The 1,127,813-nt window shown below is 38.8% G+C and overlaps 5 protein-coding genes, 3 non-coding genes and 1 pseudogene across 35 annotated transcripts; 4 read left to right on the forward strand and 5 right to left on the reverse strand.

Moving 5' to 3' along the window:
• Positions 1 to 28,262: 28,262 nt before the first annotated feature.
• Epsti1 (epithelial stromal interaction 1) lies at positions 28,263 to 117,736 on the reverse strand. The gene is made up of 10 exons (XM_074043323.1): positions 117,420 to 117,736; positions 103,231 to 103,289; positions 101,609 to 101,692; positions 98,519 to 98,592; positions 97,690 to 97,773; positions 86,912 to 86,985; positions 70,733 to 70,826; positions 42,254 to 42,327; positions 37,054 to 37,153; positions 28,263 to 28,720 (listed from the first exon to the last, which is right to left on the reverse strand). Exons 1-10 carry the CDS (start codon positions 117,587 to 117,589, stop codon positions 28,712 to 28,714), a joined length of 822 nt encoding a protein of 273 aa, XP_073899424.1. The 5' UTR covers positions 117,590 to 117,736; the 3' UTR covers positions 28,263 to 28,711.
• On the reverse strand, positions 104,924 to 105,027 carry LOC141413142 (U6 spliceosomal RNA). Its single transcript, XR_012437963.1, has one exon. It is a non-coding gene; the product is annotated as a U6 spliceosomal RNA (small nuclear RNA).
• On the forward strand, positions 117,723 to 211,740 carry Dnajc15 (DnaJ heat shock protein family (Hsp40) member C15). Of its 5 annotated transcripts, XM_074043325.1 has the most exons (8): positions 117,723 to 117,846; positions 123,522 to 123,590; positions 175,043 to 175,141; positions 176,212 to 176,263; positions 179,237 to 179,310; positions 190,145 to 190,221; positions 195,557 to 195,627; positions 211,524 to 211,740. In XM_074043325.1, the coding sequence occupies exons 1-8, from the start codon at positions 117,814 to 117,816 to the stop codon at positions 211,592 to 211,594; spliced, it is 546 nt and encodes a 181-aa protein (XP_073899426.1). In that variant the 5' UTR covers positions 117,723 to 117,813; the 3' UTR covers positions 211,595 to 211,740. The 5 variants fall into 5 exon arrangements, with proteins under 5 accessions (XP_073899426.1, XP_020022794.1, XP_020022796.1 ...); XM_020167205.2 differs by lacking the exon at positions 175,043 to 175,141 and having other exon boundaries at positions 117,731 to 117,846; XM_074043324.1 differs by lacking the exons at positions 117,723 to 117,846; positions 123,522 to 123,590 and adding an exon at positions 143,995 to 144,146.
• Positions 171,864 to 171,970, forward strand: LOC141413101 (U6 spliceosomal RNA). The gene has a single exon (XR_012437925.1). It is a non-coding gene; the product is annotated as a U6 spliceosomal RNA (small nuclear RNA).
• Positions 211,741 to 268,316: 56,576 nt separating the features above from the next.
• LOC109688694 (heterogeneous nuclear ribonucleoprotein F-like) lies at positions 268,317 to 269,460 on the reverse strand (annotated as a pseudogene).
• Positions 269,461 to 322,316: 52,856 nt separating this feature from the next.
• Positions 322,317 to 877,185, reverse strand: Enox1 (ecto-NOX disulfide-thiol exchanger 1). 15 transcript variants are annotated; one of them, XM_074043335.1, is made up of 20 exons: positions 877,049 to 877,185; positions 766,051 to 766,117; positions 698,236 to 698,284; positions 673,670 to 673,776; positions 598,157 to 598,271; positions 591,713 to 591,855; positions 528,473 to 528,616; positions 527,539 to 527,676; positions 478,729 to 478,902; positions 477,322 to 477,528; positions 473,743 to 473,976; positions 464,236 to 464,448; positions 447,318 to 447,424; positions 443,360 to 443,477; positions 421,718 to 421,902; positions 396,726 to 396,833; positions 385,629 to 385,685; positions 348,559 to 348,661; positions 338,920 to 339,005; positions 322,317 to 323,284 (listed from the first exon to the last, which is right to left on the reverse strand). In XM_074043335.1, exons 7-20 carry the CDS (start codon positions 528,540 to 528,542, stop codon positions 323,153 to 323,155), a joined length of 1,932 nt encoding a protein of 643 aa, XP_073899436.1. In that variant the 5' UTR covers positions 528,543 to 528,616; positions 591,713 to 591,855; positions 598,157 to 598,271; positions 673,670 to 673,776; positions 698,236 to 698,284; positions 766,051 to 766,117; positions 877,049 to 877,185; the 3' UTR covers positions 322,317 to 323,152. The 15 variants fall into 15 exon arrangements, with proteins under 15 accessions (XP_073899436.1, XP_073899435.1, XP_073899438.1 ...); XM_074043334.1 differs by lacking the exon at positions 698,236 to 698,284; XM_074043337.1 differs by lacking the exon at positions 598,157 to 598,271 and having other exon boundaries at positions 591,713 to 591,852; positions 698,246 to 698,284.
• A 1,075-nt stretch (positions 877,186 to 878,260) lies between these two features.
• Positions 878,261 to 950,243, reverse strand: Ccdc122 (coiled-coil domain containing 122). 3 transcript variants are annotated; one of them, XM_074043348.1, is made up of 6 exons: positions 936,724 to 937,122; positions 936,456 to 936,459; positions 936,116 to 936,213; positions 927,728 to 928,126; positions 926,891 to 927,007; positions 912,265 to 915,478 (listed from the first exon to the last, which is right to left on the reverse strand). In XM_074043348.1, the coding sequence occupies exons 1-6, from the start codon at positions 936,775 to 936,777 to the stop codon at positions 915,329 to 915,331; spliced, it is 822 nt and encodes a 273-aa protein (XP_073899449.1). In that variant the 5' UTR covers positions 936,778 to 937,122; the 3' UTR covers positions 912,265 to 915,328. The 3 variants fall into 3 exon arrangements, 2 of the variants coding, with proteins under 2 accessions (XP_073899449.1, XP_073899448.1); XM_074043347.1 differs by lacking the exons at positions 936,456 to 936,459; positions 936,724 to 937,122 and adding an exon at positions 950,106 to 950,243 and having other exon boundaries at positions 936,116 to 936,228; XR_012436216.1 differs by lacking the exons at positions 912,265 to 915,478; positions 926,891 to 927,007; positions 927,728 to 928,126; positions 936,456 to 936,459; positions 936,724 to 937,122 and adding exons at positions 878,261 to 879,101; positions 950,106 to 950,243 and having other exon boundaries at positions 936,116 to 936,228.
• Positions 950,244 to 950,345: 102 nt separating this feature from the next.
• Positions 950,346 to 963,666, forward strand: Lacc1 (laccase domain containing 1). Of its 8 annotated transcripts, none has more exons than XM_074043342.1 (7): positions 950,346 to 950,435; positions 951,385 to 951,994; positions 952,612 to 952,790; positions 953,772 to 953,937; positions 957,715 to 957,940; positions 959,336 to 959,496; positions 960,614 to 963,666. In XM_074043342.1, the coding sequence occupies exons 2-6, from the start codon at positions 951,433 to 951,435 to the stop codon at positions 959,493 to 959,495; spliced, it is 1,293 nt and encodes a 430-aa protein (XP_073899443.1). In that variant the 5' UTR covers positions 950,346 to 950,435; positions 951,385 to 951,432; the 3' UTR covers position 959,496; positions 960,614 to 963,666. The 8 variants fall into 8 exon arrangements, with proteins under 8 accessions (XP_073899443.1, XP_020038194.1, XP_073899445.1 ...); XM_020182605.2 differs by having other exon boundaries at positions 950,348 to 950,597; XM_074043343.1 differs by having other exon boundaries at positions 950,352 to 950,466.
• A 14,748-nt stretch (positions 963,667 to 978,414) lies between these two features.
• Positions 978,415 to 978,476, forward strand: LOC141413171 (U7 small nuclear RNA). The gene has a single exon (XR_012437982.1). It is a non-coding gene; the product is annotated as a U7 small nuclear RNA (small nuclear RNA).
• Positions 978,477 to 1,127,813: the final 149,337 nt, after the last annotated feature.

The raw sequence follows: 1,127,813 nt of genomic DNA on the forward strand, positions 1-1,127,813 counted from the left end.
AGAGGACCCAGATATGAATCCACACAACTATACCCACCTTATTTTTGACAAAAGTGCCAAAAATATACGATAGAAAAAAAAGACAGCCTCTTCAACAAATGTTGCTGGGAAATGTGGTTATCTGTCTGCATGAAACTGAAATTAGATCCATGTTTATCAACCTGTACTAGTATCAAAGACCTTAATATCAGACCCAAAACTCTGAAGTTAGCACAGGAAGGAGCAGGAAATACTCTGGAAGTAATAGGTATAGGCAAGGACTTCCTCAATAGAACCCCAGCAGCTCAGAAACTAAGAGAAAGAATGGACAAATGGGACTACATGAAATTAAAAAGCTTCTGCACAACAAAAGAAATGGTCTCTAAACTGAAGAGATCACCCACAGAGTGGGAGAAAACATTTGTCAGCTATACATCAAAGGACTAATAACCAGTATATACAGAGAACTTTTTTTTCCTTTTATTATTCATATGTGCATTCAAGGCTTGGGTCATGTCTCCCCTCTGCCCCCACCCCCTCCCTTACCACCCACTCCACCCCCTCCCTCTCCCCCCACCCCCTCAATACCCAGCAGAAACTATTTTGCCCTTATTTCTAATTTTGTTGTAGAGAGAGTATAAGCAATAATAGGAAGGAACAAGGGTTTTTGCTGGTTGAGATAAGGATAGCTATACAGGGCATTGACTCACATTGATTTCCTGTGCGTGGGTGTTACCTTCTAGGTTAATTCTTTTTGATCTAACCTTTTCTACAGAGAACTTAAGAAACTAAATTCTCCCAAAATCAATGGAACCAATAATGAAATGGGCAACTGACCTAAACAGAACTTTCTCAAAAGAAAATTCAAATGGCCAAAAAACATGAAAAAATGCTCACCATCTCTAGCCATAAAGGAAATGCAAATCAAAACTGCACTAAAATTCCACCTCACTCCTGTTAGAATAGCTATCATCAAAAACACCACCAACAACAGGTGTTGGCAAGGATGTAAGGGAAAAAGGAACCCTTGTACACTGCTGGTGGGAATGCAAGCTAGTACAACCACTCTGGAAAAAAATTTGGAGGCTTCTTAAAAATCTAAACATAGATTTGCTATATGATCCAGCAATCCCACTCCTGGGGATATACCCAAAAGAATGTGACACAGGTTACTCCAGAGGCACCTGCACACCCATGTTTATTGCAGCACTATTCACAATAGCCAAGTTATGGAAACAGCCAAGATGTCCCACTATTGACAAATGGATCAAGAAAATGTGGTACTTGTACACAATGGAATTTTATGCAGCCATGAAGAAGAATGAAATCTTATCATTCACTGGTAAGTGGATGGAATTGGAGAACATCATTCTGAGCAAGGCTAGCCAGGTTCAGAAGACCAAAAATTGTGTGTTCTCCCTCATATGCAGACTTTAGACCTAGGGCAAATACAGCAATGTTGTTGGACTTGGGTCACATACTAAGGGGAGAACACATACAGGAGGAATGGGGATAGGTAGAAAAAACAAAACATGAAAGCATTTGATGTCCCCACTCCAGACAAACTAAAAGAGAAACCTTAAAGCGACAGAGTTCAACACGAGAAGGGGATTAGGAACAAGTGTAAAGATCTGTTAGCGATTAATCAACTTGGGTTGTAACACATTTGTGCATGGAAGCAATGCTAGGAATCTCTCTGTATAGCTATCCTTAACTCAGCTAGCAAAAACGCTTTGTCTTCCTTATTATGCTTATGTCTTCTCTTCAACAAAATTAGAGATAAGGGCACAACAGCTTCTGCCTGGAAGCAAGGGGGCAGGGGAGCAGAAGGTGAGGGCTGGGGGCAGCGGGGAGAAATGGCCCAAACAATGTATGCACATGTGAATACATAAATAAAAGTAAACGGGTGAAGATATTTTCTACAGACCTCTGTATAACAGTAAAACATTAGAAGCAACCTACATAATGTATATATAGGTTCCACGTACAATGTATAATGGGGAAATACTTAAATAACATGAGAGTGTTTCCAAGAAAACATTTAACTCATAAAAACACAAAGGCAAATTATGTTTTGACTATGATTGTAGCCGTGTAAAATTCAGATATGTTTGTGGAGGAGAGAACCAAAAACTGAGTAGTGTGTTATAGAAATGGAATTGTGAGTGGTATTTCTCTTTTATTGTCTCTATTTTATCATAAAATATATGAAATAATAAGTACCTTCTAAAGTCACTACATCCACAGACTTCTTCTCCTTGCTGATCACAAAGCTGTATGTGTCCATTTGATCCATTTCTTATGTACTTCCTGATAAAATAAATCAGGATGTCATTAGAGGTCCAGTCTAGTTTACCCCATGTATATTGCTATACTTAAGAAAGAACTTACAGGCTGGTATTACAAAGACTCCTGCATTCTGGAAATCCTCTTCAACTCAGAAGTACAGACAGATAAATAAAGAGGTTGGAAAATCTCAAATATTAGGATGTGTATCATCCAGAGCCCTCACACCCTGCTGGCGAGAGTTTGATTTGGTACAACCACTTTAGAAAACTATTTGGAGTTATCTAATAAAGCAGGCTTTATTGCATATGTTATGACCCTAGATTACCCCTTGTAGGAGTATACTCAACAGAAAGGCACATGTGTGCGCACCAAAGTCATGTACCCAAGTGCTTATAGCAGCGTTATTTGTATTAGCACCTAACTGGAAGACTCTCAAATATTCATCAACAGAGAGTGGATAATATTTTGAGGTGGAGACACATTACAGAATACGAGACAATAATTGGACTAATGATCTGTAATTACAAGTATCCATATGGTTAACTGCACAAATCTCAAAAGAATCCAGATGCAAAAGAATACATAGTGTATATATCCATTTATATATGTACAAAACCAGGCAAAACTTATCTGTGCTTTTAGAAATGAGGATAATGGAGCTGTTATTGGAGACAGAAGGGAGGTACTCTACGGAAAGGAGCATAAAGAGGCATCTGGGGTGCTTATGATGTATTGTTTATAGGTTCAAGGGCAAGTTACATGAGTGTGTTCAAGTTGTACACTTATGTGTACTTTTCCATAACATATACAGTACTTCAACAAAAGTGTCTTTTTCTAAGGTCTAAAAGCATTATTAAAAGTTTTAAGAGTGTAATCAGTTTTCTTTTTTATGCAGACCCTGAAAAGAGGGACAGTTAGCAGAGTTAGTATACTGTTGTGAATTTACAATGAACTAGAAAATCGGGGTTATATAGCAGGGTGCATCTGGGGAACTTTGTGTCCAGCCAGGAAGGGTTATTGCTAGTTACAGAGCCTACAGTGCTCAATAAATTTTGTTTCCTCCATTATACACAGTCCAATGATTGATAAAGAAATAAAATATAGAACCAAGAAGGCCAGAAAGCCCTTGGTGAGAATAAAATGAACTGCCAACATGGCACACAGCTGCACCTTCATCCAAAGCTGTATGGAGCTTGTGAGAGGTCCAAGCTGCTATATAACTTGGAGAGCTAGCAGGTTTCCTTTGCCAGAAGTACAGTTAGAAAAAGCAAACAGAAAACATGTTTCCACCAAAGTTCCTAAGGAAAGGAAAGAAAACTTTTCTCCAACCAAGAGAGGAAAGGAAGGGAGGGTATTGTCTCCCAGCTCATTAAACATAAGCCACAAGAAGCAAAGGCGTTCTCTACCCAGCTAAAGCTGTGTTTTTCTCCTGTGGTCCTCATGTGTTGCCCAAGAACTTGTAACTTGGGTTATCAGAATTTCTAATAAGAATTCCAATTCTCCACATACAGATTTTAATCTTAGAAATTCTGCTAATAAGATTCCACCTCACCCCTGTTAGAATAGCCATCATTAGCAACACCACTAACAACAGGTGTTGGTGAGGATGTGGGGAAAAAGGAACCCTCTTACACTGCTGGTGGGAATGTAAACTAGTACAACCACTCTGGAAAAAAATTTGGAGGCTACTTAAAAAGCTAGACATTGATCTACCATTTGATCCAGCAATACCACTCTTGGGGATATACCCAAAAGACTGTGACGCAGGTTACTCCAGAGGCACCTGCACACGCATGTTTATTGCGGCACTATTCACAATAGCCAAGTTATGGAAACAGCCAAGATGCCCCACCACTGACGAATGGATTAAGAAAATGTGGTATCTATACACAATGGAATTTTATGCAGCCATGAAGAAGAATGAAATGTTATCATTCGCTGGTAAATGGATGGAATTGGAGAACATCATTCTGAGTGAGGTTAGCCTGGCCCAAAAGACCAAAAATCATATGTTCTCTCTCATATATGGACATTAGATCAAGGGTAAACACAACAAGGGGATTGGACTTTGAGCACATGATAAAAGCGAGAGCACACAAGGGAGGGGTGAGGATAGGTAAGACACCTAAAAAATTAGCTAGCATTTGTTGCCCTTAACGCAGAGAAACTAAAGCAGATACCTTAAAAGCAACTGAGGCCAATAGGAGAAGGGGACCAGGAACTAGAGAAAAGGTGAGATCAAAAAGAATTAACCCAGAAGGTAACACCCACGCACAGGAAATCAATGCGAGTCAACTCCCTGTATAGCTATCCTTATCTCAACCAGCAAAAACCCTTGTTCCTTCCTATTATTGCTTATACTCTCTCTACAACAAAATTAGAGATAAGGGCAAAATAGTTTCTGCCAGGTAGCTAGGGGGTGGGGGGTAGAGGGAGGGGGTGGAGTGGGTGGTAAGGGAAGGGGTGGGGGTAGGGGGGAGAAATGACCCAAGCCTTGTATGCACATATGAATAATAAAACAATTAAAAAAAAGAAATTCTGCTAGTGATGCCAAGGCCATAGCAAGCTTCTTGGACAATTTTCTTATACCTTCTATGTGACTTTGTAATTGAAAGACAGGATCTGGGGAGATCGTCAACTGACGATGACGGGAATGGTTAAATATTTCACTATATTTCCTGGAATACAATGGAGACACGAAAATATAATAAGTTGCTTTCTAGAACCAAGATTATACTTTCTAAATACTATTTCCACTAAAAGAAGTCAGTTCTCTTTGAAGAAATGACTCAATCTAGGTGTAGTGTCAAAAATGCATTGGAGTAAGTCTAGACCACCTTAGTGTGCCAGAAAATCAGGAATCTATCCCAAACTCCTGGAGTCTTGTCAAACAAGATCAAAGGGTCATTCTTAGGAAACAAGACCAATGGAGTAATTCTGAGGAGTTTCCTCTGGCCAAGGAATGAGACCATTTGAGCATGAAAACAATAAAGACCTCATTAAACTTAAAACCTATTTAATTTTTAATATTTTTAAAAATCTACAAGTACAAAAAATGTTATTGATCACCTTTGGAGGTTCCTAAAACACAAATTCAATATTCAGAAATCTGAGAAAAAGAAGGAAGCCTTTATTCTGCCTCTCCTATACTAATCACTCTTCAAGGTCATAGAAGAAGTTCAATTAATAAACGTAGAGAGATGAATAGATTTTAAAAATCACCATATGTCAACTCTGAGTGAAATAATGGACATAGGTAATGCTTACGACTGAATGTTAAAACATAACAGGTGAAGAAGGTTGGTTGGGGAAGTTTATATTAGAGACGAACCTGACCACACCAACCCAAAGGCCAATTTCAGTGTCACTTAAAGTGAGCTGACCAACTTCTCCCGATGTGATGCAGCAGGAAGTGCACGACACCAGCTATTAAGTATTCTTGTTAAGGAAACTACACCTGAATCTGGTCAATCCTCTATATTCAACAAAGTATGTAAAGGAAGCATAGCATAAGAGAACGTGTTCAATGACACCATGAGAGTACAGTGAACAAAGTCTAGAAGGTGGGAAATTCTAGAAGGAAAACGACCCAGCTTCTTCAACAAATAAGGTTTTAAATGGGAAGGGGGAGGGAAAATGCTTGTAAATTTCAAAGAGATTTATAAGACATTTCTGGCAAATACAACATTTGGCATTTGAATCCTCCTTCAAACAAACCAACTGTAAAAAGACATTTTTGAGGAAATTAGGGAGACTGAACATGACCTGGGTACTGGATGATTTTAAAGAACTATTACAAATTAGTTGTCAGTGATAGTGGTACAATGATATAACTTTGTATTTTCAAAGTCCCTGTCTGTTTCTTAATGGTACAAAATAACAAAAAGTATGGGATTTGCTTTAAAGCATTCCAGCAAAAATAAATGAAAAAAATGTAAAGGCCAGGTGAATAGATAAAATAAAATTAACAAAATGTCAGTAGTTGTTGAAACCTGTTAATAGGCAATGGGGATTGATTAGACTATTTTCTCTATCTATATGCAAGCCTTAATTTTCTTTTTTAATTAAAAAAAAAAGGAAAAATTAAAGCTCCATCAATTGACCTGGAGAAATAGCCATAATTTCTTGTTGAGTGAAAAAAAGCAAGATTAAGTACAAACAATTATAATATGAACTCATTTTTATAAAATAATAGCCTGATTTCACAAAATACACACACATATATATATTAGGTTACATATAAATATATATATTTGCATATGATTTTATGAGCACTGAGAATTATTTGGAAAGGTCACGTGCTACACTGTATATATGGAGGTGGAGAGTGACAAGGGTGTAGATGAAAATTAAGATTTTATTTTTAAAAGATAAAATGATTTGCCCCAACATATGGATTTATATGAGTCACAAAATCACAAATGTATGTGTTTGTACATACAAAAAGACAATTCCTTTTAATTGTAAAAAAAGCAAAATTTTGCCCATATTTCTGAAACTCATTGGGTTTCCTACCCCATACCTAATGCAATGCAAATGGTATGTAAAGAGGTATTATATTGTATTGTTCAAGGAATAATGACAAGAAAAAATAGTCCATGCATATTTAGTACAGACACAATCTTTTTTTTTTCAAATATTTCAATCTGCAGTTGATTGGATCTGCAGATGTTTACTGGTTGCTGCAGTAAAGCTCTGCCAGTCTGTGCATAAAAGAGGGAGGACAAACCAGGAACATCAAGAAGCAGCTTGCAGTGAGCTGAAGTGAGGCAAACAGAATTGGGTGTGTGGTAGGGTCTTTGGGGTAGGGACTGACTGGAAATCAATATTTCAAGCATGCACTGAGACACCACTGTGGTGTGTGAGCATGGATAGCAAGGAAACAAAATGAAATGTCAGCTGAACACAGCACAGAGGATGAATTTCTCTTTCATAGCCCCAGTATCCAGCAGAAATCTCACTGTAGCAGTCAGCAGTGGGACAGAAGACAGGCACTGACTCAGGAATCAGAGGCTGTGCTACATGACTTACCTAAGCCTAGCCACATACCAAATGGTTGACCTTGGACAAGAAGCTCGACCTCAATTGCTACACATGTAAAATGTGAGCAGAAATGACAGCTCACCTGTGATGACCAAATAAGGTAACACACCTACTTTACAAAAGAGATTAATTAAAAAATGCTGTATATAGGAAAGTGTCGGAAAGATTACCACTCTCTTCCACACACGTGTGCCCCCATCACTGATATACATACTCACATATAGAGACACATGACACCCACATATAAAAATGCTATGCAGTTGGCCCTCCCCATCTGCGGATCCAACCAACTGCAAATTGAAGTATTTGAAGAAAAAAAAAAAAGATTGTGTCTATTTACATACCATTTGCATTGCATTCGGTATTATTAGTAATTTAAACATGATTTAAAGTACACAAGAAGAAGTGTATAGGTTATATGAAAATTGCACAATTTTATATAGAGGACCTGAGCATCCATAGATTTTTGGCATTTGCATGAGGTCCTGGGACAATGGGTAGGACAAGACAACTGTATGTACATATATAACAGTAACATAAGTCTTCTCCCCACTTAGGGATGGAGAAATCACAGCTTCGGGAGCTTAAAAACTAAAGGTCATGTAACAGTCTAGTTATGAAGAAGCTGGAATCTAGCAGAGGTGGATATTTTAAAAATAGCCTCAATCATAGCTGTGAAATATTATTTTTGATCTGAAGTACAGTCTATCATCCTTGGCCTAGAAAACTTACACCAGAAGCTAGCTCCATCAGCCATGGACTGAACTGTGCTCTTCAAATTCACTCATTGAAGTCCTTAACCCCAAGTGATGGTGTTTGGAGGTGAGGCCTTTGGAAGGGGGTTGGGGTTAGAGGAAGTCTTGAGACTGGGACTCTCATATGGGATTAGTGCCTTATTAGAAGAGACACCAAAGAGCTCTCTCTTTCTCACAGCATATGAGCACATAGTAAAAAACAAAACAACAACAATAAAAAAACCCAGCTGTCTACAAGCCAGGAAAAGGACCCTCACCAGAAATCCAACCCTGCTGGACCTTGGTCTTGGACTTTTCAGCCTTCAGAACTGTTAGAAAATAAATGAATAAATGTCTGCTGTTGAAGCACTGAGTCTCCGGTAGTTTGTTTTGGCCACCTGAGCAGGCTAAGACACCAGATGAGGAGTCTCGACCTCATGTTTTCACAATATCCTAAACTTTCTTAGTGCATAACATCACTTACCTTGTAATGTTAGTACCTCTTCTCTCAGTGTGACACTGGGGAAGTTAAATTTCCTTCTTCCTCTGTTTCCTTTTCCACACAATGAGAATAATGGAACTTATATGATTTTCCCACCTATAACAATGGAACTTATAAGATCTTATGTAATGATTAATTACATCTTGTTGTAATGATGAAATGTTTAATGCATGAACTCACCCAGAACAGCATCTAGCAAACAGTAAACACTTAATAAGGACAAGAAGCTGTGGTCACTGTTGTTTTTGTTCTTATCTGCCTACTTAACTAGATTATTGACTCCACAAGGGTCTAGAGACAGATTACCTTGCTCACAGTTGTCACCCTGAGAACAAACACAGTAACGTAGCACATAAATAAATATTTGCTAAATCAACAGCTAGATGTCAAGAAAGGAAAGAGTGATTCAACAAGGGAGAAATCATTTACAGGAAGAAAGTATCTACAAATAGAAACACGAACTATTTTCTGAGGGATTTTGAGCAGAAACTTATACACTGCAATTTAATTGATCCAAAATATGGCCAAAATGATGAGGGAAGGCTCGTATGGTATCATACTCTTTGAACAGCTGCCCTTTGCACAGTAAAATATCCATGGAAGAAGTGTCAAGGGTGTGCTCCATTCTAAAGAGCATTAAAGCTGCTTCGACAACCATTGCACAGGTTTGGGTTTTTCATTTAATTTTAATAAAATATTTTACTGGAGGAAAGTTTAGAGGTGTGATAGCAATGAAGTGTGTCTACTGCTTTAGGTGACATTTCATTTCATTTCTAGGCACCTGTGGAGATGAATATACTAATCTAAATGCCTGGGAATTTGGGTTGCTGGTTATCCAAAAATGAAATGTCATGTACAGAAGCTTATTCTTTATTGTTTAATTTCCAACTCTCTGCTCAGCAAATCAGAATGACAAAGACAGCAGCTATTTCAGGACAGGGCAACACATGCATTCTAGAAAATGCATCTCATTTGGAATTTTAGTTCTGTTCATGATGAAAGATCAATGAAAATGTAAATTTTAAAATATTCTTCATTGCTTCCTGAACAAGGGTGATTATGAGCCTTTAATTTTGTTTTGACTGAAACCGTAAAGCAAAAGCATGGATAGATCACACAGTCACAGCCACACAGCCTACATAAACAATCTGCATCACTAGGCAAACCTTTTATAGCCTAAATAAGTCTGGAAGACAATGAGAGCAGTAAGTTAGATTTAAAAGCTAGTTTTTGGTCTGTGGCTCAAGCAAACCAGAGCAGACAGGGGGACTGTTCATTCCATTACCAGGACACAGCTCACTATTTTTTCAACCTTATCACATCTCCAAACATCAGATGCATACTTCCCACCTTGGACTAAATCATCTGAAGAAATTTAGCAATGCTGCTCTGCTCCTCTGAACTTGAAATAAGTTCTCAAAACAAAGAGGGGAAAAAATTCTATCTGCTCCACCTCAGTTGCCTTTGGGGCTATTGAGAAGATAAAGCTTCTCAGAGGTTTGTACCACAACTATCTGTACCCGACAATCCACATGGGTCATCTGCTTCAGAACCCGCCCCAGTGCAAAAGGAGGAAGGAATCAATATTTATAAAATAATTCTGTACATCTGTTTGGAGAGGTCAAGTCCATAGCAGCCATCACTGGAGGGTCTGTGCTTCAACTCTGACTGGCAAGAACAAGAACTAAGGTAATTAAATAAATTCTTGATAACGCTGCTTAATTTCTTTATGAAAAACCCGACCTCATTATGCACGAATTCATTCAGGGTCATTACCTGTGGCTCTCATTACACCACACTGGGGATTGTTTCATGAGATGTATTATCTTCTCTTTTTTAACAACACTTCACTCCTCCCAGGGCACCATTGTCAAGTCCTGTGGCTTTAAAAATCACCTGTATGTGATGACAGTCAAGCTTATGTCTCCATCCCTGACTGCCGCTTGAATTCCAGACTTTTATATCCAACTTCCTACCTGATCTATTCATTGGGATGAATAATAGAAACCTCAAGTACACACATCTTGAAAACACTACCGGGCACCAGTGGCTCACACCTGAAAACGTACCTACTCAGGAGGCAGAGATCAGGATTGCGGGTTAGAAGCCAGCCAGGGCAAACAGTTCTCCAGACCCTATGTCAAAAATAACCAACACAAAAAAGGGCTGGCAGAATGCGCAAGTGGTAGAGAGTCTGGCTAACAAGTATGAGACCCTGAGTTTAAACCACAGTAGCACTAAAAAGAAAACAGAGGTCCTTCTTCCCACCCTTTCCTGTTTCTGTCACAGACATATTCTTACTTGCTGAAGCACTACCTCTTAATTCTTGCTTTCCTTCTCCATCAGCAATCCCAGGCAATCTGCCCTCCAAAATAAACAAGTAAAAAGATCAATTAACAGTATTAATGTTGTAACAAGCATCATACAGACTATCAAAATAGAGTGTTTTGAAAAGGCAAGACTAGGATCCATTTTTTTTTTTTCTTGGTGGCACTGAGGCTTGAACTCTACTGCTTGAGTCACCCTCCAGTCCTTTTTTTTTTTCCCCAGTACTGATTCTGAACTCAGGGCCTTGCAATCACTAGGCAGGTGCTCTACCACTTGAGCCAAGCCCCCCCAGCCCTTTTTGCTTTATTTACTTTTAGAGTAGGGTCTCACGTTTATACCTGGGCTATACCTGGGCTAGCTGAACTGAGAATCTCCTATTTGTGCGCTCCACCTCTCTGGGATTACTGGCCCTCACAACCACAACCAGCAGATTTTATTGGTTGAGATGGGCTCTGGAGAACTTTTTGCAAGGGACTGGCCTTGAACCACGACCCTCCCTATCTTTGCCTCTGGTATAACTAGGATTACAGGTGTGAACCTTTGGGTTCTACTCTTGATAGGATGATTGGGTAACCCTTTTTTATTTTAATTTTTTCCAATTGTGGGCAGTTACTGAGAAGGTGAAAGGCACTCCACAGAAGGTCCTGCAGACAAAACTCCCACCACGCCTGAACAAAAGCAGAGCAGCTCTTCTAACCCCGTGCACTCGCAGAGGGCTCCGGGAGAAGCTCCGGACATACCAAGAGTACCAGGCGCCAAAGACCAGCGTCCTGCGCAGACTTGGCACAGCCCGCACAAAGCGCGTTGAATCCACGGCCAGCAGCCTTAGCACGTGCGACGGCGACCTCCACCATCAGAGGTCGTGCGCTCCAGTCCTGGCGGTCCTTCACCGCGGTGTCCACAGTTCTCGGGGGCGCCGGTGGCTCCTCCTGGCTCTCTGGCTTCGGGGGTCGCTCCTGGGACAGCACCCCACTTCAAGGCTCAAGCCAATCTGGGTTCGTATCACAGGCAGCACCAGTTTTGAAGCCCACAGGGATGCGAATGCTGTTGTCTATCATACCGTGTCCCCAAGAGGGGTGGCCCAGCTTTCGTTAGGAAGGGGGCAACAAGGACCTGGAATCCCTTGGGCTCAGGTCCGGCTGCTGAGGGTGGGGTCCTGGCTTGACCACCCTAGATCCCTCAGCTTCTGACACACAGCAGGGACCGGATTGCTCCATCTCCTAGGCCTCACACCAGGTGACAGGAGTGTCTAGGATTCAGAGGTCACCAACTTTGAGCTTTTATTCTCCACCACACAGCAGGAAGCTGGGGAAGTGGTGCCTTAATCCTTGGAGCTAATTGCATTCCAATCAGTAATTAATGATAGCAACAGAAAATCCTGTCAGCTCATATGACTTTATCTAGAGTTAAACTCTGTAGGTGATTGATTGGTTTGGAGGATGAAAAGGAAAAGTTGTTTGGGGTGACCTTGGTTTATAGAAAGCATGTTTCAAGCTAGTAGTCCTGGAGCAGAAACCTGAACAGTTTTGCCAGCAGGAAAATAATGGTTAGGGAAAATTCCTAAGTGCCTCATGCAAGTGAACCTGGCAATTTCAGTCTTTGTGTGACTGACTTGTTTCACTTAGCATGTTGTGTCAAGGCTCATCTATGTTCCCACATTGCAGAATAATTGAGTGTGGACCCCTTCTGTCAAGTTCCTCTGGTTTTTCCTGCCTGAACTGTATAGGAAGCTTACAGCCCCTTGCCTACCTGGGACACAGGCATGGGCCACCACACCCAGCTTATTTGTTGACAAGGGGTCTTGCTAACTTTTTTGCCTGGGTTGGCCTTGAATTTTTGTTCTCTCACTCTCTGTCTCACAAATAGCTGGGATTACAGGTACCAATCTGGTTTGTTTTGTGTTTTAAAACTGGATCTGGCTATGTAGCCTGTGCTGACCTAGAACTTGCTATGTAGCCATGGCTGGTTTAGAACTCTCTATCCTTCTGCCTCTGCTTCTGGAATCTTGGGAATCTGGAAACCCTATTTGGAAAGGCAACAGTTCCATTATCCAGATGTCAGGGTGGAAATGGCCAAGCAAAGACCAACAGATCCACTATTTCAGGCAGAATGAACAGCTTCAAGAGTGGCAAAAGGCAGGTCTGTATCTGAGCATGGATATAAGGGCCAACTCATACAGGATATTTTAAACCAAAATGAGGAAACTTAAGTTTATTTATCTAAGTGCAATAGCAAGTCATTAGGGGACTTAACTTGAGGAGTGACATAATCAACAATCCATTTCACTTTTCAAAGATCACTCAAGATCCTTGGACCAAATGAAATAAATTGATTTGCATCCATCTGCCATCATCTCCACCACACCAGGCACTATGCCTTATTATTATTTTTTTTTTTCTGTTTGTACTGGGGATTGAACTCAGGGGTTCACACTTGGTAGGTACTGCTTGAGCCATATCCCAGTCCTTCTGACTCCAGTTTATTTTTTCAGTTAAGGTCCTGCACTCTTGCATGTGCTGATATTGTGACTGTGATCCCCCTACTTCTACCTCCCAAGTAGCTGGGACTACAGGCTACAGGCAGGAACCACCATACCAAACCTATTCAGATGCTGTTGTTTCTATTTTAAACACACAGGAGCGATGAGTAAATGTAAAGAGCACTCAGCAGGAAGAAATGGAGAGAAGGAAAGAGGGAGGCAGAGACAGAGAGAGAACATGGAATTCTCTCCTAGGATGGATACCAGGTGCTAGGAGACTTAACACTTCACTGGCTAAACTGGTTTGCTAGGTACCATGTCAAGAATAGGGACTTGTGTGTTTGGACATGGCAGTGGGGTTGGAGCATGGAATGAAGAATCTCCATAGAATGAAAAGCTAGATCCCTAGCTTTTCATCATGCTCATTCCTTCCATTCCTAGGCAGAGGGCATGATATAATGCACAAAACCAGATCCCTGGAGAACCAGAACCTCAGGGGCTGCGAGGAGCTGGAATCAAGACCTCCTGAAGAGTCCAGGACTCTTCCTGCTGTGTCTTCCTCTTTTCCAATCCAACAGCACAGTGTACCACACATGACAATGACTGAGAGCTAAATAAGGTATTTTAACCTTCTGTCGACCATGGTTGTAGTTCATAATGAAACGAAATGTACCAGCCTTCCTCTGGTAGCCACAGCCTCTTGCCGTGTTGCTTTGGCAGAAGTGTCTCATTTGGAACAGCTTGGGCTCCCTGGGCTCTTTGTAAAGATATGTGGGGATGAGTTTTTATGTTTTACAATTGCTCTGAAAAAGCCTCTGCTCATAGCCTAAGGGAGAGTGAGGCCAAATAATCATGGAGGAGGCATGCTGAAACCTGCAGTCAGGTGGCCTTAGATGGCCGTGGGGTCTGCTGAGTGATCAGGACAGGAAAGCAGACACAATGATTAAATGGAGAGGAAGGGGCTGCTGAAAGTGAAGAAAAACACCGTAAACCCAAAAGCACCGCATACGCACTATAGACAACATGGATTAAACAATCTATCTGAGTCCCTTCTTACGTGAGTGGAACCCCAGTGAAGCCAAGAAGATTATTTCAAAAGATACCTAGATCAGCCACTTACCTTCTTCCTAGTTGTTAAATTATTTTCTCCCTGCAACTCATGCCTATAAATAAGGTGATCTTTTCCTGATTTCCTTAGGATCAGTTTCACTTTATACCTGCTATGTTAGCATCTTAGTGCTTTCAGCATTTGTCTGGGATGACAATAAGGAAAGTGGTGTTAATGAGGAAACTAGGAGTAAGAGTTCTGTTAAAGCTAACAAGAATGGGCTTAGTAGACTTCGGAAGTGGGTGCTGTGATATGCCTCTCAGTGCCCTCTTCAGGCCTGGAGGAATATTCCCAGAAGCTGGATAGGCTTCTGGCAGAAAGCCCCAACTGTCAGCCCTGATCAGAATCGGTTTGGACGAAGAATGTCATTTCAGCCACGGCCATGCCCTTCTCGCCAGAGCACTCATTACTGGTTTATGTAGTGGTATAAAGGTCCCCTATCTTCCCAGCTCACCATGGACTTGGCCGGTACTGAGGCTGAATCATTGGCCAGCTTCTCCTTCTGTCCAATTCTGCACCTCCCTTTCCCTTCCAAAGGTAGTTTTCCCGAGTGTGCTCCTTTCCAAACCTCCTGCACCCCAATCTCCGTCTCTGAATCTGCTTCCTGAGCCAGCCACAATGTGTGACAGTCACACTTGGTACTTTTGCTTTCTGCATGGGCTTACCTAATGCTTTATAAGACCTGAGTGAATTGAGCGCTCTATCTGGTTAGATCAGAGGATACCAAACTCATCCTTCCCCATCCTATCTAAATACCAAGCGTGGGACAGTGATGTGATGTGCTGATGCCTCTCTAAGGAGCGACTTGCTGGCCATCATGAGCAGTACAGTGGACAGCCACAGACCATCAGCTTTACTGGGTGTGGGCCTTAGCTGCAAAGCAGCCCCACTGAAAGGCAATCCATGCCCCTTCCAGGACAGTTCACAGTTGCTGACTGGGTGAGGTGGGGTGTATAGGTCCAGCTACCTCAATCCAACATGGGATACCTCTGATGGGCCACTTTCTCCAGAGCTCGTGCAGGATTAGCCAAGACTTTGTCTAGCTCACACCACAGTTGGACATCTTCCTATGATCCAATCCTGCTTTTTCTCTTTTGCACAGGGATTGATTCCCCACACTTCCTCTTAGCATCCATATCTGGATAATTCAGTCTGCTACATAGCGTAACTACAACTTCCCCTTCCAGGACAGCTTGCCGGGGACTTGTTTAACAAAGAAAGAGTGTTAGGGATAGCTAACTCTTCATCAGAGAAAATGTGGGAGAAGATTTGGCACTGCTGCCCCAGAGATCCCATGGCATACCAGTTAATCATGCAGTGACTCTGGCCTTGATCTGAGAGATGACTGAAGTCAGTGGGACATGGTCCAGAGTAGTCAGTGGGAAACATGGGACATTTCAGTCTAGGTGCATGTGAAATAATGGGGAACGGAAGCAAGCACCCACCATGTGACTATGAAAGAAGTGTAATTGTTCTTGTTACAATGGTTTTAACATTAGTGACATGCTGTATGACTCTACAACTATTAAATTGTGTTATTATTTGATAACACTTTAAATTTGCAGCAAATATTTTGGAATTAATAGACTAATAAAATGAAAGGGAATGTTTGTGAAATATCAAATACTCTGTCCATGAGAAAGTCAATAACAAACCTATAAACTCCAAAATACTTACTTCCGATGTTCCATGGGGTTCCTATGACATCACTCACCACATGAAGACCAAAAGAAACACAAATCTGCTAAAGTTACATTATCTACTTCCAAAGACTATGTGTGAGTAGATACAGCAGTGGAATGTCTAAAGCATGGCTTTTCATTTGGGTCAAATAACATCTCCTCTAAATTAATTTTATTCTTGGTCTCTCATGCACATACAAAAAGTGAAGTTGATGGGGTTTAGGAAAACCACCCCAAAATATGGTACCTGGCATATTGAATATTTTAAGCTTAAGTAATGTGAGGAAAAACTGCAGTTACAGGAAGGTCACTGCCACTTTCTCCCACCCTTCTCCTTGAAGCAGGTATTAAAGTCAAGCAAGGATTTTCTAATCCCCCTACACAGTTCATAAGACTCTTCTGTGAGCAGTGCCTTCCCTGTATCTGAAAGAAATGACCATACTTGTCTCTGAAGATGAGCAGACACAGTAAAGGAGTGGAATAGACAGACCTCACTAAGTTTCCCCATTTGTTACATTAGGTCATAGGTCATACCCTTTGCCCTGTCATCCTTCTCCATAGCTATTTTTCATTTCCTCATGAAGGTTCCTCCATGTCACATAAAACTTATATTAAATAAATATGTATTTTTTTCTCTGGTACATCTGTCTTTTGTTAGAGGGACCCCAGCCTTGAACCTAAGATGAAGATAGGAAAGTTCAATCTCCTTCCCTACAAAGTCATAGACATCAATGTGCTGGATCCATTGGCAGAAAAACATTTCAAACAATTAGATGATGTCACTTTTTTTTTTAAATGTAATCAGATGCTTCAAATGGGAAATAGTTATGTTCAGTAATGATTCCATTTTTTTTCACCTACTTCATGGCATTTGCAATTTTATTTTGTTGGATGCAAAACACCTGACATTCAGTTAAATGAATTAGTACTACTATAAACTCAGTTTTTTAAAAGTTTACACTAAAGTTACCTTTGCATAATAAACACAAATTTTGATGGAGCACAGCAATCATGGTAAAACCATGTCCTTCCCAATGGAAAATGTGGGACAGAAATGTAGTTGAAATTTGGTGTGGTACAACACGATTCATTCCTGTACTCATACAAATTGTGATGGTTTGCTAATCAAGATAGTAGCAGGCATTATAAGAATTTGTAGATATTATAATATACACACAGTTTAACTAAACCACATATTTTTGTGTGTGTGAAAAATCTGAATTGCAATTTGAGGCAGTAGTATGTGTTTTCTTTCTTTGCTGCCTAGCTTATATAGGACTTTGGAAATATTCAAGCCTTAGAATAAACCATTTGAAAATCAATGTAAGTGTCCTATAACACTGCTGAATTCTTTTTTGTTAATAAAGCATCTAAATTTGGCCAATATTTGCCCAAATCAGTTAGAAATATTTTGTTGACATTTTCAATGAACGAAGGCCCAAAAAATTTCAGCATTCCATGTGTTTTAGACAAAGTTTGAAAACAGCAAGACACTAAAAGGCATTCCCACTGTCAAAAGATGAATTACAACAAATTTAGTAATAGACTTAATTGGCTTTTATTTGCAATTCATGAATCATAGCAGGGTCCATTCTACAAAATGAAACTAGCAAGCTTCATTTCACAAAATGAAATTGTTTTTTAAAGATGGAAACAAGAACAATAGTGAAAAATAAACTGATCAGTTAATACCAGATTACTTTCTTATAATGGTCAAAGCAGAAGAGACTTCCTTATTACACTGATATAGGTAGAGTCTCTTACGAGATCTGGTCTGTTTTGAGGTCTATCTGCTTCCTTAAAGTTTCAGTTTGATTATGTGGCACTTAGCATGAGTGACTCCATGCTGGTTTCATGTCTGTTGGAAGCCAGTGAAGAAGCCCAGTCCAAAACAATGGTCTCCCATAATTTTGGCACTGCAAAAGCAACACAGCAGCTTAATAAAGTAACTGTTGATACCTCAAATGATATATAAATTTAATTTCAAATTTCTGTAATTGAACATTGGAATACCTCAATCTGTAGACAGATTTTGAATGAAGCTCTTATTTTAAATTATATGATACTAGAGTGAAGCCAAGAACTACATCTTGCAAAATAAAAATATGGCAAAAGAAAAATCAATAAAAAATTAATTTGCCAAGCTTTCCATTGTAAAATATTTTTGAAGAAAGATAGTCTTAGAGGAGGCAAAAAGGCAGTACCTTTGAAAATATATTAAAATTGAGAATATCATGCAATTCACAGAATTGTTCTGCTCCTGTTAAGTATGGTAGCAAGAGTACATTCTCAAACATCATATGGTCTACAGAGGTCGATTGAAGGTTCATTTCAGATTTATTAGCCATAAAATGCAACTTTGAAGAAAAATTCGGATTTGACACTGCAAGACCATATTAGAAGATAAAAGACATTATTTAGAAAAATGCAGTGATGTGGTCTTTGAGACAAATGTGTTTTTAAAAACCTGATTAAAGGGGTAAGCATTCTGACTTTCATTGTAAATTTTTACTTTTCAATAAAAGGAAGTTTTAAATGTTACTTTGATATACACAGACATGCTTATACTTTGTGGGAAAGGTTTTTTTTTTGAAACAATGTTTGAATATAATCTTATGAATTCATCAAAATAAAAACTAACTTGTTAATGAATTTTTTAAAAATACATTTACTTTTAGACCCCCTTTTTACTGTTTTCATATGTTTGTTTTGTTTTAAGACAGGATCTTGCTATATGGTCCATGCTGGCTTCAAACTGATGCATGATCCTCCTGCATTCACCACTCAGGTGCTGGGATTATAAGCGTGGGTCCCCTTGCATGGTTTTGTATCTCCTTCCACTCTAAAAAGTAACCTGGTTTGAAAAATAAATTCCTTGGTCACCCTAATTATAGGGTCATCAGATGCTTCACACTTCAAAAAGAAAATGCATGTTCTCTGGTTTCCTTTTCTAGTATCTTATAGGATCAAAGCCTCCCAGGGTTAGAAGCTCTCTCAAAGACAAGGTACATTAACCTCTCCAAAGTTTTCAAATTTCACTGTCTATGAGGGTTTCCTTGGGAGTTTATTATAAATCCAGATTGAGCCCAGGAGTCTGTATTTTTACCAAACTGCCTCCTCTCCCCAAAGAGATCTTTTGAAAAATGTACCTGGTCAATTCTCAAATAACTTCTACAGGCTTTTCTTGGCAAAGAGTTGAAATCTAGATCCCTGAAGTCCCATTTACTAGTACTTACAGTCACATAGAAAAATGGGGCTCTCTTCCTCAGGATGGACCTTTAAATAGGGGAGAAAACTGTCAGCTGTTTCCAGAGTTTTCTCTTCTCCAGCCTAACAACTTTCATTACTTCACCTTGTCTTTGAAATACAGTGCACACACTCATACAAGACTGAGAAGTATTTCAACAAACAAGGAGTAGAGGGATTGGCTCAAGAGCAACATGTGTGCAAATGGTTATAGATTTTAGCTGAATGAGCTCAATGAGCCAAGTGTTACTCTAGAAGAGTGGAGGAGGGGGGAGTTAAAGAGAGGAAAAGGAAAGACAAAAAAATGAAGAAAATTTCTTACCTCTACCAAATGATATGATGTAATTTATTCAGAATTTCCCCAGTGTAACCTGCTGGCAAATGCTGCCAGTCCTGGGACAATCAAATATCTTCCACTTCCAGGAAGACCAGCTCAACTCCTCCCCAAAACAACCTTTGTCAAAACCATTTATCTTTCAAAATTCAGCTCAAACATCAAGTTCTCAACTGCCAGAAGAGTGCATTTTCTTCTCTCTCCTTTGGGTACTCATTGTCTCCAGAAAACCTACATACATCTCATCACACAATTGTTGACACCTGACTTCCAGCACCTCTCCCTTCTAATATGTAATGTACTTTGATAATATTATTGATAGGTATCCACCTTCCTAGAATATACGCTTTATGAGGACAGGTGTCTTGTTTTAAGCAGTATCATATCCCCAGTCCTTGGTAGTGCCTGGCACATACTAGGGACTCTTCAGAAAATATAATTAAAATCTGTCCAATCCAGAAAACTTTCCCATAAAGGCAAAAAAGAAAACAATTTAAATATTGAGTAAGCATTAAGCCATAGAGTGGAGTGCATCACAGGTAATCTACTAAAGAGATTGCAAAAACAGAAGGTTCACTTATATCTAACTGCAGAGAGCCCATTGTAGATTTAGCAACCTGGGATGAGGACAGTTGAAGGCAGGTCTGTGTCCTAATGAGGAGTTAGACACTGCCTTCCTTAATGCTTCATTTCAAAGAAATGGTTCTCAGGTCCTAGAGGAAACACTTCTGGTTGTGAGGCAGGTCAGGGGCTTATTTAGCCATTAAAATATATGTACATACACGGAAAAGGACAGAAATTCTGAAAGAGAAAAAGGAAAGTGGAGAAGTCTCTTTCCTTATTTTTCAACAGGGAGAGTTAAGATTCTGAATTTTATTTTGAATTTATATTTGCCCATATGCAATTAATATATATTGAATAAACAAATAACTAAATTCAGATGGCTATCCTTTAATTGATTATGGGCACCTAAGAGCAACAATATGTCGTATTTATTTTCCTGTACAAGACTAGCATAGCATGAACTCAACAAACATATGTGGAAAGAAAGGGAGAAAGGAATGAACAGTTTTGACAACTACAAAACAACCTCCACATTAAAGAATTATTACAGTATTAAGAAAGAGGTTGAAATACCAGGCAGATGAGCATGACCTGGCACAAGGTTTCTTAAATAGCCATAAAATACCTCTTACAGGTACATTCAATTATGCATCAGGTGAGGGATGAACTAGCTTCTGAGAGTCCTTTTCAACCCTAGATTCTACAGTTCCCAGGTTGTGGCATCGTTTATCTCCAGTCCACCTGCTTTTCTCTACTCCTCCTCCATCAAAGCTCTCCCTCTTTGGGTGGGTAAACTCACTCACGCTTTTTTCAGAGCCTGCTCTGTAATTCATTCAGAGCCAGAAACATGGGCTCATTTATAGGGAATGCATGCTCTCACATAATCTCTTCACCCATCTTGGACTTCAATTTTCTCTTAACAATGTTCACTCTGCCCTGTTTGGTCCAAAGATCACTCTCCTTGACAGAGAAGACAGGAGCAAATGGTAGAAAAGGAGTTCTGCCTTCTTCAAGACATCCATCAACATCACACCATTGGCCTCACGCAGCAGGCCTCTTCTTTGTTCCTTTTCTAAACTTGAAAGCCCTCCATTATCCTTAGCCTTTTTCCTCAATAAGCCTCATTTCACTTTGCCCTTGGGCCTGATCTGTTACTAGTCTTCGTGTCTCTTTCATTCAGGCTTCTCTTTCTATTTTGTGGCACATGCTCTATTAACCTCTAAGACTCTCGGTAGGGGTGTGCAGCCACTCTGGATCTAAATGTCATCTTCTCTCTTGTCTTCAGCATGAACATATGTGATGGCAAAGACAGAATTATAACTTTGGAAGCTTACCAATTCCTTTAAGTCCTCTTTTCAGAATTGTAGTGGTCTTTCCTTTAAATTCATTTAAATCTAACTTCTCTAAGGGCTGAGTACCTATCTTAGCATCCCAAGCCTTCTTTTCTTGGCTGGCAAAAATCCTAAAACAATACAGTCCCTTCCTCACCAGATTTCATCCCTTTCATTGTATCATGGAAGTGAGGTGCAAAAGGCAGGAGGACTGGGTAGTTCTTTCTGCCAATGGTCTCTTTAAAACATCCCAAGGTACCAAATAAGGTAGAGGGCCATGAACTTGGAAAAAAAAATGGGAGGAAGAATAATTGATAGAGATAATGTGGAATCCCTGCCAATGATGAAATGATGACAGAAAGGCGAGAAAGAAGAGTAAACTTTTTAACAGTGAAGAGCAGGGGTTGAGAAATCATCCTTTCATTTAGTACTAATTGAGCCCTTGCTTGCCATTCTTCTCTCTTACCCTCCTATTTACCTTTTAGTAGCATTTATCTCACCAGTTTGTCCAAAAACTCCCCTGTGAGATAGATGCAGAAGTAAGAGATTTGTGCAAGGTTTCAACACTACTGAATGGCACAATTGTTCTCCTTTCTCTTCCAAGGTGTTACTACTTAAGACACTGCTAATAACGCATAGGAATCAAAGGATAGTCATTGCCAACACCCTTTACGTACCACAAACGGGCAAGTCAGCCCTTTGGTTTGTGCCAGCAGCTGCCCTTGCAGGTCCTGGGATTATTTATAACTGACCTGCATCTTCTGATATCCTTATCCAAGAGACTCTCTATCTTTTACTATTATACCTGGGTTGGCCAATTGGCAGTGAGAAATCCCAAACCTCAAGAACAACTCTCTTTCAGAGTATTTCTCCTTTCCTACATCTTATCTTCCACTTCCTTTCACAATGTATGCAGCAAGCATATTAGCTCTCTGGTCTCTTTCTCCCCAACATCATCCCAACACACACTTGTCACCACAACAACACTACAGTATGCTTGGCCCTACAGGTCCCTGCCCCAATTCCTCTCCAACCACCACCATATGTATGTCTCTCCATCTGTGAAAATCTTATATCTCTACCAAATCCACTCACCTACCAGATCCTTGAATTACTATTAATGGTGCTGGGCACCATTCAAGGCACTGGTAGTGCGGCATTGAACGAGACATTGAACGAGACATGGAGTTTAGGATCTAGTCTTGGAATCTTTTATTGACCACAGAAGGGCTTTCCTCCTCTGAAATACCACAAATTTTTTCTGCATGGTCACATTGGCATCCATGTGTTCACACAGGCTGCAAAGATGAAACTCATCTTTGACTTGCCACTCTGTCTACATTCTGTCACAAAGAAAGTACTGCTTTATCCTAAAAATTCCACATGGGCATTCCCATCTCCAAATCCACATTTGACTACTCTGGCTTGGGGCTCCCATCTCAGGTCACTCGGATGGATACAATCACCTCCAACTTCTTAAGTGCTTGCTCTACCTTGGTCCTGACTTCTTCAAATTTATCTGCCATGGAATCACTCATGATTGATTTAAAACAAAAAATCTAGTCAGCTCTACTCCCTCTTTACAACTTTTCAAAAGCCCACACTACTTGAAATGGCACACAGAACTTTTTACTATCCATCTGGGCTTACATCTCTTGCCTTGCAGTTCTGCATAATTCCTGTCTCATGTTTTTCCTAGGTTATTTCTATCTGAAATTAGAGGGTTTTTTTTTTTTTTTTTTTTGGCTTTGTGTGTGTGGGTAGTGCTGGAGATTGAACCCAGGGCTTCCCAAATGTTGGGCAAGCAATCTACCACTGAGCCACACTCCTAGCCCAAATTAGAGTTCCTTATGACTGATTTGCACGTTGGCAGTCTCCATCTCTCACACAGTACCTGAAACATACTAGCACCATAACAGATTTTGAAGTGAACTTGGCGTTTACTATTGTATAATATATATATATGCATCTGTAATTTTCAACTTTCATGTGTGTGTCTTACAATTGTATGGTGCATTCCTTAGGATCATCATTAGTGCTCTCTACAAATGTTCAAGATCTCTTCCTCTGAGGACATTATAGAATTTTATTTCCACTCCCTCAAAAGATAGGAATGGGAAGACAAGAAAGGAAATGGGAGATGAATATGATCACCTGTAATGCTAGCTACTCAGGAGAGAGATCAGGAGGATCGCAGTTCAAAGCCAGCCTGGGCAAATAGTTTGTGAGACCATACCTCAAAAACACCTAACACAAAAAAAGGGCTGGTGTAGTGGCTTAAGGTGAAGGCCCTGAGTTCAAACCCCAGTACTGCAAAAAGAAAGATTATATGCATGTATGAAAATGTTTCAATGAAATATTTTGTATAATTAATACATGCTAATTAAAAAAGATAGGGATGGCCATGTGACTTCATCTGCCCAATGCAATGTAAACAGAAATTGCATGTGTCAGCTGGGTAGAGTGGTTCATGTTTGTAATTCCAGCTACTCTGGAGACTGAGGTAGTAGGATCACTTGAGCCCATGAGTTGGAGACAAGCTTGGGCAACACAACCAGGTCCTGTCTCCAAAAAGGAAGGGAGAGAGGGAGAGAAAAAGAGAGGGAGAGAGGGAGGGGGCAGGGAAGAAAGAACAGAGGGAAGGAGGGAGGAAGGGAAGCATTTAATTGCCCAGGAGGAGACAGCACTCCTGTTTCCTCCTCTCCTGCAGGGGAAGTGCAAGAGGAGATTGAGGCTTCATCAGCCTGGGTCCCTGACTGAGGGCAGCAGGGGCTCTATTGAATGAAGTATGGCTACTCATGGAGACATGGGAGTGTTAACTGTGGTCCCATATGGGTAGCCTATCTGACCTGTTCCATTCCCTAAGGATAGGGCCCATATGACTTTTGCCATAGTCAAAAAACTAGCATATAAATATTTTAATGTTGATTCCTGAGTTTTCTTAATTCACAATGTCCAATTTCAAATATCCTCCTCTTGTTTGCTTCCACTCTCGTTACCAAACTGTAATTTTTGCTCATTTGAGCTCAACTATGGTTTCTAACATATAAAAATTTAAAATTCTAACCAGTTCATAATTGGGTGTTGATCACTTGTGTAACATTTTGTAGGGAATAAAATGTCACCTTCTGATGGCTGACTGCACAGTCCCTACAGCTCAGCTGTAGCCAGTGTCGTTCTGGGGCACAGAGAAGCCAGACTCCAGCACAGGCCCTGCGGCAGAGCGACAGAGCCAAGGGGTTGTAATAAATGAGCTGAGGAGGGCCCGTGTGTATTGCAGCACAGGTCTTCCTGCATCCTCTATCCCAGCAGATGGCACAATAACATGGCAATAAATGTAATGAAAGTGTCTCTCCACTTGCTGTCATATGCCTTACAAAAAATCACTCACTTTTGATCCTATAATTCTATGAGCAGAAAAAAAAATCCTCTCTAGGATCCATTCAAACTCCATTATGAAACAATGGAATATTTGAAAAAGAACCCCCAAACAGAGTCTGTTCTTTATAGAAATGTCTAATGTATTTATTTTCTGCAATCTGTATGCTACTTTAAAGGTATATCTTTTAGCCTCATGCAAATTTATTATACATTTTCATGCACATGAGCACAGAACAAGTTACTGTATGTGCTAGATCATTGAGTTAAAACAAAGAATCCACAACCTTCTGACTATTTTCTTCCATTCACAAATAGTTGTAAGATGATTCCTGTCCCTCCTCTGGCAGCCACATTTCCAAACACACCCGTTACCAGGAATAAGTAAGGTACAGCAAGTCACGTTCCCTAAGCTCAATACACTGAAATTTAAAATTCAGCAGGTAGGTACAGTTTCTCTGATTATGTGCTTTCCAAATCAATGACACATTTTTAGCCAGAATAATCATAAAACCTTGAATTTTAACTAGCAGTTTTCATATTTGTAAATGACAAGTTTTTTTTGGGGGGGGGGAATATGTCTACTTTTAATCTATAATGTCATTTCCTAAAGATACTTTCTGAAAGACAGTTCTCCAAAGTAAAAATAAATTTGTACACTTAGTATTTTTAGACAAAATAAATCTAAAGAAAGAATCCAACACTTTCTTTCAACCCAGACAGAGTACTTAGGGACATAAGAAGTATGTCTATAGTGTAAAAACACACATAAAAACTGAGAGTGCTCAGGGCTATGCCATACAGGAGTGAGCTCTTCCTGTCCTATATCACCTGTAAGCCCAGCAGGAGGGGAAGTCCTTTGTTTTGCCACCAGGCAGGTTATTGCTTTGCACATTTTAAAATGTCAACCTAATACCAAGAAGCAACCACAAAGGAAAAAGATTGATAAATCCAAATACTCTGATATTTAAAAATTCAATACCAAAATTAAATACTAAAAGAAACACAAAAATTAGGAGAATATTTGCAACATTATACCTTAACACAGAGATATTTTACAAATCAACACCACACACACATGTTCCTCATATTCCCCAAAAAGAAAAGACAATGGCCGGTAAACTTATAGAAAAATGAAAGATTAACCTCTCCACTAATATTTTTAACTCAACAAATAGGCAAAGATATTAAAATTCCTAAGAGTATTGGGGAAGGTATAGGGACAAAGGCAGTGTCATATACTTCTGGTGGCCTTTTTAGATAGCAATTTGACTATACATATCAAAAGCCCTATGGTATAGTCTTATAGCATATGTTCCCCCAAAAAGTCATTGAAATACTCTCCCCCAAGGTGATGGCATTAGGAGATAGAGCCTTCAGGAGGCGACCAGGACACATGGTTGGAGCCCTCATGAATAGGACTGGTGCCCTCATAAAAGAAGCCCAAGACAGACCTTTTACCCTTTCCACCCTGTGAGAACACAGCAAGAAGGTGCTCTCTATCAGCCAGAAAGTAGGACCTCAGCAGATACCAAATTTGCAGGCTCCTTGATCTTGGACCCCCAGCTTCCACAAATGTGAGAAGTAACTAACCCGTCTAAGGAATTCTGTTACAGCAGTCTGAATGGACTAAGACACCCTATCAATGTTTACCCTCTTTAACCACCAGTTCTAAGTCTAGGTGTTTATCCTCATCCACTCATTAGACAAGTGTCTAAAAGGATTTTTATTGCCAAACTTTGATATTTACACATCTAGAAGAGGATCTATGATTATCTATGAATAAAACCTGAAAAATTACCAGTTTAATTTCTCATCTATATTATGCAATATTTCTATAACATATGCTTTACTTTTATAACAATTCATTTCTTCTTTTTATTTTCTTTCCTGGGAAAAGAAAGCAGGTTAAAAGCATAGAAATGGTGACTGTAACTTTGGGATTTCCCCATCCAGAGTTACTTGGAAGTCAAATTTTATTCTAATTGACTCAACAGAGCTAATTAAATGTGGAAAGTCTCCCTTAGGCAACAAGCCTTGTTTCCTTCCTAGTTACTTCTGCTTACATAAAAATTGTTCAAGAAAGATGGTTTACAATCCATACATATTCTAGATAATTCCAGCCATGAGTCACAATTTTCCATAACTGCACTTTTTTTTTAAGTAAAACTAGACACCCAAACAAAGATTTTATTTGGGAGTGCAGAATATACCATGTAGTAGAAGAGAGATGGCACCCACATCCCCAAGAGCCCCAATGCAAGAAAGCATCCCTTCCCCTAATTCTGATTCCACATTGAAAAAAAACCACAGCAGGTGAGGAATCCCAAGCCTATACACAAAAAAACAAAACACATTGTGAGGTAGCCAGGCTGGCAGGTGCAGGGCTGAAATGGCCGCTTGCCACAGCAGCAAAATGCCTGCATTCACAATGAGTTTGGCAGTTGTTTCTAACACAGGCTAAGGGATTTAGTTTTCCCCATTTTAGGCAACAACGAGGATTTCAAATGGACAAACATTTTATATTAGTGTCAACAGCACTAACACAGCTTCATCTGGCAGAGGACAGGGAAACCAAGGATATCTGCATTTTTTCATTCCAGAGCAACTGTCTGAACCCCATCTGCTCTCAGCCACCTTTTCCCCAACCAGTGTGGCCCTTTCTGCAGGGCACCATTGCTCAGTCATGTGTCTTGGCCTATGAATTTCAAATCCGAATGTTTTCCTGAATACAGAGATTTGGAAAGCTGGTTTTAACATAGCAATTGGTAACAAAGAAGACCTCTCAATGGCGCAACAACCAAAAACTTTTTTTTACTCCAACATTTATTCTAAGATTAAATGCAATGCCTTCCCCATGCAACATGGGGGACAAGGGCCTGGATTACAAAGAATGGAAAATCAATACTCTTGTACACTAGGTTATATGAATTGGGTCAAGGTCACAGAAATTGACAGGAAAGCCTATTTAATTAACATGTGGAAATAGGTTGCATAGAACAAAGAAAAGACAAGTTCCCAGCACACCTACAAACCACATAAGGTGTCTGCATTCGTGTCCAGTTGATCTTTATAGAAACATTGACCTTGCAGGAAATAAACTGTGAAAACCAGTGGAACTATGTAAAGAACAAAGTAAGATTCAATCATGATTTGTGAGTAAACTTGATCTATTTGGACTGTCAAAAGGAAGATTAAAATGAGACCCTTGAAGGGAGAGAGAAAAAAAATACAATGACTAATCATTAAAAATTAAAATGACCCATTTATAAATCAGCTTAAAATTTATTAATTTGTTCACAAGAATATGAGAAATTTTTTTATAGCTTAGGCTAAGAAAGTAGGGATTAAAATCTTAAAAGACTTTTTCCCCAAACTTGATCTGAGAATTAGATAGTTCATCACTTAGAGATCACAAGCCTGTGACACCCATAGCTCTAAGTGATTTCCTCTTTGTTCTATTTCACTAACATTGATCTAATTACATTAATTAGAAAAATAATGTAACATTTGGCTGGCAGTAGAGATTACAGATGAGTTCAGTCATCAGCTGATAACTAATGGGGAGAAACTGGTCATCGCGAACTGCTCAGTTGCATGAACAGGCAGCTGAAATTCAGGTGAAAACAGTGAGGCTGAGCAAAATCACATTAAGGAAAAGCATCTCATGAAGTATCTCAAGGTTGTCAAAGGGCAGATGGCAGTAAATATTCCTCATACATCCTGGAAGAAAAAGAAAAAGGAAATTACCACAAGGAGCCAAATAAAATTCAGAGCCTTTGTAGTTCAAAATGAAGTTTCTTGAAAGAATATTCTTCCTGCATCAGGCTAAAATGGACCATTTTTTTTAAATGATTTAAAGTACCAGTGAAATGGATTAATTTTTCAGTAACATTGCGTTTGAGTCACAACATAGTCTCTGTCAAGAATGTGATGGCTTGTCCAATGATGTCCTATTGGCTGTGATCACTGAGATAGGTAACATGGGCCACAAATAATAGAGTTCACAAATGTTGTCACACACCCCTCCCCCCAGTTATAGCAAGGACAGGATGAACACAATGTGGAGCACAGCAATTTAAATGGAAATGTATCAAGTAGAGTTGCATTGCATTATGCAGCAGGAAGGTGACTTCTAGGGGGACCTTGAGGTAGGGAGGCACACTAATGAGTCCCACCCCCACTGTATTCAAAGGGTCAAGAAATCTCCATCAAGCCTTCCACATTACTGGGTCAAGCTACATGTGAGATGCACACAATTGCTGTTTTCTCTAACACTCCGGGAAACTAATTTCAGGTGGCCTCATAGGTCATGGCAAATGTTTAACTGCCCTTCAAGCATAGGATTTACAGTTTCCACAGCCTGTTGTTTTCAGATAAAATATAATTTAAGTGACACCTATATGTCTCACAAAACCTAATGGAGGACTCTAGGAAAAAATGCAATTTAAACGACAAATGCAATTATAAATGTACATGTTAATCAATATAGAACTGTTATTTAAATTAAAAATGTATTAAAAAAATTAATCCTGTTTATCTACCCAACATATACTATCAGCAGCTGCTGCTGAAGTGTCTAGATGACATTTCAAGAAACTGTTTCTTCCGTGGTCTTCATCATGGAGTTCAGTCATCATTTGATAACTAATGGTGCTAGTTTTCTGTCCTTTTCCTCTCTTTTGTCTCTGTGGCTTTTGGCTGGTTCCAATGCTTCCTCCAAGCCTCATCTGTGATTTGAGGCACTGCTCTCCTCTCACATTCCTTGGGAAGCTCAATCTTCATCTATCAACTTACAAATAAATGACAGACTGGCAATATAATCCATATACCAGCTTTGTTCTGCTTGTTTTTGCAAAACACATCCTGAATAAAAGCTTAGCTTATGGTTTTCTCTTCTGAATTCTGAACGGTGTCCTTTGACACACTTAAAATTTTAATGTAGATATATTTATCATTTCTTTTTGGTTTATATTGGGAGTCTTACAAAATACTTCCCTAGCTCAATTTATTTATTTATTTTTCTTTTATTATTCATATGTGCATACAAGGCTTGGGTCATTTCTCCCCCCTGCCCCCACCCCTCCCGTACCACCCACTCCCCCCTCCCTCTTCCCCCCACCCCCTCAATGCCCAGCAGAAACTATTTTGCCCTTATTTCTAATTTTGTTGTAGAGAGAGTATAAGCAATAATAGGAAGGAACAAGGGGTTTTGCTGGTTGAGATAAGGATAGCTATACAGGGAGTTGACTTGCATTGATTTCCTGTGCGTGTGTGTTACCTTCTAGGTTAATTCTTTTTGATCTAACCTTTTCTCTAGTTCCTGGTCCCCTTTTCCTATTGGCCTCAGTTGCTTTTAAGGTATCTGCTTTAGTTTCTCTGCATTGAGGGCAACAAGTGCTAACTAGTTTTTTAGGTGTCTTACCTATCCTCACCCCTCCCTTGTGTGCTAAAGCTTTTATCATGTGCTCAAAGTCCAATCCCATTGTTGTGTTTGCCCTTGATCTAATGTCCACATATGAGGGAGAACATACGATTTTTGGTCTTTTGGGCCAGGCTAACCTCACTCAGAATGATGTTCTCCAATTCCATCCATTTACCAGCGAATGATAACATTTCGTTCTTCTTCATGGCTGCATAAAATTCCATTGTGTATAGATACCACATTTTCTTAATCCATTCATCAGTGGTGGGGCATCTTGGTTGTTTCCATAACTTGGCTATTGTGAATAGTGCCACAATAAACATGGATGTGCAGGTGCCTCTGGAGTAACAGTCTTTTGGGTATATCCCCAACAGTGGTATTGCTGGATCAAATGGTAGATCAATGTCTAGCTTTTTAAGTAGCCTCCAAATTTTTTTCCAGAGTGGTTGTACTAGTTTACATTCCCACCAACGTGTAAGAGGGTTCCTTTTTCCCCGCATCCTCACCAACACCTGTTGTTCGTGGTGTTGCTAATGATGGCTATTCTAACAGGGGTGAGGTGGAATCTTAGTGTGGTTTTAATTTGCATTTCCTTTATGGCCAGAGATTGTGAGCATTTTTTCCTGTGTTTTTTGGCCATTTGAATTTCTTCTTTTGAGAAAGTTCTGTTTAGTTCACTTGCCCATTTCTTTATTGGTTCATTAGTTTTGGGAGAATTTAGTTTTTTAAGTTCCCTATATATTCTGGTTATCAGTCCTTTGTCTGATGTATAGCTGGCAAATATTTGTCCCACTCTGTGGGTGTTCTCTTCAGTTTAGAGACCATTTCTTTTGATGAACAGAAGCTTTTTAGTTTTATGAGGTCCCATTTATCTATGCTATCTCTTAGTTGCTGTGCTGCTGGGGTTTCGTTGAGAAAGTTCTTACCTATACCTACTAACTCCAGAGTATTTCCTACTCTTTCCTGTATCAACTTTAGAGTTTGGGGTCTGATATTAAGATCCTTGATCCATTTTGAGTTAATATTGGCATAGGGTGATATACATGGATCTACTTTCAGTTTTTTGCAGACTGCTAACCAGTTTTCCCAGCAGTTTTTGTTGAAGAGGCTGCTATTTCTCCATCATATATTTTTAGCTCCTTTGTCAAAGACAAGTTGGTTATAGTTTTGTGGCTTCATATCTGGGTCCTCTATTCTGTTTCACTGGTCTTCATGTCTGTTTTTGTGCCAGTACCATGCTGTTTTTATTGTTATTGCTTTGTAATATAGTTTGAAGTCAGGTATTGTGATACCTCCTGCATTGTTCTTTTGACTGAGTATTGCCTTGGCTATTCATGGCTTCCTGTGTTTCCATATAAATTTCACGGTAGATTTTTTGATCTCTTTAATGAATGTCATTGGAATTTTGATGGGAATTGCATTAAACATGTAGATTACTTTTGGGAGTATAGACATTTTTACTATGTTGATTCTACCAATCCATGAGCATGGGAGATCTGTCCACTTTCTATAGTCTTCCTCAATCTCTTTCTTCAGAAGTGTATAGTTTTCCTTGTAGAGGTCTTTCACATCTTTTGTTAGGTTTACACCTAGGTATTTGATTTTTTTTTTTTTGAGGCTATTGTAAATGGAATTGTTTTCATACATTCTTTTTCAGTTTGCTCATTGTTAGTGTATAGAAATGCCTAGCTCAATTTATTAGCTCATTAATCTTCTTGTTAAATCTAAAAAGACTTTCCATTTATATTTTTTGTTTTGTTTGTACTGGGATTTGAACTCAGGGCCTCATACTTGCTAGGCAGGTGCTCTACCACTTGAGCTATGCGCCAGCCCAAGACTTTCTAATTATAAGCTTTAATGTACCTGGAGTTGATTTTTATGAATGGAGTGAAGAAGGGACCTAGTTTTAGATGGATAGTCAATGTCTCAACAGCACATGTTAGAGTCTATTTCACTGCAGGGGATGTGCTTAACCTCTCTGTCAGAACTCCACATACGGTTGGCCTGCCAGTGCCAGCTGCATACCATACTAAATTATTAAGTCTTCGTGTATACTACTTTAGGAGTGAATTAGCTGCTCCTGGTTCTTTGCTTTGGCTATAATTTAATTGAATCTAAAGATTATTTGAGAGCTTCTCCCTATCCATTGACAAGGTGTAACTATTTATTCCCTAATGTCTTCCTACAAAAGTTTTATAATTTCTTAAAAGTCCTGATATCTACACCCAAAAATCTGAAGTTAGTACAGGAAAGAGCAGGGAATACTCTGGAAACAATAGGTATAAGCAAGGACTTCCTCAATAGAACTCCAGCAGCTCAGCAACTAAGAGAAAGGATGGACAAATGGGACTACATGAAATTAAAAAGCTTCTGCACAACAAAAGAAATGGTCTCTAAATTGAAGAGACCACCCACAGAGTGGGAGAAAGTATTTGCCAGCTATACATCAGACAAGGGACTGATAACCAGAATATACAGGGAACTTAAGAAACTAAATTCTCCTAAAATCAATGAACCAATAAAGAAATGGGCAACTGAACTAAACAGAACTTTCTCAAAAGAAGAAATTCAAATGGCAAAAAAACACATGAAAAAATTCTCACCATCCCTTGCCATAAAGGAAATGCAAATCAAAACCACACTAAGATTCCCCCTCCCTCCTGTTAGAATAGCTATCATCAAAAATACCACCAACAACAAATGTTGGCGAGGATGCGGGAAAAAGGAACCCTCTTACACTACTGGTGGGAATGTAAGCTAATACAACCACTTTGGAAAACAATATGAAGGCTTCTTAAAAAACTAAACAGATCTGCCATATGATCCAGCAATCCCACTCCTAGGGATATACCCAAAGGAATGAGACTCAAGTTACTCCAGAGGCACCTGCACACCCATGTTTATTGCAGTGCTATTCACAATAGCCAAGTTATGGAAACAACCAAGATACTCCACTACTGACGAATGGATCAAGAAAATGTGGTATTCATACACAATAGAATTTTACTCAGCCACAAAGAAGAATGAAATTTTGTCATTCTCAAGTAAATGGATGGAACTGGAGAACATCATCTTAAGCAAAGTTAGCCAGGCTCAGAAAGCCAAAAATCATATGTTCTCTCTCATATGTGGACTTTAGATCTAAAACAAATGCAATAATATTATTGGACATGGGTCACACACTAAGGGGAGAATATGTATAGGAGGAATAGGGAAAGGGAAGGAAACCTAAAACTAGGAAGTAGTTGATGTGCTCACTATAGAGGAGTGAACAGGGTATTCTTAAATTGACAGAGGCCACTATGGGAAAGTGACCGAGAAGTAATGAAGAGATCTGGTAGAGATGAACCAATTCAGGTTGTAATACACATTTATACGTGGAAGCAATGCTAGGAATCTCTCTGTATAGCTGTCCTTATCTCAAACTAGCAAAAACACTTTGTCTTTCTTATTATTGCTTATGTCTTCTCTTCATCAAAATTGGAGAAGAGGGCAGAACAGGCTCTGCCTGGAAGCAAGGGGCATGTGGGGGGTGGGAAATGGCCCAACAATGTATACACATATGAATAAATGAATAAACAATAAAAATACACATTAGTACTTTAAATTTTGACCTTAGAAAATATTTAGACAAACTTTAAATTAAAACTTACAAGCTTTAAGACCTTAATTTGTATCTTGAAATAACCTTTGCAAAAACCCAAATTTAGATAATACCACTTTAAATAAAACTCTTAGTAACCTTATACCTTAAAAGACTTAGGGAGAAAATGAAATTAAACCATCTTTTTAATAATAGCAATCTACAAGAACACGGTTAATAAAGAAAATGGTTAAAAGTAAAAATTTTTAAAATTTAAACCAACATTAAAAAAAAAGTCCTGATATCTTTGGTTGAATCTTTTTATTAGGGTTCTTGTTTATTCCTTACTCCCAATGTGTAGAAATGAGGTTTGTTTTACATATTGATCGACCAACATCACTAAGTCCTTATTTATTCTAATAATTTGAATGTGAATTCTCATAGATTTTCTATGTAGATAATTGTATCACCTGTAATACAACTTATAAGTACTTTTTCCCTCTTCAATCCTTATATCTGACCTAAAGGAAATGTTTTAGATGTATTTTTATTATTACGGAGCTTTGATCCTGTCACTGTATAAAGAAATTTCATTTTTTATTCATACTTTACTAAAAGTTTTGACCACAAATGAACATTCAGATTTACTTAATGCTGTCTTTGTAGCTATTGAAATAATCATATGGAATTTCTCCTATAATTTATCAGGCAAATTATCTTAATTTCTTTTTTTTTTTTTTTTGGTGTGGGGGGAGTTGTAGTTTGTTGCATTTTGTTTGTGATAAATCAAGTTTGCATTTCTGGGATAAATCCAACTTTAAGCAGGACATATTTTCTTTTAATCTGTAAAAATTTTGTGAGTTTTTTGGACCTATGTTTATGACTGAGACTCTGTTTTAAATTTTCTGTACTATCTTTGATTTTAATCCAAAGTCACATTTGACTGCTTAATCATTTTGAAGAATACTTCTTTCTTTTTCACTTAACAGAAAAATGTTACAGATATTTGAGATGAACTTTTCCTTGAAAGTTTAATAAGCCTCTACTCTAATATGAACAGGCCTCATTTTATTTTAAGGGAAGACATTAACGAATTGATCTAGACAGTATGTGCATTGCTTTGCGTTTCCACCAATAACGTGTCAAGTACCTGTTTCACCACAGCTTTGCAAATAAACTATATTGTCAATCTTTTGGTTTTGTGCCAAATAATAGATGAGAAATGGTGTTTTAGGTTATTTCTTAATTTGTATTTCTCATATTATGATAAATTCATTGAGTTTTTAATTTCAAAGGTTATATTTTTTATTCCTAGACATTCTATTTTGTCCTTTTTCAAGACTTGGTTGTCTTTAATTGTGTCCTACTAAAAAATTTCACCAGTCCTTGTCCCCATTACATCATGGAAAAAATCCCGGGCCTCTCTTTGATCTGTTGAGGAGCCTAAGTGGAGATTTGTGGCTAACCCTCTAAGGCTTGTCTATCCTAATTGATAGGATATGGCCAGTTTGCCATATCCCTATTTCATTAGCTGAATCCCGTGTGGTAAGCATTTGCATGCTTCCATCATCTGCCCTTTAATCCCAGATGCTTTTATAAGGCACTTTCTAGAATTTAGAAATTGTTAAGAAGTAGAGAAATGATAAAGCTACAGCGACTTTTCAAGTCCTGACCAAAATCTGAATTCCAATCTCATTTTACAGTTAAGTTATAGAGCTTGGATAATGTCTTTGACTCACAATGTCCCATTTTCCATCTGACTCCTACTCACATACTCTCATGAATAAGTCAATACTGTGTATTGTATCACACAAAGCAAAGATACTGTGTTTTGATTATCTTCTCCTTCCATGTCATCCCTATTCAGAATACCATAGTACAGCAAATAAACATACATTATGAAAAATAGATACAACCAGGATGCATTCTCTGCAAGTTTGCTTATTTCAATTATGTTAAATACGTATACAGTTATAAAATCCATCTATTTTACTACTAGATGTCTTCCAAGGAAGCATGCATATCAGACTTCTTGAAAACCATCTTTTCCTCCTCAATTATTTATTTATTTATTTATTTTCTTAGCAGCACTGGGTTTGAACTCAGGACCTCATGCTGGCTAGGCAGGCACTTTTATCACTTGAACCATTCTGCCAGCCCTTGATCATTTATTAAAGAGTGATCTTCTCTAGTTTCTGGATTAGCAAGCACTTGATTATTTTGTTGTTGGATTTTGCTTGTTTAAAGATTTCTGTCTGATCTTTCTATATGCCTATCATATACAAATAGCTAGATATTGAGAGAGAAATATATGTGCATGTGTATGTATAGAAGTATACAGAGAGAAATATATATGTATATATTTGAGTAGTACATATGCACTCAGGCTTCCATTAACCTATAAAACATAATTAGTTTTGAGTCTGTACACATGGCAATCTTCACAATCATACACATTTTGAAGTTTTGGTGCTGGTTCACCAATGTGTACACAAAATACATTTAAAACATAATATATGTCCAAGGTTTTTTCACAAAAATATGTAAGGACATTTCTTTTTTTTTTTAAAGTGACTTTTACTGCAGGGTTTTTTAAAAGTCATTTTGTAGAGAAAAATTAAATACTAGTTTCTTTGATGTGCTAGTTTTACTGAAAGGAATACATTACTAAAGAAGAATGCTTACTATTTTTATAACCATATTTCCCTTAAAACATTCTTGGAAAAAAATGTTCATTTATTTTTGTTGTAGGTCTGGCCAAGGGGTGATAAAAAAGCCTCCAGTCTAAGCAATCATGCTGAGAACAAAGGGCAGGTGTCATTTTTTTGTTGTTGTTGTGATTGACCAGAGCTGAAATCAGGACTCTCTCAGAAGCTATTGTGGAATTTACAGTAATCACCCTGGCTGACTGCCCATCACACAGCTGAACAGCATCTCAAAATACATATATATCTGGGGAGAAGGCCACAACATATTTCTAAAATTCTCATTGTTTTTATTCTTCAAGTTCGAAAGATGATTTTTTTAAGAGAAAAGAAAAAAACTCACCCAGCTGTTTGCACTATTCATATTCCAGTAGCCTCCAGACTGCTCGAGGCCACCTGGTTGACTCTTGCCTTGGAGTCGGTCTAGAAAAGCATTATTTACCCTTTAAAACAATGAAAAATGAGTGTAAGTAGAAAGTCTGCTGCAGGGAAAGAGATTTTTGAGACTCTAATGTGCTATGTGAACTGACTGGGAATTGCTTCCTCCCTTCAGCCTAGGAGGAATCTACAGAAATCTCTTTCCATGCACCACAAGGCATCCTGATAACAGTCCTCCATGGAACAGGCACCAGTCTTGCCACAAGCCAAAGGGGGCACAGACTCTTAACTTCAGGCAAGAGCCTTGGTCACCTAAGTAACTGTACCCCTCAGGGCCATGAAACCCAGAGGTTGAGGAAAGATAGATGCTCTGGCAAGAACCAAAACAGAAGAAACAGCAAAATTTGCTGTGGCACTGTTGTTGTAAGATGGGCATCATTCTCATCTGTGCTATACCCCACTGCCAGTCTTGCTGAAGTAAACCCTGTAAATGGAAAGTAGAAGGAAGAGAGTAAGGGAAAGGGAAACATCAGAAGATATTTGAAAGCTTTCAAGAGAAGGAATTGGTGCATATTTCCCTAATGTTCTCTCATATTCGAAGCAATTTTAGAAATTAAGTTCTGAATTACTAATAAATTATAAGTTATTATTATGTTAATCACTCAGTATCCATGAGTGATTGGTTCCAGAAACCCCACCCCACCCCACTCCCATGGATATCAAAATTTACAAATGCTGAAGTCCCTTATATACAATGATATAATATTTGCATATACCCTACAGGTATCCTCACATATACTTGTTAAACCATCCATAGATTACTTATAATATTTAAAACAATGGAAGTGCTAAGTAAAGAGTTGTTACACTGTTTTTTTTTAGGGAATAGTGACAAATCAAATCTGTAGACATTCAGTGTAGGCACAATACTTTTTCTAAATATTTGCAGTCCATAGTTGATTGAATCCATGAATGAGGAATCACAGACATGGAGAGAGAGCTGTCTGGGAGTTCAGACATTAATAATTATAAATATTATAGGTTAATAATATTTATAATTAATCATTCTAAATATTTGTTTTATGAACTTTTCAACATCATGCTCTGAATTGCCTATGCATGGCTGAGTAGAGTTAGGGACTTGGAAGCTAGAGAAATAGCAAAGGATTCCTTTGGGACCATGCAAATAAGACTGCAAGCTTTCTTGGAGGCAGACATAGTGCTAGCTCATGGCAGTCACTACATATTTATGGGAAGAAGGAAAAGTAGTAACCATTCTTATCAGCCTCCTTTTCAGTCTGGAAGACTGTCAGAATATAGTCATAGTGAATGACTACAAGTAATTGACTACTACATATGTGGGAACTTAGGAAAATAAGGGCTGAGTGGCAGAATCAAAGACTGAACGCTGTTTGTCTATGCTTGCTCAGAGCTAGCCAAGGTGCCAATGGTGTTTTGACTCATTTTGATATCTGGGTCGAGTTGCTGTTTCTCTACAACTTCAAGTCCTACGTGGCAGTGGTTCCATCTCAGATTTGATAGTCTTCCCCCTCTCACCGTGAAAATCTACCAAAGTACCATATGGTAGATGGTACTTTGGTTAGCTTGGCTCATTGCAGAGCTCAATGTGTAAGTTTTCTTTTCGAATCTCTCAGCAAGCAGGTTGTACAGTATGTTACTGAGCTGCAGAGTTCGATACTAAGAAAGAGAAACTGGAACCTAACCCCCCACCTTCCAAGCAACACATCAATGGTATTCTGCAGCGGCCACCTATTTGCTGGGGTTGTTTTTAGTGATTTTCCCTCAGCATCCCCAACCCCATTCCATCCTACATCCAAACCACCAGAGGTTTTGTCTGCTCTACCTATTCAATGTATTCTGACTTCACTGGTTTCTTTCCATGGATACCATTCCAGTTCTAATCATCACCACCTCTCCTGAAAGTAGTCTCCACTCCACCCTCTGTAATTCATTCTCATCACAACTACCTCCCAAGTTATTAAAAGGAGATCTTGCCTTCCTGTTGCTGGAAACACTCCTGTGACTTCCCATTGGCCTAGGAGTAAAGCCATCGGCATACACAATCTCACATTGCCTCCTCCCAATCTACTTTTTCTACAGCATTGCATATCAATCTCTTCCTGACCAACTATAATACAGTCATTTGGAACTCAGACTCCAACCCTCATTTCCACAGTAAAGCCTTTGAAGTTTCCCTCCTCTCTATGTGCCTGGCTGACTCTTCTTGTCTTTTGATGACAGCTCTTCCATGAGGCCTTCTTTGGTCACCTATCACCTCCAACTGCTGCTGTAACATCACTCAGTGATATAGTCCTCATGGCACTTATCACCATCTGAAAAAAACCTTGCTGTTGAATTGTTGTCTTCTGTTTCTGTCTTCCAGATTATGATTTCCATGTGGCTGGGGACATTTTCTGTGGTATTGACCCCATTCATGGTACCTGTAACAAAGCCTTGGCAGAGGGCACCCTAGTAATGTACTTATCCAATGAACGAACCTTCTAGGCACATGGTCCCTACCTCTGCCCACTACTATAACCAGTAACTGCTTCATAAAAGCCCTACTGGGGTGAGTACAAAATGCACTACCACTTAGTAGTGACTGGTCTGTCGCGAAGGAGAGTGATGTGTCACATCTGAGCATAAGTTACTAGAGGGTCAGAGTGGTTGAGCTCTCCTTGATGCTTTTCAAGTGTCCTTGACTTGCCTGGCCTCTGCAGCATGGGTTACGCAGAGGTGACTTGTAAAGAGATCATTCCTCTCAATTCCTATCAAGAACCCAAACAGGAAGAAACAATTTCAGTTTATATTTTTGATTACTGTTATAGATAGCACCTACATTTTATTGCTGTCAAACTTGTGCTCTGGGTTTTCTTCTGAGGGTTAATTCAGATGATAAAAACTATTATTTAGAGATGGTCCAAGTTTCAGTAAATCAATTCAGTTCATTCTGGTGTTCACCTCATAACCCGGGTCCTTTCAAGCCCTTGACACCCGCCCCTCACCATCCCCCATTCTCTGTCTATTCTCTCTAGAGTTCCTACTTGTCTTTTCTTGCTCAAATAGTTACATTGGGTCAGGCTCTGGGGCAGGTTCAGGCTCAACCTCATTATAAGATTCATTGAAAAGCCTGTAAGAAATCCTACAAGCTTTCTATTATAAACTCAGGATTGAGTGTTCTGCTATGTGAACTTCCAAACAGGAGGAAACATGTTGCCTTTTCTACTCCAGTGAAATTATGCCCCTGGAGAGCACCTATATATATACCATATAGTTTGTGTTGTTTCCCTGACTAAGACTAGAGACCAATATTTCATTCATCAAGAGGTTGTTAAATGAGTTTTCTCATATGCTATCATGGGCAAGCTCTCTGTAAACTTTAAGGACAATGCAAATGTAAGTTTTCTTCAAAAATTAAAAACATACAATACGAGTTTAAAGACAATTATTTCAAAACGGATTACTGAGTTAATCATACAGGGAAATTTCCTCATGGATTAAATTTGAATCTACATTTAATTAGAATCAATGAAAGAGAAAACAAGATATAGAAAATAAACAGCCCTGCCAATGTTTAGATACTCAGCTGTATAGAAATAAATTTAGAGAATCTGAGAGTCAAGATTCTTATAACAAAGAAGTTATCCTTTCTACCTCTATTCAAATAACATGTACTTCCACTGGGTTCTCATCAAAGATTAATTTATTAGCAACAGGGCCTGTTAACATAGCACATCACTATCTTTAAGATGCTTAAAGCTTTCTAATCCAATTAATCCCCAGAAATCCAGAGAAATAATTGGCAACTACTAACAACCAGTGTTATACAAATATGATATCATTTTAATAGAAAGTCTTTTAGAGAGAAAATGAACAAAACCAATAAAATGGACTGGATGAATTTATGGCCTACTTTATTATAAAAAGGTTCTCCCCCACCTCTACCCCCAGATTATCCAATAAAATAGCCTGACCGTTGTCTCAAAGTTGTGATGTTTCCTTAAGAGAGAAAAACATAAATTCTCATTTGACATTTTAAGACTTCTTTTATTATTGTGGTTTTGAGACAAGTTTTCACTATGTAGCTCAGGCTGCCCTGGAACTCTCTATGCAGCCCAGGTTGACCTTGAACTCTCAATTCTCTTGCCTCCACCTCCTGAGTGCTACAATTACAGGTATGCACCACCATGCCCAGCTTAAAACTATTTTGACTAGACTATGGAAGAACAACAATCCAGCCAAAAAAGCCTCAGCACCCATCTACCATGGCACCCTCAGAACTAGGAGCTTTCATTGAATCATTTTAAAGTCTTTCATTTATAAAGTGAAATCACCACAACTCAAAAATACGCTTTAGTGATGGTGGGAAGGTTAACTACATAAGAGAAGCCATTTACTTTCAAAAGAAGAAGTTGCCTCTTTAAATCATGAAAACCTTTGCATTAAATTCTTCTCCTACAACACTCAAGCACACCTGAAATGAATTCAACCCAAGTTCCTCCCAAGGACACCCTGGCACAACAATGACAAGACAATGTGGTAGCTATCAGAACTGTCCAAACATTAGCACGGTATTTACTGGGCACTCTCAAATGCTTACACCTGATGTTACAAATGGAGAGAACGAGTTCTTACACTATTAAAAATTAAAAATTATCTTGAGATTTTTTTCCCCCTGATGCATTAGTCAATATAAATAATAAGTGTTTGTCTGAACTTCTGTACCCAAGTATTGGTTGAACAATTATACTAATCTAATTATTCTAAAGTAGTCTCCAAATGGTAAAACATCAACTCAAAGAACTATTTTGCTCTGCCCCATTGAAGACAAATTAAATGAAGTTTAAATAACCATACAGACTGATAGCATGATTCAGCTTCCTAATGTAAGTTTATAATACCATCCATCCAGAAAAATTGGATATTGCACGTGTGTGTATATATGTACATACACACGTGTGTAAATAGTATGTAGTAGTTGCTATAATTCATGCATGCACCATGACCTGATAACAAAGATTTAAAGATGACCTAGATTCCAAAATCATATTTAACATTAGTACTGTAGTGTTTTCCTAAAACACTGCAAAACTTTATAAGTAATTGATTTTACCAAAGATGCTTATTTTATTAGACAGTTATACCTCCTGTGCTCAGTTTGATGGATTTTGGCTCTTTCTTCCTCTTGCTGCTGTCTTTTAGGTTCCAGTAATTTATTCTAGGAACAATAAAAGTTTTAAAATATGATTTTCAATTAACACGGTTGTACAAAAGACACCCAAATCAATTACATATTTAAACTTAGCTTATGCAATATTTCACTTTTGAAGTTTTTATTTAAGTACTATTTGGATGCGAAATTATTTTCCTATATAAGTAGGTAGCAAAAATAATTGTGGCTTAGTCAAACAATAGCTCTGTAAGTGCAAAATTGTTAAATTAAAAAGACAATGTGCATGGTCAAGAAATTACATCAAAAGTTGTAAAATACACAGAAGAAAACACGATGTGACTCAAATTCATCTGTGTCTTACAAAGTAAAACAAATCAAATTAGTTCCTTTAAGAGAAGCATGCAATACTATTGGTATTTCTCTAGCGTTTCTTTCCTAATAAATTCATTGTAACTTACAAATAAATATTAGACTCAATTCTGTAGTGCAATTCTATTGATAAGGCATTCTCCATCCTGCAGAATAACCACTTACCTATTACTGATTGGTCACCTGTAATACCAGCGGAATGGTGGGCTACCTCCACAGGAAACTTTGCTTCAAATAGACAATGTTACTATAACTAAATCTCTAGCTTCCAACATCCTGGTTATCTTCTCCAAAGGAGCAACTTCTTGCAGATTCAGTTACTATGTCTATAGTCTGGTACCAAAAAAACAAAGTACCAGGACTTCTCTAATACCCAGATGTTTACCTTGAGCAGATTGAGTTTTAATTCTATCTCAAAGACAGAAAGAAGCAGAGGGAAGATTAGGCCCAAACCATAAATCAGTGTTTGAGTTAAAGAGATTTTCTAGTAGAGAAAAGACTGTCACATCCTGATAAACATACTGTAAATAAACAGTGATAGTGGCTGGTTTATTTTTAAAATCCAAACTTCCTGGTGAAAAGGATAAAATATACTCAAAAATTCATATTGACATCCCATTTTTAAATTTTTTTTAAAGGTCATCTAATATTTCAGAGTTTCTCACAACAACTCTCAAAAGTAGGCAAGTAAACAAAAATAAATGAAATAATATAAGTTGAGGAAACAGAGGATCAGAAATACAGGTTAAGTAGCTTGTCAAGAACTGAACAGTTAATTATTAGTTTGTAGCTAATTATCTTCTGCAGGATGCATCCAAAATAAGCAGTGGGGAATAAGGATAACTCATAGCAGTTCTTCATTAGAATTAGAATGCTAATTCTTTTCATATTCATTAACCCATTTTTCCAAGAAACAGTACCCAGCCTGTTCAGAGTTTAATACAACTCTGAACAAACTAAGCTCTGAAATGTGACACAAAGAACCATACAACATATATATTACATAGATTATATGCATATTATTACATTTTCCTTAAAAATAATTTGAACATAACATTTTCAGACTTGGCAAAATGATTCTCTAGAAATAATAAGTAAGCACTTATAGCCATGAAAAAAGAAACAGACTAGAAAGAACCAGACCCACCAAACATTAAAATGTATCATGAAACTTAGTAATTAAACAATTTGATACTAGGAAGAGACCTAATACACGTGGAGATGTGACTTATCATGAAGTTGGGTTAAGCCAATGCAGGAGAAACGGTCTGCTGAATGATGCTGGAATAAGTAACTACTGAAAGAAAAATCAAAACTAGATCCCTTACTTAATGAATAAAAATAAATTTTATAGAAGTCTAAGATTTGAACCTAAAAGATGAAATCATAGACATTTTCAAAGGATCCATAGGTAAATTTAAGGAGTGAGGAAGGTCCAGAAATCATAAAAAGGAAAACATAAATAAATTTGGCTGATTAAAAGTTCATAGTTTGGGTTGGCAAAGTGAATCAACAAGGGTGAGGCCCTGAGTTCAAACCCTGGTACCGCTAAAAAACAAAAAACTAAAAATAAACAAAACCCATAATTACCGTTTCAATAAAATATTATAAAGAAAAGTCAAAATAAATAAAATTAAAATGTTGCTATTTATTACACATGCTAATACATTTTTCCATTCATTCATGGAACAAATACCTGGGTGCCTATTATGAGTCAGGCTTGGATCAACATGATAGGTTACAAAGGTGAGCAACATATAATGAGAGTCTTGCTCTGTGACTTTGTATTCTAGAAAGAAACATTGTTTTTTCTAATTGGCAGTACCAAGCATTGAACTTAGGGTCTCACACTTGCTAGGCAGGTATTCTATCACTTGAATCATTCTGCCAACCCTAAACTTTACATTTTAGAGAAAGGAAACCCAAAAACAAGTCCAGAGTGGTCTTCTGAGAATCCTTCCATAGAAATAGGAAATATACATATATCCATTTCAACTTTTATATGTTGGCATACATCTAGTCCATCTTATGCAGGATTAAACCACACTGATATGAGACTCAATGGCTTGGTGACTATTTTAGACTGAGACCTGAGGAAGTAATTAAAAACTTACACAACCAATAAGGGAAAGAGAACAACCAAGCAGAAAAAGGGCCAAAGGATAGATCAGGTAGTTCACACATAGAATATAAATTACCTATAAATTCAAAATGGTCATCATTTTTACTCAAAGAAATATCTATTGAAACAGTGAGACACAATTTTTCTATCAAAACCAGGCATGGTGGCCACATCTGTAATACCTGCACTGGGGAGACCGAAGGAAGACTGAGAATTCAAGGCCAGCCTGAGCTACAATAGCAAGACCCTGTCTTCAAAATTTTTTTCTAACACATTGGCAAATATCCGAAAAGTCTGACATAGAATCAAGTGCATTCAAACACTTGGGAGGATGGATCCAAATTAGTGAAAACTAATTTAAATTTTGGAGGACAATTTAGCAATAACCATGAAGATATAAAATGTATGCTTCCCTTTTAGAAGTATTCAGAGGCATATGGATATTTACAGATATATAATCAAAACTGTAAATGTTCATGGGAATATCTTAATGCCTACCAGTAAGGTACAATAAGTAAGACCATCCACAACAACAAGTTACTATGAAACAGTTTAAAAGAATAAGGCAGAGGACCTCCTCACCTATAGGTGAGGAGGATCTATACAGAGATGTCAAAGAAAAATTCAATGACAAAAGCTAAGTTCAGAGCAATTTCCTTGGGATGCTTCTGTGTAAATAGGAAATATATTCATATATCCATTCCAACTTGTTATTTTGGCAGCACCAACTTTTTTTTTTTTTGGCAGCACTAAGGTTTGAACTCAGGGCCTCACGCTTACTAGGCAGGTGCTCTTACTGCTTGAAGCCACTCCACCAGCCTTGCATTCCAACTTTTATATGTTGATATGTTTCATATTTTAAATGTTTTATGCTATGGAAAAATACATGAGAAAATGTTAACCATAATTATCACTGGGTAGAGAAACTTGGAGTGTAGTGGACATGGTGAAGAACACTTTAATGTCAGATATGGGTTTTGTTTTTTAATCTTTGAACCACGTGGATATGTCACTTCCTCATACCATCAGCATGGATTCACTATCCATGTGGGAGGCCATTTCTGTTTCTTTATGTTTTCCTTTACTTAAAAATTACAGTAAATATATAGTTTTTAATATTTTGAGATATACAAAAGAGAAAACACTACATCATGAAACTGTGAACTGCTAGGGAGGAAGAAAAGAGGAAGGGAAGAAGACAACTTACATCGTCCTATTACAGAGACAAGGATGGGAGAGGAGAAGACGACCCAGCGGGAAATGGGGGCAGGGAGCTGATGAAGCATCACCATGCAAAAGCATTGCTCCAGATGGCAGGGTGAGAGACTGGCATTGCTGCACTCTGGTTATTATCCTATAACTAGCAAAGTGTGTTTACTAGGGAGAGGCCAGCTTTTCTTTGGTACTAAAAAGGATAATTTCAACTAATTAATTTGTTCTGAACTGACAGCTACTGAGGATGTGCCTGCATGTCTTATAAGCATATTCCTGATTCATTTACTGGGTTCTCACACGGAAGTACACTATCTAGTTGGACAAATACAAAGTAAGTTGTTCTTGTTCCAAGTACTAAGCTTGGGATACTAAGACAATTAAAATGCTCTAAGCAGGGGGAGATGATGGACAACAACTGAGATCCTGTCAAGTCCTGTGCTATTCAACACATATTTATTAAGCACCAACCACTTTCCAGACACCTGGATTCATGCCGGGGGTACAGAGGCAGATAAGCTCCAATTACAATATAAATATGGGGGCAGATCCAGAAACAACCATGATACAAAGCAAAAAGAATTGCATTGCTGAACATAAGTTCAAGCAATGATGTGGGTATACAAAGAAAGAGAGGCACACAAGAGAAACAGATGTTCCATGTTTTGAGTGTAGCCACAAAAGCTCTCCAGGTCTTCTCACTATGCTCCACAACCCCCTACATTCAGAGGGCACTTCAGTGATAAGATACAAGACCACCTTGGCATGCCAAGAACAGAACATCTTATAAATGTTAACCGATTGGTCCATGGTGAATGACGACGATGCTGCAAATAGGGCCATTTTCTAGGCATGCCAGGCGAAGGCTGCTCTGCTAGGCAGGTGCGGCATTGACACCAAGATCTCTGCTTGGAGCCCAAGCTAACAACAGGAAGTAGAGGAGTCTCATTTCCAGATAGAAGTTCTGAAAATCAGTTCTCTGGACTACTATTTACTAGTTGCCCTGTTCTATCAGAGTCAACCACACAAAAAAACAGGTGTGCACCAAGGCAGGAGGATTGCAAAACCTCATGAGGCTAGAGTCAAAGCCATGCTCCACAGAATGACTTTAGTAATTGAAGATGAAGATAGCACCGTTTTAAAATCACATCCAAATCCCACTGGGGTGTGTGCTGACATGGTTCAGCCTGACTGCTTCATGTAAACATTAAAGTACCATCGCCTGGCAGAACAAACTTCTCCCAGGAGAGGATGTTCTCTCAACTCAACAAGAGGAAAAGGATGTAGGGGGAGCAGGAGGGCTGAGATCATGAGGAGCAAAGAACTACTGCCTTTGAATGTTTAATACAGAAGCACTTCCAGGGGAAGGAGGGTGTTTTAAAGAAATTCTGTTTCTAAGGCTCCTCACTGTGAGGACTTTGCCTGCAAGGACACAGATGACCTTTGCTAGCAAGAGTGAGGAGAAAACATGGAAAGGACCCTCAAAAATTGAGACCAATCAAGTCAAAGGAAATAAATACTACTGGGTAATGTAGGGAAGTTAGGAAAAAGAGCACAAAGAGTGTAACACTCCCCTTGCACTAGCTATTGTTAGACCTGTAACTTTCACATAATAAACAGACTCTTGCTACAGTAATGATTGACTTTGGAGATCTATATCTTCATATATATAGATCTGTATCTTTCCTATCAACTTTCTTCTATCTTTTAAAAATCTTTTCTTTCTCTAACATTATTTATTTGCTATGGAAAATGTAGAAATTATAAGGAAAAACAAGAAATCAGGCATAAAACTCCCCACCCAGAGATAAGCTCCTTTCTGATTTGTACACATAGATTATAACTTCTCATCACCTTGGGTCACATTTTAGGCTTATCATGTGCCAGTCAACCGGATAAACTCTCTACATGTTTCCTCTCCTAGAAACAATGTCATGAGGCAAATAGCATCACTATCAGATCTAACAGATGAGATTTAGAGAGATGAAGTAACTTGTACCAAGTGCAATAAGAGGAGAAGGTAGGTTTTAAAATTTATCTGTACTCTATTTTATAATCTTTCATTGTCATATATGTGAGCATATTCCTATGTCATTAAAACATGAAGTAATCTGCAATGTGGCCTTATAAACTCCCATAGCTTCAAATCCTCTATCACTGAAAAAAAATTGTTTCAAATTTTCCATTAATCTCATTTAAAAATAAGCTTCTATATACATCTTGTGTGCTTCTGATTATTTCCTCAGAACAAATGCACATCTTTTAGATCCAATACTTTTAGAAAACTCTTCAGAATTTGATGTTGCCAAAGAGCTTTTTGGTTGAGCCTCTCACCAATTACAGTACTTGAGTTCAACTGTATCATTAATAGTTACTAGTGTAAATTCTCCTTGCCCAGCGAACTCCCAGATTATTCATATTTTTCTAAAGTTTCTTATTTAATTTCATGGTTATTATCTTGGTTGGAATTTAGACATTTTTCAAATGATCTCAAATTCCGTGGAGATTTGTATTGGATTTCATTGAACTCACTTGGGTAGAACTGTAGCTGTTGCAGTATTGAGCTTTCTCATTCAAGAACACTAGCCATCTCCAATTTATTCAAATTAACTTTTATGGATTACAGAAAAGTTTTGTTGTTTTGTTTTGTTATTGAGCAATTTTTATAGCTGCTTTTTCATGGAGATTTTTTTATTCCATTACATTGTTTGCTGATATTTAAGAAACTTAATTCTAACATATCTATGTATATTTTGGAAATAACTCCCTTATTGGACTCCATGTTTTCTGTTCATGTTTCTTTTTATTCTTTTGGGTTATATAGGCAAGTTGTACTCATCCATAAGTAATGATTTATTTCCAATAATTAGAAAAGCTCCTTTTAATTTTTATTTCTCTTCTTACCAAATTGGCTAAAACAATTCCCAAATCTTGTTCGATGCAATATTAACAGTTTTTTATTGTTTAAAATAAAGTTTTCATCTAATAACTCTGAGAAACACCAGATTGTAACTGGTTAATGGTAGGGGTTACAAACATCCTATGTTGTTCACTGTTCTAGTTTATCACACTGGAAGATAATGTGGCTATTGGTTTGGAAAGCTATGTGTATGTTAAGAGTATCTTTTCCCCCTATCTCCTTAAAGTAGGTTTTTAAAAATTGATAGAAGCAGCTAAGGCATATCAATGCCTTCTTGTGTAACTAAAGAGACAATCAAGTATTTTTTTTCTCATGACCTAGTCTCCTGCAGTGATATGGTATAACAAGTTATAACGTAAAGCTAGTCATCTTTGTGTTCCTAGAATAAACACTAATTTGCCTGGGTAAATTATTGAGAGAAAAATTCCATTAGTCTACCTTTATGAGATTGGTGTGTGTGTGTCTATGTGTGCACTTACTTTATCAAGTTGTGACACTGTGGGGATGATAGTTAAATAAAATTCTAAAGTGTTTCATCGTTTTTCCTTCCTCTGAAACAATTTGTAAAGCACAGGAAAAAAATCTGGTCCTTGAAAATTCAGAAGAACTTACTTCTAAAGTTACCTAAATTCAGCCCATTGGAGGAAATAATTCCCAGAAAACTTTCCAGATCACCTGCATTTCCACTAGTCTTTATGTATTTTAATTCCTGGAATCATCTTAGAGTAATATTTTTCTAGAAAATCATTCACTTAAGCCAGATTTTCTAAATAAAGATACATTCTTGATTTTGGAAAAAAAATCCAGATTTTCATTTTATTAGAATAGCATTATTTGTAGTAATATAAATTTAATCTTTCCCAAGTTCTAGCCCCTTGTTTCCAGTGTTGTCTATTTGTATTTTTACTAATCTCTTCTTGATTAGACCTTGTGTAAATGTGTTCATTTTGTTGACTTTATCAAAGAATAAGTGGCTGGATTTTTTAGACCAGCTGTTTCTTAAATTTTCAAAATTAATCTCTGTTCTTATCGTAATTACTTCCTTCAGTATTATTTATTGTTCTTGCTCTAAATTCTTGGATTGGATGCACAATTCATTTTTCTTTTCTTTTTTTTTTTTAGTATTAAGTGGATTAAAAAGTTATAATTTTCTTTCTCTGAGCACAGCTCTGCATGCATCCCCATAAAATGTTCTCATTGGAATTTTCATATGTTCCAGAACAATAATTTTATTTGTCAACCCAATAGTATAAGTATTTCCTGGTTTGCAGTGGGGACTGCAAAATGGCTGTAAAATTAGTAACCATGAAAAAATTGGTAGGTTAAATGAGCCTATCAGAGATTTTAAGAATTTTCTCAGAGTAGCGAGAAGACAGGATAAGTGACCTTGGGAGACGTATGTTAAGGATAGACTGGACCTGAGATAGCAGTGCTTCCAAAGACACATCAGGAGGGAATACTCAGCAGCCACTGAGGCATCAGCTGGAGAACAGCGCTGAGAGCAGCTGTGTGCAGGGCTCTGTCCCCTCTCGCACCGCACCTGCACAGTACACCAAGAGGCACTGGCATGGCCCCCTGGCTAAACAGGGCAATGTCCCAAGCACTCACTGACCATAGACAAGAGGATACTGTCCCCACAATCTTGATGAGGAAACAAATGCAATGCATGTGCCAGATAAGCACAAGAGAAAGTTTTAAAATAACCTAATGAGCAGGACGATTTGGTTAAAGCTTCTCCTCAAATGAAATAAAAAAAGAGAGCTAGAAACTGTAAGGAACAATGAAGCCATATGGAGAAGAGACCTGGAATGGCTGAAATCTCCTTGATATTTGGCCTGGAATGGCCTGCAGAAAACAGTAAAGAGAAAACTGGAGAGATGCATGTTTTTTCAGATTAAAAGAGACAACCAAAGGCCATGCAAGATTAAAAATAAAAAAACACTATAAAATACCCTATTATAGAGGAGGGAGGAAGAGAAAAGAAAAAGAATCTGTAAATAAATGGAATAGAGAAAATATAACCAAAGAGCCAGAAAAATAAAGAAATACAGCTAATAAGAAGTAAATTAAGGAAGGAGGGGAGGTTAAGAAAGAGTAATATAAACAGGGTGAATTTGATCAAAGTGCATTATATGCATGGATGTAAATATCACAATGAAATTCTTTGTACAATTAATGTTAATAAAAAATACTTAAAGTGAATTATGTGGCAAGAATACAAATCTGTGCAAATACACTAGCAACCATAAGAATTAGAACAAGCTGGGCATGGTGAGCCCAGCCCTTGGGAGGCTAAGGCAGGAGGATTGTGACTTCGGAGGACAGCATGGGCTACATGGCAAGACACTGTCTCATAAATAAATAATAAATAAATAAGAACATATTAAATTGACTTATTCTAAAAAAGACTATGAATTAAGTAAATAGGAAAAAGTGTCATTTTGTCACTAGAATTCTACTTTACACAGAGGTCAAAATTAAGTAACGGAAAAAAAGAAATGCGAGCAAAAATCTAAGTACAGGAAATATTAGAATCAGACAAAATAGGAAGAGAAAAAAGGAGTTAAGATGAAAAATAATTAAATGAGAATAATAGAATATCTCAAATTAATTTTAAAAAAATCCATGCTGAAAGGTAGACTTTGCCTTAGTCTATTGGTTGAAACTACAGCACATGTCCACAATGGAACCAATGACAGTCAAGGAGAATGGCGTTCCCATAAACAGTGAGACAACCAGGGCTGAATCCCTGTGGCTGGAGTACTATTTCCTTTCTCTGAAGCAGAGGCCACGCAAAGTAGGATGGGTGCTAGAAGAAAAATTAGGGTTATAGGAGAAAGGCAGGCATCCAGCAGTATTTGCTATGCCACTCTAAAGTTATCACAACACATAATTTATTTCCTTACAGCATTAAATACCACAAAGTGGTAAACAACTATAAAGGAAAAATAATTTGCCTACCTCGTCCATTAAAATATAAACTTCAGGAGGAGCAGGACCTTGTCTATATCGTTCCTTTTAAAAAATATTTTTATTTTGTTGCTGCTCTTTACTCAAGGGAGGAAGTTTCTATTTCTTTTTTTAAATTAATTTTTTATTTGTGGTGGTACTGTGGTTTGAACTCAGGGCCTTGTGCTTGCTAGGCAGGCACTCTACTACTTGAGCTATGCCACCATCCCTTAAAATTAGTTTTTAACTGATACATAGAAACATAAAATATTAATGGGGTACAATATGTTTCAGTACATGTGTACCTTGTGTAATATTTAAATCAGAGTAAACATATCTATCTCCTCAAACACTTATCATTTACTTATAAATGCATTCAAAAATCCTTTCCTTTAGCTTTTGAAATATACATTACTTTTATCAATAGTTACCCTACTCTGCAATAACACACCAGAACTTCTTGCTCCTATCTAATCATAACTTAGTACCCGGTGATCAACCATTCCCCAACCTTCCTTCCCTTCCCTCTACTTATGCTGGTTTTAATTGTAGCTCCAGTATCTTGCACAAGACTCAGCAGAATAGGAACTAGATAAATGCATGTTGATAGAATGAATGAATGAATGCTGGGATAGATTACACTGAGATAGAGATCAACCAGAATAATACAGCTTTAAAGAAGCCAGAAAAAGCAAGCTTTCTAATGGAACTACATAGTACTACAGTTACAGGAAAATAGGTATTGCCAAAAAAATACTGAATTGGATATTCAGAAGCTGTTTTACCTTTAGTGAGCAATTTTATAATGGCATTTGTGAATATAAACCAAATCATAAGAAATTAAGGATAAAGTGAATAATAAAGAGGTGGTAATGGTTAAGATTACCTTTGTCTTTCTTTAAATTTGTTAAAAGCAGAAAAGGTAGTTTCTCTGAGGATAGCAGAATCAAGGAAGGAGTTGATTTGTTTATTTTAGAATGTACAAGTGAGTATATTTATTGACAAAAAAGTAAGTATCCAATGAAGAAGAATATATTGAAGACTGTCCCTTCAGTATAAATTTCTAGAAGAAAATGGAACTGAATCAAATTGAAAGGTTAGCCTTAAGGAAAAACCTCCTCAGAGGCCACAGTAGTAGAAAGGAAAGTAGGAGATGCACAGAACAAAATAAATGAGCTGTCACCTCAATTTAACTTAAATTAACCACCTATGAATGGCTCCATCACAGGCATTCAATACACAGTTGTTGAAAGATGTAATTAACAAACACATGAGTGGATGCAATGATATAAATGGATTGTTTTGTATCTTCTTACCCATTGTTTTCTTAAGGTAAATCACTGAAGTGATATGGAATGGCAGATCCACACTATCAGGGAATGCCTTCAGTGGACATTTCCCAACAACAGACTAAGCAAAGAGGGAGAGAAGCAAAAATGAGGTAGAACAAATGGATGAGTAAGAATCCTGATGTATTTCACTATTAAGAAGTCTCTACAGATGGAATTATCTGTGTACTAAAGCTATTCATTTCAGCAGTCACTACAGTAATAAAGGAAAATAACTTATGGAAAAGGAGATATAATAAAAACATGTTCAATCAATATGCAGAAAATATGCATGTGTCAATCTTTGCCTAACTCTAGAATAAAAACAAGAAATAAAGATGGTTAATAAGAAAAAAAAAGCCTTAATTATCACTGTTTTATAGCTCAACCTGAAATTTAAATCTTATTTTCTAATCTGCTGAGCATTCTGAGCTAGAATTCCAGTTAATTGTGTGATCGAAGTAATAGGTTTGGAATGTTTTCTGCAAGAAATGTTGACAGGATTTATCAACCACCAATATGGCAAAAGGAAAAGTTGGAAAATAGTAAGTTGTTCAGCTATTTGGAGATCAATATTTTGACCTGGAATAAAGTGGCAGCTTGGAATCATCATTCTCATTTCATGCTGAGGAGTTTCTGGCCTGTTTTATCAAAGGCAGGTATGACTCTGAATATTTTCAGATTCCATGGCAGAAATTTCATAGTCACGAGGATTATCATTTAAGAACTCAAGGAAGTCTACACTAATTTCACTGATTTACATTGCTTAAAATATTTGGATGTCTCACATTTTTGTACCTCAGTGGTGTATGTTAATACAAATATTTGAGCCAGTTTCACAAGTTTACATGCCTGCCTTGCTACTCATCAAAGTATTCTCTGGTTGCTATCTGCAATTTCACATGCCTTTGATTTATATTGCAGTTGGTCATGTTTTGTGCTGCAGATCGCAAGTTCAAGTTTGCTCTATCCGTCTTCTCCATCAACTGCCAGTACTGTGGCAGACTCACAGCAGCCCACTACAGGTCTACGTACAGTGAAAGTTTTGACTGGAAAGAGCTAACACCATTCTTTTTGTAACATACCCAGAACTCATCTTTTATTTTCAATGCTTGTGGGTTCCTCTTTTTTTTTTTCAAGATTTTCACATATCTAAATATTACTATTCAGAAATCCTTCAAAATTAGCTTGTACTTCAAGCAATTTGCGGTAACTAGTAGAGTCTTAGAAATACCTTCTGATGCTGTTTGTCCTTCATTGTTTGCAATTTTTGGTTTTCTTCTTCCCTTAGAATCCTTATAAGCCTGGTTACTGGCCTATAAAATTACAGCATGGGGAAAAGTTCATAGAAAAGTATCACCACAGCACACAAATATGCCTACCATGAGACTGGTATTAATAACAACCTCTGTGTGAAGCATACACTGAGCTCTTCACACACACTTACTTACTGAATGGTTTATGCATATGTCTGAAGACGTCCCTTGGGATATATAAAAAGAAGGCTAGTGTAAGCACAATCATCCAGCACATTTTAAAGGATGATTTAAATGCTTGTTTAATTAAGCTTTAAAATTTTTCCCCTCAGAGATAACCAACATAATTTATTCCTTCTGGGGGAAAGTTAAAGATATTTTCGAGAATATTCCAACTAGCTGATCAGTCCTCAACAGAGACCTGCAATAGCAGCAAAGTCTTTAAAAGCACTGGCATGTCTTTAAAAGCCACTGTTCATCAGTGGTATGCTATTAAACTTGTCACCTGGTGACTGATACCATGTAATTTCAAAGATGCATTTCTTTCTAAGTCTTTGCATTCCTAATCTGTACCTGAAGCACGTGTCTATTTCTGAGAGAGAAAACAAAGCCTATTCAGGAACACAGGCACCTTAGAAGAACCAGTATATGCAGTAGGGTGTCCTTTGGTCTTTCTGACCCACCACATCAGTGTCCCACACACACTGGCCTAGTGACCGAGCATACTGAAATGCATGAGATTTCAAGTACAGATTGTCCCTGACTTACAATAGTTCAAATTAAGGTATTTCAACATTATGACAGTGCAGAAACGACACACACTCTGAAGAAAATGTACTCTGAATTTTGATCTTTCCGAGGCTAGAGACATACAGTAAAATACAATCTCTAAACATTCAGCAGCAGAAGCCACAGCTCCTTGTCAGCCGTGCAATCAAAGGATGGTAACTGACATCCACAGTGTGCTGTGTTGCTGAATTAGTATGTGCAGTGGGTTAGGTATATTAAGTCCATTTTCAACTTGCAATATTTTCCACTTACGATGGGTTTTTCATAATTCCATCATGAGCAGAAAAGCATCTGCATTCTGTTCATTTGTCATGCACTTTTTCTACCTCACATTGATCGAACTTGTAGCCCCAGCCTCTGTAAGGTGGAGAGGTCAGCCTGATAACCTAAGGCTTAGAAAATTCCACTGATTTTGTAAAATTTCCACCAGCATCTTGGCGGAAGGCTGCATATCTCAGACCTTGTTCTCTGGACTAATAATCCATAAAGCTCATGCAAGCTGATTCCTCCTTTTCCCTGACTATATATTTTAAAGCACCTCTTAGTTCATTGCCCTATTCCTGTCACTATGAAAACTCATATCCCATCATACAGTAAGCCCCAATTTCTGGAGAAGGACAGAAACTTAGAATTATATCATCAACAGCATACCAATGAGAATAGTGGAACTACATGTGTTCAAATGTATCCAAAGTCTGTTACTACACAGTGTGACTTTGTCTTATCTATATCCCAAACACGAGAGGATTGTGATAAGCCATAGAAGGTGGGGAGTAGTTCTCTGATTCCCCCTCCCCCTTTTTTTGCTAGAAATATCTAAGTCACTGTATTCATATAATTTTCTACCATTAAATATTTATTTAGTAGAATATTGATGCTAAATTTTTGTCATTCAACTAAGGCACATTTTTTCCATCCTCTCTCAAAGCAATGCTTATAATATATTCATTTAGTCAACAATATTTAAACGTCCTAGGTCCAAGCACCGCATCTAAATAAAATCCCAGATCTGAGGCACCTATAATTTCATGTGGAAGTCAGACAAGATTGATGATTACAGTACCACAACAGGATGACTGTTTTGATAGAGGAAGCCTAAAAGGAAACTTTTAATTAAACTGAGTCAAGGACACTTTCTCCAAGTGGGTGTTCACTAAGTTGTGTTTTAAAGAGTGACCAAGTGACAAACAGCATAGTAGGAGTTTTCCAGGCCTTCCGTAACAAAGGACCACAGAATCGTGGCTGAAAGAACAGAAAATTAAGGTCTCTTCAGGATTGGTTGCTTCTTAGGACTGTGTGGGAAGGATGTACCTATTCTATGCCTCTCTCTGTGACTTGCAGAGGAAAGGCTTCCCTGTGTCTCTTTGCATGTCTCTATACATGTCATTCCTCTTTCCTTCTTTGCATGTCTCTGTGCCTTTTCATGTGGGATTCAAACTTCGTTTTAATTTGATTACCTCTGTGAAAAATCCCGTCTCCAAATAGGGTAGGGTTACACTCTGAGATCCTAAGGGCCAGGGCTTCACACATAAATTTGAGAAGGAAACCTCAATTTACCCCATGATAAACATTAAGTCCTAATTTCAAGATGGACTAATTTCAAGGTAGAATGAAGATGTTTCTGTTCTACTCTTTAAAAAAAATTTACTGAACATGTAAGAGGTGCTTAAACTGCTTTTGCTGAAAAGTACTGACTCCTTACTTGGGCTCATGAATTAACTAACAACAGGAGGAAAGAATGGCATCTCTGTCTCCATTTTGTACCTGTTGTCCTTTGCTCTGAGCTTTTCTCTCCCACAGCCACCTTGGAATCAAGGAAGGACAGGACTTATTGATAACATCTTTATGACAAGGAACTGAAACTACTCCTAAGGAACAGTGAAACCTTGCAAGACAGACCATGCCTCTAAATGAGGACAATTACCTATAATGATGAGGCTGCACCCTGGGGCAGGAGTAATCACAGTCCTGGGAACCAGATCATGCCTCTCAAGTGATAACAGGGATAACAAATCCTCTGGAACCTTTGAAGAACAAGGACTGAGATAATGGTTAAGCAAGCCCTACTCAGCCATTTGAACACATCTGTGACTGTGACTACTCAACTATTCATACCTTTTCCCCCTGCCCTAATTCTTTGTCTAAGTAAAGCTAAAGCTCATGTCTGTGTACCCCAAAGATGGCTGAAGATGCACTGAGTGCTTAATTTGCCTCTTTACACAGTATGTCCCAGGCCCTGAAATAAATCTGCTTTCTCTGCTTTCACCATGTGTCTTTATTTGGTATATATGGGTGAGTGGCCAGACCTGGCGTGTGGAATCTCAGGGGTTTGAGCCTTGGGTCCAAAACTCCAGTTTAGAGGACAAAACAAAAATCATAAACATTGTCTTCTAAAACCAAGGGATATTTGTATTCACAGAGGAAGATCTATAAAGACAAAATAAATGAAGACAGGAAAAGAACAAACCTGAAGACTTGCTGGCAAGGGCTAGGGGACATGGAGAGGAAACCAGTTTTCTCCACAGAACAACAAGAGGACCCAAGCAAAGGTTGCATCAGTTCCTGGAAGCCAGAAAGACAGGAAGGTGAAAGAAAAAAGTTGCTAGAAATTCAGCAGAAGCTGTTCATCTCAGAAGCTGCTAATTCCCCCAACACCAAAAGGGCCTCAAAAGGATATTCTCCAGAAAAATAAAACTGGCCATACTAAGTACAGAAGGCAGCAGTAATAAAAATGCTGGGCTGAGTAGGAATGGACTGAATAAAACCTGCATACACACTGATCCCATTCTGTGAAGTTTTCTTCTGTTTCCCATCATGTTCCTCTGAGAAGAATAAGGTGATGTTATTTTTTAAAGTAACAGAGGGAAAAAGAAAGAGCTCTTGGAAATTTAAAAATAAAAATCCCTTCTCCACAAAAACAACCAAATCATTAAAATGCTTAGAAGATAAAGTCAAGAATATATGTCAGAATTAGAGGAAAAACATATTTAACAGAAAAAAGTTAGAAAGTCTAGGTGACCTAGAATTTAAGTAATAGGAACTCCATAAAGAGAAATGAAAGAAAATAAATCAAAGAAATAGCACAAGAAAATCATTTAAAACTAGAGATGAGTTTCCAGATTGAGAAATGAATGAAATAGACCCTTACACTAAACCATATCATTACAGAAGATCAGGAAAAATAAAGATATTTTCAGGAGAAGCAGAGCGAGCTCTCATACAAGAACTGAAATTCAAATGGCCTTGGATTTCTCAGGAATCAACATTCAAAGGTAGATGAGCAATGCATTCAAAATTCTGAAGGAAAATCATTTTCACTTTGGAATAGTTACCAGTTAAATTCTAAGCCAAATATTCTGCAAATATTCCAAGCGAAAGTTCTGAATGAAGAGAGTTTTAGGCACAGAAGGAACTGAACAGTTTGCCTTCCACACATCTTCTCTTGGGAAGCTACTAAATAATATGTCCCATCAAAACAAAAGAAATGAGATTCAGAAATCTGGGCATTCAAGATAAGGAAGCTATAAAAGCAATTCCCAAGACAACTTCAAGCAGCAATTCTCAACCTCGGCTGCACTTGAGAGCTACCTGTCGAGTTTTAGAAACCCTGGAGGCCAGGCCACACCAGGGCAGAACCTCCTGGGGTGTGACCTAGGTATCAGCAGTTTTTGAAGCTCCCCAGGTTAGACCACTATGCAGAGGAGGCCATGAACCATTGTGTTAAAGGAGAGTCCCAGCGCAACGGCTGTACAGTAGACCTGAAGAACATCCAGTGCAGTTTAGAGGAGGAGAAAAAGAGTGATCCAGAAAGGCGGGGAGAGAGCAGATTACAGGAAGAACTGACAAGCTCTCTAATAGGCACAAAGTGGGAAAATGTGTGGAGATTTTCATCAAGAGGCATTTTGAAGAAGTCCTAAAAGCTAAAGAGAGTTTCCTTTGAACATGTGACTAAGAAAATGCAAAAATGAAATGCTTTAAAAGTTAAAAAGAAAAGGAAATATAACTAGAAAATACTAACTGACTGAGCAGTGAATGAGAAAGTACTTAAATAGTCATAAGGGAAAGTCTGAAATTCTGAAAAGTTACATTGAAGGAATGAGAAGAAGAAATGAATTAATAAGGTTTAAAACTGGTTAAGAGGTAGCTATAGACATCCATATATGTGTGTGTGTGTGTGTGTGTGTGTGTGTTAAATGATACTGAGAGCCGGTACCTACTCAATAGGCAGAGGTCAGGAGGCTCTCTATTTGCTAGCCTGGGTCACGAGACCCCATATTGAAAAAAAAAAAAATCACAAAAAAGGGCTGGTGAAGTGGCTCAAGGTGTAGATCCTGAGTTCAAATCACAGTACTGAAAAAAAAAATTCTGAGACCTGAGACCCAAATATCAAAAGAAACAGAAGAGTACAGTGGGTTAAGTAATTGTCCCCTAAAGATGTTCCCATCCTAATCCCTAGACTCTGTTAATGTTACTTTATATAACACAAGGAATTCAGCAGCAATTGAAGGTCTTGACATGGGGAGACAAACCTGGATTATACAGAAAGGCCCAATGCAATCATAAGGGCCTTATAAGAGGAAGACAAGAAGGTAAGAAGAAGGGAGAAAGGTTTGTGAAGCAGAAGTAGAGATTAGAGTGATACAGCCAAGGAATGGCCCAGCCTGGGGACACTGGGAGAGGCAAGGAACAGATGCCCCCCAGACTTCCCAGAAGGAACCAGCCTACTGACTCCTTGATTTTAGTGCCTTAGGAGCCATTTCTGATGTCTGGCCCCCAGAAATGTAAGAGAATAAATTCATGTTATATTAAGTCACTAAATCTATGCTAGTTTATCTCAGCAGCAATGGGAAATACAAGGAATTTGCAGTATTAGTGTAGAAGTAGGATCAAAAGCATACAAAGGACACACAAGACATTACGTATCATTCGACATTTTAAAAGAATGAACATGTGACACATGGATAAAAATGCAGAGTAATGTGCGAGTCTCTGGCAAGGGAGGTATGAGCTGTAGGCTAGTTTTCTCAAATGTTAATGTGCACACCAATCAACATGGTTGGTATTAAAATGCAGGTTCTGACTCAGGAGGTCTACAGTGAGGCCTGAGATTTGTCTGCATTTCATAACCTCCAAGGTGACGCTGATGCTGCTGGTCCATGGATCACACCTGAAGTAATGAAGATCTAGACTCAAGGTCAGTCCTCCAGACCTCAGAAGACTACAGAGGGGCTGACCCACAAAGAGAGAGAGAGAGAGAGAGGCCTAGCATACCATTCATGCCTGTAATTCCAGCTACTTGGAAGGCACACTGCATTGTGTTTCAAGAGTAGCCCAGGCAAAAACTTAGTGAGATCCCATCTCAACAAAAAACAAGGCAGGGGCATTGGTATGAGGATCATGCTCTGAGGCCAGCCTTGGGCAAAAAAACAAAACGCAATCTGAAACAATAACCTAAAAAAGTAAAAAGGGGGGGGATTCCAAGATGGCGGCTAGAGTTAGGAAGCAGAAAGCGAGCCTCCTATAGTGAAATCTTGGAGAGACGCTGGAGACACACTTTGCAGGCATAATCACTGAAAAGAGGCATAACTTTGACCCCTCCACACCTCCAGCCAGCGCAGAGAATCTCCACTTCACGTTAAATGGAGAAACCAGGAGGGCTCCCGGGCCGCCAGTCGCCCGCGCCCAGACAGCTTGTTAAGATGCAGACCAGGTGAGCTTCGCAGTACCACGGTACTCCCACAGACAAGCCTGGGCCAGAGCAGCATAGCCCCCTGGACAGACTGACCTCCACCCGGGGAAAAAAAGAGAAACTGAGTAATAAGCAATAAGAACAAATAAGACACGCGGGAAAGAGGGTGGGGTGCACTGAGTGCCAAAAATTGGGGGAAGGGAATCCTTCCTGGGACTGTAAATAAACAAGCGGGGCAGGCTGGAGAGGCTCTCGTGGGAGCGGGGGCAGGGCGTGCACCCAGCAACCAGGAGCAGGAAAGCTGGTGAGAGTGGCGGAGGGAGGAAAACTCCACAGGAGAGGAGGGAAGACCCACTTCCCACGTGAGCTGTAAACAAACATGGCGGCTGGCAGGAGCAGCAGCACCACCCAGTAATCAGGAGCAGGAAAGCTTGTGAAAGTGGCGGTGGGAGGAAAACTCCACAGGAGAGGGGGGAAGACCCACCTCCCACGTGAACTGTAGATAAATATGCAGGCCTGACAACGCGGGTGCAGTGTCACCTTTCCCAGTGTGCTTGGAAAGGGGAAAGCTTGTAGCAGAGGCTCGTGCACAGGAGAACTCTGAGCAAACAAAGCCTGCAGGGCCAGGTGAGTGCTAAGCTCACCCCAGAGATCTGCATAAATAACGCCTCCAGCAACAGCAGGCTGATAGCAGCGGGCAGGCAAGCCACAGCTGCAGATACCACTCTCAGAACTGTCTCCAGACTCTTTTTTTTTCTTTTTCTCCCTACCTTTGATGAGAGAACAACCGAATCACACCTGCAAGCAGAAAAACTTACTGAAACTGTATTGCATTTGAACTTGGGACACTTGGTGGGTTGTGTGTGTGTGTGTGTGTGTGTGTGTGTGTAGTTTTGTTCTACTTTATGCATCCCCTTTGATGAGACAACTACAGAACAACATCTGAGGCAAAATCTCTAGGATTGGAGACTGAGACGGACACCCAAATTATTAAGACTGAAACTTCATTGCATTTGAACTTGGAGGTTTTTTGGTTTTTTGGTGTTTTTTTTTTAATTTTCTATTTTCCATTTTATTTTAATTCATTTTTATATATAGATATTTCTTTCATTTACTTATTTTTTATTTTTATTCTTACCTATTTTTTTTTATTTCAATCCTCTGTCTCTCTAAAGTCTGTTCAGCTTACTGTCAATAAGTACACTAGCACTCCCTGTTTATACCTTTGAAACTTTCTTGTCTGAAACCTTGTTCTGCTTTCTTCCTCTTGTCTGTGTATTTGCTTTCCCCTTTTCTTTAACTTCTTGCTTTCCATCTCAGCTCACCCTTCCATTCTAAATATTACCATTGTTATTATTACAAGCTAGAAAATACTTAATTGTACACAGTACAGGGACAGTAACAACACCAAAGACAATGACGGGAAGACAGAAAAAAACGGGGAAACCAGTTTCCCCACAGCAAAAAATTAGTACAGGAACCAGAGGGGAATGAAGAGAACAGAAACTCAGATCCAGACTCCAACAAAATGAAGATAAACTATGCCAAAGGACCCAATGAAGCCCACAAGAATAATTTAAAAGAAGACATACTACAGGTACTCAATGAGAATTTTATAGAGATGATACTGGATAGGGTCAACCAAAATGTGCAGGAGACACTCAAGAAATTCCAAGACAACAAAAATAGAGAATTTGAAAAAGCAAAAGAAGAAATAAAGGACACCATAGAAACACTGTATAAATACCAAAGTAAAAGAGAGAACACAATGAATAAATGGATAAATGAACTCAGGACAAAAATAGACAACATTAAAGAGGAAACCACCCAGGATATGGAAAATCTCAGAAAAAAGAATGAAACAGAACTGCAAAACAAAACAGAAGGCCAATCCAGCAGAATAGAACAAACAGAAGACAGAATCTCAGAACTTGAAGATGAAATGGTAATGAAAGGAAAAACCGAAGAACTATTAAGTAAACAACTCAAGACCTGTGAAAAGAAAATGCAAGAACTCACCGACTCCATCAAAAGATCAAACTTGAGAATCATGGGCATCGAAGAAGGAGAAGAGGTGCAAGCGAAGGGAATGCGTAATCTATTCAACAAAATAATAACAGAAAATTTCCCAAATCTAGAGAAAGATATTCCCATACAGATGCAAGAGGCCTCCAGGACACCAAACAGACCAGATCAAAATAGAACTACCCCATGACATATCAACATTAAAACAACAAGTTCAGAAACTAAGGAAAGAATATTGAAGTCTGCAAGAGAGAAAAAAAAAGTAACATACAAAGGTAAACCCATCAAAATCACAGCAGACTTCTCAACAGAAACATTAAAAGCAAGAAGAGCATGGGGTGAGATCTTCCGGGCACTAAATGAAAATAACTTCACCCCCAGGATACTCTACCAGCAAAACTGTCATTCAAAATAGATGGAGCAATAAAAGTCTTCCATGATAAGCAGAAACTAAGACAATATGTGACCACAAAGCTACCACTACAAAAGATTCTGCAAGGGATTCTGCACACAGAAAGTGAAACCCAACATAACCATGAAAGGACAGGCTGCACCAAACCACAGGAAAAGAAAAAGCAAGACAGTAGAGAGTAACCTCAACTTAGGTACACACAATCAAACCTTCAAACAACTAAGACAACTAAATGACAGGAATCAACACATACCTATTAGTACTAATGCTTAATGTTAACGGACTTAATTCACCCATCAAAAGGCACCGCTTGAAGAAATGGATTAAAAAGGAAGATCCAATAATTTGTTGCTTACAGGAGACCCATCTCACTGACAGAAATAAGCATAGGCTTAGGATTAAAAGCTGGAAGAAGATTTACCAAGCCAATAGCCCCCGAAAACAGGCAGGAGTAGCAATACTTATCTCTGACAAAGTAGACTTCAAACCTACATTGATCAAACGAGATAAAGAAGGACATTCCATACTAATAAAAGGGGAAATAGACCAAAAGGAAATAATAATCATCAATCTGTATGCACCCAATGTCAACGCACCCAATTTCATCAAACATACCCTGAAAGACCTAAAAGCATATATAAACGCCAACACAGTGGTTGTGGGAGACTTTAACACTCCATTATCATCAATAGATAGGTCATCCAAACAAAAAAATCAATAAAGAAATCCAAGATCTAAAATATGCAATTGATCAAATGGACCTAGTTGATGTCTACAGAACACGTCATCCAACTTCACACAATATACATTCTTCTCAGCAGCCCATGGAACCTTCTCCAAAATAGATCATATCCTAGGGCACAAAGCAAGTCTCAGCAAACATAAGAAAATAGAAATAATACCATGCATACTATCTGATCACAATGCAGTAAAAGTACAACTCAACAACAAAAGTAAAGACAAAAAACATGCAAACAGCTGGAAAATAAATAAATCATTACTTAATGAAGAATGGATCATCGATGAAATAAAAGAGGAAATTAAAAACTTCCTGGAAGTCAATGAAAATGAAAACACAACCTACCGGAACCTATGGGACACAGCTAAGGCAGTCCTGAGAGGAAAGTTTACAGCCATGAGTGCATATATTAAAAAGACTGAAAGATCCCAAATCAATGACCTAATAACAAATATCAAACTCCTAGAAAAACAAGAATAAGCAAATCCCAAAACAAATAGAAGGAGAGAAATAATAAAAATAAGAGCTGAAATCAACGAAATAGAAACCAAAAAAACCATACAAACAATTAATGAAACAAAAAGTTGGTTCTTTGAAAAAATAAACAAGATCGATAGACCCCTGGCAAACCTGACTAAAATGAGGAGAGAAAAAACCCAAATTAGTAGAATCAGGAATGCAAAAGGAGACATAACAACAAACACCATGGAAGTCCAGGAAATCATCAGAGACCACTTTGAGAACCTATATTCAAATAAATTTGAAAATCTTAAAGAAATGGACAGATTTCTAGATACATATGAGCATCCAAAACTGAACCAAGAGGAAATTAATCACCTGAATAGACCTATAACACAAAATGAAATTGAAGCAGCAATCAAGAGTCTCCCCAAAAAGAAAAGTCCAGGGCCTGATGGATTCTCTGCTGAATTCTATCAGACCTTTAAAGAACTGATACCAACCCTCCTTAAACTGTTCCACGAAATGGAACTGTTTAATGTAGGAAAACTGCCTAATACATTTTATGAAGCCAGTATTACACTTATCCCAAAACCAGGCAAAGATACCTCCAAAAAGGAGAACTATAGGCCAATCTCCTTAATGAACATTGATGCAAAAATCCTCAACAAAATAATGGCAAACCAAATTCAACAACACATCAAAAAGATCATTCACCACGACCAAGTAGGCTTCATCCCAGGGATGCAGGGGTGGTTCAACATACGAAAATCAATAAACGTAATAAACCACATTAACAGAAGCAAAGACAAAAACCACTTGATCATCTCAATAGATGCAGAAAAAGCCTTTGATAAGATCCAACATCATTTCATGATAAAAGCTCTAAGAAAACTAGGAATGGAAGGAAAGTTCCTCAACATAATAAAAGCTATATATGACAAACCTACAGCCAGCATTATACTTAACAGAGAAAAACTGAAACCATTCCCTCTAAAATCAGGAACCAGACAAGGATGCCCACTATCTCCACTCCTATTCAACATAGTACCGGAATTCCTAGCCAGAGCAATTAGGCAAGAAGGAGGAATAAAAGGAATACAAATAGGTAAAGAAACTGTCAAAATATCCCTATTTGCAGACGACATGATCCTATACCTTAAAGACCCAAAAAACTACTCAGAAGTTTCTAGACATCATCAATAGCTATAGCAAGGTAGCAGGATATAAAATCAACATAGAAAAATCATTAGCATTTCTATACACTAACAATGAGCAAATGGAAAAAGAATGTATGAAAACAATTCCATTTACAATAGCCTCAAAAAAAACCAAATACCTAGGAGTAAACCTAACAAAAATGTGAAAGACCTCTACAAGGAAAACTATAAACTTCTGACGAAAGAGATTAAGAAAGGCTATAGAAAGTGGAGAGATCTCCCATGCTCATGGATTGGTAGAATCAACATAGTAAAAATGTCGATACTCCCAAAAGTAATCTACATGTTTAATGCAATTCCCATCAAAATTCCAATGACATTCATTAAAGAGATTGAAAAATCTACTGTGAAATTTATATGGAAACACAAGAGGCCACGAATACCCAAGGCAATATTCAGTCAAAAGAACAATGCAGGAGGTATCACAATACCTGACTTCAAACTATATTACAAAGCAATAACAATAAAAACAGCATGGTACTGGCACAAAAACAGACATGAAGACCAGTGGAACAGAACAGAGGACCCAGATATGAAGCCACACAACTATAACCAACTTGTCTTTGACAAAGGAGCTAAAAATATACAATGGAGAAATAGCAGCCTCTTCAACAAAAACTGCTGGGAAAACTGGTTAGCAGTCTGCAAAAAACTGAAACTAGATCCATGTATATCACCCTATACCAAGATTAACTCAAAATGGATCAAGGAACTTAATATCAGACCCCAAACTCTAAAGTTGATACAGGAAAGAGTAGGAAATACTCTGGAGTTAGTAGGTATAGGCAAGAACTTTCTCAACGAAACCCCAGCAGCACAGCAACTAAGAGATAGCATAGATAAATGGGACCTCATAAAGCTAAAAAGCTTCTGTTCATCAAAAGAAATGGTCTCTAAACTGAAGCGAACACCCACAGAATGGGAGAAAATATTTGCCAACTATACATCAGACAAAGGATTGATAACCAGAATATATAGGGAACTTAAAAAACTAAATTCTCCCAAAACTAATGAACCAATAAAGAAATGGGCAAGTGAACTAAACAGAACTTTCTCAAAAGAAGAAATTCAAATGGCCAAAACACACAGGAAAAAATGCTCACCATCCCTAGCAATAAAGGAAATGCAAATTAAACCACGCTAAGATTCCACCTCAGCCCTGTTAGAATAGCCAACATTAGCAACACCACCAACAACAGGTGTTGGCGAGGATGTGGGGAAAAAGGAACCCTCTTACACTGCTGGTGGGAATGTAAACTTGTACAACCACTCTGGAAAAAAATTTGGAGGCTACTTAAAAAGCTAGACATGGATCTACCATTTGATCCAACAATACCACTCTTGGGGATATACCCAAAAGACTGTGATACAGGTTACTCCAGAGGCACCTGCACATCCATGTTTATTGCAGCACTATTCATAATAGCCAAGTTATGGAGACAGCCAAGATGCCCCACCACTGACGAATGGATTAAGAAAATGTGGTATCTATACACAATGGAATTTTATGCAGCCATGAAGAAAAACAAAATGTTATCATTCGCTGGTAAATGGATGGAATTGGAGAACATCATTCTGAGTGAGGTTAGCCTGGCCCAAAAGACCAAAAATCGTATGTTCTCCCTCATATGTGGACATTAGATCAAGGGCAAACACAACAATGGGACTGGACTTTGAGAACATGATAAAAGCGAGAGCACACAAGGGAGGGGTGAGGATAGGTAAGACACCTAAAAAATTAGCTAGCATTTGTTGCCCTCAACGCAGAGAAACTAAAGCAGATACCTTAAAAGCAACTGAGGCCAATAGGAAAAGGGGACCAGGAACTAGAGAAAAGGTGAGATCAAAAAGAATTAACCTAGAAGGTAACACACACACACAGGAAATCAATATGAGTCAACTCCCTGTATAGCTCTCCTTATCTCAACTAGCAAAAACCCTTGTTCCTTCCTATTATTGCTTATACTCTCTCTACAACAAAATTAGAAATAAGGGCAAAATAGTTTCTGCTGGGTATTGAGGGGGTGGGGGGTAGAGGGAGGGGGCGGAGTGGGTGGTAATGGAGGGGGTGGGGGCAGGGAAGAGAAATGACCCAAGCCTTGTATGCACATATGAATAATAAAAGAAAAATTAATTAATTAATTAATTAATTAAAAAAGTAAAAAGGGCCAGAGGTGTGGCTCAAGTGGTTGAGTGCTTGCCTAGCAAGCTCAAGCACTGAGTTCAAACCTCAGTACAGCCAAAAAGAAAAGAGAGAGAATCTGGGATTTCACAGAGGACGGGAGAGAAAGTGAGGGAGGCAGGCAAGCAGGCAGAGTGTCACAGAACAGAAAGGAATTGCACTTAAGCTACTAAATGATTGGATCAGAAGAAAAACAGGATGTGATTTTTAAAAATCATTGCTCTTTGCAGAAGAAGAGAGGGAAGCAAACCAGGAACTGAAAACCACTTAGGATGCAACTGGAAATACCCAGTGCTAATTGCAGAGGCAGGCAGGACTTCTGCCCCTGCTAACACACTTACTTAGCAGAAAGAACTACATTAATCCACGTGTAACTGACTTCTGTAATACCTTTTGTCTGAAAAAATCTAAAGGAATTTTCCTTTAGTCTTTTTTTGACATAATTATATAGTATTTATTAATCTCTAAGTGTATCAGAATAAAATTTTTCTTAGGAAAGTTGCTTTATGTAGTATAATTAAAATTAAAAAAAAAAAGAAAAACAACAACTTAAATCCTCATATCCCAGAGATGGGAGTCACACATTTTTTACATTCTATACAGTAGCCATTACCAAGGCAAAACAGCATATACCTTCTCTGAACAGAGAGGAAATGTCTTCACAGAAGTACAATATACATATCTGACTTTTCCTAAAGCATTAGAAACGGTTCCAAAAAAGCATCTCAGAAGATTTCTATGCATATGGATTAGATAGAATGAGAAGAGTATAATAAGGGCAAAAATTCAGTTAAATATATTGAACAGCAACAACTTATTAATAGCTTGGTGTCAGAATGAGAGCAAGGAACCATTCTGGGGCCAGTTGTGGTCCATATTTTCTATTGATACCTCTGAGAATCACATGACAACTGCACTAATCAGTCCACAGAGTATGCAGCTCTTAGAGACATTGCTAAAGGATTGAACAAAAATATTCAAATTCAGGATGATCTTGCTAAATTGAAAAAATGAGCCAAAAATCAATAGAGCAAGCACACGCAGTTCTGCCAGGTGTTTCAAATCATAGTTTCAGAAGCCCTCAAATAGAAAGGAAGACATCCTGGCAGGCAAAAACCCAGTTGATGAGCTATCTAACTCCTGTCTCCACTCCCCCTAGTCACAAGGATCTTGGACAGATTGTCATCCTCACATGATTTAACTCTACTACCTACAGCGTTCATTTCTTCTACCAGAACCCCACAATGAGGGAAGAGAGATGATGAATTTCAGTTGATATGACTTGTAGGGCACACAGTGAGAAGGTTAGACTCTGTGACAGTATTGTTGGTAGGAGTGTAATGACCTTTTTCTTTTTTCATATTTTTTATTATATTCTTGCTGTACTGGGGGTACACTGTGACATTTACAAAAGTTCCATAATATATTGTAGTCATTCTCCTTTATCTTCCCTCCCCCAGCTCTTGGAATAGTTTCAATAGGACAACAACATTTTTCTAAGTGTCTTAATGTCTTCTGACATTTTAAAACAAGGTCCCTAATGATAAAGGGCTCAGACTTGGATGAAGACCAAGTCTCTCTAACAATTTATTGTTTACCTGTCTAAACTCTGGAAAAGCTAAGACTTTTTAAAACTTAAGCCTAAATTTTCTTTCAACTATAACTCTTTCCCAAAATCATCCTTAATTATTTTTACTTTCCTGTCCCTAATTAGCCAGTCAACAACCAAGGCTTGCCACTTTCACCTTTTGAGCTATTTTCTGACCTACATCTTTTACATCCTCCATCCTCTCACTTGCCATCTCAGGTGAAGTCTGCATCACTCCTCACCTAGACTGGAGCAGAAGCCTTACAGGCCTCTTTGTCTTTCTGTTCCTTTAGATCCATCAGTTATCAGTGTAATCTAGTGAAAATAAAAACCTGACCTTCAATCTTCCTTGTTCACAACATTTCATTACCTTCAGTCCTTACAGAATGAGGTCTCCCAGTGGAGCATAGAAATATCTTCAGTGGCTTGTCTACCAAGAGTACCACTAACTTTTTATGTGTGTGTGGAGGGGTGCATTTCTAGATGTCTCAAAGTCTTGGTGAAATAACTAGCATTTTATGCCCAGAGGCCAGGGATGCTAAACATCCAGCAGTATCCTGGACAACCTGGACAATAACCTGTCCCACTCAGTGGTAGCACATTGAGAAAAACTCCTCATGGCTCCTGCTTACTTCTCCAGCCTTCTAGCTCACTTTTCTTCACTATAGCTACCTAAACCATGCTTTTTCTTTTTACCTTTATACCTTAATTCTTGCTTCTGTGCCTCAATGAATCCTAACATCTGGAATGATTCTTCGCTTTGCTGACTCATCTTTGAAGCTTTGTCTTTCCTAGGAAGCATCCATACACATAGTTTGATTTACTACTTCCTCCTGATATACCAATGGTGCTCTGTACTCAGCACTTTGCTTTCTAACTATTGATTTACTCCCTCAGTCTCCTAGGGTCTTTCTGGATAGAAGCAATGTGCACTTAATAGACTTTATATAGACATAAGAATTCAAGGAAGTGATGAATGGATAACTGGGTGAGAGCAAGCCCAAAACATAGCTAGCAAATCCAAGCATATTTTCTCACTCAGGGAACAATTAAGGTCAAAGTTTCAGATCTGGCCATTTGCCTTTAGTTCCAGCATTCTGAGCCATAACTGTGATTCTATCCCTTTAATTTCAATCTCTAAACACCTCTTTGAAAGGTGCTGGACAGCTCCTTGTATGATGTTCCACTTACCCATGTTGAGGATTGTGGACCACAAGGAACAATTCGACAGGCACTTCTGTTTGGCAACCCTGTGTCCAGTCTGCTCAAGAATTCAGCTGTTTTGCTACCAGGAACACAAATAGTTATTAGTGCCTTCATAAAAAATAGGAATGCAATTGTTTATTGTGCTCTTGGACACTAACCTAGACTTCTACTGGGTGATGACTAAAAGTATTCTAGGGAAAACAAAAGGTTACTTTCAAAATAAGGTGAAGCACAAAATCAAAACAAAATGTTTTTACAAGATTGCATTCTTGAAGAACATTAGTTTGAAAGATATTTCATTGAAGAAATGAACCTATCATTTCATCTCTTTCCCACATCATGTTATTGACATGGAGATAAATGATCTCTCAGACTTCACAGTATAGGGCCTAGTTTCCTATGCAACATTTAAAGTTTGACAACAGACTTTCAGATAGAGCTGTGGAACAGTAATCCCTGACAACACCTCATTTCACACCAGTTTCACACAGAGCATCACCCACCCAGGGTCTTTCTCCAGTCATCTCATCTCCATCATGGTTTTGACTACATGGGCCCTCTAATTCAGCAACTCTTTCCCATTCTATGGGTCACAAGCTCTTCACAATTCTGAAAGCAGAAATAGACTCTCTCCCTCTCCCTCTCCATCCCTGTCTGTCCCTCTCTCTTCCTCTCCCTTTTTCTCCCTCTCTCTCTGACACACACACCCCCACCCACCTCAATTTCTCCTCTCACCTATGTCAGTCTTAGAACACTTGTAATTATTTCCAAGTCCTAATGTCAATGACTGCTCCATTTTGCCTACCTTTGATTAACTTCTACTCCTTTATCCTTTCTCATGTAATTTGTGGGATTTTGCCCCTTATTCCACATTTACAACCAAACATTTCATTGAGACCTGATTTATACTGCACCAGACTCTTGCAGTCTGTTCCCTTCCTCCTCCCTCCTCCCTAATATTGTAGGCCAAGTCATCAAGAACTTAGGAAACACAAAGGATCTGATTTTTTTTAAATGGCCTTACCAGAAGGGATTAGAAACTTAACAGACATGCCAACATCCTGGTGAACAATTACTTAGGTAGAACCTGGCATTTAAGCAGTCAGAAGCTTGAGCTGGGAAAGGAAGAGCTAAAAATTGAAGCAAAGCATAGGACCTCAAGAAACATAAGACTTCAGCAGCTGAGACAAGCAGTCTCTTCATTTTCTAGGATTACTTATCTTGCCTAGAGTAGACAAAGAGACGAATGAAGTTGCACAGTCTGGAAGCTACCCCACTGTCGGGGGCTTTCTCAAGTCATAAGTCAACAGTGTAAAAAAGGAGAGAGTTGCTAGGAATTGGGATGAGATTTCTGAATATCCTTAGCTGAGTGCAGACCATGGGAGAAAGCAGTGAAAAAGAAAGGAAGCAAGGAAGGAATTTCAGACCAAGCTGACCAGCAGCCCTCAGAGTGGGCTACTTCTTACATGCCAATGCTAAGTATATAGCCATACTGTCCCACTCATGCCACAACAGTAAAACATAGTGATAGGGTCACAGGGCTGTCAAATTATGAGACTATGGAGAATGTAGTTTATTCCCAAGTGATTACTTATACAAAGAAGGGAAATTTCAAGTTACCAAGCTAACTGGTATTCTTCCACTATATAATAGAATTTCCATCTATTTGCTGAATGGAATTGGACTCTTTGTAATTAGTTGTGATCATCTGTAATAATAAAACATAGAACCTCCTTGAGGGAAAAACAGAAGAAAATACCTTTGTGGGAAGTCCCACTAGACTAAGAACCTAAACTAGTGCAATGAGTCCCTTTTCCTTGGGATGGCTTGTTATTTATCACCACTGTGACTCTGTTACCTAATGAAGGAGTTGGTCATCTTACACTTTATTACTCTGGTGCAATCATGAATAAAGGACTCTTTTATTCTCCAGATAACGATTGGTTAGACTGGTCTTGAAGATTTAGTTTATATGTTAAATTTTTATCTTCAAGGATCCTTCTGCTTGTTCTTGGGGTGAGTCCCATGGCTCTTCCTCAAAGATCTCTTCAGGATAACCTCTCCTCAACCTAACAGTTGTAGAGTGATGTTAAATATTCACCAATATTAATGTTTTCTTGTAATCTGGTCACACAACTTGGCATTTCCTAGTCTACCTCAGCTAAGTTTGGCAATGTGGTTGAGTCTTGGACAATAGAATGGGAGAGAAGTGATGCACACCACTTCTGGGGCTAACTTAAGATAAACTTCCCATGCATGTGCCTCTTTGCATTTCCCCCATTCTGATTGGCTGGAGTAGAAACAACCTTCAAGGAAACTTCTGTATTGAAGTTGGTAGAGTTTCTGACCATTTTGGTCCCTGAATACCTGATTAGAGGAGCCTCCTTGCAAACTTGTTTACCCACATCTTAAATGAGAAAGAAAAAAAACCCACATGTAGTGATCAGGCTATTATATAGTAATTAGCCTACAACATAAAGTATTTATAAACAGAATCATTTCTCAATTTAGGTGATCAATTCCAAAAGTACATAAAAAGACATCAAGAAAACCTGAAAAAGAATGGAAAAAAAAGAATTTTCAAGGATTCCATTTGATTTCTTAGTCATTTCTATACTTTAGGATAAGAAGGAGAAAGCAAAAAAGGGAAAACTTATTCATCCTTGAGATGTCTTCTTATCAGGTCTAGGAATGACCAAGACTCAGAATACAAAAATTAGCACAATTTATATTAAAGCTATTGGAATCTTGTTGAGTTTGAAGATGGGTGGGAGTTTGAGAAGTGAAACTTCTTTGTGAGAAAATTAAGAAAGGAATGTGGCTTGCAGTGTGGTGGGATATTTAAAATCTATCAATGGAGGGAGACTCACCAATAACAAAACTTGACCTTCATAAAAGGACAAAATCATGGGAAAAGCCACAGAGAATAAAATGTGTACCTGCTAGTTAATTTGAGTATCCCAGAATTGCAAAAGACAATTCCTATAAAGTTGTTTGATTTGATAGTTAGAAAAGTAGGGTTCTGGCTAGACACAGTAGATCATTTCTATAATCCCAGCTACTTGGGAGGAAAAGAAAAGAGGATCGCAGCTCAAGGCCAGCCTGGGCAAAAAGTTAGTGAGACCCTATTTCAAAAAACGAGCCAAGCATGGTGGCACATACCTGAAATACTAGCCAAGTGGGAGGAGTAGAAGGATCCTGGACCAAGGCTAGCCCAGGCAAAAAGCACGGGACTATCTGAAACATAACTAAAAGCAAAAAAGGGCTGAATGTGTGGTTCAAGTGGTAGAGTACTTGCTTAGTGAGTATGAGGCCCCAAGTTCAAACCCAATATTGAAAAAAAAAAAAAGAAAAGAGAAAACTGGGGTTTTTAATATATTTTTTAAATCTGTTACATGCATAAAGGTTAACATGGGCTTGTAGACGTTTATGAGGCAGGAGCCTGCCACTCAACATGGCTACAAAGTGCTAAGCATCTTTTTCTATCTGTTACCCACATCTGCCAACTTTGAGCTATGCCGAGACATATAAGAACATTAATGACAATGTGAAAGTACCAGTTTTAAACAGTTGTAATTAGAAAGCTACCCTCACTGACAAATAGCAGTTACAAACCTCTTCCTTGGCACTTTTCCCCTGGCTGAGAGTACACAGGGCAGCCTTCTGTTAGCCAATAGACAAACTCACATGACTACAGGGGCCAGGTAGGTGACATACGCATATGTGAGGGAGAAAACAAGAGCTCAGACCCAGCCATACATGGCAACTACAACTCAGGACAGGATAGGGAGACTAGAAGGTGTGTTGGAGATTTTGACAAACCAGAGAGTGACCCTCCACATAAAGGTCAGCTGCTACTTAGTTCTAGACCATCATAGCCCATGGGGACACAGGCTGGCAATGCCAGAAGTCCAAGTTTTTACTGTTGTAATCAAAATGCTGAAGATTTCAATTTGAAATAATGTGGCAACTAATTTAAAATTTTTGAAACACTGCAGGCAAATATTGTGTGTCAAAACCAAAAACCTCAGATGGCCATATATGGTTGGTTCAAAGGCCTCATGATTATTACCAGCTAATTTTGTTTCTGCCTGCTCAGGTGTGTGTTGTTGACAATGTATTTCTTAACTATAAATTCTTTCATTTTTATAAACTAAAAGAAAAGAAATAATAAGAAGAGACTGATAAACAACTGCTAGTTAGTCCATTAGTTTAGGAATATACCATATTTCACATTTATACAAAATACTAAAGTCTATTAATAACTGTACATGTTTGTGTTAATATGTCAAAACAAAAAAGTAGACATGAGATGACAAGACAAACCACAGAAAATATTTATAACCAAAGGAAAATAATAAAGATTAGTGAATAAAATATATAGAGACCACTCACAGTTTAAATTACAGAAAGACAAACAACCCAATAGAAAAGCAGGCAAAAGAGAGAAACATGTTTCACATAAGAATAAATATAATTAATAACAATAATAAAAAGAGCAACAACTTAGGACTTACATTCGTTTTGTGTCAGGCTCTGTTGTAGCTCTTTATATTAACTTCATGACAACTCTGCAAAGCTTGCACTATTATCTCCAATTTATAGAAATAACTTGCTCAATGTCTTCCAAATAGTAAATCTTAAAACCTGTACTCAGACTGAGGCAGCCTGGCTCCAGAGGTCATGCTTTCAGCTGCTACACTTGACTACTCCTGAGCAATGCCCATGTGGGGAGATGTTCAATCTCACTAGCAACTGGCGATATGAAAATTAAAACAAGATACCATTATAAACCTATAAGACTGGCAAAAAATGAAAAAGTATGTAAGGGTATTATATACTAAGAAGTGTGTCTGGCAGAACTGGTCCTCTTATTGATTGCTGATGAGAGAGCAAATTGGTCTCATCACTTGAGAAAGCAGTTTGACGTTGCCTGGTACAGTCGAATATATGCACAGTCTACATGTTTACATTAGAGGAACTCTGGCATAGGTACATAAGGAGACCTGAGAAAGGACAAATAATCCACACATAATTCTAGACATAGAGAGGCTAGATGGACAAAAAAAAAGTGGGAAGAGGTAAAGAAGGGAAAGGAAAAAAGAAATGATACATTTACACCACAAATCAATAGAGTTAAGTTTCAAAATACGTCCAGTAAGGAAAGAAAGCAATTTACAAAAATGATGACACCACGATATTTCTAAAACCCTAGCAGTTTGTGAATTAATATGTACATAGTAAAATTAGAAAAACTTGTATGGTAAGACAGAAGAGAAAGCTCCTGATGTCCTAGAATCGATCTCATATATCTGATCCAACCCTAGCAGAGCTAAGACTAGTTCCAGTTGTGCATAAATAGTCCTATCTACTTCCCACAAAGTCATCGTGCAATCCACAAATTACAACCATCCTCTAACTAAATGAATGGTGGCTACTTCTTTACCCATTTCAGCTTCATTCTCATTCTAGTTTGTCTTCCTATAGATAATATTCATCAAGATACCCAACAATAAAATTGTGCCTGCATTCTGGTGGCACCCAATCTGGTGGCAATTTCTTGGACTATTTCCCAAATTACCCCAAGGCCCAATTCTGTAATAGGTTCTTTCTAACACTTCCTTACTGGGTTACCTCACTGTTCCCTATGGTATTCATTTTCCTTTGCTGCAACAATAAGCCTAACTTATTCAACTACTGGTATGTCCCTGGTGATCTGGCTAAAGGCTACAGACAAATATTATGTAACAGAACAGTGGTTACTGCTAGGGAAAGATAGAGAAGGAAGGGATGATGGTAAAAGGATAATGCTTTGGCAGTCCCTATAATATTAAATTTCTTTTAAAAACTTAACCAAATACAAGCAGAAACTTAATGGTGTGACCTTGGTGGTTGATGCATATCATCTGTGTGTTTGAGATATTTCTCAGAGAGAAAAAGCGCACACTTTGGTGGTATTGGCCATGGAAAGGCTTGGCAGTTACCATTGTGGACAATAGTTTTCAAAATGCCAGCAGGAGAACTGTGTGGGGCTGGCTACATGAGACCCATCAGTAGTGCTTCTAGAAATTGCTGGGCTTAAGCCTCTCACTTTGCAGCACTTCTACAGTTGGATCTGGGAATCTCAATCTCTCTTCTCCCCCCTCTCCCTCTCGCTCTCACACACACACACTGCAGGCCTGTGGTGAAGTGCCGCATCATGGCAGACAGGAGGTGGTGGAACACAGATGCTTACCTCATGAGAGCCAGGAAGAAGAGAGCCAAGAATCTGTTTCTTAAAAGCCCCCTGGTGATCTTAAGAACTACTATAATTCTACAGATGACTATTTAATATGCATAATTATCTTAGGTACATGATTCAGATTTATGAATAATTCATGGTATAGAACATACTTGGAAACAAAACCTCAGGGTATCTTAGAAACTGTCTATGTAAGTGCCATCTAACAGTCCATTCTGCCTATTCCTTGTAATAACATCGCACACATGAACCTGCCACCACATGGTTTAGGTGAGTAAGTAAATCACTCTTCCATTCACATATGCATGCATACTGGCAACAAATATTTCATGTCTGCTATGTGCTTAGCAATATGGGGCATAGGACAAGCTTAAGAGGTGTTATTTGACATGAATCAGTTTCATATAACTGAGTGTAAAACAAAAGCATTCACAGAGCTTACATAAGGAAAAGGGTGGGAGAAAATGTAGTAGGATAGATATATGAGTCCCATTTAACAGATAACAAGAACAAGAGCTATGACACCAAATACAGATGTGAGTAGTAATGCTGGGAGAGCACAATTTTGTACTTAATCATGCTAGACTTTCCCATGTATCTTAAATGATTTGTTTCTCTCAGTTGGTCTTTGGTGCGTTTATTTTTAATCACAAAAGTAATACGTGAATACAATAGAAGTCAGAAAATAGGAACAAATAATTAGAAGTTTAAAGAATAAAAAATGAAAGTGCTGCTTAATATTCCACTCAACCTTACCCTGTTCCCCAAAAGTCACCACCTCAAATTGTTTCATACATTTCCTTCTGTACTGTTTTCCATTAATTGATAAATATCTGCTCAGGATGATATACAAATGAATAGTATGAGTAGTGGTTTACTCTGGGGGAGAATGTCAGGATAAAGCAGAGATGGCCAGCTCTTTTCTAAATGTGTTTCTCTACTTCTTAGACACAGAGCTAGACTACATTTGCCAGCTCCCATACAATTAGATGTGGCTGGCTGGACATCTGAATTCAGGCAATGATATGTGAGCAAAAATGAGGGCCAGGCCTACAGTGATATTCATCTATAACATTCCACATAAATTTTTTTAAGGCAGGGGCTCCTAATGTAGTCCAGACTAGCCCTGAACTCAAGCCCTTCCCACCTAGGCCTCCCAAGTGCTGGAATTGATTCTGGCATGTGCCACCATTTACAGTATTATTCCATAATACTCTTTCTACTTCTTTTTTTGAGGGGGGAAGTGGCAGGCAGGAGACTGGAGTTTGAATTCAAGGCTTTGTGCTTGCAAAGCAGGTGTGCAAAGTAGGTTTGAGCCACACATCCAGTCCATTCCATGCTGGTTATTTTGGAAATAGAATCTCGTTAATTTTTTACCCAGGTGAGCCTCGAACCATGATCTTCCTGATCTCAACCTCCCAAGAAGCTAGGATTACACATGTGAGCCACCAGCATCCAGCTTTCCTACTTCTGTCTGAAGGTGGTACCCAAAGTGAGCTTGGAAGGCACTTGCTAAGGATGGTAGAGCCCCCATTTGCTTGAGTCTCCCAATGCCAAGGGATGAAAGCTAACCTGCAATTCACATACCCAACCCAGATGATTTCACAGAGAGACATATACATCTTGATCCTTAAAATTTTGCTGTCTTATTTTTTTTAGCATAGTTTTTCCTTCCCTAAATTAACATAATTTTTCCCCTTAAGTGTGATGCTGTGATATTTTGTTAGAAAAACTGACATTTTTTTCAACTTGAAAACATCCTCCTGAAGTTAATATTTCTACTTCCCCATCTAATTTATTTCTTTGGTAGTTAAATAGTATTCAATAATATAGCTTGAACATGATACAACTAATATTCCTAATTATATTTATACTGTTCCAGTGACTATCTGGCATAAGTATCTATTTATCTATTTATCTATATATCTTGTAAACATACTTTTCTAGTACATTTACCTTTTCTAGTATAAGTTCCTACAAATATATCTACATATTGAAATCATGCTTATTAGTGCCAAGCTGCTATACAAATTTATATTCTCACAAAAATCAGTTGTATGGAAATGGAAATTTAGAACCACAGCTTGCCCCCTCTAAATGGTAATCCCATTCTGTCTGGCACATTCTATTTATCTCAGTGACCTCCAAATATCCCAGCCTTACCCACTGCTATAGTTTGGAAATGTCCCCCAAAGACCCATGAGTTAGAAGCTTGGTTTCCAGGTACTATTAGAGAGAGTGAAACCTCTCAGAGTTAGAGTCTAGTGGGAGGTACTTAGGTCACTGGGGGTGTGCTCTTGAAGGGGATAGTGGACCTTAGTCTCTTACTGTTCCTTTCTTTTGCTTGCTGGACATTAAGTGGACAGTTTTATTGCCACCAAACACTCCTGTCATGATGTGCTGCCTTGCAGCAATGGGACTTCCAAAACTGTGAGCCAAAATAAACCTTTTCTCTTTATAAGTTGATTATCTCGGATATTTTGTTATAATTATGAAAATTAACTAACACACCAATCATCCATTATAATCAATCTCGCAATCCCATATCTGCCACTAAAGCCCTCCACTCCTCTATTTAGCCTTGCAACTCTTTCCACAGTGGCAAAAACTCTTGATCTTTAATCAAGATCCAACAACTTTACATCATTAACCTCCTATCAGAAAGTTTTCCTCCAATGCAAAGTCACTATTGGGCAAACATCAAGGTTTTAAAAAGTGCTGCTGGCAAGAACCACCTATGGATGCTAAAATCAGTGGACAAAAGTTTGAGGATAACAAGATATTTGTAATCTTTAAATAACTCATTCAGGATATATATCATTCACAAAGGGGGAAATAGTGCCTTTACAGTTGAGACCAGCTTAACCAGATGAACAAAGAAACATCATATCAAAAAGGATACCAACACAGTATACCTACCCTCTGGTATGATGCACTAAGATGGTATCACTTCTATAGTAGTATTATTGAAATATATGACCTCAAACTAATCATGAGAAATCATCAGACAAACCCTAATTTTGGGATATTCTATAAAGTAATTAGTCAGTACCCACTGTTTTAAGGTCATGAAAGACAAGAACAAAATGAGGTACTTTCATAGATTGTAGGAAGCTAAGAAATCATAATAACTAGACATTTTATCTGATTCTGAATTCAATTTCAAAATAGAAAGGGAGGAATTAGAGGGAAATTGGCATGCCTATAAACTTAGTTAGTAGTATTGTACCAATATTAATTTCCTGGTTTTGATAATCATACTATGACTATATGAGATATTAACATTAGTTAGATGAAGGTTTTACTGGGAAGCTTACTATGTTTGTATTTTTTCTCTAAGTTGAAAATTATTTCAAAATAAAAAGGGAGGAAGAAGATGGTAGATTATAAACACCCAGCACTTTCCTGTGACTCTCAGACTCTGGGAAAAAAAAATCAGTGGGAATTGAGAGCCCATGAAAAGGCTTCCCACTAAGAAGAAACCCATGAAAAAATGGAAGAGGTATCCATCTCAACAGATGCTCAAATTGCAATGTAGAAACTCAACAAATTAGAAAAAGCAAGACAAAATGGTTCCTCCAAATGTTAATAACGCCTTAACAACCAAATCCAAAGATACTGAGATGTTGAAATGCCAAAGAGCTCAAAAGTCTAGTTTTAAAATTTATCTGTGGCTTCAAAGAGGATTCAAATAAACAGATGAAGTAAAGAAGTCAATTCAAAACTTGGACAAGAAATTCAGCAACTTGCATGAGAAATCCAGCAGAGACTGAGATTTGGGGGGGGGGGAAGCCAAATGAAAATCTTGGAAATAAAAATCTCGATAAATTAAAACGAAAAAAAAACTCAATGGAGACAGGGGCATGGCTTAAGTTGTAGAGCACCTGCTTAGCAAGTTCAAAACCCCAATACTTCCACTCTCCTCCTCCCCCTAGAAAAAAAGGGTATAAAAAACTCATTCATGGATCTAGTAAGGGTATTTATAGGTAGACTGTCTAAAGTACCAATTGTTTTGGCAGGACACAGTAGCTTACAACTCTAATCCCAGATACTAAGCAAGTAGAGACTGGGAGGATTGTAAGGATTGATGTTTGAGACCAGTTGGGCAAAAAAGTGAGACCTTCACTCAATCAATAAGCTAAGAGTGGTGGTATACATCTGTGGTCCCAGTCACATAGAAGCCATAGGTAGGAGGAATGCAGTCTGAGGCTAGCCCCAGGTAAAAGTATGAGACCTTATGTGAAAAATAGCTAAAGCAAAAAAAGGGCTGGAGACTCAAGTGGTAGAGTGCCTACCTAGCAGCACAAGGCCCTGAATTTGAACTCCAGTATGACCAAAAAAAAAAACAAAAATATTATTACCAATAGACTAGATCAAGCAGAAAAAAAGAATATCAGCGATTGACAACAGTTTGAGGAATTTTTACATTCAAGCAGCAATAAAGGGAAAAAAAAAAAAAGCAATCATGATCACAACCTTCAAGAACTATGGCATATGATCAAGAGACCAAAACTCCATGGGGCAGAAGAAGGAGATGACTTACAAATTAGAGGCATAGAGAAAAGCTACTCAATGAAATCATGGCAGAAAATTTCTCAAATCTAGAGAAAAATAGGGACATCTAGGCACAGGAGGCATTTAGAACCCCAAATTGGTCTTTATTCCTAGCAAGCTTAAAGCCCTGAGTTCAAACCCCAGTACCACAAAAAAGAAAGAAGGAAGGGAGGGAGGGAGGAAGAGAGGAAGGACCTCAAATAAATGTGACCAGAATAGAACCTATGTCACATTATAGATAGTTAAGATAGAGTACAGAACAAAGAAAGAATACTGAAAGCTATAAAAGAAAAGCACCAAGTTACTTATAACAACAAACTCATCAAAATTGTATTAGACCTCTCAGCAGAAACCCTAAAATCCAAAACGCATGGAATGATATAATTCAAGCCCTGACACTTCAAATCACTTGATGCAGACTCAAATCCTCTAAGTCCTTTCTGACACCAGTAAGGCACCCCATGACTCCCCAAAGTGTGACTAAAGAGCTGTGAATGCATTTAGAGTCTATAAAAGTAGGACATAATCAAATCTTTTAAAATAAGGAAATGACACGACCAAAAGTATGTTTTGAAATCTAAACCTGACGAAACAAGTGGGACAACTGAGAGAAGAAACCGGTGGCAAGTACAGTAGTGAAGCCAGTGCAATAGTCCAAAGAGTGACCAAGGAACACAGAGGACACAGGCCATAATTCAGGCAGCATGTGATAAATACCAACATAAGGATGGTGGAGTGGGAATAAAATAAGTTACCACACACTAGGATGTCTGCAGGAAGAACGGACCATGGGGAGAAATTTTGATGTGGTCTTAGCCGTCCATGTGGTTTAGCATTCAGCAGTCAGGGAGTCTCTCAGACCAGATTTCTCATAAGCTGTTCACTCTCATGTTGAACAAAATAGATACAGGATTTTTATATCCATAAGTTCACTTCATTAGCATAAGCTAGAAAGTTATGAATAAGATGACTTTTTATTCACCTTACCTAAATTATAAAACTCAAGGTTGGGTTTAAGCCTACCATATGGATAAGGGAGCACTGTAGCCCTTAAGTGTCTTTCGGAAGTTCCCATGAAGGGCATTAGAAGTTTTGTGAACACATTAGAAAGCAAACTTGGGGCCAGAGTATGCATATTCAGCAGACCTGCCTGGATTCTCAATTCTAGGAAACTAAAAGAGATGAAGATGTGCCTCCCAGGAACGAAGCACACCATTCATTATTCAGCTGAAGAAAGAGATGCATGGCTCCAATGGCGGAATTGAAAATTGCCCAGCATTACAATCAACAGGATAAGCTAGAGGTGGCGGTTGGCAGTACAGGAACAGAAAGGTCCTATTGGACTTGGTTCCAAGAGCTTTTCCAACTGAGGTTTTAAGGACTGAGTCCCGTTTCCCCTAGAAACAATGCTGGAAACTCTATTTGGGAGAAGAGTACAGCTCAGAGAGGCCATGAAAGCCCATCTACCCTACATTGAGATCAACTATGATACTAACCAACCCAGGTTGGATCTGGGAAAAGGAGGCTCTCTCATATGTGATGGATGATGGAAGTGAACACATTTCTATCCTCAGGCTTCCTTTTGACTACTCTAGACAAAATTTAGACCATGGCAGGAAGAAATATAGAAGTCAAATTTGACCCAGCCTTTCTATCTAAGCTGACCTACCCTTTCCAATAGTTCTCACCATAGATCCCATGTTCCCACAGATGTTCATTATCCCTATTCTGCCCTGATATTCCTGACCTTCAGTGTACACCATGACCCTAAATCACCTTTGTTCTCTAATCCCCAAAAGCCAAAGTTTGGCTGCATCACTTACTATCTCTGTGACTTTGGAATTGTTCTGATTTGTTTTTGAAACAGATTCTCAGCATGTAGCCCAGGCTGGCCTCAAACTCTCAATCCTTCTTCCTCAGCCTCCCTTCTGCCTTGGCTTCCCAAGTGCTGGGATTACAGGCATGCTCTACCATACCTGGCCTGACTTTAGAAATTTTTAATTACCCAAGCCTCCACCTGTAAAATGGGGACAATACATCACTAATAGGATTAATCTGAAAATTAAATGAAAGAAGTCTATATAGTATGCTTAATACTGTGTCAGACACTCCACAGCTTCTTAGTGACTCAGTAGCTTCTCACTGCTTTGATTTTAAAGAATGGTACATTTTGTACTTTTAAAACTACACACATCTGTGATTTCTTGTGTCAAAGAGTTATTAGATACAAATTATAATTTTAAATGTCTAAAACATAGCCAATTCTTATGTCTCCTAAAAATCCTTAAAAGAATACCATTTTTTCTAACACCTGCACACAAATTGCATTTACATTGCTTCTCTCCATTCTACCCTCACCCCATCACTAAACAGCCTCAAAATCTAAATCAATCTGAACGCCCATTTCCAAAACACACAGGATGATATGTGAAGATGACTGTACTCCCCCCATAAGTAAATTACCATTTAAAATGCTGAGCTGCATTTTACGCAGTGTTTTAAATAATGTAAATCACAACACCCTCTCTTTGATATTAAGAAAGAAGTCTTAACTATTACTTCAGACCTGGTCATCTACTAGTAATATTGACTGATAAAAAAGACTGCCTGAAAAAGTCACATTTGAATTTTTATAAGTAGTAAATATTTATGGAGACTAAAGATAATGGTGGAAACTACACCCAGGTTAAATGCCTATTTCTACCCTCCACTTTCAAGCTCAAGAATCTTAGGACTAATTCTGAATTGTGAAATTGGAGTCTGTCCCCAGCCAGAGTGGCAGACTTAATGCATCATTAATCTGGTCTGCTCTCAGCTGCCAATTGAAATAGTCACAGTCATTCGATTTTTAAGGAAAAAACAGTACTGCAGAAGTACATTCCAGAGGTCTTTTCATAAAAACCATCCTGTGTGCTCCATCTGCATGTGCAATCTGCTAGTGGATTTTCAGCCAGCTTGCATGGGCAGATTAATGCGTACAATTAGAAAGCAACCTCACAGGCATTCAAAAAACTGCCTTCATTATTACACTCAGGAGAGTCCCTTTGGATGTCAATAAAAGCCTAGTTTTCTGCCTGTTAGCTAAATAATTGACAACACTAAAAATAATCAGAAGCAAATGAACAGAGTCAGGAACAAGGTGTAAAGAAAGAGAGCATTAGAATTCTCACGGTGGTGCCGCAGGTGGCCATCAGGTGCCTTTTCTCCAGCAACTTGGATTTACAGTCTGCTCAAGTCCATGGTTACCCCTATCTACAGGAAAAACACATTGTTCCTGATCTGTTGTGCGAGCCACATATCACAGCATGCTGGAACTAGCAAGGTACTGACTTGTTTGTAAGAATTTCTTATTTTGTGAACCTTCGTTTGACAGTTTCAGGAGAATCTAATTTAAAGGGTGGGAGGCAGGCAGTCTGGCTGGTGTGGTGAAATTTTGTGCTGTTACAATTCTAATAACTTTCCTAGACTTTTTTTTTCCCCTACATAAACTGGTTCTAAGCAAGTATGATAAAAAGTTGCTATACAGAGGATACACCTTTTCTAAGAAGTCCCTTTCATATTTCTGGCTATATACTGGTCATTCATTTCATGAGCTATTGATCTTTTAATTTCAAAGGTAATTCAAAGCACAATGCTCTTAAAAGAGAAAAAGCACACATCTATACCTCTTCTTGTATTCCTCAATAGGCTTTAAAAATCAATTTGAGATACTTCTCATTTTTAGGCAACTTCTTTTTTTCCTGGTTAACTGGGACTCTCATGATAAGCAGAAGAAAGAGAAAGAGTGAAATGTGCATGTAATTGAATTCATCTTCACAGATAGTATGTAAGGTGGCTGAGGGCAAAGCCTTCTTCTCTTCTTTACAGAAAAAGGGCAATTGATCTTTAGTATTTTGTAAAACAGAAACTCAAGAAGCTGGAAGACTATGAAAGAAAGAAAGCTGAACAGCATAACCTCCAACTTTTGAAAACTCCAAGAATCTCTCCTCTTGCAACTTGCCATGTTTTAAACGTCCCAGAGAATGAACTATTTCAGTCCTGTATTGAAGACCCCTCACTGGTAATGGGGAGACCCTTTTCCAATGTAAAACTAGTACATCACAGATGAATACATTTTTTACTTGTGGCTTCAGGTAAACTAGTACCAATGCTGAGGCTAACAGCACTCCCATCCCATTCCATGCCACCCCATCCCCTACCCATTTTTTCATCTGGATAGCAGAGGCCAAGAGCAATATAGAGGGTTGAGAAACTTCCATTCCCACCTCTGAGTCTTAAAACAAGAAGGAGATGCTTATGACAGAGACAGGAAAATTTTAGCACTATGAAAAAACTAGAGGATGCTATGCTTAGAGAAGAAACATGCTCTCAGGTGTGCAGCTCAACCTGCGAGTGACCATAAATGTAAATGAGAGACAACAGTGGGAACCAAGAACAGGAAGCAGTTAGCTATGAAAGTGGGAGGCTATTACTAGTGCTAGTCCCTACAAAATGGTCCCATCCAACAAGAACTTATGTTAAGAAATATGTCGAGTCTCCATAATAACCACGTACTTTACACCATTTAGATATGTTCCTTAATCCTTATAATTGGCTTGTGGGATAGATATTATCATCCTTATTTAGAAAATGAAGATCAAATGAATAAATTATTGATATTCAAAGAGGTCTAATTGTCCAACCTCACATCTGAAGAATGGAGCTAATATTTTGAACCCAAATCTGCTCATAATTAGATTTAACAGAAAATGCTTCTTTGGCTTTGTCTTCTATTAATCTAGCTTGGTAACCTAGCTACTAAGAATTAGGACATGAACTTATCCTTAAAGGCTATATAACAGAGTAGATTATCTATATTATTAAACACATCATAGTTGTCCTAATATGGTAACATATATTAACTGCTATTATTCACAATCATACTGGAAAAATTACCTTGGGATATGGTCACTAATTGGAAATTTTGACAATAACTGATAAATTGTATCTCAATTACCAACTAGAAAATATAATAAACCATTAGATAAATTCCTAATTAGATTATATTCTGCTTAGGTATTTCATTCTAAATACTTTCCTCCTTATATTGGCATTTTGGAAGTCAACATAATCAGAAGTACCTAGATCACCAAAGAATCAAGCCCTCCAAGTTATTTGTTGTGGTGAATGCCTCAAATTCAGTAGTATTATTGCTAATCAATTCTCTACTAAAGAATACTTTGATGAGTATAGATGTCTCCAACCTTAGAAACTCACATGATGACAGCCAGTAATTTAATACCAGGTGTTTGAAAAGTTACCAATATCAAAAATTCAAAAGTTGAATGTGTAATGTGCCTATAAAAGAAGTTCTGAAAACGTAAACTTACTATTGATGATGCTCTCTAAATGCTTCTCTTCTCATGTTTTCTTGAAGTCTCTTTTTCTCCTCTAGTTTATTGCTCTGAAATTACAAATACCAAAATGTACTCTATTAAGTAAGATTTAGGTAGAATCATGATATTGAAGTTTTCCAAGTTCTCAAGTCCTTGGGTTCTAGTGGCCCCAGAAATCCCAAGATGGTCTCCCCTCTCAGAACCTATGAATACTACATGGAAAACCAGGAACCCCAAGTTCTTTCCCTAGCTCCCCTCTCCCAGCTGGACTGGTTTAATCACAGAATCAACATTGCACATTTTTATTTTAGTTCAAATGATCAAATGATGGCAAAATTTGGTTTTTTAAGCAGTGTTTTCAAAATGTTCCAATTGGAAACATGAAATTTCCATACCAAGTATGTTAAATGCAAATTATAATAAATGGCTAAATAGTGCATCAAAATTCATATATACACCCATATTCTACTAAAGCATTCAGGAAAAGAATTTCACTAAACTAACCCAACTCTCTTCTGATTTAGTATCAGATACTTAAAGCTGTGGAGAACATATGTCCTTTAAAAAAAATCCACTTGAAAAGAAGAGTTCTTTTTTTTTTTTTAGCTGTTTAGAGAGCCCAGAAAAAAAGGACTGCATATTTGATATTACTGTCACCATGACTCTGGCATATTTAAATCTTATTTAAATTAAAGCAAGTGAAAACATTTGCTTTTTGCTCACCATGACACAAGTGTCATTTCTTAAACTTGCCTAAGAAAAGTAGGTAAAATTCTTAGACAACAAATTTAGTAGGGGGTTGGAAACAAGATCTACAACACAGGAGAAATATGGAGTTAAATGAATACACGAGAGAGCAAGCAGCTGGGTCTAATAAAAAACTGGATTTGCCCAAAGGAGAACCGGTGAAAAAGAATGATAGAAATTATAACTTTTAGGTCAGGCACTTGTGGCTCATGCCTATAATTCTAGCTATCCTGGAGGCAGAGATCAGGAAGACTGTGGTTCAAGGCCAGCCTGGGAAAATAGTTTGGGAGACCCTATCTTAAAAATACACAATACAAAAAAGGTCTGGTGGAGTGGCTTGAGTGGTAGGTCGCTTGCCTAATAAGCATGAGGCCCTGAATTCAAACCCAGTCACTTTTAAACTGTTAAGTTTGGCTCCCTCTTTCAAGGAGAAAAATTTCTTATTGTTCATTTCCATGAAAGTCTTCATTCACCACAATTTTCTCATTTTGACAGGTAAAATGGATGATGATTTTGGTTTAAAAAAAAACTAGGAAAATTTCTAGAGTCAAAGAGAATCAATTGTAAAGCAAGTAATTGAATTATTAACAAAACAGAATTCTAGGAAGAAAACCAACGGAAAATTCTAAGACCAAATAAGCGTGATAGTACTCCTGTATCATGAGCTCATGTAAGTGTTCAATTGTGACAAACTCCCTATATCCCTGGGGCTGGGGTAGGGATGTAGGAGAAGGGAGAGCAATCAAGAGTCAAAGATAGCAAGCAAGTAATATGTATTGATTAAACCTATGTCAGGAATGTTCTTTTGAGAATAATGAGAAAGTCACACAAACATCTAGATTTAAAGGCTGGGCTCCTTTAGTTAGGTCAGCAATTGAGAAAACCAGTTTTAATCTCTTCACAATAGATTCCAACTCACAAAATAGCTGCTATGGTAGCTAAATTTAAGTAATGAAGGTCTGTTTATTCCTCAATAGAAGCCAACAAAGAAGTAATTTTGCAGAATACTAGAGTATTTAAGAAATTGTATTCAGTACCTACCAATGTAGTTACCAATTTTAATATATTAGTCTACATACTTAGTCAGATTTCCTTTCCATTTAACAGTGAGTTAAAGACTTGCACAAATATACTTACACACACATACAAATATAGAATGTAACATATCTAAGAACATGTGACCCAGACAAAGAAGATATGGAATCAGCTCCAGTTCACCATTTCTGACTGGGTGACAAGTCATTTAATATAGCATTTATCCAACACCTATTAGATGTTTGGTTCTGTTGGATGTTGGCAATACAGCTATGAACACAGCAGTGCCTACCTTGGAAATTTTCAGAACCTAGTTCAGGATATGAAAAAGAAAGCAAGAGGGTAGTATGTTAAATCTGCTAGAGAAGAACAGTCTATAAGTAATGTGAAAATAGAAGAAAAATGCAGAAGCTGACTGTCAGGAAATGCTCTCCACAGTTCCACCAACATTTGCTCAGTGACTAAGAAGGGGCAAGCTCCATCCTAGGCAGAGCCAAGAAGCTGAATAACATTCAGAATATGGTTTCTAATCTCAGGTTCATGGCTGAGCTATATGTTGGGAAGACATATTTTTATAGAGAGTGAGCTCAGAGCTTTCTTCGGTTTTAATTAACTTAAATTCATCGGATTTAAGTTACATATATAGAAAACATCTAGGAAGAAATCATGCATATAGTATAATACATTGTTCTTAGATTCGGAAATATGGTCTACCTAAAGATATGATTTTCAGAAATAACCACCACAAGTAGTAGCTAAATCCTTATGTGTGGGGGCTTTCCCCTAAGAATGGGGGCATAGGCAAGAGGTATCAGAAAAGACCTGGTAGAATATCAATAATAGAACAACACGTGGAGAAAAAAAGAGCCATAGGAAACCTGGAGGAGTGGAGCTTAAAGAATACAGTATTTAATAATTAATAAGCTAGAAATTGAAGAGTCTTCACTGGATTTCTCAGTCAAGAACACCAACAGTGATCTTGGCTAGATCTATGCCAGAGGAATACTGGAGACAGAAGAAACCCAACTAAGCCCAGTACAGAGTAAGAAAAGGAGTCAGAGAAGTTAAGTTCCTGAGCCAGTTGAGCAGTGTCAACCTGGGGATCATTTTTTAAAACGCTGACTGATTCAGATGGTTGTGGAAAAGTCAGTACACAGACTGACATTTGGAAATCTTATATTATAGAGAAGACTCACAAGAGTCTTCTCATGCCAATGTCTCATGCCTTTAATCCTAACTGTTAGGGAACCAGAGATTGGGAGGATGAGTTTGAGGTCAGCCTGGGCAAAAAGTTCATGAGACCCTATCTCGTGAAAAAAAAAGCTGGACATGGTGGCATGTAAAGAAGTGTAAAATAGGAGACTGTGGTCCAGGCTGGCCTGGACAAAAAGCGAGACCCTACCTCCAAAATAAACAGATCAAAAAAGGCTGGAGGTGTGGCTCAAGCAGTAGAGCACCTGTCTAGCATGCATGAAACCCTGAGTTCAAATACCAGTATCACCAAAAAATTAATAAGTAAGTTGAATCATGATGCCTGGGATAGAGGCATTGAAAGTGAATGAGAATACAAATTAATTGTTAAAATGAGAGACATATACTGAGAGAGGAAAATCCACAAAAAAATACAAGAAAGTTCCAGGAGAAACGGAGGCCTAACTGATGGAACAGGGAGACCCCTGAGGAGTTGAGAAGGAAAATGAAATGGTGAATGCAGGTGGAAGAAACCATCAGAGCAAACAGGAAAGGCACCATCTTTGTCCTCTTAAGATGTAATTGGGAATTGAAGTAGCAAAAAGTCAGGAAACAGGAAAATAAAAATATCTAAGGCCTGGTGACCTTTATTTCATATTAAGTGGCAGGTGACATGGTGCTACAAATGGAAGGATAAGAAGGCTGTGGAGTGAGAAAGTTCTTGGTAATCGGCTGGGCTTGGGATGGACAGGAAAAATGCTGAGCATTGATCATTGTTACAGGCCCAGCTGAGATGGAAGCCCAGAAATCTGCTGTGGCCAAAAGCAGCCGTGTGTGTTTTTTCTCCAACAATATCATTCACCTAGGTTTAATAAAAATGAAATAATTGAATCATCAAATCCATGCATTTTTTAAAAAGAACAATCCTCTTGGACTGGGGGCGTGGCTCAAGGGGTAGAGCACCTCCCTAGAAGTTCAAAGCCCTGAGTTCAAAACTCAGTACCACCACCAATAATAATAAATAAAAATAATGACAATCCTCTCCATGGTTTCCTTATAAAAGGCTGATAAACTAAAGTCAAGTGAGATAGTGGGAAAGCACTTCTTTGCATTTATAACTAGGTTAGGGCACCTTTACTGAGTGCTCAGCAAGTGTGAGACATTGTACTAAGGGCTTTACAGACATAGTATTCTTAAGCAAGTCATTTAATAAATTAGAGTTCCAATTTCTCTGACTGTTTAACATGGATACAGTAGTAATAACTCACAGGTAGCTGTTCTCATCTGTTTAATCTCAATTCTCATTATTATTTTACCCATTTTACAAGTGAAGCAGGAGGAAGGTGACAGCCTGTACTCTTACTACCACATCTGCATTTCAGACATAGCATTCACATTACAACAGTATGGGATAGAACGAAATCCTACTGCATATCAACAACCCAAGGTTTAATGCCTCCACCAATACATACTCAAAGGAATGGAGAATGTGAGGTAACCATATTTCTTGGAAATACTGGTGTTCCTTGACAATTTTCACAAATGGAAATAACTCCCAGTTTATAATGCAATATTGAAATAACTTCCCCAATGTTAAGTTTTATTCCTAAAATTGCTCTTAAGCCATTAGCCCTTGCTAGTACTTGTTTGCTAGAAATAAGAAAGCAACAAGTATGATTTCCTAAAAATATGGATATTTATGCATCTTTGCATCTAATATGCATAACTTATAGTCTACTGGTTAGTTTTCATGTATACAGGGAAGTAGGAGCTAGCAATGTTTCTTAGTGTCTACATAAAACACTGCAACTTCCAGTGTTCCAAATGACTTTGGCAGTCATAGCTTAGTGGAAAGAAAAATAAAAGGTCTGGATGCCCCCCAAATCTCTTACTGGTTTCTTGTACTTTCTGAGGTTATGATACCCTAAGAGTTTGAGAAAATCAAATGGAAGTGTTTAGAAATGGCATAGCACAGGAAGCTCAAAAAACTAAACTCCCCCAAAATATCAGTGATGCAATGAAGAAATGGGCAAATGAACTGGACAGAGCCTTTTCAAAGGAAGAAATCCAAATGGCTAAAAAAAAAAAAAAAAACATGAAAAAAATGCTTACCATCCCTGGCCATAAAGAAAATGCAAATCAAAACCACACTAAGACTCCACTCTCCTCACTCCTGTTAGAATAGCTATCATCAAGAACACAAACAATAAACATTGGCCATATAATCTAGCAATCCCACTCCTAGGGATATACCCAAAGAAATGTGAGTCAGCTTACAACAAAGGCACCTGCACACCATGTTTATTGCAATGCTATTCACAATAGCTAAGGTATGGAAGCAGCCAAGATGTCCCATTACTGATGAATGGATTAAGAAAATGTGGTATTTATACACAATGGAATTTTACTCAACCACAATGAAGAATGAAACTTTGTCTTTCGCAGGTAAATGGATGGAACTGGAGAATGTCAACTTAAGTGAAGGTAGCCAGGCTCAGAAGGCCAAAGGCCACATGTTATTTCTCATATGTGGAATTACAGACCTAACACAAATGCAGCATACTATGGGATGTGGGTCACACTAAGGGGAGGTTGCACACAGGAAGGACAGGGCAAGGGAAGGAAACTAAAAACTTGAACGTGGTTGAGGTGCTTTCTGTATAGGAATGAACACAGAAATCTTAAACTGGCTGGGGCCACCATGGGAAGGGGACTAGGGAGAAATGAAGATGACAGAAGAGATGAACCAATTGGGGTTGCAATACATATATGCATAGAAACAACACAAAGAAACTCCCTGTGTAGCTATGTTTATCTCAAGCTAGCAAAAATATCATGTTTTTCTTTTTATCTTTTCTCTTTATTATTTTACAAAATCAGAGAACAGGAGGGCAGAACAGGTTCTGGGTGAGGGTGGGTGTTGGCACCAGTGGGAGGAGGAGGTGGTGGGGAAAGGGGGCAGGAGGATAAATATGGTGCAAATAATGTATACACATGTATGTAAATGCAAAAATGATACCTGTTGAAACTATTCCATCAATGAGGGGAAGGGGTAAAGGAGAGCAGTGGAGGGGGTGAATTCAGGTATGATATACTTGATACATTATAAGAACTTTTGTAAATGCTACAATGTACCCCCTCCCAGCACAACAATAAAAGAAAAAAATAAACAAACAATTAGGATTTTTAATTTAAAAAAAGAAAGTACATAGCATTGTATAATAATATTTCAGAATAAGATCAATCCATGAGGTACAAAAGGTCTTCGACATGAAGGTAGAAGGTTTTCATTCTTTAGGTTTGTGAGTATTATAAAACTTTGAAAAAGTAAAGTTATTACTTAATTCATCAATATGGTTATAAGGGGGAATTAAGGTCGAAGTTTATTCACACAGTACTAAATTCAGGTGAAAGGCTTGCTGTGAAGATTTATGAAAACCTATCTACTTATGGACAAGATCTATTGGCAAAGAAAATACTTGCATATGGTACACAGCCCTCATTTTTAATTGCTTTATTTTATTTAGAGGCTCTAATATTTTAGCGTCCCTGATTTATGGATTTCTAGGAAGAGAAACTAATATGTAATTATAAAACTACAAGAGTTGTATTAGTTTCCTATGGTTGCTCTAACAAACTTAGCAGCTTAAACAATACAAATGTATTATCTTGCAAATCTGGAGGTCAGCCATCCAAATAGGTCTCACTGTGCCAAAGTCAAGGTCTCAGGAGGACTGCCTTTCTTCCAGTTGCTCCAGGGGAAATCAGTTTGTCTTTTCCATCCCCTAATAATCTCTCACATTCCTTGGCCACTGGCACCTTCATCTCCACAGCCAACAGTAGGTAGACCGAATCTTTCCCCTGCTGTCATCTTTTTCTCTTCTACTTGCCTCTTCCAACTTTAAGGACCTTGTGATTGTGTTGGGTCCACCTGGCTATCACAGGACACTCCCCATACTGTAGAGTCAGTTGGTTATCACCCTTAATTTCATCTGTGAACTTGATGCCCCTTTGCCAAGTAATATATTCCTAGATTCTAAGATTAAAATTTGAACATCTTTAAGGAGGAGGGGACATTATTCTGCCTACCACATGAATCATAATCTATTTTTAATTAATAAGCATCAGGCATAATATGCCAGGTGCTTCACAAAATCTTTGCCCTCCAAGGCTTGGTTTGGGAATGTGGGTGGCAGGGAAGGGTAAGCAAGTACTCTTTCATTTTAGTGCTAAGCAGCAGGTGCTGACAAGCATTTAATGACCAGTTCTAGGAGAAAGGGAGATTGATCTGTGGCATTGGCTAATTTCTGCAGCATAAATATTCCTACCATACTCAGTTTCAGGCTACCAACATGATATCACATAACTCACAAAGCTTCTGAAAATTTAACAAGCCATTGTCACAAGCCAGAAGAAGTCAGCTCTAGCACAGCACTTAAGGCATATAATATCATCAATGTTCTCTAGCTTGGGGAATGCAAGTTTGAGAAAGCAACCAGTGCTCTCTCCAAAGGTCCCCCTTCACCCTAAGATTAGCTTTCTCTGGACTCCATTGACATGAATAGATGCTAAAGAGCTGGCTGCCTTCTGTTTACTGAAGATCAAAGAACACACACAAGGGCTGGGGGTATGGCTCAAGTGGTAGAGCACCTGCCTAAAAAGCATAATGCCCTGAGTTCAAACTCCAGTACCACCAAAGACAAAGAACACACACAAATACTTATGGAGATTATGCTTACTCGCCCTTTACTGAATGTCACAGACACAGCTGGTGACCCATTAGAATGAGTCTAGAATCCCCTTGTGACCTCTCCTCTGTTCCTCTCTTGAAAAACCTGAAGCACAGGGTAGGGAGAAGAACAAGACCAGAGTCCAAGCAAGATGCTCTTGGGTGGCAATAGCTGCTTGGCTTCTGCTTGGCTCAGACTTCCCAGGCAGCGGTCATTTGCCTGGGAAGGAGGGCAGTGTTTTGCAGACTGGTATCCATGGGTGCATTTGCTGTGCATTTTAAAGAATAAGTGCTCCATAAGCATAGCCATTATCACTTCCCATGGCCATTATCACACTGGCAAGGTAAACTATGTCACTTCTAGATGGCTAATGTCCACTTTTCTATCTGACACAAGTTACTAAATAGGCTTATGTTTAGCAGGAAAAGCCACAGATTTATGTTCTAACAGAAAGGGCTGAGTCCTGGTGATAACTCAGGCCAATCAGCCAGAGAAATCAAGTCTCTGGAAGGATAAGGGTGGGTGGCTCATTCTTCTATAAGACTATTTAAATTAATGCTCCCTGAACTATCATGTGCACAGGAATCACCCAGAGAAGTTGTTAAAGTGTGGATTCTGACTTAGCAGTTTGGAGCTATGCTCAAGATTCTGCACTCCAGCAAATTCTAGGTGATGCTTATGCTGCTCATTCGGGGGATTTTTTTCTTTTTTGGTCCTGGTAACTGATTTGAACTCAAGGTCTTGCACTTGAGTGGCATCCCCAGCCCAAGGGTCACATTTTGTGTGGGAAAAAGCTACAGCTCAAGTCTCTCTCTGTCCCTAATTCTCCAGCAGATTTAGAGTAAGCATTCAGCTGTCATTTTAGCAGAGCCAGTCTGATGAGGTTTCTGTACTCAATGATCACTATAGGTTTAGTGTTGTGTGCAACTTGGAAGGGGAAAAATGCTGCTTGTACTCAATGTATAAACAGAGTTTCAGCCACTAACATATAAGAGTGGTATATGATATTGACTCATGAAGAAATGAGCTATAAATAATCCACAAGCCAGCCAATCATGGGGGTTAAGTGACAACTAATAAATGACTTTCAGGACAAGAGTCTGCAACACAGTAATTCCTCAGGGTCTACGAGGCTCTTAACTAGTTCCCGGCGATGATTTCTGCCACATGAAATGCAGACAGATTGTATAAAGTGAGCACTTCTTCCACAATTATAGACCAAAGCATGAACTTTCCTTTGAAGGGGCAAGTGGGAGAGGAAAAAAGAAATGGATGAAGAACAGAAAAGTTGGGAACAGAAGAGTACAGAGAGTTGGGGACTGGCAGCTTACACCTGTAATCCTAGCTACTCAGAAGGCACAGACCAGGAGGATCGGATCGTGGTTCAAAGCCAGCCCCTGGCAAATAGTTAGAATGATCCTATCTTGAAAATATCCAACACAAAGAAAAGGCTGACAGAGTGGCTCAAGTAGCAAGTGTAAGACCCTGAGTTCAAATCCAAACACCACACACATACACACACAAAAAACACACACACACAGAAAGAGGTAAACAAAAACAAAGTTATTATAAAGTTCTTTTCAGTGAAGGTAAAATAACTGCTCAATTTGAAATTGACAAAATGTTCTCATACTCTGTATATATATCCAGCATTTTATAGCAGTTCTTCAAGTGCAAATTCAGTCTTTTTTTTTTTTTGTGGTACTGGGACTTGAACTCAGGGCCTACACCTTGTGCCATTCCACCAGCCCTTTTCTGTGAAGGGTTTTTCAAGATAGAGTCTCGCAAACTATTTCCCCAGGCTGGCTTTGAACCACGATCCTCCTGATGTCTGCCTCCTGAGTAGCTAGGATTATAGGCGTGAGCCACCCGCGCCTGACTGCAAATCCAGTCTTACCTCTACCCTCAGAGCCTACATCTCTAGAACAAGAGGATGCCTTGGAACTCGGAAGCAGAGGCAACACTTAAGGAATCATTTTACAGGAATAGTTCAGAAGAGGTTGTGTGCCTGACCATGGTCACACAGCATAACAAACACCTTCCAAAGAAGACTAGCCTGCTCCCAGCCTAGAAAAGAATTCTCCAAGGGAGGGGAAGAATTATATTCTCTCATGTGTTCCATAAAAGCCATCAGTTTTTGGCTTCAATGACTAACTGACAAAACATTTATTGCTTGATATCTAGGTTTACATTTTGGCCAAGATTTAATCTTTAAAAGAAAAAAAGAAAGGCAAAAAAAAGGAATTGTGTTCCCTTGAATTGCACCTGTACCAGGTGTCACATGGTGGTCAGCATCATGAGTCAATCCTCTTCCCCAGTCTCCTAACATTTAAAATCCACTTCAGCTTAGGGCTTTGGAGAGAATGGGAGTAGGAGGGAGGGGTAAGGCTAAACCAACTCTCCATTCTTCCTTCTTCTCTAGAAGATGAGCATTTTAAGAGATTTCCCTAAAATGCAGAAATTATATCAAAACTAAAAGCATCACTTTGATGTTTAGAGTAGATTATATCAAGCTAGACTTAGTGGCACATGCCTATAACACCAACACTTGGGAGGTGGAGGTGAGGAACATGAGTTCAAGGCCAACCTGGGATATATAGCAAAATCCTGTCTCAAAAGAAAAAAGAATAGGTCATATCACTAATACTGAAATGCAAATGCAAGCTTTCTCTTTTATAGGTAAGCAGGCATGTTTACCTATATTATGCTCACCCTGGAAAATCCAACAGCTGGAGATAAATATGACAGGGTGCCACTAGCTGCCATTGTTACTAACTGGTAACCTCTAACTTTGCCTTCAGGCCAAATATTCAGTTAATACTTGAATTGAGACAGTGCGGTGACTCAGAACCCGAGCTCTGAGGCCAGTTTGCTGGGATGTGAATCTTAGTCCTTCTAATTACTTGGGGAAGTTATCATCCCTCTCTGTGTCACTTCCTCCTTAGCAAAATTAGGTAGTACCTACCTCAACACATCACAGTGAGGATTAAATAATATGGACAATGTCTACAAGAGAACCTGACATAACCCTCAGTAAACATTAGCTAATCACCCTCTCCACCTTCGTACCTTCTCTCTCTGAATTGCCTTCATTTTTTGGAGCTCAGCTTCTTCAGCTTCCTTCTTGATTCTTAAAGATTCTTCTCTCTTTAGCTAAATTGTATTGAGATTACAGAGGACAAAAAAGTTACCAATTTTCCACCTGAACTTCTAGAACACAAAATTATGATGAAAGGCAAATTACAGTATTGTTTGTGCTATACCTCACCATGATTATAGGTTGCTACTTCAAGCTACTCAGATCGCAGACAATGGCCAGGCTATGTCTCCTGCCTGTGAAATTGCTATGTTCTTCTTTTTTTGTGTATATGTGTAGATCTCTCTTACCCTCCCTCTCTCTCTCTCCCTGTGTAGGGTGTATGTTTGTGTGTGTGTGTGTGTGTGTGTGTGTGTGTGTGTGTGGGTGGGTAGGTAGGTAGAAAGAACAGATAATTTTTCCTCATTATAAAACTCACAGTAGTCATTATTTTTTTTTTAAATCACTGGATATCTTAAGCTTTTTTGTGCTACTTCTATGATTGGCATGGGATAAAAGCAATTCTTGGAATCAAAACATTCAAAACATAGTAGACTTAAAGGATAGGTAATACATAATTAAACTAGAAAGCAATTACCTTAATCAAAGGTCATGCCAATAAATATATGACTTGGATAAAAATTCTAGATATTTATCTTCACCTCTTACTTCCTGACTTTTTTTTATTTTGAGAGCTATGTTTTGCAACTGGTGTAAAGGTTTTATACTTTTGGTAAAGGTACTGTGTTATTTCATGGTTACTTGAAAGTACGGGTACTCAAATTCTTTGCCAGAATTAAACTAGAAGAGATGGATTCTGACCTTTTTCTGGTATTTAGATTGCATCAGTTGGAGTTGTTGTTTCTGTCTTACTTCAGACTCCAATTGGTTTCCACCTATAGGGGAAAAGATGTCAGCCATTAAGGACTAATTAATACATGGTTAGTCTATAGACTGAGTTTCTTTAACATTTTCTTCCCACTGGAAATAACTGGTTATCTTAAGACCTTAGAGAACGGTAATTTCTTTAAAAGTAATTTTTTTTTTAAAGAGAGAAACAGAGTAAAAAGATGTGGCCATGCTTTTAAAAGGACAATAGCACTACAGATTTTTGACCAGGAGGTGTTAAAGTTTTACTTAGATTGAAATCATAACTGAAAAGTCATGCTAAGTCATAAGAAATACTGTCAGTCTTAGAAATTCTAGAACATTCTTCCTGCTTGACTATGACTGCTATTCACCACAGAAAGATAAAGACCATTGATGCTTCAAGTGCTTTTCTTGAAGTTCTTTTCTTCTTCTACCTCTATTGCCCTATGTTTAAGCAGGGAACCTCAGGAAACCCTCCAAGGCTCTCGTCTCTACAGAAGTATGTACTCTTTGTAACCCAGTCTTTTATATATGGGAATATTCTAGCTAGTAACTATCAGTCAATACTATTTATTATCCTTTCTTTAGGTATTCAAGAGAAAAACGAGGAGATAAGATTATTTGCTTGCTTTCTCTTAAAAAAAATCTGGAGCCAGATATCTTCATAGCTTGGCACTCATCTAAGAATTGTTACTGAGGGATTGCTCAGTATTTATGCAAGCTTGGTGTTCATATTAGAAAGATTCCTTTGAAATAATTCTCTGGTGCCTTGGTCACTAGAAGCACCAGATCCCTGAAATATTCACTATCACAGAAGATGCATTAAAACAATTTGCATCCACTCTAATTTTTATTACTGATCTCATAAAGACATTGTAGGAGTTTTCTTCTAAGCTCCAAAAGATTTACAAGTCCTATTAGGTTTGGGCATCTTTTGTGAGAGATGAGAAAGACACAGCAAGGAATACTGACGCTTTTATCTATTGTTATAGCTACTTTCAGTATCTCCTACAATTCCAGTATTTTAAGTGATAGAGAAATAGGGGAGGAGTTGAGAGAAGAAATGGAAAGGCCAAATGTTTAAGTATTTGTAGGTTTTGTTCAAAATTCATCTCAAAGCTTAACACATTTTAGAATTTTTTCTACTCCCCCAACCCCTCCCCTACCACATCCTGACCATTTCTACAGACTTCATAAAAAGGAAAGTTAAAAATGAGAATCTTGTTTATTTTCTGCTAAGGATGAAAGACAATGATCCAAGTTCCAAAGTGAAGTGCCTGACCCCCCAAAAAGATCTGCATGGAAGAACTAAAAACTAGTTCAGAGAATCTTTACTAGGAACTACTTTCAAGCTATCAAAGAGGTCAAAGGGAGGTTAAAATCACAGGAAGTATGTCTTTCTGAATTCTATCTCCTCTATGTTTATGTTTGAGGAAGGAAAATTCTTCGCACCAAGATAAGCAAGAAAGAAAATCACCTGAAGACCTCAACCTGCACCCCTAGAAGTGTAGGAGATGCCTAGAAAAGTCAAAGCCAAAAGGCACAAGATTGTTGTCAGTTGGCTACTTAAATGGGTACTCAGTTCGAGGTGGCTGAATTGCAAATGATCTGTCTTCCAGAGTTTGAGGGGAGAAAGATGCATTAGTGTTGCCTGGACTTCCCAGTCGGATCTCATGAGAGAGGATGAGAGAGTACCAATCTAAAGCCATCTTAGAGGGATGCATCTATGGGGACCTACAGAACAATGAGCCCTACAAAGAATCTGCCAAGAGCCAACACGAGGTCTAGAGCTGCCAACAGGAGAGAATATCACCTCTACCAAGGAAATCGGTAGGAAATGGAGAACTCAAAGAACTCCAAGATGGAGAATGAGCAGTCAGCATGCACTCAGGCTCAGTGCATGACCCCTCTTACCTCCCCTTCCCTTTGACCCTGGAGGAGTCAGATCTGGGAACAGCAGTCTGTAGAGGAAAGTCCAGCCACACCCCCTCTCCCTTGCTAGCTTCTACCCAGAAACAGCCTGAGTTGGAGCTGGGAGCAGCATTACTCTCCATTAGCAACCAGTTTTCACCAGGAGCAAGGACCGAAGACTACTTACTGAAGTGAGACTGTATTATGTCTCGGATTGTCTAGAAAGACAGAAAAAGATTTAATTTCTCACCATATCCAAAGAACATGGGAAAGACTAGCTCCACACAGCAGGTTTGAGGGGAGTGGTTAGGAAAGGCTGTTTTTGATTATGCCCCTCAAGTCTGGCTTATTCAGCATTAAGGTGACACTTGAGCTTAACCCTTTTTGTGGAATATGCATTAAATGATTTCCAAATGAGCCAATTCTTCTTGCATCCTAGAAAAAACTACTTCCCTACAGCTATCATGACAGTAAGTGGTCCTGACTCAAGACATGCTTTGAGCTGTGAGATCTGTGTCCAGCTCTTTAAGTTCTCAGCTGCAGGTGGTTAAGAAAAGAGAAGGAAGGAGGTGAATGGTTTCAATTAGATGGTACCCTCTCCAGTGTCAAACACTGTAGACATGGCCTAGACAATTCATCACACTAGCAGCACCTGCTTCAGCAGCCCAAAGGTCTCTATCCCTAGAATAAAACCCCAGGTGACATTTGTCCACCACTGAGTCCCCTTCTCACTCTCATCTTGCTTTTGGAATTGACTCTCCCTTAATTTTCTTCTCATTAGCATTTAACTGCATGATTAATATGCTGTGATCACTTTTCCTCTCATCCTGACTAGCACAACAGTAGGGTATATGCAGTGCCCCAGGTAAGATTTCTTCAGAGTTGATCATCTAAGAGGCTCTGAATGATTTGGCAATTAAGCCATCACTTTATTCCCACATAACTGTGGCATGATACATTTTCTACTTGCTGAAAACCAGAAACAACGTATACCTGCACACTTAAATGTTTTGATGTCAAACACATTCCATCCTAAGCAGTATGACCGAACAACCTCTAACATACAAAGACAGACATATGCAGGTGCCAGCAGAATCTGTGGGTGGCCCTGCTACCTGGTTTGCTGCTTACCCAGTTGCCTTGGCACCAGGTGAATGGGTTTTGCTCTATTCTGCTGCTTCCATTTCTCCAGGTTTGCCAGCTCTTCCTCAGCAACTAAGCCAGGTGAGAAATTGCAAATCATCAATTATTAGAATTGAGAAAGAAAACTGGCCATTTCAAAGCATAAGATGCAACATCAGACAGCTAGCTATATGCTAGCATGAATGGATAAGATATGTAGGAAAAGAAGGCAGCCCTAACTCCTGGAGTCAGCCTGGGCCCACTCCTGTGACACTTTCTCTCCAAGTGTCTGCACAGAGGGTACAAATTTGAAAAACCTGAGCTCCTGCCAAAACAAAGGAGAATAGTTTTTCTCTCCAATTCTGGCATTCTTAGAACCTACATCAAGTTGATCTTTAAGCTTTCTTATAGCAAATGCAAAACTAGAATATTCATGTGTCAATAGCAAATTCTAATGCCTATATATTAAATGTTTCCCAAACTCACTACAACTAGGCAGAGCCTGCTTGCTCCCTGCAGAGGAGTTGGGGGGAGCAGGTTTCATTGCCCAAATAGTCACTCTTCATGACAGCAGGGGGCATCAGGGAGATATTAGTTCTGTTCCTCCAGTTTATGCCCTTAGTCTGCACACTAGACCAATGTTTTAAATGTTCGTTTATGAAGATTTTTTTTAATTAGATAAATAAAAATTGTGAAACATCTCAAAATTCAGACAACAATAAGACTTGGACTCCTGTTAAGTATTTAAATCAAAAGCTTCTAAGGTGTCAGAACCTTTGGAATTCTGTTAACTACTGCGTGTAGTTCCCATAGTCATTGCAGAGCTATGATTGTCAATCTGTACTGACTCATTGTTCCATCCAGAGGCTACTTGTCTCCTGGGAACCTTTCAGATACCTGATTTCCTATTATGTCCTTATCCCACCATTAATTAAAAATTAAATTTCCTACCAATGATCTAATAAAGGATAACATAGATTTCAGTACTGGCCCCACTGCTTGGACTGAACACGTCTCAAAGCTTCCTTGTAAATTTTAAATTTTAGCTCTCCTTGTAACCCTGGAAGATGTTATAACAACACTAAAAGGTGGCATTTATATTTGCTATACTTCAATTCAACATGTGACACACTAAGTATAAAATAAGATGCTATCCCTGCCAAGGAAGTTATAATCTAGGGAAGGAAACTGAATTACACAAAATAGCTGAGGAACCAAGCATGGTTGTACATACTTCTAATCTTAGGACTCAGGAGGCTGAAGCAGAAAAACAAAAAAACAAACAAAAACAATTCCTAGTGCCATTAAAATATCAACAGTCCACTCAATGCTTCAGGGATGAAATGTATCTATTGGCAATAGGTGTGAAGTTGTTTAGGCCTAACAGAAAAACAGGATTTACAATTATTCCACAAACTCCATTACTGATATAGAGAAACAAATTTCGAAGTACTAACAACAGAACAATTTTAAAGGTATAATTCAAACTGCTAACATTAAAAAAGAAAAGACCTTGATGAGATCTGGCAAGTCTATATAAATCAGAAAATAAAAATGTTTCAAGTCAAAACAAACCAATTAATTTAAAAAATAGGAAGCATTCTGAATATTGAGTGAATAAATATACATACTCCTTTGTATCAGATGTCTCCGGTTTTCATTTGGTGCTATCAAGGTGTATGCACCTGTGCTAGAATGAAGAGGGGAAAAATGGTTATTATCATGAGAAACTATTAATGCATCTAAGCCATCAGTCAGTCTTTCTCCTGGTATACTGGCCCATCAGGTAGGTACTATGGAAGGTAATCTTCTCAAGACCCAGGTCTGCTCTTTAGGAACAGTTTATCATTAGTTGTCAAAATAAGACAAATGGATATAGTCAAAAACAGAAATAAAAAGCAGTGGGTGGAGTGACAAGATCTTGGTACAACTGCTTCATCACTGGTTCTTGGTTGACTGTCCATCCAGGGCTCCATTGCTCCTCTAGGTGGGGCTTGTGGGTAAATCCCTTTAGAATTGATCTTCTAGGTGACCCACATTGGAAAAACAGGAAACCCTGGTGCATTCTTTGTTCCCACAAACTGATAATATAGGCCATTGCCATAGAACAACCTCCTTTTGATAACCCAGCAGAGTCACCAACTGGCCACAGTCTTGTGCTTTTAGGCTTTGACTTTTATAAGCTTGGGTCCCTCATTCTCCTAAGGACACAGGTTGAGCATAATTAGGAGCTCAGAGAAACAGAAACTTCATTTAAGCAAAAATATTCAACATTGCCAAACCAGGAATACTGAGGTAGTGAAAATACTGTGAGCTTTTGAGGGCCCCAGGTGGAGTGGATTGATGTGTATTCCAGCTCTGTGCGCAGTACCTGGCACAGGGTGGCTACATGAAGAAAAGTGGGCTTAGTTGAAATAAAATGATGCCACAGATCCAGGCTGTGACTCTGTGCTGGAGGTGGCTCTTCTTTGCACTGATGCATGTGGTCTCACAAGAGTGTGAATAGTTCATAAAGCAAAAATATAGCACAGCAACAGACTGCAGCATACAAGTGGGGACAGTTTTAGAGGAAATGCTTTGGATAAACACAACTAGCTTATAACTGTAAGTTTAAAAAACAAAACAAAACACTAGATACTCTTAGACGTCTCTTCAACCTGGAATGTACCATTTCAAAGTGCAAATTAGTAAAGAGAAACAGTAGAGGCCAAAACTGCTTGCTGATTAACAGAAGCTATTTCTTCCTTACCTACCAGCAAGTCTTCAGCCAGCTTCAAACTGGGCTTTGATATTAGACTTGTAAATGTGAAGTGTGCACCACTTTTGCATGCAAATGGGGCTGTTGGTTGCCCAAATACCTAATGTATATCAGCAGCTATTGCATGGGTGGCCTAGCATGCATGCAATGTTACAAATACAGAATTAGAAGGGTGCCGCTGGAAATTAATCCCTTATCTGTTACATATTCTGTGTTCACACTACGAAAGATTTTTCACTCCTTAATTGCCAATTCTTTGTAGGAGCTTGGGAGCTGCGACTCTGTGGGTCATTGCTGGACACATGAATATGATGCAGAGCTTTACAGCTGAAACATAGGATACTGGATTTAAATGCCATCCGTGAAATTGCTGCACCATCTTTATTGTCTGCTAAGACTGTGGTGGATTGCGTTTCGCAATACCAGGGATTTGCATATGATGCAGATTAGCAGGTCTTTACTTTTATCATGTTTCAGAATCACTTGCACAGATTGTTGACAGGCTTGGTAAAGGGCAGTTTCTGATTTAGTAGCTCTGAAGTGAGGTTCAATAACACACATTTTTTTAAGCTATGGAACACTTTGCGAATTTGTGAGTCATCCTTGCACAGGGGCCATGCTAATCTGTGTATTGTTTCAGTTTTAGTATATGTGCTGTTGAAGTAAGCATAATAGCATGCATTTTAAACAGGTTCCCAACTGATGCTGATATTCTTGCCCAAGGAACCACACTTGGAGAACAACTGCAGATCAATAATACTATCTGCTATGGTTCAAATATAGTTTGTCCCCACCAAAACTCATGTTGATGCTTGGTTCCAATGTAATGGTGTTGGAAATAGTGGTGCCTATAAGAGGTGTTGTGGGCCATGGGCTACTCTTGGAAGGGATTAAGGCCCATCTCATAGAAATGGAAGATTCATTATGAAGCGAAGTCTGCTTGGTCTTTTATACTTGCTCACTCCCCTTCTGCTTTGCAGCCAGAGGCCCTCACCAGATCTGATGTCATGTTGTTTGGACTCTCTAACTACCACAATTGTGAGCCAAATAAACCTCTTTATTGAAAACATTACCCAGGGACTGGTGTAGTGGCTCATGTGGTAGAACACCTTCCTAGCAAGCATGAGACCCCAAGTTCAAACCCCAGTACCACCAAAAAAAATAAAACATTACCCAGTATCAGGTACTCAGTTATAGCAACAAAAAAAAACCTAAGAAATTATATGGGACATTTTGTTTAAAAGGGAAATTAGGAGTTAATAAATCTTTGATAAAGACAGAGGTTAAATCATGTGCCAAAGATCACCGGGTTAACTACAAGGGAGAGACTCCAACCTAGGACTTTTGACACAGACAAGTTAACTATCTGCAGTTAACTTTTCAACTCAATATAGAAAGCATAAAATATGACTGTCCTTTAATTTCAGCCTTTCGATAGACTTTCAATCAATGCAACCACTTAACAGAGCACCTACTAGGGACTTATGTCATAGGCTGTATGGGGATTGAGGGGAGATACCAAAACACGGATATACCAGCCATTTTAACAGAACTTTAGTTAGGAACAATTCAAGAAGCCACTGGAGAACCCCACAAGGATATCCAACAAGTGTTCAGGTGGGATGAGGTAAGCAGTCAGAGAATTCTGACAGAGAAGTTTCACAGAGGATCCAGAGGAGCAGAAAACTTCAGAGAAGAATAATAATGAAGCTTGAAGGATAGATTCTGAAATGGCAAATGTGCTTCTTTGTCAGGAGTTTGCCAAGAGTGCTTCATAAAAGCTGGGGGCCTGATATTGCACACCTGTAATCCCAGCACACAGACTGAGGTAGGAGGATGCCAAGTTTGAGGTAAGCCTGGGCAAAATAGCAAGAGCCTGCCTCAAAAAAAAAATTTTTAATAAAAAATAAATAGTGTTCCATGTGTCTTCTTAAGGAAATTTTGAAAAGAGTTTAGAAAGAAAAATCTATTTATAAAAGATTATACTTTACAATATCTAACCTAATTAAGTCTGATGTTATTATACTAAAGTCTGTCACTGGCAGAAGACATGGGACTCCTGAGTGTGAGACAAAGGACTCATTCACACATCAATCGGCATGGCCATTCGCTTGTTTACATCTGTTCCGTCTGGCCCCAGGGCTGATGGGACAGTCTTAGGAAAAGGACCCCACACAACCTCTGGCCAATGTGTATAAGCCCCAGGTCCCAAACACAGTGCAGAGAAAGGAAAAGAGGGAATTACCTAGCTCTGAAAGGAGATGTTTTTAATCAAAAGCATTTTAGCATAACCCTAATGAAGGTCCTAGTAATACATCTTTTATGTTAGAGAATTCCTAGGCAACGCCCTTACCAATATTTTATTGTCTGAAAAATGTCAAATCGAAAGCGTTTTGGAATATTCACACAAAAGCATTGCAAGTAATTTAACTTTTATTCAATAGAAAGAGAAGCTTAAATCTAAGGATATGCTTTTTATTTTTTAATAGTGTGTAGCAGAGTGTAATGCCCTGATAAAAATATTCATCCCGTCTCTCTCAGCTTTTCCTTGATATGAATAGCAAGTATAATTTATTAATGTTTTCAACCAATTAGTTTCCATCCATAGCAAAGGCCTTTGCCTTTCTAACCTCCACAAGTTTCGACAGTCTGCTCATCTGAAGCAGCTACACTTAGCATTCTGGTCATTTCCCCACATATGCAACGTTCAAGTTACTGAAACAAATATATATTTTTAAAAATGAGTCTCCCTAATTGTCTCATTGAAATTTAATGGGATATCTCAATTGGGAAGTTTGTTTTCACTTCCCAACAGCATTGAGACAGACCAAAGGAGAACACAGGAAAGAATGGCCCAACACAAAGAAAAATGTCTTCCTGCACCATTTAAAAAAAAAAAAAAAGAAAAAGGAAAATGATATTCAAGACACGTTTTCTTTGTGAGGTTTCTGAGTTACACAATTGCATCTCACATGTACATTCTTGTGTCATTTTTATAACGTCTCATCAATGAGCACTCTATGAAAACTGTTATGAAGTTATGAAAAATATCTTGGCTGGCTAAAGGTATTACATAAATATATCCCCTGGAGTGTACAAACTGCACCAGATGTAATTTAAATTTCTAATTAGGAACAGCACTGGTTTGATTGAAAAAGAAATGTAGTCAGGAGCAGAAATTCAGAAAGAGGTAGGCAAGTAAGTTACAGGAAACTTCAAGCCCAATAGTAGACATGTAAAGTCACTCTCCTGCCAAAAACTGGCTTGATGTTTTTCATAGTTAAGGACAATATTATTCTTAGGTATGATTGAAAAAGGGACTTGAGGTAATGAAAGGCACTGGATATTTTTCTAGATATAAGGGATTCCATATTGGCTTTTGTTACATGATCTTCAACGTAAGAAGCTTACTGTTTTTAACCAATGTGAACCTAAACTTGTGAGGCATTTAAGTTGCCAGCAGTTCTTTTTTAAACAGACTAAATTCTCAAGCAAAACAAAAAATAACAAGGTCTAGATGAATAAATCACCCTTGAACCCGCTCCTGTTATACCAGCCCCAACCCATGACATTCCATGCCTCAGGTGTGAATGGGCTCACAGTTCCTCTTTGGTTTCAGAACCTGTAGATCCTAAACTCTCTGCCACCCAAGAAGCTGTTGTGAAGTTGCTTAGTTCTTTCATCAATATAAGTCACAGCTTCTATTTGAGGGCTAAAACAGACACCCAGATAGTAAAGATAAATAAGCAGAAGCTCAATCAGAGCCTTTGTTTATAGGATGCCTTTATAGAAATTAGGAAGACGAACGAGCACATGTGCACAAATACATGACCCAGGATGCACTTGTCTTAGTGAGACATGATAACCTTATACACGATAAATTTATAATGCCCTTGCTTTCAAGTGGAGGTAACCCCATACCAGGGATATGGTTTGGTACATAATTCAGCTCAAAATTATTACCATAGTTGGGCAAGTCTGTACCTCCTCTCTCAAGGTTCCCAATTACAGAAACTATTCTAAACAGCCCAAGTTAGCTGGGCATAGTTGAACATGCTTATAGTCCCAGCTACTCAGGAGACTGAGTTGAGAAAATTGCTTCAGTCGAGAAGTTTAAGACCAGCCTGGGCAACATAGCAAGGTGCTTCTTCAAAAGAAAAAAATAAAATTAAAGAAATAGCCCAGGTTAAAGAGTGGTAAGACTTAGAACATCCAGTGAAACATTTGAGTATAAAAATCCCAAAGAGGCCAGATGCTGCTGGCTCACACCTGTAATCCTAGCTACTCAGGAGGCAGAGATCAGAAGGATTGTGATTCAAAGCCAGTCCAGGCAAATAGTTCACAAGACCCTATCTCGAAAAAATCCATCACAAAAAAGGGTTGGTGGAGTGGCTCAAGTAATAAAGTGCCTGCCTAACAAGCATTAGGCCCTAAGTTCAAACTCCAGTGCTGCCAAAAAGAAAAAAAAACCCCAAGGAGGTTGTCATTTCCAAGAGAATAGTAAGGATATAGCTTAATGGTAAAGAAATCAGTTACTTGGAGTCTTTGTTCCCATTCCTTCATAAGGAAGAGGAAATATTTCTCTCTCTTTCTCCTTCCCCCTCCGTACTTTATCCTATTAAACTAAAATAAATCCTTGCTAAAAATTCAAAAAAATTACTTATCTTATTAAGTTAAAGAGATTACCTGTGTAAATTCCCAGCCCCAGGCCTAGCTGATGTCTAGGGCATGGCTTTCTCTTGAGTAAAAAAAGGATTAAGCTTTAGGTTAGTGACAAACTTCAAAGCATCCTGTGATGTCCTGGGTCTTGATGGGCTACTTTGATCTTAACAGAGAATGGCCATCTGTGGAGTTGGAAAGTTTAATTACAATGATTCTGTTTTTCTTCGTGGTAAGTTTATGTCTACCTGCTACCTAACACTCAGGAGGCTGAGATTGGGAGGATTAAGTTTTGAGGCCACCAGGAAAATAGTTCACAGGACCCTGTTTCCAAAATAATCTTGGCAAAATAGACTGGAAGTGTAGCTCAAGCAGTAGAGCACCTGCTTTTCAAGCTCAAAGCCCTGAATTCAAACCCCAGTTTCTCCCTCCCCCCTCCCTCTCTCTCATACATACACACACAAATTTTAAGTCACTCACAATCCCACCTCTCAAAGACTGCAATTATAGTTTTATCTGGGTGAATTTCCATCCAATCTAGGTTTTCTATATACTATAACAATTTTAAGTACAATTCCATATCATTCTTTCTTTTGTAAGTAGTTTTCCTAATTATACCTACTACATGCTTAATATTAAAGAGAACACATAGCTTACCTATCACCTTCTCTTGGCAGTAGAAATCAAAGGGCATAATGGTTATAAGATTGTTATTTGTTTGGTTGATTGGTTGAATGAGAGAAGGTCTCACTATGTAGCCCAGACTGGCCTCAAACTCACGATTCTCCTGCCTCAGTCTCCAGAGTATTGGAATTCCCCCCACTCCTGGTTTTAGCCTTTGAATTTTAACAATGATAAATGTCTTCAGTTTTTCTACTGGACTTTAATGGATTGCCTTTTAAGTCTTCATATTTGTGGGGGAGAGGATTACAAACATTACAGAACAAAGGATCTTTCACCAGCTGATTTTCTGATATGGAACAGACCCTTCAAACAATCTTTTCCCTTTGATTATTTTTTTCCTCTTAATCTTTTGTTTCAGATTCAAATACATTCTGAATAGATGCAATTAACCTTAACAGTATGTATAACCTTACAGCACTCTACTGACTTTGAAGTAAGTAACCTGACTGTGTAATTGAGCTAAGTTTCATTTTTTCTCATTTCTGCTATACTTCTACTGATTATAGGTATTATGTGTTTTCAAGCTTTCATCATCCTGTTGATTTATTGTTTCACTGTTTCAGCTGTCAAAGACTATGAAAAATATCCATTCATTTTTGATGATACTGTATTTGAACAAAAATTATTGCTCCCCAAGACTTGGCAGACTGCAAATGCTTACCAAACTGAGGAAAATGCAGCACAAAGAAAAGTTGGAAATACATTCTAAACAGGACCATAATTTCTACCTTCTCTATAAACAGGAAGGTAAATTTGATTTAATCAAACTGAAATCTCTTTTCTTTCTATCCACTCTAACAGTCTCTTCTGCCATGCATAGAACTGTGCTTTTCAAACTGTAGGTGGTAACCCACTAATGGGTTATAAAATCAATTCAATGGATTTATTTTTAATGACTAAAAATAGAAAATTTCCACATGTAATAAGGGTGAGAATTGTTTTGTGAAATTCCTTTTCAGTTATATATACCTTCCTATATGTTCACACATCTGCTAGGTCGTGATATCAGACAAATTGCTCTCTGTAGGCTGTGGTCAGAAGTCTGAAAAAACTACCGTAAGTCACTGTGTGGTTGAGGTTGCTCAGAAACAGTGACAGTGACAGAACTGGTCTAGCAGGAAGCCACCAAGCTCTCTGTCATTTGTGAAAAGAAGCAAAGGAGATTCCCTGCAGAAACTGGCTCTTGCAAACTCTTTTTTTAGCCAAGCCATTAAAAGGGTTCAGGACAAACTTCCCTAAAATATGGCATGTTGGCATTTATGAAAACAGAGGAGGCAGAAGAGCTCTCTGACCTCCCCCACTCCTTGAGGTGGACCATAAAATAATTCTCTAAACTATCTCTAATGTAGGTCCTAAGGACCTCATTTCAGAGCAGCCACCTCCCCATATCCACAGGCAATGAAGAAGGTCTGATACATAAAGAAGAATCTGCACAAACAGCCTTGCTAACTCTCTGTCGTTACTGTTAGATCCTACCATCTTTGGAAGGATCTTGTGATCAATCATACATCTGCATGACTGTTCACCTTTCCTCAAACCTGAGTAAAAAGTGAGATTTCCTGCCAGGCATGGTGGTTCACACCTGTAATTCCAGTACTTGGAAGGCTGAGGCAGGAGGATCATGAGTTTAGGGCCAACCCAGGCTACAGAGTGAATTTGGGGCAATCCTCAGCTACATAGTGCAACCATGACTCCACAGAAAAAAAAAACAAAAAGTTCCCTGTTTCTTCGGGTCTTCATTTCTGAAAGTTCCCATGTCATATGAAGCTGCTATTCAATAAAATTGTATGCTTGTCTTTGTTCATCTGTCTTTTGTTATAGGAGTCTCAGGCTCCAACCTAAAGATGAGGAAGGAAAGAAATCTTTTTTTATTCCTTTTCTTTTTTTTGAGGTGGGGGGCGCAGTACTGTGGTTTGAATTCAGGGCCTCACTCTTGCTATGCAGGTGCTCTACCAGGAAAGAAATCTTTCCTCCCCTGCAGCTGTAAATAAATGTCACATTACTGTTTCTATATTAGCATTCTCTTTAGCCTTGATGTAAATATTAACAACCAATAGGACACGGGCTAGCTGCTGTGTCACTTCCTCCTCCAGCTTCACAGCATTGTCAGGACCTAGACTTTCAGAGACTCACATTTGGGAAATGGTTCCGTGATTAAGAAAAGCAATGAGGACTTGGAAAATCATTTAATCTTCCAAGACTCAGTTTCTTCATCTGTAAAGTAGTAAAGTGTTTATTTCAAAGAGGGAATTCAATAATGTGCATAAGCTTAACACAAGCTCTAGTGCGTGGTTAAGCATTTGAGATGTATGAAATACTGATTACTATTTTTAATGTTTATTTTGGTTTTTCAGGGTACTCAGTTTATTCCAGGCCACATTTAATTTACTTTGTGCTACCACAGTATTGCAATGCTTCATCACATTTATCATTTCAAAGATAAGTTAAATAGGCAGAGCTCACTAATTACTTTCATATTGGAATCTCCTAATAGTTGAGACACCTACCCAGCTCATTGAACTATTTCATTATCATTAAAAGTTAAATACTGTCTGTTACAATACAAACTTTCTGACCGCTTATGAGCCTTGCTTAGGGATTGAGTTAAGTAATCTGCTAATAAATAGTCATCTACATTGAGTCAACAGGAAAATTACTCATTAGAATCGATCTCAGATCTTCTCTTTGGAGGTACCATTACTTCATAACACTAAAATGAACTTTCAAGATCTCCAGGAAGGAGTAATAAGCTGGACAATTTCATACCACTTAGTGTCCATAGGAAAAAGCTTATTTTCTTACAATCATATGGAGAAAGGAAATTGAAATCCAGAGTACCCAGTAAGGAAGAAATAGTGAAAGCAGTTCCTAGAGTCTCTAACAACTTTGTAAAAACTTGCACTTAATTTAAGACTATTTTATAGCTGTAATTAAGGTGAGTCATGAATGATTTAAGAAGTTCTGTCTTAGACATAAGAAACCATACTTCAAGGTTCTAATCTACATTAAATTGTGATATTTATAAAAATGGAATTAGTATTAAAACTTAATGACTATATTATCATCTATCCTATCTTATATCCCATCTTATATTATTCAAATAATGTTTTATACCATGTAACACAAATGCAGTCAGGAGTTGACCATTAGTAAGTGCTCTTGCCAGGTCTTTTATTTTCCCTTCTCTCTTGAGAGTTTTGCAATGAAGGAAAGGAAAAGTGTCTATTACAAGGGTTATTTCCTTCCCCCAAGCAAAACAAGTTGGTGAGAAGCACTGAAGTTGGAGTAGTGAAAGTAGGGAACGTCCCCTGGGCCCCAAGGGAAAAGAAAGAAAAAAAAAGTGTGTTTACCCAATATGCATAAAAAGTACATGAGCAATGGACATGAGGTAGTATCTCACTGTCATGGTCAGGATGTAATATGTACTCAACACTGTGGCATTCACAGCCAGATGAGGTGGTGCTGCTCTGCAATCCCAGCTACTCAGGAGGGGGAAGTAAAAGAATTGTAGTGTGAGACTGCCTTGGGCAAAAAAGTCTGAGACCCTATCTAAAAAATTAATAAAGCAAAAAGGCTTGGGTACATGGCTCAAGTGGTAGAGTGCTTGCCTGTATTCAGCGCCAAATAAATAAACAAATAAATATTTGATCATTGTCCCTGGTTGGCACCAGGCTCCCAAACCTGAATACTCAGAATAAAAGCATCTTTTGTGTGCTAAACAGATGACTCAAGGTAGGGGTCCCTAGTAGTTTGAGGATGGGTACTGGTGGCCAGAAAAAGCCAACTATATAATTAGATGATTAAAACCTTTGGCCCCACCCCAACTCTGGGCAGAGGAGTGGAACAGAAGATTGAATTCAATCTCCAATGACCAATGATTTAGCCAATATACCTGCATAATAAAGGCGATATTAAAAAAAAAATCTTAAGCCACCATGTTTGGGGAGCTTACAGGGTGAACACATCAAGGTGGTAAGAGGGCAGCTTACAGAGAACAGAGCCCTCTGCACACTGCCCTCCAACTTTGCCCCCAGTACCTTGTCCAAGTATATCTTATACTTGGCTGTTTCCCAGTTGGATACATTATAATAAATTATAAGTATAGTGGTTTCTGTGAGTTCTATGATTCATTCTAGTGAAATATCAAACCTAGGGAAGAAGAGAGGTTGTGGAACACACAAATTTATAGTCTAGTGAGCAGAAGTACAAATAGGCTGGGGACCCTATTTGCAGCTGGTCTGCAGTCTCAATTGAGGACAATCTTATGGGACTGAGCACTTAACTTGGGAGGACTGCACTAATTGTGGGTAGTTAATGTCATAATGAATTATAGAATAATCAGTTGGTGTCACACAGTTAGTTGGTGTTAGACATATTTGGTGTCAGAAAACAAACATACAGGCCAGGGGTAGTGGTGAACACCTCTAATCTCAGCATTTGAGAGATGGAAATAGAAAGATCTTGAGTTTGATGCCAGCTCAAACATCACTTCTTTGGAATGATTTTCCTGCTCCCAAGACTAGCATCTTTATAATACACATGAAGATTCATTTGTACAATTACCTCAGAAATGTCTGTCCCGTCACTTACATAATAAGCTTTATAAGGTTTTCTTTTTTTGTTAGTTACTTGTTCCTATACTTTAAATTATCCAGAGCTGAGATAGAGTTCTTCTTACTATGGAGTTGTGAAGATCGAGTTAGCATATGTGATGTACTACTGCACGGTAAGCACTATGTAAGGATTTGCTGTTATTATAGCTCATCTTTACATCGCTATAATGCTCCATATAAAAGAAGCCACAAATGTTAAGGCAAAATGAATTTGTGTATAAATTACATTAAAGTTAGCAGTATAGTAAAATTCTACATTATGACTTCATTTCCAGAATCTCTTTTTATTTCCTTCAAACAACACCAAGCTAAAGGACTACTTTCTGATAAGACAATAGACAAGTATCTGAATAAATCTATTTGCTCACAATTGGGTGAAACTAGGTTAAAACTCTGCTTTTGTCTTATATCTATCTAGATGTGATATACTACTAAAATATTTATGAACGAGCAAAATATTAAAAGGTAGAATAAAGGATCATTTTGCATTACAACTTTGTATAAGCTTTTTCACTCTTTAAACCTGTGATCATAGTTTGTAATATGTAGGAACAAGATAAAAATTACCAGGTACGAGTCCGAATTAGCAAATACTTATAATTACTTAAATCCAAATACATCAAAAACTCTGCCATGTCAACAGCCAGTCAGAAGTCCTTCGGAATCATTGATTTTAAGTGGTTGCTGTAGACTTTTACTATCATACTTTGTTTATATGTAATTAGGTGTTTTAAATGTGTGTTTTTTCAAAGTATAAACACTCAATTCAAGGGTGACAACATACTACTTAGTCAATAATTTTTTGTTAGATGAACTCAAGGCTATCAGCTCCCAGCATCTAACTGAGTATTTGCTTCTTGGTTGACATCTCATGTAATAAGGAAACTGAGGCATAAGTAGCTAAGCCTCTTAGTCAGTGAGCAAGTATCTGCAGAATCAGAACTTGAACCCAAGTCCATCTACCATGAAAGTCCATGTTCTTAAACCCCACAGTGGATACATTGCTCAAAGGAATTAATAGAAGAATGCATACAAATAAGGTCAAAGTTCAACCCTTTGCCATATAAATAAGAGCAATGAATGAACAAATGAAACATCACTAGGAAAGCACTTAGCCTTATCATCCCCTTTTTTTGATAGGACTGGGATCTGAACTCAGGATTTCATGCTTGCAAGCAGGTGCTTTACCACTTGAGCTATCGTTCCAGTCCATTTTACTCTGGTTATTTGGAGATGGGCTCTCATGAACTATTTGCCCAGACTGATCTCAAACCTCCTGATCTCAGCCTCCAAATAGCTAGGATTATAGGTGTGAGCCATCTGTGCTTGGCTCTTGCTTTCTTCTTAATTTTCCATCAGAAAATGCTTCTAATTTTTTACCCAAAATAAATAAAACCTTTCGTTATTTTTACTGAGATGTTGGAAGTTGGTTTCCCACTTCCATTAAATGAGACAAGTGAGACAGTAGACATAAGTGAGAAACAGAGATGTAAAAATTCAGAGTGGTCCAAACCAGATCTTAGATGTTAAAAACCTAAAAGGAAATGTATCCTATAATAAATACTCTGCTAACTCCAGCTGATTCACATTGAAAAAAAGGAAGCATTCATTTTCCAGGAATTTCTTTACTATTTGCAAGTCTTCTATGAAATCACAAAATATCACGCACTGAAGTCTTCAGGCTATCGAGGCCTGGATAATTGGAAAACTACCCCTCTCAGAACAATTTGGTCCAGCTGGATGCTGGAGTAATTATAGTCAAATAAGAAAATAGATGGATGCAACTGCTAATGCTTATGAGAAGACATGGGTACACAAAGAAGTAGTTATATCTAAATCGGATGCTTTCATTTGTTTTTTGAGCTTAGGCTGTCCTTGAACTCATGATCCTTCTGCCTCAGCCTCCCAAGAACTGAGATTACAGGTGTGTGCCAGCACGACCAGCTAAATAGATGCTTTCTGATAGAAAAAAATCATGTAAATGATTTTTATCACTAAACACTGATGGGCATGAGACCATGTGTCCATGACCTGTGTTGCTATTAAATCCTGCAGTGTATAGATATGTAGGTTACTTGAAATTAATGAGGCTCTATTGTAGTGCAATGCCAATTACTCTGCTCAGTTACATTGCTCTCTAATTGATTTCCAGAGCATCCCCCCCATCTAAAGGTCACCCTAGCTGAATAACATTAAAGGCATAATACTTTCAAAAGTTGAGAGACGAAGAAACGCTACTGTTTATTGGTCACAAGGTTATATAATGTTCCTTAGCACCCAGTGTTTGTCCTTCCTGTGACAAAGAAGTCACTGGAAAGGGGGTAAACTAAAAATAAAACTGGTCAGTTGTATTTCAATAGAGGCAGCACTACAAAGGCAGCAATGTCTTTACATACTGTAGTTTTGAGTAAAAACAGCACTTTCCACTGGGAGGAAAGAGAGGGTCACTGACACTGTCTAAAACACGTTTCCAGGACACCAATGCAGTCCCTGAACCCAAGACCAAGAAGAAATGCCACCTATCTGTTCTGCTGAGGGCACATTTCAACTTTCAGTGGCTCCTGTCCTCACTCTCCCAGCTCCATTCCTCTGGTCCCAGAAAGCTTCCAGTAGCTCTGGAATTCGGGTTGGGACCCCAGTTGCCCCTGAGGGCACCAGTTGGATCCTCTGAATCACATTCTTTCTTGGTCCTCACCCTGGCATCTGATGTAGTGACTCTACTTAGGGCACCCGTTTTGTTCTTTGTTTTGTTTTGTTTTGTTTTTAATAACAATAAAAGAAAACTTATTTTCATAATTTTTTAGAGTATGAATTCTGAAGATATTTGGAAAATTAGTAAGTACCCAGGCAAGTTCTACAGAACCCTGTAGCCCAGTCAGAAGACACAATAAGGTGCTAGGATACTCAGTAAAGCACTCCATCTGGCCAGTTCAAGGTCTGGTAAGGTAATGCATGGATGATTTTATTTAGGTAAATGATATTTCATTCTCTCAAAAATCCTGTTTTCCGCCCCCTATGGTTTCAAACTCCAAAGACCAACAAAAGGCCTGGGAGCATGTCTGGGGCCAGGGCTCCCGCCCCCCAAGAAAGGTTGAAGGATGCTCACCTCCTCTGGCCAGCGCCCCCCAAGGTGTCCCTCGCTGGGCCCCCGGGGGTCCTTTCCAGGCCCTGCCCGTGGCTTTGCAGAGGGTCCCGCTCCCCGCGCCGCTCATCGGGGTCCCGGGAGGCGGAGTTGGCGCCGAGCCCGGTGCCCACCACCCTGCTGCGGCCGTACATGGTCCAGAGCCCGCCCGCGGTCCCTAGTGCGGGACGGATGGGACTGGGACGCTCGGCGAGTCTCGATTCCACAGCGCAGGGCAGCGGTTTTAACAGCTGAGTTTCGATTTCTCCCTAACCAGATGCAGGGTGCGCCCGCCCCAGAGAACTTCCCCTTTCATCCTGCACCTGCGCCCTCTGACCTTTCGGCAGGCTGACAGCCTGGGCTGAGCCCGCCCGCAGGGATGCTGCAGGGAGCCGGCTGCCCCCAGCCACAGGTGAGTTGACTGAAGGCCTCACAGACACCTTAGAGGGTAACATGGTCAGCCGTTCTAGTGCAAATGACTAGAATCCTAGAAAGTACTCTAGGACCTGTTTAACAGGTATTCCTAATGTGATGGATGTTTGAGACTGTGACCAGTGTTACCTGGAGATGCCAGAGAACAGGTCATCAACCAATCTCAACTATACAAAACATCGCCGTTTATTAGTAATAACGGCTGTTTCTTACAATGCAGACACTTCCAAGTTAGAGGAAATGGAAAGTGAAATCAAAAGAAAGAGAAACAAGCTGAGGGGTAGGTAGGCCTGATTCTCAGCCTTGCTAAGTAATTGACCAAACATTTAAGAAATATCCAACACCTGCTCTGTGCAGGACATTATACAACAATTCCACTATGGTGTGATGATTTTTTAAAACTAGGAATTTGCAAGACTGTTTCCATGGGTCTGGGGATGAGTTCCCGCATTGTTTTTTTTTTTTTTTCTTTTTTTCTTTTTTAAGGTTCTCAGATAATTTTGATGTATGCCCCACTGATCACCACAGTCACAATGCTGGCTGTGTAAAGGTGCATGAGGCTCTTCCTGTATTCCAGGAGACAGCTAAATGCTAATGCCACTATGGGATAAATGAAATGACAGGCAGATGCAAGGTCGGTGGACACACAGGGAACTAAGGATTGACCCTCTGAGTAATTCAGGAAAAGAAGCATTTGAGAATGAGAGTTCACTAGGAAGGAGATATTCTGGTAGGGACTGGTGGCTAAAAATGACTTGGTGTGTACAATTATTCCAGGTGCCATGGTATGGTTGGGGAAGGGATACCCAGCCCCAGTCATCTAGCCACCAACTGGACTATCTTGCTTTACTTTTGGTGCTTAGAAAAGAAAGACAAATACATGTTGGATAGTTAACAAAAGAATGAAGTTGAAAGGTGGCAAATGTGTAGTGAGAAAAGAGGGGGGAAGGTAGTAAACACACTGTAGGAAAGGACGCATGGCTGCTATGGCATCCAAAGCTGTTAGAACTCTATCGAGTAGGCCAGAGGTTGCAAATTTTGGTGAGCACCCAGAACCATGGGTGTGTTAACACAGATATCTAGGCACCCACCTTAGAGTTTCTGGACTGAGGCTGAGGACTTGTATTTCCAACAAATGGAGACCACTCTTTGGGAACCAGTGCTATAGGCAATGTGGAAGGCAACAGAGGCTTTTCAATAGGGTAGATATATAATAATATTTATTTGAGAAAGCTAGCTCCTAGCAATATGAAAGGTAGATTGAACAATGAAAAGCCTGAAATCAAGAAGATAAACTATGATGTAGAGATCTGAGCTAAGGAGTTGCATGGAAATAGAAAGCAGGGGGCAAAATTCAAGACTTTCCAAGTGGAGGGTTAGCATAGATACAAAGTGAGAGGCAAGGGAGAACTGGGCACCAGAGACAGCAGAGGAAAGGGGCACAACCTCTGCAGTACTTAGAGACCAGCTCTGCTATATTATGGCCACATGACCAAGAACAAGTCTCTTAATTCCTCAGAGGCCCCATTTGCTCATCTGTGCAACATGACATGACTTTTCAATACTTGTGGAGTATAGTGAGGAGATGGTTTGCATCAGTGGTTCTCAAATGGAGTCAATTTTGCCTCAATTACCCATGCCTACAGATTTTTTATTGTGCTGCCTAGAAGGGATGGGACTATTGGTATCTAGATGAGGGAGGCCAGAGATCCTGCTAAGCATTCTACAATGCACAGACAGCTCCCCACCCACCAGGACAAACTGTTATCCAGCCTCAAACATCCATAGGGATAGGGCTGAAAAATCCTGACCTATGACATGCTTCTCTTAAAGCCCCAGCAACTTAATGGTAATTGTTTTAATGGTGACTTTATGGTTTGGGCTTGTGATAGAGCAATTGCAGAGTGAATTAACCATCAACCCAGAGGAGGGACAAGTTTTGAGGGAAGGTAAAAGAGTTCCTTTAGGGACTATAGGGTTTGAAGTGTGTGTGTGGTATGAGAAATGCATGTCTGGAGTCCAAAAAAAAAAAAAAAAGAGGACCGTTCTTCAAATTATTTTCTGCTGGGAAAATACCATTGGAATTCTTTCTTTCTCTTCAAAGCAGAAAATTCTTGTGGTGGTTAGATCAAATCTAACATTTGAGTAAGGGAAAAAGTAAGTTAGGGGAAAACCAACTTTCCAAAAGGAGCTAGTTGATTTCAAGAATACACTTAGCTGACCATATGTATGATACAATGCAACCATATCCCACACTGAAATTCCAAACATGAAATAGAAACAGGACAATAGGCAAACTCTGCATTTCCTACTCTGTTCACTCCTTGTTTCACCACATTCATAAGTGTTAAAGATGTGACTGGGGAGCAGGAGGTATGGCTCAAGTGGTAGAGCTCCTACCTAACAAGCTCAAGGCCCTGAGTTCAAATCCCAGTACTACCAAAAAAATAAAAGTGACTGATTATTATTGCAGTACACAGCTACAAGCATCTTTAGATTGATGGAGAATGGGTTATCTGCTTGCATATCATGCTTTCACCTTCCATATGTATATTTGTGTGAGAGTCTGGGCTGGCTTTTTATCAGGGTTGTTCTGGGATGTGTACCTCTGCAGAGATGTCTGGTTGACAGAAGGAGGGCCCCCTCATAGGAGGTTTGGGGTCCCTATCCCTGCTTTAACCAAGTAGTTTAGCTCCTTATCTCTTCTATACCCTGGGCTGCTGCCTAATTTTCTTTGATGTAAGAGCTCTGTGCCTGCTAAGGTTTGAAAACCACTGTACCAGGTTATTACACAGAATATGTTTAAATGGACATGAGAAAGACCTGAAATCTAGTGAGATTGCCTGAAATTTGGCCAGACATTCACTTAGGAAATGGCTTTCTTTTAGAATATCACTGCCTCTGGGAAATAATCATTTATTCATTCCTTTAGGTACATGAGTTCAATCTGAGCCAAAGTCTTTTTGATTGAGGAAGAGGGAGGCTGAGTGAAAAGAAAAGGAGAACTGAAAAAATTATGCAAAGGGAAATGCTATAAAGTGAGGCATTGTTGGGGAGTGGAAATTTAGGAATAAAGTGAGAATTTTAGCCAATGAGCTTTAAGAGATAAGATCAAATTGAAATACCTTCATCAGTTTGGCCTACTGCTAACATGTCTACATGTATCTTTACCTTCCAAGAAAATAAATGGAAATATATATCAGATTTTTAAATTAGTACTGTCAGGCTGCTCCTTTATCAGCATATGGATGAAGATATGTAAATTGTAATACTTTTCTTGTCATAAAGTATCTCAATGAAAAATCTTAGTTTCTGGCCAGGTGCCAGTGGCTCATGCCTGTAATCCTACCTAGTCAGGAGGCAGAGATCAGGATAACTGCAGTTCAAAGCTAGCATGGGCAAGTAGTTCAAAAGACCCTGTCCTGAAAAACCCCTCACAAAAAAGGGCTGGCAGAGTGGCTAAAGGTGTAGGTCCTGAGTTCAAACCCCAGTATCACAAAAAGAAAGAAAGAAAGAAAAGTCTTAGTTTCTGAAAATTCTAAAAAGGCATGCTTCCTTAAATTTGACTTTTCACTGGGAAGTTAGATTAAGACAGTAAGATTAAACAGCAGTTACCCTAAAGGATTTCTTCCCCCACCTTCTTACAAAGGAGTTATATAAAACTCAATTAATACTTAGCATCTCTTTTGTATTTGTGTGTATGTTTGTATTGTGACAGTTTCATATTTTTAAAAAATTTCTTCTACCATAGAATTATTATAGAATGCCACAATTATAAATACATCACAAGTTCATGCAACAAATATTTATTGAATGATAAGCATATACCACTTGCTATGTCAGACTTTGGGAGCTATTGTGGTGAATTTATTAGTCCAACTTCGTGTTCAAGATCACTTAACTTAGCTGGCAGAATGGCTCAAGAGGTAAAGTGCCTGTCTAGCAAGTGTAAGGCTGCCAGGCACTGGTGGCTCACGCTTATGAATCCTAGCTACTCAGGAAGCAGAGATCAGGAGGATCACAGTTCCAAGCCAGCCCAGGCAAATAGGTCACAAGACTCTATCTTAAAAAACCCAATCACAAAAACAGGTCTAGTAGACTGGCTCAAGGTGTAGGCTCTGTGTTCAAACCCCAGCACTGCAAAAAGAAAAAAAATAATAACTTCCTCTTCTTCTTCTTCCTCTTCTGCTTCTTCTTTTGGAGGTAGGGTCTTCATATGTAGCCCAGGCTGGCCTTGAATTCACCATGTAACCCAGGCTGACCTCAAAATCTACCTCCCAAGTGCTGGTATTACCAGTTCAATTTAAACATGAAAAAAACAGAAACTTAGGGAAACCCAGTGACTTTCCAGGTTGTGTACAAATTAGTAGCAGAAACAGATGTTGAATTTAGGTCTTCCAAACCTAGTTTTTTACATTCTGGAAGATAACTGCCAGGGAATATATCTTCGACAAAATTCACGATTTGAAATGATTTTTGCTTATTATAAATTTTCCAATGACCAGCATTGTACTGTTTTCTAAAACCAAAACAGTTATGTCAAAGTTTCTATGCCTATCAAACCAACATTAATAAAAACTTTAACACACCAATAATTACATAATCCAATGATCTCCACAATGACAGTATTTTGTTTTTAAAAATTATTATTGTAGTGGCACATTGTGACATTTACAAGAGTTCTTACAATATATCATAGTTGAATTCACCCCCTCCATCAGTCTCCTTTATCCCCCTTCCCCATTCCTGAAATAGTTTCAACAGGTCTCATTTTTCCATTTTCATATATGAGTACATAATATTTACCATATTTTCCCTCCATCACCCTTTCCTTATATCCTCCCCACTCCCACTGGTACCAGTCTCCCAAACAGGACCTGTTTTGCCTTCCTGTTCTTTGTTTTTGAAAAAACTGATGCACAGATGACACGTGCAGAAATTTCAGGTGTTCAGGGTTCTTGGGTCCGCTCTGAGAATGAAAGCACAGGCGGACTACAGCAGCAGAGGTCAGAAAGATTTTATTTGTAGAAAAGAGAAGAAAAAGGCTGCAGGGGGACCCAGAAACTGGTGGTCCCTGGGTCAGGTTAGAGATTGGGTTTTATAGCCTTTTTTGTGTATTGCCCGAGGGCGGAGATGGCTCTAAGGTACAGACAGACATTTCCTGGGAAGAAGTGTCTCCTTGGCCAATTATCACCTTTTGGGACCTCCTGCAGTCCATCCTTCAAGTTCCCCCTCTCAAACCTTTCCTTGTATCTTCCCCCTCCCACTGGTGCCAATCCCCCAGACAGGACCTGTTTTGCCTTCTTGTTTTCTGTTTTTGAAAAATGGCATTTTCATTTCAGATAGCTATATAGGGTACTTCATCATGACATTTTCATGTATGTAAGTATAATAACCCAAATTGGTTCATCCCCTCTTTTTTTTTCTCCTTTCTACTTTATTCCCCTTCTTATGGTAATTTGAACAGATTTAAACATTCTATATTCATTCTCATTACAATGACTGTGGTGTTCACACTTACCAAGATTTCCTGAGTAGCAAACTAAATTTGTGTTAAAATACATTTTCTTTAACAGTTAAAACAGTGAGCTTTATAATACAATACCAAGAATTCTACTTAATAATTGAAAGATAAACATTTATTCTGTTTTTCAGATGACAATGAATACTATCACTTGGGGAATCAAGGGATGTAGAAATGTGTTTTTAATGATATTTCCTCTGGTAAGTGGCTAAATTTCCTTATTTGTAAATTCCTATCTGAGGAATAGATAGCAGCTGCCACCTCTGGGTTTTCACACTGTGTAGTAGCTGTCACAAGATCTCTGCTGGTGGCAGGAATGGAAAGAATTTCCCTTAGCTGTGGGGAAAACTTCTGTAGACTCTGTAAGCAACATTGGAGGGAGATTCCCAGACAGGTTTCTTTAGTCGAGATAGGTGAATCAAATAGAAACTCTCCAAAGCACTGTCCAGTTTTTTTTCCAACACGTGTGCCTTTTCAAAAACTATCTCTTTTAGGGAACTACTTATAGTCCTGATATTTTAATCCCAAGCTAACAGTTTAGTGCTCATTGTAGTCCTTTGTAAGAATCACTGGGTATCTCAGAGAACATGAAGCACAAAGGGAAAAGATGTGGGCACTAAGGGAGAAGACCCAAACTTGAGATCTGGCAAAGTCATTTAAGGCATTTGTGACCTTAGACAACCACAGAACCTTCTGAACATTGGTTGCTTCATTTGTAAGATGGAAATATTAATCAGAACCACTACCTGTCTTATCTACCTTTTAGGGATTTGCAAAGGCCAATGGAGACAATGTGAAAGTGGTTCATAAGTTGCACCTTGATGCAATATAAATAGACATTATTGGCCAGGCCCAGTGGCTCACGCCTATAATCCTAACAACTCAGGAGGCAGAGATCAGGAGAATCGCAGCTTGAAGCCAGCCAGGGCAAATAGTTCAAGAGACCCTATCTGTTAGGAAAAACACTGCTCACAAAGAAAGCTCATGAGAAAAGTCTCCCGTCCAAGAGCAAGGTTTAATGGCAAGCTCAAACCACCAGGCTGGCCAGGGAAAGATGGCGCAGCACAGACTCTGTGCCAGGCATGGCTTTTATAGAAGGGGGAGGTTAAGGAAGTTAGTGCATGTGTGGTAGTCTCTGGTAGGGGTGGGGCTGTCTTAGAGCACAGGAATTTCTGTTAAAGGGCAGGACTGCCATTTTGGCTGATTCACAAAATGGTGACATTATTACTCTATCATTCCCCCATTTTTTCTTTAATAATGATGGGGGTAGGGGCTGAGGATAGGGAATTGGGGTGAAGCTGCGGTCTCTTAGCTGCTTCCTGCTGGCAGGGGGCACTGTATGGGGCAAGATCCTCAGACTCCTGTGTCCTGGTGGGGGCCCTCATAGCAGTCCTCCAGGCAGTTTTGGAGAGGTTGATATCCCTGAAGGTACAACTGGTTATGATACAAGGTAGGAAACTTAAGAATAGGAGAGCAAGAAACATAGGCATTAGGATGGGCATTGGCCAGGAGAACCACTGTGAAATGTTGTTCCCTAGAGGATTCCAAGAGTCTTCCAACTCCCTTCTCCACTTTCCTGTTTCTTGAGAGGTGTCACCACTGGGGGATCCCATTGAGCTTGACAGCAGTGGGTGTTGTGAGACTCACCAGATGAGAGCTGGTCCACTGAAGTCCCAATGGAGAGAGTAGAAGATCCTTTAGGAGAACAAGATCCCCTGGTTTAACAGAAATTGTTATAGGGTGGGGCAGGATCTGGTCTGCATGCTCTCTGAGAAGTTCCCTGAGAAGGTTAAGATAAGGTAGATAGTCAGCCAGAAGAGCAGAGTCTGTGGAGGCAAGTTTATTAGAAGGAGCATAAAAGGTGTCTGCTAAGGGACTGTACAGCTAGGGATCCAGATTCTGCAAAATCCTGTAACTCCCAAGAAAGTTCTAAGCTGTTTTATGGTATTGGGGGAGGAAGGGAAATGGAAGATTGGGTTGATGCACTCATGACTCAGGGAGTGAGTCTGTCCCTTTAAGGCCACACCTAGGTAGGTGAGCTGTGAGAGGCAGGGGCTGACTGTCAGGATTTAGGTTAAGTGTAACACTCTTGGATAAAAGAGAGCTCTAGCTCATTTTTAATATAACTTTACATTTTTAACTTTGTAAATGTTTGTACCATATTTAGATAAAGTATAGACAACACTGTTACGAGGTGGTCATTTAAGACACATAAGCAAATATATAAATGAATTCTGATTTAGTAGTATTTAAAGCTTGACAAGATCAGCAGAAAACACAAATAATTTCTTTGATAAAATCTTTCTCTGTAACTTTTTTTGTAGATGTTACTCAGAGCAGAACAATATTAAGATAACCTTGTTATTTTATAGACATAGGGAATTTGATTTTAGTTTGACATGACCCTAAAAATATTTTAGGCAACTCTTAGATTATACTCAACTTTAACTTTATTACACACCAAAGCTTTTTATTATACACTTTTAAAACTTACTCAGACCTTTATATAACATACTAAACCCTTTGATTGCTTGTCCTTGTCCCTCCTATTTGAAACAATCTTTAGGACAAACCCTTCCTATTCCTTTTTCCTTTAACTTTTCAAAAAATACATTCACTACCTATCTATATCCTCTCCAGTTGTTCACTTTGTAACTTGTATTTTAAAATTAACTTTTATAAGAATTTTAAATTTATCATAGGGGCTGGAGCAACTACTTAGTAGCCCTTGTTGTTTTAAGGAATTTATAATTGGCATAAGGCCTCATCCTCCCTCAGGCTTAAGGGGATATTGTTTTGGGTGTGGAAACTGTGAAGGATTTTTGAGCTTTATTTGAATAGGGAGGGCCAGCCTGGCTTGCCCTACACTCATATCATCAGTCCACACTGTGAAATCTATTTGTTCCTAAAGGAGGGGGCAGAAGAGATAGCTGCCTGGGGGGAGGAGGATTTGAACTTTTAGTTGAGATAGATAGTAAATCCCATCCCAGCAGAGTCACTGGAGTTTCAGAAACTATGAGTAAAGGGTGACAGAAGAGGAGGTCTCTCAAAGAACTGACCAGAGGCCGGGTAAAATTACGCACTAGGGGCTGGCCAGATTTGCCCTGAACAATAACTTTTGTCATTGGACTGGGGACCTGGAGAGAAAGGTAAAACAGAGAAATGAGCTCCACTGTCTCGCCAGAAAATGATCTTTTGTTTCTTTGCCATCGTGGCTACCCCGAGGCTCCTCAACATTAATGCCAAGAACTGGAGTGTGGACAGGGGCCCAGGATCCATCAATCCACAGGAGGTGGCACCTCACCTTCCATCTGGATGCAGGGGCACTTAGACCTCCAGTGGTTACCTTTGCAGAGAGGGTAGGGTCCCGGTTGGGGATGGGACTGTCTCCCGTGCTGTCCCCCCTTTTGAGCATCCTCTGCAGAAGTGCCCCTCCTGTCCACCATGGTAGCAAGTTCAAGATGCAGGCCCCAGTCAGGTGGAGGCAGCAATGAGGTCATGATGTCTCTTATCTTTCTCTCTGTTGGTAATGTCCCAGTTACAGTATACAGACATGGCTAGTTGTGTTAGTTGATCCAATGACTTTTCTCCTTCAGCCATAGACTGAGTTTTCTACAAATATCTGGGGCTGACTGTTAGAAATTTATCTTTGAGGAGAACCTCTCTCACCTGGGCCTCTGGGTCCACTAAGGTGTGCTTTCTGATAGCATCCTCAAGATGCTGCAGAAAGGTATGGGGATTTTCTTCAGGGTGTTGCTATAAAGCAAAGTTGTTATTTCACATTGACACCTGACACTCTGGAGAGCAGGTCTTTGAACTGTTCTGAGCCTCAGTTTCCTCACTTGAAGAATGAGGGATCTGGTCTAGATTAAACAACTTTCTTCCACTATGAGATGGCTGAAGTGACATTAACGCCACTCATCTTCTTTACCAGTTTTTGTTTTTTTGATTTAGCAATGCTGGGGAATTGAACCCAGGGCCTTGCACATGCTGGGCAGACACTCTCCCACTGAGCTGTGCCTTTATCCCCAAATATTTTTTTCTCTTTCCTTTGGCTGTACTGGGGCTTGAACTCAGGACTTTATGCCTGTGAAGTGGTGTTCTACTGCTCAAGCCATATCACCAGCCCCTTTTGGTGTGGATCTGTCAAGGGGACTGCCTGTGCCCCTGTAGGTAGGCACATTTAGTTCCTCATTTCCAGGTGCCACTAGTATTGGGGCTCATTGTAAATGGTGATCATTTCCAACCTGAATGGACTGGGCCAGAACCCATTGCATTTCTAATGAGGAAAGAGTCTAGTCTAGTAGAAGCATAATTTCCTTCCATGTCAATTGAAAGGTTTGGATCACAGAGATAAAGGCTTAAATGTATTTGTCTGGTCATCAGTATAGCTGTCTAGATGTTTTTAAATTTCCCTTAGATCTGATAGCTGGAAGGGGACATAGACTCACCCTCTTCCTACCATTACATATTGAAGGGGGAAGCACCCATTAGGAGGTTCTGCATATTAGGGTGGCTTAGAAGGTAGGGCAGAGGGTGGAACAGTAGGGATGGGCCTTGTCATTGATAAGGGGCTTTTCTGGTCCTCCTTTCCATGTTTATCCTGTGGCTTACAAAGAATGGCCAGCATTTGAGTACCTAAATAGCAATTGTGGAGCCAATCTGAGATGAAAGAAATTTTGTATAGGGGACCTCAGTTTACTTTTTTTCCTTTTACAGAAAAGGTCTAATTGGAGTATGGTATTGTAATTTAAGGAACCCTGTGAAGGCCACTTCTCTTCATCACCCAAGGCATACTGAGGCTGACCTCAGTACAAAGCTTCCAACATCTACCAGCCAGAAGACTGGAAGGTGCAGGTCCCATCTAGAAAGAACAAAACGCTAGGATCCTGTCTTTTAGTTAATAGCAGGCAGCCTCTTTTATAATAAAGGCTACTTTTTAAACAAAGGAATAAATCATCTGTAAAGTTAGAGAAGGGCATTTAAAGGGCATCCCAGGCCAATAACAGTACCATACTGTCCATTTTGAGATTTTTGGGACTCTAACCTTGAGCCAACAATTGGCTCAGTCCAGTGCCCCGAGGTGTGAGGTGTGGCTGGGAGCAGGGTGCATGCAAGGCACCGGCCCCCTCCACACACCTGGGACAAGCAAGCCTGACTGCCTAGGCCTGATCCTGAAGCCTGTTGCCCCTCCCACCTTCCTGTGTACTCTGCACGTGTTTATTGTAGGGGAAGTGGCGATGGGCTGCAGTCACCGCCATGTGTGGCTGGCGGCCTAGGATGTGTATTGGGTTGGCCTGTGGATTCTCTTAGCTATGGCAGGCATTCCCACTGTGCACAAGTGTGCCTATTTGCTTTCCCTCCTCCCCTTGTGGGGGTGGATTTAGGGTATTAGCGTGTTTTGCCTAGCTGCTGATTTAAAGTTACTTTAGACTGAGAGGCCTGGCAAACTAGTTGGAATAACTTAATTCATAAGGTACCATGCTACAAGTTTTTCATGGGAGGCAGGGTCCAGTAAGCCCAGGGAGGGGAAAGCAGACAGAGACAAAGGACACACAGTGAGACCAGGGAGGAAGCAGAAGAGGTGTCCTGACATCTTAAGTAAGGGAAGGGAAGGCAGAGCCTGGAGGCATGACACACGCCTGAGGGATCAGCCATCACCTGTGCCTCTAGGTCGCTCCCATTGACTGCTACTGGAACACTTTCAGCAACATGAAACCTCCTTCTCTGGTCACTGTCTCAGGAAAAAGGGGCATTAGACTGGGGGTGGGGAGCAGAGGGGTGAAGAGAAGTAGTTGTCAGATGCCATACTCAAATAGCACTCCCCCAATGTAGCATGAGGCATACCTGAAAAAACCTCAGGCTTGGTCTCAGCCCACAGGGAGGGAGCATGAGCTCCCCCAGAGCTGGAATTGCCTTGAGGCCAGAGTTGGCAAGGAGTGGCTTGACACCATGACAAGAAAGTCCCTCAGGAAGATAGGAAGAGACAGGTAGCCTGAGCAGCACAAGAAGTCTGCTTACATGGAGAAGGAGGAGGTTCAGGAGAGGATTTGGTTCATTTAGAAGCTGGTTTAGAGGCTAATAGAACCTGCGCAGGGGAACAGGAAGTACAGAGGGAGGGTTTGGTGTGGAGATAGGAAAAGGATTGGGCATATGGTATTTCCTTCCATTTACCAGCACACTCACAGAAATTGTATAAATCCCTTAAAATATTGGGATTGAAAGTGCCATTAAGTGGCCATTTGGAGACATTATCTAATGGGTATTGGGGCCATGCCTGATTACAGAGAAAAATGAGCCCTTGGGCCTTAAGATCAGGTGTTAGGCGGAGGGGCCCAAGGTTGGCCAGGAGACATCCCAATGGGGAGTCTGAAGGAATTTGGATGGTCCAACTCCCATGGTGAGGCCTGACCTGATGAGAGATATGGCAAGTATCCCTGAAATATCAGGTCCTCAGGAAAGAGAGAGTAGATGTGGAGCACCTGGGAGGAACATCTTTCTTAGGGGGGTCCCCTGTCCCTAGTCGGGAATCCGGTTCCCAGGGATGGGAGTGAGCCGAGACCTAGCGCTAGGATTTCGAGGAAATGAGAGAGAGATCATGGCTCTGCGTGCAAGAAGGACTCACCGAGAGAGGGCCTGTGGGAAGATTGGCTGGTGGTGGATGGCAATTGGAGGCGTGCTGGGGTGGAGGAAAGTCCCTGTGAGCAAGTGAGGGAGCGGTGCTTTCTAGGATCAGGGGTTCTGGAAAAGCAGCTCAGATCCCGGAGGAAGGGAATGGGAGTTGATAGAGAGAGAGAGAGAGAGAGAGAGAGAGAGAGAGAGAGTGGAATGGGGTGGGGGAGGCCGGGAGAGCAAGGTCAGTGCCAGGAGCTCACCCAATCTGAGTCACGGCACCAAAATGTTAGGAAAAACGCCACTCACAAAGAAAGCTCATGAGAAAAGTCTCATGTCCATAGAGCAAAGTTTAATGGCAGGCTCAAACTGCCAGGCTGGCCAGGGAAAAGATGGCACAGCAGCGATTCTGGGCCAGGCATGGCTTTTATAGAAGGGGGAGGGTAAGAAAGTTAGCACATGCACAATAGTCTCTGGTAGGGGTGGGGATGTCTTAGAGCACGGGAATTTCTGTTAAGGGTGGGGCTGCCATTTTGGCTGATTCACAAAATGGAGACATTAGTACTCTATCACTATCTCAAAAAAACCCATCACAAAAAAGGGCTGGTGGAGTGGCTCAAGGTGTAGGCCCTGAGTTCAAGCTCCAGTACCGTAAAAATAAATAAATAGACATTATGTTTTTGAGCTATTAATGCAAGAGCTTTATTTTTTTCTACTAATACTTAAATCCATCCTCAAAGAGTTCTTAACTTCAGTTCCTGTGACTTTTGGCTTTCAATTTCAAAACATTACAGAACTATATCTGTAGTGTATTTTATGTATAAATTTCTTTTAGAATAGAAATTTAGAATTAGAATAAAAATTAGAATAGTTTCACTACAAGTATGGAAATGCCCGACACTAGGCATTTTCCTGTAATACCAGCACTTGGAAGGCTTAGGCAAGAGGATAGTGAGTTCCAGGCCAGCCTGAGGTACATAGGGAGATCCAAGTTTAAACAAAAGAAAAAGAAAAAGGAAGGAAGGAAGGAAGGGGAAGGGAAGAGAAGGGAAAAAGGGAAGAAGGGAAGGGAAGAGAAGGGAAGGGAAAAGAAATCCCTGGCACAGGGAACCTGAAACACTAGTACTGCTAACAGCTGGAAGGCACTGAGCACTCCAGAGACATTCTGTGATGAGGTTCTGTCCTTAGGACTTCTGAAAGCTGATTAAAGTCCTATGGCTAAGGGTAGCACCTAGGGTACTTCTGTTTGCCTTGACTTAGAGAAGGAGTCATCTTAGGAATCCCCACAACCTTTGAATGTTTCCAGGACTATGATTTGGGGCTGGGATTCAGCACATCACACCCCGTTGATTTAGAGTTCAAGACTCTTCAGCGTGGTCCACAACAGCCCACCAACCACAAGACTCCTCTCCTTAGTTACCTACAAGATAATCCCTCGCAATAGAAAAGAAATGAAAATGGTTTGGATAATGAAGTTACATGCAGTCTGAAAGACTAAATAATATACCATGCCATATAGTTCTCTGGGTGGCCTTGAATTATCCTAGTTCTCCTCCACTTTCTTTCTTGTAGTTCTCAAAAATAATTGTAAAATGTTCTGGGAATACAATAGCCTCAGAAATAGAGAAACTGCCTAAATAGCCCAGGCCTTGTTCCTATCCAAGGAAGTGAAATATCTTGAGCCAGGGAAGAACTGCCCAGGACAGCCCAGGCTTTGTTCTTCTCTCTCCTAAAAGTAGGATGTTCCTCAAAGATCTGCCCAGCCCACCATGTGGTTCCTGAAGTATATAACCCAGGGAAGGCTGCCTTTTAGGGTCTCAGAGCTGTGGTCCAAAGTGTGGCATGTGCAGTCAATACTCTGTCTACCCTAGTCAGCTTATTCAGCTTTGCTGCCTATCTTTGCTTTGCAAAGCTTGTATGTGTGTCCACTGAACTCACACAAATAGGTTGCCAGTGCATGGTGGACCTAAACAATAGCTCAGGATACAATGAACATAAGTATACAGACCCTGTTTCTGGCAGCTGGCATGGTGAAGATCTTTACTATTCTCCACGCAATGGGAGTGCTCTTTGGGGATTTGTAGTTAGCAAACTTGCCTCATAATCAAGAGCTTATCATTCAAACTTCTGGCTTTATCAGATAGTCCAGTGTTTAGATCTTGACTCAACTACTTACAACTGACTGGGATAATGAGTGAGCATCGCAGGGCCTCAGTTTCTTCTACTGTAAAATGAGAATATAGACAGCAACAATTTATGATGGTTTGATTTATGGTTTTCCAACTTTATTGTGTTACAAAAGCCATGAACATCAGAAGAAACCATACTTTGGTCTTTGGTCTTTCCTCAGGCTACCAATAACACAGTATGATACTATCTTTTAATTCTGAGTAGCATCACTGAGTCTTGGAATACCACCCCTGGATGGTAGCCTGGACTCTTGAGTCTTGAGTACTACCTAGGGATTCTGATGTCCACCCAAGGTTAAAACCATCCCTGTGGCTAAAGAATACTACAGTTAATAACATAGCTATCAATATCTTTGGGAGCAGCTCTTTGCTTTTTGTTCAGAAAGACATAGAGTGAAGTTTCTAAACTGTAACCAATGGACAGCTCAGAAGGCTGAAAAGTAGACAAAGTATAGGAAGAAGTATGAGCAACTTTGTTAAATCATTTCTAGTTGGGTGATTGCTTCATCCAACCAAACCCAAGGCTGGAATCACCACCAAAACAGCTGTAAGGGAATTCCCACAAGGGAATCTCCATCCCAAACCACTGGGGTGGAAATAGAGCCAGCTGGATTCCAAAGGGAGAAGCACTAAATGCCAAAGCCAGATATACGAGTGCTTCAGGATATACTCCCAATGCACAATAGAGAAAAGGAATATTCAACCTATATGTCTGTGGCAAGGGAGTCAGGCTCTGGAGTTTGGCAAGAGTTTAAGGAATTTGGCTCAGGGCAGAAAGTAGTTTATTTTAGTGTTTTGGGAACGATCTAGATTACTTTATCAGTGCCTGAGAATGCTCAAGGCCCCGGCTTGGGTTCAAGCATGTCCGCAAACCCTGCAGCTGGCTAGGTCACAGAGCAGTTGAGGCTCTCTGAAACTTCCATCAGGGTGCAGAAAGAAAGCAGAACTGGGGGATCCTACTGCCATTTCTCAAGTCCATCAGTTTGGGCATTTGTTTTGTTTTGGGTTTGGGGTTTTTTGTTTTTTGTTTTTTTGGCGTTTGTGTTAAGGTAGACGGATGTGTACCGTGAGTATTAACAGCTAGCGTGTGAGGAATGCATAATGAGATATGTGCACAGAGGTTATGGTAGTAAATTTAAACATGACATTTTTCAGAATGTGGCAAAAGTAAAGATATACAAATTATTAATTGATGTATGAAATTTCTAACTGTTTAGGCTGTGCTTTCAGAATTCCTTCCAAATGTTTCTGGTATATTTTTCTCTTTGCCAAAGTGCAGCTCCATTTGAACTCATGCAACTGACCCTGGAAAGGTCACATTGTTCTTGGAGCTGGAGTGCAAGGATTTGCCTTGATGAGTTTTGTGGGCCAGTAGTATGAAAAATAAAAGTGTTTTTGGAGAGCAGACCCACATCACCCTAAATCCTCTTGGGATTCAATAAATTAATGTGGTAATCATGTAGGGAGAACAGAAGAATGCTAGAAGTGTAGTTTATACGATGTGAGCATTAAATAGACGTTTTGGTGTTTAATTTAAACTAAGTCAATCCATTAGACTTTGTTTCCAAACCTCACATATTCACTCAGTATCTGGCCACAGAAACAGAATTGAGACCAAAACAAAAACACAATGTTTTATGTTTCTAAGTTGTGGTTGTCAACAGTGTTTTTTCTGAGACAAAAAAACCTTGGATCATCGTGTTATTGTTACTTGTTAGTGTGTGTTTAATCTAAGAAAAACATGCTTCTAGGTTATGGAATGCTGAGGTAGATAGGTGGAGTAGGTCTTGAGTACCATCAACAATCTGTGCCTCAAACCAGATGTTCCATCTAGCTAGAAGGCTAAACTGTGTTCTAAAGAGGTGACAGACAACAGGATTTAGGAAGTCTCCATATTGCCTCTTTTTCATGAAAGCTACATGGCTTTGAGCAAATCATTCTCCAAAACCTCTCCCACCCATTTACTTCTATGTGATTTCAGGGCCAAATGTGATCATTCTACATGGAATACTGTCAGGTGCTTTTTACAGTTATTATTTCATAAGTTAACAATGACCTACTCACATATAGATAATCTGTGTATGCAAATAGTAAGCAAAATGCATTAGCAAGATGATAGCATTTTCACAGATAATGTATATTTTCCCAACAGGGCTGAAAAATGACCAAAGTAAAAAAAGCCTGGGGGCATGGTTCAAGTGGTAGAGTGCTTGAGGCCTGGAGATCAAAAGAACAAAATGAAACACAGACACAGACACACACACACACACACACACACACACACACACACACACAAATTTCTTCCCTTTTCCCCTTCTTCATGATCCAGGGTCCAATTTGGGATTAGTTATTTGTCATTTAATCTCATTGGAGCTGGAAGAGTCCCAGTTTTCCCTTGTCTAACAATTTTGATATGTTTTGAAGAGTACAGACCAGTAACTTTACAGAAGATCCTGTAATTTGGGTTTGTCTGATGTTTCCTCAAGATTCAAATAAAGCTATTCATTTTGGCAGGAACACCACAGAAAAGATGCTGTGTTTTTCTCAGTGCACCACACTGAGAAATGCAAGAGGCCGATTGGGCCTGTTATTGGCAGTGTTGACTTAAAGATGGTACATGCTGGGTTTCTCCACTGTGTGGTTATTGAATAATTAATAAGCAGTTGATATGCAATTTGTGGGAGATACTTTGAGGCTATGTAAAAATCCGGCTCCTCATCAAACTTTCACCCACTGGTTTTAACATGGATTTTTTCTGCCTAAATCATTTATGAGCATGAAATTGTAACTTCTGACTTCATCATTACTTCTACACTTACTAACTGGCATTCTGCTACAAGGAAGAGCTTTTTCTGTCCCCCTCTGTACTCATTTATACAAATAAGAGCTCATGGATATTTATTTTGTTCAATAGGTTATAATCCATTACAATCATTATTTGTTTTGATTGCCACATTTGTCCACGGAAAGTACCCTAAGTATTGCCTACGTGGCCTAGCTGAATTTCAACTCTGCCCTAATCTTATATACTTTTGAGGACAGGAGGCCTGAAGCCCAGAAGCTCCTCTTCAGGTGGGTGGCTGAAACTGGTTGGATCTAAGATGGCTTCCAGAGTGACCACCAGGCCACCTCTGACTTCACTGTGATCTCATCTGCATGCTAAATGACACATTTAACATGTGATAGTACAGTCGGCACTTGTTACGGCAAAGACTAGATGAATGATAAAAGAGCCGGGTGCTGATCACGCCTGTAATTCTAGCTACTAGCTCTTCTGGAGGCAGAGATCAGGAGGATTTCAGTTTAAGGCCAGCCCAGGCAACAAAAGTGAGACCCTATCTCAAAAATATGCAACATAAAAAGGGGCCGGCAGAATGGCTCAAATGGTAGAGCCCCTGCCTAGCAAGCATGAGGCCCCAAGTCCAAACCCCAATATCAAAGGGGGGGAAAAAAAGAGAGAAAAAGGTAGTGTTCAATTTCTTGAAAAATCTCTACCCATTCCCAGAAAAGACATGAATGTCCCTCCCCCTAATTTCTTTCACTCCATATCTATAACCTTCCACACCCTAAGGGTTGAAAAGTTGGTTTTCAAGTTTATCTCCCACTTCTCCCATTCTTGGCCAAGAATAAAAGTCTCCTTCAGTGCACAATTGATGCTTTGTCTTGTTAGTGGTTCTATAATTCTGAGACAGCAAAAGGACCCAATTTGGGGGCAAAAATTAACACTCTCATGTTGTTTTCCCAGTATCCTTTTGACAGGTCCCTAATATTCTTTGAATAATTCCTTACTTTCAGGTGGTACAAGATATTCCAGATTGATATTTTCCCTGCCTTTGTCATGGAATCATTCATTTCTCCAAATAGCCATGATTTTCTTTTTTAATGAAGCACAGTATTTAGAAACCAAGATTTGGGTGCAAAGTATATCTATTTTACTGGGGTGTCATTGCTTCTGGGCCCTTTTCAGAAGATGTACATAAGAAACAAGTGTACATATGCGTATACACATATAAGCATGCATGTCTCTATTCTTTGCCTATTGATACCTATCTCCCTATCTATCTACCCATATATCTATTTATATATGTATTGATCTATAAATAGGTAAATAGATAATACGTTAGAATTCTAAAGGTAGCTTCCCTAAGATGCTTGTCGCCTGGTAATCCAACCAAACACTAATGAAGGTACTACTTCCAAGAGATTTTAAGAATATCATTGAACTCCTTAGTCATTTGCTCTTGAGATAAGATTATTCAGATACATCTGGACTATTTGGATCCTTTAAAAACACAGCATTTCCTCCAGCTGGGAGAAGTCATAGAAATCTGAAGCACAAGAGGTTTGACATGCTGCTAATGGCTTGAAAATGGGTGGAGGCAATGTGACAAGGAAAGCAAATGGTCATGAGGACCCTAAAAATTGTTCAACTGACAGCCAAGAAGAAATCAGCAAACAGTCCTACCAGTGAAAGGCATTGAAATCTGTCTATACCCTGAATGAGCTTGGAAGCAGATTCTTTCCTAGAGCCTCCAGAGTAGAGATCAGCCTAACTGACACCTTGATTTTGGTCTTATGATACCCTGTAGGTTGAATCCAGATGGAGCCCCTTTGGATTTCTGACCTATAGCACTCTGAGCTAACAGCACAGAGTTGTTTTAAGCCACTAAATTTGTGGTAATTTGTTACGGCAGCAATGGAAACCAAACAGATAGGCATTGATATAAATAAAATGGGTTTGGAATTTCCTGAGTAATTGAAGAGAAGCATCTTTTATTGTTCAGCCACACCTGATTTATACTAATGAGGTGATTTGGGGAGAATGGAGGTGCTGGTTGCCAGAGGAACCAACCACATGACTATGATTAAGGGATTAGAATTTGTAACCCAACCCTGACTTCCCTGGGAGAGAGAGAAGTTTAAGATGGGGTTTAATAGTATAATCAATCACCCTGAACAATGGGGTTGGAAGAACTTCCAGTGGTTGTGAACATATCAAGGTGCAGGGAAGTCAGGGAAACTGTGTACACCATCTCTATCTCTTACCCTGTGCATCAATTTCATCTGGCTGTTCTTGAGTTGTATCCTTTATAACAAGTAATAGTAAGTAAAATGTTCCATTAAGTCCTGTGAGGTATTGTACCAAATTATTGAAACCAAGGAGGGAATCATGGGACTCCCAAATTTATAGCCAGAAGTACAGATGGAAATCTGGGACTTACAATTGGCATCCGAAGTTGGGACAATCTTGTGTGACTAAACTCTTAACTTGTGGGTCTGTACTGATTCTGCTATTTCCAGGGTAACTGGTGCCAGAATTGAATTGAAGGACACTGTTGGTGTCCAGAGAGTCTGAGAATTGGTTGGTATGAAAAACTCACATATCTGGTGTCAGAAGTATGTGTGTAGACAGAGGAAGTTTTTCCTTTTACAGTCTTTGTGGTTTAATTAGGATCACATCTCTCATCCATTTCTTAAGCCAGACAAAAGAAAAGGACTGGATTTTGGAAAATGTAAAACATAACAAAATTTAATTATAATGGATAGGTAATAAACAGAACTTGTTTTGCTATGTAGTAGAAAAAGACCTCCTCCCTCAACCATTAACTTGGCTGCAAGACAAGGACAGAGTAATTATATATTCACCTCCGTCTTTCAATGAAGACAGAAAGAGCTTTCCACTTCAAATTTGTTTTGTTTTGTACCACATGTGGGTTAATTAGATAAAACCATGTCATGTGCCAGATTCAATCAGCCTGAAAATAATCAGAAAACCAGGTTTGGCATTGTTTATGCTGCTTTGGCTCAGATAGACAAAAGCACAAAATGCAAATTAGCCCCAGAAAACAACATCCGTGTGTGGGTGCCAGCTCTCTTTCATGGGATTATCTCTAGCTGGCACCTGAGCAGCAGATGCTGCTCTGGGTGACCGTTAGACAAAGCTACAAGATGTAGATGCCCGTTTTCCTACATTAGACGGTGGACATCTCCACAAAGGGTATTTGTCATTAGTTTGCCAATTGGCTGTCAGTCAACTAAGAATACATGTTCAAGTTAAAAAATGAACATGTATTTTTGTTTGGCTTATACATTCCTGACTTTCTTTAGGTTCATTTCTTCTATTTTGTTTTTTGTTTTTTATTTAATTTTTTTCATTTTCTCTAAGATTAAAAATAAGGCCCTGAAGCCATCCCTCAGCTGTATTTTCTTGTTATAGGTAGTTCAGTGACATATTAAAGGAAAGAAGGCAGGATATTTCATTATCTTTCTACATTAGGTTGGTATCAATAGTATTCCATGGGAAAGAGCTTTTAGCAGATATCCAAACAACCACAGGGTGAGACATAGTCATTTAAAAAAATCTAATCATCTGATTGGTGATAAAATCCAAATGAGTACTTTACTCTTCTCTTTTCATTATATATAAACTGCCTAACTTCAATATACAGGGAAATAGGATTACACATTATTCGTCTTGTACTTTTTAAAAAGTTTTTCTAGAATATTCTAGAATGGAGGATGTGGTGATCACTACCTCTCTAGTATGGGTGAAATTCCTGTCACTCAGGTTAACAGTGACAATTAACACTTGATGGAGAAGTGATCGCCATTGACAATTGAGTTACAAAATCTAGTGGAAGCTTTTTAACCTTATCTTAGTTGATTCATCTATGGGTAGTTGGCATTCCTCACTATTGCATCCTTTTTGAAACTTCCTGGGTTTCTACGACCCATTTTCTTCTGGCTACTTCCATTTCTCTGGCTTCTTGTAGTTTTGGTCACCTCTTCCCCTACCCACACTGTCCATTCCTTTCATCTTGGTGTCCACTGAGTCTAATCCAAGTCTAATCCTCCCTTTCTGACTCTAGATTTTGTAGCTCAATAGTTATCAGTGGAAGAACTCCAGGAGTCACTTTGGATTATTGTGTTTTTCTTATCTTCCTATATGCTTGATTCTAATTATTTTTCTCCTTCTTTTTCTTCTTCCTCCCCTCCTCCTTCTTTGCTTCTCCTCCTCTTTCTTCTCCTTTTTGAGACAGGGTTTACATGTAGCCCAGGTTTGCATGGAACTCAACATCCTCCTGCATCAGCCTCCCAAGTGCTGTTCTTCCAAGTGTGTGCCACCATGCCCAGCACCAAATCATCTCCTCCTCTTCCTCCTCCTCCTTCTTCTTTGCAGTATTGGGTTTTGAACTCAGGGCATCACACTTGCTATGCAGGCATTCTACCACTTGAGCCACTCTGCCAGCCCCTAAATCTTCTTGATGCCATCTCTTTGCCAGCTAGTTCACCTACTTAGATCACTCAGAACACTGATTACAATACTGAAAACCCAAGTAAAATCTGGCTTTAAAATAAAGTGACAGTTTCCTTAACAAATTCTTGGCATTTAAAAAGGCCTAAAAATGATTTTTCTTGAGACACATCTTGATGGGCTTTAAAATACTACATCAGAAAAATGGAAATAGAAGAATTGTGATAGGAACTTGGTAATTGTTGAATATGGATTTTGGGATGTGAAGGTTCATTATGTTGATTTTTTCTACATTTTAAATACTTAAATCTTTAAGTACAAAACTTAAGAAAAATCCAAGGAAGCTTTTACTCTTGTAACTAAACAGTTCAGAGATAGGGTTAACTTCAAGCAAAGCTTCACATAGTAGTAACAAAACCATGAAGGATCCAGTTTCCTTTTCATTTTCTCATGACTTTCAATGATTTTTGCTTCATCCTAAAATCCTAAATCCACATCTTCGAATGGTAGAGGGAACCATATATCCCAGTTTACTAGACAGTCCCAATTACATTTACTGTACTAAAAGAATTATAGCACTATATTTGTTCCTCAAATGTGACCTTGTTTTTGATGATAAATTAATCTGTCATCCTAGTTCATGGTTGTTAAACAAATACCAGCCACAATTAGGACTTCATCCTTCTTTGTTCATGTCCAGCTGAAGAGAGAAGTATCCAACAACCTTTTCCTAAATCCTAATGTTCCAGAAGGGCAAAGTACCCATCAATGAAGTAAACATCAACCCTAGAGTGATGAGATGTATTGGTTGGCTTATGTCACCTGGGACCACCCTGAGAATAGGGAATTGAGCCTATGCTGGGGGGCCTCAGGGAGTCTGAATTTGGCGAATGAACCAAAAAAGGTCGCCATATTTCTGCTTTCCACATCCTTTCCCACTGCCCTTAGTTTAGGCCTCCACACAGATTATTAATTTTCTTGCTGCGCTCCCTCCTTAGTTTTGGTCTGTCACTGGAGTGCTACCAGAATGATCTCTCCAGCATCATGTATTCTGATTTGGGTATGAAACATCTCCCAAATCTCGTGGGAGAAGGGCTTGGTTGCCACATGATGGGCTGCTGAGAGGTGACTGGATCATGAAAGTTCCAACTTTATCAAGGGATTAATCCATTGATGAGTTCATAGCTACGTGGACCATTAGGAAGCAGAGCCTGGTTGGAGGAAGTAGGTCACGGAGGACATGGCTTTGAAAGACATAGCTTGTCTCCGGAGCCTTTCTGTCTCTCTCTACTTCCCCCTCACCCTAAGGTGAGAGGCTCTGCTCCTCCACATGTTCCCTGCCATGATGTTCTTACCTCACCACAGCTCAGGACCAACAGAGCCAAGTGTTCACGGACTGAAATATCTGAAACTGTGCACTAAAATCAATCCTCCTGCCTGTAAGTTGTTTTTTTTTCAGGTATTTTATCACAGTGATGAAAAGCTAACTGGCACCTATGTCACTACTAGAGTCAATGTTTTTTTGGTCTTGGCTTCACCTATAAGATAAATCCAACATGCCTTTGCTTATTATTTAAGACTATTCAATATCTGGCCTTTGGGTATCTGTTCAGCCTCATCCATCTTTATTTTCTTCTGCACAATTTAAGCTTCAGTAAAACTGAATGACTATTTACATACAATGCTTTCTTCTGCCTCTTTCCCCAAGCCTGCCTCATTCACATCAATGTAGCACATCTATATTCATACCTCCATTGTCTGCTGAAGAGCTAGTTTTTCTTCTTCCTGCCTTGGACAGTCCTTCTTCTTTGTGCCCACTGCACATTGTCTGTTGCACAGGATAGCCTCTTTTCTGACCAGACCAGGATAGTGGTTAGTGGGTTAGTTGAAAAATCTATTAAGTCTGAGACCATAATTCTAATGATACATACTTTACACATTATTTTTAATATCATATAAATCAACTTCTTGACTTTTTAAAAAAAATCTCTTCCAAGGAGTTTCTATAGACTTCCCCCCCAATAACAATCTCCCTCTTCCAGTGAACATTTAATATCAGAACAGACACACTGTTCATTTATTCATGTGCTCTGCAGATATCTGCACAGTCAAAGCCTTTTATGTGGATGTGCATCCTCTGATTCAGTTATGCCTTGAATTTCATCTGCAGTGATAAGCCATCATCTAGGATTCCTAATATGTGTTTGTTTAAAATGAAGACAGAAAAAGATATTTTAAGGGCAGACATATATAGAGTCATATTCAACTTTTTATGATTCTCATCCCATGCCCACCACTCAACAGCTTTTTTTCCCCCAGTATTGGGGTTTGAACTCAGGGCCTTGCTCTTGCTAGGCAAGGACATTACTACTTGAGCTAAGCCACCAGCCCAGCAACTTTCTATTTTTAATAGCTTGATTTTTACCAAGTGTTTCCAAGGTATTTAATTTCATGTTCCTAACCCATCTCCTGCCTGTGTACTTTTAATGTAAACTATTTCATGTTAAATCAAATATTATAATTTAAAAGATAATACTTGGGGATCAATAGGACTATTGGAGGGCAATAAGAAAAAAGATAAACAGATGAAAGGTAATATAAAGAATATAGTAACTAACACTTTTTAAAAGATATTTATCTATAAACCATCTTTATTAGAAGTTTTTAATTTTATTTATTTACTTTTTGAGATGGTGTCTCACTATGTAGCCCAAGGCTGGCCTTGAACTACATAGGCCAAAGAATGTTGAAGCCAAAGAACCAAAGGCTGAGGGCTTTGTGGATGAGATTTTTCTTTAAAACTGGCTACTATAGAAGTAGATCCTTGAGGTACGAATGCAAAAGGATTCAGTCAAGTCCATAAGCAGCCAACAATCTGCTCTCCATAGGCTGGAGGTCTGAGCTGATTCCTCCACCTCTCCCCTTATCATCCCTTCCCCGTCTGGCTCTCCTTTACTCCTCTTTCCTGGATTCTGCTCTGGAAGCTCCCCTCCAGTTCTTGAGCAGGTGCAGCTGGCCTAACAAGCACTGGCTCACCTGGGTCTTGCTCTAATTGCTCATTTGCTCCAGGCTAGCAGCCTGTAACTGCCAAGGCCCAGCTGCTATGGTACACCATAAGCCTCCTCCAGACTGCAAACTTCAAGGACTCAGAAACCTTATTTGTTTGCTTGAGGCTACAGCACCAATGCCTAGCACTATACCTGATGTGCAACAGATGCTTGATAAATGTTTATTGAATAAGTGAATAAATGGGTGAATGAATGACCTGTAGGCTCCAGTTCAATTCATTTGCTTTGTTCACAGTGCCCTTCATAATTGCGGATCAGCTTAGTAAAAGATTAACTTTTGCAATAACATGTTTCTGAAGAGTCTTGGAGTATTTTTAACCCAATTCCATGGGCTACCTTTTTCTGTTCTTTGTTTCTAGTTGAAATTTCTGGCCCTCTTCCATCTAAAAAATCTTACCCATTCTTTATTGGCCATCCAAATGGTTTAGCCTCCTCTAAACCTTCACTGATGATCCCTGCTAAAAGTGGCCATTGCCTCTTGTCAATTTCAACAATGTGGTTGTTGTTTCCATTGTCTTTACTTTATCCTTACAACTTCCCTGAATGAGAGTTGGGCATAAGTTACTCTTCTCATACAGACAAAAAGACATTTGGAAAGGTTAATGGGTGTGTTCAGGGACACAAGCTGGAAAAATGATGGCTCACACACTAGAACTTGGTCTTCTTCCTTTCTCCCTCTCCAGGAGAAAGTCTTATGTTGTGGTATGTATTATTATCTCTTTGTCAGTGTTATCCTCATACTAGCTTGTAAATTCCTCCAGGTCCTAACCTCTCAATCACATTGATAATTTTTACTACACAAATAAATCAATAGACCCTTAAAGCTTTTAACTTAGAAATAGAAAAAAAAATACTTCTCTTCCTGTAAGTTAATTTTGCAATCCGTATAAAGGGCAAAAGAGCTACCAAGTTGGTACAGGAACTGGGAAAACACAACCGGGCTCAACTGTTGGCTAATTTTTGTTCCAAATAACTTAGCCCAAAGTGACTCTAAACTCAGGTTAGAACAAAACCATCAGTGGGTAGTGAGGCTGACTTACTTGCTTACAGGTTGGGGGTGGAGGAAGCAGATTGGCTCTTCGTGGGCGGGAGAACTGGGACAATTCAAGTGTGACTAGTGGTGGGTGGGAAGAAAGTCTAGAGAGACTGGTCAGGAGGCCTCGGGCAGGTCCCCAGCCTCAGGCACTGCAGCCTGTCTCTTCAGGCTGGACATCCAAGAAGACCCACATCGAGCCTAGGGCTTATGCCTGCGGGATGTGGTGGGGAAGTCCCATCACTCAGCACCCACGGGAACAGAACAAAAAAGTTGTGCCCACTGCAAGCCTGCGGGCTCCGGGTCTGACCGGGCACTTTGCGGGAACCAGCGGAGCCTAGCGGAAATGAGACCCACGACCCAGCACCCAGGCCTCGCCGACCGACGTGGACGCAGCAGGTACAGCGTCCGCCAGGCCGCAGAAGGGCCGCGCCCGCGCTAGTTTGTCCCCGCGGCCGCCCCGTAGCTGCGCGCGACTTCCGCGCTGCATTGCCATGGCTGCCCGTGGCGGCGTCGCCTCCGCCGGCGAGGGGCTGCGCTATGCCGAGTACTCGCCGCCCGCGGCCCAGCGGCCGGACGCCGACATCGACCACGGGCTGGTGAGTCCTGCGGGCGGGCGGGGCGTCGCCGTTCCTGCGCCTCCCCGGCACCCCGTGTCCCCGGGCCTTCCGAGGGCGCTGTCCCCTCGAGGAGCCTTGCCGGGACGCGGCAGGGACACAGGCCATGGCTTGCAGAGCGCCAGGTGCTGGGTGTTCGACTCCGGGCGGGCTCTGCGCGGGGGGCGGGGAGGGAGTGGCGCCCACCGAGCACGCGCGTGGTCCTGGGTTCAAGTCCCAGTACGGCAAACCTTCGTCTAGCAGGAAAAACCGGGTCCAGTCGGGAAGTGCACGTGGTTTATTCAGGCCGAACTGTAGAGCTGGTAAAAGGGACTGTCCTACAGAAAGATAACGCGAATGTGTTTTAAATTTTATTCTTGGTAGCTGTATTTATTTTTTAAACTTGATCTCTATCTTTAAACTCATACATAAAAACGTAAAAATTGTACGTATTGATGGAGTGCCATTGTTGTTACCATACGGCGGGTAGCGTTTAACGTTGTATGGTGTTTCAGTCAGGGTAAATGTATGTATCGCTTCATTTATCACTTCCTTACAGTGAGAACATTGGAAATTCTTGTAGCTTTTACAAATATATAGTACATTATTATTATCTGTAGTTACTTTATTGTGTCGTAGCACCACAGAACTTCTTACTCTGACTTGATATAACCCCGTACCCCTTGATCAGCCTCTCCTCACCTCCCCCTTCCACCTACTCTCACCAGCCCCTGGTTGTACCATTTACACGGCAGTCAACTTTTTAAAATTTCACACATGAGTGAGATCACGTGGTACTTGCCTTTCTGTGCCTGGCTTGTTTTACAGAACATAATGATCTCCAGTTCCATCCATCTGTGGCAAATAACAGGATTCCATTATTTTTTTACGTGTGAGTAGTATACCATCGTGTATGCATACCATATTTTTTTTATCCTTTCATCAACTGATGGACACTTAGAATGTTTCCATATCTTATGATTGTGAACAATCTTGCAGTGAACATGGGAGTGAAGATGTCTCTTCAACGTTCTGATTTCATTTCCTTTGAATAGATACCCTGTAGTAGGACTGCTGGATCATATGATAGCTCTGTTTTTAATTGCTTTTCTTTCTTTTTTGTTGTTTGGACTTTGTAAGTGTGGAGCTTCACACTTACAAAGCAGACACTCTACTGCTTGAGCCACATTTTCAGTCCATTTTGCTCGGTTATTTTGGTAAAGGGGTCTCCCAAACTATTTTCCTGTGCTGGCCTTGAACCACAGTCCTCCTCATCTCAGCCTCCCAAATAGCTAGGATTACAAGTGTGAGCCACCAGTGCCTGGATGTTTTAATTCCTTGAGGAATCTCCATTATGTTTCCTACAATGGCTTTGCTAATTTGTATTTCCACCAACAGTGTGCAAGAGTTCCCGTTACTCCAAATGCCTGCCAGCACTTATCTTTTGTCTTTTTTTATTATAGCCAAAGTGAGGTGACATCTCATTCTAGTTTTGGTTTGTATTTCCCTGATGATTAGTGATGGTGCACATTTTATGTATAAATATATATACACACACACATATACGTACACCTGTTGGACAATTGGTTTCTTTTAAAAAATGTCTAGTTATTCTGTTGTTCATATTTTAAATCCACTTGTTTCTTTGCTGTTGAGTTTTTGAGTTCCTTGTATATTCTGGATATTTACCCCCTTGTCAGATAGTTTGCAAATGGGAGAAGATTCTCCCATTCAGTAGGTTTTCTCTTCTCTCTGATGATTATTTCCTTTGTTGTGCAGAAACTTTTTAGTTTGATGTAGTCCCATTTATCTTTTTTTGCTTTTATTTCCTGTGCTTTTGGAGCCATACCTGAAAATTCCCTGTGTACTCCAGTGTCCTGAAACATTTCCCCTATGTTTTCTTATAGTAGCTTCATAGTTTTAGGTCTCACATTTATCCATTTTGAGCTAATTATTGTAACTAGTGAGAAATAGGAGTAATGAACATGTGGCTGTATTTAAAAAGTAAAAGAAACAAGTAGGTTTGATTTTAACTGTATTCTGTCTAACTTGATATGTTAATTGTAACAATCAGTATAAAATTGAGATGTTGTACATTCTTTTTTTACAATTAGAACACATCTTAATTTGGCCTAGCTACATTTGAAGTGCTCAGTAGACACATGGGTGGAGTTTCAGAGATGAAGGGGATAAGGACTAGAACATAGTCAGCTCTTGTATATCAGGTGAAAAAGTTGGAATATCCTTAGGTCATGGTACTGTTTTGATGCCTAAACAGCAGAAGAATGAAAAGTGTAAAAGAATGGATGAGACAGAAGAAGTCTAAAAACAGGGCTATTTTATCCTTTCTCCACCCCATTTTGTGCTACTCCAGCCCACAGTGATACAGCTCTAGCAGTTTTCTTTGTTTCCTAAGAGCAGATATTGGATATTTACTTCTAGTAAGCACTCAATATGTGAGTACTCAATTGTCATTACCTGACTAATACATTCCTGGGACAAACAGTCCGGTGTGTTTGCCTAGGAAGGTTTCTGAAAGCAAGTACACTTTCATTCAACAGGCATTTCTTGAGCATTGCTAGGTGCCAGATAGGATGCTAGAGCTTTGGAACACATAAGCGAATAAACAGGTAAAAATTTGATGTAGCAAACTCTGACTTCCTACTATGTTTGATGCATTCCATATCACAGTTCTGTGAAGAAGGCCCCTTATAGTCCTCACAGGAAATGAGCAAACAGATTCAGAGAGCTGTAAGTAACTTGCCCAGGTTCAATTCCCCTCTTAAGTGGGAGACTAGGATTCCAATCCTACACTCCACTATGACGTGCTGACTTCTTAGAAGTTAAGGCTTTCTGAATAAGGTGTCCAGTCCATAATGTAGCTGGTTAAGATTTGGTAGAATGAATCTTTATGAAGAGCTGTAAAAATCTCAGCATCAAGGTGATTTGCAAGGCAGTTGAGAGCTTTGTGGTATTTTGGAGATAGAAAAAACATTGATGAGTTTTACTTCTGTAGGTGTTTTATTCAGAAGAGGAGAAAGTGTATAGAATCGGAGATAACAGTTAGGAGGCCTTTTCAGTAGTCTAGCCACATGAAGACTATGTGAAGGGCCAGTGACTCTCCATCTATCTCAGTACCCCTTTTGTAACAAATGTAAAATCTCCAGTAATATCCTGAAATGAGATTAAGTATAAATTTTTAAAAATCACTATAATATTCTAATTGAAGCTAAATGTGAAATCAGTATTTGATTAGAAAATAATGTGACTAGAAGCTGGAAATAGCTCAGTGGTACTGCATTTGCCTAGTATGCACAACGCCCTGGGTTCAATCCCTAGCACCACAAAAAAAAAGAGAAAATAATGTGATTAAACATGTAAATGCTCAGGTAAGCCACCTTAGAGGACATAAGAAGTAATTGTGTTGTGGCATATTGCAGCAATGCAGAGTCATTGTGTATATGATGCAAACAAGCTAGTGCATGGTTTTTTGATTTTTTTTTTTTTTTTTGAGTAATTCTTACCATGTAGCCCAAGCTAGCATTGAACTCTTTGTGTAGTCTAGGCTGGCCTTGAACTTATGATTCTCCTGCCTTAACCTCCCCAGTGTTGGAATTACAGGTGCACACAACTACACCAAGCTCTATGATACTGACTTTTCAGATAGTATAAGGGCTGTCAGCAGATTGGTTTTTCCCAAATGGTGAGTTATTTGAGGTAAAACTTTGAACAAAAATGAACTCTTTCCTTCTCTATTTACATGGTGGTTGCATTTATGGAAAATTCAATTTATACTAAAATACCATAAAAATGATACAATTTATGAATAGGAAAGTCTAGACTAAAATGATAATAAACTTAATGCCTAGTGGAATCTTTGACAATCTTGAGAGATGCAGACTGTATTGTTGTGTTGGGTTGTGACACACGTTAAGACTTCTGGGATCAGTGGTCTCCCATCCACAGAGTACCTCTCTCCCCTTATCCAAATTATTGTGCAATCGAGAAGAGTCTCACACATTTTTAGATTGTCCCTAAAGGGCCCTTCTGCTTTTGTTGGGACACATTCGTCCAGGCAATGACCAGTGAGGTAAAAGATACGATAGTCGATAAAAACTTAAGGGAACTTGGAAGTACTGAAAGTAGTGGGAAGTTGATAAATGAATAAGCGTTAGGAAAGAAAAAAAATGACTTCAAAAATAGTAGAAAGTAGTGTTTGTCAAAGAGTTAAAGAAAAAACTTTCATGTAATTTGTAATGGACTTTTTTTTTTTTTGGCAGTAGTAGGGCTTGCATTCAGGGCCTTCACCTCGAGCCACTCCACCAGCCTTTTTTGTGATGGGTATTTTCTAGATAGGGTCTCACAAACTATTTGCCTGGGCTGGCTTTGAACCTGGATCCTCCTGATCTCTGCCTACTGAATAGCTAGGATTATAGGCATGAGCCTGGTGTTGCATTTGTCAGATAGTTCTCTTTTTCTTGGGAAAGCTTCCCTTTAGAGACTGAGAGTTAATGTTCATTAACCTGGTTAGGAGACTAAAAAGGCCTTAGAAACGTAGGCAGAATACCTATGTAGTAGCTTGTATAAATTACAGTTAATTGTTTAATAGTCAGAAGTCATGGTCTAACTTGTTTCTAGCAAAACTGGTTTTTATGGAAAAGTAGAAAAGAAACTTAAAGAAGTTTGGATAATCCTCAGTTTGTATAAAGTGGTAGCCATTTAGTTTCCCGTTCTTTTCCTGAAAAGTATAACTCCTGGTATTATTACAACAGTACAACATGTAAGAAAACTAGCCACATACACGTTTCACTGTAAGCAAAACTAATACATGAAACTTAAATCTATCAAACATAAATTATTAAGCACTTATTATTAGCAAAAATAGTAGAACACTTCTATTTTTGTATTATGATATGGCCAAACACATTTTAACATAATGTGATGTTTCTTGTATACAACATGGATTACCTATCATACCTCCATATTTTATCTCTGATGCTTTTCTCACTTCCCTTATACCAGGGAGGCTAGAATGCAAGCTCCATGGACAGGCACTTTATTTGCTCTCTGGTAGGTATTTCTAGTGTTTATATTGATGCCTGTTGTGTTGTAAGCCTTTAAAAGCAGGTCTCATATCAATATACTGTTTCCCTGTGTAATTGTCTTACATGTTAGCCCCTGCAAGTCTGTATCTGTCTTATTCACTACCCTTTCCCCAGCACTTAGCACAAAACCTGACTTACACTAAGTAAGTCATTTATTTGGTAAATGCCAAATAAATACTTTCTGAATGAGTGAATGGTCTCCTTCTTTTCTCTTTCCATTGTAGCTACCATCCCCCTTTTGAGGGGGGAAGAATATTTTTTCCTTTCCTAATTTCCTTCTGGTACAACTATTGTCTATCTTGAATTCAAATGCCACAGTCTCAAGATAGATGTTTTAGCATTTTATAACACTTTCAGTCAATTTATATTTATCTACAAGGTTATTTACTGCTTATGTTGTTCTGGGAGAATAAAATGCCATAGGGAATTTTTAAACAATTTTGATTCCTTTTTAAAAAATGCCTTTTTTTCAGCAGTAGCAGCTATGATGCAGTAGACTGTTTTCCCAGTTTTCAGAAACTTCTTGATTCATAGTAGTGAACACTTAAAAGTAATTTTTATGCATGTGTTTCTTGGAATTTTAAAGTAGACAGTGGTGACAGATCCCTGACTTGGCCTACTTGTTGATTTGCTAGCATTGCTTAAATAATGTTTCTTCTCCTTTTTGAAATTTGTTTTTTTAACTAAAATTAGATATGCTGCATAGGCAGAGAACAGGTTTTAAGGATCTCTATCATCTCTGCTCCCGAAACAGTACCAGGCACATGGTAGCTGATCTGTAAGTCTTTGTTGAATGATTGCATAAAGAAATAAATGAAATAGGCTGGAGGCATGGCTCAAGTGGTAGAGTGTGGGCCTAGCAAGCTCCAGTGGCCTGAGTTCAAAAACAAAAAAAAAAGAAAGAAAAACAGCTTACCAAAAAATAGAGGACTAGAAAAATGCTTTATAGAATGATGAGGTAACAGCCTTAAGGAAAAAACAAAAGAGTAAGATAAATGGGATGATTCCTCTTTGATTCCTAATGATCGAGAGACCTAAAACAAAAGCATCTAACAGATGTTCTATATAATCAGACTTCTTTGATAATCTATTCCGAATTTTGGTCATTTATTGCTTATTAGTATCTCCAGTAACACAGGCAGTCTCAAACATAGAAACAGGTTCTGCATTTAAGATTTATTTAATATGGCTTAATAGGTTGTTTGGGAACATTAACATGTGGAAGCTATAAATTAGGTATGTGTATGGAGGATGTGAATAAACCAGGATTGCCACCCTCAAGGATAGGTACTGGGCTGAGGTATGGCTCAGATGGTATAGTGTCTGCCTAGCAACCAAGAAGCCCTGAGTTCAAACCCCAGAACCACAAAAAAACATAAGGGGAAACAAAACAACATCAACAGAAAAAGGGACAAATGATAGCAAACTTATTTTAGGCTTTGCATGACACAGCCTCTGTTACAACCACTCAACTATAGTTGAGTGAATACAGCCATAGACAATAGCTAAATGTAACCTTTATTTACAAAAACAGATGCTCTAGAGGGCAAATTTTGATCAAGTGCAAAACTCAATTAACAACAGACTCAACTGCTGTCATTTTTTGTTCATTCACTTAATATTTATTTGTGGAGTACCACTTCATTAGGTAAGGTACTGAGACTAAGAGCACAAAGATGAATGAAACATGGATTTTTGTCCTCATGGGACTTGTCCATTTCCCTGGACTAGGAACTCCTCAGTAGAAAGGACAATGTTTGATTCACCTTGACAGCTATTCCTGAAGCGAAGCATAGCACAGAGCAGGTTTAAATTCTCAGTAAAAGTCTTTTCAAGGATGAGTAAATGAAAGAACAAGACATAGGTGTCACAAAAGAGACATATGGATAAAATGACCCACTGTTTCCAGTTTTGGAAATCAAAGGATAGTGTGTGGAAAAGTGAGTAAATGAGCTGAAATTTGAGAACGGCAGAGTATGAGTGAATTGGCTAATCCATTTCAGCCTTTCCTTCCATTCTAGAAAACTGTAGTCTTCTACTTAGAAACAATTAGAGTACCATATCCTATAGTTTAGAATCATTGACTCATATTCATTTTCATTTCAACAGATCTATTTTTAACAGTAAGGTCATTGTCTTGTTTTCTCAGTGTGGTGAGGATTTTTGACTGTGAGATTTTTATAGAAGATTGCTTTAGGCCTCTGTCATACAAGTTCACTTTTAGCTAGTACAAAGGTTTTTGTTTTTTCTGAATTTGCTCTAAAATAGTTCTACCCAGTCTTTTCAAATATAAGGTCTTTTATAAAGTGAAAAATTCCACATCTGTTTCCTGCTTCCATAATGTTAGTGGTATTTTCTATTTTTATTCATAAAGATATGAAACATGAAAATAAGATATATAAATAAGGTATGCATGAATAGATTAAATTCATTATGTATAAGCAAATAGGTAAGGAGGAAGTAAATTAACATTTAGTCTACTGTGTATCAGGCACTGTGATAATATTTTCTCTTATTATAATCCCGTGAAGTTAGATCCTAACTTTCACCATTTTATACATTAGAAAATTGGGGCTCAAAGAGGTTAATTAACAGTCTTAAGTTTAGAGTGCTACTAAGTGACAAAACTAGGGTGTAAAACTGGTTTTAACTCTGAAAGTTGTTGATTTTTTTTTATTGTAACACATTGCTGCTTCATCATTTAGCTATCAGAAATTGATGAAATCCAATTCCAAGAAATGACTTACAGTCTTTGTTTTTGTGGTGATTTTCAAGGTCTTTAAGTGCATTGAGGTATGTTTAACAATTTTTAAATTTTATAGTAGAGTTAATTTTATTTCACCTTAACTCTAAAAGGAGGAAAGAATAAAATGAATAATGAAACTTTGAGCTATGAGTATTAACAGTCTCAGAAATTGCTGTCCTAAAGTAAAATAGGCTATTGTAAGGGAGTAAGAGTAGCTTTTGGATTTCCAAATAAGAAGAAATAAGAAAAGCTATAAAATATTGCAGACAAAAGCCAGCAGTGTTTTAGGGGTCTTGCCAAAGACCTCAAAGTCAGTATAATAAAAGCTTGTAAGAGCCAGGTACTGATGACTCATACCTGTAATCCTAGCTACTCAGAAGGCAGAGATCAGGAGGATCCTGGTTCAAAGCCAGCCCAGGCAAATAGGTTGGGAAACCCTATCTCAAAAACATCCAGTACAAAAAAGGGCCAGCAGATGTATCAAGTGGTAGAGTACCTGCCTTGCAAGTGTGAGACCCTGAGTTCAAATCGTAGTACCACAACAAAAAAAAAAAAAAGAGTACTTGTAAGAGGCTAGCTAGAGACCAGGATCGTTTTTATGATTTTTAAGTACAAAGATAAAAAGAGATATCAGAAATCAGTGCACTTGTTTTTATTGAAGAATGCCAAGAATAATTCATTGTAAAGGTTTCTTTTAAGGTAGATAGGTCAGAGGGTTTTCTGACTTAAGTTAAAAGCTGTTAAACCCTCTGATCAGGTGGGATCTTTCTAAGATTTTTCTTTTATAGTCCCCTTTATTTTCCCTCTGATTTAAAAATAAACAGTAGTATAATACTATCATGAAGTAATTGTAGTTACTACCATTTTTGCTTGTCACATATCAAATGTTCATGCCAGCCTGAGGAGTAAAGTATTATTAGCTTCATTTTAGATGATAGAGCATGAGAGACAGATGAGGAAACACAAAGATCAAATAACTTGGCATGCTCTTGGAGCTGACAACTAGGAAGACAAAACTCAAGTCATATTTCTTTGATTCCAGAGTCTTCGATCCTAAGACTTTGTTTTATTGAAAGCAGGTAGATACTACAAATATATAACTGTTGTAAACATTTTGGTTTATATCGTTCTGTGAGATTTTGTTTTGTTTGTTTTGATTTGTGCACATGCTTAGACAAGCACCTCATCGCTGAGCTATACCCTAGCATTCTGTTTTTCCATGTACATATGCTGTAAATTCTTTATATCTATATCCTGCTTTTATTCTCTACTTAAAATATAATCTCAACAATCCTCAGTATAATTATTGATGTATATTTTGGATACATCTTAATTTAATTATTCCCCTATGAATATTCAAATTGTTTCCAGTGTTTTAAATTATAAGTAACAGAGTGATAAATATTCTCATGTATGTTTTTATGCACTTTTCTTGATTATTTTCTTAGGATAACAACCTTTAGGTTGTTGATCCCTGTGATTAAGCTACCCTCAGGACACATTGTCCCAATTTGGATTCCCAGCAGCTCAACAATTTCTCAGACTTTGAGTTGTTGGCTAAAATGTGTGCCCCTCATTATTAACAAGTTCAGTATTGGAGATAGGATAAATTGCCACATGGTGCCATCCAAAAGAAAAGCTAAAGGAGGTACTAGAAATTCCACTTTTATGCCTGTTAAGTTGTTTGAGTTTATATTAAGTATAAGAATATTAATATACAACTTGGGTGAGGGAGACAGAAGATTAAATTTTTTGAAAGAAATAGAGATGTATAAAAAGTGAGGGACACCAACAAGTATTGCTGGTCTCTTGTTTGACATTAGATGATTAAAAGACATATTCTCTAGGAAGTTCAATAAATGACCTAATAACAAGTTGTATGAAATTCTATAAGGTTATGTGAGTGGACATTAAAATAAGATAGAGATGTTTCAGTGTGAGTGCTCACTGAAAAAATGTCCAGTAATTTTTGTAATCCATTGAAGGAGTGTGGAAGGTTCTGGTCTGTATTTAGGATACCTAAGCTCTCATTCCAGTACACACATAGAAATCTTAGTCAGTTTACAAGGCATGGGAATTTTCAGACCCTCAATGTCTTCCTCTGCAATGTGGATTTTGGCTAGATTTTTTTTTTCTTTTTTTTTCAGCTCTGTGGCTCTGTGACACTAACTTTTAGTGTATTATTATAGCTGGAAATAACAAAACACTAGGTATCCTGTGAAAACTATTGAAAATGAAACAGAAACATCATTTCATATAAAACTGTTTCTGTTTCTAGAATTCTGCATGCACTTCTGCTTACAGTTTTCAAAATAAATAGAAATGGAAAATTCCCAGGAAGGGACTACAAATAAATTTATCAAAGGAGAAGTATAAGATTGAATGCAGGGAGGATGGGGTGTTATGGGGAGAGCAAGAAGGAGAAGGTGGTTTAAAGGTAGCCAAAATAGTTTAGAACTTAACTCAGGAATGGTTTAGAACTTTTCTTTCTTGTTTTTTGGGTTTCTCTTTGTAGTTCAGGTTTGCTTCATCCTCCTGAGTTGTGGGATCCAGGAGTTTGCTGCCACATTGGCCTACTTTGGGTCTTAATTCAGGAAGTCACTGGAAGACTAGTTTAGTAAAAGTCAATATAATAATAAAATAATAAAAGGAATTGGTTGGGTGAGAAAGGCCCTTCCCTTCATATTTTAGAAGAAAACACTAAGGATAGTCTCAGAAGTTTCATTGATGAATTTAAGCCAATACCTAGCCATGAAGAGCCACAAAGCAAAGATGCAGAGCCTGCTGTAGCTCTTTCTTCCTAGCAAATCTTTTTTCAAACACTGAGCTAATTATAATGTTTTAGTATTATTTTGTCTTAACTTTCTCATTAGAAATTACTTTTAACCTTCTCCCTTTTGTCTGCTTCTGATTAGTATCTTGAGATGATTCTATAATGTTAAATAGATGTTACATTTCACACATTAATCTGTTCTAATCTGTGTTGAACATATTCTATAGGTAATTGGATAATCTGTTTTTAAACATACTTTGTAGATCTATAACTTTTTCAAGGGGTTTAAACTCAGGGCCTTGCACTTGTTAAGCAGGCAGTCTACTACGTGAACAACACTCTCACAGCCCGATTTAGCATATTTTATAGAGTACCCTGCCCCTTAATGTATACATACACTAAGTTGCAGTGGTTTAAGTGAAGGCAGAACCTGAATCAACTTGTAATCTTTGTTCCCTGCCTGTGCCCTCCCGGTACCTTCCTTGGCCAAACCTTGAGCCTGTCCTTGAGTTCTCGCCGCTTTTCTCAGACGCTCTCTATGACTCAGAAGCAGAATAGTCAGAGGCCATCTGTCTGTCTGTCTATCTGCATATCCATTTGTGCATCCAATCAGTTAACTACTAGCTTAAATACATACTGAGAATACAAAGGTGAATAAAGTCTGCCTCTTCCCGCTTTCTGGAGGCTCAGTGTATGAGGAGACAAATATTGAAGTGTAGTCTGGGATCACAAAGGAGAGATAAAAAGAAAGACGAAATAGCATGACAACAGTGTTGAGTTCTTTCACATTTGGTTGTTTACATGATCTTACTACTGGATCACCAGAGTTAGAGCATTAGCTCCAGATCCAGAGTCCAGTGGACTAGGCTCAGCCACCTGCCCCAGAAAGATTGGGAAGAACAGAGGTCTAATGACTTAAAATCTGTCTTCAAAGTGCTTACCAAAGTCTCAGGGTTATATAAGAAAGAGAAACAAAGGCAAGGGTGGGGATTTCCATGATAGTTGTCCAGGTCTTATTGGTCTGACTAAGAAGGACAAGAAACAAGATGGAGTTAGCAAGGTCAGTGGCTGGACTCTTTTTCACTATCTGCCTATATAATAGTGTTAACTGTACTGGTATAGTCTGAGAGAAAGAGAGAGAGGTTGAGCCCTATTCCTTAACACAAATGGGGGTCTGGTATATATGGCTTCTCAGGTAAGAAACATGAAACTCCTGAGACAGTCTAGTAACCCCCCCAGGGATGGAGGGAAGTGGGGAGAGGGAGGGTAGAAGGAGAATAAAGGGAGGAACCAGGTGATTTCCATCCAGTAATCCATGAGTGGGGACGGTAATGGGTGGTGTCATTACCTGGCTTTCTTGACCTTTGAGCCAGAGGGAGGAGCTAGGCAGAGACCCATATACACCTATGTTAATTTTCAGGTGCCCCACCCATGAAGGAGGAAGTTACCATTCTGATTAACTTATTGTAATTACAGTGGAGCTCTTAAGGCATGCCAGGGAGGAGTCTTAGTCCCAAACTTTCCCTAATTCTAGCCTGTCTCAGTAGTTTCATGTTTCTTACCTGAGAAGCCATATATACCAGACCCCACTTGTATTAGGGGCTAGGCTCAACCATGTTGTCACTGGGAAGAGTATTTGAACAAAGGGTTTTGTGATAGAAGAGAAAATTCTCTACTTATTTTCCAATCAGTTATCAAATCCACACTTTTGAAATACATGATGAAAATGTTTCTCAAGAAAAAAAAAAGAACTCACAAGCTAGACGTGAACACACACACACACACACACCCCGACCACGGCACACACACACACACACACACACACACACACCCCGACCACGACACACACACACACACACACACACACACACACACACACACACGACCACGGGATCACAGGTTTCCAGGTCCCCCTGCATTCCTCGCCATGCAGTCTTTCTCTTCGTTTCCAGGTCCCCCTGCATTCCTCGCCATGCAGTCTTTCTCTTCTCTACAAATAAAATCTTTCTGACCTCTGCTGCTGGAGTCCGACTGTGCTTTCATTCTCAGAGCGGGCTCAAGAACCCTGAACACCTGAAGTTCCTGCGCATATCATCTGTGCATCAGAAGGGCAAGCAAAGATTTGTTTAGTGAATCAGGACAAATTAGGAAGAATTAGAAAAGAAAACAGGAGCACCCCCATCACACAGGAGGTGGGAGCTAAGAGGTTCAAAATGGTAGTCCTTATCCTCTAGACTAAGTTGGGGAATCTGGTTTAAACTTCCTTCCTAGATATGTGCTTATATTACCGGGTGACCTTTAATCATTTTGCCAAGCTCCTGTTTTGATGCCATCATCCAATAAGTTTAGGGTGGATTTATTTTTACTCAAGCAAGGAGGAAGTGGGTCTAACCTAAACAGAGAGGCAGTGGGCATCTGCTTGTGACCTTGGGTCAAAGAATTACCATGTCTTCTTAGATCAAATTACTTACCTAAGGAAATTATGGCTCACTTAACATCTAAAGGAAGGAAAGTAGGCATGTACATTCTGGAATGTTGATGCAGTTCCTTGCTGCTCTAGTGATTTTTCAGTTGTAGTTCCTGGTTCTGTCTTAGTTCCTGACTCTGGCTTCTTTTCTCGTATATTTTGACTTTTTAAAATGATTTTCATGTCACCTTACAGCCTTTTCTGCCCCTCCTCAATGTTATCTTTACACGAAGGTGGTGAAACAGAAGGGCAGGCATGTCAAAAGTCAACTAGCATGAGAGTGGATGGCTCAGGTCCTCTATGCCTTACTCAGATCAGATTTAGAGAAGGGAGAGCTTATTTTAAAAATAAGTATTGTCCCTACACAAAGGGTAGGGACACATCATAGAGAAAATGTATAAGTAATCGAATTTTAGCCTCTTACCTCTACCACCCCCATCAAAAAATTAAACAAAGTGAAAGTTTAAAAACATTTCTTGTACATCTAATTATTATAATTTTATACACTTAGAACACAGTTTGTACTATATACACTGACACATTGATGAAGTAATATAAGGAAAAGGTACAGGGTACCAACAATGTTTGTCCCTAGAACAGTGTTTGTCTATACTTTGGTCCATAATCCATCTTAAGATCTGGGCCTAAGAAAGGAAGTGTCAGATGCATAGACTTTTGAGAATCATTGGCAAATAATATTACCCTTCTAAAATCTAGGAAATTATAAAAGGAATTAAACAAATTTATGGAGAAATAAGATAGTAAAAGCAAACCGATATGTTTTGTTTTGACATTGAGAATCAATTTGTCACTTTTATGAGGTCATTTGTGTCTCTATGCCTAGCACTGTGCCTGATATATACTAGACACCAAGATAAAATGTTTAAATATTGAGTGAGTTTGTGAGTAACAAATGAATCAAAGGAATGTGCTTAAAAGATTACTTTCTGGGGGGTTGTGGGATAGCTCAGTGGTAGAACACTTACCCAGCATTTGTGAGGCCCTGGGTTCAATCCTAGCACTGAAAAAAAATTTTTTTCCCGAATTAAAGACCCTCCAGTGCTGAAAATGACACACGAGAGGCAGAAAATCTTGACAAGGCAATTTCTTTTGATCGAAAGGGTGCAAGCATGTACTTACTCCAGCTGAGTGGACACACAAGCACAAAATGGCTGACAGTGGCTCCTCCTTATATCCCTGACCCAGTTATACCTGCTGCTCACCTGGGATTTGTCCAGGTCAAAGGTTCACAATCTCCCTCAATTGGCTAAAAGGCTTGGGGGATGGGTTAGAGCATACAGTTAGGTGGGCAATGGAATTGTACAGGAATCTGGAAGAAGCAAAGACCCTTTAAACATGCAAGTCACCTAAGACGGCGACCTGAGGAATTTTAAGTAATCTAAGAGGGTGACATATATTTTGATAGAAAAGATCATTTTTCTTACAACCTGAAACAGCAGAAATCTGTATCAGTCAGGATTCTCTAGAGAAAGCGAACCAAGTTATATATTTATCTATTTATTTATTTCAAGGAACTGTGATTGTGTGGCTGGCAAGTATGAACTTAATAGGACAGGCCCACAAGTTGAAAACTTGTCTGTTTTTTGAGGCAGGGTCTTGCTGTGTAGCCCAGGCTGGTCTGAAACTTACGATCCTCCTGCCTTGGAGCTGTTTCTTAAGGTGAGATTTCTTCTTAGGGAAACCTCAGCTTTGTTATTGAGGCTTTCCAATTGATTGGTTGAGGCCCCATAGATTATCATTTAAAGTCAACTGATTTTATGTGTTAGCCACAGCTACAAAACCTTCACAGCAACCCTGGCATCTTTTTTTTTTGAGGGGAGGAGGCAGTACTGGGGTTTGAATTTAGAGCCTCACACTTGGCCAGGCAGGCGCTCTACCGCTTGAGTTGCTCCATCAGCCCCTCCCAGCAGGCATTAGGTTAGTGTTTAATTGACTGAGCCTACCCAAGTTGACACATAAAATTAACCTTCACAGTATATTTGGTTTTAAGAACTCGAAACCAAGTGCACAGCTTGGTTTGGCAAACTCTTGCACTGTTTCCAAGCCATCTAGGACTGGGTTGAAACTGAGCAAGATTTTCTGAGTAGACACATTCATTCATGTTGCAGGTTGGTATGAGCAAAGGAAGCTTTTTATGTTTTTAGGAGAAAGTGGAGATCAAACTCACACCATTATTCTGGACAAAGCCACAATAGTGGCTTATCTCCAAGAAATCGTATGTATAGGGAAGGATTTGAGTTTGGGGAGTTTTTTTTAATTGTACTGGGGAGTGAAGTAATACTCATTTCAATAAGCCCAAGAGTTGTTTCTTATGTTTGGCCTTTGATTTCGTTAATTGGTTTGCTTTGGTTTTTTGTTCTATACTCACTAGTCTTGCTATAAGAATTATTGCTTGCCTGTGGTTTAAAAGAAATTAAGTGACTTAAAAGTAGAGCAAATAGAAATGTAGCCAGCTTTTATTTTATTTTTATTTAATGTAAAGTTTGTGTGGGAATTGTTTTGAGAGAAGCTTAAATGCATTTGCTTTTGGCAATGGAACAGTAATGCTAAGGATTGAGTAGATGAATGTGGATAGCTCCAATGTAGATATGAAAGTCTATGAAATTCATGCCAACTTAAAGACTTTGGCATGGGATAATTCATTTCCTAATGTCATTTTATCATATTGGACAATTTTTCTCAACTATAAATTCCCCTTCTCTTCCTGTTACTTGTTATTTATTTATTTTGTGTGTGTGCGCACGCGCGTGCATGCTCACGCACTCATGGGGATGGAGGAGTACAAGGCAAGCACTCTATCACTAAGGTCCAAACCCATTTCCCCTCCTTATTTTAATTTTTAATTTTTTGGTGAGACAGGGGTTTGAACTCAGGCCTTTGCACTTGCAAAGCAAGTGCTCTATTGCTTATCCCACACCTCCAATCCATTTTACTCTGGAATTTTGGAGATGGGGTCTGGGGAATTGTTTGCCTAGGCTAGACTAGAACCTTGCTCCTCCTGATCTCAGTCTCTTATGAAGCTAGGATTACAGGAGTGAGCCACAAACATCTGGCTCTTCCTTCTTTTGATCTGCATGTGTAAGACCTCTTTCCCGAGTTCGGCTGCTTTGCTAGCAGTCTTTTTTGTTGTCTTTTTCCTCCCCTTTACTTGCTGTTGTTTAAATTTGAAGAGCTTTCTTTGTGGAAATTGAATGAAATAATAAAGACAGCATAAAACACTGAGTTCAGCAAAAAGTGACTTGCTTATGATTGACCCTTGAGAATTGAGTCACTACAAGATAACAAAGAAGGAAGGTTTTTGAACTATCCTGCTCATTCTTCTTTTCCATTAGTATATGAGACCCCCCACCCCCACCCCAAGTGTTATGAATTCACATATAGTTTTGCTTAGGCTTTATAAAATTCATCATTGCATGTTTTTAGAAAAATAAATCCAGAAGAGAGCTCATGACTTCCACTCTAGACCTTTTTAGTTTTCCTTCTCAGCAAAAGGCAATTTCATTTTTTCCAGTTGTTGAAGACAATAATCTTGATATCTGTATTATCTCCTCTCACACATCTCATGCAGTCTTAGAAAATCCAGTGGTTTTACCTTCAAAGTACACATGTCTAGAATATCACTACTTCTCATTTCCATCACTCACCACTTTGGTCTGAGTCACCATTATCTTTTTCTTGAATCATTTCAATAGACTTCTGTCTAATTCATTTCCATGCCTCTCCTTTTGACCCTCTGCAAGTCTTTTCTGTACATGACAACTAGAGTGATCCTTGGAATTCTAATGTAAGATCATCTTAGACCCTTAGGCCTCTGCTCAGTGGTGTCTCCTGTCACTCAGAGCAAAGCTGAAGTCCTTCTGTTGACCCATAGGCTCTTCAGGTTCTGTTCTCCATTGTCCTCTCTCACCTCCTTCCTTATTCTTTTTTCTCTCAATTTCTGCTGTTTGCACACTGGCCCGTTTATTCCACAAGCAACCCTTGTTGGGGCCAGCTTGACTATTTTCCTAGGATTTACTGTGTCTGGTATTCACCTTGGTTTCACCACTCTGGTCTGCAAGCAGCTTTCTGCTAGCTCTGCCATGTTTCCAGTAACTGTGACCACATTCTGTAGGGGGTTGGGGGACAAACTCTGTAAGTATTTAACCCAACCCCTGACACAGATTGGGGCTCCAGGCTTTGAGAAATTATCTCCCCTGAGTCTGCTAGCATAATAAACTCCCTGCGTCCTATAAAAATGGTCTCAGTGATTTTGTTTCCCTTGTCGTTTCCTATAACACCCTCTCCCCCTTCATATTTGTTCCCTTTGCCAGCAGTGATTTTTTTTTCCTTAGATGTTGACAGGGCTTCTTCACTTCCTTCAGTTTTTTTATTTTTCAAAACTCACCTTTTCTCAGTGAAGCATTCCCTATTCTCTCCTGCTCTCATCATACAAACATACACCTTATCCTTTACCTGCCTTATCTTTCTCCATGTCATGTGTAAACTATTGTTTTTTTCTTTAATTTGGTTTTTGTCTCTCATGCTAAAGTGTAACTTCACAAGGGCAGGGGTTTTATCTGATAGCTCTCCAGGTATTAGCATCATCAGCAGTACATCATAAACATTCTTTTGAGTAGTTTTTAAATTAAGTAATAATCAGCCAACCAGTCAGAGATGGCAGGAAACCTTCAAATGGCTACTTGATAAATTATGGAACCTTTTCCCTGAGGGTTTCTTTTTCTTTTGTTTGACTTATTTGTTTTTGGCAGTATTGTGTTTGAACTCAGGGCTTTATGCTTGCTAGTCAGGTACTCTACCACTTGAACCAAACTCACAGCTCTTTCTTTTTCTGTGCATTTAGCAAATCAGTTGTTGCTTCCTATTTTCTTACATGACCTGTAGATTATCTTCATTTCCCTTTCATAAAGAAATTCACTTGAAACAGGGCCTTCAACTTTGTGTTCCATAAGACTATAGGATACATTTACCCAGGATATAGTGTGGCATGATTACAAGTTAGTTTCTTAAATTTGACTAACTTTGTACTTTCCCATTTCAAAATTATTTCAGTCACCCATATGGTATACAGATAATACAAGCTACAAGAGATGTGTGGATGGTGAGAAAGCTTCTTAAGATCCCTTCACCCCATTGTACAAACCTTTGAAAACATTTGATGGATTTTAGAAATCCAAAGAGATAAAACAGTCCTTACCTCCAAAAGCTCATATGCTGGAAGGGATTTAAAATAGATGGGCCATTATTGAATAATGGCTACATTGTCGTGTGTGTGTGTGTGTGTGTATGTATGTATGTGTATGTGTGTGTTACTGAGGTTTGAACTGAGGGCCTTGTGGTTGCCAGGCAGGTGCCCTATCACTTGGGCCACACTTCCATTCCCCAGACTATCTATTGTAGTAGAAAGATCTGAGTAGTAGAAGGGCTAAAAGAGTTTTGCTTGGGAGAAGAAGTAAGCAGGGAAAGCTTCATGGACAAGATGACCTTGAAGTTGTTTTTTTTTGCAGAATGAGAATTTCTAGAAGGATAGAGAAGACCAGGAGGGAGAATGATGTGAGAGTGATGAAAGAACTAACAGAATATATGCCATGTTCACATGGTGTCATGTCATTTTCCATAACCTTGTCTCAAATCATAATGAGCATCTTATGATGTATTCCTAGTCCCATTTTATAAATGAAAAAATGGGTCTAGACAGAATAATTCAGAGTAACAGAACTGGTTGTAAATGTTGAGTTGGAATTGGAGCCCAGGTCTGATTAACTATGGAACCCATGGAGTTTCCATAGTGTACTCCCCACACATATTTAGGGGTGAGTAGGTAGAAGGTCCACTGGTTTCATGCTTGCCATGTAGATGAGAATTGTGAAGGCTCTTGAAAAAATGAAAGTTTAGAATTAAAACAACCATGAGAAATGGGAAAGAATACTAATTAAGGATGAAAAAGAATACTAAGCTGGCTTGAAGGACTAACAGATGTCAGAAACCATTAATTGTGTAATGATGCTATTTACTGTGAACATAAGACTTTTCTCTAGTCAGGCTTAGCAGTCTACAAAAAAGGATAACTCTCTTTGGTAACGCTCCCACCATTCTGAAACCAATAAATGATTTCATTGAGAATTTGCCATCTGTTGTTTCTGCAGTGCTATTATATATATATGCCTGGGAAGTTTTAAATAAAAAATATTCATGCATTGTATATGGTCAGAGGGAATACAATGGAACCGCTGTTTTTTGGATTTTTGACAAGCATTATTTAAAGGCATGAATTTTAAAACTTTAATACCATTGACCAATGCACATACATTTGTTTTGTGAATACATAGCATGCTTTCCATGGTGACCACAAGATTGTTAAAAACTGAATTTCTAAATTTGGTGTAAGTAGATTAGGTCTTTTTTTTTTCCCCAAACACCAGTGTGGACCAGTTGTAAAAGAATTTTTTTGATGGAATGTGTACCTGACTTATTTTTAAGCATGTGTGTGTGTGTGTGTATAAAGCTCAGCTTGTTCTATAGGCAGAAGTATGTATTAAACAAATTTTGGTAACAAGACATTTCCTAGATTTTTATTTCATTTCAGTTTTTAAATTAATTTTGTGATGCTGGTGTTAGAGCCCAGGCTTTACCCATGCTAGACGGACAAACACTCTACCACTGAACTATATTCTCAGCCCCTAGAATTTATTTAGATCTTCTGCAAGCCTAGAAAGTATTAGCTACTCTTCTGAACCACATATATCTGAATCTTCAAAGAAAATGTTTCAAAATTAAAACTTGCCTGCTCTGATTTGAATATGGTTTGTTTTCTGTAACACTCAAGTTGAAGTTTAGTCCCCATTGAGGTATTAAGAAGCTGGGAACTTAATCTGTGTTGTTAAATATTTTGGGGATATGATTAGGATTAGATAAAGTCATTAGAGTAGACCCCCATGATTGTACACTGGTGGTTTCATATGAAGAGGGAGAGAGACCAGAGGACCACACACACATACACATTCCATGTCTATTGACATATCTATTCCCCTGTACACAGACTGGACTGGTGCTGTGTAACACCTCCAGTCCATTTTTTTGTGTTTTTTTTTTGAGACCCAGGCTGGCCTCAAACTTGCCACTCTCCTGCCTTAAGCCTCACTAAGTGCTGGAATCACAGGCATGTACCACTGTTAACAGTACTGGTTCAGTCTGTAATCAGAAGACTTCCAAGTTCTTTGTCCTGTGTGAAAGAATGCATGGCAGGACCCGTGGCTGTAAAGGGAGTTTATTAAAAGTTAGGGAAGGGAAATGCATGGTGGGTGCAGATGGAATCTGGAGGCAAAGAAAATGCTTCTCTTCTCCAGGTGCTTTTAAATATTATGCTAATCTATGGGCGGGAAGGAACCAGGTGATTCCCATCCAATAATCAGTGAATGGGGAGGGGCATGTGGGGAGTGGGGATGGCCAGGTGAGGGTGTCTGGGCCATCCCTGAGCCAGAGGTGGGGAACCTACAAGATATATATGAATGCTGAACTTCTAGCCTGCCTCACCATCACCTGGTGAAAATGGGTTTTGGGTAAACTGTGTGATACTTTGTTCTTTAATGTGAGTAAGATTTGATTGCACAGTTTGGGTCATTTACTTATTGAACATCCTATTTACTGCAATTTGAGGCTGGCTAGAGATAGAAAAATGCATCCTCAGGCCCCAAATAACTTTTTCTCAGCACATTTCATGCCAAACTCCTTATCTCAGCCCAATTCTACTCTTTGTTGTTAAAAATTGTAAGCTGAGTAACCTTGGGGTGATTCTGCCCTCCATTATCCCTCATATAAAAACATGAATATTGATCACACCCTAGCCTAACTCACCACCCTAGCACAAGTGCCACCCAACACCCTCCCCACTTGCAGATTACTGGTGTTCAAAAACTGCCCAGGTTTTTCTCCTCCCACAGGTTCAAGCACGATGTTTTAAAAAACTCTTCAAAACAGAGAACGCTCTCTCTCCTTCCTGCTTCCACCTGGCCCACCATGGCCTTTTATTATCACCCTTCTACATTTACATATTCTACCTGGATGCATGCACATAGGATATAAGAATCTTGGAATTTTCTGTTTACCAGCATCTACATAACACAATGATGTACCTAATTTGTGTTTGTTATTATTAAAGGTTGCAGGGCCTTTTGTGTTTTGCTCTTTTAAAATAGAGACTAATTCTGCTAACTTTATTAATATACTAATCATATATTTACTTACTATACCATTGAGTGAATGAAAAATGAAATGTATATGGCAGGTCTGTGCTATAGTACCTCAAAGGTGAGTGATGTGAGAAATATACTTACATGTCCAAACTCAAAGAATGGACTTAAGAGACATGGAGTACAGTGAAAGCAAGACTAATGGCAACTTTGTGTACCTGGTGCCTAGCAAGCAGAGAGTTACAACAAATATTACAATGTCTAGTGCGTAAGTTCCACCCCCGGTTCCTCATTGGCTGAGTACTTTGGGGTGTACATTCTTTTCTCAGATGTTCCTAGATTTTCTATTGGATTATTTTAAAATATGCCTTTTGGGATTGTTCAAATTCTAGAGGTGGGCTTAAAGTGGTATCCACCTTCTTTTGTAGAGGAAGGTCTTCCTGTGGTAGGTGCTTTCTGGCATGTACAGTTTTTACCCATTTCCTACCCCTCCCAGTTTAAGTTCCCTTGTCACTTGGCCCTCCCCCAACATCTACAAGCTGATATGCAAGCAGACAGCCAAGGTTTAATGCCTTGCCTTGAACATGGACCACCAGTGACTGTATCAGTAAGATAACTTGACTTTAGTGAGTGCTTTTGTTTCCATTCAGGAGTTCTTATGTTAGAGCTGATAGACTGAAGGACTTTAGAAAAACCTATTTAAATTGTTTATAAAATTTGTTTTCCTGGAAACATGGCCTATCTATTTAATCAGACTATTAAGACTTTTGATACATAGAAAAGCTAAAGGAGGCAGAACACATCTAACTATAATTTAGTGTAGTAAATATTCAAATAGGGAAAATAATGAAGATCTTTGGGGCCTACCTTGTGCAGGGTCCTACACATTCATCTGATACAGGCCCTAGGGCCAAGTTTGCTTCTCTCCTTGCTGCATGTACTCTTACATGTAATGCAGTGACAGGTATCAAGTGACATATCAAAGAAGGTCCTGATAGTAATAGTAGATGGTTTTATTGAAGATAGTCTAGTGAAGGGAATATTTGCAGAGATGTGGACATAGTTTAAAGTAACCAAAAAAAAAAAAAAAACGACAAAAAATCACCTAGAGACTAGTAAGATTTGGAAACTGTTGCAGGTGAAAGGTAAAGGCAATAAATTGTGATCCTGAACTCAGTGAGGATTATTGACATAGCGGAAGAGCCACCCAATAGGAGAGGCAGCTGAACAGGAAACAAGGCCTGGAAGAAACAGGGGAGTTGAATTATGTAATAAATTTTCTTTCCTCCACCTTTTTTTTTAATTTGGCGGTACTTGGGTTTGAACTCAGGGCCTCACACTTGCTAGGCAGGCACTCTATATCACTTGAGCCACTCCACCAGCCCATTCCACCCTTTTGTTCTGCTGATGGTTTCTTTTGCTGGTGAAACACAACTAGAAGCTAGGGGGAAAGTTAGTACTGGATTATGTAGTCCTTAGAGATAAGGAGAATCAGAAATCAAAACTAAGCAGAGAGGGGTGGAGAATGGGCCTGGGAAAACAAATGGGGAATAATCAGAGTGCTGGATACTTATTTGAATTGAATTGTTATTGGTAGTTGGGGTGTCCCAGATGTTCTCTGGTTCTTGGGTACAACTTCTAAGATTAGGACACTGTCCCAGGTATAGCAAAACCACCACAAACAGTAGGAAGATAGCAGAGTGATTTATTAGCAAAGCAAAAATATGCCTCCATAGCTGAGGTAGGCTGTTTGATGGAAGTTGTGGAGGCTTACAGTTTTATCCAATAGGCATGTGGAGTGAAATTGTGGCCTCCCCTTGTGGCCCTCAAACACTGTGCAGTGTGAGAAGGCATATGCCTGTGTGTTTGATCCTCTTTGCCACTTCAAGTTGAACTTTAATATGGGGAGTAGGTTCCATAAGGGTGTAGGATCATTATTTTAATCATTGGCTGAGGGTGTGAACCCCTGGCATTTTAGAATAGAATCTGGTAGACTGGGGTATTTCCTCCTTGCTGTTCTTGCTACCTAGCTGCCAACAAAATTGCATTTTTATTATTAAACACAAACTTGCTTTTATATAGTTAGAATAAGGAGGAAAACAAGCAAACACCTAATGGTTATAAATGCCTTTATTCCTTGAAATAAAAATCTCTGAAATTAGAGAGGCAACTATTTGTCTCATATTTTGAATAGTTGAATTAGTAAAATGTTACAGTTACTGTTCTATAAAACTTTGACGTTAGACTAACTCAACTTTCTCAAGATTTTATATTTTAAAAATATGCATTTTTTTCAATATGCGAAAAGTTGAGGTATTTAACCTAGGGGGAAAAATTCCTTTTCTAGAATCTACCTCAGAAATCCCTGCTGATCTTATACTCAGACAAATCTAAGGATTACAGAACTTTGTAATTCTGTTATAACACATTCATTAGCAGCAAGTTACTTTTATTGATGCTATTTTACATACATATGCCAGGCCACTGTGCTAAATCCTTGACATGTATTCTTATATTTTGTTACCACAATAACCCTAGGAGGTATACATACTATTGCTAGGTACTTGAGATGCATCAGAAGACAAAGATAAGGTCTACCAAGGGCACAGCTTTTATGTGCTCATAAGAATATTTTACATTATTTTGTCATTGATAGTATTGTCTGCTTACTCTTGAAGTTGAGCACCTTTTCATGTTTATTTCATCTTTATTTGCCAGGTGTGGTTGGCTCATCCCCTGTAATCATAGTTACTTGAGAGACAAAGATTGGAAGGATCACCAGTCAGGTCCAGACTGGGCAAAAAGTTCACAAGATCGCTCTCAACCAGTAACTCACTCTCTCTTTCTCTCTCTCTCTCTCTCTCTCTCTCTGCGTGTGTGTGTGTGTGTGTGTGTGTGTGTGTGTGTGTGTGTGTATGTGTTGCTGAGGATGGAATCCAGTGTCTTCCCCAATGATAGGCAAGTACTCTGTCACTGAGCTAAGCCTCTGCCCCTAGAAATTTTTTTTTTTAAAGTCTCTGGCCTAGTCTTCTACCTACTTTTCTATTGGACTTTCTATCTTTTTGTTACTAATTTGGAAGAATTCTGTATGTATATTTGGATATGTGCCCATTGTTATGTGTTGTAAATGACTTCTGCCATTCTGTGGCACATTCAAGCTAAGGTATTAAGAATAGGTAGTATTTGCCAAGCCTGGTGGCTCACACCTGTAAACCTAGCTACTTGGGAGGATCATAGTTCAAAGCTAGCCCAGGCAAGAACACAAGACCCCATCTCAACCATTAGCAGCTGGGCATGGTGGCCTGTGCCTGTCATCCCAGCTTTGTGGGAAATATCATGGTCCAGGCTGGCTGGGCATAAATGGCAAGAACCTATTAAAAAAATAAAGCAAAAAGGGTTGGGGGTACAGCTCAAGTGATAGAGAACCTGCCTAACAAGCAGGAGGCCCTGAGTTCAGCCCCTAGTATTGCCCCGTTCCCACCCCCTGGCAAAAAAAAAAAAAAAATAGGAAGGATTTAGGTAGGCAGAGATAAGTGTTTCTAGACACATGAAAGAATACAGAAAGTTATAAAGGATGAAAAAGATATTCTCACATAAAGAATGTTGAGTAGTTTGATTGGACTGAGTGTCCTGAAAGTGAACCAATGGGAGGTAAACATTTAGAAAGATAAAATGTAGCACTAGGGAAGCTTTAGAAAATGGCAAAAATATACCTCTACAGAGCATCTTCTTTAAATCAATACCTCCCTCCTGGTCAAGAATAATTAAGGCTAGACAACCTGAAAGGAAACTTGAGTGTTTTGCCACTGATTAGGTAGCTGTAGACCTTTCTCCTTCTGACAGGGAACAAGTCTTACTTTACTGAATGAAATTGCCCTAGTGTCTTTGCCTGATGAAGAGGTGTGTTTTAGAGCTGCACCCAAGGGGGAGTGGCCTGGAGGAGCTTTCCTAATCTCTCAATGAAGAGCTCTAGATTTCTCAAGAGAAAGTTGCAGGACATCATAGTTCAGCACCTTCCTGCAGCTGCCCTTTATCACCTGATGTTTCTCCTTATACAGTTATCCCTTGAAGGTTTGGGTTTTGATCTCCTAAGACTCCATTGTCTAAGCTAAGGCTGAGGGCTTTTTGTTCTTAACACCTGTTAAGTCTCGTCAGCCTCCTCGTGAAGGACATGTGCACCATTGCAAAATGTATCAGTGTTGTTCCCTAATGTGATTATTCTAGCTTTTTAAAAAATCTTTGCTGAATCTTAAGGACTTACTTCTCTCACCAGATCATACAAAAATGTTTCTGTGGTTTCACTGCTTAATTCTGTATCCATTAAGATTTGTTTTGGTCACAAAAGCTCACCAGAGATAAACTTTTAACTCATGTTAATAGAGGTCAACCAGGGTTGCTCAGGCAGTTTCATGATTGCGGAGTTCTCTCACTGTTTCTCCTCCGTTGTCCAGAGGGCTAATCAAGGTAGAATGTGTACCTTCCAGGCAGCAGGAAGGAGAAATGGAAGAGTACATTCCTTCCCTTCCTCCACTGGGACTTCTTAAAAGTTGCACAGACCACTTTGCTTATGTCCTGTAGGCCAGCACTTAGTTAACACAGCCATCAAAAATACAAGGGAGGCCTGGAATACCTATCTGGTTAAAAACAGAAGCTCTTGAAGAAAAGGAGAAAGGATACTGGGGACACCTTTGATTTTAGACATAATCCTTTCTTTGTTATCGGAATACTTTCATGAGATGCTTAAGAAAAAAGCTTAGAGTAACATGAGCATACGTATAGCTTTTTAGTGGTGGAGATTGAACCTGTTAGGAAAAATGCCGCTCACAAAGAAAGCTCACAAGAAAATCTCATGTCCAAAGGCAGGGTTTAATGACAGTCACGAGCCACCTGGCTGACCTGGGAAATATGGCACAGGAAGAGCAGGAGTCTGGGCCAGGCATGGCTTTTTATAGAAGAGGAGGGTAAGAGGTTGGTGCATGCGCAGGGGTCCCTGATGGGGATGGAGCTTGGGTAGAGCTTGTCTTGGAGTGCGGGAAACTTCACTAAAGGGCAGGGCTGTTATTGGGAATGGCTCCATTTTCCAAGAGGTGAGGCCTAAGGATAAAATGGCTGCTGATTTATAAAATGGCGTTATTGTTCTATCATTCCCCCGTTTTTTCTTTAATAATGATGAAGGTAGGGGCTGAGGATCAGGAATTGGGGCTAAGCATCGGTCTCTTTAGATGCTTCCTGCTGGCAGGGGGCTTGTATGGGGCAGGATCCTCAGGCTCCTGTGGTGTCTTGGATGCGGCCTTTACAGCAATTTTTCTGGGCAGTTTTGGAGAGATTGATATCCCTGGAGGTACAACTGGTTAAATTTTTTATTAGCAATGGCAGACATATGGTCTAAAAAAAAATCTTTGATACAAGGGAGGAAGCTAAGAATATGAGAGCAAGAAATATAGGCATCAGGATGGGCATTAGCCAAGAGAACCATTGTGAAATGTTCCCTAGAGGATTCCAAGAGTCCTCCAACTCCCTTCTCCATTTTTCTAATTGATTCTGGAGTTGCCTAATTTTATTTTTTACTACCCCTAACTGGTTAACATAGAAGCAGCACTCCTCTTGTAAAAATAGACAGAGACCACCCTTCTCTGCAGTGAGCAGGTCAAGGCCTCGTTGGTTTTGGAGTACAACTGAGTCTAGGGAGTCAAGTTGTTTCTGTAGGATTAGGATGGACTCAGTCACTGTTTGAAAATCACTTATTAATCGATCAGAGAGTTTTATGTAGTAGTGGACAGAGAGGTTCCTGTTCCCGGAACGGCTGCCTTGTTCCCATGGCAGCCGTTATGCCCAGGGTAGCTAAAAAGGGAATAGCCTGAATTGTCCTTTTAGATTGAAAGTGTGCGGTGAGGGGGATGAGGAGGTCCTGATCTTCTGTAATTGTATCCATGTCAGGAACCAAAAATACCAGAGTGCAGATGCCCTTCCAGGCTTGGGGTAAGCAGGGGTGTACACTCTGACCGCATAGAAAGAGAGTCCTGGGAAAGGGGGGGCAACAGATATTGTTTCCGGTTTTGTTGGCTGCCCTAGTGGTGTGACATTTTTTGGCCACCAGGGAGCCTACCTCAGCTATCCCTGAGGAACTCTGTAGGCAAAGAGGGACTGGCTGGGAGAGGGGAACTGGGGAAAGGATGGAGGTGGTGGGCCTTTTGGTGAAGGAACAGTTTAAGGTAAATGGTGTGAAAACGTTTATGGGGCTGGCAATGACCTGAGAAGGGCCATTCCACTGACACATCCAACAACCACGGCTAGAGTAGGATTGGTGTGGTTGAGTAGTTGATGAGTGGTATTTATGACCTGGAGGAGAAGGGTTTCAGAAAGGGACAGCATGTGTAAAGGAATTTTAAGAGGCTTTCTGGTGGGACAGAATAAGTCATTTAGTGCTCACTTCAGCAGCACATATACTAAAATTGGAATGATACAGAGAAGATTAGCATGGCCCCTGCACAAAGATGACATGCAAATTCATGAAACATTCCATTTAAAAAAAAAATAAATAAGTCAAATTAGTCTTTGAGGTACCTGGGTGTGGAAGACCTTCCAGAGGGCCTCATCCTGGACTCCATCTCCATCAGATATACCAAGCTGTGAGAGGTAAGTCCAGCATACCTGTTGCCCCTTCCTCCCATGGCAGCGGTAGCCAGCATGGTCACCTTTGCTGATCCCTGTCCAATATTTTTGATTAAGATGTTGGCATAAAGTGGCAGTGCTATAGCATGCCTTTTGCATGATGGTATATGCTGTAAATGGCCGGCATGGGCGGGGTGGGGGGCAGCTTGCAAAGGTCCAAGTCTTAAGAAAGAGAGCACAAGGAGTAAGGTGCACAGGGCAAGGTATCCAAAAACAGAAAACTGTGCAATGGGGCCATTTCCAGTCAGGAGGAAAAGTTGCCCACAGGCCAATACTTAGGAGGGAAGGGACAAGGACAACATTAGCCACAGAAAGGGATGGAGTAGAAGCATAGGTGGAGTGGTTTACAATAAGGCAAAGAGAATGTTGGAAAATGAATAGATTTCTTCAGGAGTAAAATCTGAGAAAGTACCTTGGAGGTGAAGGTCAGCTATCCACTCTATGAACCAGGGGTGAAGAAGGTATGGGAAAGGAAGGAGGCTGATTGTGTTGGGAGGTGGGAAGAGTAAAATCTCAGAGTGGAGTGTATATAGGAAAGAGTAAAAGTGTGGGCAGGCACTAACAGGAAAGAATGGGAGGGGGAAGTATAAAGAGTGAGTAGGTGAGATGCCAGGTTCCCAGGCATAAGGCTCCTGCTTATGCCCCAGGAGTCTCCTTGAGTGTGTCTCTGTCTTCTGGGATCTTGGGAAGGCAGGAGATCTTTAGTTTTGTTGGTCCTGTAAGAAGAGATTGGTAGGTCTTTTGTGGGGCTGTGAGGATGGAGACAAGGGGTTAATGGGTCACAACTTAAGAGGGGGTGGGTGTAAGGTGAGAGTGGCCTGGAATTTTGACAAAATGTCCCTCCCCAAGAGTGGGGTGGGGCAATTAGTTAGGACTAGGAAGGAGTGAGTAAAAAGTGTATCTCCCAGTATGCAGGTTAGAGGAAAAGTCATTAAGGGCTGGGTAGGTGTTCCCTCCACCCTGACTATGGAGGTTAAAGAAGGCTTGGTAGGTCCCCAGAACTCCAGCAAGGCAGAAAAAGTGGCACCAGTGTCTAGGAGGAGAGAGATAGGCCTACCGTCAATGATGGCCTTTACCATGGCTCCCGTGAAGTTATGGGAGTCCTGGACTCCGTCAGTCATCAGCCGCAGTTGCCAGTCCTAAAAGATCAGTTAGGGAGGAGGGATGGTGAGGGGGCTTAGACCCTCCACCTTGAGGGGTGGAGGGGCAGTCCATTGCCCAGTGGCCCTTCTGTTTGCACTTAGGACATGGCCCCAGAGGGCGGTGTGGTTTAGGACATGCACGGGCCCAGTGTCCCTCAAGGCCACACTGAAAACATGGGCCGGGAGGTGTTTGGGATTTTCCCTGGCCTCGGGAGTTAGAGGTCAGAGGCCTTTGTTGGAGGGCTTGCACCAACATCTGGATTTCAGCTTTGTCTCTCCTCTCCTTGTCAGCCCTTTGTTGTTGTTCTCAGTAATTATAGACCTTGAAGGCCACGTTTAAGATTTCAGCCTGTGGAGTCTGAGGGCCATTTTCTGGCCTTTTAAGATTTTTTCTTATATCTGGGGCTGACTGGGAGATGAAGTGGGTCATGAGGATAATTGTCCCCTCCTTAGTTTCAGGGTCAACTTTTGTATGGCGTCGTAGCACCTCTGTGAGCCAGGACAAGAAACTAGCTGGATTTTCCTCTTTTTCTTGTTGAATTTCTCTGAGTTTATCAAAATTAACAACCTTTTGGGATGACTTTTTTAGTCCTACCACTAAACAAGTAAGCCTCTGATCCTTAAGCATTCTGTCACCGGTTTGGTAATTCCAATTAGGCTCCTCAGTAGGGGTCGCTGTGTCCCCTACAGGATGGGCGGGGATGGTGCAATGGATCTCATCTGCATGTGCCCTAGCTGTGTCCCAGACCCTGCATCTCTCCTCTGGAAGGAGGGTGGAGGAAGGAATGAGATAGATGTCATGCCAAGTAAGGTCACAGGATTGAGCCAAGTATTGGAACTCTAACATAAGAATCTGGGTTAGTGGTGAAAGAGCCAAGGGGCTTTTCTATCCGAGAGAGGTCAGCGAGAGAAAAGGGGACATGGACCCTCACAATGCCTTCCGCTCCAGCCACTTCCTGGAAAGGGTAGATGGAAACTGGCTGACTGGGGGGGTCTGTGAGAGCGAGTGTCTGGGGGGCTCATGGGATCCTGTGGTTCTGGGTGGGTGGAAGTAGGGGCAGAAGGAGGGGTGGGGGCAGGGCAGAAGGAGGGGCGGAAGGAGGAGCAGGGGCCAATGGTTGAACAATGGAAGCCCGTCTCTGATAAGGTGGAGGCTCATTAGCAGGGTCGAAAGAAGGCAAAGTTTCAGAGTCAGGAGGAGGTTCAGAAGAGGATTTAGCTGGGTTTGAAACTGGTTTAGAGGCTAATAGAACCTGCACAGGGGAACAGGAAGTATAGAGGGAGGGTTTGGTGCGGAGATAAGAAGGATTGGATGTAGGGAAGTTCCTTCCATTTACCAGCACACTCACAGAAATTGTATAAATCCCTTAAGATATTGGGATCAAAAGTGGGGAACCCAGTTCCAGGGATGGGAGCAAGCCAAGACCTAGCGTTAGGATTTCAAGGAAATGACAGAGATCATGGCTCTGTGTGCAAGGACTCACTGAGAGAGGACCTTGAGGGAAGATTGGCCAGTGGTGGATGGCAATTGGAGGCACACTGGGGCAGAGGAACTTCCCTGTGAGCTAGTGAGGGAGCGGTGCTTTCTAGAATGGGGGGTTCCAGCAAAGCAGCTCAGATCCCAGAGGAAGGGAATAGGAGTAGAGAGAGAGAGCAGGGTGGGGTTGGGGAGGCTGGGAGAGCAAGGTCAGTCCCGGAGTGCACCCTGATCTGAGTCACGGCACCAAATATTAGGAAAATACCACTCACAAAGAAAGCTCACAAGAAAATCTCACATCCATGGGCAGGGTTTAATGACAGGCACGAGCCACCTGGCTGACCTGGGAAAGATGGCGCAGGAAGACAGCAAGTCTGGACCAGGCATGGCTTTTTACAGAAGAGGGAGGGTAAGAGGTTGGCGCATGCACAGGGATCCCTGATGGGGGTGGAGCTTGGGTGGAGCTTGTCTTGGAGCTCGGGAAGTTTTGCTAAAGGGCAGGGCTGTTATTGGGAATGGCTCCATTTTCCAAGAGGTGAGGCCTGAGGATAAAATGGCCGCTGATTTATAAAATGGCGGTGTTACTGTTCTATCATTGAACCCAGCGCCTTATGCATGCTAGGTAAGCAGTTGACCACTGAGTTACAATGTTGGCCCAGATTTTATATAGATGTTTATTAGAATGAACAGATAGTTTTACATTGTAACATTCTGCATTCTTGGCTCCTAAATATTTTTACGTGATCTAGAAGAGTAGAAAATTAATTTTTAAATTATCATTTTTCTTAATTTTCCAAGTTCAACTTCTTTCCTAAAGATGTATCTGAGGTTTTATTTAAATTCTAAATACAGCAAATGTTCAATTATGGCAATAGCTCAAGTAGTAGAACACTTTCTCCGATAAGCACAAGGAGAAGTGCAATCCCCAGTACTCAAAAAAAAAATTTAAAAATTTTAAAAATACAGCAAATGTGCCTTTTATCTTTATAGAAGATAAATATATTAAACCCATTACTGAGAATAGTCATAGGTAATGTAAAAGCTTTGGTTAGGATGAATTCAAACATACGGAGATTAAATGAAAATTCAGGATTATTTTAGTTCACTGAAAACGAGCTGATAAAGTGAGCAGCAGATATAATCCTATTGATACTGCAGATTTTAAGTTCTTTTCTTCACCGTAGAAGAAAATACATTTAAAAGAATTATCCTTATGAAAAATGATTTACTTTCACGGGCTGGGCATGATAGTGCACTGCTGTGGTCCCAGCTACTTGGAAGGCAGAGGCAGGAGCACCATGGTTTGAGGCCGGCCCCTGAAAACAAATTAAAAGAAAAAAGGACTGGGGACATGGCTCAATTGGTAGAGCACTTGCTTAGCAAGACCTGAGTTTAATCCCTAGTACTGAAAAAAAAAAAAGATTTACTTTCAAAGCCTAGTGTCTAACACTATAAGTAATAATATGTTTTCCTCCCTAGGCAAGAAGTTTGGTAGCTGTAGGACTCGGTGTTGCAGCTTTTGCATTTGCAGGTAAGATAAATAAAGAATACATGTCAATACGTGTTGTAGGAGAAATATTTCCAAATAGCTGCTGTAGTGATTCATGAGTGGGCCGTTGTATTCTGAGGCTTTTCAATTTTAGGCATTATACAGTCTCTTTCTTTCCATCTAATATGGTTATTGAATAATAGTCAGTGGAACAAAACCTAGACAAACTTTATAGTAAAGAAAATTAATGACCAGTGAGCTAAGAAAACCAGCTGTAATAGTAGTTGATATTCCTGTCTTTATTTTTTTTTTTTACAAGTTTGGGTTATAGTGGCATACAATAATAAAAAAGAAGCAGCCTTAACATGACCCAGTCCCAGTGGTGGGGTTCCTTTATGCTGATGTATTTACGTTTTCTTGCAGATGGGTTTACGCATTTCAAGTTCTTTATGATGAACACAGTTGATCCCTGATTTGTTACTTAATCTTTTAATGTATTAGCATGATTTCTTTCATAAACCCAGGAGAATTTTGTTCACTGCTAAAGTTACCTTCTTATAGAAAAATAATTATAAAAATAAAAGTAAAATCAGTAATTCATCATTAACTTATAGCTTTAAACTGCGTCACTATTCCCTGATTGAATGTTAATCTGAGTGTCAATATTTTGTTCCTAAATTCTCTGGATTTGGTCCTGTTAATTGGATCTTTTTTAGGTGGTTATATGGAATTAAGTTCTAACAGAGTCAGATGCTGTAATCCTAGCTACTTAAGAGGCTGACATCAGGAGGACAGCAGTTTGAGGTCATTCTATACAAATAGTTCTTGAGACCCCCATCTCCAAAATAACCATAGCAAAATGAACTGGAGATGTGGCTCAAGCAGTAGAGCACCTGCTTTGCAAATGTGAAGCCCTAAGTTCAGACCCCAGTTTCACACAAAAAAGAAAAAGTTCTAATAGAAAAGTGACAAAGGTTTTATTTTGTTTTATATGGTACTAAGTTCATACAGTTCTCATTTACAAAACTTCAACATTAGAATTTTAAAATCAAAAGACAAGTGGTTCATATCTTCTTGATCTTTTTGCCAGCAGGACCTTGTGTAAATTATATAACTATAGTTAACCAGTTCTGAAGTTTCATGAGAAGAATATGCTGTCTCAAAAGGAATTCTGACAAACTTGCTCATAAACACAAAACAATTTTAGTATTAATTATTAAAATAATAGAATTGGCATAGTTATTACAAATTCACATGTAACATTTTCATTTTAAATTAGAGAAAGATGTACTTTTTCTAGGTCTTCTTTCAAAAATGACAGGTCTACTCTATACAGACTGTACTTCTGCCAGATTCTTGTTACTAATTCAAATTGCAAATCTGTTCCAGAGCCAAATGAAACTGAATAATAGAATTTAGGAGAAAGTACACTGTAATTTGTTGGAACGACATCTTATAGTGTATGGTTAAAATAAACTTTCAAATACCTCTTCTTGAAGCCTTTATTTGGTTTTTCAGTGAGATTCAGTCACTGTGCCTGATTGTGGGTTTGAAGAATTTTGAGGTAATTTAAAAGCTACATTTTATACCATTATGGAATCAAATGATAAGCTCTTCTGAAAGATCTAGGTAGTTGAGCTTTCCCAGTGGAACCCTTGATTTACAAATAAACTTATGGTTAGAACTGAATTTAAATCCATATTGGGGGGAGTGATAAAGGAGAGTGGTGGAGGGGATGAATTCAAATATGATATATTTGATACATTGTAAGAGCTTTGTAAATGCCACAATGTAACCCCACCTAGCACAACAATAGAAAATAAATAAAGTAAAAAAATAAAGTAGGAGGTGAAAGTCTTCCTCTGTGATAAGATTTCAAGTATCACTGTCATGTCCTGTTCCTGGTGCTCTGTGGACATATCTCACCTAGTGTCCTAGGAGGGGGACTGTCCCAGGCAGGTCTCAACATGGCAGCGATGGCCTGGCAGAGCCATTAAATCGCAAGTATGCTGTTTCACTGGTTTTAGACCCTAGTTGTGCTGAAATAATTAGAAATGACTTCCCGTATTAATGATTCAATTTCCTTATCTGTATATTGGGTGTGATTTTTCCTGTCTTAAAGAATAATTTTTGAAACTTACATAAATTAATTCAGGAGTGTTTCTAGAATTCAGTACTCAGTAAGCATTATGTATTATAGGAAGATGATTCTCAGTAGATTAAAGGTAACAAATTGGTTACTAAATACAAGAAAAATCCATGTGCAGTTTTCTGGGAAGAGTTGGTACACTTAGAAGACACATATTTTGATCAGGGTGGAAAGGATGAATTAGGTAATATTTTATACTTACCTCATGCCCTCAAAACAATTTAGGACCAGTTTTGCTATAAATTTTTAGTTGTCAAGATTCAAGGGGAGTTTTAATGTTAGGGTGCTTAAGAAAGAGAAAACTATAATAAGTTTTTAGAGAGTAGCCATTCTTAGGAAAAAATTGGTAATTAACATCATTGGCAAATATTTTATACATAATTGGTTTTCTTTTTTAGAGGTAGCTCCCTTAAAAGCACACCTACGTCAGATATCGTAAACAGTATTTGTTTTCCATATATTTCAAAGTGATTATCATTGCAAAAGCAATATAATTAATCATTCTGTATCATAAGTATCTTTTATACATAAAGGGACTTTTTCTATACAACTTATTATAGGAAGAATATTAGGGTATTATTTTTGTAACCTGTAACATTCTATAAGGCGTTATAGATGAAAACTTCTAATTTTATGATCATGAACTAGAATTTGATGCATTTATTGGCTGTGCTAATATTAAAATGAAATTCTGTCCATTCAATAAATTTAAAATTTGAAAATTATGACTTATCTTCTTGGTAAATTTTGAAATATTTATTTTAGACAGCATGTATGAGTAAAGTATCAATAAACGATATGGTATATACCTTGAAAGTATTGATTGACGTTGATTGTAGGAAATATATATCTCCTTTGCTATTTAGGTCGCTATGCATTTCAGATTTGGAAACCTCTAGAACAAATAATCACAGAAACTGCAAGGAAGATTTCATCTCCTGTAAGTTAAATGTGGCTGTAGTTAGACAACTCATTTTGATTTTTGTTTGTCATATTTGATTTTGGTTTTTTGTTTGTTTGTTTGTTTGTTTGCAGTACTGGGGTTTTTAATTCAGGCCCTTGGGCTTGCTTGGCAAGTGCTGTACTACTTCAGCCTTGTCTCCAGCCCCTTTTGATCTTGTTAGATTTGGAATAGGGTCTCACATTTTTGCCTGGCCAGCCTCAACTGCCATCCTCTGATATATACCTCCCATGTAGCCAGAATGACTGGCGTGTACCACCATGCCCAGCTTTTTTTATTGGTTGAGATAGGGTCTTGCAGACTTTTTCCCTGGGCTGATACACAGATGATATGCAGGAAGTTTCAACTGCTGAGGGTTCTTGGGTCCACTCTGAAATTGAAAGTAGAGGCGGACTCCCAGAGATCAGAAAGATTTTATTTGCAGAGAAGAGAAGAGAAAGGCTGCTTGGGGGCATGCAGTGAGACTAAAACTCTTGGGCCATGAGTCAGGTTGGAGATTGGGGTTTATAGCCTTTTTCATGTATTGCCCAAGGGCAGAGATGTCTCTCAGGTGCAGACAGGTTTCCTGAGGAGGAGGAGTGTCTACTTGGCCAGGTATCACCTTTTGGGACTACTCCTCCTCCTCCTCTGCTTCCCTCTCCTCCTCCCCCTCCTCCTCCTCCTCCTCCTCCTCCTGCCCGCCCCTCCCACTCCCCATCATCTCTTCCCCCTCCTGCCCCATGGTCCTGCCCTGAGAGAGCTTACCCAAGAGTTTACTTTATCTTGGATTTGAATCTAATCCCCTTATACCACCACACCTGACCATCTTGAACACAGAATCACAAGACTAACCATGACATCACCTAGGGTTTATACACTCATCTGCCTGCCAGCATTGTAGACACTCCGATGAGTTGAATGTAACTGACAAAGGAATGAATGTGATCACTGAAGATAATACAAGTTGACTTTTGGGAAATCAGCTTGGCTTTCACCTATTTGAGAGTGAATGGCTTGTTTTACCAAAAGCACTACAGGCTTTCGGAGCTTAGTTAGCCAAGAACAATGACAGCCCTGTCAAACAATGACGTATTGACAAATAGCAAAAGAGTTTACAAACCTGCAAATACATGTTTGTGACAGAGGGAAGTACAGGTTTATTTTCTGCTTTCCTGTTTATATTTTATTTGGCTGATGATATTCAATGTTCACTTGGTAAATATTCCTTGAGCACCTATTGCATGCCAGACATTGTTGGGAGTGGGATATACTCATGTACCAAACAACAACATTTTCCTCTAGGAGCTTGTATTTTATGTTTTAGTAGAAATTTTTAAAAAGGTGAAGTAGGATAGATATATATCTAGAATTGTTGAGTGCTTTTAAGAAAACCAAATCAGGGCAAAGGATTAATAACAGCAGAGAAGAATCTTTGTATTAGCTAGGTCAGGCAAGGCCTCTCTGAGAAGATGAAGAACTGGCCATGTGAGCATCTGAAGAAAGAGCTTTCCAGGTGCTGGGAACACTGCAGAGGTCCTGAGAAGGGAATGAGCTCAGCAGCAGGGTAAGCAGTGGAGTCTGTGGAGAGAATAGTACAAGCTCAGACTGATAGCCTGTTAACAGCCCAACAGACTATGGAAAAAACTTGCAGATTTTAAGGATGATGGAAAGCCTTTAGAATAATTTGAGTTGTGGGGAGTAACTTGCATTTTAGGTTATCATTCTGATGGCTACTTGGAGCATAGACTAGACTGAGCCAGAGTAGGAGTTGAGACACCAGGTAAGAGAATAGTGAAAGGTGATAGTGCCGTGAAATACAGTAATAGAAATGGAAGTGGTGACATGGATCTTTAAATGAATGTTAATCTGTTTTTCCATGCTGATCAATAATAAATGGAGAGAGTTTGGAAGTTATTTCTATTATGGTGGTTCTCAGTAGACTTATATACACCATAAGTACAAAACTCCCAAGTTTTGTAGACCTGAGGTCAGATTAGGGATAGTCAGAGACTGTTCTTGACTCAAGAGCTCCTTCCCCTAGCCCACAGGTCAGAGGACCCAGGTGAAAACGTATTCTCTTCCCCCCTCCAAGTTCAAGGTGATATAAAAATGACCTACCAAGAGACCCTGTCCCCTTTTTTTCTTTTCTTCCCTTACCTGGAAGAACATATGACTCCCCTTCCCTTAATAAAGCTTTTCTATCTCACCCCATCTGTGTGTTCTGCTTGGATTCTTCCACACCAGAACACAAAGGCCAAGGTCTTCTGGAACACCATTTGCTGATCACAGAACAACTATATTTAGCATTGTAAAGGAAGAAGGGGCAAGAAAATGAGAACCTTTTCACTGTGCAGCAGAGGTGTACATATAAAGCAAGGTAGATTGCAATAAGCACACAGCCAGGAACTGCATTACTTAAGGAGAGGGAAATAATGTTCCACCACCTTTCCTTCCCCTTTTTGACAAGTCTGACTCCTCTTTTTTTTTCTTTCCCACAAAGTACTACTCTTATAGTTTACAATGAAATATCTTAGAATATCTTAATCATCATCATCATTATAATTATACCTCAGTGAAGACAGAAGTATTTAAAAACAATTCTTTAAATATTAATCACTCCAGGGAAACTGAGAAATGAAATATGGACATACTTTTCTTCACACTAATGAATCCCAAATGTCAGACTTCATAAACACAGCATTTACAGTGATTTGATTTTACAAATACTAATTTTTAAGCCAAATAGGGTTGCTAAAAAACAGGAACTGTAGTTGTATATTCCCAAGTCTGTCATTGACAGGAGAATGTACAAGGTTCAAGTTCCCATGGGTGAGCTCTGACATCTCGTTCTTAAATCTTATCTTTCTCCTTTGCATGCTTTTTTTTTGCTGGAATATTTCCTAGAGTAGCTTGTTCATTGCTATGCATGAATGGTCTGTTCTCTGTTAAATGGGATTTTTGTTGTTGTTTTTCTTGTTAATTATCACTACTAGCTCCTTGAAATTGAGTGGAGTCAGCATATGAGAAGTACAGAAATCCGTGCTGAGACCAAACCTCAGTGCCTACCCTCCCACATACCTGCCTACTCACTGTCACGTTTTTTGCTTTTCTTGTTATTCCATTATAGACAACCTGTTGTTTTGGTTTTCTTTTGTTGTTTCTTTTACGGTTTTACTTTTTTGGTGACACTTGTTTTTTAGCACTGAAAGTTTTTAGGCTTTTCTCTTTTTTATTAATATTCTGCAATTTCACAAGAACGTTTAGTGAGTTGTAACTTATTTGAAAATTAACTCTTTTATTCTATACTTTAGTATTCTTTAATTATTGTTTACTCTCCACTCTTATCTGCTTGTACCAGCATCTATTAGAAGGATGTACAACTGAGTCTATCCTCTGTCTTTGAAAATTTTATCTCATACTTTCTATTCTCTCATCTTTTTTGCTTTGTATTCTTCAATTATTTCTAGTTTTTTTCTAAATCATAAGGTCATGTTTTAAATTTCTAAGAATTCTTTCTGCTTCTTTCTTATAGCAATCCATTTTTTTCAAGAATTTTTTTTTTAGCAGTCCTAAGGTTTGAACTCAGGGCCTCATGCTTGCTAGACAGGTGCACTACCACTTGAGCCATTCTGACAGCCCTAGCAACCCATTTTTAATGGATGTGATTCTTTTTTAATATTTCTAAAGATACTAATTAGAGTTTTGCAAAATTCTCTTCTGCTTTCTAATTTATCACCTTCTAAAGTTAAATGTTATTTGTTCATCTTGGTTCTCTTATTTTCATTCAATGATACTGGGTTTGTGCAAAATTTTCAGTGATGTTGGTTGCTGGCTTAAGCACTATATGCACTAAATTTATTAATATAAGTAATGCCCCTGTCTTTCTTCAGCAATTTGACAGGCAGACTTCAACACTTTAATTGAGAGAGGGTTGACAGTTGGCATTGAATACACAAGTGGGCTTGTCACTGATATATGTACACATAAATACAAAGCTCCCAAGCTTTGTGGAAACTGTTTATCTAGCATTGTAGTAATGTCATTTATCTAGATCTAAATAGTGTCTTGTATCATTGTAAAACAAGCAGAGCAGAGACTGGCTTGGGAGCTCTGAGTCCAGCAGAGGTTGAGCGCCATATCCATTTTTCTCCTTGGCATAGATGGTCCCCTGCTAGGATATTTGGGCTCTGAAATGGGGTCTGCCGATATCTCACCTTTGAATTTACCTCCCCTGTGCTTCTCTTTTTGAGCCTAAGGGGAAAAGTGACAGATACCAGAGTAGGGATGATCATTTTCTGCTGTTCTGGCTTAATAAGTTACCCTGGTACCATTTTTCACAGTTTTGACCCTGATTTAGTGTTTTCTTCTTCTTTTCTGGTGGCTGGGGTCACTGATTTTTCTGTATGTTCAGACTTACTTGTTTTTTCAGTCTTCCAGGATTTGTTTAAATTTTCGGGTTTGCTACTTGTCCCATTTCTTTTATTGAGAGAGGATTGTACTATATATCCGGGCTGGCCTCAGACTTGCAGTCTGTCTGCTTCAGCCTCCTTCATGCTGGGATTACAAGTGTGTACCTGTACCTAAACCCATTTCTTGTTTTTTAGGTCTAGTACTTCCTTTAAAAAAAAAAATTGGTGGTAGTGGAGTTTGAATTGAGAGCTTACACTTGCAAAGATAGCACTCTACCATTTGAGCCTTACCTTCAGTCCATTTTGTTTGCTTGTTTGGTGATGGGGTTTTGTGAACCATTTGCCCAGGCTGGCCTTGAATAGAGATCCTCCCAATCTCAGCCTCCCATATAGCTAGGATTACAGGAGTGAGCCACCAGTGCCTGGCTTATTATGATCTTTTCTTCTTGAAAATATTTCTTTTTCATTTCAAAAGCTCTTTGGAAAGCAAAAAACCTTTCTGATTCAGTCTGGTGTTTTGAGCTAGTGCCCTTTGTTTGCTTTTTAATGTACTAATGTGTATCACTGACTTAGCTAATTTCTAATTACCTCTAAATTTTTGGGGAGCATGGGAGAGGGACCTAGGTCATTTGTCTTCTTTAAGGCTTTTGATTTTCTGTTTGTGAATTTGTCCCTTTATTTGAATTCAACTTAAAAATTGGACTTATATTTTATGGTCAAGTGAAAGTCATAGCAAAATGCTCAAATTAACACCATCCTTCTGTGGCTCTATAAATCAAATAGATTATTAGAAATAATAAAATTAGATAGTTTAAGGTAAAGGTATTTCTTCCCTTAAGACCATAAGATAATACAGTTATTACCTTGTTGTCTGGAGGACTTTTGTGTTTCAAGCTCCTGACTGAATGAACTAGCCAATAAAGATTGGTTTAGCTTAAGTGATTTCGTATCTCCTTTGATGACATATGGCACTGTAGCATTTAATGCTATTTATTTTTATTTTTTGGCAGTACTGGGGTTTGAATTCAAGGCCTTACACTTGCTAGGCAGGCACTCTACCACTTGAAGTTCCACTCTGCCAGTCGTCTTTTTGTGTTGGGTATTTTCGATAGGATCTCACGGACTGTTTGCCCAGGCTAGCCTCGAAACTTTATCCTGCTGATCGCCACCTTCTGAGTAGCTAGGATTATAGGCATGAGCCACCAGCACCCAGCATTTAATGCTAATTTTAAAAAGAAGTAAATTTTATTTCTGTTGGTTATGCATGCTTCATGAATGGAATAATATAAAATAATGTGTAAGGTCTAGGGTATGTTTACAGGAGATAGCATCATAAAACTTAGTAGAATCTCAGTGCTTCTGTTGTTATCCTATTAGAAAAATATTGCCATCTATTCTGCCTGTTGATGATGTAGCTGTTTCTTATCGTAATCTCATTTTTGTAAATCTGCACATTTCTTTTGGTCCACCACAGCATTTGTCAGAAAATGGTCTGCAGTGTCTTATGTCTTTATATTCTAAATAATGCAATGTGGATATATTATTATCAAGCTTAATAGAGTCTTTTAGTTATAATTTATTATTGGAAGGGATACAGAATTACCATTTTGTGCCTGCTCATAACGTAAATACTAATTTAAAAATGATAGATTAAAATACTGTGGTAATAATTGTATTTAAATTATATAATATAAAATCTAAATATCATAGCTTTAGAGGGCATGATTTCCTCTGGAAAAAAAAAGTACAAAAGTTTTAGTGGTTGAGTAGCACAGCAGTTTTTTGTTTGTTCTGTCTACCTTAACTTTTTTTTTTTTTTTTTCATATGTGCATACAAGTCTTGGTTCATTTCTCCCCCTTGCCCCCACCCCCTCCCTTACCACCCACTCTGCCCCCTCCCTCTTCCCCCCCCCCAATACCCAGCAGAAACTATTTTGCCCTTATTTCTAATTTTGTTGTAGAGAGAGTATAAGCAATAATAGGAAGGAACAAGGGTTTTTGCTGGTTGAGATAAGGATAGCTATACAGGGCATTGACTCACATTGATTTCCTGTGCGTGGGTGTTACCTTCTAGGTTAATTCTTTTTGATCTAACCTTTTCTCTAGTACCTGTTCCCCTTTTCCTATTGGCCTCAGTTGCTTTAAGGTATCTGCTTTAGTTTCTCTGCGTTATACCTTAACTTTTTTTAATTGTTGTGTTGGGTGAGGATACATTGTGGCATTTACAAAAGTTCTTACAATATATCAGATATATCATAGTTGAATTCACCCCTCCATCATTCTGCTGTATCTCCCCTCCCTTCTGTTTCTAGCTCCTGTGGATTAAGTTTCTAGCTTCAAAATACTGTAGTTCTAGGTGTGGTGGAACACGCCTGTCATCCCAGCAGTAGGGCAGCTAAGGGAGGGGAATTAAAAGTTCAAGGCCACCTTGGGCTACATAGCAAGACCCTGTTTCCAAAAACGAACTTTAGAAATGATTTAGTTTTTTTTAAAGTGTTTTAATGATTATTTATGTAAATGAAGATTGACTTATTCATAGTAAAGTCAGTGTTCTAGGACCTAAACTTCTTCCAGACAGGAGATTTTTGAGGAGCCTTCTTTGAGGCTCCATTTCTACTTGGGCAAAAATAAAAATAAAAATTGCTTAGGTATCAATACTGCTTTTAAGGTTAATGAACCTTGTGACTACAGTGGGAATGACAGTTCAGGAAACATCAGTCTGTCTTCTTTATTATGTTGACTCAAAATTTTAGATCTGACTGATAGAAGTATTTATTCCCACATAAAGAGTTACTCTATGAGTTACTTTCAAGCATGGTTTAAAAACAAAAATAAGCTGGGCGCTGGTGGCGCACGTCTATAATCCTAGCTACTCGGGAGGCAGAGATCAGGAGGATTGAGGTCTGAAGCCAGCCCTGGAAATAGTTTCAAGAGACCCTATCTTGAAAAACCTTTCACAAAAATAGGGCTAGTGGAGTGGCCTGAGGTGAAGGCTCTGAGTTTAAGCCCCAATACCACAAAAAAAAAAAAAAAAAAAAGAACAAATGTGCTCTTGTAGAAAGCACTGCTGTGGATATTGCTGTTTTTCATAAGTAAGTCGGATAATCAACTTAGATTTAGAGAGAGAGGTTTGCATTTAGTGAAGACCTTGATCTCCTTAGAGAGACTTTAAAACTGGCTTCTCTTCCTCTGTTAAGTCCCTCATTCCTTCTTAGCTCTAGTTTTAGCCCTATCTTTTATCTGTCTATCTGTGTACTTTTTCTCTCTATGTATGTTTCAAAAGATTAAAAATGTGTCTGGGTTTGTATGTGTACCTAACCAAACTGATTCCCTTCTTCCCTCAAAACTTATGTCAGCAGTGGAGGAGGAATGTTTGTTTTGTATCAAATTGTAAATTACTTGAAATATCATATTCCCTACAGTACTGGCATATGGATAGATTAACATCTATGTGATGAAGGACAGAGAGACTCTGACCTCACTTGAAAAGGGTGTGGCATATAGTAGTTGCTGAATTGTTTGTTGAATAAATTAATTACCAAGAATTACTAAGAAGCAATGTCTCATAAACTGTTCAAAGAGAACAGTGTATTTATATGTATGGCCACATCTCCTAGTGTGAGACTCATTTTTAAAGCTCTAATAGTTTCCTTACTTTATTCTTACTTAGTCAGTCTCTGCTTTTTGAGTTGCATTAATAGTATGTGTTTAATGTTGAAAATTTAGAAAGTTAAAAAAAGTAAAGAAAAACTATTCATAATTTCACCACTGCAATACAATATTTTAGTGTAAACATTTGGGTGTACATACTTGAAAATATTTGAGAAAAAAATTTGTATCTGAACATATACAGACTTTTTTTTTCTTGCAATTTTTCCCTAAACAATACAATATAACCACTATTTACAAAACATTTATATGGTATTAGGTATTAGAAGTCATCTGGACCTGATTTAAAGTATACAGGAAGATGTAGGTAGGTTGTATGCAAATACCGTGCCATTTTATACAATAGACTTGAGCATCTGAGCATTTTGAATCATCAGAGGAGCCTGGAATCAACCCTCAGTAGATACTGAGGGACAACTACGCTTATTTATTTTTCCTTAGAAAAACACAGCCTTAAGCCAGGTGTGGTAGTACATGCCTGTAATCTTAGCACTCTGGAGACTGAGGCAGTAGGATCACTATTGAGAAGCCAGTCTGTGCTCCATAGTAAGATCCCGGCTCAGAAAAAAAAATAAACAGCAAAATCCACAGCTTCAGGTTTTAGAAACATGAATGTGTGCAATCATATATGCATGTTTTTCCTTCCGAAAGCTGAATTCATATATCCTATTTCTGTTTAGAGCTCCTGAAAATAGTTGTTTTTGCTTGCTGTCTCCATTTCTTTCCTTCCATTCTATGTTTTGAAACAGGTTTGGCTATTGAGCCTAGACTTGCCTCCAACTTGCAATTCTTCTGCCTCCGCCTGCCAAGTGCTGGTGTTAGTAATGAACCACCACACCTGGCCCATTCTTAAACTGACTTTAGTCAGACTCTCACTGCCATCCTTTGCAGCTCTTGTCAAAATTTTTGACATACTCTTTGCTAAATCCAGAAGTCAGTTCTTTGCTTCCATTTTACTTTACCCATCAGAAGTATTTGAAACCATTTTTCCCTTCCTCACTTTTGGCTTCTAGTTTCCTCCTACCTTACTGTCTTCTTCAGTTAATTCCTCTTTAGTGTGCTGTCACTAGATGATGCAGTCTCTTGGGCTCAGCCCTTAGACTTTCTTACCCATTCAGTTGCATGACTTTAAATACTAACTTGCTAAAAATTATTCTTCTCCACTTAGATATGTGGTAGATGTTTCAAACCTAATATCTATTACCCAGAAAAAACAGCTGTGCCTTCCCTAAGTTATTAAGTGGCAATTTGGCCAGAAACCTTAAAGTCATTTACACAGGTTGGGTTCTCAAAAACAGACTGAGACAAAGATTAGTGAGCTGTAAGTGTATTAGGGGAATACTCAGGATCAGCAGCTCCAGAAAATAAGGAAAAGAACAAAAATGGAAGAAAAAGTTAGGCTACATACAGCATGATCTTACCAAAAGACAGGACCTCTGAAGCCCGTATGGGTCATTGTGGTTATCTGAAGTTGTGAAAGGGCCGTGCGATTAAGTGACATCACCTGGGAAGTAAGTATAACTGAGTCCAAGGAATGAACCTTAGAAAACAACACTGTTTATACCCCCTTGTCAATCAGTCATTTTAGATGTAGGCTGCCCCAGGAAAGGGCATGAGTGTGACTTTTTTCAGGCAAGGCAATTCCTAAGCAGTCAGAGAGCTGGGACCTCTCTCTAGCAGCAGTCCCAGTGTCTGAGAAGTAAATCCTTTACCCAGGGGGGATCTGAACAGTGCATAACCTGACCCCTGTTATGTTCATAATTTCTCTCTTCCCATCATAATCCATATTCAATCTACCTGCTTTCAATTACCTGTAAAATCTGACCTCTCTTCATCACTTCCTCTCCTTCCACCCTGGTCCATACCTCATCATCTCTTGCCTGGATTATTGTTACATTCTTTTTCTTTTTTTGATGGGATTGAGGTTTGAACTCAGAGCTTTGTGCTTGCAAAGCAAGTGCTCTACCTCCAGAGCCATACCTCCAGTCCATTTTTCTCTGGTTATTTTGGAGATGGAGTCTTGGAAACTATTTTCCTGGGTTATCCTCAAACCTCTATCCCCTAGATCTCAGCCTCCCAAGTACCTAGGTTATAGCTGGCATCCAGCTATTATTTCTCTTAACTGGTCTCTTGCTTCAACCCCTTCTCCTTTCTGCTGTTCACACTGAAAATGAAATAATCATTTCAAACTTGTATTACCCTTTTGCTCTGGTTTCTCCTTCCACTTTGAATAAAATCCTATCTTTGCATTGTTATAAGGCCCTTCACAGTCATCCCCCATTAACTCTAATCTGCTTCCCATCCTATTTACACCTTTCCAGCCCCATTGGCCATTTGGTTCAATTTCTCAGCCTCTCTTGGGTTGCCTGTCTACTCTAAAGACATACTCCCTTTTTTCCTAAGCTTGCCAGTATACAAGGCAAAAAGATGACTGCCATATCAACATAACAACTTGGACAAGGTTATCCAAAAAGAAAAGTACTGCAGAGCTTAGAAAAAATTGGGGTATTTTTTATCCCTTCAGTTATATCTCAGTGTGGAAAAATTAATGTGTTCTAAAGTGAAAAAATGTTAACTTTTAAAATACTCATCTTGGCTAGCTTCTTGAAAAGGATCATTGTTTGGTGCTTTCCCCCACAATTTCAAGTTGACTTTTGGTAAAATGCATTACTCTCACTGCAGCTATGTGATGGGATTGAGGTCATGCCACCTCATGCATGGAACTAATTATTTCTTGCTCTTTCTTTCCTCTGCAGAGCCTTTTATCCTACTATAAAGGAGGATTTGAGCAGAAAATGAGTAGGCGAGAAGCTAGTCTTATTTTAGGTGTAAGGTAGGTATGCTGCATAAGTATTTGTATTTTGTGTCCAAGCTTGTCTTGAAAAGGGAAAATAAATGTTAAACTAGGTTCTACTTCTATTTAATGTTACAAGGAGAAGATAGCAAAGTTTCTGCAGTTTGAAACTTCATCACTTAAAGTTTTGATGACCTTTGTTCTTTAACAAGGAGCTAGTGCATTTGAATACCTAAGCTTCAGGTCAATCAATCAAAGTATCCCTCATTGTGACACTGAACTTTGGACCAGTTTTATAATTTGGTATGTATCAGTTTTTAATTATAATACATGTTTTGTTTTACAATTCTACTTCTGCAATTTGATACCTAGCATATTTTATTTTACTCCTTCTACCTTCATGTCCATTTATTGTGTAATTTTGGACACTATTGGAGAAAAGTTAACGATACCGTGCAATTGTTGTGTGATTATCATCTGACCCTTAATATTAGGGATATTTTTTCCTACCATAGATTTATCAGCAACTATTCATTTTGGGCCTGCTCTTAGGGGTGTGTGTGTGTGTGTTTCTTTGTAGTTCTGGAAATGAAACCCAGGGCTTTGTGTATACTAGGCAAGTGCTCTATCACTGAGCTACTACACCTTGTAGCTCAGTCTTGTTTTGTAGCTTAGGGTAGCCTTGAACTTACTGTGTAGCCCAAGCTGGCCTCTAACTCACAATTCTCCTGCCTCCACCTCCTGAGGGTTAGAAGTATAGGCATGCATCATGCAGTGTCACATTTTTGAGGGAATTGGTTACATCATGTCATCTATAGCAAATCTCTTGGTGATTTAATCAGTATGATTAAACAAGAGATAATTATAAAGTCCTGTATTACCAAAAAATTTTAATCTTTTGTAGATCACATTTTTAAGCCAAAACATAACATTTTATGACTTAGTAAGATAAACAAAAAAGGGATGCTTAGTTTAACTTGATATTTTCTAAGAAATGAGAGTTCTCCTTATCAGAGGAGCCAGATTAGATAGTTAGCTAACTATTCCATGCTTAATATTATTCAGAATGGCACTGTTATTTTTCTTACACTTACTGGCTTTCATAACATCCCATACATAGTCTTGAGATGTGAATGTGAAACATACCACAAAACCAAAGAAAAGTTTTTAAGGCTAATCATTTAATATTATCTGTGGCACCTATATTGTTAGGACTGATAATTAGGACTTGATTATATTTTTGAGTTCTCCTAAGATACATGACTTGTTTTTGTTTTTTTAAGATACATGATTTTTAAGGGGTTTTTTTCCCCATAGAACTAAAAGGCTGTACAAAACTCACAAGGAAAAATCAGTGATTAAGAGCACAGATTCTGGTGTCAAGTGGACTTGGGAATGAATACCAATCATAACATCTACAGTATTTGTGACCTCAGTTTCAGCTTGTGTAAACTAAAGATATATTAGTTTCTACTGCACAGAATTGCTGTTAAGATTATATAATGCATATGAAGTTCTTAACATAAAACGCAGCACTTAACTACTTGGTGGATGTCAACTTAGCAAAATACATCCTTATTCTAACTCTTCCACTCAGTTTCTGCAACAGATGTTCTTAGTCAGATTAGTTTGGGCATTTCTGCACTTCATTTTCTTCATTTTTGAGTAGGGATTAATAATATTTTGACTTATTAAAATAATATAAGCGTGTCACAGTATCTTTTGATATGAGTGCCTCTCAGTTCACAGGTGCTGAATGTTGGCTTCTCTCTCTTTCCATCTCTGTTATGAACGCAGAAGCTATTTGCCTTTAACATATTAAATTAAAATGTGAAATTTACTTTCTATGCTGTGTTCTTTTGGTCAGGCAGTATTAATTATGTCATGGTGCTTCAAGATGTGAATATATTGTTTTGGCTCTGTTTTCTGTGGTCATTGACTCTAAACTATGTAGACCATGTAACAAGTAGGGAGTCACAAAATGTTGCTGATTCTGTTGGTACTGTGTGCCACTGGAAGATTCTGCAGTCGTACCTGTGACTTTTAATTATGATTCTCTGCTAACATGTATATTTGAAATTTTTCTTTAGTTTTTTGTACTGTAATTTATATTTATAACAAAAGCCTAAAATATTGTACTGGGCTGCCCAGGAAAACTCATTTTATCTGGTATTATCTGAAATGATACCCATCTGTGATTTTTCTAACTTTACAAAGCCCAGTGGTTTAAAAAAAAAGATGAACCCAAATGATTTCATTTGCTATGAGGCTGGGGAACACTCAGTTAGTTCCACACATTCCACTCTCTACCTACCAGCCAGATGTATTCCTGGGAGCACAGTTTGAATTCTGTTATCTAGGTAACATAATATTCAAAGTTACATTTTCAACTTCATGGTGAAATTGTATATTGTACACATATCACAGCTACATTTACTTTTCATACTAAGTTTAAAAGCTAGCATTCTCCCATCTTTAATCTTTATGGCCATAATAAAATGGGAATAAACACTGCAGGGAAATGAGAATACTTCCCTCAGCCCCAAAGCTCACCACTAAGGATTTTAAAAGCTGAATGTTTTGAATTGCCACGCTTGTGCACATGAGCTTCCCTTTCTGACGTTTTTTTTACTTTAATCTAGTTTGGTGGTTGAAGATTTCAATGTACATAATACTTTCTGAAGTATTACATGCAAAACCATGTGTACTGTTTTTTATAGGCAATGTAATTGATTTTCAAAGATATTTTAACTGAAGTGATTTCAGATTTTGTTTTATATATACAATTAAAACTTAGTATCCAGAATAAGAAACCATATTTCATATATCCTCAAAATGTACAATGGAAATTTGGGTTTTACTGAATTTATATCTTCATTATATGGTGATTAGCTTTAAGAAATAAGGTTTTTAAAGCTGTCCCTTTTTTAACTTCATAATTTTTTATTATGTGATAGTCTTTTATAGTATGTGTTTACTAGTATAGAGCCTTTGTTATTTAGAGAAACTTTTTACAATTATTTTCTTTCAGATGGTATTATAAAAATGTATTAAGCATCCATTGCATATATAGTCCTAGACACAATCTTAAGATATAGCCCATAGCTTCTGCTCCTAAGTCATTTTCAATCTGCCTAATTAGACATGTCAGATATATAGACAGTGTACCAAAAAAGTGAATGAGAAGCATAAATTAGCCACAGGAAACCAAATTGGAGTGGAATTTTTCAGAATAATGTGTTTTTCATTTCTTAATAGGCAGTTAACCAATATAGTATTCATAGCCTTTGTACAATGTCTATGGTTATTTTCTCAATTTAGTAGTCTTTATAATCATACTGTCTGTCTTATCTGGTAGCTACCTGTACACAAAAAAGTAAGTTTGAAATGGTCCCCCAGCAGACTTCTGTAAATAACCAAAAGAAATATTCTCGAGTCTTTATATGAAAGACTTACTCATTTTATTCATGAAAGAATATTTTTGTGTTTATTCAGCCATTACTAGTGCATTTTGGGAGGAATAAGCAAGAGTAACACAGGGAGTGAAAGTGCCTCTTTTGTTTTTTGGGGTTTTTTTTTAAACATGTCTTGCTTCATACCTTCGAACTCAAGATTTTCCTGCCTCAACCTCCTGAGTACTAGGATTATAGAGAAGTATCACCATGCTAGGCCTTCTTTTTCTTCTTTTGTCAGTACTCAAGTTTGAACTCAGGACCTCTTTGCTTGCTACATAGGCACTCTACCGCCGAGCCATGTCCCCAGCCAACATTCTAGACCTTTTGCAGTGCATTTTGATATGACTGGTGATCTGTTATTTACCTGCAGCAGGTTAGAGAGAGCATGTAATTGGCAAGAAACTGCTAGAGATTAAATACCAGCAGAAGCAAGGATTAACAACTGGTAGCAAGGGGGAGGCACAGTTCAAAACAGAAAAAGATCCAAAACAGATAGCATTCTAGGCTAAAAGGGCAGGCCACCCTCCTCAGGCCTTGCGACCCTCTTTACATTTAATTGATGCTTATGATAACGCTTCTGAGTCATTCAACAAATGTTAAGTTAGGGTACTTGTACTCATTTCTTGAAAGTACAACATGCATAAGATATTTTCATAAGCATCCTTTATATCCATAATATAACTACTATTTGAGCACTAACTACATGCTAGATCATGCTGATATTTTAAACTATATTGTCTAATTTTTAAAGTAATTCTTGGAGGTAGGCTTTATTATGTATATTTTACATATGAGAAAATTATATCTGAGTACAAGTAAGCAAGAAAAGCTCCTTAGCTAAAAAGTGGTGGAATTAGGATTTTGAACATATGTCTGAATAACTGTAAAAGTACATGCTTAGCACTATAGTGTGGTTCATCCCTACAAATTAAATTATTTTGGGCTTCACAACAACTACCCTCTACTATAAGTCAGCTGTTATCCCCATTTGAGGCCCAGAAAAGTTAAGTAGCTTAGATAAGGTAGTATAGCTATTAGATAGCAATAATAGGATTTTCGTGTTGGTGTTAATTTTTGTCCATGCTGAGAAAATGTAGTAATGAGAAACATTGCCAATACTGGATGAATTCAGTTTATCTAATAAAACTGAAGGTTTTGTTTACCTTCTTTAATTTTTGGCTCTAACAGCCAAGTTTGCCCCCAGGTTTCTCACAAAGCTTAACAAACTATGAGATCTAGGAAGTTCGGAGTGCTCCATATAAGAAAGATAATAAAATAATCATAATAATATTAAGGGGCACATATGTGCCAGGCGCCATCCTAGCACTTCACAGGCATTCATTCATTTCATTCTCACAGTTGCTATATGAAGAATATGTTGTTAATAGCCCTGTTTTATAGTGAGGAAACGAAACATAAAGAAGTTAATACTTGCCCTAGGTTGGTCTGGAGGCATGGCTCAGGTGGTAGAGTGCCTGCCTATCTATCAAGTGCAAAGCCTTGAGTTCAAATTCCAGTACCACCAAAAAAATTTTTTTAACCAAGGTTACCCAGTACTAAATAGCATTATCAGGATTAAAACCCAACATTCTATCTCTGAAATCCAAATACTTGCCTGCTACACAATCTAAGTTGTCTTCCTCCAAAATAACTTAAAAGCATAAGCTTTGGAACTTCTAGTCTGCATACATACTTTTCTAACCTGTGTTTGTGCTGATGTTACAAAGGCTGAAAGAAAACACAAGGCAGCATTTAATCATGATTTATTTTGATGGCTAGTGGAATTAAGTGAAAAGCTGTAGTTTTGTATTTGTCCACAAGATGGTGAAATTTTCATTAGTTTTTTAATTTGTTGAAACCCATATAAATCATTAATTTATAATCTGCATTTGGCACTATTTATTAATTTCTTTTTACAGCCCATCTGCTGGCAAGGCCAAGATTAGAGCAGCTCACAGGAGAATCATGATTCTGAATCACCCAGATAAAGGTAGGAAGAATTTTTCTTTTTCCTAATGGAGGATCAGGAATATGCTTTGAATTCCTTTCAGTTTACTTAAACTCAGTATAAATGGTATATGTGTGTCACGTGTGTTGAGACTGTCCTTATAAATAAGTGGGCCTTTAGTTTGGAGTTCAGTGAGTCACAGTAGTAGTGGATTCATACTACTTGCTGTCAAGAACATAGTTATGGCTTTTATATGTAGTCCCTGAACCTTTCTGATACTCTTACCCTTTGATCAAGACAGAAAACATGAATTGTGGACTTCTGGGTGAAATAACCAGATTTGGACATCATGAATTTTATCTATTTAATCTTAACATAAAAGCACAAGACTTAGAGGATATCCTCTACATCTCTAAATGCAGTATGTCATAGATATTACAAATTTTTCAGTTTTATTTTGGAAGGCTCGGAGGCTGAGTCATTTGTTTTTAACTGGGCGGGTTTTAATGTAAATTTATCTTACAGAAAGACAATTATTATAACTTTAACTACACTACAGCTGCTTGATAGAGAAAGCCCATATGTTCATTACTGTCTCTGCTTTAAAATAACAGATGGTAGAAAGTTGCACTGTATTTCAGAAGTCAAAGGGGAGAGGAAAGTGAAGGGTTTCTTATTTATGACTTTCAATTTTGTAATTATTTTGAAAAAAAATTTAAAACAAAATTTGAATTCCTGTTCATCCTAACAGACACCAAAATAAGGCATTCTTTTTCAGCTTTCTCAACTTAATTACTTGCTATAAAAATTCTTTTCACTGAACATCATCTCTGTTGGTTTTTGCACTTGCTGTTCTGTAGTGTGAATAAACAAGAGAATAAACTTTGAAAAGAGGTTTTGCTTAAAATTTCTAAACAGCTTCAACAGTTACTGAAAGATCCACTCAACTAATTTACTTTTTATTGTAAGCTTTTAGAAAAAAAATGTGTTTAAGTGCCTCCTTGAAGCCCTCTGTCTTCTAAACATCCTCTGTCCGTTCCAGGTCAAGTGAATGGCCTTGGCTCTGATTGATTGCAGTAGGATCAAACACTCTCATCTTCAGATGATTGACAAGTTGTTGATTGTACCTGCTGGCCAGGAAGCATGTTCTAAAATGTGTCTAAGAGAATATGTAATTTTAGATAACCTTTCATAAAAAAGAAAATGATGAGCCAGTAAGAGTCTAAAGAATTAGCTTGATTTATTCTGAGGTGGGTATTTATCAGAGGTGGGTTGTTGACTTTAGTATGCTTACTAATACCTTCCCCCTAGGCCTGTCTGAGTAGCTGGTTGTGAAAGAATGGACATGCAAGCAATAGGACAGCATTTTTTCCTGACTTCTGCCTTCCAGCTGGCATTGTGGCCTTGAACATTCCCTTAACCTCTCAAAATGTCAGTTTTATCATCTATTTTAAAAAGGGTTTACCTTTAAAGTCCTTTTTGTTTATGAAACTTAATGTAATTATCTTTTATGCCTATTCAATTAATGAGGAAACTGTACCCTCTGTTTCCATTCAGATCACATTTTTAACCAAAGAAAGACAATCTTTTCTGGTTATTGCACCCTCTAAGAATGTATTGATACTATGGGCATTTTTTTCCATGTAAAAATGGAAACTTTGCTCAGTCATCCAAATTTAAACCCATCCATATACTCACAGTTAGCAAATCCTGTTCTAGTAGAAGTATAATGAATTAAGGAGTATTGGAACCTACTGTGCATAGTGAAGGTGGAAAAAATCTCATAAATCTGAAAATTGTCTTTTAGGGAGAAAGGTTGTTTTGTTTTTAATGGTTCTTGAAGAAGATAGCAGATTTTAAACAAATAAACAAACAAAAAAAACTTCATTGCCCTTGAAGAGAGAATACCAAGAGTATTTGAAAAAGCATGAGGATGGACAGCTTCTAATCTTGCCCCACCCCTTTAATAATTCTTCACCATATTTGTTTTTACTAGATCACCACTTGATATTGTAAATAGTGCAAATGCTTAAATCCTCTACCAGTGCTTCTGAAATTCATGAATATTCTCCCCTCCTCCACTCTGAAGTAACTTCTCTGTTGGTTTTGCTACCAGCTGGTAGGATAAATTTGGAATTACATATGTGTGATCAACTATAATTTGTTACACATTTCATTATCAAGTTCTACAAAGAAAGTGACACCAGAAAATTAAGTGTGGGAAATGGCTGAAAATAAATTTTTTGTAACTAGTTTTAAATGAGCATTCAAATGTGTTTGGGTAAAATGTAAAATTTGCTTTTTCAGTTTAAAAAGATAAAAAGATTAATGCAGTAAAACTCTCAAGTTCTTGATCTAGTGATGTCAGGCTAATAGTGTTCAGATTACTGCTGTTCTTGAATTTCTAAAGAAAGAGGTTAATTTGATATGAATGCCCAGTGAACATAGAATAGGTAAATTTGAAAATCTGTGGAACTTCAGAGATTTCTTACGGGCTATCTAATCTAATGCTTCTCAAAGTGTTTTTTGCCTGGGTACAACAAGTTAAAACCAGAAATCAAAAATATACATTTAGTGGATGGAACTAAAGAACATCATTTTAAGCAAAGTTAGCCAGGCCAAAAGTCACATGTTCTTCCTAAAACAAATGCAGTAATATTATTGGACATGGGTCACACACTAAGGGGAGAGTGCACATAGGAGGAATAGGGAAAATGAAGGAAACCTAAAACTTGAATGTGGTTGATGTCCTCACTGTAGAGAAGCAAATAAAGTAATCTTAAATTAGCAGAGGCCACTATGGGAAGGGGACCAGTAAGTAGCAAAGAGGTCTGGTAGAGATGAACCAGTGTGGATTTCAATACACAAGTACATGGAAACAATGCCAGGAATCTCTCTGTATAGGTACCTTTATCCCAAATTAGCAAAAACACTATGTCTTTCCTATTATCTCTTACGTTTTCTCTTCAACAAAATGGGAGAATAAGAGGGCAGAACAGGTTCTACCTGGGGTGGATGGTTGGGGGGAGAGAGGTGGCACAAACAACACATACACATGCAAGTTAATGTAAAAACAATAAAAAGGGGAATATATATACATTTAGAATAGCAATTTAATGTTGCTGTGATATCCAGGTATATGACACTTTTACATTATATAAAAGTACTGGTCCTAGACTGGAGCTCAGTGGTAGGGTGCTTGCCTAGCATTCATGAGGCCCTGTGTTGCACTCCCTTACCCCCAACTCAAAAAGTGCTGATCTCCTACAGAGTGGAAATTTTAAGACAGTACTTCCCTTAGTTTGAGAGGTGCTGATCTATTTAATGGTGCCTCCTGAATGAGACTTTGTTCTCCATCTTGGGAAAAAGTTCTTTTTAAAGACTTAGTGGAGAGCTTTCTGATTTGCAAGTAGCCCACTCTACTAGTAGATAAGGCAGCTCTAACTGCTACAGAGCTCTTCTTCATATATACAGATCTGCCTGTCAGTCTCTCTATTTACACCCCTTCAATAATAAGTTCCAGACTTCTCCTTCCTTAATAGTTGTTGTAATTAGAGAATTATATTAAATAATTGGGATTAAAAATAAGTTACAGTAATGTATTTTTGAATGGATTTTTCCTTAATTATTCTCATTATAGAATAAACTAATTTTGACATGAAATCCTGGTACAAATATGCTACAGGTTATCACAGTATTCTTCACTTCTTAGAAAAACTACTGTATCGCTTTTTATAAAAACTACTGTATATTAATTGTACAAAAGGCCTTCATTGTGATACTTCCACATATGCATATAATGTACTTTGATCAAATTTACCCTCTTTTATTACTCTTTCTTATAATATATTACATTTACAGCATGTATTATAAATATTTAGAAGAAAAATATGATCAAGTCAACATGGATTCCCTAAGAAAAGCAGGCGTACTTAGCTTAATTTTCTTTTTGATACATGAATTAGACTTTTTTTTCCAGAGGACTCATTTTTTTTCATCATTATTTTAATATTTTACTTAGGTTTAAGGTTTTGTATTTGAGTTAATTGGTTTTTTGGTTTTGGTGAGGAGATCATTTTGTTTTATTATGCACTGATTTTCTTTGATAAGTGGTGAGATCCTTATAATCTATATGGCTGATACATAAAAACTGATAGTTTTCTTTGAATGAGTAAATAAGCAAATGGAAAAAAAAGAAAGTATACAAGTAAAATTTGCAGGTAGAACAGAGTTTGGAGTGATAACTAATATATTAAGTAACCATATCAAAATTTTAAGACTTACCAAGTTGATATCAAATAACCTGTTACTGTCCTTTCATTTTTCCAACATTTTTTTCAGTATCTACATATAGCAGACATTGTGTAAATCTTGAGACTATAACTATGACACAAGGCAACTAGATTGTTATACTCATAGAACACACATTGTAATGAAAGGGCAGACAAAAGACACATAAACCTATTTCAAGTTGTAATTAGTGCAGTAAAGGGTAAGTGGTCTGAGATATAGGATATGGGAGAGGCACCTTTACATAGGGTGTAAAGGTGGGATGGAGTGGGCCTCTGTGCCGAGACCTAAAGCCCTGTGAACAGGGGCAGGAAAGTAGAGGGGTTGTCATATGCAAAGGTTCTGAGGAGAAAAAAAAAAATTGTGAACTTCAGGACCTGAAAGAAAACTAGTATAATGGGAGCATAATAGGCAAGAGTTGAGATGATGAGTGATGAGATGAGATGATGCCCAGAGTTGGAAACCTAGGAATGCATTATGATAATGAAGCACTGTTGATTCTGTGTATCTGACCTTTTCTGAAACTCAGGGGAAAGGTGCTGTCAGCTTTTAAGCAATCAATTTGCCTTTGAAGAAGTTTTTTCTTTTGTCCTCAATCTCAATTCGTCTATTTACTCATTTTAAAATATTAAACTTGTTACATGTTATATATAAGTAACATAATCCTTACAAAAATTGTATTTTCCACAAATTTTTTCAGTTGTGAGCAAAGTTTTAAAAATGTGATTGTCTTATGTTTTTGCACAACTCTAATATCTGGCTTAGTATAAAACATCTAGACTGTCACCAGCTTCCACATTCATTCTCCCATCCAGGTACTAACCAGGCCCGCCCCTGCTTAGCTTCTGGTATCAGATGAGATTGGGCACATTCAGGGTGGTATGGCTGTAGACCCGCATTCACTCTCCTAATGATACGTTGTTTTGTCTAAATATGTAAAATATGACTTCACATAAATAGGTAGTTGGGGAGGGAAAGAGTATTTTGTCTTTTCAGCTAATTGTGGATATTCTTCATTGCTACTAAAGCAGAACTCAGCAAGTGAGTTTCTTAAGATTAGTTACATTATGGAATCTGAAGCCATACCAATTAAGTTTCATAGTAACTTTCACCAAAGTTACTGGTCTGTCCAGTACTTTAATTTTTTTATATACACGTATGATTTTGTAACATGTAATGGTCACATAGAAACTATTGTTTCACTGAGAATTACAGATCATCTACCTGGGGGTTGGGGATGTAGCTCAGTGGAAGAGCACTTGCCTTGCACACACAAGGCCTAGCACCACAAGAAAACACAAAACAAGATCTTGTCCATGCCCCTATTAAAAAACAAAACAAAAACAGATCATCCACATGTTGGTGCATTTCCTTGTGCTAATATTTCTCAATCCCCAAACTGGCAACAACATCCTCTGGGAACTTGTTAGATATGCAAACTCTTGGACTCACCCTGGACTTAACTAAATCAGAAACGCTGGGGTTGGAGCCCAACAATTTGTGTATTACAAGTCCTCCAGATGATTCTGATAGACACTTAATGTCTGAGAACCACTGCCCTTTGGTTCCAGCTGAGGTCCTAGGGTGTTCATTGAGGGTGTTCATTGAGGGTGTTCATTGGGGCAGGTTCTGACCTAATCGCTGTATCCTTAGTATTTCCAAAACTTTTTCTTTGGCAGAAGCTTCCTGCTTTTTTCAAAAACTTTCATCTTTGCTTCTTATCCTTCTGTCCTATTCAAGTCCAGAATTTGGTACACATTTAGAGGGAAATTCAGTTCTGTATGACTGTCCATTTTTAAGCCTTCCATGAAAATTGGATCCAACTGAAAGTTGGATCCTAAACCATTGAGTCTGCAATTTTTATCTTTCTAGCTCATGAGACTGCAAGAAGCCCTGCCCATGAACAAGCAGCCTTCCTGGGACCTTTGCCTGTACTTTTAGCCTGTTATTCCACACCAAGAATCAGCAAATACCCTAAGGAAAATAGAAATTTCAAAACATCATCTTAGCACTCCAGTTTCATCTCCTCCCTTCTTCCAGAATCTTTGGACGTTCAAGTCCTGGTTTCATTTATCGTAGCTTCTTTATAACACTAATAGAAGGATTGTTATTGGGTTTTTGGTTTTTTGTTTTTGTTTTTCTGTTTTGGTTGTTCATTTTTGCTTTCAGTTTTGTTCTTTCTTTTTTGTTGTGTTTCATTGTGAACATTGTTCTCTAACAAGCAGTTCCATCATAGCCAGAAACAGAAGTAAGGAAGGTTACTTTTTGAAGCCATATGACAGATAAGTTGTCTAGGAGACTGGCTTAGTCATCTCAGTAAGAAACAATGGTAACTTAGTTCAGGATGGAGAGAAGCAAGAACAGGATTGGGAGAAAAATAAATAATATTGTCTTGATGTTAGATGTAGTATTCAGGAGACAGTCTAAGTAGAAATGGAGAGTAGGAAGTCAAATAAATGAGTTAGAGTACAGAAGAACTGTACTGGCCTTAATAATTTGGGAGTCATCAACTTCAGATGTTAAAATCTTAAGTAATGAAAACCAGGTGCCAGTGGCTCATGCCTATAATCCTAACTACTCAGGAGGCAGAGATCAGGAGAATTGAGGTTCAAAGCCAGCCCAGGCAAATAGTTTGTGAGACCCTATCTCAAAAATATTTAACACAAAATAGGGCTGGTGGAATGGATCAAGTTGTAGAGCACCTGCCTAGCAAGCCTGAAGCCCTGAGTTCAAACCCCAATACGAAAAAAAGGGAAGTAATGAAAATATATATGTAAATAAGGAGGGGGAAACGGTCAGGTCTAGAGAACTTGAACATTTACAGATCAACTTAGAAAAGCAGAAGTCAGCAAAGGAGACAGAAGGAAAACATCAAGGAGAAATGGTGCAGCCCAAGCTGTGATAGGAATATATTTAAGGAGACCACATAATCAACTGCACTGAAGGCTGCTGTGAGAGCCATAAGGATGAGAATGGAGAGCAGCTCCCCTGATGTTACAGCATCAGATACCAAAAAAAAAAAAAAAAAATGACAGTGAAGAAATGGGTCCATAGTACTTTTACAACATTGGAAGACTCAGTGACCTTAAAAACAATTTCAGCTGGTACTGGGTTGAGAAGTTCAAAGGTGAGGAGGCTGAGTTAGCTCAACTTTTTTGAGAATTTTTGTGAGAAAGAAAAGGGGAGAAATGGAATATGCTATAAAAAAGGAATGGGGCATTAGGTAAAGAATACTTTTTGTTTTCTTTTGCTTTTTACTTTCTAAACATAGAAGTTTATTGAGTAATTTTTAGCAAGTTTGTATTTCAGTAGAAATGATCAACTAAAAAGATTGATGATTTAGAGGAGATTAATTTAGTTACCAAATCAATTGTATAAAACAGGATAGAGATTGAGCAGTGTTTTACATGAAAAAGAGCCATGAGTGTATATTTGATCTCAAAGCCTATAAGACTTAAAAATGTCAAAACTACCAAAAAAAAAAAAAAAAAAAAAAAAGAACAGAACACCAGAAGCTGAGGCCTATAATCCTAGGTACTTGGGAGACTGAGATCAGGAAGATCATGGTTCAAGGCCAACTCAGGCAAATAGTTTGTGAGATCCTATCTCCAAATTAGTCAGAGCAAAATGAATGAGGCATGGCACAAGCTATAGAGTGCCTGTTTTTTAAGCATGAAGTCCTGAGTTCAAACCTCACTCTACAAAAAAAAAGTTTATGCAGTCTTAGTTCATTGAAGAACATGTAACACCTTCATTGAAATAAGAAATATTGCTACTTTCTTCTGTACTTTGCTTCACTCAACTAACATTTATCCACCTTTAGATAAGGCAGTTAGACCCATCTAAATGTTATATCTATTTCTGGATGCCAGCTTTTGAAGGACACTGACAAAAAAAGTAATAGTACTCAAAGGAAGTCAAACAAGATTGTGAGGAGTGTAGAAACAACGTCATATGAGCCATTCATTCCTTTAATTCAACAAATATGTGGTAGTACTTAATGTACTACCAAACTAGACATTGAACAAGAGAAGCAAAGACCTGTCTTCATGGATTTTATATTCCATTGGGAGAGACAAATAGTAGAAAAGTAATTTGGTGGATTAAAAATGGCTACAAGTTCTTCATAGCACCTTTCATCAAGAGGTAAATCCTTACCCATTGCATCCAGACTGTCCTTGTCACTTGCATTGATGGCTAGAACATAGCAGAAATGGTATCGCATGGGTATTGAGCCGAGGCCTCATGCCCTTTAGAACCTTGAGACTACCATGTGAACCCCAGGCTCCTGAAGGGTGAAAGGCCAGGGGAGAGAGGCCTACCACCCCATCTAAGGCCCTAGTGAGCCCATGCAGGACCATCCAGTCTTAAATGTCTTGACCCAGTTTAGAAGAATCACCCAGCCAGTCAACCGAGTAGTGAGAAATGAAACAAGCAAATAAAACACAAAGCGGTGCTTTTAGCCACTGTTTTGGGGTGGTTTCTTATGCAGAAAAGACTGATAGAGGAAGTGTCCCATGCTGCTACAGAGATAAGGACTTTAGAGAAAAATAAAGCAGAGCAGCTAGAGTGAAGGTGATGGCAGTTTTACTTACAGCCGTCTTAGAAATTCTGTATGAGATGAAAGTCAAGTAAAGACCTGAGGGAGTGTCATGCAAAAATAAGGAAGGAATATTTCAAGGAAAAGAAACACCTAGTATACTAGGTCCTGAAATGAGAACACACTTTATGTTTCTGGAATTATAAGGAAGTCACCTGGAACATAGCAAACACAGGGGAGAGGGGTAAAAAATATGATTGGAAAGGAAGCCTGGGATCCAGTGGTAGGGTGGCTTCCAAACCATAGGAGGACCTTTGGACTTTATTTCTAAGCATTGAGGGAATGGTGCCACTTGATTCACAGTATTGAGAAGTCTGCTTTGGCAGCTATGAAGAAAATAAGGAGTCAAGAGTAGAAGCAAGGATGTACTAGAGAAAATTGTAGTGATCGAGAAGAGAATGATACTGGTTTAGACCAGGTTTGTTTACAGTAAAAGTCTTAAAAAAAACTCTAATTCAGGACATTCTTTGAAGTGAAAGCTGAGATGGGGGCAAGAAGAAGTGAGGGATGATCACTCTTAGGTTAAGCAGTGGGTGAGAAAATAAGAAAACTTGCTATAGTGAGGAAAAAGAGGGGATCTGCACAGTATCTGATCTTTAAAATGTAGCATATATATGTAAAATCCTTCCACTATGCCCTTGTGATGGCAGAATGATTTTTACTGAGAAGAAATTGTAAGATTTGGTGAGTAAAGATTTGGCCCCTGTTGGGAAGAATATTCTTCTAGTTGTAGTTATTGTAATTCCTTTTCACGTTAGTCAACTAATAATTACTGAGCCCTACTGAAAGGCAGTGGAACAAGAAGAGGCAGCAAAGTTAATTTGACATTGGAAACTCCTAGAGAACAACTTGTGAAAGATGTCATAGGAGAGCTGGGGATGGAGCTCAGTGGTGGAGTGCTTCCCTGGCATGCGTAAGGCCCTGGGCTCCATCCCCAGCATGCACATAAGCAAAATGTTGGGTCAGGAGCGGCATTGCTCAAGTGGTAGAGCACCTGCCTCAGAAGTCACGCTCTTTGAGGTCACGCTCCAGTACTGCCAAAACAAACATACAAACAAAAATCCAGAACTGGAGGAACGCGTTTCAAGTGGTAGAGTACATGCCTAGGAAGTGCAAGGCCCTAAATTCAAGCCCCAGTGCCACCAAAACCAAACCAAAGCAAAACCCAGAAACCCCTCCCTCATAGGTTAGCTTTGTCTGTTTTCAGATTTTATGTAAGCAGAATCATACAATGCATAGTGTTTGCATTTTTCTTCTTTCATTTATTATCTTTCTAAGGGTCACCAATGTAGCAGTGAATGCTGCAGCAGTGGTTTGTTTATTTTGTGCAATACTCCATGGTGTGAAATTTCTATTTTTATCCATTTTTTATCTCTTGGTTCATCTATTAAGAGCACCAATATGTGTTTTGTAGGTATGAGTCCTTTGTATTGCAAATACCTTTTTTCTGTGGCTTGTTTTTCCATACTCTTAATGGTCCTGAGTCCAAACCCCTGAGTTTTTGTTTGCAAAAATAAACAGAATTATCTTGTCAGCTTACATGTGTACATATACATAACACAGCAAACACATTTACACACATTTCGTAGAGTCGGGTTGGAGTTGTTGTGAATATATATATATATATATATATATATATATATATACACACATATATTCATCTATTTGGGGAGATTGACATCTTTACAATATTGAATTTTCCAATCCACAAACAAGGTACAACTGTCCATTTATTTAGACCATCTTTGTTTTAGTAAGGTTTTATTGTTTCTGGGGTTTAGTGATATATGTAATGTGTTAAATTTATTCCTAGATACTGATTTTGTTTTGTTTTGTTGTGTTTTGCTCTACACTGAGTACACCCTAGCCTCTAGGCTTTGGGTTTTTTTAAATGTTATTAACTGTGATTCTTTAAAAATTGTTATTATATAAATTCTATAATTCTATCTTTAGGTCCTTGTGGATTCTTTACTTACAAAATCTAGTCATTTATGAAGAATGACCATTTCTTTCCAATCTTTATTTCTGTTGTATTGGGGTGTGGAGTAGGGAGGGGAGGAAACAGTTATCACAATGGCTAGAACCTCCAATATACTGTAAATAGATGTAATGGTAGTATTATCATCTTCTTGTTGCTGATCTTAGAGCAAAATCTTTCAGCATTATACTACTAAACATATTATTTGCTATATTTTTGATGACTTTATCACATCAGAGGGCTTTCCTTCTGTTCTCAGTTTACTGGAAGTTTTTATTGTGAATGTGTTTTAAATTTTCTGCATCTATTGGGGTGATTATATGATTTCTTAACTTTAATGTGATGAATTACAGTGATTAATTTTTAAATATTAAAGCGAACTTGCATTTCTGATATAAACCTAACAGTCATGATATTTAAAGTCTGATTGGATAAGTGAACATTTTGTTTATAAAGCACCTATGCTCATGAGAGATGACTCTGGTTTCCTTTATCATGATATCTCATCAGATATAACACAGGGCACATAAAAAGTTGAAATGTGTTTTCCTGCTCATCTTTTTTTTTTTTTTTTAATTCACCAATTAAGTCTTAGCCAGGGGACAGAGGGCATGGTTCAAGTGCAAAGCCCAGATTTCAAATCCCAGTACTGAAAAAAAAATTTAATTTGTGGGAAGGTTTTTGATTACATATTCAGTTTTCAAATAGATAAGATGCTTTTGTTTTTTCATTTCTTCTTGTATTGGTTTGTTTTTTTTCTCAGAAGTTATTTTTCATTTAAGTTTTCAGTGCTTTGGGCTGGAGGTATGGCTCATGCAGTAGAGCACCTGCCTTGCAAGCTTGAAGCCCTGAGTTCAAACCCCAGTACAAAAAAAAGTATGACTTAAATTTCCCAGTGATTTGACTTGAAGTTGATTCATTTTTTTTTTAAAGAAACTAGCCTTTATCTTTACTGATTCTCTCTTCAGTGCTAATCTCTTGCGAGATATCTTCCTTGATAAATAAATTATTTAGAAGTATATTAATTGATTTCCAAACATTGAGATTACCCTAGATGTGTTTGCTAATTTCTGTCATAATCCCATGATGGTCAGTTAACCTAGTCTGTATTAGCACTGCTCAAACTCTCTGGTAGAATTGGTTTTGTTTTTGTTTTTCTTATTCTCTTGTGGACTGAAAGCTTTTATAAAATACAACAAAAATGGATTTACTAAAAAATTAAATATATATAAAGATCTAAGCACTAACTTCATAGTTTTAGATTATACAGGAATATACTGCATATCAAACAAGTATAATATTTTCTAAAAACTCTCACCTTCTAAAACTCTGGTTGTGGTGCATTCAAAATCGTAAGCCAGCATCAGTCCATGGAACATAGTTCGAGTGGCACTGCTTGTTACATTTCAGTTCTTTTTTATTTTTTGATGGTGTTAAGGTTCAAGGCCTGACACTTGTTACAAAGGCACTCCACCACTTGAGCCATGCCCCATGCCACTGATTTTAATCTTTAAAGTTCGTTGAGACTTGGTGCACATGATCAATTTCAGTAAGTATTCTAATGTGCAGTTTAAAAGAGTGTATTTGGCACTCATAGGGTGAATTGTTTCACATAAATCAGATCAAATTTGTTCATTGTGTTATGTAATTTTTTGATGTTCTTACATTTTTCTCTTAATTTTTCAATGAATTACTAAGAGAGAAGTATACTAAATCTCCCACAGTAATTATGGATTTCTTTGTTTTTCTTTTGGTTCTGTCAGTGTTTTCTTTGTATGGTTTCAGGCTAAGTTATTAGTTGCATTCAGATTTATTGGTTTGCTTTGTCTTAGTAGTGGACTAACAAACACGGGGAAGTCTCTTAGTGCATTTTGCCTTAAAGTGTTGTTCATCTGATAATTAGTAGCAATGCCAGCTTCACTTTCATTAGTGAATATCTTTTTGTATTATTTAAAAGCAAATACTCTTTTGTAACCAACATGTAGTTGTTATTTAATGAATCAACTATTTTGAAATGATTTACATAGAATAAATTCCATCCACCATCCATTTAAATGCATTGTTTGATGAGTTTTGACAAATGTTTACATCCATGTAACCACCAGCACCGTGTACCACATATAGACCACTTCCATCCACTCCGAAGGATCCCTGATACTTCTTCCCATTGCGCTCAGTCTGCACAGTTCAGGCAATCACTGTTCCACTACAGATTAAACTTGTCTTTTGTAGAGTTTCACCTAAGTGGAATTGTGTAGTATGTATTACTTGATGTCCAGTTTCTGGAGCAGGGAAAGGCAGTGCAGAATGTTGTGTTCATACAGTGCACTTTTCTTGTCTGCAGGATCCTGACTTAACACCTGACTGACTTGGTAGCCTTCCAGTACTTTTATACTGGTGTGTTTATACTTTATTCACCTCTCCTGGTCAGTGCCAGTGTTAAGAGTTGGTCCTAAAAATGATAGTTCATGATAACTAAAAACAGAGGAACTCTAGCAATATTTAGTGGTATTACAAATATACAAAGACATCAAGGGCAAAGTCGAGTACTCTAATTAAATGGAGGACCTAAAGCTGCAAATTCTTTCTTGATCTACAAAAATGACCTGCAAATGGTAATACAACTGTTCAGTCAGCAAAACTTCTGCCTCAAAGACTGCCACTACAACTGGGTGAGAAACACACTTGTTGCCACCACTGCACCACACTCTTGTACACCAGTAGCCATGGATCAAACAAGAAAGCCTTTCCCTCCGTCCAGCCTGCCAGCTCTCACAGGAGTGCTTCTAATTAATGGAGCTGATTTGAATCAAATGCTTTGTGAAGAGAATGAGGGAATTGTAGTTTATGGCTTAGGAGCTTTTCCAGGTATTAGGAGGTAGAATGTGAATTCACGAGAACCAACCCAAACTTCCTGCCATGCACATAATTACAAATCTTGTGTACCTCTAACTTAAAGAAAATGAGTGGTGGAGAATTCAGCATTATTCTGAATAAACCATCATTTTTCCTCTAAAACTGCCATCAATAAATATGTTTGATAAGACTTTCAACTTCTGAGCATTTGATTTTTTCCTCCAGTAATAGGACTTCTCTTACTACAGTATAGCATGTTGTGACCTGTTTATTAAATACCCAGAATGCATATCAATCAATGAAAGGTTACGTTTTAGCTCAGTTAATATTGTAATATTTTGAGGCCACAAAATGCTTGGCATCTCTTTGATAACTTAAAATTCAAACAGCTTGCCAAGATGAACATTACTTCTTGAGGTCATTTTCAGCTGACCTCATGAAATCAACTTACTTCATAATCATGTGAGCTATGAACTTTTTGTAATTCTTGTCATATCTTTAAGGACACTGTATCCTTAAGTGCTTTTAACAATTCAGATCTTGATATGAAAATGTCAGTGTATCCTCAAGGGCAAAAGGCTAACTATAGCTTCCTCCAGCCTCTCTTCTTTAACCCCATGTTTGTTGATCTGTTTTCCCTGTTCCTCATACCTTCATAAGATGAGTGGTACGATATCAGTAAAAAGACTGGAGAAAGTCAGGATAATTTCCACCTGTATTACCTAGATGCTTTTTGGTTTGTTGTAAGTTGTGAGGTCTTACAATATTTTCAATATCTATAGATGATTTGCACTTAAGGGGAGATTACAAAATAAAAACAAACAACAGAAGGACTGGTAAACTGTAAAGTAATACTTAGCTTAAGCATTAAACGATGACAGTACTCGGGACTAGATGTTAGAAGGAATGTGATATTTAAATAGCTTCAATGTAACAATTTGGGGCTAGTATTTTTGTATGTCAAATAGGCATTATTTATGATTTATAATGATTCTGCATTTAAAATTCATCTCAGTTTTCCTCTTGCTGTTTGCATTAGGAAGAATTCATTGCAAAGAACTTTTTTAAAGAACTGATTTTATTTTCTTTTAGGACACTAAATATTCTAATAGGATCATTTCAAAGAACAGGAACATTTTTACTATCATTTTTTAGTATCAGTTGATTCATCTATATTAGTAAATATATCACATAGTTGCCTTTTTGATCATACATTTTATTCTTATAAAATCATAAGACTTGATAAGACTTTAAAAGACTCCTTAGATTGATTTACTTCCTTCTTAAAGGTAATGATTATGCATTGCTTTAGGAGAAAAAAAGCCATGGAAGCTGGGCGCCAGTGGCTCACTCCTGCCTGTAATCCTGGCTACTTGGCTGGCTGAGATTGGAAGAATTGTGTTTCCCAGGCAAAAAATTCACAGGACCTCATCTCAATTTATAGTTGGGCCATCTGGGACATGCCTGTCATCCTAAGCTATAGGAGGCTGAGATCAGGAGGATTATGGTTCCATGCCAGCCCAGTCAATAAAAGTTTTTGAGACCCCTGCATCTTAATGGAAAAAGCTGGGTGTGATCCCAAGTGACAGATGGAAGCATAAATTAGGGCTTGGGCAAAGAGTGAGACCCTGTCTCCAAAATAGGGCAAAACGGTTTAGAGGGCTCAGGTGGAGTACATGCCTAGTAAGGGCAAAACCCTGAGTTCAAACCCTTGTACCACTAAAAAAAGAAAAAAAAAAAAAGCTGTGAAAAAAGACTTATTCTGTTTACCTAACTATCCATTTAATATCAGAAAATTCTTTAGTCAAGTGACTGAAGGGGACACCAGGTTCAATGGCATACACCTGTTTTCCCAGCATTTGGGAGGTAGAGGCTGGAGGATTATGGAGTTTGAGACTACCTGAGCTCTTTAACCAGACCCTGAGAGTCAGTGTTTGACCAGTGAAATATTTGAATGTTCTTCAGATTATTCCTGGCCATAATTCTAATTGTTTTTCCCAGAAGTTTTTTTTTTTTGACTGTTAGATATCTGTAATACTTTACTGAACAAGTTTAATATATATTGTTTTGGTTCTTGATAAGCATACAAAATAGTTTATCAGAAGATGAATGTGTGGTAAAATCAGAATTAAGTGCTGTTTTCTTTTTTGAGACTTTTTCAAATGTTAATGATGAAGTATATTTTAATTCATTTATTTTTCTTTGTCTTTGTAGGTGGATCTCCATACCTAGCAACGAAAATAAATGAAGCAAAAGACTTGCTAGAAGCAACTACCAAACATTGATTGATGTTCAAGCAGCCCACTGAAGGAAAAAACTGGGGGACTTAAAAAGAAAATGTCATGCATATTGGTCTAAAATATCATGTTAATTTTCATGCATGTTGACCAGTCTTTCATCTTTAAACTGTAACAATAAAAGATTAATAGTCTTGCTTTTTATTTTTATAAAGGACCCCCTAGGTTTTATAAAACTGATATTCCTTATTATTTTCTCTGTAATATTCATATTTTCACAGTTTTGTTATGTTAGTCCTAAACTTCCCCACTACAGGCACACACAACACACACAAAATACAACCATCATGAATGCTTTAGGGATTTGTGAGTGATGAGAAGAAATTTTCTTGCTGCTCATGTTTGTACCTTCATTGTCTCATGTTTCTTCAGAGGAATTTGAGACTCTGCCTATGTAAAATGCTTTAAATGTTTTGAGACCAAATAGTGGCTGCCACCTCATGAGGAAATTATCTGAAATGTAATTTAACTTACTGAATAGTGATTTGTATAATAGTGGTTAGGACTTGTTCAGGAACTCTGCTTTCTCTGAGACCCTATAGGTAAAGCATGAGAACTTGGAGAGCCACTAAAATGATTAAAGATTTACAAAATGAGCCCTAAGAGGAAAGACTGAAAAGAGCTGGAGAGATCTAAGGAATTTATATTTAATTATAGTCTTCCAATACTGTATGCTTATTCAGTTATTCATTCTACAAATTTTTATTGACTACCTATGATGTGTAAGGCATCATAGGTGTGTAGTGGGTCCTCTGAGAATTACAAGTGTGAAACATGGATCCTGACCCAGAGGAATTTATATATAGAGAAAGAATAAATCATATAAATAATGACTACTGTTAGAGAGGTGCAGGTGTATGTTGAAGACGTTCCAGGACTGGTGGAGTGGCTCAAGTGGTAGGGCACCTGCCTACCATGCATGGGACCCTGAGTTCAAACCCCAGTACTGCAACAAAAAAAAAGTTCCAAAGAAGAAGCAAATGTTTTAAAACTTAGCACATGGGGGTCATCTTCATGGAGCAAATGACATAGTGCTGGGCTTTTAAAAAATTAATAAAAGATGCCATGTGATTGGTGAGTCAGTATTGTTTCTCCTGGGATCAGAATTAGTAGAAATAGATGCGTCAGTGTGATTAGAGGGCAGAGTTTCTCAAAAGCAAGGTTGGGAACATAGTCATGACAGGCCAACCCTGTAAATTAGGGAGAATTTGAGTCACCCCAGTATTAACATAGAATTTCCTTCATCTCTGTTTTCTGCTGAGCATATATCAAGGCATCAGATCTGGTTTTAAGTAGTATCTTCCCATTATGTGATCTTGAACAGACCGTGCAAGGTCTATAGCCCTCATGTATAGTGAAAATAATCCTACCTAATAAGGTTGTTGTAGTAAATAGGAATATGAAAATAATTTTGTCACATAGCAAATGTTCAAAAAATAAGTTATTTGCCCCCATTTAATTAATTTTATCTTTTTTAATACTTTGGATTAAGGTTCAAGGTATGTTCCAGTAATTACTTACTTATTCTTGAATCCAAAATTTGGGTAGGATGTGGTGAGGCAGCTTCTCCGATGCAGCATCAACTGAGGCTGGAGGAACCACTTCATGTGTTCAGCGAGTTGGAGCTGGTTGTTGCCTGGGAGCCTCAGTTTCTCTCTAAAATAGACTTCTCTCCAGGGCTGCTGGAGCATCCTCATACCATAGCAACTGTGCTACAGGAGATCGTTGTCCAAAAACAGGAACTGGGAGCAGCCAAACTCAATCTGGGTCTAGAAACTGTCAAGGCATCACTTCTGTATATTCAGTTGGTCTAAGAAAGAATTACGGAGGCTGCCTAGTTACAGAAAGAGTGAGGCAGTGGTTATCTTTAATACACAGCATAGGGAGGCATTCTTCCCCACTCCGCCCCCTTAATCAAATCAGTTAAGGCATTACTTTAAAAAAAATTGTCACTTGTGCTGAGCATGGTGGTACGTAACTATACTTCCAGTTAGCCTAGAGGCTTAGGCAAAAGGATAAGTTCAAGGCCAGCCTGGGCAATTTAGCTAGACCTTGTCTCAAAGTAAAATTTTAGAAGGACCGGCAGTGTAGCTCAGTGGTGGAGAACTTGCTTAGCACATGCAGGGTCCTGAGTGCAATCTCCAATACTGCAAAAATCAGTTGTATGTAATTTAACTGCAACTACCTAGAACATAATTCAGGAAAGATTCAGATGACTACTATTTTAGGAAGATATAAGTTCTGTAGTAATTCTCTCAGTGGAAGTACAATTATAAAATTGGGTTTTGACCAACTACCCACCCTCCTTTTTGTAAAAAGCCTATTTGAATGGTGATCCATCTCCAGTAAAAATGGCTTTTACATGCTTGCTGTGGTTGCATATTCTGCTTAATTAAGCTTTTTGTTGATAGTGCAGTTTCTGTGTCTTAGATCTTAGCATCAGTATGAGGGGAGACCTTTTAACAACACATTTACTTCACAGGTTATGTGTAAGTCAGATGAACAGTTATAGGGGAGTATGGAAGGCCATTTGGAGTATACTTGCTGGTACCAATCAGCAGCATGCAAGTCAAAAGCAGAAAGAAGCTTAGTGAGGCAAAAAGTGTTGAGTGTAACAGACTTCATTTCATTTAGTTATTTATTTTGTTTGAAAGGCATTTTAGTCATTCAGGACATACTGAAACTTACTATGCCAGGCAGTAAAGTAAGTTCCTTCTTAGAATATTTAATATGTTCAAGCTAAATAGAAAAATATTCTTATACATAGGTTAACTTTTTTGTCTCATACTTTTTAATTAACAAGGAATTTTAAAAGCTGTATTACTTATGATTACCTAGCAAGGCCATTAGAGAGAACATATTTTATGTGTGTAGAAATTTTTTGGTTGTCACAGAGGAACTTGAACACAGAAAAGAGCTTTTTATGACTTATTTTCAACACATTTCACAATTAGCTTAGGATAGTTTAATGACATTTGTTGGACAAGATGAATCAGCCAGGCCCTTAATGTCAAAAATATAACATTTATTTTGCTCAGCCAGCTCAGGATGAGCCACAGAGACTGCAGCTCTTGAGAAGTTCAGTACACTGGCCTGTTTTGCACAGTAAATGCACTCCACACCTCTCTCAGTTGTTTCTCCCAGGCACAGGTCTCCAACTACAGAAGACTTGATGGAAGTAAGTAAAGGTGTCAGCGTCTTCCCTCCCTTCTAATGGAAAAGCACACTGAAATGCAGATCCTATTAATACTAGATCAGTGTCATCTACTTGTCAAAAACATTTCATGAATTATGAGCCAAATTTGTGTCTATGGTAGAGGTATATACATTAGGAAATTAGAACTTTCGTTAGTATAATTTATTAGATGAAAAAGCAGAGAAAGTTCTCTGGACTCATTTTTATAGGTGGAATCTAAGTGATCTGGATCATTGCCCACCAGCGAAATTGCTAGGCATGGTAGACAAAGCAAATGTTCCTTCTAATGATTTTTTATGAGCTGAGTAGCTATTGTTCCCAGCTGAGTGCTCCTTTCCTCTTTTCATTGTTGCTGAGCAAAAGAATTTATAAAAAGCTCTTTTTCTTTATTAAAAACCCTGCTCATTGAAATGCAAGTTCATTAAGTAGTGTTCATTTCTCTTCCTGCCACGATAACCCTTTTCCTCTCTGGTCTATTCAATAGTGCCTAGCAGCACTGGTCAATATTCTGAATCTGAACAGAATATTATATAGATACAGATATGTAGATGTGCCTCTCCAACATTAACAGTGAGTTTAACTTCACAATCACTCAAGCTAGATCTTAGCCATAAATTTCAAATTACTGCCTCAACTTACAAGGGGAAAATGTCCCCTGGGAAATTAAATCAACAGTGGGAAACTTCTGTTACAACAGATGACAACCAGGTTGACATAGATATTGGCTCATTATATTAACATGTACAAAGGTATAGTATGCTAAATCCCAAAAAATAACACTCAATTTTCATGAACCAAATATTTGAATAATAACTAATTGTGTTGAATACCTCTATCAAATGTTCTACCTGCATCATCTGTTTTAATTTTCATAGCTAACCTAAGAGGTATAATTATCGCTCCCACTTTAAAGGTGAAGAAACTAAGGCTCAAAAGGAACTTTTCCAAAATTATAACAATTTTTTAAGTGGTAAGAGTAAGATCTCAATCCAGTTTGGCTTGAATAAAGCATGTGGTCTTTACATTTTGATTATATTTCACTAATTCAATATGTAGGAAGCAGTAGGATGAAGGAGCTTACATGACTTTGGGTCATAAATCTGAACAGGCTAATGGAAGAATCCAATGTCATTGAGCATCACAAGCAAAGGGTAACTAGTGTCTTAATTTTGCTCTGGAAGCTTGTGACATCGCTCCAAAGCACATGGCACAATTTCATCTGTAAATTTTAGCAGTAGAGATTTCTCTGACCCAGAAGGGCTGGAGAAAGCTCTGATGAGATTTTATTTGAAACATTAATGCTGAGAGCATTAAAGGAGAACATTCAGACCAAAGTTCAGAAGATGGCTTATGAAAGGGAAGCTGCAGATTTTTAGTATATTAACAACGAGAATAAGAAGGCTGAATTTATTGAAAGAAGCAATGAAAAACCATGGTTAAGGAGTAAACTGAAACAAGAAGAGCCAACTTGTAGTTGACTAAAATGGAATTAAAGTGCTTTAGTAGAATTTTTTGAAGTTATTTACAGGTGAGAATGTAGTTCCTAACTAGCATGTAGAAAGTCCTGGGTTTGATCCCTAGCATCACCAAAAAAAAAGAAGGAAAGACAGAAAGGAAAGGTTATAAATTGTTTTGCACTACAGAGTGGGTTTTGCATTATTACCAGTTGCAGACTGGGTTATTTTATTCCCAATTCAAAGTTGTATTTGCACAGTTGTGGGGTTGTCTAGTACAATCAGTAGAACTTTAGCCACCAATCTAAGAATGTATCTTGAGATCATGACTTAAATGTATTTCCAGGAGCTTCAATCAAGTAGTGAAATGACTAATATAACAGATTTGTGTGCATTAGATAGACCAACTTGGTGATTTTCCCATTTATCTACTCCTGGTTGTTGGTGCCTTTGCTCTTCCCTTCTGTGAATATTAATTAAGAGATGATTTTGGAAGTGTTTGCCTTTTGGTTTCCGTGCCTCTGAAGTAGGATGAGACCTAATAATGTTCTTCCTCTGTGGTGAGATGGGAGGTTCTATTTGCATAGTCTGCATCTCTCCAACTGTCCTAGATTGTACAGTGCAGTGTTGTATAAAGAGCAATCTTTACGCAACACAGACAAAGCCTTCCCTAATTAACCCCACTTGGGTCTGAGTTATGGTTTGTTCCTTGGCTTTTTGGTACTTAGGTATTCCATTTGCCTTCTGCCATTCCACTTTGTATTACTCTCCCACTTTGTAATTACTTATATGCTATATTCTTGTTTGGAGTTTTTTTCCCCTTACAAACAAGAATTCTTTTTTTAAAAAGTGAGTATGTGAAACTGTGCCTGTGCTACAAGGAAGTGAAATGAAATGCTTGTGTGTTTGCTTTGCTTGAAAATCATAAAGGATAAATTGTAAGATACTTTTATCTCTGTAGTTTTCCCAATACAGTTAAAATAAAATCTGACTTGCCAAAATTGAATTTTCACTCAATTTTTTGTTGAACTCTTGAAGAATACCTTGTACATTATATAACTTCATCTACATTGTGAGCTCTTTATTAAAAAGACTATGTGGGTCTTTTATCTGTTTTACACCTCTGTTTCTTATTATCTGTTTCATGAGATGCTCAGCCTAGTTGTCCCTCAAGACAAGGTATTGATTGGCTCATTCCTAAAGGCAGCTATTGGAAACCAAAATCATAGACATGTGAGTTTTCTCAGAGGCCGTTATTGAACCTTGGATTTTTGCCTCTTGTACCAAAATAAGCAAGAGAAAAAAATAGAATTTAGACCAACAATAGCCTTTAAATTGATTTTTTTTTATCTATTTCATAATGCAAATACCAAAGAAAAATGTTTGATTCCTTGGTTTGCTTACTTATTTCTTGCCTCAGGTATCTTCATATCAATTGTTGGCCCTCAGTACTTTTGACTGCATAAAGAATTCCACATTAGTAATAGAAATGCTGACACAATGGAGCTGTCACCTCCAGAATATGTTATTGAGTAGCTCTGCACAAGTGCCTGCATCCTGTACTGAAGAGGAAGAAGGCCACTGCTCAGCTTTCAACTTCCAAGAGGAGAATACAGACAAAGGTGCCCTGTTTCTCCCCTCTGGCCCTTCCATCATCTTCTCCCCCCCCCCCCAAACTTGCATATGTGCATATCCTGCTTATAAAGCACATATTTCTGTTTTGTTTGGGTTTGGTGTACTGACACAGTCTTGCTAAATAGCCCAGACTGGCCTTGAACTCAAGATCCTCCTCCTTCAGCTTCCCGAGTGCTGTGATTGCAGGTGTACACCACCATACCTGGCTAGTGCTCGCATAATAATAGTAAACTTATTTACCAAGACAAGTTAGACACCCAATGGGTGCAGTATATGTCACAGTCTCTTTCCTGGCCTGGGAGTCTTTTATGGGTACCATTATGTGATCTGTATTCAAATCCACAGAGGAAGGATGACTGGCAGTGTTGGGCTAAGTGCATAAAATGGAAGCTTGAATTTGTTTTTGTACTTTTCACAGCTGTCTGGTGAATTAAGAACAAAACACAGAATCACACAGTGAACATGTATTTGACTCTGTTGGGATTTATGTATAGAACATCAATTTTCTGTACAGATGTAATTGAGTACATATTACCATGATATGAAACCATGCAAGAATATATATGATGTGTGGAATGTTAAATTTTAAGAAATTTAATGAAGGGCAAAATCAGAGAAAAGCTGAAAACAGATACAACTGATGAAATTGTATGTTTGAGTTTTTGCTCAAATATATGTGAAGCAGCTATTCCTTCATACACTCGAGTATGTAGAAATGCAAAGACAAGTAGATGATTTTAATGAGTTACCACCTTCCTTTTTGGACTGATTTTTTTTTTTAAATAGATCAAGAATGTCTAGAAGGCAGGTGCTCAGGTCTAGTGTGAGGCTCAGATGGTCCCACTTGGTTCCAACTTCATCCCTTAGGTCTCTGAGTAAACTCTCTGGTATAAGCAGGGCAAGGGGGCCTTGTGTATTTAATAATATCATGGGAGTAGGGGGTTCCCCTTACAGCCTGGCTGACAGTTACTCCAGGGAAGACAAGGACAGTCTGACTGACAGATTTGTCCACAGTCTAAACTCACCAGAAATATCTGGCACTGTGAACACCTAGTTAGTGGGGGTCAGTGGTAGGTCAGGCGGTAATTGGTCAATGCATCATTTACCAGCTGCAGTGGGAATTGCTGTGGTATAAACTGGCTTTAGGGGACAAACTGATCAACCAAAAGAAGTTTAAAGATTTTTAGTGTTTGTGTTACTGACAAGGGTTCTGACTTCTGGACTGTAAGGAACTGCCAAATAAAGACCACGGCACGTGTGGAAAAGAAAGATTTATTGGAACCAGACCTAAGGACTGTCACTCTCGGGCTCAGAGTGCAGTGGCTTGGCTGAAATGGGTAGTGGGCTTTATAGGAGGGGCCAAGCCATGGGGGAAGAAGAGAGTCTCTGGTCTCCGATTATCTGTGATCACCACACGGAACAGGTCGACATGCCTGGCTAGTTGAGTAACTGGAAGTTCCTGAGTTGTTTTGCAAGCCGAGAAACATGCAGGGAAACAATCAGGGGAGTTTAGCAAGTGGTCATAAATCAGGCGGTCTGGTTTTGGTGCTAGCCTTGGGACTTTCTGCCCACCCCAAGAATGCCAGGGACCTAACATTCCAGCCTTTTGTTGGTATTATGGGCACCAATTGATCTAGCTGCTTTGTGCTGAGTGGGGGCATTGCTAAGGGGGGTTTGGCTAGAATTTGGAAATTTGTGAGGTCCTCTGGAATGGAGGCTGATGGTTTTTTCCCAGGCTTCATTTGCAGACAAGGCCAGTTGTTGGGAGAAGGTTGTAGTAACATCTGGTGGGAAGTCTGTCTGAGTTCCCTGAATGGTCCTGGAGGCATCTAGGGTTAAAGAGCATTTTTTTAGTTTAAGGGTTTGTATTTCCATAGCATAATTACATGTGCAGATATTTTTCTTTCTATAGTAGTCTCTATAATGGACCTAATAGATCGTATAACCAAGGGAAGGAAGCAGGAAAGTAGTATGCATGCTCCCAGAATTAGGCCCACTGCCCCTACCTGTGTTTTAAACCCACCTATGACAGAAAACCATCCTCCAAACAAGTTATTAGGATCCCATCCTTTCCAAGTCTGGACAGGGACATGGGCAAGCTTTGTCATTCCCTCAGTGATCTCCTCTATGACTTTTCCTCATCATCAATCTGCAGGCAGCAGTTGCTCAGGTTAAATTTTCCACAAACTCCTCCCTCAGAGGCCAGCAAGTAGTCTAAAGCCAGGCGGTTTTTATAAATAGCATTGTGCATCTTAGTGCCTTGTTTTGCCAGCAAATTGAGGGCTCTTGCAGTCTCATTAGTAACAAACAATAGCCTGCAGCCTGATGATGTGGTTGAGCATATATATAGGGGTGCAGTAGCCCCAAGACCTGTCATCTGCCCAGGTGGCAGGACCATAGTACTGGATGATTCGCTCAGGAGGCCATTCGGGTGATCCTTCCAAGTGTCTGTTTGTAAGGTTCCCCGTTTTTTTCTATTTAGTCTTTGTTCATATATGGGGACTCCCAGATTTTCACCTTGTTCAAGGGGGAGCAAGAAGAAGGATGGTCTGATGGAGCCCAGCACACAAGACCCAAACCAGTTTCTAGGCAACACTGTATAGGCTTGCTTCCCACAGATCCAATATAGCCCCCTGGGAGTCTGCCAGTTTATATCTGCAGTAAGATTGTCCCATGCTGTTTTGAGATAAGAAAAGTTGGCTAGTGGGTGAGACTGGGGTTCCGTATGGTTTGGAGTACCACACCACTGAGTCTCTTGGGCTGTGTAAAACTTTTGTCCTAGACAAGTTAGGCCCCCCACTAGGGTGGAGAATTGTTTTCCATGGCAGGAGATATAGTAATTCCCAATAATGGAAGTTTTAAGGAACCAGACACCTGTCCTGTGTCATGGGAAGGCACTCCAGGGCCAGTGGTCTCCCATGTTGGCTCCCCTACACACATAGCACAAAGTGACATTTAGTGTCTGGGCTATAGATTTGGCCAGTGTGAGGAACAAATTTTTAGTTGTAACAGAAATGGGGAATTTATCTGGCATTTCCTCATAAAAGGAGTGGAAGACCTGGTATGGGGAACTCTCATGGGTAACAGTTGTTAACTTCAGGTGTAACAGAGTCCCGGGGTCAAAGCCCTGGCCATCTATCCTTATGCTAATTATCTGTCCCTGTGTCCAATCAGATGGCTTATGTACAGTGAAATTTACAGGATTACAGGTTCCTTGACTGCAGTTAGGGGTAGCAGTGCCAAGGAGGGCTGTGTGTAGTCCCGTGCCATGTGGCCCATGAAACACAACTCCAATAAAGGCAAAAATGATAACACTCATTATTACATGGCCAAGAGTTGTCTCCCCGGCACATACATTTTTCATTTGATGTATAGGTCCTTTCCCAACCCAGGCCTCTACAGCCTGTACCTCCACATAGTTTGTCTATAGCCACACATGCATCAAACAATAATGACACTGGTTTTTCAGGATGGAACACCTGGGTGCGAGTAACAATGTTCCCAGCAAGGTGGCCACTCCTGAGTTCTAATCATTGATCCACAGAGCGATAAGTGGGGTTGAAGCAGTTAAATTGATTATCATGGGAGCACACCTGATAGATGGTGTGATTGTGAGTGCATGACCTGATAACAGAGCCTGCACAGGAATAGTAAGTGTGGAACAGTAAAGTCTTAGTAACAATATGTCCTGCCCTTGCAATGCACATGCATGGGTCATGGGAAGAGGATTTCTGGGCTGTAAAGGGAAAGCAAATCAAGAGCCAGATGAGGACTGAGAGCTTATGTAGGAGTGGAAGAGGGAGAGAGTTTGCAGGAGAGGCATAGCCACGTGGGGCCCAGCGGTACACAAGGATACTCATCCTTTCTTGTAGTGGAAGAGTCTGAAGTTGGTTGGCAATATTTTATCCTTGAAAGGTGCTGCCACTGGGGAATCCTGTTGAGTTTGACAGTGGTGGGCATTGTGAGGATGACCAGATGAGGGCTGGTCCACCGAGGTCCCAACGGAGAGGGTTGAAGATCCTTTAAGAGAACAAGATCCCCTGGTTTAACTGAAATTGTTATAGGGTCGGGCAGGATCTGGTCTGCATGCTCTCTGAGAAGTTCCTGGAGGAGGTTAAAATAAGTTATATAGTCAGAGAAGCAGAGTTTGTTGGAGGCAAGTTTCCTAAGAGAAATGGGTGGCCATACATTATTTAAGACCCAAATAGGAATATTAGAAGAAGCATAAAAAAGGTGTCTGCTAAGGACTGCATACCTAGGAATCCAGATTCTGTAAAATCCTGTAACTCCCAAGAAAGCTCTAAGCTGTTTTTATGTATGGGGGAATGGGAAACAGAGGATTGGGTTGATTCACTCATGACTCAGGGAGTAAGTCTGTCCCTTTAAGAACACACCCAGGTAGGTGACGTGTGGGAGACATAATTGAGTCTTCTCCTTAGAGACTTTGTATCCCTGGAAGCCAGAAAGTTTTTAAAAGGACTCAGTTGCCCAGCAAATGTGGGGCTGTCTCTAAACCCTTGTGGCAAAACTGTCCAGGTTAGTTGCAGTGAAGGGTTTGTGGGATCTTCAAAGGCAAACAGGGACTGACTGTCAGGATGCAGGTTAAATGTAGCACTTTTGGATAAAAGAGAGATTTAGCTCATTTTTTTAATATAAATCTACATTTTTAACTTTGTAAATGTTTGTACCATATTTAGGTAAAGTATAGACACAACACTGTTACAAGGTGGTCACTTAAGACACATGAGCAAATATGTAAATGAACTCTGATTTAGTAGTACTTAAAGCTTGACAGTATCAGCAGAAAACACAAATAATTTCTTTGATAAAATGTTTCCCTATAACAGTTTTTTTTGTAGATGTTACTCAGCAGAACAATATTAAAATAACTTTGTCATTTTATAGACATAGGGAATTTGATTTTAGTTTGAGATGACCTTTAAAATCTTTTTGGCAACTCTTAGATTATAGTTACACATTGAAGTTTACCTATCTATATCCTTTCCAGTAGTTTACTTTGTAACTTGTATTTTAAAATTAACTTTTATATGAATTTTAAATTTAAATAAGACTGTCTTTCCTTTTTGGCTGGTGGGAGAGAAGGTCCACCCCACCATGGAGATCTGTGAAGGATAAAGCTTACCTGAAAAGTCAGGTAGCACCAAGTAGGTGATTGAGGCCTACCTGCTACTTGGACGGTTATCCTGGGCTCCTCCAAGGTGATCTTGAAGGGGACCGGGATCCCAGGGCCATGTCAGTCTTCTGCCTCCAGGCCCAAAAGTTCTGTGAGGTCTTTACTCTGTTGAGAGTGGGAGTGGGAGACTGACCTACCTTGCAGAGACAAAGAGGGGCAGTTGTCTTTCCAGTGTCCACTCTGGCCACATTGTGGACAGAGTCCTGGCAGCAGGCTAGGGGAAGGGCAGTTTTTGGCCTAATGTCTTGTCTGGTTGCACTTGAAGCAGGCCCTGGAGATGTGCATTGTTGTCCAGCCCATCTCAAAGTTGGACAAGGTGCCCTCAGGGAAGCTGCCAAGAGCTGGGCCTTTCGCTGGTCTCAAGCCTCATCTCAGTTATTAAATACTTTAAATGCCATTTTCAAAGATCTCCCTGAGGGGTTTGAGGGCCATCCTCTGCCTGTTTAAGTTTTTTTCGAATATCAGGGAAGGATTGGGAAATGAAATGAGAGTTGAGAATAATTATTCCATCCTTGGAAGATGGTCTCATGCCAAGTCATATCATATGCTTGGGTTAGGTATTTAAATTCTTTAATATAGGAGGCTGAGTCATTTGAGAAGGAGTTAAGTCTCTTTTCAATTTGAGAGAGGTCAGTCATGGAAAAGGCACATGAACTCTGATAATGCCGTCAGCTCCTGCCACCTCCTGGAGTGTATACAGATGGGCTGGGCATACTTGGGAGGAAGTATGGGAGCAGGAATGGGATCCAGGTGGGGAAGAGAAGGGTGAGGGTGTAGCAGGGGATGAGGGCAATGCTGGCAGTGTTGGTCCCGGAGGAGCCAAAGGCTCAGGGTCAAAAGTGACTATTATAGAAGGAGAATAGGGTGGCAGATGTTTGGGAGAGCCTATTGGGCAGGGGCAGAAGAAGGGGGGTCTGAGTCATGGGAGGATAAGGTGGGAGAAGAGATTGATGCAGAGGACTGGCAGGAGGATTTGGGAGGTGGGCAGACAAAGCCCATGAGGTCACAAGTAAGAGAAGAATCTTCAGGAGAGGGGTTAGGAGTAGTTTTGGACTTTGAGGGGGGTTTGTCAATGGCAAGGAGGACTTGAACAGCCTTGCAAGATTGGATCAGGGAGGGTCGAGAGCAGAGAGAAAGGAAAGCTTGGATGAATGGAATTTTGGATCATTTGCCGTTGCAATGGCAGAAATTGTCAAGATCTAGAAGTGTGTGAAAATCCATCACTTAGGTTTTATATTGTCTTGGAGACCAAGGGGGAGGGTGCAGAGAAAGCATCACAGTGGATGCGTCTAATGTAAAGTGTGTGGTCCCCATAATATAGAAAGAGAGAGAGAGAGAGAGAGACAGGTGCCTTGGTGAGTTTATTCTTCAGGCCAATATAGATCTAGGTCAAGATCTAGCCTCCCTTATGTGACTCAGGCAAGGAGAGCAGAATCGTCCTGTTGCTGTTTGGTCAAAGTAAGCTGTTGAGTTCTCACCCTAGGCAGAGGAAAGGAAAACAGGGAGGGAGAGCAAGAGAGAGAGAGAGAGAGACAGGGAAGGAGAGTGTGAGTGTCACCCAAACGGGTTCCCAACGGCGGGCATCCCAGGCCTGGGTTGCCGTCAACAGAAAATGCCCCAACTGGTTAGCCAGCTGTCCCCGTGCTAAGCGGTAGGTGCCAGTGGGCAGGAGAGGCATACCTGGCATAGCACTACGACTTCCCGACCAGGCAGAGCAGGTAGCACTGGCAGGAGGGTGACACTTACTGAGTCTGAGGAGTAGGTCAGGTGGAGAGCAGTGGAAGAGAAAGGCTAATGATGGATGGGAAAGCCAGCAAGCCAGTAAGGTCTGAAATCCACAGTCCGGAGGCACATGGGTCAATTCAGCAGTCTGGGTTTGGGAGAGGGCAGGACACAAAAACCAAGGGACCAGCCCTGGGCCGGAGTGTTCTGTTAACCTCTCCCAGGTTTCAGCACCAGATGTTGTAAGGTACTGCCAAATAAAGACCACGCCATGTGTGGAAAAGAAAGATTTATTAGGAACCAGACCTCAGGACTGCCACTCTCGGGTTCAGAGTCCAGTGACTTGGCTGAAATGGGTAGTGGGCTTTATAGGAGGGGCCAAGCCATGGGGGAAGAAGAGAGTCTCTGGTCTCCGATTATCTGTGATCACCACATGGAACAGGTCAACATGCCTGGCTAGTTGAGTAACTGGAAGTTCCTGGGTTCTGTTGCAAGCCGAGAAACATGCAGGGAAACAATCAGGGGAGTTTAGCAAGTGGTCATAAATCAGGCGGTCTGGTTTTGGTGCTAGCCTTGGGACTTTCTGCCCACCCCAAGAATGCCAGGGACCTAACATGGACTAAATGATGAAATGTGTGACAACTGATTCTTTGCTTTCCATGGGTTTTGTGTCTCCCAATCCCAGCCGCTTACTTGGCCCAAGGCACAGCTTTTTGTCTTGCCCTATGTGGGCATTATAAATCCACAATAGCAGTGAAATCTTTCTCCTCTTCTACTCTTGGCCTTTTATTCCTTTTGCTCCAGTTATACCTGCGTCCACCTGTCAGACACCCACAGCATCTATTAGAACACCAGGAAGTGGTTCCTGCAGTCTCTGGGCCCTCCGTCTGGCTCCCCCAGCTGCCTTGCCTCATCTCCTGCTGGAATCCCACTCACCTGCTTGTCTGCCCCAGAATGAGACAATGAGACTAATGAGAAAGGCACTGGAGCAGTGAGGAACGATGCATAGCTTGTTCCTGATTCCTTGAGGAGAGATGTTGTTCCAGGCAGTATTTTTTTTTCCAGGCAGTATTAATATCTTTTTTTTTTTTTAAAGATAGGGTCTCACTATTTAGCCGGAGCTGGCCTCGAACTTATTATCCTCCCACCTCCACCTCCTGAGTCCTAGGATTACAGACCTGTGATATCATGTCCAGTTGTTACTAGTATCTTTGTGAGGCACAGCATTGAGTTTTCATCTGCAAAACATTTTGCATTTGCAGAGCCACTTCTCTCTCTCTCTCTCTCTCTCTCTCTCTCTCTCTTTCTCTCTCTCTGTACCTCAGACTGTCCTAGAACTCTTCATCCTCCACCCTCATCCTCCCACATACACCATCTAAACTGTTCTCTTTTGTACATGGGGAAGTATCTCACCCATAGTCTAACAACACAGAATTCTAAGTTTTGGGTTTTTAGTTTTAGCTTTGTTTTTGTTTTTATTCCAAATTCCAAGCTCAAATATTTGCTCCATTTTGCAAGTGGATGAGAAGCCTGTTTGTTTAAATCCACCTGGGTGTATCTTTTAAGTTTTCTATTTAGAGCTCTGTCCGTACGAGAGTTTGCAAATGTGGAGCACATGTTTCATGGTGCATTAGAAGCTCTGTGTAGGCTCCAAGCTGCAAGCCTTTCACACTCATGGACCAACGTTTTCTTTGCAACCCAGCCAATCAGAAATCTGACTAGCCCTTGAAGTCAATTGGTATTTTTTGCAGAGCCAGGTGCAAAGCTGCTAGGTAACATCTGCAAGTGACTAGGGTTGATCTAATGGGATCTGCACATGTTCAGCTTAATATGAAGATGTTTTTTGCTTGACACAGTCATCTTTGCTCTTGTTCACCCCCACTCCATTAGGCAGACACGCCCATACGGGCTGCCTGTCTGATCCACTTTTAGAGGAAGGCGTTGCCTAGGCTTTCTCTTCATAATGCTAATATTTATGCTGATGCCTCTTGAGAAGCTCCATCCATCCATCCAAAGGGCTTTGGGAAGGGAGAGATGCAACAAATCTTTATGTCATGGTTGAGGCATTTTCCAATACTGTAAATTAGCCAATAAAGATCTATTTAAGGATTTGGGGTTTTATTTTTTAAAGAATGTAAAGATGGCGATTTTTCACCAACAACACACATGAGTTCCAGTAACTTTGAGGGCTGAAGACTTGGGCTCTAGTTTCCTGGTTCTGCACTATGTGTCTTTGGGTAGAACATAGCCTTCTCTGAGTCTCTTGAATTAGATGTCCACTAATGAACTGCCTGTAGAAAGAACACGTTGTTCTAAGTCACATCACCTCTGTTTAAATCCTTGATCCATTAAAGCACAATATAGGCCTGAAATACTAAGGCGAAACTCCCCTGGACTATGAATATACACTTTTAAAAAAAATGAAGGGCAGGAGGGAAAAATAGATGCTTTCCAGGAGAGGGTATGAGTGGGAGGTGGGTGGGCACAAGGAAAGGGGGAATGAGGGTCAATATGATGGATGTATTTTGTATCCATATATAAAAATAGAATAATGAAACCTGGTGAAATTGTTCTAAGAAGGGGGGGAGGGAGGAGGGAGAACGATGGAGGGAGTAAATCTAAGATATATTGTAAGCACATATGTAAATATCACAATGTTTCCCCCTGTACAACTATTATATGCTAATAATTTTTTTAATTAAAAAATTTAAATTAAATTTTTAAATTTAAATTAAAAAATTATCCATTCTCTTTTAGCACAGTGACCTTGTGGACATTATAAGCTTGTTTTTTTTATTCCTGACCCATAATGACATGTACTCCAGAGGAGTATTTGGGGGAATTTAAGTAGATGGTGCCTGCTTAGTGCTTTTTCAAAAATTCTCCTTTCTACTGCCTGTCTTTTCATTCTATTGGTTTTTTATTTCAAGTACTGTATAAATATTACAACATTAAGTGGATTTTCAAAAAGGATAGATGACAAACATCCTTGTCTGAATCCTTTTCATTTTTTCTGGGGTCCCTTCCAGGACATCTTCATGTAGAACCTCAGTAATTTGTCTCTCAGGAAATGCCTGTGGGCAGATATGCAGGTCTCTAGATCTGAAATGAGATTACAGTATGCTACAATGACCTTGCAATGAAACTTGAACATGTTTTCTAAAATAAATAACTGATCACCAACACTTATGACTGAGAATACACAACCCAAAGCATTTAAAGAAAAGTCCTCTGGTCAGGTTTGTAACAAAGCAAAGGCAAAATGATAGTTCTAACTGCCAATTATTGACTGCCTGGTATTGGTGCCATTCTTCCCAACAGCCCAACTGACTAGCTATTTTTATTCCCATTTTACACGAAGAAGGGGTTCAAGAGCGTAAGTACCTGTCACAGAATCACACAATCAGGAGCAGGAAGGTAGAATCTGCTTGTAGGTGGTCTAATCCCATGTCCTCTTGCCTTTCACTGTCTCCTGGGCGAAATTGCCAGGTGAGTACCAAACCAGCAATGAACCCATGGCCTCATGCATGCTAGGCAAATCCCCTACGCTTGATCTACACTCCCAGCCCTTTTCTTTTTCTTTTCTTTCTTGTTTTTTTTTTTTTTTAGATAGGGTCTCACTAACTGCCTGAGCTGGCCTCCAATTTTTGATCTTCTTGCCTCCGCCTCCCAAGTAGCTGAGATTGCAAGCCTCTACCACCACACTGGACTACTCTTAAGCTTTTTAACCTGTTTCTAAAAACTTAGCTCTCTGTTTAAATTGGGTGCTGGGTAATTTATTAAGCCTACTCAGAGTAGTCATTCATTCCAACATGATCACCATTCAAGGACCTCCTTACCTCGCAGAGTATTTGTCACCTGTCATGTAGCATTTAGGACGCCAGAGGAAGCACCCAGTGAAACGGACAGGAGGCACTTTCATGACAAATGGACGTCAGAAGCCTGAGCTGAAACTGGAAAAGACCTTGTGGATCTCCCAGCCTCCTTTACGCATCGCCTGATGGATTGCCTGGCTCGTGACATTTTTAAAGTACTTGATCACAACACAGACAATCAACACTGTAAGTTACAAGGAAAACATCAGATCTTGGGGTAAGGATGTCACCACCTTCATGTCATCTCCAGTGGGAGAAGGCAGAGTGAATGTAGGCTTTGGAGACGGTCTGGGTCAATACTTGCTGTGTGACTTTGGACAAGTTACTTAACTTCCATGAGCTTCAGCTTCCTTATCTGTGCCGTAGGAATGACATTACCCATTCCCAGGATTGCTGTGAGGATGAATTAAGGGATACATGCAAACTGTCAAACACAGTGCCCAGCACGTGGCCGGTACTCCATAATCATGATTATTAATAATCATGATAATTAATGATTATTAATGATTCATTAAACCAGTAATTCTCCACTTTGGCTCTTCCTTAGAAATACCTGGTAGCTTCTACAAATCCTGATGTCCAAGCACACTTCTAGCTCTTGGCAGAAGAGTCAGGCAACAGTAGTTTTCAAAGCCTGGGCAAGATTCAGCATCCCTGGAAGAGCAGGCCTAGTGAGGCTTGGGAAGGTAACTGGACTTGGGGCCCAGGGGTGGTGTTGGAGGGACCCGTGGACAGGGGTGTCTCAAGGGCCTAACTATAGCTAATCACCCTGAGGCCTTTTCTATCCCCACAGCATCTTCATCCAAGTGAGACCAGTCTAAAATGGAATTAGAGAGAAGCCTGAAGCTGTGTCACAACCTAGGGCAAGAAAAGGAAGAAGGAGCTTGCAGAAGGGTAAGGTGACAGCAAGCCTGCAGCTGCAGATCTGACCTCCAAGGCAGCCTGACTTTCAGTAGCCCGTGTTCAACATGACCATCTCTCCCCTCAGGAGTCAAGGACTGGTAGACTCATTGCTCTGAACGAGTTTCCCTACATTGCTATTGGAAGGTTTAGTGTGGAGCTGATCCCAGTATCACCAAGGAGCTGGTCAGAAACGCAGAATCTCAGTCCCCACTGTATAATTCCTGAACCAGAGTCTCCAGTGGTGGGCTCAGGTTCATGTGCTGTCACAAGATTGCACAATTAGAAACTGAAAAGCACTGCTATAGTGCAAATAGAATACCCTGGAGAGGTAAACAGTGCTTCTGAGTTTGAACCCGTGTGGCTCTGTCTCTTTCTGTGTGATCTTTGAAAGTTTGCTTAACCTCTCTGAACTCTCTGAACCCCTGTTTCCTCATCTGTAAATTAGGGATGAAAAGATTCACCTTAATAATGGACCTCTAAGGATATCATGGATGAAATGAGAGAGGTCTGTGGTTTGGGATAGGAAAACAATCATTTTTATTTTCACTAATCTCTAACTGAAATTTACCATCATTTGATTATGAATGTAAGCAACATTTGTTAGCAGCCTGTGACTTTGTCACCAACAGAACAAAGACATTTTCATATTACGTTACAGATATCGCTAAGTATCATTTGTATTCATCTACTTCAAAATTGCAGTCATTTTTAGACTCGCTGCTGGATCTTGCTACTCAATACATTAATAATGAGGTACACACACTATTACCCTATATCATGAAGGTTTTTTAATTTTATGAAAATTGTATTTTAAACTAATTGGTTTCCTTTGTAATTATTATTATTTGAGTACACACTTGAAAACATTATTCTGAAAAGGGGCAGATAGATTCATGGCACAAAAAACATAAGATGCCCTTCTCTGCCTTATAAGTTACTGTGATGACTAAATGATGCAATCACATGTCTGAAACTTGGCAGAGGCTCGGCAGTGGTGCCCCAAGCGTCCCCTCCTGTCATCATATCTTGCTCTGTGCTGAGCCTGCACCGAAGGCTTTCTTGGGGAGGGGGTGGTCAGAATGCATACACTCAGTCCAGTCACCTTCCTGCAGGCAGTTTCTGGCTAAATCTGGTTTTATTTATTACAAGTGGTTCGAGTGCCTGCTCTATGCCAGAGAGGGAAAGGAAGTTTTATTTATTATTTATCTTTACATGAATTTCTGCCATGCTGGGGATCAATCCCAGTGCCTTATGCATGCCAGCAATTTCTCTACCACTGAGTCACACCCCAGCCCTAGGAAGCAGTCTAAAATCACACCACCAGTAAGTGGGGAAGTTGCCTTTTGATCTCTTTGCAGCCATATGTATTCCTGGGTATATATTCCCCATGGGAAAAAAGAGATTAAGAATAGCTCCTGCATCCTCTTAGTTCAAGAAGTTGACAGAGGGGCATCAGCAGAATCACTAGGCACCTACCATCTCTTAGTTTTTATACATTCAGTGAGCATTTATTAAGCCCTTACTGTGCACCTGACCCCTCACCCTTGACTAGGATACCTAGCTATCATAAGCCCTCTGAGCAAGACTCTATGTTCCCTGGGGGCACAGAGGAAAACCCCTAGTAGCCAGGACAAGAGGTGAAGACTGAAACAGATCTCCTGGGCATTTGTGTGTGGTGGAAAGCCTGTGCTGGTTAAGCACATGTGTGAGCTTGGAAGGACCACATGCGCTCAAACATTATTCTGGCTGTTCCTGTGTTCTGGATGAGATTCACACTTACATTAGAGGTTGGTGCTGCGAGTTAAAACCAGGGCCTTGTGTATGCTAAGCACATACTCCGTCCACTGAGCTACTTCCCCAACCCCTAAATAGGAGGACTTTTAAGTAAAATAGATTGCCCTCCATAATATAGGTGAGCCTCATCTAATCAATTGAAGACTTTTCTAGAACAAAGACTGATGAACTCTGGCTCACACAAGGTCCCATTGACTGTTCCGGCCTGTGATCATCTCCTGCATGCATTACTTCTTTGACTATGTCTTGCTTTCCATGTGTCCTGTCCGGGGGCTCTGAGTCCTGAGGGATTTTTGTTTCATTACAGACCTCTAGTGATGCTTTCTTATCTGAGCTAATGTAACCAGTGAAGGTTCATTGGATACCAACCATTTGGGAGCACTGAGAAGAAGCCTGGGGCTTACAAGGGAAAATAAATAACATTCATTGAGTGCCTACTGGGTGCCAGACATTGTGTGTGTTACATCCACTCTATCTTCTTCTTTTATTTTTATTTTTTTATTTTTGTGGTACTGGGGTTTGAACATTTGAACTCAGAGACTACACCTTGAGCCACTCCACTAGCCCTTTTTTTGTGATAGGTGTTTTCGAGATAGGGTCTCATAAACTATTTGCTGGGGCTGCCTTTGAACTGTGATCCTCAGATTACAGGCATGAGCACTGGTGCCCCACTCCATTCTACCTTCTTAATGCTCACTATACAACAAGGTAAATAGAATTATGCCCATTGCACAGACAATGAAACTGAGGTCTGGAGAGGTAAGCCTGAACTCACCCCGCTAATAAGAAGGATCAGAGCTGGGTCCAGACCTTAATTGCTGTTACATCCAAGACATCCAAGGTGAGGCTCTTTAAAATGCAAGGTGCTGCTTATAATCCCAGCACTTGGGAAACAGGGGCAGGAGGATCTCAAGTTCAAGACCAGGCTGGGGAATATAGCAAGTTCTAGGCTAGCCTGGGCGACATAAAGAGACCCTGACTCAAAAGAAAGACCAACAAGGTGCTTCCTCCCATCCAAGGTACCAGGCCCAGAAAACAGGAATCCAGTACCTCACACTTCTATTTCCCCTGCTTGGGGCCCATCAGGAAGATCACCAAATCATCAAATAAAGCGTCCTCAGTCTCTGTAGAATCTTTTGAATACTCTTCCTAGATTCTTGGCCCCAGAGCCTGGGTCTACCCAGGGTTCCACTATAGACCTTCAAGGGCCACTTGACCATCTTCATATCTCACTCTTCTGACCTGCCTCCACTCAGCTGATGGGATTGTGGCTGGAGCTGCATGGAGAGCTGCTTGCAGCCCTTGGAGATAGCATCTATTGCTTATTTCCTTATCTGTGCACTCTTTCATTCTATCAGACAAGGAAATGAAATTGGTCTGGCACCATTTGCTTTCCAGAAAGCTACTCTGGCTGCTAAATCCACCAAAGAGGGTGGATTTATTTGGGTGTATTTTTCCAAAGTGAATGAACAGACCTTCTTTCTCAGAGCCACCCACAATGAACTGAAAGGCTTGAGCTGCTGCCAGGACCACCTGTCCAGGGGACAAGAGCCAAATGGGACAGATGGGATCAAAGCAGGACCAGCAGAGAGCTCTTAATTTAGCCTCAGAGTCCTCTTTCCCCCTGCCCTGCACCAGCTAGAAACTGGAAAAACATGGTAGGCAAAAATTGGACTCAAAGAAAATCAACCAGGTGTCCAGGTATTAAAAAACCCACCTCCAGACTGCAACAGCAAATTTCGAGCAAAAGAACTAAAAATACAAATAAATGTTGGTTTTGCTTAGGCTGACTGCAAGGATCTTCCTTGCCTTGTTGTTTATATGAATGAAAATTCCCCTTTTTGTCCTTTGAAGAGTCCCCCTCAGTAGCTGTCCACAGTACTGGCTTCCCAGCCCCTCCCCAGCCAAGCCCCTGCCTTCCTCCAGCACCCTCAGCATGTTGGAACAACCTCTTGGCATAAAACTTTGGGCCAACATTAGTTTATATTTTTACTCTGACCTGCTCCAGAAAGGATTACAAATATCTAATTAAAAGGTTAAATGAACCACTTGAAAGTTCGTGATAAAATCAAGGTGAAAGGAAATAGGGGTGGGCAGAGCAAGAAAAGCTGGGGGTGTAACTCAGTGGTAGAATGTGTGCTTTGCATACATGAGGTCCAGGGTTCAATCTTCAGCACTGTAAAAAAGAAAAAGTGGCCAGGCGCTGATGGCTTATGCTGTAATTCTAGCTACTGTGATCAGGAGGATCACAGTTCAAGGCCAGCCTTGGCAATTATTTCTCAAGAGCCCCATCTCCAAAATAACCAGAACAAAATGGATTGGGAGTGTGACTCAAGTGTTAGAGAACCTTCTTTGCAAGCTTGAAGCCCTGAGTTCAAACCCTAATCCCCCCACCCCCCCACACCAAAAAAAAAAAAAAAGAATGAAAAGAATGAGGTTTGTGTGTAAAATACATAATCTGGAGTCTTTTACTCATGCTTCAGGTGGGCCATGGGGATGGCCCTAAGCTTTCTAGTAGTTGCTCAATGATAGCACCCGCCTATCAGTCTCGTGAGTCACGCTGCTCCCACCTGGTCCACCCTGTGAGGGGCCATGGGCAATGTCCTCCTCAATGAATGTGCAGGGTCACTTACATCCTTTCTGTCTACCTACAGCAGAAGATGACCCTTTTAGGGTAGCACTGGCAGCCACACTGCCTGGCGACATCCAGTGACGGGAGCTAGCAGTATGGGGGAAGGGTCCATTGACATCTGGCAGTACAGTGTTCTGTTAGCCTGACTGGATTCACAACTAGCAGTTTGCTTTCCTCAGTGAAGATTTAGATAAGTGTTGTACAATAGCCATGTTTGCATCTTCCCAGGCATCTGAGTCCCTTTCCTGGCTTTGCGGAACTCCCTGAACTAAGGCAGATCCCACCTCCCACTGTAGCAGCTGAAAGTTGCAGCTACTTGCTTCACCAGCCTCTCTTGCAGCTAGCAGGTGGGCAGATGGTCCAGGCACCGCCAACTGGGAACAATGCCCTGGAGTAAAAATGATGACAAGGCTGCAGGAAGATGGCCTATTTAAGGTACAGCTGACAGTCACACTGCCTGGTGGCATTTGTGATAGAAGCTAGCAGTATCAATAATGTAAACTGGGACCTCCCCACTTGTCCTGATCCACTGTCCTGGTGGCAGGAGCCCTGAACCTGGTTCTTCTGCTCTCCCAGTGATTCTGTGCACCTCTAAATATCCTTGTAATGAATTTATTTTCTGCTTAATTCAGCTTGAGTTGCAAACAGGAGCCTGCCTGATGCACACAACTGTTTTTCTCTGCCTCCTGCCCACTTACATGCAGAGCAAAGGAAAGCCAATCGCACTGAAAAGTAAGGATGCATAAAGATGTAGGGCTACAGGCCAGGTCTTCCCTTAGAGTCGCAGTCCCTAGGAGGCATGGACAGAAAATCACAGGCCCAAATAAGGAAAGATGGCTCAGTGATAGCCCAACTGGAATCCTGAAGCCTAGAACCGGGCTGTCCAATATGGTGGGCAATATGGTGACTGTTAAAATATGAATTTAAATTAGTTAACTTAAGTACAATTACAAGTTAATTTCCTCAAGCACTAGCCATATATCAAGTGCTCAACAGGACATGCACTTAGTGCCTACCATTTTTGTAAGCACAAATATAGAACATTTTCATCACTGCAGAAAGTTCCACTGGACAGCGTAGGTCTAGAGCCTTGAGATTCCAGGCAGAATGGCAGGATTACTGCCTTGTAGGATTGTATCCATCATTTCTGGTGGCCGACACGTCTGGGAGCACAAAAGCAAAGAGGCAGAGGTTCAATCCCATACCAGCTATCAGGATCATGACATATTGGATGTGCCTGGGAGACAAGGCAGTGTCATGAAGAGCCCTATTTACCCTGCTGTGGCTCCATCTTATGTCCTTTGTGCTGCTTGTTGATGGCTGCTTCATGGGGAAACAAAAGTAAAGTCAGTTTTGAATTGCATCCTCACTATCGTGCTCACCATCCTTGGGCCTGGACCAAGCTCTGTAGTGTGGGCTAATGCAGAAGCTGTTTCATTATGTGGGCATCTTAGTCCATTTTCTGATGCTATAACAAAATACCTGAGCCTGAGTTATTTATAAAGAATGGGAGTGTATTTGGTTCATAGTTCAAGAGCATGGTACCACATCTACTTAGCTACATTATAACATGTTGGAGGGCATCACATGGTGAGACAGAATAAGCATGTCACCCCAGATCTCTCTCCCACTTCTTATAAAGCCACGAGAATCATTAAGGGGGCCTTATTCTGATGACCTTTTCTAATCCCAGTTACCCCTCAAAAGCCTCACTTCTACTGCCCTCAACATATGAGTTGGGGGATTAAGTTTCAACATGGAGTCATTAACTCCATGGCATTGGGGAAGTGTGTTTGCATTCTCTTTCTCTCAATCCAGGCTGAGCAGGGACTTTGTACCAGAACCTTGGCCCATCAAAGTACTCAGCAAACATTCATAGAATCGGCATGGATCTAACATAGATTCCAAAGGACTTGATGGGGGATGGTCAAACTCTTTGTTTTATTTATTTAATTTTTTGGTGGTGGTGGGATTGGACTCCAGGCCTCGTGCCCGCAAGGCAGGTGCTCTATCGCTTAAGCCACACCTCCGGCCCACATATTTCCATGCTCAATGACATCCTTTCAGCTTAAAAGAAGGAAAGGGATGCTCTCATAATGATACTAATGGGAATAATGGCAAAGAGAGACATATAGAGAGTGAGCACAAATTTATTAAAGTTAGAATTATGCAAAATAGGTTACATGTTTATGGATGTGCAGAATTATGGAGATCCAGGATATTCTGTCTTTAAAAATTCTGTAATATTATTGCTACCTATATTACAGTGTTAGAGTATGTTCAGGCAGGCGCAGTCCTCCTCTGTTAATTGGGAGCAAGAACAATGCCTTCATCGCTCAGTCATGTGAGGACTAAATAAGATAATGTGTGAGAAATGTTTAGTATGGTCTTTGGCACATGATCAATTATTTTTATTATTTACTATATTACTTGTATTTTATTATTATTATTTGCTGGAACTCTGTATGATGACAAAAGAGGGGACTCTTGGTATTGCTATCATGCTACAGCTGCCCCTCTTTCCCTCTCCTGTGGGTGTGGGGATGGGGAGCCTTTGGTCCAGGAGCACGATTCTGGGTCTTGACCGACAGGGCAGCCCAGCTAAGTCTCAAGCGCCAGCTCCCAGCCAGAGGCTGCTGCCAACCTGCTCATGCCTATTTATGTTTCTTGGTTTAAGCCATGGGAGTTTCGAGGGATTTGTTTCTTTTTTTAATTCCAGGTCTGTCATGTTTGCAAATGAGCTTGCCCTTTAAAGCAAATCTATACAAAGCAGGGGCACTCTCCAGTTTTCTTTCTGGTGACCTGCTCTCTTTCCTTCCTTTCAAGTCCTGCAGCTGCTAATGAGAGCCTTGGTCAGCTTCCTAGGAGGATAGGGAGAGTGGCCTTCACTCTCTTCTGTCTGCCTGTCTCTCCCTGACACTCAGGGGAGTTGCCCTTTTATCTATTCCTTTTTTTCCTCCTCTCCTCACTGTTTTCTCCATTTTGCCCCATGGCTCTCCTCTTTTCTGAATCCCACCGTCTCCGTTTCCTCTAAGGGTGATAAAAGCATTTGCCATCATTATGATTCATCTCTCTCTCTCTCATTTTTCTGTTTCTCATGATAACTGGCTATTCCTGCCTTATCTCTGTTTCTATCTCCCTCTTGGACCTGCATCTGTTCTCCTTCTCCTCCTTTTCTTCTTCTACTCCTCCTCCCTCTTCTCAACCCTTCTGATGACGTGCTCTAGAGAGCAGGTAGTAATAACAAGGAGCATGACTCCACCATCACCACCGCATCCTCAACAAAACTTCATTGGAGGAGACTTGGAGAGGTTTGCATATCAGAAAGTGGATCCTCCTTCCCTACGTCTCAGACAAAAATGCATCTCCTTTTGTTTCCTTCTTCCTTCCCTCCCTCCCTTCTATTTCTCCCTCCCTCCCTCTTTCATTCCTTCCCTCCTTCCTTTCTTCCTTCCTTCCCTCCTTCCTTTCTTCCTTCATTTTCTGTCAGCACTGGGAATTGAACCCGGTACCTAATGCCAAGCCAGCTCTCTACCTCTGAGCTGTATTTTAGCCCCTGTATCTCCCTTTTTCCTAAAGAGAAAATGCTTTGTATGGGGTCTCACCCATAAAAATTCCTGGTTGAGGAAGTCATGTCACAATGCTTGCAAATCAAACTTTCAATACCAAATGTATGGAAGCAAAATCTTTGTGGTTATTTGAATAGATTTGGTCTACGTGTAGACATGTAGACAATAAGATATTTAAAATTTCAGCTTTATACTTTGTCTTAACCCTTTCACAACTGATTTTTCGATACTCTGACCCCCTCTTTTTGTTCCTCAGGATAACTTTTGATGGCAGGAGAGATGGCATTACCCATTATTTCCATTCTTAAAATGGGAACAGAGGCTCAGAGAGATGTGATGATTTCCTCCCCCTCTCAGTTAGCTTCCCATCCCCAGGGAAATGAATGAGAATATTCATTCACAGGAGTCCACTAGCCCCCAGCCTCCCCTCCATTCCCCTGTCAGCTCTAGGACCCCATGGCCCCACCAGAAATCTCTAATATCTCAGACCACACATGTCCAAGAGTATTTTGATGCCCAGCATGTCCTTTATAAATCACCATCAGCGGCCCACACGTGCTGCCACCACCTCCAGGCTCTTCAGCAACTCGGAGACCAAATCACTCTGTCTTAGTCCCCAGCAGTGAGTCTTCCAGCCACACTGCAAGCGCTAAAGCAGAAACCCTGGCGACAGAAGGAGGCTCTCAGAGGTTCCATGGTGGTATAAATTACTCAAACACTTAGGTTTCTACAAAAGCAGTGAAACTTAATTCCTGCAATGATCATGGGATAAACAAAATGCAATCTACAGCATTGTCTTGGCTCCTCCAGGTCTTATCTTCTTTGTCCACATAAGTAATTGAAAAAAAATTGCGGGACCTTCAGGAACATTATCTGATTTGGATCCAATTTTAACCACCAAGCTGAATGTTTCTCATGCCCAAAGTGCATGGTGGCTGGGAATGCAGTCAGACTTCAAGGTGAAGTAGCTCCCCTATACAATTGCAAATGCAAATGCTTAAAGCTATTCCACAATTTTCCCCTTGCAGCTGCCCATTTTATCTCTTGCAAAAGTAGTAATGATACAAGCAGTTGATTATGGTTTACAATAGCAATAAACCTCTCAGAATTGGTTGTTTCCAAAATAAATAGCCATTCTGTTAAATGTTAAATAACAAGTCATAAACTGCTGAAAACAACCAATTTCTTGTGGATTATTGTCTGAATAAATTTCAACCGAAACGGTGGATCATTAAACTGTGAGCACCACAGATCAAAATCATTGATTTATTTTTAATCAATCAATCAACTAATCCATCAAAGGAACTTCCATTTTACACACTGAATCACACCTCATATTTTTAGTGTATGTCAGAAAGATTTTCCTTTGCTGGTCATGTTTAGTTCTATCCTTGCCAAAACCCTTCCATACTTTTTCAGACATGAAAGATGACCCAGCCAGAGCTAAACTAGTCCCTTTTGAGTGTACTCAGAGAAAGCCCAGCTGCATTTCTTAGGCACCACTTTTAAAGTATTCCAGTTGATAAAACATAGACCTGTCCACTAAGTTAAACATTTGAGTCAGAGCTCAGTGGCAAATGTATTCCAACTACAGCTCTAATAGAGGAGCTGACTTATGGGAATGACTGACAGAAGATTCCTCACCATGGCAACCAGGGTTATCTCTCTGGAATAACAACATTAACCTCCTTCATAACCAGTTTTTCATCCTTAAGTATAAAAGGCAGCTGCATGCATCTTGTGTGATCCTTTATTTTTATTTTTGAATGAACAGTTAGCATTTACAGAAAAATAGGACAAGATGCTGGGAAAGCAAATTAATTTTGAATTCCTCCTGAAAAAAGCATGACAATGGATCTGGTTGGCAGAACAATTAAAGGGCAAGAAGGGTCCCAGCCTCCTATGAGCACAGGGTGATGGCAGAGAGATTTCTATTCATTTGCTCTCTCTGAAATAGCCTGCTGCATTGATTTGCTTTGTGCTGGTGTGTGTGGAGCAGGGTGCTGGGGAGGAGTACCAAGAATTTTTCTCATTTTTTGAACTTACAACTCCTAACACATACAACACACACATACACACTCACACCCCTTTAGCAGTGCTAAGCAATTTGGTCTGTTGGGGAAATGATGGAAAAATCCATATTTTCTCTGGAAATATACACACTTTTTTTTTTTAAAGGAATTGCTAAGTAGACCCAAACTACCTGTCATACATTAAATATTTTGTAGGCATCAGTGACTTGATGTTACTCAAGCACCTCACCAGCACCTTACAGAATTGTTGTCCCAATGATGTGGACCTTCCAATGCTAGTCTCTGCAAAAACAACCAATTCCATCAAGTGAAAAGTGTGACACTCAGACCCAGAGGAATTGAAGCAGGAACAAGGAAATCTGGCCTAGCAACTTAGCTGAGCCACTGCTGGCCTATTTCTGTTCTTCCCCTCTTTCCCATCTCAGATCCATATCTCATAGGTGCCAATTTCATTGACTGTACCTGCTACCTTAAGGCATTGAGCAGTCTTTCTTGAGGTTTCTTTATCACTCACGTCACAATCTCTTGAGACCTAAGTCCTCCAATTCAGATGGTTTCAGTTCTCTGCTGAGGAAGAAGACTAGGTGGGAAAGCCAGTTGGGCGTCAAGCAAGCAGAATCTGGGATTCAGGTATTTAAAAAGAACAAAATACCACAGGGGCTTGGAGATGAGACAGCATCCAGCAGAACTGCTTCAGGTGAATCTCTGGCCTGATTGGATTTAAGCAAACATACTCTTAAAAGGCATGCTCACTGGTTTTTAAGAGATGTTCTAAGAAGAAGTTTTGTACTAAGTTCAGAAGTAGGACAAGCCCTTTGAGAAGCTTGTTGTATTAGATACCAACATTGAAGGCCTCCACAGATTCTTTTCCCTGCCACCTTATTTCCAAAGGTGTGGCCCATCTTTTTTGTCTCTCCCAGCCACCAATAGCACTACTGCCTTTGCCAGACTCTGCAGCTGCCTAGAATTCAAGTTATGGCTTTTTTTTTTTAAACTCTCTGACCTATAACCCCACTCTGAGCATGCTCATTCCAAGACCTCTTCCACTCCAGGATTTGAACAAAGTACCATAGCCAGCAGTAAGGTCCTGGCTTCTTGTGTGGCTCCTGAGGAACCCAGTGACACCCAGAATGTCCCTGGTAGTGAACCTGGACCCAGGTAAATGGAGATGGGGAGTCAGGGTGGTTTTGCTGTAGACAGGGATTCTAACCAGAAGATCTTGGTTCTTGTGCCCTAATGTGGAAGAATTCAAGCAGAACATGTGGTGTAGTGAGGGAGGTCATGGAGTTTATTAAAGGTTAGGGAAGAAGGTTACAAAAGACCATGATGGGTAAGGTGGAAGCTGGAAGCAGGCTTTCTCTTTCCAGGTGCTTTTAAAACTTACACTAACCTATGGGAAGGAAAGAATCCGGTGATTCCTAACCACCAATATTCAATGAGTGGGGAGGGGTACAGTTGGTCCCTGGGCTTAGGTGAAGGTGGTTTGAGTTGTTTTCTTCCCCTTCCCCTGCCCCCAGGATGTGAATAACATACACACATTTGCAACTGAAAAGGCGCAAAGAAAGAATGTTTAATCTGAAATACAGTATTAAGTCATATATGTTTTAAGAGTCTCAAACTTTTCCTATTTTAACCTCAGTTTCTCCAGGCAAACCATCTGCTGATCCCATGAGCTGAGGGAAATATCCACAGGGCAGCCCATGTCCCTGGCTGATCACCGAGGAGAAGCTGTGTCCACAGCAGCCCTATTGTATCACAGCCTTTTGATCTTTTCTGCCTTTCTTCTTCTTTCTCACCCCATCTCTCCAGAGTTTCACCTTCCAAATATGCAGTTGCACTGTAATCCTTGCCTCAGGCTCTGAATAGAGACTGGCAGAGAAAACTACCTAGATCAGTCCTGCTCAGGGCTCCTCCCAGAGGGATGCTGAGGCATCCTTGTCAAAACAGCCTTTTAGGACAGGTGTGGGTGGTAGAAAGCACCGCCCTTCTCTCTGAAGCAATCCAAAAACTCCTCTTTTTCCCTAAATGATCCCTGATTTTACAGCCACTCATGGAAGCTTCAAGTCTTGGAAGCTGAGGTTTGAGGAAGGATTGGCTACTTGCTTTTAAGAAGTGAGGAAAGGGGCCTTTTGCTTAACTGACAAAACTTGAACTGGTAGTTTTACATGCCAGTGTCGAGGGTCCTTGCCTTCACAGGCCAGAGCACTGGCTCGTGAGGCAGCTGAACGATAAGCCAAAGCTGGTATATAAAGTGGGATTTATTAGAGAGAAAGGAGAGGCTACAGCTAGAGAACAGTAGCAGAGCCCAGTAGCTCGCTGCTCAGGTGAAGGCTGGGGTTTTTATGGATGCTTTAACTCTGGGTTAAATGGGTTTTTCTTATTGGCTGTGGATTCACAGGCTTTCTCAGGTGAACTGGTATAGTTAGCACCTTTATTGGGGGAGGGGAACCATCTTGAGAGCATCAGCCCTGTAGCAGATCTATCAGACTCTGTATCTCTCCTTTAGGATGCAGGAATGCAGGCCTCCATCTCCTCAGGATGCAGGAGTGATACTGCTCTCCATGGGGGATGGGATACTCACTCACCTGCCTTAGGTCTCCAGATCCAACAGTAGAAAATGAGGCCTCCCCAATTCAAGATATTTGCAATTTGTTTCCCTTGAAGCAACAGAAGAGAAACTTCTTTGAATAGTCAAAAGAATAATAGTAACTGTAACACCCCAAGTCACAAATTGCCCATGCTGTCAGACTCAGAGGTCTAATGCCTAACAAAAAACAGATAGAAGTGGCATCGCCCTCCCTAGCCCAGAGGAAAGCAGGCTGATGTGCTCCCTTTCCACTCAGGGCCTCCTCACGTTCTTGCTAAACCCGCTGCCTTGTGTAAATATTCCATTGTTCACAGGTGTGTTGGTTTATTCACACACCTGGCACAGCCATCCTGTGATCTCTGTTTGTGTGAAGACTGTGTGACTGGTCAGTTGAAGCAGTGCTATAAGCCAAATTCTGGGATCAGTCCTCAAGGGAGTTAGTTAATGTCACTCTGTTCCACAGCCAGAGGCAGCAATTGACAGCTCCACTGGGAACTTGTGTTGTACACCCCTGGGCAAAGGGCCCTGGGGGTGGGAGGAAGGATGTAGCTAATGTGAACCCCACATCTGCTGGAGAAAGGGTGAAGGGAAAAAGGCAAAGGCCATCCTTAGAGCTCCAGGAGGCCCTGCTTGATCCTCTCCAAGGTATGTGTGCAGTGTGCTTTTTCAGATTTGCCTTTAGCATTTAATCAATAAGAATTTACCAAGCATCTTCTGTGTAGGACTGTTACACTTTTGTCTTGAATCCCTTGAGCCTTCATTCTTTTTTCTGTTTTTTTTTTTTTTTTGTATGACTGGGGTTTGAACTCAGGGCCTTGAGCTTGCTAGACAGGTGCTCTACCACTTGAACCATGCCACCGGCCTAGAACCTTCATTCTTCATTCACTAGGATACGCAGTCTCCTAGGGAGGCCTATCTGTAGACAACAGAAAATAAACTAGGTGGAGTTACCGGTTTTGATATGATGTTTTATGAGAATATACAGAATCATTCATTTAGTCACTCAAGAAATATTCTTGGGCACTGATCATACTGTAATGACCAACATATTCAAAAATTTCTGCTCTATGGAACTTAGATTTCAGTGGGAGGAGGTAACACAGTACACAATTCATTAGAAAAGTTAGCAAAAAATTATGCATGCTCCACGATATGAAGGGTGAAGGAGAGGTCAAAGGGCAGATGTTACTGACAAGGAATCAGTAAAGAGGGGTTGTCAGGGTAAACCTCGATGAAAAGGGGAGATTTCCTAAACCAGGTGGACAGCAGATGGAAAGGCATTCTAGGCAAAAGGAACAGCCAAGGTAAGGGCTGTGAGGAGGGAGCATGTGTGGTATGGCATGTTCAAGGACCAGCAAGGAAGTCTTAGCAGCAGGCAGAGGGACAGAGGGAGGGCAATCGGAGTCATGGCCAAGAGGAAGGAGCATCAGAGAAAGCTGTGGCTTCTTCCTCATCAAAGGCACTTGCTGGTGAGCTGGATCACAGATGTTGAGTTGTGTTCTGCATGCCCACAAAAGTAGGTGCATGCTGTTTGGATGATGGATGTGCACGTTCCAGGAATTTTCAACTCAAGGTCTGAGTGCAGTTAGCATCTGCTCTTTCCTGCCCTAGCCATGCCTGGCCAGTAGTCATACAAGGCTTATAGGTTCCACTATGAGAATCCACAGCCAGGGTGGGGTTCTCAGGAGAAGTGCAGAAAAAGAAAGAATGTATCATTTCTTATACAGAGAGTTATCAGTTCATGCTTGTCAAAGAGATTCCCTGGCAAGGTGAGGGGAGAAAGGGAATAAACACTCCAGGTTCTCCAGGAGCGGTGACATTGAGGCCAGCAGAGATCCCTGGCAGAGGTATTTACAGAACCTACTGGGTGAGAGTTGAGTGGTTCTTGAAGCACAGGTAAGATGTGGGTTTGTGACCTGGAGTGAAAGCAGGGAAGTCCATGTCCCTACATGAGCAATGACAGGCAGAGTGGCTGTGTTGGGAAAGAGGAGGAAGGGGGCCAACAAAGAGAGGGCACATTGTGGAAGTCCTGAAATTGTTGGCAGACCCTACTGAGAAGTATGGACTTGTACTGAGGGTAGTTCTCAGCTTTGGATAGCAGGTGGGAATAAACGGAACTGTGATGGTCTCCCTTAAGCACAAACATGTGTGTGGTAGCCTAGCCAGGCAGGAAATGCAGATGACCCATTAAATGTGAGTTTCAGAGAAGCAACAGGTCATTTTCAGCATAAAATGGGTGATGAAATATTTGAGGCACAAGTATAGAATGTCTAGGTAAATTTTAGTTTTGGACAAAGTGTAATAATTAGTATAAACTGGGTGTGGTGACATATGCCTATAATCTCAGTAAGAGGATTGCATGTTCAAACCCAGTCTGGGCTACATAGCAAGACCCTGTCTCAAAAAACAAAACAAAAAAATCGAATATAATTGTGTTCCATGCAATACTTAGGACATAGTTACACTAAAAAAAATTGTATATATGAAATTCAAATTTAACTAGACATCCTGTATTTTTGTTTGCTAAATCTGGCTACTCAAATAGAATAAATATGGTTAACCAATGTTTCAAACTCCAGGGCAGAGCACCCTCCTGCTACACTAACAGGCCTGGATAGCTCTGCCACCTGGGAACCCATTTCCTGGCCACCCTTGGATGCTGATCCCAGCTCGCTGATGACCCCCATCCCATGGGTTTCATGTGAGAACTGCCAGGTTTCCAGGTACCTCCCCATTGGTCAGCCCAGCTCCCCCTGCCTTCTCAGAGCCTAGAATAGGAATCCTGACATTTTTCAGCAGGGCAGTGCAGGACTGAGAATCAATAAGCCGTCCTGATGCATGGGGTGGGCTGGAACTCACGCCAGTACCGGAACCAGCAGCATTGATCCTGTGGGCACTATCCAAGCAAGCAGGCAGGCTGACGTGTGATGCTGTGGCAGTTTTTCCCCTCCGAGGGCCATGCTTTGGGTACCTCTTAAAGTCTGAGGGCATCAAGGGAAAATCTTCAAGATCTTTCCTTTCCTTGGGCAAAGTCTTCAGGCACTGCATTGAATTCTTTTTCTCTTTTAATGCATAGTTGGAGGGCGCTCTTTCTCTTCAGTGATTCTCTCACTCAAATGTGGCCCATCATTCATCTTGGAACCAAGCACAAATCTAAAAGTTAATAGAAGTCACTTGTCATCGAACCCCCACAATGTGCATTACTGTGAGCATGGTGTATGTCAAGTGTTTTATCCTTCGAACAATTCTGTGAGCTAGATATTACTACCCCCATTTTTAGATTCAGAAATGGAGATCCTTCAAACCCAGATATGAATGTCAGTTCGATGAACAAAACACACTGCAGATACTGCTGGTCACCATCCTGGCGTGTCCTTTAAAATTCCTGAGGTTTGAACTGAACCGAAGACCTGGGGTGTCACTCTGTGCTCCCTCGGATGCTGTCCTTTCCCCTGGAGCTGTAGGACCCTGCCCCCACCTCACCGCATTGTGTCAAGAAAACACATTCATCTTTCTGTGGCCTCCTAGTCCACATGGTTCACAAGATTACCAGGTGTGTCCCTCTCCAACTGCAGACCCCACCATGCTGCTGAGCACACAGTAAATGCAACAAATACCTGCTGTCAGATACCGAAGCTTGAGTATTTCTTACCTGAATGTTTGGAGACAGGAGTGTTTCAGATTTCAGATGTTTTTGGATTTGGGAATATTTGTATGTAAATAATGAGCTGTCTTGAGGATGGGACCCAAGCCCAAACATGCATTTCATTGTTTCATATACGTAGTCTAAAGGATTTTGATACAATATTTTAGTGCACCTGCATTTTGACTGTGACCTTATACATGAGATCAGGTGAAACTTTCCACTTGTGGCATCATGCTGGTGGTCAAAAATTTCAGATCTGGGAATGGTTCAGATTTCAGATTAAGGATACACCACCTGTTTCTAATTCTCCTTTCCCATGGAATTACAAGTGGAGGGTGAGAAATGACAGAATAGCCCTGATCCTATCTTCTCACAAAAGCTTCTTAGAAAAGTTGGCCTAGCTGGGTGTGGTAGTATACATGTGTAATCCCAACTACTTGAGAGGCAGAGTCAGGGAGAATTGCCATCTGAGGCCAGCCTGGGGGTTAGGGGGTGCTGTACCTCCCCTGCCCAGCAAAAAGAGCTGGAGGTATGGCTCAAGTGGTAGAGCACTTGCCTAGCCAGCAAGTGCCCTGAGTTCAAACTCAAAAATAATTTTTAAAATGTTGACCTATTCTTTAAGAGCACATGTTCCTACAAAACTCTCCCAGGAAGGAGATAGGCGAATATCCCCAAGATCCTACTTCCAGAAGGAAGCGTGTGTTCCCATGCATCCCCTGGCCCGTGGGGGTGAACAGGTGCTGAAACTGATGGCTGATGCTCAGGACAGGCATGGCTGAGAGGCCTGGATGGATTCCCAGCCTGTGCACCTGAGCACTAGTTTCCATCTTTGTGGTGGTCTGCAGGTCTTAGGCCCTTCGAGGGGTGTTGTGACTGACAGTGATCGCCCTGTCGCATTAGTTCTTCTCACACAGGCCATTTTTCTTGCTGGTCCTATCTGGAGTAAATATGACTGACAGAAACCAGGGTTTTGCTCTTGCTGACAGAGTTAAATTTGGTCTGTTTCCTCCACACAAGAAGAAAGCCTGAGCTGTGCTGAACAACTGTCTTGAGGGCACAGCCAGAGCTGAGTGTGATGCTTTCATGTTCATCCTTTCATTGTTTTTGTTACTGTATATATTTCAGGGATGTCAGGATTTTTTAAGGCCTTACCTCAGGGGAAGCTGAAGAAACGGTTTGTGTTAGTACTGGTGAGGACAGGCCAGTTTTATGCATATAAGCCTGGCTATTTATTGATCCCATGGAGTGAGAAACCAAATGGAAATTCCTGGTTGTAAGAAATATAACCCTTGGCCAGCTCAAGCTATTTGTCTGCCTTCCCTGTTGAAAGAAGTCCATTTAAAAGTGAGGAACTTTTCAGAAAGAATATTTCATGCAAATGAACACACTTCTTGGATTTGAATTGAAATTTGGAATAGAAAAAATGACCTTGTTGTGTTTGAACAAACGTTTTGTTAGAAGTATTTTGAGAACAAGAGCATAGATGGGTCTAGGTGTGCTTGAATAGCTTGTATAGGATCAATGTCTCATAGTAGGTTTGAATGTGTGTTGCCCATGTGTCTATTAAGGGTTTAAGGTATGGACCATTGATTGGTGATAGATTCGAATTCTTTTTCAAAGTGTTGAATTATGCTGGGAGGAAATGCAGAACAGCACTCAATTCCATCTTGAAAGCTTTATGGATAATTACTGAAGGAAAAAAACCTCCAAAAATTAAAATTAGATTCATTTTTTAATATTATTTTGGAAATAGTCAAGTTTGAACCCTGGGCCTCACACTTGCTAAGGAGGGCTCTACCACTTAAGTCAAACCTCCAGCACTTTTTTGCTTTAGTTATTTTTCAGAACCGGTCTTGTGTTTTTGCCTGGGCCAGCCTCAGACCACACTCCTCTTTTCTATGCCTCCCTCGTAGCTGAGTTTACAGGCCTATGCCACCATGCCTGGCTTGTTTGTGGAGATAGAATCTTGATAACTTTTCATCCGGGCTAGCCTTGAACTGCAATCCTCCTGGATCTTCACCTCCTGAGTAGCTGGGATTAACACCACACCAAGAAAGAGTGATATTTTATATTTGTATTCTGAATTTTGGAGAATGTTGTATCTTCCTCCAGAGGTTTTGTTTTGCTTCTCAAACCACCAGATTCTATGAAACACGTATCTCTAAGAAATGTTGAAGAAACTCCCAATCAGGATTTGCAGTTTCTAGTACTTTCCCATTACAACCAGTCACAAAGGCCTGCACCTGGAAGGCAGCTGACCATGTGATATTTGATTACTGCACTAGGGAATGGATTCCAAGTGCCAGCTCTGAGGTCACATGGCTTGTTCCTGTTTAGAGGCTTAGTTGAGAATCTACCACAGCCATACACTTTGCCCAGGGGTGTACAAGGGAGCACGACTGCAGAAACCCTAGGTATTACTTGAAAAATTGCACAGATTTTGAGAAATTACTGTTCAAAGTACAACCAAGAGAAGAAAGATTGTTTTGAACCCCCGAGCTCACAGGCAGCCTATGGGATATAGGAAGTGGCATCTCTCTCCTGATCAGTGACATCAGTAAAGATGTGCAAAACTCAGAAATCAGCACCTTTCTGATTCCTACTGATGGGAGAGAAGTGCGTCTCAAATCCTGATGTGCATACACACCACAAAAGGAGGCCTTGTTGAAATGCCCATTGGGTTCAGTAGGTTGGAGCAGGGCCAAGACTCCTTTTTCCTGAGCGTCCAATGTTCCAGCTGATGAGCAGGGCTGAGCTATCTTGTCCCTCACTCCTAGGAAGAGAAAACTGGCCTGTTTTCCTGGTGTCAATAGACTGAGCTGACACCCTCTTTGATGTCATTCTAGACCCTGGCTGTTGAAGTTTGCACCACTAGGAAAGGAACCAAAGGGCTGGCACTCTCTTGGGGAGGCAGAGAGTTATCTGAGGTAGAATGGGAGAGGGTGGACACTGGGCAACCTGAGGGTTTGCTGTTGGGGAAGACAAGGCATCAGCAAGAGAGAGGAAGCAAGATAGGAAAGGTCTCTCCAGTCTCTATAGGAAGGGCTTTGCTATCACCACCACTCAGACCCAAGTCTTTACCTGTCCTTCTACAGTGGTTAAATTCACTTTGGACTTCTATTTCTCTAGGCTACTGCTATTTCCATCTATACCTGACCTTTTAATAAGCAGCTTTCTCCTACTGTTACCAATTTTAACTCCCAAATGGGTCCTTTTTCCTTCTTGGAGTTGTAGGACCAATGAGGCTGGGCACTGGGTAGGCAGCAAAAGTTTTATTCTTGGCTAGAGAATAGAAGTAGGGATAAAACCCCACAATCAGCTTCTGAACCCAAACAAAGGACTGAGAATCGTCTAAGGGTAATGAGAAAAGGGGGCAATTTTAGATAATGAGGAGGAAGATTATTCATTGTATTGGGGTCAGGGGGCTGGATCCATTCCAGAGATGGGGGACCGTCCTCCTTTAGTGTCTGTATGGATCAGTTGAAGCCTGCGTTGGAAGAAGGCTTGACTCTTCCAAGATGGTGCTGGAGGGTGGGAATATACTAGGGCGATGTATTACAATGGTATGGGAATGAATCTGGGGTAAATAGTATGTCAGCATGGAATCTTCTAATTGTCCGGTTTCTACCTGCATTCTGTTTGTCAGCAAGCCAGGTGGCTATCTGTTGGAAACAGAAGATTGCTTTTCTCAAGGTTTGAGAGGGTGTTTGCCTGGTGTAGTTCCATCATAATCTTCTTGTTAGCATATAAGTTTCTGCTGAACACAATATAGAACTAGTTAGACATTGTGGTACACACCTGCGATCCTAGCACTTGGGGCTGAGGCAGGAGACTGGAGATTTTGAGGTCAACTTGGGCTACATAGTGAGACCTAGTCTCAAAAATGAGTGAATGAATAAATAAATAGATAAATAAGTAAAAATGGTACCAATAGAAACTCACTTTAACTTCTTTTACCATTGTCTTCCAATCCCACTCTTAGCTGACCTAGGATAATATCTAGGGCAAAGCATGTAGGTTTTCTGGTTGCTTCCAGGTAATGATGTATATTCTTAACACCAGATATTAAACATCCCCAAACAGTCTGAGATCAAGATTATAATCTCATCCTGTGTAAAGTTGCTCCCCTGTCTCTGGCTCAAGCCTGGCTGGACTTCAGAGGCCTAGAAGGAAGGAAAGTAAAGGAAGTTTTGTCCTCCCCATCTATGCTGCACTCAGGTGTAGGTGGGTCTGGGGGGTCGCAGAGTAGCAGCAGAGCAAGAGCCTTTCACCTGAGCTGGGAAGCTGCGCTCTGGCTCCTTACTCAGGTGTCCATGAGTTCCCTGAGGGTAATTCCAACAGGAACTCTTACAAAGCAATGGCTACAACTCTGTTCTGAATGTTATGAAAATGACCCTCAAAATAAGTCTCCTTGTAATTTATGCGGTTTGCAGTGTGCTTTTGTCTGTCTTGGTCTTGTAAACTGTTTTCCCTACAGGGTAGCTGTATAGTTCCGAACATGACAGTGGCCCTAGCTTGGAAGACCAGCTCATAGGACTGAGGCATTACCCTGGTGACCATGTCTTGATGGCCTGTTAGCTAACCCAGGTCCAAAGAGTCCACTGTGACGGACTTCCCCATTTCTTTTGCTCTAGACAGATGAGGAGAAAAGCACATTTCACAGTGGTCAGACCTCAGAGGCTCTGTGGGTTTCTGTCAGGGTGGTCCTGAACACTCAGAGTATAAACATCTGATAGGGTCCAGTGTGAAATGCCAACACCTGGTCAGACGAGCAGGGTTATATTCATACCTTGAGTATTACACATAAAGCAAGAGTGAAGCCTTCATACTTTGCTCTCATTTACAAGGGGGCATCAATTTTTTTTGGTTTTGGCAGTACTGCGGTTTGAACTCAGGACCTCACACTCACTAGACAAGCACTCTACCACTTGAACCATTCCACCAGCCCTTTTGCTTTCATTATTCTTTTAGTTAGGGTCTTGAATGTTTTCTTGGAGCTGACCTCAGACTTCAGCCTTCCTACATTTTCCTGCAGTATAGTTGGGACCAAAGCAGCATGCCACCACACACAGTTCATTGGCTGGCTTCAAATCTTGATCCTCCGGATCTTTTGCCTCCCAAGTATCTGGGATTACAGGTGTGCACCAACATTCCCAGCAAGAGGGCTTCACATTTTAAAGATCCCTTGATTATGGATTGAGTAGTTCCTTGACCCTGACCCTAATGCATCAGATGTGACTTTATTTGGAAATAGGGTCAGAGCAGATATAACCAGTTATGACGAGGACATACTAGAGTAAGGTATGTCTATTGTCCTTATAAGAAGGCCATGGACAGACTGAGACACACTGCAGGATTGTCATGCAATAGTGAGGGCAGAGCCAAAGGAAGTCAAGGATTGCTGACAACAAACAGAAACTAGGAAGAGAGAAGACAGCTCCATCCCCTAGGGCCTTTTGAGGGAGTCCTGCCCTGTCAACACTTTGATTTCAGACTTCTGAGCTCTAGAACCATAAGAGAATAGATTTCTGTGGTTTTAAGCCACACAGGTAGAGTATTTTGTTACGGCAGCCCTAGGAAATGAATGCGTCCTCTTATGGCCCCTCCAGCAGGATTGTAATTGCCTTTCCTTGTGAGCACATCTGATCTCACTCAATAGACTGCAAGCTCTGAAGATTCCCTAGAGCCCATGCCTAGCACGGAACACAGGGCATGCCAGTAAATTTTGGTTGAACGCACAAATTTTAAGACTTTAGCTCTTAATGGCGTATTAAATACAGACAAAATATAAGAATTAACAAGGGAGAATGCCTGCCTAGATCGGTGTGTGCATTTTATTCATAACAACATTATATAAGCTTGCTTGTGGTTTTCATAAAGGACCTAGTATAGCCTAATTTGAACTCAGATCAGTGGCTTCTCTCTGCAATGCGAATGAAACACAGCAGAAGTCTTCATCTCCTCCTGGAGTGTTAGAGGTGATTGCTGGGCCAGTCAAATGATGGGCTGTGGTCTTCACCGCCTCATAACTTCTCAGCATCTTTTCTGGCTTTTTTCACTGGAGCTGGAATAGCTGCTGAGGGACTCTTCCTGCCTGTGAGATTTACATTATTTGAGATTTAAAGCAAACACTATTTCAAAACTAGAAGTAACTTCAATAATTGACTGAAGTTAATGCCCCAAGGCAGACTCTCAGGTCATCAATTTAACCGACCTGGTTCTTAGTTGCCAGAAAATGGCTGGCCTCTGGATCATTGCTGTATACCTAAGAGGCCACAACTGGAGGGTCCCCATGCCTTGGAGAAGATTTGTGATCATATGTTCATTGGGTCTTTATTTCTTCATGAAGTCCGTTCTGAATAGCGATTTGACACATGCTCAGTGAGAGGAAGGAGAGCACATATGTTTGTGCGGGTGTGTTCATGCATGACCCAGGACCAGCAGAGGTGAAGGATGAGGGAGAATTCATATTGCAATTGAAGGAAGATATATAAGAAAATACATGGGAGATAAGAAGAAACCTGAATAATCAGAAAGGTTCCCAATTCCTTTAATAATTTTCTTTCCTTGCAATCCTTTATTCTTTGTATTTTAAAATTTTGGTTCCACTTGGTGTGTCATTTACTTCATATTCAAATGGGATGACCAGTAATACTGGCTCATGGTTTCAGAGGTTTCAGCCCATAGTCAATTGGCTCCATTGCTTTACGAATGGCGAGGCAGAACATCATGGTGGAAGAACATAGGTAGAAGAAAGCTGCTGACCTCATGGCAGCCAGGAAGTACAGTGAGCATAAGGCGCCAGGGAGAAGATACACTCTTCAAAGGCATGTCACCAGTGACCTCCTTCCTCCAACAGACACCACCTTCTATTTCCACCCCCCCCCCCCCCCAGTAATACCATGAAATTATTACTCCATCTATGGATTAATCCATTGATTATGTCAGAGCCCTCAAGATCCAATTACCTCTCAATGATTGGATCCACCAGTTGGAAACTAGGCTTCAACATAAGAGTTTTGGGGGGCACTTCATATCCAAACTATAATAGGTGAGTCTTCCATTTTCACCACTTTATAGTAATGAAATCAAGGGACAGAGACGTTAAGTACCTTGCCCAGGTTCACCCAGCTAACCACTAGGTGCTCTAATCTAGTCATCCAGGGAAAAAAGTGCAAATGTAATGAGGTCTTGAGCAAAATGAGATCCATAGAAATGGATTGGCAGAAGTGAGTTGGGATATCAAACCTTTGGGGACCACTTGACCATGTGTGATAGCAAAGTGGGGGTAGATATTGGGAGAAGGAAAGGTACAAAGAATCACCCAAGTTTTTGCCTTAGGTTGCTGAGGAAATAGCAGTATCTCAATTAAAATAGGAACACCCAGAAGAGAAGCTGGTTTTTGGAACAAGAGAGCATGTTGGTGTCAGTTACCAGCATTGCTGCTCTGTGCTACTCCAATCCTGCCTCCTTGATTTTACTTGGGTTTATAACCCATTCTTTGTATAACAATCTGCATATAATATAAAGCAGATCATATTTATTTCCTGCTAAAATCCTTCAATGTCTTCATATCTAAAAAATGTAAAATCTATTGTACTTGTAGTCAACAAACCCTACATGAGGTGTTCTAGCCTGTCTTTCTGACACCATCTCATACCCTTCACCCTGTTCTGCCTTGCTCCCTCCAATCTCCCTGATTTCTGTTCACCACACCCATAGAGCCCCGCCTATGTGTGGGTCTCTGCATGCTAACCAATCTCTCTGCATTGCTCCTGTTCCAAGCTAACAGTCCCCTCTGAAATGCTCACCCATACAGAGGCCTGCTTGCCTAGAGTGTGCCCTTTGAATTACCTTTTATCACATTCCTTAGTTTTATCAATGATCATGGATGGAATCATGTTTATTTGGGGCTGTCTGTACCAGTTTCTTACTGCTGCTGTACCAAATGACTGCAAACTTGGTGGTTTAAAGTAGTAGAGATTTATTCTCTCACACACTAAACATCAGAAGTCCAAAATCAGCATCACTGTACCAAAATCAAGTGTCAGTAGGCCCACGTCGCCACCAGAGACTTTAAGGAAGAATCATTCCTTGCCTCTTCCACCGTCTGGTGGCATTCATTGCCTTGTGTCTACATTGCTCCAAGATTTGAGACCAGCAGCTTCAGATCTTTCTCTGCTCAACCTTCTTATCACCTTTTCTTCTGGTATCTGTCAAAATCTTTCTCTGCCTGCCTCTTAGAAGAATCCATGGGACCGCAGGATGGACCCACCCTGATAGATGAGGTTAATCTCACCATGTCAAGATCCTTAACTTAATCACATCTATAATGGCCTTTTTTCCATATAAGGTGACATTTACAGGCTCTAGGGATTAGGACCTGACATCGTTTGGGGGCCTCTTATAGTTTCTACCTCCATCCACTTATTTTATGGAAGAAGTCTATTGCACCCTGGTGCCTAGAATCACACCCAGCATGTGGCAGATGCTCAATTATTATTATTTATGAAATGAATAAATAAATTAATATAGCTAAGTATACTTTATTCCAAAAAGTGTTTTCCCTTAAATGTTCATAATTTAATAACAATATGCCATACTCATGTAACTTCTTTAACAATGAAATAACTTTGCTATGACAGTCATTTTCCAAAAATGAAAACATGACTTAATGAAATGGCATTTTATTATCTTGTTTAAATTAAATGGCTCTTTTGTGTTCAGTAGTAAGCATCACTAAGTGTGTCTATCTTGCTAATACAGCAGCATTATTATATTCTAAATTATACAATTTAATTACATGTAACTTGAAATTTAAGCTGAAATATTGTTGAGTATGACCTTTCTATTCCCTCATGGATAGTTTTCCGAATGATGTGATAGAAAAGTTTAGCAAGCTCATATCTTTTCAATGGGTTAAATAAATCCTTAAGAAACCGATAAACTGGGGTCTTTTGCTTTGCCACTTATTGGCTACATGACCCCCTTTGCAAGATATTTGAGTGCCCAAGATTCATGGGCCCCACTCTATGACATAGGGTTCTTCTTAGGAAAAACCCTAAGAAAGAAGAACCCTAAAATGGTCCTCTTGGTTGCTAGCCAATATTAGCTCCCATTTTCTCCTTATTTTCCTACAAAAATGAGGGGGGAGGCGTAGTCTATTTTAGAGCTGATAAGTAATTCCTCAAACCCACAAATACTATACATAAACATATTGAACTAAAATTGCTCATACTCAGCACAGCATGGAGTGATACCCCTGCCAGTAGGATATGTGACCTTGTTCCATTGCACTGGACTAAGAAACTGCCCCAGGGGCATCCTTGTGTGGGTGAGCCAGGTAGTAGAGGAAGAAAGAGTTAAGTTTAATCTTTTTTTTGGAGAGGACACTGTTCTTTGGGCATCTGTGGTTAAGCAGACCTGATCTCCATAATTCAGGCTATGTGCGGCAGGCAGAGGGAAAGGGGGGTTGCCATGAGGATGGTCAAAGAATAGAGAGACAGAAAAGGGAATTGACACATGGGGAAGACCAGGGTTTCTTCCAGGAGAAATAGGCTATATATAGGTGAGTCTTTTGAGACATGAAAAAAGGGTCAGTCTACCAATCTGAGGCTGAGCAAACAGGGAACCAGGGGTCATAGAATATATATCATGCTATTTCATCTTCAATATTTCTTCTATTACAGCTCACTTTTTCATACAATCTGAGATTTGGAGGAGTCCTGAGAGAGAATTTGGATCAACCTTCTTCCCCCTGCAAAAATCTCTACAGCATTCACAATAGATGGCCATCCTTTGTGGTATTGCCTTTTTTGTAATTTAGTTTCTTTTGTAATCAGTGTTTATAGAACATCATTACATTAATGAGTCTATTTTTCAAGTCCCATGGAAATAGCTGTCTTTGTTGTGTTTGTGTGCATATGCACATGCATGTCCCATTTCAGACTAGACCCTAGAACTTTCTGCACCTGATGGTTCCAACTATGAGAAGGGGACCAAGAAGGGAAAAGGGCAACTTTTCAATCCAGACTCTTGGGCAGGAGTCAATGCTAGAGAATGGGGATGGAGGAGAGGAATCATCAGAAGAAATCTACTGGTTCAAAAAAAGTCTTTCTAATCTTTAATATTGTTCTAATAGAATACTACAAATCAAAATTTTCTGATATACAAGTAACACACATGTACAGGACAATTTTAGAAATATTCCCAAAGCCCTCACACAAAATAATAAGCATCTGAGAGTCCTGGGACTATACTGTTTCTTCTATTCTATATTCAGCTCTTTCCACGTTGTCATATGGCCATCTTTGTGCGGCACTGAACATTCTGCTACAATGCAGTTCCTAGTTAGCACATCATATTCTACAATACAGTGGTGAATTATTTAGCAAGCCCCTTCCAGTTTCCTCTCACCTCTTGCCTTCTCCTGCTGGCCAGGGAAGCTACCTCTGGCATAAGCACTTCCTAATCTGCCTTGACTTTCATCCAGTACATAAATGCTTGTCCCAATGCATTTGGATGGGATGATACAATTACAGTGTATTTCCTGGGAGTAACCACAGTGGGGCTGTGGAGTCTGTCTTTGGGCTTTGTGTAGATGATGTGTTAATTACACTCTGTCAAGCCACAAAGTTCTATTCCCCGAGCTTCTCTCAGTGAGCACAAGCATTTGTGTTTCACACTGCAGGTGAGGATGTGTCTAAATGGTCCCTTTATAACAACCTTGGCTGACAACTTTGGTTCTGTTGAGTTGCCACAGTCAAGACCCTGAACTTGTATTGAACCAGAATGGGTCACAGAAGAATTACCAGCTTCATATCCTCTGACAAGTGACCAAGGCCAAAGGATGGACCGAGGATCCCACTCCAGCATAGGTAGTCCTGCTCACACATCACCACTTTTACCCCATTGGCTCTCTGCTGGCCCTGACCCAAATGGGGTATTACACTGCACTGTTGTTGTCTGTAAAAAGTGGCAACAAAGCCTGGAGGTAGAAGTCGCACACTTACAATGGGATCTAGGGACCTTCCATGTCCTGATGCTTCAAGGACAGAGACAACCAGGTAGTCTAACATTAAAGAATTATGAATCTGTCTAGAACCAAGTACCTTATTAATGTGGGCTATTCTCCTCTGAAAGGGACCCATGCACACACATGCCTGCACACCTCCCAACCCTTTAAAAGAAATCCTGGGATGATAAGACTTCACCTGCTGATTTGACCTCTGAGTTCCCAACTCTCCATCTCATTTGGTCCTGAATGAACCACCATAAAGTCAACCTTGGTACTTTGTTCTTCTTGGCCCCAATAACCTTCACCTACTCTGTGTGTACAGCCACACTCTAGGTATTTTCATTATCTTCCCTCAACTTGCTTCCTCCAATATCCTTTGTTAGACATAACCGCTGATTTCATGGGGAGGGGTGTTAACTGGAGGATGCTTGGGTGTCAGATTAGAGGAGGGTTTTTTTTTTTGTGATATTTGGGGCTTGAACTTAGGGCCTTCCACTTGCTAGGTAGGCACTCTATCACTTGTACCTCTTCGCTAGCCCTGTTTTGTGTTGGGTATTTTCAAGATAGGGTCTCTCGAACTGTTTGCCCTGGCCTGCTTCAAACCGCAATCTTCCTGATCTCTGTTTCCTGAGTATCTAGGATTATTGGCATGAGTCACTGACACCAAGCTGATTAATTTTCACATAGAACAATGCCTTTTCTTCTCTTCTTGCTTAAACAGTGATGCTGTGTTCTGGGTTTTGTGATGGCAGTGACAAGGCTTTGCTGGCAGTGGATGTGGACGCACAGGAGCCAGAGCAGGAGAGAAAGATGAAGTTAGACATATGTGTAGTGGCCCATGGTATTTATTGATTTTCAGCACTCACTCTCTCTCCTGCTAACAGACCTTGTCTCCTTGCTGTAAAGATATGCACTTGACCTGGCCTAGTTCATCACTGTGACCCTTCTTCTGGACATTTCCATCAGCCCAGGCCTGGGTGTCAGACCCATACAGAATTAGGCAGAGTCTGTCTTGGGATTGACTCACAGATATCAGGAGAGAACCCTTTTCTTTCTAATTGGTTTGTGAAGTAAGGGCTGCTGTGTTCCATGTGGATGAGGAGAATAAACAAAGCCAACATGTAAAAAAAGAGTAAAGATAACCAGAAGTGAGGGACAAGAGGAAAGAGAAGTATTGTGGAGACACCAACCATTAGCACAGTCATTGAAACCAGGGTCCCTTCCATTGCTACTTGAATTACATGAGGATCCTCAGCACTTTTCTCAACGATGGGAACCAGTTATTCTACTGTCTTCCATAAACTAGTTTCTGATGGATTTTGACATACATGTCCAAAGGGCCCTGGCTAACACACTTTCTGATGCCAGCAGGTGCCAGTTTGATTTGTGAATACAGAAGAGATATCCCTCTAGGGACCTAGGAAATAAATAACACAAGGACAATTTGAGGAAGACTTGTGTCCTGCAGGCAAGCAGAGGAGGCCTCCTGCCATTGTAATTTGGATTAAAAAAAGAGAAGTATGACCTAGTTGTATAATTGTAGGCCAATGAAACCAGGAACATGTAGATTCTACTTTCACAAATTCACACAAAGCTCTTACCCTAAATGACTCCTGGCTCTTGCACCTCAGGAACCAGGTCATCAAATTTTCTCAGACCTGAAATCTAGCCATGGAGATCACTTTAGTTGCACACACCATCTACTTCACTCAACACTCTTTAGAGAGAAGTATTGAAGAGGATTCTTAGGTCTTAGTGGTCAGGTAAGTGGAGAAGAAAAGATAATCAAAGGCAACGTCAAGATTTGAGGTTGGGGAGGCAAGTGTTTACTGAGTCCAGTGAAGTAGACAAAAAAAATCATCAAAGTTGGGCATGGCAGAAACTAACTGTGATTTCAGTACTGGGACTGAGGCAGGAGAATCATGACTTCAAGGCCAGCCTGGGCTACATAGTGAGACCCTGTCTCAAAAAACAAAAAACCCCAAAAACCTTAACTGAGGATAGTGTAGGTATGTGGAAGAGAGAAATTTATAGATCAACGTATTACATAGAAGGTACATGCAGGACACTGAACCCCTGTGTTCCTGCCATATTGGGAGGTGCTTGGAAACATCTAGAACTCAGAGAAATGCTCCAGGCCAGGACTTAAGAGTATATGTCACAGGAAAATGTATGGAATTAAAGCCACAAAGGTTAAATAACTGTCTTACATAAGAAGATGATTGCATTTAGATTCCTAGGCCCACTGTAGCAAATTACCACAAGTTGGATAGCATAAAACAAGAGAAATTTATTCTTACAGTTAAGGAGCTCAGAGGTCCAAATTCAGGATCCCTCTGAATGCTCTAAAGAGTCTTCTTACAGGATTGGCATCAAATAGTAGGGAGCCTGCTTAGCAAGTGCAAGGCCCTGAATTCAACTCACAGTACTGCCAAAAAAAAAAAAAGTCTTCTTCCTTGATCCTTCTAGCTTCTAGGAGTTGCCATCTTTGGCATTACCTGGCTTTCAACTGCATCACTTCAGGCTCTGCCTCTAGTCCCTTAGTCACTTTTTCTGTGTCTATCTTTGTGTGTTCTTTCCTGTCCTTTCTTCTCCTTATAATGACCCTAGCTATTTTGGATTTAGAGCCCTCCATGATCACGTATGACCTTATCCTAACTAATTACATCTGCTAAGACCCTAATTCCAAATAAGGTCACATTCTGAGTTTTTGAGTGGACATGAATTAGGGAGGGCACTATTAAACTCAGTAAAATGGGGAAGAGATATGAAAGAGAGCTAAAAGGTAGCATGATAGGTTAGAAGGATGTAGTAGCAGGGAGGTAAGAAGAGAGACAGAGGAAGGAAAATGAGATAGACAGACAGACTAACCATGGTGGACATCCACCCTCTTCTGCTGAGAGGTCAGGTATGGACCACAAGTGTGTCTGTCAGATAGTAACAACCATAGAGTAACCAAAAATGAAGTCTGTCCATAACTGGAGGGCCACCCCCAGAATTAAGGACTGTCAGTGCTACACCTGGATAGTCCCAGGCACCCTGGGACACCCTCCCTCGGTACTAGCAATTTATTAGAATTGAGGATGGTGGGGAGGGGGGGAAGGCAGGGCTGAGGCCTAATGGTTTGAAGTCTGATTGAGGATTAAGAAACATACTTGCCTGGGGTGCACTTGTGGCTCTCATTGTGGTTGCATTATTGTTCTGACAATTCTACCGTATTTGGAATGTTCTTGCTTAAGATGTGAATTTGGGGTTTTGGTCCAATGTAGAATCTTTGGGTAAGATCAGCTGAATCCTAGCCATCTGACATCAAACCAAATTATCTGACCAACCAAATTATTGGAGATGAAAGTGTCTATCAAATGCCATGAACACCCCTCCAACCCTCCTTGTCTGTCAGGACATTCTAGGATATGCTATTTAAATGAATCCAGTTTTGAAAGTTCATTTGTCTCTACTGAATGAGATAGCTATCTTACTCTGCCATCAGAGTTCTTATCTTCAAAGCATTCAGCACAAGTCAAAAGCCTTGATTTTTTTTTTTTCTTTAAAAAGAAATCGTCAGTATGTCTGACTCCATGCAGACCTCTGGATGTGTGATTTCATTATTCATGGTTGCACTCCTCTTCTGGCTTTTGATATGTAGTTTACAGAGTGTGTGCATAAGGAGGCTCTCTTTTCCATAAACTGATCTCTTTACCCTCTCAGCCTGGAATAACTTTCCATTTATTCCTTTGATAAAGCGTGAGCCAGCATATATTAAATTTATCATGCTACTGATGCAGCACTGGACTCACCCAGCCCAGATCAGCAGCTAGATCCCTCACAGTGCCTCTCAGGGATGTGCTGGGGGTGAGCAACAAGGGGGACCTGTGCAATTTTTCACAACCATCACATCTGGAGAAGGAATTCTTCTGAGAACACTTTGCAAAGTCTATCAGCAGTATCCCACTCAATTATTATCTTCCCAACATAGTTACATAAATAATCTCAGCCTTGGCTCATGAATAAGTACTTTTAAATGTACTTATTCATGAAAAAATAAACCAAAGAAAACCATTCAATTAGTATTCTTCAGTAACTGTCCATCTCTCTTCTGATAAAGATTAATGTTATGAAGTTGACTTCTGAGGACCTTGCCTTGTCCCAGTCTCTCCTTTCCTTCTGTCTAATTCTTTTGGTTTGATACTTCCCTTCTGCTACTTCCTCTGAGTTCAATGGTCTTCATTCTCCCTTCATCTGCTATCTCTTACTCATTCTTCTCTTGTCACCTCAATGATCACTTTCTTGGAGAAGCCTTTCCTTACCTACTCTGTGGTCCATCCACCTATTTACCCTTGATCCCTAGAGTTGGCTGGGGTCCTCTTTTACTTGCACATAACCTCTACTGTTATGGTTTGAATATAAAATGTTCCAAAAGTCTCATGTGTTAAAGGTTTGGTCCCCAGCTGGTGGTGCTATCCAGAGGTGATTGAATCGTGAGGGCATTATAGCTGAATGGGCTATTAGTTGGAGAAGTAGGTCACTAGGGGTGTGGTTTTAAAGGGTATGTTTTATCCCTGGCTCCTTTCTCTCCCATTCTCTCTGCTCCTTGGCCAAGAAGTGAACAGCCTTGCTCCACCAGTTGCTCCTCACCATGATGGTCCACCTTGGCTCAGGCCAATAGCAACAGAGCCGAGTATGGACTACAAACTCCAAAACTGAGTCAAAATGAACCTTTTCTCCTATAAGTTAACTTTCTCAAGTATTTTGTCACAGCAATGGAAAGCTAACACACCTACAAAGTGAGGACAGGCTGGATAAGCCAGCATTATCAAAGTCTCAGGATAGATGAATGAGAATCCGTTGAGCTGCAGATACTCACCCTCCAAAGTTTACTGCCTAATCTGTGAACTACCATCCCTTGGGAATTCAGGAGAGTCCATGTGCATGCAGGCGTGTGTGTTTGCAGTCCTATATTCCTCTCATAGCACAATGATTTAGTAGGTGTAGACATCCATACCTTATTTATATTTTTAGATTGTAAATACTTTGAGAACAGAAGATACTTATCTATTTTACCTTTGAATCCACCTACAATACTTTAAATACACTAATAGCAGATTCTCAATAAGGTTTATTGAGTTAATATATTAAAGTATGTGAAATTATTTTAAGCATTTTCTTATGTATTTCTGAGAAATACGGAAATCTTCATCTCCTCCCATCAATAACATTTTTTTTTCATTTTTCTTTTATTATTCATATGTGCATACAAGGCTTGGTTCATTTCTCCCCCCTGCCCCCACCCCCTCCCTTACCACCCACTCTGCCCCCTCCCTCTCCCCCCTCAATACCCAGCTGAAACTATTTTGCCCTTATTTCTAATTTTGTTGTAGAGAGAGTATAAGCAATAATAGGAAGGAACAAGGGTTTTTGCTGGTTGAGATAAGGATAGCTATACAGGGCATTGACTCACATTGATTTCCTGTGCGTGGGTGTTACCTTCTAGGTTAATTCTTTTTGATCTAACCTTTTCTCTAGTACCTGTTCCCCTTTTCCTATTGGCCTCAGTTGCTTTTAAGGTATCTGCTTTAGTTTCTCTGCGTTAAGGGCAACAAATGCTAGCTAGTTTTTTAGGTGTCTTATCTATCCTCACCCCTTCCTTGTGTGCTCTCACTTTTATCATGTGCTCATAGTCCAATCCCCTTGTTGTGTTTGCCCTTGATCTAATGTCCACATAAGAGGGAGAACATACGATTTTTGGTCTTTTGGGCCAGGCTAACCTCACTCAGAATGATGTTCTCCAATTCCATCCATTTACCAGTGAATGATAACATTTCGTTCTTCTTCATGGCTGCATAAAATTCCATTGTGTATAAATACCACATTTTCTTAATCCATTCGTCAGTGCTGGGGCATCTTGGCTGTTTCCATAACTTGGCTATTGTGAATAGTGCCGCAATAAACATGAATGTGCAGGTGCCTCTGGAGTAACAGTCTTTTGGGTATATCCCCAAGAGTGGTATTGCTGGATCAAATGGTAGATCCATGTCTAGCTTTTTAAGTAGCCTCCAAATTTTTTTCCAGAGTGGTTGTACTAGTCTACATTCCCACCAACAGTGTAAGAGGGTTCCTTTTTCCCCGCATCCTCGCCAACACCTGTTGTTGGTGGTGTTGCTGATGATGGCTATTCTAACAGGGGTGAGGTGGAATCTTAGCGTGGTTTTAATTTGCATTTCCTTTATTGCTAGAGATGGTGAGCATTTTTTCATGTGTTTTCTGGCCATTTGAATTTCTTCTTTTGAGAAAGTTCTGTTTAGTTCACGTGCCCATTTCTTTATTGGTTCATTAGTTTGGGGAGAATTTAGTTTTTTAAGTTCCCTGTATATTCTGGTTATCAGTCCTTTGTCTGATGTATAATTGGCAAATATTTTCTCCCACTCTGTGGGTGTTCTCTTCAGTTTAGAGACCATTTCTTTTGATGAACAGAAGCTTTTTAGTTTTATGAGGTCCCATTTATCTATGCTATCTCTTAGTTGCTGTGCTGCTGGGGTTTCATTGAGAAAGTTCTTACCTACACCTACTAACTCCAGAGTATTTCCTACTCTTTCTTGTATCAACTTAAGAGTTTGGGGTCTGATATTAAGATCCTTGATCCATTTTGAGTTAATCTTGGTATAGGGTGATAAACATGGATCTAGTTTCAGTTTTTTGCAGACTGCTAACCAGTTTTCCCAGCAGTTTTTGTTGAAGAGGCTGCTATTTCTCCATCGTATATTTTTAGCTCCTTTGTCAAAGATAAGTTGCTCATAGTTGTGTGGCTTCATATCTGGGTCCTCTATTCTGTTCCACTGGTCTTCATGTCTGTTTTTGTGCCAGTACCATGCTGTTTTTATTGTTATTGCTTTGTAATATAGTTTGAAGTCAGGTATTGTGATACCTCCTGCATTGTTCTTTTGACTGAGTATTGCCTTGGCTATTCGTGGCCTCTTGTGTTTCCATATAAATTTCACAGTAGATTTTTCAATCTCTTTAATGAATGTCACTGGAATTTTGATGGGAATTGCATTAAACATGTAGATTACTTTGGGGAGTATCGACATTTTTACTATGTTGATTCTACCAATCCATGAGCATGGGAGATCTCTCCACTTTCTATAGTCTTCCTCAATCTCTTTCTTCAGAAGTTTATAGTTTTCCTTGTAGAGGTCTTTCACATCTTTTGTTAGGTTTACACCTAGGTATTTGATTTTTTTTGAGGCTATTGTAAATGGAATTGTTTTCATACATTCTTTTTCCGTTTGCTCATTGTTAGTGTATAGAAATGCTAATGATTTTTCTATGTTGATTTTATATCCTGCTACCTTGCTATAGCTATTGATGATGTCTAGAAGCTTCTGAGTAGAGTTTTTTGGGTCTTTAAGGTATAGGATCATGTCGTCTGCAAATAGGGATATTTTGACAGTTTCTTTACCTATTTGTATTCCTTTTATTCCTTCTTCTTGCCTAATTGCTTTGGCTAGGAATTCCAGTACTATGTTGAATAGGAGTGGAGATAGTGGGCATCCTTGTCTGGTTCCTGATTTTAGAGGGAATGGTTTCAGTTTTTCTCCGTTAAGTATGATGCTGGCTGTAGGTTTGTCATATATAGCTTTTATAATGTTGAGGAACTTTCCTTCTATTCCTAGTTTTCTTAGAGCTTTTATCATGAAATGATGTCGGATCTTATCAAAGGCTTTTTCTGCATCTATTGAGATGATCAAGTGGTTTTTGTCTTTGCTTCTGTTAATGTGGTTTATTATGTTTATTGATTTTCGTATGTTGAACCACCCCTGCATCCCTGGGATGAAGCCTACTTGGTCGTGGTGAATAATCTTTTTGATGTGTTGCTGAATTCGGTTTGCCATTTTTTTGTTGAGGATTTTTGCATCAATGTTCATTAAGGAGATTGGCCTATAGTTCTCCTCTTTGGAGGTGTCTTTGCCTGGTTTGGGGATAAGTGTAATAGTGGCTTCATAAAATGTGTTTGGCAGTTTTCCTTCCCTTTCTATTTCATGGAACAGTTTAAGGAGGGTTGGTATCAGTTCTTCTTTAAAGGTCTGATAGAATTCAGCAGAGAATCCATCAGGTCCTGAACTTTTCTTTTTGGGGAGACTCTTTTTTTTTTTTTTTCATTTTTCTTTTATTATTCATATGTGCATACAAGGCTTGGTTCATTTCTCCCCCCTGCCCCCACCCCCTCCCTTACCACCCACTCTGCCCCCTCCCTCTCCCCCCCCAATACCCAGCAGAAACTATTTTGCCCTTATTTCTAATTTTGTTGTAGAGAGAGTATAAGCAATAATAGGAAGGAACAAGGGTTTTTGCTGGTTGAGATAAGGATAGCTATACAGGGCATTGACTCACATTGATTTCCTGTGCGTGGGTGTTACCTTCTAGGTTAATTCTTTTTGATCTAGCCTTTTCTCTAGTACCTGTTCCCCTTTTCCTATTGGCCTCAGTTGCTTTAAGGTATCTGCTTTAGTTTCTCTGCGTTAAGGGCAACAAATGCTAGCTAGTTTTTTAGGTGTCTTACCTATCCTCACCCCTCCCTTGTGTGCTCTCGCTTTCATCATGTGCTCATAGTCCAATCCCCTTGTTATGTTTGCCCTTGATCTAATGTCCACATATGAGGGAGAACATACGATTTTTGGTTTTTTGAGCCAGGCTAACCTCACTCAGAATGATGTTCTCCAATTCCATCCATTTACCAGCGAATGATAACATTTCGTTCTTCTTCATGGCTGCATAAAATTCCATTGTGTATAGATACCACATTTTCTTAATCCATTCGTCAGTGCTGGGGCATCTTGGCTGTTTCCCTAACTTGGCTATTGTGAATAGTGCTGCAATAAACATGGATGTGCAGGTGCCTCTGGAGTAACAGTCTTTTGGGTATATCTTGGGGAGACTCTTGATTGCTGCTTCAATTTCATTTTGTGTTATAGGTCTATTCAGGTGATTAATTTCCTCTTGGTTCAGTTTTGGATGATCATATGTATCTAGAAATCTGTCCATTTCTTTTAGATTTTCAAATTTATTTGAATATAGGTTCTCAAAGTAGTCTCTGATGATTTCCTGGACTTCCATGGTGAAAACTTAATTTCTAATGGTGCTGTTAATAGTAAAATTGTAAAGACATTTGTCTAAATATGTGTAAGACTGATTCTTTTGATCCCCTAAAAACTCAATTCCATTCAATTCAACTCAGCAAGTATTAATTAAGTGCCTCTGATGTCCATGGCCCCTAGTGTGAGAACAGAAAGCTTCACTTCAGTGGAATAGCTTTGGGTGAAAAATCTCTAAACAAGTCTAAACTCTCAAGTCTGACTTTGACAGTGACAATGCAATTCTTCCTTTTTTGTACTATAGTCGTTCATTCGTTCATTCAGCAAAACTTTATCGGACATTTGTTGGAAATGGCAATGATGGCTCTGGAGTAAATATTTTGGAAGGAGCAATACAAAAGAAGAAACTGTGTTTGTACTTACACATATGGAAGGAAAGTTCAGTAAGTTCAGATAAGGCACCTGACATAGAGCAAGAGACCTGGGGTTAGTTTCCTTACCCTGCTGTCGGTCACTAAGTAGTAAACTTAGAGAGTCACCTACAGCTCTGAACCTCAACTTGTTGTCTGTTTAGTGAGGTTGTTAGACTGGATGGTGCCAAAATAATATTTGGGATTAGGTGTCATTGTTCTAGATGGTTCTCACAGTTCCTAGCACTTCATGGCAGGAAGGCATAATTCCATTTTCACCTATAGAGCTCTATTCTTTTGGGACAAAGGGGTGGAAGGATCCAGCACACAGTTAGGTCTGAGTAGGAGTTCTGCTGCACGCTCTGGTTACCTCCATAAGGCCCAGAAAATCATCTCGGGACCTGGCCTACTCTATTGCATTGAAAGCATGAAACTGGATAATTTATTAGCACTTTCAACTGAACCAGTGATTTGGGATTGCACAAGATGGGAATGTATACATGACGTATTTTTTTTACTAGGGATTATGCAACTTCCTGCAAACAAAACTTCAGAACATTATGATTTTGATTTACTCTCTAATATTTCTAGGGTCTGTATGGAGATATATTTAATTTTTAAAATTTTGGGTGAATGTGTATAGAAAACAGCAACAGACACATGCTGCTGCTGTCAGAGAAATCTAAGATCAGATCCCTAAGCACATTCACTTACAGGTAACTGAAAACCCAACTATCAATGACTAGAATCCTAAGTTGTTTACCCAGGAAGGTGTCTGGAAGTGGTGGTTCCAGGTGTCAGGGATGACAGCAGAGCAGAGCCTTCCCCATGCCCTTCTCTTTTTTCATAGATTGGCAAACACCTTTTTAGAGGCCTTGCCGGGTGACTTCCCCTTTGTCTCAGCAGCAAAGGTCAACAAAGAAAATGTCTGCTATTGCTTTCAGCCTCTTCTATAGAAGAAATGAAAGCAAAGAGAAGGTTGAGCATGTCTGTGGCTGGTTGATCAAAGTATTAGAATCTGTCCATTTGATCCCCCAGCTCCAGCCATCATCTCTCTCCCACTCACTGTCTGACGGAGAATAATTCCACAGTGTCAGGCAGTTATGTAGCTAGCACCAAAGCTTACATTGCCAGGTAATTTCTGGTCTTCTGCATGTAGATTCTTATAGTGCAGCAGTCTAAACTAAAAAAAAAAAATTACCTGCTTCAATGGCAGTGATACAGAAGGAATGGATGCCTTTAATAAAAACTTATGGTTGAAAAAGTGGATAAGGAGATACACCAGAGTCACAGGTTCTTGTTTGTTATTATTATCATTATTATTATTGCTTGTGAAAAAGTCTTTATTTTAAGAAAAAAATTTAGTTAACAGAAAACTTTAACAAGTTTCACTTAGCAAAATACACCCAAAAGGAAATCACAGTACAAAGAAAGCTTTAAGTCATGTCCTCACCAGTTGATACAGTATTAGTATTGTGTCTCGAGTCTCAAAATGAACTTTTAAAAAACAAACTTAACCAAGAGGATTTTAAATGAAAATATAAAATAGAGTGAACAAACATGAGAAATGTTTCTCTTTGAATTAGGGATCTAGCACCTTTGGGTTCTCCAAAAGGGTACATCGTCCCAGTGTGCTCACTTGCGTGTGGTGTCAAAGATCCACATTTAACATATTTAAACTACTTTAACTCAGATAACATCACTCTGAAGTTCACTACCAAAATGTTAATCGAGAATAGTTGAAGAAAATAGTTTTAGGTTACTCAATATCACATGCTAGAAGATAAGTTTGCATGAGAAAACACTGAAGAAGTCATTTTTTAAATTCAGGTTTCACAACCTCACGGTGCAAAATGGGTCCCACAGCTTCCTCTAGAGTTAAAAACTGCTCTCTTCACTACTTATTGGCTGCCTATGAAAACTGGATTGAAACAACTGAAATGCGCTTACAAAACTAGTCATATCCACCGCTATGGTGTGCCCCATAACAGCCATTCACTGACTGGCTCCCCAGGCCACTTACAGTGGCTGCAGACACCCCTATGCCCTGCATCACCTGTCTGCTACAAGCCCCACTGCTGGCTCCTGTTGTTGCGTTCAGGAACAGTTCTGTGTATCTGTGCTGGGTGTTGGCCCTGTCTTGCCACAGCTTCTTCATGGGTGGCAAACTCAACATCAGCGTCTCCTGTCACTCTTCCATCAGGGTCAATCTCGATATGAACTCTCCCAGGGTTGAGTGGAGAGAAGAAGTTGTAAATGTTGTTCTCGGTGGCTTTGTAGGGCAGCCCCCTCGTGTGGACACAGTGGCCAGTGGTGCTGTGCACCGTGAACGCGCCATCTCTGTATCTGTGGTCATACACTTCTGAGAGACAGTAGCTGAGGTCTCTCCCAAACAGGTCGGTGGGGAAGCCATAGCCATCACATCACTGAGACCACTGTACTCCTCATAGGCCCCCATGGCCTGCTCTGTAGGCACTGGACCTCATCCTCTCCAGGCCTGCCTGTTTCTTGATGCCAGTGTACCTCCTGGCTGTCCCAGGTAGGTCATAAGGCCCTGGCTGCTGCATGACATAAACTTCAGAGGCGGATCTGAGTAAGACCTAACTTCTTCCTGACTGCTCTTGAACACCTCGATATACCTGTGCCCTATTCTCTCCTTGTGCATCTGTAGTGCCTTCTTGGCTAACTTCTGTGAGGCAAACTGCACAAAGGTCTCCCCTGAAATCTTGCCCTCTGGATCCGCTGGCAATGTGATCCCATTTGGCACAATTTCCAACCCTGAGAGGAACTGAACGATTTCTTCCTTTGTTCCTCCAAATGGGAGTCCCCAGAGGCTCACGAAGCCATCATCGGTGCTATCGGTGCTGTTTCCACCACTGTGCTCCGAGACCCAATCCATCTCGGTTCTGTGTGAATTGAACACCTCAATGTACCAGTGTCCCATGCTTTCCCTGTCTTTTTTTCAGAGCCAGTTTTGCATCATTTTCTGATTCAAGTTCAACAAAAGCCTCACCACTCTGCCTGCCTTGTCTAGTGTAAATGAAATGGACACCTGCGACCCCATCGTGAATTGTGCAGTCAGAGAGAAAGTTCTGCACATCCTGGACCAAGGCAGGCCATGAGTTTGACAACCAAGCCTTCACCTCCCTCAGGGCCTGGCATCTTGAATACTTGACAGGGCAGATGTCAGAGAAGCTTGGGTGGTTTTTTTGTGGCTTAAAGAACCACAGTGATGTCTTCAGTGGGAGATTTATGGTAGGTAATGAATTGTCCACTGAAGAAGGTAGAACTGATTGCTATTTTCATCAAGCAAGCATGGTTTATGACCAGAGAATCCCAAATTCCACCTGATGCTTAAAAACACAGTTGGCTCTGAGGGAAGTCCAGGTGCAACTTCTGTTGTTAACCTCGGGCCTGAGTCTCCACGCTGCTCTCACATCTGGATGTCTCCTCGGTGGTCCCTCAGTGCACCTAGAGAATGGGACACAGGGGACTTGGCAGTTGGAGCTGAGGCTTATTTTTAGAGCCTAGTCCTGCTGATCTAGAATAATGAGAATGAGGGACAATTAAGTTCCTTGCTTAGCCTATCTGGCTTCACTGATACTGTCCTCTGGGAAACTGTTCCTTATTGTCCCCTGTGGCACACCTGAGACATTAAAGAGACTGTAGTCAGAAATTACATAGACTTTACAGCTCACTTCATTTTGGGTGAAGTTTTGAGGATGTTAATATTGTCTTTTAAAATTTTTTTAGTGGAGTAGCTCAAGTTGTAAAGCACCTGCCTAGCAAGCATGAGACCCTGACTTCAAACCCTAGTACCACCAAAAAAAAGAGGATTAGAAGCATGGGTTACTGCCTGACCCTTTCCTTATGGAGTGAATTCAACTACGATATATTGTAAGAATTTAGTAAATGTCACAATGTACCCCCAGTACAACAATAACATAATTTAAAAATTAAAATTTTTGTTAGCGTAAATTCATTTTACAAAGGAGTTTCCTTGTATTATGTCCAAACATACATATAATATATTTTGGACATATTCACCCCCTTTTTATTACTTTCTTATCCTCTCCTTTTATATAATTGAAAATGGGTGTCATTGTATTTTAAAATTTCATGTATTTTCATACTTGTATATAAAGTACTTTCATCATATTCACACCCGTCCATCACCTTCTCCTTTCACCCTCCCCTATTGCTGGTTACCTCCTCAAAAAAAAAAAACCCAGTTCCTCTTTCATACCCATGCCTTTTTTTGTATCTGGTCTAGATTACATGTGTGAGAGAAAATGTGATATTTGCCTTTGTGAGGCTGGCTTATTTTGCTTAACATGATGATCCCCAGTTCCATCCATTTTCCTGCAAACAACATAATTTTATTCTTCTTTATGGTTGGATAATACCCTATTGTGTATATATAACACCTTTTCTTTATTGACCCATTGGTTTTTGCATACCTAGGCTGATGTTATAGCTTGGCTATTGTGAATAGTGCTAAAATAAAGATTGATGTCTCTATTGTAAATAACTTATATTCCTTCAGGGATAAGCTGAGGAGTAGTATAGCAGAATCATAAGGTAGTTATATTTTTAGTTTTTTTGAGGGGCCTCCATACTGATTTCCATAGTGAATGCACTAATTACATTATTACAGTGTAGAAAGTGTCCCTTTTCCCAGTACCTTCATCAGGATTTGCTGATGTTTGCTTTCTTGAAGATTGCCATACTGACTGGGGAGAGATGGAATCTCAGTGTAACTTTGATTTGTGGCATTTTTTATGGCTAAGAGTGTTCAACATTTCTTCATATATTTCATTGTCATTTGTACTTCTTTTGAGAACTGTTCATTTGCTCATTTATTAATCAGATTATTTTGGTGTTTAATTTTATGAGCTCTTTTTTCTATATATTAATTCCTTGTCCAATGAATAGCTATCACATAATGAGGCTATCTCTTTATTCTGGCAATTGATTTCTTTAGTGTGTAGAAGATTTTTTAATTTGATGGAATCCCATTTTTGTCAATCCTTGTTCTTATTTGCTGAGCAATTGGAGTCCTATTCAGAAAGTCTTTGCCTGTGTCTATATTTTGAAATGTTTTCCTCTGGTAGTTTAAAAGTTTCAGCTCATACACTAAGATCTTTGATTCATTTTAAATTGATTTTTTTGTACAGAGTTAGAGATAGGCATCTAGTTTCAGTCTTCTTCATATGAAGATCTAGATATTCATATGAATATCTAGTTTTCTCAACACAATTTATTGAAGAACCTATATTTTCTCCAACCTTTGTGCAAAATCAGATGGCTTGTTACTGGGTCTTCTATTTCATTGGTGTATGTGTTTTTGTACCAGTATAATGCTGGTTTTATTCTATGACTCTATAATATAACGTGAAGTCAGGTATTTTGATATCTCCAGCATTGTTCTTTTTTCTCAGGATTGTTTTGGTTATAAATAAGGTCTTTTCTGTTCCCATATGAATTTTAAGATTAATATTTCTATTTCTATAAAAAATAATGTTGGAATTTTGATGGGCATTGCATCAAATCTGAAGATTGCTTGAGGTGGTATAGCCACTTATACATTATTAATTCAGCTGATCCATCAAACATGGGAGGTTGTTCCATCTTCTAGAATCTTCTTCAATTACTTTCTTCAAAGTGTTACAGGGTTTTTTTTTTTTTTTTTTTTGTATAGGTCTTTTATCTCCTTAGTTAAGTTCATTACTATGGGTTTTTTGGTTTTTTGGTTTTGTTTTTTTTTTTTTTGAGGCTACCATGAATGGAATTGTTTCCCTAATTTCTTTCTCAGCCTGTTCAGTAATAGCATATAAAAAAGTTACTGATTTTTCTACAGATTTTATATCTTGCTACTTTGCTGAAAGTGTCTCTAACACCTAAGAGCTCTTTGGTGGAGGTTTTATGGTCTTTAAATATAGTATCAGATCATCTGCAATTACATCACTATTTTAAAAATTTCTTTTATTCATATGTGTATACAATGCTTGGGTCATTTCTCCCCGCTTCCCCCTGCACCTGCCTTGCCCCCTCCCTACTCCCTCACTACCAGGCAGAAACTATTTTGCCTGTATCTCTAATTTTGTTGAAGAGAGAGTATAAGCAATAATAGGAAGGAACAAGGGTTTTTACTAGTTGAGATAAGGATAGCTATACAGGGAGTTGACTCACATTGATTTCCTGTGCATGTGTGTTACCTTCTAGGTTAATTCCTTTTGATCTAACCTTTTCTCTAGTTCCTGGTCCCCTTCTCCTATTGGCCTCTGTTGCTTTAAAGTTTCTGCATTAGCTCCTTCGAATTGAGGACATCAAACGCTATCTTGTTTTTCGGGGGTTTCTTGCCTATCCTCATACCTCCCTTGTGTGCTCTCACCTCATCATGTGATCAAAGTCCAATCCCCTTGTTGTGTTTGCCCTTAATCTAAAGTCAGCATATGAAGGAGAACATATGATTTTTGGTCTTCTGAGCCTGGCTAACCTCGCTCAGGATGATATTCTCCAGTTCCATCCATCTGCCTGCAAATAAGATTTCATTCTTCATGGCCGAGTAGTATTCCATTGTATAAATACCACATTTTCTTAATCCATTCATCAGTAGTGGGGCATCTTGGCTGTTTCTATAACTTGGCCATTGTGAATAGCGCTGCAATAAACATGGGTGTGCAGGTGCCTTTGGAGTAACCTGTGTTGCATTCCTTTGGGTATATCCCCAGGAGTGAGTGGGATTACTGGATCATGTGGCAGATCTCTGTTTAGATTTTTAAGAAGCCTCCAAATTTTTTTCCAGAGTGGTTTTACTAGTTTACATTCCCACCAGCAGTGTAAGAGGGTTCCTTTTTCCCTGCATCCTTTCCAACACCTGTTGTTAGTGGTGTTGCTAATGATGGCTATTCTAACAGGGGTGAGGTGGAATTTTAGTGTGGTTTTGATTTGCATTTCCTTAATGGCTAGAGATGGTGAGCATTTTTTCATGTGTTTTTTGGCCATTTGAATTTCTTCTTTTGAGAAAGTTCACTTGACCATTGAAGAAATCTGTCCATTTCTTCAAGATTTTCAAATTTATTTGAATATAGATTCTCAAAGTAGTCTCTGATGATTTCCTGGACTTGCATGGTGTTTGTTGTTATCTCCCCTTTTGTATTCCTGATTGTACTGATTTGGGTTTTTTCTCTCATCATTTTAGTCAGGTTTGCCAGGGGTCTATTGATCTTATTTATTTTTTCAAAGAACCAACTTTTTGTTTCATTAATTCTTTGTATTTTTTTTTGTTTGTTTGTTTCTATTTCATTGATTTCAGCTCTTATTTTTATTATTTCTCTCCTTCTATTTGTTTTGGGATTTTCTTGTTCTTGTTTTTCTAGGAGTTTGAGATGTATCATTAGGTCATTGATTTGAGATCTTTCAGTCTTTTTAATATATGACTCATGGCTATACACTTTCCTTTCAGGACTGCCTTTGCTCTGTCCCAAAGGTTCTGGTAGGTTGTGTTTTCATTTTCATTGACTTCCAGGAACCTTTTAATTTCCTCTTTTATTTCATCAATGACCCCTTGTTCATTAAGCAATGAGTTATTCAGTTTCCAGCTGTTTGCAAGTTTTTTTGTCTTTACTTTTGTTGTTGAGTTCTAGTTTTAATGCATTGTGATCAGATAGAATGCATGGTATAATTTCTATTTTCTTATATTTGCTGAGGCTTGCTTTGTGCCCTAGGATATGATCTATTTTGTAGAAGGTTCTGTGGGCTGCTGAGAAGAATGTATATTGTGTAGAAGTTGGATGAAATGTTCTGTAGACATCAAGTAGGTCCATTTGATCTATGGTATGTTTTAGATCTAGGATTTCTTTATTTATTTTTTGTTTGGATGACCTATCTATTGATGATAGTGGAGTGTTAAAGTCCCACTACCACTGTGTTGGAGTTAATATATGCTTTTAGGTCCTTCAGGTTATGTTTGATGAAATTGGGTGCATTGACATTGGGTACATATAGGTTGATAATTGTTATTTCCTTTTGGTCTATTTCCCCTTTTATTAGTATGGAATGTCCTTCTTTATCTTGTTTGATCAATGTAGGTTTGAAGTCTACTTTGTCCGAGATATGTATTAATACTCCTGCCTGTTTTGGGGGGCCATTGGCTTGGTAAATCTTCTTCCAGCCTTTCATCCTAAGCCTATGCTTATTTCTATCAATGAGATGGGTCTCATGTAAGCCAAAAATTGTTGGATCTTCCTTTTTAATCCAGTTTCTCAAATGATGCCTTTTGATGGGGGCTTTAAGTCTGTTAACATTAAGTGTTAGTATTGATAGGTATGTGGAGATTCCTGTCATTTAGTTGTCTTAGTTGTTTGAGGGTTTGATTGTGTGTACCTAAGTTGAGGTTACTCTCTACTGTCTTGCTTTTTCTTTTCCTGTGGTTTGGTGCTGCCTGTCTTTTCATGGTTAAGTTGGGTTTCACTTTCTGTGTGCAGAATCCCTTGAAGAATCTTTTGTAGTGGTGGCTTTGTGATCATGTATTGTTTTAGTTTCTGCTTATCATGGAAGACTTTTACGCTCCATCTATTTTGAATGATAGTTTTGCTGGGTAGAGTATCCTGGGGTTGAAGTTATTTTCATTCAGTGCCCGAAAGACCTAACCCAAGCTCTTCTTGCTTTTAATATTTCTGTTGAGAATTCTGCTGTGATTTTGACAGGTTTACCTTTGTATGTTATTTGTTTTTTCTCTCTTACAGCCTTCAATATTCTTTCTCTAGTCTCTGTATTTGTTGTTTTAATGATAATATGTCATGGGGTAGTTCTATTTTAGTCAGGTGTGTTTGGTATTCTGGAGGCTTCCTGTACCTGTTAGGGCATAGTTTTCTCTAGATTTGGGAAATTTTCTGTTATTATTTTGTTGAATATATTATGCATTCCTTTTGCTTGCACCTCTTCTCCTTCTTCAGTGCCCATGATTCTCAGGTTTGGTCTTTTGATGGAGTCAGTGAGTTCTTGAATATTCCTTTCATAGGTCTTGAGTTGTCTGACTAATAATTCTTCAGGTTTTCCTTTAATTACCATTTCATCTTCAAGTTCTGAGATTCTGTCTTCTGCTTGTTCTAGTCTGCTGGAATGGCCTTCCATTTTGTTTTGCATTTCTGTTTTGTTCTTTTGTCTTAGGTTTTCCATATCCTGAATCCCTTTCTCTTTAATATTGTCTATTTTTGTCCTGAGTTCATTTATCTCTTTATTTATAGTGTTCTTTGTTTCACTTTAGTGTTTATACAGTGCTTCTATAGTTTCTTTTATTTGTTCTTGTGCTTTCTCAAATTATTTATTTTTGTTGTCTTGGAATTTCTTTAGTGTCTCCTGTACATTTTGGTTGACCATATCCAGTATCATCTCTATAAAATTCTCATTGAATACTTGAGGGATTTCAGGGTGTTCTTTTGGGCTTCATTGAGTTCTTTGGCATAGTTTATCTTCATTTTGTTGGAGTCTGGATCTGAGTATCTGTTTTCTTCATTTCCCTCTGGATCCTGTAGTAACTTATTATTAAGGGGAAAATGGTTTCCCTCTTTTTTCCGTCTTCCCATCATTTCCCTTGGTACTGTTATGTCCCTGTACTGTGTGTAATTCAGTATTGTCTAGCTTGTAATAGTAACCATGATGATATCTAGAATGGAAGGATGAGAGGAGAGGGAAAGCAAATAAGGTAGAGAAAAAGGGAAAAAAACAAAAGAAAAAACAGAGCCAAAGAAATAAACAGGGAGAGATAGTGTGCTAATCAACAATGAGTTAAACAGGCATTAGAGAGACAGAGAGAGGATAAAAAAAATTTTTTTCCCAAGTTCAAATGCAATAAAGTTTCAGTGGTGATAGTTTTGGTGTTAGTCCTTCAGCATCCAATCCTGGTGTTGGTGTCTGAGTAGTAGTTCTGTCATTGTCTCATCAAAGGGGGAAAAAAAATCCCAAGTTCAAATGCTATACAGTTTTAGTCTTAATAGTTTTGGTGTTAGTCCTTCAGCATCCAGTCCTGGTGTTTTTGTTTGAGTAGTAGTTCTGTCATTGTCTCATCAAAGGAAAAAAAAAAGAGTCTGGAGACAGCTTTGTGAATGTCTATCTGAGGCTGCAGCTCACCTGCCACCTACTGTCAGCCAGCTGCTGATGCAGGCTTTGTTTATTGCAGATCTCAGGAATGAGTTTACACTCACCTAGCCCTGCAGGCTTTGTTTATTTAGAGTGCTCCTGGATGCATGCCCCTTTTGTTTTCTCCAGTATACAGCCCTACCCGCCTGTTGCAATTGCAGTCTTTTTTTATTATTCAGAATTTGGTGGGGAGGTGCCCCTCCCCCACTCTCTGGTGAAGCATGCCACATGTTAGCCACTGTTGCAAGCCTTCCCCTCTCCAAGCACACTGGGGGAGGTGGTGCCACTCCTGCCTTCTCTGGCTGGCTTGTTTATTTACAGTTTGGGTGGGGAGTGCCTCTCCCCCACTCTCAGGAACTCAGGGCACCCCGCCCTCTTTGCTATATGTCTTTTTTTCTTTTTTCAGCTGCCTGTTTATTATTCAGGTTTTTTTTTTCTTTTTTCCCTGGGCGGGGGTCAATCTGTCCAGGGGGCTATGCTGATTTGTCCCAGGGAGTACTGTGTGCCCCTTATTTGCTCATTTGGTGGTCTCCCAAGCAGGTTAGGAGCTGGTGTCTGGCAGGGTGGGAGCCCTCCTGGTTTCTCCATTTAACGTGGAGTAGGGATGCTATGCATGGGCTGGGGGTGTGGAGGTGTCGGAGTTTTGCCTCTTCTTGGTGGTTTTTACTGCCAGGTGTATCTCCAGCATCTCTCCAAGAGTTTACTTTAGGAAGCACGCTTTCTGCTTGCTCCCACTTTTATATCTTTCTCTTGCCTTATGACTCTGGCTAAGAATTCAAGCACTACACTGAATTAGAGTAAAGTAATAGACACACTTGTGTCAGGCCTGACTTCAGATAAAATGCTTTCAGTTTTTCCCTATTTAGCATGATGTTGATTGCAGGTTTGCTATATGTAGCCTTTATTATATTGAGGTACATTCTTTCTGTTCCTAGTTTCTTCAAGGTTGTTAGCATGAAAGGGTGGTTAATTTTCTGTATCTATTGAGATGATCATGTGACTTTTGTCCTTTACCTTGTTTATGTTCTGTATTACCTTTATTGTCTTGGGTATGTTGAACCATTCTTGTGTGCCTGCAATAAAAACAACTTGATCGTGGTTCATGATCTTTTCAGTGTGTTGTTTGCCAGTATTTCATTGAGAATTTTTGCATCTATACTCATCAAGGAAATTGTTCTATAATACTCTGTTTTTGTTGTGTCCTTATCTGGTTTTGGTATTAGGGTAATAGTGTGCCTTTATAGAATGAGTTTAGTACATTTCCTTCCCTTTCTATTTGATAGCATATTCTGAGGGACATTGGTCTTTGTTCTTCTTTAAATGTCTGGTAGAATTCAGCAGTAAATCTGTCAGTCCTGGGCTTTTCCTTGTTGATTCTTTATTACTATTTCAAGTCTCATTGTTTGTTATAGACCAGTTTAAGTTGTCTATATCTTCCTTGTTTGGTTTTTGTAGATCATTATGTGTCAGCAAGTTATGTATTTCTTCTAGATTTTCCAGTTCATTGGAATTTAATTTTTAAAAATATTCCCCAATGATCTTCACTTTTCATCTCTGTGTTTTATGATTTAAGTCATCTCTGTCTTTCTTTTGGTTAATTTGACTAAAGGTTTCTCAATCTTGTTTATCATTTCAAAGAATCAATTCTTGTTTCATTGTTTCTTTTTATTCTTTTAGTCTCTATTTCATTAAGTTTTGTCATGATCTTTATTATTTCTTTCCATCTACTGATTTTGTGTTTGGCTTGTTTTTGTTTTTCTAAGAGCTCAAGGTATGTCATTAGATTATTTATTTGAGATGTCTCTGATTTTTTCATGTAGGCACTCATAACTATCAACTTTCTTCTTTGCACGATCTTTGAAATGTCCCAAAGGTTTTGGTATGATGTGTTTTCATTCCAGAAATTTTCTGATCTCCCCCTTCTTTCTTTGATGACCCACTGATTATTCAAAAGTGAATCATTCAATCTCCAACTGTTTGGATATTTTCTGTAGTTTCTTTTGATATTTATTTCTAATTTTGTTCCATAATGGTCTAGTAAAAAAACCAGGAAGTTGTTTCAGTTTTATTGTATTCGTTAAAACTTTATGTTCTAAAATATGATCTATTTTGGTGAAAGTTCTGTGGGCTGTTGAGCAGAATATGGATTCTACAGCTGTTGGATGAAATATTCTGTTAAGTCCACTTGATCTATAATACTATTTAAGTCTGAAGTTTCTTTGTTTTTTTTTTTTTAATCTGGATGACCTATCTATATTGGTGAGAGTGAGGTATTAATGCAATCCTACTATTATTATGTTGTGGGAGCTTATGGTGGATAATGCTGTTCACTCATGGAGACTGGGAGCCAAAGAGAGACAGGGAGGGGCCAGGGTTCCAATGTCCCTATTCAAGAGCATTTCCCAATAACCTAACTTCCCTTTGAGAGGTCCCCATGTACTAATGGTTCCATCCTCTCCCAATAGCACCACAATTTGGGGTCAAATCTCAAAACACTGGCTCTTGGGGACATTCAAGATCCATACTCTAGCAGGGCATAACCCTTATGAAAGCTAAACAGAAAAGGAAGGGGAATTAGACAGAAAGACTTCAGACTATGATGTAGCTCTCACACTGTGAAAAGAAATGGGAAAGGAAGTGCGGCCAGACAGACACAAAGTGATAGTCTTTCCAATGACAGCTCATTAGCAGAAGCCTACACTGGGCAGAAAAAGCCAGGTCTTGGGCCCCCTGTACTCAGTGTTGACCAGTCTTCTCAGAAAGAGTATGGCTTCAGCTCCAAAGCTAAATAAACCACTCCCCCAACTTCCAAGCTCTTTCTTGAAGGGAGATCCGCTCAGGACATTTCCTGGCTACCATGGTCAGGAAAGCTCTTTCTCAGTTTCATGTTGACTGCCTTGAGGTAATTCAGACTTTTGTCCTAAAGTTTGCTAACTTTGCCTGACACAGAATGCAGAATGAGAAGAGTTTGGGAAGTTGGGTGCTAGTCTAGTCAGTCTTATCTCCTGCTATGTCTATACTTCCCTACTTCTGAACTGACAAGCCTCCAAATTCTGTAACTCACAGAAAACCCAGATCTTGAATGGATCTAGAAAACAGCTCAGAAAAATTCCTCTTCTTCCCTCCACTCTGACAGATCTTCTCTGACCAAGTTCATTTTTTCTTGTAGGATCTTGTCAAAACTGCAAGAAGTAGCCCATATAACTCAGCATTCTAAAGTTTCCTGCCATTTCCCTTACCACCACAGCCCCAGGAGACATGTAACTTGAATCTCAAAGCATGACAAGCAAGAATCTGAAAAGAATGTCCATCCAACAAGTGTTAACATCCTAGCCTAGTGTAGTTGCGTTTTATTAGGTCATCTTTTCTTTTTTGTTTTCTTTGAGGCAGGGTCTTGGTATGTATGCTAGGCTAGCCTTGAACTTGAGATCTTCCTGCCTCCACCTCCCAAATGCACATCCCACCAATAGTTGGGTCTTCAATGACCTCTACCTTGCATCCCAAACTCAGTCATTCTTTATTTTCTTTACATTCTGTGTGGCCCTATTTACTATAACTAAATGTGTTTAGCTACAAGTTTATAGGGACATAAACTATGAAGTATTTTCATTGATTCAACAAAATATCTAGACATATATAGTTTCAGGGTAAGCTTGGCATTTCCATGATATCAAGACAGTCAGTTTCTGGCCACAGTTCCATGCACTGTATCTCACTTAACCATGCTCAGAAGCAGAAAGGAGCATCACATATGAGTATTGTCTTTGTGTGCCTCCTTTCTTTGATCAGGAAGGATAAATCCTTCCCAGAGGCCTACCAGCATAGTTCTAATACACTACATTCACTTGTAAAGGAACAGGAGCCTCTAGCACTTTCATTCCTTACATGGGAGAAGGGGGGTTTGGAGCACAGCCAAATGGCAGTGCTTGCCACGGGCTCATACCTATTGATCTTAGACCTTCACCTCCAACTTGGAAATAGAGAAACCATCTGTTTTTTCTACTGGGAAGTAGAAGGTCATGAATAAATTATGCTGCCAGAGCCCAGAGAGTCCTTAAAGCAAAGCATTGTCAATCTAAGGCATTCATTTCATTAAATTCATATTAAATTCATTTAATTTGATGGCATCTGATTGTTCCCTAGGATGGGGAGTATTGGCAAAATGGGAGAAAGGGAGAAAATTACCTCAATTCTACCTTACCATCCCCTCTTGTCTCCAGTACTGAATAATCATGAGACTCCTCGGCTACTCCAGTAATTTCTGGGGAACCAGACAGCTGAGTGAGTAAGTCCAGAGCAGGTGGTTGGTAGTTTCTGAAAACTCAGTGCTGGAATCCTGCAGAAGGCCATTGAAGAGAAATATACATTATGATGGTGTGAATTCAGCTACCAGTGAGGAAGCTGTGGGAGCAACATGGCTCCATATAATCCTGGAACCCTACCTTTGTAGAACTACTGAGCCTTTCTGCTTGTGTTATACTTATCTCATGGTGATTTTATCTTCTTTCTTCCCTCCCTCCCTCTCCCTCCCTTCTTTACTTCCTCCCTTTTCTTTATTTTTCTCTGCCCTTCCCTTCCTTCTTCCCTCCCTCCCTTCCTCTCTCCCTCTTCCTCTCTCACTCATTTCTCCCCCAGTGCTGGGAATACAACCCAGGGTCATGCATGCTAGGTAAATGGTTTACCTCTGATATACACCCTCGATTTTCTTAATCTCGGGTTTCTTAAAAGGTTTAAAAATTTTCCCTTTCGTTTCCAGAAGACTCTTCCTTTGAAAGCAGGCTTAGGTGATGGTCAATTGTGATCTAAAGCAGAAAGTTCATCAGAGTGCCCCAAAGAGTCAAAAGCAGTCATATAATCATGATGGTCATTTCTGGCCTGAGGCCTTTAAATTGGTCCAGTCCTGATGTCACGTCATATCTCTGCACCCCATGGGCTCCTCTTCTCTCTCACAGTTCCTACTTTGTCTTCCCTTCTTAGGTTCCCATGGCTTTGTACCACCTGACTCCACTATACCTCTTTAAAACTTTTTGGTTTTGCTTGTTCCCTGGTGTTTGGGGAACTACATAGAGGTCCTCACTGACCACTCCAGGCTCCTAGAAACGCAGACTACCCTGGCCAGATTTCCTAAGTCCATCATCCCAAGATAAGAAAGGGGGCTTTAACAGAGGCCCTTTCCTGGGCCTTGGAGGAGAACCTGAATTTGAATTGGCTTCCTCAGTTTTCTAGATCTGGCTTCATCTTTTCTAGATTGGGGTCAGCTACTCTGTCCTCCCTCAAATCCCTGAGGTCTGGCCAGTGCTGGTCTGGCCCTCTAGAAATGGTGCATGACCTTCACCATGGCAGTGGGCCCTCAGCTCCATGCTGGCCAATGGTAGCACTGGCCAATGTCTACTTTCTAAGAGTGCCAGTGGGTTCCCAGTGCCATCAAAACTCAGCTTTGCTCTACTCCACTATTAAACACCATGTATCTGTAACTCAGATGTCATCTGGAACCCTTCTGGCTTTGAGATTCAAATGACATTGGCTTCAGAGCACAGTAAACCAAACTATGGACCATAAAGTCTACCTGCCCAAATCTTATATCCACAAGCTCTTCTTACTTGTTGTGTGATCCTGTGGAGGTGACTTACCCTCTCTAATGCTGACACATTTGGGGTGATGACTCCATGAACAAACAGAGCATTATGAACAGTGGTGACCACGTGATATTGCCATTACCTTGGCACCATGAGGACAAACAGAGTGAGATGCCTTTAAGTTTCTTTAGTATCTGCTGGTACATGGGCCACGATGACCAGATATCACAGTTTTACTCTCTGTGTGAAGATATGGATTGGATTTCTAAAAATTCACAGAACTGACAGGCTCATCTTCCTCTGGGATTATTGGGTCATTTCTCAGCATGTCGCAGCCTGAGCAAGAGCAAGGTCTTGATGAATCACACTCAGCATCCACAGCTTGAGCAGGAAGAATCTGAATTTGAACAACGATTTAAGTACTCCATGCACACAGCCTTTTCATCTTTAAGGACTAATTCACAGTGTGCATTTTATACATCTTTATAGGGTCATGTTTCCTTCCCTGGACCCTTATTTCTTAGCAAATGGAAGCTGGAGTGACACTTAGAAGTGACTGAGTTCAGAGGAAGAGCTTTCCTGACATGTATTTCACTAGAGGTGGCCATAAATATTTTCTGCACATGTGTGCAATCCATGTGATGCTTCATTTTGGAAGCAACAGTAACTACTGTGTCATTGAGCAACACTAAGGCCAATGTGTCAGCTGAACTGGCAGAAAGACAGCCAAGAATTATCTTGTCCACTCATAAAAGCTGCCTGCTTGCTTATGGGTCCCATAGTTCAAGGACTTGAATTGATCCTGAAGTTGTTTCCTAGACAACTCGGCCAGCATTGTGCTTCTCTGCCTTCCAAGGTCCCTGTCTTGACTGTAATGGGAAGTCACTGGAAGTCCATATCTTGGATCAGTCATTGCCCAAGCTTTACAAACTGTTCCTGAATAGTTATGAAGATGGAACACACTCAACTGTGTCCCCAGAGCTCTTTGCACTTTCATAGATTTTTCTATTTTTGTGGTGCTGGGGTTTCAGGGCCTTGACCTTACTAGGCAGGTCCTCTATCACTGAGCTAGGGCCCCAAGCAATTAAGAAACTATTTGGGTGGTACTGGGATTTGAACTCAGGGCCTTGCTCTTGCTAGGCAGGAGCTCTACCACTTGAGCTACTCTACCAGCCTGAACCTTCATAGCTTTTAACACACTACATTGTCATTTTTTTTCTTTTCTTTTTGGTGATGGGGCTCAAACTCAGGGCCTGTGCATGCTACCAGCCCCTGTCTTATGGAGGAAGAAAAGTAAATTTTCCTCTCTCCATCTTAGGTTCATGACTGAGGCTCCTATAGCAAAAGACAGATTAAGCCAGGTGGGTAGGGTATGCCCATAAACCATTCAGGAGGTGGAAGCAGGGGAATTGGGAGTTCAAAGCCAACTTGGACTACATAGACTCTGTCACAAAAACAAAAAACAAACAAAAGTGAAAGATTAACAAGAGATAGGATAGATATTTAATAGAAGTTTTATATGCCATGGAGTTACAAAGAAATAGGTAAACATGAGACTATTCTATGATAGGCTTGATGAAGAGTGGAGAGTCATGGAGAAGTGTAATAGGGCAAAGAGTGATTAGTTGATTGCCATTTATTACCATTAGATCAGACCGCCCTTTGAAATTGGGGACTATGATCCAGTGGTAATAAACCAGGGGAAATTTAGTAAGACCTGTTTGACTGGATTCTTCCTTGAGTCCCTTTGTCTTCAGAGATAAAAATGTTCCTTTCCTGAAGTTACAGGGAGGGTGGCTCTCGCATGAGGTTTTCATGACCAGCTTCAGGGGAAGCTGGGAAGTCCTTCTTAGGTTTGATGAACTTCTGCAGGGAAGAAGGGTAGGGAGATGTGGCAGTGACCTTCCTGCTTCTACAGTTTTCTTAAATTGTGTCAGTGTAAATATTTTGGGCTGTTTGTCCTGAACCCCATCAGGCTGATCACTTCTCAGACTCCATCATTAGATCACAGATTCCGTGAAGAGTGACTGTGCCCCATTGATAGCCATGTGCTCAGCATCTAAGGCAGTACCTGGCATATAGGAACTAATCAGTAGGTTTGCCAGCTGATGCATGAATAGCCCTATCTCAGTAGGGCAAAGGAATTCATTTCTTCCTGAGCCTGGTGGTTCCCTTATGACAATGTTCATTTCCTCTAATTTCCTTTATGTCTCGTGGATAATGAATATTGAGAGCATTTACACTTTGTTTAGTCATTCTCTCCCTAAACAGATGTGACAATGGATAATTCCACCATAAAATCACATAAAACATAAAAGAGAAGTCTGATGACTGGGAGCATGGGAGAAAGGATGCCCAAGATTGTCCTGAGGCCAGGCTTCATGGGACATCACGCTGAGAACATGACATCCTCCACAGAGAGTGGGTCTCAGCCACCTCCTGGGGCAGTTCCAAATGTGGGTGACTGTATTGTCATGACTACAGGAAACATGTGGCTGTTAATAGGTGGGGCTCAGGCTACTCTGTGTCCTGTAACACTTCTTCATCCCCTAGGGTGAAGAATCTTCTGCTCAAATGTCGTTTCTGCCTAAGAGACAGGTGTTAATATGTAGTTTTGATTTCAGAATATGCTGTTTCTTTCCTCCCTCTACCTCCCTTAGTTTTTTTTCCCTTTCATTCTTTCTTTCTTCCTTCCCTTCTTCAATTCAGTACTTTCTGAATATCCACTACAGGAAATATATGGTGAGGCTTATGGAGCTGAATCAGATACAAACTTGGCCTCAGGGATCAAAGTCAAGCAGGGAAGACATGGTTTGTGCTCAAAAGCCAGGAAAAGCAGGCAGAAAGCAATAAGTGGAAGAAAAATAAAGGTAAAATGTTACAGGAGATCAGAGGACAGAGAGAGACGTCCCTGATGTTTTCAATTAAGCGCATCTTATAAATCAAAACCTGGTCATGTTTTATACTGCTCTACTGTTTAGAAGGGGTTTTCCTGTATATTTTCTGGTTTACGTTTATTCCCATCGTAACCCTATTAGATAACGTTTTGCTCTCAGATTTATTCCTCACTGTTTTTCTGCTCTGTATTGTAAAGGACTGTCCCTGCAGGTCATGCCCTCTCCCCTCCTTCTTAGCTGGCTTCAGGCTGAGTTTGACCAGTGGGAGGCACTGCAGGGAAGGGGACTTCTCCATTAAGCAGCAAGTAGCTGCTTTTCTGGGGCTCCACCTCCCACCAGGCCTGCCTGTGCCTCGAACTCTGCCTCCTTCCCTCTCCTCTCCTGCAGAGGGGTAGTATTGTTTCCTGCAATTAAAATCTCTGGTTTACCTCACCATCCCGCTTTAATGCTTAGGGCCTCCCTCACCTGAGTAAGCAATCTTTTGCATTAAATTCCCTGGGTTGCAATGATTTGAAGGGGCTCTTATTTTCCTACTTAGATCTCAAGCAGAAGAAAGCATTATTGTTAGTACTTGAGAGATAAGAGAGTTAGGTGGCTTTCCTAAGGTTAACCAATGATTAGTGGCAGATCCCAGGCCTGTTTCCTTACTCCAAATCCAGGCCTTTGTCCACTGCCTCATGCTGCCTTCCATAGCAATAATAGTTACTTAAAAAACCAATATAGTCACGTGCCAGGTAATGATGCCCTGGTCAATGTGGTCACATCTGCGATGGTGGTCCTACAGATTATAACAGAGATGAAAAATTCCTACTACATAGTAACATCATAGTGCAATGTGTTACTCATGTGTAAATAAACCTATTGTGCTGACAGCCATATAAAAGTACAGTACATACAGGGCTAGGGGCATGACTCACGAGGTAGAGCACCTGCCTAGCTAGCATAGGGTCCTGAGTTCAAACTCCAGTACCACCAAAAAGAAAAAAAATGCTCAAAAAAAGTATAGTATGTACAATTGTATATGATACATAATACTTACTAATGATAAAAACTAATACTGGCTTATGTATTTACTGCATTGTACTTATTATTTTTTTTTGTCTCCTCCTTCTACCTATAACTATTTTTTTTATAAAACTGTATACCATGTTATGCCAGCAGTATCCTCCAAAGTTTACTGAGTCTCTTGACTGCACCATTTCCTATTGAGCTTACTTTAGTCTCATGTTACTTTGTTTGTAATGTTTGTAGGAGCAATAAGCCCTGGTTTACATATGCCACATAGCCTAGGTGTGTAGTTGGCACTTTATACCACTTATGTTTATGCTGGTTTGCAAAACAATGAAATCACCTAATGATGCATCTCTCAGAATGATTCATGACTGTACACAGACTTTTCCCAGATCATCTGAAAGCTGTGTCTCATTGGATTGTGTTTGTTTTTTTCCCCTGTGCCTTTAAATTGTGCCTTTTGTGATATGACTTTTGCTTTGATTATTCCTGGAAAAACGTTAATGTGTGAGCTAGATTGGAGGCTGCCATACAAGTGCATGTGGATGTTAGTCGTGAGTCTGACATTTGACGAAGTTGCTCACGATAGCCTGGAAGAACATGTTGTTAGAGTCATGTGAATCAGTAAATGGTTGATGAAAGATAAAAAGCAATACTCATAGAACTTTATGCTATCATATCTCATGATTTTTCTGTGATTATTTTGATGATCTTACCTAGGAAAGTCAAAGTCATATGGAAAATGTTTGGGGTCTAGAAAAGTTTTTCTAAACACATGAATCAGAGATACACTTGCCTTGGCTGCAAGAATATTTTAATTACTAAATATTACTAAATTAATTACTAGATGTCACAAAATCTATTGTTTTAATAATATCAAAGCCTTGTTCTCTGAAAGGGCCTTATGAGGATGGACCAGCATCTGAGGAAGGGACTTGGGAATCTGGTCCAGTGGGAGTCAGTGTGGGGGAGAGATTAGAAGGGGTTCTGTGAGATGACGTTGTTTGGAGGGCTGCTTGTTCAGCTCATTCTTACAAGCATAGAATTCAGAGTGGGGGCTGCTTTTGCAGATGATGCCATGACTTGACTTCCAGTGAATAAAACAACTAAATAAAAATGGGATTAGAGAAGCATCAAGTCATTGACTCCAAGAATGGTCACTTACACCGCATCTGTCACCAGCCAAATATATTCTACCTTTCAAGCTGAGGGGAGAACTAGGAGGATGGACATTCTGTGGTGCTGTTTTCTTCTTTGCACATGAAACCAAATAAATAGCCTCATTTCCTTTTAAAAGTGCATGGTATTGAATGGTAAGTTATCTGTATCTTTGAAGAGTTGGGTTTGAATCAATTTATACATGAATCCCAGTGTGTCTCATTGTGGGTCCTATAGGACATTTGGAAAATTGCAGAGTCATTTTTGTTAGACACAATGGCTCTGGGTCATTTACTGCATGTTAGTTGCTAGGACAGTGCCATACAACAAAGAATGATTCCGGATTATCCCATATGTCTGTAGGTAGAACATATGGTACTCTATTGTTATTGTCTTCTTACCATGAAGGTCTACACTCTTTCCAGGGCTAGGACTGGGACTAAAAAGAAAGCCTTCCTAGTTAACAATTTTCTGGAGAAGAGGTGATTTATCAGGCAAAAACTTTCCTAATGTTTTGGGGCAAAATGTCCAACAGTGTTTCTGCTTGTTGCAAATACAGGACCACCTAGAAGAGAGGATAAACATAAGATCAAATTAAGTTTTAGTACCTTGAGGGGTCAATAGTCGCAGCGGAGGGAAGCTAGAATTATCATCAAATTTCTTTGGGCTATAGAAGGAACAAGTTGGCCAATAGTGAATAGCATCTTTTTCACCTTGTTAGATAGCTGAAACGTGTGAGTCCCTTTGGTGAGTGCAATTAAGGGGCTACAGCAGCCTCTAATGTCTGGTTGGTAATGGCCAGAGATATAAATGAAAGAGCTCGCTCCAAAGGGAGGCAGATCCTCATGGGAAAGGAATAAGTCTGAAAACTTCAATCACTACTTCCTACCAGGGGAGTCTCTTGCCATTGGTAACTTTGGAAGATTGAGGTATTGTTATATAAAGGAAGTTATGGTTAGATGTTCATCAATGGTTTTTCATCTTTCTGGGCTCCTAGGAAGACTGTTTCCCAGCACTTTAGTTTGGGGTCATATGAGTTGTGTGGCCCTTAGAATGTGGACAGGAATGATACATGTCAATTCAAATCTCCCATGAGATTTTTAGCTCATTGTCTCTGTTTTCTGTTCTCTTCTATGGTGGAGGCATTCCATGGGAATAACCAGTTCTTTGGGTACTGCTTAAATGAAAACTGACCAGAAGAGTCAACCAACCTACACTAGACTTAGAAATGAATGAAAATGACTTCTGTTGTAGTAAGTCACCAAGATTTGAGCGTTTGTGTGTGATAAGAGCATAGCCTTGTTTATGTATAATAACTTTGAAAGGGTACTAATCATAAACTGGCTGATAACCTGGAGAAAGGGTTGCAGTGGCACGTAACTGGTTAATGATTTGGATGTGGGCACTGGTGGTGTGCTGATCAAATTGGAAACCAATAGTTTTCTGAGCAACTCAGTCCCAACGTATGAGGATCAGCTCCAAGATGCTATGAGACTGAAGAAAGACAGACAGATCTAGGATTACCCTGAGGGAAGTCCCAGGTTTATTGGAGACTTACTGATAATGTCAAGGCCAGTTGGATCCACACAATTTGGATCAGAAAGAGGGGCATATATTTTGGGCCAGGACAAAAGTGACTTTATCTTAGCTAGAATGTACCTGATTTATCTTAAGCTAATACCAAAGACTCAGGCACATTCCTGGAGCCAGGGTCTGGTTGTAAAGCTCCACATACCACTTTAGTGGATTTGTCTATTTACACTTTTCTGGAAAAGTATCCAGGAAAGACTCACTAGGGTTGCTATGGGGCAGTCATGGTGGTTAGAACTCAAGATGGCTGTAGTCATGTTAAGCTGAATCTGTGCACATGGGAATCTAAAAAAACCTAAAAACCCCTACACATATATCCCAAGAGTATAGAATAGGTGAGATCTGAAAATGACCTCAAGGTTTAACATGGCAGTAAGGTCAATATGAGTTAACCTGATGTAGTTATGCAATACAGTCTCAAGTTACATTGACAGAAAAGAATAGAAACTGTAGATACTTATCACATTCTACTTCACAGTGGTTAGAACCAGTACTAAACGATTTGCTTTAGTTTTAATTTTAGGTATATGCTCACAGAAAAACAGTCACCACGATGTAGGTATTTGAATTAATGGTATGAAGAATGATTGAGGGGACTGGTTATGGTCACTTTAGAGAAAACTTGCAGGTTCTTGATAATCATCTTAAAATACATGTTTTGAGGTACAGTTCACATACCATGAAACTCATTTCTTTAAGTTTTATAATTCAGTAATTTTTTAGTGTTTTCACAAGATATTGCAATAATCACTATTTATTTTCAGACTCTTTGCTTCACCCAAGAAAAAAAAATCCCATACACATTAGCAGCTACTTCCTATTCTCCTTCCTTATAGTCTCTGGTAATCCCTACCCACTTAAGCCTCTATGTATTTGCTCTGGACATTTCCTATAAATGGAATCATAATATATGGTATTGCGTGTCTGACTGACTTCTCTCAGCATAATGTTTTCAAGCTTCATCAATTTTGTATAATGTGTCAGTACTTTCTTCCTTTTATGACTGAATAATGCTGCACTGTATACACACACCACCTTTTTCTTTTAATCCATTCATCAGTTGAGGGACATTTGGGTTGTATCCTTTGGGCTATTAGTAATAATTCTTGTATGAACATTGATGCACATTTTTTTTTGGTGTGACATTTGTTTTTAGTTACTTGGGATATATACTCAGGAATGGAAATGCTTCTGCCAAGCTGTTTTCCAAAGCAACGGTACTGTTTTACATTCATGCCAACAATGATAAGGGTTGCAATTTCTCCACAAACTGACTAACACCTGCTATTGTGTGTGGTCTTTTCTTATAGCTATCCTAGTGGGTGTGAATAGGTATCTCATTCTGACTTAATTTTCATTTCTTTAATTATTAGTGATGTTGGGCATCTTTTCACGTGCCTATTAGCCATTTGTATATCTTTATTGGGGAAGTATCTATTCAGATCATTTCACATTTACAGTATGGCAGAGATGTGGAAAGGGAAACAGCTGTATACATGGGGAGCCAAGTCTCAGTTTAGAAGCCACTCTTGTGAGAACCAACTCCACAAAACTGGAATTAATCTCTTTGGAAGGCAGTGCCTCCAATGACCTAATTATTTCCAGGTAGATCCCCCCTCTGAAAGGTTCTACCTCCTCCTGCATGGCTACACTGGGAACTAAGCTTTCAACCTTTAGAGTACAAACCATGGTCTTTTGGTGAGCAAAATCTTTTCATTTTGATGAAGGTTGATGTATTTCTCTTTGGCTGCTTATGCTTTATGTGTCATTGCTAGGAAATCATTGTCTAATGCAAGTGCATGATTTAAGTAAATCTTCATTTTCTGTCACATAAGTCTTTGATCCATTTTGAGTGAATATATTTAAAGTAAAAAGTAGGACATAGAGGTCCAACCTCATGCTTCTGTACTGAGCCATTTGATGAAAAGACTGTTCTTTTTTCCATTGAATGATTTCTTTTATTTACATTCTATTGTTTCCTTCCTTCTGTTTACATTGGTTTTAATTTGCTTTTCTTTGTCTAGTTTCTTAAGGAAAAAGCTTGAGTTATTGATTGGAAATATTTCTTCTGCTGCTTTAAAATGTAAGCACTTACAACTCAAATTTTTCCTGTAAACCCCACTTTTAGAAGTTTTAATATGTTGTGGTTTTGTCTTCATGAAACTTTAACTCTTTTGTAATTTTCCCTTATGTTTTCTTCTTTGACCCATTGGTTATTTGGTAGTGTAGTATTTAATATTCATGACTATTCTAAATTTCCCCCCTTTATTTCTAAGTTCATTCCATTGTTGTCAGAGAAGACACTTTGTATGATTTCAGTCCTTTCAAATAGATTAAGACTTATTTTATAGCCTAATGTGTTCCATTTTGGAGAGTGTTCTATGTGCGTTTGCAAGTAATTTGTATAGTGCTATAGTTGGATGAAGTACTCTATAGACACGTTAGGTCTAGTTGGACTATAGCATGATTCAGATCTTCTATTTCCTTGTTAACTTTTGTCTAGCTGTTTTGCCCATTATTAAATGTGAAATGTTAAAGTCTCCAGCTACCATTTTTGAATTGTCTCTTTCTGTCTTTAATTCTCTCAGCTTATATTTCCTATATCATATATATATCCTTTTTTTCTTTAAGACAGGGTCTTCTTAAGTAGTCTAGCCTGGTCTCAAACTCAATATCCTCCTACCTCAGCCTCCCAAGTGCTGGGACTGCAGGCATGTACCACCATGGCCAGCTAAATGTTCCACTATTTATTTATTTATTTGCTTATTTGCAGTGCTGGGGATTGAACCTGGGGCCATGTGCCTACTGGGAAAGAACTCTACCACTGATCTGTATCTTCAGCCCATATTTATAAACCTTATAATTTCTTAATGTGTTGGGCCTTTCATCATTATACAATGTCTTCCTTGACTCTAGAAATTTTCCTCTTAAAGTATTTTATCTTAAGAGGCTATAGCAGCTCTTTAGGTTATTGTTTATACTGCATATTCCCCCCACCTCTTTTTTTAAACTTTCAAACTCTTTGTGTTTGGATTTAAAATCTATGTGTTATAGACAGCACATGGTTAGATCATGTTTCTTTTTTAAAAATCCATTCTGCCAATCTCTTTCTTTTAATTGGAGTGATTAAATCATTTGCATTTAATGTAATTACTGATAATTTTGCTATTTTTCATGTCATGTCATTTGTATTCCTCTTACTATCTTCTTTGGTATTGAATATATTCTAGTTTTACATTTTAATAGTCTTATAATTTATTTTAATATGTATTTTTTAGTTATTGCCTTAATTAACACATTAATTTATTACAATGTAGTTTAGATTAATGCTGACTTGATTTCAGTATTATTCAAAACCTTTGATTTTGTATAAGACAATTACCTCTTTTATGCTATTCTTGTTATAAAAATTATATCTTCAGGGGCTGGGGCTGTTGCTTAGCTGTAGACCACTTACATATGCATGGGTGTAGCCCTGGGTTTGATCCCTAGCACTGCAAAAATATATGTATCTTTATACATTGTGTCCCCATCAACATAGAGTCATAAATACTTCTTTATAAAGTTATACTTTGAGTCAGATAGAGTAAAAATGGGTTCCAGTCAAAATAATCTTTTATTCCATTTTTAATATTTTCTTACAAGATTACTTTTGCCTGTACTTTTTAATTATTCACGTGGATTTGAGTTACTGTCTAGTGTTTTGTTCTTTCAGTCTAGAGGATTCTCTTTGGTATTCCTCATAGAGAATGACTAACAAAAAATCCTTTTTTAAAAATTCATGAATTTCTTTGTTTCCTCTTCATTTCTAAAAAATGGGTTTATTTTCTTTCTTTTTTTCTTCTTTTTTTTTTGGTGGGACTATGGTTTGAACTCAGGGCTTCCCACTGGCAAATCACTTGAGCAACACCTCTAGTCAATTTTGCTCTGGTTATTTTGGAGATGGGGTCTTGAGAACTATTTGCCCAGGCTGGCCTCAAACCACAATCCTCCTGATCTTAGCCTTCCAAGGAGCTAGGATTACAGTTGTGACCCACTGGCAGCCAATTTCAACCAGAATTCTTGATTAATTGCCTTTCATCAGCACTTAGAATGTGTTACACTATTGCCTTCTGGCTTCCATTGTTTCTGATGAGAAGTCAGCTTACTGTGGATTTCTTACATGTGATGGGTTCCTTCTTTTAGTCTTTACACTGTTTAATTATTACATCTTTAACTTTGCATCTCTTTGAGTTTGCTTGAAATTCATTGAGGTTCTCAGATATATAAATAATAGTTTTCATAAAATTTTAGAAGCTTTTGATCATTCCTTCTGTGATTATTTCTGCTCCTTTCTGTGTGTGCAAGCATGAGCACATGATATCACACTCTTCATGGTCTCATGTTTCTCTGAGGTACTATTCATTTACTTCATTCTTTTTTCTTTCTATTTTGGACTGGATAATCTCAATTGAACTACCCTCAAGTTTACTGATTCTATTTTATTTATTTATTTCTTTTTGGTGGGATTGCTGCTGAAACTCAAGGCGTTGCTCTTATAAAGCAGGAGCTCTACTACATGAGGCACACTATTTACCTGGGCTGGCCTCAAGCCATGATCCTCACCAGCACCTGACCAAGTTTACTGATTCTTATTCTTCCTGTACAAATCCTGCTATTGAGTCATGCTACTAAAGTCTCACTTGGGTTTTAGTACTTTTCAACTTTAGTCTCTTTTTATAATTTCTATCCTTATTACTATTTTCTATTTGTGGAACATCATCTTATATACTTCCTTAGTCCTTTAGATACATAGTTTTTTTGACATTTAATATATTTGATTTAATTATTTTTCCTATTATTATTTGGATTTTTTTTTTTTTTGGTAGTACTGGGGTTTGAACTCAAGGCCTCATGCTTGCAAGGTAGGTACTCTACCATTTGAACTACATTCTGGCCTTGTTTATTTATTTATTTATTTTTTTGAGAAGGCAGTCACTATGCAGTCCAGACTAGCCTTAAACTATGATCTTCCTGCCTCAACCTCCCAAGTGCTGTAATTGCAGGCCTGAACTACCACATCCAGTTGTTAATTTGCTTCTTGGAGATAGCTCTCACTGTGTAATCCTCCTGCATCAGCCTCCCCAGAAAAAATGTACTTAAAGAGTACACAAAGGAGCTAACCATACAAAAAGTGATGTCAATGTACTTTTACCAAATTCACAGAACAAAAAAGAATCACAACCACCTCTGTAAGTGCATAAATGTAACATCCTTTCATGAAAAAAAAACCTTTTTGCTAACAACTACTGAAAGGAATATCTGTCATAAATCAAGTAACCATTATATATGTAGACCTATATTTAAATCCGCTATTCTATTCCATTGGTTTCTTCTATGTCTAGCTCCAGTACTACACTCTCTTAATTTTAAAATAAAATTTGATACATAGTAAAGTAGGCACTCCAATATTTTTGTTCCTCAGGATTGTATTGACTTTTGATCTTTTGCATTTCCATATTACTTTCAGAATCACCTTGTCAGTTCTCACAATAATATCAGCAAAATTCTGCTGGGATTTTGTTTTGAAATGCATTGAATTAATAAATCAATTTAGAAAAATTGTTTTCTTAACAATATTAACTTTCAGTATATATACAATTACCCCTCCATATCCATGCATACCAAATTCATAGATTCAACCATATGTGGATCCAAAAATTTTGAAAAATAGGGCTGGTTGTATGGACCAAGTGGCAGAGGACCTGCCTGGTAAGTGTTAGGCTCTAAGTTCAACCCCTAGTACCACCAAAAAAATTTGAAAAAATGCACTGTACTGAACATGTACAGACTTTTTCTTTTGTTATTGTTCACTAAACAATACAGTATAACAACTACTTACATAGCATTTGTATTATATTAGGCGTTATAAGTAATCTAGAGATAATTTGAAGTAGATGGGAGGGTATGCACAGATTGTATGGAAATACTGCAACATTTGGAGTAAGAGATTAAGCAACTGTATGTTTTGGTATGTGTGGGGGTGTCCATCAGTCAGTCCTCCTTGGATACCAAGAGATGATTGGTCTTTAAATCTCCTTACTGTTGCTTCCAATTTACATAATTTACTTTGTTGTCATGTATTTTGATTCTATATAACTTTCAAATCATTATTGTTGTTTCCTGGAATCACTATTCTTTCACATTTACCTGTATTTTCACTGATTTTCTTTGTTGTTATTTTTAGCATCTCCTTGCTTTAATGGGGACCTATCTTTCTTCAATCTGAAGAATGTTTTTCAATATTGCCTTGATTATAAATCGGCTGTGGTAAATTTCTCTGTTTGATTTGATTTATTTTGTTTGTTTTATCTGCTTTCTTTTTCTTTCTGGTGGTACTAGGATTTGAATTCAGGACTTGCTAGACAAGTATTCTACCACTTGAGCCATACTACCAAGACCCATATCTGCTTTCTTAATTAATTTCTTAATTTCTCTTCCTGCATTTATAAGTTCCCCTCTGTTTTTTTAATTTTAGTTCCATAGATTCAACTGTGGTATTTCTAGGTATGGTTTCTTTCTTGTGGTTAATGAAGCTTCTTGAATCTGTGGCATAATATCCTTTGACTATTTTGGAACATTCATGGACAATATTTCTTCCTTTGTTATTTTTGCTTTATTTTCTGTGCCTGGAATGCCAGTAAATGTATATTAGATTCTTCATTACTTTCTATATAATTCTTAAACTTTTTTTATTTTCCATGTTTTTGCCCCTTTGTGTTCAGTCAGTACATTTTATTTTGACCTATAGTCAGCTTTAAACTTACCCATTGAGGCCTCTCATTAGCAGCTTTTTTGAGAAATCCTTCACATGCTACACAATTTTCTAAAGTATTAAATCCAGTTGCTTTTGGTGTGTTTGCAGCTTTGTATCCATTCTCACAATAATTTTTATTGCTCCTATGTTTGTCAGATTTCCATTAGCATGACAAAGACCTGTGACCATCAACTTAAAATGAGGAAACATTTATTTTGGCTTATAGTTTTGGAGGTTTCAGTCCATGGTCATCAGGCCCTGTTGCTTTGGGCCTATGGCAAGGTAATGCCTCATGGTGGGAGTATATGACAGAGGAAGCTGCTCACTTTGGGGTAAGAAGTGAGAGGCAGAGAGAGGAAGAAGAGGGGGTGCATTCCGATAGCCTCTTCAGAGTTTGTGCCTAATGACCTAACTTCCTTCCACTAGGCCCTGCCTCCTAATGGTTCCATCACCTCCCAATAGCACCACGGATTGAGGACCAAGTCTTTAACATGTAGACTTTTGGGGAACATTCAAGATCTAAACTATAGCACTCCCAAAAAAGCCCTATCCACCTTAGTGGATAAACTAACTCCCACCCCACCCACCCCTAGGCAACCACTAGTCTACTTTTTGTCTCTTACACATTATTTTGTGGACATTTCATTTAAGTAGAGTCACATAATATCTGTGTTCTTTTGTGGCTGGCTTCTTTCACATAGCACAATGTTTTTAAGGTTGATCCATGTTGTACAATACATTGATGCTTTGTTTATTTCTGTTTCTGAATAATGTTACATTGTATAAATGTAACACATTCTATTTATGCATTTATCTATTAATGGACATGAAGTTATTTCTACCTCTCAAGTTCCTCTTACAGTTTTCAGTTTTAGAAATGTTAATTTGATTCTCTTTATATTTTTAGTTCTAACTCTTCATCTATTAATTACTTTCTTGAACATCTATATCCATCTATATCTTCTACTTAAAATAGCTGGAAGTTTTTGTTTTTCTGTTTCTATTGACTCTTTCTTCTCTCATTTTTTCTTTTTAGTTTTCTTGTATAAGTACTTTTTTTTTTTTTTTTTTTAGTGTCAGAAACTTTGTATGAAAACTGGTAGAGATAATTGTGACTCTGGACTATGTTATCTTCTTCCAAAGAGAATTTACTCTGCTTCCAAAGGTGTTTAGGCTAGGGAGCTGATCTCATCAATCCAATCAAGCTTAAGTGTTTGTGAGGTGTGGTCTGTCTGCGGTTCACCCTAATACCTTAGCCTCCCAATCCTAAAATTCCATGGTGTTTGCCAGGGTACCTCAGCCTAGCTTTGATCCCTCAGTCTGAGACTGCTGACAGCTCTTATCTGGTTTTCAGACTCTTAGCTGCTGTTTTCACAGGAACAAACAAAAATATAAAAGTGCCCTTAACTACTACATTTACATTTTTGGGGTTCTTTCCTCTTCTAAAATTTTGCCCCACAAGTATTTTCTTGATCAGTTTCATGTCTTTGAAAATACTTGTTTTAATATGTTTTATCCAGCCTTTCAGGTTATTCTCACTCTAAGGTTTTTCTGAAACAATCCAGTTAGCCGACATTGGTAGCACAACTCTACCCATAAATTTGTTAAGAATCCATTTTCCCTGGACAGGGCATGGTGGTGCATGTCTGTAATCCCAACTGCAAGGGAGGTGTAGGTAGCAGAATCATGGTGCAAGGTTGGAATAGGCAAAAAGAGCATGAGACCCTACTTGAAAAAAACCAAAACCCAAAATGGCTAGAGGTGTGGCTCAAGTGGTAGAGCACCTACCTAACAGGTGTGAGGCCCTGAGTTCAAACCTTGGTACCGCCAAAAAAATTTTTTTTCTCTCAAGGATGTGCTAAAGCAAACATTCTTACCCATGACTGATTAAAGTGTAATTTGGTCCACTTCTTTAAAAAGTGGTCTATCCATGAGCCAATGATCTTAAATACATAATGCCCTTTCACCCAGCAACCCCAATTCTGTGAACAAATCAGAAAGTATTAGAGATTCAGAAAATAGTTTTATTCATAAGGGTATTCAATACAATATTTAATAGAAAAAATTGGTTGTAAACTAAATATTCAATGATAAGGACAATACAATTGTGGTACATCTATAAGAGAGAATGTATGAGTGAGTCAAAATCATGGATTGAAAAGTATTTACTGATAACGAAAAATAAAATACTTTTCAAATAACATCCCATTTTTAAAGGTATATTTTCTGAGATACAATGCTGGGAGTATATAAGCAGTTTTCAATGAGCTTAACTCTAGATGGGAGTGTTAAGGTTTTTATATTTTTCTTTATATATTTTTGTATTTTAAAAGTTTTTGTATTGAGTATGTACTAATTTTATAATCAAGAAACAGTTATTACTGTTTGCCTAAGTTCACCTTTTATCTGATGAATTATATAAACCATTATTATTTAAACCCAAAGTCTTTAGCAAGCTTGAGATTCTTTTCATTTTAAGGCTTATTTTTGGTATTTCACACTAAGAAATTAAGACAAAGACTCTTGCAGGATACCCCATAGCAGGTCACTGGAGAGATCACAGTAAGTTTCTTGTTGTTGTTGTTTTGCTTTGTTTTAGGGTTTGTTTTTGGTGGTACTGGAGTTTGAACTCAGGGCCTAATGCTTTTTAGACAGGTGCTCTAACACTTTAGCCACTCCTCTCCTCTAGCCCTTTTTGCTTTAGTTATTTTTTGAATAGGGTCTTATGTTTTTGCCCTGGGCTGGCTTGGACAGCAATCCTGCTACTTCAGCTTCCTGTGTAATGGGAAGACAGGCTTAAACCACCATGCTTGGCTTATTTTTGCCAGGGCTGGCCTCAAACCATGATCCTCACAATCTCTGCCCCCAGAGTAGCTTGAGTTACAGGCATGAGCACCACACCCAGAAGTGAGCTGCTGCTTTATGTTCCAGGGAACATTGGCTTCATGATTCCTTCTGATAGTTGACAAAGATTTTAGCCCATGCAGATTTTGTTGTTTTCAGACTGTTATTGGTTGGTTGAAACAATACTTCTCTTTTTTTAAAAAAAAAGATTATATTTTTGGTTATTATGTATAAATTCTACATATTGATAGGGGACAGTGTAATATTTCCATATGTGCACATAGTGTGCACTGATCAAATTCAACCTGTTTTCCTACCTACCCCATTCTTCCCAACCTTTGGAAAGTACTATTCTACATTCAGGTAATTTGTTAGCTTCTACGCATAAGAGAGGACATGCAATACTTGTTTTTCTGCATCTGGCATATTTCACTTATAATGTCCTCCAATTCCAACCATTTTGCTACAAATGACAATATTTCATTCTTTATGTCTTAGTCATTTTCTTGTGCATATATACTACATTTTCTTTACCCATTCGCCCACTGATGGGCATCTAGGTTGATTCCATGTCTTAGCTTGAAGTAATACTTCATCTACCCAAATAAAATTAATTTTTAAAAGTCTTTCTCATGGTGAAAGGAATATTCCAACCAAGTTTTATTAATTAAAATTTTTGCTTTAAAATTTGGGACAATATTAAGAGAATTTTCCTCTTGAAATGTCTGATTGACTTTCATAAGAAGCAACTTATTCAACTGTTTTTGTACTGCAGGTCACTTACAGTGGTAACTTGCTTTCAACGTGGCTAGCCTAAGGGGCAATGTGGTTACTAGACTGTGTGACATCTCCATATGAGGTGTTGTGTTTTACCTTCTTGAATTAATCTTTAACTGGTTTTTCACATATGACCTCATTTTTTTTTGAAATGTTGATGAATTAATTTTCTTTCCACCCCAACTCTCCACACCCCAGCATTTCACTTTCTGTCCATTTGGTCTCTGAAAACAACAACCTTATTTCATTTATTGCTTTGGATATGATAGTTTCCAAAGTTTTCTGTTACTCATGTTGCTTAACACTTTTGATATTCCCAGAAGCCTAAATTCTACTGTAATTCTGTGAAATGGTCTGTTTTCATATTTAAACTTTCACCTGCAAATGTTAGCCTTCTTAATACAGCTAGGGGGTTTGCTACCCTGAAATGTCGCTCAAAAGCATATTTCAATTTTATGTGAAAGCCTTTTTTTATGTGCATTCCCCCAAAGCACCTTAGCTGAAAATCAAATTTTATTTTTAGAGCTTTATACAGACCAATGTCTCTTTCTTGCTTCCTATACACCAATAAAATTGTATACTTCAATTTAACTTCAATCTGCCTGTGTTTAAAATATAAAGCTAAGGTTAAGGGTTTTCACTGCTACCAGCCCTACCTGGACAGCTCAGTTTCTAGATAAAACCTTTTACAGAGAACATTTTATTGGCCCTACAGCTCAACCCTGCCATATATGTCAGCTTATCCAATTAATCCTGGGCTGCAAAAAATATCAGAATCATTTATGATCTAAAGTTTGTTCTTGCTTCTAAATTTTCTGATCCTTTGTGGTATTATTTTGGTTGGCTTAGATTCTGGCACTCCCCCTTCTCAGGATCTCTGTGTAGTGGAGAATAGGGTCAGGACCATAGAGACTAAGAGTCTTTAGAACCAGACACCCAGTGTAGGTGAGTCCTTCCTCCTGGGCCTTCAGCCTGCCTCAGTATCTCTCAGAAGATGAGAGCAAGTGATACCTGGAGGGAAGAACACCTCCCTGGCCATTTCTGGTGGGGCTCTAATTGGTCTGCCTTTGTTGTCGAAGGGTCTCCAGTCTGATCAGAGAAGAAAGATCTGCTTCTGTTGCTAGGGTAGAGGCAGGGAGTTCTGGGTCTGAGTGGCTTTCTTGTATTGGGTGGGGACATCGATGCCTTGTGTCCTTTTGTGTTATTCCTCAAATTCTGGGCCCCCCCCCCACCTACTTGCCTACATCTTACCACTCTTCCCTCTCCTTTTGTGCCTATTGTACCATTTCCAGGTTTTATCATGAACTTAGTGGGGTCTACGCCATCTTTCCAGATTGGCTTTTTCAGCTATACAATAAAAAAATTCCTTTTATTCAGACTTCTTATTTATAAAATGACACCCTACATTCAGAAATCATATGTAATTTTTATGTCAGAAGAATTCTAGAACTTGTTCTCTGCTCATGTAGAAAAGCAACGACTGGGTTGCAATGCTACAGAACCCAAGGAATACTGTCTGGGCCGGTTCTCCAGCTGAGACTCAGGCTCTCTTACAACTCAGTTCCACACCTATCCTTCAACATCGTATTCAGATGAGCTGGGCAAAAATGTGTAAATCTGTTGGAGCTAGGGGATTATGGTTGAGGGATCAAGACCATGTTTCTTTTGGTCCTTGAAAGCTCATCAAGGAGACATACGTTTTCGCTTGGGAGATTTTTCCCTCTTATGGGTTCTTGCCTCTGGATAGAAACTTGGCTGTGTCCCAAACTTGATTCATTAACCTCAGGGTGTCAAATTAAGTCTGGATATCACTGTTAGTCTTTAGGAATGTCAGGCAGTTCCTGGAGAATTAATAGAACTGAACTGGCAGCCAGAGGTGTCTGCTGGGGAAGAACTTGAGCCACAGAATCCTTTGTGGAGTCCAGACAGAGGAGTGTGTTCTGGACTTTTCTCTTTCCTGAACATTCTGTATCTCAGTTATCCACAAGCCTTGTCAATACCACATTTTCCTATATCTAGAATCCAGCAGCTTCTTGTCCTCTCCATCACTACTTCCCCAGAAAACCATCCTGAACTCTTAGGGGACAGCTGTGCAGGACCACTAACGGGTCTCTCCTCCTCCAGCTCCTCTGCCACACAAATATGAATAAGGTCACAAAATGCTTCTATCTAAACCCCTCCAGTTTTTCCCATCTCTTTCAGGGTCTCTTTCAAAGTTCTTCTCTGACCTACAGGGAATTACATGACTTGGTCTGACACTCCACTGACCTCATTTGCTGCTTGTCTCCTTGCTCATCCTCCCCAGAAACATCAGTGTTAACGTCATGCCAAGCACAGTCCACGTAGATGTCCTTCTCTGTGGATCCCCTCTGCCTGCAGTGCTCTTCCCTCACAAACCTGCATGGCTCACTCTTAGACTGCATAAATGGCCCCTCATCAGACAAGTTGTCCCCACAATGTGTAAAACACTTTCTCCATTTCTGGGTTGCTCTTAATCACTTTACCTTGGCCTGTTTTTCTTCATAGAACTTGGCCTCACCTAACATAGGTAAGAATCTGTTTGTCTCTATCCCTTATACAAATGTGAGAAAGGGGGCTTTGAAATATTCCTTTGGTATCACCAGGACCTTACTAGAGCAGTGCTGGGCATGTGACGGACATCCCCACTTAGCAAATAAATAAATGAGGGGATGGATCACAGTTATTCCATTCATTGCATCAAGGTGGAATTGCAAAGCTTCGCAAAAGAACCTCACAAGGACATAGGCCTGCAAGAGTTTTAACCCACAGTGGAGAAGGGTAGTTCTGCAGGCTGACTCATAACCATATTTAAACCTAAAACCCACTGGACACACATCTGATCTTTGGAAAACAGCAGGATTATAAATAAAACCAGAAGGATCCATTGCCTAAACTGTATGATATGTATCCAGGAACAATACTGCTTTCAGTCACTGAACAGAGGTGAAGGGATTTCTCCCCTTTGGCTTTGTGTTAATTTCCTATTTCTGTGTAACATAATACCAGAACTTAGCAGCTCCAAATGACATCCTTTATCTCACAGCTCTGGAGGTCAGAAATGCAGGCAGGTTGAATTGGGTTACCTGGGGAGGGTCTCACACAGCTGAAGTTCAGGAGTCAGTTGGACCAGGCTCCTATCTAGAAACTCTAGGGAAGAATCTACTTCCAAACTCTTTCAAGTTCCTTGTGATTGTCATACTAGGCTCCCTCCTTTCTCCCTGGCTGCCAGCTGGGAGGCTCTTCCAGCTTCTAGGGGTGCACCTGGATTCCTCCCCACCATGCTCCTCCATCTTCCAGCCACCAACTGTGCCTCAAATCCTTCTTGTGCTCTGAATCTCTCTTATTTCTCTCTCTGCCAGAAGCTGAGAAAACTCTCTGCGTTTAAAGATCCTGCTAGGTACCTTAAAGCAACTGAGGCCAATAGGAAAAGGGGAACAGGTACTAGAGAAAAGGTTAGATCAAAAAGAATTAACCTAGAAGGTAACACCCACGCACAGGAAATCAATGTGAGTCAATGCCCTGTATAGCTATCCTTATCTCAACCAGCAAAAACCCTTGTTCCTTCCTATTATTGCTTATACTCTCTCTACAACAAAATTAGAAATAAGGGCAAAATAGTTTCTGCTGGGTATTGATGGGGGGGGAGAGGGAGGGGGCGGAGTGGGTGGCAAGGGAGGGGGTGGGGGCAGTGGGGAGAAATGAACCAATCCTTGTATGCACATATGAATAATAAAAGAAAAATGAAAGAAAAATAAATAAATAAAGATCCTGCTAGGTTTAGGTGAGATTCACCTAGCTAAGCTCCCTTTTGCCAAATATGGTAACATAATCACAGGAATGATATGTGTCACCATACTTAGATTCTACCCACACTCAAAAGGCCAAGGTCATTGTGGGGCGTTCTTACAATTCCACATTACATATCCATTTCACACCAGAGCATGGCCCTGGGAGAGTTCCTGACATCAGAAGTGGTACCTGACTGAGCAACAGTGGTCCCCACTGTATCTGTGGGACTAGCATGGACCATTCTGTTCTGAACAATATTGAAGGGAAGTGTGATAACCGTTGCGGGGAGGGATGGTACAGCATTTTACATCTGGTGGGCCAGTGGCGCTTGTAAGGAGTAACTTGTTTATGGGCCTATGAAAGCAACTCTGCAAAGACCTATAAGAGGACAGGAGAAGTAACGAATTTCCAAAGGATAGGTTATCATGCAGCAGTATGGGGTTGGGGAAGGAGAGACACAACTGAATCAAAAGCTAGCTATTATTATTCAGGGAACTATGTTCAGGTGCAATGGATAGCAAGGATTGGGAAAATTCCTCTCTGAACAGAGCAGATGCCACTAACTTAATTGGATGAGGTCCTGAAGATCTCTTCAATTTCAAGGTCATAAACCTGGTAAGCAGCTAAGCCAGAGCTCAACCACAGGTTGAGAAGCCCTTGGGTTCTTTAAGACTCTCTGCCAGGAACAGAAAGTACATGGCACACTTACTGTGAGTTCCATGCCCCGCCCACACGGCCTGGCCACATGCTTCCTTCCTGCTGAGACCTGAGCATCCCAGGAATCTCCAGCTCTGCTCTTGACCACGACTGCCAATGAAATCTAAGTCAGAGCTCCTTTTGATCCCTGGAGCCTCCACTGTGACTCAAACTGTAGCAATCCTAGAAACAGGAAGATTTCCCCTATTTCTTACTCTAGCTACAAAATCATATATTGAAAATAGCAGAGGAAGAGCTTGGCAAAATCTGTTGTGAGCTGTCGGTTGAATTTAACTAAGGAAAGAGAAGTGAAAAGGATGGAAATCTTTAATGCATTTTTTAGGGCTATCACTCAACCTTATAATAATTCTGGGATTCTCCTTTTCCAGCATTCCTTTCTTTCTAAATGTTTCATTGATTCAAATGAATAGGAAAGGAATTAAAATGATTAAATGGCAGGCATATAGATTCAAAGAGGATATTGGAAAGCCATTTGTGCTCTTTAACCTTCTTAGAAGGCGCTAGTTGTGTTAACGCATTGAGAGGTTGTGCTCTGATCCCACAGAGAAGCAGGGCAGGCTTAGATGAGCTGTCAGGAAGCTCAAGCTAATGGAAGTTACTGGAAGCTCTTTAATCTATTGCCAAGGGGCTGGGAGGTCTGTTGGGTGTGCAGTCAGCTGAGAAGAGGCCACTGGGCCCTTGTGTAGCCCTATGATTTGAAATGTGAAATTAACTTCTTTACATCGGGATTTCTCAAATGATCCATATGGACCAACCATTTCAACCATTTCACGTTAAAGGTCACGTATTTCTAGGTATTACTCTACAAGATGACGAGACAAGGGGAAAAACCCCATCTCAGTCTGAAGACAATAAACTAAGGTTACCCTTCACTTGGACTTCCAGTGCCAATGATTTAACACCTGACTAGTCCACCATTCTCCACCATTGTTTCTGATAATCGGGGTGGCAGACACACTGTTTTCAAGGCTGTCTGTGGGTCTGTTCTCTTTTTCCCACCTCATCGGTTCACTCTTATTTAGGCCTCAAATCTCAATTAAATGATTAATTGTGTAGGTCTCTTTTTAAATGGTGTTGTAAGGTCCTTAAAGACAGGGATTGCTCTCTCTTTGTTCACTACTATATCTGCAAAGCCTGGCTGAGTATTTAATGCTTAGATAGGAGCTCAGCAAATGTGTGTTGAGTGAATGACTGAAAAAAAAGGCACTAAAGGCTATGACCTAACCTCAGAGACAGCATTGGCTATAATTAAAGCATGTGGAAGGTCTGTTTTATTTCCAGCATACCTTTTCCCTTTTGTATCATTTCTCTTCCTGTCACCATCCATACATTCTGGGTCACATGTGCAGGGTTTAGCTCTCAGTCAGTTGCTAGATATTTCCTCAGTTACAGAACTGAGTTGACAATGACCAGAGATGTTTGAAGATATTTTTGAATAATTGTAAACAACAAAGATGTTTCTAAGTGCTTAGAAGATTCTAAATATGTAACCAGTGTGCTGATCTAGGAAATGTTATGTGTGGTAAGGACATTCTTCCCCTAGACTAATAAAGGTATCAGGCCACATACAGATGTGGGTAGGTGGGAGGGAGATTTTTGTGATAGTGCTATTACAGAAAGAGTGGATCAGATCAGCTGGTCTTTGTTTTAAATAGAAACTGTGATGATTAAAACTGTCTATGAGACATCTGGCATTCTTATAAAGCTCCAGCAGATATACACCTCAGTAATATGTGTCTTTCAGGCAAGAGCATGGCTTGGTTGGCTGGTTGGTTGTTTTCTGGTGGTTAAGCTTGGCTTTCTAAATGCCTAACAAAATCATAGGACTTGCCCCATTACCTCACCTGAATTGGGTCTTTCGGTCATAATTAATCCTGCATAACCTGGAGCTCTCAGGTAACTGGTGGACATGTCATTTCATTTTGTGCTTTCCCTAGCTGGAAATAGGACAGGATGCCCAGTTTCCAGATCTGTGTTCAACTCCGCACAGTACATTAGAAGATTGGGTCCTTAAGACAGGTATATTCATTTAAACTCAGTTGAATATTTAGAGTCATCAGTTGGCATGGCCTTGCCATTCTGAGCAAGCTTTGATGGGCCATGGAGAAACAAGTCCAATGCATATGGCCCCTTTCTTTTTCTTTTCATTTTTTATTTTAAAATGAGATTTCCTTCTATCCCTCCTGCCTTTTTCCTCTTCTTTCTTCCCTCTTCTGTATCTCAAATTCCATTTCTCTCTGAGTGATTTTTTTTTAATCTCTATTTCTCTTTTCCTCCCTTTTCTGCACCATGCAAAGGTTTTCAGTTTGTTAACTGCACAAGGACACTTTGCCAAGAGGAGAAATGAGGGAAGAAATCCAGCCTACACTTCTTGCTGGCTTGGGGTTCCATCTGCCCAGAGGAGGCATCTTTTTCTCATTTACACAAAACCTTTTTGGGGGCTAACAGCGACCCTTTCATTCTCTAGAATATTCCTGGGGCAAGCAGTCATCTACGTTGCTCTTAACCCATGCTACCTCTGAATGTCAGTTGGAACCTCTGTTGCTTGCTGACTAAACCCATGCAGGTTGGAATATCATTTATATCAGAAAGATACCATTAAATAAGAGTCACTGCAATATTCTAGGGCTTTTCTCTCTTTTCTGTTGATCATTTATTTTCATTGGCTCTCTTTTGAGTATAAGAGCTAACCTTTCAGTCATTTCCCTTAGATGTTTAACTCTAATTTCTTTCTTCTCTGTTGTCTATATAACTAAACCCTCCTAAGCTCTTGTTGATCCACTGTCAATGAAGGTGGTGTTTATTTAACAGTGATGTTTGTTCCACAATCTCTGATTGGAAATATTAAGGATGGGATATCTTTGCATCTGAGAACTTACCTGACAGTCAGCTGTCATTTGAGTTCTGGGGATGCTTTTGGGATAGAGGTCCATTTCTGGTTTTCCATTGTCTCTGTAATAATTCACTTCTGACCTCAGGCTGCTTAGGAGACTCAGCTTAGTGATAGAAGTAGCCTCTGTGAGTCTACTTCAAGACAGGTGCTGGCCCTTTCTTTCAGCTGACTTGGGTTACAGGGAAGTAATATCTGTGCTAGGCTCTCAGGAGGTCAGCACAGACAAAAAACACAAAGTACAGAGAGAAGCCAGGGAGACTGGAAATCCATGAAATAGCATGGAGCAAGGCTTCATGCAAGGTCACACAGATCAGGAGATCCATGACCTAGTGCTCAACCATCGTGGTGACAGCGATTTCTCTGTCTGCAGTCTCCATTGACTGGCTTCTTGATCTGCTCATACCTCCAGGTGGCATCTGGTCTTAGCATGTCTCTCAGTTTCTGGACACTCTCAAAAGGGGCTATGACTGGGCTGGCTGAACTTGTTCAGAGGTGCCACTCCAGTGTGAAGAACCCTGGTTCCAGCTGCATCAGGGACAGTGAGCTGACTATGGTGATCCCCTCAGACAGAGACCATGGGGCAGGCATTTGAGGTTTCCTAAAAGTGGTCAGAGTGCAGGGTCCACATGCCTTGTGAGGATTGTTGCTGTCTCCTGAGTGTCAAATCAGAATGGTTGATAAGGTTGTAGTCATATTTCATTCAGCACTGACCCATTTAGTGCTGCTTTTCTAGAGTATTTTATGATACAGTACTGAACTGCTTAGCAGTAGAAGGACAATGGAACAGGTAGGCCAGTAGAGGGCACACCATTGCAGTTCTCAGACATTGGGTACTCTAAGGTCTGAAATCCTGCTTAGCCTGTTTCCTGGTGGCGCTTAGTGGCTGTGTGATCTCTTTTTATGTCATTGACTCACAGAAGCTGAGAAAATGTGCTGGAGGTGCCAAGGAGAAACCAAGCATAGTTGTATATGTCTGTAATCCCAGCTACTCAGGAGGTAGAAACAGGAGAATCACAAGTTCAAGACCAGCTCAGACAAACTCAGACAAGACCCTGCCTCAAAAACAAAATACAAACAAAAAGGCTGGGGTGTGGCTTAAGTGGTAGAATGCCTACCTAGCATGTGCAAGGCTCTGGGTTCAATCCCCAAGACCCCCCGTACATATCCTCCCCCAAAAAGTGCCAAGGAGAGTATCACAGTGGAGTGTTTTATCAAAGTTTGAGTCGCCTTCCAGAAAATGATGGAGAAAACAGAATTAGGCTATCAGGGATTGGCAGAAATCCTTTGACATTATGAAAGAAGGGTATCATAAATTCACTGCAGCCTTGGACTGACTAATAATTGCATGGAATTGGGAGAAATAATGATTGGAGCCTGTCAAACTCTTCGTGATTGGATGAGGACAGCAGTCATCCCTTTGGGACTGTGCATCACTCATTCACTGGGTGCTCTCAGTTGGGAGAATCATTCTTTCCACCCACCAAGCTATGCCATGAGGCAGTTACCAGAGGATATCCCTGATCTTTCCTCTGTCCTCACACAGCTGGCACTCGCTGACGTTTTCTCTGCCAATGTGATGAGCAAATGGAGCTATATCCGTTCTCTTGTTCCACACTGAGTGTCGTCGTGAGTTCAGATACTGTTTCCCTATTGGGGACTTGGCAGCCAGCCCAGCCTCCTGCCTGTGATTGGCAGGAGTGGGGGAGGGGTGGAAGGGAGGCTGCCTGGGTCACTGTCCTTGACCCCCCCATCTCTCCCCATAAGTGGAAGACTCAGTCATTTGTGCCATCAATCTAGTGCATTTCATAAACAGTAAATTCATTTTTAAAACCTGCTGCTGAGCAGCCATCTGTCTCCATTTCTGTCAATCTGCTATTATAACAGCACTACTGTACTGTGAGGTTGTCTTTCACTAAAGACTCCTTGATCTGAAGGCAAATGTGTTAAACACAGAGAAAAGACCTATGGGCCAGCTGACAGCATTTCTACCCAGTGGCCTGTCATCATAGAGCCTGGAATTTAAGTCTTGTTTTTGACCTAAGGTGATGATATTGATGGTTTCTATATTTTGCTGTGCTTGATTTATATACTTGGAGATTACAGAGTGTTCCAACATCTTGATTTATTACTTATTAGGTGGGAAGAGGGCAGACAACTGTTATTGTCATTTAGGCATTGCTGGTGGATAAACTGAGGCACAGAAGAAGTGCTTAAGGTCAAAGAGAAGGGAGGAGGACTGGGAAGGTGTCTTGGAGCTATGGTTTCTCCTCTGAGCAACTAAGTCATCTCTGTTTATCTTTTTAGATCATATAAGCTTTTCAAAAATTCTATACACATGGGCATTTTGCTCTTGAGAGGCCAGTCTGAACACAGCAGAAAGGACTGTGGCCAGCTATGAGCTGAGTCACAAGAAAAAAGCTCTCACCTAGACACCAGGCCAATTTTTAATATATAACATCCTATAGTGCGTTCTCCTTGTAACACACAAAACTTTCTCCACTAATATTTTTATTAAGAGGAAAACATTGTTAAACCAAAACCAAGACTCTCAATAACATAAACTCTCTGAAAGCAAGCCAAGGATACAGACAGCAGCAGAAGATATTGCAGGCAGTAGAAACACCCTTGCAAGGAAAGCTGTCACCTTATGCTCAATCCCCATGTGCTTGTCTCTGGATGGAGCCATTTGCAAGAGCTCGGAGTATGTTTTCCTGGATCAGTGAACAACCTTAAAACCATTTTGGATGATAAAAGAAGAGTCTAGATGGGAAGCAGTTTTCATAGTCTTTCAAAATCCCATTATTTCCATGATTGTGGCACATCTTATCTGTCAACATTTCCCTACAGTGAGTTGCTCCCATCTGCAGGCATGGTTTCAAGGACAGAGCTATCCTATGTGTTCATTCCAGTAGCATCCAGGGTTGTCACTGCCTGCATTGCTCCCCACCTCTCTTCAAGGAAAGTGCTCAGCTTTGACATATGTTGTTCCTTCTCTTCTCTGTGTTAATCCTTTTGGTGGCTTTTCCATTGTTTTGTTCTTTTTGTTACCTTGAAGTCACCTCCTTCTTGTTGAAATTGAAAAGGTCAGCTTCCTTTGAACAACCAGTGGATGCCAAGAATCACACATCTACCTTATTTTTGTTCCTGAAGGTGATGGCTAATTACTTAAACTTTGTTTATTTTATTTAGAGACAGTATCTTGCTGTGTTGCCCAAACAACATGAGCCTGTGGGAGACACTTCATATTTAAGCCAAGGTTCTAGAGAACAGGATTCCTATTAGAAGTCTAATGGAGAGCTAAACACCTAGTGAGTAGAGCAGCAAGAGATGCTGGAGGTTGAAGTAGAAGGGGCAGAAAAGAACAGCTGCCTGCTGAAGGTTTTAATATGAGCAACCATGGAGAAATCATATCAACATCACACCAGGGCAGGGGCTTGGAAGGAAGCTGGGTACCCCATGGATGTTCTTTGGTGATGTCCATAGTGTGATCAATATTTAACCAAACGTATTGAATTTTTTCTCATACTCTAGAGCAGTAGCTCTTAGCCAGTGGAGATTTTATCCCCACAGGGGACATTTGGCAATGTCTGGACTTGTTTTTGATGGCCATAATTGAGGCAGGGGTGCTATTGTCATCTAGTAGATATATAGAACTCCTAAACATCCTTCCACACACAGGACCACACCACAAGAAAGGTCTAATTTTAAATGTCAACAAAGTGAGGTTTAGACACCTGCCCTAGAGTCACCCCTGCACTCAGGAAGAGGTGTTCTGTGGTACATAGGACAATAGAACCATAAGGGATCTTTTGTTTCATATAGGAAAACAGGAGGCACAAATGTACTTTGGATGTTTCTCCAAGACAATGGACTTCCTTAAATGCCTCATGTGTGCTACCTCGCTTTAGTGATTAGGAAATGATTTTGAAATCAATTCACCTCTGCTTCTGTATGTTGGTGATATAAAGCCAAGATGGATGCCTTGCAGTAAATGGCTTCTCTGACAAAGTGACTTTGGGTTATCCAGCTGGGGCTTTCTTCTGTGACCTCTATTGCTCCGTGTTTTATCTTCCCAGTTCAAGTGCAAGTTCACAGCAGCTAAGGGTGGTGGATTCTCCCTTTCCTGGGCCTCCCACCATCCTTAACAAAGGGCAGGCCCCCAAGAAAGAAATGTTTCATAGATGAAAGTCACCATGTAGCTTAATGTAATCCAACAGGCTGACAATCTGAAAAAAAAAAATAGGCCAGGAAGAAGCAGACCATCTCAGTGATGAATGTTCTAAAATTAGACTGTACAGTGCAGGTATTGTATTTCCTGAGAATATTAATACTCCCTTACTGGAATATATCACTGAAATTTTATTGGAAAATTAGGAAGGGCAAGGGAAGAGACTTATCCTGAAGAATATTTTGAGTATCTTAAGTAATTGAAATAAACCGATTACAAATGAATTTGTTATGTCCAAGGCAAGATTTACATCAAGGAAGTACATTTTAGGTCATTTTTATTGTGGCAGATGGGAAGCCTTAGAGGATTCTGTGTGCTGAAGAGTTGTTCACTAAAATATTTTCTAGTTTCTCCAAGTTGCAAAGGAGTTTTTAGAATGGTGCTTCCAATCTACTCTGGCTAAAGTGCTGTGACCTGCTTAACATCACTTACTAAGCTAAGCCTGGACCAAAACCAGTTGCCCAACTACCAGACTCTGTTGTTTGGCTGCCACTTGTCCTGGTGTGTGGCATTCACCATTGACAGGGATGGAGATATAAAGGTGACAGGTGTTTGGAATCAGACAGATGTGGAAATGATTCTTAGCTTTGCTGTCCCTTTTCTGTGTGGCTTGCTTACCTTTTCTGACTCTTGGTTTTCTCATCCAGACCTAGAGAAAATAATTACTGTTCATGGTTTATTTATCTGTGCCATGAAAGCTTCTATGCCTCTTAAAGCTCCTTATTGCAACGTAATTATTACAAGTTTTTGTAATTTAGACTGGTGTTTCTCAGACTGTGATTCAGAGAATACTTGTTCTCGAGACATTCATAATTTTCTGTAATTAATGTATTTCATGGCTAAGTAAGTGTAGTAGACACCAATTAAAACCAGGTAAACAGATACAGGAATTCAGAGCTTTAATAGGTTAATTTGTACCGTAGCTCACCAAGAGGATATTTATAAGCAGTATTTCACATATTAGTATGACCACAGAACTCTTTTTCAGTGGACCATCTGCTGCTTTCTTGTGATATGAATTTCCATAGTACACAGTTTGGGAATTAGGGTAGGCTGATGATGCTGATGGACCCACCCCTTTGCTCTGGCCTCAGACATGTGACTTTCAGTAAGTGTGAGGTCAGTTCAGGATTGCACTCTGCCTGCTCTTATGATAATGAATCTTAATCTAATCTTCTCTTGCTCCTTCTTCATGACCATGAATCCATGGTCAAGCTAGCACCATGCTAGGGTTGGCCTGCTAGAAGATATGTGGAGGACCGTGGAATTGTCCCATCTATTAGAGACCAGATTGACCTAAACCAACCACCATCAGAAATGTGTCTCCCAGCCCATAGCCAAGTGACCTAGAAAACACACAAGTGAGTCCAACCAAGATCAGAAAAAATTCTCAACTTATCAACTTTTGAGTCCATAGTAAACCACGTAAATGACGGTTGTTTTATGCCACCAGTTTTGGGTGGCCTGCAATACACAGCATTATGTGTGGCCATAGAACATGATATTGGCATAGAATATGATATAAAAGTGGAACACCTACATTCTGGTCCCAACTATTCATTTTATTATCTGATGCGAAACTCACTGCTCCCTCTTCTAAAATTATTAAAGGACTCATTGAATCATAGCTCAAGGGCAGGGTATCAAGATCCTAGTGTGGATCCTTGGATGTTGTTCCCATGAGTTGAAGATCTGTGAATGAACAAGACCACCTATTTGACCACTCAAACATAAATACAATGGGGTAAGAGAGGACAGAATAAATTGCCCTTGGTCAAAAAGAGGAAGACTAGGAAGCACATAAGAGGTCTGGTCCACAGAGGATCTGAAATCTCATCATGAAAATTTTGCCAGGACATACTATTCCAGAGGAGAAGAGTCCCTGATTAGGCTCAGTTCAGCTCGCCAAACAGATGTTTTGCCCTTTGAGCCACACCACCAGTCCCTCAGTTCTGCTCTCTGAATGTGGCTCCCAGGCCATGGTTTTCTATGGCTCTGTGTTCTACCATCTGGGATATCTTTATGTTTCTGCCTTTCTCAGCCACTTCTGTGTGTTTTAAACATAGCCTGCTTCTTGCTGTAGAGATTGGGGGCTTGAGGTTTACTTACTGAGCCGTCTGTTTTTGTATAAACTGACGATTCTTTTGTCAGTATAGTACCCTAAAGTCTTCTGTGAGTTTCTTATAAATCTGATGAACCAAAAGCAGTACCCACTATTCTTTCAGAGGTAGATCTCTCTTAAGACCTAATTACTGTTATTTCAGTAAATCGGGTGTCGTAGGACGATACTCTTATGACGTTTAGTGGCTTTTTGTCTAGCTTAGAGGTTTGCTAGGCTCTGTTTTATTTTTTTCAGTGATCTTTAAGACAAATATTTTATTGAATCCTTGCTCCGGGTTATATTTTACTTTAATGTCTGTTGCTGGCTGGAGAGACTAGAGATGAGAAACAATTTACTTTTCCAGCCCAGCAATCTGGGTCCCTTTGCACTCCCTCTGAGTTTGCTCACACCCTGGCCAGTTACTTTTCTCACCTTTCTCTGTCTAGTAGAATCTTATCAACATGCAAGTACTAAAAGCCACTGACATTTCCAATATTCTGCCTGGAAATTTCAATGTACCTTAGCTACCTTTTCTAGCTTCTGAATTGCCACATGTGGCAATTTTGCCAATTTCTTCTGCCACTGCAAAACCCACATTGTCATTTTTTCCATCCTTCTGCAGCAGTTTCCTTGTCACTTTTCTAGCGTCTGCCCCACTGCTTGGTCTGAAAGTCACTGCCATGTTTTGTTGTTGTTACAGCAACCCCTAATTCTGAATTACCTACTGCTACAATCATGTTGCATGAAAAGTTACACTAAAATTCAGTGGCCTAAACAGCCATTTAGCTCACAAGTTTACGGATCAACCATGAAGGCTGAATTGGCTTTGTCTCTAACATGTTCTCTGGAGGGAATCAACTGGTCCTCACCTCATGGAGAATGCTTTTGCTGGGGCCACTTGGCTCAGCCGAGCACAGGGTCTCATAGTGTGTCAAGGTGCAAGAGCACACAAACATCATCATGCAAGAATGCAAGCAGAAACACAGGTGCTTGTACAGCTTCTGCTACCCTCTCATTGGCCAAAGCAGGGCAAATGATCAAAGCCCAGAACCGGAGTGGGAGGAGACTACAAAGTTACAGAGCAACATGTGTGGCTGTATATGGGCCATTAAGAGGAAAAGTTAACTTCCATCTACCATAGGAATTGTTAACATGGAAATATAAGAATTCCTGAGAAGAGCCTTGCTTCATTGCCTCTCTGTAAAAGGGCTCACTAGCACTCCCAGGGGTTAGCTGTCTTGGTTTCTTTGCCCTTTCTGGTGTTTTCATAAATTCACTTAGAATAATTTCAGTCCACCTATTTCTCTGCCAGATTCATTTCTCAAGGTAAATTCCATATGTTTATTACCTACAGGACTGAGTGCCCCTTTCTGGAATTAATTCTCTCTAGAAATGCCCTCATAGACATACACAGAGGTGTGATTTCTCAATCAAATCCAATTGATGATGAAGATTATCATGTGTACATTTGTGTTGTATGCTCTATGTGTATGTGTGCATGAATTTTTATTCATGTGGATATGTGTGGATATGTATATGTCTGGGTACATGTGCATTATTACATGCTAGTGAGTGTTCCTTATTAAAGAATGCCACTACATTTGACCTATAAATCAATGTACTGGTCAGATAAGTATTCACAGGGAAAAGCTTTATGGAAAAAGAAAGAAATATGAAACAGTAGTCAAAAGGATCGTAAGGACAATGTAGGAGTTGGGCACTCCCACATTCCATCTTAACACTTCTAGGTTTGAGAAATGCCAAAAGGCATTGATGAAAATTTCTTCACCCCTTCATCCTTCCTTAAGTCTGGATGTTGGGGAAACTTTAGAGAAAAACATCCAGTTACCTTTCTATAAAGTAATATAAAACACAGAAGCCCATAATAGATTTTTATACCTTTCTCTCACCAACATGTCCCATCCTTCTATTGGATATGGAGAACCCAAAATAAGACAACTAGTTCCTTCTCTGTTGAGTAGGATGTTGTTCCATTTCCTCTGCAAGGCTTTTACTTGAGAAAACATACCAGGTTTCTCTTTGCCAAGACTCTCTTCCAAGAGGACTGGTTTGAGTTAGGAACTTCCCTGCTTCTTCATCCATTAATGAATTCCCAAACCTCCCAATGAGGCTGCGGAATCTGAGGTTCTTTGGATGTCTCACTTCCGGTTCCACACAGTCCACAAAGCTCTTGGGACTGATAGGAGACTTTCTATTATGTTGAATTTCAGCATTTGTTGTTCCAGAGAGGAATCAAGAAGCTGATTCCACTTGATGTGTTTGTGGTGACATGTGTGGGGGGGGGGGTAGGAGGAACACTTGTCAATTGGCAAGGGACTGTGAGGTCATGTGACTGAGAACTCTCACTTGAAGAATTCTATAATCTCCAACGATTTAGTAAGACCCACTCTGTGAGAGAAGTAATTAGTGTCATCCCATTGCAGGATTCAGTCTCAAAGAGATTAAATCACATGACCATTGTGACTCAGTGGAATGATTCTAGAAGGATGTTCTTGAACCCTTCCTTACATTGCCTTCCTGATTTACACCTTCCATACCAAAAGGCTATATGTTTCAGTTACCAGCCCCAGTCATAGAGCAACAATATAAAATGCTTGAGTGTAAGTTGGCTTGGTCTAGATGTTGCTGTCCATCCTCTATTATTCAGTCTAATTGCATAGCAGGTTCAGCCTCATAAAGCTTGTTCTTTGGCATGCATTGAACCAAAGCTCTATCTACTCAAGACACAGATAATGAGGTGCAAAATCTTACCCAGTTCTGCTCAGCCTTAGAAAGTGACAATTATCCTAAGAATTCACAGCACTTCATTCTTGAACCTTGATTTACTGTGATTGGAAGTCATAAAAATGATACATGCTATGTTGATTTGATGAAACAATCAATGTCTGTTTAATAAATGACCCACAATGGTTTCCATACGTTATCTCCCTCCGAAGACAATGTTTGACTTCCCAGCCCATATTTCACACTCTATCTCAAAAAATACTAGAGAAACAAATCCTCACTTATGCATGAACATGTTCAAAGGCAAAAGATTTATTTATTGATGAGAGCCTCAAATTGACCAATTTTTAGCTTTTTCTTCAGAAAAGAAAAATGCTGTCTAAAATGAGATTGCTACCAGATGTAGTGGATTACATAGCAGTTGCTCAGATATGAAAAGCAGATGAAATGGAATATTCTTGTTTCTGATTCCATCCTATTCTTATCTACACATAGCTCTCCTTAAGTGAACTTGACAAGCACTGTGGGCTGATATTAAGATAGACAACTTTAGTAAACAAGAAAGAGGGTTTCACTCCCCACCATAGAAAATGAGCTTTATAATAGAAATTCCTTTGTGCAGGGGAAGATATTACAATCCTCAACACACAATAAATATATTTGCTAGACAAAAACTGCATTTCATTACATGCAATGCACTTTCTATTGTACATTAACCACTTTTTTGCTTTGTATAGCAAAGTACCATTTTCTACTGTAAAATGTCTGCAATTTATTTTTATGAGTCTTGTTTTTCCCATGAAATAAGAACATTCCATTACACAGCTCAGCACCGATAAATATACATTATTTAAAAGGTGAATTGTGTAGTGCAAACATCTGAGCTTCACTGTTTGGGTGTCTGTACAGAGTAGGCAACAGTTAAAATCTTGGACCAGAACAGCTAATTTTATTAACAAAACCAGTCTATAATTACTAGATTTACCCAAGTCCTTTACTGTGATACTCTCAGCAACTATAATAAATGTGTATGTTCTCTAAAATAATACTATTACATGCCCCAGCTACAGCTATAATTTTTTTCTGACAATGTCTCTGCTGGGTTAAAAAACATAATTAATACTTTATTTAATCTTTGCATTCTGTATACCTAGTTGACCATCATTCAAAATGGCAGTTGCTCAGAGCCATATAGTTTCTTCGCAGTTGAATGTATTTGACCCTAATTACTGTTTATGGGAAATATACCACATAAGTAAAAAGGGAGGTGTGACAAAGAATTTAGGCTCTATGTTTTCTCTGTGATGATTAGGGAACTGTGATGGTGATTGCTCATTTGCTTAGAAGAGTTGTGAAAGACTTTGCAGGTGAGAGAATTCCAGTTATCTTGTTTACATCTGTCTGGCACCTGAATGGGTTTAGTGGACAGCTTGTGGGGTTTATGCTTGTCTTATATTTGTTTCATTCTTGCATTTAGAAACTTGCCTGATGGTCAGGATGGGACTGTTGACAGCAGGGAAAGGAAGGATGATGTAGCTAACGTATTATTAGTTTTCAGTGCTGGGGATCAAACCCAGGTCCACATGCAGGCTAAACAAGCACTCCACCTCTGAATGATAGCCACCAGCCACACCGTATCATTTTTTTAAGAAACAAATGCTTCCATTCTGAACCAAAGTTCACTCTATCTATACAAGGAAGAGAAAAAACACAAAAGTGTTAAGCACTTTTTCATGCTCTTATTTAATCATCACAATAGCCGCATTAAGAAGGCAGCAGCACTCCTCTATGTGAATCTGGGAGTAGTGATTAAGTAGTAATCAAGTTATGTGACATAGTTAAAAGACCAGCAAGTGCTGGGACTGAGACTTGGCTCCAACATAGGCTGAATATTGGTCTAGACAGCAGAGAAATGTCCAAATATTTAAAGCCTAGGGAATGAAAAAAAATCCACTTGAATGAAGAACAGGGTATTTGGATGTGGTAGAACCAGAAACACAGTATTTCTAGTGATCTAGTGATACATAATACATTCACTGTAGCTTGTTTACCTCTGAAATGTTCATGTTTGGTGTACTACACATAAAAATATGTTCACCTGCTAATGACAGGCTGATTAAATATACATGTGAACTTGTCACCATTTTGATATAAAATGAGCCAAAGTGTAAGATTTTAGGAATCTGATGTCTCTTTATTTTCTAAGTTTATGAGAAGAAACTATGAGTATAAAGATGTCTATGTCTTGGGGATAAACAATCTTTTATTGGGTCCAAGGAATAACACAGCAATCATTTCTTAGAAAAGGAATAAAAAAGAAATAAAAACCAGTGTGAAAATAAAACAGTCCCAACTCTTATCAAGAAAAAAAAACTTGTCACATATATTTTGTTGCATGAACATTCATTTATGAGTCTCATTTTGTACACAACTACTATCTATCCCTTCTTTTTGTGTCATTTTGTTTTTATCACCCTTGATGAAAATAAGAAATTTATGCAGATAGAAACAAGTTTCCTGACACTATGGAATGATGCTTTGATGTTGTATTTCAGTATTTTTCAAACATAGACCAATGACTTCTCCTCACTGCAATAGGTAAGGGCTACTTAAGCCAGCAACATTCCTTAGACAGTGAAATATGATTCAGTCTTAAAAATCAATGAGGTTCTGATACATGCTACAGCATAGACGAACCCTTTAGATTTATGCTGAGTGAAAGAAGGCAGACACAGAAGGACAAATGCTGTAAGATTCCACTTGTATGAGCTACTTAGAACAAGCAAATTCTTGGAGATGCAAGAAGTTACCAGGGACTGGAGGTGGGGTGAATAGAGTTATTGTTTAATGAGTACAGAGTTTTTCTGAGGATTAAGAAAAAGTTTTGGGTAATGTTAAGTTGGTGATTGATTCTATAACATTGTGAATATGTTTAATGTCACTGAATTGTACACTTACAAATGGTTAAAATTAGTATTATACATATTGTACCCTAAGAATTATTTTTGCTTTTTAAAAAAAAAGAAGGCAAGAATTCCACTAAGAGTTCAGAAAATTTCAGCTTCTCTTACTGGACCCCAAATTTGAAAATGTTCTGACTCAACTCTTCAGAAATTTCCTGTCCATACTCTTCTTTCGCTCATCTATTTTTAAAATACTGATTTAAAAGTAATATATCAGATTGAGGGACTGGAGGGTAAGAGAGGTTTACCACTCATGGAACTGGGAGAGGCAGCCAATTTACAAATGATTTAAATATAGTGTAAGGGCTACAGTAAAATAAAATGAATCATGGTGGAAGCACAGGAGAGGAGTTCTTGAGGGAATCTGGGCCAAACAGAGGAGTTTGTTATTGATCTGGGTCTGTAGCTGGGTTGCTTATTTTGCGTTTCAGTATTAGGCAGTGTATTGTCACTTACCTTTTTCTGTGGTGCTGGGGTTCAAACCCAGGGCCTGTGCATACCAGGCAAGCTCTCTACCACTGAGCTACATCCCCAGCCCTTGTTTTCTTTTGTACCCTAGGTTGGTCTCAAATTTGTGATCCTCCTGTCTCAGCCTCCTGATTGCTGGTATTACAACATTGGCCACCACACCCAATTTAGCAATCACATTTTCAGCCTTGAAATCTTGGATCTTAGATATCTGCAGCCTTTTCAAATATTTTACAATATTTTCCTCTTATGTATTTGTGAGCAAAATAGTCCCTAGAGGCAGAAAAACATTTTAGTTCATTCTCTGTCCTATTTTCTAAATATTTATATGTAAAACAAATTTGAAACATCATTCAAAGTCAATGAGATGTGCTTAGGTCCTTCAAAGAGTTTGTTATATAATAGGCACCCTGGACAGCTGGGTGACAACTACTGTAAGAAGCTGTCAGTATAGGATGGCTAGGCAGAGGCAGGGGAAAGGACTTCTGCTGGACATAGGGAGAAGTTCCATGACAATGGGTGGAGTCTTTGTGTTTTCCTGTTTAGGGTTATGATAACTAGACATGAGTCAGGTTATTTGGACAGAAAAATGAGTAAAAACACAAAGGCAAAAAAAAAAAAAAATCAGTCTCATTCAGGGAAACAATGGAAAGCCAAGTGAAAAACTCTTCTGAGCCAGGTCACAAGGATCTTGAAACCTTCAATATTCTTATTCATGGAACCAAGAACCCTGATTTGTCACAGGGTAGATTTAGGAGGAAAAGGCTTAAAGAGGTTTCATGTTTCTACCCATGTACGAGGGATGGTGGAGAATAAAGGATAGTAAAATCAGCAATCCATAGGCACTGAACTCCTGGGTGAAGTGGGAATACACTGAGCATGACTAAGTGAATAGAAGAATATATTTTGGAGTCAGTTTGGGTTTCAATCTTGGACTCAAGTAACAAACTATGAAGATGGCCAAATTATGTAAAACTTCTGAGCCTCATTTTTCTTGTGTGACAAATGGGGACAATAATAGTAACTTCACAGAGTTACCATGAGTTTTAAAGAGGACGGGTGACAAGCATACCTAAGTACCAGTATGCCCTCATGGGTCAATGTGAGTGCCTTTCCCAGGTGATCTCTGAAGCCTCACTGGGACTTGAATCTATAAAATAATTTGGAAATTTTTCCCTCCAAAAATAAGTTATTTAAGTTGTGTTAATCAACTTTTCATTGCTATGACAAAATATCTGAGAAAAACAATTTAAAGGAGGAAAGATTTATTTTGGTTCATGGTTTCAGTCCCAGGTCAATTGGATCCATTCTTTGGGTACAAGGCAAGGCAGAACATCCTGGCAGCAGGAGTTATGTGGTGGAAGGGGCTGCTTGCTTGGCGGCAGCCGGGAAGCAAAAAGGCAGCAAGCAAGAGACAGGACAAGACATACTCTTCAAGGTAGCCCTGCAGTAACCTATGTCCTCCATCTAGACCTCACCTCCTAGCTTCCACCACCTCCCAATAGCACCACCAAATTATGCATCCATCAATGGAATAATCTGTGGATTAGGTCAGAGCCCTCATGAGCCAGTTTCAGTGATTGGATTTGCCAGCTGGAAACCAAAGCTTTCAACACGTGAGCCTCTTGATGGGACACTTCATATTCAAACCATAGCACACAACTGAACTGCCCTGAACTGAAAATATGTCATTTCACGTGTAAGCAAACAGCGCAGATGCATTTCCTGACGCGGAAGCTCATCTTTAGGGATTATCTCAGTGTCTTTAGGAGCTGAATTAGTCATTCATTCCAGTTAAGGCTCAGAACTGTGTGTTTAGGGATTGGCATGGTCTTGTCAGATCTGAGGCCCTCCAGCTCTTCTTCCCAGTCAAGCAATCGCTTTGTGTGAGTAACAGAGCTCCGAGTTAAGGTTTTACCCTGGGTGGCGTCTCTGCTGAAGTGACTCTTGGTAATATCTGGAAGTATGACTGCACCACGCTTGACACTACAACCAGCCTAGTGCCTTCCCTTGCGACCCTGTGAAATTTCACGTCTTTGTAACTAGGCGCTTTACTTAATTCTTTATCATTGTCTTTCAGGTGAATCTGTTTTCTACTTTATAGGACCATTATTAATCAATAATGTCATCTTACTTCTGACTATAATAGCCTTAGAGATATCCAACTTAGAGATCTGTCAGGATGATGGCAGTCGTGAGCATCAAGAGATTGCAGGGAAATCCTTCACTTTTGACATGATACTGGCTTCTTTTTTTATGTTTTTGAGATAGGGTCTCATTATGTATCTCAGGCTGGCCTCAAACTCACTATATAACCCAGGCTGGCCTTGAAATTGTTATCCTTCTGCTTCAGCCTCTCCAGTGCTGGGATTATAAGCATGTGCCACCAGACCCAGATGATAGACATTTAATTCGACTCCCATAGCACTCCATCGTGGCTCTTGTCACCTGGATCACATCATACACAAGCTTTTGAAAAATGTCTTCTTCCTGCTGAACTCTGAACACATTAAGAAGAGACATGGTCTTTTTTTAATCACATGCTTACTTCCAACATTAGCGTTGACCTGAGCAAAACACACGTGTACATACTTCAGGCAATTATAATAAGTACCTTAATTTTTCAGGGTTCAATAAAGAGAACCTGAGGATAATAATGTCTAAAAGGTGATTTTAAATATCGTTCATGGTTTCAGAGAACATTCATTGTTCAGTTATCTTTCTAAAAATTGTTTCATTAAAAATTAATATCTAGAGTTATTCTCTTTTTGTGATTTTTATGTAAGAAAGCGGGAAGGGGAGACAATTTAAAACTGTAGCACACTTGCTAGGAAAAGAGAGGGAAGCTCATGTTTTGTGTAAACTGTTATTCCATGTGTAAATTCCTTCATTCTGTCTCTAACTTGCATATTTTCCAGAACATATATGCATAAAAAAATCCTACGATTTAGTTAATCCTATGATTAACTAATTGGCTACTTAACACTTCCCCATTAGGACAAAAAACAATGTTTATGTTGATTATATTTGAATGCTGTGTCTTCTGTTAAACAGTATCTGCTCTAATGGTATTTTTCAATGCTATAGTTTTTTACAAATTCCTATTTGAAATAATATTTGTCTTTTATCACTCATTTAATCATTTTCAAATGGTAGGCTATAAGGAAGAACTGAAAAATGAGAAAAAGATTTCTTAAGGAAGAATTTTAAAATATATCAAAGAATTAGCAAAACCAATATGGTAGAAGTCATATTTATTGAAAAAAATTAATATCTTTGCTATAAAATTTGTAACAGGAATATTTACTGAATGCTTATTTTGATGCATAAACCTGATTGTTACATACCGAGTACAAGACAGCAGCACTAGTTTTCCCTTTATTTACATTTTATGAAAACTGTTGTGCAGTCCATGTTAAAAGAACTTATGATGGTGAATTGTTACATTAGAAAAATAATATTCTTGATAAAGCATTCTCAAGGAGTCCAATCATAGTTTCTGCCTCTTCAATAAGGCAAAAGTCCCTGGAACAGCATATAACTTAATTTATAAAACACAGTAACTGCTCAGACACATATTCAAGTTTTCTTTTGGTATGATTTTTCGTCATTGTAAAATTACTTTTTTTGTTTTTTGTTTTTTTAACTAAAACAGAAAGATTAACTTTCAGGAAAATGTCATTTAATGGTTTCAGCTATACATTACATATACAACTCCGCAGCCTAGCAACCACCATCCCTACTCCATCACTAACTAAATATTTTGCTAGGTGAACTATTCTCAAATGCAGCCTTATTTTAACATTTTGCCATCACTGTGACTATGGAATCGTTGTTTGGTTTTCATAGGAAACAGATCTGTCACAGTTTGAAGCTTGCTTCATTTAAGGAACTGGTACACAATTACATTTCCACTCACAAGAGAACGCCACAGGGGTTAACTAAAGTCAGACTCTGATGGCTCTGCACAGGTCCCATGCTGGCCAACCCGCACCCTCCTGCTCTCACGCTGCACAGCCCTGGCCGGCTTCAGACGGTTTCATTTCCAGAGATCCCTTGCCCTTCACAGTTAGTTAGGTAGTTTTAATTCCTTCAAAGGCACACAACTTCCATCTCTTTTCCAGCGTTGCTCCCACGCCGGTGAACTCCTGTTTGAACATGCGTGGCAGCCTCATCAGAAGCATTTCGATTTCGCTGGCAGATATCTGTTAGAGAGGAAGAGAAGTCACTTGTGAGAAAGTAGGTGGTGGGCTGGGGAGGACAAGATTTACTTTTCTAGTTGGCTGTCAAGCAACGTCCTTACAGAGGAAGTACTGAGTGTGATTATCCCAGCTTCTGAAACGATGCCAGGGCCAGGCCTGAGATGAAGGGTTAGAAGGTTCTGGGTTTAGCATTCACTTGGATGGCTACCTCCCAGGCACAGCCAGGAGAGGACAGCCCTCCCCAGACATACAAGCGCTCACAGCAAACCTCTCACCACTGCTCCCTGATCCTCATCTACCCAGCGAGGAGTAGAAGGAATTCGGGTGGATTTCTGGTCAACCCAACTTTTTTCTCCATAACTTTCACAGGGAACACAGATAAGAAGGTTTTGAAAAGAAAACTAACCCCCAAAGCTAAAGCAATAAAAGTCTTGACATCCAGTCATAAAATCCAGGAAGATTTTTTTTTTTAGTGCATTATTTTCTAAAGTTTTGGAAAATTCCTTTTTTACAGGAATTTTTATATCAATAATTCATTTTGTCTTAAATGCAGGAGAATGATGGGGGTAAATTCAACTGTGATATATTGTAAGAAGTTTTGTAAATGTCACATTGTACACCCAGTATAATCATAAAAATAAATTTAAAAATTGCAGAACAAAGGAACCATAATGCTCCTGTCCTAAAGGCAGCTGCTGTTGTTGTTTTTCTCTTTGCAGCCCATCCCAGTGTGTGCCTGCAGAGCTCACATAGCAAGATGGCTAATTTGGGGTCTGACATTCTGTTTGAATCCTCCACCTACTATTGTTTGGAGCTAAATGAACCTTATGCAGATAACTCGTCTCTTTAAGTCTTAGCAAATGGGAGTAACATTTAATGAGGGTGGTATGAAAGCCACTGGCTCAGCACAGATTTGGGCACAAAGAAATGCTCAGAGTCAGAGCTACTAGAGTTTTTCATGGGGAAATCACTGTAGAGAGATCATTTTATAGTCTACACTTTCCACTTAACAGGATTTAGATTCACTTAAAAGATACCCCAAATAGACAAAGTCAAATCAACCATATTTAATATGCACACAGAAAACATTCCATGTATATGCAATATCATCAGGCCTCTAATACAAAACTTTAAATTGAGGTGGTACTGAAAGGCGAAATCAATTGTATTCTAAAATTTTTGTGTGGATTTTGAAATCTGAATGCATTGCTCCACAGAACGGGGTTACAAGGATTATTAGATTCCCAGGCTGACATGTAAATGGCTAACTAAACAGGAGCATCAGACGCTTCCTGTGACTGAGCATGGGCTCTGTTCAGAGTGCCTTCACCCATGTCCTCAGTTCACTCTCTTGGCACTCCTGGGGGATTTGTGGGGCCAATAATGAGATGCAGCTCCACTCTACAGCTGAGAAAAGCGAGTGACCTATGGTGGCTGAAGTGTCTCATCACCCAGAGCTTGGGAAAGAAGCCAGCATATGGGTTGGGCTTCGGCTTTGGTCTGTTTACATGCTTGGTCAGCAGCAGTGGATGCCAGCTGTGGAGAGTGCTCTTCTTAAACACTGAGCACCTAGGGCACTTGTTAAAAGAAGAGCTTCCCTGGCCTCTCCTCTTGAGACCCAGGGATGTAGCCCAGACGATCTGTTTTTAACAACCATCCCAGGTAATTCTATGAGCAGACATATTTGGGTTAAGCATAGGGGCTTAAGTCAGACAGGCTTGGATTTGACTCTGGGCTAGGCCTCAAGCTATGTAACCTCAGGCAGATCACTTAATATTTCCAGTGCTTGGTTCCTTTGTGTGTGTAATTAATAGAAAGTATCTCTCGGTGCAATTGCGAGGATGGCATGGATGCTCTAGCACACTGCCTGTCACAGTAACCTCTCTTTTTGTTGTCTGCTCTCTTGCTCTCTTGGACAGTCATAGAAAACAATGCTATCAAGACTGCTGTGGCAGGTGGGTCAAGCTCTATGTTCAAAAGCTACATATGACGGTATAGGAGGTATGTGGTCAAATTCAGGGTTTAGCTGGTCCAGGAGGCATTTTCTTTATTTCAATTAAATTTATTTTTACCTGCTACATAAAAACATAGAAGCTGTGCATGTTCACAGGGTAACTTGGGAATGCTTTGATACATGTATACCTTGTGTAATGTTTAAACTAGGTTAACCATATCTCCTTACACATTTATCATTGCTTTATAGTAAACACTTTAAATTCCTGTCTCCTAGCTTCATGCAGTAGGGAATTTTCTTCAAGTTTTATGAGGCCAAGTTACTTTCTTCACAAGTTTCCTTCTTTCCTTTGCAGGAGGACAGCACGTGTTATCCATAGTCAAGTTTAGGTGATAACCCTGGGATGAGCCATGCCGCCCCCAGGTAAAGCAGAGGCCATAGTGAAGCAAGCAGACCAAGGTCAGCTCACCTACAGAAGCTCGCTTCCAGCATAACTGTCACCTTCCTGGGAAACACAGGGAAAAAGCCTTAGAATTCCTTAGAAGAGAGAAGCAGCTGCATTTGGGGGAGGGGAGGCAGACTTTCATTAGTATAAATTAATTGTACAAAGGGGTTTCACTGTGATATTTCCTTCTCTGTCTGTTAGTCGCTGGTATGTAGAAAAGGTACTGTTTTTTGTATGCTGATTTTGTATCCTACTACTTTGCTGAAAGTGTTTATCTGGTCTCTTACGTATAGGATCATATATGCAAATGGAGTAATTTGACTTCTTCCTTTTGTATTTGTATAACTTTTCTTTCTTTCTCTTGCCTATTGCTCTGGACAGAATTTCAAGCAGGATATTGTGTAACAGTGGATACCCTTGTCTTGTTCATGACTTTTTAGGAAAATTTCAGTTTTTACCTCTTTAGTAAAAAGACATAGGTTTGTTATTTGTCTTTTACGTTGAGGGATCTTCCTTCTAATTCTACTGTCTTCAGGGCTTTTACCATGAAAGGATGCTGGACTCTGTCAAAGGCTTTCCTGCATCTACTGAAATGATCATGTGATTTTGTCCATTATTCTGCTTATGTGCTCCACTTTATTTGGGTTTGCTGAACCATTTTGCATCCCTGATCACAGTTAAAATCTTTTTACTGTATCACTGAATTTTGTTTGCAAGTATTTTGTTAGGAATTTGTACCTTTATGTTAATGAAGGAAATTGGTCTGTATTTTTCTTTTTCTGACCTCTTTGTTTGGGAGACTTTTCATTACTGCTTCAATCTCATTGCTCATTATAGATCTATTTAAGTGATTGATACCCTTTTGGGTCAATTTAGGAATGTCTTAGGCATCTATAAATGTATCCATTTCTTCTACATTTGGGTCTTTGCCCCTTTCTTTTGGCTAATTTGGCTAAGGGTTTGTCAACTTTGTTTAACTTTTCACAGAACCAGCTTCTTGTTTCTTTATTCTTTGTATTTTTTAAGTCTCCCTTTTATTAATTTTTGCCCTAATCTTTATTATTTCTTACTGCCTATTAATTTTTGGTTTGGCTTGTTTTTTGTTTTTCTAGGAGTTTAAGGTGCATCATTAGGTTATTTGTTTGAGATGTCTGATTTCTTAATGTAGGCACTCATATATATAAATGTTCCTCTTAGCATTGTCTTTGCTGTGTCCTAAAGGTGTGTTTTCATTTTCTAGAAACTTTTTTGCTTTCCATGTTATTTCTTCATCAACCCACTATGGATCACTCAGTGGTGTATTTTTCAGTTTCCATATGTTTGAATATTTTCTGTAATTTTGTTAATTCTATAGTGGTCTGAAAATTATGAAGGTTATTTTAACTTTCTGATATTTATTAAGACTTGCTTTATGTCCTAAAATATCTATTAGGGGAAAGTTCCATGGGCTGTTGAGAACATGTATTCTGCAGCTGTTGGTTGGAATATTCTGTAAATCCTGTTAAGTCCATTTGAACTGTAATGTTAGTTCTGATGTGGATGACCTATCTATTCATGAGAGGGAGTACTTTAGTCATGTACTACTTTAATGTTGGGGGTCTATCGGTTCTTATGTTCAGCAGTGTTTGTTTATAACTTTTATCTCCTCCTGGTGGATTAGTCCCTTTATTAATATGAATCAACCTTCATTGTGTCTTCTGACTAATTTTAGTCTCAAATCTCCTTTGACAGTTAGTATAACTACTCCTACTTGCTTTGGGTCTCTGTTTGTTTGGAATATCTTTTTCCATCCTTTCAGTTTAAGCCTGTATTTTTCTTTTCCAGTGAGGTGCATTTCCTGCAGGCAACAAATGGTTGGGTCTTTTTTTTTTTTTTAATGCAACCTGCTAGACTGTGTCTTTTGATAGGAAAATTGTAACCAATAACATTTAGAGTTATTGTTGAACGGTATGGAGCAATTTTCATCATTTTGTTGTTTTTATGTTTAATTCTTTCATAATCCTCATTTGCTTATCTCTTCATCAAATGAGATTAATTCTTTCTTATATTTTCATGGTGTGTTTATCTTCCTTTTCTGTATGTGGGATTCTGCAGTGCTGGCTTAGTGTTTGTGAGTTACTTTAGTTTTTGTTTGTCATGAAGGATAGGTTTGCTGGATATTAGCAATGTAAGTTGGCAGCTTTTTTCTTTAAGGGCTTGAAATACAGCTATTCAAGTTTCTGCTGAGAAATCTGCTGTTATTCTGGTTTACCTTTAGATGTGACTTGGGACTTCTCTCTTGCAACTTTCAATATTCTTTCCTTGTTCTGTAGATTTGTTCTAAGTATAATATGACATGGAGAGCTTCTTTTCTGATACTGTTTGGAGTCCTAGAAGTATCCTATACCTTGATGACAATGTCTTTCTCAAGATCTGGGAAATTTTCTGCTAATATTTTATTGAATATGGTTTCTCTGCTTTTATTTTGCACCTTTTCTCCCTCTTCTAAACCCATAACTCATAGTCTTTGTCTTTCAGTGGTGTCCCAGAGATCTTGCTTGTTCCAGTCATACTTTAGTTTTTCTTTATCTGAATGTTCTAATTCATTTACCTTGTCTTCAAGCCCTGATAGTCTGTCTTCAACTTAATCTAGTCTATTGGCTCGGGTTTTAACTGAGTTTTTTATTTGACATATTAAGCTTATCATTTCTAGAATTTCAATTTGATTTTTTTCAGAATTTCTTTATCTTTCTGAATTCCTCTTTCATAGTCTGCTTTATTTCATTCAGCTGTTTATATATATTCTCTTGGAATTCATTCAGGCATTTAATGTGATCTCTTGTTGCTCATTCTAATAATTGTTCTTTTGAATTCTTTGCGGTTTCATCCATTTCATCATTCTTGGTATTTGTTGCTGTGGAGTTGACTTTTGGAGGAATCATGTTGCCTTAATGTTTTGTGTATTTCTGCTTTGAGATTTGCCCATCTTGGTCAAGTTGTTGGCTGGAAACTTTAATCTGAAGGGCTCTTTCTCAACCTTCAAGGAGGACCGTGTAGTGGAGGGTTGAGGTGTAGTTTCTCATCAATGTACTGCAGTAGCTCTGTAGCCAAATTTTCACTCATATGTTCAGAGTGCCAGGCCTGACCCCCAGAACCACTGAAATTGAGGAAAACTAGCTGGAGTCTCTTATAGTTTCTAGTGTATATGTTGGTGCTCTATGTGGATTGAGGGCAGGGCTGGTCAAGGGCAGTTGCTTCTGCAGAAGCAGCTGCTGGCTGCAAGAAACACTGTAGTCTGTTGGCCAGGCAGGTTCCCACTTGCTGCACAGGCCCCTCAGGTTGTGCTCCAATGGGCAGCAAGCAGCCAAGCCTAGAGATGCCCCTTTTTAAATGTACTGGATAGTGGGTAAACAAAATTGAGTTCAGCACTTATGGTGGAAAACTGAGGAATAAAGGTGCTCTGCCTACTGGTCTTAGTGCTTTCAGACCCCACCCAGCAGTTCATCACCCTGTGGAAAGGAGTCTAGGGGAAATTGTCTGATTCCTGGATCCTGTGTGCAGAGCTCATAGCTCCACTTCTAGCCAGACTTTTTAGAAAACATTTTTTATGAGCTAGGGCATCATTTATAAGTGAGAAAACTGAGAGATCATGTGACTTGTGCAGGGTAACCCAGGCAGTAAGCATGGGGTTGTTCTACCTTGTTCTAGCCATGGATGATAACCCCCTGAGGGCAGGGCCTGTATGGTGAGGACCAGAAATGATCTTCTTGTTCATAATTCTATGCTCCTTGGTAAGTGCCAGTTGGGAGGAGAGGGCAGTTTTGTGATGAATACTGTTAGAGTGATACCCCTATCAACAGCAAGAGTTTGAAAAGTCCCAATTCACCTGGCTTCTGGACACTTGCATCCTGATGCTTGGGGCATCCCCCCAAACAGCAGCAAATGATAGGGAGACTCAGTCAGCATGCAATGAAATATAGTGATGCTTGCTTTTCATGGTGCCTTTTGACCTGTATCCAGTTTGCAGCTGCAGAGGAAGCAGAAGGTGGCTTGCTGCAGGGAAGTGGATGCCTACCTCCTAAGCCCTGTGGGCCAAGCATAGGGTAAATGCATTATCTTATCAACAAACAAGCACACTCCTCATTTACTAGAAGAAGGAAAGGCAGCTGCAAAAGATTTGGATCTTAGTCTTGGGATGATCATTACCAGTTAAATTACCAGTCACAACCTCTTTGGATCTGTTTTCTCATTTGTAAGACAAGAGAGATGGGAAGAAAGGTATTCTCTGAGGATCTGGTTTGAGTGCTGGCCCCTCATTGCATGAGTACCAGTCTTAGGGTGAACCATTTAAAAGACACCTGTCTACTAGGCTGTGGCAAAGATCTCAAAATGGGACAATATGGTAGGGTTTTTTTGTGCATTTTAAGCACAAAATAAACGACAACCAACTCTTAAGTAACAGACACTGTTCTGGAAGCTTTTCATATTGTCATTCAAGACACAGAATAACACATAAAAGCCCATTTTAAAGATGGTGACCCTCAGCACAAAGTTAAATAAGTTGCCCAAGGTTATGTAGCTAACAAGCAGTGAAACTGGGATCCCAAAATCTTCATGATTACTTCATTTGGATAGCAATTAACTATACTTTTCAGTTAGTAATGGAAGACAACAGCCTGCTTCTGCATAAAAATGTAATTATTATGGACAGAGATGTGTGATAATTATAGAACAGGCCTCTTTAAATGAAATCCTACCCAAAATATCTAGCTAATAAGCTGCTTAGTTAAATTCTAGAAAATTTCCTTGCAGATATTCATGTTGCATGACAGGAGAAAGATCATGGTGAAATCAGTTTGATGTTTGCTAGACCTTTCCCCTAGCCTGACAAAATTACCTTTATGACATTTTACATTTGGGGACTTTCAAGAGAAAATTCAATTTGTCCTTCATTTTCATCATATGGCTAATGAAATTACACTTTCCAAATATCATCATTTATTTAATGCTCTTCCCTTCTCTTCCTTGTAGATTGTCAGCTCTTGTCGTCTTACCATTACACTCTCCTTTTTACATTCCTCCCAGAGAGTTCCTGGCTTTCTAATGATTATTCTCTTAGGAAGGACTGATATGCTATAATATATTGTAAAAAAGATGAAGGAAAAAATGAGACGGCTCCATCTAACCAAGAGGCAACTTACAAAACTTGCTTTATTTACTTTTCTGCTTATTCTAGCTCACGACCTCTGAGAACATGTACAAACCAACACAATCCAACATGAATCAAAGTTATTATTGTGATGATTGCCTCCCCATCAGGCTATTAAGCTGGGTGAGAAGGGCCCTTATTTGGGACACTGAAAAGATCTTGGTGGAAGCTGTGTCAAGGCCAGAGAGCCAGGGAGCAAAGCCAGAATTCCTTCCACAGGATAAACTGACCTTTGGCCTTAGTGTACAAGTAAATTTTGTTTTCTCCCTATCTGTGGACAGAGCATAGTATCAGCACACACAGACACCTGCACTAAGTGGTCACAGAGAAAAATAGTATCGATAAGGCAAGAAGGGAGGGAAAAGAAGAGGAGAAAAAAGTAAGGAATTAGAGTAAGCAAAAGAAGAAACTGAAGGAGGGAAAGGATCTAGAAAGGAAATGAAGTCAGAAGAGGAGAAACAGCAGGAACAGGGTGAAACATGCTGGCAAAAGCATTAAGAAGGAAGCCATAGGAACAAGCCAGACTCCAGGATAACTTACATCCTCCTCCTCACGGATTTTGCCCTTCTCTGACTTCTATTTTACTAGATTTCTGCCCCGCTCTGCCCAATTTGGCACTTTATTAGTTCACACCTGATTCTCATTTTGTTTCACCAGTATTATAAATAAGCTTATTGAAAGCAGAGTTTTAGCTTAGACTTTTTTCTGGGCCCCAGCCATCCCCTGTTCCTCTCTTGTCCCTAGGACAGGGCTGGGCACATGAAAAACAGTGAATTATTTCAGCATTCATTGGGACCCTGGCAACCTTCTCAACTTCTCTCACTGTGGGGGAACACAGCCCATTATGTTTTTATGAAGAGTCAAGTGGAGAGTAATGCTACCTTGACTGTCATATGCATTCTAGAGGAACTGTGAACACACATTCATTGTAGTCTGTCTACTCAACCACTCATTAATACACTGTGACAGGGGGTTGTATGCCAGAATACACATAACCTAAGAATGTTTTACCCACCCTCACCACCCAGCAATGGTCTGGAAAAGGACACTGTATGAATAAGGCAGGATTTGAATCTCCCGGGAACTGGCAAGGTGTTTAAATGCTGTGTTTCCTGAAAGGCAAATGACTTCTTCTCTGGTGAGAAATGCACATGTGCCCATGAGCACCCAAACTGGAAAAGCAGTGCCATGGGGGCATATCATGCCAAGCCTGCCCTCAAAAGCAAATCTTCTGCTTTATGGGCCTTGGACAGAAGCCACATTGTGTAGAGGGGGCAGACTGACAAAGCAGGAGAATGGAGTCACAGTCCCTTAAAGAATGTGCAACTGGGGAAGAGCAGAGGAAGCCCTTCTCCTGACCATAAGGCAGGAAGTGTAAAATTGCTAATGCTGTACTCCAATGTGTCTTTAGCTAAGCAGGACTGTGGCCTTGCTAGATCCCATGTAATGACTGAAAGCCTTGGTGAAAATCATGTTGTCTGTTCTGTAGAGCTTCCTGCCTAGGCCCGGGCACAAGCTTTGACTCAACAAAGCTTTCAGGAAGCTATTGCCCCTTGTTCCTTGTCCTGTCTCTCTGAATGAATCATTGTGACTTTGTCATATGTTTGTGGTGGATGAGAATGGGTAGTTGAGAAAAGTCCAACAAAGGAAAATATGCAAATGTTATTATCAGAAGCAGGAATAATATTTAACCAGAAAATGGCCAATTATTGGGCTACATGGTTTTAGGGAGCCATGTGCAATTTACATGCCCAGCATAATTTAAATTAATTCCTGCCTCTCCTTCCATTCCTAATCACTTTCATACCCATATGTAGCCTTTGGGGAAATGGTAATAACAACAGCTACATTACCAAGCTGGGCTGTGCCCGCTTTCCTTGCTCTCTTCAGTACAGGGTGAGTAGAATCTAAATGTTATCATGCAACATTGTGGTAATGGGGTGCCGTCAAATCACAAGGACACTGAGTTGTTCTGATCGGAGTTTCATAAAGCTATTCTTATGAGAGGCCACAAACTCCTTGTGTTTTGGTGGTGGGACAGACCCATGTTGCCCTAATGCAACATTAACCACAGAGTTCTTCCTGATTAACCAGAGGCAGGTGGGCCAGTCTGCTGCACCCAACCCCTCAGCATCAACAGGCTGCTGGTGCTCTAGGATTATCAGCCTTTGGCAGCTGATGCGGAGACAATGCCCTGGTGGATGCTTGGAGGGCAAACCTCTCGTTATTTTGCTTTCTGCTTAAAGCCCTGAGGATTTGGAATTTCAGTCTACAGTAATAATTTGCTCTATGGATTGAAAAGTGTAAATATCCTCTCAGCCTCACTGGGAGAGAAAGAAAATGTGGTCCAATCCCTGGCACCCATCAGTTTAACAATGGGGAAAAACTTGACAGCACTACTGGGCATTTTACTGAGAAGGCAGAGGGCTGTCTAGGCAGGGCGTAGGGGAGGAGTCGGGGGACCCTGGGTAGTTCCTTTGTGAGGAAAATACTTTCTTCATCATCTTGTGAAGTGGAAGTACCAGTCTGCCATGAAATGGAATTCCCTTTCATTGAATCTCTACTAATAGCCAGGGATCAGGCATGTGAACTCTGTCCCCTCAGAGATTAACAAGGAAGGCAACACAAATCTCATCTGAGTTTTGTCCTGAGGTAGGAACAGAACAAAAACTTCCACTCCATCAAAATAGATTTGTTGTTTGTCAATCCCTCCCCACTTCCCATGTGATTTTACCCAAACACACACACACAACCCACAGATACACAGACCATCCACTCACAAGGGGAGCAGAGAAGACAGGAGTCCTAAAATTTTTAGATAACCAGTGGATTTTGTAGCCTTCTCAGCTCATATGAAGACAACTGTTTCTCAATAGGGCTTTCCAGAAAGGGAGAAAAGAAATGTCATCAATGCAAGGGAAAGGACAATAGCGACTACAAGAATCATTTCTTGAGGGTTTGTCCTATCCTAATACATTGGTACAAGTTCTCCAGACAAAGGTAAGGTTGATAATAAGAAAGAGTGATACTGGTGAAGGAAAAAGTCCCACCAAAGGAACCCTTCCAAGCTTTAATATAACAAAGTAGCACATCCTTCTCCTTTCATTTGCATTTAACATGAGCATTTTCTATTACTTTCCTGTCTGCTTGAGAGAAGGTCAAAGAGGAATTCTGACCATCAAGAAATGTTATCACATCATTTCCCAAAGAACACTTGGGGCTGTACACCTACTGACTGTTCTAGGGTTGGAATCTCCTGCATAATCCAATCTCTGGGACCCCCCTAGACATTCCACCACACTGACTTGAGAACCCAATAACAGAGTGACTGACTCAAACTTGCTTGGTGCCCTACACTGTAGGAGATGGGTATTGCGACAGAGAAGGGAGCAAGGCATGCTGTCTTTAAGGCCTGGAGATTAGTGAGCCTGCCTTCTGAGACCAAGGGGATGGGCAGGCACATGCGGATTCATGCCCTGTCAGCATCAGTGGTAGGTGTCCACATGGTCCTCATGCACTTTTAATAACAGGACAGGAGGGGACACTATGGTTCACTGCTGACTGCACACAGAGGCTAGCTGAGATGGTTTGGAACAACACTGCAGCTTTGGCTCAGCAGTCATCCCAACCTTGGGCACTTGGGGAAGAACTTTGCTGGTCTCTGGCTGAGTCCTAGCTCCCATGGGCTTCCACATGTGCATTACAGTTGCAGGAGTCAGGGAGCAAAGCCCCTGCCCAGTCCACAGGCATGTATAGCCTGGGGTACCAAAGTCCTCCTCCTGGTGACCACTCTCACAGGAGCAGCAGAAAGGGTTCCTATTGCCACCCCACCTACATGGTTCCCACTGCTGGCCATTCCCGCCCCTTACCTGACATTCACTGTTGCCAGGACTGAGTGGGAACACCACATGTGGGGTGCTGATATTCCTGCCATTGCCTCAGGCATCTGGGCCTTCACCACTGGTCAGAGGACAAATGCTTCTGGCTACTGGGTGCTGCCAGGGCCTGGGAAAACACCTATTACCTGAGAGGGGACACCACTGCCATTGTAGGTGTAGCCACACATAAGCATCCCATACCCCCTGCTGTCTACACTACACTTGCCTGAACTGCTAAAGTGTTCCTGCTTTGTGTGGGTCTTTCTGTATCTGCCATGGTACATACTAGCCAAGCTCATTGATCACTGCCAAAGAATCTCCAGAGAGACATGCTGCATTGACCAGATATAATTAAAGCCAACACTACACAACAAAATGACATCCCACAACACATTTTTAGGAGATTGCTGTTTAGTAAGAAAACTACCCCATAAAATGGTAGTGATATCTGAACACCAGATACACAACTCTCACAGTAGGAACAAAGCAATAGAAAAGAAAAGTAGTATGATCCCTCCAAAAGTACAGATTCCAAAGAAATCAAAATGGATGAAATGGCTGATAGTGAATTAAAAAGACAGATGATATAAAAGCTCATGAGATAAAAGAGACTTCATATAAACAGTTATGAAATTTGGAAGATGATGGACACAAATGACTACCAAAATTGAGTCAAGAAGGCATTAAAAAAAACTGAATAAAAAGCAAGTAATGACATTGCATCAGTAATTTAAAAATCTCCCAATAAAGAAAAGCCCAGGACCACATGGCTTCATGGCTGAATTTTACCAAACTTTTAAATAAGAACTAATCCAAATTCTTCTTAAATGATTCCAAAGACTTGAAAGGAAGTGAACCCTTCCAAAATTATGCTATGAGGCCAGCATTGCCCTGTTACCAAAATGTGACAAGGACACAATAACAACAAAATCTATAGTCCAATATCTCTGGTGAACATAGATGCAAAAATCCTTAGCAAAACACTAACAAACTGAATTCAACAACACACCAAAAAGATCATCATGATGACTGAGTTGGTTTCATTGCAGGGATGCAAGAATGCTTCAATATATACAAATCAAGAAAAGTAATACATCAAAAAAAGGGGTAAAAATCAGTATTCATGAGCAAATTAATAAAGGGTACATATGACAAACCCATAGCCCACATCATGCTGAATGCTCTTCACTGCTCTTATTGGATATGGTACTAGAAGTTTTAGCTAGAGAAATTAGGCAAGAGAAAGAAAGAAAAGGCATATAACTAGGAAAAAAGTAAGTTGAATTACCTGTTTGCAGATAATACCGTTTTATACATAGAAAAATGTAAAGACTCCATGAAAAGACAATTAGAATTAATAAATTCAGTAAATTACCAGAATACAAAAATCAACACGTAGGGGGTATGGCTCAAGAGGTAGAGTGCCTGCCTAGCAAGCATGAGGCCCCGAATTCAAATCCTAGTACCACCCCCCAAAAAAAATCAACATACAAAAATCAGCTTTTTTTGTACACTAATAAGGAATTTGCTAAGAAAGCAATCCCATTCACAACTGCAAAAAGATAAAATATATAAAAATAAACTTAACCAAGAAAGCAAAAGATCTCTGCAATGAAAACACAAAAAGATGGAAAGACCTTTGTTCATGGATTAGAAAAAGTGATATTGTTAAATATCCACACTAGCCAAAGCAATCTATAGATTCAATGCAATTCCCATTAAAATATTAATGACATTCTCACAAAACTAGGAAAAACAATCCTAAAATTCATGTGAAAGTACAAAAGACTCTGAATAGCCACAAAGATGGTGAGCAAAAAGAACAAAGCTAGAAGCACACAATACCCGATTTCAATACATACTATAGAGCCACGGTGATAAAAACAGCATGGCATTGGCATAAAAATGACACATACACCAATAGAAACAACAGAGATCCCAGAAATTAACCCATGCATCTATAGCCAAGTGATCCTCAACAAAGGTGTTAAAAACAAACATTAGAAAAAGGACAGTTTCTTCAATAAATGGTGCTAGGGAGGCTGGATATCCATGTGCAGAAGATTGAACCTTGGCTACTATCTCTCCCCCTGTACAAAAATCAGTTACAATGGATGAAAGACCTAAACGCATGACTGTATCTACTAGAAGAAAACACGGTATAAGCAATGCTTTTCTGGATAGGCCCCCAACAGCACAGGAAACAAAAGCAAAAACTGCCAAGTGGAATTATGCCAAACTTCTGCACAGCCAAGGAAACAATCAACAGAGTTTGTAGGTGTCCTGCAGAATGGGAGAATATATATGCCAGCTTTTCACCTGACAGAGGGTTAATATCCATAATATATACAGAACTCAAAAAAATTTTTAAAAAAGCCAAGTAATCCAATTAAAAATGGGCAAACACTCTACATACTTAGCCTTCAGTAAAATCAAAATGTCAATGAGTACCGCCTTACCCTAGTTAGAACGGCCATTGTCCAAACAAAAAAATAACAAATGCTGGCAAGAATGTGGAGAAAAAGGAACCCCCATGTCCTGTTGGTGGGAATGTAAACGAGTGCAGCCACTATGGAAGTCAGTATGAGGTTCCTCAAAACACTAAAAATAGAACTACCATATGATGAAGTTTATATGACTACAATGGAATGTAAGTCAATATGCTATAGAGAGGCCTGTAATCCATGTTTATCAAATCCATGTTTATCGGAAATTATTTAGAGGCAAGTGAAAACATTACTCATAATAGCCAAGTTATAAAATCAGCCTCAGAGCCCATCTAAGGATGAATGGGTAAAGAAAATGCGATACCGAAAGACAAGTAATGCATGTTTGCACTCGTGCAGAATTTAAAAGCAGTCAACCTGAAAGTAGAATAGTGATTACTAGAGATTAAAAATACAAGGAGTGGGGGGTGCTGAGATATGATCAATCCACACTGTATGCATGTATGAAAATATCACATTAGACCCCCTTAATACAGTCAATTAATATACATTAATAAAAATTTTAAAATAATTTTATAATTAACTCCTTTCAGCTGTTTTGGCCTATCATAAAAAGGCATAAATCTCTATGACTAAAAAAATACTTTTAGTTCCAGATGAATTCTCTCAAAGAGAAGTATCAAGCCCTTTTAAAAGTCAAGCAGGTAATCATGTATTGGTAAAATTACTTGAGTCAGATAAGCACACAATGACTTGTATGTGTCTATTTAAGGTCACAGATTGCAAGCCGTGGATCTGATCATATAAATTCTGAGCGCTTTGTTGTGCTCAACAGAGGAGCTTTCACTTTCTTCTACTTTCCTTCCAGCAGGTAGTTTCAGAGGCTCCTAGAAACTCCTCTGGTTCTCTGATTTCCTGCTGTGTTCACCCCCACCCTACCCTGTCAGGCTCCCCTAGGCAGCCCTGGCTCTGAACATCACTTGATCACCCATGGCCCCTCTCATTTTCACTCAAATTCAATGCAGAAAAGGAGCGCTTTTTGGCCCTTGTCTTTTGGCACACAAACACTGCAAAGGGTGAAAAAAGTAGCTCACTTGCAGATGAGAAAGCTAAGCTTGGGAGAAATGGGGGTGATGTCCATTTCTGGGTGTGACCCTTGAAGGGCCATAGCTGAGAACAACCTGGTGGTCATTTTTTCTCCCTTAGAGACTAATGCTGACCAAGTCATTAACACAGTTACCTTGAGCATCGTATCAGTTCTTTGTTATTTGAGGTGATTCTCTATCGTGTAAAGTCCCTAACATGGAATTCTGTGAGAATATGGCTTCATCAGCCACCATCACCTGATTTCTTCCCTGTTTCTGCAACTTTCATCCCAACCTATAATTTAAAATCTCTCCTAAGCTTTTCAAAGTGATTTGGCATCTGTTGACAGTCATTGTATTTTAGACAACTGCTTTTCTTTCTACAAAGACAAATGCAAATGTTGGAAATGTAGCTCAGTAGTAAAGCACTTGCCTAGCATGCGTAAGGCTCTGGGTTTGACTCCCAGCACTGAAAAAATCAAGTGATAGGAAAGCCCAAAGCCAGTTCCTCATGTAGGAGGAGCACTGATAGACTTTCACACGCTGTTCTATCCCAATGCAGCTCGTGTAAGGCCCCCTGCAGCCAGCAATCAACATGTAGAATTTCAGCAATGAAAGTTCAATCAAGAAAAATAATTTACCTTGGAATCCAGCTGCTGCATGTAGGACCAAAGATACTCTATATTGGCTCCAAAAGGATGGACATGAAGAAACGTTGATATGATGCCTGAATTAAAAAGACAAACATGGGAAATTATTTAGAGGCAAGTGAAAAGTCTGAGTTAAGTAATGTCATTTCATCTTAATGACGTGGTCAGGCTGAGTTGTGGTCTTGCTCATAACATCACTCAACAATCATTCAGTAACAGCCTGTCCTGGAGACAGTAATAGTAACATGACAAACAGTATTTTGTCTCCCGGAATGCCAGCAGTCAGCAAAGCTAGACTTGAGATAATATATAGATAAATAAAGGCATTTGTAAACAACTACACCTGGAAGCAGTTCAACTACCAATTTTATGCTTGATTTACCAATATAAAACTATAGTTATTGGAAGGATAAAATTATCTCTTTTCTTTCTCTCAGTGGACTCTGCAGTATGAAAATGGCTCAGATGGCTGTGTCAGAAATCACACTGCCTTGAGTTTTGCTGATAATTGCAGTTGCTGCTTCTGAAGAGTATGTAATCCATATTCCCCTACCGCTGTTGGAGGAAGGGCATTCTTCTGCAGCCTGCGCTGATTCCCACAGCGTGTGGTTGCTGTTGAAAGGGAGCCAGGTGCTTTCCTCTTCTCTGCTGTCGTTTACAAGGTCATTTTAAAGGTGGGAATGGATGCTTTGGCTGGAGTTTGATTAGAAGTCAGAAGACCTTTCCATTGTGAAAATCAACTCTCAACACTGTACTGACAAATGACCAGTTGGATGTTAGTGTTAGGCTGAAGTAACGAGCATTATCTTCCCATCCTCACTGTTCCTATATCCAAAGTCCAAATAGTGAGGAAGTCAGCTCTACAGACCATGTGCTGCTTTTTGTTAAGAAGCTGTGCTCAGGTGGACATTTTAACATGCTCTTTTAAGCAGGTTCTGGATGGTTTAAGTTTCATGTTCTGTTTATTCTGAGCATTGAAGCCAGGGAGCCAGAGGCCAAAGGGAAGACCCTCACTAGCCCAAAATGCAGTCAGGGACCAGGCAAGCACAGCATCCTGATAGTAGGTCATCCTATATTTGCAGGGGACCTTGACTGATCCAAGATGGCATCTCAGCCACTTGCTCTCCTGGGTGCAGCTTTTAGGATGCTCCAAGATGAATGTCAGGTCTTAAAGGAAAGTTCCCAGATTATATTAGGCTGAATTGAAGAGTGTAGATGAGCACTCTCCATGGCCAGTCCTTTGAAGAGCTGCTTTTACAAGTTTACAGTGAAATGAAGTTGAAAGAATTAATTAAATTTCTCTATAAAGCTGAAATTACAGCTTTCAGAGACTTGCCTGCTCTTCCTGAGATACAAAGAGCTATCATTTTATTCTGAGGTTATTATTTTCTTCTCTTCCTCTTCTTTCTTTGCTACAATCTACTTTTAGGAAATAATGGTGATGGTGGGAGGTGATGATAGTTTGAACATCTTTTTTTTGTGTGTGTATGGGGGGGGGGAGGACTGGGGATTGAACCCAGGGCCTCATGCTTGCGAGGCAAGCACTCTACAACTGAACCACATCTCTGATCCTTCTATTTGCATTTTGTTTGTGACACAGGGTCCTCATAACTTTGCTCAGGCTGGCCTAGAACTTACAATCCTCCTAGCCTCTGCTTCCCTAGTAGCTGGTATTATATGTGTGTCCCACTATACCTGGCTAGGTTTAATATCTTTAAGTGGCATCCTGAAAAAAATGTAGCTCTGATGCCCAGGTTTTTTGTTGTTTGTTTTTTTGAGATAGGGTCTCACTATGTAGCCCAGACTTGGCCTTGAACTCAGGAGACTCCTGCCTAGCTTCCTGAGTGCTGAGATTACAGGCATGTACCACCATGCTAAGTTTTTTTGTTGTGGTTTTGTGGGGGGAGAGAGCTTCCTATATAGAGTCTTTTTGTAGGTCCTTTCAAAGGACTGGACTATTCCCTGGGAATGGAAAAGGGATAGCTGTAACTCAAAAGTTCATGAAAGATGTCACAAGATTGCCAAATGAAGATTTTGGTCCTTTGGGAATGACCTCAATGCTTGGTAAGAGGAACACTGGGAATTGAGGGTGAAGACTTCAGCTAACCCTGAACTGCTGGGCCTGCAATGGGGTAGATTCAACCATTGCTGCTGGCCCTTTCTGTAGAGAAGCAGGAGGTCTTCACATTGAAGAATGGATGTCCCAATAGTAGAAAATACAATTGTAAGTAGCTAGTTTCAGACAAAAGAAAGGAGCTGAGGAAGTTGTCAGACTTTTTCAAGTCTCAGCTCCTTAAAAGCTACTTCAGAAAAATACACAAACCAGCTCTGTAGAGTCAGTGGCAAATCTTGCTAGGAAGATTGATGTAAACAGGCTACACATAAGAGCATCCCATCAAAATCAACTGATTTCTTCTCAGTTTTGAACCTCACCAAGACCAAGAGAGCAGCATTTAAACCAAATAGTGCTAGATTTTGTTTTCATTATTCACTCCCTTTAAACACTCACTTAGCAGCAACAATTTGCCATGGTGTTAGGGGACACCATCGTGTAAAAGAAAAAGGGTTCTAGTGGAACCTTTATTCTAGGTGAACGACACAGATGAGAAACACAAAGATTAAACATAAAATATTTTCAGATGCTGGTAAGCATAACAAAGAAAACAAAACAGGTAATAGATAGGAAGTGGCCTTGTGAATGTTGTTATGCTCGAATAATGAAGGCTTGGTCCCCAGCTGATGGCACTATTTTGGGAAGTGATGGAAACTTTAGGAGGTGGGGCCTAGCTCAAGGAAGTAGGTCATTGGGGGCATGCCTTTGAAGGTCCTCAGTCCATTTCTCACACTCTGCTTCCTGTGCATCATGAGTGCATAGCCTCATCCATGCTTTTTTAGTATCTGTGAACTCCTACTTTTTTTTCTTTCTTTTGGTTATACCATGGTTTGAACTCAGGAACTCATTCTTGGTAGGTAAGTTCTATCACTTGAGCCATACCCATAACTTTTTTGCTTTAGTTTGTTTTTCACATAGGGTCTCTTGCTTTTGCCCAGATTCTCCTTGGACTGTGATCCTTCTACTTCTGCCTTTTAGTAGTTGGAATTACAGTGTGCCCTAACATGCCCAGATTGTTTTTGAGATAGGGTATCACTGATATTGTCTGGGCTGGCCTCAAACTGAGATGCTCCCATCTTTGCCTGAGTAGCTAGGATTACAGGCATGAGCTGCCATGCCTACCAATGATCTGTGAACTTCTTGAAGGAAGAGATCCTCTTGCCACCATCAGCTAACCCAGGTGTTGATGTTGGCATTGTTGTGGGGTAGACTGTGATTTCTCAAAACAGTTCCAAAAACACCTGCTTCATATCCACGCCAATATTAGTTTTACAATGAACAGAATCTGGTGAATGGCCAAAGATTCTGCCTTTCAACAGCCATTTTTTTCCACAAGGAAGGCTGATAATTCTTATAGTTGGCTCTTGACAAATGTTTGCCGATTTATTCAGATGGACATTTGTGCTTTGGAAATAAGAACAGGTCAATGACTCATTCTTTATGGTCAGTCACTTTCAGAAAGAAACACATACTCTCCAGATTACTTTAAAGTAGTTTTCTTAAGTGCAGCCTCAATTCTGTTCACTGAAAACACCAGAAGTCACTGCTCAACCTTCCATAAATGCTGTCTCTCCATATTCCATTCACTTGCTCCCTAACACCCAGGAATCAGGAACATTTGATTCTGGCAGAGGCTGTGCACATGTGTGAGAGGGTGACTGACAATGATGGAGACGGCAGTGTGAGGAGAATTTGTGGATGGTTCTCAGAGGACCAAGGAAGGTTTTTTTTACGTTTGTATTTTCTAAAGATTTTTTTAATATTTCATTTTTATTATTGTTGTACTGGGGGTACACTGTGACACTTACAAAATTTCTTACAATATGTCATAATTGAATTCACCCCCTCCATCATTCTCCCAAGGAAGTTTTAAAGAAAAGCTGCTTTGTAAATAGTTCAAATTCTTTGCAAGACTTTGATCATATCTGGATGGGATTTACAATGATGACTAGCATTGACAGGGTGCCAATCACAGCTGCTAAACATTGGAAATCTGTTGAGCTGGAATTCAAAAGCAAGAGAAGATGGGGTGATACAGACTCATATTGTCAACATTTCCTTAGAGCTATTAGCTTATTAATAAAAAATTTGATCCATTCTCCTTTATGATAATATCCAGTGGTTTCTAGCCAATCACAGCAACAAAGCTTTGGTCCCAAATCAAAAGCACTGACTCAATGTAGCTCAGTGACGCCAATGTGTGGGACATGGTGAAATGAACCAGGAGTTCTGGCACAGAAACTAAGCAGTGTGAAGCTGACTTAAAATATGGTTATCACAGAGCTATAAGATATAAAGAGATAAAAAAAATGCTGCCCTACAATGCCCTCCATAAAAGTCTAAATCTTTAAGGTCCAATTATAGGTCAACCTGTCTTCACAAGGATTGGTCACAAAATAAAAAATACAGAAACCACAACAACAAGACTTTGAAGGGCCTATCTTCTTCAGTTGGGTTGGAATACAGTACCCTATACCCATTAATTGTCAAGAAGAAAGTTTGGCAAAAATATTCAACTCCCAAGTCTTAGGATCCAGATTTGCAAAGCTCGAAATGATGTCATTAACAAAATCCCACTGGTCCTCTCTAACAAAAACCAACACAAACCCCTTGAAATGCAGACTGTAATTTTATAAAGTGTTCGTGAGAACAGACAGAATACAGGCTTTTGCCCAGATAAATCAGTGTCACAAATGATCATGAATAACTAGGATTGCTCATTGTTTACAAAGTTCTAACCTCAGTTCTACATCCTTTCGAATCCATTTGAGATAGCATCTTTTTTAAAAATTGTTTTATTATTCATATGTGCATACAACGCTTGGGTCATTTCTCCTCCTGCTCCCACCCCCTCCCTTACCACCCACTCCACCCCCTCCCTCTCCCCCCACCCCCTCAATACCCAGCAGAAACTATTTTGCCCTTATCTCTAATTTTGTTGAAGAGAGAGTATAAGCAATAATAGGAAGGAACAAGGGTTTTTGCTAGTTGAGATAAGGATAGCTATACAGGGAGTTGACTCACATTGATTTCCTGTGTGTGTGTTTTACTTTCTAGGTTAATTCTTTTTGATCTAACCTTTTCTCTAGTTCCTGGTCCCCTTCTCCTGTTGGCCTCAGTTGATTTTAAGGTATCAGCTTTAGTTTCTCTGCGTTAAGGGCAACAAATGCTAGCTAATTTTTTAGGTGTCTTACCTATCCTCACCCCTCCCTTGTGTGCTCTCACTTTTATCATGTGCTCATAGTCCAATCCCCTTGTTGTGTTTGCCCTTGATCTAATGTCTGCATATGAGGAAGAACATGATTTTTGGTCTTTTGGGCCAAGCTAACCTCTGTCAGAATGATGTTCTCCAATTCCATCCATTTACCAGTGAATGATAACATTTCGTTCTTCTTCATGGCTGCATAAAATTCCATTGTGTATAAATACCACATTTTCTTAATCCATTCGTCAGTGGTGGGGCATCTTGGCTGTTTCCATAACTTGGCTATTGTGAATAGTGCCGCAATAAACATGGGTGTGCAGGTGCCTCTGGAGTAACCTGTGTCACAGTCTTTTGGGTATATCCCCAAGAGTGGTATTGCTGGATCAAATGGTAGATCAATGTTTAGCTTTTTAAGTAGCCTCCAAATTTTTTTCCAGAGTGCTTGTACTATTTACATTCCCACCAACAGTGTAAGAGGGTTCCTTTTCCCCACATACTTGCCAACACCTGTTGTTGGTGGTGTTGCTAATGATGGCTATTCTAACAGGGTGAGGTGGAATCTTAGTGTGGTTTTTAATTTGCATTTCCTTTATTGCTAGAGATGGTGAGCATTTTTTCATGTGTTTTTTGGCCATTTGAATTTCTTCTTTTGAGAAAGTTCTGTTTAGTTCACTTGCCCATTTCTTTATTGGTTCATTAGTTTTGGAAGAATTTAGTTTTTTAAGTTTCCTATATATTCTGGTTATCAGTCTTTTGTCTGATGTGTAGCTGGCAAATATTTTCTCCCACTTTGTGGGTGTTCTCTTCAGTTTAGAGACCATTTCTTTTGATGAACAGAAGAGATAGCATCTTTTTAAAATTTCCTTTCTCTTTCAAGCAATCTGCCACTGTATATTTCTCATGTAACATAAATGTAACCAGAGAATGTTGGGTCACCTGAACATATTGTCAAATAGCATGTACTATGGTTACCCAGATGTAATGAAGATTTTGCCAATTAATACTTCCAAGTGGAGGGAGTTTTTCTGCTATACACCTGGACTTCTAGACTGGCTTAGAGCATGCCCATATGTCCTCTCTACATGGTTAACTATTCCAAGAGAAGAATTACAGGAGGATTGCAAAGAGCATTATTCTTGACCCTTTTAGGTATACCTGAAGGCCAGGGCCCTCTTAGAACCACTCTACCTACCAAAATATTTAAGAAGAGAGTAACCCTGGCACCAGGAACTTCCTTTTCTCTCTCACCTGGTCTAGAGCAGTTTTGTCCCTACCACAGTCTATGTCTAGATTAAGGAACTTCAGGGGACATCTTTTGGTGGTTTCAGCCTTCAGGTATTTACAAAGTATGAATGGCCAAACTCTGATAACAGAGGGGCCCATTTAATGGCAGGGGGCAAAAACATCCTCTAGAAAGATCCACTGTCAATCTTAGAACCTCTTCTCTTTTATTCTCTCTCTTTTATTACAAAAAAGTATAAGATTTAGAATGCAGGTATCTGGTAGAGGGTAAGTTTGGGGAAGAAGTCACATCTGTTGACTAAAGTAAAATATCAATAATGGTAGACCAATAGGGAACTGAAGGAAAAAAGTACTCCTAAGTTTATTCTAATCAAACACTAAAGTCTTCAGCCTCCTTTCTACCTAAATATTCACATATACTGATCCTGTCAATTCAAGATGAGTGTCTTGGTACTCTTTTGCTCCAACTCCAAAGTCCAAATGCTAATATCAGTAAGCTGGCTTAAAAGACTCACAGTGAGGTTAGCCTGGCTCAAAAAACCAAAAATCGTATGTTCTCCCTCATATGTGGACATTAGATCAAGGGCAAACACAACAAGGGGATTGGACTATGAGCACATGATAAAAGCGAGAGCACACAAGGGAGGGATGAGGATAGGTAAGACACCTAAAAAACTAGCTAGCATTTGTTGCCCTTAACGCAGAGAAACTAAAGCAGATACCTCAAAGCAACTGAGGCCAATAGGAAAAGGGGAACAGGTACTAGAGAAAAGGTTAGATCAAAAAGAATTAACCTAGAAGGTAACACCCACGCACAGGAAATCAATGTGAGTCAATGCCCTGTATAGCTATCCTTATCTCAACCAGCAAAAACCCTTGTTCCTTCCTATTATTGCTTATACTCTCTCTACAACAAAATTAGAGATAAGGGCAAAATAGTTTCTGCTGGGTATTGAGGGGGGGAGAGGGAGGGGGCGGAGTGGGTGGTAAGGGAGGGGGTGGGGGCAGGGGGGAGAAATGAACCAAGCCTTGTATGCACATATGAATAATAAAAGAAAAATGAAAAAAAAAAGACTCACAGTGAGGGAAAAAGGTCTGAGAAAACTTGTTTGTTGTATATTCTTTTTTAAAAAATTTCTAAATATTTTTATTTCAAATCTCTTTTCACCCCTCCCCTAAAAGACATGGGTCAATATAACAATCATAAAAAAAGGGGATGTAAACACAAGAGTCAAATGTCTCCTACACTGACACAAAAAACCAGGAATTGTATATGGGGTTTCCAAATGGGACCTGTTGTTGAAAATCCTGACATATTAACATTTTTTCTTTTTAACACTTGAGTTAATTAATTTCATTTTTTGATACTAAAGATACAACAGAAGTGGAATATTATAAATATAACCTCCCAGTCTATCCCTATTAATGTACAATGTTTATGTATATATATATGCACAAAGATATAAATGTATGTACATATGTATATAAAAACTATTTAGAAGACAATGTAAATGAACAGTGTTCTCCAAGTAGAACATAAAATAAAAGGAGAAACAATCTCTTAGTGGGAAGAAAATAGAGACTGTTCTCACTTTTAAAAAACTTTAAAGGTCAATATTCACACTTAAAGAGGGAAAGTTTTTTTGCAGGTCATTATGTGCTTTGTTCATACCCTAAAACATTATAGAGGCAATCACATCTTTGTCAAACTAAAAGAGAAACAGTTGTCAGAGTTGGACACATTTTCCAGTAAGAGAAAAATCCAGTTACTAACACATAAGGGCTCATTTTGGGTTATGCATGGCATGTTATTACAGTTGTATATCATCAGAGAGAAAAAAAAATAATTGGTTTTCCTTGGAGTATCTCTAAGTTGATGTCATATTCAATAACCCTGTAGTTGAAAAATCTATATGTGATGAATGAAGTTTGGACTATCTTTTGAATTTAATTCCTTCTGTGCCAGCTCTGCAGGCCCTGGTGTACCTGTCACGTTGAGGTGAGAACTTATGCAGTATTTAGAAAATGCAGCCAGGTGCTACTTCTGCCAGATAACAAACTACAGGAGAACAATTCATCTTGTGTGTACAGTGGCCACATTCGTCATTGTTAATCACGCCTTAGAGAGCACAGTCTGAACTTGGAACTCCATGCTGGGGTCAGTGCCAAAGCATAGCTTGAATCAAGGCTGCATATTACTGAGTGAGGATACTGGCCTTCTTGTTTCTGGATTTGAGGGCTTCAGGGACAGACAAGGTTCTAAGGTGGCATCCCAGGTCTATTACCAACACATCTCCCTGAAGAACTTTTCCCTGAGAGAGTAAAGTACTGCTTCTGAATCAAATAATGATGAATTTCAAAAGAGAACAGTTAGAGCTTTGTCTCTGATACAAACAAGGAAAAACCAACCTAGATGTATTTTGGCGGCTGGAGGGGGGGAGGACGGGGACGGGGATGGGACAACTAACAGCAATTTCCTTCCTTCTTTGCTCTTCTTAGTGGCCAATCTCTCTTACTCATTTTGGATAAATGATCCACATGTGGACATGGAAGTGTGGATTAGATGGTCTTTGGTTATCCTAATACCAAAGTCTTGATGCTCCTCATTTCATCAGCATTATGGGTCTGGCCTAAGGGCTGACTCTGGGATGTAGCCTTTGCTAAAGGGGCTCAGAGGTTGGTATCCAGGTTCAAAGCTATTCAACAGCCTGGATCTGGCTTGGTTTGGAACATTGGAACAATAACCATCCTGACCTCCAGATAGAAGTGCCATGTCCAAATTTTAAAATTCAGATTTGTGACATTTGAGATACCATTAATCTGTTTTCTTGAACTCAATTTTATTCCTGACAACTACCTAATACCTATGGTTACAAAAGAGCAAAACCTCCATTAATTTGTGTGCCACTTGTTTGAAATGTATGTAATCTTGACGAAATTAATCTCACCTTAGACTAGAAGGCAAAGCTATTTAAATTGCTAACAAGATAGAGATGAATTACTAAAATATTATTTAAGTTAATGACCTAATAATTATGTAAGTGTATAGATGGAGAAACAATTTCCTTACCTATTAGGAGAGCTTCTTTCTCTGATTTTAAGCCTTGGCTTCTTTTCTCAATACTGTTCTCTCGGTCTTGGTTGACCAATGCAACTGTCAATACATTGATTTCCTAAAAAGTTAAAAAACGAAAGCCATATATCTGTTTATGTAGATTCTGTGGATTTCAATAAAACCATCAGATTTTAAAAACTCTATAAAACAAGTCATCACTTCCACTTATAACTGAAGATCAACTCTTATAAATAACTGATATATTCACCAAGCAATAGAAAAGTAATTTTAAAACCTAGGCTCCTAACTTTTCCCAGCAAGCCAAGTAACTCTACAGGAATAGCAAATTTGAAACAAATTATTTTAGATTTTTGTCCAGGTTTTGATTAAGCTCTACTCATTAAGGCTATTGACTATAACTACTTTAACATGTTTTATTTTAAATATTAAAAATAATCTGGGAAAGCTTATACTAGACTGACTGATTTATAATGCTATGTGAATAAGTTGAGTGAGTGTGTGGGGAAACAAGACCCTTTGGGAAACTGGTATGGAACTGTTGGTAGGACAGTTGAGTAGGTATAAATCCGTATGCACAATCAGAAAAAGGCAGATAAAGCAAAGGCTGGGAGATTCTTTTCTTTGGAAACTAAAAACAAATAATTGTACAACAAGTCAATAACACAAGAAACACTGAAGCTGGGCTATTTTTAGTTCTTTATATGGTCTGTGGACAGAGATAAAGATTTAACTCATATCTTCCTAATCTTGATTTTAGGACTCAAAATGGAGAATGGTGTAATAAAAATTTTACAATCTGCATGTAAGGGATAGTAGAATCATTAGGGAAGTTGGGTGTTGTTGGAGGGAAGTTGCTAACTGAAAGATGGTTCTCAAAGGAGATCCATGATGGCTGGATAGAGGCACCTTGTGCACAACCCTGCCACAGAGAAGTATCAGTGCAACAAAGAAAAAACTTTCGAGGACAGTGATTAAGGGAGAGCTCTAGAAATCCTCAGGGAAGATGATAGAAAACCCTCAACAGCATGCCAAGTTAGAAGGGCAACACAGAGAAAAGAACAACAAAGCCCTGTAACTTCAACCCCAGCTCCTGGCTTTGGGGTCAGGGTGGTACTGCACATTGCCACAAAAAGTAAGAGGGAAAGTACCAGCATTCCCCTTCACAGCAGCGAACTGACAGTCCTAACTTCTGGAGAATTCTACAGTCCCTACAGACTTTTAAGTCTGCTTTAGGGGACTGGCTGGTTTAAAAGCAAATGTTCCAAAGAAGGAACTTGCACTGGGCCTTCCCCAACCCCCAGAATCCAAGCTGTTACAATAGCCACTGCTAGGCTCTATCTTGCTTTAGAAACCTTGAAGCTCTGTTGTCTTGCATAGTGGAAGAGAGCCCTGCCAGCATCCTGCAGCTTCAGACCAGCAGATGCCAGAACCACAAGCCCAAGTCCCACCCAGGCCTGCCCCATGGGAACTAGGAAAGGTCTCCTTCCAGCTCACAGCCTTGGGATTACATTTCCTAGTGAAAAAAGTCCTGATCCAACCATGCTTGTCTCTGGGAACCAAGGAGCTTTCACATCCATAACCTGTAGCTCCAGGATCACAGATACCAAGTCACAAGCCCCAGAACCATCTGAAGGACTTAGGGAAGATCTGCTTCATGTCCTACACCTTCAGGAACATGCATAACCACACAAGCGATATACCTCCATATACTCCAGGGGACATATGAAAGTTTTCTTCAACAGCCCATGGTCTTGGAACTACAGATACTGGTGACAAAAGCCCTGGAATCACCTGTGTATGTCAAATGGGACCTGAAGAAGATGCAATCCAGGTCCCACAGCTCAGGGAAACAGTTACCAGCACTACAAGCACACAGCCACCATGTAATTGTCCTGTGGGACCTAGGAAAGGTCCCCTTCACATCTCACAACCACGAATCCATAGTTACTACTGCCAAAGGTCCCAGCATTACACTTGCTCATCACGTGAGAACTGAGGAAGTTACCATCCCATTCTGTAGCTGCAGAGGTATAGCTGGTTATTCCTGTAGCCCCAAGCATTCCTGCATTCATCCTGAGGAACCTGGGAAAAAAGTCCTTCACATCCTTTAGTTCAGGAACTGAGGCCACTGACATCACCTGTGCTTGCCTTTTAGGATCTGTCTTCTTTACATCCTGTTCTACTAAGGCTGTGGCAGCTGCTATTACAAGTCAAAGTGCCATCGGTGCTAAACTCTGTGGCCTGAGGAAATGCTCCATTGGAAGCCTATGCTCACTGCAAAATCATACAACTACCTTCATGAACTGCTGTAATCTAGACTATTGAGGAACTCATAGACACTGCTGGCATCAATCACAGCTGAAGAAATCACACAGAGGCTACATTTTGAAGTCACCTATAGTCAAAGTCAAAGCACTAGAACCATACATTACATCTAAATTAAAGAAATCTTTTCCTATAAGAGATGATCCATAAAATTGCAAGAGGTGACTGTTTCACCAGATGCACAGACATCACTGTAGGACCACAAGAGGAATGAAAAGAAACCTGGCATCTCCAAAGGAACACAACATTTCTCCAGAATAGATCCCAACTTGAAGTAAATGTATGAACTGTCTGAAAAAGAGTCAAAATGGTGCTCTGGAAATTCAGCAAGATGCAAGATAGTACAGATAGATGATATAAATAAATGAGAAAAACCATTATATGAATGAGAAATTCACTAAGGATAGAAATCATAAAAAATAACCAATCAGAAATTTTGGTGCTAAACCATTAGTCAATCAAATAAAAAATATTTGAGAATTTCTACATCAGACTAGAATAAGGAAAGAAGAACTTCTGAACTGAAGTAGAGGTGTTTTAAGTTAACACAATCAGACAAAAAAAGATTGAAGAAAGTCTTTGAGACTTATGGGACATCATTAAGTGAACAAATATTCAGATTGTGGAAATTCTAGAGGAGGAAAAAAAGAAGAAAGGCATTGGAAATGTATTTCATGAAGATCTGGGAAAGCTGAAAGTTTCCCAAATCTTCAAAGATGTACAGACATTCAGACATTAAGATATAAGAAGTTTAAAGGCCCAGACATTGTATGCTCATATGAATAAAAGAAATTAAAAAAAAAAAGTTTAAAGGACCCCAACTGATTCAACCCAAAAGATCTTCACCAAGTCAAACATACAACACAAAGAGAAAATCCTATAAAACAGCAAAAGAGAATCATGCCACACATAAAGTAATGCCCATTGCACTTACAGTGAATTTCTCAGCAGAAACTTTACAGGCCAAAAGAGAATTGCATGATATATTCAGTCTTGAAATTAAAAATAATCAAAACCAAAAAGCTGCCAACCAAGAATACTAGTCCCAGAAAAATTATTCTTTAGAAATGAAGGAGAAAAAAGTCTTTCTTTGATAAGTAGAAACTAAGGGAACTCATCTCTATAAGTCCAACAAGAAATGCTATTGGGAATTTTATACTAGAAACAAAAGGGTGATAATCACCATTATGAAAATACAAAATATACAATAAACACTAGAATAGGAGATATACAAAAAAAAGAAAGAGATCAAATTTTAGCATGACAGACAGAAAACTACCAAATCACAAAGATAAATAATAAGCAAGTGGAAAAGAATAAAGAATATACAAAAAAAAAAAAACCAGAAAAATTAACAAAATGAGAAGGCAAGGTTCAAACTCATTAATAATAACTTTGAATGCAAATGAATTAAATTCACCAATCAAAGGACATAGACTTGCCAAATGAAAGGTATGTGTGGGGGGAAACAAGATCCAACTTGTTTTATTGCTTACAAGAGACTCACTTAACTGGTAGCAATACACTAAAAGTGTAGGGTTGGAAAAAGATATTCACACAAATGGAAACCAAAAGCAAGCAGGAGTAGCTATAATCATACAAGGTAAAGAAAACTTTAAATTGAATAGTGTAAATAGACTCAAAAAATAGTTGTCATAGATTGATAAAACAATTCAGCAAGAAGACACAACAACTGTAAATATATATGCACTCAACACTGGACCTCCCAAATATATAAATCATGTTTTAGATCTAAAGGGACAGAGAAGCTCTAATACAGTAATAGTTTGGGATTTCAACACCCAACTTTCCTCCTTGGACTGATCTGACAGAAATAAATAAATAAATAAATAAATAAATAAATACCAGAGTTGAACCATACTATAGAGAAAACGGGTCTAACAAACAAGTATGGAACAGTCCATCCATCAGCAGCAAAATACAAACTTTTCAATGCTACATAGAACATTCTCCAGGTAGATCATATGTTAGATCACTAATCAACTCTCAACAGATTTCAAAAATTGAAATTGTATCAAGTCACTGTGTCATGATACATGAGAAAAATCAGCTTAAAAGGAGGAAAGATTTATTTCTAGTTTCAGAGGTTTCAGTTATAGTCACTTAGGCCTGTGGTGAGGCAGAACATAATGGCAGGAAGCATATGATAGAGCAAAGCTGCTCACCTCATGGCAGCCAGGAGGTGGGGGGTAGGGAGGGAGAGAGGGAGAGAGAAAAAGAGAGGGAGAGAGGGACAGAGAGAGAGAGCGAGAAAGAGAGAGAGAGGAGAAAGGGCCAGTATTCCAACATTACTTCTCAGGATGTATCTCCAATGATCTAACTTCCTCCGACTTAGCCCCATCTCTTAAGGTTCCATCAGCTTTCAATAGTGCCATGAAGATCATGCCTTTAATACATTTTATTAATCACACTGAATGGGGAAAGGCTGAAAGGATTTTTCCTAAGATCATGAACAAGACCAAGGTATCCATTTTCTTTGCTCTTATGTAACATTGTACTAAAAATTTTAGCTAGAGCCATTAGGCAAGAGAAAGAAATAAAAGGCATCAAAATTGGAATGGAAGTTAAATTATTCAATTTAAAGATGACATGGTTTGATACAAAGAAAAACCTAGGGATGGGGTATGGTCCAAGTGTAGAGTGCTTACTTGTTAAGTTCAAGGCCCTGACTTCAAACCCTCGTTCTTAAAAAACAAACAAACAAACAAAACAACAACAACAAAGGCAAGTTGGACTTCATCAAAATTTAAAGAGTTCAGAACATGGCTCAAGTGGTAGAGTGCCTGGCTATCAAGTGTGAAGCTCTGAGTTAAACCCTAGTAGTGCCCCCAAAAAATAGCATAGGAAAAGTACCCAGAAATATCACTGTTTATGGGCTGGAGATGTGGCTCAAGTGGTGTAGCACGTGGTCAGCAAGTGTGAGGCACTGAGTTCAAACCCCAGTACCATGAAACAAATAGGTAAATAAAAACCTAAATATTCATAAAAATGCTGTTAGAACTGATAAACAAATTTAGTAAAATTGAAGGGCACAAAATCAACATACAGAAGACCAGGGCATTTTTAAACATCAATAATGACCTTGCTGAAAAAGAAGAAAATCATTCCATTCACAACAGCTATAAAAAATAAAATATTTGCTCTGGGGAGGTAGAGGCAAGAAGACTGTAAGGTGGAGCTCAGTCTGGGCTACATCTTATCTCAAAAAAGTTAGAAAAAAATTTAACCAATGAAGTGAAAGAGCTCTACAATGAAATTATAAACACTGATGAAAAAAATTATAGAGGAGACACAAGAAATGGCAAGATACCCTGTATTGATGGATGAGAAGAATTAATGTTAAAATAACAATGCTATTCCCAAAGCAATAGCATTTCAGTGTATTTTAAAAATCAAGATACCAATGATTTTCATCACAGAATAATACAAATCCTAAAATTCATGTGGGACAAATATAGGCAATCACAGCAGGAAGAACTAGGAATACAATATTCTATGGACCAATACAAGACCTAGACTAGCCAAAGTGATCCTGAGCAAAAATAAAACCAAACAATAAAAAGTCATCACAATACCCAACTTCAAAACATAATACAATGCTTTAGTAACGAAAACAGTACTGGCCTGGCATAAATACAGACACATGTAGTAATGGAATAGAATAACATCCAGAAAATCTACATGCATACAACCAACTGATTTTGACAAGGGGCCCAAGAATATACAGAGGAGAAAGGAAAGCTCTTCAATGAATTGTGCTGGCAAAGTTGGATATTGATATGCAGAAAAATGAAGTTAGATGTCTTCCTGATGAAAGGCCTAAATGTAAAGCTTGAAAGTGAAATTACTGCACGTAAACGGGGAAACACTTCAAAGATATCAGTGTAGGCAATGATTTTTAAGACAGGACTCCAACGTCACACACAACAAAAATAAAATAAGCCAAATAGGATTATTTTGAACTAAGAAGCTCTGTACAACAAAGAAATAATCAACAGAGTTAAGAGGCAACCTACAGAATAGGAAAAAATATTTGCAAATTATTCATCTGATGACAGATTCAGAATACACAAGGAACTCAAAAAGCTGAACACAACCTTCCCCACATAATCCAACTAAGAAATAAGCTACAAATCTGAATAGACGCTCTCAAAAGAAGACATACAAATGGCCAACAAGTATATGAAAAATGTTTTCTCTCTAATCATCAGGGACATGCAAATCAAAATTATAATGAAATATTTTCTCACTCCTATTAGAATGGGAATCACCAAAAAGAAAAAAAAATAACAAATACTGGTCCTTCCTTCCTTCCTTCCTTCCTTCCTTCCTTCCTCCCTCCCTCCCTCCTCCCTCCCTCCTAAAACTTTTAGGAGAACGCTTATTCACTATTGGTTGGAATGTAAATTAGTATAGCCATTACAGAAAACAGCACAGAGTTTCCTTAAAAAGTTAAAAAATAGAACTACCATATGATCTAGCAATTCCACTCCTGGATATATCTCTGAAAAAGATGAAATCATTATACTAGAAAAGATACTTGCATTTCCGTGTTTATTACAGTCATGATAGTTAAACTATGGCATCAACCTTGATGCCCATCCATAGATGAAAGGATAAAGAAAATGTGTTACATTTACTCAAAGGAATATTGTCCAGCCATAAAAAGAATGAAATCTTGTCATTGTCAACAACATACATTAAGCACAATAAGTCAGACACAGAAGGACAAATGTCACATGTTCTCACTTATTTGTGGAAGCTAGGAAGTCAATCTCATAGAGGAATGGAGTGGAATAGTAGTCACTAGAGACTGGGAAAGGCATGGGGGGACAAGGGTGGAAAGAAGTTAGAAGGCACCAAAATACAGACAGTAGGAATTAATTTTCTATGGCACAGTAGGACAACTTTATTTAAAACAATCTCTGATGTATTTCAAAATGGCTAGAAGAGTACTAATTCACAACATATAAAAATAATTAATGCTTGAAAAGATGGGTTTATTACCTTGGTTTGATTATTAAACATTGCACACATGTATCTATTTACCATAATGTACCCCTAAAGATGTACAAATATTATGTCCCAGTAAAAAGATGGCTCTCAAAGAAAGGCTAGTGTATTGAGCAAGAGTTCAGGACACTCTTTCCATTAAGTGGTGAGAAATTAGGAATCGCTGGAAGCATTCTGAGCGTGCAAATACCTTTGTAGCTGAAGACACTTAAGTATGAAACAATGACCTCAGCACATGCCAATCAAAATAGAGCTTAATTTAACAGATGAGCTCTACTCTACAAATCAGTGGTAATTAGAAATTGCAGGAAAGAAGCCTCTATTGAGAAATTACAGTTAGGAATAATTGGTGAGCATTTTGGGGCTCCTTTTAAGGCCAGATTTAACCTGCTGAAAACCAAGTAATCATGATTGAGTAAGAGGTGAAGGTGAATAAAGAATTAAAGGAATCATAATGATTAGATAAATCAGAGGGAAGGTCTTGGCTTACTAACAGGGTATCAACTGAGGCCTGAGACTTATGGTAAAAATGTCCCCACAAGAACAGGACTCAGAAGGGTTTAGGGAACAGTCTGAGGTAAGCAGGGCAAGCTGTACATAAAAGTTCAGTAGAGAAAAGGAGGGGGCAAGATGGCAGATTGCTGACATCCCTATAGACCAGTGGCAAATAACTACACTGACAAAGGAAGATCAGAGCACCCCAAAAGTCACCTACGGGGTCCCAAAACCAGCAAGAAACAAAGCCCTCTCTGAATCTGCAAATGGAGAAACAACTAACCATGGGAGGAACAGGGAGAACAGCTTGCAGCTCAACACTGCCCATTCCCCACCTCTGAAGTCACCGGGTAGCTCCAGGCTCCATCACTTGGCGGTAAGTCCTACTTCCCGGCACACATAGGAACTAAGAGATCTACACTCCTCCCTACCACACGACCTGCTACCTTCACCCTGAAACTCCAGGAAAATCAGTGCCCCTGTGCAAGGAAGACCTTTGGCTTCTGCAGCTCCACAGGTAACAAAAGGTGCAAGCCAGCAAGCTTGGTTTCCCTGGATGCAACACCACAGAGCTGAGCTCCCTGAAGCCCATGAGGGAGATTGGCCCAGGAACTCCTGCTGCTTACCGGCAGCAGAGCTGTTAAACTGAGATCCTGGAAGCCCACGCAGGAAATCAGGCCTGAGGGCTCCCGCTACCCGAAGGCTTGGTTCCCCTCATGCTTGCGGCGCTCCTGCACTACCCTCCTGGAGCCCACACCTGGAAAGCAGGTTCCAGAACCCCTGCTGTCTGAAGGCTTGGTTCCCCTGCACCTCCGGCAGTTGCTGTGACTCCAGGTAGCCCAGCACCATCAAGCAAGCCTCAGGGCTCATGCTACCTTCAGACTTGGGTCCCCTGCACCTGTAGCAGCTGCTGTGGTTCCTGGAAGCCCACACCCCAACACAAATAGGCCCCAGAGCCTCTGCTGCCTTGTGGACACCAGACGATTCAAGAACTGCTGGTTCTGCTGCCCCACGGGAACCCTCAACTTACTAGTTGGTGCCAGGAGCCTGACACCACACACCCAAGTGAATCTCAGGATCCAGGCTTTGCTATTTTTTGGTGCCGGCAGGCTTCTCTCCCTACAGAGCATGGAGGCCCAGCACTCCCCACTGTCCCTGACAGCAAGGAAGCCCTCACTTCTTGAGGAAGAACCAAAAAGCAAGAACACAAGATTCCCCACTGAGGGAAGGAAAGCTCTAACTTGCCACTCTGTAGACAACACCAGAAGCCCTGTTAGCCCAGGGTACACAGAGGTCCAGAGCTTCACACTGCACCTCCCTGTAGAAGGGTCACTTCTCTCCTGTCCAAGGGCTGGAATCCCAGCTCCTCCACTGAGTGGGAATCCACTACTCTACTAGTGATAGGAGGCCTGCCCCCCACAGTGTACAGAGACCCAGTGCTCTCCACTACATAGGGAAAACCCCTATGTCCCCATCAAAGAGCAGGAACTGCAGCCTCCTTGCTGAGGAGAGAAAACAGGTAATCAGCACCAAAACAAGAACCCTGCAAGGGCTAACATATCCAGCATACCCCTCTCTGAGGAACACTGCTGAAGTACCAGGAGAGAAAAAACCCCACAAAACCCTAATTTACAGGGGAATAAGGGACTAAAACCCTAACCAAAAACAACTGCAGATGTGTAAATCTCAACGCAGAATGAAAATGCAAGACAGCTATTCTCCATTAAAAGCCAATTCCAACATTAAGGATCCAAATGCCTGCATAGAGAAAGAGCTATCAAATAATGAATTCCAAAAAACAATAGTAAAAATGATTAATGACCTCAAAGAAGAAACACAAAAGTTAGTATTTGACCTTAAAGAGAATATGAATAAACACTTACATGAGCTCAAAGAGAATACAAACAAATGGATGAATGAAATTAAGAAGGGTATTCAGGATATAAGAGGGGAAATCAATAAAGATGGAAACCCTGAAAAAATTGATTTTTTGGAATAACTCAATATCCCTAATAAATACTGCAATCGAAAGTTTGGTGAACAAAGTGGAGCAAGTTGAAAACAGTGTCAGGAACAGAAGACAAAGTAGAGGAATTAGACCAAACAGTAAAAAAATGAAAGAATGCTAAGAAAATACAAATGAAACATGCACGATATTTGGGACACCATGAAAAGACCAAACCTACAAATCATGGGTGTAGAAGAAGGAGAGGAGATACAAAGTAAAGGCATTGACAACCTATTCAATAGAATAATAACAGAAAAGTTCCCTAACCTTGAGAAAGAGAGTCACCCAGGTGCAGGAAGCCTACAGAACACCAAACCAACAGGACCAAAAAAAGAAACACCCCCAGACACATCATAATCAACACATTCAGCACACAGAACAAAGAAAGAATTCTGAAAGCTGCAAAAGAGAAAAGACAAGTCACATATAAAGGCAAACCTATTAGAATAACAGCAGATTTCTCAACTCAAATTCTAAATGCAAGAAGGTCATGGAAAAATATAATTCAGGCCCTGAAAGAAAGCAACTGTCAACCTAGATTAGTCTATCCAGCAAAACTATCTTTCCTAATTGAAGGAGAAATTAAAACCTTCCACAACAAGGAAAAACTAAAGGAATTTGTGACCATCAAGTCAGCACTACAGAAGATACTTAAAAGATTTTTATGTCTAGAAGAAGAAACTACAGTGAGACAGGAAGACTCAAGAGAAAATAAACCCCTTTGAGCAAGCAGACAAATAAACAAGGAATAGGTAAAACTAAACAACAGGGAAACAAGAATGACTGGAAACAACAGGCACCTCTCAACAATTAACAGTGAGTATAAATGGCCTCAATGCTCCAATCAAAAGACATGGAATAGCAAACTGGGTTAAAAAACAAGATCCAACCATATGTTGCTTATAAGAGACTCATCTCACTGAAAAAAATAAACACCGGCTTAGAGTCAAAGGCTGGTAGAAAGTTTTCCAAGCAAACAGACCCCATAAACAGGCAGGAGTAGCCATATTCATATCTGACAAAATAGACTTCAGACTAAAATCAATCAGAAGAGACAATGAAGGCCACTTCATATTAGTGAAAGGAACAATTCTTCAAGAGGAAATATTAGTCCTTAACATATATGCCACAGTCACAGGGGCTCCCATCTACATTACAAAATCTCTAATAGCCTTAAGAGTACTGATAGACACTAACACAGTGATAATGGGAGACCTAAATACCCCCCTGTCACCAATAGATAGGTCATTCAGACAAAAGATCAGCAAAGAATCTTCAGAGCTACTACACACATTAACCCAAATAGACATGGTTGATATCTACAGAGTATTAAACCCAAAAACTAGGCAGTACACACACATTCTTTTCTGCAGCTCATGGAAATTTCTCCTAAACAGATCATATTTTAGGACACAAAGCAAGTCTCAACAAATTCAAGAAAACTGAAATAATCCCCTGTATCATATCAGACCACAACATAATAAAACTAGATGTCAGCAACAAAAGAAACCCCAGAAAATATTCAAACACATGGAAACTGAATAGCACACTGCTGAAAAACCAATGGGTGACTGAAGTAATAAGGGAAGAAATCAAAAAGTTCCTGGAATCCAGTGAAAATGAAAATACAACCTACCAGAATCTGTGGGACACAGCAAAGGCTATGCTAAGGGGAAAGTTAAAGCTATAAGTGCCTGCATTAAAAAAACAGAGACCTCTCAAATAAACAATCTGATGATGTACCTTAAGCTCTTAGAAAAAAACAAGAACAAACCAAACCTCAAACCAGCAGGTGGAGAGAAATAATAAAGACCAGGGCCAAGATTAATGAGATTGAAACCAAACTATCCAAAGAATCAATGAAACAAAAAGTTGATTCTTTGAAAAGATTAACAAGATCTACATACCCTTAGCCAACATGACAAAACAGAGGAGGGAGAATATCCAAATTAATAAAATCAGAGGTGAAAAGGAGACATAACCACAAAATACCAATGAAATCCAGAGAATCATTAGTACTTTGAAGACTTATATTCAAATACACTGGAGAATCTAGATGAAATGGATACATTCCTAGATATATATAACCAATTCAAAATTGAACCAAGAAGATATTAATCACCTAAATAGTCCTATTACTTACAATGAAATTGTAACAGTAATAAGGAGTCTTCCTACAAAGAAGAGCCCAGGACCTGATAGATTCACAGCTGAATTTTATAAAGCATTTAAAGAAGAACTAACACAAATACTCCTCAAATTTTTCCAGGAAATAGAAAGGGAAGGAACACTACCAAACTCATTCTATGAAGCCAGTATTATACTCATCCCAAAACTAAACAAAGATGTAACCAGAAAAGAGAACTATAGACCAATGTCTTTAACAAATACAGATGCAAAGATTCTCAACAAAATACTGGCAAACAGAATCCAACAACACATCAAAAAGATCATATACCAAGACCAAGTTGGTTTCATTCCAGGGATGCAAAGATGGTTCAACATACATAAATCCATAAATGTAAGACAGCACATAAACAAAAGCAAGTACAAAAACCACACAATCCTCTCAATAGGTGCAGAAAAAGCCTTTGACAAAATCCAGCACCCTGTCATGATAAAAGCTCTGAAGAAAGTAGGAATAGAAGGAATGTTTCTCAACACAAGGGTATATATGACAGACCTTGGGCCAACATCATATTAAATGGAGAACTACTGAAACAGTTCCCCTTAAGTCAGGAACAAGATAGGGCTGTCTGCTTTCCCCACTCCTATTCAGTATAGTTTTAGAATTCCTAGCCAGAGCAATAAGGAAAGAGCAAGAAGTAAAAGGGATTCAAATAGGGAAGGAAGAAGTCAAACTATCCCTATTTGCAGATGACATGATCCTATACCTAAGAGACCCCAAACACTCTACTAAAAAACTACTAGAAACTATAAACTCTTTTGGAAAAATAGCAGGATACAAAGTTAACATACAGAAATCAGTAGTTTTTCTACGTATCAACAATGCACAGATTGAGAAAGAAATCAGGGAAACAATCCCATTTACAATAGTCTCAAAAACAACAAAATACTTGGAATAAATTTAACAAAAGAAACCAAAGACCTTTTTAATGAAAACTATAAACCACTGAAGAGAGAGATCAAAGAAGACATCAGAAGATGGAGAGACCTTCCATGCTCACAGATCAGTAAACATTTTAAAAAGAGCCATACTACCAAAAGCAATCTACATGTTCAATGCAATCCCCACCAAAAGAATGTCATTACGATGACATTCTGTACAGAAACAGAAAAATCAATCGTGGAATACATATGGAAACACGAAAGACCTTGAATAGCTAAAGCAATTCTGAGCAAAAAGTCCAATGCTGGAGGCATCACAATACCTGACTTCAAACTATACTACAGAGCCATAACAATAAAAACAGCATGATACTGGCACAAAAACAGACAGGAAGACCAATGGATCAGAATAGAAGATCCAGACATAAATCCATGCAGCTATAGCCAACTGATCTTCAACACAGGAGCCCAAAACACATGACGGAGAAAAGACAGCTTCTTCAACAAATGCTGCTGGGAAAACTGGATATCCATATGTAGAAGACTGAAACTAGATCCCTGTCTTTCACCCTGTACCAAAATCAACTCAAAGTGGATCAAAGACCTTGACAGAAGGCCTGAAACCCTGAAACAACTCCAAGAAGCAGTAGGAAATACACTAGAACAGGTAGGTACATGGAACGACTTCCTAAACAGAACTGAAAAAGTGCAGTATCTGAGAGAAACAATGAACAAATGGGACTGCATCAAACTAAAGAGATTCTGCACAGCAAAGGAAACAGTCACCAGACTCAAGAGATGGCTCACAGAATGGGAGAAAATCTTTGCCAGCTACTCATCCGATAAGGGACTAATATCCAGAATCTATAGGGAACTCAAAAAACTCAGTCTCCAAAGAATCAATACCCCAATGAAGAAATGGGCACATGAATAAAATAGAGAATTCTCAAAGGAAGAAATCCAGTAAAAGGACAGAAAACACATGAAGAAGTGTTCAACTTTCCTGGTTATAAAAGATGCAAATCAAAAAACCACTTAGATTTCATCTCAGCCCAGTTAGAATGGCCATAATCAAGGGTAATAACAACAAATGCTGGCAAGGATGTGATCAAACAGGAACACTTATACACTGCTGGTGGGAATGCAAGTTAGTACAACCACCATGGAAAGCAGTATAGAGATTCTTCAAAAAACTAGAGAAAGAACTGCCATATGATCCAATGATACAGCTCCTGGGCATATACCCAAAAGAACTTAAGACAGGAGACAGTAGAGACACCTGTATACTGATGTTCACCCTAGCACTATTCACAATAGCCAAGTTCTAGAAACAACCCAGATGCCCTACAACTAGTGAATGGATCATGATATTGTGGTACATATGGGGTTTGAATGTAAATGGGTGCAACTGGAGGAAATCATGTTATGTGAAGTTAGCTAGGATTAGAAACACAAAAGACACATGTTTTCCCTTGTACCAGGAAGACTGATCCAAAGATAAGCATATACACAAAAACAAGCATGATCATACACAAATTCAAATGTAGAACATGTTTGTAACAGTCAAACTACACTATGGAACTCAGGGGAAGAAGGAAAGGAAAAGAAGATGATAGAGCATCAGTAATATTGTGTATCATAAAGGTAGAGGATATAAGGATGTGTATTGAAAACTGTTGAAAATGGGGGGAGTAAGAGAGAGTAATTGAAGGGATGGAACAGACCAAAGTAAAGCACACCCACTATGGGCGTACATTGAGACACCCCTTTGGACGTCAACTTAAATGTTAATAATGAAAATCAGGACTGAAAAATAGGCACAGTGTGTGTGGGGAGGGGGTACTAGTGGGAAGGGGGAGGGTAAAAGAAGGAGAGTAAGGTGATGGTATATGGCTGATGGATTTCAAATACCTATGTGAAACAGAACTAAATAACCTCTTGTAAATTGCTGTAAGTGGGGTGGGGAGGGGACTGAGGGGGAGAGATGATGGGGGCAATGTAAATAATGTACAATATAAGTCTAATGGGAATTGTCAGTATGAATACTCCCTGTATAATGAATATTTCCTAATAAAAATTTATTTTAAAAAAGTTCATGAGATGAAAGGTGATCTTACACTTTCACAAAGGGATCTTATGGAAACACAATGAATAACTTCAACACAGAACAAATCTTAAGGTTTGTATGGATGGGACCAGAACATTTTACAGAGAAACAGGGATTGGAATAGGAATTCCTTAGAAGAGGAAATAACATATGGCGTTTTCTGATTAGGCTGCCTCAATTAGAGCAGTGAAGGACTGTGTGTACACTTCATCTCTCTGGGTTAGCAGGGTCAAGGAGCTGACTGAGTTTTGTTCATGGCATGCCCTAAGGATAAAGAGGGATATGCACTGGGCTTCCAGGCCTCAGAAAGTAAGATTGCTAAGCAGAATGCAGGCTGAGGCTCTATAGAGAGCCTCAAAAGAGGATATAAGAACATTAACTAGGATGATGATTGCATCATTAAAAATTACCAAGAATGAACCTCAGAGCTAAGTGGAAATAACATCTTCAAGAGAAGGTCATCTGTTCACAGCTTGGATAATAAGTAAGGCCAAAGGAAATTACTCAGAACAGTTTAGCAGACAACAGGCCCACATTAATTCCAAGACTGAGTGGTGTCCTGGGGCCAGGTTTAGTGAGGGAAGTGGATAGAGGGCAGGCAGCATGTGAAGGGTCAGTAGGGAAAAACAAGGGTAGAAGAGACTGAGACCACCTATCGTGCTGTTAGGCACCTGTCCCCATGTCCAAAACCGGAGTCATAAAGAAGCGGGGGGTCTTTGAGCAGGACCCCAATAAATGCTACTGAATCAATACTGTCTATAAGGAATCAGATATGGCCCAAGTGACTCTTGGCATTGATGATGTTTTAAGGGTGGGCCAATGAGGATTGGAAGATAACAAAGAGTTCTAGGACAACCTTTTTGTGAAAATATATTTTGTTATTGGATATTGTGCTCTGTGCTCTGCTGACCACAGATGGTGTGGTCTTTCATGGTCATGACAGTGAGTGTGGAGTGGGGCCACCTCTGCACATCTCTCACACTAGTCCTGCTTAGTCCAGCAGGCCTGGGCCTGATGGAGACGTGGGGCTTGGCAGATACTCCAGTTGGAGATGAAGCTGTTTTTCTGAGGCCTCCAGAAAGGAGGACTATGCAGTAAAACTGACTAGGCAGACTCCAAGCAGTGCTTGCATCTTATAATGGACTGACTTCAACAGTCTCCAAGAGGAAAAATATCATTTCTATTACAGTCCAAGATGTGTCCAAGCATATTATCTACAGATGTTGGTCAATACTATCATTTAGTGCAGAGGACAAACTTCTGAACAATCCAGAGTTACCACTGTATAAGGGCCCTGGTATCTGTGCCTGCCTTGGGCCTGATATAAGCTCAGACTGTCTGACAAAGTCACTGTTAATTAGAGTTAGCTAGATGAGTGAATGCTCATGTCAGGTCATATATTTTGTGAAAGCTATTGTTAACATTAATATGGATATGTTTTTATGGCTAGGAGATAGTACAGTGATGTTAGATAGCTTTCTACATGATGTTTGTTTACCTTTACTACCTATAAAAAGAGAAGGGTTTTGTTTTAGTGACTTATGAATCACTGGATCCTTAGAAAAATAAGGCTAATACAATTTGTCTGTATTTATAGAAGTATTCTCCAATTGAACAAGGTAATTGCAGCTATTGGTAGTTTGCAAGTTTGAGATAGTCTGTCAAGACAAAGAAGATATACACAGTATCTGTCCACTCTCTCCATGTTTTTATTTGGTGTTTAAAAGTCTAAATTACCACCCAATACTTGTCCAAAGAGCCCATCAATCATGACTAGTTAAGGCAAACTAAACACACAGAGTGGGAAATGAAGTAGTTCCCTAAACCAAACCCTGTTGCATTTCAGCTAAGTTTGTTTTTACTTTCAGCCACCTAAAATACATCTATGCCATAAACATATATCATATGCCTGCTCTCTGCCAAGGAATTTAAGCTTTTACAGACACTGAGTTCAAAGTGACAAGAAGAGCATGCTCCCTCTGGGTCCAGGAAGCACTTATTATAAAAGGTATAAAAGAAATGTCAGTAGATGAACGTGGAGAAGTAGGTAGATCATAAGGAGGGGTTTAGATTTTATCTGGAAGCCTTAACTAGTGAAGAGTTTTCGGCAGAGGTGTTATATGAACAACTCTCTTTTTGGACATTGGAGATGAGGATACAAGTTTGTAGCCTATTGTAACAGTCTACTCATTTTTACCATTTGAAATGAGGGTATGAGGGTCAAAACCAAGTCAACAGTAGGTGCAGAGTACAAACAAGAAATATTTAAGAGGTAGAAGTTTTTTAAAGTCTGGTGACCTGATGGATGAGAACTGTTGAGTATGAGCAGGGATCTTGGTGAACAGGAAAACAGAGTAGGGAGAGATAAACGAGTGGGAAGCTGACGTGCTGAATTTCAGAAATTTTCAACTTAAGGTTTCTATGGAATCTTGTGAAGATATTAGAGAGGAAGTAGGACGTACAGGTTTTTGAAGTTAAAACCAAGGCCCTCACAGCATTTTTATGGGACATTTCTCAGGTTTGTATTTATAGAAAAGCAACCTTGACTCTCCTTGTGAGATAAAGAGCAGGCTTGCTTACACTTGATATAAACAAGGCTGATTCCCCCAGCTCAACATTTCTCATATAACACAATCCAATGCATGAGCAGACGTCCCTCTGGGCCCCTCTGTGGGGAGATGCAAAGCTTGTAAGATCATGAGGATAGCCTGGTGAAGCCAGTATGGCTGGTAGCACATGGTAACACTCAAGTGGACACTTGCCAAAACACCGATTCCTCAAAGGAGAGACAAATTAGCCATGATATCGAACACTAAGGGAGGATACTTTCAAGGGTATCGGATGGTGTCTATTTATGCTTCATCTCTAACTCTGGGAAAAAACTCTTTAAGGTAGGACATAGACTTGAACCATACCCTAAAGGTCTCTAGTTTTTTGGATGAGTTAAATAATTTCTGTCAAAAATTATAACACAGATGCTAGAAAACATATATTCTCTATGTAGGGTATTCCAATTTATTTCTTTAGTATTTGAGGAACACATTTTGAAGGACATTGAATCATAAATTCTGTATGGTTACCCCTTTCTTTAAAATTTCACTGTCTTTATTACTACTCCAAATGTCTGGAAAATGGAAAGGACCTTATCAGAATAGTAAAGTTTTATTATTAGAAACATGAAATTATGATGGCCCCTTATCCTTTTATCTTGTTAATATCCTTTACTCAGGTAGATGCGATGTGTCTTGAAGAATAATGTGTCTACTGGATGTTCTGGAAATGACGCTCCAGATGTGTAGAGATTTCAGAGTGGGCAAGCATGAATGGTGTGGGAAGGCTGATGAGGACAAAGTGTCAATGACTAAAGTACCACAAGAAGGAAACCTTGGGGTGGGTTCAAGAGTTTTCCCCACAGTGAGATGTATGGACATGAAACAGTCTTCCAAGGGAAGTGGTAACACCACCACTCACTTGACCCAATAAAAACAACCATATTATAGCATACACAAGGTAACAATTCTGCACTCAGCTGCTGATGGGCCAGATCACCTAATATCCCCTTTCCTCAGCCAACCTTTTAACACCACTTCTGTGATACGCAGACTCGTTAAAGGGCTGGAAAAGAGGTTTTTAACAACTGTAAGCTAGAGATAGCAGACTTTTAAAAAAAAGTCTCCTTAAAGCATTAGCTATTGGAAGGCAGAAATTTCCCTTTTAGCAGCCTTACCAATTTGAGAAATGATCAAAGTACTGTGTCATTTAGAAAAGCTCTTTTTCAGTTGTTTACTGAGCTAGAATTGTGCTTTGCTGTTGCTTTGTTTTCATTCCCTCCACCTACACAGGTCCCTCAGGACCAAGAAAATGGTTTCCCTAGCATATAAAATCTTGTCCTGGCCCTTTCATTTCATAAGTCTAAAGGCCTCTTTATGTTTAGGGCTGTTTTCTTTCTTCTGCAAAACTTCTTGGACACGTGACATCCATTGGCTGTATCCACTGCCTCTTCACCTAAACTGTCAGCTTGTTCACCAGTCACCCCATGAAACTACCTTCTGTAAGATTTCCAGAGACCTTCTTGCCAAATATTTTCTTAATCCTTTTACCATGTTATATTTGACATCACTGACGTTAGCCCCTTATCACCTGTTTCATTTACTTCTGTTACAATACAAGGTCCTGGTTGTGATATGGCTTTTTCTTTCCCTCTGCTGGCCCACTGCCCATAAGGAAGAAATCACTCTTTTCTTCCCTTGATACTTTAACATTGGTCCTTGCCTCATTTTTTCTTATCAGAGTTATTTTGTTCTCATGGATTCAACAATGATCAAACTTAGCTCTAAGCTTTTGTTCCTTATTATCGACTAACTGCTGGTTTTGTCTGCTTGGATTTATCACTTCTTGGTTCAAATTCAAAATGAGAGGTAGCGATGAGGAGGAGGAACAGACACAGTATACTCAGGGTTATCCTTTGGCTCGCCCACTAACACTGGTTAACGCTGGGCAAACTGCTCAGCATCTTCATGTCCTAAGTCACCTGTGTAAAAATGTGGGTGCCAGGTAAGTCAGGCACTTTTCAATAGTACTTCATGGAATTTCATCAGCTTTATCGATGGGACGTAAAAAGCCAAGGGGACAGTTCTTGGGAATTCCTACTCCTTTACTAGTTTCTTCTGTTTTATAATATAGAGCTTCTATTGTAAAGCTTCATTTAAAGACATGCACCTGTTTTTTGAAGGTCTGAACTCAGGTCCTTCCCAATGGTTCTTCTAAAATTCTATTATTCTAGTCTAAAACCCAGTTCACCTCATCAACAAACTACATTGCCTTCTAACTTTTATTAGCAGCACCATCATTCTTCCACTTGCCAGGGTGTGAAACCTACAATTTTTCTTTGATTCATCCTCTCTGATCCCCTGTGGGTATTTTTTTAAGACTGCCTAAATCTGAATTCCATCAGGTCTCTTTGCAATGTCTCCCATATCCATTCCTATTTCTACTACTGATTCTCTTCCATCAGTCCTCCTGGCTTAATACTTTGACCATGGCAAGAACCTCCTACTTTTTCTCTGCCTTGAGGCTCTTCTTCTTCCCATCTGCTTCATACAGTATCACCAGATCGATTGTCTAAAATCCAACTTTCATCTTATTAATTTCTAACTTTAAAATTCAGATGCTTTCTGACAACCTTTAAGAAAAGGCAGGTGCTACTGCTGGCATTTTGGATTCAGTCCTATTGAAACAGCCTATTCTCTTTCTGTGCTATGTCCAGATATGTTCTTGGAGACCTTTCTCTCTCTTTTCTTTGCCACTTCTTATCTGGATACATTTCCTATACTGCTGATGTGGCAATTAATCACTTACACATTTGAGGAGAACTGACATCCACCTGTATTTGTTCTTTCGACAAGACCACTAACTCCTTTAGTGCAGTTACTGTAAGTAAGCAAAAGAGGCCAGGTGGCCAGTGGAAGCTGTGCTCTCATTCTGTCACCATTATATGTATACTGGATAACTTTAGGCAGAGCATGTTTTTCTTTTATTTTGGTGGCACTGGGGTTTGAACTCAGGGCCTCATGCTTGCTAGAAAGGTACTCCTGCCACTTGAGCCACTCTGCCAGCCCAAGGCAGAGCATCTTTTTTAAACCTTAATGTTCTCTTATGTAAAATCCAGGTTGGTTCCCCAGAGTTGCTGTGAGGACCAAATTTGAAAACTATATACTTTTAGGAAACCTTGTGTTATCATCATTATTATTTATAGAACTGACTGGATACAGAATAGGTGTTTGTGATATGTACTTGAGGCTATGAATCAATGCAAGAATTCTATGAAAGACCATGACAGCAATCATATAAAAATTTGCATGCAAAATGATAACTGGTTGTGTTTCAATAGTGGGTTTTCTCTTTCCTAAGTTTTCTGTGACAATTTTGTTATATTGTTATCCTTATAATTAAAACAGAAATGAAATGAAGCCACTGGCATCCAGTGATCATTTTGAGGAGCTGTATGTAAGCAGAGCTGGTAGCTGAATTAAAATACTGAGTGACACCCCCCACTGTGTCACTCAAAAAGGTCTTCCACTTAAAAAGGGAGATCATCATCATGCAACCTCCTTATGGCCCTCACCAGGCTGGTAGCCTCCGCAGCTTCTAGTGCAAAGGTGGATGAGATAGCAAGAAGATCTACATGGTAAAGATTCACCATGTCTCCTCTGGCTCAGCCAGAACAACTCTACAAGGCTCGCCTTCCATCATTGCTTCCTTGTCCCATACTTTGTTTTTCTGTCTGCTCGTATGTCATTTTCCTTCTCTAATAGTCTGACATTGGGCCTTGTCAAAGTTCAGTCTCTATCTTTTCTTCTCTATTCCCTTATGTTAGAGTGCCTTCACTCATAAACATCACACTTTATGAAACCAGGGGCCCTGTAGACAACAGTCAAGATGCCAATCAGCTACTTTTGTATACTTTGGTCACATTTCTGCAAAGTTCCAACAGTAATCCAGTGTCCAGTAAACTTAAAGCAGTCTTCATAGGATCAGAACAATGGTTGGGGAAGGAGGAAAATGGACACTCTTCTCAAACTTCCCTCTATGAACCAGTGACTAGCATGTAGCAGGTACCCAGTGACTGATAAAAGAAGGAATTACCCTAAACAATGGCTTAGAATGGTGGGGAAAAAAAGAGCTCTGGACACAGAATTTTCTGGTTCTGACTGCCATTGACTAACCTGCTGTGTACCCTTGTTTAAATTTTCTCTCTGTAAAAAGAGAGATTGGAGCAGATGATCTCCATGGTATCTTTCTGCTCCAAAATTCCATGCCTACTCTGTGCCCTTTTCCCTCCCTTGGCACTTCCCTTCAGAATTAGGCAGCCAACTTTGTAGAGACTATGTGTACTTATCTTGGGCTTCCAATACCACGAAGAATTAGGGGGAATGATGAAGCACAGAGGACAGAAAAATACAAAATGAAAGAAAAGGATAAATGAGAACGAGTGACTAGACTTCAGAATTTTTCATGGTCCAAAGGAAAGAATATACCCATCTCCAAGAGTGAGAAGAACCTCAGGAATTTCCTGGGGTGAGACATCTCAAGGCCTTGTTTCTGAACTGTTTGTAACCAGTTTCTGAATCTTGACATTGCCAGTCCTAAGGGTTATGGATTCTTGCCTTCCTATGCCCTTCTCTAGGCTTTAATAATCAGGATCTGCACAAGGCTAGCCTTAGAGGCCCAGCAGGCATCAGTGTCAAAGAGAGGATCTGAAAGAAGACATTTGGGCTCCTGCCCTCAGCCAAGATGCAGGTATTCATCAGAGAATAGCCACATTTTATATTCCAAGCCATTCCACATCATTGTGGTTCAATGGCTGGAACCTGAGCATATGTCTGAAGCTGTCCTCAGACAACTCCAAGGACTATGTTTTTTAGATTTCTAATTGCAAAGGTTAAAGTAGGTGAGAACTGGTTATAGGTCATAAAAAAGAGCCTTTAAAGAAGAAGGGGAAGATTCAGTGTGGTTTAGGTGCTGGAAGATCCACATTCAGCATTTTTGCCTGGTGGCCTTCTTTTTAGGCCATCTTCCTTTATATTTGTTTAACACCTATGTGAGGCTTATTATACGCAGGGAGTGTTCTAAGAACTTTACAATATGAACTTATCTAATACTCATTAGAACACTATGAAGTCAGGCTTGTACACTGCCATTTTACAGATGAGAAAAATGAAGCATAGAAAGGCTCACGGTTTGCCTAGGTCACATGACTAATATGAAGCAGCTCAGGAATTGAACCAACGTTCCATTGGTCTTAACCTGCTCTCAGTTGCCTCTCTTGAATGTCCTCCTGGCACCTATTACCATCTTTGACCTCTGAAACATGGAAAAGGCCTGCAGAGCACTGGACAGAACCCCCTGTGGACTATCTGCAGTCCCAGCTCATGCAGGAGCCAGCAGGGGCTCCAGGCAGGCCCAGCAAGCAGTAGTTTCTGCATAGTCATGGAACGAGGGGGGCCAATCAGAAGAACACCCTGCGGGCTTAGCTGTCTGTTGTCACTTGGTGTGACAGATTTCTGTGGATCTGTGTGACTTGTAACTATGATCTGCTTTGATAGTGAGGGACTGCAAAGACAGAATGCTGGGCCAGTGAAGAGGAAAGGTATGTGTGCTCTCCTGGTTCGGAATATGTGGGTACAAGAAGAGTAAGGTCAAAACTGCATTCCAAGAGAACAAGGTCAGGCCACATGCAGGACTGACCTGGCAGGTAAAGAGGCAGATGCGAAAAGAAAGGGAAGGGGGACAGAAAAGCCACTGGGAAGGAAGAGCAGGCAGGTTACACATGGGAATCAGAGTAAGGAACAAGTTAAAAATGTAAGCAGAATAATGATAACAGATTCAGAGACCATGAAGAATCAGAAGTAATGGCTCTAGTTTTAGAAACTTGGGATTTGAGGTCTTGAAACTTCAGCTGGAGATATGGGAGGGGTGGTCAGGAGAGGGCGTTTGGCCTGGTAGTGCCCCCTCCCAGCCAGTCTTTGTCTCACTCCTCCTCTGCATGACCCCAGCACATGCTTCTGTTGTCCTAGAAGTAGTAGCACCAGTCTACAGCAGCACCCGTAAACACAGTCCCACTGGGACTTTGTGTGCTCACTCAATCCGTAATTGTTTCTCTCTGCTGCAGCAGCATCCTCAGAACCTAGCCATAGTGCCCTCTGCATAGCCACGACCAATACTTTTGGAAAGACTAAATCTCAAAGTCTCAGGAGTAAGTGTTGGATTATGTTGAATGAATGAATGTGATACTATATATGAAGAGTCCAGCAATCAGGACTTTGGTGAGGACCCTCAGGCTGGAGTGACCTACAAGATGTCTATGAGGTGATGTATGCTAGCAAATTAAAAAGGATTAAAAAAAAGAAGTTTATGAGGAACATATAAACAGTGGAACATATGGACAGTGGAAAAAAAGTGAAGTAATCACTTTGAGTATTTTACATTTGGTCCATAAGGACATTTGCTATAGCCAAGTAACAAAATTTCTTTACTCCTTTAGACTAGGAAGAAATTAATTTTTTAATTTTGTGTCTATTATTAATGTTTTCAATGATTTTAATTTAAATGTTAACTGTATTATAGAGACCAAGGTATAAGTTTGTAACTTTTTCTCTTTGTTTCTAAAATGTAAGACATAAGACATTTCTTTAATTCACTTTAAATTCTTAGTAATAACTATTATTAGCTTTCTCCTTACAAATTTGATAGATGCAAGACAATTTACAAAATATAGATTAAAACAAAATAAAAATTAAGTGAAATCTCACTACAAAAATAAACACTATTAAAATTCAAACATGTGCTTTTTATATTCTATATTACATATCTCATATAAGATAGATACATGCATGTATAAAGATATAGGTATATATTATTTTTTGGTTTCTATTTCAAAAGTAGCATATCCTTCAGATATGCATCAGAAATAGAACATCCCACAAAAAGAACAGACTTCAAGAGGAAAGAGAAATGTAGATTTCTTAATGTTTCTCATTAAATACAATTGAGCATCGCTGCTGCTGGGGTCAGAGCTTAACTACGGCTATCACAGTTCACGCCATGCATAAGTGCTGCTCTCAAGCTGGCAGCTAAATGACTTTCTGTTGGCATAGCTTTTGTGACAATCATGTTAAATAAAAATGATCTAAAAATGAAAAAAAATTCCTTTGTATTCCAGTGAGTCCATTCATAATTTAACTATAGGCTGTAGCATTTTATTTTTAATGTTACAATATGCACTGTAGACTGAAGATGTTACCAAATGAAAAAATACACTGGATCTCAAAAATAGCTGTGCATTTCTCTCTGATGGGTAAAAAAATGTAACCCACCCTGCTCTCTTTGCAGGTCCACATTTCATGGCCTGAAAAGGTACTGACATGAAAAATCTCCTTAGCCAATAAAAATGGAGCAGCAAACAGAAGGAACTAAAGTGAAATACTTTTTAAAAATGTATGTATGTGCAACCAGAATTAGTTGGTTTGATTTATCTTACATGATACTGACTCTATTGCTAGAAAAGATTAATCGTGTTGTGGTACTATTGGCATGTTATTTTCTCAGTCCATTTCTCAGTATGACATTTCTTATTTTTCTCTGCTACAAACCACTTGCTATCATAATTTTCACCTGCTGAGTTTACATTACTAATGATATTATTAAAATTTAAAGATTTTTTGACCTTTATAGTGGTAAATTAGGTCATGAGAATATATGGGATGCAATCTGATAAATGGGAAAGACATTTGATTATTAAAGCAAATCAAATTTTATAACATCTGCCTGGCATACTATGAGATCTTAGTGAACATCTGTTCCCAATACACCACATACACTGAATTCTCTCTCCTCGCTGCCTTCTTGCATGGGTCATATATGATAAAGTCTAAGAACTAAATGTTCTGGATTGCTGTTATATGGTGTATGAAGGACATACAATTTGATCTCCTCTAAATAAAAAATAAGCAAGTACAGATGATGGTGATAATGATCATAAGTACTAGCAGCCCTTACTGAATGGATGGTAGATGACAGGTGCTGCTGCTGTTACCAACTCCATTTTACAGATGGAAAAACTGAGGCATGATCAGTTTTAAGATTACATACCTAGAAAGTAGTAGTACCAAGACTGGACCCAGGCAGTCAGACTCTACAGCCATTAGTCCACTCTGCCTTATCTCCAAGTCATCTCTTAGGGAATCACAGTTTCTCTACCTTGTTGAAACCCTTAGTCCATCCCTAACTGCCCTTGAGTGATTTCCTTTCTGTTACATGCCATCTTCCTGGAAGACAGTGTCTGTGCTGGGATCATGCATGCTCCTCCTGGATGCACTGTGCCTCTTCCACTGACTTGGATGGACTTGGAGAGGTGGGGCTAACTGTGGGTCTGCCAATTTTTTGAGTATTCTCCAAGTTGATGTGACTTCTTTTTCTTTTCTTTTTTTCGTTATACTAGGGTTTGAACTCAGGGCTTTGTACTAGCAAGGCAGGCATTCTACTATTTTAGCCATACCTCTAGCCCCTTTTGCTTTGGTTATTTTGGAGACAGAGTCTCACTTTTTGCCCAGGTCAGCCAGGGCTGCCATCCCCCTTTTTTATACTTCCTGCCATAGCTGAGATGACAGACATAAACTACCATACCCAGCTTTTTTCCATTGCTATGGGGTCTCACAAACTTTCTTCCCAGGTTGGCATGGACTGTAATCCTCCCAGTCCTAGTCTCTCACATGGCTGATCAATGTGATTTCTTATGAACCAGGGTCAGGCAATTGCTAAGTGTATTTTTTTTTTTGGAGTTAAAACAGCAGAAATATTGATCATTTGGACTAAATATTTTTAGACATTTGGATCCTTCAGTTTAATTTGACTGGAACTTATTGAGCTTCTGCCACCGTTATTCCTCAAATATTTATGGAGTATCTATTATAATGGTAGCTTTTGTGTTAAGCCACAAGATACAAATGGTGTAAGAGTTGAGAAGATGGCCAGGCATTCAAAATGTGTGTGATATAAGCTGTGACAAGACCATGGATGCTGTAGAAGCTCAGAGTGGCACCGAAGCTGGCCTTGGCTGGAGAGTAGACAGCACTGTTACTCAAAGTGTGGTCCACATACAGGTAACACTAATAACTTAGGCATTTGTTAGAAATGCAGCTTCTCGTGCCCCAGCTGGGCCTACCCAATCAGAAACTCTGGGGTAGGACCCAGCACTCCATGCTTAGAAAAGACCTCTCATTCTGTTGCTTACTAAAGGCTGAGAAGTATTCCCTTGGAAACTGGAAGTCTTATATGCACACAATAATTAAAACAAGATAAGATAGACCAAATTACAATCTGTAAAATAAGAGGGCTGGACAAAGTAATCCTTATTATTTCAGTTCTAACTTTCACAATCTAAACATACCTTGTAGCTAACTGGAGTGAGATGTGTTTCTTTTTGCAGTCACCTGCAGATAATATGCACAAGCAAGGCTCTGTTCTCTCTTCTAACCATCAGAACAGACTCAGCACTGTGTGAGGCCACTGGAATGCCTATGTCAGTCCCTTCACCAATAGATAAGTCTTTCAAATGTACCTGTCCCCACAGGCTCATTACTGTGTTAGGTTCTATGAGGGATACATACAAATGCCTGCTCTGAAGAACTTATACCTGAGTTCTTAGACGTGAGCCTAAACCTGTCATGTCTGGCCTATTGAAAATGATGGGGATGATGATAAAACACTTTGGGATTCTGGAGAAGATGGTATTAATTTGGACCAATCTTAGGGTAAGGCCCCAAGCAATGGGAATTGAAGCTAAGCTTAAAATATAAGTGGAATTTGCATTGCAGGCAGAAACGATGACATGATAAATGGAGGAAGCTAAATTATCAATAAAAAATCTAATTATTTAGAATTTGTAATGAATGGTTCAGCTAGCTGAATTTGACCTATTGGCTTAAAGGCATTTATTCAGGATACCAGGCCAACAGTTATTCTGTTTTTACCAAGAAGACCAATTTGAATACTGTCATATAAAGTGGTCAGGAACAACATGTGTATGTGTGTGGTTGTGTGTGTTGGGGAGGGGAGGGCATCATGGCTTTATACAGTCACACGTGCAAGCCTTTCTCATCTTTCTCAGTGTTGGCATGGTAAAGAATTGCCTGAGCAAATTAGATTCTGCAAGTCTCATAAACATAAGTAGCTCATCAGTATCCACTGAACAGTCTGGAAACTGTCCAGACAGAGGAAGCCACTCTGTAATCTCCCAGGGAAGCTGACATAATAGGAATTACGTGATGCTGAGTATAAGACCACAAATCTCCCCACAAGGTCAATTTCAGGGCTAGGAAGGCTGATTTTTTTTTTTCGGAGGGGGGAAAAAACCCTAAATGAACAGAATTTTGAAAAAAAAAATTGACCGAGTTTTCTGAGGCTCATGAATATTTTTGCAGGGCAAACTGCAGAGTTTCTGGGACGGATTATCATTCTCAGAAATGGATGAGGGGATGAGGGCAAGCCTCTCTGTAACTCTTCACCTGTTTACAAAATGTGGCTGTCTAGAGAAGGTAACAGAAAAAGACCTGCCTGGTTTGATGCCTGCACAGCTAAGAACCACAGGAACTTTCACTGTCTTTCTAAGAAAAACATATAAAGCCCACAGATACCTCTTCTTTTGCACAATAACTTTCCTTCCAAATTTTACCCCCATCCTCGCCTCCTGCTTTAGGGATTCACACCAACATGCAGCTTGTTGAGGTCTTAAAATGTGCCATACCCTATGTTACATTTAGAGCCACAGGTGGGAGGTTTGCAGCTTTCTTGAAGGTTTGTTTAACATGTCTAGTTTGGCTATAAGCACAGAGGGTAGATGAAGCTGCCATTCGTGGTCCCGAACTCACACCTGGGGCCAGGACTTGGGAAGGCACAGAGAGGGGTGTTTCCATCCAAGCTGGGAAGAGTTTTGAGGCTGGAAGGATTAGGAAACACTTCATTTGGTGTTGGGCAATTTAATTTTTAATTTCCAAGTCCAAGCTGTGCAGTTTCCTCCAGAAAGTCCATTGATAATTTTATTTGTAGACTGACATCTGAGCTTTTTGTTTTGAATTCAAGAGCCTTCTTTTTAGTTCAACTTTTAGGAAGTACAAATGTTCATGAAACCCCAAACATACTTTTGGTGAAAGCAGATTTTGCTACTGGAGTTGGCAGGGGATCTAGTGATGGTTTACTGCTGGCCAGAGCTGATTTAGAAGGGCTCAGAGGCGAGAGACAGAGAGCCATGAAACAGAGAACTCTTCTTGGCCCGTCTTTCCTGCCCTTCTCCACTTTTTTCTTCTTTCTACCTTTGCACCTACTTTTTTACTTTGTCATCTTCATACACATCTCCTCAAACAAATGCTACAGCCCAGTGAGTTATGTGGCAATATGATGGATGAGGTCCAGAGATAAGCAGTGAGTGGAGAAAAAGAGAATGGCTGCCCTTCCTGACACTGTGGAGCTATCCCAGGATAGCCAGGCAGTGCCAAGCAGGGAGTCCCTGGGGAAGACCTGTGGTGGGTACAGATAATGCTCACCTTCCTAGTCTTTCAAGGTTAGCAGAAACTAAGGGCTATGGAAATCACTGTCTAGTTTTTAATATTCTAAGTATTAAAAACAGACTTCTAGAAGGCCCTGTGGTTACTGAGTGAATACAGAGCTAAGGAGCAGCGAAGTTCACCTGTTGTACACCTTGCTCCTGGCTGCTAGTAGATGACTGACCCTGGCAGGGACTGAAGGTGCTGGAGCAAAGGGAGATCCCTGCTCTCCCCCACTATCCAGTGAGGCACTGGCATGCTTTTCTCCTTCTGTCAACCTTCTGGGCTCCTGGCCCTGTTTGCAAATGCTACTGAATAATAGATCCTGTGTTTGTTTGCTAAGCTGTATCCCAAGTGAGGCAAGAGCCTTCTAGGTTTATGTGACTTTAGAGTGATACTGTTTGCATCTAAGTCATGGCTGTATGTGTGTATCCTCATCTCTTGCTAGAGGTTTGGGGCTTACACATAACATCTTGGCTGTAATTGGAACTGAAAGCTTAATATTCTATTTCAGGTTAGAACTCATTTTGTTCTTTTAATTGATCACTCTTCTCAATCTCAATCTCTCTTACTCTCTGGAGAGAGCAGAGAAGCCTCACTTGTGTGGTGGCCTGATTCCATTAGCCCTAGCCTAGAATTCACAGAGCATGGGTTTTTCCATCCCTAGGCCACAAAAAAGACTGACATGCAGTTCACAGTACAAGACCCCAAATAACTTATATAAGAATTGTTTTTCTAAATTATGTATGAAGTGTATACGATTTGTCTTTCTCTTCAAAGTGCAAATACACTTCAGAGCTATTTTCCTCTCCTGGTGAGGAGCTCAGCATGCTCTCTATGAGGTAATATCCACATGATTATGGGATATTTACCAAGCAGGGGCTAAGCTTTAATCTTTCAAAGAATCAGTGGATCTTTCTCTATCTCTAAATCCCAACCAAGCACAAAACTTCTCCATGTATAACACGCTTAAATGATGAATTAACCAATCCTTGTTACAGCACTGCATAATCTCTATGAAAGCAAAACCAAATAATATTTTAAAGTCCCACAGTAGATGGAAAAATAACTATAGTACCTCTGTAGCATGAAATATTAGGCAGTTATTAAAAATCATATTAAGACAACACATTTAATAACATGGGGGAATGCTCCTGATTTATACAGAAAAATAGGCTGTAAAATTGTCCATATGATGACATATATATGTGTATATAGGTATATATATGTATATATATTTTTACCATATATATATATATATATGGTATGTATATATGGAATATGTAATACATATGTAATATGTATATATATTTAATGTATATATATATATACACCGGATATATATACATAATATCTGGTAAAAATGGAGACACCCAATGGAGAAAACACAAAGATGTAAAAGGTATTTTTGAGTGGCAAGATTGCAGATGATTAATTTTTTCTTAATATTTTTCTGTACTTCTAAGTTTTCCTCAAAAAGAAACCAGAATTTTTAAGACATAAGTATTTATGTGTACTAGTTCTGCAGATGTTACCAGCCTTCTTTTCTAATAGTTGCATTTGCTTTTACATCAGATAGGATAACCATGAACCTTTTAGGGGAAGTATGCTGTGTGTTCAAAATGAATAGCTTTTGTTCAGATCTTGGTTTTTACCTAGATAGGCATTCATGTGCATGTCTGACCATTTCACATGGTGCTGAAATTCTTATTTCCTTCCCTGTTTTCCCTATCTTGGCCTGAAGGAAGAAGGTATTTCACTTCTCTAAACATAGCTTGCCGGTGTCATTAAACATGTGCTAATCCTATTACATGCTCCAGATCCTCTCTTGGCCCACCAACTCCTGTCCTTATGGAAAAATCAAGTCCCAGCTCCCGGCTTCAGCTATGAAACACTGTCACTTGACAGTGAGGTCTTGGGCAGGAAACTTCTCATGAGCACTGACTGGAAGCAAGGACACTTGCCATGGAGCTGGCTTTGCTCATTCTGGACAGCACTTCCCTGTTTACCCCTTTCTGGGAGCTGTGTGTGTGCTGGGAGGGATGTATCAGCAAGGACAAGGACACTTCTAGTCACTTACTTTCTCAAGGGTGATGGGGTGGGATGTGCGTGGCTTTCCAGGTGGAATTATAAGTTTCATGACAAATAGCAGGGCACTAACAGCAGAAAACATGGCAAAGCAGTTGAAAGAAGCCAGCTATGTGGGTTGGGGTAGAGAGGGATGGAAAGAAAGCAGCAATGTCACAGGAGCTGTAACAACAGGAAGAGGCCAGTGGTAGGTGTGAGCATCTCTTATATACAGGATATAGGGAATGCTAGCTCATGAAAAGTGCACCTTCTTGATTTCAGGCACCTATAGAGCAAGGGTGACCCCAATCATCTATCGTTCTGCATCCATCTCTCTGTGAAGAGGAGACAAAGTGGCTACTGATTTTCTAACTGAACACTGGAGGAAGAGGACTCTTAAAGCTCTCTATGTACCACTTGTTGTAACCTACTCCCACCAACCCCTCCATCACCTAATGGAACCAGTCCTTCCAGTAAAGATCTTGCCTCAAGAGAGTTACCTTGAGCGTTAGTTCCACAGTGCTATGGATCTGAAGAGGTCTGCATCTGACAGAATGCAGTGGGACAACGAAGTTTGGTAAATGTAGGGCACAAGGAGGACAGGGAGTAAGCTCCACGGGGCTCGGGAACCTCATTTTGATTACTCACCAAATGGCCTCCAGAGCCTAGTACAGTGCCTGGTGTGCAAGGCTGGCGTGACCTGTGAGCACTGTGCTCACAGGACCCTTTGAGGTAGGTCTGACTATTCTTTATCTTAGAGGTGAGAAAAGCAGAGGTGCAGGAGGTCAGCATATGGCTTAGGAGCACTGGTACAGTAAGTAGCAGAGCCAGCCAGGGCTGAGGTAGCTTTGTTCCCAGAGCTGTTCTTAACTCTCCTCTCTGCTGCTGCCCTCAATAACTATTTGTGGGTTTGTTGAGTAAAGGAGGGAAGGCAGGCTGGGTGGGAACACAAACAAAAGGGCTCTGTGCAGGCTCGGGCAGCTTGAGCTGGGCAGAAAGGCAGGCTATGAGGAGAATGGGGAGGAAGATGGACAAGCTGGGGGACTTTGGGACCATGTAGCAAATGCCTGCTAAGCTCAGTCCTCACTGGGACTTTGATAGAGCCATAGGGTGGGCTGCAAAGGTGCAAATCCTTACTCTGTCCCTAACCATCTTGTCTATTCCTTTCCTAGTTCAAGACTGTAGGTCCCTAAGGCCAGGCCACACACAAATGGCTACAGGAAGATAGCATAGGACCTGAGTTGTTCTTCCCCTTTGAAAATAAGGTCCAATCTTCTGGTGGAGTTGCTCTGACTCACATAGCCTAGTGAATAGTATGTGTTCTTATCTCATGCTTACCTGCTTGAAGGATGAAAGCCACACTGTCCCCATTCTGAAACTAGACAAAGGGCTCGGTCATATACATCATTAAAATACATGGCTAACCATAGCATTCTGCTGCCATGTGCTAAGCTTGAACAATGTTTTTGGCACAGTATCTCTTCCATGTGCTCCTAATGTCTTTACTCTGACAGATTTAAAGACAGCTCCAAGGATTTACCTTCCTGAGGACATGATGTGAAAAACTGAGAAGACTTTTTTCTTTTGTGTTTTTGTTTTATGGTAGGGTGGGGAGGGTGTTCTGTTTGACAGTGGTAACTTCAGTATCTGTAAAGAAGGTTCTTTACAGATTGCAAATGATTTCTCTAACCCAGGCATGGAAGGCTGAGCTGTGTATACAGAGGGATGTGGGGTGGTAGCTTTCCTAAAACAGAAACAAGGACAAGAGGAGAGACAAGCGGGGAAGTCTTAGCCGAGCTGTTCTCTACACTCCCAGCATCAGTACCCACTTGGTGTCATGCCCTCACCTTCTTTCTTCCCCTCCACCTGCTCTCCAAACACAGGATCCCAGGTGGTGATACCACTGGGAAGAAGGTCATCAAAAAAGATGCAAAATGAATACTGAGCATCTTTTTTTTTAACTTAAGATTTTTAATATCTATTATACAAAATTGTCAGTGACCAGGCTAGTTATTTTGGCAGTTCTAGAGGTTAGAAGACAGTGCAGAGGTGGAGATCAAAAGGAAATTTATAGCTTTGTATTCTAGGGAAAAAAAATGGGGTCTGGAATAACTTAAATCCCTAAAAGAAGTGGAGTGAAGGCTAGTTTTAAAGTTAGGTCCATGTAAAATATTGAACCGTTTGTTTGCATTAACAAATCCAGTTCCAAACACAAACAAACATGACAGAAAATCAACAAGTGTGAGCCTGAACTGTGCAGTCCTTTGGGGAGCAAGGCCTTTGTAGCTGACCCTGCTTCTCGCCGCAATGGTTTTATGTTAGCCTTCAGACAACTTTTCTCTAGGGCACGACCTAACAGAAGATATTTTGATATGTGGGGGAGGTACTTTGGAAGAGTGTATCTGTATTTAGATCTCAAGAATGATGGATCAGGTGTTGATCAGAGTGTTGGTGCTCAGTAAAATGTAAAAACAATAGAAAAGTAATAGTAACACACCACGAGCTGGGTGACTCCAGATTTAAGCATAAGTAAAAACTGTAAAACCAACTTATCTTTTAGTGGGTCACTTCAAATGACTCATGGCTCCAAAGGAGTGCAGCAGTCACACTAATGTTCTGAATACCAAGCAATTGCAGAAGTCCAAAGTTCCCTGCTAGACTTCATGATACCACTTCTAATATACAGAATCCTCCAGAAACAAATTATGAGAGGTGTGGCCAAGACTGAAGGGCAAGTTAATCACAGTCTTATTTATAATGGCAAAACATAGGTGTATAACTCAGTTATTTTATGTCTATATTATGTAGTCACTGAATTATGCCTTTGAGGAATGTTTGGTGGCAAGAGATATACATATTGACAAATCAAGACAATATAATAATATTTATTCATTTATTTATGGGTTTTTGCCTCTGGTCATGTAATGACGGGGGCGGGGAGGCAGGGAGCACTAAAATAGTGTTAACAGTGCTTATCTGAGGAATGAGCTACTAAGTTAATTTTCTTTGCCTCTGCATTATTTTCTTTCATGTGCAAACTTCAGAAATTTTTTTTTATATTTAGTAAGACAAACTGTTTTATAAAAGCAAACATCAACTCTCACAAGAATATCCAGCTAAGTTGGTACCAGTCACAGTGTAATGATTACTAATAAATGATAAAGTATAAAATGCCTGCCCCAGCTGCAAATAATTATAGTGGAAAAACTCCTGAGTTCTCAGTCAACAGTCCCAGGGCCAGAGGCAGTAAGCTTATGATCTGCATTAAAATTCATCCTGCCAAAGTCTTGCCTGGCACATTACACACCACAGATGCTTGAGGAGGGAGTGCATACCTGTTGAGTACACGCTCTAGGCCAGGTGTCCACATCTGTGGTTTTCTTAACACAAATGAGGAAGGTGAAGTTCACAAGGGCTACATAACCTGCCCTCAGTCACGTGACAACTCAGTAATCAAACTGGATGAGAGCCTCTCTGGCTTGAAAGCCTTGTTTCTTTTAACCACTATATGGCTGGTAGCTGATGGCCCCACAGTGAGATGGAAACTTCATTTTTCCATCTCATTGTACACATTTTAAAATATCTTTACAAAGTATTTTGTTACAGCTTCTAATGCCTGGCCAAAATAAATGAGTTTTTGTTTCTTTGCTTTTACCTAACTCCAGTGGAGATACCAGGGAAACTGCCAAAGGAGACATAATCACAGACAGAGAAGAGAATGAAGAGAGAATAATCTACCTTAACAACAGATGCAGAGACTGCAAAGTAGCCCAGCCTCTGCCTGGTGGGGAGGGGCTTCAGCAGGACCTGTAGCTCTGTCACTTCCCTGACATCTACCTGCCCTCAGTCAAGGTACCTCTTCCTTGGCTGGGAATGGCCATCTCTCAGCTGCCATTTCTTTGAGCTAATTAAAAAGTCTACCTCACAGACCCTAGAAAGGTATCTTTAAAAATCTAAAAACTTTCCTCCAGAAGAGACCAAAGACCTCTAAGCTAATCTCCCTTCAGAGTTTTCATTTGATGATAGTTGACTTTTAACATTTTCCAACAAAGGGCTTAAGGGGCAGATGGCAAACCAGGCCTATATTTATGTGCATCATCTAATTTAATCCAATCAACAAATGAGTTTACAATTGTACCAACTTCTTACTCAGACAGAATTTCACCATCTCAAAGTGCTTCCACATCCATTATCTCATTTGCTTCTCACAAGAGCCCTTAAGGAGGTAAAGGCAGGAAACAGTGACCCTACTTTACAGACCAGGAAATTGAGACAACATCCACTTTGTCTGGCTTATTGGATTAGACAGCAGCTTCCTTGGAAGGTGCAGAGGGACTGGCTGAGTGGAGTCGATATAAAAGCTTTGGTGGAGAATGTGGCAGCAATGTGTCCCTGGATCACAGGATCCTGGAGAAGGCTTTAAGGTAAGGACAAGGTGGTGAACTGTGAGATGTGAGGACAAACTCTGTATGTCATAATATTGCCAATGGGGGGGAGTGCCACACGCATGACTCCTTCCTCCAGCTCTCCTTCCTCTCCGTTCATCAATGTCAACCGAGATCCCAGAGATCCAGGAAGCCTTTTTTGGTTACCCAACACAAAGAAGCCATGATAATAATACTTTAAGACTTTCATTATCACGATGAGTTTTTTAAGGGAGGCTTTTCCATTCTGTTCACAAATGAGTAAAATGAAGAGCAGAGAGGTTAGGTAACTTGTCAAGCTGGCACAGTAAATAAGCTGCAAAGTCTGGATTTCAAACTCTATCCTGCCCACAGCACCTCTCCCTTTTGAACACATCATATCCTTTCTATCATCATGTGTGCAAGTCCTCAGCTGGAGTAAAAGTTCCTTGAGAGCCGACAACATACTTTCTTTGAAATCCCTCCCCTCCCCTCCATGAACACAGTGGGACCCCAATAAGAATCCCATGGTAAATATCTGTTGGGTAGAATAGTAATTACAAAGAAAGATTTTTTTGTGTGGGGGGGGGAGGGCTCAGATTATTAGACTCTCTTCTGTATATAATTAAAATAAGAGTGAATGCAGAATATATAATTTCTCCTAGCATGAGCTTCATCAGGCATTCATCACCACATCTGACTCTGTGTTTACGTGAAAAGGATCGCTTAGTAGGCATTTCCTGTGACGAGACTAATCAAACACATACAGATATCAGAGGAGACTTTAAAAAGCCAAAAATAAAACCACTGGACGTATGGAGAGACAATGATCTATAAGGTACAACCTTGCATCTGAGACTACAGAACTTCCAGGACACAAAGAATATGTGTCTCCTTGTTGGCAGATGGATATTTAACAAACACTAAGAGGGGAAGTCACAGTGCTAACTGGAATCCTGCACCATTACACCTTACACTCTATCAAGAAAACAGATGTATCATGCTAGTGTTTTGGGCCAGAAACAGAAGAGAAGTACATTTTCAATGACTATTTGGGAAGGGTGAGGTGCTTTAGTATCTCTTCAGCATGTCAATCATTTAGTTAACATCTTCACTGGTAAGCAAACTTAATAAATATGTATGTAATATGCAACTTATTACCCTGCTGGATCTCATTACATTTTCCCACCCAACTCATCATTACTTTATAGCTTGGGAAATATAAAGGACTCACTGAGATTAGAAGTTTTGATGGTGGGGATTAGTTTAAGTACTTTTAAATTGACATTTAGTAAACTAAGCTAACAAGACAGTGCCTATCTACCGAATTTTGTTGCCAAAGCCTATAAAATAACCATAAGCTACTAAGAGACAAGGAGTTAGGTTTCCTGCATAAAACATGGTTGGTTCAACCAACATGTAGCAAGAAGAGAAAATCCCAGGTTTGTGGTACCTACATTTGCATCCTCATGGCTGTGGCCATTGGTCTCCACAAATTCCTTGGTACCTTTTAACTGCAAAATTAAGAGGAAAAAAAAAAAAGTAAGCAAGAACATCTGTTAAGAATATATCATCTTGTTAAATGGTTTATACAAGGTTGCATTTTATAAAACTTCCAATGAGAAAAAACAGATGGAGCACATAATTCTAATGGATCTTATTGAAACCAGTTGAAACCAGTATTTTATAAAGCTTGAGGGCTGGCAAAAAAAAAAAATGGGTCTTGGTCATTATTTTTTAAACAGTAAGATTAGAAAACAGTTCCATAGGCATAAAATGTTTAAAAGTGGTTCTTAAGAATAATAAATGATTTCATTTCCTAGTTGGATTGCTATTAATTTAAACCCTGCAGTGTTTGCAAGTTGCCACCAGCTAAATGATGTTATGCTAACCGTTATATGGAATGGAACTTTCTGACTGTTTGAACATGCCACAGAAAATTGTACATGTCCTCCTAGAGAACACATCTGCATGACTGACACTGTCTCTAGACCCAACAAGAGAAGACAGTTCGGTTCTTGTCATAGAAAACACTCTTCTCTCTCAGAAGCTTAAGCGCAATTAGTGATCAGGAGATTTCAGGAAATCTTTAATTGGCCTTTGATTCAGTTCTGACCCAGAGAAGACCTCTGTGGGCAGGAAGCAAAGGAAAAGGACAAGCTGGCCTGGCAGCTGCTCGTGATGCACAGGAAGCAGCATGCCCTTTGCTGCCTAGTAGAAAATTCTTGTGGTGGGAAATAGTTACTTAAAATTTGAAAGAAAATAAAATCATGTATACCACCAATGTGTTAGATTCAGAACATTTTCTTTCTGGCCATTTGTGCATATTAAAATGAAAATGGGTTTAGTTTTTTGAAGGCCACTTAAACTCTCAGCAAGAAAGCCATATCCTGTCCATGCCAAGAGAGGGCTTTTGCCAAAGGCCTAGTGACATGAAGAATTTGAAGATGAGGCAGCTGGTTATGGATCCAAGGCTCTTTGACTCATTGTTAGATCAACCCAATTAGCAAAAAAAGAAAATTGACCAAATGTAAGGGAATGTCAGCAATATATTACATGTATAAATAAGAAAAGATATACCACAGTGACAGGAATATCATGCATGCATGAAAGGACATTAAAAATACTACCTTTTGCTAGGCAAGCAGTCAACCACTTGAGTCATGGCCCCAGCTCTTTTGTTTTTGTATTTTATTTTTGAGATGGAATCTGGTTAACTTTGCCCACACTGGCCTCAAACTCACCATCTATCTGTAATTCCAGCTACTCTCCCAAGTAGCTGGAATTACAGATCTGCACCACCACACCTGACTTAGCTTAAGGTTTCTTCCTCTTCTTCCCCTTTAATACCCTCTCTGTTCATCCCTCCTGAGGTCCCATAGCTTCCATGAGTTAGAGTGGAGTTAGCTCAGAAGAAGTTTCTCTTCTTCTGCAGCAGAAATAAAGTACTGTTTGTTCAATATCCACACCTAAACAAGCCAGTTACTCTCCTTCTGCTTTATATTAAATAAATTCCAGCCTCCTTAGTTCATGTTTCTCCCTGCCACCCCAGCAGCCCTCTCTGTATCACCCATTTATTCTCTTGCCCACTGGTATTGCTCAATCCTCTGTTCTCTTCTGCCAGAACTTCCACAGGAGCTCCTCCTCCTGCAGGTGCCCTTTCCCTGCAGCTGAAGCCACAGGCCCTGCTGCTTTGACCCCATGGGTCCTCCCTATTTCCTCCCCTGTTGCTTCTCTCCCTCAGCTGGGGCTGAATGCTTTTCTGAGGCGATATGGTTTGGTGAACAAGCTCTAGGTGTTGGAAGGACCATCACCATCCAGGAGATGAAGGCAAGAGTCAGCAAGGCGGGAGGGACCTAGGGGAGCTAATCTCGGCACACAAGGAAGGCCAGAGAGCACAGGGAGTGACCAGGCCTTCCTTGCAGGGAGGAGTTCCATGGGGAGGAGGGCCTTCCCTCAAGACCTAGCCTTTCTTGTCAGGATTTCCAGCCAGGGACAGCTGCTTCAAATGGCAAAATCCCAAGTCTTCAAGAAGGACATATATTTCCCTCTGCACATGTATGCACATGCATGCATCTGTTAAGGCAGTATCTATGTAGGCACTGAAAAAGTGTTGAGCAGTTATTCCATGCAAACCCAAAGAAAGCCTCAGCAGGCAATCCTTTTGGAGGTGAGAGGTGTGTTTTTAGTTCATGTCTGAGGGTGGGAGAAGGAAGGGATGTATGTACATTGCACAGCACCCTCTGCAAGGATGACCAGGGCAACAGGACAGGGGCTCTTAGGCTACAGTTTAGTAGTGGCAATAGCACCCAGGTACCATTGACTTCTGTGTGACACTGACTCCCCTTAGACTTAGGCATTCTTGGTGTCTTTGCTTGAAAACAGTCATTCCATCTCTCTCTCTCTCTCTCTCCTCTCTCTTTCTCTCTCTCATAATGGCAAATAAAGTGTGATGTTCCACCACTGCCTCCATGTGTGCTTTGCTCTTTAAAAATGCATGCCAGGGGAATTCCAAGATGGCGGCTAGAGGTAGGAAGCAGAAAGCGACCCTCCTATAGTGAAATCTTGGAGAGACGCTGGAGACACACTTTGCAGGCATAATCACCGAGAAAAGGCATAACTTTGACTCCTCCACATCTCCAGCCGGCGCAGAGAATCTCCACTTCACGTTAAACGGAGAACCGAGGAGGGCCCCCGGGGCCGCCAGTGGCCGGCGCCCATACCGCTTGGGAAGACGCAGACCAGGTGAGCTTCGCGGTACCGCGGTTCCCCCACAGACAAGCCTGGGCCAGAGCAGCATAGCCCCCTGGACGGACTGACCTCCACCCGGGAAAAAAAGAGAAACTGAGTACTAAGCAATAAGAACAGTTAAGACACGCTGTAAAGAGGGTGGGGCGCCCTGAGCGCTGAAGATTGGGGGAAGGGAATCCTTCCCGGGACTGTAAATAAACAAGCCAGGCAGGCCGGAGAGCCTCTGGCGGGAGCGGGGCGCGCCCAGCAACCAGGAGCGGGGACGCTTGTGAGAGGAGGAAAGACCCACTTCCCACGTGAACTGTAAATAAACATGGCGGCAGGCAGGAGCAGCAGCACCGCCCAGTAAGCAGGAGCAGGAAAGCTTCTGAAAGTGGCAGTGGGAGGAAAACTTCAGAGGAGGGGGGGAAGACCCACCTCCCACATGAACTGCAAATAAACACACAGGCCTGACAACGCAGGGGCAGTGTCACCTTTCCCAGTGCTTGGAAAGGGGAAAGCCTGTAGCAGAGGCTCCCGCACAGGAGAACTCTGAGAAAACAAAGCCTGTGGGACCAGGTGAGTGCTAAGCTCACCCCAGAGACCTGCATAAATAACGCCGCCAGCTACAGGCTGAGAGCAGCGGGCAGGCAAGCCACAGTTGCAGATACCACTCTCAGAACTGCCTCCAGACGCTTTTTTTTCTTTTTCTCCCTACCTTTGATGAGAGAACAACCGAATTACACCTGCAAGCCGAAAAACTTACTGAAACTGTATTGCATTTGAACTGGGGACACTTGCTGGGGCTTTTTTTTTTTTTTTTCTTCTGTGTGTGTGTGAGTGTAGTTTTGTTCTACTTTATGCATCCCCTTTGATGAGACAACTACAGAACAACATCTGAGGCACCAACTCCAGGACTGGAGATTGAGACGGACATCCAAATTATTAAGACTGAAATTGCATTGCATATAAACTTGGAAGTTTTTTTTTTTTTTAATTTTCTATTTTCCATTTTATTTTAATTCATTTTTATATATAGATATTACTTTCATATACTTATTTTTTATTTTTTTATCTTTGATTTTCAGTCCTCTCTCTCTCTATTGTCTGTCCAGCTTACTGTCGATTAGTACACTAACACTTCCTGTTTATACCTTTGAAACTCTCTTGTCTGATACCTTGTTCTGCTTTCTCCCTCTTGTCTGTATATTTGTTTTCCCCTTTTCTTTAACTTCTTGCTTTCCATCTCAGCTCACTCTTCCATTCTCAATATTACCATTGTTATTATTACAAGCTAGAAAATACTTAATTACACACAGTACAGGGACAGTAACAACACCAAGGACAATGACAGGAAGACAGAAAAAACAAGGAAACCAGTTTCCCCACAGCAAAAAATTAGTACAGGAACCAGAGGGGAATGAAGAGAACAGAAACTCAGATCCAGACTCCAACAAAATGAAGATAAACTATGCCAAAGGACCCAATGAAGCCCACAAGAATAATTTAAAAGAAGACATACTACAAGTACTCAATGAGAATTTTATAGAGCTGATACTGGATAGGGTCAACCAAAATGTACAGGAGACACTCAAGAAATTCCAAGACAATAAAAATAGAGAATTTGAAAAAGCAAAAGAAGAAATAAAGGAAACCATAGAAGCACTGTATAAACACCAAAGTGAAAGAGAGAACACAATGAATAAATGGATAAATGAACTCAGGACAAAAATAGACAACAATAAAGAAGAAAACAGCCAGGAAATGGAAAACCTCAGAAAAAAGAACGAAACAGAACTGCAAAACAAAACGGAAGGCCAATCCAGCAGAATAGAACAAACAGAAGACAGAATCTCAGAACTTGAAGATGAAATGGTAATTAAAGGAAAAACCGAAGAACTATTAATTAAACAACTCAAGACCTGTGAAAAGAAAATGCAAGAACTCACTGACTCCATCAAAAGACCAAACTTGAGAATCATGGGCATCGAAGAAGGAGAAGAGGTGCAAGCGAAGGGAATGCGTAATATATTCAACAAAATAATAACGGAAAATTTCCCAAATCTAGAGAAAGATATTCCCATACAGATGCAAGAGGCCTCCAGGACACCAAACAGACCAGATCAAAATAGAACTACTCCACGACATATCATCATTAAAACAACAAGTTCAGAAACTAAGGAAAGAATATTGAAGGCTGTAAGAGAGAAAAAACAAGTAACATACAAAGGTAAACCCATCAAAATCACAGCAGACTTCTCAACAGAAACATTAAAAGCAAGAAGAGTGTGGGGTGAGATCTTCCGGGCACTGAATGAAAATAACTTCAACCCCAGGATACTCTACCCAGCAAAGCTATCATTCAAAATAGATGGAGCAATAAAAGTCTTCCATGATAAGCAGAAACTCAAACAATATGTGACCACAAAGCCACCATTACAAAAGATTCTGCAAGGGATCCTGCACACAGAAAGTGACACCCAACTTAACCATGAAAAGGCAGGCAGCGCCAAACCACAGGATAAGAAAAAGCAAGACAGTAGAGAGTAACATCAAGTTAGGTACACACAATCAAACCTTCAAACAACTAAGATAACTAAATGGCAGGAATCACCACATACCTATCAGTACTAACACTTAATGTTAATGGACTTAATTCACCCATCAAAAGACACCGTTTGACAAAATGGATTAAAAAAGAAGATCCAACAATTTGTTGCTTACAGGAGACTCATCTCACCGACAGAAATAAGCATATGCTTAGGATGAAAGGCTGGAAGAAGATTTACCAAGCCAATGGCCCCCGAAAACAAGCAGGAGTAGCAATACTTATCTCTGACAAAGTAGACTTCAAACCTACATTGATCAAACGAGATAAAGAAGGACATTCCATACTAATAAAAGGGGAAATAGACCAAAAGGAAATAATAATCATCAATCTGTACGCACCCAATGTCAACGCACCCAATTTCATCAAACATACCCTGAAAGACCTAAAAGCATATATAAACGCCAACACAGTGGTTGTGGGAGACTTTAACACTCCATTATCATCAATAGATAGGTCATCCAAACAAAAACTCAATAAAGAAATCCAAGATCTAAAATATGCAATAGATCAAGTGTACCTAGTAGATGTCTACAGAACATTTCATCCAACCTCTACACAATATACATTCTTCTCAGCAGCCCATGGAACCTTCTCCAAAATAGATCATATCCTAGGGCACAAAGCAAGCCTCAGCAAATATAAGAAAATAGAAATAATACCATGCATACTATCTGACCACAATGCAGTAAAAGTAGAACTCAACAACAAAAGTAAAGACAAAAAACATGCAAACAGCTGGAAACTAAATAACTCATTACTTAATGAAGAGTGGATCATCGATGCAATAAAAGAGGAAATTAAAAAGTTCCTGGAAGTCAATGAAAATGAAAACACAACCTACCGGAACCTATGGGACACAGCTAAGGCAGTCTTGAGAGGAAAGTTTATAGCCATGAGTGCATATATTAAAAAGATTGAAAGATCCCAAATCAATGACCTAATGATACATCTCAAACTCCTACAAAAACAAGAACAAGCAAATCCCAAAACAAATAGAAGGAGAGAAATAATAAAAATAAGAGCTGAAATCAACGAAACAGAAACCAAAGAAACCATAAAAAGAATTAATGAAACAAAAAGTTGGTTCTTTGAAAAAATAAACAAGATTGATAGACCCCTGGCAAACCTGACTAAAATGAGAGAAAAAACCCAAATTAGTAGAATTAGGAATGCAAAAGGGGCGATAACAACAAACACCATGGAAGTCCAGGAAATCATCAGAGACTACTTTGAGAACCTATATTCAAATAAATTTGAAAATCTAAAAGAAATGGACAGATTTCTAGATACATATGATCATCCAAAACTGAACCAAGAGGAAATTAATCACCTGAATAGACCTATAACACAAAATGAAATTGAAGCAGCAATCAAGAGTCTCCCCAAAAAGAAAAGTCCAGGACCTGATGGATTCTCTGCTGAATTCTATCAGACCTTTAAAGAAGAACTGATACCAACCCTCCTTAAACTGTTCCATGAAATACAAAGGGAAGGAAAACTGCCAAACACATTTTATGAAGCCAGTATTACACTTATCCCAAAACCAGGCAAAGACACCTCCAAAAAGGAGAACTATAGGCCAATCTCCTTAATGAACATTGATGCAAAAATCCTCAACAAAATAATGGCAAATCGAATTCAGCAACACATCAAAAAGATCATTCACCACAACCAAGTAGGCTTCCTCCCAGGGATGCAGGGGTGGTTCAACATATGAAAATCAATAAACGTAATAAACCACATTAACAGAAGCAAAGACAAAAACCACTTGATCATCTCAATAGATGCAGAAAAAGCCTTTGATAAGATCCAACATCATTTCATGATAAAAGCTCTAAGAAAACTAGGAATAGAAGGAAAGTTCCTCAACATTATAAAAGCTATATATGACAAACCTACAGCCAGCATTATATTTAACGGAGAAAAATTAAAACCATTCCCTCTAAAATCAGGAACCAGACAAGGATGCCCACTATCTCCACTCCTATTCAACATAGTACTGGAATTCCTAGCCAGAGCAATTAGGCAAGAAGAAGGAATAAAAGGAATACAAATAGGTAAAGAAACTGTCAAAATATCCCTATTTGCAGACGACATGATCCTATACCTTAAAGACCCAAAAAACTCTACTCAGAAGCTTCTAGACATCATCAATAGCTATAGCAAGGTAGCAGGATATAAAATCAACATAGAAAAATCATTAGCATTTCTATACACTAACAATGAGCAAACGGAAAAAGAATGTATGAAAACAATTCCATTTACAATAGCCTCAAACAAAATCAAATACCTAGGTGTAAACCTAACAAAAGATGTGAAAGACCTCTACAAGGAAAACTATACACTTCTGAAGAAAGAGACTGACGAAGACTATAGAAAGTGGAGAGATCTCCCATGCTCAGGGATTGGTAGAATCAACATAGTAAAAATGTCGATACTCCCCAAAGTAATCTACATGTTTAATGCAATTCCCATCAAAATTCCAATGACATTCATTAAAGAGATTGAAAAATCTACTGTTAAATTTATATGGAAACACAAGAGGCCACGAATAGCCAAGGCAATACTCAGTCAAAAGAACAATGCAGGAGGTATCACAATACCTGACTTCAAACTATATTACAAAGCAGTAACAATAAAAACAGCATGGTACTGGCACAAAAACAGACATGAAGACCAGTGGAACAGAAAAGAGGATCCAGATATGAAGCCACACAACTATGAGCAACTTATCTTTGACAAAGGAGCTAAAAATATATGATGGAGAAATAGCAGCCTCTTCAACAAAAACTGCTGGGAAAACTGGTTAGCAGTCTGCAAAAAACTGAAACTAGATCCATGTATATCACCCTATACCAACATTAACTCAAAATGGATCAAGGATCTTAATATCAGACCCCAAACTCTTAAGTTGATACAAGAAAGAGTAGGAAATACTCTGGAGTTAGTAGGTATAGGTAAGAACTTTCTCAATGAAACCCCAGCAGCACAGCAACTAAGAGATAGCATAGATAAATGGGACCTCATAAAACTAAAAAGCTTCTGTTCATCAAAAGAAATGATCTCTAAACTGAAGAGAACACCCACAGAGTGGGAGAAAATATTTGCCAATTATACATCAGACAAAGGATTGATAACCAGAATATACAGGGAACTTAAAAAACTAAATTCTCCCAAAACTAATGAACCAATAAAGAAATGGGCATGTGAACTAAACAGAACTTTCTTAAAAGAAGAAATTCAAATGGCCAGAAAACACATGAAAAAATGCTCACCATCTCTAGCAATAAAGGAAATGCAAATTAAAACCACGCTAAGATTCCACCTCACCCCTGTTAGAATAGCCATCATCAGCAACACCACCAACAACAGGTTGTTGGCGAGGATGCGGGAAAAAGGAACCCTCTTACACTGTTGGTGGGAATGTAGACTAGTACAACCACTCTGGAAAAAAATTTGGAGGCTACTTAAAAAGCTGGACATCGATCTACCATTTGATCCAGCAATACCACTCTTGGGGATATACCCAAAAGACTGTTACTCCAGAGGCACCTGCACATCCATGTTTATTGCAGCACTATTCACAATAGCCAAGTTATGGAAACAGCCAAGATGCCCCAGCACTGACGAATGGATTAAGAAAATGTGGTATCTATACACAATGGAATTCTATGCAGCCATGAAGAAGAACGAAATGTTATCATTCGCTGGTAAATGGATGGAACTGGAGAACATCATTTTGAGTGAGGTTAGCCTGGCCCAAAAGACCAAAAATCGTATGTTCTCCCTCATATGTGGACATTAGATCAAGGGCAAACACAACAAGGGGATTGGACTATGAGCACATGATAAAAGCGAGAGCACACAAGGGAGGGGTGAGGATAGGTAAGACACCTAAAAAACTAGCTAGCATTTGTTGCCCTTAATGCAGAGAAACTAAAGCAGATACCTTAAAGCAACTGAGGCCAATAGGAAAAGGGGAACAGGAACTAGAGAAAAGGTTAGATCAAAAAGAATTAACCTAGAAGGTAACACCCACGCACAGGAAATCAATGTGAGTCAATGCCCTGTATAGCTATCCTTATCTCAACCAGCAAAACCCCTTGTTCCTTCCTATTATTGCTTATACTCTCTCTACAACAAAATTAGAGATAAGGGCAAAATAGTTTCTGCTGGGTATTGAGGGGGGGGAGCGGGAGGGGGTGGAGTGGGTGGTAAGGGAGGGGGTGGGGGCAGGGGGGAGAAATGAACCAAGCCTTGTATGCACATATGAATAATAAAAGAAAAATGAAAAAAAAAATAATAAAATAAAATAAAAATGCATGCCACAACAAGACTACATCAATTCATTCTGAACAATTCAGAATCTATTTTTATAACTGGATTTGGGTTTCAGATCAAAATAAAGGATTTGAGTCATTCTGAGAAAAAAGAAATTAGACTCTCCCCACCCCAGTTAAAACTGTATTTTTTAAAAATTAGGGAAAACTCAGAAAAGAACTACAGCCCAAAGATGCCTGATTCAGAGCAATTTTGGATCAGGTCAGCTTCACTTGCATTATCACAAAGTCAAGTTGGGGAGGACAGTAGGTCATTGTGAATTTAATCAACTAGAGTTTGCAGGTCAATCTAATACTTCTGAAATCATGCAGATTCAGCCTAAGTATAAGTTATTGAATCTATATTAATTATATAAAATTATTACTTTTATATAATGTTTTCCTTCAAAACCATAAAAGTTTAAACTACCTAATATCTTCACTTTTCTCCCATAAGTCACTTATATTTTTTGGGGAAAATAACTAAAAGATTATTTTTTGCTCCCAAGTCACTGAAAAAATTAAAAATCACTTGTAAAGTGACTGAGTACCAGCTGACTATGCCACACTTCATATTTTCTACCACTTTTTGAAGTTATTTATATGATATGAATAACCTTGTCATAAACTGTGTGTGAGTGAAAAGTTTAAGAAAACCTACATTTGGTTATCTGTGATTTTTTTCCCCCTAATTGCCACTTTTTATTTTGTTGGCAGCAGGGAAAGCCAGAAATTGTGAAGCATTTCAAGGGCTCTCCTGGCTCCTCCAGGGTAGACAATGGGGTTTAGATTTCACTCGCTGCCTGCTGAGTGATTCATCTTACCCTGCTGTTAGGCAATACCTTCCCCATCCACTTATCAATGTCAGGCCACACTTCTGTATCAAAGAAAGCTAGAGTGAAACTATCAGATTTGCAAACTTCATATGAAAGGTTTGTTGCTCACCACGGTCAGATAAGTGCCCTGATGCACAGGGAAGATACTTTTTAATGTAGTTATGAATCAGTCCTTCTTATCGTCTGCAGGGGTATCACGGATTATACTAAACTCATTTTCCTCACTCTTAGACTTCAGAAGAAACCAGCTTCTTATTTTGAAATATATCTGCACTGCCAGTATTTTAAAACTTTAACAAAATTAATTTCTCTTCTGAGAAACATTCACACAATGTGGGCGGGCTTGGGTAATCTATGTAGGGACAGGGTGACGACAGAGACGTTGAAAAGGACATTACAAATTCCACACAGCAAAGCTGCTAGGAAAATTGGTAGGGTTTGGGCTAAATAGTCTGCAGATTACCTTCACTTATGTTTGCATGGGTGGCGCACTAGGTAGTGTGAGTAGGGATGCTTGAACTTATTTATTTGTAAATGAGGGTGCTCTCCCTTACTTACTTGTTCTTGGAGGACTTTCAGCAATGCTTGTGTGTGGGACTGCTCTTCCTTTGCTTGCTCCAGTTCTGACTTTTTGTTGTTTAGTTCCTCCTGGATAGTCAGCAATTGCTGTGAAATGAAAGGATATTTAGCAGAGGTAGGAATGAAGATATTCAGAATTTCCTCAAAATGACAAGGAGATTTTTTTTTACACATTCTAGAACTTCATCCACACCACAGTTGACTTTCTGTGATGTGTTACCCCCCCTTAGTGCAGGAAACAACTGCAGCTCTGGACACACCATTAGGCTGTTTGTGACACTGATGCACAAAGCTTGTTTCATTCTTTGTGAAGACACCAGTATAGTCCTCTGGACAAATGCACATTTGTAAAAAATATGTAGAATCGTGTTTGTGAACAACATCCTCATAGATGAAGAAACAGAATAAACAATTAGACCACATGTCCAATTTTACCTCATTTTTGTATTAAAGTAAAGGTACCTTTATGACAGCTCCACAGAACTACTCCACCAGTGGCAGGTACCACAAAAGATCTTCTTCACCTTCTCTGTTATGATGGTGATGTTTTATTAGATCAGCAGGAACTGAAGCCCAAACTACAATCAATATATCAGCCAAGAAAACTGCTGATATAAGCTGTCAAAACACTAAGCTATGGCCTGCACTGCTATTTTTAAGCAGGGCCGCTGAAGGGATTTTTGTAAGCTTTGAGCTTCCCTTACCCTCTCTATGGTAACATGTGGAGGCTTAGCTTGTCTGTCCAGAGCCCAGTGCTGCCCTGTGCTGGTACTTGGTGACACACTTCTATGTTAATGTTTGCAAGGGCTGGAGAATGCATACAAGAGCTTCAAATGGACTCTGGAAACAGCCACCCTCTTCAAAGCTTCTTGACAACCAAAACCAGTTTGAAAAGACAGAGGAGCAGTTTTTTTCTACTGCACTCATGGTGACATATCACCATATTCCTGCCACAAAGGGGTCTATCTCCAGCATCTAGACTGCTTCTTTAGGGAATGGACAAGCTGGCTGCAAGCCACACGGCCAGTTCCTACCTACCAGAGCACTGCATTTCTCATGCTTACACCTACCAACTAGCAGGATTGCACTAGATCTTCAAAACCCCCAGCTTTGCATGACTTGGAGGTAGGAAGTGCTCAGAAACACACACTGTGCTTGCCCTTGGGCTTGCTACTGCTCTTCTATTTTGTATAGATTTAAGAACTTCCTTGGGGTTTCCCTGGCACAAATAGTGACAAACTTATAATTTTCCAAACACTCAGTACCTCCACTCTACCACCTGTCCATGACACCATCACCGGTGAGGCAATCACACATCCCACTGTACCTCTCTCTTGATAGTAGAGGTGACCCTGTTCCTTCATTCTTATTCACGACTGACCTAAGAAAAGCCCCAAGGTGGTCTGGGGCTATTATGCGACATAAAATGAATTTTACTTTTTCATTAGACAATTTCAATACCAATTTTTAATCCTCCTTTTAAAATGAGCCAAATGAGGAATTAGAAAGTGTCAACTAAGGTAGATGCTTTATGTTTGTTCATAAGGTCTTAAAACTTAGAAACAACTCATGCCCAGAGATAGGGGATTAGCTACATTAATGAATGTTATGCAGCCCTTAACAACAAAGCTGCACAAATTCTGGACATGGAAAAAGCACATAACACACTGCTTAGGAAAAGAGAGTCCAGGTTACCAAAAGGCTTAATTTAATTTGGCAACTTATTCTGATGAAGGATCTGGGTGCTGCCTCTGGATGAGGGTCTTTGGATCTTTCTATTAGTTTGGCTTGCCAATTTTCTGGTGTATCTGTAATGAGCACATACTGTTTTAGTAATGAGTAAAAATCAAATGAATTTAAGGTTGGGGGAAAGACAAAGGAATACTACTTAGACACAGCTCTCAGCTGTTACTAAGAAGTCCACTGGAATCTTCCATTTCATCTACACATTGTAACACTTCATCCTATGAAACCCCCCTTTCTCTCCCTCCCTCTGTCTTCTATCCTTTGACCCCATTTCCCATTTAAGTTTCCATCCTCTCTCATTCTTCCTTGGAATCACTCTTTTACACAAACCATCATTTCTCTCATCACTGCTCCCTTTACTTCTTGTGAGTATAGTCACTTTAATGGCTTATAATGTCTAGATTCTTATTTGAATGTATTTTCCAAAATGCATATATTGTTGTTCTGCATGTATTTTCAGGGATATTGTTGTATCTCCTCCTGCTTACAATGTTTTATGCTTTTAGGATTAACCTTTTTACATATTACCTATATAATATTCAATATAATACTGCTTTTGATGGCTGCCTAGTAGTCTATAGGGAATTTCCACTCAATTTTGCCATCTGATGAAGGGCACTCAGAGTATCTCTAATTTTCTCCACTCTGCACAAGGCTGTGACGAACATGCCAGTACATGCTCTCTTAGGTCCTGTGGGAGAACTGCCCTGAGACACATATCCAGTGGTGGAACTTCTGGGTCACAGGGCGTGCCCAGGAGGTAACATATTGAAGCTGTTCCACAGAGCGGCTACACTGGTCCGCCTGCCCACCAGTGGCATGTGAGCTGCTATGCTCCACATCCACCCAGAAAGCATTATTCAGGTTTCTCACTATTGCCAGTTATAGAATATAGAGATTCCTCATTTTTAAAAACTTCTGTTTTTGTATTCACTATGACTCTAAGCATCTCATGTTTATAAACTTTGGGGCTTTAGTATATTTCTTATCAGAGTTGTTAAGGGCAGTATTTCTAAATTCTGGTTATATATTAAATATTATCTGAGAAGCTTTAAAAAATACTGATTTCTGGGCTCCACAGGAGACCAATTAATTGGAATAACTAGAGGTGTGACCCAAGCATTGATTTTTTTTCTAAAACCTTCAGGGATAAAGTTAATGCATAAATAGGGACGAGAAACACTGTTTCCTTGGCTGCTCATCTAACCCTCAATCTGCTACAACGTGACTTCAGTCCCTAGCCTCTACTTAACTTGTTCTCATTCACATCACCAATGCTTTTCTAATTGCCAGCTCATATGCTGGGTTCTTTTCTTCTCACCCCATGTTTTCTCCAGTGATCCTACTTGTGCCTGTGGCTTCAGCTACACACTCCACGTGCTGGTGCTTTATAAAGCAGACTGCACAGGCTCTGCCCTTCTTACTATTCACTAGACCCTTAACTGTTTCAAACTGTGCCTGTCACCACAACCACATGCTCTCCTACTACTCACATACTGCAAATCTCCGCCCATGGAATCCACAGTTAAAACCTTTCATCATCCTCACATCTCCTTGCCTATTCCTCTAGCTTTCCTCCATCCTACCCTTGAGGCTACCTCCATTTCTTCTCTGGATTCTGCCTGTTACCACCGGCATTCATCGTTACACTCCTGAGAGAGATGCCCACCCAAGAATCAAAGTGCTCCTATGCTCAAAAATAATGTTAGTTTCCCAACCCCTAGAGGTAAAATCCATGGTCTTCTCATCCTTCTCCAGATGTGCCAGGTCCTCTCATAATTTATGACAAGCTTATGACCCAGAACTCTGCCTGGCAGAGTGCTATTCAATCTTTAAGCCCCCGAACTCAAACATTGCTTTGGCCCAACACCAATTCATATGATGCCTTTGTGCAACTGAAAAGAGCCCCATGCTCTAGAAAGACAAGACAACTCATGAGGACATGTTTGGGTAGTAGAGTAGGGACTTGGTTTCCTCTCACCTACCCCTTTGGCCTAGTGCTCTTGTCCAGGGCAAAACCTTTACAATAGGACTGAGTTCCTCCTCAATAAAGATGTCCTCTAATCACCCTAGCCATGTTAGTTCATCTATCTTCTAAACTCCCACCAAAGCATTGACTACTGTATATCATACTTCATATCTATCTCCCCAACTAGACTACTGTCACCAAAGGCAGAATCAATGTGTGTTTGTAGGTTATATGCAACACACTGTAGGTAGTAAGTGAATAAATAAAGGACGAATGAATGTTTGCTCTGGTTTCCCCCACTTCTACAGGATTAAACCATGGTTAGGAAAATGACAACAAAAACTACCTGAGGTTTCTACCACTGAGTAATTTATTGTTTTAGACATATGGATATATAAAACCATGAGAGAAAAATAGCTGCTCCATTTAAGGCATTTTGATTTATGACTCTGGCAGTCCCAGATATCCTTTTCATCTGAAGAGGACTATTTCTTAAAAGGTTAAACAATTCCAATCAATAGATTTATAATTATGTAATTTATTCCCTACTACCCACCAAAAAAAAAGAAAGAAAAAAAACTAGCACTAGAGGAAAAAATAAAATTAACAAACACCCATAGAATGTTTTGTGTGTTCTACAAAATTAATGCTTTCTTTTGTTTACAAGGTAAAAACTTATGAATCTAATTATGCATTCAAAACTGCTATTCTTCATTTGACTAGATGCCCTATAAAACCAGCGAGATTGTTCACAACTAGAAAGTTTAAGTCAGCCTTTCTGGTCCTTTTTATTGAAATTTATCCTCTCCAGTTTGAGTTTTTAAGTACCAACGTGTCTCAATTAAAGTTCAGCTAGAACTTAATCAGAAGTGTCTCCTGGTTGAATTGGCTGACTGCAGCATAATTTTAATTTAACATTTGAGAGTGTGGCATTAAACAGATGCACTATTACATTCTTTGGTGGTTACAACTGAGTGTGTTCCAATTAGACAATTATCCATATGTCAATCAAGTACAAACACTCTTGAAGACAATAAGCAGGTAAATAAATGCTGTACCTAACACATCTTGATATTTCTAGGCCACTGATTTCATAGGATCATTTGTAATGTTCTTTGGGAATAGAGACTTCAATGTGTAATGGGTCTTTCTTTCTGACAAATTCAAAGAGCATTACAAATGTTATTTGGAGCCCCAGAATAAGTGAGGTCACATCTTCATTTTTACAGATGGGAGAATCATAGGTGTATAGAGGTCACAATGTCTGGGAGAGACCTACCACTTATACAACTCAATTTTCCTGCCTCAAACTGTGATTTCTACCTTGGCAACCACACTGCACTGTCGATTTTCAATGGAAATTAGGACATGCCAAACTTTGAATCCTTCTAGCAACGACTTATATCTAGGCATACATTGTCCCCACTTATGAGCTAGGCTGCTGGAGCCATGCTATTGCATGTCCTTTTGTGAGCAACAGGGTGGATTTAACTTTCCTTTAAAAATTGCATCCCACTTTCTTATCGGTTTTTTCTTAAATCTTATAATTTTGTTACCATGGTGAAGTTTCTATATAGTTAACAGATTATATAAGGTTAGAATCTATGAAAGTCACAGGTGAGAGTGACTAATAAATACTAATACACCAGTAACATGGAATTGTAAGCTGACACTCACAGAATTGTAGTAACTTGGGAACCTCTGGCAGGTAGTGTGGAGCTGGGGGATGGAGGTGGTGGCACAAAGTAGAGACAACCCCTAAATAGAACAATGATTTTGTGTCTTCCATGGTGGCAGAGGGGTGAACATACTTTCCCTCCTGGTGGGATCCTTCACCACTACATGTGGCTCCCCAGGCCCTCCACGCCTCCATCCTGTTTTGGTACACACTGACTTCAGCCTGGTGAGGAATGCCAGCCTCAGGGCCTGCTGAGGAAGTTGGTCCACCCATGCCTGCTTTACATCTAACACTGAGAATGTGGAGTCATTCCTGATTATTAGAGAAAGTTGAGATGTACAAATCAAATGCACGTTTGCACAACCTAAAAGCAAGGTTCTGCCTAAAGGCAAACACACTGAATGGTATTTCTGACAAAGGTAAGAAACATGGCTTGCAGGAACAGATGCTCATTTACCATCCAGTACCTGCAAAGTTCACTTTTCTCTAGAATTGAACTTGCTTGAGTTTTCCCATCACAGGGGGTAGTAAGACCACTCAAGATGTATTCTAGTTAGAAATACCATCTGCTTCCACTTGTGGTGAAAATGCACTTCAATTTATGCCAGGTATGAGGGTAACCAAGTCTGTGGCCTTGCATATCAATCCTGGTGCCTCCCTCTCTGCCTCAGGCACAGTGACCCCTGGGGAAGGGACATCTGGAGAGAACACCACCATTCAGCAGATGACTGATAACAGAACGCTGGATCATAGAAATGAAATTGTGTTCAGAGCTAATATCCTATTACACCAGGCTATACATATTTAATTCCTCAGGTCTTTCCTCATAAATCAATTCCTCCAGGCCCTTAATCTCATCAATATCTTTTTTGATATTGAATTTTAAATGCCATTCTCATTGCTAGGCAGAGAGGCAATCTCTTGTTCTTGACGGGATCAGGCTTCATTTACAGCCGAGGGATGCCTGGAGCATGGCTCTGTCCCCTGACCCTGCTGTTAAGATCCTAATACAGCCAAACAGCCCATGCACAGACTTGCTAGCTTGCACTCAGAGAGATCAATACAGTAAATCCTGAGGTCATATCCACAAATACCCAGGGTGCCCAGGACAGCTAAGGAGACCAGTGAGAAAGCAGGGCTAGTGTTTTCAAAGCACTGGATCTTCACGGGAGTGCCTGCCTCCTCTCAAGCACAGGATGCTGGTAAAGGATTCACTTTCCCTGCTCTGGATGGGGGCCTGGACTGAAGGATGCACAGTGTGTCTATATCTGAGAAGATCTCCCAGGGCATGCAGGATGGCAAGGGAAGGGAAAGGAGTGAAGAAGCCAGAGAACAAGGTCTTAGAGCTGAAGTATTTCCAGGTTCCCCAGGGCTGGCCTATAATGAAGTAGGATTTCCCCTGATACAGAGAAGAAAAAAAAATCTGAGAATTCTTCCAGCCACGCAAAATTTTCAAAGGGAGATGGGAGTGACTTTTGTAGGACCTCAGGAGTCACACAGGAAGCCACTTAGCTTTGGATCTGAGAGTCTAAATCTACAGGAAGCCTGGGGGTCCCAAGGGTAGGACCTGGGGACTGCAAGCCTGTGGTGCAAGAAGCAGGCGGGTACAGTGGTTGTGAATTCTAAAACAATAGCAAAGCCCATCGAAGCTCCATCCATCAGCAAGTCTGAGCCAAGTCAGTGGTACAATACTCCTTCTTGAAAAAGTATTTTTTGTTAATCTAAATTCTAGATAATTGCTGCCAGTTGTTAAGATTTAACATATATGTATGTAATCTTCAAAGTAGCACATTCCATTTTTGTATTTTCTTTTTAACTATTGAGGATCGAACTCAGAGCCTTGCTATTGTTAGGCAAGCACTTGAACCACACTCCGAGTGCCACAGGAGGAGATCATGACCTTGGGCTGGGAGCTGGCAGGAACTGTTTCATCAGACAAGGTTTTAAAGACCATTTTCTTTACTTGAATATACTCCTGGGAAAGGCTTGTGTGAAAGACACACAGATACTTGTTGGCATTCGTATAACCCACTGGAGTTACCAGTCGTGATATCCCAATAAAGAACTTTATTCTGAAAAGAAATAGAGCCAAGGATGGGCGAAAAGACAGTGAGTAAGGTCAGCATTTCAAAGGAATTAACTCTCTTGCTGATTTGCTGTGCAACAATGAACAAGCCACTTTATTGCTCTGGTCAACTCTTTTCCCTAATCTCTCTCCCCTTACAACTGTCACGTAAGGAATAATTTATCATCTGCAAAGCGACACATAAAGTAGTTTCTTGACCACAAAGCACAGGAAAAGCAGATTCAAAGGTGATTTAGAAGGCTCTAAGACCTATTTCCTCTTTTCCAGATGATTTCTTTTTACAGTGTAATTTGCAGGGTCATCTCAGCGTCCTGCTCTTCACTTTCTTCACATGATAAATAAAGGACACTTAACCAGTGGGATACTGCGAAGCTAAAGAATACCCATTAAGAACGGGTTCCTTGAATGGAAAAGGTACTGAGTTCAATGAAAGTGCTATCATTATCCTCTTTGCAAGAAAAAAAGAGTAAGACCCAGGAAGGTCAAGTAAGTTTTAACGAACAATGAGTGGGCAGTCCTGGGGACTAGCATTCAGAGAAGGGTCTGTTGTCTGCCCTGCCCTAGCTCTGCTCATTGCCTTCCTTCAGGTAATTTTCCAAACACAGACCAGCCAACGTGAATTAACACCATTCATGCAAGACACAAGAGAAGGTGTCAAATGCCTGGCTGGAGCAGAAATAGGTATTAGTGCTACTCTCTCTCCTTTGCCTTTGCTAGCAATTCTGCTGCAAATGATAATTCAATTTGCTGGGATTTATTTATTCTTGCTACTTTTTTTTGCAATTATATGAGGTGCTTATCAAGCCCAACCTCAGGGCACATGTATAGTTGTTAATGTGGAAATTTAAGATATTAACATGCTTTCCAGCCAGGTTGGCCCATTTACTTCAATCAAACAAGGACCTGATTGAACAGCTGGGTCTTGCAAACATGCCCCAAAGGCCAAGAGAGACTTGTTCTTTCTTTGCAGGTTTATAACCCAGTTACGATCAGATATGACAGCAAGAAAACCCTGTATGGGTGACTTGTCACCAAAATTCTGTGGCCACTTTTGGAGAGGCCTTTCACAAGTAATCTGGGCCTCACCCAGTTTAGCTGCGAGAAAGTTGATCTATAATTCATTCTACTACCATCATCAGACATTATCACCATCACTGGCCTCCTACAATTTTAGGAAAGCAGCTTTTAAATTAATAGGAATGGAAGGAGGACATGTGCTGGATATGAGAACTTACCAGAGAGTTGAGACTCACTGGTAAGAAAGCTACAAAGAATATATACATTCAATGCAGGAAACACAAGAACGAGAAATATTTTAAATTGTACTACCCAGAGATAGCCATGATTACAAAAATATTTACTTTAAAAGTTAAGGCCATACCAACATAGTCTGTATTCATGTACATGCATGTACACACTCAAAAAATACATTGCTTCAATTCAAATACTTTGACTCAATTAGTTCTCTCAGTTATTTTAGAAAGCAGTTATCTGAAACTCAGATATAGCAAATACATTTCTGATGATTGCAATATTCATTAGCAGTAGCCAGGATGATTTGAAATAGATAACAATGCATTTGTTATAAACATTATGCTGTAGATTTTTCTAATATATCACCATGCTTCTGATATTTTCCAGTATTGGTAACTATTCCTTTATGATAATGCTTTTTAGTAGTGTGTCAATTATCTTTTGGAAATATCAGAACTTAGTTAACAAATCTTCTTTGGCAGATTATTTGACTTGACCTATATTTGTTGATTTATAAACAATTTAGGGATGCATATTCTTGTAGTAGTCATGTCCCAAATCCTGGATTATTGCCTTGAATAAACATAAGAGTTTGAAATCATAGTGTCAAGGGTGTGCAAATGTCAAGGCTTTTAAATTACATGTCTTCATAATGGCCTCTGAAAATTTGCTTCAACCTATGAATGCACTAATTTTCCAAAGTTTAAATCCATTGTGAATTATCATTTGAAAATAATGTATATATTCTATATTTTTTAAATATAACTTAAGTGCTCAATAAAAAATAAAACTATATTATTATATCAATGATATCTACACCATTTTATGTACATATATCTTGAAGCAAATTAAAAAGCATTATTTGGTCTACTTTTAAAAAATTATTTTTAGAAGAAAGTTGCGAATAAGTGGCATATTCTGTAGATGAATGAAGAGAGGAAATACAGCCAGATCTCTTATCTCTATTTCAGCCAAATATGTCTGCCTAAGGATGGAAACTTTATTGTGGATCTAGAGCATCACCTAGTCACTTAACTCCTGGTAACTGTAGAACTTTAGTGCAGATCATTCAATGATCATAATACTTGCAATTTTCCTTTGGTAACACAAGAATGAGATATTTAGAAGCAGGGTAAGGAGAGAAGACCAGCCCCTGAACTTAGCATGATGAATCTTTAAGTGGCTCTGGAACCACTTCATAAGCAGGGTTATTCACCTACCATGGCAGAAGCAGGAGGCACAGAAAGCCTCTCCTTCCCCCAAGTTTTCATGCTATTTCAATACATTTAGGCTGGTTTGGAACCTCAGAGCTTGGCAGTCTCAGAACTAGAACCTCTGGAGATCTCCGGGTTTCACCTGTCCCCACTCCTGGCTGGGACAATGCTACCACAGAAAAGAGGCTCGTTGGGGCTTTATGCTTACTTAAGATTGTGTTGCAGAAGTAGGGGAGGGATCACACCAAAGTTAGTGTCAATGACTTTTCAAAATGAAAGAATATGGAAACCATATTTTTATGGTCTTCTTTCTGACTCTGTGTAATGGTTTTTGCCTACAGATGACAACTTGAAAATACAAAACATGACAGATAGCAAATGACAACAAGTAGTTGTATCCATAGCTTAGATTCACATTAACAGATGAATGAATAAAGAAAATATACACCATGGAGTATTATTCAGCTATAAAGAAGAATGAAATTATGTTGTTTGCAGGAAAATGGATGGAACTGCAGATCATCATGTTAAGTGAAATAAACCAGGTTCTTCATATGTGGAATCTAGATCTAAACAAAACGAAAGACATGAACATAAAAGAAGGACTATGAGCAGAGGGAAACCAGCAGGAGGTGGGAGGAGGAATAAGACGATGAGGAGAGGAGAATATTATCAAAGTATATTGCATACAGGTTTGAAGTCATGATAAAACCATAAAAATTTGTAAGAAAGATAAAAATGGGTGGGGGTGAGGACAGGGGGAATATGAAAGAGTAACAAGGGGGTGAAATGTTCAAAGAATATGTGTGGAAATATTATAATGAAACCCCTTACATTGTACAATTAATATGTGCTAATAAAAATAAATTGAAAAAAGCAGCTGCATTCTAATCCAAGTGATTATATTGGGATTACTCTGGGAGGGTTTTTTTTTTTTTTTAAACCATGTTTTGCCACTGAATTTACTGTGGATAACTTTCACCATTATAAGAAAGTTCTCTTGTGTTCTGGGTTGGAGGTGTGGCTCAAGTGGTAGAGCACCTGTCTAGCAAGTGTGAAGCCCTAAGTTCAAACCCCAGCGCTGAAAAAAGTACTCTTCTATTCCAAGTTGTTACAAGCTTCATTTTCCTTTCGTTGTTTTAATCTTAATTCATGAATGGACATTCTGTAGCTATTAAAATGATATTATTCCAGTTTAACCTGCTAATGGGATATATCCCATTCGTAGACTATATACAGACTATCTATCTCATTAGTAGACTTTTTAAATATTGAGCCAATCTTGAGTTCCTGAAATATAACCAATTTGATAGTTTATAGAATGCCAGATTAAATTTTTCTTCTTTTGAAGGAATTTTAAACTATATTCATAAATGAGACTTGCCTGTAATTTCCCCCCTTTGGTATGGAGCATACTTACCTTAGGAATTAGTTGGGAATTGTTTCCTTCTCCTTTTGTGTTCTCTGAATAAGTTTGTAAAAGACTGGCAGAACTTGTCCTTCAATATTTGTTGACAGAACTTGCCCCATAAAGCAATTCTGGGTCTACTGCTTTGATATAAAATGAAAACTACTAATTCAATTTTTAAAAGTAAGATCAGACTTTAAATTTCCTCCTAATTCTATATTGATATGGTATTTTTCCTACAGAAAATTTCCTATATTATCTATTTAAAAGTGTGTTACAAGGGATCCTTTATACTTTCATTTCTTTGATCTCTGCTCTATCTGTGAATATACCTTTTGATTTTTAATATTATTTATTAGGTTGTGACTTTTTTCTCAATCAATAGCACCAAAGATTTTCTGCTTTATTAATTTTTCAAATAAACACTATTTGGTTTTGTTATAGCAATTTTTTTGTCCTTAATTTTTATTCTTCTTTCTTCATGCTTTTTTTGGGCAGTACTGGGTTTGAACTTGCCTTGCTCTATTGCTTGAGACAAACCTCCAGTGTTCTTTTTAAACAGGAGTTCGATTCCTACTGTGTTTCTAATTTGGTTTTTTTTCCCTCTTTAGTTCTGTCTTAAACACCTCTCACAGGTTGTATTTAATTTATCAATCACCTCTAAGCATTAAGTTACAATTCTAATTTCTTTTTGGACCTATGGATTTAGATGTGTGCTTTCAACTTTCTGAATATAGAGGATTTATTTTAGTTCTCTTTTTCTTGGCATTGAGTTCTCACAACTTTGTTGTTGTCAGAAAAGATGATATATACCACTCCTTTGAAATTTGCTGAGGTTTGCTTTAAGGACTAATATAAGGTTAATTTTTGTAAATATTGTAGGGAAAAAGTACAGTTTTCTATACAAGTCTTACAGCTTGAGCTTGTAGTGGCTGCGTGCTATGGAAATGCCTCATTAGGACAAACGTAGTCAATTACATCAAGAAGAACTAGGGACAGAAGAGCTACTTAGAGAAATGTTCTCTTTCCCTGACATCTCTAGGGTCTTTCACCTAAAAGTTGGTGTTTGGCATGTTCTCCATTCCTTTAACTCTCACTCTCAGCATTAGGAGAAATAATTAGGGAGAAATTTTAAGCACTCTACTTCTTGGTTTGGAACTATCCTTTCTGAGCCTTGGTTCCTTGGTAGACAAGGCAGAAGTAAATATGTCATCTCTTAGGAATTGCCAAGTTTCTTAAAGCATTTGAATAGTAGAAAGACATCTGTTGGGACATTTGTGCTCACACACACAGCATCGATGCATGGTGGCCTATGTCTCAAGGTCACAGCCGTCATTCAGAGCTGCAGGGCAACACTGGTTGCATTGCAGGAGATTTCTGACGTGCAGGCTTCCTAGCATCTTCACTGTGGCAAGAGCATTACTGACCTCTAAGGATAGGATGAGGTGGAGCCATCCTTATACTGAAGCAAATTTCCAGAAATCCAAACCTACTCAGTCCTTGAGATGGGATTATTTATTTGGGTATGAGTGGGGAAAGCAGCAGAGACTAAGAATCAGGGAAACTCAAAAAATTTAGAGTGTTCAGCCAGTGAGGGTCAAATGTGTGCTAACTCAACTTTGGTTTTCATTCATTCATACATTCATTCAGATAGCTGTTGGATATGAACTGCTAAATTAGCCTAGGTGCTAGAATTACTTTTACTTCCATTCAATATCAGAAGAAAAAGAGAAAACAGCATTTATCTAACATATAGAGAAATATCTCAGCCCCTGTGTCTGAACACACAGAATCAAATAATAAATACCTGTGAAAGGAAAAGATTCTCAGAGTGGAGACAAGTAGAAATGGGAAGGATGGGTGGTTGGGCTGAGGAAAGGAATCAAAAGCTCTGGACAGTGTGAAGAAAGATGCAGATGGGGGACTGGACTTAGCTCAGTGACTGAACCTCTTGATTTGATGGAATCTGTGCAGTAAGTGGGGTGCACTTGGGGTTTACTGATGTCCCTCCTTCTTTTAACATTCTGTATTTTGCAGTGCTCTTGCTACAACAGTAATAGTAAAAAGTAAATCCATTCCAAATTTTATATATAAAGCAGAATTCCCATTAGTATCACTTACACTGAACCTTTTGTTGCTGTTTTTGTTTTGCTCTGTGTGTGTGTGTGGTAGGGGGCTATATACCCCAAAACAAGCCTGGGCTTCATAGGAAAAATGGCCAGCAAATTGTGGACTTAAAATCAAACAAGTCAATCTGCTGAAAAGTAGGTTGAAAAGACCAGCCTCATCACCTAGGACCCAAGGGTCAGGAGGGAAAAAGCCCAAACCTGGAAGCTGCCTTCAAATCACCCGGAATTCTCTGCAAACCAATCTGAGTCCATATGATGTAGAAATACAAAACTATACCACGAGCACCCTCCTTTTCCTTCTCCCCAAATGATAGGAGGATAATCGGGGAAAAGGATTTTGCAAAGAGAAACTCAGCAGGACAGCTCCTTTTTGGAGACTGCAGTTAGGCATGACTAAGATTTTCCTGACAGAAATTGTGGGTGACACTGAAGACAAGAAATGCAAATGGCAGAGAAAAGAAGGATTACAAAGGACAGAATTGTCATGTGCCATTTTGTGTTTAAGTAATTGGAAAAGTCTAATGCAATCTTAGAAAATGACTTACTCAGGATCAGATGTAAGTCATGGGTGGGAACATATATCCCCAGCACCATTAAGTGACAGTTGCCACACTTGCCAGTGAAGCCCACTCTGACTGAATACCTGAGTGATAACTGGCTTTGTATAAATTCAGGTGGTGATGCTGATAGAAGGCCTAAGAAATGAAATGTCACTATATAGCAGGACAGCAGAACAGATCAAGAAAACAAAAAGAAGAAGAAAATAAAGCTCTAAAAAGTCACTGTGTCGGTCTTTCATTTATAGCACTATTGTACTGTAATACTCCTTTCTTGGAAATCTACAACCAAAGTTCAGATACATTTTTTCCTTATCTCTCTTCTTCAGAACTTTCAGAAAATAAGACTGTCATAGCTATTTGCTAAAGGTGTCTCTAGGACATGAGTGCATGTGTGTGTGTGTGTGTGCATGAGAGAGAGAGAGAGAGAGAGAGAGAGAGAGAGAGAGAGAGAGAGAGAGAGAGAGAGAGAGAGACAACGCATGCATGGGAGAGAGCCAAAAGCACAGTAACTGAAAACATAATTACCAAACTGAAGAAGGTGCATCAGATAAGAACTTCATGATACTGGTGTTTTTACTGATCTGTTGAGGGAAGAGGGTGGTCTGTAAAGTGAGGACCACATTGGGCAGTAACTTTGTTTAACTTTCCCTTGATGACTATTTGGGGTACTTTGTTAAACAGAGGAGAAAACATAGTCTTTAACTAACTATCTAATATCTTAGGACTGAATTCCCAATTCCACACTTTGGTTACAGTTCCAGAATCCCCAACTACCTAACTATGGCTATCCCATTGCTCAGTATTTGAACATGACTGCTACTATGCATTTATATATGTGTAGAGAAAAGTCTGAAAGGACATTTGTAGATGTTAACAGCAGTTATACTGGTAGAGACACTATGAATGATTTTCATTTCTTTTCATACACTTCTTTTATCTTTCAAGTTTTTTTTGTATCATGTATATATTCTTTTGAAAAAAGAAAAATAAAACAAAAATTAAAATAACAAATCTAGACCCAGGGAAACTGCAGTTCCCATCTGTGTTTCTCTTCTTCAGATAAAGAGGACTCCTTTTCTGACTCACTCTTCTTTCTTCTTTGTTTCCAGGTTGTGTTCCTTTGGTCACACCACATTTATCCCTGCTTTCTTGTCACAGCCTTCCCTTCTGATGAGAAGGAGGCTGGCTGGTGGTCCTAACCCTCCTGCTACCTCTTCTAACCAGCTGCATGGCAAAAGCCTGGAGTTCACTGCCTTCCAAACTGCATCCTCATTCACAGAGTAGGTAATAGCATCATTGTGGCTGGAACAAGGACACCTGCTATGTTCCATGCAGGCAGCCATGGTGCTGGGTGGGTTCGGGGTTTTAGCATGAATGAGTCAGCTTCTGTGCACTGGCGAGTATAAAGAAATGAAGTCAAGGCCAGACTACATGGATTCATTTTTGTGTCCATGGCTGGAGGGACAGAGTCAGCAATGGTCAGAGGAGAAGGCCAGGATGTGTCAGCAGCAAAAGCCTGTTTTGATTTACTGCATTTAAGAAAAGAGCCATTTCACTATAAATCTGGTACTTGTAGTGCAATATGGCCTATAAGTCAGGAGGCAATTTCCACAAAAGGTGGTGAAAGGGAAGGTCATTCAAAGGTCATCCAGCCCCTGCTGCCAATACAGAGCTGGGAAAAGGAAAGCTCCTCTATCCTGGCAACAGCTGCAAGTCTACTGGAGATACAGGTTTTCCCATTGCAGATGTCAGAAATGCTGCAGAAGGCAGAAACAATCTTACTGGTCTGCAGGGCGATGCCATTATTTCTACACCTAGCTGCTACACTGATGTGTCTGCTGGCCTCATTATTCTTAGAAGGAATGATTACTAACAAGGATGTATTTGATGACCAGATTAATTAATGGCAGAAATGGAGAACTAATGATCAGATGAAGCCTCCTATAGTTAAGTCTAATGAGGGCTTTTTTTCCCTTCCCAGAAATGATTTATTTTCACAGTTCTTATTTAATAAATAAAACCTGCATATATACTGTTTTCCTTTTACTGCCTCTTACTCTGCTGAGGCAAAAACCAAATTGGGAGCTGTAACTGAGTCAAGAAAACAGCACTGTTGCAATCCCAGGCACTGGGAGGCTACATCTTCCCTGGCATCTGCTGCCAGGATGACTAAGTTCTAAGGTATTACTTTTCAAGCATGTTTCAGAAAGTTATGGGGTTGGAGAGAGCATAAGGATCAGACAGACCTGGGCTGGAGTTCAGACTCTGCCAGGTGGCCTGGTGCCCTGGGCCAGACACCTGACACCTTCCAGGTCTCAGGTCTAACCTGTCAAACTAGGCTGGGTCAGGCTCCCCAGCTGTTGTGAGGAGTGTGAAGTAAGATGAAGGCCCTTTTGGGAGGCAGCTGGAGGGAGAGGTCTTCCTGCTGAGAGGAGGAGCAGTACAGGCCACACAGGATCAGGGAATTTGGACCTGGACTTGTCCAGGCTTTGTGAATTCTTGATTCTTATGTTAAACCTCTTCAGCCCTTCATACTTTCTCCAGGATATGGCCATCACAGTCTGCCTTTGTATAATAGTTCTTCAAATTGTGTTCATATGTGAGATTTCATTTTATTACAGAAAAGCCTCTCCGAGCTCAGTGCAGCTCACCCTCCAGGTGAAGAAACCTAAGCATAGATAGCCTGGTGTTCCCAAAGCAGGACAGAAGACAGTCAGGTGGGAGCCACCTCTGCCTTCCACTAGCTCAGCACCTTCATCTTCTTATTCATGCATGGACATGCTGAAGCTTATCTCTTCCCTCACTTTATGACCTCCATCTGGGGAAGAGAACATAACACCCAGTGGCCCATCTTTGTTCCAAACTGTTAAAACAAACAAACAAAAATCAACAACAACAACAAAAACCACGGGGAGGTTTCCTCTGCATTATCTTCACTCTCAGTCTTTGTCTCAGTCTCTATCTTGTCCAGAGTCAGACACGAAAGTGGTTTGAAAACTCTCAAATCCCAAACAGATGTCAGGTGTGATCACGCCTCAAGTCACACAGGCAGGGCTTGGTAATGTAAAGCCCTGGGCCGGAACTGGAACACTGGTTTCTATTTCTGGTTCCAAATGGAGCTAACAATCTCTTCTGGAACCTCACACAGAGTGGGACACCTACCTTCTTCAGATGTGGAGGGAAGGCCAGCTGCAGATGTCAGAAAACACAGGAACTGCCAGCAGGCTCTCTACAAATGACCTGGAGGTGGCTAATGAGCTTTCATCACTTGGACTATTACAATGCATGGTCCCAAGGTGTGTGGGACTGGGAAGAAAATGAAATGATGGACTCTGGGACAGTGATATAAAAAGAAAGGAAGACCACTGTGGACTCAAAATTTGGTGACTCTTGTGAACTTGTTTAATCACTGAACCCTTTTAAAGACTGACCATGTAAGAAATTTCCTATTTATGATTTTTCTCAATCTAGTAAAATACCAGTGGCTTTTAATATGAATGTGAGAAATGTCTTGTAAATTATTTTCTATGCAGCAAGAAAGAAACTGCACCTGGGCAGTTGGAATAGAATCGGGTAAACACGCGGCATGTCTCTGAAGCTGCAGCTTGTAAAGACTCTGGGTTTTCAGATGTGTGTGAATATCTATTTATACTACACACATGTATTTTTTTTTAACTTTTTCAAGCTGAAGCCTTTACGACTTGTATATAAAAGTCTAGAAGAAGTCCCTTTCTCCACACTTTAATGACATGCATTTGTTCTGTGCAGTGGTACTGGATCTTTTCTGCACTGATATATAATGATTTCATATATTAAAGACATTATGGTAATATAGTTACAAAGCATCTTCCTGAATGAGTCAACAACCAGATCATCATGGATGTGCTATTTCGTCCTTCTACCTGGACATTTTTGGGGTTCATGAACTCTCCTTAAAAGGCAGATTTTCCAGATACACTGCAACTTAAATTCCAAATAACTTATCTTTAGTTTTTCTACACTCAACATCTAGTATCTAGGTATTTCATAAAAACTCTAGGATAAAATTTATCATAATAAAAATGCTGGAATTTCTTCTGTTAGAGAAATTTCTCCTTTTCCCTTTTTCTTGTTCTTCTCTGTGACAGTTTCCTTAAAATCATTTTATTTTAACAATAAAATGGAAGAAGTATTTGTTCCTCCCATGGCATTTTCCATTATTTTGGTCTGTCCTCAGCCCTATCTGGGATGTCCTTCACTGCCATGGGAGCCTGGGCTTCTCCATACCAGCAGATTTTGTTTTTCTATATTTTGCTTTTTCTTAGTTTCCTACCTCCTTCTCTCTTTGAAAATAGAGAGAGAGTAGCCATTTCTCTATCTTTATTGCATATTTCAGCCTCTCCATGTTACTGTTCCCTGATTATTTGTCTTCTTTTCCCTCTCTAAAACCCAGCATGGTGGGCTATTTTTACTCTAAAATATTCTGCTCTAAGTTCCTTAGTCCTTCCCTAGACATCCATAAAATGAGCTTGCTGTTCTTCCTTTCCCTACATTTCCGGATGGCCAGAACAACTGCTTTCCTCCACCCCATACACCAGCCATGTGCTAACCAGAAATTTATTCAAGGATTAAGGATAAAAAACCCTGAAACAGGTTTCTGTTCAAGATATCAGATACAGAGTGCATGTGTGCATGCATTAATTCCCTTTCTCTAGAGACTCAATTCAAGTGAATAAACTTCTGAGAACAAAGAGACCAGAAAGGGAGCTCACAATATATGCCAAATTTGGACAATTGTAGGATTCTAAGTTCTTCTTAAAATGAAACCTGCTGGTCAATGAGCTCTTAGATAACTACTACATATGAGAAAGACCTGGCTGTGCAGAAGGCGTGGGTACAAAAATGACCAAACCCACATAGCTTCCTAGAAAAGGAAACCAAGCCCTCATGTCTAATTCTAAACAGAGGGCAAACCATCACCTCACTTGTAAAGAAGCCTGTTCATAAAGAGAGGCTTAAACATTAAAACCAAACAAGAAATCTGGGAATAGAAATGATTTAGAAACAAAAATAATTTAAAAATTTCTAAATAGCTTTCTCAAAAAGATTTGAGAAGATACTTTATCCATAACTTGAGAATAAGATTGAATGAAAAGATAACTGAGAATGAAATATACTTTGGAAATAAAATGATTATCAGGCAGAAACTTCAATAGAAAGGATGAAAGAGACAAGAAGAAAATGTTAGAAAAAGGGTAAGGAACATCACCCTAAGTCCATCTTACTAGTGGGTATTTCAGGAATAAATTAAAAAACCTAACGCCAAAGTGAAAAGTGATGAAGAGAAAGGAAGACTCCTGTCACAAACTCCTTTCCATGCCGCCTCGCTCTTGTCTGTGTATACGTTGATCATGCCATTCTCTGTGGCACAGCCTCCTGAAGCTGCCTGGAGTCCTGGGGCTGTTGCACTTTCCAGAATTTCTATAGCTTTTGAGAGACAATTTTTGATAAAGAAATGATATCTTTTGCTAAATTCTCTAATCATCAAAAGCACCAACATCCCTATCCAAGATACCCTCACCTCCACAGCCATCACCACAACCACAGCCAACACTATCACCACAGCAACCTTCATTTCCTGGTCCCACTCTTGCTGTCACTTATGGTCTTGATTTTGACATATGCACATCAAACTTCATTACATGTGAATTTAAGGGAGGAACCCAGTATAAGCTTTTCTTTATCTCTCAAAGAAGTTCTTACTAGGCGAGGAACCCAGGAACCAAAAATTGGGAGATTCATGGTTAGAGGGTAGCACAGGCAAAAGAGTAGCAAGCAAGACCCTGTATCCACCAACAAGCCAGGCATGGTGGTTTGCACTTGCAATCCCAGCTATGTGGGAAGCACAGATAGGAGGACTGTTGTCCTGGGCCAGCAAAAATGTGAGACCTCCATTCAAAAAGTAAAGTAAAAAGGGTTAGGGGCATGGCTTGAGTGGTAGCTTGCCTGTCTAGCAAGTGTGAGGCCCTGAGTGCAAATCCCAGTACTGCCAAAAAAGATACATACTTACTAAGTAATCAGTTTAAATGAGACTACAGAAGACTTGTTTAAGTTCAAGTGGTTACACATACCAATGCTCCAATTCTGAAACACTTTTACTTACTGTTTAATACGTATTCCAAAAGCCTGCCCTTGCCCAATGTCTGAGAAAATTAACTGGTGATAGTTTTACCTTACTAAATACTTTAAATTTTAGGAAAATAGTAATAGCATATTTTTCCATGTTCCATAAAATTAGTCTGAATTAATGAGATTTTATAACAAGTACCAGAAACTATACATATATCCTATCGATTATAAAGAGAAGAGTACTTGCTAATTAACGTTTAGAATTGTGTTGATCATAGCAAGCTTCCTTTTCCTGCTTTTTTCCCATCTTCCCTTGCTTACTAGCCTTGCCTCACTAATGGCACACTAAGAGCGTTTGGAAGATACATAGGCCAGCGGTTTACTGGCCTAAGATATCTGGCTTTCAGACTAGATTTGCTAATACTTTTGAAAAGTATCAGCTTAAAGCATTGTCACAGGAGCCTCTGGCCATCATATTATCCACATCCACTTTCGTGCTCAGCAGTTTAACAGCATCCTGTTACCTGAACCTTGACCAGTCCTGCCAATATGATTGACACAGGTTCCAACAAAAATCTGACTTTCAATTTTATGTTTAAAATATGAAATTTTGATCTCTTCTCATGGATGAAAATAGAAGTATTTAAATTTAGGTTTGGATAAACCATGATCTATCAACATCTACCTACTAAGGTGGCTAAAAACAATAAAACAAATCGACCCTGACAAGTGCTGACCAGTGAGGACGAAGAACAAATAGAATTCTCACACACCCGTGGCAAGGCACCATATATGGAGACTTTGGAAAACAGTATGGCAGTCTCTTACCATGTGATTCAACCAGCCTACTCCTAGGTATTTGCCCAAATGAAATGAAAGATTAGGCCTATACAAAAAGTCTGCAGATAAATATTTATGGCAGATTTATTCATATTTACCCCAAACTGAAAACCACCCAGATATCCATGAACTGATGAACAGTATTTCTTACAATGGAACACTACTCAGCATAAAAAGGAATAAACAATTTATATCCAAAGCAACACAGATGACTCTCAAGTTCATTATGCTAAGTGGAAACAGCCACAGGGCTGCATACCATAAGATTTCGCTTATCCAACACTCTAAAAATGGCAAAATGTATTGATTGATTGTGGTACTGGTGGCTCCATGCTTATATGCATTTGTCAAAATTCATAGAACTATACACTTAACAAAAGTAAATTTTATCATTTGTAACCTTTACCTTAATAAACTGAGCCAAACAATTCAGTGATGCAATCTGAAGGCAACCAAGAGCTTGAAATGCATTCATCCTTGGGCTGGGGATGTAGCTCAGTGGTTGAGTACCTGCCTAACATGTGCAAGGCCCTGAGTTCAATCTCCAGCACTGCAAAAAATGTATTCTTCACATACTTAGAGATACACATGAAAGTCAACAATGGCACCCTCTCTACAGCAGTGACAGGTTAACTTCATTGCTGTCTTACAACATGGTGAAACCTACCATGTTACCATGGCTACAAGCTATTATTTCCTTTTGTATGAAACCTCTAGTATTATTAAATTGTGACTCACAGTGCAGGGATAAACATAGAAATATCCAGGCAAAGTCACCCAGAGGTTTTTCATTTTTAGAAACCCTGCCCATGATGTTTTCTCCATAAGCATGTCAGTGAACGTATCCTTAAAGAATTAAAAGAAACATTAGAAGCTTTTTGGCTAAACTTGAAGGCAATTCTAAAAACTGTCCTCTGGTTCTAGGGTCATTAGGCTCTTTATTTTGTTTTGTTTGTTACAAAAAATAATTTCTCATGCGTAGATAGATCACAGGAATGATAACATATGGGAGGTGTTATGGACTATCTTAAATGCCCCCAAAGGCCAAATGCTAAGGCTTGGTCACCAGTCAGAGACACTATTGGGAGGTGGTGGAATCCTTAGGAATTAAAGACTTAATGGGAAGAAGTTAGGCCCCTGGGAGTGTAAACCTGAAGGGGATATTGGGACCCTGGCCTCTTCCCTCTCTTTTTGCTTGCTGGCTGCCATGAGAGGAACAGCTTTGCTCCATCATGCACTCCCTGCAATAATGTTCTGTCTCATTAGAAACAACAGGGCTCATCAATCATGGGCCAAAATGCATTTTTCCTCCTTATAAGTTGATTTTCTCAGGTATTTGTTACAGTGATGGAAGGTTGACACAGGAGGCCAGCCCCATTCTTTCCTCTTTGACTTTTATATGAGACCATGGTTTCCTAAGTGGTCAGGGGCAGGTTGAGGATAGGTTTCAACATCAAGAGATATCCTCTTGGTGGTGTTCAAATGTTTATTCAGACATGATAGATTATGATAGAAATCTGACTCTTAAAAAGTACCTGTATTTTAAAGCCTGACAACTAGTAAAAATGAAAACCATTGAAGATAAGGTGAATTGAGCCCTTCTGTGTGCTAAGGAGGTATCACATGTACTCTGGGTATCTCCACACCACTCCCTGTCTTGCTCTTTTTGATGCACAGATTCCATGCAACCCAGAACTCCACAGGCACCATGCAAGTTCTTGCTTCTGGGCCTTTGCCCATTCATTCATCCATTTATTTAATAAATATATTTTGATCACCATGTGTCTGTTATGGGTTATTCCACATCCCTTCCCCACCATCTATATATTGAAGTCCTCATCTTCTGTGCCACAGAATGTGATGCTATTTGGGAAAAGAGTCATTGAAGATATAATTAGCTAAGACAAGGTCATATTGGGCTGGGACAAACTCCTAATCCTATATGAACTGCACTCTTAAGAAACCTGGCTATAAACACACAGGAAGAATGTCACGTGAAAATGAAAGCAGAGGGTGGAGAGATGTGTCTACAAACTAAGAATATCAAAAATTGCCAGCAATCCACCAGCAACAGGGAAGAGGCACAGAACAGTTCCTTCCTTACAGAACCAGTCCTTCTGACATCTAGATCTTGAACTTGTGGCCTTCAGAGAATTGTGAGACAATACATTTCTGTTGGTGAAACGAACCCAAACCACACTAGGAAAAAACCCTCCAAAACAGAACAAAAAACATATTTAAGTGCATTTGCTATCAAACAGAGATTCTGTAAATGGATGAGATGTTCCATGAATACAACCCCTCCTTCAGTGGGCTGAGGATTCATCACACTGGCTTTGTCAACAAGGTGCATGACCCAATGCCCTTGGCACTAAGATCCCACCATGCATCTCCCTGGTTGAGCAGCATACCCTAACCTCTTCTCACTTCTTTTAGATTTGGATCTTCAACAGCCTTTAAGGTTTATATCTTTTTAAAGCAATTAGAGTCATCTTATCTAGAGGAAAAAGAAGAGCCTATTGTCTGAAGTGTAACAGCAGCTTGAAGGCTATCTCTGGGTCATGTTCTTTGGGGAAATCTACAGATTCTCATCTCAGCAAACACCCTCCCCACCTCCCAGCTCTCACACCCCATGTTCGGCAAATGGACAACCTGAGGAGCCTCCACAGCAGCTGTTACATCGACTTCCAAGTACAGGGACCTGAGCAATGACTGTCATGACATTTTCCTGGCTGGCTCTGCCCTCTGAATCTCACTGATTAGTCTAACACACACTGTGAACATCAACTAGTTAAGACTCAGAGCCAAGACTCAAAAATTGCTTTAAAATGGCAAGAGATGTTTAAGACATAATTTCTGTGACCTGGTCATTAACTTGCTCACTTCCCAATCCATGATTCTTTTTTATTTCCTTTCTTCTCAATTATTTTTCCCTGTCTGGTTCACGTTTCTGTGGTAGTCATTCTAATCACTAAAACACTCTTGTATGCAACTCACACTCCTAGTCTTAGAGAACAGTCAATATGAATAGGGAAAATTAAAAAAAAATAACCTACTGACTATATATTTTAGCCTCTCATCATCCTACTTGCATTTCTCTAGTTTAAATAAAAACAATGGTTTATCTAAAAAATATTGGTTGGATTTATATATTCAGGGGTTAATTAAAATACCCATGTGTGATTATGATAATTTATGCTTTATTATTCTAAGAAAACTCAAAGGCCAAAATATCTTAAGATTTTCATATATCAACTGATGTTTTCAAATGTGAATCCAGTGATGAGTCTTTGATTTCTATTCCCCCAATTGCCAGTGCTCGGGTTTTTCATTCCCTTCCACCTCTTATTTCTCAGTGCACACATTCCCTCTTCCTGTTCCAAAGCCCACAGCTTCCATCTCCTTTCTAACGTCTTAGTTAGAAGTTTTGGCTCTCTTCAACAAATGCACAGCAATGGCCCAGTTTGTAAAGTTACCTAGTCCTAATTTTGGAGCACATCCAGTCCATCAACAATCATTCCTTAAACCTGACAAGACCTAAGTATAATTCAGAAGTGGAAACAATATAATGTATATTAACACTGATCTTGAAGGCAAACAAACTGTGTTTGTAAAAATCAGTCTTGCTCTTTGAATTAGAAAGTTCTCTGATCGCAAAACACTTGTGTTCTGATTAGCAAGGATTTGCTGACCATGTGCCATGAGGCTATACTTCATACATAACCTTTAACCTCCTACACTCTGTCTCTTTATTTCTGTCTCCAGGGTGTATTTCTTCAATGTATTTCTTTAGCTTGGCTCTTCTCCAAAGTCTACCGTTCTACAAACAGCCATGAGTGCTTTCCTTTCCTACAAACTAGTCTTTTGGTTCTTGTTTCTCATCCCACCTTTCTGGCAAATGTCTGCAATGCCATCCCTACTGGATAACCATGTTCCTTTCTCTCTCAACCACAAATGTATCTGCACACACGGGCAGTACCTGCTGCATGCCTTGCATAGTCTGCTGCAGGAACTGTAGCTGCTGATCCTTGGTGAGGGTTTCTTCTGTTCGGAAAAGCTGTTCTTTTTCTTGTTTCAGCAGCTCCACTTCATTCCTGTAGGCATCCAGTTGCCATCGGAGACTGTCATTCTCTTCTTTAAGAGCATAGGCCTGAGCGGCCAGAGCTGAAGGACAAACAGAAAGAGTTCAAGGGGGTTACCTTCTTGCCTAAAGTGAGGAGGCCTTCAGCTGGAAAGGGAATCTATTGTCAGAACTTGGAACCTTCATACCAGTTCAGAAATAAAACCCAAATGCTTTGCTTTGGGGCTTTTTATTTTGCAGTTGGTATGCATCACTTCTTCAGGCATTTTTTTGGTTTGTTTTTGTGCTAGGGATGGAACCCAGGGCCTTGCACATGCTAGGCAAGCACTACTCTAGCACTGAGCTCCACCCTGTAGGCCCTATTTCAAAATTTTTAAAATTTGTCCTCTCTTATATATTAATGTTACTTGTGGAACAGAATTAATTCCCTTAAAATTTTTATCTCTTGACCTTTTTCCCAATCTTAGACACCCTTGAAGAAGTTTGCCTGTGTCTGTCACTAATTAGGATATGCAGAATTCTGGCAACAATCATATCTACCACGTTATTGTCATTTCTCCAGCTACAGGATTGCTCAGCTCCTTCCTTGTAGTGCTGCTTGCCTTCAAATAACCAGCCATTCCACAGGTTGAGGACTACGACAGCCTCCCAGGGGAGAGAGGAATTTATATGCACGCCACTCCTTTCTGCTCCATTGCTGGGACAAATTGCACAAATTGTTTTCTCTAACTCCTATCAGAATGGCAACCTGGTTCCATCTGTTTCACCAACAGATTAAAACTCTTTTTCTCTACAAGGCTCAGTGGTTCCTCTACTCCTCCTCTCTGAAACCTGAAATTCTCTGTGTAGATTTGGACTTCATTCACATCAAGAAACCAAGACGGTTATTATACCTTATTAAGGTCTTATACAATTCAAGGCTTCAGAACCAGCTGAAACCCAATAAAAAAAGAAGCCTGAGTGGTATAAAACAAACATTTGAGGAGGAGACTCCCTTTCCCTGGTTTCCATCTTCTTGCTTTGTGGTCTCCCCAATGATAATAATGCCTTGTTAGGCACTCACAATATGATAGGCACTGGACTAGGAGGTCCATACAAACACTGATCCTCTTGTCCCCAGAGGGCCTAGGATGCAGGTATTCTGATTCCTATTTCTACAGATAAGAGAACTGAGGCACAGAGAATGTAGATAACTTGTTCAGTCACATACAGTAAGTAACAGAAACAGTATGCAAACCCAGGTGCCAGTTCCAGAGGCTTTGCCCTGATCTCTTGTGCTATGTCAGTCCATGTGTGTTTAGTTCTTATCAACTGTTCAAAAACCAGGTCCCTTCTTCTCTTCCACTAGTGTCCGGTTGTATTTCCCCCTCACGGAAAAGTTATTCTCTATGTTTGTAAGCAAGAGAAACGTGAAAGAAAATCTGCAAAGTTTGTTCCTAGAAACTTCTTTGATGTACTTCTGGTATGTAAGGGTGTGGTGGGGAGTCCATTGTGCATGACTCTCAACATCCACTGGTTTCCACATCCCAACACCCATTTTCCATATCCTGGGGTGAGGCCAGCCTCCTGCACATTCCACCTGCACCTAGCAGTACAAAGATCATAGAGCTCTGTAGGGATGCTATGAGGCCTCAGTGAATTCTTTCCACAAATATGAAACATTAAATTATGTTAATAATAGTTTCACAGTTAAGAGTTTTATGGCATTCCACTTTATAAAATGATAATCTGTGTATATATACACATTGAAATATTAATCAAACAGTACATGCAATTGACCAGAAAATTCCCTACCTCAAGCCATTCGGGATTATTATCGGAAAGCTGGTCCCCTGGCCTCAATGCCAATTGATAATTTACAAATAACAAGAGCAGGGTTTTGAGGAAAAGAAAATAAGGTTAATTATTCATCAGACAAAGGGGACAGGATAAGTCAATCTCTCAAAGCACTGTCATTCCCCTTCTGAGAGAAAATGTTCACCTTTTAAAGAGGGAGTTGAGAGGGCTCAGCTTGACTACATGGTGAAATATGTGTCCACAATGGCTGCTGGCCTTTGCTCTTTCTCCAGGTCTCTGGCACCACATCTCCAAAGGTACATGTCATGGGTAACAGATTTACTTCTCTGGTGGTCAGCCAGCCAGAGGTAAGGGATAGAAGACTGCCTGGTTTAACTGGTAAAAGGAGTTAATTTTGGACTTTCCAACATGTAGACAAAGAGAGAAAAGATGTAAGTTTAATTAAGAAGCAGAGTAAACTGGCCAGCATGCAAGCTGTCTACACCCAAAGTTTTTTCCTATGGCACTGTTGGTTATAGGATCAGTTAGTCAACAAGCATTTATTGCACACTCACCGTGCCCAGGTTTGTCTGGGAATCTTAGATCATGAAAAGAGATAGAGCTTGTTGGTTTTCTCAAGGAACTTAAAATCTAACCACATTTTAAAGGGAAATAATGCATTCAAGGGAAGAAAGAGCAGTCTGATGCCTAGCATATAGTAGGCATTCAATAAATACTGGTTGAACAAATGAGAAACTTAGTGTCAGATAAGCACAAAGGAATATAACCTATAGGAGTTTGGAGAAGAGAGAGAAAAATGCGAAGAATAATATGCTTAGGAAGATGGAAAACCCAAGAACTGGGGAAAGGCAACCAAATCAGGAGCAAGATCATAAGTAAAAACCCAGAGATGAGAACTGAAGGCAGAACATTCAAGGCCAGTAGGAGAGAAGCTTGACCAAAAAGGCCAGTGCAAGAGAACAGTGAGTCATGAGAGAGGCTGGGAGAGGATGGGGAAGGTTAGGCTCAATGGGACAGCCAATTGAGAACCACAAAAGGTGTTTGGGGAAGTGGAAGGACATGGTGAAATTGATGATTTAGGAAGATTAGTTTGGCAATGGTGCATGGAATGAACTGGAGGCTGAAAAGAATGAATAAAGGAAATGTTATCCGGTGTATATGTGTGTGCAAAGCCAAGGAGCGGCTAATTTTACAGTTTTCAGGGACTTCTAAAACCAGAAATGATCTAGGGCACACCCAGAAGCACGAGCTTGTGCTTTTTAACATTATGCAGCCTAACTTAAAACCTTGTCCGCACTGAGATACTAACTCCTAACAACTCAGTGCACCAATCCACAAACAAATGGTTATGAGGCATCATTTGAAAGAGGGATGTTGTAATAGGGCAAAATCACAGAAAATGCAAATGATGAAAAAAGTGTTGGCACTACACAAGCACATTACTACATTTAGTAGCATTCAAAGACACTTAAGTCATTTCCTTAGGAAGCTCTATTTGGCCCTTTTTCAATTCAGAGTGGCATTTTTATTATCATAACTGATGGCAGGTGTTTGTGAAGAAATCGATTAGTATGCAGGGATGGAAATTACATTTTCCAAACGAATTGCATAGTCTGCAAGATATGCTGAAATCTGGGTAGCAAAATGCATGCAGCTATAAAGCATGTGCCAGCAACATTATTTAAATAAATTATCTGAACATAAATACATACAGGGAAGTACACTATCCATTATTTTAGGGGCTTTCTTATAAGCCTATGGGATGGCACTGCTGAGAGTTCTTATTCTTAGCTAAACCAATGACCACTATGTCTGCCAAGCAGGACAGAATGCTGTGCACATTTCTGGAATAAGGATGTAATATCATTATATTTCAAAAGGAAGGAAAGAAAGAAAACAGCTGTAATTCTTTTCCCCCCATGTTCCCCAAATCAATACCATAGCCAATCCCATCATCGTTTTTATAATTGGGGCACATAGCTGATTTACATTCCTGATTAAATTATTTCAAGCTTGATATTTACAAAAAAAAATCCTTGTTCATTCATGTGGCAGAGGAGTGGATATTTTTTAAAGGGTGAGAAATTGTGCATTGACTCCACTTAACTTCAGGCCACCTGTTTACAAACATCAGTCAGTGCCACGCAGCTGGCCTGAGTCTACTCCACAGACAAGAGCATGTGGAAGAGGCTCCACTAAGTTCCTGGACTACAGCTCCAAAAGAAGCAAAATTCTAGTTATTTCTGACTTCATGTGATTTTTTTTCAGTGTATTAAAAATTCAGAGCCTTAAAAGGTTAACTTGTTTCTCTCCCTCTTTTTATCCTCTGTAGTTCTTTCTTGGATACTGTATTAGTTTTGATAAATGTGTCATCAAGCTTTCATGATAAAATTTGGTCTTAAGAGACTTTACAAGAAATCGACTATTCAAATAAACATTAAGGATTAAAAGTGACTATGGTGTGCATCTTTGGGTAAGAACTTCCAAGGAGTGCACAGGGTCCCAATGAATCCTGAGTGGATTACCAATTTTCAATTTAAAAAATACAATAAGACAACCTTATCTGTAAACTATACTGAACATAGTTAAATCTTCCTTTGATTTTAAAGGCACCATTGAATCTAGTGGCACCTCTTGTTATCAATTAGTTCCCCAAATCAACCATTTATTGAGAAACCATGGCAAGGAGCTACAGCATACACAAGAAGGGTGAGGCCAATACACGGGAGGCATTTGTACTTGCTCAATACTTTAGAAAATTCTGGATACTGGAATTGTATGATTGAATCAAAAGTGAAATAAAAGCATTGGGAAATTTTACAAAACAAAATGAAGTTTTATTTCAAAAATTAAAATTGAACTAGTAAAACTACCACAGTGACACTACTATGTGAAAATTGATCCAAAGATTAAATTTCACTGGGAAAGAAAAGATTTAAAGGTATTATACAGCATCTCATTGCATCCTTTACAAGATTCTATATAAACCATTATTCTTTATATTAATTATGGTCAAAGTGACCTCCTCCTCCATCTCCTGGATTACTTACTGTGTTTCCATGGGAACAGATAATGGCATGCTTAACTTCTCTGAGTAAATAATCTGGTGAAAGCCTTGAAATCTTCTCTTACCAGCCTGAGCCAGTCTCAGAAAAATAATTAGCAATGTATGAAAAATGTAAGTTATTTTGGGTTATGTCCCAGTAAGCCAACAGTATGTTAATAACTTTTTCATGTTCAGGCAAGATGTAACTAAATAACAAAACACTTCAACATAATGTTGCTAGCAATATCTGGAATTCTCCATAACTGTTAGTCTTTATGTCTTTGGGGAATGCTGTGTTCAACATTCTCTTACTTTGCCAGATATCCTCCTGGAATGCTGGGAGGATGCTGAACTGTGTATTTCTTTCCCACATGCAAAGAAAGTCTTTTCCAAAGGATTTCACTGGTTGTTGCCCAGTTAGGCAATTGCACTGATGGATTTAGAACACAGGAGAGTGGGGATGGGTTCAGAGCCTGGAAGATAATGCTACAATATCCGTGTTATCTTCAGAGGATTCTACCTTGTCATGACTGTGCTTTCTGGTCCCCTATGAAACAGAGTTATACTTAGGGCTCAGTGATTTGGAGACGTTTTTGAGGGCCCATCTGCCTTTGTGCAAGAATCTTGTGGGGTGCTGAAGTCTTTGTTTACTATACTGTGGCACAGCCATCATTCTGTATACCCAAACTCATGCTTCTCTGCACAATGCAGCATTGCTCCTGAGAGGTGATGGCCTTAGGGTTTGCGCATGGCTAGTTCTCCCCAGTTAGTGTGAAGGAATGATGCATGCTCTCCACCAGTCCCTCATTCTTTTCCTGAGTCTGGAATGGCTTGGGTCTCTGACTCATGACATTGAGGAAAGGTGCCTTGACCTGTTCTTTAACTCAGAAATAAAAACTTTTTTTTTTTTTTTTTGGTTAAGTCGTAGAAAATTTGGGACTTATTTATGTAGCCACTGGTGTGTTACCCTAACCCAGTGTCTTCAAACATTGGCATGTGTTAGAATCTCCTGGTGGTCAGATTAAAGTGTATATTTCTGGGTCCTGGTCCCAAAGTTAGCAGTTCCATAAGTTCGGGCTGAAGCTCAAATGAAGCTTGCATTCCTCCAAGGTGGTGCTGATGCTGCTGGTGCTGAGACCACACTGGGGAACCACTGCCCATTCCGTCCCCTGGTTCCTGAACCAGGCTATGGTTGATAGGTTTGAACACACCCTTGTGAAGGAACCACACGCTTGATTTCTTTTGTATGGCCCCAGCTGCCTGCTCCACACCTGGAAAAGCAATTCTGTCTAACCCTGTGCCCAGGATCACAGACCAGCCATGCCCCAAGGCCTTTAGCACCTCCCAAAGAATAAGGGGGAAAATTGGGCAAAAGGTACAGTCAATAGTCTATTATCCTGCTCATGTTTTCCCCAAAACAACAGCAGCAGTCATAGTCATAGTACAAGTGGTAGCAATAACTAAACTTTTATATGCCAGGCACTGTGCTAAGCCTGTCACTTGTCTGGCTTCCATCTCTTTTCACCCTCATAAAAACATGACACAGTAAATAAGATTACTAATTCTACTTTATGGTTAATAGAACCGGGTTTCAGAGAGATGGAGGTGGCAGAGCTGGTTAGCGGGTCATGCAGTGGCTCTAGAACTATTTCTTCCACATAATGCCATCAGAGTGGCTGATAGCCAAGTGCATGCTAGAGCTAAGAAAGGAGGAAACCAGGCAGCATACTGTAGAGACTAGCAGTTTGTTTCTCACAGAAGCAAAATGTGCCATTCTTGGCTGTTTGGGGAAGTATTCTGCTGCAGAGAGCCTCTGCTATGAAAGTAGAAGGGATGATCGATCCTATTTTAAAATAATCACATATATTTTCTGCAGAAGAAATGTGGAGATGACCCATGTGGAAGTTAAACTTACCCTTCTGGAATCTCAAGGCCTGACTTGAACAGCTGGGGATCCCTCTGTCTGCTCTCTCCTCTGAGATGACCACGGGGACACTCCCTTCTCCCTCAGCTCAGAGCCTTGGCTGTTGATGAGGCATCATTAGGAGAGTTGTATCCAGGGACTCAGGCTGACTGCAGGGTTCCTCAAGAGCCAAAGGTAGAGAGTTGGCCATCCATCTGAACTCACCCACTTGCTGCTTTTTGAAGTGTCTGGGTCTCCAGTTAGAATTAAAGTGGCAAAGACTCTAATTCCTAAGCCTCTGACTTCCCTCAGAGCTGCCTCTGCTCTACTATGTGGGCTGATGATGGTTGAGACAAGGAGCAGTCCCAGCCCAGAAAAGCCATTGAAGACTCTGGATCCTAGGGCTGCTGTCACCATCAGTGTGGCTCCAGTGGTCAGGCAGAGAGATGGAGAACATGGTGGGATGTCTCTGGAATGATCAATCTTTTGCTACATAACCTCTTATGATGCCAACAAAGAACAATTGATCTGTTTTTCAGTAACACCTATATCCCCACTGTAGCAGCAATCTTCCTCAAATTGCTCATGGAAATTCCTTCTGCTACATTTTTGCAGGATTATTATTATTACAACTTAGCATTGACATAACATTTTATGTTTGCAGTGTGTATTATAGTCTGCACATCAGCTATTATTAGGGAGAGCTAAACAGACGTACATGGCAGTGTCTATTTCCATCTTTGTGCAAGACCAGTGGAATAAGGGTAATTTGGAGAGCGCAGGTAAGCTACAGCCTGTTATTATAACTGCTTAAATGTGAGTGTGGAGGCACAACTGACAGCAGGTGACTCAGAAAACAATCCTCTGTCTCTCCCTGACACAGCTCTTCCTACCCCATACCAGGCCTGTAAGGTGCTGCTGGGTTCTTGACACTGCGGAGATTTGTATCATGCCTTATCACCTTTCCACTTACAATGTTATCCTTGTATCCCCTCCACCCCCCAAAACACGTACACCAACCACATTCTCCTCAGATGAAAAGAAGCAGAGGAAAGAGGCATGCTCATTTTTTCCAATGGCAGGAGAAGTCTGTCACTTTAAACTCTGAAAGATGCTCTGTCAGGTGAGGGATGACTTCTGAGTCTCAGGGACAGAGGAGTGAATCTTGCAAACATGACTGAGCTCTCTCTTAAGTAAACACAGCATGAGGTGGGGCAGGGAAGTGGGTTCTCAACCCCTGCCTGACCTGAGGGGGCTCCCAGAAATGGGAGCCTGGTGGAAGCATATAAGAGTAGCTCTCCCCACAATGACTGGTGGCAGGAGGAGGAAGGGGAGAAGGCTGTTGGGGGTGAGGTGAGAGCTGGAGAGGGCTCCTTTTTGGGATTGAGCCTGGAAGTTGAGCTTCCACCTTGGGAAGCTGAATGGAAGCAGGAGAAGGACTGAGGAACAGTGGAAACTGCTTTAACCTGGATCCAGTAAGTGGGAGATGCCAAGGCTGCCAGGGCAAAATCAGAAAGGGGCAGGGGAGGCTGGCTTCTTTCAGAGCCCAAGACACATCAGGAAGGGGCTGTTTTACCACTCTCCATTTTATTTTGATTAGAGTTCAGTTGTCCTTTTTACTTTCAGCCCGTATTTTGATATCCAAGGCTACCTTTATCCCCATATCCTCTGAAGGTTTTAAAGATGCTCTTTTAGGGTAGTCAGCCTTAGCTAGACCAAGACAGATCACAAGATGACATGGTTTTCAGAAGCAAGGACCCTACCCTCACAGACAGTTCACCTCCACCATTTGATTTTGCCTTGGTGACTTCACCATAACCAACACTTGTTTCCCTTCAAAGACAGAAGCTTTGCAGTCATCCTTCCCCTGAAAAACGAGTCCTCTCCTTTCATCACCAGCCTGCAAACAGAAGAGGCAGACACCTCTTCCTCCTCCCAACCCACTAATTTCCTACCATATCAACAAATGATCACTTCTAATTTCTTTCATGAATCCTTCCCTTCAAGAAGCATTATTTTCCTCTTCTGCTGCATGCCTTACACAGACACAGACACACACACTTATAAAAATAATGACAATACCCTTTTCCACAAGCATGGCTCTCTTTTCCTGGAGCAGTCCATCAGAGCCCTGTGCCTGTTTCCCTCTACGTCATAAACAGCCTGACCCTTGGGCCCTCCCCCCAACTCACTTTGCAGCCATAAGCTTTCTCCCCCTTCCTCTTACTATTAGAATACATTGAGGGGACAGCCTGCGTCAGCACACCAAGGTTTAAGGACTGGACTCCATTTCCTGACACTTTCTTCATAACTTTCTTCCAGTCTTGGATATTTCTTTCAGTCCTTTCCAACCATTCTGTTAGTGACAGGACCTTCTTCTCTCCAGTTTTCACATGGCCTTCAAGGCTTCCTTGCCTTCTGCCTGATCTTCTCACATTTCATTAATCCATCTACCTGTTCCACTCTGAATGCTACTTACTGTCTTCCTGTGATGATATTGTGACTGAATGTTTTCATAAATCCTCCAGGCTATGTCTCCAGAATACATTGTTCTGATCTACTAGATGTTGTCATGCATTACTTTTCTTTGCCACTGTATTTCAGGCATGGCAGGTTTGTGGCTTGCATCCAGGAGAGGCCATGCTGAACTTCTAGAACTGACTGCCCCTGACCAGGGCCCTTGGTCCAGCCTCTCTGCTGCAGGAGAGGCCCTTTCTGTGCACCCATGCTTATCCAGACTAGTCACTGGATGCTCAGGCTTTTCTTCTCAGTAAATCTGTAGGCATACCTCTCTTACCACTGACAGAGGAAGGAAAAAAAAAAAGCCATTTGTCTGTTCTAGAGTTAGAGAAAGGCAGGGACTCCATCTCTGGCTTTCATCACATTTTTCTGTCCAGGACATCCTGCTTCCCAACCCAGGCAACGTTTTCTCCAGTTAGCCACAGGATACTCCAAATGCACCTGCATAGACCCAATGCAGTCATTTCTCCAGCTGGTTCTCTCAACCTAGACGTGAACTATCTCCTTTAATTTCTCCTTTCTTTCATCCTTTATTACTGCCTATGTCAGTCACTTCCTGCCCACTACACATTTTAATCTTTTACCTTGTTTTTTTGAGTTTCCAATGAGTACAATTTTTCAGGTAGCAATCTTCTATTCTCACCAGCAACTCCTCAGAGCTTGTGCAAGTACCGAGGCACCAGTTAAGCACTATTAATCAGACACTAAATACTTTTAAGCAGTGCTACCTCTTTTTCTAATTGAGAAATAGAGCTGTTTGGGCAAGTTTATGAGGTGACCTTGATTAAATTAAAGAGGTCAGGGATTGAACAGACTTCAAGTCCATATTCTATGATTTTTTAAAAATGACTTCCTTCCAATTAAGCAGGAATTAGCATGAAATATTTTGTTTCTCAAAGGTTAAAAGAATTCCTCTGAGAAGGCAGCTCTCTTGTTACTAGCTTTTTATTGAACACAAGAGAAAATGCTGTGGATAGTTTTATAGAAAGTGCTTTGTTAACATGACACTGAAGATCTGGCATCGATTATAATATTCCTTAGGAGCCTAAGTGTTATATAGAAGGGGCAAAAAGTCCAATTTAAATGTTAATTTCTATTTCAAAAGCCCAAGGATCTAACAACTTTCATTCACTAAAAAAAAAAAAAAAAAAAAAAAAAATCAAGATACATTTTTCATATGCAAGAAGTTCAATCTAGTTCTAGTTTCAAATGTCTCCTTACTTTACCTATCTCTTTACTCTTCTTTCTGTTAGCTTCATCCTTTACCCTGCCACACTCTGCGTTTTAATAACCTGGAAGGACATCCCATTCTTCCTACCCTAGAAGGTTACACTTGGAGTCTCTGACACCTAATCAGAGAAGCAGGATTCCACAGTGGAGGGAGGGGATCAGACACATGCAGCAGTCTAGGGAACTCTGGGTGATTCTGAGGAGCAGTGGTTCTGAGAGGCACGCTGCTCTGCATCCCGCACTCTGCTCCTGTCAATCTCAGGGTCAAGTAGACATGGATTATACATAGGAGGGAGGTGAGGGATGTTAGAGAAAGAGAAAGGGTTTTGAGGTCACATACCAGCCATAAGACTGGAGGCAAACAACTAAACCTTCACTGAGACCTCAAGGTCCTTATCTGAAAAATGTGGTCAATACTATAAAGATCAAATAGATAACCGAGGTATTTCTTTCTTTATGGGTCCAAAATGAAGAACAAAAATATCCACCAAGTGATGACAGATTACTTTTTCCTAGTCTATTCATCTAACAAATTTTCATCTACCTCCTATATACAATACAGTGAGCTGGGCATTTGGACAGAAAGGATCCCTCAGTGATCTGTCAGGATGGGGTATATGGGTGGAAGGGTCCCCCATCTCAGCATGTGTTCACACTTATTAACTTAAAACAAACAAACTTCTCTAGGGCTGACAGAGTTCAGATGAACAGATTTCCATTCCTCAGATACTCTCTGCCCTCTCAGTTCTTTACATCAGGGTTTTTCTGCTAGTTTTTGGCTGTGACTTTGAAAGCACAACAAGCAGAGACCATATGGACCCATGATTCTGTGCTACTCTAGGAAAAGCAGAACTAATGATAGGCTGCAAGGGCCTTCTTTAGAGTGGATAAGCAACACTCTCAGTTCAAGGATTGAGTCTTAATTAGTCTAATTAGGACTTTGCTAATTTTTCCCTTAATCTGACACTGAGAGACAAAGAACATGGTCCCATGTATGTTTTAAGAATTCACTGAATATTTATTGTTTTAATTTTACCATTGCTTTGCATTATGACTGCTTAAGATGACTCATAGAGGCAAAGAGGTAGGGATTGAGAAATGGATGGCTTCAGGAATTTACAAAGTACACTAGAAAAGACTGCTGTGCAGGTGGAGATATTTCAAAGACAACTGACTGCTAAATCACTAAAAGAGGAATGAACTCCCATCCTACCTGCAAAAGATTTGCAAATATTTATTGTAAATTAAGTTGCACTTGAAAACTTGTAATCACAAAAGCCCACAAATGCCCAATATAAACTTTTTTTTGTATTTATTCAGCAACATAACTGATTATTATTGGGAGTACCAAAATTAGTATTTTCTCATTAGATTTAGAACATTGGGGGAAAGAAAAGACATTATTTCCAAGACCACTTCCAGATCAAACCTACCCTGCATCTATGAATCACAATAAGATTGATATTGCTGTAGATGCTCTCCCTCAGACTTTTATTTTTAAGATATATTGAAAAGTACATCTCATAAAGAAAAGCCCGAGGAACAGGGAAAAAGGAGAGGTGCTTCAATAAGTCTTTAAATTAGATGGTGAGTCGATACCATGATGATCCTGAGGTAGGCTTTCCCAGGTCTCTGGGGTGCAGAGAAAACAGGGAATGAGATGAGAAATCAAAGGGCTGATATTGCAGCTCAGATCATCTCGGATCAACTATCAAGTGTGCCTGTGTTTCAAGAAGTAGCCTTATTTTTCTCATCGTCGTGTGGAGAGTTAGGAAACAGAGAACATGGGTTATGACAGTGCGTATGGTTCACCCAAGGAAACATGTGGCATGCATTGCTCGTTCCCAACGTGCTTCATCTCTTCAAAGTGTCTGTTCTTGCCTAAAGCCATACAGCAGACTCTGCTTGAAGGTAATAAATACCGCTCAACTAGAAAAGGGACTGCGCCAATTTCCTGAATATTTTTTTAAGGCTGGCATTTCTGTTGAAATGAGCTTGAAAACAGTTTTCTGGGTGAACTGCCTACATTGAAACAAGTCTCTTTCGAGGTAGCAAAAATGCAGAAAATTGTAAGACCAAGTATAAGCCCCCCTTGGCTTTGTTGTGATCAGCATTTTAAGGTGATAAACATCTCCAGTCACCGTTACCTCCAAACAGCATCACAGTTCCATGCACACAGGAGGTGTTCAAACCCTTGGTTGATTTTACGTGGTGACTTGAGAGTGATTCTGCTGTCTTTTTCCCATAAAACTCCATGTCACCATAGAAGTCTGGAAAGAAGGAAGCTAGTATTGAGTCCTTGGCTTTCCACTTACTCCAGATAATATAACTTCTTCACATGAATTTTCCTATTTTTTAAAAAAACGAGGGTGCACAGTGTTTCTCAGGTCTCTTCTGTATTTAGAGACCCTTTGTCCCTTTCCCTGTGAGTAAGCACTCAATATTTCTTCCTGGTTTAGAACTTGAACTAGTTCTTGGATCTTTCATTAAAAAGTTATACAAGTAGGATAAGCCCTTGGAATAGGAAACTCTAAGATGATATGGTCTGGGAAGTTAAGTTAAATGTGGAAATTTCCTAATTTAAAGTAAGAGAAAGCAATTCAATAAACTACTGTCATCTGAAACTAATTGTAGCTGCTTTTGACTTGTCAGAATAATTAGAAATGGCTAGTAATTCCCAGCCAAAATTAACATTATCATAGATTCTCCAAGTAATTTTAAGATTGTTTATTATAGCATTATTAAAATAACACATGTACCTATTGTGGACATTTTGGAAACACACAAAGAAGAAAAAAGTACCCTGTAATCATGTTTTAGAGACACTCTCAATATTTTGACCCACATCCTTACAGATTTTCCCCCAAAATAAAAATAGTGAATATAACATATGCACATTTTACATGTATATGTTGACTTGTAGCTGCTTTTATCATTTAGCAATATATTGAGAATCTTCTCTCATGCCATTATTTAGGCTTCTAAAGCATTTTTTTCAAGTTTTCTTATGCCTATACCATTAATAAACCAATACTCTACTATTAAATATTTAAATGTTTCGAAAGTAGTTCTGAGAACTGAAAATTTTGGCAATTGCTTCAAGCTGCAATAATCCACTGTGTCTCAAGGAGAAAGCTTCTGGGACATGTAGCTCTAGAAGTCAGGGTGGGCTCACTGCCAAACCTGCAACCCCTTCCCCAAAGCATGGCAATCAACACATGCTTGCTACTTTTGTTCTAGAAATGTTTCTCTCTTCTTCTCTGCTAGTGATGGGAGTCTAAATAAAATTTTCCTTTTCTAGCAAATTTCCAGGAGGCTTCACATGTTGTGCCCTGAAACTGAGAAGAGTTGCTGAGTGCTGTCCCTCCTTGGTATCAAGAGCATTCAATCGAGTTCAAGAGAAGAGTCTCTCAGCCATTTTGATAATGGCAAGCTCACTATAATAATTTTCATATTGCTCTAAATTTCTATTTCCAGGACTTCTAAGTACAAGATAAGCATCATATAATGGCAGGTGGCATTTCTAAGAAAAGGAAGAAAGTAATTACTTCTTTCAATTCCCTTTTTCATTAGTTATGTGGCTACCTGGTCAGGATGCCCTCTGGTCAAGGTATAATACCTTTATGTCACCAACTGTGTGTAGATGAACAATGCAGCATAAAAGCAGAGGAGAATTAGGAAGCTCGTCAGCAGTACATCACAGTGCTAAGAAGTTGGTAACAGCATATGTTTTAATATGGTCTGCTATTGATTCTTTTGGCCAGTGTCCCATTTTAACAGCATTATAGTCATACTTCAAGATTTTAGATGGAGAGATATAGAAGAAAATCAATAGATACTATCTTTCCACTACCAACTGGCCTACATACCTATAGCTTTTGAGCCACATTCCCATTTAATAGAGTTAAAACATACTGTTGCAAGGGCTGGCCCAGTTGTGAGGCTTTTAATAACCTTACCTACTGTGACTGCCTGGAATTGTCTGACGGCACTTCCAAAGGTTCATGAGAAAGAACTCATGATCCAGAAAGGATACATACTCATTAGTTCCATGTTTTCTATTTCATTAACAAATAAAAAAGCTGTTTTTCTTAAAAACTAGTTATTTGTTTTAACAAGGATGCCAATCTGAAACCAAAATCATGTATAACTACTACACTGAGTTTTAAAAATGCATAGAAAAATACCTGGATAGGTAAGCTGTTCAGAAAAAAAAAAAAAAGAAACCAAAACAACAGTTTTATTTCCTTCTTTCATCATTTATAACCATTAGATCTGTTAATGACCAGGTTTTATTCTTACATGAAAAACAATTTTTTATTCTAAAGATGTTATAAGCTACTCGAGTAGAAAGCAGCAAGATGACCTGCTGAAAGTATCTTCTCCAAGAATCTGCTAGAATCACAGGTGAACCCTGGACAAAATACAGCAACACTGAAAAGAACAGTCCCTTTTTCATAATAAAAAATCCTACTTATTTACAAGCTAAAAGGGAAAAATTAGGAGTTAATGCTACTAAGGAATTTGTGCCTATGTTTAGGAAAATAAGAGCTTATACAAAACTTACCAAATTCTGTCATCTAAACTCCTTGAAAGATATTCTGATTTTTCCAGAAGTTGTGAAAACCACACCTAAATTCCAACAACACTGTTAATTTTGCTGAAATGCGAGCTGAAAACATATTTTCACATCCTGTCAGAAGGAGATACTAAGAGTGTCGATAAAATGACACTAAAGTAAATGTAAATTTAGATTGCTGTTACAAGTGGCTGCTTGGCTCTGGGAGATGTTAGGTTGCTATAGTATTTTCCATAGCAACTTTGCATCTTATTACATAAATACTCCCTCAGTGTCCTTAAAACCTGTAAGGAAACAGGATTAAATCTACTCTCCTATGTAATAGTCCTGCATCAAGTCTTACCAGAAGGAAATGCTCAGAAAACATAATAATGGTATTCCTTGTGGTTGAGAAGCATCAGGACACTGTGGGCCATATACAGGCTGCAGTGCTGGGACCATATGCTGCCTACTGACCACATGTCTGAACCCTTCCCAGGTCAAGGCCTCCTTTAGCTTCTCCCTTTCAGAAGATTGGTTGTTAAGTTCCTCATTTTCTGACTGTTTGCCAACTGTCCTGCAGCCCAAACCCTCCATCATATTCAGGGGAATCATGGCTCTAGGCAAGAAGCCAGGACCTCAAAGAGCTGCAAGTGCAGCTGGGAAACTGGACTGAGCTGTCACAAAGAGACCCTTACAGAAACCACCCCACTCCAGGCTAGTAACAGACAGGTGTGGATTGTTTTAGACCCTCAGCTAAGGCTCAGCTGAGTTTTACAGAGGTGTAGAACAACAGAATAGAATATTGGGGAGAGCCTTGGTCTCCAAGATACAAGCAATCTCAGCAACAAGGGGCAGCTGTACATGAAGAACACGATTGTAGAAAGTCCGTGCAGGCATGGGAGACATCAGGATCATGGGAGACATCAGGAATCATGGCATTGCGAGGTGCTACACAAGAATAAAACTATAAAAGGGGCTAACTTGTAGACAATTTAGCCTCAACGTGTGAACTTACAACACAGATAAGCACAGTTTGGTTGGGCAGCAGGAGGGCTTCCATTAAAAAGGAATCCTCTGCTACAGGATCAATTTAATAGCATCTGTCTCCTTGCATTTAGGAGGTAAAGCAATTTACAGAAAGAAATGGTTTCTACATTTTTTCAGAAGCATGTCCATTATGGGAAGGGAACTGTAGCTGTGCATAAAATCAGGGAACTGAAAAATCAACTCAAAATAAACATTTATTTGAATTCCTTTGGCAGGTTCACTAGATTTATAAAAATGAAAAACAAAACAAAGAAACAAAAAAAAAAGGAAAGAAACGGAGAAAAGCCTTGGATCCTTGCAAGTGAAGTTCTATTGCAAGAACTTTTTAGGAAGAAAGCAGTTCCTTGGCCACCTTGGAAGATTTCTCTGTCATTTTCAAGCCGTATTATTTCAATTAATCACATTTCCTTCTTTGGCACTTGGGTTTCCAGAGGATATTCACTTGTGGCTGAAAAGAAGATGCTTGCCTTTTAATTCCGTGGTCACTGCTAGATATGTACCACTGCTTTGTTTCTCTTTCAGGCTGTCATTACATGGGAAAACAGATTGTCCTTCCAGCCTTCCACTCTGGCTTTGGGGTCTGCTGCAGCGGGGAGCTAGGACCCTGGCATGCATGTGGCCTGCAACTGAGCCCTCCCTCTTTCCATGCTTGAATGCTCTGGTCTCTTTCCCAAGTCCGGAGCCACTGCAGAGTCAGCTGCTTTAGATCACAGTCAGTGCTTCCTAAAAGGAAGCCTGTAGCAGCTGCCACTGACATGGTGCCTTCAGCTGGTCCCTTCAGTTGGCTGCAAGACTCTGGGGTGGCAGTTAATAACCCTTTTTTTCTGTGCCTGGCTGGTGCAGGCCCCACAGTGAGTCTTGTTTTAGGTTTGTGTCTGTTTATGCTCTCTGTGTTGAGCATCCTCTAGAGAAGTACACTGTATCTGAAAACCAAAGCTAGTCCTAAACTCACGGGGACGGCCAGACACGGCCGTATTATGAAGAACCTTTTTAACCTAAAGCTTCCAGTTGCATCTGAAGCTATGCAGACCAAATACTGCTAATTCTAACTAAACTTAATTGAATACCCAATTTGACTAACTTGGCTGGAAGATTTGGAAAATCCTTGTTTGACTTCTTGAAGAAGTTATAAAAAAGCAGTCTTTACCTGTTGTATGTTTCTACGGAAAATTAAAAACTTAATCATTTACAGAGTGTGTGCTCCTATAAAGAGCTCAGAGTTTAAGTGAGATGCAATTAAAATCCAAGAGCATTTGTTTGTGTATTATGGAATGGTTTAGGTGTTGTCTATTAAGCAAGGGACATTTTAATTTCACTCTTCTAAAATTTAAATTCCCTGAACACTCACCAAATATTGGATGGGGAATATACACTAAGTAGTGATGCTCACTTTGGTTCATACTAGATTCAGTTTAATGCTTTTAGGACACAGTTATTATTGGACATTGAACCTTCACTAACATAAAATGTCTATCCTCTTAAAAAGGCATCTCATACATGGAGGGCAGGGTACCATGTCCAATCCTTTCTACCCAGGTCAGAGATGCCTTCAACATGGACAAAGTACTCTATGAATGTTTGCTGGTAATTAGAACATCACCTGTTCAGTGTATGGCACTGAGTCTTGTAAGAAAGTCCTAAACATTTGGGGGAAGAAATTGTCCTTATTTGAACAAGCTTCTTAACATATGCCATTTAAAGAGAATCAAAGAAAATGTTCTCAGGGCTACCATCTTCCTCTACTTTTGGAAGAAAGGCATCAAAAGCAGGTATTTCCACAGAAATATACAACATAGGTACAGATGAAGAGGAATATGTAACTGAAGTCATCAAACTTACTGAGAACTTAGAACTGGAGGTATGAATAAGACAGTACTGGAGGATGAATAAGACAGTAAGAAGAGTTAATGCTTACTGAGTACTTATTTTGTACTTGGCATTATGAGTAAAATCAGTACCTTACATGCTTTGGCTCATTTAACTTTCATAATGCTAAAATAAACCAGGCTCTGCCACACTAAGCCTCACAATGTAGCACAGACTTCTTGTTCCCTTCTTTTTCTTCCTTGTGTACACCTGCCCCACCTCCACTGTCAAGAGGCAGAGAGGGAGGAACAGGGATGGGGGGTGGGGATGAGGAGTAGATCTGCACTTAAAAATTTGACTTGATTCCAGTAGGAGGCAGACTAAGCAATAATACATTTGCATTTTTATCAAAAATAATCTTCACAAGCTTCAGAGCAGGATGTTGATCTTCTTGAATGGATGCTTTGATAAATCTGTCATGACTCTTAAATTCATTAACAAAATTAATTTCCATTTTCATCAATATCTTAGTTTTGCTCCAACAAAATCCTTTTCTTTCTTAAGGTCTACCAATGAGGAAGTATGAATAGCCCACCCAGAATTAAAATATTGCAGTTTGAGCTGCACTGGGCAACTCTAGCCAAAGACATGAATTATTTTATGTGGTAATAAGGAAAAATACAACGAAACAGACTTTATAACCAGAAAAGCACAGGTATACTGAAACATTTTGATTATTAAAAAAATTAAACCCAAGGTATTCTACAAATCCTTACATAATAAACTGTGGCTTTTGTAGAAACAAAATCAATTCTCTCTATCTTCCCCAGAAATAACCCCCTGGGGTGGGCTTTGTCTTAGTGGGGAGATGATATGCAAAGCTGGCACTGGGACACCAAACCTGAGCACCTTGAGGAGGTGGCCTCACCACATCCTCCTGGCATAGGCACATGACTCCTCTTCCCTGAAGGAGTTTCTTTCCAAGAACTCCCAAGAATTCCTGGGACAGCTGCTGCGTTTGTTCATTAATTCTGCTGACCAACTACTGAGTCTGGTGAAAGTGTGCGAAAGTTCAGGTCTTACTTCATGCTCTCATCAAATGCTTAGGGAAAAACCAATAGAGGTCTGGGAAGAGAGCTCTTCAGTCAGAACTTTAGAGAGGACCTCTGGTCCTTGCTGAAGGGACAGGTCCTTGACATCTGTGTATGCTTCTGCATCAGAAGTCAGTCACCAGTCCTGTAGGTATATACATACCAATAGGTTCATAAGATCTCCTCAGGGAGCCTACTGCTCAGCCATTCTTATTTTAGTCTATAAAATTTATTTAAACTATAAAATTATACATATTTCTTCCTTGGAAAATTGACAAGTTGTTTAAAAAGAAGTGTCACAAAAAAAAAAACCCAATAGTTTCAAATTTTGAATTTCTGATTGACTCCATTCTTTTCTTCTACACCTATCTTATAAGGTATGTCAAGAATCCGAGTTTCATGTAATTTTCTCCTTATCTAGAAACTTCAAAAATGATGAAAGCTTTATTGGGAATTTTTTTTTATCTCAAGATCTTACTGAATTTAAGAATATCTTATTAATACTCCCTTCTTTTCACATGTGAAGGCTTGTAGACTAGAAATGCTGTGAGGAAGGAGGTCTCCTCAAATAAACAAATCTAATTCCCATCGCAAAACAAGTCTTGAGAAATATGTTAGCAACTTAATAGAGACTTAAATGCTAGGTTGTTTTTGGTTTTTTCCAGCCAAAGGATAAATGGCTTCAGAAAGTAATAGACTGGTGCTTACTTGTATGCTAAGCCTTTATAAGACTTCAATGAATGAAGCCAAATTAGCTAAGGCAGTGGTTCTCAAACTTTAGCAAGTATCCATCAGAATTCCCCAGAAGGCTAAAATCACAGCCTGTTGGACCTCATTTCCCCAACCCCTACAAGTTTCTGATTCAGTAGGTTGTGAGTGGGGCCTGAGAATTTACATTTCTAATAAGGTCTTAGATGACGTTGATGTTGCTAGACTGGGGACTACACTTTCAAGAAGCACTACTTAAAGGAAATTAAAAGTTTTCTACATGGCCCGGTTGCAGGAGCTTCCTTGTGTCCATCCTGATCACTCTGCATTCTTGATGACCTGATGGTTTTGGAATCTTGGTCTTGGCTTCTGAATGAGAACAGGGAGGGTCACCCTATCCTATGATGCCCTGGCATGCCAACTATTTCAAGTTCCAAGAACTTAGAGAGCAGCAGATGCTAGAAGAGGCTTTACCCCAATACTTCCTGTTGGCTCTAAGTTCAGACTCTCCAAGGAAGAAAACAATTACTACTGGTCTCTTCCCTGAGTTTTCATAAACTAAATTCATATTGTAGGAAAAGAGACTGAAGTCCATCAACACATCTTGACAGACTTTTGTCACACACCATTGTCTTTTATTTTGGTCCTATTCAACATTCTAGTCGGAATCATTTATAATCCATTGTCTGTTCTGCAGACTGGATGAACTTTGTGCCAGGCCACTCTTTGGACCATTTTGTCCAAGACCATTGAGTACCCCTAGAAATCACTTACTATTCCCCTAAAAATGGTCTACGTTTCCTATTGTGTCCCTTTCCCTCAGGAAAGGAGGTGTACAAGCTTGTGATTCATGTTGGGCTGCAGGGTAATGATTAGATTTTGTGATTGCCGCTGTGCACAGCATAAATGTGTGTATCTTTTTCCCACTGAGTCTTTCTACTATCAGTTCATCCCAGTGAACCTTCAGAGGGAAAAGGAAGCCTTTTTACCCCTATACTTTCATCAGCAAATTAGCAAAGATTCTCTATTTTAGTCATCTGTAGTCTTTCTATTAAAAAGCCTGAGATAAGTGTGTGTTTTACTTACTGGTACACCTGAGGAGACAGAACAAACCTGCACCACCTCTCTAATGTGCTTTTCTGGGAATGGTGGCACTGTGGGTCTTCCCAGGTCCTTCAGATATACCTCCCCTCAGACAAGCTGTCTCCCTCAGTCTCTCCGGTTTGAATGAGCATTTCCCTTGCCTGCCTTTACAGTACCAAATATCCTACATACACTTTGAGGAGAGTTTTAATCAGCACCTCTGGTTAGACAAGAGCACACAAAGCTAAATTCTCTTTAAGCTTCTTTCTTTTTTACATCTCAAGGAGTGACGCCCCTCACTTGGTACCAAATTGGGCCACCCTTTTGATTAGAGGTTAGGTGAACTAAAGTGTATTGAGAAAAATGTCTAATTTTCCAGCACTTTGGCTCAGAGAGTAGAAACCTTCCAGGGATTAAACAATTCCCAAGTAAGAAGTACACAGACTGAAACCAAATTTTATACTGTCTTTTAGCATCAGCTGTAGCTGCCATATTCTGGAAAAGGATTTTTATAGGAAAAAGCAAATATCCCTGAAAAAAAGATAATGGCCCCAGATCTACAGAGAAACAACTGGAGCAATTTAAATCACGATGTTCCCAAGAAGGAGTTTAAAGTTCTATCAATAAAATGCAGAGTCACTCAAAGATGAAAGTGAGTTATAGGGCCACTTCCCAGTACTTATTCCCCACCTAAGATTTGGACGCTCATTATGATACCTCCTGGGTATGTGGCAGTTATCAGCATTACCTGATTCATCGACTCTCATTTTTTTAGTAGGGCTGTCACAATTCTCATCATCAGACATTTCCATCTCTTCTTCACGGCGAATGCCCATGAGCTGCTCACTTTGAGCATTCCGGAGCTCCTGGAAGTAGAGAATATGTGAATGTCAGAGTCATCATAGCTTTTCCCAGTGGTATTTGGGTATATTATGACTGACATATCAACATTTAGCATTTGAAGCTTTTACCCAAATATCACCCCACCTAATCTAGAATGATGTTCTGAGGGGGATGGGTTAGAAGAAAGGTAAAAGCTTTGGTCTCAGACTTGAGATAAATCCTTGCTCACCAATGACTAGTTAAGGGCCCTTTGGAAAATTATTTACTCTCTCTTGAGTTTCAGTTCCCTCATTTGTAAAAAAAATGGAGGGAATAATAACTAATATCTACCTAGCAGAACTATTGCAAAGATTATATAGAAACAACTATTACATGGCTGGCACATAGTAGGGACTACAGCTACTGGTAAGAACCTGAGGAAAGGAATTTTCAAAAGGCCTAGTTTACCACTGGCCAGCTGTGTAGCTTTGGGAACATTTCTTCATATCTGTTAAACTCAATTTTCTCACTGGGATACTGTGGTTCTAATGGTTTTGAGGATGAAATGAGTTATGCGTGTAAAACTCCACATTATGTTGAACACATGGTTTGCTGAGTTAATTCTACTGACCACTCATATTTTCACACATAGTACCCCTGTTATGGGTATATGCCTGTGTGTGTGATCACAGACCCATGCACTCACACCATGCATAGATCCAAAATTTAACATTCTAAAGATGTTGGGGGAACAAAATAAAAACAGAGGACTTCTCTCTTTGCATCTCACATTGTCATGTAGGGTTATGGCTTTGTGGTAACAGTAGCTTCAGCATGACTTTTAGAGTCCCAGCTCTTAGGACCATATCCTGCTTTCTCCACTGACTAGGAGAAATTAGCTCACTAAACCAACTCATTCGATTTCTTTGGACCTTTGTGTGCTCACTCTTAAAGAGGGAATAATAACAATATAAGGTTGTTTGAATGCAAGAGCATATGAGAAAGTACATTGTAAACGGTAAAGAATTACATAATAAATTTCTTACTACTATGCCTAAAATCAGAATGTTGTAATCATTTATATTAAATAATTATATCATTATTTCATACCAAATGGCATATTACGTATCTGTGAATCCTTATTCATTCTGTTCTCTTATATATATGATCCTCAAAACACTTGAAACAAGAAAAAAATCTCCATTAATCTTTTTTCCTATTTTTTAAATGATGTTTCTAAACAAAAGTCAAATCATTAAAATAATTTTACTTTTATAATAAACCTATGAGTAACAATAAAAGTCCATTACTAATTTATTAGTAAGTGCTATGACTAAACATCTTTCCACTGCCCATTCAATGGATGTGTATTTGTCACTCTGTGTTATAGGTTCTCTCAGTTCTCTTCTCTCCTTTGCCCACAGTTAAATACTGTGCTGTGGTAGAAAGGAAGTGACTTATTGCTAACAGTACTCCAACAGTCATCTCTGTACCCTAGGAATCACCCTTTCCAGAGGACAAGAAAGCAGGAACAGTATGGGGCAAGGTCCAGGGAGGAGCACTTAGAGGGTAGCCCTGAGATGCCACTGGCAGACATCTCCATATTTGAACATACCCCTTAGCAGAAAGAAGTGCTGATTCTATTTTAAATAACACCATGAGGTCTTGGAGGCAGGTGTCACACTTGATTAGTGGGGAAATTTTTAGGTGGCAGATAGCTAATTTTTCTATTGACTAAGAATCCAATTCCCAAAGAGGTGGCTTAAAAATACTTGAAACAAGGCAAAGTTGTGTAAGAAGAATAAATGAGGATGGAAGAGCCCCTTGTTAGTCCTACAATTAACAACAAACTCTCATAGACAGTTGTTTTTGTGGGGAAGGGTGGGAGAAAGGGAAAACACTGGAGGGAGAAAAACTGAGGGTGTTTCCACAGGGTGCCTATGGTTCAGCAGTAAATCACTACTACACTCCAATAAATCTGTAGAGGTGTTGCAGATAATTAACAGATGCTGTACATGGGATTGCAAAAAAAAATCAAGCCAATTATCAAGCTTATATGCAACTGAGAAATCATCCACAATGTTAAATTACCAACCGGTATTTAATCAATTAAGTGACACATAGGAGAGAAAATCAAAGGTAATTGAGAGTTCCATTGCCTAATGTACACAGAAAGATGGGGCAGAAATGGACCATCCTCTCTCCATTACCCTGGAGTGTCCATTCTATCCCAGGGCCACACAGAGCAGACAGGCTTCCTAAGCCTAATCCTAGACGCCTAGCATGCCCTGCTCTTGTCCATACCAGTCTGGGAAAAGGCAGGGATAATGGAAGGTGGGAAGTGGACTGAGAAAAGGCAGGAAGCATGATGTCCACTCACACACTAATGGCAGCCTTTTTGTGCCCAGGTGTATTTAGTATCATGTCACCTGCCTTTCTCAACATTCCTTTTAGTCATGTTTGTTCTTTATGTGAAAAAACAAAAAAACAAAAAACCTCATAGACTGACCATTTCCAAATCTGAATAATAGTTTAGGGATTCCAATTTGTGTTTTCATAACCCACAGTACATCCTTCCTGAAAATCAACCTAGACTTGGGTCTCAGTTCAATGTCAGGGAGAACATCAGGTAAGTATCTTCCATTTTTGGGCCCCTGAAAAATTAAAGGGAAATCCAGCCTCCTTCTTATTCATAATCTTGAGCAGAGGAACAGTCTTTTATCAGTCACCCACCACCTTCTTAGGCACTAGCGAACACAATATAAAATGCCCTTCTTGACAACAAACTACACTAGCATTTTAAGTGTCCCATTATTGTGAAGTCATTTCAGTATTCACCATAATAGCAGTGATAATAAAGAATTCATTTGGTATTCACGTGGATGTTACATCTAATGTCATTGGTATTCAAGTGTAATTTAGCGTTAGTCAATGGGCACTTAAAATGCTACCCCAGTGATTGATGTCACTGTACTTTGCGGATCCTCAAACTCTTCATAAAACATTTACTTTTACAAGTGTGAGCCAAAAATCATTAAATAAATAAACCTTACCTTCTATAAGTTTGTGACTTTTGAAAGAGGGGAATATCATTTAGAGAGCTTTATATTAACATGCTAGAGATGAAGAGGCATCCAAATGGAAAACAGTCTCTCATTTGTTTTTAAAAGAAACAAACAAACAGTATACTTACTTTAAATTACAGGTTCAAAGCGTATACTACATTGTGCAGTCAAAAATAACAGCTGGATGACCAAGGACTAATGACACATTTTGGTCTGTCTGAGTGGCAAGGGAAGCCAAGTCTGGACTCTCTCCTTGGGGGTCGATACTCACACTTCACACATGCACTGATGCTGAAGGGTGGACTCAGCTAGTCTGGACATTCACACCCCTTGTGAGACTTACTCTGGGCAGAGGTGTGACAGATCTCATGGCTAGGACAGGGAACGAAGACATGGCTTATGATGACAAAACATGAGCAGGAAGGCGTACTTGCCATTTCTAGCCAAAGAGCAAACCATCATCATCACGTAGCGCACTGGAAAAAAATCTGTACTTAAAAACTACTTTTCTATATTAAGTTATACTTTTTTGTTCAAGCTGAATTTTAGGCAAAGTATCCTGGTTTCTATCTGAACTCTTTAATGTGAATGGGAAAGATTCTTTTCTCCTTTTCCAAGGGAGAAAAATGTTCTAAGTATGAAGTCAGCTGCTTTCCTGGACAAGGAACAAATTGGAACTGGATTTGGAAGGAACAATGAGACAGGACAAGAGCAGGAGGACTGCCCACTGTAACAAAAACCATAATGGCTGGAGCCACACTACTTTCTGCCAATCCAGCTGTGTGATGGTGGTTAAAAAGTAATAATAAAATCACCAACCTCAGAATGCTTTCGCCAAATGTCTATGTTCTTGCGCTGAGCTTTCGAGAAATGGTCCCAAGCTTTTTGTCTGGTAGAAGCGTTGAAAACGGCCACAATCTGCTCAACTTTGGTGAACAAGGAAGTCAAACAAGACAAGTAATTTATGTTGTGATCACTATAGGGAAGCAAAGCAAAGACACTAGGAGTCTATGGATGATGTCACAACAGAAACAACATCATCAATATCCATCCAAATTGTGCCTTTTTGTACTTACATTTTATCAAGGTTGGGGATGTCTCCTTTCAAGTCTGTCTCCATAACTTTAGATTAAGACAAATTCTAAATTTGACTGGTCATGGGCATATACTTTCCAGTATTTTTTAGGTTTTGCTACAAATGTGATTTAGTAGATCTATACACCTATAGATACATAGACTCTGGCATTGGCATACAAATAAAGATATAAAGTGATGCCTGGTCACGAGTGGAAGTGAAGCCAGGGTGGAGTGCCTGAATGTACAGAGCCAAATACACGTCATTGCCTCTTTTGGTCTCTACCTCAAGGTCTCAAGTGCAGCCCTCTGAAGACATCACTGTATCTGAGTTCCAAGGTGGGGCAATATGTTATATCTCCCTCAACCTCAGGGGCTGTTTTTCTTCCTTGCTGTCCCCACCCCCCCACCATGTTGCATTGACTGCAACCAGCACTCCAGTCCTGGCAGGTTACAGAAGCCATTGCCTTCACCTGAAGATAGACCAAGGCTCACCCAGCCAACAGCACTGGCATGCAGGTCTGATTGCCACACCATACGGTGTCCTCCATCTCCAGTGCATCATGGTCATTTCCCATTCTCTGTTATTCCATGACCATTTTTGTAAGGGTCCCCTCCCATTTGGTGCTCAGACCCTTGAAGTCTATCTATCACCTTGACTTCAGTGAGTCCCTCTAATGCTTCCAGGCACAGTGCTATTGAAATGGTCAATGTTGAGGGGGTTGTGAACAAAACTATATGGGGAAAGGGAAGGGATCTTAGTAGAGAATCTTAGGAGTGGGTCAACCAACTATAGACTCAATCTTGTTTGAGCAGTCATTGATATATTAAGCATGGGATTAAAAGAACTAGAGCTCTGAATTAGTCATATGATTAAAACCTGAACTTCTAAATATTTAGTTAGGAAAGCACAGTTAAAATTAGATTCTCATGAAAGTTAAACACTCTGCCTATCACATATATCTTTTGTAAGTGATTCCCAAGGCTCTATTATAAAAAAAAAGAACATCAAAGCTCTTCCAGATCTTCTGGTGTCCAAAGAATGTCAAGGAGTAAAGGAATAATCCCCACAGAAGAGGAACAACACTCAATGCCACTGTTTTAAAACAGCACACAAAATGAACAAGTATGTGAGAGATAAAGGAAATAAGAGCATGTTCCACTCACACCACCATGACTGTCTTAGAATGCTAATACCTACTTCTCAAGCCACACGTAATTTTCAAAGGGGCTTTTATCCTTGCTGCTTTCTACTTTGGGAGAAAGTGAACCGTAAACCACTTTTATTGAGCAAACCCTGTCATCGTGTCACATGATAGATTTCACCCAATTTTAATGGGAAGATATTCCATGACTTGGGCTCATGCTCCCCCTGAGCGCACGTGTTGTCCTTCCCTATCCTCACCAGATGAATCACCTTGAGCTGCTCTGAGTGCTGATCTTCACCTGACCTCCTCCTCCCACTGTGGAGCATAGCTGGTGTGTGGGGCGGGGACCTGTTTGGCATCTCCACCTGGGCTGCTTGTTCTGTGTGCATACAGTCTGGGAATTTCAGCTGCTGTTGGCAGGGGCAACCGAGAGCAGTCAGCAGTCGATTCAGAAGTCATCCACTGGGGTGGTGACAAGGAGATTATTAAGGAGTAGCAAGAGGCCCCATTGCTTTTAATAGCAGATCCATTTCATTGGAACCATTCAGAAGAGGAAGAACTATGTTCCTGACACCAAAGCTGAAGGAAAGGGGCAAAAAAGGTTGAGGCTGAGTATTGGGTGGTATAATTAGAATTCTGCTATTAGAGAGGGAAGGTTCTTCGGCTGGAAGCGTGGCTCAAGAGATAGAGGGCCTGCCTACTACCAAGCATGAGACCCTGAGTTAAACCTTAGTACCACAAGAAAATGGGGTGGGAGCTCTTAATAAAGAAGATATAACAGAAAAAACTATGTTTGTTGATAATTTTTTTTGGGGATGTAAAGGTAAGAGATCAATAATGCGCATGGAAGAGTACAGAAGGGAAAGCATTTAGAAGAAAGATTCGATAGCCTAAGACTGCACAGGTTCAAGGGTAAAAGTAGATCTGCTCAAGTCTGTTATTTTGGAGATGCACTCGATTGAGGCTAGATGCCCCTTAGAACACTTGATCATATATTTGAGGACACAGGTTTAATTCTTCCTTTCATTCTTTCTTTCCTTCACTCGATAAACATCTGGGATCTTAGCAATAACATCAGGCACTTGACTGATTGTTAGAAATATGTTAAGACATAGTCCTCGTTCTTCATGAGACCTAAGTCTACAGGGATGAAGAAAGACAAGCAGGTAATTAGCCTGTATGAGAGGTATAGCTGGTTGATTTGGGGACACAGAGAAGAGAGTAACTAGGTGGAATAAGAAATCAAGCCATAAAGAAAGAAACACTTTTTGCCAGGCATTAATTGGTGAATCAATGGTGCTCAGCAGGGGAGGCTCATTCAAAGGCTGGAGTTGTAAAAGGACTTCATGTGAAAGTAGCTGGGGGTGGGAGGGCAGGGCTATGGCTAGGAGAGAAGGAATCAGGAAGGACCAGGTGTGCTAAACCAGATTGTGAATTTTATGTTGCTGGACATAGGAGACACATGAAGAGGACTTGCTTGGGAAAGATGACTGAGGCTTGAATTAAGGCAGAGGCTCTCGAATGAAGGGTAGACTAAGCAGTCATTTGACAGGGAGAGGTGATAAGCCAAGGTGGCTGACTTGCTATGTGGGAGGCAAAGAGGAGGGATGACTCAGACTTAGAAAGAACTTAAGAACATCAGAGACCTAAAGCATAAGCAGAGATAGAGGTCTGAGAAAGAAGATAAAGAATTTGCTTTCTAGGAGTGCCTGACAGCCATCCAAATGGAGTTGAAACATGGATTGGGGGTTCAGAAGGAAATCAGAATTCCAAGAGATAAATCTGAAACTCTCTGGGCCATTCTCAATTTCTTATAATTGTATTCTTTTCAATAGGTTAATTAATTAAAACGAAAACTAAATATGATTTAATTTAATTCTTTTCTTATGAGGTTTTATTCCCTGCCCTTGCTCACAAATCCAAAAAACCTCTGGAAAAATAAAAACGGTGTAACTCAGTTTGCCTTGAAAACTACTGTGACAATATTTACATGGTCCAGGTTACTTCACTTATTCCTGCCTGGGAGCCGGCCATTTTGTCTTGTAAATGAAAGTTCTTGGGCACACCAAAGAACTCTGGAGCAGCACTTGGATCAGCATGGGTTCATCATCACTGGGCAAAATCCACTTCCCAGTGAATCCACTTCCCTTATGAATGTGATTCAAAGACAGCATGTTTGTAAAATGAGAAATCAGGATGACCACGACTGATGTCACAGGTAAAGACCATATACTGTTCATTGTCTGTGGCCAGGAACACCAAACAGAAGTCCATGAATTAGACCACCACTATTACTTCTCTAGTACAATTCAAAGTACTCATTCTATGTACCATTGAGCCACCAGTGGTTAGTAACTACCTGGTATCTTCAAAATGGAAAGAGGTAAATAGTGAACAAGGTAGCACTGGCATTTGTTTTAAAAAGCAGCTTATAGAAAGCAAGCCCAGTGAGCCCTCTGCCAGTGCTTTCACCACCCTAGTGGTGAAGTTTTGGTTTTCTGGGAAAGGCTCTCACTATGTAGCCCAGGCTGGAACTCCTGATCTTCCTGCCCCCACCTCCTAAATTATAGGCGTGTACCATCATACCTTGCTGCTTCTTATTTATTCAAGAAAGTAAACCCCAAGACTTTTATTATCAACTGAAAGAGCTCTCAGTCAGAAAATTTAAATTTATCCTTCACATCTTGCAAATCTTTCCCCCAGATTCTGAGTGTTTTGTCTCAATTAGGTTGTTTGAGAATCATGAGAAAATTAAGTGATCGATTCTTCACAAGTTTGCAAGAAAGTCGGTCTTAGATGCAATTTTAGAGTCCCTAGTAAACCCAACAGGTTTAAATGCACATAAGGGAAGGCTACACAAAGCCTTAATGAGACTGCTAATTACTCTGTATGGCTGCAAATCCCTACTTATGATTATTCATTAGTTTATGCAAATGTATGTGTGAAGGCACATTCACCCACACAACACACATGTACACATACATATTGTACTTATTCTTCAAAAAAATTCTTCAAAATTTCAAAACAAAAAGTACCTAAGATTAAGTAATAACTTCTCGTGCACCTTCCCCTATCCCAGAATGCTTGGGCATCTGCCCATCCTTCTTCTCTCTTGAGAGAACAACTTTATTAACAAGCTCCAGAAGCACTCATCTTTAGCCTTCTCAGAGAAGGGACACTCAGATCAGGATATCCATTTATGCAGAAGCAGACAAGTTCCCTGGGAAAGAGCAGGGTCCCAAGTGCAAATCTCTGATATCTGGGCTGCCCTTGAATTTTAAGTTCTAGGCAGAGAAGCATTTGGAAAAAGAAAGGTTAGGCTCCTTCAAAGAACACAAACACAGCCCTTTCTCTTTTGCTGCACTCTTCCTCACAGTCCTGGTAGCTCCTGCATCCTTTGTTCCAGCTACACAGCTGTGAAAAGAGCCTTAAATCCACTTAGTGTCCCAAATATCTGAAGCAAATGATTACATTCTTCAGGCAGACGGCTTGCCTACATAAAGCACCTCAAATAAATCTTGCAAGCCTAATTTTTGTTTTTTAATGCTATCTGGGCCATGATAGAGTGTTAATTCTGAAGAGTTCTGAGGAATTTTTTTTTTCCTTTTAAGGGATAACATTTCCCCAAATCCTCCATGAGTAGCTCAGAAGAGATTTCTAAAAGCATATAACAAATGAAATAGCTGACCTTTCTAACTCTTCCCTTGTTATTGTTGTCTTTAAATACTAAAAGCTGGGGTGGAATTCTTTCTGGGGACAAAAGAAACAGTGCTGGACCCTACATGCCTTGGCCCAAATAGAAGAACTGCCACAGAGGTATGCAGTAAGGAGGAATTCTCCTCAGGACAGGCAGAGAGGCAAGACAGAGGCTGGAGGAGAACAGTTGGTGTGGACATGTGCAAGAGGAGGCACATGGCAGACCCCCAGACTGACTCAACTTCTGCACATTCATCCAGTGCTGAGGCCTGGGCACAGAAGGCTGCAGGTGCCTGGGCTGTTGTCCACGGAACAGAACATGGTCAGACTCGTACTTGAAGGAGGCTTGGACTGGACTTTCAAGTAGAGAAAGAACAAGGGCATTTGGGGGTTCTGTCTTGCAATGAATAAAAAGAGCATCCCATGATATCATGAATCCATTATAGCTCCCTTGAACTCAAATCCAGCCATACACAAGAGGATCTACAGTTCAAGGTCAGCCAGGGAAAAGTTGACAAGACCTGTCTCCAAAAGAAAATGCAAAAAAAAAAAAAAAAAAATAGGAGCATGGCTCAAGTGGTAGAGCACTTGTCAAGGAAGGCTCTGGGTTCAAACTCTGTAGTGTGTAGTGGGGGAGGAGGGGAGGGGAAAAGGGGACACTCTAGCCCAAAGCCAGCCTCAAACCTTATTTCTGAACTTCCTGGCTAGATGAGGCCAGATGTTTCATTCTTTTAGGGAATGGGATGAAGATAGAAGAAAGAGGAGAATGCTGATCAGACCATTAAAAAAGAAAAAAAAAAAAGGAGAAAAGATATTTTCGGCAAATTTCAAGCAAGCAGGAAATGGTCAAATTGCTGAAATAAATGAAAAGATTTTAGGCAGAAAGTGACTTTTTACGATTTGTACAAATTGAAGTACATTTCAAGCAAGTGTAGACCCTCTTATTAATGCATTTATTTAAATATTTCAGAAAACAACAAAAAATGCATGAGCTTGTAACTGCAATGGTTCCATATGTATACAGCATTTACAAAGCTTTTTAAATCCAACAAATTCCCTGCCTAGATTGCCCTTACTGGCTCAATAAAAGTAATACAAATATACAAGAAAAAAGGAACAAAATGAAAATAATGAAATCTTCCTACCTAACCTGACCACCCTTGCCAGTTTCTTTTTAAAAAATAAATGGTGTTAAGAGATTCCAACATATGCAGCTGGAGAAAAAGTTAAACACATATTTAACAGTTTTCTATCATTTACCTTTTATACCTAATAACGGTGCTAATGTTATACATACTGTTCAATATCTTTTTTCATTTAAAGTATTTGGTAAATTATTCATGCTGATTAGTAACAAGGCTGCTATGAACATTCTCAGACATTGCTTCTGGTATTCTTACATATGTCTTTATAAAAAGTTCTTAGTAGTGCAGAAGATAGAAAAAAGGAGTATCTGGATTTTTAATTTTCAGAGCTATTGCCAAATTGTACTCCAAGTTATGTTCACTGTATTTTTCAGATAGTTTCCCTCCTCCTGGCCAATGCTGGGTAATCAGAGTTAATTTTTGCCTGTCTTGGCAGATGCGAAAAGGAAAGAATTATAGAGGAGCCAACTCTTCACCCCAGAGATATCTATGTTTGCAGTTTCCATTATAAATAACAGTAGCAAATCCAGGCTTTTCAAACCTGCCCTTTTCTCAGTAGCTGACTCATTGTGAAGAGCAGTATCCTACAGGAAGAGGACAGTCTGGTTTCTGGGGATCTTTTCTTCACTGTGAACATTAAAATAGTTATCCTGATTTCCTCTGGGTCTCTATCAACTCCAGTAATGGTGCCATGAAAATCATCCAACAGTTCTAGGCTATTGCCAATTCCTTAACACTTACTGGTCCAGGCTCTATGATGGATGACTTCCTGAACCATCAGCAGCAGCATCACTTGGGAACCCAGTAAAAATGTAAATGCTCAGACCCAGACCTACTGAATCAGGAGCTTTAACAAGTTCCCCAGGTGGCTCTAATAAACGCTAAAGTTGGAGAACTTCTGATCTTAAAATATCTAATTTAAGCTTCCCAACAACCCTTTGAGGTAGGTACCATTATTCTGCCCACCCCACTAATGAAACTAAGCTTCACAGAGAGATGTGATTGTTCATGCAAGGTCAAAAAATCACAAGTGGTGAAGTTGGGAGTGAGTTTATACTCACATGGCCAAAGTCTTAAAAGCACTGTGGTGTACAACGTACCAGACATTGTAATTGATGCTGAGGATAAAAAGAGCCATAGATGTGGCCAGCTTCTCAAAGCTCAGAGGACACAGCCACATATTTGACTAAATCACTTTAAGAGAACGGCTGCAAGGGAGAGTGCCAAGGAAGGCCGGAAAGGCTTAAAGCAGCTATGGTTGAAACCTGCAGATGAGTAGAATTTTCCAGTGTAAAGAAGTCAAACCCTGGAGGTTGGGATGGGGCAAAAATCTGTGTGTGCCTCTCTCCAAAAGTTTACTGAAGAATCTGAACCACAGTGCAGAGGAATCAAAATGTCTGGAAAGAGAGCCCCCCACTACTGTGTCTACCTGAGTGGTACAGATTTCTCTCAGTGTAAGTCTTCAGCTTTCTTGCTTGCCTCTAAAATCCCTTCTGTCTCTGTTAAATAACCCTTCTTGAGTAATAGCATCAGAAGGGGAAACTGAAGGAGGATGGGCCAAGGGACTGTGTTAGGACTGTCTAGGGGGGCTGTGTGAGAGAGAGAAGGCAGAAGTGGGAAACCTGCATTGCCCAAGTCTTAACTCTGCCACTTACTGGCTGTGTGACGTGAAGACAGCCTCTGTTATATTGAATCCAAAGGTAAATGGGGCTGTACAAGTCCTGAGAGCCTCTGAAACAGGGGTTAGTAAACTCTTTCTGCAAAGGAACAGGTAACCTCGGCTGTGTGGACCATGCAATTAATTGTCCTGCTTATGGAAGGTGTCAACATACTTCAGTGGTTTGTCTCCTTCACTATGTAGCTACTGTCTCACAATTCTCCCTGGGCAAGGTTTTCTTCCACTGGTAAGCCAATGCTAAGATGCTCTCTTTTTCCAGGACCAGAGACTCAAGAACATATCATTTCTGCCTCAAAAAAACTTTACACCTCACTTGTCCTCAGTTTGAATGTCTTGGTTTTAAACAAATTTTGTGAAAAAAATTTTTGTGTGAATCCTGTCCAATACAGCCAGGGACTAGTTCTCCATTATCCCCCCACCCCATCAACACACACACACACCTCCCTTTATACTTGGCAGTGGCTTCTTTTCCAGTCCCTAAAGCTGGGCTCACATCATGGTACCAGGGTTTTCACTGTTAGCTCCCAAAAGTTACATCCTTCCTGAATTGCAAGTTACCATGTATTATGTTAAATATTAAAAATCTAGCCTTCTACATTTCTTTTTTTTTTTGCAGAACTGAGGTTTGAACTCAGGACCTCTCACTTGCTAGGCAGGTGTTCTACCATTTGAGCCATGCCCCCAATACTTTCTGCTTTAGTTCATTTTTCAGGTAGGGTCTCACATTTTTGCCCAGGGCCAGCCTCAGTACATGATCCTCCTACCTATGCCTCTTGCACAGCTGGGATCACAGGAACACAGCATCACTCCTGGCTTATTGATTAAAGATGAGGTCTTGCTAATTTTTTACAAGCACTGTCCTCAACCAAGATCTTCCCAATTTCTATCTCCCAAGTAACTTAGATTATATATCTGACCCTTCTAGAATTCTTGATCTTTCCAGAGTGTAAGGCTAATTCCACATATTTTGGTCTCATTAAAAAATTTTTAACGTTAACATCATTCTTTGACTCAGAGCTATATTTTTGGTGATGCTGAAAGGAAAAAAAAGAAAAGTTCCAACCAGTTGTGGCAGGCTTCTGGCATCCTCTGCTATTAGCTTGGGTATCCTGTGAAAAAGAATATTCTGTGCTCATCCTTGATTTGGAAATTCTCACAAAAACTATTTTCTTTGGACATTTATTCTGTGAGACCAAAAAGGATTTTTTTAAAAATGGAAATAATGTTCTCCACATTTAATACATTGGCAGATACAGCTATCAGCATGATTTTGAGGGGAAATAGAAAACCTGTTGAGTTGCTAAAGCAGTTATGGGAATTTTTTTCTTCTACAGATAGGGGAAAACATTTTTAACACTTCATAAAATTCTTTTTCGACAGCAGGGGCATAGGAACCAAATTTCCCTTGGCAGAAATTAAAAAAAAAAATGTTTAGCTGAGATGTTCCTTAGAAGGAAATGATCTCAGAGAGAGCTTTTTAGGCAGAAGAAATGTGGATGAGGACACCAATCTAAGGGAGATCTTGGCACACACAGAAGTCAGAAGCCTCACATTTCACTCTAGCACTTAGCATGCGACCTGACACTTAACAGGGCCCAATAAATATTTGTGGAACAAATTTAATCATTCATCCAAACAGCAGAGGCTTTATGATTTTTAGTGGAGAAGACAGATGAGAATGTGACAGAGGGGAAGGTCAGCACCACGTGGCTGTCTCTAACAATAACTCTAACTAGGCCCCGGCATCTGTAGGGAGCCAGGTGCAGTCTCAGGGCCAAAATGTGACTTCCATGTCACAATGCAGCCCAACAGATGCAACCTCCACAGCACAATGAAGATGGGACATTGCATGGAGGGCTCTCTGATCCCCTGTTCTGTGATCATCTGAGAAGCTTTTGATGTCACAGTTGGGCCAACCATGTTGCATTTAGATTTCCAGAGATGTTAAGGAATCTAAGTTGTTCATATGTTAAGGACTGTGGGATTTTTAGAGTACACAGGGTTTATCTACTCAAACTCTCTCACCACAGACCTGAGGAAAAAGAGACTCAAGGAGCTCAGAAGACTTTCCCAATGATATGGTTAATTCATGCTTGAGTTGGAATTCAGGCCAGGATCGACATAGCCAGAAGGACCTTCACCACTTGCTCTTTTTAAGATGATGTGGTTGACAACACTTCCTAGCAAACATGTAGAAAAGAAAGTTGCATGATAGTTCCAGCCCCTCCCGTCTCCAGGCTGAGATAAGACTAATGACAGAACTGTAAGTTAGCTGAGATCATGGTTTACCTCCCCCCTCTTCCCACCCCCCAAAAGCAACCTTTACAATATGTTCTGCAGTTCTTAGTTTCCACTCCAATTTCCAATACTGCCTTCATTTCCATCTATGACTAGACAATAGCAAATATTTATACTGAAGGCTTCTGTGTGTTTGTAAGACTTATGTCAAACCAGTAGTGGAGTAAGGTGAGAGAAGACAGCTGTATATGACCTATGCATATCTCTAGTCTAAAACCTTGCTAGAAGAAAACAAACAAATCTGATGCACATAAAATCATTAGAAATTATTGAATTAAGTACTCAGGTAGATAGTGTACAAAGAGCTGCAGAGGTAAAAGAAAGGGAGATGGTTATGGGGACTTATAAATAGGACAGCTTTGATGGAGTATGGGTGACAACAATGGGCATCAATTCTGGTCCTGAGAGGAGGGGAAGTATTTCAGGCAAGGGCAGTAGCACAGGGCAATGTGTGGAGGTGGGAAAGAGGGGACTTCTAGAAGCAAATACTTCATTCTTCAACCAGATCGTACAACGTTTATACTCTGTGATGCTGCTACACTTCAGCTCTATCTGTAAACTATGAACTTATAGTTGTAATAGCCTCCTCTGGTCACTTTTTCTTTTCATTAAAAGAAAACCAAGCAAATCTGGCTTAGAAAGCAAACTGCAAATGGCCAAGAGTCTTGGTTCTAATTTTCCCATAAATTGCTAAATGATCAAGGTATCTCATGTCTGCTTCCTAAACCCTAGTTTCTTCCTTTGTAAAATGAGATGGTTTGACTTAACAGGCTTATAAGGTGCCTTCCAGCTCTGATATTCTACAATGTCTAATTTTCACTCATGCTTATTAGATTTATGGCATGTATTATTAAATTAATATTAATAGACGCTTTTCCATTGTGTCTGCTTTCCTATTTGCCTCCTCTCTCTCTCTCTCTCTCTCTCTCTCTCTCTCTCTCTCTCTTTCCTTCCCCTTACCCCAATGCCAGGAAGCTTGTTGGGAAAGCACCAAAGGGGGAATATCATGCAGTGATAAATGTTTTACTAGATGTGTATGTGTTGCAGCAAGGCGTGTACAACTGATCATCTTGGTATGCATGTCAACAACTGTGGTAGCACATGCTTCCTGGGCTTATAAACAGTTCCTGTCTCTGAGATGACAAGCCTTGCTGCTAACTGAAAAACTGAAAGTGGATGGGCCTATGGGGAGTTCCTGTGAAGCATAAATTTTTAAAAAGCAAAGAAGATCAAAACCCAAAAGGCTCTGAGTAGGAAAATCTGGGGAAGTTTCTGCCAAGTGGACAGATTAAAAAATAACATGAAGGTGAGAATAAGGATAAGATGACATGAGAATGAGAGGACTCACCTGGGCTGCCACTTTTTCTTCTTTCTTTTATATCTTTTATTCCCTTCATCCAGAAAAGAGGATAAACCCCAGGTATCACACTAAGACAGACAATGTTCTCATTTACCATCTTTTGATAACTGCATATCCATGATCACAAGTGAATGGATGCTGACACATGGTTGGGTTTAACTACTGTCCCTTGACGCTTTATGTCAAAGTTAGATGACAACAATGCTATTTGATGACATTTAAGAGCTGGTCGTTGGGTGAAGACCAGAGACATGAAAAGGGTGAAATTATTCCAGGAATGGGGAAAAGGAATAAAGGAGAAGGATGGAGGGGGTGAATTAACTATAATATATGGTAAGAACTTTTGTAAATGTCACAATGTACCCAGCCCACAACAATAATAAAAAAATTTTAAAAAAAGGTTAGATCTTATGCAAACATTGGCAGAACAGAACCCAGTAAAGCTAGAAGGTAACTTCTAGAGTGTGATGTACAGCTTAACATACACCACAACTTTTTCTTACTGTTTTTATGAATGACTCGTAGTCTTTTTAAAGACATTTTTTGTTAAACGTTCAAATTAAGGAATAGCATCTCTGTTTTTTTGCTCTAAGATGATTGGCAGGTAATCCAAGCCCATCCTCTGAGCATCTGCTTTTCAAATTAAGCAAAGACAAATGTGACAAATAAGGCAAGGAGATAGTTGTGCTTTGTCAAGCTTCATGAACTCACACCTGAAGTTTCTCTTATCCTGTTCAACCATTTGGCTATTTCTAGCAAAATCTATATAGGAACCCCACCATGCTCGGCAATTTGCAATGCACCTGAACGTTCCTGGAAGTTGCTGACCAAGCCCACCCTTCAGGACACTGGGCCTGCTCCACTTGCTATAACAAGCTAGCCTATCAGTGCACCTGCTTCCACAATGCCACACAACAACTTCCTGACACTCTTGGCTGTTTAACAGGTGGTCTGCACTGAGGAGCTTTTATGTGGGAGAAGTAGTCAGAGCTACCAGATTTTCCACCATCTAGAAGAAAGAGGCTGAGATACCATTCCCTGAATATTAGTGCTAAACAACCTAATCTTATTCTAAGTGAGAAAACAGAATGTGGTTCTTGGGGTGTTTGCCAGGAATATTAATGCACATAAATGGATATGACTGGTTATGGTTTTTTTTGAAATGCAGAAAGAATGTCAATTGCTGTGGATTTTAGCAAATATTGCTGTACAAGCAGCCTCACAGTACTGACACCACACTGAATCAAGCCTGGGAAAGCAGAGGGTGGGGTTGAGACACACGAACATAACCCCACCAGAGAAGAGGAAACTCACTACAGGAGGTGAGAAACATTTAACATTCCCAGGATGACAAAATGTATGTATGTCTGCCAGGCCAGTCAGGCCACTCCTAATATTTTCATGATGGATGTGAGGATTTGGTTCCCTTCACACCCAGGGAGTGGTTGCCATTGTCAAATATACACAGAAGAGAATGGAAAACTGAGGTTGGTCAGGGAGATATGCAATCCTCCCACAGGACTCTGAATTCTGCTAAATTCCAGCTCAGGCTGCATTTAAGGTTGTTCCTGCCTTTAGTCATCTGACAGGAGCCTGGCTATCAAGGACACATACACCTCAGCCAACACTGTGGCTGTCAATATCAGTTGGGGTCTTCGGTCTTTTGATGTCTTTCCACTGTTGAAATGCTTCCCAGAGCCAAATTACAGGGCTGAGGAATTCTCCCAAATAGTAATGGGTAGATTGCCTATGTAAAGGTTGTTGGAAGGTTCAACTGGGGAGACTCCAACATGAATTTCTCTAATGACTCTTTCATCCAACTCTCCTAGTATCCCTATGCCTGTGACTCACAGTCTGGTAAAGTTTGGTGATTGCTAATACCAGCATAGCTAGTGTACCGTATCTTTGAGTTGATTCATCACATGTGCAGGCTGAAGCCCTGTTACAGTGGATACTGCTCACACCCATTCCAAAGTAGAAATTTCTCACTGCACCTGCCTCAGGCTGCCTTCCTTACTGCCTTCCAATCTATACACTCTCATTCACTCATTCCCTCATCATCAAATTTGTTGTATATTTCTGTGTTCCAGGCATTTGATACTTATCAATGACTAAAAAGACATGTCCCTTCCTGTTACAATGAAAATCAGACAAGCCATGAAATCATCACACATCTAGATAAGTGCTACAAAGGACCTTAATAAAATGCAGACAGGGAAATCTACTTAAAGAAGGTGGACCAGAAAGACCAGAAAGGCCACTCTGAAGGGGTGGCCTTTCAACCAAGATATAAAGGATGAGAAAGACTCACATATGCCAAGGATGGGGGGGAAGTGCATACCCGGCAGAGGGAAAAGAGGGAGGTGGCTTTATGGGCTCAGAAGCAGGGAGGCCAGTGGGGATGAGGCACAGTGAGTGAGTCAATGGAAAACTGAGGATGAGGCAGGCACAGAGAGACTAGCAGACCAGGAAGAGTGAACAGCATTTTAATGTGAAGCCACTCAGGGAATCTCAGGAGAAGACATGACCTGATTTATGTCAGATGTTATGTGGAAAACAAATTGAACTAGAGAAAAAGTGGAAAGGAAGGGATGGTGGCTGGCATAACTTCCCAATAGCCATTTTCTCCTTCTTCCTTACATTGAAAACTTCAATTTTATTTTGGAGAGCCATGGGCCAGAAAAAATTTTATTCCTTACTTTCCTTGTACTTAGACATGGCCGTGTGTAATAATTGGGCCTAATGAGGAGACATACAGATGGCTGTGGGGGACCTTGGGCAATTTTTGCTTTTTTCACTATAATGACACAATTCCTTCTTTCTTCTTCTCCTTTTTCTTATGTAATTTCAGCCTGAAAAAAAGAGATGTGATGGCAGGAGCAGCAGCAGTCATCTTAGATAATCATCCAAAAAAGGCTAATGGGCAGCATAGAAACCTCAACCCGTAAAGCCTTGGACTATTGAATGAGTGCCAACAAAAAATGGTATCTGTAGTTTACTGAGTAGAAATAAAAAACTCCATTTTTAAGATAGAGTTTGGTAGAGTTTTCTGTTCCTCAATGGTGGATATTATATCTAACTGACACACTAGGCAATATAGTAGCCCAGATGGCTTGGACTTGAACAATGGTCATGAAAACAAAGAAAAGTAGAAATGACAGGACTTCCTGATGTCCTGGCTAGAGGAGTTGGTGGCAGGAATGGAGTGTATAAAAAGTACTTAGGAGATTCTAGCCTGAGAATCTACCAAAGTGGGAAGGAAAAGTCAGAAGAGGAACAGGTTGAATGATTAAAAGCAAGAGCTCAATTACTATTACTTTAAGGGTGAAATATCTAAGATATTTCTATGATAGCCATCTCTACTGCAGTGGTTTCCAGATGGGGTTTCCTGGCCTAACTCCAGTTCTTTGCTGACTCCTTCTCAGGAGACAGCATTCATTATGCTAGTCTGTTTTGCTCCTCTCAGGCTCATGCATCCTGGTATGGGCTCCAAGAGATAAGGACTGTGGTCTTTGGTGCTTCCTGAGGCTAGATGCTCCACACTGTGGTTCACCATTATGAAGCTCATTATTCCTGCACATCTCAGCCTCACTTTCCAATTGGGGCTTTTATTGGTAATGAAAAACTTATATATGGGAGCTTATCAGTTACACCTTCTCATCTATCAGTTGTTTCAACTGTGGACTGACTTACACATGCATCATGACAGGTAGGCATGTCTAATTCTTTTAGCCACACCTTAAGGGACTCTCTTTAATTGCTCTTTCGATGATTATTGCCAAAGAAAACATCATCAGCATTAGAGCCAAGGGTTGAGTCTTTCTTGCCAAGTGGGACTATAAACTGACAGGGTAAGAATTTATTTAAAATGGAGGCAAACGAGCAAAACTTTGCTATCTGGCCAATGATACAGTAAACACTCTACTGCCCATTTCCTGCTGCAATCCTGCAGCCATTTTATCACTGGAGTTGTTTTGCTTTCCCTTCTGTCCATTTCTCTTCTGCCAAGGCACCCTTACCTTCCTTCTGGCCACCGATTCATTTCTTTCTTCCTTTCTTTGAAAGCTGGAGTCAGTATTAATTTTCTTTACTCTCTCCTTAGTAACCCTAGCTTTAGAATTGCTGGACATACACAGTTAGAAAAAGGGTCCTTTCTAAAGGCTGGTGAGTTAAGAAAGGCAGTCTGATATCAGCCTGTATGAGGCAGAGTGTTTCTATTTCCCCTATTCATTTTCTTTACAGACAGATTGGTATTGTAATGGGCACTTGGTCACTTATTGGTTGATGTTTGCAAATTTGCTACATGATATTCTCTGCTACTATAGAAACTGTCTTTTGACAAGAAAATCACAGAAGTAAGATATGTTTATATTGAAAATCCTGGTTTTGCATGCCTTCTGATCATCCCATCCTAACACATACATTCTCTCTTGGGCTTACAGTGAAAAAAGAGGTGATGGGCATTTTGGCACATTCTGTCACTGCAAGTAGTACTTATCCTCAGAATGAATATGGAAATCACATGTTGCTATGGAATGTGGGCCACTGCACCTGGTACAGAATGGAACATAGCATTGTCACAGTGTCATTTAAAGGCTTTTACCAAGCAAAAGAACATGGCAGCTGAGATGCATTAGGCTGGATGACATTAACTAGAGACACAGAGAGAGTGCCCAGAGAAAAAGAAGACGACCTTTTTTAAAATAGAGCCCTGGGTAATTATCTTGACTATTGTTCTTTAAGAAAGCCCCATTTATACTCCTTCATCAATTTAGGATCTAGACATGAAAAATTACCACATTAAGTAGTTAAGGCAATTTGCTTTCCAAATGAAGAAAGGACAAAAATCTCTACTGCTGAGTTACCTGTGGGGACAGCCAAAGCTCACCTCAAATAAAGGATCCTGTGGAGTTTTCTGATGGTACCTTTCTTCCCTAATCCCAACATGCTCAGGGTCTGCTTTTTATTGTCAGCCCCAGAAGAACATGCAGGGGTCTGGGTGGACAGCCTGTAGGTGGAAGGAGGCTGCCCTGCAGGTGTGGTATGAACTGTAGTAGGTCCGACAGGCACAAGTTCACCTGGCTGCCCTGTCCTGGGGGCCAGGCATGGTGTTCTGAGGAAAAGCTACAGAAACATTGCTCACCTTGAGAAGTAAGCTCTCAGGGCAGGGTCCGTGCTCCTTCAAGTGCCACAGAACATGAAATAGATTATGAGGTTTGCCAATATGGAGTAAAATGGGAGATTATTGAACTACTTACCCCCAAATGAAAACATAAAATGCATACAAAAGAAAAGGCAAAATCACAACAAAAGAGATGGCCCCCAAAATTTTACTTACATTGAGTAAGGATCCCAGTTAAGGCATTTTTAAAATTCTCCTTTGCTTCCTCCATCTCTTGTTCATGGGTAGCTTTTTCATTCATGAGCCTGCGAACATGGCTGTTGGCTGACTGAACCATGGAATAGAACTGGTTTGCAGAACGCCGATTCACTTCGCCTCGTTCTATCCAGGAAAGTAGCACTGTGATAGCCTCGGAAAACTTGCTATCATCTGGAAATAGAACACCAAGCACAAATCATGCCAAGGCAAGACAAAGTGCTTTATTCTGGGTTCTCTCAAAAGATAGCCCGGGGCCACCCTGGTAGATACATTTTCAGAATTGGACATATTAGCTTTCCTGAGACGAACTGCTTCATCATTCCTTAACTTCTTTTTCCTTGTCTAACTCATGGCCCCATGGAACCACCCAGGAGTTTCTCCCAATTCCATGAGCTCAGCTGTAGCACATTTCTTCTGGGCATTCTTAGCAACAAGTTACAGCCCCATTCTTACACCAAACCTTGATTACTGTTTCTTAAGGTTGACTCAAAAAAATAAATAAATAAACTGTTATTAACCTGTTGGCTTCCACTATAATTCCTTTATCAGAAATATTAAACAACGATCATTTTCTGATTTATAAAATCAGCTGAGTTAGTGTCAAAATGTGGATGACAGACTAAATTACCTTAAAACTGATTGGAATTGAAGATATTGTTCCTAATGTAGGTAGCAGGAATAAATCACTTCTACTATAGCTCAAAACCTTCTTCATTTTAGGGTTAATATAACATATTTAATTAGGCTGAAAAACAGAACATTTCCTTGTTTTCCCCTAAGAAGGCATGTTCCCTGAGATGGTCAGCGTTTGCTTTGCATAGCTACTGCAAAGACCCTAGTTTGAGGTGGGGTTGGGGGCAGGAAGGAGAGAATGAGGTTCCACCTGTAAATAAGTGATAAAGTTTATTTCAAAGAAAACAAATATACTTGCCTGTTTGGGAATGGTTGCTGGAACAGACCTGTATTGTATGGCTTAGAGGCAAGAAAAAACAGGTGTGAAGGTGATTAAATTAATTACAACTGGAAGTTGTATGTCAGTTATTACAACATTAATCGATCCAACCACAGCTGAAGGCTCCTCACATATTTTCCAGGCAAACTTGAGGGGAGAAGTCGTTCACTTGTATTTTTCTATCCCTGAACAATGTGATTTAGGAAAATTATTTTACTTTTTTTCAAATAAACTAGGTAGACTCATAAGTAAAAAAATTAGGAGCAAAAGATTACAAGATTCAGATTCTTAACTAATTCTGAGTAAAAAACTCAGAAATAGGCGGTAGGCCTACCAGACACGCTTCAGCATCACCCACATCTATAAACATATATTCAATTCACTCCAATGGACAGAAGGTGACTTAGGTTTAATGAAGGAATTTTATTTTTACTTACTGAATTAAAAAAAAAAATTCAGCCCTTGGATGGTTGTTAGTATTCCATTTGCAGAGCGCTTTCTAAGTTTTATAGGATGTTGTACAACTATCTTCAGTTCTTTTCCCCCAAAGACCTCCTCCCTGCTCCGTTCCCCTAGGGCATATGCGCACTGTGTGAAAGCAGGGCATAGCCTGACTCAAGGCTGCCTGCAGTACTGGAGTATGCTCTGTCTTCTCCAGTGCAAAGCATTGTGGATGGCAGGCAGAGCAGCCAGGATTTCATGTCCTCTCCTGCTTAGCCAGCTGTCTTCTGTGCTAGGCCATCAAAGCTTTGTTTTGAGCAAGCCACCCCCTTCCTCCTCTGTCCTCACCTTGAACTAAAGGAGAGAACTGGCCTGGTTACACCCACGGAATGCCTGCAAGTGAGAGTCCAGTTTCCGTGGAAATCTCAATCCACAGACACAAAGTACACTTCTTAGTATCAGAGCTGACTCATGCAATTGTGTGAAGTCTGGAATTTCAGTCATAGTTCAACCCTCAGTGAACTCTAGCTGCAGTGGTTTCTTATCTCATTTCATGGACCGAAGTGGCTCGTATAAGATAAAATCCATCATACAGCTTGACATTACCCTCAGCCCATGGAGAGGCCCATAATTTAGCATTATGTTTGTGAGAGGTCCAGTGCAACCGTTACAGTCAGAATAAATTCTGCCTCCCTCCACACTCTCCACCTCTCTCCCTGCCAATATATGTTAGGAGAATGGACCTCAGAACAGACAGTAGGAATAAACCTAATGCTTATAAGAAAAAAATCTTTTTTTTTTCCTCTTAAAGAATAACAACAAAAAGAACACTGACTTCATGTACTATTGTTCGCCTTTGCTGTGACTTAAACCTCTACACTGTACTAAGGAAGATAAACCCTTCACATTTTTGGACTGCAAGGAGAGAGCACTGCTGCTCATCTGTCTTTCCCTGGCACATGGGTCATTTTTCCTTCTCTTGTTCGTGATCACTAGGTTCATAAATATACTAAGTTATCATCAGGAAGAACACAAATTTTAAAAATACATGTTTGCTCAACTGGTATGAAAACCATATTTTACTGTTTTTCATTCCTAGACCTACAGTACAAGTTAAGCGTAAATTAAAGGCAGCAGATTATAGTTAATTGATGGTCTTCAGAAAGAAAAAACAATATCCTTAGGATTAAGCAAGTGAAAATAGACTATTTAAAAAGTAAGTAGCCAAAAGATTTTTGTAACATGTTAACAAATACTAGTAATCAAAATTCAATTGGCTTAAGAGAAGTATATCATTTTGAAAACCCCCAACTTCATCTTCATTTCTGAACTCGTTGAAAGGCAGGTTTGATGTATGACTGATGTACTGACATTCAAATTAAATTTAAAACATATTAGTAAAGGCATGCTTGGTAACTCTACTCAATATTTGTGGCCATGTAAGAAGTGACTTTAATTTACATTAATTAAGATCAAGTCAGTAACTCCCTCTGGATGGCAACAGAAGCCTATTGGGAGTGGTCATTTTCAATACCCAACTATAAATTCAATTTTATATTCAGTGGAAAGATCACTGAGAAAGCAGAAAACAATATAAACTAATTTAAACAGGATTTAGATTGCAGCATTAGTAAAGCTATTCATGTGGAAGGAAATTAACACTGCTCATAAAAATCACATCAAAGACGCACTTATAAAAATTCTAAATACTGTCTGTGAACATGCTCAGGCATAACTCTAAACATGGGTGCAGTTTAGAAACTAGAGTGTGCAGATGTGCTTTTTCTGCAGTAAGAATCTGGGAATTTGCTATATTATGAAATGAATGTGAACCACTTTCTCATTAAAAATTGTCCAGTGTTTTCTAAGCAGGGTCCTTACCACATCACAGCTGGGTTACTGGAAATACCTGCTCATTGGTCTTCCTTCTTGATTGGCATTTCCCTTCATTCTGTTCCCATTCCTTTGCCATCTCCCTCTTGGTTAAGCACTGTGGTGATGGCCCGAACTTTTGAGCAGCTTGTGTTTCATCCTAGGGGCCCTCACACTCTCATCCCCCTACTCAGTGGTCATCATTCCCTCAAGATTTAGCATAACTCCCTTTTACAAAGGAACTTTTCCTGCCACTTTGTCTGGCTTGAGTTAGGTGCCTCTTTGCTCTGTTTCCATCACTCCCTAGACACCTTACTAATACAGTCATTCTATACAGCGATTGTTGCATTACCTCTGAAACAGTTTTGAGAGGCTGATATAAGAATAAAACTTCCCAAAGATATTTCAGTCTTCTGGTCACTTTCAATATTTCCCCTTGTAGCTTATATTTTATTATACTCTATTTCTCATAGATTTTTAGTGATTAGTACTTCAAGCAATAGATTCAATGATTAAAAGTCAGAAAGCATAATTCATAATAAAATTTTAATTTCATGTTAAAAGAGTACTTTCACATGTGCCACTGTCTTGCCAGAGATAAATGCTCTCATGGCAGGCTGCTCCTTTAATTGTTCAGGCCTGAGGTCGTTATCACTGGCCATCAAAGTTAAGAGTGATGTCAGACATTCTCAGAGAAGTGGAACCTTTGGCAGTAGGCACTAAGCAGATTATCCAATTATGCAAAAATAATTTTTGAAAGCATGTTTAATTCTGGGAAGGTAATACCCATTAGTTAGCTTTTTGAGGAATAAGCAGTGTTATAATGATGAGGTATTGTTCCTCAATACCACCTCCTGAATTCACACCCATCTCATTTTATTTCTGGTTATTTCAGACTTTGTCATCCTCCTTCCTCCCTCTTCCATGTTTACTGAGCATCTGCCACATAGCAGGCATTAAAAAATTGCATATAGGACAACTTTTGCTATTCATAGACCACAACCACACACATGAATATCCTTGGGGAACTTCTAAAAATGCAGATTCAGCCTTTCTCAGATTTCCTAACTGTGAATCTGCATTTTACTCCATAGTTTTCATGCACATTGAAGTTTGAGGGGCACTGGAAGAAATGATTCAATGAAAGCCAAGCACACTAGTTAGTTGCTAATCTGAGGTAGGAGGTAATGAAAAGTAGCCACTGAAACTCAAGTGAATATTGAAAGGATTTGGTGTGATTCTTATGAGCTTTGTCCCTGTCCCTAAATTCCTACTCCTGATGAAAGAATAATGGTCACTCCCATCCAGGAAAGAAAAAAAAAAAAAGGATTCAAGAACTTGGAAACAGGCATAGAGATTACTGCAGATCATTTCCATGGAATGCCAGGCATGGACCAGGATGCTCCCACCCCTATTATTTGATTCTACAGGGGTGTGAACCTTTACTTGTCTTTGAACTATTTTACAACTCTGTAGGAAGAGAACATAAACTGTGGAAAACATAATGATGCAAAAATTCCTCTCTGCAACAATGTAAATGAATTCTTGTTCAATAGAAAACTGAAATCTTTAGAAGGTAAATTCTGTGAGCAATTTAGAGCTATCATCAACGCCAGAAATCAGTAATGACTGTATTAGACACACCATTCATTGTATGTGCCTGTATCCATTTCTTTGGAAAGAAAAGTGTTATAGAATGTGTTTTTCTTTCCTTTCTGTTCAAAGGTGGAACTTACCCTCCTATTGTTCTTTTATAGATACAGCTATAAAAAAGTGTACTACAGTCTGCCTAAGTTTCATATTCTGTGTTAATAGCCTGGCTTTGATCTACCTAATATTCTGAAAATCAGAGTTGGATCTCCCTCAGCACACAGAAAGGGAGAAAAAAAATCTAATTGCCAATTTGGTTTCTTTCCCATCACTATCTAAAATTTTAAATTTACCACATACACACCACGCTGTGCCATGCCCAGGTGTATTGGACATAACTATAGCACAGGCCCTGCTTCTGCCGAGCATGTACTCCTGTGGTTGTTAACAGGTCTGTGGCAGTGAAATCATGACTGTCTTACAAATACAAAATAGCATGTGCCAATGATTTCGCTTAACTCATCAACTGACAAGGAAGCATGTTAAAACTGGTTCAAAGGAGGATTTGTCCTAAACAAGTCTCCATTTTCTGGCTGCTCAATTAACTAAATCACAGATAGCAGAAAAAGCTTCACAAATGGTTAATGCTTCCCTCTACCCCAACACATACTACACTACTTAGTACCTTTAAAATGAGAAAATTAAGAGGGCAATCTGAAAATGTACTGATTACTCCTGCTTCAGGGTCAAGCAAATGTTTCTGAATGAAATGGCCTATCTTGCCTCTGTGAAGGTCAATAAAACCTAAGAAAGTGATTTTCAAATACACTACTGTGCCTCATATTTCCCTTGCCTGAAGAAGGAGGTCTGGCTTTTAGCTAATGGAACGTCCACTTGGCTCATAGGATTATTGATTTTTACTTTCATGGAACCATAAATATTGACAACCATCTCTGCAAAATGCCAGTACCACTTCCACTCCTGCCTCTCTGGCAGGCTGATATTGGCCATGCTGTATGCAAATATGAGTGCAATCCCATAGGATGAAACTCTTGGTGACACACTAGGGGATCCTGAGGGCACTGCTTGCAAGGCTTTGTTAGAACTTCTCTGAGCCAGAGAGAAACTCTTCATTTCATCACATAATGAAAGATTATGTGCAGCTTTCCAAAGGGGAAAAAGTACACAAAAACTTTTAAATGCTTTTGCCCAGAGAAATCCCTACTGAATGAGGATAGACTGCTTCCTCACAGTCTAATCAATCTGTTCCTTGCACAGCCCAAAGCTTGGGCTCCTTCAGGGCGGGATAGTCTGTGTTAGACACACTGGAATTCATTATCTCATCTGTCTGGTGCCACTGTTTCCAATAAAGTGTAATTATGGTGCTATCGAGCTCCTTCTCACTTTCTCAAAGCCATGCCATAAACTTTGGGTCCAAGCACAGTAACTTCCCAGTCAGTCTTCATTAAGTTGAATTGTCTCAGAACAAAGTCTATTTAATCAGCAGGGTGCCCACTCATTTTCTTTTTTAGAATCTGTATTAATAAAACAGATGCTGTGTGACTCCATGCCTTAGACACTACACAATTACAACTCCGTGTCTCCTCTGGTTTTGGAAGAGTGAATGAGAGGTGAGCAGGTGACAAAAGGTTCCCCCTCTTTTACCCTAGCACTGCTCCACCTGGTTGGTGATTTCTCACGTTGGCTCTCCAGGGAGAGCACCCTGCACTTGCCACTTATAATATATGTATGTGATAAACCCATTATTGAAGGTGGCAACTGCAGGGTGATTTACTATTGCCTCTGTCACTCAAGAAGCCCAAGTCTGTGAGACAGAGGCTGCTATACTGTTTCCTTTTCCCCCCAGTACCCAGCACAGTGCCAGGCATGTGCAAAACGCTTGACAAATACTTCTTGAGTGATTGGGATGATAGCTGAGCACACCTTAGTGCCCTCCTTTCCAGTCATGCCCAGAATTACTACAGAAATGCAATATGCCCATAGATTCAAATAGTTGGAGAAAAGAGAAAGGAATTACTTTATTGAAAACCTACTATGTGGAGTTTTACCACTGGACAAGACATAGAAAGAATTGTGGGGTGGGTTATAATAAAACTTGGTTTGTACAGATTTTGCTGAGTAAAACTGATCTATAAAAAGAAAATTTTAAGAATAAATATGATGTAAAACGAGGGGAAATATCTGTAAAATAAACCTGAGACAGCAAGATTTCTCAGGAGAGGAAAAAAAAATCCAGTCTAATTAGGGATTTTCATATTGCATTTTCCCCTTCCTTTCTGACACAGGTTTCTGTACCTTACTTCTTGGATGCATCTTATGTCCTCACATCAAGGAAATCATCTTCAGGGAAACAGTTTCCTTGGCTCCTCCTGGCTGGTTTTGCAGCATTGTAAAGAACATGCAGTGGATTTCCTTCCTAAGGCAACCAATTTCCTAAGCAATTAAATGCTGTTTATATTCTAAACTCTGTGCTTGGGTTGAAATTGTCAAGCTTGATATTACCTGAGTCTTGCCTAAGATGTATCCTCAGCTAGCTCATTCTACTGTAACAGCCATCTATTAAAATTTCCAATCTGTTCTCTCCTCAAGGGATCACATAGTACTTGGCAAAGGTACAGCTTGTGAATTCTGCAAATTATACTCATCTATATAAATATACATTTTTGAAATGGCAAGGCTTGCAAATTACTCTACCAAATTGACATCCCAATCTGCTGTCCTCCATAAGGAGAGGCGAGTACTGTGTACCTTGTACATGCATAGACACTAAGGTTCAGCTTTCTTATAAAAATAGCATTCTGGAGATGCCAAACTTTTCATGGAATTCCTCCATGAGGTTACAGAACACTTCTAGGTATGGACATGACTGAATACAGTTTAGTCTACACAGATCACAAGGTGATACAACACTATGCACTGAATACTCAAGGAAAAATCATTTGTTCCAATGAGCACTCTTGGTTGGAAATGTTCATTCTTGTGGTTTCTAGACTGCAAGGAGAGGTAAGATGGTGTCATATTTGCATTGTGTAAGCTTTTTATGAAGGGATAGCACATTGTCTATTTAAGCCTGTATGGTGGGCCTGCTCAGAATAGCAGAACAGGCATCAACAGTGTCAGCAAGAAGCATACCATAGTTTCATAGGGCAGGTCAGTGGCAGTTGCAGCTACTTAAGGATCCCCAAAATGGATAGGGGATAAGAGCTGGAAGCACAGGTCATTTTTTGTTTTTGTTTTTGTTTTGTTTTCTTAAAGCAAACAATGCTATTTCCTATCTTTCTGCAATAGGTATTGGGTGGCACTTCATACAGTTTCTTTAGTGAAAACATCCAATCTACTTAAGACTGCCAGCAATATACCTGCTAGGCTCTGAAACCCTTTCAGGATCAATCACAACTCCTTTCTTATCAGGAATCAGTAATGGCCTCTCAGCTGTTTATAGAATAAAAGCCAAAGCCAGCAACAGCCTTCCAGGCTCCTCCATCTGGCCCCAGACATGTTTCCAGCTTTACCTTCCTCTATAAATGCAGAGCCTGTGCCAAATCCTCCCCGCTTCCCTTGTGTCTTTGTTCCCAGGGTTCCTGCCTCAAGCTAGAATGCTTTTATGCCCCTTTGTATCTCAGGGAAAAAAATCTTATTTATCCTACCAAGTTCAACTTCATCCTGCTCTGTGAAGACTTTCCTGATACCTTCATCACCATTGTTCACACTTGCCCCTGAATTTCCAAAGCTTGCCACAGATAACTTGCTTGATAGTCATGGCACTGACTTTGTTTATAGTTATTTGTTTACTTGCAGACACTTGCCTGTGGTGGCTGTGACCTACAGTAGTCCAAACTAACACCCAGTGACCTCAGGAGGGTCTGACCATCATTCACATATAAAATGCTCACAAATTGCTCAGTTCATTCCCTTTAGCCAATGGTAGAACTGAATCCACATGCACACGTCATCCTAATTTCAAAATCCAGCCTCTTCTCCATCACCACTGAAGTTCAACAGGGCAGATACTAAGGTCTCCATGTGTCCTCATCTCTCACAGCCTCAAACCCAGGGAAGGCCTTGGCCACCTTAGGGGAGATGAAATATACACTCTTACACTGCTACTCAGCTGTATGTGAACACAGTTCACCTCTGCCTCTGAAGACAGGGATCATAGCACAGCATCTAAAATGCCTCAAGCAGGCGGTAGGAGCTTGATGGACCTGCAAACTGCAGAATACCCAGAACACTAGGAAGTCCCCTGGCTCACAGGTGGAGCCCTTCTACTTCTCTGGCGCATTGAGCACTGGAGCAGAGGATAACAGCCTGCTCTTGGGCCTGGTGCTGCTGGCCCTCGGCCCCCTTACTTAATGAGTTTTGTTAGTGACAGTACACACATTCTCAGAGAACGTAGGAAAGGGCTCTGGAAAGGGCGAGGTCTGTCCCAAGCTGTCTGCAGATTCCAGGTCACTCCCGCTCCATGAAATCAGTAGGTGAAGGGAGAAGAGAGACACACAGGGCTCTGATGTCTGGAGAAGATTGTGGTTCTCTTTCAGTGGGCAGTAGCTAACACAGAGGAAGTAATGCCAGCACTAGCAGCTTCATACCTTTCAGCTTTTCAGCCAGCAGAGCGGCTTCATGCTCGGAGTAGTGCATGATGGCAGGTGGGGAGGGTGGTCGGAGCCGGTCCTCCTCCAGCTTGCGCCGGTGCCGTTCTTCACGGGCACGCATCCTCTGCTTGCATTCCCACTCGTAGAAGTCGTCCCTGGCCTGGGCAAAGTCTACATGAAGACGGCCAGAATCCTTTTTGTCTGTGCTAGATCCTAACCGCATTCGGTAACCTGAAACCAGTGGAAAGTCTGGTCACATCACAAGGTCACAATGGACACACATTTCACAGATGTTAGGAAAGCACTCACTTCTTGGCTCTCAGGACAGGACATCTTTCCCCACTAATCTTGAAACACTACTAAATTAAGCCTATTACAGACTGGGGGATAAAGACACCTCCAGGAGAAAGTTCAGAGGCTTTCTTACCATTTTCCAATCCAGTGTGACCAACAAAAGATTACCTCATGAATTAGAAGACTCCTTCTTCTCTCTGGCTCCCAGGAAGCTCAGAAATGAATTTGGCATGTAGTATTTCTCTGACTTTTTATGGACCTGTTTTACATTTTCAGTCTACTATAACTCTATTACAGAAGCAGTCTTAAATTCTTTTTTTGGAAAGAGGAGGGGTATGAGTAAATAAAGGGCATCTATGATATTTAAAGGGATCTACAGAGTAAATTCCAGAACACTGCACTCACAGGCTATTGCTTCATTCCTCTAGAAAATGCTGCTGCTCGGTTTCTCTCAGCAGCTGCAAAAGCCATAATTACCCAGGCAATTTTGCAATGCTGTTTTATTTCCACTTATCCTCTGGGGCACGCAGGAGAATATTTTACCTTCAATCAAGAGGCCTGACTGCTGCCTTCCTCTCAGCCCTGCAACACTCATCTGGCATGCAGCATCACACAAATTGTCCACACAACCTTTGAAGACTCTAGGAGCCCCATGCAAGAGCCCAGAGCTAAATTAAACAAAACAAAACAAAACAAAACCAAAAACAGGGGTTGGGGCTGGAAATCTTAGGGGGATTTATAGTGAGCTATCCAACTTATAAAGATTATGAGCGAAAGTTGATCTGAGAAATCAACCTAGGACCGAAACCAGCCAACCAGCCTAACTTTAAATGAAGAAGAATTGACTTTAAGGTTGCTCTTCCATTTGGGGCACTCTGGTTTTTAGAACATAAGTTCAGGTCCCAGCAGGAACACAGCTGCTAGGAACTGTCAGAGGAGAGAGTAAAATAAGCACTTTTGCCATGTCAGGGCTGCTCAAATGAAATACAACTATAAAATGCTGGCTGTGCTATGCTGATGAATCAAGTTCTCATGGTAGGTTTCAATGGATTATCATAGCCTTTTGGGCTAAAATGCAGCTGCAAATCCCTGTACAGGCTGGCTTTTCCCCACTAGCACACTTTACACCTTTAAAAAATTACAAATAAGATACAGATCTCATATCTGATACTTGCTTGCCATTGAACCTTTGTCCCTCCCAGGTTTCAAGTATGATATTTAAAAATGGGAAGACCCAGTCATATTGATCAACCTTACAAACAGTCACTCACCAGTGAGCAGAATTAATGCTAAAGCAAAGTGTGTCTTGGTTGCAAGTCATGGAAAGTTAACAAGTCAGCAGGCCACAGTGAAAAGTACAGAGCGGCTGAGCAGAAGGACCATCCAGGACTGGCCAGCTGTCCAAACTGGCCAAGCAACTTTTTCCTGCTCCCATCCGCTAAATTACTTTCCAGACATTTCGGTTCCAGAAGCACCCTCTCTTTCACCAAAACATCATCATTACGTCCTTAAAAGAGACACTGATGAGGCTGAGACTAAAATTAGTTTGGTCCTCAAATGTGAACAGTCTTAAAATTAGACAGGCCTTCCAGCTGGGCTTGCAGGAGCTCGCATGCAGGAGGCACAGCCTGCCTCCTTCCTGCCCCTCCAATTAGTCAGCCTTTCATATCTTCTGGGATCAGATGCACAGGGACAGCAGAGGCAGAGCTGGAGACTTCTATGTACTCAGATAGAAGGGGCTGCTGCAGGTGAGGACTGCCCTGGCCTTACTTCTGCTACAAAGGGCCTGTCAAGAAGCTTTGGGGGCTTAAGGAAAAGAATTCCCTTTGCATGTGTAAATTTGGGCCTGCTCATCTTTGTCAGTGGCTTAAGAAGGTTTCTGATCTGGTCTAAATGATGTATTGTTAGTGTTGAAAGGACCTTTGATCTACCCTGACCCTTTCACTGAATCAGGAAGGATAGTAATAGTCTTATTCATAGTTTTATTGGTAAGTAAGTTTAAATGAATATAGTGATTAGAACCCAGGCCCTTGGGAAGGACTTGCTGAGAAAGAACAATCAGTCCTTACCATGATGAGGTGGTTGTGTTAAAAACAACCGTGTAGAATGGTTCCTATGTTGAACTTAGTATGCATTATTTGATTCCTTCTAACATCTCTAGTTGGTAAGCTGTAACTACTCTAGACAAAAAAGCAGACTGGCATGTGAAACACAGCACCCTGCAATCTCCAGATTCCCCATGATTGGATAGCTGTGTGCATGCTGCAAAATGTCTTTATCCTAGTCTGTTTTCTATCTCCATTGTGGAATGTTTTCAGACTTTATTTTTCACTCGGTAAGTTTACTGGAAAAAGGGTTTGAAAGTTCTTGATAGTGCTATCTAGTTCAGGAAAGCCTCTGAGGTAGTGAGATAACCTCAAGACTTGCACAGAATGTCATGGCAATAGAGGCATGCTGCAGACATTAAGTACAACCTGGCAGTGATCATGTATTTTTTCTTTTTGTTTGCCCACCTTTACTCATTAGCTTTGCCTCAGGAATAAGGAGGTGATATGTACAGAGTGGCAGAATGAAAAAATGTTACTGGAGAGTATGAGGAAAGGGTAACAAGTTGAATCTAAAAAAGAAAAAAATTCCTTCCTAAAGCCACACATCAATAACAGCCCCATTATTCTTAAATTTGGAAAACGCCATTGACAGGCTCCATATACTTATTCCAACACCTACAGAGTAGAAAACAGCACTAGGCTTAATTTTAACATCTGTAAATATCTCTTATAAAAATTGGCACCAAAGAACAAGGATGGTTGGGCAGGCTTAATGAAGGGTAATGGTACTGGGTCTATCACAGGCCCATCAACTACTTTCCTACAGGGAACTCATCCTGCTTAGGTGCCCTAGGGTAGAGAAAGTGAATCCACTTTTTAAAAACTGAAATTATTCTGAGAGCGTACTTTCCTCCTCCAGAGGATTCTATCCAGTAATAATAATGGTTCTCAGTACTCATAATATTGCTTTTCATCTAGTAAGCACTTGTGAGCATTAATTAGAAACTCAAAGGAATCCCTTAATACTGGATGGTAGGAAATCTCTCCTGCTGTGAGATGCATTTGCAGGCTTCACAGAGCTTCTTGCAGCCATGCAAAAAGGGCAGAATTCCTCCTTCTCCAGCCCCAAACTACCAGGACTGTATTGTACATTAAGGCAAAAGGGAATAAGCTCATATTAACATCACAAAACATGACAAAATGCCTAGAAAACCCCTTATGTAAAGCAAAGTACCAGAAAGGTAAATGGCTTTATCAACCATGAATTCCTCTGCAAAGCGAATGTGACAAAAATTCTTCTTGCTCTTTCGGATCGCTGTAATATCACCACACTGCTCGAAGACTTCTTGAATAATTTCCTCAGTCGCATTTTCTGGTAATCCTCCCACAAACACAGTTTTACACCCAGGAGGTCGTTCTCTTGTGGAAGGAGGTGGAAGATCTAATGTCACAACAAAACAGAGAGTTTTGTCTTTGATTTATTCGGTTTTTTTTTTCCTGGTTCACCTGGCAAAAAAAGTCAAGCTTGCCGAGTTAACTTTCTCCAAATTGAGTTGTGGTCAGCTTCTAGACCAACTTATATTTTTCCTGAGCTCTCTGGCTTTAGTTTCTCTCCCCTCCTCCTCCCAACCTTTATTCTCTGGGTTCATTTCTACAGAGTGGCAATACTTGTCCATGAACAAAGACAACGCACATGTTAGCATAATTTCATTTCTCCTTCATAACACAGAGGCCCAGAAAAAGGGGGAGAAAGAACTTCACAAAGTACAAAACACGATGAAATGACAACATGATGAAAAACCACAGCTTGTAATCTGCTTTGTCTTCTTGCCAGATAAAGGAGTGGTGTTGCAGAACACAGAAAGCACACTCCAAGAAAGCATGCACAGTACTTACCTGGCTGTGAACCGCCAGGCCTGAAAAAGTACTTTGTTATTATTCACATTTAAATGAGCAAACTATTAAATTTGGGGGAAGCTGTATAAAAAGATAAAATGTACACTGTCACAACATTTTACTTAGTTTATATGTAGATTACTAAAGCAATCTCTTGAAGAATCCACTTAAAACTGGCAACACTGATTAATACGAATTTTAAAAATCTTAGCTATTTAAGCCCATAACCTCAGTATCTGAAGCTGAATTAAAAAAAAAAATCCAGTCCATTTACTTCATCAAATATATAGGTCCTTCTAGCAAATGCATTTTGGTTGAGAAATTCTGAGATGCAAGCTCTCCTCACCCCAAAATTGCTAACTACCAAATTAATTCAAATTGCCATCTAGCAAAACACATTTCAGAGTTTTTCTCCCACATTTGTGAAGATAGATGGAAATGCTTATATATTTCACACGATGTTCTCTAGGAAATACTAGACTCCATTGCGTGCAAAAAGATTCTTAATACTAGATGTAAATCCCCAAATGCTACATGCTGGCATCAGAGCATTGATTCAGCTTCTGGACAGACACATGGACACCTCCCTGTATATTTGTTCTACTCTAGAGGCAAAAGCCTCTGTGGAATGGATCCCCACTGTTATGTACATGTGTGATCAAATGTGAAAATTAATGTAATACTAATTTCAATGAAAAAAGAAATTTAAAATGATGAGCAAATATTTCTCACAGGTGCTACTTACTTGGATTTTGAGGAAAAAGAGTACAACTTTTACAGTGGATTATTTCTTTGACAACAGTCACTTCTGTTGGTGGTGGGGGTGGTACCAGCCCCAGGCCTGGTATCATTGGGTTGATGGGAGTGATTCCAGTCATCATGTTGAGGCCTGGATCAAAGCCTGGGACACAGATTGAGTCTGCAAAGCACAAAAGATAATATTTTGATTGGAGAACCTTAAATTATTTCCATTGCCATTTTGATATTATGCTACAAATATTATTTGACTTTACACTTTCTATTTTCTAGGATTTTTTCCTAATCTAGCATAAAAGAAAGCTATTCCAGAAAAGAAGAGAAGAACCTAAAACTACACAAAAAGGAAATTATTTTTTTTCCCCTCATATGTGGACTTTAGATCTAGGGCAAATGCAACAATGTTGTTGGACTTGGGTCACAACTAAGGGGAGAGCACATACGGGAGGAATGGGGATAGGTAGGAAACCCAAAACCAAAAGTGTTTGATGTCCCCACTGCAGAGGAACTAATACAGTAGCCTTAAAACGACAGAAGTCAATATGGGAAGGTGATCAGGAACTAGTAAAAAGGTCAGGTAGAGATTAATCAATTTGGGTCGTAACACACTTGTGCATGGAAGCAATGCCAGGAATCTCTCTGTATAGCTATCCTTATCTCAACTAGCAAAAACTCTATGTCTTTCTTATTATTGCTTATGTCTTCTCTTCAACAAAATTGGAGAAAAGGGCAGAACAGGTTCTGCCTGAAAGCAAGTGAGGTAGGGGAGGGAGGAGGGGGTGGGAGGTAGAGGGGAGAAATGGCCCAAACAATGTATGCACATATGAATAAATGAATTTTAAAAAAGGAAATTATATTACTTAAAATATTAACATGGCAGAACAGAGCACAGCATATTAAAGTGTAAAACCATGCACCATGAAGCTTTGCTATTACTGTGAATGCAGCTTTCTGTTTCATAAGATCAGTGCATTGTTTACACTGCCTTATGATCCAAAATGTGGGGAGAATATCATTTAACACTGAAGTGCCTGAATCTAATTGTCAACCTGGTTTTCTCAAAAGAGACTTCTTGCCCTGGTGACCTAGCTTTGGAAAAGTTCAATTTATATGTGCATATTTTGTAATGATCACTCAGGTTTCACCTAACCTATTCTTCCTGGGGAGGGCACCTTGCAAACAGTGATTATAATTACTATGGCTGGTTAAATACATGCAGGCACAAAATTAGCTATACACATTTCTGAATTATGTTAGACAATCACACTTTTTTCCTATTATTCAATCAATAAATAATTGGCCCACCCTTCTGAAACCTTTATGTCCTATATAGAAAAACAACTCAAAAACTGGAAAGGGACAATAAAGATAGGTTTTCCATATCAAACACTCAATTGTTTTTTAACTGTGATAATGAAAAAAGTAATTTCAAAGGCAATAAGGTGATATACAGAGATTTTTTTTTTCTTTCTCAGGACCTCTATTATCAAAAAGATAAAAGATAACATGTATGGGCAAGGATATGGCAAAAAGGGAATCTTATAGACTGTCAATGGCAATGTAAACTAATATAGTCATTACAGAAAACAGTAAAAATAGGACTTCCATATGATCTAGCAATTCCAACTTGGTATATATCCAAAGGAAATGAAATCAGGATGTGAAAGGGACATCTGCACTGCCACACTTATTGCAGTACTATTTATAACAGCCAAGATAATGAAGTCAACCTAAATGTCTATCAGCAGATGAATGGATAAAGAAAATGACATGCATGAATAAAATAGAATACTATTACTCAAAAAGAAAATTCTTTCACCTGTGACAGCATGAATTAATCTTAACAGTATGTTAAGTGAAACAATCCAGGCCCAGAAAGACAAATACTGCCTGATCTGAAAATCTAAAAAAGTTGATTTCATGGAAGTAGCCAGCAGAATAGTTACTACCGGCTGGGATAGGAGAGAGGCTGATGCATTGGTGAAAGGATACATAATTACAGTAAGATAGGAAGAGCAAGCTCAGATCTGTGGTATAGCATGGTGACTGTAGGTGCTCATGAGACATTATTATATTCTCGAAACATGCCGAGTAGATGTTAAATGTTCTCACCATACAAATGAAGACCACATGAGGCAATGACTTTGGTAATTAGCTAGATTTAATCATCTTCCCATGTGCATATGTACTTCAAAATATCAAATTGTACATGATAAACATGTATGTATAATTTTATCTGTCAATTTAAAAATTATAAATCCTTTCTAATAGCAGGAGTTGTTAAAATACCATATTCAGCATTTGTAAGAATAGCTACAAGGGGATCTTTCTTGAGGGTTTTTCTGTTTGCAAAAAACAATACTCTCTTTGGTTGTGATAATGTCCCTAAGGTAAACAAATGGTAGAACAGATGCCACCTATAGAGGGCATGGTGACATCCTTCTAGGCTCCTACTTCCCTGTCTTCTCTTTTCTCAGTTTGGATTATTTCTCTTCTTCCTTCCTGTTCTCTTCTCCTTTTGAGTTTTGTGTACAGCCCATGCTTTAGCCCTCAACTGTGTTGAATGACTAGATAAGCCCAGAGGTGAACGTAATGACAACTACACTCTTTGTTTTTGTTTTTTTAACTAAGAAACTCCAGAGGACACAGATGGCCCACAAAAACTCTTCCTTTCTGGGAAAAGCTACAGAGTTCCTTTAGTTACCTTGAACACGTCCATTCCTTCTCTGGTTGAACAGACTATAAATGATGTGATCTATAACCACAGAGAAAATGTATCACATTTATTAGAAACTCTATTTGATAGTATACTTACACACTTCAGTAAAATGTGTTTTTAAATTGTGTCTCTGTGCGTGTGTTTAAAACAACCCTAAATATAAATGCCAAATAAGTTTTTTTTTCAGAGTAGTCACCGTGGTATCCCTGGTAATCACTGTTCTCGGTGTTCTCATCTGGTACATGGGGACTGTTTGACGGGTTATCCCCTGAGCACTAGTATTCCAGGACTCCAGAACTCAATGGCAATAGTGGTCAGAACAATGCAATATACAAAATGAAGGTTTAGAAGTAGCAAGGACAAGAGTCACACTCTGATTATTCATTTAAACCTTGTAAAAATTCACTGGTATTAGTTCCATTTCACAGACACAGAAATTGATGCTTAAAGTATTTAAGTAAAATTTCCAGCATCACAAAGGAAACTAATGGCAGCCTTAAGACTAGGAACCAGGTCACTGGTTCTATATTTAAACATATATAAACCCAAGTATTTCAGAGTTTCTACTTGGAACAACCCAACTTGATTAGTCACCTAATACATGCCACTGATTCTCAAAATTTACTTTACCCTTAAAAGAAAATCTGGATCTATCCTGCTGATCCAGATGACAAATGTAAAGAAGTTTCAGAGTAGAATGGTTTTCAACGTTGTGATCACTGAAATCACACATTGACTTCCAAGATGAACTCATTAGGAATAGACATGTTGGCAATGAGAACACTGGCGTGCATGTGCTTTTTGTTTAATCTCGTTTTGTATTCTGGCTTCATCTGTTTCTTTCCTGGTCTGACCCTTGCTATGGTTTGCCAACACAGGATGATTTAAGGCTGAAACCACTCAGGACGGCCAGCCCTGAAATGGATTCCCGGTGCAGCAGAGTAAGCAGATGCTTCCCACAAACAAGATGAGAGGAAACCTGGCTTCTGCATTCTCCTTTAGTTCTAACAGACATCTGTTTTCTTTCTAGAGGCCAAGTAAATAAATAAATATTCAGAAATGGGGACAAAAGACTATTTCTGGGCAAAATGTTTTAATATACAGCAGGAGTTACTTTGCTTTTTCTGAGACGTCGATAGGAAGAGACTGTGAGGTTTAATGAAATCTGCATAGTGAGTGCAGTAGCTTGAAAAGAGCTTAGAAAGGAATTAACACTTAAATTATGTTGGACCTCAAAGGATCAGAGATTCAGTACTAGAGCGGAGAAAGTAGGGAAGGATTAGTTTTCTTCTTTTTGTCTTTTTTTTTTTTTTAATAAGAAACCATTACTTCATAGCAATATATGAGCAGATGGAAATTGTTTTCTCAAACAGCACAAAAACATATTCGGTACTAACTCATTAAAGCCCATGCAGAAACTTTGAAAACTGGAGAAAGACACTCCACAATCAGACAAAGGTGAAGGCGATATAAAAGCTAAGAGTCAGCTCCTGGTCTTGTTTGCAAGAGCAGCCCTTGTGAATTTCAGAGACAATGAGTTTCAATTCTACTCTGGGAGAAGGAGGATGGCATACATGGCGGCATAAAAGGATCCAATTAAGTACATAGCAGAACTTCCTTTTGGAAACTGTGCTTACACAACAGGAGGGGTTATTCACTTTAGTCTGTGGCCCTGTCTAGCTCCTCTCTGTGTTGCTAGCTCCAAGCACAGAGGCAGAGGCTGCAGCTCAGCACTGTTTCTTTATGGTTCTCCATTCCCAACTGAAGAAGACAGACTAAAACAGAAGTCTGGTATACTGATTCAGAGTCTAGCATTTTACCAACAAAATGGATATTTTTCAGAGTGCAGTTTGAGGGGTTTGTGTTTAGGATTTTGGAGGGATGACAGCTGAATTAAGTAATTAATTAGATCATTCATTCAGCCCTTACTATTGCCAGGATCTGGAATCAAAGGGTAACTCTAAAAATTCCCCATTTAGGAAATCATAGGGTTGGAGGCAAGAATAAAGTTTGGGCCCCAGACCCAATGTGTGAGCTGAGGCCCAAAGGGCCATCCAGAAAGGGATTGGTCTGTGGAGAGTACAATGGACCTGCAGGACTGCCCCCACCCTCAACGTAATTTTCCAGAGGTGCTGAGGGACTTTTCCATGCAAGCTATGAGTTCCCACTTGCTTCTCACTGGACTGGCAGCCTGTGCAGGTCAGAGGTTGCCTTTCATCCCTCATTTTCTCTGTCTGCTGCCCTTTCTGGTGCATACCTCAGAACAGAGTCTCCTATTTGAGGTGAGAACCAGATCACACTGGAAAGAAAGGCAGTTGGGGCTTCTTGTCAGTCAAGGCTGCACACAACTAGGTCAGGTGTGAGCAGGGGAAGCTGGGCTGTGGCTGAGGGGATAGGAACAAGTCATTAGTACCAGGAAAAGTCTGGCCCAGAAGGCAGAACAGTGTTCCAATAGAATAGTCAGAGGAAAGAGAGAGTAATAAGGTTAAATGAGAGCAATGCAGGTCTCCTCCTGAGCCAGGGGTATTCTTACAAATGACTGAGAACACAGTGCAAACAAAACACTGTCCACTCAGGGAGGCTGCACCAGGGTAGGGTCTCTGTCCACAGTTCACAAGCAACCATGGCCAAGGTTCTAATTCAGTTCATGGGTCAAAGGTTAAGAAGTGCTATGCTGCCTGGCAAGGTTACCGTGCTGGGCCTCAGGATGGAGAAGCAAGATGGGATTCAAACACCAGAACCAAAGCCTAGGGTTTGGAGGAAGTGGTAGAACTCCAGTTCCAGACATAGGGCACAGGTCACAGCATGAAGCCTATATGGATGCTGTGTCCCAGAAGATGGGGATACAGGGCTCTTCCACCTGTCTGAAGACAGAGGGGCCCACAGGTACAGAAAGACAGGCTGCAGGGGCCCTGACAAACATGCAGCAGCAACTCTCCTTTGTCCAGAAGAGAAAATATACAAAATCACTCTACAAAGACGCCATGTGATATCTGAGGACATTCTGAGGATGGAGAGACCTTCTCAGAGTATGTTCTAATTGCAATGGATGGTGCTGCTCTTCTACAGTGCTTGAACTATTAAAATAATGATTTTCTTATGTTCTTCTATTCTCAAACATTCTTTAAAAACATTCTGTGAACAGCAGAGGAAAAGTTTTTCAAAAGGTGATCTTGAAGTCAAGGGATCAGAATGCAACTGGATGATCTGAGGCTGACTGGTTTCTTAGCTTCTCTGGGCTTCAGTGTGAATGTGAGAATGAATACTAGACATGATATTCACAACAAGGAGCATCCAAGACCACCTGGTGAAAGCTGACCAATGTGTGAAGAGCTGTCATCTGCAGTCAAACCTAAGACCTAAGACAAAGGCTTAGGTGATCATAGAAAACTGAGCTAATCTTTCTAGACCTTGATTATCATATCTGTAAAATAGAGAAAATATTTATCTTTTAATGTTCTTGTGAGAAATAAATGGGATTTAAAAAAAAAACTGTTTAGTGTGTCTAACAAATGGCCAAGTACTCAACAAATGGTAGCAATCAGTTAAAAATTAATATATTAATAAACATAGTAAATATTTAGGTGACCTCATATAAACATATTGTTAATAGTGAGTACACATAAACAATTATAGATATGACAATGAAGTATTTTGTTTGATAAACATTTGAATGCCTACTAGGTGCTGGATGTTTGCTAGATATTTTGCAAAGCAGTAAGATATAAGTCCTGCCTTTGTGGATGTGATAAGCCAGTGATTAAAAACAACTTAATAGAAAATGACAATATAGCATGACATCTGCTGTGAGATATTAAAATGAGGGCTTCCATGGAAACACAGAGAAGGGGGATATATAAACCAGTCTTGGAGAGATAAGGGGTTATAAGGGACGAATTGTGGCCTCCTCCTAAAAAGATGTAAAAGTTCTGAGCTCCTGTGCCAGTGGTTGTGACCTTATTTAGAAATAAGGTCTCTGTGGATATAATCAAGTTAAGATGAAGTCACACTGGATTAGAGTGGACCCTGTAAAACATGACTTGTGTCTTTATAAGAGGAGAGGAGACCAGACACACAGGGAAAACGCCATGCCACAATTGAGGTACAAGTCCAGGATCACCAAGGACAGCAGCAGACATCAGAAACTAAGAGGACATGAGACACATTCTTCCCTAGAGCCTGCAGAAAGGACACGACCCTGCAGAAACCTTAATTTCAGACCTCTGGCCACCAGAACTAAGAGAATAAATTTCTGTTATTTTAAGCCACAAAGTTTGTTATGGCAGCCCCAGGAAGCCAATGAAGGGGGTCAGTGTCAGGAAAGAAGTCCTGGATGGGGCCAGAGCTGACCTGCTTCTTTAAAAGGATAACTCAGGATACGCAATGGGCAAGTACAAAAGGTATCCTCCAAATACACTTATCGGGAGCTTAAGTACATATATGCTTCTAAACATTCATTTAGAAGAAATGTTCCAAACCAGTCCCCTGGAGGCAGAATTGCTCTTGGGTTTTCCCTTTGTGATAAAACAAACCCTGAAGATTGCTATGGATTCGTTGAGAACAAATCAACTGCACAGATTACACGTTAACATAACGGTGTACTTTATAAGTGAATGCCTACAAGCAGGATCTTTAAGAAAGCAAAATTGAAAATGTATTTGTGATCTTTCCAAAGAGATCCAAAGGCGGGAGAGGTATGTTTCCAATTTAAACCCAAGATGTATATCCAGAGTGCACTCCCGGAGCCCTGCTGTGCATGCCTTACAAACAAAGACCTCATTCCATCAATAAAACCCTCTGTCTCCTTGACTGGGGATGTAGCGCGCTGGCAGAATGGGGAATGCAGCCGTCAACAGCTATTTTAAGTTCTGTTGACTTGGGCAAGGATATCTGTGCCCATGTTTGAAAATATGACATGACACAACATGAAAACTATTTCAAATCTTCTGACCAAAAGAAGAACTGACTGCTCAAAGAAGTTGCTCAGATCTTTCCAGCAACCTGTGTGAGAAGCCTGTACTTGGAAAACCAAATGTGTTTTGAGTGAGCAGGTGGTAAGGGCTTATCAAAGGCTCTGTGAAGTGCACTCACACTGGGGCCCAGGTGACTGACATGCATGCCTGAGCAGTTTCCACACAGAGACTGACCCGGGCTGCCACACTCAGAGCCAGTCCTGCTATGTTTCCTGGATCTGCTAGAACACAGTTAAGACTGTATTAAGATACAGTGTGCCTCACACCTGAGGCACAAAAGCCATGCTGGTCAGGAATGGAAGAATTCCTTTGATCAGGAAATAATAAACACTAGGCCTAGCTAAGGAGCATGACATTCCAAAGGTGAAAGAGACACAGGTATTACCAAGTTCTATCATCTGCACTTAAGTATGAGGAAATGGATGCCAGAGAAGTGAAGTGACTTTCCCAAAGTTAGATGGCCAGTTAATGGTGGACCATGAATGTGAACCAAAAGTCCTGCTGCTGCTTCATCTGCACTTGAGTTCTGCATTGTCCCTCCAGCTGCCTCTGGATGCTTCTAGTGACAGTGCACTCACCACCTCCTGACATGGCCCATTACATTTTCTACCAGGCTTCACAATGTGAAACAGATCCTCCTACAGATGAGTAAGAGCCTGGTAACCTGCAGTTAAATTCATTGTCCCAATTTTGCACTCCTGAGCTACCATGAAAGGTCTGATTCTCTTTCCCACCTTTACTGGTCATGTCCATGAAGAAAACTCATGGGAATACTCAAGATTTCTCTCAGTCAGCCTGAACACCCTACTTCCTGTCTTGTAAAAGAAAACTCATGGGAATACTCAAGATTTCTCTCAGTCAGCCTGAACACCCTACTTCCTGTCTTGTAAATACCCACCTTTTCTGAGCTCTGATAATAGAGGGCCAGGATGAAGGAGACCAAACCTTTAGCAATGATCTCTTCTTTATTCTAAACTCTGTAACACACACACACACACACACACACACACACACACACACAATTTGGTTTTTTTCTTTTACTAACTTGGTGAATTATGATTAAAATGCAATAATCATGTTAAATGCTCACTCTGTGCCAGGCCTGAGCTGTAGGCTTCTTACCACAAGATTCTTTTGGCAGTCCCATCACAGAGCCAAGTCTTGTGTTCAAAAACCTCATTCAACCAAAACTCACCCTTCTTGTCTCTGCAGGATGACACTTTATGCTACATGAAAATTGACATTTTGAAACTAAATGAAGGACTTTGCATTTTACATCCCATTTTCCAAATCTGTCTTTTAAGGTTCTCCTGTCTCAAATGTTCCCTCCTTGGTGTTCATTATATACAAAATGGCTAGACAACTCTCCCTTAAGGTGCTTACTCCTTCTCATTCACCAGTAGCCTTCTGCCTGGAGCTTTGGCTTGGTACCCAATGAGGAGCTATCCTTATCGCTTTCTGTCCTCTGCCCAGATGAGTAGTCCACTGTGGACACCAAGACACTGCTTCCCTTTCCTTCTTTCCCTTTCCCTCAAATGTTGTCCATGGTCCCTGCACCATCAGCATACACTTGTAGAAATACCTTCAAAGGCAAATCCACTTGGAGTCCTTGCCCACAACATTTATTTCTTCATAACTCTTTGCTGCTGATTTTCAGTTTTGAAGACCATTACCAAGTCTCAGGGATATACACTGGGTGAGTCTTAGCAACTTGTGTCAGAATCTCACATGTACTTCATTATTTCCCTGCTCTGTGGCCTCCTGGCACCTTCTCCCTTATTTCTACGTCTTATCTGATGTAGTTCATAGCAAACTGCTCATTGAACGTCAGGCATCTATCCTCCATCCCTAGTAACACGTGTGAGTAGATCACATAACTTCAGGTTTTGCCTATTTCCTTTCAGCTTCTAGTTAAAATCTCTGGAGATGACAACACCCAGTCATGTGCTAAACCCACGTAGACAGCCCTGTCTTTGAAAGGCTTTCTGGATCATCTTGTTCATTTCTTTTGCTAATTTAGGCTCTCATTAGCTCTCATTTGGTACTACAAAGCCTCTTTTTTGTCCCCCAATTCTGTAGCTTCTATATCTTCCTCCCTGACTCTCTCCTCTCCCTCCTCCTCCTCCTGTCCTCTTTTCCTTCACTCCCTCTCCCCAGTGCCCTTCTCACACCCCTCAATGCCCATGGGAGACCCATGAGAACAGGCCCTAATTGGGGCTCTAAATTACTTCTTTCAAAGTTCTTTCACCTCCCTATCTCATTAGCAGATGGTTAATTTTTCTCCGTATGATGTTATGTGACTTTGTACAGTAGGACTATTACATAATGATAGGGGAAAAAAGGGAAGTGAATCGGCTCTTGGTGTGTTCTGCTTTGTCTAAAATGACAAGCTCATGGTGGCAGAGTAGGCAACAGAGGCAAAAAAAACCCTATTGGATCTTGAGAAATATATTTGAATAGTCAGTCAAGCACCTAAGAAGTAATTTTAAATTTTTACAGATCTATTTATATCCTGATCTATCTTTGACACTCCAAGTATATGTTGAAGGAGTAAATAATTTATGCCAATACATTTCTTTCTGGTGTCACTGTCTCCTTGCCCTACAGAATTCTTCCCTCTCTTTGAAGTCAGGGAAATAGCCTGGTGATGTCCTCATGACATAAAGCCCACTGTAGTCAGTTGGTCATAACAGCAGAGAAGGTGTCTTTATAGGGATCTTCCTTCTGAAAGCTGACTCTTTCCAGGGCAATGAGTAGGGGTTAGCCTTTCATTCTGTTTATTAACCTAAATTTCAGTTTACAAAAGCATCTGAGAGGTAACATCTTATAAAATGCAGAAAGGAAACAGAAAACTTATTTAATATTTAACCGCAAAGAAAACATTCACATCTTACTATTCTAAACAATTTTATGTTTCAATTAAATTTCCTGTTAGAAGGATTGAAACAACACAGAACTGGTTTCTTTAAATAAGATCAGCATATACAGCCGTGGATGTGGAGAGCAGAGAAAGGTAAACACGTTGAGTGTTCCTGAGGGAAACTGCAAACCGTGCGTGGATTTCAAATCACAGACTAATCCATAGGAAATTAATGTTACTACTAGACTGTGTGGGTAAGGAGAGCTGCCTGACTTAGCTGTCTCCTTATTTCAGGGCCCAAGAACATCCTTGCCATTTTTATAATATCCCTTTCTGTAATTATTAGTTATGTGAATAAAAGGACAAAGTTTATAGCGTCTACAGAGTTCATATTAAAGGAACAAAAGAAAGTAACATTTGGTTGTTGAATCCTTAGTGTCACTGCATAACTTCACATGTGATTCCAACCAAATAATATGTGGCATTCATATTTGTCACATTCTCTGAATGAGAGCTGTGAGGGTTTTACTAGTTATTCCTCTTAACTATCATTGGGAAAGGATGCTGATTGTTACTCCACCTTATAGGCAGTGAGACTAAGGGGCATAAACAGAGAGGGTATGCCCAGGATCACAGAAGGATGGACATTAGCAAGATATCTGTAAGGTAGACCTACTCACCTTCCATTAGCTCACAAGTACAGGAACACAGACCTGATCTTAAAGGAATGAGGCAGAGGTGCAGGAGGGTAAGTAGAGTCTCCTTGAAATCCATTCAAGGTTACTTCCTATCGGTCAGTTTGCAGTGCTTGGAAAACTCAGGGCAGGGACAGAGGGAACACAGTAATCTCACAGTAGCCTAAGAAACATGCAACCTAACCAAAACAAGTTAAAAATAAAACCTCGGGTTGGAGATGTAGCTTAGTGGTATGTGCAAGGTCCTGGGTTAGATCCCTAGCAACACACAAAAAAACTAAAAATTAAGAAGTAAAACCTTCACTTATCCTCTGTTAAAATGTTAAAAAGGAAGCATAAGCTATATACAATAAACACAATCTCAAATATCATATTATGTTCAATAAAGGGGGAGAAAATAAACTGTAGATTGTGACTATAAGTGAGGAAGTGAAGGGGAAGAAATAGAGTTGATGATAGAAAGAAAGGAGAGAAATCAGAGAGAAAACCAGCTCACACAGGTAAGTATAGTCTGAGTCCTCGGTTCAAGGGCAGACTCCCCCTCCAGCATCATACTAATCTATATGAGCCTCAGTTTTCAATCTGCAAAGAAAAGAGAACTAAAAAGAGTATGTACCCTGACAGGGTTGCTCTGAGGATTAAATGAGTTAAAACATGCAAAGGGCTTTAGTGTGTGCCTGGCACAAGGCAAGCACTCAAAACATACTATCACTATATATGTATTTGTGTGTGTATGCGTTCCACTGTATATATGCTACAAGCTGCTTTAGTGTATGTACTTCCTTTAAAAAACGTGTATCCCAGTTCTCTGTTGCTTTTTAAGTAAATGTTTTATTATGTATCCTAATTTCAAGAAGTGACTAGATAGAAATCAGAGGGTCTTTTAGGAAAACAATTGAAGAGGCAGTGCATACAGTTTGCCTAAAGGAGATTTTCTCCAAGGGCTTAGCATTAGAAAACTGCCCCATTTGAACTCCCCCAGAATCTAAGATGTTTTCTGTGCATTGAAGTAATAGCTGCAGAACTCAGAGATGTTTCTTCTGCTTTTCTCCACATCACACTCCAGTGGTATTTGGTCCTACTCTTGCCATACCTGCTTTCCCCTGAAGCTTAGATTTTCCTCTTGCAATCCTATTTTATTCATCTAAGTGAACATGTCTGTCTTGCACGTGTGCGCTTGTGTAAGTGCATACAAACACACAAATCTTTTAAAAAGTTAGTACTGAGCAGCCTCAGACTTTGAAAACACTGTGACATCTGAGGGCCTGGCCAAATTTGTTATGTATATTATGTGCCTGTTTCTTTAGAAAACACCCATGCCAAACCCTGCTCTCCCACAGCCTGTCATTTCTGGCAACACCTTGAGGAATCCCTATGACTAACTGTTCAGAAAAGTAAACTAAGGTGAAATAACAAAACCAACAAACTACCATTTGAAACTAAGTTGTCTCTTTGCTCTGAGAGCTGCCTTACTTTGAGGAGTACTCTTCAGTAACCGGTTAACTTGGAAATAGGGCAGACCTCCATAGCACTGACCCCTCAACATCAGAAACTTGGAGAACTAATTTCCCGCATGAGACATAAACTCTCAACAATTTTTTTTCCTTAGAGGTTTCAAGGTTAGTAGCAGAGATTATCACCCAGACTTCTACAGTACATTATGTTCTACCCAGTTATAAATTCGAAGAATGTTTTTGCTCTTTATTCAGGGGTCTTCATCTCATTCTCATTCCCAGAAACAGCTAGTTTTGAATCTTTTGTGAGCCATTACACAAGGCTGTATTTTCCCACTCCTTTTGCACTCATTTAATAGGTTGGTCCTCATTACATCTCTCCAAGACTTTTCCCTCCTCTACATTTGAATGAGAGATTTGAAGTTTGGAAGACTGGAGACATTTGCCATACCATCCTAGAATCACAGAAGCAGCAGAATGTGGTTCACAGTACCCTGACCACCAAGTGTCTCCTTGTCTGTTGCTTCCAAGAGGTGAGAGGCTGCAAGCAGAAGGAGAAGAGGGATGCCCCTGTTGGTGTTGGGAGGGGTCGGTCAATATCTGCTCAGGCTGCTAAAACCTGCCTTATCTACTTTTCCTCACTTTCATGAGTGCCAAATTTTATGATGGACATTTATGTGCCAGCAATTTGCAAACAAGCAATCAACAAACCAATGTAATTACAGTTAGGAATTTTTCTATTTCAATGGTCTCTGGGGCTCCACAGTAGTGCTAGGTGCCTGTCTTGAGTAGAAAGAGAATTCACTATATTATTGTGTATATTACGGTGCTTTTAGGAGTATAGAGAAGTATGGCAGAAGAAGGAGTGAGGGGGGGGGGAAGGAAAAAAAGAGTGTGTATGTGTGTGTTTGCATGCCTGTTTATGTTTCATTCTCATTCTTCTCACTGCACTTCATGGTTCTCAGTAGAACGGGGTCCTTGTCTACACTAGGGTTAGCCACTAAGTTTTATGGCAGGAAAATCTGAGGAATGTTTTTCTTTTATTACTACCAAGTCCCTCTGAGATTTTGCTCACTGAACATGTATTAGTCACCTACAAAGTCACTTAGGCAATTTGTAGGTGCTGTGGGTACAGAGGCAAGTCAGGATCCCGGGCCTGAGATGCTCCCAGTCCACGGTAAGCAGACACAGATGAGCATGAGGAAGTAGCAGCATAATTAGGGAGGCAGACATCCATATGCCTCATCCCGAGAAGAGTGTGGCCAAACTTGGAATTACAAGGGGCATTTCTTAGTGTAAATATCTACTTAGCTACACCATCGTGAACTTGAACCCAAGCACACAGCACTTTGTAAATACATACCCAAATCAAAGAGTGGCTGCCTCTTGTACTCGAGCCACCCTTTCAAAAGCAGCCATGTTCACTGTATGTATCAAATGCCATTTGGGGCAGAGGACTACTGGATGCTTTGCTATTTATCTTTATTTGTCTTAGCACTTACCATTCTCTTCTCATCACAGGAACATTCTGGATCAGCAGGCCTTCTTCAGGCTGAGCTTCCAGCAGCTGTGCCCATGGTGTGAGGATGGAGGTCATAAAGGGTAGACTTGTTGCAGACAGAGAACAAAGGCTAGCTAATCTATATCTGCTTGTTGCAACTGAACAGGGAATTTCTATTTGCCAGAAAAGCCAGAATAGAAATGTTAGCTTGGGCATTCATACCCTTGTTCAATTATGTTTTCTTGACTGTAACAAAAACAGATCTTCACAGTTTTTTTCAAATACATTTGGTCAGTCAGTCAAAAAAATTGAAAACCATATCATAAGTATTTAACTTCCATCTAGCACGAATGACAGGGTAGAGATACAAGGGAAGGGAATCATTTCAGTATCAAGTTTTTCTTAAAGAGCGTTAAGCTAAACTCAACTATACTAGAATACATTGGGAGGAGGGATCAAGTGTGTGTCAGAGGATTTATCCTGGGTCTTTCTCTGTTTGGTATCTTTTCCTGATATCTTAAACCAAGAGCCCTATAACACACTCATTTATTGACTGTCATCAACAGGCAACTGTGTCCAAGGAACACATATTGGGTACAAGGAATAGAAAAAGGTGAAGACCAGTGTTTGGGCTTCATGCATGGAAGGACTGAAACTTTCAAAGAAAATGAAAATGAGAAGCATAAAAGTATCATAATTTATTGAAAAAGATCCTAAAATGAAAGAATACTACACTTGAGTTACATGTCTGACACAGTTGCAATGAATTATGAAAGAAAGTCCCACGTAGAAGGGGCAAGTCCAAATCCCAGAGACCAGTGTCAGAGAAATCCATTCCTTCCTACAACACAGTGCACCTCTACCACTATCTGACACAGGCAGGCCCAGGCCAGTGCTGACTGACCTTAAGAAGCTAAGAGGTCAGAGGTGAGAGGATCCAAGTCAGACCAGTTCTGCCAAGCTTTCCTGAGTTCCAGCCACTGTCCCCTTGTCTCCCCTCCACACCTACTAGTGTGGCCTACCTCACTCTGGCTCTGATCTTTCCTATGGCTGTGGACACCAGCTCCCTCCTGCACAGGCTTCATACCAGTCCACCAGAAGACCAGCTCTTAGGTATAATGCTCAATGCCCAGGTTTTTCTTCTTTCCCTGCCTCATACTTAAGATTCTTTTGGATTTTTTTTCCCCCACAGGCAACCTTCCTGGGTATGGTCCCTTTTTTCCTTTTGAGTGAATTATCCTTTGAATAAAATGTTGCCATTGGCAGAGCAGCACAGCTGATCTGAAGGCTCCAAACAGACAATGAAGGAAGGTATGCGAGAAAGTGAGGCGGGCTAGAAGTAGGGAAAATTTGGGAATCATATGTGGGTTGCCCACATCTGGCTCAGAGACGGCTCAGACCACCATCACCTAACCAGAAACCACCCATGCCCCTCCCCACTCATTGATTATTTGAGGAGAATCACCTGGTTCCTCCATTACCATAGATAAGCGTTTTAAAGGTATCCTAAAAAGAGAACCAAGCTCTCTCTGCTGGCAGACTCCACCTGAACCCACCGTGCTCCCTTTTTGTATTTTCCTTCGCTAATATTTAATAAACTCCCTTTACACCCATGTGTCCTGCCATGGATTCTTCCCAATGGGACACAAAGAATTTGGAAGTCTTCTGATCACAGATTGAACTGGCACTGTTAACAGAAAGAGATCCTCATTCCTATGAGTATTCTAGGTACCAGACAAGCTGCAAAGCACTTTCCCATAACCTGTCCCATACAGTCTTCGTGATGACAACGTGCAGGAGGTTCAGGAACGTAGAATGTTCAAGTTCAGAGACAGCTACAAGTTGCAGAGTTGGAACTCAAATCTAGGTCAGTCTTAATGCAAAATTCTCTTGTGTCTCACCAAGGCTGTCAATGATAAAACCCTAAATTGGATGGATTGTGGGGTTTGGCCATTACAGAGGACAGGATTGGTAAACACTAGTATGGCCACATCACTGTTTTAGGCCAGCAAGTGTTCTGTTTAGTCAGTGGCCAAAACCTATCAGTTTTTAAGTATTTGGGTATCATTGTTGCCCTTATCTAATGAAATATATGGCAAATAACAGATGTTTGACTTCTACCTCTGACAAACAGAGAGTAAACTGAGACTGGATATGCTCTCTCACCTAAAGTAACTAAAAAGCCAGATAAAATATATGAAACGTGGTTTTTGGATGCTGAACATCCTTGTGCAATGCACACGGATGACTCCTGAGAGAAGGGGAACAAACAAAGGTAGCCATACAATTGCCCAAGCTGACCATCAGGAGAGCTGTAACACAGGGAGAAGGACCCCTGGAAGAGCCCAGCTGCTTCCCCAAGTATAGACATAGTTGGTAGCTGGGAGGCCAAAGCAGACAGAGTTTACATGGCAGTGTCAGCAAGAAGAGAAACATACACACACACACACACACACACACACACACACACACATACACATGCACACACACACACATATAGAGGAAAAGAGGGAGAGAGAGAGATGCAAAGAGGGTATACTCCAAGTTGAGCAGAGAACTGATCAGTGTATATGTGTGAGGCTGGGGAAAGAACCACACAAAAGGGTGAGAGGGAACAATCCATAGGCATCACAAAAGGCTGGAAGGAGTCTAGATCCCCACTGGCTAGAGTACAAAAGCCCTATAACTCATGTGGTATCAGGATGAATGCTTAGAATGTCACTGCCTAAGTAGCAGGGCAAAATAGGCCTTGACAAAAGACTGTGTTGATCTCTTGTAGCAAGGTTTCATAGCAAGCTTCAAAAGGTCCAAATTGTTTCTCAGTAACATAAATGTGTCCTAGAATAGATCTCAAGGATACTCATAGGAATAGAAAAATATACAATTCTTAACAGGGTAAAATTTGCAATGTCTGGCAACCAATGAAAAATTATCAGGTGTAACAGGCTAATCGCCAGAACTTTGAACATCTTATTTTATGCATCGAAGAGAATTAAGATTTCAGATAGCATTAAAATTGCTAATCACAGCCAGGCACAGTGGCTCACATTTATAATTGTAGCCACTCAGAAAGTGGAGAATGGGAGGATCATGGCTCAAGGCCATCCTGGACAAATTGTTTGCAAGACCCCCTATCTTAATCAATAAAAGCTGGGCATGGTAGTGTATATCTGTCATCCCTGCTGTAAGGGAAGTGTACATAGGAAGACTGAGGTCCAGGCCAGCCTGCTCATAAGCTTGAGGCCCAATTTGAAAAATACCTAAAGCAAAATGGCTCAAGTAGGGGAGCACCTGCTTAGCGAGGCCCTGAGTTCAAACTCCAGTACTGCCAAAAATAGAAAATGATTGCTAATCATATGACCTTTTGAAAGATTATTCTGTATTATTTCAGGAGATCCCCCCACAGGGAAGAGGGAAGCACAAGAGAAAGTTGAATAATTTGGTATGAGAAGGATTCAATCCACCATTGTTGGCTTTAAAGGAAGAAAGACCAAGGAATGCATACAGCCTCTAGAAGTTGGAAAAGGCAAAGGAACACAGCCCAGATGATGCCTTGATTTTAGCCCAGTGAGATTTGCATAGGCTTCTAACCCACTGAACTGTAAAATAAATCTCTATTGTTTTAAGCCACTACTAAGTTTGTGGTTACTTACTAGAGCAACAGTTAAAAATATGATGCACTAGACATACAAAGAAGCAGAAAAATGTGACCCATAATAAAAAGAAAACTAAATCAATATAGGCAAAAACATAAACAATGCAGATGAAATAGTAGACAAGGATATTCAATGGTCAAAACTGTGTTCCACATGTTTAAGGAGATAGAAAAAAGATGGCACATGTTAAACAGAGAAATGAAAGATTAAGAAAAGATTCAAAGTGAACCTGTGGAGATAAAAATAAAATGTAGGAGATGAAAATGCTTACACAAAATTAAATGCAGATTATACATTTTACTAAAAAGTTAGTGAACTTGAAGAACAGCAATAGAAACTATTCAAAATGAAACAGAAAAACAGTAACAATGAACAGAACATAAAAGATCTGTGAGACAAACTCAAGTAATCTAATATGTTTTTAATTAAATTCTGTGATGGAAATGGGTGAGCCCAGAAAAGCATTTAACATGATAATTGCAGTAGGTTCTTCAAATTTGATGAAAACTGAAACTCACATATTAGAGAAGTTCAAACATATAAAGCACAAAAACCATGAATAAAAGTAAACGAAGGCACACTATAACCAAGTTACTTAAAACCAGCGACAAAAGACAAAAGCAGCCTGAGAAAAAAGATGTATTTGCATACAGAGAAACAAAGATAAAAAATGAGAGCATAGTTGTTGTTGGAAACAATGCAAGCCAAAAACAACTGAAGTAGTACCTTTAAAGAATTGAAAGAGAAAAAGAGATCTAGCAACCTAGGTTCTACACCCAGTGAAAATATTTTTGAAAAATGAAAGCAAAAGAAAGACTTTTTCACACATATAGGCTGAAAGAACCCATCACCAGCATAGCTACACTAAAAGAAATATTAAAAAGGAAGTCCTTTAGGTAGAGACAAATTGTATGAGATGTAATCTTGATCCACATAAAACAATGACTACAGAAACAGTAAATATATGGTTAAGTATAAAATACTTTTTCCTTTATTTTCAAACTCTTTAAGAAATAATTGACAAAGAAAAAGCAAAAATACAAATGACTTATATTGGGTTTATAATACATGCAGATGTAAAATGCACACAAGCAAATAGCATGCAAAATAAGAGGATGATTCATATATTATATAATTCATATATATAATAGTAAACCAACAAGGGAGATAAAATTATACTCATAAAGATACTCAATCCAAAGGCAGAAAAAGAAAAAAATGGACTAAAGAATGGAATAGACAAATAAAATCAATTAGTAAGATAAAAGATTGATTTTTAATACAATCATACTAACAATCATATTAAAAATCAATGGTGTAACTATCCCAAATAAAAAGCAGAAATCACCAGATTGGATTAAAAACTATATACTATGCTAACACTGATCAAAAGGAAGCTAGAGTGAAGGGGCATTATATCAACCAAAGCAGGTTTCAGACCAAAAAATATTGACAGGGATAAAGGATCATTCCATAATGTTTAAGAGGTCAATTCATCAAGTACAGAATATGTACTAACAGAACTTCAAAATACATGCAGTAAAAATTAATAATATGGAAATATAAAATAGACAAATCCACAATAACAAAAATTTCAATGACCCTCTCTTAATAATTAATAGAACTTACAAATAGAAAATTAGAAAGAGTATACAAAATTTAAATAACACTATCAACCAATTTGACCTAATTGACACTTATGGTATGCTTTACCCAACAATAGCAGAAAACACAATGTTTTAAGCATAATGGTGTAGCTGTCAAGATAGACCATATTCTAGTTATAAGCCGAACAATAATAAAATTACAAAGACATGAATCATAAAAAGCATGTTTGTGGATCAAAAATGAATTAAATTAGGAATTAATGACTAGAAGATATCTGGAGAATTATCAACTAATTGGAAACTAAACAACACATTTCTGAATAACCTGTAATTCAAAAAGAAACCAAAAGGGAAATTAAAAAGCATTTTGAATTAAATGAAAATAAAACATACAAAAACTCATTAGAGACAACTAAAGAAGTACTCTTACAGAGAAATTTATGATATCAAATGCTTATATGAGAAAAGAAGAAAGGTCACAAATCATCAACCATGGTGTGTACCTTAAAAAGCTAGAAAAAGAAGATCAAATGAAACTTGATATAAGAAGAAAAAGAAAATAATAAACAATAAAAATCATTGAATAAAAGAAACATCAATTAAACAAAATGCTAGCTCTTTGTGAAGATCAGTGAAGGAAAAAAGAAGACACAAGTTTACTGATATTAGGCATAAGAAAGATAACATGACTATAGACCACACATATATATATATATATATATATATAAATATATATATATATATTTATATATATTTATATATATATAAAATGCTCATATATAATGTTATGGAAAAGTTTATGTCAATAAATTTGACAACTTAGATAAAACAGATTTCTTGAAATATACAAATTACCCAAAGGTCATTTAAAGAGAAATAATGAGTTAGTTATCTATTAAAGAAACTGAATTTGTTGTTATAATCATTCCCACAAGGAAATTCTAAGCCCAGAAGACTTCACCAGGGAATAATAAAGAAAAAGTACAGATTCTACACAAACTTTTCCAGAAATATGAAGGAAAAGAAATACATCCCAATTCACTTTAAGATTCTAGTATTAATCTAAAAACAAAAAACAAAAACAAGAAAATCACGGACAAAATTCACTGTGAATTTGATGTACAATTTTAAACTGAATTTAGCAAGTTGAATCTAATGATGTAATGGGTGAATAAAACATTAGTTGGGGTTGAGTAGGTAGAGGGGAAGATTATAGAGGGAACAGGAAATTTTTTCATGTGACTGATATGTTCATTACTGGATTATGATGACTTTGCAAGTGTATTCATATGTCAAAACTGACCAAATTGTACAATTTAAATATGTACAGGTTATTATATGCCAATTATACTTTGCAAAATCTATAAACTGTAACAGATGCCTTTAGGTCATCTGCAAAACTGAAAACACTAAGCTACTCATGGTGGTACATGTTTGTAATCCCAGCACCTGGGAGGCTAAGGCCAGAGATTGTGAATTCAAGGGTAGCCTGCTCTACATAGTGAATTCCAGGGCAGTCTACTACACAGTGAGACCCTGTTTTTTCCTCAAAAAATACAAAACCAGAAAGAAAAAAGAAAGGAAAGAACAGTAACTCAAGTGAAATTCACATGTGTTCTTTGCCTTAACCAGGAAATGCTTTATAGAAAGGCATGGCTGTCCTATGTGTGCACATTTCTGTTTCCAACAGGAGATATTTAGTAGAGCTCAGTTTAAACAAGCACAGTGAGATACATGCCCATTCTGCAATTTTAGAGGTCAACAGGAAGCGTTCTGGGGATTATAGATGAACTAAACAAATTTTGGCATGAATCATGGTCTCAGACCTCAAAAGAGTTTGAAAACTGTAGATGATTTGGTAGGGTGAGATTAATTCTCACTTTCAACTCAATCCAAGAGAAAAAACTGTCTCGCAAGCAACATAAAAACTTGCAGGGTTTTAGATGTCACTGCACATCTGAATTTACTCCACAGAAATTCTTTTCTCAACTTGTTAAATTTCAAGACTTTCCCATGGAGCCATGAGCAGAATGAGAAAAACACAGATGGTGCAGCCTCACCGTAGTAATGATTCAAGGCAAGGAAACCTTAAACTGTTTGTATTTCAGATTAAAATACAGCCTAGGAGAGAAACATCATCGGCCTAGTGCTAAAATGAGTATTAAGATAAAGCTAGTTTAGCGACTGTTATTATTACAATGCTATTATTTTTTAGTTTGCAACCCATGAGAAACTCATGCATCCTCCTATTGCTTCATTTAAAACTGGTATTTTAAGTAAATTCTACATGCCCAATAAATAGGGTCTATTTATTTATTCCAAGGCAACAGACCCCACGGTACTATCCACAAAGGCCTCCCTCCTGGTGCTCTGTTTATGGGGCTGCAGTTACAAAAAGGGTTCTGGGCAAAACAAGAAATGACACCATTGTCGTTGACAGGAAATCTCCTGGCTCTGTGGAGATTCTTTATTGAAAGAAATACAAAACCCATTTGTTGTTAGCAGAATACATGGATTTATTTGGCACTGGCTTTGCTTCTTGTGGACCCCCTTCCCCCACAGGTTAATGACAGTCAATTCTGAACATCCATCTTTTCTCCTTCCAGCAGGTGTTTTCACACATTTTTAAATTAAGTGTCCCAGAATGGAAAGGCTGCCATGACAGGAAGGCAGTGGAGGAAACTGTATTTGACTGACAGGTTGTGGAGCCAGACAGCCTGTGTTCATATCCTAACTATGCCACTCACAAGCAGTGGGACTCCCAAAAGAGTACAGAGCCTCTCTGGGCTTTAGTATGATTATTTGTAAAAATGAGGTAATAATAGCATCTATTTCACTGGGTAAGGGTTACATAGAATAATAACTATAAGATGCTTAGAAAAAGGCCTGGCACATACACAATATGTGTAAGCAATGTTTATTATTAGTACAGTTCTGCTGGTTGAACAGCATTTGTGGAGCAAAAAGGGTGACAGCAGCTCCTTGAAGCTGTCTCCTTACAACAATGACAGCAGGAATAAGAAACAGATGTGTTTCCTCTAATGATACAGGACCAAAAAGACCAGTCTCTTAAATATCAATAACTATATAACACCACCAATTATTGATTACCTTTTGCATACATTGCAGTGTATAAAGGGCAATTATATACATTATCTTATTAATGCATACAACAACCCATACAGCAGATGCTAGAACTCCCATTTCCAGATAAGGAAACTGAGACTACAGAGGATAAAAGATAAATCATCCATCCTAGCCCTCATGGCTGATAAGCACATTCTCCAGGAACTGCCTGGCTCTTGGCCCACTGTGCCATGTGGTTTCTTAATCCAAAAGGACCTGATGTGTTCTGAGCAAAGGCATTCAGGAGGAAAACAAATCTGTTAGGAGGCAGAGTTTCCAGCAGTGCATAGTCTTTAAAACTATTAAAGGAAGGACAGTCTTAAATACTGCTAGTGAAACATAACTTCCTTCTATGACCTGAACCTAGAGAACAAACAGCATTGCTGGCTTATCCAGGATAACACACTTACCACTTGTTCCCTGGTTTTTCCTGGGCCTGTCTCTGGTACTAGAATTCAAGCCAGGTTGTTCAGTGCTTACATCCTTAGGGAGGATACTCTACCAGAAAGTGCAGAGAAAAGAAGTGTGTGGCCTGGTACACTATGGCACCTCTGGAAGGACTGAGGCAGCAAGATCCAGAGTGAGTTCCCTGTTTCCCAGATAAGAGGAAAGGGGTCTCTGCTGCTTAAAGGAATCCATTTTCATGTCTGTTTGATTAAATGTTTTTTAATCATTTTCATGATTAAAAGGTAAAAAGTATGGATAAGTTAGATAAAGTTTTATCTTATAATATCAATAAACTCATAATTATCAGAAAACTCTCAAGATTGATTTTGAGGGGAAACATAATAATTAAATTTCATAATACATAACAATTCTATAAAAATACAATGGACTAATTCAAAATCAAACTTCTAATTACTAAAAATGTTTGCAATATACACAACATACGGTAAATGGGCAATATCTTCAAATACAAAGAATCCTAATAAGTCAACAAGAATTAAAGGAAATGTTTCCACAGGAAATAAGTAAAACAGACAAAAAACTTACAAGAGAAGAAATAGGTAGAGTCACCAACTTCTTGGCAAATACTTAAAAAGGAATAATAACACTTTTAGCAAGGACTTGAGAGATAGACCAGCAATGTTGACCAATAATAATTGACTCAGTCAATTATACACATAAGAATACTTACTGACATGAGAAAATCATGCCTTTTTCTCTCATTGGTAAGAAAAAAGATAAGCAACTATATATTTGGAATAATAGTAATTTTTTTTTTTTTAGAATTAAACACATTTGGGTACCCACTTTTAGACAAAGCAACTGGAAGGAAATACATCAAGGAACACATAGTAGTTATTTATGAGTTTCCAAATTACAACAGTTTTTTCTATTTTATACCTTCATGTATTAGGAAGTTTTATAATAGAATTATGCTATTTTAACTTTCCTCAGTACATTCCAAATTCTTTTTTGTTTTTTATTTTTTCCTGATTTCTGCCTTCTGAGTAGCTAGGATTACAGGAGTGAGCCACTAGCACCTGGCTCATTCCAAATTCTCTAGGAAAAAAAATGCCCAATCTTTTATGGGAATGGATGAGACAGGATTCATGTTTCACACTCCCTGATGTTAGTGAGACATGCTGCTGATGCATAACACTTCTTTGCAACAGTGTTGTTGTTGTTTTCCCATGAGAATTATGTAAGATTAGATGGATAAATCTATTGGAAAATTTAACTTTACATAAAATGATTTTTAGAACTAAAAGTCTAGTTCAACGTACTAACAAGATGAAGAGAACATAAATCCCAATACCATATGAAGGTCAATTATCCCAAGCAAATGATGTGTTCAATAACTGCTTCCGATTCAGCATATCTATAAGTGGGGAAAAAGTAGTTTGAAAGGAATGTTCTTCAGCAACATTTTTAAACCAATCTTATTTACTTCGATGTAAAATGTTTAGCTTTGTGTTTGGATAATTAAAAATTAGAATTAAAATTACCTTTTGGCACTAGAAGTTAAATGGCACAAGAACATGGTACTGGGGATTCCTTTTGGGAAATTAACTTTGAAATGTTACTCACTTTCTAAGTAGAAATTACTCCTTAGCTATTGTTTTTAAATGTTTAGAACCTTAAAAAGGTGTTTAGAACTTTTTAAAACACTATTTTAGCTTATTCTTTGTAGTAACCTTTGACATAAGCTTTTAAATTCCTACTAGGAGTTGACTTCAAATATCAAAAGTTGACCTGATAACATTAACTGTAGAAAAAAGGTTGCGAAACATTTTTAAAATGAAATGTTAAAATACAAACACCAGTAAATTTAGAAATAGGAGAAGAAACTCATATGGAAAGATTTATAGTCTTCTTCCCTTAGTAGGTATTAGCCAGTGCCTTACATAAGTCAGGCATCGTTTTAGGAATTAGAGAGAAGACTTTGGACAGGACAGATTTGTTCCCTACTCTCTGGAAGCTCACCTTCTAGTGGGGACAGATAGAACAGAAAAAAAAAAACAAAACAAAAAAAACAAGTTGCTTTCACATGGTGATGAGTGCCAGTTACCTAGGGGAAGAAGAGGAAGGAGGAAGCCATTTGGTTAAGGACAGTCTGTATGGAAACATGACTTTTGAGTTGAACTCCCAACAACAAGGAACACCTGTGATGGGCAGCTAAGGATGAGATTCCTGATAGAGAGGGTGGATCAAGCAAAGACCTGAGGGCAAGAACAAAGTTAGCAAGTCTTGGAACTAAAATGAGGCGAGTGTGGCTGAGGCCTGGTGGGCCAGGGGTTTAAGTGAGGAGATAAGAGATTTAGTTGAGTGCACCCAAGGGTCTCTTTATCCCCATTACTGAACTGAATGATCACTGTCTCTGGTGTCTACTGACTTTCTGCTTGGGCAGTCATTCAAGATGTTCTAAGGTCAAAAAGAAAGAAAACCTCTGTGAGTAGTTTTCCTTTCATTCCAATTTCTGGAGGATGTATACCTATATACATATACTTATATATGTGCATAAAAATATATATACATATATAAACAGACATATTAACATACATGTATACAAAACATGTACAGATACATATTCATAAACACAGACAGACAGACACATACAAACAGGTGCTTTTGAACAATGGGCAAGGATTCATACCAGAGAATCCGTGGTTTAGAAATCATAGTATAAGTAAAATTGAACATTAATGATTTGCAAGTACTTTAAGCTCTGGAGGGAAAGTTAGCCATAGGTGGTTGGAAGTTTTTTCCAAGCTGGAGAAACTCAGTATGTCAATGAAAACAGAGGTTACTAATAAAAGACACATGAACGACATGAACAGGTATATTCTGAAAATAGCAGAGTTGGAAAATGCTACCATTAGAGACAGAGTCAATAACAACAATGACGGCTGCCAGAATTAAGTGGATTGGTGTCACTTAAGTGACATGATCTAAATAGAAAGATACTCAATCCACTGTGTGAGAATTCATAAGGTATTTTGTTTGCAGAGAAGTTAATCTTGCTCACTAGAATAATCCAGAAGATGAAATAAGAAAAGGCCACTATGGAAAGTTACCTAAAATAATATTAATTTAGAATAATATGAAAACAGTAATATCTGAAATCCAAAGATAATAAAAAATTTTATTTGCTTTTCAGAGTTACAGAAATGACTCATCAGGGAGCGATTACAGTGCCTCTTGTATGCTACTGTAACCTTTGGTATAAAATCTATTTGATGACATTCAATTTGACATGACTGTCAATATAAATTATACATCTATGTGTGGCTAGCACTGTGCTAGGACTTGCCTCTGCTCATAAAAAGCAAAGCCCATAAAGAGAAAAGCCATCATGTCAACACCACCTGGCATGCGGCGTGTATTGTTTTACAGAATCCTATCAACAGAGCAAATAATGGGAACAAATTGACTACAGCCCAGGGTCAAACCCTATGATAAGAGCAAAATTGCCTGGGGTGGGTAGGAAAAAGCACTACTGAAATTGGCCAGAGCTACCAGGGAAGGCTACTCCAGTGAAGTGGGGCTTGAGGCTGCCCTTACAGGCGCTGGTAGAATTCAGATAGGTGGAGAGGCAGGGGAAGTTAATGATTTCAAAATCATTAACAGCTGAACAAGAGCAGCTCAATCTGATCCAACTGTGAGTCTGGAAATATTGCCTAATTATTAACTAGCAGGTGGAAGAACAGGGAACCAACCACTGGTGCCACTGCCAGGCTTCCATCTGGCAGCCATACCCTTGGGAGGCCTTTACATTGTAGTTCCAGGGAAATACAAAGAAGATCACATCTTTTGCTTACTGAACTAGCAAAGGAACTTTTTAAATAACGCAAGGATACTAAAAAGAAAACACCCAGGCAACTCTGATGAAAGTGGAAAACCCTTTGGAAGTAATTTGGTAATGTCTCAAAATTAAATGAAATGACCACACCATTTGATGACCTGGAAAGTGATCTTAAAGAAAATGGGAAATAAAAGTCCAAATATACTAACTGCAGAGTTATTTATATGATCTGAAAATTGCACGCAGCTAAAAGGCTACTAATAGGAGACTAAAGAAATGGAAATAGATGAGTGTGACTCTTCACCCATGGAGCTGTGAAGGTTAATATGATTTTAAATACTGACTATTGGCATGAGGTTAAAAGGGGTTGAACTTTTGTAGAGGGAAATTTAGCAATATCAAAATTTTAAATATACATTTCTCTTGGTCAGTGCCAGAGTAGGAATTGAATAGTTAAAATACCTGAAGTACCTGAAGGCTTTTATTTATTCTAAGGCATCTTCTAATTTTTTTTTTTTTCCAAATTCAAGCACCCACAACATATTTGACTCTGGAAAGAAAGGATAATGTGATAGGTATCATTGGTAGGCTCATTGTTTAATGAGACAATGGAGGACAAAGAGCTAAAGGGATTTAATCCTGACTAGCCCTAACTTCATATGCTTAACAAAAGTCAAATCATTCACTGGTGTTCCATGATGTAACTGGTGGGAATTTCACAAGCCTAACTACAGTCTTGTTTATGTGAAAACATCTCTGTTTAGGTACAGAACCCCATTTCAAGACGGCAAACCACTAGGGTTTGGTGAAACAATGTGTCTGGCCTGTCATCTTCTGAGGATCACCCTGTTTCCACTATACTTGGGAGAGAGAGGCGGAGGGGAGGATAATTTGTTGGTTGTCTGAGCTGGCAGGTGTGAAAAAGCAAATAAAAATAACTTATATGTAAATAGATGCAGTGTAATGCTTGAAAACGGTGAGGATTGTGGGAGATCTGTTACTCACAAGTATTGCATATATTTGGAGAGCAGGTTCAGAGAGGTGAGACATTATTTCACAGCAGCAGAAGTCATAAATTTCACCATTTTTAAAAGCTCTGTGGACTTCAGTGGGTTTCACAATAATCAATTAATTGACCAAAGTAAATATTTAGAATGAGTTACAATACACTGAAATCACAGCATATAAATGAGCTGTAGACACCTAAACTTATTCTTTGTAAGAGGAGACTGGCCAAAAGGAAGAAGACATTGCACCAGATGGTTGTGTGCAGTAACTTCAGTGGAAACATAATATACTTACTCAATTATTTATCAAGGATAATTCCTGCAGAAAGTAAGTATATAAAAATTTTGGCAAGTTCAATACTGTGTCAGCCAATAATGTATTCCCTTCTCAGTGGCTCATTATTTGATCCCAGACCGGGGAGTCACTATCTTTCTGTCTCAGTCTCACTTTCTACAATAGGGACTTCTGCCCCAGTCAAGGAAGCCTGGGGCTTTCTTTTCAAGGACTTTACTCTTTTTTTTTTTTTTTTTTTTCATTTTTCTTTTATTATTCATATGTGCATACAAGGCTTGGTTTATTTCTCCCCCCTGCCCCCACCCCCTCCCTTACCACCCACTCCACCCCCTCCTGCTCCCCCCCTCAATACCCAGCAGAAACTATTTTGCCCTTATCTCTAATTTTGTTGTAGAGAGAGTATAAGCAATAATAGGAAGGAACAAGGGGTTTTGCTGGTTGAGATAAGGATAGCTATACAGGGCATTGACTCACATTGATTTCCTGTGCGTGGGTGTTACCTTCTAGGTTAATTCTTTTTAATCTAACCTTTTCTCTAGTTCCTGGTCCCCTTTTCCTATTGGCCTCAGTTGCTTTAAGGTATCTGCTTTAGTTTCTCTGCATTAAGGGCAACAAATGCTAGCTAGTTTAAGACCTCTACAAGGAAAACTATACACTTCTGAAGAAAGAGATTGAGGAAGACTATAGAAAGTGGAGAGATCTCCCATGCTCATGGATTGGTAGAATCAACATAGTAAAAATGTCTATACTCCCAAAAGTAATCTACATGTTTAATGCAATTCCCATCAAAATTCCAATGACATTCATCAAAGAGATTGAAAAATCTACTGTTAAATTTATATGGAAACACAAGAGGCCACGAATAGCCAAGGCAATACTCAGTCAAAAGAACAATGCAGGAGGTATCACAATACCTGACTTCAAACTATATTACAAAGCAATAATAATAAAAACAGCATGGTACTGGCACAAAAACAGACATGAAGACCAGTGGAACAGAATAGAGGATCCAGATATGAAGCCACACAACTATAAGCAACTTATCTTTGACAAAGGAGCTAAAAATATACGATGGAGAAATAGCAGCCTCTTCAACAAAAACTGCTGGGAAAACTGGTTAGCAGTCTGCAAAAAACTGAAACTAGATCCATGTATATCACCCTATACCAAGATTAACTCAAAATGGATCAAGGATCTTAATATCAGACCCCAAACTCTTAAGTTGATACAAGAAAGAGTAGGAAATACTCTGCAGTTAGTAGGTATAGGTAAGAACTTTCTCAATGAAACCCCAGCAGCACAGCAACTAAGAGATAGCATAGATAAATGGGACCTCATAAAACTAAAAAGCTTCTGTTCATAGGACTTTACTCTTTATCTTAGCTTATCTATCCTAAGTCAAAACCTTTTCCCATGTAAAGGTCCATTTCCAAAAGTATATCATTCTAATTCTACTTTGTCTTAATTTTCCCTCTGTCACTTATTTCCCTTTAGTTACCTCCCAATACATCTGCTGCCTTCTACTCCAACAGTAGTCTGCACAAGGTATTTCTACTTTCATTTCTCATTATTCTTATTTCTCCTTTCCTCATTGTGAAAGAGGTTTTTAACTGTTGGTCCAAATTTAAGTATGAAAGAAAAATGAAATATAGTGCAAGAATGAAATATTGTGAATCCACTGGTGGTGCTGTAACCACTAATACCTCGTTCCTTTGAGTAGTCTCTTTTGGCTTTTCACAGGGCTTATGAAAATGTACCAACTCACTAGATCTTCCTGATATCACTCAACTTTACCTGACATATGGCTCCTGTCAGGGATACCAATGACACATCCCCACCACTACACACTTCAGTTTTGTTTTTTGTTTTTTTTTTACTTGACTTCTCAGAAAAAAATCCATGCTAGCCGCTACATGGCTGAGATAATGTGACTTGGCTCCAATAACATTGCAAACATTTCTGTTTCCCTTATAATTTTTTGGCCACCTACTCTTCTAAGCCCCCATAGCTGGCTTATCACCTTCTTCCAAAGTTTGAACTGCTGGAAATTGTCAAAGCCAATTACTACACCTTCCTCTGTTTGCTCGATGGCATTTCTTTCATGTCCACAGTGCCAATTATGTTCTGTACACCAATGAGCATTGACATCTCTGTACATGACTATCCCTGGTGCCCTTGACGCTTAGGCTAGACCCACATATACCCTCTGCCTACTTAACATCACAGGAACCCAAACTTGAGCTGTACAAATCTGAATACTTGATCTCTCCCATATGTTTTCCTTCTGTGTTTCTATTTTCATGAAATGATACTACCATTTACCCAGTTGCTGAAACTAGAAACTTGAGAATCATCTTGATTCCTCTTTCTCATTCCCTTCTAATCAAATTCATGACAAAATCCCCAATCTTCTACCTCAAAGACATACCTCAAATTTGTCCTCACCTCTCCAACTCACTATCATTCTCAGGTTAGAGTTATACTCACCTCTTTCTGGACATACATGGCCTCTAAATGACCCCAGTGCTTCCCTCTCCCCATCCCCCAAACTCCTTCGCTTCTAACATTTAAATTTGATCATGGAATCATTCTGCTAAGAAGATAAACAAATCGCACTTGACTTATCATAGCATTAAGTCCAAGATCTTTCCCAGAACATACAGGACCTCTATCTATCCCATTCAACTCTTTTCCTAATGGTTTTCACCTCATCCACCAAACTGGCCCTCTAGGATTTCTTCAAGCAGGTCAAGCCATTTTGCCCTTGGGGTTCTCTCATACTTTCTTTCCTCCACCCTGTTCAGAGCTGGCTGCTTCTCATCCATCAGAATCTCAGTTTAAGTTGTATTTCCACAGAGCTTTGCCTGGTTACCTGAAGACCCAATGACAGAGTCTTCCTTTTATGCTCTGTCACTGCAGCATTGGATTATTTCCTTCAAAATAAATATTAACTTAGTTACTGTCTATCTCCATCATCACAGAATAAGCTCCAAAGCAGAAATAACTTTATTTCTTCACACTGAGAGTTGATTGACAAATATGAAAGAGAAGGAGTGCGGGCTAAGGTCAAGTGGTGAAATTAGAAACAGCATAAGTTCCTAAATTTTGGGTGGGGGACTATAATATTAATTCAAAACAATAAAATTTGTTTTTTTTCTGCATACTTTGGTTTTATTTTTAAATACACATTTAAAAACCATATTTTCCCTTAAAAGTCACTGGAGTCTTTGAATTTTCAAAGTATGAAATGAATAACTTTACCAAGCTACCTGGCTTAGAAGCATTTTAAGGAAATCCTTTTCCTGTCCTCAGCCAATAGAAATTGATGCAGGGCTCCAATATGATGGATTGCCTTATTCTGATCACTGTAAGTTAGTGCCAAAAAGGCTGAGGCACAGCTTCGCAGTCATCTCTGTGATTTCATACTAGTTGTTATAAATAATTCACATAAAAAGATGCACCACAAATAATAAGGGAAAATAATAGGTAGCACTGTATGTTTTAGAATTACTGTAGGGAGGAAGTTCATTTTCAGCCAAATCAGAATACTACTTTACCTCTCTGACATGTAGTTGGCTGCAAGAACCAATAACTGGCTCCAAGAAACTTACATATAAATTCTTAGAGCTACCTGCTGTGGGTACTGAGGCCGAAAACCTGACAAAAGATAATCTAAGCCTTTAAGGAAGGCATGTTGTAATTTCTTCTCTTCAAATTAGGAAGGGGAAAATGGTTTGTGTGGATCTAATAAAAAGAGAAGTGGATAAAAGGTGTGATAAGTCACACCTTTGTTGTGTGCTGTTTTATTAGTCAGTTTTTTCATCACTGTGAGAAATATCTGAAAGAAACTGTTTAAAGGAGGAATGATTTATTTTGGCTTACATTTTCAGAGGTTTCAGTCTATAGTTGGTTGGCTCCATTACTTTGGGCCTGAAGCAAGGCAGAAAGGTGGGAGTATATGGAAGAGGAGGCTGATTACCTCATAGTGTCCAGGAAACAGAGAGAAGGACAGAAAGGGTCAGGGACAAAATACCCTTTGAGGCATGTTCCCAGTGAACAAGTCTTCCTACTAGACCCCACCTCCTAAAGTTTTCACCACCTCCCACAGTAGTAACACCAGCTGGGGACCAAGCCTTGAACACATGAACTTGTGGGGGGGGATATTTCATACCCAAAGCCTAATACCAATTCATGACAAAAACTGTGTTAGGAGACATGGGGACACAAAGATGAATAAACAAGTTATTTCTGTTAAGAGGGTTATCATTAAGCAGAAGATACAGTCGGATGCATGCATGCATGCTTAGACTGATACAGTATAAAGAAACTTAAATGGTTAAGTATGGTCTCCTAGCAAAGAGAAAATGGTAAGTATTAAAGATAAAACAATGAAGAGTTAAGGAGACTTTGATTCTGAATGAGAAGAAATGAACACAGTCATTAATTTGATCTCTATCTCAGTTGCCTTGTGAAACAAGGCTTTTCTTTTAATGTTTGCAAAATTCTTGCAGTAGTGAATGAAGGAAAAATGTAGCCTCCTCTTGATTTAGTCTTTTGCTTAAACAGCCAAGGTTAAGGTTTAGCCTTCTTTTCAAAGTAGTCAGTTTCACTAAGTGAAAAATACAAGGTCATTCACAAATCTGGTAAGGAAAGGAAGAGGCAAGAGTACCTGGGGCCTTCTTTGATAAACATGAAAAAAACTGAGAAAACAGTCATGATACATGATCTGCAGAGCTTACTTACACCTTCTCCAGATCTCTGCCTCCTCACCCATGGAATGAAAGGGTGGCCACAGCCATTACAGAGCAGCAGTCATGACTCTGTGCTACCCTATGCCCCAGGCCTCAAGAAAAGCCACAGATGGCAAGAACATAAGCAACACAAGTCCCAGCCACCACCATGGATGCCTCACTAAGCCCACCAAGTAAGTGGGAAGCCATCTATGAGGTGTGTGGCTTCACCCCATGCATCCTGCCATGGAGTTGCTAAAGTTTGCTAAGGACAATAAAATGGTGGGTTATATATGCTCACCTAGAGGAGGGGAGAGGGATTGATCAACATGCTGGATGTCATGAGGAAAGTGACTGCTAAGAAAGACTGAACCTCTACTTTCCAAGCATAATAAAGCCTTTACAGGAAATAAAAAGAAATGAAAGGGCTGGAGTAGATCAGTGTTAACAGAAATTACTTCACATGCATATGCATACTGGTGCCAGCTGCTTGGAGTGCCATGTTGAGATAGGAGAACTAGCAAAGAAGGTCCTCTGATAAAAACGAACTCTGTCACAAGCCCCAGCATAGTATAAGACGCATTCATAACGTGGAGAAGCTTGCTACAGTTTTAATGGTATGCTATCTGTGAAACTGCTCTGAAGTGACTGACGTGCAAAATATCAGTATGTGATATTACCCTCTGAAGTCCTCTCTAGCACTCCAATTTTAGGATTCCCCTAACACTGAGCTGGAGCTGTGATCCCCCCATATAGAGGCCACTATATTATGACAAATTTTTATTTCTTTGTATGTCCATTATTTTTGACCAACTCTTGCTTTTAAGTTGCCATTTACATGAACGGGAGAAGCATGGCCTTGTCTACTATTCACACTAGGCATGGCCCAGGGAAAGGCCCTTTCGAGCACAGTGCTTTATTCACTCATTCAGGGAAGAAGTTCACCATGTGTCCACTGCACACACACTATGAGTCCATGGTTTGGCAAGGGAAGTGGGCCATAAAATGTTTATTTTTGCTTCTTTCCTGCTCATATTTTTGCAAAGTTCCTAATTTTCTATAGAGAATTGTACATTCAAAAATTATATATAGAAGGCTGGGAGTATAGATCAGTGGTAGAGCACTTGTCTGACATGCTTGAGACTCTAGGTTTGATCCCCAGCAGGACAAAGAAAAAAAAATTGGATATAACCATGATGAAAAGCAATAACTAAAATAAACAAGGCCACTGATGTGGGATCTTTGCCTGTACCCTAGTTATTGTTTACTGATAAGACAAGAACAGCACTACGCTCTTGCTGAGATTACTTGAACTGAGGCTGTAAATTTTTGAGCACAGGAGGATACTCTATATCTTTCTGTTTGGGCTTCTTTACATCTGTCCTCCCGTACTGGTTACTCAGCAGATGCCACTGCTAAGTCAAAGACCTGGGAGTTGGCAGGAAACTATCTTTCCCTTTCTTGCACCTTGTGTCTTCAAAGCCTAGGAGATCAGAGTTCCTTGCAATGATTCTGCCAAATCACTCACATGGCTGTAGGTATGATTAACTCTGCAGGAGTTCTCTGGATCCATTAGAGAACAAATACTAAAACAACAACAACATAAAAACACCATCACTACCAAAATAAAGTTACCTTAACTGTAGAGATACTCTTCTTGTGGTTCCTGTTGAAAGCTACTATGTTGCTTTATTTCCTGATGGTATTAACTAGGTGCCCATCATTTTAGCAATGGGTGAGTTCACGTGTTACGTTTTTTGATTATTAAGATTTTCCCTCTACATCACGGAATGTCAAGCTTCAAGAATCTGAACCTCCTCCTTTGATAGGGGACATAGCAAGGCTCTGGAAAACTATGATTTACCCATAGATGGTCACCACGTGACAGGGCAGAATAGGGGTCAACATCTCATCTCTGTGGCCTGCAATACTCTGCTTCCTCCCCACTTACCTTACTCTTCCTGCATTTCTGTGCCCTTTCCAGCCTTTCCTGGGCAGTCAGAGCCTGTGGTACCATGAGCTCCCCTCTGCCCTTGCAGAAATTCTGCCCTGCCCAATCCTGGGCAAGTCCCAGTCAGGATGACACAATCTAGACAAAGATGAAATCATCATTTTCCTCTATTATTTTTCTAAATTGCCTTTTTCCTACCCATGACTAGGCAGTATTTTCTCACAGCTGGGGATGAACAAATTCGGAAAGATGTTCTCAAATACATGGTTTCCAAGAGAGAGAGGCCACTAAGTCTTGAAAATATAAAATGAGCATTTTTGAGTGATTGCACAGCTCATGAAAATGTCTCTGGTTAGAAGCTCATCAGCAGTGATTCACTCTGGGCGAGGGGTCCCCTGTGGAGCCTTTAGTTGCCTTACATTAGGGCGTTGAGGCCTATTTTTCCTGCTGAGACAGAATAAATGGCTAGGATGCATTAACCGATGGAGGTCACAAGGGTCCCATCCAGTGAAGTGAGGGATATTTCTTTAAAGATGCCCTCGTGATTAGAAAGACTTAGTGGAACTTGAAGACTTCTGTATTTCTCCTTCCCCTTAAGGATAAACAATCCTTTTGTTCTGTAGACATTAACTTTCAGAAGGAAAGCCTCAAGGTCAAAACTGTATCTTTTATGAGAGCAAGAAAATGTCCCTGATAAGAAAATCACAGTTTATTACAGTTCAATAATGTGTGTCTTTTCGAGATAAAATAAATTAAATGAGATTATACACAGTATGTCTTAGTTTTCTTGGACTACTCTAATGAAATATCATAGACTAAGTGGTGTATAAAAAATGAGAAGCTTATTTTTTGCATTCCTGCAGGCTGGCAAGTCCAAGGTCCAGGTCCTGGCACATTCAATGCCTGGTGAGAGTCTGTGTCACAAATGCCTCTTCTTGTTGCATCCTCACATGATGGGAGGGGCAAGGGAACTCTCCCGGATCTCTTCCCAAAGGGCACAAATCCCAATCATGGAGACTCTGGTTTCACGACTTCATCACCACCCAAAAGTCCTACCTCCAATACTACTGCCCTGGAGGCTAGAATTTCAACATGAATTCTGGGATCCAAACATTCAGACTATAGTACAGTGCTTGAACACAGAAAACAATCAATACACAATTTTTTAATTTGTATCTGTAGCTACCTTTAAGATACTTCTCAGTTCAACTACTTTTACAAAAAAACTTGCAATTGTAAAGTTGCACTGTAGATAAGACCACAGAAATTTTATATCCAATAAGCTTTCCTAGCCATGTCCAAGTCAAATGGGGAACTTTGATGTTTCTCCACCAGCCCAGTACCAAAGTGCTTCGAGGACTCAAACTTCCATTGCAGTGTCCAGGACCTCAGGTCTAAAGCAGGCCCAGACTGCTTAAAAAGCTAAACATTGATCTACCATATGATCCAGAAATACCACTCCTGGGGATATACCCAAAAGACTGTGACACAGGTTACTCCAGAGGCACCTGCACACCCATGTTTATTGCGGCACTATTCACAATAGCCAAGTTATAGAAACAGCCAAGATGCCCCACTACTGATGAATGGATTAAGAAAATGTGGTATTTATACACAATGGAATTTTATGCAGCCATGAAGAAGAACGAAATGTTATCATTTGCTGGTAAATGGATGGAATTGGAGAACATCATTCTGAGTGAGGTTAGCCTGGCCCAAAAGACCAAAAATCGTATGTTCTCCCTCATATGCGGACTTTAGATCAAAGGCAAACACAATGGGATTGGACTTTGAGCACATGATAAAAGTGAGAGCACACAGGGAGGGGTGAGGATAGGTAAGACACCTAAAAAACTAGATAGCATTTGTTGCCCTCAACGCAGAGAAACTAAAGCAGATACCTTAAAAGCAACTGAGGCCAATAGGCAAAGGGGACCAGGAACTAGAGAAAAGGTTAGATCAAGAAGAATTAACCTAGAAGGTAACACACACGCACAGGAAATTAATGTGAGTCAACTCCCTGTATAGCTATCCTTATCTCAACTAGCAAAAACCCTTGGTCCTTCCTATTATTGCTTATACTCTTTCTTCAACAAAATTAGAAATAAGGGCAAAATAGTTTCTGCCGGGTATTGAGGGGGCGGGGTGGGGGGGAGAGGGAGGGGGTTGGGGGAGGGGGGAGAAATGACCCAAACATTGTATGCACATATGAATAAAAAAATAAATAAAATAAAGCAGGCCCAGAAATTGACAGCCCAGGCTGTTGAATGGTACAGGTAACTTGTGGAAAATGCTCTGAGCGATGGGTGTGAACCTAGGGGAATGTGGCTTGCTCTAGTGGCTTACAGAGGAAGATGGTTGTCACTGTTCCTAGAATGGGAAAAATCAGAAAATAGGAAAAACACTTTTCACAGAAACCAAGTCTTCTCTTTCCATTCTCTGAATAGGAAATTATCCAAGGTCCCCTTCTCTTCTTCCTACACTATTTTCCACTATTCTTCCTATACTATTCCTACACTATTCACCAGTAAAAGTAAGTAAGACTAACATGTTGGGATCCCCAGCATACTCTACATTACAAATGCTAGAGATTACAAGTTCCTTTAACTTTGATATTATCTTCTCCCTCTTTGTAGATAAACAAACTCAGAGAAGTTAAATAGTTTATCCAGCATTACAAAGCCAAAAGAAAAGATCCTGGACTCAAACCTAAGACCATAGGAGTAACAGGAACTAAGAAGCTACTTTGCTGAAGAACACTTGACTCCTTACCTGGGCCCACAGAAATGTGCATAAAATTACCTTATTTTTACGGTGTGTATGTGTGTGTGTGTGTGTGTGTATGCATTTATTCATTTGATTATTCTCATAACCCTGTGGGGATGACCATCATGTCTTACTCACAGCATTCTGCTTTACATTGCTGTTAGGCCTGGTCAGAGAGTAATACAAATTAGATCACTGGAAAAGGTCCTACAGAGCCTTCCTGAAAATCTTCAAATTTTAAGCACAATAAAAATCGATCTGTATAAATCAAATAATTGAAATATTTTTAATTTAAATGTAACACAAAAAAACATCTCTATGCATGATTCTTCTGCCCCCTCACCCATGATTTATTTACAGCTAAGGTGTTTGGTTTTTTTTTAAGTTTGTAAAGCTAGGGCTGGCCTGAGGCAAAAACATAAGAGGTTTTGCTTCAGTCATTTCCTTCCAAATCTTGATAGAGTAGAAATGATTTAGGCAGACAGACATGGATGTCAGTTCTAGCAATACTTCTTTCTACCTGGACAACTGTGTATAAGTTAGTTAATATCACCTAGTCTCCTCATTTATAGAATAGGATTATTAATATTTACCTAGCAGAGGATTAAATGAAGCAAGATATTTAGAGTATTTGGCACATATTAAATGCTCAATAATTAGCAGGTTTTGTTATTATCCTTTTTAGTGTTCCCAGTAAAGTCATTCATATAGTAGTCTCAGATTTATACTGATTGTATCTCTAAAGAGTACATGAAAACATTTTAAAAGACTTTGTCTGAAAACTGCTTTTCCCCATGAGACGTAACAGGCATAGGATTTATCCCCTTACCTAAATAAAAAAACATCATAAAATATACAAAATGACAGTTTCCAGACACTGTACAACAGTAGGTATAGGACAAAGATTATTGAGAGAAGGATCACTGAAACCGCTGATTGTCCCAAGCCCACTGTGTAGGAAGTGCCAGGACTTAACCCAAACAGTGACTGAGGTCTATCTGAGTTCAGCACCCATGAGGCCAAGGGCCATGGAAGATGCAGGGCAGAGCCAATCAGAGAGACACCTTCGAGATTTTCAGGGTGTCCCCTCAGAGGTGTGCTCAGTTTCATCAGGACTGGCATGTAAGGAAAGTACAAAGCTGGGGCAAAGACCATGGGAAAGGAGCAACTGGAGCCAGTTCTAAAGCTCACAGAGGGCTGGGAACAGGTGACGTTTCCAAACATCAGAGAGGAGCAACCTTGCAATGTGCTGGGGGCAGGTTCCCAGCAGTCATTTGTTACCTTGGAAGTGGAGCTAAATTATGTCTACTCCAAAGGCAACTCCGGAGCCTATACCCATGGTTAATAATTAGCCTTGAGAGAAGCAAACCAAGGAACTTGACTACATCCCTAATCAAATCTCAAAAATATTTAAATGAATTTAAAAAATGTAGTACCCAACAAGCTGAAGTTTAGTGTTTGGCAACAAATAAAAAAAATCACAAAGCACGTATTGCTTCTCAGCCTTTTGGCTAAGATCAAGTAGTACAAAAAAAATCACTAGACATGCAATGAAACAGAAAAAATAAGACCCATCATCAGGAGAGAAATCAATCAAGAGAAGGAGACTCAGAAATGGCATGGATAATAGAATTAGCAGATAAGTACACTAAAGCAGCACTTGTAACAACACTCCACATGCACAGAAGGTGGATGAAAGCATAAGCATGATAAAAAAACGATACTTTTTTTTTTTTAAAAAGAAGCAATCTGGAAAGATAATGCTCAGTTATAAGAAAAATATATCCCAGATGTCAGATAAAGGGGTCAGTGGTCATAGCTACCCTTTATGCCTAACCATGATTAAAGACATAGATGCTATGCTTTAGAATTGTTTAAGGACCAGTATAAACAAAATTTATATATCTTTATACAATTATTTGTATAAATGAATCAAATAGTACAGTCATTAAATTTTATAGTTTCCGAGTACCTCGCTCTCTGATGATGGAGGAAATACGGAGGTGAATTGGGCATGGTTCTCGCCCACACACACACACACACACACACACACACACACTAGTGCAGTCAGTTATATAAATGACAGTTATGTAAGTGCATATTGTGAAGTACCTACAACTCATGAACACAGTATGCAACCACAGTAAATAATAAGGCTGCAGAATAATAAAAAGAAATAAATGGTAATAAATGATATAGAAGTTACTATACAATGATTGCATATTTATAAATAAAATTCTTTGATATTAAAACAAAAATCCAATGTACACTAATATATGTGCACATCTACACACACTTATTACCAGGTTAGGAACACTCAAGTTAATTTTCTTGGAAGGGGCTTGAACTAAGGGCCTCATGCTAGGCAAGTACGCAACCACTCAAGCTAAGTCTCCAAGCCAAATTAATTTTAACATGGGAATTTAACTATTTGACTCTTCTGATGAATTAGAATGTATACTCTGAGGGAAGGATACAATTTTTCAGTATGGATACAAATATTTCCCTATGGTCATGGAGCTATTAAAGATATCAAAGCTTCTCTCCTCCAGAGGAAACTAGGAAAACAAGGAAATGTGTCTGTTTGTGATGTACACATGCATATTATATATACCTACTATATATATGTATAATTAGATACATACATAAATATAAATGTAACTATTTTTAAATGTTTTCTCTAGTTATAGTCTACTAAGTAAGGAAATGACTGGCATAGTCTGAAATGCAAGTTAGAAGGGCACATACCAGACTATGATAGAACAAATAAAGATTAAAATAACCAAGAAGCATAGAATAACACAAAAAATTCAAAATGTAGTAGCATACATAGAAAGAAAAAAATACACACTGATAATTCAGAAGAAGTCAATCTAATATAAAGCCAGTAAATTTATCTTTTTCATTCTATGGATGAGAAAAATTATTACATTAACTATTTGATAAAAGATTTCATTTCACAACATCTCCAGACAACAAAAATATACGCTATTTTAAATTGCGGAGTTATTTGAGAACAACCCTCAATTTTGCTTAAGTGAGGTCAATTACCTTGTACAGTACATGGTATCAACAGAAGCAAGTATGTTTCAGAAACAAGTTTCCACAAATTCTCTTACCTCAAGGAATACTGTAGACACACATGTCATAAGCACATCACTAGAATGAAAGTTAAAAGAGAATGTGAAACCAGCACCTCTGGCAATATTATAATTAGTAGATGCTCAATATTACAGTCACATATGGAGCTGTCTAAGCCATCTACCTGCCTCATCCCTTTTCAGACCCACAGCAGGCTTCTCCATGTAAACCCCATCTCCTCTCTTGCAACTGTTCAAAAGAGTCCCTAAAAAACAATTTGGGTAACTTAACAAAACCCAACACAAGTTAGGGTCACTTCCTATTAACTAACTTGCATTTCATATAAAATGTATACCCCTTATCTTGGAAGGCACGAGCTGACCTCCACCAACTTCTGCAGGTTCAGGGTCTACATGGTATTTGACTCCATGTCAAAAACCACCTCTTGCCTACATGTACCTATCTTTCACTTCCTTGAAAGAGCCAGGCTCCTATCACCTCAGGCCATTGCAGAGGCCCTTTTTTGCTTGCAGAATTTTCTTATCTTTTCAATTGCCCCGTTTATTGCCCCGTTTCTTCCTGCTCTTCCCCTCCTGTTAGCTGAATAACTCTAATTTATCCTTCAGAGCTTAACCTAAATATTACTTCTTCAGAGAAGCTTTTCTGACTCTCCTCACCCAATACCTGCTGGCAAAGGTAGTCTCCTCATCTCTCTTTATAATACCCACAATGGTAATTGATCATCTGCACAATTATTTAGATAACATCTACTTCTTTAAAAACACAGAAAAGCCATAACAGTATCACCTGTCATATAAATTTGTGTTTCTCTGGGTCCTTGCAAAATACAGTGCACATTTTGAACCTTCAGTAATATCATAGTGAATTAATAAATATAACAATGTACTGTCCTTATGTCCTGGGGAGAAAAAGGTAAATAACTGTGTAAAGTGTAACAAGACTGTCAAAAACACATGAGATCAGGAACATAAATTGTAAAACATAAGTCAAGGGCCTATTTGTTTTCTGACACCAGATAATGAGAAGTCTTTCAATAAGATGGAAAATGAAAACAAAACAGAACTCTGGGCATCATCTTTGAGAGCTCCACTGCTATGAACCAGGCTTTCTTTCTGCCCTTAATCACACCCAGGTCAAAGCGTGTCACCATCAATATCTAGAGGGACTCCAGACAGGAAGCATGCTGATGTGAGTACTATTTTTATTTTAAAAGGGAGCAAGTGGGGTGCTTTATCAACAGCCAGTGCTTCTGAGTGTCTCTGTGAGCTGAAGAGACGATTTCAGCATGATTTCCAGATTGTGTTTGTTATTTGACCACTGCTTTCATTTCAAACCTTGGAGCCCAGCAAAGCACAGGGACTGCTGAATCACAAGAGAGGAAGTAGATGAAGAGGGATTTGGGGACATGACTGGAGGTCAGGCTGATACTTGGGTGAGCAACTGAGGACCCTTCCTATTTTCACAGCAGAAGTGTGTCTGGGGGTAGAAAAGCCTCCAATGTACCCGTAACCACCCACGTGCTGTGGCTGCTCAAGCCACATCTCCATAAGCCCCTCCTTCTTGAGCTATAGATACATAAAGCAGACTGTTTACCATGTGTTTCCCTCCAAGAGGTTCTTCAGATTCATCACACCCAAAAGGAAAGCAGTTCTTCCCACCCTTCTTCTCTTCCTGCCTTCCCCCCCTGTCAGGAAATTACCCTATCATTTACTCCATTTCCAAAGCTAGAGCCCCAGGAGTACTGGTGATTCTTCACTCTCCTTACATTCCATGTAGGCTCATTTGAACTGTGTCTGTTGTTTCTGCAGCTAAATGTCTCCAGAGACCCTTCACATGGCCGCATCTCCACGGCCACCATCATGACTGGCAATGCTGCCATTATTATCTCTTTGGGTAACTGTTACAGCCTCCTTTTGGATCTCCTTGTCCACTTTTCACACTGCAGGGTGGGGCGGGGAAGGGGGTGCTCTGTAGAGCTTACAACAGTCCTCTACAGAAACACAATGCTCATTCTACTTCAGTCCTGCTTTCCATTCTGCAATGGTGTCACCCTTATGTATTAGTAACACAACTGCTGATTGTATTAATTTGTATTTGCTTATTTACTCTCTCCTGTTTTTTTACACTAGACTCTACGACACGACAGGAAGGTCTGGAGTATTCCCAGTATTCAGCACAACATCTGGCTTGGTAAATCCCAGTTAAAAGGGCAATGCTTGAGGAGATGAAAGGATTTAACAAGTGCCTCTTCATATCTGGGCACATTAAAGAGGATAAAGGTATTTCTAGGAGGATTAAGCTACCTTAGAAGGAAACTAGGAAAAAAATGTTCTTTGGAAGCAGAGAAGAATTAAACTGAGTAAAAACATCAGTGAAGGGGAAAGGGTAATGAGGAAGACAGCGAGGAAATTACCCCATCCTGGCCCTCTCATGAGTCAGAAAGTAAAGTTCTTCTCAGAGCAGCAGGAAGCAATCAGTGATGGTGACTGCAGAGCTTCTGAAGAAGAGACAGCAAAGCACAAGCCCAGATACTTGCAAGTATGAAGTACTGGCTTCAAGATAATCACTGGCGAAGATGGGGCATGTCCTTGTGTATACCCCTTCCAATGGACCTGACAGGGAGGTATGAAGCCTTTTTTTTTTTTTTTTTTGATTGAATTACGACGCATGGCATGCTACCTACTTGAGTAAATATGAATGACAACTCAAGTTAGTATCACATTTACACACTGGTATAATGAAAAGAGAGAATTATAAGAATTGAATAGTGTGGTTCTAGAATGAAAACATTGATAGTATAGATTATAAACTGCAGAAATTGGTAAAGTCATTAACAGCTAAGCAAAGACAGCTAACATTAGGAAAAGAGACTTCAAAACTTTAGAAAAGAAGAAGGTATAATACTATAGCCAGAGAACATCTAAAAGTGTTCCTATTCTCCAACTCTCCTTCCAGCTGATTATAACTTTGCAAAGGAAACAAGGACAGCCAGGAAGGGAGGACCTGGCCACATAGATGGTGTCAAAGCTCAGGATTTGATACCCAGACTTTGGTGTATGACGTAAGAAGTCAGGTCCCTGGAAAGGGACAAGTGTACCACAAAAAGCTGAAAAGCCAGGTGTGGTGATCCAGCAACTCAGGAGGCTGAAGCAGGAGGATGTTGAGTTCAAGGCCAGTCTGGACTACAAAGTGAGACACTGTCTTAAAAAGATTTCAAAAAATATTTTAAAATGTTGTATATGTGCATGCACATATATATGTGTGTGTTATCTATGTGTATAAAAAGAAGATTGAGACGGTTTCAGGAGACAGCATCTGACTATGAGTGAGTTATTTTGAAACTTGAAATTAGGAAGTGGCATCATTCAGTGCAAACATAAACAAAATTGTAAATGAGATCATATGGAAATAAAGATGGATGATGATAGAGAAGGGGCTCACAGCAAACGGGAAAAATCTGGTGCAGATGGCTGTGTTCTACTGTCTCATGAAATGCTGATGTGTATTTTTAAAAGGTTAACATGTAGGAATCCTACATATTAGTTCCCACTCTGAAAACTGTACATTGCACATTAGAATAATAAAGACTTTAAGAAAACCCACAAAGTAATTTACCTGTGTTTAACTCTGTTTGCCACAATTGTTATACTCTACTTAAATATTTATGTGACAGTCACTCTACCTGATAACAACTGTGGTACACTAATATTTCAACAGACTAATGTTGAAAACCTGAGTCTATTACAATACCCAAAATATTGTTAATGAAACTAAACAATAATGATAAAAACAAACTCACAAAACTAAAACAAATTATGGGAATAAACAAAATGAAACAACAGTAAGTAGAGGTAAACACAGTCTCACTGGAGTGAGATGTAGGGCTGGGATGACACAATAAAATGATGCATTTTGGACAAGAGAAAACAAGTTTAGTTTAATTATCTCAAGTGGCACTGCACATGAAGATAAATGGAAGTTCATGAAAATGGAAACGGAATCACAACAATAAGAGGGAGGCAGATGGAAGAGGCACGTTTGTGGGAGTACATGACAGCACATCAGAAAGGTCTGACATGATGGCAATAAGTGATGTGATTTCTGGAGAAATCCTTTTTGATAAAATCAGAGGATATGAAAAATTTACAACTTGCTTTGCTGATAATTTAAATCTTTCAATAAACTGAAGAAGCAGTGAGGAATGGGATTTAGTGTCAGTTTAATTTTTAACAAATATAGGGAGAGTGCTTGGTCATTTAGAAATATCAGAAACGTTGGGAGAAAGCCAAGTGCTCATAAAATCCAGCCTCTCCATAATCCTGTCAGAGATATTTTAGAGAGGATTTCTTGGAAGGCATGTTACACTAAATAATCTTTAAGTCCCTTCTGCCTCTAACATTCTGCAGTCACACTGAAGAACTCCAGAGGTTGTCAGTGTGAATACTGAGTGAGAAGCAGCTTTCCCTGCTCCATGGATAAATTGAAAAGAAACAAATATACTATATATTGGGTATAGTAAAAAGAGAAGAGGGTGCTTCCTACAAATATATTACAGAACTGTAAGAACTGAACAATGTGGTGCTAGAATGAGAAAGATTGATCAGTAGTACAAATTAGATACTTCAGAAATTGGTAAAAATATGCATAAGAATTTAGTTTCTGATACAAGACAGGGAAGTCAATGAGGGAGTAGAAAATCAGAAGTAAGTATTAATCAATCTTTAGAGTAGGCAAACAATTCTATATTTAGAAATTGAATAAAGAACTCATAAATGAAAAAATTATATTAAAAGGCAAAAATAGACAAGACCAGATAAATATTTTTAAGAAACAAGGAGTTGAAGGATTAAAATGTGTAAAAACTAACCAAATATAAACCAATTTAAGAAAATTACCAAGAACTCTATCTGAAAAATGGGCGCAATATTTGAGTAATCTTCTTACATATAGGAAATATGAATAGAAAATAAAAGGGAAACAAGGTAGAAAAAAAGCATGTTAGTCACTTCCTGTCACTGTGACAAAATACGTGAGAAAATCAACTGCAAAGGATTTTATTTTGGCTCATGGTTTCAGAGGTTTCAAGCCATGGTGACTTAGCCCCATCACTTTGGGCCTGTGGTGACACAGTACATCATGGTGGGAACACATAGTAGAACAAAGCTGCTCATTTCATAGCAGCAAGGAAGTGAAGACAGACAAAAAAGAGGAGCCAGGGTGCCCTCTTCAAGGACACCCCCCCCCAATGACCTAACTTCTTGCTACAAGGCCCGACCTCCTAAAGGTTCCACCACCTTCAATAGTGACACACATTGGCAACCAAGCCCTTACTATATGGATCTTTGGGAGACATTTAAGACCAAATCATGAAAGAAAGAACTCAAGATAAAATAATAGAATGTTATCTTTGCATATCAAATTAGTAAATATTAAATACATTTGGGTATTTGGGAAATTAATTACCCTAATACATAATAAGAAACTTGAAAATGTTTGCTTCTCTGACCTATTAGTTCTAGGTGTAAGAATATATCCAAGGGAAATAATTCTAACTGCTGAAAAGCCCTATGCTTAAAAATGCTCACTGTGATAGTATTTATTTGGAAAAAGGAAGAAAGAGCTAGTATTTAGTGAATGCTTACAATATGCAGATACATGTTATACTTTGTAAGGTATTTTAAATCTCACAACAGTTCCATAAAATATGTTCTCTTTGTCACTGAAAAGGTAAAATGATTTTACATGCTGAGACAGATTAAGTTTGCTAAAGAAACTTGACTAGTAAGACTGAAAAGAAACAGTCTAAATGAAAACATTTAGAATGATTAAGCAAACTGGGGATGCTTTATTTGATGGATTATTTTCATTTCTTAATACAAAAGTATAAAATGGAAAAAACAGTTCAAGATGTTAACAGAAATGCGTAATAGAAAATTTTATGTTCAATATGATGGAAACATTTGCATAGAAGAAAATACATAAACCCTAACAAAACACAACAGAAACAGACCTTGCGTCAGGTCAATAAACGCAGCTATCTAGTAGCTCTGAGAATGGAGGATGAGAAAAGGAGGAAGGGAGGCCCAGAAAAACCCAAAGGCTCAACACAGTAGATAGAGAATGTAATTCAGGGCAGATATGGTAAACCTTCAATAACCAGTAGGGCTGTAAATCTTTTCATGGTAAGTTGCTGGGAAAATCATAAATTGGTCACAGTTAAAATGTCAGAAGACTCCAAATCGTAAGAAAAGAATGAATTATTGAGGGTTTAGCTCACTGTGGAAGTCATACAACATTTTCTGAGACAAGTGGGAAGTGAGACAAAAGTAAAGTAATTTCTGATGTATGAATATTTCAATTAGGTAGCTGGGGAAAACTGAGTGGAAAAATACAATCTTATTCTCAAGTTATCAGAAGAAGTACCTTTCTAAATCAGCTTTTGAGAAAAGAAACCATATAAACACATGTACAACCCATAGAAAATCCCATTTATGTATGTATACCCTGGCCCTACAAAAATGAGTTTTATAGCATTTTGAAGAATTTTATTAGTATCCTAAATAAGTATATGCTTTATAATTGAATCTTATTTTTTTTTCTGTCATGTGCCTGTCTCTTATCTGTTCTCACGGCTTCTTTTTATACTAAAAAAATTAAAAATGGGGCCGGACGTGTGGTGCACTCCAGTAATCTCAGCTGCATGGAGGCATAGGTAGGAGGACTGAGGTGATGCCTGCCCCAGGCAAAAAGCCCAAGGCCCTATCTGAAAAATAACTATAATGCAAAAAAGAGCTGGAGACATGGCTCAAAGGGTAGAATACCTGCTTAGCAAGTACAAGACCCCAAGTTCAAAACCCAAAGTACCAACTCCTCAAAGATATATGCACACACATATAATTTAATACAGCTAGTTCAGAGTTTTTCATCTATGGCCACTATTGACACTAAAAAAGATGGAGGGTGGAGGAGAAAGAAAGAAAAATGAAGAAACCAAATGCTTGGTGAATTCAGCACAAAGTACACAGGCTTGCAGGCAGAACATACTGACATCCCCACAGCAACTGATTCCTGTTGGTGCACCTTATCCACCCTTACCCAACTTGATGCGCAAAAGGAACTATTCCACTATTCCAATGAAGCCCTCAGCACAAGGGGCTGTCACACCTCCACGCACATCTGAGAGGACAGGGAGCAGGCCCATTTGCTTACTGCTGCTGCCCCAGCCTCAGAGGGCATTCGCTCAGTGAGTAAGTGCATGAGTGTGATTTAGCTCTTCGGAACAGCTCAAGTCTTACCCTCCTGATAACAAGTCCCTTGGAGCCCCAGTGACTGTTCTGGAAATTTCCTCCCTACTAGTCTGTACCAGTACTCAACACCTCATTCTAAATTTTTTTTTATTCTTGGTTTCCTGTTTTTTCTCAGTTTAGGGAGACATGCTTCTCAATACTTACAACACATATATTTATTCTATTTCCCAAAGCCCCTTTTACAAAGCACATGCAAAATCCTGAATAAACACGTGTTGAACTAAATGGTAAAATCTTTAAATGATCTTTGGCTTGGTGATATTTCTAAACACTACCTATTGCTTACATCGTATTACTATTCTAAAGTGTAGCTGACAAAAAACATAAAATTTAGTCTCAGTTGAGTTTCTAGCTGCCATTTCAGTGCTAAAAAAACTCACTTAAACTCATGCCTTTTGTTTCCCTATTTGTAGAATGGGAACACTGACAAGAGCAATGACAAAAACATGTACCTGTCTATTTCAAACAGAAGACTTCAATCCAATGGATAATGTATGAGAACAAATTTTGTTAGTTGGAAGGCAAGTATTACTCATTCCACTCACTAGTTTGAAAATGCAACTGGTGAGGCTACAGAGATGCTGTGTAGAGTGGTACCAGTGTGGGTGGCTGCCTCCAGAACCACTATCAGGCAGATGAGCAAGTTGATGAGGAAAAGAACCCCCAGCACAACACGCCAAACATACCCTAGTCATCAATCAAAGACCATGTTCAACACCCACCAGGCAGAGATTACTGGGCACCTGTCACCCACACCCTTGGCACCACTGTGTGCATCTTCTAAACCAGGAGAAAGCTTACCAGACACGAGCTGCTGTCCAGGCAACCCCACAGGAACCATGCCCAGGTTATTCATGGCTGTAGCCCAGGCTGTGGGATCTGTCACGGACATGTTGAGCTGGGTTGTGTCTATTGCTATACTCCCCAAACCATCAGCTGCTGCAGGAAAAACAAACCCCTGCTTAGAGTAGATAAGCAAGGTGCATCACTTTAAAGGAAATAACGTTTCTAGAGATACAAGTCTTCATTTTGCACATTCCCAAACCATAAAAAAAAAAAAAAAAGCACTACAATCTATAGCAACATTTTCTCCAGACATAAAGTGCTTCCAAATTCTTTTTGGGAGGAAACTTAATGACATGTATTACACACAGGCTGAGGTTGAGGAGGTCCCCTTGGAAACATGGAAGAATTGCTTCCTTCTCCAGGAGAAACATTAGTTAAGGGACAAGGTCGAGGGGCAAAGCAGCAATGATCTCTTGGCAAAGCAAGTTAACTAGCTTGTAGCCTAAGGATAAATAAATGCATCTGTTTCCAAGTGTAATTCTGGACCACACTCACCTTCTGACTATCCTGTTGAAAAGAGCAGAAAACAATTATCAAGGAGGAACACCAGTCCAGATTGAATTTTGTTACCTTGTAGCATATTCTTTCTTTTATAAACTTTTACACCATTATACTAAGCAAATGCAGGTGTCTACCTAAAGTGCTTTTTTCCCAGAGTATTTCTAATTAGCACTGGCTTTCATGAAATAAGTAAATGAAATTTACAAAAGAATAGCATGGAACTTAGGGAACAAAAAGAACAGAATGTGTTAAGTTTGACTTCATATGTCATGGTCTGATTTCGTTCAGGGTCCTGATCTCTGGTTCAATCCCCACTTTCCTGACTGAGCAAGCTTTTCCAGTGAGAACTCAACAGTCTTATTTGTGCCCTGGCTGCACCAACATTTACCTGTAGCCATCATCTGCGGAAGCTCCTGGGAACACTGGGTGATGCTCTCAACTCCACCTGCCTCTACCATTGAACTATGAGCATCCCGGGAGGCAGGAGCACTTTGATGGCTGAGTGGAGGGTCCCCTCGAAGATCATTGGATTCTGCAAAAAGAGAGGAGTGCAGTGAGAAACTTTGGTAGTTAGCTGAGAGATAACTTCACAGGACAAACTTTTCTATTTAAACACAAAAGCAAACAACAAAGAACAGTTTCCAGCAGTCTGGCAGGAAAGTAAAAGCTGCTTCCTGCCCATTCCTCAACAGCTGTCTTGTGGCTCAGTTTCTTGGAGCACTGTGAGCATGCAGGTCAACTCACCTAGCACTGGGCTGGCTCACTGAACAGCACCGTCTGGTCTGTGAGTGCACTCACACCCTGCGTCCTTCTGCAGAGCCTCCAAACCCAGGGCTTATCAGTCCCTGCACAGCCTCTTCCACGCACCGCGCGTCAATGGAGAGGGCAGACTGGGGCAAATGTAATTTTTTTTTAAGTTAAAAAATTAATTGATGTTGTTATTTTGGAAGACTGTTGTCTGTGAAATGGATTCAGAGAGGAAAAACAGGAGGAGGAAGAAAAGGCAAGAATCCTTTCACCGGGACGCCTGCAAAGGAAGGTATCTACGTAACAATAGTGAGGAAAAGCGAGGGAGAAGAATAGCAAGCTGTGTGCAAAAGGAATCCAGAGGTCTGAGCGGCAAAAGAAAAGCATTTGTTTCTTCAGCTCTGTGGAATGATAAACTTAACTGCTCAAAATTTGGTCTGAATTTTCCTTAGAACTGCACAGTTTTTATGTATATACATAGTATATGTGTATATACTTATATTATACTCTTAAAAGTATTTTTAATAAATATAAATGACAATAGGACATTAAATGAAGTTACAAAGGGCCTCTCTATATCACAATGTAAAATGCTTTCTCTCTACCCTTGAAAATGCAAAACCAGGACATTCACACATTCATATTTTAACAGGTATACTTTCCCTGTTTAAAACCTATATGAATGACCTGACAAGCTTTATCTCAAGTACATCTGATATAACATCCAACTTTAAATATTTATTTTTACTTGGGTGGAAATTTATAAATTTTTCTGAGCCACGCTTCCACTAATGATAGTTTTAGAATTAAATGTTATAGTTAGTATACGTAGTGTGAAGTTTGAATATTTTAGGGTATGTTCTTTTATTTCTTTGGTTCTTAGATCTAAAAATCAGTAATCCCTTGGGTACTGTAATTTTAAAAAGAGCTTCTTGCCAGTTGTGCAGAAGTTCAATCAAAATGGAAACTTGGGTCTCAGTATATCAAAGAATGGATGGGTAACAGGCACATGGTTTCTGTGGGTTCATCAAATCCCTGGCCTTCAATGAGAGGGGCAAGTAAGAGAGTGGGAAATGTTTTTCCAATTGTCTATTATCCAGCAGTGAGTGATTCCAACAGTGCAAGCAAACTATACTCATAACACATACTTCATATCTTGCTATTAAACTCTGCTACCCAAATGAATTTAGAAAGTGCTTATGCATATACCTCAATTATCTTAGGCACGAAGTGCCATCAGACAGAGATTCTTACAGAACAAAATAAATTCAACAGTCTGTAAGAAATATGTAGTTGACCTAATTGTCTGCCTTGTAGCTGTCTACCCACCAGCAGCGCTTCTATGATGAAAACTCAAAGCACTTTTCTCTCTCCACTCCAACCATTTCAGGGCACCCAGGCAGAGCCAGGCTAGCATGTGCTCATTCTTTTCTCCAATGGCCCTGTAGTAGAGCTGTCTCGGATCATTGCAAGGTCACTATTTGTCTTACTTATCTTCCAAATGAAGTGTAGTTGGCTGTCTTCCTTCGAGCTCAGATCTCCCCAAATGGGCATCAATCACAGGATTTTTTTCTGCCTAATGAGTCTGCAGTTCTGGAACACTGTATCAGAGAACATCACATGGCTTTGTGGGCTTCATGACTATGCCTGTCTGGCACATGTCATCTTGCCTTTTTGCTACAGTGTTTTGGGGATAGTGTTAGCTTGCCTTGGCTCTGTAACCATCTGTTCCAGTGGTAGCTCTCACTGGATTACATCCTCTAAATGTGCATCAAGTGTCCTGAAGGCCTAGGTCCAGCAAGTGTCCTACGCTTTTCATGATTATCTTAAAACACTGCTACTGTTTTACTGAAAAAAGTTTTGCTCCATTAGCAAGATGTGGTTTGTAAACCTTGACTTACCCTCTGATCGAACTCTGTGATATTCAATTCATTACATCTCTCCAATCTCCTAATTCAATGGTTTTAATGACACAGAACTTCATGCAGCTAGAAGATACCTAGGATGGTGTCTATAAAGTCAGTTCAGTCATATCTTAGATCTTTCTAGCAGTCTCAAAGCTAGTATGGCATTGTTTAGCAAATTTAAACTCATTTGGTCACATGACTTGGAGGAAAGATGATACTTGTAATTAATTACTACTTGGTAATTTATGAAGAACTGCAAGAGCTATTTCTGTATTCCACTAACATCTATTGTTCCTATTGGATATCTACCTCTTTAAATGATTTAAAACCACAATGCCTAATTTATCATTTGAATCAATTTCTCTGCCTTAGTTTTCTTATTTCTAAACTATAGAAAAGATTAATATTCTTAATGATGTTTATTTACACACAGAGATGTGGAAGTTAAAAATTATAGCTAATAAAGCACTTTGAATATAGTAGGCGATAATTATTACTATTTTATTTGGAAGTGTAGCGTTTCCATTAAGGTACCCTGGGATCCTTTGTGTTCTGGTGGATAATTATGTAATTAATTAAAAAACAGTGAATTACACTTGATATTTCTAAAAGTAAGTGTTGCCCTAGTTTTCTGTGCCACACCTAAATTGTAGCAAGATACTTCCACAATTCTTTTACAAAATAATGTCACTTAAAATACGTACAAATTTTTCTTTCTAGTTTTTTCTTTCTTTCTAGGCAAGTACCAAGGCTTTGAAGAGGTTCATGAGCAGTTATGAAAATGGAGGTTTCACAGGTTTTGCTGACGTGAAACAATCTGATGCACCAATGGCAAGGGTAAGACTGCAGCTTTGCCCAGACATCCACCCCTTCTCTGTAAAGATACACCTAAGTACAAAATCTCATGTCCAATTTCATCACTCTTCAATAAGATATATTTATGCTAATGGAGTAAATATGTTTTAAAACTCACCAAGCCTATGAAAATTCTATTCTAACCTAAAAAGATTGGTTCCTCCCAATCTTTTTGTTTATTTGATTTTTGGCAGTACTGGGGATTTGAACTCAGGGCCTCAAGCTTGCTAAGCAAGCAATCTGTCACTTAAGCCATGCCTCCAGGCTGTTTTGGTTTTTTAGGGGTTTTTTTTTTTTTGTTCTTTTTTTTTTTTTTTTTTGATAGGGTCTCATGTTTTTGTCAAGGGTTAACCTGGCTCATGATCCACTTAACTTCTACCTCCCATGTGGTAGGGGACCACAGGGATGTACCATCATTCCTGGCTTATATGTTGAGATGGTGTCTTGCTAAATTTTTGTCCAAGCTGGTCATGAACCATGATCCTCCCAATCTCTACCTCCCAAGTAGCTGGGATTACAGGCATGAGCCACTGTACCCAGCCTCCTCTCACTTTTAATAAAACTCCTTCTAGTCCTTTCTAGCTCATCTGGTACCAAGGGCACACATATTTTGAATAATAAAACCTATCTATAGCTGTTCATGAAACAGATTCCTATTAAAAGTAGAGATTAGCTAGGTATTGACAACTTTTTATTTAAAAAAAATGATTTTTTTGGATCTATTCCTTAGGCTTGTACCTACTTCAGTAGCAAAATAATAATAATAAGAGAAACAGATTTATTAATGTCATAAGGAATATTTCATGTTTTATTTGGAATATTCATGTTTTTATAGGAATTCTTCATTAGCATTACCATGGTTCACAGTAAAAAGAAAACTACATTTCTATTCACATATCACTCTCCTTTTGCTAACATTTAGCTTTGGTGTTCACGTAATCAGGAGGACACTCTTTTACAGTTATGGAAGTATTTCAAACATTAAAATAATAGAAATACTATTGAACAAATGCTCCTTCCATATCAATGCAATGACTTTTAAGTAACTGTCAATGATAATAAGGAAGGCATTTCTGCTTCTTGTGATGGCAAGCCACACTGAGAAATAACTTTACCACTGAGGAACAACTAGGAAGCTTAGTATCTTTCACCCATTTTGTAAAATTCTCACTATAATCTCTGCACAAACACAGGACCCCCAAGGACAGGCTCTAGTTACTGCAGAGGGTTTTTACACAGGCTTCTAAGGAGAATGGGTCTTACTAACTACTGGGTGTTTTGTTTTACTGCTCAGGGAGATGAGAGGAATCTGCAAGTTTTGGGGCAGAGCAGAATAGTTTTGTAAGATGTGAAAAAAGAAAACACAAAAGCTGACTGCTTTGAGAGGGAACAGAGAAGGGATAGTTGGTGGCCACTCATGAAAGATGGGAACTACAAAGAAGTGAAAAAAACAAAAGTTCAGGTATTTCATTGGGAAGAATATAATGTAAATCTTTCCCCTGTCCCCTCTGCAGAAATGTCAGCGAAGTCTACATTGCTCCTTAATTCTTAGGAGTAATTTTTTGAGTGTTGGGGGCACTTTGGAGGAGAGACTTTGAACATGATAATGAATAAGAAGTTGACAATGGAAATAACCTAACAGCCTACATGATAAAGTTTTCAAGTCTGTTAAACACACAGACTGCCAATAATTATTAATACTCACTATCTGCTGATTAATGGTAAGTGACAATTTCCACTAAATTTCAAGATGAGATTTAGTTTGCATGTGTTATGGGTACATTTCTGATCAGAGGATTGTGAAGTAGGAGTTTCTATAAACTAAAGCTAAAAAGCTCCTTTTTAGTGATGGAAAAGTTGCCTCTTGGAAATGGTATGGGGAGAGGTCAGAAGTGAGCAGAGATCAATTCAGGAAGAGATGAACTTTCTATCAAATTCATGAAGTCAAAAGGTCTTTTCTCACATCTAACGTCATATTCATGTATGTATAAAATTGCCGTGGTCTTCACATGTATTGCAATTTGACATACATCACAGCAAAATGCACCTGAGGAGAAATGCCACTCCTAGGCACGTTTTCAGTTTTCCCTTTAGAGCAAGCAGACAAAGGAGTTACATGGTTCCCCCTCCTTTGTGCTCCCATAGCACTTCGGACCTCTCTGTACCAGTACTGGTCATGTCATATTCTCATTTGTTGTTTATCTTTGTCTCCCTAATCAACTCTAAGTTTAGGATGACTTTGCATACCCTGCAGCTAGCAAGCACAGTACATGGAATGCGGCAGGTACTCTTTCTCTATATATAATTAATATATTTATCAGTTTATAAAATATATATTCAAACTCCAAATAAATATAAATATTATATATATTTTTTCCAATGAATTTATGCATGGAAGGAAGAAAAAATGTAAAAGGGAAGAAAAAAAGGAAAAGAAGGAAGCAATAAAGGAATAGCAACAATAAAAAGGTTCACTCTTGGCAGTTTGAAAATTAAAGAACACAAAGAGGAGAATGTCCCTAGGAAACTGGAATGCAGATAAATCCAAAGTGTCAAAGGAAAACAATTTTAGAAAAATCTGACAGGTTATGAGATAAGCTTTTGGTGCACTTAACAAGTCATCCACTTAAATTTAAGATCCCACACCTCCCTGGCAGCACTGCAGGGTCATCAGCAGGTTACAGTGATGTTCTTTTGTGAGATTTCTTGCAGCTGCTCTTTGAATGAGCAGAAATCTATAAATAGCTGCATCTTCAGACCCATTAGGCACTACATTAGTACAACAAAGGCATGTATGTACAGTACTAAAGAAGTGAAGTCATCGGAAGAAAGGAAAACCTTCAATCTTGCAAGTACCACAGAAGATGAAAAGCAGATTTGGCCAGTTCTCAAACATGAAATTCCATTATGGGTGTGCGATTATATCCACCAGTTTTTCTACTTTGTCGACTGGCCAATTTTAAATTATAAATCATCTTTCTTCTACCTCAGGGAGAGAATGGTTACTGAATGGGTAAAGTTTTACCTGTGACATTTATGCCTTCAAGGGGAGGAAGACAAAGAGAAAGAAGGAAGGAGGGGGGCAGGAAAGAGTCAGGGAGGGAGAAGGGGTGGGAGGAAAGGAGGGAGATAGACAGGTAGACAAGGCAGAACAGGCAGACAGACAAGACTGGTCTTCTCTGAAATCACACAAACAAAATGACCAAATTTGCCAAGGAGACTTACCTACATGGGTAAGTAAACTAACATGGGTAAGAAGAGTAAAGCTAATTATTTTTGACATGAGAAAAATACTCTTTAACATTATTACACATACATGTAAGTATAGAGAAATGACAGAGGTAAAATTATTTTTCTCAGGAAATCTTTGTTTTTGAAAAAGGTTGTACTTTATATTTCTAGACTGAACAAACAATAGAACAGCAATCTGAGATCTTAAAGAAAAAGTATGTCTCTTTCCATTAAAAACAGAAAAACATGCATGGATACTACTATAATAGTAAATAACTTTTAAGTTTCTGTGTAGCCAGGTTTTAAAACCCAGGACCTTCCACATTTAGACTATTTCAGACTTTCTGGAAAGGGCAAAATTATACTTGAAGACTGTTGATGAAACACACACAACTCATTCCCATCATTAATGGATGTCAATCACCCTCCCCCACAATCTGTTGTCCTGTATTGTTCTTTCCTACCTTCCAAAATACACTTGTCTCAGAAAAAGAGAAAAAGTTATCATTACTCTCTCTGCTGGTGAGTGAATTATTAAAGGAAGCAACATCAGCTGTAAACCGAAGCCTAGATCCATTAATGCTAGAAGAAACTCACATGAAGCAAAGCTTTTCTGAGCCCCTGGGATTCAGGACAAACATATCCAGGTTCATAGAGCACTGAAGCGTGAAGAATTCAGCGACAACAGAGAGATCATCAATTCCAACTTTTCCCAAGCACAGAAGCCTCCAGAAATGTTTCTGATAAGCACCTGTCTAGCCTCAGCTGATGGGTGTGGCTTCCCACTGTTTCACAGTCATAAACGTCTACAAGTTCTCCTCCGTCTGAGCCCTTTCCTGGAGAAGAAGAGAGGTAAATCTGAATTCTGTCCTCAAGTCCTTTCTTCAGTGATGTGTGGCTTTAGGAAAATGACTAGTACCTCTGGAAGAAGGTTATTGAGTTTGACTACTATCTAGGAAAGTCATAGACTAATTTATGAAAGTAAATGAGGATAGTCTCCACTGCTGAGGTTGTGCTCTCTCAGTTCTCTTCAAGTTCACATTCAGGAAGTTCTGCAGAGTGAACAGACTAGAAAGAATTCTAAAATTAAAGGCTTCACCTGAAACAAACAAAAAAACTATGAACTGCTGAGAAAGAGCAAGAGAGACCAGGAGAAAGAGTCCATTAGAAAAAGGGAGTAATTCCCCTGGAATAAAACATCAGATGGATTCCAGGCTTCAAAGACATACCCATCAAGAGAGGTGAATTCTTTAAGCCATGGACACAGCCCAAAATAAAAAAATATTTTTTATGCATGCACAGTAGCGAGAGGCAGTATTGGTCACATATTGGTCCTTTTGGGCATACACAGAAAGCAATTTCTGTAAACATTATTAGCTTCTTTTATAAAGGAAAGCAGACAATATATCATTCTATAATTTATGCTATCCTGTGCTCAGTTTTTCAATTAGGTATTCACTGTATACTTTGACCCAACCATGGAAAACATATTAAGCTACAAAGTAAAATATTTTAATTGTTGTGGGTAAATAACTGATCCTTAAATGGCTGTAAACTCTGGTAAATGAGTTATCTATTTTCCCAAAAGCCCTGGGTAGAGCCCTTTAATCTATGGAAATCTACCTGCAATAAAATCCAGATCAGACCCTGACCAGCCTGAACCGGAGGCTCATCCTGCTTGCCAAGTCTTTTAGTACAGTCACAAAAAACATGTTAGTTACTCTTTAAGCTAATGTGCTCTTAATGATGCTAATGCAACCCAATGAATAAAGCATTATCCCTGAAATCTTGATGCCCCAGGACTTGCAGACTCAGCAAGGCACACCCCCTCCAATGTGTTCCCATGGGCCACAGACCTTGCTTTCTATTTCTCCAAATGACCACCTACAGTCCTTGCTCTGCTCTGAAACCAGGGCGTAAGGATGGTGGAAGCCCCAGTTCCCCTTGGATGTCTTTTTATTCCTCCCACTTAAATGATGTGGTTACCTCCTGGGAAGGATGACCCAGACGGCTTCGTGGGATCCTTAGGGAGGCCACTAGGACACAAGAGCCTGATGTAAACAGGCATTCTGAGGACATGGGAAAACCTCTGCTATTGATGCTACTGGTTGTATTTAGCAAGATTCAAATGGCAGGGCTTGCAGAGGAGGAAGGTGTGTGTGGCACAAAGGCACTCAGGTTTCTGAGGCTGGAGGCAGGATGGGGGGCACAGGAAGGTTTTCTAGCTTCCAGGAATATACATGGTTCTGAAGACAATACAAAGATTATCGTGGCTTGTTTTTTGGTGAAGGTCTTTATGTTTTGGCTTCTTTGTTGTGGGGAGTGGATTATGAGAAGCCTATGAGAACTTTACATAAGCACAGTTGTGCCCAATGATCTACAGGCTGAGTTTGGCAAGGCCCCAGCTGCAGAAGAGAGCGAAGGCAAAATGCAGCACAGCTGCTTTTCTTAAGTTGTTTATGTTTAGAGAAGTAGGAATGCAGGTTTCTCTTGTTACAATGTCACGCTCCTCCCCAAGAACTGTTGCTCCACCTCCTTGTTTACCATTGTATATAAAAGTCTTGCTGAAGGAGGATGGGGGATTTTGATTGGCTGGCTGTGGCCTGCTTGTGAGGCTGCTGTGGCTGAGTTATGCTAGAGATTACAGGAAACCTGAGACAGCTCAAGTCTGAGCGTTGAGACTTTAAGAAAGCTAAAGAAAGAATATGGGACAGAGCAAGTCTAAGGACCAAGACTGTAAGAGTTACACTAATGCAGTTTTTAGACGCAGCTGCTTCAAGTCTGAGCACCAAGACTTTAAGAGAGACTAAGGGAACATGGGACAGTGTGAGTCTAAGGAAAGGGACTTTAAAGAACAGAAAAGAAGAAAGACTTTAGAAGTAAGGTTTTAAAGACGAGAAGCAAAAAAGTAATGAGGCTGTTGTGCATCTCCATCTGAGCACCCAGCACACCTGGCCCCAACTTTCTGCATGTCTATCTTTTGTCATTCATCCTTCCTGCATCTCTGGTTGCCCCCAGTTAGGTCAGGGAGGACCAGGAGCAAAAGAAAGCTCGCTACACTTTGTGTAGCCAGGGACATTGGAAGTAGGGTGGCTGCTCACAGAGAGCCCTGTGGAGGTTCCTGCAGGAAATAATGTTCAGGGGAAGGCACCTACACCAAAGACGTGGTTCAGGGTCATGGCCAAACACTGCTACCACAGCAATAATGGTTTCTCCATTCCCTCTCCATCTTGGTCCTGGATATCCACAAAAAGTTTTATATGTTCTAGCCTCCATTAACAATTGTTCTCCCTGTCAACAGGAGGAGACATTTGCCTCTTAGGATGCCACACAGAAATCCTTCTGCAGAAGGGGCTGGTACTTTGATCTCATTAGAGATCAAAGGATCCGTCTCCCTTGGGGAAACAAGCCTGTTTTCCCAAGTGTGGCTACCTGACTCAACCAGGCATTTTAGGTATAGAAGTCTCTGGTGATGTTGGAGACCTGAAAATGTTTTGTGCCAATATGCAATGAAAAGTTCATTATCTAAAACAAATAATCATTTAACTTAAACATCTATAAATTTTGTATTAGGACAACTCTGTAAAGATTTGCATTCAGATGAAAGTTGATAGGGTTTAAAATCACTTGTCAGTGGGCTTTCTCACTTTTCAGAAATCCCTGAGTCTGCACAATTATGGAAACACCAGAGCTGGTTGTAGGTGAAAAGCAATAACTTGAAGGGAAATAATTTCAAAAGCAAAATTATAAAAATTCCATTCAAAATTCCTTTAGACAGAATTATATTGACTATCAGATATGAATGCTTTTCACACACTTGACATGACATGGGTGAGGCCGCCAAGGTAAAACTGTTGCTGCTTACATAGGTTTCAAGGCATTCTCTGTGTCCTTCCTGCATGTGAGATAAAGGTCTATTTCCCCTCCATTCACCACACTCAGTTTTTTATCAAATGCCATCCCTAGTTATTTACTCACAGATTACTTAAATATATCTAGGGAAGGCTAAGGGAGGGGGAAGGCAGAGGGAGGAGCAAAACATAGAACTTCAGAAACAGATAAGAAAGAAAAGACATGATTATAATTTCATGTTAGCTTAGAGTAATCGTATTTATTTATGGTTTTATTATTTATAAAAAAAGAAAGTGTGCTGAATGTGCTTTGTGGGAATTACAGTATATTGCTATTGCTACTACAGTTTATTATTTTCATAGCTAGATGGCTTAAACCAAACTTAAATATTTTAAAGGAATTCCCACTGGCATTATCATATTTTTCCTTTTTAGTCTTAATGAAAAAGATCTGCTCTTCAAGTACTCTGATATCTTTATTCTTAAGCAGTTCTAAATATGACAGTTTATTACAAGATAATATTTATTTTAAAAGAATGACTTAAGAAAATAGCCAGCAACCAGAGGTGGTTACATGGTGCAGTGCATGAAGTGAACTGCGGTGGCTGTCAACTCCAAACAGCCTTTGACTGTTATGGCAATTAGGATAATGATTTTATTACTTTGTACAATGAAGTGAACATGTGTTCCTGTACTTATCCAACATATCAACTTGACACACAGTCTCTGCAACACAGAGTTTTACTAATAGGTAAAAATAAGGTAAATGTGACTGGTAGACACATAATTAATATAAAACTAAATGCACCATCATTTCCTGACATCCCACAGTACAATCTCGACTTCAACAGGGGCTACACTCTTCATTTAAATGTTCCCACAGACCCTTGCTGCTGTTCTTAACTACCAGATACTTTGTTCTTTTCTCTGGCAGTGAAACTTGTATAGAAATGCAACGACACAGTTCTCCTCAATCTAAGAACAAACATCAATGAATGTTAGGGAGATGGGAGCTACTACTTTTAGAAGGAAGTTTTTATCTTAAATGAATACATGTAATGAGTTCAATCAAAGCTAGAGTCTACAAAGTAAAAGGGGAATGTGGTCCTTTCCCCCAGCTAACCACACGCTCCACAGCACTCACAGGAGAAGTACCTTACCATAGAATGTCATTTTAGTAAGCATCCTTACTGAAGGATTCACATCCTTGAATCTTATGGGAGCAAAATATGCACACAGCCACCTATGAGATAGATGTGATTTTCAACTTTGTAAAAAAAGAAAAGAAGGTTCAGAAGGTTAAGACTTGGATCATTTCCTCAAGGTCAGAAAGAATAAGAATGGCAGAGCCCTGGATTCAGTTTGTGCTAGGCAGAACCTTTGATGGAGTTTTTCTTCAACAAAGATCCTAAAGATAGGAAGCCCCTATGGGTTTCACTGGTGCTAAAGACAGAGGGGTGTGGGGGTCAAAGGTTGTTCCCATCCCCTGGGGATACATTCACACTCAACAGATGTTTATTTAATGGTTACTGTATCTAGGTCCCTGTGCTTGACACCAAGAGAAGAATGGCGAGCAAGACACAGAACCTGTCCTCGAGGAGTTTGCTATAAAAACCTAAGGAGATTCTGGATAAAACTACTTAATAATGTGGATGAAATGCTCTAAGATCCTTCCCGCTCCCCAAAAAGAAGAAAAGAAAGTGGACTGAAACCAGAAGGATAAGCCACGAGCAGTAAGTAAAATGAAGCCAAAGTCGATTAGAGGGAAATTGTCGCCAGCAGCAATATGCCAGGAGATGCCCTGCTATGGCAAGGTACAGCATGGTCTGAGAGCCCAGGGCAATTAGAACCCAAAGGTTTGTAAGTTCTTATGCCAGTTAGTCTCTTGAACCCTTTAGTTCAGTCACAGAAGCAGCCAGGTAGAAGAATCTGAGCAAATCAGCAGAAATCACTGCTAGAAACACTCCCAAGAACATACTTTCTTTAGAAGCACATTTTTCTTAAGATCAGGGCATTAACTGTATATTTAGTGAAAAAGAGAAGGACCAAACATGTAAAGTGTCTACATAAGGCTAATCTGTAGCCCAAACTGAATTTGAGTTGGCCCAAATGTTACCAGTCACCTGGCTGGGGTACTCTACGTGGACTGAAATTGAGAGTGCAAGAAGCTCTTTCAGTGTTGCCAGGCTCAGGCCTCTGAGTGCTCAAAACCTAGGACCTGAACTGGCAGACCCAGAGGCTTACAGCTCTAACTCCTAAGAGTTACGGGCCTATTGCTTCAGCTTTTATAAGACACTTATGGCTCTAGATACTCAAGTTGGAGACTTATTGCTCTGAGCTTTAATCTCCAGTGGTCCCAACTGTTGCAATCCTTGGCTTCAGTAGCTGGCAGCAAACAGTAGTGAGCAGCATCAGGTAGTAGCTATTAGTGTTACAGCTCTAGGTCAGGGTTCTAGTGCTGGGACTGTCAGTCCTACAGCAACAAATGTTACAGCTCTTGGATGGCTAGTGTAACAGCTTTTGGGCCTAGGGTATCAGGATCCTAAGCCATTAATAGTAGCTGGTGGTCTAGCTCTTGGGCCTAGGGTATCTGAAACCCTTGGCAGCTCCCTGGAATTCTTCCAGTGACCAGGCCCAGAGCTTCTCATCTTCAGATCTTCCAATCATCTCTGCTGCCTCTGCTTCTCGCCCTTTCTGTTCTAGCTGCTCTCTGGAAGTCATTAGCTATCCTTTTGTTGCTACTGCCAATGGTGCTATTGCTACTGCTGCCTGATACTGCTTTGTTGCCCTTTCTACCATCTTCTCTCTGTTACAAACTCAGCCCACCCTACTAATAATAAACATCAAAAGCAAGCAAGAAAAGGCCACTCAGGAGAAGATTTTATTGGGCCCAATGTTGCAATACCAAAGGGCAGCATTGGACAGTGTCTCTTCAAAAGGTGAGTCAAACAGCCTGCTTATGTAGCTGGAAAAGCGGTGCAGCAAGGATTTTACAACAATCATGACAGACCTTCATGCAAATGAAGGACTGTATTTTCACTAATCACAGCACAGTCACTCAAGCAAGTGAAAGACTGTGTTTGTACTAGTCACAGGTCTTCTCCCAGGTCACCAGTGGGAAGTGCTACCTTTTTGGCCTAAGTAAAAATGGCATAGAGTCATCTAAAGTTTACAGAGGCATGTGATGGCAAGAAGTTAGGTGCAAGCTGTCTTGAAGCACTTGTGGCTGGAATAGTGCCTTCTAGAGCTGGAGTTGTGCTTGACAGCAAACAACTGTGGTTGCCAGTTAGCTTCCTAATAGTGTCTGTGGAGTGTTGAAAGCAGCCCGTGCTGGCATGAAGGCAGTCCAGCCAGCTGCTGGGCTGACTGTCCTTTGCTAAAACTTCCATGGCATTAGAGAAGGGTTTTAACAGCTGTCATTTGGGGAGTCATATTGTCCCAGCACCTAGCATCTTAGCTTTTTTAAAGGACAAAAGCACCCATTAAAAGGGATGCTTACAATAAAGGCTTATAATTAATATTAACGGTGATTTAACAATATGTAATGGTGCCCTAACAATGCTTAGCTCCTGCTCTAGTATCCCACAGAGAGGTGCATCCCTCTAATCTGTCTCAAATATATATATATTGAGAATAAATGTGTGTTTTGAGGTAAAAGCTTGGTGCAAAGAAGGTATAGCATCAAGGACTGACCAGAACTCTTCTCCACAGGAGTGAGGTAAAGTCAGTCTATTACTACTTTTCCTTTCCTCATCATCCCCTTTCCACCTACTTCTCTGTCTCAAAGCCAATGCGATGTCTCTGATACAAGACGCTAACAGCTTCCTGAGCACATCTTCACAACAACTATTCCCCCTGGAAAGCAGAGCGTCCAGTCTTTTTTTTTTCTAATGGGTCTGTGATTTGATTATCTGTTGGTACATGTGAGAACAGAATAATACGTGAGATGGCTTAAGCCTGTGTATGTGGCAGGGGTTTGGTGGCAGAGTTGCCATTTTGGTTTGTAAACATCTGTGGTCCAAAGGATAATACAGTGGGAAAGACTTACAGTGTAATTTTGACATATTAATCCAGCACCCAGAGTTCAGAGCCATGGCAAATGACAGCATGTGATCTGTTATTAGATCACACACTTGGAAACCAAGGAGATAAGTAGGCCATGTCAGGAAGGGCAGTAAATTAGGGAAAATGTGAGTTAATACCAAAAATGTGATACAGAATAAGATGAAGGTTATAGCTATATCTTTCCAATCAGAGTTGTAGTGAGCTGAAATTGTTTCTGAATCTTCAAGCAACTTGCTGAGCTACATTGCAAAAAATAAGTTTATATGAGGAAAAAAGGTAGTTTCGGAAATATATTTAGCATAGTGAAATCACTGTCAGTTTATATATAAAGAGCAGAAGAGCACATTTCCTTCATGCCATGTGATCACTATTGTGCTAGATATAATCACACAGTACTAGTTTTCTAGTACAGCAATGTGTTGCTTAACTACAGGGATTCCTTCTGAGAAATGCATCAGTACCCAATGCAACTGGTGTGAGGACATCATGGGCTTCACAAACCTAAAGAGAATAGGTCAGTCACTCAACCTGGCCTCTTGGAGCAATCAAGAGACATGGTACGCATGAGATGTGTCAGGCTGCTGCCAGCATACACAGTGCACTGCTTTACAGTAAGCTTCTTTTTATTTTTAAATTAAGTAGCCTCTAATATAACAATGGTGACAATAGTATTATGTACCGTGCATAACTTCATATGGTCTACTTTCACATGGCTGGCAGTGCAGGTTTGTTTATACCAGCATTACCACAAGCTCATGAGGAACATCTTGTGCTATGACCTTTGGGCAGCTATATCACTAGGTGATAGGAATTTTTCAGCTCTATCATATTCTTACAGGACCATCTTTATATATGGTGTCTGTTGTTAACTTAAATGTTAAGTGGTGCATGATCATATTTGCATATTCTGGATGCCAAACAAGAATAGCATATGAAGCCTAAGCAAGAAGGGGGCTCAACATGCAGCCTACACTAACCAAAGCAGCTATGATACAAAGTAGTAATGCTAGCTTGTTACTTAATTCTGGCTAATGTAGGTGAGGAGGTAGGAGAACCTAGATAGAAAAGCATCAAAGGACAACAGCCTATTCTAACTTCTTCCCTTTACTTGAAACAAACAAACAAAAAAACCCATCCAGCCTGTTACTAATTAATAGCACATTTTAAAGTTGCTGAGGGGAAGAAGTTACTGGCAAAATGCAGAGATTAGCAGAAGGCTGTTTGCCCTTGTCCATTTACCTACGTATACTGAAAAAGAGTTGGAAAACTGCAGCACATTCAGTCAGAGAGTCTTTCTATTTACGTTCATATATTTTTTTCTTTCTCTCTTCATTTTATTTTTCTTTTGTTGTTGTTCTTCAGAGAACACCTTTCTAGATACAGGTATTTAAAAATTCTGATCAGAATTGGTAGTGGGAAAAGAGCTGGGGAAATAATGGAGATACCAGTACTTATGTGATACATTCACAAACCCTATGAATTTTTAATGAAGGAACAATATCCACAATTAGATTTGAAATGAGGTTTCCACTGTGGGCGCTCTTATACTAAGTGGAGTGTGGGTGGATTTTACTTTATATTCAGTAAATGATACCAAATGCAAAACAACATAGGACTTAATAGAAAATAAACGCAAATTGTTGATCGTTGGTTGCTCTTTTTTTTTCTTTCCCTGAATTTACAGAAGTGTGGCAGTTTTTAAAAATTATATTCCATTTTATTTAAATACCACTTACAAGCAAGAGCATTGAATGATACAGAAAGTCATTTTCAGTCATGACCTAAAGCTGTCCATTCGTACTGTAGGGAGAAGTTTTATTTGTTTGATTTGTTTTAAACTGTAAAAATAACTTCTAAATGTAGACCTTTGGGGAGAAAGATATTAAGCTTCTTCATATGCAAACCAAGGCATCTCAAATGACTATAAAAGTTTAATAGTGGAGAACATAAGAAAATAGAGTAGGGTGATGGCCACTTATATTTTGAGGCTAAAGCTTAACTCTTGCTTTCATATGGCGTCTGTTTCCAGCACCACAGATACTTATACAGCTTCCCATCACGCTGAGACTATCTGCAAGGCCTTTCGGAATCTGGCTCCTGATCACCTCTGCAACCTCATTTCCTATGGCTTCCTCTTCTCGTGGAGCCTGGGGTATGTAATTCCCTGCTGAACCTGCCAAGTCTGGTGTTTGCTCAGTGACTATGCACCTGGCTTCTCCAGGTGCTGACACAACTGCCTTGCTTCTTCACCTTCTCCCTGTTCTGCCCAGACCTCAGCCTTCACTGACCTCAGTCCTTCTGTGAGCCTTAACTCCCTCCCTAGGATTTCTCAGTATCTGAGATTCTCTTACCCAGTGATTTCTTCGATAAGTTAGTCTTCCATGAGGGTAGGTTTAGTATTTAAAATTTAAATATGTTCTTCTTGCTAAATTGCCAAATTAGTGCCTAATACTTAGTATATGCACAAATCCCTCCCTCTCCCACACACCCAAATTCACTGAACAGTAATTATGAATGTGTGTATGCAAATACACACACACACACATACATACATCTATCTTTCTATTTCTCTCTCTATATACATACATACACACACACAGACACAATTCATCAGATCTTTTTATTTTGTCTTCCTGATGCTGTGACATGTGGAAACTTGGCAGGGACTGGCCCTCTCAGTCTCCCAAGAAACAGCAAATAAATCCTTGCTTCAAATGCAAACCAACCCACTAGAGCCCAAATCCCCAACAGCTTCCTTTCCTGTGTTTTCATAAGCTGAGACACTATTCTGCCCAATCACCTCAGGGTCCGGCACCAGGAAACAGTTCTCCTATTCCAGAGCTTCCTTGAATTATTCAAACCAGACTATCCTAAACTTACCTTCTTTCCTGAGAGACTACAATGAAGGGTCTTGCCCAGTATTGGCGCCTCTCATTTCCTCTCCCTTGAAACAGTCAGTGCTTCCCATCTCTCTATTTTACCCCCAGTGTAGTGTAGGATGCCTGCTCCTCTCAAGAACTGAGTAGCAAACCATGATCTATCAGCCTTAACATGTCTAAATAATAATACAACAATAATAATAACGGAATCTAAAAATGTGAGCACACAAATTTGTTGGCTGATTCAACTGAACAAATGAAATTCACTGTATCTTCAAGGAAAATGAACTCTAAATATCACCAGGCATTATACTTTCCCTGAACTTCCAGGAAATAAAATGATTTTGACACCAGGGAACAACCCTGCCTTTAATTTTTTTTTTCTGCCAGATAGGAAGAACTAACCCTACATACCAAACATAAATAAATTATCATTAAAGCACATATGTACTATAGACCTTGGATGTGATGTGTCCATGGAGGTTTGTCAACTGTAGTGAACATTTTGCTGGGGGTTATTGATAATGGGGGGGGGGGGGCTATGCATATCTAGGGACAGGAGTTATATGGGAAATTCCTGTATCTTCTGTTCAACAGTGCTATGAACTTTAAACTGGTCTAAAAAAATAAGATGCTTAAAAAACAAACATACATATATTCTTACTTATTGGTTCTCTTTAAATATAAGGAAATAATAAAACCTGCCCGTAATTTTCAAAGTTAACTGAAAAGTAATGAGGACAAATGTGCACATCTTGGAGTACTCAGTGAGTTTTTCAGACTCTTTTCGTTCCCAAGTCCACAGTTCGTGTTGCTCCACAGCCCAGTGGTCAAATGCCTCACTGTTCTCTGATGGAACACAGCTCCAGCAAGGCTAAGCCCAGGCTAGATAGGGCACAGCAGCCACAGAAACTGATTCTGGGAAACTGACCTTTAATGTACTCTCATAAGTAAGCTCAGAAGAATGTGCTGGAGACTTACCCATTAGTTACACTTGGTAAGGACAAAGGCCTAAGGCTGCAGTCTTAACACAGTAGACATGGGCCATGAATGATATAAAGATGTCCACAAGGATGGCCAGAAGAGCTTCTAGAATGAGCTGGGAACAGACTCGACCCTTGAGTAGCTAACTTTAGCAGTAGAGCCTTCCCTGGCATTTGACAGCCCACACAGCTGTCTTCATGCAGTCAGACGTATGTCTGCTGACTTATATTTCAGAGCCATTGCCAACATGGTCACTCTGGTGACAACTACATACTCTGTAATAGAAATACCTGACCCTGCTCAAGGTAATAGTAACAATAAGATAGTAACTTCTCAGGAGACCTAGAAAGGTCTTAAAACTGTGTTCATATACTTTGAAAACATGATTTGCATCTATAAATGCAAAAGCTGAGACAGGAGCTCTCCTTCTGGTCTATCAGCCCTACTTTCTAACTGGTGGTCACATTGCCTCCTACACACCCGTACCCACAGCTATTCCCCATGAGTACTGTTCTCCTCTTCCCAATGCCTCCCTTCTTTCTGACTCACTTCAAAGCCTACTCCTCTGAGGTACCTTACAAGATCAACTCTTGCTCCCCCAAACTCCAGAGTTCCCCAGAGGTGGTATGTCAGAGGATTTAGCATGGAACCAAAAACCATTATTTTAATTTTTAATAGTTATATTCGCTTTGAGCCACATGAAACTGATGTTTCTGTGGGTTTAAAAATGGTCAAATATTGGCAGTTTCATATAGTTCAACCTAGGATGTGTTAGAAAGAAACATATTTAAAAAAAAAACTATTGAATTCCACTGACATTACTGTATAGGATGAGACTAAAATGGGCACCATACTGTGCTGTATAAAAATAAGTATAAACCTTTTGATAGTACAGATATAGCAAAATCATTATGCTTGTATTGACCATCCACATTAAACAACTACATTCTGATAACCAGTGTTCTATATGGTTCCCTAACATGTTAAGTTTTTCTCTGTGTGTGCATGTCTTTTATTTGGGGGGGTGGTGAGGGGAATCTGTGTATTTGTGTTTTTCAACTGGTTTTCCAAACATTCAGAGGCAAGGGACAATTTGAACATACCACCTTAGCAGAATACCTCCCCGCACAGAGGACAGATTTATGATGAGGACTTGTCTGTCATTTGTGATGATGATATCTCACCAGGAAACAGCATTTGTTCTCTTTCATGGTCATTCTAAAACTGGAAACAGATGGGCTACGCAACAGGGTATGCACATCTTGCCAGGGAGCCTGTGACCTGAAATGCTGTGAAACATAGGATTCCCCTGTGACACAGCACTCTGGGAACCAGCCCCACTACTGCACCACGTTACAAGGTAGTGTAGTTTCTGGATTCATTCCATTTGGTAACATACTGTGCATGGTCCCCTTCATTTCCTGACCCTGACTGACAATGCCACCAAAAAACGAGAAAGCAGCTGCCACGGGAAGCCAGTTTTTCCTGTGATACCTTGACACCTATTGTTACTGCCCCCACTGCAACCAGCTTTATGCTCTTTCTCAAATCATCCTTTAACTAAATGATCCCTGAGACTTTGGAAATGTATAAGGATAATTATGACTCAGATGCTCCCAAAAAATAAATTAATGGTACTCACACCACCTACATATTTCATTTCTGTTTCAAAACACACAATACTCATGTGGTATTTGGTAGTTTGAATGTTTTTTGTCAATATGCTTTTTTATAAGAAGTTTAAGGAACAAATTCTGCATTTTAATCAGTCTATACTTCCGCTCATAACATCATGGTCACCATAAGACAGAGGAAATCAGTGACTATAGATGCTGGAGCAATATTAAAGAAAAGCATTTATTGCAGAAGTATCAGTGGTTAAGAGAGAAAGATGTTACCTTCTCAGGGAGACGCCATGAGCAGCAGAATATGAGCTGAATCTCAAAGGATAAAAACACCCTTAGACAGAAGAGAAGGCAGTTGCTGCGCAGGCAGGGACAGGGACACAAATGCATGAAATCATGAGAAAGTGTTGGAGGTTGTTTGAAAGAACAGAGCTACTATTCTGCTATTTTATATTTCAGTGAAATTATTCAGATTATAGTGGCCTGTATGTATATAATGATAATGGGAAACTGCCATTAACTCTTTAAAATGTTACTTTGAGAAAAACGTCAAGGGATTTAAATTCATGCTTCCTAAGTACAATGTTTTCCCACATAAAGATGTTGATTTATCAACTACAAAACTAAAGTGAGCCTCTTTATAAAAGATAGCCTGAAGAGATTAGGGGAGTCTTGACGATATAAACATGCACTTACCAACTTCATGAAACGCTTAAACTAGGGTTGATATTTCAAAGCATAAAGAAGATCATTTTAGTAGAAAGAAAATACAGCACATTTTTAAAGCATAGAAGGGAATCTCAGAATTCATTAAACAAGAGGCCAAAACAACACACAAAATATGGTACATTTTAAGAGAATTTTAAATAAAGTCACGGAGAACAGATTTACAATGTTTTAATTAAATCATGGTAGCAATGGTAGGAGTCTGTTCACAGCCTTTGGTGACAAGGAAGAACTACATAATAGCCTTTGTATTGACTTGCTGCAAAAAAAGTCAATAGCAATGTGAAGATGACAGGACATTTAGAAAAAAGTTACTGTACGGCTTCAAGTTCATAATAGCAAGGATAGAGAACATGAATTCTAATCAGATCCACACCACTGACTAATGAAAAACATTTTAAAAGTGCAGAGAAATATGACATGAACACATAAGTAACAGCCCTAATAACTAAAAGAGGGATTCAGACAAATGAAAATTTGATCATATAACTAGATAACCAAAACCCTAGTGGAAGGAAAGAGGAAGCTACTATATAAAGTATTCCCTGCTTCTACAAGAACTTCTCTGATAAATTCTGATTCCAGTGATAAATGGAAACAAAGACACAAAAGTAGACAATCACAAATCTGTGGGAACAATTCTTAGAAGAACACTGGAGAGGACTAAATACAGAAGGACTTAGGATCAAATATTTTGAAATGGATACCAAAGGTAATATTCAGAATATACTTTAAAATATCTGAAGAGAACGATCAAGGAAAAATAGCAACACTTTTGGGGAACATCATTAAGAATGAACAACAAAGATGTCAGACTTGTTCAAGTCTCATTTTGAGAGTCTTCCCCTGAAAACAAAATCACCTATAAATTGGGAAGAGTAGAATAAACAATGGTTAGCATGGAATTTCAGCCTGAGAAGAGGTGGAGCTGTGAGGGGCTGATACTAGATCAAGCATCAGATAGTCTTAGAACTCGTTAGTGTGAGCCCCAATTCTGGGATCATCATTATTTAACACTAGGTTAAATGCTTTCTACTTCTCTCAAAGACCTGAATTTGTAACAAGTTTACCAGAAAGTAATCATTTGACCTTGCGAATTTAATACACCTTTGCAAATGGCCTGTAATGACTACTGGAATGCTAAAGAGTTGGTGTCAATTTTAGAATGATATTTTACTAGTTGGGGAAAATGATCAAGGATGACAGTCATCTTCACATCCTAAAAGATAAGTGGATATAAAAGGTAGACTAGGTAAGCAATACTCCAAAGAATGGAATGAGAACCAACACTGTTTATTCATTCCTTTCTCATTCATCCAGTGGCTATTTAGTTAACACATACTCTGTGCAGCACCATTTTAAGTTCTAAGCAAGCAAGAAACTTACTGTGAAGAACTGAGGCCAAGATAGCTAGATCTGTATACAGCAGGCATGTAGATAACTGAGTATGTTAATTAAAACACAGGTTAATAGAAACAACACAGAGGAAGAACCAATTAACTCTGACAGTGACGGTGATTTTAGATTTTCTTGAAGGATGAATAAAGGTGAAAGTTGGTGGGGAGGGATATCACAAAAGAATAAAAGATATTTCAGGCATTGACAACACCATGATCAAAACAATTAGGTGTGAAAAGCATGCAGTGGGGTACAGAAAGCAGTATTTTCATTTGGCTAGAGAGTACAGGGCCAAATGGTGAAAAAGTGAGGGATGATGCTGAAAACAGGCCATGCTAAGAAAGTTTATTTCCATAGGCAACAGGGACCTAATCGAGTATTTTAAATTGGGAGCGATAGGATGAAATTTGTAATTTAGAACAATCATTCTTCCAGCAAAGTAGAGCGTAAGCTCTCTACTTTGAGGGAGAAACTTGCAAAGGGCTCACCTGTTTGGAGGTAATTACTAGAGACCAGGCCAGATGAGGTAAAGGCAGTGAGGGAAAGAGCAGCACATTGGAGACAGGTTTCTGGAGCTACAATGGATGTCATGATGAGACAGGAACATGGGGTTAGAGGGAGTAAGTGACAAGTGTGATGGCACAAGAAGGTAATATTCAAAATCTATTCCCAGGCTTCTCACCCAGGAGACTTAGGGGATAAAAATAGAGGACATCCAAGGTACAAGAATAGTTAAAAGATCCATTTAGTTCAGAAGAACATGAGCTTGCTATAGAGAACTCAACTTAAATAATCTATAAGAGCATGAATGTCCCCCAGGTGGCTATCTGCTTCTCTCAGAAGCCACACAGTTGGTCTGTGTGAATGTCACATAGTAGTTCTCAATTTTTGGTTTACACTGGAACCACTCAAGTAGGTTTCTACAAATACCATGGCCAGGCATGGTGCTAACCATTTGTAATCCCAGCTACCCAGGAGTCAGAGACAGGAGTATTGGGGCTTAAGGCCAGCCCAGGAAAGTTGGAGTGAAACTCTGAAAAATAAACAAAAGCAAAAGGACTGGGGATGTAGCTCAAGTAGTAGAGCACTGGCCTAGTAAATATGAAACCCTGAGTTCAACCCTCAATACTGCAAAAAGACAAAACCAAACAACAACAACAAAACACACCATACACCTTGTCTCCACCTCCAGGAGATTTTGCTTTTGTGGGTCTCATGTAAGGATCAAGCATTTTAAAAAATAGCTCCAAAGGAGATTCTGATACGCATCAAAATGTGATTGTTCGTAGCATGCGGTCAATAAACAATTGTCAATAAATTATTTAAAACAAAAAAGCAAAGGACAGAAGACTTCTGGAAGTTTTTGAAGAAAAAGCTGCTTGAGCTATATTCACAGTGTCATGTTGAGGAGGAAGTGTGGGAAATAACCTTTCATATTTCCTAATATTTATTTATTTGTTTTAGCTTTTGTCATAGCCAAGGCTGGCCTGGAACTCAAGATCCTCCTGCCTCTGCTTTGCCAGTGTAGAGCGTGGTGTGTGCCACCATGCCCAGTTAGAAGCCCCAGTCGGAAGGGCCATGGTATTATGGCAGGCCTGGTTGATTCTTGTAGGCAAAGCACTGGGCGAGAGACCACTGACTGGACTCAATGACTCTTTCCTCACATTTCTTACATTTTTGATGACTGTGCTCTCTATGGCAGCTTGCTCTTGAATTTTACAATTTTTTTGTGTGTAATTATTATAAGTACTTATTTTTCTCCACTTACTTTTTTCCCAATGTTTATTTCTCTGACTAGACTAAAGTCAGTGAAGGCAGGCATTCTATTTCTTTTTTATCACTATTGTATGTGTAGCATTTACCTAGCAAAACACAGGTGTCACATGCACAGGAAATCAATGTGAGTCAACTCCCTGTATAGCTATCCTTATCTTAACTAGCAAAAACCCTTGTTCCTTCCTATTATTGCTTATACTCTCTCTCTACAACAAAATTAGAAATAAGGGCAAAATAGTTTCTGCTGGGTATTGAGGGGGGGGAGAGGGAGGGGACAGAGTGGGTGGTAAGGGAGGGGGTGGGGGTAGGGGGGAGAAATGACCCAAGCATTGTATGCACATATGAATAATAAAAAAATAAAAATTAAAAAAAAAAAAACCACAGGTATCTGTGAATAAATGAGCCAGATTTTTTTGGGTGTGAAAAATTTTAGGCAGCATTGCATTATTTTCAATATACTTGCAGATCTGCTCATGACCATCTTATAAACCCAGAAAATGGGCTCATAAGTATTAAACAATTACAGCAACAGGCAAGACATTTAAAATTTTTTTTCCTGGAGGAAACACTTTGGTTCCCAAAACTTTGATGTTAAATAAGATAGTTTCTTACATCAAAATATCAAATTAAAAATTATGAACTAGATATCTCAGGGATGAAATAGGTACAGATTTTAACCTGAGAAGTATAATTTAAGTCCCATTGCTGTACTTTGTATCTAAGAAGTTTTAACATTGAGGTTGATGAATCTGGGGCTTTCCTATCATGTGTATGTAGTGATCAAGTCTAACAATTGGATACAAAACAACGAAATGAATGAAAACATGAATTTGTGAGGCAATAAAAGAAGTGAAACATGTGGCTAAATTTAAGGGCCAGAAATGTTGAAAAAAAAAATCTCTATTAATTGAAATTATTGATGTGCTTTTTATTTTTGAAAAGTTAACTATTTGCTGACACTGCTTACTAGAATATTTAAGTAACCCATGACTTGTATTTTTGAAATTTTACTGCTTTGAGATTAAATGTGAGATTTTTTACACAAAAAAATGATCAAGATAAGAATTTTACCTTCCTAAATTTTTCCAAGTACTTCCCACCTGTAACATATCCACATATGTACTCTTACAGAATTTTCAGAAAAACTACACTTTATGGATCAGAAAGCTAAAACTAAGAGCAACTTCATATGTATGTCTAAAACTGCAATACTATAAAGTGTTAATTATAATAAAATAACTGAAGGATCATTTTATGTGGGCAGAAATGCTTATTTTATTTATAAAAGCATATGAATATTACATATGAACTTCAATAATCAGAATGACAGAATTCTATGTTCTGATTAATGATATAATATGGATAGCTAAGGAGAAAATGTTATTTCAGTTGATGTTATCAAACATATCGAAAGCACTATGACATGATATGCCCTTTGATTTGATCCACTGAGGTTACATTCTTCCATGATATTCTTACCAAAATTGTATAACCTCAATTTAATCATGAGAGAACATCAGATGAACAAAATAAGTAACCAGTACTATTCAGAAATGTCCCAGTCATGAAAGATGGAAGAACTGTGCTACAGCTGGCTTCTGCTAATTCTCAGGTATTCAGATCATCATCTTGAAGGTCCAGTTACCACACAGTATAGGATACATAATGTAGGTTTGAAAAAGTCGCAATGATTCCATGTTACATCCAATGTAGTCACTAAATTCTATGACCAAAGTTTTTTAAAAAATATTACTTACATTTTCCTCCAACAGTTGTAATCACAAAAGGATTGCCTATTAACTAGAGACTCCAGTTTGCTGATTGAGAATTACCTTATATTATGCTACATTTACATATAGTTTGTATGCTTTTCTAAATAGGTATCTTAGTGCAGACTGTTAGAATTATCATGGCTACTTCCATCCAAACAGTAATGATTACATACAGGAGAAGGGAAACAAAGAGAACGGGGACAGAAGGAAAGAAATAGGATGAGCTTTAAGCACCTGCTTAAAGGCTCCAGGCTAGAAGTGAAAAGCCTGCTTCTGAGCACATTTTAATTTTTAATCCAGTGCAATAGGTCAGATGCAGCTCTTCTACCTGGAGGCCCTGTCCAGAACCTGCCCACCCCAGTGCAGAACTGCAGCTCTGCTGGTCATAGTCACCTTTGGGTATGAGCAATCTATAGTTGGCTATGTGGCTCTGTGTGTTATAATCCCAAAGACCAGTAATAAAAGCTAGATAGGAGCTCACCATGAGCTGGGAAGTTTCTCCTCAGATATTCTTCAGGGGCAGAAAAGACGCAGCCAATAAAAACATTTTTTTAAGGTGGAGGTGGGAGAGGGCTTATCTATGTTTGAAAAAAATTTCTAATAAATAAAGATCAGCTTACTACTTAATTAAAATTGGGTTAGGAATATTTGTTGGTCCAAATGTGATGCTTACCATACAAATGCTCAGACACAAGAAAGATCTCCTGGGAAATTAAAACGTCTATATAAGGGGAGAATTGAACAGAACAGGACCCCAGGGCCTCTGGCCATGGAGTTACAACAAGCACAGATGCATCAAGTCTGACTGATTCTCAGGCTCTTCCCAGACCACAGATTAGCTGAGTATTACTGCAGGCAGGTCCCAGCTGTCTGTGAAAATGAGAACACATTTTAAAAGCTGCATTTGAATTTTAAAGGTACTCAACATTTCCAGTATTGTTTACCGAAAAAGGTCAACACTGGAGTGTTTTATTTATGCACAGCAGAACCTTGGTCTAAAAACACTAGGCTTCCCACGTGACATGTGCTGAGGATGTGTTAAGTATGTCGTTCCAAAGCCAAGAATATTATTTTTCAGCCCAGTGAATGCATTATTAAAAGACCAATGCTGTGCCCACCACTGGGAGATAGAGGTAACAGTAACCTTGCATTCTAAATGCAAACAGACACTCAAGGACTGACCCGCTCTCTGTACAACAGGGTGACAGCACCCCGTAACCCACACACTACTCCAGAGCTCTTCCAAGTGTCTTCTGGTCAATTTAGGAAGAAAGGCACGTGGAAATGTTTAATAAAAACTCATAGAAAACTTCAGGTCCAGATACCACAGTCGAGATTTGTGCCTGGTACGTTTTTCCATATTCTTACTGCACAAGCACTCCCAACAGACCCCAATTCTTCTTGCAAATCAAGAATCTAGTATACTGATTCCTTAGAATAAGATTTGTATGAAAATCATTAAGTGCCCACGCAAGTGATTTTTTATTAACTGAACTAGAAATAATACATGATACATAACAATTTTATGATAGTGAGAGGAGTTATTAACTTTAGAAAGCCAAAAATATCTGTTGTATAAATTAAAAGTCTTCTTAGGACTAAGCCCAGTGTGTTAAGTACACATGGAAAAGTGTGAAATTGATGCCAGGAGAATTTTGACTGGAATACAGGAGTACATTTATCATTCTAGAGAAAATCTTACTCTGCAAAAGGCAAATTCTCTGATAAAGTCAGGAATTATTCCTTTATATACATATTCTTCACTTGGAAAGAATTTAAGCCATTCCTTTAGTATATTTTAATACATAATTTGATTTATAGATATTAGAGTTACATACAACTTTTCCAGTAGACCTCTTTTTTGCATACAGCATAGTGAATCTGTGACAAAATCCTTCCCTACTTAAATGTGGGGTGCAAATACATGACCAGCATCCCCACACACATAGAAATACATGTCTAGTTTTATATAATACTTTCATATTAAAAATATTTTTAAAATATACTACTTTCAGTACACACCATCCACTGTGCTCCGCACAGTGATGCGAGATCAATCAGGCGCCATTCATTGTCCCTGTCATCCGTCCACAACTGGGCTGGCAGGACAGACATTTATAACTAGTTATAATATACTGGAGTAAACGTTCTATTTTAGTGGCATGAATGAGATCCTTTGGCACTACAGGATAAAGAGTAAGGATTCTGGAAGGGGACACAGGCATAGGGAGGAGAGAAACTCAGGAGTTGACATCTGAGCTGAGTCTTAAAGGATGAATGGGATTAGACCAGGCAGAGGAGAAGCTTTCCAAGTATGAAAAACAAATCAGCTTGCACAAGCCAAGTTTTTCAAATTAGAATCTTAAAAGTGTTTTCTTTAAAAAGGTTTAAATTTGCAATGTCAAAAAAAAAAAATCTCAATCCAGAGGACTTTTTTTCTGACTAGCCTGTTCTCCCAAGAACTATGGATGTTAAAGAAAGGGAGGAGAGGACTCAGAGTACCTCTACAGAGAGTGAAATGTGGCAAAGGCCAAGATCCAGAGGGGCCTCAGCGGGGGACTGTGAGGGAGAAGTGTTAAACCACTGCTCTGAGAAGAACATACTGCAGCCTCATCTCTTTTTCAGTCTGATTAAAATCCAAGTTATAGTAATCATTTTAAGCAAGACTAACTGCTATAAAAAGTCTGTAAAGGGCAATCAACCACAGGGTTGTGCTCTGGAAGGACTCTGCTCTGTACTGGAACTTGCTAAGAGAAGGAAGGAGAGCCCCATCCTTTTCTTTGAACCATTTAATCACACTAGTATGATGAGTGGAGATGAAGGTTGGCTGCAGACTTCATGTCTGTATTGTTTCTCTTTTGTCACAGAGAGGGAGAGAGGGAGGGGGAAGGGCAAGGTTCGCTGGGTAGACCTGGAGAGACAAAGGAGGGCTGGGACATTCCTTGTCTTCTGTGGGGTTCTAGGCAAAAGTTGTGGTGACAATGCTAGAAGCCCCTAGGGCTATAAAGCTGCAGTAAGATGACTATGACTGTTGCACAGGTGCAGAGACTAAGAAGAGGACAAGACCCAGTCTTGCTTCCCAGTGCCTAGAAGCCAACTAGACTACAGTTAAAAACCTAAGGGAAACTAAAGTTAGCTAGAAACTAAGATTTTGTGTATTCATGTTTAATAAAATGAAGTTAATTCATTCACATTGATATTTTAAGGATCTGTGTATGTACAAAGGAGACAGCAAAAATAAAGGGCCTGCATTGTGTCCATACTTATCTTTAGTCACCTATATGCAGAGCGCCAAGTTATAGAAGGAACGTATTTGGTGGTACATGCCTTGGACACTTAACTCCTTTATTATTCTCCATATTAAAGATGTCATCTGCTCATCTTCTCCAGGTGTGTGGCCCTGAGGTATGGTACAGGAATTGTGGGGTTCAGGAGACTTGGGCCTGCTGTCCAGTTTTAGGACTGCTCACTGTGTGAACTTGGGTTGGTCACAATTTTTTCCGGTCAGAATGGAAAACAAGGGTTTGGATTTGACACTGTTCATGGCTGTGTTTTGTTGCAATGTTTTCTGATTCTGTAGAACAATATTATACTCTTAGGAAATGTTTTCCTCCTTCTGGGCTGTATATATTTAGAATTATTTTAGAACCACTATCGTAACAATGCCCCATCTAGTGTCAAAACAGGGAACATGGTCCAGGAGTGCAGAGTGAGGAATGATTTAAAAGACCATGTTTTACAACTTTTATGTGTGATACCCAACACCAGCACAACAGGACTTTTATCAAGGCTCCATGGGATGATCTTGCATATCATTTTCACTGACAGCCGTCACTATGAACATAGGAGAGCCTCCTGGGCACAAGCTGAGGGAAGGTCACAAGAGATTCTGGATGACACAAATACCGCAGACCAATTCTGGCATCTTGCTGAGATTTTTGCAGACATAAACCTGGGAGTTCTGCAGGGTTTTAATCACTGTACTCTCCCCTTTCCAGCTCTTTCTTTCCAAATGCTCCCACCACACAAGTGACATCTCTGATTTCTAAGGATTGACCACACACTCTGAGAACATTCCAGGTGCTATAGCAGGTTGGGCCTCTTCTCACTTATTGTCATCCCACAAGGAAAGAAACCGGAGGAAATACATATAAATTCTGGGACAATGCAGATAACCTTGGAACTAATGATCCTCCTCCTTCATGAGTGTCCTATGCTTTTCTTGCTTTTCACTAAGTGACAGAGAAATCTAATTTTAAAAAATTATATTGTCTACAAAAATCACCTCATTTTGGAACTGCCTCCCACAAAACCCAGGGCAGTTCAGTGGGATATTTGTGAAACGTCTACTCTGTGCCAGACACTGTCTTAATGATGTCTGGGCTGAGAGAACAAAATGAACCCAAACTCAGAAATTCTCCATCATGCTGCCAGTCCTGTTCAGAGCCTGTGGCCAAGATTACCAGAAGCATGTTGTACTTCTTGTGAGCCAAGTTCTCAGGGGCCAGGCATTTTCTCCTTTTTATCCTTCAACTTGAATCTCTTGATGGTTGAACTCATCCTGGCAGCTCCTTTTCTTTGAGAATTCTTGCCAGCTCCCTGGGCTGATGGTTCTAACAGCTCACCTGTTTGTTAACTGATAAACATGTTTTCTAAGTGACTGCCTCTCTATGACCTCCATCATTAGTCCTTCTTCTGCCCTTACCTTCTAGTCAATCATTTGGAATTCTACTGTTCAGCAGCCTCACCCACCTCTGCCCACACATCAGCCTTGGCTTGCCAGATCAATCTGTCTCTACTATGATACATATTGCCAAGTCAGCTTGGTCTTCATACATTCTGAGTTTCCTTAGCTCCTGCCTCCCACAGCCCCACAATTCTGTTTCACAACCTTTGTGCCTGTCCTGAGGGTGATAAGCTCTTCAGCTAATTCAGTTAGAATGATTTAAACTGAATTAAGCATTCAGTTAGAATGATGGTCTCTGCTCAGTACACCCTAGTCAACCCTCATCTCAATCCTGGTCTGTCCATTTGAACAATCTTGAAAAGAACTATTAAATATCTTTTAAACAGCAAACTGAAACTATTCAGAGTTATGACTGGGTAGTACAAGCTCCTTTAGGATAGAGAAACTGCCTAGCTCAAACAAAACTACAAGATTGGTTCCCTAAGTCTACAAGTTACGGTATTCTTCAGGCCCTACTGTATGGGAGTCTATCCCAGGGATAACAAGAGAGGACAGGGACCCTGCAGGACAGTCTATTCCCTGATGGACCTTCCCATCAACATTAATTATTTTATTCTCCTTCTGTTGGGATCCTCTAGAACTTTGGGTTTGGCCACAGATGCAGACCCTTGTAGGTAACTACTCATTGATGTATAAAAGCAGGAGTCAGGGTTTGGCAAGTATTCCCAGAGTCTATCACACACATCAGCAGGAAACTGACACAAACAGGCCCCATGGTGGAGTGCATCATAGCTACCATCACAGCTGGAGGACAAAGGGCTAAGAACATAATGTTCCTTGTGGTCATCCAAGGCTTTTTGTTTAGAACATTCATTTTTATTTCTTTCAGTAGTTGAAGCTGTCAGATATGTAGGGAACACTAAGGTCAATTTAGGGTGCATGATTTTCAAAGTAGTATATTAAAATATGCTCATGCTACTTTCATACAAAATTTAAAGCATCCTTCTTTAAAATATTCCCAGAAATCAATGTTTTTAATTGAGCTGAAAACCATATACAGATAAAGAAATGTTTATACCCAGCCATGGTTCCTGACAGTCATCCTCAGAAATAAATTTCCACAATAGATGTTTCAATTAAGACAGTAATATTTATTGAAAGGTAAACCATAAATGTATAGCCACTTGGAACATTATTGAACAAATGTAATTTATGCTGCAATTGGTGTGCTGCATTTTAGCACTGCTTTGATTTTATCAGCATTTGTCAATTAATCAACATGAACCTTGTAAAACATGTTCTCTGATTAGTGGGAACAGGCAATTGCTTGCAGACTTCGAAGGAAAGGTCATTTAATAATTTGCTAATTGTGCAAAGATAGATTTAAATTTTAGAGAAAGGTAAGCTTATTACTACTATACCTAAATAGAACTCTGTTTATGCCTAACTTTGCCAATTTAAATACTGTCAATAGTCTTTCTTTCCTTTTTTTAATTAAACAGTAGAGAAAAATTAAGACATGAATTAATATAACTTCAGGATTTCAGAGAAAAATCAGAAGAAACAAGAGATGGAGCAGCACCAAAAGAGCCATGCAGTGACAATATCACATAATGAGTTGTATTTGCCTCAACTCATTCTTCATTCCTCTAGATGAGATATCAGCTCCCTACTTTTGATTGCTGGTTCATTTTTAGTCAGTAAGTAAGAAAGAAGCTGAGTCAAGCCCCCCTCTTTGGGTAATCCATGCCATCTACACACTTGTCAACTGTCCTGGAAACCAAGAAAGCACTTTTAACCATGAGCCACATCACCACCAGCGAGCATTCTGAAGCCATCCAAAGGACATGACTGAGTTTCAAACAGGCAACATACCTTGGAGAGCAATTTGTACAATGGTGTCTGCAGGGCTGAATCGGGAAATCCGCACCATCTTAGAAATGTAAGTGGAACTTTAGATGATATGGCATGCCTTGAGGCATTTGTTAGAGAAAGAATTTTCACAGAGTTTGCAAAGACAACTTTTGTTGAACAGAGATGGGTCTTGCCGAATCAGGACTCAGCAAACTGCTTTGTTGAGAGTCCTTTATATAAGAGTTAGGAGGCCAGGTTGCTCTCTGCCTGCTCAAACTGGCTCATCTGCCTGTTCCATTCCATTCCATTCTCAGTTCCAAATAAGTCACTATTTTGGGCACATTTCCCTAAGCAGATGCAAACACTCTCTTGCAGTGCCAGATTCCCTTGGGCAAATTAGGTTTCTTGGAAAAGGGTCAAGGGGCAATCAAACAAAATACCCACTACAACCGAGCCTTTGGTTTCAGATGACATCACCATTCATGCAGGCTCCCAGTCAAATTTTAGACACTGGTTGGGCAGTAATGTTGAATCTGATAAGGCCAGGATGGGGAGAGAAATCCTGATATCTGCAGCCTAACAGATATCAAGCAAATGGGATTTTTACTGGAATTAAACTGATGGTTACAGAACAATTAATGAGAATTTTTTTCTTTTCTAATCCCAAACTGCTAATCTTAATTTTTAATTTATAATAAAATAACTTTTATGAGAGAAAAATCATACCTAGCAAACATGGGAGTATTTCTAAACTAGATACTCATCATTTTTTTGTTCTTTGAGTCATAGGGAGAAAGTCTACTTTTACATTCTCTTAATATTTGTATTAACCTCAGTTTTGGAAGTAAGCTTACTTCCTTATATCCAGATTCTCTCTAAAGCAGAAGAGAAAAGAGGTGAATGCAAATATGGGAAGGAAAGTTGCTAAATAGCTGCTCCCTGGCAGGAGTTATTTCTATCTAAAACATATATACCATATTAAGAAGACACAGGGAAAAATGAATGGATGTGATGGCAGTCTTGCATTTGTTTTCTTGACACCTTAGAACAGTGTAAATAAGTTTGTGTGTTTTCATTCAAATGGTTCCATTATCTTGTAGTTCTTAATCATTTGTAATAGCAGTGTCTGAAGTGTTCAAAGCTTTTGCTTAAGAGGTATTATTGGTATTCAGCATAGTCATACTACATTAAGCAGATTTACAGCCTTAAAGGTGGTTATCCTTGATCATCTTTATTTAAAAGTAAGATTAGGCTGATGAGGTGGCTTCGTGTTCTCTTAGGGTTTCAGCCTGTTAGCTATACCCTACCAGAACATCTGGCTACCCTCACACTGTTCCAAATGAACCTAAAATTTGCAAGGTGAAGTAGAGACCAGGGAGAGTTCAGCTAAGAAGTTTGAAAGGGCAGCCTTATTTTAAAATGTGCCTGGGATTTCAGTTTTATTCAGGAATGGTAACACCAACAGATCAGAAGATGACAACCACTGAAAAAAAAGTGTTCCCAAGAAGAGGGGGCACTTTATGACATGGAGAGCCACTTGGGGGACAGACATGTGATTGGCTAGTCAGGAGGCAGAAAGAGTAAGGTGGTGGAGATGATGGACAAGAGCATTTATGGTGGCTTCCCTGAGAAAGAATGGGTGAAGTAGGTAGGCAGGTTGAAGATTGGATAATTTGAATAATTTCATAAGGTGCTGATGTATGGGAGTGGTACCTAGTTGTCCAGTATCTGTGCAGTGTTTTGGGGCAGAGAGATATTCCAGATTGTAGGATGCTCACATAAAGAGGCAGGTAGGATATAGACAAGGATTATCTAGTTTGTAAACCAAAAGTGAGGTCAAAGGTCAGTTGTTCACTGTGTCCAGCAACCCCGGGAGGGCCAGTTCCTCAAGTCCGAAAAGTCCCAAGATGTAAAAACATAAAATACAGAAAGTTTTAAAATTTTTAATTAAAAAAAAATTTTAAAAACACAATTCATACAAGCCTGGCTAAAACATCACAGGTAAACACAGAATTTCTCAAACTTACTGTACATAGGAATCACTAGTGTCTTTTGTTAAATACAAGGTCTGATTCACTAGACATGTGGGAACTGAGACTGCGTTTCTCATACAACTTTGTTGATGTTGGAACCACACTCTGAATAGTTACTAGTAAAATTATCACCAAGAGCTACTCTCTGAGCCACCTTCTACAGGGAGAAGACCTACCCTGAGCCAGCCACTGAGAGGCACTGAGTGCACATGTCTGATCTTGGGTTCCTTGAATAACAGACTATGCACAGGAAAACTTATACCAATTTTATAAACAAGGGAATAGAAAACTCAGGTGACCTAAGTGACCTACCCCACGTCACTTAGCTAGCTAAAGGTTAGAAAATATAAATGTATCTGGCTTAAAAACTCATTTCTCCCCTCCCACAACATAAGTGCAGATAGCACCTCTCTTATGAAGAATAAAATGTCTCTGTTGGTAAAGGATTTATAAAACTTTTAAGTTCATGGACCTGAATAGAGCCCCATTTACAACCTGACTTCTGAAAAAGAAGAAAAATTAGGAATAGTATTACCTCTGGTTAGAAGTAAATGGTGCTGATTAAATAATCAATCAAGTTTACTGCAAAAATTCACAAAACACTTTCAAAGGATTCCTTATTAAACTAATACTTTATTTTTAAAAAGTGATACCTATACATGGTAAAATAATTTATGTCAAAAAGTTAGTCTTCCTCTGACAAGCCCATAGTCCTAGAGTTCTACTCCTCAGACATATCTACCTTGGGTTTTTCTAGGCTTCTAGAACTGTTCTATACAAATAAGATCTTTTTTCATGCAAATTAATTCAGCCAGTCATTCCAAGAAACTGGGGGGCAAGCAGTGACTAAAACAGACAAAAAAAAAAAATCCCTCATGCACTGTATGTTCTAGTAAGGCAGCTAAATCACAAACAAGTAAATTACATATTATATCAAATAAGGATAAATGCTAACAAAGAAAAGGCCAGGGGAGCAGGGGATGTTTGCAGTGATGAATACAGCAGTGAACGAACGTCTCACTGAGTAAAGGCACGAAGGAGGACACCCTATTTCACACCCACTTTTTTCCATTAGCAATATGTGCTAAAGGCCTAACAGTGTCAGGGCTAACAGACCTAACTTATTCTTTTTAAACCCTTTAGGCTGTTCTACTACTGTTCACAGTACTATAATAGTACTGGCATTTTGTTATTCCCACCATGGATATTTGAGAATAATCCTGTAACAATTAGCTGATCATTTGAGTGGTTTTGAAGAGATTTGGTGTTTGTAATGTAAAGCCTGACTGAACACACAGAGACCTGAACTAAGAGTGAAAGCTATGGATCCAAGTCCTAGCTGTGCCATTCCCCACCTAGGTACTGAGAATCTATCGATGTCCTTTTCATATTTGTGTTCTTGCCTTAAGAGAGAGTTTCTCTTTTCCTGCGTCTCTCAGGTGGAGCTGTCATCTGCCAGGTTCAAGACAGGGGTTTCTCCACCAGGAGGCCTAGGTGACATCCTGCCTGCAACCTCTTCCTTCATGCCAGGATACATAGTCAAAAACTTAAACATTCACGCTGACAAGTTTTCCATATTTCCTGCAAAGGAAGCATTAGCAAACAATTCAGGGAACAGCTTATCCTATGGACTCTGGGCAGGAGTTCTGTCCTTAAAAGGACAACACATAAGCTCCCTTAAAACAAAACAATCTTTACTTTCCAGTAATATTTATTTATGCAGATACAGATGTTTAGCACTGGGCCATATGACTGAACAGATTTCACATTTAATGGAAGATTAGTTTATTCATTTAATTAATATCTGAGGCAGTACCTGGACTATGTCGGTATTCTTCCAGGCACTGAAACAAAGAACAAGCATGAATGCACTATGGTTCTGACCTTGTCACCTTCTGTTTTGCAGAGAAAAGACAATGGAAAAAAATCACCATGATTCAAATCAGTGTGGTACCTGTTGCCAAAGGTAATACAATAGGAGTTAAAAGAAAGGGGAGAACACTGTCATTTGGAGGTCCTCACAGATCCCTCAGAGAAGAATCTGAGCTGAGGGGTAAATAGGTGTTCAAGGTACAGATTGGTAAAGAAGACTCTGGAAAGGGGTAAGAGTGTGAGTATATGCTTATGTGTTGGGAAAACAGAGGGTGAGTGAAAGGTAAGCAACAATTTCACTATATGCAAAGGCCCAGAGGAGGGAAAATACAGACATCAGAAGGGGACTCTGAGTAGTCCCATATAATTTAAATCTACAATGTTGGGAATAGATATAGATAGCAAGAAATGTTGAAATAAGACTGGAAAAGGGTCCTGGGTCACCTACTTACTGTGTTATTAGACATGGGATCAATGAATTCTGAAAGATATTAAGAAAAGCATCAACAACTTCCTTTTTTTTTTGGCTAATCAATGGTCTTACCCAGTGCAGGAAGACTCCCTGCCCTGTAACCTAACTTACCCCACCCTAAGGAGGTTGAATCCTATCAACAGAAATCACTGTGAACTCTGATCTGTTCTATTTAACTGCTGTATATATTTTGGTATTTCTTAAATTATACTTTTTAGATATTGCCTTACCATCATGCAAAATAAGTAAAATTTAGTGCTCTTATAGCATCACTCCCAACAAGCTCTATGTACAGCACTTTTCTCTGTAGCTTGTAGGAAAAAGGTACACAAGAGAAACATTTGCTGAGACCTTGCGTGCCTGCAAATGTCTTAATTCTCCTCACACTTGTTAACTAGTTGAATTGAATTCTAAGTAAGGTGGCATTTTCTCTTAGAATTTTTAGGCTGTACATCATTGCCTTCTGGGTTCCAGTGTTACAGTTGAGAAGTTGCATTTCATTGGTAACCCTGACCTTTGACATGTGACTTTTAAAATCCCTCAGAGGAGTTTTGGAATCTTCTGCTTCAATCCTACTGTTATAAAAACTCCCTAATAAAGAATTCTAATGAGGATCACATCCATTCTTCTAAGCACTGTCTGGCCATTTTAAATCTAGATATTCCTGTTGTTTGTTTGTTCATTCTCTCTCCCTCTTGCTCCCATTTTTGTAGTATTAAGGTCTTGCTGTACTGCTTCAGCCACATCTCCAACCCTTTTTGCTCTGGTTGTTTTGGAGACAGGGTCTCGCTTTTTGCTCAGGCAGACCTGAACCACAATCCTCCTATTTATGTTTGCTGCAGTAGCTGGGATTACAGGTGTATGCCACCATAACCAGCTATTGGTGAGATTGAGTCTTGTGAACTTTTTTTGACCTGAAACTGTGATCCTCCAATTTCAGCCTCCCTAGTAGTTAGGATTATAGGTGTGAACCACTGGCACCTGGCTCTGTTGTTCTCTTTTGACACCTCTTCTTTTATTGTTTTTTGATACTTGTCTCTCCACAATTTTTTCTCTTTTCTCTTTATGGATATTCTTTGATAAAATGCTGAGCCTCATGAATGGAACCACTAATCTTTTTACCTCCACCTCATCTCATCTCCTACTATGTCTGTTAAGCTACTTTCTAGAAAGTTTACTTGACTTTATCTTCTACACCTCTGAATGATTTTAAATATAATCTTAAAAAACTCTTTTTTTCTGACTGCTCATCTCCTCTCTCTGCCCCTCTCCCTCTCTCCTTCCCTCCCTCCTCTCTTTCAGTCTGTATAATTTATTATATATTTTATGTTGGGGGCAAATCTCAAATAGCTAATAACCTCTGACTATTCACTTACATTTATGGCACTGATATATTTCTTCCTATCTATCAAATATAATTAAAGATAGAAAATATATAAATTCATTTACATTCAAGGGATGGTAGGTCCAGTTTCTAAGGAAAACCTTAGTGGGACAGGGTGTGTTTATTACCTGGAGAGTATCCCTTTGAAATACAAGGGCAGGGAATTAACTATTTTAGTAGGGACTCCAAATGTCAGTTTAGGGCTATTCATTTTTTCCAGATAGGAATCTTCAAACCCTTGCCAGGAGCTGGTCCATGGCTGCAGGTGCCCTAGAGGCTGTGTTGGGGAACAGTGCAGAAGGGTCCTACATGCCCACTTTGGGGATATCCACATCCTCTCCTGGGCCTGGTCCCTGGGTACAGGGCATCTCTGATCAATGCAGCCCAGGACACTCTCTCTCAAGCCTTAAGAAAGTGTGGCAGGGACTGGCATGGAAGTATAAGATGGGGAAGTAAGCAGGGTCTAATTATGCCACATATCATGTTCCTCTATCACCAGTGCCTCTGATAACCACGTACACTCATCCTGCCTTTTCCAGCCTCGCCTCTCATACCCTCAAAGCCCCCACAGTGTCCTGGGGTATGAATCTGTAGCTTCTCTCTACACACCTAAGCTACTCCTCAGTCATCGTGTCATCCTCCAAAAACTGGCTCACATCTCTTGTTCTCTCTCACTTGCTGTTTCTCTGCTTTATAGTTTTTCATTCTTTTCTATAATTTTAGTGGGATTTCTTGATTAGTAAGATATAAAAGCATGTGTTCAATCTAACAAAAAATTCTCAGTCTTATAATTCTTCTTTATGGTTATATGTACTTATTATGTATTTTTCTAGTCTAGTTTGTTTATCCAGAGAACTTTATGTGTCACCCCAAATCACCTACTAACTCTCTCACAATGACTTTCAGGGAAAGTATTGTCAAAATCATCTTAACTCTCTGTTATTTTCTAGAGGGCATCAGACCAAGAGAGGGTGACCTCCTTTCATAAATTTACCTTTATAGTATCTCACTGTTATCTTTGGCTTCAGAAGTTTGGACCAGTAATCAATTTGAGGCAGATGTCACATCCATTTTTCAAAATGTAGGAAGGGAAGGAAGGAGGAGTTTTCTACTTCCATATTTAGGCATTCTATCCCTGTTAAGCTGGTCACCTGGAAGCCACTTGTCAGCCACTGAAGGGTGGAGGGGAAAGTGTTTATAGGCAATTCAGGAGAGCAATATGCCAAATCGGGGTAAAGGAGGCCTGGACAAAGAATCAAGGGAAGTATTTCAGTCCGGATCAGTTTCCTAAGCTGTTAGGATCCAGTTTGTTTAACTGCAAGATTAGAAGGATGGATATAGCCCCTCCAAATATTCATGATAAATAGTACTGAGATTTGATAATTATGAAACACACCTCTCTCATCTCATGCCCACCACTCTCCCATTCTTGAAGCTCCACAGTATATATTAGTATATTCAAGGCTCCTGTTTAATTTTGTATTACCTGATATTATGCAAACTTATTTTACTGTAGATCCTCTTTTTTTTCCTTTCAGGTAATATTCACTAATATACTATGGTAAAGACTGAATAAATTAATCTAAAAGCTCCCACCTTAATACATATTTTCTGTGAGTTTTACAATTTTTACTTACATGTTTTTATTAAGGAAGAAAGGAAAACATAACATGCTGAAAATTTATTTACTGATGCTTCCTCCCATAGCAGCACATAAATTTCAGAATGGGAGAGAAAAATCTTTCATGATTTCAACAAAACTATGTATTTCCAGTATAGCCTAATAGCTCCTCTCTATGTAGCACCATTCATATTTATGACAGCTGGGCACCCAATACTTGGCTTAACTGCTGTATAGTTGATTTGATTTGGTTATGAAGACAGTCAGGTTGCTGGGACACATCTGGAAATTTTGGCAATGAATGAATGAAATGAATCAACCATGCAGTGACCGGACTGACTGCTCAGTGATCAATGTCATGGGAACCAAACAACTGCAGGATAAACCAATCCTTAGGCTGCAGTGCTACACTATGGCATCAAAACACAACTCAAGCAGGCATTTGTGATGAATAATTTTTAATGCTATCATTATATATTAAAGCTTCAAAATTATTTTCATTAGTAAAATCCTTTCACTTTTTCTATCAATCTGCCAACACTTACTATTATCCCAAAGGAAGGGACTATGCTAACTGTTGCTGGGAATAAAAGAATATGTAGCAGAAAAGAGGCTTCAAAGATCTGTTAGAAAAAGGTCTAGGATCCAGAAGCTATCTGTCAGTAACTTTCCAGGTAACCTCCAACAAGTCTTTATTTTCTCATTTGTAAAAATAACTATCCTCAAGGAACTTACAGTTAAGTTCACTATAGGTTCAAATCTTATATTTCAAAAGTGTTGTTATCTATGTAGCAGAGCTAAAAGTGAATGAATATTTTGATCTTCTTTAATTGCATCCCATAAACCCCCTTCCTTCATTTTAATGGTGGGAACTCTGTGAAAACCTATTGTTATGTTTTCCTTTTTTCTCTCAATATGTCTTTCCTTTTTCTCTTGCTATATCTCTTTTCCCTCAAGACTGCTAAGGTTTTAAAGTGCTCTTATTATTTGTATCTTTTCATTTAAAAAGTGTACCAAAAAGAACAAACTTTCCCTTTTTCTCAAAAGGAAATTTATAAAAAAAGACTTTGTAGTATCCAAAAAGCTGAGCATGTTGGTAGTAGAGTGACCAACAGTCTTGGTTTGCTCAGCACTGAAGGATGGCTTACTGTGGCGACCACAAAGGGACCTGAAGGATAATTTTAAAAGTGATGCAGAGACCCTCACAGAAGGAAGTAAGTGAGACAAGATGGGGAAAAATCAGTGCAGAGTCAAGTCTTTTCTTTCACTCTTGCATCATTTCTTATTGCAAGGAGGAGATCGAGTTTCCAAACAACAAAGGACTGTCTAGAAGTAGTTTGTGAGAAAGCTCCAAGGAACTGAGACAAAAGTCTCAGGACCAGACTGTGCCTGTCTGAGTTGACATCTGGCCTTGTGAGAAAGCTCCAAGAAACTGAGACAAAGGTCTCAGGACCAGACTGTGCCTGTGTGATTTGGTATCTGGCATTGTGAGAAAGCTCCAAGAAACTGAGGCAAAGGCCTCAGAACCAGACGTCCAGAAAAATAACAGTGCTCAAGGTTCCCCAGATGCCTTCATGCCCTTCAGATGTAAATAAGAAGGTTATGCTGACCGTGCGCTTCTCCTGCTTCTCTGTTCCCATTTTAAAAGAGACATAACAAACAGTTAATTTTAACTGTGCTTCCTTGTACTAATGTAACCTTGATACATAATACTTGACAAGCTTTTTCTGACCAAATACTCTCTGTGAAAAAGGAATTTACAAAAAACAAGAATGATCTTCATTAAAGTGACTATTGAACACAACTTGATATTCCCCCCATCTGTTCTTGATCCAGTCACCCAGGTCCAGCTGATAAATGACAACAGCCCACTATGTGGGACTTTTGTGGCCACCTTGAGTGGTAGCTTGAGAGAAGGACTGGATGTGGCATGGGTACCACCATCAGAGTTACAATTTCAATCCCCTTAATAGAAGTACTCTTCTTTCATTGCTAAACAGCTGTAGAAAGCAATCAAACACCAGATGGATGAATGGATTTAATGACCTTTAAAGCTTCCTTTATCCCACGGGATCTCAATTCTGGCTTCTTTTTAGAATCATCTGGTTAATGTTTTAAAAATGATACGACTCCCTGACTTAATAGGTCTGAAGGCAAGTCCCTGTCAGCAACATATATGTTTAAGTGTCCCAGCTGAATTTCATGTTAGCCTCTGAAACAATATTATACATACATTGTGATTCAACTGATAGGTTTAGCAAAAGTTGTTCATAGCAAGGAAAAAAAAATCCACTTCATGGTCACTGACTTTTAGAATATTGCACGCAAGTTTCTACCTCACATTGAAAACAAATGAGAACACACAAACTATTTATATTTACTCACCTGTATTTATTCATTTACATGGGTGAATAAATGTTATATGCTTCTCTCCTGCCATGTTTGCATTCTGACCACGTATCACCACCAGCTATTGACATCTTTTCTTTTTAAACAAGAAATTGTGTTAGGCATTGTGGCATCATGATATTAAAACGCAAGATTTTTGTCTTCAGGGAGTCTGTGGTACAATATATGAAAAGTAACTAAATGATCAAGGAAAATGACCCCAAAAACAGCTCAAAGAGTAGGTGGTCCTAGTCTGAGATGGTCAGGAAATTGCATTGGTAGATGGGATTTCAAGAGGGTCTGGAGGACTGGTAAAATTTCAACTAGATGGTCATACAAGGCATTCCACATGAGAAAAGCAGTTGGAGTGGGTAATCAATCAGATTATTGAATTTGAATATGTAGACAAACAATAAAGCTCACATCCTGAGCAACACAAAGTACATCTAAGGATGTATGTGACTCTGTATGAGGCCAACTACTGAGCAAGGCAAAGTCAACCCTATCACTGTTGTGGTGATAACCACTTAAAACACGAAAAGGAGATTCGTCTGGCCAATGATACACAATTAGTTCAGCATAGTGACCAGTTCAGTCTATAATGCAGAAAATAAGCCACTGAACAGCAACAGCACGGCCCCTTCCCTGTCATGCTGGGTCCACTGAAGAGACTTGATGACCCAAGCCTCAAGACAAATGCTGTACAGATCCCTGGCACATCTTGAGCTTCATGCTTGATCTGCTCTGATGATGTTTAATGGTGAAGGATAGATTTCAAACAACAATCATGCAAAGGTACATGCTATTTTTAATGTCATGTTAGCAACAAATTGATCGTTGATCTTCAGATAACTTTTATAATGCAATAGCCTTTCCTCTAGATTTTGGAATTAAAGTACCACTGTTCCTAAAATAGTTAATTTTCATATTTTTTCTAATAGATGGTCTTCATGCAAGGTATTAACTAATGCTAGTGAATGATCTGCATATGCATCAACTCAGGAAGTCAGTTGGCAAAATTAACATTTAGAAGTAGGCACCACTGGTTATTTCACACATTATTAACTTATATTACAATTCAAATAAGCTTACAGATGGCAAAAAAAAAATCTCTTCTGTAAAGTGATCTCAAACATAATAGGCTTAATCAGAGATAAATTAAATTAGGCAGCCATGCATACTACAGCATATTAATTCTGAGTAGTTATTAAATACATTTTCTCTTATCAGTGGCATGAACAACATTATACGCAAACAAATTCTTTAAGAGGCTAGCAAATAAAGTTTATGCTTGGGATGCTATGTGCCTGACATTTCCCCCATGCCTTCTTAAAATGATAATCTTTTCTGCTAATAATGGCACTATGTTAAGTCCCCATAAATGAGTCAACTTCTCCCCCCCCACAATTAAGCAAAAGAATAACACATGGAACTGCCACGTATTTTGGATTTTTCCAAAGAGAACTTTTCTACTTTCTATGGCAATTTTTAAAAGAAGACATTAATGAATAATAGTCGGAACAAAATTTGCCAAAATATAAGGTAGTGAATATTCATTATGTTAAAAATTGATGCCTCTTGCTGTACTCTGGGTAACCTATGTTGCCTTAGAAAACTCAAAGAAGGAAATTATTATGGTTGAGTGCTATTTCATAAACAAGATCATACCAATCTTTCTTTCTTTCCTTAAATGGTAGTAATCTAAACTGGCAAGCTAGCACTCAGATTCCACAAGCTAGCAAATGGTGCTTTTTTGAAAGAGAATGAAAAGACACATTGAAGACTTATACACCTCTTTTCCCCCACTCTTACACACTCATGTTACTTTCCTTGATGTTCTTTTGCCATATTATCTTGTACTGTTATTAATCAACCAGTCCCTTCAATTTCTGTATGCAAAAGCAATTCAAATTACTAGGCATGCCTCCCCACCCCTGCAAGTCTGAGAAACATTTGACATTCTTTGTGCTTTGCACATTTGAAACTCAATGTAAGGTGACAAGAACATTAAGCTGCCCAGTGAACAAAATGTGAAACTAATCACTATCTGTTCTTAGCCATGGGTACAATAATTGGCAAATTAAAATGCCCAAGAATAGCTGGCCACCTGCATCAGAAAGCATCACCTTGGAATGGCTAATGAAGATAAATGTATGCAACTAGCTTTACTGACAACTATTTGAACAACCAGTGGACTGGAAGGGCCACAGCACAGAACTTAGTTCATTTACTGTACCATGCATACTATGTAGAACTTTTATTATTTTTAGTAAAAACCTTAACCACTCTCCAGATTGTATATACACATACTGGTTGAATTAAGACTACTATTTACTCCTCAAAATCCAGTGCTTTTCTTTTTAAGCTGGTAAACTAGGATCAACTTCCTTATTGATTATAGAATTTATTGCTTTTGTGCCAGGTAGATTCAGATAAATTTAAAGGCTACAAAAAAGGAAATAACCAGTTTTAGCAAACTTGCCACTATTCATTTATTCATGCATCCATTCATCCATTTATTGAACAGTTACTATGTGCTTGATATTTGTCATGGGGACATGAACATCTCTGTAGGGAGTGAACCACTGCAGGAAAGATGCAGTCATACAGCATGCATGCAGGCAACCAGAAGGACTAGGTGCAGTCTGGGTGTGGTGGTAAACGCTTATAATCCTGGCACTCAGGAGTCTGAGCAGGAGAATCATGAGTTCCACACCAGCCTGGGCTACATAGCAAGACCCTGTCTCAATAAATAAACAAACAAATAAATTTTAAGGGACTATGTGGTATACTAGAGAATGATTTCAGGATATTCCTTCCCTGACAGCCTTTCAAGAGAAGACTCACTCTAGTTGAATTCTGAGATTTTGAGGGTGACTAAGCTTGAGAATGACCCTCCAAGCTGAAAGAAAAGCATGTGCAAAATCAACAAGAAGGTCATTGTGAGAGACCTGAGGCAAAGAAGTTGTCTTTAGAATACCTGACGGAAATAAATATAGGGGTAAGATAAAAGCTAGGCAAGGGTGAGAAGAAGAAAGTCCCAGAAACCATGTCAAGGAATTTGGACTTAATCCTGTAGAGCAGTAGTTTTCAAAATACATGCAGGAGAAACCTGGGGTCCTGGGAGGGAGGGAGGAAGGAGGGTGTAAAAAGAGGGAGGAGAGTTAGGGTCCTTAGAACTCAGGCCCTGAGACCCTACTTCAGCCACTGCAGTTTTCCTTACTGTTGTTGCTATCATTTTAATAACTTTTAAATTTACAATAATTTTAGATTTACAGGAAAGTTGTCAAGAAAATACATAGAATTCCTCTGTATTCCTTCTCCATTTCTCCTTACGTTAACACCTTACTTACATTACTGTGGCATGATTGTCAGAGCTAAGAAAATAACACTGTTGCACTACTGCTAACTAAACTCCAGGTTTCATTTGGATTCCACAAGTTTTTCCCACTAATGTTTTTCCCACTACTGTTTTTCCCTCTGGTCCAGGATTCAGTCCAGGATACCCCATTGCACTGAGTCATCAGGTCTCTGTAGGTCTGGGATAGTCCTCAGTCTTCCCTTGTTTCTCTGACATTGATACCCTTAAGGAGGAATGGCCATGTATTTTACAGAATGTCCCTCATTTTTGGGTTGTTGATGTTTTCCTCAGGACTGAATAGGGTTGCTGGAGGAATATCACAGAGGCAAGGTACATTTTTCATCATGCCACATGACTTATCACTGGTGATGTAAACCATGACTACTTCTTTAAGGTAGTGTTTACTAGGTTTCTCCTCTGTAGTGTTACTATTTTTCCTTTTTGCAAAACAGTGACTAAGTACAGCTCACATCTATGAGAGAATAAGCTTCTTTCTCTACAGGGGACATCTATCTCTACTATTTAGAATTCTTTCATAAGGAAGTGTTGTCCCTTCTACTCCATTTATTCATTTGTTTAATCATTATATCAGGATGGACTCAAATACATTTATTTTTTTCCTTTAGTTTTTAATCAAACACCATGCCATTATTTTATTGTGGAAATTGCTCAATTTTGGTCAATGGGAACTCCTTTAGGTAAGTTTATATATCCCTTTGACATGCCTGCATCCTTTTATTTTTTTGAGCACTTAAAATTCTAGGGACTTATTTTTTTTACTGCCCCAGCCATAGAATCAGTCATTCTTCCAAAGACCCCTACCTCTTATTGTTGAAGGATGACGTTGAGGAGCCAAGAACTGGACACTGAGTGTGCAGAGGAGTATCACTGTTCCCAGACCCTCTCCGCAAAGGGGCTCAGGCACACTCAAACCACTATAAAATAAAAATTTTTACATTTTATCTGTGATATTAGAAATTAGGCTTGTGAGGGTGCTACACTATGAACTACAAAACATTACCATGAGTTGTTAAAGAAAACTTGTTCAAGCAGAGAGATATATTCGTGGATTATAAGGTTCAATATTAAGATATCAATTCTTCCCAAATTGAATCTTAGTATCAACATATTCCCAATCATAATCTCACCTGGCTGATTAGTTTAGAAATTAGCAAGTTAATGCTAAAATGTGCATAAAGTTTTACAAGAAGTAGGACATCTAAATGCGTTTTGTAAAGAACACAAATGGAGACTTACTATGAAGCTATGGTGATCAGTACAGTGTGGTACTGGCACGAAGAGGTACAGAATGAAGGTGACAGAGTAGAGCCCAGAAACAGGTGCACACCTATAGGGTCATCTGATTTTTGAGAATAGCACCTAGAATTTCAATATGAAAAGGCACATTTAACAATATGGAAAGGCATATTTAACAAATAGTGCTGAAAATATCTGTATAGAAACTAGCCCTACCCTAAACTCACATAATTAATTTATTAATTAATAATTCAATATGGTCATAAATCTAAACAGAAAAACTAAAACTATAAAGTTTAGACCATGGGACTTTTTTGATTTTTATGGATAAAGTTTTTTTTTGATGATATATAGAAAAAAAAAACCATGAAAAAAGATAGTAAATTAGATCTCAAAATGCAAACCTTTTGTCCACCAAAAGACATTACTGAGATATTGAGTAGGCAAGCTACAGATTGAAAGGAAATACTTGCAAAAGATATATGATAAAATACTGGACACACACACACACACACATAAAACTCTTGTACTTCAGCAATAAAAGTACAAAGAACCTATTTAAAAATGGGAACTTGATTTTAATAGGTACTATACAAAGGAAGCTAGGACCAGAAAGGACATGAAAATGATCTCAACATATTGGTAAAGGAAAATGCTATAAATCATGATATAGTATCACCACAAACTCAGCAGATTGATCAAAATGTCAAAGACTGAGAGCACCATATGTTGAAGATGTGGAACTAAAAAGATTCCATTTTTTTGGTGAAAATGTAAGATATGGATAAGATATGGCTAAGAAATGGCAATTTCTCCTAAAAATAAACTGACATTATCTATGATCACAATTTTACTTTTAGACATTGCCCTAACAGATATGAAAGTCTATGCCCACAAAAAGATTTCTAAAAGAATGTTCATATAAGTTCATTCATGTTAGTCAAAACAAGGAAAGAGTTCAGATGTCTATCAATAAAAGAATGGATTAACCAATTGGTAAAATGGAATAGCATCCAACAACAAAGAGAAAAGAATTATCAAGCCAGGTGCCAGTGGCTCATGTTTATAATCCTAGCTACTCTGGATCTGGAGGCAGAAATCAGGAGGATCTCAGTTCAAAACCAGCCAGGGCAAATAGTACCCCAGACCCTATCTCAATAACACACATCACAAAAATAGGGCTGGTGGAGTGGCTCAATGTGAAGGCCCTGAGTTTAAGCCCAGTACTGCAAAAAAAGAAAAAAAAACTATTAAACTCAGGAACAGATTAATCTAAGAAGCATCCTGCTATGTGAAAGAAGCCTGACATAAAGAAGTGTATATGGACTCATTTATTATATACTCTTTTATGTCACGATTCACTCAGATAGTAGGATAAATGAGTCCACATATATATATGAAGTTCTAGAACAAGAATTGATTTATACTGGAGGTGGTAGTGGGGAAAGGAAGGGCCACAAGGGAACTTTCTAAGGTGATACAAGTGCACAGGTATATATATTTGTCCCAATCCAAGAAATACACATTTAAGAACTGTGGAAGCCAGATATGGTGGCACACACTTGTAATTCCAGCACTCAGGAGGCCCAGGAGAGGCAGGAGGATCATGAGTTTGAAGGCATCTTGGGCTACATAGTGACTTTTAAGCCAGTCCAGGCTACACAGTGAGACCCTTTCTTTAAAAAAAGAACTATGCATTTTATCAAATGTGTATTATGAACTCTAGTAATGATATACATGCCAAAGGATTTAGGGAGAAACATAGTGATGTCTGCAACTTCCTTTAAAATGCATTCAGAAATAAGATGGGTTCATGGATGGATGGTAATAAGGATAGACTGAAGTATCACAGTGAGTATGTGAGTGTTCACTGTAAATTTCTTGATGAATCATGGCAGATATATGAGAGTTCACTATAAATTTCTTTCAATTTTTCTGCATGGCTAAATATTCATAATACCATGTCAAAAAATAAAAAGAATTCTTAAAAGCTACATCTTTCACAATAAAGAAAGGAAAGAAAAAAAGGAGAAAACAGTTGCAGATTCACAAATTAGTAACCACATTTCTTAAAAAGTCAAATACTAAATTTCCTTATTTACAAAATGTAAGTACTAAATAATATCTCCTATCCAGGATTGTTAAAGGGTTATAGATGTTAATATGTGTAAGAGGAGTTCCTGTTATAAATATCACTAAGTAAATGTTTTAGCTACTATTTTTATAAGCACAGGGTGCCTGTGAGTATAAACCCACAAAAATAAAATTTCTCAGAAACAGGGGAGGACAATGTTTGTACACTTTGTTAAAACAATTGTTACATGTGTGGCATAGATAAAATCAGAGACACCAATTTTTTTTTCTGTACATGAAAGTCATTTATTAGGATCCCTAAGTGAATGAGCAAGTAGAAGGGAAATATTACATTTGAAAAAAGTCATAAAAATATTTTTAGAAACGGTATTTCCTTGATTTTCATTCCAGGAAAAAGGTAACACATGGCATGGAGCATGCAAGGCCCAGAAAAGCAAGCATGCCAGATGCCACAGCAATAAAGAGTGGGGCCTTGGAGATAGAGCATGGAAGGAGGACCTGGAGTATTACATCCATGCCCCTCCCATCTGAACACAGCCTGTGGAAGCCAGAAGATTTTGGAAATTCACCTTTGTAGGCCACCTTAAGTTAACTTTCTTATTTCAACAATCATTTAAATTGCAGCCTCCTTTGAGCCATGTTCTATACATGCTTTCCAGGAGCTAGGCAAAATGAAGCTGCATAAGGAAATTTTAGGAAAAAAAAGTGTCCCATGTGTAGTGTAAAAAAAGGTTAATACTGTTTTTGCAATATTCATTTCGAAAGTAAAATTTTGGCATTTTCAATCAACAGATTAAAAGACAGCATATTTTTACAAATGACAGAAATTCTCAGCAAAAAAAGGCAGAATAATGCCTTATATGTATTATGTCTCATTTTGCTAAGGCAATCATAAGTGAAAATAGGTTTTAGTAAATTATATTTTCTATGGAGTTTATAAATATTAGCATTTTAATAGATAGATATTTTAATGCCAGTGGAATTTCTTGACATCACAGTTTAGCCATATTTTCAATGAGAAAACTTAGCTTCAGAATGTTGAAAGTTAATTGTTTTGTCTTATTATAACTGTCATCTTTTTTAAAAAATTTTTTACTGTTTTATTATTCATATGTGCATACAATGCTTGGGTCATTTCTCCCCGCTGCCCCCACCCCCTCCCTTACCAACCACTCTGCCCCTCCCCCTCCCCCCCACCTCAGTACCGGCAGAAACTATTTTGTCCTTATCTCTAATTTTGTTGAAGAGAGAGTATAAGCAATAATAGGAAGGAACAAGGGGTTTTGCTAGTTGAGATAAGGATAGCTATACAGGGAGTTGACTCACATTAATTTCCTATGCATGTGTGTTACCTTCTAGGTTAATTCTTTTTGATCCAACCTTTTCTCTAGTTCCTGGTCCCCTTTTCCTATTGGCCTCAGTTGCTTTTAAGGTTTCTGCTTTAGTTTCTCTGCATTAAGGGCAACAAATGCTAGCTAATTTTTTAGGTGTCTTACCTATCCTCACCCCTCCCTTGTATGCTCTCGCTTTTATCATGTGCTCAAAGTCCAATCCCCTCATTGTGTTTGCCCTTGATCTAATGTCCGCGTATGAGGGAGAAAATATGACTTTTAGTCTTTTGGGCCAGGCTAACCTCACTCAGAATATGTTCTCCAATTCCATCCATTTACCAGCGAATGATAACATTTCATTCTTCTTCATGGCTACATAAAATTCCATTGTGTATAGATACCACATTTTCTTAATCCATTCATCAGTAGTGGGGCATCTTGGCTGTTTCCATAACTTGGCTATTGTGAATAGTGCTGCAATAAACATGGGTGTGCAGGTGCCTCTGGAGTAACCTGTGTCACAGTCTTTTGGGTATATCCCCAAGAGTGGTATTGCTGGATCAAATGGTAGATCAATGTTTAGCTTTTTAAGTAGCCTCCAAATTTTTTTTCAGAGTGGTTATACTAGTTTACATTCCCACCAACAGTGTAAGAGGGTTCCTTTTTCCCTGCATCCTCGCCAACACCTGTTGTTGGTGGTGTTGCTAATGATGGCTATTCTAACAGGGGTGAGGTGGAATCTTAGCGTGGTTTTAATTTGTATTTCCTTTATTGCTAGAGATGGTGAGCATTTTTTCATGTGCTTTTTTGCCATTTGAATTTCTTTTTTTGAGAAAGTTCTGTTTAGTTCACGTGCCCATTTCTTTATTGGTTCATTAGTTTTAGGAGAATTTAGTTTTTTAAGTTCCCTATATATTCTGGTTATCAGTCCTTTGTCTGATGTGTAGCTGGCAAATATTTTCTCCCACTCTGTGGGTGGTCTCTTCAGTTTAGAGACCATGACCATTTCTTTTGATGAACAGAAGCTTTTTAGTTTTATGAGGTCCCATTTATCCATGCTATCTCTTAGTTGCTGTGCTGCTGGGGTTCCATTGAGAAAGTTCTTACCCATACCTACTAACTCCAGAGTATTTCCTACTCTTTCCTATATCAACTTTAGAGTTTAGGATCTGATATTAAGATCCTTGATCCATTTTGAGTTAATCTTGGTATAGGGTGATATACATGGATCTACTTTCAGTTTTTTGCAGACAGCTAACCAGTTTTCCCAGCAGTTTTTGTTGAAGAGGCTGCTTTTTCTCCATCGTATATTTTTAGCGCCTTTGTCAAAGACAAGTTGGTTATAGTTGTGTGGCTTCATTTCTGGGTCCTCTATTCTGTTCCACTGGTCTTCATGTCTGTTTTTGTGCCAGTACCATGCTGTTTTTATTGTTATTGCTTTGTAATATAGTTTGAAGTCAGGTATTGTGATACCTCCAGCATTGTTCTTTTGACTGAGTATTGCCTTGGCTATTCGTGGCCTCTTGTGTCTCCATATAAATTTCATGGTAGATTTTTCAATCTCTTTAATGAATGTCCTTGGAATTTTGATGGGAATTGCATTAAACATGTAGATTACTTTGGGGAGTATAGCCATTTTTACTATGTTGATTCTACCAATCCATGAGCATGGGAGATCTCTCCACTTTCTATAGTCTTCCTCAATCTCTTTCTTCAGAAGTTTATAGTTTTCTTTGTAGATGTCGTTCACATCTTTTGTTAGGTTTACACCTAGGTATTTGATTTTTTTTGAGGCTATTGTAAATGGAATTGTTTTTATATATTCTTTTTTAGTTTGTTCATTATTAGTGTATAGAAATGCTAATGATTTTTCTATGTTGATTTTATATCCTGCTACATTGCTATAGCTATTGATGGTGTCTAGGAGCTTCTGAGCAGAGTTTTTTGGGTCTTTAAGGTATAGGATCATGGCGTCTGCAAATGGGGATATTTTGACAGTTTCCTTACCTATTTCTATTCCTTTTATTCCTTCTTCTTGCCTAATTGCTCTGGCTAGGAATTCCAGTACTATGTTGAATAGGAGTGGAGATAGTGGGCATCCTTGTCTAGTTCCTGATTTTAGAGGGAATGGTTTCAGTTTTTCTCTGTCAAGCTGTAAGTTTGTCATATATAGCTTTTATAACGTTGAGGTACTTTCCTTCTATTCCTAGTTTTCTTAGAGCTTTTCTCATGAAATGGTGTTGAATCTTATCAAAGGCTTTTTCTGCATCTATTGAGATGATCAAGTGGTTTTTGTCTTTGTTTCTGTTAATGTGGTTTATTATGTTTATTGATTTTCGTATGTTGAACCACCCCTGCATTCCTGGGATGAAGCCTAATTGGTCATGGTGAATGATCTTTTTGATGTGTTGTTGAATTTGGTTTGCCATTATTTTGTTGAGGATTTTTGCATCAATGTTCATTAAGGAGATTGGCCTATAGTTCTCCTTTTTGGAGGTGTCTTTGCCTAGTTTTGGGATAAGTATAATATTGATAACTGCCATCTTTTAAGTTGTCTCTTGAGATATAAAATTCTAAGAAACAGTGATCAATGGATTTTTATGCAGAATTTTAAAATAATAGATAAAACACTTTAAAATTGAACAAAAGTACATTCCATTCCTTTAAAGGGTCATCTTTTTTTTAGTGGGGGGGTTTATGCTGTTAAACTTTACAATGGAATTTCAAATATTAATTGTATTGTCTTTGTGTATGAAAATTTTCAAATAAATGGAAACAGTGTCAGAAAAATTGTCTAAAAAATTTTTGCTTGTAGTATTTATTCAAGTGTTGTCCATATTTTGGGAAAGAATCTGGAAAAATGTCTATTTCATGAATCTATGTAGTTCCCTGTCTATTTAAAAAGAACTCTCTTTTCTATACTCCAGTCACATGCACAAACTATGTGCTATCAACAGAAGCTAGAGATGAAATTAAAGCAATACTGGCTGCATCCATTATTAATGCTGGACAATAAGGAAGAGAAGCTGGTTAGCAATTACCCCTCCTCCCCTTATCTTTTCCCCTCTTCTCTCTCCCAGGCTGGGGGTGCAGCATGTCTGTTCTCTACAACCTCTTTCTCTGACTGAAGACACAAGCAGGGAGCCAGGTGCCCTGCACGTTAAAGTCTTATTCTTCTTCTCCTTGAGTGAAACCATATTGTTAGGAAGAAATAAAATGTTATATGTAAACGAAAGTACTCAGTCACTTAGAAGTCATCTTTCTGGCTTACACCTGTACGGCTGTAGTCTTAAAACATCTTTTCAATTTAGATAGCAATGAATTTTTCAAAGACGATCATTAGGAGACCTATATTCAAATTAAGTTTATCACTGACTTAAGTGAATTCACTACTGATATAGTTACTTATTGCTGGTAAAAGCCCAAACTTTCACAGTACCTCCAAGAGTGGGTCATCTTAAGAGTAAAACTATTTAGGGGAGACTAGGGATTCATGAGGGATGGAGGGTATTTGCTATTATCATAGAGATTTTCATGTACCACAAGCTTATTTTTCTGTTTTTCCTTGAGCATTTACAACTCCCCTTGAAATTAAACATCACCTAATTCCAACAAGTGTGCTCACCCTAGTTCATCCAAATTAAAGAGGCTTTCCTGTATTAATTTTGTCTCTTATATAAGCATCCTTGAGACTTTGTCCTTAATTATTTGTGTGTATGTCTCAAGTAATAAAAGCACACTTAAAATGTAAGATTTTTGTGAGTTTCTAACACTTACCAGCTTTGCTTCCTGCCTTAACCTGTTAACCTAATTTTTGTCTTCTCAACACTTGGGGATGATGTATTATCTTTAAATTCTACATAGTTGTTTCTGTATAAAACAAATTCAGGTTTCTACTGATTCAAAATGAACTTGCTCATCTTGTCTGAATTAAAAGCCACATATCTTTTTCATTTTTCCATTCCATTTCAAATTATAATGGATATTTCCTTTTGTTCTTTTGAGGAACTGGGGTTTGAACTCAGGGCTTTCCAATTGCTAGGCAGGTGCTCTACTTCTAGAGTCATGCCTCTAGCCCTATTTTCTCAATTTTTATTTGAAAAACTTATAATCTAACACCATGACAAATCTTCTGCTAAGCTAGTTGGCAGTCTCATTACTACTTTAAAAATTCATGTAGACCCTGAAATAAAAAGAAAAGAGAGAAATGTAGGATGACAGCAGGCCTGTCAGTAGACATGTTTCCTATGTTCCCCAGCAGCTTGATCTTCTTGGCTGGCATCAAAACCAGTGCCTCCACTTCAGCTCCAAGATTCCTATATTGGGCAAAGTTATCCTTGAATGTCAGAAGAGAAATAAAGACCTTCCAAGAAAAGCACAAACTAAAGCAATCCATGACCACTGAGCCAGAATTGCAGAAGATATTTACAGAAACCCAGAGAAAAAGGAGAAGGCAGCAGGGAAGGCTCCAGGTCTGGGGGTAATCTGAGCTGCGTCGTGATGGAAAAACTGGGAGGCAGATGGATGGATTATGTCCAATTTGTTGGAATTCGACTACATTTATTAATAAATATAAATATATAAATAAAAACACCCAGTATTAATAATAAATAAAGCCAAGACCACCAGTAGATCTATCTGATGGATATTACGATGGATATTGAAAACTATCATAAATGTACTGTTAAGAAAATAGCACTAGTCACCTCATAGTAGGAATGCAAGTCCTACCCCAGAACAAATTCTCCCTAAAAACATGGGAGCTAAGACTGAAAGGTGTTTCGCTGCTGATTTCGTACATCACAGCCTAAGCTCTGCTGACAGGCAGGAGGAGCAGCGATAGGAAATGGGTGTCAGAACTTCTGACAGAAACCCTATATTCTGAGGACTTATATTCAGTTACAAAAGTCTACTGAAAACTAAGCTTGGCACAAATCTTAGCTTAGTAGAATGCCATCAAATACAACAATAAAGATTAAAGGTATGTGGGGGGAGGTTAAAGCCCTGTAAACTTAACTTTCAGAAATGACCAGGGCATTGTCAAGGGAAACCAAGGAAGCTCTCAATACTTATTAATATTTTATACAGGAAATTACATATGGAAAGTGACAAGATCATTTAACTGTAACAATTTCCAGTATCTCAAAGGGAAGGAATAACTAAAAAGAGCAATTACTGAACCCAGAAAAGGCTATGCCAGTTTTAGAAATAATTGCTTTTCCTACTGAATTTTTTTAATTGTGATTTGTTATTTGTGGTGGCAATTAGCTCTGCCCATGACCATATACAAAAAATATAATCAACCAAAAAAGTTTTAATCTTTTAGAATGGCAAAACAAGAAGAAAATTTGAAAATAGCCTAAACTCTAAGGTATACAGTTCTTAAAATTTTAATGTAGAAGACACTTTTCTTCAGAGCCTTAAATAAACTGGGAACCGATGCTCTCAGTTAACTCTGACCTTCTATTTGTTTTTGATGTCAGTTTTCAATCATAGTGGTCTAAGGGATGAAATTCAGTATTTCAGTGCGTAAAATATGATTAATAAGAATTGTTAAATATTCCAAGCCAAATGACCACATAACATCTACAAATATTTACTACTATAACCCCTACAGATATTCATTACTTTGTTGTTTCACTTGATCATTCAAAAAGATTTATCACAAGGTAAACAAAACAGTCCACAAAGCAATCCTAAAACCTCTGAAAAAATACAAATATATATTCACTTGAGAATTTTTGTTAGCTCTTATTTTGTAAAAGTACCAGACACTAAACAAACATTTACAATGAGATAGGTCTGAAATCTTTAACAAGATAACCAAACTTTTTATAAATCATGGACATTTCTCTAACATTATTTTGAAACAAAAAGAAAAAAGGAAATTTTTTTCTTGGTCTAATGGAAGAAAAAAGGCCCCTAAAATGAGCTGACCTCTGAGATAATGGAGTGAAGAAGAATGTGCAAATGTACTTTGAAAAGCATCTCTTGTAGATATCGCTCAAACTTCAGAAGTGCAAGACTGGAAATAATCTTTCTTTCTTTCACTCTCTCTAGTTTGCTTTGCTGTATTTTCTTTGTCATTCCTCACTTTTCAGACACAATTATACTGGACTGAGATGGAGCTGGTGAAGCCACACTAAAAACTGCTCATTAAAAAAATGATAGGAAAAGATAAAGACACATCTAAGAGTAACAATAAACAAAACAAAATAGAAACTGTGGGCAAGAAGGAAATGAAAGGTTTTGTAGTAGAGGGCAGAGTACAAGTGTCTCCCAAGTGTCTCCTCTCGGGCAGGTGGGATCCTGCCGTGTCACATTGTAAGCTCATATATCAACTGTGAAGAAGAGACACAGGCAGGCAGATGATTGTCCAGAGACAGCCAAGACCAGTAAATTTTCTGTTCTGAGAATGCGGACATTTTATAAGTGGAAAACTAATGGTTAACTACTAAGAGTGAGTCAGATAATCCATGTTTTAATAGAGATAATTCTAAAAACTAGTGAGGAAAAAAGTTGCAAAGGTATATGCTTAGTACGATCCCTTCTACGTAAACTTAATACTGCATATAGAAAGAAACACAGACACATTAATTATGGATACATGTATAATAAATAGAATAATATACAGCAGCCTTAAAGTGATATTACCTCTGGAGGCAGGAACAAGAAAGATAATGGATTTCATTTTAACTTAAAAAAATTAAGAGAGATCAAGCAAACATAGTGGCACTAACATTTTAAAATATGGGAATTGGCTACATAGGCTTTATTCTTTTCTGTTGGTTTGAACTACTTCATAATAAAATTAATTTTTTTAAAATTTGTTGTTAAAAAGAGGTATAGAAATTCAGCAACTAGAAGAGGTCATTCTTATAAGTCTCATTTTCTTATTTCTGAGTTAGGAATGTGCAAGGCTGACTATTTTCTATCTTCAGAAAGATGAACAAAGGAGAGTTAATGTAGAAGAAAAGCTGTCCTTGATATGAGAAGCCGGTGGCACTTTAGGCAAACGGATGGTCATTTCCAGATGGAAGAAAATCACCTGAACATCATTATATGGCATTCTCTCTTTAGGAGAGTGTTTCATCTCATGCACTATTCATGTGGGTTACTCTTTTTTCTTCCTTATAGGGGTATGGATTTAAGATTTCAGGGACACAGTTAATGCATGACACATATTCATTGCTTCTAATTGTATAATTAGAGCCTGGATTATGGAATAACAATTTGCACACTTAAAAGTATTGATTAGTTATGTAAGACCACACTGACTTTAAAAAATGTCTCTCACAAAGACTTTCTTTTCTTTCAAAATTGCTAATAAACATTTTTGAATATAATTCCTAAAGATCTCATTCATGGGATATTGGGGGTTCCAGCAGGAAAGGAACCTACAATTTATTAACTTTGGATCATGTGTAATTCTTAGAATTAAGGATGAGGAACTAGAGAGCATTTTTTAATTATAGTAAAAAACAAGTCTAAAACATTTCACTAGTGAGGCAAGAGTCTCTAGAATATATTGTTTAATATGAGGGGTAGAAATATATCACAGAGACGAGTGGTATTATACAGCACACATTTTTCAGGAAAAAGGAGATTCTGTGGATGAGGATTAGATATACATCCACGATAAGAGGGTATATTGATCCATAATTTTCAATATTACATCCTTGTATTTTTTATTATATGCTATTTTTCAGCTAGTAGAGGAACGTGTTCTCATAAAGCTAATATTTATTCTTCCATGTTTATAGAGCCAGCAGTGCATTTCAGGAAATGAGAAACTCTGAGGAATCAAATATAACTTAGTGTCCTGCGCACAAAAGATCATGGGACAGAAAAATCACTATTTTTAAAAACCTGACTCAGGAACTAAGTCATAAAGCTTTAAATAATTAAATAACACATCATAACAGAAGTCCCTTGATTTTATTTTCTCTTTCTATAAACGTAGCCTTTTATAATGATAAATCTTATCATGTAACGTAAATCTTATCTCCCCATTTTACTAGACAGCAAAGAATATGTTTCTTTAGTCTTGTTCTCATTTTCATCTTCGTGCTTACTGGGTATATTTTGTGGAAGCTAAGGGAGATAGATACTAAGTATAATCCCATGAAAACTGAGATGTTCCTACTCAAAATATATGGATCCATAGTCAGGAGTTCTTCACATTTAGTTATTAAATAACTTTTGAATAAGGGAATTCAATCACCTCTTACATTAAATCCAAAGAAAACAGCAGTGAATGAGAATTTGTTTATCTGTGGAGGGTTTAATCCCCATATGGTGTAGCTGTGATGCTAATTGTTGCTAGATTCCTCACAAGTTGAATGTATTTCTGTTTCCCAAGAAGATATGCCTTTTAAAATGCAGATGAGGGAACACTTTACCAAGTGGGTGCCCCCTAAACTAAGAGTGTTAATCATGCTAGCAAATTTGCAGGCTTATATCTAGGTGTTCCTAATTGCAACAAGGGAAATTTAATGGACTTCAGGTAATCCAGCCTAGGAGTCACTCCTTCTAAATCTTTTTATTGCTTAAATTTGGCTAAAAAGGGTCCAATTAGCACTGACTCCCACCTGATTTGCTTGTCACTCCCCTCCAACATGGGATCAAATCAGAACAACTAGGGCATCTAATCCCAGCAACAAGGAAAGACAGGGACAAATTTTATTCCAGTGACAAGGGACCATTCAGATACAATTCAAAGAAAACTGTTCCAATAAGAGGGGAAATTGTCAGACTGCAAATGGAGAAACTCATGCCCTGCCCATCCAAAAGAAGTAACTTCGAGGTTCATAAGCATGATTACCTAATGCCCATGCTTGTCTACCTTCTAACTGGACTGGAACTTTGACCTTGTCTTCCATCACCTGTTATACTATAGCTCCAAGAGAAATTCAGATGCTCCTTATTAAACTTCATATTAATATCTTAACCAGGTTTGTCTCCTCTAGCCTGCAGGCTGTAAAACTACAAATGATGCAACTCAAGGGCTAAGTGCTAAACTCTTACACTTAGCATGGCTCTTCCTCCTTGAATATAACTACTGTGGTTATGTTCTGCAAAGGATCCCAGCTATCCCCATCAACAAACAGCAAGGACAAGAGACTCCTGACCTCTACCTATGTCCCATACCAGCAGGAAGTAGCCAGAATAATTTTGTGTTCCCATTCCCTAAAAGATTTCAGGGTCTTTAGTCTGAGTGGGAAACATTAGGTAGCAGTTAGCCATGAACTATGGGATACATAAATGAAGCCTAAAATAGAGAATTCTTCTCTGAGAGAAAAACATTTAAAAGCCCCTGCTAGGATCCAAATAGCCCACCAAGGTCATGGGATGTCACAGATGTTTTTGAGTCACCTGCCATCATGTAGGGCAGCATCAGTACCTGAAATAAGAGATCTTTTACTTAACAAAATGAAGGTCCAGGTATGTATGTCATATCTTTGGGGTCAAGTGGACCCACTAATAGTTGGTACGTTGTAAATCCATAGATTACTTAACATTCCAAGCCACTTCCACCTCATAAAAACTGGTGCCAGGGTAAAAATAGTTGTCATTTCATTCTCTATCTAGAGATGACCTGCTTTTAGTCTATTAAAAGTGTACTCCCTTCCTAATAAACTTTACTATCACTTTCACTACAAAAATTTATAATTAGAAAGGAAGAAGTAAAATCAACTGTTTGCTAATGATATACTCATATGTAGAGAACCCTAAAGATTTCCTATAACAATAACCAGTAGACTAAATTCAGCAAAGTTGCAGGATAGAAAATCGATACCCAAAATAGCTGTATTTCTGTATACTAACAATAAAGAGTCCAAAAACAGAAATCAAGAAAATAGCACCATTTAACACATCAGAAAAAACAAAATAGGGATAAACTTAACCCAAAAGGCAAATAGTAGTAGGATAAAAACTACAAAATATTGCCTTAAAAAAAAAACAACTTAAAAAGACACAAATAAATGGGAAGATAGCTCATGTTCATGGACTGGAGGACTTAGCCTTGCTCAAATGTCCATGCTAACCAAAGTGATCTATAGATTCAACACAGTCTGTACCAAAATTCTACTCTTTTTACCCTGTGATGTTAGGAAAACTGAATATCCACACACAAAAGAATGAAATGGACTCTTATCTTAGATCAGACACCAAAACTAACCCCCAAATTATTGAAGACTTAAATATAAGACCTGAAACAACAAAACTAATAATAGAAAACATACACAAAAATCTCCACCATATTGTTTTTGGTTAAGCCTTGTTCCACATGACACCAGAAGCAAAAACAGAGACGCTGGATTACATCAAACTAAGAAGCTTCTGTGGAAAAAAAAGGAAGCAATCAACAGAGTGAAAATGGTACCTTTACAGAAGGTGAGAAAATATCTGCTCACCATGTATCTGATCAGGGGTTAATGTCTAAAATATGTTTTATTTTTATTTTTATCATCATATTGTTATTGTACTGGGGGTACATTGTGACATTTACAAAAGTTCTTACAATATGTCATACTTGAATCCACCCCTTCTTTATTCCCCCTCTCCCCATTACTGGAATAATTTCAACAGGTATTTAAAAAAAAAAAAAAGAGGAATGTGACACAGGTTACTCCAGAGGCACCTGCATACCCATGTTTATTGCAGTGCTATTCACAATAGCCAAGTTATGGAAACAACAAAGATGCCCCACTACGGACGAATGGATTAAGAAAATGTGGTATTTATACACAAAGGAATTTTACTCAGCCATGAAGAAGAATGAAATCTTCTCATTTGCAAGTAAATGGATGGAACTGGAGAACATCATTCTGAGCGACGTTAGCCAGGCTCAGAAGGCCAAAAATCGTATGTTCTCCCTCATATGCGGGCTTTAGATCTAGGGCAAATGCAGCAATGTGGTTGGATTTAAGTCACATGCTAAGGGGAGAACACATACGGGAGGTATGGGGAAAGGTAGAAAACCCAAAACACGAAAGCATTTGATGTCCCCACTGCAGAGGAACTAATGCAGAAACCTTAAATCGACAGAGGTCAACATAGTTAAAAGGTCAGTTAGAGATGAATCAACTTGGGTTGTAACACATTTGTACATGGAAGCAATGCTAGGAATCTCACTGTATAGCTATCCTTATCTCAAATAGCAAAAACGTTTTGTCTTTCTTATTATTGCTTATGTTTTCTCTTCAGCAAAATGAGAGATAAGGGCAGAACAGGTTCTGCCTGAAAGCAAGGGGTGTTGGGGAGAAGGGTAGGGTAGGGGGCAGGGGGAGAAATGACCCAAACAATGTATGTACATTTGAATAAATGAATTAAAAAAAATAAAAAACTCCTGCCACTCAATAGCAAAAACAAGGTAATAAAAAAAATGAAAAACCCTGAACAGACATTTCCCCTAGGCACTGATAAATAGCCAGTCACAGGAGGATAAAGGCTGCCTGATTCCAGTCATGCGGGTATCTAGAGTAGTCAAACTAACAGAAGAATAAAGTAGAATGGCAGTTTCACAGGCTGCAGAGAGGGGATAAATAGAGCAAGTATGGAGGAGTTCCAGTCAAGCAAGATGAAAAAGTACTATAATCGAGTCCTCACAGAACACATTTACAATGTATATATTACTAGCCATGCACTTAAAATTTTGTTAAGGGGTAGAGTTCATGCTTTGTGGGTTTGTAAAACCACAATGTTATAGAAAAAAGAAACTGGATCCTTGGGTGCAAAAGATTTAAAATAAACAGACTTGGCCAGGCTTGGTGGTACACACCTGTAATCCTAGCACTCGGGATGCTGAGACGGGCAGATCTTGAGTTTGAGATCAGCTTGGGTTACATGGAAAAACCCTATCTCAACCTGTGCCCCGCCCCCCCCGCCGCAAAAAAAAGCCCAAATAGACTCTTATTGTGTCAGACCATTAAGTATTTAGGTAACTTCTTAAGTTCTTTGTAGAGCTTTTGTTTTCATGGATACAGTTATTAGTGTCCAACAGATGGTACATCCTACAAAATTGACAGACTAGGGTACAGAAGACAGGGGAAAAACTTCTCATCTACCCAGCCCCTCAATTAATCCTATTGTCTCACTCTTCAATGTGAACTAATCATGAGGCACAACAATGAAGGGTGCAGTGGGAAAACTGGAATTTAGCCCAGTGCAGCAGTAAAATCTACTTTGATTTCTCAGTAGAAATAAAAAAGTAAAATGCAATAAAAGTCCATTAAGGGAGAATACATTTGTCACCTTAGACAGAATAAAAGTCCCACCAAATGAAATAAAAGCCTTTGGGAAAAAGACATGTCATGCTAGAAAGTACTGTGTTCCTTCTTGCTTGCCTTCATTTAGTTTCTGTCCACCCAGTATACCAGGCCCTACTCTACACCCTCCTTTTGCAGGCTATGAAAAATGCATGAACCGAATCTAGCCTGTAGTTGGGTCTTTATCAGAAAGAAACTCAAACTAAAAGTGTTTACTTGGTATGATCTCAATGGCAAATAAACTTCCAAATGAAAGGCTTTCTCTACTAGGAAAGTAACCATATGGTTAGGTTTCTGTTGTTGTTTTTGGCAGTACTGGAGGTTGAACTCAGAGCTTGCATTTACTAGGCAGCAGCTCCGCACTTGAGCCATAGGCCCAGCCCTTTTTTGCTTTTTAGTTAGGTTTATAATAGGCCTCACATTTATGCTTCAGCCAGGCCTGAAGTACTATTCTTTTATTATTTGTGCTTCCATGTGCCTGGTATGACAGACATCGAACCACTGTGCCCGGCAATTGTTAGTTTTCAAAGTGCTAAAATATGCACACACACACACACACACACACACACACACACACACACACACATCCCTAAAGCAGCCTTATTCTACCATTTATGAAACATAAGATGAGTACCTTCTGGTTGAAAACACTTTTGTCCACTGAGATTTTGCAATCTGAAAGTATCATGATATTACAAGTTGATACTAAACAATGCAGTTTTGATTTTTGATGTTTTAAAATATGTTTCATAAGCCAGGTTTGGTGTGCACACCTGTAATCCCAGCTACTTGGGTGGCAAAGGTAGGAGGATTGTGAGCTGGAGGCCAGCCTGGGCAAAATTAGTGAGACTTAATCTCAAAAACAAAATACTTACCTAGCATGTGTGAGGTCCTGGGTTTGAATTTGTCAACCTAGAAATAAATTTACTTACAGCCAGTATGACAGATATTTTATTTCTAATCTCTTTATAACATCACACAGAATATATAATACTGAATATGAGAACTATGGATGTCTCTTTTCATTTATATCTAGATCCCAATGAAGTCAAAGGATTAAAATTTGTGCATTATCTACTTACAGGGTTCTTATTGAAAGGAGCAAAACTATTATGCATTTTTAAAAATCCTTTAAAATTTAACAATATCTTCAGTAAGAAAAATGGAAGCAAAAATCCCCACCAACCTCAAAACTGCCAGCAGATCTGAAGACAAATGTGTTCTTTGAGGACTTGATTGAAGCAGTGTATCATAAAAGTCATTTAAATGGAAGCTATTCAGAAAAGAAGTCCTGTGGAGGATAGCACGGCTCTGACATGCCAAATACTTCTGGAAGCAAAGAAAACATGCCATTAGAGAAGTTCAAAGAACATTCTACTCTCAGTCTCAGACCTGTGGTCAGAAAGTACTACATTAGCACCTGCAGGAATTATTAGCACGATGTTATGGACTTTTACTAATTTTGTACCCCAAATCGTTTTAGTCATAAATGGCAATGTGGGACATTAGCCTTTCAGCACTGGATTTAGAAACTGCAAAAGGTCAGGAGTTTCATAACTAAGTAAACTTCCACATTTCCCCTTGTCTAACCAGGCCATGTGCTATGAGCAGAGGCAGCATGGCTGCTTCCACAGTGCCTACAGGGGTGAAGCTGTGCACAGGCCCTTAGCACACAGGAGCTCCTTAAGGGAACAGATGCCCCACAACTGGAGAGTAGTGGCTCCATTTTACAGATGAGACAATCTACCACACATCTTGCCAAGATCAGGGTTAGGACCTGGGTCTACCCTAAAGCCCAAAGGTCTCAGGGCTGATTCATGTGCTCATTTCACGCTGTGACATTTGTGAGTTAGAAAATATTTCACAAATAGAAGTGCCAAGAGAACAGGTAACATCCAAGTATACTAAAATAATTCAAATATTAGTATATTAATTATGAAATTGTCTTTCCTAATTTGCTTTAGGTTGATGTCAGATATTGTCTTATTCCATCAGGCTACAGAAAATACAGATAGACCACTTGAAGCTGTGTGCTTCTTCTTCAACTTTCTTTCTTAAACAAAGAGAGAGCATTTCTTGGAAAGCAAGTAGGTCCCTGTTGTGATGCTGCTGATTTGTGTGCTCAGCTACACCAAGGATGGCAATGCACACTTCCCATCTCCTCTGGCCCCTCCACGTGACTCACAGTTCAGATTTTCTGATGCAGTTAGAAACTGAGCCCACATCCTCTGTCGATGCCCCGAGTGATATGACTGAATTTCTATGCGGCTGTGTATGTGGAAAGCTTAGCAGGGCTTCCCCTAGACTGCTATTATATTTTCGGTCAATTATCTATACGTTTATGATGGTTCTGGCACCAACACAGAGAGCCCCACAGCTTACTCTCCACAGCTGTCCCAGTACCAAGTCTTGTAGGTGTTTCAGGGTCAGTACCCACCAAGCACTCTCTCAAAATGCCGGCCACTTAGGCCATGGACTTTTCATCTGAGTCTTGGAAATTTTTGCTCATTTCCACACTGAACTTGGAAGTGCCTGAAAAAGGCTAGGAAATGGTGGAGACAGGAAGGTCACACCAAATGTAAGTTTTTTTTTTCCTGGCAACTGAAGCTTAAGTCATGAAAAAAGCAACTGGGAGAAATGAGTGATAGTATTTTCAAGTTGTGCAGAACTGAAGCCTAGGATCATTACATGGGGAAATAACAGAGTGACAAAGCATCTGTTCAGCTTGACGAATAACGGATGGGTTGGGTGGGTTTTGGAACACAGGATCTAACCCAAGTTACAGGAATGTAAAATAAATGGAAACTCTTCTTAAAGTCTCAGATACTCACACTCTTTCTTCTTCAGACTACTCCAACAAAGTCACACGATATGCATAAACTAGCATGTCTTGTTTACCAAAAAGTCCCAACCAGCAACTTCAAGCATTCACTTAGACACTATGCATTGGGCATTTATGAGTCAATCAGTAAGATGGAAAATTCCAGGAACGTGGAAAGAAGCAAGATAGTCTCTCCTTTTTTTCAAAGCAAAAAAAACTTATTGTCTTGTAGAAAGATGCAACTTGCATGTCAAAAACTACAAGAGGACGTTGCTAACAAGAATGGGGCTTGGAACCAGACTGGGTATGTTATTCTGCATCAGCAGTTACTAGCTGCATGACCTTGGCCATGGCACTCAAACTCTCTCAACTCAAGCTTCCTCATCTGCATGACATGTTCTCCTGGAAGGCTGTTTCGAGGAGTAAGTAAGAGTGTGCAGCACACTGTGGAGTGCATGGAGAGAACTCTGAATGGCAGCAAACAGTACTGGCACTGTTGTCTGACACTTGTTTCATTCTTGATATCAGTGAGGAAACATTCAGAGGAGGAATTAGACACTCTCTCTGTAGAGGGTAAGAGGAACCAAGAAGGCTTCAGTGAGGAAAGAAACATATATGATCACCTATAAAGAATCAAACATGATAAGGTTTTTGCTCTTAATAAGGCTCTTACAGAAATCCTCTAATAATTGAAAAGCCAAAAAATTAGCCAGGGGATGACACAAAGAAGAAAATCTATGTATTTGCTACAAAGAGAGCGACCATATCCCACAGGGTCCTGTTCTATTCAACGGTAATCCACAATGACACCATGGCTTTTAATGGAATCTGGCAAGTTCTAGATGTGCCATTTTAAATGCAGCCTCAAATTTAAATCACAGGGCTTGTGACTCAAATCTCCAATGTGACCTTTACTGGGTATTGTTCAAGAAAACATATCTGCTACTGTGGAAAAAAACCACACACCCTTTTACTCTGGAACATATAATGAAAGGTGTTCTGTATTGTTACAGGCCAAAGAATTGCAAAATGATTGTGTCTGCAATTCTCTAGAAGCAATGAAAACAAGGCTGTGTTTGATTTTGTATCATTCATTTACACATGTGATCTTACGGTGCTAATGAACACTCTATTCCTCCCCTTTGCTGGACTTCAATTCAAAAGAAGCATCATTTATAAACTTCAAATAGAACCCCTCTGAGTACAGTCCTTTCTAGGGGCTCACTGGACCACACTACTTTGTCCTGGCCACACTTATGCAATATTGTATTAGACAGAAGGGTGAAAAAGCATACAGTGGCTTGAATTGTCCCATACTCTCCCTGTTTTTACCCCTGGGATATCTACTTCAGGAAGGTGCTGTGGTTTAAACTTTTCCCTTGCCAATGTGACATTGTTAAGGGGTGTGGCCTTTAAGAGGTGACTGGGCCCTGAGGGATTAATGGGATTAGGACCATTGTAAAAGAGCCTTCATGCTACATGCTTGCTTTTCTGCCTTCTGCCAGTGTAAGGATACAGAATTCCTTCCCTCTGAAGGAACCAGACTAGAAGACAGACTTCACCAGAAAACCAAACCTGCTGGTGCCTTGACCTTGGACTTTCTAATTTCTAGAACTATGTGGGAATCATTTCTATGCTTTGTAAATTACCCATTCTATGGTATGTAGTTATAGCAGTATCAAATGGACTAAGATAGAAATTGGTACCAGAAATGTTGTTATAACAAATGTAGTAAGCCTACCTTATTTATATTGACCATGTTTGGTCAAAAAGTAGTAAATTTTTAAAAATCAAAACAAATTTCAAAAACAAAATTTTAAATTTCTGAAAATACTACACAGCTCCATTGATAGAGAGAAGCTCTCAGCCAGTCCCAAATTATCATCAGTTGCGCTTAAAACATTGTGTGATCCATTTCTCTGCCCTTAATTTGGTGGAATTCTGCTTCCCAAAATTAAATTTACATTAAAAGCAATGTAAAAGTGAACACGCATAATTTAAATGATAAAGTAAAAACTGAGATTTGTTGAAAGGTGATGTGTCTTTGACAGAAGTTGGACTGCCTTAAGGGAAAAATGAATCAAACATTCTCTGTACACTGAACATGCCCCCTGAGCATGTGTGTTTTTTCCTCAGTGGTGGTCTCCTTGGAACCACATACTCTGGAAACCAAGGGCCTAGTCACTTAAAATATAGAAGTGGCTTTGGAACTGGATAATGACTAGAAGCTGAAAGAGTTTTTTTGTCATTATTTTTTGTGGTACTGGGGTTTGAACTCAGGGCCTACACCTTGAGCCACTCCACCAACCCTTTTTTGTGATGGGTTTCTCTCTGTCTCCTGAGTAGCTAGGATTACAGCCAGGAGCCAACTGCAGGAGGCAAGGCTAGAATAGTTTTAAAGTGAATACTGGGAAAGGCCTGCATTGCTGTGAACATTCAGGGAAATTCTGGTGAAGGTTCAGAAGAAAAGAAAAGCTGCAGGGAAAGCCTCAGGGTTTTCAGTGATTATCCAAGTGATCGCGGTGAGAATGATGGGTGAAATATAGCTAGCGAAGCCCATTTTGATGAGGTCTCAGATAGAAATGAGGAGGGGCTTCCTTTGTGATTAAGTGGCAAAGAACCTGGTTATGTCTGAGTCTTAGGACTTCGTAGAAGGCAGAACTTAAGAGCAATGAACTAGATAAAGCAAATGATATTTGGTGGAAGAACTCTAAGTAGCAAAGCCTTTACGGTACTGTTAGCTTCTCTTAAATATGAGAAGACAAAAATGACTTAAAGATGAAATTTATAATTAAAAGAGAAGCAGAATTTAAAAGCTGAAAAATATGCGACCAAGGGTCGTGGTACAAACCTGTAATCCCAGCTATTCAGGAAGCAGAGGTAGGAGGATTGCTTTTTGAGACCAGCCCAGTGGGGACCGTTAGCAAAAGGACAAAAGGACTGGAATATGGCTCAAATAGTAGAGTGAGAGCCTAGCAAGCATGAAGTTCTGAGTTTAATCTATAGTACTACCAAAAAAAAAAAAAAAAAAGGAAAACTGTCAGACTGGCCATGGAAAGATTAAAAAAAATAAACTGGGAAAGTAGTACAAAGCTAAGACAAGAGGATCTCATGTTTGAGGCTAGCCTAAGCTGCACAGAAAGACTATCTCAAAAATAATAAAAAATCGTCTTTAGAACAGAAAACTAAGGTTGTAATAAGGTTGTAACCAAGTAGCTTTTTGATAAGGAGAGTAGACTGTTGCCATTTATCAAGACACCTTCAGGGTTGCCATGCTCATCTCAAGCCCCCACACCTCAGTTTGAAAGGTGCCTTGAGTCTCATCCATATGTGAGTTAGATGAGACTGTAGACTTGGGAGTTGATGCTGGGGCAAATTAAGACTTTGGAAGTACTGGGATGAAGTGAATGCATTTTGCATAGGAGAGGGACATGACTTTTATGAGGGTGGGGTCAGGAGCAGAATGCTATAGCTTGAATGTGCTGCCACTGTGATAGCTTAAGAGGTATATCCTGTAAGAAGTGATTAGGACATAAGAGCTCCTCCCACATAAATGGGATCAAGCCAGATAAAAGAGGCTTAACACAGCATTTTGGTAGCTTCCTCTTCTTCCTCCCGTCATGTGAAGACACAGCATTCCTTCCCTCCTGATGAACCATCCTGGAAGCAGACATCAGCCCTCACCAGACAGTTCAGTCTACTAGCACGTTGTTCTTGGAGTTTCTAGACTCTAGAACTAGCAGAAAATAAGTTTCTATTCTGTATAAATTATCTAGCCAATGCTATTTGTTTTAGCATCACAAATGAACTAAGACAGTGAACCTGCAGTAGAGATGATGCTACCATTTCTCTCTCCTCCTTCTTTATCCCTTTCACTGAATCATGAAATCCAATAAACTCTTCTTTCCATTCATTCTAACATAGGACATCACATTTGATGTTCTGCTATAAACTTTTAGCAGGCTTTCCTTCTTGTAGTTCGTCCTGAAAAAAAGCCAAGATTTGTCATCCTCTTAATCTAGAATGGTGGTAAGTATTTGAATAAAGAATGAACAATTGAATGTAAATTTTTAAATGTGACTCTAACTAGGTACATTCACTACTCAAGAACATACAAGAGGTTCCTCATCAGGAATATCTGTTCCACCATCCTCTCCCATATCAAAACAGATGGTCTGACCTCAACCCTTTGGACAGAAAGACATAGCTTGCTCAGTACAGTAGAGTGAATCTCAAATAAGTATGCACTGTGGTCTAGGTTGACTGAATTGGAATCTCTAGTGGAAAGGTCTCACCCTATGTGTTTTCTAGATGTTCCACAGATGACTGGATAGGCATTACTTGTTAAGAACTAGTCTCCTCCAGGTGTATCTACCTACCTGGCAGACACACCTGAACCTTCATCTCCTTAACTGTATCTTCCAACCACAACAATATTTCAACTAGAATTCACCAACCAGAGTCTCAAGGGTTCTTGAGCACACAACTATCAGGCATGTTCTGTTAACTACGCAGAACGATAAAAATATTTGAATTAATTGAAAACATTTTAAAATTAGAAAAACAAGATTTGACAACACTTGGACCAAATTCCCTCATGTTGAATACTGACTAGAGCTAAGAGGCTGGTATGTGGACTTATGGATGGCCTGTGCTCTCCAGATACCACGTGCCCCACTATTAACTTCTCTCCATGAGATTATGGCCCCACTCCTGCAGGTATCTGTATTTGCAATGTGTCATCAGCCTGACCATTATAGACACCAGCAGCAAAATTTGAAAGCCAAATGATCTTTCTTGCTTTCTTACTTTACAGACAGTGCTAGAATTGTTGCTTGCAGTTCCAAAGTTAGACACAGGACTTCTGACTCATCAGCAAGCTTGATCATCTTCTCTCTTGCCGTTTTCATCTAAATGTTTAATGCTGTGACAAAATTAAATGTAGATGGATGAGTAAGAAGTCTGATCTCTATTTTGTCTTCACTTTATACTTCCCATTCAAAGAGGAAATCTCACTTCCCAGTCAGATCCTGAAATCTGATATTTACTCCTGTTCTTCTTTATTTCTGACTTTGTGGAATTTGAATCCACCCTAGAATCACATACAAAACAAGAGAACTTCAATGCTGTGTCTTTACCCTCAGCCCTAGAAATTTCAGATCCTCCTAGCAGCCATCATACCCTTTCGCAACACCGAGCTTTGCCCATGTTTTTTATTGGTATTTGGAAAAGATTTTTCCCTTTTCCCTCTTCATCTGGAAACCTAAAGTTCAATGGCCTATAGGACGTCTAAGTTATGTATTCTTGTTTGCATGACTCTATACTAGCATACTTTTGTATTTCCTCTCCATACCCTCCCACAATCACCTTCATTATGGCCTGGACCCAATGACTTATATTCTACAAAATTAGAATATGAAAAAAGTGATGGGAAGTGATATTATTCTTTTTTTTTCTTTTAGTCATAGGTACATACAATGTTTGGGTCATTTCTCCCCCCCTTCCCCCCAGCCCCCTTACCCCCTTCACTACCAGGCAGAAACTGTTTTGCCCTTATCTCTGATTTTGTTGAAGAGAGAGTACAAGCAATAATAGGAAGGACCAAGGGTTTTTGCTAGTTGAGATAAGGATAGCTATTCAGGGAGTTGACATGCACTGCTTTCCTGTACATGTGTGTTACCTTCTAAATTAATTCTTCTCAAACTAACCTTTTCTCTAGTTCCTGGTACCCTTCTTCTATGGGCCTCTATCGATTCAAAGTATCTGCTTTAGTTTCTCTGTATTGAGGGCACCAAATGCTATCTAGTTTTTTGGGTGTCTTACCTATCCTCATACCTCCCTTGTGTGCACTTGCTTTATCGTGTGATCAGAGTCCAGTCCCCTTGTTGTGTTTACCCTTGATCTAATGTCTACATATGAGGGAGAACATACCCACGTTTATTGCAGCACTATTTACAATAGCCAAGTTATGGAAACAGCCAAGATGTCCCCCTACTGACAAATGGATTAAGAAAATGTGGTATTTATACACAATGGAATTTTACTCAGCCATGAAGAAGAATGAAATCTTATCATTTGCAAGTAAATGGAGTGACATCATTCTTGCCCTCGTGCTCTATTGATACTGGCTGCCATGTTGAGAACTGCCCTATGAAAAGGTCCCTTTGGAAAGAAATTGAGGGAAGTTTCTAAGCCAATATCTAGCAAGGAATTGAGGCCCTCAGTCTGTCAGCTTGTAAAGAACTTAATTTTACCAACAGCCAATAAATGAGCCTGGAAATATATTCTGCTGCAGCTGAGCAGAGCTTCCCCAAGTAGGAGGACTATAAGCCTGACCAATGCCTTCATTAAAACCTTTATAGAGTCCTGGAGCTGAGAGTAGGCCATAGCCAAACCATGCCCAGATTCCTAACTGTGATGGTTAATATTACGTGTCAACTTCACTAGGCCACAGTACCCAGATATTTGGTCAAACATTAGTCTAGACATTGCTATGTATGTAATTTTTTAGATGAAAATAACACTAAAATCAATGGCCAGTAAAGTACATTACCATCCATAATGGCTGAGCCTAATGAAAAATCAGTCAACATTCAGAGAAAAGAGATAAAAGTCCCCCCAAAAATAGGTAATTTTGCCTCTAGATTGCCTCATTCTTGAACTCTAATGTTAACTTTTCCCTGGATCTCAACTCTGCTGGCCTCTCATGTAGACTTTGGACTTGCTAGTCTCCAAAAATCATTTGAAGGAACTCCTTAAAATAAATCTGTATGTGTGTGGGGGGGGGGGAAGGGAGTCAATAATGGAGGTTGAAAAGACTGATGATAACCTATAGAAATAGGGAAGCCAGTGGCATGACTCAGTTCAACTCTGAAGGTGTTAGAACCCAGGAAGTTGATTGTTTAATTGTGTTTAGTCCAAGGCTAACAGCCCAAGAGACTGTGCAGTTATTGCTGTGAGTCCTGAAGCCCAAGGGACAGAGAAGTTCTGAAATCCAAGGGCAGAAGAAAAAGGGAGTCCTAGATCTAGGAGAGAGAGCAAGAATTTGCCATTCTTCTCTCTTCCTGTTCCACCCATGTCCCCAGCTGCTAGGATGATGCCTATCCACATTGAGGGTAGATCTTCCCCACTCAGTCCACTGATTCCAGCACCTGATTCTAGAAACATCCTTAAGGACACATCTGTGGCAGCCCAAACATTCTAATAAAACTGGGTTTCCCCTTCAGCAGATGGGCTCAGTGCCTATTGAAACACTGAAAATAATTAATGCTTTGCCAGCTATCTAGGTATTCCTTAATCGAACCAGACTGACACCAAATTAGCCCATCACAATGGTCACAATTGACTAACACACTGACCAGAGATACTGAAATTCATTTAATGCACACCCCCATTGCACTTATCACACTGAATTATAAAGATTTTTAAAATTTCTAATATAAAAGGTTTCAAACTCTGCTAAGATAAGAGACCATTTTTATCATGTTTGCAAATAAATCCACAACTCTAGTGCTGTGCCTAGCACATAATCAGAGCTCTCTATATATTTGTTAAACAAAGGAGCCAGTGACAAAACAGCAGCAGTGTCTTCATATAACCTAAAAACCAATGGAGAATCTCCCAAACTAACTTCTTAATTGCACACAATTACAAGTATCTTCAAAAAGTTACAAATAAATGTTAAAATGGTTAGATAGCACAGTCTACCCAAAAAAGAGTATAGATTTTATGGAGATGGAAAATAAGATCAATGTGAATTCCAAAACAACAAATTTGAAATTCTAAAACTCAGAGCTATTAGAAGTACTTTTATATCAGAGGGATTGTGATTAGGAGTATGTTTGAAGATGATTGTGGTATGAATATTTAGAATAAGAAAAAAGACAGAGACTATTGTTAAGAGAGTAAGTTAGAGAGCAATGGAAATATAAAGGAAGGGCTAGAACATAGAAGAAAATAGAAAATAAATCCCAGCACCAAATGTGGAGATTCACACCTATAATCCCAGCACTAAGGAGGTGGAGGCAGAGAATTACAAGTCTGAGGTCAGCCTGGGCTACATAATGAAATGATGTCTTAAAAAACAAAACAAAAAAAGAAATTTCATCAATTAGATGAAACTGATAATGAAAGAAAAGCAGTCGAAGATGTAAAAGATTATAAGAATATTTTGAGCCTGGGCATAGGGAAATTGTGAGAAGGTTGACAGAATATGAATTCAAGGAGCTGTGAGTGTCTGTATTTCTAGGGAGCGGAAAGTGACAGCGACTTTACTTTGGAGTGTGCTGAGTTTTAGAAATGACCCAGTCTTTTCAATGTGTATGAACACTAAAAACTCAACCTATGATAAATGTCCCTCCAAAAAATAAAAGAGAATATCAAAGACTATGTCTTTAATTTACTCAACTGGCATACAAATTATGTACAGTAAAACACACAATCTTGAACATACAGTTCAGTGAGCTTTGTCAAGTATACATTCCCATATAACCTACACAGCAGCCAGATAAAACACACTTCCATCACTACAGACAGCTCCTTTCCAGGCAGGCCCTCCTGAATGTGAAGTACTGATGTCTGTCACCATAAATGGCTTTGCCATACTATTTATATGATTTATACCTGGTTTGTTTTGCTCAACATAGTGTTTATGATTTATTTTTGTTATTAAATTTATTAGTAGCTATTTCATGAATACTACTCTATTGTATAAATGAGTAGTATCCTATTATGTGAATAGTACTGCTTTGTATGACACATCATAATTTATTTTCCATTCTACTGTCCAGTTCTATTTTCCATAATGGACATTTGGGTTGAACCAGTATTTGCATACTATAAACAGAAATTTTGAACATTCTTATACAAGGCTTTATATTTTATGCAGGGCTATACATGCTTTCATTTTTTTCTTTAGTAAATAACTAGGTGTGAGATTGCTGGGCTGCATTGCAGGCATATATTTCAGTTTGTAAGTTATCAAGTTCTCCCGAAAGGCTGTGCTATTTTACATCATCACCAGCACTGTATGCGAGTTTCAGTATTACCATACCCTCTTTAACATTCCGTGTCCTTTGTCCTTTTATTTTTAGCTGTTCTAGTGGGTGTGAACTTGTGCTTAAATCTGCATTTCCCTCTTGATTAATGATGTCCTTACATCTTTCAAATGTTTATTGAACATTCTTATATCTTCTTTTGTAAAGATTCTGTTTAAGTAACTCACATTGAGTGAGGGGTATTCTTCACATTTTTTCATTCAGTTTTAAAGATTCTTTATATATATATATATATATACACATATGTATATGTGTGTGTATATATATATATATACACACACAAACACACACACACATATATGTATGTAAAATTATGTCCCCACTCGGTGGCTTGCCTATTAACTGTTTTTTAATGAGCAGCTTTTGACTTTTAAAAAAGTCTAATTTATTGACTTTCCCCCCTACAATGTTAGTACTTTTGGTATCCTAAGAAACAGTTACCACCTTTCTAAGACTTTCTACTAACTGTTTTGTAGAAGGTTTATAGTTTTTACTTTTATGTAAAAGTCTATTATATATTTTGAGTTAATTTTTGTGTAAGGCATGAGGTAAGTATTAATACTTATTTTGTTTCAATACATTTAATGAATTAGTCCAGCAATTTGTTCCACTTCTTAATTAGCCTTTCCTTTATCCCAGGAAATTTTTTCCATGCCTTTGTTAAAGATCAATTGACTGTCTATATCCTGACAATCCATTCCTTCCCATGGATCCATTTGTTTATCTTTATGTAATATTGTATTTCCTTAGTTATTGATGCTTTTTATTGAATCTTGAATTCAGAATGTTTACCCCTCAACATTGCCATCCTTTTTCACAAAGGATGCATTTCCATATACATTTTAGAATGAATTAATTACTTTCCACAAAGAAAACTTTTTTGGTTTTTTTGTTTCTGTTCAATATATACATTATTTTGAGAAAAGTCAGCACCTTAATTTGGCATCTTCATTGTAAAACATGATATATCTCTCTATTTATGCCTTCTTAATTTTTCATAGCTTTATAAAATAGTTTTGAGTATCTAAGTCTTGGTCTTGTACTTCTTCTTTTTCTTGGCAATACTCAGGCTTAAACTCAGGGTCTCACATTTGCTAGGCGGTGCTCTACCACTTGATCCACTCCACCAGCCCTTTGTACTTCTTTAACACATTATTAATCATAATTAGGTGTTGAATTTTAACAAATGGTATCTTTGAGTCTATTAAGATCATATGATTTTTATCCTTTATTACATTAATGCAAATTACTTTTTAATACTAAAGCATACTTACATACCAGGAATGAATTCAATTGGTCAGTATATATTATTGTTTTCATATATTACTGCAGTGATTATATGTTATTTCTTGTGTGTTAAATATTTTTGTGTCTATGATCATGAGGGGTATCAATGTGTAATCTTTTCTGTAGTGTCCTTAGAAGAATTTGGTATTAGGGTTGTAAAGAGCTCAGACAAAGACTTACCAGTGTTGGCTCTACTTCCATCTGTATTTACATAAGATGAGTATTATTTCTTCCTTAAATATTTGAAAGAATTCACTAGTAAAATCATCTGATTTAGAGTTCTTTTTGCGGGAAAGCTTCTATTTATAAACTCAATTTATTCTAGAAATACAGAGCTAATCTCATTTTCTATTTTTTATATGTTTTAGTAAAATTTATCTTACTAAAAAGATATCCGCCTGTTTCATCTAAGATGATTTTCTTTCTTTTACAGCTTCTTACATTCTATAATCAAAATTCCTGCATGTATGTCTTTTCCTTTCCATTTCACTTGACCAAACACATCCATTTTTTTCTGGGCCCCTTTCTTGACATATCAAGCCCAATCATTATTCATTCCTATTCTGAGATCTCTAGCCATTACTAATTTAATCTTTTGTTACCATGTATTCTTCATTATCTTTCCTTAGTTTATCTCTGAAAAAACATTACAGAATACTAGAAAGCAGAAATTATATCTTAAACATCTATGTTTTCAGTTTTATTTAACATTGAATAATAGGGGGATTGTTGAGTTGCCTACTCCATGGGTAAGTTTAACATTAATTAGAGCTTGAGAAAACAAGCATGGAAGTGTTAATAACAATAACAATAAAAACTCAGACTAAGCATATCAAAAGTCACAGGAACCAATCTGAAAGATCTCCCAATTGACAAAACTGGAATGATTTGAAAAACAAAATAAATGCTAGCATGAGACCATATAACTCAAAGAATAAAATAAATGTCTACAAGTCTATGATGATGTAAGTAAATGATTACATAGTCAGGAAAATAAATAAACAAATAGGAGAGAAGAGACAAGTGTCTTCCTTGGAGATTTCTAAATTTGATAAAATGTAAAAGGAATGAAAGAAAGAATAATTAGAAAACCCAGTAGGAACTGCTACAGACAGCATCCAATGATGAATACTAAAATCAATGCGAAAAACTAATAGGACCAGGATAGTTAAACAGTCTGAACATAACCCCCTTGAAATTTTAATAACTATGTTAGTCATTTTAATGTGTCCCCAACATTCTTTTTAATGTATCCCCAAAACTGTTCCTTCCAGGAGACAGAATTTAAATTCTTTCCCCTTGCCTACATGCTAGACTTAGTGATATGCTTGAAATAACTACAGAAAAGGAAAATAGTAATTGTACAGAAAGTCAATAGACAGTACCTTAATCAAGTGACCAAAGTTCACATCACACTTAAAATCGTGTTGCTTTCATGTACCTTTGATATGAGGAGAAGTGCACTTCACCTCTGTGGTATTTGTCCCAAGAACTCATAATTCTATTTTAACAGTGGCAATATGCCAGGAAGAAAAAATTGAGGAATATTCTATAAAAGATGTAAACACTACTCTTCAAAACTGTCAAGACCATGAAAATCAAAGAAAAACTATTAAGCTGTCAGAGATTGGTGGAGATTAAATAAATACAATCTCTGTGGTATCTTGGAACAGAAAAAAAAGAATAAAATTGAAAAACTAGTAAAGTAAAATAATATTTGACTACAGTTAATTGTATCAATGTTAATTTCTTAGTTTTGATAAAGGTACCACATTAGGGTTAATCAAAACAACTTACAAATAGTATCACCAATAACAGCCATAATAATTACTTACAAAAAGACAAAGGCGGCATTAAAGAAATAAAGTTCAATACCCACACATACACATAGACGCCATTACCAGACCCAGCAGCCCACAGACTCCAATAGACCTCACCACTGGCCCCCATGCAGACCACGCCACCTGGCCTGCCCAGAATCACTGGCTGTGCTGACATTGAAGGGTTTTCCCAGCCAAAACCAGTCTACAAAGAACGGATGAGGTGACAGCTATTTCAAATGCATAGGCACCAAGTCAAGTCTGCAAGTATCACAAAGAATCAGGAAAACATGACCCCACCAAGTGGATAGAATAAAGCTTCAATAATGAACACTAAAGAAATGAAGGGCTATGAACATCAGGACAAAGAATTTTAAAAAATCATCTTAACTTCATGAGCTGTAAGAGAACACAGATAAAAAACAATGAAAAAAGTGAAGTAAACAAATGGACAAAAGAAAGTTCACCAAAGATATAAAACTATTTTAAAAAAGAACCAAATAGAAATTCTGGAATTTAAGTTAAAGTGATTAAATGGAAAAATCAAATAGAGAGTTTTAACAAGATCAAGACTAGATCAATCCGAAGAATTAGCCAAACTGAAGACACATCATTTTAAATGATTCAGTCAATGAAGCAGAAAAAAAGAAGGCAGTCTACTAGAGTCATGAGACATCATCAAACTGACAATATGAAAAGTAGAAACCTCAATAGAGAGGCATGTTTGGTTAGTCATTTGGAACAAAACTATCACATGACATTAAAAGCAAAAAAATTAAAAAAAAAAAGTAGAACTTCAGATAAGAAAAAAGGCAGAAACTTTTTTTTAAAATAAATAATGGCTTAAAACTTTTCAAATTTGGAAAGAGAAGTGGACATTTAGATTCATAAAACAAGGAACAAAAATAATTAAACTGACAAAAGACAAAGACAAAAAATTTTGAAAACAGAGAGAAAAGCAGCTCATCACATACAAGTGACTCTCCAGAACATATGAGCACATTTCTCAGCAGAAATGTTACTGCCCACAAGAGAAGGGGATGATATATTCAAAGTGCTGAAAGGGAAAAAAACAAAACAATATAACTCTGACATTCAAGAATGCCATGCCTGAAAAAACTCATTTAAAACTGAATGATAAAGACATTTCAAGGCAAATAAAAACTAATGGGGGCTTGTCAAACACCAGACCTATCTGATAAGAAGTACTAAAGGGAGTTCTTCAAGTTAAAATGCAAGCAACATGAAAGGATATAAAAGTATAAATATACCTGATAAAGGTAAATGTAAGACAAATACCAAATAATGTATATTGTAACAGTGGCATATATAAATCATTATAAACCATAATATAAAAATGAAAGATAAAACTACTAACTCTAATCATAAAAACTTGTTAGTGAATGCACAATATAAGAAGAGGTAAATTTTGAGATTAATAATAAAGTGTATGTGTAACAAAAGTGTACATTTTATATGTGACTGAAAATAGTTATAAAATAGACTGTGATGAGAAGTTTATAAACCATAGGAGAACAAAAATATATCACTATAAAAATGTCACCGAGTCAAAAAGGAAGAGAACAAGAGAGAGGAAAAGGAAAAGGGAACTGTAAAACAGACAGAAAACAACAAAATAGCAATAATAAGTCATTATTTTCAATATAAATGAATTAAATTCAAGAAAAGGTATACAGTGTCTGAATATATACAAACAAGATCCAACTGTATACTTTTTTGAGACTAACACTTTCAATAAAAGAGGCTGAAAGTAAAAGGATATGAAGATTACTCTAGGTGAATAGTAACCAGAAAAGTGGTAATAGCTATATCTGCATGAGAAAAAGTGAATTTAAGTAAAAAACTATCACAAGATATCAAGACTATTACATAATGAAAAAAGAGTCAATAGGACAATGTAATAATTACGAATATAAAAGTACTCAACATCAGAGCACCCAAATATATAAAACAGACATAAGACTTCAAAACCCTGCTTTCAATAATGGATATATAGACAGACAGAAAATCAATAAGGAAACAGTAGACTTGGGCAACAATATAAACCAAGTGGTCCTAACAGACATACACAGAATATTTTACCCAACAACAGCAGAATACACACTATTATCAAATGCACATGGAACATTTTCCAGGATAGAGCACATACTGGGACACAAAACAAATCTTAACAATTTTAGAAAGCTTGAAATCATACCAAGTGTCTCTGTACAACCACAATGGAATCAAACAAGATATCAATAATAAAAGGAAAACAAGAAAATTAACAACACATGGAAATTTAAAGTCACATTCAAATAACTATTGGATCCAAGAAGAAATGGAAGGGAAATTAGAAAATATCTTGAGAAAAATAAAAAGGAAAACACAACATACCAAAACTTATGCAATGGAACAAAAGTATACTAAGAGAATGTTTAAAGTGATAAACATCTACACGAATACACAAAGAACTCAAATAAACCTAACTTTATAACTCAAGGAACAAGAAAAAGAAGAGCAAAGTAGGCCAATAGTTAATAACAGGAAGGAAATATTAAAGTTTAGAGCCTAAACAGGAAACAGAAAAGTATTAGAAAAAAATCAACAAAAGAGAGAGTTTTATGAAAAGATAAAATTGGTAAATCCCAAGCAAAACTAAGAAAAAGATAAAATTAGAAATGAATGAAGGATTGTTGTAGCAAATTCCACAGAAATGAAAATGGTCATAAGGGACTATTACAAATGATTAATTGTGGAAAAAAAAAATTAGGTAATGTAGAAAAAGTAGATACATTCCCAGAAAAATACAACCTACCAGACTGAATCCCAAAGAAAAATAAAACACTAAAAAATCAATAACAAACGAGGAGACTGAATTAGCAATCAAAAGTCACTAGCAAAGAAAATCCCAGGATGACATGATTTCACAGGTGAGTTCTACTGAACATTTGAACACTTAATACCAATACTCTTAAACTCTTCCCCTCCAAAAAAAACCTAGAAGAGTAAACACTTCCAAACTAATTTTATGAGATCAGTTACCCAATATAAACCCAGACATAATGACACAAGAAAATAGACCAATATTCCTGTTGAATATGGCTGCAAAAAATCTTCAATAAAATAAGCAAATTCAATAGCACATTGAAAGAGCCATATACCAAGAACAAGTGAGGTTTATCCCTAGGATGCAGGGATGGTTCAATAAACAAAAATCAATTCAACTCCACATTAACACAACAAAGGTTAAAAATAAATGATCATCTCAATAGATGCAGAAAAGCACTTAAAATTCAACACTTCTACATGATAAAAGAAGTCAACAAATTATCTATAGAATGGACTTACTGTAACACAATAAACAGCCCACAGGTAACATCACATGGCATGACAACAGGATCGTATCATATGCAACAGGCAAAGATGCTCACTCTCATCATTTCAATTCAACAGAGTACTAGAATTCCAGCCAGTGCAATTAGGAAAAAAAAAGAAACAAAAGAATCCAAGTTGGAAAAGAAATAAAATTACGTCTGTTCATAGATGATATTTTTTATATGTAGAAAACTCTGAAGAGTCAACAAAAAGTTGGAATTAATAAAACAATTCAGTAAACCCACAGGACCCAAAAATAAACACATAAAAATCAGTTGTTTCTATATAATAACAATGAGCTATATAAAAAGAAGGTTAAGAAAAAAATCCCATTTATAACACCATCAAAAGAATACTTAGAAAGAAAGTCAGGTGAAAGACTTTAAACAGAAACTGTAAGAAACTGATGAAATGAGTTAAAGTACACACAAATTAAAGGTAAAACATCCCATGTTCATGGATTAAAAGACTAAACATTGCTAAGATGTCTATACTACCCAAAGCAATCTATAGATTCAAGGCAATCTAATCAAAGTTCCATAGGCATTTTCAAAGACATAGAAAAAAGTCCTAAAGTTCATATTGAACCACAAAGACCCTGAATACCCAAAGCACCTCTGATCAAGACAAAAAAAAAAAAAAACTGGTATCATACCTCCTGACTTCAAAATATATTGCAAAACTACAAGTAACCCAAAGAGGATAACATGGCTTAAGACAGACAGACAGAACAACGGAAAAGACAAGAGCACAGTAATAAGCCTATCCACAGAGGTTAAGTGATCTTTGACAATGGTGATAAAACTACACAATGGGGAAAGATAGTGCCTATGAGAAACGGTGCTGGGAAAACTGGATCCATATGCAACAGAATGAAACAGAACCATTATCTCACACTGCACACAAAAATGAACTCAAAGGGGATTAAAGACTTAAATGGAAACCTGAAACTATAAAATTTTCTGAAGAAAATGCAAGAGGAAGCTCCATTATTTTAACTTTGACAATGATTTCTTAGATATCACACACAAATGGCAAGCAACAAAATCAAAAAGAGACAAGTAGGATTATATCAATATGAAAAGTTTCTGTACGGTAAAGGAAACAATCACAAAATGAAAAGACAACTTACAGAAAGGAAGAAAATATTTGCAAAACAATTTGATTTAGAACTAATATTCAAATATATGAGGCAATCTTACAACACAATAGAAAAAGTAACAATCCAATTTAAAAATGGACAGAGGAATTAAATAGACATTTCTACAAAGAAGAATATAAAGGCTCATCAAGTACATAAAAAGGTGCTCACCATCACCACCATCAGGGAATTATAAATCAACAGAGAGGTATTTCAGCACGTCTATTAAGTTGGCTATTATAAAACAACCACCACCACATCAGCAGCTAAGGATATTAACTCTGTATGAGGATGCAGAGAACAGTGATCGTTCACACACAGTGGCAATGTAAATTGGTAGGAGTATTATGGAAAACAGTGTGGAAATCACTCAAAACTTAAAAACAGAACTACCACTTGATAGAAGAAATTCCACTTCTGAGTACATACCCAAAGGAATGGAAATCCAGACCTCAAAGAGATTTCTGCACTCTTGTGTTCACTACAGCATTGTTCACAATAGTCAAGAGGTAGAAATCTAAATATCCATCAATAGATGAACAGATAAAGAAAATGTGGTATATATGTTTAATGGAACATTATTCAGCCTTAAAAAAGAAATCCTGACAGTTTTACAACATGGATGGACTTGGAAGACATTATGTTACATAATATAAGCTACATACTGAAGGACCAATGCTGTATGACACCATTTATATGAGGAATCTAAGCGAGTCAAACCCATAGAAGCAGATAGTAAAACAGTTGACAGAGGCTTGAGGGAGAACTAGTCAAAGGATAGAAAGTTTCATTTACCAAAAGATGAGTACATCCTAGAGGTGTACTGAACAGATCAATACCTATGTTAGTAATATTTTACTATATCCTCAAAAATCTTGTTAAAATCTTGTTTGCTAGCTCTTATGTTCAGTGTTCTTACCACAAAATAACAATAAAGATGTAAGGAACCTTTGGATCCAGATGACATGTTTATAGCATACATTATTGTGGTGATTTTATGTGTATAGACTTATTTCCAAACTCATCAAGTTTCATACATTAAATATATTCTGCTTTTATATGTCAATCCTACCTCACAAAGTAAAACATTCTAAATTCAAAAGTCTGGGAGATAATATTGAGTCTTCTTAGGAAACAAATAAATAAAAGAAACAGCTATCTTTGGTGAGGTGGTAAAAATTATATCACATTTTAACTTTCAAAAAACTGTAAAAAGACATGAGATTTATATTTGTTCTAGATGCATCCAACTTAACATGGTAAAGTAATCACATCAGTTTATCCTACATCTTCCCAGGTTCTCATTAATATGAAAGTCAAAAAACCACATGGCTATAAATCCACGAGACCAAAGAAAACAAGGGTGGATGAAAAATTCTAGCAGAATTCTGGATGACAGAATTGAACAGAAGACTGAGAAGGCTTTTACCTTAGTACATGTGAGAAGGGAGAATGATCAAAAGAAAGCAGAAATATGAGGGAATTCCTGCAACATACAACCAGGTTTCCAATAAATATCTTAAAAAGCAGAATGCCACAATCTCTGAGGAGGCAGAGTTCCCAGTCAAATGTTCATTCTTAAATTAGATAACAATAATTGATACACACTTGAAGAAAGCTGAGGACAAAAAGGAAAGAAGTCTATAATAAACAAACAAAAATGATCCTTGAGAAAACCTGAGTAATTCAGGGAATAGAAAAAAATAAAACTATAAAAACAAGAAAAGAATTCTTTTAAAAAACCAGAGAATTAAATTACAAGAAGAGATAAAAATATAACAGTAATTTTTTAAAACAATGTATTGTAAGAAAATAGTATTGAATAAATCTTTAGGCGTTTGTAAAAACTGAGGGGGTGATGCATGCCTATAATCCCAGCACTAGGGCTGAGGCAGAAAAATCATGAGTTCAATATCAGCTTGGGCTATATAGAAAGTTCTATGCCAGCTTGGACTATATATGAGACTCTATCTCAAAAAAAAAAAAAAATGGAGAGAGAAATGGAAAACATAAGAACAAACACAAAGATATGTAGAAAATCAAACCAGAAGAACGAACTCTAACTAAGAATGTCAAAGAGAATACAAAAGAAGAAAAACATACAGGAGGAAATAGTAAGAAATAACTGAAAAGAGATCCCCGCAAATTTTTAGAAGAAAGGTCCATCAAAAGGTGAAAGAATCAATGATAAAAGAACCAAGAGAACTATAAACAGATATGTTTTGGTAAGAGATCTTATAAATGAATTTCTAAAAACTGGAGAGGATTTAAAAAGTAACCTACAAAGGCAAAAAAAAAAAGAAAAAAAACAGAATTATTATTAGCAATCCTAGGTGTTAAAAAATAGAGCAGTACCTCTAAAGTTCCAAGGGAAAGTTATTTTTAACTTAAAATTCTTGCTTTAGATAAAACGTTAATCAGATCACTTTCAGATAGACAGAAATTCGGAATATTTACCTCAGACATTCCATTCCTAAGATGATTCTTGAATATGTGCTTCAGCACATCCCAGCTGCTCCAACCTGGGATAGGGAAGTGTGTGGTATCCGGGTGGAGGGGAAGGGGGCGGGCGGTAATTTATTTTCAAGATTTCATTCTACTTCTTGAGAACATGAAAGAATGTAAGAATGCCATAAAGTAGATTATATGTCAATAAAAACATAAGCGATTAAAACTTTAGGGAAAACCAAAAAGCTATACAAAATAAGGAAATGTGATTTTAGTATACTACTTAGATCTACTACTCCTACACATTCATAATACTTTATCAATTTTTAATCTTTAGAATCAACCATATAGGTACAACACTAAAATCTCAGTTATCTTTAAAATAGACTACAAATTATATCAACAACCATAACATAAAATTAAAAGTGTATAGGCAAGAAAATTAGAGCTTTTAAAGGAAGAAAACGTTATAGAAAAGCTAAGTGCTATGGTCTCAACGTGTCCTCCAAAATTAATGTGTTGAAATTTAATCCCGACTGTGACAACCTTAAGAAGTGGAGCCTTTGAGAAGGACATAAAGTCACGCAAGTTCCATCCTCATGAATGGAGTAGTGCCTTATAGCTGGAGGGAGCTACCTTATGCTTTTTTTTTTGCTCTTCTGTCATGTTATAAGACAGTGTTCATTCCCTTTTGTCTTTCCTCTTTGTCCTTCTGCTGTGAGAACCTTTTGTCTTTCCTCTTTGTCCTTCTGCTGTGAGAAGATGTCACTGATGGCCCAAGCCCTCACCAGACACTGGACCTTGATTGTAGACTTTCCAACCTCCAGATTTGTGAAAAACAAGTTTGTTTATAAATTACTCAGTGTTAGGTTTTTGTCTTTACAGCAGCATGAAAGGATTAAGATGATAATATTCTTAACTTACAAAGAAACCATTATTTTCTAGGGTTGATGAGATAGAACTAAATAAGTTGCCCTAGTCAGCTTTCTGTTACCATGACAAAATGCATGAGATAATCAAATAAAAAGGAAAAAAGTTATTTTGACGCATGGTTTTAAGAGATTTCAATTCATGGCCATTTGGCCCTATGGCTTTCTTTTTCAGGGGAGAGGGGAAGGGGAGGTTGTCTTATGGTAAGGCAGCACATCATTATGGTAATTTGTGGAGGAGCCAGATATTCACATCATGGAAGCAAAAAAAAAAAAACAGGAAAGGACAGAGGTCCTAATATTTCTTCAAGGCACACCCTCAATGGCTTAACTTCCTTCCACTAGGTCCTACCTCTTCTAGGCTCCCCAACTCCCAACAGTGCTAAGCTGAGGACAAAGCCTTCAACATACGGGTCTTTGAGAGGTACTCCAAATGTAAACGATAGCATATAATTTAAAGGCAGAGAAATAATAAGAGAAGAACTAAGACTTAGGATTACTGGAAGTGGGGAGCTGGTGGTATGAATACACTATATCCATATCTAGCTCGGTGGTAACTCAACAGATAATATTGAACTTGATAAATCTAGAAATTGTAATTATATACATAACGTATATACACAGTTGATTCAGCCAATACTATAAATATAGAAATATACATTTAGATATATAGGTATAAATATACTTAGATATATCCATATAGATATAGGTGTATATTTAGATATATTTATAATATTAAATATATTTGGATATATTTAGAAACTAACAAACAGAAACATTTGAAGGAATTATAACCTTTTCTATGGGCAAATCAATCTGGAGTTGAGATCTAGGAACATGGTTGTTTGTTATAAACTTCCTATACTTTTTAATTTCTAAAAAAAAATGTATGTTTTCTTGATGAAAATATGAGACATTAACTAACATTTAAAAAATATCTGTCAGGGGCCGGGTACCAGTGGCTCACATCAGTAATCATAGCTTACTTTGAAGGCTAAGATTGGGAGGACCGCAGTTCCAAATCAGTGCAGGCAAAAAAGTTTGAGAGACCACATCTGAAGAGAAGAAAGCTGGACATGGCGGTATGCACCTGTCATCTTAGTAAGGGCAGGAAGCATTTAATAGGAGGATCACAGTTCACACTGGCTGGACAAAAAGCAAGACCTTGTCTTTAAAATAACCAGAGCAAAATATGGGCTAGAGACATGTTTGAAACCAAACAGCACCCGCCTACGAAATGCAAAGGCCTGAGCTCAAACTGCAGTACTGTCCATCCCCCATCCCCCTAAAAATCCATCAGGAAACAATCCAACTACACTTATGCTTCACAATGCAGTCATCAGCCTTTACATATGGTCCTGTCGGTAATTCAAAAATTTAAATACCATATTTTTAAGTCTCAAAATAGAAATGTCTTCTATATATTCTATACTGTTTCAGGCACTATCACAGCCACACTTTAGGATACATAACAAAATAGACTACTTTGGGGATACTAGGCATTAAAGAAACAAAAATGGTTAAAACCTTAATGAGAAAAATGTCTGTCTTAATGACTGTCCACAATAGTAGCTAATGCATGTCAGAGAGAGGGGAGCATTGTTTTTCTTGATTATTCATGCAGCAATGGAAGAATGCTTAAACTGGAGCCATCCTGAAATGTTGTGAGTCGTCATGTATTCCCTGTGTGATTTCCAATGAGTAAAATGATAAACTTCCCATCAGAAGCAGGGGCTGTGAGTCACATCCCCAACTTTCATTTTGAGGAAACAATACCAACACCATTAAACATGACAGCTCAAATGACATTAAGGCATAGTAGGATCCTACAGAGTATGCTGCCTCAAATGTGGATGCACCTGATATGGCATGAATTGAACTTCCTGGATGTGATGACTACTCTGCAATATAGATTTTTGAAAGAGTAGAAATGGAACAGAAAATTTAAAAAAGATACCAATGTCAAAATAAGGAAGACTGCAGAGTCTTTGGATGGTGTTCTCACTTGCCTTTGAATTTCCTTTGCTCTGTGTTTAAACATTTCAAATGAAGAGTTTTTCCAATGTCATTTTGATAAAGGTAAACATCTGAAATTCAGCAGTAGACATTAAATACTCCCCATTCTGCAGGAGCTTTAAAGATGAATGCTTGCTTGCTCTTTCCCACACAAACACCCTTTCCCGAATTAGAATTTTCTAGCAGGTGGAAGTCTGATACAGATGCTTGCAGGGTTGGGCAGTCCTACATCTAACTACTCCTTTTCCCACCTCACCCCCACCCCAGTCAAAAAAATTAGAGATCAAAAAATTCCACAAGTAGTAGTAGATTTCAGACCTCTGTTGGAAGTCATTATGGAAAGGGTTTGTCTGTACATATGTAGAACTAAATAAGAGAGGAAAAAGGACAAGAACAAACTTTTTACCAGAGAACGAAAACAGAAGAGTAAATGGTCTCTAGATGTGTAGGACTATCCTGCTGTAGATGTACTCAGAGTTTAAAGCATCTCCATAACATTCCGTGTGATTTTTTTACAGGCCTTCTAGAATTGGTAAAGGACTAGATATTGCTTCCCTGCCATCCCTGCACTCCTCCTTCTGATGCATTTGCATATAGTGTTGGTTGTTACAGCATTATAATTCTATGAAATCCTTTTAAGAATGTAAGATCCATACATATTGTATACAATAATCTAGACAAGTATAATAAGTATTCTGTCATATACTAGGTATACTGTCAAAAATTGTTTTTCAGTGCTGGGACTGAACCCAGGGCCTTGCACATGCTAAGCAAGTTGTCTACCACTGAGCTATAGCCCCAAATCTTAATTTTTTAAGTGAATAACAACTTCGTAATTGCATTGAAAAGAGCAAAAGAACAAGTACAGGCAAAAGTGCTTTACAAATTGTAAAACACTTTGAGATAGGGAGTCATCAGTATTCTATTAATCCCATTCCTATTTGGGGCCAGATTCTAATGGCTCTGATGAAGTCATTCCCTAGATGTTGAATTCTAATACTGGGTCATGATTACATACATACGGGTCAGATGCAGAATAGTAGAGTTGTTCAAAGTATGAACTCGTAACTGGACTGCTTGGGTTCAAATTCCACCTGTACACTGACTTACCAGCTGTAAGATCTTGAGAAATAATTTCATCTCTTCATATTCAGTTACCTTGTCTGTGAATTGGGAGATAACAATAGTGTCTAACTCCTGGGGCTGTTGTGAGAATTTAATGGATTACTCATTGAAATGGACCTGCATGAAGTGAGTACCAAGTACTGCTGCTAGTGTGGTCACTACTGCTCCTACTGTCATAGGCATGCAGAAAAGTATAAAGAAACCCAACAAAGTCCATCCTGTGATTCTTTTTACTAGTGACACGGAAGTTTACACTTATATTTTATGTTGCAGAATTCCTCAGCAGTTTCACCTTGATATACTATTCTCCATATTTAGTTCCTTAAAGAGCCCAGTGGAATCACAGCTCAATAGAGTATGAGTTTTGGATAAAATAAGGACATGAGCCGAGGCATTTAATCATAGGCAGCCTCAGGTTTCTATTCATTCCTTGCCTGTTTTCCAAAGCACACAGCTAAATGTGTTTTCTCTTTTACCAAGGCCTCTTAAAGTTACTTGAACATGACAAGCTTCTTTAAACATAAAACAATTTTAATTTTTATTGCACTTGCTTTAGGAACATTCTTAAACTTGGTAGCTGAGCTATTATTTTCAGACAGTAATTTCATTCAGAGGGGTTTAGCTCACAGATGGTTGTACACATGGCAGAATTTGTGTAGTTATATTTGCATTGTCTGTTACTCCCATTAGTATTAAAATCCAAACATCAGTTTACTTCAGTGTAAGCAAATTGTATTGATCTGAATTACTCTGGAACCTTTAAAAGGAAAAACCTGAAACAAAACAACATACCACATCTGAACCCTATCCTCTGTGCTGTGAGCAAGAACTTTCATTTACTTGCTAAATTAGGTCAAGGAGTTCTCCTTGGGAAAAGCAGTTTGCCAAGAGATTCTAAAATTCCCAAAAGAAGACACAGAGCAATATGCCAGTTCAGTGATTCTGATTCATTCTTCTATAGTGCTTTGGGAAATGCTTGACCACTGGTCTGCATCATCTCACCTCCTTGTAGGGGAAAAACTGTCACCAGCGGCTATGGCTTTAGACTGTAATCATCTTCCTGGTTCATTCTAGGGAATCCAAGAAGGCAGCACCAGACATTTCTTTTCCATAGGCAATCAGGCAAATACCAAAGGGCAAGTCAGAGAAGAATAATCTATTTAAGTAGTAGACGTTGCTTATGTATATTTTTGCATATATATGACAATGTATATATTTTTCTGTATACATAATTCATGTATCAATATGCACATATAATACATATATACTATGTACATGTACTGATTGACAGGTTGTTTTGTAAGATAAGATTGAGTTTTTCTATCCCTGGCAGATCTACAAGGGCTGTTCAAATTACAAATAGTTACTCTAACGTTCTTCTAGAGTTAAGAACCCAGAAAGCGAATTCTAACCTGCTTTCCTTCTCACTGTATTATGTACTTCTAATTGCACAATACAATTAGGCTCTCATACCATTTTCCATGTTTTCATCCAAAACTTCAAACCTACTCCATCCTAAAAACAAAAGCTGGCAAGAAGCACTCAAGTGATGAATGAACAAAATGCAATAGAAAAAGCAATGCACTGGCATGGAAATGTCATGTGAGCTGCTGGATAGCATACAGCTCGAAAGTTTACCATAATATTTTGAGAAACACTTTGCCAATGAGCATATAATTGACTGAAAGACTTGCCAGCACTATGCTAGATATGTCTAACATACTATGTAATAAAGAAAGCCATTTGCAAAAAAAGTTAAACGTTAGAAATGCATTTGTACATAGCTTCCAAAACTAACGCGTACATTTTATTAATTTTTAAATTTTTGGCCAAGGAAATTACGTTGATCCAATCAACTTTCATACTTTGACTTTCATATTTCATGTGTTGCCTATCACTTGCATTTTTGAAGGGCAATCAGATCAATCCACCAATCTGTATTTATTATTGAAAACTAACAAGTATACATTTCCTGGCTCAAATTGCTGTTAGATTCTGCTTCTTGAGGTCAGCATCTGTCATCTTTATGAGCATTATATATTTCCATTTACCCATCCTTCTAGTCATCTATCTTTTTTTTTCATTTTTGGTGGTGGTAATAGGGAATGAACTCAGGGCCTCATGCTTGCTAAGCAAATGCTCTACCACTTGAGCCATGCCACAGTTCTTTTTTTTTTGCCCAGCTTTGGACCACAATTCTCCTACCTCCACCTCTCAAGTAGTTGTGATTACAGGTATGCACAGTATACCCAACCTCATGTACCCACCTTTCCAACAAGCATTACTTATATACCTAAGCTGGGTCAAGCATTGTACTGATACACAGAGAGAATGAAGGACAAGACAGAATCACTGCCATCTTAGAGTCTCTTGCCTTGCTGGGAAGACTCACAGTTACAGGAATAAAAATGAAGATTTGTGATAATGCTGGGATAAAGAAAGAGAATACACTGGAAGTAGGTAGTAGAGAAAGCTCATAAAGGGTTCCTGAGAAATTGTTTAGCCTGAGGCATTAAGACTACATACTAGGAAGTAAAAAGCAAAAAAAAAAAAAAGAAGAGAATTGAAGGCCAGAGGGAAGTGCACAATTAAATACACATGGGAAGGTAGAGTGTAAAACATTAAAAAAAAAACAAAAACAAAACTCTGAAAGGAATGGTTAGTATATAGAAAACAAGCGGAGAAACTAAGAAATATGACTGGAGAGATGGACACAGGTTGGGACTGCCCCAGTTTTTATGCTCCCTTCCTTCGCCTTGATCTCTCTTCTGTGATTGTTTATAGTTTTAATAAATTCTGAAGTAGTAATATACAATGTAAGTACTATCCACTATTCTTAACACAGACCTCTCTGGGTAACTCAGGGAATGGTATATAGCAAAACAAAGCAACTATCCAGCTTCTCCACCAGGAAATTTTGGAGAACTTTTAAAATTATAAGGCTAAGTGTTGTGATCACATCTCTATGAGTGATTTACATTTTCTATGGAATTGACTGTAAGAGGGAAATCTAACAAAAAAGTAAGAATATATTTAAAAATCAATAAATAAAAAAATCACTTTTAAGTAAAAGTTCACCCGTAGTTATTGATCACACAGTTTGAAAATTAATATGATTTCCAATAAAAATAAAGATCTCAAAACTGATTTTTCATTAATTTATTATACAAATGAATGTGTTCATGGAAAAATCAGTTCTTTAACCATGACATGCATCTATTAGTGTAATGTTTGTTCAGACACATTTATATACACATTTGAGTGTGCATCTGTTTCTCTCTTCACAGGCATTACAGAAGAAGTACTAATTAGCTTTTATCTTTTTGTTAAGTAAAGGAATGTTATCTCTATCTCTAGAGAAAGAGGCAATTTTGGACTTCAGCTCTTTTTTTGGTTGGATTCTATTAAAATTAAAATAGAATAAAATACAATTTCAGCCAGTTTTGTATGTCCTAAATTTCCAATTGAGAGTTATTTTCATTTTTAGGCCCACATTCTTGGCTCCATGACAATAAGTCTCTATGGGTAACTACTAAATTCGCAAACCCAAAGTACCTATGTTTCAGAAAGAAACACTTAAGTGTTTAGATGTAGCACTAAATATATTTTTATCTTAATAAAATTATAAAATGTCTCTCTTCTAGGTTTTTTTTTTTTAAAGTCCACTCTTGCTTTCCTTTTCACTTTGGCATGTGAGCTTACACTTGTAGCCAAACACATCTGTTAAGATGGGAATGTTAACTTACATAGCTGGAAGGGAAAAATGCAGACGCTTAGCCAGCCCCATCAGCCATGTAGCACTCTTCTGAGTTCTCCCCAACCAAGTTATGGGTTCTGGCCCTACCCAATCCAACCAGCCTCTTCTGATTAACCATTTACATTCAATTGTCTAAAATGATATGGCAAAACCTACATACAGTCCAATTTTGGCTTAATTGGCAGAACTTTCTTATAACCAGAACTGTCTAATAATAGGCCTGCTTGCCTGATATGATAGCAGCTCCCATCACTTACATGTGTAGAGCACTGGAGTACTAGCTGGATAACCAATCAAGGAACCATAGATGAAATAGGCAAGTTCTAAAGAAAATAGTTACTGGAGGCCCAGCTTCAACTGCAATCCCCCTTCCTACAACAAATTTATCACTACAATGGACACAGCTTGGCTTTCTGCATGCCAGACTATAGGTTGAGGGATCCACAGTTTCAGTAACAAACCCCTTAGCAACAGTTACTTCCTGGTATCTTTCAGACATACATCTTGTTTCATTTTCATAGCAGTGCAATAATATTCAGAGACAAAGAAGCGGCTGTTCAGAGCATGAACTGACTTATTTCCAAGGTCACATAACAGGTATGTGGCAGAGAAAGGACAAGAACACAGGTCTTCTGGGTCCAGGTGGGTCAGGTCACATGCCTGGTAAGGGCAAGCAATGACTCCTAAGGATTCTGAGATTATCTGCATGAAAACCAATCCCTGTGGGTGATTAAAAATGCACAATCCTAGATCCTTACCAAGATCTAACAATTACATTATTGGAGGGTAGGGCTAAGAATCTACATTATCATTCACAGGGGATTTAGGGAAACTGCTAAATCTTTTCTTCTAACTGCTCAACTTCGGAGCTTTTGCCAGCTTTTATGAGGAATATCTCTAGGATTTATTTCCTCATCATTTGAATGCTACTTACATAGCATTCACTGGCAGCTAGGTCCTATTAATTGAGTTCTTACAATGATTTTAGGTGACAGATGAGGAGACAGGGACAGAGAAGTGAAGGGTGATCTGAAACGAGATCCCTGGCCTAGTGGCTCCAGAGTCATGTGTCAATCATTACATATGCTAGACCTGCAACTTCAAGTAATCTCTACAGTGCCTGAGAAGTGCTGAGACCCTAACTACTCACATGTACCTTGGATCAAGCTCTGTGGAGGAGTTTAGAGCTCCCCATGATGCCCACCAACTCCATACTCAGGGCCTCCACAGTCCTGTCTTCTCTACAGACACCGTGGAGGCTCCACCCCTTTCTTCAGATGGCTAATTCTTCTTTTTCTGGCAAAGCATGGATGCTACCACTGGACATCCAGAATGAAACAGATGCTCCTCTTCTGGCCAGATAAGGATCCTTATTTATTTTCTGCCCCAGATGTTTAGCAGTGAGCAGGAACTGCATCAGTGTTTGTGGAATGCATGAATAGCTGAATATCAAGTAAGGAATGATTATTCCCTTTATAACAGAATTTGTTAAAGGTTTCTAAACCCTAGTGTTCACTGACATATCATTATTTTCCTGACAGAAAGACTGGAAGGCAGCAAACTAAAGCTACTGCCAACTGGAGATTGATTTGATTTCAGATACAGTATCTCTGAAATTATAATGTAAGTCATAAGAGAACCTTCATGGGATCTATGAACATGTGGACTCAACACAGGTTTTCAAAGGCACGTCTGTTGCATACAGGGGAAAGCAGTCATCTAGAGCATGCTGGCCTCAGTGCTATAAATATGTAAACAGATGGGAGAAGTGAGGCTTGGCTTATGAATGCAGTCCTGTTTTCTCCAGCTGGCAGAAGCAAAAAATTTCAAGAGCTCTGCTCTCCTGGCTACCAAAGGATCATGTTTCCCTACTCTGCAGTTACCACTAAAGCCATCTGGGGAAAACAAAATTCTTTTGCCCAAGAAGAACACAGAGAACAAGAATAAAGCTTCAGAATTCTGGTTCTTGGGCTCCTACTTCTAGAAAACTCTTTAGTGTTCTAGTTTGCTCTCTCAATGGCCTAGTATATCAAATAGAATAGTTACAAAATGTCCTACAGTTTTAGAGAAGATTTTTTACATGCCTAGAAAGCCAACTGAGTTGTAAATTCCACTAACACAGCAGCCTTAAACATACAAAATATTAGCTTTCTCTTCTTGTGCAACTTACTAATTTTGAGATCATTTATATATTAAACAGACATACTAACATTTTTCTTACTTTAAAACAGATCCAGAGTTTTTCCTCACATCAAAGAATCCGTATCAAACACAAAAGAGAATTTGTGATTAATAAAAAGAAACCACATTAATTTTTCCTCCTCAACATTCTAAGATGAAGAGATTCCAAGATGGCAGCTAGAGGGAGGAAGCAGAAAGTGTGCCTCCTAAAGTAAAATCTTGGAGAGACGCTGGAGATACACCTTACAGGAAAAACCACAGAGAAGAGGAAAAAGTTTGACTCCTCCACACCCCCAGCCCACACATAGCATCCCTACTCCATGTTAAAAGGAGAAACCAGGAGGGCTCCCACGCCACCAGACGCCAGCTCCCAGACCGCTTGGGAAGACGCAGACCACAAGGTGAGCTAAGCGGCATGTGGTACTCCCACAGACAACCCTGGGCCAGATCAGCATAGCCCCCTGGACAGACTGACCACCACCCAGGGAAAAAAAGAGAAAAAAAAAACCTGAATAATAAACAATAACAAAACAGACACATAGCAAAGAGGGCAGGGCGTCCTGAGCACCGAAGCAGGGGGAGGGGCAATCCCTCATGGAACTGTAAATAAACACACAGGCCCCAGAAGGCAGGAGCAGCGGCACACGCCCAGCAATCAAGAGTGGGAAAGTTTGTAAAAGCAGTGGTGGGAGGAAAACTCCACAGGAGAGGGGGGAAGACCCACTTCCCACATGAACTGTAAATAAACATGCTGGCCTGAGAAAGTAGGTGCAGTGTCACCTCCCCCAGTGTGCTTAGAAAGGGGAAAGCTTGTAGCAATGGTTCATGCACAGGAGAACTCTGAGTAAACAAAGCCTGCGGGGGGCCAGGTGAGTGCTAAGCTCACCCCAGAGATCTGCATAAATAACGCCGCCTGCAACAGCACGTGGACAGCAGCGGGCAGGTGAGCTGCAGCCGCAGATAGCCATTCACAGAACTGTATCCAGACTCTTTTTTTTTTTTTCTCCCTTTGATGAGACAACAACCGAACTATACCTGCATGCTGAAAAACTTACTGAAACTGTACTGCATTTGATCTTGGGACACTTCGTGGGTTTTTTTTTGTTGTTGTTGTTTTGTTTTGTGTTGTGTTGTTTTGTTTTTTTAGGGTTTTTTCCCCTTTGAAGAGACAACGACAGAACTATTTCTGAGACACCATCTCCAGGATTGTAGGCTGAGGGACTAACACCAAAGTTATTAAGAATGAAACTTTATTGCATTTGAACTTGGAGATTTTTTTTTCTCACTTATTTATTTTTTATTGTTATTTTTGTTTTTTTTATTTTCAATCCTCTGTCTCTAATGCCTGTTCAGCTTACTGTTGATTAGTACACTATCTCCCCCATTTATATCTTGAAACTTTTTTCCTTCTTTCTTTGTTTTGTTTTTTCTACTTGTTTGTTTTTCCCTTTTTCTTTAACTTCTTTGCTTTCCATCTCCTCTCACCCTTCCATTCTAAATATCACCATTGTTATTATTACAAGCTAGAAAATACTTAATTGCACACAGTACAGGCACAATAACAACACTAAAGGCAATGATGGGAAGACAGAAAAAACAGGGAAACCACTTTCCCCACAGCAAAAAATCTGTACAGGAACCAGAGGGAAATGAAGAAAACAGATACTCAGATCCAGACTCCAACAAAATGAAGATAAACTATGCCAAAGAACAATATAAAAGAAGAAACACTACAGGTAATCAATGAGAATTTTATAGAGATGATACTGGATATGGTCAACCAAAATGTACAGGAGACACTCAAGAAATTCCAGGACAACAAAAATAGAGAATTTGAAAAAGCACAAGAAGAAATAAAAGAAACCATAGAGCACAGTATAAACACCAAAGTGAAACAAAGAACACGATTAATAAAGAGACAAACTCAGGCCATGAATAGACAACATTAAACAGGGAGAACTCGGGATACGGAAAACCTCAGAAAAAAGAATGAAAAAGAATTGCGAAACAAAATGGAAAGCCAATCCAGCAGAATAGAACAAACAGAAGACAGAATATCAGAACTCGTAGATGAAATGGTAATTAAAGGAAAAACCGAAGAACTATTAGTTAAACAACTCAAGACCTGTGAAAAGAAAATGCAAGAACTCACCGACTCCATCAAAAGACCAAACTTGAGAATCACGGGCATTGAAGAAGGAGAACAGGTGCAAGCAAAGGGAATGCATAATATATTCAACAATAACAGAAAATTTCCCAAATCTAGAGAAAGATATTCCCATACAGATACAAGAGACCTCCAGAACACCAAACCAACCAGATCAAAATAGAGCTACCCCACAGCGTATCATCATAAAAACAAGTACAGAAACTAGAGAAAGAATACTGAAGACTGTAAGAAAGAAAAAACAAAAAACATACAAAGGTAAACCCATTAAATTCACAGCAGACTTCTCAACAGAACCATTAAAAGCAAGTGGAGCTTGGGGTGAGATCTTCCAGGCACTAAATGAAAATAACTTCAACCTCAGGATACTCTACCCAGCAAAACTATCATTCAAAATAGATGGAGCAATAAAAGTCTTCCATGATAAGCAGAAACTAAAATAATATGTGACCACAAAGACACCACTAAAAAAGACTCTTCAAGGGATTCTGCACACAGAAAGTGAAACCCAACATAACCATGAAAGGGCAGGCAAAACCAAACTATACGAAAAGAAAAGCAAGAAAGAAAGTAGAGAGTAACCTCAACTTAGGTACGCACAATCAAACCTTCAAACAACTAAAACAACTAAATGACAGGAATCACCACATACCTATCAGTACTAACACTTAATGTTAACAGACTTAATTCACCCATCAAAAGGCACCGTTTGATGAAATGGATTAAAAAGGAAGATCCAAAAATTTGTTGCTTACAGGAGACCCATCTCACTGACAGAAATAAGCATAGGCTTAGGATGAAAGGCTGAAAGAAGATTTACCAAGCCAATGGCCCCTGAAAACAGGCAGGAGTAGCAATACTTATCTCTGACAAAGCAGACTTCAAACCTACATTGATCAAATGAGAGAAAGAAGGACATTCCATACTAATAAAAGAGGAAATAGACCAAAAGGAAATAACAATTATCAACCTATACACACCCAATGTCAATGCACCTAATTTCATCAAACATACCCTGAAAGACCTAAAAGCATATATTAACTCCAACACAGTAGTTGTGGGACACTTTAACATGCCATTATTATCAATAGATAGGTCATCCAAACAAAAAATTAATAAAGAAATCCAAGATCTAAAATATACAATAAATAAAATGGACCTAGTTGATGTCTAGAGAACATTTCATCCAACTTCTACACAATACACATTTTTCTCAGCAGCCCATGGAACCTTCTCCAAAATAGATCATATCCTAGGGCACAAAGCAAGCCTCAGCAAATATAAGAAAATAGAAATTATACCATGCATTCTATTTGATCACAGTACAATAAAATTAGAACACAACAACAAAAGTAAAGACAAAAAACATGCAAACAGCTGGAAACTGAATAACTCATTACTTAATGAACAATGGGTCACTGACAAAATAAAAGAGGAAATTAAAAAGTTCCTGAAAGCAATAAAAATGAAAACACAACCTACCAGAACCTATGGGACACAGCAAAAGCAGTCCTGAGAGGAAAGTTGATAGCCATGAGGGCATATATTAAAAAGACTGAAAGATCTCAAATCAATGACCTAATGGTACATCTCAAACTCCAAGAAAAACAAGAAACAAGCAAATCCAAAAACAAAAAGGAGAGAAATAATAAAAATAAGAGCTGAAATTAATGAAATAGAAACAACAAAAAAAACATACATTCTTTGAAAAAATAAACAAGATCGATAGACCCCTGTCAAACCTGACTAAAATGAGGAGAGAAAAAATCCAATTAGTAGAATCAGGAATGCAAAAGGGGAGATAACAACAAACACCATGGAAGTCCAGGAAATCATCAGAGACTACTTTGAGAACCTGCATTCAAACAACTTTGAAAATCTTGACGAAATGGACAGATTTCTAGATACATACAATCATCCAAAACTGAACGAAGAGGACATTAATCACCTGAATAGATGTATAACACAAAATGAAATTGAAGCAGTAATCAAGAGTCTCCCAAAAAAGAAAAGTCCAGGACCTGATGGATTCTCTGCTGAATTCTATCAGACCTTTAAAGAAGAACTGATACCAACCCTCCTTAAACTGTTCCACATAGAAAGGGAAGGAAAACGGCCTAACTCATTTTATGAAGCCAGTATTACACTTATCCCACAAGCAGGCAAAAACATCTCCAAAAAGAAGAACTATAGGACAACTATAGAATGATGCAAAAATCAACTATACAATGATGCAAAAATCCTCAATAAAATAATGGCAAACAGAATTCAGCAACATATCAAAAACATCATTCATCATGACCAAGTAGGCTTCGTCCCAGGAATGCAGGGGTGGTTCAACATATGAAAATCAATAAATGTAATAAACCACATTAACAGAAGCAAAGACAAAAACCACTTGAGCATCTCAATAGATGCAGAAAAAGCCTTTGATAAGATCCAACACCATTTCATGATAAAAGCTCTAAGAAAACTAGGAATAGAAGGAAAGTACCTCAACATTATAAAAGCTATATATGACAAACCTAAAGCCAGCATTATACTTAACAGAGAAAAACTGAAACCATTCTCTCTAAAATCAGGAACTAGACAAGGATGCCCACTATCTCCACTCCTATTCAACATAGTACTGGAATTCCTAGCCAGAGCAATTAGGCAAGAAGAAGGAATAAAAGGAATACAAATAGGTAAAGAAACTGTCAAAATATCTCCATTTGCAGATGACATGATCCTATACCTTAAAGACCCAAAAACTCTACTCAAAACCTCGTAGACATCAACAGCTATAGCAAGGCAGCAGGATATAAAATCAACATAAGAAATCATTAGCATTTCTATACACTAATAATAAACAAACTGAGAAAGAATATATGAAAACAATTCCATTTACAATAGCCTCAAAAAAAAAAAAATCAAATACCTAGGTGTAAACTTAACAAAGGAGGTGAATGACCTCTACAAGGAAAACTATAACCTTCTGAAGAAAGAGATTGAGGAAGACTATAGAAAGTGGAGAGATCTCCGATGCTCATGGACTGGTAGAATCAACATAGTAAAAATGTCTATACTCCCAAAAGTAATCTACATGTTTAGTGCAATTCCCAACAAAATCCCAATGACATTCATCAAAGAGATTGAAAAATCTACTGTTAAATTTATTTGCAAACACAAGAGACCATGAATAGCCAATGCAATACTTAGCAAAAAGAACAATGCTGGAGGTACCACAATACGTGACTTCAAACTATATTACAAAGCAATAACAATAAAAACAGCATGGTTGGCAAACAGACATGAAGACCAGTGGAACAGAATAGAGGACCCAGATATGAAGCCACACAACTATAACCAACTTGTCTTTGACAAAGGAGCTAAAAATATATGATGGAGAAAAAGCAGCCTCTTCAACAAAAACTGCTGGGAAAACTGGTTAGCAGTCTGCAAAAAACTGACTCTAGATCCATGTTTGTCACCCTATACCAATATTAACTCAAAATGGATCAAGGAATTTAATATCAGAACCCAAATACTAAAGTTGGTACAGGAAAGAGTAGGAAATACTTTGGAATTAATAGGTATAGGTAAGAACTTTCTCAATGGAACCCCAGCAGCACAGCAACTAAGAGATAGCATAGATAAATGGGATTTCATAAAACTAAAAAGCTTCTGGTCATCAAAAGAAGTGGTCTCTAAACTGAACAGACCACCCACAGAGCAGGAGAAAATATTTGCAAGCTACACATCAGACAAAGGACTGATAACCAGAATATATAGGGAACTTAAAAAACTAAATTCTCCCAAAATTAATTAATCAATAAAGAAATGGGCAACTGAACAAAACAGAACTTTCTCAAAAGAAGAAACTCAAATGGCCAAAAAACACATGAAAAAATGCTCACCATCTCTAGCAATAAAGGAAATGCAAATTAAAACCACACTAAGATTCCACCTCACCCCTGTTAGAATAACCATCATTAGCAACACCACTAACAACAAGTGTTAGTGAGGATGTGGGGAAAAAGGAACCCTCTTACACTGTTGGTGGGAATGTAGACTAGTACAACCACTCTGGAAAAAAATTTGGAGGCTACTTAAAAAGCTAAACATTGATCTACCATTTGATCCAGCAATACCACTCTTGGGGATATACCCAAAAGACTGTGACACAGGTTACTGTAGAGGCACCTGCACAACCATGTTTACTGCAGCACTATGCACAACAGCCAAGTTATGGAAACAACTGAGATACCCCACTACTGACGAATGGATTAAGAAAATGTGATATTTATACACAATGGAATTTTATGCAGCCATGAAAAAGAATGAAATGTTATCATTCGCTGGTAAATGGATAAAATTGGAGAACATCATTCTGAGTGAGGTTAGCCTGGCCCAAAAGACCAAAAATCGTATGTTCTCCCTCATATGCGGACATTAGATCAAGGGCAAACACAACAAGGGGATTGGACTTTTGAGCACATGATAAAGCAAGAGCACACAAGGGAGGTGTGAGGATAGGTAAGACACCTAAAAAACTAGATACCATTTTTTGCCCTCAACACAGAAAAACTAAAGCAGATACTTTAAAGCAACTCAGGCCAATAGGAGAAGGGGACCAGTAACTAGAGAAAAGGTTAGATTAAGAAGAATTCCAGTACTATGTTGAATAGGAGTGGAGATAGTGGGCATCCTTGTCTGGTTCCTGATTTTAGAGGGAATGGTTTCAGTTTTTCTCCATTAAGTATAATGCTGGCTTTAGGTTTGTCATATATAGCTTTTATAATGTTGAGGTACTTTCCTTCTATTCCTAGTTTTCTTAGAGCTTTTATCATGAAATGATGTTGGATCTTATCAAAGGCTTTTTCTGCATCTATTGAGATGCTCAAGTGGTTTTTGTCTTTGCTTCTGTTAATGTGGTTTATTACATTTATTGATTTTCATATGGTGAACCACTCCTGCATCCCTGGGATGAAGCCTACTTGGTTGTGGTGAATAATCTTTTTGATGCATTGTTGAATTCGGTTTGCCATTATTTTGTTGAGGATTTTTGCATCAATGTTCATTAAAGAGATTGGCCTACAGTTCTCCTTTTTGGAGGTGTCTTTGCCTGGTTTTGGGATAAGTGTAATACTGGCTTCATAAAATGTGTTTGGCAGTTTTCCTTCCCTTTCTATTTCATGGAACAGTTTAAGGAGGGTTGGTATCAGTTCTTCTTTAAAGGTCTGATAGAATTCAGCAGAGAATCCATCAGGTCCTGGACTTTTCTTTTTGGGGAGACTCTTGATTGCTGCTTCAATTTCATTTTGTGTTATAGGTCTATTCAGGTGATTAATTTCCTCTTGGTTCAGTTTTGGATGATCATATGTATCTAGAAATCTGTCCACTTCTTTAAGATTTTCAAATTTATCTGAATATAGGTTCTCGAAGTAGTCTCTGATGATTTCCTGGACTTCCATGGTGTTTGTTGTTATCTCCTCTTTGGCATTCCTGATTCTACTAATTTTGGTTTTTTCTCTCCTCATTTTAGTCAGGTTTGCCAGGGGTCTATTGATCTTGTTTGTTTTTTCAAAGAACCAACTTTTTGTTTCATTAATTCTTTGTATGGTTTTTTTGGTTTCTATTTCGTTGATTTCAGCTCTTATTTTTATTATTTCTCTCCTTCTATTTGTTTTGGGATTTGCTTATTCTTGTTTTTCTAGGAGTTTGAGATGTATCATTAGGTCATTGATTTGGGATCTTTCAGTCTTTTTAATATATGCACTCATGGCTATCAACTTTCCTCTCAGGACTGCCTTTGCTGTGTCCCATAGGTTCCGGTAGGTTGTGTTTTCATTTTCACTGACTTCCAGGAACTTTTTAATTTCCTCTTTTACTTTGTCAGTGACCCATTGTTCATTAAGTAATGAGTTATTCCGTTTCCAGCTGTTTGCATGTTTTTTGTCTTTACTTTTGTTTTTGAGTTCTACTTTTACTGCATTGCGATCAGATAGTATGCATGGTATAATTTCTATTTTCTTATATTTGCTGAGACTTGCTTTGTGCCCTAGGATATGATCTATTTTGGAGAAGGTTCCATGGGCTGCTGAGAAGAATGTATATTGTGTAGAAGTTTGATGAAATGTTCTGTAGACATCAACTAGGTCCATTTGATCTATTGTATATTTTAGATCTAGGATTTCTTTATTGATTTTTTGTTTGGATGACCTATCTATTGATGATAATGGGGTGTTAAAGTGTCCCACAACTACTGTGTTGGTGTTAATATATGCTTTTAGGTCTTTCAGGGTATGTTTGATGAAATTGGGTGCATTGACATTGGGTGCATACAGATTGATGATTATTATTTCCTTTTGGTCTATTTCCTCTTTTATTAGTATGGAATGTCCTTCTTTCTCTCATTTGATCAATGTAGATTTGAAGTCTACTTTGTCAGAAATAAGTATTGCTACTCCTGCCTGTTTTCAGGGGCCATTGGCTTGGTAAATCTTCTTCCAGCCTTTCATCCTAAGCCTATGCTTATTTCCGTCAGTGAGATGGGTCTCCTGTAAGCAAAAATTGTTGGATCTTCCCTTTTAATCCATTTCATCAAGCGGTGCCTTTTGATGGGTTAATTAAGTCCGTTAACATTAAGCGTTCGTACTGATAGGTATGTGGTGATTCCTGTCATTTAGTTGTCTTAGTTGTTTGAAGGTTTGATTGTGTGTACCAAAGTTGAAGTTACTCTCTACTGTCTTGGTTTTTCTTTTCCTGTGTTTTGGTGCTGCCTGTCTTTTCATGGTTAAGTTGGGTTTCACTTTCTGTGTGCAGAATCCCTTCAAGAATCTTTTGTAAATAGTGACGCAATAAACATGGATGTGCAGGTGCCTCTGGAGTAACAGTCTTTTGGGTATATCCCCAAGAGTGGTATTGCTGGATCAAATGGTAGATCGATGTCCAGCTTTTTAAGTAGCCTCCAAATTTTTTTCCAGAGTGGTTGTACTAGTCTACATTCCCACCAACAGTGTAAGAGGGTTCCTTTTTCCCGCATCCTCGCCAACACCTGTTGTTGGTGGTGTTGCTGATGATGGCTATTCTAACAGGGGTGAGGTGGAATCTTAGTGTGGTTTTAATTTGCATTTCCTTTATTGCTAGAGATGGTGAGCATTTTTTCATGTGTTTTCTGGCCATTTGAATTTCTTCTTTTGAGAAAGTTCTGTTTAGTTCACATGCCCATTTCTTTATTGGTTCATTAGTTTTGGGAGAATTTAGTTTTTTAAGTTCCCTGTATATTCTGGTTATCAGTCCTTTGTCTGCTATTCACAATAGCCAAGTTATGGAAACAGCCAAGATGCCCCAGCACTGACGAATGGATTAAGAAAATGTGGTATCTATACACAATGGAATTTTATGCAGCCATGAAGAAGAATGAAATGTTATCATTTGCTGGTAAATGGATGGAATTGGAGAACATCATTCTGAGTGAGGTTAGCCTGGCCCAAAAGACCAAAAATCGTACGTTCTCCCTCATATGTGGACATTAGATCAAGGGCAAATACAACAAGGGGAATGGACTATGAGCACATGATAAAAGCGAGAGCACACAAGGGAGGGCTGAGGATAGGTAAGACACCTAAAAAACTAGCTAGCATTTGTTGCCCTTAATGCAGAGAAACTAAAGCAGATACCTTAAAGCAACTGAGGCCAATAGGAAAAGGGGAACAGGAACTAGAGAAAAGGTTAGATCAAAAAGAATTAACCTAGAAGGTAACACCCACACACAGGAAATCAATGTGAGTCAATGCCCTGTATAGCTATCCTTATCTCAACCAGCAAAACCCCTTGTTCCTTCCTATTATTGCGTATACTCTCTCTACAACAAAATTAGAGATAAGGGCAAAATAGTTTCTGCTGGGTATTGAGGGGGGGGGTGCGGGAGGGGGTGGAGTGGGTGGTAAGGGAGGGGGTGGGGGCAGGGAGGAGAAATGAACCAAGCCTTGTATGCACATATGAATAATAAAAGAAAAATGAAAAAAAAAAGAATCTTTTGTAATGGTGTCTTTGTGGTCACATATTGTTTTAGTTTCTGCATATCATGGAAGACTTTTATTGCTCCATCTATTTTGAATTATCATTTTGCTGGGTAGAGTATCTTCGGGTTGAAGTTATTTTCATTTAGTGCCCGGAAGTTCTCACCCCAAGCTCTTCTTGCTTTTAATGTGTCTGTTGAGAAGTCTGCTGTGATTTTGATGGGTTTACCTTTGTATGTTACTTGTTTTTTTCTCTCTTACAGCCTTCAATATTCTTTCCTTAGTTTCTGAACTTGTTGTTTTAATGATGATATGTCGTGGAGTAGTTCTATTTTGATCTGGTCTGTTTGGTGTCCTGGAGGCCTCTTGCATCTGTATGGGAGTATCTTTCTCTAGATTTGGGAAATTTTCCGTTATTATTTTGTTGAATAGATTATGCATTCCCTTCGCTTGCTCCTCTTCTCCTTCTTTGATGCCCATTATTCTCAAGTTTGGTCTTTTGATGGAGTCAGGGAGTTCTTGCATTTTCTTTTCACAGGTCTTGAGTTGTTTAATTAATAGTTCTTCAGTTTTTTTCTTTAATTACCATTTCATCTTCAAGTTCTGAGATTCTGTCTTCTGTTTGTTCTATTCTGCTGGATTGGCCTTCCATTTTGTTTTGCAGTTCTGTTTTGTTGTTTTTTCTGAGGTTTTCCATATCCTGCATGGTTTCCTCTTTAATGTTGTCTATTTTTGTCCTGAGTTCATTTATCCGTTTCTTCATCATGTTCTCTGTTTCAGTTTGGTGCTTATACAGTGCTTCTATGGTTTCCTTTATTTCTTCTTTTGCTTTTTCAAATTCTCTATTTTTGTTGTCTTGGAATTTCTTGAGTGTCTCTTGTACATTTTGGTTGACCCTATCCAGTATCATCTCTATAAAATTATGATTGAGTACCTGTAGTATGTCTTCTTTTAAATTATTCTTGTGGGCTTCATTGTGTCCTTTGGCATAATTTATCTTCATTTTGTTGGAGTCTGGATCTGAGTTTCTGTTTTCTTCATTTCCCTCTGGTTCCTGTACTAACTTTTTGTTGTGGGGAAACTGGTTTCCCTGTTTTTTCTGTCTTCCCATCATTGTCTTTGGTGTTGTTACTGTCCTTGTACTGTGTGCAATTAAGTATTTTCTAGCTTGTAATAATAACAATGGTGATATTTAGAATGGAAGGGAGAGCGGAGATAGAAAGCAAGAAGTTAAAGAAAAGGGAAAAACAAACAGATAAGAAAGAGAAAACAGAACAAGGAATCAGAAAAGAAAGTTTCAAAGGTATAAACTGGCAGTGTTAGTGTACTAATCGACAGTAAGCTGAACAGGCATTAGAGAGACAGAGGATTGAAAATAAAAAATAATAAAAATAAAGATAAGAATAAAAATAGGTAAATGAAAGAAATATATATATATATATATATATATAATAAAATGAAAAATAGAAAATTTTAAAAAAACCAAAAAAATCAAAAAACCTCCAAGTTCAAATGCAATGAAGTTTCAGTCTTAATAATTTGGGTGTCCATCTCAGTCACCAGTCCTGGAAATGGTGCCTCAGATGTTGTTCTGTAGTTGTCTCATCAAAGGGGACACATAAAGTAGAACAAAACTACACACACACACACAAAAAAAAAAACTCCACCAAGTGTCCCACGTTCAAATGCAATACCGTTTCAGTAAGTTTTTCAGCATGCAGCTGTAATTTGGTTGTTCTCTCTTCAAAGGTAGGGAGAAAAAGAGAAAAAAAGAGTCTGGAGACAGTTCTGAGAATGGTATCTGCGGCTGTGGCTTGCCTGCCTGCTGCTGTCAGCCTGATGTTGCTGGAGGCATTATTTATGCAGATCTCTGGGGTGAGCTTAGCTCTCACCTGGCCCTGCAGGCTTTTTTTACTCAGAGTTCTCCTGTGCGCAAGCCTCTGCTACAAGCTTTCTCCTTTCCAAGCACACTGGGGGAGGTTACACTGCACTCACTTTCTCAGGCCTGCGTGTTTATTTACAGTTCATGTGGGAAGTTGGTCTTCCCCCTTCTCCTGTGCAGTTTTCCTCCCACCGCCACTTTTACAACCTTTCCTGCTCCTGATTACTGGGTGGGCTGCTGCTCCTGCCAGCTGCCATGTTTGTTTACAGCTTACATGGGAGGTGGGTTTTCCCTCCTCTCCTGTGGAGTTTTCCTCCCTCCGCCACTCTCACAAGCTTTCCTACTCCTGGTTGCTGGGCGCGCACCCCCACTCCCACCAGAGCCTCTCTTGCCTGCCCGGCTTGTTTCTTTACAGTCCCGGGAAGGATTCCTTTCCCCCAATATTCGGCGCTCAGTGTGCCCCACCCTCTTTCCCGTGTGTCTTTATTGTTCTTATTGCTTATTAGTCAGTTTCTCTTTTTTTCCCCAGGTGGAGGTCAGTCTGTCCAGGGGGTATGCTGCTCTGGCCCAGGCTTGTCTGTGGGAGTACCATGGTACCACGAAGCTCACCTTGTCTGTGTCTTCCCAAGCCATCTGGGCGCGGGTGACTGGCGGCCCAGGGGCCCTCCTTGCTTCTCCGTTTAATGTGAAGTGGATATTCTCTGCGCCAGCTGGAGGTGTGGAGGGGTCAAAGTTTTGCCTCTTCTTGGTGATTTTGCCTGCAAAGTGTGTCTCCAGTGTCTCTCCAAGATTTCACTATAGGAGGCTCACTTTCTGCTTCCTCCCTCTAGCCTCCATCTTCAGACCTCGAGGGTTGCTATTTTGTATGAAGGGCTCAGTGAAGTTCTAATTGATAAGGTTACATTTGAGAAGAAAACCTAAAGGAAGTGTCATATAAATTAACTTTAATTTCTGAGGTAATTTTTCCTTTCAATGTCCATAACAAAATACAGAGTTATTAGGTACCCCTGGAAAAATATGTATATTATACATATATTTCTATAACATTACATCATATGTATACATGCAAAAGTTTGAAGACTTTATAGAAAGCAGAACATCTAAAAGGCACTGCACAATGGAGTTAAGACTACTTACATTTTTTGTATAGACACACTTTATTCTGCTTATGTGGATAATGAGTGAAGTCATCTTTCACATATGAATGTCTTGTTCACAAATTCCTTCATCACAATATTGTACCTCAAAATAATGCCTAAATATTTCAAAACAAAATAACTGGTAACTTTTTTCTTAAGAAGAAACTAAAAATGAAAGTGTTCTTGAAAGATTGAATCAAAGTTTTCTTTTAAACCACATAAAATATATGCTCCATTACTGTTTATAAAACAAAAAAGCACAAACCTAATTATGGAATAAATAAAAAATAAGTGAACCCAGAAATCTTGAACCCCAATCATGTTAACACTGCAAAAATTTTTTTCCTATTTCTTCATTATTGATCAGATATAAAGATAATGAAGACATAGTAGTAACTACAGCATGAATATTTCAAATAGTAGCTAAACACCTGGAATTGAATTTCCTTAATCAGATACTTTAGATATTTGTTTTCCATCTTTTGAGATGTGGATTAATTCATTCGTAATGCACATACTTCTCAGTATCCATGCCAAAGAATTTAAAAACAAATTACAGAAAATAAAATCAAGTGGACTCTCTATTAATTTTAATACTTTCCTGAAAGTTAGTATTGAAATGGGTGATCCTAGAGTATATGACTCTCTCCTATCCAAATCAAAAATCCATTCTTATTTCCTTTCTAAAATATATGAAAGTAGGAAGGATCTAAAGAAAGCATGGTAGAGAATACAACAAACCCTAGGTGGTAGTTCTGAGCATAAAATTAACATGTAACTCCTTTTAGTTATGAGTCTATGTGCTAAAATTTCCCTAAGCCACATTGTCAGAGTGACTGAGATATATATTAGTTTATATTCAGACAACTGCAACGGGTTAAATTTAATTCAGTTAGTGAACATATGCCTGTGTCTTCCCCAATTTCACTATCCACCCTGTACCTTACTTCTTAATCACACGTCTATCCATTCTTATCTGCCTACTAATAAGAAACAGATTCTCTAGCCTAAGAACAAAATTTCAACCTGCCTCTAGAGCCCTGACCATTTCTTCTCATGTTCTGCCTCTGTACTTCAGCTCAAGCTTACCCCACAACTGAAGTGTCTTCCACAGGACCTACCTCTACCTACTTTGAGACTATGACACTTTCCTCTCAGTCTCCACCAGCACCTGGCGGAAAGCCTATACTGAACATTTGGTTGGCAGTCTGATAAACTGGTCCTGCAAAAACAAAGACCAGGAAACTCCAGGATATACAGCAGATCTCAGGAGCTGGCCTTAGGTAGAGAGGGTTACTAGTCAGGAAAAGGAAGCAGAAACAAGGACAGAAAGCCCAAGGAACTCTTTGTTCACTGTGTTCTCATAATATCCTGTGTGTATGAAATATTTCGTGCCATAACCAACCTTCTTGGCAATGCCAAACACGTATTTGCTGCCCTTGTCTTCTATATAAACTGCCTCTGCTCTCTATGCCCTTGACTCAGACTAAGGAGCTGTATCTGAACTTCCAAAGGGTGTAGTGTCCCTCCTAGGTCCCTAGTAATATGTATAACACCTACCTCATCCCTGAACATTTATGTTGATACTTAAGTGTCTGACTCCCTACTGAGCTCTTGGCTCCCTGAACAAGCCCTGGCCTCATTCACCTAGAGTTTCCAGAACCCAACAGTCACTTAACTCATAATAAATGCTTTTTTAAATGATTATAAAATAATTGAATAAATAAGTGTACTGTAGTTTAGAAATATGATGGTACTTCCTACTGGCTTGGTGATCTAGAGTTCCATCACCCTGACCCTGGATAAAATCCATTCTCTAATTCTTCCTAGAGGATCAGAAGCCAGGTTTTGAGCTCCTCCCCCAGCAAACTCTACTGGAACACTCTTTACTGGTATTGATTCTGCTTGCTTATTTCCTTACATACAACAGTCATTCTGCACAAACACAAGGTATCTCCGTGTTCAAATTTTCTTAAGTTCCTTACAGCAAAAAGCAAGTTGTTTTAGTTTCATGAATGTTTTATTTGAATTATTTAAAATTCTCTACTATCACCAATAAATACTGTGTGCAAGAAACGGGGCTAGCTGTGTGAAGTCCAAAATGTGGTGAGACATTATTTTTCTCCTAACAGAACTTTTTATCTAGACGAAGAAATAGGACACATACACCCATGAACAAAACTACCATCAACTGAGCTACACTGCTGGAGGACTAGGGAAGCTTTATTATGTGGCCATTGGTCAGGCATTAGAGAGAGCATCTGAAGATTTAAGAAGGGCTCACTGAGATGGAAGACATAATGGAAGCACTCAAGGGTCACGAAAGTGGGAGCAAGTGTGTCTAGACTCCAGAATCCTTTGCAGCAGTCCCAACAGTAGACAGAAGAGGCCAGAGTTAAGCTTTATGGAAGAGCAGGGATGACATAAGCTGTGCAGGAGGCATCACAATGAGCTCAGAGCAGACTCACCCTGCTCACTGACCCACATGCCTTAAAAGCAGTCCTCTCATGAACTCTCTTCCTTTTTAGACACCAGATAAAAAAATATTAAGACAGCTAACAAATAATTTACAATGCTGAAAACTTTTCAGTATGGCACAGTTTGTAGTGAATAAGAAAGAAGTGGCCTGGCAAAAGCAGGTTGCTGAAATGTCCACTGATGATGAGCCTGATGGCAGCTGCTTTGCAACACCTCAGAGGACCAAGTACTAATAACAGGCCACATGAAAAGGTGAAGGGCACAAATATATAACAACATGGCAGAGCCTTGCACATCTGCAGGGTTAATCTTCAACCGCATTTAACTGTATAAACCCAAGAATGATCTAGCCTAGTTGTAAAAGACCATACTCCATCCCACAGGCAATGTAAAGATATTAGTGTACTACTAAGGAGTTAAATCAAAATTAAGCTAAAGTGACTTTTTCCAGTGCAGGAACATAGATTTTTCTTTATTATCTGTGGAGGGCTTTAGCATTATCTCTGTAAATTCAATGGATATCTTTTGTACTCTCAGAAAAAAAAATGTGATATTACTTTAGAGAGTTGAAATATAGTATCTATACCCACTAATCACACCATAGAAAGAATGCTTGTCATTCTAGAGTCATTCCCTTTCTCTCTCATACAGAACTCACCAGGTGAGAGAAAGGAAGGGAAAGCCAACTTTGAACCAACTAGTTACCTTATTTCATTTCCATAACAACCCTGTGAGGCAGGTTTCACCTTCATTTTGATGGAGAGCTGAAGAGGTTTGCCCAAGGCCATGAGGTAATAAGGATGAAGTTGAAGATCAGACTCTGACCTGAGTCCAAAAGCTGTTGTGTACTCATTCACAAGATACCAGGAGCTAAATTCTGGGCTACGTTAGGCAGATGACACGAAGAGTAGTGAAAGAGGGGGTGCAGTGCATGAAGAGGCTGCTTCATCCTGGGATCTCCCCTTAGCCTCACCACTGAGCAGCATGAACTCATGCCCACTGGGAAAACCAGGAAAGGAAGAACGAGGCCCAACTGAGATGTTTTAACTGACACTTGGCATCCAAAGAAGCAAAAAACAATGATCAGCTATAGGTTATGATTAGGCCGATCAGATACTAAGCTTTTAAAAAGAAGACCTGATGTCAAACACCTCACTGTAAGGAAACGTAACTATTAGATGATTTGGATAACTGAAATTACTCTGGGATGGCAGATGGAAAGAGGGGTGGGGAGGGTCTCCATCAGAAGACCCCACTCATTATCATTCACTCACTGATTTCCAACTAAATAGGCATCGTGTTGAGAATGTGGAAGATGTGCTTGTATGAGAGAATTTTTGTCCCCACAATATTGGAGGGAAACACTGATAAAAAATTTAAAAAGTAATCCCAGTGTTTACTTCAATTGGAAAGCTACACAACCAATAACAATTACCTTAGAAGCCCAGAAAAGGGAGGAGCCTGGCCTCCCAGCACTGCCTCACCCTGCTCTTCCACTCCGATAAAAACAGAAGGAAGTAGCTTAGTAGGGCTAGAATGTAACCCCTATCATCTGCCACATCCAAACAATATGAGTTCTTTGAATTTTAGCAGAAGTGCAGAAGAGAAGAAAGAGTGGGGAAAGGGAAACTCTTTATGTGGTAACTTCTAGGAATTTGGTAACAAAGCTGTAAACTGATGGAAACAACATTTTTCCTTCACATGCAGATGGATGCATGAGGACATATCACAATTTTCCAAACAAAACCCAGAAGAGCAGGCATTGGCCTACTCTCTTATTTAGAGATGTGTGAAAAAGTAAACATAATTTGACTTTTTGGCCTAACCATTTGTATGAGGTACAACTTATCTCCTGTGTCTAGAAACAGGCTTACTTTTTCTCCTATAATATAAGAACAATTAAATTCTATGTATGTTACGAAAGGCACAAACCAATAAACTCTCATTTTAGAATGATGGATAGCCACGATAAGAAGTAGCTATTTAGTGGGTACTGAATTGATGGCACATCTTGCAGGGTGCTATGGACCTCTAGGCAGAAGCCATCAGGATTGTGCAATGACTGATGCTAGAAGCTCATCCCAGATCACTGAACAATGGCTGATCCAGGGCTGGGTATTCCTGTTCCCACCAGGAAGGAGCTGTGCCCACATTGTCTTTCCCATGAGACCAGTGACCACACCCATCCCCAGAGAAGGGCTGCAAAGTCTCCCCTATGCCTGCCCTACACAGCTTGCACACAAGTCAAGTCCTTTGTGTCAAAGGAGTTCCTTTACTTCAAGCCCTACATGGCCACTCTCATGTCCTTCCCCCTAAAAAGGAAGAGAGATAAAACATAGTTTGCCTTGGAAGATCTTTGCTTAGAATAAATGTAAACAGAAGTTCACGTGTAAATATTAACTGAAGATATAAATGTTAAACTGCATTATAATGGTGTGTTTGTAAGGCTAACTCCTCTACTGGATTAGCAGCTCCCTAGGGTCTGAATGGTTCTCCAAAGCCTTGCTCAGTGTTCCCCAGACAGCATGGGCTCACCACATGCCTTCCCAATGCATGTAAAAATAAACACTGAAAGGCAGGAGAGTAAACCTATGTGAAAACTTGAGTTTTAAAGGTGACATGGTATTCAAGTATTTAAAAGACACCACAGAGACTGATTTGTGTAGAATCATGAATATAATCAAATCCTAACTATGTGATAATTTATTTGTGGACGAGATCACTGGAATGACATTGGGAACGGCAAGGACGGCTCCCTTTTTGAGAAGCCAAGAAGCTGATACACATTGGCAGGTACCTCTCTGTTGCATCCAATCCCTGAAGTATGAGGAAAACTCTACATAAAAATAAAGAGCTTGAAAAAAAATAAGTCCTCCATTAACAATATTCAGATAATTCAATATTTTTACTACTAAACCACAGAAAGCAAGATTACTGGGGAATAGCAATTGTCTTGAATAAAATACTACTCTGGGTAAGCCAGTATTGCCTTAATGAGCTTTTTGTGTACTGGGCTTAATAAAAGAAATTGTATTAGTCATTTCATACAAATATGATAGAGCTGATGAATTAACTCATAATGAGGAAAAATAACCTCTAATTTGTTTTAATGATCCTCCAATCTCAAAATACAAAAATTTATCCTTAAGGACACAAAATCCTAGATGATGATGATACAAACTCAGAGAAATGAAGTGATTTGGCAAAGTCATGTAGCAAATTAATGAAGGCAAAAAGATTAGAATCCCAGTCTTCCAATTCTTGGTCCAATATACATTCCACCATATCATTGTCTTATAAAGCTCCTTCAGGGACCAGGCTGATGGGCTAAGATGGCAGAATTCCACCACTTGTACAATGCTGTCTTTTCATACAGCCCCATCATGCTATAGTACATTGGTACCCAGATTTCTGGGTTTTGCATCATTAAAAATTTTAAAAGCTAGTACATATAATTACTATCATATAACAAAAGAAGGGATTTTTTAGTACACAAAACATTTAGAAAAAAAGAAAATAAATGGAGATCTTTTAAAAACATACCACAGCTCCATGTTTTTCTCATTCTTCTGTGGCTCACAGAAAAAAACATAGGGAGTCACTCTCTGCAGACCTCCACTTGGGAAGCAGAAGTTCTACAGCAAAAACAGAATGTCTTAACTACATCACAGGAGCAGAGCTTCCCCAGGTGAGTCATTTTGATCTCAAAGTCTTCTTTTAATCCATAAAGTTCAGCAATAATTACTGACTTATTCCAGCCCTACCTACTGCAAGGGTTATTCATCTAAAAACATTTTTTTTAGTTTATTCTCAAAATGTGGCCTCATGGTGTGCATCAGACTCATGTCTGGTGCGAGTTCCTCGACTCCACCCTCTGTGAACCTCTCAGGAAATGAGGTCTGGTTCTCACAGCTCCAGGTTAGAAAACAAGAAGCCTGAGTTTTTATTTTTTAAATAATGATTTACAGCATCTATCCTAATTTCCCCAGAGGCTGTTGGTAAGATCATAAGCGTAAAATTCCTTTGAAAAGTTGCAATAACTACAGACGTGGAAAATAGAGGAAAAAGACAAAGGACAAGATCAAGGAGGACTAGAATAAAAAGAGCATTTGAGGAAGGTAATCTCTTGTTCTCGCATCTCTGTGCTCTCATCTGACACACAAGGATTCTGAACCAGACCAGTGACTTTTTAACCTTTCTCTCAGAAGCTAAACTACATTCAAGCAAAAACGTTGAAGGAAGTTAATATGTGGAGGAAGCAGTATCTTTCAATGATGCAGAGCTTCTCTGGTAAGCAGTGTCAGGGATCCCTGTTCCTTTAGCCTTGCTCTTTCCTCCACCTTCTGGGTAACCCTGAGGCCCCTATGCTATAACATAATAGAACTACCTCGTCTCTGTGGGATCATTCTGGCTCCAGAGAAGGGAAGCCTAACCATTATCCAGCAAGCACTGCTATGGGCTGGGCTAGAACCAGTGCAGAAAATGTAGCCACTTGGTCACGAGATCCTCTTTGACAAGTGATTCACAGGCAGGGCACCGAAGCAGCCTGGCTCACCACAGCACAATCAGGGAGAAGACACTACGCCTAACGTTTTTTATAGTCCATCCTGTTCTTCATTAAACATAGAGGGTCTTGCCAAGTTTTTTGCACTTTCTTTCTTTGGAGGTACATACGGAATATGTTTCTTCCTTTCCATCTTCTACGGCTGCAGGCATAGTATAAGTTTTAGGACACTTTCTGGGATACCCAACTGCCTTCCTGACATCATCAGAGCCTTTAGACATTTCAGTTAATCTCAAGTCTTCTTACCAAATCACCATTTTGAGAATGACATATGGAATCCCAGTATGATCAGGTTTAAAATCTCATGCATGATCTTCATGGAGACACTTCAAACTCCTTCACTCCCAGCCACCCACATTTCCTAGCTCCTTTTATTAACAAGCATATTTTCCTAGCAATATTTTTGAATCATCAGGGTCCAAGCTCTTGTTCCCCATCATGGACCTGTGTTCCTCTCCGGGTTCCCATATTGAGGTGACAGATTCCATCATTCACCTACTCATTGAGATCAAATCCTTACAGTCATGCTGGATGGCATGCCTTTTCACTCCTCTGCACCCAATGCAACATGTGTGAAATGGTAACAATCAAGTGTCCACAGCTCTCTCCTTGCTCCCAGCTCCTACTGCATTTTCCTTTACTCAGCCCACGCTGCTCCAGCTCTTTGGCCTGCTGGCTGTCATCAGATGCACCAAGCACTTTCTAATTGCTGGACCTTCGCGTATGCCAGTTCCTGCGCCTGAAACACTGTTCCCCCCAAGACAGCTGCATGGGTATTTCCCCTTTTCATTCAGGTTTCTGCTTGAATTCTACTTCTTCACAGAGCTCTTCCCCGACCACCTTATTTAGTAGGGCATTTCCTTCACTCTCTGTCCTGCTTATTTTTTTCATAAAATGTTGCCTAAAACTCAATTATACACTAGTAGATATGCTTATTATCTGGTTCTGCTCTCATCAGTGCTCCAGCAGCATGAGCAATAACTGCATTTTGACCTAGCATCCCTAGTTTTATAATAATTCATGGCCCTTGGAAGGTACTCAATAAATATTATAAATAGATAGATAGATAAATCTCCTAAAAGTTGATTTGTCCTTAAAGCCCTCATTTAAGCAATATCCTTTCACATTTAATGTTAAACACACACACACACGTGTATATATATATGTATATACATGACACAGAATTTTAGTTGTAAAATGCACATATCAAAATTCATTATCTTAACCATTTTAACTATACATTAAGTGCATTCACATTGCTCTGTAACCATCACCACCATCCACCCACACAAATGAAATTCCTTACTGCACAATAACTCTCTATTCTTCTCTCCACAGCTCCTGGCAACTGTCATTCTGCTTTAAATTTGAGTATTTAAGCCACCTTGTATAGTTGGACTGAGACATTACTTTGAATTTGGACTGGCTTATTTAATGTAGCGTAGTGTCCTCAAGGTTCGGCCACATTGTGGCATGTCTTCCTTTTCAAGGCTGACTACTATCACATTGAATGGACATACCACATTTTGTTTACCCGCTCATCCAGGGATGGTTACTTGAGTGGCTTCCAGCTTTTGGCTAATGTGACTAAGGATGCTATGAACAGGGGTGTACAAACATTTCTTTGAGACCCCACTTTCAATTCTGTGAGGTATATATGCATAAGTAGAATTGATGGATAACGTAGTTATTCTACTTTACTTTTATGAGGATTCCCCCCCACACTGTTTTCCATAGCATCTGCCTCATTTTACATTCCTGTGAACAGTGCCAAGTTTTTCTTTCTTTCCTTCCTTCCTTCCTTCCTCCCTCCGTTCCTTCCTTACTTCCTTCCCTTCCTCCCTATTTTGTTTTTTAGTAATCCTGACAGGTATGAAATTGTATTTCATTGTGGGTTTAATTTTTAATTCCCTGCTGTAAGTGATGCCAACTAAGTATCTTCTCATGTGCTTATTAATGGTTATTTGTATATATATCTTCTTCAGAAAATTTATATTCAAGTCATAGGCCCATTTTTTAATCAGGCTGCTTGTTTTATTGTTGTTTTGAGTTGTAGGAGCGGATTCTTATTTTTTGGATATTAACTTCTTAACAGATACATGATTTATAAGTCTTTTCTCCCATTCAGTAGGTAGCTAAATACTGCATACTTTTAATTTCTCATTTGTTGTCTTTTTAATCTGTCCAAAATGGCTTTTTTTTTTTTTTGGATAGTATATTTCTAGAGAAGAGTGTTGTTGCCTGTTGACTTGATCCATACAAGGCTTACTGAATAATGCTCTATGCAGGCCTGATGCTTAAAGTTTTTAAAGATGATTACGAAACAATGTAACATATTATTTGGTATCACTTTTCTTTCAATAGTGGCCAAGAAATCAAAGTACAACTGTTAATTAAAAGCACACAATGCTGCCTGCTTATGAATAAAATGTCCCAGCTCACTAGAGCATAATTCCTAGAACATTAGTGGAGAATTAACTAGCTGTATTAAAGATTTGGAGGACTAGTCACTTTTTCATCACCCTTTAATTAAAACCTCTACATCTTGCACTTGAAAGCCTTTGTTTCATACCCATTATTTTCATTCTTTATTCTGGCCTTAAAAAAACAGGATGAGAAATAGTAAAAGCACAAAAGTTTCTAAATGAGCTTTTCATGCTATCATAATAGAATGGCATAGCTTTCTAAAATATTTTTTAAAAACAAGATTTCAGTGTTCTTTGAACTAGAAGAGCAAGAGGGAAAACAGCACTCTTTAGCATAACATTTTGGATGTAAGGTGTCTTTTATATTCTAAAGTTAATTTATGTTAATATATGATTTCTCTCTACTGTACTACTCACACGAACTGAAAGATGCCATACTTTAAGGTACCAGCTCAAGATTTTAACGTGGAAAGCCATTTGGTTATATGTCAGCCTGCTTTCCTTTCTCTGAAGTTGGAACAGTTGTTGCCCTGTAGGAAATGACCTGGCAAGACATAACCTCTCTCAACCCTCTTTTCCTTCTCCCAAAGACCCACACAGAATGGTGTCCAGTCCAGTCCCTCAGATGATCAGATGCTGAATAAATTAGTAATTTAATAACATTATGCAGAATTTGTTGGGTACTATGTGCAAGGCCTCGAGTGAGGTGCATCACACTCATAATGTCACCACACCAGAGGCCGCCATGGTTGCTTCACTCCCACCATACTCCGTTCTGAATCTCTCCCCACAACCCCCACCCACCCAGCCAAGCTATAGATTTTTCTCTTTCCTAAGACACCTAGTGTAAGCCACAGAAGGAGCACTTGATTTTTTTTTTCTTTTATGTATTGATTTGGGGGTCTTACAACCAGAATCCGTAGCACAGCTAATTTCATCAAAGCTGGGAAGAAAACTAAAAATAATATACATGTTTTGGTCTCATCCTCTGCCACTGAATTTATCCTGATGCATATATAAAAAAAAAATCTGATATGTGACAAAGAATTTGAGTGATGGGAAATAATAAAAGCCAGCTCGCTTTCTATATCAGAATCATTATTTATATGATTAAACTATACAGATACCTGAATTTGTTTTTTCTGTTTATGCTCTTTGAGTCTCATTAAGACTATGTTTCTCTGTCTTCTTCTAAATATTGTTTTCCATACTTCAAACATCTAATTAAGTAAACACAATGTAAAGTGAGACAATATACTGTTTGGAAAACTATAAAATTATAGAGTACATAGACTTCCATTATAATCCAATTTTCACTCTGTCATAATTTTCCAAAAGGGTTTCCTTTGGGGTTGAAATTTTCTAAGCTTCCTTTCAGCTCAAAACTGAATGTTTTGATTCACTTGAATTGGAGAAGATTCAACTCAATTTTTCTTCTGTCGATCATGAATGTGTCTCCAAAAGTAGTCCACTTATAATCTTCTTTTTTGTTGATGAAACCTTCACAGATTTCAGGGTCCATTCTACATCTAAAGTCAGACATTTAAAATAATTACTTAAGTGACATAATGATACAGAGGGCTCTGGAGATGTTTCTTTGTCTACTACCCCCAGTCTTACACTTTGTGCAATAAATCCCCCAGGACATACCAAAACCTAGAACTACAACTGCAGGATCCAATGGAATGTGCAAATGATCTTCTAGAAAAGCTGCACTAGTTGGGTGTCCTGGTGTATGCCTATAATCCTAGCTACCCAGGAGGAGGAGACAGGAGGATGAAATTTGCAGGCCATCCCAGGCAAAGTAAGTGTGACGCCTTATCTGAAAAACAAAATAAAAGCAAAAGGACTGGAAGTGTGGCACAAATGGGAGAGGTACCAAGCGGGAGGCCCTGAATTCAATCCACAACTGGGGGTGGGAGTGGGAGGAAGTTGTGCTAAACTACTGTAATCTCATCAAAAGTATATGAGAGTTCCTATTTCCTGAATATTACCAACCTACTGAATAAAAATTTCATTTGCTATTTTTTTCTTTTTCCTTCCAAGACAGTCTCTCTATGTAACCTAGACTGGCCTTGAACTTGCTCTCCTGCCTCAGTCTCCCAAGTGCTGGGATTATAGGTATGTGCCACCACACCTGAAAGTTGTTATTTTAATACATAATTCCATATTTACTATGAGTTTGAGTATCTCATTTTCCATGTTAAAACTTATTTTGCCTTAAAATTATCTTTCATTTTTCTTTCTTAGATATGTAAGTTATTCTTTGACAGCTGATTTTGCACTCTAAAAAATGTGTTATCTTTATTTTTGAGAAGACAAGGTTTGAAATTATTTTCCATGAAAATTTTAAAGCCTTATGTTTCATTATAATACAGAATCTGGGGTGTCCAAAAAGAAGTTCACTGTCAGAATCCTCTTCCTTTCGTTAGTAGCTTTTTTTCCATTCCCATACTTGGAAACAATCAAGATTTTTCTCTTCACTCTAGGAGTTCTGAAATTTCATCAAGATATAGTTAGGTGTAGGTTGATTTTCTTCCATTGTACTGGAAAATTGGTTGACCGTTTAATCTGAAGACACAAATCTATCTTCAATTTAGAGAAATTATCTTCTACTATGTCTCTGATAATGTCTTTGATAACTGTCTTACCTATTTTCTGTTCTTTACTTCTTGAACTCCTAATCAATAAATATTTGACCTCTTGGATTGATTTTTCATCCCACTCTTTATTCAATCCTCTGTCACATTGCTTGGATTTTCGGAGGAGTGTTTTAACCTCCCAAATCACCATTTTGGCATTCAGCATTATTTCTTCTATTATTGAGTCACTCTGTTGATTTTTTTTTAAGTTCAGTACATTTCATGTTTACTTTCTAGTATCTTTCTCTTTTTCTCTGACTCTAACATCTTCATTTTCTTATTTCTTAAGTCTGAGCACTTTAATGTTTTCTTATACTTGAAATATACTTTCATGAGGCTACAGTATACAAAACTTAACTCCCAACCAAACTTGTACTCTAACACAGCATGTAAGTTTAGGTTGCTTAATGCAGAATTGTGGGGGATTGCTTAATTAACACTATGTATTGATACTGTGTGCTCACTTAGAGAATTATAGTAATAATATCAGTAGCTAATATATGTTTAAAATGTCTGCTTATTTTATGTATGTTACATGTATTTAGCTCATTTAATCCTTACAGGATATGACTCCCATTTTACAGGTAAAGACATTAACAGAAAAAGGCTAAATAGCTGCCCCAAATAATGCTACTAGAAGTGGAAAAGCTGGGATTAATCCCAGGCCAAGTGGCTCAAGGGCCCAATCAACCTAAAAAGCCAATATACTAACATTTGGTTGCACAGCTATGAAAACAACAAACAAGCCATGAATGCAGCTGCTATTAAGCTGTTCAATTAGAGCAGTCTTGAGTTTGGATGCTAAGAAGGCCTCTGACTCAGGATCCTTATGTATCAGTAATAAAAGTGAGGATGGCTCTCCTGTGGATAGGTAATATTTCAATGCTCACCCACTACCTCACAGCCATCTTGGGGCAGACAGGAAGCAACTAAACAAAGCATCTGATGTCCACAGAATCTCAAATGATACTTATCAGTTTTCATAAATCATCTGATTCTATGGAGATAACAAGCCGATGCAGAGACTACTGAGAACTGAAGTATAGAATCAGAGTAGACAAGATGTTTGAGGGATCTCATTTGTGACAGAGTAAAATTTGTCCGAAAGAATTACATCTGCACAAAAGAAAGGTGCTGTCATTTAATTATTTTCTATTTACTATTTCTGATAGGAACCCACCAGGGAGTGACCCTGCAGTTATGCCTGTGTTAAAATTCCTTCACCTGCAGCTCATTATCCAGGTGATGCCAAGAATGAAAATCATCTGGTTTAGAAAAAGGTTTTAGCACAATGCTATCAAGCAGGAGAATCTCACATGAAGACTTAATGCAATGCCAGAATTCGAAGTCGTTGCCTTCACATATCAGCCCCAAGTTGTGTGTGGAATAAAGCAGACTGGGAATGATTAAAAGTTAAGAGAGTGTAGTTACAGGAACAATAATATTAAACAACACTGTGCCTAAACTGCAAGTACCTCTGGCTATTTTTAAATCTTTAAGAACAAACAGGAATTTGCGAAATCATTAAAATCAAATTAGCATAATTAAGGATCTAAAATTGTTAGAGTATTAATGTGATGATTACATTAAACTCGTTTAACGAAAAATCACTGTAACATCCATTTAGGGAAAAATTGCAGCAACTAATATCATTGGGCACCATTTAAATTAGCCAGTTCATCTCAATAGGAGCCAAAATTTGTACCAGTGATAAGAGTTTGTAATAGTTTTTATGTAATAAAGAAAAGGTTTCCTGGCCATAAACAATCGAGAAAGTTCTTCTGAACTAGCACGTGGAAAAAACAAATTGTACTCCATGAAAAACACTACACAAAATGTAAACACAAAGGCAAAAGAAGAAAAACAACACTATTAGAGTACAGGACTATCAGAGATTTTGTGTTTTCCTTAAATTTTCAAAATGTCTCATCTTTAACATGTTAAAGGCTGAATAAATGACAGCTTTTGTTCTGTTACAAAGTATTTCCTGCAAGAAATTTAATAAAACAATGAAAAAAAGACCATTTTCTATTTGCTTAACATTTTGATACATGTTTCGTTTTTCTCTTTATAATACATATTTCAATTTTTGAAATATAATCTTTAAATGATGATGTTAATAAAAATTCTGTCCCATTATCACTTGACAATACATTGTGGGCTTTCTCAACACTTTAAAATGTTTTTCTGTACCTGAAGTTCTTACAATATGACTTTCTATGTGTTCCTGAGATCCATTCTTGGGGTCTGGAACGCCAAACTCTCTTTCATAACAAAAACCAAAACATTATTTTTTTCACTGTGCTGGCACCTGCACTGATGTGGCAAAAAATCAGGGTAGGCAAAACTATGGCAAGGTGAGAAGGATGGAGGCAGCTTCTTAGTGTGGGTGCCGTATCAAATAACAATGTCCATGCTTATCTAAAAAGACTACTGAGTGTTCCTCCCTCTATAATCGCTCATCTGTGAGGCTGGAGCTTCTTCATATTCTTTAGCTGAAATGTGTCATCCCAGACTGAAGAGAGACATAGGTAAGAGAATCCACATGTCGTCTAATACGTCTGTCCAGTAAGACATTAAGGAGATTTGCAAAAATGTAAAAGAGCACTACCTTCTTGCTAATGCTTTCTGTTTCCAAAAAGTAGATATTTTTAAAATACCTTATGGTAATAGGTAGTATGTTTGCTGCTTTTAAATTTATGAGTGCGTAAGTATTTTAAAATTTTATGCTTTTATTTCTGATATAGTAAATTCAACATTTACTATAAATCACATGAACAAAAGCTCTTTGGAGTCCTCAACTTGTAAGAGTGTAAAGAAGTTCTGAAACCAGAATGTTTGGGATATACTCTTTTATAAAAGCACTTTTATTGAAAACATACGAGGCTTTTTTTATGGGCAGGCCTTCATTTATTTAACTCTAGAATGCACATTTTTTGAAAAAGGGCTTCTACAAAAAATCCTAAAGGGCTTGGTTAAAAAAAGGTTTGCAGTCACTGAGCCATGTCTTGATCTGGAGCTGGACAGCAACTCAGGGCCATCAACCCCTCCCTAGGAAAAGGCAGACCTCCAAGGCTGGAGCTCTCTCTACTCTATGTAATTACATCTAGTCTCCTGTTTCATTTTTAATCCTATCTCAATATTTTGTCTACTCTTCATAGGATTTCCACAGAAATATGTTGAAAAAATTGGGATATAAATTTATTTCAGTAAGTCTAGTAAACATTTTCCTTTAGTTCCCCTTAGGTTTTGCATTTTTCTTCATTTGTGGTACATACTCAATTAGGGTAAGTCCCTGCCACTGTAGTGCTCTCCATCCCACTCACTCCCCTGAACAAGGGATTGAACTCAAGGCCTCATGCTTGCTAGGGAAGGGTTCTATCATTTGAGCCACACCCACAATCCTTTTTTTTTTTTTAGATTGTTCTTCAAATCAGGTCTCCAGCTAACTTTTTCTGGGCTGGTCTCAAACTGTGCTTGTCCTACCTTTGCCTCCTGAATAGCTGGGATTATAGATGATTACCTGCACCTCAACTCCAGACAACTTTGTTTTGTTACTGTTTCCTTCCCATCCTTATCACCATTGAGTCAAATTACTGGTGGCCCCAATGGCCCTTACTGAACTCGAAATATTATTTAAATAAGCCATGTTTTTAAGCAAGGCTAAGATAGTTTTATAGTACAAAGAACCTAGCATGATTCCATCTACATATTTTGTAAATCTAGATTTTTTTTTTAAATAAGATTACCTACACAAATTAAGTTTCTGATTAGTCAGCATTTAAAAAAAATCTGCCCAGAGTTCTAAAACATACCAGTTCTATAAAATACTGTTCACTCATGCATTAATATTACTTTTTAACGAATTAAATATATACAGAGTTAGCTTCATTAAACTCAAATGGTCTCTGGGGAGCCTACCTAGCAACTTTAAACAAGACTATCTCCCTAAAGTGCATTGTGAAGTACTTAGAAATTTTCACTGTTAAACAGGAACTTGAACTCTCCTTTTAAGTACTCCAGGGCATCCACACCAGAATGCTACAGAGTATAACTAAATGACAGTATGGCCATGTGAAGTTCTAAAACTATAAACATGGGTGAATGTAGGCCCTCTACTTTAATGAAAAATGAGAATGGGGATCTTCTTTAATGATTTTCAAAAGAAAAACTGAATTTACCCTCCAAAAATCTACATTGGTTCTTCCTACTGAAAATAAGACTACACCTCTTGATCTAATATCCTTCATTTCATGTACCAACCACAGAGTTTGGATCATCAACAAACAAGAGTCTCAAGAAAACATAGCAGTGGAGAATGTAACAACCCACTGGACCCTCACCCAGGTTCCTTTGGGTGTGGGAAGATTGCATCCGGCCACAGGCTTGACCTCTAGAGCAGACCCCTATTGCTGTCAACCAGCAAGTAAGAACGCTTCTTGTCTAAGGCCCGACTTCTATGTCTAGGCTTTGTCTTTCCTAGAACAGAAAAGTGATTTCCAAGCCACATATAGATTCTGATCAATTTCCAGGAATGATGCTTTTGGCGTCTTTCACTTCTATAACAGAAGATGAAAATAAGGAAAGAACCCGGTCTCCTAACTCTTCAGAAGGTGAATCAGCAATGCCTGCTGAGGATGGGAAATGTACCTAAGCTAGGTCTTCCAGGAGTTGTTGAAAATGATGCTTTTAATCTCTTGGCAAATTACGAAATTCCCAGATGACAAAAGTAGGAATCAGTGCTCAGAAAGTACAGATGCCTAAGGTGGCCTCCTCAGTCCAAGACTTCTCAACCAACATCAGCTTTGCCCTCGAGGAGAATGTGGCAACTTGGGAAGTCGTTTTGGCTTGGGATGGTCACTGAAAACCAGGAGCTAAAAGTTAGGAAGGGATATCACTAAACATCCTACAGTGCTTGGAACAGCTCCCACATCAAAGTACTATCCAGCCCAAAATGTCAGTAAGTTGAAAAGCCCTGCCCTAGTCTAATACTAAACACATGTTTCAAGGCCCATGGATATAAATAGAAACACTGCTTGCATTACTCAATAGTTCAGCTACTTGCACTTATGCACTGTTTTCATTCTCAAACATCTGAACTCATCTCTAATACTTCCCAGTTGTGTGACCTTGAGCAAGAAGTTCAAATTCCATCTTATTCATGAATGGAGAAAACTCCTCACATGCCTATCACAGAGATTATGTTAGATGATACATGCAAGTGCTTAGTGAATAAATGTTACTTGGTGCCTCCATCACTGCCACTATCATCATCATCAAACATTTAATAACAATTAAAGCCTGGCACAGTGTCTGGACCTGAAAGTAAAAAAATGACTTGACTTTGACCAAGTGCAGTGGCTTACACCTGTAATCCCAGCTACTCAAGAGGCAGAGATCCAGAGGATCGCAGTTCAAAGCCAGCCTGGAAAGAAAGTTATGGAGACCCCCCATCTCAACAAATAAGCCTTGTGGTTCACACCTGTGATCCTAGCTAGGAAGGAGGAACAATTAGGAGGATCAAGATCCAAGGTCAGCCCAAGGCAAAAATGAGAGGTCTTTTCCAAAAAATAACTAAAGCAAAAAGGGCTTGATTCAAGTGATAGACCATCTCCCTACCAAGTATAAACCCCTGAGTTTAAACCCAAGTACCACCAAAAAAAAAAAAAAAAAAAAAAAGAATGAGTAAAGACTTGAAATCTATCACTAAGGAATTCACAGACACACCCACCTAAACAAAAATGCAATGGGCAGACCTATTCCACTACTTAGTGAGATACATCTTCTCATCACCACTAGCATCAAGGGAAGTGGTGCTGGTGCTGAGTCCTCTTGTCTACTCTGTTACCTTTGTGTTCCATCACAACTCTGGGTACTCTAGTATTTCAGGCTTTTTGTGACAAAGAGTGACCCTCTCAGCATAGATAAAATCATATGCCATATGGAATGACTCCCCACGGGCTTCATAAAGGAAGAAAAGCTCAAAATGTCACCATGTTCAATTTTCAGGGGCTAAGATTTCAGCCCACAGGAAGCAATATGGTCAGTACATCCCATCAGGTTACCTGAACTCCATGGCAGTTTTGATATCTGGTAGCTAGAAACTCTTAATTTAGCAGAAGTAAGCATCTAGCAAGGAAAATAAGCCCCTCTCTGTTAAAAAAAAATCTTCATAATTTATTTTCCTTATTGTTCTTGGTGAATTTTACTTATACTTCTTGTATCACCTGATACAGCTCTGCAGGTTGCTCTAGCCAGAAAGTTATAATTTGCACAAACACATTATAATTTGTGACTCTAAGAATGACTGCAGTGTCACATTCACTAGAATTATGACCTATAGCATAAATAAATAGGGCTTGTACAGAAGGTATATGCGTTCAGAGAATATCCTTTAAGCTGCACTTCAGAATGTTCTACAAATCCAGCCACAGGAAAATTACTTGAAAGGTAAATGCTCCATTTTTATGCTGTATATTTTTTGTTGGTTTGGATTAAATCCAAAAGATTATTTTTTTAAATTAATGTGGAAACACAGTGGAAAATGAATCACATCTTAATTGCTCTAATGCTGATTATTTACTTAAATCTAGAAATGACTGTTGAATTGGGCTTGATGGTACATCCTAAACAAGCCAATTGGTACACACATTAACCTTTGTAATCATGCTAGCCAACTGCTTCCCAAGATTTTTTTCAGAAAATTGGTATGTATTCCTGTTTCCCAATGAACCAAATAACTAGCCTTTCCTTTTAGGAATTTGGTCCTTTTGCACAGAAAAGTTTACAGTTTTTGCTTCTGAGAAAGTACTGATTTACTTGCATGCAATATAAAAACTTCATATTTTGCTAAGAAGCTTCAACCCATCAGAGGATACAAAGATACTTAGATTTTGGAGTATTTAGAAAGCAGAAAGTTTCATTTAAAAAAAAAGCCTACTTCATGGTTTCTCAACTGTAAAACTCTCCAAGAAAAATATACCTTCTAAACCAGAATGATAAAGGAGACAGAAGTGTCTGCATGTCAGCCCTCCTTCTTCAGAATATATCACCACCTCCCCTAACACCTGCTTTGTGATTCTGGTCACTCACAGCCTCATATGTCAAGAAGGAGTACTTGTAAGAATGCACTGTGAGAAGCTCATGCTGCTCCTCTTTGTTGGCATGGTTCTAGGACCATGCTTTCCCTGCAACCGAGCTGACTCTGTCTTTGCCCTCAGACTCAGTTGTATCTGATACATATGAAGGAGAGTAAGGTGGAGTCTCTTGGGACCAATTTACAGGAGATGCCAAGGACCCTCCTTGGATAGAAGTGGAATGGAAAGGAGTGACAGAGAAATAATTTTCTTCTTTGACAAGGGAATGTGATGCCACAAAAAAAGAAGTAAAACTGAGAACAACCTAACATCTATCTATTCTGCATGTTGAGAACTTGCTACAGTGAGCATGTCAGAGTCCTAGATAGATATTTTACAACACACGTAAAAGTAAGATGCTAGAGTGTGGCTTATCTGAAGTCTCAGTGAGCACCAGAAATGCGAGACAATGGTAACATTTGTTTGGTAGCATTGTTTTGGTAACTAATACTCACTCCTGGGCTACACCTATGTTCCTGAGATGTGAATGACAATTCCTAGCTGTACCATCAGTGGAGGTACAACAATTGGAAACCTTCCCTAGGATGAAAGGGAATACACATGCTGGTGATTTGCAGTAATAAAAAGGACTGGCTCACAGGACCCACGTGAGCCACTCACTGGAGACTCCAGAGTGGCCAGGGAGGAATCTGACAGAGCTACTGGATATACTGGCTTGTAACCAGTATTGTGATTTGTGCTTATTCCCAGGATGAACTGGCATGGGACATACAGGAAGCATGCAAAAGTAAGGATGATGACTGTAGTAACAGCACTTCGTTTTCTATGTAGTTCTCAGCATTGTTTCTGTGAAGTTGGACAACTATATCAAAACATTGCACTGAAAATTAAAAAGCTGTCACGTTAAATTAGAGAAGACCCCATGAGATAAGACACAATATCCAAAACTATTAAACTAGCTGTAGGAAAATACAGAAAAATCAGTGTTTTCCTCTATCTTCTTGCAATGGTGGGCCACAAAGTGTATTTGCTAGCTTACCACTCATTAGGAACCAAGGAGAAACATTACTGTCTCGTTTGTCTGGAGTCCAAGGGCTACATGGGGCACGCACGGCACCTTCCTAGCCTCTTAAGCCAGGGTAGAAGACATCCCACCAGGTTCTGAGCCTTTGGCCCTCAGTGCACTTGCATTTCCTGAGCTCCAGATCCAACATCCTGAACCTATGAAAGGCACATATCCTCTCATCAATAGCTTGTCTCCAGCTTGTTCTCAGGCCTGAGCCATGGGATCATGCTGCTCTCCGAGGCTGGCCAACCCTGCCAGATCTGCACTAGTAACCACCTCAGGTAATGCCTACCTTACAACCACAGTGATATGCCCAACCGACTATCATCTTCATAGGCGCCGTGTGTGGTTTCAGGAAATAAATGAAAATCTTTCCTTCATTTTTCTATTTATGTCTTCATTTTTTTAAGCCGCAGGGGAGATAAGCTACTGAATGTTGAGTGGCATGGCACCCGTGTGAAAGAGCCCAAAAGGACCCAAGGGGACACGTTTTAGACTGCAGATGTGGAGTGCACATCTACAAACTATACTGTAGACTTCCAGGCATGCACCCTTTTCAGATTAAGAAAATTTCCTTTCATTCCTGGTATAAGAATGAATACCGTGATGAAGTAGTATTGAACTCTGATAAATGCTTTTTTTAAATTAGGGTAAAAAATTACTTTAAACCAGTCATGTGTTAGTTTTTAAAATATACTACTCAACTCAACCTGCTATTACGTCTTCAGAGAGTTTACACTTACTTGACAATGCTGTTACATTCGCAGTATCCATAAGAACTGTAACAGTGCTCCCTTTTCTCATCCCTAGTACTGGTTATTGACTTAACTAGTTTTTCCTCCTCAGAACTTGACAATTTGAAGACTTTTCAATGAATAAACTTTTGACTCTGATGATGGTCACCATTATTTACTTTGCTTTTGTTTTTAAATTTTCATTATGTTCTGTTTTTTACTTTACTTTTCCTTCCTTTTACTGCTTTTCAGCTCAGTTTTTTCTCTTCTTTGTTAAAATTGAAGATAGATGTTCAGTTTGTTAATTTTCATGCTTTCTTTTGAAAAATTTAAAGCTATAAATTTCCCTCGATGATGGCATTAGTTGCATTTTATACATTTTGGTATTTCAAAATTTTACTATCACTCAAAAATATTTTGTAATTCTATTTTGATTTCCTTTCTGACCCATTATTTATTTAGAAGTATATTTTTAACTTTAAAATATTTCAGATTTTAGTGTTGTTTCAGGATTAGTGTTGTTGATTCCTAGCTTAAATGAATTACAACAAACCTTTACCAATGTTTACAGTTTTTAATCCTTTGAAATATTTTTACTTATGTTTTTGCCTTCATATCTAGGCAAGTTTTTTTATATGTTCTATGTATCTGAGAAAAAAATGATTCCTACACTTTTATGTTCAATGTTTTTGTGCATCCATAAGTAAAGTTTATTATCATAACATTATACAAACATTCTTTTTGTCTGTTTTCTCCATTTACTGAAAGAAAGAGAGTAAAATCTCGTATTACTTAACCTTTTTCCATTTCTCCTCTTGGTTTTGTCAATCTTTCCCTTAATTAGCCTATATTATCAGCTAAAACTGAGTGATTATTTTAACTTCCAGATAAATTTAAATGTTTACAGCTGTAAAATATCCTCTTTATATTTGGTAATGTTCTGATGTTTTAAAGTCTTACAGGAGTTATTGGTGCTATAATCACCCTTTTGGGAGTAAGAGGCATTGGTGTTTGGGTTTTATATTTTATTTCATCGTTTTAATTTTTGGCATATTTTTGCTATGAGCATTAAGTCAGATCTCACCTGTCTAATCTGACAATCTTTGTCCTTTAACTGGAGAACTATGTCTATTTACAATTAATAAGATATTTGTCACAGAAAGGTGTCCTACAGGCCTTTAGGAAGAAAGGGGCTCAGTGAATTAAAGGAATAGAAAGGAGGCCACTGAGGCAAGAAGGGAGGAGACTGATATGAACTGGATCCTGCAGAGCTCTGTGGGTTTGTGGACTTTGTTAGACATGCACTACCTAGGGCAGGGTACAGTGGCACACACCTGGAATCCCAGCTACTTGGGAGGTAGAGATGAGAGAATTCACTCTTTTTTTTTTTTTTTTAAGATTTTGAATTTTTTTTTTCATTTTTCTTTTATTATTCATATGTGCATACAAGGCTTGGTTCATTTCTCTCCCCTGCCCCCACCCCCTCCCTTACCACCCACTCCTCCCCGTCCCTCTCCCCCACCCCAATACCCAGCAGAAACTATTTTGCCCTTATCTCTAATTTTGTTGTAGAGAGAGTATAAGCAATAATAGGAAGGAACAAGGGTTTTTGCTGGTTGAGAAAAGGATAGCTATACAGGGCATTGACTCACATTGATTTCCTGTGCGTGGGTGTTACCTTCTAGGTTAATTCTTTTTTTTTTTTTTGTAAATAAAATTTTATTGGAACACATCCATGCCCATTTGTTTACATATTGTCCATGGCTGATTTCATTTTTTTTTTTCATTTTTCTTTTATTATTCATATGTGCATACAAGGCTTGGTTCATTTCTCCCCCCTGCCCCCACCCCCTCCCTTACCACCCACTCCACCCCCTCCCGCTCCCCCCCTCAATACCCAGCAGAAACTATTTTGCCCTTATCTCTAATTTTGTTGTAGAGAGAGTATAAGCAATAATAGGAAGGAACAAGGGGTTTTGCTGGTTGAGATAAGGATAGCTATACAGGGCATTGACTCACATTGATTTCCTGTGCGTGGGTGTTACCTTCTAGGTTAATTCTTTTTGATCTAACCTTTTCTCTAGTTCCTGGTCCCCTTTTCCTATTGGCCTCAGTTGCTTTAAGGTATCTGCTTTAGTTTCTCTGCATTAAGGGCAACAAATGCTAGCTAGTTTTTTAGGTGTCTTACCTATCCTCACCCCTCCCTTGTGTGCTCTCGCTTTTATCATGTGCTCATAGTCCAATCCCCTTGTTGTGTTTGCCCTTGATCTAATGTCCACATATGAGGGAGAACATACGATTTTTGGTCTTTTGGGCCAGGCTAACCTCACTCAGAATGATGTTCTCCAATTCCATCCATTTACCAGCGAATGATAACATTTCGTTCTTCTTCATGGCTGCATAAAATTCCATTGTGTATAGATACCACATTTTCTTAATCCATTCGTCAGTGCTGGGGCATCTTGACTGTTTCCATAACTTGGCTATTGTGAATAGTGCCGCAATAAACATGGATGTGCAGGTGCCTCTGGAGTAACAGTCTTTTGGGTATATCCCCAAGAGTGGTATTGCTGGATCAAATGGTAGATCGATGTCCAGCTTTTTAAGTAGCCTCCAAATTTTTTTCCAGAGTGGTTGTACTAGTCTACATTCCCACCAACAGTGTAAGAGGGTTCCTTTTTCCCCGCATCCTCGCCAACACCTGTTGTTGGTGGTGTTGCTGATGATGGCTATTCTAACAGGGGTGAGGTGGAATCTTAGTGTGGTTTTAATTTGCATTTCCTTTATTGCTAGAGATGGTGAGCATTTTTTCATGTGTTTTCTGGCCATTTGAATTTCTTCTTTTGAGAAAGTTCTGTTTAGTTCACTTGCCCATTTCTTTATTGGTTCATTAGTTTTGGGAGAATTTAGTTTTTTAAGTTCCCTGTATATTCTGGTTATCAGTCCTTTGTCTGATGTATAGTTGGCAAATATTTTCTCCCACCCTGTGGGTGTTCTCTTCAGTTTAGAGACCATTTCTTTTGATGAACAGAAGCTTTTTAGTTTTATGAGGTCCCATTTATCTATGCTATCTCTTAGTTGCTGTGCTGCTGGGGTTTCGTTGAGAAAGTTCTTACCTATACCTACTAACTCCAGAGTATTTCCTACTCTTTCTTGTATCAACTTAAGAGTTTGGGGTCTGATATTAAGATCCTTGATCCATTTTGAGTTAATGTTGGTATAGGGTGATATACATGGATCTAGTTTCAGTTTTTTGCAGACTGCTAACCAGTTTTCCCAGCAGTTTTTGTTGAAGAGGCTGCTATTTCTCCATCGTATATTTTTAGCTCCTTTGTCAGACAAGTTGGTTATAGTTGTGTGGCTTCATATTTGGGTCCTCTATTCTGTTCCACTGGTCTTCATGTCTGTTTTTGTGCCAGTACCATGCTGTTTTTATTGTTATTGCTTTGTAATATAGTTTGAAGTCAGGTATTGTGATACCACCTGCATTGTTCTTTTGACTGAGTATTGCCTTGGCTATTCGTGGCCTCTTGTGTTTCCATATAAATTTAACAGTAGATTTTTCAATCTCTTTAATGAATGTCATTGGAATTTTGATGGGAATTGCATTAAACATGTAGATTACTTTTGGGAGTATAGACATTTTTACTATGTTGATTCTACCAATCCATGAGCATGGGAGATCTCTCCACTTTCTATAGTCTTCCTCAATCTCTTTCTTCAGAAGTGTATAGTTTTCCTTGTAGAGGTCTTTCACATCTTTTGTTAGGTTTACACCTAGGTATTTGATTTTTTTTGAGGCTATTGTAAATGGAATTGTTTTCATACATTCTTTTTCAGTTTGCTCATTGTTAGTGTATAGAAATGCTAATGATTTTTCTATGTTGATTTTATATCCCGCTACCTTGCTATAGCTATTGATGATGTCTAGAAGCTTTCTGAGTAGAGTTTTTGGGGTCTTTAAGGTATAGGATCATGTCGTCTGCAAATAGGGATATTTTGACAGTTTCTTTACCTATTTGTATTCCTTTTATTCCTTCTTCTTGCCTAATTGCTCTGGCTAGGAATTCCAGTACTATGTTGAATAGGAGTGGAGATAGTGGGCATCCTTGTCTGGTTCCTGATTTTAGAGGGAATGTTTTTAGTTTTTCTCCATTAAGTATAATGCTGGCTGTAGGTTTGTCATATATAGCTTTTATAATGTTGAGGAACTTTCCTTCTATTCCTAGTTTTCTTAGAGCTTTTATCATGAAATGATGTTGGATCTTATCAAAGGCTTTTTCTGCATCTTTTGAGATGATCAAGTGGTTTTTGTCTTTGCTTCTGTTAATGTGGTTTATTACGTTTATTGATTTTCGTATGTTGAACCACTCCTGCATCCCTGGGATGAAGCCTACTTGGTCGTGGTGAATAATCTTTTTGATGTGTTGCTGAGAGAATTCACTCTTTTTGGTCAGCTTAATCAAAAAAGTTAGCAAGACCCTATCTCAAAAACAAGCCACATCAGATGGCTTATGCCTGAAAACCCAGCCGCATAGAAGGCAGAGACAAGAGGATTGCAGTAGAGGCAGGTCATGGACAAAAATGTGAGACCTTTCCTGAAAAATAATTAAAGCAAAAAGAGCTGGGGTGTGGTTCAAATAGTAGAGTGCCTGCCTAGCAAGTGCAAAGCCCTAAGTTCAAACCCTAGTACCATCACACACACACAAAGACATTGATCAGTCAGACATTCAACACCCCCACTTCCCAGTATACAGAGCATTTTCGCATTCAGATTTGTTTATACTTTTCCGTGGTGCTGGGGTTTGAACCTAGGGCCTTATGCATGTTAGGCAAGTGCTCCACCACTGAGTTCTCCTGGAGCTCTGTGTTTTTAATTATTTACTGAGGTAGCTATAAGTGAGAATTGATCACAGGAAGCAAGGATGGAGCACAGTGACCATTTTTGTCATCTAGAGACCCTTCTCTCTCTGCCTCTGATTTGAGAAACAGACACGTGTGGAAATGAGGTGTCTCTGAGCACAAATCAACAGAAAATGACTATACCTCATGTGTGGAGTAAGGCATAAGGTGGGATCAAGGATGACATCCATGATTTGTATCAAGATTCAAGCCAATGGGAAGTGTTTTTAGTGAATTTATATCTACAGTAAAGTTTAATACTTAAAGACCATTGATCAAACATATTGCTTATCATTTTACCCTATTTCTATTATTTAATACAATTGAAAAAACTGGAAGCTTATTAAAACTTGCATAGCTCTAATTCTCTCTACTCTTTAATTTTTTTTCTCTGCAGTTTGTATGCTAAGGGGGTGAATTCAACTATGATATATTTGATACATTGTAAGAACATTTGTAAATTTTCAATGTACCCCCACCCATCACAATAATAATAATAATAATAATAAAAGAATGATTTCAAATAAAACTAAGCAGTACACCACATACCATCTTCTCACAAAACACATGATACAATTCAGTAAGAAACCCTCAGAACTCGGGCCAGGTTGACATTGCCTTCCAAAAGTTTAAGACCCCCAAAGTTTCATAATATTCTATTTTTTTCACAAGAAAAGAAAATCAAAATAGACAATCCTGGAGGAAGATAATTTATTTTTCCCAAACACAAAACTCCAACACCACTGCTTTCAAAAGAAGTCTTCCTGTTTTACAACCACATTTGTAATTGCAAGGATAACCCTCAAATCATTTATTTGGCCTGGATTTCATTTATGTTTTCAAAAAATTTGAGCTCTGTCTAAAATAAAAGACAGTTTCTTATGGAACTGTAAAACTGTTAAGTCTGAATGAAAGTTGTTCTTCTCTTTCCAGTTATAAAAATTATGTCAAAAAAATCTTTCCCAAAAGAAAGTTTTCTGAATATGCAGGAAACTTCATTTATGGGGGAAGTCATCCCCTGCAGAGTACCAGTAACAAATGACACATGCCCCTTAGGTGCAAAAATGAAGAGGCAGAGATACCAGAGGTCCTTGAAACTAAAAGCACAGTTCACCCTGGCTGCTATAACAGAATGCTGCTGACCAAAAGAAATGTTAGGTTTTGGCAGCTGAGAAGTCTATCACTAAGATGCTGATAGACTCGGTGTTGAGGACCAGAGTCCTGGTTATACACAACTCACTTTCTTGCTGAGTCCTCTTGTGGCAGAGGAATAAGAGAGCCTGCTGGGGTCTCTTTCCTGTTCACCAGCACCCTATCCATATGACTTAATCACCTCAGTAAGACCCCAGCTCCTAAAAATGTCACTTTAAGGACTAAGATGTCAGCAAATGAATTTGGGGAAATCACAAGAATTCAGTCTAGAGCAATAGGTATATATGGTGGCAGAGAGGAGGGACATATATGTTGGGTATGGGAACCTGGGATGGGGAAGGGCAGGAAAAAAGGGAACAATATCAATGCTTCTGCTATCTGCTGCTCTCATGGTTCTCCTGGGCTTGAAGCAGAAGAGAAGGGGAAAAAAGTTTGGAGGACAGAGCCTTGTTCTTCAAATATGAGGATGTGAGCTGTGAATAAGTAGATCACAAGCAGAATTTCTACTACCTAGAGTTAAGATATCAGAGCATATCATATGTAAGTGAGGTAGAGTTTCATGAAACTTGTTTTATATATGAGCATATTTCATAGAAATATGTAAATATGTGTACACTGATTTGTCATAGGAAATGTTTTAAGTACCATGGTTCATGGATTAGAATGAGTCACTAAGAATTAAAGGTTCTCTGTTCTGTCCTTCCAAAAATACAGACAAATATGTTAAAGACCTCTTGTTCATTTTTTCACTTGTATTTTACATCTTCTGGGCAAATTTGAGTTTTTTCTTTATTCCCGTTAGCAGAGAAGAAAACCTTGTTCTTAGTTATCTCATTTGTTACACATTGTTTTGCTGTTTAGCAGTTTTCATATGCCCTGCCCATTACTGAACATTTATAGACTGTGCAGATCATCTCTCCTTTTGTAAATGGCCTTAAAATCAGCATCTGAGGTGGTTTTACTTAAAAGTACATCCATATTTTAATTACTGTCCAACAGAAAAATAAGAACACAATGGATCAGAATCACTCCACCACTATGCAAACTTGGAAAGTCATTCACTGTCTCTGAATGAATGCTTCTTTGGCTGTAAATTAATGCTGCTATTATCTCCTTAACTGGACTGTTGCAAGGAGGGGAGATGATTCATGCAAAGTGCCCAGCAAAAGTTAGGCATTCAGTAAGGATTCTGAATTAGAATTAAATGAGAGCCCGAGCAAGCATTTCTTGAACTCACCATACCTACTCAGGCATCTTGTTCAATCGTGAAGAGAGCATTTCATCTCTTTTTGTTCCTTCAGGTTCAACCCATTGCCTAATACACAGTTGATGCTTGATAAAAGTTGACAGAATTGAATTAAGGAAGGCTGCTGTTGTGTTCCCTTGACAAAAGAGTATACTTATATTGCCAAAAAACTATAACAACCAACTATTATACCCAATTGGCTTATTAATGTTTAAGACTAGAAACATAAGCAAAATAGGAACCACCAATCTTACAAATGATGCAACTACAATGGGGGCAAAAGTCAAGCTTCATCAAGGAAGCTCCATCTTACCCAGCAGGAGTTCAGTGCATCTCTCTGCTCTGGGAAGAATCTAGTAATTGAAAGCACCTGCTGGTCAAGGGAAGCACACACTGAGGCTTAGGAGGGAGTGACATTTTTGCTTATCTTCAAAAGGAAAGAACTAGTTGATAAGAGAGAAGAGTTGTTTTGCTCTGAAACAAGCCTGAAACAAACCATCTTAAACAGAGGCCAGTACTTACTTTCTTTTAAAACCTTCCTTTCTTCTGCTCCCATGTGAATATAAACATTATCCCCTGCCCCTAATCCTTCCTTCATTGTCCTGTCCTCCAAATCCTTAGCCTCCCTAAGTCACTTGGAGTCACTTCTTCAATTGACCTCACTGGCAACCTCTCTCTGGTAAACACATGACTGAAGCCTGCAAAAGTGGAGCACAGTGTTCAATGACATCTCTTTGCCATCTTAAAGGAATCCCAAAGATGGTGAAAACAGATTGTGTGCACTCAGATAAGACAGGTCATGTATGCTTCAGTAAGCCAACAGTCATCTCTAAAGGATCTAAGGTCTAGGAAGCTACTGAGGTTTTCCATTCTACCATCTTCAAAGCAATAATGAAAGTGTAGTTTTTATGGAATCAGCCTTCCAGCTAACCCAAAGGTGGCATCTGCCATCCACTCTACTTTTAAACTATCTCACAAAAATAATCTTTCTGTCAAGTTCTTTTCTGTTTCCTTTCTCACACACATAAATAAGAGGCCCCATAGGTGGAGGAAATGTTAGGCATGGAGGGAAGGAATGGGATCCTGTGAATGGCCATGGTTGGAGGCCTGGTTTTGTAAGAAGCACTCAAACTACTTTTACTGAAAAGCACTGACTCCTTACTTGGGCTCACAAATTAACTAAAAACAGGAGAAGCTTGGCATCCCTGCCTCCATTTTGTATCTATCTTTGCTCTAAGCCATTCTCTTTGCAATCACCTTGGATTCCTGAAAGGACAGAACCAGTAACATCTTTATGACAAGGGACTAAAACTTTCCATGAGGAGCAGTGAAACATGCAGGATAGACCACCCCTTCAAATGAGGACAATCTCCTATAATGATGAGGCTGCACTCTGCAGCAGGAGTAATCATTTCATGGGGACAAGATTGCTCCCCTCAAGTGATGACAGTGATAATATCTCCTCTGGAACCCTTCTGGGAACCCCTGGACTGAGATAATGGTCAACTAGAACACACTTATGACTGGGACTATTTAACTATGCATACCTTTGTCCCTTGCTCCCAGTTCTTTTGTCTATCTAAACCCATAGCTCATGTCTGTACCCTGAAGATGGCTGAAGATGAGCTCAGTGCTTACCCTGCCTCTTCCCACAGCATGTCTTCAGCTGTGTAATAAATCTCCTTTCTCTGCCTTCACCATGCCTCTTTATTTGATGTGTAGGGGCAGGTGGCTAGACCCGACATATGGAATCTCAGGTATCAGGGTCTTGGGCCCCAGCCACTGTGAGAAGTCACTTGAATGCTAGGCTTTCCTTTCTGCCAAGCAGCAGGAATGCACCATTCATAAAGCAAAGCTGAAGGTCATAGACGGAAAGAGGCAAGACATTCAGAGGCCTGTTCATTTCTTCTAAATGAATGCCCATGCTGTGTAGCAGTGAGCATGTTCCCTGGGTGTGAGAAGATTGCTGACTGGCACAAGAAGGTGTCTCCTCCACCTTTCCTATAATGGCAAAGGACAATAGAACTGCATGTTTATATGTAAACCACATAAAATCAGTGCTCAAACAGGTCTAGAAAGTTCAAATATTCAGTGCTAATTGAAACCCTACATTGTGTCAGATAATACAGAACCACCAGGAATACAGGGGTGAAGAAGATCCCTGCCCTCATAGAATAGGGTATTCTAGTCAAGAGAGACAAAATAGATAAACAAAAAATTAACTTCAAACAGTGATAAGCCCCCGTGAAGAAAGGAAAATGCAGCCAGTGGAGAGAGAGTGGCTAGATATGGAGTGGGGACAGTTGCTGGCAGGTTTAGAGGAAGCCTCCCAGAGCAGCTGTATTTAAGCTAAAATTGAAGGAGGTGCCAAGTCCTGCTTCTGGTCAGGAGCAGCCCAAGCAGAAGTTGCAAATGTTGGGTGGTGCCAGTGAAGAATGAGCTCCACCTGCAGCCTGGTGAACATGTGGCTCAGGCCCAAGAACACAGGTAAGTGGCAGGGCAGCATCCTGTAGGGTCTTGTGAGTGCTGGGAAGGAGTTCCTATATCATGCCCATTGCAAAGGCAAACCACTGGGAGGGACCTAAATCAAATGTTCTCTACTTCACCATGTCTCCAGCTCTCCACTTTCCAAGGACCACACCTTCTGGGATCTACACATTTTTTTGACAGCACAGAATACATACTCCACATTCTCACTTTTCACTTTTTCATTATTTGCCATTCAAGACTGAACTCTGATGACAATTTGTGTGTAAATAAGCCAACCATAAAAAAGCTAGTATCTCTCTCCTACCACTACACTTCTCACTTCTCACTCTCACACTTCCAATGACTTGATCAGAGAAATAAAACTAGAAAGTAATCCAAAACAGTACAAATTAATCCCAACTATCCTTCTCTCAGCTTCCCTGGGACTGACTTGCCAAGTCCTGTTGTTAGATTGGATTCCCTGAAAATGAGTGCCTTCACAGAGTGTTGTCTCAACAGGGATAAAGCAGGCAGGACTCCACTGTGTTCCTCCCCATCTGAGCTGTCAACACCTCCCTTTGGGCCAATTGAGGCTTATTGTTTCTACCATGCCTGCAGCTCATTGTTGGTTAAGCTGGCTTAGCCAACCGTAAAATCATAGGAGAGTTGGGTCTGGCCCATCTTCTTGCTTCAGAACTGGATGATAATTAGTATCTCTGAGAGCCCCAGTCCAAGACCAACTGGGTAATAAGGCTCTTTAATGAAGTTGGAAGTTTGCTTCTAGGAGGAGAGATTTCCCCAACACAATCAACTGCTTTTTGTCAAGCCCATGATCTTAAGTCTATATCCACTTCAGTTTCCTTAAACGAAAACAAACCAGAGACAAAAGCATGGAAATGAGGTGGTTTCAAACAGCCAAACTATCTGTAGAAGAACACATTAACTTGCCATGAGCTGCCAGGTAAATGATAAGTGTATAAAGGAAGCAAACTTTAAAAAATTCCTTAATGATACATGAAGATAAAAATTATCTTTGATTGAAAAAGTGAACTAATAAAGAAGACATCAAAGAGAAAGATTTGAAAGTGTACTTCCTAAATGATCACTAGATAAGATAAATGTAGGTGCAATTTTGGTTTCCTTTTTCTTATAGCTCCAATGGGAATAATTTTGTTTTGAAACACTGGCCAGCAAAGAACTCAGAAAACTTTTCTATTTGAAATGACTTGTTTAAGATGACAAGAATGATCAGGTAATACCAAACCATAGCTGCTGAAATACATTCACCTATCTTAAGAGGCTCACAAAACCCATACAGGGGCAAATAAGAGCTGATCACCTGACAGGCAACTTCAGGGAGTGGGAGTCTCTGGTACTAAGGAGACAGTCATGTGAGCCCCAGAAGAGAGACAGCTCTGACCTTGCATGCCATCACACAAGGCAGGTGCAGACCCTAACTTGGTTTGTAGGCTTGACATCCCCACAGCTGGGGGCATTCATGTCCAGGAACCTGTCAACCCTACGAAAGTGGCGAAAGAGTATATAAAAACAAAATAAACCTTTTCCAGAAAACATTGGTTTTCTATGTTTGGCTCAAGCCTTCTTTTCTTTTGAGAGTAACTGATATAAAAATTTCCTCAGAAAAAAGACAATGGTTTTAGAACTGATCTTAAATTTCTGATTATTTTCACCTATTAGATAGAAAAGAAGAGTTTCTCAGTATTCAGAGGACGAATACTGATATGGTAACTGCCACCATTTCTTTTAAAATTAAATATAACAAAATTTCTTAAAAGCAAAACAATTCCTAAAACGCTCTAGCCAAAAGACACTTTGTTAGAACGATTCCAGTTGCAAGTGACAGAAACCTAATTCCCGGGGGCAGACTAAAGGGAAAAGTCTAAGGCATAAAAGGCTCAGATATGGGTAGACCTAGGTGTTTAATTATGAGAGCTTCTCCATCTTGAATTCTGCTGCCATCCATGGTGGCTTCATTTTTAAGTAGGTTATCTTTAACTGGAAAAAAAATGACTCCAGAAGCTCCAGATTTACATTTCTTCATGTAGCAATCTCAGTAACATTCCAAAACTTCTTTCAAGAACTCAACAAATGTCTTAGGACTGGGCTTTCTTAGCCTGGCTTGGTTCACAGGCATTCCTGTGGTCACAGAGTGAAGGAGAAACACTGGGAATGGTTGACTAGGAGCCCTGGGGACCCACCTCTGCAGTGGCTATCACAGCTAAGAAGATTCTGGATTCCACAGCTAACAAGGGATTGGCTCCCAAAGGAAAACTCAAGTATTGTTTCCAGGAAATGAATGAAGGCTGCCATCTAACACAGAAATGCATCACTTAATATCCAGGTTGTTTCTCTGTTCACCCATTTCCTCTTCTTTTCATCATACCAAAACTGAGTATAAAACCTACAAACTCCTGCAAACACTCTCCCCAAAGTCCACAGAACTGTTCAGTTAAAAATGGTTAATTAAGTTCACAAAGAAAAGCTCTGCCCAGATGCTCTTCCTTTGGTGATCTTCCCATGGATACTAGGTACTCCCTATTTAAGACACATTTTTCTGACATCTTTTGAAATTCTGTTTATGTTTGTCTTATGTATAATAAACGCCCCTAAGGCATTTTATCCTTGACATCTAGAACAATCTTTGGCATGAGATACTGAAAATTTATGGAACTGGATTGCTGTTGTTGACAGAGACAGTTCTCTCTCAGGTGTGTCCATCAACCCACTGTAATATCAGTCACACTGAATTTATTCTGAAATAATATGGAAACATTCTCTAACAAAGCATCTGTCCCTAATGTCTATGTCTTATAGATGAAAATTTGAAAATTCAGTAACTGAGAAATGTATTTTTCCTAGTAATTAATTCTAAACTCAGACAAGAATAGCAAAGCAGTAACTGTTAAAGTATATTAAAATAATTCATTAAGAAGTACTGGACCCTTTTTTCAACTTCAAACCTCGGAAAATAACTATGATCATCTCAACTTCATTTCTAACTTCAGCTCATCTTCCAATTTCACAAAAATAGTTTTGGATTCTACTGCCATCAAAGATACTTCATGTATAAAAAGAGCTGATGGAACAGCAATGCATGACTTTTTGGATGATGTTATTTTTAACATTGCTGAAATTCACTGTTACTTAAAATACACTTAACTACAAAATTAGATTCTGGAGAATGCACCTCTGTATCTTGCAAATGTATATACACTCTGAGCCTCTATCTCCTATGAGAGATAGAGGATGAAGACCATTCACAATAACCAAGTTCTAACTTCTCAGGTTTCAGAAACATCTGCATCAACTTGAACTCTAGTGACCAAGGCCTTTAAAGCTGTACTGAAGCCCTCATTCTGGTCCGACAGTTTCGGGGGAGAACAATACCAAGGCTCCAGCAACAAGGGGAAGGTAGACTAATAATAGGCTCAGTGTGTTGCACACAAGTGGAGTTGCCCAAATGCAACTGGGCATCTTCCACCATTTCTCATGAGCAATAATCTAGTTTCACACCAGAGAGACACTGGGCAGCACAGGACATCCCAAGAGATGGTAAGAGTAGGCACAGAACCACATGTGCTCCTCTTTATGGGAAATTCAGGGGCATTTCAATAGTAGTTTTTGGTTTTTGTCTACACAGCTTCTCACCTCATACTTAACTGCAGATTGGGTGCATCTAATCCTTTCTTGAGGTTGGATGTGGCTGCACATCTTATCTTCACATTGCACAGTGCCTCAGCCAACTACCAAAAAAACCTCTGAGGGGGTTAAGTACTTACTGCCCTGGTTTATACGTGTGAGAAGACAGAGCCTCAGTGAGGTTCAGCCACTTCCCCACAATGTGTTCCAAAAGTACTATAATAATTATTTTCCTAAAAGTTATTTTCAGGATGCTTGTACATAGCAAAGAGATTGCATTTGGTATTATCTTTTAAAAAAAGTTAATCACTTTGGTCCAATGAACCTTTTTGAGGTATAACAACAGTAATTTAAATCACTAGTTTGTGCTATTGAGGAAAGAGTTTCATATCATAATATATGACTCCTAATTTTTTAAATCACAAACAATTCATATTTAGAAGTAAGATTCTAGTGTAATTGTGCTGTATCCCAATAACATTCTTCAAACACCTAAGTCATATATAAAACTTCAGATAACTCTTTAAAATTCTAAATTTAATTTCACTGGGGTTTTTTAAATGAAATAAAATGCAGATGTTATCTCTTCAAAAATGCTTTCTCAAGTCTTCTGCCAAGCATAACACACCTAACACAGAACAGAGCTGACATTTGTCTACAGTAAGGCTTAGAATTGGAACAATTAAATCAAGTTTGGGGGATTATTTGTCTGCTAAAATTTACATGGCACATTTCTGCTTTGGGAAGATACTGACCTTTCAAAGCTACAAAGCATTTTTATATACCAAAACATTTTTTATCTTAAAAGGTACATTACAATTTAGTCAAATTTGATAGTTACAGGTTTAATAAGCTCCAATAGCTCATGATTGCATTTGATAATGCGATGACTGCCAGCAAAAGAACACTTGGTATCTTAATACCAATTTAAATTGCACCCAATAGCCTCGTGTCAAAATTGCCCATGAAGTTGCTCTAGTCTCCTGGGGATCCCCAAGGCTTTCCCCTTCTATGGCCATGCTCAGGTCAGGCAGGGGATGGTGAGCTGATACTGCTGTACCTGAGCACTGATTCAGACAGGATGAGTCTTGTTTTCAAGGGTACAAAGTAACCTCAGTGCATTTTAATTCCTTTCACACACATTTTAATTTCCCTCCATTTGCTTCTTCAGTTTAGAAAACATTTGTCTTAGAAGAAGTTGTGTTTTGTTTTGGCCTCCCAGTGTCCTGATGGCCTGTCCCTGTCTCCTCCGGTAGCCTGTACCTGAGTTGTCTCCAACCTCTGCAGGAAGGAGCAGGGACCTTTAGCCCTGTCGCTATGAGAAACTTCTGATCTCGTATCAACTCTGCTTGAGGGTTCTGACTTAGAGAAGCAAATGCTTAAAAAGGAAATGCTGAAATATTTATTGACAAGCTCAACTTCACCATGGGAGACATCCTTTGATGTTCTGAAAGAGGCCTGCCAGGGAGGCCACACACCATTGATTATTGAAATTCCTAGAAGCCATAGAAAAGGGTTCATCTCTGCTCTAGGAGGTGAACAACATGACATAATATATTTACTAACCTGGAGGCTTTTAGCTAAAACATGCAGCCCCTGACTGCATTCCTATAACCTTCAACCTCTCCTTTTCACACAATTTCTTACATCTCATACATAATCTCAGGGTCAAAAGAGATCATAAAGGTTATAAAGTCATTGCCTTCTTCTGGCTACCCTTTCCCCTCGCTTGTTTTCCTCTGTATCCCCATGCCCCAGCTTGCCCTCTATTCTCTGTAACTGTCCTCCTCTTCTGATTCACTATGAAACCGTTACTGCCCACAAGGTAGGTACAAGTAAGATCATGGCCACCCCTGCAATAAAGAGTAAAGCCAAGTAAAGTTCCGCCTACAGTTTGCAAACGAAGAAGTACAAAAGGACAATAAACTCATGAAGAAACGTTCAACATTCTTAGCTATAACAGAAACAGAAATCAAAACAACACTGAGATTTCATCTCTCCACAGTCAGAATGGCAATCATCAAGAAAACAAGCAACAATAAATGTCACCATGAAGTGGAAAGGAACCCTCACACACTGTTGGTGGGCATGTGAACTAGTATAAGCACAATGGAAAGAATTACAAAGGTTCCACAAAAAACTAAAAATAGAACTACCTTTGGTAGTTCCCAAAGGAATGTAAGTCAGCACACAACAGAGATGCCTGCACACCCATGTTTATTGTGGCACTATGCACAAGAGACAAGATATGGAAACAGCCTAGGTGCCCACCATCAATGAATGGGTAAAGAAAATATGGTATACATATAAAATGGGGTGTTATTTGGTTATAAAGAAGCAGAAAATTATGTCATTTGCAGGAAAATGAATGGAACTGGAGATCATCACATTAAGTGAAATAAGCCAGACTTAAAAAACAAATACTATATACCACGTGCTTTCTCTCATATGTGGAGTCTAGAACCCAAGACAACAAGAGGGGCATATAAGGGAGACTATTTGGTGGTGGAAACCAGTGGGAGATGGAAGGGATAAAAGGGGGGGTGGGGGTGGAGATATAATCCAAGTACATGCTATGCACATGTGAAAGGGATATAATGAAACCCCTTTGGGGAGCAATACTAGGATTTGAGCTCAGGACTGCAAGCTTGCTAAGGAGGCACTTTACTACTTAAGCATTCTGTCAGCCCTGAAACCCATTTTTAAAAAGTTGCAAGAAAGTTAAAAGGGATTTAGAGGAAGGGTGGGATAAGAAAGAATGAATATGATTGAAATACATTATATGCATGTAGGCAAATATCACAATGAAACCTCTCTTTGTACAATTAATATATGCTACTAAAATATTTCTTTTTAAAAAAGTTCTGCTTATGCCATAATTTAGAGTCTAGGACCAATTCACGTATAGGGATCTATCTACCCACATGGTCTTTCATGGGTCTTAACACATCAAGGTAAGACATGCACTCAGTTATCTGTTAAGCTAGCAAATAAGTAAGTTATAATTTAGTCAATAAAGCAGCCTATTTGAAGACTTTCTCTCCCTTACAGTGGAGACACACCCTTAGGAAAATTAAGGGAGGAGTTTTGTTGGTCACACTTTATTGTAAATTAGTCCAGTAATATTGTTTTGTCCTAATATAACCAGTCACAATAACCAAAAAAATAGGAGTTTGTTGTAATTTTGGAAGCTGAGATATTTTTCAGGAGGGTAGTAAAGGGGGCAGAGAAGGGGCTTGAAAGGTCCTGAAACAAGTGGAGAAATATGAGATGAGGAAACTAAAGATACTACCAGCACCTAAACATGGCTGTGAGGGGTACCAGGAGGCAGGAAAGACATACAGAAGTGACAGCAACCATAACATAAATATGACTTTTGACTTAGGACTGTAAACTTGCAATGTATAATTTGACCACCATCATTCTACAACTTTTAATTTTCTAAAACACACACACACAAAACCCCAAGGAAGAAAAGCCATGCATAAAACACCTGGCTGTCCTGACAACACTGGAAAAGAAAATTCACAGTCCATTGGTCTCAAGGTACTCACCACTTCTTCAAAACTGGCTCACTAAAATATGTCTGTCTTCTCCCTTTCTGATGTCATTTGCATGAATCAGTTTTTCTTTGGTTTCTGGATTTGCAGATTGTTAGCTCCTGCAAATGATGACAAGTGCAGAGATTAAGGAAGTGCAAAATAAACAATCTGAAAGTATGGCTGTGCCAGGCACATGGTGATGTTCACTTCATGCAGACTTACTTGAGCACTATTGGTTTGTTGTTGGTTTTCTCCCCTATTTCAGGTCTAGAATACAGTAAGAAAGCACAAAGCATCTGTCCAAGTCCAATAGAGCTACTTGGAAAAACTATAAATAACTACAGGTGATTTTAGATCATGAGACACACCTGGAAATTCCAAAGAAATCTCACCATCTCATCTTGAGAGCCCAAAGAAACTTTTCAACACTTCAAGATGTACATGGGATGCAAAAGACAGATTACATGAGGATTGACTGAACTACCCATTGCCCTATTAGACAAGAATATGGAGCACATTAATAACTAACTTTTATAACATTAATAACTAATTAACTTAGCAAAATTACTAATTTAATGGCAGTCTGGGTTGTAATCTTCTTTGTGCCTTCATTTATCTTGAAAGGAATTCTTCACTGGCCCTTATAGAATTGTAAGTGATTTTTTTAAAAAGTTACCTCTAAAGTAACTAAACACTCATTATCACCTTTGCTTTTTATAATTTTCTGTATCTCTAGTTTCAAAATGAGGAAACTGGTATTCAAAGGAATTGTGTGGCCAGTGCAGGGACACACAGGGACAGTGGTTATAAAGCCAGGACTCAGAGCAGGTTTTCTAAATTCCATGGCCACAAGCTTTCTGTGACACCAGAAATGCTCTTTCTTATTTTCAGAATCAAGTTCATTATACCTTAGACAAGAAATATTACTTTTAAAGACATTTTCAAAGTACAAAGTAGCTTTCTATGTTTAACAGAATGATTCTGCATTCTTAATCATGTCTTTCTACTCAAGAGCTGAAGTGTTAAGTGATACCAATAAGGGCTGGGGGCAGGGATCATAAGGTAGAGGCCTTGCCTAGCAAGTGCAAGGTCCTGAATTCAAACCCCAGTACCACCCCTCCCCCCAAAAAACAAAGTTCTTGCTGGATCATGTCTGTAATCCCAGATACTTGGGAAGTAGGAACAGGAGGATCAGGGTTGGAGGCCAGCCTGACATAAATAGCAAATCTCTATCTCAAAAAACAAGCTAGGCATGTTCAGGTGGCACATACCTGTAATTCCAGCTATGCAGGAGGCAAAAGTAGGAGGACCATCGTCCAAGGCTAGCCAAGGCAAAAAGCATAAGACCCTGTCTGAAAAATAACTAAAGCAAAACAGCTGGGGGTGTGGCTCAAGTGACAGAGCACTTGCCTATTAAGTGCAAGGCCCAAGGTTCAAACTCCAGTGCCATGAAAAAAAAAAAAAGATAAAAATGTGAAAAAGCATCAAAACTCAGTAATATTCAAAAACTTTCATAAGTAAAAAGAAGTTGAGATCAAAAGAAACTACAGAGCAAAAAGTGCACTATTAAAACATTGGCTGTGTCCTAAAAATCATACAAAAAGACAACTGCCATCAGGAGCACATGTCCTCAACCATTTGTGTTCTTATCCCTTGCTTTCTTGCCGTGGACCTAACTTTATTAATTTTACTGTACTCTACCATACTTCTTGGTATTATGCAAAGTACTCTATTTAGACATGTGGACTTCACTAATTAGTCTATAAATACTTGACTTTTACCCACTGCCTTGGTAAGTGAGATAATTACTGACAAAAGGCCAAAGCATTTATGGTCAATCAGATGAGGAGAGAGGGAATATGGTCTTTTAGCAGAGTAAAATGTAAAACCTTATGTGGCAAGGCAGAAGCTATTAGCAGGATCAATATCTCTCCTAGTACCTTAATAAATCATTACATCAAAGCCTCGACACTGGATGGAGAAAACCTCAGTCTACCTCCATGCAAGTTCCAAACTGGAAAATAAGATTCCATTTACATTACAAAGACCCATTTGGTCTACAAAGGATATGACAAGCTACAAAAGCAGTCTCCAAATTCTGAGTGTACAAAGAGTTTTGAATCATTAGCGAAGGAAGAAAAGCAGAAAGACAAAGAATACCGCTATTCTCTGGGATGCACATTTATAATTTGCAACTAGTAAATATGTATGAATTTCCTTGACTGCAGCTACGGATGACATACTGCTTTCTAGAGATTGCACAGAGCAAAGCAATCAAAGTAGAGGATGGTGCAGCAGTTACAACCTACCTCCTCAATCCTCCCTGCTTACATTTACCATTTCCTAAAATGAAAAGCACTTTGATATCAATAGATGGTCAATATATAGCAAGATACATCCTATAGCTCCCACTGTATCATGATGTGTAAATAATACTTCTTTCCTAAACTCTTAATCATTCCCATCCTCTTTGATGCTCCCAGGAATACAAGAAAACAATTAAAAGGAGTTACTACGCTTTTGGGTTCAGTTTCTTTTTTAACTCTAGAACTATTTTTCTTTTTTAAAATATAGCAAAAAAACCCAAGTGGTCAATACCCTAGAACAGTAGGCTTTCCCTTAAGGCCACTGTATTTCCTTACATATTGAGAAAACAATGAATGAAGATACTGTTTTGACTCTATTGTAACTGGTAATTTGTACTTACAATGTTTAATTAATAATATTTTTCCTATGAGGTTAGATTACTTTACTGTAGCTCTCTCAAATCCCATTGTAAGAAAATGTGTTTAGAAAGGTCACAGCTGGCAAACCAGCAACAGCAAAGAGTAAGGTTCTCCAACATCTTGAAACATTCACCAATGACTCTTTCTTTCATTGAACAATATTTTTAGACACCTAAATATTAGGGTTAGGCTTGATAATAATATTAAAAAATTTCCAGAAGGTTCTGTCATCAAAGAGTTTGACAATCTAAGTGGGTATATAAAACTCACAACACATAAAAGTTAAATAACCTTAGAACATTTAAATTATAATATAGAGGCTGACTGTCTCACCCATACTATGTATGATTACATGCCAAAGAAAGGACAGAGTAAGAGTTACAGAAGAAATCTCAACTAGCAGGGGTTGTCAGGGAAAGGACCAGGGGAGGGAGTAAAAGATCTAGCTAGATAGCATTTGAGTAGGTGGGGGGGAAACACACATTCCAATTGGTAGAAAAGGCTTGAAGCAGGTGCATGTAGAGTCCCCTGTGAAGCAGAACAGTGTTGACAATGCAGATGGGGACATGCCCTCTTCTATGATCAGGAAGGAGAGTGGCTGGACTGTGTGAATTGAGCATCAAGGGGGGATGTTCTTAGAACAAGAACATGGAGTCATGAAAGTGCTCATTCCATCTCCAAGTCCAGGTGCACCTGGGCAGTCAGAATTGCAAAGGACTCTTCACAAATGCACATTCCACTTGTAACCAAGTGGTGGTGGCACAGCAGCTTCCATAAAGAAGTTTGAAGCCCAGGAGCAAGAGACAATTTCAGAGTAGGGGCATCGGGAAGATGGTTGTTTAAACAGAAACTTCCTGACCAGATCAGGAATGACCAGGACCTCCTGTCTGGAAAGGACAAGAACAAGGATGGCAAAGATGAGAAGCAAGGTGGCTTTAATTTCTAATTCTAAGTGGACTCTGTTGTCTTGCTGGATCAGGAGGCTTACTCAGCACCAGCAACAGCACCTATCCCACCTTATTCATCATAGGCAAGGCACCATCTGAAGACACCTTACAGTCAAGCCTGGGGTTCCCAGGGCTTCAGAAGTTGGGCTGAAAGCAGAGATTTCCTTTTGTGGCTGGAAACAGAAAAATAGGGATGGTGAGCAACATAAGGAGATTGGTCAGTCAGGAAGTCATGGCCACTGGGGCCTATACTATGTACTTAAGCTGATACTATTCTATCCTCTTACCATCTCCTGCCTTATGAAATTGAAGCAAATCAAGGCTCACTGACCCACTGAGGAAAATTACAAGAAGAAGAGCTGGAAATGGTGGGAGAAGAGTACCGCCATGACAACTCCTCAGTTGTCAAGAGTGATGCTACTCAGGAAGGCTATTCCTGCTGTACATTCTGGGAGCTGGGAAAGCAACTTGGTGCTGAGTTGTCCAGACGGCAGCAGCTGCTGACTTGGGCACTTCGGGGGAGAAGAGGAAATGTCTGCCTGGTAATGGGTTCTAGTCAGCAGCTGCATTTTCTAACCCCTGGTAAGTACCTTTCTGACTAGAGTGAGTGTTGTGGCATAAAGGCCACCAGCTATTGTGTTGATGATGCGGCCTGACTGGCTGGAAGAATTTGCACTCTCCAGTCTGAACTATTCCTCTGGGTGTCCTTGTCCAACCAGCAGTTAATTTGAAAACAATTAGCCGGCTGTTCACTTCCTTAAGGCACAGCAAGGCTGGATGGGCTATCAAGCTGGACCAAGGAGGAGCCAGAATATTTCCAGAATGGATCTGTGAGAAATGTAGTGCTCCTACCCTTGGGTCAGAGCAAATTAGCCACTTATTTGCCTTGGTTGCTCCAGCAGACTTTCCCTCATTTCTTTTGTTTCTGTAACAGGGAGACACCTCTAACCTTTCAATTCATTATTTTTCTACTGTTCAGACAAAGGGTAAAATTGATCAATAACAAATTATAGATGGGAAATTAACAAAAGATATGGGGATCAAAGAGTAGATTTTCCCAAGAAAGCAAAGCTATTGGGCTTATTTCTTAAGGTAGCAGACTTCCTTTACCAGTTGGCCAATACAGTCTCTGGGATTGAGATTCCTTTCTGATACAGAGTATTTAATTTCTGCCACTTACTTCCTCTCCCACACTTTGTCCCCACATAGAGGACGAAAACAATATGGGAAAACTTCTTTTCTTACCTTTCTGTTCCCTTGATCCTCTTCTCTGCAAACTATTTGGCTTCTATCACCAAAAGGGTGCCACAAACAGCTAGATTACTATAGACTTTTTCAGAGCTGTGCGTGACTCACTTGCCCAAGTCTGGCAAACACACACATCTGTCCTGTTGTTAAGTTGCAGAATTTAGGAGGGCAGAAACATGGAAGCATGGAGGCAGGGACCTGCCTCACAAATATTCAAGGGACACAGGTCAACAAACAGGCACACACAGGCACCCTTATTTAATGTCTTATTTTTTCTTCCTTTTTAGTGCTCAGTACTCTTCTTAGAACTCTTCTCTGTACTTTGGTTCTTTACAAACTCTGTTTTACACAGGGACATGGAGACAATGTGAAATCCAGAGGGATGTGAAGTAGTCTATGAACCCCAAACTGTAGATTCAGACTTCAATGTTTTTCAGGCAGTTTAGAAAACTTCGAGAAGGAGTACTTATTTAAATATGCTTCTCCTATTGTTTTTGAGGTCTAAATTATTTTAAATCATAACAATCCAAAACTGTGAACAAGAGAACAAGGATCATAACTACAGAGAACATGTGGACTGTTTTCCCTTCAAGCTAGTTGCCAGAGTTCATACAGTAGAAAAGGAGTCATATAGATCAACAGGAGACATGAGTGCCATGGAGCTTAGCAGAATGTATGGTGCATATAATCTTTAACAAACACAACTTTCATTTCTAGCCAAAATTACAACATGCCAAGAGCATGGACCATAAGAATAAATAATTTGTTGGGTTAAATAACTTTTTAGAAATATCTTTAAAAATCCCCTTAGTGAAATACTTTAAATAATTTTAATGAGGGATTTTTTCTTTTAAAAAGAAAGGCATGGTAGTATGTACCAATAACCCTTGCACTGGGGAGGTAGAGGCAAAAGGATCACAAATTTGAGGCCAAGGTGAGCTACATAGCAAGACCCTTTCTCAAAATACACACAAACACACACACACACACACACACACACACACAGTAATACATGATTAAACTAGAAGTTTCAATTAATTCAAAAAACTAGGTAAGAAATATCAGCTTCCCTCCACCATAGTTCACTTTCCAGAGTTAATAATTATAAACAGTTTAGAGTTTCATATACAACTCTTGCAGATATATGTGCATATTTTCTGGTATACGACTGAACTGTATGGAAGCATTTATTATTTCATTCAAATGTGCTTGCACTATATAAATATTCCCACAGCACACTGTTCATATGATTGGCATAGATTCAAACCATAATGGCCATTTTGGGTTGAATATGCAAAGTCTTCCACAGGCTCATGTATTGGGGCTTGGTTGCAAGCAGATGGACTTTTAAGAAATAACTGATCCTGAGGGCTGTGACCTAGGCAATGGACTAAACCCCTAAAGGATTTATAATATGATGGCATAATTGGGAGATGATAAAAAGTAGAAGGTGGGGCCCAGCTGGAAGAAGTTGGTCACTGGGGACATGCCCTGGAAAGATGCATCTTGAACCCTGCTCCTTGTCTCTATCCTTTCCGGCTGCTATAAGGTGAGCAACTTTGCTCTTCCACGCCTCCCCACCATGATGTTCTGCCTCATCACTGAGACCATATGGGATGAAAGCTCTGAAACCATGGGCCAAAACAATGTTGTCCTCCTTGTAAATTATTTCTCTCAGCTATTTGTCACAGTGATGATAGTCTCACCAACACAATGGCTATGTGGTAATCCTACTGAACAAGTATACTATAAGGTTTATATTTCCGTTGATGTACTTTTTGATTACTTCCAAGTCTTGGCTATTACAAAAATATTCAATATGCTTTCCAGCAGTTACAGCTATGAATCTAAAATGCCGCCAAAAAGTATTTTTCTAATATACACTTCTTCTAGCAGGGTAACAACTTTTCATCATTCTGGACAACATCAGCAGTTTAAATTGTCTTCAATTGACATTTGAAAATACTGTCATGTTTTGTTTCCATCAATTCCAAGGCCAAATTTGTTAGCTATTATATTTCCCTTTGAACTGTCCATTTATGTTCTTGACGTATTTCTTGTATTGGGCTGTTACTTTTTATAGATTGATACATTTAAGCCCCTTGCTTAGCAAGGAAATCAGCCTATCATCTGTCATGTGTACTGGAAATATTTCTGACTTTTCATTTGTTTACTGGCTTTGGATTGTGTAGGAGTAGGGCAGTCTTCCAGAAGAAAAGGCATTTTAAACAATGCATCAGTATCTGTAAAAGAGACAGCCTGGTACCAACCATAATGTGTTCTGATCAGGTTTTATGCTTGTCCTAGGTAACAAGATCACCAGAACTAATTGCTGGAAACTCCATCAAATTTCATATAGTCATAGATGCTTCTATCAAGTGGTGCCCCTTTTCTATCAGCCTCTTGTCTTACTCTCCTTAGGGATCCTGACCCAAAAGTGCTTGTTCCTTGCACCTAGAAGTCACTCAAAAGTCAGTAAACAAAATTTCTGTATTATTTCTTCCCCTGCTTCCTTACCAACAATTCTGGAAAGAGTGAGAGATAGAACAAAGTGTGCAACCAAAAGGCAGATCTAAAGAATTACTACTTTATTGATAAGAGAACTCAGCAAATTCTTAGGATTCCTTTTGTATCTTCACAGTGACTACCCCTGCCCTTCATTTTCAGGGTATCATGAGCTTCCTATCACAAATATCCCAAACTAGGCTGTACTCTGTGCAGGAAACTGACTGTATTTGCCACTGGTGTACAAAGAATGCCAAGGACCCAGTCCAGACAAGGAGCTCACCTGTTCTTGTGCAGGGAACATGTGGGGAGGTGGAACACATCCTAGAGCTAGGTGGTATGGTAAAAAGTTATCCAATTGGATAACTTTTACCCAGAAACAGGTAACCTCTCTTTGGAACCTTAGAGTTCTCCATAGGTTGCAGCAGAAACAATGAGGCAGAGAAACAAAAGCAGCAACCTCATAGGACTGCAATAGGGTGAAGTTATAGTACGCCTGACATGTACATGACAAATTTTAAATAAATGTGGTCTCTTGGTATAATAACAGGTAATATAGATAGGAATATAAATTGGAGTGTGATGAAATCCAATGTGCCTTCCAACAAACAAGTACTATCAGCCATAGAAAATGGAGCCCCAAAGGAGTAGTAAGGAAGAGCAGGGCAGAGTACACAGAATCTGAATAGGAGGTATAAAATAAGTAAAGAGAAATGTCTGTGCCTTCCAAGCCTGGGGAAGAGCTCCAATAAAAACAGTGGGTGGCCTCAGGGACCAGAAGTCAGTTGGTTTGAAGTGCCTTTGGATAGGTGGAAATTACTTTAAAAATGTAGATTGCTAAAGAGTTAACCTCTCAAATATCTTAAGCACTTTCCGTTTATTTAAATAAGACAATGTTTACTTATTCTTTGCTCTCAATTAGTAAACTGAATAGACTGTAGAAGTAGAGCTAAACCCTAACTCAAGAAAATTGTGCTCCAGAAGTTTATCTCCACTCAAATATTTGTCCTGCAGAAATGCAGATATAGCGGATGGATATGGAGAACGTTCCAGGCTGGTCGTGCAGCCCCCACCTACACGTGCTAGGAAGAAAGAGTCCTGTGCTGTTATCAATTGCATTCTTTCACTCATTGCTCAACTGGTGAATTGCTACCACTAGCCCACTCTGTCCTGAGAGAGGGCACAGGGGAACAAAGAGCATCAAGGTCTCTATCTACTCTCACAAGGCTTGACTTTAGTGTGGGAAGGGGGTAGTGTGGACACAGCATAAAACTGAAGAGGTGAATGGAACTGCTTCAGACACAGCCAAGTTCTAGGAAGAAAACAGAAGTGAGTACTGTCATGGGTGGAAAGCTACCTTGAGGAAGTGATATCTGGACTGCTGGCTCCATGATGAGACAGAAGGTAAGTGGCAGAAAGTCCTCATAGAGGGAAGACACGAGCAAGAGGCCCAGGCAGGAAAGAAATTGGTGTGTTCACAGAACAACAGGGCTACTTGAGCCCTTTTCTTTTGGAGTTACTTTTGGAGTAGGGTCTCATGCTTTTGTCTGGATGACAAGAGTGCACCACCACACCCAGCTTATTGGCTGAGATAAGGTCTCACTAACTTTTTGGAACAGAGTGAGTGAGAGTGCAGGGGAAATGTGCCCTAGGCAAAAAGCAATTTTGCATTCTACCTTGGAACACGAAGCACATATCTCCCCATCCTTCTTAGGGCTGCTAGAGGTGTAGCAGCCCCTCGGCCCTGGAACATAGGGTAGGGGCCTCAGGATCCCAAAGCCGCTGGGAAGAAAGTGAAAAGGTATGAGTGAGGAAAGGGTGGTTGAGGGGCTCCTAGCTCCAGTGCCCACAGACACAGGCTTTGGGAACTGGGGCTGGGAAATCCCCACCCATTTTCAGAATTTTCATATGACTAGTGTGGTTAAGGGAAAGACTCTGCCTTTTATTTCCCTGTTTTGTCTGTGAACTTACAAATTGGCACTTTGGCCAAAATCAGTTGGTGACAGCAGATAATTCAAGGGTGGGCTTATCTGCAAACAAAGACCAGGGGAACTGGGAGAGTTGCTGGTATAGCACTAACCTTTTAAGACTTAGGTTAAAACAAAGCAAACAAAACCACACCAGTAAATGTTCTAGTAAATGTCCTTAGGATCATCTAAAAAATAAAACTGTACTTATGATGGGAAAATGATTCTCGCCTATTACAGAGCGCTTTTAATGAGATCTTTTTTTATTTATTGGCCTTAGTTTTAAATGCTCCATCCTTATAAGTACTATACATATTTCAGTAGCAATTAAGAAAAAAGAACTTAAGAAATGCCAAGTTTCAAGTACATGTTTTTGCTACTAAAATTATGCTTTCTTATACAAATGCTAAGTGGATATGGGGAGCCAGTATCTACTTTTTTCCCTGTTTTTTATTGATTAGCATGAATAATATACCAGTTGGTACCTGACACAAGTTTCTTTTTATTTCTTAAAATACTAAGACTCAATTTCCTTTTGAGATCAAACTGCTTTCTTGAAAAGGATGATTATTCCACAGTTATAAGGGATAAAATTCAATTGTCCACAAATTCTAGGGCTTTGTTTTGCTTTGTTTTGCTTATACTTTTGCAGTACTGGGGTTTAAATTCAGAGTCTCATGCTTGGTAGGCAGGCAATCTACTACTTGAGCCCTTTTCTGCTTTAGTTACTTTTGGAGTAGGGTCTCATGCTTTTGTCTGGATGACAAGAGTGCACCACCACACCCAGCTTATTGGCTGAGATAAGGTCTCACTAACTTTGTGTCCTGGCTGGCCTCAACCCTCAATTCTCCCAATGTTCACCTCCTGAGTAGCTACAGATGTGAGCCAATGCACATAACCTAGATTTAGATATTCTGAAAATTTCAAGTACGGTGATTTTAAAGTAAAACACCAGTGAATTTTATACTTAGTATATCACATGACTTCTATTCTACCTGCATTTCAAGGAAAGTGAACATAAAGAATGAATAAATGTACATCATTTTTCAGGATTAGAATATACAAATTATTATTCTCATTGTCAACAGCATGTCTGTCTTCCATTAGAACGTGATTTAAAAAAAATACTTATGCAAGCAGCAATACAGTATTGTTTCTGAAGGAAAAAAAAAAGGTTAAGGCTAGAAACTGGGAACTCTGAGTTACCTGGACCAGCAGCAAATAAGAGGAGAACTGTAAGCTATTATCTCCACTCTCAGAAGACAAGGCATATAGTATATGCCACAATATGGATGTGGAATGTTCTCCAAAGGCCCATGTGTTAATGTCTCATTCTCCAGGGGAAAGAAAACCTCCCCTGGGAGTGGTACAACCTTTAAGATGTGGGGACCTAGAGGGAAGTTTTTAGGTTACCTGAACCAGATTACGGGACCTTGGCTCCTTCCTCTTTTTGTTTTCTCCCTGACTAAAGTTAGAGAGGTTGCTCTGCACATGCTCTGGCCATGACATGCTGCCTCCCCACAGGCCCAAGACAATGGAACTAACCAATCATGGTCTGGAATGTCCCAAACTGTGAGCCAAAATAACTCTTTCTTTTTATTTGTCTAATTATCTGAGGTATTTCATTATAGCCATGGAAAGCCACTAACAAAGTATAGGTCTTTTAACAAATTTAATAATTTAATTAGACTATATTTATATTATAAATGAGATGATTTTAGATGATCATATATGTAAAAGTGCTTTGCAAATAGTAAGCCATTATAAAATATAAGTATATGTCATTATTATTTTTGGAGCTGGTTTATTAAGTCAATTTTCATGGCTAACGCCTTGCCTATTATAACTCTTTTCAGTGAGCAGGTCTAGATCTTATAAAGAATGAACAGAAAGAACTGCCCTTTCAGAAGTAGAAACAGCCAATGGAAAATGTTATTTCATCCAAGAAATCAATTTGTTTATTCATAATTTGAACAAAATGTTTCCATGCTAATTTTTGACTGGTCTCTCCAAGAACATTTTTAAACTCACTAAAACAGATGGAGGGGAAAAAACAGAACTAAAACCTGATAGCATAATTAGTGACCTGGAAGCTAGAAGTAAAAAACGATGTAACCAAATCCTTAGCATGAAGGTACCAGAATATACACATTAAACTCTGAATAGTTAGCAAAATAACACATTTTAGTATGTCAGGATCAAGAGCTTTCCCCCAGATCAGCACTCATTTTTAATCTTTTTCCTCTGTTACTGTTTTAAAAACAATGTGATAGTCAATGAGTTCAATCACTCTCCATTTTACCTAGTCTTTCTATAGAGTTTTAAATAGTTAATGTTTAAAATACAATATGTTTAAAACAAATCATTTCCAATAAATAAATGCTTGCCAAGAGGCACTTTGTTAAAAAAATGTTTTAATGGCTTGAAATTAAATTAATGATTAACATAACTCTTAAAGTTCATTTTAATCCTGTTTAGATGTGGCCCAATGGATAATTAATCAATCTTTGTATGTTAACAAAAAGTAGGAGAATGAACATCACAAATGCCCATAATTTAAAGGAAAGGAACTGAGGCACAGAGAAGAACACCTTGCAAAGGCAAGATCAGTACATAATCTGTATTTGTGCTCTGCTCCTGCCACACAGTCTCTAAGGAAGAGAAACGGAATTAAAATAGATTTGTAAATCACGATAACATGAGTCGGTGTATGATTCTGTAACTTCAAACATCTTTGCCTTTATTAAGCCAGAAACCCAGAGTTTGATATTTATTGACTTACACACATTCCTTTTCCTGGTTTCTTATTTACAATAAACTTTATGGTAGGATATTTCAATTTGTGAATTCTAGCCAGGCTGCTCTCTAATGAGACTACAGCCTGTTTGGGTTTTAAAGCCTTCTGACATTTAAAAATGTTTACTTTTGGTCTCTATAAACCATAGAAAATGTTCCCCTACTATAAAAATGCTGATCTATTGTACTTTCAAAATACAATGTAAAAATCCCTAGGTGATGAATCTTTGTGACAGAATAATACTTTTCTCAATTTTTTGACAAGTGGCACTGTTATTTATGAGCCCGAGTTACACAGAATAGTATAAAACTACAGCCATAATATTTTGATGAAAGGTGTCAGAAATTGTCTTGCCTCCAAGGCTAATCCAGAAGCCACTCTCCCTTTCCCTGGTGTGTATGGCACCTTCTCCAGGAGCCTCAGGCCTTAAGAACACTGTTGACAGAGAAAGATGCGCAGTATCTAACTTCAATTCCCAGGTGTCCCAAAAAAGAGGTGCCTTCAGTAACCATGTTGGGGCAGCCCAAAAGAAAGACTCCCCTGGCCGTTTCTGTCATTGAATATGAGAAAGTCAGACTTCAACCAAGTCAATGTCAGCCTAATAACCTCCTCTGGGAACATTTCGTTAGATGGGCTCACTACACTTAAACTTCAAAGGGCTGAGTCAAATCACAAGTTGAGAAAAGGGAGTACCACAAATAGAAACAAGTGAAGCTCCTGAAACAAAGCATCCCTGACATAGACACCAATTCTAGACTTGCATTCTTTCAGCTCAAGTAGGTCCTAAAACTCCAGAGTTTCTCTAAATTCGGCAGAATTCAAGTTCTTATGCTAATTTGTTGATTCGCGTCCATTAGTGTAATTATTATTTTCATCCCTACAATCAGTAAGTTTTTAAAATGTTTTTCTATTGATGAGAGTAGACAGAAGAAGGCAAATAGATTTCATTTCAAAAACCAGTTTTTAACCATCAGTGTTGCTGGCTATTCAGAGGTCTGACTTAGGAATTCTAAAACAGACATGGTGGGAAAGTAGACATCATGATTTCACCATGTCTGCCAGCCTCTCAAATCTTCAGGGCTTATAGCACATGTGGGTAAGCATCAGTAAACCATTCAATAAAGATTTTATGCAACACTGCTGAGGTCCTTTTATAAATGAAGCTTGAAAAAATAGGTAAAAGATACTAAATATCTGTGCGTCCTTAAATACAAACATATTCCTTCTTTTATTCATCTGCTCTTTCCACCTGAAATACTTCCATAATCCCTTAAAGAGTTTTCTTGCCAACAGCCTCCCCCCTCCCCAAGTCTCACTGCTGTTATAATAGCCTTTCCAGAACACTGTTGGATCATATTTGCCCTTTCTATCTCTGGTTCTTTATTCTCATTTAGCCCTCTTTTGAAGCACACCACACAAATATGGAGAAAACCACACGTGGCAGGAAGACAAGAAAAATGCCTAGATGAATGGATGGATATTAGGCAGGCAAGTAGGTAGATAAAGCCCAGATATTCACAAAGATCACCTTCATTACTCTATTTTCTAGCTATTCTGCTTTCTGTTTCCTGGATCTGTATCTCAGAAACTTTTCTTTGGCTCACACATCATAGTTTTCTTTTTCTTTCATTGTAACTCACAGGTTTAGGTAAAAGACACTTGAAGTGAAATGCTTACAAGAATAGGGTCCCCTGGCATCATTACATGGAGAGAAAGATGGATACAATGTCTCTTTGTTTGTTAAAATCTTTCCCTTGGAGTATAAACAGCAACTTCCTTAGCAGTAACTTAAAAGAAAAAAAAAAAAACTTTCTCCATTTGGCACCTGCTACTCCTCCATACCACCAAACCTCATTCTCCAAGAATGACCTTGACTACACTGTGATGTTTCAATTAGCTCCCTGTCTATTCACATGAAGTTTTGCTTTTTTTTTAGCTATTTGAGAAACTCCAACTTCGTTTTCTAAAACTGAGTTCATAAATTACTGTGATCATACCCTGGTAAAATTTAATCATTACCTTCTTTGAGGAGTTAGCTCTGTGACTCTCCAATAATTGCACCAATTATTTACTTTGTTAATTAGTTTAAATTAGTATTTATGAACTGGTTATGAACAAAAACCTTGTCATTGTCTCTGTTTTCTTTAATTCATTTATTCACATGTATATACATTTTTTAGGCCATTTCTCCCCCTGCCCCCTTCCTCTCCTCCCCCCCCCCCATTGCTTCCAGGCAGAACCTGTTCTGCCCTTATCTCTAATTTTGTTGAAGAGAAAACACAAGCAATAGTAAGATAAAGCGGTTTTGCAAGTTGAGATAAGGATAGCTATACAGAGAGATTCCTAGCATTCATTCCATGTACAAATGTGTTACAACCCAAGTTGATTCATCTAAAACTGACCTTTCCACTAGTTCCTAATCCCCTTCTCATATTGACCTCTGTCACTTTAAGGTTTCTGTATTAGTTCCTCTGCAGTGGGGACATCAAACACTTTCATGTTTTGGGTTTCTTACCTATCCCCATACCTCCCGTATGTGTTCTCCCCTTATCATGTGACCCAAGTCCAACCACATTGCTGTATTTGCCCTAGATCTAAAGTCCGCATATGAGGGAGAACATACAATTTTTGGTCTTCTGAGCCTGGCTAACCTTGCTCAGATGATGTTCTCCAGTTCCATCCATTTACCTGCAGATGATAAGATTTCGTTCTTCTTCATGGCTGAGTAAAATTCCATTGTGTATAAATACCATATTTTCTTAATCCATTTGTCACTAGTGGGGCATCTTGGCTGTTTCTGCAACTTGGCTATTGTGAACAGCGCTGCAATAAATATGGGTGTGCAGGTGCCTCTTTGAGTAACCTGTGTAGCTTTCCTCTGGGGATATCCCCAGGGGACTGCTGGATCATATGGCGGATCTATGTTTAGATTTTTAAGAAGCCTCCAAATTTTTTTCCAGAGTGGTTGCACTAGCTTGCATTCCCACCAGCAGTGTACAAGGGTTCCTTTTTCCCCACATCCTTGCCAACACCTGTTGTTGGTGGTGTTTTTAATTATGGCTATTCTAACAGGGGTGAGGTAGAATCTTAGTGTGGTTTTGATTTGCATTTCCTTGATGGCTAGAGATGGTGAGCATTTTTTCATGTGTTTTTTGGCCATTTGAATTTCTTCTTTTGAGAAAGTTCTGATTAGTTCATTTGCCCATTTCTTTATGGGTTCATTGATTTGGGGAGAGTTTAGTTTTTTAAGTTCCCTGTATATTCTGGTTATCAGTCCTTTGTCTGATGTATAGCTGGCAAATATTTTCTCCCACTCTGTGGGTGGTCTCTTCAGTTTAGAGACCATTTCTTTTGTTGTGCAGAAGCTTTTTAGTTTTATGAAGTTCCATTTGTCCATCCTTTCTCTTAGTTGCTGAGCTGCTGGGGTTCTATTGAGGAAGTCCTTGCCTGTACCTATTACTTCCAGAGTGTTTCCTGCTCATTTCTGTACTAACTTCAGAGTTTCAGGTCTGATATTAAGATTCTTGATCCATTTTGAGTTGATACTAGTACAGGGTGATAAACATGGATCTAGTTTCAGTTTTTTGCAGCTGGATAACCACTTTTGCCAGCAACATTTGTTGAGGAGGCTGTCTTTTCTCCATCATATATTTTTGGAGCATTTGTCAAAAATAAGCTGTGCATAGTTGTGTGGATTCATATCTGGGTCCTCTATTCTGTTCCACTGGTCTTCATGTCTGTTTTTATGTCAGTACCATGCTGCTTTTATTGCTATTGCTTTGTAATATAGTTTGAAGTTGGGTATTGTGATACCTCCACCATTGCTGTTTTTGCTGAGTATTGCCTTGGCAATTTAGGTCTCTTGTGTTTCCAAATGAACTTTAGGGTAGATTTTTCAATCTCTGTGATGAATGTCATTGGGGTTTTGATGGAAATTACATTGAACATGTAGATTGCTTTTGGTAGTATAGCCATTTTTACTATGTTGATTCTACCAATCCATCTTCTCCATCTTCTGTAGTCTTCCTCGATCTCTTTCTTCAGGAGTTTGTAGTTCTCCTTATAGAGGTCATTCACATCCTTTGTTAAGTTTACTCCTAGGTATTTGATTTTTTTTTTTTTTGAGGCTATTGTAAATGGAATTGTTTCTATATATTCTTTCTCAGTTTGTTCATTGTTGGTGTATAGAAAAGCTGTTGATTTTGTATCCTGCCACCTTTCTGTAGAGGTTTATAGTGTCTAGGAGTTTTTGGGTAGAGTTTTTTGGGTCTTTAAGATATAGGATCATGTCATCTGCAAATAGGGATACTTAGACAGTTTCTTTACCTATTTGTTTTCCTTCTTCTTCTTGCCTAATTGCTCTGGCTAGGAATTCCAGGACTGTGTTGAATAGGAGTGGAGATAGTGGGCACCCTTGTCTTGTTTCTGATTTTAGGGGATGTCTTTGTTTTCTTAGTACCCACTCAACATAGTTTAGGACACACTGAATAACTGAAGAGACCTTCAAGGTTTTACACTGGGGGCAAGGGGTGGTGCAAAGGGCATAGTAATGACATTAACCAAGAAATGAAAAACAGGAGCAGATTGCATTGTGAAATAACTTGTTTCATTTAGCAATATTCAAATTTCCAGATAGATAAGTCATAGGAGAAACGAGTATGCTTATTCCCATACTCGTGTTTGCACAGGGAGGGGAAAAACACTCCATAAAAGAACAGTCTGTACTTTCTCATTCACTTCTTGAGAGGGATCCATTTACCCAATTTGCTAGTTTGGGAGTAAGAATAAAGCTTGGCCAGCTCATCAGTTCCTCCCTTAACTTCCTATGAAGCACAGGATGGACTCCTGGTCTGTAATGCCTGAAAGGACTAGGGGCTGTGCAGTTCTGTGTATGGCTGAAGAGTCACTTCACTTCAAAGGGGGCTGTGGGAAGGAGCCACAGATACGAGTCATATTCTCCAAACTGGCCATATTGAAAGTAAAGATCACCGTGTGCGCTCCATTTGTCTGGTTATTACACTGCTTCTCAACTAGATCTGAACTCAGGGAAGAATCTGTGTGTAATTATTATTGCTAAAACCTTAAAGCTGTTTTTCAAGGAGACTGTTTTAAGAAGAGATAAAGAAATGTAAGGCCTCCAATTCCTTCTTAGAGAGATGAAAAGGTTGAAGTGGATAATCTCTAAAGTCCCTTCCAGCAATCACTAAACATTTGTTTGCTCTGTGTACATGCACATATCAGACAAGTAGGAGGAGCATGGGGGCCAGACTCATCTCAGAGGTAAAAGGAAGAGAGGATTTAGAGAAGGAGCAGGTGGTCGACTATGTAGCAAAGAGAAAGCTCTCCTAGGACAAGGACAAATTTGCTATATATTAACACAAATGCACATATACACATCTAGAAGACACACAGAGATAAACAAAAAGCAAAACAGATACTCAAGCTTGAAAAGAATTCTTTCCACTTCCTCTAGTCCTTCTATGCTTACATAAACTCCTCTCCCCTTTAGGTTATAGGATTTTATATCTTTGCACCTACATTTTTTCCAGAGAGAGAAAAAAAATTAGTAACAAAATACCTAAAAGCAAATGCTAAAATTTGTTTGGCTCAGAGAGCAAAACAGACTTTTAGCCAAGCTGAGGAAAATAGAGTATTACTCCATCTTCATGGTCCTTAGAATCACGAAGACCTTTCCAAATCCAGCATTTCATACACCAAGGGGCTTAGGTGAGAAGGGTTCCACTCTGGGCACAAAAGAAATGATGGTCCAGGGGAGTAATGGCATTTGTGACTCAAGGACTACTGAATTTCATGGATTCATCAGTGAGCACCTTGGGGACCAGAGTGGAGAAAGCATTTTTTTTGACTACTGTTGTAAACAGAAATCTCACTCAGCCTTGTTCTGAATTCTTCTACAGGAAATCTGTGCTCACCTGCCTTTTGAGACACACAAGGCCTCCAGCAGTGCTCTCCACAGGGAGAAGGGAGTTGCTCTCTGTGCAGGGCATCAGTTGCTATAGGTTCTGTTGTGGCAACCGTGATTCACCAGGGCATAGCTGATCCACCACAGCTTTCAGCTATAATCTCCCTAGAATCTATCTGTGCTGTTAGAGGGATCATTATCGGGTTATCCCTGAGGCCAGTTCTTGCAGTTTTCACAGAAAATCACCTCTTGCATAAGACATGAAATTTAAAGTCATCCCTCCACAGATATCATTGAGTCACTCTGTTACCTCTGGGACAGATACAAATTATGTATTCTTTGATTCCCTTTAACTTTTTAGGGGCACATGGGGACACAGAAGGATCTCATTGGTACTAAAAAGATAAGGTATTCCAGGAAGAAACAATAACTTATTTGATATTAACTACTACTACGGCACCAAAGGGTCCTGTTTGGTAAAGGCAATCACACAAAAACAGGGAAAATAGCAGTTACGTATGCTAATGACTGCCCATGTCAAGGACTCATTGAGTGTCACTGCTCCATGTCCTCCTGTTGTTCCCTTTCTCTTATCTCTGTGACTTCTCCTTTCACAGGACTGATGTTCCTCTATAAGTATCTGGACCAAGAAAGCATCCAAAAACGTCTATATTAGAACCCCTGCACCTCCATGCCCTCCATCCCTCCTATTTCATGCCTTATTAATATCGAGAGAGTTGTCTCCACCAAGGAGATGGTATCTTATGAATCTTCTGGAGCTGGTTTGATTTTTTTTTTTTAATCTCTAGAGGCTTCCAAGCCTTACTATCATGCATGTATTCATGTCATATTGACATGACAGGGATGTCACTGTCAAATTAGTATGAATGGAATGCAATAGCTGTCACTGCAATAATAAAGAAATGTGTGCATCCACATGCCCTACCACCACAATGACCCAGCGTCCACTAGCATCTGCTCAGCGGGGATGACTAGTCCAGGCATGAGCTGGCAGCAGAGCACCGTGAGTCTGCTATCCAGACATCCACAGAGAACAGATGCTTCCTTCTACGTCTATATTCAATAGGAACGTGGCCAGATTCTTCCATTCTTATTCCAATAAGGACCATTCCTTAAAGAATCAAATCCATACCACATTGTTTGCCTGGGATGCCTCATAACTTTTGGATAAATAAATTAACACCATCCAAAAACTCCAGTCCTTCCAGACAAGTTAATTCAATTGCTTGACCATCACAGCTTCTGGTAGAAGTTTGAGGAGTTCTGGACTTCTTGGAAAAGTGAGAAAAACTTCACTATCTGGCTTTAAAGTGTTCCTAAGGCAAAGCACATTGAGAAATATTAATTTTCCAACTTAAAAATCAGAGGCATTTGAAAATGATTACTCTCCAAAACAGGAAGGAATATCACTGTTGAGATGCTAAAATGTGTACCACTGTCACCAAAACATATGCCAATTCTGCACAAAATGCCTTGAAGCCCTTGACCTAATGAGGTTAGTGACAGGGATATAAATGACTAGAACAGAAAATGAAATAAAGAAAGAATTTTTTTCATAAACTGACATATTTCTCCTGTCATTGAACCAATTTTCCTCCTCAAAATTACAACATGGACTGCAAATCTTCAAGGCTAATGCTCCATATGACAGACTAAGTGCTATTTAAAATGTAATAATATATGTGTCAATTTGATGGGGAAAAACAAGAGGCTATGCGAAGGACTTTCCAGGTATGCAGGGGTCCTAAAAGGTTGTAAAGATGACAGTCAGGAAAGCAAACAACCAAATAGTCTTCCCCATCCAGTTAGGGAAAGTGCAGCATTGTCAGCAGGTTCTCAAGTGAGAGGGTCCTTTCAGCTTGAGCACTCCATGGCACATACCCACTCAATTAACTGACCTGCATTGTACAATTTACTAATTCCCACTAAAATTAATGTTTTGGGTTAAAAATCAATGCTTACAGGACAGTAACAGAAAAGATTTGATGTGTGCATCACACATCCTATTCCTAATGTTTCAAATCTTTATGATTCACTCTAAACCAAAATTATGAGGGACAAAGAATACACACTCCTAAAACTCCCACTGTTGACTCAAACGTACACTTTTGTTTTCAACTTTAATCCTAGTCGGGGCATTTAACTATTTAAACAACCTGTCATGCTTGAGTGATTGGTAAGGAGAAACCACTGGTTTCCTACAAATGAACTTGACCATAGGAGGGGCTCTTCCCATAAGAAGCACTGGCATGGGTATTTACATGGATTCCCTGAACAAACACTGGGTGTAGAGCATGCAGGTTATTCAGCATTTACCTGCCATGACCGGCAGCTGAAGTGAAAGATACCACACTGCACTGTGCTTTCACCTGCTTAAGGCTCTAGAACCTGTGAACCATAGTGAAATGTGATGCAAAGGGAAATGGACTGAGCTGAGGCTTTGTGTTGTTTCCTTCCAGCACCCAAGGTCTCTTCCAGGGCCTGAAAAAGAGACAAGACTTAGGGAATACAGAAGGTAAACAGGCCCAGAAGACCCAGTTTAGAGGCAGGTATAGGGGGAAGGGACAGCAGCCAAAGGAACAACAGATTTCTGGACAGGTGGCAAGAAAGAGACGCACTTGTCTGTAGGAGCTAACTGCTCCAAGTTGTTCATTGGGATAACATTCACCCAAGACTGAATTTGAAATTTGTTTTAAGCACATGTATTTAAAGAACATTTTAGGGCTTGTAAAGGTACAAATGTTGAGTGCAGAATGAATCACCTGTCCCTTTAATATTTAATGTCACTAAGACAAACCACCACAAAGATCCCTGAAGGAGGCAAAAGCCTACACAGACTTTAGAAGGAGTAGGTTTAACTGCATCTGATGCATTAAATCTCCAAGTCTTCCCAAAGAAAGGAAGCAGGCACTACCTGCTTACCAGGTGAGAGGTGAGAAGAAAGCTTGCCAAAGGTAGATGGTTTTCAGAAAATGAACCAGGTAAATCTAAGGAGACTACACTACTACCTCTCGTTGCCCTTCATGCCCTGCCTGATATACAGAAAACACGTCAGCTATACTCCAGACAGAGGTAGGTGACTCACTCCCAGACTTCATTAGCAGGATTCCTTCTGGCCACCTGAAATCAGTGTTATTAATCTGTACCTAAGATGTACCTCTGCCTTCCTGCTGACCCCTCAATCCTTAAACTCAAGAGGGTCATGTTATAAATATGCTTTTATATGGTAGTGTTTAACAAGCTGCTGTCTATCCCAATGGCTCTAAACAGCAGCCCAAGTACTGTCACTAGAGGAGTAACACAGATCTGCCAGTAATTTAGCAAATTCCCAGCCGTGGTTCTCACCCAATAACATGCCTGCCTGGCCATTTGAAAGTTCACTCCAAGTTCTTCTTGTAAAGTCAACCCACTAAAGTGGTATGACAATCACATGGGTGGCCAGGGAGGGAGGGGTTATACTTTGACAGTGTTTAGGAGATGACTGCCTGAGCAGTACAGGCATCGTAAAAGTACATCCTAAAGACATACTGCAATATAAAATACCTAAAACTTAAACAAAGGAATAATCGTAATTTACATTCTGTTAAAACATACTGACCTTGTGGCCTACTGGGAAATTAGTCACAGAAATTAATGTACTAAAAAATGTTTTCCTCAATTAAAAACTAAACTCAGGAAAAAATGTTAAAAAATGAAGAAAATAGGATCTTACAAACAGCCAGAGTAACCATCTAAGAAACCATCACTTCTCTATTTAGGTAGGCACAAAATCCTTAAGGTGGACTTTGCCACAGGGCAACAGAAGACAGTTAAGGGTTTTACAGTGGAAGGAGGAGGCAACATGTAGTCAGTCCCTCTGCTTTTAAGACCCAGTCCACTTGTCATTCATGTTTCTATTTTCTCTAGAAAATCTTCCCACACCTGAAAATGAAGTCATACTCTCTGGAGTATGGCCTTGTAGGACTCTACTTTTCCTCGACACATATCACACTTGCAATGACTTTTCAATGTCTCTCTAGCCCCCAGTATCTGTGCTCACCAATAGGAAAGACACAACCACATGTGGCAATTGAGCACTTGCAATGTGCCTCGTTCAAATTGAGATGTGCTTTGTGTAAGACACACCTTGGATTCAGCAGACATAGTATGCATTGCTCTACAGGAATACAGGTGCTCTGCTGGCACTTTGATTTTACCCACTAAGTCCAGTGTAAGTCTTCTGATCCTTTGTACCATAAGAGAATGAATTTAGATTGTTTCAAGTCATTACTTTGTGGTGACTGTAGCAGCACCAATAGGGAAATTATGCATGTGACTATTGGGAAATTAAAATTACTTATGTGGGTCACATAATATATCTATCAGCCAGCACTGGGTTAGATTATAAACTCTGTGAGGGCAGGGACATGTCTGTTATGTTCACTATTCTGTTCCCTGAATCCACCATGCCATCTAGCTCCTGTGGTCAGTCCACAGGACTTTATAGATAAATAAGCAACTTTAATACAGTATTTCCCCATTCTGAACTTTTAATCCATTCATTATTCCAGTAAAAATTAAGTTATTACTCTGAACTAGGTACTATGCAAGGAACCAATGATACAAATATAACAGGAAGTGGTGGCCAGAGACTGGGGGTAAGGGAATAGGGAGCGTCTGCCAAATGGGTATAGGGTTTCCTTTTGGAAATAAGAGAATATTTGGGAACTAGATAGGAGTAGTGGTTGCACAACTTTGTGAATGTACTATATGTCACTGAATTGTTCACTTTGAATTGGTTAATTTTATATTATGTGAATTTCATCTTGATATAAAACAATAACAAAATAAATAAGATGGAATGGTCCCTGGTCCCTGACCTCTAGGAGCTCAGTGTGGCCAAGAGATGAATGTAAGTAAGAGTGTGCTACAAAGCACTGGGGTCTTAGGCCACAAAATGCTATCCAGGCCACAGCTGCTTAGGAAGAAGGCCAAGGGTGAGGTGGGAGATGTGTACAGGTAAAGAAATGGGTGCCAGCAAAAGCTTGAAAGGATTAAATAACAGCTGAGAAGGCTTGAAAATTTTAGCCAAATCTTCAAAGATGAATAGAGTTTTGTTTGAACCATACAAACCATGCAAAGAGGACTAATCTAGACGGAAAGCGAGGTACAGAATCGTTAGCCAACTTTTCAGACTCATGGCATTCTCTATTAATTGACAACTGTCTGCTCCCTTGTCCCTATCCTGATTGATAATCCTCACAGAGCAAAACCTGAATCCATGAAGTCACAGCCACTGCAGTTTTCCACCATCACAGAACCGGCAGAACAAAAATGCCACCTAAAATGAGAAGCTATAAAGAAAGGTGAGTGGGAACTAGAGATTGACTGATTTGTGGGCAATACTTTAAAAGATGGTGTGATGTCCAAGTACAGAAGGGAAGAGAAGAAAAAAAGTAAGTTTACTTGGAATTTATCTGACTACAGAGGAGAGGTTTTAAGTCATCAGGCTTCTAATACAAGCAAGATGCACAGGCCTGAATACAATTTGGGAAAAGCAGAACATCACCAGATCATAAGATAGACATGAAGGTAGAGAACAGCTGGCTTCTCTTGTTGCTGGGAATATCAATAAAATTTATCTCCACTCAAACTCAACTGTATGCTCAACAAAAAAGAGGCAACTTGGAAGAAATATATTGTATTTGTGCTCTAGGAGAATTCTATTTCCAGATTTTTTTGCATATTTAGAAACTTTTATTTCTAATTGTAATAATAATGAACGGAATGCCAAATATTGATTCTCAGTTCACATGTTACCTTCTCAGAAAGGTGTTCTTATCACAAGGAAGCATCATTCAAGAGGGACAATCAAATCAAATCATCTTGTTCTACTGTCTTCTGATCACTATCTGCCACTTTCTTCACCACTATCTGTGTACTCTTCTGTTTATATCAGCCATTTCTCTCCAAGAAGAAAGTTGCACTAGAGTGCAGCTGGTATATCTGTTCCCTGCTTTATCTGCAGCATCTATGAGTGACAACCTTTAGGAGAGACTTTAGTGAACTAATGATGAACAACAAATTCAAATATTATTGTTTGGCTTAATTCTGTTTTTGTCTCACCAATGATATACAGAACTTTACAACTAGAAGATTTACTACTTTGCCTGAATAGGAATTCTAGATCTTTCATTGTTTTCCTATATGCCTGTGGTCTTATATTAGCTACTTAACTTTCTGTGACTTGGTTTCCTCATTAGCAACATCAAGTGATTAGAGTCAGCTATGTCATAGGGTTGTTTGAAGACTGAAAGTATCCAGAATAGTGTTTGAGACCTACTAAGAACTCAATAAATGTAAAATATACAATGGATTGAAGTCATGGAGGAAGAATGGCAGTTTAACAAAATATAAGATTTTTCTATCCTGCAAGAGGAACAGATGGTTTTAGGAGTAAGTTACCTGTACCCACAAGTGTTCAAAGACTTCATTTTCTGCTTCGCTGGAGATACTGGAAAGAGAATGCATGCATCAGAAATTCATTTACATTTTTAACTTTTAGTATTACTCTTCCTATTCTTCCAACCCTAAACTCCTATGGTCATACTAACACTGTAATCTGAGGTCAAGAAATATACACTACAATTACCAAATGCAAAAACAAAGAGCAGTTAGGCCTCCAACATCCAGGACATGCATTTCTACTATCTTCACAACAAGGTCCATGTATTCTCTAAACAGAGGATCTTCCTGTTGACCTCTCCCACCATGGATGGGGTATCACAAGGAATCAGATGGACATGGAACAGGGCTGTTCTTAGAGACAGGGAAACACAACTATGCTTGCTTTAAAGGCTTAAGATCAAGAGAACCCAACGAAGACTAAAGGGGAAAAACTGCTGAGACTTTAAAATCTTCAATAAGCTAAAAAGCAATACAAGACCAAACTAAACTGGACAAAAACACTATAGTTCTTATTGGAAAGGAAGAACTTAAAATTCATACCAATTTTTAAAAGCCCACATCCTACTGCAGAGAATGGGATAGTAAACATGGAATCAGCTGACCTTTTCCAAAGAGGTCCTTGAGTATGGAGAATTTCAAGGCATTCATCAAGATAACCAGCAAGGAGGGCAGGAGTAGGGCTGTAAGGACTTACATGTGCAGGGGTGCACCTAGATACAAGTAGCTGGTAACTCCACCCCTTTAAAAGGAAAAGAGAACTGGAAAATATAAATCCAGGTTTAGACTGAGAGAAGAGGCCAGCAGGCTCTAAATCTAGTCTCATAACATAACTTGGGATACTCATGTTCTTGAGATAAACCAAAGTCCCAAATCACCTGCTGTACCAGAAAAGATCAATTAAATGCCACTCTACACTAATTTTTGTGCTAACTGGCTTTTTTTAAAAAATTATATTCCAGTTCTTCCCAAACTAGCAATCTATGTCTGGATGGTCAGTTGATCTTCAACCCTTTTTTGTTTTTTGTTTTTGTTTTTGTTTTTGTAAACAACCATAACAGACACTTTTATCACCAGCAAGTAATGTTACACAGCATTCACAGACATAGTACAATATAATTTTCACCAGTAGTAGAGTTGGAGCAGCTTCTCTGTGAGGTATTTTCAAATGCTGACCAGAATAGCTGCACTAAGAACAGTTCTTATATGCTTAGGTGAATACCTAAAAATACACACTTTTTCTCCTTTCTATATAGTAGTGAAAGTCATTTTCAGCCACCCTACAAAAGATTTTGATATCAATGTGCATTAGCCTCAGTTAAGCTATTTCAAATCCTATACACACATTTGGGGGGATTCTTTCAAATTCTGATGAGTTTGCCAAAACTTGCTTCAAAATTGTCATATTCTCTCTGTGCTGTATGCACACACGATTTTTAGTAAGCTCATTTTAAGACCAAAGAACTTGAGAGTTTATTTTTACAGTTAGGGTTCCACTGCCTCTCAACAGAATTTGAACATTTTCTTTCCTGCTGCATGTACAGAAGTTTACTTGACTTTTTAGGTGTTTATTTTAGAACCTTGAAAAGTTTTCAATTTACTTGTGCACATGTTATTTAGTAACTCATATTTATATTCAAGAACTTGTCAATTCAACATAGCTTGCCCTTTGGGAGATTAATTGCAGCAGGTGGTAATAAAAGTTAGAACTCTGTTGAAATATGAGATAGGAATTTATTTTAAGGGTATTAGAAGACTGAGTTTATTTGGTATACCTTGTAGCCTCTTACACTTGAACACAGGGCAAAATGGGGGGTAGTGGAATCTGACTTAAACTATCTTAGCACTCCATGATTCTTAATATCTCCTTCTGGCATCACTATTTCATTGGTATTATTCCATTCCTAGGGGTGAAAAATAAATTTTTTCATATACAATTAATTTTAAATATTAGCATATACATACAGAATTAGCATATAAATGTGGGAAAAATGTTTAAAAATATATTTTTCAAACATCAATGTTTCTCAGTTACAAACAGATCCTAATTGGTGATTTTCACTGTTAGAATAATGTGAAGGACTCTACTGGTCTTTCCGGTGCAGAAGCCATGGATGCTAAACCTCTTGAAATACACAGGGTAGCCTGGGGAATAAAGAACCATCTACCAATAATGTCCACAGGTGACTCAGGAGACAACAGAGAACACAATTAAGAGCAGGAAATTATTTCTTTCTTTCCATGTTCAAAATATCAAGGCACAAAAGTAATGATATAGAATAGCTAAATAACTAAAATGAAAGATCCTTTCTAGTATGATCTACACACACACATACCCCACATCATATCTGCACTCTGGAAACAGAAAATATCTTCTTTTCTAGTAGGTCATCAAATGAGCACAAAGTTTGACAATATATTATGTCACAGATAAAACATTAAGCAATTCCTCCAAATAGAAAAGTATCAAAAATATTCCACATCATGAAATAAAACCATCATTTACTAACAAAAATAGAAAAAAAAAAGTGTCCTATTTTCTGAAAATTTTAAATTTCCCTCCAAATTTTGGACTCAAAGAAGGAAAAAATTTAATAAGTAATATCTAGAAAGTAAGTAAATTTTAAAATCCAAATATAGCTAAAGTTGTAGTGAAAGAAAAACTCACAGATTTTGTTTATTAATAAGCAAAAGAGAATTTTAAAAAATGAAGTCAGCACCCAATTTAGTTAGCACTCCAATTTAAGGAATTAACAGAAAACTACAGAGAACAGAAAAATGAGTTAGTATGCAAAAGTAAAATGAATTGGAATAAAGAAATGAAGAGAATTGATAAATTGGAAAGGCTGACACTAAACATGTAGCTAGCCAAAGTAGTTAGCTCCTTTAACAGCTAGCTAAATCAAGGAGGAAAAGGGAGGAGGCTAGCTCATTTCTGTGCAAATAAATTTCAAACCTGGATGAAAGACATAATTTTCTAGAAAATACTGTATGTCAAGCTACTTTCAAAAGAGAGAGAAAATTGATCAGACCAATTTCTACACAAATAGAGGGGATTATTGGAGTTGTCCCCATAACTGGACATATACACACCTAAGACCTAGATGGTTTCATAGCACAACTCACCACAAAGCTTTAAAACAGAAAATGCTAATACATTTAAATTCTTCCAGAGCATAAGGGAAATAAGCCAAGGATCATTTCCAAGTTATTTTACAAAGTAATGGAAACACTGATATAAAGACCTGAAAGACAATACCAAAAAAGAAAAATATAAAGCAAAGTCATTTAGGAATGGCAATGCTAAAATCCTAAATTAAATACTGATAAATAGAATTCAATGGCAATTAAAATATGTGTCATGACTAAATGGATTTAAATTCATTCAGTAATATAAAAAAATTTTAAAAATTTAGAATTTATCAACATCAAATTCTTCACTATGGCATTCAAAGCCTTTTATAATGTGACAGAGAGCTTTGGCAAAAATATCCACAATATAGAATTAAATATTCCTTTCCAAATAACTCTCACTATTCCAATGGTAACCTATGTCATGCACTTTTCATCATACTTAACATTATTTCCTATGTCTTGACCTATATTAATTTTATATTTGCACTTAGAATGCCATTTGTCCAAACTTCTTCCAAGTTATAAAGATTCTCTCCACTCAAAAAAACCCTATTTCAATATTAGCTCACCAGGAAAAAAAATTCCTGGGTTCTGCCCAGCTTCAAGAGCCTCCCTCTTTCCACTGAGCAATCAATGCTCTGACCCTATCCCTCCTACAGCACTTGCTACATTTAACCCTGTATTAAAGATAGTTGCATAAAGGATCCAATTCTATGGGACCAGCTTTTTGAGGGTAAGAGCCATGCCTCAGAGGTTTTTGTATTCCAATCACCTCAACCCTAAATCCTCACATATATGCACATTTTGCTGAATGAACATATCACAATCCAGATTATAAAATCTAAAACATACTGAGTAGTGGTTTTCCTTAAAATGTTACTGCACATACACAGAATAAAAGGGAAGAATGTGGAAATTATCAGGGCACTGGCATTGCCAGCCCCACTATCATCCCACAGCCAAAGTCAAAGCAGCATAAAGCACACTCCAACTCCAGCCTGAGAAACTCTAATTACCTCCAGCCTGTGAGGAGCTGACAGCAACAGCTACTGCAGAAGCCAAAAAGCAGCCAGTACCATCAATTTCAGGCCCAGAGGATGGGACAAGTGAGGAAGTCAGGCTGGAAATTCTGGCTTCATAGGATTGCTGGTTTAAAGCAAGTACTTTAAATATACACTCCTCATGTCATACACATTCCCTTCACATTTTCATCAAGCCCAACTATTCACCTGTTTTCTACAATTTCACTGACCATGTACATATAAGCTTGTGAGAGAATCCTAACATTGTGTTTCAAAACGTTCATATCATCTGCTATGTGCAGTAGAGTCAACAGTCTTTTCAGAATTATACTTGAAGGTTTACAAGAATATTAAACAGAGCAGAGGGTACAGGACTTGGCAAAAGACATTAACATGAGGTCAGAACAGTACCAAAAGGCTGAATTCCAAAGATTGTTGAGATAGTTCTTGGAAACTGGATTTTAAACATGATTCTGTTATTCTGGGTCCAACTTCAAAAGCAATGGAATCCAATGAAAGAACAAATTTCTGGTTCACTAGGACCATGAGAATTGTGTTTTATTTTAAGGCCAGGTGAACCGATAGCATTGACATACCTAGCACTTTGCTAGCAAGGAAACCTAGTAGATACTTTTCATTCCTGCTCTCCTTGTTGAGCTCTCCCTCCATGGCTTCATCATCCACCTAACTACAGTCCAAGTCTTCTGTCACCAAAATCTTTATCTCCACACAAAGTCAGATGCCCAGCTATCATGATTTGATATCAAGATCACATGCATAAACTGAACTCACTTTTCAGAGGTTCAATGCATAAAAGCCTCTATATGCTAATCCCAAGAACCTCTGGACATGCCAGATATGGCAAAAGAAATTTTGCAGATGTTGACTAGGTTAAGGATCTTGAAATGAGAGCTTGTTCTGGATTATCTGAGTGGTATGATATAATTAAAAGGGCCCTATAAGAGAGGCAGAAAAGTCAGTGTTACAGGGACTCAGCAAGAGCAAGACTGGACTGGTTGGTGCTAGATCTGAAGATAGAAAGGGTCTGTGAAGCAAATAATATAAACAGCCTCTAGATGCTGGAAGAGGCAAGGAAAGATCTTATTTGAATATCCAGAGGAAGTGAAGCTCTGTTGACATTTTGATTTCAGACTTCTGCCCTCCAGAATTATAAGATCACAAATTTGTATTCTTTTAAGCCATCAAGTTTGCAGTAATTTGTTACAGCAGTAATCAGAACTTATTAGACCGATTCACTTGTTGATCTATGGTACCACTTCAAAAACATCCTTATTCATTGATCATTCTCAGTTACCACTCTACTATATGACTCAACAAGACCCATGGATTCTGCCTCCTAAATTGGTTATGCTCCCTTCTGGGTACCTCCTGAGATTGACCTTCATCCTGTGACCCCATCCTAGTCTCCTTGCATCTTCTCGGGTCATTCCTTCATCCAGCCTCAGTCAGACAAGGTCATTCTCCAAACTGCCTCAGAAATTCTTTAAGAAACATAAATCTAAATGCCTCAAGACTGGCTCAGTACAGAAAGAACAATGACAATCATCTTTCCTTTTCCCTAAAAATAAAAAGGTCTTTTTCAGTTTGTTATCATTCCCTTCTACCAAGCCACTGCTTCATCAGTGTGCAAGCACTAGCTCTGAGAAGTAGTACAAGAACAGCCAGTCTGGTATGACCCCTTTTTCTAGTGCCAAAAAGTAGAGTTAGGGCAAGAGAACATGTTGGTCCCAATTCCTTTACAGACGGGGACCCACTCAAAGCTACTACTATGTCACCCTACAGCTTTCTCCTCTTGGTTATAAAGAATTCTACTTTCTTTCAGTTCTCAGCATAGATAAACTTTTTACTTTCAAATTATTTTCATTTCTTTTCTCTGGCCCATCTCCAATTTCCTAATATTGTGTTTAAAATATGGAGCTGAAAATTAGACTTAAATATTGGCCTCATCAATGCTGAGCACAGTGAGTGGCTTAGTTCATGGTTCTCATATGCTCCATTTTGGTTAGTGCAATCCCAGATCACGTACACCTCTGATGACAGCCTTACATTGCTGAGTCACATCCTGAGTGACAGGTGAGAATAGCTTTTTACCTGCAGAATATTTACATGTCAATTCTGCTCTTTATGATGGCTAGGATCATAAAGATCATAAAGATGGCTATTTTTTTTTCCTAAAATAATAAAAGTTCATGTTTTTGCAAAGAGATATCTCATGCACTGACAGTATAGCTCGTCTTGACTTGATGTTCCAATCTGTAATTAGAATCATTAGACTCAAATCAGAGCTTCACAAAGTTCTCTAGCAGCTTTGTTTATTTTTAAACATGTTACATGTTTACGTGGGTGAATAATAATTCAGTTCTACTTGAAAATAAATACACTTAGTCCTCAACTATCAGTTGACACAATTTCACTTTAGAAGTCCTCAGCTCCAGAAATTATAATTTAGATTGTTTGGACACAGTTGTAAGGGTTATATTCTGATTCCATTAGCCTCTTTGTGTATTTCTTAATGCTGTAATAAGAAAGACACAGGTGAAGACAGAGGGTACTTTATAAGTTATCTGTTTTCCTGACAAAACAATGGAAATGGTTCTCCAGTGAAATGGGACAAACTGAATAAAAAACTTCACCTCTAATTGGCTCTTTGAAAAACAGATCTCAATCCATATTAAGTATGCTTGTTATTAAATTATGTAAATTAGTTAATTTCACTTTCTCACATTTACCTGGTAAAATTAAAACATACAAATATATTTAAAAATTTGTAACATACTTTAAAGACGGACTTAATATTATCTCATTAAAATACATAAATGAGTCATTTTGGAGTAAAAACAATCTGGATCACAGTATTAGATTATTCACTCACTATCAGATCAAAACCATCACACTACCCCCATCTCCATTTCTCTTATTTGATAAAGACAATCAGTAACCTCACTAATGCTTAGAATCTGTCTTCTTTCCTTCTTTCCTTTGTTGCATAACTGATAATCCATTCTTTAAAAGAAGAATAAGATTAAAATATAAGCTTGCAATATGCATCAGTATGACTTGTAGATTAGGGTCTGACGGTCCAACGTGAGGAAAATAAAGTTGAAATTTGAAGCCGAAAGTCCTACTTGAGCTTCCTGCCCCACAGCTACAGAGCTGCAGTCTCCTTAATGCATGAGATGGGCTGCATCAGTTTTAAGTTCTTGTTCTTGGAAGCTACATTCTGCTCAGAATTTCCATGAACAAATGACCAAAACAGATCTCTGGTGATGTAGATGGTGAAGGTGCATGAAGATCCTCCTCTCTCTAATTCTCCATTCCAGGAAACCTGCCCCAGCTCCACAAAACAAAAATTTTAAGCCAGTGGGCCCTTCTCAATTGTAACATCCCTATGTCTCCAGATAGGTGTGGATGAAGAAGAAGTTATATTTTAATGGCAGAGAGCACTGGACCAGATCTGAACTTCCAACCACTACTAGACTAAATATTCAGGAAAGCTGTTCCATCGCAAAATAAATTAACAACTTACACATAACAACTAATACATGAACAACTAACTTACACATAAACACACACTGCTGAGCTCTTTAGAAAATACAAGTCAACAAAAGATGGAAACTACTAACTAAAGCCAGAATGGTAACTAAGCCTGATGCTGGAACTCCCTTGAGGAAAAATGACTAAACCAGACAACCAAACTTTAGAAATTAATAAAGGGTGGGGAGAAGAGTCAGAGGTTTGTAGAAAAGCAGGACTGTTATTCCTGAGACTTTGAAAAGCATCTTTATATTAAAAGGAACCTCATACTCAATGAAAGTGAATACTAGACACCAAAAAGAGCCTGTTGCAGAGGAAATAAATAAGCTCACTTGTCCTTGCTTGATCTCAAGATAAAAACAAAATAATGATAGCCAGGTGCCAATGACTTGGGCTTATAATTCTAGTTATTTGGGAGTCTGAGATTGGGAGTACTGCATTTGAGGTCAGCCTAAGCAAAAAGTCAGCATGACCACATCTCAACCAAAGAAGTAAGACCCTATCTCAAAAATAACTAGAGCTGTAAAGGGGGCCGGAGGCCTGGCTCAACCTCTAGAACACCTGCCTAGCAAATATGAAGTTCTGGGCTCACACCCCAGTATTATGAAAATAACAATAATAATGATAATGATAATAATAGTCTCTCCTTTAATAGAGGGCCTGATCTCATTTGATATGGAGATCAAATTTGTATTGCTTGGGCTAATCAGAAAAACCCGGGGCAAATAATTAAATAAAATCTAGGTCCTAGATTCCCTCATGCCCCACTGAAGCATAGGAAAATCTATTCTAGAACAAAAACAGCATCATTAATACAGGTTCATCATAATTCCCACAAATTAGTCAAACATGAGCTCTCAATCAAATACTGCCAACTGCCTGTAAAGAATCAATCCCCACAACAAGCACCGAAAACCTCAGTGGCCTCAAACATTAGCATTTTCTGATATGGAGTACAAAATAGTTATGCAGCTAAATAAATAAATGAGAAAATATTTTCAAATGAGCAAAGAATAATTATCAAAAATGTTCAGTTATACCAAAAAAACAACAGAACAGGTATTTGGGAACAAAAGAAAGTGTGTAAACTACTACACACTTTAAAAAGACCAAGTGAACTAGAAGAAATGAAATCTGGATTGCAGTATGAAGAACAAAACAGAAAATGTGAAAGACAAAAACAGACATGAAGACCAGTGGAACAGAATAGAGGACCCAGATATGAACCCACACCACTATAACCACTTCATTTTTTACAAAGGTGCCAAAAATATATGATGGAGAAAAGACAGCCTCTTCAACAAATGTTGCTGGGAAAGTGGTTACCCATCTGCAAGAAACTGAAACTAGATCCACGTTTATCACCCTGTTCTAGTGCCAACTCAAAATGGATCAAGGACCTAAATATCAGACCTGAAATTCTGAAGTTACTACAGGAAGAAGCAGGAAACACTCTGGAACAAATAGGTACAGGCAAAGACTTCCTCAGTAGAACCCCAGCAGCCCAGCAACTAAGAGAAAGGATGGACAAATGGGACTACATAAAATTAAAAGCCTTCTGCACAACAAAAGAAATGGTCTCTAAACTGAAAAGACTACTCACAGAGTGGGAGAAAATATTTGCCAGCTACACATCAAACTGATAACCAGAAAATACAGGGAACTTAAGAAACTAAACTCTCCTAAAATCAATGAACCAATTAAGAAATGGGCAACTGAACTAAACAGAACTTTTCAAAAGAAGAAATTCAAATGGCCAAAAAATACATGAAAAAATGCTCACCATCTCTAGCCAAAAAGGAAATGCAAATCAAAACCACACTAAGATTCCACCTCACCCTGTTAGAATAGCCATCATCAAAAACACCACCAACAACAAGTGCTGGTGAGGATGTGGGAAAAAAGGAACCCTAATCCACTGCTGGTGGGAATGCAAGCTGGTGCAACCACTCTGGAAAAATATTTGGAGACTTCTTAAAAATCTAAACATAGACCTACCATATGATCCAGCAATCCCCTGGGGATATACCCAAAGGAATGCAACACAGATTACTCCAGAGGCACCTACACATCCATATTTATTGCAGCACTATTCACAATAGCCAAGTATGGAAACAACCAAGATGCCCCACTACTGATGAATGGATCAAGAAAATGTCATACTTGTACACAATGGAATTTTACTCAGCCATGAAGAAGAATGAAATCTTATCATTTGCAGGTAAATGGATGGAACTGGAGAACATCATTCTGAGCGAGGTCAGCCAGGCTCAGAAGACAAAAAATCATATGTTCTCCCTCATATGCGGACTTCAGATCTAGGGCAAGTGCAGCACTGTGGTTGGACTTGGATCTCAAGACAAGGGGAGAACACATACCGGAGATAGAGGAATAGGTAGAAAACCCAAAACATGAAAGCATTGGATGTCCCCACTCCAGAGGAACTAATACAGAAACCTTAAAACGACAGAGGTTATCATGAGCAGGGGATCAGGAACCAAGGTAAAGATCAGTTAGAGTTGAATCAACATGGGTCATAAAACATGGGTACATGAAAGCAATAGCAGAATCCTTCTGTACAGCTATCCTTAACTCAACTAGCAAACACGCTTTGTCTTTCTTATTATGCATATGTCCTTTCTTCAACAAAATCAGTGATAAGGGAAGAATGGGACCTGCCTGAAACTGAGGAGGGGAGAGGGGGAAGGGTGGGGGAGGGGACAGGGTAGAGAAATGACCCAATGTATGCACATGTGAATAAATGAACAAAAAAATAAAAATGAAAATAAAGAAAATGTGAAAGAAAGGCCCTGAAACATGGGCTACAGAAAATGAGAAGAAACACACTGCAACTAAAGTTGTCTTAATTGAAAGACACAAGAGATCAAATAAAAACATGGCAAAAGTAAAACCGACAAAGGAAATTTTGTAGACTACACAGAGAATGTCTGTATATTAAAGGGTAAAAGCAACCCAACAGAGAAATGGGCAATTGTCAGAAAAAGAATTTCAAAGAAGAGGAAATGTAAATTCCCAATAAACTTATAAGGAGATGCTCAAATAGTGACCAAGGAAACATAAATTTAAAGCACAAGATACTCAAAGTTTACAGGAAACTAGAAAACTTATAGTTTCCATGTATTACAAGGACATCGAGCACTAAAAAAATTAAAATTTGTATAGCCATATTGGAACAGAATTCATCATTTTGAAGATGCACATACCCATTGACTAATCATTGAAATGAATAAGTATATTCCCCAGAGAAACACTTGTACCTGTGCAGCACAGACTCATACAAGGAGGGTCTGGAAGGAAAAAGAAAAACAGAATCCAACTATGAACAACTCAAATGATGCTGTCAAAAAATCATTAAAAACTTTTGGACTATAACACTATAGAATATTTCACAGCAGTGAAAACTAATGAAATGCTGCTACACAAATCAATACAGACAAATCTCAGGAAAATAATGTTGAATTTAAGATAAAAGCAAAACACCGTATGATTCCATCCACATAAAACTTCACAAACATATAAAACAACATTTTTGTCCACAGATGCATATGTGTATGGTAAAAACACAGACAGAACGTTAAACCACAAAGAGTAGCTCAGTAGGAGAAAGAGGACAAGGGAGCCAACTGGAGAGGGATTGTGTAGGAGGCATTCCACTGGTTAGTAATGGGCTCCTTTTGCTTTTTAGCTGGATAATGTTAGGGAGGTGTTTTATTAGTCATATGCAAATACATGTGATGTGCTTTGTTTTATATGCATGAGATGTTTCAGTGAAAGTACTAAAATTCATAAAAGAGCACTGGCTTGGGGAGAGGGCAAGATGGAGAACTCCGCAAAGTTTGCTTTGGCTCCCTCCCACCTGTGTCTTTTCTTGACCTGCAGGGCATCTCTTACAGTTCCCATCAATGAATGCTGTCAAAGGATTATGTGATAATCATGGTTTTTCCAAGTTAAAGTTTGAAGGAACTTCTGAAGTCAAAAGAACAGCTTTGGTTTTTATGTATAAGCTCCTACCTACCCACCAGGTTTCACCTTCTCACAGAAGACCCCACACCTCACAGCTCCACATGGGGGAAGTGACTGTAGGACTGGCCCCTAGATCCTTTCTTTACAAGGCTTCCCAGAGCCTCTGCTAGATGGACAATTACTCCTGACCACCATAATGTTCTGAATATATTTTTCAGGGTGCATAGTTCCTAATCACTCATTTTAGCTGAGAAACAATCACTTAAACATCGTCTTGATTAGATATGTGAAAGGAACCAATGTATGTAAGTTATGTTGCAGTTTAAATGTGACTTCATAGTTTTAGAATTGTTATTGTATGACACTTAATTAGTATGCTCACTGAAGCATACAGTCCCTATAAGCCTAACTTATCAGGGCATACTACTATAGATTACAGTCTTGAGCATCTGGGACAGGTGAAAGTATGTGATTCAGTAACTTAGGGAACCCTCATGTGATTTTACTTATAGATGAATTTAAATGTCATCATAACATCTGGGGTTTGAACTCAGGGCCTCACTCTTTCTAGGCAGATGCTCTATCACTTGAGCCACACCACCAGCCCCATCACATTTTTAAAATAAAAATGAACACAGAAACAGAACTCCAAGAAATAATAATAGCGAAGACTAGGTCACTTGATGCTAACAACATTTGTTCTTGCCAATAATATAATAATATCTATTAGTATGTGATTTAAGTTAATTCCTCAAAATTAGTTAAGTTGGATTTTCAATGTTTTTATATCACTATGAAAAACTTATGGTATAGACTTTTTTCTATGCTGAAAATGCAATCTTAATGAATACATGAAGGAAGGAAGGAAGGAAGGAAGGGAGGGAGGGAGGGAGAGAGGGAGGGGAGAGAGGAAATTACAATTTTTCTAAAGAGCTTACAGGACCTAGCTAAACCAATATAACATAATGAATTGACATTTGCCAGCTTTCTAATCCCCATGCAGAGGAAGGGCCCTGAAAATACTCATATTATCACAAACTCACCTACAGTCAAATTTGGATCTGATAAAGTCAATAATTCTTCAGCACACTACAGATCTATCTCAAGTAGAAGTTGCTTTATAATTATTACTTTGCCAGCTACCCAAAAATAGTTTCAGAAATTGCTGACATTATACTTAGTAGTCTACATCCTTGAAATTCTCAAAAATATTAGTAATTATTTTAACAGTTACTCAGCAACAATGTTTGGCTAGTGTTTCTTTCATGTATTAGCAGAAGAAATGTCAGCTAATTCCAAGAACTGTAATTGGATTAAAATTTTTGCTAATAATTACTGCGGATGCAAACAGTGGCCTAGGGTCTGATAAAGACTGCTGCCTGGGGTGACTTCATCATCTATTTTCCTTTCTGTGGTTTTGTAGACTGTCACCACCGGCAACAAAGCAGTTCTGTTGGTTTGCCTACAGTGCATCCTCATACCTACATACTTCCAGGGAAAAGGACCAAAAATGAAGAAACAATTTCATAGCCTTACTTGTGGATAGGATCAGAAATAAGTGGGGGTGAGGGTGAACAAAGAGTGAGTCTGAAAGACACTGTAGAAGGACGAGAGTCCTTCCAGGTTTCTGTGGCAGCTGCAACTTCCCAACTTTGTTTTCTTTGTTAATTTGTCTGCAGGGAAACCCCTAAAACAAAACAAAGCAAACAGCCCTTCAAAGCTCACCTGGAGGATACCCACTTAGCAAGAATCAGAAAAGATGGGAGCAGCCACCAAGGTACCCTCCCCTTGGAGGACCAATTTGCAGTTCTACTGCCTTCCAACCCCTATAAAATCGCTTTGGATAATTAATCTTGCATCCCTCAATGGAAGATCTTGGAGTATTTAAAATGCAATTCATAACAAGGCTGTTTAGTAATGCAGCCTTTCAAACACCTAGTCCTTCTCTTGTTGTCAAATCTATGACCTGTTTGATACAGAAGTTACTGAGCAATGGAAGGTCAACTAGTTGAATCACACCAGAGTTTGGTCAGGTAGATGTGCCCCACCTGATTGAGTCTCTTCCTAAGCCTAACAATAATAAGCCTCCGTGAGCTTGGTTGAGGGAAGGAGTGTGGCACTGCAAGGAAAAAGGCAGAGGAAATTCTTCCAAGATGCATAGATACACCCAATCAAATATCTCTGGCTCTCTTTGCAATCTGGAATGCAGAATCCAGGAATGTAATACAATTCTTTAAATACAGGATTTAGATTGTCAGCAAGTGTGAATGTCAGTGATAAAACCAGAACCTGGGTTGGGTCTACAACCTGAGGTCAAGTACATCTTTTCATATAGATGGTAAGCTAGACAATGCCTGCATGATAGAATAGTGTGAATGAAGATTAGTCTGTACACACACACATACATACACACAAAACAGCATCTTCATATAAGGAGAGTTCAATTTGTATAAAAGAATGTGTTTGAGAATTATAGGCCATGGAGCAACAATTCCTGAATTATTCTTTTGTTTGTTTAGCACTTCAGTTCAAAAGGCTAATAGTACTTTGTTTAAACTGTGGGAAGAGGAGACTGGCACTGACCTAGGACCCATAACATCCAATCGTCAGCTTGTACAGTAGGTGCTTAGGATGTGTCAGGCCCTGTACTGCCATCCATTTACCATCTCTCTGAATTTTCATGACCACCCTGAGGAGGAGGGCTCCATTTTATACGTGAAGAAACAGAGGATGAGAGACGTAGCCTAACAAGCCCATGGTCCCACAGCTAGCCGTCAACAGAGCCAACCTTCACACCAGGCCTACCACCACCCTACACTCACACCTGCATCAGCATTCACTGCGAGATGGTGCATGTGGATGTCAGTCACATAAGGGCTTTAGTCTCCCTGCAAGAGCACCCGTGACAACGAGTACCACTTGGCTGAAGGCCTTGGGTTTGTGGCCACACCCACCATGGCTTTCACTCTGACATTCAGATTCCCTGAGATGTGGCTTGGTACCACCTGAGCATGTGGAAAACAAAAATTGACCTGCTGCCACCAGAGGAGGGATTCCTCTAAAGGGCACCAGCCAATCCTATATCCCCTCGCCACCTGTGGCTGTTTTATTTTATTTCATGTTTACATTCTCTTTTATTTCTAATTCACACATGACAAGTGTCTATATTTATGGGGTACAGTATGATGTTTTAAATACATGCATCCATGGTGTATAATCAAATTGGAGTAATTAGCATGTCTTTCACCTTAAGCATGTCTTTGCAGTGAGAACATTCAAAGTCCTCTCTACTGGCTATTTTGAAAGATACATTATTGTTAACTGCAGTAACCATACTGTGTAATAGACCACAACTTGTTCTTCCTCTCTAATGGTTACATGTACCCACTGACACCCTCTCCCCTGCCCTCTTCTGCCTCTGGTGACCATTACTTTCAGCATCTATGGAATGAACGTTTTTAGATTCCACATAAAGCAAGGTCATGCAGCATCTATCCTCCTATGCCCAGCTTATTTCACCTAATACGATGAGTTTTATCTCATTCTATTCCATGTACATAGAACATACCTGCCATTGCAGAGTTCTATTAAATGAAGAGCTTTTGCCCAGAGAGCCCATCTGGCTTAATTCTGCAGAGACCCAAGGAGGTAAGAAAGTCTTACCTCAGAGACCCTTCCCTTTGATGCTATAGCCTTGGGAGAACCTACAGGCACTAGGAAGGCTATCAAGGTAAAAAGCTTGGTTTATCGGAAAGGTAGGTGGAGAGAGAGGGAGGGGCAGCTTTCTGGATCTCAGCTGTTTCCCAGGGGTTAGACACACTGCTAGGGAAAAACATGACTCCTCAGGGAAGAGACAACACCATACCTAGGTCAGAGTGGGGGCTCAGCATACTGTTTTATTGGGACTACACAGTGAGACTGGAACCTAGGACCCAACTAAGGCAAAGGTCTGTGAAGATATAACTATATGGTGGAATAAGGTCTGGTAGGAGAGTTCCTGTATTTACATTGCTTCTCCTGTCTGCTCCTTTCTCTTGATTAGCTAACTTCCTAATCGTATTTGAAAACATTTATTCTTCTTTTTCTTTCATCCACCAGTCACCAGCAAAAAAATATAGCTGCAATAAATATTTCATCTCCTTTATATATTAGATCTTTATGTTCTTTGTCCTTTGCACACATTAAATGAACATTAAATGTTTTTTTCTTAAGAACAACTGCTTCTGTAACGAGCATTAGGACCCTCAGTTAACATTCTTCCAGGGGTCAAGGGACCAATGTCAAGGAGAGGTTAAACTTTTGACCTTTATCAGAGGTATTCTCACAGGAAAAGACGAATAACAGATTTGTTGCATAAAATAAAAACACTTGTGAAAATTAAATTCATTTATAAAATATATATGTATGTGTGTGTGCATGTGTGCATGTGTGTGGAGGGATGTAGATGGGCTAGGGATGAAGTTTAGTGGTAGCACACTTGTCTAGTATATGCAAGATCCTGGTTTAAGATCCATAGAAAAAATGTATATACAATTTTACTTGCTAAAAAGACCTATAATCAAGGCAAAGGTCTTTTCTTAAAGCAACTGACTTTAGTGATCACTTGCAAGTTAGTATCTGTTCTTTTCTTTACCAATCATTAGCCCAAATGGGTACCTACACCGTGATATGAGAAAATAAAGCACTTATGTAGACACTTTTATGCTGTGTTGTCTCAGTTACCTAATATATTTATATTAATTGACTCTACAAGTTTCTCTGCAAAATGTACGATTTATACATTCATATGGAAAGGGATGTGAGTTTTCACATATGGCTTAAAAATGCACTTTAGGAACAACGATGTTCTACCCAATTTTCACTCTCTCCCAGCTAAACTCAGTCTCTGAACTTTAAAAAGATTTTCTCAACTGTTAAGGACAAAAAAAGATATGCCATTATATATTCACATCTGAGCATGTTAATACAGACATTGAACATCTGGGCAGGAGAGAAAGGGCCTATTTGGAAGCTTGCAGCCTTGGTGACAGCTCAAGTGTAGTCTCCCACACAGTGCAGTCTTTGCCCATCCACTTTTCTACCACTACAGTCCTTCCATTTTTAGCAATTTTAAAACAACAGTCATCACAGTGAGTAATATTTGTGGGTGGGAAGTAAGCTCCTTGGGATGTTTCTCTTGCCACTGTCCTACTTTAACCCCTATAAGTAGGACAAATCCTTTCCATTTGCACTGCTGCAGATAAACTCTTTTTGATGAAAATGGTGGGGAAAAGAGTCACCACTGTTTTTGTTGCAAGGCAGCATCCTTTCTGTAGGTTCAAGATTTTATCACTGTTCTAAAGGACATACAACAGTAGTAATTACAGTTTCCATGTAGTAACCTTTTCTTATGTTAGTTATGCAATATGCTTCAGACACCCCATGCTTAACATATTCTTCATAACCACCTATAAAGTTAGTGTTAACATTTAGGTCATAGACTAAATATGAAGAGATGTAGGACAACATTCACTCAGCAAACACATACCAAGAGCCTGCTGTGTGGCAGGCTCTGTGCCAGGCACCAGCAATACAATACAAAAAATTACAGCATATCCCTGCCCTTGTGGACCTTACCATCCATTGACAAGAAAGGGAAACAGCCAATGTGAGACAGAGGTGGGTATGGGACCTCAAAATAAAATCAAAGCCTGAGATATGACCAACATCTACACCAGAAGCCTGGAGACCCTTTGACTCACCACCTCCTGCAATGCACTATGCATCCACTCCACCAGCAAATCATGTTGGCTCTGATACAAGATGAAACTTGACTAGAAGAACATCTCCATAGCCTGCCTGGTCCAAACCATGACCATCTCTGACTTGGATTATTATATCAGCAACTAACGCATCTCCCAGTTTCTAGCCTTTTGTCTGCTCAGTTTGTCCTCAGGAGAGCAGGGTCTCGTTAAAATGCTTGGTCACATCATGTCACTCTGCTACCGCAAACCATGCAGTCTCCCATTTTACTCTGAAAAGAGTCAAAGTCTGCAAAAGGTGGGTCCTTCATTTCTGGCCTCATGGGCTCATTGCTTCCCCTCACTTCTAAACATGTATCCATAGTTCCCTCTGCCAAGAACATTTCCCCTGGATAGCTGCATGCTTGCTCCCTCACTTTCCCTGGTTTTCAAATGTTGCCATTTCAGCACAACCCACCCTGATCACTGTATTATGATGGCGACCCTCCCCTCCATTCTCCCTTCCCTGTGTTATTATCCTCTACATTACCCATCATCACCAGGCATACTGTATATTTTACATACTTATTCTGTTTAGTAGATACCTCTCCTACCTCTCCCCAACTCCACAGAGCTGATTGCATCCATTTCTTCCCAGTTCTCATTCACTGACATCACATTGGTATCCCAAAATCTGCTGTGATCAGCATACATTACAAACCTAGTTTTTATTGTTTGTTTTTCCTCAAAGCCAAATTATTCACACACTGCTCTCTTTTAAAAATATCTAGTGGGCCTGCCTCCACTAGAAAATACACATCATGGCAGCTGGGTTCCATGCTTTCTGCACAGCACCTATGGTGCTTGCCATGTCACAGGGGCAAGATAAGTACTTATTAAGCAGGTTGGAAAAGCAGCAGAACTCTAAACCTTGATTTTTCAGAGCTGCTCTAAGTATCTTCTCTGGTTCAGAAGGCTTAGTATTTCCCCAAGCTGACTCCACCTATCCGTAAGAGGGTTCCTCTCCACCTCATGCGTAGAAGACCTAAGGACTACCTGTACATCTGAACATACCACTAATCAACAAAAGGCCAAATTGGGAAAAGCAAGACAAAACTGGTTTTTCACTTTTATTGTAACTTGCTAAAACAAATATTAAACTGCAGATAAGCTGTGTACGGAGTTGTCAGAGCTATAGAAATATTTATTAAAATTGAGGGAAATCTTTAACGAGACTCCTTCAAAGTATGCTGTTTAGAATGTAAAACCATTTTTTTAAGGATTCAAGGAACAGTTTAAGAGGCTCTGAAGGAAACAGGAAAGAAAGGAGGGCCAGCAGCAAAAACATGTTATTTTTCCAGGTACACTGCAGTAATGCTGTTGAGTGAAACATCTCCATCAGAGAGAATAGTGCTGACCCACTTTGAAGTGTTAATAGGGCCTCAACCAGATGTAAGTAGAGTGTTGGCGAGCTTGGGGAACACTGTGGAGGAGGCTGGAATTCTGGGAGGAAGGTGGGGGGATTTGTAAGAAAGACAACAGAATCACAGCAGTGGATTCAGTGTATCAAGAGCATATTCAATTCCTGCTTATTGCATTCAGAGGTTCCTTCTTTTATTAAGGAAGTTTTCTGTTTTTCCTTTCGTTGCAGTAGTCAGTAAATTCCTTACAATTTTCCTAATTTTCAAGTGTAGTAGGTTAACCCATTCTCAGGGGCAAAGCTGCCAAAGGTCAGTGTGGAAAGAGAGAGAACCCTGGCCTTATGTGAATATGTGCTTATAAAACCCCACTACATAAGATGCATTGTTTCATATACTCTGATCAATAATTCTGTAGAGTAGATATTATAATACTCACTTTACAATTATGGAAACCAAAGCTCACAGGGGTTGCCACTCACCACTGAAGTGAATATTGTTATTGATATTCTAGTACTCAGACACAAGACCATCCTGCTCTTTGTGGCAGATGACAGATTCTCTTTGAGGACAGTTTGGTCTCTCTAAGGGTGAGTGTTAAGCCTAGGTAGAATAAAGGATGCCTTGGCCAAGGCTCAAGTATGGAATCCTCTGGACAGTCTAGTGTCCTCATGCAGGTATTATTGAGACAAGTCTCATCTTGACCTGAGAGTGTTGCAGGAGGCTTAGGACTGGCAGTACCCAGTCATGTGCTAAGATCATCCAGGAAAAGCAGGAAGATGCAAAATGGTAGGAAATAATCCCTTGATGTAACACCACCTTTCCAATATTTCCCTCCATTAAATGATCCTGAAAAAAAATTTTTAGAAACATTTTCCTCATCATTAAAGACACTTTGGTAATTGAATTCTGTGCTCTTTTTTCAGTGTAGGCTTGAACTTAGGGCCTTCCAAGTGTTAGAAAAGCACTGCACACTGAACTACATCCCAGCCCAACTAACTGAATTCTTAATTCAATATATAAAACATCACCTCATTTTAAAGGTTAAGGGCTTAGAATGGGCAAGAACATGGGTACAATGATGGGACATTTCTGGTTGAGTTTTCCTGATAAAAGGAACACTAGTTCTGCAAAAACAAACAAAAAACCCACTAATTTAATGAAGAGATGAAAACCTTCCTAGAATACATTTACTGGCATACACTTTCTTAAAAAGAGTATACTGATTATTTTGCACCTTTACCTTGGTGTCTTATAGTCATCTTTATGAACATGTGCTGGGTCACAGCATTAAGCACAGCTGCAGTTAGAAATGAGTCTGGCATGGAAGTTGAGGGCTACTGATCACTCAGGTCAACTAAGAACTACCTTCTGCTTTTCTGAATAGTATGGATGGAAGGATGGGTGGAAGATGGATGGATGGATGGATGGATGGGTGGGTGGGTGGGTGGATGGACTGGGTGGATGGATGGATGGATGGATGGATGGATGGATGGATGGAGGGCTGGATGGATGGATATGTGAGTAGGTATATGGGTGGAAAGGTAGACAGATGGATGGGTAAACAGACAGATAAATAAACAGATATAAACATCTCCACATCAGTTTCCCTTCTGATCTTCCGGTCTTTTCCATTTCTTCCTAGCCCAGATACAAACTAAAGACCAGCTTTACAACTAATGTGCTTTGAACAGGAACAGAGCTGCCAGGAGCCATCACTGAGTACAGGTGACAGAGTGGAAGCCTTCTCCTGTTGAGCTCCCTGCAGTAAATGCTACTCCCTGTTGCTCACCTCTTCTAACCTTATTGTCAGCTACCCACCTCTCTCTCCTTACCTGAATTTCTACCCTCCTTGTACTGCCCCTTATCTAATCTCTGCCAATTATTGTTATCCATCACTCTCTCTCTTCTTCTCAAATTACCAAGTGTACTGACATGCCCAATAGAGACCCTCTCACAGGGAAGGCACTCAATGTGAAAGCCTCATTGCCTACACTGTATAGCCCAATATTTTATCTGACATTTTTCCCAGTCTCTGCATACTTTTGTGATCAAGTTGATAAATATAGATACAGCTTCTCTTTATGGTCAGCAAACCAACAAATCACAATCCATTACTTTCCATTTGTATATATCTGTGAATAAGGGTTTTCTCTTTCACTTCTGCATGAAATGTTCATTATGCTTATCTATACCTTAGTAACTCATTTGTAACTTTAGATCTTAAAAGTTCCTTACTATTTTCATGAATTCTTTCCACCCAGTGGTTCTAATGTAATGAAGTTTCTGTTGGCTTTATTTATATTTTTATAAATAGTTTATCTTTGTGAATGATAAATAATGCTGGGTCTGAGTTAGGTTGTGGTGGACATAGAATTTCAGCTTTCTAGAGACCGCATCACCGTATTCTGATGCTGAAGTGAACAGGCCCACAGATGAGATGAGACCTAAGACTCAAACCTAAAATGCAAAGCACTTATAAAGTACCACACATGCAGCTTCTGATTGCTTTTCTCCGTGTAACTTCTCACTTGCAAGGGAAAAAATGCTAGTTCTTATTTGTAACATGAACTGTGCTATTTTGTTTTAATCTCCTTGCAGACTCTCATTAACACTTGCACTCATATTCTGATTGCATTGAAAAGTGGTAACTTACTTTATTGGCAAAAGAATTAATATAAGGGGCATCAACACAAAGATTCAAAATGACCACTACAAATGTAGGAAAAGCATTCATCCTCTATACTCTTCAGGACTTCATTTATGTCTTAGGTTCCAACATTATCTGTTGGAACATTAATTTCTATCCTGCCAGTTTTGAAATTTTGTACACTGTCAGTATAGGAAAATCCATTTATTTATTTATTTATTTATTCATTCATTCATATTTATTCATTCATTCATTCATTCATTCACTCATCCATTCGTTCATTCATTCATTTCATTTATTTATGACACATGGTCTCACCAGCCCATCCTTGTCTTGAATGCACCATCTCACTGCCTCTACCTAAAAATGGGTGCTGGAATTATAGGTATCAACCATCACACCCAGTCCATTTCATTTTGATCCATTCCAAACTTACATGGCAGATTCCCAAATGCTGGAGACAGCAAAGCACCTGCTTTTAGCACACATCAATCATCTGCCCTGCCCAGCAGGACACGGTCTACATACTTCCCCAACGTGATATTATACAGTCAAAGTGCTCATGGCATTTGTATAATGTTTTTGCAACATTTTTCAGGTGATAAATTGATTTTAGCTTTCTCACAGGGAAGTGGATTTTAGGTTTCACAGGGAACCATCTAATCACATGCATGCGAGTACTTTTCTTGTGCTCTATTCAACTGTGAATATTGGATGTTATACCCAAGTTCGCACACTCTCTCTCTCTCATGTGTGCCCTCTCTCTCTCGTATCTACGCCTCTCTCTGTTGCACATTCACATGTATACTAAACCTGCCAAACTGAGCCTGAATCACGTGCATGCCCAGAAAGACTAAAGATTTAATACCCATTCAAACTAACATTGTTCATGCATCAACTCAACATTTATGAAGTGGAGTTGGCCAGTTGGATAGGAGAAGTATACATTTCTTTATGCTTAGCTATAAGGGTCAGTCCAGGCACTGAATGACTATACCATTTTCATTTGCTTTCACCTCTTTCATTTCACAATTTTTTGATTTCTCAGTATGGGACGGCATTAGTTACACACACCCACACACTTCGGAGGAGAAAGGTAGCTCATACAGATATAATTACAAAGTTAAAAAAACAGATTTCCAAGTCCATTTGCTTCTTTCTTTCAAGTTAAAACATTTCCTACACTTCCATTCAACTGAGTTTTCATTTTATGATTTACCAAACCACGTAAAATCTTGGAACGCATGCCAATGACTTTTAAATTTAGATATTAAAAATAAATCACTCATTGCCAATAAAAACCTATATAAAATACTGCTTAGGGTAAAAATATCTACTGGCAGTGAACTGTCAAATTCCTAAACTAGGAAGTTTGCGAGGCTTATTGCTGCACTGTGCAAAGTACTCAATATTGAGAGTTCAAGGTGAGCATGGTAGCTACTCAGAAGTCAGAGGTAGGAGAATTGTGTTTGAGGCAAGACCAGGGAAAGTTAAATAGACCCTATCTCAAAAACAAGACAAAACAAAAGGGCCTAGAGTGCAGCACAAATTGTAGAGTTCTTGCCTCGCATAGGCAAAGTGGTGGATTCAATCCTCAGTACCTCCTTTTAACAATGCCAGTGATTTTTTGATGTTGCTATGAAAATGTTCAACAGTGGCAACAATTCTTATTGTTATCTCTTTCCTGTCCCTTCAGAGGGTTATAATAAATTTTGCTTGCCAATTGCCTAAGTGCTACATGTAGAAACCTGAGTTAGCAGGTGCCATGTTTCCCATTTTCACCAATAATAATCTGGGACATGAAACCCATGGAAACTGTCGTTCCCTAATTCAGCTCTCTTCTCCCAGACACACACATCACATGCAGCCATAGAGCCATCTGTCAGGCATCAAGAATTACAATTTCTTAGAAGTAAATGCTTAAAACTTAGATATACTCTGAAGGATGTGAAAGAAGAAACTTGTAACCATGACTCCATCACACATCTGGTTCTGCCTTGTCAAGATGTCCGAATGCATCAGTCATCACAGATTTATTTCTAATGAGAGAAATCAAGTCACAACCCACACAGTCTCAAAGGGCTACTTAGATGATGATGAAGACCTATGATACTCCCTAGAGTATGGCTGACTCCCCAACCTTATTAAGAATATAGGTTTCTGACATTTTAAATATCTTATGTCAGTGATTTTAGCCACCTGGGGAAAACCATGTTGCACCATGTAATTTAAGTTATTTCAACAAACTGAGTACAGTCTTAAATCATCACTGCTAATGCATTCTAGCAATGCTTCTTTGGAAGAGGCACATTGCACAACAGTGCTGGCAACCATAGAATGTGACTTAACAATCAATTACTTGCATACTTTGCAAAACAAGGAGGCCTCTCAGCAGCTGGGAGCTTTGCCCAGGCCTGGACTTGCCCCTGGCATGGTACCTTACTCTTCTTCCTGAATTCCAGCAATGTCACATTGCCTTCCACCCTGCCTCATAAATGCAGATTCCCCACATGCTCTCCAAGACTCTGATGGCACACTCAGGACACTTTTGTTCTTTTGATCAACTCTGCAGGGTTTTTTCAGATATTCAAATTTAACTTAGTCCACAGTCATCTTTACAAATGAATTTTAATACTATCCTATGAAAGAGTTCTTGGTAATGTTTTGTGGGCAGAGTTGATGAGGGGTGAACAAAGGAAAAGAAGTCAGAGGAAAACCATTTCAACTACTATGGGAGCTGGTCTCAGGAAAGTAGCCAAAGAGCAGGCAGAGGCTTCAGAGCAAGATGGTAACAGTCACAGCCAGGAAGGGCATACAGTAGATCTCACAGTTACCAGCCCAGCTGACAGGAGGTGAAAATGTTAACAACGAACCATTGGATTTACCTTGTAGGGATTATAGACCCACTCTTGGGAGTCACTAACATCAGAGGGCCACATCTGAGACATAGAGCCTTTCTCAATGATGAGAAAGATCAGGAAGGGAACTGGATTTTCACTGACAGAGAGATCTAAATGAATAGAAATACCATATTTGTTGGGGCCCCAACTGTCATCAGCTATAAAAGGAAGATTTTTTTTTTTCATGAAAGGCTTAGAAATAGAAATTTGGGTACTTTCCAAAAAAAACATAGTGAAAGCAGATTTTTATGGCTCCTGGAAAGTTTTTACTCAAGATTTGAAAATTAATGTTTTTTCCTCCAGGGGAACTTGTATAAAATTTTAATCTGCTAGCCAATTAATTCTCATAAATTGTCCTCAGTGTTTTTCTCACTGAAACTGTCATGACCCAATTCCCAAATTAAGTCAGTTACATTGATAGAGATAAGTCTGTGACTTCTATAGCTCGGAGCTTGGTCCTGTGAGCACCATCCAATGGGCTCCATCTTATTTTATCTATCACTGCCTTTTACTCACCTCTTTTATACCACCAATGAAATTTACTCATAGGTGCAAATTAGTATTAAGCCTCACATTGTATACTGAATATTTCTAAGCAATAAAAAATGGGTTTAAGAAACAGTTTATTGATAAGTATGGAGGTAATGCTTGTTCATTAGCTCAATTTAGGCATTTCACAACATATTTCAAAAACGGTTATGCATGACAAATGTATACAATTTTATCAATTATAAATATTTTTCACAAGAATTTATATGAGCTAATAACCAGGTTGATCACAAGAGAATACCTTAATAAATTTTATCATTTGCTAATCCATATTCAAAAGTTCATCACTTTTTTTTAGTCAAGAATAGTTTCTCAGAAGTCTATTATTTATGACAATAAAATGGCTCACACTGCTAACAGGTATAAGATTTCTTTTAGGATGGTGAAAATTACATTATTATAGTTGTTGCACAACTTTATGCATGCACTGAAAACTACTGAGTGTATACTTTGAGTTGTATCATATGTAAATTACCTTTCAATAAAGCTATTTTTAAATGACAACACCAAAAGTGATTTTTTTTGAAAAGCTGACCAAAATTGACAAACCTTCAGCAAGATTAACAACAACAAAAAAGACTAAAATAAATAAAATCAAAAATAAAAGAGAAGGCATTATAACTGATGCCACAGAAATAAAAAGATGAAGAGACAGCTAAGAAACTTGAATCAGTAATCAAAATCCTCTCAATAAGATCCCAGAACAAGATGAGTCCAATGATGAATTCTACCAAATACTTGAAGAACTAATGCCAACCCTTCTTAAACACCTCCAAAACATTAAAGAGGATGGAACACTTCCAGGCTCATTTCATGAAGCCAGCACTTCTCCTATCCCAAGCCCAGACAAGGACACTATGAGAAAAGAAAACAAAGGGCCAACATCACTGATGACTACAGCGGCAAAACCCTCAATAAAATCATAAGAACAAATTGAACACACATTGCAGCATCAGACACCGTGACCAACTGAGACTTATCCCTGGGGTGCTAGGATGGCTCAACATACAAAAACCATTCATTGTGAAAATACTTCATTAAAGGAATAATGGATTAAAAATCATGTGGTCATCTCAAGAGATGAAAAATATTTGAAAACATTTAACAACCTTTCATGACCCAAGAGAAAAGAAAGGTCATTAAATTAGATATAAAAGGAAATTAATATAATTAAACCCATGTATTAAAAAGCCACAGGTACTATCATACTCAATGGTGAAAAACAAAGTTTTCATCTAAGACCTGGAATAATGCAAGGATCCCATTCTTGACACTTACTCAACAGAGTACTAGGAATCCTAGCTAAGACAATTAGGCAAAAAAATAAATAAAAAGCATCTAAATAAAAAAGGAAAATAAATCATCTGTGCTCTCAGATGAGGTAAAACTTATATTCAGAAAAATCCCAGGAATTCCACAAAAAAAAGTTAAAATAGATTAATTCAATATAGTTTCAGGAGACAAAAATCAGCACTCAAAAATCACTTATGATTCTATATACCAATAGCAATCAATCAAAACAGAAAATAATCCCACTTACAATAGCATCAAAAATATTTACAAATAAACTTAATCAAGGAGGTGAAAGACTTCCACACTAAACTACAAAACAGCATTGAAAGAAATTAAAGACATAAATCAATATAAAGATACCCAATGCTCATGGAATGGATTATTAATATTGTTAAAATGCCCATATTATTGAACTATATACAGAGTCAATACAATCCCTATCAAAATCCAAATGGTATTTCTTGTAAGAAAAAAATCCTAATATTTATATTAAATCATAAGTGACCCTTCAGAGCCATATTAGTCTTGAGAAAAAACAACAAAGCTAGAGAACTCATACTCCCTGACTCCAATACATGTTACAAAGCTATAATAACCAAAACAGTATAGTATTGTCATAAAAATGGATGTATAGACCAATGGAACAGAATAAAGAGCTCAAAATGAACCCATATATTTATGGTTAAATGATTTTGAACAAGAGCTCCAAAAATACACAATGGGGAAGGACAGCCTATTCAATAAATAGAGAAAATGTAGCCACATGCAACAAAATGGAACCGGACAACATACACACACACACACACACACACACACACACACACACACACACACACACACACACACACACACACACATACACACACACCCCAACCTAAGATGGGTCAAAGACTAAAATAAAAGAATTAAAGTCATGAAACCAAGAAGGAAACACACAGAAAATCTTCACAGCATTGGTCTTGGCAATGATTTCTTGAATATGACACCAAAAACACAGCAAAGGAAACAATCAACAGTGTGAAAAGGTAGTTGACAACATGGGAGAAGATGTTTTCATTTTCCACATTCATCCATTCACTTCATTTGGAGTTTAGTGTGCTGTATGTATGTATATGTAATTTGAGTGGCCCTATAACTTAAGGAACTAGAACTCATAATTTGAAAGCTCTTCAAACAGAAATTTCCAGACCCATTTTGCTTAACTTTTCTTTTGCTTTTTGATCTTTTGTTGTTGTTTTGTTTCTTTGTGTTTGGTTATTTGAGACAAGTCAGGCTATATAGCCCAGGCAAGCCTCAAACTCACAGTCCTCTTGCCTCAACCTCCAGAGTGCTGGTATTACAGAGATATACCACTATGCCTGCCTTTGATTTTACTTTTAATTTACCATATCACTATATTAAGAATGAATTTCTTATTGACAACACATATAATTGGTTCACAGATTCAAATGCACACTGCTATTTCTGTCTTTCACTTGATGTTTTTAGACTATCTGCATTTAACGTAATTACTGATGTGTTAGGGCTTAACTGCCTGCTTATTATTTTTCTATTCTGTTTACATCTCAGCTTTCTTTTTGTGTGTGTTTCAAGTGGGTTAGAAACTTAAAATTCCATTTTGATTTATCTGTAATTTTTTTACTATTTTTTATATAATTTTTAGTGATTGCTCTAGGTATTACACAAATATATGTGCATAATTTGTACATTTCATTAATGTCATAATTTTACCAGTTCTAGTGAAAATGAAATCCTATGAACTGTAATGTCTCTGCCATCCTCATTTAAAATATAATTATTTTAAATAGTTCACCTTTGTTAATTTATAACCTACATCAATGTTATTTTCACCTCAATCACCAAACATCATTTATAAACTCAAAAGGAGAAGGAAAGGCTATGTATTTAGCCATGTTTGTGCTTACTCTGTTCATTCTTCCTCACTTCCCAAAGTTCTTTCCTTCATTGTTTCCCACCTTTTCAGAGAATTTCTTCAAGTCTACATTTAGGGTAAGTCTGCTGGTAAATAAAGCACTCAGTTTTCCTTGTTATGAAAATGTCTTGTTTTCTCTTTCATTCCTGATGGATTAGGTCACAGAATTTACCATTTTTCAATACTTGGAATATATTGTACTACTTCCTTCTGGCTTCCATAACTCCCAATGACCAATCTGCTGTCTTTCTAATTGCTTTTCCTCATAAGTAAAGTATTACTTTTCTCTCACTGCTTTTAAGAATTTTTCTTGGAAATAGTTTTGGAAGTTTAATTATGTTTTGGTGAGAATTCTTTTTATTTATTCTTTTTTGGGTTTGCTCCAATTCTTGAATCTACAGTTTATGTCTCTTGGCAACCTGGGAATGTTTTTAGCCATTAAGTCTCTGTGTACTTTTTCAGTACTGTCCTTCTACTCTTACCTTCTGGTACTTCAGTGCCATGAAGGTGAGTTGTAATTTTTTTTTTTAACAATCCCACAGGTCCTAGAGACTGTTTAGTGTCTTTTTAATTATTATTCTAGTTTTCTCATTCCTCAGAAAGAGCTAATGTCTCCATTATGTCTCCAAAATCACTGATTCTTTTCTCTTGCCCCTCCATTGTGCTGTGGAACCCATATGCTATGCATTTTACTTCAGTTTTTGTAGTTTCATTTCTAAACTTTTCATTTGGTTCTTTACATTTTATATTTTCTTGATGAAGCTTTCTATTTCTTTGGTGGTGCTGTTTATCGTTTGTTTCCTTTTTCCATTTATTTCAAGTGTTTGTAATTGCTTATTGAAGCATTATTTTTTATCTTGGCTGTTTTAAAATTATTTTAAAATAATTGTGACAGTCATTTCAACATTGGGATCTATTGATTGCCTTTTTTGTACAATTTGAGATCTTCCTGGTTCTTGGTGTGATGAGTGATTTTCATTTGAAACCCAGACATTTTTACATTATGCTCTGATTTTTGAAACTTGTATAAGCATTTATTCTAACTGGCTCTTCTTGACCCTACTCCAACAGGGGAAGAAAGGATATCACCTCATTACTATCAGGTAGAGACAAAAATCCAGGTTCCCCACTAGCCTCCATTGACAAAGTGGGGCTCCTTGTTATTGCAGGGTGTAGTTGGGGGTTAAGGCTCCCATGGGGTCTCCTAAAATCCTCATTATCACTGGGCAGTGGTGTAAAGTCCTGAGTCTTCATTAGGCCTCCTCTGTCACAACCCCAACAGAAAAGGGGAGGAGTACCTAATTTTTGCAAGATGGAGGTGGAAGTCTACACTCCATGGGTGGTCCCTACAACAGCCTATAGGAAATGAAAGAAGTATCAGACTCCTTACTCAGCCTTCACTATCTTGAGCAAGTGGTCCACTTCTATGGTTTGATGGAGTAGAAATATTATGGTTTAAAAGTGTTCTGCCTGCTGTCCCTTTCCTACTTTTCTGGCTGTAGAAAGTAGACTTTGTCAGGAGCTCTTTTGTCTGTACCCATTAGCCTTTCCAGGTTACTGGTTTCTTTAGTATCAGGCCTTAGAGGTACATAGCAAGAAAAAAGTATAGGGACCTCACCACCAGGTCTTTCCTCTATGATGTCCCTAATCACTCTTTCCTTAGTGATGTCCCTAACCACTCTTCTTCCTTCCTCCATTCAGAATCTTCTTGTGTTTGGTCTATACAAAATGTCCAAGGTTTTTAGTTGCACTTAGTGGGAGAAACAGGGAAAGCCCATCTACCCTTATTACCTGGAAATGGAAGTCTTCATTTTTAGTTTAGATTGCTATTACCTAATTGATTTTCAATTAGATGTACTAATTTATATATACATTTCAATTGAACCAATTACATTTTTACAGTGCTGACACTGATTCATACAAGTAGTTTTCAATAATGGCAAAATTGCTCTTTGACATTTATTTTTATCCTTACATCTAATTTGTCTAGGTTACAGAGGTTCCATGTCTGCTACTTCAGAGCCAATTTAAGAATTCATCAGAAATTATAAGATAGAAAAGAAGTGATGGCCTATAGAAGTGAGCTTTAAGCATCTGTCCTCTTTTTTCATTTGCCTACTGCCCACCCAGCCCTTGTTCATCTAACTTAAAGGCTACTGGTAGAGCATTTCTTAAACACTAAAGAGTCTCAGAAGAGTAATTTTCTTTCAATTCTTGGTGTCTTTTAAAAATTTTTTCTAACATAAGACTATATTATGTATTCTTTTTGTCTGTTTTGGTATTTTGGAGAGCATTTATATCGAGGGGTGGAAGGTAAACTGTTATAGCTCAAAGAAGCTTGAATTGGACACCCTTTATAAACAGCTTCTTTTCAGAGGCATATGGAAGTTATATATTTGGGATAATTAGGGCTGGGTAACAACATTTGCACTTGTTTAACCTTTATACTTCATTATACCACATGTTTATTTTCCAGACTTGTTTGTTGGTAGTCCCTAAATACTGTTTTCAACACTGGTATGAACAAAGCATTCCAAGAACAAGATAGCAGTAAAACTAAGAAGCTCTACCTTCTTTTTTTTTTTTAACCTACATTCTTGAAAAGGAATATAGTTCAAACACTCTCCCCCAGATAAAATATATAGCCATTAATTCACAACCTCCAGTTTTGTTTCTTTTTGTTTCTTGGTTTTCAAAATATGAAAGTCCTACTTTTCTTTACAAAGAAACACATGTGAAGCAAAAGAATTACCTCCTTGTGAACCTCAATGTAGTATAAAATGAAGTGTGTATAGATATATAAAAACTTCTAATAAAACATTTGTTCACTAGAGAATATTTGTAAGAAAAAAAGAAATGCATAGATATGTAATACCGCATAATGTCATCTAACTATAAACAATTGTAATGAGGGATTTTGCTCTAGTCTCTTCCTACATATTTTTCATTTTATAAAATGAGCTCAGACCATAAATACCATTTGAACCTCCTTTATCCACTTAACATAATAATGTGTTTTCCCATTTGGTTAAATGGTCTTTAAAAAAATGCTTTTAACAGCTGTAATAATATTCTACCTTATGAAGGTGCCATAATTTATTTCAACATTCTTTATTGTAAGGATATTTGAGTTTCTACATTTTTGCCATTTTTAATAACACTGCAATGCATATCATTTCACATAAATCTTTGACTTTATTTTTCTTCAGGGTAGACTGCTAGAATCTAGTTTACTGGATTGCAGTTTCTGGCAGCACAAGGCTCCCTCTCAGAGCAGGGAAACACTGTGGTAGGTCACTGTGGTGCTTCATCTTTGGCCCCTGCACTGAGTAGAGGCTGTGGATTCTGCCTCCTTCTGGCACTCCAAGCCAAGCCACTGTGGGGGGTTCGCTTTAGAGTCCTGCTTTCCTGTGCAGTTGCGAGGCCAGGCAAGCCTGGGGCTCTTACAGCTCACACAATGATACATTTACCTCCTCTGGTCCTTAGAAGGGCTGCTGGGAACCAGAGAAACTGTGTCACCAAATGTGCTTCCTGTGGATTGTACTTTGCCTGTTTTCACTTGTGAGGACCAAAACGAGAGCGTGAGTCAGCAGAAAGGTAGAAAATGGATTTTACAGGAAGTTCTACATGCTAATTTATTTCAGAGCAAATAAAGTACTCCCATGCTGTAATAAAGAAGCACCTTTAAAACAAAACTGGGAACATGGTATCTGTATGCAAGTAAGGTTTTATTAGTTTTTCTTTCCCTTTCTACTCTTGAAGCTGATTTCTTTTCCTTAACAGATACTGTAAGCTATTAATTGTAAAATGTGGCTTCTCACTGGGGGTGGCTCCAGTGGTAAAGTACATGTCTAGCAAGCCTGAGGCCCTCAGTTCAAACCCAGTACTATCAAAAAAAAAAAAAAGTGGCTTGTCATAAAGTACCTTCTAATAGTATATTCTTTAAAACAAGAATGTTTTCTATTGCCATGAAGACAAACAGCAGTATCTTTGCACAAAAAAATAAAAAAGTAAACACTCACATGTCACTAAAACACCCAATTTCCATCAGCTATTTGCTTTTCCTGGAGCATCTTAGCAGGAAAAGAGTTACACTTTATTTATTCATGCTCTTTGCTAAATTTTCTATTGAGGTTTTAGTTGGTTTTTTCACTGCCATTACAGACTTGAGAAACCCCTTTATGTACTTAGGACATTAGCCCTATATCTGTCTTATGTTTTTCCCAGGTTTTGGTGCCATGTGATTTTATATAAGGTGAATTTCTTTTTTATCATGCAAATATACCTAAATTTGGTAATTAAATTTAGATATTTAAAAATGTCTTTTACTTTAGCATTTACCTCTTTATTTTCACCATTAAGACACCTTCCCAATCCCCAAATCATATTTTATCTTCTTCATCTAGTTTTATTGTAACCTTATTTTTTTATGATTTTAATTTAGTGTTTTAGATTTTAAACAGTTAGTCAAATATCGTGTTTCAGAAATTGTTTGATTCTTCATTGGCTAAGATTCCACTTTTCTCACTTTCTAAATTATTTCATACACTGGGTCTTTTCTAGACCTTTTAATTGTACCATTATGCTACTTATCGAGTCTTAAGACTGTTTGAGATGCCTCTTGTAAAACATGTTCTGTCACATGATTATTTACTTTTTGTTTTCCTGAAAGTTTTAAGTAGTCACACCCATTGCTCTTCTAAATAAGTTTTATCATCAATAATTCAAGTATCAACATGAAATTCTCTTAGATTTTAAACATAAGATTTAAATTGTATGGTTCTTAAAGATAGCATTTGTACTAGTAAACATGTAAAAAGGCACTCAGCCAAGAAAATGCAAGCGATCTGCTATCCAACAAGTAAAAATGCTAAAGATTGATTATGTTTGGTAAGGTATAAATACGGGCAAAATGTGATTTTCATAAACTGTTAATAAGTAAATTGGTAGAATTATTTTTGCAGAATTTGTCAGTATTGGTCAGATGCAAAATTTATATACTATTTGATCTAACAATTCCCCTCTAAGGAATCTGCCCTATTCTGCTTCTGTATTTTAAATTAAAAATTTTTAAACCAACGCTTGCTGAATATTGACTTTATCTTTTCCTGGATCACCACTTTGGGCGTGTTTACTCTTGGCCTAGGACACAATTGTGCAGAAGTAGACTAGCCAGGAATTACCTTGTGGCCCTCTTGCTGGCAGCTCTCTCTGTGGGCCCCTCTGGACCCCTTTTGGGTGCTCCCTATACTGCAAGTTGGTTTTTAACTAACACTCATCATAGACTAACTTAAGTGACTAGGTGAATTCTTTCTTCTCATCAATGTATATTTCTCTACCCCAAACACCCATCAAACACACAGTACAAGAAAAGCCATAACTGCCACATCCAAGGTTATTTGAGCTCTTCCTGCCTCTGCTTGCAAGCTTGGAACAGCATGCTGGGGAAGGAGCAGTAAACCACAAGAGATAGATTTTATTCTTCCAGCACTACTCACAAGGACAGTGGGTAGTCAATTTCTGGGAGTCATAGTCTACTGAGATATTAAAAAGAAAGTTGTACAGAAGAAAATATGCAAATGTATTTTGATCAGGTCAAAAAGCACTACCTCCAGGAGATGAGATGGTTGCCCCTGCTTTCTGACTGGTACTGAAACCCACCTTTGGCCCATGACAGTTATTCCCAGTTCTGCTCCATCTGCCTTGTAATCAGTATAAATTTCTCTAGGAATCCTGCAAGAGCTTATTTTCCATGCATAATACTTTTTTCTTTTCCTGTATCATCATGGTATTTAAGTGGAAAGTTAGGAAAGGCTGAGTCAGGATCTATCATTCGGAGGACATCATCAATGTATGTTTTGTCATTTGAAGTTCAAGACAATGTACCAATGCTACTGAGCAAAAGAATACACAAAAGGCGTATGTGGGCACACACAATTCTCAGAACACCTTTTAGCACTTCTTTGCTAATCCTTCTGCCATGTATGCACGTATGCACGCAGAGAACAGGGACACCTTTCTATGCCAGCTGCTCTGAAGATTAGAAGCAAGGGAGAGAAGGGAATTGAAGGCACACACTAAGGAACTTAAACCAGAGCAACCTGTGAAGCTGCCAGCAATCCTTGGGAGAGTCTAAAATCTGGGCAGAAATAAAGGTAGGCAATAAGAGATAAATAGGGGATCAATACCTGGGAAGTGATGAAAAAGGACAGGACTCCAAGGAGGGGTACAACAACAACAAAAAAATCTAGAAATAACTAGTTCTGCTGAAAAAAAGACATTTAGCTTAGTGTTGTTTAGACTGAAAACTGGGATTTAACACCACCAGAAAACAAAAGTTAAACATGAAAACTGAGGCAATTTAGCACTGTTATCATTTCCTCTGATAAATATTCTTTATTTGAACAAGTGCCCATTATAAGAAACAAAACCACAGCTGTATTATCTACTTGGCATCTAGTGATGTTCTCCATAAAGAAACTTAGGGAAAAAAATGGAAAGAATGTATGATTTGTTTGGTCTTTTGACAGATATAAATGTGATAGAAGGATATCTTCCATTCTTTATTTTAAATGTAGAAATGTTATGTTTGAGTTAGTATACTTCCTGCAATTTCTACATGTGATAAGTGAGAAATGTTTAAATGTATCTGATGCCAGGAAAACATGTTGTATATCAGAATTCTGTTGAATCTTGGCAGCTACTCACAGAAAGGTAAACCAGCAAAGGAGGGATGAGAGCTTGTATTAACCCTAGCTTTAGTTTGTGTGTGTGTGCTCACATGCTTGTGTTTTAGAGTAGGTAAACATAATACTTTGATCTCAATCCTGGAGAAAGAAAGCTAAGGGTTCCCAGAACCAAGGGCAATCTGCAGAAACCGACCAGCATCTTGCTGTGCTCAGCACACAATTATCTGTCAGTGGGGGCTCTATCAGTAGATTTCTGGGCTAGCACACCCCCAGAGTAGCCAGGAGTACTGCCCACAGAGATATGTTTGTACCGCTCCCAGAACAGAGACCAAGTGGCTGACTAAGAGTGACTTCTGACCCACGCTGCCTTAAGCTGCCTGCATTTTGGGAACTCAGACACCGAAGTTTTACTTTTGCCTAGCAGCATCAAAAAGAGGTAATGCAAAAGGGATGACCATAAACGCAGGATACCAAACCCAGTGTTCTGCTAGTGACAGTGACACACAGCAAATGCTGTGAAAAGACCTTTACCATCACATTCAGTTTCAATGGACTGAGTCTTCTCAAAGGAGAAGTTTTTGTGTTTCAAGTCCGTGGTCTGGTGGATCATTGTTCCATGGAACCATGGGAAGATGACTCTGCAAGAAGGAGAACATCTAGAGTCCACCCAGCCTCCAGTGTAACCTGAAGTTTAACTCTGAGCATCAGAACTTAAGCTTCCAGGGTCCTGATTGTTTGTTTGCTTGTTATTTATTTTTCGTGGTACTGGGGATTGAACCTGGGGTCTTGTGTACTAAGTAAGTGCTATATCTTTTAAATCATGCCTCCAGCCCTTTGAGGGTTATTATATTTTTATTTTTGAGATAGGGTTTCCCTAACTTTGCCCAAGCTGGCCTCGAACACATGATCTTCATGTTTCTGCCTCCCTAGGGATTATAAGTACAAGCCACCACGCTGGGCACAGGGCTTCAATTTTCCTATCCCAACAGTCTCTATGCTCTTCTGAAAACTCTTGAAGCCCATGAATTTTTGATAGGAAGTTTTTACTACAAAAACTAGTTGAGTATCCCTTATCTGAAATGACTGAGCCCAAAGTGTTTTAGATATCTGATTGTTTTTCAGATTTTGGAATATTTGCATACACATAATGAAATATCTTGGGGTTGGACCCAAGTCTAAACATGAAATTCATTGACATTTCATTTGCACCTTGTATACAAAGCCTAAAGGTAATTTTGTACAGTATTGTTAGTGTGCCTGCATTTCACCGTGACATCACATGAGGTCAGGTGTGGAATTTTCTACTTGCAGCATCATGTTAGCATTCATGAATTTAGATTTGGGAGCATTTTGAATTAGAGATGTTTAACCTGTATTCTCTTATAAAAAATTATCCTAAATTTTGAGACTCTCAATTATTCAACAAATGTAAAGGGAAAAACCACAATCCAAAGCACACATTTCGAACATTCCAGCTTGCTTTAAAAGAAGTCCTTTAGAAAGTGGTCACGACAACAGAACACTAGTGCCTTGGGATGCAGAGATCCAAAAAGATTTTTAGGAAGCTGCTAAGGGAAGGAGGGAGAGCTGTCACTGAAGAAACCCTGCACACAGCCCATCAATTACTAGGAAAGAAGCTACAGCTTAGAAAATAAACAGAGAGAAAGAGAATCAGCAGGCAGACAGTCTGCATAACATGCAATACAGAAAACACATGTGTGTGATGGCTGGAACCATGAGTTCTCCCTAGTCCAATTTGAGACTTTGGTCAAGTCACAACTTTTCAAGCTTAGGGTTCCTATTATATAATGAGGATTCGGGAATGTTGACAAGGCAGTTGAGGACAAATGGACATTGCACACAATGAGACAAATGGAGCAGAGCTGCCTACTACAGAGACCTAATTTTATGGAGAAAACTGTCACTTTCTAGTGGTGCTGCTTGAAAGCACTACTACAAAAAGCCCAACAAACTCAGTTCGGGGATCCTCATCTTTCATCTTTCACCGAACTCCAACTGCTGTGACATGTACATACGGTACATTTATTCATAACCAACTTCCCAAGAGCTCAACAGAATCCAGAGAAGCACTTGTTCTCATTAATCTGTTAAATCTTCCCAAAGTTCCTTCCCCTTTGCTTAGAAATGAATAGAGCAAAGCAGGGCCAGTCACTGGTGGGCTACAGTTTAAAGAGAAGAGGTGACCTGCCACAGACCACACAAGATGAGCAGGAGGATGCACAGACACACTGACTCTAAAAACAGGGGGAAAGAATCAATGGCATGTCCACAAAATTCCAGGGAAAGCCAGGCCTCCTGTGGCCTTTCCTCTTCTCAGATACCAACACAGTAGGAGGCAAATTCACAGCATGCATAGGTTAGGTGCTTCTGACCTCAGTGGGCAGTTGCCACATTTGAATACAAGATCTTTAAGCATAACTCTCTAGCTCTTCTGTCTTACCTACAGAAATAACAGATGCCCTACCAACAAAAAAAAATGACAGTATAATAAATCTCTAATGGTTCCTTAACAAATGATCTGATATCCTGTCTGTCATGATTTCACAAGGCTGAGAACACAGGTTAGTTTGAAACCCATCCTTTTTTTTCCATTAATTTTTTTATTAGGATATGTTCATACAGGGGGGAATTCATTGTGACAATTCTATATAGGCTTATATCATACATTGGTGAAACCCATCCTTAGAAAACCATTCTGGGGATCTAACAAAAAAGGGAATCCCAGTGGTCACTTTCTGCTGAGTCATTAGAGAAAACCAAAACGGCATCAGAGAGCTGTTTTCACAGGGCGCAACTGTAACTCACAACAGCACAGTCCACCTATGCTAGCTCTTGAAATCACAGCCTGCTTTGCTCACTTGCATCTGAGGAGTATATGTGAACCAGGCTTTTATTGCTGTAGTCTCATTTTACAAAATAGGACCACATTTACTCATCCTTCTGGATGGCTAAGAAATAACAGTACACCCTATACATATGGGTTGGTTACTTCAGGGAGGGGATAGGAATTAATTTCAAATCTATCACATAGTTTCAAGCTATTTCCTGTGAGATTTCCTACCAGGCCACTGCACTGGAAGCCATAATTTCCATATTTATTGAAAACAGCATATCAGCAAAAGTGGTACATTGTGTCCTCATGGTGTGACTTCACTTCAAGAAACAGAATTAACTCACACTATCATCACATCTGTCTCGGGTCTTTTTCAGAAAACTGTAATATTTGACCCTCTAACTCAAAGGAAAGTTTCTTTCAATGCACTGAGTTTTTCAAAGACTGTAATTTAAGCAACTAATTTCTACCCTAATAAACTTCCTTGCCAGAGAAACTAGAAAGTTTAGATGTGTGTAGTGTATAGTAAGAGAAAATAGAACCAAATGTATTTTTTTAAATCTGCACGTCTCCCTTCGATGTTACTGAGTATTTATTTGTTTATGGATGCATATTTTACTTCACAACCTGTTTATAAACTCTATATAAACCCTGCGTGTGTCTACTGTGTGTGTAAGGGGCAGATGTACAGACACATGTAAATTTAAGACTGTGATGATAAAGGATGCTTTGCAGGTATAATAACATGGTTGTGGTTTTGAAAATGAGTAGCCTTGTGTAATTAATTCATTGAGGCTTCAGGCTCAAGTTTAAGCTTTCTACAAATCTGGCTTATTTTGTTTAGTTCTCCTTTGTTCTGAGAATATTAATGTCTCTTTAGGAACTATAATAGCACAGAATTGGCATGAACATTCATATAGTCACCAGAAAAGAATGTGGTAAATACAAATTCTTTAACTAAGAGAAAAAGTTGAGGAAATTAGGCAAAATTGAGAACAAAGCAGATATTGTACAAAACTGTTCAGAACCCACAATTTTCTTTGTTTTGCACTGGTCTTGCACAGTGACATTAGCATACAGTCACTAGTACTGGATTCTATTCATAATTATTTGTTGAACTGAATTGAAAGTAGAGGGCATTGATAGTGACAGTTTAAGGTAGTGACAAGTACCACAGATTTGGCATTAACAATCATAACCTCCCAAAACACATATTGTGGTGTCATCAAACAGACATGGGTCTAGCCCAGAATGGTTTCTATGCTTTAAAAACATAAACTTTACATGTTTAAGTGTTTATTTAGAATTTTTCAATTCAGTTTTGAATAAAAGTCTTATATATTATTAATCTTGATATCATTACATAAAAATATATTCTGGCCAACTTAAAAAATAATCTTAAAATATTTCCCTAAAATTATTACATTAAAAGCATACATATGTCCTCTAAAAAGAGAGTCTGTTTCTAATCCAAGCAATAAGTTTATATGCCCTATTAGTAGTTCATGCCCTACTCAAACTGTTATCTAAGGAAAAAAAAATTCAAGTTGATCATAATCATAACTACTCTCATAAAATTCCAGGATATAAGGGCTTTTTTTTCACATTTTAACAGTTTTGAACATGAGAAATATCTTACATTTAATGCAGATACTGTTGTGACGGGTTCTTTTTTTTCTCCTAGAACACAGTTATTGTATCCAGTAACCCATGGTATATTTAGACACGAGAGAATATGCTATTTTCAGCATGTCTAGGACTTACCAGGTTCTTCAACATGCTTGATGTACTGAAATCCCTAACACGCAGTCTTGGAATAGTAGGTCAGTTCCTCAAGAACCACATTTTTTAGAGGACTGAAGCATTACTTGAGTAATACATAACAAATCTACTCAAATTTCATCATGTGATCCTTTATATAACCAACAAAATGTAAATATAGCACTCTCAAATGGAAAGAAGCAAATGCCCCACCTATTCAAAGAAAAACCTCCTGGTATTGTCTTTCTCTCTTCACCTGCAGGACCCCATCACTCCTGCTAAAACTGTGAAATGAAATGAGCATGGCTGATGCTTTGACCAAAGAAAATAAGAACAGATTATCAAAGACTTAGCTCTTTTAATATGCCTCCTAATCACTACTTGATTTAGAAAACACACACATTACACACAAATAACTTACAGTAGAGTCAACAATGACGTTGATTCTGCCTTAGCTAGAGATGACAAATGAGTTACTGAATCTATTGGTATATATTTTTATTGACTAAAAATCATTTCCCTCATGTTTCTATTAAATAAATTGTTGAACAAATATTTAAAGAATGTAGATTTAGAGATGTGTCAAAATATAAGACTGAGAAGGAAACCCTGTGTACCTTGGTCCAGTAGGAACAGAACTAAGCCTTGGTCTTATCTGTCTACAAAGATGCCTTTAGGACTTCAAAAAACCTGGGTACCAAAAGATGACCTTCTACTTCACAGCTAATAACAAACAAGAACTAAATCTAGGACTCACAATGCTATGCCTCACAGTTTTGTCCCAATTTGTTGAGTATCTACTCTCAATAAAGCGGTATCCCAGAGGGGATATACACAAGAATAAGATGCAGTCCTGCCCTCAGGGCCTGTGGGTCTCTATGTGGACTGTGGAATTTAAATCAATTCAACTGCAATCAGAGAGAGACATGGAGTTGCACAGAGCAACAGAAATTTGTTCAAAAGAAGTCTCACGTACCTCTTAGGAGATTTCAAACTAAATGAAGATTTTCAGTTTGAAAGACCTAAAATTAATCAAGATAAAAATGACAGTGATGATCATAGCCACAGTGCTAACACTAACTGAATGCTTATTACATGCTAGGCACTTCACTACGTACATTCATCATTTAATCCATGATAAGGTCATTAGACATTATCACCCTAATTTTACAAAAGAAGAAACAGAATAGTTTGGAAAGTTACTTTATAATTTACCCAAATTTGTACATGCTAATAATAATTGTTACGTAATTGAGCCTCTAATTTCAAATATCCTATAAATAGTTCTTTTAAAAGGGATAGCAACTGATCACAAGATAAAAGTGAGAGCCCATAAGAGAGATATGAGGATGGGTAAGACACCTAAAAAATTAGCTAGCATTTGTTGCCCTCAACGCAGACAAACTAAAGCAGATACCTTAAAAGCAACTGAGGCCAATAGGAGAAGGGGACCAGGAACTAGAGAAAAGGTTAGATCAAGAAGAATTAACCTAGAAGGTAACACACGTGCACAGGAAATTAATGTGAGTCAACTCCATGTATAGCTATCCTTATCTCAACTAGCAAAAACCCTTGGTCCTTCCTATTATTGCTTATACTCTCTCTTCAACAAAATTAGAGATAAGGGCAAAATAGTTTCTGCCGGGTATCGAAGGGGTGGGGGGAGAGGAAGGGGGCAGGGTGGGTGGTAAGGGAGAGGGGTGGAAGCAGAGGGCAGAAATGACCCAAGCATTGTATGCACATATGAATAATAAAAAAATAAAAACAAACAACAACAACAAAAAAAAAGGGATAGCAATTCCTCTACACACACATGCACCTATAAACATAGGGGGCCAGTTTAATCTGTCTCATTCTGGGCTATTTGCATTGAACATTTCAAAATTTAATCAGAAACAGAAGAGAAAGCTGCAAGCTGAGAGAAATACTTCCCATATTGACTCAGTCATTTGTTGTTAAATAACTACTTCAATGAGGTGAAGAATGGGAAGAGTTTAAACAAAAAAAGTTTCCTACACATGATGCTTTAATTACTTGTGAACTGAGTAATTATTGGGGGAAGAGGTTATTTTAGAAAGGCTATTAAATTTAGCCAATGGGCATCACTTGACACTAAGGGCATTACAGCAAAAAGGATTTTCACAGTAATAGAAGTAGACGTACCCAAGAGATGACCACACCAAAATCAAAGACCAATTTGCCCAATGTTCTAGGAGAAGAAAGCATAGACCTCATTTCCCAAGATTCCACTGGGATTGGATTCCTTTCCTTAATTAACTACTCATCCGAGATACTATCTTCAAAATGCTGACCCTGCAGCTGTGTACAGATAACTTGCTGTGGCTTCAACAACTTTATTGGAACATCCATTTTCCTGTCTAAGGGAGCCCCTTGCGCTGATATTCTACTTTTCTCATTTATGCTTATGTTTTTCCAAAAGGTGTGGAATATGTGTGTGATCATACAAAGTCCACGATAAAGAAAAATATAAGTAGAGAATAAAGAGTAGGAAGTCTCAACTCACTTTCTAAGTAAAGCAAGTAAAATTGGCCAAAAAAGTATTACCTGTAACTCAAACCATTTTTTAAAATTTATAAAGAAATAGGTTGTAATAAACTTATTTATATGTTTACAGGTGTTTTGCCTCACTCGTGCACACTCTTCCCCACCATACTGTAAAGTTCTTGAGGGCAAGGGTTCAATCTTATGTGGGATGCCACGCACCGAGGATGGCACATTGTGCTTGTGTTCCCCACTGTCTATGCTTGGCAATAAATGAACAGAGAAGACCTACTAATGATCACAATCAGTTTAGTTACTACAGACCCAGCATGACAGCCTACCCACTTATGAAGGCATCTACTATCTACTATGAGTGGGACTAAATGAAAGTAACACCGGCATTGTCCAGTTACCTCCATTAACAATCAGTTGGAAACAGCTTTGACATATCTTTCAAATTGTTTAGTTTGTTTTCTCCCTTTAGAATAGCTACGGTTTAAAAACTTTAGGCATATGGTAATATTTAGCAAGAAGTAACCCAATTTCTACTAAGTAAAGCCCTTAACATCCTGGATATATATATACACACAAATACATATAGATATCAATATGCATACATATACAAATACATATAAAATGCATAATATCAACATATATATGTACATAAACACACACATACATGTAATAGCATGATGACATAGTGTTGTTTTTTACATGGATCAGCAAATAGGGATCTCAGAAGAGGAGAAGGCAGGTACCCTTTATCTTCTATCACTCTATCTACTGAAACACATTAATGTTCCTCTCCCTCTCCATGGCTTTTCAGTCATGTCTGCCTCTATATTCAGAATACAGTAGCTGCTTGTTTTCAAGTGTACACAATTTCACTCAATAGTCTCCTCATTGTGCTTTCTCATTCCATTCCTGTTGCAAAGCTTTCATAAGTTGCTTGTCAAATCCAAAATCTCTCCCCGACTTCTCAGTGGAGAGACTGATTAATCTGATAAAAATAGAATCCCAAACTGTCACAGCTCTTTTAGTCATCTTAATTAATTGTAATTAGTTTTTAAATATTCAGTTCCTGATTTCCCATAAAACTGAAGGCATCACACACTTGTGAGCTGTCATTATTTCTTAATACTGGCACTAGTAATGAAAAGTCAAATGTCCTTTCTTCCCGGTGGTCTTTCATGCTTTCAGTCCTGATTAGTATGTATGTAGCTGGTAAATAATTGAATTAATTTTATAGTGAGGTACATATATTAAATTCTACAAAGCATTTTATTCTGGGAATTCTAGCCAACGCTTGCTTTTCCCTAGATAGGTCTGTGTATGCCTCCAATAATAAGTTGGAGCAGATTCTTGACTTTCCCGTTAGCATCTAACAATTTATGAGCTTTTGATATCCATGGGATGATTTTTAAATGATGATTTTAATTCCCCAGTGCACCTAGATAACTAGAAAAATAATAGACAATAAATGAGCACTTTAGAGAAGGAATTTAACTAAGAATTTAAAACTTCACTCAAGCTGAAAGTAACCCAAAAAACCTTATAACAGTTCTGAACTGAATTCAATATTCTCTTTACATTATTAAAGGAATGTATCAGCTTTGAATAACTTATTTCATGCAGAATGTACAACTATGCTATGGTATAGTGATCATTATATACAATTTATAGATGAGAAAACTGAGACTAGGATATTTTAGTTCAATTGGAGAATTAAGGACTAGTAGCAGACTGGGTGTGGTGGTGCACACCTATAATCCTAGCTATCCAGGAAACAAAAAATAAAAATAAATAAGTAAATAAACAAAAGAATTGGTAGGGTTTCAACTGGAGTTCAGTCCTAATCAAGCTGCATTTAAAGCAATGTTCCCAGCACTGAGCCAACCCCAGGGGGAAAGTGGATCCTTACACTTTCTGATATTTACAAAACCTCAGGAATCCTGTATCAAGTTTAAACCTAAAAAAGACATAGTCAGAGTTCCACTGCCTTATGGATTATCTAATTCATTTGGAGTCAATTTATTATTGAAAAAATCAAATATAAGAAACTTGCATATCAAATATTAATTTTCTTATTAAAGATTTGCCTACACAATTATCACAGAAATCAAAGAAAAGGTTGTTTTTCTAAGCAAAAATCTTTACATAAATATCAATCAGTATCACCCATTGCTTTTTTTCTTTTTAAGAGACTTAGTATGTAGCCCCAGCTAGCCTCGAACTCTTGACCACCTTGCCTCAGACTTCCAAGTAGTGGGATTACAGGTATGTGACCTCATGCACGCTTTTATCATCCATTGTCAAAGGACAAAAGTCATGCTTCCATCTGCTTCTGTAACCAAAGTTGATCAAAGACAATCAACCATATTCCCTTTGTACATTCCATGCAACTTTTCATTAAAATGCCACTGAATTTCCAGTTCATTGGAAGTTATAAAATCTATGAAAATTGGGTATTTTAGCAACTTCCATTCTGCATTATGGTGAGCTCACTAAGTGAAGAGAATTAGAAGTTTTCCATCTGCAACAAAATTCAGATTATATCAATTTACTGGTAAAATTCTGCACATGTAAAGAAAAATAGCTTTATGGTCATTATTAGAAATGTAGTTAGTCATGTAGTAGTTTCTATTGAGAAGCAATTCTCCTTCTGTAACGTCATTTGTCCCTGATGACCTTCTCAAGGATGTTTCCAAGACAAACAACTTGGGAGGTAAAGATCCCAACCAGCCCCTTCTCCAGGACAGACTACAGTTCTGTTTCCTGGCCAGGATGAATATAAAGTCTTTCTCCACAGCAAAGGCTGGGCAAGTTTGCCAGCATCCTTTTATAATATTGGTAATTACTAAGCTTTGTGTTCCTTAGCTGTGACACAAACCCACCAGGTGGGCAGCATGCACTCAGGCCCACTCTGCACTACCCACAGCAGAGCTGGCAGACAAGGAAAGCCTGAAGTGCATGGTGCCTGGTGTGTCAGGAACTGTAATGTCCAGTGTCTGGTCCAGGAGTTCTGTGTCTTCTGCCAGTATGTATGAAACTGTGGCAGGCTAACTTGTAGGTTACAGATAGGTAAAAATCTCAGATCCTTCACTGCCCTTAACAGTCACCTATGATTGTGCTCACCTGGCAAGCTTTGTTCCTCCCTTTGCAGCCTAGACCTTGCAGTTGCCCCTTTGCTCAAGCAATTAGCCAAACCCACTAACAAATACCATCCTCCTAACAGAAATAGGCTTGCATGGCTTACATGAAATGAGGGGAGCAGAGACAAGTGGAAGAGACCTCAGTGGTTGTTAGAGTTCTCATCTCCAATGAGAAGCTATCCTCCCCACCCTGACTGATTACATAGGCTGACCTGTAAATCCCTGCCATCAATCTCTCTCAGGGGTATACAAAGATGATTTCCTGTCTCATTTATGCTGTCCAGCTTACCCAAGGTGACCTAAGCCAGATGCATTCTCAGAGCACTGAGGCAATGGCACTTGCTTCCCTCCCTCACTCCATCCACCACTTAGGCCATGGATAGAAACCAAATAACAGAGCACTTTGCAATATTCATTTGATCCTTTTCCCCTGGAGACACAGACAGGCAGCATTTGGATTCTCTTTTCACAGAGGCTCAATGAATTGACTTGGCTTGACAGGCCCAGCCCAGCAACTCAGGTCAGGGTTTCTCTCTACTTCTTGAAACCCAGGAGTCCAGAGGTTCAGCAAGGTACACAGACTAGAATATCTCCCATGCCAACCCCTTATAAGGAATTCCACAAGCCATATGGTTCTGCAGTCTCCCAAACACACACAACACCTTCCACATCTCTGGGTTCCCAGGGCAGGTGGTGTGCCTGACCACAGTGGTATCTGGTCTATGTTATGGGAGTTCCAAGGCAGAAATCATGAGGCCCCTATAGCCCAATGTGCACATGTGCATAGATATTGAAGCTTTGTTCTTCACAACCCCTCTGGCCCTCCTCTCATAGTCTCCTTCAGCCACAGTCTAACTTGGCCCCACGAGAGGCAGGGGAGCATAGTGTTTAAGGAGCAGGATTGAGAGCCAGAGAGCCAGGATTTTGAATCCTGGCTCAGTCACGTGCTAGTTGGACATTATCAGGCAACTTCTCTACTATCTGTGTCTGAATTTCATCATCTATAAAATGGGGATAAACTAGTACTTCTAATTACAGAATAATCAGAAGCATTCCATGATTAAATAAATGTCTCCAAACAGGGCTAAATTCAGTAAGTATTCTCACTCACCACCATTATCACCACTACTGCTGCTCTGAGTCCTCTCTGGACACAACAGTCCTGTTTTGTTTAGCAACCCAATCCCCAGGCCCAACCCTACAAAATAAATAGCAATCTAGAAGAATGTGACAAGCTCCCCAAATATTTCTTGTTGAATGAATAAATAACTTGGGAAGGCTATTTCTTTCACAATATGTGTTATGAAATATATTTCTCTTCAAGAGAAATGAGGCTTTAACTTTACCTTCTCTACTCCTCTTTTGAGAGTACATCCATGTGCAAGGAAGAATAATCGCAAACACACACACACACACACACACACAAAATGTCCAAGATCTTTGTCCTGAAACTTACAAGTTACCTCACATCATAAAAAGAACTTTGCAGATGTGATTAAGATTAAGGACCATGAGATGTGAGATTATGCAGGATTATTCAGATAAACTCAGTCTAATAACCTCATTACTTAAAAGCAAAGACCTTCTCCAGGTGGCTAGAGATAGCAGCATGAGAAAGACTTGACCCATATTGCTAGCTTAGCATATGAACAGAGGCCACAAACCAATGAATGTATGAGGCCTCTAAAATCTGGAAAAGGCAAAAGAATGGATTTCTCCCAGAGTCTCCATTAAGGAATTCAGTCCTGTGGACACGTGAATTCAGACCATTGTTAGACTTCTGACCTCCATGTTGCTTATGCCTCTCAGTCTGTGGTAATTTGGCCCTGTAACAATAGAAAACTAATAGTTTCTGGATTCCTCCACTAGGGAAAGACCACGACCCAGTGCTGGGTGCTCTACTATGTAATTCAACAGGAAGTCACGTATTTGGTTGCTAATTAACTCACTCATTTTCTTCACTGCAGGTTTACTGAGAATCTACCATGGGCCAGGCACTGCTCTGTATGCTACAGAAAGCAGCAGGGCAACAGAGAGTAGGTCACTATTAGGTCTGAAGGTTCCTCCTGCAGAACTCATAGTCCAGAGGTGTGACAGAGCAAACCAATAAATAAATTAAATAATTGCCAACAGTGATGAGTGCTGTGAAAAAAATAAAGCAGGATGATGAGATAGAGAACACAAAGGGCAGAGCTCAGGGGACAAAAGTCCAAGACTGGGTGGCTCTCTAAGATGACATTTAAGCTGATAGCTAAACGGAACAAGAAATCAAGCAGGGAGCTCAGAAGCCACTAGTCCATGGCCAGCCTCACTTTCTTAAGGATATGGCAAGATATCAGACACCATGTTGAAAAGCTGACACCACTTCTCACTCCTAGGAAAAGTGCCCTGTGTGAACTGCTATTCTCATTTTCCTGTCCTCACTTTCACAAGCAAGATTTTAAGGCTTTATTTTTTAACATATTTTATGAACAGTATAAAGACAGAAATGGCCCAGAGTCCCTGGTCATCATTCTTAGTGAGAACCCACTGTTCTCCTCATCTGAATACTGATGTGGTTAGATTCCCCGAGACAGCAAGCAGCTGTTACTGGGATGGATGTTACTGCAGCCACTGTGGCACTTATCAGTGACACTGGCTCCAGGACCAAATCTACTGCTTAGGTTCAGACCCAGAGCATTACAGCCTCTGCGGACCACAGCTGGCTCCACTGCACATTTCGTAATGAAGAAAATGCTGAAGTGTGAAGGTAGTGAGTAAGTGTATAAATTTCTCTGTCCTGTCATATCATGTAGGAATGCTGGTGTTCCACAGGCAAATCACATGCTCACAAAACGGGCCACTGCGTTTATTTGTTGCATACCATCTTGGCCTAACATCTCTGAGAAAACAGCTCCAACTTAGATTATGGTTGTTGTAGTACCCATAATTACTTCTCACAATTCCTCCTGTCATAGGTTCTTTACACAAGTGAAACGAGAACCCGTCTGCAATCTGCCTCCATGCAATGTTCCCAGACACAGGCAGACAACCAGAGCTGAGCAAATTACCTCTGACATAAGTGAGGGTTCATTCCACATTCGCCTTCCTGCATGAGAAGCTGACTGGGCTGAGATACACCAAATGTTGCCAGCTCTGGGGCTGACCTACCATTTCTGTTGTTTCATTTGTTAACATAACGAACTTATAAACAATGCTGAGCCGGCAGGCTTTTGTGTTGACGGTATGTGGTTAACACTTTAAGCAGTGAGAATTCACTGCCTCCAAGGTCTTAGAGCCAGAATATCCAGATTTGATTTCCAACTCCACCATATAATAACTACATGACCTTGAAGATGACACTTCCCTGAGCAGGGATCAATCTTCTTTTTCTGTATAAATTGAGGTCAACAGTAATAGTCATTCTGCCTACCTCAAATAGTTCTCACAATCATGAGAAACACTTTGTAAACTACAGAACACAACTGTAAACTGAAAGCAACCCACCCCACTATCCCACCCCACCACCTCCCTGCTCATGGTGCTCAGGACACAGTCTAGTGTTCAGGCCACAGACTCAGTAGAATTCTCTAAGCACCATCCATACACTGGTAACAGGCTTAGGTCCTCCCCTCCTGCTCTCCTATGCTCCTTCTCTGCTTCAATTGCCCATGCCACTCTGCCACACACAAATCGCAATCAATACCACTGATGGCATTCTCTGCTAAGCAACACCCTATGGGACACCAATCTCAAAGCCCCCAGTTCCACCCTTGGGCCTTGCACTTTCAAAACGGGTAGCTATTAGCTGACCAGTTCTTTGTAAGGATTGATAGACTACTGGTAAAGGGCCAGATAGTAACTATTTTAGCTTTGCAGGCTATACATGCCTCTGTAGCACATTCTTCTTTGTTTTTTTTAGAAACACTTTTAAGCGCTGTGAAAACAACACCTCCCAGACCGTAAGCCTTACAGAAACAGGCCACAGGCTGGACTATTCCCAGGGCCATGGTTCACCTGTCCCCACCTTCTACCCCAGCCCTCATCATGCCGTGGCATACTTGCTGTGTTGTGAGGAGGGCTCGGTCACAGGTGGGGAGGCTGTTTAGGTCAGCAGAGACCCCTGGACCCACCAAGCTCTTAGACTTTCTCTCAGGGATCCCAATATTTGCCCCTTGGTCAAGTGCCTTTTGGGTAATTCTAAGCCATGGGAGAGATCAGCAGGTGTCAAAAAGTGAGGTAAACATATGTCCTTACACTCAGGGCTCCTGAGCCCCATGTCAATTAAACATGTGACTTCCATATCTCTACACATTCTATGATCGTTAGTAGGCTACTCTCCCCATAGCACATGGGATCTCTGTGGTTATAGTTACCAGTGATACTATCCAGCCAGTAAAAATGCACCTCTGAGCCAGCCAGAATATTTTATATGCTTACTAGCTACCATAGTTTTTATAAAGAAGAGGAAGAGGTCAAGAGGAAAGGGGAAAATGGGACAAGAGAAATGGAAAAGAGAAGAGAGGGAAAGGAGGAAGAGGGGAAGGGAATATTGCAGAACATTTTGCCTGGATGCCATCATTATCACAAAATTAAATTATCTTCACCTGATACTTACATGAAATCCTTAATCACTGCCATAGAATTCTAAAGCAAGATTCTGTGCCATTCATGAGTTCTAAAGGAGAAGCAGATCTGCTATCCCGTTTGATGTTTTTACCCCTCTTTAAATAAAAGGCTTCACTTTGATTTTTCTTGAGTTTCACATATACCCTGTGAGCCAGGGCCTATAAGGTATCAAGCTGCAAATTAATAAACATTATCTTCTTGGCCCAAAATTGAATTGGAAAATTATACCCCTTCAGCTCCATATCCAGCACCACATGGCTACCTAAAGATGCCTTTATTAAGAAAAGGAGTAAGGAGTAGAAGTTGCTTCTAAACCCTAACAGACCCATCACATCATACACATGTGATGACCTGTCAAGAAGGGTTCTTGTCCAGACTTGTGCCCCTCTCCAGGCTGCACAATTCCACACAGAAGCCCTGAGCTAGGCTTTGATTCACAGTCCACATGGCAGCTGAATTTACCCGATTTTGTGCAGCCACAAGGACTAGGATCACATTTGTCCAAAAAAGTTTAAGATAATACTTATAGCAATGGTGGTGGTGATGGTGATGGTGCCGGCAACGGAACTTGTCAGCTGAGAGCCTTGCTCATTAGCACATACAGAAGGCTGATTTTGAGAGAAGGATGAGGTAACTTAAAGACAAAGTGGGTAAAGTGGTTTTCAGGGTTCAGAAGGTGGAGGAGGGTGACTAAATCATGAAAGTTGTGCTGCTTAGAAGAATAATGTTAAAAAAAACAAAAAACAAAAAAAGATTCCCAAGAGTATGCCAGAGCAGGCTGCTGCAGTAAAGGACAGAGAATGTGCATCCTGGGGTGTCTACACCAAAAGATGGTGTCACTTCAGTCCTGGACAGGATGGCCTTGCTTTGAACTGATGAAAAAGTCAAGCACCTGAGAAGCCGGTAGCCAGTGATGAACGGTCCTAAAGAGAAAGAAAAGTACCTGGCGATAAGCTGAAGACATCCAGGGAATAGAAAATCTGTAGCTTCCTTGGAGATGCACAGCAGAAACTCAAAACAGATTGGAAGGGGGAGGAGAAAAGGTCATGGCAGAATCAAGGATGACTGAAGCTCCTGCCTGGGGAAAGGATGGATGGCTGTGCTTTAGTTGCCAAGACAACAAGCCTAAAAGGCAGCCAGAGAGGCTACAGAGCCCTCTCTGGGATGCTGTCACTCTTTGTGATGTTGTGAGTGGCTCCTCTTCCACTTAGAAGTGTAATATGCTGCTCTGTTACTTGAAGTATGTTTATCACTAATGACTCACCTCCAATTGTACCGGAATGCTCTACGTTGCAGTCATGCTTTGGAAACACATATCCTTCAGCATTGTTAATGAAAAGAAACCTCTGCAACACCTAATCCAAACCCATCCACAGGAAAGATAAATAAAGCATTGGAACCTTTACCACTATGCGTAACTTTTTAAGTACAGGGAATGGTACAGAAGACGTCTACCTTTCTGGTAGAGAAAGCACTACACATTTTTTTCTGGAAACTCAATGCACTACAAATAAATTTGAAAACATATATTTCTTCAAAGTATTAATTTTTAAAGCGGCCAAAATTGCTAACAACCAGGGAAAGTACTGATTTATAAATTATGTTCTCAGCATATAGTATACATTGTGAATTTGCATGCATATTAAATGCAAATAACCAGAAGAGCATAACATTAAGGCTTCAAATTTATATGTGCAAAAGACAGTAAATTCTAACATTAAAATTCTTCCCAGAAAATATTAACTCCCCATATCCCATGTGCCTGTCACATAGTCAGCTGAGCAGGCTCACTACCAAACTTGAGAAGTCAGCAATCTAGCTCTGGCAAAATTTGCATAACCCATGCCTACTCCATCTACCAGGCAAGGCAGAAGAGGCCATCTAGCACCATGCAGGACAGAGAAAAGGTGCTAATACTTCCCAGCTTTTCAAAAATACTGTTTTATCTAATGATTTGACAGAAAAATAGAAGCTTCACTGAAACTGCCCATTGAATCATCAGCCAACAGACTCTGTAGCCTGTTGTGGGCAACTACAGATCCTTCACCAGAGCAAAAATAAGAGACTTAGGATGTAAAATTGTATGTGGCAACTTGGCTAGGCTGTGCTCAGCTGTTGGGTCTGACACCAGGCTAGATGTTTCTTTTTTTTTTTTTTTTTTCCATTAACATCTTTGCTAGATGTTTCTGTCCAGGTATTTTGTAGATGTGGCTAACATCTACAATGAGTTGACTTTAAGTAAAGTTGCTGACCTTTGAAAATGTAGATGGACCTTGTCTAAGTAGTCAAAGGTCCTAAAAGCAAAACCTGGGTTTTCAAGTGAAGAAGGAATTCTGCTTCAGGACAGGACCATGGAACCCCTGCCTAAGGTTCTGATATGCCCTACGGATTTCAGCCCGAAGGCTACAACATCAATTCCTGCTGGAGTTTTCAACTGGCCTGCCCTGCGGGATTTAGACTTACTCCCTCCCACATTTGTGTGAGTCAAGTGCTTAAAATCAGTTTTGTAATAAGTACAAACACACGTGCAAAATCGACAAATAGAAATATAGATAGACTCATCCTATCTAACTGAAACAAGAGTCAAAGGGAGTCCCATTTTAAAAATGCACTGTATTAGAATCCATTCTGATAGGTGGATGAAGGCTAACTTTGATTGCAATGCAAAAATTAATAAATTCTTGGCTTAAATAACTCCTCCATTTTTGGATTGGGAGTTTCCTTCCTAATACCCATTTAAAGAACTTTAGTCAACTTGTAAGAAGAAAAAGGGGGAACTGTGCTCGTAAAAGTGGAGAAGCCCACGAGAACCTTTCAAGTGCAGCCCTCCAGTGCTTAGTCATGCCGGTTTCAGGGTTCACGCTATCACATCGGTATTGTGAGTTTTCTGTAGGGATAGATCTGTTGCTTCATTTAGAACCTAAAATCACAAATTGGACTGTATGTGTGTTAATGAAGCAAATAATGCATTTAAAGTTTAGATCAAACACCTTCACGGGTTTAATTCCACTCTGACCATGCCTCTTTTTGGCCCTGGCCCTGCATGAAGCCTCTGTCCCTGTCTTCCACATGCCCCACCCACCCACCCACATCTGACTACCTGTGTGCCCAGGCGTTTCCCCAGACCCAGGCCTCCTTCCCTCACCTCCGATCCTATCCCATCCTTCCTTCATTGCTGTCAGCATCTGCTGGGAGCCAGTGGAGCAAGAGGGAAGTTAGCAGCACATCCAGAAAGGAACTGAACACCTTGGCAAATTTCTATCTCTTGCAAACTGCAATGTTGTCACTGCTTCCCAACTCATAGCTGAGAAGGGAAGTGACCTATTCCAAAAGCATCTGGATATGTGCTTTGGAAACCTGCTGTTTTTCTTCATTTATTTATCTATTTTGGCAGTCCTGGGGTTTGAACTCAGGGTCTTGCACTCAAGCACTCTACCACTTGAGCCATGCCCCTAGCCCTTTATGCTTCAGTTATTTTTCAGATAGGGTGTCACACTTTTTACCCTAGGCCGGCTTGGGACCACATCCTCCTTATCTCCTCCTCTCAAATAACCGGGATTATAGGTATGAGCTATCATGCCTGGCCTTGCTTTTTACTTATTTCTTAACTTTTAATATCTTTTTGGACTGACAGAAATGGAAGCTGTTTTCCAAGGCAGCAATCCAGCCTTAAATTATCTATAACTTCTCTTTATCTTCTGTCTTCTCTATCAATCCTGTCACCAAGTGAAACCCCTTCTTCTTTGCTCTCCACAGTTATTCATATCATGTCCCAGCCATCATCTTCTTCCTTCAGTTGTTTTATAGTCTATAGCAAGACTCATCACCCCTAAATGTCATTTTGATCATGTTACTTGTTGCCAAATGCTCCAAATGTTTCTCCTTAAATTAGACTTCTTCCCCAGATCTACAGGTCTGCAGCTGACCTCCTGGACTCCCCTCCTCCCAGCTTCCTGCCCCCAACGTGCCCTCACTCTCCTTGCCTGCTATAGCTGTAGCCCCTCTACTTGCCACACAGAGAGGCAAATTCTTTGTTCCATGACTTCTCTGGTAATATGTTCCCGCTCTCCTTTGACTTTTCACTCAGAACAAATATCCCTTAAGATTAAAAATGACACCTGTTCACTGGGAAAGCTCCAGGCTGATGGGTTTTCTTGATCCCAACTTCAAAACAACTAGCTTACCATGGTTTCCCCTTCCTGATTCAGATAAGGTTTAGGCTCATATCCAGCAAATCCTGTAACAAGAAGGGGAGGAACCACCTGAATAATCATATCTTGACTTCATCTGAAAGTACCCTATTTTTACCTTTTTCTTATAATGATGTCTCAAATAAGAAACCTCTCAAAAATTTAAACTTCCTCTTGGCAAATTCTCTTGGAATATCAATCTGTCTAAGCAAGTATTATTATGCATGCATATCAGAATACACTTCTCATTGTGATTTATGCACATGATACACAGTTATGGATGTATTTTTGGAAAATTGTTTTTTAAATATTTCATGGCCATTAAATAGGTAAAATAATACCCTGCCCTTTGTGGAACAGGGAGAGACCATCCTAGCACTTTTCTGCAAGTATTTGCAATTGTAATCCTAATGCAGGCAGAAAGAATACCAATGCTTTATAATCATCACTGGGAAAAATATAATTTTCAAAAAAAATTAAGACTTTTAAGTCCACCTGCATTAATCTTTTGCTAATGCAAACTGGAACTATTTCCTAGGATTTGAGCGGTTTAACATCAAGACATGTCACAAGCGTCATCCAAATTATTCAGTTCATACATGCATTCTGAGATTCTCAGAAGATGAAACAGAGGGAAGCAATGCAAGGGTTTGAACAAAGGGAGAAATGAAGCACGGAGACCGGGTTAAAGGTATGATGCCCTGTGAGGAATGTCAGGACATACTAGAGGCCTAGAAAATAAGAAGAAATCAGCAGGCCCATTAGCTTAGCAGCAAATTAAATGCCATTGTTGCCAGTTTCTGCCTGGATATAGAGGGTACCAAAAGGGCTGTGCCCTCAGGCCCCTGCTCGAAGCAAGAATGTTCTCCACTATGTAACCTCATATACCTTTCTTCTTGTTCAGCTAATTCAATGAAAGAGTGACTATCAGCTATTGTTACTAACTTCTCTAGAGCCTGTGAAAGAAGCAGCAGGAAAATAACAGGTAAAGTTTCAAAACACAAGCTATATTTCTCATTATTTCAATTTCTTTTTCCTTTTTTTAAATTTTTTTTTTTTATTTGGCAATACTGAGGTCTGAGCTCAGGGTCTCAGGCTTGCTAGACAGGCATTCTACACTAGAGCCACACACACCCCCCCCAGTCCTTTTTAGTTTTTGTTTGAATAGGGTCTCATGTTTTTGCCTGTGTAGGCCTGAACCATGATCTACCTTCCTAAAGCCTCCTGAATAGCTGGGATAACAGACATGCACCACCATGTCTGGTTTATTGGTTGAGATGTCTTGCTAACTTTTTGCCTGGGCTCACCTAGAACTGCAATCTTCCCCATTTCTGCCTCCTAAGTAGCTAGAACTATAAGCATGAGTCATAGCACCCAGCTTCTTTAAAAAAAATAATAATAATGTTTACTGTCTTACAATTTATTTTACATTTATCTTAATCTTTGAGATAAAAGACAGCATGTAAATAATTCACAAACTGGCCTCTACATTTAAGAATTAGAACAGTTTGTATTACATCTCATGAAAACAGAGCTGAAGCAACTCTCTCTCTAATACCTTGAGAAGGCAAAATGTCTGGAATATCTAATAAGAACACATGAGAGATAGTTACCAAAAGATTAGTTTGTATTTAAACCAATTTATTAATAATGAAGTCTCAACAGTTCAACAGTTTAAAAGTTAAAAATAATTAGTACTGCTAATTAAAGATTTAGAGGTACCTGCTTTTGATTCTTTAAGTATTTTGCAATTTGCTTCCACATCTAGAAGTCAGTTTCCCACTGTTATCAACTCTCACATTACAGTGCCATAAACTGGTTCCAGGTATGCTGAGTTACTGACGCCCCTTGGCCTTGGGAACCAGATGGCCCCCGGGTTACCTAGTCTCCGGCTACCTTCCCAAGGTCAGAAGATGGTTCCCACTGCTCTGCTGATGGGCAAAGAAAGGCCCAGCATACCTATCTGGACAGTAGCTGCAGAAAGCTTGCTGTACTATATGGAGAAGCAGCCTACAGAGGTGCTGGAGGAGTTTTCGTCCCAGGTATGTGAGGTACAGCTGGCTGAGTAGGGGCTCTGGACAGCTGGAGGGAAAAGGGTCTGGTAGCAGCCTCCAAATCCTATCTTTGTGGGTATCGAGTACTGCTTTCCAGTTGGGTCTAATGTGCTCTTATTTTTAATTACTTCGTAGGAAAAAATTCAATTGAATTTGAAACCCATTGGTATTATGAGAGTATTACATTTGTGCAGCAAAAAAAAAAGACTGAAACTACTAATTCTCTAATACAATTTCAACTGTTGTAAAATTTGGAACAGTAGTGAAATGACTTGATTTTTTTTTTTAAATCATTGCTTTTATAGTGACTCACTGACAACTGACCATGTCATCAGGTTATTATTGCTGTAACAAAACATGTAAGATGACCAGCTTAAAAAGAGGAAGGGTTTATTTTTTTCAGTCCATGATCACTTGGCCCTGTTGCTTTGAGTCTGTGACAGCACAGTACATCATGGTGAGAACACTTGTGGCAGAGGAGGCCTGGTCTCCTCATGGTGGCCAGGAAACAAAGAAAGAGCAGAAAAGGGCCAGGGTTCCAATATCCTCTTCAAAGTTAAGCCTTCCCCAATGACCTAACTTCTTCCAACCAGGCTCCACCTCTTAAAGGTTCCACTAACTTCCAATAGTACCATAGGCTTGGGTAAAGCCGTCAACCCATAGGCCTTTGGGGAAGATTTAAGAGCCAAACAAACCCTAGAGTGACTAACAAGAATTTGAAGAGAGAATCACTATCAAGAATTGTGTTTTAGCAGGTTAGGTGCAGTGACTCATAACTGTAATTCCAACTACTTATGAGGCAGAGATGGGGAGGATCACAGTTCAAGACCAACCCTGGCAAAGACTTAGTAAGACTCCATCTCAAAAAAGCTGGACTTGGTGGCACATGCCTGTCATCCCAGCTACACAGGAGGCATTAGAAGGAGGACTTGGTCCACACCAGCCAGAGGTTGGCGAGGTTGGGGGGATATGACACTACCTGAAAAGTAAATAAAGGAAAAAGGACTAGAGGAGTGGCTCAAGTGGTAGAGTGCCTACCTAGCAAGTATGAGGCGCTGAGTTCAAATCCAAGTACTGCAAAAAAAATTAGCTATTTCAAGTATATAAGCAGTATATTTTTTAAAGTTATATTCATGAAAGCAAACTCAGGTTTCTCACTTTAAAATTTAAGATTTTATTTGGAAATTTCCTATCTATTAATAGTCCCCAAAGAAATGTCTCCAGCTTAGTACATTATTTAGTATCAGTTTGTGCCATGAGACCAAAACTGGGATAGACTGACTTAAATAATGTGTTGATATTATTACATCTTGGTTTTTCAATTTCAGGTATTTTTTTATTACCCTTCTAATGAGGAAGATAATGATTAGGGTTTTTTTTTTTAAGTACATATATATACTCCCTGTTCCCCTCCTCTTAGAATTTTGCCACAATTTTGGTTGTATTAAATATCCATGTTAACAAGGTACAATGGCTCAACCCTGTAATCCCAGCAACATGGGAGGTTGGAGATCAGAAGAACTGCAGTTTAAGGTCAGCCCAGGCATAAAAAGGTTAGTGAGACCCCACATCTCAATCAATAGCAGGGCATGGTGGTCCATGCCTGCCACCCCAGCTACTTAGGAATATAAATAGGAGGATGCTGTCCAAGTCATCCAGGGTAAAAATGTGGGTGTGACTTAAGAGGTAGAGTGTCTTCCTAGACAGCTTGAGGTACTGATTTCAAACTTCAGTTTGAATCATGTAAACCGTGGAGAGACTTCTGGTGTGGAATCACGTAGACTCTACAATTACATTCCCTTTTCTGCATTACTTTTGATCTTTCCTGGAGTTAGTCATTGTCATGTTTAATTTGGGTTAGTTTCCCAGGTACTTATGTTACTATCCCCAAAGACTCCAGCTTTCTAAATCTCTTCTCAGAGCACACATATTAGGTATTTTACCAATTTCATCATCTTCAAAGTCTCTCCTGAGTCCTTCCACTGACTTTAATTTAGCTCAGTTGATTGCTAGACCCCCTACACAGCTGGTATCTTCAGATCTCTTTTAACATAACCTCAAGATTCTTTTCATCTGGCTCGCATGTCAGTCCCATCTCTGGAATCCAGAGTTTTTCTTTTTTGCTAAGTTATTCTGTCATTTATTGAAGCATATCCTAGAGTTGTAAAGTCTCAAGATCACGTGTTGTTCTGTTTTAACCAGGAAACTCCCATGTTTGGTTTTTGTTGAACTATGCCTTGATGGTTTTCTGCCTTCCATTTTTCACATTCTGTCCATCTGGTGTTTCTATTTTTTGATGTTGGACCTCATGCAATCCTATAAGTTTCTTCTATTTCTCCTTCTTTTCTTTTCTTTTCTTTTTTTTTTTTTTTTGGCAGTACTGGGGTTTGAACTCAAGGTTTTTCGCTGCTAGGCAGGAGTTCTTAAACCCATCTTCATCCATTTTTGCTCTGGTTACTTTGTTGATAGGATCTTGCTTTTTGCATAGGCCAGCCTTGGACCACAATCCTCCCATCTCAGCCTCTTGGGAATGACAGGCATGAGCCACCAGCACACAGCTCTTCTATGTTATTTTTCTATGCTTTTTCTTTTTACTATATTTTCTGGGAAATTTCTTAATCTCCTAGCCATTTATAGACCCTATTGTGTCCTATGGCCATAAAATTTTGCCTTATCTCTCTGGAGATACTAGTGACTCCTTTTTAAATATTTCTTTTTTCAACAAAGTTCTTATTTTCCCCCAAGTTTGTTTTTTCTTTTGCATGCTTTAGTTTCTGCCTCTCAAGATACAAGCTTTCCTTAAATGTTTGATGATCCTTGGTTGTCTGCTGATACTTAAGGGTGGGGAACTAGAAAGTCAGCAGGAAGGTTATGAGAAAGGGGAATTGTTGACATGGGATTTATTTTAAGATTGTTCTGGCTAGGCCTTTCCTTTGTGAAACCTTGATGTCAGTGTCCTTGAGATTTCTTTTTAGGATAGATCCGCAGGAAGTCTCCTGCAATCTGTTACAAGTAAGGTTTCATCCCAGCTGTCTATAGGAAGAAAAAGGTGCTATGGCTTTAGGACTTGGTAAATCAACATAACCCCCCAGATATTAAGACTATATTGTGCCATTTTTAGCTTTTCCTAATACCATCCAGTCCCAAACCTTCCATTTTTATCATCTCTGTAGAAAACACAGAAAAATTTTATTCTTCTCTTGGAGCAGAAGGGAAAACCTTCTTATATAAGACCTGCTTGTATTGAGTTGGAGAGCAGGTCCGATCTTTCAGCTACTACTTCTAATCTTCCCCTATTTCTTCCAGAGATTCTTATTTCTCAGCATGTGTAGAGTTCATAAGTACAAAAGGGGTTACTTCTTCCTTTCTCCTCTGCCAGATTAACACTTCACTTTCTCAGGCTTCCAAGTAATTCACAATTTATCCATCCATACCCTAGGTTCCAAAATGTTGCAACTGCTGGCTCATTTCTTTGTCCATATAGATATGTGGCTTTAAAAATGCTTCGAATGGCCTGACACCAGTGGCTCACACCTGTAATCCTAGCTACTCAGGAGGATCACGGTTCAAAGACAACCCTGGGGAAATAGTTCATGAGACCCTATCTTGAAAATATCCAACAGCAAACAGGACTGACAGAGTGACCCAAGTGGTAGAGCACCTGCCTTGTAAGTGTGAGGTCCTGAGTTCAAACACCAGTACTGCCAAAAAGAAAAAGGTGTGTCAAATGTTATTTTATTGGAGTTTTGGAATGGAAAGGGACTAACACATGTACTCATGTTTAATCTAAAACCTATTAATTGTTCTTCACTCTTTTGCATCGATACTGAAATGGGGATTACTCAATTTTGTTTTCAACATTGAGACAAGGCCCATTGTTCAGGGGTAACAGGGAAAAACGGCAATTTGGAGATATGGGTGAAAGTGAGCTTCATAACTGCGTGTTCTTACACCCTGTGCATCTCGTTGTCCTGACAATGCAGTGGGCACTGTGGGAATAAGAACATGCCCTTGTTTCAGAACAAGCCTGAAAATTTTTAAACCTGCTGAAATCACCACAAGAAGGGGACCAAGGCAGAAAGGAGAAAAATACAAGAGATGAACCAATTTGGGTTATAATACAAATATACATGGAAATGTCACAAAGAAACTCCCTGCATAGCTTTTTTTTTGCGATACTGGGGCTTGAACTCAGGGCCTATACCTTGAGCCACTCCACCAGTCCTTTTTTGTGATGGGTTTTTTTCGAGTACGGGTCTCACAAACGATGTGCCCAGGCTAGCTTCAAACCGCAATCCTCTTGAGGTGCTAAGATTACAGGCATGAACCATCAGCACCTGACTCTCTATAGCCGTCTTAAACAAACAAAAATGTCTTTTTTTTTTTTTTTTTTTTTTTTACAAAAATGGAGAACAGGAGGGCAGAACGGATCCTGTCTGGAGGGTTGGTACCAGTGGCAGGGGAGAGGGTTAAGAGGATGAATATGGTACAAATATTGTGTACACATGTATATAAAAATGATACCTGTTGAAACATTACAGGAATTGGGGGAGGAGGTGACAAAGGAGAATGATGGAGGAGGTGAATTCAGATATGATATATTTGATACATTGTAAGAACTTTTGTAAATGTCAAATGTCACAACAATTTAAATTTTTTTTAAAAAACCATGAAAATAGAGGAGGGACTATTTGGGAATAGGAAAGGAGTTGGGGGAGGGTGGCAAGAGAGGGTACTGGGGGAGGATCAAAGTACGTAATATACATATAAGAAAATGTCACAATGAGACCATTACTTTGTACGATTAATAAATGTTAAGAATTCTATCAAAAAAATTGCTAAATCTTTACAATCTAAAACTCAGTCACCCCTTATTTGTGGTTGGGGAGCCTTTTCTTCTACTTTAAAATAAATATTTGGTATTTTTAAAAAATTCTAAAAAGATTAACTACTAAAGAGGTCTCTGCAGTGACCTAAAACAGGGTTTTTAGAGGAAGAGCCTCCAAGTAAGAGAGTGGAATAGCAAGAAGAAACTGAATGGAGAAAACAAAAGGCCTTCAACTTACTTTTGCAAAGTAAGTGTTACAGACATTTCTTCTGCAGAGGTTTCATAATGTGTAGTGGATAGTGATCAGCTGATTGGGAAATAAGATTTCTTTTCTGAACACTAGAGCTGTTCGCAGAAGAGGGGAAAGCTCTTCTGCCTAAAACACAGCTGCTTTAAGTGTCTTTATTCTCCTTTTCTCACAATGGTGGATCATTAAGATGTTGGGATAATTTTAAAAATACTTCAATAACTATAATCTTATGAAAAGAGATGCAGTAAAAACTGCATTTTTTCAGTGATGTTCAGGTTATAAAATTATACTCTTACAGAGACTGAAAACAGCATTATTATTAAAATAACTACAGGTAGATGTGTTTGGTATTTTGTACCTGCAACTCTCCAGGCCCTAGCACCATTTAGCCCACTAAATTAACTGTCTTTGCTACATACGTTTTGATTTAAAAAAAAAAAAAATACCACTATTTTGCCTGAAGCAGAATTGACTTTAGCTGGATGGATTTAGATCTGACAAGGAAAATTCCAAGTAGAACACTGTGCATATTCAAGACAGAATGATACAATAAAGAGACAAATCTGTCTTGTGCATAGGGTCTGAGTAGGGAATGGTAGAGGTTAAGTGAGATGGGTGGCAGAAATCTGAACACAGAAACTCCGCAGAGCAATATGGTAAAGAACAAACTCTAAAGTCCAATAAGTTTAGTCTCTTGTAGATAAAGACAAAGTAGAAACCCTAAAATTTTCCCAATAGGGAGCTTTGGAGGTTTTTGTTGTTGTTGTTTGTTTGCGTTGTTTTTTGTTTGTTTTTCTTCCTTGTTCCCTTTATTGTTGTGCTGGGTGGTGTACATTGTGGCATTTACAATGGTTCTTACAACGTATCAAACATACCATACTTGAATTCTCCCAAGCCACAGTTCTCCTTTAACCTCTTCCTCCCCGCGCCCCGATTCCTGGAATACTTTGAACAGGTATCATCTTTTGCATTTACATACATGTGTACACATTTTTTCACCCTCCTACCCCCTTTTCCTGTCACCTCCCCCCTCCCACTGGTGCCAGTAGTCCTCCCTGGGCAGGACCTGTTCCACCATCCTGTTTTCTGATTTTGTAGAAGAAAAAAAGAGAAAAAAGAAAAACATGACATTTTAGCTTGTTTGACATAAAGGTAGCTACACAGGGAGTTTCCTTGTGGTATTTCCACGTATATATGTGTTATAACCCCACTTGGTTTATCTTCTCAATTTTCTTCATTCTACTTTAGTTCATTTCTTATGGCGGTTTCAGCCAGTTTAAGATTTCTGTATTCATTCTTGTGTAGGGAGTATATCAACCATATTCAAGTTCTTGTTATCAAAGTGATATTTGAAAAATTATAATCACATAATCTACCGGTGCTGAATACAGCGAAAAGTCTGATCACACATACACACAAAAATCCACTTAAGACATTAAATAATCCGAGGACACAAGGTCACACAAAGCTGTCCAGGCTGGCAGTAGAAATGGGAGAGAAGTCACTTCAGAGTAAGAGTCCATGAACGTGAGTGATCTACATTTACAGCACTGTAGATACAGACAGGCAAGTAAAAGGAATGGGACAGAATCAGTACTAATAAAAGGACTAATACTGCTGTAGCTTTGAAACTAAATCCCTGGTATCCTTTAGCTTTCAAGTCAAGAAACATTTACTGAGTATCTACTATGTGCAAGGCATAAAATCTTGTGTCGTCATTTGTTTCATTATCTTATAAGCCAAATGTAAAAACTTCTGCCTAACTGATTTCATAGCCTGATTGATGTTCTCCCTTAAGAACAACAGATTGATTTTTTTATAGACAGCAATACTAATTCTTCCACCACGTTCTTCTCTTTCAGTGCACAGAGCCAATCAACTTCAGAGCCAACTCAATACGAAAACAGAAGAAAAGCATTAGGAGAACAAGGTCTGTTAGGCCCAATATTGCCTCAATTACTTTAATTCCATTATTCCTGTTCATATTACTTCTTTAATCAATATCTCTTTTCAGTTATTCATGTTTACCCATTTCAAAATCACAAGTAATAGGATTATGGTCTTTTGAGCTCAGCTGCAACAGAATTTTCATAAATATATTTCTGAAATTGTGATTGTCTCCAGATCTATAACTGAGAAGTCTTAAATTGAATCAAGTTTTCCAGAGGTCATTTCATACAATGATGCAGAGCAGTGGAATGCAATAAAGGTGCTTTTACCTATTAGGCCATTTGTGACTCGCTGTCATAAACAGTCATATGTGACTTAATGCCTAAGTGTCTTCTTTCTATGTCTAAACCATAGGGCAATTCATCTGAATTTCAGTTAAACTGGATGTCTTTTCTGGATCTATGCCTGCCTTTTGTTTAATATAATACCTCTACCTTCACTAGCGAGTACTCTGTCCTGCAAGAGTTTCATCTGGATATTACATTAACCACTGCCTCTTCCCTATGACAATTAATCAATCCTTCAGTTCCATCTCTGTAATAGCCTTACAAATTACAGGAACTCTGTTTCCTTCTACTCTTAACAAATTTCAATGCAGTCAGTGCCTGTTACATGCCAGAAGCTGCACTTTACACATAGATGGGCTACAAACAACGTATGCAGCCCTTCCCTATGACGTGGATGTCATTCTGAGAGTGCTATAAAATAACGCTGCAAATGTTGTAAAATTTTTCCTTTAAAAAATTGTGATAGGAGGAGGCTGTTGAAAGTTCCCTTGGAGTTCAGAAGGGTAAAATGAATAGAGAAACATTTTCATATGAATCTCAGGGAACTCTTGAAGCATGGGAGGATTTTGAAAATGGAAGCAAAGAGTGGAAAGTAGCATAGTGTGTCTGAGAAGCAAAACAGACACATGTAGCTGAGTAAATGATGTAATGGAATAAATAAAAGGGAGATACACACACTTATTAACTCAGTCGTTTTCCTTGCAATGCACAGGATGAACCCAGGCAACTGCCATTTGCAGGCATGGAATAGAAAGCAAGGCTCAGTGATGTGTAAAAAAGGACCTTCCAGAGATCTATTTGCACCTTCCTACAAAGCCTCATCCAGCCCCACATCCCTCTTCCCACTGTATGCTCCAGTGACACCCAGTGACTGTATCTCAGAGCACACAACATACCTGATCCCTCAGACCTCCTGCCAATCCAACCCATCTCCCCCACACCCCCATGCTGACGCTGATCACCTAGCAAGCTCTTTCCTACTTTGCAATATCCACTCAAATATGATCTTTTCTACAAAGCATTTTCTAACTCCCTCAAGATAATGAGTTGCTCTATTTCCTATAGGAAATGTAAACATAGTATTTGGCTCCATCATAGCAATGACTTTGCACAAATATCCCTCACTTAAATTATAACATACTTGCACTTCTCCCAGAGCAATGTTTGGCATATGACTTCAGGATAATGAACAGAAGAAAAGAGAAAGGAAGGAAGGAAAGTAGGGAAAAGGTGAAAAAAAAAGCCTGGAACAGAGACAGTTATAAAAGAAAAGAGAAAGGAGAGTAAAATACAAAAGAATTGCAGAAATTTGACAGATAACTAAAGTAGAAGCAGCAATTATGCTTCCAAGCTCCCTACCTATTGCCCCTCTTCATCTCACCACTGGTCTATTATCAGCTAAGAATCACTTAACATAAACTCAGGAATTTTTAATGAAACAAAGAAGGAACCTTCAGACAGAGGCAGAAAAAGAGCCCATTCAAATTTTTACTTATTCTTGTGCAAAATTTTCTAAGAAAGTTTAATGGAATCTTGACTCAAAGTATGATTTGTTTAACTAAAGTACTTTCCATAATACCATAAATACTTAAAGAGATTTTTTAATACTACCATGTCAATTACTAACTAAACAGATATAAAAGTGATATCCCACTTTTTAAAATCAGGGTTTAACAATAAATGTATTATTATCAATTCCATAAAAGTTCTATGTCTGAGTTCTTAGAAATGTAAGATTAGGGAAGCTGAAAAATGCAAAATGGTAGTAAAGAAAAGACTAGGTAACAGCGATAAGCCAAGTTTTAGTGCTATAGGTTCCTGAAGTTTTCTTTCTGGAGTATTTTCTCTTGAATAATAGAGAAGTACTAGGTACAAACAAAATAACTTAGTTATTAAAATAAGAATTATTAGAGCATTATCGTTGCAGTACTGTACACCATGGAGTACTTTACTAGCTAGTTCAGGACAGTTTAATTACCAGAATGTAATTGCTCACCTGGCTCTTGCTAAAGGCAATGGAGGGAAATCCCACCATCGTTCTGATTCGATCACTGTGTGACCAAAACAAATTGTTTACATTTTAATGAAGTTCTATAGACACCCTCAATAACCAAACAGAGTAAACATGGAAAGTTAGAGAAAGCCTGTATTGACAGTAGAATAAAATGGAAAAGAAACGTAAGCCATGGTAGGACCAGGATGAAGTTATACATCCCTGCATGGTAGGTGGTGGAACGTGCCTGCACACATCACACACGCCATAAATACCTGCCATATGATTTACCAATTTTCTTAGCACTAATGTGGGTATGAAAAATGCTAAAATGAGTTTTCATTTTCCTTTTCACGTTTTACTGCCTGTCATGGTCTTATAAATCCAGTGATGTTAGAGCCAATGATATCACTTGGCCGTGGGACAGCCTTTGGCCCTGAACCCAGGAACACAAATGCTTCTGTGAGCTGGGAATGCCTGTAAGTGAATGATTCCAACCTGCCCACAGCAGCAGACCTCCAGAAGGCCGGGGTTTGACCCCCATCTCAGTATCTAGACCTGAGCCTGCCGTATTTCAGCAGCTCTACATAGCACTCACCCAAGGGCTTAAGAGAATTCACAGGGCTCCTAACCTGACAAGCTAGTTCCAGGGAAGAAGTCTGCCCTGGCCTTTGACTCCCCTCAACAGGAGGCATCCTCCTAGTGTTAAAAGCTAACCCTATTCTGGAAGTTAAAAAAAAAAGACTAGACATGGACAAAAAGTACTCACCCAACAGGAAATAAACATCTCTAAAGAAAACATCATTTAAGTGCTCCCTGGAGACCAGCGTCTTCATATTTTGTCAATACCCAAATCTGAACACTCAAAAGATAGCTTCTAACAATAATTTTGAGCTAAGAAAGCATAGAGAAAGGAGAAGATGCTACGAGGGCAAATCTGTTTCAGGATAGCGTTTACAGATTAAAGCTAGGGAAGAGAACATTAAATTTAATAAGTGTAAAGCTATGCAGCTGCAAAGGAAGAATAGCCCAGCTACATGTGATTTAAGTGGCACTGAATTAGCTGGAAAGATATCTTGATGTACTGAGAAAGGAGACATGCAAATTGACAGTTCAGCCTGTGATGCCAGCAGAGAAGGCAGGACCACTCACACAGGGGGCTAAAACACTTTATTAAGAAAAAACTTGCTATAAAGAGAAAAATCTTATCCCATTAATGATGCTGTTTAACTTGGACTAACCTAAAAGTTAGAGTTCACTGAGGGAAGCATTACTGCAATACTTGCCCACCTCCAGTAAATACTTTGCTTTTTCTAATTAAATTGGACCATAGCCATTATAGTCTTTCATCTATCCAACAAATATAAACCAGTAAGCACTGTGTTAAATTTTTTAGGGGACACCAAGAGCAATTAAGTTCCCTTCTCATAGATAGTAGTTGAATTATATATCCCTGAAAGATGCTAAAGTCTTAACTCCCATATATATGAAGGTGTCTTTATTTGACAATAGATGATGAAGGTAAGATTAGGTCATAAGAACAGCCCCTGATCTAATATTGTTACAAAACAGGAAAAATTGGGCAGAGGGAGAGACACACATGTAGAAAGAAGAGAATATAAAGACACTGGAGGAAGATACCACATGCACGTCAAAGAAAGCCTGAGGCAACCAGAAAATTGGCCTAGAACAAATTTTTCCTCATAACCCTGAGAAGGAACCAATCCTGCCATCAACTTGATTTTGAACTTCTAGCCTGCAGAACTGTGAGACAATAAATTTCTCTTATTTAAACCACTTAGTTTGTAGTACTAAATTAAGACAGTCTGAGGAAACTAGTACAGTTTTGTTATTAAGCCATGGTCAACAGAGTTCCTGGTGTGGGTCTATTCTCAGATGTTAACGGAGCCAGATTCAAACAGGAGACCACAGATCACCACCAACAACTTCAGTTCTGTGAAGACCATCAGAGAAAAAGATGGTTTCTGTCCTAAGAAGCAGGCCAACCCAAGGGTGATTATTTAATCCTCTAAAAAGATGATATTAAGATGAAACTGGAGCAATAAAAGTTAATGGGAAAATTAATCTTGGTGACCTATTTGGGCAAATCAAAGCATTCATTTAGAAGAACAACTTCAGATAAGGGACAGGAGGAAGACTTTTGTTAGCAGTCTTCAATAGTCACATATTTATATAAATGTGAAAAGATAAAAGACTTCTGACAGGGTAATAAAGAAAAACAAAGCGGTAATTCTACATTAACTCTGTAGAAGTTGGCAAGAGACTTCAAGTGACCAGTCTTGTTTCTTTACTGGTTGTTTACAGAGGCCCTGTAGGAGGTATTTTGTGGATGCTTCCCAAACACAGGGTAATTCACTGAGATGTCCTACGCAGGCCTTCTGAAGTCCAGGCATGACTGGGCAAGAGCCACCTAAGGTAATGACCTCAATGGTATAATGAAGCTAAATCAGTCTTCACACAGTGTCAACCTGCCATTAGTCCTGCTTGTCATTTATGTTGCATATGTCATCCCCTTACCTGAGCACAGTGAGCGATCTTTCCTCCAACGTGTTATAAATAGGATATCATGCCAGCTGCAAAGGACCTGTAAAATAAAGGCCATCTTGTTAGAAGAAACTTCAAACACCCATTTCAGAGAGCTGATTGAATGCATATAAGTAAATGCGAGGTTTCACTTGAAGTGTTCCAGCTGAACTGCCCTTTCCAGTCCCAGGCATTCCAGAAATGCCCTTGCAGAAGGGCTCTGCACAATGCTAACCTGGGAACAATCAATAAACATGCAGGGCTCATCATAAACACAGTCTGTCAACTGTCAATTGTCTGTGGAATATTTCCGCCTTAAAGTAGTTCTTGTGTAGCTACAGAGCCCAGGATCTGTGCAAAGACCAGGGCTCCCCAGTCTAAGAAAGCCTAAAGAAATAAAACTGCAAGTTAACTAAGTTTGTACAAACTATGGTATCTTTTTTTGAAAGTAGTTTTGGAGGCTAAACAGTATCAGATGTACTATTTTTAAATATAAGAAATTCTTATAATTTTCCAAGTAGAAATGAGTTACCATTCATAAGATTCTCTTTCAGAAAATCTGTGGTTCTGCAAACTGTAAAATGCACCTAGGTATTTTCACAAAATACATCCCAATTTAAATTTCTAGAATGTATTTCCACTCTTCATGTGGTTCATGTACAGCAGTACCAGCCTCACCAGGAGATTTGAGGTTCCCGGTTTGAGAACCCACCTGAGACCTACTAGAGCAGAATGTGCATTTCAACAAGGTCTTTGGATGGTTCCTGTGCCCATGAAACTCTGAGAAACCTAGTTTTAAAGTGCCTTGAGCAGCAAGCTTGTGATTATTAAGATCGCAAGCGACAGATTGTCTAAAACATCAAGACCATCCTCAGGTATAATGAATCACTATTTGTTTATGACAGCTGTGTGAATATGGGGACAAATCTCAACTCAGCTTTCCAGAAACCCCTTACTGTTGGCTAAGTCCCTTTTCTTTTCCAGAACACATAAACTAATTGTGAACTGTTATCTAAAAACATAGCCAATTTTAGAAGAACTTATTTTATACGTAAAAGACCAGCATTATAGACACAGAAGATAGGTATTAGTCATTCCAATATAATTATAACTCAATTATAACTAATATTGTGCAAAGAGCCCAAAGTGGAAAACAAAAATTACAACATGGCATGGTCCCTCTACTAGGAAAAGGTCAGTACAAGAAGCTGGGGCAGAAAAAAATTGAAACTGGATCCATGTTTATCACCCTGTACTAGTATCAACTCAAAATGGATCAAGGATCTTAATATCAGACCCCAAACTCTAAAGTTAGTACAGGAAAGAGTAGGAAACACTTTGGAAGTAATAGGTATAGGCAAGGATTTCCTCAACAGAACCCCAGCAGTCCAGCAACTAAGAGAAAAGATGGACAAATGGGACTTCATAAAAATAAAAAGCTTCTGCACAACAAAAGAAATGGTCTCTAAACTGAAGAGACCACCCACAGAGTGGGAGAAAATATTTGCCAGCTACATATCAGACAAAGGACTGATAACCAGAATATACAGGGAACTTAAAAAAACTAAACTCTCCCCAAATCAATGAACCAATAAAGAAATGGGCAAATGAACTAATCAGAATGTTCTCAAAAGAAGAAATTCAAATGGCCAAAAAACACATGAAAAAATGCTCACCATCTCCAGCCATAAAGGAAATGCAAATCAAAACCACACTAAGATTCCACCTCACCCCTGTTAGAATAGCCATAATTAAAAACACCACCAACAACAGGTGTTGGCAAGGATGTGGGGAAAAAGGAACCCTCGTACACTACTGGTGGGAATGCAAGCTGCTGCAACCACTCTGGAATAAAATTTGGAGGCTTCTTAAAAATCTAAACATAGATCTTCCATATAATCCAGCAATCCCCTGGGGATATCTCCAAAGGAATGTGACACAGGTTACTCCAGAGGCACCTGCACATCCATGTTTATTGCAGCACTATTCACAATAGCCAAGTTATGGAAACAGCCAAGATGCCCCACTAGTGACAAATGGATTAAGAAAATGTGGTATTTATACACAATGGAATTTTACTCAACCATAAAGAAGAATGAAATCTTACCATTTGCAAGTAAATAGATGGAACTGGAGAACATCATTCTGAGCGAGGTTAGCCAGGCTCAGAAGACCAAAAATCTAATGTTTTCCTTCATATATGGACTTTAGGTCAAGGGCAAATACAGCAATGTGTTTGGACTTTGGTCAAATGGTAAGGCGAGGGCATACAGGGAGGTATGTGGATAGGTAAGAAACCCAAAAAACATAGTAGTATTTGATGCCCTCCATGCAAAGGAACTAATGCAAAAATATTAAAGCGACAGAGGTCAATAGGAGAAGGGGACCAGGAACTAGAGAAAAGGTCAGTTCGAGAAGAATCAACTTAGAATGTAACACATTTTTACATGGAAGCAATGCTAGGAATCTCCCTGTACAGCTATCCTTATCTCAACTAGCAAAAATACTTTGTCTTTCTTATTATTGTTTATACTCTCTCTTCAACAAAATTAGAGATAAAGGCAGAAGAGTTTCTGCCTGGTAGCGAGGGGGGTAGGAGGGAGAGGGAGGGGACGGGGCAAAGGGAGGGGGTGGGGGGAGAAATGACCCAAATATTGTATGCACATATGAATAAACAAAAAAAAAGTTAAAAAAAAAAAAAGAAGCTGGGGCAGAGACAGCACTGGTGCCCTCTTGGAAAGCCTTTGGCCCAGACCCAGAATACTGGAAGGCTTTTTGAGCTAAGTCCTGAAAACAAGCAAGAAAAGATCTTGCAAAAAGCACCCCAGCTACAGGTACAGTGTGTCTGGTGTTGAGGCAGGACAATAACCAGACTAACAATGAGAGAATCAACTACCTCAGTTGGAAAAAAAAAATATTGGGTTGTGATTTTACAGAATTTTTTCAGTTGCTTTGAATATTTGTATGCATGAGCCATAAACATGGCAGCCCTCAGGAATGCTTTATTCCCCCTTTTAACTCTCCTACCTGTAGATGAGGAGGAATAGCAAACATCAAATGCAAGAAGCACTGGCTCAGAAGTCTGCTGCACACAGCAAGGGGGCAGGGATAACAGAACTGTGCCTCCACATTTGCTATTTGATCACACAGAGTGTCAATGAAACTGCAACCAGCAATACAGGAACCATAAAGAGAATCGCATTAAAGTTAATACAAAAGTCAGGAAAATGTCTTCAGCAAGGGACACTGGCTATTTGGTAGATGCACCGCTGGGAACAATTGAAGGCTCTCGGTGTGACCAAAGTGCACACTCCCCTTTCTGTGTCTCTTTTTTTTTCCTGCATTTAAATAGTTCGTATCTTGTCTCCTTCCCCCTTACTTATTCTTCTGATTTTGCTAACTCCCTTACTACCTCCAAGCACCTTCTCATCTCTAATTCAGTCTCTCCTTTCCCCCTTTCGATCTGCCTGCTTTGTCACACTCACCTTTGTGAGGAGGAGGAAAAAAGGAAGGGCCACCAAACATCTTCCTGCCCTTTTTCTTTATAATCACTCTTCTCTTTACTACCCCACATTTTTATTCCCCCTTCTGTGTTCTCTTGCCTCTCCTAGAGTTAAATCTGTTACTAGCATGCAGTCAGTCCTGTTAAGCCACACATAGAGTTCAGAAATTACAGGGAAATTGCTAGACGCCTCTAGTGCACCAATGTAATGCTTGGAGTTCTCAGATCCTCCTAACATGCCAGGTCAACAGCTGGAGCAGGGATGAGGGGACAATGTTAAAATTCTAGTAACCTAGCATTTTCTTAGCATATTTTATAATATGGAACAATTGTATTCAGTTACTGTGATGAAAGGGAACAAAAATGTAAAAAATACTAGGTAAAGGGTTTCATTCTCTCCCTAGTTTTCCCTAAGTGCATTCCCTCCAACTCACCCTGAAACCAATCTTTTGATTAGTCTTATCCTCTTTATACAGATCCCCAACCCACCAGTATGACTGACACATGCTTCATTACCGTCCAAGCCAGCAGAATAATACCTGCAGGAGCTATCAGAGTGCTTCTTGACAAAGACACAATGCAATGCACAAAAAGCCTCATTTAATGCTCCATCAGGAAGCCTTACAAGTTACAGCTTAATAAATATATGAAGATTATTGTAATATAGAAAATGTCTGGTGCTACTTCCAACGTAAAATACACTTAGGGAGAACTCTATACAGCAAGCTGTGATATGGCAATCTCACACACATTCTTCGAATTGCAGAAAAGCCATTTGGTTTTCTTTAGGTAATTCAGTCTTTTATACTCAACCTGTGAACTATCAGTAAAACTCTGCTGACAAATCTGGTTTTCCCACCTTTTTATCCCAGTCCCTGGACATAGTACATGTCTCTAGCATATACTACATGTCCCCAAAATAAGTGATGAATAAATGAGTTAGTTAAACAATCTATTGACAAGTTGTTGTAAACCATAACGTAACAGAAGTGAATAGCTGAAGAGAATACTACCATACGCTGAGATACTTTGAAAACTTCCCATAGGTTTTTAACATTGTCATCTAATTATAAGGTCAAGAATAGAACAAACAGAAGACAGAATCTCAGAACTCGAACATGAAATGGTAATTAAAGGAAAAACTGAAGAATTATTAGTTAAACAACTCAAGACCTGTGAAAAGAAAATGCAAGAACTCACCGACTCCATCAAAAGATCAAACCTGAGAATCATGGGCATCAGACTCCATCAAAAGACCAAACCTGAGAATCATGGGCATCAAAGAAGGAGAAGAGGTGCAAGCAAAGGGAATGAGTAATATATTCAACAAAATAATAACAGAAAATTTCCCAAATCTAGAGAAAGCTATTCCCATACAGATGCAAGAGGCCTCCAGAACACCAAAGAGACCAGATCAAAATAAAACTACCCCACGACATATCATCATTAAAACAACAAGTTCAGAAACTAGGGAAAGAATATTGAAGGATGTAAGAGAGAAAAAAATGAATAACATACAAAGGTAAACCCATCAAAATCACAGCAGACTTCTCAACAGAAACATTAAAAGCAAGAAGAGCTTGGGGAGAGATCTTCTGGGCACTAAATGAAAATAACTTCAACCCCAGGATACTCTACCCAGCAAAACTATCATTCAAAATAGATGGAGCAATAAAAGTCTTCCATGATAAGCAGAAACTAAAACAATATGTGACCACAAAGACACCACTACAAAAGATTCTTCAAGGGATTCTGCACACAGAAAGTGAAACCCAACATAACCATGAAAGGGCAGGCAAAACCAAACTACAAGAAAAGAAAAAGCAAGAAAGTAGACAGTAACCTCAACTTAGGTACACATAAACAAACCTTCAAACAACTAAAACAACTAAATGACAGGAATCACCACATACCTATCAGTACTAACACTTAATGTTAAGGGACTTAATTCACCCATCAAAAGGCACTGTTTGATGAAATGGATTAAAAAGGAAGATCCTACAATTTGTTGCTACAGGAGACCCATCTCACTGACAGAAACAAGCATAGGCTTAGGATGAAAGGCTGGAAGAAGATTTACCAAGCCAATGGCCCCCGAAAACAGGCAGGAGTAGCAATACTTATCTCTGACAAAGTAGACTTCAAACCTACATTGATCAAATGAGATAAAGAAGGACATTCCATACTAATAAAAGGGGAAATAGACCAAAAGGAAATAACAATTATCAACCTATATGCATCCAATGACAACGCACCCAATTTCATCAAACATACCCTGAAAGACCTAAAAGCATGTATTAACTCCAACACGGTGGTTGTGGGAGACTTTAACACCCCATTATCATCAATAGATAGGTCATCCAAACAAAAAATCAATAAAGAAATCCTAGATCTAAAATACACAATAGATCAAATGGACCTAGTTGATATCTACAGAACATTGCATCCAACTTCTACACAATATACATTCTTCTCAGCAGCCCATGGAACCTTCTCCAAAATAGATCATATCCTAGGGCACAAAGCAAGCCTCAGCAAATATGAGAAAATAGAAATTATACCATGCATACTATCTGATCACAATGCAATAAAAATAGAACTCAACAACAAAAGTAAAGACAAAAAACATGCAAACAGCTGGAAACGGAATAACTCATTACTTAATGAACAATGGGTCACTGATGAAATAAAAGAGGAAATTAAAAAGTTCCTGGAAGTCAATGAAAATGAAAACACAACCTACTGGAACCTATGGGACACAGCTAAGGCAGTCTTGAGAGGAAAGTTTATAGCCATGAGTGCATATATTAAAAAGACTGAAAGATCCCAAATCAATGACCTAATGATACATCTCAAACTCCTAGAAAAAGAAGAACAAGCAAATCCCAAAACAAACAGAAGGAGAGAAATAATAAAAATAAGAGCTGAAATCAACGAAATAGAAACCAAAAAAACAAATACAAAGAATTAATGAAACAAAAAGTTGGTTCTTTGAAAAAATAAACAAGATTGACAGAACCTTGGCAAACCTGACTAAAATGAGGAGAGAAAAAAACCCAAATTAGTAGAAACAGGAATGCAAAAGGGGGAGATAACAACAAACACCATGGAAGTCCAGGAAATCATCAGAGACTACTTCGAGAACCTATATTCAAATAAATTCAAAGATCTTAAAGAAATGGACAGATTTCTAGATACATATAATCATCCAAAACTGAACCAAGAGGAAATTAATCACCTGAACAGATCTATAACACAAAATGAAATTGAAGCAGCAATCAAGAGTCTCCCCAAAAAGAAAAGTCCAGGACCTGATGGATTCTCTGCTGAATTCTATCAAACCTTTGAAGAAGAACTGACACCAACCCTCCTTAAACTGTTCCACGAAATAGAAAGGGAAGGAAAACTGCCAAACACATTTTATGAAGCCAGTATTACACTTATCCCAAAACCAGGCAAAAACACCTCCAAAAAGGAGAACTATAGGCCAATCTCCTTAATGAACATTGATGCAAAAATCCTCAACAAAATAATGGCAAACCAAATTCAACAACACATCAGAAAGATCATTTGCCACGACCAAGTAGGCTTCATCCCAGGGATGCAGGGGTGGTTCAACATACGAAAATCAATAAACATAATAAACCACATTAACAGAAGCAAAGACAAAAACCACTTGATCATCTCAATAGATGCAGAAAAAGCCTTTGATAAGATCCAACACCATTTCATGATAAAAGCTCTAAGAAAACTAGGAATAGAAGGAAAGTACCTCAACATTATAAAAGCTATATATGACAAACCTACAGCCAGCATTATACTTAACAGAGAAAAACTGAAACCATTCCCTTTAAAATCAGGAACCAGACAAGGATGCCCACTATCTCCACTCCTATTCAACATAGTACTGGAATTCCTAGCCAGAGCAATTAGGCAAGAAGAAGGAATAAAAGGGATACAAATAGGTAAAGAAACTGTCAAAATATCTCCATTTGCAGACGAAATGATCCTATACCTTAAAGACCCAAAAAACTCTACTCAGAAACTCCTAGACACCATCAATAGCTATAGCAAGGTAGCAGGATATAAAATCAACATAGAAAAATCATTAGCATTTCTATACACTAACAATGAGCAAACTGAAAAAGAATATATGAAAACAATTCCATTTACAATAGCCTCAAAAAAAATCAAATACCTAGGTGTAAACCTAACAAAGGATGTGAAAGACCTCTACAAGGAAAACTATACACTTCTGAAGAAAGAGACTGAGGAATACTATAGAAAGTGGAGAGATCTCACATGCTCATGGATTGGTAGAATCAACACAGTAAAAATGTGTATACTCCCAAAAGTAATCTACATGTTTAATGCAATTCCCATCAGAATTCCAATGACATTCATTAAGGAGACTGAAAAATCTACCGTGAAATTTATATGGAAACACAAGAGGCCACGAATAGCCAAGGCAATACTCAGTCAAAAGAACAATGCAGGAGGTATCACGATACCTGACTTCAAACTATATTACAAATAACAATAAAAACAGCATGGTACTGGCACAAAAACAGACATGAAGACCAGTGGAACAGAATAGAGGACCCAGATATGAAGCCACACAACTATAACCAACTTATCTTTGACAAAGGCGCTAAAAATATACAGTGGAGAAAAAGCAGCCTCTTCAACAAAAACTGCTGGGAAAACTGGTTAGCAGTCTGCAAAAAACTGAAACTAGATCCATGTATATCACCCTATACCAAGATTAACTCAAAATGGATCAAGGATCTTAATATCAGACCCCAAACTCTAAAGTTGATACAGGAAAGAGTAGGAAATACTCTGGAGTTAGTAGGTATAGGTAAGAACTTTCTCAATGGAACCCAGGCAGCACAGCAACTAAGAGACAGCATAGATAATGGGACTTTATAAAACTAAAAAGCTTCTGCTCAACAAAAGCAATGGTCTCTAAATTGAAGAGAACACCCACAGAGTGGGAGAAAAAATTTGCCAGCTACACATTAGAAAAAGGACTGATAACCAGAATATACAGGGAACTTAAAAAACTAAATTCTCCCAAAATTAATGAACCAATAAAGAAATGGGCAAGTGAACTAAACAGAACTTTCTCAAAAGAAAAAATTCAAATGGCCAAAAAACACATGAAAAAATGCTCACCATCTCTAGTAATAAAGGAAATACAAATTAAAACCACACTAAGATTCCACCTCACCCCTGTTAGAATAGCCATCATCAGCAACACCACCAACAACAGGTGTTGGCGAGGATGCCAACTGTTGGTGGGAATGTAAACTAGTACAACCACTCTGGAAAAAAATTTGGAGGCTACTTAAAAAACTAAACATTGATCACCCTCAAACATGGCACCTTGGCATTTGACAAATCAGCAGAAGCAAGAAGACCTCTCTCATTTCCCCTACCCTTCTTTCCTGCAGCAGGTCATGACATTTAGGAAAGATTTTCTGACCTTCTCCTGAAGCAGATCATAAAACCCTCATGAGAGAAGTTCCCTCTTGACATGTAAACGGAAAGAGTCAAAGACACAGAGACCCCAAGAAGAATTTGAACAACAGGCCTGGGTAGATTTCCCCCAGTTTATTCCCATTAGATTTTACCCCTTGTCCAACCCTATTCCTCCACAATATCTACTTCTTCTTCACCTAGCATCAAAATGCACAATTTTAACCATTTCTTTGAGTCCTTATTTCTTTATTAAAGCTCCCATATCATGTAAAACAAATAAATTTACATGTTTTTCTCTTGTTAATTATTGTTGTTGTTACAGGTGGCCTCAGACACTAACCTAGACTATGTTAGATCTTCTATCTTTGTAGAGGATCCCCAGGTACTGTTTATATTACTACATCTGCATAGGATAAGACCTAGATTTGCTACCATTCAACAACTGGGCTTTCTCATAATAAGGAACTAGAGAAAAGGTAGAATGCTTTTATCTTTTTCTCCTTAAATTTCATTTTGAGGTTTCCAGCAAAATAGTTTCCTAGGCTGGAAGTATGGCTCCACTTGCCTACCAAGCATGAGCTTCTGAGTTCAAACTCCAGTACCACAAACAGAAAGCAAAACAGCTCTACAACTTCAGTCTCATGTAGACATTATAAGTAATTTCCAGACAGAAAAAATGGTTGTGTTTTCCATGTACATTCACTACCTGAAATTCTACAGCTCAGTTTTGCACAGAGGCATAGACAGATGGCAAAGAGTAGGGGATGGGGACTCTTTCAGCTCCCAAAGCCAGCTCTGCAATTCCTATATGACAACTTTTCTAGATCAATTCTCTGCTCAATTTCACCAGCACTCCATCATCTTTGGATCTTCTCTGTCCCTAGATCCCAGTCATGCTCTCCTTAAACAACGCTCTTCCTGACACAGGGGCCTGGGTGAGTGCCTCTGTAAGAGATCACCACATATTTTCATAGTTTACAAGGATAAAGCAATTATAGCTTCAGTCATTCATGAATAAAGCCTCTTTAACATTTTAATGAGAACATTAACTCAGCTTCACTTGGTTTGGTCTTCCTAGAAAGTCTGTTAGCCCTACAGAAGGTTTCTTTAAAAACCAATAATGAAATTGCAGGCTTGTGTGTGCCCCACAGGACATTGACTAGACCACAAACACAGACCATGTTATTTCTCTCCTGAAGTAGACTATATTTTTGATCAAACTACAGTTTGGTAAATGAACAAGGCATCTGAAGAAATACCCTCCTTTCTGCAGTGTCTGTGTGCCTGTGTGAGCTCACTCATTTTACATTGGACTTATCTCCTAATTTGCTTTTAATGTTATACACAGTTTCGAGTACAATGTGTGACTCAGTAAATGTTAAGTCATACTTTTCTGCCCTTTTCCCTTAATCATTTTCTACTCCCTCTATTCTCCCTTGCAATGTGACTATTCCCACCAAGGCTACCAAACTGCTGTTCACTGGGGGCCCATTAAATTCAGCAAGCAACCAGCTGGGCTTCAGAAGGCAAAGGTGAACAAGAAATAATTCCCAGACTCAGTGACTTAACATGAATTTCTGCCTCATCCTCTGCACAAAATCTGGAGCAGAGTGAATGAAGAGTTTATCACCTTAAAAACCAAGTAGAAGGGAAGACTAAAAATAAAAGCAATTAAAATTCAAGCCACACATGTATTCAACTCTACACACATTTGATGAACACCTACTATGTAGCAAACACTGTTCTAGGTTCTGGGAGAACAGCCAGGAATAAGACAGACAAGACTCTTATTCCCAAAGACCATTAAGTTCTAATGAGTGAAACAAGAAATGAACAAAAAAGGAAATGTCAGAGGGCAGTAAGAGTTAAAAAGAAAATATAATGGGGTGATGTGATAATATAGACTACTTAACTAGGGTGGAAATTTAAAGGCAAACAGCAAAATAAAAATGACAGCAAAATTCTTAAGGTTGAGAAGAGACATGTAGGAATCTTGCATGCATTACAAAGTAAACCAAGTCAGTCACAAATGGCTCCATACACTATGGTTCTAGCTCTATGACATTCTGGAAAGGGGAAATGTATGGAGATAGTAAAAGCTACCAAGAGTTGAGGGGAATGAGGGTAAACAGTTGGAGCACAGAGGATTTTAGGGCAAAAACTACTCTGCATAATGCTAGAGTGATAGACACATCCAAACCCTTATAACGAACACCACCAAAAGTGACCTATGGGCAGGTAACAATGGTGCGTCAATTAGATTAATCAACTGTAGCAAATGCTGAGAGCAGGGAAGAAATCTGGAGTATTTGGGAATCCTGTATGTTCTACTAAATTTTGCTATGAACCTAAAACTGCTCTAGAAAATAAAGTCTATTTTTAAAATGTTTACGGTAGAAAGCACATGATGTATTGAAGAACTGCAGGGTCTGGTCTGGCCGGAGTATAATGAACAGGTAGGCGGCAGACTGGCAGTAGGGTAAACCAAGTAGGTCATGGTTAGAAGCTTGAATTTCAGACTAAAATCACCAAGGAGCCATTACACAGTTTTAACCAGGACGTTGTAAAGTGTTTTACATTTTTGAAAGCTTGCTCTGGCTACTGGGTACAAAGAAGACTGCACAGAGGTAGTCCACAAGGCTGCTGATGGTGGTCCGGCCTAGGGAAGTAGCAACAGAGCAGAAGTGGAGGAATTTGAAATATGTTTTGAAAGAAGAAGTGTCAAGATTGGTGATAGATAGATCAGGCATGAGGGATGAGAAAGAGGAAACAAAAGTGATTTCTGAATGAGAGGAAATACCATGCACTGAGATGGAAAACACCCTTCTTTGGGTCTAGCTACAAAGATCACATGAGATGCCATGTGGCATGTTGTAGACCTGGGGAAGCAGTAGTGGAGTTAAGCCTACCATTCAAGTTCAGTTTGCCTGATCTCTGCCTCAGTATGAATACTCAGTATGAATACACATAAATATACATATATGCATACATCCATATTATATGTAAAACTATATGATTTTAACAGACAATTTTTGCAATTCAGAGCAAATTTTAAATCATTTCAACACTCTTTCTAGGAATGGAAAGTATTGCTGTTACTTTGTCCCTAATAACTTGTAAGTAAGCTGAAGGCAAATGAGATGAAGAGTCTTTCTGAAGGTCACACAGCAGTCATCAGTGGAGCTGAAACCAGGAGCCAGGAATCACAATCACACCGTACGTCCCATACTCCATGTGTCTTCCAGATGTGCAGGGCACCTTTCACATGCAGCTATCAGAGTGAGAACACACATGCCCAGATGGGGTAAGGGTGTCAAGGTGCTGCGGCTACTGCTTATTCTTCATCACTTTCCTATGTCTTACCCTGTCATAGATGCTAGGTAAATAATCCATAAATGTGGCTGAAAATACTAAAAAAAATCACTAACATCAAAACCAACCTTACAGAGAGCAAATCAAATATTAAGGTGACAGATTTTTGAACAGACATTTTAAGTCCTCATCAGAAGCTACACAGGTGGAGATCCCACATAACAGGAAGGCACAGGCACTCAGGGTTCACTCACTGGCTTTTTAAGACCTTTGCATACACCCTCACCTGGAACTCCTCACCTTTTTTTTTTCAGAGAACACCTAGCACCCAGCAAATTTTAGGAGAAGGAAAAACAAAAAACTAGAACCAAAGAGTTCACAGGCCTGGTTTTTGTAACAATATTTAAAGGAATTAAACTCACCTAAGAGGAGACTGTCTCTGAAATAGATCCTATTTAAAGACGAAGAACATCGGGGCAGGCCTGGGGAGCCCGGCCTCACTGTCTGGTCTGCACATTACCTGCCTCATTTTAAAAAAACAGGCTTCCATTTCTTACCTGCCAGGTACTTCCTTGGAAGCTGTGAAGGCTCCCACCTCCTAACATTTTGCAGTCTGAAAGAGAAACAGTGAGGGGTGTCCACCTCTGTGTTTGTCCCTATGAGTCATAGTTTTTTCTTTCTACTAAATGTGGGCTGTTTGTTTTTCTTGTTGATTTGAAGACTTCCTTTCTGTGACTTTTCACTAATATTTTCCCAAAGGATTTTTACAACATAAGTATAGCCCCACTGAGAGCCAGCAGTCACTAGTGCCCACAGGAAGAAGATGAGAACATGCAAAGAAGAGAACCCAGTGGCAAGAAGTTTGAAATGCCTGGACAGTTGCACCTGACCTGTAGTCCAGAGGCTTAGACACTCACTTTTCAGAGCTAAACACATGGCACTCATATATAGTAAGGAGTGACTCATTTTTATCTACCATTGTCTTGCTAAATGCTTTCACAAAGGTACACAAGTGATATGCTCCCAACACACAGAGAAGTAGAGCTGACACTTGTCCTGATATTAAAGAAACACAGAAACTTCCCACAGGTCTCAAGCCAAGACCTTCCATCTAGGCTTCCCTGCACGTTCTGCCCCATAGAATCCTGTATACTGCTTGGACATGTCACATTCCCAATTCTACCTTCTCCTGTCATAACATGCTCTTTCCTTTTTGGTAGTTGGTGATTTGATTTTCAAAAAAGTACAGCAAAGACAGATGCCAAAAATGAAGGTACACTGGGACTAAACCTGAGGGCACTTGACCCAGAGATGCCCCTCCTAGGAAAACCCTAGAAGTGAAGAAGACAGGCTAAGATGGGAGGCCTGGAGAGCAGACAAGCACACAAGCCAGGAGTAGCCAGAAAAAGACACAGAACAGACACCAGGGAGGACCCAAGACAGGGGCAGTGGACATGGCCATGAAACATCTCATATAACTCCAAAGGGAAGCAGCAGAAGGCCCCCAGGATGCCAGTGGTACCTACTACTGGAAATAGCAAGGAGTGAGTGGTCAGAAACAAGGGGAATGCTCCTTTGCACTGACCCTCTCCCTGCAGTCCACTTAAGTGCTTCCTTCACAGCTTGAGCCCATGTCAAATGCCCTGTTATCCTCACATGACACCTGATGCTATGCAGGTGCCAGCAATCACATTGAAGAGCCTGTAAAGATCTTTACACAATTATACCCTGTAACTCTCTTCTCAAAGCATTGTTCACCTCTATTGTATCTTTTAAATCTCACAAGACATAAATAAATCCAGTTCCAAAGATCTGGGGGTTTTGTTGTTTGTTTCTTGTTTGTTTGGTTTTTGGTGGTTCTGGGGATTGAACTCAGGCCTTGTGCTTGCTAGCAGGTGCTCTGCCACTTGAGCATGCCTCCAGCCCTTTTTGCTTTAGTTATTTTTCATATAGGTTTTCATGCTTTTTGTCTTGGACTAGCCTTGGAACACGATCCTCCTACCTATACCTCCCAAGTAGCTGGGGTCACAAACATGTGCCAACAAATCCAGCTTGTTCTCCGAGATATGGTCTTGCTAACTTTTTTGCCCAGACAGGTCTTGAACCACAATCCTCCTATTTCTGTCTCCCAAGTATCTGGGATTACAGGTATGAAACCACAGTGCTGTGCCTGTGAATATTAGAGATTTAGAATATTATACGATGCTACACCAGTGAAAAGAATGCCATTTGAGCCCTGATCTTCTGATGTGAAGACCTGTGCTTTGCAGAACACACTGTTAGCCTATTTCTGGTTCTCTTACTTATGTTCAGGTGATCCCTAACTTAAGATTTTTTGACTTTATAATGGCTTAAGAGTGATACATATTATAGAATTCATACCTCAAATTTTGAATTTTGATCTTTTTCAAGTTAGTGATATGTAGCACAATAGTCTCTTGAGATGCCAGACAGCAGCAGTAAGCACAGCTCTCAGTCAGCCATACAACCACCAGGGTGAACAACCAATCCTCTACAGTCCACTGTGTTGTGAAGCTATGACTGAAGTTTAGTGGGTTAGGTATGTTAAATGCATTTTCAACTTACTATAGTTATTGCCAGGCATAAACTCAACATAAGTTGACGAGTTTCTGTACTGTGAATATCACTAATTAAGACTTCTCTAATTCAGAACTAAAGAATAAATATTACTTGATCCCCCATTTACTTGTAAATCTGGCAGGTGCTGCAGTAAATATTGCACTTACAACATGTCCAAAAGGCTAGATTAGGGAAGCTACTACCCTGAAAATGGAGAAAAAAAGAAAGCTTGACTTCATTTAATTACATGGACCAAAATTACCAATTTTAAGAGCTGGGCATGGAGATGTACTCCTGTAACCCCAGCACTCAGGAGGCAGAAGTAGATGGGTGGCAAGACTGAGGCCTGGGTTACATAGCAAGATCCTATCTCAAAAAACAAACAAACAACAAAATAATATGCAAATTTTAAACCAATTTGATAACTGCAATGATTTAATTTTGTTCTTGTGGTTAATCAGTGTTTTAAAAAATACATTAAAAATTCCCCCATAAGTATAAAAAGTATGATTTTAAAGTAATGATACTGGGTCTGTAGGCTAAAATTTTAAAAACCAGATCAGATGGTTCTGTCAAGTACTTTTATTCTGCCTTTTGTTATCCTACCAACAAGAGTTTCTTTTCATTCAGATCTGCCTCTCCCTATAGAGTCTGGCATAAAGTTGGTTTTCAAATATTTGTTGGATGCATAAATGAATGAATGCATGTGTGCATAAAGCTATTCTCCAAGTCAGCTAGAGGGTGAAATACCACCTCCATCAGGCACAGTAGACCACTCATGCCTTAAGCATCCAGACAGATTTGGGTATGGCTGTTTACCAGCTGTCTCATCACAGATAAATCACCTCACCTCTTGATCCCAAGTTTCCTCTATGAGCAAAATAAGGATAATACTGAGTATCACAGAAGATCAAATGAAGTCAGAGGCTTGATAAATTGTCCAGATTACAGAAGCTAAGGTAGGTTATATTCATCTCCCTTCACTTTTTATCTCTCTATCTCACCTTTACCATGACCCTCTATAAAACAACCACCTTTGTTTTTTGTTTTTTGGGTGGCACTAGGATTTGAACTCAGGGCTTCACACTTGCAGAGCAGACATTCTACCACTTGACCCACACCTCCAGTCCATTTTGCTCTGGTTATTTGGAGATGGGCTCTATAGAACTATTTTCCCATGCTGGCCTAAAAATGCAGTCCTTCCAATCTCAGTCTCCCAGGGAGCTAGGATTACAGGCATGAGCCATTGGTACCTGGCAACAGCAACTTTAATAATGGTGTTTCAGTACATAAAAGTGTGTTAAAAATAATAGCTAAACATCAAGTTGATTTATACTGACACTCAAGTTCCCCTCCACTAACACCAAACTTGTATTCATAGTCTAGAGATAAGTTGTCATGCACAGCAGGTGTTCAATAAATTCTGATGACTTTGGAATAAATATTCTAGAGAACTGAAGCTTATTCTTTTAGGCACCAATACTGTTTATGTTTGAAAGCTTTCAAAAATACATTATACGTTTAACCACTATGCCAAAACAATAGGTGGAAGAACTTCAACCTCATCTTGATTTACTGTTATCAGCATAAACTTAGACTTCGCTCTGGAATAAAAATAATAATTCCTTGAAGTTTTTTTTTAAATAACTAGATTTGCTTATGTTAAATGTTGCCAGATTTCTATGCTATGGTCTTTCCTTTCCCTTCTTCCTGTGGCCAACAGCTTCTTCCCTTGGAAGGCAGGAGATCCTGGAGAATGAGCAAAGTGAAGTCACTGCCATCTTCATTGTACCAAGAACAATTCTCAGGTATTTCTCATCTGTGGCCATATGACACACACATTTGGTGAGAGATTTAAGGAAGACACCTAGAGCAGTGAAAACTACTCTCTCCTTAAAGTCTCACTCAATACTTGCAAGATGAAAACACAGAGTAAACAGTCTGTGAATTTTGTAATTATTATTTCTTATTTGTAGACAGTTTCCTAATCCATGGCTAAGCCCCTCACTCATTTGGGGCTATATTTATTCATCAGTGGAGTAAGCAGTTGGGTTAAATTATTCCTAAATTCTTTTCCAACAATAATTTTCTATAACCCCATATTTATAAGCACATATATATGCACCAGATGAGAAAACTGCTAGAAATATGGCCACCAGAAACAAGGCATCCTATGCCCTCTGATATAGACCTCCTATCAAGAAGGAATTAACTATGTACTATGGAAACAAATACAGAAAGAATTAGGTCTCTTATTTCTTTCTCTCACCACTAAAACTATATATAAAGAAGAAACATTGAACTTGAAGTATACACAGATTGATCCTTGTTTTCTGTGTCAAATGTTCTGAATAAGTGAAAAATCTAATATATCTCAAAAGAAGTCAACTGCATTTAGGAAAAAGACATTAAAGGAATATTTTTCCTAATAACTAAATACAGTGGTTTCATTGACTCTTTGCTCTTATCTATTTCTTCAGCCACCATTTTGTTGACATATCAACACATTTTGTTTAAATAATACTACAGTTTTGGTCTTTGCACAGAAATTCATTTTGACTTTCTTAACCTATACCCAACTTCATTAAAATTGAAATATCTAAATTAAAGAGTTCATGAGTTTTATACAGAACAGAAGCAGATACTTTGAATAACAAGTCCATTATTTGTCAACAAGTAGATCTGGGGAGGCATTCTGAGCCCAGAGAAGCCACGGACAGCTATTTCATCCAGATAGGACAGTGTCTTTGATTCACATCTATATAAATTCAAAGTGTACCGTCCTCAAGCACTAAACGAACAAATAAAACATACCATCTCTGCCTTGGAGGAAATGCAGCAAAACCAGGTGCCAAGGAGCAGTGACATTAGAATGACTGCCCAGGACTGAATTCCAACCTTACCCTAATTAGCTGCAAAACTTGGGCAAGTTACTTAACTGTTCTGATTCCACGTCCTTACAATGAATAATGGTGATGACTACATTACCTACCTCACAGAATTGTCACGAGGATTAACAAACTTATTAATCCCAGAGTGTTAAACGTGGTTCATGACATGTTGGCAGCTCACGGTTAGTGTTGGTGTCATGATTATCATCATTATAAACATACAACCTATGAGCTAAAATTTTTCATTGTTACAGCTAATAAAATTGAAACTGTAGGAAGATCCTAGGGAGTGAAAGGATAAAAACAAACTGGAAAATTAATTTTTTTCCAGGTTTCATCAATATTCCTGCATCTTCCTGACAAATCCTAACTACATTTATTTTTGAGAGAGAGGCAGGATGATGGTAAATGAAGACTGGAGAGAGAGGTAAAGAAACACGTGAAAAAGGAGAAAGAGGGAGCAGAAACAAAGGGGAGATTCGCATCTTTCTGATGGTGGCTTCTCTGGCACCATCAGAAAGGCAGAGGAAAAGGTGAAGAGAGAGAAGGGAACACCTACCCTTATCTCTTCCTTTTCTCTCCAAAATACCCTTCCTCAAGCATTATGTCTCCACACTTAACTTCTGACTTTCTCTATGCTTCTCTTCCCACTGTTTACCCTTTTGTTTTACAGAATATTAGGTACAGAAAGAACCTTAGATATTACCTAACCCAATCCTCTTACTTTATACATGAGAAAAACCAAGGGCCAGTGGGACAAAGATTTGCCTTGGGTTATACAGCTCTGTAGTGGCACAAACAAAATTAAAACTGGACTCCTAGAGTCTGTGCTGTCTCCCTTAGGACAGCAAAATGAGTATATTTACCTAAATGCAGTCTAGCTGGCCCTTATCCCAGTTGGCAGAAACATAAATTTTTCTCTTGGGAAGAAAATCTTGAGAAATAGTTTTAAATGAATTACCAAGAATCTTACTGTTTTTAATTCAATAAACATGTTTTATTATTAACTTCATTGCCTGCTAAGCCTGAAATTAGGTTTTTCTATGCTTGGGCAGGTCCTGCCCAACCAATAACAGGACAACCAGATTGCAATTAAACAGATATTCCCACTAGGGCCATCACACACACACACACACACACACACACACACACACACAGTCATAATATCAAGATGCTCTTAATCAAAACAAAGTTTAGCCCACTTGTCACTCTTGTAACCTATGTTTAGAGAAGGGGCTATTAAGTACTGTAAGATAGAGCTCTCCTAATGCAGAAACTTCAGATCACTCTTTTTTCAGAGGAAGAACAAGCACTCCCTATGCTACTTCTACCCCAACAATAAAAGGCTGGCTATTAAGAACATTCAACAAGCCTTCATATCTGGCTCAATTGTCCTAATGACACTTTACCCAAATCTGATGCATGGCCTCCTGCAAGACCATCATTCCTAATTCTCAGCCTTCACTTCTACAGCAAACGACTGAGCTCTGAAGTCACAGCCTTTTAATCATATATGAAAACACAGACCCTGCAAGCCTGTTTTTCCATTGTTATATCTTAGATCCTTAAGGATCTAACTAAACCAACACAACTAAGCAAAACAAAAAAAACAACAAAATGAAAACAACCCTGCTGGCTTCCATTCTCCCCCTGCCTTTTCCTGGGTGTCAGGGTGGCTTCTCTCTCTCATTTGCTTCACTGTATGTGTCTTAAAAGGTATAAACTGGCTGTGACCAAGGGAGAGGTTCGGCAGTATTTTGCAGTTGTTTAGACTATAGAAACATCTGAATCTAGGCCACTAAAAATAGCTCAGTTCTACTGTCTAACTAGGTGTTTACTTTTCAAGGGCTGGGCATACATAAAGCTAGTTTATTGGAACCATGCTTGGTCAGTATTATTTAGACAGGTCTGTCCTTAACTACCACTATGTGTTTTGTTTCTCTTTTTCTTTCCCAGAAGATGCAGGCCAGCCACTTGGGTAGTGGCTGTTGTGAATACTATTCTCACTCATGTGAAATTCAAAAATTGTGAAAAGCAGACCCCCAACATTACAAAAAGCAATGGCAAAAATCAAACGTTCAAAGCTCAGGAAGAATAGAGCCAACATTTGAAAGTTTCTTTTTTTTTTTTTGGTGGTACTGGGGTTTGAACTCAGGGCTTTGTGCTTACAAAGCAGGTACTCTACTGCTAGAGCCACAACTCCAGTCTGAAAGTTTCTACAGTAGTAATAACAATTTTTTAAAAAATTGCTGCATTCTCCTACCCTGCCTGCCAGCCAGTAGCAGCTTGGCCTCTCTAGATTTAAAAAAAAAAAAAAAAGCACCACAAATGTAATAGGAGTTGAGATCCTGGGGGAGCCAATTAGATTTGAGCTACTTTCAAAAGTCTGTAAAAGAAAAAAAAACTTGGCACTTGAAATGACATTTTACATATTCTGCACTGGGGCCTGTGGAATACTATTAATATAATGGCCAGTTGTGGTGCTTATAAAATAAACCTTGAGTTTTTAATAGAATTATTAGCTAGTAAAACAAACTTAGTTTCAGAAGGAAAATGTAGCATGTTAAATCTAATGGGTACCTCAGCCTTTATCTTTGGAATTATCAGCCAAAACCTGATGAATTAGGCCAGGTAATGGCAGACTCTTGCTGAGAGCCCTCCCTGAAGGCTGACTGCTGCATAATTTTGAAGTTCTTACAACTGTCTATCAAATCTTTGGGGAGGGGAGGCTGTAAGGCCGGAGGAATTTTGAGGAGCCATAGAAGCTGCTCAATGACCTTGTGACAGCTGTGAGAGAAGAAGCTGGTTTGTGCAAGGGGAGAGCCCAGAAGGGACCACTGTGTCTCCACCATGGCAGAAGCAGGCCTTAGTTCAGCTGGCGGTAGGAAGAGAGGCCCTGATGTCCCCTGACTCCTGGGTGTCTCCAGAGCTCATGACACTAACAGGATGGCTATTTCTGAGTTCAATATAACCTTTCCTAATTAGATGTAAAGCAGATATGGCCGAGATAACAGAATCAGGCAAAAGGCAGTAATATTTAAAAACAGACCAATATCAGTTGAGTTTCTGGGTTTCTCTTCACTCCAGGGTGAAGCAGCCATAATACCATCTTCAAAGATAATTAGAAGCTCAACTAAGCTCCCTCTGCAAACCCTATGCATTCCTTTACTTCTTCTTTAATATGGCATCTAAGTAATTGGGTCTAGGAGCCAAAAAAGAGGTAAAAGAAAACATGCTCTCTTGAATAACATCATTCCAGGACTACTAGGCAAAGACAACCTTTCATTCTACCGTGTATTTGAATATTTGGCAATCTCACCTCAATTTCCACTTCCCAGCAGAAAGGGTGGCTATTTCACTGCTTCCAGCAGAAATTTAAATCTAGAACACATATTAAACACCTGCTCTGTGTCAACCACTGAACTAGATGTCACAAAGGAGGTAAGGGAAGAGAATATTCTACCTCCGCAGAGACCACCCTCCAAGCCAATGAAGCTGTACTTTGGGCAAGAGGCAACATTACCTGCCAAAACCAGACGACCTCCAAGCCACCTTAAGTGTCACTTTCTGCATGAGGTTGTCCTAACCAGAAATAACACCTCCCTCAATTGAGCAACTGTGTCCTTTTCTACCTTCAATTTTAGCCATGGATGTAATTATGTTACTGCCCCTTTAAATTCTTTGAGCAATGACATTTTAATGACTACTAAGAGCTATGTATGCCAGAAAATGTCAATTTCCTGACTCTTGTGTGGTAGAAACAAGGATTTCCATTACTGAGGAACCAGTGATAGGGAAGGACTTCACCTATCTGAACACAGATATATTGTGTTCAGTTCACACCATAACTGAATTATCAAAGAGAAGGAAGATCATGTTCTAATCAAGGAAGATGACAAAAGGAAGAAAAAGCATGTCAAAATTAAGAAGATGAGACAAAGCCTGATGTCCCAGGATGTCTACTAACACAGGTGTTTAAATGTAGTACACTCTGATGACCTTCCAAATGATAATGAAGGGCAATCAAAAATCCTTTTTAAACAGTATCCTCAATCCTTAACAGCACCTCTAATTCACACCAGTGATAGGAATATCTGGCGATAATATCTTTATTTTTGAGGCCCTGGACCTCCTCTGAGGACTATCACCCAACAGAGACCAGGTAATCTTCAGAATCAATTGAATTCTTACGTTTACATCTATCACACTGAATGATATGACCTTTTCAAAGAGAAGGAAGGATTAAGAGCTAAATTAAGGTAATGTTCCTTCATGCATAGTAGCTATATTCAACCACAGGAACTGATAAGCTATGTCTTTTTATGGATTTGGGAGAATAGTATTTTTCCCTGGATAACTGCAAAATGGGAACACATACATTGTACTCAAACAAACAAAAATTCATGAGCATAGTTAAATAATATAAACACTGGAGCTTTGAAATAGTTTTCAAGGAAATCATATATAGGGTGTCTCTTTAGAGCAGACAGCTTTTGAAATTACTATTCCTTAAGCATTTGCTTTCTTTTCAGCCTCATTGTGTAAATCATGCTGCTCTTCCTCAATTTCCCAGGATCCCCAAGGTCATTCTCTCCGGTGTTTGCTTTAAACACAACTTGGTGCCAAAGAGTCTGCCTCTGCTTTCCAGTTCACTTGGATGACACTTTCCCACACTGTGTCTCTTCATATTTCTCTACATCCAGATCTACTGGATCTGCCTTTTCTGCAAGGAGCGTCACTTTCCAGTAACTGCAAACTGCTTCTTGCATAGTTTCCTCCTACTCCCCTGGGTAGGTGGCTGTCAGGAAGGCAAGGCAAGGAGGAGCTTTCTGATGCTGTTGAGGCCTCTGTGCAGGACTTAGAGCTAATGGTGAGGAGCTAAGCATGGCTTCTCTGGGGAGAGCAGATGAGTGAAAGTGTAAGGGCACAGCTGAGTTATTTGGGCACCTTGCTGTGAGCCTAGAGCAGGTTTTCCGGGCCTTTGCAGTAACCTGTTAATGGCTTATATAATGAAGAAATGAGTCCATGTACTTGGTAATTTAAACTCTGAACTATGTAAGGCTTTCATTCAAAAGGAGATTCCGGAAGAAAAGCATTAAGTAGTGACAGATTGATTTTCATTAAGGTGCTAGTGGTGGGATAAAAGCTATTGAATTATGGTCATCTGTATTCCTCAGCTATTTTCATCTTTCTGGACTTTCAGATGACTGTGAGTTCTACTTTGAGCTCAGCCAGTGTTGCCTGTGGGGCATTCTGGAGAATGAGAGCACCTTGACCTGCTGGGAGTCATGCCCATTACTTATCACACAGGAGGCCAGAAACCTACCCCAACCTTTTAGAAAAACCAGAAGGAAAATACAAAAATGACATATGGTTTAAACACTCAGAAATCTGAAATTATAAGTGATGTCTCAGCCAACATACACCAACCAAGAAGTCAAAAATCATGTGTGAGCCCTTAGAATAATCTTTCAGCTGGTTTTGCCCTTCTCATGGTTGGAATGGCAAAGGAAAAGTGTCTGACCTTCTAAACAGAGAAGGTCATGGACACTGGTACTTAATAACAAAAGATAATCAAGATTAGTTTATTTCTAAGAAATGCTGGCGGATGAAGGAAAAGGTGGGCAGACAAGAGTGCCTTAAAAAAATTAAAAATTAAAAAAAAAAAAAAAAGATAAAGAACCTCTTTGCTTTCTTCTGTTATGTTGCTTAGTAAGGCAAACAAGATTCCAAAGTTGAACCATCTTAATGTCTGCCCACAAAGACTGGAGTCTGTTCTTAGCCATATGAGTGTTCTGTTCAACAGCTTCCCATACAGACTTGAACCACACTCATATGGTATGGGGCTTCAAGTGTGATTTGTCCCCATTTGGCTATTTCAAGCAGTCCACACCCTGGAACTGAGTTTTCCTGTCCTGTCTCTTGGGGAGTCTAGGGAGGAGTGGTGACATCATGGGAACGGTGTCTGTCTTCTCTCCTATGACTCAGCAGAGAATGTCAAAGGAGTACAGATACAGCCGGTCCAGCAGTAGTATTATTCCATCTGTTAAGCAAATTCATGTGAAAAACAGCACACTGTCTCCATCCTAGTACCAAAGATATATGGGAAAGGTAGCAATGAGAAATTATTTATGCAAAACTGAAGTAGAAGAGGTGTCTCTGTGTCCTGCTTCTCACAAAAATGCATACACACATTTTCATTTTCATCTTGCCAGAAACAGGTGAAAACGGGATTTGCTTCCTCCTCTGTGCTCCCACACTACTTTATAAAAATTGCTGAATTACAGTGCTTACCATGTTGTCCAATAATTAGATTTTAAGTGTCTGCTTCCCCCCCATAACATTTGTATTCCAAGCATCTGGTATCATGCTTAACAAATATTTGCTAAACAAATGAAAGATTGAATGGAACAGTGAATAAGTAACAGTTTGCTCCAGAGCTCTCTCTAAAGCAAAAAGAAATGCTCATTTTCTCCAGTTTTTATGATTGAAAGGTCTTTGGATTGTTGGACTGGCGATCATGTCTGTTTGGAAGATTGAACATTTAAGAATACTTTGCTACTTGATGAATGTCGTGTGTGGTTGCGTGTATATTTATCTCACAGTTTCCTTTGCTCCTCATTCTATACATCTCATCCCCTCTTGCACCCACCAAGGCAGCCTACTTCATTACTTATCTTCCTTGAACTTAGTTAATTCAATTTTAAAAATATTGCTGTAAAAAGACATATTCTTATTTTAAGTTTCCTACAGGAAAGGGAGGGCCAGAAAAGTGACTTGGTATGACTTCCAAAGTGCAATCTGCCACATGCTAACCACATTTTAAGTACAATGGAAGGTGGATCTTCTGCAAGACACCTACAGACAAGCAAGGCCCCTCTTCTTACAGAAGGTACAGTCAGTGCGAGATGACCTAGAAATAATAAGGCCAATACAGTCTAGTAACTATGACGTCAGAGGAAGCTCGGGGTTCGATGGGGAGCACAGGAAGGAAAGCAAACCTAATGTGAAGATCAGGAAAGGCCTCTAGACAAAGTACCTTCAGGTTTTAACCTGACAAGCAAATGAGACTTATCCAGGTGAAAGGAGAATATGGGAAAGAGGAGGAGAAGACCTAAAGATAAGAGAAAACATAAGGGAAACAAAACATAAAAAGTTAAGAAGGGTGAGAATTTAAACAAGGAGGTAAGTGCAGGCCTTGGTTATTTCATTCTGAGGGCAATGAAAAGTCATGGAAGGATTTCAACCAAGTTGGTAACATTTTGATCTGAGGTTTTGAAGAGACACTTGGGTTAAACATAAAGACTCAGGAGGTGGATCAGTAGGGTAAACTAACTGTAGTAACAAGCAGACTCTTGATATTTTCCTTTCAGCAAGATTACTTTGGCTGTCACACAAAAAAATGGATTATGAGATATTGATATCAGATTCACAGGAACCATTAAGGATGCTATTTCCCTACTCCAAATGAGGGTGGTAATGGTGGTAATGGGTGGACACTGGAAATGTAAAAAGAGGATGGGTTCAAGAGAATACCAACATGACAGAATCACCAGACTCTGGCAATCGAATGAATCAGGGATTGGCAAAATTTTTCTGTAAATGACCAGATAAGAATTGTTTAAGCTTTGCTAGTCATACGGTTTCTGTCACTACTACTTAGTGCTTCTGTTTGAGTGAGAAAATGGACGTAGGAAATATACAATGAGTGTTCCTGTATTCCAACAAAAAGTTACTAAGTAAAAATAATAGGCCAAGAGGCTGAATTTGGCCCAAGAATGAAGCATGCTGACTTCTGGACTCAGTGAAGGATGTGGCAATGAGAGCAGTAAAATAAAAATTTTATATGATATTACACACATACGAACATATTAATAAGTAGCTCTCCAGTGTGCAGCTGGGACATCTGGTTAACTACAGCTGCTACTTATAGAAAAGGGACACAGGGAGAGAAGGAGGTGGTAGTTTAGTCACACTCAAGTTTAAGAAACCTGAGGAATATCACCCAAGACACGCCTAATAAGCAGTTAGATATTTGGATCATAGCTTCAGGAAAAAGATTTGGTCTCTCGATAAAGAGATAAACATTTGACTTAAGGATATTCTAAATATTTTTAAAACACCAAAATTCAGGGGCCTTAGTAATACATTTCATTCTATTCCCACACAGTGATATAAGAAACTCAGGTGGGGAGAGAGAAGCAGATAATTGCAGAAAGCTGTAGCATCTGTTTCACTCAGCCAAGAAAGAAGAGGAAGTTGAGACAGGAGTGTGGTATGAGGTTTTTATAAAGAGCTTACTCACATGGCTATACCCAGCTGCAGGGGAGGCTGGAAAGTACAGGATTAGTTGTGTTTCTAGGATCAAGAGTAGGATGGATTTTGGTAAGTAGCTACCAGGATCCCACAACCAAAGTTAAAAGTACATACAAAAGCCAGGAAGGCATGAAGATGAATAAAAACGACCCAGGAAACTATTAGAAAGCATGAGAACAAGTCCAGAGTGCTCAAGAACAGTAATGTTAGGAGATAAATCAAGATGGGAGGCTGCAGCAAGGTAGAAGAATAACAAAATGAAAATAAAATTGGAGGGTCGCAGAGGTACTTAATGAACCTACGTGGGAATGAGTACAAATTTAGTCATTAGCATGGAACCCATCTCTGACAAGGTGATACTTACTGGGACCTCCTCTGATATTCAGATGAAAAATGAGCCAAACTGCATTTAAGAAAAAAATGTCAAAATCAGCTCCTCAAAAAAGCCGGATTTACATTCCCATGCAGAAGGATTGCCTTAAGCTATGTACTATAAGAATCAATTTTTCCCATTCATCTTTGTTCCATAAATCAACCCACAATGACAAAATGTGTCCCCTGCATCAAAATTTTATATGGTATTACACACATATGAACATATTAATAAATTTGAATATATACCTGTTTCGATATACATACATACTCAGTACTCACAGATTCATTATCAAAATGCATTTCTTTTTTGCTTCCATTTTTGGCAATTCTATGTACTCTCTTTCTTGCTCAAGGCTTTCGCTCCATATCCTACCCTACTCCTGAACTTGGCTCTGGGTGAGAAGACCAAAGAAAAGATGCTGGCTTCACTGACATGTTAAGCCCTGATTCATTATTTCAAAATACAACTGAGTCTGGGACCTATATAAAACAGTCAGGCAGGAACACCCATAGCCCCTCCCTTGGCTCCCCTACTCAGGAAACCTCAGCTAGGAAGAAGAATCTGAGATCATGCTGGCGTGTTACCAAATAGCAGAGCAGTGCCTATCAGTCTACTCTCTTTCCTCTAGAATGTAAGGTCTTTGAAGTGAGAAGAGGATTTTCTATCTGGAATACTCCTTATGAGTATAACTCTACGTGAGAATAACAGCTAACCGTGGCTTATAAGTAAATTTTTAAAAAGACAAATTTAAAAAAGCGATCTGCCCAGAAAATACAGACAGTAAAGAAAACCAAATTAGTAACTTCTTTTACTTGGCCAGCAAAAATTATTCGTTTACTCAGTCTGACCAAGTCACTATTTATAAGCTTGACCTCAAACACCACAGTACTCAATAAATATAAAATAAAGGCAATGACAATGTGCTCATATTTCCCTACTTAATGACATTTAGTTGGCAGTTCAGTAACACATGTCAGGCACATTTTATTCTTCTTTCACTCCTCTTCATAACTGAACTCATACCAAGTATGAATGTAACTATTGGAAATAGCCTTCCAATTAGCAAAGTTAATTCTTGCTTTGATTTAAAAGAGACCAGACAAGGTATACAAGCAAAGAAAAACTCTGCAACCAGCATTTCTGTCCTGGCTTCTGAGATGACATATTCCATCACCTCTGAGAAGTCTCTCTTACTGCTACTTTTATAGGGTCATCGTTATTCGAAGTCTGCCAGTATCAAATCTCATTTACAAAGCACATCTAGAAATTTAGTTGCTGATACAGATAATGTATGAAACTGAAAAGCTGCAACTTGTTCCCCACTAAAAAATTCTCAAATCTCTCAGCTAGTCTGTGGGGTAGGTGTGAGAGAAGAGCAGGAATTGGCCAAGATGATGTGTACGAGCCTGTGAAAGTCATCGGCATTTGTTCAAAAGAACATATGAGTGCAATATTCACTATCTGAACACTATATTTAATGCCTTCAAATGGCAACTGGTCTGGCAAACTATCAATTTTGTTTGGTCAGATCTTTCTTGTATCCCTGGTATTCTCCTAAAGTGCACAAGTCAACCTGCCATCTCCTCCTCTTCACAAGATACTCTCATCTCCATGTCCAGAGAATTGAGGTCAGTCACCAGTGTCACTCTTCCATCTGCAGCATCCATCACTCCTTTTGCTTTTTGTTATTAGCATAAATTAATTGTACAAAGGGATTTCATTAAGATATTTCCACACAAACATATATACTATACTTTGATGAAAATCCACCTCCTCTATTACTCTTTCTTAATTCTGCTCTAGCCCTCTTTTCTCAGAGTTCTCGATGGGTTTCATTACGCTTTCTCATACACACACACTGTACTTAGATCATATTTATCCTGATCACTTTCTCCTTTCCCTGTCTCCCTTCCTGCTGGCTCCAGCCCCTCCACCAAATAGTCTCCTTGTTACAATCACGCATCTCCATCATTCTTCATAAGTAATCTCTAATAGGACTCTCACTGCCTCTGTTCTCTCCATCCGCCATTCCCATCTTTGATCAGGTCTCCATTATCTGGACTACTACAAAAACGACAGTGATTCCCTTGGCTACAGGCTAATTTCTCTAGGATTCATCCTACCTACTCATCTTCCACAAAAAGAAAAAGAACTATCTACAACACAAACCAGATGGTATCACTCCTGTGCTTAAAGTACTACTATATATACCATCTAAGGCTAAACTACATTAATCACAAGGCAGGGGAAACCTTCAAACATCAGGCACCTGACCATGACTACGACCTCATACTATGCCTTGTCTGATTTCATACCATACACATACATCTTGTAGTTCTCACTTCTGAGACTTTGTTCACACTTGAGTCTCTGTAATTCCTCTTTACCCCACCACTATCCCTTGATACACTTCAAGTTCATTCAGGGTCACCTCCTTGAAGCCTCAAGACTCACTCTCAATCCTCTCCAAACCTCCTCTACCTATATCTGTGAGTGAAGGCTAATACTTCTATATCATAATCTATTTTTGTATCTCTGAGTTAGCAGATGGTAATAGATCTGTGGAATAGAATAGAGGAAACCAAATTAGATCCAAAGACCCATGGGAACTTTGTGTCTGATGAAAGTGGAAAACCAGTAGATTCTGAAATAATAGTGTTGGGTGAGTTAAATACATAGAAAAAAATTATAATCCTTATCAAGTATCTTCCCCCATAATGAACTCCAAAATTCAAGGGATAATTTCCATAGTCCAGGGGTAAGATTTTTCCAAGCATGATTTTAAAAGGCAGATGCTACAAAGATTGATACATTTAAGTAAATAAACTGCAATAATAAATTTCAATTGGGGAAAAAATACTGTAAGTCCATGTGAAAAGACAATCACCAAATTGGGAAAATGCATACTTTGAACATTACCTAGCAGATATTTATTCCTACTTAATTGATCTCTTTGGTACAGGACTAATCTGTTATATAAAGAAGACTTATTAACCAGCACAAAAAGGCAAACCTATTAGAAAGAACAAAATAAATGACATGAACATGCTAATAAAGTAGCTTAAAATTTATGGAAAGTTTTCAGACATTCAAATCAAAGAAATTCACATTTTTAAATGATATATTGTATAAAAGAATAAAACATTAAAAAATATTCTGAGTTATGAAGATGTGGAAAAAATGAACACTGTTAAACTCTGTGAAGAAAGTAAACTGACAAAAACATTTCTAGGAATTATTTTTAACAGTACATATAAAAAATTATGACCCAGAATTTTCACCAGAATTTATCCTAGGAAACAACCTAAGGGTCCATCGACATGAAGCTATTAAATAAATTACAGTAGCTCTTTGAACATTATATCTAATTATGTTATGTAAGAATAATACCAAATACCCATCAAAATCAATGATAGGAACATTTACACAGAAAGCTATGCATGTAACATTTTTTCCAAAATTTGAATTAAAACTAATGTACAATACTATTCTATTTTTAAAAAGGAATATTTATTTGCCCAGAAAAAGAAGAAGAAAAAAGCAACTCTTGGGAGGATATTTTCAAAATATAATCATCATTATCTCTAACAGTTGGGAATATAGATTCCTTCTCCAAACTTTCTTTCTTCACACACTTTTAAATTATCTGATTTTTTTAAACAAAGAACATGCATACATTTATAATTGAAGATCATTATCAATAATGTAATTATTTCCATTGTTTAAAAAGAATGCAGAAAACACACACAAAAATAATAACAGTAATAAAACTCATTCATTTATAATGAATGCATTGAGAGAGAGCAGTCACATATCTAGAAGGGCTTCCATTTTAACTAACTTACACCAACCACAGACAAGGAACTTTCAAAGTCCTTCCTCAATAAATTTGTCAAATCCAATTAACACAGTACCATAGGACCACCTTACCTACTGCTGAATGACCAGTATCAATTTCCTTTTCTGAATTGGTTTCATACACAGCATAGGCAGCTGCTGTTCTGATTCCAGTGATCATAAAACAAGAATGACTTTAATCACTTTTATAACAGAAAAAGCAGATCTAATTTATTCTCATTCTCTCTCCACCACTCATATGAGTTGCTCACTCTCACTCTTTTCTTTTCCCATCCCTCTCCATCTTTAGAAAAAAAAAAAAATTGGAAGAACTTTTAGCCTTCAGGATAAATCCTTGAATAGATTACCAGGGCATGTTGTAAACCTATACATATGTTGCTTATTTATTTATTTTTTCTTAATGTCTATGATTAGCTAATAGTTCTCACAAAAACAGCTGGGGTATCAGAATAAGGACAGGAAAAACAAGCAAAATATGAACTAAGCTTTAAATTCTGTAGGTTTTATTACCCAATATCAACTTAAATACATCACTCTAAAACAGGATTTTATCAACCATGAGGAACAGGAGGAAGCTGGGACTTAAGAGACTGGTTTTTCTGAGAACAAAAGAAGTAAAAGTTATTTATAGTGACCTTTTAATGTTTACCTTGGAGCTGCTAATCAGATGTAAATTGTCACCCCATGGATATGCATAATCAACTTTATTCTCTTTGCTAATTGAGAAATAGAGCTGTTAATGTCAAGAAACATTTGAAAAATGTACCAAGCTTGCTCAATGGAGCAAGTTCTTTTTAAAAGTCAGATTTTCCATATGGTGAAATCATGGAAATTAGGCATAGGAAAAAGAAATGAAAAAGACTATTTGTTATGGAGTTAGTCTCTGCTGGAACAAAATCAGTCTTAACAACCCCAAATCTGGGAAATTTGACCACTTATGTTCAAAAATAACTCCCTAAGCTCTCATGAAAACTCATTCCCTCCCTCCTTCCAAAGTTTCTCTCCTACTGAGTCCCAGCTTCCCACCTGGCAATGGCTCTGGATAAGCAGTCATTTTGCAAGGACTTTCAGTCACCTTAGTTCCTATGAGCTGGTCCTTCTCTTTCATGAACTCTCTAAGTGGTTCTTTTGGGGGATTTCATTAAAACTGGCCACCTAAGGGTAAATGAGTCTTATCTCAATTGTGTAAAAAGGGGACAATATATTCCCTTCAGTGATAGTTCCAGATTGCTGTCATCTTTACAATACCAGATACAGAAATATGCATAGTTTTAATTTATGTTAATTTTGGAGAAGATGCAGTTAAAAGCAGTGGCTGCCTATAAAGGACCACTCTGCCCTTTCTTATTATAAAGCAAGTCCTACCACTACCCTCCCTCAATCCCTCCCTTGTCTGATGAAACCCAAGATTTTTCTCTCATCTTTGAGACAATCATTATTAATAAACATTCTCTCCCTTCATGTAGCTTGATTAAAATACTCTCTCTCATTATCTGGCCCATTTCGTCTTCACCACAGTACACGTAAAAAATTAATGACACCCTTAAGTACAAGCCCCAGTCAATCTCACCTCATAGACCTGATCTGCCAACACTGTTTCTAAGGAGAACAGAAAACACAGCGTGAGAAGAGCATAAACACGTTTCAAAACAATACAAGGCTGACAATGGGTGGGGCTTAATGCTAAACCAGTCCAGACTTCAAACTCATGCTGTCCCCAAGTCCTACAGAGAGATATGCTCACAAAGTCACATCTAATAAGACACGTGCACTCCTGAGAAGGTGGCATGATTAATGGAACAAGCACATTTTTTGAAAAATGTTTCTTATTCCACCTCCACCCCACACACTGTAGAGCCTAAGTTAGGATCACTTTAACCTCTCTGAATCTTGATTTCCTCATCTGTTAGAAATGCATTAACTGATCTAACTGCAATCAGAGGACCCATCTTGATTCAGCAAAACATATTAAAATGCTTTCTCTATTCACTGTTTAAATTGTCTTATCTTTACTTCACTGGATTTTTAAAAGAATCACCTTAATGAGATACAATTCACATATCATAAAAATTCACTCTTTTCAAGTATGGCATTCAGTGGTTTTTATATTCACAGAGTTGGGCAAGTATCACCACTATGTAATTCAGAACATTTTTGTTAAAGCAAACAAAAAGAAGTCATGTTAGAATTGGAACCCCACACACACACCCTTGCAAGCAGCTTATTGACACCCCACCACCTACTGGAAGGACCACATCTAGCCTCAAGGACATGACAAGCAGCCACCTTGCCAGGGGGTCCTGAGCTGAGCAACCTATCCACCTAATTGCCACTTAACCTCCTCTAGCTTCCCTAAGCAGCTTGTGGATCTAGTTACCACTTATCTCCTCCGGTTTCCCCTAGGGATGGTTGACTCCACTGGGAAAGAATTTCCCCACCCAGTGGGGTTTCCCCTCCAGACCACTCCCCAGTAAGTCTGTAAGCAGCTGTGGTCTCCAGCTCTCTTGCTGGGGACCCCTTCCACAGGGCTTCTTCCTAAACAATAAATCCTGTGCTGGCATTTGAGATCTCTCTCTCTGCCTCTCTTTTTCCTACAATTTTCATCATCTTAAAAAGAAACCCCATGCCCATTAGCAAGCCTCTCTCCTCCCCCCTCCCTGCAACTCATGGTAATCACTAGTGTAGTGCTATGGATTTGTCCATTCTGGATGTTTCATATGAATGGAATGATACAATATGTAGCCTTTTGTGACTGGCTTCTTTCATTGAGCATATTATCTTCAAGGTTCATTCATGTTGCAACATGTCAGCATTTCATTCCTTCTTAAGTCTGAATAAAATTCCATTGTATGCAGCTAGACCCAGGTGGCTCACGCCTGTAATCCTAGCAACTCAGGAAGCAGCAGTTCAAAGCCAGACCCAGGCAAATAGTTTGGGAGACCCCATCTCAAAATAAAGCCACCACTAAAATAGGGCTGGTGGAGTGGCTCAAAGTGAAGGACCTGAGTTCAAACCCCAGTACCGCAAAAAAAAAAAAAAAAAAATTCCATTGTGTGGATATACCACATTTTGTTTATTCCTTTATCAGTTGATGGACATTTGGGTATCTTCATTTTTTAGCTATTAAGTACAATGATGTTATTAAAATTAGTGTATAGCCATTTGGGTGGGCATATTTCAGTTCTATCATATACACAGAACCACGGAGTCACATGATAACTATGTTTAGCCTTTTGAGAAAATGTCAAGCTGTTTTCCAAAGTGGTAGCACCATTGTTTTGGCTAATTGACTTTGTTTCATTCTCTGGTTGTATAGGCTCAGTTGGGAGAAAAAAAAATGGGTGCTTATAAAAACATTTCCTACAAAATGGCAAATTTTAACCATTGTAGGTTAACATAGACACAACTGGATGGTTTATGAAAGCTTGGGGACCACAGAAGGTACACTGCACACAGCAAAACTATACATGCCAGGCAGCAATGATGCCTCACATTCAAGGACCAATTTAGGATAATCAGAGTGGGGTTTGATATAACAATAATCACACACGTACACATACCCCAATACCTTATCCCAGGTGCTTTCACAGAACAACTCAACAGGCACATAAATAATGATGAAATACAGTATGGGAGTCGTTTTTGTTTTTATAAAGAGTATTTCCAGCTGGGCATGTCATAGGGAAGATTATTTGATCATTATTGGCTCCAAAAGGATAACAAAGTTTTAAAGAGGCAAGTATGAAGAGGAAGCACATCCCACAGAGGGAACTGTGTAAACAAAGGAATGAGAATGAAGAGTTAGAAAAAGATATCAGAGAAGCAGGGACAAACTGGCCTTCTGCCATAGCCTAATGTGAAAAATGAGATTTGCCAGAGTGAAAGATGGTTCAAGGTTTTGGGCATGGAAGATGGGAAAGATGATCATGCCATTAACAGAAATACAGTAAAGTCTAGCGGAAGGGCAGATAAGAGATAGGAGACAATGATTCAATTTTACACAAATACTTAATTTCAGATACCAGGGTGACATGTGCACTTGGGTCCATTAGGCAGACAAAAACACAGAATTGGAGCTTAAGAAATATATTTCCTAATAGAAGTCATTGCTAAAGCCTTTAGAGTGGTGACAGGAGAAGTAAAACAATCTGTTATAACACCTACCCAGACTGGACACACAGGCCACAGAAGCAAAGGAGACAAGTAAGGCAGGATTGGGATTTGAGACACTGACCCAACTTTAGGACTGAACCTTGAAAAGAAAGCTGGCTGTCCAATTACAATGTTCTGAGGGACACCGCAAACTTAGGCTTAATACAGCACTGCCAATATGTAAGAGGTTTACTCTAGCAGGTCAGACACAGCAACAGGAATTTCCAGTCAGAGAGGCAAGCCAACTCACAGCAGATGTCCTAATGCTGACTCAGGAGCAGAAGGGTAGCATCCAGCTGGGTGAAGTAGCAAAGTTCCATCCAAAGGGATGGAGTTCCAGGGAGGCTCTGGTTCACAGGGACTAGACAAATCCAGAGCTGGTGGGCTATGGATATGGGTTGCCAGGGCTCCCCCTACCTTCCCTCTCTCCACACGTGATCTAAGGAATCAAGACTGACTTGGGCTCCCACATGCTACTGTAGAAGTATCTATTTTTCTTCCTGCCCTGCTCAGGAAGCCTAGTGAAGCTGAGCCTACACTTGCTCAGTTACTCCAGACTGAGGGTCGAAGGAGACAAGAATAGCCACACGTGGCAGGCACAGATGGAAGAGAAAACATTCAAACAGCACTGGGCATCAGGAAGAGTGACATGAAGCTTAAGGGAGAGGACAGAGAAGAACGGGGCAAATCACTAGGCAATCCTTTAGATCTCACTAGTTTTCACCAAAAATTTCACTTCACTGTATCCAAAAGTGATGCTCTGTGATCAGCTGATTTTTAAAAGCCCCCTTTTTTCACTTTTTGGTAATCAACATTAATGTCAACTCCTACACATGTATCCTTTGAAAATTACATTCAACCTAGATCTAGAAGTTTCATTAAAAAACAAAGAAAACATTACTTATATGAAACTAGAGATGTAGATTTCCAAAGGCCCTAATTCTTACAGATGCCAGCAAAATATCAGAAACTCCACAAAATGCAGAATCACAGCAAAAATGTAAAACTCAGTGGTTATGAAACAGATTATGACTCAAATTTAAACAATCAAACCATGTTATAAAAAGGCTTTGTTTGGTTGGTAGGTTGTTTGACATGAGATCTTGCTGTGAAGCCCGAACTAGCCTCAAACTCACAATTCTCCTGCCTCAGACTTCTACATGCTGGGATTAAAAGTGTGTGCCACCACACCCAGCTCTTTAAAAAGCATCTTATGGCTAGTTGCCGGTGACTCACATCAGCAATCCTACCTACTTGGGAGGCTGAAGAGTAGAAGCACTGTGATTGAAGGCCAACTCCATCTCAACCAACACCTGGGCATGGAGGCATGACCTGTCATCCCAAGCTATGCAGGAGGCTGAGTTCTAAAAGTTCCAGGCCAACCCCAGAAAAAAAAAAGTTTGTGAGATCCCATCTCAACAGAAAAGGCTGGGCATGGTAGCACATGCCTGTCATTCCAGCAATGGCGAAAAAATAGGACAACCATGGTTCAGGCCAACCTGAGCAAAAATCAAGACCCTACCTCCAAATAACCAAAACAAAAAGGGCTGGAGGTGTGGCTCAAGAGCCTATGTAGCAAGTGCAAAGCCCTGAGTTCAAACTCTGGTACTACAAAAAAAAAAGCATCTTTGGAAAACTTACAATATTACAACAAATAAAACCTCGTAAAATACATACTTTTTCCCCCTCACATTTTATTGAAGGAAAAGTAAAACAAAGCAAAACTCATCTTAACACCATGATCAAAAACAGAAAATTTCAATCAACACGGCACTTATCACAAAATTATAACAGACTGCAAACTGCAAGTCTTTGCACACTTCACAAAAGATATATTTATTCAAAACTGAATGTCTCCCAATGATCCTGCTAGAGAAAGAACATGAGTCAGACATGCTGAGAAACTCTCCTCACAGTTTTAACCTTTGGGGAAAGAAATGCAGAGCTTCCAGCCCATACGCTAGAAAAAAGCCTGTGAAAAACAATTTCACAGTTTAAAAAGCAAGAATCGCTTTGGCACTTTAAGGCCTGACATCCAACATTTCAGATAAAGAAGCAAAGAATTCATCGTAGGTGTCAACTGCCTTAGAACTTGGGAAGCAAGTGATTGCAGAAGGACTCTTCCTGAAACTTATGTGACCACTGGGGCAAATACCACAAACCTTATAAAGTTTTTAAAATCCTAGTAAGTAATCAATTAGCGCAGTTGTACAGGCCTTCTACGTGACATCTTATAGAAAACGTGGGTGACTCCCAACAAGACTGTGGCACACTGGTGAAATGACTTGAGGGAAGAATGTTACCTATGGAATGATCGATGTCCACCAACTATGGCTCCAGGGTCTCTTTAGGGCTGTGCATAAGAACCGAGCAGCCCATTCTAGGAAAAAAAGGGAGCAGGGAGAATTGTGTTCTGCTAGGATGAAGAAAGTACCCCAGTACAACAGCAACTGCTCCAGGAGAGACAGGCTCCAGAGTATTCTTAAAGCCACTCCTTTTCTGAATACTAAAGAACTTTTCTCAGACTTTTTCAATGAGCTGAAAACCAGTTTTGAAAGATAAGATATTAAACTATTTCTATTGGGAATTTGAATACTGGAGATTATTTACTTTGCTGTAATTACTCTGGCACATGGGGAGATTAGCTTTCAAATGCTACTAGGTTTGCATATAGAGATTTCAATAATGGAGAAAAATTAGTTCATGTTTTGAATATTTAGGGTTTGGAGTAGATATTACCGCTAAAGAATGAACACTGATTCATACCTGTGCAGAAAAAAATAACTACAAAACCATTAATTGTTTCAAAGTCTGAACTTCTTTACCCATCAACAATCATCTGTTCCTAAAAAGCATCTTAAGCTGGTCACAGTGGTGCGTGCTATAAACCCAGCACTTGGGAGGCAGAGGCAGGAGGATCAAGAGTTCAAGGCCAGCCTGCGTTACACAGCAAATTCACTTTGTGAATAAATAAATAAAATTTTAATTTTTATCAGAGCCAATAGCAAATGAAAATGCACTTGTACATTCATAAATAAATTTGAGTTTTGTTAGTCTCAGATTTAAGCAAGGTAGCAAGACCTTTAACAAGCACATTTAGTCAGGGCAGAAATAAAGCCTTCTTTTTACTTAAATAATCTTCAGGAAGAGGAGAATGGAATTTTAGAAATTTGTTATTTATCAGATATTTTCTAATAAATATTTACAAAATACCTTACTGAAAAGGCTCTTGTAGCCTATTAACTTGATACACTTCAACTTATACCCTGGCTTATTATCTTTTGGTGAAGAGGGACTTAGATTAAGTGACAGCTTAAACACTTTTTTAAACATTTTGTTTTGAAATAATTAACCCAAAGAAAGTTGCAAACATAATCCAGAGAGTTCTGTGTACCCTTTGTCCAGCTTCCCCCAATAACAACATCACGTGATTGTCAAGTCCTAGAAACTACATTGGAGTAACACTCTCACAGATTCTAGGCCTTATTCAGTTTTTGCATGCATGAGTTTGGATGTGTTTCATCCCCTCTATAGACTCAAGTAGTTACTACTACAATCAAGATGTAGAATTCTCCCACCTGCCCAAGGAACTCTCTCATGCTTACTTCCTCCAGCCCTTTCCCATTCCTTGGCCACCACTAATGTGTTCTCTAGTTCTGTAACTCCACCATTTCAAGAATCAAACTCTTGAGGTTGGCTTTTTTCATTCATCCTTTCGATCTACCCAAGTTGTATCTATCAATGGTTTATTTGTACCCTTTTTAGTGATGTGAAATATTGCTATCATTTTGATCATGATATAAAAATGCATTAGAGGTTTAAAGACTTGATAAATAACACCTCTCTCAAGTTCCAAACCAAATAAGAAGGCAAGCAATGCAGGCAGGTAGAGAATGAAGGTATCATTCCAGATGATAAGAGAAAATGACTTTACATCTTCTGTTTGCTAAATGCTCTTCTACAAGTTTTAACTTCTCCCCTGGCATGGGTAGGGAAACACTAACAGGCAGCTATGGAAGTCCAGAGCATGCCAAATTTCTCCTCCTTAACTCACCTCTCAGGTAATTCAGGAAATGCAATGGTGAGAATGTAACCCTCCAAAATTCAAGTTAAACTTAGTATTAAGAGATGAGGTCTTTAGGAGATAAAAGGCAAATGGAATGGGATTACTGAAATCCTGAGAGAACCACCTCACCCCTTCAGCTATCGTGAGAACACAAAGGCGGCACCATCTAGGAGCAACGCACCCCTCACCAGATCCTCAGTCTGTTCATGTCTTGATCTTAGACTTCCCAGACTCCAAAACTATGAGCAATAAATATCTGTTGTTGCAAATTACCCAGACTAAGGTATTTTGTTGTAACAACAGGAACAGACTAAGGCAAACCCTCAAGAGGAATGAGTGTGGAGCACAGAGAAGGGGGTGGTGGTCTTTCCACATTCCTCTTCTTCAGGCATAGTGTACAAAATCTCTGTGCTCTTTACAAATGTGAAGAATGTGGAATAACCACTTTACCTGACAATCTAGCTTTTTCTCTTTTGTCCCATTTATTTTCTTTTTGCTTATTGCCTTCATTTATAGATAACCAGAAATGTGGCCAGACCTCCAGGTAGGGTCTTACTTAGGAGGACCCTAAATCTAGGCAGTTTCCAATTGCATGCTTAGGTATTTCATCTAGGTCTCTTGGGGGTGGGAGGGGAGTATTGCATGTCTATTTTCCTTTCTATTGTCAGAAGTCCTGGTAATAGGCCTATTCCTAACTTAATTCTACAGAAAAATCTCAAGCTTTCCAAAAAGTAGATTTTAACTAAAAACTGACTAATTTTAAAGCAAAATATATAATAAACAAATGATATACTATGAGTTAAGAGCACTTAGCTTAAATTCTAAATTAAGACTATGTTTTGTTTTCCCCTGTGTTCACTAAAAAAAAAAAAAAGAAAGAATCACTAACTGTAAAAGTATGCTATTTGCTAGTTTTATATCAGCCTTCCTTTAGAAGTTATTTATTAAGTTCTTAGTTTCAAATTTTTTAAAGTGACCCCATGTGCAATGGAATATATTTGATTTAAAAACAACTTTATGCAATTTACGACAAAACGATAAACTATAATAGGCCCTTCTATCCCTTCCCCATGCTCAAAGCTAAATAACAAGTCCTTAGTAATAAGTTACTAAGATGAAAATATCAAAATGACAGGGAACAGGGATTGTGAAAGACACCAAGAATATGTGTGCTGCTGTGATTTTCCTGATGCTCCCACAAGAATTGTGAATAAAAATTGAGTTAGGATATTGACAGAGAAAAATTTTTACAGAGAAGTGTGTCTGAGTAAATTAAAGAGGATCACATAAAGAATAAAAAGTTTTTTAAACAAAAGAAAATCTTGCCTGCTCAATGATAATCAGAAAAGCAGGAAAGATAGAATCAAAAAGAAGAAAAAAAAAACCAGTAAATAGAAAATGGTCCCCAAATAATATCTATATACATAGTTTAAACTACCAATGAAGACCTTCAGGTAAGTTCTAACTTCTAGTAATGGTAGAATAGCTTATAATAAACTAACTCTCTTGCTGAAACAAGGTACAAACTCTGTACAAATATAAAAACAACTCTTTGAAGGCACCAAAGAAAAAACAAATTATGAAGGGAACTGACCTCTGAAAGAAAAAAACATACTGGGTACGATCTACTTGGATTCATCCTTTCCACTAGTGCAACATAGTAGAAACTCACAGTCTTGTTGACCTGAAGAGTCAGAAGAAAGAGTCTGAGGCTGCCACAGGTCTCCAGAAAGCAGATGGGAATGGGGGGTCGGAATCCAAGGAAGAACAAATGCATAGAAAGAAAATTCAAAACCTACAAGGTGCATATAAATCCCTGACTACTCACTTATGCATCCATGGATGTGACAAGCCACCAAAGAGCACAGGAGGAAAACCAACTAATGGAAGGCTGAAAAAAACAAGTAGAAATTTCAAAGCTGAAATTTTCAACAATTTTGGGGAGCCAAAATTTGTAATTCAAGTCCTGCCAACTTAGGCGCAACTTAGGAAATAACTTGGGCTTTCCAGTGACTCCACAGAATGGTCATGTTAGCAGTAAAGACAACATTGAAGGACTACTTCCCCTGGAACTACAAGCAAATCCAAAACAGACCTCCTCTAACGAAGCTTAATATGCCTCTCTATGTTTAATGCAATTGACTGGTAACATAATTGGCTGCTGCAACAAAATGCAGAAAAATTCAGAAGAAAACAATAATCTAGATTAAAAAAAACTATATTTCTCTAGAAAAAAAACCTAGAGTAGCTACAACATAGTATCCATAACATCAGTATGCGATGAAAATTCCCTAGACAAGAAAATAAATAAAAAATGTGGTTCCCCAGAGATGCTGGAATTAGTAAGCAAGAACATTAAAATGACTACAATAAAGATATTACAAAATTTACAGAAGAATTTGGATTGAAAGACGCGCAAGAAAAAGCATTTCAGGACAGGTATGGATCGACTGGAATTTTTGGGTGGTGAGGGTCCTTGCCCCGCACTTAGATGGAAATCAAAGGTGGACTCCAGCTGTAAAGGTCAGAAAAGTTTTATTTGTAGAGAAGAGAAAGGAAAGGCTGCATGGAGTCACGAAGCAAAACCCAGAAACCTGACTCAACCTCTGAGTCAGGTTGGAAATCGGGTTTTAAAGCTTTTTATTGCCTGAGAGCCGAGATTTTGGCGTGGACAGAAGGAAAGGTGTCTCTCTGGTGCAAACAGATGTTTCTTGGAAAGGAAAGGGGGCATTTTCCCCTCTGTCTAATTGCCACCTTTTGGGAACATGTGAACCTCCCGCAGTCCACCCTTCAAGTTGGCTCCCCAATCAGGGAATCGAATCCCAGTCTTCCACGTAACAGGCAGGGATACTCACCACTATACCAGAGGGACCCTCACCACCCAAAAATTACAGTGTATTAGTATCAAAACTGTAAAAGAAAGACTACACTAAAATCCTAATCTGAGAAATATAATGCCTGGAATTGAAATTTTTAGTAGATAAGTTTAACAGCAGATTAGCTAAAAGAAAAGACCACATTTGAAGAAAGATCAACAAAAATCATCCAAACTAAGGCACAGAAATTTTAAGAAATAAGTGAATGAATTTCTTGTAAAAGCACAGTGTCAATGAACAGAGAGACATTACAAAGTGATCTAATATATTTATAATTGGTAATCCCAAGGGACAGGAGAGAGATTGGATCAGAAAAACTATTGGAAAACTACACTGGCTGAAAATCTTATAAATTTATCAAATGCAACCCAGATCCAAGACAAATAAACAGAAAATCACATCTAGTGTGAAACACTGGTTCTTGCATGTGAGGGAAGCAGGGGTGCAGCACAGCTGGGTACAAAGGATCTGTTGATAGAATTCATTGTTAGAAACAATGAAGGACGACAGAAAATCAATTAACATCATCACAGTTTTGAAAGAAAAACACATTAGCCTGAAATTCTGTATCTGGCAAAAAAGCTTTTAACAAACGAAAGCCAAATAAGACATTTTCAGATAAGCAAAAGCCCTTACATCAGATCCACATCAAGAAAGACTAAAGGAAGTCTATAAGGACAAAAGGAAACAATACTGAGACAGTTCAGATACCAGACATTTAAATCTTCCCAAAATGTAGAAAAAAATGAAATAATTAATGCATGGCAAGCACAACATACTGCCTCTGTGCCCCCATTTTTAAGTCAGTTCACAAGCACAAAATAATAAAAATATGTGTGGATTTTATAACATAAGTTTGAAAAACATAAAATATCAGTATGATAAAGGCAAGGAAAGCTAAAAATAAAAACACATTATTGTGACATTGTTCCACAGTTTTATAATATCAATTCAAGGTAGTTTACTCTGAGATAAAGCTGCATATTGTACTCTCTGAAGCAGCCATTAAAAATAATACAAAGATTTGGTCAAAAAAAAAAAAAAGACAACAGAGCATATAAAATACAACATGAAAAATATGCAAGTCACCTAACAAAATAGAATAAGGAAAGAGGAACAGAGAAACATAAAAGAGAGGAGATAGATAGAAACCAAAATAGCAAGATAGCACACTTAAACATAAACCACAGTAGTTACACTAAATATACATAGATAATATTCTAATTACAAAGCAGAAATTGTTAAACTAGAAAAGAAAGTAACCAACTATATATTCTATGAAAAATGAGATTCAGCTATTAAGATCAAACAGGTGGCAGGGATGAAAAATATGTACAACATGGTATCACAAATAAGAAAGCAAATGGGGCTATATAAATACTAAACAAAGTAGGCTTCAAACCAAGGAATATTACCACAAAAAAAAATGTCACATCATTCAATGAAAAGGGGTATTACTATAATTAGAGGTACTTTGTTAAGTATAACAAACCAAAATATGTATACCTAAGAATTTTAATTTGCAGTAAGCAAAAAACTGACAAACAAGAAACAGAAACATTCAAAGAGATTTTTAACATACCTTTCTTAGTGGGTGATAAAAAGATACACACAAATACTATGTATATAAAAGGTCCAAACAATACTATCTGGAGGAGAGGCTCAAGTGGTAGATCACCTGCCTAGCAAGCATGGGGCCCTGAGTTCAAACCTCCATACCACCACCACAAGAAAAAAAAAAAAAAAAGAATACTATGTGCTAAATTTAACTTAAAATATATAGTATACTAAACTCAACAAAGCAGGATTCACATAATATACATTTTTGTCAAGTATATTGAAGAATATTCAATAGGATAGACCATATATGTGAACAGAAAATATGCAGTAATTTAAAAAATTATTTAAAACTATTTAAAATTTTAAATCATACTACATATATTCTGTCTATAAGCATTTAAACAAGAAATCAATAATGAAGTCTACAAATTTTATTCCCCTACCAAATATTTGCAAAATAAGCAATATATTTCTAAATAATCCATAGGTCCAAAAAAAGAAGACAAAGTTAAAATATTTACAACTTGAGTAATAAAGAACATACCATAAAAATCTGTTGACAGTATAATGCCTAGAGGAACATTTTATAGCTTTAAAAACTTACATTTAAAAATAAGTGATCTATACTTATATTATTATCTTTTGATCTACACTCAAAATAAAGCAGAAAATAATAAAATAGACAAGAGATAACAATGAATATCAGCAACTAAATCCTGATTCTCAAAAAGAAATTAGAAAAAAAGAGAAGAGAGCATGTTACAATACATTATTATAACCTGAATACCTAACATGATAGCAGCATTATAGAAAAGGAAAACCATAAACCAATATTACTCACAGAGAAAGATGTAAAAATTTCTAACAAAATATTAGCAAACCAAGTCCAGCAAATGTAAGAAAGGTATTACATGGCCACTAGGTGTTTATCCTCAAAATGCAAGGTTAGTTTAACATTCAGAACTTAATTGATCCAATTAACAAAATATTAACTCAAGAGGAAAACTTAACTGCAACCATCACAAGAGATGCAGAAAGGACATTTCACACAGTTGAGCAAATGGTCATGAAAGAATAAAAACAAACAACAATATACTTGACATAACAGAAGGAAATCTGAAAAAGCCACCCAAGAAAATCACACTCTAACATCAAAATTAATGCTGAAATATTGAACACTTTTCTCCAATGCTTAAGAAAATATCCTGTTTTGCCCCTTCTACTTCACATTGAGCTAGTGATCCCAGAGAGTGCAGTAAGGCAAGAAAGAGAAATAAAAGGCCTAAAGATTGAAATGGAAGAAGTAATACTGGTTTTGGTTGTTCTCTTCCTCCAATCCCAAACACGAGTGCTTATAGAGGAAATTTTGAGGAATTCATGCATATACACAGCATAACCAATGGAACTAAAAGATTCATTTAGTAAAGTTAAATGATATAAAAGTCAACACAGACAGTACACTCTATAGTGTAATATGTTGTTAAGCTATGATGTTCTGAAAGTTAGGCTGTTAATGTCTACCTTAGAATATTTTCAATATCCTATCAAAATACTTAACAATGAGTTAGACTGAATAAAGTACAATATATTTACAAGTAAAATACCAAGGCAAAAACCCACTGAACAATAAACAGGTAAACAACAAAGGACAGGAATATAAAACAGGACGTTAAGGGGAAGTAACAGCAGGAGGGGAAGGTTAAATGAAGAAGGTATAAAAGGTGAGTATGGTTGATGTATTTTCTACACATATATGAATACAGAACAATAAAATCCATCAAAAGTCATCTTAAGAAGGAGGAGGGGAAGAGTTTAAATGGAGGGGGATGAACCAAATAGGGTACATTGTATACATATATGGAAAAGTCACAATAAAAACCCCTGGACAGCTATTATATACTAATATAAATGTTTTAAAATGGGTTTATCAAGATATAACTCCATCCAAAGTGTATGAAATTCAATTCTATTTCTACATGCCAGCAACGAATAATTGGAAACATTTAAAATAATACCATTTACAATAGCATCCTAAAATGTTAAATATTCAGGAAAAAGATAATGACAAACATGGAAGACCTCTATACTAAAAATTACAAAACATTAGAGAAAAAAATAAAGACCCACATAAATGAAGAGATGTTTCATGTGCTTGTTAATGAACTAGAATCCCTGTGTTGGTTTATACAGTCCATGTCATCTTTATGCCCATGTCCTGCTTTCTGGTACACTAGGTAAAGGTTGGGTCCCCAAAGCCCCAGAATGTAGACTTGCCAGAGAGCCCCCAACAAGGCAATGCCTAGTGGACTCATGGAGACAGAGCCACCCACAAGATCCCAGAACTCAGAGTCACCCAAGGGCAATGTCACCTGGGAAAGCTGCAGGCATGGTTTCAGTGTGATAGATGAAGCATGGGCTGGGAGTAGGGGACTTCTTTTCTCCCTTTTGGAATGGGGATGGCTAGTCTATGTCTGTCCTAACATAGTTAGAAGCACATAACTTGTTTGATTTCACAGGCTACTACTAGAGGGAAATCTGACAAGGGAATGAGTTAAGACTTTGGGAGCTACTGGAATGGAATGATATATGACCAGGAGAAGAATTTGGGGGTTTGGAGCAGAATGCTATGGTCTAAACATCTCTCCCTCAAATTCACGTGTTGGAAACTTAATCCCCCAATGCAACACTGTTGGGAGGTGGGGCCTGTTAAGAGGTATCTTAGGTTATGAGGGCTCTAGCCTCATGCATGCAATGCTAGATATTGGTTTCTACAAAGATTCCTAAGCCTCTCAGGTCCTCGTACTTCCCACTGAGTTGTAGTACTCCACATATACTAACACACATACAGCACTCACATTTCAAGGTCAGGTGTGGGCTTTGGTTTTGTGACTTAGTCTTGCCCTAGCCTGCCCCTCTTTCTGCCCAGAAGCTGGAGCTGCTAAATACAATTCCTGGGCATTCAGAACCCGCTTGAACTCTCCCCACTCTGTGGTCAAAAGGCAATGACTGCAAAGCTGGGAGATAAGGAGATCACAGGTGAAAGGAGGGGGCACTTGAAATGCACAAAGTCATAAGGCACTCATAGACAAGACAACCGATTTATCCTCACCTTGACATAGGAATCCAAAGAAGCAACCACCAGCACCAAATGTAGCTTATCAAGTATGGATAATCTTAGAGCATGTAACAGAGCAACCAGACCTGCAAGAATGGCCAAAATCCTAAAGGGCTTTGCTGCATCCTTTGGGCATGGAGTTTCTATCTAATCCCATCGCACAGGCTGCCCAATTCCGTCAATTCTGGCTTCTTGTCTCAGGCTGAGAGAACATGCCAGAACCCGTATCCTATTTTGAAGATGTGATATGAGCAACACTTGTAAATGTGCTGAAATTTTTATAAATAAAGAACAGAACCTATAGCATGTTCACTAATCTTCTCTTCGAGGAAATATATTTGAAAAAATTTAAGATTTATATCTTATACTGTAATCATTCTAAAAGCAGGACAGAGAATTAATAGAGTTTCATTTTAGGGGAAAATTGTCTAAAGTTAACATAAATTACTTACATTATTATTGAAAAATCACATGTATAAATCTGATGTTTCTCTCAGGACTGTGTTTGCAGATTTATAGACCCTATGCAATATTAAAACGAATAAGGAAGCTCCCATTTCACTCAATACTCTCATGCTGCACAGAGTAAATGTTCTGTATACACACAATGCTCTCCTTGCTCAGCCTGCCCTGGACTACAGCTGCCCGCTGAACCTACCCGGTTCTGTACTTCTATCCCTCAGTGTCTTAGCACACATCTTCCGTCATACAGCCCTTTTAATGTCTCTTTTTTTTAAATCAGCTTCCTCCCTCACTGCCTATCCAAACATCACCCTCTTGTTGAAACTTTCCCCAGGCATCCCAGGTGCCCAAACCCTTAGAGTTAGCTCAGCTGTAGCTCAGTTTCCATTTGCCTTATTCAGCTTCATTGTCCTTAACAAAATGCTTGTGGAAAGAAATGTTTCCGATTTTGGATGTTTTCAGATTTTGGAATATTTGCATGTACAAATAAGCTATCTTGGAGACAGAAGCCAAGTCTAAACATGAAATTCACTTATGTTTCATATATACCATACATACATTGCCTGAAGGCAATTTCATTCAGTATTTTTAGTGTACCAGCATTTTGACAGCAACCTGTCATATTAGGTCAGATGTGGAATTTTCACTTGTGGCATGTTTTCTATTTTGGAGCATTTCAAATTTCTGATTTTGAGTTAGGGATGCTCAGCTTGTATTAGACTTAGCTATTTCTCCACTAGACAAAGTTGGCATTATGGGTGTAACTTCTACAATCATACAGAGCCCCACCCTCAGAGGGCCCCATACTTGGTGGGTTTAGTGCTCTGCTGTTGTCACCTTGAACCTGTGCTATGTAAGTGAAGTATGACAGACAGCAGAGTATGTGGTGAACAGAGGAGTAGAGATATTGCATGCTCACTATTCCTTTCTACCGCATTTGCATGTGGCTTTCTGAGTGCCCATGAAGACAGAATTCCACAACACATGAGAATTGCACAAGAGTCAAAGCACATACAAGGTAAGTGTATAATGTTTGTGACTCAGAAGTGAGTCAGCAGGGTCACTGATGGCCCTGAGAGGTCATTCTTTCCATATGAACTTGGATCAGGATAAGTAGCCTACTGCTTCTCCTGAAAACCACAACACAGAAGGGAAGATGGGGTAACCCATTGCTCATTTTCCTTTTGGTCCCTCCTTATTTATCAGTAAATAATCCAAAGTCAGAGTGTTGTGTACAATGTGCAGGTATCATGAAGTGAAATAAAAACAACTGTGGTACAGCGTTCCCACTATTCTGTTAAGAACTGTGTAATTTCAGGGATTTCACATACAAGTTTAGTGCCTTCCTGTTTACATTTAAAACAAGCATTGCACAATATAAAGATGAATGGAAATTTTCATGCTAATTATTTAAATTTTTAATTATTATTTACTTTGAATGGTATTAAACAGCAAATAAAAATACTGTTAAGTCAAGAGACTACAGAAATAAGAAAAAAAGGCTTTAAAATTTATACCCCTAATTGCATGATTTTCTTGTGTTTTGAATAAAGGTCCTCAGGTTTTCACTTTGTACTGAACCCTGAAAATTAGGCAGACACCTCTACCACTAAGACATCAGTACCTGGAGCACAAAGACTCCACTTCCTTCTTAGCTATATGATTATAACACATAGGCTATGGTCTCATTTTTGTTCAATTTTCAGTAAACACTTGCTAAATATAGAATGTGGTAAGAACAAAAGATCTCAGAAACCAAGAAGATAACAGTCCCATTCTATACTCTGTGCTAGACAGACCATACCTGGGGTACTATGCCCAATTCTATGGGCCACATTTGGAAAGGGACATAGAGAAGAATTTATTGAATATACTGCATTCAAAGGATTTATTAGCTACATAATCAAATGAAAGTTAATTAACATTAATAAGCCTCAGTTTTCTCCTTTGCAAAATAGGGATAATAAGGTGTTTTAAAAGATGATGTGAGTGGAAAGTATCTTGCAAACACTTAAGGTTTTATATAAGCATTAAGGTATTATAGCGCTAACTAGAAAGTATCTGTAGGAGATAAACCCAATGGTGAGATGGCCTCACACCAGGGCCATCCAAGGAGGAACACAGTCCAAGGAGGAACACAGCCCAAGGAGGAACACAGCCCATGAGGTCTAGCAGTTGAATATCTGTCACAAAGAAAATAAAAGAGTTTAAGAGTGACCTGCAAGGGTACACTAGGGACTAATGGAAAGCAATTTATAAATTTCTTATAAATAAGGTTAAAAAATCCAAAGAGGCAAACACAGACCTTCCAGGAATAGAGCAAGTTTCCTGTTCCTTGAGAGGAATATTTAATGAGTTTCAAGAAACATGCAACATCAGATAAAGATCACACAAAATAATGATAATGATGGTGGTAGGTAGTATTTCTTGGCACATCCTAAACCAGACACTATAAGAGGCTCTTTACATAATCTTTTAAAATCATAGCAACAAATCCATGAGGGGGGAGTAATTCTCTCATTATTTTATTATACTGACATTAAACAAGAAAGGTTAATTCACCCAAGGTGATGAAACCAGCCTCCTTCCACTGAATTCAAGTTCAAAGTCCAGGATTCAGAACAATTGGGCAACATTACCCAAATCCTAAAAGAAGTATGAATGACTACACATCCCATATCTTAATATGGAGACTCCCAAGATGGCATCCTCAATGTGACACAAACATGATCCATCTGGATCATGTGGAAACCTAAAAGATACACTATATCTGTGCAGGAGAATGACATCATTATAAAAGAGCCTTAAAAAAAATCAAAGAGAGCCAGGTACTGGTGGCTCCTACCTGTAATTCTAGCTACTTGGGAGGCTGAGATTGGGAGAATCTCAGTTCAAGGCCAGCCCAGAGAGATAGTGTGTGAGGCCCATCTCCAAAATAATCAGAGCAAAATGGACTGGAGGTGTGGCTCAAGCAGTAAAGCACCTTACTTTGCAAGCATAATCCCTGAGTCCAAACCTCAGTCCCACCAATAAACAAACAATCAAACAAAGACACAAGAAGCATTTTTCCTAGAGTACCAAAACGGGTACCGAGTTCCCAGCCTTTCTCCATCTGCTCCTCCACCTGAAGAAACAGTCTGGGCTCCAGAGCTCTGTCTCCAGTCAAGATCCTTGAACACAGACCTTTGCCTCTGCCTTGGCAGGACAAAGAGGAACCAGGCCTTCCAGACAGTACCTTCGTTCCATTTGAAGCTATATTGTACTACCTTTTGTGTTTAAACATCTTGAAAATCACAGTAGAAATGCATTTGGGCACTTAGAAGTATAGCAGCTGTGAAATTGCCTCTTGGTGGGCCACTGTTCACTTCCCTACCATTTAAGCCCAGAGCACAGCTGACACCAAGACCTGTAAAAGCAGAGCTATCATGATTTTCCATTCTCAAACAATTACTCAGGAGCCTAGTAAGTACTCTATATGCTACCTGTTAGCATTGTTTTGTACAAATTTCAACAAAAATTAAGAACTGGAAGACAGCCAACTCTATCTGCCATTCCTACAAGCACTTTAAAGTCTTAAAGTCTTAATCTTCTCATATTTATTTCAAGTAGGTAAGAAAGTAGTCCATGCACAGAAATACATTTTTAATACTTCTTCAAAAAAATGGAAAGTCAAAACAATGGGAGTCGCTGAAGAGACTCAAAATTAGAAGGAGATAATATCACAGCTATAAATGGGACCCAAAACTCTGTCCAACTGCTTTTCTCCTCAAAAGTGGTGGTGGCCCTGTAAGCATTTCTACAAATGCCTTTAAAAGTATATGCACACATGTACACACACACATATACACACATACACTGGTGTGCACACATGCATGAAAGAACGAATTGAACCAAACTCTTAAGCTGCAAGTAGGACAAAAGAAAATGAGACTCCTGAATGTTTCATTAGGATTAAAATGTCCAAATATAAGCTTTGCCAATGCAAACAGTTATTCTAGACTATCTGATCAACAGTACAACACCTTATTTCTTCCCATCACTAGAGTACTTTTTATATTTGAAACTATGTAATATATTACACTCTAATACCTATCTGCTTCAAACACAGTAGAAAAACATCTACACAGCATAAATCATACACAACATCACATTAGGTCTTTTAACTAATGTGAACACCAGGAAAAATATTCTAGGGATCCATTTTTCATGTTCTTTTTGCTACTGCCCAAATGGAAGTACCTATTTTTGCCTCTCCATCAACTCCTTTCAATTAAATAAATCAAATGTACACAAAGGACTTTTCATGCATGAAAGTAATACATGCTTCTGCACAAATAGGCATGGTGTATCTGCACTCCTCGGGACCCAGCATGCTGAGTTTAAGCAGGCCTGGTTGCCCTCCACATGTTCTACTCCTTATTAGTCTCCTACTTTACTTCTCTCTTTGTGTCTACCTTTAACACTCTGTTTCAATGCCTCTAACACACTCAACAGAAAGGACAAGGAGGAAGTTCCCAGAGCACCTGTGCATCCCTCTCTCCTTGGTAGTACAATCACACCACACTGATGAAATTATCTGTTTGTCTGTACCTGAGCATAAGGTTACTCTATTCATTTGTGTTATCTCCCCTGACTAGCACAACAGTGGAAACTAAACAGACACCAAATGAATAAATATAGATTAAACAAAAAGCAGCCAACTTTGCCTTGGTATTAAAACCCTAGCAATCAGTTTGGGAAGAAATTCAACTAAAAACTAAAATGAACCTAAAGAATCTGGATTTTTCTTTTTTAAAGCCATAAATAGTAGTGGATATTGTAATCCTAGCACTTGGGAGGCAGAGGCAGGAGGATGGTGAATTTGAGGCTTGCCTCGGCTACAAAGTGAATTCAAGGTCAGCATAGGCTGCATAGCAAGACTCTGTCTCAAAGCAAAACACAACACAACAACAACAAAAAGAATATGGATATTTTTTTCCCTCCCCTTCCCACACACAGGTCCTATTTAAACTCATGCAAGAAATACACTTCTTTTTATTATTGTTGTGCTGGGGGTACATTGTGAAATTTATAATATGTCATATTTGAATTCACCCCCTCTGCCGTTTTCCTTTATCTCCCTCTCCCCCATTCCTGGAATAGCTTCAACAGGTATCATTTTTTTCCATTGACATTCATGTGTATACAGTATTTGCACTATATTCACCCTCCTACACTCTTTTTTCCACATCCTCCCCCCTCTCACTAATACCAACACCCAAGACAGAACCTGTTCTGCCCTCCTATTCTCTGTTTTTGTAAAAAACAAAATGACATTTTTGTTTAAGACAGCTACACATGGAGTTTCCATGTAACATTTCAGTGTATATATGTATTATAACCTGAATAGGTTCATCTCCTCTATTTTTCTCCTTTCTAGCTTAGTCCCCTTCTTAGGGTGATTTCAACAGGTTTAAGAATTCTATATTCATTCTTGCATAGAAAGTTCATCAACCATATTCACCTTCTTAACTTCTACTTTTGTACTAGTTGTTCAATCACCACTACTGTACTTCATCTTGCTGTAACCACAAGAGGAAAACTATCTGGCCCCATTCTTCTCATCATGGGAGCACAGACCCACTGGCAGAGGGAGGGAGCAGGCATGCGGACAAAGCTGAGGTACAGTTCTCTTGCTCATTAGAATCCAAACATTATTGCATGGATGTATGGCTCACCTCTCTTGATTATTAAGTTGTACATCTAGAATATTCTGACCTTAGCTATAGAGAATAAGCTGAGATTTTTCTGGCCTGTATTTAAAAGGAGGGACAGAAGTGTTTTATTGTTTAATTCTGTCTTTTTTTTTTCTTCCCACTTTAGGATCGTTCCCTTATTCTAGAAAGGTCTCTGCACCCTCTACCCCTAATGTGATAGCTTCTTCTCACATTTCAGATAGCCACTAAAACATCACCTCCTCAGAGGGACAATTACTGGTTCTCTCCCCTCCTATCTGGCATACCAGCATGTTCTTCTTTTATTTTTAAATTATAAAACAACATAGTTTATAGTTTTGCAAATACTTATGTGTTTGTTTGTTGTCATCTCCCCGCCCTGGACTACAAGCTTCTTGGAAGTAGGACACTAATGAATTTATCCAAGTCTGTTTGCCCAGAGAGTAGCACTGTGCCTGGTGTGCTCAATAGATGTTTGTTGAGTAAATGAGTGAGTAAATAAAAATTCACACAACTAACCCATCATTTATGAATCCATTCAGTATATACCTGTACATATATAAATGTATAATCTCTATTCTGGTTACTTAAGTGACTTAAAATAACGATTTATTATCATCTCCCATGGTTCTGAATGTTCAGTGTGGTTTTCTTGAGATACTGATTAAGCAATTTCCAGCCAATCACTCTGAACCTGATATGGTGACTACAAAGAATGTCTGCTCCCTGAAACATCTGAGTGTTTAAGGATCAGACTGTGGCTAGCTGGGCCTACACAATCATCACCAATCTAAACAGCACAGACCCCAGGGCTCACCAAGTACTGAGGATATCCTCTTGCTGGGAGGTGTCCCAAACACAGGGCTCAAAAGAGCTCACCCCTGTCAAACAAAGCCATGCTCCTAAGATGAGAGCAGGAACTGGTCAGCAAGGACTGTACAAGTAAGAGCACACCTTTTGTCTCCTGTGTCAAATTTATCTTCTACAAGTAAGAAATTTCTACAAGGAAAGTGACTGCTACTCGCTGCTGTTACCTCAACGGCTTCATTTTGCTCTTCCCTAGCCAGGAGCCACAGAAAAATGATTTTAATGTTCTTACTTTTTTGGGGTTATTCGGGTAACCAGGTATGGTCTGAGGAGCACCAATTTTTTTTTAAGTAAATCACATATTACACAAAAAGTATGGCCATGAAGTCAAAAACATTGCAAACCCACAGAAAAGACATCAAAAAGGCAAAGAAAACCTTAACGTTTTAAACTCTAGCTTTTCTTACATAATTTTTCATGTTTCCACTTTATTTTTTAAGTTTTTCTGGTACCATTTTATTGTTTTAAAACATGAAGAGTATGATAAATAATTTGTTCTTAAAAGGCTTTAGAATCATTGCAGCAGGCATAAAAAAATTTTATAGAGAGAAAATTTAAGGATAGAATGCTCAAGTGTAACATGTTTCTGTGAAAATCACAACACGGAACAAAAAATACAATTCAAACTTCCAGATTCCTAATACTGTTTCCACTTTAATCGTCCAGTGACTCTTCTGTGGTCTACATGAGCTTTACCAAACAAGCTGTGGGGAATGCATGACTCGAGAAAAGCATCCACACTTAAACAAAGGCATGGATGAGGAAGCAGAATTCTCCTTGGGCCAGAATTTAAAAAAAATGCATTCTTTTAGGCAAAAGAGGTTGACCTTTGCCTCAAAACCAGTGGTTTTCACCAAAGAACTTTCTGCACTTCCAGGCATTTTCTTCTCTCTTCACAGGTGTTAGCATATAACAGCAGACCCTTGGTATCTGCAGGTCTGTGGTTCCAAAGAGACCACCATTGAGGAAAACCAGGCATGTTCAGAATGCATAGAGTTCAGAGCTGTACTGCAGATGCTTGATTCTGCCTAACTCAATCTCTACTAGAGGCATGCCGCCTTTCCACAAATCTAAAATTTTCCCCTTATCACTTACTTCAATTAAGCACATATGATTTTACCTGGCTTTGGGGGCACCATTTGCTTTTTGGGAGGCGGATGCAGGGCAAATTAAGGGCAGGGAAACACTCAGCAGATGACACAACGATTTAAACACAACTGAAGATAATGTTGACTGAGAACTTCTCTGCATCAAGGGAGCTATGTAATGCATGCAGAAATGTAAAATTTTTGCTTTTGAAATTTCCTTTTATTAATTAATTTCTTTTCTGACTACAGTTGGTCAAAACCATGTGAATAAATCCACAAATAAGGTAGGCTTGCTGTATTGTAGACCTTCCAGCTCTTTCCTGGAGCACTTCCAGACACCTCAGACTGCAGAGTAAAAGCATATGTATCTCAAATCATGCTAACAGATTCAGGTTACATCTTGTTTTTAAAAACCCATTCTGTAGCTAATTTTTGATCACACCTGTTCAGCAAGATGGGAATAAGAGAACACTTCCCTCTGGATCCAGCAATGGGTGATTTTTGTCCACACCCACTGAAATCCATCTTTGCAAGGACTGTCCGGAGTTGCTCTATTTCTCACTCTTGTGCAGACACAGATTAGAAATGAATACAACCCGTGTCCTTTTCTAGCTAACTGACAGTAATATATCCAGGCCATCATTACAAAGCTGTTCTGGAGTTTGTTTTAGGAATGGGCTTCCTCAGATCAGCAGGTTTACCACAAGGGGAGTGGATACAGCAAAAGGTAGAACACAGTTCATGCATGCCTGTGGAAGTAGAGGAAGAAAGGAAAAGCTGGCAAAAGTGTGGATGAATTGATGGCTATGTAAGAGAAAAGATTAGGCAGCCTCTCTCTATTTTCCCTCTACCTCACCACTCCCTATTGTCCTTGCCTTTAATTAAATGATTAGAAACCATTTGAAAAACATTTTCAACTCTGAGTTTTTTTAAAGACTTTGGGTGATAAAACTTTTACCATTAACATTATCCATTAACCTGCTGAGTCTTTTGTTTTAAAGAAAACAAATTTTTTAAAAGGCTAGTTGTAGATCCAAAATAACTATAGGAGCATATCCAAAATAAAACTAATAATCATCAATCCACAAGAACTCATTTTAAATTTAAAAATAAAAGCTCCCTATACACTTTGTTTTTACTATGGAAAATGTACAATTGTCTAATTACCAAAGGCTATGACACCAGCTGCCAGAATTGAAGGCCCTGGGGTTTTATGAACCCTACCTCCCTTCCTCTTATTTTTCTTTGCTCTTTCCTTTGCAGCTTTCTTTCTTTCTTCCTTGGAGAAAGGTGAAAGGACAATAAGGGGAACAGGGCAGGTGACCTATGAATCAAATCAAGTAAATTTGCACATTATTTTTTCTAGGACTGTCCTCAGAATAAAAGAAAAAAGTACAAACCTCAAACTCATAATGTTTGGGTGAATTCTCTTGCTTAATGTAGAATTAAAGACAATCTGAACAAAACAGCTCTACTTGTTAAGACTTTGAAGTGGGGGAAAAGCATTTGCTTTTCTTTCTTTCCATATCTGTTTTCCAGGCCTTTTTAGATTGCAAGCATTTGTGGGGTGTGGTGATACACACCTGAGTCTTCTACTTCGTTGTCACCCCTCAGGCATTTAGCATCCTATCCCCTCGTGAACATCTGGAGAGCTTGGGCAAATAGATCAGTTTCCCAACATGTGCCCTGAGACCAAGGGCTCTCTGGGATGGTAATAGATTCTGAGTAAAATAAGAATCTCCTAAGTTCATTTGAGAACTGCTGTGTCAAAAAAATAAAAACCCAAAACATACTTGTTTACAGCAGAGTTTCTTGGAGACTATCAAATGCATTTGGGGATTGCTAAGAGGTGGGAATGGCAAGTCACATTTTCCAAGACTTACCTGACCTGAGACTTTCTTGGGATTATGTGTCACTAACATTTGTCTTATAAAACACAGCTAGAGAAAAAAAAACGGGCCACATCCTCACAACACAATTATGTGTATTTGAAGTATTTTGTCCAAGTTATTTTAAATGCTAAATGGAGGCATGTGGAGTGTCATTAAGAATCTGAATGAATGGGTAAGAAAGTACAGACAATTTCTGCCCTTTCTTTAGTCAGCTAAACTCCTGACATGCTCTCTCTCAGCTTTGTTCATTTCATCAAAAATACTGTATCATAGATTGCTTTAAGCAGTAGCTATCCCACTGTTCTGTAGAGAACCAGAACTAATTCCTTCTCTCTGTGTCTTGGTACCCCTTACTTAACTTCTCCCTGTCCACTTCACCCTGCCCTTCCCAGTCTCTAATGACCACCATTCCAATCCATTCTTCTAAGAGGTCAACTTTTCATTTCCACAAACAAGTGAGAACATGTGCTATTTGTCATTCTGTGTACAACTTATTTTGCTAAACGTAATGACCTCCAGTGGATTTCATTCTTTTTGTAGCTGAATAATATTCCAGTCAGTGTGTGTGTGTGTGTGTGTGTGTGTGTGTGTGTGTGTGTGTATACCACACTTTCTTTATCCATTCATCCACAGATGGACATCTAAGTTGTCAACTTATTTAGTTTCTGTGTATAGCACTACAATAAACATGGAAGTGCAAGTATCTCTTTTATAATAATTTCATCTTCTTTGGAGATATACCCAGCAGTGGAACTGGTAGAGCATATAGTAGCACTAATTTTAGTTTTTTCAATGGTCTCCATATTGTTTTCCATAATGGCTGTACTGTCCAACAGTCCACAGGAATTCCCCTTTCTCTGTATCCCTGCCAGCATCTGTCATTTTCTGTCCTTGATGATAGTCATTCTTACTGCTGTGAGATGATGTCTCATTTCAAAATGACTACAAGAGTATGAAATTCACAACACATAAAAATGATCAACACTTGAAGAGATGGAAGGGCTTATCACCCTAATTTGGTTATTACACATTGTATACATGCATTGAATTACCAGTATGTGCCCCATAAAGTTGTATAAATGTTACCTCTCAATTACAAAAAGAATAACAACTACAAAATCCACTGACTTAGCTCAGCCCCTTTGTTTTGCACATGAGATAACCAAGGTCCAAAGACATTACCTGCTTTGCCTGAGGCTATTCAGTGAGAAAATGGCAGAATACAGAGGAAAAAGTCCCATGTCCCACAATTTCCACCATTCCCCAAAATTATATTTACTCAGTATGTACTCTGAGTATAATTATATATGCTAAAATGAACTATAAAATCTGAACAAGTGTCTGTTTAACTCAGATTAAAATACCAATCTTCTGATTAAATTATAGTAAATCCTATTAATTCCTACTCTGCAAATTTGGCATTTTGGATAATTTCACTAGGTCTAGGTTAACATTTCCTTTGCATTATTTATGAAGAAGGAACATGCCTAATATAAACATTATTAACATAGGAAATACTTACTCATATATGATGCATAAAAAATGATCTTCAAGTAGCTAAACAGTTTTTGTGGGTACCAAAAACTCATGTTCTTTCATCTCCTTTTCAACTATTAAGTCATTTCTGTGACATTTTGTGTATTGTTTATGTCTTGAAAATAAATTAGCACTGAAAATACTTTCACAAAAGCATCCTTGGGCTAGGGGTATAACTCAGTGGAAGAAAATGTGCTTAACATATGTGAGGTCCTGTGTTCAGTTTCTAGCCCCAAAATCAAATAAATGAAAATAGCATTGAGTTAGCATTGTGTACTCTCTATTATATCACTATTATAATTATACCATCACCCCCCCAAAGTCAATGTTTTATTCAAATGGAATCAAGTTTTAAAAGTTAATATGTTAAAGGTAACAATAAAAGAAAACAAATGACAAAACAACAGCCTGAAAACAGCAATGTCTACCTTATAGGAAGAGTGAGTAAACCTTTGTGTTTATTGAGAAAACGAAAGTGAACTTCAGGCCTTCTCTCCTATTCTGGATTCCTTCATCGTCCACACTGTCTCCTCCGCTTTTGCTCTGGGAGACCTCCCCCCATTTGTGGTGAGATTCTATTCCCTCTCCCTAGAGGATCCCCTCTCTACCTGAGATTTCCTCACCTTGCTCCAGGGTCATTCCCTCTACCCATGGGGGTTGGAGAAAAATCTCTCCTATTCTCGCAATCTTACCTATCATCCATACTTTAATGAGGCCCAAATCCATTACTATAGTTGACTACCTTAAATACTTCTGTAGTGAGGCAGCAAAGAAAGAAAGGGAAAGAAGGAAGTGAAGGAAAGTGGTACCTCCTGGGCTGGTTTCGCACCAGGGTACTGTGTGTATCTCACAAGTTTATTAAGATAAGCCTGCTCTCATCTTCCCTCTGCTTTTGCTCTCAGTCTCAGTTGTGAGCACCAGCAATCTACCAGATAATGAACAAGGATGCTGGGCTTCGGTCTATATTCCTCAACTGCCTTTAGAACCTACATTCAATTAATCTCCAGGGTATGCTGCTTTTTCCAAAACCATTCTAATTCATTTTTTGCCTGGTAAGTCAAAAAGTCTCCTAACAGTCCCGCATGTCTCTGGCCTTGTTCTGCCCTCAAATCCAATGTCTATTCAAGAAGTCAATCCCTACAGATCTTTGTAAAACACAAAACTAACTCCATCACACCCCTTCTCATAGCACCACATCCCCAATAGGTTCCGCCCACATTCTTTGCCGAAGGTTCTGCTCTAGCCTCTGCCCCCACCCAGTTCACCATCATTACCTTCACCATGTGAGGTCCAGGAGTTAGTTGCAGCTTCCTGAAATGCCTGTGCTGTGTCTGACCTGAGTGTTTTTGCTCCTCCTGTTGCCTCATCCTGCAGGACTCAGCTTAGATTCATCTCCTTCTCCTCCACAAGCTTCCTATCTCCTGGACCAGTCTTAGTATTCCTCTGACATCCTTTATCTTCTACAGATACAGATATGCTTTCTAATTCTTAACATTGCTTCCTAATTCTTTCTTTATGATGTGTCTCTTCCTGGAGGGCAAAGGCCATCTCTTACTCATCTATGCATGCCCAGTTCCTAACATGATGCCTATTACATAATGGGCATCCAATAAACATCTACTGAATGAATAAAATGAGTGATCAGTGATAGCAAGCACAGACCAACAAGCCCACCTACACTCCAAGCTCCTCCCCACTCCTGAGAACCCCTGCCAGGTTCTAGCTTAATAGCCCTGTGTAATCACGTCAATTTGCCATGCACTTGAGAGTACTCCAATTTAAACTTCACTAATTTGGCTGGCCTTCCCAAGTCAGTTTTAATTAAAGAATTAAAGCAGTCTTCTATGTTGAAATATTCCACAAAGTGGGTTTTTTTTTTTTTTGGACTGAGTTATTCTGATCTGTGCCTCAGTTCTCTGTCACTTTCCATAGGTAGAGCCTTCAACAGTAAATGACAGATTTTTTAATTTTTTAAAAGCTCCTGTTGAAGATATTTCTGAGTAGAATATTATAACCACCTGTTTTCAGGCAATCATAACTCCTTTCCACAGCCAAACCATTTTAAGTTTGGTCCCAGTCCTATTTTTTTTTTTTCTGTCTCTCTCTTTGGGAATACTTTGAGAGAAAAAAAATCCACTTAGCCATTCTGGAGTGAAAGGAGATTGGAAATGATTAAAACATACTTTACATGGAAGGTGTAACTGCTTTTGGCTCAGAATAACCAACATAATTCAAAAATGCATTTAAACTACATTACAATTTAGTATCTAGCTTAGACTTCCTTATGAAGTCACTGTCTAACTTAAAGCAAAATAAAATATCTTTAAGTTAGAGACTGGAGCTATCACTTCTGATTAAATGCAATCAGCATAATATTCTAGCAGAACATCATAATTGTTATAATACATAATAATAATAAACATTTCTGGCATTGGGGTCCGTAGCACTGCAGAGAAAAGAGGCTTGCCCCATGGGCTTGTAATCTAAATTAAACAAGCAATACAAGTTTCACAGGTGAGAATTAATTAACATTTTATCCCAAGCAGAGAAGGAAAGGGGAAAGAAAATTAAAATCAGTATTAACAGCACCAGAATTCACTTCAAACCTTACAGGTGTCATCTGTAATGTGAATATAATTTAAGAACCTTGTAATACTACCAGGCCCTCCTGATACCCACTGGCTCCTGTGTCTACTTGGCTGACTAGTTGATTCTTTATGCAGCCTCGCATAGCCAATAGCAGACCTGCCTGAAGATACGAAAGGGCTAAAAGGAGCTCCAAGGACCCACCTCTTTATTATGACTTAATAATTTTCTTTTGAGATTTTTATTTTCCCTTACTTCTTATGACTAAGCATGCAATGACCCAAAATATACTGAACCTATAGCTATCCCAGACTTTATTCCTAGGTGTGACCTTCAAATTCTATTACCAAAGACAAGCATTTGAAACTGATGTCTAAACAATTTAAGTCTCTATAATTGAGTCCTCATACAATTAGTCATTTAAGAACACATACCAAGTAACCATGAGTGTCCAATCAGCCCCCTACCATTTTTTTAAAATGTAAAAGTAAGCTAGTTTTTAAACACTGAAGAACCAATAATGCAAGCAGCACCCTTAAGATTACTATTAAGTTAAAGAATATCAAAATATATTCCCCATTAAATCTTGTTCCAAGATTTTCTTAAATGATAATCCCAAAAATTAATTTGGTAGACTTAAAAAAATTCAGTGGGTTGAGTATGGATTCAGAGGGTGTTGCCTGTTGGTGTTCTTAATTACTGACACACAACAATCACTATCTGGCCTGTTTGCTCCAGGAACCCATCACAAAGAAAGTCCTCCTCCAGCCCACTAAAATGCTCTCAATGTGGCAAAGGCAGTGCCCAGGATGCACACACTGACAGCACAAATCAATGACACAAATTATACTAATTGCACAGGGGGACACATGCAGAGTAAAAACCAGCTCACACCTAGCTGGCTGGGCCAGCTAGACAGTAAAATAGATCTTGCTATTAACAAGCCCTTTCCTGGAATTCTCCTTCAATGTCTGAATTACCAGACACCACCTCCCAAAAAAAGTCTAAGTATTGGGGGTTTGGAGAACAAAAACATAAGGATTTCATACACTCCAAATAATTTTATACCATCCAAATAGGGGAATAGCAAGAACAACAAAAAATGCACCAAATGGTAAATAAAATACCTTCTACAGCAAGAGAAGAGCAAAGACCAAATGCAATTGCTATATGGAAGATAAGTAACTGTGCTATTGCAAAACACCATCAGCTCAGTTATTTTCCACACAAAGAACTGAAAGATAATAACCTCTATGCACAAATGAATCTTGGGCTTTACAAACATGTCAGAAGCATCAAAAGGCATTACAGTAAGCCACATCCAGCATGGTGATTTATCCCTGACTTTGTCTGAATGCACCAAAGAAAAACAGGGACCCAGTTTTTCAATATAGCAAAAGCACTGTCCTTTAAAAAGCTTTCTCAACTTTTTTTTGTATTTTTTCAAATACACTGTTGGGATTGCTGAACTTCCAGCTCAACCCCTCATCGACAGTCTTCCTGCATATTAAACATGAAAACAAAAAAACTACAGGGTTAACAAAGGTTGAATTGTGTTCCCCAAAATGGCATGAAGTCCCAACATTCAGTACCTATGAATCTAACTGTATTTGGAAATAGTCTTTCAAGATGTAATCAAGCTAAGATGAGGTCACTAGGGCCTGCTCTAGTGACCCTTAGAACAGACAACAGATGGAAGAGTTTGTGATGACAGACGCAGCAACTGAAGTGCTACAGCATAAGCCAAGGACATCCAAGGATTCTGGCGAACCACCAGAAGGTAGGAAGAATTCTCCCTTGGGAGAGTCAAAAGGAGCATGGCTCTATAATGCCTCATTTCAGACTTCCATCTTCTGGAACTATGAGACTATAATTTTGTTGTTGCTGTTTCAAGCAACCTCATCTGTGTACTCTAATAGTAACGCTAGGAAATTAATTCAAGGGTTGTCTCTTTCATATTTCCACCTTCAAGTAGGACTGCATGAAAACTGATACTGAGAGCCAGGTGTGGTGGTGCACACTTGTAATCCCAGCACTTGGGAAGCTGAGGCAGGAGAATCAGTAATTCAAGGCCAGTCAGGGCTACAATGTGAAACACTGCTTTACAAAAGAAAAAGAAAATAAAGAAAGTAAATTAATTCTGATGAGCAGACTATCCCAATGGATGAGATCCCTTGCACCAGAAGTTATTTTTGAATAATCAAAACAGAACCACAGATGTGTCAATGCAATTCAACACCTTCAAACCTGAAAGTATCTCTGGAAACTGCTGAGGTGACCCTACCTTGCCTTCCTAAGGGAATCATCCTGCAGGAGGCAATGAGTCAAATCCAAAAGTACCAGCAGTTCAGTTCTGACCTGGTCCTTTGTTTTTCAGAACACCCAGATCTAAAGGACCCTTAATAATTACCTGATGTTTGGACATCTGTGGGCATGAACATATGTAGATAACAACTCTATGTCATTTAGTGGAATCACAGCACGTACCTCTAGCAACTAGGAAAATGGAGTGTTCCTGTTGAAGACATTAAAATAAAATCTGATGCAAAGGAGATTCTAGTTTTCTCTGCTTAGAACAAAGACATGGGGAATGGATTTAGAAAGATACGAATGCTATAGAAGACAGAATCTGAGAACGTGTCACTAGTTATATTTTTAGAGATATCATACCATAATTCTACAGATGAGAAAAACCACGTTCCAGGTACATCTGTGAGACACCATTGCCAACCCTGGCCCAGACAGGCTTTCTATGTACAAGACGGCAATCCATATGCTTCTCAGCCTTCAAAGGGTATTGACGGTATTTGTTTATAATATGCCTCAGATAGCCCAGCTAAAACCAGTTGTGTTTTGAAGGAAGGCTACCATTTTAAAATGGAAAACGGGGAACATATTCCTATACTATAAAATGTTTATCAAAATCCCAAAGATTGAATATATCAGAAGGCATGGCATTTAAGGTAACGATCTAGTACAAGTGGCCATGATCACAACTTTGTTTTTCTGCACAGACCTAGAAGGATTCCCCTACACTATATACAACAAAAACAATAATATAATAAATAAGGAACATTACTTATCAAACTAAAACAATAAAATTTACCACCACTCATTTTATTTTTTTTTCTTTTATTATTCATATGTGCATACAAGGCTTGGTTCATTTCTCCCCCCTGCCCCCACCCCCTCCCTTACCACCCACTCCGCCCCCTCCCTCTCCCCCACCCCCTCAATACCCAGCAGAAACTATTTTGCCCTTATCTCTAATTTTGTTGTAGAGAGAGTATAAGCAATAACAGAAAGGGACAAGGGTTTTTGCTGGTTGAGATAAGGATAGCTATACAGGGGGTTGACTCACATTAATTTCCTGTGCGTGTGTGTTACCTTCTAGGTTAATTCTTTTTGATCTCACCTTTTCTCTAGTTCCTGTTCCCCTTTTCCTATTGGCCTCAGTTGCTTTAAGGTATCTGCTTTAGTTTCTCTGCGTTAAGGGCAACAAATGCTAGCTAGTTTTTTAGGTGTCTTACCTATCCTCACCCCTCCCTTGTGTGCTCTCGCTTTTATCATGTGCTCATAGTCTAATCCCATTGTTGTGTTTGCCCTTGATCTAATGTCCACATATGAGGGAGAACATACGATTTTTGGTCTTTTGGGCCAGGCTAACCTCACTCAGAATGATGTTCTCCAATTCCATCCATTTACCAGCAAATGATAACATTTCATTCTTCTTCATGGCTGCATAAAATTCCATTGTGTATAGATACCACATTTTCTTAATCCATTCGTCAGTGGTGGGGCATCTTGGCTGTTTCCATAACTTGGCTATTGTGAATAGTGCCGCAATAAACATGGGTGTGCAGGTGCCTCTGGAGTAACCTGTGTCACAGTCTTTTGGGTATATCCCTAAGAGTGGTATTGCTGGATCAAATGGTAGATCGATGTCTAGCTTTTAAAGTAGCCTCCAAATTTTTTTCCAGAGTGGTTGTACTAGTCTACATCCCCACCAACAGTGTAAGAGGGTTCCTTTTTCCCTGCATCCTTGCCAACACCTGTTGTTGGTACCACCACTCATTTTAAACAATAGAAGTTCCTGTAGAATCAGGAAGTATCAAAGGAAAAGGGAAATTTGAAGTAAAAATGAAATGTGAAAAAATAAAAGGCCATGAAGAAAAACAATTCAAAACCTCCAAAGTGGAAGGGCAGTTAAAATGTATACACATAGAACCACACCACAGGTCATTCAAGGTTAAGGCTTAAAACATTGGCTCCATCATCTCTTTCTGACTACAGCACCAATAATGATGGGAAGAATTCTTGCTTCCTCAGACCTCCTGTAAAAGTGCAACATTACAGAAAGTAAAGTGAGCAACAGAGAATGATGATCAAAACCCATTTTCAGGACTAACTCCTTCCATTTCCCTCCTTTTATTGATTTCTTTTTAAATCCACTTTGCACTCGCAGTCAGCTTGGTTGCAGGGAACATGGTTTAATGTACCTTATTGATTCAATTGTACACATTTATACTTGTATAGAAACTTTTGCTACAGTGCATTTATTGATCTCTTAATTATTAATGTAGGCCACAAAACCTGAAGAGCTTTACTATAAATATTTTTTATTTTACCAAATTATGGCAAGAAAATTATTAAAAATTGTCAGCAAATGAAGCATGGTAGCTTGCTTATTCCCTCTAAAAAAAGGCAAGTCAACAGGTTATGTTTCAAATGTGCTGTCGATAACTTTTTCTAAGGTCAGCGAGCAATTCACTAAGTAAAAATGTGTTTAAATTTCTTCCAGAAATATTATTACTGATATTCCCTTAATTTGACCCTGAGAATGACAAGCAAAGGTTCCATTTCATTGTGGCTATATTCAAAGCCACATCGGGTGAGAAAGCTCTCTGGCAAAACTGCCACAAGACTAACAGCCTGTGCTAACAATTGTAGACAAGCTGAAGTGACATACATTGTCTAGGGAACTGTTTTATCCCCCTCACATTAATTCTTAATACTTGGCTTTTAATGTATAGCTTGGCCCTCCATGCCTAGGAAAAGACTCATTCTCATCCAGATACTTCATTGAACAATCACAGCTATAAGGACAGTCTGGAAAGTATCTAATACTTTCCAATAGCAAGGAAATGATGTATGTAATAAAATCAAGACACCCCAGTCACATTTGGAATAAATCTGTGTTGCTGCTTTCCCAGGCCCCTTTAGGTTTTCTCATTCCTAGACAGTTAAGTGGACTGAACGGTACCGATCATTAATAGAGGACTACACATCTGGGAGCACCAGCAGTGAACACCAGACTGAACACTGAATCAGTGAGGGAAGCAGATTTCCCCAGCAAAAGCTGATTTGGATCTCTGGGAAAAATCTCTATGTTGTTCAGAAGTGGCAATGAATGCTTCAAAAGTCTGCCAAATTCTCTTCCAAGCTTCTCTGCTCCTGAGTCCAAGTAATGCTCCTCCCATTAGATTCAGCCCTTCACAGAACTATCCCCAATAGATAGGAAAGCTTCCTCAGAACTAACATCAGTGGCCAAGGGCACCATTCATTGGCACAAGTTACATACCTGACCTGGAACGCAATGCCATGTATACTTAGCATATTTGTATGTTAACATGTATGTAACATATTCAACAAGGAAGGAGACCAGGCTTAAGGAAGGAGAGCAGGCTTCACCTTCTAGAAGGAACCACCTGAATAAAGGTCTGGTATCCACAAATCTACATAATTTAAAAAGTCATACTTTGGAGATATAAATATACCTTGAATTGTATCATAATTAAATTCATCATAATTAGTTTCTTTGAAAATCCTGTGTAGTTTAAGTGAAATGGGTAGAAAAATGTTATTTAAAAGATATTTTCTAAATATGATCATAAAGCATTAGAAATGTCACATTATTTTACACTATACACCTTCAAAGCCCTTTTACCTAAGCTCAAGAGTATACAATATATGATACCACCTAGAGTAAAGTAATTTTATAAATCAGGCCATAGTATTTTAAATGTAAGAATCTTTAATCAGTTTTTAACATAACAATATGTACTTACACAGGCAAGTATACAGTCAAGCAATCCAATAATTTATAGAAAAGCTCTTCAACATTAAATGAATAAAGAAAAATATCTTATACTGAAAATACCTATTCTATAGTTAACTGCCTTTCTCTAATACCATATATAGAATTAAAATGGAACTATCACTTAAAAAGATTAATTGGTAAAGATAACATTAGCTCTATTGAATAACACATCTCTTATCCACATTTAAATAGAAACAATATTTTCATTTACTATTTTGCAAAGAGAAGTGTCCTTTGACTGTATATCATTAGAACTATTCTGGAAAAAAAGTAAAGCAAGTTAATGTCCAACAATGGCAAATATTTCTTCTTGGGTTCTGGTTGCTTGGTTCTTTTTCATGATACCTGACTATATCAAGATATATAGATTTTTTTTTTTTTGTCTCAAACACCCTGAATCATCTCATCTGCCCATACTAGTTTTTCTCAACAGTAACTCAACTCTTAAAAAAGCTCAGCCCTCATCTGAATTAAAACTGCAAAGAAAGAGGCACTGCCTTTAATCTCAGCCAATTCTGCTTAGATAGTTCTCCTCTCTGAACCTGTTTCTCAACTAGCACCAGGACCCCCACCCTGCAGACTCATGGCTTGGTGGGGTTGCCCCCTTGTGGTTAATACTCAACAATTTGCAAAGTCACACTTAAAAAAAAATCTACCCATGTCTCATTTCTTCTGTCACCCACTATTTTCTAGGTTCCAACTAGCTAAAAGATTGATAGCAACTGTTCACTAACCATCTTACATAATTCATTCATTCAACAAACACCCATTGTGTACCAGAATTCTTTTAGGTACTAGGGATATATTAGTGAACAATACTAGACCAAAATTCTTGCCAAAATTCATAGGAAAGTAACACAAGTATTACCTAGTCAATTAATAATAAATTTTTTATAAAACCATGTGTGCTTGCAGCAGATTCTAACTAACCGACAAAAATAACATGAGAAGAGCTTTTAAAGTGGGGTTGCATTTTAAATAAGATGATTAGATAAGGTGATATTGGATAAAGACTTAAGAAGGTGAAAGCCATGTATAGTGTAGACAATATGTTCCAACAAAAAGGCACAGCAAATTCATAGGTGGTGAATTAGAAGATCAATATTTCTGGGAACAGAAATGAGGGCAATGTGTCTAGAGTGGGTAAATGAGACTAAGTATGGTGGGTATTCAAGTAAGAAGACAGCATTAACCACTGTAAGGACTTTGCTTTTACTCTGAATGAGAAGAGAAACCACTGAAGGGTTTGGAACAAGGCAGTGACATCATCCAATATACTTATTTTTAGACACTTTGATATGACTACAATATGGCTTATCCCCCCCCCAAACTCACAGTGAAACTTAATGCCCATGGTAAGATATTAAGAGGGTAGATATTTAATCCAACTACAGTGTTGAGAGGTACCGCTTCCAAGAGGTGATGAGGATTAGATAAGGTCATTAGGGAGGAATCCTAAAGATACAAGAAGAAACACACACACGTATTCTCTGTCTCTTGCAATGAGATACCTGACACCACCTTAAAACTTTGCTGGCAGCCCGTTCACCGTGCACCTCCTGAACTATGAGTCAAAACAGTCCTTTTCCTGTCTTAACTTACCTAGTCTGTGATATTGCAATATTAGAAACAACACATGGATGGATCTTACCTTTCTTGAGATGTAACTGACATGCTATATAATTAACCAATTCAAAGTTTATAATTCAATGTTTTTTTGTATATTTACCAAATTGTGCATCATTATCACAATCAACTTAGCATTTTCATCACTCCAAAAAGGAGTCCCAAACCCACCCTCAACTCCCAGCCCTAGGCAACCACCAATCTACTATCTCCATAGAGTTGACTAGTCAAAGTCTGAAGGACCAAGGACCAGACGCACTGTTCAAGGGCAGGAGAAGAAATTCACCCTTTTACTACCTCTTTCTTCTACCTGGGCCCTCCCCAGATTGAATTATGTCTATCCACATCACTGAAATCTATCTTCTTTACTTAATTTATAGATTCAAATGCTAATCTCTTTTGGAAATACCATCAAAGATGCAGCCAAAAGTAATATCTTATGAATTATTGCCATTGCACCAGCTAAGAGAAGATGGTGGCTCAACTAGGGAGGGTAATGGGGGAGAGTGATTGAGAAGTGCTTTGAAAGGCTAGCTGATAGGTCTGCAGAAAGACTGAATGTGGGGATCAACGAAGGAAAGCATTCCAAGGTCACTCTAAAATTTTGGGTTCTGAGGTCGGATCCAATGGAGAAGAGTGACATGATCATTCAGGCTACTGTATTAAAAATAGATGGAGGAGGGACGGGGGAAGGAGAGCAGAGAAACTAGTCAAAAGTCCACCTTGTTAATCCTGCATCAGAAATTTGAAATGTTACTAGTACTTCTTACAGATAAAATGACTACTATCAAATATAATTTATTGTGAGAACTTCAGGTTTCACCACAGGCCACTGGAGAAGACCGTATAGATAGATGGGATTTTAGGCACTCTCACATCACACACCTCTGGAACACTTTCAATGGAAGACAAGACATCTTATTTCCTATTAACTCAGAAATCCTCTTAAGCATCTTTTGTAGTTGATGTTCTAATAGGTCCAGCATGGGGGGTTCTTGGCATAAATCCTCAAGTTCTATTAAAGCCCCTTGAGAAGATGGTCAAAACATAACCCAAGTAGCTCATACTTGGGAAAAAGCCCACTGCAGCTCTAGTGTCCCCTGAAGAGACTTAATCTTCCTCCCTCCCCTGGCCTCAAGAGAGGCAGGTGAAGGAGGATAAATACTAGAACACACAGGAGGAAGCAGAGCACTGATGCTGTCCATTTCTGCATATGAAAGGTTTTTTTTTTTTTGTACTTAGCAACCTTCCACTGGCTTCTTTCCTAGAAAATATTTCCATGTCAGTGAAAACCTATTGATTCCATGGGGCACAAGGAATGACACTTGCTAAAAGTTCCTTTCCAGTAAAAACATGAGACTGCCAGGCTTCTCTGAATTCAGGTCTGGGCAACACTGAACTGGTTCTGAGAATGTATTATAAAAACAAACAAAAGGAGTCCAGTTTGAAACCCGAATAAGACCCTGAAGTCATTTTTTTCCAGTGAACCATCAGCTAATGAGGAAGCTGTGCCTCATAGCACTGGGGATGCACAAAGAAAAGGAGACTAGGATACCATGCCAAGGATTTCCAAGACACACACACACACAAAGGACCATGTAAATCTGTCCTCCAGCATAGCGACAAAACAAAGATTATGTGGAATATCTGAATGGACTATTAAGTGGTCATCTGTAGAGGAATGGAAAGCATGAAGACCCACTCCAAGAACTGGTATTAAAACAAACAACCCAAATGTAAACATGAACACTGTTTGCTTCAATTAAGTCTAAGCTATAGGAGTGTGAACTTTAATATTTCCTCAGTGTACAGCTCTGCTCGTGCTTTCACCATTATTAAAGTATGTTTATACAGGGTTTGGCTTTTCATCTATTATGGAAAAATTACATCTTGCCAACAGCACTACAGAGGCCTAAACAGTAAATCCTCCACTGACCTTGAACCCAAGCTAAAGCAAATAGTCACTCTCCTTGGTGCTGAACTGCCTAACTAATACACTGCATAAAAGGTGAATATAAATTACATCTACAATGCATCTTAGCATTATGGATTGCCAACAGTTCCTCTACAAGGCCGTGTTTGCAGAGGCACCTCAATGTGAAGAAAATTCTTAGGGAAGAAACTGCTTAAGCATTCACTCACAAATAATGATCAGTTATGTATTAAACACTAAGTGTTTACTCGGCCTTGCGCTCCAAAGAGGAGGTAGCAAGATGATGACAGCCTCTAGTTTTAAGGTTTCACAAGAATGGATGAAGAGAAGCTTCTAAACAGAGAATATCATAACAAGAACAGGGGCAAATGCAATAAATCCCTGAGATGGTGAAGCACCAGCAGACAGGTAAAAGAAAACAGAAGAGAAAGTAGACTGGGTGCTAGTGACTCACGCCTGTAATCCTAGCTAATTGGGAGGCTGAGATCAGAAGACTCACAGGTAAGGCCAGTCCAAACAGAAAATTTGCAAGAACCCCATCTCAACCAATAGCTGGGTGTGTTAGTGCCTGCCTGTCATCTCAAGCTGCTTGAGAAGCTCAGATCAGAAGAATCATAGCTCCAAGCCAGCCTGGGCAAAAATGTTAGTGAGATCCCATCTTAACAGAAGAAGGTGGGCATGGTGGCATGCACCTGTCATTCCAGTACAGCAGGAAGCATAAAATGGGAGGATCTCAGTGCAGGCCAGCTAGGCAAAAAGTAAGACCCTGTCTCCAAATTAACCAGAGGGGCTGGAAGATGTGGCTCAAGTGGTAGAGTACCTGTCTAGAAAGCACAAAGCTCTGAGTTCAAACTCCAGTACCACCAAAAACAAAAAAATACTAAATGAAAAAAGCAAAGAATAAAATGATAAAGGTACAAAATCACGTATATAGCCAGGCACTAGTGACTCATGCCTGTAATCCTAGCTACTCAGGAGGCAGAGATCAGGAGGATAGTGGTTTGAAGCCAGCCAGGGCAAATAGTTTGTGAGACCCAACCTCAAAAAAACCCATCATAAAAAAAGGCTGGTGGAGTGGCTCAAGGTATAGTTCAGCCCCCAGTACCTAACACACACACACACACACACACATACACACACACACACACACACACACACACAATGTATAAAGTAAAAATATGGAAGAGAATATACAGAATTCAAAAACATTGGATAAAAGTGGTAGAATTTTAGCTTTCTTTTGAAATTTCCTTTAATCTTACCATAAACACACATATACTATATTTTACAGGCAATTAGAGTATACATGAATAAACAGTACAACTCCAACTCCATTTGTAATGATCAAAAAGAAAATAAGTGCTAGCCTGGGCAATAATTAACCAATTATGCTAAGCTGGGGGGCAGCAGGAATGAGAAAACTGAACAGAAGCATGGGAAAAGATTTTTCACAGGGTATAAAAGATTACTGTCCATCCATTGAATTCTGAGGAAAAGTGACAGGGATTTCTAAAAGACAAAAGAAGTCACACGAACAAAACACGTGAGATTGAGAATAAATAACAGTGAATAACACAGCACAAAAGAAAAACAGGAGGGGACTACATGGCTTTTAGAGGGGATGTAATACATGGCAAGTGTCCAAAAACCATTGAAACACAAAGTAATTTCAATCCGTTAACCTCAAGTCCACTTTCTTGCTTCCAGATAGCAATCTGAACCCCCCAGAATGCAGTTTGTCTGTCCTTAACAATTCAGCAAATTTCAGTTAAAAAAAAAAACCCACCACTTTTGTAAATCATGTTAGTCTGTGTCAGCATCTCCCACATGCTGCCGAGAATGGGGCAACTAAACTGTTGAGTTATCAGGCTTTCCCCTCCAGTATAGCAAGATGGGAATAGTGACAAGAAAATGGTACCTCTCAGCAGAAAATGTCAAGTAAGCAAGGCATGATAATACATACCTGTAATCACAGCATTCGGAAGGCTAAAGCTGGAGCATTGCAAGTTCAAGGCCAGCCTGGGCTACATAGGGAGACTATCTAAAAAAAAAAAAAAAAGAAAAGAGAGAAAAAAAGAAAAAAAGTAGCAAAAAATCCAAATGATAGGGTCTACCACTTGCAATCAGATCACAACATGCTTCAGTTTCCTAGTCTGAAAAGTGGGTATAATTTCAACTTGTGAAATTCAAATGACAGATCAAAGATAGCTCAGTTCCTGAGACACAAGAGACATAGATATTTCTGAATGAATAAATGAACCAATGTGTCATGGTATCACATGGTGTCATAAATGTGCGTGAAAAGAAGGTTCTGAAAATGGCAATATTCTAGTGAATTCTACCACTGTAGAAGTAAATTTATGTCAAGTAACTTTCTTTTCTCATCAATTTCTCCCAATTACTGCTACTATTGTTTCGCCCTTTTCATGAAAGCTTCCCAGTCATCTGTAATCCCGTCCTCATGGTAAACGTGTATTTCTGTGCCTGTTGCCTTCTCTCTTCAGAACCATAAGTCTATGATGAGAAGGGCTGTGTCTTCTAGTTTATGAGCATGCAAAAAATCATCCAACCATTCAGAGAAGGAACTATTGCTAAGCCTTCCTCAGACCCAAGGGAGAACCTTCTGGTGCCAACACCTGTGTGGTAACAGTGAAGGCAATCCCAGGTTCTTCCACAATGTTGAGGCAAAATATGTCTGAAGATGTAGATGTGAATAGCACATCAAGTTGGATACCTTTCACTTAAAGGATGTAAGATTGAACAATATCCTCTAGATCAGAATTTGTTAATCTGGGTCCTCAGATCCTAATGGGATCCATGAAGAGAATTCATGAAAGCACTTAAACTCAGATGGGAAAAACACAGACCTTTACTGTCTGGATGAAATTTAGCATTTGCTCTACTTATGAATTTAGGCAACAAAATCAAGCATGGCAGCACTATCAGTATTTATACATTTGTCACCAACAGAAACCACAGATATTTTTACATCTCATTGCAATTACTGCCGATATCTCAAAATATTATTTATGGTCATCTCCACTTTGAAATTACAGTGGTCATTATACCCACTGCTAGATCAAATATAATGTGTTAATGAAGAAGCATGTATACTGCTGTAATCCAAAATTTTAAAATAATTTTATAACTATTTCAATATAACTGCGCCCTGTCATTGTAGATATCTTACTTTATATGTTCACACACACTATCTGAGAAACAGACCATAGACTGCAGCAGTCTACAAAAGATGTCTGCTGCATTAAAAAGGCTGAGAACCCACGGCCAGCCATTCAAAGCTTTGTGCAAGTACCAAGCCTGTTGCTTGTAATTCTCAAATGGGAAGATAAAAACATGCTTTGAGAATCTGCAACCATTCCGATATGCAGAAGTTACTTATATTGACTACAAGGTTCAACATTAACGACATGATTTACAGAAGAAGGGCTCCTGCTGTGCATGCAATTGCCCGACTGGAGTCATTCTTACTACTTGTAGCATAGGGTTAAAAACAAACATTTCAGTCATGGACTTGGCTTTGAATCCTATCTCACATTTACTAACTGGCCTTGACAAAGTCATTAACCCTCAATAAGCCTCAGTTTTCTCAAATATAAAATGTGAATGCTATTATACACCTGATATATTGTAAGAACTTTTGTAAATGCCACAATGTACCCCAGCAGAATAAAAAATATTTTAAATGTGAATGATAGTCTCTAGAAGCATTTTTAGGAGGATTAAGTAGTATTCATAAAACAATAAGTAGTACACACAAAGTACTTAGCACAGTACCTGAATACTCAGTAACTTGTAGCCATATCAATACCCTACTTTAATTATTAATATAATTTAAACCATAGTTTATACAGTCTTTTTAAGATGATTTTTTGAGACAGGGTCTTTCTATATAGCACAGGCTGACCTTGATTCGTAATCCTCCTACCTCAGCCACCCAAAGTGCTAGGATTACAGATCTGCACCACCAAACTCAGTTATGGTGATTTCTTCAAAGGATTCTATTGCTAAAGGCAATATAACATAATGCTTTAGCACACAAACTAACAACAGGCTGCCTGGGTTTAAACTTTACCACTTACAAGCTCTGTGACTCTAGCTAAGTCACTTACTTTCTTTAAGAGTCCATTGCTGTTCTGTAAAATAGAGAAAACAACAGTATCCAGTCCTAGGGTTGTTATGAGGGTCAAATTAGTAACCATATGTAAAGCACATTAAAAAGTGCCTGGCACAGTGCACTTTGTAATTACCAGGATTTTTTATCAATAGTTGTTACATAATAGCTTCCCATCAACTTACACAGAACTCTTTCCTCCTTTAATCTGAATATTAGTGATGGTTTATCATAATGAACTAGAGTCAGCCCCACTTAAACTATTTCCATGAATACACTCGATGTTAATGAGGGCAAGGAAGAAAACAAATTCATCTACAATTATTTCCAAGGAGTGACTATAAAGACTCCATGAAAGACTCTACAGTTTGAAGTGCTCCTTTTATGGGAACAGATCAATGCTTTATAGGAATAAACAAAACTTTGCTCTTAAACCTTTAAGCAGGTGCATACAGAAGGCTCTGAGGCCCTGGCCATAGCTCACCTTGAAGAAAGGAGCCATTGAAATGCTGTCCTCTGTGACAACAGCAAGACCACATCAGCATCACGGGATCAGAGATGCACCTGTTTCCCAGCAGGGGACTGGCCCTGCTCCTCACCTGGCAATTAGTAGGGGTTGACTTCATTTTACACCTAACAAAACACTGATCTCTGAGAATGTGACTGATGCTATTTTCTGAATGGCAAATTAATAACAAGCGCTCCATTTCTCTCCATATATTAGGTACTAAGTAATTACTAACTCAACAATTAATCATTGGAGCAAAATTATGAAGTGAAAGTATTCTCATCATTATTTTACTGCACTTTTTTTTTTACTTAAGGGTTTCAAGAATTTAAAATTTTTTGCTTTATATAATATTAACTCTCCCAACACGTAAGACAAGGGATATTAGCTTGTATGGATAGAGATACATACCTCAGTAATTCCATTATACTCTTAAATTAGTGCTCATCACCACCCTCAATACTCACCAAAACCCCAAATACTAGATCTGAGGTTTTTTAATTATAATAATTAAGAGGCTACTAAGCCATCAGTGTGAAAAAGTCAGAGGTAATAAGTGTTTCGGTTTTTCCCAGATGCACACAGAGGTGTCTCTTGGAGATTGTGTTTTCTAACACACATGACTAAAGGTCCATTCCCAGGAGGAAAAGAAACAGGAAGCTTTTCCTCCCAACAAGAAAGTAAAATTTGGCACAGTCTGGATTTAATAACCAAAGATTTACCAGGTTGTGGAAGAATTTACAGTGGAATCAAGGCAGATGTGATCATTAGGGGGCTTCATTTCATTCTTCAGTCCTCAAGTCTGTCCTTTTATTTCCAACATGCCTTAATGATGACAAAACTATGACATTCCAGCTGAGGGATGAATAGCTACCTCTGCAATGCTGGCTTTCAACACCATGAGGGGCTTTGCAAAACAACTCTGGGAGAGGTGGGCCTGGGTTTTAGTGCTGGGAGCATGGGAGCTCAACCACACTGCCATGTCTTCCAAATTTCCAGGCTGCTAAACTTGGTTCTCAACTCCACTCTGATAGAATTCTGCAGAGGAGCATTTTTGTAATTCAGATTAAGCCAAGACTCTGATCTGGAACCTTTTGTCAAATGCCTTGCAATAAGATTAACAAATGTGCACTCTATGAATAGATAAAGTAAGGAAAACAGGAGAGAGACCCAAGAACATATATCCAGTAGGTACAATTACATGGTTAGCATTTGGTGCATAATTTTCCCATGGGATTGAATTACTCTGGAGCCCATTCAAATAAAATAATTTTAAAGTGTTTACATAATTCCTTTACCAATGGAACCAATGGAATATTTTATTTAACTGAAATTCTACATATCCTTAATCATCATAAACATTTATTCTGATGTGAGAATAATCCTCCTAGAGCACAAACATGACCTAGTTCTCCCCATATTAAACACCTCTAGTGGGTCCCTTGTGCCTATGCCTCAAATTCAAACACTTCAAGATGACAAGTAAGACCTCTGTAGTCTGGCCTCTGCCTATGACTCTAGCTTCATTTACCTCCATGGCTGCCAGGACACTACACACCTCTCAGAGAAACCAAATTTTTCAGCGTGCTTCTTCATATCCCTCATTCCTTACTCACACTGCTTCTGTATCTACAATATTTTGTGTTTGTAGTAGTTTCTACAAATATTTGCTCATCTTTCCCAGCTCCTCTAAGGCCATCTCTGATGGAAAGTTTTTACAACTCTCCTCTCCTCAGAAGAGACACTGGCTCCCTTGGTAAGGAGGGTCCACAAATCTCTGGTACTGCTCCTGTCCTTCCAGCTGCAATAGCACTTAACTCATGGGAGAATAATGCAAATACAATAAATCTTACATGTAAGGTGAACAATTTCATAAGTTTTAACATACAATTTACCATAGGAATCAGGATAATGAACATATTTACTACCTCCAGAAGTTTCCCATGCCCTTTGTCACCCCTCCTCTCACCTCTTCCTGCCCTTCCTTATTCCCAGGAAACCATTCACATTCTTTCTGATACTATAGATACATTAGCATTTCCAGAGGTTTTAGACATATGAAGTCATGCAGTATGTAGTCTTTTTATTTTGCTTTGCTTTCTTTCATTCAGCCTAATTATGACATTCATCCACATTGCTGCCGAATCAATGGCTCATTACAGTTTATTGCTCATTAGTTAGAGCACTGTATGGATATACTACAATGAGTTTGCCTTTATATCTGTTGATGGACATTTGGGTTGTTTCAAGTTTATGGTATTATAAAGTGCACTGCTATTAATAAACAGATATATAGATATATAAAAGTTTTCATACAGACATGTTGTCTTTCCTCTTGGGTAAATACCCAGGAAAGAGAAGAATATCTAACAGTATATAAAAGAAAGTTCCATTTCCTCCTCTATATTATTGTCAACATTTGGTATGATTTGTTGTTTGAATTGCAGCCTTTCTCTTACATCTGCTGTGACCTCACTGGGGTTGTACTTTGCATTTTCCAAAGGACCAATCATACCAGCATCTTTTCATGTGCTGATTTGTCACCCATATTTCTTCCTTAGTGGCATATCTGTTCAAGTTATTCACCCATTTTTAGTGGGCTGTTTTCTTATTATTAATTTTGAGAATAATTTATATATTCTGAATTGCAAATCGGATATAAAATTTGCAAATATTTTTTTCCTATCTGTGGCCCATCTTTGCATTCTTTTAACACTAAAGAGTGGAAATTTTTTGAGGCTATCCAATTTATTAATTTTTTTATAGATTGTGCTTTTGGCATCATATCTAAGAAATCTTTGCCTATGTCACAAAAATGTATTCCTATGCTTTCTTCTACAAGATTTATAGTTGTAGGTGTTTCATACATGTATCTGATCTACCTATATTTTTTTTTACTACCATAATGCCATTTTCTGAAGAAATGATCCTTTCTCCACCAAATTACTTTTGCACCCTGTCTAAATTCATGTGTGGGTCTATTTCCAACCCTATCTCTCTTCTGTTACAGTTACCTACATGTCTATTATGATACGTTGTCACACTCTTTTTATTGCTATTGCTTAGTCTTCAAATCAGACAGATTTAGTCCTTTAACCTAATTCTTCTTTTCCAAGGTTGTGTTGGTTATTCTAGGTTCTATGCATTTCTACATGACTTTTCAATACCAAAACTTCTGGCATTTTGATTGGGGTTACATTGAATCCATAGACCAGTTTGGGGGAAACTGAAATCATAACAATATTAAGACTCTGGACCATGAATGAGTTACAGTTATCCATTTATTTAGGTCTTCTTTATATTCTCCTCCAAGATGTTACAGTTTTATGTGTTCAGGTTTTGCATTTTTGGCAATGCTGGGGATGGAACCCAGGGCCTCACTATGCTAAGAATGCACCATGAGCTCCATACCCAGCTGCACATCTTTTCTTAGATTTATTACCAAACAGTTCATAGTTTTGATGGTATTTTGACATTTTTATTTCAGTTTCTGGTTGTCCATTGCCAGCATATGGTAACACAATTGATTTTTATATACTGATATTGTATCCAGCAACCTAGCCAGAGGACACTGGAATTAAGAATTAAGATTAGTATCTCCATGCCTTGGGGGACAAAGGAAGTTGATAACAACTACTCACAGAAGAATGTATGCTGTGGAAACACATTTGCCATGGAGAGAAATGAGAAGTAGACATATCCTCTCCATTTCCACGTCTATGCCTTTGATAGTTTGAATGAACCTTTAAGCCCATTGGCCAAGTGATTTGGGAAAAGTCTGAGACTCATTGTGTCTGGATCTTCCTATACCATTGCTGAAATGTGAACCGTCACATATAATCCCTCACCACAGAAGAACTCAAGGGAAGAGTAGCAGAGGGGCCTCACTTTTCTTTTGGTCTAAATTCTTTCGGGCTGGTTTCTGCCTCTTCTCCTCATCCTGGTACTGGTTTCCTGAATAGGAATATAGTCTTACATTCCAGAACTGACACTTGGGGTATTTGTCTGTCAACGTGTATTATGAGTGAGTAGTCCTGGGTACCCAACTTGAAGCTCCACAATTAATCTGGACTGCCTGTGTAACTGAATCCACTGGTGTCCTTGGTGACCCTGCATCTGTAAAGAGGATGCTTCCTTAACAACGGAGTGGCTGTCTTTGCTGCACTGATTCTCCACAACAATAAACTCAGAGGTCATGTGGTCCTCCACCCTTCATGCCACCAGAACTCTATCTGCTCACAACATAGAAGAAAGAAAATTGCTGTTCTAGGGTCCAGAACACAGATCACTTCTCTGGTCCTCACTGAGCAGAAAACCTCCCATTTGGAAGGATTTTTAGTTCCCCCCACATCTCTAGATGACTGTCACTGTGAGAGGCTTCCTCTGTGAGTATGAAGGTCATGCTGTGTGAAGGGCAGAGAGAAACAGACACCAGCAGCCACACATGGAATTAGCCTCACAGACTGAAATCTAGCCAGGGTTCCCCATACCTGCTGCTTCTCTCTAGGCTGACTGATGGACCAGTGGCTCAGGAAGCCCCAGCCCTGCTTTACCGGGCATGGTATACCAGGGAAGTTGTAAGGCTTCTTATACTTGTGCGCTCTACCTCATCATAAATCATTACTTGTGGACCCTAAATGTCTTTCACTTAACTTATTTTTATTTTTTACAATAATACATTTTCAGGGCATAAAATTAAAAAACATGACTGGAAATGATAACTTATGATTATAATCCGAGTCACCTGGGAGATGGAGATTGGGAGGATCATGATTTGAAACCGGTCTGGGCAAAAAGTTCTTCACACACCCCCCATATCAACCAGTAAGAGGTATGCATGGTGGTACACCCTGTAATCCCAGCTACATGGGAAGCATAAACAGGAGGATAGCAGTTCAGGCCAGGTTGGGCAAAAATGCAAGACCCTATTTCTAAAAATAACTAAAAGCAAAACAGGATAGGTGGTATAGCTCAAGTGGTAGAGTGCCTGCCTAGCAAGGGTGAGGCCCAGAGTTCAAACTCCCATACTGCCAAAAAATAAAAGAAAGTACAATTATGTCTAAATAAGAAAACTAAAATCATCTTTAATCTACTACCACCTAAAAATAACCATTCCTAATATTTAGTATGCATGTACCACAATTTTCACATTTTCCTCCCCAACATTTTCAACAAAACTGAAATCAAGAGGCCATGTACCAGGTACCAGTGGCTCACACCTGTAATCCTAGCTACTTGGGAGACTGAGATTGGGAGGATCATGGTTCAAGGCCAACAAGGGCAAATAATTCATGAGACCCCCCCCCCATCTCCAAAATAACCAGAGCAAAATGGACTGGAGGAGTGGCTCATGCAGTAGAGAGCCTGCTTTTGCAGCCATGAAGCCCTGAGTTCAAACCACAGTTCTGCCAAAAAGAAAAAAAAATTCAAATACAAAACTTATCTAGAATTGCTTTCTAAGTTGTCAAATAAAACAGAAGAAAAATGTTGATTATTTTTTGGTGTGATCTTAGCAAAATGAGTAATACATGACAGAAAGATGAAACCTTCAACCAAAACCATAAAAATAATTATTGTGTGAGAACTATTTCTAGTCAGCCATGATTTTTTTTTTTTTTTCAGTACTGGGGCTTGAATTCAGGGCCTCCACCTTGAGCCACTCAGCCAGCCCTTTTTGTGATGGATATTTTTGAGATAGGATCTCACAAACTATTCGCCCAGTCTGGCTTCAAACTGTGATCCTCATCTCTGCCTCCTGAGTAGCTAGGATTACAGGCATGAGCCACTGGCACCCTGCGTCAGCCATCATTTATTACTACAATAAGGACAATTAACTAGCTAATGGAGAAATCCTTTGGGAATTAGAAAGCCATGCCAAGAACACACTCCATCAGCCAGGTCTCATGGATAGTCCAATCCATAGGCAAAGCTCTAAGAAGCCCACAGATATATGTAGTTCACCCACTTGGGGGTAAAGAATGGAAAAGAGTCAAAGCCACACTCTTCTTGGTAAGAAGTGCCAGAGGTCCAGAAAAAGGCATGCATGAGAAGGCAGATACCATGCACTCTCTCTCACTGGACTGCAAGACCTCAACTCCACACCTTATTCCTCCTGTTATCCCTAGTGCCCAGCACTTAGTAAGGATTTGCTCAATTTAAGAGATATCCCAGAAGCAGTTTAGCTGAAATTGAACAAGCAGAAACTAGGCTCTGTCACAAAGAAAAGAAAAGAAAAAAAAAAACATCTTCTCTAATTATTGCTGTACCACTGTGGTTTAGGCAGAAGCCACCCTGTATGTTACAGGTAAATGTTCATAAAGGAGATAGATAATTTTAGGGCTCTAGGCATCCTTAATCCAACTAAATGCACACGTGTGTGCATGCACGTGCACACACACACACACACACAATTTTCCAACTCTAGCTGAACAAAATTTTTGAGATGGGATCTAGCCTCACACATGCTATCCTTCTGCCTCCGCCTCCCAAGCAGCCATGCAACACCACATCCAGGTGCCTGTTGAATATGTCTTTTACTAAGACACACTGTTTCCAAAGTTAATATGTACACTGAAGGAGAAAAAAGAAGTAGATACCTGATATGGTAGATCAATTAATTGCAAAATGTCTCACAATTCTCTCTTCCTCTCAGCATCCATGCCCTCTGGCACCTGACTGCAGTTTTTCTCACTGAGGGGAGAGTACATTTCCCCATCCTTTGAATCTGGATTGACCCTGTGACATTCTTTGAGTAACAGAATACAGAGGAAGTTGATACACTCCAGATTCAAAACTTGGTCTCAAAAGGTCTTGTGAGCATCTAGTTTTACCACAACCCTTCTCAGACATCAAACCAGGCTGCTGGGTGACAGGAGACATGTGGCCATGTGGCTCAGTCACCCACATCACTCTTGGGTAACCACCAGCTATGAGAGTGACTTTACCCAAGACCAGCCAGTGCCACGCCACTCTGCCATGTAAACACAGATGCATGACATTTTACCAAAGAATTAGGGAAATACAAATTAAAAATCACAATAATATACTCACTACATACCTCTCAGGGTATCCAAAAAAATGCCAACAGCAAATACTGGTGAGAATCCAGAGACATAAGATCACTCATACATTATTGATGGGAATGTAAATGATACAAACACAAAAGAAAACATTTGGAAGTTTCTTAAAATTAAGCATGCACCCAGCAATTGCATTCTTGGGCATTTATCCCAGACAAATAAAAACTTATGTTCAAACAAAAACCTGTATATGAATGTCTATAACAACTTTTTTCATTGTAGTAAAAAAAAGCAACCCAGAAGTCACTTAACAGATAAATGGTTAAAAACCTCAACTACTAAGCTAGGGGGGAGGGTAGCTCAGTGGTAGCGCTCTTGCATAGCGTGCACAGGCCCTGGGTTCAACCCCTCGAAATGCAAAAAAATAAACAAACATCCTGAACTACTCAGCAATAAAATGGAACAAATGAATGGATACATTCAACAGCTTACACGAATCACCAGGGAGTTATGAGGAGTGGGAAAAAAAGCCAATCCCAAAAGGTTACACACTCTATTTATATAGCATTCTTGAAGTGACAAATTATAGTGGATACCAGGATGCAGACTGTGGGAGGGGCAAAACGAGAGGACCAGAGTCTGGCTATGAAAGGGCAACATGAAGGGCCTTGTGGTGATGGAAAAGTTTGGATCGTGACTGCCAAAGATCTCGTTGTGATTCTGTACTATGGCAAATGGTAGGACATTAGCTACTATTTAGATAAACTAAGTAAAAGGCACAAGAGATCTCTCTATATTACTTCTTAACAATTGCTTATGAATCTACATTATCTAAAAATAAGTTTAATTTAAAACTGTCTGGATGGCTTTGTGCAAGTTACAGAACCTCTCTAAGCCTTGGTTTCTTTATCTACAAAATGGGAATACAAATGTACTTTTAATATGGCTAAAATTAGATGATCAAATAAAATGCTTATAACATTTCTAGAGAATAATTAATATCCAATAAATGATATTATTGATATTAGTAACAATAGTAACCAATAACAAAAATGAATAGTGTAATTAACAAATTAACAGATTTTTAAAAACTCAATCCCACTGAACTTTTTCAAACCCTCATATTACTGAAACAACCTCTAAAATGCCTCCTATGGAAATGTCTTATTTTTTACACATCTAATGAGGGAGAAGCCACTGTCTTACAGAGTAAAATGTAATGGTTGAACTTTAAATCAAAGGCTAACATTCCAAGGCACAGCAGAATCATCTGATAAGCATCTTAACAGTAAAGGTTAATGGTTTCCAAAGGTATGACATTGTTTATCAGCTTATAATGATAGGATGCTATCTCATCAGTATGTAGATATATGCAAAGCTTTAAGATGTTTACTTCTTGGATTGTGTCTTAATCCATTCAAGGTAAAGAATAATGAGGTTGTACCATATTTAGATATATCTATCCATCCATCATTCATTCAACAAATAATTGCACATCTTCTATGTGTGAGGCACTGCCTTAGATGCTACAACTACAAGCAATGGGACATACTCATTGCTCTCATAAAAATTACATTCTATCATAATAGCCAAATAATTGCTCAGTTAGAACAAAATGTACATTGATGGGGGCTGTAGAGGGATTATGGGAATTTTTCCAGGGATGCAGAAGTATCTACTCCCCTCAAAGATTATTATCTACAGTATGACTTATCCCTACAATGACACATCAAGAAAAACTGGCTTGAAATTTTTGGGACCATTTAGATAATGAAAATAAATCCTGAATTTATCTGCTATCATAAAAAAAAATTTCCGATCTAGTTAAGTGTATTTTCTAGAAAGCTGGAGCTTATCACCCTTTGCTGAAATTTCACTTAAAACTTCTAAAAAACAAATCTTTCTAAAATGTAACCTATTATGTACTACTACCTTGCATCACTGTAACAGACAAATGATTGCAATTTAAACTATTTTCAATGGCTGCTGGTCATCACTCTGTCAGCACCATGTATTCATGCTGAGAAGACCTTGAACTCTCCTAAGGCAGGCAAAGGAACAGAGCTCTCTCTCATGCTGTACCCTACCATCTGTCAACATCCTCCCCACCACTCCCTGCTGCCCAGGGCACACACCAGCATGTTTGTCCCTACACAAAACACCCTTGTGCAGTGATGCATTGTTTCCTTTGGGACCCATTCAGTCCACTAGCATTTGTCCACACTGCCTGTCTCTGCCACCATTCCCCACATTCTAACTTACTCTCCACAGCTAGGCATCCTCCACCTAGAACAAAATGAAAATGTCCAAGGAAACCCAAGCAACAGGCACCACCAGAAATAAGTTAACATTAATGCACCCTTTGCCTAAAACAAGTTTCAAGTGCATGTGATTCGTGGAAGCTATCTTCAGTAGGCCAAGAGGTATTAGGCTTTCTTACAGGATCACAAATACCACAAATACCATCTGTCTGGCAGTGAGGATTGTATCAATTATGATGATTATATAAAATTTTTCCCTAGAAAGAGCTCAAACCTTTGTTCTATTATCTCATTTGCTTTTCCCAAATTCCTGAGGTAAAGGGAAACTCACATATAATTATTAATACTTTGAGAGCTTGTTTAGAGGTTTTAGCAGGGGAGTGCAGCTACTCATGTACCCTTGACCGAAGAACGGTCCTCCTCTATCGGGGATGGTTGTTCTCTTCGACCAAGCACGCAGCTTCGAGAGGGATGCACATGGAGTGGTGAGGGAGGAAGAGGACACCTGCCTAGCCAGTCAGATCAGCCGAATCAACCCTGGCAATCAATGGGGTGACAGGTGTCTCAGCCAGATCACCCTCACATCCAATTATTAATACTTTGAGAGGGAAACTGAGATCACCAAGATTCTGAGTAGTCCAAAGTCACAGAAAAGAGGCCTGAAGGTCTTCCTGCCCCGTTACCCTCATTTTATTTCCAGAAAATAACACTTCCAGAGTACAGATGCACTTGCGTGTTAGTTTTATCATCACTATGACCAAACACTTGACAAAAACAACTTAAAGACGGGAAGATTTATTTTGGTCGTGGTTGCAAAGGTTTCAGTCCATTGTGATGGGGAGAGTGTGGTGGAGTAACTCACAATATGGTGAACAGAATGCAGAGCAGAACATCAACAGAATGGAGCCAGGGCAAGAGATAGTTCCCAAGGACTCACCCACACTGACATACTTCCTCCAACCAGGCCCCACCTTCCTCAGTTCCACCACCTCCCAATAGTCTATTCAAATTTTGAACTCATCAGTGTTAAACCACTCACTAGATCAGAGCCCTTTCCATCTAATCATCTCTGAAAAAGCCTTCACAGATATACCCAGAGATATGCTTTACTAATCTTCTTGGCGTTTCTCAATCAAGTTGACAATCAAGATTACCCATTATATGAGATACCTAATCTTACTTTCAGAGTGAAGTTGAGGCAAGAAAAGGGACCTCAGAATTTATTTTGCTAATGGTTGCAGAGGTTTCACTCCATTGTGATGGGGAGAGTGTGGTGGAGTAACTCACAATATGGTGAATAGAATGCAGAGCAGAAGATCAACAGAATGGACCTCAGAATTAAGATCAGTAGAACATTTTTAATAGATGTTTCCATCCAAAGAAAATTACGTTTGTTTTGTACAAAAACTTATAAAAGTTACTTAAAACTTACAAGGACAATATCTTCACCTGTCTACATCACTAGATGAACCCATCCCTCTTCCAAGCAACTTGAAATTACTTCAGATCAATGTAGTAACTCTCAGAGCACTTTCCATACACTGTGGCAAATGACACCATTCCATGATAACATGTACAACACTTTCACTCAAATGACTTTGCATTAGCACACTTCAAATAGCAACTCCCTGCACTCTCTGGATGTCTCCTCTGCAGGCTGCATTAGCCTGGATTGTTTTCAGATGAATTCCATTCGGCAAGGATTGCCTCTACTTGCTATTGAACTAGAGGTCCTGTGTCTCCTCTTCCCTCTTCTCATTTGTGTCTGCTGAATCACCCAAGACTCTAGGTCTACCTCATTTTAAAGTGTTCACAGTGTCCTTGCTCCTTTAAGCAAAACCTGTGTCACTTTCCAGCCTCAATTAGTAAAATACCACGAGCTTTTACCAGAAAGGGATTGGGAGCAGCATTCCAAGTAGTCAGCAGCAGAACAAGGAGAAACAAGAATAAAAGAAAACTCAGGTCTGAGTCTCTGTCCTCTAGGTCAAGCTGCCTCCTCTGCACAGCTAATTAGTGCACATCCTCCTTTTGTACTTTCTCTACACCATATTTCCAACACAGCTGGATATACAGGTGCAAGTACAAGGATAACTGTTAATGTGCACGGATGTTTCTGAGATGGACACAACTGCTGAGATGTCTTCAGGTATAGCTCAGTGTTGGCAAAAGTCTGGAGAACTCAGCTAGTGACATCTCAGTTAACTCAGACACTCCTAAATAAAAGCAGCTTGGGGGTAATTTAAACTTCTCTGCCAAGCCAGCCTCACCTACAGGATGTTCTCTGTTCCAAGCACTGGGATAACTGTGAGCTCCAGTTCCTCCACACAGACCTCAGCCTCTGATCCTCCCCTTACTCTCTGGGCTGTCAACACCCACTACTGAGAAGAAAGAGGACAAGGTGTGCAGACTCAGGCCTCTCACTTATTCTGCAGGATAGGCAGGTCTCAGTTGTCTAAGATAAATGGAGTTGGGTAAATGAAGCTTCCCTTTCAAAATCAGGTTTAGTTTCTTTTCAATCAACTTCCTCACCTGTTTAGTTAATCACAGTATGAAATCTGAAATGAACTAAGACTGTCCCTATATGTTTTTCAAGTAGTAATCCGAGTAAGCCCTGAATTAATCAACACACAAAAAATAGAAAGAAAAGTGGAGGTTCAACTTGGACCTCTTGCCTCCCACACAAGTGAGCAGTAGTATCTGTTTTCACCAGGTGGAAGCTAACACTCCAGGATGAGCCCTTATGTGGAGTCCTGAAACCCTAATGAGGTGCTGCTGGTAGCCAGCTGTGGGAATCAGACAAGAGGTTTGCTCTCTCACCTCTTCACAATGTGAGGCAAGACTTACTCCACCCAAAGTCAGAAATATGTTTTAACATCCCCAAAAGAGTCATGTTATATGAACGTTGTGAAGTGTATGGTGAAAGATTTATGAACTATTTTATATTTTTTAATGTAATTACGGAGGTGTCTAACTGATTCAGTCAATTCCCCACTAATGGAATTAATACGATAGCCTAAAAAGGCAGAGTATTTAGTTTAAATATCCCATAAATCCACTCTATTTATTATTGGAACATTTGTGGTACATTGTATCTTTAGGTTTAATATAATCCATTTCAGAACAATTGCTTCTTGTCCACTCCTCTGATTTTTTCACCCAAGGGAATTTAGGCTTCAATGTTTAAGGGACTTACATAGCTATTAAATGGAAGAGTTGGCCTTGCCTTAGTCTATTTGGAATGTTGTAACAGAATACCATAAATTAGGTGGCTTAACAAAAGAAATAGAGTTTTCACAGTTCCGGAGGCTGGGAAATCCAAGGTCAAGGTCAAAGTGCCAGCAGATTTGGCGTCTAGCTAGGGCCCACTTCCTGGCTCACACATGGCTATATTCTTACTGTCTCCTCACGTGATGGGAGTAAGAGAGAGTTCTCTTGGTTCTTTTTTATAAGAACACTAATCCCATTCGGGAAGCTTATGTCCTTGTGACCTAATCACCTCCCAAAGATTCCATACCTTAATACAATCACCTTGTGGGGTAAGATTTAAACACATGAACATTGGGAGGACACATTCAGTCTATAGTGTAATCATGAAGTGGAGTCATGACAAATATTTAAAAGAAGTCTGAAAAATCAACTATTTGCCTCAGTGTCTTCCAGCCCCATGCTTCATTCAACCCTTAAGCCTTACGCACTTCCTCAAAGTACCAGTAACAAACACCTGCTGGGCACCTCCTGCATACAGTCTCAGACTGATTTGATGCTCCAGCTTCTATAAGACTTAATGTCCACAGCTGCTGATCGCCATCTTCCCTAAGGAAGTAGCCATCTGACTTAAAGAAAACTGTTACTAACCTAGAATAAGGAAAGTCTTTTTTAGATCAATAGAGTAACATACAAACCATAAAAGGTGAATACTCTAGAAAGAATTACATGTCAAAGTCACAGTAAGATTGCTGGAGAATTTCTATCCTAAACTAAGAGAACTTAAGAATTCCAAAGGAAATTCCCCATCTTCTGACAATTCCCTGGTAGCACATTTTAAAGTTTACCTCCCTCACCACCATCACCACCTACTCAATCAAAACTTGCCTAGTGCACTTTAAAAGGCATAATGCTTATTCTACTTTTGCCCAAATGAGGTCAGCAAAGACACAGAGAACATAGTACCTCTCTTTTTTTTTGTTGAAGACTAGACATAAGTAATAAGAAAGACATAGCATTTTTGCTAGTTGAGATAAGGCTAGCTATACAGAGAGATTCCTAGCATTGCTTCCATGTAGTGCCTCTCTTGTGTCACCCAGTATAGCTAAAGAAAATATTCCCCAAAACCTACCTCGCCCAAATCCCAGGCACAACCTTAAAACAGCTATGAAAACATTTTCAAACAAAAAATTACAGTGATTGGGAGCGTTAAAGAAGCATTTAAGACATTGGTGAAAGAAAACACTGCTTTTTACCAAGAGCTCTAGATTTCATAAGGAACCATCCTCACAAATGCAGCTGAGAAATGAGCCTTCTTGTAACAGCACAACCAAGAGCCAGGATAATTACAATGGAAACACTTTATTTGGAATCATGAGAAGAGTTACATTTGATCGTCTTGTTAGCAGGGGCTGTGCAGACAGCAACATTTACTGTGAAGTGTAAGGGCAGATAACAGCTGATTTGAAAGGGGATTGTGTAAATCTAGTTAAAGAGCAACTTTAGAAGATTATTTTCAATTATGGAGATAACATCATGGCTCTCAGGGAAAAAAAAAAGGAAAGGTTTGTTCTTTACACCACATACAGTGTACAAAAACCTAACAAAACCACCTGCTTTCAAGCAACTGTATCAGCTAGTAGTTACATGCGCACCTCCACACTTTACCCTCATTCTTTTTTGTTTCCAATTGTTTCTAGCACTTACTCATCTCAATGAACAAAAAGGGATTTTCAATCAGAAGAAATAACTTAAAAACTCCATTGCCTTCAGACTAATTACTAAAGTGTTTGTATTTCCAAGCACCAAAAAGATAGAATCTGTGAGACCTCAAAACCAGGGTGGGATCATGCAGTAACAGTGTACTTATTTGTGGTTCATTAAATGACATTTGATTCACCTGCCCAGAAAGCACTCAGCCCCTACTCACTGCACGTGAACTAACCCAGAGGAACACACTGATTTGCTGCGACTCCTGCACTGACCAAAATACAAGCTATGCCTCTGGCTAAAGGGGATAACCTTATCAAATGAAAACCCTAGCTGTCATAGGCTTTAACATGGCTTGTATAGAAGGTACTGTGGATGTAGTTAGGGGAAAAACCTAAATAAACAACAAAGAACATCCTATGAAGGAGAAACATCACACTGGGAAGTAGAAAACTCTGTACCTTCCTGTCATTTATAAGCCATGTGACCTTTCCAAGCCTCCTCCTCTGTACTCTTCATGTGTTCTCAGTGCCCCCTACCACTGCATGCTACATTCCCCAGACAGGTGCTTCTGCGCCTCTGTGTCTCAGTTTGGAATGACCTTCTGTACCTGGAGAGCCTCTTTTGAGCCAAACTTAATTCTCTTCTTTGTAAACAGCAGCCCACATCCCCTGTGAGAGTTAATCTTCCACGCTGTGTGCTCTTCCAAACCTTTGTACCTGCTTCCTAATGCTGAACACACAGTGTTGGTTAAGACTGCTCTCTGTTTCCTTAGGTAGCCTATGTGCTCCTCGTTAGGAAGTGTGTAGTAAATGTGTAAGAAATGAAGGATGAACCAATGACAAATGACTTCACCAAATTTCATCATCAGCACCTTTAAAACGGAATCACTGCCCAGTTCACTTAGAAGTCATGATTATCAAAATGTGAGCTGTTGCTTTCCCGCTGTTAAGCACTGTATAAATATACATAAGCCATTATGATGTAGACACTAAAAAGTCAAAATGTATAAACAGCTGGATGTCTGTGCATATAGTGAAGAAATTATCCCCCATACGTATCACATGCCTATACTCAACTCAGTGTTTTTTTGTCAAAAAGAGAAATTAAAAATTTAACAAAAGGAGGCACTTCATTGTCCAACACTAAAACTAGATATCTAAAAATGAAATTATTAAAGCCACTTTACATGTACTTCTCCATTAATTAGCTATATTTTTCTTCTTGGACACATGGCTATGTACAGATTCTACTGTGTATTGTACATGAGACCCTGCAGCTACCACTCACAGGTTGCCACCTGGAAACATTGTCAAAGGAAGATCTAATTTCTCTGGAAGTACAGGTCCATGATGTCCTGAAAAGTTGAGGCTTCTCTTTGAAGAAAAGATAACTGAGGGATTTTGAAGGTGCACAACAGGGATAATAACGATCTTCTATTTCAGCTCTATGTAACTGAGGATTGTATATTAAACATTTCTCGACAAATACTGTAAATCACAGAGCTAGGGAGAACACTCTCATTTGATTAAGACAGTAAGTTTTAAAGCAGTTTCACTCACTGAAGGAAGCACAGTATCCCTGTCATCACTCAAACCAGAGCCCCCCTCTTCTCTCAGGCCCTGGAACCACGGGGTGGGTGGTGCACTGCTATAGTGGAGCTGTGAAAAGATAAATTTTGGTGCACTGATCTAAAAATACAGCAATCAGTGAAGAGTTATGAGTGTGTATTTCATGATTATTTTAAGGTAAGAAATAACTAGAATTATGTTCAGGTATCAATGTTCCCACATTGCTCACAAGAGCTAAAGGGACTTACTTTTTAAACTGTAGACACAGGACAAGGTCAAGTGGCCAGTCAAAATCCCCGCAAGGATTAAACTAATCCCATCAAGGGACAGAAGAATGGGAACAGAGAACTCTCACTAAAAGGCTGAAAAGGGTGTTCAGCTGCAAGTCATCAGAAGCTCAGTGGCCCATCATCTGCCCGGCTGCAGCTGTATCCATCCCACCCTCAACTCACCCAGAGAGATTCACACTCTCATGGTGCTGAAATGAATGTCTCTCTTTTTAAAAAAATGCCCAATTGAAAATAACTCCCTAATCTGCATCCTTTCAATAGAGCTGAAGTGCACTTCACCAACACAGAGCACGGGCATCTTGAATTAGCAGAGAACTATTTTTAACACATGAGGGATAAGATATGAAATTAGTTTCACGGGGAATGAAAACCTTGGAGATTATTTACTCTGCCTTAATTACTCTGACTCACCATTAATTTAGCTTTCCTAGGGTACTAAATATTTCACGCTAAGATTTTGAGACTAAAGAGACATCGGCACATATTTGGAGCATCACAAGTTTTCAGCAGTATCCTCAACACTGAGACACAGAAACCCACATTGGGCATCAAAGGCCATTCATGGATACACACTGCTCCATGACATGTTCAGTTACTGTTTCTATGTTGTTTTTAAACTTGGGACCAGAAGCTCTGCCCTGAAGTTCACAGAAAGCCAAACTTTATTCAGCGTCTGTTTCACTTCTCGGCCAGTAACATCACCAGTGCTCCTAGCAACTGCCAACTAGGGCAGGCAGCAATTGCCTGAAGCCAAGGACAGAAAAGTTTAGACTGCACATTAAAAGAAAGTTTCCACTGATTGGTGCAATTGGCCAAGAGTCAAGTCTCCATAAAGGTGACTAAGGAGTTACTCCAGCAAATATTCTGTAATAGGTTCATTAGTCCCATCAGTGGGAAAGGATGCACTCAGCTCCCACCAAAGCACTTACAGTAAGCAGGGTCTGCCATACACAGTTGGGCACTTGCCAGTGCTCTGTACTTTCCCCATGGCTCTTAATCAGTGTCCACTGGCAGACACCACAAACACAGGCCGTCCTAGTGGCAAGCAGGGGCCTGAGGAGAGCAATACCCTTGCTGCCAGATGCAATATGAGACTCACCAGGACCACTCAACCTGTCAGTACCCTCCAGATCCACCTGGCATTCAGCAGTTAGAAAGGGGAGTGGGAGAGACAGACATTTAGAGCCCCTTGGTCCATGCCAGCAAAAATCTCTTCCATATTCTAAATGTCAGAGGAACCAGTCCTATGTTACACAACTCCACCCCACAGAGCTCAAGCCATTATTTTTTTCCACTAACTCCTCTATACCCTAACATTCTCTTTTATATGTATATATGTTTTCACTCTGATAAATGTGTGCTTTTATTTAGAAGTTGTTTTCTTCCTTTTTAATTGGTTTATTGTTTGACATAATTGCTCCATATCCTTCTAACATACTAAACCCAAATAAAAACTGCAGACAAGTTCAAATGTCTCCAAAACTCCACTACTTTTCTATTTTGCAAATTTTCTGTCATAGGCATATCCTTCCATGATAAACATTTTTACTCTGACAACAACTATTAATGTATTTTTTGTCAATACTAGGGATTGAATTCAGATCTGCATGCTTGGTGGGCAAGCGCTCTACCACTCAAGCCATGCCCTTAGCCGTTTTTGCTTTAGTTTGTTTTGGACAGTTTCATACTGTTCAGGTCAACTGCAAAAAGTAATCCTCTCTTACCTCTGCCTCCTGGGCATTACAGGTGAGAAGCACAATGACTGGCAATTAGTAATATTAGTATTTCTTTAGCTACTTACAGCTATACAGCTATAACATATGAATGGTAGGGAATGGTGGTGCACACCTATAATCCCAGTATTTAGGCAGCAGAGACAGCATAATGAAGCATTTGACATTAGCATAGGTAACACAGAAAGTTCCAGGCTAGCCTGGTGGCTACATAGTGAGACCCCACCTCAGAAAAACAAAACAAATGAAACAAAACATAGACCCACAGACCATACCACTCTATCTTGTCTCTTTATACCATCTGTCTCTTTCCATGCGTTTCATATCCATAAAAACTCCCAACTTGACAAGTTATTTCCTACAGGCCAACCTGTTCTCTTTGTCATGTAGATGTGACTTGTTTTCGGTCTAGGTGACATACTTTATTTCAGCCATTTTCACGTCCAGCCATTTTTATTAGTTGCAATTCTCAAGTGAGTCTTTTCAATGGCATATTTTAATTTCAATACTTTCAACATTTTATCCTTCTTTTGTATCATCAGTTAAAATACCACAAAGCAAGTTGCTATTTTTTTTTTTTCCTTTTTTTTCCGGTGCTGGGGACCGAACTCAGGGCCTTACACTTGAGCAAGTTGCTATTAATAATTTCTATTTTAAAAGAGAAGGAGCATCAAGGAACACAATATCATAGAAGAAAAAGTTCAAATTTTTGGTCCTTCACTTACCAGCAGTGACAGTGGACAAGACACTTAATCTCTCTAAGTTATGGTTTACTCTTACATCAATAATTGCCAAGAGGATTAAATAGGATGGCACATGCAACTATGCCTGAAAATACTCACAAGGCCTTACTAACTGCAACTCTGCGACCTTCTGCCAGGTTTCCACTCTAACACTCTTTGTGTCCACATTAATAAAGACAACTCTGTCAACAGCAGAGTGTATCATCCCAGTGAGCTTTCCTGCTTACTGCCTCAGAAGGAGGCACAGGCACACAAGGCTCTGCTACCATAGACATCACTGGCTCTAAGTTAATTTTCCCAATAAATTCACCTCCAAGAATTTTAGAAACACTATAGTTGAGAGCACAAAGTAAATGCCTGATTAGCCATCATGCATTTCCAATCCCAGCCCTTCTAATTACACCTTACTAATCTTTACCTCACATATTGAAATGAGTTGGTAGATGGTGGCAGTGACTGCAGGACCAGCATAGGCCAACAACCAGACAAAGGTAGGTAGGCACTTGGGGCTCCCAAAAAATCAGTCTCTGGGCCATCACCCATCAAGCATTAGATTTGCAGCTAGTAGAATACATTGCCCTCCAGCCTTTTCTCTTTGCCTTCCAGGAGAAACAGCTCAATACCACAGAAGCTTTGATTTACATCAAATGATGTCATTTCAAATTTGTCTTGCTCCAAGAAATGATGAATCCATGATCATGCTTTAATTCTGAAGACTCCATTTAAGACTCAGAGGCTTTAAAAATAAACAAACCTTTCAACTGGCAGTTGAGGGGTATCAACACACAATTGGCAAAAAATATGGTGGGGTATCTTAGATGGCTTATGACTATTTAAATGTGAAATAAGCATACCTCTTAATCCAGCAACTTCTCCAATAAGAATTTATCCAAATGAGGCTGGGTGCAGTGGCTCACATGTGTAATCCTAACTACTTGGGAGGATTGCAGTTCAAGGCCAGTCCAGGCAAAAAAGTTTGAGATTCCTCCATCTCAACCAATAAAAAGGTGTATGGTAGCATACACCTGTCATCCGAGGTATGTAGAAAGCATAAATAGGAAGAACAAAGTCCAGGACAGCTTGGGCAGTCATAAGACCTTATCCAAAAAATAACTAAGATGAAAAGGGCTGGGAGTATGGCTTAAGTGTCAGCATGCCTGCCTAGAAAGCTCAGAGCCCTGAATTCAAACCCCAGTACTGTTAAAAAGAAAAATCCAAATGAGATAACCACAAGTATAAAATAATATACATACAAGCATGCTTAGAGAAGCAATGATTTCTAGAATAAAAATTGGAAACAAATGTCTGTCAGTAAACCTAGAGAAAACTCTGACAATATTAACTGCCTAGTCAGCAAGGTGTTTCCCTTTCTTGTCTGACAGAACTCTGAGTTTCCTATTTATGAAATTTGGATGAGATTAGCAAAAACTTCTACCCAAATCTGAGGCAATCAGAAAATGGCATTTGTTTACTCAGTTTTTCACCACTCTAACAAATAGTTGAGAAACACAACTTATAAGAAGGAAAGGCTTATTTTGGCTCACAGTTTCAGAGGTTCCAGCCCAAGGCAAATTGGTCCTTTTGCTTTGGGGCCTCTGATGAGTCAGTAGAGCATATCAGGAATGCATGGCAGAGGAAGCTGTTCATCTTCCAGAAATCAAAGACAGAGGACAAAGATGTGTTGAAGTCCTAATACACTCTTCAAGGGCACACCCCCCAATGACCTAACTTCTTCCTACGAGATACTACCTCCTGAAAAGAGGCCTGCCACCTCTCTCTAGTGCCACTGGCTGGGGACCAAGTCTCCAATACATGGAAGACATTCAGCTGCGTTTTTCGATATACTCTTATTATCATGCTACTTTGCCCCCAGAATTGTGGTTCTTACAATGAAAGGTACCCAATAAAAGTATTTAGTCACTACAAATATACATACATACATGTGTATATACACACATATATACATTTACTGACCTGGAAAGACGCTTACTACCAGTTATTAGAAAAAAATTACAAATTACAAAAGAATACATACTTCAAAAATCCCATTTGTTGGGGCTGGGGATGTAGCAGCACTTGCTTACCATGCATGAGCCCTGAATTCAATTCCACATACCACAAAAAAAATGTTTAAAATGTTATCTGCACAGAGTGTTTGTATGTAAACACACACACACATAGGCACATATATGACAAAGACTCAGAGATATGCCTGGAAGAACTGTACCAAAATGTTAACAATGGTTGTCTCTAGGGGGGTTTCTGAGGAATGTTACTTTCCTTTTTTTATTCTTCTATAGCGTTTACTTTTTTACAACAGCATGCATTGAGGAAGAGGGGATTAAGCTTTTAAAAAATTGTTTATTTACTGATTCTGTCTTTATTATAAAATAAATGGAGAGCTTTGCCTATGAACTCGCTCTAAACTTAAATGTTCCAAAGGAAAAAATATCATAGAAACTAGCCAGACATTCAAAATATAATTTCATTATAAAATTCCATGATGAAGCAATGAAACCACTTTCAGATTTATACATGCTGAAAAAGGAACATAACCAGAGGTTCCCAAGTGTCTTTCTAGAAAAGTGGGAATAACATTAACCAAAATGAAACATCTTCTTACAGAAACTGAACACTTCAAACACTTCATCTTCCAAGAAAGGAAAATCCTCAATGGGGTGGACAGGGAGGATAGAGGCACCGGCAGTGGGATGACATGGCTGAGCACAGGACAAGAGGGACTATTGAGGCTGCTCAAAAGCTGGAAAGGGAGCTAGTTTTGAGTGCTGTTTCATTGGGGAGATGTAATATCCCTGACTGCTGCTGGATAGCCTTTCCTTGGACAAATCCCAAGGACCCAATTCACTCCTCAGTAGCAGAGCCTTATTCTAGTCACTTCAAGTCCTCCCACAGTAATGATTTCAAGTACACTAGAAGACTACCTTGCCTCTTTCAGTTCTAAAATCATCATTTATTTAAATACATTGAATATAAATTATTGGGGAGAGGATTTTAAAAGGTTTCTGAACACTACAGGGTTAGGAACATATGAGTTTATAGATTCAGGCTAGACGTAACTGATCTAAGAGGCAGCTCTAGGTTAGGAAACCCACTAAAGGCAAAAGGCAAACAGAAGGCGAAGATAAAATCTTGATTTGTTCGTTGGTGATTTATACTATTGCTCACATGATCTCCCAAAAAGGTCTCAAAAACTCTGGTTTTTAAAATCATTTGGCTGGTGTCAATGCCTCTTTAATGTAAGAGGAGTTTTATAGATATAAAGGAATGGAAAGATGATTTGTTTTATAAGTTAATTTCCAGCAGTTGTTTCTTTTATAATAAATAACTACACTATACTTACATTGCATTTCATGGTAATGTCTATTCACAATCAGTCATCATTTAATTCTGGAAGAGTCACAGTCCTCCAAGAAAGAAAAGAATAAAAAATAAACACCACCCATCAAATTGTCTATGTTGCATATTTGACTTTCAGAACAAGTTAAAGATGCACCCCTAAAAAAGCATCTCTCTCACTCAAAATTATGAGCATACATGTAGTTATGCATTTGTCTATTCTATGTCTGGCTCTAATTCTCTCCCACCTAGATGAATTGTTGACAGCCTTTGATCTGAAAGCATATCAGAATGGGAACAAAGAAAATAATGATCAGTCCTCGAGAATCCTTTACGGAGCATCTTCAGTCTTTCTCCATCAGTGGCTTCAGCTGGGCTCAACTACACTTTTAGCAAGCATCTTACACAGACATGAAAAGGGTATGGATCACCCTTTGGGAAACAGTAATTACAAGGATACTTAGTCACTTATAATCAAACTTGATTGTGTAACTCTATTTCGGATCACTCTACTCATCTCCACAGCTACCCTCACTAATTCCTGCCCCTGTTCAGGAAGCCACCATCATTTCTCCCTATACTTGACCGTAATTTTCAAGTTATTCTTGTGCCCAACTCTAATCCCTTCTCCAGAAACTTTGGTGAAAGATTATATACACTAAGATCAGACCAAATCACTTACCTTTAAGTCCTTAAGTGACACTTAATAGGTATAGGGTTTCTATTTGCAAAGATGAAGATGCTCTAAAATAGATACAGATGGTACTTGAGCAGCCTTGTGAATGTACTAAACATGACTAAATTGTTCACTTTCATATGACTAAATTGTTCACTTTCATAATTCAAATGTTATGTGAATTGTACTTCAATTTTTTAAAAAAAGAAGGAAAACAAAAACCTTTTAATAGCTCTCCATTGGGCTACTTAAAAAGCTGGACATCGATCTACCATTTGATCCAGCAATACCACTCTTGGGGATATACCCAAAAGACTGTTACTCCAGAGGCACCTGCACATCCATGTTTATTGCAGCACTATTCACAATAGCCAAGTTATGGAAACAGCCAAGATGCCCCACCGCTGACGAATGGATTAAGAAAATGTGGTATCTATACACAATGGAATTTTATGCAGCCATGAAGAAGAACGAAATGTTATCATTCGCTGGTAAATGGATGGAATTGGAGAACATCATTCTGAGTGAGGTTAGCCTGGCCCAAAAGACCAAAAATCGTATGTTCTCCCTCATATGTGGACATTAGATCAAGGGCAAACACAACAAGGGGAATGGACTATGAGCATATGATAAAAGCGAGAGCACACAAGGGAGGGGTGAGGATAGGTAAGACACCTAAAAAACTAGCTAGCATTTGTTGCCCTTAACGCAGAGAAACTAAAGCAGATACCTTAAAGCAACTGAGGCCAATAGGAAAAGGGGACCAGGAACTAGAGAAAAGGTTAGATCAAAAAGAATTAACCTAGAAGGTAACACCCACGCACAGGAAATCAATGTGAGTCAATGCCCTGTATAGCTATCCTTATCTCAACCAGCAAAAACCCTTGTTCCTTCCTATTATTGCTTATACTCTCTCTACAACAAAATTAGAAATAAGGGCAAAATAGTTTCTGCTGGGTATTGAGGGGGGAGAGGGAGGGGGTGGAGTGGGTGGTAAGGGAGGGGGTGGGGGCAGGGGGGAGAAATGAACCAAGCCTTGTATGCACATATGAATAATAAAAGAAAAATGGAAAAAAAATAATAGCTCTCCATTGTACATAGAATAAAGCCTAAAGTCATAGTCTAAAGTCGTGACATAGTAGGTCTGGCATTATCGAAGTCTAACCTACATCTCAGCAGTCTCAGTCTCAGCTGCAGTCCACCCTCACTGTCTGCTCTCCAACAACCCTGGCTATTTTTTAGTTTCCAAAAGCCAAATTCTTTCTAGGCATCACACATGAGACACCACACCTGGATAACCCCAGCCACCCTTTAGGTATTAATTTATAAATTACTCTCCCATGCAAAGCTCTCCTGACCACCACACTCTCATTATACCCTTACAGAGAAAGTTGGTCTTTTCCAAATACTCATGATATGAGCTCCAATTTCATACTTATTTTTTGTTTATTTGTTTAATGTCCTCTCCAGTAAGTTGTGAACTCCCAGGAGGACAAAAATAATGATTATTTTGCTCACCACTGTGTCCCCAGCACCTAGTGTGAATTTGGCACAATAACTACCTATTCATTTCACAATGAATATCTAGTGTGCTTTTCTCAAAAAACATTAAATCTCTACTACAAAATGAGTGTCAAGCTAGGTCACAGTGTTATGTGAGATTTAAAACATACATGTCAAAAACAATCCTTTAATTAGATAGGGAAAATCAGAATCTACCAGGGTCAATGTAACACTATATACAGTGTCTCAGCCAATTCACAGTAAATAGCTTCTCTAACTTCCAAAACACCTGCTTTGCACTGTTTGCCAGAATCAAGTCCCTAATGCTTATGAAAGTCCCATTTAAAAACACTCTACTCATGGCACTGCACATTACTTAGTAGTAAGGAAAGAAACACAATGTGCCTCTCAGCAGAAAGATGCAACCAAAATGGGTACAATACTCAGCTTTGGAAGCATGTCACAAGAACCTGGTAGATCTCTCACACAGGCACAACTTTCTTAAAGACAAGTGCATAAAGCAACTACCAGAAGAAAAGAAAAGGAACCTTGTTCAGAGACATAAAGAAAAAAGGAAAAGAGAAGAGAAACTCACATAAGAGCAAGTGTAGTCAGTGTTTTGTTCTTAAACAAACTGTTCTTCATTGATTATAAGTGTGCAAGCAATTTATTTTTTCCAATCTCAAGCTTGTCTTAACTAGAACCCTAATTTTTTCATGAAGCTGAAGTGTGTCTTAATTACTTGCCTTGAAGCTCATGACCATTTAAAATGAGCTTATTTCTGTTCCATTGTCAGCTCTCCCAGAGCCACCTAATTCACAGTGCTCCAGGCCAGCACTCACCACTTCTTATCATTATGGAGAGCAGAGGCAAGCGAGTAGACTTACAGGCAGGTTCCAAAAAGATCCGTCTCTTCATGACGGTGTGCACCAGCCCACAAAACATTCCTAGCCCTGTTCCCACTGCAAGGGCAAGAGAACAGGCTATTATTCAATACTTAAAATCTTCTTTTGCATTTTTCTAAGTCCCAGTCTATAAAGCTGTATGGCTGTTAATTTTAAGCATAGCCCCACGTGTGCTGCAAGGCCTAAAGATACTGCTTCTGGAATCTGAGGATGGAGCACCTCAGATGTGCCCTTTTGAGCAGCTTAGTTGACGATATCTCTAAATCTCTTCCTGGAAAGAAGCTCCAGCTCCAGCCGTGTGCATGGCATGAGATCCCTGGAGAAGGCATGAAGCGGCTAAAGATAAGCAAACAACAAGACTACCCTCCAGGAGGGAGGAGCCTGGGCAGTCACTACATTGTTCCACTTGGTCTCTGAAGATTCCAAAGTGGCTCTTTTGTGGCCTCTTCCTCAAGGCACTGTGTGACCACATGGTGGACCCATGCAGTCCACTGATATGCCTTTGTATTGGCTTTACACTTGAAGAGGCTACTTGAGTCCAGTTCCCTTCTTCACAAAGCATTCCTGTCAATGCTGTTAGTATTGTATTTGTTATAGAATCACATATGCTTCTATGGAGAGAGGGAGGAAGAGTCTGATGATACATATTAAAAGTATCCTGATGCAGAAAAGGAAGAGACAGCAAAACCAAACCCTTGTGTAGCAGAGATATGACCTGTAAGCCAACGCACACTCAGGAGTAAGTCATGAGACCAGTATGTTAATACGTTAAGGATATTACACACACAGATGAGGTCAGTAAGGACTGATGGCAGAAAATAAGATAGGGAAGGTTAGCAAAGGACAGGTTAAAGGAGAATAACAAAGACTTGGAAAAGGATTGCCAGAATACAGCCATGTTGTAGGACTTGGGTTACATGACAAGGGGAAAACACATATGGGAGGTACAGGGTTAGACAGAAAACCCAAAACATGAAAGCATTTGATGTCCCCACTCCAGAGGAATTAATACAGAAACCTTAAAGCGACAGAGGTCAACATGACAAGGGGATCAGGAACCAGTGTAAAAATCAGTCAGAGATGAATCAACCTGGGTTGTAACACATTTGTACATGAAAGCAACGCTAGGAATCTCTCTGTATAGCTGTCCTTATCTCAACTAGCAAAAATGCTATGCCTTTCTTATTATTCCTTATTTCTACTCTTCAACAGAACTGGAGAAAATCACAGAACAGGTTCTGCCTGGAAGCGAGGTGGGAGGAGAGGAGAGGGTGGAGGCAGGGAGGAGAAATGACCCAAACAATGTATGCACATGTGAATAAATAATTAAAAAAAAAAAAAAAAGGATTGCCAGAATGCCAAATACATTTGACAAAGGGAAACTGGTACTTGGAAAAACAGAGTCGGAGGGTATAGAGTCAGTAAAGAGATGAGATGTCTGGGGGCAGCAGTGAGATTACAAATGCAGGTTCATCAGATTTACATCATTTCCACGTTCTGACAAACTAAGGAATGTCTAACTAGGAAAACAGAAATCTCCTCAAGTCTTTTCCACTGAGGAAATTTAATATAGAGAATTGGTTACTCAGGTGATGGAGGTAGACAGTCTCACACCACATAGTCCAGAGATTAGCAAAAACAGGAAAATGCCACCTCCCTTGGGCTGAAGAGAATAATGGCAGAGGTGGTACTGCTGAAGTCTGGGGCCAAGGTCACTAGTTAGCAGCTAGAACCAAAAAGATCTACAGAGCATGTGCTGTGCTACAGAGGAGGGAATTCCTGCCACCAGCAATGCCACTCAAAGCTAGGGCAAAGAAAAAATAAGTTGCTTTGCCCTTCTCCCTGTTGCTTCCCATTGGCTGAACACAGCAAGTCTGGAAAAACAGGCTGCAGGAGTGAGCCCCTCCCATACACAGCAGAAGAACCGCTCCCAGCACAAGAGGGAAAGATAGACATGAGGTGCAAGGGAGCACAGTCAAAGTGAGCTTTTATAAGAAAACTTCTATTACAAACAACATGCAAGGGCACTGGATAGTAAACAAAGAGGAAGCTCTACCTGGTAGAAGACCCCACAGACCTTCCTGCCATGCTCAGGTGACCCCAGGTACCACTCTGAGAAGGCAGCTGAGAGATTTATTCCCTATTTTCTCTTCTTCACTTACAATTAAGCCAGGCAATTTTTTTTTTAATTCTACAATGAAGAAAAGCTCTCACTCATACTCAACAAACACATGAGTATAAGTAAATCTAGGGAAACCAAACAAGATTGGTGGATTGTATCAATGTCTATGTCCTTGTTATAAGTACTATAAACAAGACACTATTTTTGTGGACCTGGGAGAAGGGCACACAGGATCTCTGTATTATTTCCTACAACTGCATATGAGTCCACAATTCTCTCAAAATAAAAAGTATAATTAAAATATCATATACACGATACACATCACTAACAACACCTCTCCCTTTCACTGTGTCTCACCCATCATTTTCCTGGCCTCTCTTACACTCACACGCTCAGTATTTTTACTGTCATGCCTCTCATTCTCCCTGTTAATCAAAGCCTAGTAAGCTCTTTGCCGATGTGTTCTATAACTTCTCATTATTTGGTCTTTTTGTCATTAATTCAATGCTACTTTCACAAAAATATGATGGTATTGGGTTGGACTTGTTTGATTATTCAGCTTTCACATTTCTGACTACAGGCAGAGTCAGAATGTTAGTACTCATACTAATACTAATTAGAAGCTGCCTTATTTTATTTCATATCATCTAACAAGCTTTAACTTGCTCATTTCATAATTAAGCATTTAATTCAAAACAGCTCTCTTTATAAGGATTTATGCTTTCTTTCTCCTACTTTCTGTAACCCTTGGTTTTACTTGCGAACTGATGGCCTAAAATCTGGCAGGACAAACCACAGTCAAAAGCCACGCATCACGATAGAACAAGAGGAAAAAAAAAAAAACACCCCACACCCCCCAGCTGCCACTCATTCACTTAGCTAAAACACAGGCTATCAGAGCAGCAGGGTAAAAATAGATGTAAGTGCATGAAGAGTCATGCAAGGTCTTCCAGAAACTGATGGTGGATGCACTTCCTGGCCACAAGCATGGGGGAAAAATTCACTATTCATCATAAAATGGACATGCATCACAGATATCTCTTCAACTCTCTTTCTCTACAACTCCACAAATCCTTCCCATAAAATGTAACTTTCTTCCTTTAATGATCCAATGGTGAATTATTTATATTCTTCAATTTATCTTTGCTTCCTTTATTTAGGCCCGGATTGTACAATTTAACTCCAGAAAGCCTGACTGAGGTTATAGTCAGGACAAAGGTTTCTTTCGCCCTTCCAGGGGTGGCCACATCTAATGGACAGACCAGGGTAATAGGGCAGGGTGAAAGACAGAATTTTCTTTTTTGGGAATGGCAGTGAGCTAACTCACCACATATCACAGGTGTTTGTGCTGTGCTGACTTTTCTAGACCACAATCTATCAAGCTGCATCTCCAATCCCAAATTACTACCTTAGCTTAAGTGCTCATTGCTACCTGCCTGGGCAGTGCCATTTCCAAGCTGGTCTCCATGTCCCCAGTTTTTCCTACATCAACCCATTCCCCACATATATGCCTAAGTGACCTCCCTAAACTCCAAATCTAAAGAGCCCTTGTCTAAATCCTGTCACCTAAAACCGGGTCTCCCAAACTTGCTTCATAAAAAAATAGAAGCAGATTCTGCCATATCTCATGTTCAATTCCCCACAAGCAGCCCTGAGACAGAATTTAAGTGAAAGCTATTTTTTGGCAGTGTGTGGGGAAAAGGAATCCAAGGAAGTTGGTGGGGCAGTGTGAGCAGTGTGAAGGGACGGTCACTAAAGCACAGGCATTCTAAAGGACTTCTCTCTGGGTTCCTGAGGTTCAATTTTATGAGGACTCTGGGACATGGTGTAGAAGAAGCATCAGAGTTATCACACTCAAGAGTCTAGGATGTTAGGGTATTATTTTTCTGCCAAGGCTGAGGTCAACTCCTGAGGCCATTAACTGTGCTGCACTTCCAAGCTGCCCCACACATGAGAAAGCAGGAGATACTTGCAGAATAATTCTGTGAAGTGTCAAGTTACGTTGATCCAAAACTAACCCTATCCACTCCATCAGCCACATCCCTAAAGATTCCCATACTGTAGGTTTTGGGTGGGATCTAGAAACCAATATTGTAACAAGCACCTCACAGGATTCCCAAAAACAGGCAGATTTGAGAAAAGATAGCCAATCTCATTAAGTTCAGAAACTCTGGTGGACCCTGCCAGATCCTCCATGGTCTGTTTCCCTGTAAGCCAGGCTGGCTGATCATATGCACAGTCATACTGAACTTGTGCACTTCACTCCACATGATATGTTGTCTTCCATGGGTAGGAACTGTGTCTTAAGGGTTTTTATGAACCCCAGAGCCAAATATAGTATCATCCATACAGTAAATACTCAGTAAAGGTTGAAAAAATAATCCCCAAAGAAAACAGTATGGTATTAAATGGTATTGTTATTGTTTTTTCTTGTAAAGACAAAACAACTGTCCCTAGACAACTGTCTAATAACATAGTAAGAAGTTTCACTATTACAATTAAATAAAAACATATATTGAACACCTAATATCTGTAAGGTGCCCAGGAATCCCTATAGAAAGATACCCCTTATTCAAAATGCTTGGGACCAGAAGTGTTTTGAATTTCAGATTTTGGACTATTTCCATACACATGAGTCATCTTGAGGATAAGATCCAAGTCTGAGCATAAAATTCATTTATGTTTCATATACACCTTCTACATACATCCTATGTTCTGATTGCAATCCATCACATGAGGTGAGGCATGGAATTTCCCACTTTTGGGGCAGGTTGGTGCCCAAAAAGTAAGGATTATGGGCTTCAGACTTTTGGATTAGGGATGTTCAACCCATACTTGAACCTTTTATCAGCTTACATCTTAACAAAGATTTGCTGATACGCAACTGTGAATAAAACCCTATAAGAAACCCTATGAGAAAGATGAACACCTATGCAGTGGTGGAAATGCAAAGTTGAAGCCACCTTGTGATCCTCCAGGGTTGCCTGCAAACACTCCCACTCTCCACTACATCACAAAGATGCAGCAAGATAAAGAAGGTCTTATTTCAATGGCACCTAATACCTGGGATTATGACTTCTTCCAATGACCTTAACTTGAGCACCTAGAATCCAACTGGTGGCTTTGGAACTCTGTCCCTTAAGCACACAGATGACTTCTGAGGCTTTCTAGGTATTCAAGGTGTCCTCTTGCAAATGAGACCAAAGCAGAGGCTCTGGCTACTTGTAGTCATTAAAGACCTCATCCGTGGCTTTTCTCCCACTGTTTGGGATGTTAACCACAGCACACTGGCCACTTTCCAGTCTGGATAATTACATTGGGGCTAGCAAACTTCACCCTCCAGCGCCAACTAAATAAAGTATTCCTTCAGACTCACTACCATACCGTTTGTTATGCTGCTGTGGGCTGTGAAATAACTAGTCTGTACTTGGGATAGCTGTATTTGTGAAAAATCAATAGCCCTGGTATAACTTTCCACACTGAAAAGGAGTATATTCCAAAATATCACTGGCTAAGTGAGTTGTTTGGGCTATTTTATATAAAAACAATTAGAAAACTACAGTAACTTCTTCACTCTCTGAGAGTTGGTAAAGACTAAAATATTTGCATTATTAGAGAAGGAGGGAAGCCACCCTAATTCCATGAAATATATACTAAGTACCTACTATATGCCACACTCTGCTGTAGACCCTGAGCACTGTTCTAGGTGCCACAGGTTGATTATGTTGTCTGCATAAATGGAAAGTTTTTCCAAAAGGAATAAATTTGATTCTTCTTATACTATTGCATTTCTGAAAGTCTGCATATATCATCTTTGTCTTAAATACTACCACACACAGATCTCCCAAACACTATTTCTGTCCATCCTTAAAATAAGTGATTATGGAACTTAAAATCCATGTGCATGTAAGTCAATGCATGTCTAAGAATGAGAAAATTTGTTTTTCTAGCTACCTAGAAAGGTAGCAAATGGGATGTTTCTCACATTTTTACTTGCTTGCTTGTTTTTAGCAGTCATCCTATCTGAATAGGTAAGAGTTTCTAAGTTATAATAGCAGAAGCTGACATAAAGAAATTGCGAACATAAATATCTCTCAAAAAGCTTCTTTTGGTGCTGGGGATGTAGCTCAGTGGTAGAATGCTTGCCTACAATGTATGAGGCCTTGAGTTCAATCATCAGCATCAAAAAAACAAAAAAAAAAACCCCACAAATCAAGTTCAATAGTGTTCTATCATAGGATGAAAATGTAAAAAAAGGAAATAGTATTAAGTATTGTGCGTGTGTTTGTATATACACATAACATGGAGTTTATCTTGTACAAGAAAATAGGAGGGGGAAGTTAAATTTTAAGATTCCAGTGGATTAAATTAAATGTATGAATTATCAAATATTTAACATCATACTAAACAACATCATACTAAACAATGTGATACAGAAATGGTTCAGAAAAAAATTTTAAATAACTTTGAATAACCCTGAGGTTCCAAAACAAGCACTGGTCCTGGGCAAACTATACTAAGATGGTAGAAAACAATTTTTGAGTGTGCTTTTTTTTTTTAAATCAGTGAACTTAACTTCAAATCTGCCAAATTATTACTCTGTTTGAAAAATCCTTCAGCTAAAACAAGTTAATAGCTGGCTTCTAAAACTAAATTAAACATGCTGTAAATCAATTTATTCCCTGCCCCCACCCATGGAGCTGCTAAAGAGCATCTTCCTTGATGACAATGGCTCTTCAATGGTACTTAATCCTGTCACAACATTGTTTCTCCAATCAGCTCCAAGTTTTTCTATGAAAAGTATCGTATTAACAAGTTAAATGTTTCCTTTTGTCATAAATAATAAACAAAGGAATACAGATTCTTTAAAATAGCACATGAATCTTCAAAATGTATCACACTTGAATGCATTTCCTAAGTTTAGAAGAAATGCTTATTAAATCATGCATATAAGGTATGCGTATGGCACCTAGTAATTCATTCATTATCATTTCAGAGTTAAAGAGCAACTCTCAGAGACAGATGACTCATTCTCTACTAACAGGCATCAGGTAGCCCCTCTGGCAAGATGCCTTATAAACCCTCAACTAATAAGATGTAGCAAGAATTTGGCTTAAAAGAGCCCAGTTCTTCAGGCAAACAGGACATCTTGTATTGCAGGATGGGAGACTGTAATAAGCGACTCATTATCATTCGCTGGTAAATGGATGGAACTGGAGAACATCATTCTGAGTGAGGTTAGCCTGGCCCAAAAGACCAAAAATCGTATGTTCTCCCTCATATGTGGACATTAGATCAAGGGCAAACACAACAAGTGGATTGGACTATGAGCACATGATAAACGCGAGAGCACACAAGGGAGGGGTGAGGATAGGTAAGACACCTAAAAAACTAGCTAGCATTTGTTGCCCTTAATGCAGAGAAACTAAAGCAGATACCTTAAAAGCAACTGAGGCCAATAGGAAAAGGGGAACAGGTACTAGAGAAAAGGTTAGATCAAAAAGAATTAACCTAGAAGGTAACACCCACGCACAGGAAATCAATGTGAGTCAATGCCCTGTATAGCTATCCTTATCTCAACCAGCAAAACCCCTTGTTCCTTCCTATTAATGCTTATACTGTCTCTACAACAAAATTAGAGATAAGGGGAAAATAGTTTCTGCTGGGTATTGAGGGGGGGGAGCGGGAGGGGGTGGAGTGGGTGGTAAGGGAGGGGGTGGGGGCAGGGGGGAGAAATGAACCAAGCCTTGTATGCACATATGAATAATAAAAGAAAAAAAAATCACCTATAATATTTAAACTCTCACCTATAGACCAACACAATCTTCAATCTTATCCCTGTTAAAAACTCACAGAGTAAGAGATTATCAAGGACTGTCCAAAGCTACAAGCAACCGCCAAAGCAAGGGACTGAGCTTGGAAGTTTTGGGAAAGAGTTGGGTCATGGACTCATAGAGACTGAAGGCAGAATATATTGTATACAATGCTTCGAAGAACACATCTAGCCTAGTGTGTCCACACTGAATTTTCACTTGCAAATATTCCTGTACTTTCTGAGTATCCTTATTGTAATCTTGGTTAGAAATTTTATGTCAAGAACAAAGAAAAATTCAGGGGGGTGGGGGGGGATGCGGGTAAATGGCCAAGTATTTTCCAGAGAAAGGCATCCTCAAACTGGGTCTGTCACCTAGGGTTGAGTCACACACATCACCTCACTGTGCTTCAGTGTCCCTTAAAATTAAAGGGTTAGGCCAGAGCATCAATGTCTACTTCCCTTTTAGCAGTAAAAGCCTGTCATCTATTTAGGTATCACAGGCAATTCAAGTTTTTGTAGAATCCTAACAGCACCTGACGGCAGCAGAAAATGTGCTTACTTACGATGTTTAATGACTATAAAGGGAAGAATGAGAAAGGTCTAAACAATCTTCCCATTTTGCATTTTTCAGTTACACCAGGCTTAACAGGGCAATTGAAATTAGATGCTTCATTTCATCCAACAATAACAACAGAATTCTTACTACAATAAGAAATTTAATATTCTTTTGAAAACATTAAAAAACAGAAACAGCTTCACCTTACTGAAATGAAACTTAGTACACCAGTCTCATTGGGGGATGCAACGCCTGCGCTACAGTCTGACTATCAGGATGGGGAAGCAGCTGTCACTGCTTTGTTTTTCATTCACTGTAGGTGGTTGCCAGGCAACAAAATACTATTGTCTGTTTCCATGATCTATTGGCCAATTCTATTGGTGATAATGCTTTCTACAGTTTAAAACAGGGCCACCTTTTGGACAAGAAGAAATGAGCAAAAAATTTCTAAGGATGACAATAACATTATATATGAATACATTGAGTGTACTCTAAAATTATGCATATAAATGTAACTGTTGATATAAATACATATATTTTGCATATATCCATTTGTGTCTGTGTCATTATATACATCCTTTTCCTATCCACAAACTCATCTAAATTTAGTAGGCCCACAATCAGAATCTAAATCCTTGAGCACAATTCAAGGCATGAACTAGAGAAATGAAAACATAGTAAGACTTATTTTCTTAACAATAGCAATGATTTTCAATTTGTCAAATGTATCAAAGCCTGTTCCTTGAATATGAAGTCCTCCAGACAGAAAAGCAATTCTGTTACTCATGCAATAATAAATGGAAAACCTTTACCACCTACTTTGGAATCATGTAACATATTAATTAATATGTTGTTTTACTTAGTATCATGTGCTATCAGTGTGTACAAAGATAATTCAAATGGTGTTGTTGTTTACACCTAGGAATCTTAAAATTTATTCATCTTAAAAATAATTGTTCTCCCTGGAATAGCCTCATGTGATTCTCCACTTTGTTTTGATATGAGTCCCTGGGGAATAAGAGTAGTGCTATGTTATTCTTGCACATTTCACTAGCTTACAAATAAAATAACAGTGCACTCACTATAAAGTTGTCAACATTAACTTGCATGGGTTGCTGTTTCTTTTGCATTGACAAGGCTTCTAAAGATAAGAATTACAATAATCTTAGATGTACAGACACAACATCAAAACAGCCTGAAGGAATTAAAGCCTGAAAATGCTAGAGGCTATCACGCTTTGAAATGAAGAGAAATCAGTATCATTTATAAGTATTTCTGCAAAGGTCCTCTAAATAATACCAGAACAATCTCTGGATTTTACAAAATGCTCATCCATCTTCTCTCACAATATTTCAAAAGCACTTTAACTTAACTAGTTAGTGCATCTCTCTGGAGGGGTCTTTCACTTTATGAAATTCATTACCATTTGCAAATCTGTATATTACAAGAAAGTAAAATAATTAATATGCATTACATGGATAGACATTATTACTATAGTCTCCTATCAAAAGTGCAGTGCTAGCAAAACAAAAGCAAAGTGTGTTAATTATGAACTGAATACTAGCCAAAATTACTATTTTTCCAGACAGAGCTCTCCTCAGCAGAACAGCACCTACCTCTCTGGAGCACCCATACGGATTTCTCCTTCACATCTCACCCAACAAAGAACCCACTTCCTTCTTCATCAGCTTCTTAAGCTCTCTCACCTGTCTCTCCTTCTCCAAGAATCAATTTCCTTTCCCGTTTCTCCGCCCTCTTCAGATCCCTTAAACAACCTCCATTAATTTCTCCAAACTACCAAACTCAAATCTGCAGCCCCGTTTGCCATGGACAGCTCCATGTGTACTTATTTCTGGCATTCTCCTAGCCCTGCTTTTTAAAACAAAGACAATTTTAATATAACTAGGGTTACAAGTTTTAAACAAAAGTTATAGCAGTAAAAGACGAGGAATTGAGTAAAGGAGAAATGCAGAAGCGTATTTGACAAAAGGGGTTGCCCAGTGGTTAGACACAGTGGGCGCAGGGCTCCTACTGAGTTTGGCTTCCCCACCTGTAGACCCCACTTCCCCCATGTGCTCGCCGCGGGATGACAACCACAACACTACAGAACCACCCCCCTCCATGAAGGAGGCGGGGTTTCGCTTTCAGCCAATCAGTACCCGCGATCCCCGAGCGTCCAACCTATGGGGTGGCTGTGGCCATGCAGGGGGAGGACGTAGAGTGGTCCGGGAGGGGCCGCGTCCGTGGGAGGCGCGCACGTGTCCAGAGAGGCTACGAACCCGCCAGCTTCCAGCTGCCAAGGCACGGGCTCCGCACCCTGGCAGCCGCTTAGTCCAGCTGCCCAGTGCCTCCTCTGCCTGGGGCTGGGCCAGGCAGGGCGCGCTCCCACCAAGAAAGACCTGTCAAAGGCGTCCCATTCCCCGTGAGAGGGGACAGTCACAAATAACAATAGTACCTAGGGTAGACCAGGCTGGAAGGAAAGTTTCCGGCCCGTACCATAGCGGAGTCCGCCAAGGCAGGAAGAAGATGGGATGCAGAGCAGGAGGGTGACAATCTGGAAAGGAGGGGGCAGCGAGAGGGCTGCTCGAGCAGGACAGGGTCCCGCGGGCGGTGCCAGGGGCGGCCAGCAGCGGGGTGCGCTGTCCAAGGTGCAGGGAAGGTGGTTTTCGCGTAGCAGGCACGGAGCCCGGAACAGACGCGGGCGGGCGGAGAAAGGAGCGGAGAACAGCTGTCTGGGGCGCCGGGGACCCCCGGCTCGTAAAAGTGATGGAGCTTGAGCTGGGGTACGGAGGGAAAGACGCGCGGCGGCGGGCTCCACGGGAGCGCCCGGTCTTCCACGCTCCGCTCCCTACCAGCCTCACCTCTAGCTCTATTCCCCTCCCCCCCTCGCCCACTCCCCTTCCAGGCTGGGTCCGGGTGCCCAAGCGGGGGCGGGACCGAGGAACCCCAGCTCCGAGCCGGACGCCCCAGGGATGCGGGCCGCGGAGCTGCTTACCTGGGGCTGCGGTCCGGGGCGCGGAGACAGCCCGCCGTGCGAAGCCGGGCGCCGGGCGCGGTGCGGCTCCTCCTAGCCTTGGCGTCCTCCTCCTCCGCTTCTGCCGGACTCTGTCCCGGGCACGGAGCCGCCAGACAGGGCCGAGCTGCAGCCGCCTTTCCCTCCGCCGCCGCCTCTGCCGCAGACAGAGGACGCCCCGTGGCGGCTGGAAGCCTGTGTGAGTAGCGGCGCCGGGGAGAGTGGGATCTGCTTAGGGGCGCTGGAGACTCCGAGGCTCGGGGCGCGCGGGCGTGCGCACGCGCGAGTGTGTGAGTGTGTGTGTGTGTGTGTGTGTGTGTGTGTGTGTGTGCGCGCGCGCGCGCGCCCACGGGGTGGGGGAGTCGCGAGGGGAGGGGGAGAGAGAGGCTGAGGGATGCTCGTAGGGACCGAGGCAAAATTCTTCGCCCCCGGAAATCCGTAAAGCCGCGGAAGGAGCACCGGACGCCAGTGTCGCCTGGAGAAGCTGACCTCCGGGTGGCCAGAGAGGAGGGGAAAGACAGTGTGACCCGCTCCGGCTCGGGATCCGAGCCCATTTGAGGCGAAGGAGGTGTGCTGCCACTTATGCGGCAGAAGTGGCGCCTACAGCCCACGATCGCTGTACCCCCTCCGGAGAAGGGGACCGAGCCACTCGCTCTTGCCACTACCGCCGTCTGGACTTCTCGGTTAGACGCTGAGGTACAGAGATAGGGACCCCACGGTTGCCATGGCGACCTTGGAGGCGCCAGGCAGGCTGACAGGCCGAGCTGGGAACCCGGCGCACGTGGCAGACTACTGGCTGGAGACCGCATATGCAAGGGCTGCCGGAGTGGAGTGCGCGACCCCAGCCTGCCCGCTGGCCTAGACAGAGAATTTGAATTGGGGGGAACAAGGTTGGCTTGGCCATGGTTGCGATCACCCGGGTGGAATGTTGCCTTTGTGTCCTGTGAAAGCTACTTTCTCTCAGTTACCCACTTCCCATGTAAACATGCTGGCCTCCTCTTTGTTAGAATTCCCCTACCTGTGCAGACATAGAAGGAGCTTCTTTCAAATCAGGCTCCAAGAACACCCACTCCCTCGCTTATCATCACCCAAGCCACAGTATAAGCTCCCAAACAATGTATGCACATGTGAATAAATGAATAATTTTTAAAAATTACTTTTTTTTAAAAATCACATTTATATGCCTTACCTCCAAAAAGATGCATCGTCCTAGTCGTATACTTTCCATGCTTATTTTGAATTGAGGGGAATTTTATTCACCCAAGAATGTCTTCAGGAGTCATAAGGTCTGGATAATACTTAAAAAACCCTTCCTAGCAAGAATCTTCCAGGCCGAGATTGTGTTTTGCATACTTTTGCTTGCCCTCTGGTGCTCAAAGTACTTTGAGTGCTCTCTATAAATGTTGAATGAATGACATTGTTTTTTGGCTTCACATATCCCCGGAGGCAAAGACTTGGATGCTGGGAAAGTCATTACCATCCCACTAGGTTTGCTTGATTTTAACTTATGCCATTTCCCTGTGTGTGGCTATTTTCCCTTCTGGCGGCCAGGGCCCCAGTGCACAAAAAAGAAAATAGAGAATACTGACCCATTGTGCAAAGGATGCATGCAAAAGAGCACTCGATAGGGAACTCACTGGTATATGTTGGGTGTGAGAAGGATAAAGACTGCTTTATTTTGGTCCTGGGGGAACAGTAACCTCTCAAAAAGTGAAAGTCGCCCTTCATTAATAATAGTCCTTTCTACAGCAGAAGACAGAAAAAGTTTAAGGAGAAACTCGCAATTCTATTCGCTGGTCAGGTAGGAGCTTTTCTGTTGTGAGGAGCAGTACTACATAGACACTGGCCAGTCAACGCACGCAGGGTCAGCCCAGGCTTCTAATTCTGCTGTAGCACCAAGCACACATCCTTCAACCTTCTACAATCATCTTCTAAGAAGCAGAAGTTCTCAATTTCACATTCCATGCTAAATTTCCGTTCCTTTGAACCCAGGTTCTTCTATGAGCTGCTTCTCTCTCCACTCATGATACCACAGCTGTGAAATATAACAGAAATAAAGTGAAAATTAAAATGGATTTATTTGGGTGCTGTCAAATAAATCCATTTTGTGTTCTCTAGTAGGGGTCCCTTTATATGACTTCTCCTCTGTCACTCAATTTACAATCTTCTTAGAAGGCATTTGTTATGATACTGGAATTTTATGCTTTCTATTATGTTGAAAGCTTAGATGTTTAAAATTTTTACTTGAAAGGAACTTCTAAAACTTGTAGAAGAAGCAGAAAACTGATACCCAAAATGGACCCTTGACAGCCAAACTATAAAATGGGTCTGAGCATGAAGCCCCAAGTTCAAACCCCATGCCACCAAAAATAAAATAAAATGGGTATGAGTCAAAATATTCCAAAATAATTTTAAGTTTATTTTCTTTGGGAAGTTGCTTTAGAGTTTAATGAGTTTCCCAAGCACTTGTCTTACTTGCTGGAGTGGAAGAATGTTAGCAAAGCTGTAACTTCTCTGACTACCACCAAAGAGAGCAATCTTGTCTTTGTAAAAAGAGATATTTATAAGATGCCAACATTTTAAAATAATGTAAGCATATGGCAATTTTAAGGTATGTTAATTTAAAAGATAAATCATAGAAATGTGAAAGATAAACAATAGAAAGAATAACCATTTCTGACCCACTTAGATATGAAAGTTTGAAGGAGCAAATAGAAGTAAAATATTGTCAACCCATAGATCCTCATGCTCCTTAAATACAGATAATAAAAAATGTATAACCCAGAGATTATATGTAATTAACATTTGGACTTAGAATCAATAGCAATTTCCAAAGGTCCTATTTTTCTTCCAAAAATGGGAATGATCCTCAATGTAAATGCTTCTTTTTTTTTTTTTCAGTTTGTAACAGTGCAATGAACTAGTCAAACATTAACTTACTTAAAGACACAGGATTGTGAAGGGGTGGAGTGTGAGGAGAAACACTTTAGCTAATTTGATCACATCTAACTAACCTACTCTGTCAGTCTAAATAAAAAACTAAAGAGTTCCACCTCTAAGACTGGTAAATTTAGACTGAGATGTGCTATGAATTCCAAAGTCAGTGCCTGGTACTGGGAGCGGATTGCCCCAAATTCTTTCAAGTGAGAAGATAGGAACCGTTAGCTGATGGACTGCTGTGGATTTTAGTAGCTGTGAACATGCATAAGGATACAGGTAATTTCCCCTACAATTAGGTCCTGGATCACTTAGTCCATTAGAGTTTTAAGTGATAACAGAATCTTGACCCACACCTTAGCAAAGTCAAAAATCAGAGAGAAAGTTAGAGCTTAATCCAACCAAAAGTAGACAAGTTTTCTTTCTCAGGCACCCATGCTGACATTTGGGGAGCAAGTGGCATGTTACATATTGTCAGTCATTCTAACCATTTACAGGATTGTAGATTTCCTGCAGGCAGAAAACACAACAAAACAAAACAAAACTATGGATTCTCTCTCCAGGAAAATGAACATAGGAATATACCAAAAACAATTCACATAATATTTCAGTAAGTTAAGGGAACATCCTCTGGAACTCGGGTTAAGATCCCTGTGTAATACAGACCTTTTAGCACACTGACCTTTCATAGCTAAAGGAAAACAAGTAGGTGGGTTTCTAATGTCCTCCTATTTTTAATCTAAAGACTTATTTGATTGCCAACCTGAAGAAGATGCATAAGCAGATCAGTGAACCAAACGAGTACTTATGAGTATCTATTTCATAACTAGTACTGCTCTTCACCTTCACTTTGTTGCCAGCAAAGTACAAATGCAATTCACCTGCTTTTTAAGCATCACTTAGCTATCATCATTCTAGAGAACAAAAAAAGTGAACATATGCAAAATTTTTCAATTAACCAGGTGCAACAAAACTTCAATTTGAATTACCAATAACACTTAATAGAATTGTTAAATAAGTAAACCATTCATTAGTGGCCTATGTATATGTGCATATTTTCACATTCATACTCCCTCATAGTAATAATTGAGATTATCCGAGTTATATAATGTAAAAAGCTAGTCTATTACTATACTCTAAATTTGCATTTAGGAATGTGAAAACAATTGCTAACAAGAAAGAATGGACCATGTTGACAATAGCAGCTATGGATATCCTCTCCCTGTGGATCCTGGGTATCGTGGAATAAATTAGAATATGCTGGAACTTATATTCAACCCATCAAAGAATTTGTAGGGCCATCCATTTAATCTGAATTTCCTATGTGTGCAAAGACCCAGCAGTCTACTCATGGATAATTTTAATGTAATATTTCATTATTACTCCCCTTAAGAGTTCTTAATTTTGCCTTCTAAGTTTCTTTTCCCTTATTAACACAGAAGTATTTTGGGTTAATATAACTGTTAAAAAATACAACTGCTTCATTCAAGTTATGATAAAATTACAAAGAACAGAAAAGCGATAATCCACCAAAACCAAGTTTTCAGCAGTTAATCGCAATATTACATGGACTCTCCTGCCACTTACGGGGTGACAATGTAAAGCCAGTTACCTCATTAGAGCTGTTAAAAGCCCAACTATCCATTTATTGAACACTTTTTATAACCTGCCTCCCTACAGACCTCAGAAGCTTCATGTTAGGAATCAAGGACTGTCAGTACATCTTGACTTTTCCAGAGGTGATCTCAGTGTAGCATAAGATTAGCATAGGACACTAAGTCCAAGTGACCTTGGGCACCTCTTTTAGTGAGCTTCAATTACTATACCTATGAAATGTGGATAATAACATCTGCCTCATTGATGGTAAGAAAAATAACATGAAACAACATGAAAAAGGGCCCCTAAGATCTTGGCTCTAATTCAAAAGTGTGTGGCAGAAAATTGGAACTCAGACATGAATGGGAAGCTCCTGTAGAAATTTTGGAAATCTTTGTTAGATTGTAATGTACAACTGGGTTGATGATTTCTGGGAGTCGGTTCCAACGGTATTTTAAGAAAACCACAGGCAACCAAAAGTTGGCAGAAACTGACATATGCAGGAAATTGTGGGTTCCATAATTCTAGAGGTGCCGTAATTCTATAAATTCTGCTGTTGTTGCAAAGCCCAGGCATTTGTGTTCATTTGTTTTTAATTAGTCTGTTTTTCTCTGTCACACAGATTCTTCTTCCCCAATGATGTTTTGCCCTGCTAATTTAGCTATGCAAACATTCATTTTACCTTAAAAATTCCTTTCTTTTAAACAAAAATAGTTCACTCTCCCTCATACCCACCTCCACATAATTGTAAAAGTAGTGTGTGCACTCATTGGGAGAACAAAATAGGCAATGCAAAAGTGTATAAAGAAGAAAGAAAAAATGCAGTAATATTGTCTCTTAGACCAACCACAGTTCCAGTTTTGGTATACACACACACACACACACACACACACACACACACATACCCTTGCAGACATTTTCTTTGTATATATTTATTTTCTTTAAATGCCATTCAAGTCAAAGTGCAGCCACTTAAATGTTATCATTTTAACAAAAAACTCAAAAACATTTCATTCATACTCCTTTTCAAGATTGCCTCTACTCAGCAAGTCTTTTGAAACAGGACTTTACCTAGTCATCCTTGAAATCTTCCCTTTTTATTTCTCTACTTTGACTACTAACAATGAGTATTTTTTTAAGGGCCCTTTAAAAATTTAACTTCACCTTGTGCTGACATATTCTGGAGTCACAAGCCCTGCTCCTTGGCCTCTAGCATTCTGTGGATGCTTTGCATTATTTAACCTCCACCTCCAAAAGGAGGTCCAGCTCTAACCTTGGATTTGGTACTGCATTCCCTGATGGAGCAGAAGAGTCTTGACTTCAATAAGTAACCAGCATGTTCACTGGAGTGACCATCTAGCAGTTTTGCAGTAGGTTGGTCCAGAGGTAGTGATTTATTTGAATGCATTTTTATTTCAGTTGCTACAGGCAAAATCTGAGGAGTTTGTGTTATTTTCCTTTTAGAGTCTATAAATGATCCTGAACAATTAACACAAATGACATCTAAAATTCTGATAGAATTCCCTGCTTTTACAGTTCAGTATGCTCACTATTTTGCCTAGAAAGTTATCATTGTTAATGAAAAGTAGAACAAGCTTTATAATTATGCTAATTTGCTAATTGTATAAAGGACAACAGAGTCTCAAAGTAGAATGACCTCAATCCATCCCATCCTACTCTGCAAATCTAAGAGTCCAAGACTTTGATGCAAGACCAAGTGCCTTAGCTAACATGAAAGCTGGAGAACTGATGGAAGGAAAAAAAAAGGAAGGAGAAAGGAGAGAGTAAGGAAGAAGGAAAACAAGATGGGATTAGCTCTAGAACTTTTCTATAGACTATACACTCTACAGTGTAAATTATGAACGTTTTAAGTAAACAAATTACCATACTATAGTGCAACCCATATAAAGAAAATAATGACATAATAAAATGTAACATGAGACAAGCTAAATCTTAGAAATTATATACACAGCATAATAATATGCATTTAAAAGTTTTGGTGAATGCTAAATTGCTAAAGAAAAATCTAAAAATTGACTGTAGCATTAATCAAAGGAGAGAACCATCATATTTAGCATACCAGAGAATTTCAGCAAATAGAAGGATGGGTTCTCCTTGCACAAGACCATTTATCTTGATTCGTTCCTGAGTTAGATGCTAGAAGTTTCTTTGTATAAATCCAATTTGGGAAGGGAAGCAGCCTTGGTCAGAAAGAGACACCAGTCTTCATTGAGACATCCCGAGTTTATAGTACAAGTCTGAATGGTGAAATTAGGGCAGAAACGGAAAATGTGAAACTGAGACAGGAGGAGGCCAGTGATCCAGAGGTGTAAAATTTAAGTTCATGCATGAGCCTGACTAAGATGAGGCTTACAGAGCCCACATTCATTTCCTTTGATTCCATTGTTTAAAAACTAGCCTTTAAATTGATATAATAAAACCATATTTGAATGGAATAATAAAACATAAACGTAAGTTCCAAAACATTTTCTTTTCTTTCTCTCTCTTTTTTTTTTTTTTTGATGGTGGTGGTACTTGAACTCAAGGCCTTGTGCTTGCTAGGCAGGTGCTCTACCACTTTAGCCACACCCCAGTCCTTTTCACTTTAGTTATTTTTGGAATAGAGACTTGTATTTTTCCCCAGCCTTGACCACAATACTCCTATTTATACTTCCTGCATAGCTGGGATGATAGGTATGAGCCACCATGCCCCAGCTATTGGTTGATGGGGACTTGGTAGCTTTTTGCCTGGGCTGGGCTTGAACCACAATCCCCCTGATCTCCACCTCCTGAGTAGCTAGAATTACAGGCATGAGCTATCACACCTGGCCCAAAACATTTTTAATTTAACTACTTTAGTAGCAGTTCTATTCAAGTAAAATATGTTTTATATCCTATAGCTTAATCTTTACAAGCTAGTGTCACCAGAATGAATAATAGTATTCAATAGTAGGATAAGCAATAGTAAGATAAGGAAAATATTAGGAGATTTGCTATCAAATTGAGCTGGATTTGAATCATGGGTCCTTCCTAGTGATCTTGGTTAAGTTTCTTAATTCACTAAGCCTTAGTTTCTTCATCTGAAAATAGGGCTAATGTAGTACCTATTTGTCAGGACTTTCTAAAAGATGAAATAAGACAATACAAAGCATTTCCTTCTTTCCTATGGTGTGCTGGGGGTGTACAGAGTTTATCATCCTCCTCTACAAAATTAACCATTAAGTCAACTGTCAACTTCTCTATAGTTTTTCAAGATGTCAACTCTCTCCTGTTTCTATCAATCTCACTGATTGCAACTGCTTCTCTGCTTAAAATAGAACTCCATTGCACAGACTTGGGAGCATCCATTTTTTTATTACAAATTTTCTCTTTGTACTTATCGCCCATGTCTAAGTGCATTCTGAATAATGAAAGTGTTATTGGAATTTAGTTTTTCAGACACAATACTATCTGAAAAATTACAGCCAAGCAAAAAAGGTTCAGATCTTCCCTTCCTCCTTCCTGTTCAACTCCCCACCCCTCTATCACCACCATATAGTCACCCTGTAAGTCAGTTTCCTGACATCAGGTAGTACAAGTCTGTCCCTCAGGGTTAGCCCACTCCTCAATTTATTGAAACCATGAAACTAAATATCAAGCCTAGCCATGACATTCTTCTCATTAAAGGTCTTTATATTGTGTGACCCAGCCCTAAACACTCAGTGAATTTCATATAATAAAAATCACAAGTTTTTGGAAATAGATGGATTTAAATTCTTTTTCCATATTTAATACATTCCAAGAGTCAAGTTTCCACATGCAGAGATTCAGTTGGAGATTTATATTCTTTAATCTGTGCATGGGAGAGATTTAATCAAAGTATAAAGAGGAATTTCCTGAAAATAAAAGTGACTGTATCTAAAATGAGTTAGTGAGAACAATGGTGAAATTGTCTTCTTTGAAGCTCTTTACAAATGGGTCTAAAAATGTAAAAATACAGTGCTTCCTAAAGCCAGACACTGATGATCAATCAAGAACCTTTCTAGTCAGACGGTTCTCTGATGGCGTAGAATAGAAACTCCAGACTATGATGTGATCTTGACACATTTTGGTAACATTAGTCCATGAACATTTTAGTAGTTTTATTCCAGGCAATTATAGAAGGAAAAATGAAAAGGAAATGGAAATTAGCCGTTAGCAGCTGCTTTGACAAGCTACATTTCAGTTTACAGAGTGGCGTGGCAACACTAGTCCAGGAAAAAAGAAATAAGATTTTGTTCTTATTGTAGTAAAGTATCTTGTGTTCATTAAAGATTTTACTCTTACTGTAGAGAGGGGGGAAAAAAACACAGAAGTAAAACTGGAAAATGCTAAGCTACTCCAAGAGTTTTTATGGGAGCTGTTACTGTCTTTTACCCTCACTTCAGCAAAGGGGCATATAATAATATGTTCTTAGACTAGAAGAGTTTGAGATTTCAAGGAAATTTAAAGTTTTGCTGACAACTATGCTTATCTATTTGAAGGTGCGTGTATTTTGTTCATCTATGTTTTCATTAATATAGTTAACTAGATAGAATCTTATTAATTCTTGGAAATGAAATGTCAGTTATTACTTTGCTTTATTTTTCTTTAAAGCTGTGCTTACCTTCTTTTCAGATTTCACTCACACACAATTACCTAGAGCTCAATGAAAACAAAATAAACACCTTAAAAATTGTAGCGAGTAGCATCAAGGCTTTCTTCTGAGCATTCTAACAATGCTGTGAAATAAATACTCGCTACCCATACACAGAACCAGAGTCCCGTTAAACCCTCACGGAGACATTTCTTCAAGGAAGCAATGTTGACCTGGAAGGACTTTTTCATAAAACTCTCTAATGACTGCGTCACTCTGGAAACCAATGAAACTGACTTGTAAATTCTAGAAATGGAATATGAAGAGGGGGATGAGGGACAATACTTTAAAATACAACCCTTGCTTTGCATTTGCTTTTATTTTTAAGAGTTCTTTCTTTGCCCAGTACATTATGATAGTTCTTTGTTTTAGACTGTTGATTTGTTTATGTGAAATGAAGATGCAGAATGCACAAATCTTAGAGTCGGTAAAATCTGGACTCAAGCCATAATTCTTCCACTTACAGGCTTACTTTGAATAAATTATTTTGTTAACTCCTATCCCAATTTTTTTTAGCTCGAAATTAGAGAAGATGGCAATGCTTATTTCAAAACCTTGTTCTGAGAAATAAATTAAATTTTTTTCATAAGTTTCATAAAAATCTAAAGGCATTGTATAAATGCTAACATATCTGAGGGTGTTAATTTAGCTATTGCTATTTTAAATATTAAGTAGTTCAAAAGCTAAATAATAATAGCATAGTATATCATGAGCTGAACTACTTGACACAGTTTACTGAGGAAAACAGTCCACTTGCAAGTGAGTTGCTGTTCATCTCACACCTATGTCAATTTCCCCATCTAACTCTCATGAAAGTGTAAAGCAGTTAAAAAGGTATTCAACATAGTTGCAGGACTCATCTACCCCATGTCTCACTCACTTGCTTCTTTCTACTCAATTTCATCTCTCTTCAGTCCCCTTCTATTGTTCTTTTCTTCTTGTTCTACATTATGCAAATTATCATTTTTCCAATAAACAAACATCCTAAGTACTCTGAAAAATGCACATAGCACTGTCTATAAAATTCTTAAGCCTTCTATAAACACATTAATGATCATCACACAGTATTGTCTATTTGAGTATTTTCTCTCTTTTTTTTTTTTATCATGCATGTCTGCCTAGTTTAAAATCACAGGGCAGGAACTCTGTCTAATTCTATTTGTAAATCAGGGACAGAGCATTGTTGTTTGATAAATGCCAAGAAGCAAGAGCATCCATGTGAGGTGAATAGGTGGAAATGATTATTTCTATCTATAGCAAAATGAAAAGAAAATGGGTACTTTACAATTTTCAAAGCACTGCCATATTGATTATCTTGTTTGTACATCACACTGACACTGTGAGAAAGCTAGATCGGGCAGTTTTAGTGTTATCTTCCCTGTGCTGTGGCAGAAAGGGAGAGTAAGAGGCTAAGTGCCTAGTCTAATGGCCTGTGGCAAGTCAGCTAGAGGGGAGCCCAAACCTGCAGCATCTGCACCCATACCCTTCTTCACCGCTGCTGCAGGAACTTCACAGAGTGGTAACGGGTTTTGAACATATCAAGAAGCACACCTATTTTGGTACCTTTTTATGACAGCACTTAATTTTGACCCTGGCCCACAGCAAGTGCTTAGGAAATAGTTGTTTAATCAATCAATCAATTAATATTATGGCAATCAAGCCAGTAGTACTCAAGTACTAATTACTGAATCTACAGCAAGACCTGACATCCTTGCTATCTAGGCTGCTGCTAACCCCACAAAAACCACTTATATTATGACTCTTCTGCTTCATCTAGTGAAATGTGTAATGGCACTTTTTAATAGTGCTTTCCAGTTCTATCATTCTCCCAACATGTTGCTACTTTGATTCAACAGCTCAGGTACACTGCCACTTCTCTAATAGACTTAATTGTAACCTGCCAATGCAATAAATGCAAGGGCCTTTCAAAGTTAACACTTCACCTTTCATTTCATTAAGAAAACATGGGAGGTATTCACTATTAAAATCTCTGGAGTTATCCAGAAATCCCATGACACTGATATTAAGACACTCATGACATAAAATGAAGTCTCTGCTCAAACTAGAGGCATAGGAAAGTACTGAGCCGCTTATGCATTTCATCAGACTTTGATGAGTGTTGGGCACACAAACCAGAGTGCTGGGAATAGTTGAAAGTAATGAAGGGAAGAGTGTGAGAATGCTGTGTGTTTACCAGTGGCCAGGTTCCTTATATACGGCAGGAAACTCAAAACCTCATTAGCTATACTAGATTTGGATGAAGGAGATGCTCGCATATTAGTTGTTAGGAATGCCCTACATTCCTACAAAATCAAATGGCAGTGTGTATATTTGATAAGCACTTGCTTAGGGACCAAATCCACATCCTCTACATCCCTTCTGTTTATACTGTCATTTTGGAGATACATTTTAGTCTTTTAGTAGCATTTTAGCTAAATAGTTTTTCAAAATGGTTCATCAAGAAATCAGTGACGGAACTTGTTATCTTATTTCTAAGAATCATAATCAATTCAAGAGACCACAACCCTTTCTCACCCACAAAGCACCTGTCAAACACACATATAGTTGTCTCAGCTGAGCTCATGTCTTTTGTATTGTTTTTCATTTTTCAGAAAAACTGACAAATAAATCATCCATTAAACCCTTTCTCTTAGAAGAAAACCCTTATTTAAAATTAAAATGAAGACCAGACCACATGATATTCTCATAACACTTTGAATAATTATAGAATACACAACCCTGGTCATTAATTTAGCCAGTAGCAGCATGTAGCAGTTCAATTTTGTTACCCCTTTAATAAAGTCATCTGAGAATTGAAGCGCTTTTCCAGCTCTTCATATCAAGTCAGGTCTGAGGGACATGCAAAGAAAATGACAGAGGAACGCTAGTTTCAACTTGTTATTCCATGCCTCCTAATCCTCCTTAATGTTTATCCCTTTAATTTTCATATACTGGTTAGTTACATATTGAGTAGCATTTCTGAACAGGGCAAAAAAATACAGTATATACACATACATACACACATGTTTATATAAGTTGTACATATGATTTACATAACCTATATGTATTATACATAGCACATGTATAGATACTCACAAATTAACAAACTTAAATATCTAACTATTAGCAAATTTCATGTAATGTGAAACATAGAAAACTAATTCTTTGGTTTTACTCAAGGGTGTGTGTTTTATTAACAGGGGTGAATAAATGAATGGCCTAAAAACAATGCAATTTCTTCCCTTTGGTGTTCTGTGAACAGCTGTATTTGTTTACTTAACATTTTTAACTTTCTTTTTTTGCTAAATTAAAAGTGTAAGAATAGATGTTTTTCAAATGATTCTGTTGTTATTTCTCTTAAAATACTCTTTAAAAATAATGATCAATAACTGATTTCTTGTTGAAAACCCAGATTTTCATATACTAAGTCATTGAAGGCCCACCTATGTTCTGAGTTAATTTTTAATCAGATACTGAACATGTACCACATTTCAAGAATTATGATAAAACACACCAATCACTTCCTGTAGGGCATGTGTTATTACTCTCATTTTTTATAGATGACAAAGTTCTGCCTCGGAAAGGCTAAATAAGTTCCCAAGGTAAGAAAACTAATAAATGCTCATCTCTGTCTACCAATTCAGATCTGTCTTTTTCCAATATTATGTTCTTTTTAGTGTATCACATGGCCTCTCAAATTCTAAAACCAGGATTATATAGATATATGTATTTGTACACACATATATACACAGAGTAATATTCTTTCTTTTTAAAAAATAGTCTTGACATCCAAAGCAATATCCAAAAAGCAATAGCATTGGAAGATGTATCAGTGGTAAGCTTCTGACATTTTGGTGTTAAACCTGCCTTAGTTTTAACCTTTACAAAGTCTTAATTAGCATTGGTCTAACCTTGATGAATCATCGTTGCTCTCAGTAAAGTAAATATGATTTGTGTAGGAGACAGTTTTCCATTTTATGTACCTGTAAAGAGTTGTGTCATCAGGTATAAAAACTAACAGTAAATTTAATAAGCTATTTATTTCTATAATAAGAGAAGTCCTTATTATTCACCAGGAATAGGCTGCATTCCATACTATAATGGATGGAAGAAATAACAATTGAAATTCTGAATATATTAGAACCACAGCATGTTGCAGACCAATTAAAATTGACAGCCAAGCGAAGCAAATACACATGAATAAATACAGAAAATTCAAGTTGTTGTTAGGGTGATTTTTTTTTTCCCTTTCTCTTTACCACTTGGCATTTTTCTTCCTTGTGGATATTCCAGCTCATTTTGTTAAGTTTTTTCTGCTTAGCTTCTGAATTTTAATCAAATTGAATGCTGACAGATAATAAAATTTTAATTTATGGTAGAATGCATTGACACTTAGATGTATTTAGTGCCTGATGTTGGGAAACTATTGCTAACTAGAAATACTAGCTTTTGTAGACAATCTATAATTTTCATAATCTTAAACTAAGATGGGAAAAATAGATACCGTGCTAAACATTTCAGCCATGTGTTCACTTCTCTGTATTAAATTAGTATTGGCAGCTGAGTAGGAGATTACAGGGTACAGCTGCTTTAACCTTCAACAGTAAATGATGCTTGCTGAATTGCCTCCCTGTGCCTCTAAAGCCCAGGAAGCTTAAAGATATAGGTTTGAAGCTAATGATGAGAAAACACAGTAAATTAGCTTCACTTAGATTGGAGGAGAGTTGGGACTCAACATATTGCTAATGGAGATTACAGAATTTATTTTTCTGAAGTTTTTGAAGAATGTTTGATGTAAGGCATGCCTGATGATAGATGACACTTCCTAGGACAACATAAGCAACAGATACCACTTACTGAGTATCTACCCTGTATCGTGCATTGTACTGGATGTTGTACTTGATCTAATTTAATTTTCATAAGTATCCAGAATAGGCATTATTATCACAACTATACAAGTGATAAAACTGATGCTCAGAAAGGTTAATTAACATAGCCAGGACCATACGATTAACGCTTGGGATGGAACTTTATCTAAAGCCCATACTTGAGCCCGTTTTGATTTCAGAGCCCAACCTACACCTATTGTATTAGCTCTTTCGCATGTCAAAAGACACTATTAAAGTATCTGTTCATAAATGCATTATAATGTTTGATAAAACACTGTTTGAGAACAGCTAGTGTGATCCCAATACAAACATAATTACATTTAAACACAAGTGTAGTTCTGCCCTGGAACTGATGTTTAACCTCCATCTTTTTTGATGAGACAGCATCCATAGTGGGGAGGGGAGTTGTGATTGAAAATCAGCTGTCTTAGGTACACTAAAGAAAGGATTAGTTAAATGCTTTCTCCCCTCACAGGAGATTAATAAACTTTAAGTAGTTTTCTATTTAATGAATTGTGACAGAGTCACTCGATGTAGGCCAAGAAAAGACATAATGATTGGATTCCTTGTAAGTAATGCTTTTTAAAAATGAATGTTGGAGATACACAATTTAAAAATAAATAGGTTTAGAAGTGGGGGGACTATTTCCTCACTGACTTAATTTATAAAAAGGTAGTAAACAGTGCCATCTACTGGATTTAAGCTTTTTCTTCGTTACGGATTTTGCAGGCACTATAAACTATTATGTATATGAAATGCATATACATGAAAACACATTTTTTAGCAAGTTAGATGCTTTACTTTATTTCCACTTGAAGTTTTTAAATATATTTTTATTTTTATTATCATATTATTATTATACTGGGGTTACATTGTGACATTTACAAAAGTGCTTACAATGTATCTTAAATTCACTTCCTCCACTATTCTCCTTTATTCCCCTCTTCCCCCATTCTTAGAATAGTTTTAACAGGGCTCATTTTTCAATTTTAATACATGAGTACATACTATTTCCGCCTTATTCACCCTTCTACACCCTTTCCTTATATCCTCCCCTCCCACTGATACCAACCCCCAGACAGGACCTGTTTCACCTTTTAATCCTCCACTTTTGAAAAAAAGACATTTTTATTTGTTTAAGATTATAGGGAGTTTCATTATGGCATTTCCATGTATATATGTATTATAACCCAAATTGGTTCATCCCCTCCATTTTTCTCCTATAAAAATATATTTGTTACCTACCATGAAGATTTCAAGCTATTTAAAAATAATTGGTTGGCTATGTTTGTTTTCTTACAAATACATTCTAGGGTACTGTATTAGTAGTATTAAAAGAAATATTCAATAAAAGCATAATAATTGCTTTCAAAGAAATCTGTCTTGATATTTTAAAACCTTTCTAATGAGAAAGTTCAGTCATCTTACATAGAAGAATCACAAATAAAAATTGAGAAAACATCCACGGATTTGTGAAATAATCCATTGCCTCTGCTTAGCTGATAATTCTCCTTTCCAACCTCAGTCTGATTCATGTCCAGAGGTTAAAATATTTCCTTATTTACAAAGAAAAGGAGGGAAAGAGAACTACTTTTCCTGGTGAGAAGGCCATGGCCTACTTAGTGTATGTATGCTGCCTACTCAATAGAAAAGAAGGGGCTTGTATTAAACTGCTCATCATTGCTATAACAAATTACCAAAGGCTAGATACTTCAGAAAGAAATTTATTTAGCTTGCAGTTTGGGGGACTGAAAGTCCAACATCTGATGGCCTCATTGGTTTGACTGATGTGACTGGGTCACGTCGTGGCAGATGGCTTCATAGTGGGAGCACCAGAGATCAGAGAGGGGCCAGTCTTGTTTTTTTTACAATAAGTCACTCTCATGAGATCAACTAACTCATCTGCAAAACCAGAATCGGTCCTTTCTGAGGGAAATGCCCCCAATGATCTAACTACCTATCCTCTAAGACCCATCCCTTAAAGGTTCTACCACCTTCCAACATGTTACGTGGGGGACCAAGCTTCCAACACATGAACCCTTGGAGGATACATATCCAAACCATAGCAGGTTTGTTATCCTCAACACCCTCCCTTGGAAAACTCAGTGCACTGGGTCACCTGGCTGTCCCTACCTGTTGTCAACTCCCTCATGCAAAAGATGAATGAATCATTCATGATCTACCCTGTGCTAACAGACCCAGCCAGTGTTTCTCAAATTGAGGTTATTGAATAGCGTCAGGTTCACCAGGGAGCTAGTCAAAGATACAAGGTCCTGCTCTGAACCCAAGACATACTGAATCATAAGCCTCTGGTTTGGCACCCAGGAATTTGCATTTTACAGGCTATTCTTAGCCTCTTTGGTGCAGGTGGGTAGGCCTATAATGATCCACTCCAGGCCTTTCCTTTGGGAAAGGATTGTTCCAGACTACTGCATAACTACACATCAGCACCATCTTGGTTGGGCACTCTTGGTTGTGAATTCTTGGGTCCCATCTCTGTGATTCTGATCCACGGGGTAGCTCCTCAGGCCACACTGACTAAAGCCAATCTTGGTCAACTGCAGCTCTGCATCTCCACATCTACAAACACAGTCCTCAGGAGGACCATGCAGCAGACAGCACATGTTGGCTGAACCCCCACTGAGTATCCTTCCATCTTCTTGGACTCCTCTTTCTTTTACTCTCCATCCTCTAATTATTTTCATTTATCCCATTCTTGATGGGACTTCTTGGTGACAGCTATCCTCTTCCAGAACAGTAGCTTTTAATTAGCTTAAATCTCCATAGTGTAGCTTGTGAAGTCTGGAAATACAAAATATTATTTTGTGGTATATTGTAATGTAATACCAATAAACAATTTATTCTGATCCAGCTATGTTTTCAGACTTGGTTCTCCTTCTTTAGATAAAATGTCCACTGAAGTAGCCTGGGAAAGGCTCCAGGTTGTTATGGTGATGGACATGTGTGGTTGGACCAGAGAACACTGCACTATGTTGCAGCTGGGACACAGGTTTGGTTATTGAGTCTTTTGTAGAGTTGATTCATGTGAAATGTCACCTATTCTGGAGCTCTTGGTGCATACCACAAAGGCAGTGAGGCGTCAAGTACACCAGACCTGTCTCTGACTTCTCCACTTGACAACAGTGACACCAGTGAAAGACAACAAGGATACCCCAGGACCAAGGTCACTCTCATTTGCTGCCAGTTCAGCCATCAAACCCAACTCAATGCTAAGTCACTATGAAGCTTATTTAGTAATTTCTTCTTTCTCCAAAACAACAGCATATATAGTCTTAGCTACTACATGACACTACTTACAGTCCATTTTGAAACAGTTCTTAAGGTGTGTTGAAGAACAAGGGTATAAAGAAGGATGACGACTTGGAAGAGAAAGTTTGGAATGATATGTAACATGAGCATTGTTGTTCACTTTACAATGACATTTCTAAATCATTGGGAATATGCTCACTAATGGTAGGAAGCATGTCATGTGTTTATTTGTATCTTCCATAGTATCTCACACAGAGTCAGTAGTCACTCAGTCGATGTTAGTCACTCATTTGATGTAGCTTTTGCTTTCACGTCTCTCCTCAGAAAAAAAGACATGAATAGAAATTTATTGGAGTGCATTTGTTGTGTCTTCTATAGACTGGTAAGTTACAGAGTAGGCCATGTCTTAGGTTAAGAGACCCTCTAGAAGGGCTAGGAGTGTAGCTCAAGTTGTAGAGCACCTGCTGGCAAGTGCTAGGCCCTCAATTCAAGCCCCAGTACCATAAAAAAAGGCCCACTTTTCAAAAAAGTCTCAGATTCAGTCACTTCCCAGACCAAGTCCTGATTTACTCTGTGATCTTAGAAGCTTTCCATATTTTGCCACTCACCTTGCTTCTCCATGCCTTTTCCCTGTGCATGGAACTACCTGTTAGGCAATTCTGTTGACTTTTAAGCCTAATTTTTATCCCATTCCTGTGAGTCTTCCAAAACCATAGACACATCTTTTTCTACCTCGCCGTTGGTACATCTGTGGCAATGGACCTCAACTCTAGCTGCACATTAGACACATAACTTTGTAAAATATTCACACTAAAAACATAACTTGCTTAGGGACCAGACTCCCTAAGCAAGTTTGATTCAATTGGTTTGGAGGGTTGCCAAGGATTCGATGTTTTAAAAATTCTCTTGGGTATCAGTTAAAATTGAGACCACTCCACTTTCTGTTTTGTATTGTGCTCAGCTCAGAAGTTGCTTTGCCTTTCTCCTCAAATTCAGGCCACAATCCTGGCTTGAAGTTTAACTATTACACATTAATATATGGAAGAGTAGATATTTACAAAAAGGAAGCAGACAGGGATATCAACCAAAATAAAATCAAATAAATTACACAAATACAGTGCACAGAGGTGGTATATTCTGCCCTACTTTTATCAACATATGAAGATAACTAGATCCTCAGCTATTTAAAACTTTCAAAGCTAGGGATTCCCCAGATGAATTTAAGAACTTCTTAGTTAATATATGAATTATAAATTGGTATGAAATGGAAAGCTCTGGTAGAACAATATCTTAAGTTTCTCCATCAGTGTTTTTTCTTCCTAAGCATTCCTGCCAACCTCTAATGTTGGAAAAATGAAGGAGTCAAGTGATGACGATTTGCTTTGAGGAGAAGATGCATTGAGCAGAATTTTGAGCATTCCCACTCAAATGTGCTGCCCAGAAATGTTGCCAGCAATCGTGTGGAACTGAGTTTGCTGCCTACTCTGCACCGTTTCCAGGATTTTAGATGTTAATTGCCATCTAGTACAATAGCATTGGATATTTCTCAGCCCAATACTGTAGCTTGCATAACACATAAAATATCTGGGATATATGTGAATGGTGAGTAAATGTATGTGTGGAGTGAGTTTTGTTAAAATAAAATGATTCACATTAGGACAGAGTACCCTCCTTTACGCATTTGAAATTGTTCTATTTAATTGTATTCTGCATGACTGGGACCCTAATATTTCTGTCAGTATTCAATGGAAATGATAAGGGCATAAAATCTAACATGTCTAACATCTAATTTATCAGGAAAAATTAGCTGGTACAAAATATATAATTTGCTTATAAAATGTGTTTTTGAACCATTTAAAGAATGAGTATTGTATCTGCCAATTTCACTGGCTAGGCATTTATGGGTGTACAGGGGACTTTGAGAACAATCACAAAAGAACTTGTAACTAACTGAAGGCTGAGCCTTGGAAGGGTACTATGAACTATGGGCCTAAAATTGATGAAACTATTTCATCCTCTCAGAAACATTTTCTGTGATCCAAGAACAGACATTTTTCTATTCTGTTCTATCTTCCTTGTTTTTTGTTTCTTATTTGAAATTTTAATAGAATTTGCTAGGTTTAGGTTTTGTTACATTTCTGAGGATTCAGAGCCGTGTAATTGAAAAATCAAAAAGATTTGACAAATCGGGAAGGCAGAGTGAGAGACAGAATACACAGAAGTGTAATACTTCAGAGACCCCCAACCTTGCTGCTTTTTTTTTTAATTTGTAGAACCATTATGTGAGTTTATTTTCTTTGTTCTCTTTTCCCATTAACTAAGCATGTCAAAGTTGACCCAGCAGCACTTAAAAGCTCTTTAGAGACGAAGTGGAAAGCAGTGACACAGTAACACCATATACTTTTAAGCATGGACTCTTGTTCTTTCAGAACTGTTATTAATATTGGATAAATGCCCAGGTAACATATCTTCACCACCCCCCACCAGAACAGAACAAAGGACTCCCTTTCTATCTTAACAATTAACAGAAAAGATCAATAAAATAGGGAGTTGTCAAAACATGATGGCCCCTGCTGCCATGGCAAGGACAAGGAAAAATCTAGACAGTAAACAGCAAGCAGAAGCTAACTTTGTGACAATTAGTGACAAACAGGGACTTGAAGATTTCAAGCTACTAATGAATTGACAAAAGAAGTAAGAGGGGATCTTGAGGGGGAAAGGAAGAAATCTCTTTTTCCATTTTGTTCTACCAAAAGACTGATAGGTTGGTCAACTGAGGTTGCTTTGGGGAGAGCAAATTTTAATGATGCAGAGCATACTGATTCCTTGAGACGTCCTGTTTTGAAAAGCACTATGATGAAATTATTAACATATTCATAGGACAAACACTACATTAAGAAGCATGTCATAGTTATGCTTTCACGTCTAAAACAACCTAAAAGAGGTAGAAGTATCTCATGAAGCAATAATGTGGGTCCCACTCTCACTCAGCCTCTGAGTCTCAGTAGCTTTCTGATTCAAAGATTCTCCTGACTCCTTCCCTATAGGGAACTGACCCACATGCTGTGCTATGATTACTCTAGCACACAGCAGCTCCAGCTTGAAATATCCAGTCTTTCCTTTTCATCCAAATACTGCCCATCATTTCAAAGCCAGCTTCTGTTGTTAATTCCTCTGAAAATTTGTGATATATAATGGTTCTTCATTATATTCACCCTTTCTATATTGCTATACTGTCTCATGTCTTACTGACACAAAAGGGAGTAAGCTAGAAGAGAGACAGGACCCTATATTGCACATTATATGATGCAGCAGAGAGGTGCCATTAGTAGCTATACAATTGCTGAACAAATGACCTAGAACCTTGCCAGAGGGAATACTTAACTAAATCAAATTACATGTTTGTGTGTTTCCCTAGCATACATCTGGTATTTCTTGGGTTTTCAATCAATATTTGTACCCTACATATAATCAGAGATCCTGAATTTGGTTTTAAAATAAAAAGGCAAACCAAACAAGCTACTTCACAGGTATGTTTAGAGTTCAGCCTTATTGTTTACAACCATGCGACAATAGAAAAGGATAACTATTTAAAATAATGACTCAATGGTCAGATTTTCCAAGCTCTAGAAAATCCTACTCTTGATCCTTCTTGCTACCCAGTAAATTACTGTTGTACTTAGAGCCTTTCATCCACTATCACATTTCTCAAATGCACAAATAGACATCAAAAGGTTAACTTCATTACCAAAAAAGATGATGTGGAACATGTCTTAAGATGTTTGGTCAAAGCCTCGATGTATTGAATTTTCTCTTACAACAGTAGCCCAGAATGCACTTGGTTTGCAGGCTGGCTTATGGGAAAGTCAGGGGCTAAGCCCTCTTCCAAATTCACAAAAAATAAAACACTCTTCTGTTTGAAAAAAAAATAAAGACCAGAGATAACCTGGAAACATTCCCCTCATAATTTCCCATTGCAGGGGAGAAGACTGGAAATTTTCTTCCCTTTATGGACATATGTCTATGAAATAAATGTTCCCCACTATCCATCCTCTGCCTCCCTGCAGGGGGTTCTCCTAGTTCTTGTTCTGCCTTATAAGGCCTATGTCTTGGCTACTCTAACCAACCTGTACCAGCCCTGATGCTGTTGGTATACACTCACTGCTTAACTGCACACACTGTTGCTTCTGCCCTAGCAAACAGCCACAAGACCTAATTACCCAATCCAGTGGCCCCTTCTCGGTCCTTTCACTCTCTGACTTCTCACCTCCAAAACTCTGAACACTTCCCAGGTGTTGTAGGGATGAAGTTATACACTATGGTTTGGAACACTGTATTTCTTAGGTAAATATCATTTCTAATTGTAAAAAGAGTTCCCTTAGCATACAGGTCTCCTTTACTTGAGGCATTTCTAAAAATAAGCAGTCATGCAAGAATTACTTTCTACTGATTCAGTGCCAGGACAGGAGCTTTGCAGTGGAAATAGAATACAACGTGGATTTGAATTCCAATTCTGACATCTATTAGTTATGTGACTTTGATTTCTCATCATTTTAGTAATTTCATTTATAAATTGGGAATCAACAGTGGGCAACATGTATTGAGTTTTTAATCCTAATCTTAAGGTCTTCATGTTCATTATCTTATTTAATCTTACCACAACTCCATGAGGCAAGATCTATTTTATTCCTACTTTGAAGATTTAAAAATGGAGACTTAATTAAGAAACTTGCCCAAAGTCACAGAGTTTGGAATCCAATCTAGTAAAAACATGTATTAGACTCAGGTTTATGTAACTACAAAGTAAAAGCTCCTAATTTGCCTCCCTTACTTACTCTTGGTATATGCAGAGACTTCCCAGAGGACTTTATGTACACTATGAAGTTCTTAATAATAGCTGTCATAATCACCACCATCACTATAAACAAAAGCGACATTCTAACTTGGTGGCAGTTCTAATCTTTTCCTGTTTGATTTGTTATCATGGTATTACTAAAAAGAGATTCTCTTTTTCTCTGAATACTTTATAGTAGAATTGAATATAATAATTATTAGATAAATTGGCATGGTGTTATTCATGCACTAGAAGGGAATATTGTCATGTTTACTTGTAAGCTAGGTGCACAAAGGAAAAACATTGAGAAATTTACTGCATAGAAATGGAACAGGCCAGGCTCTGGTGTCTCATGTCTGTAATCCTAGCTACTCAGGAGACAGATATCAGAAGGATCCCAGTTCGAAACTAGCACAGGAAAATAGTTCATGAGACCCTATCTCAGAAATACCTAACACACAATAAAAGTGTACCCAAGTGGTAGAGTAACTACTGAGTTAAAAGAAAAAACAAACAGAATTTGCATAGCAAAAGTAAATACTACAAAGAAAGAAAAAGACAAATACCAAACTGAGAAAATATCTGTCACAAACAAAGATTATTCTGGCACTAAGACAGCCACATTAACCAATGAGATAGGATACAGTGCTCAGAAATAAACCCTAACATCTATGATCAAATGCTTTTTGACAAGGATGTCAAGACCATTTAATAAGGAAAGACATTCTTTTCCACAAAGAGTGCTAGGAAAACTGCATTATCTACATACAAAAGAATGTAATTGGACCCTGCTCTTAGATCATAATATATAAAAATTAACTCAAAATGGATTAAATATCTAAGTAAAACAACAAAATTCTTAGATTAAAAACAGGGGGGAAGCTTCATGATAAAGGATTTGGTAAGAAGATGGCAGATTACAGACACATACCATATTTCTGTATCTTCATAGCTAGGAAAAAAAAATCTCAGGTACATAGCTACAAGGAAAGGTGTACAAGTTAGTAAGGCAGGAGAGGGCACCAGAAGAGACTAGACAGATGGAGGCTGGAGAAAAATTTTAAATACTGAACTTTAGACCTGGAAAAGAAACAAAGAGAAAATATTGCTTGCTGGAGCCCAGACCTCCCTAGCAGAAACTAGACTAGATCAGTTCCATTCCTCAACTTTCACCCCAGTTTGTTCATATTTTTGTTTGTTCCTTTGGATGGTTGGTTGGTTGATTGATTTGTTTGTTTTGCTTCTGGAAAGAGCTATCTGCAAACCACTCTGCAAACAAAACAACTTTGTGGAAGGATAAGCAAAGGCTGACAAGTTTTGACCTGGCTACCAGATAGAAGCCAACCAGTGACTTTGTCTCCTTATCGAGGATCAAAAGTAGGCAGAAGAATGAGGAAATTGGAGGACTTCCCTTAAACTGGTTATATCCCTAAAAGACCTGTCCAACCAGCTTGTAGATTTACAAAAGACTTTCAGCAAAGTGGGCCAACCAAAGGCCCCCACACCTGGCTCTGGTCCAGTGGTTGAGTGAAGACACTCAGTGACTGGGTCTCCAGACCAAGACTAAAGGTGGACATGGGAGTGAACAAGCCAGCTGGCTACAGCCTAACCTAGCAGGTGTATGTATGTACATGTAAATGACAAGAGCTATTCACCGTTCACTTTGCAACATTTAACTGGAAGCCTAGGAGGAAAAGGGAAAAGTTTGCTGGGAACAAGCTGGAGCTGCTCTGTTTCAGGTTAAGTCACAAGTTTTGAGAGTGGGCACATATTTGGCAGAGTGCTCTCTGACCTATTATTAATTGTGCTCGGGGACACTTTCACCCACCCCTAACTGCTGCCTCACACATGCAGAACTGCCTCCACTCCCACAGAACTCAGGCAGAACAATCCAATCCCTGGCAATTGTTGCTAGTCCACAGGAGCTTCCTTGCCACACTCTAGCAACTGTCCCTGATCCAGACCCTTAACTCACCGGGGAACACCACACCCAGGCTATACCTGGACAATTCAGGACCCACAGGGGATATGTGAGTGAATGCAACAAGAGAATGACAAAATGCTGAGAACCAGAGATTGGAGGAGAGCATCCACTGTACCGATAGAGTCCAGTAAGCATTCACTTATCTCCTCAATAAGGAAAAAATTACTGATTTGGTATTTTCTATTTATCTTTTGCAATTTTTTTCTAGGGTGGCTTATTCTACTGCCTTTTAAAGTTTTTCTAGCCCTTTGCAATGCTTGACTATAGCATCCTTCTCCATAATAATTAAACTATATTCCTGCATACTGCTATTTTGTTTACCTTCAGGTCAGACACTTCACCCCTATCTTCCTTCTTCCTTACTTCTTCTCTCACCCTCTCCTTATTTTTACTACTTAATTTGTAACTCCTACACATTTTTTTTTCTGACTACCTAGTATACCGTATAAGAATGGTAGTCCCTTGTTGGTATAGGTGATGTCACCAATGGTTTTTTATTTAATGTAAATATATGGTTTGGCATTGAATTAGTGGATATGTTATTGCTGAGTTATATCCCAAGGTCAGTAGTGAGAAACAATGCATCAACCATGGCATTACTTAGTCCAGCTATAACACAGAGAATAATTCAACTGAAAGATACTAGGTGATTAAAAGCTCCAACCAATGACTTTACTTAAGATGAGTAAATCTCAACACAGAAACACAAGAAATATGAAAAATCAAGGCACATCAAAAAGTCACACAACAAAGTATCTGCATGATAGTGAGGTGGATGAAATCTCAAATATTGAACTCAAAAGAATGATAAGAATGATCAGTGATGCAAAAGGAGACATGTATAAATACCTTAACGAAATCAAAGAAAATACAAATAAACATCTAAATGAACTCAAAGAGGATAAAAAAAACTCAGGTAAGTGAAACAAGGAAAACAATGCAAGACATGAAAGGGAAATTCAATAAATATATAGAAATCCTGAAAAAATCAAATTGAAATTCTGGAAATGAAAAAGCTGTGTGAGAAATTCAGTTGAAAGACTCTCTAGTAGACAGCATCAAGTGTGAGTCAGAAGACAGGATCAAGAGATTGAAGACAAGGTAGATACAATAGAAAAATCAGGTGAAGATACAGAAAAAAAAAAGAATGAAGAAGTATGAACAGACTATGCAAAAATTCAGGGATGTCATTAAAATACCAAGCCTATGATTTATGGGCATAGAAGAAGTGAAAGCTAAAGGCATAGGAAACATAAACAATAAAGTAATAGCGGAAAGCTTCCCAAATCTTGAGAAAGAGATATCCATCCAGATATAGGAGGCCTTTAGAACTCAAAACAGATAAGAGCAGAATAGAACCCCTCCACATCGTATAAAGTTAAAACATTAAGTATAGAGAACAGGGGAAGAATATTGAAAGTTGCAAGGGAAAAGCACCAAGTCAAGTCACCTATGAAGGCAAGCCCATCAGAATAACAGCAGACTTCTCAACAAAAACCTTGAAAGTAAGGAGGGCATAGAACCTTGTGTTGTGTTCCAAGCTCTGAAAGAAAATCACCATCAACCTAGATTACTCTACTCAGCAAATCTATCATTCACAATTGAAGAAGAAATAAAAACTTTCCATGATAAAAACCAAAGCAATTTATGACTACTAAACCAGGACTGCAGAAGATACTCAAAGGAATTCTACACACAAAAGCAGGATATAAATGCAAAAATAAAAATATTAGAAAAAATAAATGTCACCAAACTTGTAGATAAAAAACAAAGAAAGAGTAGGAAAGAATCAAACACTACAAAAAAGAACCAAGTGGCAGAATTACTACACAACATTCAACAATAATAACTCTGAATGTTAATTGTCTCAATTTTCCAATCAAAAGACAGACAGGTGAACTGGATTTAAAAATAACATTTGTTGCCTGTAGGAGACACCTCACTGACAAAGACAAACATAAACTTATAGTGAAAGGAAATTTTAAAAATGTTCCAAGCAAATGTAGCCTGAAAGCAAGCAGGAGAAACCATACTCATATGTGACAAAACAAACTTCAAACCAAAATTAGTCGGAAGAGACAAAGAAGGTCATTTTATGTGATAAAGGAAACAATCCATCAGTAGGATTTAAACTATTAAAAACATACATATGCTTAATATCACCATACCAATTTCATACAGGAAACTCTATGAGACATAAAAGCTCAGAAAGACCCCAACACAATAATAGTGAAAGACATTAATACCCCACCCTCACCAATAGATAGGTCATCCAGACAAGAACTCAACAAGGAAACCTCACAAGAATTGATCAAATGGACTGAAAAGACATCTACAGAATATTTCACTCAACAGTTGCAGGATATACATTCTTCTAAGTAGCCTGTGGAACCTTCTCCAAAATAGATCAAATTTAGGACATAAAGCAAGTTTTAACAAATACAAGAAAATTGAAATAACTTCATATTTTATCAGACCACAAGGAATAAAACTAGAAATCAATAACAAAAGAAAGTACAGAAAATATTCTAACACATGGAAACTGAACAATTCACTTTTAAGTGATTAGTATGTCATTAAGAAATAAGGTAGGAAAATTTTTTAAAATCCCTAAATGCAAATAGGATACAGCAAAGATAGTACTAAGAGGGAAATTTATAGCATGAGTGCCTACATTAAAAAATCAGAGAAATTTCAAATAAATAACTAAACAATAGATCTCATGCTCTTAGAAAAATAAGAAAAGCCAGACCTCAAAGCAGTAGACAGGGAGAAAAAATAAAGATTAGGGCAGAAATTAATGAAATGGTGATTAAAAGATCAACACAAAGAAATGATGAAATAACAAGTTGATTCTTTTAAAGAATAAAAAACTGACAAGTCTTTAGTCAAACTAACCAAAAAGCAAAGAAGAGGTCAATTAGACATGAAAAAGGGTACACAACAACAAATACCAAGGAAATTAGAAAAACCTTTGAAAACATATTTTCTAATCAACTGGAAAATCTAAAAGATGTAGATACATTTTTAGATGTATATGACCTACCAGAATTGGGCCAAGAGGATATAAATCTATAACAAGTGATGAAATTGAAACAGTAATAAAGAGTCTCCCAACAAAGAAAAGCCCAGTACCTGGTGGATTCACTGCTAAATTCTACTAGACCTTTAAGGAAGAACTAATACCAATGTTCTTCAAAATATGCAATATTCTTCAAAAGGGAAGGAACACTACAAAGCTCATTCTATGAAGTCAGTATTATTCTGATACCAAAACAGGATAAGGACACACACACACACAAAAGAAAATTATAGACCAATTTCCCTGATGAACATAGACACAAAAATTCTCAACAAAATACACACAAATCAAATTCAACAACACATTAAAAAGATCACATACCATGATCAAGTTGGTTTCATTCCAGCGATGCAGTGTTCAACATATGCAAAGCAATTAACATAATGTAGCAAATAAATAGAAGACAGAAATCACATAATCATCTCAATAGATGCAGAAAATAACCTTTGACAAAATTCAACATCTCTTCATAACAAAATCCTTAAGATGATCTATCTGGCTGTAACAAAACCATGTTACTTTAGCCTTTTACCCTCGCATAAAATTTGGATTAGTATAGTAACTTAAAATGTATTCTATTTTCACCACTTGCTGTGGTAGAAATCACCTGTAGTTAGTCCCTATCTATTTGAGATGTAGAGACAGGGCAAGAGACCTGCTTAGACACCAAAGATTGTTAGAGAAATGCAGGTAGACAGCACTGCTACACTGGTAAATGCAAGGGTTTCTATGGCAGGAGCAAACTTGGCAGCTTAACATTTGAAAGGCAACTAGATGGATGCTCTGGGACAGAAGACTAAACCAACAGTTTTAAATAAATTTTGATAAACAACAACAACAAAAAATCCTTAAGAAACTAAAACAAAAGGTACATAATCCAGTATAGTAAAGGCTATGCACAATAAGCCTATAGCCAATATTGTCCTAAATGAGGAAAAACTGACACCATTTCCTCTGAAGTCAGGAATGAGAAAAGGGTGTTCACTTTCCCCATTTGTATTCAATATAGTGCTAGAATTTTATTGCTAGAGCAATAAGGCAATAGAAATAAAGAAAAAGGGTACAAATAGGAAAGGAAGAAGTCAAATTATCCCTATTTGTAGAAGATATGATCCTATACTTAAAGAACATTAAAGACTCCACCAAGAAATTCTTAGATCTGGTAAATATTTTGAGAATTTTTTTCACAGTTCTGCAGGCTGGGAAGTTCAAGAAATAGGCCAGGGCAGGTAAGGGCCTTTTTGCTGAGTCCTCAAATGGCAGAAGAGCAGAAGAGGTTGAATATGCTTTGGCAAGTACTTTTTATGAGGGAACAAATTCATTCCTGAGGCAATGCTCTCATAATCTAAATACTTCCCATTAGGCCCCAACTGGTTTACTGGGGATTGAGTTTCCAACACATGAATTTTGGGGAACATTGGCAAACCTTAGCAGTATATATAAGAAAGGAAAGAAAGAAAAGAAGAAAGAAGGAAAGAAAGAAAAAAAAATAAAATGAAAAAAGAAAAGAAATGAAAGCAAGGACTCAAACACATACCTGTACATATGTTCAAAGCACCATTATGCACAATAGCTAAAACACAGACGTAACCCAAGCATCCATTGATAGGTGAATGGATACGTAAAATGGAATATTACCCAGCATTGAAAAGGAAGGAAATTCTGACACATGCATAAACCTTGATGACACTGTGCTAAGTGAAATAAGCAGACACAAAGGGGCAAACATTATGTGGTTGTATTTATATGGCACCCCTAGAATAGCCTCTTCATAGGGACACAAAGTAAAATGTGTCCCTCTGGTTTCCAGAGAGAGGAGTAATTATTGTTAAATTTCATGTTATTTATATTTTTCCATAATAAAAACCAAAATATTATTATTGCTCACACATAAAAAGTCTCTAAAACTTGAGAAGAAAAAAACATTGATTCAATTTACACATTAAAAGATTTAACAAGTCTGGAAAGAGTAGCATAAGGGGGCACTACTTGTTATATCAAAAAATCAGAAGCAACCAAAAAAATCTATTAAAAGTTGAATAAGGGACTAGGGGCATGGCTCAAGTGGTAGAACACCTGCCTTCAAGCATGAGGCCCTTTGTTCAATCCCCATGGAATAAGCCATGGAAAGCTATGTAGCTATAAAAAAAGAAATTTGGGATATCTCTATGGACTACTAGGGAACTATCTCCAGGATATATTCAGCAAAACAAAAGTCAAATACTAGAAACAAAGTTAAAAAAGTGAATAGGATGATACTTTTTAATCTCATAAAGGATATAATACCATACAACTTTTATATTTAAAACAAAACAATGAAATAATGAATCTGAAATCAAATAAGAATTGTTTGCTATGGTAGGGGAAAAAACAAGAAGGAACAGGTTCAAAACCCAGACCTCCCACCATATTAATAGAGCTGTATTTTAAATTCAGGTTCAGTGAATGCATACAATTTCGGGACTTTGATATTCTTTAACTTACTTGCCTAAATTATGATGCATTCAATTGCATAGTTAATATACATAATACACATTGTCTTCTTTGTATATGGGATATTGGATCATGTTATCATGGTTGCTTACTTACACATTGGTTACTCGTTGCTTTTCCATTTTGCAGTGTATATTATTTCTCAAATATCAGTGCTTAAAGCACCCATAATTGTGCTAAAGTGCATCTGAAAATTAAGGCATCTGGGAAACATCCCAGTGAAAGCTCAAAACTCCCTTTTGTATAAGAAAATTAGCAATCTCTACAGTCCAATAAGCATGGCTAAGGATACCTCTGATGCTGAAACTCAAAGTACTTAAAACCTGTGCCATCAACTAATTGAATATGGTAATTGTAGGAAAAAAGTAAAGAATATATGAGAGTCATAGAAATTGAGGTTATTTTCAGTAGTGCAAAATAATATAATAGACAGAGAAAGCTGGTCCCCTGAAAATGATTTTGCTACAGATGCAATTAGAAAATATATAGAACATGCCATTTGGAAAAACTATATTAGAATTATGGTTAAATTCCATAATCATTCCTAACCATACAGAAACAATAAAGCAAAGTGAAACTGCCTAAGATCATTATAAATATTCATTAAAATTATGACTAGTTCATATATTTAGAAAAAAATTCTGTAATTTCCATTTTTAATAAGACATTTCCTTTTATTCTCATTTGTTTAGCTATACTTTCATGGCGCTTATTAGAGCTTTTTGTTTTAAAGGACAGAACATTTTACATAATTTTTCACTATATAAAAATGTGGTTCAAAGTGTTTATAATGAAAAAACACAAAAGAATACTTTTTTGGCTTGTTAAACATCTCTATTCTCATTAGAGCTAACTGGAGGTATTATTTTCCAGAAAGCATTTGAAAGAAATCTTTGATGTTGCAAATGTTCATGCATTTTGGTTTAAAATGATAAAAGTAATTTTGGAAGTAGAAAGGAAACACTAGTTTTCATATTCTTATACAATTTTTTTGTGGTGCTGGGGATTGAACCCAGGGCTCATCATGTTAATCAAATGCTCTGTCACTGAGCTACACTCCCAGCCTCATGTTCTTTTATAAATGATAAATGAATTATATGTTATTTGGTATCATCTTATGTCAATCAAATTCCTGAATATCCATGAAGCCAATATTTAAAAACTTAAAATTATTTAATCTCTTCTAAACAAGAAATACTACATAAATTCTGTAGGTTATAAGACAATATTTTTATTTAGAAATCAGATTTCTCAGTACTCTTTAAGCTGTGGCATTGCAGAAAATTTGAGGTATATTAAGTGGTAATTCAGCTTTAATTATTTTTTGTGGGACTTGGGTTTTGAACTCAGGGCTTCACAACTGCAAAGCAGGCACGCTTGAGTCATACCTCCAGTTCCCACCTTTAATTATTGAACTTCATCATGAAGACCAAGTTGGAGTTTTCGCCTGGATATAGGAGAGAGAAATTCAGGCTGAAGTTCTGTAAAGCACATGCTTACAGAAGAGTTAGAACTTTGTTTTGGCTGAAATGTGGGGCTTGTTAGATAGAATGGGAAAAATGAGAGTGGACAGGCAGGTTATTGACACATTTTTAAGTATTTACTACTTACTAATGAAATGGATTTTGTGCTCTTGGAGTTTTCCTTTCTTTCTTTTTAGAAGAGGTGTTGTATAGTCATTGTTTTCCTCAGAGTTTACTTGAACAAAGAGTATTAACAAAATTAGAGTGAGGGAGGCTTCAGATAGGAATATTGGGAGATTTTAATAACAAGAATAATGGTTGAATGATCTACTGATCGGTTGGTTATCTTATTCACCAATTCATTCAATAAACATCATAGCACCTATTATGTGTCAGGTGTCTGCCAGCTGGTGGAGATACAAAGGGGAATAAAATAGCAACTTTTGGACTCTAATGAGTGGAACTCTTTATAAGAACTTATACTTGCTTTAAAGCAAACTTCAAAAGTCACTTCTTGTAATCACATTCTCCCAGTTGGAATTCATTGTTACTTATTTCATGTTTCCAAAATAAAATAAGAACTTGGTTATGTAACTGTTACAGTAGGTTTTACATTGTATTTGAGTATGTTTGTCTTGTGAAGTTGATCTCCAGGATGGAAAGAATCATGACATACTATTATTGCACTTCTCTAACACAGAAAAATTGCTTAAGGTTCTTCACCAATCACTTCCCTGTCTGGGTCCCTAATTAGTCAGCTTCCATTTTACACTATATAATAAAAATTTATATTAAAGTCTTAATCATATTGCTGTCCTTCACCTTTTTAAGTTTGTAATATTTTTGTAGGTATTTAAAATTATTTATTTATAAACTACAAGTTTTGAGGACTACAAACATGAATGTATACAAATGTTTTAAGGTCAAGGGAAAGATGGCTATATTGACTTAGCCTAAGATAAAAAGATTTTTACAACAGTAATAATTGCTTGTTTAATAAATTATTACTAATGTTGAGTTTTGATATAATAAAAACATCAGGAAGATATTTTGGTTTTGGTGACAATTATACTTTAAAAGTCACTGTAATTTTTCTGTTATTATGATGGCAAAAGCTATGACTGGTGGTTTACAAAGTTCTGTCCCATAATTTTCTGAGTTAATTGTTCTCAGTCTGCATCAGACTGTTACTCTAGTGTTCTTGAGCCGTGGATGGAATAATGAATGACTAGCAGGGAGAACTGCTAATTTTAAAACAAGAAAAGATAGGAAACAATAATTTGAGAGAAGCAGGATGATTGCATCAGGAAATAGGGGCTCTGGATACACTTGATTTAGTCAGGTCTCTGTCCCTGTCTTTGTTATCTAGTTGGAATGAAGGCAGCCAAGATATTTCTCCCAAATTATTGTCTGTCTGGTTATGCATCTTCTAATAAATCTGTTTAAAATCATATGATCTCAACATAGCTGGAAAAATATTCGAAGCTTTTACCTTAGAGTTTCAGAATCAAGATTATTTATTAAATTTATTATTTATAGCAACACAGTAGTTCCTAAGGACATTAATGTCAAAAAGATTAATAATACAAAATAGTGACTACTTATTTTGAAAGCTAATAGTGTACTTTTATTGGTGTACTAAATACATGTAATAAAATTTGTGCCTTTGGCTTGCAAAATTTAAAGCAAATAAATCATATCAAAATTACACAAAATGGAAGAGGAACAGTGATCAGATTTGAAAGAGGCTAAATGTTTGTGTGCTACATGTGGAAATGGGGTGAGGAAGAAACAGGAGCAGAATAATAGTCACAACTTTGAAAATAAAAATTTCAAGGTGGGATTATTTTTGTAAGATGACTTAGGTTGGGATTCCCTGAAGTTGACTCTGAGATGAAGATTCTCAAGTAAGTGATTTGTTATGGAAGTTTTCTCAGGAGAAAGCAAAACTGGTAAGAGATAAAGAAGGAAGGCAAGGCTGCAGTATCAGGTAAAGTCCTTTTGAGGGATTTACAAATCTCTCAAAGAAAGTCTTAGCTAAGAGCAATGGGAGGTGAAAGCTTGCTTCAGGTGGGAAAGGGATGCTCAGAAAGGATTAAAAAAGATCTGGTAGGATCTGGGCAGAGTGCTGACTATGTCTGTTGCACAATGTTTCAGGGACAGGCTTTCTTTGTGAAGCATTTCAAAGAAAAGATAGACCCTCTTGTATTAGCCAGTTAAAAATGAAGAAATGGTTTCAATGTTGCAAGGTCTAGCTTTTAGGCCACTGGATTAAGCTTTGGAGTTACAAAAATGACAATTGGAGCCTACAGACTATGCAATTTATGGCTGTTCAGGGGCAGAAAAAGGTAAGGTTTGAATAAGGAAATGGTATTATTTGCATTGAAATACACAAAAGAGACATGAACGGATTATATTAATTAGAAACTGCATTAGGTAACTACATTCACAGATTGACTGAAAGGCTTAGAAGATGAATAAATTAATGAAAGTTTAGAAAAAGGACGGACCTTTCTGCGATTTGTGTTTTATATAAATCTGTATGAGCCACAGATTAAAATTTTAAGGAGTGAAAGATTTGAGAATGGCTGTGCATTGTCTCTGTGGAAAAGCTCGGTAAAGAGAAAATCATGTGGTATTTTCAGCCGTGTAGATGTATTGACATCTGGCTAGATCTGTGCATGAGTTACTTAATACTAGGTCATGGAAGGCAAAACACTATTGCAAATTATAGGCTTGTTATTTTTTCCATGTCATATACACAAAGAAGGGATATGGACTCAGGGAGAAACAGTTATGAAAGCACCTTAAGGAGACTTCTTTTTAGGGATTACATATGTCTATTCTGCATAAAGTAATACAGGAGTAACAATAGCAGATGAAGTGATTGCTGTGTCTTGACTTATTACTTTGGAAGAATACTTGAAAATTTATCTTAGACTGGCATTGTATTATCACTGCCTCTAAATTATCTTGTGCTATGTGATTGAGCAATGCAGGCAAATTTCTGTAATTTAAGTGTGTTATTCCAATTTTAATATGATTTTTATGTCAGAGCTTTCTGGGTAAGAAGTCTTTTAAAACTATTTATTACATGAACTCTGGTTTTGCTTTTGGAATACATCATCTCATTAATTAAGAGGTTGAAGTCTCATTACTTCCTATCTGTCTTCACTGGATTATGTAAGCAGCAACCCTGTCATTACCAAATCATATGCTATTTTTATTTTTCTAAAGGTCTGGAGCTCACAGCCATCGTTTAACTGGAACATTGCAGAAAAGAAAAAGCAATTTAGAGCATTCTGTTCTTAGTTATGTGTTTAATAAATCTATTCTGCAAATAGTATTTGTATCAATTTATTTTTCTTGGTTTTGGTCATAGTTCAGTAGCATTCTAGAGAAAGTATTGCATGATAGCTAATGTGATGTGAAAGACCTGTTCCTTACATTGCCAAATTTATCAGCAAAGGAAACAAAAACATTACCCTCAGAAATCCATTATAATTTCACATAACATAGGTTATTTGTGATAGGAGCATAACTTTTAGCTTCTGATCATTAGCTTTCGTAACCATTAGCTTAGTTAATGGAAAATAAAATATTTATAACAGTGAAAATACGAGCAGCTAGAAAGTCAAAACCACATATTTTTCTGAATCATGGGCTGTCACTTCCAACAGCCCCAAATCACTATAGTATCAATATAGCCCTTTAACAATGTTACGGATGAAGAGTGAATTCAGTGTGATAAGGAACTTAGAGTTTCAATTGCAATCTCCTATGTGAACTTTAAAAATTCCAAAGCAGATTTCATAAATGGAATTCCATTTTCCTTAACCAAAATTTTTTTAGACACTGACCCTCATGTAGTATTACCTATGTATTTCATTGCTATTTATTTTTACTCATAAAATTTCTCTTAGGCTAAATCATCCATTTTATACCTTATAATCTATGAAAATTATAGATTGAATATATAAATAAATTATTGCTTGTTTACAGTAAAGTTGAAATTTACCCTTAAAATCATTTTCTTATAGTGTCACATAGCTAAAATAGAGCTTTGAACTTCAACTCTGCCCCTGATTATGTGATTATGTGATTAGATCTTAGGCAAGTTATAAACCCGCTGTCTAAGCTTCAGCTTATCCCCCTGTAAATCAAGAATAATAATACATAAACTATTATTTTGAGAATTAAATCAAATAATGTATATAATTTGCCAAATAGAGCATAGCATATTTACCAAGCATATTACTGTTGTTTACCATTGTTACTTCCTGTCTGTAGTGTTTTGGAAAATAGCATGATTAATCAATTGACTGGAAGAGACATGACCTAAAAACATGTAGAAATCACTGATATTGGTCATGAAAGTGTCCATGATGGCTGGCGTGACTGGCTTTAATATGTACACTCTGGTGCTTTTCAGGGTTATTAAAATAAGGCTTAAAGTAGTTATCAATGTATTTATATTGGCCAACTTTAATTTGCCCAAAGACTGCATATGTAGCAAGCTAAAATTCTGAAGTGTTAGCTACAGTTGCTTTCCTTCCTCTGCTTCCTTGCATTAGTTACATGTTCCTGACCATTTAGGTAACAGCACCTCGCAGGCCAGGAGCAGGACAGATACTGCTGAGAATTAAGAACTCATTGCTGGGGCCAGGGGCATGGCTTAAGTGGTAGGGCACCTGTCTAGCAAGCACAGGTCCTGCATTCAACCCCCAGTGCCTTAAAAAAAGAAAGAAAAAGAAAAGAATTCATTAGCCAGTTTTGAGCTTTCATATTAGGATTTTTAATGTCTAGGGTAAAAACACTATCTTGAAATCATAGATTTTAGAAGACTTAATATTTTGAGAGATAAAAAACTTGCTGAGTGTCTCAGAGAACAGAAAACCATCGAAGACTCAGTTTATACCAGAAATGTGTAGGGAAGAATGCATGGATAGAATGACAAGTCTCAAAGAGATGAAACTTTGCCAGCATACAGAGAGAATTAAATAGTATCAGGAGTGGCTTTGTGATTGGATAAGGAAGCTGACTACATTGACTAAAGAAAGCAATCACAGTGACAGCACAGTCATAAGATGCTTAAAAGCAAGAAGAATGGATTATATTTCTGCAGAGAACAGTGAAGTCAGAGAATGGCACTTGGACCAGAGCCCTACTCCTGAGGACAAAACAATTTAAGGGAACTTAGACCACCTCTATGGAGAAGAAAGTGAGGAAAAAGAGAATTATGTTACCCCAAAGTTACAGAGTTTTAAGCAGAAGTCTGTGGGAGAAAGACCAGGTCATGATTTGGATATGTTTTGAATGTGTCCCCTGTAGGGACCCAGCTTGATCTGACTGCAGCCACATTTTTAAGTAGTAACCACCATGATTGCCTCTGCTAACCCCTGGCTCATTCTGCAACCTTGCCTGGCATAATTTCCCAGCACACTACAGATGAACTAACTAGCATTTGGCGCTGTCAGCACTCGGAATATGCCTGATGTCTTTGATGTTAGCTTCAGGTAAAACCTGATGGCTTGGATGAAAACCACTTTTTTAAAAACCCCTTTTTAAAGTCCCCTCCTTCTGACCGAAGTTGTGGGGATCCACTGGTCTTGCCGCCACTCTTGACTATACTTCTGTCAGCAACTCCCCAATAAATCCTGTATCTGTCTTCCTCTTTTTATGGCAGTACCTGCCACATGTAACAGTTAGTTCTTTCATACTGGATTTTCCTGAAACAATAACTCAAGATGTTAGTGATTATGTAAAATATTTTGAATCCCATTATAAACTTCAAAAGAGGTTAGAAAAATAGAATTTAATAAGCTATGGCCAAAATTATGAAGTATAATTATAAGAACTTTTAAATATGTAAGTTATGCTAAAATGCATCTATATGCTCAGCAGCTGGTCAATCGTGCCTGTAGCTGAGCATAGTGGGTGTTCCCCACACTCTGTAAGTTTAACCATTTTCATTTGTGTGTGTCATAGCTGTGTTTCTGAGTCATGCACTAAAGCTGATTATGTTACAGGATAAGCCATTTGAAGTGTTAACCATATTAAGTCATGCTAAGCCATGTTAAGACTATTAATGTCAGACATAATGAGATTATTAATATCAGGTTTTATATCAACTACATTCTTGCTGAATCTCAGACACATAGAAAGTGAGGAGGAAATGAATTTGAAATATCTTTTTGGTGTTTTTTTCTTTGAAAAATTTAATCCTGCAAGTGAACACTTAAAAACTATATTTTCAATAATTAACATTTTGTTGTCCTTCTAAATATTTAACTCAATGGAGCCATGAAAGAGAGCACTTTTATCTTTAAAAGGACAAGTTAACATTTGGTTTATTGCCAGGAACATAACATTTGCCTTTCATTGAGAAAAAATATATGCTGGTCTCTGCAGGTTAGTGTTTCTTTTAAGAGCTTGAGTGAATGTTTTCCTTATATGATGTTATAACTTTACTCACAAAATAGGAATAAACAATTTATAGACAGAAACGTGAAAAAAAATTTTATCCGTTGTAACACTCTGTTATTTAATAACAAAGGAAAATTATTTCTATCTCCTGGGTAAAAGAGAAAACTGAGTGAAATATTTGAAGCATTATACATGTAACAAAATTATTGTGAATCTGGATATTTAGTGGCTACCATGAAGGAAGCTGTAAAAAACAGCAAAATTTAATAAAAAGTTTGAAACAGACAACAATTTTAAATATCTCAATTTAAATCATTGAATTGTTTCTTTTCTTTTAAATTTTTACTTGGTAGGGTGGTGAATACAACATTCTTATAAGCAGTCATTCATGAGTATAATACATCCTACACATTTAAATATTCATAAGACTCTTCCATTATCCCCCTGTAAACATCGCTATTATCTACTTAGTGCTATCTATTATAGGATTAGAAGGTACTTTAATAGGTAACCAATTCAGAAAAGAGAAAATACATCTGTCATCAAGACAAGCCTCTGATATGGGTGGTTAAGAATCCAAAGAATTTTTTAAATAGTCTCTCATAATTTGTGTTGGCATTGCTTTGTGGCAATGTTATTCTTTCATTCCAATGTATTTCCTTAGTTCAGCTGCATTTTTTTCCAATTGTTGAATGGTCCATTGCCACTGTCTTCTATTTGATTGAAGCTTGTTCACCTGACAATGCAAACGCTTAAGAATTGCATCATATCTCTTGTGTTGTACCTATTAAAAGAATAGTATGCATAAATAGGTCTTGTGAAAATAAATAGTAAACAGCTAGAAGGGCTATTCTGACTACTTTGAAGAGGAACACACTGGATTAGAAACTGTTCATTGTAAATAATGGTAATAAATATAAATAGTAATTATATAAATATTCAACATTTATTACATGTTAGATGCTTTATTACATATTAGATGCTTTATTATATGTTAGATGCTGTGCTGAGAGTTTTCTACATATAATTAAATTCTCACAATACCTTAAGATGTGGGTATTATTGTCCTAGTTTTTGTGTGAAGAGACTGATGATCAAAGAATAATTTGATCAAGAACTCACAGCTTGCAAGTGGTGGTGTTTAGGATTTGAAACTAAGTGAAGCACCCATAATGGAATACCTTCTTGTCAAAGCAGATACTCAGTGTTAAAGTAAGTTTGGCTTGGAGCTGCCTCCTTACTTTGTGTTCCTACCTAACTTAGTATGTAAACTAATGGAGACCCTAACTTAGCAGTATAGTTTTGTAACAAATAGCTGACTCTCAGCCACAGTAAAGCTTCACTCACTGGCTGCCAACTGATCAGACTATGCTTCAAACAAGGCAAATGCTGAGCTGTAACCAATCAAGCTGTTTCTGAACCTCATTTTCCTTTACTGTACAAAAGTGCTGCCTGCTCACATTATAGAACCTCTGCTGGTTCTGAGGGCTTCCCACTTCATGAATCACGCTTTGCTTTATCACATCCTGTGAGTTTAATTCATCTAAAGTTTTTCTTTTACCATCAGTTCTTTTAGCACCATTTCTTGTATCCAGCGATTCACTGAAACACCTACACATAGTTCTAAAAGATCTAAGAAATTATGTAGTCTATTTCTCTGCCGTCAAGTAAATCAGCATTTATGTTGAGCCAGACAATGATACACTGCAAGGCGATGCACAGTGGAAACTGCTAAGTAATAGTGTCCAGGCACAAGAAAGCAAAAATATCAAAATTCTTACTGTTAGAACACCCATCTTTGATTTAAAATAACATTACTGAGATATAATTCACATACAATGTAATCCATCCTTTGAAGTACATAATTTGATGATTTTTATTGTATTCACAGACTTGTGCAACCATCACCACAATCTGTTTTAGAACATTTTCATTACCCTCCAAAGAAACCTGAAGTACCCATTAGCAATTATTCCCCATTTCCCCATCCCCACCTTTTGCAGTAGGCAACAAGTAATCTACTGTCTCATTATACACATTTGCCTATTCCATAAATGGAATCATATGATTCCAGTCTTTTGTAACTGGTTTCTTTTGCTTAGTATAATGATGTAACTCATATGGAATAAAAAATGTTTATCTCATAGAAACTGAGAGCAGAGCACTGGGAGTGGTAGTTCATGCCTATAATCCAGTTACTCATGTGGTGAAAATCAAGAAGGTTCGAGGTCAGCCTGGGCAAAAACTTGTCAAGACCTCATCTCAATCAACAAGCCAGATATAGTGGTGCATCCCTTTGATCCCAGCTATACAGGAGGCATAGGTAGGAGAATTGCAGTCTAAGGCCAGCGCCAGGCAAAAACATGAGAACCAATGCAAAAAAACAACTAAAACAAGAAAAGGGCTAGTGGCATGGGCCAACTGGTACAGCATCTGTCCGGCAGGAGCGAGGTACTGATTTTAAACTCCACTAACACCAGCAAAAAAAAAAAAAAGGAAAGAAATTGAGAGCAGAATAGTGGTGACTGGACACTGGGGAGTTAGGAGGGAGGAGGAATGGGAACACGTTGGTCAGTGCATACAGTGTTACAGTTGGATAGAAGGAATAAGTTCTGGTGCTCTATTGCACAGTGGGGTGACTACGGTTATAAGAAAGCATTGTATATTTTACTGTTAAATGAAAGGATTTTGAATGTTTTTACCACAAATAGATGACAAATGTTTAAAGTCATGGACATGGTAATCAAATCAACCTGATTTGATCATTACACAATGGATATGTGATTGAAACATCACTTTGAATGTTGTAAACATGTGCTATTGTTATGGATTAATTGAAAGTGATTTTTAAAAAAGTTTCTATAGAAATATCAATATGTATTCTTGACATATTCCAATCTCTCTTCAATTAATATACTATGTAAGAACCTTGTAACAAACTATTGTTGAGATATCTCCTACTGTACGTGTTATAAACCAAAAAGACATTATTTTTATTTTAAGGTACTGATTGGCTTTTAAATAATTCAAGAAAACAAAAATACTCATTTACCCATAGTTTCCATTTTCAGTCCTTTACAGAATAATTTCCTTTCAGCTTCAAGAACTAAAGCATTTTTATAGTACAAATCTACTACAAACAAAGTCTACCATCTTTTGTTTGTTTGAAATTTTTTTGTTTCATGTTTATTTTTAATTTTTTGCAGTACTAAGGATTGAATTTAAGGCCTTGCACTTGTTAGGCAATTACTCTCTCACTTGAGCCATGCCTCCAGTCCTTTGTTTTTCAGATAAGGGTCTCATGCTTTTGCCATTAGCTGGCCTTAGACAGTGATTCTCCTACCTCCACCTCCCAAGTAGCTGGGATTATGGTCATGAACTGTTGCGGGGAATCTCAAGCTGAGATATGGGACACTGAGGCAGTTTAGCAGAGGCAACGTTTTATTGTGCCAGCACAGACTCAGTGGACTTATGTCCAAAGGCTGAGCCCCGAGAACAAAGGGGTCTCACCTTATATACCCTTGCAAGCAGGTTACAGAAGCAAAAAGCAAAGCTCAACCCACATATGGTTGCATGTGACTTCATTGGCTATTTCATTCCCCCAGTGCTATGTGACCTCCTTTATGTTTCAATTCTTTAAGTTTTCTCTCTCTGCTATGCCAACCCCTCCCCTGCCTCATTATCAAAACACAGCCTATCTGTTTCTCTTCTGGTCCTCCTCCCTGCTACAGAACCACTATGCCTGGCTTATTTTTGAGGTAGGGTTTCACTAACGTCAGCCCAAGGTGGCCTGACTCATGATCCTCCTATCTCCACCTTCTAAGTGGCTAGGACTGCAGGTATAGTGGTCCATGCCAGTATCACCTCTATTTTTACAAAATGTTTTACAAGTTACAGAATTCTTGCTCAATAGTTTTTTCTCTTTCATTTAGCTCTTTAATAATAACATGCATTTTTAACTAGCCTCAAGTGTTTCTGACTTTAAAAAAAAATCAGTAATTATTCTCATCACTATTCTTATATACTTAATGTCACTTTATTCAGTCTGCTTTTAAGATTTTTTCCTTCATATTTGGTTTTCAGTAACTTGATACAATGTCCTTAGATGTGGTTTATCTGGATAAATACAGGTACATTTTTAGTCAAGTTTGGAAAGTTCTTGGCTGATAATTCCCTGTTTCCTTTTTCTCTGTTTCTTCTCTTTCTGAGATCAAATTTACATACACATGAGATTGTTTCAAATGGCCCTAAGGTCACTGAGGTTCTCCAGATTTTCTTTATTTTTTTCTTTTATTTATTTTTCTCTATGTACCTTGTCCAAAGACTTCTGGGCTATCTTCAATTTTGGGAAAAAATCTTGCCTTCTGTTGTAGTTACCTGAGATTAATTCCACTCAATACATTCTCTTATTTCAACATTTTATTTGTTCAGTTCTAAGATTTTCATTTTTAAAAATTTTGCTTAAATTCCCTCTCTTTATCCTTTATATCCACTATTATATCCAGTGTTTTCCTGTAGAACATTAAACATACCAGTTCTCAGTCCTAGTCTAAAAAATCTGAAACATTGCTCTATTTTCATCATTTAGTTATTCCCTCAGCTATGAGTAACAAGCTTTTCTGTTTGTTCAAGTTTATTATGGGTTTATTGTGAATTGAACATTGAGCATACATTGTAAACTGGATTTTGTCATTTTATTCTAAAAGTTGAGTTTTGTTCTAACAGTTAAATGGCTGGTAGGTCATCTTGAACTTCTGTGATTTGGGTTTATATTCAAAAGAGTGTATCTATTTCAGTTTGTCCTCAGACCCAGGCCTTGTCTGTAGTCTAGTTGTTGTCTCAGTTCTTAGCTTTGTATGTGGTCAGAACTACTAAGGTTTGACAGTAATGGGAAATAGGAAGATGCTGAAATCTCTACTCAGATCATCAACATTCTGTTGCTTCCCAACAGTGCTCCTTGGAGTTTTATTCCTCATACACATACAGTTCAAGTTACAGGAAAGGCTTTGAAGACAATTAATATGAAAATCTAAGATTCCTAATAAACCCAGATTTAATATTTACCCAATCAACTTCATGAGGGAGTAAGAATCCATAAAACAGTAAATTTCAAATGTAAGATATTATTTAGATATGTTCATAATAATTATGAGAAAGTATTAAGTAACAGAAAGCACTTGTACATAATCTCATGACTCTGTAATTCTGATTCTTGGTGCAAAGGTTCTTTGTGCACTATGATGTTTGCTCTAACATTACTTTTAATAATGAAAAACTGGATACCACATAAGTGCTCATCAGTGTAACATGGTCATATAAATTAAGGTATAATTATACTGTGGGCTATTTTATAGCAGTTAAAGAGAAAAAGGTGGGCCAATATGTACTAATGAAAAGCCTATAAAACAGATTGTTGAGTCAGTAAATGAGTTGTAAAATGTTACATATTGTACATTTATATAATCTCTTTTCCATAGGATGTGTGTCTCTGTGTGTGCACTATTTAGTAAGAGGTGAAAGCTATGACATAGAGTAAAGTGATAGGAGGTAATTTCAAAACAATTCTACCTTTCTCTAACATTTTAATTTCTACTAAGGAGAGCATATCCCTAGTTAGGTAAACTACCTTGAAATAAGATTATGAGAAAAAGTCCAACAGATCTGGATTCATATCCTACTCTGTTACTTATCATAAACTGCATAACCTGTATAAATTATTTACATATTTTTATGAAATTCTGTAAGATATGTGATATTATCATGAAGATTTAAATGAGATATCATATATAAAGTCTTTGAAAAATATCAGGAACTAAATAAATAAATACTCAACAGCTGTTCTTAAAAGGAACCCTCGTACACTGCTGGTGGGAATGCAAGCTGGTGCAACCACTCTGGAAAAAAATTTGGAGGCTTCTTAAAAATCTAAACATAGATCTGCCATATGATCCAGCAATCCCACTCCTGGGGATATACCCAAAGGAAAGTGACACAGGTTACTCCAGAGGCACCTGCACACCCATGTTTATTGCAGCACTATTCACAATGGCCAAGTTATGGAAACAACCAATATGCCCCACTACTGACGAATGGATCAAGAAAATGTGGTATTTATACACAATGGAATTTTACTCAGCCATGAAGAAGAATGAAATCTTATCATTTGCAAATAAATGAATGGAACTGGAGAACATCATTCTGAGCGAGGTTAGCCAGGCTCAGAAGACCAAAAATCATATGTTCTTACTCATATGCAGTCTTTAGATCTAGGGCAAATACAGCAATGTTGTTGGACTTGGGTTACATGACAAGGGGAGAACATATACGGGAGGTACGGGGTTAGATAGAAAACCCAAAACATGAAAGCATTTGATGTCCCCACTCCAGAGGAATTAATACAGAAACCTTAAAGTGACAGAGGTCAACATGACAAGGGGATCAGGAACCAGTGTAAAGATCAGTTAGAGATTAATCAACCTGGGTTGTAACACATTTGTACATGGAAGCAATGCTAGGAATCTCTCTGTATAGTTGTCCTTATCTCAACTAGCAAAAAATGCTATGTCTTTCTTACTATTGCTTATTTCTACTCTTCAACAGAACTGGAGAAAAGTGCAGAACAAGATCTGCCTGAAAGGGAGGAGGAAGGAGGAAAGAGGGTGGGGACAGGGGCAGGAGGGAGAAATGACCCAAATAATGTACGCACATGTGAATAAATGAATAATAACTTAAAAAAAACCAGTTGTTCTTACATTTTTACAAAACAGAAAAATTTGTTACTGGTATCTATCCAAATAATCCTTATATTGCCTTCAGTTCACCTTTTAGCCCTTTGCTTTTTTGGGGCTTCTCACATGGCTGGATTGCAGCTATATAGTCATAGCCATTGCTGGCATTAGTATATGAATATCTCTGCCAAATGTGTAGCTGCATGTTGTATGGTGCTAAGTTGAACCTGCTTTGTTCACGACCTCTGGTAGCTCTCAAAGTACAATATTTTTTCCCTATCCTCTTAAATTTTGAGCTCAGATTATACAAAATTTAGGCAACAGTAAGCCATCAATGCTTTACACAATGTTTGTTATCACAAAATATTGCTTGTAGCACTCATTATTTTCTAAAAACATTTTAGCTCCTCCAGCCTCTTCTTGGATTTCGTAAATAACACTTTTTTTTAACTTTGAACTAAAAATCACTGATTGTTACTTAATGCTTTATATTTGAAGCTTTGTGTTTTTATGCTTTGTATTTTTGCTTCCCAATTTTTTTCAGCAATGACTCATAGCTTATCATTATTTTCTTCTGTCTTATCTCTAGTTCCCTTCTCTGAAATCCATAAAAACAGACAATAGACAGGAAATAAAGACATTTGGGGATAAATACTTAGAAATGTCTTTTCATTTAATTATGATCCAGAAATGCTAAAAACATTTATTTGATAGAAAAACATTGAAATTCAAAAACCATTTTTACTTTTTCTGAACCAAAATGTAAAGGCAATAGTAATATAAAAACTAAAATATGCAATGCATAAAATGTTTGAAAGCATTAAAGATTAGTACAAAAGAATGCTATGGTCCTGGTAAAAGATGACCCTGAAGTGTACCAGGGCCAGGGCTAAAGATACTCAGAAGGGGTAGAAAAAGACTCAAAAGAAGAAATAAGTAATAAAAATTTTCTAGTATTTGAGCTCATCCTCTTTTTAAAAATGGGTTGTCTTGAGAAGGGAGTTGTTTATCAATGAAAATTCACATCAAACATTAAGTACAATTGTTGAAGAAAAGCAATGTTCTCAAGACAATGATGTGACTGTATTTGCACTTCAATTTTATAATTTATTATGGAGGATCCTTTCTTAAATTTTCTTTTTTTATTATAATATTGTAATGGAATTGAGGATCATTTTTAAATGCATTACAAGTAATAGAAATAAAATTAAAAAGCACAAAAGAGTCTTAACATAAGTATCCCTATTTAGAAGGCATAAAGAATTATTAAATTTTAGAGCAAGAAGTTTTCTAATGAAAACATTAAAAATGGAAGTCTTAACTTCAATGACAATTCCTCAAAATCTAACATTAGTTAATACCTACAACACATTTTACCATTTAAAAATACCAATTTACAATACTGCTTCTGATAAAATGGAGATGTACTTCATATATCCATTCTTCCTGTTAAGTACAACTGAAACCCCCAGACAACAAATATAAAACAAACACCAGAAGCTTCTGAAAAGTTGGAAAAAAGATAGCAAACTGGCCCAGGAGTTCAGAAACTAAGGAATGGTATGTGTTTCCCTTTTCCCCTATATATCCCAGACAGGATTTGGAAGAATATATCAAACTGGAAATCTCAATAAATGCAGAAAAAAATGTCCCAAGAAAGACTGTTCTCTTTAGCTGAAGGATGAGAAAATAGCAGCCTAGCAAGACAGATAATTTTCAGGAAATAACTCCTCTACTCAAATTAAATATCACAGAACAAAACTGTGGCCTCTCCATCACCCACACCAGTGAAGGCTCACTGGAAAGTATAAACTACTTTTGCCAGCTATACTGAAGTTCCTAATTCACCTGCTGGGGTGGAATCAGAGGGATAATTGGGGATTCAGGAGTTTAAATCTCCTCTGGGCAGTAACAAACCACATCCTCTGCTATTGTGGAGCCCATTTGAGGATCCTGGACTTCTACGTTCATCAAGCAGTAATAAGTCCTCTCCTTGCTGGGGTAAAGTAGAGAGGGCCTAGTGAAGTCCATAACACCATTCAGTGTAACAAAGCCATGTCCACACAGTGTCAGTGAAAAGTAGATGAGAAACATTAAGGCATCCCTCTACCTCCAAGTCAGGGTGGTATCAGGACAGCCGAAAACTCCTGCTCCTGACCATCAACAATAAGAAGCATTTCCCCCTTTGCAAGGGTGTCAATAGAAACAGGTAGGAGAATCTGAACTTCAACTACCACTCATAAGTAATGAAGATCTAGAATCTTAAAACATAATACCCAATATGTCTAGATTTCAATAGAAAAACAATTATCATACCAAAAACTAAGATCTCAAACTAAGAAATGCCAAGTAACATGCTCTAACATCAGTATAACAAAGAAGTTGCAATTATCTCTTGAGTACTTTAAAGTAGTCATCATAATATGCTTCAATAGGCATTTACAAGCATGTCTGGGAAAAAATAGAAAACCTTGGCAAAAAAAAAAGAAGAAGATAAAGAGAAGACCAAAATGAAAACTGAAGAACTAAAAGATATAATCAAAATGGATTTCAACTGTAGCTAGCAGGAACAGAAAGGAGGGAAATTAGTAAACTAGAAGAAAGGAGAATTAGGAATTACTCAGTTTGAGCAACAGAAAGAAAATGAACAGAGCTTTGGGGACCATGAGACTGTAACAAAATATCTAACTAACATTTATCGCATTAGAAACAAACAAGGAAAGGAGAAAGACAAGCTGAAAAAGTATTCAAATAAATAATGGCTGAAAAAAATCCCAAATTTGACAAAAGACATAAATCTATAAAATCAAGAAGGCCAGAGAACCCTAAATAGGATAAATCTAAATAAATCCATGCCAAAACATGTCATAGTAAAATGTGTGGAAACTAAAACAGAATATCTCAAAGGCAGCAAGAAAGAAACACCCACCAGTATATGGAAGGAAGGAAACAGTTCAAATAACAGCATATTTCTCATCAGAAATCATGGGGCCCAGAAGGGGCACAGCATTTTCAACTATGGGAAGAACTGTCAAGTCAGAATTCTACATTCTGCAAAAAAACACTTTTTAGGAGTGAAGGGGAAATCAAGACATTCTCAGATGAAAAATATAATGTGTCATCATCTACTCTAGGAGAATGAAATTTAAGTTTTCTAAAGAGAAAAGAAACTATAAAGGAAAGAATCTTAGAATATCAGATGGAAGAAAGACAATGGAGGAGCAAAAATACGAGTTGGGTGCTGATGATTCCCACCTATAATCCTAGCTACTTAGGAGGCAGAGATCAGGAGGAACAAAGTTAGCCCAGGCAAATAGTTCACGAGACCCTATCTGGAAAAAACCCATCACAAACAAAACAAAACAAGATAAAACAAAACAGGGCTGGTGAAGTGGCTCAAGGTATAGGTCCTGAGTTCAAGCTCCAGTACTGCAAAAAAAAAAAAGTTAAGTGGGGACACATGGAGAAGTCATGGCTTCTTTTTGAGGTGATGAAAATTTCTAGACTTTTGTGATGATTGCACATATCTGTGAATATACTAAAAGTCATTGAATTATATGCTGAAAATGGTGAATTGTATGGTATATGAGTTATTTCTCAATAAAGATGTTGAAAATTAGAGTTGCCAGATGGAAGAGGCACAAAACAACCTTCTGGACATGCTGGGGAAGTTCTATACCTTGACCTAGGCAATAGGAACACCAATATACATACACATCACACACATACACACATGCATAAGCCAACATAATCAAGCCAAACATTTACAATCTTCATACTTACTTTTATGACAACTATACCTTGATAAAATATGTTAGTGTAAGAAAACTACTTAGGTAATCTCAAATTCTTTAGTGTATTAAAATTCATTGCCCTACATTTTACCAACTGTAATATTGATAGTAAATATGGGGCATCAATGTGGTTTAAGTGGTCAATCTTTTATTAATGGGGCTGGTCATATTTTCAATAGTGTTTGGATATTCATATTTCAAAAAATAGGTCTTTTCACCTGGGTACAGTGGCTCACATCTATAATACTAGCTACTCAGGAGGCAGAGATAAGGAGGATTCTAGTTTGAGGCTAGCCCAGGCAAATAGTTTATGAGACCATTTCTCAACAATACCCAGTACAAAAAAGGACTGTTAGAGTGGTTCAAGTGTTAGAGCATCTGCTTAGCAAACATGAGGTCCTGAGTTCAAACCCCAGTACCACCAAAAAAACCCAGTCTTTCTATGTCATTTACCCAATGTTTAATATTTTCTTATCTTTTTATCATTTATATATAAGTGTTCTCTCAAGCTGAATTTATCTTCTCTATTGTTATGATGTACTTTCATAATCTAGAAACATATGACATCTCAAAAGTGAAAATATTCAACCATAGAGTTTATGGGGGCTTTTTTTTCTTTTTAAATGATTCTTTGACACAGATGGTTACATTTTCTCCATATTTCTTTAATATTCTTAGAAGACTATGTATGTATATGTGTATTATGAGATAGAAATCAATATTATTTCACATTTTCTTTATTTTTCTATTTAGTTTAACCTATCTTGCTTATACGATTTATGCATGGGTTAGTTTTAGATCCTTTTCTCTATTTCATTAATCATTTTCTAGTTTTATATCACCTATATGCTATCTTATTTTAACAAATTTTGATGTGTTAAAGAGCAAAAACAAAAAGAACCTAGTTGACTTAAATTCCTACTAAACTATAAGGTAAAAATCATGGTATTTCTTATAGAAAATATGATAAGGTTAAGGTTTTAATCTTCAAGTTCCTCACATGCTTTTCTATGTGTTAAATTAGTCAAAAGCAAGTTAAAATGTGCATCTTCTTATTTTCCATATTTGTTCTCTATTCATGTAAATAACAATGACATTGAAGCCTTGGGTGGTACAATACTTTTGAGAATTTAGTCTTACTTATGATTTTGCAGATCAGTTTGTTTTTACTTGACTCTTAGTAACTGCAGGTACAAAATCAGAAAGGTTTATAATAACATTTTCTAATGTCTTTTATTCTATTTTGAGGAGTCTCTGAATGAAAGAATGGTCATTCTTTCTGACTACCTAACATATGTTTCCTAGCCACTAATTAGGTGACAACTTGGTGGAATGAGGCCTGGAAGAATCCTAGGTCAATCTTTTTTTTTTTTTGAAATGGGGACTCAGGCTGGCCTGAAAGTCTTGATCCTCCTGTTTCAGCCTCCCAAGTGCTAGTATTCCAGGTGTACTCCACATATAGCACAGATCAGATTTAAATAGGAGTAAGTGTAATTGCTTGAATACATCCACATATTTCATCTCTTATCCACTGATGATTTGAATATCTGAATTCTATAGTCCTTTATTATTCTCTATTTTTAAAATTGAGCGTAAACTATGGAAATATGAAACTAGCATAAGCTTAAAAAAATAGTCTCATAAAACATTGAAGTCTAGGTAATTAAGACTTACCTCTATTTCTTTTCTTAGTTTTTTATGTGTCTTTCTTTCTTCATCAAGAAAACAAGTTTTTTCAATGATAGATTCTTTAATAATTATAATTTCATTCTTTAGCTTTGACATGTCTTCCTATAGGTTTGTAAAATTAAAAAATTCAAGTAAAAAAGGAATGGTCAATATAAATTTTAGACTTTTGGCACTGCCCTAATTTACGAAAACTCAAAATTTAATCAATAGGATTAGGTTGCTTCCATAAGCATACAGATAAAGAACTATTTCTCAAACTAATCAATCTTAGATTTGAAAACAATGAAAATAAGACAAAGAAAAACTGTAGTTATGATGGCAATTGCCTGACAATAGTACAAAGGATACTTTTTAATCCTTTAGTGAGAAATGGTATATACTTTAAGTTTGTATCTTTTATGGTGTTCAAAGAATATAGCAAGAGACATACAAAGATGTTTAAGGTGCAATGGTTAATTCCAATTATTTGCATAATAGCATTAAACACACTAAATTGATTTGAATTGGTCTGAATCCATTAGCATAGAAGCTAGAGCCTCAACATTTTTGTGAATTACACTTTCTGCAACAAACAGATTAATTGTTCACAATGATTTTGTTCAATCATGTTTTTAATAAATCCACAGGAAACCTGTAAATATCTCCTTTATGCATTTGTACATTGGGCTAGTTTTTACATAAGTTCTATACTTACTCAAGTCCTTTAAAATGGTGATAATAATTTCTAAATGTTGCAAAACAGGTGTGGGTATTTTATAAATTTTACTATATGTACTTACAAAAAAGAGTACAGAAAAAGTTTTCATACATAATAATTCAAACCTGTATTTGTTTTATTTTGTTCCCTCCTGGATTTTGGAGATCTTGTCTTAGTTCCTCTTTCATTATCTTTAGTTTTTTAATGCAATCTCGTTTTTCACTGAGTTCAGTCATACATGGCCATTTGCTTTCTATTTCCTTCAAGCTATCTCTATGTGCTTTCATTTTTGCATAATATTCATTATGTCTTATCATGTGCTCCTGAAAATCTTCCTGAGCTGTTTCTGTATCAATTTTAAGCTTTATATTTTCTGTATATAAGGACTTGATTTGAGATTCCAGAAGTCCACACTGAAATTTGGAATTCTCCATTGCAGTATCTTGCTGATAAATTTGCCTCTCTGTTTCTTTAGTTTCTGCAGAGACAGCTGCTATTTGTTTTTCAAGCTCATGAAGTTCATTCTGTAATATATTTCAACATCATCATTATTAATTCATGGTATTCAGCACAAGAGGAAAGTCATTGATCCATTATACATGTAGGAAAATCATTTAACATCAGAAAATGTATTTATCATATATACAGAAAACACCTGATGAATAGAAGGAAATATGCAATAGTGTAACACAATTATGTGATAATCTCAGAAGGGTTTCAGAGTTATATATTTCTTACTTTTTCATGTTTATCTAATTCTAAACATTAAAAGTATTATTTTGCTTCAACTTTGTTTTTTTCCAGTACTGAGGTTTGAACTCAAGGGCCTACACTTTGAACCACTCCACCAGCCCTTTTTGTGTGATGGATTTTTTCCAGATAGGGTCTCATGAACTATTATGCCTGGGATGGCTTCAAACTGCAATCCTCCTGATCTCTGCCTCCTGAGTAGCTAGGATTATAGGCATGAGCCACCGGCACCCACTTGCTTCAACATTTTATGTGTAAAAAAAATACTTAACAATGATTTCAGTAATATAGTTACGAATACAGGAAATATATATTCAAGAAAAGCAACATGATAAAAATCATAAAGCTCTGACTTAAGAATCGAAAGATCTAGGTTCCATCACCCTTACTGCTTACTGCTTGTATGATTATGCATAACAAGCTGAATACCCCATTCAAACCTCACTTTCTTCATTTGCATAAAATATCTACTTTGTTTCCCTGGGCACTGGGCATTGCTAACTGGTGCCTCCTTGTTAAAACTTGGTTTTCACAGCACCATTCTTCTCTGGTTTTCCTTAGCTAACTCTGAGCACTCCTTCTCAATCTCAATGATTCCTTCAAATATAGGTCTTCTTCAGTGTTCAGTCACCATAATTTCCTCTTCTCACTCTACACATGCTCCTTGGCAGTGTCATCCATATTCACATCTTGAACTATGTATTTGCTGATGGTTCACAGAATATAAGTGGTTCTTGTGTTCTATACCCTGTGACCACTGGTCACCTCAACTTCATCATGTCCAACAATCGGATTATCTTGCCTCCCTCCCTAGCCTATTTCCCCTTGTATCCATTATCCATTGCCAGAACCACAAAACCTCAGTGCCATGCAACAGTAACCAGGTGTTTATTATGGACATGACTGGGAGTACTTGGGGTGGCTAGATGATCCATATGGCTGGGAGCAGTGAGGATTTTCTGGGTGGTTCTGCTGATCTTGCTCAAATATCTTGGGGCTGTTACATTTGTTTTAAAAATGACTCCAGCAAAAATATTTAAGCTCTTTTAAATAGGAAATATATTTATTTTGTTCTTCCTCTTGGCATTTTTAAAAAAGGAAAGAACTAAATAGCTCCATATGAAACTAAGCACAGTTTTTAATCCAGTTTACTAACGTAAAAGGTAAAAAAGAGGAGGAATGGTGCAGATAAGTTGTGAAAGTCCTCAATCATTGTCATTATTAATCTTACTATACAGATGATGAAGCTGAGCTTTTGAGATGTTAAAAAAATAAAGGAAATAAACTAATGTGTTGAATCCTGGTTTTGAACTGAGTTATGTTTGGCCCTAAATTTGTAATTTTTATTTTTCTTAAGTAGATCAACATATAGGTATGCTATGTTTTTTAAAAATGTAAGTACATTTGAAATTTCGATATTTATTCACTTAATAAATTAAAAAAAGATCTGGGGGTTGACTGGTTGTAAGATGATTTGTTAGCTTTCCTTCTTTTTTTATTAGGATATATTCATTGTACAGGGGGGGGATTCATTAGATCACCATCACCATCTCTCCCCTCTACTCTATTCCCACCCCACTTAAAGCAATTTTAAGGTTTCTTGTTCTATTTCAATAAGTATATGAAGTCCATCTACCATATACCCTCTCCTTAGTCTCCTTCATTCATCCCCCTCTACACACACACTGTACCTATTTTATAGTCCTGTCCTTTGTTATTAATATCTAAGTCGATGTTCCAAGGGGTTTCCCAATGTGCCCCCCCTCTTGAGTCTACTTTATTTTGGTCCATTCAACCCCTTCCATTGCTCTCCCTTAGCTTTTTACCTCCCACCCTTCAGTTGGCTTTAACTGGGCTGACTAGGGTGTCTTGGCTCTGCTTTATGTGTATCATGTTCCAGTAGGCTGGCCTAGGCATGAGAGTTTTTTAAAAGCTTTACTTAAATCACATCTGCTAACATCCCAGGTAGTCACATGATCAAATTCAGAATAAAGGGGGTGGAAGTGTACCTACCCATGATGGGAACATATTGTAATGATATGGCAAAGGGTGAATAATTGGGACCAAGTTGCAAATTAACACACTCCAATATCCTCACGTAGTTAATAGTACCATCTTGGGAGACATCTTTAATTCTTTCTTTTTCTGTCTTTTTAAAATTTTTTTGCTGGGGATTGAACCTAAAGCCTCGTGCTACATGTGCTCTACCTCTTGCTACATGTCCCCTCCCTCTTTGTATTTTATTTCTGAGATAGGATCTGGCAAACTTTGCTGGGTAGCCTCAAACTTGTGGTCCTTCAGTCTCTGCTTCCTGAGTAGCTGGGATTAGAGGCATGTACCACCATGATCAACCTTCTTTTCTTTACTAGATATCTCTATCACCAAATTCTATAGATCCTCTCATCAAAATAACTCTGGAGGTCATTCTTCATACTTTTTTCTATCTAGTATTGTCATTCTCTTTAAATTACTTTGTAATGTTGGAGGGAAGGCATTGTGTTAAAAAGGCAAACTCTATCATTTTCCTGGCAAAAACAAGAGGTAAGTACACTGAAAAATGTGACATGCTGATGAACCTCAATTTTTTTATCTTTGGCTCTAGTATTTCAAATGTCCACTTGACATTTCTATTTGGAATCTAACAGATACCTCAACTATACATATTTAGAAAATAATTTACACACCAAATATGTTCTTCCCATACCCTTCTGATTTCAATAAACAGTATCATTTCTCCCTAGATACTCAAAACCTAGAAGTCATTCTTAATTCTTTTCTTTCCTTTTTCTCTATAATCCATTTTCCAGCAAATCTTGATGATTGGGGCTCCAACATAAAATCTCTAATTTAGGGCTGAAATGTAACTCACTTGCTTGGTATGAATGTGGCCTTGGGTTTGATCCCCAGCAGCACACACACAAACACACACACCAAAAAACCCCTTTTTTACTTCTGGCCAATATTTGTGATAACTCACTTTTAACTCATCTTCCCATGTCCATTCCTACCACTCTCCACAATTAGGCATCATGTATCAAGCAGAAGAATCTTTTTAAATCATTAATACATTACATACCTGCTCAAGGTCCTCCAGAAGTGTTTTATTGCTTCAATAATAAAATTCAAATTCCTTAAAATGAATTATAAGGTCATACATGCTTTAATCCCTATCTGCTTGCCATTCTTCCTATCTACTAGTCTCCCCTCTTTTTGCCTCCTTTCTGCTTATTAAATATGCCTAGTTCCCTCCTACCTAAAGGCATTTGTAATTCATCTACCTTAAAGTTCTCTATCCCAAGCTATCACCTGCTGGGTCATTGTCTTTCACAAATCAGCTTTCTTATTATTGTTGATTCACTGAATCAAACAAACTAACCAGTAACCCCAGTTACTCTCTACACATTATTATATTGTATTTCCTGTGTAACAAATCAATCTCTGAAATTATTTTCCTTTTATTTATTTCTTTATTGCTTGCTTACCCTGACTAGGAAGTAAGTTCTATGACTGCAAGAACCTTATCTGTCTTCTTCACTACTATCTTCCCAAGGCTTAAGTCAGAACTAGGCACAAAATAGATGCCCAGTAACTATTTATTAAATAAGTGAATGAGTGCTGCACACATAAGGGTCAGGAAAGAGACAAGTGTTCTGCCAGTTACATTAGGTTATCAATTCTATTGATCACTGTAGGGAGAGGTGACATTTCCACTAATTTGGCCATCTCTTTTCTGTTTTGGACTAATGTTGTTGACTGTTAAATTGTGTGTGTGTGTGTGTGTGTGTGTGTGTGGTACTAGAGTTCTAACTCAGGGCTTTGCACTTGCTAGGCAGGTACTCTATTGCTTGAGTCACACCTCCAGCCCTTTTTGCTCTGGTAATTTTGAGATAACAGCTCATATTTTGCCTAGGCCAGCTTGGACCATGATCTTCCTATTTTAGGCTCCCTGCCACTGCTGGGATGGCAGATGCATACCACCATGCCTAACTATTGGTTGAGATAGGGGTCTTATGAACTTCTTTTTTTTGCTCAAGAGGGCCTCAAACCATGATCCTCCTGATTTATTTCCAAATAGCTAACATTACAGGTGTGAGCCATTAGTGCCTAGCTAGACTGTTAAATTTTTTGTTAGCTTTGTATCTTTCTCTTTTGATCCACTTTCACACTTACACTAGAATTATATTGCCACTATTAATCCATCTTCTTCTTTCTCCTCTTCTTACCTTCCACTTTTCTTCCTTTTCTCTCTCTTCTCTGTTCTTTTTGTATGCTTATTGCTTTAGAGACAAACCCCACATAGTTGAACTTTGCAAATGATGAATTTTGACATTCTTATATACTTATGAGGCCATCACCACAATATGATAATAAACATATCCATTACCCACAAAAGTTTCCTTCTGCACTTTGCAAGCAATTGTCCATATCTCTCCATTCCTAGGCAACAGCTACTTTGTATCACTAAAAATTAGTTTGATTTAAAAATTTCTGTATAGTCATATATTCTTTTATTTTCTCTCATTTTAGATACAATAATTATTTTGAGGTTTACCTATGTTGTTGTGTAGATAAGTAGTTATTCCTTTTTATAGGTGATTAGTATTCCATTTTATGAATATACTATACTTTGTTTATCCATTCATCTAATTATGGGAATTTTTGTGGTTTCCAGTGGGCATACACACTAAGTTTTCTTGGGTTAAAACCCCTAGCAGTTGAAGGGCTGGATTATATGGTAATGATAGGTTTAACTTTTTAAGAAAGTATAAATTAGTTTCCTAAGTGGTTGTGTTATTTTACATTCCATCTAATAGGTGTGAGAATTCCATACCTATTGCAGTATTTGGTATGGACAGTTTTTTAAGGTTAAGCCAATCTAATGAGATATACATCCATACAATACATTGTCAGATATGTTTTCAAGTATTTTCCCAAAGTCTGTGACAACTTAAGTACACAAAGGTGGCCTCACCTTTTATTTTCCTCACATTTATTTTCCTAACAGTATATTTTGAAGTCAACTTAAAAAATTTTTTATGAAATTAAGTTTTTAAAAAATTTGCATCCAATTAAGTAAATCATTGCCAAAATCAACATCAAGGATTTTTTTTATTGTTTTCTTCTAGATGTTTTATAGTTTCAGCTCTTACATTTAGGCCTGTGATTTCCCCCTCCTCCCATGGTCTCAGGTGCTGGGCACAGAAGGCAGGTCTTTGTGCATACAAGGCAAGTACTCTATTACTGAGCTGCATCCCCTGGGTTTTTAAGACAAGTTCTCACTATGTACCACAGGCTAGCCTGAAATTTGCTATATAGCCTACAATGGCCTCAAACTTATTATCCTCCACCCTCAGCCAGGATGCCGGGATTCCAGGCATGTGCCACCACATTCAGTCTATGATTCATTTTGAGCCAATATTTTTACATAGTACAAGATGAAATCTGAGGATTTTTTAATTATCTTTTTCTTTTTATGTGATAATATCCTATTGTTCCTTTAACTTCTGATGAAAAGATTATCCTTCTTTAATTAATTGCCTTAATACCTCTTCAAAAGTCAATTGATATATATGGGGCTATTTCTGCAGTTAATTTTGTCCAATAGATCTATATGTCTATGCTTAGACCACATCACATTGTCTTGTTTATTGTGCTCTATAATAAATATTAAAATCAGGTAGTGTGGTGTCATAGAAAGATATTTGGGTTTTGTTTCTATATCTTAGTACAGAGCTACTAGAACCCTTAGAATTTCCTAAGAGATAAACAGTGATAAGGACATCTTTTGTTCTAATGTGGCAACTCTTCATGGTCCCCTAAAGAGCTTCAGGATGGGGACAGGTTGTCAGAAAGACCAAGCCATTATTAGAACTATCAGCCCTACCGCCCCCGGCCTTTCAGGAGGGGAGTGGGAGAAGGGCTAGAGATTGAGTTAATAATTAATCATGCCAACTTGATGGAATCACCATAAAAACTCTTAAATGAAAAGGTTTAGAGAACTTCCAGGTTGGTGAACACATCAAAGTGCTGGGAGAGTGGTTTGCTCAGCATAGAAACTCCATGCACAATTCCCTTCTATATCTTGCCCAGTACATCTTCTCTATTTGGCTGTTCCTGAATTAGATCCTTTATAATAAAGTAGTAATAGTAAGTAATAAGCTTTCCTGAGTCCTGTCACTCTAACAAATGATCAAACCTTGGCCAAAGGGTCAAAGAAATCCCTGATTATAGTCAGTTGCTCAGAAGCATAGGCAGTCTGTGACTAGTAATTGACACCTGAAGTAGGGGCAGTCTTGTTGGACTGAACCCCTTAATTAGTGAGGTCTAATGGTAACTCCAGACAGTGAATTGAGTTGTTGGACACTCAGTTGGTGTTTGGAGAATTAGAAAATTATTTGCTGGTGCTAGAAAACATTACAGGAAGTATGACTATGCCAGTACTATTCAAGGCCTCTGTGAATTTTCTCTGGAATATCATCCTCCCTACCTATAAACCCTTAAACTGGTCCCAGAAACCCAATCATTTAGGTGAACTCCAGCTGTCCTTTAAAACTCAACTTTGAAACATCACTTTTTTTTGTCATCATTCCTTCTTCAGTGTTAAATATGTGTTGGGGCCTTGCCTCTGTTGTGTTGTTGATATGATTACCTGCAAGTAATTACTTATTTACTTCCTTGTCTCTTTCCACAGTAGGTGATGAACAATACAAGGATATAGACAATGTTTAGCAAAATACCTGAAAATTAGGCTCTCAATTTAAGTGAAAATAATGTCTGTGAAACCTTTTAAGATTGAAAAGTTTAACAAAATTTTTATAGAAATTTAATACATTATTCTTGTATTATATTCTATTGTATGAATATATTATTTTTATAATTGGCCAACATAATGCAAAGATTAATAAGAAGTCATTTACCACATTAATGTAATTATCATCATATGCCTGCTAGTACATTAATACTTAAAAGCCAATGTCAAAATCAGGCCCCATACTGTCCACCAGAGCCCCATCAAGGATAGCTTACATACATTTACAAGTTCACTTATTTACTCCTCATGAAAACCTTAGAGGCAGGTCCTATTATTATCTCCATTTTACAAATGAGGAAACAGAGGCACAAATTCAATCATAGAGCTAAAAACTGCAAATCTGGCCTTTCAAACAAGGCAATTCATGCTCTATAGCCTATTCTTTTCATTTTTATGCTATATTTAACAAAAAATCCTTACAAAATACAAAATACTGTTTTCATTTTAATTTCTGTAGTCATATTCACAGAATACACATATATTTAATTACACTTCATGCAAAGACCAAGAATGGCTCCCATGTTCCCTGCAGTGGGATTATGAATATTATGAAAGGGAGGGAACATACAGAGGCTGCTTGAAATATTCACTGACACCTAGTGACTCACAAGTCATAGCTTTACTGGCTTACAATGTAACTTTCCTTGAATTCATCATTTTAGAAAAAACCTACCAAATAGTAGTAAATTTAAAAGACTCTATGTGACATGTTGAGTTTTATGTATTACACTATGGATGCAATGACACTGCTGAATCTTTATACCAAAGCTTTATACTTCCATAAACCTGGAATACTCATATAGACTTCAGTTAGGGAGAACGGAAAAATTGAGGGACTAAATATGAATTTAAATTTTATACCAATATTAAGTATTCGGAATAATTTTCCTGTCACTAATATAGTTTTAAAGAAACTGCAAAGAGATTTAAAAGATTAAATGAAATTAGTTACCTGCAAATGGAATAGAACTTTTCTGTTTTTTTCTATTTCTGATATTTGTGATTGTTGTTGTTTTGCAACTTGCTCTACAGCCTCAGTCAATGATGTGTCTTGGGTACCCACAGCTAGATAAAAGAATAAATGCAGACATTAAGAAAATTACATTTCTTTGCACAAAATCATGAAAAATTTGATGCTTTTTTCTTGTAAATTAACTATATCTAGGTTTGGTTATCTTCTTTTACTGACTCTAAACAAAACCAAAATCAGAGGCAATAGTTAATAGGCAATTCAATGTTGCTCATAGAGATGTTACACCTTTTCCTTTACGGAACATTATAAATATTTTGACTGTCCTAATTTTTCATCCAGACCACTTGCACATATATTATAATTATAGTGCTACCATAAAAAGTGGGTAGCAATTATAGTTGATGAATTTCATTATAGACCTGCATTTTCAGGTTGTTATGCCTTTTCTAAACACTGTGTATATATGCATGTACTTCATGGTGAAATGTAACTACATTCTATTATAATCAGTTACCAATTTTAACACAATTATCTTTTCATATGACTTTTTTGCTGCTATCTTTTAATTATTTATTTTATAAGTTTGCTTCATTACCTTCTTCAGGAATTCCTTTACTCTTTCTTTCTTTGTTGCCTGACATTCTCTGTGCCTACAATCTCTTCTTCCCCCTTTTTAGTTCACCTTCTTTATTCCTTCAAAACAATCTATATTGATAGTTTCACGTTTCCTTGTTTTTTCCTATTATATATTCATGATCCTGAAAGTTAAATTGTCAAGTTCATCACAGGGATTGCAATGGAATTTCATCATTAGTACCAATAATTAAAATGCAATTGTCAAGTGAGATTTTTGTAAGGAAAGTGGAACTGTATTTGAATCTTGGTTCTCCTACTTTTCAGCTGTTACGACCTTGAGCAAGTTTTCTTCTCATATCTTCAGTATTCTCATCTTTAAGACCTCATAGGGCTATTGTAATACTTAAAGCTATATAAGCTTTAGATATGACATATATATTACATATATTTATATATACATGTAAAACATGCTTAGCATAATACTTTACACTGAAAAATTATTGTGGATTTAACAGGTACTTGCTACAAATCTGATGAAACAGATTTTGAAACAATACAGAATCTGTGAGAAATAATTCAAAGAATACTTAGCAATTTCTGCCACAGGTATAGAAGGTAGAGAACATGGCATACATGTCCAGTGTTATTTTGCCCAGATTAAGTCCTAAGCAGGTTTAAAATCATATTTTAGTCTATTCTTTATTCAGGGGTAACTGAGAAGATGAAGAAGCAGGCATGTTACTCCATTGAAAGATTAAGAGAAAAAGTTGTTCCAAAACAAGAGGGCTAAGATTGCAAAGAAATGAGCATTACCAGCTTTAGGACAAAGGGTGTCTAATTCATTCCTACACAGAGGAAATGGTACCCATTTTCATGATTAATGAAAAGAATTCAATGTCAATAAAATATTTTGAAATTCAAGTTTCTATCTCCTATTTAACATTTGTATAAAAGGATGTTTCTATTCAGACAACTGATCCTTTAAAAAGTTGATTTTTGTAGAACTATGTTTCCAAAACTTACTAAAGTGATAACAAATTTTGTAAACCAAAACAAGTGGTAAAACATAGTAGTGAGGCACATGTAAGGAAGCCTCCACAGAGAAGTCCTCAAAATCACTAAATAGCTTTCCTAAAGATTAAATACAAAGTACCCATATACTTATTACATGTGTTTTCTAAAAACAAAATTTAAAGAATTGAAACATAATATATAAACAAAAAGTAAAACAAAGTGAAATTGCTTCCTATATGAGAAGACTAAAATCCATTCTTGAAACAATACAACTAAAGAAATCCTGAGAGATTAGCTAACAAATTGTTATAATAACCCATGGGGATTTAATATTCTTTCTTGTCTCTTCATGCAAGCTCCTTCAAATCACTCTTCAAACTTAGCTCCCCTTGTCATTACTCTATTTCCTTTCCTCACAACATACAGAATTGTCCCAGATCAGGACTAGTGAATCCAAATCTTGTTTTCTCTCCAGCTCTTTTGTTTCAGTTACATGGTCACAGTCTTCACCCTTAACTCTACCTATTTGCCTTGACAATGCATACCTTTATACTTTCAGTCAGTTCTCTCAACTGACTATAATGTAAGTGCTTCTATTGTACCTGCTGTGAGCCAGACACTGTTTTATGTGCTTTAGATAAAATAATAACAGCAAAACTATATAGTGTGTATTCTATGATGGGTAGTATCATAAGAACTTTACAAGTATTAACTCACTTGACTCCATGAGGTACATGTTATTATAATTTTCATTTTACAGAAATGTATGAGGAAGTACAAAGAGATCAAGGAGTTTAAAGTCAAATATCTAAACAGCTATTGCAATATAATTTGAATTGTAAACTTTGGTTCTAAAGTTCATGTTTTGTTTTTTTTGCAGTACTGGGGTTTGAACTCAGGATCTACACTTTGAGCCATTCTACTAGCCCTTCTTTGTGATGTGTTTTTTCAAGACAGGGTCTCACAAACTACTTGATCCCTGACTCCTGAATAGCTAAGATTGCAGATTTCAGCCACCAGTGCCTGGCCTCAGGGCCTCATACTTGCTAGGCAGGTGCTCTACCACTTGAGTCACTCTACCAGCCCTCCAAAGTTCATGCTCTTAACATTATACTAAACTACTAAGACTATTTATTTCAAAGAATCTTATCTTTACATATTACTCCAGAATCAAACCATTTAGTATTTCCTTATTGTTAAAATGTCACTGTAATCAGCTTCCTTTTATTCCCCCCCGTGGTGCTAGTGATTGAACCCAGAGCCTTGTGCATGTATGCTCAGCACACATTCTACCACTAAGCTACATCCTCAACCCCCAGCTTCCTCCTTTCTATTCCCATTAGTACTGTCTACTTTTCTTCTTTGGGGAACTATCTCAGTAAAGTGCACTGATGGACCCACTGTAGCTACTATAGACTTCTAATGGCTTCAGCAACACAATGTGCATGACTGAAGAGGGAACCCAGAGAGTTTTTTGTGCTCCTGGGAAATTCCTGCTTGAGAAGTTACCTTCCTGGTGAATCCCATTTCTTCCTCCTCTATATCAGTGTTATTTCTACAATCTGCCGAAGATATACTGGACACTATTTCCATCATACTCTAAATCCTTGTTAACCTTAATTTTCAGGAGGAGTCTAACATTCCCAGGTCATCCCTCATTATAAAGATGCATCCACTGGCTCACCTACAACCCAAGTCTGTGACCATCCTGTCACTGACTCAAGGACCCCTGGAGAGTCTCGCTATCCCTCTTCCTGCTACAGCAGCCATTTTTGTTCTCACTGATCATTCCCATCATTATGCCTCCTGTCATAGCAAAGCAAAATTGTTCTCTTGACCTTGACTCCAAACCCATTGAATTCAGAACTTGAAGGCAAGCATCTCATTTTGTGTTTGTGGCACCTACGTACAGCACAGCTTCCACATTTATAACATTGTATACATGTATATGCCTGTTTTGCACTGAAATGAATTTGGAAGATACATTTCAAGAAAATTCAAAACATTCTTTAGGTTTCTGTTTTATTAGCTGGTTGTGGGAAAGTTTAGTACTTCCAATTTTGTACTATATTTTGATTAAAGAGCTATAGTGCAAGTTTCAATTAATTCCATCTGAAGCCAGTGTTATCTTCTGAGCCAAAATGAATGTTTCTTCTGATTGAAAATGGTGATAGATTGGGAGGAATCCTATGACATGCAGACTCACTTCCCAGAGATGAACATTGTGCAGGACATTCAACTTTCTAACTAAGGTGGTTTGGAATAGAGTTATATGTTTCTCTGAAAAAAAGCATTACACCTGGGAATAGAGTGCCCGGGTTGGGGGTGGGGGTCTGTGTCCAGTGTTGGGACAGGAGAGCAGGGAGCTCCACAGCAGGGCAGGCTGTTACAGGCAGGAAGCCAAAAAGTAATGAGAATGAAGGAAAGAAGCCATGGAGGAGGACAGGCTTGAAATAATATGTAGAAATACTATAAAAGAGAATTAAAATACATTAAGCATTATTTCATTAATGTTCAAAGACATTTCTGTATAAATTGTTCTTGTTCTTGTTTCTTGTTGACAGATGGGTCTTGTTATTGAAATACTGTGAAACCAAAAACTGAGACATCCAGCTATCAGTTGAGATGGGGTCTCATGAATTTTTTGCCCATGCTGGCCTCAACCCACATAGCAAAAATTATGAAATCTCTTCAGTCAATAAAAAGGTTAATATGTCCTTATTTTTCCAAAAACAAATTATGCTTTGTGGGACCGGAACTCGAACGCAGAGCTTTCCTGAAGGAGCCTCAGAAGCCACCCAGCTAGCTCTCTGCTGTCCAAAAAGGAGGCATGTAAACCTTCCCATTTGCAAGGGCACAAGGCAAGAATGAAGGGACAAACACAGTCCCTTCATGTGGGTGGCATTGGGTGGACAGAACTAGCCAGGCAATAAGCACTCTAGCTAATTTCACATTGTAAGTCTGGCCTATGATCTGTGAGCAACAGGAAAATCAATCCTATGTAATATCTTGAGGTTCAAATGTATAAAATTCTATTCTCCACAACACACCTTTTTCTAGTCAACAGAAGTACTTTACCAAATCTAGTATATATAAAAAATGCCTTATTCAGGATGATAAATCTCTTAATTTGATACTGTGTTATACTCCCCTACCCTTGTATATTCTTGCTTTATGACCTCTGAAACTCAAGTTCCATCTTCAGCAAAATAATCTCTTTCCTCAACCTCTTCAGTGAACCTTCCTTTCACCTTTTTGCTTTAACTAAAACCACAAAATACTACTACTTCATCCTCAAGTCACTAAGTTTGGAGGTGATGCATTTTTCTTGTTCTCCATTACCACAGCCAGGCTATTACCCTTCTGTTCTCTTTTAATCCTAGATTTTTTTGTAGTTCATGCCATCAGACTAAGCTGTACTCTCTCATTACTATCATCTGACCCCTAGTTCTCCCCTCCTCACTCCATATTATAGCATCTGACTATTTTTCTATCACTGCCCCTCCTATATTTCTTTGGAATTTCTACATGCACACAGGTGGGGCATCTAATGCCATATCTTCTCAGTTCCTTGATGTCTTCTCTCACCTATCTTCCCCAGCTACCACAAATTATAAAACTACCTCATACATTATCTCAGATGTAAACTGCATTTTAATTTTTCTATCTCATTCCATCTAGTATTTTGAATATAAGAGTTCTTTAATCACACCTAGACTCCCCATCCGTTGATTGTTCTACCTTGACTCCACTACCTTGACTCTACATGACTCCTTGGTCCCTCACATACTCTTAACTCCTTACATCACTTAGATTCTTTTGCATTTGCTGTCATTTCTCCCTCAGCTCTTTTCCTGATCTATTTCCCTGGTAAAACCACAACTGGTTGCTTTACACACTCAAATAGCTAAATATGCTTAAAGAAAGACACAAAGCCCGGAGTTGATGGCTTACACCTGTAATCCTAGCTGCTCAGGAGGCAGAGATCAGGAAGCTCTCAGTTTGAAGCCAACCAAAGCAAATAGTTCATAAATCTTATCTTGAATATACCCAACACAAAAAAGGACTGGCAGAGTGGCTCAAGTGGTAGAGTGCCTACTTAGAAAGTGTAAGGCCCTGAGTTCAAACCCCAGTACCATGGCACAAAAACAGACATAAAGACCACTGGAACAGAATAGAGGACCCGGATATGAATCCACACAATTATACCCACCTCATTTTTGACAAAAGTGCCAAAAAAATACGATGGAGAAAAGACAGTCTCTTCAACAAATGTTGCTGGGAAAAGTGGTTATCAATCTGCAAGAAACTGAAACTAGATCCATGTCTATCACCCGGTACTAGTATCAACTCAAAATGGATCAAGGACCTTAATATCAGACCCAAAACTCTGAAGTTAGTACTGGAAGGAACAGGAAACACTCTGGAACTAATAGGTATAAGCAGGACTTCCTCAATAGAACCCCAGAAGCTTAGTAACTAAGAGAAAGGATGGACAAATGGGACTTCATAAAGTTAAAAAGCTTCTGCACAAAAGAAATGGTCTCTAAACTGAAGAGACCACCCACAGAGTGGGAGAAAATATTTGCCAGCTATACATCAGACAAAGGACTGATAACCAGAATATACAGGGAACTTAAGAAACTAAACTCTCCTAAAATCAATGAACCAATTAAAAAATTGGCAACTGAACTAAACAGAACTTTCTCAAAAGAAGAAATTAAAATGGTAAAAAGCACATGAAAAAATGCTCACCATCTCTAGCCATAAAGGAAATGCATATCAAAACCACACTAGGATTCCACCTCACCCATTAGAATAGCCATCATCAAAAACACCATCAAGGGGAAAAAGGAACCCTTGCACACTGCTGGTGGGATTGCAAGCTGGTGTAACCACTCTGGAAAAAAATTTGGCCGCTTCTTAAAAATCTAAACATAGATCTGCCATATGATCCAGTAATCCCACTCCTGGGGATATACCCAAAGGAATGCAATACAGGTTACTCCAAGGCATCTGCATACCAATGTTTATTGCAGCACTATTCACAATAGCCAAGTTATGGAAACAACCAAGATGCCCCACTACTGACGAATGGATCAAGAAAATATGGTATTTATTTATTTATGTATTTATGGTATTTATACACAGTGGAATTTTACTAAGCCATGAAGAAGAATGAAATCTTATCATTTGCAAGTAAATGGATGGAATTGGAGAACATCATTCTGAGCGAGGTCAGCCAGGCCCAGAAGACCAAAAATCATATGTTCTCCCTCATATGTGGACTTCAGATTTAGGGCAAATACAGCAATGTTGTTGGACTTGGGTCACATGACAAGGGAAGAGCACATAAGGGAGATATGGGAATAGGTAGAAAACCCAAAACATGAAAGCGTTTGATGTCCTCACTGCAAAGGAACTAACACAGAAACCTTAAAGCGACAGAGGTCAACATGAAAAGGGGATCAGGGACCAGTGTAAAGATCAGTTAGAGATGAATCAACTTGGGTTGTAACATATTTGTACATGGAAGGAATGCTAGGAATCTCTCTTTATAGAGATTAATCCTTAAATCTCTCTTTAAGATTTATCCTTAACTCAACTAGCAAAAACCCTTTGTCTTTCTTATTATGCTTATGTATTCTCTTCAACAAAATTAGAGCTAAGGGCAGGACAGGTTCTGCCTGGAAGCAAGGGGGGTAGGGGGGAGAGAGGAGGGGAGGGAGACAGGGGGGAGAAATGACCCAAACAATGTACACACATATGAATAAATGAATAATAAAAAAAAGTACCATCAAAAAAAAAAAAGACACTGAGCTGCACTGTAATCACACTTTAAATTCAAGATAGTTTGTGTCAAGTCGATCCTTTAGGATTCCCCAAATTTCATACATGATTATTTCACTCCTATGTCTTTGAATCTCCCGTATCTCTTTTTCTTTCTTCATTCATTTGATAACCTATCATCTTATTTAACTAATAAAATATTAGACAGACTGGTAAATTACACACTCACTGGTCTTTCTGCCCCTGTACTTATATATTAGCTTATCCTTTTTTTTTTTTTGGCAATGAATAAAGTGTCTTTGCCACTATCTAAGGCCAATCTTCTTCTTTTGTACTCCTTTCTCACCTCTTTAAGGATGCTATGTCTTTAAATGTTTCCTCAACTTAATTTCCTTCTTTATTTGGTCATACATATTATTCTAAATAACTCATCATAAATCAAACACTACTACAACCACACTTGTTTTTACACTATAACGCACTTTTGCTCTACACACATTTCTTTATTCCCCTTTATAGCCAAGATGCTTGTTGTCCTTCCTTTTATTCTTCTTGAACACACTAGAATCAAGCATTTACTACTCTACCTTTAAAGCTCCTCTATTGCATCTATGACCTCCACATTGCCACATTCAGTGGATATATTCAGTCTTCATTTTACTTGCCCTATTGGCTTTTGGCTTCTTTTGCTGTTTTCTTACATTAGTTTTGTGTATTAGTGCTTTGCTTTTTCATATCATTTATCACCACTAATATCTTTTACACTTGTTTTTTTCTGTATGTTTCAACTAATAGAAGCTCCATGATGGGAGAGAGCTACAAGAACCCAGAACATGTCTAACTGTAGCCTATCTATACTTCAGTTCACCCTGCTCTGACAGAATAATGCTCCTGAAACACTGTTCTGATCATGTCAACATCACTGCCAATTTCAACTCAACTCAATTTCACATGGCATCTTCTTTAGCTTTTCTTGACTTATGGAAGATGTAATCTCTTTTTTTACAATCGTTTTTCTGTATTATACTATGATAAATAGCAATACAGGTTCTAAAGGAAGACAGAACCAGTTTTGATTCCAGATTGTGCTATTTACTAGCTTATTAGGTAAATTATTTCTAACCTGAGCCTCAGATCCCTTACCTGTAGAATGGGAAAGATGGTAGTGCTTGCTTCATCAGTATTATTGTAAGGACTATTCATGAAATGAAGCAATACAGCAAAAGCATTCAGCAAATTTCTACCACATAGTGAGTATTTGATACAATTTTATTCTTAGTATTTTCATTATTTTATATTATCTTTGCAGCATCTTACTCATTTTTTTATTGCCTAAGACATCTGAAGTAAACTAAGGAATGAAGAAAGTTAGATTTATACAATCAAAAATAAAGTAACTATTACTTCCTAATTTCTGAAGTGATATAAATTGAAAAACTCTTACATGACTATTCATGAAAGGATATTGGCTTTAAAATTTGGCAGGGTTTTTTTTTTTTGTGGTACTGGGGTCTGAACTCAGAGCCCAGCCTAGGTAGGTGCTCTAGTACTTGAGCTGAATCTCCAGTCCTCTACTGTAAAATTTGGGAAGTTTTTTGTTTGCTTTTTGTTGTGGTTGTTTTGGATCACTATACTAGAATGGAAAAAAATGAAAGCAGTCTATTGCCATCTGCTGACAGCTTGTTAGAACTGCATAAATCGATGCAAACAGACATTAGGGACAAGACCATATGAGTTTCAGAAAAGTTAGAACATCATTAGTCATCCGAAAAGAATTAATAAATTAAATTATTAAAACTTTATAAGAAGCTAGGTGGGATAGTACATTCCTATAATTCCAGAATTCAGGAGACGGAAGCAGAAAGATCTTGGGTTCAAGTTCAGCCTGGTCTATACAAAAAGACACCACCTCAAAAAACAAAAACAAGACAAAACAAAAAAAAACCAGAAGGTTACTGTTATTGTATATCTGTTTCAGCAGATTCTAAAATCTGTTTTACGATTACTCTTTTTTCTGGCCAGACAATGAAATTAAGGTTTCAGGACACTTTAAACAGAAGGAAACCACAGGTTTTATATTGTTCCTGAACTCCCTATCCAAAATAGTATAGGCAACATTCATATGTTATCCATATTCTATCAAAGGTGGGATTATTCTGAATGTACAGACAGGTTTTGATAGTTTTGGACTACCAAAGCCTCTCATTTTTGAGTGTACACACAGAGGGTTGTTCTGCAGCTCAAATGCAAGCTATAAAGGAGGTAACAGTTTCAAAAAGTTTCTTACCTCTGGGACAGAAATTAGAAGACTTTGTTGAAATCCAGTCATAACCTACCCGCTTGTCCCATTCTGGAAACTAAGGGATAAGGTCTTTCCTCTCCCCCTAAACAAGTAAGCATGATTTCCATACTAAGAACTTTGTAGTGGGTTGAATGATGGCCCTCAAAAGATAAGTCCATGGCATAACCTTCGGAACCGGTGAATATTACCTGATTTGGAAAAAGGGTCTTTACAGATATAACTAAGTTAAGGATCTTGAGATGAGATCATCCTGGATTTAGGGTGGGCCCTAAATTCAATGACAGGTGAGAGGCTGAATATGCAAAAAATGGTATGTAAAAACAGAACTCTAAACCATGACCCTCAGCAACCAACCTATTATCTACAGTAATCAGTTCAGGAAGCCAGCCTGTTATCTATAAATTTTACCTGTAGGAAGTCAGACCATTTCAAATAACAATTGATAATTACATCAATTGGCACAAAATGGCCAGTATCTGATTAGTGACCAACATTTTTCCTAATTCTTATCCCTACTTTCAACTTGGAACAACCAAAGAAAGCAAAGTATGTATCCATAACCAATCACACAGAATGTCTCACTTCTAGTTAGCCTGCCCGCAGCTTCCCCATGTCAGCATCTTTACTTCAAACATAGCTACTCCTCTTCCTGCCTTTGACTTTCTGCCAAAACAAAAAGTGATGGTGGCAGACTCCCTTGTAAGCTTGAATAAACAGTATTTTCTTGTTCTCATTTGGTCTTCATTGGTTTTTACACAGGTGCCCTTATAAAAGAAAGGTAGACAGAGATTTGAGACTCAGACATACAGGAAAAACCATGTGAAGATGGAGGCATGGAGCCTCAAGTAATGTAGCCCTGGCATCACAAGAAAATGATGAGGCAAAGAAACCTTCAAAAGGTGCAAGGTCCTGTGAACAGCTCAGTTTCACAATCCAACCTCCATAACTGTGGGGAAATGAGTTGTTGTTGTTTCAAACCATCCAGTTTATGGTAATTTGTTATGGCAGCCTCAGGAAACCAAATACAAGCTTTGAACAGGAAATGTGCATCTGTTACAATGGCTTTTTCAGTAAAGACCCAAAAACCTTTATGTAAATAAAAATGGCCAGCATTTTTTAAAATTCTACTTGTTTTCCTAAGATTTAAATGGAGGACAGTTGTGGTAGTACACTCCTGTAACACCAGCTACTGGGACTCAGGAGGTATAGATAGGAGGATCTTGGTCCAAGGTAAGCCTGGGAAAAAAATACAAGACCCTATCTGAAAAAAAGGAATAGAAGAAGATTTAGGGCTGGAGGTATAGCTCAAGTGGTAGAGCACCTGCCCAGCAAGTGCAAAACCATGAGTTCAAACTCCAGTACTGCCAAAATAAAGATTTCCATGGTAGTGAATAATGTCTGGGGATTTCCCTGTGGTTTCCCTAATAGCCAGGCCCTCATAAGCCTTCCTCATAAGTCTCTATGAGGAAGAAAAACACATAGCCAAGTAATTAAAATGGAGAAGTAGAACAGATGCTCCCTTAGTGTATCTACACTTGAGTTCTAAGCAATTAACCTTTTCTGTGTCCTCTGTAAATCATGATGCCCAATGATCTTGGCTACAAAACTACTACCTAGTTAATCTGCCTCATTCTGTTCTACCAGCTGAACTGTCAATCTTACCATGAATTATTTAATTCTTAAATGTTTATGCCAGTTATCCTTCATATTGTACTTTTATAACTTAATTAAATGTTATGTAAACCAATGAAATGGCATGGAAATAAAGTGTGTTTCTTTATGGAAAGACTCAATAAAGGTATGTGAGATAACTATAAAAGATAATGAAGAGTAATTTGCACTCAAATTGCTTCACAAGTGCCTTTAAGTTATTTTCCTCTTAGAGGAACAAAAACTTGGGGAATCATAGCAGATGGTTTGACTGTATGGTTTATGCAAGACACAAAATGTGGCAAACAAAAAGCCCTGGACTTTCTCAATAGATTGACAAATAAGCATACAAAATGGGCACTGCTGTTCTAGTTTGTTAAAGGAAAAAGTTTATAATATTAGGTTACACTTTTCCATGATTCTCTGGTTTAACTGACTTTTTTCTTTTGTTTTAAAAAAAGCTTTACTTAGATATAATTTATGGACCACTGATCCTAATAAAGTATATAATATTCAATGTTTAATTAATGTTTTGAACTTGTTGCTTGGATCTTGATCCAGACTGCACTTATCAAAGAGCCCTGTATATGAACAAAATGCTAAAGCTATTCTCCTTGGTGAGGAGAAGGGTATGTTTGAACTTGAAGAGTCTAAAGAAGCAGTTAAAGACATATAAAGGATATCCTACTTAGAATAAATAGCAAATGTCAAGAATGTGATCATGTGGTATATTCAAAGAACAACATTCATTTGAATGGCTTGGGCCATAGGGCAGTTACTTTTTCAAACCTAGTTATTCAACTGAATTCTCTGTAGATATTAAAACAAGAAAGCAAAGGAAAATATGCCCAGGCCTGACTCCTAGAGATTCTGATTCAACATATACCTGGCAGATGGGTCCTTGTATTGTTTTTTTAAAGAACTACTTGTAGGTCAGATGTTCAGATGACAGTCACTGGAGCAGGATAAGGATGGGGTGAAAGTATTAAGAAATGAGGATAGGACCAGATGGTGAAGGAAGTGGTATGCAAATACAATATAAAAACTTCCCCAACAACTCCACTGTTTTGAAATTTCTTGTTTGTATTTTGCTATCATTGCTGTTGGATGAAAGAATCTCTACTCTTATCATTGGCTACAAAAACTGGGATAAATGTTTTAAACTTGCTTTGTAACTAAAGACCCCTCTTTTGCTTGAGGTAACATTTAACATAAAACAAGCTAAGGGCAGAGAGTGCACCTTCTGATCAGGTGTATCATCTACCACTTCTTGATAGTAGAAGGGTTCCCGATAAACGTTCAGTGAAAATACTAATTTGACAAAAAAAGGAAAAAAAAAAAGTACTTGCCAGGGATACTGAAGAGTGGGTTTTTGTGATCTCTAGCCAAGTAGAAGCAGGTGCCCATTTACAAGCTCTTCTAAACTCCCAGGTACCTGAGATGCTTTCTCATTCAGGAGAAACTTCTTTAGCATTTATGAGTAACAATAAAGATAAAGGGGCCTCTCCTTTCATGCAGCCAGTTTTACAGCAAACATCTTTTCTGTTACTTTTTAAGGTCGGGAATTTTTTTTTTTTTCCCTTTCACCATAGCACATGCTTTCCACGTAGTAGCTGCTCAACAGGTTTTTTCGTTTAGGTTTTATTTTTTATTTTTTTTGATGGTACTTGGGTTTAAACTCAGTGCCTCACACTTGTTAGGCAGGCGCTCTACCACTTGAGCCACTCCACCAGCCCAGGATAGCCTAGAACCACAATCCTCCTGATCTCTGCCTCCCAAGTAGCCAGGATTATAGGGGTGAACTACTGGTGTCTGGCCTCAACAGTTTTTAACTAAATGAACATTATACTCATGGAGGACAGTTAAAGAATGCCTAATTGTACCTTTTACAAGATTCTAAGATTTGGTGCTTTCTGTCCTATTAAGGGTGTATATAAAGGGCCTATGGAGACATCTGTGTTGTCAATGCAAGTGAAGAGATTATCAAGAGTGTTGGTCCTTCCAGGAATGGGAGAAGGGGAGATAAAGAATGATGGAGGAGATGAATTCAACTATGATAATAGTGTAAGAACTTTTGTAAATGTCACAATGAACCCCCAGCACATGAAGGGAGGGAGGGAGGAGGAAGGAAGGAAGGAAGTCGGTCGGTCCTGGTGGGGAGCGATGGCACGCACCTGTAATCCCAGCTGGGCGGGGGTAGGGGTGGTGGCAGAGGTAGGAAGATTGGGGTCTGAGGAGGCCCTATCTGAAAAATAACTGTAAAAAAAAAAGCAAAACGGCTGGGGGGGGTGTGACTCTAGCGGTAGAGCGCCCCCCTAGCAAGCGTGAGGCTGAGTTCGAATCCCAGTACCGCAAAAAAAAAAAAAAAAAAAGTGGTCCTGTCAGCAAGAAACGCCGAATCTCCTTTCTTTGCAAAGAGGCGGAAAAAAAAAAAAAAGAACTAACTTGTTTCTGCAATAAACCAAAACAGCCTTCCCACAGAGGCCCCTTCGTGACGAGTGACCGCGAGCTAGCGTGACAGGCTGATAAGCCCGGCGTTCCGGCCCGACTTCCTTCAGCCCGCTCCCCTGGGGGCGCCGCCATTCCCACCGCCCTCCTCCTCACTCCCGCCCCGTCCCTGACGCCCCCGTTGCGGACCCGTCCTGCCCGCCTTCCGTGCGCTGACTCGCTGGTCTCCGGCCAAACCGCTCCCGGAGACACGGACTCGCCTGTCTGCCGCCGCGGGAGGGCGGCGTCAGGCGGACGCGGGGCCGCGCTGACCCGGAACTGCTGAGGCCTTGGCACGCAGCGCTGGGCTCATCGCGGGATTCCCCTGCGCGCGCCCCCGCCGCCCGCCCGCCCGCCTGACGCACGCGCGCGCCCGACGCCCGCCCCGCAGCCCCGCCCACCCCGGAGTTACCTGGAGCCTTCCCGCCCCGCGCCGGGCGCCTGCCGTCTGGTTTTCGCTGGAGCTGGTGGGGAAAGGAGGTGGGTGAGTCCGACGGGCGCGCGACTCCAGGTGACGCTTGCCGCTTCCCGGTCTCTCAGGCTCGTGGCGGGGTGGAGGCTGCAGTCGCCCCGAGTCGGCCGCAGACGGGGCGTGCAGCCCTAGGAAAAGTGCGACAGTCGACCGGGGACGTCGCCTGTGGCGTGAGTCTGACCGTCGGCCACCGGTTTAGGGGGCGGTGGGTGGAGGTGCCCCGGCGGGTGCTGAGCCCAAGCCCACGTCCCCCAGGTCGGAGGAGCGGGGACACAAGCCTAGTGGGGAAGGCGGGAGGTCACCCACTTCTAGTGGCGAAATGAATGAACTTGGGAGCCCGTGCGAGGGGGACGGGAGGGGACACGAGTCACCCAGGCAAACCCGCCGCCCCGGTGCAGGACTGGCCGAAGGTGAAAAATCTGCGCGAATGAGTCAGAAAGTGCGTAAGGAGGGGTTCTCACCCAAATTACTGTCGCGTTTGTCATCACTGCCAAGTGTGGAGCACTAACTCCACAGAGGAGTTAGTCCTCTCGGCTCCTGCAAAACGCGATTTTCAGGTGCAGCTCAGCTTCACCTCCTGCCGGCCATTTCGTATCAAAGGATGTGACCTAATATGACAATCATGTCATACATTGGCATCGTGTGATTAAAAATCAGGACGTGGTCCAGGTCAACCAGTCATTTCCCACTTAAAATTTGCTATGAACAAAAACTGTTCTGCTGAAAACTTGTACCACATTTTCATAAGATAAGTTAAAAGATGGCTTCAATTTAGTTGTCATGTTTCTGTTTTGAGAAATAATGAACTAGCTTCTTTGGAAGATGTCTATCTTTATTTTGGCTACTTTCTTTTTAATTACTGCAGTTCTTTTTTTTAATCCACCACAAATTTCTTTTGTAAGTATAAGAAGATTGATAAAATTTTGTATTCTTATTTACGCTAATTTTTCTTTATAGATGATTTGTTTGACACAGATCTTGAAGAATATTGTATGGTATTGAAGGATGGCAGAAGCAGTTTTGATTGATCTCTTTGGTTTGAAATTGAACTCTCAAAACAACTGCCATCAGACATTGCTAAAGACATTGAATGCTGTCCAAAACCACCATGCTGACAAGGCCAAGTTTCTTTGCATAATATGTTGCGGTAACATCAGCTGTGAAAGGGGTGGTGAAAATGATATTTGTGAATTGGAAACAAGCAATGGATTATTAACTCTCTTGAAAGAATTTGAGACTGTTAGTAAACCTAGTATGGCTGCCTCTTTGTATACCATTAAACAAAAAATCGATGAAAAAAATCTGAGCAGCATTAAGGTGATTGTACCAATGCACAGAAAGACATTAATGAAGGCTTTCATCGATCAACTCTTCACTGAGGTTTACAATTTTGAGTTTGAAGATTTACAGGTGTCCTTGAAGGATGGCCTTTTGAAACAGTCCACTGAAATAAACATGATCACAGCTCATGAACTTGAAGAAATCCAGAATGAAATAGAAACATACTTAAGGAGTCTGCCAGCTCTGAATGGAGAATTAGCTATTATCACAACTCCGTCGATCCCAGGTATATTCAACACTGTTATTTTTACTGTGTACATGAAAATTCAGCCTTTCTTCAGAGGTTGCTCGATGCCTTTTTTTTTTGTTGACTCTGTGGGATTATTGCTCTCTAGCATCACTTGGAAGATGGGGGTGTGTTGAATGATCTTGTGAGTCAGGGTGAATTTATAAATTTAATGACTTCTTCAAAGCTCTAAATAAACAAATTGGCTCTATGCAAATTTAGCTTTAAGACAGATTCCTAACCCTCCTTAAGAATGAGATTTCTGACCCTGAAAGTCTTTTATTTAGAAATCTGAAACCTCAACTCATTGACACTTTCAGAGAAGAGTAAAATTTAAAATAATTGAACTTCTTTCTTGGTTAACAAGTAGTTACCGTGAGCTATGTGCTTTTGGGCATAACAGAGACTGATAAAACAGAAGGTAACCTTTAAAGACCAATAATCCCATAGGGAAGGTAAACAAACAGCAGGATGTAGTAAGAACATATGTGGGTACAAAGTGCTTTCAAATTAGATGCCAGATAAATAAGTACAGGTTGAAGCGATTGGGGAAGTTCTGATGGAGAGACTGGTTTTTGTAGAGCATCTTTTTAAGCTGTACAACTTATCTTCAACAGATATTTTCATACATGGATTTACTACAAGAACTGGTGGGATATCTTACATACCAACTCTTAGCTCATTCAATCTCTTCAGTAGTTCCAAACGGAGAGATCCCAAGGTAGTTGTTCAAGAAAACCTACGTAGGTTGGCGAATGCTGCAGGATTTAACGCAGAGAAATTTCACCGAATAAAGGTAAAATTTTGTTTCATGGTTTGGAAGATCTAAAGTATATTTTTGACTATTGGTAACCATGTGGACTTTGAGATACTTAGATTCTGCTTCTGGTGTATGATCTAACATTTTAGGATAATGCTATAGCTGTTTTTCATTGACTTATTCACCATAGCCTAAATATCAATTCTAATGTGTATATATATATATATATATATATATATATATATATACACACACACATATATATATGTAATGCTAATGTGTATATAACATATATTTCATCTGGAGCACTTCCATTCTAAAAGTATGGTTAATTCTCAGACAGTATAGTGCCACTACCCTTTTTGATATAGAAGAAAGGTACCTGAATGGTAGGAAAGAAAGGTAGTTATTTTTCTAAATCGACATAAGGAAAGGGGATAAACTTCTATACAGTACACACTTCACATCTATGCAATTATGACAATGAAACCCCCTCATACTATCAATGCTAATAAATAATTTTAAAAATGTATGTGTAATAGATGCATAGTATGTCAACATCTTCAGGGAGTGCCACCACCCCAAAAACAAAACAACAACAAAAGCCACTAAGGAAACTAGGGTCATAATTGAGGAGATAATGCCTTGTTCCTTATAGGATTCTAGCTTCACTTGGGTCTAGGAAAAGTAAAAATATCATTCATTTGGTAATTTAACTTTCTTCATAAGAAAGTAAATTTGTATTTTGTAGAAAGTTCTGCAAGTAGAGATTTACTGCACTCTAGTGGAAGGTATTCATGATGGAGTATATTGAATTTTTAAGTCTTTTTTCCTATGAATAAACTATACAGAGGTAATGCATTTGGTATTTTGTCATATACAGAAGTGGTGTATTTGTTGAATTCCAGCAGTCTTACACTGGTTATATATATCATACTGAAATAGGTACTTTCAGAAATGTTTACAAGTAAGAAATCTCATTTTCAAAACTTTTTTATCACACATCTCTGGTATTAGCCTGATCATGCCAGTGAAGTCTGGATTATGGGAAAGAAGGAACCTGAATCTTATGATGCAATAACCACAAACCAAAGAGGAGTCACAGTAGCAGCTCTTGGTGCCGACTGTATACCTATAGTGTTTGCAGATCCTGTGAAAAAAGCATGTGGGGTTGCTCACTCTGGTAAGTATCTTTAATGATTTTGTATTACAGGAAAAATTATTTTTTTCTGGTAGACATGTCAAGAAGTTAATTTCTTTGTGATACGTGTAATGATAAAGCTGGGGTCTGGATACTCATTAAGGGAGCAGATGAAAGGAGTATCTATGTCAAACATATGAATCAGAGTGGAATCTCAAAGGAGGTGGTACGTAGGTAGATTCCTGAGGAATCTATATATTTTAAAGCTAAGTGCCAGTGTTTCTACCCAAGGATGCTGTTAACATTTTGGGCAAGATAATTCTGCAGTACAGATTAAGTATCTTTGACCCTTGAAATTGTTAATGTAAGTAGCACCCCAGACATTGTAGTAATCAAGCAACAACCCTCCATGCTTTTTAGAACATGCCCTAGGAGTATGGTACTGAGAACCCTGGAGGTCCAGGCAGAGAATAGGAATGTTAAGCATGTAGGAAGGAGTTCACATGGAGATAGCCACATGAGTAAAGCAGTGATTCAGAAAATCAAGACAATGTTTGAAAAACGGCATTTAGTGAAAATAACTAAATGTATTTGACTGTAACCACTAGCTGCAGGTAAAAGCAAAGAAGCATTTTTTTAGATGCTATATTGTGTTAAAGTTACAGAATTTTGTTTTCTGGAAATATATTAAAACTGTACTTAGATTATCGAGTGTTTATGATTCTATGTGAAATAAGAGGTCATTTCTTAAATTTTCTTTTATCTGTAAATCTACAACTATGCTCTTTAGACCACAAATGAAAAAAAGAAAGTGACATATCTTTATTTTGACCTAACTAAAGTAATGGAATTGGATGAGAAGTCAAGTTTACTGTCAAAAGTAATTTAAAATTTGAATCTGAGTTCCTAGTTATAAAAAGGAAATATTATTTTTACTTCTTAGGTTTGAAATAGAGTACAATTAGATCCATTATATACTTTAAAAAAAATCAAATATCAGCAAGTGTAAAATCCTCTATGGGACTAATTTAATAATAATATTTTAAACCAGATATATATAGATATACTTGCATGTGCAAGTGCTATAGGAAAACAATCAAATACAGAGGGACTGGAGGACTTACAGATTAGAGGATAATTGAGGAGGGTTTCTGAGAAAGAAAAATACTCTTGTCTGCAGAGAAGCCTGGACAGTATCTCTTTTTAGCACAAAATGTCTATATGCTTCCCTCTGCATTTTCAAAGGTGCCTCAAAATCATCATGTTAAAAACTCAGTAGTTTTTCCTAAACCCTTATCTACCACGCAGGTTTCCAATTTCAGTATTGAGGTCCTGTCCACTTAAGAGACCCATATTAGAAGCCTGATATTTTATTCTGTTTCTTTTCCCATATCCACATATCCAGTGGGTTGCTTATAAAAGCTGAATCTACCATCTAAGTATTTATCATTTCTATCACTACCCTCTATTTCTGGAAAGATTGATCTCTTTACCTGAGTGCTTAGCTTTAGACGGATATGCATGTAGAGTGCTGAAGGGAAGAATAAGGTGACTTACTGGCCAACTAATTGAGCTAAATCTCACCCAGATATTAGGACCAAAGGAAAAATGTAATATTATTAGGTTTCTGTCTTTGGTACTAGATGGGAGCAGGAGTGAAGAAAATGGTTTAATCTTGGAACTCCAGGGGATGCAATGAAGAGGAAGAGAAAAAAGCCAACAATGGCATGATAGTCTAGGCAAGAGGAGAAGTATGTGAAACGGACTGTTCATTTAAATAAATATATTTTACTGTAAAAAGTGAGGAAGAGATTTAAAAACAACAAAACATTGCTGAAATAAATTAATGAAGAAGCAAGTGGGAATTGTGTTCTTGTATTTGAAGACTTAATATTATTAAATCAATATTATCCAGAATGATCTACAGATTTAATGCAATCCCTATAAAATCCCAGTGGCAATTTTTTTTTTTTTGCAGAAATAAATCCATCCTAAAATCCATGTATATTCTCAAAGGACTCTGAATGGTCACAGTAGTCTTAAAAAGGAAGAACAAAGTTGAATATCTGTCACTTCCTGATTTCAAAAAATTATGAAGCTATGGTAATCAAAACAGGATGGCACTAATATGAAGTCGTATATATAAACCAATGAAAAAGAATAAAGAGCCCAACAATAAAACCTCAAGTATGGTTAAATGCTTTTCAACAAAGATGCAAGGGAAAGGACAGTTTCTTCAACAAATAGTGCTGGGAAAATTGGATATCTATATAGAAAAGAATCATGTTGGGCCCTCACCTTACATCATACTCAAAACTTTAGTCATGATGTGTCAAAGACCTAAGTGTGAGAGATGAAATCGTAAAATTCTTAAGAAAATAGCATCAGTGTAAATCTTCAAGAGTTCAGGTTAGGCAGTAGCTTTTAGATGTTCAAAGCACATGAAACAAATGTAAAAATAGATAAATTGGACTTCATCAAAATTAAACATCTGCCCATTGGAGGACACAAATCAATAGAATGGAAAAGCAACCCATGTAATGGAAGAAAATACTTGCAAATCATGTGTTTGATAAGGGGTTAACATCCAAAATAGAGAATTCCTACAACTGTATAATAAAAAAAAAACTGGATTAAAAATGGTCCAGAGCCTGCCTGAAACTGACAGGGGGAGGGATGGGTGGGGGAGGGGGGCAGGGTGGAGAAATGACCCAAACAATGTATGCACATGAAAATAAACAAAAAAAAAAAAAAGGTCCAGAGTATAGATAGTTTTTCATAGATGATATGTAAATGGCCAACAAACATGAAGCATCACTCGTAATTTTGGCAATGCAAATAAAAAACAATCTCATTTCACACCCATTAGCGAATATTAAAAAATAATAGGAATTTAGGTTATGAAAAATTTGAATCTTGTTGCAGTGTTCATTGGAATATAAAATGATAAATTCACTATCAAAATAGTATGGTACTTCCTCAAAAATTTAAAAATAGAATTACCATCAAATCTACTTCTGGATGTTTATCCAAAAAAGTTTGAAGTAGGATCTAGAAGAGATATTTACACACTTGTGTTTGTAGCACCATTGTTCACAAGATCCAAGAGCTGGAAGCTAAGTGTCCAAAGACAGATGAATGGATTAGCAAAATGTAGTATATAGAGAATATACATGTGGAATGTTATTTAGTCTTAAAAAGTCAGGAAATTCTGACACATGCTATAACATGGATGAACCTAGAGGACATGTTTAATGAAATAATCCAGTCACAAAAAGGCAAATACTATATGATATACTATATGATAAAGTTTCTAAGTAGTCAAATTACAGAAAAAAAATGTATTCATTAGGGTCTAAGGGAAGGAGGAAATGAGAAGTTACTGTTTAATAGTTTCAAATTTGCACGATGAAAAGGTTCTTATATAACTGTGAATGTACTTAATACTGAATTTTACACTTAAAATTGTTAAAATGTTATATTTTATGTGATTTTTTAAAAATCACAAGGAAAAAACAAAAGACTAAGAGAGCATAATTCCTATGGAAATTAAACATAGAACATTTTCAAAAGGAAATGTAAGGAAACTTCCATAAATGTCTATTTTATGGTAGATGCTTTGCATACATCTCATTGATTACTATAAGATAGAACAAAACCAGTAAGTACTATAAAACATAGAAATTAATTTTGTGATTCATTTATTATTGCTGGACTTTGAAAAATATGCAAACTGAATGCTCATTTTTCATGTAGACAAAATTTCAGCTGAAATTTTATGTTGCAGCTTTTCTTTCTCTCTTTGTTCCTGTTTACCAGGCTGGAAAGGTACTTTGTTAGGTGTTGCTATGACTACAGTGAATGCTATGATAGCAGAATACGGCTGTAGTTTGGAAGACATTATTGTTGTGCTGGGACCTTCAGTAGGACCTTGCTGTTTTACTCTTCCCAGGGAATCTGCAAACACATTCCATAATCTCCATCCTGCGTGTGTCCGACTGTTTGACTCGCCAAATCCCTACGTTGACCTCCGTAAAGCCACCAGGTATGTTTGATTTCATTGTGGAACTATAAGTTTAATTGTTGCTTATTGCCTCTGAATTGAAAATTGCTTTAGAGAACAATTAGTAGCTCCCAGAACAATTCAGGTGGCAAACACTTAAGTAGTGGACATACAGAAAAACTCATTTTATATATGAAACCATCTCAGTTATTTCTGAATGACAGAAAATTCCTTGTCTGGTACTAGAAACCCACCTTTTTTGTGGATTTATTACACGTGGTTTTGACCGAATGCAGTCAAAAAATAGTAATAAAAGACAAAACAAATTTCAAGAACAAAAATTTTAAATTTCCATGTGCAGATTACACAGCTCAGTTGATGTGGAGAAGTTCTCAGTCAGTCCTGCATTATCATCAGCTGTGTGAAATTGTTGCGTGATCTGCTGAGTATCATTTTAGAGTACCGAACTCTATGCCTCCTGAGCATTCATGGTTTTTCTCAACAACAGTATCCTTCTAACTATATGATATCAAGAGTCTGTTGTATCTTTTACTGATTTGAAAGTGAGGGAACAAACAGTTGGCCTTTAAAGAGACCTGCTTAACATTCATAGAAAATAGCTGGTATGTATTCTAGTTCAAGTAATGCCTAAGGTAAATTCTCCTAAATAGATTTATTAGGAAGCTGATATTTTGAAAGTACTTACTCTCTAGTACAGGATATATGTCTTAGCAGAAGTATTAGGTAATATAAATACTAGCCACTTCCAAGTACTATGCATCTTGAATTTATGAAATTTTACTTTTGATATCTGTTAAAAATTGTCCATCATGTCTACAAAGGAAAATTAATGTCTGATCTGAATTGTGTTTCTATTCCAGTCAACAAAACCTTACCCAGATTTGTTCTCATTTAATACATAAGTAGAAAGCATTCAGATTGATTCTTAAATGTGCCTTGTGAAGTAAGCAGCACTAGTTTTTATTTATCTTTCATATCAAGAAGTATTTTTGGGTAAACAAGTTTTCTATGAAAAGTCTAGTTAATAGGAGTAAAAGAGATGAGGGCTAGATGACTGAAAAGCATATTCTATCTGAACCAAATGGATCTTGTCTTACATACCCTTGTAGCTTAAGAAATCTGTTCTTAAATAAGCACTTGATTTTTTATTATAAAATTCCATGTCCAATTGCCCTTGATGTCTGCATGTCTGCAGGGCAATCTGGAACTTTGTACAGTTCATATTTGAACTTTGGTGTCAAATGGTGATAAAGTCTACCATTACCTGCTAGCTCCTGTTGTGTGAATGAATAGCAGTTTCATTGTTTAAACAGATCCTTCCTGAAGCCTCTTTACACCAGTAACCGTACTTTTTTCTTAGATTGCTTTAGCTATTGGTAAAATAAACTCTTTATCTTTTGAAAAATCTGTCCTAAGGATTCTTCTAGAACGAGGAGGAATTCTTCCACATAATATTCAGGACCAGAGTCAAGATCTCAACCTCTGTACATCCTGCCATCCTGACAAGTTTTTCTCCCATGTCCGAGATGGCCTTAACTTTGGTACACAGATTGGCTTCATATCAATTAGAGAATGAGGTACAGTAGGGTCTCCCCTCTCATCTCTCTTCTCTCCACTCTCTTTCTCTGTCCCTCCCTCTACCTTTCTTTCCTTTTTCCTTTATTCTCTTTGAGCTTTTCTCTCCCTTCCATTTTATTTATTTTACGTTGTCTTATTTATTTTGTTTTACTTTTTAGTTGTTTGAGACAGGGTCTCACTATGTTGCCTAGGTAGGCCTAGAACTTTCTATGTGACTCAGGTTAGCCTTGAACTAGAGATCCTTGTGCTTCAGCCTCCTGAGTGCTGGAATTACAAGTGTGCACCACCATGTCTGGCCCTCCCCTGATTTAAAAAATAAGCATTTACATTTAATTTTACTTCTTTATTCTTACGTGAAGAATTAAGTTTCTATATTTTTAGTAACACAGTAGTGGTAGAAAAGTTCATTTTCAGTAATTTATTCTGTGATAAAGAATAGCCATTCCTCTTCTTGGTTAATGAAGAATAATCAAGTAGGCTTATGTTAAAAGTATAAAAATAAAATAGTCTTTTAAAAATCCTATACAGTATATCTTTTATCTCTACTCTGTACTTCATACTTATACATTTCTTATTATAACATCTTTATACCATTCATTTTTTAAGTTTGGAGAAAAAAATCTTTGTATAAAAATTCTAAATTCTAAAATAATAAATCCACAAATATACCAATTGGCCTGGTTTTCAACTAGATTTTCAACTGCTGTCTGTAGTAGAGTTGGCCAATTTTTTTTAAAAGGCCAAGATAGTAAATCTTTTATGTTTTGTGGGACATACAATATCTGTCTCAATTACTCTGCCACTGTAGAGCAAAAGCAGACACCGACAACACAGAAACAAAAGAGTATGTCTGTGTTCCACTTAATCTTTATTCACATAAAGAGGAAATGGTTTTTTAGACCTATACAAAAATATACATGACTGTGATTTAGCGCTGCCTTTAGCTTATTTTCAATTTCCCTAAGGTTCTTTTTAACTCAATTAATACTACTTTTAGTCTGTACAATATCTTCAGCTCTTTAATACACAAACAAGTTCAATAGACTTCATGATTCTTACCTTGATATCTAATAGCACTAGTTAGGGTCTCATATTTTATTTCTATACATTTTACAGGTACTTGATTGGATTTTTGAATAACTGCTTCCTGCCTCCTTCCAAATTGACAGCAAGAGAGAAATTTAGCTGATTGCTTTATGTAAAAACCAAGAAGATTACAGTGGAGAATCCATCTTTAGGGTATATTTTCACTACTATCCAAAGCCAAATGATCTTCATTTGATTCTAATGATAATGGAAAAAAGAATCAGTGTGATGTTTTACAAAGGAAGATTATTCCTAGAATTTGTTCTCCTTATTTATTCCATAAATCAAGAATAAGTCTGTTCAGTTCAGTGTTTGTTAGATGCTGTCTGTCAGGCATTATCTTTAGAATAGGTGAATAAAAATGAATGATTTTTTTCTATTTCAGTCTAATGCATTGGAGGAGATAAACACTTTCTACAACTAAAATTTAATTTGAATAGCAGTAGAAAAATACTGAAGGGGGAAGGGTTAATTTTACCCAGAAGCAGAGCAGAGAAGGTATTACAGAGAAAATGACATGTTACATGTGCCCAAAAGCTATGTAGGGTTTTGACAAATGAAGAAAAATAACAGAGAGAGGGAATGCTGTGAACCAGAACATGAAACTGAAAGTTCATAGCCTCTCCTAGAGAGAAAACAGCGTGGGCAGGAGGTGAGACTGGAGAAACTAGCTGGAAATAGACTAGCAGGAATCTCACTGCCATGTCAGGTAGGTTGGAGTTTATTTTTCTTGGCAGTGAGTTGGCATCAATAGTAGAGGAGGGTTTTTTGTTTGTTTGTATTCAGATTATGAGAGACCAAAGTTTAGGAAAGGGGCAGTCAAAATATTTCAAAGAAAAATGAAGTCTTAGTGAAAGGTGTAGAAATTAAGATAGAGAAGACAGTAGATGGATTAGAGAAACATTTCAGAGGTGAGATCAATAGCTCCCCTTAATAGATAATGAAAGTTAGAGGTGAGGAAGGGTAGACAAGTCATTGATGACTAAGATTTTCTATTCATATATTTCCTACGTATATATACAATATATGTATACATATATTTGGTGCTTACAAAGGACTTGCATATATGACCTCATTGTATCTTAATAGTTACTGTAAAATACATAGACCAGGTGTAATCACTTTGTACAAATGAGAAACTAAACCTCATTGAGTTAGAGTTCAAAATCATAATTTGTAAGGATGAGGTAAGATTTGAACATGTATTTGTGACTCCAGATCTGTCAGATTTTGCAGATAATCAAAGCTTCCTATATTTTATTTTCAGCTTTCTTTTAATATCACTTATGTATAAATTCAGCCAAAATTTTGTTCAAATATTTGGACACATTGTAGCCCTCAATATGTTTAATATCCATTGGAAAGTGACAGTCAGTAAACAAGCAGCTTCAATACTGTGATGTGTGTGGTGAGGTTACCACAGGTGACATCTTTACTTTAATTCTTTGATGCATGCCATAGCCCTGTGTGATATTTAAGTAAAATACCTTATTTCTCCTAATTCAGGAAAGGCATTAAATACAAAGGATAGATAGAAATTTCAAACACATGCAGAATATTCTTTTTTGATGATTAATAATAAAGACTAAGGAATAATTTCACATATTGAGAAAGACTGTTGATTTTCTAATTTTTCACTGTGTATTATTTTGTTTGAAGTTTGTAAATTTACACAGTATTAGACAGCCACATTTCACTCTACCACAACATTCTAAAACCACATAATTTTTTTTTTATCTATGATTTTGGGTTATCTGCCATAGCATATAATGAAAAGTTGTCTTGCTAGTACTACTGAGTGTGTAGTATTGATTCAGTAACTCAGAAACAGAACTACTAGGTTATTAAATGAACATATCTTATTGTTTCCACAGGATCCCTGTCGATCTCAAGCATTTCTTGATAGGTTTCTTGAACTTTTACGGTACAGAACAATGATAATTTCTAGTAACTTAAGGTTTGTTTTTAATCTAAGCACTGTTACTAACTGCATGTTGACGATTGCCATTTATTAATAGGAGAAATTAAGGTAATAAATCATGGAACAACTTTCATGGAAGTACTTATTATATTAAAACTTAATAAAACATATAATATGATCTTGGTCCTTTAATTGTGATTTTAAATTGTGAAGAACCACATAGTGACTAAATGTTTAATAAAACAAATGAGAGAACGTACCACTAGGAGGCAGTATTTCAACAAGTAGCTCTGAAGTTTCTTGGTATAGAATTGAACCTCTATTATTTACTTTTCCAAAGCAGAGGAAGGTATTTACAATTAGCAAATATATTGTTCTTACTTTAAGTATAACGTATTGTGTTTCAAGTAATATGAAAGCATTAAGAATCTATTTCTATAAAATTGCTAGTAAGGGCTTTTCTGTAAATAGATATTTAGGGGAAAACATGTCATATAGCAAAACATAAACAAGACCCATGGATTCAAAAGCCAGAATATAAGAGTACCATAACATGCTGGGTGCTAGTGGCTTAAACCTGTAATTCTGTCTACTTGGAAGGTTGAGAGCTGAAGGATCGCAGTTCGAGGCCAGCTGGGGCAAAAAGTTCACAAGACCCCATCTCCAAAATAATCAGAGCAAAATGGACTGGAGGTGGGACTCAAGCAGTAGAGTACCTGCTTTGCAAGCGTGAAGCCCTGAGTTCACACGTGAAGCCCTGAGATCCACCAAAAAGAAGAACATGAGTTGTATCATTTTATATCTCAAAATGGAATTTGAAATTTGTTTTCAGTTGGTTGTCCTAAATTTCTACTTATAATGGGCTCATCTTAATTTTTATGTGACCTCTTAGAGAATACTTCTAATTTGTGGAAGTCCAGCACTTTAAAGAAACCATTGCTCACTTGTTCTTATGTTCATGTGTGTGTATGTGCATGAGTCTTTGTGGGAAGCTCAATGGCAAACAAGAAAGGTGTACGTGCTAAGTGTGATATCTAGCCTCTTTGCTCTATGTAATGTAGATTCATATATACAAACATATTCATATATACAAACACATTGTGTGCAATGGGATCATAGATTTCTTTTATGTTTTTTAAATAAATTGTGCAATTAAAAAATAGGAATTGTGACATGTATGCTTACTGGATGTTTTTGGGAACCCTGGTAGGGTATATGCATTTCCATTATAGGCAGTGTTTCTAAACTAGTGATTTCAAAGATGAGGCAGCTGCTGTAAGCGGTGCATTGTTCTTCATTGCTTAATGAAGGAAAAAGAAATCTTCCAGTACAGCTTTTTCCAGATTAACACAGTTTGAACTCAGAATGATTACATGTCAGTAAGGTTGAGACAGACTTTTCATACTCTCTGGTAGATGCATCTTCTTTGCAGAGAAGGAAATGCTTACATCACATTCCATGTCTTGTGCCAAATGCCTGAGGTGAACTATGTCCATTCTGTACATTTTTAAAATTGAAGTCTCAGTTACTGTACTTTATAGTCCAGTTAGTATATTTTACTAAATATTTAAAAGTTCCAGCAGACTCTATAACTCAAAATACCACCTTCCTTTCCCAGCTCCTCCTCCAAATGTGCATCCGCATTTCATGAGAAACATTTGTAGAAAATAGATTTGCTGTTGGTGACGATCGAATTTTAGTGTATCATTTTCTTAATGTAATTACACATTGCTTTAGTTTACATCTTATCATTCTTCCCTCTTCCTTTATTTTCCTTAATCACATACCTTAAGGTTGTATTTTCTTTATCCCTTCATCATCTGTGCTTTCATACTTGATATTTCGTATTCACAAAGTAACTTAATTTTTTAAGTTTTCTCCTTTTAAATATGTATCCAGATGTCACTGTAGAGTTGCTTGTTGTACATATCCTATGGCCTCTTGAATATGATTCCTCCAAATTTAACCTATCATCTTCGCTCCAAAGCATGCCCCCACTCTGGTGTTCTATCAGAGGGTGAAATCATTATTCATGCATTTGCCCAAGCAGAAACCCTGGAGTGTTTCTGAATGCCTCTCTTTCACCCATGCCTTCCTATCCTATTGCCTTGGTATATCTGACGTCTGTTCCCATGTCCCTATCTCATCTGCCACAGACATTCAAGTCATCATCTTTCACCTGTGTCACTAGAGCAGCCTTCTAACTACTCATTTCTTACTGAATCCCTTATATTGCCATTGTTGCTTATTTTAAAATGCAAATCTGATAATAATAATTCCCATAAAATAATTTTATGGCTTTCCTACCATCTCCAAGATGAAGACTTCATCTTTATAAGTGTTGTCATGATCTTACGTCTGCTTACTTCTTTTTTCTGCCACTCCCTGCTCCACACCATATGCTCCAGTCATTCTGTACTTTTTGTTTTCCTAGACTGTGACACAGAGTAGGTCAGTACAAAGAGGTTTGGTTGCATTCAAAGACTGACTTTAAACTCAGATTTTGCTCAAGGTTACTTTTACTTAGGCTTTCTATTAAATTTCCAAAGCACTACTAAGATGAACACAGCATGACTATCTAAGCAAATGAATACAAGACTATGTCTCCCTAATTCCTCATGGAAATATGCCCAAAGTTCAGTTGTCAGTGTAGTACATACACAGTCATGTATCAGGTCCCACACTGAAGCTTTTGTTCCCTAAGGCAGGGTGAGGCCATGTTAATGCTCAGAGGCTTGCCTTCTACCATAGAAGCAATATTTTCTATATCTAAAAGCATGAATGATTTTTTTCTAGGACACTGGGTTCACAGAATTTCCCACCATGATCTTTCACAGTCATGTTTTCTCATCCTGTCTTTCTACCTATTGTTGACTCTGCAGGCATAATAATTCTCAATCTCTCTTCTCTTGAATAATTTTTAATCATCCTTTTAGTCTCAGATCTGAGGTCACTGCTTCAAGAACATTTTCTTTGGTGGTTTCCCTCATTATCCATTCTAAGCATTTAAAATATTAATTGCACAGAAATAGTTGGCTTTATTATGACATCTTCACACTTGCATGGCATGTACTTTGATCCATTCACATATATCCCCCTAACACCCTTGGTTGTTCTCCTCCTGCTATCTCCTCCCCTATCTTCCCCCTTCTACATTCATATTTTTTTTAACAAAATAAATCCCAGATTCTGCGTGTGAGAGAAAACATGCGATGTTTTGTCTTTCTGAATCTGACTTATTTTGCTTAACATGATCTCTAGTTATATCCATTTTCATGCATATTACATACTTTCATTCTTTATGACCGAATAAGTACTCCATTGAATATATACTCCATTATGCATATTTTTTCTTTATCCATTTATCTGTTGATGGGCACCTAGACTGATTCTGTAACTTGGCTATTGTGAATAGTGCCTGCAGTAAACATAGGTATGCTAGTTTCTCTATTGTATGCTAACTTTTGATTCCTTCAAGTGTATACCCAGGAGTGATATAGTAGAAGGATCATATGGTACTTCTATTTTTAGGTTTTTGAGGAACCTCCATACTGATTTCAATAGTGACTGGACTAAGGATTCCCTTTTTCTTGCATCTTTGCCAGCATTTCTTTTCTTGATGCCCATTCTCACTGGGGTGACACGGAATCTCAATGTCATTTTGATTTATTACTTCCTCAATGGCTAAAAATGTTGAACATTTTATCATGTATTTATTGGCCATTTGTCCTTACTTTTGTTTTTGAGATGTGTTGGCTCAGTTCATTTGCCCATTTATGGATTGGATTATTCTTTTGGTGTTTAATTTTTGAGTTCTTTGTATATTCTGGATGTGAATCCCTTGTCAGATGAGTAGCTGGCAAAAGTTTTCCTCCTATTCTCTCTCTTCACTCTGGTAATTGTTTGCCGTGCAAAAGCTTTTTTAAATTTGATGCAATCCCATTTGTCAATTCTTGCTATTATTTCTTGAGTGATAAGAGTCCTATTCAGAAAATCATTGCCTATGCCTATATACTGAAGTGTTTGCCCTATGTTGTGTTTCAGAGTTTCAGGTCTTGAGGTCTTTGAAGCATTTTGAATTGAGTTTTGTACAAAGTGAGAGATAAGAATCTAGTTTTAGTCTTTTACATGTGGATATCCAGTTTTCCTAACACCATTTTTCTTCAACATATGTTTTGGGTACCTCTGTCAAGAATCAGATGGCTGTAGTAGTGTGGGCTTATTTCTGGGTCCTCTACTCTATGTCATTGGTTTACATGTCTATTTTCATGCTAGTACCATGCTGTTTTTGTTACCATGGCTCTGTAGTATAGTTTGAAGTCAGATATTGTGATATCTCCAGCATTTGAGCATCATTTTTAATAGTCCCTCATGAAATGATTTTTAAATGCCTCCTTATCTGTTTACTATTAAATATAAGCTTCATCAGAATAAGGACCATGGCTTAGTCATCTTCATATTTTTGGTATCTACCAAAGATGTAGTCATATTGCAATTATCTAATTTCTATGGAAGGAAAAAGGGAAGGAGGGAGGTGAGAGAATCCTTTAATAGAAAGTCTGGAAAGATAAAATAATAAGCCATATTTTGGAATATGTGTATTTTGTCAAATTTCACCATGTACTTTTATGTCTTGCTTTTTAGTTCATTTTATTTAAATAATAGTGACATACTGAAATCCCTCTAAGGAAAGAATGCTTATAATGAATATCTGTTGTAAGGCATTCATTCAGCCATGTTTCTTTACACACATCATTAGACTTTCCTATTTTCAACTAGTGTAACAATATAAACTTTAAATACATGCCTTCTGTAGGAATCATATATGTTAGTATTTATTTTACAAAACATTATTCCTACCTCCTATAATATTTTTAGTATTTATCTTACACCACACTCTGTCCTTAGAACTTACTTATTTACATGCTTTTAATGAAATTAATAGCAGTTATTTAGTCAAATATCTTTGACAGTAGCCAGAGAGATTGAACAGGTAGATCTTTTTGATGAAAATTCCATTTTTTCAATAATTTCTGTAGATATTTGACAGTTAAGTAGTAGAAGAGATTTTTTTGGTAGAGTCTTATTTCTAGAGCTGTTCTTGACCTTGACTGCACAATAGAATTATCTGGTAAGCTTAAGGAACCCTAATATCTAAGTCAACCCCAGACCATTTAAGTCAGAATGTGGGATAAGATAAGCATCAGATTTTTAAGCTTCCAGTATGATTCTAATGCATACTCAATTTTGAGGATCACTGTTTACCCCAGGTACTTTTCTGTCTCCAATGTTTATTTGAATTTATTTAAATAATAATAACACGTTAAAAGTACTCCAAAATAAAGAATATTTACAAGAGAGATCTTTTTAAGGCATTTGGTTGTTTCTTTATCCATCACTAGACTTCATTATTTCCAATTTGTGGTAAATCTTGTAATATTAACAAATTTAATCTAATCTAAATTTAAACCTTCTCTCTTCTCAGCCTCAACCAGACATGCAATTGGAAATAAAGCATAATCTGTTCTCTGCTTTTCTACTGTGTTAATCTTTTCCACATCTTGATGCCAGTATTTCTGCACATCCAGAGTAGTCTGCACAGTAGGGAAGGTTGAGAGATAGGTTAGTGGGAGACCTCTTCATCCCACCCCTTTTACACACATGTTCAGACAAGATCCCCTCTCTGCTCCTAATTTAATGGTACACACTACACAGTCTCTTTCTGTTCTCGTGGGCAAACTCTTTTAAAGACACTTTTAGCCTAGCTGTGCTCTGTTAGCCTACAGGAAACTTAGCATTTTTTGCCCTCATAATTCTGGATGTGCAGGCTACTCCCAATCCATAACTCTGTGTTTTGTCTATTACTACAGACAGCTCCAGCTACTAGCCAGCCTCTTTTATTTAGGCTTAAACGGGAGAGTAAGGCACAGGTCACCAGCGTACTTCACCCCAAAACTTGGGACCCACTGGTCAAGTTTAGTAAAACTTATTAAATCATCAGCTTTAGTTCCTTTTAGCACCTGAATGTGCAGGGGGAGGTGGGAATTTTTTTTTGAGGAGGAAAGGGAAATGCACAATACCCTGACAATGCTCTTTTAAGCATTCCCACCATCCTAAACATTAATCTCTGCCAGCAGATGATGCTTTAGGGATCCAATGAGTTGTTTTGGGGGCTGCATCTTAGCAAATTCTTTGGATGCCTGATCTTTTGTAGAGTATGGAGCCACTGCTCTCAGCTTTAACCTCCTCAACAAGAATGCACAGCAAGAAAACTCACATTGCATTCTGTTTTGTAGCTTCATGGAAAAAATCACATCTCCAGGTTTCTAATCTACTCTAGATGAAGTAAGAGACTTATATAGAGGGAATCTGTTCCAGCTTTAACACCCCCTGCCTTCTTAGTCATTTTATTTATGTAACTTCTAAAGAGGGGTACTACTTAAAGTATGTGAAGAAAATTTGCCCTTGATAATACTCAGTGATTAGAGCCCTTTTTCATTTGAAGCTTAAGTAGTCATCTCTTTCTCCTGGATTCTGCCCTTCCCTTCCAAAGCTGTGAGCTTGAGAACATAATCAGATCAGTATATAGTTCAGGTTCTATTTGTTAAAAATCTTGTTCTTTCCTTCACTTTCCTTACTGTAAGTTCTGAGTTTTTCTCTTTCAGAGCTGTGATTCTTGTGCTTGGCTTTGAAACTTTGGCTTCTTCAAACTGTTGGTGGAGGAAATAAAAGAAATCACAAGAGTAAAAGGAAAAATTCCTTCTTCCCATCTTGACGCATAAAAAAAGACCATTCTGGATTATAAAACCATCCTTGCAAAAAACATTTCTAACAAAGAAAGGACCTACATTCTGTAGTTCTTGGTATGTTCTGTGACAGCAACCTTGCATCTCTTTTAAAAATATCTGCAGTTCTCACTACATGATTTGCTGGGCTGTCTTACACATTCATGATTTATCACCTCAAAACTCCTTTTGAAAACCAAATAGACTAACAAGATAGCAAAAGAATAACCAACCAAGCAAAAACCATACATAGCCTCTTCAACAAAAACCAGTGACATGAAATCCCTCATAATTCCAGAATGTGGATGGGAGTAACCATATAGAAGATGAAGATGACCAGCTATATTGTCAGAGTTGCTAAAAGTAAGTAAAATGAAACTGAAGAATTTTTAGAAAACGATAATGAAAAAACATCAGAACCCATGGGATATGGGTGAAGAAGGAAAGAAAGAAGAACAGGAGCAAGAAAGGAAAGGGAGGGAGGAAGAAAGAAAAATAAGGGAGGAAGAGTAGGGAGGAAGGAAAGCTAGCTAACTAAAATGAATCAATGGATAATTCCTTAGTATGACTTAATTAATATGAGGTAACCAGTCATTGTTGCTTCTCCATCTGCTGGAACAGGAAGTACACAGAACCATCTTTGAAATACTCCTTCCACCAATATTGAGGCTGAATCTAGACAAGCTTTAGAGATACTACTGGTTTATAAGAAATATGGGGGGAGGAAGTATTAAGTTAAAGGATACCATGAATTTAGAGTGTAGGACAACTGATTTATTTCTTTCACATGTCAGTGGCAAGAATTTTTAAAAGTTTAGGAGGGGAACTATACAATAAAAAGATTTATGAGTCATGACAGTCACATGCAATGAGTAGGCCGAGTTTAGATTGTTGTTAGAACAACTCTTAAGACATATTTTTTGAGATGCTTGGGAAAATTTGAGTATGAATTAGCTATCAAATTACCAGGGACTTGTTAATCTTGTTAGATGCTAATGACATTGCAGTTATGTAAAAAATCCATGTTGACATATTAAACTAGGGATAAACTGATATGTTATCTGAGAGTTGCTACTGCATGTTTGAACAGTAATAATAATAAAGAAGAAAGGGACAGATGGTGTCACCAGAAAACCAGTACCTTGGCCTCAGTGCCAATTCACAAGTTACAAATAACAAGAGCAGGGTTTTATTATTGGTCAGACAGAGGACTGGGAGAGTAACCTCTTAAAGCTCTGTCATACCCCTTCTGAGAGAAAATGTCCACTTTTTAAAGGAGAGTTCAGGGGCTCAGCTTGACTGTGTAACTGCATGTTCACCCTGGTGGTTGCTGTCCTTGATTCTCCAGGACCACATCTCTGAAGCTGTGTGTCAGGTATACTACTCTGATGGTCAGTAAGAGATAAGGGGTAGAAAATTGTTTGATTTAATTGAAGAGTAAATTAACCTTGGACTCTCCAGCAAATAGACAGAGGGAAAAGATGCCGGTTTAATTAATAAGCAGAGTAAACTGACTAGAATGCAAGCTGGCTACAACCAAAAGTTTTTCCCTTTTGTAGTCCCAGTTACAATGATGACAATGTGGCAGAATCTTGAATCTGATGGTGGGTATCTGGGGTCATTTGTACTGTTTTCTCAACTTTTCCATGTTTGTAATTCAGTAATGATTTAAAAAAAAATTAAAACTACTGTCTTGATATATAAAGTAACACCTTGTTTTTAAATATATATCACTGTTGGATACTGATTTAAACAGAATATATAAATTGTATGCCATTCATATTAAAACAAATAGTTTATATAGCAGAGATCTGGGAGGCAGAGATTAAGAGGATTGTGGTTCAAGGCCAACCTGGGCAAAAAGTTAATGAGATCCCGTCTCAACAAAACAAGCCAGGTATGGTCTATAATCTCAGCTAGGTGGAAGGTGTAGGTAGGAAGATTATGGGCAAAAACTTGAGACACTATCTGAACAATAATTAAAAAGCAATGAGACCCTATCTGAATAATAACTAAAAAGCAAAGATAGCTAGGAGCATGGCGCAAGTGGTAGAGTGCCTGCCTGTCAAGCACAAGGCCCTGAGTTCAAACCTCACTACTGCAAAAAATTTTTTAAAAGAGGTGATTCAGAGTTACACTTTTATGGTAGAACAACTAAGTAATGAATATTGTAAGGAAGAAGCTTACTCTTATACATAATATTAAATGAAATTTGGCTATATAACAAATCCTTTAATGTAAATAATTCCTTTAATAACTCCTCTTGTGCCAGAGGAGTTTCCAAACTTGGGCATAAGAACAGAGCAGAAAGGTATATGGTTTAATGGAAATTTATGATAAAAATCAGGAGTTAACAATGAGAACTAATGAAACTGCCAAAAAAAAAAAAAACCTCATAAGAATTCAGTTTGCCATAAAAAAAGTATCTTTCTAGAATAAGAAAAATACTATTTCCATTCTGCTCTAAAGTGATTAGCCCATACTTGAGAATGTTCATTTGGGGAAGTAACCCTTTAAGCAAGTTCAGAGAAAAGCAGTGTTTAGGGTGAGAGAACCTAAAGTTCCATGGAAGAATGGGATTAGCAGTGATTAGCTTGGAGAAAAGAAGTTCCAGTGGTAACAGGATAGCACACAGCACATATTTAAAGTACAGAATGCCAAAGGTTAGAAAAATACCAGAAGTAATTAGTGGAAATTGTTCAAAGACTGATTTTGGCTTAGTGTGAATATTGGAAAAGGCCTAGTGGGCCTAAACATCCTAGTATAGTTTTACTGGGTATTCCAAGAATGTAAAGCTCTGTCTGCTCCTTATCCAGGCCATGTTCAGGGTTGTGTTTGCAACATGCAACCTTGAAGGATGGTAAGCTAAAGTCCTCTTTTGGAAAAGAAAGCCAGCTTGCTCACCATTTATTATAAAAGTGACGGATTTCCTAGACTCGGTATTCCCACCCTAGGATACAAAATCTACTGTGTACACAGAATATGCCTGGGTTCCTCTATGGTGTCCCCATGGGACTTGGGGGATAAGGAGAACCAACTCAAACTCAGTATGCGTGCTGCTTGGTAGCAGTGAATAATGAAGTCTTTTGTCTCTAGCCCAGGCATAGTGTGTCTCCAAGAATGTCCATAAAGCAGTGACAGGCTTGCTTACTAACTTACAAGTAGGGTGAGACCAATAAATTCCATACCCAACAATGGAGAAGCACATTAGTCAATGAGTTCCCTATCTAGAGGTATTCAAAAGTGGATAGATAAACCTCTCGAAGACACTGTATCATAACAAAAAGTAAAGCTGTAGAGAAGATGCTTTTCTCAGATCTTTAGTGTCAAAAGACTATTGCTGTGCCGTCCAATGAACCACTAAGACATCCCTACATAAACATGGCCCCAGTACTTATTTAGATGACCCCACTTCCATCCATTGTTTATATATACCCGCTGTGAATCCTTATTTGCTTTTAGATGAAGGGAAATTCATATTATTATCCCAAGAATGAAATTCCTCTCAGACTTCATAAAAGAGTTCTTAGCACCCTTGGGAGTCAAGATTTGAGTCTCTAGTCTCTGCCTTGACAGCCCTCTGTCTGTTTTATTATAAGTTCAGTACCTTTACTTGTCTTATTGGAAATTCATAGGCATAAGTTTCATTAGAATTAATGATACTTTACTATCTGATGTGGTGATTAAATACACATCTCATAATATTTTCCTTTCATTGTTGAAGCCTCTAACAGTGTTTATCAAAATCCTTTGAAAATGTATATTAAATCTTGTCTGCTGTTCTGAATAAGTAGTGTAATTCAGTTTGGAATCACAAATGGTATACAGTCTTAATTGAACATAAACAGTTTTAACTCTGCATCATAGTCATAACTTCCTACTATCTTCCTTTGTCTTTTCCTTTGCAAATGCTTTGTGTATTGTGTAAATTCAGCCACCAGGTGGCAATATGTGCTCAAGAATGTATACTGTTAGTAGTTTCCTCCATTTAACTGAATTTAAGATGTCAAACTTTTTAATGTGGAAAATTGCAAAAAATTAAGAATGAAATCATAAGAAATTAAGTAATTTCTGAATACAAGCTCCTTCCTAGAAGTGAGTACAGAGATTTTAGTGTTAATACTTCTTGCCATTTCTTCTCAACACTTCTGCCAACATGTTCACACACCATACTTTTGCAAAATTGATCAGCCTCACACTCTTCCAATTCCTTACCATTTCCTAATTTTTCACTTCTGAAATGTACATTCCCTTTCTAATTCCCCTCACTCATTTTCCCACTCCAGTTTTCTTAGTACCCTACCTCTTAATTCTGTGACTCTTGCCTGGCAACAGACTTTCTCCCTTTTCCCATTTTGTTTCTTAAATATCATACCACCTCCACAGTGAGATCAAGAGACAGACCATTAAGCTCCTGTATAATTGATTTTGTACTGTACCCTAGATAAGTAGAGCAAATTCTGGATATTCATATACTATAGTCTTAGGAAGTCATGATTCTCTTTCATTTAAGTTAATTTTGTCCACAATATAGAATGAGACCAGTTAGCTTGATCCATGTAAGATCTGTCTTCAATTAAGAGAAGAAAAAATTCTAAGAAATTAAATTGTAGATCAAGTGTGATTATAATAATATAAAACCCACAAATGCATACATATTTTAAAATGTATATAGATTGAATTGTGAAAGCTTTGATTTTCCCTTTCTGCTGTTTGTGTTTTTTCCTTTATTTTCTTTCTTTCTTTTCCTTCTCCCTCTCTCCCGCTTGTTCCTCCTTGTCCTTTTTTTTCCATATTGAGCTCAATCCTAGTGTCTTGTACATGCTAGGCACTACTAGCTACATGCTAGAGCCTTACTACCAAGCTCTATCCTGGCCTTTTCTGACCCCTTTCCTATATTTTATTTAATAAAAATATAACTGCTCTTAAACCATCTTTTACCTTTCTCCTCTCTAGACTGAAAATTTTATTTCTTTATGTTTTGCTATCTAATTTTTCAAAAGCTATTTAATATATTTTGACATTTCCTTGAATCTCTACCTGGCACTGGTTACTGCTGAGTATAGTGGGAGGTTTGGCTCATTTTTCTACAAAAATAAATTTCTTATTTTGCAATAGCTTTAGATTCTCAGAGAATTGCCAAGACAGTCCAGAGAGTTTCCATAAACCCCTCCACCCAGTTTCCCCTATTATTAACATCTTAATGTTAGTTTGGTTCACTTGTTGCAATTTATGAACCAATATTAACACATTATTATTAACTAAAATCCATACTTTATTTAGATTTCCTTTGTTTTCACCTAAAGTTCCTCCTACCTCACTCCACATGTAATATCCTATCCTTTTTCTTTTTCCAGGATATAACATTAAAGTTAATTGTCATGTCTCCTTATAGTCTTCATGGCCATGGCAGTTTCTCAGACATTCTTTATTTTTCATGATCTTGGCAGCTTTGAGGAGTAATGGTAAGTATTTTGTTGAAAAACCTCTCCATTGAGGTTTGTCTACTGTTTCCCTCATGATTAGACTGGGGTTACGGATTTTGGAGAGAAAGACCACAAAAGTAAAGTGTTATTTTCATTACATTGTATAAAGGTGTATGCTACCAACAGGAACTGTCACTGTTGTCACCTACTGAGGTAGTGTTTCTCAGGTTTCTCCACTTTAAAGTTACTCTTTCATTCCTCCTTCCATTCTTCACTCTTTGATAGTGGGGTATAGCCCACACTTGCAGAGTGGAGAGTTATGCTTTACTCAGTGAGGGGTGTGGTATCTATATATATTTTTTGAAATTCTTCTGTATGGGAGATTTGCCTATTCTTCCCATTTACTATCTATTCCATCATTTATATCAGTGTGGACTGATGTATATACATTTTACACTTTGGATTATAATTCAATATTACTCAGTTTTTGTTGCTCAAATTGGCCATTTTGAGCTTTTTCAGTTGGGTTCCTATTTTGTGTGTGTGTGTGTGTGTGTGTGTGTGTGTGTGTGGTATGGGGGCTTGAACTCAGGGCCTACACCTTGAGCCACTCCACCAGCCCTTTTTTTGTGATGGTGTTTTCAAGATAGTCTCACGAACTATTTGCCTGCACTGGCTTTGAACTGGGATCCTCCTGATCTCTGCCTCCTGAGTCACTAGGATAACAGGTGTGAGCCACCAGCGCCCGGCCTCTTTGAACCGTTAATATAACCCCATTATTGTTTGTTGGTTTTTAAGCATTCCCTTACTTTCTGGCTCTACAAATCCTTCTGGGACTACATAACTACAAATCATCTTAACAGTAGTCCCTGCCCCAGTCCTAGAATTGTCTGATACTTTTAAAATCTTCCTTAAAGAAGAATTTTTATAAATACTGAGGGTCTATTGTATGCAAGACCTTGTATTAGGAATATTATTTTTAAATTCTTCTGTACAATCTCCTCTTCTGGTCTGATTTAGAATAATTTTTTCCTTTTCAGTGCGGATCATCTCAGTGTGGCAAGGGGAGCTCATGTATGAGTTATTTTGACCATGAGCTCTGTAAGTATGTGGCACATATCACCTGGATGTGCTCCATGACCAGAGAACCTACATATAAGTCCTTAAGTTCAGCATTGCTCTTTGTATTTTTCAACACGTTCAGGAAAAATTAAGTACTGTTTTTGGGCCACTCATTCTGTATCTACTCCCATTGTTTGGCCAGCTCTGCCATTGTAACAACAGAGTGCCACACATTGCTTCTTTAAAGTGACATCTTTCAGATACTTGCTGGCTTTTTGGGAATGTGTATCTTTGATGGTCTGGGCAATTTCAGGAGTGTATTTTTTTTTTTTTTTCAGTTCTAGTGTTGAATGCAGGGCCTCGCACTTGCAAGGCAGGTACTTCTAGCACTTGAGACACACTCCCATTCCTTATTTATTTATTTATTTATTATTTATTTATTTTTAAATAGGGTCTTGTGCTTTTTGCTTCACGCTGGCCTCAAACCATGATTCTCTCTGATCCCCACCTCCCAAGTGGTTGGTATTAAAGATGTGCACCGCCATGATCAGCCCTTTACAGGTGTTCTTAAAGTCAACCATGAAAATTTAAACATCCTGCTTTACATAATTTTGTGGGTTTTCTGGGTCAAGTGAATATGAACCATCTTCACACAGACCACATCAGGCCATTTCCAGAAAGAGTAGGAATAAAACTTTTTTAGTCTTTCAGTCATACCTTGAATTTTAGCCAGAAAAATTACACACACATGCACACACACACACACACACACACCCCTTAATCCCACTTATTAAGTGTAGCCTAAAAAGAAAAAAAGTCACAAAGTATTTATTCACCTTTCAATTCTCACCTAAGTGTATAGAGTGGACTTGAAGAAGGGGTCAAATATACTTACTATAAGTGGGAAGCCTAGGGCTGGGTCAAGGCAGGAGGAATGGAATTTAGAAAACCTTCTTTAGAAACTTCTAGTGAGGAGGGGAGTTGATGGCCTAATCAGAAAAGAACCCAGATCAGAACCAGAATGCTTTTTCTAGTTGTGAGTTCAAATTCAATTGCTACATGTTTACATGTCACCTCTTACATACATTCTTGCTCCGTGATCCTTTAAGAAATTTTGAGCTCAGCTAATAATTACTCAGAAAATCCATGGGTTATATATTCAAAAAATCAAAGCATTTAAGAGATTGTTGTCTATCACTTTTTTTTCAGATGAATAAATGGAAGCCCCAGTACAAACTCATAATGGTAAAGCTAGCCATGACCTTGGCAGTTGTCTACTTGTGATTCTACATACACCAATGCTGAGACCCAGAGAGGCCTGGTGACTTTCCTAGAGTCCTCCTGCACAGTCAATCTGGAACTAGATGCCAGTTCTCTTGGCCTGCAAATCAGAGATTTTTTTTTCAACGTAGAGTTATGTTTTGTTCAATCATCTACTTATACATTCAACTCTTTCATTCATTCTACAACATGTTTTTGAATAGCTGCTTCATCCCTGACCCTATGCTAGGATTTGCAGGCACAAATTAATTACTTTTAGTAATTGAATTAAAAATTGGGTAAGCTACCACCAGGTGGCAGAAGCCTTCAGGTTGGCAAGGACATTTGTAGGTAATTTGTAGGTAACCATTCAGTTTTTCCTTTTAAACATTGTTTCAGGTTCAGATGGTAAGGTCTAAAGGTACCATTGAGGCTTATCATTGTCTATAAAGCTACCACCTGTCTTCTAGCTTCCCAGGCAGAAGTCTTTGAGTTATTTTTGTTTCATCTTTTACTTAATGAGTCACTGATTGTTCTGACTGGCTCCTTCCCTCACCTTTAGCGCTTTCATAAAAATCTCCAATTTAGATATATTAGGAAAAAAACATAAACACCTCAGCTGTTCTTAGCCTGCTGCAACTTCACTGCTTTGGAGCTTGTACACCTACAGTTCTTTTCCCCTGAAATTGGTCTTTGGGTTCAGTCTGAAGGTAACTCAAATAGTTTAAATGGATACCAGGTCAGATTGTTCTACATAGTGAGGTGAAATGGAATGGCAGTACATTTTTAGCATGGGGTAGAAGGTATAGTTTTTATTTATATTATGCAAGTGGATAAAGGTGATGTTAAAAAGAAAGACAGGGGCTACATCATGAGGGTCCTGAATGACATGCAAAGAAGTTAGGACTTTATCCTTTAGGCATTAGGAGTCATTACAAGATTTAGAAAGGGGATAACATGAACAGATTGCCATTCAGAAAGATCTCCTCTGGTTGTATCTGGGATGTATTGGAAAGAGGTAAACCAGATACATGGCAACCAGTTAGAAAATGACCATAGATCCTGGGTGGGTAAGGATGTTAAAAAAACTAAACCAAGGTAAAAGCTTTGCAGATACTTCAGGGATGAACCTCAGGTTCAACAGAATTTGGTGACTAATCAGATGTAGTGGTGAAGAGAAAGGTCTGAGTGACTACCAGTTCCTGGTTTAGGTCATTGGTTGGATGGTGATGTCATTTATTAGGACAGAAGATATAGAGGCTGAGAAGAGGATAGCAGCTGTGGTAGTAAATGTCTTGAGTTTACTTTGGAACATATTGTCTGATTATTTGCATCAATCAACTTCACCCCTTAACATACATTAGAATGAAAGGTCTCAAGTGTCACAGCTCTTTTAGAATTTGTCCAGCAGGTTTTCTGGCTTATGCTGGAAAACTAACCCCCCACCCCCAGTTTACAAAAAAAAAAAAAGGTCTCAGTAAAGAAAAACTTCCTCATTAGCATTCTTCAGTCATTCCATTTGACAATCAAAAATATTTAAATGCCTCCTTTATGTCTTAAAAGGAGTTATGTGCAATGAGTATTGTGAACCATACATCCCCAAATTTCCAAAATAGTTACACTTTCCTGCAGGTTTATTTTTTAATGAACATAATTTATTCAATGTTTTAATGTGATTTAATTTTTACATCCTCTAAGACTTTCCTCAAAAGTAATTTCATAAGTCATTAAAAGGTTTAAAATGCAAATCCTGCAAGCAAAAAAATCTGTATTTTAATCCAGAAGAATTCAATATCCATTAGAGAACCATTTAGTGGTACACTGCAGTGTTTTAAATAAGATTTTCATGGGGTATCCAGAAAAGGGGTCTCAGAGAGGGCTGCAGTGGGGGGAAGCTTAGACTGAGCAAGGCTCCAAGGATGAGCAATTCCTGAAGAGTCACTGGTGAGGAGAAAAGCATTAGGAAATACACCCAGTTAGAAATGACCTCTATGGGTTCAAGAGAGCTCAGAGGCCTTGCCCCATCTTGATTAGCCTTTGTACTGAGCCACAGAGTGACTAAATTACTCAGCTAGGTCGTAAGACTCCTGTTACTGCTCTTCTGAGTTCACCTTCTCTACAGGATTCACATCTACAGTATAATGAAAAATTCTAGTTGTGTGCTTACCAGATTCTGTTTTTCCAGTTCTTTCTTGGCTCTTTCAATTTGCATCTCATTCTGAGTTTTAGCTTTTTTGATCTTAGTACTAAGATCAAATTAATAAATTTTAGTACCCCCTGATCATCCTAGTATCCATTTTTGTAACAGCCCATTTGCCTGTGAGGTCCACATGTAGCCTTTTGAGGCAATGTAGTTAAAAATCCCATTAGAGTTAACTGTATAATAATGAGATATTCCTATAACAAACATATCCTGAAGAATCGTAGATGAAATAAACACTTGATACCGATATACTGTAATAAGGATATTTATTAGTGTCTCTTACAAGCAGGCATTTAATAAATCTTTCAGAATGGGTAAATTTTGCATAAAAATCTGGAAACAATGAAGGCTGCATCTTCTTTGTATATCTTGTATAAGTACTCAACACTGCCCAAGCAAGAAATATAGGACATGATCTGTGAGGCCATGGTGCTTCTGCAGATGATTTCCTCTGGCTTCTACTTCAGTCAAAGCAAGCTCTGACTTTCTGGTGCTCCATAGTGAGGTGAGGGCCAAGGTCCTGATGAGTCAATTCCCTTCTCTCCATAGGGCCTTGGCTCAGGATCTCTCTGAAGTCATCAAAACTCACGTTGTATTTTCCAAGAGGTTGACATTCACTTTTGCTGTTTACAAGTAGGAGTTCCAAATGCTTCGTAAACAATTTGTTCTTTACACTTGATAAGCATTCCTTTTGCAGTTTGTTTATACTATTTTTGAGCAATTTTCCGAACGTCACTTATAAAGATTACTTAAATAGCCTCACTTGTGGTTGACCATAAGTTAGCAATGTCCAAATTAAAGAAATTTTATTATCTACGTATATATGTGTCTACATATGGTTGCAGGCATGTGAATTAAGAATCAGCAATCTAGAACTGGAAGAAAACATCAAAAATGAATTCTGTCTAAACCCTACTTTGTGCAGATGTGTTACATTGTGCTAAATTGTTCTTTTTCTTATACTCAAGAGACTAAATCTATATTTAAACACAATCCATAAATAGCCTCTTTTACAGATGTAATTTGCTATGATTCTATGCTCTGCTGAGTGCTTACCTGTTATGCAATGCTCTTACATCTATTAGCTGTGTCTTGTCATTTCACATAAATCTACAGACATTTTGAAGGTAGAGATAAAGTTATGTTTTTTTATTCCCCATAGTATCTGCCCCAGTTCTAGCCTAGTAGCTGATATTAGATTGCACATCAATTATACAGGCAGCCTGGATCCTACACTGAAATCAGGCATGCAAGTGATAGGTCTCCATGGGCTTGGCAAATTTTCTTCTGTTCCAGAAGAACAGTTTCACTGGCTAACATCATGTGGTATTTGGAACTCTATTCCTAGTTTCCATTTTCTACCTGCTGATTATAAAGCCATGTCCCTGTGCTGAAGCCTACCTATCCCATTGTTTCTCCAGCCCCAATCTCAGCTCCTTGAAATTGGAGATTGAATTTACCATTCACTAATTAGGACACAGATTAGAGATGCTGCCACTGCCCCAACCTCTCAACATTGTGGCCCTCAGATAAGTCCTCTTCCTCTTGGCATACTGTTATATAACTTGGGCAGCCTGTAGAAATTCTATTGAGAGCTAATTCTATTTCTTTCCTGGCACTCTTACATGAAGTAAATTGGTAGGGTTTAAATTCTTTTGAAGAATAAAGTTAGATATTAATTATCAATTTGACAAATATGTATTAAATACCTAGCATATACCATACCATAGCTTGATATACATTATAGCAGGGTGCAGGGAGCAGATTCTGAGAAGCCTATGAGAATTTGACATAAGTACAGCTGTGCTCAATAATTGTCAGGCTGAGTTTGGCATGGCCCCAGCCGCAGAAGAGTGCAAAATGCAGTACAGATGCTTTTCCTAAGTTATTTACGTTCAAAGAAGTAAGCAGGATTCTCTTGTTACAATGTCACACCCCTCCCAGAGAACTGTTGCTCCACCTCCATGTTTACCACTGGATATAAAAGACTTGCTGAAGGAAGATGTGAGATTTTTTGATGAGGGATTGATGGAAAGTTTTTTTGATGGGGTCTTTTGATGGGGGATTTTGATTGGCTGGTTGTGGGCTGCTTGTGAGGCTGCTGTGAGAATGATGCTGCTGCTGCAGCTGAGTTACGCTAGAGATTAAAGGGAACCTGGGATACGCAAGTCTGAAGGCCAAGACTTTAAGAGAGATTAAAGAAAACATGGGATGGAGTGAGTCTAAGGAAAGAGACTTTAAAGAATAGAAAAGAAGCAAGGTTTTAAAGAATTGCAAAGGAGTAAGGCCTTAAAGAATAAAGAAGAAAGACTTTAGAAGTAAGGTTTTAGAGAATAAGAGAAAAGAAGCAAAGTAAATGAAGAGAATAATGAAGAAGCAACGAGGCTGTTGTGCATCTCCATCCAAGCACCCAGCACAACTGGTCCCAGCTTTATGCATGTTTGCCTATTGTTTCTCCTTTCTGCATCTCCTGTCACCCTCAGTTAGCTCAGTTAGGTAAGGAGAACAAGGGAGCAAGAGAAAGCTCACTCCAGCAGGGAACAAATCCAAGTCCCTGCCTTCACAGGCTTTACATTCTAGATGAGGAGAGGCACAATAAACAAATAAATGACTAGATAAATAATATAGAAGTCACTGGGTGGGGAGAACAGCGTTGGGAAACATACGCAATTGGAAATGACCTCCAGGGGTTAAAAAGTAAACACTTTGATGAAATGTAAGGCATGGAAAGGGAATATAAAGTGATAGGAGGGGTACTGATTCAGATAGGATGGCCAGGGAAGATGTGGACATAGAGACATTTTGGGAATCATCTGCATAAAGTTGGAATTTAAAGTCGTTGGATAAAGGAGATCATCTGGAGAATAATACAGCTATCAGTGAGTTGTGTGAGGTCTCAGCCTTGGACATGCCAACATCTAGAAGTAGAGAGGGTAAGGAGGATTCAGGAAAGAAGGCCTGAAAGGACAGCCAGTGAGTTAAATGGATAAGTAGGAGAGAATAGTGCTCTGGAAGTCAAATTTAGAAAGTATTTTAAAAAATAGAACCATTGTCTAAGACTAAGAGTTGATCTTTGGATTTGTCATGTGAATATTAATGAACAGAACCTGGTAGGGATCAGCTCAACATAGAATGGAGAAGAACAAATGGAGACATGAAAAGTCATGGTGCCTTTCCAGGTACATTGCTGCAAAAGAAGCCGAAAATGGCTAGTATCTAAAGAGATCTTGGGATAAAGAGCAGCTTTTACTCTAAAAAAGGGGAAATCACAAAATTGTTTGTGCAAAGAAAAAAGATTCATTGAAGAAGGAAAACTGGTGATGCAAAAAAGAGAGGGGCTATTCGGTAGAGAGGAGGCAGCAGAATTCAGGGTGCATGTGAACCATGTTCACACTTCTAAAACTACCAAAGAGTTAGGACATTTCTTTTTTTTTTTTTTTCATTTTTCTTTTATTATTCATATGTACATACAAGGCTTGGTTCATTTCTCCCCCCTGCCCCCACCCCCTCCCTTACCACCCACTCCACCCCTCCCTCTCCCCCCCCTCAATACCCAGCAGAAACTATTTTGCCCTTATTTCTAATTTTGTTGTAGAGAGAGTATAAGCAATAATAGGAAGGAACAAGGGTTTTTGCTGGTTGAGATAAGGATAGCTATACAGGGCATTGACTCACATTGATTTCCTGTGCGTGGGTGTTACCTTCTAAGTTAATTCTTTTTGATGTAATCTTTTCTCTAGTTCCTGGTCCCCTTTTCCTATTGGCCTCAGTTGCTTTAAGGTATCTGCTTTAGTTTCTCTGCGTCAAGGGCAACAAATGCTAACTAATTTTTTAGGTGTCTTACCTATCCTCACCCCTCCCTTGTGTGCTCTCGCTTTTATCATGTGCTCAAAGTCCAATCCCCTTGTTGTGTTTGCCCTTGATCTAATGTCCACATATGAGGGAGAACATACGATTTTTGGTCTTTTGGGCCAGGCTAACCTCACTCAGAATGATGTTCTCCAATTCCATCCATTTACCAGCGAATGATAACATTTCATTCTTCTTCATGGCTGCATAGAATTCCATTGTGTATAGATACCACATTTTCTTAATCCATTCGTCAGTGGTGGGGCATCTTGGCTGTTTCCATAACTTGGCTATTGTGAATAGTGCTGCAATAAACATGGATGTGCAGGTGCCTCTGGAGTAACCTGTGTCACAGTCTTTTGGGTATATCCCCAAAAGTGATATTGCTGGATCAAATGGCAGATCGATGTCCAGCTTTTTAAGTAGCCTCCAAATTTTTTTCCAGAGTGGTTGTACTAGTCTACATTCCCACCAACAGTGTAAGAGGGTTCCTTTTTCCCCACATCCTCGCCAACACCTGTTGTTGGTGGTGTTGCTGATGATGGCTATTCTAACAGGGGTGAGGTGGAATCTTAGCATGGTTTTAATTTGCATTTCCTTTATTGCTAGAGATGGTGAGCATTTTTTCATGTGTTTTCTGGCCATTTGAATTTCTTCTTTTGAGAAAGTTCTGTTTAGTTCACGTGCCCATTTCTTTATTAGTTCATTAGTTTTGGGAGAATTTAGTTTTTTAAGTTCCCTATATATTCTGGTTATCAGGCCTTTGTCTGATGTCTAGTTGGCAAATATTTTCTCCCACTCTGTGGGTGTTCTCTTCAGTTTAGAGACCATTGCTTTTGATGAACAGAAGCTTTTTAGTTTTATGAGGTCCCATTTATCTATGCTATCTCTTAGTTGCTGTGCTGCTGGGGTTTCATTGAGAAAGTTCTTACCTATACCTACTAACTCCAGAGTATTTCCTACTCTTTCTTGTATCAACTTAAGAGTTTGGGGTCTGATATTAAGATCCTTGATCCATTTTGAGTTAATATTGGTATAGGGTGATATACATGGATCTAGTTTCAGTTTTTTGCAGACTGCTAACCAGTTTTCCCAGCAGTTTTTGTTGAAGAGGCTGCTATTTCTCCATCGTATATTTTTAGCACCTTTGTCAAAGACAAGTTGGTTATAGTTGTGTGGCTTCATATCTGGGTCCTCTATTCTGTTCCACTGGTCTTCATGTCTGTTTTTGTGCCAGTACCATGCTGTTTTTATTGTTATTGCTTTGTAATATAGTTTGAAGTCAGGTATTGTGATACCTCCTGCATTGTTCTTTTGACTGAGTATTGCCTTGGCTATTCGTGGCCTCTTGTGTTTCCATATAAATTTAACAGTAGATTTTTCAATCTCTTTAATGAATGTCATTGGAATTTTGATGGGAATTGCATTAAACATGTAGATTACTTTTAGGAGTATCGACATTTTTACTATGTTGATTCTACCAATCCATGAGCATGGGAGATCTCTCCACTTTCTATAGTATTCCTCAGTCTCTTTCTTCAGAAGTGTATAGTTTTCCTTGTAGAGGTCTTTCACATCTTTTGTTAGGTTTACACCTAAGTATTTGATTTTTTTTGAGGCTATTGTAAATGGAATTGTTTTCATACATTCTTTTTCAGTTTGCTCATTGTTAGTGTATAGAAATGCTAATGATTTTTCTATGTTGATTTTATATCCTGCTACCTTGCTATAGCTATTGATGATGTCTAGAAGCTTCTGAGTAGAGTTTTTTGGGTTTTTAAGGTATAGGATCATGTCATCTGCAAATAGGGATATTTTGACAGTTTCGTTACCTATTTGTATTCCTTTTATTCCTTCTTCTTGCCTAATTGCTCTGGCTAGGAATTCCAGTACTATGTTGAATAGGAGTGGAGATAGTGGGCATCCTTGTCTGGTTCCTGATTTTAGAGGGAATGGTTTCAGTTTTTCTCTGTTAAGTATAATGCTGGCTGTAGGTTTGTCATATATAGCTTTTATAATGTTGAGGTACTTTCCTTCTATTCCTAGTTTTCTTAGAGCTTTTATCATGAAATGGTGTTGGATCTTATCAAAAGCTTTTTCTGCATCTATTGAGATGATCAAGTGGTTTTTGTCTTTGCTTCTGTTAATGTGGTTTATTACGTTTATTGATTTTCGTATGTTGAACCACCCCTGCATCCCTGGGATGAAGCCTACTTGGTCATGGTGAATAATCTTTTTGATGTGTTGCTGAATTCAGTTTGCCATTATTTTGTTGAGGATTTTTGCATCAATGTTCATTAAGGAGATTGGCCTATAGTTCTCCTTTGTGGAGGTGTCTTTGCCTGGTTTTGGGATAAGTGTAATACTGGCTTCATTAAATGTGTTTGGCAGTTTTCCTTCCCTTTCTATTTCGTGGAACAGTTTAAGGAGGGTTGGTATCAGTTCTTCTTTAAAGGTTTGATAGAATTCAGCAGAGAATCCATCAGGTCCTGGATTTTTCTTTTTGGGGAGACTCTTGATTGCTGCTTCAATTTCATTTTGTGTTATAGGTCTATTTAGGTGATTAATTTCCTCTTGGTTAGTTTTGGATGATCATATGTATCTAGAAATCTGTCCATTTCTTTTTGATTTTCAAATTTATTTGAATATAGGTTCTCAAAGTAGTCTCTGATGATTTCCTAGACTTCCATGGTGTTTGTTGTTATCTCCCCTTTTGCATTCCTAATTCTACTAATTTGGGTTTTTTCTCTCCTCATTTTAGTCAGGTTTGCCAGGGGTCTGTCGATCTTGTTTATTTTTTCAAAGAACCAACTTTTTGTTTCATTAATTCTTTGTATGGTTTTTTTGGTTTCTATTTCGTTGATTTCAGCTCTTATTTTTATTATTTCTCTCCTTCTATTTGTTTTGGGATTTGCTTGTTCTTGTTTTTCTAGGAGTTTGAGATGTATCATTAGGTCATTGATTTGGGATCTTTCAATCTTTTTAATATATGCACTCATGGCTATAAACTTTCCTCTCAAGACTGCCTTAGCTGTGTCCCATAGGTTCCGGTAGGTTGTTTTCATTTTCATTGACTTCCAGGAACTTTTTAATTTCCTCTTTCATTGCATCGATGATCCATTCTTCATTAAGTAATGAGTTATTTAGTTTCCAGCTGTTTGCATGTTTTTTGTCTTTACTTTTGTTGTTGAGTTCTACTTTTACTGCATTGTGGTCAGATAGTATGCATGGTATTATTTCTATTTTCTTATATTTGCTGAGGCTTGCTTTGTGCCCTAGGATATGATCTATTTTGGAGAAGGTTCCATGGGCTGCTGAGAAGAATGTATATTGTGTAGAGGTTGGATGAAATGTTCTGTAGACATCTACTAGGTCCATTTGATCTATTGCATATTTTAGATCTTGGATTTCTTTATTGATTTTTTGTTTGGATGACCTATCTATTGATGATAATGGGGTGTTAAAGTCTCCCACAACCACTGTGTTGGCGTTTATATATGCTTTTAGGTCTTTCAGGGTATGTTTGATGAAATTGGGTGCGTTGACATTGGGTGCGTACAGATTAATGATTATTATTTCCTTTTGGTCTATTTCCCCTTTTATTAGTATGGAATGTCCTTCTTTATCTCGCTTGATCAATGTAGGTTTGAAGTCTACTTTGTCAGAGATAAGTATTGCTACTCCTGCCTGTTTTCGGGGGCCATTGGCTTGGTAAATCTTCTTCCAGCCTTTCATCCTAAGCGTATGCTTATTTCTATCGATGAGATGAGTCTCCTGTAAGCAACAAATTGTTGGATCTTCTTTTTTAATCCATTTTGTCAAACGGTGTCTTTTGATGGGTGAATTAAATCCATTAAGTGTTAGTTCTGATAGGTATGTGGTGATTCCTGCCATTTAGTTGTCTTAGTTGTTTGAAGGTTTGATTGTGTGTACCTAACTTGATGTTACTTTCTACTGTCTTGCTTTTTCTTATCCTGTGGTTTGGTGCTGCCTGCCTTTTCATGGTTAAGTTGGGTGTCACTTTCTGTGTGCAGAATCCCTTGCAGAATCTTTTGTAATGGTGGCTTTGTGGTCACATATTGTTTTAGTTTCTGCTTATGATGGAAGACTTTTATTGCTCCATCTATTTTGAATGATAGCTTTGCTGGGTAGAGTATCCTGGGGTTGAAGTTATTTTCATTCAGTGCCCGGAAGATCTCACCCCACACTCTTCTTGCTTTTAATGTTTCTGTTGAGAAGTCTGCTGTGATTTTGATGGGTTTACCTTTGTATGTTACTTGTTTTTTCTCTCTTACAGCCTTCAATATTCTTTCCTTAGTTTCTGAACTTGTTGTTTTAATGATGATATGTCGTGGAGTAGTTCTATTTTGATCTGGTCTGTTTGGTGTCCTAGAGGCCTCTTGCATCTGTATGGGAATATCTTTCTCTAGATTTGGGAAATTTTCCGTTATTATTTTGTTGAATATATTACGCATTCCCTTCGCTTGCACCTCTTCTCCTTCTTCGATGCCCATGATTCTCAAGTTTGGTCTTTTGATGGAGTCAGTGAGTTCTTGCATTTTCTTTTCACAGGTCTTGAGTTGTTTAATTAATAGTTCTTTGGTTTTTCCTTTAATTACCATTTCATCTTCAAGTTCTGAGATTCTGTCTTCTGTTTGTTCAATTCTGCTGGATTGGCCTTCTGTTTTGTTTTGCAGTTCTGTTTCGTTCTTTTTTCTGAGGTTTTCCATTTCCTGGCAGTTTTCCTCTTTAATGTTGTCTATTTTTTGTCCTGAGTTTATTCATTGTGTTCTCTCTTTCACTTTGGTGTTTATACAGTGCTTCTATGGTTTCCTTTATTTCTTCTTTTGCTTTTTCAAATTCTCTATTTTTGTTGTCTTGGAATTTCTTGAGTGTCTCCTCTACATTTTTGTTGACCCTATCCAGTATCATCTCTATAAAATTCTCATTGAGTACTTGTAGTATGTCTTCTTTTAAATTATTCTTGTGGGCTTCATTGGGTCCTTTGGCATAGTTTATCTTCATTTTGTTGGAGTCTGGATCTGAGTTTCTGTTCTCTTCATTCCCCTCTGGTTCCTGTACTAATTTTTTGCTGTGGGGAAGCTGGTTTCCCTGTTTTTTCTGTCTTCCCGTCATTGTCCTTGGTGTTGTTACTGTCCCTGTACTGTGTGCAATTAAGTATTTTCTAGCTTGTAATAATAACAATGGTAATATTTAGAATGGAAGGGTGAGCTGAGATGGAAAGCAAGAAGTTAAAGAAAAGGGGAAAACAAATATACAGACAAGAGGGAGAAAGCAGAACAAGGTATCAGACAAGAGAGTTTCAAAGGTATAAACAGGGAGTGTTAGTGTACTAATCGACAGTAAGCTGAACAGACATTAGAGAGACAGAGAGAGGATTGAAAATCAAAGATAAAAAAAATACAAAATAAGTAAATGAAAGAAATATCTCTATATAAAAATGAATTAAAATAAAATGGAAAATAGAAAATTAAAAAAAAAAAACCCAAAAAACTTCCAAGTTTATATGCAATGCAGTTTCAGTCTTAATAATTTGGGTGTCCATCTCAATCTCCAGTCCTGGAGTTGATGTCTCAGATGTTGTTCTGTAGTTGTCTCATCAAAGGGGATGCATAAAATAGAACAAAACTACACACTCACACACACACACACACACACACAAAGAAAAAAAAAAAAACAAAAAAGCCCCACCAAGTGTCCCCAGTTCAAATGCAATACAGCTTCAGTAAGTTTTTTGGCTTGCAGGTGTAATTCGGTTGTTCTCTCATTAAAGGTAGGGAGAAAAAGAAAAAAAAGCGTCTGGAGGCAGTTCTGAGAGTGGTATCTGCAACTGTGGCTTGCCTGCCTGCTGCTCTCAGCCTGTAGCTGGCGGCGTTATTTATGCAGATCTCTGGGGTGAGCTAGCACTCACCTGGTCCCACAGGCTTTGTTTGCTCAGAGTTCTCCTGTGCGGGAGCCTCTGCTACAGGCTTTCCCCTTTCCAAGCACTGGGAAAGGTGACACTGCCCCTGCGTTGTCAGGCCTGCATGTTTATTTACAGTTCATGTGGGAGGTGGGTCTTCCCCCCTCTCCTCTGAAGTTTTCCTCCCACTGCCACTTTCAGAAGCTTTCCTGCTCCTGCTTACTGGGCGGTGCTGCTGCTCCTGCCAGCCGCCATGTTTGTTTACAGTTCACGTGGGAAGTGGGTCTTCCCTCCTCTCACCAGCTTCCCCGCTCCTGGTTGCTGGGCGCGTGCCCTGCTCCCGCCAGAGCCTCTCCGGCCTGCCTGGCTTGTTTATTTACAGTCCTGGGAAGGATTCCCTTCCCCCAATCTTCAGCGCTCAGGGCGCCCTCTTTCCAGCGTGTCTTAACTGTTCTTTTTGCTTATTACTCAGTTTCTCTTTTTTTTTTTCCTGGGTGGAGGTCAGTCTGCCCAGGGGGCTATGCTGCTCTGGCCCAGGCTTGTCTGTGGGGGAACCGCGGTACTGCGAAGCTCACCTGGTCCGCGTCTTCCCAAGCCGTATGGGCGCTGGCCACTGGCGGCCCCGGGGGCCCTCCTCGGTTCTCCGTTTAACGTGAAGTGGAGATTCTCTGCACCGGCTGGAGATGTGGAGGGGTCAAAGTTATGCCTTTTCTCAGTGATTATGCCTGCAAAGTGTGTCTCTAACGTCTCTCCAAGATTTCACTATAGGAGGGTCGCTTTCTGCTTCCTACCTTTAGCTGCCATCTTGAAATCTTTTAGAGTTAGGACATTTCAAAAGAAGGCAAACAGATAGTCGGTGGTAAACTAGCCATTTTGTTAAGCACACAATGCATTTCTCATCTTTACAATGTGAATTATACTAATAATAAGAATATTAAACAGAATTAGACAGTGGTCTTTTGTGAAGTTAATGGTATCTTAATGAATTATTTACAGTTTCTAATCTTAGAAACAACCTGAAATTTCTAGTTCTCAATGTTTGATAAGTAATCTATCATCTTATGTAATTAGATCCATATAACTAAAAGAGTAACAGCTTCATTTCATTCTCTGTAGTACTTTTGCTAAGGGAGGCTTTAATTCTCTTAAATAAAGCCTCAGAGAAAAGTCAAATGGGAAAAGTCTGACCCTGTGAACAGAAAATGTCGCCCTTTCTGTTTAGTTTTTCTCTTTATAGTACCTCAGTTCTATGTTCTCAGGCATAGAGGTAGAGACTGACTGAAAGGCCAATGTACTTTTTATTTTTTCCACAGAATGGAAACTTTAGATATGATAAAAAAGAAACAAGATTTTCAGAACATCAGATTGGCTATGGTTCTCAGAACTTCTACACACTCAGTGAGTATAAAACCTTACTTAAGGAACGTGTGATGCATTACTGTTAATGTAAAACTAGAAATTTGAACATCTAGAAAAAAGACTAAAGATCACCCATTGCCATCATTTTATTTTACAGATGAATGAACTCAGTGCTCAAGTAGCTAAATAATTTATATAAAGATGCAGAGATAATTAGTGGCTGTGTTAAATGGGTTTTAAAATTAGTAAAGAGAAAACTAAAATAGTAATAGTAATAACATTTATTATTACTGGTATATGTGCTTCCATATACCAGGCACTATGCTGACCACTTTATATTCATAATCTCACTTAAAATTTACAGTAACCGAGTGTGGTGAAAAGTGGATCTCTTACCCATCTGCCATTTAGCTGACTTACCAAGTTCACCACTCGTCTCCATCTCCTCCTCTGTAAAACACACTGGCTGATGATGTGCCATGCTGAATGCTTAAGGCTCCTAAATCCCTTTAAAAATGTCTTTCCACTTATCCAAGTCACAATTGTAGGCACAGACTGTTGGTATCACTGTCTCCTGGGAAGTTGTTAAAAGTGTAGATTCTCAAAAGCACTATTCCTGGGTTGGTTATCCAACAATTTCTGTTTTAAAGCTCTCCCTTTGGGTGAGTCTTACGTATACTAAAATTTGAGAGACACTGCTTTAGAGCAAAGGCTATGCGTCTGGATCTCCTTCCTCATGCTACGAAAATGACAAACCACAGCAGCACTGCATCCTTGAATACTGATCGTAGAGATCATTACCACCATCAAAGACTTAGACGCTGTGCTTGTTTGGAAAAGTTGCTATGGTTTTAAATGTGTCGTTCCCACCCACCCTGCAAAAAGCATGTGTTCGAAAAGTAATCCCCATTGCAACAGTGTTGGGAGGTGGAGTTTAATGAGAAATGTTTAGGTCATAAGGGCTCCACACTCATGAATGGGTTAATGCAGATTATAAAAGGGCTTGAGGCTTCAAATTCAGTCTCTTTACTCTCTTTTTCTTCTCTCAGGCGATGAACTGTGAGAAGGCCCCTGCCAGGTGTTGACACCTTGATACTGTACTTCCTAGCCTCCAGTTCTGAGAGAAATAAATTTCTTTTCTTTATTAACTACCCAATCTTTGGTATTCTCTTATAGCAACGCAAAACAAATCAAGGCAGAAGTGACTTCTATATTCTCATACAACTCACCAGTTTGACTACATTTTGGTGAATGGTAATGAATTATTAAAACTCAATCAAAGTTTATTTCAGTTGAAGCTACTGATTTGGGTGCCTTTCCTCTGAAGCAAAATGCCACAATTCTTAGCACCTAGCCATCAAATTGGGCCATTTCCCCGCTATTCATAAAACAATCTTGTCTAAGGTTTATGTCAATTCTCTGTGCCAAAATTAGGTCTAAAAGGGCCTCAATTTTTTAATATAGGACACTGCATTAGTGTACTATGTCAGTGATACCATACTGAGACAGCAAGAAATAGTGGACAGCCTCGGTAGATACCCTTAAAACACATGTCTGCCAGTAGTTGATAGCTAAAATCTGTAAAAATTTAGGTAGCTACCATCTCAGTGAAGTCTCCAGGGTCAAATTGTCTGCATCAAGTTGGGATATTCCATTCAGAGGAAATAATTGTACACGTGTACACTTGTGCCTCTACCACTCAGAAATAGGAGCAATGTTCAATGGGCATCTTTGGATTTTTGAGGCAACATAAACTACATTTGTTAATTCTGCTCTGTCTCATTTAGTCACTGACCAAAAGATTTCCTAGCTTTGAATGGAGCTCAGAGCAAAACAAACAAAAAACAAAAACAAAAACTCCATGATTGGTAAGAGTTCGGAATAAGAGTCTCTGCAATTTGAGCTTTTCTAAACCAGTGGACATGAAGTTTTTTAAGGGTCTCTGGCAGATAAAGAGTCTGAATGGAACCTGTGGCAAGCTCAGTTAAGAGATTCATAGTTATGGACACCTAGGATTTTGAAGCAAGGTTATCACTATTTTTCTCTTGAAAACCATCATGGCTTGCTACTGGGTTCTGGTAGAAGTGAATACCTAGCTGTAGTTCTGCAAGTGACTTTATGTTCTAAACCTCTCAATATGAATGGGTTGTCTTAGATCCAGCTCATCATAAAGTTGATGGCCTAGAGGTATTCCATTATCAAGTGAAGGCTATGTTCTTGATTACACCATACTAAATAATATTTTTGTAAAGATGAACATACCAGTTTTAAATTCACATGGTATAGCATATATGAAGTATTACTGATACTACTGGATCTGAGCAGATCCTAAGAGCAGTAGTGGAACATTAACAGGTTCCCTAACTCCCATTCCCATGGATAGAAGACTGGCCTGTTGCTTTCTTTCCCTCAACTCATGGCCATGGCCCCTGTGTTCTGTTGCCTGAGGAGGAAAAAAAGCTGGTCCTAGTTTATTGCTGTTTCTGCCCAAATCCTGACATTAGGCATTCAGGGGTGACATGAGTGGCACAAGAAAAGAGAAATCTTCCTAGTAGAAACTTTTAAGCACCATGTGGTGAACTTTGCCTGGGGGAAAAATACCTTGTTTGTGGAATTGCTCTTGAGTCTTCAGTTTTAACCATTATACTACTTGAAACACCAGACACAGATAGCACCTTTTCGTTAGGGGGTAATCTGCTGAGTTCAATTGAAAAATGGACTCATTGGATTAAAAGTGAACTCATTTAGAACTAATACCATAGAAAATGATGCACATTCTTTAATCAATCACCATCTGTATCAACTATGCTACACTAGTTTTTGTTGCAAACCACCCAAGGAAGGGGCAAAAAATTACAAAGTATTTCTAGCTAACACATCTAAAAGTCAACTGAAGTTTTGCTGATCTAAACTGGCTTCAGGAGGGTTTGGCACATAGCAGCTCTCATCTTCCTTAGACTAGTGATTAGGCAGAGCTCAAGAGAGAGCCCATTTATGCAAACTCAATTCACACATCTTCTTATGGCCATTACCCTGTTGGCCAAAGTAAGGCATATAGCCAAGTCTTTATTAAAGGGATGAGGAAATTTCTCCTTGAGAAGAAGAGGGTGAATATTTACTGAACAATATCCTAATCTGCCATACCATCTGAATTAAATCCAATATTTTCATCTTTACAAAAATATTATGCAGTATGCTGTTATCAAAGGACTGCAGTAGTGCAAATAGTTTATTCAACACAACTTGACAAACATTAATTGTTTGTTATTTCTTGGGCACTTTCTTAGATATTTGATACATATAAATGAACAAGATACAGTCTTTATCCTCAAGATACTCAGAGACAGATCTATAGACAAATTAAAATATGATGTGATGAATGCACAAAAGCATTTACAAATTGCTAAATTAGTGATGTTGTTCCTATTTTACACAGAAGAAACTGGGACTCAGAGGGATCAAACGATTAAATATTATACAACAAACAATACTAAAATTTAACCTCCTTGAAGGTGGGAGTTAAAATCCTAAAACACTTCCTGTCATTCTATACAACTTATTCCCGAAAGTAAGCACAGAGGTGACTCAGTCCAATACCTCACCTGATGCTGGAACTTTTGTATTTTTAAAGCAAGCAAAAAACATTATCTTGGAGAACTGAGCCCCATGATAACAGATGTAGAATGGATTGCATAAGCTTTCCTTTTTGCTGTAATTCTGCCCTTTTGACTTAGATTGCCCCTAAAACCAACTTGTATAATAGTAAGCAACTAAGTCAGATTTGCATCCTCTTCCTGGACTAATTGAGATCTTAGATGCTAGAGTATACTTTGGTCAGTTTTTAAAATATGAGTCACAGGTAATAGCCTTCTAGTGGAATTATGTAAATATAAAGTCTTTTGATGACAAGGGAATAAATTGAATGGACCATTAGGTCCTCCTTCCTAAGAAATAAAAGGACTATGAAAAGTAATAAAGTATCCTGAGGGCTAGAATATAATTATAACTTTCAACTCTGCTCTATTACTTTTTAATGTTTTATTTCAATAGTTTATTAGTGTATATCATAACAGTTCCAGTGTGAAGTGGCTCTTTCTGTTTGTTCAGAAAAATATCCACAAGTTTGAAGAACCTTTACTATAATGTTCCTAAGGCAAATTATAGGTATTATTGTTCCTATGTGAAGAAAGAAAAACTAGAGAGAGAAGTAAAAAATATACTCTCAATCAGTTAAAGTAACAAGTCACTGGAAAAGTCAAAGATAGGACAAGGGTATGATTACTAAGCTGTGTAGTAGACTCTTGGTATTTGAAACTAAACTTGTGGAGAATGTTAAGGGCACAAAAACAAATATAAGGCTAAATTTTGTGTGGCCTGTCAGCAATTTAATGAGCACATTTAATGCTGGGATAAAATATGATTATGAATATTAGAAAGGGCTCAGATGATTATGAATGGATGATTAGAAAGGGCTTAGAAGCTTGGTGAATCACAGTTTTCCTGTGCTGTTATTTTACACTAGAGGATGTTTGTGTTCTGTTTGTTTCCTACAGTGAGTTTCATGTTGGTTGTTTGGAGTCTGGAGTTTAGTTCACTCCAGAGATAGTTAGGGTAATTCTGAATGTCAATATCTTGTCACTTCAACTTTCCCTCTACTTCCCAGCTCCTAATTATGTCAGCACTGGTTAGCACATTGTCCAAGGCATTCAATATTGAAAGTCTTCCTCAGTATACAGTTTCTTATACAAACAGAAGCCCAGGCAAAATTTCAGTCGTTGCTTCCCTTCTTTGATGTCTGAGCACTGAAGAAAAGGTAGTTGTCACTGTTGGATATTAGAAAACACTTTCAATAGACCTCTGATGGAATCTGAAAAATAATGACATGAAAAATGATTGCATCACTCAATTTTCAGGTCTAAATACTAGGTGACTACCTTATTTACAGTGGGCAAGTATCTTTAGCTATAGGAGCTGTTCTCATATACTTTGTATTTTTCTTTTTAATTGACACATAATTATATATAGTTATGGAATATAGTGTAATAATTCAATACATATATACAATGTGTAATATCAAATTGGTATTGGATAATTTGGTATTATCAAATTGGACAGGATAATTGGTGTTTCTATCTCCTTATCATTTCTTTCTGTATGGGGCCTTTGAACTCCTAATTATTCATAAAATGTACAATAGGTTGTGGTAAACTATAGGTACTTTATTGTGCAGTAGAACACTGGAACTAATTCTTACTATCTAATTACATTATACATTATGTTATTTATGGTGGTGGTGGTTCTGGAGTTTGAACTCAGGGCCTTGCAGTGCTCTACCACTTTAACCCTTTTTGTTTTACTTTATTTTTCAGAGAGGGTCTCTTGCTTTTGCCTGGGGCTAGCACCTCTGAACATGATCCTCCTACCTCTACCTCCCAAGTAGCTAGGTTTAGAGCTACTTGCACCGTCATGCCTGGTCTTCTAACTGTATTTTTGAACCTGTTACCAACTTCTCGCTATCCCTGTTCCCCCTACCCTTTATAGCTGCTGGTAATCACTGTCCTATTCTCTTCTTCTTGGAGGCCAACATTTTTAGCTTCCACTTATGAGTGAGAACATACAGTATTTGTCTTTCTGGGTCTGGTTTATTTCATTCAATATAAAGTCTTCCAGTTCCGCCCATTTTGCTGTAAATGACAGGATTTCATTATTTTTATTGGTGAATACTATTCAAATTTCATTCTTTTTATTGGTGAATACTATTCAAATACATATATATGTGTATATGTATATATATATATATATATATATATATATATATATATATATATATATATATCACATATTCTTTACCCATTACACACCTTGGTTTATTCCACATCTTGGCTACTGTGAATAGTACTGCAGTAAACATAGGCGTTCAAGTATCTCCTTTCGATATACACTCAGAAGTGGGATATCTGGATCATATGGTAAAGCAGAAACAGGGTATCAGTTTTTTCTGTCTTCTGAGAAGGTGTTTGGTTGTTTTTTGTTTGTATGTTTGTTTTTGTTTTACATAGGAGGTGATAGCATGAGATTTTGAATGACTTGTCTATGAATGTATGTGAGCAAGCCACTGGCATAAAGAACTAGATCTATTAAGAACTAATACATTTTAATTTTTTGTCTTATTTTTAAAAAGATAAGTGGGTGGAAAGACTTGTTAGTCTTTTTCTTTAGATAAGAAGGCAAGCTATTTTTATCATGGAATAAATTATTTGGAAAAGGATGAGGAGCAAGAGATTTTAGAGAGGAGGTCTACCTATTTCAATGCTAATAATGAATCCTACCTCATGATTATTTTTGAAAATTTCCTCAGCCTACTTGAAAGGGCTGGACTTTATCAATTCAAACATTTCCATGACACCAGTTTTATATTTCTCCATCTGCATTTCACACAAATACTTCCACTTAGGAGGTAATTTGTTTGATTTCTTTATTAAAAAAAATGCTGAAATGGCAAAAGTTTCCAAGATAATTTTTAGTTTTGTCTATATTTAAAACTAAAATTATTGTGATAGTCAATTGCTAAATGATCTATTCTAATTAAATAATTGTTTTTCTTAATTATTTCCATGGTTTGCAGGGTTATGGATTTGTTTGCTTTATACAATAAGACCTACAAAAAGCTCATGTAAATTATACTACTGTCTTTTAGAAATTAGATCCTTCTTTAAAAATCCTGCCTTGTTTCTCTTCATAGAGGCTGAATTACTTGTGTACCCTTCTTATTTTAAGGCATACTATTCAGTTTCTTTCAAGCTATTGATTTAATAATTATATCCTGTATTATTAAATATGATTCAACTAAACTTATTATGACTTCTTTTCCTCTTTCTTCCCTTTATTTTGGAGAATTGGATTAGTATGCTAATGCATTTCTTATTTGTGAAGAAGCCTTATTGTTCTTAGGTGAAGGTTTCTAATTTATTTGGACATCTCTAGATATAATTTAATTGTTTCCTGGTGGTTGGACTTTTCTTTCCTTTGTAAAAACACATATTTTGTGCCTTTCCCTTTCTGTACATCTTTCTACTTATGACTCATATAGTATCGCTCATCTATCTTAAGGAGAATTCAAACATTCTTCAGGTATGATTCAGGCTTGGAAGGCAGAAATGGTTATAGATGAAAAGCATATGAAAATGAACACTAGAAGTTGAGATGAGTGAGCTGATTTTTCTAAGGACCTTCAGAATGCTAGTATCAGGACCAGGACCCAACTACTTTCTCTCTGGCCTTAGATCCATGATGTGTTTATTAACTCTGTTATCTCTCTCAATTGACTGGATTCATTTTCTTTTGAAGATGAACAGCGGCTGAGAAGCAAAAAGAAATAATGTTAGATAACCTGGGAACATTAGCTCCTTCCTCTAAGCTGTTGAAAGTCCACTGCATTCTGAAGGAAAGGTGTTAGAATTCCTCATCACTCATCTATCAATTAATTAATCAACATGTGTTAGTATCTACTCTGCCAGATATTGTAGCTCTATGGAGAGAAAAACAAATACAACTTCTGTTTATTGAGAAAATCCTGGTGTAGAAACTGTCCAAATTCTCCAATTCTCAATGTCTTTCAAGAGAGGTATTTTTATCCCCACTTTACAGAGCAGAAGGAGGGGCTAAGAGAGATGAAATGACTTGCCCAAAGTTACACAGCTACTGAATAGCTGAATTGATATTTTTAACTTAGGTCTGTCTGACTCCAAATTCATCCTCTTTCTATTATAGAATATATTCTACTTATTAACCCCTTCCATTAATAGGTCTTGGCTTCTGCCTTTAAAAGATTTTGTGTACACAAAGTATCACAAACTGGATAATTCAGCTTTTACAATTCTAACAAAGTCTCATTTGACAAAATATACCAACTGCTTCTGGCACCATTTTGAAAGGCATCATGACATAATAGTCTGTAGAATTGAAAAGGATGGGGAAAAACTAGTACTTTTCTTTCATAGTCAAAGTTCTTATCTTTTCACCAGCAAATGGACTGTTATATTATATATAAGGATATGTCAATTGTCTTCCTGAAACAAAGGAAGGGAAAAAAAGATTACTGCTTCTCCAAGGCTTGTTAAAGTACAATAAAGCGCTTCCTTTTAGGGGAGGGAGATAAGACAGAAGGATTAAATGGTCAACAAACACCTCCAGTTTGTTTCTGTTGAATGTCAAAATTTTAAATGAGTGTACATGGGAAAAAGTTGCTGGATGTTGTGGTCATTATTTCTGATCTGTATTCAGATGCATTATCCATTGTACAACTGGTGGCCATTATTTCTTATGCTATCTGTAGCAGTGACTGAACATTATTACTCTAAAGAGGGTTTGAAATGATCAAATAAAATCCATAGCAAAGGTTCTGTTCTACTTTAAGATCATATCTAATACCAGATGTGGTGGCTCACACCTGAAATCCCAATTACTCAGAAGGCAAGGATAGGAATATTGAGATCTGAGGCTGGCCCCAGCAAAAGCACAAGGCCCTATCTGAAAAATAAACTGGGGATTGTGGCTCAAGTGGTAGGGCCCTTGCAAGCATAAGACTCTGAGTTTAATTCCATTTGCTCCTCTTTTCCTCTCCTCCTCTCCCCTCTTCTCTCCCTTCTCCTTCCCCTCTCTTCTTTCTTCTTCTTTCCAGTCATCTCTCCTTATTTCTGGTTGTAATTCTGGCATATAACACTGATCTGCTGTTAGAATTATTTGAATTTGGTATGAGTTTTGTTTGTATATACAAACTAATTTATTGTCTTCTACTATAATTTAAAAAGCAAAATTAGTGTGCATGTCTAAACTGAAGAGAACACCCACAGAGTGGGAGAAAATATTTGCCAGCTATACATCAGACAAAGGACTGATAAACAGAATATACAGGGAGCTCAAAAAACTAAACTCTCCCCAAATCAATGAACCAATAAAGAAATAGACAACTGAACTAAACAGAACTATCTCAAAAGAAGAATTTCAAAAAACACATGAAAAAATGCTCACCATCTCTAGCCATAAAGGAAATGAAAATCAAAACCACACCAAGATTCCACCTCACCCCTGTTAGATTAGCTGTCATCAAAAACACCACCAACAACAGGTGTTGGTGAGGATGTGGGGGAAAAAGGAACCCTCATATACTGCTGGTGGGAATGAAATCTAGTGCAACCACTCTGGAAAAAAATTTGGAAGCTTCTTAAAAATCTAAATATAGATCTGCCTTATGATCCAGTAATCCCACTCCTAGGGATATACCCAAAGGAATGCAACACAGGTTACTCCAAAGGCACCTGCACACCCATGTTTATTGCATTGCTATTCACAATAGCCAAGTTCTGGAAACAATGAAGATGCCCCTTACTGACAAATGGATTAAGAAAATGTGGTATTTATACACAATCGAATTTTACTCAGCCATGAAAAAGAATGAAATCTTATCATTCGCAAGTAAATGGATGGAACTGGAGAACATCATTCTGAACGAAGTTAGCCAGGTTCAGAAACCAAAAATCGTATGTTCTCCCTCATATGTGGACTTTAGATCTAGGGCAAATATAGTAATGTTGTTGGATTTGGATCACATGACAAGGGGAGAGCACTTATGGGAGGATAGGGATGGGTAGAAAACCCAAAACATGAAAGCGTTTGATGTCCCCACTGCAGAGGAACTAATACAGAAACCTTAAAGAGACAGAGGTCAATTGAGAAGGGGATCAGGAACCAGTGTAAAGATCAGTTAGAGATGAATCAACTTGGGTTGTAACATATTTGCACATGGAATGAATGCTAGGAATCTCTCTTTATAGCTATCCTTAACTCAACTAGCAAAAACCCTTTGTCTTTCTCATTATGCTTATGTTTTTTCTTCAATAAAATTAGAGATAAGGGCAGAACAGTTTCTGCGTGGAAGTGAGGGGAGTGTGTGGAGGAAGAGGGTAGGGTTGGGGAGCAGGGAGGAGAAATGACCCAAACAATGTACACACATGTGAATAAATGAATAATAAAACAGAAAATTAGTGTGCATGATTTTGCTTAACTGATCATTGGTGAAACTATCAGGACTTAGCAGCATCTGTAGACACTCCTTTCTGGGAGCTAAACATACAGCTTTTGATAAGAAGAAGCAGAGATTCATTACTCTCTCAGACTAATAATAACCTTTTTCCATCTAAGATTGACTGTTATGATCATGTGATAACTCAAATTGCCCTACCAGCACATAAAGGAAGTGGGATTATTTCTGTTTATTGAGACTAAAGAACAGGAAGTGAAACCACTCCTCTGGTTCCTGGGAATGGATATGATCCTTGGCAGCACCATAGAACACTTCACCACTCATTGTCCAAAAGAGGGAAATCGTGCATGTGTGCTTATTGTACTTCCATTGAATTCTCTGTGTGACATTTTCTAATACTTTGTGCATTTATAACTATGGTTGCTAGGCTATATCTGAAACTTTTCAGGAGCATTTGTGACTGAATGATGGAGCCAGATTTTGTTATAAAAATATAATGAAAACTGACAGTAGTATGGATTAAAAATTAATCATTTCATTAGCAGGTGAATTAAAAGATTAAAAATGTGTAGGTTTAGAGTAAGGTTCTTAAAATAAAAAATCTAGGAATTTTTATTACAAAGACTTTTTATTTTGGAAAAAACTAATTTGTGGCAATGGAAAAGCCAGAATCAGAGATAATCAGAGAGCACTATCAATAGTTTTGTAAAAGTGAGTGTCAGTGTTGTAAAGAAAGGATATCCAGACAGTGCTCTCCCATCAAGTCATTCTCTACTTTCTGTTACTTTAATGAAGAACAGAATTAACAAGAACACACCAGTTGCTAATAAAAGAATCAATTTGTTAGCAATATGTGATGATAAATTCCTCTAAAAATAAGATCTATGGCACTGAATTTAGAGTTCTAATTGGTAATCAACACATTCTGTACCACAGAAAAAACATGGCAAACCTATTCTGAAAGAAAGTAAAAAGTTAATTTGTTTCTCTGCCAGTGTCAGACTCATAGATTCAAAGCCAATGATATGAAAAATTGGGGTGCTGTGGGGATATTGAATTTATAGTTCAGAATATTCTTACGCCACCTGTCATAAGAGACTGGGTAGTTTGGGGAAGGTTCAAATCTTATAGAAGCTAATCCTGTTAGGAAGAGAATGACAGTTTGGGGGGTGTTCCTAGTTGGAGTTTTGATCCTCATCCTAGTGACCTTCATTCAAAAGGCCTTGGTTACATTTGTTTTGGTTTCTTTTCTTCTGTCCTTTTACAATCTGATTCAGAGTCATATGTCCTCATTTTGAAATTCTGAGAAAGAGAATGCAGTTTTAGCTAGGTACCATGTTCATTTCAATTGGCTTAATTAAGGAAGAAGTGCTGCTATGATACAAATATAGCAGGAGGAGTTGATAATAAATTGCAGTTTACAAAGAAGGGCCATCGCTCTCTTTAATGAATATAGATGCAAATCCTCAATAAAATATTGACAAACTGAATTCAATATCATAAAGATTAAGTTAGTTTCATCCCAGGGATGCAGGGATGGCTCAACATATGCAAATCATTAAGTGTAATATAGCATATTAAGAGAAGCAAAGACAAAAAACACACAATCATCTCAATAGATGCAGAAAAAATCTTCGACAAAATTCAACATCCCTTCATGATAAAAGCCCTGATGAAACTAGGATTAGAAGGAATAGACTTCAACATAATAAGGCTATAAGAGACAAGCCTATAGCCAACATCATTCTAAATGGGGAAAAACTGAAACCATTTCCTCTAAAGTCAGGACTGAGACAAGTGTGTCCATTCGCTCTACTCTTAGCCAATATAGTCTTGGAATTCCTAGCCAGAGCAATCAGATAGGAAGAAGAAATAAAAGGCATACAAATTATCCCTACCTGCAGATGACATGATCTTATACATACAAGACCCCCCCCCAAAAAAAAACAACCAAAAAGCTCCTAGATGTCATAAATAACTTCAGCAAAGTAACAGGATACAAAATCAATTTACATGAATCAGTAACCTTTCTATACACCAACGATGAGCAGACTGAGAAAGAATATAGGAAAATAAATCCACTTATCATAGCCTCAAAAAATATCTAGGAATAAATCAAACAAAGGATGTGAAAGACTCTATAAGGAAAACTATAAACTATTGAAGAAAGAAATCTAAGACTGCAGAAGATGGAAAGATCTCCCATATTCATGGATTTGTAGAATCAATTTTGTAAAATGGCTATATATCCAAAAGCAATCTACATGTTCAGTGCAATGTCCATCAAAATTCCAATGACATTCATCACAGAGATTGAGAAATCAACCTTAAATTTCATTTGGAAGCACAAAAGACCACTAATAGCCAAGGCAATACTGAGTAAAAAGAGCAACACTGGAGATATCACAATACCCAACTTCAAACTGTACTACAGAGCCATAGCAATAAAAAGAGCATGGAATTGGCACAAAAACAGATATGAAGACCAGTGGGACAGAATGGAAGATCCAGAATGAATCCACACAGTTAAGCTCTCCTGATTTTTCACAAAGGCGCCAAAAACATGATGGAGAAAAGACAGCCTCTTCAACAAATGTTGCTAGGAAAACTGGATATCTGCATGCAAAAAACTGAAGCTAGATCCATGCATTTCACTCTGTATAGGTATCAACTCAAAATGGATTAAGGACTTTAATATAAGACCTGAAACTTTAAAGCTAGTGCAGGAAAGAGCTGGGACTACATTGAAATTAATAGACATAGGCAATGACTTCCTCAATAAAACTCATATGGCTCGGCAATTAAGAGAAAGGATTTATAAATGGGACTACATGAAATTAAAAAGCTTCTGCACAACAAAAGAAATGGTCACCAAATTGAAGAGGCTGCCCACATAATGGGAGAAAATCTTTGCTAGCTATACACCTGACAAGGGATTCATAACCAGAATATACAGGGAGCTCAAAAAACTATACTCACGAAAAAAAATCAATGACCCAATGAGAAATGGGCAAATGAACTGAACACAACTTTTTCAAAGGAAGAAGTCCAAATGGCCAAAAAACACATGAAGAAAGCTCAATATCCCTGGCCATAAAGGAAATGCAAATCAACACCATGTTAAGATTCCACCTCACTCTTGTTAGAATGGCTACCATCAAGAACACAAACAACAACATAAATTGGTGAGGATGTGGGTGAAAAGGCACCCTCATTCATTGCTGGTGGGAATGTAAAATTAGTACAACCACTGTGGAAAACAATATCGAGGCTTCTCAAAAAACTGAAAATAGAACTGCCATATGGTCCAGCAATTCCACTCCTAGGGATATTAACTGAAAGAGTATAAGTCAGGTTACAATAAGGACACCTGCACACCCTTCTTTATTGCAGCATTATTCATAATAGCTAAGCTATGGAAACAGCTAAGATGCCCAACTATTGATGAATGGATCAAGAAAATGTGGAATTTGTATACAATGGAATTTTATTCGGCTACAAAGAAGAATGAAATTTTGTCATTTGCAGGTAAATGAATAGAACTGGAGAACACCATCTTAAGTGAAGTTGTCCAGGTTCAGAAGGCCAAAAGCCGCTTGTTTTCTCTCATATGTGGAATATCGACCTAATACAAATACAGCAATATTATGAAAAACAGGTCACACTAGGGGAGGTCACATGTGAGAGAGGGAAGACAAAAGAAGAAAATTAAGAAGGTGAATATGGTTGATGTACTCGCTAAATAAGAGTGAATATAGAATTTTTAAACCTGTTGAAACACCATAATGAGGATACTAAGGAGAAAGAAGAAAAATAGAGGAGATAAACCAATTCGGGTTATAATGCATATATACATGGAAATGTTACAAGGAAACTCCCTGTATAGCTATCTTAAACAAAAATATCACTTTATTTTTCTTTTACAAAATTACAGATCAGGAGGGAGGAACAGGTACTGTCTGGGGCAACTGTTACCAATGAGAGGGGAGAGGATGTGGAGAAAGGGTGTAAGAGGGTGAATATAGTACAAATGCTGTGTACACGTGAATATAAACTGAAAATTCATGGAGTAGTTTCAACTCCAGGAATGGGGGAAGGGGAGAATAAAAGAGAATGATGGAGGGGAGGAATTCAACTATGATATATCTGATATATTGTAAGAACTTTTGTAAATGTCACAATGTACCCCCATCCAGCACAACAATTACAAAAAAAACAAAAACAAAAGGAAGAACCATGAATTCAGCAAATAACTACAAAGCATGTCTACTTTAGTGTTGTAGTTTTTCAATATTCTACAAATTAAATTTAGAGACAGGGCATTGATGGCTTAGATGGAATTGGTCTAATTTTAAAGAGTCACAATGCTTTATGAAAACTGAAATTGCACCTAGATGAGGTCTGTGTACCTTAAATATATACTGCAGTAGTAGACCAGCAATGAACTTAACACTACTTTAGAGTGAATAATAGAGGTTCAACTTCTGGCAGTATCACTGAGAATTTTCCAGAATTGATGAGAACCATCAATCCTGAGATTTATGAAACATAAGGATTCTTATGCCATAAAATATACTAGAAAACATTATAATGAGACTATAGAACATTAAAGACAATGTTTTAAAAGCAAATAAAGAAAAAAATTGAAAATCAATATTTAAAAATTTCTGAAAAGATGTGTGTGTTTGAAATTTAAGTAATCTAACCTAGGCAATTCTTCTTAGCTGAGTCCCGTGTCTTCTAAGGATTGTTTTCATTTTATCAAATTGTGGAATTTATTGGCCTAATTTCATCCCTAATTTTCTTTTTAACAGTGTTATCTCCACCCTTATTCCTGACCTTGGTAATTTATGCATTTTCTTTATCTGATCAATCTAGCTAGAGCTTTTGGATTTCATTGATAGTACATAAATTTATTTGGTAAATCAGTGTCAGGATTTGAGAGGATCAACTCCAATTTTAAAGAAGTTCTACTATGGATAAAATACTACCAAATAGCACAGCATACTAACAGAGAACTAGTTCGTGAAATGGAAAGGCAGCTGGTGCAGCAAACCTCATTGTTGTCTTATTTTTACAAATTCCCACAGTCTCCAACCTTCAGTAACCATCACCTTCATCAGCAGCGATCAACGTCTAGACAACAACCTCAACTAGCCCAGGTGATCATTAGCTTTCCTTAGCAATAAAGTATTTCTAAATTAAGGTGTATAAACTGTTTTTAGGCATAATGATGTCACACATTTAACAGATTACAGTATTGTATGAACATAACTTTTATATGCAATGTGAAACCAAAAAATTTGTGTGACTGGATTTATTGCTATATTTGCTTTATGTGGTAGTCTGAACCAAATTTGCAAAACCACTGAAATATGCATGTATTTTACTTTTGCAAAGTTAATAAAAACATATGACTTGTGGATACATTATTAAGTCCCCACCAAGAGCTTCAGAAGAAGCCTGTGTGAGAGGCTAAAGTTTAAGCTTTATTGGCATTAGTAAAGCTTAATTAAGCATTATTTAAGTTTAAGCTTTATTAGGGTCATGGATGATTGTTGTAGGGGCAAACATAAAATTCTTAATAAGCCCTCGTGGAAATATTTGCGGAAATTGCTGATACTTACCTTTACAAGGTTGAGTACTTGGAACCAATAGTTGCCAGTTATGGGTTTAAATTCCAGTTCTGTGTCAATAGGAAATGTTCCTGAAATTCTCTTTTTTTTCAGTGTTTTGCTCTAGACTTCAGCCCCTTCTCACCCTATATGTTCTCCCTAGAAGCTCATCCTTGCCCTATGATTCAATTTCTACCTATATGTCAATGATCCCCAATTCTAAATCTCAAGGCCAGTTCCTCTCCTGAGCTTTAGACATGTGTATTCCACTATTCATTGATATTCTTGCCTTCAAGGAGAAATTCTCTTCCTTTTCCACCTGCCCTTTCTCCCTGTGTGAACAAAGAAGAATTCTGAGAATTACCTATGTCCCAGACCCCACCCTACCAACTGCTCAGCACAGTGCAGGCACATAGGAGATGTGTCCTGGTTGTTAGGTATTGTGTTATAATGTTATAGCCTGAGCAATAACTAAATCTTATTGGAGTTCATGTTACATATTTCTAATATACCACTCTCCAGTGTTACTACTCTCATCTAGGCTATCACACTCCCTCCTATGATTTCAATATTCTTAACTTATGTCTACCTTCCATCTCACCCGCCCCCCTTTTCCAATTCATTGTTCACACTATGGTCTGAATGAGCTCTTTGGAAATGGAACACAGATGTAGGATACTGCTCTGCTGACCATTCTTCAAAACCTTCACACTGCCCTGGGAATGAAGTTCTAATTCTTCTACCCCTCTTTCAAGGACCTGTACTAGGGCCGTTCTTACCTCTAGTCTCATTTCTTCCCTATTCTCTGAAATGAACTCTTTTAAGACACACTGAATATCTTTCAGTTCCTCAAATTGTCACATGTGTTCAATTCCCAGACCTTTTCACCCTTAAATTTTTATTAAACACCAGTTTTAGTGATTCTACCTCCTATATTTTTCTATTTCTCTTGTCCATTCCCACACAACTGCTACTCTGGCTTGTGTCACTTCTCTCTGTACTAACCTCCTAATTGATCTTCTCTTGACCCTAGTTTTCTCCTTTCACTTCTTTCTCCACGCTGCCAGCAGAGTGACATTTCAGAAACTAAAATTTTATCCTTTCTTTTTGAAGCAGGGTCTTGCTATATAGCCTAGGTTGGTCTTGAACTCTTGATTCTTCTGCTTTCTCTTCCCTAGTGCTGGAATTATAGTTGTGTACCACCATGCCAAACAAAAATTTTATCTTACCATTCCTTTCCTTAAACACATTAATGGTATGTATCCCTATAACTTTTAGGACAAAAATACAATGTCTTTGTTTAGCAAGTATCACCCTTCTTGTACTGGTTTCTGCCCCACTAGATCTAGTTTCATCTTTCACCATTACTGATACAAATCATTTGCCAAATTGAACTCCCATGGTTCTCTAAACAACAAATGCTCTCTTACCTCTGCGGTATGGCACAAGCTCCGTTGTGTGCCTGGGCCATCTTTTGTGGCTCTGCTTCATATTCCTCTACTCATTCATCACCTGTCAGCTGGATGTCATTGACACTCACTTTCATCTAGATGTTTCTCTTTGTGTTCCTGATAGTATCCACATCACATACTTACCATTCCAGCTAGACCACACACTTCTAGATTGCTTCTTAATAATGTTTTGGATGTTCTATAATAATAGTCATTATTTTTATATTCTAATAAAGTAAAAGGATTGTGAGAACACACCTCTTGGGGGAATTGGTGGTGTTTAGCTGCATGAGACCAAGGTCTGGAGAGGTAAATTGAGAAATAAGATGAGTATTTTGTATCTGTTGCCAAATATCCAAGTGCATTCATGGAGAAAACTTGACATGTCCATCTGATGGAGATCACAGGAAAGCAGATTTCCTTTTACCATAAGAAGGCTGAATAGAATTCTCTGAAGAATAAACAGGCTGCTGGGTCATGAAAAAATGAGCAAATCACTTCTGGGTCTACTTAGAGAAAAAAATCACCTCTCCTAGGTAGAATAAAATTTCTTTTGGAAGTGGGAATTCAGCCTCATCTAGAGGATGGGTCAGATGGCTTGTGAGGTCTCTTCCTCTTTTTGGATTTCATTATATTTTCTAAAATAAAATATTGGTTTCTCTATACCTTGCAAAGAGATTAACAGAAAATTATTGAGAGGATTCTACTGTAGCAAGATGAGCATAAATTCACTTAGGATTGAAGTTTAGATTTATCTTTCATAGGGAGTGTTAGAGCCCTTTTTCTGCTTTGTGATGTTCTTCCTTTTGCTCATCAGGATCCCAATCTTAGTACTAGACATATAACAGTATAGTAGTAAGTGCACAATTTTTATGTACCCCACAACACCTTTATTACTCTATTCTGTGTGTTCATTTTGGTACTTGAATTATCTACCCAGTTAGAATGTGAACTATGTCTTATTTTATGTAACCTCTACAACTTTTAGATTTATGTTTAGCATTTATGTTTAACATGATTGTTAAACTGAATTGAATTTAAGCAACTGAAAAACAGACCCAACTAATCCATTCTAAAATATTTCAGTAATCTACTAGAGAGATTAAGATAGAATTAAAAAAAGAAAAAAAACATGAACATGGAACCTGTATACTCTGGCATAGACAAAAGCAGTTTCTAGAGTGTGGCAAATTGGCATTTGGGAAGGTAGGTATGCCAGTTACAGGGTGAGAAGGTGAACAGTGCCACTGAGAATTAGGAACAACATCACAGGCTGAACTCCTATGTCCTGAGTTAGCCTCAAGTGGTCCTCAGACGAATTTGACAGGCAGCCCAGTCCTGCTGTGATTCAGGGAATAATGCAAACCCAAGGAATTCAGCTCATTGTTAATGTTGGCCAGGAATCACACCCAGTATGAGTTAGGAAATACAGAACTCACAAAGCAAGGATGTTTCTGTCTCCTTTGTGGGAACCTAAAAATGGAATTTTCTGACAATGGGAAAGAAGGCAGCAACTAGGTTCCTCAAGAGGAGAAGGAAAGGCTTTGGTTTCTCTTACCTTACAGATTTTTATTTCTATGTATGTCTAATAAAACCAGTCATCTGTCTCTTGATCTGAAAATCATTCTCCTCCCACATTTACTACATTGGGAGGTCCCTTAAGGGGCAGGGTCCTGTTTGAAGCCAAAACTAATTGCTTAGCTTTTTAAGAGTAGGAAGAGGTCAGAGGGAGGGCATGATGGAAGTGGAAATTAGAGGAGATAGGGAAAGGGAAAAGTGGTTAGGATGGGCAGCTTAAGGGCAAATTGACCAGTTTGCAAAACAACCTTTTTCTCAAAAATTATATTGTAACTGTTGACAAGTCTACATACAGCCCTGTTGGCCGATCTGCCACAGCAAAGATCGGAGATGATGACAAGACTCTCTGAATCCTGAACAGAGGAAAGACATTCCTGTGGTATGTTCCATGGGACCCTCTGCTTTCCAGATGACAGCACCATGTGCACTTCAGAAAGTCTCCAATCAAGGCTGAAGTGGACAAATTCTCCTGATGGGTTGGAGTTGTCTGCCTGTTCCATTTGCTTCCTTTGTTCTCTGAGAGGTAAAGTCACTACTCCAACAACACATCAGAATACTTTGGACATTCTTTCTTTCTTCCTCATCTTCTTAACACACCTGTCCCTTAAGTCTGCCCCACATATGCGTATACACATGTGCACTTCTACCTTATTACCTTAGATCAGATCTAATAGTTACAGAAGTAATCGTTCTCTTCAGTTTTCTGAAGAGAAAGTTTCATTTCCTGACTAATGGCTAATTTCCCCCCCAGATTTGGTGGTTGTAAATTTAGGGCCATCCTAATAGGACAAAGACAATGTCTAATTTGAAGGGAACAAGAGACACCTGGAAGTACAGTTTGTTAAAAACAAAACCAGTCTCCTTGCTTTATAATTACAGCTGTGTTATAGGTTTTTTTCCTAATGTAGAGATGTTGCCAAGGCAATAGCTTAGCAATCTTCTACATGGCTGCTTTTCACATTAACCCATATAGGCTTCATAGATGTTAATCTTTATAACACCTACATATGCTTTTTTAGTCTTTTTTTTTTTTAATATGGTAGGGAAAGAACATTACAAAACAGCCCTTTCTAGTCTTCTCTCTCCCTCTCAGGGCACATGGTCAGCAATCACAATGGATTTGAAATGATCTCAGAACCTCAGCCTAGGACTACAGGAGTAGTGGTGTGGTGGGGTAGGGAGGGCAGTCCAGGAGACCTAAAGGAAATTCACACAGTTCACACAATAAATGAGATCAAGGATACAGCTGATGGTCAGAATGCAAAGTCCTGCTATTGAGACAAGGTAAGAGCCAAGAGGCAGAGGCCCAAAGGGAGCCAGAGCCAAAAGTCACAGTTAGCAAAGCTCTGGGCCAAAGCACAAGACAGGAACCAAAGAAGCATTCAGTATTGAGCAAAAACATCCTGTGTCAGCATTGAGAAATGGCTCTTGTGACTACTCGTTGTACAAGTGCCTCCTTATCCCCCACGTGGGGTGGTACCTTTGGAAAGCATCCACTGTGGCTGAGCTTTGAAGCTGAGCTCTGAGTCCAGGGGAACCTCACCATAGTAGTGATATTGAGGCAGGACCTGCACTAGAGCAGACAATGAGGTACTTAGAGTACAAAAATTAAACAGGCATTCACTCTTAAGGAATAAAAATGCAGGGTCTCCAGGCTCAGAGGAGAAGGTCTGCTCTGCACTCAGGCTGGACTGCCCCAGACCTGGCACCTGACAGTCTCTTCTCTCTGACATTAGACCATGAGTCCCTTGGAATCAGGGAAGCTATGGGGTTTGTAGTGTTTCTTGAAACAAAATATTATTTAGCTACTCCCTGGCATTACTAATACAGGATGGATGAAAATAAACTCAAATTTTGGTTAACACCATACTAAAGACATTTATTCTTATCCTTTCATTGGTCAGAAAATTCTAAGCACCATCCCAAGCATATTTGCTTCAAAAAGAGTATAGATGAAGTTACTAGGAGGCCCTGGCAAGGGCTTGCAAATGAATAGATAATGTATTAGAGCTAGCTGGGAGCAGGGAGACAGGGACTCACATGAACTCCATGATGCTATTCAGTATCCTTTATTTTAGTTTCATCAGGTGGTTAAATTAACAAGTTTGTTTTATTTTGTGTACTTTTTTATACCTTTTATAGAAGGTGTAGGAGGCGTATCTGTCTGTTCCAGATTTTTCCTCTAAAACATACCATTCTGTCACTCTGGATGACTCTGCTCTCAACCAATAAGATGTCAAGGAAAGAACAAGACCAAGAGGAACAGTGTAAAACTTAATCCAACTATTTTTTTAAAGGGTGTACTGTTTAAATTTGATTCGGGTTGATTGTGAAGACATCCTCAAAATCCACATTCAAAATAGTAATTTCTTCAGTATTTAATCCAGGAAGTGATTTTCTTTCTTTTTTTTCCACTGTGCTCTACAGATTGGGTTGTATCCCTCTGTTTCTGAGGCTGTCATCTGTTATCAGAATTTATCGTTGCTGACAACTTGCTTTAATAATTCACAAGGAATAGAATCCATTTTATGCTGTCCCTTTTCTCAGTTGATTCAGTCATGCAGACAGATGAAAAACATGCTTGTTGTCATAAAATAAATCAAGAAGAATCAGAGACACCCTAGGAGGAGTAATACTAAAGAACTTAACAATTCTAAACATTTTCCCCACCAATGCACAACTAGATAAAACCAGAAGTAGGTTGGGCTCCGTGGTGAATCTGTGGCTCCAGCATGCCTAGTGCTGAAGCCTTCTTCCCCTGCTTCCTCCCCACCAGAATATCCATTTGATTTACACCAGCAGCTGAATGTCCTGGCTTCCAAGTTTTAAGAAAGAGAAATCATCTTAAGGGCAAAGTGAAATTCCAAATCCACACATTCGCAATTTATAACCTGTGGCATTTGTTTGCTAATTACAGTAGACACTATTATGTATGATTTACATAACTCTCTAAAAGAAGATGTCCTTTATTTCTCGGTAGTATCAGACAGCACGGCAGAAAGAGGAGGCTGCTTGGTATAAGAACTTCTACTCCTCAGTATCCAAGAGAAACAGCCTCTTGGGGACATGCTGTTGCTTCATGTTTCTTTAATGTTAAATATAACAAGTTCTGTGTCAGGCTCAAATCCCCCGTTTTCCCTCAGCCCAGAAGAGGCCCAGAGCCTGTCAGGGCTTACAACATCCTGACTCTGTTGATAGATTCTACTCATTAAAATTCAGCAGTAGAGGAAGAAGGTGCCTCCTCCCTGCAGTCAGCTCTTCTCCCTGAGCAAACACTGCTACCCCAAGGCAGCTCAGACCATGATGTCTACAGCCAATTTGAATTCCTGCTTCCTCCTTGAAGCCAGTAACTGGACCCAGACCATAGGGAGGACATACCTCTCTAGATAAAGAAAGTGTTTATTTAGGTTCATGCAAGAGACAAAGAACAGGGCAGATAAGAAAATCCCGAAGTGGACTTGGTAACTGGATCCCTCAAGAGCTGAAGGCTGCTCCATAAGTCTGGCTGACCATTTCAGCTCACTCCTGTGTACATACAACCATCCTTTCAGACTCCAGCATTCCTTGAGTTTTCAGTTTGATTTTGGCGCTAGTTGTTCTCTGAAACATTTCTCCTTGTATTTTCCATATATCTCATGCCATTATTAAAAAAGTATGTTTTAGACAGGCCTGTCCTGGGAATTCAGGAAAAAAATATGCCTTTGAAGAGTATTATTTTCAATTGAATACTACAAACTTAATTATCTAGAAATCAGCAATGCCTGATTATATATCCTTAAATGTCTGCACATAGATATTAAGGTACTTAGATGTATAGATGGACATTTATAGATATAAAATATTAACCACATTTATATGCTGTTTTTTTTTTAGGTAACTAGAGGTAAAAGTTAACCTTTTCCCCTTTGTTTTCTTTAAAATGTAATTTGAGATTGGAGTAAAACAGAGTAAATATCAATGGAGGCCAAGAAACTTCCATTAAGACTTTGGTGTTTGGAACCATAGCCCTTACCATCTAGAAATTGTAGTTGCCAAAATCTGATCTGATACTTTGTCTTTCATTATTCCATCACATTTTAAAGGTTGCGATGGACTTGAAAGGGTTGCCAGTTACCTCTGCAACTTTCCTCCAGGCTGAAGAAAGCATTTATCCCAAACCGTGCTCTCTGATAACAGCAGTGTTCCAATCCTTGTGTCACAAGGGTGTATTCTCTTGGTGTTTAAATGATTATGGCTCTAGATGCCAGAGATGTGGTCTAGGTCTCACTGTAGGAGCTGCTGGAGGAAGCTGGCTCCCCTAGGTTTATGCCACATAGACACACACTTAAATGCTTACTCCAACCTGATGTATTTTTCCCCATACCAGTACCACTAAATATTAATCCCTCCAGAGTGCGGAAACAAATTCCCAAGAATGCTTCCTTTTCTTTTCTTTCCTCACCCCTTTGTTCCCTCTCTCCCTTCCTCCCTTCTCTCCCTGTTTTCCATTTTTTTCCTCACTCTTCACTCCCTTCCTCCTCACCCCTTTCTACTATTCACTAGATGGCATCCAAAAAATAAATCACTCTGAGGTAAGTGTGACTTCTGTAGACTTTTATAGTCTGCCTTTCAACTACAAAAAGACAAACCAAGCAGGAAGAAAGAGACGTGATAGGGGCAGATAGACCTGACTTTGAATTGTTTCCCAGCCAATTATTAATTGTACAATAATGGACATGTGTAAGTCTTCTCTGAGTTTTAGTTTCTTATAAAAATAGGAATAACACACTTACTGAGGAGGTAAGGGTACAGTTTAGCAGTAGAGCGCACACTGAGTATGTGCAAGGCAATGGATGGTTATCCCACAGTAAAAAAATAAAAAAAGTTACTGGGAGAATTAAGTGATGTCATAGCTTTAAAGCACTTTAAAGCAAGTAATCCAGCTCCTTAGTCACAATGGGGCTCACTAATTTATCTCCTTTTCTCTGTCTCTCAAAAAAAATTATATTAGAATCATAAAAAATCATTATAAGATGTGAGGCATTCAGAGCATCAACATATATAGTTTTGACCACTGCTAAGTAACTCCAGTGGCCCACATAATAATAGTGATTAGAATTTGGTCCAGTACACATTGGAATCCTACACACACTGATAGGAGGTTGGTTTGCAGAGTAAGCCACTATCTGAGTTGGAACCTACTCTGCAGCAAGCATCTTCATCTCAGCCTGACTGTGTGGTTCTTAGCTCATCTTTCCATCCATGCACCTTTTGTGATACTCTCTATTAAAAAGGAACAAATAGGAAAACAAAACAAATCAAAAATCTAAAGCCAACCAGCAAATAGAATTGACACAGAAGGAGATAAAAATTAAGAAATCTAAGAAAGATAATGCTTATACAGAAAAAAACAAGTTTGGGATAAATTATGGAGTAGGAATGTCACATTGGCAGTGGCTTGGATCCATATGAATGTTTTTGCCATGTGTTCTACAAAGAAATAAGGAAAGTCAGCTGAGAGAGTGGCTTAAGCAGTAGAATACCTGTCTAGCAAGTGTGAGGCCCTGAGTTCAAATGCCAGTACTGCCAAAAATTAAATAAGTAAGGAAAAGCAATTCACAAACTCTTCAATAAATTTTCCAGACAGAGTTTGTATTATTAGCTATGTAAATGAACCTATTACCCTGTTTATGGAATTATAAAAATCTAAAGAGGACAATTTAAAGTTTTCAGCGATACGTGCTTCATTTTATAGGAGAAATTCTATGCTGTAATGGTATCTAGGATTTGGAGAATTTGTAAATGTGTCAGGACCTGTCTTTTAAGAATTTCAATGTCTTTTGTGATTATTTTTACTAGGACTACATAGCTCCTGTACTATAGAAAATTACAGAATACAAACTATTAAGCCATCGGGTTAGTATTCACCTTGTAAAGAGAAAATTTGCATCTTTGATTTCCTCTTTTACAATGAGGTTATAGTAATTGTCAGTAGATATAGAATACTGAATTCAAGGCTCTGTGCTACAAAGTACACAGACAAATAAAACACGAGGCCTGCTCTCTTTTGAGAAAGGAAAAATACTGGCTCCATAATGCAAATATAACCCTGAGAACTGAGAGAATTGGGAAATGAATACTGTTATCTATGGCAGGCATAAGGCCATAATATTGGTGCACTTAAACAGTTGTTAATCCCAAGGTAGTCATCTAGGGAGACAGAAGGGAGAAATCATTTATTTTGATTCTAACAGCACAGGAGTAGTTGTAAAATAGCTGAGATGTCCTAGATGTGATCAGCAAATCTTAGCACTTTTGCTTGCTGTGAAGCCACTTAACTTTGACTGGATACTCCCTGTGGTAGGAAAGGCTAATATAGCTAAAAGATGTGTTTCCGTGGAAAATTATTTTTACACCCTATCCATGAAAAACAACAGTCTTATTTTCACAAGGCTCCAAGCAGTCCCAACACTGTGTCCCTTTCATTTGAACCTTGTAGTCCTTGCAGAGATGAGGATGACACATTGCACTGTAGTGTGAAGAGTTTGAATGTTACCCGACAGCCTTCAAAAGATTTAGGCTGTGTTTCCAGGAGTAGGTTAAGGGGTGTGAATCTTGGGACTGATTAAAATTCAACTGGATGCTAATTCCTTTGTATTATCTTAAGGAATCTTCATTTAAAATGCAAATACCCCTGGGAGGGCAATACATTAAAGAGTATTAAGGAGTAAATCCATCAAGAGAGTGCCAAAGACTATTTTCATCCTGCTGCTAATGACTTCCCCAGAATATCACTGGTTCTTGGAAGTCTGTTCAAGACTCTTCAAGAATTCACTTGGAAGTCTTACTTGAGGAGATTACCTAGTCTCTTGAGAGGAGGTGCCTATCTACTTAAGTTGCCTCAGTGAAGTGGGGAGGGAAAAATGTAGTGTGGTATTTAAGTAGTCTTAATCAAAGAAGGGAAATGTACTTTTATCCAGTTTTTCCTGAGTACCTGGCTCTGTCCTACGTGTTTTACATACATCATCTCATCAAATTCTTCCTTCAATGCCATCATGCTATGCGTATTATCACTGTTTTACTTTGATGGAAAACTGAGGCTATGGGAGGTTAAGTAATTGCAGAAGAGCTAGAAAGTAGCAGTTCTCATATTCAAACTCTAATTACCTTATTTCAAAACTCATCAACCCAGAAAAAGAATAGGGTCTATGTTGAAGGTATTTTGATTCTCTTCTGCCCAGGCCTCCTTGATTCAGATTTGTTATACAAAAAGAGTTCAGAGACTTCTTCAGGAGAAGACATGTAAAAGATAAAAATGTTAAAATGTTAGCTATTATGAAACTTATCACTGAGCAGAACTGGAGTAACAACAGAATTAAAGGGTATGCTCTATGTTCTATGCTGCAGGTGTACCTCATTTCTTTTGGAGTGCTAAAAATATTATTCTATTCCAAAGTTAAAAATGGTTTTACCTATGATCCAAAATTTGTGCTCCCAGGTATTTACTAAAATAAATTGAAAATTTATGTTCACATAAAAACCTACACACAAACATTGATAGCAGCTGAAGGGGATCAGAATATGCACCCCCAAATATGTCACTTTGGCATAAGGGTTATTTTGAACTGAAGGCAAAAAATTAGCAGACATAAGGGGAATTCTTTGTCTTCCCCTTTTCTGTCTGAAAGCAGGACATAACTTTCCTTTGTAAAGGAAAGTTTCCTTTTCTACTCGCCTGTGCCAGAAGGATAAGAACAACCTTTAACACAGGAGACAGAAAGTTGACACTGAAATGAATCTGCATAAACAAACATTACTCAAATAACACTTATCTTCAATGGTTTGACCCAGATATTTACCTTTCCATAATTTGCCACATCTAAGAAGCCAAACTCCTTTCCTTTATTTTGTCACATCTCCATATGTTGAAAGTGTATATAAACTCTAGGCTTAACTGCCTCCTTGGGTTTTCACTTCTTTTCTATGAGGCTTCTGTGTAAATGGCAAATACAAACAGTCCTTAATATTGATGGTTTGATTTACAGGTTTTTCCTTTTAACTTTAGGATAGTATGAAAGTGACATCATTCGTTACCAGAGACCTAGACCAGAGGCCTGACTCTGGGAGTCCCAATAGACCAGATTTGGCCACCCCACCTCAAGAGTGAGTCCTAGTAGAGAGACAAGGGCTGGTTAGCAAAAAAAGGAATTTATTCAGTATGGCTATACTGAGAAAAAACAGAAGGACCAGCCCCATCCTCAGGGTACCCAGCAATAGCTCAAGGATTATATAAAGGAAGGACAAAAGTTGGGGCATAAACTATGCATAGTCAAACAATCTTGGTCAAATTGTGGTCTGGTAGATAATTATCTCAGATCTGTAGGGTCCTGCTGATGCTAGGGGAAATAATTGCCTGCAAGGCTCACTGTGCATGGAACTTGAGATAAGCTGGAGAGGCAATGCCTCAAAGAAAGAACAGGTCAGAGGAGCAAAATTGGAGTAAGTCGGGGCAATGACGGAGTTCTTCAGGTTTAGGGCAATGACTGGAGATTTCTAAGTGCTGTTCCAGTAGTCTGGAACAGGATGTTATAAAAGCTAGTGATCAATGATCTATTGATTATGGTGCATAAATCTTGAAAATATCTCAGTTAATCTTGTCATTACCTTTGAAGGGAGAGGTTTGCCAGTTTTAGACGAATACTCTTTAAGTGATTCATATGTCTATGTGTGGAGCAGAAATCAGACACAAAGTTTAAGGTAGCAATGGAGACACATGCAGAATGAAGGAAGAGGTGCCAAGCTTTTATCCTGGTTTACTTAAACATTGGACATCTGTAGGCCCAGGTGAAGAGTCAGTGCTTTTAGCAAAAGCAGCCTCTAAGTTCCTGTTACACATTCATTAGAAACTATAGTTTGAATTTTGATCTTTCCCAAGTTAGCCACATGCAGTATGATACTCTGTCATGGTGCTGGGCAGCAGTAGTTAGGTTGTAGCTCCTCGTCAGAAATTGATGACTCTGTTGCTATAGCATCTCCATTATTCAGCAATTAATTTTAATTCAATGCTTCAGACATTCTTCAGGCCTAGTATGTTTTCAGATGTGTAAATTAATGTTATTTAGAAACTGCTTTTGCTGAAAAGTACTGACTCCTTATGTGGGCCTGCAAATGTCTAAAAGATAACAAAAAGCACAATAAAAGTGTGGCATCCATTTCTGCATTTTATGTTTCTGTTTGCTCTGAGCCATTCTCTCTTTAGTCATCTTGTAGCTATCTTGAAATCCAGGAAGGATAGAACTGATTGATAACATCTTGTGACAAGAATTGAAACTGACCCCCAGATGACAATGCCTTTCTTATCATGACCAGGCACCACCTGGCTATTCTGAGATGATGATGAACTGGGCCACACCTATGACTGGGACTGCTTAATAATCATGTATACCTCTTGCTCCCTGCCTAGTTCTTCCACTGTTTAAATCTAAAGCTTATGCTTGTACCTTGAAAATGGAATGAAATGCACTGTGTCCATGCCTTTCTCTGCCTTCCACTACTACTAATCTCTACTTGGCATATTCGGGTGAGTGGCTGAACCTGTTATGTTGTAATCCCCAGGGTTGGGCTGCTGGCCTAGAATTCCCAGATACAGTAAATACTCATAGAACTACTCTGTTTTTCACGTTCAGTACAGCATTCAATACTTTGCAGGAGATGTTATAAAATAATATTAGGAAAGAATATCTCTTTATCATAAAATAAGCTTTGTGTTAGGTGATTTTGCCCAACCTTAGGCTAACATAAGTGTTCTAACCATGTTTAAGGTAAGCTAGACTTAACTATGATGTTTAAGGGACTCAAGATTAAATACATTTTCAGTGTATGATATTTTAAATTTATGATATATTCATGCAAATGTAATCCATCTTAAGTTGAGGAGCATCTATAAACATTTTTCCTGTTAATTTTCCTTTTAGTTTAATTTGCAGTCTTATTCATTGAATCTAAGAGGGTAGAGAAAATTTTTTTCTTCCTCTACATACTTTTGTTCATAACTTCCAAAATCAAAAGCAGCTAATAGTTCCTTCAATAGGTAAATTTATTAACAAACTGGTCTGTCCACACAATGGAATAGTATTCAGTGATAAGAAATGAGCTATCAAGTCATGAAAAGGTATGGGGAAAACTTAGTGAATATTCTAGTAAAAAAAAAACCAGTATAAGTCTATATACTATATGATTCCAACTATATGATGTTCTAGAAAAGACAAGACTATAGAGTAAAAAGATCAAAATTTGCCAAGAGTTTGGTGTGGGCTAAAGCAGGGAGAATAGGTACAAATAAGTAATGGACAGGATGTTATTAGAGCAGGGAACCTATTTTATATGATCCTGTAACGGACATGTTATACAGAACCGTATAGCACAAGGGGAAAATCTTAATGTAACTATGAACTTTAATAGTAATGTATTAATACTGGTCCATCAGTTGCACCACATAAATGTGAGATGTTAATAATAAGGAAGACCATAGGCAGAAGAGGAAGTGGGCTACAGAGAATGTGGGAACTATCTTTGCTTTTTGCTTAATTTTTCTGTAAAACTAAAATTGCTCTAAAAATTCTACCTAAAAGTTATTTATACTAGGCATGGTGGTACATATCCACAATCCCAGCACTCAGAAGCCTGAGGAGCCAAGAGGATCATTGGGGTCAGACAGGCCAGCCTGGGCTGCTTGTGAGATCCTGTGTCAACAAAAATCTTTTAGATCCTTTAGCCACATCCTTCAATTTATATGGAGTGGCACTATTAGGAACCAAATGAGAATAACCAGTACTTATTTTTATAAGCACTTATCATGTGCTAAACATAATGACTTACCTGTGTTATATCTCATTTAATCCTAACTGCCATATCACAGAGGCCATCATCCTCAAACTGACAAAACCCTGCCCGCTATCCTCACAAGCACCCACCTTTTAAATATAAGAGTCCTGAGTGCCATGAGGAAGCCACAGGTTAAATGTGGGCTGTGCTCTCCTGGAGTATCAATCTTATGTGATGGTAATTTAAGACTTCAGAGAAAAACTTCACATGAATTTATTGTGAAGTGAAATGAAAACTGACATGGACTTCTTTTTGTAAGCTAAAACAAAAGATTTAAAAGAAACATCATGTCTGGAGATGGAGTAGAATGGCAACTTGGGGCTGTTTTCTCTGCCCTAACTTTTGGGCAGAAAAGTTTGAGAAGCAAACTAAACAAGCTAACAAAATACTATTGGGAAAAAACAGGTGTAAATTGAGTATCCCTAATTCAACAATCCAAAATCCGAAATGCTCCAAAATCTGACTTTCTGAGCACTGAAATGATCAATTTTTTTTTTTAAATTTTGAAGCAAAAAAAATTCTGGATTTTTAATTAGGGATCCTCAAACAGTAATGCCTGTGCAAATATTCAAAATCCAAAAAAGCTCTGAAATCTGAAACATTTCTGGTCCCAAGCATTTTGCAGTAAGGGACATTAAACCTGCCTTATTTATTTAATTAATTCATTCATTCTTAAAAAGTCCCATTTTCCCTTACATACTGTATAGATGGTCTGTATTTATAGCAACTGGAATGGCAATTTTACCTTTATTCTTCAGTAATAAGGCTCCTGAGTAGGAAATTTTGAAAAATACATACAGAAGATTGGTTTGGACAGATTTTAGCTTACCCATTCTTTCCTTTGTATAAACCACATATACACAAACATATCCACATATGGAATTTCACTTTCTACCCCTCAAAACAGTAAAAAGGGGTGAAATTAATAATATATTTAACTGACCCAACATATGAAATATTGTTATTTTAGCATGTGTAGGCCCTGGATTCAATCTTCAGTACCACCACAAAATTAAAAAAAAAAATCTTTTAGAGTCACTTCATTTTTCATATGTCTTATCAAAGTATAATAGATATTGAGAAAATAGAGATAGGACTAATGCATGCAAAAGGAAAAACAAAAAATATGAAAATTATAAAATAGTAAATGCAATTTAGGTAGTCAGAAATTTTTTAGGTATTTACAGAGTAATTTTTTCTTTCCTTTTGTTCCCCCTTTTCTTCCTTTGTTCTTTTTTGTAGGGCAGGGATGAGAATGTGAGATAAGATGGCAGCACAGAATTCTCGTTCCCTGAGAGTGTGCATTTATTTCAGTGAGGCTGACGGAAGGCCAGGTGTCAGGGTTGGCATGTATTTATTTATGAGATGGTTAAGTCCTAACTTTTTGAGGATAGGAGAGGAAATTTTATTTGACACTGGAGGGGTCATGGGGCTTGAACTCTGAGCTTGAGTTCTAAGAGTAAGTAGGCCACCCTGGGGATACTAGAAATCAGAAGTGGTGGTATGCGGGCCAGAGTGAGGTGAAAGAGCATAAAGGGGATTAAAGGATATTCCCCTAACAAACTTTTCTATTAAGGTATAACATACATATAATAGAGTGCATGGATCTTAAATGCACAGTATGTGGACTTTTCATTTGTGCACTTACACATGGATGCACAGCCAGCTCAAGACAGAACATTTTCATTAGTTCACAAGGATTTCCTTTTCCCCTTCCCAACCAATACTCCAGTCCTCTGAAGGAGGTCTGATTTAGTGATTTCTGTCACTAAAAATTAGTTTTGTTTGTTGCTATATTTGGATAAGTATGCCCTAAATGCACATGACCGGAAGGCTTGGTCTCTAGCCTGTGCTGCTATCAGCACCTTTAGGAGGTGGAAATTGATGAAGGAAGTTATGTCTTTGGGGTTTGTCCTTGAAGGAGACATTGGGATCTAAGCCCATACCTCCCTCTTTCTGTCTCTGTCTCTTTTTCTCTCCTTCCTGGTTGCCATAAGGTGAACAGGCCTGTTCTGCCACTCTCTCCCACTGTGATGTACCATGCTGCCACAGGCTCAAAGGAATACAGCCAACAAACTATGGACAGAAACCTCTGAAACCTTGAGCCAAAAGAAACCCTTCTTCCTTATAACTTGTTTACCTCAGATATTTTGTTATAGTAATGCAAAGCTGACTAGCATACCTGTAAATCTCATATAAATGAAATCATACATGTGATATCTAGCTTTTTTTTGCCCCAAATTATGTCTGTGAGATTCATCCACATCATTTTATATAATAGTGGTTCATTCTTTCCTTTCCTTTTTTTTTTTTTTCTGACATTCATTATCCTAGTGCATGAAAATACCATAGTTTATTTATTTATCCATTCTGTTGCTGGTAAGTGTTTGGGTTGTCTCCATTGTTTTGGTTTTAGTGAATAAATTTGCCATGACTATTATATACATCTCTTGGATGTATATTTCCATTTCTCTCATGTATATACTTAGGAGTGGAAAGCTGGATGATGGAACAGGCACATACGACTGCTAAACATTTTTTTCAAAGTGGTTATACAATTCACATCTCCACTGGCAACATAAGAGGATTACAGCTGCTCCATGTGTTCATCAACTTTTGCTATTATTTGTCTTAAATTTTAGTCATTCTGGTGAGTGTGGAGTGGAATCTATTCTGGTTTTAATATTCTGGTTTTAATTTTTATTTACCTAGTAAGTAGTAAAATTGAAGGGGAATTTATATATCCCTTTTGGATATACATTTTTGTAAATTATCTTGTCAGTTACTCAAATTGAGTTGTCTGTGTTCTCATTATTGATTTGTAGTTCTTTGTATATTCTAAATACAAGCCTTTTGTCAGATATTTCAAATATCTCTTCTTGTGGCCTGCCTTTTCACGCTCTTATTTTATTTTTTTTGGTGGTACTGGGGTTTGAATTCAGGGTCTCACACTTGTTAGGTAGGGTACCACCACTAAGGCAGCCTCCAACCCTTTTTGCTTTCATTATTTTTCAAATAGACTCTTGCGTTTATGACTAGGTTGTCCTGGACTATGATCCTCTTATCTATGCTTCCCGAGTAGTTGGGATGCATACCATCACACCCAGGTTGAGACGGGGTCTCATGAACTCTTTGCCTGAGCTGGTGTCCTACTGCAATCCTCCCTACCCCCTTCTCCCAAGTAGTTAGGACCACAGGCATGAGACACTATGCCCTGACTCTTTTTATTCTCTTAGTTTCAGATTTCAGAGCTTTTTTGGATTTTGAATATTTGCACAGGCATTACTGTTTGAGGATCCCTAATTAAAAATCCAGAATTTTTTTTGCTTCAAAATTAAAAAAAAAATTGATCATTTCAGTGCTCAGAAAAGTCAGATTTTGGAGCATTTCGGATTTTGGATTGTTGAATTAGGGATACTCACTTTACACCTGTTTTTTCCCAAAAAGCATTCTCAGTTGCTTTAAAGTATCTGCTTTAGTTTCTCTGCATTGAGGGCAACAAATGCTAGCTAATTTTTTAGGTGTTTTACCTATAGTCACCCCTCCCTTGTGTGCTCTAACTTCGTCATGTGATCAAAGTCCAATCCCTTTGTTGTGTTTGCCTTTGATCTAATGTCTGCATATGAGGGAGAACATATGATTTTTGGTCTTTTGGGCCAGGCTAACCTCACTCAGAATGATGTTCTCCAATTCCATCCATTTACCAGCAAATGATAACATTTCGTTTTTCTTCATGGCTGCATAAAATTCCATTGTGTATAGATACCACATTTTCTTAATCCATTCGTCAGTAGTGGGGCATCTTGGCTGTTTCCATAACTTGGCTATTGTGAATAGTGCCGCAATAAACATGGGTGTGCAGGTGCCTCTGGAGTAACCTGTGTCACAGTCTTTTGGGTATATCCCCAAGAGTGGTATTGCTGGATCAAATGGTAGATCAATGTTTAGCTTTTTAAGTAGCCTCCAAATTTTTTTCCAGAGTGGTTGTACTAGTTTACATTCCCACCAGCAGTGTAAGAGGGTTCTTTTACCCCTGTATCCTCACCATCAACTGTTGGTAGTGGTGTTGCTAATGATGGCTATTCTAAGAGGGGTGAGATGGAATCTTAGTGTGATTTTAATTTGCATTTCCTTTATTGCTAGAGATGGTGAGCATTTTTTCATGTGTTTTTTGGCCATTTGAATATCTTCTTTTGAGAAAGTTCTGTTTAGTTCACTTGCCCATTTCTTTATTGGTTCATTAGTTTTGGGAGAATTTAGTTTTTTAAGTTCCCTATATATTCTGGTTATCAGTCCTTTGTTTGATGTGTAGATGGCAAATATTTTCTCCCACTCTGTGGGTGTTCTCTTCAGTTGAGAGACCATTTCTTTTGTTGAGCAGAAGCTTTTTAGTTTTATGAAGTCCCATTTACCTATGCTGTCTCTTAGTTGCTGTGCTGCTGGGGTTCCATTGAGAAAGTTCTTACCTATACCTATTAATTCCAGAGTATTTCCTACTCTTTCCTATACCAACTTAGAGTTTGGGGTCTGATATTAAGATCCTTGATCCATTTTGAGTTAATCTTGGTATAGGGTGATATACATGGATCTAGTTTCAGTTTTTTGCAGACTGCTAACCAGTTTTCCCAGCAGTTTTTGTTGAAGAGGCTGCTATTTCTCCATCGTATATTTTTAGCACCTTTGTCAAAGACAAGTTGGTTATAGTTGTGTGGCTTCATATCTGGGTCCTCTATTCTGTTCCACTGGTCTTCATGTCTGTTTTTGTGCCAGTACCATGCTGTTTTTGTTGTTATTGCTTTGTAATATGGTTTGAAGTCGGGTATCGTGATACCTCCAGCATTGTTCTTTTGACTAAGTATTGCCTTGGCTATTCGTGGCCTCTTGTGTTTCCATATAAATTTAACAGTATATTTTTCAGTCTCTTCAATGAATGTCATTGGAATTTTGATGGAAATTGCATTAAACTTGTAGATTACTTTTGGGAGTATAGACATTTTTACTATGTTAATTCCACCAATCCATGAGCATGGGAGATCTCTCCACTTTCTAGTCTTCTTCAATCTTTTTCTTCAGAAGTGTATAGTTTTCCTTGTAGAGGTTGTTCACATCCTTTGTTAGGTTTACACCTAGGTATTTGATTTTTTTTGAGGCTATTGTAAATGGAATTGTTTTCATATATTCTTTCTCAGTTTGTTCATTATTAGTGTATAGAAATGCTAATGATTTTTCTATGCTGATTTTATATCCTGCTACCTTGCTGTAGCTATTGATGGTGTCTAGGAGCTTCTGAGTTGAGTTTTTTGGGTCTTTAAGGTATAAGATTATGTTGTCTGCAAATAGGGATATTTTGACAGTTTCGTTACCTATTTTTATCCCTTTTATTCCTTCTTCTTGCCTAATTGCTCTGGCTAGGAATTCCAGTACTATGTTGAATAGGAGTGGAGATAGTGGGCATCCTTGTCTGGTTCCTGATTTTAGAGGGAATGGTTTCAGTTTTTCTCCGTTAAGTATAATGCTGGCTGTAGGTTTGTCATATATAGCTTTTATAATGTTGAGGAACTTTCCTTCTATTCCTAGTTTTCTTAGAGCTTTTATCATGAAATGATGTTGGATCTTATCAAAGGCTTTTTCTGCCTCTATTGAGATGATCAAGTGGTTTTTGTCTTTGCTTCTATTAATGTGGTTTATTACCTTTATTGATTTTCATATATTGAACCACACCTGCATTACTGGGATGAAGCCTACTTGGTTGTGGTGAATGATCTTTTTGATGTGTTGTTGAATTCGGTTTGCCATTATTTTATTGAGGATTTTTGCATCAATGTTCATTAAGGAGATTGGCCTATAGTTCTCCTTTTTGGAGGTGTCTTTGCCTAGTTTTGGGATAAGTGTAATACTGGCTTCATAAAATGTGTTAGGCAGTTTTCCTTCCCTTTCTATTTCATGGAACAGTTTAAGGAGGGTTGGTGTCAGTTCTTCTTTAAAGGTCTGATAGAATTCGGCAGAGAATCCATCAGGTCCTGGACTTTTCTTTTTGGGGAAACTTTTGATTGCTGCTTCAATTTCATTTTGTGTTATAGATCTATTCAGTTTATTAATATCCTCTTGGTTCAGTTTTGGATGCTCATATGTATCTAGAAATCTGTCCATTTCTTTTAGATTTTCAAGTTTATTTGAATATAGGTTCTTGAAGTAGTCTCTGATGATTTCCCGGACTTCCATGGTGTTTGTTGTTATCTCCCCTTTTGCATTCCTGATTCTACTAGTTTGGGTTTTTTCTCTCCTCATTTTAGTCAGGTTTGCCAGGGGTCTGTCGATCTTGTTTATTTTTTCAAAGAACCAACTTTTTGTTTCATTAATTCTTTGTATGGTTTTTTTGGTTTCTATTTCATTGATTTCAGCTCTTATTTTTATTATTTCTCTCCTTCTATTTGTTTTGGGATTTGCTTGTTCTTGTTTTTCTAGGAGTTTGAGATGTATCCTTAGGTCATTGATTTGGGATCTTTAAGTCTTTTTAATATATGCACTCATGGCTATAAACTTTCCTCTCAGGATTGCATTTGCTGTGTCCCATAGGTTCCAGTATGTTGTGTTTTCATTTTCATTGACTTCCAGGAACTTTTTAATTTCCTCTTTTATTTCATCAGTGACCCATTGTTCATTAAGCAATGGGTTATTCAGTTTCCAGCTATTTGCATGTTTTTTGTCTTTACTTTTGTTGTTGAGTTCTAGAATAGAATGCATGGTATAATTTCTATTTTCTTATATTTGCTGAGGCTTGCTTTGTGCCCTAGGATATGATCTATTTTGGAGAAGGTTCCATAGGCTGCTGAGAAAAATGTATATTATGTAGAAGTTGGATGAAATGTTCTGTAGACATCAAGTAGGTCCATTTGATCTATTGTATATTTTAGATCTAGGATTTCTTTATTGATTTTTTGTTTGGATGACCTATCTATTGATGATAATGGGGTGTTAAAGTCTCCCACAACCACTGTGTTGGAGTTAATATGTGCTTTTAAGTCCTTCAGGGTATTTTTGATGAAATTGGATGCATTGACATTGGGTGCATATAGGTTGATAATTGTTATTTCCTTTTGGTCTATTTCCCCTTTTGTTAGTATGGAATGTCCTCTTTATCTCGTTTGATCAATATAGGTTTGAGGTCTACTTTGTCAGAGATAAGTATTGCTACTCCTGCCTGTTTTCAGGGGCCATTGGCTTGGCAAATCTTCTTCCAGCCTTTCATCTTAAGGCTATGCTTATTTCTGTCAGTGAGATGGATCTTCTGTAGGCAACAAATTGTTGGATCTTCCTTTTTAATCCATTTCATCAAATAGTGCCTTTTGATTGGTGAATTAAGTCCCTTAACATTAAGTGTTAGTACTGATAGGTATGTGGTGATTCCTGTTATTTAGTTGTCTTAGTTGTTTGAAGGTTTGATTGTGTGTACCTAAGTTGAGGTTACTCTCTGCTTTCTTGCTTTTTCTTTTCCTGTAGTTTGGTGCTGCCTGCCCTTTCATGGTTATGTTGGGTTTCACTTTCTGTGTGCAGAATCCCTTGAATAATCTTTTGTAGTGGTGGCTTTGTGTTCACATATTGTTTTAGTTTCTGCTTATGATGGAAGACTTTTATTGCTCCATCTATTTTGAATGATAGTTTTGCTGGGTAGAGTATCCTGGAGTTGAAGTTATTTTCATTCAGTGCCCAGAAGATCTCACCTCAAGCTCCTCTTGCTTTTAATGTTTCTGTTGAGAAATCTGCTGTGATTTTGATGGGTTTACCTTTGTATGTTATTTGTTTGTTCTCTCTTACAGCCTTCAATATTCTTTCTCGAGTCTCTGTATTTGTTTTTTAATGATAATATACATGGGGTAGATCTATTTTGGTCTGGTCTGTTTGGTGTTCTGGAGGCCTCTTGCATCTGTATGGGAATAGATTTCTCTAGATTTGGGAAATTTTCTGTTATTATTTTGTTGAATATATTACGCATTCCCTTTGCTTGCACCTCTTCTCCTTCTTCAATGCCCATGATTCTCAGGTTTGTTCTTTTGATGGAATCGGTGAGTTCTTGCATTTTCTTTTCACAGGTCTTGAGTTGTTTAACTAATAGTTCTTCAGTTTTTCCTTTAATTACCATTTCATCTTTGAGTTCTGAGATTCTGTCTTCTGTTTGTTCTATTCTGATGGATTGGCATTCCGTTTAGTTTTGCAATTCTGTTTCATTCTTTTTTCTGAGGTTTTCCATATCCTGAGTAATTTCCTCTTTAATGTTGTCTATTTTTGTCCTGAGTTCATTTATCTTTTTATTAATCATGTTCTTTTTTCACTTTGGTGTTTATACAGTGCTTTTATGGTTTCTTTTATTTCTTCTTTTGCTTTTTCAAATTCTCTATTTTTGTTGTCTTGGAATTTCTTGAGTGTCTCCTGTACATTTTGATTGACCATATCCAGTATCATATCTATAAAATTCTCATTGAGTACCTGTAGTATTTCTTCTTTTAGATTGTTCTTGTGGGCTTCATTGAGTTCTTTGGCATAGTTTATCTTCATTTTGTTGGAGTCTGGATCTGAGTATCTGTTTTCTTCATTTCCCTTTGGTTCCTGTACTAATTTTTTGCTGTGGGGAAGCTGGTTTCCCTGTTTTTTCTGTCTTCCTGTCATTGCCCTTGGTGTTGTTATTGTCCCTGTACTGTGTGCAGTTATTTTCTAGCTTGTAATAATTACAATGGTGATATTTAGAATGGAAGGGTGAGAGGAGATGGAAAGCAAAGAAGTTAATGAAAAAGGGAAAAACAAATAAACAAGTAGGAAAAAACAAAACAAAGAAACAAAAAAAGTTTCAAAGATATAAACATGGAGAGATAGTGTACTAATCAACAGTAAGCTGAACAGGCATGAGAGAGACAGAGAGAGGATTGAAAAAGAATAAAAATGAATAAATGAAAAAAAAAATCTCCAAGTTCAAATGCAATAAAATTTCAGTCTTAATAATTTTGGTGTTAGTCCCTCAGCCTGCAATCCTGGAGATGGTGTCTCAGAAGTAGTTCTGTCATTGTCTCATCAAAGGGGAAAAAAAACCAAAACCAAACCAAACCAAAACAAAACAACACAGAACAAAAGAAACACCACAAAGTGTCCCAAATTCAAATGCAATACAGTTTTTAAGTTTTTCAGCATGCAGGTGTAGTTCGGTTGTTGTCTCATCAAAGGAAGAAATTTAAAAAAGAGTCTGGAGACAGTTCTGTGAATGGCTATCTGGGGCTGTGGCTCACCTGCCCACTGCTCTCAGCCTGCTGTTGCTGGAGGCGTTATTTATGCAGATCTCAGGGGTGAGCTTAGCACTCACCTGGCCCTGCGGGCTTTGTTTACTCAGAGTTCTCCTGTGTGTGAGCCACTGCTACAAGCTTTCCCGTTTCCAAGCACACTGGGGGAGGTGACACTGCACCAGCTTTCTCAGGTCCACGTGTTTGTTTACAGCTCACATGGGAAGTGGGCCTTCCCCCCCTCTCCTGTGGAGTTTTCCTCCCACCACCACTTTTACAAGCTTTCCCGCTCCTGGTTGCTGGGCGTGTGCCACCGCTCCTGCCTTCTCCAGCCAGCTTGTTGTGAGGGATTTCCCCTCCCCCACTCTTTGATGCTAAGGGTGCCCCACCATCTTTGCTACATGTCTTTTTTGTTATTGCTTATTATTCAGTTTTTTTTTCCTTTTTACCCTGGGTGGGGGTCAGTCTGTCCAGGGGGCTGTGCTGATCTGGCCCAGGGTTGTCTGTGGGAGAACTGTGTACTACTTAGCTCACCATCTGGGCACTGCTGTCTGGTGGTGGCGGCCTGGGGGCCCTCCTGGTTTCTCCATTTAAAGTGAAGTGGAGATGGTATGAGTGGGCTGGAGGTGTGGAGGAGTCAAAATTTTGCCTCTTCTCGATGGTTTTTCCTGTAAGATGTATTTCCAGCGTCTCTCCAAGATTTTACTTTAGGAGGCACACTTTCTGCTTCCTCCCTCTAGCCACCATCTTGGAATCCCCATAACCTCCATTATTTGAATAAAGATTTATTTATCATCAATGAGTAGCCTGCCAAAGCTAGATGTAGATACTACTATGATTATTACATAGCCAAAAAAAGTATTGGATAGCAGGAGAATGTGGAAAATTTTGTCTAAATGTAGCAACATAAAGAGAACAAATATTAAACTCCTCTAAGGAAGCTTCAAAAATTTTCAGACCATCCAAATACAGGGAGCATTCAAAGATGAGGGATATGGAGAGTGGGTGAATGAAAATGATTTGAGACATATGAGGCCATATGTAGGAGTTTGAATGAGAATAGAGAATGAAGGGCTTATACTTTATTAGAGGTAATTATGGAAACCTAAGAAAAGTGTTGTGTGAGATGGCAAAGAGGCTACACATGGCAGGGGGTCTTGAGTGTTGTGTATGTACAGTGAGATTTTTAGTGAATGAAGTTGTAGAGAAACTGAGGAAGTGCTCTAGAATTTAGAGTATGGACCTGATGCAATACCTATAAAGTTAATACATTACTATGTGGTCCAGTCCCTTAGCAGTGTCACACTTACTAAAGGCCAGCGCAACCAGGCAATCTAAGTTTTAAGGACATTCTCAAAAATACTTGAGGAGGTTAAAGTATGTGACCCAAAGCATTTTTACTAACATATTTTCCATTCTATTCTGCAGCCCCAGCTTCTAGATTATAATAGGTACATATCTTATAGATTCACCTGCCTTTATTGAGAAAAGGGTCTAATAAGACCAGAACCTGCTATGAATATTAATTTATAGCCTTTTTTGAGAGGACATTGTATAACTATTGTTCCAGTGGTTTCTAGATTGCAGAAGGCTTTCTGCTGGACATCCTTTTCTTTGCATTAAAAAGTATTAGGGAAAGGTGAGTCACTTATACTTCTTGGCTTTCATGGAGATAGTTCAGAATTCCATTGGTTGCCAAGATATGCCATGGTATGTCTTATGTCTATGATAGAATCTTTACAGCATGACTAGCTTCAGGAGGCAGAGATCAGGAGGATTGCATTTCAAAGCCAGCCAGGGCAAATAGTTCACAAGACCCTTTCTCAAAAACACCCAACACAGAATAGCACTGATAGAGTGGCTCAAGTGGTAGAGTGGCTGCCTAGTAAGTGTGAGGCCCTGAATTCAGACCCCAATACTGCCACATATATATAATATATATATATATATATGTATATTTCCCAATTCCATAAAGTCATATATAATTATAACATAAAATCTTGCTGAAATGTCCACATCTAAAATTATCCTTTAAAATTTTTCTCATCCTTCATAAATTCTGGAATTTATAAAATCAAAGGATTAAGTACTTGTTAAGCACATATGATGTACCAGGCTTTGACTTAAGTCCTGTAGGATGAACAAAGAAGGTTCCTGGCTTCTTAAAATCTATTAGAGAAAATAAATTAAGAACTGAACGTTTGAGTAACATCATAAGATGTAAGGAATACTTTAAGGACAATTATGAATATAAATCAGACTTTCAAATTCCTTGGGAATCTGTAGATCAGTTACTGCTTATAAGACCTCCTGACTAAAGAACAGGGTTCTTAAGTGGAAAACAGTAAGGGAAAAAACCTGGAAAAATAAACTGGGTTAAATTATAGGCCTCAGATATCAGGCTAAGTCTTTTGAACTTGACTTTGTGAAAACATTTTAAATTCTAACCTTAAACAGAGAAATGGCAAAATCATGTTGGGGAGGTGAATCCTTCACCTGTATGCAGACAGGACAGGAAAACTTCAGAGATTGATATGGGTTAAAAGGCCACTGCCATTTTTTCAGATAGTTTAAGTCACCCTGTGGATACTCCCTGCCCTGAATCTGGTTCCAATGTCTAGACCAAAGATGCTACACACACACTAGGAGGTCATGGAAAGGTTTACTATTCACACAAGTTTGCAAAGCAAACTTCCAAGCAGGTCTAACTGGCTACAGAGAGCAGAAGGGTGACTGCTTGGACTGTACGGTGGCTAGGGCATAGAGCTTGCGTGAGTGAGGGTTCCCTTAGTTGTGCTGAGCCTCTTTTGGTCGAACTTCCTGTTGGTGCCAAAGAAGGGACCACCCCGGCTCTCTTACCAGCCTGCCCAGAAGTGGGGAAGAAGATGGTTGATGTGGCTTGAAAACTATCAGCAATCAAATACCAAAAAAGGGGCAGAGTTGTTATTACAGACATGTAGAGTAAGAGTGATGAAGTATCAAATGAGGGTGCTATCCTAACATCATAAATGAGCTATGAGCCCCTCCCTCATAGACCCTGCTCTATAGGAGACAGCTCTCCAGAAGAATGGGCTTTTGTGAGGATTGGGTTATAGAGCGTTCGATTTACGGAGGACCTTTGCAATGTTAACGAGGAGCTCTCTAGGGCTTTTAAGTAAACATCCCAGCAAACTTTGACCTTTTATTTGCTGTATTTCTTTTCCAAAAGATTCTAATATAATGCTTTGGAGAAAGCGTTTTTTTAAAGATGAAAAGCTAAATGGAGATTGTTTGCACTTGGTACTAGCTTGTAGTTTGTTTTTTCTTCCTCTCAATAAACCAATTTAGTTTTTGGATTAAGTTGCATGTTCACAAACTTCTGTACCTAGTTTAATCATCCTGGGAATTAGTTTAAAAAGCTCATTCCCGCCCTCTACCCCATATACAGTACATTGGGCAGAGATCAGTAATGTGCATCATGCCAGGCATTTCTGACGAATGTTGCCCCTAGTGTAGCAAAGTCTAACACAACCACAACCAACATGAGGTTGACAGTTTTGCTGACTCCTTCCTGCTCAACCTGTCTTTTAACTTCTGCACCTGTGAAGTTTGTGAAGGCAGAACTAAAGGCCAAGCCCACACTTCTATTTAGTGACTGCACGGAGTTTAATAGTGCTTCAACACTTGCTCTAAGAAAGGGCTTTATATACTTTTTCCAATTTAAATATGCAGTTATTGCCACATTACAGTGTAAAGATTAAGTGACTTGCATAAGTAATGCAGCCACTAAGTGGGAAATCCAGTTTCCAACCTAGTTTTGTCTAGATCAGACTTGTGTGATTAACCTTGACACTCTGTTTACTGCTGGGAGCCTGGTGCTAGCCTGCAGTCTCACTTGAGTGATGATGGGGGTCCCCTGGCACTTACAGCAGGAGAAAATTAGGCAGCTGCCCACTTAGTATTTCTTACATTTTGACAATAGAATGACAGATGCTGATCTGCTGTTATAAAGGTCTCTGTCTCCCAGGATAGAACCTTGCTCACTGAAGAGCATCTCAGCATTTTCCACAGGCTTCTCTGAGTCCTGAGCCATGTGGTTTACTTCTCTGTTAACAGAAGTTGCTGGTTTACAATAATGCTTTTTGGACCAGGCACAGAGGAGCGAAGGTGGCTAGAAGAGTGCCAGTGAAGGGAAAGGGTGACATTCCTTGCAGCTTAGGGAGTCGGAGTCAGAAATTTCATCTTGATTCTAAAAGTATGGTGGGAAACAAATGGAATATTTTAGGCGGGGCACTTGGTGGTCTGATTTATTCTTTTAAATAGTGTTTTGGTTAGTGTATAAAGAATGAAGAGAGAACAGGAGTTGAGGTAGAAAGCTGAGTATTGAGTTCCTCATTAAGGAAAAGCAAACAATGGAAGTGTGACAGACTGTGACTATGACAGAATATTTGTGCTCCCTCAAAGTGCGTGGTCTGAAATCCTAACTCCAGATGTGATGATATGAGGAGGCAGAGCCTTTACTTACATGAGGAGGTAATTTGATAGTGAGGGTGGAGCCTCATGAATGGGATGCTTGCCTTATAAAAGGCACCCCAGGGAAATCTCTGTTTTCCATCATCTGAAGATGCCATGGAAAGATGGCAGTGTGCAGGCTGGGAAGCGGGTCCTTACCAAACTCTAGGTCTGCTGGCTCCCTGGTCTTGGACTTCCCAGTCTTCAGAACTGTGAGAAATACTTGTTGTTTAAGCCCCCCAGTCTATGGTATATGTATTATTGTAGTCCAAACTGACTAAGAGAGAAAGAAAACATTTTTAGGTTAGATGGAGCAGAAACTCAGAAAAAAAAATGTAGAATTTTCCCCCATCTCTTCCTAGAAGTAAATTTGCAAGAAGGTAAGAAGTAGTCAGAGAAATAATCAGAATTCGAGCATTTTCAGAGTTTATGCATTATGTTCTCTTTTAATTCTTCTAAAATTCCCCAAATATCTCCCTCACCTGCTTTAGCCATAAACTCTGAATCCCTATGTAACAGGCAGGTGTTTAAGATGATGGTGACCTCTATAGAAATGATATATGAAAACTGTCTTTTCCTGGTAGAGTTGAAGCATTTTTTCCTTGCTTGTGAATAAGAACCTAACTCTAGACTCTTACTCCATCAAGTGAAGTACCTGTGGAATGGCTTGAGGCTACCTGTGACAGAGGACAAGTCTATCCTTCTGAGATACCATGGCTGGAGCTGCCATGAGACAGAACAGAGCACCAGGTTCACAGAGACCATGTTTTCCCTCATATGTTTGATTGCAAATGATAGAAAGCCAGCTTGGATTACCATAGTTATTGTGAGGATAGGAGCCTGTCACAGAAACTAAGGTCAGAAAAATGAGCAGTTCTTTCCTGAAAAACTAGAATTAGTCCCTGAAAACTCTCCCTAGGCTGGGTGTGGCAGTGCACACTGCAATTCCAGCTGCTTAGGAGGTGGATATTGGGGGGATTGAAGTTCTAGGCCAGCCTGAGGAAAAGGATTAGTGAGAACCCATTTCAACCAACAAGCCAGGTGTGGTGGCACACACCTGTGATCTCAATTATGCAGGGGGCACAGGTAGGAGGATTGAGATCTGAGGCTGGCCCCTGGCAAAAAAAAAAAAAAAAAAAAAGGGAGAACTTCTCCAAAAAATAACCAAAGTCAAAAAGGGCTAGGGTCATGACTCAAGTGGTAGAGTGCCCACCAAGCTCAAAACACTGAGTTCAAACCCAAGTACTGCCAAAATAAAAAAGATGATAATCTTTTTCCTTAGAAAGACATAAGTCTTATTCTATTAAAACCTTCAACTGATTAATGAGGCCCACCTATGTGGAGGCTAATCTACTTTACTCAACATCTATTAATCTGAGTGTTAATCTCATCCAAACCCCCAAAAACGCCTTTACAGAAAATCTTGAATAATGTTCCACCAATTATTTGAGTATCAGAATGCATCCAAGTTGACACATAAGATTAACCATCACAAAAGTAAAGTAATAGACTCAGGCAAGGCATATGAAGGAACTGGAAAGTCAAAAATCCATGAAGACCATCTCATGTCAGCCCAAGAGGCAGGATCAGTGGTTTGCTAGACTTCTGATGCCTTGAAATATTTATAGCTATACTGGATGAAGAGAAAGAACTGTGAGAGGGAGGCAGTTAGAGAAAGAAGACCCTCCTAATACTTCAGTTAGGTATTTCCCAACATGGCAGTGGGTTTTGGTAGTTTGGGAGCAGTGATACTGTACATTGGAGAAACAACAAAAACCTGAGAGGCAGGAGTGACAGTGGTGGCAGGGTATCATTTTTGTGCAAGGAGAGACTTTGCAATGATTTTGAAGCCATGTAAAGACATAAGAAATTGTAAGATAACCTAGGAACATTCCACCCCCAGGGCTAGAAGGACACATGAAGGGAGACCACCAATGTGTGTATGTTTTCAAACCAATGTTTTAATGAAACTATTGCCTAAAACTTTTTGTTACTGTTGTTGGTGTGGGGAAGAAGTGATTCTCCATGAAAAATTATGCAGCCTAGTTTATTATATTTGGTGTCATCTTGTTCTCTTCTCAAAAGCAAACTCCATTTGCAAAAGAACCTTAGTCACAATATGGTGCTGACTAGGGAATTTTGATTGGGGAATCGAGGGAAACTAAAAGAAGGTGGCTTCTCCTGCATACCCAGAAGATAATTTCTTATTAAGTATTTCCAATAATTATGTTTCTGTTAAGCTGGGTGCTGGTGGCTCATGCCTATAATCCTAGCTACTTGGGAGGCTGAGATTGGGAGGATTATGGTTCAAGGCCAGCCTGGGCAAATACTTTGCAAGACCCCATCTCCAAAATAACCAGAGCAAAATGGGCTGGAGGTGTGGCTCAAGTGGTACAGCACCTGCTTTCCAAGTGTGAAAATCTGAGTTCAAACCCCAGTCATCCCCCCCACCCCCACCCCCAATAAAAAATGTCTTCAAGTCTTTGTGATCTTGATTGTCTCTCTCTTTTTGTCTTTGGTATTAGCCTTTTTGCTTTCTGCCTGCCCTTTCCTAAATATTTGCCTCCTTTTCTGCACTGCACATATGTCTTTTCTCCTTTCTTATAAGGAGCAGTTTCCCACCCTTCTAGCTCTATCTGTTCCAAGTTATCCTGTGCCATTAATGAATGGGACAGACCCTAGAGTATAATTCAGAAATACCTTTTTTCTCCTTTTGCTACTGTTTTCAAATGTTGTGGCACCTCCCTTCCCTTCTTCTTTGGTGACAACCACAGATTCTGAACAAAGAAAAAGAAAACTGGCCTCCCTTATAATGATGAAGTGCTGTCACAATTAATGACACTAAAAATCACAATGTGAATAGAGAAACCTGGGGATGAGGGCTACTGAAAATCATGCAAAAATAAGAAAAGGGGGGCATGCAAAAGACAAAGTTCCTTCTGCAAAGGGTGCTGATTCAGGACTCAGCAGATGTGGTACCTACAAAACTAGACATCAGCTGCACAGCTCCAGTTTCCACATGAGACACCCATGCTTCCTTTTTGAATTTAACCTTTACTTACACAGGAGGATGTTGACTGCTATTGGTTTTGATTGGGGGTAAACTCATTTAATCCTTTATTCCCTGCAACAAAATATGTAAGCAAAACAACTTACAGGAGGAAAGATTAATTTTGGTTCATGGTTTCAGAGGTTTCATCCATCATGGTGGGGAAGACATGTCAGAGCAGAGCAACTCATGTCTTGGTGGCCAGGAAACAGAACAAAAGAATGTTTGTACTCTGGACTTTCTTCTTTCTCACCTTTTATTCCATCTGGACCAGAGTCTGTGGGATGATCCTACTCACATTTAGGGCAGATTATCCCTGTTTAGCTAATCCTCTCTGGAAATGCCCTCACAGACGCACCTAGAGGTATGCTTTATTAATTTCCTATGTGCTTCACAATCCAATCAAGCTGACAATCAAGATAACCATCACTCTGCATAGAATATTTACATTTCCTTCTCTTCCTGAAACATCTGACTTTTCCCACATCCATAGGGGCTCTTTCTGGGGATTGATGAATAAAGAGGAGAGCTTAGATGTTTGTAGATCTGAACATCTCTCTCTCTCTCTCTCTGAAATAGATTCAGAAAACAGGTCAAGCACTAATCATGACAATAAACTGACTACCTGGGTCAGTGGCTAAGTGAGAAGAAGAGCTGCATTTAAAAAGTATCTGAATATAAGCCTGGCACCAGTGACTCACACCTATAATCCTTGGGAGGCTGAGATCAGAAGGATAGTGGTCCAGCACCAAGACCAGGCAAATAGTTTGAGAGATTCTATCTCCAAAATAACCAGTGCAAAATGAACTGGAGGTGTGCGTCAAGTGGTATAGCATCTGCTTTGCAATTGTGAAACCCTGAGTTCAAACCCCAGCCCCCAAAATATAAAAATAAAAAGTGTCTGAGTATATACATTCCTGCTCACGTGCTCTCATGAGCTTCTCAAGTGAGGGAAGGTCTTTGCCAGCCACTGTCTCATAAGGAGGAGAAGTCTTGGGTGGGGCACGAATTTATTCTTGACTAATAACACCAGTCAAACAAAGTGATTCTGAAGATTCATGAAATAACTCTATTAACTACAAAGTATTATATAAATGTCACTGGATTTAATTTTCTGAGCTGCTGGTTTATGAAGTTTAGGACTATTAATGTAATTTGAGTACTTAATTATGTAATTGAGTGAATATAATGACAGCCTTATGTCACTGCTTACAGATGATCGAAATGTGCACCTAAAATAATGATTTTATATCTATGTAGTTGTACCTTTCCTAAGTAACTTATATTTGTGAGTTTATTTGTAGGCAGAGTATAATTTTAATGCTGCCATTTGTGAAAAACAAAGGGACTTGAAAAGCTTTGTGAATAAGAAGTTGGAATTTTGGAGTTTTTAGAAGAGTGACTTCAAAATTGAAATGCCTTTTCTTTCCTCTGATTAGGAAAATTTTAAAAACTCATTAAAATGTCCAGAAATTTAGACAACTATAAGGGACTTTAACAATTCCTTCTGATTCTCTAAGCAAGAGATGATTTCTGCTAGCAAACAGGTATATGGAAGGCTCTACATAAAGAAATCTTGGATATTTTTCCATTTCCATAAATATCAACCATACATCATCATTTTTATTCATCAGTTTGAAACAATTTTAAACTTACAGGATATCATGTCCCCTCCACACAGATCCTCCTGTGTCAACAGTTTGCCACATTTACTCTTCTCTCTGTCTCTCACCTTTGTATGTACATACACATGTGTACAATCTCTGTCATCATTAATCTTTTTCTGACTCATTTGCAAGAAAGGTGAAAACATGGTCCCCCATCATCTCTAAATCTTCCAGTGCCTATTTCCCCACCCTCTTCCTCCAAATAAGGATGCTTTTCTACTTTTCCACCATACCACCTTCCTAAGCAGGAAGGTGGCATGATACAACACTGCCTTCCAACCCACAGATCCTGTTCAAATTTCCTCAACTGTCCCAAAAACATCTCTTTTCTCTTTCTGAACCAGAACATAAACCAGAGTCATCTGATTCTCTAGTGCAGTAGCTCAAGTGGTAAGAGTGTCTGCCTAGCAAGCATGAAGCCCTGAGTTCAAACCCCGGTGCTGCCAAAAACAACACCCATGACAAAGTCATCTGATGCATTTAATGGTCTTATATTTTTAATTGCCTTCTGTCAGGAAAAATTCCTCAATATCTTCCCATCTTCCATAGTCCTGACATTTAAAATTTTGTATTTTGTATTCTTTCTGAATACTGCCCCTCTACCTGGGTCTGCTCAATAACTCCTCATGATGTCCAGACTCAGGCATCCCTGGCAGTAATACCCCAGAGATGGTGCTGTGCTCTTCCCTTTCTTTTACTTCAGGGGACAGTCTGATTCTGACACATTCTACATGGTGGATGTAAATCTTGGCCACTCTGTATGGCAGGCATAGTTGCCCTGAAAAATGTGCTAGCCCTCATCCTACAATATATCTTACCTTTAATGGCAAAAAAACCCCCTGCAGATGTATTTAAGGTTAAAGGCTTTGAGATTAAAAGATAATTTTGGATTTTCCAGATGGGTCTAACCTACTCATATGAGTCCTTTAAGAAGAGCAGAGCCTTTATTAAAACCACAGAGATGGCAGTGTGAGAAGGACTCAATCCACCAATGCTGGCTATGAAAATGGAGGAGGGGGCCATGGGCCAAGTGATGAGGACAACTTCCAGACGTCAGAAAGGGCAAAGCCCAGCCCTGCGAACTTCTTGATTTGAGCCCAGTGAGACCTGTGTTGGACTTTTGACCTTCAGAATTGTAAACAATAAATTCGTGTTGTTTAAGTCACTAGGTATGTGGTAATTTGTTACAGCAGCAATTGAATGCTGACCTACTTGGCTAAAATGGTGTTCTTAGTTGAAATGCTCCGAAACTGACTGAGCTTATCTGGGCATAAGTGGTTACTAAAACACCATGGCTTTCACAGATCTGATCACAGGCTTGAAAATAAAGGCTTGGCAATGGTCAGAAACTGTGGGAGCTCTGAAATGCCATGAAATGGCATACTAGCAGTTTCACTCATAGTCTTTTTCCTACCATGCTAATGCTCAATGAGGAATGGCAATTTTCCAAGGAATGAGGAAGGGGGCTAAGCTACGAGAACATAAAGACAATAGCCATAAAAGCAGATACGCATTTCACCAAGGAAAGAACTTCAGTTTTATCCTGAAGACCTCAAAAATAGTCTGAAGGATTTTAAGCATTCTGTAACTTCACTATATAAATATCAAGTTTTCCACCCAGTTTCTTTCAAAATCTGTGCACTAGTTCCCCATTTTTAAGCGCAGTTTCTGATTTTTCTTGTGGACTCCAATTTCACCTTGTAATTCCAGAGCAGTAGCAATTCTGGTTCCTTTTGAATCCCTTTCTTCCTTCTTTCCTTCTCTCTCTGCCTCCTCTATCGCTCTTCTTCACCTCTTTTCTCCTTCCCTTCCTCCTCCCTTACTTCCCTTCCTCCTTTTCTTTGTCTCTTCTCATTCTTTATGAAAAATAATGAACATCCTTGGGGCATTCTCCAAGCATGCAGTACTGACTTTCCTGCCACACCTTTGCTCTTAATACCATCTTTACTTGAGTCATACCTGCGCCATGTCTGGTAAACTACCATTTGTCCTTCACCACCAAGGTTAATTCTTTGTTCTTTCTCTAAGTTTCCCAAGGTATATCATTACTGTATCTTTCCTATTCCTTAATACCACCACATATGCGTTCTTTCTCTTTCTTGCCTTGTTTTTCTGTCAGGTCTTAAGTACTTTCTTAGGGTATCTTAAGTGGCTTAGCATTTTCCCTGACTCATAATAGTTATTGATTGAATGAATGAAAGAGACTGCCAAGAACCCTTTTTGAATCTATTGAGGTCTATATATCCTACACATGTAGTTCATCATGTGAAATATAAGATGCAAATCACCTGCCTAATGCAATGTGGAACTGTGTGCCCAGAGTGGCATGGATACTGTCATGCCCTGCCCCCACATGGTGTAAGACTAGCCCTGTTCTAACCCTTCTTATACCCTGGCTCCAGTAGGGAAGGAAGGGGAGGCTGGGGATGTCCTCTGGCCAGTGAAGTATCAAGACTTGAGCCCTTCTGGGGACTAAGGCTGTAAGCCACCAGTAGATGCTCCACTCTCTCATCACACTTTATTTAAAAAACACAAAGACAAAATGAATAATTTTAAGATGTCAGCTACATTAGATGCTTAACTACATTAAAGCCCTGCAGATGGCCCTTGTGCATGGGGTGCTCTGAGATTGTTCTGAAGTCATGTTCATGCACAAGCCCTGCTTGGAAATGTTCCACTGAACAAGTACAATGAATGTAGTGCTGTTTTTCAGGAGCCACACATCGATGTTCTTAAACAACAAAACATTCTATTTCATTGGCTTTTGCTTGGTTGGGTTAAATTTTGTCTCCATAATTCCTCACCCTTTCTTTATTTTGAGCATCAAAGGCACTATTCAATTCTCCAAGGACTGTCTCTCTCCACATACTAGTTTTCCTGGTTTATTTTGAATGTAAAATTAGATCTCACATTGGTTTGCATGTCTGGGGCTGATGAATGAGAACATTGTGGGTCGAAGTTCTACTTAGAAAAATATATTTCAGAATCCCAAAGTGGTGGGTTTGATTTTTTGATTAGTTCTTTTCATTTTGCTTTTCATGATTTCTGATAAACACTGAAGCCCAAAGCCAAACAATCTTACTACAAACACTTTGGTGTAAGATTGACTAACTTCTGTAAAGTCCTACTTCTAGAAATGTGTACAGTATTTGCTCTCACTTGTACAATCAACACAGGATCTTAAAATGATACTGTCTCATGGCTATGTGGGTCTCTTTGATTCCTGGCTCCAAAGAAAAATATAATCTTAACGTGTCCAATACTTCTTAAAATACACTCTGACTCATCTTCCAGACTCTAGGCCCCATGTTCTTATTGTAAATTTGATATCTAAATATACAAGTCGAAAACTCAGGGGATGTAAACTTGGTTAGAGTTGAACCCTACTTATAATATGCAATCTCCACTTTGTTTTCCTTATCTTTCTTAGTGCTTTCTGGGTTGGGGTACTGGTGAAGAACTCAGAAGCTGAGGCAATGTAAAAGAAAAAGTAGGCTTTGGGAAGGGAATGGGCACCTTGAGGGTCAGAAAGAGGCATGAAGCATGATAGTATGGTCTGGTTTTCTCTGGGCTTAATCAGGTCTAGAAGTCATTCTTTGTTGCTCCCTATCCGTACTTGCTGAAACTCTCAAAGAACACACTCTTGGGAAGTCATGGTGATGGGTAGACAAAGGGAGTTTCCAAAGTTTGGCTGGTATGCTGGAGAAGGCTTGGATTGTTTTAATGGGTTTTTTTGTAATTATTCTTTATTCACATGTGCATACATTGTTTGGGTCATTTCTCCCCCATGCCCCCCTCCTCTCCCTCTACCCCCTCCCCACCTTAGTTCCAGGCAGGTCCTGTTCTGCCTTTATCACTAATTTTGTTGAAGAAAAGAGACAAGCTTAATAAGGAAGACAAAGCGTTTTTGCTAGTTGAGTTGAGGATAACTATACAGAGAGATTCCTACTAGTGCTTTCATGTACCCATGTGTTATGACCCATGTTAATTCATCTCTAACTGATCTTTACACTGGTTCCTGATCCCCTGCTCATGATAACCTCTGTCACTTTAAGGTTTCTGTATTAGTTCCTCTGGAGTGGAGACACCAAATGCTTTCATGTTTTGGGTTTTCTACCTATTCCTGTATCTCCCATATGTGTTCTCCCCTTGTCATGTGACCCAAGTCCAACTACATTGCTGCATTTGCTCTAGATCCAAAGTCCACATATGAGGGAGAACATACGATTTTTGGTCTTCTGAGCCTGGCTGACCTCGCTCAGAATGATGTTCTCCAGTTCCATCCATTTACCTGCAAATGATAAGATTTCATTCTTCTTCATGGTTGAGTAAAATTCCATTGTGTACAAGTACCACATTTTCTTGATCCATTCATCAGTAGCAGGGCATCTTGGTTGTTTCCATAACTTGGCTATTGTGAATAGTGCTGCAATACACATGGGTGCACAGGTGCCTCTGGAGTAACCTGTGTTGCATTCCTTTGCGTATATCCCCAGGACTGGGATTGCTGGATCATATGGCATGTCTATGTTTAGATTTTAAAGAAGTCTCCAAATTTTTTAACAGAGTGGTTGTACCAGCTTGCATTCCCACCAGCAGTGTATGAGGGTTCCTTTTTCCCCACATCCTCACCAACACCTGGTGTTGGTGGTGTTTTTGATGATGGCTTTTCTAACAGGGGTGAGGTAGAATCTTAGTGTGGTTTTGATTTTCATTTCCTTTATGGCTAGAGATGGTAAGCATTTTTTCATGTGCTTTTTTGCCATTTTAATTTCTTCTTTTGAGAAAGTTCTGTTTAGTTCAGCTGCCAATTTTTTAATTGGTTCATTGATTTTAGGAAAGTTTAGTTTCTTAAGTTCCCTGTATATTCTGGTTATCAGTCCCTTGTCTGATGTATAGATGGCAAATATTTTCTCCCACTCTGTGGGTGGTCTTTTCAGTTTAGAGACCATTTCTTTTTTTGTGCAGAAGCTTTTTAGTTTTATGAAGTCCCATTTGTCCATCCTTTCTCCTAGTTGCTGGTCTTCTGGGTTTCTATTGAGGAAGTCTTTGCATATACCTGTTAGTTCCAGAGTGTTTCATGCTCCTTTCTGTAGTAACTTCAAAGTTTCGGGTCTGATATTTAGGTCCTTCATCCATTTTGAGTTGATACTCGTACCAGGTGATAGACATGGATCTACTTTCAGTTTCTTGCAGACGGTTAACCACTTTTCCCAGCAACATTTGTGGAAGAGGCTGTCTTTTCTCCATCATATATTTTTGGCAACTTTGTCAAAAATGAGGTGGGTATAGTTGTGTGGATTCATATCCAGGTCCTCTAATCTGTTCCACTGGTCTTCATGTCTGTTTTGGTGCCAGTACCATGCTGTTTTTATTGCTATTGCTTTGTAATATAGTTTGAAGTCAGGTATTGTGATACCTCCAGCATTGCTCTTTTTGCTGAGCATTGCCTTGGCTATTCATGGTCTTTTGTGTTTCCAAATGAACTTTAGGGTAGATTTTTCAATCTCTGTGATGAATGTCATTGGGATTTTGATGGGAATTGCATTAAACATGTAGATTGCTTTCAGTAGTGTAGCCATTTTTACTATGTTGATTCTACTGATCCATGAGCATGGGAGATCTTTCCATTGTCTGTAGTCTTCCTCGATCTCTATCTTCAGGGGTTTGTAATTCTCCTTGTAGAGGTCATTCACAGCCTTTGTTAAATTTACTCCTAGGTATTTGATTTTTGCGGGGGGCTATTGTGAATGGAATTGTTTCCATATATTCCTTCTCAGTTTGTTCATTGTTGGTGTACAGAAAAGCTAATGATTTTTGTAGGTTGATTTTGTATCCTGCCACCTTACTGTGGCTGTTTATGGTGTCGAAGGGCTTTTGGGTAGAGTTTTTTCGGTCTTTAAGGTATAGGATCATATCATCTGCAAGTAAGGGTATTTTGACAATTTCTTTACCTATTTGTATTCCTTTTATTTCTTCTTCTTGCCTAAAGGCTCTGGCTAGAAATTCCAGTACTATGTTGAATAGGAGTGGGGAGAGTGGGCACCCTTGTCTCGTTCCTGATTTTAGAGGGAATGGTTTCAGTTTTTCACCATTAAGTATGATGTTGGCTATAGGTTTGTCATATATAGCCTTTATAATGTTGAGATACATTCCTTCTATTCCTAGTTTTCTTAGAGCTTTTATCATGAAGTGGTGTTGGATCTTGTTGAAGTCTTTTTTTGCATCTATTGACATGATCAATTGGTTTTTGTCTTTGCTTCTATTGATGTGCTGTATTACATTTATAGATTTGCATATGTTGAGCCACTCCTGCATCCCTGGGATGAAGCTGACTTGGTTGTGGTGTATGATCTTTCTGATGTGTTGTTGGATTCAGTTTGCCATTATTTTATTAAGGATTTTTGCATCGATATTCATTAAGGAAATTGGCCTGTAGTTCTCCTTTTTGGAGGTGTCTTTGTCTGGTTTGGAGATGAGAGTAATATTGGCTTCATAAAATGAGTTAGGCAGTGTTCTTTCCTTTTCTATTTAATGGAACTGTTTAAGGAGAATTGGTATTAGTTCTTCTTTAAATCTCTGATAGAATCCATCAGGTCCTGGACTTTTCTTTTTTGGAAGACTCTTTATTGCTGCTTCAATTTCTTTTTGTGCTATAGATCTATTCAGGTGATTAATATCTTCTTGGTTTAGTTTTGGGTGGTTGTAAGTTTCTAGAAATCTGTCCATTTCTTCAAGATTTTCAAATTTGTTAGAGTATAGGCTCTTGAAGTAGTCTCTGATGATTTCCTGGATTTCCATGGTGATTGTTGTTATCTCCCCTTTTGTATTTCTGATTCCACTGATTTGGGTTTTTTCTCTCCTCATTTTAGTCAGGTTTGCCAGGGGTCTGTCAATATTATTTATTTTTTCAAAGAACCAGCTTTTTGTTTCATTGATTTTTTTGTACGTTTTGTTTCTTTCTATTTCATTGATTTCCACCCTTATTTTAATTATTTCTTCTGCTTGTTTGGGGATTTGCTTGTTCTTGTTTTTCTAGGAGTTTGAGCTGTAGTATTAGGTTATTGATTTGAGATCTTTCTGTCTTTTTAATATATGCACTCATGGTTATAAACTTTCCTCTTAGGACTGCCTTTGCTGTGTCCCATGGGTTCTGGTTAATTGTGTTTTCATTTTCATTAACTTCCAGGAACCTTTTAATTTCTTCTTTTATTTCATCAATGATCCATTCGTCATTGAGCAATGTGTTGTCCAGCTTCCAATTGTTTACATGTTTTTTACTGCTGTTTTTGTTGTTCATTTCTAGTTCTAATGCATTGTGGTCAGACAGAATGCATGGGATTATTTCTACTTTCTTATATTTGCTGAGGCTTGTTTTCTGCCCTAAGATATGATCAATTTTGGAGAAGGTTCCATGGGCTGCTGAGAAGAATGTGTATTGTGCAGAAGTTGGATGAAATATGCCGTTTTCAGGGACCATTGGCTTGGTATATCTTCTTCCAGCCTTTCACTTTCAGCCAGTGCTTATTTCTGTCAGTGAGGTGGGTCTCCTGTAGGCAGCAGATTGTTGGATCTTCCTTTTTAATCCAATTTGCCAATCAGTGTCTTTTGATGGGGGAATTTAGTCCATTAACATTCAGTGTTAGTATTGATAAGTATGTGGTGATCCCTGTCATGTAGTTGTCATTGTTGATTAGAGGTTTGATTATGTGTAGCTGAATCAATGTTACTCTCTACTTTCTTGCCTTTTCTTCTCCTGTAGTTTGGTATTACCTACCCTTTCATGGTTTTGTTTGCTTTTATTTTTTGTGTGCAAAATTCCTTGGAGAATCTTTTGTAGTGGTGGCTTGGTGGTCATATATTGTTGTAGTTTCTGCTTATCATGGAAGACTTTTATTGTTCCATCTATTTTGAATGGTAGTTTTGCTAGGTAAAGTATCCTAGGATTGAAGTTTTTAATTCATTGCTTGGAAGACCTCACTCCATTGCTTTTAATGTTTCTGTTAATAAGTCTGCTGTGATTTTGATGGTTTACCCTTGTATGTTATTTGTTTTTTCTCTCTTACATCCTTCAATAGTCTTTCTTTGGTCTCTGTACTTGTTTTAATGGTAATATGTTGTGGGGGTAGTTCTATTTTGGTCAGGTCTGTTTGGTGTTCTGAAGGCTTCCTGTACCTGAATGGGCATAGTTTTCTCTAGATTTGGGAAGTTTTCTGTTATTATTTTGTTGAAATTATTATGCATTCCTTTTGCTTGCACCCATTCTCCTTCTTCAATGCCCATGATTCTCAGGTTTGGTGTTTTGATAGAGTCTGTGAGTTCTTGCATTTTCTTTTCACAGGTTTTGAGTTGTTTAACTAATAGTTCAGTTTTTCCTTTAATTGCCATTTCTCTTCAAGTTCTGAGATTCTGTCTTCTGTTTGTTCTATTCTGCTGGAATGGCCTTCCATTTTGTTTTGTATTTCTGTTTCATTCTTTTTTCTGAGGTTTTCCATATCATGGGTTACTTCCTCTTTAATATTGTCTATTTTTGTCCTTAATTCGTTTATCTCTCTGTTTATAGTGGTCTCTGTTTCAGTTATTTAGGGCTTCTATGATTTCATTTATTTGTTTCTGGGTTTTCTCATATTCTTTGTTTTTGTTGTCTTGGAATTTCCTGAGTCCCTCTTGTACTTTTTGGTTGACCATGTCTAGTAACATCTCTATGAAATTATCATTAATTACTTGTAGGATTTTTTTCTTTCAGGGTGTTCTTTTGGGCTTCATTGGGTTCCTTGGTATAGTTTATCTTTGTTTTGTCAGAGTCCGGATCTGGGTATCTGTTTTCCCTCCCTTTTTCTTCCCATTTTTCCACTAGGTACCATTTCTGTCCCTGGACTATGTGTAATTTAGATTTAGTATTAGCTGGGTTGCAATATTAATACTAACAAAACCAAGAGAGAAGGATAAAAAGGAGAAAGAGAAGGAAAGGTAAAAGGAAGAGAGAAGAGAGGAAAAGAGAAAGAAAAAAAATGGAAGAGATGGTGGGTGATCAGACTGCAAACCAGGCAGCCAAATCCTTAAAGAGGGTAGGAAAAAATAAGAAAAAAAATGGGAGGGATGATGGGTGATCAAATAGCAAACCAGGCAGCCAAACCCTTAAAGAAGGGAGGAAAAAAAAAAAAGAATAAAAAAATAGTAAACACCAGTTGTGGAACAGTAGAATTGCAGGCAGCCTTAGTTGTTCTGTTACTCCTTTAGCATCCAGTCCTGTCTGTGTATCTTTTAGGCACGTTGGCAGCCCTCTAGTGGCAGCCTGAGCAGGAGACTGGTGGTGCGTTTATCTGTAAAGCCTGTAGAGCTGCGGACTGGCTCTGCCCAAGGGGTGAGGATCCCTGTGGACTGGGGGATGCGGTTGTCTCACGCCAATCTGGTGCCCAGCCCCGAAGAGCACGGATCCCTGCCAGGCATGGCTCCAGTCATCCCATGTGGAGCTGGGGCCCAGCAGTGCCCGAGGGGTGGGAGGCTTGAGGGGCGGAGGGGGGGGCGGTGTCCTGGTGGTGTGTATCCAGCATGGCCCAAGTGGCTGGGCTCCAGGCAGAGCACGGATCTGGTTGTCCCATGTGGAGCTGGGGCCCAGCAGTGCCTGAGGGGTGTGGGTCGAGGGGCAGGGTGTGGATCCAGCATGGTCCAGGAGGTGGAGGTCCCGGCAGGACGTGGATCCGGCCCAGCACAGCCTGAGGGGCGGGGATCCTGGTGGTGGTGGTGCATGGATCTGGCCCAGAGCTGTGTCCTGGCCCAGACCAAGGGCCAGCTCTGCAGGCCTACAGGGCATGGACTTGGCAGGCCAGCTGTTCTTTTTTTAGATCCTGGTGTGGAAAAGCCTTCCACGATCTAAGGGTTTAGAGTGCCATTATTTTTGGCTCTCTCTGCCAAGTGTGTCTCTGGTGTCTCTGTAGGGTTCCTGGTTCAGGAGCTCAGGAGGTCTGTGGCTCTGTCTCAGTTGCCATCTTTAAAGTCTTGGATTGGATTGGTTTAAGAGAGCTAATTGTTAAATATATTGGTAGTCTGAAATGGGCCATGGAAATGAGTATATGCTACAAATCAAGTCTGCTGCACTCTTACCCAAAAACTGGTTTACCAGCAGGTCACTGTCTGATTTTAAGCCTTCACTGCTCTCTAGAAATGTCTTCTGGCTCCCTCTGATTGCCTGTGACATTTCATTTTTGATGTTCTTGTCACTTTAATCTCTATCATTGTTATTTATGTGCCATTCTCAATTCATAGCCATACGAATCAGGATGGTTAGCATATAATATGTACTTATCATGTATCTCTGGTATCAAAGCACACTAAAATGCATATTTTTCAAATGAAAAGTCTTTATTAGATGCAATTTTTTTAATATATGCACTCATGGTTATAAACTTTCCTCTTAGGACTGCCTTTGCTGTGTCCCATGGGCTCTGGTTGGCTGTGTTTTCATTTTCATTAACTTCCAGGAACCTTTTAATTTCTTCTTTTATTTCATCAATGATCCATTTATATTTTATTCATTTATATTACATTTATTGATCTCCAGTCATGTAATTGTACTAAGCCCTGGTGATTTACCAAATAGTAGGGCATGCTCTTTTTCTTGAAGAAATTCAGAATTTACTGGGAAAAACATATATGTTGTGCATTTCTTAGAATATCTGTGTGTGTCTGTTTCTATGTATTTTGTTTGGTAAGTCTTAATGTACCTCTAGTACATACACATTTATATACATAAAATGTTTTAGAGGGTTACATGTCAAGCATTAAGAGCTTATTTCTGATGGGAAAGAGGTGGATATAGAATAAGAAATACAATATTATCTTTGTCCTATTTGTATAGTTTGAATTTTTGAGTGTGTATTGTTTTACATTAAAAATACCTAAGGAGAAATTTTAAAAATTGGTGTGATAACATAACATCAAGGATGTGTCGTGAATCATGAGACAATTGTGTGAAGAGAGTTTGTATTTGATTCTGTAGATAATGAGAATCACATGAATATTTTTAAATGGAAAGGTGATTTCATTCAATCTATATATTTTTGGAAGACAATAGATAGGATTGAGAATTACAGTTTGCGCTGGTAGGAGGTAGACTAGGTTCAATGGATTAGTTATTATTTGGTCTCTTTGTATATCAAGACTCTTCCTCTACCTGGTTTTGGGTAGAAATAACTTGCACTGGAAGTTCTTGGGCTGTGGTACACAAATTCTTCCATGGCTATGAAAACAGACAGTTCAGATATTTCATCTTTCTTTCTTCCAGCTCTAATGTCATGTCCATCTTGTATGCTGGCCTCTACTGAGCTGCCAAGGAGGAAGTTCAATTTGGTTGTTAGCCATATAGGTGGATAACAGTGACAAAGGGAAGAAAGCTTCTGGTAGAATGTGGTCTTCCTGGAAGTTGTCAGATCCACTGGATTTGAAGTACATTATGTGGCGTGAGGTGACCCAGAAACCTGCTAGGTTCCTCCAGTGGAAGACCAGGCAGCAAAACTAAGCACCATTTTTGTATCCATTTGACCCCAAACATGGACCATTCTTGTTAGCAAAAACTGCATGTTATGCAGGAACACAGCAGTATGACTGTGTAGAGCTCTCTGCTTTGACAGAGTCCTTTCTTGACTTCCACAATTCTTTGAGTGAAGGTCACTTCCTATTCATGGCTCAGTTGAGATGGCTTCAGATTATAATAAGTCTGAGGCTTTCATTTTTAACCATTAATAGAGATTTTTTTCTTTTATATAAACCATGGAAAGGACAGGCCCTCCCAGGAAGGATGGGTCAAGACCAGTTTTAATGTCCATCACATCATAGAAATTAAACAATGCCATTTTCTGTTCTAATTCAAATCCAGGGGGAATCTGCTGGCCCCATCTCTTCCTACTTTTGTGATAACTTTATTTTGGACATTTTGTTATACTCTCTGTCTCTAGACCTTGGTTTATCCTACCCATCCTAACTCATTCATTCGTTCGTTCATTCATTCATCTTTTCAACAAGTAGTGTGTTTAGTGTGTACTAATGAGGGTCAGGCACTGTGTGAAGCATTAGAAAAAGAATGGTGAAAAAGAGAGTCTTGCTCCTGTGGACCTTGCCATAATGTTGCTTAAACCTAGATAAGGAATGAGATCTTAATCAAGAACCACACTGTAAACATGAAGTCACCATTGTGATAAGGCAATGATTAAGTGGTACAAGGTGAGATAATGTAAGAGGAAAATTATATATAAAGTAAAGACAAGGAGGCTTCCCAGAGGAAATGGCGACTCCACTGAGCTCCTTTTTTGGGGTGGAAGAGCCTTGGCTTCTTGGCAAGTTGGTCTACTTCTTACCAGGAATTGAAGCAGTATTCCCTGGGTCAGTCTGAAAAATAAGAAACATAAGAACCATAGTTTTGTTTCAATAGGGCTTACTTGTATTCACATATTGAGGGCTAGTATTTGAAGGACTCAGGTAAGGTTCTCTAGAATAAAAAGAAAGCAAACAGAGGTACCCAGCTATATCTGTTAAAATGCTTCTTAATAACATAATATCGGCAGGGTGCCAGTAGCTTACACCTGAAATCCTAGCTACTCAGGAGGCAGAGATCAGGAGGATCTCGATTTGAAGTCAACCTGAGCAAATAGTTAGCAAGACCCTATCTAGAAAAAACCTTCACAAGAAAAGGGCTGGTGGAGTGGATCAAGGTGTAGGCCCTGAGTTCAAACCCCAGTACTGAAAAAAAAAATTATATAATATCACTGAAGTAGAGTCCTTTTCTGAATCAGCTATTTCTCCCTTTGAACATTTTCCACCTCTGATTATTCCATTCTGTAGCCAGCCCATTAAAGCCTGTTTCAAATCACTTTTCCAATTTCTAAAGGCCCTACAGGATTTCAAGCAGCAGTTATTTCTTTTTTCCTCACAAAGAGACCTACTTTAAGTTGCCTATGACTAGAACAGATTCAGTTATTTAATTATAATTCTGAAGGAACATTGAGATGTAAGTATAGTTGTTAGGTGACAAATTCTGCTTTCTAGAACTCTCAGGATAGGACTTCCAGCCATAAGCAAGGGTGCCATTTGGCATTTGTGGTTGGGGAGTCTGACTAACAAGCTCTCTTTTCAGGAACCAGGAGTGCTAGTGTCTGGCATTAGTTATTAATGTCTGTAACTGGGCTCACCAGCAATGTGTTGCAAACTTCTCTTCAGAATTCCTCCAGCTAAGAAAACACTCATGAGTCAGAAAGTTGGGAAATGCACAGGGAGGCACCTTACTTTGACGAAAATTTGTCTGGCTTGCAAATCATAAAAATAACTAAATGCTATGTATTTAGGAGGAGGTACAGGAATGCGGGGTGTGGGGAGATCAAAATGCATATGAATGTATATGTATTAATTCCCTGTTTACCAAGAAGACCCTAAAAATGATGGCTTCCAGGGCAAATGAGTAACAAGGATTGAATCTGAAATGTTTAACATTTCTTGTAACACATTAGTTGTAGCCCAAGTTACACCCCAGTGGATGAACAAATTAAGGGTTGATTGGTAGTTAGATAAATTAAGCAACATTGGGAAATATTCAACTGCTGTTGAGTATCTGACCAACTGTAACATGTAGGAAGAATTTAAATAATTCCATGATAGTAGGGCTTATTGACATGGAAAACATGAAGAGTTTAAGTGTATTTACTTTAAAATACATATATTTGGGGCTAAGTTGTGTATTTTTTCACATTCATTGCTTCCTGTGACATTATTCTAACTTTTCTTTTTACATGTTGATGTGAGTTTATTTCTTAATTCTGGTTCAAACAAAATATATTCATCATGAATGATTCAAAAGGTATAAGGAAAGATACAGAGTTAAAAGCAAAATTCTTAGGGAAATCCCAATTATTGTTAAGAATCTCATCAACATCCTTGCAGATGCATCTATGTAGTAGAGAGCAGTCTAATAATTTTGTACTTCTCACATTGTAGTGTATGCAACAATCTTTTCCTTTTACTCCTTGAGAGGGGACTTCTGTTCACCTAGCATTGTCTTCTTTCCACACTTTATTATTCAGATCATGGTAATCAGTAAAGAAAGAACCAAATGAAGAAGGTAGAGGGACAAAAGAGAAGTGGCTGATCAATTTGGTATCATGGTAGGTATTGGCTGAGAAGGAAAAGGGTGTTGGGGAGAGAGAGCCTTCAGGAGCTATGACAATGTGAGAATCAGAAAGTAAGATGGAAAAGGTGGGACATGGAGGATATTTGGTGCTGTGGGTTAGGAATCATTTGCCATCTAATGTTTTCTGAAAATCTAGAGCAAAGACTGAAATTGCTTTGTGACGCTTTTTGGTTGCTGGGCTCTTTCTGTGACTGTGATATTGTGCTGAGTTTGGACCCAGTGGTACCTGGATTTATTTTATTTACACATAGATGGGATTATATCAATCATACTATTTTGAAATCCTTTTTGTCTCAACTCATGTCATGAAAATCTACATTTTTTTTAGTGGATCCTTTTGTATGAATATCCCATATCTTTTTAAACTAGTTCCACATTGGTGAACATTTTGTCTGTTTTTAATTATGCTGAACATCTTTGTATGTCTTTAAAGATTTATGTAACTACCTCACTGGATATATGCTTTTTAAATTTTATTACATAATGACAACACAAGTCATTATTTATATTCTTACTATTATCCACACAATCTTATTCTTATCATTTCTTAGTAGCTGGCAAGAATTAACACAATTTTGACAGTATACCTAGAGCATACATCTGAGGAATCTGAATCCTGGAGAGAATGAGGACATCTGGTTTAAGTGTTGAACGGAGGTAGTTCTAGTTCATTGGCACGCTGGTGATATTGAGAGCCTGGAAGAGGCAAATGATGATATGCTATCAAGCCACAAAGAAACTAATGCAGCCCAGAGAGAGAAGGAAAATGTTTCAAACTGACAAATGAAACTATTTCCAGTACAATCCATCTGTGTAACAAGGGCATACACACCACCTTGATGAGCTGGCCTGTATAGAAGTACTTTGTAGATCACTAGAGATTAAGGCACTATTGGGAAAACAGTTATTCCTTTCATCTAGATAATTAAGACTGTGTGTTTTAGCTAATAGAAGTGTGGGGGGAGGGGAGGTGGTGGGATATGACCCTGCATTTGAGTGTCATTTTTATCATCCATAACCTGATACCAAATTCCCAGTAAATGAAGCATTTACTACCAAAACAAACAAACAAAAAGTGCTGAAGCAGACAGTACTATTCAGGATCGCTTTTCCTTGTGATGGACTGGTGATTAAAGGCCAGACTGCCCTATCTCCCAGCAGATGTACTATAAACAGTGCTCTTTTCAAGACCAAGTCCCGGGGCTGCCTCTGACCTTGACTCGGGAGGCCTGTTGACTCCCTGCTCACTTGTGCTCTTTCGCTCTACAGAAATACTGGTGCAGACAGCCCTTTTCTGAGTTTATTTTACTAGCTCAAGTCCTGCTGGACTCTTAAGGGTTTCAGGCATCACAGCAGCTGTGTTTAACCTTGTACATTAAGTCCCAGCCCAAGAAACCCATCTGCCTTGGCAGTGTTTCTGAAAACACAAGTGGGACCAAATTGCAAATGGAGAAAGCATAAGGCCTAAAATAAGCTGTCACCAGACAAAAGGCATTTCCTTCCATTTTCCTTTCTCTGTAAGGAAAAAAACAAAAACCCAAAACTGAGAAAACAAATTAAAAAACCAAACAATCTCCCTCCCACCCAAAAAAACCAGTTTACTGGCTTTGATCTCCTTTTTAGGTGAAATATGTTATTCTAATCTTTTTAAAAGCACTCATCTCAGAATTTCTAATTGTCTGTAAGAGGGGGTGGGCCCAGATACCTGCTTGTAGTGATACAGATACAAATCTCATTTCTGCTGCACTGCCTTTGGAATTCTCATTTTGAAGTAGAATATCACAGTCAAAGTGGATTGAGGACTTCACAATTGGAGCATGACTTGTGTTGCCTGGTTACTGGGACTCTCTGGAGATTAGATTGTCAGGATATGTAGATGCACAGAAAAGCAAATAATCGAAAATCATACCTCCCCGTGATTCCACTGTGAGGATAAGGCAGTGTCCAAGATTAGAATCTGGGTGGCAGAGAGAGTTTCTGTTAGGGGGAGATGATGAATAATAATTATTTTCAGCTATGTCTTCCCTCCAGGGACAGTTACACCATCTGAGAGATACGGTCAGTGGGAAGTGGATATATTCAATATGATGAGTTTATATTGTTTTTGGTCCTGGTGACCCTCACTGACTCCACCTAGGACTGCTTATCTGCAAAGGCTGCCTGTGCAGCCTGTAACATAAGAGCAGAGGGCCTTCCAATTAATTGGTTTTGAAGAAGTAAAATAGAGAGAGGGCACTATAGAATTTGTGCTGGAAATGGATCTGAAGATGTAGGAGACTAGAAAACCCGAGATGTAGGCAAGCCAATTCTTTTCCACAGCTAATTGAAGATTGTCTAAGCCTTGGCCAAATTATCTGCTTTTACCTCAGAGTCATCACGGTTCCTTTCTATATTCTTCCTCTGACCACGGAAGAGAATTCTAAAATGATCTTTGAAACTCTTTTCTCAAATCCCTTTTCAGTAGGATTCTGGGTTACATATGGCAGTCAAAGGAGCTTATGTGAGATTGGAAGGCAGAAGAAAGGGGAACTGAGATGTTCCTAGATGGATTTCCTTGGCTCTGTGTTTCTGTGGTCAGGCAGCTGAGGTCATCAGCAGTAGTTTCCTTGTGATCCCTGTAGCTTCAGGTCTCCTAAAGTGGCCTCCTTGACTTTTGTTCCCTCAGGTCTTCCATAGTTATGTGAAACTAATTCTCTATATTAAATATTTTTCTACCCAAAATACATAGAGTTACTTTCTCTGCTACCTACCATTAATAATCATGAATGACATAAAGGTGTAGCCATAAAGGGCCAATACTTTGGTCGTTTATGTCGATAAATCTGAATGCGGATTAGCACCAAATTGTAGATCAATATATGATTTATAGACATAAAAATACAGACAGTATAACTTTATTTTTATAATGTTCAAAATCAAACTCATGTTATGTTAGAAGTAAGGAGAGTGGTGATATTTGGGAAGGACTGAGAGGGTAGAAATTGGCTGGGCCACACATGAGTGAGGCTGGGTTTGCTAGCAATGTTTGATTCTGTCAAGGTAATGCTTAGATGGTTGAGTTTCTATTGTGAAAATTCATTAAGGTCATCAGAATATAAGTACTTTTCTTTCTATATGTTAAACTGTAGTAAAAATTTAATTAAAAAAAATTTAATGCTGATAGGAAATTTCTTTTTTCCCAGTGCCATCCTAAACTGAAAACTTAATCATCAAATCCAGTATTATTCTTGACAGATGGCACAACTGAGGGAAGAGACTAAATGACTTGCTCAAAATCTATCTTCAAGCCATTTGTATCCATTTGTAACTTGACATAATCTAAGAGTTTAAAAAATTGTGTTTCTGAATTCTCTTTTTTCCCCCACTTTTTCTATTGATAGTGAAATAGAAATGAACTTCAAATAAACATAGTTTAGAGATATCATTCAAGCAAATTTTTCATTTCAGGTATTACTTAAGAAATTTGGGGGCACTATGGAAATTAGTATGGAGGGTCCTCAAAAAGCTAAAAATAGAACTACCATACAATCCAGGGTATACACTCGAAGGATACTGTGGAGGTACCTGCACACCCATGTTTATTGCAGCACTATTCACAATAGCCAAGCTATGGAATAAGCTTAGGTGCCCATCAACAGACAAATGGTTAAAGAAAAGATAGTATATATTGCAATGTAATATTCAGTCACAAAGAAGAATGAAATTATACCCTTTACAGAAGAAGGGCAGAACTAGAGATCATCATGTTAAGTGAAATAAGCCAAGTTCAGAAAGAAAAATATCACATTTTTCTCATCTGTGGCATCTAAACCATATGTGTGTGTGTGTATGTATATATATATATGTAAATGTTTGGGGGGGATAAGCAGGAGTGGGGAGAGGAAAAGAAGATAATGGGTGATGAATAAAATCAAAGAATATTATGTCTGTGTATGAAGATGAAATAATAAAATTCACTAAAAATTATTTAAAATAGGGGAGTGGGGAGATAAGGAAAAGAAAGAGCAATAGAGGAAGTTCATTTGATCTAAGTACAATATATGCATTATAGAAATATTGTGGTGAAACTCCTTTGTATAATTAACATATACTAATTAAAGTACACACGAAAAAGAAATGTCAGGGCTGGGGATCTAGCTCAGTGGTAAAGTGCTTGCCTAGCATGTAGAAGGCTCTGAGTTTTACCCCTACCACAGCAAAAGAAAAAGAAATGTCCATCCCTCCAATAAAAGGTCTGTGGGTAGCATTGGCAAAGAATGTGCCCACCTTGCTAAGGTGTTTAGCAATTAGAGCAGGAAGCAGAGGAACTTCTTTAAGAATGGGCTATTATGAATTAGATGTGCCTCTAAATTAAGCAGTGAACACACACACACTGTAAAATGTCATCAAGAAAGGTGAATTGGTGTCTCTCAAAAACTAGCACTAATTTCCCAGAGCTTCTGCTATCATTGATCCACCTAGACAGCCTTCTAAGCAAACCATACATTAGAATGGTTTCTAAGCAAACCATACATTAGAGGGAGTTTCACCAAAGAAGTGCTGCTTCTTGATGAGCTATGGATTTTATACCTACTGAAGGACAAAAAGTTCTTTCTGCAGAGTTTTACCATGTCCCCCTGACCTCACTATGAGGGTCCAGATCTTTTTGGATGGTCATAAGTATTTAGAAATTTGTCTATTTCTTCAAGATTTTCAAATTTATTGGAATATAGGTTCTCAAAGTAGTCTCTGATGATTCCCTGGATTTCCTTTGTGTTTGTTGTTAGCTCCCTTTTTGTGTTTCTGATTTTACTGATTTGGGCCTTTTCCCTCCTCATTTTAGTCAGATTTGCCAGTGGTTTGTCAATCTTGTTTATTTTTTCAAAGAACCAGCTTTTTGTTTTGTTGATTCTTTGTATGGTTTTTTTGGTCTCTATTTCATTAATTTTGGCCCTAATATTTATTACTTCTCTTCTTCTGTTTGATCTGGGTTTTGCTTATTCTTGTTTTTCTAGGAGTTTGAGATGTAGCATTAGGTCATTGATTTGAGATCTTTCTGTCCTTTTAATATTTGCACTCATGGCTATAAACTTTCCTCTTAGGACTGTCTTTGCTGTGTCCCATAGGTTCCAGAAGGTCATGTTTTCATTTTCATTAACTTCCAGGAACCTTTTAATTTCCTCCTTTATTTCATCTATGACCCACTGATCTTTGACCAATGTGTTATTCAGCTTCCAATTGTTTGCATATTTTCTGCTAGTATTTTTGTTGTTGAGTTCTAGTTTTAATGCATTGTGATCAGATAAAATGCAGGGGATTATTTCTATTTTCTTATATTTGCTGAGGCTTGCTTGGTACCCTAAGATATGATCAATTTTGGAGAAAGTTCCATGAGCTGCTGAGAAGAATGTATATTGTGCAGATGTTGGATGAAATATTCTGCAGACATCAGTTAGGTCCATTTGATCTATGGTGTGATTTAGTTTTAGAATTTATTTTTTGTTTGGATGACCTATCTATTGGTGATGGGGGGTATGAAAGTCTTTCACTACCACTGTGTTGGAGTCTATATGTGCTTTTAAGTCCTTTAGCATATGTTTGATGAAATTGAGTGCATTGACCTTGGGTGCATATAGGTTGATAATTGTTATTTCCTTTTGGTGTATTTCCTCTTTTATTACTATGAAGTGTCCTTCTTTATATCATTTGATCAATGTAAGTTTGAAGTCTACTTTGCCTGATATAAATGTTGCTACTCCTGCCTGTTTTCGGGAGCCATTGGCTTGGTAAATCTTCTTCCAGCCTTTCACCCTAAGCCAGTGTTTGTTTCTGTCAGTGATGTGGGTCTCCTGTAAACAACAGATTGTTGGATCTTCCTTTTTAATCCAGTGGGCTGGGATGTAGCTTGGTGGTACAGCGCTTGCCTAGCATGCATGAGGCCCTGGGTTTGATCCCAGCACCAAAAAAGAAAAGACAAAAAAAACCCTCTCCCCCTTTTTAATCCAGTTTGCCCAATAGTGTCTTTTGATGGGGAAGTTGAGTCTGTTGACATTCAGTGTTAATATTGATAGGTATGTGGTGATTCCTGCCATTTAGTTGTTTGTGTTGTTTAAGGGCTTGATTGTGTGCAGCTGAATCAATGCTACTCTCTGATTCCTTGTCTTTTCTTCTGTGGTTTGATACTGCCCATCTTCTTGTGGTTTTGTTTGCCTTTATCTTCTGTGCACAGAATTCCTTGAAGAATCTTTTGTAGTGGTGGCTTGGTGGTAATAGATTGTTTTAGTTTCTGCTTGTCATGGAAGATTTTTATTGCTCTATTTTGAATGATAGTTTTGCTGGGTAGAGTATCCTAAGGTTGAAGTTATTTTCCTTTAGTGTCCAAAATACCTCACTCCTCCATGCCCTTTTAGCTTTTAAGGTTTCCATTGAGAAATCTGCTATGATTTTGATGTGTTTACCTTTATATGTTGTTTTTTGTCTTTTACAGACTTCAGTATTCATTCTCTATTCTCTGTGCTTGTTGTTTTAATGATAATATGCTGCGGGGAGGCTCTATTTTGGTCAAGTCTGCTTGGTGTCCTGGAGGCTTCCTGTACCTGAATGGGCAAAACTTACTGGAGATTTCGGAAATTTTCTGTTATTATTTTATTGACTATATTATAAATCCCTTTTGCTTGTACCTCTTCTCCTTCTTCAATACCCATGATTCTCAGGTTTGGTCTTTTGATGGAGTCAGTGAGTTCTTGCATATTCCTTTCACAGCTCTTGTGTTGTTTGACTAACATTTCTTCAGTTTTTTCTTTAATTTATATTTTACCTTCAAGTTCTGAGAGTCGGTCTTCCACTTGTTCTAGTCTGCTGGAGTGGCCTTCCACTATGTTTTGTGTTTCTGTTTGATTCTTTTTTCTGAGGTTTTCCATATCTTGGGTCACCTCCTCTTTAATATTTTTTATTTTCATCTTTAATTAATTTATCTCTCTATTTATAATGTTCTTTGTTTCACTTTGGTGTTTATTTAGGGCACCTCTGAGTTCATGTATTTGTTTCTGAGTCTTCTCATGTTCTTTATTTTTGGTGTCTTGAAATTTCTTGAGTGCATCTTGTACATTTTGGTTGACTGTGTCTAGTGTCTTCTCCATGAAATTCTCAATAATTTTTTGCAAAATTTTTTCTTTGAGGGTGTTTTGTAGATTCCTTTGTGTCATTTATCATTGTTTTGTTGGGGCAGGAACTGGATATCCATTTTCTTCATTTCCCTCTGAATCCTGTATTAAATTTTTTTTTTTTGAGGAGAGTAGTTTCCATCCCTTATTCTTCTTCCCATCACTCCACTTGGTACTGTGCAAATATGTTCTTGATAGGCTAGTTGGTGGTTTTAGTTGCCAGTTTTCTTTCCCTTGATTTAATTTTTATGTTGTGGCTCTCTTGGTTGTTAGTTAAGTTGGTGTGCTCTTTCTGACCCTGGCCTGGAGATATAATTTGGCAATAACTAATTCACAGGTTCAATACCTGACCAGTTGTTTATATATTATATAGAAGACCCCTTGGTGGTAATATCTATAAACAGTGGGAGTTGGGGGCTTAACATTTGTCAGGCTAGATATAAAAGTTTGGGGAATTGGTCAGGGTGGCACTAAAAGGGAGGCAAGAACTGGGGTTGTTAAGTGGGGGAGGTGGAGTGGGGAATGCTGGGATTTGTGGCCCTTGTGTGTATTTGGGTGTATTTCTGTTGTTGTAGTGTAAAGTGCTTGTGTCAGGGATTGCAGGGCATTGGGGTTGTGTAAAGTTGGTACAGTAGGTTGTTCAGTAGGTGGTAAGTGTGTAGGAGGTGACATGTTGGGGGAGAATGGGAGGAGAAGGTGAGGACAGGGGAAAGGAGTGGATGAGAAGGGGCAGAAAGAGTAGTTGGGAAGGAGAGCAATGGATTTTAGCACAGGAGAAGGAGGGAGAGTGAAGGAAGTGAGAATAGGAATAAGAAGATAGTGATGGTAAAGTTGATAGTAGAGAAAGAAAAAAAGAAAATAGAAATAAAAATTAAAAACCCACAATAATATAACAAACAAACAAAGATCAGGGGAAAAAAAAGCCACAATAAAAAAATTGTTCTGGGTTCAAGACCAATAGAATTTCAGTCTTAGTTTAAGTTCTGGACTTACTCCTCTAGCATCCAGTCCTGGTATTGGCATATAAGCAGGAGCTCTGATACGGTCTCACCAGGTGATTGGCTTGTAAGTGGTATTTTGTTCTTCTGTCTACAGTTTAATTGAAATAGTGAGGTGCAATAGGTTTGCCATATCACGCAGGGTGATCAGAGCTATTGTTTTCCCCAGCTGACAGCTCTGTTATGCTTCAGCTGCAGCTGTTTGGTCAGCTCCTCCCCCAGCGAGGAGGGGCAGTTCAAGTTTGAATGCTTCCCTCTGGCTTAGGAGATCAGCTCTGTGATCCACTACCTGCCCTGCTTTGGAGGTGGCTTATTGCTGAGTTCGTTTACTAAGAGTTCAGCTCTGGGAGTTTAGTTCTTTGTCCCAGACCCTTTCTCTGGGGAAGGTTCAGCGTGCCACCCAACCCCTCTGCTCTCCCTGCTAGATTACAGTTCACTGTTTGTTTTTCAGTTTTGCAGGGCAGTCTGGTTTTGGATGCTGCTCTCTGGCTCAGGAGATCATCTCTGTGATCCACTCCCTGCCCTGCTTTGGAGAATGGCTTATGCTGCTGCTCTCAGCCGTCGCTGCCTTTGCTAGATTACAATTTGCTGTTCGTTTTTCATTTTTGTTGGGGAGGGGGATCATTCTGCCCTGGGGATGCGTTGGTCTATGTTGGGGGGGTGGATAGTGGTGCGTGGTGCTCATCTGTTCCTTCTGTCAATTGACGCACAGGCTTGGAACTGGCAGTGGCAGTGAGAAGTGGCGCCAAATTTTCTTAGTGCAGCATGGCGTGGGGAGGCTTTTCATGGGCTGGGGTTTAGGATGTTGAAAGTTTGATTCTGGTTAATGCTGTGTCTCTGCTTGATAGAGGAAGGGGAAGAGAAAGAAAGAAAAAAAATTGGTGTTGGAGAAGAGGGTTTCCCTGGGGCTGGACCGGCCTTGCTGGCTGTGCCGCAGGTTGCAGATGTTAGATGCAATTAAAGGCTGATTTGAGAGTCAGTCTTTTAATTTTTTCCTGCACCTAATGTGATGGCAGTTATTATTTTGGCTAGAAGCAAAATAATAACCCAAGTGTGGTTCCAACGTCTCAGGGAGGTTTTTGGAGTCACAGAGCTTAGGCTTTCTTCTGTACCCTAGTCACCATCTTGGATCTCCTCTCATCCAAATTTTAATATATTCTAGGTTTGTTACAACACACACACAGTTTTGTAAACTTTTAATCCATTAGTTTTATAGATTAGAAATAGTGTGTGTTTTTGAGCTGCTTGGCTTTTTTCTGAACTTATATCCAGCAGAATTCAGAAAAAAAGTGAAAGTGATGCTATGGTTTGAATATGGTTTGTCCCCACCACAACTCAGGGTGAGGCTTGGTCTCCAGTGCAGCAGTGTTAGGAGGTGAGGAATGATGAGAAGTATTTGGATCCTGGAGAAGAGCTCTTGTGAATGAATTAATGCCTTTTTCCAATGAGCAGGTTCTGGCTGGATTACTTACAGTGAGGACAGGTTGTTATAAAGCAAAATAGCTCCTATGTTTTGCCTCTTCCATGTATACCCACTTGCCTTTACATTTTCTATTATGAGTTGTAGCAATATGAAGTTTTCATCAGTAGCCAAGTTGATGCCCATGACATGCTCCCAGACTTTCCAGTCTCCAGAACTGTGAGTCAAAGTAAATCTCTTATAAATGACCAAGTCTCTGGTATTCTTTTATAGCAGCAGAAAATGGACTAAGACAGATGACTTTTCATAATCTATTCTCTGAACATACATTTATTCAACTACCACTATATGCCTTGCATAATGAATAAGAAAGCCTCTGTCTCCAGGAAATTCATGATTGGCTGCACAACAGTCATACCAAATAATAGTTTAGTTACAGGAATGAATGTGAGTACTGTCTAAAGCATATCATTTAAGTCCTAACTATAAGTTTTAAATTCTGTTTTCTTGATAGTCTTTACTGGTAACCTTTCAATATGAGACTCACTTCTATTTTAGGTAAAAGAATTTGTTGAGAGTTTATCCTGCTTGACTTAATTTAAATGTAGTGAACCTGGATATAGTTTGGGAGCATCCCAAGTTCAGATGACAAGAAGAGTATTTATATAGGAAATAGGCCAATATTTCTTGTATGAAATTGATATAGACTAGAAGTTTTAGGAGTAAGCACTTTTATAGCAATAATCCTATATGATGGTGACTTCCAAACTAAGAGAAACTTTTAAGAGACATACTAATGTTATGTTGAAGAGAAAGGTCAAAAATAACATTAAGTATGCTTTATTGCCACATGTCTATTACCAGACAATACTTTGAGGCACAGAAACATAAAGACAGCTTCTCTAGCCTGATTTTCTGAAGGAAATTCTAATCAAGAGATACCTACTTTCAATTATTCCTGGTTTTTTGTTAGGGAAACACATTGTCAGGTGTCATTGGAGACTTGCATAAGAACAGATTGTCAGTCATGCAAGATGTTTTGACCTAAGTTTTATTGCCCATAAGTTTAAATGGGTAGAATTTGGTTAAAAACCTTTCTTCTTAAGAAAACCTCCAAATAACCAAAACAATCTTGAAAAACAAGAAAACTGGAAGACTCACTCTTCCTAAATTCAAAACCCACCTTCAAAGCTGTAGTAATCAAAATAATATAGTACTGGCATAAAAGACATATATGTGAATTAAACCTTTGCATATATGGTCAAATGATTTGTGACAAGGAAGTTAATACCATTCAATGAAGAAAGAATTATCTCCTCAAAAAAGGAAAACTGGATATACAAAAGATTGAAGTTATATGTAAAATTTCAAAATGGGTCAAAGACCTATATGTGAGACCTAATAAGAGTCTTGGAAGAAAAGATGGGACAAAACTTTTACACTTGACAGCTATTTAACTGTCAACAACATTACATTTGACAGTTATTTCCTCAATATGGAGCTAAAGCACATAGACAAACTGGAATTCATGGAAATGAAAAATATTTTGTGCATCAAAATAAGCTATCAGCAGAGTAAAAAGGCAATCCACAGAATGGGAGGAAACATTTGCAAATCACATGTCTGATGAGAGATTAATAGCTAGAACAACAATAATAAAAACAAACAACTTGATTAAAAAATGGGCAAAGGACTTAAATAGACATTTCTCCAAAGAATATATACAAATGGCCAATAAATATATGAAATGATGATTGCATCACTAATCAGGAGGGAAATGTAATCAAAACTACAATGATGTACTATTACCGCACACCCATTAGGAAGAATGCTATGAAAACCAAAACCAAAAAAAAAGTAGGCAAGGATGTGGAGAAATTGGAATCCTTATGCCCTCTTGGTGGGAATGTAAAATAGTATAGCTGCTGTAGAAAAAAATAGGGCATTTCCTCTGAAAATTACCATGTGATTCAGCAATTTCACTGCTTGGTGTATACCAAAAAACAATTGAAATCAAGGTCTTGAAGAGATACTTTTACATCCCTGTTCATACCTGCATTATTCATAAAGTTAAAACTTGGAAAAAAAAACCCAAATGTCTATTGACAGATTAATGGGAATGCACACACACACACACACACACACACACACACATGCACACAACACACTGGAATATTATATCATTTGGCCTTAAAAAGGAAGGAAACTCAACAATGTGCTCAACATAGGTAAACCTCAAGGATATTATAAGTGTTATAAACCAGTCACCAGAAGACAAATGGTGTATGATTCCACTTGTAGAGATACCTAGAGTCAAAATCATTAAGCAGTAGATGGTGGTTTCTAGGGCCTGGAAGTAGGAGAATGAGAGTTAGTGTTGTGTAGGTATAGCGTTTTCAGTTTTCAAAAATGAGTTATGGAGATGGATGTGGTGATTGTTGTACAATATTATGAATATATTTAATAACCCCTGAACTGTATATTTAAAAATGGTTAAAATTGCAAATTTTTTGTTATGGGTATTTTACCACAATAAAAAACTGGAAAAAATGTACAAAGTTTATGAATAGATATTTCTTCAATAAAGATAGAAAGTTGGGGTTAGGGATGTAGCTTAGTGGTAAAGCACTTGCCTAGCATACATGAAATCCTGTGTTCCATTACCAGCACCTCAAAAAAAAGATATACAGTCAGCCAAGAAACACACAAAGAGATGCTTGACATCATTCTTTATCAAGGAAATGCAAACAAAAACCTCAATGAGCTACAACTTCACACCCATTAAGATGGCTGGAACAAAAACTCAGATTATAACAAGCATTGATAAGGATGTAGGGAAATTGGAACTCTCATATACTACTGGAATGTAAGATAGTATAATCAGTAGGTCTTCAAATAATTAAACATGGAATTTCCATATGATCCAGCAATTCTACTCTTAGATATATACCCAAGAGAACTTAAAACATGCCTACAAAAAAGCTTTATAAAGATGTAGATAGCAGCTTATTTATAAAAGCCAAAATGTAGGATTCTAACAATCCAAATATCTATCAACTGATGAATGTATAACAAAGTATGATATGTTCTTATAATAAAATACTTAGTCATGAAAAGGAATGAAGTACTAATGCATGCCACAGAGAGGATAAACCTTAAAATCATTATGTCAAGTGAAAGAAACAAGTCACAAAAGAACACATTTTACATATTCCATATGTATGAAATATCCAGGATAATAATGCTGTAGAGATAAAAAGTAGAATAGTGGTTGCTTAGGGTTGGAGAGGATGGGAGATGGGGATGACAGGTAAAGGGCATGGGGTTCTTCATGAAGTGATAAAAATGTTCTAAAATTGATTGTCTGGTGGTTGCACATATCTGTGAATATATTAGAATTCGTTGCATTGTACACTTTAAATGGATAAATTGTATGGTATTCAAATTATATCTCAATAAAGCTATTTGAATTGAAGGGAAAACAAACACAGAAACCCTATCTCAGGACTCTCCTTCAGCTTTCATGGACTGATTTGATGATGAATATCCAAAAGACCAAGAATCAAGGTAATGTGACTCAGACTGGTTGATGGACAGGGAGGAGGTGGAGTTGAAGTCAGGGTGCGCACCCCAGCGGAAAGGAACAGCCATGACTAAGATCCCACTAATCCCTGCTTATAGAGAGGGCCCCCAGTGGGATCAAGAATACTTGCTTTTAAGACAAGCTGGAAATCTGCATATTTCTTTGTTTTCATAATTTATTATTTTTGTTAGTTAATTCAAAAGCTAGGAAAAAAAGAAACAGAAAACACCTTTCCTTATAGCTAGAATGCAGAAGGTATATGAAAGCTCCTTTATCCTATGGTAACAGCAGAAAGAGACTCCCATAAATAATTTAAATCCTACTTTTCTTTAGAGCTAGCAAAGAGCAGTGAGCTCAAGGAAGTCTTGAACACACTTGGATCCACATTTCTCCCTCCACCTTCCAAACGCAAATTTGGCTGAGAAAGCAAAAATAAAAAGGATGGCAAGCAGAGGAAATAACATGATACCTTCTGTTCTTAGGTAATTGAACTTCAGAATCCTCACTGAGTTGATCCAAAGGTGAACCCAAAGTATGTACAAGGAAGCCAAACTTTTCTTACCTCAAATTACTGACAAATCAAAAGGTAGTGGCAAGAAAGGTTGGATTGTACTCAATATCAATTTTCATCAGAGAAATGCAAATTAAAACCATAATGAGATACCTTTTACCCACTAGAATGGCCAAAATTAGAAAGTATAACAGGACCAAATGTAGGCAAGGGTATAAAACAACAAGAATTCCTATGCGTTGCTGCAGGGAGTATAAAATGGAATAACTACTTTGAAGCAATCATTGGCACTTTCTTATACTGTTATGCATATCTGTCTATTACAAAGCAATTCTATTTCTATGAATATGCCCAAGAGAAATTTTTTAAAAATGTTTACCAAGAGACTTGCACAGCTGTATTCTTTATAGCAAATTTATTCATAGTAGCCTAAAATATTCCTGAAAATAACTCATACTCATCAACAAAAGAATATATAAGTAAATCATAGTAAATACATATAGTGGAATCCTATTTAGCCATAAAAAGGAGCAAATTAACGATCTATTCACTAGTCGTGCAGATTCATCTCAAAGACATTATACTGAGTGAAAGAAGCCAGACATGAAATAGTACATGCTAGAAAGTCCATTTGGATGAATTTAAGAATACATCAAACCCGTGTATAGGGTTAGAAATCAGAGTAGTGATTATTTTTACAAGAGAAGGTTGGTTTTTGACCAGAAAACTTTCTGTGACAATGAAATTGGCAAAACTCAATTTGCTTAAGATAGGTGCATGTCTCTATATGAAATTATATTCTAATGCAGTATTAAAATCTGAAATAGTTGAAATGACATGTGGGCCAAGCAGTATAGTTTACAACCTATTTCCACTCTGACTCTATTCTGGTAGATGAAGGGGACTTGCCTATAGTTACCAATCCAAAGATTTCTGGACAGAAGAATGTTCAATGGCTCCCCTTTTAGGCTTAGGAGGATCTCCTTTCTGTGTGGGCTGCTAAGAGATGCCCAGAATTTTCGCTTAGAGCCAGCCTGGGCATGATCACAGGTGCTGGGTCCCTCTCTACGCCCATTCTGGGCTTATCACCTCCTCACAGTTGGGGCCCAGGCTTGAGGATGAGACTCTGTTGTTCTGTCTCCTTGGTTCTGTTCCTGGTTGTGATGTTCTCTTGGGCTGTTGGTTCCTGTGTTTAGTCCTTCCAGGATGTTGCTCCAAATCCAAAAGGCTTGTCCTGAAATAGTTTGCTTTAACCACAGCCAATCTTTTTCCTAAGCTAACAGGTCTCAACATGGGTCTGACCCTAGTGGGTCTCTGGACAGAATTTGGTAGTCCTTGAACTTGAATTGGAAAATAACACCTTTGTTTTTACTAACTTCTGATGCAAATTTGGAATTTCCTTTGATTATAAATGTAAGCAACAAATTATAATAATATTAACAGTACCTGCGACCATCATAGAAATCATATGTAATTCCATAGCATACCACAACTGTGACAGGTATCTCAAAATATTTTTATCACTGTCACTACTTCGGAATGATGATATTTTTATGTCTGCCATGACATCATCTTATTTATTGAATTAATAAAGGAATATATATTATATCACATTTTTAAGTGTTCTGATAACTGAATTTCAGAAAGTTTAACTGCTTTCCATTGCAATGCTATTCTTTGTATTTATGCATTTACAAACATTCTGAGAAGAAGCCTGTTATTACCTTTCTATTGCTGCTGTAAGAAATTACCAAAAACTTAGTGGCTTAGAGAACAACACAAATTAGTTTTGATGGTCAGAAATAGAACACAGTTCATACTGAATGAAATCAAGGTACCAGCTGGGCTGTGTTCCTTCTAAAAGCACTAGAGAAGAATCTACTTCATCACCTTTTCCAGCTCCTAGATACTTCCTGCAGTCCGTGGCTCATGACCCCTCCTTTTCAAGCCAACAATGGTGGACTGATCTGATTACCTCACAACATCACACAACTCAACCTTCTCTTCTACCTCCCTTTTCCACTTTTTAAGGACCCTTGTTTACATTGGATACATTTAGGTAACCCATAATGATATCTTTGTTTTAAGTTCATCTAATAGCCTCGATTTCACCTGCCATTTTAATCCCCCTTTGTTATGTAACAGAACATGTTCACAGGGGAATAATGCCTCTCACAGATGTCCAGAACTTCATAGACTTCATTGACTGCCCAAACGGTACCTGAAATTAAAAAAATCAGATTCTCCCCCTAGACTCGTGGCACTTGCTTGTTATTCTGCTGAATTGCACTGGCTTCATTCTAGATGCTTTGCAGTCACACTGGAGAGACTCCCCATGAGAAGCACATCCATCCCCTTCTTTCTAACCTGACCAATTCCTTCTGTAGACTTCAGCTCATCACCCCGTGTTGGGAGGCCTCCCTGTTTATCTGTTTGTCATAGGTGTGCCCCTGCATGTGCTTCTGGATCATTATTCATCTTCCATGGAGGCTTTATTTTGCATTGAGTCATTTACTTTTCATTTCTCCAATTGGACCATGAGGATTTTGAAGGCATGACTCAGTCCTTTTCACTGTATCTCTGTAGCAGGTAGCTAACTGTATCCAAGCCATCATAAGAATTTATGTTTTGTAGAATAAAGAAACCAGAACTCCCAAAAGAAATCAAAGGAAGTAGAATTTAGGAAAAATGCTAAAACTAAAATTGAAATTCGAAAGAAAAAGATATTCATAAAAATGCTTCTATTTCTGGGGTGCTTTAAAATATACTTCATTATGGGATGTCCTAGAGCCCAGACTGCTATCCAACTCCATCCAGACCCTGCCCAAACCCATCCTGGGACAACCAGGGCCTGATTGAGGAATCACATGAATTTTAATCTAGGGTGTCCCCGCTAAAGTGGGTATGCCTCCTCCATTGACCTATGACAAATTGGACTCTGCCCCTTGAGGTGCCTGTAAGGGCTCAGAGATCCCAGAACTTGAAACAAACAAGGGAGTGAAGGTTCGAAGGCTGGTTTTGAACTTGTTATTACTGGACTGTGAAGCCTTGACACTGCAGTATGATACTTTGTACCATAAACAGTAACAAAGGATAGCCTAGTTTCATTAAAAGCTTATAAAGCTGAAAGTGGTTATTAAAATTACAAGGATGGCATATGGTCCTCCAGACTAGAGCTGTACATGATGACTCAGTAATGTCATTGTTTCCATGACCACTAAGCTTCATGGAAACATAGCTGCCTCAGATATGTTCCTGCCTATATTTCTTTGCCTGATGATTTTGCTATTTTTCCCCCAGTAAATTGAATGCAGTACATGTTGTTCATATTGTTTTTCTAAAAGTAAAAAACTTGGGTCTAGCCCTGGTTTTACCATTAGCCAGCAATATGGTGCTATGCAAGTTATTCAACTTCACCTGAAGAGATCACTGAAAATTTAGGTGCTTGGGGCTCCAGACACACACTGTTTTAACAGGAGATGACATTGAATAGCACTGGTGATCTGTATATATAACAAACACTGGGGTGATTCTTACCATTGAGAGACCCCCTGGAGCTGACAACTACATTCTGCTAGTGGATGTGTCTGCCTTCCCAAAGTAAAGCACCAATGATCTTTGCTCTTAAAATAACAGGGCATGTAGGGGTCAAATATGGACTTTGCTTCCAGTGGTTAACATCTGGTCAGTGCAAATGGCATTTTTGCAACAGTCTCTTTAGTAAATGGTATTTTCCTCCCCCTGGAAATCAGCACTGGGGATTAGTGTGTTTTCTATCTCGTGGACCTGGAGTAAAAACAAGTTTAAAGTTCTCTTCTATGAAAACAAGTTTACCAAATATCAATCCTTTCTGCAAACCACTGAAATTTTAATTGTGCCTTAATATTGTTCTTTTATCTTTCAAGAGGTTTAATTGGAAGATTTTTATAGGAATAAAAATTTCAAACCCAAAGGGGAAGGGGGAGGCAATTTCACAGGGTCTAGTAGGTAGGAGTTGGAGTGCTAACCCACATTTACAGTATTTGTTCCTATTCACTGAGGTTAAACTTTTTGATTATTTCCCCACACATTTGTCCTGACAACTTTTATGTGATTGTTATTTATTCACCTTCTGCTGACAGCATGAACCCAAAGGATAGATTTTCATTTCTGTTCTGGCCACTGAAAGAGGAATGTGTACCATAGGAACTTCCATTTAAGAACAATGATCACATCTTTTATTTTCTGCTGAAGAAAAAATTTAAAAAGAACACAAGAGAAGTATGTAACATAAATTGGTTTTAAGCCTACCTCATGGACACATGTGTGTGTATGTCTGTGCATGTGTGCATGCATGTGTGTGCGTGCATACCACAAACATGAACTAAGCTGAGCTTAGCATTCCCCAGACCACAATGGGAGGAGGCCTGGCTCATTCCCTGTTAACCTGGCAAGTGAGTGTGTAAGGATGCAGGGCAATGCCTGGCAAATTGCTACATGTTCTTTTCCTTGATATTCGCCTGGCTGCTGTGCTGAGACCCTGAGGAAGTGCTGTTACAGGTACTGAAGTCTAGCTCTGTGACACCTGTCAGACTGATGGATGGAAATGAATCTCAAGTGTTTGTCATCCCTGCCTGTCAGAAGCCTGCCAAATGAAAGATATGACAGGCTGACTCATCAAAAAGCACAGCATCATCCAGTGGGAATGACTCCTGGAGGAAGTGAAGGAAGAAAGAATTTTTGGGGCAAGACTGGGAATAACACTGGTTTTATAAGGATGACTTGTTAGGTCTCATTTCTGGGAATGGTCAAAGTGGTTTTCCTTGGTGTCATCATAATTTCCTTTTATGAAAAGAAAAAGAAGCCAGCAAGTGGTAACACATTTGCTTTGTAATTATTTTTTTCTTCTTTCTAGGAATTCTTCTCACTCACAAAGCTATTAAAATTATCTGTTTTCCCCTGAAGATGAATTCTGTTAGGTTTATTCATTTCTGTCTCTTCAGAAGATGTACCAATACTGCCAATGTTGAACATGTCTTTGTGTGCATGTGTGTGTGTGTTTGGTGGTGGGGCAGAGAGCTAGAGATAGAGACAGAGAAAGACTTGATGTTTTTTCTCTTTTGCTAGGTAAATTTTATGTCCCTTGACATGGTTTCTTTTGCTTTCTATTCTCCTAACTCTGGTGGCCATTTTCACTTAGAACAGACATTATGCAGAAATCACAACTCGAACTTGCGTTACTCTGGAGCTTAGAGGGAAGAGTGAACCGAAATTAAAATGAAGAATTCATGCAAATCAAAATTTCAAGGGAGATCTGACCCTTAAGAAGCACATCATTTAATAACTTGTTTTCAACTTATTTTCTTAGAAAATGGAAAGAGTGGTGCATCTTCCCTCTTTTTGAAAACAAAGAAGGCAAGAATAAATGGACACATTTTCTGCTTTTCTGATCTTTCCTTTTTGTTTTTTCCATACTTACTGACAAAGGACCAGTATTTTCACTTCTTGCTATCTAGTTTTAGTTCACATTTGAGTAGACAAAGAAAGTGTCTGTGCCTGTGCAGTTGGGGACAGTGGGCATACCCACATGGCTTGAAACTGACTTCTCTGAGCTCCCTTCCCGGTCCCTCCATCCACTAGTTTTGGCCTTACTCATTTTCACATGCTTGAACCAGTGAACTTCCAGACTAGGGCAGGAGACAGAGGAACTGTGGTATCCATCACCAGGCAACCTCAGCTGCCCTCCCAGCCCATCTGCTTCAATGAAATCAGCAGTTTCCTGTGCAGTGCAAGACTAGAAAATATATACTGAATCAATGAAAAAATGAATTAACTTATTTGTGTGGCTCTGCTGCTTTTTGTTTAAAGACAAGCCAGGAGAACACATGCTAACAGTAAATGCAAACCATTTTTTATGGCTTAGAAATGAGCAAGGAGATCTGAGATGAAGGCTTATGGCAAAGCCCCTGAACTCCTTGGGTCACTGCTAATGTGGTAGGGTTAGAGAGAAGTTCAGTGGAGCAGATCTTGAGAAAGGAGGCTCTTTGGGATGATCCCAGGGTTTTCCGCTCCAATAGCTTAGAAATCCTTGAACAGCAGGATTGTGCCGATGTAGGCAGCCATCAAAAAAGAGGAAATTCTAGTTCTATTTAGAGTTTGGCTGACTTCATCCTCACTATGATCTTCAGAGCTTGCTGTGGTTTAGAAGAGATTCCTTTTAATACCAAATGGTGAAGAATGGTTGTTACCATGCATTTGCCTGGCGGATTTGGTAGGCTCACCCTAAGGGTTGGATTCATGCTCTGGTGGTGGAGGTAGCAGAGTGAGGGCTGTGTAGAGCTGTCATCTCCAGAAACATGAATTTCAGTTTTGTAATGGCACGCAGTGTTCTCCTCACATCTGACCTTTGGGTGCTGTAGCTGGGATCTTTTCTCACTTGTGTTCTTGCTGATGGTGTTGCCTTTGGGCATCATCTCTGCAGTATCTCCTTGCTCACAAAATTCTTTGGTGTCACTTCTGTAGTTCCTTTCATATGTGAGTAATATGCCTGTTTTAGCAACTCATCATTCTTTAAAGGTTAGCAGTATTTAACTATTGTTTTATCATTCAAGTAAGAAGAGGTGTCTGAGGATTTTAATATGTGACACTCAATGTAACAAGAACAGTTCGTCTCTCAAGGATATATTTGAGGACTGGGGGTGTGGCTCAAGTGGTAGAGTTCCTAAGTCTGTGTTCAACTGCAAGTAAGAGAGAGAGATTTGCTTTGCAATTTTCTGGAGAGCCTTTGAGTCAAGCATAACTTTTGGACTTATACTTCCTCAGTCAAGCAAATTATTGAATGCTTGAACCCCTTCTCATGCTTCTATCATTCTGAAGAGCTTTTCCTGCCCCTAGTATACCCTTTTCTCACTGATTTAACTTCTTTATTCCTTTAACTTTTCACATTGAAAACATTCTCAAGGCTCTTGGCTTCCTTGAAAGCTTTCCAGAAAGTCCCTTTCTAAATTTCTTCAGATTTTGTTGGCTCAGTCACAATTCATTTGAAGCCAAGCTGGGACAAGTAATATATGTGATTTCTGTTTCTTATTTGCACCTTGTCATGACTTTCATTTAAGCCTGACTTTGTATCTGTCCCAGGTGGGTAGGGAAGTTTTTAGACATCACCATGATCTTAAGATGTGTGTTCTCCACATGGAGGATGATGTTAACATTGTCTGATGGGCAAGTTGGGGGGTCATACTTAACTTGGCAGAGAGGAAATGAGATATGAAGGCCTGAGGTTGGCTGGAAAAAAAGGCCCAGCATTACCTGCATTGGCTCTTTTCCATTTGAAGCCCAAATGGAATAGAGAACAGTGTGGCTTAAAGCCTAAGTAATATCATCTGATGGATATTTTGGCATTTCCTGCCTTGTACTCTGAGTCCAGTTCCTAAAGGACATGTGTCCAGCAGTCCTTAAGATACATTTAGAAAAGAATTAAATCTTAAAAAAAATAGTCTCCAGAATTAAAACAGAACTTTCAACTGAATGCAGGAAAAAAGACCAGCCTCTTAATGCTTCATTGAAGTACCTCCTGCAGCAAATGGGACATTTTGTTCAGTTCTTTTATTGAAGACAGACTGGGTTTGGGAAATTAATCCCTGTACCTTTTTGTCAAATCCTGTCGCACTTTAAATGTAGGATTAGATGGACTTCATGTGGGACCTTGGAGCTGAGAGGCAGCAGGGGATAGATGAGGAAAAGCAAAAATGTTCTCAAGTCAGTTATTTGATTAGTTTTCCTGGACAAAAGAAAACCTTGTGTTAATAAGCATTCAGGGTTACAGAGTGAAAGATGAGTTCTACATTCTCCTGTACACAAGGGGCATAATCTGACCCAGGTGTAATCTAATCCACGAATAAAAAGGTACTTTATAATAGGATTTAATTGTATTCAGCTGGAATTTTGCCCGTCATTCCAGTTATACTATTTAATTAATCCTTACCCAGAGATCAGACTCTTCAAGGCAAATGCCTTAGAAAGGCAAAGAATTATCTCAATGTGGGTTATGGCTAGGTGCAGCCAGTTTCCATTTTATTACTGTTATCAACTGTTTAAAGAACTTTGCTGAATGATTTCATTGTATGTGTGCCTTGGGGCTTTCTCGAGCAATTTGGAAAATATATTATAGAATAAACCACAAGAATATTAAAATGATTTTAAACACTATGAATCCAATTTTCAAAGGAGGTGTAATACCCATATTTTTATTCATATTTCATTCTCCCATATACTTATTCATGCTCCATATTTTGAGGATAAAATTGATAAAAATATGTCCCCACCTAGCTATCCCACATCTTTTCCCTTTACTTGTTACTCTCCCCCAACCCCCACCTTTTCTTTTCTCATGTTTGAAGCAACTCTGACCTGTAGCAAGAGTTCTTAGGGGAACTGAAGAACCAAAGTTTGAGTGATAGATGAAAATACCTTCCCTCCAACATACATCCACTTTTCCCCTAAAATGAGTACCTTCTGAACCAAATAGAGTGGGTTTGTTTTCACTACAGTTGGCAAAGTCTTAAAGAGTTCTTATTATTCTTTCATTGCCTATTCTCATCTGTTTCCACCCTTCTTCCCCGAGGTGTTTGGCATTGGCCTTGTAATGGTTTGAATCTAAAAGTGTCCCACTAAGGCTTATTTGTTAAAGGCTTTTGAAAGGTGACTGGATCATGAGGGCTTCTAACTTCATTGATGGATTAATTCACTGATGAGTTCATAGCTGAGTGGGCTATTAAGGGTCACCGGAAGGTATACCTTTGAAGGGTTTAGCTGGTTCCTGGACCCTTCCTCTTATTCTCTGCTTCCTGGCTGCAATGGGATAAGCAGCCTTGCTCCACCATGTACTTCTGCCATGATATTCTTCCTCGATCTAAGTCCACAGTGATGGGGCCCAGCTCCCATGGATTAAAACCTCAGAAACCATGAGCCCAAATAAATCTTTCCTCCCTTAGCTGATTCTCTCAGGTATTTTGTCAGAGTGATAGAAAAGTGACTAATGCTCTGACCCTGGTAACTGCCACTGGTCAAGACTGGGAAGGAGCTAGGAGAGTAACAACTTCCTGTAGACAATCTAAGGGGAATGGAGTGCGGATTTGAAGTACTTTGCCCAAAGAATTTACTTGGTAACCTGTCTTGAACCAAACATACTGAAGTATTAACATAAAACTTGAAAGAAAAGGAAATTAAAAATAAACTTTACCTTTTAATTACAGCATAAACATTTTTTTTCTCTCTTTTCTAACTCATCTCACTTCTTCATCTCTCTCATGGACTTTGTCATAGGTATGTCAATCAAGATACTTATCACAATATCTTCTTTATATCTAGATAAAATGTTGGATGTAGAAGGATGGTTTGTCATATAAACATAAAATAACTTGCCTAGGTATTTTGCTGAAGTAGAAAGAGTGTTAAATTTCAGCCTAACTATTAACTACTGTAAGGGACTTACTAAACAGAGTGCCTCAGTTTATTCTTTCGTCAAATGAGCCTAATATGATATTAAAAATCTTTCCTGCACAAGGATTTGGTAAGGCTGAAATGAGATAAATATTGTATAAAACTTCACATGGAAAATACCTACTATTGAAATGTATAGTGTCTGATGAATGACCTTGCTTTTCCTGTTTTTTGTTTGTTTTGTTTCTTCCATGTAGCAAGCTAATAATATTAACAACTAATATTCATGTGCTCACATTAGCACACGTAGCCCTGTGTTAAGAGGCTGGCATGTATAATTTATTTGTGCAATTATTGGATACTTTCACCATATTATATATGAGGAAAAGAAGGCATTAAGAGATAAAGTAAATTGTCCAAGGTTACGTAGCTTGTAATTTGGGACCTGAAGTGAGTTAAATTTTGACCTTACCTCCAAAAGATAGGTCAAGTTCTAATTTCTGGTACTTCTTTGGGAAAGGGTATACAATTAAGTTGAATATCTTGAGATGAGGTCACACTGGATTAAGGTGTGCCCTAAATCCACCTTGAATGTCCTTGTAAGACAGAAATGGACACACAGACACACTGAGGAAAGAGGACCATGTGAAGATGAACTAATGCTGACATAAGCCTATGAATACCTGGGGCCACCAGGAGCTAACGCCTTCATTTAGGACTTGTAGCTGCCAGAAATGTGAGAGATATGGATCTATATTATTTCAGGACCTGGTTTTTAGTAGTTTGTTAGGGCAGCTGCAGGAAACTAATCCTGGGCCCTGGGATTCAGAGGGAGCCTGACTCCAGAGCATGACCACTGTGTTTATTTTCCTTTTCTATCTGAAATGTAAGTAAGTTCAGGAGAGAAGGAATTACTCAAGTAAATGTGATACAGTTGTTGCTGGGGAAGTATACTCTTGCACAGGCTGTTTTTATATCAGGACAGAAGTGTTAGAACTCTTTGTTTTTCAAAATGTCCAGTCCAAAAGTGCTTGGAAGAAAATTTTAAGTATAATTTAAAAATTAAAGATCCATTTTGGAAATAGGGCATTAATACCCAGCAAAGATAAATAAGTTGACTAGTAAGTTAATCCAATAAAAGCAGAACAGCAAGAACATTCTATGTGAAGAGCTGAGATTTGTGTCTTTTTCTGTTTTTTATTTGGTGGCACTGGGGTTGGGCGCAGGGCCTCATGTTTGCTGGGCAGGCATTCTGCCACTTGACCCACTCTGCCAGCCCCTGAGATTTATGTCTTTATCAATAGCAAGGATAATTTTAATTTTGTCTTGTGTTCTTAGGTGAAAAAAAAACAACTATTTTTTTTCTTAATGATACTGTGTTTCTTGAACAGGCTAAAACTTCTCTGAACAAATCTTACAATTTCCTAGTGATAGGTAAAGGCATTTTATTTAAGTAAAAATGTTCTATAAAATATCCTGTCTTCACCGATTTATAATACACTTTAAAAACTTTTAAAAGTATAATTGTCTGGTGGCTGAGAAAAGCTCTGGGTGCAGAGCTGCTTCCTTTTTTTTTTTTTTTTTTTAAGTTTTTGATGGTACTGGGACTTGAACTTAGGGCCTCACACTTGCTAGGCAGGTGCTCTACCACTTGAGCCACTCTGCTAAGCCCTGTTTTTATGTTGGGTTTTTTTGAAATGGGTCTCCTGGACTATCTGCCCATGCTGGCTTCAAACTGAGATCCTCCTGATCTCTGCTTCCCAAGTAGCTAGGATTATAGGCGTGCACCACAGGAACCTGGCTGCTTCTTCTCTTGGCCTCATCAGCTTTGCCTAATGCAGCCCAGGTAGACAGTTCAGGGCTGCACTGTTCTATGCCTCTCACTCACCTGCTTCTAAGGCCCAGGAATAACAAAAAAGTCTCAGCAGTGAGCAAATGAGTGCCACAGTAGGGTCCCAGTCCATCTATGGAAGTACCTGAAGCAGTTGCTAAGCTTCTCTTTATGCTGAGAGAAAATTCAAGGCTGTTTGTGCTAGATTGTTATCACCAGCTCTGACTTCTCTCTGAAGCTCTGGTCTCACAGTTCCAACTGTTTGTTGGAACCTTCCCCTAGTCCATTGAACTCAAATGTCCTATTGGATACTTCCTTTCCCCTCCCACTCTGACCCTAAGCATGCCCTTCTCAGAGTTACCCTCTTCTGTCAAGGGCACTGTCATTCTATGTGGAATGAAGACTCACAGCTTTGTCGCCATCTTTAGCACTCCAACGCCCCTTACCCTGTTACATGCGCTTCCAGTCACTCACCATGGGCTGTTGATTGTACTCTGCAATGTGCTTCACAGCCACACCATCCTCTCCATCCCTATCGTCACTTCCTAGAATGGCCTCCTAGTGTTTCCTGCCCAGACATTTGAAGCCACTCTAACAGGCCCTATGCTTGGACTCTTTGTGATTGGTCTACTTACTAAAGACATTGAATATCCCTCCTGCCTGTTTCACTAACAACAGGTGAAAACTTGGGATTGACTGTGCCAGTGAGGGGATGACTGGAGCCCCCTTTAATCAGGCCTCCACCCTGCTCTTCACAAACTGAGTTGCTCTTTCAGGACTGATGCTATCATCTGAAGTCAGTGTTCTGCGATCAGATAAACCCTGTGTTGAAGTCCTTTTACCTTCAAATGTTTCTTGTTCTGAAACAAGCTGTTTATACTTTATTCCCATTATGATGCTATTTATACTTTTTCTGTGTTCCTTCTTGTTTCTTGGACATTTCACACTGTGACTAGGCTTCAGATTCTTAGGTATATAATTAACAAAGGTAGTGAAGTAATTCTGTCATACAGATTCAATCCACAACTCACCCAGAAGGAAGGCAATGCCTCTTCCGCCCTTTTCTCTTTTTCGTGTTTTGGTGGTACTGGCCTCATGCTTGCTAGCCAGGCACTCTACCACTTGAGCCACTCCTGCAGTCCTTCTTTTTCTTTTTGGCAGTACTGGAACTTGAACTCAAGGCTTTGTACTTGTGGGCAGGTGGTACTCTACCCAGCCCTTTTTGCTTTAATTATTTTTCAAGAAGGCTCTCACAGTTTTTGCATGAGACTCAGTTCTCCTACCTATGCCTCCTGATAGCTAGGATTACAGTCTTACACCACCACACCTGGCTTATTCTTTGATATAGGGTCTTGATAACTTTTTTTTGTTTGGACCAGCCTTGAACCTTGATCCTCCTATCTCTGCCTACCAAGTAGCTGTGATTGCAGGTTTGATTCACTGTGCTAGGCCTGAGGTGCCCCCCTTTTTCTAGAAAGGGGAATCTTTCTGATGACATGCCTTGCTCCAGTTGTTGCTTGTGCCTCAGTGTCCCCTCCACCAAGCTTAGACTCATGACATCCAAGTAAAACCAGAGTCCTTGCTGGAGTCATTTTTAGTAGATTCCATTTTGCTTGACAGTCTCACTATTGTCTGCTGAGATTTTTACCAGTAAGTTAAAGTGACAGTGGAGGACATATTAGAGAAAAGGTTCGACCACCAGGGGCCTTAGAGATGTGAACTCATTATCAAACCTCAGAGGGGCTAGAAACTCAAATAGGTTGGGTCGTGGTGAGGCCAAACATGACCTGATTTTCTCACATGTGGTCAACACGAATTCCTTGTATAAAATGCTGCTATTTTTTCTGAAGCGGTTGATTGCTCAGCAGTAAAGTGAAGGCATGCTTAGTTTGTTTTTGTGCCTGGGTTTGGGATGGGAGTTTGACCTATGCAATCCACAGCAGTCCAGATAGCTTGAGCACAGACTTTTGACAGTTAAAGCGCTCTGGGTTGGGCAGGTTGGATCCATACCTGTAGTCTCTCATTTGACTATGCTATAGTAATTGGCTTCTTTGTTCATGATTTACTGCTCACTTGTCACCCGTCCCTACCCCTCTCTGGGGAGAGACTCAAGGCTCCTATTGCTCTCCCCTAACCTGTGGGCACTGTCTTGTTTTTAGAGCATTTTCTGCTAACCAAAAACAAACCAAACAATTCCTATATCCAAACTCAAGGAAGCATAGGATAAAATGACATATCTAGGTAATGGAAAGGCAGTCTGTAGGTCCATCTTATTTTGGAAGGCATGGTACTACAATCTGTATTAGCCTTGTTTAGCTCCCTGCTGAGGTTGGCGCTTAAGCTTCCAGCTCCGACTTCTGACTGTGCTGGAGGTGTTGCTCCTCAGGACCTATATTTTTTAGTTCTGAGCAAACTAGTTTCTAGTGACTTCTTCAACTCTGTCGTCTGGTGTTTTCCATCTTAACTAATAATGTTTCCAATTAATACCAAAACTAGACACTTCACAGTTATCCTCAACGATTCCCTTTCTTTACCGCACACCATGTTGGCAATAATGGCGCCGATAGGTTTCAGTTCTTACTGCACCCTTAAGCTTCTGTTTTCCAGGGTCACAGTCCTGCCTCAAGTCTAGCTTGAATCCTCTTTCTGCCCCAACCTCCAATCAGCATGAACCATAAGCTCCTAACCAATCAGATCATGCTGAGTCCCACTGAGTGGTATTTAAGCCCCTGCTCTTCCTGCTTCTCTCTCGGCTCTCTCCCTCTCCTACCTGGCAATAAAGAATCTCTTGGCCAGATCACTCCTCTCCACGTGGTCACTTTTGGGGACCACATTTCCAACATTTTGGTGCCATGACTTGGATGGAGGCTCCCCACTAATCCTGGTGGGACCCCCATTCCAACTTACCCCACGACCACCCTGAGGACGTAACTGGCCAGGACTCATCCTCCTGATCACTCTGCTTGCATCCAACACCAGACATTCTTTGGTGAGTCCACATACCCTTCTCGGGCTCCCTTTGCGGTCTCTCCCCTCGGTGTCTCCGGGGTTTCCAAACACTCCCCCTGTTTGGCCATCTCTGGGTGGCTCAGGCGGCAGAGGGATTCCCTCAGTTGTCGGGCTTGGATCCATTTTGTTGTGGGTCTCAGAGACCCCTCGTCAAAAAGCCTGGGTCCAGGTGACCCATAGCCCTCGGCCATTCGGCCCAGCATGCCACTAGAACTCAATGATGATTGATTCTTGTGGGCCTTGTGCTGTTGTCAGGTATTTGTGCTGAGCGAGGACGCTCCACAGTACATAATATCCTCTCCCATTACGGGACCAGGTCCCACACAATGGGTGCCCCTACATCCTCTTTGCTGTCTGACTCCCCATTGAGATGCCTCCTCAATAATTTGGACACCTTGGGTTTGACCCCAGACATAAAACCAAAGCATTTAATCCACTTTTGCACTCAAATCTGGCCCACTTATCCTTTAGACAACCAAAATCACTGGCTCCTTTTTGGGTCTTTAGATCCCAACCTTTTACAGGACATATAACTACTGCGAGCGATCTGAACGATGGGGAGAGATTCCATTATGTCCAAGCCTTTTCATACCTCTGTCTAAATCCAGCTCTCTGACTTCAAACCCTCCCTCTGTACTTTCTGTTCCCCTGTGCAGATTCTATCAGCCTGTAAACCAGTTTCTAAATCAGCCAATTCCTCTCCAAACCTCCTCCTTCCCCATGTAAACAGACTTCTTGCACTGCTTACCATGCCTATCTCCTCCTATCTTCCTGAAAAACTTTCCCCATCATGGAGTTAAGCAAGACACTCCTTGCCAATTCTGACCTCAAGGCGGTACCAGCTCTGGGAGAGCTCATGCTTTATTTGGTGACCTGAGAGTGGAGGTTTCATTTTGCTGAAAGCCTGTCAGTACCAATCAATGGGAGCAACCTGGAGGCACAGGTGATGGCTAATCCCTCAGGCGTGTGTCATGCCTCCAGGCTCTGCCTTCCCCTCCCTTACCTAAGATGTCAGCTCACCTTTTCTGCCTCCTCCATGGTCTCACCACATGTCCTTTGTCTCTGTCTGCCTTCCCCTCCCTGGGCTTACTGGGACCCTGCCTCCCATGAAAAACCTGTAGCATGGTACCTTATGACTTTAGTTATTCCAACTAGTTTGCCAGACCTCTCAGTCTAAAGTAACTTTAAATCAGCTGCTTTACAAAAGCGCTTACAAAAATCTGCAGCTGCCATGCTTATGCTCTAACTCAGCCCCCACAAGGGGAGGAGGGAAAGCAAACAGGCACACCTGTGCACAGAATGCTGGCTTCTGGACACAGCAAAAATGCCTGCTATAGCTAAGAAAATCCATAGGGAGGACCCAGTACATCCTGAGCTGTCAGCCACTTGTTGCGATGGCTGTCTCCCGCCGCCACTTCCCCTAGAATAAACGCGCACAGAGTACACGGGAAGGGGGGAGGGGCGACAGGCCGCAGGATCAGGCCTAGGCAGTCAGGGTCATTTGTCCCAGGTGTGTGTGGAGGGAGTGGCCTTACACAAGTCCTGCTCCTAGCCCCACCTCACCTCTCAGGGCATCAGACCCTTGTAAGCCAATTGTTAGCTCAAGGTTATAGTTCCAGAAATAACTAAATAGACATTACTGTGGTCTCTAAACTTCTCATTTAGAATTTTCTATACCTTTGGCCTCAGCATAAATTTTCCCCTCCAGATATTAACACTAGTTGTCCCGTATGACACTGTTATTGGCCTGAAATGCCCTCTGAATGCCCTTCTCTAACTTTACAAGTGATTTCTTCGTTAAAAAGGTAGCCTTTATTAAAGAGGCTGCCTGCTGTTAGCTAAAAGACAGGATCCTAACGTTTTGTTCTTTCTAGATGGGACCTGCATCTTCCAGTCTTCTGGCTGGTAGATGTTGGAAGCTTTGTACTGAGGCCTGGCCTCAGTATGCCTTGGGTGACCAAGAGAAGTGGCCTTCACAGAGTTCCTTAAATTACAATACCATACTCCAATTAGACCTTTTCTATAAAAGGAAAAAAAAAAAAAAAGTAAACCGAGGTCCCCTATACAAATTTCTCTCATTAGAAAAGCAATGGGTTCTGGCCCAGGCCACTCAGGTTGGAAATGATTATGTGGCTCAAGCAGTAGAGTGCCGCTTCGCAAGCAGAAAGTCCTGAGTTCAAGCCCAGTACAGCCAAAGTAAAAAAAATAATAATAATATTTGGGGCTAAGTAGCTCAATGGGAGAATGTCTGCCCTGGGTTCAATTCCCCAGCATTACTAAAAATAAATAAATAAAAAATGGTAAAGAAGATAAGTGGCATTAATGTCACTTCAGCCATCTCATAGTGGAAAAACATAGTTTAACCTAGACCAGATCCCTCATTCTTCAAGTGAGGAAACTGAGGCCCAGAACAGTTCAGAGACTTGCTCTCCAGAGTGTCAGGTGTCAATGTAAAATAACAACTTTACTTTACAGCAACAACTTAAAAAGAAAAAAATCCTCTTACCTTTCTACAGCATCTTAAGGACTCTATCAGAAAGCATACCACAGTGAACTCAGAGTCACAGGTGAGAGAGTTTCTCCTCAAAGATAAATTTCTAACAGTCAGTCCCACATATTCGTAAAAAATTCAGACTGTGGCTTAAGGGAAAAGTCATCAAACCAAGTAATACAGCTAGCCATGTCTGTATTTATGGCTATGTCTGTATGTCCAGGACCTTACTAACAGGAGAGAAAAAGAGACACCATGGCCTCGTTGCTGATCTCAGAGAGGGCCCCACCCGACTGGGGCCTGAATCCTGAACTTGCTACCATGGTGGACAGGAGGGGCACTTCTGCAGAGAATGCTTAAGGGGGGACAGCCCGGGAGACAGCCCCGCCCCCAACTGGGACCCTGCCCTCTGCAAGGATAACCACTGGAGGTCTAAGTGCCCCTGTCACCAGATGGAAGGCGAGGTTCCTCCTCCTATGGATTGATGGGTCCAAGCCTCCTGTCCACACTCCACTTCTTGGCATCAATGTTGAAGAGCCATAATGGCAGAAAAACAAAAGGTCATTTTCCTCGTAGACAGTGGAGCCCATTTCTCTGTTTTACCTTTTTCTCCTGGTCCCCATTCCAATGACAAAAGTTATCATTTGGGGCAAATCTGGCCAGCCCCTAGAGCGCTAGTTTACCTGGCCTCTGGCCTGCTCTTGGGGAGACCTCCTCTTCTGTCACTCTTTCCTCATAGTACCTAAAACTCCAGTGTCCCTGCTGGGACGGGATTTACTATCTCAATTAAAAGCTCAAATTCTCCTCCCCCCAGGCAGCTATCTCTGCTGCCCTCTCCTTCAGAAACAAATAGATCCCACAGTGTGGACTGATGAGATGAGTGTAGGGTGAGCCAGGACGGCCCTCTCTATTCAAATAAAACTCAAAAATTCCTCACAGTTTCCACACTTAAAACAATATCCCCTCAAGCCTGAGGGATGATGAGGCCTTACGCCTATTCCTTAAAACAATAAGGGCTACTAATTAGTTGCTCCAGCCCCTACGATAAATTTAAAATTCTTATAAAAGTTAATTTTAAAATACAAGTTACAAAGTAAACAACTGGAAAGGACATAGATAGGTAATAAATGTATTTTTTTGAAAAGTTAAAGGAAAAATAAATGTTTTTGGATAAGAAAGGATTTTGTAAAAAAGGGTTTAGCCTAAAGATTGTTTCAAATAGGAGGGATAAAAACAAACCATCAAAGGGTTTAGTATGTTGTATGAAGGTCTGAGTAAGTTTGAAAAGTGTATAATAAAAGCTTCAGTGTGTGATAAAGTTAACGTTGAATATAATCTAAGAGTTGCCTAAAAGATTTTTAGGGTCATGTCAAACTAAAATCAAATCCTCTATGTCTATGAAATAACAAGGTTATCTTAATATTGTTCTGCTCTGAGTAACATCTACAAAAAACCATTACAGAGAAAGATTTTATCAAAGAAATTATTCGTGTTTTCTGCTGATCTTGTCAAGCTTTAAGTACTACTAAATCAGAGTTCATTTACATATTTGCTTATGTGTCTTAAATGACCACCTTGTAACAGTGTTATCTGAATATGGTACAAACATTTAAAAGATTAAAAGTATCAACTTATATAAAATAATGAGCTAAAGCTTTCTTTTTTCCAAGAGTGTTACATTTAAATCCTGACAGTCCCTGCCTCCTGTGGCCTTAAAGGCACAGACTCACTCACTGAGTCATAAATGCATCAACCCAATCTTCCATTTCCCAACCCCAATACCATAAGACAGCTTACAGCTTTCCTGGCAGTTATAGGATTTTGCAGAATTTATATCCCTAGGTATGTAGTCCCTGAACAGACGCCTTTTTATGCTCCTCCCAATATTCCTATTTAGGTCTTAGATAATGTATGGCCACCCATTTCTCTCTCTGTAGTTGGAAGACTCTTGAAATTGTCTAGGGAACAACATTCTCCTGGCCAATGCCCATCCTGATGCCTATGTTTCTTGCTCTCCTATTCTTAAGCTTCCTCCCTTGTATCACACTGCATGTCTGCTCTTGCTAATCAAAAGTTTAACCAGTTGTACCTCCAGGGATACCAACCTCTCCAAAACGCGAGGATAGTTGGCTGATACCCACCATGCGGAGGTCGGAGGATTGGCTCGAGACTATGACCTATGGCTACAAGGGACCTTCATCAACTTCAGGGAAGAGGAAATCTTCATTTTCAGAGCCTGGGTGTACACCATCATGAGGCTCAGCACCCCAACATTGTTTGCCAACTAACCCTCCCTTCCCCTACACCACCCCTTGCCAGCTCAAAGAAGCCAGAGCGAACACAACACCCCCCCCCTTAACAAACAAAAAAGGGAGGAATGTTGGCAATAATGGTGCCAATAGGTTTCAATTCTTACTGCACCCTTAAGCTTCTGTTTCCCAGGGTCACAGTCCTGCCTCAAGTCTAGCTTGAACCCTCCTTCTGCCCCAAACTCCAATCACCATGAACCATAAGATCCCAACCAATCAGATCATGCTGAGTCCCACTGAGGGGTATTTAAGCCCTTGCCCTTCTCTCTTTCTCTCTTGGCTCTCTCTGCTCTCTCCTTCTCCCACCCGGCAATAAAGAATCTCTTGGCCAGATCACTCCTCTCCACATGGTCACTTTTGGGGTCCACATTTCCAACACACCATCCCTGCTTTGAAAACATCTACATGTGGAGTCTACTTTTCATGTCCACTGACCCTGAGGAGTACAGACTCTCATTGTCTTTCTGCTGAACAAGTAGAATCACCTCCTGATGGCATCCTTGCCACTAGCCTCATGGCCTCACTCCACCCCATTCCTCATGTGCCTGTTGTGTTCACCCTTATCCTATCCATCAGTTCCCACCATCTTCTCTGCCTGCATAGCACTTCCCCACCTGGAACATACCAACTCAAAATTGCTTCAAATCCTTCTTGACATATGATAAAATATGAAAACAAAATACAACACACAAACAACCCAAGAACTGAGTTCAAACACCTCATTTCCAGAACCCTCATTCCCAGGTGGCAGGGCAGGTGGCTCCTTCCTTATGCCCTCCAGGCTTGGGATCAGACACAGGCCACTTCTCACACAGGTTGAGAAGACATCTACTATGGTAAGACAGGGATCACACTGTACTCATCCTCTGTCCCTCTGTCTGCTGTGTGCCCTCCCCAGGCTCACACCAAAGACTCAGCTCCTGGAATAGAAAAACCTTTCTGTGTGAGTCATAGATTCTTCCTCACTTGACTTGTAGCCATGCACTTTTTTCTTTTTTGCCATCTTCTATCATTACTGGAAATTACCATGATCCCTGGCTATTGTCTTTACTTTCTCCAGAATCCAGACTGTGTCTAATATGAGCATCAGTTCTTGCTCTTCTAGTGTAGCAATTGACAAACTTTCTGGGTGAGCTAGTTGCAAATTTCTGGGACTTTCCCCAAAAGATTGTGATTAATACCTGGGTAAACATGAATATATGCTTTTTTGTTCACATCTGGGATGGAGAAAGGCACTTGCCTCATCCCAGAAAACAAACTGGTACCTCAGTGCCTCAGCTGATCCCATTGGTCAGGCCCAAGTGTGAAATTCAGCCATTCAATGTAGTCATGCAGATTTGTCTGTATGATGTAGAACAAAGGGCTTATTTAACATCTCTAGCTAAATTAGCAGAATCTAATTTGACTTTCCATGAGCATGATCATGAAGTGATGACACCTGGGCCCCTAAACATTTAAGAAAAAAGAAATACAATCATGGCTCAGGAAGAGCACATTCCCATAGTAGTTGCAAATTTTGCCAGGGTCAGTCTGCTAGAGGGCACAATTTAGAGGTATCCTGGGATTGAATTCTAACAAGGTGAAGCTCAGTGAAAATCTAGAGCAGCATTTGTCAGATGATGATAGCAGTCCTTGAAAGGTGTTTAGAAAAGTGCCGATTCCCTACTGCTTCCTTAGAGATTTTAATTCAGTAGATCTGGTGGGTCTGTCTATAAAATGTAAGAATTTCTATTTTTAATGAATTTTCTGGATGATTCTTATGATCAGGCAAGCCTGAAAAACAGTTTTCCAAAGAAAGAAATTAAATTACTCTGTGATAGAAAGAATGAGAAAGCAGCCAAGGTCTGGGAAGGGATTTAGTACAATATGAAATACAAAATCCCTAGAAGGTTCCAGTTTACTGGGTGGCAACCTCCTACCCCTCACTAATTTCAGTCTAATATGGTCTGATATTTAAATAGTCTTCTTAGGTTTAAATCAATGCTTTGGGATATTTGTTTAAACTTTCAGATTTTTCTCCCTTCTTAGAACTCTCTCTAAGGAAGTATCTGGGCAATAGAGGATAGAGCATAGGTGTGGAGAGTGGAGTACATAAGCACAGCTGTGTCAAATAAACTGTAGGCTGAGTTTGGCACGGTCCCAGCCACAGAAGGGAGTGAGTACAGTTATGCCCAATAAACTGCTGGCTGAGTTTGGCACAGCCCCAGCCACAGAAGAGGGCAAGATACAGCACAGCTGTTTTTCCTAAGATGTTTACTTTCAGAGAGAAGTGGACACAGGTTCCTCCTGTTCCCGAGAATTATAATGTCACACCCACTAAGAACTGTTACTCTATCTCATTTTGCCACTGTGTATGATAAACTTGCTGGAGGTGGAGGTGGCTGTTGTGTGTCTCCATCTGAGTGCCCAGCCCACCTGGTCCCAGCTTTGTGCATGTTTTGTCTTCTGTCTTTTGTCCTTTCTGCATCTCTCATCACCCCCAGTTAGGTTTCTAGGATGAACTTGTGTGGGATGCGAGACATGGGGAGAAGGGGACCCTTGGTCCAGACCTCAGTGAGGCCTGGCTGTCATCTGCTGGTGGGGAGCTGGGCCTGTTTTGCTGTTGGATATGGGTTTGTTGGCTTTATGATTTTTCTTTCTTTACTTGTATTGATTCCTGGCTTCTTTCTGCCAGCTCTTACTCTTAGATTTCCCTAACATTTAAATTGCTCTGGGTCTTCTCGTATTTGTGACATGCTCCTAATCCTATACCTTCTAAAGAATTGTTTGTGCTGCTCCCTATCCTGGCCTATCATTTCAGACCCAACAGTCTTCACCCTATTATCCATGCCATACAGAAACTTTAGAAATGACATGGAAGCCCTTTTCCTGCTTGGCTGTGCTATTCTCCTAAGCATGCTGGGCCTCAGCCTCTGAGGAGCAATCAGGAGCCCCTCTGCCCAGGAGTTCCCCTAGGCCTGCTCAGGGACTCCTTCTGTGTAGCTCTGCACTAATTCCTAGGGTGGGGATCTCAGGCCCAACTTTCCACTCTCTCTCTCCCCTCCTCAAACTCTGTAACCCATCTACCTACACAATATTTCATGGGTTTTCTTTGACTTTCTGCTCTTATTCTCAGGCCTTTTGCTATATAAAACCATGATTTTAACCTCCCTGCCAGCATCTTGATTAAATGCGGCAAAGTTTAATATAGCACATCCATTCTCTTTGACAATTCTAGACTCTCCAGATTTCTGTCCTGCTACAAATTCCTAACTGGAATATCAAAGGGGGGTGTGAGTTTTCCTCTAACTCTTCTGATGGTCCCCATTGCCCCTTCCCCCCATTCAGGCCTAAGAGGGAAGAAGGTCATATATTCAGAAAGCTGAAATATCTAATAGTAGTTTTAAAACTATTACCTTAGCATCCCAATAAAATTAAAATGAGATTTTTCTTTTCCATTTGCCATCTTGGGATGGCAATTTTTAGTTCTTATATATTCATTTGATACAAATTTCTAAGATGCTTCAATGTCAGATATTTGTTATTTGCTTTTTAAAAAATTTTCCAAAGATAATACTTTACATGTGGAGTTACAAGAAAGAATAACCACTTTTTCTCTGACGGGGATGGAGTAGTGGAGAAAACACTAAATCTGAAGTCAGAATAAGTTACGTCCAAATCCATCTCCCTGCAACCTCTGGGCTTCAGTCACATCATCTTATGGGAAGATTGATTGAAATCGTGGTATGGGATGGGTGCTAAGCTAAAAACCTTAAATCATGCTATAGATCTTCATAAGAAATTAATTCTAGTTTATTCATGGTTGAAAAGCATTGAGTCCAGAGTACAAGAGAAGACATTTCTAGAAGTCACCCTATGACTTTGGAAACCGAAGTTTCCACTGCTCCTTACCAGCTCTCTGGGGTGTCAAACCTTGGCATCTTCAGGGCCTTTATGTTAACCTGCTTGGAACATCCCCATTGGGCAAGCCCCAGACTCCATGCTCTTCTTCATTGTCTCTTTCAAATATGTTTCTTTATATTCTTTCTTGGCCCAGAAGAGGTTATCTGAAAGATTAGCTATTTCAGGGATCTTTTGGTTATAAACGACAAAACCTCCATTTAAATGAACTTCTGTAATAAGACAAGAAGTACAAGCTTCATGTAGCCTGCTCCCACACAGTGCCTAGCGAATCTCCCCACCTCTCTGCTCTGCTTCTCTCTGTGTTAAGATTCACTCAGGATCAGATGGTCCCCTCTTGGTGTCCCTACAAGTCCTAGACTTAAATGCCCTATCCTTGCAACCTTATTTGAGAGAGGCTTTTACTCCTGGGAGCTTACATAAAAGATGTCCAAATCTTCCTGACTTATGTCTCCTACCAAACTCCAAAACCATGTCGTAGCCATGAAAGGCAGACTGGAAAGTATTGCCTTGACTGACCTGGGCAGCAGCAAACATGTGTTCTGACAGTAGTTATTATAAGGACAATCAAGGTGTTGTTACCAGACATCAGGCAGGCTCAAAATAACAGAATCACCACAGTAGCTAACACATAAAAGATGGAGCTAATTTACAGCCTTTTTTTTTTTTTAGGGTACTCAGTCCCTTAACTGTGTGTAAGTGCATGGGTCTCCATAGGCAATTCCTGCCCACTGGAGATGGCCAATGGAAGTGGTTTGAGGTCAATGAGCCCAGTTTCCCCAGGTGTACAGATAGAAATGCTTTGCAAATGAGAATGGTAAATATAACCTGCAATGATAAAAACAAAACCAAAAGCAAGTTTTTCCTTTTCAGATGCTGCTGTGTTTTTAATGTATCCCTACAATATACCAGTGCTGTCAAAGTGATGGCATTAAGAGATCTGGCTTTAAGAGGTGATTGGGCCTGAGCACTCCTTTCTTGTTAGTGAGATTGAGTTTCTTAAAAAAAAGAGGCTTCATATTGCATTCAGGTAGCTTGGTCCTCCTCTCTGAAGGCTGCAGCCCTCACCAAACTGTTGAACTTGCTGGTGCCTTAATCTAAAACTTCCCATAAGAAATAAATTTCTGTTCTTTATAACAGAGTATTCTGTTACAGCAGTGCAAAATGGACTAAAGAAGCTAGTCACTGTTATTCACTGTTATCCATTGTGCCTTCTTATTTTATCTTTATGTTAGGTACTAACAGATACTTAGCACATGGTTGAAGCTCGTTACATGCTTGGTGAGTGAATGGATAAATAAATGATTATATTTTTGTTAAATGCTTGAGATGTGTTGTAATAAATTTATTAGTGTTTCATTTACTCATGAGGTTTTGTGTTGATGCATTCTGTCCCATGCTGAACATCTTTATGATTATGTAATCAAAATTTTCTCCATGTAATCTAATGTTTCAGGGAAGTTAAACCATAAAAACAGCCCATCATGGAGAGAAAAGCAATTGAAGGCAAGCACATCAAAGATAACAATAACACCCCCATGTTAGTAAGTACATTATCTTTTGAATTGGCCATTAGTGCTCTGTTTTTGTTACTAATGTCATTTTTAATTTTAAACCTTCAGGATATTGATTTGAGTCTACTGCAAAACACCCAACTCAAATTTTTGTTTGCTGCAAATCATTGCTTCGTTTAAACTGAATCTGCTCTGTTAGATTTCAACATTGACACTGGATTAAGGAGTAATCACTTTTAATTTTCAAATTGCCTAAAATATCTTGTGGCAAATTGACTATATAATAGTCCACTCAAAAATTTAGACATTTAAAACAACAAATAATTTATTTTGCTCATGAATCTGTGATCTTGATGGGTTCATCAAAGTCAACTCCTCTACTCAACATGGGGCCTTATTTGGGGCTGGTGGATCCACTTTCATGGTGGCTCACTCACATGCCTGGCAAGTTGGTGCTAACTACCAGCTGGGAAGTCCCTGAGTCTAGGGACCTGGCTTGCTTTCTACATGGGTCTCTTCATATGCTGCTTGGTTTTCTTGACAACATGGTGATTGTTGGGTCTTAAGTTTAAGCATCCTAAAAGATAGGAAGTAGAAGGCCAATATCTTATAGAAAAGAAAAGCAGCATAATCACTCTTTCTCTGAATTTGATAAGTAGTCATAAAGCCTAGACTTAAGGGAGGTGAGCATAGACCTGCCTCTCAATAGGAATGTCAAAAAATTTGGGGACCATGTTTTAAAAATAGCAGTGATCTTAATTTTGTATCTTGTTTAAATAAATGAAGTTTCACTGATTTATTGAATTGAAATAATATCAGTTTTGTGAGATCATCAAAAGTCTCATCAATTTTTTTTATTAGACATTTCCCTTGGATTTAAGTAATCTGGCAGCAATTCTATGAAACTTTTCTTCCTAAGATATTTAAATTCTCCTTGCGACCTGTGTTGACCAACCCTCATAGAACCAGGTGGCGCTGATCACAGGACTCAGCTAGAATTTGGCTTATTGCAGCTAAAATAGTAAGAGCTGAGCTTGTAAAAGACTTTCCAGCCAAGTGATGCCTACCCCTCTAGTGTGAGAATTGGCCGGAACTTGGAACACTTCAATTCCTGCCAAAAGGAAATAAAAAAAGGTCCAAAACAACTCAAATGTGAACCCTTTATGGTGCCTCTTTGCTTGAATTATTTGGGGGTGTGGTTGATGAAGCACAAAGTGGACACATAAGCATCCTCCTAAGAAAACAGTGGGGCTATTCAGTGCCTCCCCAGGAAACACAACTCTTTTATATGTTTGGATTTTCCTCTGGGACAAGACTACAGAGACCATATAATTTGTGTCTCCTCTGCCAGGGAACCATGCCAAAGGGGGGAGTACCACGCAGATGTAAGAATGGGGCCAGGGTCGGGGAGAACAGGGGTGTATTTTTTTTTTTGTAACAGTTGAAAAAGTTTAACATGCCTTCTTGGTATAGTATATATTTGTCTAGCATGCTGTTGTTGGATCTGGGGACCTAAGGCAGGTGAGTGAGTATCCCATCCCCCATGGAGAGCAGTATCACTCCTGCATCCTGAGGAGATGGAGGCCTGCACTCCTGCATCCTAAAGGAGAGATACAGAGTCTGATAGATCTGCCACAGGGCTGATGAGCAAAATGCTCTCAAGATTGTTTCCCTTCCCCCAATAAAGGTGCTAACTATACCAGTTCACCTATGAAAGCCCTTGAAATGCACAGCCAATGAGAATCCTCCCCCCAACCCAGAGTTAAAACGTCCATAAAACCCCCAGCCTTCACCTGAGCAGAGAGCTACTTGCTTCCAGGCTCCACTACTCTTCTCTAGCTGTAGCCTCTCCTTTCTCTCTAACAAATCCTACTTTATATACCGGCTTTGGCTCATCGTTCAGCTGCCTCACGAGCCAGTGCTCTGGCCTGTGAAGGCAAGGACCCTCGACCCCAACCTGCAACACTTCAACAATGGCATGCTGTACAATGGATTTGGGAAAACCTTTCTGGGGGTCCAGAGTGGTCTAACATATAACAGAAAGGAATGCACCTTTTTGTTTTATTCTTTTTGCTAGGATTATTTCTGAGGCATCCTCATGAATTGACAGGAAGCAAGGCTGGTCTCTATGGTTGGTTAACACCTGACATTCAATCCCTGAATATTCTGTAGTCCTAGTGGCAGGCAGAGGTGTGGTGTGGTTGGGGAGACAGAGGGAGCAGTAAGGGGTAAAAAAAATAGTGTGGATTTGTTTACTTCAAGATACAAGATTATTTGACCTAAGAGAGGTAAAATTCTGCAACTCATGTTGCGGAACCTTTCATTTGTCAAAATGTATGTATTTGTTCTGGACATTGAATAAAGAAAGCTTTCTAATTACTACATGAGAAATTCTCCCCCCCCCCAAATTTGGCCAAGATCGGATGATGTAGGTCATATGGTGTAGGCGCTCCCCTGAGATATTCTATTCTCAAATTACACCAACATTAGTAGAAAAACCTGTTTGCTTTCTTGTGCGATGGTGACAGACTGTCAGACCCTCTGAAAAGGTAGAACAAGAATATATTACAGCTCCCTTTCAGGAAACATCAACAAGCAATTTTTCAAGGGGACTGGAAAGAAATCTAGTTTGAGACTATTGTTAATTAGTTTTGAATTAATGATTCTGAAAGATGTGTAATTATGAATTACTAGTTCTTGGAGTCATACCAAATTTATTCATAACAAGAAGAAAATATTACTGTCTTTGAAATCTATTGTTCCTGTATCTTCAAACGTGAATATACTTTGAATCTACCTCCAAATAATTCTCATATAAATGAATTATTGTGTTCGTTTTTTAACTTTATACATTTCATGTGCTAATAATACATTTCTATTTTAATCTGACTATTCTTTTAAATATCAGATTTCAAAATACAGTACATAAAGAAATGTTAACAGTTCATGTTTTTTTGTTGTTGTTTTGTTTAAAACAAGCTATGAAGGGAATTGGCCTACAATACCTGCTGACTTGGTAACTGGATTTTCTTCTTCATTATGTCCAGTAGGGACCCCTAAGGCTCAGAAGTTGGATTTTTGGTTTAGTTTGCCTTTCTTCTCAGAGGGGAACATCTCTCTTGCCATTGGGACATAAGCTTTTAAATTTTCTTTATTTTGCCGTTTGTTTCACGTATCTATCGTATGCTTCAAGGCTGTAGATTTCCCAGTTTTCTCTAAAACTCTGTTTTCCAAATCTTCATTTTTTATTTTATCTAGAACATTGAGTGAGGATTCTGCCTCTCTATGGCTTGTTTCCTTCTGTTCATTTTCTTTTATTTATCCAGACTATTGTACATTTACTTTTATCGACTTCCTAAATGGGTTATCCAAGCCTTTTCTTGACTTATGAATATTGGGTTGGTTCTCTCTCTCTCTCTCTTTCTCTACTTCTATAGAGCCAAGTTACCTTTGGAAATGGGTTTGGGAATGCCAGCTTTGTATATATTTTGCAGTTTATCGACAGGATTAGAGGATGGGGACAAACAGATTGAACCACAGAAACTATAGGTCAGAGAAATGTGAATTATTTCCAGGAAATTTGCTTGTAATGTCTTAGGAGAGTAAGAATGCTGACAAAATAAAGGGCCTGATGAAAATGCTAGAAGAACACCTACAAAGATACAAGAATAGGACCATTATCTCTAAGGTTCTGAAAACCTAGAGGCAAAAAGACAAGTCATCAAAGAAATAAAGAACCTGAATGAGCATGGAGGTCGAGGTTAAGGTGAGATCATAAAGTTCTGGTCATAGAACCCAGAAGTTGCAAATTTGGGAACAATGATTCAGAAAGGAATAGTAGCAGGTTCAACTAAGAACAGTGTATATGGAGTTCCTCAGGAAAGAATGTCTCCAGAACAGGAGCAATAAGGGGCTCGAAATAGGGAAGAAAATAAAAAAAGCTGTACTTGGGTGTGTTTTTATCTGCAAGCTCAGAAATGGGCTCAATTCTCCTACCTCCAGGTAGACTTTGTCATCTAAAATAGCAAGGCTCCAAGACAAAGTAAAGAAGGTGATGATGTATGAAGATGAGACTTAAATCCCTGTCTTTGATCCTAACTTGAGTAGTCTCTTTAGAAAAGGGAAATTCACTCTTTCAAGGGGTCCTGGACAGATAATTTTCATTGTTATCCTTTACTTTTTTAAATTTTGCTATATTCCATCTGCTGAGTTGCCTAATACAAGAATTTCTGCATTTTTCTCCTTTGTTCTATCTCCCAAGTTGTTCAGAGATGGGGATATTGCAAAGGTTAAATCAAACATTGTTTGTGGAAGTACTCAATGAGCAGAGAAGCATATAAGCAGAATGCCATCCCTCTGGAGTGGGATTGATTTTGTAGGATAGCCTAATTCCTTTAATTCTTATCTTCTGGTTACGTTTAAATAAAGTAAACTCACTGTGGCATTTTAGGGATGATACAGTTTTTCAATGAATATTTGTTGAGCATACACTGGGCCTCTGGGCCTGGGTTAAGCAATGGGGAGATGAGCTGAGGATTGGAGGCTGCTGTCTAAGCTATTAGGGAAGGCAAGGTGCCATCCAGGTTTGACAAGCCTGATATTCAAGTGACTTGTGGGGCTCTCCTCCAGGAAATCATTACAAAAATACAAATATAAATGTAAGTATGAAGCCAGGCACCAGTGGCTTACACACATAACCCTGCCTACTCAGGAGGCAGAGATCGGGGGATCACGGTTCAAAGCCAGCATGGGCAAATTGTTGGTGAGACCCTATCTCAAAAAAAACCAATCACAAAAAAGGGTTGGTGGAGTGGCTCAAGGTGTAGGCCCTGAGTTAAAACCCAGTACCACACAAAAAAACTTAAGTATGAATTTTATCTATCATAAGAAAATTAGAACAAATTTCAAATTTTAAAAATCTTACAAATACTACAAGTACACAGAATTTAAGGGGAAGAGAACAGAGAGATGGAAACAACAGAGTACATTAACTAACTGCCAAACATGCTTCTATTACATTTCTCCTCACATACAGTGACTGTCTATCCTTTGATCACCATTTCATATAACAATGATTTTTAGATATCACTTTCTATACAAAAAATAAACACAATTCACTCTTTCCTCTAGCATAGCTCATTGATCTTTGCTTTTTATTATTATTATTATTATTATTATTGGCTGATCACTTTGACTAGGTATGATCCAAAGCTCTATCATTCACAATTTCATATATTTAAAAACTGAAGAAGTTCAATACATTTCAAACTTTATTTCATCTAACTTCTTGGATAATTCCAGTGCTAGGCCCAACAGACTGTTCTTACTGTGGTGCAGCCTCTGGCCTCACCTGCTCCTGAGTGTCACAGGGGAAGCTGAGTCAGCCTCATGAGCAGTAGGGGTGTTGTTGGAAGCCATTCTGACACCTCATAGCTAGTGTTACTTCATGTATTGAAGTGATAATTAACCATGTAAATATATTCAATGAAATCTAACTCACTGTCCCTCTAGCTCAACTTTCCCCAAGCTGGGACCCAGCCTTCTCTCAGCCACTCCAGACTATCCAAACCACATAAGAAGACATGCGCAAAGGGGAGTGGATCCTGATTAGAGTAGAAGGAGGCTAGAGACAACCCATCACAACTAAAATAGCTCACATGTGCAAGTTTTACAAAGATCTATGGTCCCACGAACATATGAGACCCAGGGCCTCAGAAGGAGCCTTTGAAAATGAAGGGCCTTCATGCTTACTTTTTTTTTTTTTAACTTCCATGTAAATCCACCTCTGGAGCGGGTGAACAAAGACTTCACAGTGGTATCAAACTTTGAACTGTGTTTTGAAAGATAAGGAGACATTTTTTAGGGGATCCATGGAAATGGTCAGGCCTACTAGGGAGTGAAAGAAGAAATGGTAAAAGTGACAAAGGAGGAGCCAGGTCAGAATGATGTCTTTGAAGTATTTTAGAGAGTTTCAACAAGGGATCATTGAATGTTGTTAAGTAATATAACAGGTTCAAGCAGATGAAAACATGAAGTTATCTTCCTAGATTTAGTATTTTAAAAGACACACGGTTTCCAACCTCAACCAAGTGCAAGTGGGTAAGTCCACAGAAGAATCTGTGCTCATCTTGACACTCCAAGTGGTCGTCCACACCCTGGCCCTGCACTGTGTTCAGACATTCACATTCTTCTCTTACATCTTCTAATCTTGTTCTTCCCCCAAGCCTTTTCTCTTGCTCCACTTTTTTATTTTTTTCTTTTTGTGATATGGAGTATTCCACCATACCAACAATTATGCTTCAAAGATACAGTTTTCAAATAGTTGCATAGTATAGTACTTTGTGACATGGATTAATCATTACTTATCCTAAATCTTCTCTTGCTGGACATTGGATTTGTTTCAAGATGATTGTTCAGCTTGAACATCGGTTATTTCCTATAAATAAATTTCAAAAATAGAGCCACTTGCACAAAGATAGGCATGTTTTTAAGACTTTTGACACATATTGCCACATTGCTTTATTGGTAACTCAAACTGCTCAATTGGTACCTGAGCGAGCATAAGCACTGGCTTTTGGATGAAATACATTTAATAACACAAGAAAATGGAAGACCCAGGGCAGTCATCTGACACATTTGGATAAGACTCAGATTTGATGATTTTTGCCCTTCTTTTGAATTTCCTAAATAGTACAGAGCTGGTCCACACATTTTCCACTGATTGTGAAAATGTGTAAGGATAATCGAATTGCTTCAGACTTGCAGACTGATTTCTGTGGTTCCTAGACTGTGGCTACTGCCTTGACTGGTTATTCTGGGGTGAAAAACACTTTCTAGCAGCTAGCAGGTATGTTGAGCTGGGATCTAGAAATATGAGAACCAAAAAGAGGATGGTTTAATATGCCGAGTAAACACAGGCATGGTGGATGCACAAGGGGCAGCTAGCCTGGAATATTAAGCCTAACCTTAGTGAGAGAGGCTGAAAGACCGCTTCCTTCCTAGCATAGCCTCACCCCTTCCTGGCCACTTCTTGGTCCCCAGGTTGTAGGATCTTGCTGAACAGCCTGAGGACAAATGTAATCCTAAAAACAGAAGCAGACATTTTCAGAACCTGTCTCCCCTCAGACAACCAAATTTCTGGGAATGTGTTCAGTTCTTGGGCCACAGAAATCCTGAATGATCCATGAATACAAATACCTCACTAGGGGAAGTCCAACTTTGTATTTTAAACAAAAGCTCCTTTCAAAAGTGTCTTGGTTTTGAAAATGCCATGTTTTCCAAATTGTGTTTATATTATGGCATCAAATAGCAAGGCTCTTTGATAAACCCCTGCCTATTGCTGGAAGGGTGGCTATGGGGAAGATGTGGGTGGGAGCCGTCCGTGTTTGGTCACAGCTTCTTAGCTACTGCACTTTGATCATTCTGCAGAGAAGGGACAAGATCATTATGCCCCCAATTCATAGCCTCAGACTGAACCTTGTTAATAAGTCATGTCTCACCCACTCCATTAATGATCAGCAAATGACTGGAACTCTGGCCAGGAAGCCCAGACATCAGTACAAGTATCAAATAACAGCTGACTCTGTCAACTAAGAATAGTACTTTGGATTTAAATGAGTGACTCAGACTTGATTTCCTATGCTTGCCTGGGATAATACCGTGCATAGGAGGGTTGTTTTATACTTTTTTTCTTTTATGTGAAAAGAAAACCTTCCATGCAGCAAGTGCAAACTCAGCTCTGTGGGAGTGGGTGCACTCACGCTTCTACCTTCAAGGCCTTGGGGGCACCTGGCATGGCTGACTTCCTAAACATATATGTGTATTTGATCCTTCAGTCTAGGACAACAGCAAATGAAAGGATGGTTTGGAAATTATGTCAAAGTTTTACGCCATTTCTAGAAATATCTCCCTTTGTACTCATCTCATCATTCTCCCCACAAGATGGGCATAATTAAAGGCTAACTAGTCCATGAAGTATGACTCTAGCTAAATAAGCGAGGATCCCCACTGCCAGAGATGACAAACTGAAAAAACATATGTATCTTTCCAGGATATGCCCATATGCACAATGAATTTTTTTTTAATTGGCCAAATTGACCAAATAATGTTTTTATAAGGTCTACAATGAAACATACATATGTTGCTCATTGAATTAGATGTTTTTCCACTGAATTCAAAAATTAGCATTTGCTAATCAGATTGTCAATTCGGTTTTCCTAATTTCAGTCATAGTTATGACACGCCAGGCCAATGAAGGGTGATTAAACTGCGTTCTCAAGACTTTGGCCCCATCAAATGTATGTCCCTTGGATCTAGATAATTTCTGTTTGTGTATGTGTTAGTCAGCTTTCTGTCACTGTAACAAATACATGAGACAGAACAACTCATAGGGAGAACAGTTTCTTTGGGCTTACACTCAATGCTCAGGAGGATCCATTGCTTTTGGGTCTATGATGGTGGCGAGCTTATAGAGGAAGAAAGCCATTCTCTTCATGGCCAGAAAGAAAGAGAGACAGGAGGGGGATGGAATCCCCTTTCAGGGCACATCCCCAATGACGTAAGTCCTCCTACTTTTAAAGGTTCTCTGAAAGCTTCCATCACTTCCCAATATTGTCAAGCTGGGGACCACTCACAGAAATCATTGGGGGACATTACAGATCCAAACTATAGCAATATATAAGTGTCTCCTCTCCTCAGATATCTTCACACCCCACAACCAATTGCCAGATCCCATTATACTTAGAGAACATATATAGTCTATCCACATTCCCTACTGGTGTCTTGGGCATCCCCTACTCATGAAAGCAGGGAATAAAGCCTGGAGAAAATTCTGTGAGCCAGATGTCCACAGGGATCTTGGGCAACTAAACTGCTCAGAACCCAATTACCAACCCTAAATGGGACAGCACAGGAAGAAGTCAAAGGGTGAAACCTACTAGGCAGGAGCTGGGTGGAACCCATGTGTATGAGATTCAGGGCATAGATTGTGAGACACTGAGGAAATTCATGAGTGGGGAATTCACATCTTTAGTGCAGCCTCTTAAAGCTCAGATGTAAGTGTGGGAGGAACCATGAGAGGAGGCACAAAGCAGACACAGCCATCTGGTAGCACCAGAATTCAGCTTCAGAGCCCCTAACAAAATCTTATTAGGAAATCACAAGCTGAGACTCAATATAGATTCTTCATGTACCTGTGGTGGCCTTTTGCCTTGAGCCTAAATATTTTACTCCTGCTTTAGCAATGTAAATAACACTATCAGTTCCTGATCTCATTGTTAGATGAACGGATAGGCATGTATCAGTGAACTGTGAAAAACCTTTGTGAGGACCAGAGGTGCTTTGTGTGGTGGCTGGTGCTCCCTAGGAGCTGGGAAGGAAGGAAAGAAACTCCTCTGAGCTTATTTGGATTTCAACCCTCTTCTCTCACCCCTTCCCTATCTCCACAAGGGCCTCAGAACTGTCATCAGCCTCCAGCTCCTTAACCCCAATGTTAAGACTCTGCAGACCACTGAGGTGGTCTGCCAAGTAGCTGGTTTGTGGAAGTGAGCCCATTCATTCGTCTGATAGGACAGAGGGCCATTCTTATCCTATTTGTCCTCATCAACTCTTGGATGAGTACCTATGGCTGACACCATTTTGTTCCAATGCTGATTTGGAATTCAGGCCAACATTAGAGCTTGTGTCACATGTGGTGAGCACAGCTTCTCCCTGGAGCCTGCCTCCCTCCTCCCCAAAGGAAAAACAGTGGACAGTTGTGCTAATGGTGCTTGTGGTATCTGTGACCAGAAGACTCCCAAAGTCCTTGTGTCCCTCGGGGAAGAATTTGTGGCAGGACACCGGGGTATAAATGGAGTTTGTTAAAAGTTAGGGAAGGGAAGTACAAAAAGGAGCATGGTGGATGCAGGTGGAATCTGGAGGCAGAGAGAGCATGCTCCTCTTCTCCAGGTGCTTTTAAAACTTAAACTAATCTAGGGTAATGGAGAAACCAGGTGATTTCCATCCAATAATCAATGAGTGGGCAGGACATGGGTGGTTCCTGAGCCAGACCATGGTCCATCTGAAATGCAGTATTTTTCTGTGAGTCCCAAACTTTCCCTAATTTTAGCCTGCCTCAGTTGTGCAAACAGGAAGGGAGAATTTATTATGTGCATCAGGAAAGGCAGTATCTGAAGAAATGGTACGCTCTTGTTAAGAGGGAACAGTTGTATCTGTCTTTCTGGATCTGTCCAACTGCCAGCTACATAATAGCCTGTTAGGTGGGGAGAGAGACATGAGGGACAGAGGGAGAAAGGCAAGGAAGGGACAGAGGGAGGGAGATGCAGTGAAGGGGATAACCTGGATTTTGTTGTTGCAAAAGAAGTGCCATGGGAAATAACAATGGCTAGAAAAAAGTAAATAAAGTGCCTTGTGGCCCATCAGGGAATGGGGTGAAAAGTGGATTTCCATTTAAGAGCCAAGGCAATGGAAACTATGAGTCATGTGGATTTGTAAGTCATGCAACTTACAGGTTGGTGAGAAGATGTGTTACTTAATAATTTACTTCCAGGGATTTTGCTCATTCCTTGAATTCTTTTCTGAGTGAATCTGTGATAAACATCTGGATTATAGTACCAGACAGCAACTGTCATCAATCTAAATGATCAACAAATGCAAAGGAAGACCAGCAAAGGGCAGGACCAGAATTTACTGGCACCAAAGGAAGAATTTGCAACCCAGATCCTACTCTGTTAGTTTTTTCAAAATCACAGTTACCTTATCAACTAGTATATACCTTGGAATTGCCCTTTGTTATAGACTTTCAAATGATTCTAGTATAAAGCAAAATTAGTTCCTTGTTTGTTAGACTCACAAAAATATTGATATTCCAGAGTTCAGGTAGGCACATATGACAATATTACAAACGTCTAAAACTGACTTGGTAAATTCTAGTTAAATCTATTGTTCTTTTGAATACATGATCCCCACATTAAGTTCCCTTTTTTTAGAGATAGATTCAAGAGCACTTAGACACTGAGGAGGAGGAGGATGGTAAACCCAACTGACCAAGGAAAGAGATGGAAGTTTCTGGCCCATCATTGATGGAAGTAAAAAAGACCCCAGGATTTACTGGCCTGAAAGAAAACTGATGTATATCGTGTGGAATACTGAAAAGACACCAAGAGAGAAACTGTACCTAGGAGACAATGGTAAATTGGAAAAGTTTGAGACTTAGTTATGTAGTGGAACCCAAGGAAGTAGATGTGGTTCAAAAGTGAGAGAAGTCAAAAGAGCAGAGAAGGATGAGAAAAGAACATCTGGAAAGCCCAATTGGGAAGTGATTGGCCAAGGATAAACATCCCTGGGAGGAAACAAGGGAAGAAACTAAGGAGAACCAGCATAGAGCATCCTTATGAAGGTCAAGGGAATGTGTGAGCTACAGGAGCTCACCCAACTATAAAACTCTATCTTGTTTTATGTGTGTCTCTGGGTAAAATATTTTATTTAGTATGTACTATTAATTCATTAACTTTAAACTCATGGCCAAGAGCATCATAATTCCTGCCTGAAGGAAGCTTCTCTGACATGTATTGTTCTCTGTAAGGCACAGCACTGCTTTGAATACTAGACAGCATTTCAGCAGTACTCCTCAGGGCTGAAGTTGAGGCAGGATAGAAAATAGGAAAAGATTGGGACTCTGAAACTTATATAACTTAACCTAAGGCATTACAGACTAGATATCCTCCCTTACCTCCACCCTCCCAGCCTCCTTTTCAATTGCAAATCCTCTGCTAGTGCAGAGCTAGGCCAAAAAAAGAAGGAAACTTCCATCCACTGTAAAGTTAGAGTACCTGAGAATTAGCAAGAATGTATGCAGAGTGGTCCATCACCCTACCCCAGGGACAGCTCAAACCCATCCTCTCACGTAGGTTGCTGGTGGTTTAAAGCACCTTAAAACAGAGTCCACTCTCTGCTCCTACTTCTCCATCCCAGATGGTCCATCATTGCTTTTTTGCGATTCCGTTCCCTTACCATTAATAAATTTTATTACTTCCCTTACTACATCCAAGTGCCTTGTCTGGATGCTTCCATGTCAGACACAATGAATTTGGAAATCTTCTAATAAGAGACTACAGGAGTCTACAACAAAATCACCAACTAAAAGCGCAACACAGAAAAAAAATGTGGCTGAATAGACCACCCAAAGGACCCTTGTTTGTAACATCAGAGCTGAAACAAGACAGAATGTCACCTTTCTCCACCTCAGCTGGGAACATGTATGTCTGTCAGGGGACATGACTTCTTTGCTCTGTGCTTACCCATGAATGACCGCCATCGTGCTGCAAAGTATTGATTGGTGGCAGGGAAGGAGGGACAATTTTTAACAAACAAGTAAATACAGAATCTGCAAATAACATGGATAGACTACACATAAACAGCTTAGCACAGTATATGTCATGGAATTGATGCACAGATGACACATGCAGGAATTTCGGGTGCTCTGAGAATGAAAGCACAGGCGGACTCCAGCAACAGAGGTCGGAAAGATTTTACTTGTAGAAAAGAGAAGAGAAAGACTGCATAGTGGGGAATGCAGGGGGACCCGGAAACTGGTGGTCCCATGGGTCAGTTTGTGTCATCTGTGAATCAGAATGATCCAGGAGATGTCAGCCATTACTGTTCTTGTGTGGCTATTGTTTAGGCAAGGCTTAAAACATAAGCAGGTCAGGTCTCACAAGTGTTGGGGACCCTTGTGCTACCTACTGCTGATGTCAACGAAGGAAGTATTTTCTTCTCCAAGACAAATGGTGGGCTGGTCTGCCCATTGTTTGAGTCTCATATCTCAGATAAGAAAAGTATTATAAATCTTTCCACTAGGAAGAGAGCCCACCTTCAAGGTTTGCTAGGGTCAGACATGCCTGAAATTTGCGGTGAATATCATGTGGCTGGCTCTAACACTCCTCACTCTTGGACCCCACCTCTCTGCATTTGGCCCTTATGAGGTGATTTTGTTACATAAGCAAGGGCTTGGCACAATGGAAGGAGGTAATGACCCATCATCAAACAAATTCCACACACGCTTGAATGCTTCTTAGTTTTTCAGTTCCATGCTGGGTTTTCTCCTTTGTTTCTGTTTTGTTTCTCCATTTCTCTTTTAGCTGTTTCTGTGTCCTTGAATATTCTACTGTTCTTGTCTTTTTTGTTTGTTTTTGAAACCATTCATCCCTCCTTTGACTGCCCACAGAGTTTTCTCTTTTTCTTTCCTCTTTTGACTCCTGGCTTATTCCTTATTTCAAGTTCCAGTTACTCCCTCCCCCAGCAGATCCCCTTCCTGCAGATCTTTCTATAACTGAGTTTGTTGTTCTCTGGCTGTCTTAACTTCTGAGCACAGCCTCCTCCCTATGCCCTTTCCTTGCCAGTGGCCCTGAGACCATGCTATTTTCTGTGGGGGAGGCCCAGCCTGTCGGGGGGGTGGGGAGGGGGGGGTGATGTCTCCCTCCTGTTGTTTTCTTCCTGTACTTTTTGTTTGGCTGCTTTCTCAGTTTCCCACTTCCCCTTCCTCTCTTATCTCCATCTGACATCCATCACCCTTGACTCTGAGAGTTGTGGGTTTGGATTTTGCAAAAATAGGATTGTCTGAAAATAGGTTGTACTTGAACACTCTGTGTACCTCCCTTATGAAACAGCTGCGTCATTGCATGAATTTGGACCCCCTGCAGGTCACATCCTGCTCTCTATGTTGCAATTTCATGGTCTGAATGTGCTATAGATTTGTCTTCGCATACCAGCATCATAAAGACTTGATGGTTATTTGTGGTTTGGGAATTTAAAACATTAGTCCCAAATGTTAATTCAGTATCTGATTTTGGCACTATGATCTTTGCTGTTTTCTCTTTTCTACTCTGCCTCGTCCCCGTTGTGCTCCTATAACTGCTATCAGGAGGTTGCCATGGGTTTCCTGAAGCACCTATCTGATCATCTTGTTTGGGTCCCATCTTCCTTGCCTTCTCAGCACTGCCCACCACTGTTCATTCTCTCAACAAAGCCACTGAGTGTTTTCTCTGCATCTAGCACTGTTCTAGCCATTTGGATTAATAAAACAAAGATTGCTCTCATGAAGTCTATATGTTATTGGAGTATAATATTACATATAATATAGTGTTAATAGAGGCGTTATTAGTCAAGGTGCTAGAAAAAAAGGAAAGCAGAGCAGGGTCAGGGATAAGGGAGGTGCAAGTAATAGAGTTTTCTGCGTGGAAAGGGTGCTCAGGTAGACTTCGTTGAGAAGGTGGTAATTAAGCAGAGGAAGTGAAAGGAAGCCATGCGGACATCTGAGGAAGGATGTTCTATGTAGAGGGACAGCCAGCGTTAAGACCCTAAGGTAGGGCTGGTGGCTCATGCCTGTAATCCTAGCTACTCAGGAGGCAGAGATCAAGAGGATGGTGATTTGAAGCCAGCCTGGGCAAATAGTTCATGAGACTCTATCTTGAAAAACCCTTCACAAAAAATATAAGGCTGGTGGAGTGGCTCAAGGTGAAGGCCCTCAATTCAAGCCCCAGTACCACATATATACACAGACACACAAAGACCCTAAGGTAGGGAATGTCTGTGTTGTGTCAAGGCACAGTAAGGAGACAATGCACTATGAGGAGAGAGTCAAAGAGCTGTGGACCCAACCATGTATTTCCCCAAGGAGTAATGGATCAGCATTGGCTCATTTAGTGGTTGTGGTGACTGAACTACTGCAAATAATAAGAATTGACTATATGTTATTTCATTTAATAGTCCCAGGTCTATAAGGTAATCTAAAAAGACCCATTTTTTCAAAAACATAGGATTAGAAGCATTTTAGGCTTAGAAAGTTTAAATACTTTTATCAAAGTCAGGATCATTGTAAGGGATCAGAGCCCCACTCCAACTCTGGATCTCCATCTTGTGGTGTTTATGTTGCCCCAGCATGAAGGTAAAGGAGGAGGGAATGAACAGGAAACCCCCTAGAAAAATTTTTAGGAATTTAAAACTTTAATTTCTGAAATCACAAGTAGAGAAAGAACCAAAAAAATGTGATTTGTTATTGGTGTTCTGACCTTAGTTTATTTTCCAGGATGAGGTGGCTTGGGAAAACAGGAGGCTATGAGTTTGTAACCATGCCGTAAAGAGAATAAAATGCTATACAAACATGTAGCACATTAGAAAAACACCAAGTTGAGAGCAGAAAATTTGAGTTCCAGTTATAACCCTGCCAGTAACTTGCTGTTGGGCTTTGGGAAAGTTCTCTTCACAGCTCCACACATTAGCTGCCTGTCCTATAAAGTGAAGATGTTGGTAGATGACTCCTGCTCTGTTTTTCTGATATACAAACTGTATTGTTCTTTCTGGTTCCTAACTGTGTAATTGTAAATCCTATGTCACCTTGGAATAGGCTTAATTTACCCTTTTTATCTGGGCATAGTTATTAGTAGTTATCTTCATTCACTCTCAAAGGTGTGCTAATTTGGACAATAAATTATGGCTATTCTGTTTTTAACCAATATTTGTTCCTCATTTCTTGGCTGGGTCAGATGCAAGAAAATCCTTATCTTAGTGATAACAGAGGAGACCAACTGGTTTATTTCTTTCAGATTCTGTGAGCTATTGGTACCTATTTGTTGAGCTGCTAGCCTCCTATCTGCTGCCAAATTCTCAGCCTATCTAGCCTGGCTCTTGTCTTGTATCTTGGCCTTCACTATGAAATGTCCTGCTGCTTAGGCTGAGAAACAATTCTGTTTTGCCTTTTGGCTCCCCAAAAAGAAATTATATTAGCTGGACTGTGAGAAGAGGAAAGACTTTAATATAGAGGAAAAGTAGTTTGATTTAGTACTGGTGATTCAAGGATGTAGGATGCCCTAATAAAGTCATTCCCAGTCATAATAGATTTGATGCTTTTTTTTCATCAAATTACCCACAATCATAATATGATTATATTAATACTGATTGAATATAACAAGAAGTAATTTAAAAAATAAAGAACTAAATGGCTAGATTGAGAGGCAAGATGGTAAAATGAGAAATTGGGGTGGTCCATTTTGAGTATTTATACATGGAGTCTTTCTTCCACTTGCTGTCATGTAAGAGTTACATCAGTCACTGTGTACATGAAAAAAAATTGCCTTTATTTTTTTTTGAGGCTGTGTAGCTCAGGTTGGCCTTGAACTCTAGATCCTCCCACCCCTGCCTTCTGAGTGCTAGAATTACAGGCACACACCACAACACCCATTATTAAATGAAATCCACATCTTCCCTCAACCTTTGAAGATCTACAAAAATAAAAGCATAAAAGAGAAAAGTTTTTTATTGAATTTTCTTTTTTTATTGTTTATTCATTTATTCATATGTATATACATTGTTTGGGCCATCTCTCCCCTTTGTCCCCCACCCTCCTTACCTCCCCTCAACCCCCCTCGCTTCCAGGCAGAACTTGTTCTGCCCTCTTCTCCAATTTTGTTTAAGAGAAGACATAAGAGATAATAAGAAAGATATAGAAAGAGAAAAGTTATACCTTATTCTTATTCTTTTTAATAGGCTAAACTGTACTATATAATTTTATTATATTCTTAATTTGCTTAGCAAAACATTTCTGCCCAGTGAAAGGCAAAATTTAACTCAGGCCAAATTAAATAATTCTGAACTTACTGAATGGCATTTGGAAAATTAAACAATCAATTAGTCTAACTCTATAATCTGTTTTTTTTTCAATCTCCTCTTCCGTATCTTTCAGCTGTTCAACCCAGAAAAGTATAACACAGGTATATTAATAATTGAACAAACATGACCAAACTAGTATTCTAATCCAAATGCTATTTCTGCATGCTTCTCTTAATGTGTGAAACAATTTCCCAGTAAAATTACTGCTTTCTGGACAGACTTCAGGAAGATGAAAAGGGGAAGAATTTGCACTAGTTACAAATTCAATTGACAACTTCTGTCTTAGAATCCTTGGGAAGGACATTGAGATGGGTTATTGACTAAAAAATTGTGTTCCCTGGAACCTGCCAAAGTCAAATGGAGGCCTGTGCCTTGACGCTCTAAAACAAAGATGTCAAAGTAGCCCTGTGTCCTTCCACAGGGCCTGCTCCATGGCCAGGAAATGACCCTGAGAAGACCCAAGACCTGGCAAGGACATGGCTGGTCTACGCCCTAAAGAGGAAGAAACCACCAGCAACATTTATCTGGTTCAGTTCAGAGTTTAAAATCTCATTCCCTGTCTGTGCCAAAAAGGGGGGTGTGGGGGAGTCAATTTGATCTTATGAGCAAATAGCAAAGGCATTTTGCAAAATAGAAAACCTGTTGGTTTCTTTCCATTTTCACAGTTATCTTAATTTGAAATGCTAAATATTGTTAGGACACCTTTTTTTGTTTCTGAGACATTTATTAAGTAAAAAATCTTTTTAGGATATTTATGCTCAATCTGTTTTCTAACAGTATTTCTCCTATTTAATTATCAAAAAAAAGAAAGAAAAGAAAACAAATTCTTCTTTGTCTGGTGTCTGGCTCAAGTATTTGATTTTCAAATGTTAACCTAAGAAGAGAGAATATGGTTGCTGTTTGCTGAGCCTGAAACAATGGAGTTTGCTATGTTTATTTAGCAAATAAACATCTGGTGCTACTGCCTTGCCTGCAACCCACTGTCCTGCTCAGCCACTTTCTCATTCTTCAACAGTTTCACAACATGGACCTCACTTGTGGGCATCAGGTTATGACTGTGACTATAATTTCATCTTTCCCTTACCCAATATTTGGGGTGAAATAAAAGGTATACAGTAACTAGTTCATATCTTGAACTATGGGGCATTGGCCAGGTCAATCCTGGAGACACACCATGTTATAGATCAAGACATAAATTAAGGAGTGAAGAGGCTTGAGGGATGATGTGAGTGATCAGTAATGCCCTGAGGACTGTCCTCCTGTCCTTCCTTTTTGTATTTTCTATGATGAACAGGTGTGTTGGGGCCTACCTCAGGTGAGCAATCCTGGTGGGTGTGGGGGAAGATAGGCCTTCTCAGCCACTGATTGAAATAGTAGCACAGTTGCTAGGAGTCTTGGAGACATTGTGCCTTCATAATCAGTATTTTTTATGGTTAGAAACAAAACTAAACAATTTCACTAATTCTGTTAAGCAGAAATCAGGAAAGGTTACAATGAAATATTATGGACTATGCAGAGACTGTGATACTAGCCTAAATGTGAGAGGATGTTAGGAACTAAAAACATCCTGCAGGGAAACAATAAAACAAGTTCTTTTAATTATTTCAGCAGCCCCAAATGTATTGAAAGTAACAAAACTAAGAACAGTGTTCTTCATGAGTCAAAAATTAATAGAAAGCAAAGAACAGATTCTATGCTGCTGTAAAACATTGCTAAGGGAGTAGGGAGCAATCCGTTGAATGAGTTTACTGAGTTGGAAAGGTCATTTTCCTGATGGGAAGGAAATTATCAATGGTGAGAAGCCCAGGAAGAAGGACACATATTTTTACCAGGTCTCTTTTTTGTCCCCCTATGGCCTGGCTGTCAAAGGGAAAATTACAAAATAAGAGTTAAAAATAGCCTGAAGCTTCCCAAGAGATAGACGAAAGGCTCCCAGTCAGGACAGGATGCACCATTCCTGAGACTGAGCAGGTGATACCATGAAACCTTCAATGTCCCTCCAGGAGGAGGGACAGCAATAGAGGGAATATTTTCCCCAGCTACTGAAAGGGCTATAAAAGCATAAAGACCTGGGACTTGCCTATCGTCAGAAAGAGCAGATGATAATCAAAAATGCTCCAGGAGGGGAAAGAAGCAGACTTGATCTTGTATGAGTGATGACTGATAATCATTGAAATGTGACAAAGAGATCACATTACAGTTAAGCTCATTCCTTCAAACTTTAAATTATTTATTTTGTATTATATAAAATATTTATAAATACATTAAATATTTAATATTTAGGTTATTGTGCTTTTATATTTTTACATGAAATTGTCTTGATAACTATTTTCCTGCTTCTTCCAGTTCTTCTAATTACTTGTATCAGATACCTGTGTTTGCATGGTGACACACAGTATAATTTCAGAATTAGTGTACTTTAAATAGCTAATAAGCTTCAACAGAACTGGTCTTGAACACTTGTAACTATAGAGAGATGGCACCTGTTAAACCCTAGGTATAGCAAACACTCACTCAGATCATCAGGGAATAATATAAGTTTTGAAGCCAGATAGATAAGGGCTCAAGTCCTAGCTGCAGAGTAACCAGCAGTGCCACCTATAACCCCTGTGAGTTTGTTTTTCCCATTTGTACTATAATTCTAAATAAACTGTAATGTTGTGGGAATTAGATATGAGACATGTAAAGTGCTAACAGTGTCACACAGTCCTGTAGGTGTAAGGAAAATGCTCATTATTGTTACCACAGGATATCATAAGACCACCTATACTTTCAGAAACAGGTACAGGATATATGGAATATCATAAACATAGGGGTTTTGAAGTCCTATTGATAATCTAAATATAAAGTCATAATACAACATCATTGAAAATGGCCTTCAGAAATATGAAGAATGACAAGATGAGGCATGGTGGTTCCCAGCACTCAGAAGGCTGAGGCAGGAGAATCATGAGTTGGAGGACAGCCTGGACCACATAGTAAGCTCCTGCTCCCCTCCTCCCCACCAAAAAAAGAATGACATAATTTCTGCTTAAGCCTCTGGTCTCATATAGGGTGACCAACAGATCAGATTTGCTTCATACTGAGGGAGTTCCTGGAACATTTAGAACTTTCAGTTCTAAACCTGGGAAAGTCCCAGGCAAAGTAGGTTAAATTAGTCACCCTCACCCACCTTACAGGTATCAGTTGTTACTGAGATTCCCAAGGTGGGGTCCTCAGACAAACAGCACCAGCTTCACCTAGAAACTTTTTAGAGATAGGATTTCTTGGGTCCCAACCCAGACCTACTGAGTTGCACACTTCGGGCACTGTTCCCAGGAGTCTGTGTGTCAAAAGATTCTCCAGATGATTTTGATGCACGTACCATGCTAAAGTTTGAGAAATGCTGGTCTCTAATATGCCATTTATGCCAGTCTGAGACATTTTTCAGAGAAGAATAAAGTGTATATTAGGTTACTTCGATTTCCTTAGGACCCACAAGTCTGTATGTTCATAGCTTGGTGGTCCTTGGCACTAAAATTCCCAGGTTCAGCATCATTTCATCACTGAGCTCTGAGTGCAAAGAATGAGGAAGATACTTCAGTCACCTCTGCAGTTCAGCTCAGGCAGGAAGTTGCATCGCATTAAAGTTTTGAGGGAAGCAGAGTGGAGTTATGCAAACTAAAATGCAGATGATAGTCTATTAGTTCTCCTAGCTTTGCCAGATGTCACACCATCAGTGTCTGGGACTGGGATCAGCACAGGAAGTGCATGTGTCAGGCTGGATAATACCCGTGGAAGGAAACACCTAGAAGCCTTCCCTCCACCAACCACATATGCACCTGTTCCTGAAGGAGGCTCTGACTACTTTTACAAAACAAACCAGGAGAATTTACATAACACCTGATCACTATGCAAGACTTCAAATATTTGAATTTCTAGGACATTGGATTGTGCAACCATTCTTTTTATCCCAAAATATTAAAATCTCTTTCACACAAACATCTCTGCACCTCATAGGATTTTCTCAGTGAAAGGCTGACTCTTCGTGGGGGGACGTGGAGAAAGGCAAAAGGAACAACTAAATCATAATGAGGAACATAAATGATTGATGGAACGAATGAGAGGCCATTCAACTCTAGTTGTTATCACTATTCCAGAGGGCATTGTGGGAATGTTAGCAAATGACCAATGTGCTGGACTTGATTGTTTTTCATCAGTTGCCTTGATTTTGGGTAATAAGTACATATCATCAGTAGATTTTTCACAAATTCTAGTTTTCCCAACTTCAAGCCTATCTGTGCCCTCTTTTCTAGGAAGAATGATTTCTCTTTCATTAGAAACTAAATCAGTATCCTCAGGTAGCACTTTCCTTCTCCTTTATCCTAGAGATCAAGCAATTTTCTTGTTAAACCTAAGAAAACAACAAATGCCACAGTTGTTCCTAGAGTGTCACAGTTGAAAGACTGTGACATATCATATCTCTTATACAAGTGAGACGTTGGATATGGTATTGAAATATTTTTTCTATTGAAATCTTGAATAGATTTCACTCTTCAAGAAATATGACCTCAGCAGTTTTAGCTGATAGGTATTTGTTTCTGATTCCAGTAAGCTAAGCCATATTCCAGACAGGCAACATTTAGTGGTATTACTTGCTTTAACAAGTTGGTTCAATTAGTAATCTTAAAGACAGTCATTAAATAGGAGGTGGATAACCTTCCTACAGTCTCATGTTATTTTCCAGTATTGCTGTTGCTGTTTCTTCACAATGGAGTAAGCTAAACCGCATGTTAAACACTTGAAAGTTGAAAAGACCCTCAGTTTGTTACATTCCAAAAACAAGAAAGTAAAAATGGCATCTTTACTTTGTCGCAAATGTCCACCCAGGTTGCAGTATACAAGTTGTATCAAACATAACTAACTCCTTATGCCAAAATAAAGAGACTAGGTTTTGTTAGTTGGCTTTCTGTTACTGTAACAAATAACTGAGATAAATCAACTCAAAAAGGAGAAAGTTGTTTTTTGTTTTTGTCCCAGCTTTGGTGGTTTTAGTCAGTGACTTTGGACCTGTGTAGCACAATACATCATGGCAGGAGTACATGGCAGAGCAACTGTTCACCTCATGGTAGCTAGGAAGTGGAAAGAACGGAAGAAGAAAAGATTGGAATCCCACAATCCCCTTTGAGGGCACACGCTTAATGACCTAACTTCCTCCCACTATGTCTCTCCTCTCAAAGGCTCCATCATCTCCCAATAGTGTCATTAGCTGGGACTAAGTCATTTGGGGGACACTTAACCAAATTATAGCATGTGTTCATACTGAGATAGCAACTTTAAAGCTAGGAATGTGATTATAGAGGTGTGGAACTTGGGACTTCATGTTCATACCTTGTTTCTGTTCTAGTCCACTTGTTTTGACCTCTAAGTCAGTGGGAGAGAAGCACACATTTTTGTACCTTTTCCTAAAGAATGGGATTGAGTTTGGGAAATAAAGATGAACTTCAGAAAGGGTGGTTCAGAATAGACTAAAGGCACAAAAGGAACCAGCTTGTGTGACCCTCACCTTCTTTCCAGCAAATTCTTCTTCATTGGTTCCTGAAGCACAAGCTCTTAAGAATTCCAGGAAACACCTAGAGCCATTTTCTATTATTTCTTTTTTCCTTGATCTGGGACTAATGCAGGAAGAAATCTTAAATTGAAAGAAAGGTGGAGAGTTTGACACCAACCAAGTCCATGTTGGAAAAGGGTAGCATCCCCTAGTTCATACTGAAGAGAGGGGACCCAAATGCCCTGGGTGATGCTCAGCCAGGGCCACCACTATTCCCCATCATTGTCAGCATGGAGCTCCAGCCTTGAGCTGGGAATCAACTAGAAATCTCCATCCATCTAGTTTATGGAGTCTTAGCCTCCAAGGAGGTCCACTTGACACATAGTCACATTCAAAGGCCATGTTCAAAGGGCCCAGTCTGTCTTTTCTCAGGAAGTCGCTGGCGAATAGAGCGTAAAGTCAGAGCTATCATGATCTGCTCTCAGGGATTGACTACTAAGTGACTGGAATGTCACATACCTATTTGTTACTTTTACTTCTAAAAGGAAAAAGAGTTCAGGTATCATCTGTTAGCTGTTTATTTGTTTTTGCTATCTATCTCATGAGAAGGTATTTAATTATGGAGCAACTATGCAAGCAGCATCATTTGGCCCCTGAAAGCTGAACTTCTGGCTTTTATCAGAATGAATTGGAGAGAACTGAATAATAAAATTGGGAAGATACTAATTTGCTTTAAATCTAAAGATATTTTATCCTTTTTCTCCCCTTGTCTAACTGACATGATGCACTGAATTGAAGCCAAAATAATAACTGTGAGTTCTACAAAATTTAATTCTTTTGCACATTCAGATTTTTATTTTGTGGCTCCTGTTAACAGCCTACAACCAAAATCATACAATTAAAAAGGTTCCATGCTTCTAGAAGCAATTATATCAGGTACATTGTTCTAGTGGGACAAGTCAGTTCAAAGATTTAAACTATGAAAACCAAACATACAGAAGACAGCAACCCTGTGAGACTTCTTATTTACACAGATTTAGTTTTATTGTCATACCTATATTATAAAAATAAAGTTAAATATTTGCAACAAGAGATTACAGAATGGGAAATCTGTAATTTGGAATTTGGAATCTGAGAAATAGAAGAGAGAAAAAAAAATCTAAAAATCATTAAATCTTAGTAGGTGCAAAGCAATTTACATATTTTATCATATTTAACTGTCAGAACAGTGTTGTGAAGTGGACATTCTTATTCCCACTTTGAAGTTGGGAAACTGAAGCCCAGAGAATTTGAGAAACTGAACTAAAGCTAATTAGCAAAGAAAGTAGAACTCAAATCCAGATTTGTGTACTTCTAAAATCACTCTCATTTTTTTTTGAGTATGAGGAAGGCTAATTAAAACACTCTCTGCATCCCCTCCTGAGTTTGAACCCAATAAGAAATAAGACAGAAGAGACAGAGAGATGGAGACCAAAGTATCTGGCTTCCTGTTTATAAAAATGACTAGAAAACAGGACTTCAGATGTGTGCCCAAGTGTGCTTCCCAGTACTTCATAGGGAGTTATAAAATCATGTGCAAATGGCTCCTGCCTCAGCAGAACCCCTGCAGGGCCTGCCTCTCCCAGGGACAGCCACTGCCCTGGAAGGTTTACCACAGGAGTGAAGAGAGGCATAAGCTACAGGAAGGAGAAATTGAGGCATGGAGCTGAACGTGCTGGGTTCTTCTAAGTTACTAACCATTTGTTCCTATTCCTCTGGGGAGGAGTATAAAAGAATATAGCAAACCACCTTACCACACTACCCAGGAGCTGAAGCCCACTTGTTGCTGCTATGTTGTGTCAGGAGAGAATATTCTAGTCTTTCTTTAACAATTTGAGCATGGCAGTGTGGCTTGGTAGTTAAAAGCATAGTGTTTAAATCCCAGAGTTGGGTTTGAGGGCTGAATCTACCACCTATAGGGCCTTTCCCTAGCCCTCATTTTTCTCAGTCACAGATAAAAATAAGAGACCGTTGTGAGGACAGCATGTGACAGAGAATGTGTCTGATGTTAGTTAGCTACTATCTGAGACATAATTTAGTCTAAGTAAAAGGACAAATTGATCACAGGGCCAGTTTAAGCTGAAGATGAGAAGTGAGGTAAAGACTTTGGAAGGCATAGGAAAAGTGAGCGGTGTTTGTCAAACAACCTGTTACGGGTAGATTTCTAGTCCCCAAATTCCTATGAAGTCCTAACCCCAAGAATCCGAGGAGATGACTGTATTTGGAGATATGTTCTGTAAAGAAGTGCCTTAGTAGTGATGAGGCCTGAATACAGTATGATTGGTGTCCATATAAGAATGGGAAGAGACACCAAGGAGGTATATAAACAGAGAAAGGGCAATATGAGGATACAGCAGAAACCAGACACCTGTCAGCAAAGAAGAGAAGCATTAGATGAAATCCATCCTGTCCACGCCTGGATTTTGGGCTTAGAGTCTTCAGAACTATAAGGAAATACATTCTGATCTTTAAATCACCTAGTCTATGGTACTTTGTTATGGTGGCATTGGCAAACCAATACACAATCCAAAAGGAATGTGTCTTCCACATGGTCCCTCTGTGTTATATAGCCTTTTTCCTCTTTTAAATTTTCTCATTTCCTTTCTTCCCCTCCCCATCCCTTCTCCCCGCTCTCCCTCTTACCCCTCTTCTCTTCCCATTCCCCTTCTTCCTCCCTCCCCCAAACTTTTTTTCTGCTCTTATGTCTTCCTTTACCTTTCCAGGAAGCTGAATTCCAAACTTGATTAAAAATTCAATTCATCTAGCTCAGAAAATTAGATGTCCTCAATTGTTATTTTATGATTTAATTCTTAATAGGATTTGAATGGAACTTATCTCACTGGGAGAAACAAAATAAAACAAAAATCAGAAGCAAGGTTTTGGGTTAATTGCATGGTTTTGAGAGAGAGAAGAGAGGAGATTATGCACCTTTCGGGGTAGGGTTGGCAGACACTATAGGCGTTAGGTCTTGGTTTGAATCCAAACTGGAAAAATCATTACTTTCTAAAAGCCTTGAGGGTTTGGTCCTGGAAAAGTCTCTGTGAGGAGATATTAGTTTGGAAAGAATTTGTGATTTGGCAGAATTAGAGAAAAGTTTTAACAGCTACATTTTCTGTCCTAATTTAAGACATCTTTGTTCCATCTATGGCTTGCACCAATCCAAGCCATACATAAGAGTAGGTATTTATAATTTCTCACTAGCTAGCAGTAGGACTTTTAAAAAAGGAGTGCAAAGCAGGACTAAAACCCAGACTCATACTATCATGGTGGCAATTCCACTCCCCAGTGCAGCAGGATTTGGGGGCTGCCTTTCCACAAAGTCCATGCCCCCTGGAAGACCACTTGTAAATCAACATTAAACCTGACCATTAGAAAATAATTTATCTCTGACCATCATATAGGGAAATGGTATTCCAATTTTACTACCATATAAATATACATGACCAAGAACAGCCATGTATGTTTCTTAGGAAACATGTATGTTCCTTGTTTCTTAGGAAATCATACCTGCTTGTGTGATACAGAGGAAGAGAACAATTAGTGTTTAATTCCTTGGATACTAGGGATGCAAGGGAAGGAACTAACATTTAATGGGAATCTCATAACATTTAATGTATGCCAAGTTCTTTGCATGCGTTATCTCAGTTGATCTTTACAACTACTTTATAGGGAGGGCATTTTAATCCTCCCTAAAAGCAGGGCACCATATCTCATAGAATTTTGTTAAAATATTACAGTCGGGTAACCAGGAAGTGATGGAGTAGGATGTGAACAAGTCTCACATGATCACCTTGATCCCAAGGCCCAGGTGGTTCCTGGTGTAAAATGAAGCTCCTCAAGCAGAGTGGAATCTTTGCTCAACTACTGAGTTTGAATTTACCCGATGAACATTTTCCTATAATTCACTCTGGAAGTCTTTCTAGTCTATGGCCATACCACCATGAACACCCCAATCTCATCTTTCTAGTCACTGTGGAAGTAGAACTATTTGCAAAATGACTGGGCTTGGATCAGAGGTCCTGTACTGACGTGTGCAGGTCCAGCTGAGAAGATTGACATGGCACTGAGGTTCTTCCCTCCCAATTTGCTTCTGAAGTCTGTTCTTTAATCTGTAGCTCCAAACATGCATTCCAACACTCCCATCAAGCTGTGCATTCCTTAGTACTCTAGTAACTGACTTCCTCTTACAGTGAGCTGAGCCTTCCCTGGTCATTGTATCCCCTCACCCCCCCAACATTCTTCTTTCCCAATGGTCACAGTTCAGCTATTTCAATTTCTTCACACAAGTCCTGAGTGTCTGGAGACTTGACTGTGCTTACTGTGTTTAAATGTCACTGTGTTTAAATGACATCATTCAGGAGCTCCTCAGTTTATTAGCTTCCTGAGGCTGTGGAGTCTAAACTGAGTGGCTTGAAACAGTACAAATGTCACCTTTCCAAGTTTTGGAGCAAAAAGTCTACAATAATTGTGGACAGGGACATACTCCCACTGAAGGTTCTAGGGAAGAACTCTTCCTTTCTTCTTGTGTCAGTGCTTCTGGCATTGCTTGCAGCTATATCACGCAGTCTATGCCTCTCATCACAGGCCCTCTTTCTGGTGTCTCTGTCTTTCCTCTTGTAAGGACACCAATCATTTGATTTTGGGTCCACCCCAATCCAGTATGACCTACTGCTAACCTAACTAATTACATCTTATAGAGGAAGGACAAACTTTCCTCTATAGTTGAATTTGCAAAGACTCCATTTCCAAATAAGGTCACATTCTAAGGTTGCATGTGGACATGAATTTGGGGGCAGGAAGGAGGGCTCTTTTCAACCCGGTGTACGCAGGGATCTTCCTGACCCTCTTTCTGCTCAGATCCACCGTCTTGGAATCACCTGGTGATGACAGTGCTGAAAGCAACAAACTCCTATTTGTCCTTGATTCCAAACTGCCTCAGACAGACCCCAGGAGCCATATGAATAAGAAGAGCAATTCTTCCCTATGGAAATCACAGGAGAGCATTTGCTGGGCTCCTTGCTTCTTATGAAGCAGGTAATACACTTAACTAGCTTTAAAAGGTAGAACATATTTTATACTGTCTGATGTGTGGTTCATTATACTTTAAAGCAATAGAAAAAAACACCCTGAAGATGTTAAAAATAGGCAGAAAACTGGTATGGCAGTCAAAGAAGAGCACAGTAGTGTAAAAGATGATAGAAATAGCTTTTTAAAACCTGCTTTCACAAAAAAGATGAGTTGTAAATTGTGCTTGCCAAAAACAGCTCTCATAGTCCATCGTGGACCTGATATTTTTTTCCAAGTTGAAAATGAATCAGGGGATTGAAATCACTTGAAAGAATGTTTTAAAATGCATTTGCATCTAAATTGTAAAAGTTCCGCCCACCCTCATACACAATGCCAACTGAAATCCTGACGAGCTGGCCAATCCATTTCTAAAGTCAGAATCAAGATTTCATATAATATAATAGTTGTTTTTAATATAATAGTTGTTAGACTAGAGAGAAAGCAAGGACACTTTGCTTACTACCTCCCTTAGCCAAACTGGTTTTACAACTCTAAACAGCAGTCACGATAACTCGGGAAATTAGGAACATGAATTGATGAAAATCACTTCCATTTAAATGACCCCTAAGAAGCTGGCTGGGTGTAATTGTTACAATAGCCTTGAAAAGAGCACATCGATAAATGTTTGCATCTAAAAACAAACCAGTCTGGAAACATCTGGAGAACTCTACTTTTCCTATACTTCTTTTACTCATGAGAGTGGAAGGACTCAGGATATAGAGGGAATTCGATAAAACCTGTCCCTCTTTGAATCTAGAGATTTGAAAAAAAGTGCAAGAGGCACAGGTATTGCTAAACTGGCAGGGAGTATGAAAAATTTGAAGGCTAATTGAAGATCCTGCAAGCTTTTGGACTATTTGAGCTTGTCTAGCAAGCTTGGTGATGCCTTAAACAATGTTTATCAGGAACCACCATGAAGATGATTTAACAGCATGGACCTGAGAACCAGACAGATGTGTGAGTCTCTCCTATATATCCAGGAGTAAAAAAGTTAATTTCCCTACATTTCATCATATCCAATAGAGGCTTATAAGAGTATCTTATGGAGTTGTTATGAGAAGGTTACACATGCAAAATGAATGGCAAATACTAAGTTTAAGTGTTCAGTAAATGCTAGTAGTTATTAAAGACCTTTTCTGATTTGTTTTACTTTGCCTTTGAAATACACAGAGACTAATGATTTAGTTAACCCAAATGCAATGTAAGAAAAACCTTCCTCTGTAGTTGAATTTGTAGTGCACATGTTTAATCGTAATGTTAGGGATTTATATCCCTGCCTCAACTGTTGGGTAATGGGAAGGTCAGTGAACCCAGAGCTTTATTGCTAAACTGGAGTCCAGATGCTGCCATTAACCTCAACCTCTCTGGGCTGAATTCCTCATCTGTAAATGGGATCCTTCCAGTTCCAGGATTCTGGCCTGAAGCCAGGCCTAATTGACAGGTGAGCCTACAGAGGGAAGAGGTAAGAGACCTTGGAAATGAAATGGGTAAAGATAGTCAGTAGAGAAAAAGATGAGGAAGACAGAGAAAGAAAAAAGAGGGATAAAAAGAAAGGAGAGTGGGAAGAAAGAAAAATAAAAGAGAGTGGAGTGAGGAGGATGCTGGTCTACCTGGTTATATAATGGGCAGTAGATGGATCCTTGAAACCAAGTGAGAACTCAGGGCGGTAGTTGACCATGGTTGACTGACTTATGTAAGAAGTCAGTATTGCTGTGTCTTTTCTTTCCAAGAATTAGGTTTTGTAGATATCAAGTTTCTCCTAAGGGGTCAGTGTGGAAATGAGACTGAACACAGAGGAGTATTGAAATGTTCTTAGAAAAGGGAATAGAAAACAGAGTAAAGGAAATAATCACAGAAAGAATGCAAGAAAATTTTCTAAAAGTGAAGGAGATAAAAATTGAGATGAAAGAGCCCTTCAAGTTCATAGCAGCACAGTGAAATGAAAATACAACAAAGCTCACAATGTTCTGAAATTTCATTACATTCATGAACAATAAACCATATTATAGGCTTTCAAAGAGAAAAGAACATTTAGCTAAGACATTAGAAATGCATCAATCTTCTCCAAGATAGCACTGAAAGCTAGAGGGCAATAGAATCATATCTTCTGTTCTGCAAGAAAATAATTTCTAGGCATGGTGGCTCATACTTGTCATTCCTGCTATGCAGGAGTCAAGAGGTATGAGGGTTGAGGTCCAATGCTGGGCTGGGCAAAAGTGTAAAACCTACCTGAAAATAAACTAAAGCAAAAAGGGCTAGAGGCATAGCTCAAGTGGTGGAGAACTTGCTTAGAAAGTGCAAGACCCTGAGTTCAAAATCCAAGGACCACCACCAAAAAAAAAAAAGAGAAAAGTAAAGAAGAAAGGAATTTCTGTACCCAATTGGGCTCTCAATTAAAAATGAGGTATGTCAAGGGCTAGAGGAGTGGCTCAAGTGGTAGAGCACCTGGCTAGTGAGTGTGAGGCCCTGAGTTCAAGTCCCATTACCAGCAAAAAAAAAAAAATTTTTTTTTAATTTTTTTTTTTTTTTAGATATAAGCAGTCTGAAAAACATACTTTCCATACACAATTTCTTTTCTTTTTTTTTTTTATTGTTGTGCTGGGTGGGGGTACATTGTGGCTTTTCTAAAAGTTCTTGCTACATATCAAATATATTGTACTTGAATTCACACAATTTCTTAAGTAGCAAGATAATTTGCCCTACTAAATTGAGAAACAAATGAACAATCAAGAAAGATAGGAATTCAGTAGAGAGAACAAAGGGAATTGCCAATCTGTTGTTGAGCCGAAGTCCTTAAAAGTCCAAAGACACAGTGACAATTAGAGCAGGAAGACAAAGGATGGCAACAAGGTTGTGGGGAAAAGAAAGTGACACTGACCTGATGCATATAATGATGTTGAGAGATTTGTGTTCAGGTGGAGATTTGGAAAATAATAATAATAAAAAAAGGTAGAAACCAAAATGAATACAAAACACAACAATAACATATGAGGGGGCTCAAGTGGTAAAGCACTTGCCTAGCAAGTGTGAGACCCAGAGTTCAAGTCCCAGTACTGCCAAAACCCCCAAACATGTGAGGGAGGCAAAGTTGCTGAAGAAGGGAAAGTCGTCATAGAAGATTACTGGCTCAGCTCTCAACAGTTTTATTGCCATGATAATGTGAGCACTTATTTAATCACAAGTTGTGATAAAAACTGTATTGGGAGGATGGATGAGGGAAATGGTGTGAGTTGGAGGTGGTATAGGAGAAGTAAATTCATTCCTTCCAATTAAAGGATTTAATATGTAATAGCTAAATGTGGGGAAACATCCAGAAATAGACACAAGAATATTATGAAAATGGAAATAAAAGACAAAATAAACAAAATAATTGAAAATGGTTGCCCTAGGGGACAATAATTAGGGAGGAAAATTCTAATTTTTTTTTATTTTGGAATTTAAAATAATATTTGAGTTTTTAAAATTATATGCATACATGCTATGCAGAATACTAAAAAATTAAATGTAAAAAGTGTGTTTAGAATGCAGAGAAAAACACCCTTCACTATGGCAACTGATGTGAAACAAATCCCTAAAAGCTAAACATTCTATCTTCACTTTATATAGGAAGTTGAGGCCAGAGAGACTCTGAGGTGTCAGTAAGTGCTAGAACCAGGAATCAATCATCTCTCTCTTCTCCTTCTTCAGGGCTTCTCACAGCACTTCCCTGCTTCCCACTATCTTTCAGCTTATCTTCATCATATTGCTTTAAGTGGTATCATTCACACGTAGCAACTTTAAAAATATGGATGTACAAATAACATCCTTCGTTAGGGATGTCTGAGCTAGATGAACAGAATCTCCATAAGCATAGGTCATTGTTGCATCCTTGGTTTGTTAACCCTTCAGGTGAGCAGACAGTACAGTTTTAAAATCTTAACAGTATTTCTAATGGATAAATGCTTCTCATTAGATCATCCCAAGACACAAGGAACTAATCTTATTGCTTAATAAATGTTCTCAATTTGATTCAGTGCACCTGGGAAATAAGATTTCTATTTGCTGCTGAGACGAGATTACATTAAACCTTAATGATATACCTGTCATGGGGTTAGACAAGAATACTTTTAACTGAGTGTCAACAGTACTATCAGGACACCTTTCTAGATTACATTTTCAGAAAACTAGAAACATCGATGAACTCACAGTTCTCTGCCATTACTTTTATGTAGCCTCTGATTAGTATTTTCTCCCTTCCACAGCACAAGACTTTTCCTTGGTAACCAGATTTTTTTGTGTGTGTCTTTTGGTACTAGTTCCTAGAAGTGTCATTGGTACTAGTCCCTGGAATTGTCTGCAATGTGCAGATTTCAGTGGCAGCTTCAGTTAAATAAACAAAATCTAATCATGTCAAATTGAACTTGGCCTAAAGTAGGATGATTGGCTTTTGTTCTACCTAATATGTGAGCATCTGCAAAAATGGCAAATGTCAAGATGGTTCTGGGACAATCTTTAAAAGAATCGAAAGGGGAAATTTAGATTGAGTTACTATATGTCCTAGCAATTTGGTCTTTTTAGTCTAGGTATTTACGTTTTATATTTATGAACCCCTTGACTTTTATGCAAAATGACACATGAATGTGCTTTTGAAAGAAGACGATCTGTGACTTTCATGACATTTTCAGAGATGATCACACCCCAAAAACCAAGAACATTGCTCCAGAAAGAAGTGGAGTCCATGTAGAATGCTTTAGTTAGGTTCTTTTTAATGGAAGCAAGGATTTTTATGATAGATTCTAGTAAATTTCTGAGAAATCCTAAGTGTCAAAAATGCTCTATTTAATTACGATTTAATTCCTTTTCTATTTCTGAAACCATGAATATCAAAGGTCATCCAAGACAAATTCCATCTCCCCTCCCATCCCACCACAAATTTCCTTTTTATCTGGCTTTTGAGGATTTATGAAATTATTAATAGACAATACTTTTATTTTTTCTTTTGGCAGTACTGGGGTTTGAACTCAGGGCCTTACACTTGCTTGGCAGGCACTCTATCATTCCCCAACCCTTTTGTTTTAGGTTGTTTTTCTGATAGGATCTTGCGTTTTTCCCAGGGGCCAGCTTGTATAGTGATCTTCCTACATATGCCTCCCACATAGCTGGGATGACAGACCTGCACCACCACATCCAGCTTATTGATTGAGGTGGGGTCTTGGTAACTTTCTGCCTGGGCTAGGCTCAAACCACAATCTTCACCATCTTTAGCAGCTGAGTAGATGGGATGACAGGCAAATGTCACACCTGGCTAAGACAATACTTTCTATTGTAGCTTCCTAATTGAATTTCGTACTTCTCTTTGGATCATATTCTGAACATATTTAGTAGGAAAGTGAAAATCTCAATCATTGGTGTTATTCAGTGAGTCCAGTGGAGCTCATCTTTCCCTTTCTTTCTTTCTTTCATTGATCAGAAGCAGCTTTGGGGTCTTCTCTGCTAGACCTCTCAAAAGACATTTTCCATGAAGCAATTATAAAGAAAATAAAGGGTCAAGTCAGTGACAGGTGTGTGGCCTGGATTTATGAACCTTTTCTTTTTAAAAAGATTTATATGTAGATACTAAAATTTATATCAAAAAGAATTCATTGTTGTTAAATTTAATCTCCAGCAATCTGGGTACATCCTATAAAACTTCTAGAAAGGGAAAGTTAATTGATTACATTTAAGTTAATTAAATTTTTCTTTAATATAAAAATTAACCCTACTGTATTTTATATTAATAAGAACACAGCAGATGCTCTCAGAATCTTAACAATTCACCAAGAACAACCTGCAGAATTTAAAGAGGAATAGTATGAAAGGTCGAGCTCAGTCTTCAGCTTGGAATCCCTGTAATCATTGAGGGACCAGCTCCCTACCTTTCCATGTCCTACAACTGAACTTTGGCAATGTACCCAGACTTCTTAGTTTCTCAGATAGCAACTCACGCCAACAAAATTAATGAAACACTGAGGTATAAATCAGATGCAGACAGATGCTTTTCTAGGAAGCAAATCTATCTCATTGTCTGCTATTTGTGCCTTCTACTCTCACTGTTCCCTAGAATCTGAATATCTGGGAACAAAAACAATTAAAAATTGATGACAGAGAAAACAGACTATGGGAACATTTCCAATGCAGATCTTGACACCATCCATAAGTACACTCTCCACAGATGGTGGGATTTCATACTTGCCTGGTGACTTGGTCCAGATTTCCTACTTTTACAAACTCACTTTGTCACTTTCTTGCAGTGAAACAGTAAGAGGGACAGTTAGCCTTTCTGAGCCTCATTTGCCTTGACTATTAGTAGGGAAATAAATCTTACCTCACAGATGGTTACAAATATGAAAGCAGAGTACATCCAGCATTGTGTGCACACATGGTTAATACCATGTATCCATCAACAACTCTTCTTCCTCCCTTTTCTTCTTCTTTTCATTCTTAATTAACTGCATCCATTTCTCCTCAAAAATGAGAAAGAGATATGTATCTTGAGGCATTCTAGTTCCTACGTCTTTATGTAATAGTGCATTAACTCTAACCAGCATGTGTATAAGCCATTGTTTATGTATCTAGTCAATTGACAATGGACACAGGTGGCTTCCAATCCCTCACGACTCCCCAGACAACTCTGTGAGGAGCAAACATGCACATAGATCCTTGTGAATCTGTACAAGCCTCTCATATGTACTTCCAGTGGCAAAATTACTGTGTTACAACCCAGAACAAAACATACTTTATGGTCTTTTCCAGTAGGGAATAAAATGGGATAGGAGATGAGACATGGATGGAAAATTATTAAAACAAATCAAGGAGCTTCCTCAAGTGGATGTCAATGGTGTGCCTTTAACTAATGAGTCTGATCAACTCAGTACTGTCTCCTTAATAATGAGGTAAGGGCTGAGAGTGTAACTCAGTGGTAAAGGTCTTGCCTAGCATTCACAAGGCCCTGTGTTTGATCTCCAGCCCTGAAAAAAAATAAAAAAAGAAGGAATGAAGGGAGGGAGGGAGGGAGGGAAGGAGGGAAAAAGAAAGGAAGGAAGGGAGGGAGGGAAGAAGGAAAAAGGGAGGGAAGAGGAAGAGTATAAAAAAGAATATGGCTTGATGCATTAATACCACACCTGTCCCAATGACTTAGCATCCTGTCACTATGCCAGCCTCCTACTGGCATAAAATCATGTTTTTTGCCAGCCTCCTACTACCCTACTAAAAGTGCGTTAGAAAACCATTAGATGATGTCTGTATGGCCCTAAAATTCCTGAGACTCAGACTCTAGATGAACAATGAAAAATTGTTACTCTGCATTGATAGCTTATTAAAATTTAACTATAGATCTCTCTGTTAATCAGCCTAGAGGTTGCTGTGACTTAAATGGTCTCTTCAGACCTGACTATTTCTGATCCCCAATTAGCCTGTAAGGACTTCTAATAATAGGACTGTTTTGACACTTTTGATCATTTCATCCAGTCAAAGAACAAAAGGTCTCTTACACTCAGGAAGCACAATGTTTCTTAGTATGCTGTTTAGTCACATCTATTAGAGGTATGGAAGTTTTGAAGTAAGCAGTGCAAAAATAAATGTCAAAAAGTATTCATGTTCATTTAATTTACTTACAAGTGGATATGACTTCTTTTTAAGAAAAGCAATGTGAAATCATTCAGGCAACTTTTGTTTTAAGATTGAAATAATAAAACATTTCATTTCCAACAGCACTTTTTGTTTTTTTGAAGGTCCAATGCTAAATGACAAGAATGGTAGTTTTCAAAACTGGATAAGGTGACTTTTTTTTGGAACTGAGAGACAGATCTGAGAATGATTTTCTTCAGAATTAATGACGAGAAGTAATTTGAAGAGAAGAGTCTTCTCTGAGACATGTCCATAGGAAACTCCATCCTTTAATTCAAAGCAGGAGTCTTTTAATTTTTAATCATTTAGGATATAATAGATATGTAATTAAATTAGTTCATTTTGCTAAAGCCATTATAATATTAATCCATTGTTATTTTTGGTAATGCAGACTTCCTTACTTCTTTTGTTGTTTAGATGCCCAGATTACACAATGGAAAGGCACATTTAGAAGTAACTAATACCACTAAATTTTTAAAAAGCTTTCCATTTTACTGAGCTGGGTCCTATTTAAAAAGTTTTTCCTTTATGTTTGTCGTAATGTGTCTAATGTATTTTCATTCCTCAAGTCTTACTTGTATAAGACTATTTACAATAGTTGAACACAAATTTTATGTCAAATTTTCTACTAAATGAAATTATCTCAGTGTATTCTAAATTACAGAAATTTAAATGGTAAATTACAAAGAATTAATCTCACGTGTAACTACCATTCTTATTCAGTTACTGTTAGCTGAGGAAAGCAGTCCTTCATTTTTAAAACCGTTCTAAGTGTGAACTGTACACATACCAGAGAGAAGGAGGCGATTAGGGCCATCATATCCCATAATGTGATTGAACAGTCTTTCAATCTAGCCATTGGGAGTTGCCAGTAAAACCTCTGTCCTCAGAGCTTTGCTCTCTTTAATTAGTGATGTACTCACTGCTTTTGGCAGCTGGAAGATGCAATTCCTGAAATGGTGACTTCCTGAATTGGAATCATTTTAAACAGGTGTTTGACATAATACCATAGCTGCAACTCTTTTAGCTAGAGGTAACTTTACCATTGGCAAAGTACAAACCATACTCACTGCCATTCTGTACATGCTTATATACCCAGTCTTGTGTAACTATGACATAGGTCATTTTCCAAGTCAAATCCAACCTGACACATTGACTGGGGTAAGAAAAGCAACTTACACGAGAATCTGTCACAACTCACATGTAGTATCTTCTAGGCTGGAAGAAGTGCTGGAGTTCCTATGTGTTAGCTCACAAAGGAGGTCTCAACTGTAATTAGCACTCTGTCCCCCTGTCACACCAGGAAACAGGCTCAAGAACAATCTCCAACTTGTCTCCCTCTTTCTATTAGAGTTGTCTCCTCCTCAATGTTAACAGAAGAGGCACTGTTCATATTCAAGAAGCCTTAATACTATAATTAAAAGATTGGAATTTTATACAAAAATCCACTTCTTCCAGCTCTGATAGCTCTAGTGAATACTGAGAGGAGGAACAGTTTTTGGTTTGTTCCTTTAGAATCATGGTCCTACAATTCTGTACCATCATCTTTATAAGCCAATCATTGACAATCACCACTTACCGGCCCCTGCTCTGCTTTGGGTCATTTGAAGTAGATTACAGCCTTCCTTGGAGGAAGGTCTTGCCTGCCAATGACATTGTGTACTAATTCAATGACATGCTCATTGTTCTACTTATTTAGGCAATTGGTTTACAGAGAAACATTTCACATACTCCTGACAGTACTAAATTAACTCCAAAAAAAAAAAGTAAGGATTAGGCCATTACCTGGTTATCTCTAGTTCTCAGCTGTTATCCTGGGGCATAAGATCCCCAGAATCTTCTTGATCATGTGAACATTCGGGAAAGACTAAATTAACTCTCGTTGGGTTGGGAAGTGTGGGCATATTCTCTGGCATTTGTGGTATTGCCACTGGAGGATCGATGTCCTTAATTATAGGTAGCAGGTGGAGCTGAGAGTGAATGACTTTCCAGGATACCTTCCCCTTAGTGCCGTCACAGTTGAAAAGCAATCACTGTCCATTCACTCTGAATCAGCCTGAGATGCTGGTCAGGGGCCTGTGCTATCAGAAAGATAGATCAAGTCGAATCCCTGGTTTCCCTGCTCTCCAGCCCATAAATAAGAGGCCCCTGGCCTTCAAGAGTTTTAGCGCCTA

The sequence above is a fragment of the Castor canadensis genome, chromosome 10, assembly GCF_047511655.1.
Source record: "Castor canadensis chromosome 10, mCasCan1.hap1v2, whole genome shotgun sequence".
Classification (NCBI taxonomy): Eukaryota; Metazoa; Chordata; class Mammalia; order Rodentia; family Castoridae; genus Castor; species Castor canadensis.

What these genes read in the sequence shown, in the direction of transcription:
- Epsti1 (XM_074043323.1), bottom strand. Translation starts at nt 117,589, where the DNA reads ATGTACGGCCGCAGCAGGGTGGTGGGCACCGGGCTCGGCGCCAACTCC. An exon ending in GGGGGCGCTGGCCAGAGGAG is followed by an intron (nt 103,290 to 117,419) that starts GTGAGCATCCTT and finishes TCTTCATTCTAG; the next exon opens with CACAGGTGCATACACCTTGA. An exon ending in TTTAGAGAGCATCATCAATA is followed by an intron (nt 70,827 to 86,911) that starts GTAAGTTTACGT and finishes TGTTCCTGGTAG; the next exon opens with CAAAACAGCTGAATTCTTGA.
- Dnajc15 (XM_074043324.1), top strand. Translation starts at nt 144,042, where the DNA reads ATGGCTGCCCGTGGCGGCGTCGCCTCCGCCGGCGAGGGGCTGCGCTAT. An exon ending in TGCAGCTTTTGCATTTGCAG is followed by an intron (nt 176,264 to 179,236) that starts GTAAGATAAATA and finishes TTTGCTATTTAG; the next exon opens with GTCGCTATGCATTTCAGATT. An exon ending in TCTGAATCACCCAGATAAAG is followed by an intron (nt 195,628 to 211,523) that starts GTAGGAAGAATT and finishes TTGTCTTTGTAG; the next exon opens with GTGGATCTCCATACCTAGCA.
- Enox1 (XM_074043326.1), bottom strand. Translation starts at nt 635,173, where the DNA reads ATGGCTTGGGAAGACACAGACAAG. An exon ending in CTTGGGAAGACACAGACAAG is followed by an intron (nt 591,856 to 635,149) that starts GTGAGCTTCGTG and finishes CTTTGCTTCCAG; the next exon opens with AAGTATTTGGCATGTCAGAG. An exon ending in GAAAGAAGCTCTCCTAATAG is followed by an intron (nt 339,006 to 348,558) that starts GTAAGGAAATTG and finishes TTTTTAATTCAG; the next exon opens with GCATCATATCAACGTTTCTT.
- Ccdc122 (XM_074043348.1), bottom strand. Translation starts at nt 936,777, where the DNA reads ATGTCAGGCAACAAAGAAAGAAAGAGTAAAGGAATTCCTGAAGAAGGT. An exon ending in AAGTTCTATTCCATTTGCAG is followed by an intron (nt 928,127 to 936,115) that starts GTAACTAATTTC and finishes AATATATTACAG; the next exon opens with AATGAACTTCATGAGCTTGA. An exon ending in ACAAAATAAAACAAATACAG is followed by an intron (nt 927,008 to 927,727) that starts GTTTGAATTATT and finishes ACAAACCTATAG; the next exon opens with GAAGACATGTCAAAGCTAAA.
- Lacc1 (XM_074043342.1), top strand. Translation starts at nt 951,433, where the DNA reads ATGGCAGAAGCAGTTTTGATTGATCTCTTTGGTTTGAAATTGAACTCT. An exon ending in AGAAATTTCACCGAATAAAG is followed by an intron (nt 952,791 to 953,771) that starts GTAAAATTTTGT and finishes CTCTGGTATTAG; the next exon opens with CCTGATCATGCCAGTGAAGT. An exon ending in GACCTCCGTAAAGCCACCAG is followed by an intron (nt 957,941 to 959,335) that starts GTATGTTTGATT and finishes ATCTGTCCTAAG; the next exon opens with GATTCTTCTAGAACGAGGAG.